General features: G+C 45.8%; 3 protein-coding genes and 2 non-coding genes across 15 annotated transcripts; 1 reads left to right on the plus strand and 4 right to left on the minus strand.

The window, feature by feature from the left end:
- Positions 1–36,408: 36,408 nt before the first annotated feature.
- Positions 36,409–36,572, minus strand: LOC119972031. Its single transcript, XR_005461970.1, has one exon. It is a non-coding gene; the product is annotated as a U1 spliceosomal RNA (small nuclear RNA).
- Positions 36,573–106,892: 70,320 nt separating this feature from the next.
- Positions 106,893–410,301, minus strand: rpgrip1l (RPGRIP1 like). 6 transcript variants are annotated; one of them, XM_038806727.1, is made up of 26 exons: positions 410,179–410,301; positions 390,353–390,440; positions 379,849–379,993; positions 372,499–372,797; positions 365,339–365,444; positions 359,513–359,656; positions 341,325–341,430; positions 338,163–338,309; positions 336,546–336,619; positions 320,011–320,150; positions 306,734–306,840; positions 306,420–306,470; positions 298,416–298,595; positions 279,680–279,797; positions 269,168–269,620; positions 257,395–257,546; positions 238,926–239,274; positions 233,566–233,771; positions 232,836–232,916; positions 221,508–221,609; positions 214,245–214,377; positions 212,427–212,506; positions 152,307–152,493; positions 143,825–143,909; positions 142,531–142,664; positions 106,893–107,343 (listed from the first exon to the last, which is right to left on the minus strand). In XM_038806727.1, the coding sequence occupies exons 1-26, from the start codon at positions 410,209–410,211 to the stop codon at positions 107,246–107,248; spliced, it is 3,798 nt and encodes a 1,265-aa protein (XP_038662655.1). In that variant the 5' UTR covers positions 410,212–410,301; the 3' UTR covers positions 106,893–107,245. The 6 variants fall into 6 exon arrangements, 4 of the variants coding, with proteins under 4 accessions (XP_038662655.1, XP_038662656.1, XP_038662658.1 ...); XM_038806728.1 differs by having other exon boundaries at positions 410,216–410,277; XM_038806730.1 differs by lacking the exon at positions 410,179–410,301 and adding an exon at positions 401,203–401,221.
- A 290-nt stretch (positions 410,302–410,591) lies between these two features.
- Positions 410,592–961,436, plus strand: fto (FTO alpha-ketoglutarate dependent dioxygenase). Of its 6 annotated transcripts, none has more exons than XM_038806735.1 (10): positions 410,599–410,775; positions 519,242–519,319; positions 521,809–521,908; positions 523,957–524,106; positions 558,440–558,519; positions 565,478–565,621; positions 613,770–613,889; positions 668,074–668,198; positions 924,794–924,939; positions 961,306–961,435. In XM_038806735.1, the coding sequence occupies exons 1-10, from the start codon at positions 410,689–410,691 to the stop codon at positions 961,323–961,325; spliced, it is 1,050 nt and encodes a 349-aa protein (XP_038662663.1). In that variant the 5' UTR covers positions 410,599–410,688; the 3' UTR covers positions 961,326–961,435. The 6 variants fall into 6 exon arrangements, 5 of the variants coding, with proteins under 5 accessions (XP_038662660.1, XP_038662661.1, XP_038662662.1 ...); XM_038806731.1 differs by having other exon boundaries at positions 410,600–410,775; positions 521,809–522,454; XM_038806732.1 differs by lacking the exon at positions 613,770–613,889 and having other exon boundaries at positions 410,592–410,775; positions 521,809–522,454.
- On the minus strand, positions 489,906–490,089 carry LOC119972045. The gene has a single exon (XR_005461977.1). It is a non-coding gene; the product is annotated as a U2 spliceosomal RNA (small nuclear RNA).
- A 123,298-nt stretch (positions 961,437–1,084,734) lies between the features above and the next one.
- Positions 1,084,735–1,088,232, minus strand: irx3a (iroquois homeobox 3a). Its single transcript, XM_038806736.1, has 4 exons — positions 1,087,704–1,088,232; positions 1,086,101–1,087,124; positions 1,085,343–1,085,409; positions 1,084,735–1,085,130 (listed from the first exon to the last, which is right to left on the minus strand). The coding sequence occupies exons 1-4, from the start codon at positions 1,087,914–1,087,916 to the stop codon at positions 1,085,076–1,085,078; spliced, it is 1,359 nt and encodes a 452-aa protein (XP_038662664.1). The 5' UTR covers positions 1,087,917–1,088,232; the 3' UTR covers positions 1,084,735–1,085,075.
- Between the last annotated feature and the right edge of the window lie 4,535 nt (positions 1,088,233–1,092,767).

The raw sequence follows: 1,092,767 nt of genomic DNA on the forward strand, positions 1-1,092,767 counted from the left end.
GCGCGAATCCCGCCTCCGCCGTCCTCCAAAATCTCCGGCCCTCCAAAAGTCGGCAAGGTGTGACTCACGCCGCCCGCCCCGGAGAATGGCAGGGACCGGCGCGACTCAATGGGCCCCGGGGCTGCCCGAATTCTCAGGCCCGCGATGGGCCGAAGTCCCGCTGGTTTTCTGCCGGTCCCGCCGGCGTGGATCAGACTAGGTCCTTTAGTGGCGGGACCTAGCGGCGCGGGCGGGCTCCGGGGTCCTGGCGGGGCGCGGGGCGATCTGGCCCCGGGGGGTGCCCCCACGGTGGCGTGGTCCGCGATCAGGGCCCACTGATCCGCGGGCAGGTCTGTGCCATGGGGGCACTCTTTTCCTACGCGTCGACCATGTCAGCCTCCGCAATGGCCAACGCATAGGTGACCCCCCCCCGCGCATGCGCGGGGATGACATCAGCAGCAGCTGACGCTCCTGCACATGCGCGGACGTGCGGCAACCGGCGGAGTCCCTTTGGCCCCGGCTGATGTGGCGCCAAAGGCCTTCCACGCCAGCCGGTGGGACACAAACCACTCTGATGCCGGCCTAGTTCCTGAAGGTGCGGAGGATTCCACACCTTTGGGGCGGGCCGACGTCGGAGTGGTTCACGCCACTCCGTCCTGCTGGGACCCCCCCGCCCCGCTGCGTACGGGAGAATCCTGCCCAATATGTGGGTTCAAAACCCATTTGCACCGCCAGTTATGCCAGATGACCTATCAGTGCAGGATTATGAGAGCCTAATTGACATAACTTTCAACTCCACACTGAACGCACGACCACTGATGAATCCTTGCAGCAGCTTGATGCACAATATCCCACTGTGGCAAAGAGAGTAGTTCGTGGACTTCTTCCTTTCGCCTCAACATATTTGTGTGAAAGTGGTTTCTCCCAATACATAGCTACAATAGCTAAAAAGAGGTGTGTACTGAATGCCACTCTTGAAAAGAAAATCCAACTGTCCAACATCACTCCCGTAAAGAATCTCTTGTGAGTTCTTGTCAGTCCCCTTGTTTTCCTTTGTGATCTCTGTCCTTTTTTGCTGCTGACTTTTGTATCTGGCTGATTACTGAAACACCCCTGGTACAAGATGCTACATGGTCTGGCCCAAAGAGAACATAGAACATACAGTGCAGAAGGAGGCCATTCGGCCCATCGAGTCTGCACCGACCCACTTAAGCCCTCACTTCCACCTTATACCCGGAACCCAATAACCCCACCTAACCTTTTTTGGACACTAAGGGCAATTTAGCATGGCCAGTCCACCTAACCTGCACAGCTTTGGACTGTGGGAGGAAACCGGAGCACCCGGAGGAAACCCATGCAGACACGGGGAGAACGTGCAGACTCCGCACAGAAAGTGACCCAGCGGGGAATCGAACCTGGGACCCTGGTGCTATGAAGCCACAGTGCTATCCACTTTTGTTACCGTGCTGCCCAAAGAGATCCCCAGGGAAATGTGCTATTTGGTTTGGTCCAATGATGTCACATGTTGAAGGACTTGGCCAGCAGCCAATTGACTACTGAAATCCCGGGACTTGGGAAATACGCAATGCTGATTGGTCTGGATTGTTCCAGGAGGTTCTGACAAAGAAGGTAGATTCCATTTTTGCTTTAGTGTTTTGTTTGAACCATGAGAGGGGAGTCGCAGGTTAGGATTCTCTCGATCATCTCATGCCTGGTGATTAAAGGTCTATCTCTCTAGCCAGTCTGTGAAAGTTTAACTTCTGATTAAAAGGCTGCAAGTAATCTATCTAGCCAGCCTGTGAAAGTTTCACTTCGTATTAAAAGACTGAGGAAGGCACAGTGCTAATAGCTTTCTCCTGAGACCTCTCTCTTTAACAATCTTGAAGAAAATACCGTTTTCTCTCTTTCTCCATCACCTGCCAGAAGACCAAACCAGCGGTCATTAGCAGAGTGGTCAGAAAACCTTCTTTTAAATTCTCGGGTAGAGAACCTCAATTTTACCTCAGTGAGACTGAGCCAATTTGATGGGGGAATCTTCAGTGTGAAGAACAAGATTGCTAAATGTTAAAGTAACTCCCCAGGAGTATTCCTACAGCCTGTGAGGGCTGGTTGAAGGCACAAACCAGAATGTGTGATCCAACCGGTGGGTTTCGACACTTCATGTCCCGGGAAGATAGCCGACTACAAAGACTACAACCTCAGCAGAAAGATACTCATCTCATGTCTCTTTCTTGTCCCCTTAATTGTGATCCTTCCGTTCCCCACTGTGTGCCTATCTTGTGTATATGTGAGTGGAGGGACAGACGGTAAAAGGGGAGAAAAATTAGATTAGAAGACCATCGTTCTATTATCGCCATTACGCGTTTATCTCTTCTCTTGTTGTAAATAAACAGTTTTTTTGTGTTTTACTTCTAAATCTGGTCTCAGTAAGTCATTGGAGCAGTCAAGGGACAAAGATATCAGAAACTATATACAAATTATTGGTCAATTTACTTATATCGGGATTCTGGGGCCTATGGGGCTGGAATTTGCCGCACACTAGCCCAGGGTGATGTAACACCCCTGACATCAAATGAGCAAAGGAGGCAGCATTGCTCCTTGTACTGAAGATGACAGGAAGGTCAGCCTTCAGTTCTTCGTCAAGTAAAATAATGTTTTATTGGTAATATATTCACAAATATAGCTAGAAAGAACTTGATTGCATTTGATCTCTTTGTTTGCACCTATTTTGCAGCAAAAAAGGGGCATTGATATTATGAGAATGTTTGAGGTTTCCCGATCCTCTTGGGAGTCATTAGTGGTTCTGTGGCTTGGAAATTTGGGAAGCTCTTATTTCGGGCATCCAAAACTCAACTGCCCATGTCTTCACTTGCACCAGGTTCACTTACCCATCACCTTTGTTCTCACTGGCACGCAAAGGCTTTAGTTAAGCAATTCCCTGATTTTAAAATTCTCATATCTGTTTCCAAATCATTGCGTGACCTTGGACCTTCCTATCTCTGTAATCTCTTTCAGCCCCATACGTCTGCAGTCCTCAAATTCTGGCTTCTTGCTGTGGTACTGAAAACAGGCTGAGAAGATACACATAGGCCAGGAACAGAAACTGTCTCATGAGGCCATGGTTGGAATCGATACTGGCCATCTGCAAGAGCACTCAAGTCAAGGCATAAACTTGTTATTGCTATATGGACTTTGTGATTACCCACTCCAAAGAACAAGACCATGCTATGAATATGTAACAAGCTTCCAGGCGCAGGTGATCAACTTTGCAGTAGGATGGAGAACAGACAAAAGAATCCATCAAACACCATAATGAGCTGATGGCTGGTCAGACAAGGGAGTTTCAGAGGACAATGAGTCTTGATTGAATCACCATGGATAAACAGGAGTATTATGTCTTATCCATTTACAAGTTGGAGTCTGGCTGGGACAATGGCCAGTGGTGGGCCTATATCTATGACTCAATTTAGGGCAGCAGGGTAGCATGGTGGTTAGCATAAATGCTTCACAGCTCCAGGGTCCCAGGTTCGATTCCCGACTGGGTTACTGTCTGTGTGGAGTCTGCACGTCCTCCCCCTGTGTGCGTGGGTTTCCTCCGGGTGCTCCGGTTTCCTCCCACAGTCCAAAGATGTGCGGGTTAGGTGGATTGGCCATGCTAAATTGCCCGTAGTGTCCTAATAAAAAAGTAAGGTTAAGGGGGGTTGTTGGGTTACGGGTATAGGGTGGATATGTGGGTTTGAGTAGGGTGATCATGGCTCGGCACAACATTGAGGGCCGAAGGGCCTGTTCTGTGCTGTACTGTTCTATGTAATCCGAGCATACCAGTATAAAGAAAGAAACATTGAACAGATCTTTAGCAATAACCTGGGAGTCAGGCACAACCACCGCCAGAGGAAAAGACCCTGGGTTTCAAACCATGAGAGAACATCCACAGTGATAAGGCCTCCTGGCAACTTACCTTGCAGGTACGCCATTCCCTCTCTTCCTATGCTGTTCCTCAAATTTCCATTTGCTGTCCACTACTGATTGTCAGCCTCGTCTTTCTGCTATGTCATGCCTTTCCTTCATTGTCATTCTCAGCAAATGCTTCACGTCCATCTGCTCAACACATTTCTGTTTCTCATAGATCTCTTCTTCCTTCCTTGCAGGAAAAGCGAGCACAGACTCAAGAGAGAGGCAGAGAACCGGAAGTCGCCGTCAGCCATTTCCCAACAGACAGTGCAGCGGAGGAGGCACTGTATTGTTCTCTGTTCAAAGCCCTGTCCTGTGGAGTAGCAGGTCTGTTAGGAACAGACTATTCCTGCTGGTGCTCCTGCTGCTGCTACCTCCCGCTGCTGTTGTTGCTACTGACCACCTTGATCCTCACCTGAGCTCTAAAATAAAACAGCGTAAGTAGAACTTAGGCTGATCTGAGAGGTCACATTTCTAAATGAAGATCGGGCATACAAACCCGACAAGGTGTGAGTCACCTCTTAAGGTTGTGAAAGTGGTCTCTCAGTATAAGTACTGTAAACAAACCCTTTCAGACAATCAGGTAAGAAAGCAGCAACAAGACTTCCGGTGGCGGCCATGGAGTAGGAGGTCGCACATTTGGTAGCTCCCACTTGTGATGAAACCTTTGGACCTCTTTTCCCATTTTTTTTCAGAATTTCACTTGATAAATCGGTGGAGAGTGAGACAGTGAGGCGAAATCCCTCACCAATGTATGGAGCAGTGGACTAGAAGTGGCCGTGTAAGGAGACATAGTCGAGCAAAGAAGGCGCGTGCAGAACCGGCAACACAGGAAAGCATGGCGGAGTCACAGGATCCTGGTGCAGTGGCACAGTGGTAAACGGTACAGCTGGTAAAGTTCTTTGCGGAGAGCTTCGCCAAGCTAAAGGAAGATAAGCTAGACCCGATTAAAGCATCGATCGATCAGGTGGAACAGGGTCTAGAAACCCACGGACATGTGATTCAGAGGTGGAGGAAAAGGTGTCGAGCAAGAGGACCATTTAACCGCTTTGGAGGTCGAGGTGGGGCTGATGAAGGACCACCAGAAAAGGTTGCAGGAGAAATTGGAAGAACAGGTCCAGGAGACAGAACCTGAGGATCGTCAGTCTCGCTGAGGGCAGTGAGGGTTCGGACGCGAGGGCATATGTGGCAAGTATGCTGGAAAAGTCGATGGGAGATGGGTGTTTACACACCCTTGGAAGTGGACAGAGCGCAGAGAACTCTTGCAAGGAAGCCGTGAGCGAATGAACCGCCGAGGGCGATGGTGGTGCGAATGCACCGGTTCCTGGACAAGGAACAGATCTTGCTAGTGGGCCAAGCAGGTATGGAGTTGCATGTGGGAGAACTGTGAGTTGCGCATCTACCAGGACCTGGACGCGGAAGGCGAGCCGGATTTAACAGGGCAAAATCAGCCCTTTTCAAGAAGGGGGTGAAGTTCGGGATGTTGCATCCAGCGCTTTTTTGGGTCACGTTTGAGGGCCATGAACTTTATTTTGAATCACCGGACAAAGTTATGAACTTTATCAAGGACAAAAGGCTAGCAGGGGATTAAGGTCACTGAACCTTGGGGGAGGGCATTGCGGTGGCAGTTTGGTCAAAGTCACTTCTGTTGTTTTGAATATGCAGTGCTCTCTGTAACAAGGAATTATTTTTGTTTATCCCTTCCTTTTTTCTTTGCTTTCCGCTACGATAAGATGTTTGAGCAGCTGCTCAGAAATGTAAGTTAACTCTGTTCCATTGGACTGGGCGGCCAACATAGCGATGATAAGGGAATGGATGGTGGGTGTGGGGTCGATTAGGGAGCGGATGGAGGCTGCTTCGTGCAGGGGCACTTGCTTAGCAGCCCTGGTCACGGCGCCTCTGCCGCTCCCGCCGGCGCGGTACTCCACCAGCCCGATAGTAGTGGCGGCTCTTCTGATCTGGGGCCAGTGGAGGAGGCATGTAGGGGAGGTAAGAGCATCGGTGTGGACCCCAATCTGCGGCAACCACCGATTTGCCCCGGGGAACATGGACGGGGGTATCGATTGTGGAGGAGGGCGGGATTGTGAGGATGGAGGATCTGTTCCTGGAGGGAGCTTTCCGAACATGAGGGCACTGGAGGAGAAGTTTGGGCTGGCGAGAGGGAATTACTTTAGATACTTACAGGTGCGGGAGTTTGTACGCAGACTGGTGCCGTCCTTCCCACGTCTCACGCCAAAGGGGAGGCAAGACAGGGTAGTTTCTAGGGCGGAGATGGGAGAGGGTAGAGTCTCAGATGTCTACAAGGAACTACTGTGAGCTGAGGATACGCAGACCGAGGACCTGAAGCTTAAGTGGGAAGGGGAGCTCGAGGGGTGAGGGAGATGGAGGACGGTATCTGGACAGAAATCCTGAGCAGAGTAAACATGACCGTAACATGCGCCAGGCTTAGCCTGATCCAGTTTAAGGTTGTGCACCGGGCCCACATGACGGGGGCATGGATGAGCAGATTCTTTGGGCTGGAGGACAAGTGTGCTAGATGCGCTGGAGGACCGGCTAACCATGTACACATGTTCTGGTCGTGCCCTAAACTGAGGGGGTATTGGCAGGGATTTGCAGATGTCATGTCTCGGGTGTTGAAAACTGGGGTGGGAATGAACCCTGAGGTGGCAATCTTTGGGCTTTCGGAGGACCCGGGAGTCCAGGAAGAGAGAGAGGCCGACGTTCTGGCCTTTGCTTCCCTGGTAGCCCGGCGACGAATACTGTTAGCATGGAGGGACTCAAAGCCCCCGAGGGCTGAGGTATGGCTATCGGACATGGCGAGCTTTCTTGGCCTGGAGAAAGTCAAGTTCGCCTTGAGAGGTTCGCTATTAGGGTTCGCCCGAAGGTGGCAGCCATTTATTGACTTCTTCGCAGAGGACTAAGCGTCGGGGTGGGGGGGGGGGGGGGGGGGGGCGGCTAGGGTAGAGTAGAGTAGTATTATATTGAGGCAGGTCCGTGCGTGAACAGAGTATGTTTATTTTGTGTCTTGACTTCTTTTTTTTTGTACTGTGCAATGTCACTTTTTCTATACGCCTAAAATACCTCAATAAAATTGTTTGTTTAAAAAAAAACTCTGTTCCATTGGAAGGTGGGTGGAAGGATTTTTTTCTACTGTTTGTTTACTGGGGACTGTGATCCTTTGAACATGTATGTCCCAGCAGTGGGGAGGAGGGAGAAAAATGGGGAGATAGGGGCCGGGATTCTCCAATCCTACGGCACTGTGTCCTAAGTTCTGACACTGGCGTGAAAGGTGGCGCGAGCCACTCCAGCGTCAATGGGCCTCACCCGGTAGCTGTCCACCCCTGCCCAGGGGGCTAGCATGGTGTCAGAGTGGTCTCTGCAGCTCCGGCGCCTGAACCCACATGCATGTGCGCCATGGCCGGCACAGGTTCGTGCATGCATGTGGGTTCCAGTCTCTGCGCTGGTCCCCAAGCAGTGTGGCGGGGCCCTACAGGGGCCCGGCACGGAGGAACATAGGCCCCCACGGAATCAGACCGCCCACTGATCGGTAGGCCACGATCGTCGGCCAGGCCACCGTGGAGGCCCCCATGGTGTCGGATTCCCCCCCCCAAACCAGGATTGCCCTCACAGCCAGAACTTCCAGGTCCCGCTGGGTGGGACCATACATAACTCACGCCGGCCGGAATCGGCAGGCACTGGGCCCGTCGAGGCCTGGAGAATCACGGGGGGGGGGGGGGGGGGGGGGCATTTCAGCGGCCCCCGACCGACGTGGCAGCAATCCTGCGGGCACTTGAAAATCGGCGCCGGAGAATCGGCAAGCAGGCGTCAGGGCGGCGTGGTGTGATTCACGCACCCCCAGGGATTCTCCAACCCGGTGCGGGGTCAGAGAATCCCGGCCAGGATGTCTGATGCCATAGGCGAGAGCTACCAGGCTGGCTAGGTGAGCTAGCTCACTGAAGCACAGTGGGGGGTGAGCAGGTTATAAGTTTGATATGTGGGGGTTGGGTTTCTTTTGCTGTTACTAGGGAGGAGGGAGGGGTTGGAGGGAGCTGCTCTGCTGACAGAGGAGGAATCGTTGTTAGGGGACAAAAGGGAGGTCGAGGATGGCGGAGGCCCGAGGGTGGGCCCGAGGAGGTGAGAGACGCGAGCTGGCGGCTGGCCTAAGAAGGTTGATGGCAAATCGGCAGGGGGTGCGGTGGGAAGCGCCCCGACTAGGCTGATTACTTGGAACGTCAGAGGGCTAAATGGGCCGGATAAGAGGGCTCGCAAGTTCGCGCATCTGAGGGGATTGAAGGCGGACGTGGCGATGTTATAAGAGACACACCTAAAGGTTATAGACCAGACAAGATTGAGGAAGGGCTGGGTCTGCCAGGTATTCCATTCAGGGCTGGACTCTCAGAGCAGTGGGGTTTGCGATCCTGATTAATAAACGGGTGGGATTTGAGGCAGGGAGAATTGTAGCAGATGCGGGAGGCAGGTACATTATGGTGAGTGGGAAGCTTGAGGTGATGCGGGTGGTTCTCGTGAATTTATGTGCACCAAACTGGGATGACTTGGCATTTATGAGGCGGGTGTTAGGATGCGACCTAGAGTCGCATAATCTGATCATGAGAAGAGATTTCAATACAGTCATTGATGCAGGATTGGACCGGCCAAAGTCCAGGACAGGAAGGGTGCCAGCCGTAGCAAAGGAATTAAAGGGGTTTATGGAGCACATGGGGGGAGTAGATCCATGGAGGTTTGGATGGCCAAGAGTGAAGGACTTTTCTTTTTTTTTCCCCATGTCCACAAAGTATATTCTCGGATTGACTTTTTTAACCTGAGCAGGGCTCTGCTGCCAGGGATGGTGGATACTGAGTACTCGGCATTCGCGGTGTCGGATCATGCCCCACATTGGATGGATCTACGGGATAGTATGGAGAGAGGGCAGCACCAGTCATGGAGGCTGGATGTGGGACTATTAGCAGATGAGGGGGTGGGTGGGCGGGTGAGCAAGTCCATCCAGAACTATTTGGAAATAATTGATACAGGGGAAGTCTTGGCAGCAACGGTGTGGGAAGCTCTGAAGGCAGTGGTTAGGGAGGAGTTAATTTCGATACGGGCCCATGGAGAAAAGTTGAAACGAGCAGCGAGGGATAGGTTGGTTGGGGAGATATTCCAGGTGGATAGGAGATATCCGGAAGCGCTGGACGTGGGGCTACTGAAGGAGCGGCAGAGGTTAGAGGTGGTGTTTAGGCTGTTATCTACAGGGAACAACTGAGGAAGGCAAGGGGAACGGTGTATGAGTATGGGGAAAAGGCCAATAGAACACTAGAACATCAGCTGAGGAAAATGGAGGCGGCCAGAGAGATAGGGAGAGTAAAGGACAGAGGTGGGAATGCGGTCCTGGACCCAGTGGGGGTAAATGAGGTGTTGAGGACTTTTATAGCAAGTTCTATAAGTCGGAACCCCCAGCTGGAGTGGAAGGGATGAGGCAGTTACTGGGTCAGCTGAGGTTCCCGTGGATGGAGGAAGAACTGGTGGAAGAGCTAGGAGCCCCAATTGAAATTGAGGAAATAATGGAGGGGCTGGGGGTCATGCAGTCGGGCAAGGTCTTGGGGCCGGATAGCTACCCGATGGAATTCTACAAGACGTTCTCCGAGATATTGGGCCCACTGCTGGTGAGGACATTTAATGAGGCAAGGGAGAGGGGAGTCCTTCCCCCAACAATGTCGCAGGCCTCGATTTCACTGATTCTGAAACAGGAGAATGATCCTGAACTGTGCGGGTCATACAGGCCGATCGCCCTAGAATGTGGTTGCCAAACTGCTGGCTAAGATACTGGCCACAAGGATAGAGGATTGTGTCCCGGGGGTGATAGGGGAAGACCAGACGGGGTTGTAAAGGGCAATGTTAGAAGGCTATTAAACATTATTATGATGCCCCTCAGGGGGTGGTGGTGGGGGGGGGGGGGGGGGGGGGGGGGGAGGTGGTGGTTGCGATGGATGCGTGGAAGGCCTTTAATCAGGTGGAGTGGAATTATTTGTGGGAGGTGTTAGGAAGATTGGGGTTTGGTCAGGGCATCATTGATTGGGTGCGGTTGTTGTATCAGGCACCAGTAACAAGTGTGTGTACGAATCGGCAGTTGTTGAGCTATTTTAAATTCACCGAGGGACGAGGCAAGGGTGTCCCCTCTCCCCGCTGTTGTTTGCTCTGGCCATAGAGCCATTGGCTATGGCATTAAGAGCTTTAGGAACTGTAAAGTGCTGGTCCAGGGGTGGGGTGGAGCATCGGGTTTCTGCGGATGACCTGCTCCTGTACATTTCGGACCCATTAGAGGGGATGAGGGAGATTTTGTGGATTTCAGGGGAATTTGGCAGGTTCTCGAGGTGTAAATTGAATGTGGGGAAAAGTGAGATGTTCGCGAGAGGGCAGGAGAGGAGACTGGGAGAGCTGCCATTTAGAATGGTAGGAAGGACCTTTCGCTATCTAGGAATCCGGGTGGCACGGGAATGGGAGACGTTGCACAAGATAAACCTGTCCCGGCTTGTCGAACAAATGAAGGAGGACTTTAGGAGATGGGACATGCTCCCGCTGTCGTTGGCGGGGAGAGTACATCCCTTGAAAATGACGGTTCTCCCCAGATTTGTATTTGCCTTTCAGTGTCTCCATATCTTTATCCAGAGGGCCGTTTTTAAACGGGTGAATAAGGTGATATTGGGCTTTGTGTACGCGGGTAAAACCCTGCTAGTGAAGAAAGCGTTGTTGGAGTGTAGTCGGCGGGAGGGTGGGTTGGCGCTGCCGAACTTTTGTAACTACTACTGGGCGGCAAATATAGCCATGAGTAGGAAGTGGGTGGGGGGGGGGGGGGGGGGGGGGGGGGGTCTCGGTGTGGGAGCGAGTAAATCCGTCATCATGTAAGAACACAAGTTTGGGGCACTGATAATGGTACCTCTGCTGTTCTCGCCGGCCCGGTACTCCACAAGCCTAGTGGTGGCTCTAAGAGTCTGGAGGCAGTGGAGGAAATATAGGAGAGCGGAGGGAGCATCGGTCTGGACCCCGATTTACAACAACCATCGGTTTGTGTCGGGAAGGCTGGATGGAGGGTTTCGGAGATGGCAGAGAGTAGGAATTGAGAGGATGGGAGATCTATTTATAGACGGGAGCTTCCCTAGCTTGAAGGATGTGGAGGAGAAATTTGAACTGCCAGCAGGGAATGGGTTTAGATATCTGCAGGTGCGGGATTTTCTGAGAAGGCAGGTTCCGACCTTCCCTCTCCTGCCACAATGGGGGATACAGGACAGGGTAGTTTCCAGAACATGGGTGGGAGAGGGGAAGGTATCAGATATCTACAAAGAACTTATGGAATCGGAGGAAACCCAGATAGAGGAACTAAAGGGCAAGTGGGAAGGAGAGATAGAGGCGGGTCTGTGGGGGATGCCTTAAGCAGGGTTAACACATCCTCATCATGTGCCAGGCTTGGCCTGATACAATTTAAGGTAGTTCACCCGGCACACATGACGGTGGCCCAGATGAGCAAGTTCTTTGGGATAGAGGACAGGTGTGCGAGGTGCGCGGGAGGACCAGCAAACCATGTCCATATGTTTTGGGCATACCCAAAGCTTGGAGAGTTTTGGCAGGGTCTTGCTAAGGCTATGTCCACGATACTTAAAACACGGGTGGTGCCGAGCCCAGAGGTGGCAATCTTTGGAGTGTTGGAAGAGCCGGGAGTCCAGGGGGTGAAAGAGGCTGGCGTTTTGGCCTTTGCCTGCCTGATAGTCCAGAGATGAATACTGTTAATGTGGAGGGACACGAAGCCCCCAAAATTAAAGACCTGGGTTAGAGACATGGCTGGGTTTCTCAGTCTCGAGAAAATAAAGTTTGCCCTAAGAGGGTCAATGTTAGGGTTGTCCTGGGGGGGGGGGGGGGGGTTAGGCTATTGGTTCATTGATTCGGGGTGCAAAGAGCGTAATAGGGTTGGAAATATTTTATGCACCATGTTTATGTTGCTGTCACTGTTATTATTATAAAAACTACAAATACCCTAATAAAATGTTTTTTTTTAAAAAGAAAGCAGCAGCATTTCAATACCTATTGACATATTTTCCTGTTATGTGAAACTGGCCCCGGGCCCTCGGGAGGCCATGGGCGGAATTCTCCCCCTCCACGCCGGGTGGGAGGATCGGTGGGGCGCCGAGCGAGTCCCGCCACGCCGCCCCGACACCCGCACACGATTCTCCTACCCCCCCCCCAAACCAGCACGGTGAGATTCACGGCTGGCCGCTGGGAGAATCGCCGCTCGCTGTTTGTAACGGGCGAGCGGCGATTCTCCGGCCCGGATGGGCCGAGCGGCCTTCCCAACACAACACCTCCCGTCGGCGCCGTCCACACCTGGTCGCTGCCGAAGGGAACAGCGCGGGAACGCTGTGGGGGGCGGCCTGTGGGAGGGGGAGGGAGGTTCTTGCACCGGGGTGAGGGGGGGGGCCTCAAAAGGGGTCTGGCCCGCGATCGGCACCCATCGATCGGTGGGCCGGCCTCTCTGAAGGAGGACCTCCTTTCCACCGCCGCCCCTCAACATCCATCCGACATCTTCTTGCGGGGCGGCAGTGGGGAGGACAGCAACCGCGCATGCGGACAGGAACCCCCTCCCCCGGCCAGAGCGTCGTTTGCACTGACCAGGGGTACGGACAGAGGACCACGACCGCCGCTCCTGGAGTCACGGACGACCACCCCTCCGACGTCACCGGCACCGCTGCAACGGTCCAGCAGGACAGCGGAGGCACCCATCAGACTGATCGAGTCGATTTGATGTTCCACTGGACTTTATGGACTCTTCGTGTTTGTACAGTGTTCCTTGCATATTCCTGTTCGTTTTTTTTTGTTCCTTATTGTTCGTATGTACACTGTGTGTTTGTTTTCCTTTGCACATTCGTCGCGGGCCGGTGGGCAGCCACCAGATACCTCAGTACACCTAGCTCTATCTCTAGTCATACTACCAGTCCTACGGGGCGCGCCCCCCCCCTTTCTCTCTTCCACCTCCCCCCCCCCCGGCTTTTTTCTCTACAAGGGGTGAATGTGGTAGTATGACTAGGGTGATTACGGTACCTCAGAGCAGTGCTGCCATTGGTGCAGAAGACTCGCTGCCCATTGGCTCATTCAGTTCATATGCCTCTCTGCCAATTGGCTGAGGCTAGTCATGTGACTGCTCACCGATTGGCCGAGAGGCTGGTAGTTCTGCCTACGAGGCGGGGTATAAGAACCCGTATCAGCTGGCAGTCGGCACACATCTAGTATATTGAAGCCTGTTGTTTGGAACTTCTTCACGACTCAAGTCCAATTGATGGTGCATCACTCAGATAGCCTGATAGTGAATGATAGAACTGGAGCCTAGTTTTTATATACTTCACAAGTTTTTATTTACAGAGATACACATGACATATTGTGTACATCCAATCCAACAACCACAGTTTCAGCCTGCTACTGAGCACAGGTGAGTCCCAAGTTAATGTCCATCACTTAAATGCAATGAAGCATCCAGTTGATATTCAACCAGCAATCTCTCCAGCCCCCTCGTCGCAGTGCCCCAATTGTTTTCATGGTGACTTACAGGAAGGCTGAGAAACCCATGCACCCACAGTCAAATTCCAATTTCATGTTATTAACATTGTATTCGACAGAGTACCATATCAAAATTAAGAACCTGCCTCTCCTAATGGCGTTGCTCACACTATCTAAGCTGCTGCAGTTGCATGTGCTGTCAACTTTCACTCTTCTACTGCCCACCACCCATTCCCAAACCCATGCACTCCTGCAACTTAAAGTCCATCCCATTGTGTCACTTAACACCGTCTCTGGGTCTGCTAACTATATTTGATCTGTTTTACGGGATTGGAAGGAAAGGGTATCTTGAAGTCTTGACTATGTGACCAGGCATCCCGATTTTTGCCGGATCGTCCCGGTTTCTCATGAAATGCCGTCCTGACGCTTTGCTCAAATAGTCCAATTGTCCTGGTTTGCAGCTTTGCCCTCTTACATGAACCATAAATTACTGTCAGCACTTCAGCTTATGGCACAATAGCTTTAGCATCCGTTCTCAACACTTTCTTCCCCCTTGTCTTTACCTTGCGCTCTATTTACTGTTGGTAACCCATAACGCCCCCCTTGCGCTGTGCTGCAGCTTGAATCGGAATGCTGTCGACTTGCTGACCATTAAGTGGCTGCGTCGAATCTCTCCCACATGCACAGGAAACCTTCTCACCAGCACCTAGAGCCGGGAGCGATTTTACCCACCCCAAAATGCCCTCAATGGGATAGATCTATTTGTGAAAACTTTTGTGTTCTTCTGTCTGTTTTGCAGCACTGTCTTCAGCTGCATTAACTGCATTAACCCATCTCACATTTCTTCCCTCACAGGGAAAAAAAAACTTGTTTTACCTCAAATTGCTTTTCCACACTCGACAGCCATCATCCCACCCACCAGGGGAGTAACCCGTTCCACTTGGTTGGTTGAAGTCCACCAGCATTTGCTGTGTGACCCTGCAACCTCTCAGTCACTTTCCAGGAGTAACAGGCACTTGAACTTATTAATCAAAGCAGGTCATATTTGGTCTCTGGGCAATTCACGTCCTTCCAGCACTTCCATTGCCATCAAATTTAATAGGCAGTGATGATAGACCTGGCTAGATCTTAAGAAGAACACCCTATTCGGTGCTTTAATTATTAGATGTGGAGATGCCGGCGCTGGACTTGGGGTGGGAACAGTAAGAAATCTCACAACACCAGGTTAAAGTCCAACACGTTTATTTGAAATCACAAACTTTCAGAGCGCTGCTCCTTCATCAGGTGAAGTGGAGGCAGATTCAGTCACAGTATATAAAGGAGAGACACAATTGCAAGATAATTATAGATTGGAATGTGAAGAATGGTTGGAATGTGAGTCTTTACAGGGAAACAATGTATGAACACCTCCCACTAACTTGTGCCTATGTTATTGTACCAGCCATATTGCTCCTCATGTCTTTCAGGATGCTGTGACTGATTAGCATCATCCTCATCATCCTCCTAGTCTGAGGTTGCCCCATGTTCCACTGTGTCTTCAGTGACCAAGATTCTCCCCTCTGCAATATCAGGTTGTGCAAAGCGCATAAGACCATCACAATCCAGGAGACTCTGGGCATATTGACGTGCCACAACCTGATCGCTCCAGGAACTGAATCTCATCTTTATAGTCTGTTCAATGATAGCTCAGATCATCAAGTGACTTGCGTTGTGTTATTTCCCAGCCTCTGTTCTCAGGTTCCTCACTGTAGTTAGTGGCTATCTCATTAATGGGTAGTGCTTATCACCAAGAATCCACCCTGTGTGTGTGGAGTGAAAAGCTTGGCCCTTGGGAGTGCCTGAGTTTGTAGGCATTGTGGCTGTGTCTAGGGTGATGTGCACACTCCTGCAGGGTCCATCAGCAGTGGTCACAGAGCAATTGCGCTGTAAGAATTTGGGTGGTGCATTAAAATATAGAAAGCCCAATCAACCCAATTCACCAGTGATTCAGTGTAACTCCCTCGGGTCCAAAGAAGGCTTTTAACCCATACGGTAGAACAAGGCTCTCTGGTGGCATTTCGAGAGTTTATTCAAAAGAAGGATTCTTATCAATGCAGTGTTAAAATGTCGAGTTAAATCCGAATGTATGAGGGATTCATACTAGTAAGCCTTCTTAACCGAATATGGAGAGTGCATGTCTGAAACTACAATCAATTTACCCCCTCCTCTCCAACCAAGGCACAATTTCAATTGTAAATAACTTGATAAATTCAGGTGGAAAAAGATACACTTCACAAATTAAAAAGCAGACTTTTACAACTTGGGTGATCAATCTACAAAAGTGGTACCTCGTCTTTGACAAGAATCTTGTCAATTCAGATATTTTCCAGGATACAATTAGACACGGGTCATTCTTAGGATGCTGTTTTTGTCCCATTTAATAGATATCATGCTACGTCAAGTTAGGCTATTTGTTTTAGCTCATTCCAGCTGTTTTTGGGTTAACTCAGTTCGTCTTTAATTACATCTTTCAATGATACGGTTTTGATTAATTCTTTTAACTTTGATCAGATTCTGAACAATGAGCCTTATTATTGAGCCAGCAATTGTCAGACCATGCTGTTCTATGGCTAGTCAAAAGTCGATATTACTCTGTCTGGAGCAGTTTAAGATCACTTTGCATCCTCGAGAAACATCTAAACTTTTCCTGTCTTAATTTAAAATAAAGAATGCAAGGCTGGAATCTCCGATTCTGGGGCTACGTCCCCACGCCGGCTTGGGAACAGTGACATTTTACGCCAGAAGAAATGGCATAAAACGGCCACCGATTCCCTGTTTTGCTGGGGGCTAGCATGGCGGCAGTGGAGAGCACTCGGCTCTAGCTGCTAATACGGCCCGGAGAATTTCCGGGTCTATGGCCGCGCATGTGCATGGCAGCAGCCTGCAGCGGCTGTGCCATGCTACCTGGCGGAGGCTGCTTGTGGACCCTGCCCACGAAATAGTGCCCCCCCTTTGGCCAGCTCGCGCGCCCCGGATCAGCCGCCACAGTGTCCCAAACCCCTAATAAAGTTCCCCCTGCCCGCAGATCGGCTCTCCCCTGACTGTGGCGGTGCTGGAATGAGTCCGCAGCCGCCACGCTGAGTTCCCGATGGATAAGACACGCGATCGACGCCGTCGGGAACTTGGCCGGTCGGGGTGGAGCATCGCGGGCCTCAGGCAATGTCCTGATGCAGTCGATACGTGGTGTGGTGTATTCTCCGAGTGCGCCGCTTTGGTGGGGGTAGAGCATCGTGAAAGCAGCGAAGCCCCCTATTTGGTCAGGAACTGTGATTCTCCGGCTGATCGCCGAACATGATTTTGGCATCGACGACCGGAGAATCCAGCCCCTCACCTTTTCTATTTATTCATCGATTACTTCAATGTACTAATTATAGCTTAATCAAGGTATATTCCTTAAAGATATCACCTATTTCATGATGGGCCCGAAATGCAAAATCAATATAGTTGTTCATATGAGAAAAAGGATGTGGTGGCTTCAGGAAATTATATGTTAGATTTAAAATGGCTTACTTGACCTTGTTAGCTTATTACAATGAATATGAAATGAAACTAGTCTGAAAATGGCCAAGCCTTGCTAAAATCACTAACCAAACCCACTTAAAGCTCATTAAGGGAATTGGATCTCTTCCTGTTAATGAAGGGAGCCTTCACGGCTACCTGTGTGCAGTCTACTCCACCTTGCCTCTTGAGCAATGGCCGAGAATTCAGTAGCTCTCTCAGACTGATTGCCCAGATCAGTGTGATAATGGATGTATTGGCTGCTCTTCCAGAAGAGGGCATCAATCACCACCTAGATGCAATGATGCCTAGATGCTGTCGTTTCAAGATGCCACACATGTCTAGTGGGCCCCTGGAATGAACCGGAGGCATAGATGACTTTCGCCAGCACTAGCATTCAGTGATCACCAATACCTAGAGGGCTCAGCCTTGGCTGCTAAACCTTAATCGGCAGATTTTCGACAGAAGACAGACAGGGAAAACAGCAAAGAATATTTCTGTAGCTACTGTCTTACACTTCTCAATGGCCAGCTCACTGGTGCCTTGGGAACCTATCAGCCACTTGTCCCCTCAGTTGTAGGTTCCTTAAAACATGGGAGTAAATAAAAGGATTTGATATACTGCCAAAAATTCCAAACCCCAACTTAACAGACACACAGGCAAAATAAAAACTCCAGCCAATTCTAACTGCCATGTGTTACGTTCTGGTGCTTGGCCGGAAGGAATCATGCACTAGAGAACCTTTAGTTTGTGACTAGTTAAATGTTTATTATTAAACATGGTTAGATAACCATGAGAAAATTATGAAAACTACTAACCATTATAAATTATCTAAGAGCTACTACAAACATGATTATCCACTACGACGACTATCTCCAGACTCCCTGAGGTAACAGTGTCATGTGGTTGTTCCCTACTGCCACCTGTTGGCTGGAGGTTGTATACATTACTATTAACATGATTACTTGTGCATATCATCACATCCCCTTTCCTTTGGAAATGCATAATATTTACATACAACATGTAAATGTAATATGTAATATATATGATATACATACAGCTTAGATTATTTGTATGTTTACAGTCCTTCACAAATTCAATCTGTCTGGCTTTCTTCTGTGTCTTGTCAACCTTCTAAGCATTGGTTGACCTTGTGAGTTTGCTTGATTCTCAACTGTTGTTGAAGATGGTTCCTGCTATGTTTCTGTATTTTGTACATTTTCAGCTTGTTCTGTGCTGAGGTAACGTTTGTTCAGTTGTCCTTAGATTGCTTTCAATATCATCCTGTGGTTCCAAAACAAAAGGTTGCTGAACCTTCAGCAAGGTTCTCCTGTTTCTTCTTAGAACTTGCCCACCATCGGTCACGATGATATATGACTAAGGACCTGACTCTTGTATTGCCTTGGCACACTTCAACCATCCCTTTCCATCAGGATCTTCTACCCTGACTGTGCCATCCTTTCCTGCAGGTTGCAGACTTCTTGTGGATTTATCATAATATCTCTTCTGCCTCATTGTTTTGAAATGTGAGCTTCTTCACAAGTTTTCCGATTCTTTGGTTCCTTTGGAATGTAATGTATGGCAAGGTTGTTCTGAGCTGGCGATTCATCGACATCGATAATCCATTAATCAGTGGTGCTGCTCTATAGCTAAGTAACTTGAGTTATGGATCTTCCCAGCTGTCCATAGCTTTTTTGTGCAGCTGCTTCACAATGTGAACACCTTTTTCAGCCTTCTCATTGGATTGTGGATAAAGAAGTAATATTGCAAAAATCATAGCTCTGTGCGAACTCTGTCCATTCATGACTGCTAAAACAAGGGCCATTGTCGCTCATGACAATTTGAGGTATTCCACGGCAAGCAAAAATGTCTTTGGTATGTTTAATGACGCACCTAGCTGATGAATTTGCTAGTTCTACCACTTCTGGAAAGTTGGAGAAATAGTTGATCACTAACAAGTATTCTTTTCCTGCTGGATAGAACAGATCCATTCCCACTTTCTTCCATGGAGTTGTAATGATTTGGCCCATTTGCATTGGTTCTTTCTGTTGTTTGTACTGACATTTCTGACAAGTTGCACAGTTTTCTATAATGATTTGAATGTCTTGATTGATGCCTGGTTAATATACTGTTTCCCTGGCTCTTCATTTGCATTTTTCTATGCCTAAGTGCCCTTCATGAATCTTCTTCAGAAGCATGGATCGTAAAGATTGTGGTATGACAATTCTATTTTGCCTGAGCAAAAAATATTGGCTGCACTTAGCTCTGCTCTAATTTTATAATATTTGGAACAAAATCCTTTTGGCCATCCCTCAGTGAGATACTTCATTATCTTTTGTAAGATTTCATCTTTGTTGGTCTTGTCTCTGCTTAGTTTTGACTTCTCATCGGATACTGGAAGGGATTTTGTCACAAGATTCACATGGACTTGCACATCCTCATCCAAACGTGGTTCTTCCTTCATGTCCATAGCACGAGATAGTGCATCAGCTACTATGAGATATTTACCTGGCGTGTAGATGAGATTGAAATCACACCTTTGTAACTTCACCATCATACGTTGGTGACTTCTCATTTAGATTTTTCTTTACTATTGACCCAAGTTGTCTATGATCAGTTTCGACTAAGAATGGCAGTAAGCCATATACGTAATCATGGAATTTGGGTAATCCATTTATCAAGCCCAAGCATTCTTTCTCGATCTGAGCATATCTGCGCTCTGTGTCAGTCATTGACCTTGAAGCTTAGGCAATTGGAAACCAATTTTCATCACTGTCTTGCTGCAATAATACCCAACCTATCTTTCGATGCATCTGTCGATATTTTTATCTTCTTTATAGGGTCAAAAAGTGCCAGCACTGGAGCTGTTGTCAATGCTTCCTGTAGCATTTGCCATTCATGCTCATGTCTGTTAGGCTTTGAAAAAGTGTCCTTTTTGATGATTTCCTTCAAGCATGCCATTTTTACTGCGAAATTGGGAATAGATTTTCCTTCAAAATTTATCATAACTAGCATCCTGAGGACTCCTTTCTTGTCTGTTGGAAGTGCCATGTTTAATATCGCCTTTATCTTCTCTTGGTCAGGTTGTATACCTCTAGCAGAAAGTTTGTCTCCCAAGAATGTGATTTTGTCGACACCAAACTGGCATTTGCCTTTATTCAACTTCAAACCATGCTTTTTGATGCTTCTCAGCACTTTGATAAGCCTTTTGTCGTGCTCTTCTCTTGTTGATCCCCATCAATAATATCGTCAACGTATACTCTGACGCCTGGAATTCTTTCATTGCCCTATGGAAAATTTCAAATGCTGAATTAATGCCAAATGGCATTCTGAGAAAATAGTATTGCCCAAACGGAGTGCTAAAGGTGCACAGCTTTCTGCTCTCCTTATCCACAGTTGCCAAAAACCCTCTGATTCACCCAGTTTGCTAAAGCATGGCCCTCCTGACATTTCACATGTAACTTCTCTTTTCGGAATAGGATAATGCTCCCTCTTTCTATTTAAATTGAGATCTTTAGGATCCATGCAGATTCTCAGGTCATTATTTATTTTCTTTACGTAGACCATAGAGTTCACCAAATCCGTTGGTTCTTCAATTCATTTTATCACCCCCAGATTTGTCATTCTCTCTAGTCATTCTTTTAATGGTGCTAGTACTCGCCTTGTTGCTTGTATGGCTGGTTGCACATTCTCTTTTAACTGGATTCGATAAGTGAATGGCAATATTCCGAATCCTTGAAATATTTCAGGAAATTCTTTCAGAATTGAATCCACTGATGCACTTTGTGTGGTTACAGTACAGTCTGCACTGTAGACTTTGAAACTAATTTGAATGTTTCACATGCTTCCATTCCCAGTAATGATTCACGCCCAGCCTCTAAAATGGGAAACTTCACTTTATGAACCTTATTCTTTACAGTGACCTCAAATTATCATACTCCCAGAGTATTAATTCCTCTGCCGCTTAAATCCATCAAAAGTACCGTTTTATTTAAAACGTGCGGTTTAATTTTTATTACTTGCATATCCGACAAACTTATAAGATTCGTCTCCGCACCCGTGTCGAGTTTAACATTGATTAATGTTTTATTAATCATCAGAGGAACTGTCCAGTTATCTCTTTGAACACTTGTATTTGCATCGCTATTACTGCAACTTTGCTTTGAAGAATTATCTGCTTGCATGCCGTTATGATGCTTATCTTCACTAGATATCATAGGCAGGATTCTCCACCAGTGGGATGTCTGTTTTGCCGGTGCCCAGGGCTTTCCCGAAGGCATAGGGCTGCCCCACAATGGAAAATCCCATTGACCGGCCGGCATAATGAAGAATCCCGCCGGTGGGTCGAGGCAGAAATGTGATGCGGCGGGACGGAGAATCCAGCCCCTTATCTGTGAAAAATGTGTCTTTAAGATTTATCTCATTAATCACATGAATTGATTTTGGTGGTTCCGATTTTTTATTCGAAAAAACATCGTTTAGCAAAGTGATTTTTGCCTTTGCATTTAGAACAGATTTTTCCAAATGCTGGACATTGCGTTTGCGAATGCTTGTTGCCGCATCACTTGCAGAAAATGGTGGTTTTGATCGGTTGTATAAAATGGCCGCCACCACTGGGGACCACGTTTTGCCTTAGAGTGTGGAGCAACACTAATGGCATCGGCTGCCACTCAGATCTTCGTGCCAGCTCGATGGAGGCTCCGTTAAGGGGGAACCATAGGTTCGTCCCGGGGAACATTGATGGGGGATTTCAGGGTTGGCACAGAGCGGGCATCAGACAGCTGAGGGACCTGTTTATTGATGGGAGGTTTGCGAGCCTGGGGGAGTTGGACGAGAAATTTGGGCTCCCCCCGGGAAACATGATCAGGTATCTGCAGGTAAAGGCATTTGCTAGACGGCAGGTGGAGGGATTCCCTTCGCTTCCCGCGAGGGGGGTGAGTGACAGGGTGCTTTTGGGGGTCTGGGTCGGAGAGGGGAAGATATCTGATATCTACAAGGTTATGCAGGAGGCAGAGGAGGCGTCAGTAGAGGAGCTGAAAGCTAAGTGGGAGGGGGAACTGGGGGAACAGATCGAAGACGGGACATGGGCTGATGCCCTGGAGAGGGTTAATTCTTCCTCCTCATGTGCGCGGCTTAGCCTCATCCAATTCAAGGTGCTGCACCGGGCCCACATGACTGGGACGAGGATGAGTAGGTTCTTTGGGGGTGAAGACAGGTGTGTCAGGTGCTCGGGGAGTCCAGCGAACCATGCCATATGTTCTGGGCATGCCCGGTACTGGAGGAGTTCTGGAAGGGGGTGGCGAGGACGGTGTCGAGGGTGGTGGGATCCAGGGTCAAGCCAGGATGGGGACTCGCGATTTTTGGGGTTGGGGTTGGAGCCGGGAGTGCAGGAGGCGAAAGAGGCCGGTGTGCTGGCCTTTGCGTCCCTAGTAGCCCGGCGAAGGATCTTGCTACAATGGAAGGATGCGAGGCCCCCAAGCGTGGAGACCTGGATCAATGACATGGCGGGTTTCATTAAGCTAGAGAAGGTCAAATTCGCCCTGAGAGGATCGGTACAAGGGTTCTTTAGGCGGTGGCACCTTTCCTCGACTTTCTGGCTCAACGATAGGGTACTGGGACAGTAGCAGCAGCAACCCGGGGGGGAGGGGGGGGGGGGGTAAATGATGACTATGTTTGTTTATTTAATTTTATTTATTTATAAGTTCTTTGTTGTTCATTGGGATTGGGGGGTGGGGGGATGTGATACATGCGTCGATACGGTCTGGGGGTGTTACAGTTATTATGGGTTATTTTGTTGCATTTCATTGTTTGTCATTATGTTTTATATTTTCTGTAAAAATTCCAATAAAATTATTAAAAAAAAAAGATCTTCGCACCAAATTCTTTAGGTTTAGAATGTTAATCTGCTACGCAGCAAGCTCGCTGGCACAGCAAATCTTAATGGCATTGTCGAGCTAGAGTTCATTCTCCCTCAACAATCTCTCCTGAACTTTGTCATTACTGATCCTGAACATGATTTGCTCGCGGATCATCGACGCATGCAAAGTTGCAAAATTACGTGTCTTAACCATTTAACCTCAAGTCTGTTAAGAAGCTGTCGAACGATTCACTTGCTTGCTGTGTACGCATTTTTTAAATATACCGCTCAACCTTTTTTTTTTGGTCTGCAGTGTCAATTGAACTTTTTCACGACTTTATCAAAGTTTTTTTTTATCAGCTTCATTATCAAATATGAAGTTCTTAAAGATTTATTTTTTTATATGTATAAATTAAGAGTACTCAATTATTTTTTTTTCCACTTAAGGGCCAATTTAGTGTGATAAACCCACCTAACCAGCACATCTTTTTGGATTGTGGGGATGAAACCCACGCAGACACGGAGAGAGTGTGCAAACTCCACACAGACAATGACCCAGGGCCAGGAGTGTTAAAGATTTCTATCCCCCGTGCACCTGCTAAGTGAGCAGCAATGCTATTCTCCATTCATCAGGCTGTGCCTGAAGATCCAGAGCTGACCAAAAACTACTATTATAAATGATCTAAGAGCTACTGCAAATATGACTATCCACTATGACAACTATCTCCAGACTCCCAGAGGTAACAGTGTCACGTGGCTATTCTCTGCTGCTACCTGCTGGTTGGAGGTCATACACATTACTATTTACATAATTACTTATGCATGTCATCACACCATGTGGCCGGGGTGCTGGCTCAGGTGCGAACATTGGCAGGCTGCAGAGCCGACATTTCTCTCCAGATAATCCAGCACTTGGTGCAAAGAAAAATGGAGACGTAGCTCATGTCGTCATGCTGGCAGATCGGGGCTGGAAAAAGCCGGCAATGTCACAAATCCCAATATCAGGGCATCTTTTTTAAAGAGCTCCCGATCTCCAATAAAGCAAATATAAAAAGGCCCCCCACGCACACACACGGAGACCCCACACATGTACATGGGCAACCCCCAATGAACACAGGAGCCCCCTCCCCATGAAGCTTCTCAGAGGGGTCGCCCTGGCACCCCTGGCACCTGAGACAGCGCGAGTGGTCAATGCCGGGGTACTACCCGGGCATGTCCCACTTCTACAAAGGGCTGTACTTACCTGTGCGCCCCCAATGGTTTCCCTTCACCTTGTTCCCATTTTAAAAAACCTGTTGTAAACCTTGTTGGCGATGGGGCAGATCTCAATGGCAGTTGATAAGGCAGGGAAGCCCATTCATGTTATTATAATTTAAACATTTTTTTTAGAGTACCCAATTATTTATTTATTTCCAATTAAGGGGCAATTTAGTGTGGTCAATCCACCTAACCTACACATCTTTGGGTTGTGGGGGCGAAACCCACACAAACATAGGGAGAATGTGCAAACTCCACACGGTCAGTGACCCAGGGCCAGGATTCGAACCCAGGTCCTCAGCGCTGTACGCTGCAGTGCTAACCACTAGGCCACGTGCCACCCTCATGTTATTATAATTGATTAAAATGAGCTCTCGACCTTCATGGGCGGGAACCCTGCTATATCACTGTTGGGGAATATCTGAAAACAAGATGTCACTAGCGTGATTCTCATTTTGTTACTCTCGTGCAGCCACATAGGCAAATACAGGATCAAACTGGAGCAGGAACTCAGCACCCACTCTTTCCGCTGGTGCATGTGTGGTTCCTCCCACTGTGGACATCATTGTTTAGTGCCATTGTCCATTGAACAGTCACCACTCACTTGCTGCCTCCTGATAGCCACCCCCCTCCTGACCTCTCCCAGCCTCCTGCTCACCACCCTGCTCACAGCCTCTCGCTGCCTCCTGCTGGCCGCCCCTTTCTTGACTTCTCAGAGCCTCCTCCTCACTAGTCTGCTCCTGACACCTTACTGCCTCCTCTGCACTGCCCTGCTCCCACCTCTCACAACATCAGGTTCCCCGCACTGCTCCAGATCCCTCATTGCCACCCGTTTACCATCCCGCTCCAGACCCCTCTCTGCATCCCCTTCACCGCATGGCTCCTGACCACTTGCTGCCTGCCACTCATCACCCCTCCATCCCTCTCTGCCTCCCACTCATCCCCCACCCCCTCTGCCTCCCACTCATCACCCCACTCCCAACTGCTTGATGCCTTCCACTCACCCCCTCCATCCCCCTCTGCCTCCCACTCATCCCCCACCCCCTCTGCCTCCCACTCATCCCCCACCCCCTCTGCCTCCCACTCATCACCCCACTCCCAACTGCTTGATGCCTTCCACTCACCCCCCCACCCCTCTCTGTCTTCCATTCACACGCCCACCCCCTCTGCCTCCCACTCATCCCCCACCCCTCTGCCTCCCACTCATCACCCCACTCCCAACTGCTTGATGCCTTCCACTCACCCCCCCCACCCCTCTCTGTCTTCCATTCACACGCCCACCCCCTCTGCCTCCCACTCACCCCCCCACCCCTCTCTGTCTCCCACTCATCACCCCACTCCCAACTGCTTGATGCCTCCCACTCACCCCCCCGTCCACCCCTCTCTGCATCCCACTCATCGTCCTTCTCCTACCTGCTTGATGCCTCCCACCAACCCCCCATGCCTCTGCCTCCCACTCATCACCTTTCTCCCAACTGCTTGATGCCTCCCACTCACCACCCCGCTCCCAAATGCCTGCTGCCTCCCTGTCAAGCCCCACCCTTGACCCCTCGATACCTTTTGCTCCGCACCCCTCTCCCAACCTAGCACTGTCCAATCGCCCCCCTATCCTGCTCCTTTTGCTCGCTGCTGCCAAAGAGAGGTGGTATTGTTGCAACTTTTATTAACAAACCACAAACAGTAAGCAGCAAGTATGTTTCTTGTATGACCAAATGACCACACAACTAGTATGTTAGTTCAAAAGACATTTTATTATTAAACACAAGACTTATCTCTCTGTGTAATGATACCACAGCTAGGCATTAAACTACACCTATCAACTAAGATGACCTTTACTTAACTTCTGGATGACCGGCTCTGTGTGGGTAGATAAGGCCTTTAACTGAGTCCCCACGTGTATTGGCTGGAAATCGTCAGGTTCGTCTCGGCTGTGGCTCATCTCTCTCAGGTAGCGATCGCAGGTCTTGAACTTGGCTGGTTGTTATGCTGCGATTGGTGTGGGCACAGGCCAGTCCCAAAAGAGGTCGATCCCTAGCGTGCAGGGCCTCTTACACTTTTCGTCTTTCGCGCCCTTTTGGGTGGGGTTAACTCAGGATCCAATGGATCGATAGGGTCTCGATCACTCTAACCGATATTGGCCAATTAAGGGCGGGTACCTCGATGGCTGGGCGGGTCCTAGTCACCATTGTACGTAGGCCTTTCCAAATAAGGGCAGGTGGCGCCGGGGAGTCTGCTACTGTTGCTATTCCTTAATTTGAGTCTATCGTCCTGGGAAATCGGTGATTGATCTTTAACAGGTGCAAGTTTCAGTTTGGTCTGGTTTCCTTTGCACAATACACAGGGGCTGTGCACTGTGTGTGTCCCAACTTGACCACAATTCCCTTTATCCTTTGCGGGCGGCCATTTTAGATGGCCACAGTATGTGGTTGTGAGTGGGGCAACAAGTGGTTGGGAATGGGGCAGCGATCAAGAGGCAACAAAAGCAATGTTTGATCAGCACCATCTTTGTGACCATCACTGGAAGTGACATCTGCAACTCCATGTGTGATGATGGTGCTCTCTGGAAATGAGGTGTTATCACGTGCAGCCAACTGTTTTTTAGCCCAAAGTGGTTTTTGATAATTGTTGATTGCTGTAATTTAAACATGACTGGAGGCACTGAAATGGACAACTGCATATTTAGCACTTAAGAGGTAGTGTTGAGGTAATGATGCTGCAGGAACCTATTGGTCTCCTCCATTTGCCAGTTAATTTGCCTGCTCCTTTTATTACTATAATAATCTTTATTGTTACAAGTAGGCATACATTAACAGTGCAATGAAGTTACTGTAAAAAGTACCTAGTTGCCACAGTCCGGCACCTGTTCGGGAACACAGAGGGAGAATTCAGAATGTCCAAATTATTTCACAGCACATCATTCGGGACTTGTGGGAGGAAACCAGAGCACACGGAGGAAACCCACATAGACACGGAGAGAATGTGCAGACACTATGATGCACGATCAATTGCACAAAGATGAGCAATAAGGCTTTATTACTCTAAGATGTGTGGCCTCCCACAGCAGCTGGCAAAATGGCTGCAGCATGGAGGACACACACATTTATACTCCTGAGCCAGCAGGCAGGGACTACCGACGTAACTGTAGTACAGGTCCTACCATACATCACCTAATATAGGTGCAACAGTGGTTTACCACATTCACCCCGTGTTAAAATTGAGTCCGGCGGGGGTGGTGGAGAACTATATACAACAAATGAGTTGTACATTTACAATATTGGAGAGAAAAGAAAGTGTCTTTTGAAGTCCAGTGGACCAGTTAGAGGTTTAACCGGTCCGGGGCCTTGATGTGCGGCTGGGAGCGACGTAGTTGGGATGGTGATGTCGATGCTGACCTGATGTTCGGTGAATCCGGAGCGTGCCAGAATCCTCTTCATCCTTGGGCGTGGGCAGGGGGAGGACGGATGGTCCTGGGGGGGTTGCTGCTGGGAGCGCCGGGGGAGGGGAGGGTGGCGCCGGGCCGGGGAGGGGGGGTGTGTGTGCGTGGAACCTGCTGGTGCCAGGTCCCTGAGGGAGACAGTATCCTGGCGGCCGTCAGGGTACGCCACGTAGGCATACTAGGGGTTTGCATGGAGCAATTGCACCCTCTCCAAAAACGGGTCCACCTTGTGGTGTCGGATGTGCCTACGGAACAGGATGGGTCCTGGAGCTGCGAGCCAAGTCGGGAGCGACACCCTGGATATGGACTTCCTGGGGAAGGCAGAAAGACGTTCATGGGGTGTGTTGTTCGTGGCAGTGCACAGTAGCGACTGAATGGGTGTAGTGCATCGGGGAGGACCCTCCTGCCAGGGGGAGGCCGGGAGGTTCCTGGCCATAGGGCCAGTTGGACGGCCCTCCATACCGTCCCGTTCTCCCTCTCGACCTGTCCGTTTCCCCGGGGGTGTTGTCCTGCTGGAGGCGATACCCCTGCTGAGCAGGAACTGACGTAGCTCAACACTCATGAATGAGGATCCTCTGTCACTGTGGATGTAGGCGGGAAGCCGAACAGAGCGAAGATTGTGTTGAGGGCTTTGATGACGGTGGCAGACGTCATGTCGGGGCATGGGATGGCGAAGGGGAATCTGGAGTACTCATCGACCACACTGAGAAAATATGTGTTACGGTCGGTGGAGGGGAGGGGCCCTTTGAAATCCACGCTGACGTGCTCAAAGGGGCGGGAGGTCTTCACCAGGCGCGCACGGTCCGGCCGGTAGAAGTGTGGCTTACACTCCGCACAGACCTGGCAGTCCCTGGTGATTGTCCGTACTTCCTCGACGGAGTAGGGCAGATTGCGGGCCTTTATAAAGTGGTACAGCCGTGTGACTCCCGGGTGACAAAGGCTGTCGTGCAGGGCCCGGGGTCGGTCTACTTGTGCGCTGGCACATGTACCTCGGGATAGGGCATCGGGGGGCTCGTTGAGCTTTCCGGGGCAATACAAAATCTCATAATTGTAGGTGGAGAGCTCGATCCTCCACCTCAAGATCTTATCATCCTTGATCTTGCCCCGTTGTGTGTTATTAAACATGATGGCTACCGACTGTTGGTCAGTGAGGAGAGTGAATCTCCTCACTGGCCAGGTAATGCCTCCAATGCCGCACGCTTCAACAATAGCTTGGGCCTCTTGCGACGGATGAGTGCCGAATTTCTGAGGGCGTGAAGGGTGCGGGAAAAGAATGCCACGGGTCTGCCTGCCTGATTGAGGGTGGCGGCTAGGGCTCGTCTACTGCATGCATCCCGGCCTTGGCGATATCGGCTCTGATACGGGTGAAGGCCTGTTGTGCCTCGGCTGTCAGGGGGAAAATGGGGCGGTCTGTATGAGTGGGCGGGCCTTGTCCACATAGTTTGGGAACCACTGGGCATAGTATGAAAAGAACCCCAGGCAGCGTTTGAGGCAGTGGGGGAGGGGGAGCTCCATGAGGGGACGCATGCGGTCGGGATCGGGCCCCAGAACTCCGTTCTGGACCATAGCCGAGGATGGCTAAGTGGGTCGTGCTAAACATGCACTTCTCCTTGTTGTAGGTGAGGTTTAGGAGAGTGGCGGTGTGGAGAAATTTGGCAAGGTTGGCATCCTGGTCCTGCTGATCATGGTCGCAGATAGTGACGTTGTCTAGGTGTGATGAATTATATGGCACTGTAATTCACACTGTATTGCATTGCTTTGTATTATGTCCTTGTGGGCTCTGTATGTGAGCGGTTGCGCGGCTCTGCCTATAGGGGGAGATGAGAAGCTTGTACTGGGCTTCACCCTTGGCTCCGCCCATGGCTCCTCCCACTAACCGGAAGTATAAAGTGCTGCAGCCGTAAGCCTGCTCTCAGTTCAGCTGGTCGCAGGCTGGCTCAGTTGTAAGACTATTAAAACCACAGTTTACTTCCAATCGTGTGTCTAGTGAATTGATGGCCACATCAATTTAATAGTCTTAGAAAACTTGAAGAAAACTACTATGGAATCAGCCCTCAAACCTGATCGACTAGAACTCGACCCGCAGGGTGCAGAGGCAAAGGAAATCTTCCTACACTGGCTTCGATGTTTCAAGGCCTACCTGGCAGAATCAAGCACATCCGAGACTACAGAGGAGCAGAAACTCAGTCTACTGCACGCAAGGGTGAGCCATTGTATCTCTACACAACTAATTGTACCCGCCTCATATACTGAGGCCCTGGCCATGCTCGACTGACTGTACGTGCGGCCCATTAACGAGGTTTACGCGCGGCACATTTTCACGACCCGTCGCCAGCGCCCCGCGGAGTCGCTAGAAGACTTTCTGTGTGATTTAAAAGCCCTTGCTCGGGACTGCAATTTTCAGGCTGTAACAGCCGCCCAACATATGGAACTCGCTGTCCGTGATGTGTACGTTGCAGGGCTCAGGTCTAACTATGTGCGCCGGCGATTGCTTGAAAAAGGGGCCCAGAACTTGGAGGACACTGTAGTTAGCTACAACTATGGAGGTCGCGTTCCGTAGTTTGAATTCATTCCCCGCGGACCAGGCGACCCCATCGTGGGCCCCCGACCAGCGACTGCCCCAGGCCTGCGCCGCGCGGCCACCCACCCACTATGCAGCGCCAGAGTGCCATTTTTGTGGACAGCCCCAACACCCACGGCAGCACTGCCCGGCCCGCAACGCGACCTGCAGCAGCTGCAGTCGCAAAGGACACTATGCCCAAGTATGCCTGGCAAAGTCGAAAACTCCAAACTCCCCCGCAGTTCAGAGCACTCTCCCGTAATGCTGCAGCGTGTCTGCCGACTCAGCCCCCACCCGACATGTGCGACTCATGGTGGCCGCCATCTTGGCAACTCTCGTCCATGCGGCCGGCCACGTGCGACTCATGGGGCCCGCCATCTTGGACGCCATCTTCCTCGTCGCCCACCACGTGCGATCCACGGGGGCGGCCATCTTGGATGCCATCTTCTCCAGCCTCCGAATCTCATCTCGACGACTACGACCTCAGCGGACAGTCATCACGGGGCCACTCCAGCACAGCTGGAGCCTTCGACTACCTGCAACTCAACGCAGTCGCATCCGAAACACCTCCAGAGCTCGATGATGTCCTGTTAAAATTAACGGGTACAGTACACTGTGCCTCTTCGACTTCGGGAGCACCGAGAGCTTCGTACACCCAGATCTGGTAAGACGCTGTTCGCTCCCTGTCTTCCCTGCACGGCAAACTATCTCCCTCGTCTCGGGCTCACACTCTGTTCACCTCCAAGGGTGCACCGTCGCGACCCTAACAATTCAGGGCGCCAGCTACTCTAATTTCCAGCTGTACGTACTCCCCAAACTCTGCGCCCCACTCTTACTTGGACTCGACTACCAATGTAATCTCAAGAGCCTCACACTCAGCTTCGGCGGACCCCTACCTCCACTCACTATCTGCAGTCTAGCGACACTCAAAATCGACCCCCCTCCACTCTTTGCTAACCTCACTCCGAACTGCAAACCCGTAGCCACTCGCAGCAGGCGATATAGCCTGCAGGACAGGGTATTTATTAGAACCGAGGTCCATAGGCTCCTACGTGAGGGAGTCATAGAGGCCAGTAACAGCCCCTGGAGAGCTCAGGTGGTGGTCGTCAAGACCAGGGAAAAAGTTCCGAATGGTGGTGGACTATAGCCAAACCATTAACCGGTTCACGCTCCTCGATGCGTACCCCCTCCCCAGGATTGCAGACATGGTTAATCAGATCGCCCAGTACCGCATATTCTCCACGGTGGATCTGAAGTCTGCATAACACCAGCTCCCAATCCGCCCGGAGGACCGCCACTACACGGCGTTCGAGGCAGATGGCCGCCTCTTCCATTTCCTCCGGGTCCCCTTTGGCGTCACGAATGGGGTCTTGGTGTTCCAACGAGCAATGGACCGAATAGTAGACCAGTACGGGCTGCAGGCCACGTTTCCGTACATGGACAATGTCACCATCTGCGGCCATGATCAGCAGGACCACGACGCCAACCTCCACCGATTTCTCCAAACGGCCCAGAAACTTAACCTCACTTATAACACGGAGAAATGCGTTTTCCGCACTACCAGGCTAGCCATCCTCAGCTATGTCGTGGAAAACGGAGTCCTGGGCCCCGACCCGGACCGTATACAACTCCCTCTCCCTCATTGCCCCAGGGCCCTCAAGAGGTGCCCGGGATTTTTCTCTTATCATGCCCAGTGGGTCCCCCAGTATGCGGACAAAGTCCGCCCACTATTTAAGACCACACTCTTTCCACTGTCAGCTGAGGCCCGCCAGGCCTTCAATTGCATCAAGGAGGACATCGCCAAAGCTGCCATGCGGGCGGTGGATGAATCCGTCCCCTTCCAGGTGGAAAGCGATGCCTCAGCGGTCGCTCTCACTGCCACTCTGAATCAGGCAGGGAGACCAGTCGCCTTCTTCTCCCAAACCCTCTCCGCTTCGGAACTTCGACACTCCTCAGTCGAAAAGGAAGCTCAAGCCATTGTGGAAGCCATATGGCATTGGAGGCACTACCTCGCAGGTAGGAGGTTCACCCTCATCACCGACCAAAGATCGGTTCCCTTCATGTTTGACAACTCGCAAAGGGGCAAAATTAAAAATGATAAAATCCTGCGGTGGAGGATCGAACTCTCCGTCTACAAGTACGATATTATGTATCGACCGGGGAAGCTCAACGAGCCCCCAGATGCCCTGTCCCGCGGCACGTGCGCCAGCGCGCAAGACGACCGCCTGAAGGCTATCCACAATGACCTCTGCCACCCGGGGGTCATCCGACTCGCCCACTACGTCAAAGCCCGAAATCTGCCTTTCTCCACCGAGGATGTAAAAGCCGTCACCAGGGATTGCCCGATCTGCGCGGAGTGCAAACCGCACTTCTATAGACCAGACAAGGCCCACCTGGTAAAGGCCTCCCGGCCCTTGAATGCCTGAGCATCGATTTCAAAGGGCCACTCCCCTCGACCAATCGAAATGTGTACTTTCTGAACGTCATCGACGAATTTTCCCACTTTCCGTTTGCCATCCCGTGCCCCGATTTGACCTCCCACACAGTCATCAGAGCCCTGCACAGTGTCTTCACCCTGTTCGGTTTCCCAGCTACGTACACAGCTTACAGGGGTTCGTCCTTTATGACCAACGAGCTGCGTCAGTACCTGCTCGACAAGGGCATCGCCTCGAGCAGGACTACCAGCTACAACCCCAGGGGGAACGGGCAGGTGGAGAGGGAGAATGCGACGGTCTGGAAGACCGTCCTACTGACCCTCTGGTCCAGGAAGCTCCCGACTTCCCATTGGCAGGAGGTCCCCCCCGACGCACTCCATGCTATTAGGTCCCTCCTGTGCACCACCACCAACCAGTCCCCTGACGAATTACTATTTGTTTTCTCTGGGGGCACTACCACGGGGGTTTCGCCCCCATCCTGGTTGAGGACACTGGGCCCGGTTCTCCTCCGGAAGCACATCCGGGCACACAAAACAGATCCGCTAGTAGAGAGAGTGCTACTACTTCATTCGAACCCCCAATACGCCTTCATTGAATACCCCAACGGCCGTCAGGACACCGTTTCCTCCGGGACTTGGCACCTGCAGGATCTAACTCCACCACCACCGCCGAGGTACCCCTCACACTACACCCCACCCAAACCCCCACGCCCTGCGCCCCCGCGCCTATAGGTTCCCTGCCCACGCTCGCGCCCCCACGCCTATAGGTTTCCTGCGCCCCCGTCGCACCAGTCAGGAATGAAGCTCGGGCCAAAACACCCGCGGAGTTCACCATCATACCCACACCGATTGTCACCACCCAGCCACCCGAAGAGGCTGCAACCCCGGTGCTCCGCCGATCCCAAAGGACGACTCGGCCACCGGACCGACTCAATTTGTAGACCCGTCACCACCACCGGACTTTATTTTTTACAGGGGGTGAATGTGGTGAATTATACTGTATGGTAATTCACACTGTATTGCATTGCGTTGTATTATGTCCTTGTGGGCTCTGTATGTGAGCCGTTGCGCGGCTCTGCCCATAGGGTGAGATGAGGAGCTTGTACTGGGCTTCACCTTTGGCTCCGCCCATGGCTCCTCCCACTAACCATAAGTATAAAGTGCTGCAGCCCTAAGCCTGCTCTCAGTTTCTCTGGTCGCAGGCTGGCTCAGTTGTAAGACTATTAAAACCACAGTTTACTTCCAATCGTGTGTCTAGTGAATTGATGGTCACATCACTAGGTATGGAGAGGTGGCCTGCAAACCGTACCGGTCGACCATTTGGTCCATCTCCCTTTGGAAGACCGAGACCCCGTTGGTGACACCGAAAGGAACCCTGAGGAAGTGATAGAGGCGACCGTCTGCCTCGAAGGCCGTGTATGGACGGTCCGCTTTACGAATGGGGAGCTGGTGGTAGGCGGATTTGAGGTCTACTGTTGAGAAGACCCGGTACTGGTCAATCTGATTGACCATATCAGATAAGCGTGAGAGGGGGTACGCGTTGAGCTGCGTGTACCAATTGATGGTATGGCTGTAGTCCACGACCATTCTGTGCTTCTCCCCAGTTTTAACTACTACCACTTGGGCTCTCCAGGGACTGTTGCTGGCCTCGATGATGCCTTCCTGAAGCAGCCTCTGGACCTCGGACCTGATGAAGTTCCTGGCCTGGGTGCTGTACAGTCTGCTCCTGGTGACTACGGGTTTACATTCCGGGGTTAGGTTTGCGAAGAGGGAAGGCGGATTGACCTTTAGGGTCGCGAGGCCGTACACAGTAAGGGGTGGTAGGGGCCCACCGAGTTTCAGGGTTAGGCTCTGGAGGTTGCACTGGAAGTCCAGGCCGAGTAGTAGGGAAGTGCAGAGGTTAGGGAGGACATAGAAGTGGAAGCCGCTGAATTCTACGCCCTGGACCGTGAGTGTGACCGTACAGTACCCCCGGATTGCCACGGAATGGGATCCGGAGGCCAGGGAGATTCTTTGGTTGGCGGGGTGTACAATTAACATTTATACAACTGATCCACTAGATCATATTTCTATAATATATACAATTCAATAAGAAAATCTTATCCGGGTGGGTGAATCTTTTGGTGCTACCGGAGTCCAGCAGGCAAGAGGTCACATGTCCGTTGATTTTCACTCTGGTCGATGCGGTGGCCAGGTTGTGCGGACGAGACTGGTCAATGCTCACTGAGGCTCTGGGTCACTGTCCGTGTGGAGTTTGCACATTCTCCCCATGTCTGCGTGGGTTTCGCCCCCACAACCCAAAAATGTGCAAGGTAGGTGGATTGACCACGCTAAATTGCCCCTTAATCAGAAAAATAATTGGGTAATCTAAATTTATAAAAAAAAAAAAAAAAAATGCTCACTGAGGCGAGTCGTGGTCGGTCATCGCTGGTGTCGGATGATGGGGAGCCCAAGGGGCACACGTCCTGGAACGCTGGCAATGCCTTGTGCCATGGGGGAGACAAGATGGTGGCGCCTGAAGATCTTGAGGAGAACAAAATGGTGGCGCCCATGGGCCACACGTGGCGGGGTTGAACAAGATGGCGGCGCCCATGGGCCGCACGTGTTGCGCGGAGGAGAAGATGGAGGCGCCCACTGGCCGCGCTTGGGCTGAGGGGGATAAGATGGTGGCGCCCACTGGCCGCGCGTGGTCCGGGGAGGTGAAGATGGCAGTGCCCATTGTCCGTAAAGGAGAGGGGTGGGGGCAATAGCGGCGACTACACAGGCCTAGCACACTGCAGCGAGGTGCCCCTTCTTACCGCAAGCCTTACAATGGACAGCTCGGGCCGGGCAGCGTTGGCGGTGGTGTTTCTGCTGGCCGCAAAAGTAACATCGGGGACCCCCGGGGTTCACCGGCTGGCACGTGGCGCAGGAATATTGGCTGGGTGAGGCCCCCGCTGGGTCGGCCGTCTGTGGAGTCCACGGTGCGTAGGAGGGGTGGGCCGCCCGGCTGTGGGTGTAGGCCTGAATGTTGCGCGAGGCGACCGTCATAGAGAGCACTAGCTTCTTTGTCTCTGCGAGATCGAGCGTGGCCCCTTCTAAAGCTCGCTGGCGTATGAGGTCCGACCCAATCCACGTAACAAAAGCGTCCCGCATAAGTAGGTTTGAATGTTCCGTGGCTGTAACGGCCTGACAGTCACAGTCCCGGACTGGTGGGATTAGGGCTCGCCAGAAGTCTTCTCTGGACTCACCAGGGAGTTGAGAGCGAATGGCGAGTAGGTGCCTGGCGAAGAGCGTGTTCGTCTTCTGAGCGTAATTTTCCTTGAGAAGTGTCATGGCTTCGGCGTAGTTTGGCACGTCCTGGATCAGCGGAAAGACATTGGAGCTCAACCTTGAGCACAGTGTCTGTATTTTCTGAGCCTCCGAGACAGGGCTTGGCGCCGAGTTGATGTACGCCTCAAAACAAGCTAGCCAGTGCTGAAAGTCCCTTTTGGCGTCGCTTGATTACGGATCCATCTGCAGGCGATCCGGGTTGATGCGGAGGTCCATCTTTTGAAAATCTTAGAGCAATAAATTGATGCACGATCAATTGCACAAAGATGAGAGTTGGATACAACTGAGGCTTTATTGCTCTAAGATGTGTGGCCTCCCACAGCAGCTGGTGAAATGGCTGCAGCATGGAGGACACACACCTTTATACTCCGGAGCCAGCAGGCAGGGACTACCGACGAACCTGTAGTACAGGTCCTACCATACATCACCTCATATAGGTGCAACAGTGGTTTACCACACTCCACACAGACAGTGACCCAAGGCGGGAATCAAACCTGGAACCCTGGAGCTGTGAAGCAACAGTGCTACCCACTGTGATACAGTGCCGTCCGGTGACAGTGTGAATGCAATCCCCCATTAACACAAGTTTTGCAGTCGAGTATCCCGCATTTGGGGACTTTGCAGGCATCAGAACACCCGAAGTGCAATGCGCTAGCCTCATCCTGGATGAACTACCTTCTTGATCATGCTTTCAACTCTGCCAGGTAAGTTTTGCCATTATCCTGATAGTTCCCTGTCAGCCAGGTGACCCATGCTGAGATGGTGCAGTCTGAAGTGGGGCTATCATGGCCCACAGCCTCTCCGAAGCAATATTGAAACTGCCCTCTTCAGATTCTCAGCAGCCATTCACCTCATGTACCTCTGCCACTCGGGTTACACTTCGAAGCACCAGAATAGGCAAGAGCACTTATAGGACAATCATTGGGGCTGGTTTAGCTCAGTGGGCCAAACGGAATGTGGCGCCGGAATGTGGCGATGAGCGGCTTTTCACTGTTACTTCAGTGCAGTGTTAATGTAAGCCTACTTGTGACAATAAAAAGATTATTATTATTATTATTATTATTAAGGTAAAGCAGAATGACTATTGGTTGTGAGATGCTTTCATTGTTTTTGCTCCAGATAAAAATTGAGTATAGTAATTGGACAATGCTGAAAGTATTATAAGTAGTAAGATGCTCATCACCAACCATTCCTTGTTTTGTCGGCCACAAATGAGTAAGGACCAAGTTTGTAAAAAGAAACTTGGTTTATTGCAAAGCAATTATATTTACAATATATCTCAGGCCCCAGCCGGGTCTGCTCTGTCGGTTCCATACCAGGCCGACTTTATACAGATCTTAACCATGAATGATCTAGGGCTCCCTGCCTCCAAAGCCAGGGAGCTCGTATTCGGTGAGACTCACAAGGGGACTGATTGCTGCAACCCCGTAGGTCTTGCGGGTTGTAACATCCCTGCCCCCCAAAGTCTGAAGACTCTTCTAATGAGTGCGGAGTAGGAGGATGTGGACCCTCTTTGCACTTGGCTCTGCTTCTTGCACTCGTGGTGCTGGATCTCGTGGCGTATATCTGGACGGCGAACACCGCTTCCGACCGGAACGCCATGGTGGATGTGCTATCTGAGGCTGCTGCAGTGCTTGCAGACCTCCAACATCTGGGTTTCCGTGTCCGAATCTGTATCTATGACCTCTCTCATTTCGGCGCCTTGACCCCCTTGGGTTAATGCTCTAGCCTCTTGGTGCATCGGATTTGGTTTGACTCTAACTTTCCTCTCCCAAGAAACTGGTCATCTGGACCATATGTGATTGAGGGTATTCTCATGATGCGACCTTGTTCCTGAATTTGATAAGATACCGACCCCTGCCTGGCGGACGATTGTCCCAGAGATCCACTGGGCACCGTCTGCAAAGTTTCAAATATAGACTGCCTACCTGGTACAAAGAATCTGGATGGTTTTCGTCGAATAGGGCAATGCCCTTGCAGCTCCTGGCTATGGCATACTCTCCCGCCTATTTTAGGGAAAACCAGACTAAGAAAGCTTTGAAGTCTTCAGCCCTTTAGCAATTCAGCTGCGTCACCCCAGTCGCGGCATGTGGAGTGGTCCTATAGCAGAACAAGAAGCTGGCCAGTCTTGTGTCCATCGACTCTGAAGTCTGCTTTCTTACTCCACGATTGAATGTTTGTGCTGCCCTTTTCATCAGCCCGTTTGAAGCCGGGCGATACGGGGCCTCCGGATGTGCTGCCTAGAGAAATCCCGATAACTGTTCACTTGTGAAAGGCGTAACCAACGCCTCTGGAATACCGTGTGTGCTGAAGGACAAGTTCAATTTTTCAATGGTCACTAGGGCAGCTCGGTGGCACAGTGGTTAGCACTGCTGCCTCACGGCGCCGAGGTTCCAGGTTCAATCCCGGCTCCGGGTCACTGTCCGTGTGGAGTTTGCACATTCTTCCCGTGTTTGCGTGGGTTTCGCCCCCTAAACCAAAAATGTGCAGGTTAGGTGGATTGCCCCTTAATTGGAAAGAATTAATTGGGCACTTTAAAATTTATAGAAAAAATTAATTTTAAATGGTCACTCTGGAGGTGGTCACTGTCATCTTATGGACTTCCAACCGCTTAGAGTGGGCATCTATCAGCAGGAAGAACATCAAGCGTTGAAATGGGCCGACAAAGTCAGAGAGTAACTGCACCCACAGTCGCCCCGGTCATTCCCATGGGTGAAGGGGTGCGGCTGGCAGAAGCTTCTGGTGCTCCTGACATACGCAACACTCCTGGGCTACTCTCTCTTTCTCAGTGTCCAGGCCCGGCCACCAAGTTTAATTTCACAGTAACTATGGGCAGGACGGTAGCACAGTGGTTAGCACTGTTGCATCACAACTCCAGGGTCCCAGGTTCGATACCCGGCTTGGGTCACTGTCTGTGCAGAGATTGCATGTTCTCCCTGTGTCTGCGTGCGTTTCCTCCGGGTGCTTCGATTTCCTCCCACAGTCCAACGATGTGCAGGTTAGTTGGATTGGCCATGATAAATTGCCCTTAGTGCCCAAAAGGGTAGGTGGGGTTACTGAATAGGGAGGGGGCATGGGCTTAGGCAGGTTGCTCTTTCCCAGGGCTCGATGAGCCAAATGGCCTCCTTCTGCACTGTAAATTTTATGATTCTATGGTTCTATTGGTATAAAACTGTCAAAACCATCTGAAGTTTAGCAATTTAAATCTCTTTGTCAGATGGTTTACAACGCAGCGCAATTGTCCTGGGTAGTTGGTTCTTCTGGACAATTGCTACGTAAGGCCTTATGAGAGGGATTATCCAGTGCACCTTGGGGTACACCTCAAATCCGACTCCGGGGAACCAGGATGGTCCCTGGTTCAATGAAGAGTGCGGGAAGGTATGCCAGGAGCAACACCAGGCATATCGAAGAATTAGGTGTCAACCTGGTGAAGCTACAACACAGGACTACTTGTGTTCCAAACAGCATAAGCAGCAAGTAATAGACAGAACTAAGTGATTCCACAACCAATGCATCAAATCTAAGGTCTGCAGTCCTGACACATCCAGCCGTGAATGGTGGTGGACAATTTAACAACTCACTGGCAGAGGGGGCTCCACAAATATTCCCATCCTCAATGATGGAGGAGCCCAGCATATATGTGCAAAAGACAAGGCTGAGGCACTTGCAACAATCTTCCAGCCAGAAGGGCCGAGTGGATGACCCGTCTAGGTTTCCTCCAGAAGGTCCCAGCATCACAGATGTCAGTCTTCAGCCAATACGATTCACTCTTAGAGATATTAAGTAATGGCTGAAGGCACTGGCTACTGCAAAGGATATGAGTGTGGCGCTAACAATTGTACACAAAGACTCGAGTGAAGTACAAGAGAGGCTTTATTACAGTGAGATGCTTTTCCTCCGGCGGCAGCTGTAGAATGGCACCTCAGTGAAACTTACAAATATTTATACAGCTCCCTGTGGGCGGAGCTAGCCAGCAGGGGCTTACCGGAGAAACCTGTAATACAGGTTCGGCCATACACCACCCTACTGCAAGCACACATTTATACAGTGGTTGGATCACCACATTCACCCTGTAGAAGTCAGGTATTTTAAATACACTTATGTTAAGTTAAAAGGAAAGAAAAGTTGGATTCACGCATCGCACGTGAAGCGCGTGTACAAGTAAAATGTTTGCCGCAATTTTAATTTTCAGTTATTTGATTGACTTCGTGAATGTTGTATCAGAAATGAATAAGAACACATTCCTTTACACAGCTAAGATATATGCTGAAAACTTTAACATTTCTAATTGTTGGGTATGCATTGCAACCCCTACTAACTCAGGGGAGGGTATTCCCTTTCTAACTATTCCCTTTAATGCTTCAGAAACAGCAGAATGGTACATCTATCAAAGTGTCCCTCGCTCTGTGGTGACCCGTTTGGAGCATATACATGTGAAAATGGGAGGTACCAGGTTGACATCCAAAAATCTATTAACTTATGGAAATCTGCAGGCTATCCACTAAACACCTTTTCAGGATGGCACCAACTTCAATTTAACCCTGACAAAAAACCTCAACATCTTAACCTCCCAACTAATATTAAACAAAAAGGATCAATTTGCCTCATCAGTAAGGACCCTAAAGGGATACCAATGGGTAATAGTAATTGTACTAACTATGTAGATGTTAACACAGCTTTTAAATGTACTAACGACCGCTTAGAAAGAGGTATGCGGTCCTCAAGGATAACAGGCATACCTAACCTCAGAAATAATAAAACATTCGAAGACCAATGGCTCTTAGAATATATTTACTCATATTCTGCTTATAATGGAACTTATTTTATTTGTGATGATAAAGCATATCCCTGGCTCCCAAGATCCTGGTCAGGATCTTGCTATTTAGGATACATGGTACCTGCCATTCGTCATGTGACTAATCTCCTGCATATTTCAGAAATGACTGTTCAAAGAAAAAAACGTTCTATCACCTTTAGAGATGCAATTTTTGCTAGAATCATTCCTTTCTATTGGGAAGTAAGGATGGAGAATGAGTTAAATAAAATAACAATCATCATACAAGATGTGGCAGAATACACTGCCACGGCCCTAGATAAAATCTCTGACGAAATGCGAACAATTCGAACCGTGGTATTGCAAAATCGAATGGCACTTGACTATGTGCTAGCCGAAAATGGTGGCACGTGCACCCTGATTGGTGCAGAATGTTGCACTTTCATTCCTGATAACTCTGAAGAAGTTAAAGATTTGGTATTACATATCCAAAAAGAAATCAAAAAACTTGATCCATCCCAAGTTCTCTCTCTCTGGGATAGAATTTGTGGGTGGTTTGGACACACAGGAATGTCCATAATGAGAATAATCCTATTCTCCTGTGCAGCTGGATTCATCATTTATATGACATACCAATGTGCTACGTGCATCAAAGAACTATTCGCTAAGCGCAGGGGGCCAACTGTCAGAATGATTCACACTAACCCTACCTCACCCCCAATTGATGAATTTGAGGTGAAATACTTTTGTTGAAATGTTAACCGTAATATTATCAATCAATTATTTGTATAATCTATTAATACTGAATTTGTAGCATCAAATTTGACTAATTCATTCTTTGTTATTTTGTAATAATGATTCTTTAAGAATTTTAATGATTATTGTTGAAATACTTGTTGCAATGCTAAGTTTCCATTCTATTGTTTAAATCTGCAATGACAACATGAATGAATTATTCTTTGCGCTTTTACCTATCCTATCGCTTTAATGATATCTTTTATCTTATTCTGATATATCTCACTTGATCTTTCGATTTATCAAAGGGGCGACTGTAGAAGTCAGGTATTTTAAATACACTTAATATAGGTAAGAGGGCTGTTTAAAGCATAAATATTAAATCCCAGTTTTAAAATGAAAGAAACATACAACTTCCAAACTCAGACATGAGTTTGGGAAAAACAGAACCACTGATAAAAACATCACGGGCGCGATTCTCCCAAAACGGGAGCGGTCTGGACGGTCGAAGTGCGGCTTGCACTCCGCACAGACCTGGCAGTCTCTGGTGACTGTCCGTACTTCCTTGACGGAGTAGGGCAGATTGTGGGCTTTGATTAGGTGGTACAAACGAGTGACCCCCGGATGGCAAAGGCTCTCGTGCAAGGTACGGAGCTCGTTCACTTGTGCGCTGGCACATGTTCCTCGGGAGAGGGCGTCTGGGGGCTCGTTGAGCTTGCCGGGGCGATACAAGATCTCGTAATTATAGGTGGAGAGCTCGATCCTCCACCGTAAGATTTTATCATTGTTGATCTTGCCCCGTCGCGTGTTGTTGAACATGAAGGCTACCGACCGTTGGTCAGTGAGGAGAGTGAATCTCCTGCCGGCCAGGTAATGCCTCCAGTGCCGCACCGCTTTGCCTGGGCCTCCTTTTCAACAGACGAATGTCGAATTTCGGAGGCGTGGAGGGTGCGTGAAAAGAATGCCACGGGTCTGCCTGCCTGGTTCAGCATGGCGGCAAGGGCGACATCTGAAGCGTCGCTCTCTACTTGGAAGGGCAGTGTCTTATCTACTGCGTGCATCCCGGCCTTGGCTATGTCAGAGCGAATACGAGCGAAGGCCTGTTGTGCTCGGCCGTGAGGGGAAATTGTGTGGACTGGATTAGTGGGCGGGTCTTGTCCGCGTATTGTGGGACCCACTGGGCGTAGTAAGAAAAGAACCCCAGGCATCGTTTGAGAGCCTTGGGGCAGTGGGGGAGGGGAAGCTCCATGAGGGGACGCATGCGGTCGGGATCGGGCCCCAGTAGTCCGTTTTGGACAACGTAGCCGAGGATGGCCAAACGGCCTGTGCGGAACACGCACTTCTCCTTGTTATACGTGAGGTTAAGGAGAGATGCGGTGAGGAGAAATTTAGCAAGGTTGGCGTCATGATCCTGCTGGTCATGGCCGCAGATTGTGACATTATCTAAGTACGGAAACGTGGCCCGCAGTTTGTACCGGTCAACCTTCGGTCCATTTCTCGTTGAAATACCAAAACCCCGTTAGTGACACCGAAGTGAACCCTAAGAAATTGATAGAGGCGATTGTCCGCCTCGAAGGCAGTGTAGGGACGGTCCGATTTACGGATGGGGAGCTGGTGGTAGGCGGATTTCAGGTCAATAGTAGAGAAGACCCGGTACTGTGCAATCTGATTGACCATATCAGAAATGCGAGGGAGGGGGTACGTGTCGAGCTGCGTGTACTGATTGATGGTCTGACTGTCGTCCACGGCCATCCTGTGTTTCTCCCCAGTTTTAACCACTACCACTTGGGCTCTCCAGGGGCTATTGCTGGCCTCGATAATACCCTCCCGAAGCAGCCGTTGGACTTCGGACCTGATGAAGGTCTTGTCCTGGGTGCTGTAGCATCTGCTCCTGGTAGCGACGGGCTTGCAATCTGCGGTCAGATTGGCAAAGAGGTAGGGAGGCTCAACCTTGAGGGTTGCGAGGTCGCAAACGGTGAGGGGAGGTGGGGGACTGCCGAATTTGAGGGTGAGGATCTGGAGGTTGCATTGAAAATCCAGGCCTAGTAAGAGTGACAGAGGTTGGGGAGAATGTACAGGCGGAAACGGTCGAATTCCACGCCCTGTACAGAAGCCCCGGATCGGGACAGAGTGGGAACCGGAGGCTAGGGAGATCTGCCGGTTGGCGGGATGGACCGCAAGGGAGTAGCGCCTTACCGTGTCCAGATGAAATAAGCTCTCGATGCTCCCGGAGTCGATGAGGCAGGAGGTCACGTGGCCGTTGATGAGCACCGTCGTGGGAGAGGGTGCTAGGTTGCGAGGACGGGACTGATCGAGCGTCACGGAGGCGAGTAGCGGGCGATCGGCCATTGAGTCTTTCAACACTGACGAGTAGCGGCAGCGACCCGGGTCCCGTGGTCCCGTCCCGAGGGGAGGACAAAATGGCGGCGTCTGGAGTACCTATGAGGAAGAAGATGGTGGCGGACAAGATGGCGGCGCCCATGGAGCACACGTTGTGGGGGCGGGACAAGATGGCGGCACCCATGGAACGCACATGGAGGCGGAGGGTGAAGATGGCGGAACCCATGGTGCGCACATGGCGGGGGCGGCGAAAGATGGCGGCGCCCACTGATCGCACGTGGGGTCGGGGAAGCGGACGGCAGGACCCATTGTGCGATCGGCTGAGGCGAGGGGGGGATTCGGGCGCGATAGCGGCAACCGTCCGGGACTGGCACTCTGCTGCAAAGTGGCCTTTCTTGCCATAAACTTTGTAGGTCATGGTGCGGGCCGGACAGCGCTGGCGGGGATGCTTCTGCTGACCACAGAAGTAGCAGTGGGGACCCCCAGGGTCCGGGGGCGGCTGCTGGAGGGGCTGGTTGCCGGGTCCACGAGGGGTAGGACCGGTGGGCCGAGTGGCTAGCGGGGTAGGATCGCGCACTACGGGAGGCGGCCGTCATTGATAGCGCCAGAGTCTTTGTAGCCGCGAGATCGAGATAGGCCCCTTCCAGCATTCACTGCCGGATGCGGTCCGATGCAATACCCGTAACAAAGGCATCCCGCATGAGTAAGTTGGAATGTTCTGTGGCGGTGAGGGCCCGGCAGTCGCAGTCTCGTACAAGAGGTATAAGGGCCCTCCAAAAGTCATCAATCGACTCACCCGGCTGTTGGACGTGAGTAGAGAGTAGGGGTGCGATTCTCCGCAAATGCGGAGAGTCGTAAAGGCTGCCGTGAAACTGGCCGTGTTTCACGGCAGCCTCCGCGCCCCCTCCCGGAACCCGATTCTCCCCCCCCGGGCGGGGCTAGCAGCGCGGCCCCGTGAAGCACGGCATCGCGGGCTTAGCAACCGTCACTAAGCCCGTGCGCCAAGCGTCACGGCGGCTGATGCGCACGATGACGTCAGCCGCGCATGCGCAGGTTGGACAGCTCCAACCCGCGCATACGCGGATGACGTCATCACGCATATGCTTCAAACCCGCGCATGCACGGGCCGTCATGCCCCTCAGCCGCCCCGCGGACTGATCCTGCGGGGTGGCGGAGGAACAAAGAGTGCGCGGGTATCGGACCCGCTGCCCGCGATCAGTGCCCACCGATCGCGGGCCCATGTGACCCTTGGCACGGCCATGGTGCGGCCATGCCAATCGGTGCCATGGTTGTCCGGAACGGCACTTTGCGGCCGTTTTCACGAACGGTGAGAGCAGGTGTGTTTGCGTTCGTGAAAACAGCCGTAAAGGCCTGGGAACTCGGTCCATCGGCCTGGGGAAAATCGCTGTTCGCCGTAAAAAACGGCGAGCGGCGATTAGTGTCGTGGGGCGGCCGTGGGGGGGACAATCGCGGGAGGTCGGGAAAAATGTCGGGAAGGCCCTCCCGCTATTCTCCGACCCGTCGAGGGCAGCGGAGAATCGCGCCCTAGATGCCTCGCAAACAGGGTGTTCGTCGACTGTGCGTAGTTCTCTTTGAGCAGTTCCATGGCCCGGGCGTAGTCAGGCGCGTCTCGGATTAGCGGAAACACGTTGGAGCTGAGTCTTGAGTAAAGAAGCTGTCGTTTCTGAGCCTCCGAAGGTGGAGGGTCCGCTGAAGAGATGTAGGCTTCGAAAACTGCAAGCCAGTGAACAAAGTCTTTCCTGGCGTGGGGCAACTGCGGATCCAGCTGCAGGTGGTCAGGTTTGATCCTGATGTCCATGTTGTAAGGAAAATCTCACTGTAATAAATTGTGGCGCTAACAATTGTACACAAAGACTCGAGTGAAGTACAAGAGAGGCTTTATTACAGTGAGATGATATTCCTCCGGCGGCAGCTATAGAATGGCATCTCAGTGAAACTTCGAATATTTATACAGCTCCCTGTGGGCGGAGCTAGCCGGCAGGGGCTTACCGGAGAAACCTGTAATACAGGTTCGGCCATACATCCCCCTACTGCAAGCACACATTTATACAGTGGTTGGATCACCACAATGAGTCCTGATATTATTCCAGCAATAGTACTGAAGACTGAATACTGCTCCGGAACTCGCCACACCCCGAGCCAAGGTGTTCCCGTACGACTGCAACACTGGCATCTACCCGGCAATATGAAAAATTGCCCAAGTGTGTCCTGTACAGAAGAAACATGACAAATCCAACCTAGCCAATTACTGCCCTATCAGTCTACTCTCGATCATCAGCGAAGTGATGATCATCAGCAGGGCTATCAAGCGGCACTTACTCGGTAATAACCTGCTCACGGGCACTCAGTTTGGGTTCCGCCAGGGTCACTCAGCTTCTGACCTCATTACAGTCTTGGTTCAAACACGGACAAAAGAGCTGAATGCCAGAAGTGAGGTGAGAGTGACTGCCTTTGACACCAAGGCAGCATTCGACCGAGTAGGGCATCACGGACAGCACAGCAGCATTGTGGATAGTACAATTGCTTCACAGCTCCAGGGTCCCAGGTTCGATTCTGGAAAACTCTCCGCTGGTTGGAGTCATACTTGGCACAAAGGAAGATGGTTGTAGTGTTTGGAGGTCAGTCATCTCAGCTCCAGGACATCATTGCAGGAGTCCCTCAGGGTAGTGTCCTTGGTCCAACCATCTTCAGCTGCTTCATCAATGACCTCCCTTCCTTCAGAAGGTCAGAAGTGGGGATGTTTGTGGATAACTGCATAACGTTCAGCATGATTCACAACTCCACAGATAATTTCATAGAACTTACAGTGCAGAAGGAGGCCATTCAGCCCATCGAGTCTGCACCGGCTCTTTGAATGAGCACCCTATCCAAGCCCACACCTCCACCCTATCCCCATAACCCAGTAACCCTACCCAACACTATGGGCAATTTTGGACACTAAGGGCAACTTAGCAAGGCCAATCCACCTAACCTGAACATCTTTGGACTGTGGGAGGAAACCGGAGCACCCGGAGGAAACCCATGCAGACACGGGGAGAACGTGCAGACTCCACACAGACAGTGACCCAAGCCGGAATCGAACCTGGGACCCTGGAGCTGTGAAGCAATTGTGCTAACCACCATGCTACTGTGCTGCTGCTCCGGCACCACCTCATCATCGCCATCCTCTTCCTCTTCCTCCTCGGAGAGGCCACAAGTTCCTCATGACCAACCTCCATCTCATCGCCCCTCTGCTGTGCGAGTTTGTGGAGGACACAGCAGGCCACAACAAAGCGGGGGACCCTCCAGGCAGTGTACTGGAGGGTACCTTCGGAGCGGTCGAACATCGGAACCGCATCTTAAGGAGTCTGATGCACTGTTCAATGACAGCCCGGGTAGTCACTTGGGCCTCGTTTACCAGGTCTCCACTTTGATCTCCGTGCTATTGTCATGAGTCAGGTCATCAGCTGGTACCCTTTATCCTCCAAGAGCCAGCCGCCCATCCTGGAGTGGTCCTCGAAGAGAGTAGGGATGATCAACTGCCCCAGGATGTAGCTGTCGTGTACACTCCCGGGAAGCGTGCACACACGCGCAAGATCTTCATGTGGTGGTCGCACACAAGCGGTATGTTCAAGGAGTGGAACCCCTTTCTGTTAATATAGGTAACTCCTCGATGGTCCGGTGAGCGCAGGGCAACATGCATGCTATCCACTACCCCCTGGACCTGGAGCATCCTAGCGATGGAAGACACCTGCTGCCGGAGCATCCTTTTGGGCTTTGTCCATGTCAAAGTTGTGTAGTTTTCTGCCCAGACAAACAGGGCATCCGTCAGATGCACCTGTGGGCTGTGGGCTGCAAGATGCCACACAGATCTCTGCTTGAGCCCTGGAAGGATCCTGAGGCGTAAAAGTCCAGGGCTGCGGTGATCGTGAAAGCCACCGGGACCAGGTGTCCTCCTCCTCCTCAATGTGGTGCCAAGTCTGCAAGGTTTTCAAGATATTAACGGAGAAAGACAGGGGGTGGAATTCTCCACAAGGCCCGACGCCATCGTGAAACCTGGAGAGGTTCACGGCGGCGTCGGAGGCCGCTCCTGGCCCCCTATTCTCTCCACCCCCCAACCCCCAGGCGGGCTAGGAGGGCCGTGCCATAAATCTTGGCCGCCGGGCCTTGTCGCTGGTGTCAAGGCCTGTCAAGGCCGAGAATGACGCGGCCGGCACGTTTGATGACGTCAGCCACGCATGTGCAGGTTGGCCGGAGCCAACCCGCGCATGCGCGGTTGCCGTCTTCCCCTCCGCTGCCCCGCAAGACGTGGCCACTTGATCTTGCGGGGCGGCGGAGGGGAAAGAGTGCGTCCTTTGAGACGTCAGCCCGACGATCGGTGGGCACCAATTGCGGGCCAGTCCCATCCCGAGCATGGTCGTGGTGCTCACGCCCCTCTCCACCCCCCACAAGCCACAAACCAGGTATTGGCGCCATGTTCACGCCGGCAGCGACCAGGTGTGGTTGCCGCCGGCGTGAACCGGTCAGGAATGGCAGGCCGCACGGCTCATCCGGGCCGTAGAATCGCAGGTCGTCGTGAAAAACGGCGGCCCGCGATTCTCCGAGCGGCGTGTCCCAAAACGCGACACGCCATTTTGGGGGGTGTGGGAGAATCGCGGGGGGTGCCAGAGTGGCCCTCCCGCGATTCTCCCTCCCGGTGTGGGAGTGGAGAATCGCACCCAGAATAGGTGAAGATAAACTATTTCCACTGGTTGGAGGTTCTAAAACTAGGGGGCGTAGTCTAAAAATTCTGGCTAGACCATTCAGGAGAAATATTAGGAAGAATTTATTCACTTAGAGGATGGCAGTGGTTTGGAACTTCTCCCACAAATAGCAGTAAAACTAGATCAGTTGTTAATTTTAAATCTGAGATAGATAGATTTTTGTTGAGCAAAAACATAAGGGATATGGGCCAAGGCAGGGATATGGAGTTAGGTCACAGATCAGCCATGGTCTTATTAAATGACGGGATAGGCTAGAGGGGCTGAATGGCTTTTTCATGTTCCTATGGTTCCAAGTTCAAATCCTTTTAGGCAGGGTTATTGTTTCATGTTGAGGGGTCTTGATCTAAGATTGATTTGATGAAAGTATGGACTTTTCATTTGGCTGCTGATTGGAATTTTTTTTTAAGCCTATAACTTGGCTATAAGTTTTGAAAGACATGACAGAAACAATTGGAAAGATGAGAATTTGGTTCCAGGACCTTATGGAATTCTGCTGAATTTGCCTTGGGGTATAAGAAGGGTGTTCAGATTAGGCTGTTTTCCATTATTCATCTCAGTTTTCCGATTAGTTAGTTGTATCTTTATGAACATCACGTATCAATATTTTTCCCCAAAAAAGGAAAAATCAGTGCTTTGTCACAGTGTAAGTGGCAATCCATTGAATTTATAGAAAATTACAAACCTTCGAAAACTGGGCTCTTAATTTTAAGAGGAAGCATGCTTTCATCCATATGTTCGAGTGGATCTAAGCACGGGCCCCATAAACAGAAGCTAGAATGCTGTTCTAATTGACTGTTCGCCTTGTTCTATTTTTTACCCCCAAAATGTTAAATAATAACTATGGTAGAAAAACGTTTTAAATCCAAACTAATGAGCAACACTGATTTACCCTCTGCAGCTATCTGATTTGTATTTCCATATTCCATCGTGCTTTTTATTTCATTGCCCACTGCTGTCATCACATGTGACTTTATCTCTGAGATGGCTCTGTGCTTCTACTCAGCGTAGACTTTGGTTTATTGTTTGGATCAGGAACAATTGCAAGATAATGATTATTGTACACCAATCTGACAAAATACTCCCACTGGAGATAACTGTAATCCGGCATTACTTTAAATCATTCCGTTTCTTTGAAAAACTTTCACCTTGGATTTAAATTTCCATTTATTTAAAGCAGTGGTGAAATTTGCATATCAGTTCCAAATCAAATTGATGTTGACACTTTTGGCTAAGACTGAAAAACAAGTCAATTCAAACTCCGCTAATAAGTAATAACGATGTTAGCCTGTATGAGAAAAAGGCAAAACTTGCTTAAAATATAATATTAATTTTAGGAATATGAGTGACTAGGGAGAATCAGAAGCAAAAAGCAATTCTTCATAAAGCAATAGTCTCTTTTCATCCCCTTGGGCGACTGCCTGTCTTGCACCTCAGTACAGCAATTATGTGGTATAATGACTGCAATGCAAATAAGTGATGAGATTTTATTAAACCAAATGAGCAACTCAGCCACACATTATTGCACTTTGATTGACAGTGACAAGTGTTGAGGAGTCACAGATGTAAATGCAATAGACCAGTGCTCCAAGGAAGGTTCTTGATAATGTTATTGCTGATAAAGTTACTTGGCAAATCTCTCTGAGAAAAATAAAAGGGATGATGATGCATATTAATTCACATCGTTAGCCAACTGACAAAATGTCAGAGAAATGTTTCCATGTGCTATTTATTTTCAGACCTTATGATCATTATTTCTTCTGATCTTTGAAATTGTATATCACTATTTCAGCTGCAAGAAGACATTGCACATACAGAGATAATAAAACTCATAGACAGCAGTTCACAGTTGACTGCCTTCTCTCGCAGAACCTTGTGCAAAGAGTAAATGATAAAAGGATGGGTGCTTCCTTTACTGTTAATAAATGGTAATTAAAAGATATAAGTGATGAATGTTTGCAATTGATTTATCATGATTAATTTTCATTTTATCTAGAGAAAGACAAGAGTAAATATTGTGGTTTTTAAAGCAATATTTTTGATTCGTCCATCCTTTTAGAATTCCAAAACTATAGATCAACAGTGTGGTTAGTTGCTTTTCTAAAAGTCTCTTGTCATGGACCTAGATGGTGCAGTGGGCAATATTTGTGAAATTTCTGTCATGGCCTTTCAGCAATTTGTTTCATAGATGTTGACATTTATGAGAGACAGAGACATGATGAAGAGTTTTCTAAAGTCTTTTGTGAACCAAACAAAAGAGGTAATAGGGTCAGGTTGTCTGAATGTGGCAATGGGGTGTTGGTGAAGTTTGTAATAGCACAATGTGAGCCCATTCATGCTCCTTCATTTCATATTGTCTCCTTAATGTCAACTCCTGATAGACCTCCTGTGAAATTACTCATGGAATGGAGTGTGATTTCTGATGGTTACTGCAGTCTAGTCGCAATGAAAACATGGAAAATTTCTTCTTTCATCAGGATTTTTAAAATTACAGGATCAATACATGACAAGACTGACATCTGTAAAAACACTACACACCTGACTGAAATGAAAACTCAGGCCTCACAATCACATTATTGGAAACTCTATATGGTTAAGATGCAAGTAACTTTGCTATCGTCTCCAAAATCTAATACTCTAAATTATTTATACACTCCAACCTCTCCAGTCCTGAAATCTATTGTTCAGAAACACCAGTTGTCTGTTTTCATCAGACTGAAGCACCATTTAATACAATATTTTGGGAGCAGGCACCTGGGATATACAATATTTGGATGAGCGAAACAATTTTTATTACTGCTTATTTGAAAATCACTTTGATGTTTCACAGAAATATTTATTTCATTTTTTTAAAAATAAATTTTATTCTCCTTTTTAAATTTTCTCCCAAATTTACACCCAACAATAAACAATAATCAGTAACGAATGTAATGGCTATCTCCATATTAATAACAACTATCCCATCCTCCCACCAAACCCCAGACATTAGCCCGCATGTTAACAGAAACAAATGACAAAAAGGAATCACTCATAGTCACCATTAACACATACAGTCCCTCTCGCCCCAACCCCCCCAGCCCCCAACCCCCCTAATGTTCGATGTGATCCAATTCTCGAAAGTGCATAATGAATAAAGCCCATGAATTGTACAACCCCTCCATCCTTCCCCTTAGTTCAAATTTGACCTTTTCAAATGTCAAGAATTCCAGCAGGTTCCCCCACCACGTCAGGGCACAGGGTGGAGAGGTTGATCTCCACCCTAACAGGATCCGCCTTCGGGCGATCAACGAGACGACGGCTACAACATCTGCCTCCGTGCCCATTTCCAACCCCGGCTGGCCCGACACCCCGAATATGGCCTCCCGAGGGCCTGGGTCCAGTTTCACGTGCACCACTTTAGAGGTTACCCTAAACACCTCCTTCCAGTAATCCTCCAGATTTGCACTGGACCAAAATATATGAACGTGGTTTGCGGCCCCTGTAAGGTAGAAATATTTATATCTATAAACATATGAACATACAAATTCGGAGCAGCAATAGGCCACTTGCCATTCAATAAGATCATGACTGATCTGATTGTAATCACAACACCACATTCCTGCCTACCCCCCGATACCCCCCCGATAACTATTGAACCCCTTGCTTATCAAGAATCAAACTACCTCCGCCTTAAAAATAAAGCTGTTTAATGTCATTCTATAATCCATAAAATTCCAAAATTGTGAAATGACTTGGCCCCAAGCATTCCAACTGAAGGTATTAGTGAATATGTGTATGTAGGTTGAAAGTCCCAGCGATTGGCTGATGAAATCAAACGGCATGTTCCATTGGGTGGTTGTTTGTTGATTTGTTGTCCCTCCCTCTCAATAAACCGGGTTGGCAACGTTAGGGGTGTGGCTTTCAGTAGAAAGATGGCGACAAGCGTGTAAGTATTGGAATGTGTGTTCTCAATTAAAGTTATGCTTATCTGTACCAAACTTGCTCATCCCTCAAGTAACTACACCGGCGTTGAGGTTAAAACCAACCTCTGCTGGATACTTCACATACTTCACAATGGTTGCCGGTTGAACAAAGTTCAAAAACAATGAGCTCCTGCAATGTTAAGACAACTCGATTGCCGAACCAATCTAAATTCAATGTCAAATCCGCATTAATTGCTCCAATAAACATTTCAAGAACAAAGGTCTAAAGGTGCCAGGGTGCAACCTTGCCCAACACCTGATCATTCGGGGGCTTCCAATGGCCTGGGTGACCCCCCCCCCCCCCCCCCCCCCCCCCAGGTGCCATTCCGCTATGTCCATGTTTGTGTGGACCAGTACAAATCTGTGTCCGGTAAGGGTCTCCTTGGGGAGACCGATAGATGCCGAGAGCCAGTTAAGTCCGGCGTCCGCATGGTTAAGTGGGTGCTTATTGTGAGCTGGACCCAGATTGCGACATCTGGCACGATCTGTTTAGATCTTGTGAGGTATAACTGCCGTCGGGAATCCCGGGGGAGGCCTCTCTCGAAATTTACTGACTGCATCCCACTCTTATTCTGGCTGGACATGGCCGGTAGATCACACCCCTCGCCTTTTGTGCAGCAGAACTCCTTGGCAACCGAGAGATTGGAGGGATTTAGTTCAATTGGTTGGCAGTTGGCCAATGAATTGGTAAAAGGCCGTATTCTGCCTGGCGACAGGCGGTGATTGTATCCTACCCAAGTTGGATAGTTTTCAGAGTATGTAGGAAGTGAGAGTCGGAGCCTGGATGCTGAGAGGAGCAGCTGTGAGTGTCTGTCTGCCTATCTGCTGTTTCTGAACCTGCAGAGAATCTGGATGCATCTACGGTGAAATCTATGACAGACTGAAAATAAAAACCTCCAACTGAAGGACTAGATTGAAGAAAAGATGGAAGATATCCACCTGAAACAAAGACCCTTATCCTTTTACTTTCATCCTTATTGTACACACTTTCCTCTCTGTGTCTTGCGTGTGTGTAGAGGGTGGGGCGAGTTAAAGGGGAGGGGGGTTAGGAATTAGATGATAGTTAACCAGCTGTAGATGCTGCATAGTTAATTATAGTTGTTACTCATAAAAATTAATTGTGGGTGCTTTCGGGGGTCTGGGTCGGAGAGGGGAAGATATCTGATATCTACAAGGTTATGCAGGAGGCGGAGGAGGCGTCAGTAGAGGAGCTGAAAGCTAAGTGGGAGGGGGAACTGGGGGAACAGATCGAAGACGGGACATGGGCTGATGCTCTGGAGAGGGTTAATTCTTCCTCCTCGTGTGCGCGGCTTAGCCTCATCCAATTCAAGGTGCTGCATAGGGCCCACATGACTGGGACGAGGATGAGTAGGTTCTTTGGGGGTGAAGACAGGTGTGTCAGGTGCTCGGGGAGTCCAGCGAACCATGCCCATATGTTCTGGGCATGCCCGGCACTGGAGTTCTGGAAGGGGGTGGCGAGGACGGTGTCGAGGGTGGTGGGATCCAGGGTCAAGCCAGGATGGGGACTCGCGATTTTTGGGGTTGGGGTGGAGCCGGGAGTGCAGGAGGCGAAAGAGGCCGGTGTGCTGGCCTTTGCGTCCCTAGTAGCCCGGCGAAGGATCTTGCTACAATGGAAGGATGCGAGGCCCCCAAGCGTGGAGACCTGGATCAATGACATGGCGGGTTTCATTAAGCTAGAGAAGGTCAAATTCGCCCTGCGAGGGTCGGTACAAGGGTTCTTTAGGCGGTGGCAACCTTTTCTCGACTTTCTGGCTCAACGATAGGGTACTGGGACAGTAGCAGCAGCAACCCGGGGGGGGAGGGGGGAAGGGGGAGGGGAAGTAGGGGGGGGGGGCGGACAATGACTATGTTTGTTTATTTAATTTTAATATATTTTTAAGTTCTTTTGTTGTTCATTGGGGTTGGGGGGGTGGGGGGATGTGATACATGCGTCGATACGGTCTGGGGGTGTTACAGTTATTATGGGTTATTTTGTTGCATTTCATTGTTTGTCGTTATGTTTTATATTTTCTGTAAAAAATTCCAATAAAAATTATATTTAAAAAAAAATAAAAATTAATTGTGTTTAAATTTACAAACCTGGTGACTGTAGTTATTGGGCAGCCAGAGACCAAGGGTGGGATTCTCCGACCCCCCGCCGGGTCGGAGAATTGCCGGGGGGGCGGTGTGAATCCCGACCCCGCTGGCTGCCGATTTCTCCGCCGCTGGGGATTTGGCGGGGGCAGGAATCGCGCCGCACCAGTCGGCGGCTGCTGGCAGCGGTCCCCCTGGCGATTCTCTGGCTTGTGATGGGCCAGGTGGCCGCCCGTTTTCGGCCAGGCCCACCGGCGTATATTATGCCAGGTATTTTCCGGCGGGACCTGGCTGTGCGGGCGGCCTCCGGGGTCCTCTGGGGGGCGGGGCAGGGGGATCTAGCCCCAGGAGATGCCCCCACGGTGGCCTGGGCAGCGATCGGGGCCCACCGATCCGTGGGTGGGCCTATGCTGTGGGGGCACTATTCTTCCGCGTCTGCCGCTGTGGTCCTCCGCGATGGCCAACGCGAAGATGAACCCCCCCTCCGCATGCGCTAGGATGATGCCAGCACACGCTGGCGCTCCCGCGCATGCGCAAACTCGTGCCGGCCGGCGGAGGCCCTTCGGCGCGGGATGGCATGGCGCCAAGCCCATTCCCTGCCGGCCATCGTGGCGCAAACCACTCTGGCGCCGGCCTAGCCCCTGAAGGTGCGGAGGACTACGCACCTTTGGGGCGGCCCGACGCCGGAGTGGTTCACCCCACTCCTTCGCGCTGGAGTTGCCCGCCCCGCCGATTCCCGCAGAATCCCGCCCCAAATCTTTGAATATTTTCTAAGAATTATTTGTTAATTTAAATTGTGTTGTGACTCCACGTCAAGTGGGGCTGGAAGTGACCGTGGACTAGCTAGGGTGTCGTAACAAATTTCAGGATATAACTCAAATAACATAGAGATGGTTGGTTAGCATTTAGCATTTGTTTTGCAGAAGATTGTTCCTGTATTCTGAGACATTAGCAGCCTCTCTGTTTACAATGTAAGCCAAAGGAAATGGTAAATTTGATATTGGCCGGTAACTTCTGGCCAGCAGTGGGAAGCCACGGGCCAACAATTTTAAAAGCGAAAAAGGCACAGTTACCTGCACTCCAATATTGCAATGAACCTTCCTCTTCCCGATGCAGCTGTGAGCCGCCTGAGCCCTGGTCTGCACAGGCTCCAGCGCGACACAGGAGGAGTGCAGCACCGCCCTCTTATGATGCGGCCATCTTGGGAATGATCATTCAGGGCCGGCATTTAAACACTAGACATAGATAGAAAACAGCAGGCAAATTTATTAATCAAGTGTTTTAAAGGTATGTAGACGTTTTTTAAACAGTTGTTTTTGCTCTTAGTTGATGATTATTATTGTTGATGATTTTTTAAAGTAATTTTAATTTTTTTCATGGTTAAAAGTGATTATGTATAAGTGAACATAGGTTTGGTTATTTGTTTTAAATCTGTGAAACTATTTAAATCTGTACTATATCATATAAATTTACGTGTGGCATGCTTAAAAATGTTCATACGTTTTAATTTAGAGTACGGTCATAAGATTGTAAAAGCGCCCCAGGGCTTTTTGCTGTCTGTCCTTGTAACATCTGATTATTTTTGTTAGTGTTTATAGAATCACTGCAGTGCAGAAGAAAGCCATTCAGCTCCGAAAGGGCACCTTACCCAGGCCCATCCCCATTACCCTACCTAACCTTAGGGCACTAAGGGGCAATTTATCAAGGCTAATCCATCTAATCCGCACATCCTTGGACTATGGGAGGAAACCAAAACATCCGGCAGCGGCACGGTGGCACAGTGGTTAGCACTGGTGCCTCACAGCACCAGGGACCTAGGTTTCATTCCGGCCTTGGGTGACTGTCTCAGTGGACTTTGTACTTTCTCTCCGTATATGCGTGGGTTTCCTCCGGGTGCTCTGGTCTCCTCTCACAGTCCGAAGATGTGCAAGTTAGGTGGGTTGGCAATGCTAAGTTTCCTCTTAGTGTCCAGCGAAGTAGAGGTTAGGTTCCGGGGATCGGGTGGGGGAGTGGACCAGGTAAGGTAATCTTTAAGAGGGTTGATGCAGACTTGTGATGCGACCATCAATTCACTCGAGACAGAGAATAGAAGTGAACAGAGGCTTTAATCAACTAGAACAGTGCCTGCCTGCGACTGCTCTGCTATGAGGGCCGCCTACTGGGCAGCTGCTCTTATACCTCCCCTCAAGGGGGCAGAGCCCAGGGGCGGAACCCACAAGGGTACCAACATGATACAATCATGTAGTACAGTACAATGATCCATAAGTGGAGCCCACATGGGCAATAGCATGATACAATATAGTACAGTGGTGAATGGTTACTATAATACATTCACCACAACTTGATGGGCTGAATAGCCCATCTGTAGGAACTGTATGGTTCTATTCCATGGTTCTTGGAAACCCATGCAGACACGGGAGAATGTGCAAACACCACAGTCATCCAAGGTCCGAACACGGGTCCCTTGTGTAGTGAGGCAGCTGTGCTAACTAGTGTGCCACCGTGTTACCCATGCTATTATGCTTCTGCGCGTTTACTTCAATTATTTTATTCTGTTATAATTATCTCATTATTAAATGTTGTGTTCTGTTATTTCAGTAAGACATTTGTGCAAGCTAGGGGGCAGCAGGGTAGCATGGTGGTTAGCATAAATGCTTCACAGCTCCAGGGTCCCAGGTTCGATTCCCGGCTGGGTCACTGTCTGTGTGGAGTCTGCACGTCCTCCCCCTGTGTGCGTGGGTTTCCTCCGGGTGCTCCGGTTTCCTCCCACAGTCCAAAGATGTGCGGGTTAGGTGGATTGGCCATGCTAAATTGCCCGTAGTGTCCTAATAAAAGTAGGATTAAGGGGGAGGCTGTTGGGTTACGGGTATAGGGTGGATACGTGGGTTTGAGTAGGGTGATCATGGCTCGGCACAACATTGAGGGCCGAAGGGCCTGTTCTGTGCTGTACTGTTCTATGTTCTATGTTCTATGTTGTAAAGTTTAATGTCAAACAAAAAAATGTCTCGTGATGGCTCCTGCCTCTGCTGGAACGAAAAATTTCAGTGTGAAGAAAAAGGTGTAAAAACTCACCTAAAATCCAGGTAGTGGCCCAAGTTAGTGATGTGGCTGGATTTTTCATTCAGCTGCTCCAGCAGGATCTCAAGCTGTCAAAAAAAAACCAGCCAGGAGTTTGGGGTGGGCTTCCAGCGCACATGCCTGTACGCCCACACTTCCAGGTCGTCACGCCGGGCATGTGCTACACACCAGCAATTTAAGTGTTGTTGGCCAGAGGGGAAGTTACGGGCCGTTGGATTATTTGTGATGTGGTGTGGAAGTGCTAGTGCAGTGTCAGAGCAAAAAACTGGGTCAGCTCAGAAGATCAGGCTACAATTAACCCCGTCTGTCTAACAATTTTACATCGGAACCAGCAGCATGGTGCATCTAGAGTTATAAGGACTGCATTTGGATTGTGAAAATGTGACGGGTTTGATAATCAATGCAGAATATCCTTGTGTTGCTTAAAACATTTGTTCAAATAGTTTTCTCCTTATGCATGGAACTCCTAGGCATGTACAGAATTATTTTCTTAAGTCCATATGCAATATCCAAGTCTCAGCAGTGAGGGAGATCTGCAGCACAAAGGGGCATATGGTGATATGGAAGAAGTATGCTGGTCTACACTTCCAATCGACTGCTCCATGCCCCTTGCAAAAGATTCAAAGACCAGATAATAAACTGCATTCAAGGAGATACTTAATATAGTGGTATCAGGACAATTTGTCAAGCAGCAGAAGTTATACTTAACAGAAGAAGGCAGTTTTGTAGGGTTTAAATGGTTCTTATTTTCTACTGACTCTAGATGGTTCATGACCTCTGTTCTTCTCTCTCCCATGTTTTCTTCAAATCTGTGCAATGAGGTTTCCTGGGTCTTTTTATTTTCTGCCATGTAACCGGGGGCCCTTCCTGTGTTGTCAATGGTTACAGACCCCTCATCGCAACTCAAACATCATATCCTTAATATCAAACCAGTCCATTTTTTATTTTGTCCTCTAAAACCATTTGCCAGACTTAATAACCTTTACACATAGTTAGTTATAGCGCCAAAGTCCATTGATCTATTCATTTCAAAGCATAGCCTTTGATCACAACTGGTAACATAGCTTGGACATCAGCCCAACTTTCTTTTTCATATTTACACTAGCAGCTCATAATTCAAGCGACCATGGCGGAATTCTCCATCCCGCCAGCCTTCGTTGCCCGGCGCGGCACGCCCCCACCAGCGGCAGGATCCTCCATTCTAACAACCGGCCAATGGGGTTTTCTATTGTAGCCATTGGGAATCACACAGGCTTGGGTGTACTGCCGGTGAAGCGGAGGATCCCGCTGACAGAGAATCCCACAGCATATGTCATCACTCAAGCATTCATTTAGAATTAGCCCTTCATCTTCCAACTCATACAAAATACACGGAATTCATAACACACACAGTGTAAAAAACAAAAAGTATAAAAATAAAAGGGGTGCAAAAGCAATCACAATTCCTCGATCCGGAGGGACTAGCGTCGTGGTGGGTTTATCTTTTTGCTAAACCTTTCATATTACAATCTGGTTGAAACATTTGGTACCATATCAGTTGGTTTGTTACATTAGATAAGAGTCACTAGATCTGACGTCCGGTGGTGTTATGTAGGGGGAAGAAGTACATGAGGTGGCTCCCACTCGAGCATTACACTTTTTGCCTATTTCTCTTTGTTTCAGGGGGGATTTTCAATTGAAATCCCACATAATTAATGGGATAAGGATTCGATGTTGATGAAATGCCCAGGAGAAATAAGGCAGACAGTAGACCCTCGTCAATGGGATCAGAGGCTTCTCAGAGGCAGACTCTGGGCTCTGACCACTCCACTTACGGCCGAGGTGCTTTCGAGTACCTTGGTGAAAGAATTTGATAAACATTAGTGAGTTGTGTCAGAGGACCTCCAGAAATCGAGGGAGGAGGCCCTGGCCTCCAACCGAGTGGCTCTGGAGAAGACCAAAAACACCGTGAAAGCCCATGGAGCCATGATAAACGTTATGAAAGTGTCTTTGGAGTCAATGTGATCATATTGCCTCACTAGAAGCGGAGATGCCTCCGGTCACCAAAGTTAATAAATTGCTAAAGGCCAAGGTAAATGATTTAGACAATCAGTCCACAGAGTACTTTGCAGAGATGTTCGGGAAGATGGTGAGGGAGGGTGGATTCACGTCCCCTTCTGAGTTGGACCGAGTCCACCATACACTCCGGCAGACGGCACGTCCTGAGGATCCAGCGTGCGGTAATAATGAAGTTCCACAGCTTCAAAGAGAAAGATCAGCATCTGAGATGGGTGAGGGAGCATTGTGACTTCAAATGGGAAGGCCAGACCATCAGATTTTACTAAGACATGGGAGCAGAGCTGGCAAAGAAAAGGGCTGTGTTTCGCAAAGCCAAGGTCACCTTGGTAATAAAGTGGAATCCAATTCAGTGTGGTGCACCCAACGTGGCTAAGACTATTTATTTGATGCGCCGGGAGAGGCAGACTCCTTTGTTACGAAACACGGATTGGGTGCGGTGTGATTGAGGTTTTTGGGTGTTGGGCACGGACATGTTGAATTGTTGGGGATTCCATGTTTATTTTTGCATTTTCTTGTTGGGGTTGAATTTTTACAGTTTGAGCTTAGGTTTGGGGTTTAGTTTTATGTGGAAGCCATCCAGGCCAGGGGCTTCCCCAGTCTGCATCAACACAATGTATTTCATGATTTCCTCTGGGCCCAATGAGGATTCCAACTCCTCCCTCCTCCACAACAGGGATGGATAAGCTGTCCAAAATATTAGTCCTGACCAATCCCTCAGCCGGAGACAGTGGTGGCTGGCTACTTAACGATTGTGATTTTGGACCATGCCCTGCACTTTGTTGATTTGGCACCAGGCCACTCACAGCATCTGCAATGGAGGTTGGACACAACATTATTAGCAGACAAGAGATTTTGTGGTGCACATCCACCGCCATTGGGGAATATATAAAATTTAATAAAAGTGAGTCACTCTCACCTTCTGTGAGAAGCTGTGGGAAGCCCTTACAGTGGTCCTCAGAGGGAGATTACCCCCTACAAAGTGCACATGGTAAAGACAGCAACGGTGGAGCAGCGGACCACAAGGACTCTATACTTGAGGTGGACCACCAGTACCAGTGCTCACTTGCCCCAACCCCGGAGTTGTTGGCAAGTAGGAAAAAGCTGCAGACACAATTCAAGCAATTCTCAACAGACAGAGTAGTGGGCCAGCTGCAACGCTCGAGGGGTATGTTTTATGATATGAGGAGAAGGCCAGTCGCCTATTAGCTCACCAGCTGATGTGACATTTGCACAGATACTTGAGCGGCACAACCTCTCCTCAGGTTAATGCGGCTTTTGAGTTGTTCTATCGGGGTCTCTATAGATTGGAGTTTCCGGCTGAGGGATTGGTCAGGACTGATATTTTGGGCATCTTATCCATCCCTGTTGTGGAGGAGGAGAGGAGGGAGGAGTTGGAATCCTCATTGGGCCCAGAGGAAATCATGAAATGGATTGTGTTGATGCAGACTGGGAAAGCCCCTGGCCAGGATGGCTTCCCCATTGAATTTTATAAGAGGTTTTCGGAGCAGTTGGTACCTTTAATTCTGGATATGTTCATTGATTCCTTATCCTGGGGTTTGTTGCCCTCTACCCCCACACAAGCCCCTATCTCTTTATTCTTAAGAAAGACAAAGACCAAAGTGTGGGTCGTATCGACCTACATTACTCTTAAATATGATGTTAAGTTACTTGCCAAAGTGCTGGCGCTACGTCCCAGAGGTGATCTTGGAGGATCTGACAGGCTTTGTTAAGGGCCCCACCTCAGTGCCCAAACCAGAGGTGATGGTTTCCCTTGATGCCGAAAAGGCATTTGATAGAGTGAAGTGGGAGTGTCTGTTTGAGAATCTTGGGAGATTCAGATTTGGACACAGGTTTTCTCTTGGAGTTGACAACTGTAGAGGAACCCCACTGCTAGTGTTGATATGAATGTTCTGAACTCCGGCTACTTCCCGTTTATTAGGGGCAGGAGACGGGGGTGTCCACAGTCTCTGCTCTTGTTTGCTTTGGCAGTAGAACCACTTGCTATAGCGATGAGGTCCTCTGTGGAGGGGGGATAAATCGCGGAGGGGTGGAGTATCAGGTTTCCCTTCACGCGGATGATCTGCTTCTCCATATTACGGACCTAGTACCCTCTATGGATGAGATAATGAAGCTGCTTAGGCATTTGGGCTCCTTCTCTGGGTACAAGTTGAACTTGGACATGAGTGAATTCTTCCCGGTCAAACCTCTGGGGAGGATTGCCTATCTGTGGACGCTACCTTTTCACCTTGCCAAGACTAACTTTCATTATCTGGGTGTCCTTGTGGCCCACAAGTGGGCCTCGCTTCATGAAATAAATTACACTAATCTGGTTGATGGTGTCAAGTCAGACCTACAGAGGCGGGATAACCTCCCTTTGTCCTTAGTGGGCAGGGTTCAAACTATTAAAATGAACATACTCCCGAGATTTTTATTTATTTATCAATGTCTCCCTATTTTCCTCCCCATGTCCTTTTTTAGTCAAAGTCAATAAATTAATGTCTTTCTTTATTTGGGTGGGTATGGCTCCAAGGATCCGTAGGGCTTTGCTCCAAAGAGATAGGCAGTCTGGGGGCTTTGCTCTACCTAATTATTGTTTTATTATTAACAGCCACATTCAGAAGATTTTGGCTGGGGTTCTCTGCCACCCTGCGCAGGGAGCAGGGTTCCCAATGCGGCTGTAAATCTGACGTCCGGGATAAAAATGGGTTTGGCGCAGGCGTCGATCAGTTTGTGACGCAGTTGACCTCGTCAAGGGCGAAGGCGGTAACTCCTTAAGGGAGTTGCCCCCAAGGTCCACCTGAGCGTCACCCTCCCCCTCACAACGCCAGAGCTCATCCGACCCCCCACCCCCACGGTCCCGCCCAGAGACCCCCTAAATTGGCCCTCCAGAGATCCCTTAACGAGGAAGCGCCATATGTGAAATCCTGGAAAGCGAAAACCAGTGACCAGTGTTTAAACCACTCAGATCCTTGAGCTGTAAACCATCCATTCTCTCTGAGCTTTTCCATTTGCTTGGGGATAACAAGGTGAACTGGTTACATGAACAAAGCCATATTCATGTGAAAATCGTGGAATAGCCCATTAACAAATTGCTGCCAATTGCTGGACATTAGGCTGTCGGAATAAACATGTGTTGAATAAATTCTCTTGAGGGATTGGATAGCTGCCGCTGCTGTGATACAATTGCATTGTGAGTAGTACCAAATGTCAATACGCAACGTTTTCCCCCTAAATTCGAATATGCACCCATTCCCAGGCACTCCCACAGCCTTGATGGAAAATTAGAAATTAATAATAATTCTTTTTGTTTTTGGCTGTTTATTGCACAAGTAAGACAATTAGAAATCACTTCTTCTGTGGAGCAAGTGATGCCTGGCCACCAGACTGATTGTTGGGTTTTCACACAATGGTTTGCTATTCCTAGGTGACCTTGATGAAGCCATTGAAGAATATCAAGTTGTGGTGTTCTCAGTATGACTATTCTCTTGTTGAAGGCAACTAAGTCGTCAATGATTATGAAGTGCTGGCACTATTCAAAGTATTACCGTAGTGTCAGCTGAGCATCAGTCTGGCCAACCTTCCAGATAATATTCTCACACTTGGAGACATTTCTGGGCTTGTTTTATTTCATGTGACTTTTTTGTGGTGGTTTGTAAGTGCTGAGTGATTAAGAATGAATACATTTGGTTCCTTCTGATGGCATTCGTGACAGTGACCGTTTGCTCGCGGCAGGATTCTCTGGGCGCGATTCTCCGCTTCCCATGCCGGGTGGGAGAATTGCGGGAGGGCCGGGCGAATCACGCCACGCTGCCTTGGCACCCCCCTCGATTCTCCAACCCCCCCAAAATGCGCGACACGCCGCTCGCCGTTTTTCACGGCGACCGCCGATTCTCAGGCACGGATGGACCGAGCGGCCTGACGAACCCAACTGGTTCACGCCGGCGCCAACCACACCTGGTCACTGCCGGCGTGAACATCGCGTGACAGGTAAGTGTGGGGCCGGTGGGGGGGCGGAGAGGGGATCGAGCACCACAGGCATGGTCGTGAGGTGACTGGCATTGGTGCCCACCGATCGTCGAGCAGGCATCTCTAAGAGATGCACTCTTTCCCCTCCGCCGCCCCGCAATATCAAGCCGCCACGTCTTGTGGGGCAGCGGAGGGGATGACGGCAACCGCGCATGTGCGGGTTGGAGCTGGCCAACCTGCGCATGCGCGGCTGACGTCACTTAGGCGCGCCGGCTGCATCATTCTCGGCGCGCCGCTTTGACGCAAACGTCAAGGCCCGGTGGCCGAGATTCATGCAACGCAGCTCCTAGCCCCCCGGGGTCACCCCGGCGTCGGCACTGTCTCCCTTTGGGAGAATCGTGCCTTCTGTTCCCACTGGCAGCACAGCCCCAGCCCCCCACTGCCGTGGCTTTCCCGGTGGCTTGGGGTGGCTTCAATGAGAATTCCCATTGACAGCAATGGAAACAGAGAATCCCACCAGCAGCGAATACCACGCCGCCTCTTGCTCCTAGGAGGCTGGAGAATCCCACCCAGTGTGTCTTTTATTTTTATTCAAAGTTTTAAAATTTTAACATTTAAACACCATAACATGACAGAGTAAAACCAACACAAAACTCCAAACCCACCCCCTCCCCACACCCAAACCAACTTCCAACCTTGCCCCTTCCCCTCCTAACAGTTGACAGTAACCAGCTCCTTGAAATGAAATATAAACAGACCCCATCTCTATGAAGCCCCTCACTTTCCCCCCTCATGGCAAATTTCACCTTTTCCATGTACAAGAACTCCATTAAATCCCCCAGCCATACCGAGGCACAGGGTGGAGAAACTGACCTCCACCCCAACAGAATCCGTCTGCGAGCGATCAACGAGGTGAAGACGAAAACATCTGTCCCCACCCCCGTCTGCAACTCCGGCAAGTCTGACACCCCGAATGTGGCCCCCAGGGGACTGAGCTCCAATTCCACAAGCAAGATGGCCGACATGGCGCTGAAGAATGACCTCCAAAATTTCTCCAACTTCGGGCGGACCAGAAAATATGTACATGTTTGGCTGGGCCCCTCCAATACAGCTTACAAATATCCTCCATCCCCTCAAACTAACTACTGGCTCATCTTCAACTTTGTCAAACACACTCTGTGTACTACCTTTAGCTGTATCAACCCCAGCCTCGCACACATGGTTGAGGCATTCACCCTCCGCAGCACCTCACGCCACAGCCCCTCCTCCAGCGCCATCCCAGCTCCTCCTCCCATTTGGAGTTAACCCCCTCCAGAGATGCCATATCCTCCTCCACAATTCTCCCATAGATCGCCAAGGTGACCCCCCCTCCAACCCCATCAGTGACACACCTCCTCCAGCAACGAGAAGGATGGTACCACCCGGAAAGTCGGAAAACCTTTTTTTGCGAAATCCCGCACCTGCATGTACCTAAAAACCTCCCCCTGCGGGAGCCCCAAATTCTCCCCCAGCTCCTCCAAACTTGCAAACTGCCCTTCTAAAAAGAAGTCCTTCATTCTGACCAGTGTGTCTGCTATGGTTTGCACTTACTCTGCAAAGGAGTTTCATCTCATCAATCCTAGTCTGAACCGTTGAGTTCTGGGTGGCATTTTCACAATTTATTTCATGTTTGGAAGGGTGATTAGAGATTTATGGTCTGTTTTTATTTTGCAATGCAATCCCATAACATAGTCTGGGTATTTTTCACATTGCCAATACATATCTTTCTATCACGGCATATCATTGTTCTGTTTATGTTAGTGACCCAGAGGCATAGTAGACTGACCTATGCTTGCCACCTTTCTGCACTTGAAATAAAACTGACCCCAGACCTGTAGATCATATATCTGCTGGTACTATGGTTGCTAATTCTGGGTCGTAATGTGCCAAGATTTCAGAAGCGATTAAAAGTTGTTTAATTCTCCCTGAAACATTTTGCTGGTCCATGTTCCAGCACAACTCATGACCATGACGTAGTAAGTGGCTCAAGGGCTTGTTGGCTTTTGCTAAATTTGGTGGGAGCTTGACGACTTGGTTGACTATCCTGAGGAATGTTTGGAGTTTAGTTGTATTCTTGGGTTAAGGAAATTCTCTGATTATGTTTGTTTCTTGTGGATCAACTGTGATTCCAATGGTCTGCACACTGTAACCTGGAAACTTGATCTTAGGCTTGGAGAACTCACATTTTTCATCAATGTTAGGCCTGCATCCCATAAAACTCTCAGAACTGCACTGACTCTATGACCGTACTCTTCTCTCATGGACCCATGTATATGTCATCCATTTGTCATCTCCTTCCATGCAATCTAGAGTGTGAGACATTGTTCTCTGAAACACCTCTGGAGTGAACTCTATGGCAAAGAGCAATCACTTCAAACAATAATGACCAAATGGTATCATAAATGTGATGAGCAACCCAGATTCTTTGTCCAGAGGCAACAGCCAAAATCTATTGGACGTACCCAATTTGGTAAATAAAATACTCCTGGATAGCTGGACAAGGTCTCTGACTATGATCCTGTTGCAAATCATCTCAATCTTTAACATTTGATAATTAAAGTTCCCTGCCAGCCAACAAAGATGGTTGATGAATGAATCCATGCCTTTGCCCAGTCTTTTCTTTCTTTTATTAAAGTTAGACCCCTCTCTTATTAAATTCCAGTGGACACTGAAATAAGAATCAAGACCATGCAGGACCTCTTGATAAGAAGTTGAAGTTTCATCACCCCTCTCTGTTGCTATCATCTAATCAGCAATGGAACCTACTACATAAAGAAGTGTACTGAACCAGTCTTTTTGATCATTTTTGTGCAATCCTAAGCAGTTCCGTTCCTTGTGAACCTTTCTCTGCAGTTGTCACAGTTCTGGACCTGTTGTGAGCCTTCAGCACTCTGACATGGTTTTGTGATGTGTGAATTTCAGGCTTCTGCAGAGCCCTGGAATTGTTTAGACTCCTGTGTTGCTGCTTGCTGCTTCACGTCTATGCTCACTGCAGCCCAGTCTCTCGGTCTGTGTCTCAGATTGTATCTGTCGCTCTCGCAGTGTCCCAACATCTTGGTGGGTCTCATTTTCTTTCCTTTTCTGTCCTTTCTTTGGCGATCTCTTGTCTTGTCAGCCCCTGTATCTATTTTTTAAGGTTTGCTACGTCTCCAGCCAGGTCTGTGAAAGCCTAACCTCTGTTTGGAAGTCTGAGGTGGCACAGTGCTGTTAGGTCTCCCCTGAGATCTCTAGAGGTTTAGAAGAAAGGGCCTTTTACTTTCTCTTCACTGCAGTTAATCTTGATCTGCAGAAAGAGCAGACAAGCGTTCCAGAGGCAGAGTGGATGGAAAGCCCTCTTTTAAACGCTTATGTAGGGGATTCTAAGATTGTCTCAGTGAGTCTGAGAGTCAATCTGGTGGAGGTGTACACAAGTGAATGTGACTCCAGATAAATTCCTGCAAGGTCTAATTAAAGGCAGATTCTAAAAGATCCAAACCAATCAATGATACCAAGATCACCGACTACAAAGACTACCTCAGCAACAAAGAATCATCTCAACACTTTTAATCCCTGTTATTTTTGAAACCTCCCAACTTCCTTCACTGTGTGTCTGTCTGGGTGGAAGGTGGGACGGGGTTTGGGGAATCATTGGATTAGCAGACTGTTGTTCTATTATTACCATTGCATGTTTATCTCTTCTCTTGTTATAAATTGTTGGTCGTTCTGGGTGAGTGTGCTTAACACTCAATTTGGCTCTGTTTCGTTACTTAGCTCTGGAGTCGCCAGGTATCGTTAAGATACCGCCACAAGTTTCAAGGTCAAGTTCAAAGCAATAAACCATACACCAATTAGTAAGTTCAAACAAATTAGTTTATTATAATACAATTATAATACTACCCATGCACACGCTAAGATGATTAAACTATTCCTACCACTAAATAAACCAATACTTATCTTAAAGGGAACTGCCGGATCAGGGGACAAGGCCTCTTGCTCTGCACTGGTCCGCAGACTTCAGATTGGTACGGGTTAAAAAGGGGTCAGGAGTGTCTATCTCTGGTAGCGATCGTTGTGAGACACTTACTTGCTGGCGGCTGCTGTCCCAAACCTCTCCTCTCTCTCGGTCAAGGTCTTCTACGGTAAAAGGCTGGTCGAGAGGGCTGGTCAAGAGAGGAGGGCTGGTCAAGAAGAACAAACTAAGTTTGGGACCTGTCTTTTATAGGTCCTAGGGCTTCGCGCCCTTTTGGGCGGCCCTCTGGAAATCGATTGGGTCTCTTCCCAATCGATTTGTTTGAATCCCCCAATACTGAGGCTATCTCTTGGCTACTGGGCCTTCAGGTGCTTTGTCTTCGAACCCCGCTGGTGCCGGGGTGTCTGGTTTCCCATACACTATTGCAATCACCTCCCTATTTGTGTCCATTGTCCCTGGGATCGCTCCATTACTATGTTAACTATCCCGGAGATTGCCTCATTAGTATGCGGAATGTTCGTTTCGGTGCTGTCTGCTCTCTTAGCAGACAGAATACACATTGACTTGGTGCAGCCTGCTTGTGCTGCAAACTTTGTCCATTTTAACCTGCAAGCTTTGCGTTCCTCCATTTTGTATTGCGGGAATGGCCAACTTCGGTGGCTACAAAATAAACAGTTTTCTAATGTTTGACTTACAAATCTGGTGCCAGTAAGTAATTGGAGCAGTCAAGGGTCAAAGATCTCAGGAAAACATACAAATGATTGTTTAATGCCCTTATATTGGGACTCTGGGGCCTGTAGGGCTGGAATTGACTGTTCACTAGCCCAGGATGCCATAATAAGTTTCTCAAAACCATTACATCAGCATCATGTATGTTTCTGATGTTAACCTTTTCCTCTATATCTCTCCCCTTCCTCTACATTTCTCCCCAAGTCTTTATCCCCATCATATTTACATCCTCCTACACTTGAGAATGAGAATGGGTGAGGAATTATAGAGCTAAAGCAATCAAAATTAAAGGTGGACAACTATTGACAGTCCCAACTGAAGTAAAAAAAAAGACTGGAAGAATATAAAGAAGTGGATTCCAGGGAGGAAAAGTAATCTAATATCAACCAGATAACCTGTTTTTAGTGATGTTGATTGAGGAATAAATTTTGTTCATCAGAGAGGCAGATGGAGCCTTGATTTAATGTTTGCTGTTCAAATTTGAAAAAAGCATTTCATAGAACAAGTTCAGCCAAATTCATGGAGATACTAAAGAATATTGGTGTTAATTCCAGTGATAGACTCTGATATAGATTTTGATATGGGACAACGTACAAGTGCTGGACCAACAGATAACTAGTCAGAACCATGAGTGTTTGAAAGGATATTCCAGGTTCCCAGTTGAATGTGTATGGATTAGTAATGGTAAGAGAAGCACTTAGTAGAGGAATGGGTGAAAGTTGGAGGTCAACTGGTGAACGCTGTCAGATGTGCTGACGACAGTACCTTGGTATCAAGTAGCAGGAAAGAACTACGCTTGTTTGTAGATGGCCTCAATCCTGTAGCAATGGATTATGGAATATAGATTAATGTCAGTAAGATCATTGGTGCGTCAGACCTGCATCTTATCCCAGGATTCTTGATAGCCATCATATTTGTTTGATTTTCTATTATTTAGCTGAGCATAGAGCCAGGACATTAGAACATAATGAATAGAAGCAAGAGTAAACATATGGTTCCCCAGCTGCATATTTCTCGGTGACGCGGCGTTCGCTGGCATCGGGATACCCTCTTCCCGCCGCTTATCAATGGGATTTCCCATTGAAGCCATCCCATGCTGCTGGGAATGCGGGCTTGCACTGCCAACGGGAATGGCCAGCTGCCATCCAATAAGATCATGGTTGATCTTCTACCACTTTCCCACCTTATCCCAAATCCCTTAATTCACTTAATGTCTGAAAATCCATTGATGTCAGTCTTGAATAGAGTAAGAAGTCTTACAACACCAGGTTAAAGCCCCAGAAGCACTGCTCCTTCCTCAGGTGAATGATTCAGTGCTCCGAAAGCCAGTGTTTGAAACAAACATGTTGGACTTTAACCTGGTGTTGCAAGATTTCTTACTGTGCTCACCCCAGTCCAACGCCGGCATCTCCACATCAAGTCTTGAATATAATCAACCTCTACAGCAGATAATTCCAAAGTGTTACAACCCTCTGGGTGAACAGAAAATGCTGGCAATATCCAGCAGGCTTGGCAGCATCTGTAGAGCGCAAAATAGAGTAAATGGTCAGAATCTTGTGAGGGCAACTGGGGTCTCGACTGCTGGCAGGAGGGCTGGAGAGACCCTCATGTTGCCTCTTTTCTGGAAGGTCTTATGCCACTCAGGCACTTGATAGGCCAGCAGTGGCTCTTTGCCCAGGATTAAGGAGCTGGGGCAGACGTCCTATTGGCCCAGAGCCTCCGGTTAATTGGAGGCCAGCAGCTCTTCTGTATTTAGCAGCCCAGCAGGGAGGTGGTGGCTGCTGGTGGTATGACACTCACTCGGTTTGAGGAGGGATCCAGGCACAGGTGAGTGATAGAAGGTGTGTGGGGGTGCACGAGGTGGGGTTGCGGGGAAGGAGGGGGGGGGGGTTCAACAGCATGGACAAAAGGGTGTCTCTCAGTGTGTTAATGTGGGTTATAACCAATAATGGTAGGATTTAAGGGCATAAATTAATTAGCAGCAGGATGGAGAGGTCATTCACAAGCTTTCCCACACCAGACTTCATTGCTGTGGAGGCAGGAAGGTGAAAGGATTCTCACTCACCACCTCTCACCTGATTAAATGATCCCCCCCCCCACCACCAAATTCATCACGAGGGAGGGCGCAAGATCCGCTCAGCGCTTCTGCTCAGAACTATTTCACTTTCCACAAATGCTGCCAAATCTGCTGAGTATTCACAGCATTTTCTGTTCTTATTTCAGATTTGCAGCTTCCACAATATTTTGCTTTTGAACCAACATTTACCAGTCTCATCTTTTAAAATAATAATAATCTTTATTGTCACAAATAGGCTTACATTAACACTGCAATGAAGTTACTGTGAAAGTCCCCTAGTCGCCACATTCCGGCACCTGTTCGGGTACACAGAGGGAGAGTTCAGAATTTCCAATTCACCTAACGCCACGGCACGTCTTTCGGGACTTGTGGGAGAAAACCGGAGCATCCGGAGGAAAGTCACCCAGATACGGGGAGAATGTGCAGACTCCGCACAAACAGTGACCCAAGCTGGGAATCGAACCTGGGGCCCTGGCGCTGTGAAACCCCAGTGCTACCCATTGTGCTACAGTGCTGCCCCAACAAATTTTGCTTTTCTATTCTGCCCACTAAAATAGATTATTTCACATCTTATTTCCCACCTTCTTACACTCAGTGACTTGTCTATAATCCTCAGCAGCCTTTTCGCACCCTCCGCATGGCTTGTTCAGTGGAGACACGTTGATCTTGAAACTTGTGATTGGATCACATCTACACACCTATGCAAGTTCTTCTGCTGTAATTGTTAAAATGGGTGATCTCCATATGGGGGTCACTGTATCGTCCGACACAGCTCACGCGCAGAGTTAACGCCAGCAATGTCACATGGCCTGTCCATAAAAACCAAAGACTGCTAATTCCTACAGATAACATAATCAAATAAAGAATTATAAAAATACATTGCGGAGCAGTCACGTAAGGCAGAAACACACACAAATTCAAATTCAATTAATTTTAAGGTCTATTATATTAGAATTACTCTGCTGGTGCCCGTTTTGCTCAGAACGGACATCATTTACACTATTTGTCACAAACAATTCAAAATATTTTCCTTATCCATCAAAGCTATATTGAGGCTAATCCCTTGATGCCAAGAGAGGAATAAATTTGAATGGATCCAACTTCAGTAACTTCTTTGTACAAAGTATAACAGACAAATCTGGAAGACCGGGTATCGACCATTAGAAACAAATATTAGACAGCAAGATGTTTTCATTAAATTGGTAGAGTTGAACCCATTTCCTGGTATTCGTTATTTCAAGTGGAGTCATAAGGTACAAGTAGATGTAATTTTAAAAATACCTGAGGCTATGCATGATGCTCTTGCCATTATAACTGGCAGAATGCGAACAGAATGGCTAAATCTCAGTATTAAATTTAGTATTGCTTCACTTCAGACTTTGTATCTCTATTAGACCAGTTCCAGACATGTTTCAACGTCCAATGTAATATTTTCAGACAAGAACAAAATTACTTTCCCTAAAATAGTAACCAAAGGTAATTGTCTAATTGGAATATTTAAAAATTATTTGTAGGATTGTTAAATTAGTTTTTTTGTATCCTTTGCTTTGCAGTGACCACACACTCCTGTACACATTTTCTGTCTGCCATTTGGTTCAATCTAATGACAGCAGTCCCGAAGACTTAACTGGTGAGACCAGTAGTCCATTTGAATTCTCATCTCCTGACTTTGGCCTTGGTCTTCAAAGACTGGCTCAAATTCAGGAATGCTTCACAGTTTTGGCAAACGCAGTACTGTGCGAGGAAAATGGAATTTCATAATTATATGTGGCAAGCCAACGCAGACCTCTGGGTCATGTGTTATCAAAGTATTAAGGAAATATCAGAAGTAAAGGAACAATTGTATGCAGGTATGGAAGTTTGAGACAAAATTAGGATGTTAATTTATCTACCAGATTAACCATTATGAATCATTGAAAGCATCTGCAACGGTCCCATTTCAAGGCTCAAGTGAAAAGTGTTATTGCTGAATAATGCATCGCGTTATTCACCTTCTACCCCTGGACGTTTCTCTGAGTCAGCAAACCATGTTCGGACTTTAAAATGAACCAACACTTATGCCACAATACATGTTACGCACAATTCACACAATTAAATGTTCTACATTTTGCTTCTCCCTTGTGTGATAAGTGTGCAGCAGTAGCATTCTCACCTCAGTTAGAGGTTTTTGAGTTCAAACCCCACGGCAGTACTTCAGCACATAATCCGTGCGGAAACTTTAGTGCAATGCTGTGGGGGTAATGCAACCTTTGGGATTGCATATTAAACTGAGGAGCCATCTGGATGTTAATGTGGATATAAATTGGTACTATTTGCAGGAGATCAAAGGATTTCCCCCAGTATCTGAGCAAGGTGTATCACTCAACCAACACGTCCAAAACAGATTAAGTCTAGGATCTTTTTGTGCACCAACTGGTCGTCTCGTTTCCTACCGGAGAACTATGACTCAATATCAAAAGTAATTCGTTGGCCGTGAGGCACTTTGGGACATTGAGGCGATGACAGATTCGATATCAATAAAATTGAGTTACAGTTTTGCCATGAACTAATAGTAAGGCAAACAGGATTGAAGGACTGAATGGCTTACTCTTGTTCCTGTGTCTCAAATTGCCACATCATATCAGCGTATGGTAGCAGAATGGTTATGTTATCGGATTAATAATCAAAAAAGGTGGATTTATCACCCACAGAAGTGGGGCTGGATTTTACTAGGGACCATAGAATTCCTACAGTGCAAGAGGAGGCCGTTCGGCCCATTGAGTCAGCACCGACCCTTAGAAAGAGAACCTTACCTAGGCCCACTTTCCCACCCTATACCCGTAACCCCATAACCCCATATAACCTGCACATCTTTGGACACTAAGCGGCAATTTAGCATGGATAATTCACCTAACGTGCACGTTTTGGACTGTGGGAGGAAACCCACAAAGACGTGGGGAGAGCTTGCAAACTCCACGCAGACTGTCACCCAAGGCTGGAATTGAACCCTGGTCCCTGGCGCTGTGAGGCAGCAGTGCTATCTACTGTGTCACTGTGCCGCCCCCAACCTAAAAGTCAATTGGCACTTCGCTGGCCAGAAGTCCAGCTGCCCTTCAACTTTACTACATTGAGGATGACCTTAAAATTGGGTCACGCTTCCTCCCCCATTGGGAGGAAGTCGCACCCTAGAGATCTGCCAGTTAAACTGATTGGTCAGAGGCTCTGTAGCCCCAGCAATGTCAGAAGAAAGTAGTGGCCACTGCCGGGACTACAAGCAATCCCAAGGAAGAAGAGAATTTGAGGCAAATCCAGGAGTTTTCTTTTGAGAAGGATTCCGAGTAAGAACATGTGGGTGTGTTACCATTGGGAACAGGGGACCCTCCAAAGTAGGCACACTCCTTCCTGCCCAAGAGCAGCTCATGTAGGCAAAGCTGTCTCGTTGCTCACCTTGTACTGCAAATCGAAGAGTTGTGATGAAGGAGGATAGAGGCCTCTCTGTCGCAATAGCCCTAATGGTAGGCGCGCTGTCTGACAACTTACCTGCCCCTGTAATATTGGGATAGGTTGGGGGTGGGCAGAAAGGCCGGGGCTCGCCCACCCACTTTATTTCAAAAAGATGGTGGGCAGGATTCTCCGTCCAGCAACGTGGGAACCCCGAATTGTGGTCGGACAGAAAATCACATGTCAGCCGGAAATCCAGGCCTGTGCCAGCGGCCCAACAGAACATCATGCTCCAGCACATTGATAACGATGTGAATGCGTTCCACACCACGCACCAGCATGGGCATGCAAATTGTACAGTAACAGCCGTTAACATATCATTAACGGGCCCGACACAGTAGTCTCCGGCTTATCGCGATGCTCTGCCTCCACCAGGCAGAAATGACTCTGGCCTGGTTCACTTGTGGTATTTAAAAATGGGAACCAGATACAGCTCCTGTATCCGCCTCCATTTCTAGGGAATGGCCGTTGACCAAGAGTGTTATCTTTTCTGGGGCAACCTTAGGGGTGATGATGCAGTTTAGCTGCATTGTTTTGTCCATTACATGCTGATAGAGTTGAAAGACCTGGTAGCTTTTGCTTCCAGCCGGGGCGACACGAGTACTGCTGATTGGCAGCCTTGCCTGGGTCGTGTCCTTTGGCCACACTTACGCACTTGTAGTCCTCCCAGGAGGCTTCCCTGGTACATCTAGGATTTTCCAGCCATCTTTTGTGTTGCCAGAATGTCCTGGCTGAATGTTGAGTTGGTGGTGGGTCAGGCACGTGGGACCCTTTATTGGGAAGTTTAGCTTTTCTGTATGAGGGTTCTCCTTTTTGAACTCCCTTCCTAACCGTACTATAGGGTATCTACACCACATGGGCTGTGCGCATCAAGAAGGTAGGCCAACACCATCTTCCCAATGACAAATAGGGATGGGCAATAAATAATAGGCTGGACAGTGATGTTAACATCGCATGAATGAATAGAAAAAACCTTATCACCTCACATTTTTACCATTGATGACAAAAAGAGTAGCTTTGTTATGGCTCCACCTTCCGACTTCCCCTTTAAATTACACCCCGTTCTGATGTGGATAAATATTACTGTTTTTTCATAGTTGTTGGAGTGAAGTCATTTAATTTCCTACCCAACAGCACAATTAACACATGGGGCGGGATTCTCCGTAAGCCGATGCCGAAATCGGGAAATGGGGTTTGGTGGAGAATAGTTACCAACACCAAAATCACAGCAGGCGCTGATTTGACGTTTAATCACAATTCTTCGTCACTTCGAAAACAGAGTCAATGCGTTTCACTCCACACGTACAGTAGACACCCTTTGCATATCATTAACTGGCCCGACCCGGTATTCTCCGCCTCCGATGGGCCGACTTCCCGACAGCAAGGTTCACTTGTGCTTTTACAAATCGCGAAACCGGCGTGGCGGCTGCTGAGGGAGAGAGAGGGGGTATGGAAGGTGTCCAACATCACCAGAGTTTGCTGACGTTGTGCCGCTGGCCGGGGGGGCTTCTGCCAGGGCTGGGGGAATAGTGGGGAGTGACCAGGAGGTGGGCTGTGTGGTCGGGGTGGACGAGCACGGAACACCATTGCCGCAGTCGGCAAGGCAGCCATGCAGCTGCGCACACTGTTAGCTGCCCACTTTGAACCTAATGCCACGGGTCATATAGGTGTCTCCCAGAGCACCTCCTGGCCTCAGACGACCCAACAGCCGATTGTCCGCACTCCAGCACAACCAGTGCCACCTTGTTGGCTGGGATAAGTGTGTGCGGGGAGTGTAATGTGTATGTGCAGCTGCAGCTTATCAGCCTCCTGTGTGTCAATCACAAATCCGGCAATTCCCGCACCGTTTTTCATTGGAATCGATTGTGTTCCATGCAGTGCTAGCCCCTCAACAGTAGTGGAATCAGTCCAGGTGCGGGGTTTCGGCAAAGTCCACGGATTCTGCATTGGCGTCAACACTTAGTCCCAGAAACAGAGAATCCCTCCCAAGGGCTGCAACAGTTCACAAAGGCACATCATCAAAATCTAGGGGATAGACAGTAGTCACAGTTTAATGGAAATATGTCTAAGTGTCATTTTGGGTGAGATTGGCAGGATATTCCTCGACTACCTCAATGGCGAGATCGCAGCATGTATTTAACGCCACTTAGTGCCGAAAATGAGCTTCCATGAGCTTGCCGCCATTACTGGCTGCCTCGCTCTCTGATTCGGCAGAGTTGCATCTCATTGTCTCGCTGCTAACAAAGAGGAGCTGCTTTGAAACGCTCCCTCACCATTCACTCCAGTGTGTAAAACCTGCTCCTCGCTTTGGCGATGCCAACCTGGCCAGGCCTCTCGATGGTGTAGATGAGATTTTGGTCATCTTGTTCCCCCAAGGGGGTCAGAGGACCAACAGCAGGGTCACCAATGCTGTTTGGGAGGCAGTGGCTGTCAGTATGGAGAGCATGGCCAGGAGGACCAGCATCCAATGTAGGAAGAAGACCAACGACCTTGATCCCTGGAATGAACTAGTGGCATAGAAGTTCAAGGCTGCGGTGACATTCACAGCCACCGGGAGCGGGTCCTCCTCCTCCGTGGGGTGCCAAGTCGGCAAGGGCATGGCACAGGTGCCGCACTGTCTCTTTATTAGGATGCAATAATCATCATCTGATACATGGCACGTGTACCACGAGAATCCACTTGAGAATATTTTGTTTATTAAAATGGCCAACATTAGCAAAGTTTTGAATATCATCCACGTAACATTCCATATATCACACTAACCATTAATCAAGTAGGAAACGTCACCATTCCATATTGGTACCAATACAAAGCTATATCAGTTCATTTTCACAAAATGGAAAACAAATACACTGCATCACCCCTCGCAGAGTTCGCAACAGAAATGGGGGAGAAGCCTAAGAATGTTTTACCATGTCCAGAACTTTGTCGTAGAAATGATCTGTTCATTAATGCATTCCTTGTCGGTTGTTCCACATATCAGTGCCATTCTCCATCGATGAGCCGCAGCTGTGCAGGCCCTCCCACATGGACCAATCTCATCGGAACCAAATCCTGACATCTACATATTCCACTGGAGCTCAAGGTGCAGTTGAGCATCCTTGACTTCATGCGTGTTTAACCTGCCGTGTACTGACAGTTACACGCAGCACTCACCACACAAGCAAGGAAAGTATGTCTTCATCCTCTTCATCAGGTTGCTCAGTTTCTTGCCTCAAACCTGATCGCCTTCTGGACTTTGACGTCCCTTGAGCCCGGTGTTCCAGGTATCTTAGGAAAAATTGTCCTTCTTTCTGGCTACAGAAAAGGAAGGAAACAGCAGCCTCCAGGCATTTGCAGCCACCAGCAGGAGCAAGCAGCAAACACAACCTGTAGCTGTGAAGTGCTGTCACAACTAACAAGGCCCATTCCTTATTAGCCTACAGCTGTGAAGCTAGAGGCTGTTCACAGTTAAAAGGAGTTAAAGTGACCTTCAGCAAATAACCAGAAACAGGGCTTCGTCCTGTAAGTTTTTGGTTGGTAGTTGTAGTTACCCTGTTATGGGTGTCCACAATATTTAAAGATGTCTTGAAGGCATCACAGATCAAAAGCCCCTCAGCATCTTCCCCCCCCCCCCCCCCAACCCTGGGCCCAGGGGCAATTCCCGATTTGGAACACTTCAGGCCCCCAACCAAGCCCAACCCACCTGAGGGGTAGGGGACACCACGCCACCTGCAAAGCACTGGGGCAGTAGCTCTGGTGCCCCTGAGGTGCATGCCGCAAAATGGAAATGGCTACTCACCTCCTCAGTTCCCCTCAGCAGCCATTGCACCATCTTCACGTTTTAAAAAAAAGAGCACTAAACGACGCCCGCATGATTTCTCACTGGGGAGCCGGTTAATTCCCGGGAGGCCGTTACATTCAACTTCAATCCCGTTAATGATATGCAAATTAATGCAAATTGAGGTCGATGATATGTTCGCCATATTTGGGCGAGATCCAGAACTTCACCATTGGGAACGGGCCGGTTAGATAGCCAACTGATTTGCACCTGCACACCCAGATCTACGCTGGGTGCAATGCAGTGGTTGAACCGCGCCCAATAAACATGTCCTGGTCATATCGTCCACATCCCAAGCTCAAAGAAAAATCAAATGCATTAGGTCAGGATTGAGCCCTATTGTAACTTGATTGGAATTATTTGGCAGCAGAAACCCACATTAATATGGGTAGGTGGAAAAGTTAATTTACTTTTATACACACAAGCCAAAACCACAATTAATGCAGTGGTAATTTATTATTTAATTTGCACTTAATGGTTTTGAAAACGATAAAATAAGATTTGTCAGTGCATGCTTTCCATTTAACACATCGTAATAAAATAATCACTGGAATGTTGATAAAATAAAATGTTACATTAATGTAATTCATTTTTTATTTCTCCTATTTGCAGCATCGCTCTGTGAACTTTGGTTGAGTGTAAGGGCAGATGACCATCTTGGATCTTCCTGGTTTCTAGCTGTGCTGCTGTAATGCCCGCCAGCAGAGGGTGCCAAAGTGCAACTCAAATTAAAACTCCACATATTCTCTCCCGGTGGACCAGAAACGTTGTGGGCTCAGTTTCTGCCTTTGCTTGAAAGGAAAATAAAACAAGTGAATGAAAAGGGTAGAAAATGCAAATGGTGCAAATAAGGCATGTTGTCAAATGCAAAAATGCTGAGTATTCACAGGTGTGACTAATACTCCAACTTTAACCACCTGCACTAATTTTAACAAAGAATTCTGCACACATAATATAAATAAATATACTTCCTGTGTATGTTTAGTCAACAAAAATCTACCAGCATTCAGTGCAATGCCTTCCAGTCTTTCTCTTTCATTGCAATTTAGGTTGGAATTTGTCAAATACCTTATTGCAGCTCCTAGTTTTTTTCTGAGCAGTTGCGAGCGATGGTTTGACTTCATCAGAGCGATTGCAGAAAATATTGATTTTGCTCCTGCTCTCCATCTTGAACAAGGTAGGATGACACCTTACCTGTCTGGAGCTGCTCAGTACCTCGCTGATTTTGTTTTCTTCTGCTGGCTTGGCTTATTCTGAGTGGTCCACATTACGTACCATAGGTGGGGCAGTGGCGTAGTGGTATTGTTACTGGACTAGTAATCCAGACACCCAGGGTAATGCTCTGGCGACCTGGGTTCGAATTACTCCACCGCAGTTGGTAGAATTTGAATTCAATAAAAGTCTGGGATTTAAAGTCTCATGACGACAATGAAACCATTGATGATTGTCATTAAAACCCACCTTGTTCACTAATGTCCTTTATGGAGGAAAATCTGCCATCCTTACCTGGTCTGGCCTACATGTGACTCCAGACCCACAACAATGTGGTTGACTCTTAAACGTCCTCAGGGGTGGGCAATAAATACTGGCCCAGCCAGCGACGCCCACATCCCACGAACAAATTAAATTATTTTTCCAGGTAACCAATAAGCAGCAACTAAGGAAGTAAAGCATGTACATTTGATCAAAAAATAGTCACACAGTTTGCCTTTCATCTTACTCTTTCCCCAGCCAACACTTAAAATAAATTAGAGTTCACATCGTTTGTCCTGTGTGAATATGTGTGTAGATCACATGCCCGACAAGTCTCATTTTTATTTGCTAATTAAATATGCAATTGGCTACATCTGAATTCCCAATTAGCCCAATTGTAGCTAATAATAATAATCTTAATTGTCACAAGTAGGCATACATTAACACTGCAATGAAGTTATGACTATTGGACACTGATTTAGTGTTGCAGTGATTTGATGTTGCACTTTGCACTGATTTAGTGTTGCCCTGCTCATTTCGACAAAAATGGATTAGGCGAATGTTAGCAAAAGTGTGTGAAAAATCAAAATTTTCTTGCTTAAGTTTTTGTTAAAGATCATTAATAAGATATGTCTGTGGTCTTCCAGAGCTGCACATTGAAATTGAAAGTGAGGGACTTCCGGTTGCAGTGATGCGGAGCTAAGCCGCACGTTCGGCAGCTCCTGCTTTTAAAGGACTTTTAAAGGATTTTAGGGCCCCAAACGGCGCTTTTTCGACGATTCCCGGTGGGGGAAGGTGTTTGGAGGAACATTCCCTGAAATTTATGGTGCTTACCCAGAGTGGGGCAAAGGAAAAGGCTGCAGCAGCTCCCCAGGAAAAGCGGGGGAAGGAGGACAAAATGGTGGCCGGCGGAGCACCCGAGGACTGGTGGAAGTGGGCGCAGGAGCAGCAAGCAGCTCTTCTGCGCTGTTTTGCGGAGCTGAAGGCTGAGTTGCTGGACTCCCTGAATGCGACTACCAACAAGCTGCTTGAGACCCAGACGGCCCAGGGGGTGGCCATTCAGGAGTTGCAGCAGCAGGCCGTAGAGCGGGAGGAGGAGGCCGTGGTCCTCGTGGGGAAAGTGGAGTTGCACGAGGCACTTCACAAAAAGTGGCAAGACCGCTTGGAGGAGCTGGACGTTCGCACGAGGCGAAAGAATTTGAGGATCCTGGGCCTGGCGGAGGGGCTGGAGGGGTCGGATCTTCCGTCTTATGTGACCACGATGCTGAGATCATTGATGGGAGCGGGGTCCTTCCATTTTCCCCTGGAGCTTAAGGGAGCCCACAGAGTTCTGGCCAGGAGGCCCAAGACAAATGAACCCCCACGGTTCCATCAATTCAGTGACCGGGAGTGTGTGCTGCGCTGGGCCAAGAAGGAGAGGAGCAGCAAGTGGGAGAACTCGATAGTGCGAATCTACCAGGACTGGAGTGCAGAGGTGGCTAAGCGACGGGCCGGGTTTAACCGGACGAAGGCAGTGCTGCATGCCAAGCAGGTCAGATTTGGAATGCTGCAGCCTGCGCGTCTGTGGGTGACATATAAGGACCGGCATTACTACTTCGAGTCCCCGGAGGAGGCGTGGGCCTTTGTACAGGCGGAGAAACTGGACTCGAACTAGGGTCTGGGGGCTGCGGGGTCCGGTGCACTATGGTCGTTGCTGTTTTTGCTGTTGCTGTTTTTGTAACTTTGACATGTGTTTCCTCTGGTGGGTTTTTTGCTCTGTTTCCGGGTGGGTCTGTTGGGTATGGTTTTGGGTTATGTGGGGAATGTTGGGGGTTTGTTTTTTTAATTTTCTCTTCTGTACGGGGCTGGGGGATGGGGTGGAGCTGGAATTTGGGGAGCTGCGTCAGAAGGGTGGGGTGGGGCAGTGTGAAAGCGCGGGCTTTCCTCTGGTTTCCCGCGCTGCAGGGCAGGGGGTGGAGCTGGCGGTGGGGGCGTGGCCTCTACTGGTTTTTTCCCACGCTGAAGCGGTGCCAAGGATGTGTGGCAGGAGGGCGGATGACCCCATATCGGGAGGGACCGGGTTTTGCGGGAGTTGCCGGGGTGAGCAGAAGTCAGCTGACTCACGGAAGTGCCATGGAGGGTGCGTCGCGGCTAGGAGGGGTCCTAGCCTGGGGGGGGGGGGGGGGGGGGGGGGAATACCGGGTTGTTGCTGGAATGGCCAGGAAGGAGCTGGTGTGGGCCGGGGGGGTAGAGGAGAGGCGTTATCGTCATGGGGAACGGGTCGGGCAGGGTGTGCTGGCCTGGGGCGAGCAGTCGATGAACTATGGCTAGTCGGCGGGGGAGGGGGACGGGGTACCCTCTGATCCGCTTAATCACCTGGAACGTGAGGAGGTTGAATGGGCCGGTTAAGAGAACTAGGGTATTTTCTCATCTGAAGGGGCTGAAGACGGACGTGGCTATGCTCCAGGAGACCCACTTGAAGGTGGCGGACCAGGTTCGTCTGAGGAAGGGGTGGGTGGGGCAGGTTTTCCCACTCAGGATTAGACGCGAAGAACCGGGGGGTGGTGATTCTGGTGGGGAAGAGGGTGGCGTTCGAGGGTCTGAGGTGGTATCGGACAAGGAGGGCAGATATATTATGGTGAAGGGTAGGCTGCAGGGAGAGAAGGTGGTGCTGGTTAATGTATATGCCCCAAATTGGGATGATGCTGGCTTTATGAGGCGCATGTTGGGCCGCATTCCGGACCTGGAGGCAGGGGCCTGATCATGGGGGGAGACTTTAACACAGTGCTGGATCCCCCACTGGACCGGTCCAGTTCAAGGACGGGTAGGGGACCGGCGGCGGCCAAGGTACTGAGGGGATTTATGGACCAGATGGGAGGGGTGGATCCCTGGAGGTTTGGGAGGCCGAGGGCGCGGGAGTATTCCTTCTTCTCCCATGTACATAGGGTTTACTCCCGAATAGATTTTTCCGTCCTGAGCAGGGGATTGATCCTGAAGGTGCAGGATGCAGAGTATTCGGCCATAGCAATTTCAGACCATGCTCCGCACTGGGTCGATCTGGAGATAGAGATAGAGAAATACAGCACAGAACAGGCCCTTCGGCCCACGATGTTGCGCCGAACTTTTGTCCTAGGTTAATCATAGAATTTTGGACAATTTGTCATGGCCAATCCACCCAACCTGCACATCTTTGGACTGTGGGAGGAAACCGGAGTACCCGGAGGAAACCCACGCAGGGGGAGGTGCGGGACCAGTGCCCGCTGTGGCGTCTGGACGTTGGGTTGCTGGCTGATGAGGAGGTGTGTAGGAGGGTCCGGGGAAGTATTGAGGGGTATCTTGAGACCAACGACACGGGGGAGGTCCGGGTGGGGATGGTCTGGGAGGCTCTGAAAGCAGTGATCCGGGGGGAGCTGATTTCCATCCGGGCCCATAGGGAAAGGAGGGAGAGGGAGAGACTGGTGGGGGAACTGCTGGATGTGGATAGGAGGTACGCGGAGGCCCCGGAGGAGGAGTTGCTGGGGGAACGGCGTAGTTTGCAGGCGAAGTTCGACTTGTTGACCACCAGAAAGGCGGAGACACAGTGGAGGAGGGCGCAGGGCGCGGTATATGAGAATGGGGAGAAGGCGAGCAGGATGTTGGCGCATCAGCTCCGTAGGCGGGATGCGGCTAGGGAAATTGGTGGAGTGACGGATAAGGGTGGGAACATGGTGCAGAAGGGGGCAGAGGTGAACGGGGTCTTTAGGGACTTCTACGAGGAACTGTACTGGTCGGAGCCACCGATGGGGGTGGGGGGGTGGGGGGGGGGGGGGGGGGGGTGAGCTTCATGAACAGGCTACGTTTCCCAAAGTTGCAAGAGGAGCTGGTGGAGGGGCTGGGGGCGCCGATAGAGTTGGAGGAGCTAGTCAGAGGGATTGGTCAAATGCAGTCAGGTAAGGCACCGGGGCCGGATGGGTTCCCGGTGGAATTTTATAAAAAGTATGCGGATCTGGTGGGCCCCCTGTTGGTGCGAGCCTTCAATGAGGCATGGGAGGGGGGGGGGGGGCGTTGCCCCCGACGATGTCATGGGCGCTGATCTCTCTGATCCTGAAGCGGGATAAGGACCCCTTGCAGTGTGGATCATACAGGCCAATCTCGCTCCTCAATGTTTACGCTAAGTTGCTGGCGAAGATCCTGGCCACCAGGATAGAGGACTGTGTGCCAGGGGTGATACATGAATGTGCGGAGATTGTTAAATGTTATTATGATGCCAGCGGTGGAGGGGGAGGCGGAGATAGTGGTGGCGCTGGATGTAGAGAAAGCGTTTGATAGAGTTGAGTGGGGGTACCTGTGGGAGGTGCTGGAGCGGTTTGGATTCGGGGAGGGGTTCATCAAATGGGCGAGATTGCTCTATGAGGCCCCGATGGTGAGTGTAGTTACCAATGGAAGGAGCTCAGAGTACTTCAGGCTCTACCGTGGGACCAGGCAGGGGTGCCCTCTGTCCCCCTTGCTTTTTGCACTGGCGATAGAACCTCTGGCTTTGGCGCTGAGGGAGTCGGGGAGGTGGAGGGGTCTGGTGCGCGGTGGGGAGGAACATAAGGTATCGCTGTATGCGGACGACCTGCTGTTGTATGTGGCGGACCCAAAGGGGGGAATGCCGGGGGTGATAGAGCTGTTGCCTGAGTTTGGGAGCGTCTCGGGCTATAAGTTAAATCTAGGCAAGAATGAGATCTTTGTAGTACACCCGGGTGATCAGGAGGAGGGAATTGGGAGGCTCCCCTTCAGGAGGGCAGTGAAGAGTTTCAGATACCTGGGGGTGCAGGTGGCCAGGAGTTGGGGGACTCTCCATAAGCTTAATTTTACCAGGCTTGTGGAGCAGATAGAGGAGGAATTCAAAAGATGGGACATGGTGCCGCTATCGCTGGCGGGTAGAGTGCAGTCCGTCAAAATGACGGTTCTCCCGAGGTTCTTGTTCCTCTTTCAGTGTTTGCCCATCTTTATCCCTCGGGCTTTTATTAGGAGGGTGACTAGCAGCATCATGAGCTTCGTTTGGGCGCATGGGACCCCGAGGGTGAAGAGGGTCTTCCTGGAGCGGGGTAGAGATGGTGGGGGGCTGGCGTTACCCAATCTCTCGGGGTATTATTGGGCGGCCAATGTGTCGATGGTGCGCAAGTGGGTGATGGAGGGGGAGGGGGCAGCATGGAAACGGATGGAGAGGGCATCCTGTGGAGATACAAGCCTGGGGGCCCTGGTAATGGTGCCGTGGCCGCTCCCTCCTACGAGGTATACCACGAGTCCGGTGGTGGCGTCTACCCTCAAGATTTGGGGGCAGTGGAGGCGACACAGGGGAGAAGTGGGGGGCTCGAAGGAGGCTCCGTTAAGGGGGAACCATCGGTTCATCCCGGGGAACATTGATGGGGGGTTCCAGGCTTGGCACAGAGCGGGCATCAGACAGCTGAGGGACCTGTTCATTGATGGGAGGTTTGTGAGCCTGGAGGAGTTGGAAGAGAAATTTGGGCTCCCCCGGGGAACATGTTCAGGTATCTGCAGATAAAGGCGTTTGCTAGGCGGCAGGTGGAGGGATTCCCTTCGCTTCCCGCGAGGAGGGTGAGTGACAGGGTGCTTTCGGGGGTCTGGGTCGGGGATGGGAAGGTATCTGATATCTACAAGGTAATGCAGGAGGTGGAGGAAACGTCAGTAGAGGAGCTGAAGACTAAGTGGGAGGGGGAACTGGGGGAACAGATCGAAGATGGGACATGGGCTGATGCCCTGGAGAGGGTTAACTCTTCCTCCTCATGTGCGCGGCTTAGCCTCATCCAATTCAAGGTGCTGCACCGGGCCCACATGTCCGGTTCTAGGATGAGTAGGTTCTTTGGGGGCGAAGACAGGTGTGTCAGGTGTTCGGGGAGTCCAGCGAACCATGCCCATATGTTCTGGGCATGCCCGGCACTGGAGGAGCTCTGGAAGGGGGTGGCGAGGACGGTGTCGAGGGTGGCAGGATCCAGGGTCAAGCCAGGCTGGGGACTCGCGATTTTTGGGGTTGGGGTGGAGCCGGGAGTGCAGGAGGCGAAAGAGGCCGGTGTGCTGGCCTTTGCGCCCTAGTAGCCCGGCGAAGGATTTTGCTACAGTGGAAGGATGCGAGACCCCCAAGCGTGGAGACCTGGATCAATGACATGGCGGGTTTTATTAAGCTAGAGAAGGTCAAATTCGCCCTGAGAGGATCGGTACAAGGGTTCTTTAGGCGGTGGCAACCTTTCCTCGACTTTCTGGCTCAACGATAGAGTACTGGGTCAGCAGCAGCAGCAACCCGGGGGAGAGGGGGGAAAAAGGGGGGGGGGGAGACGTTGACTATGTTTGCGTATTTAATTTTAATTTAATTTGTTTTTAAGTTCTCTTGTTGTTTACTGGGTTTGGGGGGGTGGGGGGGGGGGGGGGGTGTGATACATGCGTTGATACGGTCTTGGGGGTGTTACAGTTATTATGGTGTTTTATTGTTGCTTTTCATTGTTTGTTGTTATATTTTCTGTAAAAAATTCCAATAACAATTATTTTTAAAAAAATGAAATTGAAAGTGAGTATTTCACTCCAGATGTGAGTGACTTTAATAAACAGGGAAACTTTAAAATATCACCACAGCAATGATCAAAGTCAACAGTATATTGGAATGTTTTACTTCCCTGCTCAAGCATGGTGTAGCAGGCATTGGGGGCACATCACAGTGGAGCAGGGAAGGGCAGCTTAGGAATGCAAAGAGCATTAGAAGGACACAGCTCTCTGTTTATTATTCCAGATAGATGGGGTTCTTCAACAATCACTACGTGAGTATAAGGTGGAAGCGCCATGTGAGGAGAACCGGATTTACTGGGCAAGCTGGTATTTAGGTGTGTCATTTGGGTCATAAATATCTGCAGTGAACATTGTTTCAGTGTCATTCTGAGGCTATCGCAGCTTGCAGTCATTTCTTTCCCTTTTGCAAAGTTGTGCTTCTTTTATGGGATTGCAGAATATTGTGAATTTTGTTAACTGCTGTAGTGCTGGGATGTACATGTGCATTAAGTCTTCCAAGTGCATTCACCTCTTGTACTCTGTGCTTCGTGTCGATGTGCCCTACTGCAATGAGTATGCTTCCAGCAGGTTAAGGAGTAGCAATGGTGGATGGCTACATCATCCACTCACGAGCTGCAGAGGATATACAAGGTCAGCTGCCTGTATCGGCAAAAAACCCTGATGGGCTCCATCAAGTGGCACGGTTTTGGAGCAGCTGGAACTTCTGCTTCCTGAGATAATGATGTCACTTGAGCTTGGATCTATGTTGGCACAAATTATTGCTGATAAGAGTTGTAATTACTGCTGCTGTAATAATTTGGCCCATCAAGTCTGCACCGGCCCTTGGAAAGAGCACCCTCCCTAAGCCCATACCTCCACCCTATCCCCATACCTCCACCCTATCCCCATAATCCCACCTAACCTTTTTTAGATACTAAGGGCAATTTAGCATAGCCAATCCACCTAACCTGCAAATCTTTGGACAGTGGGAAGAAACCGGACCACCTGGGGGAAACCCACGCAAACACGGGGAGAACGTGTCCACACAGACAGTGACCCAAGTCAGGAGGCTTGGGACCCTGGAGGTGTGAAGCAACTGTGCTAACCACTGTGCGACCATGCTGCCCATTTGCCACTGTGACGAGAATAGAGCAGATGCGTTGACAGTGTTATGACTGCATGTTGAAGGGCAGCATGGTGGGGCAGTCGTTAGCACAGGGACTGCGGCACTGAGGACCCGGGTTAGAATCCTGGGCCTGGGTCACTGTCTGTGTGGAGTTTGCACATTCTCCCCGTGTCTGCGTGGGTTTCACCCCCACAACCCAAAGATGTGCAGGTTAGGTGGATTGGCCATGCTAAAATTGCCCCTTAATTGGGTAAAAAATAATTGGGCACTCTAAATTTATAAAAAATAAAGAAAAAGAAAACAAAAAATGACTGCATGTTGGAAGTTTAAACCTTAAAGCTAATAATGACAACAGTGGAAGCATTTCTAAGAAACGTTTCCACTTGTTTTCCCACACTGGACACCTTTCCTGGCTCTCTGATGGTGTCAGTTTAGTGTTGAGTAATGGTCACTTCTCCTTTCTGGCCTTATGGACTAACTTCAACTAAAGTAATTTCACATAGCACTTTAACGCTGCTAGATAGAAGAGATACTCCTTATCCGACAAGAGTCAAATGGACTCAAAGTGTTGGGGGGAATTTTTCCAAAAAATGACAAAGTGTCAGGTTCATTCAGAAAACCATATGTTTCTCCCCAGGCAGGTTTCCCAACAAGGTCTTCCCATGCTTTGCATTGTTTTTAAGGGGGGCATGTTTTGCACCTCCATTGGGAGGGGCGGGGCCTAATCACACTGGTAAACTCAGCTTCACGGAGATTGGGACACCCATTTTAATGAGTGCCCCAAACCCAAAGTCAAATTAAAAACCTCCCCCCCCCCCCCCCCCACCCCCATGGAGATCAGGAACCCCCCTCATTGATGGCATGTTTCCCCCCATCCTCCCCTTGCTCCACACAAACATCGATCGCTGACCTGATCTCCACTCCCCTGCCCCGATCCCAGAACATTGATCTTCAGCATGAAGGCACTACCAATGGGTCGGCCTTTATGCCTCGCCCCTTCATACGTTCCCCCTTAATTCCCTGCACATGGGGCAGTGCCATGGGGGCAGAGTCCGGCCATATCCCTGACCACCCGGTGGCTACTATGAACTCTGAGGTAGCTCCCTGGTGTGATCATCAAGTCTGGTTTCTGTTTGTGGTGCCCAGTTGTGATTCCCGTCGGTTCCCTGTTACGCCGACGGGTGGGAACATAGCACATCCCTGGAAGATTCAGCGTCAAGCCGACTTCGCAGATTAAAATCTATTTAAATGCATGGTAAAAGGGGGCAGCACGGTAGCCTTGTGGATAGCACAATCGCTTCACAGCTCCAGGGTCCCAGGTTCGATTCCGGCTTGGGTCACTGTCTGTGCGGAGTCTTCACATCCTCCCTGTGTGTGCGTGGGTTTCCTCCGGGTGCTCCGGTTTCCTCCCACAGTCCAAAGATGTGCGGGTTAGGTGGATTGGCCATGATAAATTGCCCTTAGTATCCAAAATTGCCCTTAGTGTTGGGTGGGGTTACTGGGTAATGGGGATAGGGTGGAGGTGTTGACCTTGGATAGGGGGTAGGGTGCTCTTTCCAAGAGCCGGTGCAGACTCGATGGGCCGAATGGCCTCCTTCTGCACTGTAAATTCTATGTAAAAAAATCAGGGTCATGCCCTCGCTGGCCGTTAACTGATTACATCGGCTGGGATGGCCTGGGAACATCGCAATCTGTTTGGTGTCCGGTGCAAATCCCATTTCACAGCTCTCCCAGTATTTCTCCGGCATAGTGGGTGCAATGTGGTCGGAACATCGCTCCTGTTAACTCAGTTTTTCTCTCCACAGATGCTGTCCGACTTGCTGAGTTTATCCAGCATATTTTCTTTTTATTTCTCATTCCATCGGTCTGGCCTGATCTCAAAACCTGGCAAGAGGGTTACAGGTCAACTTCATTGAAATTCTCAGTGTCTCGAAGGCAGCATTTGGAAAAAAGAATAGGATGCTCTGATTACAAATGATGATATAAATTACCTTTGTTTCCTAACCCATTTTAAACATGTTTCCCTCTCGGTGTAAGGTAATTCCTGAACCAATCCCTTAACCTCGATGGCTGGGTTTCTGTGCAGGGTTGTTACTTGGAAGTGCATTCAGTGGCTCAGGCACCTCTTTGCATTTTTCCTCTCTCCCTGCACGAAAGTGCTTGCTCTATTTAGCTTGATTCCTGGCAGCAAAGTTAAGACCCGACAGTCATTATGTTAAAATAAAAGCAAATTAATGCGGATACTGGAAATATGAAATAAAAAACAGAAAATGCTTGTAAAACTCAGCAGGTATGGCAACATCTGCGGGGAGAGAAACGGAGTTAATGTTTCGAGTCGGTACGACTCTCCTTCAGAGTCATTATGTTGGCAGAGATTTGTTAATGCATACTTTTTCATGCCATTCTGCTTTACATTAACCATTTTGAACCATGGCCACAACTGGGTTATGAGATAACTACATAATGTAAACCGCAACTGGTATGCCAGTAACATACCAAACTCTCAGTGACTTTGCTTGCTTAACTCAGTAGTTTCAATTAAGTTGCAGACTTGTTTATTCCGAAAAAACAACTTTCTGACTGATTATTTAAGAAGAACTGGGAAAAATCTGACTGTACAGGATTATGCATAGGCTGCAAGAGTGTGATTTGTTTTTCAAAAGAGTTATTTGATGAATAACTTCATCACATTTATATCTGTAGCCACAACATTTAGTCAGTTAAGATCCACCAAGGCTGTTTTATGTTACACCCTCATCTGAAATAACACTGAATAAAACCCTCCAGATACATGTACATATGTATGAATTTTAAGAGATTCCGATAGATTTTCTGAAATAATATGTTATTAGAAAAGTAAAATATGTGGATTTCTCAAGTGTATTCTTCCCAGCTCATCTCTAAAATTGCATTCTTTAATTTTAGCCACAATCCAGCCGATTCGCACAATAAATAATCTGCTTGGGCAACTACAAAGCCTCTGATGCTCTAGGGCTTAAATTATAGAATTTTAAAAAAAAATATTGAATTTAGTTATTCACAAATCAGTCTAGTTATGAAACATGGCTGGCAGGATTGCCTACTTTAATATAAATGACAACAGCCTCCAAATGTTTCAAAGTTGGCAGTTATTAGTGCTATGGACAAGTAAGGTACATGTTATTTGATTTGAATAACAGCTTGAAGCTACAGCCTGAGCTTTGCCGCTTATTAGTCAGAAACAATCACATTTAATAACATGAGAACTAATAAAGGCAAAGCATACAGACTGATTCAAATTTAATTCATGAATATTGCTCATCACGATTAACGGGCAAACTGGAAATGTTTGTCATCTTGTCACAAATTCTGTATCTAAATTTAAGAACCTTGTATATTAGTGACTTTATTCACGAGACTGCTTGCTTGCAGGAGGAAAGTAAAAACGGTTTTGCTGACTTATCAACTATTGGTGAGCCGAGGACTCGGGTTCGATTCTGGCCCCGGGTCGCCGTCGTGTGGAGTTTGCACATTCTCCCCGTGTCTGTATGGGTCTCACCCCCACAACCCAAAGACGTGCAGGGTAAGTTTGCCTTTAATAAAAACAAACTACTGATGCAGCGGTTACTCAAGTAATCGCACAACAATTTGTTAAACTGCTGGCCTGTGATGATGTCACTGATGTTAATTAATGTGGTGGCAGAACTGTTGCAATGAGTTCCATTAGGTTGGTTGGTGGGGAGCATAAATAGGTTGGGGAGGTGCAGCGGGTTACGTGAGGAGACAATCAGTGAGCATTACCACTCCCTCATTGTTGCTCAGTCGACATATAGTCATCCAGTTGATGCGGTTACCAATACCCGTGTCTCAGTTCATGATTGAGTGAATATGAGAGGAACCTAAAGAACTGCAGTTGAGCAAGGATTCAATCCTATCCTGAATGGAAAAGAATAGAGGAACGGAACGGTGGAAGGAACAAAAATTAGCTAGACAAAATAAATAAATAATCATTACCTAGCTATAATCCATATTTGGAGGGGCAACATGGTGGCGATGTGGTTAGCACTGCTGCCTCACAAAGCCAAAGTCCCAGGTACGATCCCAGCTCTGGATCACTGTCCATGTGGAGTTTGCACATTCTTCCCGTGATTGCGTGGCTTTCGCCGCCACAACCCAAAGATGTGCAAGGTTGGTGGATTGGCCATGCTAAATTGCCCCTTAATTGGAAAAAATGAATTGGGTACTCTAAATTTCTTTGAAAAAATAATTCATAGTTGGTAAAAGCAGCATGCTGTACTGTTGAACAAATCAAACTACTCATGAATGCTATTACCAACTATGGTATGAATGATAACATTCTACTGGAATGACATTTAAGCCTTTACAGAATTTAATATTATTATGGAACGTTTTGTTCATGCTTTAATCACACAGGATTAGAGTCCCATAAAGCATTCTTTACTATATTTTGGAAAAGATCATTTTCAGTGCTGTTCCAATTCTTATTTCCGTGTTCATCCGCTACTGCAGGTTAATATTTACAGTAAATACAAGGATAAAAGAAACGACTGCTGGGCATCTGGTGACAATATTTACTGGTGCTACTTCTGACTTTCTGTGATAGTCTGAAATGGGCGATGGTAAATTGGGCAATTGGTGAATGTTTTACATCTCTCCCCATTTTTCATTTCTATTGACTCTATTTTTGTGCTCAGCCTGATGTGTTGTAGTGTTCAGCTTTAGACTCCAGAGGGTGCTATTAGACTTGTAACTGATTTCAACATAGAATACAGGGGTTCTCAAATTTGGAACCAGCATAATAATGTCCATATGACAAGGAATGATGAAGATAACATGCTCTTGGCTGCTATAATCAATATGTTCAAAATTGAATGCACTCACTCAGTAATGTTTGACTCGGACAAATCAGAAGTTATATTAATCACCACTAGTTATATCAAAGACTGCTAAATGAAGAAGGGGAAGGACAGTTTTTGCCTTTCGGGACATAAAATTTATCATTGTTTCAATATCGTAAACTTTATACCAATATTTTATAATAGAAGAATTACAGATAGAAGCTTAATAAGAAACACATTTGAAATGGATCCCTAGGTAGACTCAATGTTATAGGACCTAGCGGATGTTGACGAATGCTTGCTTGCAGTGATTGCATTCTGTTTTCAACTCCTTAAACATTCATTTCTGATGCAAATGTTTGATGTTAATCATTCTATTTATCAAAAAAGAGGGAGCATTGAAATGATCTGGACTGCATTAAGTTACAGTTTTTAGTTTGCACAAAGGACATCTGTGGACATTCAAAGGTGATTTACTGCACATTTCACTTGTCAAAGAGACTGACTGTAGATTCCTGTTTATTTGGGTTGCGGGGAGGGGAGCAATTTTCTCAGCAAGATGTATTCAAGCATTTTCAGCTATATGCAGATGAATCTTTCAGTAAAATTTTCAAACCATAAAAATGTGTTTGAACTTAAAGAAGGCACTGAGCCTGGTCTATGATGTAATTTTGTTGGTAAATTTTTATTTCATTTGGTACTAAAATTCCTTACCAAATAAGGTTAGCAAAGATCTGCTAATATAATTATTAACAGGAAGCAAACACTTCCTCAGTTATCTCAACAGATTTTTTGCAATAGCCTTACTCACATGAATACTGTAAATGGTGGTGATGATACCATTACCGTAGTTAATATTAGGAGATTGCACTTCATAATCCATTTCCTGAAAACTAGGGTATAGTTTTGATTTATATATCAACTCGAAGGTACAATAAGAATAAGTCAGACTTGGGTTAGAGTTATTGGAAGAAATCCTGACCCTTAATTGATTGCTGAGGTTTCCATTTCATATGCTCGCTCTTTTGATCAGAAACATACCATGAAAAGGTCAGAGAAATCCACCACTCTGCATCTGATCATTTATTCTACTTTAGTTCACAGAATCCTATCCTGCGTTAAGAAAAACATTTGAATAAACTATATAAGAATCTGTGGCAAGGTGTTAATCTGTGCGTAAGCTGTTTAATACACAGTTTAACCAAGCTTAAATTACTTACATATTTTTAGCCGGAATTAATAATTGGTATCATCTAGCTGTCTTTGTAAATATGAAATCAGCCAGAATGAGCTAATTTTGCTGTGGGAAAAAGCATTTGACAGCTTTCTCCAGTTGTGCAGCCAAGTGAATGAGACGTCCTGGGGGAACTCAAAATCAAAGACATCCTTTTAGCTGAACTGTTAAATTAAATGAAAGCACTAGAAGGCAATTTACCAGCTTTTGAGACTCAATGTACAAATGTTTATCAGTGAAATTGAGATTCTGCAGCATTTAGCCTTTTTAATGCCAGTGGGACTATATTGCAGTTGTGAAATTGGCAGCTTCTTTTACTGGATATGATGCCTTAAAAATTAGCATTGCATTGGTCAGAACCAGATAGAGTAAACAAACTGAAATGACAAGAACACATGAGCTTCTTGAGAAGCTGCAGCAGCACAACAGAAATGTTAACATTTTCAGACCGGATCTGTTTCAGCATTGAAAAGCAAGCAAGCTTCTTACGCACAGCAGGGGGCAGTATCGTTACACGTGTTACAGATTTCTGTTTTGTAAAATTATGAGGCGGTGAGATTGCTTCCTTGTGCAAACAAATCTTATTACTCTAATTTAAGTGTGGTTACTAACAAACCAATGATTCAAGTTTGTCATTGAACATTCATTGTTAGCCATAGCTTGTAGCGCCATCTGCTGCACATTCAAGTGAGGAATGCCAGAATTCAGGAGAGGGTTTGAGCAAAATATCAAGTTCCAGAGGGTTTGGTAGGGTTCCAAAATATTGAGTGCTGGTTGGGCTTCGTTGAGTCAAAAATCAAGCTGCTGATTTTTAGATTTTTGAAAATATATGTGTGCCAATTGCATTCCATCCAATGGAATGAGAGGCCTTAGGAAGAGAAGAAATAGACTGATTGAATAGATAGTGCTGCTGTTGTGGAGGGAAGACCAAAATAAGCAGAGGCTTTACAGAAACCAGCACTGGTATAGAGACAAGATAGGAGTTGGGAAAATGTATTAGACGATGCCCCAATATGCCTTGGCTGGACTGAACCTCTTACTGTGCACAGCGAATGTAAGGGAATGCGTATAATGGATGTTATATAACATCAAGAATTTAGTTTTTAGCTCATGGAAGTCACACTACAGCACATAGGTAAGTAACTGACATTAGGGTTGTTCTCTTGTCAGAAGGTTGATATCAAGACATTTATAATAGACTTTTTCTTGATAGGGATCATCCTAAACATTTGAGGGGAGACAGGAAAGTACTGAAACGTATCTTCTGCCTTTAACAGTTACGGAAGGTGAGGTGTGAACACAAATGTGAGGTAATGCATTTTGGAAGGTCTAATGCTGGTAGGGAATATACAGTGAATGGTAGACCCTCAGAGTATTGACAGTCAGAGAGATGTACGTGTACAGGTCCACAGGTCACTGAAAGGGCAACACAGGTGGAGAAGGTAGTCAAGAAGGCATACGGCATGCTTGCCTTCATTGGCTGGGGCATCGAGTATAAAAATTGGCAAGTCATGTTGCAGAACCTTAGTTAGGCCAAACTTGGAGTATAGTGTTCAATTCTGGTCACCACACTACCAGAAGGATGTGGAGGCTTTAGAGAGGGTGCAGAAGAGATTTACGAGGATGTAGCCTGGTATGGAGGGCATTAGCAATGAGGAGAGGTTGAATAAACTCGGTTTGTTCTTACTGGAACGACGGAGGTTGAGGGGTGACCTGATAGAGGTCTACAAAATTATGAGGGGCATAGACAGAGTGGATAGTCAGAGGCTTTTTCCCAGGGTAGACGGGTCAATTACTAGGGGGCATAGGTTTAAGGTGCGAGATGTACGAGGCAAGTATTTTACACAGAGGGTAGTGGGTGCCTGGAATGCGCTACCGGAGGAGGTGGTGGAAGCAGGGACAATAGTGACATTTAAGGGGCATCTTGACAAATACATGAATAGGATAGGAATAGAGGGATACGGACCCCGGAAGTGTAGAAGAGTTTAGTTTAGACGGGCAGCATGGTCGGCACGGACTTGGAGGGCCGAAGGGTCTGTTCCTGTGCTATACTTTTCTTTGTTCATTCTAAATAGTAAAAAGGAGACACGAGGGTGGGAGTGGTGGGTGGATGAGGAGGAGGCAATCTTCAGCTTATTCTGTTTTATTTAGCTCGGGCTTCACACCGGTTAGAATGGGCAGATTTGGGGCCTTCTGCAGCATTGATTTCAGTCCTATTCCGGATGCCACCTAAAAATTGTGCCCCCCCCCCCCCCCCCCCCATCCCTCATTGCACTCAGTTGGCTACAGCAATTTGGAGTGATATGGCATATATTACAATTATAGAAACAGTTCAGAAACATGCTATTGGGCCCAACAGAGCTATGTCAGTGTCAATGCAGGAGCCTCCTTGCACTCTGCTTCATTTCACTGCAACAGGGATGTTTGTGATAATAACACTGAGTTTATACTAAGTAAATATGCCTGAGAGTGAAGAATCTACTCGACAGATGAAAATTCACGGATGGGAAATGATAACTCTCAGTATTAGCATGTGATATCTGAGAATTCATTTAGAGATTCAGATGCTGCTTTGACAATAACCATGCAAAATAAGTCTTCACACTTATGAAATAACTGCCATACCACATGAGGACCAGAGGCCTACTCTGGATGTACCTTGTCAGTGACCAAATCGAACGTTCTGTTTAATGTGGCAAGTCACATTCACAATTGTTAAAATGTTTCAAAAACGGTTTGAACTCAATGCTTACTGTTTGTCCTTTACGTAAAATAATAGCCTATAAACTTTCAAAAATATGGTACAGGTTCAAAGAGTTATTAGATGGTGACCTTTCACCTTTTGGAATTGGCTTCAAATCCAGTCCAGATTGATAGGATAAAAGCCTCCACTGAGAAACGATTTTGGAGAATCCTAAATCGCTCTTGATTCAGTACTAACTGGCAGTGTCCTGCACTTAAGGAGTTGGTCACAAATTGTCCATTGTATCAAAAGGAAAAAGATGTCGCAATGGTAGAGTGAGAGGGCTCTATTTAGTTTGGAACTGGAGCATAATAGTGCGACCTAGACCCCACATCCGGCTGCACGAAACCTGACCTACTAATGCTTGTGCTTGAGACTAGAGGTGGAATTTTCCCAAGCCCCCATCAGCGGGATCAATGGTGGGCACGCTGGGAGAATAGATAGTGGGAGGCCCAGAAACCAGTTTCATGCCGACGTGAAGGCACAGAGGTGATGCCCGCTATGATGGGTTGGAAAACGCGCCGAGGCCAGCGTGTACCTCATTCGCATCCTGATAATGGGATGCAGATAAATGCCTGATCACCTGCATGCCAGATTCTCCACGATGGCGGTAGGAAGACACGCTGGTGTGAAACATTGGAACAACTTGGCATGCAGATATCAGGACTGTTCTGGACAATGCCTGGGGCAGTCTCCAGACGTCAGGATGGAGACCACCCACAACCCTGGGCCCTGGGCAGCGGTGCATCAGAAAGTTGTCTTTACAGGTTTGTTGTCCTGGAGGGAGTCCATCTTCCAGCCTCAGAATGTTCTTGGAGATCCAGCTTCATTCTCAGGAGGTCCACCTTCTGGTCTCAGAGTGGTCCCGAAGATCTATCCTCATCTTCAGGAGGTCCACCTTCTTTCTTCAATAGTGGGGTCAGTGATGTTGGGCATCTTTTCAATATGGCGCCTGGATACAACAGCAGACTACATGCCACCCAGGTCTGCCTGCCACTGAATACAGTGTTAAACACCCAGGTGTATTATTCATTAGGTCAGGCCCAGAAGAATTGGCGTGTTTTCCTGCTGGCTGCCACAGCAGGAAATACTCCACATTTCCACCCCGCCATGTCACATAGCCTCAAAATGGAAGAATTCCACACTCGGTGCCTGAAATGGGTGACTGTTTTACAGTCATTTTTAAAAATCCTTCCCTGTTAAGCACTAGTATTTAAACTGAAACATACAGAATGTTTACATTACAGAAAAGGATATACCCTGAAATAATTGCTTGTTTGGCCATCAAAGTGGGACACTGTGGATGGGCTGGGTGCAGTGACCCTGTGATCCTCTGCACCACTGAGTTCCTAATCTTAGCTTTTCATTATGGAGAGGCATCATGGAAGTCAATTTGCCACATAGAGTGAGGGAACTTTAGCAAACCCCTCTCTTCATCTCAGTGCTTTGAAATGCGGTAGGTAAAGCTTGGATCAAGCAAGGTGGGTTAAATGATACTCAGCCACTTTTGATAGAACACTTTGCTTCTACATAATACCACATTGAGCTGGAAATGAACAAATCCCATCCCAGAGACAGGCAGCTCGGGCACTGAAAACTTGCAACCCTTTCATTAGGGATTAAGCACTCATCAGCTGGAGCTAATAAGCTACCCCTGCAAACTCATTTTCTATCCAGTGTGAAAATATTGGACGATTTCTGCAGTTAATAAAAAACAAAAGCGTAAAGAATATTGATTTATTAATAGCAGTCGTTCTAGCAGTCTTTTTAAAGTTTGTTAATCACTTTCCTGTCAGGCGATTAATTCCTTTGTGAGCGTTGAAAGCTAACATTTTCCAGATTTTATAGCTTTTGATAGAAGCCACCAAATATTTCACTTAAGAGCATGCTAAATAGTGGAAAATTCCATTTAGCAGTAATGGGTAATCTGATAGGGAGGGCACGGCTCATGGCATGTGAAGAAAAAGACGGAACAACATGTCCACTGAACAAGCACGATAACTACATCAGAAAATACAAACTTCCCTTCCCCTTTTGCTTTCCTACTAATGTTCTCCTGTCCCCTCATGAGTCTGTCAACTCCTTGCCAGCGTACGGTTTCAAGAACCCCAAAGTTAGATTAGCCCTCGAGTAACTCATCCAAGTGATTACTTTTCACAGGTGGACCTGGACGGTGAGTGTCAGCAGGGTATTTAACCATGGTGTGCATCAGGTACCCCTTTCTTACTTCAACGCTCAGACATGTACGCTTCCTTCAGAATTCTGGATAGTGGATCAGAAGTAGGATCCCAGACTCTGAGGCTAGCTGTCATGTCTCTACCCTCTGATGATCTGGAGACCAGACGATTCGGGCCAATGTATTTTCCCTTTCTCCAGGTTCACTCTGCATCATATACAGGCTCGCAGGCACAGGTGGCTGGATTTAGTGCAGCCCTCTGGAGCGGGCTAGGTGTTGGGTGGGCCTGCATAATTAACCCCTCGAGGAAGAACGTGCAACCCTTTTCTGCTGCAGGGAAAACTGACCCCCTTGAAGTCAGAGGCAGAAATGGGCTGCCATGGCGAACCCGCTGCTGGATGATTAGAATTATGATTGAGCCAATTAAAAGTCGTTATCGTGAGCCCATTGCAATTTAGTGTTAGCTCAGGGATTTTCCCAAAAACAAATGGATTTTCCGTGCCTCCTGAAGCCACCCAGCAAACCCCAGTGGTCTTCCATAGGGGGTCCCTATTCCAAAGGCATTTATTTCCCAATTAAAAGACCTTAGGCTAGATTTCCCGTTTTGGAGGTTAAGTCCCCACGCTGGCGTGAAAACGATGGTCTTTAACGCCAGGAAAACTGGTGTAAAATGGCCACTGATTCCCCGTTTGGCTGGGAGCTAGTAGGGAGGCAGCGTAGAGCTCGCAGCTCTATCTGCTGATACGGCCCTCAGCACTTCTGGTTCCGAGGCCGCGCATGCGCACAGTGGCGGCCTTCAGCAGCCGTGCTGTGCTCCATGGCGGACTCAACCCGCGGACCTGGACCACTAAAGTAGTGCCCCCCTTCGGTCGCTCGCGTGCTCCGGACTGCCTGCCTACAGTGCCTACAGCCCCGAATGAAAGCCCCCCCTGCCCACGGATTGGCCCTCCCCCGACTGTGGCGGCTGAATCAGCAGCTGCCATCCCGGGTTCACAAACGGTGTGAGCACACGTAACCCAAGCCATCGGGATCTCGGCTGGTCGGGGACGGAGCATCGCAGGGCGGGCCTCAGGCAATGGCCGGAGGGCGTGGGTAACCGGCGTGGCGTACTCCAGCTTTTCAGGGGACGGAGAATTCAAAAACTGGCGCCACTCCCAATTTTGGCGGCAAAACGGATTCTCTGCCCCGTCGCCGAACACAATTTCGCCGTCGGGGAGCGGAGAATCCAGCCTCTTTTCTTTCAAATTAGAGTATCCAATTCTTTTTTTCCCAATTAAGGAGAAATTTAGCATGACTAATTCATCTACCCTGCGCATCTTTTTTTTGGGTTGTGGGTTTGAGACCCACGCAGATAGGGGGAGAATGTGCAAACTCCACACAGACAGTGACCCAGAGCAGGGATCGAACCCGAGTCCTCAGCGCCATGAAGCAGCAGTGCTAACCAGTGCACTACCATGCCACCCTGCCCAATTGAAAGACCTGACACCAGGAAATGAGGTGCCCTCTGAGAACCATACCCTGCCATTGTTTGTGACCTTCCATTTTCATTGATGACCTCTTCCCTTCCCATGGCAACACACCTCTCTCCAGGGATCCCACGGTGATCACTCTCATTGGCAGCAGTTACCGCTCCCTATGGTGTTGCGGATAATGGAGAGTTTCTGGCCTCTGATTGACCGGCAGCTCTTGGCGAGGTTGTTTTCCAACATCATAGAATCATAGAATTTACAGTGAATATGGAGGCCATTTGGCCCATCGAGTCTGCACCGGCCCTTGGAAAGAGCATCCCACCTAAACCCAGACCTCCATCCTATCCCTCTAACCCAGTAACCCCATCTAAGCTTTTTGGACACTAAAATACTGCAAGACTCTGAAAACGACAATCTTGCCGATGAGGTGTCATTTTTCAGATTCCACCGCCCTCCCCCATACCTCTGGCCCACTGCCACTGATGTAATGAGAAGTTGGGAACCACATGTCAATACATTTCAATATAATTAGAATCCCTGCAGCACCTCTGAAAGCCCACTCTACCTAGGCTCAGTCCCCCAACCTATAACTGTAACTGCACGTAACCTGCACTAAGAGCCAATTTAGAATGGCCAGGCCACTTAACCTGCACATCTTTGGATTGTGGGAGGAAACCTGAACACCCGGAGGAAATGCCCGCAGATACGGAGAACCTGCAAACTCCACAGACAGTCACACAAGGCTGGAATTGAACCTGGGTCCCTAGCAATGTGAGACAGCAGTGCTAATGATTGTGCCACCGTGCCACTCCACCATATTGTCCCCCACATTTGAAATTCCCCCCCTCGCCTATGAGATGCCATGCCAGCAAGGTTTACAACTGCTTTTTAAAAATGGGGACCAGACCAAGGGAATCGGCCTGGGTTGCATAGGCAAGCACAGCCCCCTGGTTACCGGGGCATGCCCGTAGGCAATTCCAGTGGCATCCCTCTAAGGAGCTTACTGGGAGGCAGGGGCATGTTCTCCTTGTTCATGGGGGAGGGGTTTCCTGTGTCCATGGGGATGGGGGTGTGTGGTTCCCCCCTGTCTGTGGGAGGGGGGCCTCCATGTGCATGGGGGAGGAGTTCCTGTGTTGCTTATCGGAGATCGGGATGCCCTTCGAAAGGGCTGGTTTAGCTCAGTGGGCTAGACAGCTGGTTTGTGATGCAGAACAAGGACAGCGGTGCGGGTTCAATTCCTGTACCAGCTTACCCGAACAGGCACTGGAATGTGGTGACTAGGGGCGTTTCACGGTAACTTCATACGAGTGACAATAAAAGGTTATTATTATTCCCGGCTGCAATCGTTCTCTGGTCCCACTCCACCAGTGTGACAGGGTGGGCCACGCCTGCAGATGTTTTCTGCACAAAGCACTGGATTACTTGGCTGCACGCTGGCTTTCTCACCTCTGTGCAGAGAATGGAAAATTCCACCCGTTATTTCTTGGCCAAGAATGAATAAGGGATCTGCTTCCAGGTCCCTGCCAATGCATTTTTGAGTATGAGTAAGAGACATGAAAAGTAGTTCATGTTCACACTCAAACTTCAACGTCCTTACTGTGTGGATGAACCTGGTTGCAGTTTGCCGCTTGCCCTGACTGAACGTTCAAGAACAAGTACTGCAATCATTGAGCAAGGTCCTCCTACAAAGCGGCAAAGTACATTGAAGTGAAAGCACCACAGAAGCAATTTAATTGCACATGCCCTGCAGCAACACTTATGTTGTTGTTGATATGGAAGTTCCCACTTGCCCCCAAGATTAACTAAATGACTACATTGGTCAGCCAATATCAATGAAATTGTTATTACTGTTAGCAAAAATAAACAGTTTCAGCATGCACCCTCAAACGATTTCACTGTCTCATTCAAACGTTGTTCCACATCATGAGGTCTGGATGGTGTGACTTTCACCTCAATTATATGGGTCAGATGTTATGATCTCATTTTGTTTTTTGAGCAGTCATCCAGTGCTACTGATGCCAGAAAATATCCATAGGCCACCCAGCTTGCGGAAAAAAAAGCTCAGGATCAATACACTGCAGTACACTAGTGTCAAATCTTCCTTTGGCTAATGGCCTCCGATGTACAAATTTTTAGCCCCTTTGACGGTTATGCATGTACCTTTTACCGTCTTTTACAACAAACAATTCTGTTCATTCAGATATATCTTAAAATATACTATAACTATAAGATTCATAACTATAAGGTTCAGGGTGTGAAATATAGGAGGGATATCCGAGGTAGGTTCTCTACTCAGAGAGTGGTTAGGGTGTGGAATGGACTGCCTGCTGTGATAGTGGAGTCGGACACTTTAGGAACTTTCAAGCAGTTATTGGTTAGGCACATGGAGCACACCAGAATGACAGGGAGTGGGATAGCCTGATCTTGGTTTCGGACAATGCTCGCACAACATCGAAGGCAGAAGGGCCTGTTCTGTGCTGTGCTATACAATTACGATCTTACTTTTTCAGATTTCAGCCTGGGTTATCATGATTTTGGACCTAGATTAATAAATACAGACCACATAACTGTTAATTATGTACTAATTGGTGCAGTGTAATATACCAACAGACAGCCAGTGCCGGTTACATGCATCTTTGTAATAATCAGTGAATACTGTCAATGCAAGCACACAAGGCACAATGAGACAGGACCTTCCGGTTCTCGGTTAAATGGCCACATATTGAAGGGAACGTTACAGCTTTGAATTAATTGTTAAAATCTTTTGGAGGTCTGTGTATAATTATTTATAATAGCATTGCTCTGTTGGATAAAAGAAAATCTGACAATAATAATAAATGGTCTTTTTGATCTCATCAATTAGAATGAAAGTGGAGCTTTTCTTTAAAGTGACTGACTTCCTGTTAGTGCTTAGAACTATTTTGGATTGCAATGCAGGTTTCCTTTCAATCTTTCTATGTAACAGTCGGGTAAATCCCAAATGGATGACAATCTAGCCATTTCTTTGGTATAATTCAGTATTTTATTTTCAAGTTCTAGTGGCATAAACATATGCTCACCAACTCTGTTAATGCTGGTTGTCTGCATTCAAAGGAACGCTACTTGTCTTTTAGCATTTATTACATGAGGAAATAATTTTCTTTGCAATGGGGGGTCCAACTTAACGAAGATGCTCACTGCTCTTCCAAATCCACAAAAATTCCAATCTGGTAATTGTATGTGTATTTGCATTCTGTTATATGTAGTCTTGTTGGTGCATATCGACAGAATCATTGACACTGATGTTCCATGGTAACAATATAGAACACCTGATTTTTGCTGAAAATGAAATGGTTTTCTGAAGTCCTGGTGGTATCATTTCATTGTTTTAATTGTGTCCGCACTTCTGGAAATGGAGGGCTAGATTTTATGGTGGCAGGGCTGAAAGCTGGGAGGAGAAGGTTGGTGGGGAAACTCACTTCAGCGGGAATCAAGGCCACACCTTGTCCCTACTAAGAATGACTGCCCACCCCCAACAGCTGCAAGCCAATCAGAGGGTCAGCAGCCCCATTGCTAGCAATGGCCACTGCTGGGGCTGCACCTGAACGATGAGAGTGTATTGGTGGCCATTCACCCTCACAGTCGGGTCAGTGGGTTTGTGGTTTCTGGGGCTAGTCAGAGGGTAGGTGAGGGCAGGTGGCGCCATTTCCACATGGGTAGCCATTGCTACTAGGAGGCCCCTGCATGGACCAAAGGATGTCTAAAAAGGAAGGTTCCCCTTGAAGCCCACTGAGAGGCGGCCAAGGTAATGCAGCTGAAGTGGAAAACAGCCCTATGTGGATCAATTGGGCTCAAAGCAGGTTGGCTATCTGTCACCCTTCCAACTACTGTCAAGGTGGCAAGGCAGCGAGAAGATAACAGTACATTATCTTGCGCTTTATGTGCCATTTCACCAGCCTTTCTGCCTCCCAGCCCATTCGCAAAGTGCTGGTAAATTGTAGCAATGTGTGTATGCAAACATGTTGTTATAATTATCTGAAGAGCAAATATTTGCAGGGCTATGGGGAAAAGGTGGGGTGAGTTGGCCTAGCTGATTTGTTCTTGCAGAGAACCGGCACAGACATGACAGGCTGAATGGCCTTCTTTTGCACCATTCTATGATTGTATGAATGTTTTCATTCTCTGGAATTCATTTTGCTGTTGCATTTAATTTTACAAGATGAGCATCATTACGGTTCTTTCATCTTCATAGTTTTTATAATTCACATACTTGTCCACAACAGACTGAATAGCAAAACTAACTTAGCTCATGTGTTAGGTTAATAAAGTATTAGATTTTATTTTTGTTTTGAGTTAATTGGTTGAAACATTTGTCTGTTGATAATGTCACTGGGAAGGTACATTGTAAGAATATGAAAGCACTGTAGGCTCATCTGGAGGGCTGTAAATTTGAGCCAAAAACATAATTTACACTAAAATGTATCTGTCCTTAGTGGAGGAAGCTTCATTCCCTCTTAGTGAAGAGACTGACCATTTTATAAAATAATGGGTAAGGTATGGCAGTGTTTACGCAGAAGTGGCAGAGGCAGCAGATTCCACAGGCACAAAATCATCTTATTAACAGCATACCAGTGACACAAAATACTTTAAATGTTTAGCACACTGGGCTAAATCGCTGGCTTTGAAAGCAGACCAAGCAGGCCAGCAGCACGGTTCAATTCCCGTAACAGCCTCCCCGAACAGGCGCCGGAATGTGGCGACTAGGGGCTTTTCACAGTAACTTCATTGAAGTCTACTCGTGACAATAAGCAATTTTCATTTCATTTTCCAAATAGCTCCTTAAATGACTGAGTGGTATAATTCTTGGTACAGCTGAATTCATTCAAGATTATATGGGGGTAGGGAATGGTCAGGATTTCCACTTTTGAGTACTGTCCAGTAATGACTGATGGCATTGCATATATGTGGATGCTGAGTGGGGCCAGGGATTGAGCTTGACTGCAAAGGCCCCATGGTCATCATTTACTGTACAAACTCACACATGGGGTGGGATTTTCTGGCCCTTCCTGCCAGCAGGATCCTCCGGTCCCATCAAAGAAGACTCCCTGCAACAGATTCCCCGGGGCAGGATGAGCGAGCCATCCAAAATGCCATAGGCATTGATGCAATCTTGGCAGCCAAGGCGAGCTGTCTCAGCTGCTAGAAAATACGTCACAGAAGGTGGGGTGGGGTGCAAATTCCTTCGCATGCAGTTCAGCTGCTTGAATGATGTATTAAAAAAATGCCTACTTTTCAGTAGAGGGATAAAAGCAGAAGACTCAAAGAGAAAAAATATTCAAAACAGTTCATGAGGCTGCAGAGAGGCAAATTAATTCCCTGTTTATAGGGCTAAGTACCATTCAGATAAGGTGCCTGCATTGTGAAGTTCCATCGTAAATTACTTAATTTAGTTATTGCTAAACCACTGCCTGATGAAACAGTTCTCACAGGTAATAACTCGGGTGATATCCTGCTACACTAACTTTATTTGCGGCGTCTGAAATGCTGATTACTGTCTCTGTAAAGGATGGTGCAAAGGCAGTTGATATTTTGTCAAAAAGGATTAGTATTAGTGAGTATTATACAGATTAGAACTGTTAAAAACATATTTCGTCACCTCGCTTGTGGGAAATCTAACAATCTCTTTAGTAAGAGACCTCACACTTTATGCAGGAACTTAACATTGCAATGTTTACTGTATTTTACCATAATACTACACTATACAGTTACCATATAATAATTTCTGGTCATGTTGTGCTTTTTCCTCCAAATGTACTTTAATCACTAATTTCTGTTCTTTAAATTATTTAAACTCAGAATATGATTTTATTACATTTCTGGAAATTCTTTGTGATTTGTGCCATAAGTTGTGATAATGCCCAATGGAATCTGCAGGTCTAAAAAGATTAATCAAGAAACAAAACATCTTGTTTACTGTAAGATATTTGATTTTTCAGATATGTTTGGAATGGATTCTATTTGTAAGTTTTCACACTTTTATTATAATTTCTGAATGTGCAATACTATTTTTGCATTTTTTCACTTTATATTTCAGTTGGATGAATGGGTCACATAGGCCTCAAACATTTCCACAGCCAACAAAGCCAAGCCTGCTCTGAGTTCTGACAACATTAAGTGTGCTTGCTGCAAGGTATTGATGAACTTCATCATGATATTTGTCTGCTGAGATACTTTAACAAATGCAAACTGGAGGATTATCTGGATGATAACAAATTATTCCACTGTTTTGTGTAAAAACAGAAAATGCTGGAAAGACTCAACAGGTCCAGCAGCATCTGTGGGAGAAACAGAGTTAAAATTTCATTATCAACCTTGAAGATTTCTGCTTTTACTTCAGATTTCCAGCATCTGCAATATTTCGCTTTAGTTGTTCAGTGGGCTTGCTGTTGTTAGCCTAACAGATGTATGTGGTTAAGTCTTAAAAGAAATGTATTTGTACAAAACCGGTTAACAATCTTTCCACCCTACTTAAGATTTTCAAAGGAACAAACAAATAATAAGGACAATTCACTGCAATGTAAAGATCACAGATGGCTATGGTCGGGGTTTGTTCCAATGGCATCATGTTGTACGTCAACAAATTAATATTGCATGGATGTTATTTCAAAGGCTCACGAAGATTGTAATCCATTATTGAGGCCACTAAAGCAGATGGTTCAAACTGTATGCAGATACCCATTCTTGCCTTTACTCATTATATCTACTTTAGTGTTGAACTGTAATGAATTGTTTTATAATCGATTCCATCTTCTTTCCATTAGCAGACTTCAATGTACTCAAATCTGTGGAGAGAACTCGTTTTCCAGAGTTTTAATCATTTAAAAAGCAAATGCCTATTTCATTAAATGAAATGACTAATGATCATTGAAGCAAAAATTCAATGTATTCTGTTAAATTAGGAAGATTTTAATAAATGCCATCCTTCTTTCTCTATTTAACTATGCTTATAAGGAAGAAGAGACTGTTTGCAAATACGAAAAAGGCGCACCTAGGCATTTAAGAAGCCACTTCCTCCAAAAGCAAACAAAATTGCCTCTAGCACTGCTCATTTACACCCTCTGCTTTATCTCACCTTTCATGCGTAATGTCAGTTCTCTCCAATCACCTTCATTTTTTAATATTTTTAACCACTAGAAGTATTCCAAGCTTACTTGTTATTTTAGTGCAAAAAGACTGGTCGGTTCAATTTGTATGAATTTAATAGACCTTGGTCTGCTGTAAATATCCATATACAAGCATGATTTTTAAACATATCTAAAAATGCTCCCAGTAAAAGACATCTATAGGTGCCTACAACTATTTCCTATATTTAATTTATAAGCTGTGCATGCATCAAAGGAAAGCAGAACTGAGATTTAATGTGCATAAAATAAGCATTAGCATTTTAAAGAGACAGATTAACACATTAATCCAGGCTTTGGTATGCAATTTTCATACTCTGCTGCCATTAAAAACTTCACAGTGTGAAACTCTTAATGAAGCTAATCACAGGGTTTTATTTTTACTTAGTTAAGTGATAATGGGCAATATAAAAACTTTATTTCTGATTATTATTCAGAGGCTTACAAGTGATTGGTATGCTAAAAATACTTTATTAAAAATTAAATATCCATCCTGCATACATATGTAGAAAAAAAGTTCAAAAATGCAAATAATGAAGATCATTCAATCACATAGTTATTAATTATTAACAAAGCCCTGTGCAAGGTTGCGTGTTCAACTATATTAAATAAAAAGCAGAAAAACAAATCCTTGCAATGAATGAAGACCAAGGAAAGCAAAAAATGGAAATGAAGAAAATCAAACAATCTCGTTGAATCTTAATTATGGTGCACACAAATGGAACTAAACTCATTTTAGTGTATTTCAGGATAACAGGTTATTCCATTTGAAGCGTCTAGTCCTGTGTGGCTTTCCAGTTGTCTTTATTTGTTCTCCTCATATACTGAAAGCAAAGCCTCCAATGCCTCCACCGTCACTTTTAATTTCCCAATCACCAATGTGCTGTCCTGTGAGTCAACAACTGCAAAGAAATCAAAATGTCATGTCCTAAATGATTCATTGCAGGGTGCATTGAGAACTATATGATTCAGTCAGTTTGTTTAATGATCTGAGTTAGTTTTAAATGCCACATTGCAAGATTTGCACACATACATACAAAAACTCACACAGATTTAATTTCTATCTACACGTAAGTAATTTTGGTGCTCACTTACATAAAGGCTATTGACAACAGCTAATCTATCACTTTTTGTACACTATCTCAGCATGAAACAAATCAGCTCAGTCACAGCAAGGCCAAATGCAAAATAAAGATATCTCTAATCCCTCTCCGATCAATGTTTATTAATCCCAATCTTGGATGGAGGTTCACCATTGTGTAATAAGTAAGCTCCCTCCAATTTACTAACAAATGTAGGCAATTTGAAAGGAGACAAACTACATATTAAATATATATGACAATTAGAATATTAGGCAATGTTTTCTAACATCCAGTGTTAAGTGTTCATGGAATAGAATCACAGTGCAGAAGGAGATCATTCAGTCCATCGAGTCTGCACTGACTCTTGGGAAGAGCACCCTACCAAGCCCCATGCTCCCACCCCCATCACCCCACCTAACCTTTTTGAACATTAAGGGGCAATTAAGCATGGCTAATCCACCTAAGCCACACATCTTTGGACTGTGGGAGGAAACCGGAGCACCCAGAGGAAACCCACTCAAGACACAGGAAAAAAGTGCAAATTTCACACAGTCACCCGAGGCCGGAATTGAACCCGAGTCCCTGGCGCTGCGAGGCAGCAGTGCTAACCACTGTGCCGTTCAAGTGTTATCTATCCATTAGTCTTCACCTTTCTTATTGTTTGGTTTTTACTTTTCTCTACTGTTTGTTTCTGAACTATGGTTGGGAAGAAACCGACACTAGAGCTCAAAAGTGGGTGAAAAAGGGAAGAAATGCAGTGAGAGAGTGCCTTTCATGACCTCAGGACAATCCAAATTGCTTGACAGCCAATGAAGTACATTTTGAAGTGTAGTCTCTGTTGCAATGTGGAAAATGTGACAGTCAATTAATGCATAGCACAGATCCACAAATATCAATGAGATGAATGAGCAGATAATGGGCTGGATTTTTTGGCCCGTGCCTGCCTCAAGATCGCCATGGACAGGACGGGAGCCGTGTAAAAGTCTTGATCTCAGTGGGAATTTCCGGTCACCGGGCGGGTGTGGCAGGAAAATCCCACCCAATCTGTTTTAGGTTGAGGTATAAATGTTGGCTCAAGTCAAGACAAGGATATCTTTGAAAACAAAGCCACAGTAGAATTGGGTGAATAGCTAAACTAATTGAGTGCTAAATAAAATTAAGAAGGGAATTTGATGAGCGTGGGAATTAGGTGGAGAGGAAAGGTGCTCAGTAATTTAAACCAAATGGCAATAGTAATACGTAAATATACAAATAATCATTGCATGCAGTTCTGGTCACCGTATTATAGGAAGGATGTGGAAGCATTGGAAAGGGTGCAGAGGAGATTTACCAGGATGTTGCCTGGTATGGAGGGAAGATCTTATGAGGAAAGGCTGAGGGACTTAAGGCTGTTTTCATTAAAGAGAAGAAGGTTAAGAGGTGACTTAATTGAGGCATACAAGATGATCAGGGGATTAGATAGGGGGGACAGTGAGAGCCCTTTTCCTTGGATGGTGATGGCTAGCATGAGGGGACATAGCTTTAAATTGAGGGGAGATAGATATAGGACAGATGTCAGAGGTAGGTTCCTTACTCAGAGTGTAGTAAGGGCGTGGAATGTCCTGCCTGCAACAATAGTGGATTCGCCAACATTAAAGGCATTTAAATTGTCATTGGATAAACATATGGATGATAAGGAAATAGTGTAGATGGGCTTTAGAGTGGTTTCACAGGTCGGCGCAACATCGAGGGCCGAAGGGCCTGTACTGCGCTTTAATGTTCTATGTTTATCAGGGCAATTCATTAGATTTAAAGGGATAAAGTTAAAATTAGCTAAATAGAAAGATATCAATATTCAAAGAATCTGAATTGCCTTAGATAAAAACCTGGCATACATAAATAATAAAGAGGAATAAGGGGATACTAAAATAAATAATAAAAAAAAGACAAACAAGCTAAATTCATGGACTTAAGTAAACTACATATCTCAAGTAATTATATTTTAATTCGAATTAACTTAAATTCATATTGCATAATGCTTCACAGAAGCATTATAAAACCAGTTATGACACTGAACAACATATTGAGCTATTCGGTCACATGATCTATGGCTTGGTCAGAGATAGGTTTTTAGGGATTACCTTAATGGAGCAGAGAGACAGAGCTGTAGGAAGGGAATTCCAGAGCTCAGGGTCAAGGCAACTGAAGGCATGGTCATCATCTTCCATACCTTGGAATTTGTGGGGTTGCAGAAGATTATAGAGACAGGGATGGACAAGGCTATGGAGGCATTTGAAAAAAAGAGGTGAGAATTTGAAAGTTAAGACATTGCTGGAAAGAATAGAAATGGCATTGAAATGAAATGAAAATCGCTTATTGTAACTTCAATGAAATTATTGTGAAAAGCCCCTAGTCGCCACATTCCGGCGCCTGTCCGGGGAGGCTGGTACGGGAATCGAACCGTGCTGCTGGCCTTCTTGGTCTGCTTTAAAAGCCAGCGATTTAGCCCAATGAGCTAAACCAGCCCCAGATATGTGCCTGATGATTTGTGCAATTAGGCGAGATGTGCAATTAGGCCTCCGATCTCCTGGGAGACCCCTACCAGTGGCTTTCTGTCTGGTCCCCGTATGTGGGGACACTGCTAAACTGCGCTCGACCGAGGTCTCCAAGGCAAAGGGTATGAATCCCAAAACTTCGGGTACCTCGGGAATTTGTACATTCGAGCAAGACTAGCTCAATGCGGCAGTGTGGCCGATAAAAGCTGGGAGATCCCGATTTCGGGATCTACCCTGCTCGCAACGCCTCGAGAGATCCAACATGAGTAAAAACCAAAATTAAAATAATAATAATCTTTATTGTCACACGTAGGTTTACATTGCAATGGAGATACTGTGCAAAGCCCTGATTCGCCACGTTTCGGAGCCTGTACGGGTACATAGAGGGAGAATTCAGAATGTCCAATTTACCGAACAACAGGGCCGGGATTCTCCGACCCCGGGCTGGGTCGGAGAATCACCGGGGGGGGGCGAGAATCTCGCCACGCTGCCCCGAACCCGGCCCGCCGATTCTCCGGCGTCGATTCTTGGGCGGCTGCGGGATGGCTGCCGTGCCGGTCGGGTCCGTTGAAAGCACCCCCCTCCGGCGATTCTCCGGGCCTCGACAGGCTGAGTGCCCGCCGATGTGGGTTACGTATGGTCCCAACCACTGGGACCTCGGAGGTCTGGCTGTGGGGGCCGTCCGGGAAGATCTGACTCCGGTGGACTGGCCCGTGATCGGGACCGACCGATCAGCGGACGGGCTAGTTCCGTGGAGGGGGGGTATGTTCTTCTGCACCGGGCCCCTGTAAGGCTCCGCCATATTACCTGGGGGCCGGCACGGAGACGGGAATCCACGTGCATGTGCGGACTTGCACTTGCCATGGCATGCCGGCTTCCGAGCGCCGGAGCAGCGGACACCACTCTGGCGCTGTACTAGCCCCCTAGGAAAGGGTGCATATCTGGGCCTGACGGCCCGTTGACGCCGGAGTGGCTTGCGCTGCTTTTGATGCCGGCGCAGAACTTGGCCGCGGGATTGGAGAATCCTGTCCCATGTCTTGCGGGAGGAAATCAGAGCACCCGGAGAAAGCCTACACAGAGAGAGAATGTGCAGACTCCGCAGACTGTGACACAAGCTGGGAATCAAACCTGGGACCCTGGCGCTAAGAAGCCACAGTGCCCTCTATAAAATTGATAGTTTATAGATATTAACAGAAAGGATAAGAACAGATTTTGGGTTACAAAATGTGATACAGTTACTCTACGTGGACTGTAAAATAAAAAAAACTACAGGAGTGACAAAAATGTGTTGAGTTGAATGATGAAAAATCAGCATTGAGACAGAATGATAGGTTAGTGCCCCGTACCCAAATAAGAGCTTTTTGAGACTCATGAATGGAGTATAAGAATTAAATTGAACAAATTTGAGAATCAAATAGGGCATGAGATGATGGGCATCACTGAGGCATGGCTGAAAATTGATTGGGAATGAAATGATCTCGGTTACAAGGGTCAGAATGTTTAGGAAGGCCATCCAAGCAGTCAATGGGGAACACATCTCCGCTGACTCCAGCAGGCCCAATGCCATTTCATGTTCAAGTGGGTGTAGATTGTCAGGAGGCGGGACTTCTTCCCATCACTGGGAAGAAGTCCCGCCTTGGAGAGCTGGAAGTCAAGCAGATTGTCCGGCAGCTTTTTAGTCACTCCAGGAATAGCACTGCAGTGGCAGAAGTGGCACTGCAATGGCAGAAGAGGCACTGCAGCCAGATACCTGGATCTAAATGTTGGGAACCAGAGGAAAGGTGTGTGGCAGGGGTCAAGGAGGATGTGGATACAGGCGGCCTGGAAAGTCACGAGTGGGGTGTTTGGGGTGTCGGTGATTGTGGGGGGGGGGGGGGGGGGGGGGGGCAGAGGTTGGGAAATGAGGTCTGGAGGTCTTTGGTTCACAAGGGGATGGCGTCCCCAGTCAGAATGCGGCACCTGGTGGAGCTGTGTCACTCCGTCCCCACCCACATCTCACTCGAGATTGAACTTTGTTTTACTGCTTTACTCTGCTCTGCTCAGGGGGGAAATTGTGACTAAGGCAGGGTGAGCTAGATCCCGGAGGGAATCCCATTTATGCAATTTCATGCTCAGCCCCCACATCTGAACCTGCTGTCAATTTCCAGCTGACCACTTCAGAAGCACTCAGACGTGAAGAGGTGTGATTGGAAAGCACTTAACTCTCTTTGAGTGGTTAATGTTTATAAACATGTGGTTACAGCACTTTAGAGTTACTCAACCGTGAAGGAAGGTGACTAAAGCAAGGCTGACAGCTATGTGTGTGTGGAAGCTGTCAATCACAGCATTGTAAGGGAAATGAATGAACGAATGGCCTGCAACTCAAGGATCTCAGGTGTTTAAACACAGCTGCTTGGTTTCTCTTTCTAGCTTTGGCAGAGTCATCCAGACTCGAAACAGTTAGCTCCCTTTTCTCTCCACATATGCTGTCAGATCTGCTGAGATTGTCCAGTATTTTCTGTTTTTGTTTCTCTTTCCAAGAATTGACATGTTGTGCTTTCTGTGACTGAGCCAATAGGTGTATGCACAGGTGAATGTTACAACAGTAATTTTTTTCACTACCTCTGTCAGAGCTGCTCTCTACCCTCCAGAAAGGGGTCAATTTTCTGAGGGGCTGCCTGACATGGGTCCCTCTTCTGGGGGCTACCTGGCAGGGGTCTCTTTTCTGGAGGGGTCTGAGGCAGTCTGTTTATTGAGCAGTTTCTAGAGGGTCTTTCTATTCAGGGGGTGGGGGGGGGGGGGTTTATTTAGGAGGTTTCTGGCAGTGGTGGTGGGGGACACGATTTGGTGGGGGTGGGGTGCCCCTAGGATGTACTTTGGGGGCAACCACCCTAATGAAACCACTCCTTGGCCCACCTCAAGGGGTACCACATCAGGGCCACGCTTGTCCATACCTGTTGTGATTGTCGCCCACGTGATTTCTGGCCCAGAGGACAGGAGAAACATGTGGGCCTGGAGAATATGGTGCCCGGCTTGCTAAGTGAATAAAAAGGATGCAAAGTGGTCATTAAAACCCACTTGCATTGATTCTCTGATGCGCGACCACAAACCTTAATCCCAACACCACTGGGCGGGGGGGGGGGGAAAGCATTGGACATGCATTGGCGCTCATTTCTCCCAGGCGCTGGATTATCTTTCGCATTGGGACCTCTGATACTGGTGGTGGGCGGCGTAGAATCCAGCCCCCATTTGGAATATTATGAGCAGTTTTGGCTGCGTATCCAAGGAAGAATGTTCTGGCCGTGGAGGGGTGCAGAAGCGGTTCATAAGAATGATCCCAGGAATGAAGGTCTTGTCATATGAGGAGCGATTGAGGACTTGGGTCTATACTCAATGGAGTTTAGAAGGATGAGGGGGGCGGGGGGTGTCATTGAAACTTACAGAATACCGCTAGACCTGGATAGAATGGATGCTGAGAAGATGTTTCCACTGGTAGGTGAGACGTGAAGCCGAGATCACAGCCTCACACTGAAAGGACGATCCTTTAAACCTGAAATGAGGAGGAATCTCTTTAGCCAGAGGGTGGTAATTCTGTGGAACTAATTGCCGCAGAAGACTGTGGAGGCCGGTCACTGAGTTTCTTTAAGACAGAGATAGATAGGTTCTTGATTAATAAGGGAATCAGGGGCTACGGGGAGAAGGCAGGAGAATGGGGATGAGAAATATATCAGTCATGATCAAATGGTGGAGCAGACATGTTGGGCCAACTGGCCTAATTCTGCTCCTATATCTATGGTCTTATCAGAGACCACCCCCCCCCCACCCCCAAATCAGAGACCCCCCTAATCACAATGTTTATTAACATCTAGCTACGATTGAGCTGCTGAACACATCAAAAGCTGTTAAGTGCTTTCTGCTAACGAAAAGAGGGGCAACACGGTAGCACAAGTGGATAGCACTGTGGCTTCACAGCACCAGGGTCCCAGGTTCGATTCCCTGCTGGGTCACTGTCTGTGAGGAGTCTGCACGTTCTTCCCGTGTCTGCATGGGTTTCCTCCAGGTGCTCCGGTTTCCTCCCACAGTCCAAAGACGTGCAGGTTAGGTGGATTGGCCATGATAAATTGCCCTTAGTGTCGAAAACGGTTAGGAGGGGTTACGGGGGTAGGGTGGAAGTGAGGGCTTAAGTGGGTGGTTGCAGACTTGATGGGCTGAATGGCCTCCTTCTGCACTGTGTGTTCTATGTTCCATTTCTAAACATTCTGGTTAGGCTCACAGTGGGTACTTGAGATGTATTCAGGCATGAAGGGAACTGAAAATAAACAATCCGGATACCTGGCTGCCTGGAAGCTATTACCCTGTCAGTTGCAGCCTATTAAAATATTTTTCTCTTTGAAAATGGAGAGAAGCCTTGCAGATCAAAGTGCATGAGGGGGTTTAAAGCCTTGTGATGTGGTTTTGGCTTTCTATGAAGTAACAGCTGTTGCTTTCTACACCTCTGTGAAGCAGCAGGTGTAAGAGACAGGTAAGTGATTTTTCACCGTTTCAGCCTGGACTGGGGGGGGTTAGTTTCTGACATGGGGGCGTCTCTGATTTGGGGCCGACTCCGATATAGGGGTCTCTGTCATGGGGATCAAATGGGGGAAACGGGGTGGGCAGGATTTGCTTTGTAGGGGGCCCTCCGATGGATTTTGGAGGCACCTATGTTAAATACTTACCCTTGTCCCACCATGAAGCCCATGCTCATCAGGGCCACGTTGGAAAATATCAATCCATGCTCGTGTGAATCCTGGCCCAGATGACTGGACCATCACAGAGACATACAAAGTCCGGTGTCCAGCCCATTAATCAGATGCATACAGGTTCAAATAACCATTTGCATCCTCCCGCCGACGCAGGCATGTAGCTCGCTGCCAGTGGGGTACCAGAGTATCTGACATTTATCCCAGTTTTACTCGACGTGGGATTCTCTGCCACATTGGGAACTCCACTACCTGAGGCGGGCGGCGGAGAATCCGGCCAATTAGCATTGTTTCTTGTTACAGATGCTGTCTGATCTACTCCCTATTTCCAGAATTTTCTGGGTTTTCTAAAAATATTTCCTGCACCCACAGAACTTTCCTTTTGTATAAGTGGCAGAATGTATTAATTCAGAGATTATAGAGGATTGTAGCAAAAGCAAATTTGCTTTAACAAAATATTTTAATGTTCATATAGATTTGGAAGAGCAGATAGTTCAAGCCAGAATAGTGATGTAATTCTTCAGTGCATTCAAGTTAGTTTTCTGGAGTAATATATTCAAGAACCAACAAGAGGACAACCCATACTACGTTTACTGATGAGTAATGAGCAAAATTTAGTTAATACTCTGACGATAAAGGAACAATAATCCCCCATTGATCATATCAAGAATGAATTTGTTGGGTTTGATTCTAAATTTTTTTGAGGCTAACTTTAAAAGATGAAATAGAGACTGAAGACAGTAATCTGATCAAAATTGTTATTCAGTAAAATTATGGATAAACAGTGGGAAGTGTTCTAAAAATAGCTGAGTGTAATTTGGATTAGAATATACCCCTCGGGAACAAGAGCTCTACTTTCAAACAAAGAACCCATGGCTTTACAAAAAAGACGAGATATAACATAAAGTGTAGAAAAGTGCGAAGTACAGATCCAGTGGTCTGGCAGAGATAATTTAGCAGTATTGACTCCACCCTACCTATGCCAACGTTGTACCAACATGGGTTCTTTGTCTTTAACTCTGGACTCCCCCTCCCTATTTCCCATTTCCCTATTTCCCATTTACTACCAACATTTAGGTATCCTAATAATTGTTACCTAACCAGGCCTATGTAACTTGAGTTTTCCCTGCGTCCATTTGTATCTGTACTTTGGCTGCCACTCTGGACATTCTGTTGTCTCACATTTTTCCCCTCTCAGTTACTATGTACTCCCTATTCTTAACCGAATTCCACCGCACTTCTCAATATTCCTATTCTCTTGCAGTCATCCCAGGCATGACTCCCTCTTAGATTAACCTTGTCATGCTGATGGAGAAAATACTGAATTACATGCGGACATACTAAACTCTTAAAAAAGACATGTGGTTTTAAAAACGTGCATACCTGCTGAGGTGGCTGAGGATGTAAATTCAGTCACTGGCTGAATTGCTGGTGGGTGATACTCAGAGAGACAACGGAATCACACCTGTCTCCAGACAAAGGTACATCAAAAGCTACACAGAAACTAACTACCATCTCATTTGGATATGATGGGGGCAGATTATCATCCGAACAGGAATGGTAACCCATGAGCAATGCCCCAGACTGGTTTGTGGATTTTTGTTTTCCAGGAATATACAAAGACAGAGATAAAAGTCAGCTACAAAACCTGGTCAGTGTTGACCAGTGCTGGGCGTGTCAGTGCATGACACAGGAGGGAAAACAAAGTAGACCCTGCAAAGGTTTTGCAGGTAACCTTCTCTCCGATTGTTGAAGCAAGTCACGTCAGCAAAGCCACAGCTGAAAAGGGAACAAGGCAGCTTTTTAGCAGAACACTGCTATCTCAAAGCTGACTATTTAGCTGCTGATGTCAGTGCCACTCGAATCATGAATCACAACAGTGACAATGTTGCACGGACAAGCCAGAGACTGATTCGTATATATATTTTTAAAACTTACTTTTGGACCCAATTGAGTGGGTTTTCCTGTTCATTACAAGCAGCGACTCCAATTGCTCCATCCTACCTTACTTCAACATTCTTGCCCAACCCACTCGTTGAAGGCTGATCTTGTCAACATCCTCCCTGTCCAATTCAAGCCTCGCAGCACTGACCTTGACTAAATTGTCCAGGTGAACCAAATATCATTGTCCTGCTCTGTATGGGAATATTAATGGGACTTAAGGCTGACAAGTCCCCAGGACCTGATGGCCTGTATCTGTGGGTCTAAAAATACATGGCTGCAGAGGTATTGGATGCATTGGGTGTAACATTCCAAAATTCTCTAGATTCTGGAATAGTCTCACTGGATTAAAAAACTACCTGAAGTAACACCTTTGTTAAAGGAAGGAGGGAGACTGAAAACAGAAATTAAAAGCCAATTTGTCTAATGTCTGTCATTGGGAAAATGCTAGAATCCATTATTAAAGAGGACATTTCTTCTTCTTCAGTTCTGTACCTAAAGTCAGGCCCTTGGTGATTATTCACCAAACCACAGGAAAGCACCATGATTTTTACTGTGGGTAGGGAAAGGCCACAGTCCAAAGCTGTGCATATTAGGTGGATTGGCCATGCTAAATTGCCCTTAGTATCCAAAAAAGGTTGGATTACTGGGTTATAGGGATAGGGCGGAGGTATGGGCTTAAGTAGGGTGCTCTTTCCAAGGGCCGGTGCAGACTCAATGGGCCGAATGGTCTCCTTCTGCACTGTAAATTCTATGATTGATGATCTGTTATGCAATCATGTGGTGTTATATCAACAATACATTAACATCATTTGCTTCAGATATTAACCCATGATGTGACATCGCCCCATGTCTTTATTCCAATTATATATATCCCCCTACATTTCCTGCCAAGGTCTCAGATGTCAAAGTGATGCCTTGACCAATTTCCCTGAACTTGTTCTGATCTCTTTGTGGTCAAGGACATTCCACATTCTCTCTTCTGTTGATGGATCACCTTTCCTGGCTGTCTGTAGAGCTTTGTCTTGTTTCATCTTTTTTCCCCATCAGGATCTGAGTAGTAAGTCCAAGTTTTTATTTGCTTTTTTTTGCAAAGATATTAATGCACTGCTGGTTCTCCTTATAGTTCCTTGGGTCTGTCTCAATCCTGTATGACTTTGATGTGGAAAATTTATGATTATCATGCCTTCTTTCAGTTGGTCTTGTACCATACTCTCTCCCCGAGAGACTGAAGTCTTGTTTGTTTCTCCATTTGTCTCACGCTGTTTACCCTCCCGTGATCATTAGGGTTAATATTAGGTTTTTGTTTCTGATGCAGAGCTGCAAGTTATCTCCTTCCCATGAATAACTCTGATGGCGAGAAACCATTTTGCAGCGGTGAGGTTTGATAACTCAGAAGAACTACATTAAAATCTTCATCAAGTCTTTGATAGTTCTCACACCTCTCTCAGCTTCTCCATTTTCCTGAGGATAATGTCGTGAGCTGGTTACATGAATGAATCTGCAAAGTTTTGGAATAATTCATCAGAAAATTGCAGATCATTGTCTGAGACTACAATGTCCAGAATGCCATGTGTTGCACAAATTCTCTTCAGTGATTGAATGACTGCTTCCACCGTGATGCTATTCATTTCAAACCACCCCGAGTAGTAATCAATGACAATAGAAAAGTCTTGCCTTTGAAATAAATGCATTCCCACAGCTTTGATTGAAAAGTAGAAGGTGAAAATTGTTCTTTTTACTTTTGACTAGTCACCGTACCGATAAAACAATTAGAAATAATTTATTCTATAGAACAAGGAATGCTGGCCACAAAACTGATTGCTGTGCTTTCGCTTGACGTTTTGCTATCCCTCAATGTATTCTTTTAAATATTGGGTCGTAATGGTGGTACAATGGTTAGCACTGCTGCCTCACAGCACCAAGGACTCGGGTCCAATTCCAGCCGTGAGTGACTGTCTGTGTGGAGTTTACACATTCTCTGAGCTCAGTTTGTCTCACAATTCTACTGCCTGAGTAGAGTTAAATCCTCTCTTGTCTGCAAGAGACCTGATAGAGCTTCATTTAAGACTCCAACTAATAATCGGTTATGAATCAATTCTTCCCTCAATATTTCCTAGTTGCAATTTTCTACTAGCTGATATAGATCCATGCTCTCATCTGGGCTTTTCTTTCACTTGTTAGACTTTTTCCTTTCTATAATTACATTTTTGTAAACACTGAAATATCAATCAAATGCTTGCAGGACTTCTTCAAGTTAAAGTCTCACTGACTCCCTGCCACACTATCAAGTCATTGGCAATAGTTCCAACTGCATAGAGTAAGGACTGACCAGATCCTTTTGTCTTTTTTTTTTGTGCGAACCAGAAGTGGCTCTATATCTGGAAAAAATGATTTCTCCTGTTGTCCCAGTGCTGGGCCTGTTGCGAACTTTCAGCACTCGGAATAGTTCAGGGAGAGTAGTGTGGACTCCATGTTTGTACCAAGCTCCAGAATAGTTGCTGCTTCACCTAGAGTTCCTTGTTGATTTTGGTCTGAGTCTGGACTCTGGGTCTATGTTTCAGATTACATCTGCTGTACCCACAATGCTCTGATGTTTTTCATGAGTTTTGAATCTATTCCTTTTGTTCGTCTTCTGCAGATCCCTCGACTTGCCAGGTCTGTAGCTGCATCTTTTGAGTTTTCTCTGGATCTTTTACCCACGCATCCTTGTACATGAATCAGAAAACATGAGCATGCAAGTACAGCAAGTAATTAGGAGAGCATAATGCATGTTGGCCTTTATTGAAGGGAGATGGAGCATAAATATACTGAAGTCTTGCTACAACTGTACAGTGCATTGGTGACAGCACACCTGGACTATTGTGTACAATTTTGGGCACCTTTCTTAAGGAGGGGCATACTTGTATTGGAAGTCATTCACAGTAGGTTCAATCGGCTGATTCATAGAATGAGGATTTTGTTTCATGAGGAAAGGTTGAGCAGATTGGGCCCCATATTCATTGGAATTTAGAAGAATAAGAGGTATTCTTATTGAAACCTAAATGATTCTGAAGGGGATCAATAGGGCAGATGCTGAGAGGATGTTTCCCCTCATGGAGGAATCTAGAACTAGGGGGTACAGGTTTAAAATAAGGGGCCTTCCATTTAAAATGAAGATGAGGAGGAATTTTACCTCTCAGAGGGTCATTAGTGTTTGGAATTCTCTTCCCAAGAGAGAGCAGTGGAGATTGGGCCATTTAATGTATTTAATGCAGCTGTATCAGCCTCAACCTCGTACACGAGGGGGAGGCGTTCACCCTCCGGAGCACCTCACACCAGAACCTCTCCTCCATACCCCCTCCCAACTCTTTCTCCCACTTTGCCTTGATCACGTCTAGCGTCGCCTTCTCCTCATCCAAAATAGGCCCGTAAACCGCTGCTACTACGCCCTTCTCCAGTCCCCCTGTCGTCAGCATCTCCTCCAGCAATGTGGAAGCCGGTTCTACTGGGAAGCTCTGTATTTCCTTTCTGGCAAAGTCTCGAACCTGCATGTATCTAAATATTTCCCCCTGCTCCAGCTTATACTTCACTCCCAGCTCCTTCATTCCCGCAGAACGACCCCCAAGAAATAAATCTTTTAGTGTCCTAATTCCTTTCTCCTCCCATCTCCGAAAATATCCATCCCACTTCCCTGGCTCAAATCTATGGGGCAGGATTCTCCCATCCCGTGGCAGAGTGTCCACGCCGTCCGAAACGCCGTCGCTCCCACGACTAATTCTGGCCCCTACAGGGGGCCAGCATGGCGCTGGAGCGGTTCACGGTGCTCCAGCTGCAGATCCCAGCACAAAATGTGCGCCGCGGAATCTGCGCATGCGCAGTTGCGCCGGCGCCAACGAGGACATGCGCAGTGGCACCGGCGCCAACGCGCGCATGCACAGTGGCCTCTTTCAACACGCCGGCCCCGATGCAACATGGCGCAGGACTACAGGGGCCGGCGCGTGGAAAAGGAGGCCCCCAGCCACTGAGGCCGGCCCACTGATCGGTGGGCCCCAATTGCGGGCCAGGCCACATTGGCGGACCCCCCCCCCCCCCCGAGGTCGGACACCCCCTTCCCCTTCCCCCCACAAAGGCAGCCCACCCGGCCCTTACACGCCGAGGTCCCGCTGGTCCACAGCAGGTTAGAATGGCGCCGGCGGGACTCGGCTCTTTTCTTACTGCCGCTCGGCCCATCCGGGCTGGAGAATCGGCGGGCTGGCCGCGTAGAGCAGCCCGCGACCGGAACCATGCCAACTACGCCGGCACCAATGGTGCTGATTCTCCGCTGCGGAGAATCGCGTGTCGACGTCGGGACGGCGTGATTCGCGCGGCCCGCTGGCGATCCTCCGACCCGGCACGGGGTCGGGGAATCCCGCCCATGGTTCCCCCGAATCGGCATTTCCCTTGACCCTGCCCCCAACCGAAGTGCTGTTGGAACTGTCTCTCAACTAAGCTATTACTACTGGACTCCCTGAGTATCTCCCTGGGGCCGTCAGGAGCGGCGCTGTTGCTAGCGCCTTCAATCCCGACCCCCTACCCAAACTCTCCTCCATTCTGACCCATTGGGAGTCAACCCCTCTGAGCCACCTCCGTACCTTCTCCACATTTGCTGCCCAGTAATAATATATCAGGTTAGGAAGACCAAAACCCCCTGCCTGCCTTCCTCTCTGTAGCAGCACCTTTTAAATTCTGGGCACCTTCCGTCCCCATATGAACGAAGTAATCACCCCTTGGGATTGAAAAATAAACAGGAATCGCGGCAGCACATTCAATTTAACCGCCTGTACCCGACCCGCCAATGACAGAGGGAGACCATCCCATCTTACCAGATCACCTGTGGCTTTATTTACAAACAGTATATTTACACTCCTCTGGTCGGTGCCATACTGGCTGACTTTATATACTCTAGGTAATTGAGATACCACGCCCCTTGTGGGGGAGCTCGTACTATGCAAGGAGCACAGTGAAGATAAGCATTCCCACCCCATAGGCCCCGTGCGGACGATTGTCAGGAGGCAGTTGAACTATGGAGTCGGTGTCCGAGACCTCTGAGGGCTGCTTCGCCCTCTCGGTCTCTGATGAGACAACGTGCCCTGGACCCGAACTTGGTACGAAACTGGTCCCATTGATGGACAACAATCCTAGAGAGCACTGTTGGTGAAGTTACGAACGAACACTGCGCTGTCAGGTGCGAAGCGGTGAAGAAGTCGACTTCAAACTGGGCAATGCACTTGCAAGTCTTGTTTACGATGCACCTTTGAGCCGATGTCCGGCAAAATCAAACTCAACCATGCATGGAGTCTATGATCCATTGACATCTCAGCGGGGACTACCACAGTTACTGCATGTGGCGTGCTCTTGTATGAAAATAAAAATCTTGCCAGTCTTGTGTCCATTGAGCCAGGTGTCTGTTTCTTGAGCCTCTGTTTAACCATCTGCAGGGCTCTCTCTGCCAAATCATTCGAAGTTGGATGGCACGGGGCGGTGCGGGCGTGACAAATTCCGTTGCTCCTCACAAAAGTGGTTAATTCCTCACTCGTGAAAGAGGCCCCGTTACCGGTCATTATTGACAACTCGACAATTTTGAGGAGAAAGCCTTCAACTCCACTGGTAGCTGCCGATGCTGCCCACCCTATAGTATGAAACGGCCCACCTTGGCAAGTACAGGGTAGTTTTCGTCCAGTCATGAACACACGAGGCAGTGACGGGCTAGGAGTCCATGAAGTTCAGGACAGCAATCTCTTAATCCGCCGTAGGAGGGTTCGCGGATTTGACCTGCAGAGGAAGACTGCTCAAAGATCAGCATGCGCAATCTGGGTTCCTGGCAGTCCTCAAAAGAGTACATGTAAGCAGCCAATAACAGAGCCCAGCACTGAGTCCTTGCAGTCATAATGGGCGGGATCACCTTGTTCACGGAAGAGGCCTAGCAATGGCTAGTAATCGGTGACAATAAAAAATGGTGGCCATAGATGTATTGGTGAAATCGCTTTATACTAAATACGACCGCCAGACCCTCTTTCTCGATCTGGGCACACTTTCTTTCGGCAGCAGCCAGCGTCCAGGTGGAAAAAGCGATAGGACGGTCATGGTCAACATCCATTCGATGAGCCAAAACTGCCCCAATGCCAACGGCGAAGCATCACACATGACATACAAATGAGTGAACACCCCTGAGGAAGATAACCACCTCTTCACCTTGCTATAGGCTGTTTCCTGGGCCTTGCCGCACCCAAAGGCTGGTGCTTTTTCAGAAGCAAGTGGAGGGGCTGAGGACGGTAGCCAAATTCGGAGTGAAGCTCCTATAATAATTATCACTAATCCCAGGAAAGAGTGGAATTCTGTGGGGTCTCGCAGGAGTGGGGGACCTTTTGATTGCCTGTATCTTCTCAGCACCGGTTGCAGGCCACCTTGGTCCACCCGATAACCCAAATAGACCACTGGCTGGATTCTCCGTTCCTGAGACCGAAGCAGGATTCGTGGACTTCTACGACAGCAAAACCGGCGCATGGAACATGTATCTCGCGTGGCACAGTCGGACTCCATATTTGGAAAACCGTTTTAACACCGCCTCAAGGTTTTCTTGTTCTTGTTCCTTGGTCCCTGCGACTTACATATCATCTAAGTAATGCGCATAAATCCACGCAGGTTGTTCTCCATGACTAGTTGGACGCTGAGGAAACACCGAATGGTAGCCGAGTGTACTCAGTGTCTTTTGTCCGTATTAATGGTGGCAAACTTCTGTGAGGCTTTATTGAGCTACAGCTGAGAATAAGCATTGCTCATGACCAATTTCGTGAATGTACAGCCACCAGCCAATGTTGCATATAAATCCTCGATGCGAGGTAAAGGGTAAAGGTCTAACCTCAAAGCCGTGTTCACTGTCAATTTATAGTCTCCGCAGAGGCAGACTGTCTTAGCTGACTTAATTATGGGGACCACCAGTGCCACTCAATCAGCGAAGCGCACAGGCTGAATAATGCCAAACTCTCCAAACATTGAAGTTCGGTCTCAACCTTCTCCACTATAATGTAGGAATCTGGGCGGGCATAAAAATATTTGGGTTGGCTGTCCGGGTCCACCAGGCCCCTTTAATGTGACCCAAACCAGGATGGAAGTCCTCCAGGAATTTGCTCAGTACCGCACACAGACCGCCAGACTCCACTTGGATGATGTGCTGCCACTCCAACTGCAGCTGGTGTAGCCAATCACGATCCAACAGGCTAGAGGCATTAACCTGCATAACAATGAGGGGAAGGTGCACTGACTGGCGTCCATAAACCACCAGGGTGAGGGCGGACCACATGATATTCAGCCATTCCCCGTCACAATCTTACCGTATGGTGGAGCTGGATCCAGGGGCTGAATGGCCTACTCCTGCTCAAATATCTTAAATTCTTATCAGATCAGTTTTAGATTTTTCTAAAAGCCAGAACAGACAATATGGTTTGAATGGCTCTCTTGGGATGAAATTAGTGACTGTGGGAGTGGCTTTGAACAGGTGGCAACCTGGCTGAAGCCATTTCAGCGGCTTCGATGGGATTCAATCAGGAGTTTACAGTGACTGCAGGAGATTGTGGTGCAGCAGGGCATGAAGGATGCCATGGAAGACAGGTGACTGGGGTAGTCTCACTGGGGCCAGTTAGGCAATCCTGTTGAAGTCAATGGTGATTTGTGTTGCTTGCCAATGGCGATCCGTCTCCCCCTCTGGAAACTCAGCTCAAAACTGGGCATCGAAGAGGCATTGTGGGTCATCAACAGCAGCAGAATTATATTCAACCACAATTTGGAACCTTACAGTCCAGCATATTGTTCATTCTACAATTATCTTAAAGTAAGGACCAATCAAAGTTGAGGAACATCCCAGAAGCAGCACCAGGTATAGATACAAAATGAGATACCAAGCTGGTGGAGGTACAACACATGCCCACAGATATGGCAAACGGCATGCTGTAGACAGAATTAAGCAATCCCAGAACAAAGATCAGCACATCCAGTTGTGAATGGAAGTGGACAATTTAACAACTAACCGCACACAAGACTCCACAAATGTCCCCATACTCAATGATAGGGATCCCAGCATATCAGTGTAAATGATAAGGTTGTAGCATTTTCAACCATCTTCAGCCAGAAGTGCCAAGTGGCTGATCCATTGCAGCCTCTTCCTGAGATCCCCAGCATCCCAGTTGTTAGTCTTCAGCCAATTCAATTTACTCCACTAGATACCAATAAATGGTTGAGCGCACTGAACGCAGAAAAGACCACAGGAACTGAACAATTACTGAAGACTTGTGTTGCAGAACAAGCATCTTCCATAGCCAGTACAGATACAACATTGGCATGTACCTGACAAAGTGCAAAGTTGCCAACGCATATTGGCCGGAATTCTCCAAAAACGCGGCTAAGTGTTGACGCCGGCGTAAACACCGGAGTGTTTCACGCCGGCGTCAACGGGCCTCTTGGCCCAGCGATTCTGTAGCCCATAGGGGGTCAGCATGGTGCTGGAGTGCTCTGTGCTGCTCCAGCTGCCATACGTGGCCCTGCACTGCTCGCCGTGTGTCTGCGCATGCGCGGAAGAAGGTAGGCCCCCCCAGATCGCGTGTGCCCGCCGATAAGGCCCCCAATCGCGGGCCTGGCTGTCGTGGAGCCCCCCCCACCAAGACTGATCCCCCCCCCCCCCAGGACGGCCACTGCAGCCGCGATGCTGAGCTCCCACCAGGTGGAACCATAGGTGAACCACGCCAGCGGCAACTCGGTCGGTCGACCGTGGAGAATCGCTGCGGGTGTCTCTTTCAACGGCTCCCGACCACGTGTGCGACTAGCGCCAATTCTCCGGTCGCTGGCGTTGGATCAGATCGCGGATCTAAGGCCTCATTTTCCATCCCCGCACTGAGCTCCATTTCGGCGCGGAGGCTCGGAGAATCCCGGCCATTATTTTTACAAAATGCAGGATAAATCCACTCCGGTCAATTGCTGCCCAACCTACTGTCGATCAAGGAGCACTTACACAGCGATACTTTTCTCACCGACGTTCAATTTGAGTTCTGCCAGTGTCACTCGCCACTCCTAACCACATTACACCTTTTGCCCAAATATGGGCAAAAGAGCTGAACTCAAGAGATGAGGTCAGAGTTTTTGACTTTGTGTGATATCAAAGACCCTGAGCACAATTGAAGTTAACAAGAGTCTGGGTGCGAGGGGAGCTCTCCAATAGCTGGGGTCATAGCCACTGCAAAGGAGGATGGTTATGGTTGTTGAAGGCTAATCATCTCAGCACCAAGATACTGCTGCAGGAATTCCTCATGATACTGTCCAAGGCCCAGACATCTTCTCTGCTTCATCAATGACCTTCCCTCCATTATAAGGTCAGAAGATTTCAGAGTGTTCAGTCCAATCCTAACTCCTCAGATAATGAAGCAGTCCATGCCTGTACACAGCATTGACCAGAAACATATCCTGTCCAGCGACATAAATCCAGTAGTTAAAAGAACAGTTTAGAAGTTGGGCATCCTGTGGTGGTTAACTCTTTCCAAATCTCCGAAGCCTATCCACTATTTACAAGGAACAGGTCAGGAATGTGATGAAATGTTCTTCATTCCAGAAACACTCAAGAAGTGTGGCACCAGCCAGGACAAAAAGGCCACTAAATTAGTACCCAATTCATCATCTTAAACATTCACTGCCTCCATCACCAGTGCAGAGTGGCAACATTGCGTTTCATCTAAGGTACACTGCAGCAACTTGCTAAGGCCTCCTTGAAAGAACGTTTCAAACCCTTGACCACGACCAGTTAGAAGCGCAAGGGAGCAAATGCTTGGGAATACCAACACCTGTAAGTTCCTCTCCAAGTCACATACCATCCATTATTGCACTTCCTTCATTGTTGCTGAGTCAAAATCCTAAACTCTAATCCTAACCTGCTCTAACAGCACTGAGTGCACTTACACCACAAAAAACGCAACAGTTCAAGAAGATGCCGAACCACAACCTTCTCAAAGCTAAATAGGGAGTGGCAGAAAATGCTGAAATTGTCAGTGCTATGTGCAACCCATGATTGAATAAAAAAAATGGCTAGAACTGCCCCACAGTGCCAAGGACCTGGATTCAATTCCGGCCTTGGGTGACTGTGTGAAGTTTGCACTTTCTCCCCATGTCCTTTTTTTATAAATTTAGATTACCCAATTATTTTTTTCCAATTAAGGGCAATTTAGTGTGGCTAATCCACCTGCATATCGTTGGGTTTTGGGGTGAAACCCACGCAGACACGGGGAGAATGTACAAACTCCACACAGACAGTGACCCGGGGCCGGAATCAAACCCGGGTCCTCAGCTCCATAGTCAGCAGTGCTAACCACTACACCTTCGTGCCGCCCTTTTCTCCCCATGTCTGCGTAGATTTTCTCCAGGTGCTCTGGTTTCCTTCCACAGTCCAAAGATGTGCAGGTTAGGTGGATTGGCCATGCTAAATTGCCCCATAGTGTCTAAATATGTGCAGGTTAGGTGCGGTTGTGAGATAGAGATAGGGGGCCTAGATAGGGTGCTTTTTCAGAGGGTCGGCGCAAACCCAATGGGCCGAATGGTCTCCTTCTACTGTAGGAATTCTATGGTTCTTACTGATTTTATCACTATCTTTATCACATCATTCACTGTGCAATATAAAAAAATTTCACCACCAGCCGTTGTCATTCCAAAGAACATTGGAATGAGAAATAGCACTGACAATTTCAGCATTTTCTGCCACTCCCTATTTAGCTTTGAGAAGGTTGTGGTTCGGCATCTTCTTGAACTGTTGCGTTTTTTGTGGTGTAAGTGCACTCAGTGCTGTTAGAGCAGGTTAGGATTAGAGTTTAGGATTTTGACTCAGCAACAATGAAGGAAGTCCAAAGAATGATTTATGTCGGATAGCAATAAAATAAAAAGGTCTATCTTCCTGAGATCACAAAGCTAAAACTATTGTCTTTCACCACTCACTGCATTGATTAACTGATGAGTAATGCTTGTTGATGTTAATGCATCAGAGGCACAAGAGTGTAATAAAGCAGTCACGAGGTAAGGGTTCCTTAATTGCAGCAAAATTGTAGATGCCTGTGAAAATATGCATGTATGAACAAGAACGATCTTCATCCATTGTATTGGGGTTTTCTGCTGGCTGTATTAAAAACTTTGGCTGGGATTTTATGGCCCCACTGTGGCGTGATCTGCTGGGGGGAAGGGTTTGGGAAGGGAGGGGATGTGGTGGGCCAGCCAAAAGTCCATTGACTTTTGGCAGGATGACTTGCTCCCAGCGGCAGGTGGGATCACACATTCCCACCCTTTGGAGGCACTTTAAATTAGATATTCAATCATTGGCATTTGTGATGCACGATTCTTATAGCTAATAACCATATCAAGATAAATCTGACAGATTTTCTTTTAGACTCATAGCAAAGAAGACCTACTTATGCAGTGGGTAGTGTGTCTGCCTCCGAGCCAGAACTCTGGGTTCGAGCCACACCCCAGGACTTGATGGCCAAGGAAGGTGCATTCATAATGCTGTCAAACAGGTTGAGTGCCAACCTGAAAATCCTTCCAACATGCCAATGGCTGGTGGTAAGAGTGGGAGAGGCTCCTGGCCAGCCATGCTGATGTGGAATGGTGCCCCTCAATCTAGAGGCATCTGATGACAGACTAGCGACCTGCTCCAGGAATAACTAGCTGTGCTTTAATGCATCACTAGGTGCGGAAAGAGAATTGGAAGGAAGATCTATCTTTCATTGAACCTTCTTGGCTGCTGATGCTCCTTCTTCTGCTCGAGTCCTCTGCCTAAGGTCAGGTTCAATCCACAGTTGCACAATGTTACTTGACCATGCATAGGGCAGGGAAACAGGTCCAGAATCCACCCAACTGGAGCGGAATTGAATCCCCGTGCTGTTGGCACCAATCTATTCCACACTGGCCATCCATCCATCTGAGTGAGAGCTGCTATGGCAATATATGTTTTTACATGCACGTTATAGCCTGGAGTTATGGATAGTGATCGTAGAGGCTCCAATTTCTTCCCATCACATCGCTGAGAGGAATCTCTCCTGCTCTTAACACCTGCAATTGGTTTATGTTGGAAGTTGATAGTCAACTTGTTTCGCAGCATTATGAATGCATTTTCCTTGGCCATCAAGTCTCGGAGTAAGATTTGAATTCAGAGCTACTGACTCAGAGACAGGATGCTACCCACTGTGCCACAGGACCTCCCTGATGTTCCTACCAGGACTAATAAATGTACTGCTGCAGTGGCATTTTGCATTTTGGTGGTAAGTCCTTACATCTATCTGTAGAAAAATAAGATTTAGGAGCAGGAGGATGCCATTCAGCCCTTCAATCCTGCTCTGCCATTCAGTAAGATCATGTTTTAATCTGGTGTAGTCTCAACTTAACTTTCCTAACTATCCCCATAATTGTTGACTCCCTCGTCTAACAAACAATCTAACAACTCCAGCCTTGAATTAACTCAATGACCCAGCCTCCACTACTTTATGGGGAAGAGAATTCCACATACTTACAACCCTCTGAGAACAGAAAAATGCTCCTCATCTCCATCTCTTATTCTTAAATTGTGTCCCCTAGTTCTAGTCTGCCCCGCCAAGATGAAACAACCTCCTGGTATCTACACTGTCAAATGTCCTCAGGAGCTTGTATGTTTTGATAAGATCGCCTCTCATTCTTCTAAACTCCAATGCATATAGGCCCAACTTAACATCAACCTCTTAATGCTTGCCAATTTAATTTCGGAACATGGTGGTTTTCTTTCACCTGTCTTCCTGTGTCCCAATGCCAGTTTTTCAAGATTGTTCGCAGGCTTCCTAGAAATCAGACCAATTACACCATTATAGGCAACAGGAATTATAGGCATGTCATGTTGGGCCACATGTGGATTGCATGAAGCAAGAAAAGATTACCCCTGGAAGATCTCTAGCATCGTTGCTCTGATTGGTTGTTTCTTTCCATAGAGCAGCAAGGTGCCAGGCACTCCAAAATCTTGACTGCTCTGCAATAGTGCTCACTCCTAATATGCACATGACTCCGTTCTTCGACTTTGCATCTGGGTGATGCCAGAAGCATCACCCAGCTGCATCCGATGGCACAATGACACTGACATGTCTTTGCTTTCAAGTCCATCCCCTAGCCCGCTGATTTATTTTGGTTCTGTTAGGTAAAAGAGACGTTTACTGAAGACCATAAGACATAGTGGAGAATTAGGCCATTAGGCCCATCGAGTCTGTTCTGCCATTCAATCATGGCTGATATATTTCTCATCCCCATTCTCCGGCCTTATTCCCAAAACCTCTGATCCCCTTCAAGGCCCGAATTTAATTACAATATTCGTCAAATGTTGGACAGTAATGAACAGACCTGCATTTTTGGAAGTGCATTCTGTGGGTAAAACCTTTTCCAGCAACTTTCCATCACAGAATAGCAGCACAGTAGTTTCTGGAGTTCTCCTGAACTGCATGTCTCAATATAGATGGGATATGACAGACCTGACTCAGTGGTAGCAGCCATTCCAGAATCAGGAGTTGCTGAATTCAAGCCTTACTACATGGACTTGACGACATAGGGGGCGATTCTCCAATATGGAGCCCAAGTGTTTGCGCCGTCGTGAACGCCGTCGCGTTTCACAACGGCACGAATCGGACCCTGATACGACCCACAGGGGGCCAGCGCGGCGCTGGAGTGGTTACCGCCGGCAGCGACCAGGGGTGAACGGCGCCGGCAGGACTCGCGCGCTCGCATCTCGGAGAATCGCGCGCTAGCGTCGGGGCATCGTGGCCCCGGCGCGAGGCTCGGAGAATCGCCCCCATAATCTAAGATGACACTTTAGTGTCAGAGGTACTGTCTTCTGGGTGAGATGTTAAACTGATGCCCCCTCTGCTCTTTTTGATGATGTAAAGGATCCCACAGCACTATTCGGAGATCAGGGGTGTTCACATATCAGTTCTTCCTGGCCAATAATTATCCCTTAGCTAACATCACAAGAAACAAATTGTCTGGTGATTTATGTCATTGCTAATTGTGGACCTTGCTGTGAGGAAGTTGGCTGCTGCGTTTTTCTATACTACAACACCGATTCCATAGCAGATGCACTTCAATGGTCATGAAACATTTTGGAATATCTATAAGGTCACAAATACATCAATTCGGATGGAAGTTATTTATTTATTTTTACTTCTGGAAAACCCATATAACGAGGAGGACTGTGGATGTTGCCTGGGATGAGCATTTCAGCTATCAAGAGAGATTGGATACGGGTTAGGGTGGATGTGTGGGCTGAAGTAGGGCGCTCTTTCCAAGGGTTGGTGCAAGCTCGATGGGCCAAATGGCCTCCTTCTGAACTGTAAATTCTATGATTCTATGAAAGATAAGGTTGTTTTCCTAGAAACAGAGAAGGGTGAGGGGGGTCCTGATTGATGTGTATAAAATTATGAGCTAGGGTGAATAACCAAAGGACATCGATTCAAAGTTATGGGTAGGAGGTTTAGAGGGGATGGGAGGAAAAACATTTTTCAACCAGACGGTGGTTTGAATCTGAAACTTATTACCTGAAAAGTAAACTTATTACACGGAAACCCGAACATATTTATTTGGATGAGCATTTGAAATGCCATTACACCCAAGTCTATGGGCTAAATGCTGTAAAATGGGATTAGAGCAGATAGGTGCTTAATGGCCAGCAAGACACAAGGGCCTCTTTCCATGCTGAAAAATGACATGAACTGCGCACACATGAACTGTGCACCTATTGTACCATGCTGCAGGTTAATTTAAAGCAGCCATGGAGCTTGGAAGAAGAGCCAAACCGACTTAAAATGTTAACTCTCTCCACAGATGCTGCCAGACCTGGTGGGTTTTTCCAGCATTTTCTGTTTTTATCTCAGATTTCCAGCATCCACAGTATTTTGCTTTTATTATTATCTGTGCACTGCCATCTAGGGTGCTGCCCAGGGATATATTAGTCATGTCACTGACACATGTTGTGGGAAAGCTGGAGAATCACCTAGTTTGGCATAAAACTGCTCTGCCCAACCATGCTGCTATCATGTTGGGTTTCCCAAAGTGCAGGGTGCAATGGATAGCTTGTTGGTAACATACTAGTTCCTATATTTAACTCCTTCACTTTTTTTTAAATTTAAAGGGATGCTTTTCCAACATTCAGCAAACCCTCCATGTCAATGTTAGATTCCCTGGAAGTTGCCATAATGAATTCATCCTCAGGAGCTTTGTTCTCCTTGAGTTTTCCAATAAATAAGATAAATAAGTTAATAGGTGACTTGTGGGAGATGAGGAATGTCCCTTGCAATGGGGTAATGTCCCACTAAGAGTTGCAAGAGCAGCAACGGGGGAGTACTAAAAGGTACAAGCATCTACTAAGGTTGTCATCGACAGAACTCGAAGTTCTCTTTTATTGCAAGGATTACAGAAGCAAACTTTAAAAAAAATATTTTTCATTCTCCTCCTTTTGCACATTTTCTCCCAAATTTGCACCCACCAACAATAAACAATAATCAGTAACAAATATAATGTCAACCCCCATATCAATAACAATCCCATCCTCCCACCAACCCACAAACAGCATCCCGCATGTTAACATAAACAAATAACAAAAAGGAAGCAGGAATCACCCATAGTCACCATTAACACATACAGTTCCCCCTCCCCCCAACCCTCCCAACACTCCAACCCCCCTAATGTTTGATGTTATCCAATTCTTGAAAGTGCACAATTAATAAAGCCCATGAATTGTAGAACCCTTCCATCCTTCCCCTCAGTTCAAACTTAACCTTCTCAAGAGTCAAGAATTCCAACAGGTCCCCCCGCCACGCCAGGGCACAGGGTGGAGAGGTTGCTTTCCATCCCAACAGGATCCGCCTTCGGGCGATCAATGAGGCGAAGGCTACAACATCTGCCTCCGCACCAGTTTCCAATCCCGGTTGGTCCGAAACCCCGAATTTGGCCTCCCGAGTACCCGGGTCCAGTTTCACGTGCACCACTTTAGAGATTACCCGAAAAACCTCCTTCCAGTAATCCTCCAGCTTTGGACAGGACCAAAACAAATGAACGTGATTCGCGCCCCCCCCCCCCCCCCCCCACAATGTTCACACACATCTTCTACCCCCTCAAAGCATCGGCTCATCCTCGCCTTTGTGAGGTGTGCTCTATATACCACCTTCAGCTGCATCAGCCCCAACCTCGCACACGAGGTGGAGGCGTTCACTCTCCGGAGCACCTCACACCAGAGCCCCTCCTCCATGCCCTTTCCCAACTCTTCCTCCCACTTTGCTTTGATCCCTTCCAGTGGTGCCTTCTCTTCTTCCAAAATAGCCGACACTACCCCCTTCTCCAGTCCCCCTGTCATCAGCACCTCCTCCAGCAATGTGGAGGTCGACTCCACCGGGTTCCAGAAGCAAACTTAATTAGGAGGGCAACTTTGGGTAAGATTCTGACAAAAGAACAAAGAAAAGTACAGCACAGGAACAGGCCCTTTGGCCCTCCAAGCCTACGCCGACCGTGCTGTCTGTCTAACCTAAAAGCTTCTACACTTCCGGGGTCCATATCCCTCTATTTCCATCCTATTCATGTATTTGTCAAGACGCCCCTGAAACGTCACTATCGTCCCTGCTTCCACCAACTCCTCCGGCAGCGAGTTCCAGCACCCACTACAGCCTGTGTAAAAAACTTGCCTCGTACATCTCCTATAAACCTTGCCCCTTAAACCCTATGCCCCATAGTAATTGACCCCTCTACCCTGGGAAAAAGCCTCTGACTATCCACTCTGTCTATGCCCTTCATAATTTTGTAGACCTCCATCAGGTCGTCCCTCAACCTCCGTCGTTCCAGTGAGAACAAACCGACTGTATTCAACCGCTCCTCATAGCTAATGCCCTCCGTACCAGGCAACATCCTGGTAAATCTCTTCTGCACCCTGTCCAAAGCTCCACATCCTTCTGGTAGTCTGGCAACCAGAATTGAACACTACACTCCAAGTGTGGCCTATCTAAGATTCTATACAGCTGCAGCATGACTTGCCAATTTTTTTTACTCAATGCCCCGGCCAATGAAGGCAAGCATGCCGTATGCCTTCTTGACTACCTTCTCTACCTGTGTTGCCCCTTTCAGTGACCTGTGGACCTGTACACCTGGATCTCTCTGACTATCAATACTCTTGAGGGTTCTACCATTCACTATTTATTCCCTACCTGTATTAGACCTTCCAAAATGCATTACCTCACATTTGTCCGGATTAAACTCCATCTGCCATCTCTCCGCCCAAGTCTCCAAACAATCTAAATCCTGCTGTATCGTCTGAGAGTCCTCATCGCTATCCACAATTCCACCAACCTTTGTGTCGTCCGCAAACTTACTAATCAGACCAGTTACATTTTCCTACAAATCATTTATATATATTACGAACAGCAAAGGTTCCAGCACTGATGCCTGCGGAACATCACTAGTCACAGCCCTCCAATCAGAAAAGCACCCTTCCATTGCTACCCTCTGCCTTCTATGACCTAGCCAGTTCTGTATCCATCTTGCCAGCTCACCGCTGATCCCATGTGTACTAGTACACCTTTTGTACTAGTCTGCCATGAGGGACCTTGCCAAAGGCCTTTCTGAAGTCCACATAGACAACATCCACTGCCCTACCTGCATCAATCATCTTTGTGACCTCATCGAAAAACTATCAAGTTAGAGAGACATGACCTCCCCTTGACGTAACCGCAGGGATTGTAACCCGAACAATTTATGGGTCACAATGTTGTTGATTGTAAGAAGAGATAATTCATTCCTTTGTGAGCTTATAAACAAGGTAGCAAATGAATCCGATTATTATCAATCACCTTCATTTCATAAACTTAGAACATTTATAATTCAGCAGTAACTAGCACTAAAACTTCCACTCATTATCATAATTTAACTTGTCTGTGTTCCAAACTCAGGCCACATTTGGAAGAGAGGGAGTGAACAGAATAACAAATAAAACAAATAGAAGTTAGTGAAGACGTTCTAATGGTATCACAAAACAAAAGGTAAAGACAATTTCTACTGGCCGCGTGTTGCCCGAAAAGCAGCTTGGCTTGACCGGTAGGTGCCGGGAGATCCCTCTTCGGGGTCTACCTGGCTTACCACGCCGCAAGAGATCTGGGTGCCAGCCTGGCAGTGCCAACGTGTTCGGTATATGCAGCTGTGGAACTTTGCTAGAAAGGTTTTCCCGACCTTTCCGGTAGTGTCTGCCTCCTCGTTGTTGGAGGGGGGGCTGTGTGTAATGGGATTGGAGGGTGGAGTAGTGTTGGCAATTTATGGGAGAATTTTGGAGGAGGATAAGATGTCTATGGAGGGGGTTAAGGCCAAATGGGAGGAGGAGTTGGAGATGGAGCTGGAGGAGATTTTGTAGTGTGAGGTGCTGCGGAGGATGAATGGCTCAAAACTCGTGTGCAAGGCTGTGGTTCATACAGTTGAAGATGGTGCACAGGGAGCATTTGACAAAGTCAAGGATGAGATGGCTGTTTGAGGGGATAGAGGATACTTGCCAAAGGTGTGGGAGGGGCCCACTAATCATGTGCACATGTTCTGGTCCTGCCTTTGGGACCATGTTTTCAGCACCATGTCGGCGATCCTGCATGTGGATTTGGAGCCGGGTCCCGTGGGGGCCATATTAGGGGTGTCAGACCTGCCGTAGTTGTAGATGGGAGCGGGGGCAGATGTATTAGCCTTCGCCTGGTTGATCGCTGGCAGGCAGGTTCTGTTGGGGTGGAGGTCAGCTTCTCCACCTTGTGTCTCGGTGTGGCTGGGGGATCTAACGGAGCTCTTACATCTTGAGAAGGTGAAACTTGTCCTGTCGGGGTAAATGAAGGGTTCCACCAGAAATGGGGTTTGTTTACTTTGCATTTTGGAGAGCTGATTACCATCAACTGTTGGGGAGGGGGTGGGGGTTGGTGCGGAGTTTATTGTATTTGGAGTGCAATGTTTTTGTTTTGTTTTGTAAAATGCTAAAAATTTGAATAAAAATACTTTTCAATAAAAATAAAAAAGGCGTCCAGATCTCTCCCTGAACTGAGGAGCTCCTCAGTGCAGAAAACGGGATGAAGTGTGGCCTCAGCCATGACGTTCCCCGCTGAGGCTCTCGATCTACCAAAATGGCCGTTCAAGAACGTGGTGTTTTTCAACCTCTGAGCTCCAGAAAACATCTGGCTAATCACGCTATGGGACTCTGTTCCCATTTGGGTAGATCGCACCCAGAAACTCGAATAGTTTATTATTAAATCAAACTGAATTCTATTATAACCATTTGAACACTTTACAAGGTCTGTTATTTTCAATGATTTAAGAATTTAAGAAGAAATTATGCTGTATGGTTACTCCTCTCTTCAGTGTAGATTATAATGGAAAGAGGACACAAAAGACACAGAAAATAGAAGCAGGATTAGGCCATTTAGCACTTCGAGTTTACTCCACCATTCAATATGATCATGGCTGATCATTCAACTCGGTAACCTGTTCTCACATTCCAATATCATTTGATCCCTTTAACCATAGAAATCAGCGACTTCCGGTGGCGGCTATGAAGGAGTAAGTCGCACATTTGGTGGCTCCCGCTTGGGTCGGACTTTTGGATCTTTTCCCCCGATTTTGTACCGGACTTGTTTTGAAAAATTGATGACAGAGGCAATTGTGTACTGGAGTCCCACATTGGTGCATGGAGGGGAGGACTAGAAGTCCTCGCAAAGCAGACACGGTGTTGTAAATGGGACAGCAGTATCCTGTGGATCTATCAGGACCTGAGTGCGGAGGTGGCCATGAGAAGAGCGGGGTTTAACCAGATAAGGTCGACCCTTTTCAAGAAAAAGGTGAAGTTTGGGCTGTTGTATTTGGCCTGCCTCTGGGTCACATACGAGGAGCAATATTTTTATTTGAGTCGCCTGAGGAAGCGTTGGACTTCGCGAAAAGGAAAGGACTGGTGTCGGACTGAGAACTTTGAACTTTGCTGCAATGTTTATGTTCAAAAAAGTTTCTCGTTTTTCGTTTGGCGGATGTTATCGGTAATGCCTTCTGTATTGATCTGGGGCCAGTTGCAGAGCTGAGTGAGTTAAAGTTTGCATTTGCACTGTTGGGGGATGGAGGTGTGTTTGTCTAGATGCTGGATCTTTTGCTTGATCTTTTCTTTGTTTAACTGGTTTTTTTTCTGTCGGGCAATTGTGTTGGGATTTCTTTCATATGAATATGTATGTATGAGCGGGGAAGGGGGGGGGGAGGGAACAATAGGTGGGAGAATGTCTGATGCCAGGGGTGAGGGCCACTAAGCTAGCTGGGCGGGCTAGCTTACGGAAGCGTTGTGGGGGGTAAGCAGATGTTAGGCTTATCAAAGTGGTTGATTTATTTTGTGCTGTTACAAGGGGGGGGGGGGGGGAGGAGTGGGGGAAAATGTTCTGCTGACGACGGAGTGACTTTTGCTGAGGGACAGAGAGGTCGGGGGTGGAGGCTGCCTGGGGGCGGGCTGGTGGAGGCATGGGGTGGCGATTGGCCCAAGAGAGGGGATGGCTGATCGGCGAAGGGGGGGTGGGGCAATCTGCCCCCCAACTAGGCTGATCACCTGAAATGTGCGAGGGCTAAATGGGCCGGTCAAGAGGGCACGCTTGTTCGCGTATTTGAGAGGACTGAAGGCGGACCTGGTAATGCTGCAGGAGATGCACCTAAGAGTAGCTGACGAGATCAGATTAAGGAAAGGTTGGGTCGGACAGGTTTTTTGCTCGGGACTGGACTCGAAGACTAGAGAGGTCGCGATCCTGATCAACAAGTGAGTGGTGTTTGAGGCGGGAAGAATAGTTACGGATGTGGGAGGCCGGTACATTATGGTCAGTGGGAAATTGGAGGGGGTGCAGGTGGTACTAGTAAATGTGTATGCGCCAAATTGGGATGATGTGGAGTTTATAAAGAGAATGTTGGGGAAGATACCGGATCTGGATTTGCATAAGCTGGTCATGGAAGGGGACTTCAACACAGTTATTGACCCTGGTTTAAACCGGTCAAGCTTTAGACAGGGTGCCAGCAATGGCAAAGGAACTAAAAGGGTTCATGGAGCAGATGGGAGGGTGGAGTCATGGAGATTTGGGCAGCCGAGAGTGAAGGAGTTCTCCTTCTACTCACAGGTGCATAAAGTGTACTCCTGGACTGATTTGTTTATTCTGGGCAGGGCTCTACTGATGGGGGTGGTGGACACGGGGTACTCGGTGATCACAATCTCAGACCATGCCCCGCACTGGGTTGACCTACAGGTTAGTAAAGACAGTAACCAGCGCCTGCACTGGCGGTTAGATGTGGGACTTTAAGCAGACGAAGCGGTGTGCGGGTGGTTGAGGAAATGTATTCAGAACTACCTGGAGGTCAATGACATGGGGGAAATTTCAGCAGCGGTGGTCTGGGAGGCATTGAAGGCAGTGGTTAGAGAGGAGCTGATCTCGATACGGGCCCATGGAGAGAAGGTACACAGGACAGAGACGGACCGATTGGTGAAGGAGATACTACAGGTCGACAGGAGGTATGCGGAGACCCCAGAGGCAGGGCTTTTAAGGGAACAGCAGAGGCTACAGGCAGAGTTCAGCTTGTGAAACACAGGAAGGGCGGTAGAGCAGCTGAGAAAGGCGAGGGGGCGATTTATGAGCATGGAGAGAAGGCCAGCAGAATGCTCGCACAGCAGCTTAGAAAGAGGGAGGCAGCCAGGGAGATGGGAAAAGTAAAAAGTGGAGACAGGAACCTGGTGGGAGACTGAGCAGGGGGTGAATAAGATGTTTAAGGAGTTTTATAGTGGGCTGTACTGGTCGGAACCCCCACCTGGGCCGGAGGGGATGAGGCACTTCCGAGGGGGGCTGAATTTTCTGAAGGTGGATGGGGAGCTGGTAGAAGGGCTGGGGGCCCTGATCGGGGTCAAAGAGATAGCGGAGCGGCTGAAAGCTATGCAGTCGGGTAAAGCCCCAGTGCCGGATGGGTACCCAGTGGAGTTCTTTAAAAAGTTCTCTCGGATATTGGGGCCGCTGTTGATGAGGACATTCAATGAGGCAAGGGAGCGTGGGGTTCTTCCCCCGACGATGTCACAAGCCACGACCTCACTGATCCTGAAGCGGGACAATGACTCGAAGCTATGAGGGTCCGACAGGCAAATATCCCGATTGAATGTGGAAGCCAAACTGTTGGGCAAAATTTTGTCCTCAAGGATTGAAGACTATGTTCCGGACTTGATTGGGGAGGACCAGAAGGGGTTTGTTAAGGGAAGGCAGTTGGTGGCCAATGTAAGAAGGTTGTTAAATGTGATCATGATGCCCCCAGAAGGTAGGGAGGTGGAGGTAGTGGTCGCAATGGACACAGAGAAGGATTTTGATCGAGTAGAATGGGAATATCTGTGGGAGGTACTGGGACGTTCGGATTTGGGCGGGGCTTTATTGACTGGGTCAGGTTGCTGTATCAGGCTCCTGTGGCGAGCGTACGGACAAATAGGCCAACATCGGACTATTTTAGGCTGCATCGGTGGAACGCGACAGGGATGCCCCCTCTCCCCACTGTTGTTTGCGTTAGCTAGTGAGCCGTTGGCAATTGCACTGAGAGCTTCAAGGGGCTGGAAGGGGCTAGTCCAGGGGTGAGTGGAACACAGAGTCTCGCTTTATGCAGGCGACCTGCTCCTGTATGTATCGGACCCAGCAGGGGATGGAAGAAATCATGAGGATTCTGTGGGGAATTTGGACGGTTTTCGGGGTACAAACTAAATATGGGGAAAAGTGAGATGTTTGCGCTCCAGGCAAGGGGACAGGAGAGGCAACTGGGGGAACTGCCGTTTAGAGTGGTAGGGGGAAGCTTTAGGTATCTAGGCATTCAAGTGGCACGGGAATGGGACCGGTTGCACCAACTTAATCGGGCTGGATTAGTCGGCCAAATGAAGGACAATTTCCGAACTTGGGACGTGCTCCCGTTGTCATTAGCTGCGAGGGTCCAGACGGTGAAGATGGCGGTCCTTCCGAGATTCCTGTTTGTGTTCGTGTCTCCCCATCTATATTCCACGGTCCTTTTTTAAACGGGTTAACAAAGTGATCACTGGCTTTGTATGGGCGGGCAAGACCCCGCGAGTATAAAAGGGGATGCTTGAGCGGAGCCGGGGAGAGGGCGGACTGGCGCTGCCAAACTTCAGTCACTATTATTGGGCAGCGAATATAGCCATGATTAGGAAGTGGGTGGTGGGGGGAGGGTCGGCATGGGAGCGTATGTAAGGGCACCAGCTTGGGGGCGTTGATAACGGCGCCTCTGCCGTTCCAGCAGGCACGGTACTCCACCAGCTCCGTGGTGGTGGCAGCACTCACGAGTCTGTGGGCAATGGAGGAAGCATGTGGGAGCATCGGTCTGGTCTCCAATTTGTTATAATCACCGGTTTGCCTGGGCAGGATGGACGGGGGGTTTCGGAGATGGCAGGGGGCAGGGATTGAGAGGATGGGGATATGTTTATAGAGGGGAGCTTTCCTAGCTTGAGGGAGCTGGAGGTGAAATTTGGATTGGCGAGGGGAAATGAATTTAGGTACTTGCAGGTGCAGGACTTCCTACGGCGGCAGGTCTCAACCTTCCCGCTCCTACCACCAAGGGGGATACAGGACAGGGTAGTTTCTAGAGTGTGGGTTGGAGAAGGAAAGGTCTCCGACATCTGCAGGGAACTCATGGGGTCAGAGGAGACACAGATTGAGGAGCTGAAGCGCAAGTGGGAAGAGGAGTTGGGAGGAGAGATAGAGGATAGTCTCTGGGCGGACGCGTTGAGTAGAGTCAACGCGTCCACAACATGTGCCAGCCTCAGCCTGCTACAATTCAAGGCCGTTCACCGGGCTCACATGACTGTGGCCCGGATGAGCAGGTTCTTTGGGGTAGAAGATAGGTGCGCAACGTGTGCGGGAGGGCCAGCGAATCATGTCCATATGTTCTGGACATTCCCAAAGGTCAGGGGATTCTGGCAGGGGTTTGCAGATGTCATGTCCATGGTGTTAAAAACAAGGGTGGCACCGAGTCTGGAGGTGGCGATTTTCAGGGTGTCGGAAGATCCGGGTATCCATGAGGAGAAAGAGGCAGACGTTCTGGCCTTTGCTTCCTTGGTAGGCCGGAGACGTATATTATTAGCTTGGAGGTACTCAAAGCCCCCAAAGTCGGAGACCTGGCTATCTGACATGGCTAGCTTTCTCTGTTTGGAGAAAATCAAGTTCGCCTTGAGAGGGTCAATGTTAGGGTTCGCCCGGAGGTGGCAACCGTTCATCGACTTCTTTGCGGAAAATTAATTGTCAGCAGAAGGGGAGGGTGGGGGGGTTAGTTTAGCTTAGAGTAGGAGGTTAATAAATGTGGGACCTGGAAGGGAGGAAGCAGGCATCTGCACTGTTTATAGACTCATGTACAATGTTTATTTTGTTGTTGTAAAACCAAAAATACCTCAATAAAATGTTTCTAAACAAAAAACCCATAGAAACCAGACAGTGCAGAAGGAGGTGATTTGGCCCATCACGTCTGCATCGACCCTCTGAAAGAGTAATCTACCTAGGCTCACTCCCTATAACCCCACCTAACCTGCACATCTTTGGACACTCAGAGGCAATATTTTAGCATGGCCAATTTACCAAATCTTCACATCTTTGGAATGTAGGAGGAAACCAAAGCAGATGTAGTGAGAATGTGCAAACTCCACACAGACAGTCATCCAAGGCCGGAATTGAACCTGGGTCCTTGATGCTGTGAGTCAGCAGTGTTAATTACTGTGCCACCGTGCTGCCCCAAGAGCTACGGGTGGGATTCTACGTCCCGCCACACCAGTTTTCTGCCGGCCAATGGGGTTTCCCATTGTGGGCAACCCCACGGCGTCGGGAAATCCCCTGGCATAGGTGCGCTGCCAACGCAACAGAGAATCCCACAACGGAGAAGCCAGCCCACAATGTTTTTCACTCAACTGCTTCCTGTGGTAACGAATTCCATAGGCTTTTCACTCTCTGGATGAAGAAATTTCTCCTCATATCAGTCCTAAATGGTCTACCCCGTATCCTTAGATTGTGCCACCTGGTTCTCGACACCCCTACCATCACAAACATCCTTCCTGCATCTACCCTGTCTAGTCCTGTTAGAATTGTATCGGTTACAAAATCTCCCCCATTCTTCTAAACTCAAGCGAATATAATCGTAACTGACTCATTCTATTCTCATACGTCAGTCTTACCATCTCAGGAATCGGTCTGGTAAACCTTCTCTACACTCCTTCTATAGCAAGAACAAACTTCCTCAGATAAGGAGACCAAAACTGCACACAATATTCCAGGTGTGGCCTCACCAGGGCCCTGTATAATTGCAGCAAGACATCCCTGCTCCTACACTCAAACCAATTTGCTACGAAGGCCAGAGGAGTGGACTTGTGATGAAATAGCTCACAGTAAAGAAAGGCATATTCACAATTATTTTTTCCAGGGTATTCCTCAGAAATATGTAAAGTATATGAAACAATTTTCAGAATAGTGATGTTCTCACTTCTAAATTATTTGAATAGTTATACCAGTATTAACTAGAAATGGTTTTATCATGGCCTTTATATTGCCAACTATTTTAGATCAAAATGATTCAGAGCTTTAGTAGGCCAATTAAAACATTTGAAATTAGTGCTAACAAAGTGCAAAAGAACAAAATTATCAAGCATATACAGAACATATTAAACAAAACAACAAGTTAGAACTCTTGACCACAATAAGAATTATTCAGATTTTCAGTGTACTCACTGTCGATGTCCTGTTCAATAATGTCCTCTTCCTTTTGGAAAAGCTCCCTCAGATTAACATAGGCAAAGCCAACATCTTCACACTCCAAGTCCTGTTCATCTTCAGGTGGATCACTGACTACTGTAAATTTTATACTGAAGGAGAAATAAATTTAATCAAGAAGTGTCACAGTGGAGGATGTGGAATCTGATTTCTGTGTGAAGTTCAAATCTTCACATAAAAATCTGCTTCACAAGACACACATTTTTAATCTTTCTGTGTCACTCTTAAAAAAAAATACTCGCAACAAATGCGATTTAAAGGTCAAAATCTTGTGCTCTCCCCCATGTTGTGGTGGAAGGGAAACATTTAATCAGGTGGGAGGTGGAGAACCTGCCACCTTCCTGCCTTCTCCCTGTCTAAATCTAGGACAGGAAGGCTCATGGACTAGGCCACCAATTGAGGCCCTTAAGTGGAATTGCCATCTGAAACGTCTCATCCCACTGCCGTTGGTAGTAACCCAGCATTAGGTAGAAGATTCACCATGCGGGAAGCATGTCAAGCAAATGCTGTCGTGTCTGCTTGTGGACTCCTGAGGTTCCCTCATTTGAAGACATTCAGTGCCTGATCTTAATCAGGGATCCGGCATTGGGAGGGTGGGGTTCAGCTGAGAGCCACCCTCTTGCTCTTGTTGCCGAGCCCCTCTCCCCACAATTACATTCCTGACATCACTCAGGTGTCTGGGTCCCTCCTCGTAGCCTTGTGTGGGTATCATATCGGAAGCAGCCATCACATTCCTGATGATGTGGGGTTCTCGCTGGCCCTCTAGCTGACAGCTGAGACCAGTCACCTCCACAAGATTCAGCCCAAGATTCAGCCCATAGTTTCAGAATGCATCAAAAGATTTCACACCCAATAAGTTGGCATTGGAATATTAATGGACACACACAAAATTAGACTGCAGAGCTGTTTACCTGTCCAGAACTGGAACCAGAGGGCAAGAAAATTGGCCCCATTACTTATCAAGGTTAGCTCTATTTCAAAAGTGAAAGTTTAGTGAACATTTGTTAATATAGAGTGTAAGTAGATACAAAAGATTGACTTATTGGTTGAATGTTAATTTATTTTTTACTTTAATTCCTTGAAAATGGTATTCACTTATGCTTGAAAACAAAATGAATAGGATGTTCCACCAACCTTTCAGTATCAGATAATATAAAGGAATTTCAGATGATGTGTATAAGTTCTGACTATTACAGCACAAATGTCTACATCCAGAAGAAACCCGTGTAACACAGCCACCATTAATATTTACCTCTCGAGGTTTAATTCTAGCCCCTGGAGCACTGACCAAAGGAACTGCCTCCTCTGTTGGTTATTTTCTTGATCCACATAGATCACTGTCAAGAAAACATACACCCAGTTATTTGATGCAAACTGACATCAATTCTTACATTTCATTTAGAAAATATAAAAACAGGCCTCGATTTCTTTGCCTTTATGTTTACCCAGCAAGAGATAGCAAGCTGAAAGGTATAGTGGTAGTAAATCTAAGGTCATGTGATCACATGTCACATCGGTGGCAGTTTTATATGCACTCTGTCAAAAAATGATACAGGCAATGTTTGACTGTGCCACATAACTGTCACTTTCTGTTAATGGCACTGGCAGTGTCAATTGGAAAAGCAGGCACCATTTAATGCCGTATATTTAAGGGGATTTACTGCATGTTCTTTCACCCATGGAGCTGGTGATAATGATAATATATGGCAGTGTAGTTGTCCTTCCTGACATTGCAAGTAATTTAATCCTCCACATCTGCCACAACTCTGCTTTGACAGAGGTGTAGCATTATGCACTAACTAAAACCTACAGCATGGCATTTTATCAGAACTAGGAACTATTCAGGTCTCAAATACTGACTAGTATTGCCACAAACTTATGGTTGGGCATTTTAGTGAAATTCTAAGTTCTAATTTATTGGTTACTTGAAATAAACATTTAGGGAGAAAGAAACAGAATAAAAACATATTTTTGTAAGGAATATCACTAAGTCAGGGTTTCAGCTATTTATATGATTTTGTTGTCATCGTAATTTAGTCATATTATGTTGAATAATATTGATAATAACCTATTATTATAAGCAGGATTTTATTTTCCCACATGCCTTTAGAGCACTTTGACAATACAATGAAGCCTACTTCCATAAATGTGTGTCTTCAGTAGCTGAAAATGTGGAATCTCAGGGAAAAATACACGTGTTCTTATTTGTAGCTGTATATTGTTCTGTTTTCTCTGTGTTCTAAATGTTCCCAGTAGGAAAATAGGAATCTTTTGATAATGGTTTTGGTGATAAAATACAACAATGACCGCTTAAAAATTGTGTGCTAAAAATAATTCAGCTAACTTTTAGGGAATGAACCTGATCAGAATGGCCTCCTTCTGCACTGTATGTTCTATATATCTATGTATGTAAACGTTTCCAATAATACTTAGTCTGAATTCGATAACTGAGCCAGGGTGCAGTACCATCCACAAGCATAATTTGATATAGTCGTTTGGTAGCACAGAACTTGAGTGTTGCTGAAAAATGACATTTTGTTGAAGCTTTTTATCTTGTACTCATCAGGACAATCACAAGAATACCTATGTCAGAGGAACAACAACCTAATACTGTATGAGAAGAAAGTGCTGATTGGTTGGCAAGTGGACTCTGATTGGTAGAACTATTGCCATGGAAGATGTACCAGTTAATGGTGACCGACAGTTTACTGCCAAGCATTGTATCAAAACGTACGAGGCAGCTTGACGCTAATTAGCCAAGGCATGGTCAAGACATTGCACTGAGGAATGAACGAGCGAATGGCTATCACTTGTTTTGATTAGCTGAACCAGGCACATGTGTGCATGTTTGCAGACAGAATTTTTTTTCTCTAAACATTGCACCTGTTTCAGCGAAACAAAATGAGTGATATCCAATAACTGATTCATTCTTGTGGGAGTGCTTTGACCAATCAGATACAAGCTGCCTAGTTTAAATTTTCAATCAATCCTTGGCAGTTGGTCATCAGTTACCATGAATCTTTCAAGGCAACACCTCTACCACAGTCCGCTTGCCAACCAATCAGCACTCTCTTCTCTCACAGTATAAAGCTGCTGTTTTCCCTGATATTGGTATTCCTCCAATTGTCCTGATGAGTGCAAGATGAAAAGCTTCGACAAAATTGATTTTTTAAGCAATAATTTGGCACATTATCCGATGTAAAACATTTATAGTTTATTGATGTATTATGTTGTACCACAAAGTAATACTGATAACTTTCACAACATTGATGGTTTTAGTTCCATCTTACATGCCTTGCGTTACATTGTATTTCTATTGAGTTCTCAAAGAACCGAGCTAGAGTTTGCATTTGTTATATTTACTGATCAAATTAGGCAACATATAAACATAGCATCAGTACTTGTGGGGGTTAGTCTCTTCCACAGTCAGTGTAGGGTAGACATTGTGATGAGCAAAGGTCACATTCAAATGCTTAAAGCACTTATGATATATTTCTATGTGCATTATTTTTACATCGACATAATCAATTTATTTTAACTTCACTAATTTGACTTTGTTGTACATTGCAAATGTCAGATACATGCACACTTGTGGAACAATTTGGGCCAGACCCTATATTGGTGAGGGCATTATCATACACAGTGAACAGCGACTGTAAGTATTCAGCGCAAGGGGATCATGACATCAATCATAGTGGAACCCTGCCTTTGCCTCTCTAGAGGAGCCTTGTAGTACTCAATTGAGCTCATGTCAAGAATCATGGTGCCGCTTCATCATCACGACGTGGACAGCCTTTCCTCAGTTATATATACTGTCACAGAGCTATGCCCCATAATTTTTGAAAATATGATTTTTCAACTTTCAATGCCTGGAAATGTTGTAGTTTGAAACGACACTGCTTACAAGGGCAAGGCCACATTCCAAGGTGAAGGTGAGAAACAAAAAAATTATCTGCAGTGAATCGCGAAGAGAGACATTTTCTTTTATCTAGACACCCATCAAAACTCATATCTAAGAAAAAGGCGTTAAAGTACTGGTGATTGAAACAATGTCGGCCACACAAACATACCCATAAACTCTTGGAAATACACAGGGGGTGAAGTATTTCAAGGCAAGGCTGCCCAGCCACTAGAGAGATTGCAAGTGAGACAAGCAGTTTCAAGAAAGTCTTCAGCAGAGGAAACAGGATGAAGGTTGTTCCCTCTTTTGCAACAAGTGTGATACCTGGTTTGAGAAGACAACTCGACAAGAAATTGATCAGCGAACTGCAATTGTGTAACAATTGCAAAATCTTCTATATCTGACTGCATCCAAGAAAACAGCTAACACAAATTAGCCCAGCATTTCAAATCTATGCTTCAAGGACAATCAAAGGACCCATTTACCTCTATATTCTTTTACCTTTTTTTATTGGACTCTAACTGTCCTTATTTCTGATACCTATGTGTGCCTGAATGATTGCATGAGAGTCGAATGCTTGATGTTGTGTTTTTCTTATTTCTCTCAGGTTTAGTGGTTCATATGTTTTCTCTTTCTTTGACTAAGAAGACCTGATTTGATTGGCTCCTTATAGCTCACATCTTAAATTATTAAATACATTCTGATTTGGAAAGGACATATTCTTGTGAAAAATAAACTAAAACCTTTGTTGTGACTACCTGGTCATGATAATATATACTGAGCTTAAGGAGGAGTGACAGGAGCAGGAGGAGGATGATGAGGATAAGTACACGTGGAAAAGAAAGGAAGGAGGGAATTAGGTTGTTGTTTTCTTCATGGGCTCTGTGTCAAGAAGCAATAACTAATACAACACCAGGAACCACAACCTAAATTCCCCATTCACCAACAGTTCCTTGCCTGGTTTTCCCTCCATCACTGACCACAGTTGCTGCTGGGTTACAGTGCAAAAATAAAAGCCACCAAAAAATAAACTGTGCAAACCACTTTTTGAATCAAACCATGGCATACCACATACAAACGACAATTAATCACCATTGTATATTCTCGTTGTCTTCCATTTCCCTTTTCCTGGCATAGTTCACCGATGTAATGCTTCTCCAATTACTGCTGCACATCTGGTCAAGGGCTGCAAACCTTCAGTGAAGGAAAGTGCAGATGGCTTTGGAGGATGATCTCAAGTTCTATGTCTAAATGGCTTTGTTGTGAACTCCATCATCTTGGCATGGGTGGCAAAAATCTGGGTTGGCAGTCCAACTTGTTGTAGCAAAGGCACTGGCAAAGTATGAGGGATGGGAGAATGAATGCTGTCATCCGAAGAGAGAGTACAGCAGTTTGTGTTCCATGTTTGTGTCAATCCCCCAGGATGATGCCTCAGGAATCCACGTAACCTGCTTGAAGACAGGTCATTGGGCTGCTGTGACACCCTGCATGTTTCTGTGCATACTGCAATGCATACAGCCACAATTGCAGAAGTATGAGATTGCATAACTGTATTTTCACTGCATCTCTCAGATATTGGGTAGCTGGTACTTTGGCTGCACTGGCTGTGACATAGCCCATCAGATGCTGCAACATGGTGTGCGAGAGTTGGCTACCATTTTCAGACTGGAAAAGATGGGCTTCAAGCTCGGTACAAAGTTCTGTGCAAGGTGGCACTGGACCTCCATATTAATTAGCATTGAACGCAGCTTCTCTGGAAGGTTTCCCAATGCGTCAAGCATTTTGTTGTGCATACCCATCAGTGTTCATCTGTCGGATGCCCCATCAAAGCCCTCAACTGAATTTTGAACATGTTGGCACCTGTGCCATTCTTGTTCCCTGCCCTCTCAACAGCCTATTCATGCCTGGTGTCTTGCAATTTGCAGATTCCACCTCTAATCTAGCCGACAGGATACTTGCAGTGTCAGTATCTGAGTTGGTGTTTGAAACAAATTGACCGTGCTCTGACTTCATAATCAATCTCTTCATGTTCCTTCACAGCCTTTGCAAGATGGACCCCTTGCTTACACCTTCTGCAGCTTGTAAATTAAAAAAACATGTGGATAAGGGAGAGGTGGGGGTCATAGGAAGAGGATTAGGTATGAAGATGCTGTCACCGTTGATGGTTTCAGCTCTGCTGCTAGCCACAGATTTAGTAATGATGGCTAGCACCATCTCCTCCATGGGGGATGGATCCTGCAACTGCATCTGTCCCCTTCAGTTAACTTCTGTTGTCTATGGTTCTGCACCACCATATCTTTCAAGAGAGAGGGAAGTGAGTGCTTTGTTACATGTTTGGCTGATGCGGCTGTCATGTCTGAATAAGCTGAGATGTGGATATGAGGTTTGCAGCCGTGCTATGTGTACGAGGGTGAGGTGAAACATACAAATGTCAGATATGAGTCCGAATTTATTGAGATTGTTGGTAAATGAATGATGAAGGTGTGGTGAATTAAGGAGTGTTTGACTCTATCAGTGCAGTTGGTAGGAAATAGGAACTGAAGATGTACTTACTGACCATGACTATTACTCTTAAGTCATTGAGCAGTGACACTACATCCAAGACCTCGGGGATGGTCTCCTGCCATTAACTTCCATGGCTATCAGCTCCCATTGACTGCTGTGTCTGGCAGGCCTCCTGGGCCCCTGTAGATAGACATCTTTCCCCAGTAAGGCCTCCAGTGCAGCATCAGAACACTTTGGAACCCATTCTCTCTCATGTTGCATCATTCCTAAATGTTTTTCAGGTCAGATTCACTTCCTGCATGACTACCAGCACCTGCTCCAGCAACAAAGCTCTTCTCCTTTAAGAAGTGCAGGTTTGCATTTAGAAATGCAGGCTAATTTTAAGTGATGCTTACAAGTTATAATTTTGGTTCCCCTGCTGATGTGTGTAATGAATGAACAGCACTGTTAGCGCTGGCTGCATGCAGCAATCATCCAAATGAGCAGGCAGCAGCACGGAGTTGGCCTACTGCCTGCAATACATTGAACAGGCGTGGATTAATTGCACATTATAATCCGTGTGCCCATTTATCCTCATGATCTGTTAAACCAGCATAGTCACAATGCTGGACCACAAAAGAAGAAGGTGATGCACCAATTTATAATGCTCATCTAGCAGTTAGCAATACAAGCTTTTCAGAAATGATTGCATACCACTATCTCAAAATCTGCTGTTGGAAGGAGGGTTCGAAAATGTACTCAGGCATGAATTTAAACCTGCATTAAGGGGAAATGAGAATTCATGTTTTAATGAAATGAAAAGCATACCTGGCATGTTAACATAGCTTTCTTTTCTCTTGACAGACCTACTGAGTAGTTCCATGAATTTCTGCTTTTATATTACAGAGTTCACATCTGTTAGTATGTAAAGCCATTCTGTTCGCTCTCAGCTATCACACAGGGGCTGATCTCAGGACTGTATTATTAGCAAATTCAGAATGTGTCAAACACTTCAGTTCTTCAGTAACTTTTCCTTAGGCTAGGTCTGGACAAGAACCAATACATTTGAAGCCTGTGTTGCTTTGGCAAGTTGGCCAGGAAGATAACAAGTGTACTTTAATGGAAAAGAAATGCTTCTCGAAGGATGTGGATTCCAAAGAAAGATTGGCTTGCATACCAGCACTGACAACTTCCTTGTCTATAAAATTTGCATCGACTAATGATGCTCTAGCCTAGTTTAGCAGATTGCACAGGAAGTCCAACTCTTGCTCTTGAACTCAATACAGTTTCAAATCAGGCAGACCAATAGTCAGGCTAATGATGATTTACTTCATTTCTGAATTAATCCTCTGCAACCTCAGTAATCCTTTACAGAATTGAGACCAGAACAGCATTAAATTAATCCAACATATTTAATTCAGGAACTGAAGAACTGTGGAAAGTGCATCTTATATTCATCCAAAATGTTGGTGATTCTGTAAATAGCAGCTTTGTCTGGAAAATGTCCTACAGATATTTAAATGGAACTATGACTATGAGGGGATATAAATTCAACCACCCAAAGTATGATTGGTTGGCTTGTGTATAATTGTTCCCAATGTTCCTGTTTCTAACAATTAAGATCTGCCACACTACCATTTTTGTGTCTGTACAAAGTTGTCACAAAACCAAAGTAACAAAATTAACAATCTGACTTCTTAGCACAGTTAGGCCTTAAAAATGAGACTACTTTCATTCCGAAGCTTAGCACCATATGTAGTATAACTTAAATCCAGTATGAAACTCATTTTTGAAAGTGTACACCATATGAACAAGTAGACTCAATTTCCTGTTATGTGATTAACCTGTCTGCAAATTCAAAACATTGTTCTGGAAATTCCTTGGAGCTGTCCCCACACTACCGAGAGGAGGATTTCCATTGTGTTCAGCAATGTGTGGGGCACAAGCATCTCCAAATCATTTGCTGGGCATTGAAAATCTTTCAGTCAAGCAACAGATCTCTGTTTTATATGCATAAAGATGGATGTACAGAGTCCTTTCATGATTGAGCTCAGTCTTAGTAATGAACACTGCAGTAAAGGTCTGCAATGTGTATGTTGAAATCTCACCTACCAATCTGAGGTCGCATACAATGGCAACCTAATAGGGTTAAATCGGAGAGGCAACTCAATATAATAAAATAAACACACACAAACAAAAAGTTAGTTGAAGTTACATTATAGAATAAAAGATCTGGGGTGGGATTCTCCATCCCGCCGGCAGCGGGATTCTCCATCCTGTCAGCCGGCCGATGGGATTTCCCATTGTGGGCTGCCCATGCTGTCGGGAAATCCCCGGGCGTGGGTGCGCTGCCAGCGCAATGGAGAATCCCACCAGTGGAGAATCATGCCCCTTAAGTTTATCACAACAGAGTATTTAACAACATGAATTGTAGTTAAGTTTCCAACTGTTAAACTACACTCTGAAGTGAAAGATCCAAATTAAGCTTTGTTAAAGCATCTTTCAAGCTACATTACGGCCAAGTAATTTAGGACCAGTTTACTGCTTGACGTTCAGGAAGTAATTATGTATTAAACAAAATAATGATTTGTGAAATGATGTCACAGTTAAAACATAAATCCATGTTTTAGCATATTTAAAGCAATAGCATCCAAATATTAATAATTATTTTGTGAATCATTTGAAAAAATGTAAATTACAGAACCAACTTTTTAGTTGCTATATTAAGCATTTTTCAATCAAGGTAATTAATCAACGACAAAGAATATCAAATATGTGCTTAATGATGAGTTTAATCTATTTTACTGATTTATGTTGTTAATAGGTTGTGGAGCTGTCCCAAATAACAACATAATATTTCAATAATCAGGCCCATCCTAGACTCAACAAATGATTTTGCTCAAACCTCAAGGAATCTTAGGATTCAATTCATTTGTGCATTTTTAGAATAACACAAATGTGATTAATCTACAGTCACGTTTCCCTCCTCTACAAGTTCTGAATAAAGTGCTTTTTAATACTTAGCAATAAAAGGTGTCAGCAAGAAGGGAATAATTTAACAGGATTAATAATGGTCAAAAGAATTTGGAACCTATCATTAGCCAATTCTTAAATCCAGTGTTGGTATCTTTTAATTTACAGCAGTTAATTCTTCCTCTAAGCTCACTTTTATTAAATATACCATCAATTTAAAAAAATGTAGAATTCTATTCCCAACAGATAGCTAGATGAAACAGTCTCAAATTGGAGGTTAACATTGCTTCCATCATAAATGGTTATATGCAATCCTTGGAGAAAACATATTCAGAAACCCTACTTAACCTATTTCAGCCTCTTGTTATGTCATTACCTTTGCTGTGATTGTAATAGATCCATTGTCCATTGTACGGCTTTGGAAGGGACATTGGCGTTTCCTCAGCTGGCAAATTGTAGAATCTGTATTCAACAAATAACCTTTGAGCAGTTTCATCCTTTAGGATTTGAGCATCTTTGTTAAGAGTGAGAGATATTACTTCAATCCGGATCTTTTCTGATGGCTGTAGGTATATAAAACAATAAAATAAAAGACAAAGTAGGTTACAAAGTTATTGAAATTTCAATGAATAGGTGTCTCATCCTGTAAAATGACTTGAGGCATTCTAGTGAAAAGTTAATTTTCCACTTACTCGCCTTTAGGACCCTTGAAATGTACATTAAACCATGAATCTTCTTCTTTTATTATGTATTTTCAGGTACTTTTACAGCAAACCTAAATCTGAATATTTCAAGAAGTCTGTTTTATTATTCAGTAGATTCATGGAAATTTTACAAAGATGACAAGAAAATTACGCACCATTCTGTCTCTGTTAATACAGGTACAAGGCTTCATCTGGCAATATTACTAGGATTAGCGTGGCACGATGAAATATTTAGTGGATTTTTTTTTTCTCTAAACCTAATAAATCAAATGACTGCCAAATGTCATTAAAGTGATGGCCTTTGAGTTGAATAAGCTTTTCATATTCAAATTAGAAAGGGAGAAAAGAGAGATGGAAGCAATGAAAGGTTTAGCAAACAGCCCAAATAATCCAGAGCTCAGCTACTAAGAATGACAGTAGTGTTATGTTTTATCTTAATAACATATTTATACAGAGTAATCCATTTAGCCACTAGGCTACTCTGGCATGGGAATTTGTTGGCAATAAAAATAAGTGTAAAAATCTAACTTTCATTATGTAGGCCAATGTAGTACTTTTCAAGTGTAGCCACTTATGACTTCAGGAAACAAAGCAACTAAATTGTGCACAGGAATATCCATAAACAACAATGGGATAAAGTGTTGTCGCATAGTTGGCAGAGGGATAAATACTGGCAGGATATCAAGAGAACTGCCTTGTTCTTCTTTGTGTTGTGCCATGGGAATTATTATATAAACCTGAAAGGAAAAATGAGGCCTGGGTCTAACGTCTCATCCAAATATTGGCATCTCTGACAGTGAGCAGTTCTTCAGTACTGCACTTATGTGTTAGGCTTGATTATGCATGCCATTCTCTGGTGTGCAGCTTGAGCCCATTATTGTCAGACTCAGGCAAGTGAGCTACTACTAAGCTGAGGCTGACATCTAAAAGGTGAGACAAAAATAAACTGAAGCCAACTATAATATTGTCACATTCAAATGATGCATGTCCATGAGTGTCCTTGATTTTAAAGGTTTTTTGAAATTAACTTTTATACTCACTAAAGTTGTGTCCCTGACAAATAACGACTCAACTAACTGTTTGGCTCGATGTGGATTATTTTCCAGACCTTATAATACTGGCGACAGGGAGTAAACTCTGGTCTCTGGATAACGCTGCAGCCTTCGGTCCCTGTTGCCCCCTAAGCTCAGAGTTCCAGTTGTGTTCTTCCGCACCATGAGAAGCCGTTGCTTGATCGATTGGATCTGTTTGATGTAGCTCGGGAGGGTTGGGTCTGCTAAGCTGAGCGCGTTCGCTTCTTCTTTCGGGCCAATGCCATTGCTGAGAATGAGCAGCAAGTGCCGGTGTTCCTCACCATGGTGGGGCAGAGACGTACGGAGTGATTGGGACTTGATGCCCCCGATTCCTGCACTTTTGAACAGCTGATCGAGGTGGTCAGCAGCCATTTTAGCCTGCCACCTTCGGCAATAATGAAGTGGTATTGACTTAATAATGCTGTCCGCAATCTAGGGAAGTCAATGGCCATGTTCGTGGCCCAGTTGCGCCGAATGGCCGAATTCTGTTCCTTTGGAGCATCCTTCTTGGAAGCCATGAGGGACCAGTGGTCTGAGGTATCAGAAACACAGAAATGCATCGGTGGCTACTGGTGGAACCTACTCTGGCATTGTCACAGGCCATCCAAATAGCCTTGGCACAGGAAGGCACGGACCAGGGAGTCTGGGAACTTCAAACTATTGAGATGAACGCCTTAGGACGTGGACTGGGGCATGCAGACCCATCCTTATGGTCAGATCAGTGCCAGGCTCCTGAAATGTGGCTGCATACGTCCCCACGTCTCCTGGGGGCCACCACCTGCTCTATTCACGAGTGTTGGATTTTGGTGCCTCACTTGTGGTTTCCCCTGTCGGAGGAGCCCATTGACAGATTGAGGTGGATCATCCCCAATGATCAGGCTGGGCCCCAGGCCAACCATTTAGGAGATCCGGTGGAGAGGAAGAGCTCCTTTTACTCTGTGTCTCGCCGCCTCGATTAGCCCCCATCACTGTTCCCATCCGAATAGATGGCTATCTGTTGCAAATGGAACTTGACACCGGAGCGGCTTTAAAACATTTAAAAAAAAAAAATAACTTTTATTGGAATTTTTTACAGAAAATATAAAATATAACAACAAACAATGAAATGCAAAAAAATAACCCATAACAACTGTAACACCCCCCAGACCGTATCAACGCATGTATCACATCCCCCCCACCCCAACAAGAGAACTTAAAAATAAATTAAAATTAAATAAACAAACATAGTCATCGCCCCCCCCACTTCCCCCCTCCCCCTTCCCTTCCCCCCTTCCCCTTCCCTCCCCTTCCCCCCCTCCCTCCCCTTCCCCCCCTCCCCCACCTTCCCTTCCTCCCCTTCCCCCCTCCCCCCCCCCCTCCTCCCTGGGTTGCTGCTGCTACTGTCCCTGTACCCTATCGTTGAGCCAGAAAGTCGAGGAAAGGTTGCCACCGCCTAAAGAACCCTTGTACCGATCCTCTCAGGGCGAATTTGACCTTCTCTAGCTTAATAAAACCCACCATGTCATTGATCCAGGTCTCCACGCTTGGGGGCCTCGCATCCTTCCATTGTAGCAAAATCCTTCGCCGGGCTACTAGGGACGCAAAGGCCAGCACACCGGCTTCTTTGGCCTCCTGCACTCCCGGCTCCACCCCAACCCCAAAAATCGCGAGTCCCCATCCTGGCTTGACCCTGGATCCCACCACCCTTGACACCGTTCTCGCCACCCTCTTCCAGAACTCCTCCAGTGCCGGGCATGCCCAGAACATATGGGCATGGTTCGCTGGACTCCCCGAGCACCTGACACACCTGTCTTCACCCCCAAAGAACCTACTCATCCTCGTCCCAGTCATGTGGGCCCGGTGCAGCACCTTGAATTGGATGAGGCTAAGCCGCGCACACGAGGAGGAAGAATTAACCCTCTCCAGGGCATCAACCCATGTCCCGTCTTCGATCTGTTCCCCCAGTTCCCCCTCCCACTTAGTTTTCAGCTCCTCTACTGACGCCTCCTCCACCTCCTGCATAACCTTGTAGATATCAGATATCTTCCCCTCTCCGACCCAGACCCCCGAAAGCACTCTGTCACTCACCCCCCTCGTGGGAAGCGAAGGGAATCCCTCCACCTGCCGCCTAGCAAATGCCTTTACCTGCAGATACCTGAACATGTTCCCCGGGGGGAGCCCAAATTTCTCCTCCAACTCCCCCAGGCTCGCAAACCTCCCATCAATAAACAGGTCCCTCAGCTGTCTGATGCCCGCTCTGTGCCAACCGTGAAATCCCCCATCAATGTTCCCCGGGACGAACCTATGGTTCCCCCTTAACGGAGCCTCCATCGAGCCCCCCACTTCTCCCCTATGTCGCCTCCACTGCCCCCAAATCTTGAGGGTAGCCGCCACCACCGGACTCCTGGTATACCTCGTGGGAGGGAGTGGCCACGGCGCCGTTACCAGGGCCCCCAGGCTTGTATCTCCACAGGACGCTCTCTCCATCCGTTTCCATGCTGCCCCCTCCCCCACCATCACCCACTTGCCCACCATCGACACATTAGCCGCCCAGTAGTACCCCGAGAGATTGGGTAACGCCAGACCCCCCCAACGATAGCGGCACCATGTCCCACCTTTTAAATTCCTCCTCCATCTGCTCCACCAGCCTGGTAAAATTAAGCTTATGGAGAGTCCCCCAACTCCTGGCCACCTGCACCCCCAGGTATCTGAAACTCTTCACAGCCCTCTTAAATGGGAGCCTCCCAATTCCCTCCTCCTGATCTCCCGGGTGTACTACAAATACCTCGCTCTTGCCTAAATTTAACTTATAGCCCGAGAAGCCCCCAAATTCCGCTAACAGCTCCATCACCCCCGGCATTCCCCCTTCTGGGTCCGCCACATACAACAGCAGGTCGTCCGCATACAGCGATACCCGATGTTCCTCCCCACCCCGCACCAGACCCCTCCATCTCCCTGACTCCCTCAACGCCATAGCCAGAGGTTCAATCGCCAGTGCAAAGAGCAAGGGGGACAGGGGGCAGCCCTGCCTGGTCCCACGGTAGAGCCTAAAGTACTCCGATCTCCTTCCATTTGTAACTACACTCGCCATCGGAGTCGCGTAGAGCAGCCTCACCCATTTGATGAATCCCTCCCCAAATCCAAACCGCTCCAGCACCTCCCACAGGTACCCCCACTCAACTCTATCAAACGCTTTCTCAGCGTCCAGCGCCACCACTATCTCCGCCTCCCCCTCCACTGCCGACATCATGATAACATTTAGCAGTCTCCGCACATTCGTGTTGAGCTGCCGTCCCTTGACAAATCCTGTCTGATCTTCGTGTATCACCCCTGGCACACAATCCTCTATCCTGGTGGCCAGGATCTTCGCCAGCAACTTGGCGTCAACATTGAGGAGCGAGATAGGCCTGTATGATCCACACTGCAAGGGGTCCTTATCCCGCTTTAGGATCAGAGAGATCAGTGCCCGCGACATCGTCAGGGGCAAAGCCCCCCCCTCCCATGCCTCATTGAAGGCTCGCACCAACAGGGGCCCACCAGATCCGCATACTTTTTATAAAATTCCACCGGGAACCCGTCCGGCCCCGGGGCCTTACCTGACTGCATTTGTCCAATCCCCCTGACTAGCTCCTCCAACTCTATCGGCGCCCCCAGCCCCTCTACCAGCTCCTCTTGAACCCTTGGGAAACATAGCCTGTTCATGAAGCTCTCCATCCCCCCTCTCCCCATCGGAGGTTCCGACCGGTACAGTTCCTCGTAGAAGTCCCTAAAGACCCCATTTACTTCTGTCCCCTTCTGCACTACATTCCCACCCCCATCCGTCACTCCACCGATTTCCCTAGCTGCATCTCGCCTACGGAGCTGATGCGCCAACATCCTGCTCGCCTTCTCCCCATACTCGTATACCGCGCCCTGCGCCCTCCTCCACTGTGTCTCCACCTTTCTGGTGGTCAACAAGTCAAATTTGGCCTGCAAACTGCGCCGTTCCCCCAGCAACCCCTCCTCCGGTGCCTCCGCGTATCTCCTGTCCACATCCAGGAGCTCCCACACCAGTCTCTCCCTCTCCTTCCTCTCCCTCCTTTCCCGATGGGCCCGGATGGAGATCAGCTCCCCCCGGATCACTGCTTTCAGCGCCTCCCAGACCATCCCCACCCGGACCTCCCCCGTGTCATTGGTATCAAGATACCCCTCAATACTTCTCCGGACCCTCCTACACACCTCCTCATCAGCCAGCATCCCCACATCCAGGCGCCAGAGCGGGCGCTGGTCCCGCGCCTCCCCCATCGCCAGATCAACCCAGTGCGGAGCATGGTCTGAAATTGCTATGGCCGAATACTCGGCATCCTGCACCCTCGGGATCAATTCCCTGCTCAGGACGAAAAAATCTATTCGGGAATAAACCCTATGGACTTGAGAGAAAAAGGAATACTCCCGCGCTCTCGGCCTCCCAAACCTCCAGGGATCCACCCCTCCCATCTGGTCCATTAATCCCCTCAGTACTTTGGCCGCCGCCGGTCTCCTACCCGTCCTTGAACTGGACCGGTCCAGTGGGGGATCCAGCACTGTGTTAAAGTCTCCCCCCATGATCAGGCCCCCTGCCTCCAGGTCTGGAATGCGGCCCAACAAGCGCCTCATGAATCCAGCATCATCCCAATTCGGGGCATATACATTAACCAGCACCACCTTCTCTCCCTGCAGCCTACCCTTCACCATAATATATCTGCCCTCCTTGTCCGACACCACCTCAGCCGCCTCGAACGCCACCCTCTTCCCCACCAGAATCGCCACCCCCCGGTTCTTCGTGTCCAATCCTGAGTGAAAAACCTGCCCCGCCCACCCCTGCCTCAGACGAACCTGGTCCGCCACTTTCATGTGGGTCTCCTGGAGCATAGCCACGTCCGCCTTCAGCCCCTTCAGATGAGAAAATACCCTAGTTCTCTTAACCGGCCCATTCAGCCCCCTCACGTTCCAGGTAATCAGCCGGATCAGAGGGCAACCCGCTCTCCTCCCCCGCCGGTTAGCCATAGCTTATCGACTGCTCGCCCCAGGCCAGCTCGCCCTGCCCGACCCGTTCCCCATGGCAATAACGCCTCTCCTCTACCCCCCCGGCCCACACCAGCTCCTTCCTGGCCATTCCAGCAGCAACCCGGTATCCCCCTCCCCCCCCCCCCCCAACACTAGGACCCCTCCTAGCCGCGACGCACCCTCCATGGCACTTCCGTGAGTCAGCCTTCTGCTGACCCCGGCAGCTCCTGCCAAAACCCATCCCCTCCCGGCATGGGGTCATCCCCCTCTTGCCACACCTCCTTGGCACCGCTTCAGTGCGGGAAAGAAAACCAGTAGAGGCCACGCCCCCACCACCAGCTCCGCCCCCCCTGCCGCGGGAAACCAGACGAAAGCCCGCGCTTTCACACTGCCACACCCCACCCTTCTGACGCAGCTCCCCAAAATCCAGTTTCACCCCAACCCCCAGCCCCGTACAGAAGAGAACATATAAAATACCAACCCCTAACATTCCCCACATCCATACCCAACAGACAGACCCACCCGGAAATAGAGCAAAATGAAAACCAGCATAAAAAACACACATGTCAAAGTTGAAGAACAGCAACAGCGAAAACAGCAGCGGCCATAGTGTGTCCCCAGACCCTAGTTCGAGTCCAGCTTCTCCGCTTGTAGAAAGGCCCACGCCTCCTCCGGGGACTCGAAGTAGTGGTGCCGGTCCTTGTATGTCACCCACAGGCGCGCAGGCTGCAGCATTCCAAATCTGACCTGCTTGGCATGCAGCACCGCCTTCGTTCCGTTGAACCCGGCCCTCCGCTTTGCCACCTCCGCACTCCAGTCCTGGTAGATTCTCACTACCGAATTCTCCCACTTGCTGCTCCTCTCTTTCTTGGCCCAGCGCAGCACACACTCCCGGTCGCTGAATCGATGGAACCGCACCAGCACCGCCCTCGGGGGCTCATTGGCCTTAGGCCTCCTGGCCAGCACTCTGTGAGCTCCCTCAAGCTCCAGGGGCAAATGGAAGGACCCCGCCCCCATCAACGAGCTCAACATAGTGGTCACATACGCCGGGAGATCCGACCCCTCCAGCCCCTCTGCCAGGCCCAGGATCCTCAAATTCTTTCGCCTCGTGCGAACGTCCAGCTCCTCCAAGCGGTCTTGCCACTTTTTGTGAAGTGCCTCGTGCAACTCCACTTTCCCCACGAGGACCACGGCCTCCTCCTCCCTCTCAGCGGCCTGCTGCTGCAACTCCCGAATGGACGTCTCCTGGGTCGCCTGGGTCCCAAGCAGCTTGTTGGTAGTCGCATTCAGGGAGTCCAGCAGTTCAGCCTTCAGCTCCGCAAAACAGCGCAGAAGAGAGGCCTGCTGCTCCTGCGCCCACTTCCACCAGTCCTCGGGTGTTCCGCCGGCCGCCATTTTGTCCTTCTTCCCCCGCTTTTCTTGGGGAGCTGCTGCAGCTTTTTCCCTTGCCCCACTCCGGGTGAGCACCATAAATTATGGGGAATGCTCCTCTAGACACCTTCCCCCACCGGGATTCGTCGAAACAGCGCTGTTTGGGGCCCTCAAATCGGCCCAAAAGTCCTTAAGTAGCGGGAGCTGCTGAACGTGCGGTTTAGCTCCGCATAGCCGCAACCGGAAGTCCGGCTTTAAAACATTTGAAGATATTCAAAGAGTGCTGGACCTATCTAAGATAGGTTGCCTACCTATCTACACACGTTGCCGGAACAACAAAGGCCGCAGTAGTGTACGATAACCAGGAGGCCCAATTGCCTTTAATAGTGTTGATTGCGGACTGACCGAGTTTGTTGGGCTGCAATTGGCTCCGTCATTCACACTTTGATTTGAGCCGAATTCTACAGGTCGACTCGGGTGGTTTAGGTGTTATTTTGGGGAAGTTTCCTGAGGTATTTCGCCCAGGGTCTGGCACCATCAGAGGGGTGGTGTCAAGGATTCATGGTGACCCTCTGGCCCAGCTTTGATTTTTCTGGGCCCACCCTTTTCCGTACACCTTAGTTGACAAAGTTAATTTGGAGTTGGATTGTCTGGAAGCATTGGACATAATCTGGTCTGTTCGTTTTTTCCGATTGGGCCACTCGGTTTGTTCCCGTCCTCAAGCTAGACAGCTCCATCTGCATTTGTGGGGATTCTAAATTAACCGTGAACATTGCTTCCTGCCTGGACAAATATCCACTCCGCGAATAGAAGACTTTTACGCCAAATTATCCGGCGGGGTTACATTTACAAATTTAGACACAAGCAACGCATATCTGCAGCTGCAGTTGGACAAGGCCTTGCAGCGTTATGTCACGATCAACAACCAATAGGGCCTATTTGATTACACGAGTTTGCCCTTTGGGGTGTCTTCCGCATGCGCCATTTTTCAGCGCACCATGGAAAACATGCTATGTGGACAGCCGCGAGTGGCCGTTTATCTGGATGATGTTTTGGTCACTGGCTTCTCGGAAGAGGAACACTTGAAAAACCTAGGGCGCGATTCTCTGAGCCCCGCGCCGGGCCAGAGAATTGCCGCAACCACGCCACGACGCCGGCGCGTGATTCTCCGAGGTGTGGAGAATCGGCGCCATTTGTGCTGGCGCGTTTGACGCAGCGCTGGCCGCTGAAATCGGCGGGCCGCCGATTCTCCGGCCCTAATGGGCCGAGCGGCCCTGCGGATACGACAGAGTCCCGCCGGCGCCGTTCACCCTTGGTCGCTGCTGGTGGGAACTCTGTGCGAATGGTCGGGGGGCAGCATGTGGGGCGGGGAAAAGTGCTCCTTCACTGGGAGGGGCCTCCGATGGGTCTGGCCCGCGATCGGGGCCCACTGATCGGCGGGCTGGCCTCTCCCCCTCCGGGCCTACTTTGTTTTGTGGCCGGCCCCTGAACCCTGACGCCATGTTGAGTCGGGGTCGGCACGCTGAAGAAGTCCCCAGCACATGCGCAGGTTGGCGCGGCCCAACTGCTCATGCGTGGGTTGGTGCGGCGCCCATTTGGTGCCGGGAAGGGAGGCTGGAGCGGCGTGAACCACTCCAGCACCGTGCTGGCCCACCAGAATCAGTTGTCCCCGCGCCCGTTACGCGCCGTCGTGAAATGCGACGGCATTCACGACTGCGCGAACACTTTGTCTCCATTTTGGAGAATCGCCCCCCCTAGAGTCAGCATTCTGCAGGTTCTCAGACTTCGGCATTCGACTGCGTCAAGAGAAATGTGTTTTTCATGCATGCAAAGTGGTCTACCTGGGGTACCAAGTGGACAGCGCTAGCCTCCACCCCATGGCGGACAAGATGAAGACCATCCAAATGGCTCAAGCTCCCACCAATGACACGACTCTGAGGTCATTCCTAGGCCTTGTCAATTATTATGGAAAATTCGTTCCGCACATGGCTGTTATTCTGGTCCTTCTACGTGCTCTTTTGAGGAAAAACTCCGAATGGCATTGAACCCGACCAGGAAGCCACCTTCCGGCGAATAAAGAGGTGCCCGACAACCTCGGGCTTGCTGATGCACCATGACTCTTGAAAACGTTTGACCCTCATTGTTAAAACGATAAATGTTTCAATTGAAAGTGTGAAAGGCACAGGACATTGAGACCATGGTTCCACATTCCAAGCATCTGGCTCGTGTTTTTGTCCTGGGGTCGAGATTTACGACGATGAAGATGACCGATGATTTAAGGGCACTGTTCTGTGGGGAACCGGGCTGACCTCGTATCGCCTGCAAGTGGCGCAGCAACAAGTGAAGTGCCACCTTGAAAACCAGCTGCTCCTTCCAGAAAAATAGCTCAATAGTAATTAGAGCCAGCCGCTCAGCTGCGCCTGTAGGCCCTGAAGTCTCTGCCCCCTCTGTGCGTCATGGCGGCCTCGAGACCCGGGGCTGCCGGTTCCTCCCCTACTGATGCCACAGGTGCCGAAATTCCCCGCCAGTCTGGACAGAAGAGGCGCACCCAACTCAGATACTCTTTGCCGGACCCTCCTTTGTCTGTCGCCGTTGAGGGCCAACTGTTTCTTAAGAGACGCCGGTGTCTGCACTTGCCTTCCCGTATCGTCCCGATCGCGTATGCGACGGCACCGCCACAGTCTTCAGGGGTAGGAATGTCATAACCTGGGATTAAGCAGGTCATGGCACACTAATGAAACCTTAAGCAGGTCAAAGGACACTTATGAGGCTGGGCGATTGATATCCCTACACTTTGCGGAATACAGACTCCCCCATTGAAGGGTAAGGTGCTCCTTCTACATCCTGTATAAAACCGGTGGGCCATGAACTGTGAGCTGGCTCCTTGGAGAGTAATTGCTCTGAACTCTTGTTCTGTTGCATTAAACCTTTTTCCTTTGACTCACCCCGTGGTGTGGACTGCTTTCCTGACCTTATTATACTTGTAAGGAAGGGCAGCACGGTGACGCAGTGGTAGCAATGCAGTCTCACAACGCCAAGGTCCCAGGTTCGATACCGGCTCTGGGTCACTGTCCGTGTGGAGTTTGCACATTCTCCCCGTGTTTGCGTGGGTTTCGCCCCCACAACCCAAAGATGTGCAAGGTAGGTGGATTGAACACGCTAAATTGCCCCTCAATTGGAAAAAATGAATTGGTACACTAAATTTATAAAAAAATATATATAAAAAAAAATAATACTTGTAAGGCCAGAATGGCTTATTTGGATATTGGCTTCCAGTACTTTTATCAGGATTGATTCCTTGGATTATTTCCAGTGTCAGCGATGTACTATTAGCTGACATTAATGAGCTAGATTGTTTGGTCCATCATTAACAATGTTCTGCAGTACTGTGGACCTGCCCAGCACAGGTATTTGGATTATGCTCGCCACTGTGCATAGAAGTTCAAGCATGTTTCAATACACAAAGTTTCACGGAGAAGAAAAAAAAACCCACCAATTTATAATTACGGAGTAAAACAGACAATTTTGTCAGTTTGTCAACAGTTTTAAATGATAGGGCCACACTGCTAGTAATTTGACTAAGATTGCTGAAACTCATTTCTCTGAGATGCTTACAGCCAGCAGACAAAGGCGAACTTCGTCCCATCAATTTGGGATAGATTTGAATAAGGGATGAAAGCATAGTACGATAACTCACTGCATTACAAGGGTCCGCAAATACTGCACTACTTCTTAAATTTATGCTTTTAAAGTTAAATACAATTTTCAGATTTTTAACCAGCACGGTAGCATTGTGGATAGCACAATGGCTTCACAGCTCCAGGGTCTCAGGTTCGATTCCGGCTTGGGTCACTGTCTGTGCGCAGTCTGCACATCCACCCCGTGTGTGCGTGGCTTTCCTCCGGGTGCTCCGGTTTCCTCCCACAGTCCAAAGATGTGCAGGTTAGGTGGATTGGCCATGATAAATTGCCCTTAGTGTCCAAAATTGCCCTTAGTGTTGGGTGGGGTTACTGGGTTATGGGGATAGGGTGGAGGTGTTGACCTTGGGTAGGGTGCTCTTTCCAAGAGCCGGTGCAGACTCGATGGGCCGAATGGCCTCCTTCTGCACTGTAAATTCTATGATATGATCACCAATGAATTACTTCGAATGGAATTTACAATGCACGTTTCTTGAAAGACTTACACAAGGGGCGACACGTGGTGCAGTGGTTGGCACTGGGACTGCAGCACTGAGGACTATGTTTGAATCCCGGCCCTGGGTCACTGTCCGTGATGTTTTGCGTTTCAAAGGGGAATTGAAGCCTTTTCAAGTCTTGTGGGATTTCCAGGAAGCCTCTAACACTTGTAACAGCTGCTGCTTTAAAGGCATTGTTTGAGGGGGCAGATGTTAGGAAAGGGAAAGTTTTCCTGTGCTGATTCTTTACTGGGCTGCCTGGATTGCTTTTCAGCTGTCAGGCAGAGCAGTTCAGGCTGAGGAGGCAACTTGGGTTAACCAAGTCAGTCCAGGAGGATGCTGTCCATGAGAGGGCTGCCTGAGAACACCAGGTCAAGGATGATCTTCAGGTTGGCCAGGAAGCCTGAAGGAAGGGACAGTCCAGACAGGGAACCCCCAACCCGGGGAGGGTTCCAGAGTCAAACCTTACAGGCTTCTTGCCACAAATGAAGGCACGCCAGCTGATTCACCGGGACTGCACTCGCCACCACCCCGCTAACAAGGTCGAGCAGTACATAAGCTGCACTTGCTCAGCCAATCCCAACCAGCTCACAACAATGGTGCAAGAAGACCAGCCTCAAGATTCCAGGACGCAGACCTGGGGAAGCTGCTAGATGTTGTGGAGGCCAGGAGGGATGTCCTGTTCTCCCGAGGGTCCGCCACAGGGCAGCCAGTGCCGCCTGGGACAAGGTGGTGGTGGCAATGAGCGTGGGGAGTGTGACCAGGAGTATTGGCCTGCAAAGCAGGAAGAAGGTCAATGACCCACACTGGGGACTTCCGGTTGCGGCTATGCGGAGCTAAGCCGCACGTTCGGCAGCTCCCGCTAGAAACGGACTTTGGGGCTCTTTTCAGGGCCCCCAGCGGCGCTTTATCGATGATTCCCAATGTGGGAAGAGGTCTGTAGTAGATCCCCAGGGTTTTATGGTCCGGACCAGGAGTGGGGTGAGCAGAAAAGCAGTGGCAGCGCCTCTGGAAAAACAGGGGAAGGAAAACAAAATGGCGGCCGGCGGAGCCCTCGAGGAGTGGAGGAAGTGGGCGCAGGAGCAGCAGGATGACTCTTCGGCACTGCTTTCAGGAGCTTAAGGTGGAGCTGCTGAAGTCACTGAAGGCTACCATTGGTAAGCTGCTGGAGACTCACACAGCCCAGGGGGCCGCAATCCGGGAGCTGCAGCAGCAAGTCTCCGAAAGGGAGGATGAGGCCGCGGCCCTCGCGGGGAAAGGAGAGATGCACGAGGCGCTCCATAAAAAGTGGCAGGAGCGGTTCGAGGAGATGGACAACCGGTCGAGGCGGAGAAATTTACAGATCCTGGGCCTCACGGAGGCGCTGGAGGGGTCGGACCTGGCGGCCTATGTGGTCGTTTTGTTGAACTCGCTGATGGGAGCTGGGTTCTTCCAGGGGCCCCTGGAGCTGGATGGGGCCCACAGAATACTGGCCAGGAGGCCCAAGCCGAATGAGCCGCCGCGGGCGGTGCTGGTGCGGTTCCACCGGTTCGTTGACCGGGAGTGCGTGCTTCGGTGGGCCAAGAAGGAGCGGAGCAGCAAGTGGGAGAACAAGGTGTTTTGGATCTACCAGGACTGGAGTGCGGAGCTGGCTAAGCGGAGGGCCGGGGACAACCGAACGAAGGCGGTGCTAGACAGACAGACTGTGAAGTTTGGCATGTTGCAGCCGGCGTGTCTGTGGGTCACCTACAAGGACCGTCACCATTACTTTGAGTCCCCGGAGGAGTCGTGGGCCTTTGTGCAGGCCGAGAAATTGGACGCAAACTGAGGGTCAGGGATGGGGGTTTTGTATGCAAATGTAACGGTGTCTTCTTTTTTTGGAGGGGGTGTTCTCTGTTTCATGCAGGATGTGTGTTGGCTTTCGGGTGGGTGGGGCGATGTCTTTATGTCTTTTTGTATGGGTCTGGTGGACAGGTTCGGGCAGGGAGGTAAACTGGGAGTGCGGGGAGCTGGTGGCGGGGACCGGCAATGGGAATTGCCCTAGAGGAGGCGGGGTTGGGCAGGGCGAAAGCGCGGGTTTTCCTATGGGTTCCCGCGCTGTGGGGTGATGGGGGCGGGGCCGGGGCTGAGAAGTGCGGGCCTTTGCTGGATTTTATTTTCCCGCGCAAGAGCGGCGGGGGAGAGGAGGGCCTGCTGATGGGCACGGAGGAGGAGGAGTAACCCCACTTGGGGCGGGATCGGAGGTGAGGCAAAAGTCGCCGGGGTCAGCAGAAATTAGCTGGCTCACGGGAGTGCTATGGAGGGAGAGGGTGCGGCTAGTAGGGGTCCTAGCCTGGGGAGGGGGGGGGGGGGGGGGGGTACCGGGTTGCTGCTGGAATGGCCAAGAAGGAGCTGGAGAATGCAGAGGGCGCTGGGGGGGAGGGGGGGAGTTGCCGCCGTGGGGAACAGGCCGAGCGGGGGGCGCTGGCCAGTGGCGGGCAGGTGATGGGTTATGGCTAGTAGGCAGGGGAGGGGGGCAGGGAGCCCTCTGATCCTGCTGATGACTTGGAATGTGAGGGAGCTGAACGGGCTGGTTAAGCGGGCCCGGGTGTTTACCCACTTGAAAGGGCTGAGGGCGGATGTGGCCATGCTGTATGTGGTCTGTATAAAAGACAGACAGACAGCGCACACAGTAAGCTAGCGCTTTTCCAGGAGACACATCCGGAGTGAGACTCATCCAGAGTGGGGATTGCAACTTGGTAATTTGGTGCAGTGAGGTAATTGGATGCAGAGTGAGAGAAGGTGCTTTTTAACCCTGGTAAGTGACTGGTAAGTAGTTTCTCTTTTTCTTTTCATTGTCTAATGTATTTATTTTTACTTTGAAATTCTAGTTGTTTAAGTTTACCTAGGGTTTAAGACATGGCAGGAGATCCCAGACCCGTGTCATGCTCCTCGTGTGCGATGTGGGAGCTCAGGGACACGTCCACTGTCCCTGGCTCCTTCACGTGCAAGAAGTGTGTTCAGTTGCAGCTCTTGTTAGACCACTTGACGGCTCTGGAGCTGCGGATGGACTCACTTTGGAGCATCCGCGTAGCTGAGGAGGTCGTGGATAGCACGTTTAGCGAGTTGGTCACACCGCAGGTGAAAATTAATGAGGGAGATAGAAAATAGGTGACCAAAAGAAAGAGCAAGAGTAGGAAGGCAGTGCAGGTGTCCCCTGCGGTCATCTCCCTGCAAAACAGATATACCGCTTTGGATACTGTTGAGGGAGATGGCTCACCAGGGGAAGGCAGCAGCAGCCAGGTTCATGGCACCGTGGCTGGCTCTGCTGCACAACAGGGCAGGAAGAAAAATGGCAGGGCTATAGTGATAGGGGACTCGATCGTAAGGGGAATAGACAGGCGGTTCTGTGGACGCAATCGAGACTCCAGGATGGTATGTTGCCTCCCTGGTGCAAGGGTCAAGGATGTCTTGGAGCGGCTGCAGGACATTCTGGGGGGGGGAGGGTGAACAGCCAGCTGTCGTGGTGCACATAGGCACCAACAATATAGGTAAAAAACGGGATGAGGTCCTACAAGCGGAATTCAGGGAGTTAGGAGTTAAACTAAAAAGTAGGACCTCAAAGGTAGTAATCTCAGGATTGCTACCAGTGCCACGAGCTAGTCAGAGTAGGAATGTCAGGATAGATAGGATGAATGCGTGGCTCGAGAGATGGTGCAAGAGGGAGGGATTCAAATTCCTGGGGCATTGGGACCGGTTCTGGGGGAGGTGGGACCAGTACAAACCGGACGGTCTGCACCTGGGCAGGACTGGAACCGATGTCCTAGAGCCGGTGTTTTCTAGAGCAGTTGGGGAGGGTTTAAACTAATGTGGCAGGGGGATGGGAACCGATGCAGGAAGTTGGAAGGTAGTAAAACAGGGACAGAAGCAAAAGGAAGTAAGGGGAAAAGTGCAAGGCAGAGAAGACATAGTCAAAAATCTAAAAGGGCGACAGTACAAGGTACAGTGACTGAGGGGAGCTCAGTGAATAGGCCCAGTAATAACAAAAGGAATAAAACTGGAGATGTTAAGATTCAAAACAGATGTAAAAAAACCAACATAAGTGTACTTTACCTGAATGCTCGTAGTATTCGGAATAAAGTAAATGAGTTGAGGGCACAAATCATCGTAAATGACTATGATTTATTGGCCATTACTGAAACATGGTTAAAGGATGGTCACGACTGGGAGTTAAATATCCGAGGGTATCAAACTATTCGGAAGGACAGAGTGGATGGTAAGGGAGGTGGTGTTGCTCTGTTATTTAAGGATGACATCCGGGCAATAGTAAGGGATGACATTGGTGCTATGGAGGATAAGGTTGAATCCATTTGGGTGGAAATCAGGAATAGTAAGGCGAAAAAGTCACTGATAGGAGTAGTCTATCGGCCACCAAATAGTAACGTTATGGTGGGGCAGGCAATAAACAAAGAAATAACTGATGCATGTAGAAATGGTACAGCAGTTATCATGGGGGATTTTAATCTACATGTCGATTGGTTTAACTAGGTCGGTCAAGGCAACCTTGAGGAGGAGTTTATAGAATGTATCCGCGATAGTTTCCTAGAACAGTACGTAATGGAACCTACGAGGGAACAAGCGGTCCTAGATCTTGTCCTGTGTAATGAGACAGGATTGATTCATGATCTCATAGTTAGGGATCCTCTCGGAAGGAGCGATCACAATATGGTGGAATTTAAAATACAGATGGAGGGTGAGAAAGTAAAATCAAATACTAGTGTTTTGTGTTTAAACAAAGGAGAGTACAAGGGGATGAGAGAAGAACTAGCTAAGGTAGACTGGGAGCTAAGACTTTATGGTGGAACAGTTGAGGAACATTGGAGAACCTTCCAAGCGATTTTACACAGTGCTCAGCAAAGGTTTATACCAACAAAAAGGAAGGACGGTAGAAAGAGGGAAAATCGACCGTGGATATCTAAGGAAATAAGGGAGAGTATCAAATTGAAGGAAAAAGCATATAAAGTGGCAAAGATTGCTGGGAGATTAGAGGACTGGGAAATCTTTAGGGGGCAACAGAAAGCTACTAAAAAAGCTATAAAGAAGAGTAAGGTAGAGTATGAGAGTAAACTTGCTCAGAATATAAAAACAGACAGTAAAAGTTTTTACAAATATATAAAACAAAAAAGAGTGGCTAAGGTAAATATTGGTCCTTTAGAGGATGAGAAGGGAGTTTTAATAATGGGAAATGAAGAAATGGCTGAGGAACTGAACAGGTTTTTTGGGTCGGTCTTCACAGTGGAAGACACAAAAACATGCCAGCGACTGATAGAAATGAGGCTATGACAGGTGAGGACCTTGAGAGGATTGTTATCACTAAGGAGGTAGTGATGGGCAAGCTAATGGGGCTAAAGGTAGACAAGTCTCCTGGCCCTGATGGAATGCATCCCAGAGTGCTAAAAGAGATGGCTAGGGAAATTGCAGATGCACTAGTGATAATTTACCGAAATTCACTGGACTCTGGGGTGGTCCCGGTGGATTGGAAATTAGCAAACATGACGCCACTGTTTAAAAAAGGAGGTAGGCAGAAAGCAGGAAATTATAGGCCAGTGAGCTTAACTTCGGTAGTAGGGAAGATGCTGGAATCTATCATCAAGGAAGAAATTGTGAGGCATCTGGATAGAAATTGTCCCATTGGGCAGACACAGCATGGGTTCGTAAAGGGCAGGTCATGCCTAACTAATTTAGTGGAATTTTTTGAGAACATTACCAGTGCAGTAGATAACGGGGAGCCGATGGATGTGGTATATCTGGATTTCCAGAAAGCCTTTGACAAGGTGCCACACAAAAGGTTGCTGCATAAGATAAAGATGCATGGCATTAAGGGTAAAGTAGTAGCATGGATAGAGGATTGGTTAATTAATAGAAAGCAAAGAGTTGGGATAAATGGGTGTTTCTCTGGTTGGCAATCAGTAGCTAGTGGTGTCCCTCAGGGATCCGTGTTGGGCCCACAATTGTTCACAATTTACATTGATGATTTGGAGTTGGGGACCAAGGGCAATGTGTCCAAGTTTGGAGATGACACTAAGATGAGTGGTAAAGCAAAAAGTGCAGAGGATACTGGAAGTCTGCAGAGGGATTTGGATAGGTTAAGTGAATGGGCTAGGGTCTGGCAGATGGAACACAATGTTGACAAATGTGAGGTTATCCATTTTGGTAGGAATAACAGCAAACGGGATTATTATTTAAACGATAAAATATTAAAGCATGCCGCTGTTCAGAGAGACTTGGGTGTGCTAGTGCATGAGTCACAGAAGGTTGGTTTACAAGTGCAACAGGTGATTAAGAAGGCAAATGGAATTTTGTCCTTCATTGCTAGAGGGATGGAGTTTAAGACTAGGGAGGTTATGTTGCAATTGTATAAGGTGTTAGTGAGGCCACACCTGGAGTATTGTGTTCAGTTTTGGTCTCCTTACTTGAGAAAGGACGTACTGGCGCTGGAGGGTGTGCAGAGGAGATTCACTAGGTTAATCCCAGAGCTGAAGGGGTTGGATTATGAGGAGAGGTTGAGTAGACTGGGACTGTACTCATTGGAATTTAGAAGGATGAGGGGGGATCTTATAGAAACATTTAAAATTATGAAGGGAATAGATAGGATAGATGCGGGCAGGTTGTTTCCACTGGCGGGTGACAGCAGAACTAGGGGACATAGCCTCAAAATAAGGGGAAGTAGATTTAGGACTGAGTTTAGGAGGAACTTCTTCACCCAAAGGGTTGTGAATCTATGGAATTCCTTCATTACATGTTTTTAAGGTAAAGATAGATAGTTTTTTGAAGAATAAAGGGATTAAGGGTTATGGTGTTCGGGCCGGAAAGTGGAGCTGAGTCCACAAAAGATCAGCCATGATCTAATTGAATGGCGGAGCAGGCTCGAGGGGCCAGATGGCCTACTCCTGCTCCTAGTTCTTATGTTCCAAGAGCGGACTATATGGTCAATGGAAGGGTCTTGGGGTAAATTGATGTACAGAGAGATCTGGGAGTTCAGGTCCATTGTACCCTGAAGGTGGCAACGCAGGTGGATAGAGTGGTCAAGAAGGCATACAGCATGCTTGCCTTCATCGGAAGGGGCATTGAGTACAAGAGTTGGCAGGTCATGTTACAGTTGTATAGGACTTTGGTTCGGCCACATTTGGAATAGGTTCGACTGAGGAAGGGATGGGTGGGCCAAGTATTCAGGGCTGGATGAGAAGAATCGGGGGGTGGCGATCCTGGTGGGAAAGAGGGTGCCGTTTAGGCGTCAAATGTGGTGGCTGATGGTGAGTGGTAAGCTGCAGGGGGAGCGGGTGGTGCTGGTGAATGTTTACGCCCCAAACTGGGACGATGCGGGGTTTATGCGGCGCATGTTGGGCCGTATTCCGGATCTGGAGGCGGGGGGCCTGATCATGGGGGGGGGGACTTCAATACGGGGCTGGATCCCCCATTGGATCGATCCAGGTCCCGGAAGGGTAGGAGGCCGGCGGCGGCTAAGGTGTTGAGGGGGTTTATGGATCAGATGGGAGGGGTGGATCCCTGGAGGTTTGCGAGGCCAAGGGCCAGGGAGTACTCGTTTTTCTCCCACGTGCATAAGGCCTATTCCAGGATCGATTTTTTTGGCCTGAGCAGGGGGCTGATTTCGAGGGTGGAGGATGCCGAATACTCTGCCATAGCCATTTCGGATCATGCCCCGCACTGGGTGGACCTCGGGCTGGGGGAGGTGAGGGACCAGCGCCCGCTCTGGAGCTTGGAGGTGGGGCTGCTGGCAGATGAGGTGGTGTCCGGGAGGGTTCGGGGGTGTATCAAGAGGTACCTTGAGGCCAATGATAACGGGGAGGTCTGAGTGGGGACGGTCTGAACAAAGAACAAAGAAAATTAGAGCACTGCGCCGATCCTGATCCTTTATCTAAACCTGTCTCCTATTTTCCAAGGTCTACTTCCCTCTGTTCCCGCCCGTTCATATGCCTGTCCAGATGCATCTTAAATGATGCTATCGTGCCCGCCTCTACCACCTCCGCTGATAAAGCGTTCCAGGCACCCACCACCCTCTGCGTAAAAATCTTTCCAGGCACATCTCCCTTAAACTTTCCCCCTCTCACCTTGAAATCGTGACCCCTTGTAACTGACACCCCCACTCTTGGGAAAAGCTTATTGCTATCCACCCTGTCCATACCTCTCATAATTTTGTAGACCTCAATCAGGTCCCCCCTCAACCTCCGTCTTTCCAACGAAAACAATCCTAATCTACTCAACCTTTCTTCATAGCTAGCACCCTCCATACCAGGCAACATCCTGGTGAACCTCCTCTGCACCCTCTCCAAAGCATCCACATCCTTCTGGTAATGTGGCGACCAGAACTGCACGCAGTATTCCAAATGTGGCCGAACCAAAGTCCTATACAACTGTAACATGACCTGCCAACTCTTGTACTCAATGCCCCTTCCGATGAAGATTAGCATGCTGTATGCCTTCTTGACCACTCTATCCACCTGTGTTGCCACCTTCAGGGTACAATGGACCTGAACTCCCAGATCTCTCTGTACATCGATTTACCCCAAGACCCTTCCATTGACCATATAGTCCGCTCTTGAATTTGATCTTCCAAAATGCATCACCTCGCATTTGCCTGGATTGAACTCCATCTGCCATTTCTCTGCCCAACTCTCCAATCTATCTATAATTTGCTGTATGCTCTGACAGTCCTCCTCGCTATCTGCAACTCCACCAATCTTAGTATCATATGCAAACTTGGTAATCAGACCACCTATACCTTCCTTCAGGTCATTTATGTAGATCACAAACAACAGTGGTCCGAGCACGGATCCCTGGGGAACACCACTCGTCACCCTTCTCCATTTTGAGACACTCCCTTCCACCACAACTCTCTGTCTCCTGTTGCCCAGCCAGTTCTTTATCCATCTAGCTAGTACACCCTGAACCCCATACGACTTCACTTTTGCCATCAACCTGCCATGGGAAACCTTATCAAACGCCTTACTAAAGTCCATGTATATGACATTTACAGCCCTTCCCTCATCAATTAATTTTGTCACTTCCTCAAAGAATTCTATTAGGTTTGTAAGACATGACCTTCCCTTCACGAAACCAAGCTGCCTATCACTGATAAGTCTATTTTCTTCCAGATGTGAATATATCCTATCCCTCAGTATCTTCTCCAACAGTTTGCCTACCACTGACGTCAAGCTCACAGGTCTATAATTCCCTGGATTATCCCTGCTACCCTTCTTAAACAAAGGGACAACATTAGCAATTCTCCAGTCCTCCGGGACCTCACCCGTGCTCAAGCATGCTGCAAAGATATCTGTTAAAGCCCCAGCTATTTCGACCCTCGCTTCCCTCAGTAACCTGGGATAGATCCCATCCGGTCCTGGGGACTTGTCCACCTTAATGTCTTTTAGAATACCCAAAACTTCCCCCTTCCGTATGACAACTTGACCTAGAGTATTTAAACATCCATCCCTAGCCTCAACATCCGTCTTGTCCCTCTCCTTTGTGAATACCGATGCAAAGTACTCATTAGGAATCTCACCCATTTCCTCTGAGTCCACGCATAAATTCCCTCTTTTGTCTTTGAGTGGGCCAATCCTTTCTCTAGTTACCCTCTTGCTCCTTACATACGAATAAAAGGCTTTGGGATTTTCCTTAACCCTGTTAGCCAAAGATATTTTATGACCCCTTTTAGCCCTCTTTATTGCGCGTTTGAGATTCGTCCTACTTTCCCGATATTCCTCCAAAGCGTCATCAGTTTTGAGTTGCCTCGATCCTATGTATGCTTCCTTTTTCATCTTAGCTAGTCTCACAATTTCACCCGTCATCCATGGTTCCCTAATCTTGCTATTTCTATCTTTAATTTTCACAGGAACATGTCTGTCCTGCACTCTAATCAACCGGGAGGCATTTAAGGCGGTGATTAGAGGGGAGTTGATTTCCATCTGAACCCATAGGGAGAAGGGAGAGCAGAGAGAGAGGGAGAGAGGGATTGCTGGGGGAGCGGCGTAGCCTTCAGGCCAGGTTCGACCTACTGACAACCAGAAAGGCGGAAGCTCAGTGGAGGAAAGCACAGGGAGCGGTGTATGAATACGGGGAGAAGGTGAGTAGGATGCTGGCACATCAGCTCCGAAAGCGAGACGCGACCAGGGAGATTGGGGGAGTGAAGGATAGAGATGGGAAGGTGGTGCGGAGGGGGTAGACGTTAATTGGGTCTTTAGGGACTTTTATGGGGAACTGTACCGGTCTGAACCCCCGGTGGAGGGGGGGGGGGGGGAATGGGGCGTTTCTTGGACAAGCTGCGATTTCCGAAGGTGGAGGCGGGGCAGGTGGAGGGACTGGGGGCGCCGATTGAGCTGGTCAAAGGGATAGGGGGCATGCAGTTGGGGAAGGCGCCGGGGCCGGATGGGTTTCCGGCCGAATTCTATAAAATGTATGCGGACCTGTTGGGCCCCCTGTTGGTTCAGACCTTTAACGAGGCAAGGGAGGGGAGGGGGGGGGGGGGGGGGTCACTTCCTCAAAGAATTCTATTAGGTTTGCCCCCAACTATGTCACGGGCGCTGATTTCCTTGATCCTTAAGCGGGACAAGGACCCCCTGCAGTGTGGGTCATATAGGCCGATCTCGCTGTTAAATGTAGACGCCAAGCTGTTGGCGAAGATCTTAGCTACAAGGATAGAGGATTGTGTGCCGGGGGTCATTCACGAGGACCAGACGGGGTTTGTAAAGGGAAGGCAGTTGAATACCAACGTACGAAGGCTTCTGAATGTCATTATGATGCTGGCTGTGGAAGGGGAGGCGGAGTGGTGGCATTAGACGCGGAGAAGGCCTTTGATGGGGTTGAGTGGGGGTATCTGTGGGAGGTGTTGGAAAGATTTGGGTTTGGGGAGGGGTTTGTCCGCTGGGTGAGGCTGCTTTATGAGACCCCGATGGCGAGTGCAGCCACGAATAGGAGGAGGTCGGAGTACTTTCGGCTGCACCGGGGGACGAGACAGGGGTGTCCCCTGTCCCCATTGCTATTTGCGTTGGCAATTGAGCCCCTGGCCATGGCGTTGAGGGAGTCGGGGAACTGGTGCGGGGTGGGGAGGAGCATCGAGTGTCGCTTTATGTGGATGACTTGTTGCTGTATGTGGCGGACCCGGTGGGGGGAATGCCAGAGGTGATGAGGATTCTCAGCGAATTTGGGGGCTTTTCTGGGTATAAGCTCAACCTGGGTAAGAGCAAGCTGTTCGTTGTGCACCCGGGGGATCAGGAGGAGGGGATTGGTAGGCTCCCACTGAAGCAGTCAGGGAGGAGCTTTAGGTACCTGGGAGTCCAGGTGGCTAGGAGCTGGGGGGCCCTGCACAAGCTTAACCTCACAAGGTTGGTGGAGCAAATGGAGGAGGAGTTTAAAAGGTGGGATATGTTACCGCTGTCGCTGGCGGGTAGGGTGCAGTCCGTCAAGATGACGGTGCTCCCGAGGTTTTTGTTCCTGTTCCAGTGCTTTCCCATCCTTATCCCGAAGGCCTTTTTAAGGAGGGTTAACAGGAGTATGACGGGATTTGTATGGGCGCATGGGACTCCGAGGGTGAGAAGGGTGTTTTTGGAGCGGGGCAGGGATAGGGGGGGGCTGGCACTGCCCAACCTCTGTGGGTACTATTGGGCTGCCAACGCAGCGATGGTGCGTAAGTGGGTAATGGACGGGGAAGGGGCAGCATGGAAGAGGATGGAGATGGCGTCCTGTGTGGATATGAGCCTGGAGGCGCTGGTAACGGCGCCGTTGCCGCTCCCTCCAACGAGGTATACCACGAGCCCGGTGGTGGCGGCTACCCTCAAAATCTGGGGGCAGTGGAGACGGCACGGGGGGAGGTGGGGGGCTTGATGGAGTCCCCGATATGGGGGAACCACCGGTTTGTTCCAGGGAGCATCGATGGCGGGTTTCTGGGCTGGTACAGGGTAGGTATTAGGAGGTTGAGGGACCTGTTTGTAGGTGGGAGGTTCGCAAGCCTGGGTGAGTTAGAGGGGAAGTTTGGGCTCCCCCCGGGGAACATGTTTAGGTACATGCAGGTTAGAGCGTTTGCCAGGCGGCAGGTGGAGGGGTTCCCTCTTTTGCCCCCACGTGGGGTACGGGACAGGGTGCTCTCGGGGGTGTGGTTTGGAGGAGGGAGGATTTTGGACGTATACCACGTAATGCAGGAGGTAGACGAGGCCTCGGTGGAGGAGCTGAAGGGTAAATGGGAAGAGGAGCTGGGTGAGGAGATTGAGGAGGGGACGTGCCCTGGAAAGGGTGAATTCCTCCTCTTCTTGTGCGAGGCTTAGCCTCATACAGTTCCAGGTGCTACATAGGGCTCATATGACCGGAACGAGGATGAGGTTCTTCGGGGGCGAAGACAGGTGTACTAGGTGCTCGGGGAGCCCAGCGAACCATGCCCTTATGTTCTGCGCGTACCCAGCGTTGGGGAGCTTTTGGAAGGGGGTAGCAAGCACGGTGTCGAGGGTGGTAGGATCGAGGGTTGAGCCAGGCTGGGGACTCGTGATATTTGGGGTAGCAGCGGAGCCGGGAGTGCAGGAGACGAAGGAGGCCGGTGTTCTGGCCTTTGCGTCCCTAGTAGCCCGGCGTAGGATTTTGCTTCAGTGGAAGGATGCGAGGCCCCCAAGCGTGGAGGCCTGGATCAATGACATGGCGGGGTTCATCAAGTTGGAGAGGGTGAAATTCGCCCTGAGAGGGTCGGTGCAAGGGTTCTTTAGGCGGTGGCAGCCTTTCCTAGACTTCCTGGCAGAACGGTAGGGAAATAGGCCGGCAGCAGCAGCAACCCAGGTGGGGGGGTTTGGTTCGGTGGGAGGGAGAAATGTATACATGGGTTTATTGGATGTGGCGGGTGTTATCTCTTTCCTTTTTGTTGTTTGCTTATTTTGTTTTTGTAGTTGCTGGGTGGGGGGGGGGGGGTTGTTTTTCTTTGGTTTTTACTATGGTTGTTTTGTTAATATTGTTTTGTTGTTTATATTTTGTGAAAATCTTAATAAAAATTATTTTTTTAAAAAAATGACCCACACTGGGCAGCACGAGTGAGTAGACACCAACGTTCCCCCACCACCCATCCCCCCCCCCCCCCCCCCCCCTCCAGACCTTTCCCCACCCCATGGGAGCGTCCACCTACCTCTTCCTTCAACTCCCCCGACCCTTCTTCCACCCCGCGCACCCTCTTCCCTCAACCCCCCCTTGCACAACTCCCCTCCCACCACTGTGAACTACGCGTGTGGTTAACGATGCCCTCTCTATCAATCCTCAGGAAAAGCTCTCCCACAATTGCGGGGAGAGGGCCCAGACTGGCAGTGGTGCCAGACATCAGGCTCCACACCACTTTCAAGGAGCGTGCCTTGGAGATAATTGGTGTGGCCGAGGACAGGGCGGTCACCAACGCAGAGGCTGGTGGAAGCCGCAGAGGTGAAGAACCACCGGGCTCCACCCGGAAGACACATGTGAGTTGTTATTGCCTTACTGACTGACCCATTAGTCCCACTGACTGCATATCCACTCTCCCCAGGTCCTCCAGCCGACCCGTCCTGGGCGACACCCTCTCCAGCCTTCTAGGAGACCACTGCGGAGGAGAGCTCCAAGAATGCCACCGCACTAGCCGCGTCACAGCTGGCATCTCCACCAGCGCAGATACATGTACCTTGGTGGGAAATGTTAGTGGGCAGTCTTCTGGGGCACAATCTTGTGAGCACAACACAGCTGCTGATGTACATCAGGTGGAGGCAGGAACCCCGAGGTGAGACAGCAGTGGGAGGTCTGCAGGATCTCTGGACCCAGCTGAGTCCCAGCCTGATGCTAAGCATGTAGAAAAGGTAACCCCGTAGCTGATGGAGACGTTAGGGTGCAGCCGGGACATTCAGAGGCAGATGTCAGTGCCACTCCAATAGATCCATAGCCGCTTGGAGGAGTCTCAGAGGCTACGGGTGCAGGCAATGTTGCCGGCAATGTGTGGCACCGAGGCCAACACTGCAAGGATGGCGATCATAGTGGAGAGCCTGGTGCATGACCTCGGCACCATTAATGAAGGTATCCAAGTCTCGCGCAGTCAGTGATGGCCATGGCTGAGGATCGCGACAGAATATCCCTTTCGCTGGGGGATGTCACCCAGTACCAGGCTGACCTCAATGAGGTTCTGCAGGACATGACCTGCTCTCAGATGCGGAGCTTATACCAGTCGCAGGTGGGCATTGCTGAGGCGCTGCAGAGCATGCCACAGACACTGAGGAGCATCAATGAGGGCTCTGACATGATGGTGTGGACCATGGGGAACCACCAGGGCAGGAAGAGGAAGCTGGGACTCAAACCAGCTGCCCCTCCGTCCCAAGGTGAACTGACCGGGAGGATGCCAAACCGAACCCGTTCCTCGGAGTGGCGATGGTGGCCACCAGTTCCCCGAGTTCCACCCCTCTGATGAAGCCACGTCTCAGAGCCAGCACACGGGACAGGGAGGCATGACTGTGCATTTGCTGCCGACAAGTGAGCCAGGGGCATCGAAGGCCCCGGACGTGGTAAGCAGCTGGCTAAATCCACCTCAGATGTGCATCCTAGAGACACACCTAGATGTAGTGGTAGAACTAGCAGGGCAAAACACATTGTGAATCACTGAGGGCACCAGGGGAAGGGGTGGGGGTGGGGGGGGTAGGGAGGGGGTGAGGGGGCTAGGGGTCGGGGAGGGGCAGCACCAGCGAGAGGGTGGGGAATTGTCAAACACAATAAACAGCTTTGTGCACAACCAGTATGATGTCTCTGTCAACTTCTTCCGCAATGTGGGCTGACCTCCGAACGCCTGGCCCATCTCTCCACCCACCGCGTGACACTCACCCACCCTCTGGCCGTGGAATGTCCCGGAGCTGTGTCCTATCACCTGGATGTTCGGATATCGGCTGCTGCGTTTGTGGTGTTGCTTCCTGAAGTGTTCAAGCACATTGTCCATGCCTCAAGGTGTGATTGGGATGCTAGGCAATGTCTCCCACATGCTACATGGCCTGTCCACCCACGGGAATCCACTTGGGTTGTCTGAAGCGCTCACCTAACCACGATTGCCAATTACCTATTAGCGATAGCCTTCAGCCATACGGCCAGAGGCCTCGGCAGTCGGAAGGGTTATGGGTGGGGCAGACAGGCAGGGACAAGGATTGCTGCAGGAATGGGTGCACACGATCCAGGGGTTGGCATGGTGGTGCTGCGCGCCATTGCCCCCTGGTTCCCCCCTTGCGCCTCCCCACCCTCCCATGGCGGCCCACCCCTGTAAAGGGTCCCCCGCCCTCAGACGAGTTTCCCCACCCCCCTCCACCGCGCATTGGGCTGGCACATACAGTGCCCCTGGGATCTTTGCCTGTGAACAAAGATGGCTACTCACCTCCTCGGCTCGCCACAGAAGGTTCACCTTTTTCAAGAAGGAGTACTAATCGGCGCCAGTGTGACCGCATGCTGGGGAGGCCGATAAATGACGGGAAGCCATTGGATATGGGATAGCTCTCGTTAATTGTATGGAAATGGAGCTTAAGTGGTTTCTTGCCACGCTATGGCGAGATCCTGATTTCACCTATGGGAGCAGGTGAGTTGCATCGCAATCTGTTTGGCACCAGGCGCGGTTCTCATTTTTGCCTCTCCCACTATTCACCGGCCTCATTTTGCTTGAGCGAGAGCTTTCCTTTTGTCAGACAACGCTCCATTCTCCGTCCGATCGGGATACCCAGCTGTAGACTGAAAGCCCCCAAAAAATAATATCACTTTGACATTAAATTCAAAAACCAGTATTGCTCTTTACTTGATTAGCTGATCAGCAAATGCACTGCTTCGTTAGGTAATAGATCATACAAGAAGTTCCCAGATTTGATCCTTATCTGTGCTAAATCAGCTTGGAAAGCAACAGAAATATTTAATTCAAGAGTTGGGTCTTATGTAGGGTCTGAATTTGGAGAGGGTGGTAGAGAAGTAAAGGAAGAGAATTCCAGCTGTCTTCACAATCTGTCACATTTCCAGAACTATTAAATGGATAAGCTCTCATTTCTCTCACGGTTATAGTTTTAAAGTTATGTCTGTAAAGGCAGCCCATCTGCCACCACCAATACCACTACTATGCTTCATTTCTCAGTCCTCTGCTGTGCTCCACAACACAACGATATTATACAACACAGCCGCACTCCAGACTATATATCACAAGACCCCACCCATGGAAGTGACTTTAGGTCAGTATCTCATCTCAACATTTACTTGTTGGCTAATGATCCTCGTGCTTCAATCATGCACTTTCTGACGTTACTGAATTTTCTCAATGAGATCTTTGAGATATCAATTATAGAATCCTGCATATGCTCTCCCACCCCAAGATGTGAAATATGCAGTAGTTAGACTTCAACAGACAAATAAAAATGACACAAAGGCTTATTTATCATGAGAAAATAAATGACGAGTTATCCCCCTAATTTGAGTGAGGAGATTTTGCATTAGTGTTCTATGCTTTAAAGAGTTTTAATTAATGGATGATCAAAAGAAAATATAACAACCTCTAACTCAGAATCTAATTTTACCTTTTTCACAAAAAAACATTGAATTATAGTTAGTTATTTCAATCCAACACACAATTAAATAACAAATATGATTATGATTGGCAAAGTAGCATTAATGTTTTAGCAATAAAAGAATCCTGCACAAATGTAAATTAAAACATTGTGCAAAACAAAGCTTCAGAAAGCCCCATTTCATGTAGCCTACTCAAAGTTTCGCCCTAACCACAGACCAATAGTCAAGCAAAGATATAATGAAAGCATCTGTAACTGTATTAACCGTTTAAAGCAACATCTGGAATGCACTACCTGAATGGATGCTGGAAGTAGATTCAATAATAACTTTCAACAGGGAATCGGATAAAAATTTGAAAAGGAAATGTTTGCAGGGCTACGGAAGAACAGAATGGGACTACTCTTTCAAAGAGCCCATGGCAAAGGGTCACATAGCCTTGTTCTGTGCTGTACAGTTTTAAGCAAAGTCAAATCTACACTAATTTCCAATGAAATAGGTGTAGCTTTATTAAAGTCAAATGAAATGAAAATCGCTTATTGTCACGAGTAGGCTTCAATGAAGTTACTGTGAAAAGCCGCATTCCGGCGCCTGTCCGGGGAGGCTGGTACGGGAATCGAACCGTGCTGCTGGCCTGCTTGGTCTGCTTTAAAAGCCAGCGATTTAGCTGAGTGAGCTAAACCAAATTAAATTAGGGTTAAATATGTGTTTCCCTGTGGAACATTTAACAATATTGGCTAACAATCATCAAGATGATGTTAGCATTTGAAGAGTTTATAGGATGTTACAGCCTCTATTAGTCAAACAGAATAGTTAGCCTGATCAGTGTTCATAGGTAATGATGATCAAGTCAATTAACTACTGTTGATAGATCTTTGATCAATACTGTAAATACATGGCAATACCTACAGAAGACAGTTTATATACTAAATCAGTATTGCCAGCATAGATAAACAGTAAGGCTGCATGTATCAGGCACGTTATTATCATATAGAATAAAGTGTAGTGGTCACAGATACAACCTTGTAGCAAACAAATCTAATTTAAATCCAAATTCCTTTCTGGTACCAATCAGACAGAAAAAGACAAAACCACATGATTGCAGTTTTGCAAAATCAAAGGACTGTAATTTCTGACACATAATGTTGTGATTTACAATGTCAACTTTTTTTTTCTAAATCAAAAAGCAGTTCCCTATGAGTTGGTCCCTACAGAAAACATGATGGATGTTTTCAATAAATTCAGTAAGAAATATTTGGGTTTAGTGAAAGCAAAAGAGCCCTGACGGTAATCTATCAAACATTCATGTTTAATTCAAAACAATACATTCATGCATGCTGAATAAGTTTGATGATACATGATGTTAATATTGAGATCAAATATGTCATTGAACTTGTATAAAAGAAAGTACCTGGATATTCTTCTGCTCTTTTGGCAAAAAGAAATTGTGAGTTACAAACCAACAATTAATGATGAATGGAGAATGATTTGATTTGAAGCAGTTTAATTGTTTGTTTTGTTGAAATGGGTTTAAGTGAGAAGCAAATGCTCGTAATCGACAAAACAGGAAGACCATCTCTGGAGATGTTTGGCTATATTCAGTCCCATTGCAGAATTTATTTTGTTAACTAATGATGTAGGATTATTATAGGTAAGAATATTAATCTTAATTAAGATGAACCCAACACTGAAACTAAGTCAGTAAAAATATCTTTTGGAAATTTCTGGAAGGCTTTAATGCTATAATAAAACCATTACTGACTCAAGTATAATAGACATTTGACTTTTCACTGCATGTAATGACAAAAATGGAATATCTAATTTTATGCTAGTTACTAAAATTTAAAAGTATTCAGTTCTTACTATTGGTTTTATCATATAATCCTATTGTAATTGTTAGTTCAATTCTAAAAGGTACTTTATTATCTTTTCCAATCTCAAGATTCCTCTGCATCATTCCCAAGCTGATATAGTACTGGGCGAGTGATTTGGAAGGATTTTTCTTATGTCCCAGTACAGGCAATAAAACAGAATAACCTTTCTTTTTTGGTCTCTCAATCCTGTGCCAACTTTGACAGAGAGCAGCCAGCTGAACTACTTCCAGGTATCTGTCAAAATGGTGTAGTGTTTTACAAGGAGAAAATGCACTGCTTATGTGGCATAGATCTCTATGTGGTATAGCCCCTTGCCTCCCAGAGTTGAAATGGATAAGCTAATTGGCTATGCATACTCAACCCTTATAAAATACAGTGCATTAAATGTTCATTTTCATCTGGTAGTGGTAATCTGACAGAGTGGATCATACGCCCAGTGTAGGATCTTTCCAGTTTTTATTCATTTCAATTGGCAGCCTCTACAAAAGGTGGTTGAATTGCTCTGCCACATCACTACTCAGGAGGTGAAGAAGAACATTATAGAATTGCACCTATTGATGTTTGTCATGATCCTATTGTTAAGTATCTTAGGTAAGACAAAACAATATAGCATCTTAGATTGACTGGATTGTTGCAACAATTTTCAATTGGTCTGCGGTCAGGGGCAGGTGTGTTGTCTGTGAATGAAGCAGGTACGGGGATCCAGAAGGTAGCAATGGATGAGCCTCAGCTCTGCAGTTGTCTGACAGGTTTTTAGATCTTGCAGGTTGTGTGGATTGGAGAACGGGCTACAGGGTGGATGAGCAAACTGATCATGTCAGTGTGGTGCTGGAAGCCATTCAAGTGGGGAGAGTAAAAAAGAATATAGTTGTAGCAGGGTTCAGTATAGCTAGCAGAATATACGGTTCCCTGAAGACAGAAGTATTTGTCCCAAGAGTTATATTGCCTGCCCAGCACCACGGTTAAGGACATTTACTTTAGGCTGGTGAAGGACTTTGAGAGGGAAGGAAAAGATCCATTTGTCGTGATGCATGTGGGTACAACAACATTGGTAGGACTGAGAAAGAGGTCGTACTGAGGGACTACCTTTAAGTTCCTATTTTAAGTCATTCCACTTTAATGTTGATCAGTTAAAAGGGCCAGCTTTGAAGTTTCATTCTAACATGTTTTGCGCTAGGTCTGACATAATCAGTGCCATGTTGGAATGGCCTCTCCTACTCCCTGACCCTCCCTGTCACTGCCGACCTTCCATCGCAATGCAGGCTCTCCCGGTCATTTCCAACCTTCCCTCTGGTCGACCCTCCTTCTCACCATCTCCCAGTTTGCTCATAGTGAGAATGGAAGGGTCAGAAAATGCTGGTGGGAAAGGTTTATAGGCCTCCTAACAGCAGTCATATATTGGACAGAGCATTGAACAAGGGATTAGTGGAACTTGTAATAAAGGCAATGTAATAGTTGTGGGGGAAATTATTCTTCATATAGACTTGACCAATCAAATTACCAAAGGGTGACTGGAAGATCAGTCTGTGGAATGCTTTCATGACAGTTTCCTGGAGCAATATGTAATAGAACCAACTAAGCATAAAATTATTTTAGATCTAGTATTGTGCAATGGGGCAGGGTTAATTAGTAATGTTAGAATAAAAGACCCACTGAAAAATAGTGATCATAACCCAAATTAAATTATACATTCAGTTAAAAATCAACATACTCCAATTACAAGCAAGCCAATTACATAGGTATGAGGGGAGAGCTGGCCAAGAATAATTGGGTAAATTGACTAAAAGGTATGGCAGTAAAGAAAGGGTGGGAAACATTTAAAGAAACCATTTACAATGTCCTAGAAAAATACACCACCGTAAAACAAAAATGCAGTAAAAAAGATCCATCTGTGGTTTATTAAAAAAGTTAAGGATAGCATTTGATTAAAATAAGAGACTCAGTATGTTGCAAAGGATAGTAGTACGTATTACGATTAAGGCTGTTTTAGAGTTGGGGCAGGCTTTGATTTCCCTGCTGTTAAAGAAGGATAAGAACCCAGTGGAGTGTGGGTTGTATAGGCCTATATCCCGATTGAATGTGGAAGCCAAGATATTGGCAAAGGTTCTGGCGTCAAGATTGGAGGGCTGTCTCACGAAGGTGATAGGAGAGGACAAGTCGGGGCTCGTGAAGAGAAGGAAGCTGTTTTTGAATGTTAGAAGGTTGTTAAACGTGATCCTGTCGCTGGCGGAGGGAAAGGAGACAGAGGTGGAGGTGACACTGAATGTAGTGAAGGCGTTTGATCGGGGTAGAGTGGGTTATTTGATGGAGGTATTGGAAAGATTTAGAATCAGGCCGAGGTTTACGGAGTGGATATAGCTGTTGTATAAGGAATCGATGGCGAGTGTTCGCACTAATAATATGAATTTGGGGCACTTTGTTCTGCACTGGGGTATGAGGCAAAGGTGTGCTATGTCCCCCCTGCTGTTTGCACTGGCCATAAAGCTACTTCAAAGATTTGGGTTGTTCTCAGGTATAAATGGAACCTAGGCAAGAGCGAGTATTTAACGGTTTCTCAGCTGGGAGTTGGGGGGGGGGGGGGGGGGGGGGAGGGCATTTCATCTGGGGACAACCCACTTTAGGTACCTGGGGGTACTGGAGGCTCAGGACTGTGGTGGGCTCTGAAGGTATAATTTTACTAGTTTGTTGGGGAGGGTGAAGGCCGATTTGGCAAGGTGGGCCAACCTCCCTCTGTTGTAGATGGGCCGGGTTAAGGCAGTTAGAATGAATGTGCTAATACGATTTTTGTTCCTATTTCAGAGCCTGCCGGTTGTTTTGGATTAAGATGGAGGAGGGCTTGTGTAAGGGGTCGGGGTTGCGGGCACTGATAATGGCTCTGCTCCCGATGGCACCGGCTAAGTATTCGGTGGATCCGGTGGTGGTGATCCCTTTGAAGATCTTGAGGCAGTTTAGGCCATATTTTAAGCTAGGGGCCGGATCAGGGGGGGTTGCCGATTAGAGGGAATAATGGTTTGAGCTGGGGAGGATGGGCGCAAGGTTTCGGAGATGAGATGAGAGTGGGATTAAGGAAATGAAGGATCTGTTTTTTGGGGGGGGGGGGGGGGGCGATTCATGAGCTTGGAGGAACTGGGGGAGAAGTACGGGATGGCGCAGTGGGAAAGGTTTAGATACCTGCAGGTTCAAGATTTTGCAGGAACGTTTTCTCAACATTCTCAATAGTGCCGGCCTCCTCGTTGTTAGAGGCGGTGCTGTCAGTGGGGGTGTTGTATCGTCGATTTATGGGAGGATCCTGAAAGAGTATAGGATGTCCTGGAGGGGGCTAAGGTAAAGTGTAGTGGGGGGGGGCGATGGAAGAGGGACTGTGGTGTGAGGTGCTGCGAAGGGTGAACACCTCAACCTCGTGCTCGAGGTTGGGACTAATACAATTGAAGGTCGTGTATAGGGTGCATCTCACAAAATCAAAAATGAGCCAGCTGTTTGAGGGGGTGGAGGATGTCTGTGAGCGATATGGGAGGAGCCCCGCAAACCATGTTCATAAATTTTGGTCCTGTCCGAAGCTGGAAAAGTATTTGCGTGAGGTATTTAGCACTATGTCAAGGGTTTTGCATACTGATGTTGAGTCTGGCCCCCCAGGAACCCATTTTTGGGGTGTCGGGCCAGCCGGAGTTGCAGGCGGGTGAGGGGGCAGACGTTTGCCTCGCTGATTTCTCATAGTCGGGTCCTACTGGGGTGGAGGCCACCTCAGCGTGGTGGGTGGACATGTTGGGATTCCTGACGTTGGAGAACGTGAAGTTTGTGTTGAGGGGGACGAAGGAGGGATCCTACAATTCCTGGGGTTTGCTTATTATGCACTTTCGGGAATTGTTGCTGTTGAATGCTAAGGCGGGGAGGGAGGAAGGAGTGTTTGTTTAATTTTTGTTCTATGAGCCTATGTTTTAGGTTTTACATTGTTGAGTTCTGTTTTTGTTCCTTTATTTTGTATGGCAAAAATGATGAAAATATGGCGAATAAAAATATTTAAAAAAAAGACTGTTTTAGAAACTAGCAACCAGCCATCAAAAAGTTAATATATAGGGAAAAATAGAATGAGTGTTAACTAGCCAGGAATATAAAAACAGATTATAAGAGCTTGAACATATATAATAGCGAAAGTAAACATTGGACTCGTAGAAGCAGAGGCAAGAAAAGCTATCCAGAGGAATGAGTAAATGGCAGAAACATTGAACAAATATTTTGTGTCTGTCTTCACAGTAGAAGACACAAGTTAAATATCCAGAAATAGGAGAAAGCCTAGTAAGAGTGAGGAAATTATGGTGATTAATATTAACAGAGAAAAAGTAACTGGAGCAACTCAAGGAACTATATTAGCACTGATAGAGGATTGGATAATAGATAGGAAGCTGAGAGTTGGGATAATTGGGCATTTTCAAGTTGGCAGGCTGGGAATGGCGGAATATGGCAAGGATCACTGCTGGGACCTCAGCTATTTACAATCTACATTAATGACTTTGATGAAGAGACAGAGAGTAATGCATCTAAGTTTGCTGATGATACAAAATTAGGTGGGAATGCAAGCTGTGAGGAGGACACAAAAAGGCTGCAGAAAGGTATAGGCAGGTTAAGTGAGTGGGGAACAAGGTGGCAGATGGAGTATAACGTGGTGAAGTATAAAGGTAATTCACTTTGGCCGTAAGAATAGAAAAGCACAATATTTTAAAGAGGTGTGAAACTTGCAAATGTTGATGTTCAGAGAGACTTGGGTGTACCCATAAAAGGAACACAAAATGTGAGCACACAGGTAGAGTAAACTATTATGCATGCTTGTTTTATTGCAAGGGGACTGGAGTGCAAGGAAAAATAAATCTTGTTGCAGTTGTGCAGGGCTTTGGCTAGACTACATTGGAATACGGGGTGGAATCATGTGGAAGCGATGGCTGGGGAGCTGGTGAGACCATGGATCATGGATTTTCAAGGAAACCCATTCTAGATTTTGATGTTCGAGTGGTGGTTGAAGTCATTATAGCAAATCCAAGAGGCTGAGAACTACGTGGTCAGTGCAATCAGAGAGATGGTTATACTGCAGCTTAGAAGCATGAAGTAGAAATGGAATGACTGGCTGCCAGGCAATCCATGAGAACCAGGCAGATAGTTCGGGGGTCACCCGGGGTCCCGCCCGCTAATCCATTTTGGATACTGGTTGTCGTGTTACGTACACTGGTAAAAAACTGACTGCAACTGGATGCAGCTTAGATGAAAAAGATACTCCAGAGCTTGAAGTTAGTTCAATCAGGTTTATTGAACTAATAGCACAGTTCTCTGTGAGTTCGACTCTCTACTAACCTAAGTGTGGTTACTCTGCCTGACTGAACCAGACTAGCTCTTAGCCACGTGGTGGAGGTGTGAGATTGTAACAACACCCTTGACTGACTCTCTAGATGTTCATCAGTGGAAAGAGGCGGAGTGTGAGTGCCTTGTGTCTTTTATAGTCCGATCCCACCCCTGAATGTCCTGCCTGCTAATTGGTCATGTCCTGTTCTCTGTGTCCATTAGTTGCTTGTCTGAGCCTGTCTGTATATCATTATGTGTGTGTCTGCATATCATGACATCTCCCCTTTTTTATGTTTGGATGACATATGTGACCGTATTTACAAGAATAGGCTAATATTAACATATATACATGCAGTGGATGTGAACATATATACATGTGAAAACAGCTGTCTAATGCGAGAACACAGAACATAGCAAACAGAACATAGAACAGTACAGCACAGAACAGGCCCTTCGGCCCTCGATGTTGTGCCGAGCAATGATCACCCTACTCAAACCAACGTATCCACCCTATACCAGTAACCCCACCCCATTAACCTTATTTTTTAGGACACTAAGGGCAATTTAGCATGGCCAATCCACCTAACCCGCACATCTTTGGACTGTGGGAGGAAACCGGAGCACCCGGAGGAAACCCACGCACACACGGGGAGGACGTGCAGACTCCGCACAGACAGTGACCCAGCCGGAAACTGAACCTGGGACCCTGGAGCTGTGAAGCATTTATGCTAACCACCATGCTACCATGCTGCCCTCATGTTCATAAGTCCAGTCTCTGTGGCTTGTGTTTGATCCTGGTTGACCGCTGGAGAGGTGGTGGTGGGGACGACGGTGCCTTGATGGGCGGGATTGAAGCCTGACTGGTGGCCTCGTGAGTCGAGGTATCAGGAGGTGGGAAACAAACAGAAAGAAACGGAGAAGAATGTGGTTGCGGGCAGGCAACTTTGCGTAGTGCGCGTCTGTTTCATCGCACAGCAGAACCATCAGCCAGATGCACAGCATACGAGCGGGGGGGGGGGGGGGGCAACGACAGCTGGAGCTGACCAGCCTTCATCAGGGATCTTGACCCAAACAGTGTCTGATGGGGATAACACGGGCAAATCGGTAGCATGAGCATCACGGCCCTGTTTTTGCCGGTCTCGGAGTTGCTGCACCTTCTGCAGCACCGAGAGGTGATCCAGGTTGGGCAAGTGTATGGCAGGAAGTGTCGTTCGCAGGTCCCTGTTCATCAGGAGTTGAGCTGGCGACATGCCAGTGGACAGTGGGATTTCCCTGTACGCAAGCAGCGCAAGGTGAATGTCAGACGCAGAATCCGGGGCCTTGCAGATGAGCTGCTTCACTATGTGCACCCCTTTCTCAACTTTTCCATTTGACTGCGGATAGTGTGGGCTGGAAGTGACGTGTTTGAACTGATACGACTGGGCAAACAGAGACCATTCATGGCTGCTGAAGCACGGGCCATTGTCACCCATGACAGTTCCTCGGAACTTAAATATCGTCATGCCAAAACAACATTTGGCCCTGTTCAGCTTCAGGCCATTGGCGTGGACACGGCGGAATACCTGCTGGACACAGGAAACATGCTCCTTAGGGGTCACGGACCATATGATGATGACGTCCACGTACACCCGAACCCCTTGGATGCCCTCCATCATCTGCTCCATGATGCGATGAAATATCTCCGATGCCGAACGGCATACTGTTATAGCAGTACCTGCCAAACGGTGTGTTGAAGGTGCAGAGCCTTCTGCTGGACTCATCCAGCTGGATTTTGCCAGAATCCATGTGATGCATCCAACTTCGTGAAAAACCTTGCATGTGCCATCTCACTGGTGAGTTCATCCCGCTTCGGGATAAGGTTGTGTTCACGCATTATATTCTAGTTGAGATCCTTGGGATCAATGCAGATGCGCAGGTCTCCATGGGGTTTTTTAACACACACCATCGAGCTGACCCAGTTAGTCGGTTTGGTTACCCTGGAAATGATCCCCTGCTGCTGCAGCTCCTTGAGCTGTTCCTTCAGGTGCTCCTTCAGTGGAGCCGGGACCCGGCGTGGTGCACGGACCACTGGCTTGGCATCAGGTCGCAGTAGGATCTTGTACCGATATGGCAAAGTGCCCATCCTGTCAAACACATCTGGATACTGAGCGAGGATGTCGTCAATGCCAGCTTGAAGATCCACGTTGGAGGATGTCGTTGAATAAACCTGCTGCACCAGGTTTAGCTTTTTAGCGTGCCCAGTAGGGATGCCCTGTCCAGCTTGACAATTTCAAACCGTAGCCGTGCATGAGTGCTCTGGCTGGAGATGAGTAGATGGCAGGACTCCAGTGCCGTGATGGCATTACCGTTATAGTCCAGGAGCTGGCAGGCTGCTGGAAGGACCTTGGGGGGCTTCTTAATGCGTTTGAAGTCTGCCCGAGAGGAGGTTGGTAGAAGCACCTGTGTTCAGCTTGAATCGAATGGAGCAGCGGTTGACCTGCATCACTGCATGCCATTCGTTCTCCGAAACCACAGCGAGGATGGACTGAATGCGAGATGAGTTAGGTGTGGCATGTTCACGTGTGGTAATGATGCCCACTCAGTAGGCGGACTCCAGGCACTCGTCCTCTGGATCCGTTGTACTGCCAGGATCAGAATCCTGTAAACGCCGTTGTCGGAATTGGGAGCGCTGGCCTCTGACTGGTGGTGCAGACCTGCACAAGGCTGCATAGTGTCCAGGCTTCCTGCAGTTTAAACATTGCCTGACTCTTGCAGGGCAGTGTGCCTTTAAGTGGGTGTTAACACAGTTCGGGCATGTCATGACGTCGGCGTCGTGACGCTGTGTACGTCATCGCACCTGCGCAGTGTGGGTAATGGCTGCTTCATTATCCCGTTCGCATCGCTCATGCGTGGGCATCCAGGAAAAGCACGCGAGGTGGCCTCTGTCTTCAATGCTGAGGCGCTGCATCCGGGAGATGGCCTGCACACTCTCTGCCTCGTGGGAGGCACGTTTCTCATTTTCAGCTGATTTGTATTGGGAATACCGATTTTTTGCGTGCTCATGCACTGTACATGTTGATTTTTAAGAGCTGCTCTGTCAGAGGATCAGAGTGAACTCCAAACACTATTTGGTCTCTGATCATGGAGTCAGCAATATCACCAAAGTTGCAGGACAGCTCTAGCAGGCGGAGGTTAATTAAGAAGGCATTGAAAGATTCACCTTTACCTTGAAGACGTTGTTTGAATATGAAGCGCTCGAAGATTTCATTGGTGTCCACTTCACAGTGACTATCGAACTTGTCCAGGATGGTCTGAAACTTTGTCTTGTCCTGGCCTTCGGTGAAGAGTTGGATGGCTTGATCACCCGATGTTGAGAGGAGAAGCGCGATCTTTCTTGCATCAGGCGCACCCTTGAGGTCTGAGGCTGCGATGTACAGCAGAAACTTTTGCTTGAATGTCTGTCAGTTGGCCCTGAGATTGCCGGAGTTTCCTGAGCTGGTGAGGAGCCTGAATATTCTCCATGGTGCCGGGATACATTTGCTGGTCATCACAGAACGGACTGAGGTAAGCCACCTTAAATTAGTAGTCTCCTGGTATCATGTCGTGTTAGGTACACTGGAATAACACTGGCTCCAACTGGATGCAGCTTAGATCAAAAAGATACTCCAGACCTTGAAGTTAGTTCAATCAGGTTTATTGAACTAATAGCACAGTTAGCAGTTCTCTATGAATTTGATTCTCTGCTAACTTAAGTGTGGTTACTCTGTCTGACTGAACCAGACTAGCTCTTAGCCACGTGGTGGAGGTGTGAGATTGTAACTCACCTGACTGACTCTCTAGATGTTCATCAGTGGAAAGAGGTGGAGTGTGAGTGCCTTGTGTCTTTTATAGTCAGATCCCACACCTGAGTGTCCTGCCTGCTTATTGGTCATGTCCTGTTCTCTGTGTCCATTAGTTGCTTGTCTGAGCCTGCCTGTATATCATTATGTGTGCGTCTGAATATCATGACACTGGTGATGATGTTAGTTCCTTGGAAGACGGCAGTCAAGGGCAAGTTTGTGGCACCATGGACGGCTGAGCTGTACATGAGAGAAGGAAAAAGAACTGCACTCACCCAGGCAAGTGGAGAGTATTCCATTACACTCCTGACTTGAACTCTGTAGATGGTGCACAGGCTTTGGGGGGCTCAGAAGATGAGCAACTCGCCACAGGATTCCTAGCCTTTTACCTGCTCTGGTAGCCACAGTATTTATATGGCTAGTCCATTTCAGTTTCTGGTCAACAGTAACTTCCAGAATGTTGATAGTGGGGGAGTCGGTGAAGGTAATTCCATTGAATGTCAAGTGACGATGGTTAGATTCTCTCTTGTTGAAGATTGTCAGTGCCTGCCACTTGAGTGGCGTGAATGTTACTTTCCACTTGTCAGCCCAAGCTTGGATATTGTCCAGATCGTGCTGCATTTGGACATTAACTGCTAGCATCAGAGGAGTCACGAATGTTGCTGAACATTGTGCAGTCATTTGCGGTCATTCCCACTTCTGACCTCATGCTGGAAGGAAGGTCATTGATGAAGCAACTAAAGATGGTTGGGCCGCGGACACAACATAGAACGATACAGCGCAGTACAGGCCCTTCGGCCCTCGATGTTGCACCGACATGGAAAAAAACTAAAGGCCATCTAACCTACACTATGCCCTTATCATCCATATGCTTATCCAATAAACTTTTAAATGCCCTCAATGTTGGCGAGTTCACTACTGTTGCAGGTAGGGCATTCCACGGCCTCACCACTCTTTGCGTAAAAAACCCACCTCTGACCTCTGTCCTATATCTATTACCCCTCAATTTAAGGCTATGTCCCCTCGTGCTAGCCACCTCCATCCGCGGGAGAAGGCTCTCGCTGTCCACCCTATCTAACCCTCTGATCATTTTGTATGCCTCTATTAAGTCACCTCTTAACCTTCTTCTCTCTAACGAAAACAACCTCAAGTCCATCAGCCTTTCCTCATAAGATTTTCCCTCCATACCAGGCAACATCCTGGTAAATCTCCTCTGCACCCGTTCCAAAGCTTCCACGTCCTTCCTATAATGAGGCGACCAGAACTGTACGCAATACTCCAAATGCGGCCGTACTAGAGTTTTGTACAACTGCAACATGACCTCATGGCTCCGGAACTCAATCCCTCTACCAATAAAGGCCAACACACCATAGGCCTTCTTCACAACCCTATCAACCTGGGTGGCAGCTTTCAGGGATCTATGTACATGGACACCGAGATCCCTCTGCTCATCCACACTACCAAGAATTTTACCATTAGCCAAATATTCCGCATTCCTGTTATTCTTTCCAAAGTGAATCACCTCACACTTCTCCACATTAAACTCCATTTGCCACCTCTCAGCCCAGCTCTGCAGCTTATCTATGTCCCTCTGTAACCTGCAACATCCTTCCGCACTGTCTACAACTCCACCGACTTTAGTGTCGTCTGCAAATTTACTCACCCATCCTTCTGCGTCCTCCTCTAGGTCATTTATAAAAATGACAAACAGCAACGGCCCCAGAACAGATCCTTGTGGTACGCCACTCGTAACTAAACTCCATTCTGAACATTTCCCATCAACTACCACTCTCTGTCTTCTTTCAACTAGCCAATTTATGATCCACATCTCTAAATCACCCTCAATCCCCAGCCTCTGTATTTTCTGCAATAGCCGACCGTGGGGAACCTTATCAAACGCTTTACTGAAATCCATATACACCACATCAACTGCTCTACCCTCGTCTACCTGTTCAGTCACCTTCTCAAAGAACTCGATAAGGTTTGTGAGGCATGACCTACCCTTCACAAAACCATGCTGACTATCCCTAATCATATTATTCCTATCTAGATGATTATAAATCGTATCTTTTATAATCCTCTCCAAGACTTTACCCACCACAGACGTTAGGCTCACCGGCCTATAGTTACCGGGGTTATCTCTACTCCCCTTCTTAAACAAAGGGACCACATTTGCTATCCTCGTCGAACTACCTTGTCGAACTCCTTCAGTGAAATCCTGAAGTAGAGATAATTGACCTCCAACTACCACAATCATCTTCCTTTGTGCCCAGGTATGACTCCATCGTAGAGTTTCTACCAATTCCCATTCAGTTTTGCAGGGTTCATTGATGCCACACTTGGTTAAATACTGCTTTGATGTCAAAGGCAACTCTCACTTCAACACTGGAGTTCAGCTCTTTTATCCATGTTTGAAACAAGGCTGTAATTAGTACAGGAGCTGAGTGGCTGTGTCGAAACCCAAACTAGCGTCAGTGAGCAGGTTATTGCTAAGCAAGTCCACTTGATAGCACTGTTGATGACACCTTCCATCACTTTGCAGAGTAGACTGATCAGACAGTAATTGGCCAGGCATGATTGTCCTGCCTTTTGTGTACAGGACATCCTTGGGCACATAGTCGGATAGATGCCAGTGTTGTAGCTGTACTGGAACAGCTTGGCCAGGGGCGCAGCAAGTTCTGGAGCACAAGTCTTCAGTACAATTGCTGGAATATTGTCAAGGCCTATAGCTGTTGCAGTATCCAGTGCCTTCAGCCATTTCTTGACATTGTGAAATGAATCAAATTTGCTGAAGGCTAGCATCTGTTATGCTGGTGACCTCGACAGGAAGCAGAGATGGATTATCCACTTGGCACTTCAGGCTGAAGATTGTTGTGAATGCTTCAGCCTAATCTTTTGCACTGATTTTCTGGGGTCCCTCCATCATAGAGGATGGGGATATTTGTGGAGTCACCTCCTGCCGTGAGTTGTTTAATTGTCCAGCACATTCATCATTGGACATGGCAGGATTGCAGACCTTAGATCTGATCCATTGTGCAGAGTTTAGATCTGATCCATTGGTTGTGGGATCACTTAGCTCTGTCTATCACATGCTGCTTAGGTTGTTTGGAAAGCAACTAGTCCTGTGTTGTAGCATCAGCAGGTTGATACCTAATTTTTAGGTGCGCTTGGTGCTTCTCCTGTCATGCTATCCTGCACTCTTCATTGAACAGGGTTAACCCCCTGGCTTGGTGGCAATGGTACAGCGCAGGATATGCTGGGCCCGAGGTTACAGATTGTGATTAAGTACAATTCTGCTGCTGATGGCCCACAGCACCTCATAGTTGCCAAATTCTAGATCAGTTTGAAATCTATCCCATTTAGCATGGTGGTAGTGCCACGCAACGCAATAGAGGGTATCGCCAATGTGAAGACAGGATTTCATCTTGATAAGGACTGTGCAGTGGTCACCCCTACAAATACTGTCATGGACAGATGCATCTGTGGCAGGTAGGTTGGTGGGGATGAGGTCAAGCGTGTTCTTCCCTCTTGTTGGTTCCCTCACCACTGCCACAGACTATTCTAAGAGTTATGTTCTTTGGGACTCCACCAGCTCAGATGACATTCTGCATCTTTACCACCCTTAGTGCTTCCTCCAAGTGGTGTTAAACATGGAGAAGTACTGATTCATTACATGTTGGCAGGGGAATGGGTGCAAAATGGTAATCAGCAGGAGGTTTCCTTATCCATGTTTGACCTGATGCCATGAGACTTCATGGGGTTCGCAGTCAACGTTGAAGACTCTCAAGGAAATCCCTTCTGACTGTATGCAACCGTGCCACCACTCTGCTGGGTCTGTCCTGCAGGTGGGACAGGACATACCAAGGTGTGGTGATGGTGCTGTCTGGGACTTTATCTGTAAGGTATATATCCACAAATATGAATATGCCAGGCTGTTGCTTGACTAGTCTGTGAGACAGCTCTCCCAATTTAGACACAGGCCCCCAGATGTTAAGAAGGAGATCTGTGCCTGATTGAAAGTCATTTAATGGGCCCCATGAGTACTGATCTCTGCTGCGAACCAGTTCCAAAGAAGAGTTAAATTGGACTCGAAACATTAACTGGTTTGTCTCTCCACAGATGTTGTTCGACATACTGTCCATTAAATATGGTGCCCAAACTTTTGACCCTATAAGGGATTGGCAGAGATGGGATTTCCTGCCTCCACCTGCTGTGACAATCGGCATGCTTCTCGCAGATGCATAGTGAGCTGAACAGCGCAAGATCTCCCCCCCCCCCCCCCCCCCTCCCCCCCAACCGGCACCCTACTCCACTTCTTCAGCCACTACCGAATTTAGACTTCAGAAAGGAAGATTCCGGCCAATGTCCACTGGCAGTACTTGGTAAATTTATGTTTTGCATATGATATTTTCCTGGTTGCTGCCAACTTACAATTTTTCTACCAGTGGACTAATTTATCAAATACGTTTTATCATAACGATCCATTCTTCCCACACATGGGTAAATGCTGCTCGGGAAATTTGATGCTGAAAAATACTAAAAAATATTTTGCTCGAGAGATTTGGATAAGATTCGTTTTTAATTTGAATTAGTATTTTCTCCTTTGATAGCTACCACCATTACAGTAGACAATAAGAGTTTGGACTATTCTACCTCCAGCTACCTCAGGAAGATATTTGGCTCTTGGAAAGACCTTCCTGAATTCCAATGCTCTGATTTGATTTATTATTGTCACATGCATTAGTATACAGTGAAAAGTATTGTTTCTTGCATGCTGTACAAACAATGCATACCGTACATAAGGAAGGAAGAAGAGACTGCATAATATAATGTTACAGTTATGGAAAGGTGTAGAGAAAAGATCAACTTCATACGAGGTAGGTCCATTCAAAAGTTTGATGGCAGTAGGGAAGAAGCTGTTCTTGAGTCAGTTGGTACGTGACCTCAAATTTTGGTGTCTTTTTCCTGACGGAAGGAGGTGGAAGAGAGTATGTCCGGGATGCGTGGGGTCCTTAATTATGCTGGCTGCCTTTCTGAGGCAGCGGGAATTATAGATAGAGTCAATGGGTGGGTGGCTGGTTTGCGTGATGGTCTGGGCTACATTCATGACCTTTTGTAGTTTCCTGCGGTCTTGGGTAGAGCAGGTTCCATATCAAGCAGTGATACAACCAGAAAGAATGCTTTCTATGGTGCATCTGTAGAAGTTGGTGAGGGTCGTAGCTGACATGGCAAATTTCCTCAGTCTTCTGAGAAAGTAGAGTCGTTGGTTGGCTTTCTTAACTATAGTGTCGGCATGGGGGGACCAAGACAGGCTGGTGGTGATCTGTACACCTAAAAACTTGAAGCTCTCGACCCTTTCTACTTTGTTCCCATTGATGTAGACAGGGGCATGTTCTCCACTACGCTTCCTGAAGTCGATGACAATCTCCTTAGTTTTGTTGACATTGAGGGAGAGATTATTGTCGTTGCACCGGTTCACCAGATTCTCTATCTTATTCCTATACTCTGTCTCGTCATTGTTTGAAATCCGACCCACTACGGTGGTGTCATCACCAAATTTGAAATTCGAGTTGGAGGGGAATTTGGCCACACAGTCATAGGTGTATAAGGAGTATAGTAGGGGGCTGAGGACACAGCCTTGTGGGGCACTGGTGTTGAGGATGATCATGGAGGAGGTGTTGTTGCCTATCTTTACTGATTGTGGCCTGTGGGTTAGAAAGTTCAGGATCCAGTCGCAGAGGGAGGAGCCGAGGCCAAGGCCACGGAGTTTGGAGATGAGTTTCGTAGGAATGGTGTTGTTGAAGGCTGAGCTGTAGCCGATAAATAGGAGTCTGACATAGGTGTCTTTGTTGTCTAGGTACTAAAATGCTAAGACCTGTTCATATGCAAACCTAAGTATACATACACCCTGGAACAGATTTATTTGAAAATCTTATTATTTTTATGTATTTTGTGTGAAACATGTCTCAGCAGAATTGCAGAGCTTTATATTTTACTAGGACAGGTTAGGACAGGTAGCACATGGCTAAATCACTGGCTTTGAAAGCAGACCAAGGCAGGCCAGCAGCATGGTTCGATTCCCGTACCAGCCTCCCTGAACAGGCGCCGGAATGTGGCGACTAGGGGCTTTTCACAGTAACTTCAGTTGAAGCCTATTTGTGACAATAAGCAGTTTATTTATTTTTATTATTATTTATTTTAAGTAGGAATGGGGATAGAGTTTCAAACGGGAAACTCGGAAGTCAGGGTCTTAATACATGTCATGGAAGTTTAACTCCCCGACTGGATGTTAGTTTAATGACAGACTTGGCTTCCACTTGGACAGGGAGTACTTTGGAATAGGCTGCATAACCAAGCAGGTTTAATTCCAGACCCTGGTGTCAGGCAGTGGGGAGCCACTTTGTCCGACTGCTGTAAAATCTTGAAGCTGGCAAGTTGAGCTGGCTTCTCAGTGTGCTCGGAAATCCTTTTCCCAAGTTAAACCCACCTGCACATGCCCATGTTAAGATTCACCAAAGAATTCCTAAGATGCCTCATGAAAATTAAATGTAATAAAGGATTATATTGGCGCAACTAAAAATGTGAACTTCAATCTGAGTTTTTTTTAGAAGTAGTTTTTGTACACAGTGGGAGGTTGATATTCAAAATGTATTTAATGTTGCACAGAATAAGGCTGTCAATACTGTAAATGAATAGTACATGTACTTAATTTATAGTGTCTATCTATCACAAGTTTCTGAAAGTACATATGAGCATCTAATGTAAATACAGTGCACAATGAAACTGATATCCATCATTTGGTCTAATTAAGGCACAAATCACAGAAACTGCTCTGATAAATCTGAACAGTAGTGACTAGTAATAAATTCTGAAGAGTTATATCTGTGGTGTTAAATAAATATGATATCAATTAAAATTTCAGGGAAATTTATTTTGGTTCAAGTCAATGATTGCTTGTCTATGTAATTTAATTCAGCACATCCAATTTCCTATGATAAATTATCTTCCACCCTGAAATTGCTATGTTGAGGGTCAACTGCCAAGCTTTGCCATTAAACTAACCTTTAAGATAACATTTCTTGTGTCTATCATATACATTGAGGCTGCTGACCATTGAGCTGGTGTTCTATTTTCTTCCCTCTCATTGGTTAGGCGATTTTTCTTCTCCTGCTGTTATTTTCTACCTCAATTCTTCCACAATCATGTTCTACAAAATATGAAAGCTTCCAGATTGCAGAAAATAAAACCAACTGATTCACTAATTACCTCAAGAAAGCCTATTAATAATGGGGAATTGGCAATCGGGTTAAGTGAGCACGTCACACAACCCAAATGCATTTTCATAGATGGGCGGGCCATGAAGCATGTGGGAATCATTACCTGGCATCCCAATCAGGCTATGATGCCTGGACACTGTGCCTGAACACTGCTGGAGGCAACATCACACAGGCAGCAGCCAGAATCTGATACACAGGAGATGGGACACAGTTCCGGGGATATGTCCATGGCTGCTGGTTGGGTGAGTGCCACGGGAGGGGACCAGCGCCTGGTCCAGGTGACATTATGTGCGGGTGTCTGTTGAGGGAGGCTGTGTCCCCGTGGGTAGAGCGTTCCGGGTTTTGGAGGGGGGGGGGGGGGGGAAATCAATGGGGAAATGGAGGGTCCCAGGCTGGGAGCCACCGCTAATTGTCAGTGTAACACCCTCTCCCAATTCCTTGCAGATATTGAACGGTATGGACGGTATTCTGGATCCCACAGAACATGCCCTTGGGGTGCTGCTGATAAGCCGTGTAGCCAGAAGAGCTGGAGAGAGCGGCAGCAGTAGCGTCTGTAGTTGCTCAAGGCGGCGGGCCACGTGCCAGACCCCACCCCACGCCCTGAGGACCCGGCCGCCCATCAGGCCAGGGAGGGACCCGGGGGGGGGGGGGGGGGGGTGACAACCCAGGGTGTCACTGGTCATCAGAGCATATGACGGGCAGCGGGTGCCTCAGGGGGCTCTGCCTCAACAAGGGGATGGTGTGTGCCACGTCCTCGTGAACTTGGCACTATATGGAGAAGGAGGACATCCACGCCTGGTGTTCGTCAAGATCAATGCAGCCTTGAACGTTTAAGCCTCGTGTCGTGGAAATGATAATAAAGACAAATTCTCGAGGCTTCGATTCAGGAAATGTATTTGACACAAATATTTGCAGAGAGGCCCATATCTGTCTACGTAGCCATTCCACAGTACTCTGAATTATAGTTAAAAAACATCATATTTATAGTGTGAAATAAACAACTTTAAAGAGCTAAAAACCTTAGAACATACGCAAGAAGAAATATGAATGTTTTGCCCTTGGTTTAAAAACAACTCGAGTATGCATTTTATTGTCCTTGGGAAGAACAACATATTATCATAAGGCCGAGTCCAAAATAATAAGCAGTATTTTGTTTACGTTACCTGACCTGCTTATGTTTGTTCAAAAGCAGTGTTAAAATATAGACAATATTCCCAGCATGCTTCTATGTGGGCAACTCATTAATTTCCCTTCCACACCGCGGGATCATTCCAGGGATTAAGTGGGGACCTGTGTGGCATCGCGCAGACCACAGCCCATGGATGCATCTGACTGCCCTGTTTGCCCGGGCAAAAAACATATCAACTTTGACACAGACCAAACCCAACAGGATGCCCGGGCTGCAGGATTCTCCGCCAGTGTTAGCATGCCCCAAGTCCAGGGGCTGATAGACTGCACGCATGTTGTCTTGCGTGCACCAGGCCAGCAGGGAGTGCCCTACGTTAACAGGAAGGAGTTCCACTCCCTGAACATACAGCTGGTGTGTGACCACCACATGAAGATCATGCAATGTGCGCACACTTCCCAGGGAATGTGCATGACAGGTACGCCCTGGGGCAGTCAGACACCCAGGCCTCTCCGAGGACACCCCAGGATGGGCGGCTGGCTCTTGGGAGATGGGGGTACCAGCTGAGGACCTGGCTAATGACACTGGTATGGAGGCTAAAGACCAAAGCGCAGACTCGTTACAATGTGGCCACCTGAGCTGTCACTGAACGGTGCATTAGACTGCTCAAAATGCGGTTCCAATGTCTCGACCGCTCCTGTGGTGCCCTGCGGTACACGGCCTGGAGGAGGGCCCACATTGTGGTGGTCTGCTGTGTCCTTTACAACCTGGCACAGCAACAGGGTGATGTGCTGAAGGCTGGGGATTAGGGACATGTGCCCACCTCCAAGGAGGATGGTACTGGGTCACAACTCCCAGTGAGAAGGACATTCTGCCGAGGCTCTCAGCCATGGCAGTCACCGACTATCATAATGCCATGCCACTAATGGTACAGATGTAATGCCAGATTGTCCACTGGCAGTGTTGGCCTCTATACCACGCATTGCCGGTGACATCTCCTGCGCCCGTAGCCTCTGGGACTCCTCCGATTGGGTTTTGACCTCACATCGCCCTCTAAATGTCCCGGCAGCTCCCCAGGCCTGCATCCGTGAATCCTGGGGCCGGTCTTCTTGGCACCATGGCTGTGGAGTGGGGTTGGCTGTGCAGTTGTGTTTTTTTTAAATACAAATTTAGAGTAGCCAATTCATTTTTTCCAATTAAGGGGCGACTTAGCGTGGCCAATCCACCTACTCTGCCCATCTTTGGGTTGTGGGGGTGAAACCCACGCAAACACGGGGAGAATGCGCAAATTCCACACGGACAGTGACCCAGAGCCGGGATCGAACTCGGGACCTCAGCGCCGTGAGGTAGCAGTGCCAACCATTGCGCGCCGTGCTGCCCGCAAGTTCTGTTTAAGTGCTGCTCGACCTTGTTAGTGGGGAGGGGCTGGCAAGTGCGGTTCCGGCGAATCGGCTGACGAGCCTTCATTCGTGGTGTGAGCCTGTTAGGCCTTGTTAAGTGGACCGATTAACATTGAATAGCGTTCCCGGCCTTGCTAGGTCAAGCACCGGGAAGCTCGCGGCAGTTCCCACTCGCTACCCCACTGAGAAGTCTTTCTGGAATATCACTTTGGAGTGGGGTTAAGTGTCATTTCAGGCGGGAAAACCAGTGAGAATTCAGCTAGCTGTTCCTGCACGATTCCCATCACAATCCACCCTCACTTAGGATGGAATTCTCCGACTGTTGGGATTCTCTTTTCCAGCTGGCAGTGCACCCCCGCCCGCGGGTTTCCCGGCAGTGTGGGGTGGCTTCAATGGGAAATCCTATTGACAACAATGGGAAGAGAGAATCCCGCCGTCAGTGAAGGGCGCACCGCCGGGAAACACACAGTTGGAGGACTAGAGAATCCCACCCTTAAAGTCAATTTTTTGTAGCATGAGGAGATTCTCACTGAATTCTCCCACACTTAGATTTCCTTTTTGAATGAGGATGTAAAGATGTCAGCACAACCGACTCCTCAGAGATCAGGGAGCCACACTAAAGGGCGGCCACATCTCAAAGCTAAATTTAAGGCCACCCCCCTCAACTGATCCCAACTGATCTCATGACCCCTCGCCGGTATCAGGGCATCTCCCCTTCCCGAGTGAGCGATAGCCCGCTCTGGGGTAGCCCAGGGATCCTCTTCAGGCCCCTATCAGGGCACTATCCAACCATTTCTCCAACCACGTGGGGGCTTCAATAGTTTCCAAATCCACCCAATGTGACCATCATGACTGGTTTCCATTTTTGGCCTCACGCTGCATTGGCAGTAGTGGTGAATCCTGAGAGCCAAGATCCTCCGGCTAAAACCAGGAAAGGTATATTTAAATAAGTTTAAATACTCATTATGTGAGTCTGGTTCATGTCCAGCGAGCGTGTCAACCAGAGTGCACCTGGTTCCATGGGCCGGAAGCATAGCCCAAACCGGAAGTGAGGCCCTGACCTCGATTTGGACCCGACCCGTATCTCGAAGCGCCCAACCTGGCCTAAGAACCGACACCAGACTGTCCGGCCCAGTCCCCCGGGTTCCCGACCCGGCCCCCGACCACGAGATCCGGCCCAACTTGACCCGGAGAGGCCCGCCCAGCAACCAACCTACCTGGAGATGGAGGAAAGAAAAATCCACGTGGAGGCCCGACTGGGCCTACTCCAGACCCGACCCCAGGAACGCCCAAGGAGGGAACAGAACACGGGACCCAGCCCAACCTGCCTCAAGAAGCTCCTGTCTGTGACCCAGGACCCCCGAAACGGCGGAGACCCCGCAGGAGGACCCGAATGCGCCACAAGGTATTCCCGTGCTCGCAGAACTCCGGGACCCGACAGGATTGCAAACATGCACCCCAGCAACCTCACTACTTCAAACAGCACCCGGGACCCTGCAGATGTGACCCTGGAAACGTAACTAGTGCCCTGGTCCCCACCAGCACCCCGGCCCCCGCAAGGCGCAACCACCTACCTTCCACAAGGGCTGACTTCTCCCGGATCACGGGACCATCCAGCCGCAGCCGCCGACTAAGAAAGCGAGGGAAACGGAGCGGTCTGCAGGCGAGACTGAAGCAACGCGGTTTCAAGACTCCTCTCCCCAGCATACTCCTGGCAAACGTACAAGCAATCGAAAACAAGCTGGATGAACTTAACACTAGACTTACCTCTCAGAGGGAAGTAAGAGACTGCTGTGTGCTCTGTTTCACAGAGACATGGCTCACCCCCACCTCACCGGACTGTGCCATACCTGAAGGCTTCTCAATTCATCGGGTGGGTCTCACCGTGTCATCAGGCAAAGCGAAGGCCGCAGGGGTTTGCCTCCTCATCAACTCCTCCTGGTGCTTGGATGTGGCGACCCTAACGACCTACTACTCCCCGGACCTGGAATACCTGGCCGTGAAGTGCCGCCCATACTATCTTCCACATGAGTTCACTTCGGCCATTGTCACAGTGGTCTACATCCCGCCTCAGGCAGAAGTGAAGGCGGCGGTGGAGGAATTGTACACAGTTATAAACAACTACGGGACAGAACACCCGGAGGCCTTGTTCGTCGTGGCCGGGGACTTCAACAAGGCCAACCTCAAGAGTGTACTGTCAAACTTCCACCAGCACATCTCCTGTCTCACCCTTGACAACACTCTTGACCACTGCTACTCAAAAATCAAGGGCGTCTACCTTTCCATCCCCTGACTGCACTTTGGAAAATCAGACGGTGCTCTGATGGTGCTCCTTCTCCTGGCAGACAACCGAAACTCAAGCAGGAAAATCCAGCTATGAAGGTTGTGCACTGCTGGTCCGAGGAAACAGAAGAGATCCAATGTGACTTCTTAGAGACAGCGGACCGGTCCATATTTAAGAACTCAGCGACCAACTTAAACGAGTATGCCACCACCGTCACAGACTTCATCAGCAAATGTGTGGATGACTGCGTGCCAAAGAAAGCAGTATGTATGTTCCCCAACTGGAAACTATGGCTCAATCGCTAGATTGACTCCCTACTAAAGGACAGGTCTGAGGCGTTCAAGTCAGGCGATCCTGAACGGACAAGAAATCCAGGTACGACCTCCACAAGGCCATCCAAGATGCCAAGAGAGAATATCAGACCAAGCTAGAGTCACAGACTTGTGTTACACATTCTTGGCGGTTGTGGCAAGGCCTAAACAACAAAACGGGCTACAAAGTGCACCCCTCCCTGATGAATTCAATGAATTCTATGCTCGGTTTGGGCAGGAAACCAACGATCCACTGTTGTGTGCCCCAGCAGCACATAATACACCCATGCCCACCATCACAGCTTCCGAAGTCAAATCGGCCTTCCTGAAAGCGAACCCTCGGAAAGCGACGGGTCCGGACAGGATCCCTGGTCATGCACTCAGAGCCTGCATGGACCAGCTGGAAGATATGTTCGCAGACATCATTTACCTGTCCCTACTCCACTCCGAGGTCCCCACCTGCTTCAAGAAGACCACCATCATACTGGTGCCAAATAAGAACCAGGCAATGTGCCTCAATGACTACCGTCCGGAAGCACTGACTTCAGTCGTAATGAAGTGCTTCGATGGGTTGGTCATGAAGCGCATCACCTCCATACTCCCAGAACCACTGCAATTCGCATACCGTTGCAACCAGTCCACAGCACACACCATAATCCCTGGCCCTACACTCATCCCTAGAGCATTTTGACAACAAGAACACTACATCAGATTCCTATTTATTGACTACAGCTCTGCCTTCATCACCATAATCCCAGCCAAGCTCATGTCAAAGCTCCAAAACCTAGGACTTAGCTCCTCACTCTGCAACTGGATCCTCTACTTTCTGACCCACAGACCACAATCAGTAAAAATAAACAACAACACCTCCTCGACAATAGTCCTCAATACCTGGGCCCTGCAAGGATGCGTACTTAGCCCCCTACTATACTCCCTGTACACACATGACTGTGTGGCAAAATTTGGTTCCAACTCCATCTTCAAGTTTGCGGACCTTGTATAATGACGAGTCAAAATACAGGAGGGAGATAGAGAACCTAGTGGAGTGGTGCAGCGACAACAATCTATCCCTCAATGCCAGCAAAACTAAAGAGCTGGTCATTGACTTTAGGAAGCAAAGTACTGTACACACCCCTGTCAGCATCAACGGGGCCGAGGTGGAGATGGTTAGTAGTTTCAAATTCCTAGGGGTATACATCTCCAAAAATCTGTCCTGGTTCACCCACGTCGACGCTAACACCAAGAAAGCACAACAGCGCCTATACTTCCTCAGGAAACTAAGGAAATTCGGCATGTCCACATTAACGCTTACCAACTTTTACAGATGCACCATAGAAAGCATCCTATCTGGCTGCATCACACCCTGGTATGTGCTCGGCCCAAGACCGCAAGAAACTTGAGAGAGTCGTGAACACAGCCTAGTCCATCACACAAACCTGCCTCCCATCGATTGATTTAATCTACACCTCCCGCTGTCTGGGGAAAGCGGGCAGCATAATAAAACCCCTCCCACCTGGCTTACTCTTCCAACTTCTTCCATCAGGCAGGAGATATAAAAGTCTGAGAACACACCCGAACAGACTCAAAAGCTGCTTCTTCCCCTCTGTTACCAGACTCCTAAACGATCCTCTTATGGACTGATCTCTTTAACACTACACCCCTGTATGCATTGCCCGATGCCGGTGTTTATGTAGTTACATTGTGTTGCCCTATAATGTATTTTTTTTCCTTTTCTTTTCATGTACTTAATGATCTGTTGAGCTGCTCGCAGAAAAATAATTTTCACTGTACCTCGGTACACGTGACAATAATCAAAATCCAATCCAACAATGTGTATTCAGATAGTGTTATTTATTTCATCTAGTATTTCATTTTGTTGACCCCCAGAAATCTCAATACTCTCCTCCACGGCCTCCTCTTTTTATTTGCTGACAGGTCCCCATTAAATTAAATGTCTTTCAGCACATAGGTGTCATTTTAAATTGCTGGGAATAATCGAAACATTTTCTGATTTTATTTACCCTCCTTTTTCTTTGGAGTCTTGAGGGCCTCCTTAGATTGCTTTTCCACTATTGGCATCATGCCCTGGCTCCAGTTGGGACGATATTTTTTGCCTCTTGGTGTCCCATATTCTCAAAACTTGGGAGGCAGAATTTTTATTATTTTGATGCCTGACACCTGAAAGGCCGAAGGGAGCTGACTATCATATATAATACAGAACAAAGCTATCATTATGCTGGAAGAACCAGTTAGCTATCCCTTGAATGCAAGCACAAAACGGCATCCATAAATAGCAGTGCAAATCTCTGCACTTTTGAGTGCAAACTGTGTCTGCAAGGTACCGACAATAACACAACATCAAAGAGAGAAGTTTGAATTGGACCTCAACTAATATGCTTATTTTGATTTTCCTTCAGGGAATGTTACTGGACTCAGCTAAGTTGCTCAAGTATAAAGAATACTAGATGAAGAAAAATAAGCTGGAATACTTTCCTTCCAGTAGCGTACAAGCTGAATTTATAAGGAATCAAAGTTGGATTCTATTATGAGTTCTGTAAACCTCACTGACAATTTCCCCAGAAAAATCAAGAAAAATAAATTATTTTTACTTGGTTAAAAAATGCTTTCCACACCAGTTCGCAAAAATGTGAGAAATTATACTCAAAATATTTTTAAAAATTAGTCAGTCCCAAAAGTTTAGATTTGGCATGAATACTTTGGGTTCAGTGTCATCTCATCTTACTTTTGTGGGAGTTGACCCACACTGCCGTTTATCTGTAAAATAGAATCCTCTTACAACCTGGACCAGATATTTGAGTCTTTTACTTTTGCAATCTTTCAATTTTAATAACAGTGGACATAGGAATTAGGGGAGAGGTAGACAATTCAGTCCTTGAGCCTGGTCCACCATTCAATCAAATCATGGCTTAACTCTTCCTCATCTCAAATCCACCTCCCCACCAGTTTCCCATATCCCCTTAACCCGTTTTTAAAAAAATCAGAAATATATCCATCTCCTTTTTGAAACCATTTAGTGACTCAGATTCCACTGCACTATGGGGAAGTAAGTTCCACAAATTCACCACCCTCTGCGAGAAGTAGTTCCTCCTCACCCCAGTTCTAAATCTACTGCCTGTCAACTCACATCTGTGACTTCTCATTTTAAATTGCCCCACAAGGGGGAACATTTGGTTTATGTTTACTTTATCAATCCCATTTAGTACATCTCGATCAGATCCCCTCTCATCCTTCTAAACTCCAGCAAGTATAAGAAAAAACTTTCTAATCTCTATTCATACGTCAACCCTTTTATCCCCGGAATCAATCTGGTGAACCTCCTCTGAACTGCCTCCAATGCCACCACATCCTTCCTCAAATAAGGGGACCAAAACTGGACACAGTACTCCAGATGTAGTCTCAACAATACCAGAGACAATTGCAAAAAACACTTGTCTACTTTTATACTCCAGTCCTTTTGCAATAAACGCTAACATTCCATTTGCCTTTTTAATTACATGCTGTACCTGCACCCCGACTTTCTGTGATTCATGAACAAAGACCCCAGATACCTCTGCCCAGACGATTTTGAATCTATTTTTAATTTGATAATAATTTGCCTTTCTATTTTGTCAGCCAAAATGGATAACCTCACACTTATTGTCCCTTTCGTAACCTCACACTTATCTACATTAAACTCCATCTGCTAAAGTTTGGCCCAATCTCCCAGCCTATCCATCTGTAAAATCTTTATCTCCTCTTCACTGCCTGCTTTCCCACCTATTTTAGTATCATCTGCAAATTTCACTGTTACACTCTGTCCCTGCTTGCAGATCATTTATATAAATTGCAAACAGTTGAAGTCTGAGGGCTGACCCCTGTGGCACCCCGCCAGCCAGAGATGGACCCATTTATCCTGACCCTTTGCTTTCTGTCAGTCAGCCAATCTTCAATCTAATCTAGTACTCTACCCCCAATCCCCTGTGATCTCACCTTCTGGATCAGTCTTTTGTGTGGCACCTTGGCAAACGCCTTCTGGAAATCTAGATATACCACATCCACCGGTTCCCCATTATCCAACTTGCTGGTTATGTCCTCAAAGAACTCAAACATGTTTGTCAAGCAAGAGTTACCCTTCATAAAACCATACCATACTTCAGTCATCTCCTGCTTAATGATTGATTCCAGCAACTTCCCCACCACAGAGGTCAAGCTAACCGGTCTATAGTTTCCTGCTTTTTGCCTCGCTCCCTTTTCAAATAGAGGGGGTTACATTAGCGTGTTTCAAATCCACCGGGACCTTTCCAGAATCCAGGGAATTTTGTAATATCCTTACCAATGCATCCACTATCTGCGATGCCACCTCCCTTAATACCCTAGGCTGCAGGCCAATAGGTCCTGGAGAATTATCTGCCCTTAAGTTTATTCAATACCATTTCCCTAGTGATGGTTATTGCACCAAGATCCTCTGCATTAACTGTAGTCTTTGGAAATGTTTTATTATCTTCTACCATGAACACAGAGACAAAATATTGGTTCAGTGCTTCCGCCATCTATGTTCCCCATTATTTCCTCACCAGTATTGTCCTCTAAAGGGCCAACATGGACTGGATTAACATTAATGGTTTGAGCTCTCAGACTGCTTTGTTCTGCAGTATAGTGAAATGTACAATGAACTAAGTGAATCTAATCACATCTGTTCTATCAGCACAACTTTTTTTCGTATGATACAAAATAAAAAAATACTGTGCCAATCCCACTTTAATGGACTGTTTTCCATTACTTAAACAGAACCATGGCTCGATATCCTGAACAGAACAACTGTTGTTGCAGTCCTCTGTCTTTCAGGTATCCTGCACAACATCTCATTTCCAAAAGTTCAGTTGACATTTTGGTGTCTGTATTCCAATTTGCATTAATTTATGAGGCTGCCCCCTGGTTTAGAAATTATTGGGATCTAAGTGAGTAATTAGGTTCAGATGGGAATTAAAGTCCATCAAGATCATTTGGGAGGTTACAGAGTTGAGTCCAGGCTGGGTGATATACTGTTGTTTCTTGTAAGAAACTGCAGGTTGGATCAAGAACTGGAAAGTTGCTCCTTCACACCTCTTTCATAAGGACCAAAGATTTCAAAGCAGAAAATCTGATAGCCCAGTAATGAATTCAGAGTCTCTGTACCAAATGCAGCAAACGTCTATCTTTTGTAAGAATATTGAGAGACAATCAGTAGATAAAAACACTTGTCAGACTATAAATCTTGTTAAGAATTACACTTTTGAACACATTGACTCTGCATTAATCCAGGGTTAAAATTCAGGTTTACCTTGTTCGAAAAGGGGCAATATTTTTATAATAGACTCGGTTACTTTTTTTATTCTTTGAGTGGACAACAAAAATAAATTGAACTTAGGAAGAACTAAAGGTTTTATTTTAACCAGCTTTAAAATTGGTAAATGCTTCACAATTGAAAGATATGTTTGATTTTCATTCTAATTATTATGATTAGATAAGAGCAAAATGTTTAACACAATGTTGAATTAGGAATAAAATGTGTTAGCTTCCTCAAAGAAATGCATATTTTATGATTTTTGGAATCAGATGATGTTCTCAATAAATGTCTTTTTTCACTAAATCATTGCAAAATCATTAATACATTGTTCGTCACTTCAATTTGAAAATATGGTGATCAGGCACAAGTGTAGACTGTTTTTAAGTACTGCCAACAGAATTCAAATGTCTGTTTTTATATCTATTTCTGGGCCCTGCACACAGCTTTTAATCAATGTATTATACATCAAATTGATAATCTTAACTTCTAATTATTCAAATACATTAAATATTCATAGATAACAGTCCAATTTTTTACATTTTCTTGACTTTCTTCTCCATTAATTATTATGCCTGGAAGCTTTTCAGAGGAGAAGCAGCCATCAGCTTGACTGAACTTGACAAGCTGGCACGGCCCAATTACACTGCTGCTCCAAAGAGCTTTGATGTAGTGGAAACGAAAAGAGATAGGGGCAAATTGTACAGCACATTATGTTAATGACTTGATTTAATACAAGCACTAAACTTTATGTAGACTGTTAAGGAAGATGCTAACACTAATTACGCCACTTTGGTGAGGAAAGGAGGGGACAAGCATTTCATTCTGACAAAGTGCAGCTCATAAATGTTGTAAATGAAATGAAGTAATCTGTGTTTAATTATACATCACAGGCAGCAAAAAGAGACAGGATCTATAGTGAAGCATGGTCTAGAAAACCTGTTAGATTTATTTTTTGATCAAAACATCTAAGAAATAGCTCTGAAGTGTGATATGCTGGTAGTATAATACTATCATTGGAAAGCCACTTTAATTACAACACTTAACGTGAAAACATACTTGCATTTAAAATACAATCTGGTATGCATTGTAAATTGCCATGTAATTGCAGATCTGCTGAGTTACTGTGTAATTAGAAGGTCTGCTGAGTTCTACACCTTAAGCATTCCTGGAAATTTATATTTTTCATTATCTTGCAGTCAACAGGAGAACATGGTTTTTAATCCTATAATTACACTTACTATCTGACAGAATTTCAACTTTCAGTCTACCACCCTCTCCAGTCAACTAATAGTAGTTTGTTTTTATTATAATACTGTATTTGTAGTGTCCACTTCAGCTCTAATGTAATGTTACATTTGCTGAGTGAATTTAAAATTCAAAACAAATGAGTGTTACCATCCCGCAAATACAAATCACACGTGTAATTTTCTATTTTGTTATGGATAAATACTTTAAAATTGGAAGTATATATCCAGTTCCTATTCAAAACAATACAGTATACATATCATAGGTTTTTACTTTGCTTTGTAATTTTTTACTTTAAATTGTCATAAATTTAGATATTTTAATGCACTGAACATGTAATTAAATATCCTCTGGATTCTTCTAGTTAAAAAGGCATCTGTGCCACTATTTGAAATTGGTGGTGACATTTTTATACCCCTCTGGAGACAGAGAAGTAGAGTGACAGCCAATCACCCATGGGCAATTGCTTAATGTAGCTGGTCACATAATGAGATGTTAGACGTACTTTACTTAAGGACTGGATGGGGATTGAAAGCCAAATCAGGAATGGTTATTGACGAAAGTAGCTGGTTATATTACTAATGCTAGAAATGCAGGACTTGCAAGAGTCTAGAACATCATTGAAAAGGAATGGTTCAAATGACCTTCTGCACTTAGCCTTGATAAATGAATCAATCAGCTGTTTTCAATACAGACAACAAGCTTAGGTAGAGATACATTCTGTAACTGATAGCTCAATAAGCCATTAATGTATACAGAGAGCATCAGAGGTCATTTGTTGCAAGACCTTTTCAGCGATACTTCTTCAATTCGGCTATGAAATGCACCACTTTCCCCAGTAAAATGTGCCTTTTAGCTTTCAGCCAGTGCCGACCATCATTAACTGTCAAATGCAGGAATGTTGAGAGAACCATACCCATAATCAACTCAACTTCCAATATAAGAAAATATAGTAGGAAGTGCTTACTTTACAAAATAAAAATGCATTTAAATTTCTAATCCTAATTTTCTTTGAAAAATGAAACCTTTAATTTTGTTACTCCTCCAAAATAAGTCTGCACATCTTTGTAGCAGCAAACCTACTTCACACAAACAACAACAGAATTTGAACTAAAAATAAATCAGACTTTGTAATGTTGATAATCATGATTGGCAACTGACAGCCATCAATCATTCTGTTACTCTTAATCCAACTTCTTAATTCAACGCGACTCTGATTAATCAAGTCTAGAAATGTCACTGCAAAGCTGAAGGTACGACTGTACGCCAAGATAGGACTCTCCTTTTATTTTGAAAGCAGATGCCAATTGTTAAAATAAAGGAGGATGCCAACAATAGGTGCACATTCATTCAAAATGAAAAACTACTTTCCTTGCGCTTTTCAGTTGAATTTATTTTTCTGATTTTGTGTGCCTTGCATTTTGTTGTCATTATTTTTCCTTCCACCTGCCATTTTGTGTCAATCACTTTTATTCCTTTTCTACTATTTGTTTCCCTTGACCAGCAATTAAGACGTCAAAAGGGTCAGTTACTTGATGACTAATAATCAGTACTGTATATTTCTCCTAAACATTATATCACCTTGCATTAAAATTGTTTTCTATAGCTTCCAGAATCAAATTTCAAACCTCAAAATGAGTAGACAAACCTGCTTTATACGTGTTGACAGTCGGCCTGGTACAATACAGTCATCGCTGTCTGTTATTGATTCCTCAGGATCATCGTCAACTAAGAAAGAAAGAAATTCACTGCTAAAAACAATAGACTGATGGCCTTTCAGACATTTATAATAGGAACAGATGGCTACACAATATTGCGATAAAAACATAATCAACCAGTTAAATAACTTCATAAAAAGTTATGACTGACATAAACGACTTATTTTATGACAATATTTAAAGAACAAGCAAAAAACATGGATGATAGTTACGTATCTCAGTAAATCACAATAGATTTACAAACAATTTTTAGGTTTTGCATGCCTGCCCCAAAAATGCTTTAAACGTTAAGAGCTGCATTAGACGCCGGCTTTCATTGCAACCTACGATACAATTGATTGCACAGAGGCAAAAACTACAATAACCAATCAAAATGGGCGAAACCATCCAAAGTTAGCGACTTAAATCGCTTCTGCTGGATGGTTCCCAGTCAAGTGCAATGGTCCAGAGGAAGTTAGCACCTCTGAACAATTGTCGGATAAACCACAAAAAATTATAATTGTAACGTGGTTACAAACATGCAAAAGCAAACTAAAAAGCTGTTTCTATGTCTTATATGTGGACATTTATTATAATAAAAAATTCTGTAATTCAACAAATATTCCAAGCCTTACCTTATTTTGTCATTTTTAATGGGAGCACCCGTCCTCTCCCACAGCCACCCACATTCTCATCCACAGCCACCCTCACACACCCTTAATCTCACCCCCTCACACCATCACCCCCTTACCCTCTCTAGTGTTACACTGAATTAATACTTTTTAGAGGCTTTTTTGCAGTGAGAAAAGCATGCTGTATTCGTTTACCTTATATCAAAGTTTTCTTTGGGCAAAAAAATCCTTATTTTTCCTGTTCAACCACCTATAGCTTAAGCTATTTTTCATATTTTCCCCATCAGAAATCCTCTTTTTTTGCAGTTTTGAATTTGAACCTTGGCTTTCACCTTTCCATATCAAAATTTGTACAATTAATTATTTTTTAATTTTATCATTGACACTACTGGTTTCAGATTAGTATGTAAATGTAGTGCTGCTCTAAACACATAATATGTATTGATACAAGCAACAAAAAATATTCACTAGATAAGAAATAATCAGGAAAAGTAGATTCTTCACCTTGATGAACTAGCTTCTTCCAGGTATCCTGTGGATTCTCTCTTATTATGTACTCTGTTTCATCAGTTTACTCACCCATGGGAAAGTTCCACGTAAGTGCTCCAAGATCCAAAAAGCAAAAGTTGTCAATCTCCAGATTACCTATCTGTACTATTGAACCACGGTCTAATAATAATCAGAAATCTATTTCCTTCCAGCCCAATGGCACAGTATCATTGTGACCGTTGAAATGTTTGAGCATCTCACCTCATATTTATCTTATCAAAATCCTCAAACTTGGCAAGTTGCAAGTTCTTTATTTCTAGTTTTTCACCTCTTTTATGCATATGTTAACTCACCGCCAGCTACATATGTTAGCAGTCTGCTCCACAAATCCACAACTCTGGAGGAAGATCAATTTATTATTAATCTGCGACTTGCATGTGGATTGATGATTTATACCCCATGCCTTCTACTTGGTGTTAGTAGCCCAAACCCACATAACTTATAACAAAAAGACTGATCTACTGATTCCAAAGGCTTGGAGTATATATGCTACAAAGGAATTCCTTTATATATACTCCATTACAATGCACAACATTGTGACAATTTTATGGAATCTTGCCAATAAGATTAATAAATTAAGTTACTAACCTTGGCCAGGCTCTGTTTCATCTAGTTTTTCAGTTATTCCTGAAATATCTGAAGTCAGTTCTGCTGAAAATGCCGAGCTGTCCTCTTCACTTTCTGAAGTCTGTCCAATTTCCAACTCTGTGTCTGTGACAACCTGAGTATTTAAAACATGGTATTTAAGGAAGTTGCATTGTTTTTTTTTACAAGAAAATGATCTTGTCACGATAGAGTGCTAAGCTGTTTAGAATGGAGTTTAGGAGTTGAGGTAAGTGTGGGAGATTCAGAGAATAAATCTTAATCTCTTGCCTTCTTAAAATCTACATAGAACATAGAAAAATACAGCACAGAACAGGCCCTTCGGCCCATGATGTTGTGCCGAACTTTTGTCCCAGATTAAGAACAAATTAAACTGCTGGTAGTTCCTTGGTAAGATCGACTGTTTAGTCGGGTTAATTTGAAGGGTAGATATTTAAGTATCTATCAGGCCTAATAAACTGAAAATCTAATTAAATAAAACAAGGATGCAGGGATGTGATGTGTTGTAACTGCAGCATGTGAGAACTGGTGGACCCTAGTGTGGTTCATAGTGACCACATCGTAGAAAGTGTTGGTTGCGCTGAGGATCCGGGTTCGAATCCCGGCCCTGGTTCATTGTCTGTGTGGAGTTTTGCACATTCACCCCCACAACTCAAAGATGTGCAGGTTAGGTGGATTGACCACGCTAAATTGTCCCTTAATTGTATAAAAAAAAAAAATTGGGTACTCTTAAATTTGTTTAAAAAAAAGAAAGTGTTTGTTGCTTGAGGAACTTCGGCTCAGAGTTAATGAGCTAGAGTCTGAGCTGCAAATATTGCTACACATCAGGGAATGGGGCGAGTTACCTAGATGCTGTGTTTCAGGAGGCAGTCACACCGCTTTGATTAACTACCTTGAATTTGGCCAGTGGTCAAGGACAGGAGGGTGTGACTATGAGTGAGCAGGCAGAGCGATTCAAGAGACAGCACTGCAGGAGCCGCGACTCCTGTCTTTGTCCAACAAGTTTGAGATTCTTGGTCCCCGTCTGGTCGAGAGGGGGGACTGTAGGAGGATAAACAAACAGAAAAGGAGGTGGTGTAGCTTTGTTAGTAAAGGAAGGGATCAATGCTCTAGTGAGAAATGATATTGGCACTGGAGATCAAGACATGGTATCAATCTGGGTAGAAATAGGAAAGACAGTAATCTATAGGTCCCCTTCATAGTAGTTTCACTCCTACTGTAGGACACAGATAAACTGGGGCCGGTTTAGCCCAATTGGCTGGACAGCTGGTTTGTGATGCAGAGCAAGGCGTGAGTTCATTTCTGTATTGGCTGAGGTTAATCATGAAGGCCCGCCTTCTCAACCTTGCCCCTCGTTTGTTGTGTGGTGATTTTCAGGTTGCATCACCACCACTCAGCTCTCAAAGGGGAAAACAGCTTATGATCATCTGGGAAAATGGGGACTTTACTTTACTTACAGTATAAATCAGGAAATATTGTGGCACATAAGATAGGCATGACAATAATCATGGGTGATTTTAATATACATACAGTCTGGATTAATCAAACTGACAAGCCTTAAGGGAGAGTTCATAGAGTGTATTAGAGATTGTTTCTTGGACCAATATACTGTTGAACCAACCAAGAAGCAGACCGTTTTGGATTTATTATTGTTTAATGAGATGGGATTAAGTAATGATCTTGTAGTAAAGCATCCTCAAGGGAAGAGTGAACATTGCATGCTTGAATTTAAAATTCAGTTTTGAGGGCAATAAACTGGAGTTCAACACTCGTGTTCTGGTGTTAAACCATTACATAGGTATGAGGACAGATTTAGCCCTAGTGGACTGGGTGGAAAGATTAAAAGGTCGATGAGAAGTGGCAGTTGTTCAAGGAGATATTCAACTCCTCCCAACTAAAAGATTATAAGAGGGGGAAAATGCATCTGTAGCTAAGCAAGGAGGCCAAGGATAACATGAAGGCTAAACTAAGGAATACCATATTGTAAAGTTCAATGGCAGGCTGCAGGATTGGGAAACTTAATTTTTAAAAAAAATTAGAATACCCAATTTTATTTTCCAATTAGGGGGCAATTTAGCATGACCAATTGACCTACCCTGCATATCTTTTTGGGTTCTGGGGGTGAGACCCATGCAGGCACGGGGAGAATGTGCAAACTCCACATGGACAGAGACGAGGGGCCAGGATCGAACCTGGGTCCTCGGTGCCGTGAAGGATTCGAAACATTTTAAAGATAAACAAAGGATTACTAAAAAAATAATAAAAAGAGAAAAGGTAAATTATGAAAGCAATTTAACTCAATAAATAAAAACTAATTGAAAACTATTCGACATATATATATATATATATATGAGAATAGCTAAAGTAAACATTGGTCCCTTACAGGACGAGAAAGGGGAGTTAATAATGAGGAACACCGAAATGGCAAAAACACAATCAGTATTTTACCTCCGTTTTCACGGTGAAGGACATCTATCGCCGTCCCAATAGTAATGGGTAATGCAGAATTGTTGAAGAGGAGGAACTTAAAATAAACACCATCGTTGGCGAAGAAGTACTGAGGAAACTAATGGGACTAAAAGGCAGACAAGTCCCAGGGCCAGATTGCCTACATCCTCGGGTCTTAAACGAAGTGGCATAAGAGGTAGTAGAGGCATTGGTTATTAAACTCCAAAATTCCCTGGATTCTGGAAAGGTTCTCGGAGATTGGGAAAAGGATAAACAGACGAATGTAATGCCTTGTTCCAAAAGGGAGAAAGGCAGAAAGAAGGAAACTATAGACCAGTTACTTTAACACTGATCATTAGGAAATTGTTAGAATCCACTCTTAGGGAAGTAGTAACAGGACATTTGGAAAATCAACACGTCAGCATGCCTTATGCAGGGTAAATCGTGTTTGATTTACACCCCCCCCCCCCCCCCCCCCCCCGCGAGGGGCGCCGAAGTTCAGCTTGCCCGGGGCGCCGGCAACCCTAGGGCCGGCGCTGTAGACAACAGCACTCCGTTCACAGGTGAGGAGTTTGCGAGGTTTATGAAGATGAACGTAATACGCCAGATTCGCACCGCTGCATACCACCCGGCTTACAATGGGTTGGCGGAGCGCGCAGTGCAGACATTCAAACGAGGCCTAAAGAAGCAGTCTTCGGGGTCTATGGACACGGGACTGGCTCGTTTTTTTGTTTTCATACAGGACCACTCCACATGCGGTTACTGGGGTAGCTCCCGCGGAACTCCTAATGGGCCGGAGACTTCGCACCCGCCTTAGCATGGTTTTCCCGGCCATTGGCGCAAAAGTACGCCGCACTCGAGAACGGCAGGGACATGGTTTTTCTCGGCATCGGCCGATTCGGCAGTTTGCTCCCGGTGATCCAGTGTTCGTTTGAAACTTTGCTGGTGGTGCCCAGTGGGTCCCTGGCGTTATCTTTCACCTAACGGGCCTTATCTCTTGCCAGGTGCAAGCCCAGGGTCGTCTCCAGAGCAAGCATGTAGACCACGTTCGGTCCAGAAGACCATCTCTTCCAAAGATTCCCCGCCCCCAGAGTTCATTTCTACAGCCAAAGAGACCAGACACAGTGGAGAGTATTCCTCACAATCTTCCTCTGATGCTGCACTCAAAGCCTGCGCAGGTCGTTGCAGAACCGCGTGGAGATAAGAGACGCCGAGATGACGGAGGCAGCAGACTCCGAGTCCGAGATGGAGACACAGGACGCCTCAGAGGGGGAGTCCTTAGGCTCACGGGCCGTGGATGTACAACAGTCACGTCGTTCATCACGGAAGCGCCGTTCTCCGTCTCGTTACACGCCGTCCGATCCAGCGCCTCATGCAAATGGTGTCCTGCCTGCAGCAAAACAAGTCCGATGCCCTCCTTCGCCAGGGTCTTCGGTGGATGCCTTGGACTTTGGCGGGAGGGATGTTATAACCTGCCTGCTTACCACTGGCTGGGGACAAAGGCAATCCCACAATCCTTTGGGAGTATGAGCTTCCCCAATGAGGGGGGCGGAAAAATCATTAGCAGATTCCCTACATAAATAAAGCTGGCCAGTTTGGAGCCAGCTAGAGAGGAGTGAGCAGCAAGGGAGTTGCTGCTGCTGTTGTATATATATGTTATTGTAAATAAATGTTATTTCTCTATCCTTCAACTCCTGGTGGCCCTCACAAAATTGATGAAGCAGCTGAAGATGGTTGGGCCTTGGACACTACCCTGAGGAAATCCTGCAGTCCCGGGCCTGAGATGATTGACCTCCAACAGTCACCACCATTTTCCATTGTACTTGGGCTCCAATCAGTGAGAATTATCCCCTGATTTCCATCGTCTCCAGTTTTGCTCGGGCTCCTTGATGCCATACTCTGTCAAATGCTGCCTTGGTGTCAAGGGCAGTCACTCTCACCTCAATCTGCAGTTCAGCTCTTTTGCCATTATAATCAAGGCTGTCATAAGGTCAGGAGCTGAGTGATCTAGGAGGAACCCAATTTAGCATCAGTGATTAGGTATTCCTGCTGTCAAAATCTCACCCGTGTCATTCAGCTCCACACACCCCCAAATGGCAGCTCTCACCCATTCGCACTCCTCCTCGTCTGCTAGCAACCCATGTCTAATCTCCAATGTGGGCGCTGCCTGCCCCCCCCCCCCCCCCCCCCCCCCCCCGGTCTGCTTGCAAGTCCACCTAGTGCGACATATGGTCATAATCGGCAAATACCCCGAGTCAATCACCCCCGCTAGCAGAGTTTTATCCATCACAAAGTAATTAATCCATGAGTACACCCTGCGCACATGAGAAAAGTATAAAAGTTTCTTCACCCACGGCCTCCCAAACCTCCATAGATCCACTCCCCCATGTGCTCCATGAACCCCTTTAGCTCCTTCGCCACTGCCGACGCCCTCTCCGATCGCAGACCCGACAGGTCCAATCCCGGCTCGATAACCGTATTAAAATCCCCCCCCATAATCAACCGGTGCGAGTCCAGGTCCTGGATGTTCCCCAACATCCATCTCATGAATTCCAAATCGTCACAATTTCAGACATACACGTTCACCAGGACCACTGGCACCCCCTCCAATTTCCCACTCACCATCACGAACCTTACCCACTTATTTATCAGCACCACCACCCTCCATGTCTTCATATCCAACCCTGTGTGAAAAACCTATCCTACCCACCCCTTCCGCAGCCTAGTCTGGTCCTCAATCTTCAAATGCTGTAGAAATGTATCATGTAGAAATGCCACATCAGCCTTCAAGCTCCTCAGGTGTGTGAACACGCGCGGCTGCTTGACCGGCCCAGTCAGCCCTTTCACGTTCCATGTGACCAGCCTGGTTGGGGGCACCCTGCACACCTCCCCTGCCGATGAACCATAATCCTTCTTGCATCAGGTCCCGGCTCACGTCCCGCAACCCGCCAGGCTTGCCCTCGGGTGTCCACTGTCACCAATTCCCTCCTTACTGCATATCAACCCGCCCCACCTGCATCAGCAATCCACCCCCTAAAAAAACACCAATCCCGTCCCCATCTAAAACTCTAACCACCTGATCACCCCCCCACTGCACTCCCGTGAACGAGCTTGCCCAGCTAGCCTGGCTGCCCCCTCCTATGGCGCCAAAGCATTCTGCCCCCTACTGATTCCTCTCTTTCCCCCCCCCCCCCCCCCCCCCACACACACATTTCCATGGTGAAACAACAATAACAATGAAAGGAAGAAAATAAGGTTCACTCACCCTCCACCGTCTTCTGGCCTCTCACCAAAGATCCCGATAAAAAAGCTAAACAGCCCCTGATAGAAGAGAGGTTCTCCCCTTACCATCACCCAAAAAAAGAGCAGAAAGCAATACAACAAAAAGAGGGGTGCAAGAATCAAGACCACCTCACACTCCAAAGTTTATTGTCCTCCCTCTCCTGCCAGTTCATTGTCTCTCAAAAACTCTGTTGCCTCCTCCTGTGTTCCAAAATAATACTTGTGGCCATTGTGGGTCACCCAAAGGCGGGCCGGGTACAGGATCCCGAACTTCACCCCTTCTTAAAGAAGGCAGCCTTGGCCCAGTTGAATCCAGCTCTCCTCTTTGCAGGTTCCGCGCCCAGATTCAGATATCCCCGGAGCTCGTTAGCTTCCCAGGTACATCTCCTCGTTTGTTTGGTCTATCCCAAGATCTTCTGTTTATCCAAAAACCGGTGTAACCTCATCATTATAGCCCTTGGCGGCTCGTTCGCCTACGGCTTCCACATCAGCGCTTATACGCCCGATTGACATCCAGGGGCCGGTCGAAGGCCCCCTCCTCCATTAGCTCCTCCAACATCTTGGCCACGTAAAAACCTGCGTCCGCTCCTTCGATGCCCTCCAGAATCCCCACTATCCCCAAATTGTGCCTCCGAGAGCAGTTCTCCAGATCCTCCACTTTCTCCTTGAGCCGCTTCTGGGTCTCCCTCAACATCCCAATTTTGGGTGCCAACAAGGTAAGCTGCTCTTCATGATCACCCGCTCCCTACTTTTGGACCGCCAGGCTCCGAGTCTCCAGCCTCAGCTCCACACGGTCGATCTCCGCTTTCAGCGGGTCTACCACCTTCGGCAGGTCCTCCTGAGCCTCCCTCTTCTGTTGGCTGAACGTTACGTTCAGAAAGTCCACCAACTGTTCCGTCGACCATCGGGTTGGTAGGGCCTGACCCTTATTCTCTGCCACCTTTGCCTGAGTCACACAAAGTGTTCCTTGCTTTTGCAGCTCCTTCCTTCTAGACCCACTTCTGGTCCGCAGATCCATCCACTGACCTCACCAGTTGAATATAAATTTCCTCCATCACCTCTGCACCATTTTTCTCTAAAACATCCACCCGGCAGCCGGGGAAAAGGACCGAAAAAACTGCCTCGAGCGGGAGCTGCCAAATGTGCAACCACTCACCTCATGGCCGCCACCACAAGTCCCTTTAAGTATATATTTTAAAGTAATTTTTTGTAAAGCTTTTCAGCATTCTTCTTTTGAGATTGCCCACAGCAGAATAAAAAAACTGGCATGAAACAGTACCGAAAAATATTTCTTCTCTTACTGTTGCATTCATTACACAAGATGGTTGGCAGAGTCTATCACTACCATCCATCAGGCAAATGAAATAATGTTGGTCAGGTGAAGAAGGAGCTAGTTCACATACGCTACAAAATTAAAGTGACACAAATGATTTTACTCCACTGATGTCATGCTATACATTGAGATGAAAGCATGTACAGACCATCACCCAGTTATAATAACATTTATTTCTCACATACCTGATTAATTGGTTCAGGCTCTGTTGCAGCAAGTTTTACGTCATTTGACTCGGCTACAACATCAGGTGCATGAACTTCAAATCTTTTTGTTACTCTAGTTGTCTTCAAATCAACAAAACATAAATAAGTTCAGTACAAAACCAAAAATGACAACATAATTAAATTCACATCAATTTTTGTCATTTTAGTATTTTATTCAGCCTCAATGGAAAATATCAATGTGAGGCAGTAAAGTTCTAATGAATAAAACAATTCCAATCCTAGAAATTTGAAATAAATGAAAAAAACTGGTGTGCACAGCAAGTCCCTTAGCACCAAAAGAGTTTGGATAGCATGTATGAAAAATAAAACATGGGGAAAGTTTTTTGTCCCATCTCATCCTTGAGTACTGCAACTCACCCTCCTAGCACAAAACTTTTCTCAAATTCCCTGAACGTCTTTGATTCAACTCCTTTACCTTTACTTCAAGAATATATTGCCCTTTCAGGAGCTGATATAGCTGGTTTGTGATGCAGAGCGGTGCCAACAGTCTGGGTTCAACTGCCATACCGGCTGAGGTTATTAATGAAACACTGTCTTCTCAAACCTTGCCTCTCACCTGATGTGTGGTGATCCTCAGGTTAAATCACCACCAGTCAGCTCTCCGCCACAAAGGGGAATGCAGCCTATGGTCACTAGGACTATGGTGACCTTACTTTACATTTGCCTTTGAGGAAATAGTTTAAGATCTGTTGAAATTAGCTTTTCAATGGGGCTAGCCCACCATTAAAGTGAGATTCAGGGTTCACCTTATCCTGACAAGTTTTAAGCTTTTTTAAAAAATCTGTTGTTTTGGCTCATAATTTTTACATGGGATAATTCTTGCGGTTTTTCAGTCCAAGCTTTTCAATATATTTGTGTTCCTTGTGAATTAGCCAGCAGGAATTTCACGCAGTAGTCTAAGGGAGACCACAGGGTTAGATCTGAGCTGGATTGAATTTCTGGCAGAAAGGCCAGTGTGGAATGGGGTAAGAAAGGTGAGATGAGCAGTAACCTTTCCCCACTACCATCAATTTGCGGCACAAGTTATTTTAACTTGAGTAGCAAGTAGTGCAGATCATGTATCACCTAATATATTGCTTCAGGGAGTGGTTGCTTCTGCCCCCACCAGTCTCTGGTCTGACTGGTTCCGGCTATTTTCTACTGATAAGGGCCATTGCCTAGGGTTGTGTATGGAGGCCATTGGTTCACCAAGCGGAAGAATAAATTGTACCCCAATGTTGCTCAAAACTTTTCACTGTACCTCGGTACACGTAACAATCAATCTAAATCACATCAAATCAAAACAGATGAGGTATGGGAATACTGATGATACTCCCCTGAAAACGCCCTCCGTCTCCTCTATTCCAAGGAAATGTATACACAGGAGTACTAACAAACATGAGCGAACTACAAATGGAAAGGAGATTAAAACCCCCGCCCCTCACATCATGAACAGTCAGCATGTGATTGTGCACACATGTTAATGACTGGTGGAAGTTAAAGTTCCTTTTGATACGTTTACAACCTGTGACATATAAGTTCACAAACTGTGAACAGTCAGGACTGCCTGAGAAGAAATGCGGGATTCACCGTCTGGGGTCTGGGTAGGTGATAGAGTCTCTGAATTAAAAAGTAAATAACTGAGGCAAAACTCATGAATAATAGCGATCATTTTGTGGAGGATGTGAATCTGTTGGGAGTTAGGCACAGGACTGGGCAGCACCCATTCTTTGACCCTCTTTCAATAAATCTCTGACATGTGGCACCCTATTTCCAATCTTTTTTACATGTCAGAGAACTATAGATGTCCATTATGGACCAGGTGAGGACTTCATGGCCACACTAGGATCTGCAGTTAATAGAGTCGATACAATCAATTCCATTGCATGATGAGCTGATCATGCTTTGAGACATGAGTGGCCAATCCAGCTGCTTCAGTAGCGGACTCAAAATTATTCTTGCCCATTTGGCCCCAGAACAATAAAGAATAATTCATGAAGATTCGTCTCCTTCTGAGGCTGGGGTTTTCTGGCCCAACCCACTGTTGGGATCTTCCTGTCCTGCTGAAATCAATGGAATTCGAGCTGGCTTACTGTATCTGCAAATCATGGCCGATTGCGGCCTGTGTATCACATATTGAAAGGATTTTTGCTGTCTGTTCTTGTTTATTCCCTGTTTATTTCCTTATTTCCCCTTTGTTTTATTTTGCCGTTACATCTTTGATCTATGGATGATTTATCGACACGTGTCTTTAAGGCAGCACTGCACCTTCAGTTCAAGCAGAAGGACAGTAAGAAGTCTTAAAACACCAGGTTAAAGTCCAACATGTTTGTTTCATACACTAGCTTTTGGAGCACCGCTCTTTCCTCAGGTGAAGGAAGCAGAAGCAGAAGGAAGCAATGGCCTGTACCTTTAATTCAAGCTGAAAATTCCGGAAAACTGTGCTGCTTTGGACTGTTGGTTATAGACTGGCCAGTGTCAGTGCTGACTCGGTTTGACTGATTTGGCTGGTGGCCAATGAATGGGCCCAAAAGGATGTGGTCTGCCCGGTAACAGGTGGTGATTGGGTATTATCCCACTGGAATGTTTTCAGAGTCACGAGGTTCCAGTTCAGTTTCACGCTTGATTATGCAGCATGGATGAAGGGATCTAACTAACTCTCTCCAAAACAATCTGACTAATCCTCTTCGGAAGGCTACTGTGGGGGCTGACTCTCTCTCCAGCAAGTCAGGGTACCGTCCTCTTGAGACTTAGAGACCTGAAATGAAATTACGAACTGAAAGCAAGGTTTGGTGTGAAATAGTGTCTACACAGAAAGATATGGGCCTGAATGTGAACCTCGAACTGAAGTTTGATAACAAATACAATGTCTCTCCAAAAAGCTTGCTGCCTGTCAGTACTGCATTTTCTAACCTGCGGGACCCTGAATAAATGACCCTGCAAGGAAGACCATGACCAGCTGTAAACCAGAGACCCTTACCAACCAGCGTGCGTTGAGTAAACTGCTAAAGAACCACCATTTGAAGCAAAGACTCTTATCATTTGACTGTAATCCTTATTATTTTTACCCCTTTCCACCCCTCTGTGTTCGCCTGTTTTGTGTGTGTGGGTAGAGGGTGGGACTGTTAAAGGGGGTAGTAGGTATTAGTTTGTTGTTATCTGGTTGTATTTATATGATATTTCATGATAGTTCTTGGTATGGTAATTCAACTTACAAACCTGGTAACTGTGATTATTGGATAGCCAAGGGTCATAGACTTCGGGAATTTTTATAAGAATAATTGGCTAATTCACTTGTGTTGTGATCCGGGGCATTCGGGCTGGAATTGATCTAGCACGTGCTAGGGTGGCATAACAATATCAGTACCATTGCTGTTGGTTCAGACCTCATGATCTCCAGGAGTAGCATTAGATATTGATTCAGAATTGTAGCAGAGTTAAATCATACCAGGTTTGCAGGGGCTTAGGAGCACCAGTCAATAATGGTAATTACTGGAGCAAGACCTCTGCTTACCAAAGAAAATAACCATGGATGACAGAAAGCTAAAAGAAAAAGAATACAAGAACGTTAAAAGCTGTATAGATCCTGGTGAATGGGAGGGATCAAATGAACAGCAGAATGTGACGAAAAAATTATTTATGCTGGTTTGGGAACCTAGGGTGAGAGGAGCAAGCCTAAAAATTAAAGCCTGGCCTTACCGGGGAGACGTGAGAAAACATTTTGACACGCTGAGGGTGGTAAAAGTTTGGATCTCACTTCTGCAAATGGTAATTGACATTGAAATTGATAGGTGAGGGATATAGAGTTGGTTCAGACATCAAATCTGATCTCGCTGAATGGCAGGAGAGACTCGATGGGCTAAACCATCTCCTGGAAAAGTCTTGTATATCCTACTTTCTCAGTTCAGCCACTCATGCTGAAACACTATCACCCTGTGAATTTAAGTCACACCGATATGCGATCTACGATGAACATCGTACTTGCTTTTCGCCCATTAAGTTGGATTCATTAAGAATTCAACCACCTTCTGCAAGTCGCGCATATAGTCCTCAAGTTGGTCTTTCCTCCTCTTCAAGATTATGTGCTATGCAAAACTTTAGAAGGCAACAGGTCTCCCAAAGATCTCTTGCAGCTAATTCCAGTTCTACACTATGACCATCAAGTATGGATTTAATTGGAGAACCATATCTCTGAGGGTTTCTACACCTGATCTGGATGGCAGCAATGTATTTTGGCTCCAGTCAAGTCATGTAATGGACTGGAACCTTGACATGGAAATAGTCGTACAACCGTCAATTAAGACTGCTTTGTTGAAACTGGATTATTTGGATGATGTTGCTCTCCTTAGCCAGGACAGAAGCAATTTTAGAGATTTCTGGAGTATTGGCTAGCCACCTTTGGTCTAATTGTGGTTTCTCAGGCAAAGTCAAAAATGTTAAGGATGTGAGTGCAAATGTTGCAAAACATGACATCCGTTGGCAGCAAACAGCACAACTCTTCAGCACTACAGCTAGGATTCTGTCAGGCCCTAAAACTGTTGCTGTATCTAATGCCGCCAAATAGACTGAGACTGAAAGCAATATATCTAAGATTGCTGATGATACAGAGCTAGGTGGCAATGTAAATTGTGAGGAGGATGCAAAAATGTTGCAAAGAAAATCAAAGTCTGACAGGCAAAATGATAAGTGAACAATGAGCTGGCTAGAAGGAGGAGATGGTTCAGGCACAATTAAGGTATATTGAGACAATGGGAAAAGAGGGTAAATAAAGGGTAAATAAATCTGAAGCACACTGGCTGACAAAAATGATAGAAATTAAGATGAAGTAGAAAATGTGCTTATGACAGATGTCAGGTGGATAATGAATCAGAACCAGGCAGAATATTGAAGGTTAGAAGGGAAGTGAAAAGGCAAAGAGAGAGTATGATAAGAGACTGGCAGCTAACATAAAAGAGAATCTAAAAGTCTTCTGTAGGCATATACATTTTAAAGCGTGAAAGGAGGAATGGAGGCGATTTGGGACCAAAAAAAGGAGATTTACACATGGAGACAGGGTGTGGCGAAGGCATTCAATGAATACTTTGCATCTGTCTTTACCAATGAAGAAGGTACTGTACAAGTCATGGTGAAAGAGGAGGTAATTCAGACACTTGAAAGGTTTAAATTGATAAACAAGAGGCTTTGGATAGGCTGTCTGTACTTAAACTTGATAAGGTAGAGGGCGGCACCGTGGCGCAGTGGGTTAGGCCTGCTGCCTCACGGCGCCGAGGTCCCAGGTTTGATACCGGTTCTGGGTCACTTACCGTGTGGGGTTTGCACATTCTCCCTGTGTTTGCATGGGTTTCGCCCCCCACAACCCAAAAGATGTGCAGGCTAGGTGGATTAGCCACGCTAAATTGCCCCTTAATTGGAAAAATGAATTGGGTACTCAAATTTTTTTAAAATTGTTTTAAAATTGATAAGGTACCAGGGCCAGATGATATCCATTCAAGGATACTGTGGGAAGTGAGAATGGAAATTGTGGAGGAATTTATTTTCTTGTTTTCCTTATACTGAAGGGTCATGCCAGAGGATTGGAGAATTGGAAACGTACGCCCTTTTAACGTAAAGCTAAGCCCAGTAACTTCAGGTCAGTCTTCGGTAGGAAATATTCCAGAAACAACAATCAAAATTAGACACTTGCGTGAACGCTGGTTAATTAACGAAAGCCAGCATAGACTTGTTAAGGGCAAATACTGTTTAACTAACTTGCTGATGTTTTTGATGAGGTACCAGAACGAATTGGGGAGGGTAATGCTGTTGATGTGGTGTACATGAATTTCTAAAAGGCATTTGATAAAGTGCTGCACAACTGACTTATGAGCGAAAATACAACTACTGTCATAGGGAAAGTAGCAACATGAATACAAAAATGATTGAATAACAGGAAACCAAGTAATGGTTAATGGGCATTTCTTTGGACTGGAGGAAGATTTGAAGTTTTCTAGGAATCACAGTTGGGTGCCTTGTTCTTCCTGGTATACGTTAATGACTATAAGAGTGAATTAATAGATTTAATAAAAAGGAGGAATAGATTTAACACCCCCTACATTAGAGTAAATCACATGCTAATCAAATGCTCTTCCTTGAGGTTCTAATATCAGCAGAAGATTTTTACTCGTTTGAGGAACAGGCAGTTTCCAGATTACAGAAAAACCTTTGGGAGAAGGTTTACAGAAAAGCCTTTGGGTGAAGGTTTAACCATAAACCTACTTGGGGAGGATCGGAATTTTAAAATAATGTTTTGTGTACTAACTAATTGTATAGCAGTTTGTATCTCTGTGACTTGGGAGAGACAGTGGTATTAGAATGCTCTCCCTGTTGGAGCTGTATTAGAATGCTCTGCCTGTGATTTCTGTGTTAGGGCTGTATCAGAGGAGGTTTGTCCGGGGTGGTTCCCTCAATACTTGAATCATCAAATTATTGTAACCGATCTCTGGGTCTCCTGTGGTTAGCTAGAAGAAGTCCACCACCACAATGACCTGGACCTTGGTTTACAGAGGGCAATTTCAAAATTTGTGGATAATACGAAACTTGCTAATAGTAAGGAGGATATTGCAAAATTTCTAAAGAACATAGACAGGTTGATGGAATGGGCAGACCATTTAAAATTTGGAATTTAATGCAGAGAAGTGTGAAATTATTAACTTGGTAGGAGGAATATGGAGAGACAATATAAAATCAAGGGTAAAATTCTAAAGGGGTGCAGGAGCATATAGACCTGTCTGTAAGTGTACATAAATCATTGAAAGTGGCAAGACAAGTTGAGAGAGTAGCTAATAAAGCATAAGCATTCTAGGTTTTATTAATGGGGCATAGAGTTGAAAAGCAAGGAGATTACGCTAAATTCGAATGGAACACTGGTTCGGCCTCAATTGGAGCATTGTGTTCCACTCTGGGCACCACACTTTCGGAAAGGTGTGAGGGCATTAGAAAGACTGCAGGAAAAATTTACAAAAATGTTTCCTGGGATGAGAAACTTTTACCTAGGTAGATTGGAGAAGTTGGGACTTTCGTCTTGGAGAAGAAGCGGTGGAGAGGAGATTTGATAGAAGGATATAAAATCATGACGGTCTGAACAGAGTAGAGAGGGAGAAAAGGTTACTACTGGTGGAAGTATTGGGAACAAGAGTTCCCAGATTTAAGGTAATTGCCAAAAAAGCAATGGAAACATTGGAAAAAAATATATTTTATGCAATGAGGAGTTGGAGTCTGGAATGGACTACCCAAGATTGTGGTAGAGGCAGGTTCAATTGACGCATTCTGCTTAAAGCTGTTTCATTCAAAGTTGCATTTTAGGATCACAACTCCAACATTAAGTGAGGGCTTATTGTCCCTCTGTGCTGCAACCTCTCGTGGATCTATCCTGCCAATGGGAAAGAATGTACCCAGGGATGATGGAGGTGTGCAGGATATCGGGCAGAATCTTACCATATTTTTCAAAAATGTCAGGTTCAGACTGAAAACCGACATGTGACTCTCCAGTGGTGCCATCATTAAAGTGCGCTCCAATCAGAAGTGAAGATCAACTCCCCCTTCCCCCTCCACCATGGAGGTATGACCGGCGTTCCCACCCCCAGACACTGCCCTCTCCCCCGTGCCTGCCATGTCTGCAAGTTCTCTCCCCACCCAATGCCCTGAGCGCTCTTCCCCCCCCCCAACATACATAACAGAAACTCCCCCAAATATGGCTCACCAGAGGGCCCACCCCAGCACTGCCCCTTGGTACAGGTTGGCATCTGCCAGGTTGACACTGTGCCAACCTGGTAGTGCCAAGGGGCAGTGCCAGGGTATTGCCCAGGCATGTGCCATTCTCCCCAGGGGTATACGTACCTTTGTGCCCCCAGGGGGATTCCCTTAACTGATTAATGTCTTCAAATAGCTGTTGTAAGCCTCACATCAGTAAGGTTTGGCTATTCAGTGAGGGGGTGATCATGTTGTTGAAGAGCTGGCTAATCACATTCTAATAAACATTAAAATGAGGTTCTCGCCCTTTGTGGGTGAGAACCTCATGACATCACCCGTGAGGGGTGTAGGAAATTGGGAATTCAATTCTCTTCGGATTTTCGAGGAATTCCGCAGGCTGTAAAACACGGTCTCAAAATCGCTTGCGTGAACAATCTCGGGGGCTGTTAATGTGGTCTCAAATTCGCTTCCACCAGGTGTAAGGCACGAGTTGGTGAGAACAATGCTGTTCGGCTATTTCTTGAAACCAGTAGAAATCATGAAGTTTAAATATAAATGGAAAAACACTGGAAATATCAATCATGTCCATTTGTGACTTTGGAAAGAGAAAATACGTAGTTGAGCTTTTGGGTGCAAATCTTTCTTCAGCACTAAAAAACAAAAAGATTGAGCTAGTTTATTAGTGAAAAGAAAGGATAGAAGAGAGATGCAGGCCATGCCATTGGCCCCGCACACAATGTGAGGGGAGTCCATGAGAAAGGTTAAAATGCTTTAAAACGGGAACTCATAAATGTGTGCCTACCACCGTTTTCACAGCAACAGGTATTGTGGCATGAGTGTCCCACTGTGAAGTAACAAGGTGACTCATTAGCATATTTAAATTAGGCTTCCACAGTGTAAAAGGGGACCTGATTTCCATTTAATAATTGCTGCATGGTTTTCCTAGTTAGGCAAACTCTGCCATAAAAGGGAAGTGGGAGATGCTGGCTCAAGAAGATATGCACCTTTTCAGCATTCCCTGTGGGTCGGAAGAACATATATGCTCTGTCCCCTCAAGGAACCTTTAATCTTCCCGTCTGTCAATCATGGCCCCTACCCTCTTCTGTGATCATAGACCAAATTACCCCTAAACCTCGGCCAGACCTTGAATTGTTGCCCAGACATTTGAGCCTTCCACTTGCTTACTTCCATGTAAATATTGGAGCTGTTATGTAGTCAAACAGCATCTAGCCAAACAGATGCTTTTGGAAACATGGGGAAAAAGCTGATCTGGGGATGACATAACAAAGTGAGTCAAGTAAAAGACAAATGGAACAATCAAACAAGAAAATACCTGGGTAAGGTGTAGCCACCTGAGATGGCCACTAACGAACACAAAATGGAAGACTGCAAAGAGTGCAGGGAAAACGGACATGTTAAAGAGCAAACAGCTTGCAGAGCAATTATGTATTGGGACAACTGCAGAAACCGGTTTCTGACTGCTGCAGAGACCAGGCAGCGCTGTGAAAGAGAAGCCGTTAGCATACTAATGAGGTGATACCGGGCAAGTCCCAGATACAATGGACACAAATTAAGTATTAATCGATACGTTCAATAGGAGACCAGACCCAGTGGCGCCAGAGAAGCCCAGGACAATAAGTCCTAAGAACCGCCCCAGCAACCAAGGAACGGCCCTATGATTGGGGGGTTCAAAACATATCGATTGGGAAGAGGCCCAATCGATCCCCAGCAGGTAAGGGAGTCCGCCCAAAGGGGCGCGGACCCCCGGGACCTATAAAAGAGAGGTCCCACACATGGTTCAGTCTCCTGTCTCCAGCTCCAGCCTCCAGACCCCTGTCTTCTACACCAGCCGTTGAGCAGCAGCCACCAAAACGTAAGTGCCTAAACGACAACCGCTACCTGAAACTGGCATTACTGACACCCTTGCCAACTGATAGCGATTCGAAGCCTGCAGACCAGAACAGAAAGGCCTTGTTCCCTGACCTCGCAGTTCCTTCTTAGCTAAGTATTAGTTGTTTAGTGGTAGAAGTAAGTTTAATCTTTAGCTTGTGCATGAGTGTTATTATAATTGTGTTACAATAAACTCTAATTCTTTTGGACTTACTAATTGGTGTACAGCTTTATTGCTTTGAACTTGACCTTGAAACCTGTGGCGGTGTCTTTACGGCACCTGGCGACTCCAGAGCTTATAACGTGAAACAGAGCCAAAGCGAGTGTTAAGCACACTCACCCAGAACGACCAACAAAGGTAATGAAAAGGTATGAGAAGTAATACAAGGAAAAAAGTAAAGTAACTGAAACTGAAAGAAATCTAACATAAAAAAAATTGAAAATGTCGTATGCGTACACATGTCGTCAGCATCCTAGAAAGGGAAAGACATGACAAAATCTTGGATCAGAACCGCCCCCCTCATCAAATCTGTGTTTTGACGAAGTGCCCATATCTGCAAATCAATACACTCCGCCGGGTGCTGATGGATTCCATACATACCAACCATAAGTTTGACCGAAATTGTGAGCACAGAAGTAGAGTACATAAATGTAACAAGTCTAAATGATGCCAGATTGGAAGAAATGTTTTCTCATACAAAATATGTGGAACACATTCCCAGGAAAAGCAGTTCATTAAATTAATCAAAAGGAGTTGGATACATATTAGGTTGGAGGCAGAATTGGCAGCAAGATGGAGGTTAATATTATGATAAAATGCTTAACTAAAAGAAAAACCAAAGGTTTCTGTATTTCTTGGATGCTAAACATAATTTGGTGAGCAGAAGATTAAAATGGGACAGTAGAGATGTGACATTTGCTTAATAACCCTGGAGGATCAGGGAGTATTTATGCACAGCTTTCTCTCAGGAAATTAAATCACTGTGGCTAACTGTACATGCTTTAAGGAAAGACCTCGCTGGGCTGGAGGACCTTTTCTAATTTGATATCTTCTCATATTCTTATTTGCAATTGTTGCTTTGAGTGCTATTTATTACGGCTTACAATTCTGCGAGAAATTAGGTTATAATGGTCCATATTTTCTGTGTGAAAAAGGCATTTCTCTGTTGAAATGAACAGCATGATGTTGCTGTCTTGGTGGGTAGATAGAAACTAAACCCACCACAGAAAGTTAAGATGTCCCTTGTGTTCTGTAATCTTGTTGCGCTTAGATTCTGCAGAACTGCTGGTAACTTAGCCAGATCTAGGATTTCTTAATGTACACGTGGTAAGGTTACGATCAGATACAGACCAAGTTATCATAGAGTTACTTTAGACTCTCCTGGAACTACCCTTATGTGCGAGTGTCCTCATGTACGCCTTACAACTATCTGCCGGTAGCCAGATGTCAACTGACTGATGTCTGACGCCACCTGCTGGTGGGTGGTCACACTGCTGAGTACATGGCCACCTGCTGGTGGGAGGTCACACTGCTGAGTATATGTAATATTATCTGCAGGCATAACACCACACCTTTCAGTCATGTACCAGTGTTAATTATTGCCACTTAACATTTTTAAAACTGAAAATTATAGAAGGCACCATTGGACACTCCACAACAGCAAAATCTAGCCAATAATATAATTAACTTACTAAACTGTCAGACATCTCTGTATCCGCCCAAGATACTCTTCTTCCTTCTCGAACGTATGATTGCTTTCTACGGTTCTGTACCTAAAATGACAGATTCCATGGAATCAGACTTCAAAAAGATTGCTGATGTTCATCCCTACTTTCCTTAGAAGTTATCCTTTATTTACCCCAATATTTTTCCCTTGCTAGTATCCAGAACACATATCCACTGCACCCAGGGGTTAGTTAGAGTGAACAGCATTTTTTTTTACCTATTGACTGATTCCCCCAAAAAAGCAGTTCAATGGAGACTGCCCATCTGATTTTCCTTTCCTCCTAAGAGAGCCAGGCTTCATCTCTTTGAGGCAGGGCAGCTAAAACAAGGGATTGCGCAGACTGAAATAATTAATTCTACTTCATAATGCAATATGGTCCTATTTGCTGTTATTGTAATTGCACGGCACCTATTTTTCACTCCTTCCATTTTAAACACAAGATTAAATGCTCTAAATTGTATGTTCCTGTTGTGACCCTTACCCATTGGCGATGCATGCTGAGAAATGTTCCATCCATTAATTTTAATGGCTTTCTGCAGCTAATGAATTGGAGAGTTTCCCTTATTTAATTTTTCCGTCAGTGAAAAAATATCAAGGAAACTTAATTCCGATATTCTTGGAAATATTTGCAAATGTGATCAACTATTAAAGTCAAGAAATATTTGGAACCATTAAAATTTTATAAAATTAATTACCAAATCGGATCCCTCAGAAATAGCATGTGAAGGTTCTTGAACTTCCTCTTTTACTGGCAACTTTTCTGGTCCTTGCTTTGAGACCACCTCAGTTTGATCCACGGTCATTATGGATTCATTTGATGGCAAGTATGAGATCATCCATTTTAATTCAACATCTAATGTGCCATTGGCTTGTCCTTCAGGGTTTGCAAGTTCAAAAGTTCCTAGAAATAAGTTAAGAAAGGTGCATAACAAGGATACATTTTGGAATGGGCAGGGCACATAGTTTAAACAAAAACTGCAAAAGTACTGCTTGTTTTGGAGGTTTTCCGCTTTGATCCGAAGGGTTATCGTTAGTAACAGACACTATGAGCTCAACAACAATAAAAAACTATAAGAAGTGTAATGACGCCACCAAGACCACAGGGTTTTGTAAATTGATCTCCCTATGGGATTTGTGGAATATGAGTTCCTTATCGAGTAGGTGATGGCTCGCCCAAAGGGAGCCAACTGACAGGACTTTAAAACCTGCAACCCAGACATGGACCGGTGTTCCCGATGGTCCCGGGCTGGGATACATGCTTTATATGCCGCGTTAGCGGCTTCTTTTCATTACTGAAACCTAGGTTTGTTCATAACCTGGCCTTGACGAGGTGATTACATTGGCGACAAGGAGTGAAAACGGGATTCCCGAGCAGCCTTCTAAGTTAAACAACCAGCTCTATGACTCGAAGCCATGAATCAGCCTCCAACAAATTATTGGCAGAGTCTAATCTGGATCTCAAGAAGGTTAATTAGAGAGTCCTGTCTCTGGAAAAAGTTGAGAAATGGCTCAGGAACTACAAGGGACACTAGACAGTAGCTTCCTTAAATTGGGGGAGGGACCTCACATGGGAAAGCCCAGAGCTTAGGTGAAGGCATCCATATGCAACACCCATTAGCTACCCAAAACTCAATTGGGGCCACCTGGTGGTCAAAATAAAAATGTGACGATCCCAGACATACCTGAGAAACCACTCGGAGGAATGTCAGTGTCAGCTAATAGACTACTGTGAGCATTGCAGAAGGGCACAACCCAGGTGAAGCTACCAGAATCGGCAATATGGGCATTACCCAGGCAAGATGCCAAGATCAGCACAAGTTCATACCATGCAGGTCTACCCATTTCCAGACAAAGAGATGATGCAGTTGAACAGCATCAGCATAACTTGGGTCACCCCAATAAGGATAAGGATACTTGTGAATGGTCACCCACTAGAGATGGAGGTGGACACAGGGACTCCTGTCTCTGCCACTGGAGAACAGACATTTAATCGCCTTTGGACCACCATCATACCTTTAATTTTATGGTATACCAGAGCTCAAATTAGCTACCTACACATGAGAACCTTTCTGAATCTTGGGAACCATAACAACCCTGGTGACCTACAGATGACAGACAGCCCAACTTCTACTCATAGTTGTCTGTAAGTCTCGTGGGCAGGGATTGGCTACAATGGATCAGACTAGATTGACTAGAAATTTTTAGATTGGGCGTTGCAGGACTATACGAACTTATCAATAAATACTCTTACCATAGTAATCCCTACAGTGCAGAAGAAGGCCATTCGCCCATTAAGTCTGCACCCTCTATCCCTGTGACCCCCACCTAACCTTTTGGACACTAAGGGACAATTTAGCATGGCCAATCCACCTAACCTGCACATCTTTGGACTGCGGGAGGAAACCGGAGCACCTGGAGAAAACCCATGCAGACACAGGGAGAATGTGCAAACTCCACACAGTCACCGGAGGCGGGGATTGAACTGTGTCCCTGGAGCTGTGAGGCAGCAGTGCTAAGCACTGTGCCGCCCTTCTTCCAAAGGAGTCTTGGAAAAATAAAAGGAGCCAGAGCCATAGGCCTGGATTCTCTGTTGTCAGTCTACCCCACTACCACTGCTAGTGATGACAGAGAATTTGGCCCTCAGCCAAATCTCCCATTCACTGCAGCGGGACTGGAGAATCCTCTTGCTGTGAACAGAGAATTCTGCTCAAATCTATGTTAACCCCGAGGTCATGCCTAAATACTTCAGAGCACGACCGGTCCCATATTAATTGCTTGAGAAAGTAGAAGCTAAGCTTGGATGTCTGAAAAACCGTGGGATAAAATCATCCATGAAATTCACAGATTGGGCTGCACCCGTTGTTCACGTCCTCAAACCTGACAAATTTGTCTGCCTTTGCGAGGGTTATAAACGCCAGTCAATAGGCCTCAAAACTGGACAGGTATCCTATGACACATATAGAGGACTTATATGCCAAACTAGCAGGAGGCCAGACCTTCACAAAATTGGACATGAGCTACATCTACTTCAGCTTGAATGAGACGGTGAAGAATCCAGTAAATACATCACCATTATCACACATCGGCCTGTACGAGTACAGGCGCCTGCCCCTTTGGTGTCTTGTCGACATGTGCCATATTTCAGTGAATTATGGAGAACATACTGCAAGGATTGTCCAAGGCGGTGGTGTACCTCAATGACGTTTTGACAATGAAGATTACAGAGCAAGAGCACCTAGCAAATCTGGAGGTCCAGCAGCAGTTTTCAAATGGAGGGGTGCATCCTAAATGAGAAAAGTGCATCTTCCATTTGAGTGAGGTAATCTATTTAGGTTATTAAGTGGATAAGAAAGGCCTACACGCCATGGAGGACAAGGTCAAAGCCATTAAGGAAGCGCCGATCCCATGAAATACCATGGAATGGAAATCCTTCCTGGCACTGGTCAATGATTATGGGAAAATTCATCCCAAAATTTCCTCTCTGCTGTCAACATTACATCTGCATTTGAAGAAATAACAGAAATGGTCTTGGCAGGTTCCTCAAGAAAAGGCCTTGAGATAGTCAAATGGCAGCTTTTATCATCTAATGTATTGGCCCATTATGATCCTAAGGAGGAACTCATAATGACATGTGTTGCTCTCCCTATGCGGTTGGGGCAGTACTCTAGCATCGTTGGGAAGATGGCACGGAAAGACCCTATCTATGCATCCAGGACCCTTGCGGATGCAGATTGGCATTACTCACAAATGGAGGAGGGATTCGTGATTATATTTGGTGTAAAGAAAAATTCCACCAGTACATTTATGACAGATGTTTCTTGATAGTGATGGACCAGAAGCATTTATTGGGCCTTTTTGAAAGAAGACACGACAATCCCTTCTATTGCCTCTGCCCAGGTACAGCGTTGGACCTTGTTACTGGCAGCCTATGAATATTCCCTGCAGCATCACTCTGGAATGCAAATCACTAATGCTGCTGCCCTGAGCCATCTTCCGCTACCCATAAGACTGGTTCCCTCACTGGCAGTAGAAGGGGTCACAATGACTTTGAATTTCTTAGAAACATTACCAGTATAGACAAAACAAATCAAGACTTGGATACAGAAGGATCCAACATTAGCCAAGGTGAAACACATGATCCTGAACAGCGGGATCTAAGGGCAAACCCCTGATGACATTGGAACCATACCTAACCAAGAGGGAAGAACTGAGTGTTGAGGACGGTATAATCCTATGGAGATCCTGGCTAGCCATTCTCCATCCAGGGCAGCACCCAATCGTGATAGAATTGCATAACGGTCACCCTGGGGTTTCCAAAATGAAGATGCTTGCGAGGTGCTACATTGGTGGTCCAGGCTCGGCATGGATGTAACGGACTTGGTAAAACAATGTACTCTATGCCAGGAGAATCAGAAACTCCTCCCTTCAGTCTCCCGACGCCCATGGGAATCGCCAGGCAGGCCAAGGGTGTGGATACATGTAAACTTCGGGCCGTTCTTGAGTTCAATGTTCCTGATCTTGGTGGATGCACATTCCAAGTGAATGGAAGTACACCATATGGCCTCCATGACTTCCCATGCCCAGATTGCGAAACTCAGGCAGGCTAGCACATATGGCATACCGGAAGGCTTAGTCTCTGACAATGGCACAGCATTCACTAGTGGGGAGCTCTCGGCCAAATTGAATGGCATCAAACACATCAGGGTGGCACCATATCACCCGCTGTCCAATGGACTGGCCGAGTGGGCAACTCAACCGTTACAAACGGCATGGAGAAGCACCCAGCCACATCTATGGAGACCAGATTGGCGGGATTTTTGTTTGATTACAGAATCACAACCCATAACCACACAGGAGTCACTCCGGCAGAGCTACTGATGGGATGACAACTTTGCACCGGGTTGAGTCTGCTGTTTTCAAACTTGGCGGGAGGGTGGAGTCTCAACAGGAGAATCAAAAAAGAAATCGCAATACCTTAAGACCAGCGAGTGCGTTCAAGACAGGGGCGATGTCTGTGCGCAAAATGATAGAGATGGCTACAGCCAGGTACCTGGATTCGTATTAGAGAACAAGGCGCCCGTCACCTGCAAGGTGAAGGTCCAAGGAAAAGCTCCGAAGAAGCACCAGAACCACCTCACTGGGAGTCTGCCCTCCGATCCCAATGGTGGCTGTCACTGGCACAGGGCTACAGCCCACAGAGGGCCCTATGCCTGTGATCGCGGTGGTGAACTCAGGCTCTGACATAGAGGCCAAGGAATCATATGTTCCTGGATGGCCAGTACTGAAGAAGAACCAGGATCATTGACCCTGAGGCGCTCTCTAAGGAAGCAAAGATCGTCGATCTGTTTCACCTTCCCTCTGACCCAGCTCTACCTGCCACGGACTCGAGACCAAGTGTAAAGTGGTGGAAGAGACCTCGTTGCCGTAGGAACCTTGAGGGTGAAACGGACGTGAAGGGGGAGGAATGTATTGAGAGAGGAATATACTGACACCCATAAAGACCATGAGGGATCAACTGATCTCCCTGTGGGGTTTGTGGAATATGGGTTTCCTTACTGAACAGACGGAGGCTCGCCCAATGGGGACCGACCAGCGGGACTTTAGAACCTGTAACCCAGATCTGGACTGGTGTTCCCAATGGTCCCGGGGTGGAACGCAAGTGTTGTATGCTGTGGTAGCAACTTCTTTTCATTATAGGAGTAAACCTAAGATTGTTCATAGCCTGGCCTCGGTGGAGTAATTACAAGAGGCATATAGTATTCTTAGGCATTTTTTTAGCGTCACTACATATATCAACCAAACTATCGGGAGGTGCAAGATAGAGGACCAGGTAATTCCCTTCATTTAAAGGGGAGAAAATGCATCAGTCACACCAGGCTTCTTGTTTATATTTATCAGCCACTGGTTCAGGCAGCAGTTATGGGGATCTTGTAATGACACCCAAATGCCTCTGGGGCTACAGATGGTTGCTGGTACAGGAAGTAATAAATAGAAAATAAATTAAGAATAGGAAGTCTCGTTTTCAAAAAGAAAAACATGTATTTTGTAATATTACCTATGATGTATTTGTTGTAAGCTAATGAAATAAGGGGAATTTTAGCTTTTCCAAGGTAATAAATATCATTTGGCTCTGCATCATCAAACAGGTAAACAATTAAAGATTCTGACTTTAAATATCGGTCAAGCTCTGCATTAATTGGTACAGGAAATTTCATGTGATCATCAAACTGTGGATTGTTGCTGTTTGGAATGATGGCTGTATCATGATAGGCAAAATCAAAGAACTTGTAGACAGCATAAGGACTTGGCTGGATGTTCTTTCCTTTGGCTTGCAGGTTGTTACAAGATTTTATAGTAATATGAAGTTCGTTCAGATTGCCATCTGTCAGAGCTGTAGTGTGTACCTATGAATTTATAGAAAAAGATGTTTTAATTAAAGGCTATTACAGGTTATGCAAGGATCTATATGCTGAGACTCAAGGATGAAGGCAACAATTTGAACTTAACTCGTACAGCAAGAAATAAATGAGATCTGATACATTGCTGGTTCTCGATCTGCCTGATTTTATTCTCCACTGAAGTTAATAGAGAGTCAGAACGAATGGGGTGTAAAATTGGTGTTCCACCTAACCTACTGGCGAGTTAAGTTAAAATTGCCTCCATTATCTTTGATACAAACTGTCATTTTAATATTCATCTAATACAACCAGGCACGAGAAACAGAAGGGGCAATATTAAACTAACAAACCGCATCAACTTAATACACCTCAGCTCTCTATTTGTTCACAGAAGTTTATTTAGTTAAACCTTTTCATAACTAGTCAGTAACTGTATGGAAAATAATTGCTTGCTGTGCAAACTTTAAAATCAAAATGGATGGTATATTGATGTACATCATAACATTTGACTGTGCATAGTTCGGAATAAATTTCCTGTCTCACCCAAGTCATTAATATGAATATTGCCTGCATGAAGACAGAAGGACAATGGAAGTAATTTGCCCCATGGCTCTTCTATGTACCTTCAAAAGATAGAAGGAGCAGACTATTATTTATATATCACCTTTTAGAATCTTTGACTGTCCTAAAATACTTTGTAGCTAAGGAATTACTTTTGAATTGTAGTAGCTGCTAGTATATATTCAAATGTAGAGCCAATTAGTCCACTGTGGGGTCACGGAAAAAGCAATGATGCGAATCTGTTAATTGTTAATTAATAGTGAAACTCCATTGGTCATCATTCCCGTTACCATTCTAATCCATGAACAATACCAAATATCATTACTGCAGTGGTAGTCTAAACATGCTGTATGATATGGATATGAGTTTTGCAAAATGAAAAAGTAGAGTTATCTATGCAAGATAAATCTGCAAGAAATGGTTGAAGCCATTTTTGGTTGAGTGCTGCATGTATAACCAGTGCCTGAATGTGTATGCATAATTAAGTAGGGAAATTGGTTCCCTTGGCTCAACAAAACCATCTCGACTCTTGTTCTTTGCTGCACAGAACAGTGTCAATCCCCCTGACTATACTGTCCCCTACTGTAATGAATCTGCCTAGCAACAGCAGAAAAACAAATTTAACAAAACATAATAGGATGCAAGATGTCCAGTAACAGGTAGAAATCTGCCTAGAGATTGCATTAGTCAGTATGCGAAAAGCCTCAATGAGAGGTGAATTGTTTGTTTCCCTTCATGCTTGAATGCATCACCATTGACCTGCTTTGATGCTAACCGCAATGCTCATAAACACTGTTGCTATGAATGACAGCTGCTTTTGAGATGGCAAGAAACTAATTGCTTTGTGCTGTGAATAAGAGGAAGTGAAACTACCAGCTCCTTCAGCTTTCAGGCAGGGGTCTCTGTGAAGGAGCTCTCTCCCATGTAAGAAGGAGTTAAGGAGAGAGACTTTCAACTGAGCACCACTCCCAGCGACAGTGGAGACCAGACCCGATCTCCGCTGAACGGAGCACTTAGTCTCCAGAATGAAGAATCCCGGCCCTAGTATTTTGAACAAAATAAGGGAAATTATGAGGGCATGAAAGCAGAGCTAGCTAAAGTGAACTGGCAAATTGGGTTAAAGGATAAGTCAATAGAGATGCAGTGGCAGACATTTAAGGGAATGAACATAGAACATAGAACAGTACAGCACAGAACAGGCCCTTCGGCCCTCAATGTTGTGCCGAGCCATGATCACCCTACTCAAACCCACGTATCCACCCTATACCCGTAACCCAACAACTCCCCCTTAACCTTACTTTTATTAGGACACTACGGGCAATTTAGCATGGCCAATCCACCTAACCCGCACATCTTTGGACTGTGGGAGGAAACCGGAGCACCCGGAGGAAACCCACGCACACAGGGGGAGGACGTGCAGACTCCACACAGACAGTGACCCAGCCGGGAATCAAACCTGGGATCCTGGAGCTGTGAAGCATTTATGCTAACCACCATGCTACCCTGCTGCCCCAAATGAATAGATATAATCCAACGAGAAAGAAACGTTCAAAGGGGAGGACACCCATGATTAACTAAAAGTTAAAGATAGTATCAAACATAAGCAAAAGCATTTAATTGCACAAGGATTGGCAATAGATCAAGAGATTGGATGGAAATTTTTTTAAAAGGTAAATAATGACTAAAAGACTGATAAGGAGAGAAATGTTAGAGTACAGGGGAAGGCTAGCTAGAAATATAAAGTTTCTACAGCTTTTTAAAATATATTTTTGATTAGGGTTTTCAAATTTTTTACAATAAACACAACAAAGTAACAAAAATACGAGTGCAAAAGAGGCACAGAATAGGAGTTATAGGACTACTGGAGAAGAGAGGATAAATTCAGAATAGTATACTTAAGGAACTGGCGCCTCTAGTTTATATAACGGATCAATTCAACAGCAGATGAACAAATTGAGTGGGGGAAAGAAAGAACAGTTTAGAACGTAAGCCTTTATGTATTACAATAGCAATACTAAGAAAATGAAATAGCTCACGGTAATCCCAACAGGAGTAAGCAAGCCCCAAAGTATGGGGTTCCATACTTTACAGAATGAATCAATAGAATTTACAGTGCAGAAGGCGGCCATTCGGCCCATCAAGTCTGCACTGGCTCTTGGAAAGAGCACCCTACCCAAGACCTACCTCCACCCTATCCCCGTAACCCAGAAACCCCATCTAACCTAAGGGCAATTTAGCATGGCCAATCCACCTAACCTGCACATCTTTGGACTGTGGCAGACTCCGCACAATGACCCAAGTGGGAATCGAACCTGGGACCTTGGTGTTTTGAAGCCATAGTGCTAACCACTATGCTACCGTGCTGCCCTCAAATGCATTCGAGTTGGAGCGGATCAGTGGTCAGGAATTCCTATGGGACACATTCTATAATTCGTCTATGTCAGTTTTGAATTGAAGGATATTTGTCACTAATCCAGGAATATTCTCAGAATATTCATACATGCTGCAATAGTCAGGTAATTGTACAGGCTTTTTTCGTTAGAATCAATAATTTTCCCATTTGGAGACCCAGAATCAGGACCACAGGAAGGGGGGGGGGGGATTTACTGACCACCCCGCCACGTGTTTTTCAGCAGGGGTGGCATATCGCCTGTGGGATCTACTGGTCCCGCCATTGTTAACGGGATTTCCTGTTGAAAGCACCCCTCATTGCCAGGAGACCTGTGTGCTGGCGTGACTGGAATTTCCCACCGGCATGAACAGCCGGTAAATCCCTCCCGAAGGCTCTCGAAAATCCTCTCCAGTTCTCTTGACTACACCAGTCCAATGGGATTGAATCTTAGCACAGGTCCATAAACGATGTAAATAATTACCCTCCACTACCAGGCAGTTAACACATTGGGTATATAGCAGGATGAAACCTGCGTCTAAAACTGGGCATTATATGTAGATGGTGCAGTATCTTCAACTGGGTCTCCTTCATTTTATTACAAACTGAAATTTTACCAGCACAGACCCATATATTACTCCATTTCTGCTCGTCACTATTGATTGTTAAGTCCTTTCTCCAAGACTGCAAACATGCTAATGCAGGATCAAGAATTTAAAGTAGCAGAGAGGTTGGCAAATAATTCAGGATTCTTTCCAATGGGAAATTGAGAAGTAAAGATGCAAAATTGTCTTATTAAGGATAAAGTCTTTAAGTTGTAAATTTAAAAAAAGGAGTGTCTCAGGGTGTCAAATTGTTGACATAGCTGTTCAAAGGATGACAAGGAAGCAAGGCAGCACAGTGGTTAGCACACTTGCTTCACAGTTCTAGGGCCCCAGGTTCGATTCTCAGCTTGGGTCACGGCCTGTGCGGAGTATGCACGTTCTCCCCGTGTCTGTGTGGGTTTCCTCTGGGTGCTCCCACAGTCCAAAGATGTGCAGGTTAGGTGGATTGGTCATACTAAATTGCCCTTAAGTGCCCTTAAGTGTCCAAAAAGGTTAGATGGGGTTACTGGGATAGGGTAGAGGTGTGGGCTTAGATAGGATGATCTTTCCATGGGCCAGTGCAGACTCGATGGGCTGAATGGCCTCCTTCTGCACTGTAATTTCTATAATCTCTGAACAAGTCACCCAGTCTACAAATGCTTCGATCTCTTCAAGTGTTGAATCCATTATCAATTAGACCGGGTGGAAAGTCTGGACTACCCTGGATAGGAGAGAGAGTGGAAGTCAGTTTAGGTCTCCCGTCTAGTTGATGGACCAATCTCAAAGTGTATTAACAATAATAGGATTATCACACTTAACAGAACCTGCTTGAAAACCACCATAAAACAACAAGACTTGCAGAGGATAAACTGACTGGTCTGCTTCAATATCAAACCAAATAGATGACGGGTCCTTCCTAACGCAATTCCTTATCAACCTTAAATGAGAGGCCAGCTGAAGTAGCCTAAAATTTGGGACACCCAAATCTCCCTGAGCCCCCAGGAGCCAGAGCTGAACAAACTTAAGGAGAAGCTTCTTCTTGTTTCTGACTGAACAACATTAGCCGACAGTAGTACAGGCAACATTTGTTGGGGATACAACATTCGAGGCAACGCATTCATTTTTATCAGCATAATTCGTCCTATCCAAAAATCCAACAGGGCTGACCAATGAGCTAAACCCCACCTAACAGACGCAATCAACCGAGGGAAATTAACCCCAGATGAGTAATGTAAAGTTGCCATAGTCCCAGATGACTAGGTTAATCCCAGAGTTGAGGGGGTTGGATTTCCAGGAGAGGTTGAGTAGACTGGGACTGTACTCGTTGGAATTTAGAAGGATGTGGCGTGGATCTTATAGAAACATATAAAATTATGAAGGGAATAGATAGGATAGATGCGAGGTGGTTGTTTCCACTGGCGGGTGAAAGCAAAACTAGGGGGCATAGCCTCAAAATAAGGGGAAGTAGACTTAGAACTGAATTTAAGAGAAACGTGTTCACCTGAAGGGTTGTGAGTTAATGGAATTCCCTGCCCTGTGAAGCAGTTGAGGCTCCTTCATTAAATTTCAAGATTGAGATGGATAATTTTTGAAGAATAAAGAAATAAAGGGTTATGGTGTTCGGGCGGGAAAGTGGAGCTGAGTCCACAAAAGATCCACAATCTCATTGAATGGCGGAGCAGGCTCCAAGGGCCAGATGGCCTACTCCTGCTCCTAGTTCTTATGTTCTTATGACCATAGGCTGCTTTCCTCTTTGAGGGGGAGAGCTGACGAGTGGTCATTTAACCCGAGGTTCACCACACCTCAGGTGAGGGGCAAGGTTCAGGAGGCAGGGCCTTCTTGAATAACTCCAGATAACTGCCTGAAAGAAGGGTAATTAAAACACCCAGATATTTAAATCCCAAGGAGGACCATCTAAAGGGGGAATTAGCAAGAGGAGGAGGTTTACCTCTCAACTCACTCACCAGCATAGCCTCAGACTTAGTAAAGTTGATCTTATAACCGGAGAAGGCGCTAAATCTATCCACTGCATCAATAATGGTGGGAATCGAGCCACCCAGTTTCGACACAAGCAGCAGTAAGATATCTGCATGATGCATGATCTTGTGCTGCCTTCCCCATGCTCTAGCCCCGATATTAGAGGATCTTTTCTAATGGTCTCTGCCAGTGGCTCAATGGCCAGTGCAAACAACAAGGCGAATAGAAGACACCCCTGTCTAATCCCTCTCTGGAGCACAAAGTTCTTTTGACCTTAAAACCATTTGCGAGTGCAGCCGCCACAGGTCTATGATAGAACACTTGAATCCACTTGCTGTAAACATCTCCCAACCCAAATATCCGTAACGTATACATAAATAATTCCATTCAACCCGGTCAAAAGCCTTTTCCACATCCCAGAAGATCACCAGCCCAGCTAGTGCCCGTTTCTCAAAATCCTGAATCACATTCAGCAGTCTTCTAACATTGTTACTGGAGAATCTACCCTTAATAAACCCAGTCTGATCCTTCCGAACAATTGTTAGAAGGACATCTTCCAACCTTCTCGCCAGAAACTTAGACAACAATTTCAGGTCAACATTCAGGTGAGAAATTGGCCTGTAAGAGGCCCATCCCTCTGGATCTTTACCTGCTTTCAAAATCTTGGAGATATCAGCCTCACAAAGTGTTGACAGCATGTGCTCTACCTCAAAAGAATGGTAATACATACCCACCAATGGTTCCAACAACAAATATTTATACTCCTTATAGAACCTGCATCCAAAATCATCCGGTCTCCGGGCCTTTCCCGGCTGAAGCTCCTTAATGGGTGTAGCCACCTCATATTTCGAGATAGGAGCATTAAGAACCAGATATTGCCTCTCTGAAGCTTCCGGACACCCAAGGGAACAGACAAAAAATCCATACTTGCCATCGCATCACTAGACAGATCTGACTTGTATGATTCCGCATAAAAATCCTTAAAAGTCCCATTAATCTCCCCAGTCCTCATAGTCTTCCCTCCCCCAAAAAATGCACAGCGGGAATTGCCCTAGAATCTGCCTTCTTAGTTGGCAGGCCAAATATTTACCCAGCTTATTCTCAAACTCATACAGCTTCTGCCAAGCAAACTTTAAGCTTTTCTCAGCCTGCTGAGTCAACAATGAATCAAGAGCCACACTTGCTGCATTAACCTCCTTCAATGATTGCCTGTTGGGAGCCATCTTATATCTCTCCTCTGCATCCGTCAAACAGACTTCCACCTGGGGCCGCTTCTCCTGCATATTATGTCTTTTATTGGCTGTATAAAAGATCATCAGTCCTTTAGCATTTTCCCTCCCATAATATGGAAGGGGGAATATCAGGATCAAGTTGACAGAAAGAAAAAAAATCGAACTCTAACTTGAAATAAGTATTAAATTAAATAGCGCTGAGCAGGGATGCATCAAATCGCCATGCTCTAGATTGGGGGGGGAGGGTGTGGTTGGCTAGCACAGGGTGAGCGCTCAAGCAAAAGGAAGAAGTGAGCATGGTCCGGGATTACGATACTACCTGCAGAACATGAAGATACCAGGTGTAGGATCATCCTTGGCACAAAGAAGTAATCAATTCTAGTGTGACACTGATGAAGGACTGAGAAGAACGTAAAGTCTCGATCTCAAGGGTGTTGGATCCTCCAAGGATCCACATATCCCAACTCCTCACACACCAACGCCAATGCCTTAGCCTGCAGCGTGGGAGCTTGTACGCGAAGGGTGGCAGCGAAAGTGACCAGCCACGAAGAAGTTAGTTGAAGCCAAATCCGTGAGGTTCAAAAAATCTTGAGTGATAAACTCTGGAGAGTAATTCAGAGGTCGGTACACATTAATTATTGAGGCAATGTGTGGAATTATCCAGTTTCTCAGATGTGTGTCTCTTGGTGGCACACCATTCGCTGGTGGTGCGATACTCTTCTTCAACCCATTGATGGGAATTCTAATGAGACCAGAAAATCCCGCTGCCAGCGAATGGCCGGAGAATTCCGGTCAATTTCTCCATGTAGCGAACTTCTAAAGATAACATATCTACTACCCTTGTCCTTAGTACAAGTCTCTACCTTCAAGAGGATGTCTTTGTTGATCAGGATTGCACCACCCCTGCTACTCGATGAAAAAGTGGCACAAAAAACCTCCCCCACCCATTCCTGTTTCAATTTTAAGTGCTCCTTGTCATCCAAATGTGTTTCCTGTTTCTTAAGAAAGGAGAAACTCTTTTTCCTTTTGATGGGGTGATGAATACCTCGTACATTCCATGTGAAAATTCTAAGATTAAATGTCACCATCGCACAGGCCACAGAAAAAGATTAAGACTGGATTTTCACAATTGGGCACGCCACGACACCCCTCACCCAACTCATTTTACACCAGAGACATTAAAGTACCCTCAAAGCGTTCCATGGATAAAAGACCCGCCTGGACCAATGAAGGAAAATGCCAACAACACAGAAACTCCATTATAATAATAACAATGCAACAGAATCACAACACAATAGTTCTAACGGGACATTCCTCAATAAATTGGAGGACCTGGAGTATTAACCCCATGGCCACACTGTTATTACCACCTGGATATAATCTCTCCAACAAGGAGGAGAGAAAAAAAGCCAACAAGGGAATGGGAAACAAATGCTCCTCCCGCATTTTAACCCCACTCATGAAGACCTACATCCACCACCCACCCTCCAGCATTCTGCTATGATTAAGCCACAGATAATAAGAAAAAATGATGGACAATAAGCACACAGCATATCTACCATGACTCAGCTAATAAGAGTCCCTGAAACATTCAACAAGAAGACATTCCGCACAGTGCTCACTTATTAATATCTCCCCTTAAACAGGATAAGACACAATAAATGAAGACAAAGAACATCATAATAAGGAAAGAATCCAGACTAAAGCTTTGAATTTGTCTGGGTTGCAGACCAGCAGTCCAATTCCTTGTCCTTCATGGTCTTGTGAGCGGTGTCATGTGAGAGTACCTTTAAGAAATGGGTGTTTATAAATGGGTGTGTATATAAATATCTGTAATGAGAGTACCTTTATGAAATGGGTGTTTACTACTGCAGTGATGTCAGAGAGTGGGTGGAGCTAGGCTGTCTGTCAGTTTTTTATTTTTGTTTTCAGTGTTGGAGCTGAAGCCAGACCAAGCAGGTGTACTGCTGTTCTCTCTGCCATCAAAAGACTATATCTTGATCATTTGGTGAATTCAGAATTATAAACGTTTTCAGTAGTGACTTGAAACTGATGTGCTTCTGATAAAGGTTTTGTTTTAAGTCGTATGGATGTTGAAAAGGAAAGCTTAAAAGGTTTACTTAGTGTTGTAGTCTTTGGGGGTTGTATTTGAATTAATGGTTGCTAAGATGTTTACTGTATGTTTTAAAAAGGTTAACTTGAGTTCATAGAATAAACATTGTTTAACTTTAAAAAATACTTTTCCATTTCTGAGGTACCACATCTGTAGAGTGGGCTGTGTGCTCCCCATACCACAATCTAGTAAAAGTTGTGGGTCAGCTGAACTCCATGATACACTTTGGGGTTCTCTAAACCCTAGCCCGTAACAAATTGGGGCTCTCACTGTCCACCCTATCTAATCCTCTGATCATCTTGTATGCCTCAATTAAGTCACCTCTTAACCTTCTTCTCTCTAACGAAAACAGCCTTAAGTCCCTCAGCCTTTCCTCATAAGATCTTCCCTCCATACCAGGCAAAATCCTGGTAAATCTCCTCTGCACCCTTTCTAATGCTTCCACATCCTTCCTATAATGCGGCGACCAGAACTGCACGCAATACTCCAAATGCGGCCGCACCAGAGTTTTGTACAACTGCAACATGACCTCATGGCTCCGAAACTCAATCCCTCTACCAATAAAAGCTAACACACCGTACGCCTTCTTAACAACCCTCTCAACCTGGGTGGCAACTTTCAGGGATCTATGTACATGGACACCGAGATCTCTCTGCTCATCCACACTACCAAGAATCTTACCATTAGCCCAGTACTCTGTCTTCCTGTTATTCCTTCCAAAATGAATCACCTCGCACTTTTCTGCATTAAATTCCATTTGCCACCTCTCAGCCCAGCTCTGCAGCTTATCTATGTCCCTCTGTAACTTGTAACATCCTTCCGCACTGTCCACAACTCCACCGACTTTAGTGTCATCTGCAAATTTACTCACCCATCCTTCTACGTCCTCCTCCAGGTCATTTATAAAAATGACAAACAGCAGTGGCCCCAAAACAGATCCTTGTGGTACACCACTAGTAACTGGACTCCAGTCTGAACATTTCCCATCAACCACCACCCTTTGTCTTCTTCCAGCTAGCCAATTTCTGATCCAAACTGCTAAATCACCCTGAATCCCATGCCTCCGTATTATCTGCAATAGCCCACCGTGGGGAACCTTATCAAATGCTTTACTGAAATCCATACACAACATCAACCGCTTTACCCTCATCCACCTCACCTGTTTGGTCACCTTCTCAAAGAACTCAATAAGGTTTGTGAGGCACGACCTACCCTTCACAAAACCATGTTGACTATCTCCAATCAAATTATTCCTTTCCAGATGATTATACATTCTATCTCTTATAAACCTTTCCAAGACTTTGCCCACAACAGAAGTAAGGCTCACTGGTCTATAGTTACCGGGGTTGTCTCTACTTCCCTTCTTGAACAAGGGGACAACATTTGCCATCCTCCAGTCTTCTGGCACTATTCCTGTAGACAAAGATGACTTAAAGATCAAAGCCAAAGGCTCAGCAATCTCCTCCCTAGCTTCCCAGAGAATCCTAGGATAAATCCCATCCGGCCCAGGGGACTTAACTATTTTAACACTTTCCAGAATTGATAACACCTCCTCCTTATGAACCTCAAGCCCTTCTAGTCCAGTAGCCTGTATCTCAGTATTCTCCTCAACAACATTGTCTTTTTCCTGAGTGAATACTGATGAAAAATATTCATTCACCACCTCTCCTATCTCCTCGGACTCCATGCACAACTTCCCACTACTGTCCTTGACTGGCCCTACTCTTACCCTAATCATTCTTTTATTCCTGACATATCTATAGAAAGCTTTAGGGTTATCCTTGATCCTACCTGCCAAAGACTTCTCATGTCCCCTCCTGGCTCTTCTTAGCTCTCTTTAGATCCTTCCTAGCTAACTTGTAATTCTCGAGCGCTCTAACTGAACCTTCAAGTCTCATCTTTACGTAAGCCTCCTTCTTCCTCTTGACAAGTGTTTCAACTGCTTTAGTAAACCACGGTTCCCTTGCTCGACCACTTCCTCCCTGCCTGACAGGTACATATTTATCAAGGACACGCAGTAGCTGTTCCTTGAACATGCTCCACATTTCCATTGTGCCTATCCCCTGCCGTTTCCTCTCCATCCGCTGCATCCTAAGTCTTGCCTCATCGCATCATAATTGCATTTCCCCCAGATATAACCCTTGCCCTGCGGTATACACCTATCCCTTTCCATCACTAAAGTAAACGTAATCGAATTGTGGTCACTATCACCAAAGTGCTCACCTACCTCCAAATCTAACACCTGTCCTGGTTCATTATCCAGTACCAAATCCAATACGGCCTCGCCTCTCGTTGGCCTATCAACATACTGTGTCAGGAAACCCTCCTGCACACATTGGACAAAAACAGACCCATCTAAAGTACTCGAACTATAGTGTTTCCAGTCAATATTTGGAAAGTCCCCCATAACAACTACCCTGTTACTTTTGCTCCTATCCAGAATCATTTTTGCAATCCTTTCCTCTACATCTTTGGAACTTTTCAGAGGCCTATAGAAAACCCCTAACAGGGTGACCTCTCCTTTCCTGTTTCTAACCTCATCCCATACTACCTCAGTAGACGAGTCCTCATCAAACGTCCTTTCTGCCACCGTAATACTGTCCTTGACTAACAATGCCACCCCTCCCCCTCTTTTACCACCTTCCCTGAGCTTACTGAAATATCTAAACCCCGGCACCTGCAACAACCATTCCTGTCCCCGCTCTATCCATGTCTCCGAAATGGCCACAACATCGAAGTCCCAGGTATCAATCCATGCCACAAGTTCACCCACCTTATTTCAGGTGTGGTATTTCAGTTTAAGTAGGGAGTGTGTTGTGGACAATGGCTCTTTCAGAGGCTCTGATGTTTTCGGGGATCGAGACAGTCACACGCAGTACCTTACGGACAGAGACTAAAAGCAGACTGTTAGATTTGGCAAAAACATTGCAAACAACTGGAGACATGAGAAATACTCAAGTGGTCAAGGTAAAGGTGATCTGATGGGAGATAATAAGGAGAGTGTACCTCAGATTAAAAAAGAAATCCAGGAGGGTGGAAGAGACAGGAAAAGTTTCAAATGTTTTCACTGTAATAAACTAGGCCATGTAAAATCAAAGTGTTGGTGGTTGCAGAAAAGCACTGGGAAGGCTGATGTGGTAAAACAGGATGAGACAGTGGGGTTTGTTAAAGTTGTAAAGGAAAGCCCAAGTGAAGCGAAGGAGGTGCAAAAGATTGTACATCCTGATCAAGAGGTGACTGATAAGAAGGTGCCAGATCTCTTTAAAGAATTTACTTGTGTGGGCAAAGTTTACTCATCTGTGTCAGGAGGAGCAGGTAAAGAAGTCACAATTTTAAGAGATACAGGAGCTAGCCAATCTTTAATGGTAAGAGATGAGGAGTTATGTAGTTTGGGAAGAATGTTGCCAGAAAAGGTGGTGATATGTGGAATTCAAGGTGAGAGGAGTCGTGTTCAATTAGATAAGGTAAGGTTGGAAAGTCCAGTGAAGAGTGGTGAAGTGGTAGTAGGGGTAATAGAGAAGCTATCTTGTCCAGGAATACAGTTTATCTTGGGTAATGATATAGCTGGATTGCAGGTGGGTGTGATACCTACTGTGGTTGATAAGCCAGTGGAAGCTCAGACAACTGAAGTGTTGAAAGACGAATATCCTGGGATTTTTACGGATTGTGTAGTAAGAAGGTCGCAAAGACACAGGTTAAGACAAGAGGATAAATCAAAGCGTGAAGATGAAGTTGAAGTGCAATTATCAGAAACGATTTTTGATCAGATGGTTGAAAAAGAACAAGAACAGGTGGAGGATGAGGCGGATATTTTTAGTTCAGGAAAATTGGCGGAGTTACAACAAAAATGTATAGAAATAAAACAGATGTATCAGAAAGCATACACGGAAGAGAAATCTGAGTGTATACCAAAGTGTTATTACCGTAAAAGTGATGTCTTGATGAGAAAATGGAGACCTTTACATATGCAGGCGAATGAAAAGTGGGCAGAAGTTCATCAAGTAGTATTGCCGGTAGGGTATAGAAAGGAGGTGTTGCGAGTTGCACATGACATACCAGTGGGAGGTCATTTGGGAATAAGGAAAACTCAAGCTAAAATCCAGAAACATTTTTATTGGCTTGGACTACATAAAGATGTAGTTAAATTTTGTTAATCATGTCACACATGTCAAGTGATAGGGATACCTCAAGCAGTGATAAAACCAGTGCCCTTAATAGCCATTCCAGCATTTGAGGAACCTTTTACAAGGGTTCTAATTGATTGCGTAGGACCGCTTCCTAAAACGAAAAGTGGGAATCAATATCTTTTGCCCATAATAGATGTGTCTACTAGGTTTGCAGAGGCCATTCCAGTATGTAATATTACAGCTAAAAAGATTGTGGAGGAGTTACTTAAATTCTTTACTAGATATGGACTATCCACAGGAATACAATCAGATCAAAGATCAAATTTTACCTCCAGGTTATTCAAAGAAGTTATGGATAGCTTCGGAACAAAACAATTTAAATCAAATGCGTACTATCTAGAATCGCAGGGAGCGTTAGAAAGGTGGCACATTAAAGATAATGTTGAGGGCTTATTGTCACGATTATCCAGAGAATTGGGATAAAGGAATTCCATTCATACTGTTCGCAAGTAGGGATGCTCCTAATGAGTCAACCAAATTTGGTCCTTTTGAACTAATTTTTGGTTATGAGGTAAGAGGACCACTGAAATTGATGAAGGAAAAATTGGTGAGTGAGATATTAGAAATTACATTATTGGATTACGTGTCAAATTTTAGGGAATGATTAAATAGAGCAGGTGAATTGGCTAGACAACATTTAAAAGTTGCACAAAACGTGATGAAATGGGTAGCGGACAAGAAATCCAAAGTTTGAAGTTTTGCCAGTGGAGATAAAGTTTTAGTGTTATTACCAGTGGTTGGGTAACCTTTAAAAGCAAGGTTTTGTGGACCTTATCAGGTTGAAAGGAAATTAAGTGAGATGAATTATGTGGTAAAGACACCAGATAGAAAGAAGACTCACCGAGTGTGTCATGTGAATATGCTTAAAAGGTACTTTGAAAGGGAAGGAGAGAAAAAGGAGGTTTTAATGATTCTAACTCAAAATTACAAACCAAATCCAGATGACTGTGAATTTGACATACCTCAAATTAAATTGGAAAACGAGGATGTTCTTAAAAATTGGGATAAATTGTTGAGTTACCTTCCAGAGGAAAAACGAACTGACCCGAAAGAGTTATTGGTATCACATGGGCAAGTTTGTAGAGATAAATTGGGAAGTACTAAAATGACTCTACATGAAGTAGCTGTGGGAAATGCTGTTCCAATCAAACAACATCCATTCACTTAACCCTTTAAAATTGGCACACGTTAACAAAGAGATTGAGAGTATGCTTAAAAATTGCATAATTGAAGTGGGTTGCAAGCAATGGAACTCACCCTTAGTAATGGTACCTAAACCAGACGGTGCCCAAAGGTTGTGTGTGGATTATAGAAAGGTTAATGTAGTTACAAGAACGGACTCTTATCCTATCCCACGTTTGGAGGATTGCATCCAGTTTATACACACCCATTTATAAACACCCATTTTCAAACTATTTACTTAAAGGTTACTGGCAGGTACCTTTATCCGAAAGGGCGAAGGAGATTTCCGCTTTTGTGACTCAAGATGGTATATACCAATTCAAAGTTATGCCATTTGGCATGAAAAATGCACCAGCCACATTTCAACGATTAACTAAAGTCGTTTCAGGATTACCCAATTGTGCGGTATACATCGACGATCTGTTAATTTTCAGCCAGACATGAACAGAACATTTAAAACATCTGATGCAGTTATTCGATCGACTTCAGGAGGTGGGTTTGGTGATAAACCTCGCCAAAAGTGAATTTGGAAAGGACCAAATCACTTTCCTTGAGGAGTTTCCGATACCCTCAAGACAAAGGGAAATAATGCGAGTTCTTGGCATGAGTGGATTTGATCGAACATCTGTGCAAACGTTTTGTAGCGTGATTGCTCCACTGATGGACTTGCTGAAGAAACGTCAAAAATGTCAGTGGACAGCGGAGTTTCAACAGGCATTTGACAGTCTGAAAGCTGTGATAACCAATGCTCCTATGTTGGAGAATTATAAGGGACTCTGTGATCAGATTGAACTAAAGTATCTGACTTTAAAGAGAAATGCCGAGACGTAGAGAAATGGACGGATCATGCTGAGACCTTCTTGTTCAAAGAGACTGTCAATCGAGAAGAATTTCAGTTGCAGGAAGAAAAATGGAAAAAAAATGGACTATACCTGTTGTTTTTTTGAAACAGAAACATATATTTACTGTGTGCATTTCTTAAAGGATAGTGAAAAGGTGAAAAATGAAACCATCTTGAAGTTGATGGTTTAATTTTTTTCTTGGGGGGAGGTGTCATGTGAGAGTACCTTTAAGAAATGGGTGTTTATAAATGGGTGTGTATATAAATATCTATAATGAGAGTACTGCTTGAGCTGAAGCCAGACCAAGCAGGTGTACTGCTGTTCGCTCTGCCATCAAAAGACTATCTCTTGATCATTTGGTGAATTCAGAATTATAATGTTTTCAGTAGTGACTTTAACCTGATGTGCTTCTGATAAAGTTTTGTTTTTAAGTCGTATGGATGTTAAAAAGGAAAGTTTAAAGGTTTACTTTGTGTTGTAGTCTTTGGGGGTTGTATTTGAATTAAAGGTTGCTAAGATGTTCACTGTATTTTAAAAAAGGTTAACTTGAGTTCATAGAATAAACATTGTTTTGCTTTAAAAAATACTTTTCCATTTCTGCTCTTCCACACCTGTAGAGTACGCCGTGTGCTCCCCATACAATCCCCATCACAATCTAGTGAAAGTTGTGGGTCAGGTGAACTCCATGACACACTTTGGGGTTCTCTAAAACTTGGCCCATAACAAAGGCCAAGACAATAGTTGGATTGTCGAAAGACTTTGAGGAGTCGTTGGATATAACTTTCAGGGTTGCAGGATAAAGCATGACATAATTTACTCCAGCCACCTAAAGTTGCCTTCGAACTTCATCAAAGCTTCAACACTTTATCTGCGTCGCTGCAGAAGAGTCCCAGAAGAAGGAATTCTCCGTTCCCTCGTGAAACCATGTTTCACCTCGCCTTGCCGTCTCCAGAACCTTATGGCAATCTTTAAAATTGTGGAAATGAATGATTATTCACTGGGACGAAGATGGTCCCTTGGCCTTAACAACAGGATATGTAGCGCCCTTTCAAATTTGAAACGCCCAGCCTTCAAATCCAGCTTAAGAAAACGTGGTAGCCAGTTCGCAAAGAACTTAATAAGAGCCTTATCCTCCATTCCCTCAGGCAGATCAGCGACTCATATATTCTTTATCCGACCTCAGTTCTCCAAATGTTTCAGGATTTCTGACATACCATAGCTTGTTTATCCAAAGTTAGAATTAGAACGTCTGTCGTGGAAGCAACATGTTCGACGTTCAGGCTTCTCTCCTCCGTATCATAAAGCCTTTGTGCTTTTCAGTTGCCCTGTCACCCTTAAATAATAAACTTGGCCTTATGAGCACATAAGCTTTGAATCAGCACGCCGAGCCTTTGATCAATTTCACCACCTCCCAGAGTGCCTCAGAAAGCACTGGCTCGAGAGACCTCACAGAGACCAGGCCGCCATATTGAAATTGCGACTCCAACCCTGCTGAATCTGCCTGTCCCACTTTATTGCCGAATTTCTTTACGTTTTTCGGCTTATCCTTATCAAAGCTCATCCAGAGGTCTTCCAGGGACATAATATCAATTACTAATTCAAGCATTAGGCAGATGAGTGTTGGGTAATCAGGAGAAATGACGGATTATAAGGAAAGAGTTAACAAAGTAGCAATGGTCCTATAGAAAGTGAGTCTCGGGAATTAATGGAAAATAAGGAGATGGTAGAAGAATTGAATAGGCATTTTGAAAAAAAAAAAGAAATCGCTTATTGTCACGAGTAGGCTTCAATTAAGTTACTGCGTAAAGCCCCTAGTCGCCACATTCTGGCGCCTGTCCGGGGAGGCTGGTACGGGAATCGAACCGTGCTGCTGGCCTGCTTGGTCTGCTTTAAAAGCCAGCAATTTAGCCCTGTGAGCTAAACCAGCTCCACTATAGAGGATACAAGTAACATCACAGAAATAGCTATAAGTCAGGAAAAGGAAGAGAGAGAAGAACGTGGAAAATTATAATCACCAGGGAAGTGGTAGTGAGCAAATTGCTGGAGCTGTGGGATGTCAAGTAGTCTCCAGGTCCTGATAGACTTCATTATGAGGTCTTAAAAGAAGTAGCTAATGAGATAGTTGATGCATTGGTTTTAATTTTCCAAAATTCCCTAGATTCAGGGATAGTTTCATAAGATTGGAAAATGTAATTCATTTATTCAAAAAGGGAGGGAGACAGCAAGAAGGAAACTACTGCACAGTAAACTTAACATCTGTCGTTGGAAAATGTTAGAAGCTATTATTAAAGACGGTATAGCAGGGCACTTTGAAAAATTCAAGGCAATCAGGCAGTATCAACATGGCTTTGTGAAATTCAAAGGTGAGGGGTGAGGGCTGGAGCACCTTTGTATTTGTATTTTAAGTGGGTTGAAGTCCCACTACACCAAGGCAAGCCTTTTAAACTGTCTGCCTCCCTGTGGCTACTCCAAACTTTTTCTCGGATTGGATAGCCTGGCTCCAGCTTCCATCTGCACCTCACTGGCAATGAAGTCCCAACTTTGCTGCCACTTTCTCTCCTGTGGACAGGCTGAGCCAGGAATTTACCCAACTCCTGCTAACCACTTTGTGGATGAAAATCCAGGCCACAGAGTTTAAATCTGGAACATGACAATGATCAGCAGCTAAGAAAAAAACCCAATTAGAATCTAACTTTTCAAGATATTTGCTAGTCTTAAACATTAAAATTCACCAAAGATAGAACATTTTTCATTTTAAATTTAGCTAGTATAAATTTGTGTTTTCAAACAGCTGACTGTTTGATCACGGGTTAATTGAAGTTCAGTTAAAACCTTATGCATTATTTACAGTTACTGATTATTGAAAAGGCAGATCCTCACACATATACAGAACCATAATATGAATCCCCTTTATTTCTACCACTGTGATAGAATTAAAAACAATACATTTATATAAAAGCTTTTTACTGTATGGAACATTTTTCAAAGCTTTCTTGAATAGTCAAAACCAATCAAACCTAAATTCAGTTAAAAAAATTTTTTCAGGAGGAACAGTTCACCTGTTGTGTTTGATCAATTGAATGATGACTGGAAGTTACGTATCCTAGAGCTTTTGTTCGTTCTTTGTAAAGCCGAATAGCCTGAGCCATTGCCACACGTAGCCGGAACCAATATTCCACTGCTCCATAATTTTCTAAATCTCCTTTTACACCTGTATTCAAAATGGAGACTGTAATTAAGGGAGACTGGGCAACTGAAAAACACAAATACAATATACTGCATAAAGGTAATCCAGGATAATAAAAGAACATAATCTGCATACAGATAAATACATTTATCCTTTGAATAGCATAAGTCCCTGACTTTTGATATCACTGTTCCTATGATGTTTTGGTATGCATAGAAAATGTTCTTATTGTACAATCAATGAACTGCACAATGTATTTTTAATCATGTATTCAATTTGTGAGTAAAAAAATCATACTGATCAATATTTGCCACATTTCTTGTAATTTAATGATTTGTTACAGTTACGAGATAGAATTAAAAATATCAGAACAATTTTTCCAAAAAGAGTACTCAATCAAGATCTGCTCAATCAAGAAATGCTCGAGCCTTGTTTGCAGGTAAATCATATAAAAACATCCACAGCAATTGGATGCAAGAAAAAGCAGAGGAGTTCCCAACTCAAACCTTGTCAATAAATGCTATCTGACCTTTCAAGTGTCTCCAGTCTTTACTATTTTTGTTCGAAAGCAAAGGTACTTTTTAAGCTAATAAGACTTTTTTGTCTAAAAGTCACCAGTTTTAAATACATGATTTTGTTGATAAGTGAAAGTCCTGAACTTTGGGCTGGATTTTCATTCCCAAGACCAAGATCTTGAGTTTGGAAATTTCCTGCCTGGGCCACCCACTTCAGGAAAAAGAGTGCCTGGGATGCAGGATGCATTTGGGCCCACGATGCCTGGACTCAGATTGGAGGTGGCCTCAGGGATTGCACGAGTGTCAACAAGATGGAGTGTTGAAAAGGTTTGCCTCAGTTCTCTGGGACTTTGCCCAGTTGTTTTGTTAAATATTAGGTTTTTAGCTCTCACCATTAATCACCTTCCCACCCGCTTCCAATTCACCATTGATGCTATCTTATGTCCCCTCCGCACCATCTTTTGTACTTACACCCTCAACGGCAACGCACCTAGTTCCCACAATAGGAAGACCTCAGGGGTAATGTTGAGATAAAATAAAATAAAGATCTCTATCTATTACAGTTTTCACAATAATAAACAAACACCCCCATTCATAAAAGCTGATTCAAAACTTTAAAAACTCCTCAAGTACTTAATCCATTATCAAATAAAACAAAGTTGTATTCAAACCCCACATCAAAGACAGCTAATCCTCTAATAACATCTTTGAGCTATCATTCAGACTGTGAACTTACAACCCCCTGCTGGGATAATTGTGGTTCTGTTTAGAAGCCAGTTTTAATAATGATACAATGTTAGTTCTTGGATTAATGTCAACAAACAGGTATTGTAACCACTAGACCTGCTTTTTTTCCCAATTCTGACACAGACAAGCTAGGGATTTAAGCAACCTGACAGTTCTATGTACCTTATCTGCTTTTCATGAGCATTTATGTCTTCTCCACAAATTTGTGACTCCGACACAGTGGGATTAGGCCCTTGCTAGTGTGAAAATAGAGTTTGTTTATAGCCCTGCTGAGTTTGCGTTTCCCTCATGTGAGTCATGTCTTGACTTCCGGTGACGGGGATGTGCTGAGTAATCGTACATCAGGTGGCTCTCCTCCGACAAACCCAAAAATAGTTCTTTCACTGGAGTAGCCCGCTAAAACAAGGGAAAAAATATCCCCGAACCTCAACCAGCATGAACGCGAAAGGAGATGCGTAAAAACAGGAAGTGGAAAAAGCCAGGAGAGGAAATGGCTGAGCCGGCATGAGGTGACAAACCCGGATCTCGTCAGAGTAAGAAGGACCGACCCACCGCACAAGGAGCCCCCCATCACCAGGGGGTGCCTGGAGGATGATTCTCTCAAGAGAACTGAGAGAACATAGAGAGGAGACGAAGACCGACATCCAGACTGCATCAGGATGGCAGTCGCAGAAGCTCTGCCAACCATGCAGGTGGCCTTAGACAAGGCGAATAGGCGATTGGAAGCCCAGGAAAGCATCATAAAGGAGCTAAAGTGATCAGACCACCGCCCTGGAAAAGGAAGTTCAAAGGTAGGTCGTGATGCAGGGGAGTCTGAAAGGAAAGATTGAGGATCAGGAAAACCGATCAAGACGCCAAACCGAATTGTGGGCCTGCCGTAGGGGATCGAAGGACTATGTGGCCCAAATGCTGGGCAATCTGGTGGGAAGGGATAGCTTTCCCAACACACCAGAAATAGACAGAGCCCACTGGTCCTTTCGTCCGAAACCCAAAGCTGGAAAAGAACCGAGGGTAATAATCGCTAAAACAAAACCGAAAGAATCCTGCAAGGCAAACAAAATATGTAACTGGGAAGGCCACTGGATCAGGATCGAGCAGGACACTAGGGCTGATCTAGCCAAGTGCCGGGCAGAGTCCAACAGGGCGAAGGTAGCCCTGTACAATAGCGGTGTAAAATTTGGGATGCTGTGCCCAGCCAAACTTTGGGTCACATTCCAAGGCAGGAAGCACTTCTTCATGGCCCCTGAGGATGCAAACAATTTATTCCTGGAGAACGGGCTGGAGAAACGGCAGCAGGGACAGCGATGAAAAGATCATTCAACGAGATTTTATTTTACTAAATCAATTAACCAATTCGATGAACATTTTGCGCGGGACTGCTCTGCCTCATTCTGAGAACGGGAGGTGAAACAGAGGAAGGGAAGAGCAAGGGCAGCAAAACACAGGAAAGGATGAGGAGAGTGACAGGTAGAGAGTACAGAGAGTGGGCGACGGGTGGATACATAACCACCCCAGGGAGGAGGGGCTCACCACACTAATGGGGAAGCTAGCACCGGGAAGCGTGAAGGAAAGAGAGGCCGCATACATCTCCTGCAAGGGAGAGAGCACCTGGCAAAGGGGGGCGGGGGTAAACATCAGCAACAGGGGGCTGATTGAAGACGAAACAGAGGGAAGGGAACATGAAGGGGAGGGTGGGGGGGGGGGGTGGATGAGACAGTTCCAGGGGACAGAGGTGTGTGTGAGAAAGTATCATAGGGAGAACATAGGAACAAAGAAATCAAGGACATTAGACAGGCTGCAATAGGCCACACATGGCGACTGGGAATACAAAGGCACTGCAAGCAACCACTGTGGAGTGTTCTGAACAAAGGGAAACCCCAGAGGGCAGTGGCTCACCTACACAGTGTACACACAATTGGCAGCCATGTTGGGTGGCCCCTATGTCGATATGCAAACACAATATTTGCTACGGGTTAAACTACACTATCAGCTACAATAACCTATACTTAACTTCAGGGTGACCAGCACTGTGCAAATGGATAAGGCCTTTATCTGGATTTCACTTGGCTGGTTCGAAGAAATTGGCTCCGTCTCTGCTGGGCTCATCCATCAGGTAGCGATCGTTGGTCTTGAACTTGGCTGGCTGTTCCTGCTACGATTGGGTTGGCACAGGCTGGATCCAAATGAGACAGAACACATGGCTGTGCTCCCTTTTATCCCTCTGGGATTTCCAGCTCTTTGGGGCAGTCCTTAACCTTGGACCCAATAGTTCGACAGGGCTCTGATCACGGTCTTCGATTTCGGTCAATAAAGGGACGGGTGCCTTGGTGGCTGAGCGGGTCCTTAGTGGTCATTGACCGTGGCACTTGGGCTTTCTGAGTAAGGGGAGTGGCGCCGATCAATCTGTGGCTGTACCGGTTGCTTGATTGGAGTTCAATTGTCCTGGGAAAATGGGCCATTGAAATGCAAAAGAGCGGGGGTTTCGATCAGGACTTGTTACCTGTGTTTCAGATACACATAGGCTCTGTATCTGTTTGAGTCCTGGGTTGGCCATAATTCCCATGGTCCTTTGCAGGTGACCATCTTAGATGGAACGTCAGGTGACTTGATGGCCCAATGAAAAGATCCAGAGTCTTCGCCCACCTGAAGAGTATGAAAGCCGACAGTCTTCCAAGAGACTCGTCTGAGGGAGAAGGACAGACTGCAGGTAAGGAAAGGCGGGGTGGGACAGACCTGCCATTCCTGCTGCAGGACAAGGGGCAGGGGTGTACTGTTAAATAAGAGGACAATGTTTACTGCGACAAGGATGGTTACGGACCCAGGGGACAGTATGTCATGGTCAGCAGTGTCCTGGATGGGGCACCATCGTGTACAAGCCCAACTGGAGTGACACGGAGTTTACAAAGAGATCCATGGTGGAAATAACCGATGTCGACACACACTGACTTATCATGGGGGTGGGGGGATTTTAACTGTGTACAGGACCCACAGACGAACAGGTCAATTCCAAAACAGGGAAGACCTCCAACATGGCAAAATAACTTGTGGGGCGGCATGGTGGCACAGTGATTAGCACTGATGCTTCACAGTTCCACGAACCCGAGTTCAATTCCGTTCTCGGGTGACTGTGTGGAGTTTGCACTTTCTCCCTGTGTCTGTGTTGGTTTCCTACAGGTGCTCTGGTTTCCTCCCATAGTCCAAAGATCTGCCGGTTAGGTGGATTGGCCATGATAAATTTCCCCTTAGTATCCAAAAGGTTAGGTGGGGTTATTGGGTTAGAGTGGAGGTGTGGGATTAAGTGGGGTTCTCTTTCCAAGGGCTGGTGCAGACTTGATGGGCCGTCTGGTAGAGGAAGTAAAAAAGGATCTGCAGAGGTGGGACATGCACCAACTCTCCCTGGCAGGGAGAGTGCAGACCATCTCGATGAACGTACTGCCCAGGTTCCTCTTCCTGTTCGGATCCATACCGATCCATATCCCTCAGGCCTTTGTCAACTCATTACAAAAGCTGATCATGAGACGCTTGTATGTGTGTGGTGTGGTTGGGGGGGGGGGGGGGGGCAAGAATTCTCAAAAAGGTGATGCAGAAAACTATGGGGAAACTAGCACATCCAAACCCACAATAATACCACTCGGCTGCAACTGCAGAGAGGGCAAAGGGGTGGATAAAAGAGCCAGAGGCTAACGGGTGCGAATGACTCCTGCCGGGTGACCTTCCTCCAGGCCCTAGCCATGGCTGAACTCCCATCCCCACAGAACAAACATTCAACAAGCCAGTGATGATTGCAACACTCCGGTCTTGGAACCAACTGCGACAGCACTTTGGATTAACCAAAATGTCCGTTAAGGCCTCCATCTACAATAACCACAGGTCCTCGCCCATGACAATGGACACCACCTTCAAATGGTGGAGGCAGGACGGAGGGATGCTGAAAGTTAGGAACTTCTGTACAGACAATAGACTGACAACACACGAGGAACTAACAGAGACGTTCCAGCTGACAGGGGGAAACAAACTAAGATATATGCTGGCCAAAAACTTCTTACGTAGGGAATCAAGGACATACTCGCGTCCACCACAGCAATTGTTGCTACTGGATCCTACTGGATGCGGACATCTTAGGGAAGGGGAACTGTGCGACCTGTATGGGCGACTACTGTGAAGGGCACAAACACCACTGGAAGAGACAAGGGAAAAATGGGATGAGAACTTGGGGTTTGAAATAGGGTGGGGAATCTGGAGTGAAGCACTGCATAGGGTCAACTCCACTTCCACTTGTGCAAGGCTAAGCCTGATGCAGTTGAAATGGGGACACAGAGCTCACTTAACTAGAACACGAATGAGCAGGTTCTTCTCGGAGGTGGGGGATGAATGTGAACGATGCCAAGGAGGCCCGACCAACCACGGTCACATGTGAAATGAAATGAAAATCGCTTATTGTCACAAGTAGGCTTCGAATGAAGTTACTGTGAAAAGCCCCTAGTCACCACATTCCGGCGCCTGTTTGGGAAGGCTGGTATGGGAATTGAACTGTGCTGCTGGCCTGCCTGGGTCTGCTTTCAAAGCCAGCGATTTAGCATGTTCTGGTCTTGCCCCAGACTTGTCGGGTTCTGGACAGCCTTCTTTGAGGCAATGTCCAAGGTGGTGGGATGAAGATGGAGCTGAGACCGAGAGGGGTAGTCTTCGGGGTCTCAGACCATCCATATCTCTTCATGGGGAGGAGCGCTGACTCCCTTGCCTTTGCCTCCCTAATCGCCTGCCGAAGAATCCTGCATGGCTGGCGATCAGTAGCACCAACCAAAGCTGCAGACTGGCTGTCCAACCTATCGGAATTCCTCCACATGGAGAAAATTAAATTTGGCATTCCGGGGTCAAAATACAACTTCCACAAAACATGGGAGCCATTCACTCAGTTATTCCAAGACCTGTTTTGCAGCCAACAACTAGTAAGCCAGGCCTTCAGAGCACCCTACGTGCTCTCATCCCATGTACTCCCTGCATTGGAGATCTCTATTGCCTCCCGAAAATACACAAGGCCAACACACCAGGCCGTCCTATCGTTTCAGGCCATGGGACCCTATGTGAGAACCTCTCTGGCTACATCGAGGGCATCTTGAAACCCATCGTACAAGGTACGCCCAGCTTCTGTCGCGACACAACGGACTTCCTACAGAAACGCAGCACCCATGGACCAGTTGAACCAGGAATATTCCTCATCACAATGGACGTCTCAGCACTCTACACCAGCATCCCCCATGACAACGGCGTTGCTGCAACAGCGTCCGTACTCAACACCAACAACTGCCAATCTCCAGACGCAATTCTGCAACTCATCCGCTTCATTCTCGATTACAACGTCTTCACCTTCGACAACAAGTTTTTCATTCAGATGCACGGAACAGCCATGGGGACCAAATTTGCACCTCAATATACCAACATCTTCATGCACATGTTTGAACAAGACTTCCTCAACGCACAGGACCTTCAACCGACGTTATACACCAGATACATCGATGACATTTTTTTCCTTTGGACCCACGGCAAAAAAATTCACCTGAGGAAGGAGCAGTGCTCCAAAAGCTAGTGTTTGAAACGAACATGTTGGACTTTAACCTGCTGTTGTAAGACTTCTTACTGTGCTCACCCCAGTCCAACGCCGGCATCTCCACATGATGTACATTTTTATTTTCTCTTTTTTCTTTTTTGCTGTTTTCAATGTGTGCTTACGATTGCCTTTGTTTTGCATAATATTAAAAAAATTCTTAATCAAAACATTTTTTAAAAATGAGTCATGCCGCACTCCCTTTCCCTACTGATTTTGGAAATGTGGATGGAAATTCTGGATCCAGGTCCCCTCCACCACTTTTAAAGGTCTGCAGTGTCTCTGTAAGTTTTGAAAATCCAGCCCTTTAATTATGTTCCTCTATCCACAGATCCTGCCAGATCTGCTGAGTATTTCCAGCATTTTCTGATTTTAGTTCAGATTTCCAGCAATTGCATTATGTTGTTTTCATATAAAAACATTTTTTGAATATGTTTACAACATTGTGACCAAATCAATTTTCCCCTAATGCTTTCCTTATACATAGTCCTGGGAATTGTGGTTAATAGGAAAAGGAATTTAAATTGTTTAAATCTGATGCTCAGTGGGCTACACGGCAGTGTGGGCCACCACAATATTCTTTCATTTTTGGAGCATAGAAATCCCAATTAAGAGGGACAATAAAGACACTTTTCACATCGAGCAGTCTTTACATTTAAGATTCAAACACCTGTTAAGTACAAGAATATCATGTGAGGTGACTTTGAACAGTCCTTTTTGACTGCGGATATGCACCTACAGCATAATCGGGCAATAAATAGCAATCCCACTTAAGAGAGGTCACAGGACAGCTGATGTAGGAAATGGAAAATATCCCATTCACTTAAATAGAGATTGCCACTACACTAATCTGCTGAAATTGGTGGACTGTTAAAAAAGCCATATGTCTGAACCGATTTCTTAAAAAAATGACTTGTTGACAAGTAAAAGATATATTTCTAGTTGGGAGAAGCTATCGTACCTTTCTAAAGAATGTGAATTTGTCTTCCCATGTATTTGGAACTGGGGATTTTTGAACTAAAATAAGTTTATTACTTTTTTTTCACACCAAAGACAAGTACTGGAGGCGTGAGACAGATCAGGCATCATCTGTTGACACAAGTCAAGGTTCACGTACGGAACTCATTTGTCTTCTGTCTGATTGCTCTGGATGACAAAATCTCAGACCCAAATGTTTGCCAAGCAACTCTGGAATAGGAAATATCATTTTTAAGTCATCGTTGTAAAAGCTAATCCTATTTAAAGAAAACATCTACTATCTCTCTCCATGGCTTAGTGTCCAATACTATCTGGTTACATTCCTGTCAAGCGCCCTGTCACGTTTTGCCACTTTATGGGCACCATATAAATGCAAGTTATTGTTGTTTGAACATATGTAGATTGTGGATCCTGACATCCAGCCTGCAATTAAGATCATGCTTAAGATAGTATTGGATAAAATGATGGCATGAACTGTGACAGCACCCACCACTGCAACAACTTACTAACTATGTAGTATCTTTCAGGTAGTAAAACGTCCCAAGGTATTCCACAAAATTTGACACCAAGCGACAAAAGAAGATATTAGGACAGGTGACCAAAAGGTATAGGCTTTAAAGGATTGTCTTAGAAGGAAGAATGATGTCATACCAAGCTGTGAAGGAAAAGCTGATGGAGATCCAGTTCACTTCTTCATGTTGTTGAACTCTTGCAAAAATAAATCTTAAAATCAATTTTGAAAGAGTAGCTAAGGAAGTTCAAAAGAATATCCCATTTGTGATTGGCCAATATGAAGAAAAAAAATGTATTTATAAACAAACTATGTTATACCTAAAATATTGGAAAAACTCAGTAAATATTTCCTATAACCACAACATACACATAAAACAAAATTGAAAGTAAATTTGGGTGTTCAAAAACAAACCAGTGATTTTGGCAATGCACATCTTCAATTTATTTTCTTTAGAAGTTGTGGCAGTCTGAATGATTGCAGAATTACTAATTTTATTCCCCAGAGCTATCAAACATTAATGAAATTTTAAAACCAAACTCACAAACAGCACAAAACATTATGAAAGGGAAAATCCTTGCCAAAACTCTAGCCACCAATACAACATTGAACTAAAATTAACAATATAGTTTGAGATTATGAAGTTAGTTCAGAAACATTGGCAGGAATTCTCTGGCCGTTGGGATTCTCTTTTCCCCGCAGAGTATTTCTCTGGTCCATGGGTTTCCCTAGGGCATGGGGTGGCTTCAATGGTAAATCCCATTGACTAGCGGCTGGAAAAGAGAAACCCGCTGCTAGCGAAGGGCGCGCTACCGAGAAATACACAGCTGGGGGACTGGAGAATCCAGCCCATAGGGTTGAATTCTCCCAGCCCTGTGGAGATGGCAGGGGGCAGGATATTGGGGGTGAACCATATCAGTACACTCCTCAATGCATTCCTGCCTCCAGAGGAATTTCCCAAGTCAGAAGCCCACTCCAATGAGGCGGAAAGCCAATTTCACTACTTAAGAGCCCAATAGGGATACTTTTCTGACAGAAGCGGGATCTTCCTGCTGTCAAAACATCCCCTGATGTATGCAGTGCCTACCACTTCTCTAGCTGCAGCTGCTGATGGCAGACTGGGAGAGAGATTACCAATATCTCCTTTAAATTCCCTCTCCAAGAGCCACAAGGCCATTCCTGGGAGGGATTATTCCTCTCCAATGCTGGCCTGGCAGCTGTTACCACACTTCTTTAACAATAAAAAAAATTATTTGAGGGTACCTTCAGCTTGAGGCGCCCTCATGATCTCCCACCAACACTGGTCACACCCACTTCCTCCAGTTGGGACTGCCAGATGTCCTGCCTTGGACACACCTATTGTCCCTTGTGACTGCACAATGCATCTGCTGTTCCTGATTGCCGTGGCTCCCAGGAGCAACCAGCTAATTGGCCTTCTCCAGAAAGATTGGGGAGGCGGATGGGTCACCCTCAGTGTCGGGAGCCACATTTGGTCCCGATGCTGGGGCCTTGGTGTCCTAAGGAAAATTGAGCATATAATTTCAGCATTTGGTTAATGTTTGAAAAAAGGTGCTGCGAAGAGTTAATATTTGAGAATTTGTGTTTAAAGATATGGTTCCACTGTATTACTGTCGCAAAGATTGTTTCCATCTGCTGTGACAGAATACTAAACATGTTTTCTGCATACAATACCAGCTATATTAAATCCATAATGCTCATTAGGTTTATATAGAAACCTCCAATCATCTACTGATAAACAAGTTGTTTTATGCAACTTGGAACAATCATGCAGAAATTTTGATCTCCGAGTGCCAAAATTATAAAATGAAAAGACCTATAACTGCTTGTTATTTCCCAGTAGTTAAAACAAGGGCCCAGAAACAGAATAAAAGAACAAAAACCACATGGTCTATCTCTTTTTCTCTTTGGCAATGAATTAACTTTTCCTTTTACAATATGAGCTCTATTTTGTTGATTTAAAACATATTAATCTCCTTCTGTAATATATTTTGGCATTTCACACGAATGAAAAAGGTAATTTTACTCAGACTTACAATGCTCCTGTTTTTTATTAAAGGGAATGACTCACTTTATTGTAAAATAAACTAATGCTAACAAGCCTCTGCTAACACCATCTGTGCACTATTTGTCAAAAATATTACATTTGGCCAAAATTAAATATTCATTTTCAGCTGTGTGTTAAGTATTCCATTTCAGGGTTTGACATAGGGTTGTACATAGGATGTCAGATATAGTGTTTGATAATGTATAAACAATGCAATTCTAAAACTGTCATATGTCATGTAGCCTGAAGGAAGATATCCATTCCTTATGGTTCTCTACTGTATAAAGAAAACAAAAATTCAAACTAGAAAATTCCTTGTTCTATAATATGAATTTCATGAACTAGACACATGGATGATTCGGAACATGCATTTTTAAAAGGAGCCTACAGTTTAAAGGATGGTTATAGATTTATTTCAAATTCTTGAGATGTGTAATGAAGTTTATTCAGCTATTAACATTGGAAATTAGTGCTTGCAGTTGGAAGAAAGAACAACAGCATAACCTAAATTCCCATGACCACTTGGAATAGAATAGGGGGAGGAATAACATTGAACATTAATTTCAATCATGAAATACTAAACAGGAGATTCTATTCTTCATGGAATTTGACTTACAATTTATATGTTACTATAAATAGTTCAGGTCTACATAGAAGATTATGCAAATTACTTGTAAATATGTGAACATAAACTAATTGAACTGTGCCCTACTTAAAGGAGTATTCCATCCTGGAAGTCTTTAAAATTTATCTCATTCAAAGATGTTTTAACTGCTTCATGTACCATTGGCCTAACGTTCTCTGATAAGGGAACAGATAATTATTCTTCAATTATGTGGAAAATGTAGTGACATAACACGCTTAAACAATTGATAGTCATACTTTTGATTGAGTATCTGAGCGCAAATCAAGAATTTATTAGGTATGACTTTGGAAAGAGTATTTTAAAATCAACATGAACTATATCATCACATAAAATTGTGCATCCATATTTCCACACTCAAAAACTTGATAGTACTTCAATGAGTTATAATAACATCAGCATGAAAGTGTGAAATTGTTGGAATTCAACACATTACAGTATTACAGGCAATCATAAGGTGAAATGCTTAAACACAACATAATTAGCAAGACCTGTATGCAAGGAGAGCAGTACTTTGCGACTAAGGTTTGAAGGCTCATTGTAAACAAATAAAGTAATTTGTTAAAACTGTGTACTTTACTCACCAACCAAAAATTCTCTGCCAAATATTCTGCCATTCTTTTCAAGGATTTCATGCATTCTCAATTGGCATGCTGCAATAGTTTCATAGTCTGTGCCATATGCGAGTTGTACCTCTAGTTTTATTCTGTTTTTCTGTAAATACTGAAGGAAGAAGTCGTCCACTCGGACAACATACTGAGATGTGAAGTCAAATACTGGCTGCAGTCCATGTATTACAGGGGTGGACTGGAGTTCATAGTCATAGAATGCATAGGTGCAGAAAGTAGCAGGTTCTTGCTCACCAAAAACCTTAACAGCTTCAGGAGAGAAGGTCATTTTGCTGATATGGATCTCAAATATGTTTTCTCCACGCTCTAAATGGACAGTTTCATCAAATTCATCAGCTTCATCATCGGTTGTTATTTCTGGTTTGAATTTGAATTGTTTGGTGCCATAGGCTATGTCTTTGAGTTGGGCTGAAATAGATGAAAACAGATGCGATTTTTCCATATTTTTCATTAAAGCAACAGAACACAAGATTTTCTCTATGTAGAAAACAGATGGTCTAGAATATAAATACCATTGTTATCATTTTTTTTAACAAGTCCTTCAGTACAGAAGATTTGAAATAACCCTGCAAATTCCTAGAATATGAGCTACTCAGCTTGCAGGGATTACAACTTGACATTTATTCTAGGATAAATCAGATGAAACACTGCATACCAAAGGCCTTTTTAACACACTGTAGGGACATCTTAATTAAAACTTTCAACAGGAAATTACTAAGATGCTGGTCTGCTAATGATACAGCTTTTAAAAAGGTGGTTAACCCATAGTATACCCAAAATATTGTCGGTCTGAAAATGGAAAAGAAAAATGATTTCTTGAGCAAATGTGGTGACACAAGAGGTACAGGAAACATTGTATAATACATATATGTATTAAAAGCAGAATTACTTAAATGCAACTTGGTGTCACAGACTTATTAGATCTTATTTACCATACTGGGGAAGGTATTCTCGGTTTGTTATTTCTAGCAAAATTGTAAGCAGGTTCTTTATATGTGTATTTATAGTTTCATTACATATATTGTCAGAAGAAACCTTTCCTCAGGGCGAGTTCCTGAACTTGAATGGACTGCCAGAGGCAGATGCTATGCAGAAACAAAGCATCATCCTGTAGCAAACCAAAATCGTCATCAGGCAACTTATGCTGAGAAACTGAGTGGATAATCTACTGTAGTCTAAGTTATTTATTTATCTCACAATCAGGGAATAACTAAAAATTGCAGGCTAAAAATAAAATACACATACAATAACTTAATAAGCCAATGCAAAGGAAACAATATTGTACTCTCATGTAAGTTATGTTGGTTGGCTCTTGAAATATCTTCTAAAATGGCCCAGCAAGCTGTTCAACAGCAATTAGGAATGGGCGATAAATGTTGGCCCAGCTAGCGACGCCCATATCCCATGAATGATTTTTTAAAAATGTTCTGCTTTAGTTACTTACACAATGCTTTCATGAACATCGCTGTGATGCTTCTTGCATCTGGCATTAATACTGTCTTTTAGCACTGGTTTTCATAAGCAGCAAATTTCGAGTACAATGCACTACCAGTTCATTTTTTTACTTCAGAAACCACGAGTTAAATGCATATATAAAATATATAAATAAAGCCAATATATATACGGGATTTTAAAACTAAGAAATGGCAAATAAATTTGGAAGTGGTATAAAACTAATAAATAAAGCTAATATATATGTACGAGATTTTAAAACTAAGCAAATGGAAAATAAAATCAGATATGGTGTAAACCAGGCTGTCATTGAGCCCATGCTGTACTATCGGCATAGACTTAATGTAACCTCATTCATTCTCTTTTTGGCTTTGGTGCTGTCCTGCATTTAAGGCTCTGGCAATCCACCTAGATGTTTCAATGAAAACAATAGGAAGACCAACAGAGGGAGTTAGGCAGTAATTCAATTTTGATAGTGCTGCGACTGTTAATAAACTGTTTATGTTGTGGTTTGATGGTTTATATCATCTCAGCTTAAAGCTTTGTTGTTCCCTTGAGAACAGTCATTATATTCAACAGCAGATAGTCTGCAGTGAAAGTGCATGAAGAACTGTTAAGTATGGTACGGCATTCAACAGAAAATCTGATACTTGGGCAGCGCAGTGGCGCAAGTGGTTAGCAACAAGCAGCGGGGACGGGGAAGCAAAGTGGAAAAAAAGCTGGGGAAGGGAAGGGGGACAACGGAGATGGGAAGGGGGGGCTGGGAAGGGAGGGGGACATGGGGAAGAAGAAAAAGACAGGAGCGGAGTGAAAGCAATAACATGGCTACATAGGGCCACAACCAGGGGCTCAGAGCGAAAAAGCACTGCAAGCAACCACTTAGTATGGTCTTTGGGCAAAGGGAGACCCCAGAGCACAGGGGGCCATCCACGTGGTGGACGCACAGTTGGCGACCATGTTGGGTGTCCCCTGGACAAAGGGAAACCCCGGAATGCAGGGACCCGACCGCAAGGGGAGTGCAGTGACTACGGCCATCTTGGACGGCCTCCTAACAAAGACAAACCCTGGAATGCAGGGGCGCATCCGCCAGGTAAGTATGGTTAATCCCACAGGAGCTGGGAACAAAAAAACCCCACCAGAATAGTCACCTAGAATGTCAGGGGACATAACGGCCCAGTGAAAAGATCCAGAGTCTTCACCCACCTAAGAACATCAAAGCCGACATAGTCTTCCTCCAAGAGACACACCTGAGCGAGCAGGACCGACTGCGGGCAAGGAAGGGCTGGGTGGGACAGACCTACCATTCCTGCTACGGGAAGAGGGCTAGGGGGTGGCAATACTAATGAATAAAAGGCCGATATTGAAGGTGGCGAAGACGGTTAGGGACCAAGGGGAATGGTACGTCATGGTTAGCGGGGCCCTAGACGGAGCACTGGTACTCCTCGTTAATGTGTACACTCCCAACGGGGACGACACAAAATTCATTAAAAAGACCATAGCAGAAATCCCCGACATAGCGACGCACTGCATACAGGACCCACGGACAGACAGGTCGAACCCCAAAACTAGGGAAGATGTTGAACATGGTGAAAGAACTCAGTCGCTTTATGGAGCAGATGGGAGCGGTGGACCCTTGGAGGTTCACTGACCCTGGGGAAAAGGAGTTCTCCTTTTTCTCCCCAGTACATAATGTATATTCTAGGATCAACTTCTTTGTGGTGGGGAAATCAGTGCTTCCAGGGCTGATCAAGGCAGAATACTCCGCAATCGCAATCTCCGACCACGCTCCACATTATATGGATGCGAGGTTGGAGACAGGCAGTGCCCAATGCCACAAATGGAGGTTGGACACTGCACTTCTGGCCGACAAGACCTTTAGCGAGAGGGTATCACAGGCCATAGCTGAATATACAAAAAACAATCAAAACGGGGAGGTCTCACCCTCCATGTTCTGGGAGCTGCTAAATGCCTTGATTAGAGGGGAAATTATCGCCTTTAAAGCGCAAGGAGACAAAGAGGAGAGAGCGGCTCGGCAGCAGCTGGTCGACTCCATACTGGAGGTAGACCGCAAATACTCCAAGACCCCGGCTGTAGAGCTCCTGGCGGAGAGGGAAAAGCTACAAATGAACTTTGACCTGCTCTCCACGAGGAAAGCGGTGCACCAGATCCACCAGACACGGGAGACCCCACACATAAACGGAGATAAAGCCAGCCGCCTGCTGGCGCACCAGCTGAGAAAGCAGACAGCCACCCGAGAGATCACGCAAATTAGAGATAACAGACGCACACTAGAAACAGACCCAGTCAAGGTTAACAAAACCTTCAAAGCCTTTTACTGGGGACTGGATGCCTCAGAGCCTCCAGCAGGGGACTCGGGGAAGAAACAGTTCCTTGATGGACTTGATTTGCCAGTTGAGTGGGAGGATAGGAAACAGGACCTGGAAGCAGTGCTAGAACTAGGGGAGGTCATGGAGAGTATTAGCTCCATGCAGGTGGGGAATGAGCCAGGACCGGATGGGTTCCCGGCGGACCTCTACAAAACATTTGCGACAGCACTGGCTCCGTATCTGCGGGTGCTGTTCACAGATTCGCTGACTGGGGGCACACTGTCACCTACAGTAGCACAGGTCTCAATCTCGCTAATACCTAAGAAAGACAAAGACCCAATGGAATGTGGTTCATACAGGTCCATCTCACTACTAAACGTAGATGCTAAAATACTGGCCAAGATCCTAGCCAAGAGGATGGAGAACTGCGTACCAGAGGTGGTTGCAAATGATCAAATGGGCTTTGTCAAAGGTAGACAGCTAACATTGAACATCAGCGCCTGCTGAACGTGATCATGACCCCACCTGGAGAGAGAACATGTGAGGTGATCATCTCCCTGGATGCAGAAAAGGTCTTCGACAGGTTCAAGTGGAAGTGCCTCACAGAGGTACTAGGCTCGGGCTAGGTGTTTGGGCTCGGATCAGGTTTCACCTCATGGGTGAAGCTCCTGTTCAACGCTCCCATGGCGAGTGCAAGGGCAAACAACACCAGCTCCCAGTACTTCCAGCTGCACGGGTGCACGAGACAGGGATGCCCAGTGTCCCCGCTGCTGTTCGCCTAGCAATTGAACCATAGCGATCGCACTCAGAACAGCAAAGAACTGGAGGGGGATCTAAAGAGGAGGCCGAGACCACAGAGTCTCGCCCTATGCGGATGGCCTGCTCCTCTACATCTTGGACCCACAAAGCAGCATGGAAGGAATCATCGTGCTCCTGAAAGAGTTTGGTGCCTTCTCGGGCTACAAACTCAATATGAGCAAAAGTGAGATTTTCCCGGTGAACCCGCAAGGGGGAGGGGAAGCACTGCTGGGACTGGCGTTTAAACAAGCCCAACGCAAATTCTGCTGACTGGGGACTGAGCCTCTGGGGATTGGCAAGAAGGGGTAGCCAACCCCATCAGGTAAGAAAGAGGGGGGGGGGGGCAGAGAGGGAGGGAGAACAATAGAGGGGAGCCAGGAGGGAGAAAAGATAAGGAAACACAAACGGGAGGGACAGCACAGCGGAAGATAACGTCCAGAACAACCACAGCAAGGTGAGAGAAAGTAAGAAGAAACCGGAAGAAGAAGCAAACAATCGCCGAGGCTGAGGCAACTATACCGAGAAATGTAAATAGCATCCTCCACCCTGTTTTACTTTATAAAAAGAAAAGAGAAGAAAGGGTGCGGGGGGGGGGGGGAGACCCCATTTTCTGTACGTGTTTCCCTCTTCCTTTGTGTTTTGTTTTCTGTGTATATATCTGTATTAATATCATGTACAAAACCCAATAAAAACATTTTTTAAAAATGATACACCGGTGAAGGGCATAGTTAAATTAAGCACTTTGAGCCCTTAGAAAGAAGGAAAGCTACGTTTGCACCTAGGGGCCCCTGGGACGGGAGCAAGTGGTATCTGCTGGAAGGCTTGAGACCTTCTGCGACCGATGGGCCCCCAAAACATTTTCATTTAATTAGTTAAGATTCCTTTGGAGTTTGTTTTTGTTCCAGTGCCCCTTTAAGGGGCCATCCCTTTAAATTAATTTGTTAGTTTTTCCTTTTGTTTAACAGTCCCATCAGAAGATTATAAAGAAGGAAGACCTCTTTGAGGATATCGTAATCGGCGATCAGGCAGAGAATCCACTCCGATGCCCAAATCGGGGCCGGCGCCGGTTTGACGCCGATCAGCCATGCTCCGCTCCCTCAGAAGTGGCATAATCGCGTTGCGCGCGTTATCGGCAGGCCTTCCCGCGATGCTCTGTCGCCGATGGGCCAAATTCTCGATTGCGCGGGTGATGTGTGGTCTGTGCGGTCGGAAATCTGGTGTGGCGGCTGCGGATTGTGTCCAGCGTCGCCACACTCGGCCGGGATCTGTGCCGCTGGCTGGGGGTACTCCCGCGAGGGCTGGGGGGGGGACTGATGGGGGGTGGCCAGTGGGGTCGAGGATGGCGGTTCGGTTCCACACACGGCCGGCACCATGTTATATGGCGCAACCGTTGCCGGCCGTCGTCGTACACATGCGCGGCCAGGGACCCGGCCATTCTCTGGCCGTTTTCAGCGTGGGAGCTGGGAGTTTCACCCGGCCCTGCTGCTAGCCCCTCACCAGTCCAGAAATCAGTGAGGGTTCGGCGCCAATTTTGGTGTCGTAAAACGCCCGTGTATTCTCCATTTGAGCCGGCACTTAGCCGCTGAAACAGAGAATCCAGCCAAAGATCTATGGATAACATTTGTGAGAATGATTGTTGATTAAAATAATAATTTCATTAGTGTCACATGTAGGCTTACATTAACACCGCAATGAAGTTACTGTGAAAATCCCCGAGTCGCCATACTCCACCGCCTGTTCGGGTACATAGAGGGAGAATTCAGAATGTCCAAATTACTTAATAGCACGTCTTTCGGGACTTGTTTGAGGGGACCGGAGCACCCGGAGGAAACCCACGCAGACACAGGGAGAATACGCAGACCCCGCACAGATAGTCACCCAAGCCAGGAATCGAACCCAGGTCCCTGGCGCTGTGAAGCAACAGTGGTAATCACTGTGCTACCGTGCCGCCCATGTAAATGCCTATGAGGCATGGTCAACTTTATTAGATCTTGAAAGATGGATGGTTATTCGATAGAGGAATTGACTCTATAAAATATTGTAGAAATGCAGTTTGGAAATTACTTAATTGTGGGATTGTGCAAACTAAAAGTGTTGTGCATGGATAGGCTCCTGGTCTTAACTGGAGTTAAAATCTCAGGAAGAAATAAACTTTTGGAATAGATGTTAGATGCTTTAAAAAGAAAATCCTGGGGAAGCAGTCATTTCCAGCCGCCTACATGGCACAAATGGGGCATTCTACTATTACTGGAGATGGAGAACTCAATAATCTTAGTCTTTCAAGATCGTTCAAATTAGGGGCACAAACTACAGAAGCATTATAGAATAGAGAAACGAGGGGATGAAGGCATTTTTGGCAAATCTGGCAGATGACAGAATTAGTGTAATAACAATAATAATAGACAAATGAACCCCAGGAATGCTCAGGGAACTGTTAACAGATGTTTCCGATGTGACTCAAAATATCACTTTGTGGTAAATAACCCAAGGTTTTCGAAGTGATGCAGTTTTGAAGTTGAACATTAAGATATTAATCAGTCTGAGGGAATTGTACTAGTCATAAGAAGCTTCAGTCAAGTAATCAGTTTACTAACATACAAACATACGAATTAAGAGCAGGAGAAGGCCACTCAGGCCTACTCCACCATTCAATATGGTCATGGCTGATCTGATTGCAACCTCAACCCCACATTCCTGGCTACTCCCGATAACCTTTCACCCCCTGGCTAATAAAGAATCTATCCAGGCCTGCCTTAAAAATAGGGTACAGAGGAGATGTACCAGGATGCTGCCTGGACTCTCATGAAGAAAGGTTGAGGGAGCTAGGGCTTTTCTCACTGCAGGGAAGAAGGCAGAGACGTGACTTGATAGAGGTGTACTAGGTGATGAGAGGCATGGATAGAGTGGATAGCCAGAGATTTTTCCCCAGGGTGGAAATGGCTGTCACGAGGGGACATAATTTTAAGGTGATTGGAGGAAGGTATAGGGGAGATGTCAGAGGTAGGTTCTTTACACAGAGAGTGGTGGGTGTGTGGAATGCACTGCCAGCAGAGGTGGTGAAGTCAGAATCATTAGGGACTTTTAAGTGACTCATAGACAGGCACATGGACAGCAGTAAATTGAAGGGGTGTAGGTTAGGTTGATCTTAGATTAGGATAAATGGTCAGCACAACATTGTGGGCTGAAGGACCTGTACTGTGCTGTACTCTTCTATATTCTATGTTAACTAACAACACCAAACCAAAGATCCAAGAAAAAGCGGACCGAAGGAACATCCACCTCCTGCACAGTTCAATGTCCTCCTTCCGCTGTCAGTCCATTTTCCCTTACAAACTCCATCGACTCCTCTGGTGTTACAAAATCCTCTGGTGTTACAAAATGGTGTTATCGGCTATTAAAAGTCACCCGGGGCGGGCCGGGTAAATATCTCGAACTTCACCCCCTTTTTAAAGAGGGCAACCTTCACCCGGTTAAACCCGGCTCTCCTCTTCGCCAGGTCCATCCTGAAGTCCTGGTACACCAGAAGCCCGGTTCCCTCAAAGGTGCACCTCATCTGCCTCGCCCATCTCAGTATTGTCTCCTTGTCCAGGAACCGGTGAAAACGCATCACCATCTCCCTCAGTGGCTCATTTGCCTGCGGCTTCCTCATCAGTGCCCTGTGCATTCGGTTGACCACCAGGGGCCAGTCAAAGGCTCCCTTCATCACTAGCTTCTCCAACATCTTGGCTACATACACGCCAGCGTCCACTTCCTCGATGCCTTCAGGCATCCCGCCGATTCTTAGGTTCTGCATCCTGGAACAGTTCTCCAAATCCTCCACCTTCTCCTTTAAACGCTGTTGAGTCTCCTGCATCACACCTATCTCGGCCGCCAACAAGGCAAACCTTGGCTAGATCGTCCTGGGCCTCCTTCCACTCTTGGCTAAACTTTTCAGTTAGAAAGTTCACTTTACCCTCCATCATCGCACAAAGATTCTCTTGCTCCAACTGCTTCCTTCTTCTCGACCCACTTCTGGTCCGTGCAAAAAGACCAAAAAGAAGTCCGTGCACTTCTTTCCTGCAAAATATCCACCCTACAAACGGGGTAAAGGTAAAAAAAAAATAGCCTCGAGCGGGAGCTGCCAAATGCGTGATCACTCACACCACAGTCGCCACCGGAAGTCTCTTGTGTATACTTAAGGCTGAAATAGATAGATTCCTGATCAGTAAAGGAATCAAGGGCTGCAGGGAAAGGGCAGGAAAGTGTACAGGAGGACTGTCGGATCAGCCATTGAATGGCGGAGCAGGCTTGAGGGTTTCAATGGCCTAATCATGTTCCTATTTCTTATGGTCTTATGAGATGAGTTATCCATCACAGGATTCCGAGCCTTTGACCTGCTCTGGGCCACAGTATTTATATGGCTTGTCCAGTTCAGTTTCTGGTCAATGATAACCCGCAGGATGTTGACTCCCAGGATGGGGGATTCAGTGATGGTAACGCCATTGAATGTCAAGGGTCGATGGTTAAATCCTCTCTTGAAGATGGTCATTGCCTGGCACTTGTGTGGCATGAATGCTACTTGCCACTTGTCAGTGTTTGGACATGGACTGCCTCAGTAGCTGAAGAGTTGCAAATGGTGCTGAACATTGTCGTCAGCGAACACCAACCGCCTCTGACCTTATGATGGAAGGAAGGTCATTGATGAAGTAACTGGAGATGGTTTGACCGAGGACACTACCCTGAGGAACCAAGTTCTTTATGTATGCAAATCAGGAATGATTTACATTAGAGTTTGATATCCACTTTAGGACGCATTTGGCAAAGCATGCACCATACAGTTTCAGAATGTGCCAGAGAGGAGTCCAAAAGATACATTTTTATTTATTTTTGTTGGGCTGAATGAGCAGAAATGCTACTCCCAGCTTTAAAACACAAGTTTGGATGTCACTGCAGCGGGTCTCTCCACTTTCATGAAGGGGCAAGTGGAAAATCCAGACGAGAATATTCCATTACACTCCTGGCTTGTGCCTTGCAGATGGTGCACTGGCTATGGGGAGTCAGGAGTTGAGTTACTCACCGCAGGATTCCTACTCTTTGATCTGCTCTGATAGCCACAGTATATATGGATAGTCCAGTTCAGTTCTGGTCAATGGTAACCCCCAGGATGTTGATATTGGGGGATTCACCAGTCAGATTGCAGCAGCCTGGTATAAGTGGGACTGCCCCAGCAAGCTTCTTTTAATCAGGAGCAGGACAGTCATTTATTAATCAGTCTTGGTCCTCTGAAAATTGCAGAGCAAGAGTACCTACTCCATACTGCCGTACATTTTTCTTTGGCAACATACAAAACCCATCTGAGGTGTTCTACAAAAATATTAAGAAAAAATTATTTTTAACTCTAATCAGACGAGCCTTCGTCACGACCAACACGCACAAGGGCCTGTATGAGTATGCTCGTTTGCCCTTTGGGGTCTCGTCAGCATGCGCCATATTCAAACGGGTCATGGAAGACATAGTCCAAGGGTTGGTTACCCAAGTGGCAGTGTACTTGGATGACGTTCTGACCACAGGGGCTTCAGAACAAGAGCATCTGGCAAACCTAGATGAGGGCTTGTGGCGATTTTCAAAAGCATCTCAAAAGGGAGAAATGCATTTTCCAAGGGAGCCAAGTGATTAGTGACTGAAATGTGCAAAACAACCACAAGGGGAATGTTTTTGGACCAAAAAGAGGTCCCATGCTCGTACAGGATCTGTAACTATATGGTTTAACAGTTCATTCAGTTGCAAACATAATGAGTTTCCAGAAGCCAGGAACTGACATGGCTATATATTATCTTCACAAAATGTTTATATTGGGAATCAATTAGAATTTTATATTAGAAGCTGCTTTGAAAAGATTGTTTGCTCATACCTTCAAGTTTTCTGATTCGATCAGCCCTAATGTCAAGCAGCTGAGCATATTGCTCCTGCTTAATCTCATATTCTCGATTATTATCCTCCATCTTCTGTGTCACGGTATCGACTTCACTCTAAAATTGGAATGATAGGCCAACAGATAAAATAGATTAGAAAGTCCCAGACCCTTCTTGTAAAAGGTATCTGAGGTTTTACTCAAAAAAAATCATACATCAAAAATCAAAATGTTGCTTTACAGCATCCTCAGGCACACTTATGGTTCCAAAAGTTCACAAATGACTTGTTGACTTGTTGATCACTTGAATTCAGTTAACAGTTAACTTTATTTGTGATTCATGAATTACATTTCCATGTTTTTGGAGAGCATTTAATTCAAAATTACTGCATCATGAATGCAGGGCTTGGATTTTACTTCCGAGGCAGATGGTGCGAGTCGGAAATTTCCCTGTTTGCATCATCTATTTCAGGAGAATGTCCCCCCCCCCCAAAATGGCAGGATTATTGTTCCGGATGATGGGAACAGACAGGGGATGGAGTCTGGCTTGCCATCTCTGGATGCAGATTTAAGGCGGCCACATGGAATGGGTAAAACTACAGGAAGTATAATGGTTAATGGGAAGCAAAGCAGCAGGTTAGCACATGGGGAGGTGGGTTCACAACATGGAAAATTATGAAAAATGACATCAGGAGATGTTATTAATGGAGGTGTAAGGATTTTTAAAAAAGGTATAAAAACTAGCAGAAGGGTACTTTACCTGAATGCTCGTACCATTCAAAACAAGGTAAATGAGCTGAAGGCACAAATCATCATGAATGAGTATGATTCAGTGGCCATTAAAGAAACATGGCTGCAGCGTGGTCACGACTGGGAGTTAAATATCCAGGGATATCAGACTATTCGGAAGGACAGACAGGAAGGAAGGGTGGTGCTATAGCTCTGATATTTAAGGATGAAATCAGGGCAGTTGTGAGAGATGATATAGGTTCAATGGAGAAAAAGATTGAATCCATTTGGGTGGACTTTAGAAATTGTAAGGAGACAAGGACACTGATAGGCAGAGGGCGCGATTCTCCGCCCCCCACGACGTGTCGGAGAATAGCGGGAGGGCCTTCCCGACATTTTTCCCAACCTCCCGCTATTCTCCCCCCCCCCCACGACACGAATCGCTGCTCGCCGTTTTTTACGGCGAGCAGCAATTCTCCCCTAGCCGATGGGCCGATTTCCCAGGCCTTTACGGCCGTTTTCACGAACTCCAACACATCTGCTCTCGCAGTTCGTGAAAACGGCCGCAAAGTGCCGTTCTGGAGAACCATGCCATCGATTGGCACGGCCGCACCACGGCCGTGCCAAGGGTGGCATGGGCCCGCGATCGGTGGGCACCGATCGCGGGCAGCGGGTCCGAACCCCGCGCACTCTTTGTTCCTCCGCCGCCCCGCTGGATCAGTCTGTGGGGCGGCTGAGGGGCATAACGGCCCGCGCATGCGCGGGTTTCACGCATATGCGCGATGATGTCATCCGCGCATGCGCGGATTGGAGCCGTCCAATCCGCGCATGCGTGGCTGATGTCATCGTTTGCGTCAACCGCCGTTAACCTTGGCGCCCGGGCTTAGCGAAGTTCGCTAAGCCTGCGATGCCGAGGTTCATGGGGCCCCGCTGCTAGCCCCGACCGGGGAGCAGAATCGGGTCCCGGGAGGGGGTGCGGAGGCTGCCGCGAAACACTGCCAGTTTCACGGCAGCCTTCACGACTCTCCGCATTTGCGGAGAATCGCGCCCATAGTCTACAGGCCATTAAATAATAACATCACGGTGGGGCGGGCAATAAACAAATAAATAACTGATTAACTGATGAATGTAAAAATGGTAGGGCAATTATCATGGGCGGGATTGTAATCTACATATCGATTGGTCAAACCAGGTCAGTCAAGGCAGCCCTAAGGAGATGTTCATGGAATGTATCTGCGAGTTTCCTTGAACAGTATGTAATGGCAACTACGAGGGCGCAAGTTATCCTAGATCTGGTCCTGTGTAATGAAACAGGAATAATTAATCATCTCATAGTTAAGGATCCTCTCGGACAGAGCGATCACATTTTGGCTGAATTTAAAATACAGACGGAGAGTGAGAAGGTAAAATCTAATACCAGTGTCTACAATGGGATGAGCAAGGAGTTGGCTAAGGTAGACTGGGAGCAAAGACTTTATGGTGGGACAATTGAGGACAGTGGAGGACTTTTAAAGCAATTTTTCACAGTGCTCAGCAACAGTATATACCAGTGAAAAGGAAGGACTGTAGGAAAAGGGATAATCAGCCATGGATATCTAAGGAAATAAAGGAGGGTATCAAATTGAAAGAAAGTGCATACAAAGTGGCAAAGATTAGTGAGAAACTAGAGGATTGGGAAATCTTTAAACGTCAACAGAAAGCCACAAAAAAAGCTATAAAGAAAAATAATATAGATGATGAGAGTAAACTAGCTCAGAATATAAAAACAGATGGCAAACGCTTCTCTAAATTTATCAAACAAAAAAGAGTTGCTAAGGTAAACATTAGTCCTTTGGAGGATGAGAAGGGGGATTTAATAATGGGAAATGAGGAAATGGCCGAGGCATTGAACAGGTGTTTTGTGTCAGTCTTCACAGTCGAAGACACCAATAACATGCAAATATTTTTTTTTTTTAATTTAGAGTACCCAATTATTTTTTCCAATTAAGGGGCAATTTAGCGTGGCCAATTCACCTAACCTGCACATCTTTGGGTTGTGGGGGCGAAACCCACGCAGACACGGGGAGAATGTGCAAACTCCACACGGACAGTGACCCAGGGCCGGGATTCGAACCCGGGTCCTCAGCGCCGTAGGCAGCAATGCTAACCACTGTGCCACCGTGCTGCCCTAACATGCAAATATTTGATGGCAAGGAGGCAATGGCAGGTAAGGATCTAGAAGTGTTCATTATCACTAAGGAGGAAACGTTGGGCAAACTAAAGGGGCTAAAGGTCGATAAGTCTCCTGGCCCTGATATAATGCATTCCAGGGTACTAAAAGAGATGGCGGTGGAAATAGCAAATGCGCTCGTGATAATTAACCAAAACTGCTGGACTCTGGGGCAGTTCTGGCAGATTGGAAAACAGCAAATGTGACACCACTGTTTAAAAAAGGAGGTAGACAAAAGGCGGGTAATTATAAGCTGGTTAGTTTAACTTCTGTAGTGGGGGAAATGCTTGAATTTATCATCAAGAAAGAAATAGTGAGACATCTGGATAGAAATTGTCCCATTGGGCAGAAGCAGCATGTATTCATGAAAGGCAGGCTACGTTTAACAACAAAGAACAAAGAACACAGAAAAGTACAGCACAGGAAAAGGCCCTTCGGCCCTCCAAACCTGCGCCGACCATGCTGCCCGTCTAAACTAAAATCTTCTACACTTCCGGGGTCCGTATCCCTCTATTCCCATCCTATTCATGTATTTGTCAAGATGCCCTCTCACTAATTTACTGGACTTCTTTGAGGACATTACGAGCACAGCGAACTGGTGGATGTGGTGTATCTGGATTTCCAGAAGGTATTTGACAAGGTACCACACAAAAGGCTACTGCATAAGATAAAGGTGCACATTGTTACAGGTAATGTATTAGCATGGACAGAGGATTAGTTAACTAACAGAAAGGGGATAAATGGGTGTTGTTCTGGTGGCGATTTGTGGCTAGTGGTGTGCCTCAGGGATTAGTGTTGGGACCGCAATTGTTTACAATTTACAGAGGTGATTTGGAGCTGGGGACCAAGTGTAATGTGTCAAAGTTCACAGATGACACTAAGATGAGTGTTAGAGCAAAGTGTGAAGGACACTGAAAGTCTGCAGAGAGATATAGATAGTTTAAGTGAGTGGGCTAGGGTCTGGTAGATGGAGTAACATGTTGGTAAATGTGAGGTCATCCATTTTGGTAAGAATAACAGCAAAATGGACTGTTATTTAAAGGGTAAAAAATTGCAGCATGGGTGTTCTTGTGCATGAATCTCAAAAAGTTGGTTTTCAGGTGCAGCAAGTAATTAAGGCGGCAAATGGAATTTTGTCCTTCATTCCTAGAGGGATGGAGTTTAAAAACAGGCAGGTTGTCCTGCAGCTGTATAGGGTGCTGGTGAGGATGTGTCACTGGAGGAGGCAGAGGAGATTCACTAGGTTGACTCTGGAGTTGAGAGGATTGGCTTATGAGGACTGGGACTATACTTATTGAAATTTAGAAGAATTTGGGGGTATCTTTTGAAACATATACAATTATGAAGAGAATATAGAAGATAGAAGCAGGGAGGTTGTTTCCACTAGCGGTGAAACTAGGACAAGAGGGCATAGCCTCAAAATAAGGGGGAGAATACATACATAGATCCATAGAAGATAGGAGCAGGAGAAGGCCTTTTGGCCCTTCGAGCCTGCTCCGCCATTCATCACGATCATGGCTGATCATCCAACTCAATAGCCTAATCGTGCTTTCTCCCCATAACCTTTGATCCCATTCTCCCCAAGTGCTATATCCAGCCGCCTCTTGAATACATTCAAAGCTTTAGCAGATTTAGGATTGAGTTGAGGAGGAACCTATTAGCCCAAAGGGTTGTGAATCTGTGGAATTCCCTGCCCGGTGAAGCAGTCGAGGTTACCTTGTTGAATGTTTTTAAGGCAAAGATAGATAGATTTTTGAACAGTAAAGGAATTAAGGGTTATAGTGAGCTGGTGGGTAAGCGGAACTGAGTCCACAAAAAGATCAGCCATGATCTTTTCAATGGCGGAGCAGGCTTGAGGAGCCAGACGGCTCCTTGTTCTTATGTTTAACTGCTGAGGAGGGCTGATTAGAAGGTCTGCATGGTTTTCTGGGACTTCATCCCAGGTATTTGTTCATATGCCTTGACTCTCCCAATCCACTCACAATGCCCCATCCATGTAAACTCATGCCCTCACCCATCACCAATGACTCCTTGTTTCCTACACACCTACTCATGCAACTCACCCACCCTCCATGCCAACAAATCCATGCCCACCGCCAAACATCACAGCCCCTCATATCCTCAATGCAACTGAAGGCCAACTCATGGCAACTAATACAAAACATCCCACCACCCTTTGCCTTCACTCCTTCTAATCTTACGCATCCAATGTTCATCCTGGGCAGACTGTAGGAGCCAAGTTGAGATGCAATAAAGCAAGTCAGAAATATTTAACTGAAATTCAAAAAGGTTAAATCGCCTCAAGTACTTAATGACTTATCAAAACAAAGACTTGTATTATTAACCTCACATCAAAGACAGCTGACCCTTGAATGACCTGTTTTAGCTGTTAAATCAAACTGTGAACTTAGGACCTCCATGAAGAGATAATTATAGGTTGTGGAAAGCAGCCAAGCATTATTACTGACAAAATGATAGCTCTTAGGATGTCAAAAGACAGTTATAGCAACTGCTAGATAAGGTTTCATTTAGCTGCCACTGACACAGGCAACACATTTTTTTAATGTCTGGGGATTTGAATAACTTCACAGCTTTCCAGTTCTACAGACTTGTTCTGCTCTTGGAGAATATTTACATCTACTCTTAAAACAATCATATCTCGCTCACTGAGGGTTAAGACCATTGCTACAGTGAAAATGGGGTCTGCTGGAACTCAACCTTGAAAGTGGATCTGTTGGAAATGGGGGCAAGACTTCTGGATTTGAGTCTGATCTGGCCTTTCAAAATGTCCACAGAGTCTCCCTGGCTCTGTGAAAATCTAGGCATAGATCATTATCTAATCTCAACTGTTAACTGCATGAGAATTTGATTTGTTTCCCCAATAAAATTTATAAACTGTGGTATTAAGTAAATGACAGTCAAGTTCAGTCTGTTTTATTTTGCCAGTTCTGTCAATGAGTTATCATTGGGGCTATGACATAGAAAGATTTTATGTCGCAAGTATAATTAGCAGATGCTGCCAACTGTTACTAACCACTTGTCCTGGTACTGGAAAAGATTAGAAAATAATTTTGAAAGGAACAGAATTGAAAAACAAGAATGTTAAACATATATTGAATCTTCGTTAGATCACTCTTAGGGTACAATGTTCAGTTCTGGTTTTTGTATTACAAAAAGCATATAAAGGCACTGGAAAGGTACAATAAAATTACAAATATTATACCAGAACCGAGAGGTTACAACAATCGGGCATAACTGAACAAGTTGAAGCTCTTTTTTTTTCAGAAAATAGAAACCTCAGCAGTGGCTTAATAGACATCTTTAAAATTAAGAAAGGTTGATGTGCAGAAGGTATTTCCATCTATGGGGAAATCCAAAAGGAGGAGCCACAAATATAAGTCAGTCACGAATAAATCCATTGAGGAAGGCAGAAGAAATCTTTCTAATGTAAATAATATCATCCTTCTAGTACAGTTTCTATTTTTTAGAATAGGCAATAATGGGGTTGCTGCAAAAACTGCCCAGCCCTGTCACACAACCCAAAGCATCAATAGAATGAGGCAAATATCCAACATATTGAGCTTATGCCTAAACTTTCACCTCCTTCAACAATATTGATAAATGAGACTACTCCAGCTCCTGAAAAAATGAACTATCAGTTTACTGCTCCTGGACACATTACAATTTTTGATGATGCCGACGTATATTTCCAGGATGTTTGCTGCATCTACATGATGCAGAGATAAGTTTATAAACAAATCTAATTGATCAATTTTACTCCTATGGGAAGACTTTCAAACTGTTCCAGAACTGGATCAAATGAAAAAGTTTAGTGGGTAGGGGAAAATCATATAGCAATTGCATCGGAATATGGAGTTTTAAAAAAAATTTACAGTACCCAATTCATTTTTTTTCCAAGTAAGGGGTAATTTAGCGTGGCCAATCCAACTAGCTTGCACATTTTTTGGGTTGTGAGGGCGAAACCCATGCAAACACGGGGAGAATGTGCAAACTCCACACGGACAGTGACCCAGAGCCAGGATCAAACCTGGGACCTCGGCGCCGTGAGGCCACAGTGCTAACCCACTGCGCCACCGAGCTGCGCTGGAATATGAAGAGATATGATAAATTGGACTATCTTTTTTAGTTATAAATGTCAGTGTGTAAGCTTGTTCAACACTGACTGGTAGCAGTGTATCTCGTATGGTTTCCTGAATTTAAAAGGAATTGTGAGAAGCCAAACATAATATATGAATTTCCACAGGTGATGTTTTAACTTACTCAATTATCTTACTCAACAGAATTTATAAAATAAAAATCACATTGATTTAAAACATAGGTTACATTTTTAAAATGGCAAAGATATCTGTACTAACTTCATGGACCATTTGCTTATTTCATGAATAAATAAAAGGAAACTCTAACCTCCAGTTTACATGTGGAGGTCTTTCTGTTTTATGTGTACGCGTTCCTTTTTCAGTTATAAAATTACAAATCCTTAGACTTACAGATTTGAAAGTTATAATATACAATCAATCTGGGCGCCAGTTAAATTGACTGCCTTATTTAATTTGAAATATGTTTCTTATTCCTTCATAATGCACATTTTCCTATTCATTAGAGTTGTTACGAAAAGTACTGGATTTCAAGACTCAAATAAACAAACATTATTCATATTCTGTAAGAGCCCTTTTAAATTATATATAATTAGCTGTTTTCACGATGATGCTAGAATTCAGTTATCGTTATCGTACCTATTATATACATGATATTTAATATAGTGCATCACTGATGGGATTTTGTAAAGAGAAAATAGAATCCAAAAATAAATTACATTTTATCAAAAGAATAGTCATAAACTGAAAATGGTTTTCATTCCCTTTCACTGGGCTTAAAGATCAGCTTGACTGCAGAAGTCAAAAGATATTATTAATATGCCTAGTTTCTAATAACTATGTCTATATAATCTTTTCAAAAGCTCCGAAGGAAAATAAATCCAAATAGTCTCTTTTTATTACAAACTATTTTCATATAATTAAATTATTATACTTTTCCGCTACACAGGAATTTTATATGGCATCCAGTCTAATAACAAAGAAGCAGGTATGTTGTTATTAATGCAACAGCTGCAACTTGTAATTTAACATTGCATTCAATATTCGTCTCATTGGAAAAAATTACCATACTTTCTCTTAATTGCTTTCTTTAAAATGTTCTGGCTCAGAATAGTAAACCTGGGTTTACCTAAAGCAGACAAAATTCTTGATGTTTAACAATTTAGTTAGACTACAAATCGCACAAAAACTTTGCGATGTGCATTTTAGAGTTATTAGCAGTAGTAGATCTATTTTCCTTTAATCTGTGAGCGCATCAAAATGGCAGCATATTTAAGGCTTTTTAATATGTCCAAATTGCCACTTTTAGAGTGTAATTGCTTCCACATTCACCACAATACGTGGCAGTCACACTTCTCAAGGTCTTCTCCTACCCACATTTTGTTATATCAGCCACTGAAAAAATGTAGGCTGGTTTGATGAAAAATTGATTTATTTTGCAGTTCAGTTCAGGCATCTGTTTCTTCACAATTTTATAAAATTGGAATTGAAAAGGTGTAAAACAGAAATTTATTTACTTTTTGTCCAAACACATTATGATGTTTGAATTAACTTACATGAGAAATATTCTATTTCTACCCAAGGATCGAGAATCTAAACTGAAGCTCTGCAAATCACGTGGAGACAGTCAGCATTTATGAATTGCTCAATTCGGAAATCAGAAAACATGTTGCACCTCATATGGTTCTAGATAGTGGCCCTGATTTAGCACTCAAAGTGTCAATGTATCAGTTAAGCCAATTGCATTGTTAAGTTCAGGTGATAAGCACTGGCTTACCTATTGTACCTCAATTTGTTTCATTGGTTTAACACAAAACAGTATAATTGGACACAGCTTGGTCTACTCCAAAATAGTATAAATGGATACAGTTAAAATAGTGGAGTGTGAACGGAAATGGAACAATCTGTTGCCCTTTCTGAGGTAAAAGACTAGCTTTGAATTCATTCTTTCACCATACACAATTATTGGAGTTAACCTGGAAGAAATTGGTTATTCTTAATTCCTGGCTGGTTTTGAGCCCACTCTGTGGCCAGGCCTAGGATAGGCATCTGAGACTCCTGACCCATTTGACAGGAGCTTCATTTATATATGCAAATATAGATGGCAAAGGGTGCTGTGACCTTTTCTGGTCCATGAGTGTATTGAATGCTGAACCTCCAATATGTGCATGAAATCTGGGAGGAAGGCCTGGAGTAAGCTTGCCTGTGGGAGTGCTCTTAAAAGGTTCACATGTTTTTAAAGGCAAGTGTACTTGATCTTCCAAATACCCTTTATGTGCTTCTTCTGCTGACATTAATGTGACATTATGTATATTCTAAGAATAATGAAGGGTTAACAATTTACTGTAACTACAGCCAATCACTAGATGGCGATCAAGCACATGTGGATCACGTGATACTCTTCATTCGGGGGGAAGTTTGTTAGGTGTTTGAACGTAGTCATGTTATCTGAAGCTATGAGTCAGAATCATAGTTTTAGTGATTCTGTAATCTTTTATGTCTTAGCAAGCAAGTTAAATCTATCTAGGTGTAGTGTAAATAAATTAGCTTTGTTCACTTTGAAGCCATCCTCATTCAGAAAGCAAAATTCATATGATACTAGGAGTAGAAATTGTAAGGTACCAGGTGTGCATGCTAAAGGTAAGTAGAAAGGTGCACCAAGAGATGGGAAGCTTGCAAAAAATATCCACGAAACAAAACTTGTAAAAAAATTCTAACCAGAGTCTGACTTCAACGACGATGTCGAAGCAAATCCCAGTCGAAGCAAGATGAAAGATCTGCAAACTCCGTAGCAATTTCGTACTTTGAGTAAAGTAGACATTAATTGGTGCAATTTCAAGCAGCAGTTTGAATTGTATATCCCTGCCCTAGACCTAGAAGCAGCCAGTGACAAACGAAAAATAGCACTGTATCTCACAGTGGCTGGTTCGCAAGCCCTTGAAATCTTTATCTCTTTCCAGTTTGAGGACGAGGCAGAGTTTTAAAAAAGTACGTCAAATTAATTTAAAAGTTTGACAAGCACTGCCAGTTGCAACAAAACAAAACATTTGGACGGTATGCATTCAGGTAAAGAGTGCAAAAAGCAGGTGAAATGCTTGACTGCTTCATAACGGATCTGAGACTTAAGCGCAGACATGTAATTTTTCGATTCACTTCTGCGAGATCAGATAGTCTACGGAGTAAAAAGTGATGAAAGGTTATTGTGACAGTCTGAAGCTAGAAAGCACAATTAGTATGTGTAGAGCAAGCGAACTTGCCAGAAATCAATTCTCAGAAATGTTGTTCGGAGAAAGTAGTGTAAAAATGAACAATGTGACCGACGCCATTAATGCAGTGGCGCACCTAAAAAAGAAACCTGCTCCAGACGACAGCCATTTTACAGCATGATATCACGAGCGTCATAATGTGTAAAAGATGTGGCAAAGCGTATCAGATCAAAAAATGCCCTGCATATGGAAAAATGTCACAAGCTTAACCACTATGCATCTCAATGTAGATCGGGAACAAATTTGCAGCAATTTAAAAAGCTTAGTACGTGAACAAAGGAAGAGCTGTGCAAGAAGTAAACATTAAAGAAAATGTTAAACCAGCTATCAAACCTGACTCAGAGGAAGATGAATTTGACTTAGAGGATTCCTTCTTTGTTGAAACAGTGGCAAGCATAGAAAACGCACATCAAAATATTACCAATTCGGAAACTATAAACCAGATTTCCATCGTGCAAAATACTGATAATTGGGCGATTCCTTTAACAATAAATGGAACCAACCTAAAGATGAAATTTGATACCGGAGCAAGAGCTAATCTCATTAATCAAACAGACATAGCCAGATTAAAGATAAAACCAGTGATTGACGAGAATGATTGTCAACTGCGAAATTATAATGGCAACTTGATAACCACAATGGGTACCTGCTATTTAACTGTTGAGGCCAAAGAGAAAAAGATTCTGATTAAGTCTGAGATAGTTGAACCAGAGATCATGTTACTTGGTGTTCAGTCATGTGAGATTCTGCAGCTCGTGAAACGCATTAAAGCTCGGACAGGATTTCATCCATTGGCAATGACCAGATTGAGGCAATTATTCAGATATTTCCTCATGTCTTTCATGGTATAGAAACACTATCATTTGAATACAAAATCCAGTTGAAAGCAAATGCCAAACCAGTAATTCATCTACCTAGGAGGGTATCAGCTCATTTGAGGGAACGCTTAAAAGTGGAACTTGAGCGTATGCAGCAGTTGGGGATAATCACCAAAGTGGAAGAACCAACTGACTGGGTCAGGTCTATGGTTTGTGTGAAGAAAGTCAATGGTGACCTGAGACTCTGTATCGATCCCAAAGATCTGAATCAGAATGATAAGCGGGAACACTACCCGATTCCTAAAAGGGAGGAAATTACTAGTGAAATGTCAGGTGCCAAGATCTTTACCAAGCTAGACGGATGCAGCGGTTTTTGGCAACTAAAGTTAGAAGATGCAAGTAAGAAACTCTGCGCATTTAACACACGTTTACTGGAGATACTGTTTCAATAGAATGCCTTTAGGGATTATTTCTGCTTCCGAAATTTTTCATCGCCGATGGAACAGATGGTTGAAGGTATCACAGGTTGAAGGTATGACACATGATGTCATCCATGTATGTGGATGACATCATTTGGTCATCAAATGAAGAGGAACATGATGCATGACTTCTGCAAGTCACAAAGTGAATTGAAAAGTTTGGTCTCAAACTGAACAGAGCCAAATGCCAATTTGGCATCTCCAGACAAATTTTCTTGGGTGATCAACCGTCAGTTCAAGGAGTTCAGCCAGACACTGAAAAGATTGCAGCAATTACCAGAATGTCATGTCCAAAAGAGAAAAACATGGTCCTAAGAATGCTAGGTATTGTCATTTTTTGGGCAAATTCATAACGAATATAGATCACGCACCATGGCACTAAAACAGCTTATCAGAAAGAATGTCACGTTCACTTGGTCTGATGAACACAACAGAGAGTGGTCTGATCTGAAAAGAGCACTCCAACAGTACCCGTCTGTTGTTCTTCGATCCCAAAAGCAATACAAAGATTTTGACAGATGCCAGCAAAGACGGCATAGGCGCAGTGCTGTTACAACAGGAAAGGGAAGGGATATGGCAACCAGTTGCATATGCCTCAAGAGTGATGACCCCAAACCGAGCAGCGCTAAGCGCAAATTGAAAAGGAGTGTTGGGTCGACTCACGGGTATGGACAAATTCCAGAACTACATGTATGGGTTACCCACATTCACAGTTGAAACTGATCATCGTCCTCTCATCTCAATTATAAAGAGGAATTTGAATGACTTGTCTCCACCACTACAGAAAATGGTCATGAAACTTCAAAGGTATGATTTTGAGCAAGTCTACACGCCAAGAAAGGAGATAGTTGTAGCTGATGCACTGTACGTGCAACTGATGATCCAGGGACGACAGACATCGTACAGATCATCGAAGCTCAAGCAACCTTCATTGAAGAGAACCTACCTGTGTCTGACAACAAGTCAAGATTGATTAAAGAAAAAACAAGTAAGGACAAAATTATCCAATCAGTGTTAAAGTACATGTGGGATGGTTGGCCCAAAGGAACTTGTTCCAACTACCGAAACATATGAGCAGAACTAAGTAGTGTAAATGGGTTCCTGCGCAGGCAAAATCGTATTATAATACTGACTTCTTTACGACAAATGATCCTCAGCAAGGTGCATGAAGGACATTTGGGATGGAAAAATGTAAAAGACGAGCTTGTGAGTCCATGTATTGGTTGCACAATGTGAAACATGTCAGAAGAACCAGTCCCATCAACAGAAAGAAGCACTGTCAATGCGCACAATTGTCACAACTTCATGGTCGAAAGTAGGCATTAATCTGTTTTTCTTTCAAGGCAATGAATACTTGTTAGTTATTGACTATTTTTCAAATTATCCTGAGGCAATCAAGCTACCAAACTCATATTCGAAGGCAGTCATCAAGGTTACGAAGGAAATATGTGCTAGGCATGGCATCCCATTCACCGTAATGAGTGACAATGAATATTTAAATTCGTTTTTATAGAACTTACAGTGCAGAAGGAGGCCCATCGAGTCTGCACCGGCCCTTGGAAAGAGCACCCTACTTAAGCCCACACCTCCACCCTATCCCCGTAACCCCACCTAACCTTTTTGGACACTAAGGACAATTTATCATGGCCAATCCAGCTAACCTGCACATCTTAGGCGAGGTTGTTTGGCAAGGTAGAGAATAGTCGTGTTATCAGGAGCTCTGTAATTAGAATCATAGTTTTAGTGAATCTGTAATCTTTTGCATCTTAGCAAACAAGTCAAATCTATTTAGTTGTAGTGTAAATAAATGAGCTTTTTTCATAACTTAGCTTGATGTTCTTTGTGAGACACTACATTTTGAAGCCATCCTCATTCAGAAAGCAAAGAACATCACAATTAAGACTTTCATTAACCTTCATGCCATTTGTTTTGCCCCCAAATTTTTTAAGTTGAAATGCTTGGAAGGAGATCGGGGGCTGGCTTCTCCACCGGCAGGATGCTCCATTTTGCCGGCAGCCTGGGGGTTTCCCGACAGCGTGGGGCTGCCCCACAATGGGAAACCCAATTGACTGGCCGGTGTAACGGAGCATCCCGCCGGCAGGGTGAAACAGAAATGTAGCACGGCGGGGTGGAGAATCCTGCCCCAGGATTAAAAGTGAGATACCTGACTGATTAGGGTTTCTGAGAGGTTTTGCACACCTATTTTTCTGCACTACATTGCCACAGCTGCAGTGAAAGCATAGTTCATTTTGGCACTTGTCATCAATAGAGGATCGTTTTTCCAAGAAAAGTGTGCTAGCAGATCTCAGTGGCATAACAATGAAATCTGAATACTATTTGATTTTTTTATGCTGTAAAGCTCCTTAGAAGCAACCCAATTAAAGCACAGCATTCTTTGCATGATATCCAATGAAAGAAATAAAAAAACACAAAATGCTAGAAATAATCACAGGTCAGGTCACATATGTGGAGAAAAACTGAGTTAATAGTTGGAATTTTCAGGTTGTTCATGCTGGTGGAATCTTCTGGTCCTGCCGACCGTGCACCCCTGCCGGTTTCCTGATTTGTGAGGGGTGCATTCAACGGGAAACACTATTGACAATGGTTGTGGCTGACCCGGAGCAGGTAAATGGGGCTTTTGAGGAGTTTTATGAGAGGTTGCATAGCTCGGACCTCCTGGGGATGAGTCGGATATTTTTGGAGGGGCTGGAGTTTCCCACATTGGCAGAGGAAGATAGTGCACGGTTGGAGGAACCAGCAGGGATCAAGGAGGTGCGGACGGCAGTAGGGAAGATGCAAGCGGGTAAAACACCTGGGCTAGATGGGTTCCGGTGGAATTTTATAAGAAGTTTTTGGACAGGCTTGGTGGAGATGTTTGACAACTTGGTAGCTAGAGGGGCGCGTCTGAATACGATGGCACAGGCATCTATTTCGCTGTTGTTAATAAAGGATAAGGTTCCAGTGGAGTGTGGGTCCTATTGCCCAATATCTACTGAATGTGGATACCAAGATTCTTGCCAAAGTGTTGCCGCTTCTGTTGGAGAAGTGCCTTCCGCAGGTGGTTGGGGAGGATCAGACGGGGTTTGTAAAGTGTTGGCAGTTGCCTCAAATGTGCGCCGCTTGTTAAACATGGTGCTCTCCCCATCAGATGGAGGGGAGCAGCAGGTGGCGGCGGATGCGGAGAAGGCATTTGATCGAGTAGAGTGGAGGTATTTGTTTGTGATGTTGGAAAAGTTTAGGATTGGGCTTAAGTTTGTGGCGTTGATCAAATTGATGTATGAGGAACTGAAGGCGGGTGTATGTACGAATGAGGTGAACTCGGGATATTTTCAGCTGCAGAGGGGAACGAGGCAGTGGTGTCCCATGTCCCCCCTTTTGTTTACTCTGGCAATAGAGCCCTTGGCCATTACTCTGAGGAGCTCAGATAAGTGGACGGGGATGGTGAGGTTGGGGGGGGTGGAGCATGGGGGGGGTGGAGCATAGGGGGGGTGGAGCATAGGGGGGTGGAGCATAGGGGGTCCCTGCATTTTGATGATTTTTTGTGGGATATTTCTTATACTGATGGTTCCCCACTCTATCTTACCACCAATTCTCTTGGCCCCTACACTGTCTCTACATTATCATACTGCTAGTTTGACAAGCTAAAATTTCCTCCAACTAAAGATTGAACAATCAAAGCTAATGTCTTCAGACTCATCACAAACCATGTTCTCTAGATACCGACCCCATCCCTCTGCCCGGCAACTATCTGAAGCTGAATCAGATTATTCACAATATTGGTATCATATTCGACCACAAGATGAGCTATTTCCCCCTCCGTCACATTGTCAGACATTGCCCTGGCCTCAGCTCATCTCCTGCTGAAACGTTCAGCCTTTATTACCTCCAGGATTGGTAATTCCAGTGCACTCCTGGCAGGCCTCCCACATTCTACCCCATGTAAGCTTGAAGTCCTATAAAGCTCTGCTGAACTGAGTCTGACTTGGACAAAGTCCTTCTCTCTGTGCTTACTAACCTGCATTGGTTCCTATTAAGCAAGGCCTCAAGTTCCTTGTTTTTAAATCCCACCATAGCCTTTCCACTTTATCTCCAGGTAATTTCTCTTCTCCAGCCTTCCACCTTCCAAGGTATCTTCTCTTGTCCAATTCTGCCTCCTGGACTATCTGATCTTAATTTACACCATCACTGGCAGCCACGCCGTCAGCTGCCAAAGGTTTAAAGTGTGTGAATTCCCTCCCTAAGCCTATGCGCTTTGTCCCCTTTCTTCCATTAAGACCCTCTTTAAAACTACCTTTATAACACTGTTTTGTGTTACTCAAAGAAAAATACAGAACAGGAACAGGCCCTTCGGCCCTCCAAGCCTGTCCCGGTCATGATACCAACCTTTGCCAAAACCCTCAGCACTTCCTTGTGCCATATCCCTCTATACCCATCCTATCCATGTAGTTGTCAAGATGCCTTTTGAACGCTGTTAATGTATCTGCTTTCACAACCTCCCCTGGCAACATGTTCCAGGCACTCACCACCCTCTGCGTAAAAAAACTCCCTCGAACATCTCCTCTAAACTTTGCCCCACAGACCTTAATCCCATGCCCCTTGTTGAGTGACCCCTCCACCCTGGAAGAGAGTGCCTGCCCATCCACTCTATCCATGCTCCTCATAATCTTGTAGACCTCTATCAGGTCATCCCTCAACCTCCGTCTTTCTAATGAAAACAGTCCGAGTCTATTCAGCCTCTCCACATATGCTTTCTTGACTACCTTGTCCACTTCTGTTGCCACCTTCAAAGATCTGTGGACCTGCATGTCTAGATCTCTCTGACTTTCTATATTCCTAAGAGTTTTACCATTTCCCCTCTATGTTAGACCTACCAAAATGCATTACCTCCCATTTGTCTGGATTAAACTCCATTTGCCATTTCTCTGCCCAAGTCTCCAACTGCTTTATCTTCTGACAATCCTCAACACTATCTGCCACTCCACCAACCTTGGTGTCATCCACAAACTTACTAATCAGACTGGCTACATTTTCCTCCAAATCGTTTATATACATCACAAACAACAGAGGCCCAAGCACCAAGGGAACACCACTAGTAACAACCTGCCATTCAGAAAAACACCCTTCTACTGCTACCCTTTGCCTTCTGTGGCCGAGCCAGTTCTCTATCCATCTTACCACCTCACATTTGATCCCGTGTGACTTCACCTTTTGTACCAGTCTACCATGAGGCACCTTGTCAAAGGCTTTATTGTAGTCCATGTAAACAACATTCACTGCCCTCCCCTCATCAATCATCTTTTGTTCGGATCCCAGCTCTGGGTCACTGACCGTGTGGATTTTGCACATTCTTCTCGTAATTGCATGGGTTTCGCCCAAAGAAATGCAGGTTAGGTGGATTGGCCACACTAAATTGCCCCTTAATTAGAAAAAAAATAATTGGGTACTCTAAGTTTTAAAAAGAAAATCATCTTTGTCACCTCCTCAAAAAACTCAATTAAGTGAGTGCGGCATGACCTTCCCTTCACAAAACCATGCTGTCTAGCGCTTATGAGTCCATTTGTTTCCAAATGGTTATAAATCCTGTCCCTGAGAATTCTCTCCAATAATTTACCTTCTACCGACGTGAGGCTCACCTGCCTTTAGGTGTCAAGTTTTGTTTTAGAATGCTTCAGTGAAGTATATTGTAAATTTCATTATGTGAAAGGTACCATATAAATAAGAGTTGTTTGTCCTGTTTGTTTGTTTTTGAAAGGAAACCAATGAAAATAAATTAGCAAGGATGGGACTTGGTGTGGGATTGCACAACAGTGGAATTTATCCAAATTGGAGTTTGTGAAGGGGAATCGTTGGATTGGCAAGGAGATGTGTTAAAGAATTCATGTCTGGGGGTGAGAAAGTGTAGGGGGCTTAACTGGAATTAACAATTTGTTCTGACCTCCTCATCAACTTTGGTCTTTAAACATTCTAACCACTTTAATGACAATGGTTTGATCTGTGACATCACAATAGATACCATGTCAGCACTTCATCAGGATCAATCCATCAGGAGCTTGAACAGCTCTCGTTGACAGTAAAGAGTACCAAACTCACTGTCAAAGGAATGGTGAATGAAATATCAGTCAATAATGGTATTAAAACATAGTTATCTTATTTCAGAATGTAACCCTTGACCATCATCGTTGCTGAGACGTTTCCAAGACAGTCAGCAGAAATCAGATCTTTTCACAACTGCGTGATAATATTGTTATTAGTTCAAAGTTGGTTGTATGCAACAAATTCAGACAATAGGTTAAGAAAAGCAAACCACAAGCAAATGATCCTTTTTCCATTCCTGGCATTGCGATTCACTGTTCCCGTGGCAACGCATCCCCACCCAGAGGTTTTCCAGCAGTGTGGGGTGGCTTCAACGGAAAATCCCAGTGACAAGCAGTGGGAGTAGTGGATCCTGCCACCAGGGAATGGCATGCTGCCGAGAAACACAGGGCTGGGGGAACTGGAGAATCCAGCCCAACATTTCATTAATTTGTGAACAAACAAATAGTTTTAGGAGAAATGCTGTAGCACCCTCCAGTGAATCTCTGCTGAAAATCAAAATATGAAATCAGAAACAGTCACTTAGCCCTCCTTTTTCTTGGCCCATCACGTCAAACTTCCTGTAGATCCCTGTTCCTTTGTTCTTAATTCCTATCTCTCTCCAATTTCTCAGTCAACTTCTCCTCTGACCTTGCCAAGCTCACCTTAGTTATGAGAACATGTCGTGCTCCCATGTCCCTTTTCTACTAAACTACCGATCACCCAACATCCTCTCCTGGTTCCTATGCTGATTGTAAATAGTTATCTCTCCTCCAACGCTTTTTAAAACTGATATCATTATCTCTTTCCTCAAAAAAAAACAATACTAAATCACTCGTCTTTCTAAACTTCCTCATCTCCATCCTTATTTTGCTCTTCAAATCAATTGGACATGTTGTCTGTTCACAATTCCGTGCCCTTCTCACCTGTAACTCCCTATTTGGATATTCTAAACCAGATTCCAGCCTTCTGGCTCATACCTTTACAGCATGATTCCACATAATTCATCAATGTATTCGAGGTACCCGTTTCAAATAGAGACAATTACCTGGTAGTCTTTATTAATCTTGTACTGCATAAGTAACATATTTCTTGTCTTTTCAAGTTCTTGAATGGTTTCTGCATGCATTGCCTGAAGTTCTCTCACAGAGTTCTCCAAATCTTTATTAATGTCGTCCTCCACTTTCTCCAGGAATTCAAGATTTCCATTCTTCTGATGCTTACGAACCTGCAATAAAGGGAAAAATACATGACTGGTATAAATACATTTTCTCTTCCAGCTTTCTCCACCTCAAAACAAATACAAAATCTACAATACAGCTGACTAACTGTAAAATAATGTGCTGAAAAGTTACCAGTTGGGCTTATTGGCATATATTTTTGCCTTTCGTGGCTCAACAATATTTATCATTTTCCTGAAGTTTGTCCGAACATTTTTATATCACCACTAGGTTATAATTCTGTCCTGTCCTTCATACTCCCAAAATATCCTTCTGAGCTTTGTTCCTGAAAGTAGAAGAACTGGATTTTATGTTTCTGAGGAGTCGGGAGCTGGGGGTTAGCTTAGGTAGTGCAGTGGAAAGTTAGAATTAAATGCTGACCTTTTAACCCAGACACTACATTACCATGTAATTTCTGACTTTTTTGACCAATTTGTGCAAGTCGTGTGATGACGATCCACATTGAATTGATTTCAACTAACGGTATTAAAAGACAATTAAATTGTGTAATTCTATAAATTTGGGGTTGGGAGCACGATAGAACCACCAACTTCTTGAGGGCAGCACTGTAGGCCTTGTTGGCAAAACCCACATCTCACTAAAGAATATTTTTTTTAAATGGCAAAATGTAGTCTTGCATGTGTGCTGCTAGAAGCCTGCAGGGAGACACCCTTCCCAAATAATGGGGGGAAGGAGCTTGATGGTGAAATAAAGTTGGCATGGGTGGAGGTTGTTATCATGAAATCAGCCCCATAAAGGTAGTACCATGGTTCTGAATTCAATGCTGATAGCGGTTCATTTACTTCATCAGGGCAGGAAAGGGGAATAAAATGTCGCATTCACCTACATTCTGATGTGTTTATCATTCCAAACCCCTCATCCTGCCTATTCCAGCACAACATTCCTCACAACCTACCTTGCAGGTATACCCATCCTTCTCCATCTCTGCACTTCCTCACATCCCCATATGTCCATCCACCACTGACACTCACCCTTATCTTTATGTAATGTCATGCTTCTTCCTGGTCACCCTCAGCAAATCCTTTCCATCCATCCATATAACAAACACCATTACTATTCCTCATAGATCTCTTTTTTTCCCTCCTTGGAGGAAAAGACGCAGAAAATAAGGGAGCAAAAGTGGCCTTGAGCCATTGCGCAGCCACCAGCTGAAGAAGTGATGGTATTAATCATTAGTGGAACTTTGTGTGCTTGGCCATTGGAAATTGTGAGATGAGGACTTCCCAGCTAGCTAGTGCCAGAATTAAATACAAGACAGCCACATGGCATTCACATTCACTCAAGTTGACTTGATGCCAGCAGAGAATGAAATATGATCATATCTACAATGATTATTTTTTCTTTTTATAAATAAATTTAGAATACCAATTCTATTTTTCCAAATAAGGGGCAATTTAGCGTGGCCAGTCCACCTACCCGGCACATCTTTGGGTTGTGGGGGTGAGACCCACACGGACACGAGGAGAATGTGCAAACTCCACATGGACAGTTACCTGGGGCCGGGATCGAACCCTGGTCCTTGGCACTGTGAGGCAGCAGTGCTAACCACTACACCACCGTGCCACCATGTGTGTAATGATTATTTAAGATATTCTTATCTGGACAGTTCTAATTTATGTCTTTAATCTTTTACAGGGCATTCAGGTGTACCACTAGACAATGACTCTTCAGAGGAAGTCATTCTCTCGGTGCAACTTCACAAGATTCCTAAAACCAAAACAGGATCAGATATTCAAAAAAACTATGGGGGCTTCTCAAAGGGATGTTTGGTTTTTTGAAGGATTGTTTTGTGGTGGGGAAATGGTGGGCAGGAGAAATGTAGGGACTTTTCCATATGGTTGTCAGATGGGTGGACTGGTGAAAACTCAAGAAAATTGTACTAATGAGGAAATCGTGAGCAGCATGTGCACTGACTACATCGCAGTCCCCTCCTCAGAACCATCTGAAGGGACCCTGTGCCTTCTTTCTCCTACATGTTCAAACCTTTTTGCTTTGCACTGTTGAGTAGAGCGCAGCACAACACAACCATTCTGGATACTGTAGCTGGTGCATACTGAAATGTGCCACCAAATGTGTCCAGGCTCCTGACATCTTCAATGTGCCGATGGCTTGTTCAATCATAATAGTTGTCATATGGTTTTCATTGATGACATCTGTGAGGAACTCAACCAATCACATTTTAAGTGGGTATCTCCAGTCATGGGTATCTCAAGTTTCTGAGCAGTCAGCTAACCTGCTTCGAGTTGCAAAGAGTTTTCAGGAAGGGTGGGCTGGCTGGTTGCAAGATGAAAGCATCATGGCAGCTTCATCTTGCACTCATCTGCATAGAAATCTTATTCACCTGCATAAACATATTATTAACACCAGCTGCACACAGATGGAGTGGAAGACCTTGTGGTTGATAAATTGTGGATGATTTACAGGTAACTTTATTGCCACATACACACAGTTGATGATGCCCTGCTCCTGTGGGAATCTGCACTACTGACTGACATCTATCAGTGGCAAAGATGGCAAAATTACCTGCCCGAACAAACAAGCTATCAGTCATTTGCATTTCTGGATCGCTAATTATTAAGTCTTGCAAATGTCTCTGGCAGAGCCCTGAAAGATTGTAGAGGCCAGGAAGTTGAAGTGACTTTGACAACCATGAGTATAGCATAGCCCCCAAATCTACTTGGCAGCAAGTCTTGTTCCAGCAGGTTGCAAATACCTGCCATGACCTGACGCATGACGCTGAGCTTCCCTAGATACTATTCTTCTGACATGTTGAGGGAGCTGATCCTTTTTCTGCATATTCGGTGTAGCTTCTTCTCTACTGATGCCCTTGCTTTATATCTGCAGGTTTGTAAGCATGAAGCTAATTATCCTTGCACTGAGTGGCTTGCTAGAGGCCAAAGAACAGAGTACCTCTTCAGACGATTTCAAGAAGAATGTGATGCAGTCAGTGCATATGCAGCCTGGGATTTTCTCATTATTGCAAAGTTCTCTGAGTTTCCATCAGTCCAGCCATCTGACAATGACATGCAAAAGTCAACCATGTTGCTGTGTGTCTGGGATCACAGCGAGGCCTGATCAGGCAAGGATGGCAGCTTTCCTTACCACAGGGCAATAGCGAATCAGATAGGTTTTTATTAACCATGATAGTTTCATAGCCGTCATTAGTGGGACAAGCTTTCAATGTCTGAATTTATTGAATTTAAATTCCACCAACTGCTGTGGTGAAATTTGAACCCGTTTCCCCAGATCATGAGCATGGGCCTCTGGATTCCTAGTCTAGTGACAGTATCTTTATGGCACTGTATCCCCAAAGTTGTCAAAGGTACCTCCCAGCACAAGTATTGGTTGGGAGTTAAACTGGAGGATTTATTTTGTAGGGGGGGGGGCCTTGGAAGGGTGAGTCCAGGGAGGAGGAACTGTTTTTTTTCCCTCAGTAATAGGAAGGGGGGGGAAGAAGAGCGAGAGCGAGAGAGAGCTTGAAGCATGGATTGGTGTGGGACGACGATGTTATGGCCATTACAGAGATGTGGCTATTACAGGGGCAGGAATGGTTGTTGGAGGATCCGGGGTTTAGATGTTTCAGTAAGAATAGGGAAGGTGGTAAAATAGGTGGGGGAGTAGCAATTAATCAAGGATAGTATTATGGCTGCAGAAAGGCAGTTTGAGGGGGATCTGTCTACTGAGGTAGTGTGGGCTGAAGTTAGAAATAGGAAAGGAGCAACCACTTTGTTAGGAGTTTTCTATAGGCCCCCAAACAGTTACAGAGATGTGGAGGAAAAGATAGCAATGCAGATTTTGGATAGGTGCGGTAATCACAGGGTAGTTGTCATGGGTGACTTTAACTTTCCAAATATTGATTGGAACCACTATAATTTGAACAGTTTGGATGGGGCTGTTTTTATCCAGTGTGTGCAGGAGGGTTTCCTCACACAATATGTGGATAGACTGACAAGAGGAAGGGCCACATTGGATTTGTGGGACATTGGTTGTGGGAGAGCACTTTGGAGATAGTGACCACAATTAAGTGACTTTCACAATAGCAATGGAGAGGGATAGGAACATACGGCAGGGCAAGGTTTATAACTGGGGGAAGGGTAATTATGATGCGATTAGGCAAGAATTGGGGCGCATAAGATGGAAACAGGAACTGTCAGGAATAGGCACAATTGAGATGTGGAGCTTGTTCAAGGAGCAAATACTGTGTGTCCTTGATATATATGTCCCTGTCAGGCAGGGAGGAAATGGTCGAGTGAGGGAACCATTGTTTACAATAGAAGCTGAATGTCTTGTCAAGAGGAAGAAGGGGGCTATGCAAGGATGAGAAAACAAGGTTCGGTTAGGGCACTTGAGGGATACAAGATAGCTGGGAAGGATCTCAAGAAAGGGCTTAGGAGAGCTAGGAGGGGGTATGAGAAGCCCTTGGTGGGTAGGATCAAGGAAAACCCCAAGGCTTTTTACACTTATGTGAGGAATAAAAGAATGACCGAGGTGAAGTTAGGGCCGGTCAAGGACAGTAGTGGGAACGTGTGCATGGAGTCTGAAGATATAGTAGAGTCCCTAAATGAATACTTTTCTTCAGTGTTCACAAAGGAGAGGGGCCATGTTGTTGAGGAGGATAGTGCGATACAGGCTGGTAGGCTGGAGGAGAAGATATTTGGAAGGAAGATGTGTTAGAAATTTTGAGAAGCCTAAGGATAGATAAGTCCCCTGGGCCTGTTGGGATATATCCTAGGATTCTTTGGGAGGCGAGGGATGAGATTGAAGAGCCTTTGGCTTTGATCTTTATGTCCTCACTGTCGACAGGAATAGTGCCAGAAGACTGGAGAGAGGCAAATGTTGTCCCCTTGTTCAAGAAAGGGAATAGGCATAACCCTGGGAATTCTTGGCTGGTTATCTTCGGTCATAGATAAATTATTAGAAAGGGTCCTGAGGGATAGGATTGATGATCATTTGGAAAGATACAGCTTAATCCAGGATAGTCAGCACGGATTTGTGACGGTAAGTCCTGCCTCACAAGTTTGATTGTATTCTTTGAGGAGGTAACTAAGTACATAGATGAAGGTAGAGTAGTTGATGTCGTATACATGGATTTTAGTAAGGCGTTTGATAAGGTGCCCCATGGTTGGCTCATGCAGAAAGTAAGGAGGCATGGGAAAGGCATGGGAAGTAAGAGGGAAATTTGGCCGATTGGATCAGTAACTGGCTATCATATAGAAGACAGAGGGTGTGGTAGATGGTAAATTTTCATCCTGGAGCCCAGTCACCAACGGTGTACCACAGGGATCAGCGCTGCGTCCTCTGCTATTTGTGATTTTTATCAATGACTTGGATGATGGAGTTGAAGTTTGGGTTAGTAAATTTGCTGATGACATCAAGATTGGTGCACTAGTGGATAAGGTGGAGGGCTGTTGTAGGCTGCAAAGAGACATTGATAGGATGCAGAGCTGGGCTGATAAGTGGCAGATGGAGTTTAACCCTGATAAGTGTGAGGTGATTCATTTTGGTAGGACAAATTTGAATGCGGATTACAGGGTTAACGGCAGGGTTCTGAAGAATGTGGAGGAGCAGAGAGATCTCGGAGTTCATGTCCATAGATCTCTGAAAGTTGCCACCCAAGTGGATAGAGCCGTGAAGAAAGCCTGTGCTAACACAATAGTATGTTAGCATTTATTAACAGGGAGATTGAGTTTAAGAGCCGTGAGGTTATGCTGCAACTGTACAAGACTTCGGTTAGACCACATTTGGAGTATTGTGTGCAGTTCTGGTCACCTCATTATAGGAAGGATGCAAAGGATGCAAAAGGAGATTTACCAGGGTGCAAAGGAGATTTACCAGGATGCTGCCTGGATTGGAGGGTAGGTCTTATAAGGAAAGTTTGAGGGAGCTCAGGCTTTTCTCATTGGAGCGAAGGAGGATGAGAGGTGCTTATTTGAGGTGCATAAGATGATGAGAGGGATAGACAGAGTGGACGTTCAGCAACTTTTTCCTCGGATGGATGTAGCTGTTACAAGGGGGCATACATGTAAGGTTCATGGTGGAAGATATAGGAGGGATACTAGAGGTAGTTTCTTTACTCAGAGATTGGTTGGGGCGTGGAACGCACTCCCAGCTATGGCAGTGGAGTCGGACACTTTAGGAACTTTCAAACGGTTATTGGATAGGTATATGGAGTGCACTAGAACGATTGGGAGTAGGTTGATTTGATCTTAGTTTCAGACTAGTTTGGCACAACATCGTGGGCCGAAGGACCTGTACTGTGCTTTCCACTTCTTTGTTCTATTAACATTTCCTGGGGAACTGTACATAATCATTTGCATCAACCCAGCCACCTCCCGACCTTCCAACTTCCGCTGATATCCCAAGTAGACTAACCTATGATTTCACCTGACCCTACAACTCCCCTCCAATCCCGTCTAGCCCTTTTGTGCCACCCACCTTGACATGACAACTCCCACTCTAACTCCTGACTCCCAACCTGGACCCTCTGACTCTCCCCCCCCCCCCCTCCTCATTCTCCCCCCCCCCCCATCTCCCCAACTAGAACTCACCACTCCTACCTGCCATGCCACACTACCCACCTTGCTACATTACCAAGCTAGCACCCTATCCATGTTGCCACCGACCTATTGCCTTGCCACACCCAGCAAGCATGCTACCCACCCAGGCACCTCCCATCCTATCCACCTTGCACCCTATCTACACTCTTACCTATCACCCTGCAACTTCACCCAGCTGGCATTCTAGCTAAAATGCCACTCTAACCACCTACTTACTATCCTGCCACCCTACCCTACCCACCCAGTCACCTTTCCAGCCTACCACCCACCCACCACACTATCCATCCCGCCACCCTACCACTCACCTCAGTCACTCTTATTCACTAACATACTGAGAATCTAGTTAAATGCCCCAAAGTTTTTCAATGCATTTGTGAATGAAGATTTAGCAATATTGGCTTCCACAGACTATCCTGCCCTCTGAAGTAAGCACCTCAAACAGGTACATACTGCATCTTGAAGTTGGCCTGATTCAAAATCTGGGTGATAAATACGGAGCTTAGGTGCAAGTTAGAAGAAAGGAGCAGAGGGACAATGTAATGGTGATTGCCAATCCTTGGGTACTTCAGCTCAAAGCCTTTCATGCAAATGGGCTAGTAAGCAGTTGTGAGGTATCAGTACTTATTGTCATATTTCACTGTCATGACTTCAGCCCCCTTAATTGCCACAATGGTTTCACCTTGCTTTCACTGGCAAGTTTGGAGAAGCCTGGGAAAACTGTGGACCCAGGTTAAATTGTAAATATTGTTCTAAATGACTGATTAATGTATTGAAATTGACAATTTGGCTTTCTCATAAGGGTTGCTCACCCTAACGTAATGCAGTTAAATGCAGAAATGGGTGGGATAGAGCTGGCTTCCTGATATGTTGACAATCTCCATTCTTATAACCTTCCAGAGTCATGTTTGCCTGTTGAAATTCAACCAAATGCTCAACAATATTAATAAACATATTATATATGTATTATATACATATATGCAAATACTTCTGGGTGTGAACTAATTAAACTTTGTTGTAAGGGTGAAATATTAACACGGCATAAATAAACTTCATATTGCTCTGCTCTGACATTATACTCCCGGCTCTTTCTGACATTTTCATATGTTTGAGTAAGCAACATAGCCACTTGAAGGTTCACCAATGAATTTGCCTCTTAAAATGCTAGTCACTCCAATCAGGGCATGTGAGGGTCAGATTATTATTAGACCACAGAGAAGGCACAAATTGGAAAATGGCTCAACTTCTTTGCATTACCTTTATGAGCATCAGTGCTTCGCTGAGTTCAGTCACATCAATATCACTTTCCTGAAATTAAAACGGTCAATAAAGGGCATTATTAACTGGAAATGAATAATACAGGGATAACTAAAAAGTGACATACTAGATTCTCACAAAGTATGACATTTGGCTTGAATATCATGAATAAATCAACTATCACATTTTACATTCTTTTTTTCCAAGGTTTGATGATGCAGAAAGCTGGTGTACTTATGCCATGCATAAAACATTTTGAGCATACCGTTGTCACATTCTGACAGATATAAATTCAGTTCAGGTAAGTATCTTACTTTGGTGAAGAACTTCATACGTTCTTTTAGTTCATCCAGCTGTTGCTTGTGTTCCAGATAGTGCAGTTGGAGCTCTTTGTTCTCCTGGGAGAGTCGCTCATTTTGTTCTGACATCCATTGTACATTAAATGGAAACAATGGGAAAACAAAACCAGGCGACAATGCGTTAAAATAAATACATAAAAAAGACAGTATCTAATAACAGCATGGCCAAGTGAAATCAAGAGAGGCATGCACCCAGTTTTTGTCCTGAAATGCTTAACATTTAACATTTTCCAGAATTCCTGAGAAAAATCGTGATAAAAATGCTCTTCAGAAACCGGTTTACAAATGTGTTACAGATAGATGGAAAAAAAATCCTTCAAGGATTTTGTGGTAATTTACCATTTGTTAAGGTGAGTTGTTTCCAACATTACAACAATGACTAGTCTTCAGAAATACTCCATTGGCTGTAAAGTGCTTTGAAGCATCTAGTGGTCATGAAAAGTGCTGGATAAATGTACATTTGTATAGTGATTGGAAAATTCTTTCACATGTAAATGACAACAGGGATTTTAGGATTACGGATTATTCATCTCTGGTTTAAACCTCGTTCACCCTAACACAATGATCATGAACATTTTTTTGAAAGGCCTTGAAATTACAGTATAGTTGTCTTGATTTGCTGTCTACCTACAATGAATTGATAGTTACAAAAAAGTCATAATCACCCAGTTCATGATTCATATTAATATCCGAGGTAATTTTGTTTGTAATTAAAATGCTGGACTTTGGAAATTGCCAGAACACTTCAAATAATGACAGTTCAAAGAGTTCCACGGGGACCTATGAGGTCAAAGGTAGGAGAGTAAAGCCTAAAAACAACAGGTGGCCTTCATTTAGGTGGGGAGCTACAGGCAGCAAGTCTGAGGAGATTTGCCCAGACTTCATTAGAAATGTAAAATAGTCATGCAGACCTCTGGGGCAAAAGGTTTGATTTTGAAGCTGAAAGATAAGTCATCTATAAATCGATTGGGATATCTCAACTAACCTCTGTTGCCATTGAGATGAGTAATTTAGGGTGAAGCCTTGGTTGGAATTCTGGAACGATGAAGGATTTTTCCAGAAGGTCTTTTGAGGACAGAGTTAACAGTACCAAGTTGGTGGGTGTAAGCCAGAAGGTCAGCAGGCTGCTAACAGCAGGAAAGCAGATATTGACCAGAAGCAAAATGGCTCTCAGAAATTAGAGGTATTTCTGAGATGCCATGATGTGGTGATGCCGGCGTTGGACTGGGGTGAGCACAGTAATAAGTCCAACAGGTTTGTTTCAAACACGAGTTTTCGGAGCTTTCCTGAGGAAGGAGCAGTGCTCCAAAAGCTCGTGTTTGAAACAAACCTGTTGGACTTTAACCTGGTGTTGTAAGACTTATTCCTGAGATGCAGCCACTAAGCAGTTAGCTTTGAGAATGTAGTGAAGCTAAAGTTTGAGTTGAGTAGTCCACAACCATGAAGAAATTTAGAGGATTAACCAAAAGCGAATGGAAGGATCCCCATGAAATTTCATATCTCAGAGAATAGCAAGAAGGCTGAGGACAAATTAAAGTTAATTCCTGAGAACTGTGGCACTTTGCTTCTAGGAAGCATAGGAACTTTCAAGAGCTTGATAACTAGCTGAAGATTTTTTCGGGCGGGGATGGGGGAAAAGTCATAAGGAAAAAGGGGAGGTTCAGTTGAGAAGATTAGTCTTAAGTATATGTGATTTAACTTTATTATACTTTTTAATGGTAAATATTAAGTATTCACCAAAGACAGTGTTAATTTCATAGTGTTTGCTTTACATGTTTCTTGTGAGTAAAATTAATTTAAGCAGCAGAATCGTGTGGCATAATTTCCTTCAGTTGATCACTGCATGTTTAAATTTCCTTTTAAACATAACCGGTTCTGCAGGGATTGTAACAAAACCGTCTTCTATCATACGAGAAGCGAATTAAAATATTACTTTGCAAAACAGCGGATGTAGTTTTTAATCTCTGAAAGAAGAAAGTATGGCATATTTATCCCACAGCCAGGTATAATTGACCTTACAATGAACACCATACCATCATCAGTATTATTTTGAACACATTTGAACAGCAGAAATATAATCACTGCGTTTCCTGCCAAAGCAAACTGACCATCTGCACATGCGCATTGGTCTGCGTGGACATCACACTGCTCAGTCGGAAAAGAGTTTTTTCTTGATTATACACAAGACATAATGGGTGGGATTCTCCGGTGGCTGACGCCAAAATCGGGGAGTACGTTTGGGCGGAGAATTGGTCCCGACGGCGGAATCGCGGCAGGCGCTGATTTGACGCCAAATCGCAATGCTCCGCCTCCACAAAAATGGCATAATTGCGACGCATGCAGCGCGTAGTTGCAACCCAGTTCACATCTCCTTAGTGGGCCCACCTACGATGCTCCGCCTCTGATGGGTCAAGTTCCAGACAGTGCAGTCATTGTGTGTTCTCAATGGTCGTGAACCTGGCAGGGTGGCTGCTGAGAGAGTGGCCGTATGGACAGTATGCAGCAATGCCATATTTAGCCGACAGCCATACTGCTGGCATTGGGGGCTTCTGCTAGGGCTGGGGGGAGTAGTGGGGGTTGGCCAGGAGGTGGGTTGTGGGGTTGAGGTGGACGGGTACGCTATAAACCTGGTGCCCTGGGCCATATAGCGGACCCCCTCGGGGCACTCCTGGGTGCCCTCTGGCTCCAGCCGACTCATCAGCTGTATGGGCTTTCCAGCACAACCAGTGCCATTTTCTGGCTGTGATCCGTGTGTGGTGGGGGTGGTCGTCTAAGTGTGGTTGCAGCTTATCAGTCCTGCGAGTGTCTATCATGGACATGGCGATTCCCACACTGTTTTTTGTGTGTTCCGTTGGTGTTCCACGCAGCGCCAGTGCTAGCCCCTCACCAGTAACGGAATCAGTACAGTGTGGCGCCGATTTTTCCGACGTGGAACTCCACGGATCCTTCGTTGGCGTCAGCACTTAGACTCGGGAACGGAGAATCCAGCCCAATATGTGTTCCCGACAAACAAGAGAGTGGGTCATAGTACATTTAATATTGACTAAGAGGGAGAGACTTGATTCGTGGTCTAACTGAAATTTTAAAAGGAGAAATGTAACACAAATAATAATATCATACAAGTGTAAACTTAACGGGATGATTTACAGTGTAATTGCTAACGACCTGTAGGGAATGACCACAAATTGAACATTCTACGGTATCATAGGGCCAAAAAGATGTGTGGGTTAGGTGGATTGGTCAGACTGATTTGTCCCCTAGTGTCCAAATATATACAGGTTAGGTGGTATTACGGGAATAGGGCGGGGAAGTGGGGTGTTCTTTCAGAGGCTAGGTGCGGACTCAATGAGCCGAATGGCCTCGTTCCGTACAGTAGGGATTCAATGGAATGCCACTCGAACTGCGCATGCACGGCATTGGCAGCAAATACAGCCATAATACTGGTTTGGCTGTTTATTTCACACCCTGCATTATTTTCTTATACACTCAAGTCAGTGGAAAGGAAAATCAGACAGTTTATGTAATGAATGGCTCATCTGATAGTGCCCATTTTACATCCATGTTGAAATCTAAACTTCTCCCCCAAGGTGCACAGAATTGCCAAATTTGAGCACTGTGGCCTGTGAAAACAGCAACATATAATCTAGGCAACAAAGTATTTGTTTGGCATGAATTTGCAACTAAAAATATTAATTGATTCCAAATGGATAGTGGCTTGGCTCCCTTGATTTTGGTTCAGTAATCAGGCACACGCTGATGTGGAATCAATGCAATCCTACCAGATGGGCAAGTCAAAAGTTGAGTTTTCCCAACATTATGATTCCTGCCTTCATGGAAGCAAGAAAAATAATATTTAATTAAAACTAAAGCTATCATGGTCCACTGATTATTATTTGACATTTTAGCTAACATTTTGAAATAGTTTGCACAAAATCCTTGAACTCAGGGCAAAATTCTCCACCTTGGCCGTGGTAGTCGAGTTTACGGTGAGACAGAGAATCCAGCGGATGCGAAGAAAGCAGGATTGGCACCAGTCGTTGATTCGTTTTCAATGCTCCAGCCCCCCTCTGGCATTGGGATCGAGGTTCGCGTGCTGCGCCAGCAGAAGGGTGCAAAACCTATTTGCATCCACTTACTGTGGCAGGCACCATTTTCTCCAGGCCTGGGTGATACTCCGGTCCTCTGGACCTTGAATTACCTGGACGAGAATCACTACAAATCTTGGCAAGCTTGGTCCTGACACAATGGACCTCGCGGTGGGCCAAGGGCGATAACCTTTTAAGGGAGTTGCCCCCAAAGTCCATCTGAGGGCCAACTCCCCCCACCCCACAATGCAAGACATGCCCACCAGACCCTCCCCACCACCAATCTTCTAAATCAGGAAGATCCAGTGACACCCTGAATAAAGAGACCCCCCCAGAGACCTCTTAAATAAAGAGGTTCCCTCATAGACACCCACTATATAAAAAGATCCCCTCCCCCCGAAGTGAGACCCCTGTCAGAAAGCCCTCCAGGAGAGTGTTCCCTGTCAGGATGTCCTCCAGCAGAGAGAGAGAGACCCCTGTCAGGTAGCCCTCCAGAAGAGAGGCCCCCATCAGGATGCCCCCCAGAAAAGAGACCCCTGTCAGGAAGCTCCCCAGAAGGGAGACCCCTGTCAGGAAGCATTCGGAAGAGAGAACCCTGTCTGGAAGCTAGAGAGCAGTCCAGACAGAGGCAGTGAACAAAATTAATTCTCATCTGTTAATTCCTGGAAAGAGAAAAACATTCAGCTGTGTTTAAACCCCTTTCCAATTACCTCACTTCAGGCTTGAGTGATTTTGAAGTGGTCAGCTGGAAACTGCCAGAACTTAACTCTGTTTGATGTGGTCCAGGAGCTGTCATCGAAGCTTGATGTTTATAAACACTCCCTCAGAGTACTGCAGAGTCACTCAACCGTGAAGGGAGATGAATAGAGCAATGCTGACAGCTGTGTCTGGCTGGAAGCTGTCAATCACAGTCTAGTAAATTCAATATCAAAGAGAGATTAATGAATGGCTTGCAGCTCAAAGATCTGAGGAGGTTTAAACACAGTTGACTGGTTTTCTCTTTCCAGGAATTGACAGGTGCTTTCTGTGTCTGAGCCAGCAGGTTTATTGCCCAGGTGAGTGTAATTTTTTTTCACTGCCTCTGTTTGGACTGCTCTCTAGCTTCCAGACAGGCGCCTCTTTCCTGGGAGGCTTCCTGACAGGGGTCTCCTTCCTGGGGGGGGGGGGGGGGGGGGGGGGGGGGGGGGGGCTTCCTGAGAGGGGTCTCTTTTCTCAGGGCTTCCTGACAGGGGTCACTTTTCTCGGGGGCTTCCTGACATGGGTCACTTTTCTCAGTGGCTTCCTGACATGGGGTCTCTTTTCTGGACAGTTTCCTGACAGGGGTCTGTCTTCTGGGGCTTCCTCTCTTTACAACAATCTGAGGTCCCTATCTGCTTCAAGAAGACAACCATCATCCCTGTACCAAAGAAAAGCCAAGCAGCGTGCCTTAATGACTATCGTCCAATGGCTCTGACATCCATCATTATAAAGTGCTTTGAAAGGTTAGTCATGGCACAAATCAACTCCAGCCTCCCGGATTGCCTTGATCCACTACAGTTCGCCTACCGCTGCAACAGGTCCACAGCAAGGGTCATTTCCCTGGTCCTGCACTCAACACTGGAACACCCAGATAACAAAGACACCTATGTCACTCCTATTTATTGACTACAGTTCAGCCTTCAACACTATTATTCCTACGAAACACATCTCCAAACTCCGTGGCCTGGGCCTCGACTCCTCCCTCTGTGACTGGATCCTGATCTTCCTAACCCACAGTTCACAATCAGTAAGGATAGGCAACAACACCTCCTCCACAATCATCCTCAACACCGGTGCCCCATAAGGCTGTGTCCTCAGCCCCCTACTATACTCCGTATGCACATATGACTGTGTGGCTAAATTCCCCGGCAACTCGATTTTCAAATTTGCTGATGACACCATCGTTGTGGGTCGGATTTCAAATATGACAAGACAGAGTACAAGAATGAGACAGAGAATCTGGTGAACTGGTGCGACGACAATAATCTCTCCCTCAATGTCAACAAAACGAAGAAGATTGTCATCGACTTCAGGAAGCATAGTGGAGAACATGCCCCTGTCTACATCAATGGGAACGAAGTAGAAAGGGTCGAGAACTTCAGGTTTTTAACGTGTCCAGATTACCAACAACCTGTCCTGGTCTCCCCATGCCGACACTATAGTTAAGAGCCCACCAACGACTACTTTCTCAGAAGACTAAGGAAATCTGGCATGTCAGCTACGATTCTCACCAACTTTTACAGATGCACCATTGAAAGCATTCTTTCTGGTCGCATCGCAGCTTGGTATGGTTCCTGCTCTGCCCAAGACCACAAGAAACTATGAAAGGTCGGGAATGTAGCCCAGTCCATCACGCAAACCAGCTTCCCATCCATTGGCTCTGTCTATAATTCTCGCTGCCTAGGAAAGGCAACCAGCATAATTATGGACCACACGCACCCCGGACATACTCTCTTCCACCTTCTTCCGTCAGGAAAAAGATACCAACCAACTCGAAAACAGCTTCTTCCCTGCTGCCATCAGACTTTTGAATGGACCTACCTCGTATTAAGTTGATCTTTTCTCTACATCCTAGTTATGACTGTAACATTACAGTCTGTAGTCTCTCCTTCCTTCCCTATGTACGGTATGCGTTGTCTGTATAGCATGCAAGAAACAACACTTTTCACTGTATACTAATACATGTGACAATAATAAATCAAATCAAATCCTCACAATGGCCACTTTTCTGGGGAGTCTTTGGGGGGGCACTCCTTATTTAGGGGGTCTCTGTGGGGGAGGGTGGGTTCAGATCACGCCTGTACTGGGGGGGCAGCACAGAAAATCCGGGGATGGGGGCCTGAATTGTGCTGTGGGGTTGATGAAGGCTGGATTGCCAAGCGGGGAGAGCACCCTCAAAATGGCAGCCTGATACTCGCAATTTTTGCCATGCATAAATTTGCATGGTTAAGGATTGGGAATCGCTTCCTCATTTGCGTTCATACCAGGTGCAATTCAGCTCCGGCAGGAGACATAGGGCTGGATTCTCCGATTCGGGAGCTATATCTGGAGCATGTGTCTTGTCGTACGACCAAAACGCCGACGCTGCCCACTCACCAATGCTCCGCCCGGTGGGGGGCTAGCAGCCGTGCCACGCAAAGCCCCAGGCTTTACCTGCAGATACAGATGGGGAATTGTCGGGTACATGGTTGCGCATGCGCACGGCAGCAGCCTGGCCTGCCAGATAGTGCCCCCCTGTAACCACCTCGCCACCCCCGGACCACCCACACCAGTTCCCCAGCCCCCGCCGAAGCCCCCCCCCCCCCCCCGGCTAGCAGAACGACTGTGGGGTCGCTGGGCACAGTCCGCAGCTGCCATGCCAGGTCGCCGAAAATGGAGAGCATACGTTTTCATAAAATGTATACTGCAGGAGGCCATTCGGCCCATCGGGTGTGCACCGGCCCTTCTAAAGAGCACCCCACTTAAGCCCACACTTCCAATCTATCCATGTAACCCAGTAACTCCACCTACCCTTTTTTTTTATTATTATTTTTTTTTTTATAAATTTAGATTACCCAATTATTTTTTCCAATTAAGGGGCAATTTAGCGTGGCCAATCCACCTACTCTGCACATTTTTGGGTTGTGGGGGCGAAACCCACGCAGACACGGAGAGAATGTGCAAACTCCACACGGACAGTGACCCAGAGCCGGGATCGAACCTGGGACCTCAGCGCCGTGAAGCGGTTGTGCTAACCACTAGGCCACCGTGCTGCCCTCACCTACCCTTTTTGGACACTAAGGGCAATTTAGCACGGCCAATCCACGTAACCTGCACATCTTTGGACTGTGGGAGGAAACCGGAGCACCCGGATGAAACCCACGCAGATACGGGAGAACGTGCAGACTCCGCACAGGAAGTGACCCATGCCAGGAATCGAATATGGGACCCTGCAACTGTGAAGCAACTGTGCTAACCACCGTGCTACTCTGCTCAGTGATCCATGCCATTCGGGGAGGAGCATCGGGGGGAAGGCCATCAGGTGACATCCTGAAGCCTTCCCAATGGCATGCGGCATACGCAGCGATGATGCCATTTTGGAGGGGGCGGAACATCCAAAAAGCGGCACCGCCCTGATTTCAGCGTCAAAACGGGTTTCCCAGCCAATCGCTGAACACTATTTCGCCATCGGCGATCAAAGAATCGAATCCATAGTCTCCCAAACAGAGAGATTCGCCCTCTGTCTCTAACAGCAATGTGGGAGTACCCTCGCCACATAAACTGCAGCAATTCAAGGCACCACCACTTTCTCAAGGGCAATCATGGATGGGCAATAAATGTTTGCTTTGCCAGCCACAAACACCGTTGAATACAAAAATAATTACGAATGACAGAATAGTTCCAATCTTTTTTTTAAAATTTAGAGTATCCAAGTTTTTTTCCAATTAAGGGTCAATTTAGCATGGCCAATCCAACTACCCTGCACATCTTTGGGTTATGGGGGCGAAACCCACGCAAACACGGGCAGAATGTGCAAAGTCCACATCGACAGTGACCCAGAGCCTGGATCGAACCTGGGACCTCGGTGCCATGAGGCAGCAGTGCTAACCACTGTGCCACCCGTGCTGCCCAGATTAATTCAAAACTTAGTGCAACTTGTCAATAAAAGACAGTTAGTATGTCTTAAAATGGGATTGTATTGTGCCTATTTTACTGGCACAAAATGGGCACGACCAGACCCAACCAGGATTTTCTGGTCCTGCAAGTGGGGGCATTGTTGCCTGTGGGACAGGAAAGTTTGCCCGCTCTCCAAATGTTCCTGTGCTGCCCATGATGATGCCTGCCACTGCGGGGCTAGAAACTCCTGCCACAATTTCAGGGACAAATGTCCTGCACCTCAAGGACACCAGAAAAATATCCAACCAGACATTGAGCTGTGCCATTATTCATGCAACCCTGGCAGTTTGTTGAAAAAATGTTAAGACCTTTAAACATGTACATAAATAACGGGTCACCTGAATTTCTGCTCCTACAAAGAACTAACAGAAGTAACAAGTGCTGCATTGGGGGAAATCGAATATAAATTTACAATGGTGATCATACCCTTTAATACAATTTTACAACCTGTTGAATATATATAAAAAAATAAAAATTAAACCTTTAGAAAATGAACTAATAAATTTAACAGCAGTTAATATATTGTATCTGCTGTTATTTAAAATGTTCAGCCAATCAAACATTAAATCCCTGTCAGTATTAAAAAACTATGACAATTGCAGTTACTTTGCTAATAAAAGTATCATTCCTATCTTGTACAATTTCTGTGGAGTCTGCATTTTAGTTTTGTACCCACTTCCTTCACAGACCTTTTTATTTAAAGAATAATATATCATAATTGTTCTGCAGAAACACTACAATTAAAAACATGATACAACTGCAGGGTATTATTTTGCTTACAGCGTAATTCTGAAAAGTTCTAACATCTTACAGATGCTCATTTCTTAACCCTTTTTAGTCCATACTATTAAGTCTTAACATTGCAGGCATTTTGCATTGCAATGAACATCATGAAGATGCCTATTTGACGCGTTTAACATCGGGGTGGGAAGGGTGTTGCATGGTGGGGGTGGGGTGTGTGGTTGGGAAGTGTGGTTTTTCTTTTGTGTTGAGGCATCCTTTAAAAAGATATTTCAAAACTAAGTTGTGAGCATATGGGTTTAATCAGAGCCCACCCCACAAGCGTGCCACTGTGGGACCCCCACTCCCATACTCCGGATGTTTATTTCTAAGTTGCTTGCAATACAGTGGAGGGAGCTGGCGTTGGGGCCAGTGGCTTCAACACTGTTCTTCCCACCTGCAAAGAAATGAGAAAATCCGCCCTTAACATCTGAGGGAAAAGACCACGACTGATGGTATTAAAGCTAATATGTTTCTGAATAGTATATTGTGTGTATCATAGAACTCCTACAGTCCAGAAGAAGGCTTATCGTCCCATCGCATCAGCACCAATCTTCTAAAAGAGGACACTAAGTGAGCCCACTTCCCCGCCCTATCCCCGTAACCCCACCTAACCTTTGGACCTTAAGGGGCAATTTAGCGTGGCCAATCCACCTAACCTGCACATCTTTGGACTGTGGGAGGAACTGGAGCACCCGGAGAAAACCCACGCAGACATGGGGAGAATGTAGAAACTCCACACAGTCAGCCAAGGTCAGAATCGAACCCGGGACCCTGGCATTGTGCGGCAGCAGTGCTAACCACTGTGCCACCCGTGTATCTTTTTGGGATGAAATTATCATGCTCTACACCTGATGCCCATGCAATGTAGTTTCCTTAGTGCTTTCACTTTTGTTCAGAACGTGTTACGTTACTACTATTACTAGATCGGTACTTACAGTATTATGCACAAACAAAAAACACACTCTCAAAGTGACCACCATAAAAAGAGGATTGTTGTAATAATTAAAATTGAGATATTTCTGTAAGTATGCCAGTTTAAATAATTACATTTACTACAATTTAAACTCTATTTGGAAGACTTTCTGCAGTGATTATGATAGATTTTTATGCTTACTGGTCCTCTCATGTGCTATATTTGCCCTTGGTCAGTTCTACAAGCCTTTTTTTCCCAACCATTCAGTCACCGTGAAAATATTATAACTGCAATTTTCACACACTGAGGCTGTGGAGAGTTTACTAACATGAAGGACTATAAAATGGTTAGATCTTTAGCCTCAATTACTTTGGTATGATATATTTAGGTTGAACTTGAACAGAAAATATATTTATGATATAATCACCTATTGCATTTGCAACATCTGTGGATTAGTGCAAAGGATTCATTCAACATAATGGTGATGCCATTTTACAGAGGCTACACAAGCCAAAATACCAATATGTGTGAAAATGCGACCGATAACATGGATGTCCTTCAAACATTATTTAATGGCAGATTTCCAAAATTAAAGAGTAGCATAATTTGATTTAATTTTGCACCATATATTTCGGTACACATTACCATCTGCACTAATTAAACTGCAATTTATGTGACAGCGTTAATTATTTTTGATGTCACACTTTAAATCCCAGTGATTAACCTACTCTTTCCCAGAACATATTTTATTTCAAAAAGAATAGGGATAAGTGAATACAAACAGATAAATGGCATTGTACAGGACTTTAATTCCTGTTATTTAATTCCTGTTATTAAACTTTCCAAGAACATAGGAGCAAGTTACTCACTCAAACTTCACACCAACACACATAGAAATAAGGGTACATGTCATAAAAAAGCAAAAGAAAAGTTGAGAAGTATTGCCTATAATTACAATGGCTGTGGATAATAAACAAATAGTTTTCTGTTTTTTCATTACAATTTTAAATTAATGCAACCCCACCAATGGAATCAATGTGAACCACTAGAAGTGGCACTTTAGCAACCAATTGCAATGCGCAGACAGGAAATTTAATAGGAAATATATAAACTGTTCAGTTTTTATTTATTTGCTATCGTATGACAGATTTGCTATACTAGGATAAAGATAATTTCTGTTTCACAATGGTTCACTAAAACCCATAAAAAAGTCAAGACTTTTTACCCAACAATCATTGGACCCTTTCCTTAAATAGAACAAAAATCCGACCAAAATGAAGGTAATGCCAATTTTATGCATTTTACATAAATCTTCTCGAGACTGAGAAGAAAGCACCATGGTAGACGTTATTAAACCTAATAGGTTTTTGGAGCAGTATGGCATCTGAAACTTGTCTCAAGTTGGTACAGCAGGTTCCTAACTAGAAAGTCACGATCTTTAGTTTTAGGTCTACTAATTACTCAAACTTCACTAAACTTTGGTGAGTTCTGTCATCTCTTGGCCAGGCCACTGGATGGAGCACTGCCCTGTTATAAGCAGCCAGTTTATCCTGTGCCTGTAACAGATGCCCATCTCGGAAACTGAAAGACCAACAAAGATACACTCCATTTGCCTGGCTGGAATTGACTTTCAACTATGCAAATATTTTCAATTTAGCTGGTCTAATTGGGAACGGAAATGAAGAGTGACAATTTAAAAAAAGAAACACAATTTTTAATCATTTGACTTACCGTATTATTAAAAAAAAAACATGTGATACATTTTAAACCCACAGGTCCACTTTACACAATCCAAAATATTTACCAATTTAAGGTCAGCAATTTTGCCAAACATTTTTATCAGAAGTATTTGGAGCTCCATAATTATCAATAAAGAAATGGGTCTACAGAAGGGTTGTGAAATACTGACAACCAAAAGGTTGTTTGGGATGAAAATGGCTTGTAATTATATCAAAATGAATGCGTAGTTACAAAACAACAGAAAAGTACGTCAGAGTCCCTGGTTGTGACTTGTCATACTTGCTGAATGATATTTGTGCAGATATCAGGTTATTACAGCATCAGGCTGGCTGCGATGACCCACATCTTATCATAATCTGACAGCCTGCTGACACACCCTACCTATGCGCACATATGAAGTATAGATTCTTAATTGAAATACCATACCATTATTGAAATTTGAAAAGCAGCAATTGCTTTGTGAGGGCTCCATACTAAAGCTTGGTATGAAGCTTCTATATTTTAATAGACTACTGTACTAAATACTACCTACTTAACCTTCTTTCAAATCTACACATGCTCACATCTTATAATAGGTCCGACTTCACAAAAGGATCAGCCATTTCATACGTGTCCTTTTAGTGAATATGTTCAGGGATTGTGATAGGCTTGGGCACACCGTGCAATTGCACAGATTGCTTGGTCCCAATGTTGCTCCTGCACAGGAGGCTGTGGGGCCATACCCTCCACTAATCATTACCTTTAAAAATGGATGGAAAAAAAGTTAAAGGAAGGTTAGCCGTCTTAATTTATCTCCAAGAAATTAGCTGTTGTAGAAAATTTAAGTTTTTTTGAAAATGTCTTCTTATAATAGGTTACAGACTATAATCCCATAGTGTACTACCCGCTCACATATAGTTTGCATTACTGCTGCAATTGAAGTTATTTACGATGCCAAGCAGATGTAAGCAAAAAACCCCTGAAATTTAATCACCATTGTGGTATGTATTCATGAATGCAGATTTTGCAGGCTTCATTTATTTTACAAGCTAAGATACCTCTTTCCAGTTTTATTTTGTCCAAGATGTCATTTTTGTCAGCCAGGTCAGATTTTAGTGCGGTCTCGAGCTGTGCAATCTGTAGTTTCAGCTGCTGTTCCTTCAACTTCCACTGTTGTTCATGGGTCATGTCAAAAGCACTGTAACCAAACATGTGGCATGTGAAGAACTATTGGAAGTAATCCTCCACAGAGAATAATAATTAAAACAAAAAAGCCTTAGTGGCACAGAGACTGCTGTCATCATGTCTCAGGAATTAAGCAAACATATGCTGGTCTGCTGCTGTTGAAACCAAGGCGCCTTGCTCAGGCTGCGGTTTAATCACATGAAAGGGTTTGTGGGATGAGCAAAGGCACTGGCCTTAATTTAGAGATCCATGGCCAGAAAAAACCTGGCATCACTTGGATCTGCGGGACAAGGAATGGAATTCAGCTACATATTCCAAAGGAATATAGAAATCCAAATTATCCAGTAACAGGGGAAGACAAAACCAAACTTTCCAAATACAAACCCCAATATTTCCTCAATATAAATAACCCAAACTACCAACCTGATCTCTTTTGAGGGGCTTGTGGAGTATGTAGTATTAAAAACTAGTTGCTGGTTGAAAGGAAATTAAACCACAAAGCACTAATGTTGGTTTTATCTGAAACGTTGTGGCCCATAGAATGAATATTCTACATGCACATGTGGCCGTTTGTTCCACTAAAAAAGATGGCAAAAGCCAAAGAGTATTACTTAAAGGAAGCTATTTTATGTCAAGCATTTAGAAAACAAAATAGGACGAGTAAAATAGGAAACTAGAAATGATAAAAAGAGAGCAAGGGAAGGATTTAGCAGCCGCATTAGCAGCGGGCGCAAAACCCGTCATGGATGCTAAATCTCGCAAGAGGCTAAAAACAAGACTTGTACCAGCGAGATTTTCGAATCCGATCTTTGCGGGCCCGCCCTGATGATGCAATCAGATTCACACCCAGAGAGGGCATGAATCTGATTTGCATGAGTTTGAATCCATTACCATGCATTCAGCGCAATAAACGTCACATCTTTAGCCCTCTTTCAAAATTCCCACCCACCAGACGTGATGTCCCGCCAGTGCAAATTACTACTGCTTTTTAAAAACAGGAACCAGTGCCATGACCTTGGAGATGGAGTAAGGAGATGAGCACCAGGGGATCAAAGGGGACAGAGCCCTGGAGAGGCATCATAGAATGTACAGTGCAGGAGGCCATTCAGCCCATCGAGTCTGCACCAGCCCTTGGAAAGAGCACCCCACTTAAGTCCACACTTCTAACCTATCCTCGTAACCCAGTAACCCCATCCAATCTTTTTGGATACCAAGGGCAATTTATCATGGCCAATCCACCTAACCTGCATGCCTTTGGACAGTGAGAGGAAACCGGAGCACCCGGAGGAAACTCAAGCAAACACGGGGAGAACAAAGGTATGTGGGGGGGGGGGGGGGGGGGGTCAGGAGTGAAAGAGAAAGAGGAGCTGGCAGGGGCATGGGGGCATAAGGTTGCACTCGTGGGGTGGGGGCTTGAAGTTGGTATGGGTGGTCCTGAAGTCTGCTGCTTAAATTAGCTTTTAGCAGACTGTGTCAGTCTGCTATCTGCATTGCTTAAATGAACTTTTACGGCTGTGTTAGTCTGCTGATGTGGGAGTATGAGACAAGGGTGGCTGTGAGGTACATGGGACAGGGGGTGGGATTTGATGATAGTCAAGGAGTTGGGCCTAATGGGCTGGATGGATGAGACTCTGGAAAAGAAGACAACACGGTGTCCACGTTGGGAAGTGGGGGTTGGGGGCGCACACAGCCTCTGAAGTAGCCGTCTCGGAGGCTTAAGTGTTGTGGCATGACAGCAATGTGATCTCGGAATGATGTCGTCTGAGTGAGAATGGTTCCTATTAGCTTTGCCTATCCTTGAAGCGTAAAGTAATTGTGCCTTCTAACATTCCTGAGTCTCATTCTCGTCAAACCAATTGGCCATCAAGAGTTTTTTTTAAGAATAATTTTTATTCAGATTTTCACAAAATATCAATAACAGAAAATATTAACAAAAAAAATACTAACAACTAAGAAATACAAGAAAGAACAAACAAACCCCCCCCCCCTTAAATACAAAAAGAAATAGATTAACACCCATCATAACCAAAGAACACATGTACACGCCCCTTCAACCCAACCCACCGAAACGACCCCCCTCCCCAGCCCCCCCGGGCTGCTGCTGCTGCTGGCCTTTTTTCCCTACCACCCCCCCCCCCCCCCCCCCCCCCCCCCCCCCCGCCCCCAAGGAAATCTAGGAAAGGCTGCCACCGCCTGAAAAACCCCTGTGCTGATCCCTCAGGGCAAATTTCACCCTCTCCAATTTGATGAACCCTGCCATATCATTGATCCAGGCCTCCACGCTTGGGGGCCTCACATCCTTCCACTGAAGAAGAATCCTCCGCCGGGCTACTAGGGACGCAAAGGCCAGAACGCTGGCCTCTTTCGCCTCCTGCACTCCCGGCTCCACTGCAACCCCAAATATTGCGAGTCCCCAGCCTGGCTTGACCCTGGATCCTACCACCCTCGACGCCGTGCTTGCTACCCACTTCCAAAATTCCCCCAGCGCTGGGCATGCCCAAAACATATGGGCATGGTTCACTGGGCTCCCCGAGCACCTAGTACACCTGTCTTCGCCCCCAAAGAACCTACTCATCCTCGTCCCGGTCAAATGAGCCCTATGTAGCACCTTGAACTGTATGAGGCTAAGCCTCGCACATGAAGAGGAGGAGTTCACTCTTTCCAGAGCATCCGCCCACGTCCCCTCATCAATCTCCTCACCCAGCTCCTCTTCCCATTTACCCTTCAGCTCCTCAACCGAGGCCTCGTCTACCTCCTGCATCACTTGGTACATGTCCAAAATCCTCCCCCCTCCAACCCACACCCCCGAGAGCACCCTGTCCTGGACCCCACGTGGGGGCAACAGAGGGAACCCCGCCACCTGCCGCCTGGCAAACGCCCTTACCTGCATATACCTAAAAATGTTCCCCGGGGGAGCCCGAAATTCTCCTCTAACTCACCCAGGCTCGCAATCTTCCCGTCTACAAACAGGTCCCTCAACCTCCTAACACCAGCCCTGTGCCAACTCAGGAACCCGCCATCGATTCTCCCTGGAACAAACTGGTGGTTCCCCCGTATCAGGGACCCCATCGAGACCCCCACTTCCCCCCTGTGCCATCTCCTTTGCCCCCAAACTTTGAGGGTAGCCGCCAGGCCATCAAGAGTTAATGATGTCAGCTGCCCATAGTCTCAAAGTCATGGAAATTAGTTGAACTCCTCATAGTTCAAAGTTAAGGAATGAGATGATTACTCAGAGCTCAATGCTTGGCTGAATGGGACCTAGAGGCATTGGGCTCACTTCTCTCCTGGACCCCAAAGCCTGCCACAGGATCCATTAGCCCCCATGGCGGACAGCACCATCCAGATGACACTGGCCATTAAGGATGAATGAGCGTATAACCCTCCCATCAGAACCCCCAATGTTACTGAGCATAAATGTGGGGGGAACCAGATAGGAGGCCAAAGGTGACTTTAAGTGGGCGTGCACATAGGTTGGGGACAACCCTGTTATGGAGATGGGAGGATACCTGAGGTGTGACTAAGCGGTCACCACCGGCTAAGGTCTGCGACTGGCTGCTTCCAGGTTCGGAAGACCTATGGGACATGAATGATGGTCAGTGACTGTGACATCAACCTCTCATCCCTTGCAGGAATTCAACTGATATTGGTATGGAGCCAGTGGAGTTGGCCTTTCTACTTATTACTACGCTGGAGGAGCACAGACTGAGGCGGCACTGAGAGAAGACCCTGTCATAGGAGTCCAGGGTAGGCTAAAGGGCTGGAAGCCGCAGCGGTCGTGTAGGGAGCACAAAAGCATAAAAAGGTGACGAAGGGTCTACATGACTCGTATGTCCTTCACGGAGCTGACAGACATGTGTCATACAAGAGTCCATCTCACAAGGGAGACTGTGTGGTATCTGTGCCATGTCCTTGCAGGCTTGGTGCCACATAGCGGTGGAGGACACCCATTACCTGTGGCCATGAAGATCATGGCAGCCCTGAACCTCTACGCAATGGGGTCCTTCCAGGGCTCCACAGGTGACCTGTGCAGAATATCGCAGGCATCTGTCCAGCCTCACAGATGCACTTTATTCTGGGGCTCTCGACTTCATACATTTTGACCATGGCCAGGCCCAGCAGGGTGAGAGGGCTATGGGCTTTGGAAACATAGCTGATCTGCCACAGGTGCAGGAGTGATCGACTGCACCCATGTCACTCTCTGAGCCCCATAGCACGAGGGAGTCCCCTTCATAAACTGGATGCGGTTCCACTCCCTCAATTTACAGTTAGTGTGTGACCACAGAAAACTAGCATGCAGGTACAGCAGATAATAAAGAAAACAAATGGAATGTTGACATTTATAGCTAAAGGAATAGAGTATAAAGGTATGGAAGTGTTGTTGCAAGTAACTATAGTAACTATGTGATGAAACCACACCTGGAGTACTGTGTACTGCTTTGGTCCCCTTATTTGAGGAAAGGTATTGTGGCATCGGAGACAGTTGAGGGGAGGTTCTCTAGATTGATTCCAGAGATGAGGAGTTTGTCGTATGAAGAGACATTGAGCAGTTTAGGCCTATACCCTCTAGAGTTTAGAAGAATGAGGGGAGATCAAATTGAGATGTACAAGATGATAAAAGATACAAATGAAGTAGACGTGGAGTGTACGCTTCCTCTTGTGTGGGGCATTCGAGAATGAGAGCTCATGGTCTTAGGATAAGAGATATGGGCGGGATTCTCCGTCCCCCCCGCTGGGTCGGAGAAGCTGTGGGGGGCGCGTGAATCCAGCCCCCCTGCTCCAACTGCCGTATTCTCTGGCGCCGGTTTTTAGGCGGCGGCGGGGATCACACCACGCCGGTCGCCCCCCCCCCCCCCGGCAATTCTCCGGGCCCCGAAAGGCCGAGCGGCAGTCGGTTTCTGGCCTGTCCCGCCGGCGTGAAATGGACGTGGTACCACAGGGCGGGACCTGGCTGGTAGGCCGGCTGGTGCGGTTCTTGGGCGCGGGGGGATCCGGCCCCGGGGGGAGCCCCACGGTGGTCTGGCCCGCTATCAGGGCCCATCGATCTGCGGGCGGGCCTGTGCCGTGGGGGCACTCCTTCCTTCCGCGCCGGCCTCTGTAGGGCTCCGCATGGCCGGCGCGGAGAAGACACCACCCTACGCATGCGCCAGAATACGCTGGCTGGTCTGCGCATGCGCAGAACCAGAGTGGCGGTTCTGCGCATGCGCTAACTCGCGCCGGCCCTTTGGCGCCATTTGGTGCGGCGCCAATCCCTCCACCGCCGGCCTAGGCCCCGGAAGTGTGGAGGATTCCGCAACTTCCGGTCGGCCCTACGCCGAAGTGGTTCGCGCCATTTTGTTATGCCGTCGTCGGGCCATCGGGGGTTTTGGGAAAATCCCGCCCATAAAATTTAAAACGGAGTTGAGGAGAAACTACTTCTCCCAAAAGGTTGTGAATCTGGAATTCACTACTTCAGAATGCTGTGGTTGTTGGGACAGTGAGTAAATTAAGGAGGAGTTAGACAGATTTTTAATTGGTAATGGATTGAAGGGTTATGAGAACGGGCAGGAAGGTAGAGTTACTGCCAGAATGAGATCAGCCATGATCAAATGATGGAGCAGACTTGATGGGCTAAATGGCCTAATTCTGCTCCTATATCTTATGAACTTAAGATTGCTTCATGCATGTGTGCCTCATTTAACAGAGAGTGCGCATGATAGTTATGTCCTCGGCCAATGACAGAAACCTGGCATTTTCAAAGGACACCACAGGCTGCAGGCATGGTTTATTGGGAACAAGGGATATGCCCTCAGGTCTTTGTAGATGACATCACTGCGGAGGCCAAAGATCGCAGCCGAGGGCAAGCACAATGAAGCTCACAGTGCCATCCGATCTGGAATTGAACGGTGCATTGGCCTCCTAAAGAAGTGGTTCTGCTGCCTCGACAGGTCCGGTGTGGCCCTCAATGCAGCCCCCAGAGGGTCGCCTGCATTGTCACGGTCTGCTGTGCCCTACACAACCTGACTCTGCAAAGACGAGGTAACTTTCCTGAGGATGACCTCGAGAAGCGGCATGTGTTCTCAGATGAGCAGGGCATTCAGGAGGGAGTCAAGGAACAGCCCGTTGAGGATCCGGAGGTCTGAGGGGGCCTGGGCAGGAGGACTAGAGACACTCCATTTGCCTCCCGCTTTAATCCCCCTCCTCAGAACGTTGTGACCCCTCTGAGGAGGGTGCTGACAACTCGCAGTGAGGAATGCGGTGTGAGGCTCCTCAGCTATTGCTCGTCTACCACATCTGTCTGCTGCCAATACGCTGACTCGCTGGCTTATGTCTGAGTGAGGTTCAGCCCTACATTCCTTTGTCCCTCTGTTCTAGAGAGGGATTAGGGGTGAGGGTCTGGGGTTCACTGAATAATACCGTAGTCCTATTGCTGCAAATGAAACATTCGCACTGAGGGGGCCTAACTGTCTGGCAGACATTGAGGGCCAGTGATTTCAACTGTGTTCTAATTGGGAGAAGCGCCATGCCACTGGGTGGAAGGTTAAAGAATGTGAGGTGTTAAGGTGATCAGAACAATAATATTTAATTCAGTGACATGTCCAGATTTAATAAGAGATTGGCTGGGCACTCCTAGGGTCTCTTGGGTGGAAATCCCCGGGGTGTGCTCCAGCGGATTGTCCTCCCTCTGGGTTCTCGTGGGTCCCTGGGTCGGAGGGGCAACTGGACTGAGGTCCAGAAACCTCAATGTCATCTGGCACTGCCAGTCTTGGAGGCCCATTACTATCTGAACCACACAGTTGAAGACCTCAGTCATGGTCCTCAAGGACTGAGCAATGCTTTAGAGTTCTCCTGTCATGGATCTGACCTCTTGCCCCAGGTTGGCCTTGCAGTGTTGGCCTGTGTACAACGCAGTGCCAGCACCATATTCTGAGGCAGAAGGCTGCGGGACCCCTCCATTCGGCCTTGCAGTTGGAGTGTTGCTGAAACCCGCTCCTGGCATTCCCGGCTCTGCCTTTGCATCTCCAGCAGCTGAGGGACGAATATGTCCACAGACAGAGCACCTGTCCAGGGCACAACTGAGTCCTGGGATCCAGCAGACCTCCGACTGTCTGATCCCTGGGACATTCCTGCTTCCACCTGATGTGCATCAGAAACAAGTGTGGCGCTCATCATATAGCCACCCAGAAGCCTGCCTGTTAAGAGTCACCACCGGGATGTGTCTCTGCAATGGTGGATGGTGCGGGTGATAGCTGTGACACTTCAGTGGTGTCCTCCTCTGAGATCTCCTCCAAGGTAGCACTGAGTGCTGCTGATGGATGGGCCTGGCTTTTTGGATGATGGTCCTGCAAGACAAGAAAGATGATATTAGTACATGGTCTAGTCAAGGATTTGGACTCACTTAAGTTTGGTTATCTGGATGAAGATGCAGCGGCTCCTCACTTTTTTCTCACAGGCCCATCTCGGTGTCTGCGCAGGCCTGTTTCAACACCTCCCCGGTGAGCTCCATGGCCCTCTCCTCATACGGAGTCAGGATCCTCAATTCGGGTATCCCACCACTCATCTTTCGCTCGGGTTGGTTGTGGGCAAGCTTCTCCTGCAGGAAAACAAAGAGGGAGCTGACCACCTGACGGGTCATATGTCAAAGATACCTAGTATGTGTGAGCACTGCACTTAAGCAGGGAGGTGTTCTGATGAGGAGCAGGGGGGCATTGAGGAAGCTTTTGTGAGATTGGGTGTGGGCCCCTGCAAGGTGGCAGCAGGTGGGATCGAGGTGGCAATCTACAATCCGAGGGGTGGAGAAAAGGTGGAGTGCAGAGAGGAGAAAGGGAACACACCTTGGCAAAATGGAGCAGGCCATTAATATTCTTTTGGTGGTGGCACGGTGGTGCAGCAATTAGCACTGCTGCCTCATAGCATCGAGGACCCGGGTTCAATCCCGGCCCCAGGTCACTGTCTGTGTAGAATTTGCACATTCTCCCAGTGTCTGTGTGGGTATCACCCCCACAACCAAAAAGATGTGCAGGGTAGGTGAATTGGCCGCACTAAATTGCCCTTAATTGGAAAAAAAAAAGAATTGGGCACTTCACATTTATTAAAAATAAAAGTTATTAATGTTTTTTGGCACATCCATCCTCGTCATCAGGCTGTTGGCATTAACCAGTGATGTGACAGTCTCCCAGGCAGGATTTATCACCTTGCTGGAGGGTCTCCTGCCAGAATGCGACCCTCATGTCTGCCTCTCCTCCACAGCATCTAGCATATGGGCTGAGGGCTCCCTCCGTGCATTTAGGAGCTAGTTTCCTCACTGCTTGAATGAGAGCAAGTGCTCTGCAGCCATTTAAATGCAGCATCCTCATCATTGAAGTGCTCAGTTGACCCCCGGATGGGCAAATCAGACGCCTTGCGCCTCAGGTACAGAGTGCCTGAAAATTGCAGTTCAGATTGTGCCGCAGGTGCCAGTGGGAATCGCACCAATTTTCACTTTGTAATTTTAAAAGAAAATTCCACCCCAAAAGTATAAAACTATTTATAGGGCGGTACGGTGGCATAATGATTAGCACTGCTGCCTCAAAGCACCAAGGACCCAGATTCAATTCTGGGTGATTGCTGTGTGGAGTTTGCACTGTGGAGGTTGCACTTTCTCCCTGTCTGCGTCGATTTCCTCCGGGTGCTCCGGTTTTCTCCCACAGTCCAAAGATGTGCAGGTTAGGTGGATTGGCCATGCTAAATTGCTCTTTTGTGTACGAATGTTCGGTGGATGAGATAGGGTGCTCTTTCATAGGCTCGATGGGTCGAATGGCTTCCTTCTGCACTGGAGGGATTCTATGATTTATTTTCTTAAAGTTAGAGTACCCAATTAGTTTTTTATACAATTAAGGGGTAATTTAGCATGGACAATCCACCTCGTCTGCACATCTTTGGGTTGTGGGTGTGAGACCCACGCAAACACGGGGAGAATGTGCAAACTCCATACAGACAGTGACCCCGGGCCAGGATCGAACCCGGGTCCTGAGCGCCGTGAGACAGCAGTGCTAACCACCATGCCACCGTGCTGCCCTGGGATCCTATGATACATTTTACAAAGGAGATACATTAATCAATAGGAATGATTAATGAAAAGCAAGATTAAATAAAAACTCTCTCCTGCACAATGGTAACTTGAATGAGCAAAAACAGTGTGAATCTGTTTACCAAGAGATAGGGAGACTGATAAAGACAGTTGAAAATTAAATTACGTTATTGTACATTGGCTGCATCATAATAGAATCAGGAAAAGAAGGTTTAGAAGAGCACTCAAGATACAACGGTAAGTATCACAAAAATTATTGTCTTTGAAAGTAACATTTCATGGCTAAGACCTTTCATTACAAACAAAGAAATAACTGATGCATGTAGAAATGGTACAGCAGTTATCATGGGGGATTTTAATCTACATGTCGATTGGTTTAACCAGGTCGGTCAAGGCAACCTTGAGGAGGAGTTTATAGAATGTATCCGCGCTAGTTTCCTAGAACAGTATGTAATGGAACCTACGAGGGAACAAGCGGAATTTTGTCCTTCATTGCTAGAGGGATGGAGTTTAAGACTAGGGAGGTTATGTTGCAATTGTATAAGGTGTTAGTGCGGCCACACCTGGAGTATTGTGTTCAGTTTTGGTCTCCTTACTTGAGAAAGGACGTACTGGCGCTGGAGGGTGTGCAGATGAGATTCACTAGGTTAATCCCAGAGCTGAAGGGGTTGGATTATGAGGAGAGGTTGAGTAGACTGGGACTGTACTCGTTGGAATTTAGAAGGATGAGGGGGGATCTTATAGAAACATTTAAAATTATGAAGGGAATAGATAGGATAGATGCGGGCAGGTTGTTTCCACTGGCGGGTGACAGCAGAACTAGGGGACATAGCCTCAAAATAAGGGGAAGTAGATTTAGGACTGAGTTTAGGAGGAACGTCTTCACCCAAAGGGTTGTGAATCTATGGAATTCCTTGCCCAGTGAAGCAGTTGAGGCTCCTTCATTACATGTTTTTAAGGTAAAGATAGATAGTTTTTTGAAGAATAAAGGGATTAAGGGTTATGGTGTTCGGGCCGGAAAGTGGAGCTGAGTCCACAAAAGATCAGCCATGATCTAATTGAATGGCGGAGCAGGCTCGAGGGGCCAGATGGCCTACTCCTGCTCCTAGTTCTTATGTTCTTATTACTGTTCAAGTAAATAATTTTCTATTGAAGTTATCGAACTGTATTCCATTCAGGAAAGATACATGGTTTCGAAATTTATTTGCATACAAACTTTTTGAACAAGTATTCTAATTATAAGATGTTATGTAGCAGGGAACTTCAGCCTGTAACTGACATTTTCGCCTTCCCGAACAGGCACCAATGTGGCGACTAGGGCTTTTCACAGTAACTTCATTTGAAGCCTACTTGTGAAATTAAGCAATTTTCATTTCATTTTCATTTCATTTCATCCATAGATTACATTATTGTTCTCTCTTCTATTATATTTTAGATAATTGTATTTGCCTTATTCTTTATAGCTATAGCTACCATAGAATTCTGACCACAAACATGATGCATTTGACATTTTCCTTCAAGAGCTAATATTTTGTTCAACATTACGTTGCACAAACTATCTCCCTCAAAATGCGATGTGGAAAGGAAGCACAATGACATTCCCTTGGTGTATAAAATGCAACTGCAGAAGATATATTTTGCAAACTGTAAGTGGTATGTGATTCAGAACAAAGAAAATAGTTTCTGCATGGATAAAAGATTGAAATTACCATTTTAAAGAATAGTTAAATTTTCTTTTACAAAAAGAGCTTAGTTTAATTTGATACTTCCCCCAACAGACCTATATATATATTTTTTAAAGCATAAAGCTAATGTGAATTAAAATATATAACTGTACAGTTAACTGTAAAAATCCTTACATTTAGTGCTAAATGGATGCAATGTAAAGTAAGCAAGATTATCTAAAATAAATTGCATTTTTACAATAAATATGCAAAATGTATTGTGATGTCAGAAATACATTTAGAAGTATAAAAAATCCATATAAGATGAAAATGAATACATTTCTTGCTTAACTTGGTTTTTATTGTTGCTTGACAGTGGCATCTGTTTTTGTTTTAGGGCCATCAAATGCTACTCCCAGATTAAATTCCCACATTTTCTGATTTGAATTTGTTGAATGTCAGGTTTTGCTTTATTGTATTCACATCACCAGATATCACAGAGGAAAATGACTGCCACTACCAGTCTCACAGCACACTCCTGTGAACCATGAATCATTTTGGGGGAGTGGGGATTGCTGTGGAGAATTCTGCATAGCTGTGGAGCATTCTGTAATCCAAACTCTCATCACTTTCATTTCTGGAAGAGAAGGTATAGTCACTGGATGATAGCAGTAAAAGGGGAGGCAGCTTACTTCACCATATCATTAGGGACATGGAGAAATAAAAAGGCAAGGGGCAGGTCCCACAACGACTACGGCACCATTTTTAAAGTCCGTCCCAATGCATAAAAGTTCACCAAGAACTGTCCCCCTCCTCCCCTCGCCAAGGCATTGTCGTGCTTGGGCATGACCCTCTCCCCTGAACAATGCACGTCACTCGCGCTCCTCTGGGAGGTCTGCTTTATAGGTACATGCCTTGAGAGACTATCGGGTTTTATGTAAGTCTGCCACTCAAAGCGACGTGAATGGACTTTCGTACAGGGTGTGGGGAGATTTAGGCGTAGATGTCCGATAATGATATGCTAATGTCTGGAAATTATCGTGTTACATCACTGACGGCAGGAGGGGATAATCGCATCACATTTTAATGTCAGCTTGAAAAGTGATTTGGACATCTTGCAAGACTTTCCACTCCCGACCCTGACCTCGCTGGCGAAAAGTGGAGCGGAACAACCCGGCCATATCAAATTCATTTATTATTTTCATCACCTCTATTGGATAATTATTTCAACCCACTACAGCCAGAGGACTAGAAACCAAGTTCATGCACTCTGCTCACATAATTAACCTTTTAAGGCCTCGTGTAATTCGGATTGGATTGGATTGGATTTGTTTATTGTCACGTGTACTGAGGTACAGTGAAAAGTATTTTTCTGCAAGCAGCTCAACAGATCATTCAGTACATGGGAAGAAAAGGGAATTAATACAAAATTCTTCAACAGCGGCCCCAAGATCCCAGAGAACTTTTTATCAAACTACACTGTGTACCCGTCCAGCCCCGAGGCTTTACCCGACTGCATGGCCTTCAGACACTCTGCTATCTCTTTCAACCCAATCAGGGCCCTCAGCCCTTCTACCAACCCCCCGTCCACCTTCGGGAAATTCAGCCCCCCAAGAAGTGCCTCATCCCCTGGGCGCCCAGCTGGGGGTTCCGACCCATACAGCCTACTGTAAAACTCCTTGAATACCTTATTCACCCCTGCTGAGTCTCCAACCAGGCTCCCGTCCCCATCCTTTACTTTTCCTATCTCCCTGGCTGCCTCCCTCTTTCTAAGCTGCTGTGCAAGCATTCTGCTGGCCTTCTCCCCATGCTCATAGATCGTCCCTCTCACCTTCCTCAGCTGCTCTACCACCCTCCCTGTAGTTAACAAGCCAAACTCTGCCTGTAGCCTCCGTCATTTCCTTAAAAGTCCTGCCTCTGGGGTCTCCGCATACCTCCTGTCAACCTGCAATATCTTCTTTATCAGTTGGCCCATCTCTGCTTTTTCTGCCTTCTCCCTGTGGACCCGTATTGAGATCAGCTTCCCTCTAACCACCGTCTTCAATGCCTCCCAGACCACCGCCGCTGAAACTTCACCCGTGTCATTGACTTCCAGGTAGTTCTGAATACATTTCCTCAGCCGTCCGCACACCTCTTCGTCAGCTAAAAGTCCCACGTCCAGCCTCCAGTGCGGGCGCTGACTACTCTCCTTGCTAACCTGTAGGTCAACCCAGTGCTGGGCATAATCTGAGATTGTGATCGCCGAATACCCCGTGTCTACTACCCCTGTCAATAGAGCCCTGTTCAAAATTTTAAAAATCAATCCAGGAGTACACTTTATGCACGTGTGAGTAGAAGGAAAACTCCTTCACTCTCGGCTGCCCGAATCTCCATGGGTCCACTCCCCCCCCCCATCTGCTCCATGAACCCCTTTAGCTCCTTTGCCACCGCTGGCACCCTGCCCATCTTTGAGCTCGACCGGTCTAACCCAGAGTCAATAACGGCGTTAAAGTTCCCTCCCATGACCAAGTTATGCAAATCCAGGTCCGGGATCTTCCCCAGCATCCTCTTTATAAACTCCACATCATTCCAATTTGGCGCATACCCATTTACTAGTACCATCTGCACCCCCTCCAGTTTCCCAATGACCATGATGTACCAGCCTCCCACATCGGAAACTATTCTTCCCGCCTCAAATACCACTCGCTTGTTGATCAGGATTGCGACCTCTCTAGTCTTCGAGTCCAGCCCCGAGTGAAAAACCTGTCCAACCCATCCCTTCCTTAATCTGATCTGATCAGCTACTCTGAGGTGCATTTCCTGTAGAATTACCACGTCCACCTTCGGTCCTCTCAAATGCACGAACACGTGTGCCCTCTTAACCGGCCCATTTAGCCCTCTCACATTCCATGTAATCAGCCTAGTTGGGGGGCGTATCGCCCCCATCGCCGATCAGCCATCACCTTTCTTGGGCCAGTCTCCAGTCCACGCCCCACGCATTTACCGGCCCGCCCCCAGGCAGCCTCCGCCCCCGACCTCCTTTCTGTCCCACAGCAAAATTCCCTCCCCCATCAGCGGAACATTTCCCCTCCTCCCTCCCCCCAACTAACAGCACTATGTAAACCGACCCCTTCGACAAGCATAACATCTGCTCACCCCCCACTGCGCTTCCGTGAGCTAGCCCACCCAGCTAGCTTGGTGACCCCCGCCCATGGCGCCAGACATTCTCCCACCTACTGTTCCCTCCCCACCCCCTCCCCCGGCTTAGACACACATATTCAAACGAAAAACAGTTGCGACACAATTGTCCTAAAAAAAACCCCCAATAAACAAAGAAAAGATCAAACAGAAGATCCAGCATCTAACAAACACAACTCCATCCCCCATCAGTGCAAATTTTAACTTTAACTCCCTCAGCACTGCAACTGGTCCCAAATCGATACAGAACGCATTACAAATAACATCCCAAAAGAAGAAAAACAAGAAACTTTTTTAACGTGAATGCTGCAGCAAAGTTCAACGTCCTCAGTCCGCCACCAGTCCTTTCCTTCTCGCGAAGTCCATCGCTTTCTCGGGCGACTAAAATAAAAATGTTGCTCCTCATAAGAGACGGGTCGGATGCAGCAGTCCAAACTTAATCTTTTTCTTAAAAAGGGTCGACTTTGCTCGATTGAACCCTGCACTTCCCCTGGCCACCTCTGCACTTAGATCCTGATGGATCTGCAGGATACTGTTCTCCGATTTACAACTCCGTGTCTGCCTGGCCCACCGTAAAATACGCTCCTTGTCCAAGTACCAGTGGAATCTCACCACCATTGCCCTTGCAGGGGGGGTCCTCCACTCGCGGCTTCCTCGCGAGCGCTCTGTGAGCCCTGTCTACCTCCAAGGGTCGGGTGAACGTCCCATCCCTCAGCAACTTCTCGAACATGCCCGCTATGTATGCCCCAGCGTTCGATCCTTCAGACCCCTCCGGGAGACCAACGAATCTCAAGTTCTGTCGGCGGGACCTATTCTCTAGGTCCTTCACCTTCTCTAGGAGCCTTTTCAGCTGGTCTCTCAGCATCCCCACCTCCAACTCCACCGTAGTTGATGTTCCTCCTGCTCAGCCAGCGCCTTCTCTACTTTCTGGATCGCCCTATCTTGGGCATCCAATCTGAGCTCCAGCCGCACAATTGATTCTTTAAATCGGGTCTAAGCATTCCTGCTTCTGCTTGGCGAAGCCCTCCTGAATAAATTGCATCAGTTGCTCCGTTGACCGCTGGGTCGACAAGCCAGGACTCCGGTCATCCGCCATGCTTTCTCCGTCTGCAACTTCAGCCCAAGCCTTCTCTGTTCGTCTGTTTCTTCCTTTGCGAGTGCTTCTAGTTCTCCTCTCCATACACCGATGTGGGAATCCACTCAACAATTTGCCTCCACCATCAATTTACCAAATCAAGTCCAATAAAAAATCGGGGAAAAGGTCCAAAGGTCCGACCCGAGCGGGAGCCACCAAATGTGCGACCTACTCCTTCATAATCGCCACCGAAAATCCGATAAAATTAAAAGTGAACTGGTTTAAGTTTTGTATTTATCAAATTTTTGTTAATAATGATGTTTTACATTAAACTTTACAAGATTCTACAAAAGCAACATTTGATTATGAAGTAATTATAAATGGATAAGATACTTCAAGTAAACAAGGCAGAAACATAGCAACATTGGTAGTACTGCCGCCTCACAACACCAGGAACTCATGTTAAATTCGGACATTGAGTGAATATGTGGTATATGCACATTCTCCCTATGTCTGCATGGGTTTCTTTAAACCATGGAATAGAACCATAGAAGTCTTACAATGCAGGTGGCTATTCGGCCCATCGAGTCTGCACTGACCCTCTGGAAGGGTACCCCACCTAGGTCTAACCCCCACCCTAACCTGGAACCGAACCTGTACATCCCTGGACACTAAAGGGCAACGTAGCATGGCAAATCCACCCAAGAGTGGAGGAAATCCGCGTAGACATTGGGTGAATGTACAAACTCCACACAGACAGTAACTCAGGCTGGAATTGAATCCAGGCCCCTGGTGCAGTGAGGCAACAGTGCTAATCACGGTGCCACCATGCTGCCGCAGTTTCCTCTGGGTGCTTTGGTTTCTTCCCACAGTCCAAAGATGTGCAGGTTAGGTGGATTGGCCTTGCTAGATTGACCCTTAGTGTCCCAACGGTTAGGTGGGTTATGGGGATAGGGCGTAGGTCTGGATACGATGCTCTTTTGGAGTGTCAGCACAGACTCGATGGACTGGATGGCTTTCTACTGCACTGTACTGATTTTATGATTCTATAAACATAAATCAAAAAAATATCAAAAGTTACAGAAGCTGGAGCCTGGGCATACCTGGGTGCTAGAGGCCCAAGGCTGCCACACTGAGGAAGGTTGGACGCGATATCCAAGCGCAGGTAAGTATGTATTTTTCCCTTTTAAAATCGGCGGCCCTGGCTTTCCGCCGCTAACCAGAGGTTATGAGGCATTAACTCTGCTTTTCTTGCAACAGGTGCTACCAGACCAGTTGAGTATTCGCATGATTTTCTGTTTTTCAGCACTTTACTTCAGTCAGAATTGTGCTTGGAGGCCTATGCCCTCCCACCACCCAGAGAGAATGTGTATAAAAGACCAGATGCATTCATGAAAATGAGACAAATAATGCAAAACAAGGAACTAAAATTGTACAATGGAGTACCTGTTGTATAATTTGTCATAGTTTTCCTTCAAAAGATCTCTTTCCTTTTGTAAATCTTTGACTCTCTCTTGTAGCTGCTCAAAAAGAAGAGTTATGAATTACAAACCACCACATCATTAAATAGATAGGAAACTGAATACAGTTTTGTACACTTATTTATATTGCTGTATATGTTTTACCAAAAAAAAGCGCCCGAGTTTTGTTTTGGGCATCGCAGCGCCAAGAACGACCCTGCTATCAAACGGGACTTTGTTTTTTAGGGGCCTCATTACCTCACTTCCTGCACTGATGAGCTCAGCTTGTCAGTGCAGGAAGAGATAGGGGTGCCGTTTTAAAATGTTGCCCCTAGCCCCTCGATCACTGGCACCTCCCACCCCCCATCAAGGCCTCCGGAACTTCCAAGTTACCACTTAGGGGGTCCTTGAATCCCCCCTCACCCCACCTCTTAGGGGCAGGAAACCCCTGAGCCCGATCCCGGAGGGTAACCTACTACCCAGGCATCTTGGCATTGCCAGCCTGGCACCCAGCAGAAGTGTCCTGCCCAGAGGCCGACCACCAGGGGACCTCCGCTGGCCTGAGCGACCCCTCCAGGTGCCTATGCCTGGTCCACTTTTGTGTGGACCAGTGCAAAACGGCGCCCGGTCGAGGCCTTGCTGGGAGGCCATTAGTTCCCAGGCCTCGGGTTGATTGGTTGCAAGTCATATTTAAATCAGCCTAATGGCTCATTTAAATATCTTAATCTGTATCACACTCAACGAGGGGGAGATCCAGATTGTGACATCTCGTGAGATCTCGTTAGATCTCATGAGGTGTTCTGCGCGTGTCAATGCTCGGGAGAGGCCTCTTGCAAGATGTAACGATCTTGTCACATCACTAAGTCGAGCGCGATGAAGCCGTTCGATCGTGCCCGAGGTTTGTTTCACTTCAAATCTTTGATATTACATCTGTAGCTGGTCTTACAAACTGCAGTTTTGCACCAGGATCTACTTTTATTGAAATCAGTTATGGTAGATTTCCCATGAAGTCACTCAGTGACTTTAAAATTATAGTATAACTAACAATGAGGTAAATGCGGCCTCGGCAGAGAGTTCCCCGCAGAGGCCCCCCCCAAAAAAAAACAAGTCCCGTTAGATAGCGGAGCCATTCTTCGTGCTCTGCCGCTGTGAAACACCCCGCTATTCGTGCTCAAAACAGGACTCTTTTTTCCCCCATTAAATCGTGCTCCTATTGTGAATTTTGTTCCAGCCTGCTTCATAAACAGCAATATTAAACCTAGAAAAGATAATGGAATTATTCTGGATTGGAAAAAATGATTAAATCAATGCTTCTTCAAGATAGCATTTCAGAGTGACTGACTCAACTGTGTGATGCACCGGATTCTGACTCCATAAAATATCAGATGCTAACAGGGGAATTACAAGCTGTGCTCCATATCTATCTTTGGAAAATGGTTATGAACCTCTCTACTTATGTCCTTGTGGTTCAGCACATTGTTTGAATTCAAAGAGTGAATTATTTCTAGTAATGTACTCTATAACATCCATTATTTCACACAATGCTCACTTCTGACCAGTGGAGTATTATTTATTTTCAATAACATTTAAAAACAAAAACTACCTCCACAGTTGTTTTTTGAGAAAAGGTGGTTGAGTGGAGCTGATTTTCAAGGGAAAGGCACTTAAAACGTTCTTCTTTCAGCTGTGCATTCAGTTCATCAACTTTACTCATTAAAGCATCATGACTGGCTTTCATGGTTTTCTGGTTCTGTAAGACAATACATCTTCAATGTGATGTAGGCATTGTGCATTATAAACTTAGATTGTAGACGTGCACGGTTTACTTCACAATTAATGATGTCTGATAAGTCTATATTATTAAATATTTAATATAAATCTGTTACTTAACATGTTCACAAAACAAAAACAGTATTTTCTTTCTCCTAAATGTTGCATGTATTTTTTGCGCGAGCTACTCAAATAAAACACAATGCATTTGATTCGAGCAGAGGACTGATGCTACAAAGGTGAGAAAGAACTTGGACCCCAACTTTCTCTGTACAAAAGCTGTGATGAAAAGCTCAGTAGATCAATTAAAAAACTGCTTTGCAGAAGTAGTTCAGTACCCAAGAGAATGAACCACTTGTAATGCCAGCTAACATGGGGTAAGGCGAGAATTTGGATGGTCAGCAGTATAGCAGAAATAGGGCCAAGGGAAGAGATGATAGACTCTTGAATGGAAGAATTCGGAGAAAGCATAAGGAGCGATTTATGTAATGTTGCCAATCCAGAGAAGAAAATTCCAGGTAATAGATACTTTAAAAACTACTTTTTCACATGTAAAACCTCCAGTTTATGAAATAAACTACCACATTGCGCAGGGAATGCACTCATTAAGGAATAAAGACAAATTTCTAATCTAGCAGTGAATATAGGATTATAAAACCACATATTTGGTACGGGTGAGGAGGGAGATTAAATAATTAGCTTGGGTTCTGTACATTAACATTGATGATGTAAGTTCATTGGATGGACTTTATGACATTTCCTCATAACTTCTAGATTTTGATAAACAAACTTCACAATAAATTTGCTCTGAATTTTCAGTCTTTTTTATTCCTTGATTTTATGCATAACATTGCAGGAGAAACAGATGGGGAGCGATTCTCCGGAAAAATTTCCAAATGCTGTAGCGTGCGGGAATTGCACTTTCTCAGTCAACCACAGCCAGCTCGCAACAATGGCGCCGACAAGACCGGCCTCAAGATTCGGGGATGCTGACCTGGAGAGGCTCCTGGACGACGTGGAGGCCAGGAGGGATGTCCTGTTCCCCGAGGGTGAGCCACAAGGCAGCCAGTGCTGCCTGGGACAAGGTGGCGGCAGCAGTCAGCTCGGGCAGTGTGACCAGGGGGACTGACCTCCAGTGTTGGAAGAAAGTCAACGACCTACATTGGGCAGCCAGAGTGAGTAGACACCAACGCCCCACTCCCCAACCCCCGCCAAGGGAAGCATCCCCCAGGCGACCACCACCTCTCTCCATCTCCCTCCCCCTTCAGCACTCCCTCAACCCACCCCTTCAACCTCCCGTCCACCCCAACCCTCCCATCACACACCCCCTCCCCATCCCCCACAACTCTGAACCAAGCATGTGGCTAACGATGCCCTCTCTGTGTCCACTCAGGAAAAGCTCTACAACATCGGCGGGAGAGGGCCCAGACTGGTGGTGGGTGCTGGACTTGAGAATCCCCACCTCCTTCGAGAAGCAAGCCCTGGAGGTGACTGGTGTGGCCGACAGGGCGGTCATTCATGCGGAGGCAGACGCCGCAGAGGTGAGGAACAACATCACCACCAGAGGACCTGTCAAATGTGAGCGGCCGGGACATTCAGTGGGCAATGACCGTGTCATTCCAGCAGATCTATACCCAACTGGAGGAGTCCCAGAGGCTACAGGCGCAGAGATAGCACCGACAATGAGTGGCACCGAGGCCAACACTGCTGGGGTGGCGACCGCAATGGAGAGCTTGGTGCACCATGTCGACACCATGAGTGACGGTGTCCAAGGTGTAGCGCAGTCGGTGACGGGCATGGCTGAGGGTCTCGGAGTATGTCTGCCTCACTGGGGGTTGTCATCCAGTACCAGGCCGACCTTGAAGGTCTCAGATGGGAATGGCCAATGCGCCACGAAGCCTGTCCCAGTCGCAGGTGGACATGGTTGAGGCACTGCAGAGCATGGCCCGGTGATTGGAGATGTGTTCCAGTCACTGATGAGCATCGCCAAGGGCGTCGACATGATGGTGCGTACCATAGGGAACCACCCGGGCTGGCAGAACCAGATGATGCCAGGGCAGCCAGGGCCCGAACTAACTGCACCTCCGTCCCAAGGTGAACCCCAGGGCCATATGGGCACCGACTGGGAGGAGGGGACGCTGAGTGTCAGCCCGGACCCGTCCAATAGGGGGCGACAGCGGCCACCGGCACTCCAAAGTTCCACCCCTCTGATGAAATAACGTCTCGAGGCAAGCACACGGGACAGGGCGGCACAACTCTGCATGTGCCATCAACAAATGAGCAGGAGCTCTCTGGCCCCAGAGGATGCCTGCCAGGGACATCGAAGGCCACGGGACGAGGTAAGCAGCTGGCTGCCCCCACCACAGATGGGTGTATCCTGGGGAAACACCAAGACGTAGTGGTAGATCTAGAAAGGCCAGGCACATTGAGCATCACAGAGCACTTGGGTAGGGGGGAGGGGTCAGGTAGAGGATGGGGAGGGGATGGCTTTGGCGGCCGGCACTATTGGTTCTGGGGTATTGTACTGCACATGAAACAACTTCTTGCACAACTATTATGATGCCTCCGTCACTTTTTTCTGCAATGCGGGCTGACCCCCGATCCCTTGACCTGTCTCTCCAGGCAACCCTCCCCCCACCCTGTGGCACCTACCACCCTCATGTGATCATGTCCCCGGACATGGCGCCCATTGCGGCCCACCCTGCGGAGGGTCTCCCACACATTTGCCGAGCACCGGGGTGGCAAAAAACAGCTCCCCCGGTCTCTTTGCCTGTGTGCAAAGATTGCTACTTCACTCCTCAGCTCCCCACAGAAGCCCTTACATCAGGTTCACGTTTTTAAAGAGCACCAATCGGTGACAGTGTGAGCACTTGCCGGGGAGGCCGGTAAATTACAGGAGGCCGTTGGATGACAGGTGGCTCCTGCTATTCACCGGCCTCGTTAAGTTTGAGGCTGGAAAATCACGACCATTATGTTTTGGGAGCAGTTACGTTACCTCTTGAATTTGCAAAAATTTTCCCTCCAAGACCGTAAGTGCAGCTGCTTTTTCCACAAGTTGTTTTTGTAATTTTATCATCTCCACATTTTCTCGGATTGCTGTCCTATCAGGAAAAAAAAAATATGATGCATCATATCATGGACAATAGTGAACAGAGAAGGATAGATTTCCTTTCTGGCATAATACCTTTTACACAATTTTTCCTACAATCTCCCTAAGGAATCAAACACATCATTAACCTCTATTTATCTGTAGAAAATACAGTTGCTAAGAAAATAAATCCGATAAACAAACAAAGATGAAAGATATCTGAATAGAAAGGTACGTTTTCTAAACCTTTGAAGACTGGCATGTCAATCAGAGGTTTGGTCACTTTTAACTGCAGTACTTAACTGAGGATAGAATGGTGTTTTCGTGAACTTTCCTAGTGTTCATAACATATTGGCTTGTCATGTAGAATGTCCATGTTGCAAGGAATTTTTATAATAAACACTCCATCTATAACAGGGGTGGGCAAACTTTTCTGTGCAAGGGCCACATTCAGAAATTCACAATTTTAAAGGGCCGCATAGTATATTAAGTAAAATAATTAATATTTAAAATAGCCAAAATAAAAGGTTTTTAAAGAAAAAAAAGCAATTAATTTTTATTAATTAATATTTTAAAGTAGAAACTTTACATGAAACACATTTATTTGAAAAACAAAGTAACTCAGTTTAAAGAAAAAAAAGCAATTTTTATTAATTAATATTTTAAAGTAGAAACTTCACATGAAACACATGTTGTGCCAAGCAATGATCACCCTACTCAAGTCAACGTATCCACCCTATACCAGTAACCCAACAGCCCCCCCATTAAGCTTAATTTTAAAAAAAGTTTTAATTTTTTTTTTAATTACTTGATCTTGGTGGGCCGCATAAACACCTTTGGCGGGCCGCATGCGGCCCGCGGGCCGTAGTTTGCCCACCCCTGATCTATAACATGCTGCTGTGCTAGTATGTACCACTTTAACAAGCTCAAGTGTCTCATGAAATGGACCCTAATGGTTACTGGAAAAGGAAGCATTTGGAGGATTTTACTGGAGTATGAGGTATTTAAACAACTCTGAAAGCTAACTAGAAATGTTACTGCCAGCATGTCCAATATCCCTTTAAATTGCAGTTTTAGGAGCAGTGATTTGATTATTTTATGTGAAAATACTTGAAACAACAAAAAAGTGGAGGTAGGAGAAATGAGGAATGAGTAGAGTTAAAAGACTTAAAAGAGTTAGTCAGGCTGATAAGACAGAGGTTTTCTTTCTTTCACAGCTGCTAGAATCCTGGGTGAAATATATTTGGCCAGTTCCAGATCAGTCCTAGTTGCTGATTAGACAATGGATAAATTCTGATTGTAATAAATGGATACAAATTAGATGTCTGAACCTCCATAAAAACAATTGCTGTTAGCAAAGGAAATGTCCCACTGAAATAGTGGGGAATGATCATCTGTGATTGGAGTTGACTTCTGCAAGAGGGGAAACCTTTGCTCTGCAACTGTCTTATGATGTCCCTTCCTCTTGTGATATTTCTTCACCTTGACGCTAAATGACAAAACGCCAAAAGGTGCATCATGTCCCAAAGCTGATATTCTCACCGAGGGAAGGAAATATTTTCCCCCAAAGTGTAAACTAATAAAGCAGAGATGTTATTTCCAGAAAATTAAATATTTTATAAAATGTTTTTGTTTGCGTAGCACAGAAATGAAGATTGGATGTTAGAAAATGCTTAATGAGCAGAATGCCAGTATTTTGCCTTAAGGCAGATTTGTCATGCATTAGAAGACCACTGCATACAAGATACTCTGTACCAAAATCTATTGAGTACCTATTCAATATATCAACTGGTACAGCCAGGTTATTACTGGAATTTTGAGCAGTGCTTCCTCTACCTATTTTGAATACCTCTCAGCAGTCAATCAAAAAAGGAATATGTTGACCATTTTAATCAGATAGTTATGCTGTACAACTTTGTGTGAAAATATAATTGACTTTGACAAATTCAAACAGCAAATAATCTATTTTGTTACATGTTTCTAACGGACACAAGTATCTAATATATGTGATGGGGATGAGGAAATCTGGAACTAATGTAAGAAAAAGGTCTATCAATTTCTTTCTCTTGCCAAATTGATTGCATATTTTATGTATTTTTCTGACAAATATTGTGACAGAACTATGATAGAAGCAGACATTTAAAAAGGACAACACATCTGCAAGCCACCTGAAGATACAAGGAGTGATCTTGTTTATGATCTATAATCTAACAACATCTCCTAGGTTTTTGTGGAACAAGATATTTAAAAAGAAGACAATCGAGGAATAAGGATAAAGCCCATTTGCCCAAGAATATGAGCTAGATGTACAAGTGCTGACCAGAGCAATCTTGGCAATCATGTCAAAGAAAATGTAATTGTTTCTCCATATTATTGTACAGGCAGCATTATATGGAACAAAACGTTGCTACTTCTGGGGTTGGGAGCGATGGAACTTTTTATTCTACATAACTAATTCACAAAATACTACACAAAATGTTGACATTTCTTAAAACGAAAACCTACATCATTTAATTTCAAACATTTAAATAAAATGTAAAATACCTTGCAGATGGAGAATTTACAAATATCTAGTTGGAAAATGAACACTGTCTTCTCTAAGTTTTAGTTTAGCTAATTTCAAAAATGTTGACTGCCATTTAACTTTGCGGCCATGCTATGTTTCTCTGTCTGAAAGGTTGGGGCAATCCAACCTTTTCATATCATGTTGAACTCAGGCATTTATATTCCTGGACTTAGGTGCCTGGAGGCGCAAGGGTAGAATGCTTTGACTAACACATTTTCTCTTGATTGGGCGATGCCATTCAAATTGGCATCCTTGCTTTACATTAATAGATTAACTTCATCTAGCTTGCCCTGCACACTAAGCTCCAATGTTGACTGTAAGATTATAATTTAAGAATTCAGGACTTGTTCTTATCTATTTGTCTGCCTTCACAGTTAAAAAGAACTTACAGGCTCTTAATAAAATAAAGATTTGTGTCCATATGCAAGCTTTTATATTCTTTTTTATGTTCTGTAAATTATTGTAGTGATCTAATTTTTGCACAAGATCAATATACATGTGCCAGCAGGAAAAAGGAATTTCTGGTTAAGTAAGTTTCTTGCACATGAACCACAAAAGACATACACATATTCGAAGACTTTCCATAAGAAAAGAAAATGAAAATGTGTGGAACATATGGCTCTGAATGTTTTTCACTGAGAGCTGTATATGGCACCACAGCAAAACAGCATTCCAATACAGATTTCTAGATTGTTTACATGTAATAAACAAATAAAAATGATGCACTAACCTTAATTTAACTACTGTGGTTATTTGGCAGAACACATAATTACTTCCCACTCTGGAATGAGCAATTCCTAACAGTGAATATGAGTTATATGCCGTGCTGCAGAGCGCTGGAGAATAATGTACTTGCCTAACCCTTCACTAGCAACTATTCTGTACCATTACTTGCAATTAAATTTACGATGTATTATACAATTTTAGAGTCAAATAGAAACTTCTCTTCCATGGATTTCAAATTGAAGTAGTTTTATATAGTCAAAGACAACAGCTATCTTGCACCTTGCAACTGTTTTAAAATCCCAGTGTTGCAATATGGGCTATATTCGAGTCCATTTGGCTTTTTCAGTCAAACACATCAGTCATCTGAGCCAGTTTCACATTACTTCAGCTTTGTGCTGGGCGTAGTTACTGGACCAGTGCAAGGCAAATTTTAATTTAAGATAAAAAAAAAACCTAGGCGGTTCTTGGCTGCCATTTAAGTTTTTAAAGTTAAAAAAAAAGACAAATGTCTCTTTATCAAGAGCTTTCTGAAATCATCTTCCCCTTGTAGCTTCTCCCATTTTACTTGGGGTTACCCCACTGCTAGTTGATCACCCTTCTCCATCTCCTCCCTCCAGTCACCCATTCCTCTTCTAATCCTGCTGCAGTTAAGTCACTTGTCACCGTACCTTTCCATCTGGTTTTACGCTTTTTTCCCATTCCTTCTTCTAGGCAGTCCCATCTCCATTATCCACCAAAAATGTCCATACCATTTCAACCTCTTCTCAGCTACTTTCTTCAATGGTATCACCGATTACACTGACATACTGGTTCCTGATATCATCCTTTCTAATTACTCCACAAATATAAGTCAGCATCCGCATCTAATTGGTATCCCATCAGGTTGTTTCTTGATGTTGCCCAGGATACTGCACCATATATAACAAGTTTGGACTCATAACTGTCTTATAGATTTTTCGTTTCAGTTTCAGCTATACTTTTCTAACTTATATAATTCAATTTTTATGGATAAGGAACACATGGTAAGGCAGGCAGACGTCCAGGCTTAGTTATAAAATATTGCTTTTAAATAATAATGCATTAAGTAGAGTATATCCACAAATGACGGCTGGGATTCTCCCCTACCCGGTGGGGCAGGGGGTCCTTGCTTGATGCAGTGGCGTGAACCACTCCGGCGTCGGGCCGCCCCAAAGGTGTGGAACTCTCCGCACCTTTAGGGGCCAAGCCCTAACATTAAGGGTTAGGCCCGCGCCGGAATGGTTGGCGCGCCGCCGGCCGGCGGGAACGGCCTTTGGCGCCACGCCAGCCGGGGCCGAAGAGACTTCGCCAACCAGCGGAAGTCCATGTATGCGCCGGAGCGTCAGCGGCTGCCTCTGCCATGGTGAAGACGATGGCTAAGGCGGAAAGAAAAGAGTGCCCCCATGGCACAGGCCCGCCTGCCGATCGGTGGGCCCCGATCGCGGACCAGGCCACCGTGGGGGCACCCCCGGGGGTCAGATCGCCCTGCGCCCCCCCAAGGACCCCGGAGCCCGCCCGCACCACTTGCTCCCGCCGGTAAGCTTGGTGGTTTGATCCACGGCAGCGGGAGAAGCATGACAGCAGCGGCACTTCGGCCCATCGCCGACCGGCGCGGGGCGATTCCCGCCCCTGCCGAATCTCCGGTGCCGGAGAATTCGGGACACGGCGGGGGCGGGATTGACACCGGCCCCCGGCGATTCTCCAACCAGGCGGGGGGTCGGAGAATCCCGTCCCATAAATCTGTGCTCAAAGTTAGTCCACAACAACAACAAAAAATATGATTTTAATAAAGGCAAGCAGGTACTTTGACTATGTTTCATAGCAACATCAATTTTTTGATAACTACCAGTTCCTAAAACAAGAATGCCAAACCAAAGTGGTGAAGTAAGTACACAAAGCAAATTTACACGAGATTTATTAATATTTTAAAGCAAATTTCCTCTAGCTATTAATTTAAAGGTTATCAAAAACGACAGGGAATCATTTCTTGGGAATCAGCACTTCAATAATCTACGCCAGATAGCACATCTGTGAATTACTTCTCTCATAGGGTGCGATTCTTCCATAAGTGTTCTAAGCATGATAGCGAACGGGAACTGCCGCAAGCTTTCCGGCGCGGGGCTGGGCAAGACTATCATGGCAATACAATGTCAATTGGTCCACTTAAGGAAGGCCCACGGGTTTCACACCGCAAATGAAAGCTCACAGCTGATTTGCTGGGACCGCGCTAGCCAGCCCACCACTAACAAGGTCGAGCAGCACTTGCACGACCAACCCCACTCAGCTCGCAACCATGGGGCTGAGATGACTGGCCCCAGGATTCGGTGATACAAACCTGGGGAGGCTCTTCGAGGCGGTGGAGGCCAGGAGGGATGTCCTATTCTCCCGAGGGTCCCAAAGGGGGAGCCACAGGGCAGCCAGTGCTGCCTGGGGTGAAATGGAAGCAGCCGTCAGCTCAGGAAGCGTGTTCAGGAAGCTGGCAGCCAGTGCAGTAAGAATGTCCACTCGACCCCCCCCCACATGAGCCTGCACCTGGCACAGCCCCAGCCAGCAGTGCCCTGGTCTGCCCATGCTGTCCCCTCAACTACCCCTCGAAACATGCCCCACCCCCACCCCCTGGTGCTGAACCTCACATGTGGCTAATGATACCCTCCCTCGCCCCACAGGAGAATCTGTCCTACAGTCGTCGAGAGGGCTCAGACTGGCTGCGGGGTGCTAGACATTAGAATCCTCACCACCTCCGAGGAATGTGTCCAGGAGGTTACGGGGGTGGCCCCAGAGTGCCAAGAGGACTCGAAGGGGACAGGACATGGTAAGCAGCTGGCATGCTTCCATCTCTGATGTGCATCCTGGGGACACATCTAGAAGCAGCGGTAGAGCAAGAAAGGCTAAGAATGTTGAGGATCAGAGTGCATGGGGAAGGTGGGAGACAAGGGGGGAGTGAGGCAGGGGTTGAGGAGGTGGTGGGGAAAGTGGGGTGGCACCATCAGGAGAGTGGGGCACTGTTGGACACTTGTGAAACATTAAAAAGCCTTCACCACAACCAGTATGATGCCTCTGTCACATTCTTCTGCAATGCAGGCTGACCTCCAAACCCCCAAGCCCTTGGTCCATCTCTCCAGACAGGCTTCCACCACCCCCCAGCACTCAACAGACAGGCAGAGGTCAAACTACGGCAGAGATTGAGGAGCACCACTACTCAGCTCTATGTGGATTATCATCACCCCTTTGCCTTCGACAGTGACCCGCTGAGTGTCGACAGGCCCAGCATCTTGGATTGATGTAACAAAGATCCTTGGAGGGTGGACAATGTTGGGGGGGGGATTGCGTTGATGGACCGAGCCATGTCTTATGTGAAGTGGGCGAGTAGGAGGGCCTCCCTGGACATCCGGGCTTGCCGAACTCTCGTCGCTGCTGCCTGTCCTGCAGCCTCCGTCTGCTCCTCCGGCCCGTCCTCCAGCCTATGCTGGTCCGCCGCCTCCTCATCATTCTCGTCCTCCACCTCGGAGGTGGCCATATGTTCCTCATCCTCCACTTCCAGCACGTTGCCCCGCTGCTGTGCCAGGTTGTGGAGGACACAGCAGACCACCATGAAGTGGGTGACCCTCCGGAGGGTCTACTGCAGGGTACCACTAGAGCAGTCGATGTAACAGAAGCGTATTTTGAGCAGTCCGATGCACTGCTCAATGGTAGCTGGGTAGCCACATAGTATCGGGACTTCAAGGGGTACCCCACGTCTCCCAAGAGCCATCCAGCCATCCGAGGATGGTCCTCGAGACTGCCCCAGGATGTAACTGCCGTGCACACTCCCTGGGTAGTGTGTACACATGTGCATAATCTTCATGTGGTGGTCACACGCAAGCTGCATATTCAGGGAATGGAACCGCTTCCTGTTACTGTAGGGCACTTCCAGATGACCTGGTGTGCGCAGGGCGACATGCGTGCAGTCTATCAGCCCCTGGACCTGGGGCATCCCGGCGATGGCGGAGAATTCTGCTGCCCAGGCAACTTGTTGGATTTGGTCCATGTCAAAGTTTATAAAGTCTTCTGCCAGGGCAAACAAGGCATCCATGACTTGTCGGATGCATGAGTGGTCTGTAGCTTGTGAGATACCATAGAAGTCCTCGCTGGAACCCTGGAAGGATCCAGAGGCGTAAACGTTCAGTGCTGCGGTGATCTTGATAGCCACCGAGAGTGGGTGTCCTCCTCCTCCACGTGGTACCAAGTCCGCAACATATCCTTGTTGCGGCAGAGCTTCCTGTGACACGCGTTGTTCGTTGTCCTGCTCGAAAGATCAGTGAAGCTTTTACAACCTCGCCGTCGCAGGCCTCCCGCTCTGGGTCTCACCCTGGCCTGATGGGCGGTCGGGTCCTAGGTTGTGGAGTGGGGTCCGGCACATGGGCTGCCGCTTCTAGCCTGTTGACACAGCTGCCATCGCCATCTCTGGCGCCTGGCTGCACGGCCTACCAGCAGCATCACTAGGGCATGTTCTGCAGAGTCCAAAATACCGTCCATACCGTTATATACCTGTAATGAATTGGGAGAGGGTGTTCAACTGACAAATAGCGGTGGCTCCCACCCTGGAACTCTCCATTCCCCCATTGATCTCCTTCTCCTCCCTCACACCCAACTCACACCCGGCCGCAGCGGGGGCCCCTTGCTCACCAGACTCCAGATTCTGTACCACTGACACCCAAACATAACGTTACCTGGACCGGGCACTTTCTCCGTTGCACTCACCCACTCTCCGGCCGTGGACATGTCTCCAATGCTGGGGCCCATCCTTTGGATGTTCGGATCCCGGCGGCTACATGTGTGGTGTCTCTCCCGCAGTGTGCATATACCTCTATCTGACTGGGATGCTAGACAATGACTCCCACATGCCCACCCACAGGAATCCACTTGGGATTTGTGACGTGCTCACTTAACCACGACTGCCAATTAAGCAATAGACTTCAGCTGCACAGCCAGAGGCCTCCACGGCCAGTGGGGGTTATGGGTGGTCGGTGGGGCAGACAGGCAGAGACAAGGGTTGCCCCCGGAATGGGTGCACAGAATCCAGGGGTTGTAATGGACGAGCTACGCACTCCCCCCCCCCCCACAATTCTCATCCCCCTCCCATGGCAGACCACTCAAGCCGAGGGTTGCCCTCCACCGCACTCAGAGCACAAAGACTGCAAGCCCAGTGCCCTCAGGCTCATTGTCTTCGAGTGAAGATGGCTGCTCACCTCCTCGCAGAAGCCCTTCCACCAGCATCACATTTTTTAAAAGGAGTACTAATTACACCAGCGTGACCACTTGCTGGAGAGGCGGCTAAATCATGGGAGGCCACTGGATCAAAGAGCGTTAAATGATTTCTGTTAGTTTAACAGTTGGATACTTCAGAGCCACTCAAGCGTGAAAGGAGATGAATGAAACAATGCAGACAGCTGGGTGTGTGTGGAAGCTGTCAATCACAGCCTAGTAAAAGCAATTTCACAGAGAAATGAATGAAAGGCTTTCAGATCAAAGATCTGAGGGCTTTAAACCTGGCTGACTGGTTTTCTCTTTCCAGGAATTGAGAGGTGCTCCTTCCTCTGCCTCAGCTAGCAGGTGTATTGCACAGGTGAATTTTAAAGCAGTGATTTTTTTTCTCACTACCTCTCTATGGACATCTTTCTAGCTTCCAGGCAGGGCTCTCTCCTGGGGGAGGTCTTTGAAGCAGATATGGGGAGTTTCCAGGCGGGAGTCTCTCAAATTGGGAGTGGGGGGGGGTCTCTAATTGGGTATCTCTGATTAGGGAATCTCTCTAGTTGGGTTCTCTCTAATTTGGTCTCTCTAATTATGGGGTCGCTGGTGGGGGTGTGTGGGTCTGAATTACGTGGCAGGTGGGGGCAGAGCTGGCCCTCGCTATCGGGCCGCCTGCTCTAAATTGCAGCCCGATAGCAGGATTCCTGAGGGAATCACTCGCAATCTTTGGAATGCATAAATTTGCATGGCAAGGGGTGGAGACATGCTTCCTGATTTACAGTCCCAGCGTAAGCGTAAATCAAGTGCGATTCAGCTCCGGCCGGAGAACATTACCTCCCAAATGGAGAATCCTGCCCGTTTCCTGCATCTACCCTGTCTGTCCCTTTAAGTAGCATTAATGCAACGGAGGCTAAAGTCCTGGAATATGTACTGTAGAATCCAATGGAAGAGATGCAAGAACACAGAGTAGGTTAGGAATGAACAAAGGTTTATTACGGTATACACAAAATCACAAAAGCTACAACTTCTCTCCCCAAAGGACCACCCTCCATGACCTGCACCCAGGTCAAGGTTTTTATATTGAAAAATTCCCCATTGTTAAGAGGAAACCCCACCCCAAATTATCGGGGGGAGTTCATACTATGAGGTGAAGTGATGAATTCGTATAGAGCATAGTCCTTGTCCCCCAAGGGTGTTGTAACACCTGTCGCCCCTCCAAGCCCAGAGAAACATCCATGTCCACTGTCCGAGGCAGAGGCCCTCTTGTTTGCTTGGGGGGCAGACAGCGGTCCAACATCAACAGGGCAGGCCTGGGAGGTGTGTAACGCACCGGTGACTGTCGTTTTTGAGTGGAGAGTCAAGGCGAGAGTGGTGCAGCCGGTAAAGGGGCTGCGTCAAAGCAGCTGGATGACTACTTCGGGCAGACCAGTGTCCATGTCGGAATCGGTGTCAGAGTTTTCCGAGGGGGCGTCGGGCATCTCAGCCTCCCGAGCCTTGACGGGCGGAGGCAACGCCAATCAATGCAGCAATTTGGGTGGCATTCAGGGGCTGATCTCGGCTGTGACAGACGCCATGAGCAGACCCAGACTGGCGCACCCGGAGCCTGCTCTGGATGTTCCTGCGTGCGGTGGCGGATGTGGTCCAGATGGCGTCTAGCTTCATGTCCCTGCGTTTGCACCGAATAGGAAACCGGACAAGTTGCCCAGAGCACCACGCCTGGGATTCATGTGGTGCCGGCGTCGAAATTTCGAACTTACACAGCGTCCCCTGGCTTGAAGTCGCACAGCTGCGTCCGCCAACCAGTGTCTGTCATGGAGTGTCCTGTCGCTGCCGGATCCGAGCACCTATGTTCAGGGACGATGAGGCTGAGCGAGTCCTGAGCCGACGTCCAATCAGTAACTCTGCTGGTGCCACTCCCTTAGTGGCTGAGGGGTCGTCCAGAAACTGAAAAGGAACCAGGCCAGTCACATCTCCCAAGATTCGGTGGTCCGTTTCTTCAGCTTTGGACTGCCCGTTCAGCAAACCCGTTTGAAGCCGGGTGATACGGGGCAGTCTGCACAAGTCGGATTCCGTTCGAGGTCATGAGCGAGTCAAACTCAGACACCAATACTTCTGGTATTCCATGGGACTTGAACATGTGCCGCAGTCACGGTCTGCACCTTGTGGACTTCGAGCCATTTCAAATGGGCGTCCACCATGACGAGGAAAATCGCTCCCTGGAATGGGCTGCGAAGTCTATGTGGACGCAGGACCAAGATTTTCCAGGCCATTTCAAAGGGTGCATCGGAGTAGCAAGTGGGGCTTTCTGGTGCTCCTGGCAAGGGCTGCAGCGCTTGGCCACCTTCTCGATGTCCGAGTCCATCCTGGGCCACCAAACGTAGCTGCAAGCAAGCATCTTCATCTAGGATTCCCCCGGGTGTCCATTGAGGAGGTCCTGTAGTAAAGGCACATGACGGTGTTCCAGGACCCCTACCCATGTCCCCCACAACAAAATGCCATCCTCCACCCTCAGCTTCGGGAGCTTTGCTGAATAGGCCCGAGATCATCGGGCAAGGCTCTGTGTGGGCCCCGTACTGGACCATGTGCCGGACCTGGGATAAATGCGGGTCCGTCAGGGTCCACTTTTTATGCGAGTCGTCATGACTGGCAAAAAGTCCATGATTGGAGAGCCATTACTATTCCTGTGGCCGAAGTGGGTGTTGACAGCCTCGTGGAGAAGGGCAGAGGGTTCAATGCATCGGTATGCAGGATCTGTGTGCCCGGGCAGTATTCCGTGTATACACGTACGCCACTAGGAGGATCGCCCACCTCTGGACCCTGGCGGACTTGATTGGGGGATTCACTTGATCCTCTTTGAACAGCCCAATCAGAGGATTGTGGCCTGTATAGACCATGAATGCGTAGCTGTAGATGTACTAGTGGAATTTCCTCCTACCAATCACGACAGTTACGCCCTCCTTTTCGATTTGGGCATAGGTCGGCTCAGCATCGGCTAGTGTGTGACGCGAAAGCTATCTGCCGCTCTGAACCGCTGGGCATCCGGTGTGCGAGAATGGCCCCCATGCAATAAGGGGAAGCGTCACATGATAGATGTGTTTTTTCTGGGTCAAAGTGTGTCAGCAGCTTTTCGGATGACAACTGCCATTTGACCTCTCGGATTGCCTTCTGGTGCGGTGGGCCTCTTTCCCATCAGTGTCCTTTCTTCAACAATTGGTGGAGCAGGCTAAGTAGCATGGCTATGTGGGGATGAAATTGCCATCGTAATTTAAGAGCCCAAAGAAAGAGCAGTGCTTGGTCGAACCTTGAGGGATGGGAGTCTGCCAAATGGCCCGTATTTTGTCTTCCATTGGGTGAAAGCCGTGCCCGTCTACCCGGTACCCTAAATAGGTGACTGCGGGGGTTTTAAAATAGCACTTCTCTCTGCGGCGCTGGACGCCGGCCTGTTCAAAACACCGGAGGACTTCGGCCAGATTTTCCAAATATTCTTTGTCCGAGGCCCCGGTGATGATTAAGTTTTCTATATGGCTATCCTGGGTAGCCACGCAGGATGTTTTCCAACACACGCTGGAAAATCGCACAGGCCGGTGGAACCCCAAACTGCAGACGGGTGTATTGGTACAGCCCTCTGTCGGGTAGGGTACAACCCTCTATGACGAACTACCGAGAGCCTGGATCCAGCTGTAGATAGGCATGGCTCATGTCGGGTTTTGTGAACATTGTTCCCCCTCTGCGTTTGGCGTGCAAGGGATACAAGGGACCGGATAATGGTCAAGGCGAGAAACACAGTTCTGTGTCATATTGTATCCCCGCACAGACGTACGGACCTGTTAGCTTTAACGCTGGGACCACTGATGGAGCACAATCAAACAAGTGGATGGGGCAGATGATGCCCAAGCACTCCAAACAATCCAGCTCTGCGGCGACCTTGGGGCATAGCGCTTACGGCACTGGACGGGCGTGGAAATGAAGTGGTTTTGCATTTTCGCCCTGACTGATTTTGGCCACTGCACCTTTTATCATGCCGAGGCCTTAGGGGAAGACATCAGGAAATTTTGCCAGCACTCTTTCTGGGCCTTGGAGATACATGCGGCAGATGCGTAGCCAATCCAGCCCCAGTAAGTTGGGTCCTCCACCACGGACTACCACCAAGGGCAAACATGCCGACTGGTCCCTTTCTGCAATGGTCACGTGGGGGGTGCCCTCAATGGCCAACGGCTTTCCAGTGTATGTAGCCAACTGGGCATCCGTGTCCTGAAGATCCAAGGTCTGGAGACCAGCCCAGATCATGGCGAATGTCCGGCGGCTTATCACCAAGACTGCTGCTCGGGTGTCGAACTCCATATCAATGGCGTGTCCACTCACCTCAATACAATCCGGATGGGTGCAACCCTGTGGGCTGTAACACAATGCAACTGCTGGCATGTGCCCCCCCCCCCCCCCCCCCCCCCCCCCCGGGGCAGTAATGCCTGAGGGGAGCGGCACCTTCATGGGCCTATCTGGCTTCCTGGCCCTTGCCGCGACACCCAGCCCGCAGCCTCCATCTTGGTTCTTCAGTTGCAAGAGAGAGTCGTCCCAATTGAGTCTGGGTGGGTAATAGCGAGAGCCTCGGGTCTCTTGGTCGGTCCTAATTTGGGGAAGCTTGCGTCTTTTGGGCCTGGATGTGGCCGGCCAGCGGTCGCTTCAGCAACCGAGGTTCAGGACTGCCAGGCCCTGCAACTCTTGGACCTTGCACTCAATACTCTCCTGGGAAGTAGCAGTGCCTACTGCCCATTGGAGAGTTAAGTGGGCTTCCGGAAGTTTCCTCTGGGTGTTGGCGCCTCACAGTCCACAGACAAATCAGTCCCATAGTGGTGAACATTTGGAATTCTCTACCCCGGAGGGTTGTGGAAGGTGTCATTCAGTATATGTTAGACTGCGATTGATAGATCCCTAGATATTAAAGAAATTAAAGGATATGGGATAATGAGGGAAAATGAGGTGGATAATCAGCCGTGATCCAGTTGAAAGTAGGGGCAGAATGGTCTGCTCCTCCTGTTTCCTATATTTTTGATTTCTGTCCTAAAGTTACTTCTTACCACACTCCTTAATCTAATATTGGAGTTGATCTTGAAGTAGTGGGCAAGATTTCCTTTCTTTTATTGTTTACAATTTTATCAAACTTATTAAATCAAGTTGAAAATCTATCCCAGCTTGTGATCTTGGGAACTTTAAATGAGATGTAAATAACTTGGAACATTTTGGATAGAAGTAAAGAGGAATCTAAACTTTTTAAATTGTTCATTCTTGGGTGTGAGCATTGGTGGCAGGGCTGACATTTATTGCCCTTCCCTAACTCTCCTTGAACCGAATGGCCATTTCAGAGGGTAAGATCGGCAGTCACATGTAGGTCAGACTGGGTTAGGATGACAGATTTCCTCCCTGGAAACATGAACCAAATGAGTTTTTATAACAATCTGGTTGTTTCATGATTATTATTGAGAATTGAAAAATCCTTTTTGTTCCTATAAATGGATAATGATTAATCCCAAGGTTTAAAATTGCTTAATTTTAATATCAAATATACTGGGTATGAAGATAACTCTTGACTTTCCCACTTCTGTGCATCACCTGGTTCTGGCTTTGAAATTGAAGGATTCTCTTGCCATGTTTCCCCCATTGCTGTCATCCACATTCCTTCGCAAGTTCCACAACAGCGACTTGAGCACAAAATCTAGATTGTCGCTAGAGTACAGTACTGAGGGTAAGTTGCACAGTCTGAGATTCTGACTTTCAAATGAGACATGGGATTGAGACCTCAGAGGACTCACTTAAATGATTTCATGGTATATTTTCTGAGGACAGCAGCAGAGTTCTCTACATGTTCTGGCCAATACACATCCCACAGTCACGATAACTATAAAAAAAAGGTTAACTGGCGATTTTCACATTGCTGTTAATGAAACCTGGTTGCTAGCAAATTAGCTGCTGCGTTTTCTACATTACAACAGTGCTTAAACTTCAAAAGTACTTCATTGACTGTATAGCGCTTTTGGATATCCTGAGATTGCGAAAGGCATTTGTTGTTGAAAATACAGAAAAATGTGTCATTTGAAACATGGAAGTCTGGCAATATCTGGTCTGAGAGAAACATGAGAGGATACAGGGAAAGATCCCACAAAATGTTAATAGCAGCTGCAAAGAACAGGATTATAAAATGCAGATTATTTCTCACAAGCAGACTTAGCAAACACACAGGATTCATGTACTAAACTAAAACATTGGCTCACACCTTCATTGAATGTAACTATCTTAGGAAGCATCTGGAAAAGCATGGATGAGAGTTTCAATTGAATTAAGTGATGAATGTTTAAAACAGGCAGGTCTTTCAATTCATAACCAAGTGAAATTTTAGCATACAGCTAAAAGCAAAGGTTTCACACCTTCATTGAAATTAGCTCTCTTAGTAAACAGCTGGAAAGGATGGATGATGTTCAGTTGAATTTGGTGTCAATTCTAAGTGTGAAATTCTACTAACATCAAGTAAATTAAAGAAAATTGGAGACAACTTGTCTATGAGAAACATAATTTAAAGTCAAAATCAAAGGCAAAGTTATGAGCTGGGGACAATTGGAAAATTAAACTATTCAAATGACAGAAACTAAAAGTAACACCTCTTGAAACCAAAGCAATTTTTGAATATCACAAAGGAACTTTGAACATCACAAAGGACAATGTAATCAGATCTGAGAGGTGAGGCCATGCCCAATATGAATACTTAGTTGTATTAGAATTTTTAGATCAAATATACTTTTTAACAATCAAAGTGGAAATAAGTTAATTGACAATAAGGTAATAAAAACTTAATAATTGTTAGAAAAAGAATATAAACCCAGGGAGCAGAACGAGAAGAAGGAAAGGGGAGGAGAACTCAGAGAGAGGAGAGAAGCATATTCAGCTTTCACAGCTCGGTCATGGGAAAGACAAGACGAGCAGCCGAGCTTAAACAGCTATACATCTAAGGAAGACTAGAATTTAAACAGGAGTCAGAGTCAGCTGAGAGATAGCTAGCAGAGCCAGCTCTTATAGCTCAATACATGGGATCGACAAGACACAGCAGCAGAGCTAACCAGCAAACACATCTCAAGAAGACCAGACTTTAAAGATTGATTGTCAAGGTGGGCCTGAAGGTCCCTTCAACCAACCAGCAGGATCCAGAAGCAAGATCTTTTTACCTTTCAGTAAAGAAAGTGTTTGCAGCTTTTAAAAGAAAAAATATAATAATAAAATAACTTAACTTAACCTGAAAAAGTGTTTATTCCTAAAGTCTACTTTACTTACTTAGCAATGCAGGGCCCAGGACATCGATGCTACTATGTGGTAAGTAGATAAAATCTTCGGTGAAGGTATGGGTTATACCGGGGGATAACTTGAAAATATAGTTTGACCTGAATAGCACCCACCGAAGCCTGCAGTCGGAGTCAGGGAGTGAGAATCCCTATTCACCATTTAGAATGCCGGCCCTTTTTGGTATAGGGGGAATTCTAAGAATAATGGTGAGTTTTCAAAATCACATTATTTAATGCAAGTCTTTCTTCTGCTAACAAGGTGAACAATTTGGTTTGTAGACTTCCATATGATTCCAGTGTTGCTAATGCCATTCAACTACATCCCGGAAATGGAAAGAATTCTCCCCATCGGATATGGACCGCTCAAATAGTAGCTGGCTGAGAACTAGTGAATTAATTCAACAAAAGGGACTGAGAGGAATTTAGTCTCAAATGTGAACTAAATCTCAGGATGACATCATTATGGTTACTAAGTGGTATCACAAAACGTTTTTGTTCATTTACTACATTTAAGTAGACTCCATTCCACCTGATTCATTTATTAACATCCTGTTCTTTGGCTTTGATAAACACTGAATAATCATAAAAGTGAATATGATTTAAACTTTTATTTATCGCACCTTTCATGGCACATGCAAAATACTTACTCCATAATGATTAATTAACATTGAATCCAAAGATACAAATGTTAATGGACCACAGTGTTATTCAGGCTGCGATTTTATTGTAAACAAGCAGTGACATTTAAAAAAAATCTAACAGCAGCAATAACAGAAGCATATTTTAAGTGACTATTGATTTTACAGTAAGAGACAAGAATAAATTGTAGAGCATATTTCAAAAGTAGTGGATTTAATTGCTCAAGAATGTTTTTACTTCAAAATTGGAAAAATAGTGACACTCAAAGATTTGTTGACCATTGTCAATTTTATTGACTGCTGTATAGTGCTATTTTGCAAAACTAAATTCTGGCAGCTTTACCATACAGTAATGCTGTAACTTTTTTTACACTAAACTAAACAAATTATAGAAAATAAACTATTGGCCCATAGTGACCAATTAATGATCACTTAAGGGCTGTTTCCTGCCAACTCTCCAATTTTGAGGCTGGTAGGAGGAGTTCAGGGGGCAGGGAGGGAAGTCCAGTAAGTGATCCTGCTCACGGTTCGGGTGGAAATGTGGGGCCTCCATCAGTAGCTTCCTTTAAGCATCTGGCACCACCCTATAGGGCCTGCTCCCTGAGGGTGCTCCCCCCATGCTGACCACTCCAGTAACACCCCCAACTACTCCTCTTTCCAAACGCTCAAGCCTCATTTCCCCTTCTTGCCATGAGACCCCCTCATCAAGGATGCTGGATCAAACTCTGGGGACTTCTTATCGTCCCAGTCCTGTTCACTGTGCTGCTAGGACTAGAAAATTAGCTGGCAGCTTTCTGAGGTGGGACTTGTTACCAACTGAGTGGCAGATGCCCCACCTCCAGCCAATCAATGCTCGCTGGACTATCAAATGGCTAATGGGCAGCCAGTATCAGCAGGGAGAGGTTCTCCACCGATTCATCAAGTGGCGATGGGGAGACCACGCCATTTTCAAAACCTTGACCCATCATTTTGCAGAGGCGCAGTTAAATGCAAGTTCAGAAGTTGCTGTCAGTGATATATTTCTCCAGAGTGAGAGTTGCTGACAATAACTCATCCTTTTACACTATTAGTGTCACAATAATCAGGTGTACCCAGTTTTTAACAGCATGCTAAGTTCATAATTCCTGCTGAAAATACTTTCTGGCCCTGAAAAACTATTTTATATATATGGAATGTCAACATTCTCCATTATTTTGAAAAATAAATGGAATTTTAAATGATTTTTAAAAATGCTTATATTCCAATTTATACCTTAATCACACAAGGGCATCCCTGTCATTTGTTTTGCTCCCTGTAACTAAAAGGTTAAGCATAATCAATGCATTTTACCACTTGGTTCAGTGTCCCTGAGAATGACTTCAATGATTGGCTGCTTACCTGCTGATGACATGACTGTTGCTGGATACCTTTGCTTGATGCTCAACTAATATTGAGAACGGGGAATTCACACCACAGAAACTGCTAAATCTTTTTGGCAGCTTTTTTTAAAGGTCAGTAATGACCATTACCACTTCACTGATGACCACAAAATCTGGGCCTATGTGTTACACCACCAATTGCAAAATAAAAGTTCAACTGTCTTTTTTTTGTTACCTCTGTCCTGTTGCCTGGTGCTCTCTGAGATGCAGAAGAGACTCCTCACATTCTTTGTCCTTCTTCCTAATCTGCTCTCTTAGTATCTCAACAGTTTGCTCCATTTCTTCCATCTGCACCTTCTGGGACTCAATGCAATCCTCTCTAACAATATCAGAAAACATTAATTAATGTGCTAAACAATAGATTCAAACACATTATGACTGTGCTGCAGATGTCTGTTGATATTTCCAAAACAAAATTAAATTAGTCAAGTATGTTATTCAGGAGTTAACAAATTAGTAAAATGAAAAATATGAAAGGACATTGAAAGGATGTAATATTGGGGGCCACCTTGCCGACATATCATTTAGTCACAATCTCCTAACTATCAACAACACAGCTGATAATCAGGATAATTAGAGACCTTCTATTTTCTTTCAAAAAGCATCAGAAGAATTCAAATTAGGATTAAGAAAACATCTCTATTTACCATCTGTCTCTTTTTTGCCTGTCCCTCTCCATTTCATCAGTGTCGGTAAGTAGAATCAACAAGTCAAAGCGTTAATTGAAAGATATTTAATTTCAAAACTGAATTGATCTTTTTAAACATCAATCAGGATTCATTAAGATGCTGTTGGCCTTTTATCCCTCAGTTTAATATTCTTGCTCATAGTGAATTTAATTTGAAAAATAATGTAGTGTATCATCACTGGGCTCTCTTTTATACTCACATGCATTCATATAGTCTCCTATGTAAATTTTGTCAAAATAAACTTTTGAGGTTGTCCGCTAGCTTTTCTTAAATAAGTTTGGAGACTTGAGACAACCATTATTATTTGGCTGGTTTATATACAGATGTGTCCTCAAAAACTGGGCACAGTGCAGATGCTCAGATGCCCAGTCAAAGACCAAGCATTTGCCACAAACTAAGGTAATCACAAAAAATTATAATTTTGTTTAAAACCTTGTTTTGGCCATCAGAAATGCTAATTACCAAGGGAAAAGGAAAAGCAAACTCTTTTTAAGAAAGCACTAAATGATGCATTTGGATCATTATCAACTTTGGTGAAAGTTGGAAAAGGAAAGTTTAATAGGAAATGTAGGCATTGTAATCAACAAAGGGGATATTGGCATACAAATACGACCAAAAATATGACAAGGGTGAAAACAAAAAATGATTTATTATACAAGTATAAGCAAATTTAATAAACACCAAATTACTTTATTTGATAAGTTATATAACTGGCTACATATGTTATTTTATAGAATTGATAATAACCTGATTGATTAAGGAACAGTAGATAAGCAATTGTCCTAACTGGTTTCAATCCAAACTTTCTAATCCAAAGGCTATATGTTATATAAAGATCAAATTGAGTGAATTGTAAGATACGTGAGTGGAATTTGAGTCTTGAGTTTATTCAACAAATGGAATTAAGTATTTCTTAAAGTTCAGAGGCAGATTGTTCGGTAAAGAAAAGCATGGATATTAATGAAACCTATTTGACATTTACTTCTGATTCTATGGATCTCAATGTTAAGCAGAATAAGAGATAATTATGATTCACATATACAAAAATGATAATGAAGAGTAAGCGGGGTGAGAAAGAGGTACCCTGGGCTGGATTCTCCGCCGGAAGGATGCTGCATTTTGCTGGCAGCCTGGGGGTTTCCCAACGGCATGGGGCTGCCCCACAATGGGAAACCCCATTGACCAGCCAGCGTAACGGAGCATCCTGCCGGCGGAGTGAAACAGATGTCTGGCGTGGCGGGGCAGAGAATCCAACTCCTTGTCTGGTGAGTAAATAAAGCAGCAAGACCTGAAAAGTAACAAGGGGTGCTTAAAGTAGAGGAACATTTTCGTAAACCTCTAGTTCTAAAAGAATGGGGAAATACTCTTTTGTCGTGTTACAAGCATAAATTTGGAACCTGGGGAGTATCAGCTGATCACTTTGACATCTATAATTGTGGAGTGACTTAAGATCACTGCCAAAATACAGGAATAAAATTTATTCTTTTTTTTGAAGATGTAACAAAGTTCATGTGTGGGGATATGGAACAAGCTTGGTTTGTCAAATGGAGTTGATGTACATTTCAGCCACTCGAGGGGTTGAATAGCCAACTGCTATTTCTACATTTACCAAGGGTATGTGCAGTAGAGTGATCAGGAAAGCATTGTAATAGCCAATTCTAGTAGTGGAAGGCATGGATAAGATTTTTCACAAAAGAGCTGAAAATTTCCAAAATTGCCCTTCGCGTTGGGTGGAGTTACTGGGTTATGGGGATAGGATGGAGGTGTTGACCTTGGGTAGGGTGCTCTTTCCAAGAGCCGGTGCAGACTCGATGGGCCAAATGGCCTCCTTCTGCACTGTAAATTCTATGATATCTATGATAATTTGAGACTGGATGTTGGAGAAGCAGTCTGACACCGCAGAGTCTGCACACAGATTAACAGCACAGTTGGATGTCACTAGCATACATGTGGAAATCGACCCCATGACTGTGGATGATATCAGCAAATGAGAAGGTGACGAACTGGGGACAATGAGGGAGATAACAGTGGGGTGGGGTAAATTAAACCGGGAGGTTTGCGATGAAAAAGGCGGCACCGACCCATCATCGATTCCGGGACCAGTGAGGGGCTTGCAGCGGCGCCAGGTGAAACTCCTGGCTCCCGGGCCGCGGATGCGCACGGCTGACAACTTGCAACGGTCACGCTGTACAACATGGCCTCCCCCTAGTCACCCCCCACAAGTCCCCTCGGCCCTCGCAGAAGACCCCCTAGCCAGCAGCACAGCTCCTAATCGAGTGTGGCAGCGCTGGATACAGTCCGCAGCCGCCACGCCAGGTTCCCGGCCGTGCGGGAATTGTGGTCTAAGTGGTCGGGAACTCGGCCCATTGGGCACGGGGCATTGCAGGAGGGCCGGCCAATGATGCACCAACGCCGCTGCAACGGCGCGCGACGCGATTATGTCATTTCCGAGGGACAGAGCATGGCTTACTGCCGTCAAACCAGCACCGGTCCTGATTCGGGCGTCAATGTCGATTCTCTGCCCGATCGCCGATTACGATACTGGCGTCGGGCAATGGAGAATCCCGCCCTGTGTCTTTTCCAACTTTGATTTGGGCCCTCATGATATTGTGTTGGGAGACATTCAAAAGGTCAGTTGTGGGATTGTGGACATGGATTTGGTCAGCAGCAATACATTCATGCTCTTTGGAGAAGAAAGGAAGATTGCATGTGGCAGAGCAGTTTTCAAGGACTCAAGGAGGGTATTTTTAAAAAAGAGGGCGTGGCGACAGGGAAATCAGGTAAACATATAGTCTAACTGCTGATCTTAAAGGAGAGATGCAGGCTTCCACTGAAAAGGTATTGTTTTAAAAATATGATGATCCTACTGCTTCACTTCTTTATGTCAACATGGTGCCGTTTTCGACAGTTAAACTTTAATCTTAGAACTAGAAATTACCTCTAAAATATTACTATGAACCAGGTATGGATAACAATTGACAGAGGGCTTTGAGTGATCGAGTTTAAAGAAAATAGAATGTGGGAGGGCAGCCAGAGATGGGTTGGAATAATCTTCTACAGGTAACAAAGGCATGAATGAGGTTTCAATAGCACATGAGCTGTGGCACGGACAAAGTTTGCGATGGAAAGAGACTGGTTCACTTAAGAACGACAGCCTGCTTCCGTCAATCTTGCATATCCGGCCCCCTTCCTGTCAGATCACTGCTCTCCCCCGACCTTCCTGATTGCATCACCCCATTATTTTCAAAACCGGTCATATTGGTGACAGAGGGGCCTGAAATTCAAAATATCTTTGCAAGCCCAAGGACATTCAAAAGGCATCCACAGCTTGCTGGTCTGGAGTAAAGAAGGTCTGAGGCCCAATATCAGGTGGGGCCTTGGCCGAACCTGTTCCGTACGCTCAGTTCTAAGTAAAAAATGTCCATTTTTTGATTTAGCCTTATTTGAAGCTCTGCTCAGCCTTTAATAGTGGATAATCGAAGATGCTGGGGTGGCACAGTGGTTACCACTGCTGCCTCACAACGCCAGGGACCCAGGTTCAATTCCGGCCTTGGGTAACTGTCTGTGTGGAGATTGCACTTTCTCCCCATGTCTGCGTGGGTTTCCTCTGGGTGCTCTTGTTTCCTCCCACAGACCAAAGATGTGCAGGTTAGGCGGATTGGTCATGCTAAATTACCCCTTCGTATCCAAAAGGTTAGATGGAGTTACTGGGTTACAGGGATAGGGTGGGGTCTGACCCTAGGTGGAGTGCTCTTTCAGAGAATCGGTGCAGACTCGATGGGCCGAATGGCCTCCTTCTGCACTGTAGGGATTCTATGATGATGTAATTGTCTCAAATTCCTGACTGTTCTGATGAACAGGTTCCTGTAGAGTTTGGGCAGTACAACAACAACAATGCATATTTATAAAATGCCTTTAAAGTAATAAAATGTCGACATTTCTTTACAGGGACATTATAAGTTCCATCTAGCACCATGATAACATAGACTTCCAGGGCTCACTGAATGCTTTTAAATTAATTGTAGCTCCAACTTAAAACACACAACTCTCTGGCTTCTTTTCTTTGCAAGCACTTTGTCTCCAATTCTCTAGCTAAGTATGCTCACCTGCTAATTTATGAACTTATCTTCTTTTAGTCAACATGGTCCCATTTTCAGCAGTTAACCTTTAATCTTAGAACTAAAAATTACTTCTAAAATATTAATATGAACCAGGTATTTGTAACAATTGACAGAGGGTTTTGGGTGATCGAGCTCACAAAATAAAGGATGTGGGAGGGCAGCCTAGGTGGGTTGGAATAGTCACCTGGAGGTAACGAAGGCATGAATGAGGGTTTCAGTAGCGGATGAGCTGCGGCACAGACAAAGTTAGCGGTGGAAAGAGGCGGTCTTTGTGATGGCACAAATGTGGTCAGACCCATCTTGGGGTCAAATATGACACCAAGATTGCGAACAGTCAAGCTGAGTCTCAGAAAGTTGCCATGAAGAGGGATGGATTGGATTTTTTTTTTGTCACGTGTACCGATGTACAGTGAAAAGTATTTTTCTGCGAGCAGCTCAACAGATCATTAAGTACATGCAAAGAAAAGGAAATAAAAGAAAATACATAATTGGGCAACACAAGGTATAAAAAAGAGAGAAGTTAGTAATAATGTTAGTCTTAGAATTAAATTTTAGAAGATTAGAACAATTGTAAGATAAGTGAAAAGAAGATCTGTTAGGGAGAGCTCGCAGAGAGTCGCCACGCTCCGGCGCCATCTGGAGACAGTAACTAGGGAACAGAGTATGGAGTAGGGATCATAAACAATGTTTTCAGTCTTCCCAATATTTATTTCCAGGAAACTTTTGCTCATAAAGTACTGGATGTCAGGGGCTGTTTAGCACAGGGCTAAATCGCTGGCTTTGAAAGCAGACCAGCAGCACAGTTCGATTCCTGTAACAGCCTCCCCGAACAGGCGCCGGAATGTGGCGACTAGGGGATTTTCACAGTAACTTCATTTGAAGCCTTTTCGTGACAATAGGCGATTTTCATTTTATTCAAAGTGGTGATAAGGCAGAGCCTCATAGCATCAGCATACATGTGAAAACTAATGCTGTGCGTTCAGATGATGTCACGGAGAGGCAGTATGTAGGAAATAGGAAAGGGCCAAAGAACAATACTTGGGCCAAACCTGAGTTAATGGTGCAGGCGCAGCAATTGAAGCCATTGCAAGTGATACTTTGAATATGACTAGACAGTCAAGAATGGAACCAGGTGACAGCAGACCCATCCACCTGGACAACAATGGGGAGGCATAGTAAAGATAGTCTTACAGATTTCGCACTTCAGCCCTGGCCTCTTCAAGCAAGCTATGTCCATATCTGGGAAGCAAAGGTTGGGTAGACCTTGTTGTCAACTCTGGATCTTGAACTCTGATGCCTAAAAATATCATATAAAAGGATCAAAATGATGTTATTTATATTAAACAATAAAATAAGCAAAACATAAATTTCACGACAGGAGGTTTAGTTTTATTGTTCCCATCAATCACAAGCTGATAGGATGGGTAACAAAAAATATTAAAGTGTTTGATTGAGTTGAATTGCCAGTTTTACAGGCTAAAAGTGTTGAAACTGGTCTGGACATATTTAGTTCCAGATGAAAAGTAATAGATTTTGGAAAAAACTTCTATTATCTTGTCACTTTTTAGAATTTTTGATAACTTCCACATATGTGGAAAATAGTTACAATGAAATATACAGTTTTAAAAACTTCTGAAAATGTGAAAGTTAATGAGACTGCTATCGGACAAGGTTTTGAAAATGTTTTTTCAAAGCCCTTGGTGATTTATACTGCACACCAGCAGATCCAGCAACAAATTGATTGAATTATCTGCAAGGGGAAATCTGAAAATCAAGATTTTGTGGTAGCAATGGAGCAGAATTCAGAAGTGGGAGAGAACCAGGAGTGTGGTAAAAATCTGATTCCATAATTCATGTGTTCCAGAGGTATAACTTTTAGTTTTAGGAATTAAAGTGTTAAATGTAAGGCAAGTGGGGTCAAGAAACTGGTCAACAGACTTTGGTTCATTACATTTCAATAGGTAACCAGTGTTTGGTCAATAATAATATATGAATTTAAGATATAGGAGCAGAAGCAGGCCATTTTAACCTTCAAGCCCGCTCTGCCATTCAATGAGATCATGGCTGATCTTCCACTTCAGCACCATTTTGCTTCACTGTCCTCATATCCCTTGATGTTTTAATATGCAGTAATCTATCAATTTCAGTCTTATTAACAATTGAGTGTCCACAGCCATCTAAGGCAGCAAATTCTTTTTTAAAAAAATGTTTTTATTGGCATTCTCAGTTCTACAGAGTGAAACTTCTGAGTCCGATATTTACAATTTATACAGCTTCTTATGTACATACATATTTCTTGATATATCTTCTCCCCCTCACCCTCCCTGTCCCCTCCTTGGTATCTTCCTCTTCCACCCGGGGTGTCCCATCGCCGAGTTCCTGGTCTCCCTTTCCCCCCCCCCCCCTTCCCTTTTTCCCCTCCTTCTGCAGGTTTTGGTGCAGGCCTTGTGGGCTGGGGGGGCATGCGCGGGGGGGGGGGGGGGGGGATGCTTCCTGTCCCCTCTTCCTCTATGCTCCCTGTGGTTCCCCTGGGTTTCCTCCTCATTTCCTCCCCCCTTCCCTTCCCTCCCCTTTTGTATCTCCAAGTGATGCGTGTTCTTGTCTGCTACCCTCCCCCCTCTGCTCCCCGCTCCTCTCTCCCCCCCCCCCCCCCCAGTCTCTCCCTCTTTCCCTAGTTGCTGTTGGCCTCACACAGGTCTTGGAACATGCCGACGAATTGCCCCCCTGCTTTGTGTTTGTGGAAGGCCTTATCCGACTGCCGGATGGTGTACTTGATTTTCTGCAGATGAGGAAATTCTATCAAGTCTGCCAGCCAGTCTGCAACTGTGGGTGGTGCTGCTGATCACCAGCCGAGCAGGATTTCCCGGCTTGTGGTTAAGGAAGCAAAAGCAAGGGCATCGGCCCTCTTCCCCATGTGTAGCTCTGGCTGTTCCGATACCCTGCAGACTGCCACTCTTGGGCATGGCTTCACCATTACCCCCCACGACCTTAGACATTGCGTCGAATAAGGCTGTCCAGCACCCCACAACTCTGGAGCAACCCAGAACATGTGGTGATGGCTGTCCGGCCTCCTTGGCACTGTTCACATTTATCTTCCACCTCTGGGAAGAATCTGTTCATGCGGGTTTTGGTTAGGTGCGCTCTGTGCACCACTTTAAGCTGCATGAGGCTGAGCCCTGCACAGGAGAAGGTGGAGTTGGCTCTGCTCAGTGCTTCGCTCAGAGTGACCAGCCCACTTTCATTCCCAGTTCGTCCCCCCATTTTCGTCTGGCTTTGTCCCGTGGTAGTCTCGTTCTGCAAGTTGTCCATAAATGTCCCCACAGTTCCCTTTCTCCATACTGTCTGCATCCAGCAGTTCCTCCAGCATTGTGTCTCTCTGGGCCCTAAGGTATCTCATTGTCTCCTTCTGGAGATATGCTTTTTGATTTGTAAATTTCAGAGCTCCTGTCCATTCGGTAGCTCCAGTCTCTCCGTCAGCTCATCCAGGGCTGCGAGTCTGCCCTCATGTAGAAGACGATGATCGCAAGCGTCCCCCCGTCCTGTCTCCACTTCTTAAAAGTGGTGTCTGGTATGGCTGGTGGGAATTTATGGTTACCGCAGATGGGGGCCATGGTGGACACCTCGGTTAAACCGAAGTGTTCTCTCATCTGGTCAAAGTTTTTTGCGTAGCTACCACCACTGGGCTGGATGTGTACTTTGCCGGGGAGGGGATGAGAGCGCTGTCATGGCTAGGGCTCGGAGGGGGTTTGTTCCCATACAGGAGGAATCCTCCATCTTCACCCATCTTTTGCTGGGCTCCCTTACCCATTCACTCACTCTCCCGGCTGTGGCTGCCCAATGGTAGTTTTGCAAGTTCGAAAGGGCCAGGCCTCTTCTCCTCTGCAGTGTAGTCCTGGGAATTCTTTGATTCTTCACCCCCCCCCCCCCCCCGCCCCCCCCCCCCCCCCCCCCCCCCCCGCCTTGTTCATCCCTGCCTTGTGCCTCTGCGCAACTGGAAGTATTCAGAGCTGGTGGTGTTGGTCCGACCGCTCGCCTTGGGGGCGTTGTACAGGTGTTTCACTCACGAGGTGAACTCCATCCCTCGCCCAAATCACTTCAGTACCTGTACTTCCATTTGACTGTCGAAGGTCTTTTCTGTGTCCAGGGAGATGATGGGGTCAGTATCATGTTCAGCAGCCATCAGATGTTCGCAGTCAGCCATCTAACCTTGACAAAGCCCATCTGGTCCTCTCCGACCACTTTTGATAGTTTTCCAGTCTCTTGGCCAGGACTTTCACATGTACTTTTGCATCCACATTATGCAGCGCAATAGGTCTATATGATCCCCATTCTGTCGGGTCTTTGTCTTTCTTGATATGAGCGATATGGTGGCCTGTACTAGCGTAGGAGCAAATTGCCCCTTTGCTAGTGAGTCTGCGAACCTCTTCCGTAGATGTGGGGCCAGAGCCGGTGCAAAGCTTTGATGGATCATCTGGAACGTCTGGGAACTTAACGGCCCAGTGAAAAGATCCAGATTCTTCGTCCATTTGAAAGCGGAATTACTTCTCACCAGTGTGTAGGAACCGCCATGGGTCCACTGCCCCCATCTGCTCCATGAATGCTCCCAGTTTCCTCGCCATGCCTGTCTTTTTCCGTGTTCTGGGGTTTGATCGATCTGGCAATGGGTCTTGTACACAGTTAAAGTCCCCCCCCCCCCCCCCCCCCCCCCCCCCATAATCAGTTGGTGTGAATTGATGTCCGGAGCTTTCCTTTGTCAGAGGACCGTCCAAGATAGCCGCGGTCACAGTTATTACCATGAGGTTGGGTCCCTGCGCTTTGGGGTTTCTATTTGTTCTGGGACCCTCCAAAGTGGTTGCTTGCGGCATCATCTTATTCCCTCAACCTGCATCTTACCTCCTGGAGCAAATTTAAGAACCATCCCTTTCTTATCCTTGTATTTCTCATATGTTCCGCCTTCTGTCCCCCGTGTCCTCCCCTCCCCATTTTCCCTCTTATATTCCCCATCCCTGCCCCTCTGCCTCCCCGCCCATCCCTGCCTCTCTGGCTCCCCTTCCCATGCCAGACGTTCCCTCCCTGCTGGGATGTGCGTCGCAGCCCCCTTTGTTTTGTGCTTCCTAGTGTTCTAGCTTTCCCCGCTAGTGTGGTGGACCCCTTCCTGGGCCTGGTCTTACCCCTTTCCTATGCTCGCAACATAGCTGTTTCCCCTGTCTCCTCTTCACCTCATCCTGCTTTCCTCTGCCCTCGCTCTTCCCTGTGGTCTTACATTTCTGTTCAAAGTGAGGCAGTACTGTCCTGCACAAACATAGTATATGTCCAGCATAGTTCTTTTTCCCTTTTTCCTCCTCTGCTTAGTCCTCAACGCTGCCTTGCCGGCCCATTGTCCAGGCCGTTTATCTGTACAAACTCATCTGCCTCTGTTGGGGTATTGAAATAGTGTTTCTTGTTATGGAACGTGACCCAGAGCCCGGCTCGGAGCAGCATTCCGTATTTCACTTTGCTCTTGCACAGAGCTGATTTTGCCTAGTTGAACTCAGCCCTGCGCTTTGCCAGGTCTGCCCCAATGTTCCAGTGGACCCGGATTCTATGCCCTTCCCAGCTAGTCGCCTTCTTCTGCCTTGCCCACTGCAAAATCCTCTCCCAGTCCTGATATTGATGTAATTTAGCAATTATAGTCCTTGACTGTTACCCCGCCTTGGGCTTTGGTCAGAGCGATCTGTGTGCCCTGTCGATCTCCGGCAGTTTGGGGAAGCTGTCCCTCTCGACCAGGTTACCTAGCATCTGGACCACAAAGTCCGTTGGATGCCTGCCCATGATCCCCTCTGGCAGGCCCACGATCCGGATAGTCTGGCGCCGGGACTCATTCTCCTGATCCTCAACCTTACCCTTCAGGTGGATCGCCACCTTTTTGAATTCGGCCTCTAGAGCGACAATCCTTTGACCCTTTTTTCCAGCTCTAGGACTGTTTTTCCCTGAGCTTCCAACTTCTTCCCCATTCCATCAATTGCCAACCAACGCCTCCGTCACTGCCACCTTGAACTCTACTTTTATCGACTCCCTCATCACCATCAGTTCCTTCATCAGGAATGTTCCCCATACATCTCCAGGCAGGGGTGGCGGCTGTTCGAGCCGTCGGTCTAACTCGCTCTGGGGTGGCTACGGCCCCCTTCCTCATCGGTTCGCTGACTCATCCACCTGCAGCTCGTGGCCTTTTCCTCCGCTCCTGCCTTCTCTGCGACCTCTCAAGCTGGTATGCTGCTCCTATTTTCTCCCTTTCTTAAATGTGGGTGAAATAAGTCTGAATTTTCGGTTTAAATTCGGCTAAAAGTGCCTGTTTGAGAATGTGCGACTGCTCAGCACATCCCCGTCACCAGAAGTCACCTCATTGAAATCTCGTTCTTCACAGCCCCACTCACGTAACTGAAATCTTGCTCTTCACAGCCCCGCTCTCCTCGCTGAATGCTCACTCTTTATGCCCCACCCTCCTCACTGAAGTCTCACGCTTTATGCCGCACTTTCCTCGCTGAAGTCTTGCTCTTTACAACCCAGCTGAAGTTTCAATCTTTACAGCCCTGCTTCAGTCTGGCTCCTTACAGTCCCACTCTCCTTGCTGAAATCTCGCTCTTTACAGCCCCTTTGTCCTCGCTGACGTTACATGCTTTATACACCACTGTCTTCGCTGAAGTCTCGCTCTTTACAGCACTGTTCCACTCACTGTTGTTTTGTTCTTTATAAATTGCTCTCTCACTCTTTATACACAATAAGATATCAACTTCATAATTAAGCACTGGTTATTGGATTTAGGGGTCTGCTGCAATTCTAATTTCCTATAATCAGCTATATGCTCAGTTTTGATATTATTCCATAAATGTATTAATCATCAAGAGGGTGATGTAGCAATTCTCTTGGCCTCAACTGCCAGTTTTCTCATTACTAGATGACAAAATATTTCAGGGAACCTAAAGAAGGGAATATCTAACATTTTATTCCATATCCTGCCTAGATTTTACAGGTTCCCATTATAATTTATTTGTAGCAATCATTTCACCTATTAAGAATGCATCTGAATATCCAGTAGCAGTCTATTTCACATGAAATAAAAATGAGATATTTAACCCTGTAGCTTAAGTTAGGGACTGAAAAACTGATTTATTTTGATGTTCAGGAGTGAATTTGGAGACTATTAGAAATTGTTCCTTTTTGTGCTGTTCCCTGTCAAAAGATTAACATTTTTGGCTGTGAAGCGATCAGAAATATATAGTTTGTGCAGTCATGGTATAAATGTTGACCCTTAGACCATGGCCAGGATTCTCTGTCCCGGCGCTGGGTTGGAGAATCCCTGGGGTGGAGCGAGAATCATGCTCCGCCGCGCCCCCAATTCTCCGCTGCCGATTCTCGGGCACCTGCGGGATTCCCGCCATGCTGGTCGGGAACCATTGACAGCGCCGAGTGGCCAATGAGTTTGGCCGAGTGCCACCGGCGTGGGTTACTAAGGTCCCACACGGCGGGACCTGGAAGGTGAGTGTGCAGGGGCCGTCCTGGAGGGAGGACGGGGGGATCCGACCCTGGGAGGGGCATGGTGGCCTGGCCCACGATCGGGGCCCACCAATTGGCAGGCAGGCTGGTTCTATGGGGGCCTACTTTACTCCGCACCAGACCCCTGTAGGGCTCCATCATATTGCCCGGGGCCAGCGCGGAGAAGGGAACTGACGCGCATGCGCAGAATCCCGCCTGCTGTTCTGAGCATGTGCAAATTCGCGCCGGCTGGAGTTGCAGGACCACTCTGGCGCCAACCTAGCCCCCTAGGAAGGGGAGCATTCCCCATTATCGGGGACCATTAACGCTAAAGTGGTTGGCGCCACTTTTCACGCCGGCATGGGGACATAGTCCCATTGTCTCTGTAATGTGCAGGTATTTGCAAGCGAATGGTAGAGGAGGTAAGTGGCGTGAAACATAAAACATCAAAGCTATTTGGAATCTTGAACAGTCTTCTTAGCTAGGGGCTGCATTTGTGAAACATAAAAGGATAATTTATTGTTAAAGTAGCATTATTATTGAATAAGAAGTGAAAAAGGCTACATTTCAAACAATTACATTTTGACTGAATATTGAAATTAATACATTGAATCTGAACATCTTATCAATTAATAGTGCGAGAAAGATATGCCAGCAAATAGGCTTCAATTAACTCTTAACTATCAAAAATATGGCCAACTGCATGCCACTCTAAGTTTAATAAGCATGATGATTAAAAATTGCATTGAATGACATCTTCAAGTAAACGTTATTCAAAATGCTAGAGTACTGTATAATCAAAAAACTGAAAAATATATATTTCCAGCGATGTTTAGTACCTTTTTTAAGATTCTCTTGTACAAAGGCAACTTCATGAACTTTTCTAAGGCCAGTGTTTATACGTGACTGTACATAACTGTATGGTGTGTTTCTACGGCCTTGTACTTGTAGCTGCTGTTTAGCAGCTACCAGTCGATTTCTCAGCCCTTCATTCTGCTTCTCCAGTTCACAAACTCTTTCCTGTAGTTCCTCAATCATCTCTTCCATCTCAATGTCCCTGCCTATCCGCTTGGTGCCGCCACTCTCCATCTCAGACCTCTTCTTGTCATTTACAAGCCTAATTAGCTTGGTAGCCATCCTGACAGAACAGGAAAAGAATATGAAAAGTCAGCAAAACTATTTTGTTGAAAAGGGCATAAACACTGCTAAAGATTCTAGTGTGGAACGTGAATAATACATTTCAGGTTTTGAAATAACTATTACTGCCTGTGAAACGTGCTTTGAAGTTAATCAAAACCATAGAAGAGCAATCTGCTTTATAACACTGACAAATCACAGTTTCCTAGGGCTTATCATTCTAGCTCGCAGCACAGGCAACACATACTTACTCCATATGCTTGATGAATAACAAATCAAAGGAAGTTATATATGGAGCACACCATAAGTTGCTAAGAATAGTTCCAAGGAGTGGGTGTTGAGGAATGCAAGGTTTGAATCTCATACCTTAACATTGTGTTTGCCCCCTTTAATGTGCCACATACAGTGTCAAGAATTTTGGACTTTAAAACCTCACAAGCATCCGATGCCACAAAGTTTAGGTGGTCCTTAATAAAACCCAAGTAATATGGAACACATTATTAATTATAAGTTCCTATCTTTAGCTTTGCTTTGCAACCTTAAATGAAACAATTGAAAGAGTAGATTTGAACAAATAATGACTTTCAGACACAGTTTGATTTTAAATTCAAGACAGGCCATCATGGTTTTCATCTTTTTTCAAAATACTCTCAGAATTTACTGTTGGCATTTGATCAACTGTACCTTTGATTCCATCCAGTTTTGATGTGAAATACTAACTGGGAACAAAAGTCTATCAAAGGGCACATGAGGGTGATGTAATAATATAGAGTAACAGAAAACATGCATATCAGTGAATGGAAAACACTTGGCACACAAAGAAAGGAAAGGTGGCTTTGATGAATAGGACAAGTTGCAGACCCTACAAAATTGGTTGAACATCTCCAACACCAAGATTTTGTGCCTGGTTAATAACAAGCCCTGCATTTTGCACTGGGTTTGTCACATGCATAAAACAATGTATCCGTTTATTTGTTTAAGGTGGGTGATTTGCTATGATGTGGTGTATGTCAAGTGCCGGATTTAAGTGGGAAACAGTGAAACCAAATATATTTATAAACATCAGACGATAGAAGGAAAACATATGTTGAATTACCTCCAAACATCAACTAAGTTTGAAACAACAATAATTAAACACTTCCTCTTTGTTGAAAGATGTTTTTTGTAAGGATAGTCAGGAAGCTTGTAGATGTAAGGAACTTCAAGATAAATGCTTGGGTAATGGAAATTTCAGTTCACAGGATAAGAGAAAATTTATTGGAATTTTTACTAGTGTTTAACTCCTTGGACATCCAACATTGTTCACAGCTAATAAACCCAGCAAAACATGTTATTATCTGCAAAGAGGTTAACTAAGGATACAGCAGCTTTCTTAATGGGCGGCACGGTAGCACAGTGGTCAGCACTGTTGCTTCACAGCATCAGGGACCTAGGTGTTATACGCGGCTTGGGTCACTGTCTGTGTAGAGTCTGCACATTCTCCGTGTCTGCGTGGGTTTCCTCCGAGCGCTCTGGTTTTCTCCCACAAATCCCGAAAGACGTGCTTGTTAGGTGAATTGGACATTCTAAATTCTCCCTCAGTGTACCCGAACAGGTGCCGGAATGTGGCCTCAATAATCTCATTGCCGTGTTAGCCTACTTGTGACACTAATAAAGATTATTATTATTAATGTAATGTTATTGATTGACATTGAGCATGAATTTCCTTTGTAGCTATTACATCTCCTGTGATATTGTTGATTGTCCTCAGGAGGATTATGATGCTTATAGCACGTATAAAATAATATCAGGCAGTGATTTCATTGAATGATCGCCCGTAACTTCCACAAAACGGCAACTTCCATCAGATTGCTACTCTCGACGGACTTACCCACGCTGGGATTCCAAAGCCCCGGTCTCACCAAACAGTCCTCACGTAGCAGGGTGAGACAGGAGCAGCGAAGCGGCTCCGGCTGCATTGGTGTGGAGTAACTAGGGTGCAGAGAGGTAAGAAATACCCCCTGTTTACTGGACAGAGGAGGGGTTGGAGGGCTGTGTGTGTGAGGGGTGTTCCGTACAAGGCTGGGTCTACACAGATACTCTGGAGTTAGAAGTGAATTTTTTCCTTATAACTCTTTGAGAATAACTATCAGGGTAAAATTGGTAGAACCATCCGAAGTTAGTGTTTGAAATCACTTGTGTCAGATGGTTCCCAGCCCAGAGCATTGCTGGGTAAACCCTTACATGGGAACTTCCGAGAGGGCTTCCCCAGCACATCATTGGGGTACTGGGAAGTTATGCGCCAATATCTTTTAACATCATTTTTGGAATTTTTTGGGGATATTTTTCTGATTAACAGATTAAGCAAAACAATTCATTCACAATATTAGAGAAACTGCAAATTTGTGACCTTCATTGTATATTTATTTCTTTATCTATATATTTCATTTTCATTCCCTCCCATTTTTTAAGCTGACTACATACAGCAAGAAGGTTCTGAATTTTACCAACTCCTCAGAGGCGGGTAGAATGTGTGTTCAATTGGCTCCTGGTCCTTGTCCCGCTGTCAGGGCATTTAATGATGGCGAGGCCAGAAGTGGACAGGCTGCCTGGTCCAAGGAGGCGGACAGCCAATTTGCATAAATATAAGCTAATTTAGGGGCCATTTTATGGTGCCATTGACATTTCGCAAAAAGTGGGGCAATCCCGTGCTATGTGAGGAGGGAAGGTAGCCCCCGATTTCGCCATTGGAGTTTCCCTCCAGCACTTGGCTCTTTATATGTTTTAAAGATATTTTTTGCCTACCTGCCTTAGCAGTGGTCTGATTGGACAGAAGCTCTTTGGACGGCTGCTCATACAATTCAGAGAAAATTCCCATCGCCCTCTGTGTGTTATGGCGATACAAATTTCCTTCCATTGTTGAATCATTCACTCAATTGGTCAAAGTATGCAATATGCACTCCTTGGAGACAGATACTTGCAAGTTAATTTGTGTGTGGATTTTCCCATAACCTCCAGTCATTCCTTCAGCAAAGAACTGGTGGAAACCCAAGAGAAATAGCATAGCTGCTGCTTATATATTGTTTCTCTAATATTTCCACTGCTCCTTTTTCCAATATGGTTGGAGGAGATTGTGGGAGCCCCCAAGTGAATGATGTCCCACAGTGGTTAGCAATACTGTGGAGAGAGAATGGAATTTAGCTGTACTTGTGGGTATGTCCTGCATTTCAGCATTGCACTGGAAAATTGGAAGTACAACATGGTGGCTCAGGACTTTAGTAGTGCCTGTGAAGGGTCTTTGGGAACTGGAAGGGGCACTCTAGAGTTTAACAGTACTGCAGCAGAAGTGTTGAATTTTGGGACAATTGGACCCTTCAATACTGAACAACCGTGCATTGTGAACCTTGGATTTGGCAGGACTGTGTGTGTGTGTGTGTGTGAGTGTGTGTGCGCGTTTGGGGGGAGGGGGGGATTGGGTAGAGGAGTCCCATGACTAACAGCACAGATTTTGTTATTTTCTCAGGAATCTCCATTAACATTGAATGTGACTATTTCTGATAAGCTCTTGAGGACGTATCTTTCTGTGTCTCTGTCTAAATAATTAAGTGTTGGCCACTCTCTCTCTCACACACACACACACCAACACACGCACACACCAACACACCTCTCAGAAAATCTTAAATATGCTGATTACTATATGCAAAACAGAGAGGGGTAATTAGTTTAGAAAAGGCACTATATTTCCACTCAACTTCTTTCAATACTTTGCTCGGTCTCACATGTGTTACTGATTAACACTTCCAAATTGTCAGAGTAAAAGGTCATAATCTAATCACTTTGTTGTAATCACCTTCCAAATACCCAACTTCTATCACCTAGAACGACAAGTACAGCTGACACATGGGAACACTATCACCTGTAAGTTTCCTTTCACGTCACCCTGACTTGGATCTATATGGCCTCTTCTTTACTGTCACTGGGTTGAAATCCTTGAACTCCCTTCCGAACTGCACTCCGGGGATACCTACACTTCACAGCAGTTGTTCAAGGTGGTGGTCTGAATGGCATTGAGGGATGTGTAATAAATGGTGTCCTAGCCAGTGATGCCCACATCCCATGAAAATATTTTTTAAATGGTTCAAATGAGAGACTCTTTATACCCTATTAGAGGTTAACATTTCTTTAATAATAGAAGTAGCAATGATGTAATAATTAGTTTTCTTCCAAATTCAAATAATTTGATTTTATTTGGTACATGATGTAGCCACCTGGGGAGGCCACGTCCCGATTTCAAAATGGACACTCATAAGGAGTGGAGGGAAAATTGGACAACTACAGAGAGCACAAGCAGGTGCAAGGTTTCCTGTGTATTAAGATTTGCAGAACCCAGACAGAACCGAAACCAATAGCCATTAACATATTAATGAACAATGTCCAAGGACAAAAAGAGACATTGAAACAATCGGGACCAAGACAGACTCCCCGGCACCAGTGGGAGCTAGAACAAAGGCAGGCCAACAAACACCTAGGGCCCGCCCAATGATCAGGGAACAACTCCAGTATTGGAGAAAATCGATGAGAAAGATTGAGGCATGGTCCAATTAATTGGGACCAAGTCCGGGGTCCGCCCAAAAGGGCGCAAAACCCCTGGGGCCTATAAGATAGCGTCCCCAAGTTCAGTTCGTTCTTCTTGGCTCTTGGCTCTCAACGCGAAGAGACCTGCCTAACAGCTTCTTGGCCTTGGCTCTCAACGGGGAGAGACCTGCCTAGCAGCTGCATCAACCAAGTAAGTCTCAGATCAACGCACGCTACGAGATAGACGCTCCTAGCTACTATCCCGTACCAGCTCGAAGCCAGCAGAATCAGAACCGGACAAAGGCCATTGTCCCTCTAACCTGGTGGGCCATTCGAAGCTAAGTATAGGCTTTTAGTAGTGATAGTTTAGCCAGTAGAGTTTATGCATGAGTAGTGATTGACTGTGTGTATAATAAATGTGTATTGATTTCAAACTTACTAACTGGTGTATTGAGTTATTGATCAGTACTTGGCTTTGAACCTCGTGGTATCAGAAAGATACCTGGCGACTCTAGAGCAAAGGTTATTAAAACAGAGCAATTAAGGAAAAGCGTAACGAGCAACAATGAGTCCAATCTTTTAACTTAGGACACATTAAGATCTCTGCCTCTCTTAATGTGAACCCAAGAAGATAGAAAATAGGGGCAGAAAAGGCCATTTGGCCCCTTGAGCCAGCTCCACCAGACAAGATGATGCTGGCTGATCTGATTATGGCCTCCTTTGTGTCTGCATCCCATAACTCTTGACTCCCTTGTAGATCAAAAATCTGTCAACTCAGCCAACGAACCTTGGGGCCCCCCGCGCATGCGCCGGCTGGGAAAGAGTCGCACATGCATGGTTTGGATTTTTTATATTGGTCAGCCATACGCACATGACCAACATGACGTGGAGCTGAAGACAAAGGCCTCGTTGTGCCTGCACAAAAAGCGAAAACTCAAAAGGGTGCAAAAACCATGGGCGAAGCGAGAGAGGCAGGGAGAGGTTAAAAAAAAAGCACGAGGGCTGAGAGAAGTTAAAAATGAAGTTCCCAGGAGGGGAAGAAGGCTGACAAAATTGGTGTTGTGTCTCAAATTTAGTATAGAGGTGCGCCATGGCATATAAAAGATTGGAATCCACTGCTCTAGGGTAGCAAATTCCAAAGATTCAAGACCATCAGGGAAGAGATTCCTTATCTCAATCTTAAATGGAAACCCCTTGGTTTGAAACTGTGTCCCCAGTTCTAGATTTGCCCACAAGAGGAAAAATCCTGTCAACATCTACCCTGTCAAGACCCTTTGCATCTTATATCTTTCAATAATATCACATCTCATTCATCTAAACTCCAATGCGTACAAGCCCAACCAGTTCAACAATTCTTATTTCATCCTAGGGACCAACCCAGTAAACATGGACACGATTCTCCGCAAATGCGGCGAGTCGTAAAGGCTGCCGTGAAACTGGCCATGTTTCACGGCAGCCTCCGCGCCCCCTCCCGGGACCCGATTCTCCCCCCCGGGCGGGGCTAGCAGCGCGGCCCCGTGAAGCACGGCATCGCGGGCTTAGCGACCGTCGCTAAGCCCGCGCGCCAAGAGTCACGACGGCTGACGCGCACGATGACGTCAGCCGCGCATGCGCGGGTTGGACGGCTCCAACCTGCGCATGCGCAGTAGACGTCATCACGCATATGCGTCAAACCCACGCATGCGCGGGCCGTCATGCCCCTCAGCCGCCCCGCGGACTGAACCTGCGGCGCGGCGGAGGAACAAAGAGTGCGCGGGTATCGGACCCGCTGCCCACGATCGGTGCCCACCGATCGCAGGCCCATGCCACCCTTGGCACGGCCGTGCCAATCGGTGCCATGGTTGTCCGGGACAGCACTTTGCGGCCGTTTTCACGAACGGTGAGAGCAGGTGTGTTTGCGTTCGTGAAAACGGCCGTAAAGGCCTGGGAACTCGGCCCATTGGCCTGGGGAGAATCGCCGTTCGCCGTAAAAAGCAGCGAGCAGCGATTCGTGTCGTGGGGCGGCCGTGGGGGGGAGAATAGCGGGAGGTCGGGAAAAATGTCGGGAAGGCCCTCCCGCTATTCTCCGACCCGTCGTGGGCAGCGGAGAATCGCGCCCACAGTCTTTGAACTGCGTTCAATGCAGTTATGACCATCTTAAGGAGACCAAACTCTCAGTGTGGATTCACAAATCCTATGCACAGCTGTAGCAAGGTTTGCCTACTTTTCCATTCCACTCACCTTGTAATCAAGGCCAATCTTTCATTATAAAAATAAAAAATATCTATCTTGCTGTTTGGATCTTCAAAAACTATTGTCTAATGTGTTACATTTTCAAGAAATTCAAAAAACTGAACATAATTATCATTTAAAAGCTTTACTCTTGCAACTTCAACTGTCATATAATATTTCCCTCCCATTTTTTTCTGAAAAGCAAATATTTAGCATTTGTTACAGAGCTAATGGGAGGGAAAAGAGCATTTTGATCAACAATGAATGAAATTAACACGACTTTCAACCTTTTAATTTTATCCTCTTGTTTTCGTGCATGCTGTTTGAGTAAAAGATTTTCATCATGTAGCCGAAGAAAGCGATCTTCTAGCTCTTCACGGCAGATGCGAGACACTGCTTGACGAGCTCTAGTGTTCTGTGCACTAGATGATTCTGTGATTAGAAATAGACATGGAGTCACATACTTATAATAGAGCAGCTGATTTACTAGTAACACTCAATTTCAATATTTAAAAATTCACATAGGTGTGGTCTAATTGAGAGACTCCCATGGTAGTTTGTATTTTTTCATAGTTGTCTTGGACTTCGATGGTTGGTTTTGCATTGGTGATTCCTTGTATGTTACTCCAATTAATAGAATAACATAGGGAAAAATGCAAAAAATGATCCAGTTAATAGGCGTAGTATTTATCCAGCAACCTACTGAAAAATAAAGTTGAATTAACAGTGGAAGCAATGGTTCACTTTTTGTGTTTTAAACTGGTGTTGTAAGGTTTCCAAGCTAAGTCACTGCCTCTGTACACAGAACATTGTATTTGTAATGATTTAATTTTGACAAAAAACTAAATATCTCAAAAGTATCTTCAGTTTTCCTTTGACACAAAAATTAAAATCAGCAATGCAGCATTGTGCTAAGGTGGTGGCACAACATATGGTGTGGCTGTGTTGCTTTGTGGTAAGTCACCAGGTAACATAAGCGTCTTGTAATTTCCTATCTGTAGTGGTGCCGTTTCGGGATTGGTCTCAATGAGTTTTACTTTAGGGAATGAAAGGAGTTGGGAACAAAAACTGAAAAATATATCGAGGAACCAACCAGGGAACAGGCTATCAGGGCGGCACAGTGGCACAGTGGTTGGCACTGCCGTAGCACAGCACCGAGGACCTTGGTTCAATCCCGGCCCCAGATCACTGTCTGTGTGGAGTTTGCACATTCTTCCCATGTCTGCGTGGGTCTCACCCCCATAACCCAAAGAAGTGCAGTGTAGGTGGATTGGCCATACTAAATTGCCCCTTAATTGGAAAAAAATAAATTGGGTACTTAATATTTAAAAAAAGTATTTAGATGAGCACTTGAAATGCCATAGCATACAAGGCTATGGGCCAAATGCTGGAAAATGGATAGAGTAGATAGGTTTGTGATGGACGCGATGGGCCAAAGAACCTCTTTCCGTGCTGTAAAACCTGTATGACTCATTTGCACTCGGCAAGTTCCACAAACAGTGGTACGGTAATGACGCAGATACGGGTAGAATGTGCAAACTCAACACGGACAGTGACCCGGGGCTGGGATTGAACCCAGGTCCTTGGCGCCGTTAACCACTGGGCCACCATGCCACCCGAGTGACCATAACATCATCAAATTTTTCATTAGGATGGAAAGTTCAATAGTTTAATTCAAAACTAAGTTCCAAAATATAAACAAAGGAAAAAAGCAAAGGTATGAGCAGTAACGTTTCTAGAATTGATTGGGTAACTTCATTAAAAGACTTGACAGCGGATAGACAATGTCTAATATTTAAAGAACGAAAGCATGCATTACAACAGTTATTCATTTCTTTCCGGTGCAAAAATACTACAGAAAAAGCAGCCCCATCATGGCAAACAAAACAATTAAGGATAGTATTGGATTTAAAGAGGAACTATATAGAGCTGCTAGAAGAAATAGTAAGCCTGAGATTGGGGGCAGTTTAGAATGCAACAAAGGGCAGGATTCTCCGGCCACGCCCACCTGGCGACCGGAGAATCCCGGCTGAGGTCAATGGACTTCTCATTTGTCTACGTCTTGCCCGTGGCGATCTTGCGGCGGACAGGGTGGAAGAATCCAGCCCAAAGAGATTGACCAAGAGGGAAAAATTAGAGATTTTTGTTTTCAATTCATTCATGGGATGTGGGTGTCGCAGGCTATCCACATTTATTGCCCATCCCTAATTCCCCATAAGGGGACAGTTAAGAGTCAACCACACTGCTGTGAATCTGGAGTCACGTGTAGGCCAGACCAGGTAGGGATGGCAGATTTCATTCCCTAAAGGATATTAGTGAACCAGATGGGTTTTTAGGATAATTGACAATGTTTTCATGGCCATCATTTGACTTCCATTTCCAGATTTGTATTGAATTCAAATTTAGTGTGGCCAATGCCGTGGCAGGGTTGAACCTGTGTCCCCCAGAGCAATACTCTGGGAAAATGCTGGAGTCTATTATAAAGGATGTGATAACAGAACGCTTAGAAACTATCAATGGGATGAGACAAAGTAAACATGGATTTATGAAAGGGAAATCATGTTTAACAAACCTACTGGAGATTTTTGAGGACATAAGTAGCAGAATAGATAAGGGAGAACCAGTGGATGTGCTGTACTTGGATTTTGAGAAAGCTTTTGATAAAGCCTCACGTAAGAGATTAGTGTGCAAAATAATACACATGGAATTTGGGTAATATATTGATATGGATTGAGAATTGGGTTGCAGACGGAAACAGGGAATAGGGAAAATGGCTTTTCTGGAGTGGAAGGCGGTGACAAATGGGGTATCGCAGGGACCAGTGCTTAGGCCCCAGGTATTGATATACATCAAAGATTTGGATGAGGGAACCAAATCTAAGTTTACAGATGACACAAAACTAGATGGGAATGCAGGTGCTGAAGAGGACGTAAAGAGGCTTGAAGACAACTTAGACACTTTAAGTGGGCAAATACATGACAGATGAAGTCAATGTGGATAAATATGAAGTTCTCCACTTTGGTAGGAAAATCAGAATGGCAGAGTATTATTTAAATGGTGATAGATTGGGAAATTTTGATGTACGAAGAGACCTTGTACACCAATCACTGAAAGCAAGCATGCAGTTACAGCAAACTGTCACAAGTATGAAGTTACTGTGAAAAGCCCTGAGTCTGGCCTTCACTGCAAGATGATTTGAGTACAGGAGCAAGGATGTCTTATTGCAGCCACACAGGGAATTGGTGAGACCGCACCTGGCGTACCGTGTGCAATTCTGGTCTTCTGTTAAAGAAAGTCCTTGCCATAGAGGAAGTGCAGCAAAGATTCACCAAACTGATTCCTGGGGTGGCAGGATTGTCATACGAAGAGAGATTGGATCGACTAGGCCTGTATTCGCTGGGATCATGATGAGTGAGAAGGAATTGCATTGAAACGTAATAAATTCTGAGAGCTGCATAGACTGGATACTGGGATGCTGTTTCCCATGGCTGCAGGGTCTCAGACAAGGGGGTCACAGTCTCAGGATATGGGTAGGCTATTTAGGATTAAGACGAGGAGAAATGTCTTCACTCAAGAGGGTGGTGAATCTGCGGAATTCTCTACAACACATTGTGGAGGCCAAGTCACTTAATATATTTAAGGAGGAAATAGATAGACTTCTTGGCATCAAAAGCGTCAACAGGTATGGGAGAGCACAGGGGCATGGTGTGGAGACAGAGGGTCAACCATGATCATATTGAATAAAGGAGCAGGCTTCAGGGAGCCAAATGGCCTACACCTGCTCCTATTTTTGATGTATCTAATACAGACCACCGAGGGCAAACCTTTTCATGAAATTCTCCTCCTGATATTATGACGCTCCACTCCAGTAGAATCATGAATGCACATACAGACCACTCAAGTCCAAAGAGAAAATGCTGGAAAATCTCAGAAGGTCTGGCAGCATCTGGAGGGAGAGAAAAGAGCTAACGTTTCGAGTCCAGTGACTCTTTGTCCCAGCTTTGCCAGACCTGCTGAGATTTACCAGCATTTTTTCTTTTGTTTCAGATTCCAGCATCTGCAGTAATTTACTTTTATACAAACCACTCAATCTGGATTACGATATTTTGCATTATTGATCCTCATTTCATTTCCCTGTTTCATTTTTCCACTTTCTGATATACCTTTCCCATTCTACAAATATGTTTTTATTAATCACTATCTTCTAGCCTCCTTACTCTCTTTCTGCTCTGATAATATTTTAGTTGGGTCTTCTATTTCTGCCCCAATAACTTTATCAATCTTGACTATTATCTCCAGTGTTAAAGTATATTTTCCCCACCTGCAGCAATACACATTTAAATCATTCACCAGTGATCTATTAACTTCTCTTGTTCCATCCCCCCAAGAAGTGGGATGCTTACCTCCTGCTCCAATGCCACAGCAAGGTGTCAACCTTCCCTCTCCTAAATTGCCTAGTATGTGACACATGAAGCCATTTGAAAATTAAGGCTAGAAATTCAATGGGACTGTATTGGTTTTTCAGGTGCTAAACAGGTTCCTCGATCATTACTATGGCAGGTAGCAAAGGAGATTCATTAAATGCTGGAAGTATGCCAGCCACTATTTTGCAACAGGCACAAAAATAGGTGGGGGACGTCTAATGCCTGACTGAGGCTTCCTGCGCAAAACTGGATCCTCTGGGTGCAGTTGGAGCCGGCAAACTGACTTCAGAAAAAAACAGTCTCCATATGGTATGGAATAAATGGAGAGCTCGAGGTCATCACCAAAAGGGATAGATTTTTAAAAACGTAGCTGAGCATGGAACTAAGAGGCACAGCAATCCTATCCAGAATCTACATTAAAACCATAGTTTGCTATTTCTTGTCCTTCCCCATTGCCTTTCTTTCTAATTGCCTCCTCGCAGTAACATTTCCTTCCCATTTAAGTGCTTACTTGAGGTTTCTGCGAGAAATGTAGCGGCAAGCAACACAAAATTCCAACTTTTTGTTAGCATAAGCCAGGACACACTAGAGCTTTTCAAAGTTCACTAGTCTCACTTAAACAATGCCCCCCCCCTCCAGTTCCTGCTGCCTCTACCCCCACCCCCCAGTTCTTGCTGCCTCTAGGATAGAAACTCTCTGAGGTCCCATTTCAATTTTTTGATCCAGTAACTAACTCACTCTGCAAGACTTCAAATGTAATTTGTTCCAAAATGGACCATGACGGCTATCTCTGCCTTTACAGAAACCTTTCCACCCATTTTTGTGATGCCCATTCACCCAGTATACTCTTATGTACTGAATCTTACAGACGTAAATCAGGCTGTAAAATATAATGTGATGACGTTAATTGGCAATACATCATCCTACCTATCTGCAATAATATGCAAGGTAAGGCAAGTAGGTGCCAAAATTGGAAGCCCGTATGCCCGTTTAAAAAGCAACTGAGCTTGTTAAAAAGCCATATGACTACTATTCATCGTCCAGTCACTTTCCCGCTCGTCACATGGGAAAACTGTTGAGCGTTACACGAGGTATGAGACAGTTGTTACGATCAAAAGACATGTAACTTTTACTTTTAGTTTAGACAACATGGAGGAACAGAGTCACAGGACCGCTAATTAGCTTTAGTCGGCTTAGCTCAGTTGGCTGGATAGCTGGTTTGTGATGCGCAGCGAGGCCAACAGCGCGGATTCAATTTCCATACCGGGTGAGTTTATTCATGAAGGCCTCGCCTTCTCACCCTTGCCACTCAAGTGTGGTGATCCTCAGGTTACATTACCACCAGTCAGTTTTCCCCCTCAAAGGGGAAAGCAGCCTATGGTCATCTGGGACTTGGGTGACTACAATTAGGTTAACAGCAAGGAAAAACAGGTTCACCCCTTCCATTAATATCCCTTATTAATACTTTTTAATTCAGGAAAACACCTGGAAAACAAATTGTATCATCAGCAACCATCAATGATTGATCTTCTACTGTAACTCTCAATATTTTAATTTGTTCACATATTTTGTTAGAGGAGTAAGGGAAAACTTCTCCCTTTGAAACAAAACACCCAGAACCTCCAATAGCTTGACTTCCTTCACTGGTACTCAAATAATTCTCTCAACTATCTTGAGACCTATCCTCCTTTCTTACTGATTTTGAAGGAGCATGTTTCACCTGTACCCCAACGGCAGTTTTAAAAGCAATTTCATTTTCTTGTTTTTCCTTTCCTTCTACGGCAACTGGACTTCCATTTAATTTCCAACAATCTGTCTCAATATGTCCCACTTTGTTACAATGGAAACACTTAGGTCTCTGACTGTCACTTCACCCTCGGCACCTTCCTTTTTGATCTAAGGTGACATTTCCTGACCATTCCCAACTATTCAAACTCTTGCTTGACTATTTGTTTTCTTTACCCCTTTCCATTTCCTATCCTTCTCTGGTTTCACAAGATGATGGAAAGAAAATAATTGGTTCCATGGATCAGTTCTTAATCATCAGCTAGCTCTGCTGCCCTCCTAGCACTTTTAACGTCTTGTTCCTCAACATGCACCCTAATAATCAAAGGACGTGAATGTTTACATTTATTTATTTAAAAAATAAATTTAGAGTACCCAATTATTTTTTTTCCAATTAAGGGGCAATTTAGACATGGGGAGAATGTGCAAACTCCACATGGACAGTGACCCAGGGCCGGGATTCGAACCCGGGTCCTCAGCCCCGCAGTCCCGGTGCTAACAACTGCCCCACATGCCACTCCGTGAATGTTTAAATTTGTCTGAATGAATCACCTCACTAAGGGCTTCATATGTTCTCTCTATCTTTAATGCCGCTATCCAATGATCAAAATTATTTTGCTTCACCCTCTCGAATTCAATAGAAGTTTGTCCACGCTATTTTCTTGCATTCTGAAATTTTTGCCAATATGCTTCAGGAACCAACTCATATGCACTAAGGATAGCTTTCTTTACGTCATCACAATCGACAAATACCTCTTCCGACAAAGATGTACACACCTCACTAACTCTACCTCTCAGTCTACTTTGTAAAAATAACGTCCAAATTATTTTTGGCTATTTGATCTTTTTAGCTACCTTGTCAAAAGAAACAAAGAATGCTTCCACAATCTTTCCCTCAAGTTTTGGAAGAGCTTACATAAATGTAAACATTAGGTTGTTGTAGAGTACTATGTTCTTCCTTAACCCGCTCTCATTACTCTTTTTTTAGCCGCAAGCATTTTAAGTTTAAATTATCTCTCTCCTTTTCTCTTTTTTCCCCTTGCTAATTTTTCCATTTGCTCTTCAAGATTTCTCATTTCCGTTTCTCCTTCTTTTTCCTTTTCCTGCATTTTTAATTGTTTCATCAGGAATTGAAGTTTTGCCTTTTCAATTGCCTCACCTTTCGGAGAACATGGTCTATCAGAAAACCCTTGAGCTTCTTTTAAAATAAATTTAGAATATCCAATTCATTTTTTCCAATTAAGGGGCAATTTAGTGTGGCCAATCCACCTAACCTGCACGTCTTTTGGGTTGTGGGGGTGAAACCGACAAACACGGGGAAAATGTGCAAACTCCACACGGACAGTGACCCAGAGCCGGGAGCGAACCTGGGACCTCGGCGCCATGAGGCAGCAGTGCGAACCACTTGCGCCACCGTACGGCCCCCACCCTTGAACTTTTAAATGTTTTGCTGTACTTTCAACAGTGTCAGTTTTCCTTACCCCTGCAGGTCATTCTACTTCCGATTTATCTGCCAATTCAGTTAACTGACTCTTGGTTACTTTCTGTAAACCAGTCAGAATTAAATCCTCCATTTTTAGGAAAATATTAGCAATTTCCAGTGCCATTTTCGATTTTAAAAAAAATACAGAGCACCCAATTATTTTTTTTCTAATTAAGGGGCAATTTTAGCATGGACAATCCACCTAACATAAGAACATAAGAACTAGGAGCAGGAGTAGGCCATCTGGCCCCTCGAGCATGGTCCACCATTCAATGAGATCATGGCTGATCTTTTGTGGACTCAGCTCCACTTTCCGGCCCGAACACCATAACCCTTAATCCCTTTATTCTTCAAAACACTATCTATCTTTACCTTAAAAACATTTAATGAAGGAGCCTGAACTGCTTCACTGGGCAAGGAATTCCATAGATTCACAACCCTTTGGGTGAAGAAGTTCCTCCAAAACTCAGTCCGAAATCTACTTCCCCTTATTTTGAGGCTATGCCCCCTAGTTCTGCTTTCACCTGCCAGTGGAAACAACCTGCCCGCACCTATCCTATGTATTCCCTTCATAATTTTATATGTTTCTATAAGATCCCCCCACATCCATCTAAATTCCAACGAGTACAGTCCCAGTCTACTCAACCTCTCCTTGTAATCCAACCCCTTCAGCTCTGGGATTAACCTAGTGAACCTCCTCTGCACACCCTCTAGTGCCAGTACGTCCTTTCTCAAGTAAGGAGACCAAAACTGAACACAATACTCCAGGTGTGGCCTCACTAACACCTTATACAATTGCAGCATACCCTCCCTAGTCTTAAAGTCCATCCCTCTAGCTATGAAGGACAACATTCCATTTGCCTTCTTAATCACCTGTTGCACCTGTAAACCAACTTTCTGTGACTCATGCACTAGCACACCCAGGTCTCTCTGCACAGCAGCATGCTTTAATATTTTATCATTTAAATAATAATCCCGTTTGCTGTTATTCCTACCAAAATGGATAACCTCACATTTGTCAACATTGTATTCCATCTGCCAGAACCTAGCCCATTCACTTAACCTATCCAAATTCCTTTGCAGACTTCCAGTATTCTCTGCACTTTTCGCTTTACCACTCATCTTAGTGTCATCTGCAAACTTGGATACATTGCCCTTGGTCCCCAACTCCAACTAACCTGTACATCTCTGGGTTGTGGGGGTGAAATCCATGCAGACAGTAACTCCAATTGCTTTGTCCAGGACCGCAGTGCCCCACTTACTCATTTTTAAGAATTCATAGATCCCATCATTTAACCACAAATCCCAGAACAAGTTTTACTATTCAGTATCCAGTAACTTGCTTTCCATGTTTCAAAATAACCCAGTGATTTCTTACTAATCAGTATCCAGCATCCAATGACCCTTTTTCCACATTTTGAAATCCTGGAAGAGCCCCAAATTTTGTTCCAAGGATGGCTGTTTGACTGTTAGTAGACTTTATTGTTCGGTTTCTTTATGCTGACCTAACAATTAAGCAGAGAATGAGAAGAGGACCTTTAAACTGGTGGCTGTAACCAACTTCTAGTTCACAGACTAACCTCGCTACCACCAGACATCTTGCCCCAAGCACTTGATTGGGTGCAGAGCCCCCAACTTCACAATACTAATTGGCCGCCTGACAATGTGCTGTCATGGAAGGGGTGGGAGTGAGTGGACTGCACACTTCCAGTCTGCCTCCCTTCCCACCAGAAATAGTCAAATCCATCCCAATGGATCCCATTTAAAAAACACCCATTCACAAATCTTTTGAAAAGAACTGCTGCAAAAACAACCCTACATAGGGTCAATCAAACAGAACGTTAAAATGTCAATAACAGAGCCCTCAAACACTTTACATTTCTTAGTTGTGAGCAAATAAATATTGGAATTGTGACAAAAGGAATCACAGAAAAAATAACATATTGTAACCACATAAAGATGTCAATCCTGAAAAGTCAACAATTCTCTTCAGCTGTCCAAACAAAATCACACTCAGATAATCCTTTTATGAGTATGGGCCCTCAGCCAAGTATGCTTAATGAGGTTTTGGCTCATTAGATTTAAGAGACTTGCTCAAGTGTTGATGCACTGAAGATCAATGATGATCCACATATTGTACTTCTGGCACATCACAAGTGTTGCCCACAATACCATCCTTCTGTTTGTAATTTTAAAATGTAGTTGGTCTGACTTCCCACCCACATCAAAATCTTACAAGACTCAAATTCTCCGGGCAGCATGGTGGCGCAGCGGCCACCGGTAAGCATTGCTGCCTCACGGCGCCGAGGTCCCAAGTTCGATTCCAGCTCTGGGTCACTATCCGTGTGAAGTTTGCACATTCTCATTTCGCCCCCACAACCCAAAGATGTGCAGGGTAGGTGGATTGGCCACGCTAAATTGCTGCTTAACTGGAAAAAATGAATTGTGTACTCTAAAATTTTAAAAAAAGATTCAAATTCTCCTTCCTCTCTTTACACAACTGCATTTAAATGATGAACCTCCTCAAAAGCTTAACTTCTGTTACGGTCAAACTCCATATTCTTTTGGATTTTCACATTTATTTTTCTCTCAAAGCTTGAAATTAATTCAGTAACTTTATCTGTTTTTGATTATGACATCAGCATTGACAGGCAAACTACACAAATTAATTGACGTAAACCCAATATTCTGACTCCATTATTGTCCAAGGCAGATTACTGTGAATCAGGATTCAAGAATATCAGGATCCCATATGGAATCAGTTTAAGTAAAATTTCTTCTTAAAACTTTTTATACAAAATCTCCCGAACAGAAAAGGGAAGAAAGGAAATGTAAGTTTTAAAATAGCGATCAAAATGACTTCTGTTTATGGTAACAGGATGTTATGGAGACATGGAATCATGAAACAAGACTAAAACTCTACTTGCACAAGGCCTGTGAAGGGTACAATCAGTACCAGCTGATGTTCAATAGTGGCTTTAATCAGTAAGCCCTGACCATTTGGATCACTGATACCATAAAAGGAAGAGATTATGAAGTAAAACTAATGGATACACTGATCAAAGTATGTTGTGGTAATGACTAGCAGGTGCCTCCAACCTTGCAATCCACCGATTCCAGCCAGGTTCATGCCTACATCCTTCACAGGGAGGTCTCCTGCTGTCTCATCAGCTAGGCCCGACATGGTCTGTGAAAGAAAGAGGACAAATTACATTTGAGTGTTTTTTAATCCACACCTTGTACCTGAACATTTTAGGATTTTATCACTAAACAGATGGGGTCATCTTACTTTTATGGCTTCTCCTCAGAGAGAATCCATGTTTTGAAGCCGAGGTTATTAAAGTAATCAAAACATATTGTGAATGTTTCAGAGTGGTGATAAAAAAAATCTTAGTTTAATCCTTACGCTGTCTGAAACCTTTCATCTGAGACTCAGATAAATTATGATACAAAGCTTACAATCACTTTGTTCTGCTTTATGAAATAACTAACTCCAGCTTTAAAGACTTTACCACCTGTTCCACATCTGGGCATTTACACTCAAGTAAATTTGTTAAATATTTGCCAACCCAGGTGTTTCTTCCTTTACAAGATGTTTTACCTCATGCTATATCCCCTGCAAAGTCAAAAATATGCACTCACTGTTGAAATTTATACAATAATTGGCAATTGTAATTAAAGGTTGCAATAACACACAAATATTGTCTCCATGAAAAACAAGGTTCAAATATTAATCACATAGCTCTCAGCAATAACACACTGTAATGACTGAAGCAGCTAATTTATCACCTAATTTAGTTAAGTAGAGCTGGTGGGTGACATAACATTATTAGTGGCAATGGATTTTTGTGGTAACAGAAACATTTTGGATTCTTGATTCTTTCCAGAGCAACTCTGTCAGTAAAATAATTCCAGTAAGAAGTCTTACAACACCAGGTTAAAGTCCAACAGGTTTGTTTCAAACACGAGCTTTCGGAGCACGGCTCCTTCTTCAGTAAAATAATTAACATGGACTGGAGCTGCACAGTAACAGTAACAGAAACAATGGCAAAAATTGTCAGCCTTTTCAAAAACTTGATCAACTTTCAATCTAGAAAGGTTTCCTGAATATAACACATTAACAGGCGATCGCCATCTCCTGCAAGAGAGGATCTAATTGTCGCCCCTTGACATCACTGATCCCCCGCAATCAACAGCCTTGGGGTTACCATTGATAAGAACCTGAACTGGACTAGTCACATTAATACTGGGGCTACCAGGGCAGGTCAAAGGCTAAGAACCCTACCGTGAGTAACTCACCTCCTGACACACCCCCCCCCCCCCGCCCCCCCCCGCCCCGCCCCCCCCGCCCCATAGCCTGTCGACCATCTACAAGGCATGAGTCAGCAGTGTAATGCAATACTCCCCACTTGCCTGGGTGAGTTCAGCTCCAACAACACTCAAGATTCTCGACACCATCCAGGACAAAGGAGCCAACTTGGCTGCTCCTCCTTCCACGTACATTCAAACCCTGCACCACTAACAAACAGTGGCAGCCATGTGTACCATCTACACGATGCACTGCAGGAACTCACCAAGGTTGCTTAGACAGCACCTTCTAAACCCACAGCCATGCCATCTGGAAGGACAAGAGCAGCAGATATCTGGGAACCCCACCACCTAGAGGTTCCCCTCCAAGTCACTCACCACCCTGACTTGGAAACATATCAACATGGATTTAATATAGAACATAGAAAATACAGCACAGAACAGGCCCTTCGGCCCATGATGTTGTGCCGAACTTTTGTCCTAGATTAAAAACAAATCAATCTACACCACTTGAAACCGTTTTACTCTCAGCCAATATGTTAATGTATATTGAATACACAGGCATGAGTGTCAATTTTGTGGGCTCTATTCATGATAACCAAATGAATAAAAGTTCATTCTATTACATACCATTCAATCTACTGGATAAACATTCAATCTAATTGCAGTTAAAAGGAAATGCTGGCTATATTAAATGCAGATCTTTGGATCCAGTCATATTGGATTCAAAACGTTAACTTTGTTTCTCCCCAGATGCCGCCAGACCTGCTGAATATTTCAGGCATTTTCTGTTTTTATTTCAGATCCCTAGAATCTGCAGTATTTTACCTTTATATTAAATGCTGTTTTATTTCAGGACACCAACAAAATATTTGGAATAAAATTCTGTAACTAAATTCATATGAGATGAGTTAGTGTGAGGCCAGAAGGGAGAACAGCCAACTTCGACTCTGTGCTTTAGTGTTGCTATGTACATGCAATTCAGCAAACGTGTTTAAGATTCATATCATGTTGAAGGAGTTCAAGAGAAGCATCTTTTTTGTATTTAAAACAATGAATGATCTGTTGTCCTTGTATTTCCAGGTGTTGGAGGCCATGGGTTTGTAGGTATTGTGGTGAGTTCCTGAAGTGCGTCTTGTAGATGGTACACAATTCTGCCACAATGTGAATTTTAAGGTGGTAGATGGGTGCCAATCAAGTGAGCTGCTTTGCCCCAAATAATGTTGAGCTTCTCGAGTGTCGGAGCTGCACTCTTCCAGATAAGTGGAAAGTATTCCATTACAATCCTGGCTTGTGGTTTGTGGGTGGTGGACAGGCTTTGGAGAATTAAGAGATGAGTCACTCACAACAGAATTCCCAACTACTGACTTGTTCTTGTAGACATTCTTTTTATATAGCTTGTCCAGTTCATTTTCTGGTCAATGGCTAGAAAGGCGATAGTGGCAGTTTCAGCAACAGTAATGCCATTGAATGTCAAGGGAAGATGGTTAGCTTTTCTCCGTCAGATGGTCAGTGCGTGTCTTTTGTGTGGTGTGAATGTTACTTGCCACTTATCAGTTCAAGCCTGAATGTTGTCTAGGTCTTGCTGCACTTTGACATGGATTGCTTCAGTAATTGATCAATTGGGAATGGTGCTGAACATTGTGCACTCATCAGTGAACCTCCTCACTTCTGATGGAAGGAAGGTCACTGATGAAGCAGCTGAAGATAGTTGAGCCTATGACACTACTCTGAAGAACTCCTGTAGCAATGTCCTGGGCTTGAGATGATTGGCCTCCGACTATCACAATGATCTTTCTTTGTGCTAGGTATGACTCCAATTCGTATTTTCTTCTGAATCACAATGATTTCAGTTTTGCTGCCACATTCGGTCAAATGCTGCCTTGAAGTCATAGCTTTCCCCTTAGCTCTTCAATTCAGCTCTTTTATCCATGTTTGGCCAAAAGTTGTAATGAGATCAGGAACCCTGGTGGAACCCAAACTGGAGCATCAGTGAGCAGGTTATTGCTGAGTAAATGCCACATGACAGCACTGTCAACGGCACCTTCCAATACTTTGCTGGTGATCAAGAGTAGACGGTTGGGCCTGTAATTGGCCAGGACATATGGACAGGACATACCTAGTCAATTTGAACAATGCTGGATAGATGCCAGTGTTGTAGCTGTTTTTGAACAGCTTGGCTCGGGGTGTGGCTACTTCTGGAGCACGTCCTCAGTACAATTTCAGGAATGTTGTCAGGGCCCATAGCCTTTGCAATATCCTATGCCTTCAGCCATTTTTTGACATCAGTGGAGTGAATTCAATTGGCTGAAGACCGCCACCTGAGATACTGGGGACCCTGGGAGAAGGCTGAAGATGATTGCAAATGTTTTAGCCTTGACATTTGCACTGATATGCTGGGCTCCTCATCATTGAAGATAGGAAGAGTTGTCCACCACCAAGTGGAAGGAACAGGATTGCAGATCTTACTTCTGATCCACTGGGTGAGAGATCGCTTAGATCTGTCTATCGCATGCTGCTTAAGCTGTTTGGTATGCAAATAGTCCTCTGTTGTAGCTTGACCAGGTTGACAACTCATTTTTGGTACGACTGGTGCTGCTCTTGGTATATCCTCCTGCACTCTTCAATGAACCAGAATTGATTCACTGGCTTGATGGTAATGGCAGAGTGGGAGATATTCCGGGTCATGAGGTTACAGATTGTGGTTGGATACAATATTGCTGTTGCTGATGATGTCACACGCCTAATGGATGTAAATAAATAAATTGGTGGCTGGGTTGGGAGCGCCAAAGACACGGATTTAAGGTAATTTGCAAATGAATCTGAGGAAACATTAGAATTTATTTTATGGGGTGTTGTTATGGTCTAGAGGGTACTGCTTGAAAGGGTGATGGAAGGAAATTCAGTAGCAATTTTCACAAGCAAATTGTACATATGCTTGAAAAATGACAAATTCACTGGTCTCTGGGAGAGAGAAGAGTGGGGTTAAACAAATAGTTATTTATTCCTAAAAAAAGTTTCTAGAAATGTGAGATACTTAATTATAGTCAAAACAGATACACCTTGGAGGTTAGTCAAGTGTGCCTGAAGATCTAGTTTGAGACTGAGCACAAAGAGGCCAAATGAAACAATAAGTTTGCATTTATATGGGGATCTAATGTAGAGAAATGTTTCATGATGTGCCAAGGAGATCAAAGGAATAAATATTTAAATTTTTGCACGTGTTTAGAGAGAAGTGGAGATGGCAAAGAATGGGTTTTGTGAAGGCTTTTAAAAATAGAGATAGAAAGTTCAACAGCTTTGGTGTGGAAGATCAGAGTATGGCCGAGATGGTTGAAGTCCACGTCATCAATAGTGGAGTAGGGAAGGGTACAATAGACCACAGTTACACAATGAAAGCTCACAGGATCGGCAGTATAGGTGTTTTGATGAATGAGTAGACATGGAAATAAACCTGGGGAGGTTGAATCCACACAAGAGGTCAAATTTGACAATCAATAATCTAAACTAAATCAGTATGATTCACACAGAAAAACCGGTGTTCATGTAGGCCCTGGAAGAAGCTCTGACGTTTACCCCCCAAAATTTGAATGTACAATTCTAGGATTCATTATGTTTTCCTATTGAAAAGTGAATAACGTTTCATCTCCAAACCAACTGCAAATGGCAAACTTTACAGAATCATAATTTGCCTGGAATTATCAGATTGCACGGATTTGAAAATAGTGCATTGAATCAGGACAACCTGATGTAATCATTTTCAACTAAGTCACTGTTTACAGACTCAGATTTATTTAACTACTGATAAACTTTTGTGCAAGTACACACAAATTGCTTCTAAGATCATGGACCACATTTCAGTTCAAAAGATAGATTAGAATCAACGATAGATTAAAATCAATGATTTGGGAGTGGATTCTTTTGACACTAGAGAGGAAATATGCTCTGTGATTTAGCACTCAACAATATTCACTGATAGGATTGAAGCAAGGAAAACCTATGGTCCTTTTGAGTGGCAAGCCAAGTTTTATCAGACAATTGTGGAGCACAATACAATTTTCCACAGAAAGCGTTTTGGGTTACTTCTCTGCTTGCAAGACTGACTTATATACAGGTTAAAAGCAGTAAAACTATGCTGCTAAATCTGGCGGCCAGACTCTTGTACATTTGATCTGCACATTCAAAAACAGTCACATAAAACTTCCTGTACAGCATGACAATATTATTCCCCTTGAGTAAATTATCTCAGCTAGTAAAATTATAAGCTACTAACAACTATGTGGGATTTATCCAGTAGGTTTCTGGCAATGGTATCAAAGTGTCTATTGATAATGATCATTTGAATTGCAAAATAAATTGTAAAAATAGTTAGGCTGAACATTTTCTGTAAAGCACAAACAAATTTACATGCATGCAGATGTTCAACAGTCTGTTAAAATATAAATAATTACTAGTCACCAACATCCTGATCTAGTTTGAGAGCTGACGATAAAATACTTGTGTACCTTTAATTCAAAGGTACAAGTCAAAAGAAAGCTAAAACATTAATCACATCAGGTTAAGCCAAATTCTAGTTCCACATAAACATGAATAAGCTACTTTACAGTTGCTTTCAAATCACTCACATTTGCCAAAATGATGAAAATGACTGCATAAACTTTATTATAAGCTTTCTTGTGTTTCATATCTTTACGAAATTATCGTCCATAGAATCATAGAATTTACAGTGCAGAAGGAGGCCATTCATCCCATTGAGTCTGCACCAGCCCTTGGAAAGAGCACCTGACTTAAACCCACATCTCCACCCTATCCCAGTAACCCACCTAACCTTTTTTGACACTAAGGGGTAATTCAGCATGGCCAATCCACCTAACCTGCACATCTTTGGACTGTGGGAATTACAGGCAGCATCTCATACTGACAATTAAGAACTTCTAAAATAATAAAAATGCACTTTTTGTATGAGAATCATGTGGTAGTGCGGCTCCTTTAAGGGGCAAGCCCTCGCGATCCACATGACCAGCTCAGAACCTACGGCACTGGAGCACACAAAGCCTGACCAATGGGGGAAAAGCGCGGTGCCCTGGTATCTGGTAGCAATGGCACTGCATTCACTGGAGAAGTGTTTCAGCACGTTGTCTGAACAAATGGCATCCACCATACTAGAACAGCCCCACTCCGCCTCAAATACGATAGCAGAGAGAGCTGTCCAGATGTTCAAAACAGTCATGGAGAAGCACTCAGTAGACCACTTCGCCTTTTGTTGGCCAACTTTCTTCTATCTTATAACACGACCCCCATGCCACCACGGGCATCATGCCAGCTTAATTATCCATGGGCCATCACCTCCGTACCTGATTGGACTTTGTTTTCCTGAATTTGGTGGGGAAGGTGGAGGCATGGCAGTTCTCACAGAAGAAACAGCACATTTTGTACAAAAGAGACAGGTCACTTCAAATGGACAACCTGATCCTCATCAGGACCTTTGCCTCAGGCCCACTTTGGCTGCCGAGCAGAATTGTATCTAAGTCAGGCCCAGACTTGTGGATTTGAACAATAGGACAATGCGGAGGCACCTTGACCACGGCAGAAGCTGGGGAATCACAACCCCCATTTCCGAACAGTTGGAGCCAACAGGCAGCACTAGTGCTCCCGTGGTGAAGCCAGAACAGAAGGACCCCAGGAGTTCTGAGGAGGCCCCGTCGATGACCCAGGAGGGAGCTAGTGAAGGGACGCCTCTGCCGTAGTGGTCAAATCACAGAGACAATCTTCGACAGATGGCAATGTTACTAATCTCAGAGGTGGAAGCATTAGTTCGGGGACTGGGGCAGTTTACGCGGCCCAGAATATCCCCAGGAAGATTGATATTATGATGAACTGTTATGAACTCTCTCCTCTTGTATTGCTCAACCTTTTTATCAGTAACTAGTCCTAACCTGTTCTGTAAATATATTGCTCAGGGATTTAAAGGGAGGGGGGGGAGGGATGTGGTCGTGTTTTTTCCCCATTGGCAGGGTTTTCAACCCTTTGGTGGTTGCCATTTCTGTTACCAGATGGGCTAAATAATACATTCTTGCCATATTACCGGAAGTTTTAAGCTTTGTTACTGAGCCTCATAATTTGTATGGGAAAGTAAAGGTGAAGTTGCCATTGTCACTTTAAGGGGCATGCCCTCTTGGTCTATGTGACCGGCTTGGGGCCTGTCGCGTGGGAGCATGCAAACCTCGCCCAATTGGGAGAAAGCACGGGATCCATGGAGCTGGGGCTCGGGCAGAGTGGACCTGGGAGCCAGGGAGTGAAGACCTCTTTAGTCACTGTGCCTGTGTATAGTTTACCTTTACTTGTTACCAAGAAACCCTTGTTCAGTTGTACTGTAAATCTGCCTAGTATTGCCTCATGCCACCACAAATAGCAACTAAATTCTTTATGCAACTGTAATTAAAGATTCATGTTTTTTAAACCCAATCTAGGGAGTCATTTCCTTGCACAGATTAACATTACATTGTACAGTCCTTTCATACTTTCTATTCATGAAGGCCCCACCTTCTCAACCTTGTCCCTCGCCTGAGGTCTGGTGATCCTCAGGTTAAATCACCACCAATCAGCACTCCCCCTCAAAGGGGAAAGCAGCCTATGGTCATCTGTGACAATGGCAACTTCACCTTTACTTTCTCATACAAATCATGAGGCTCAGTAACAAAGCTTAAAACCTCCCGTAATATGGCAAGAACGCATCATTTAGCCCATCTGGTAACAGAAATGGCAACCACCAAAGGGTTGAAAATACTTATTTTCAGTCGCAAGGTAAAAGTCGATGTTAATCTACAAAACTATAGGTAATGGAGTCAACTTAAATAGTGCATGGACAAAGAGCCACCATCACCAGAAAGGTGGCAAAAAGAGGCAAACAGAGGCAAAAAACAAAAGTGAAGTTAAAACAGTGATGCGTATATGCTATGAATTTATATACTCAATTAATGCATTAGGACTGGAGGGATCCGTGTATTAAAGAAATCTGGTCATTATTAATGTACAAATCAGATAGCAGACTCAGGAGATTAAGAGATATGCCAGAAATTGTGACTCCAGGACTTGCTGGTCAATTTTCACTCTGCTTCGCAGAAATGGCATCTCTCTCTTAGTCACCCTTATTTACTATTTGCACATTAATGCCCCAACAAATTCCCCACAGAAAGTTGAGATTGATAATTCAGAGTGTAAGTATGTCTTTACCAACAAGATAATTGTTATTGCAAGCCAATCACTCTTTCTGGCACTTAATGGTAATAATTCATTGCGCTAATTCTCACTCTTGCGTGTAGTGAATTTCTTTAACATATTTTAAAACAATCAAATTTTAATTCTTTCATATTTTTCTTGCTTTTCCCTTGTCTATTCCTTCTCTTAATCTAGTCTTCCTTTTGCCTTAATTTCTCTTCTGGGGATTTTGATGTAGTCAGCTGGAAATTGACAGCACTTAACTCTCTTTGAAGTGGTTGACCTTTACAGGTTAGAGCACTTCACAGTTACTCAACTGTAAAGGAGGATCAATGAAGCAAGGTCGATAGCTGTGTGTGTGTGGAAGCTGTCAATCACAGCCTAGTAAGGGAAATGAATGGGTTGCAGCGCAAGGATCAATGGAGTCTAAAGACAGTTGCCTGGTCTCTCTTTCCAGGAATTGGCACGTGGTGCTTCTTGTGTCTGAGCCAGCACATGTATTGCCCGGTGAGTGTTACAACAACAATTCTTTTCACTGAGTCTGCCTGGACTGTTCTCTAGCTTCCAGACAGGAGCCTGTTTTCTGGGGAGCTGCCTGACACGGGTCTCTTTTCTGGGTGGCTTCCTCACAGGAGTCTTTTAACTGGCGGGCTTCCTGACAGGGGTCTCTTTTCTGGGAAGTCTGTTGTGGGTTCCTTTATTTAGGGGGTCTCTGAGGGGGTGTGGGTCAGGTCATCCCTGCACTTGGGGGACGGGGGGGCACCCAGAAAATCAGAGGGTGGGGGGCTAATTTTGATGCGTGGGGGATGGGTGGCCAGTAGAGGGACCTCATTATCGGGCCGCCCGCTCAAAGTGACGACACAATAGCAGGATTCCCTTGGGAGTCCCTCGCAATCCTCGCTATACATAAAAGTGAGGTGATCAAGGTAAAATGATGCACACTATTCAGGAATTTATTTGCGAACCCTTGGGGGCCAGATTTTCGCACTATGATCAGGTCTGAATGGAGGCAGGAGACCAAAAGAAAATGGTGCTAATGCCATGTATGATGACTTCCCGTCTCTATTCGTGCTGTCAAAAAGTTCATGAGGTGTGGGCCTAAAAATTCACTCATACACTTGTTGAGATCAATTGAGGTAATTTTAAAAGTCCAACTTTTACCTGCTGATTTTTAGTGGAGGTGGCTGGCATTCGGACTAGCTGAAGGCAGGCTTTAATTAAGTCAGGTGAGAGTCTGTGAACAAGAAAAGTTTTTGGAGGCAAAAGCCAAAGGCTGATTTGAGCCAAAAGGATTTAACCATTTGAAGGAAAAGTTGCAGCTGCACGACACAACTTTGGAGAAGAGTACTTTAAGCGCATTAAGTACTTTGCCAGTTCAGCGTGGGGGTCATCACCTTCCTGACATCACACGAGCATCAGAGCAGTAGGCAACGATGTTTAGACTCACCTGAGCACCAAGAAGTGAGCTGCAATCACAGAATTTGAAGCCAGTAGAGATGAGGAGCAGCAGCCTGCACAGGAAGGGCAAAGCCCAGGGCATTAGGAGGCCAGACGGGAGGGACGAGGAGCACAAAGGAGAAGACACCACTGCATCAGTCGGTTGACAGATTCACCAAAGCTGCACAACAGATCAGATTCACAACTGATGGGGCATCATAGGGTCAGAGGGCACCTGGGTTTCGCCGTCAATGCTGGATTCCACCAAGTGCAAAGCACGTTTGAGTGCAGCCATGGACTGACCGCAAAGGTTTAACAGGAAGACCTAACCCTTCTGGTGCTAAGAATAAGATGGCGAAATAAATTGTCTTAAAGTTACAAAGACAATTTGCTTCACGCTACTTGCCAAAGGTTAAAAGTTTGTTATAAGATGCAGGTGTGGTATATCGACAAATTAGTGGGAATTGTGAAACTGTAAAAAGTCCTACAGGATGCTGACATGCCTTCCACTGGCATGCAACTTTAACAAGGAAGCTGCTATGGATCTAAAAGTATGGGATGGAAAGAGAAATACTTTCATTCTGCGTCTTATAAAACTGCTGACCAGATACAGCCTTTCTATAATAATAATGGAGAAATGGATAAGAGCCAGACTTGGACAGTGAAGTTTTTCACTGAAAAAGAGATTTTGTCAATGATGAGTTCAGGGACGTGTGTGAAAAAATGAACATCATGGCCATGAAAACTGCAGCTGCAAGTCCTTAAAGTAATGGACTCTGGGAAAGGAATCATGTAGTTATAAATAAAATGCTGCATAACTTTTTGTTGGCCAACTAGATTGTAAGTTGTTAATTACAGTTCATGTAAAGAATTCACTTCAGATGGTTGGAGGATATAGTCCCTATCAATTGGTTTATGGGCAAAATCCTGAATAATTTTCCAGATATTTGTGACAGTCCTTCTGTGCTACAAGATAGCACAATTACCTTTCTATGAAAATTTGAATGTTTGACATGCAGGGGAACGGACGTCCATCAAAGTTGAAGTCTGAGAAAATTAATTGGACACGGAGGCATTAAATAAGACCATCTGAGACAGACTTCAATTCATGATATATAGTATACGACAAAAGAGAAAGTCAGCACGGTAGCAAGGGGCAGCACGGTAGCATGGTGGTTAGCGTCAATGCTTCACAGCTCCAGGGACCCAGGTTCAGTTCCCGGCTGGGTCACTGTCTGTGCGGAGTCTGCACGTCCTCCCCGTGTGTGCGTTGGTTTCCTCCGGGTGCTCCGGTTTCCTCCCACAGTCCAAAGATGTGCGGGTTAGGTGGATTGGCCATGCTAAATTGCCCGTAGTGTCCTAAAACGTAAGGTTAAGGGGGGGTTGTTGGGTTACGGGTATAGGGTGGCGGTATGGGACAATTGGGCGCGGCCGTTTTGGCGCGGCCGTTTGGACGCAGCCGTTTGGGCGCCATGGGACAATTGGGCGCAGCCAATTTGGCGCGGCCGTTTGGGCGCAGACGACAGACATTTTTTTAGTTTTTGTGGCTAGTAAATTGTTGCAAGTAAATTGTTGCAAGATTCAGTATCATTCGAAGGAAGGACTTAAAAGCAAGCTTAAAACTGTAAATTAAGTTTTTAAACTAACTTTATTGTAAATTAAAAACCTTACATTTGGCGCCAAAACGTCCGGCGCCAAAACAGCCGGCGCCAAAACGGCCGCGCCAAAACGTACCTAACCCATAGGGTGGATATGTGGGTTTGAGTAGGGTGATCATTGCTCGGCACAACATCGAGGGCCGAAGGGCCTGTTCTGTGCTGTACTGTTCTATGTTCTATAAGGAATAGAAAGGCCCTGGGAAGGTAATAGATCATGATGGCAATGATGTGCTCATCATACTAGGGTTGCCAATCCTCCAGCATTGGACAGGAATCTCCAGGAACTGGAGATCAATCTCCAGATTACTGCTGTGTTCAATCCTGGAGACAAACAAGGAACATTATGTTTTTTTTAGATTTTCTTTGATCCAGATATAGAAAAATGTTGAAAATGGGAAAAAGGCTGATTGATGACAGTTGAGCATCATTCAATTGGATAATGAGTCTTTTGGCATAGGAAGGCAGTGCATCATAAAGATGGATGTGTTAGCCGAACAATGGCTGGAGTGTGGGGGCAGGTTAGGTGATGAAGCCTGCAGGAATATATTTAATCATGGTTGACAACCTTAAAATCAAGCATAACAATCAGATTAAGGTCCATTCCGCATAATTAATTGGAGTTAATTACAAAATATAAGATTTTTAAGTAGCTAATAGAAGTAAACAAGCACTTTTTAGCTCAAATGTTCATATGTTTTGTGATGAAGGAACTGAGGAACAGAACGTAATGATCAAAGGCTGGATAGTGGGAATGTGTGCAATCATGACACACTTAAAGCTATTATCAAAGCTTGAATTGTATCGAGATATAGAGCACCATGGTCACACTCGCACAGGATGTCATTTATGTCTTTGATTAGGGTTGCTTTAATGTTGTTGCAGAGATGGAAACTTGCTGACATCCATTGACTCCTGGGTCCACCAATGCCACAAATATAAAATCCTCATCATGGTTTTCTAATGCCATCATGGTCTTGCCTGACTCTATTGCTGTAACCTCCTACAGGTCTACAATCCTCTGAGAAATTGATGATCCTCTAATTCTAGTCTTTTGTATACTCTTAGCAGCTGTGCCTAGAGTGTTCAATTTCACCTTCCTTAAACATATATGAAGATGCCATGGAATTACTTAAAGACGAGCAGGAGAATTATTTTTGCCCTGGTCAACATTTATGCTTCAGCCAATAGCACAAAACATATGATCTGGTCATTTACATTATTTATGTTTGTGGGGTCTTGTGCACAAATTGAATGCTGCATTTCTTTACGATGTGGAGATGCAGGCATTGGACTGGGGTGGGCACAGTAAGAAGTCTTACAACAAGGTTAAAGTCCAACAGGTCTGTTTGGAGTCACTAGCTTTCGAAGCGCAGCTCCTTCATCAGGTGAGTGGTCCTGATGAAGAAACTGCGCTCTGAAAGCTAGTGACTCCAAACAAACTTGTTGGACTTAACCAGATGTTGTAAGACTTCTTACTGTGCATTTCTTTACAAAAGTGTCTACACTTCAGAAGTATTTAACTGGTTGTAGATTGTTTGGAAACATCCCACGGTTGTAAATACTGCTTTGTAAATGCAAGTTCTTCTCTTTACTCATGCATACATTCCTTTCTTTTTGTCACCGTTAGTTATTTGATCTTGGTGATGGGGGTTTGTCACCATTAATTATTTGGGCTTGGTGATGGGGGTTTGTCAGTGTTAGTTATTTGATCTTGGTGATGGGGGTTTGTCACCGTTAGTTATTTGGTCTTGGTGATGGGGGTTTGTCACCGTTAGTTATTTGGTCTTGGTGATGGGGGTTTGTCACCGTTAGTTATTTGGTCTTGGTGATGGGGGTTTGTCACCGTTAGTTATTTGGTCTTGGTGATGGGGGTTTGTCACCGTTAGTTATTTGGTCTTGGTGATGGGGGTTTGTCACCGTTAGTTATTTGGTCTTGGTGATGGGGGTTTGTCACCGTTAGTTATTTGGTCTTGGTGATGGGGGGTCGCCAGAGTCAAAGCTTTGATTTTGCACTGGGTGAGTGAATGACCTTTTTGTTTATTATTAAGGAATATTTGATCAGTTAATTATTTAAGAGTAATAGTTCAAAATGTTTAACTTCATGGATGTAGAAAATAACCAATTAGAACAGAGAAAACTAGAGGCTTAACCAATCAGGAAGAAAATAACTAAATGGGCATTAATGAAGAGATTCTATGGCTGACACAGGATGTTTCATATATTTAATACTTCATATACTTAACAGTTTAATAGTTGCATCGCAAGTTTATTAAGTAACAGGAATTATTTTCTTCAAACCAGAAGATGGCTGCTTTAATCTGGAAGCCAGTGACCAGTGGCATACCACAGGGATCCGTGCTGGGCCCCCTTTTGTTTGTCATTTATATAAATGACACAGATGACTATGTGGGGGATACGATCAGTAAGTTTGCAGATGACACAAAGATTGGCCGGGTGGTAAACAGTGAGGCTAAGTGTTTTGATGTACGGAAGATATAGACGTGATGGTCAAATGGGCAGATAAGTGGCAGATGGAATTTAACCCTGAAAAATGTGAGGTTTTACACTTTGGAAGGAGTAATTTGCCAAGGAAATATACAGTCAAAGGTCTCAGACTGGGAAGTTCCAAAGAACAAAGGGACCATGGCGTGTTTGTCCATAGATCTCTGAAGGCAGAAGGGCAGGTTAATAGGGTGGTGAAAAAGGCACATGAGACACTCACTTTTATCAATTGGGGCATAGATTACAAAAGCAGGGAGGTCACGATGGACCTGTATAGAACTTTGGTGAGGTCACAGCTAATAATAATAATAAAAAATGTTATTGTCACAAGTATGAAGTTACTGTGAAAAGCCCCTAGTCGCCACATTCCGGTGCCTGTTCGGGTAAGCTGGTACGGGAATAAAACCCGCGCTGCTGGCCTTGTTCTGCATCACAAACCAGCTGTCTAGCTCATTGAGCTAAACCAGGAATACTGTGTGCAATTCTGGTCGCCACATTATAGGAAGGATGCAATTGCACTGGAGGGGGTGCAGAGAAGATTCACCAGAATGTTGCCTGGGACGGAACATTTCAGTTATAGAGAGAGGTTGCATAGGCTTGGGCTGTTTTTTCTGGAGCAGAGAAGACTGAGGGGTGACCTGATTGAGGTGTACAAGAGGAGCATGGACAAGGTGGATAGGAAGCAGCTGTTCCCCTTAGTTGAAGGGTCAGTTATGAAGAGACACAAGTTCAAAGTGAGGGGTGGGGGGGTTTAGGTTTTACCCAGAGAGTGGTTTTACCCAAAGAGTGGCATGAACTGCCTGGGAGGGTGGGAGAGGCAGGATACCTTACATCCTTTAAAAAGTACCTGAATGAGTGCTTGGCATGCCATAATATTCAAGGCTATGGGCCACGTGCTGGCAAGTGAGATTACGTGGGCAGGTCATGGCCTTTCATACGTCGGTGCAGACTCAATGGCCCGAAGGGCCTCTTCTGCACTGTACTATTCTGTTATTCTGAGATTCTATGACACTAGGTGGGAATGCATGTTGTGATGAATTAATCAAAATGCCACTGAAAGCTAATATGCAAGTGCAGTATGAAATCAAGCCATACTCGCTGTCCAAATAAGGACAGAAGAGGGTGGCACGGTGGTGTGCACTGCTGCCTCACGGAGTTAAGGACCCGGGTTCGATCCCAGCCCCAGGTCACTGCCCGTGTGGAGTTTGCATATTCTCTCCATGTCTGCGTGGGTCTCACCACACAATCTAAAGGTGTGCAGGGCAGGTGGATTGGCCACACTAAATTACCCCTTAATTGGAAAAAAAAAATTGAGTACTCTAAATTTATTTTTTAAAAAGAACAGCAGGTGAGCTCACGAAGATGAAGGACCAAAAGAGGCCTTCTAGCTTGGAATGAGCTCCATTGTGCCGTTTCAGGTAAGAGAGAGAGGGTGTCTTATGAGGACCTTTAAAATGTCTCAATTAAACATGGCCACAAGTGGCCAAATCACCATCATTGAGGGAGGAGCTGCTCCACAGAGTGTCCTAATTTAACAGCTGTAACCAGGTAGCAAGGGAGGTCCTCAAAGTATGCCTGGAGTGCTGGCCCCCAGTCTGCTGCTAACAGCCTGAATTCTGGTGCACTTTTTCAGTCAGCCTCTGATAATTGGTCTTAAATAGCCATTATCTCACCTTAATTAGCTACCAGTTACTTGTGTCCCTGCCTCCAGGAAACGGCCTAGGATGGTGCCAGCAAACCAGCATGCTGGCCGTCAACGTGCATTTACACGCCTGGTGCCTCCATTCTTGTGCCCACGAGGTGAAAATTCAGTTCCAAATTGTGGGGGCGAAACCCATGCAAACATGGGGAGAATGTGCAAACTCCACACGGTCAGTGACCCACAGCCGGGATTGAACCTGGGACCTTGGTGCTGTGAGACTGCAGTGCTACCACTGCGCCACCGTGCTGTCCTACTACATCACTGTTGACACAAAATGGACCAAGATAAAGTGATTGGGCAGAAACTGGCGTGAAAGGGCCACATATTCCCAGCCCTGCAGGGGACTAGCAGTGAACCAGCGTAAAACTAGCAGCTTTTGCTGCAGATACGGGCCCCCACGCTTCTGGGTCGGAGGCCACGCATGTGCACGGCAGTGGCCTCCAGCGGCCGTGCTGTACTCCATGGTGGACTCGGACGTGGAGCTGGACCCTGTACATCGTGCCCTCAATCAGTCGGGCAGCCGCCCCTGACCGCCCGTCCAAAAATTGCCCGGCCACGTATAAGGCCCCCCTGCCCTCCGATCAGCCTGCCTCCAACCAGGGTGGCCACGGACTGTGTCTGCAGCCGCCACACTAGTATCCAGACTGGCAGGTCCATGTTAGATCCACGCTGTTGGGACTTCGGCCGGTCGGGGGCGGAGAATGGCTGAGTGGGCCAACAGCAATGGCCGCAGTTGGGTGATATGCAGCATGGCGCCTGAGAATCGTGCGGGGATTTCTTGATATCACGTAGAGTGAATTGAATTGGCTAAAGATTGGCACCTGTGATGCATGGGACTTAGAGGAGGCCAAGATGGGTCATTTCTTTGGCACTTTTGACTGAGTTCCCAACATATGCTGGCAACCTATAAAAGTTTCCGCCTCGACGGCAGCTGCGGTTTCGGCATCAGGGTGCGGAGAATCCAGCCCATTGTTTTCTCTAAGGATGCTTTTCATTAAAGTTTTGAATACAGGATTAAAAAGTGGCATTTGATAAACACCATGGGCTGATTCTCCACTGTCTGTATTCTCCGTTGTGCTGGCAGCTCGCGGGTTTTCCAACAGCGTGAGGCTGCCCACAATGCAAAACCCCATTGGCCGGCTGGCAAGATGGAGAATCCTGGGGCGCTCCGCACCAGAATGACAAAATGGAGAATCCAGCCCTCTACCTCTATTACAATGTTTAACGATGATGGGACAGCCTCGTAGAATGTCTATCCATTTAAGAATGTGTATCATTATCAAAAGGGCTGCAATCAAATGTATCACCAGTTTTTAAAATTGTATTATTGCAGTTCTATAACTGTATTTTTGATTCTCTTAACTATATTGATGCTTTTCCATATCTCAAACATATTCATATCAAATCCATCATTAAAGCCATCTAGATCACCTCTGTAGCAACCACCACACTCAAGCAATAACCTTAAGGGGCAGCACGATGGTGCAGTGGGTTAGCCCTGCAGCCTCACGGCGCTGAGATCCCAGGTTCGATCCCGGCTCTGGGGCACTGTCCGTGTGCAGTTTGCACATTCTCCCCGTGTTTGTGTGGGTTTCACCCCCACAATCCAAAGATGTGCAGAGTAGGTGGATTGGCCGCGCTAAATTGTCCCTTAATTGGAAAAAATTAATTGGGTACTCTAAATTTATTTTTAAAAAAGCAATAACCTTATCCCATAAGCAAATTTAAAAAATTGTCTCTGCCCCAACTCAACACACCTGTTGCTAAAACGCTTAGCGATGCCCTAGACTATTCCAATGCTTTCCTGGCCTCCATCTTGTAACATCCTTGAACTGAGCTCAAAGTCTTAACTGTTAACTGTACGTATTTATTTTGACAAGACCTACATCCATATACACAGTAAAGGGTTCAGGCTAGGAACTGTCTCTGCTTGCTTGTGCACACTGTTCTGTCCAACACTTGAGTGACTCCTAGGTGTGGGTCATGTGTTCTCTTGCATCAATGTGTGGGTGGTACGGTACTCAGTCCATGTTAACCCTACATGCGCCAGACTATTATACAACAATTTTATGTTTCCTGAAATTTGGTGGAGTTGCACGCATCCAAACAAGTGGAGAGTATTCCATCACCCTTCTGATTTGTGCTTTGCAGATGGTGGAGTTTTTGGGGAGTTTTGGTGAATTACTTCCTGCAGAGTTCCTCACCTCTATCCTGCTCTTGTAGCCACTGTATTTATATAGCCAGTTCAGTTTAGTTTCTGGTCAATAGTAACCCCCAGGATATTGATAGTGTGAGATTCAGCGACAGTAGTACTGTTGAATATCAAGGGGGAAATGGTTGGAATTTCTCTTGTTTGAGATGATCATTGCCAGGCACTTATGCGGCAAGTATCATTCACACCACACATCAGTATTAGCCTCAATGTTATCCAGATCTTTCTGCACATGGGGACAGATAGCTTTAGTATCTGAGGAATCACAAATGGTACTGAAAGCTATGCAATCGTCAGCAATTGTCTCCATTTCAGAACTTTTGATTGAAGGAAGATCACAGATGAAGCAGCTTAAGGTGCCTGGGACACAATTCCCAGAAATTCCTTCAGCCACGTCCTCCACCTCAGATGACTGACCTCCACCAAACTCAACCATCTTCCTTTGTGTAGTTATGACTCTAGCCGGTGGGGTTTCCACCACTCTTTCCCCCCACCCCCCTAACAACTCCCATTGACTTCAATTTTGCGAGAACTCCTTGATGCCACACTTGGTCAGTGCAGTATTGTTGCCGAGGGCTGACACTTTCATCTCACCTCCCGGCTGTAAAAAGGCCAGGAGACAATGGCCTTTGCAAAATCCAAACTGAGTATCAGTGAGAAGTTATTGTTGTGTACCAGCTGCTTGATAACACCATGAGCGACACTTTCCCTCATTTGGCTGACTATCAACAGTAGATTCATGGGGTGACAATTGGTCCTATTGGATTTTCCCGGTTTTCTGTGGATGAAAATAATTTTCCACATTGTCGGGTAGCTGCTAGTGTTGTAGCGATACTGGAACACCTTGACTAGGGTCTGGGTTAGTTCTGGACTATAAGTCTTCAGTACTACTGCAAGATGTTGCCAGGGCCAGAGCCATTGCGTATATTGTGCCTGCAGCCATTTCTTGATATCACGTAGAGTGAATTGAATTGGCTAAAGATTGGCACCTGTGATGCATGGGACTTAGAGGAGGCCAAGATGGGTCATTTCTTTGGCACTTTTGACTGAGTTCCCAACATATGCTAGCAACCTATAAAAAGCTACGTATTTGGAAAGAAAGAATTACATCATAGGTTAAATTACTTCAGCCCTGATTTAACAAATAGAAGAAAATATATCTCCACATTTGATATGATGAGTGTTATTTATTTGTGCTGTGTGACACCAAAGCAAAGCTTCCATTACACCCATACAATTATTCTATTAATATTTGTCTTTCAAATTCGGCACTTCGTCCATTTCACAGAACATTGTTGATGCTGCACTTTCCAGCCTGTAAAGGACGAGTAATAACAATGTGAAGGGCAGCACAGTAGCATAGTGGTTAGCACTGTGGCTTCACAGCACCACGGTACCAGGTTTGATTCCCTGCTGGGTCACTGTCTGTGTGGAGTCTGCACGATCTCCCTGTGTCTGCATGGGTTTCCTCCGGGTGCTCCGGTTTCCTCCCAGAGTCCAAAGGTGTGCAGGTTAGGTGGATTGGCCATGCTAAATTGCCCTGTGTCCAAAAAGGTTGGATGGGGTTATTGGGTTAGGGAGATAGGGTGGATATGAGGGCTTAAGTGGGTCGGTGCAGACTCGATGGGCTGAATGGCCTCCTTCTGCACTATATATTCTATGTTGTATGAAAAGTTGATAATGACTGCATATACCCTTGAACCGGTGTGTCCAGTGCAGACATCCACAATGGAGATGGTCAAAATAGAGGGTAGAGACCGTCATTAACCTGAACCTTAATGAAAATAAAGGTTTGCTGACGATACCTTGTCGCAAACTCCAATTACATCCGTTTCACATTCACTTTACCGACCATTGTTGAAAAAAAAACGCGCGTCATAAAACTTACCAAATGCAATCGACAAGCCAATTGCGGGTTCATTTACCTCAACGACAGTTGCTAGCGTACATCCATTTCCGGTTCCGTCTCGCTGGCGGCTGGTTCTCGAGCATGAGGCATGATGGTTCCAGTTTGCCCCGGCTCGTCTGCATGGATGTGCCGGACTACAACTCCCAGAGCGCCCCGCGCGGACAGGACCTCGCCGGACCCGATTGGATAGCTTTAGCGTCAGGGGATCGGTTTAGTCTTTAATGACGTAACGTCGCTCTGGATTGGTGGGGAGGAGTGTCAGTCAGTCAGGCTCAGGATGATTGGTCAAGAGCCTGGCAGTGTTGTGTGTGTGTGCTGTTTAGAATGTTTGTTACCGGTTGGTGGCTGCGTTCTGTGGAACGCGCTGTGCCGTTGGGCATAGTTCAGCAGCGCGAGGACACGGGTTCAGGTTTAGGGGGGCGGTTGGAAGTTTCCCCGAGTTTAGAGAGTGGGGTGGGTGTGTCAATCGCGGTGTATGTTGGGAATTGAATGGTGAGCGCGTTTATTTTGAGTGCAATAGGACAGGAGCCGAGGATGAAAAGGTTCGGTAAATACGATAGAGCGAAAGAGAGCAAGGTACAGCCCCCGAGCGCGCAGTACCCGCGGCCTCTTGTGTTTTTGCCTCCTGGCCCTGGCAGGTGTGCGTGTGTCTTGTTGGATGCCCCAAGAGTAAGGAGCAAGGCGCCGGGCCTAAGCACAGAGACAAGCCGCTTAGAGCCAGCACCTCAGCCCTGTGTTTACACTCCAAACCATGCGGAAATTAGTGGTAATAACCTTGTGCCAACAGGGCGAGGACTCGCGGGGGAAAATGTTCAAAGGGATAGCCCCTCAAATTAGGATGCTTGGCCACCTGGATTGCAAGGCCTGTGCATAAGGACAAGAACCAAATTGTGTTTTACTAAACTGTGCTACATTGAACACGAGGACTTGAATCGTGCACATGACTACTATTGAGTCGAAAACCACACTTTCTTTCACCCTACCAACTAAACCACAAGGTAAACTTACTCAATACGTCTGGCAACATCTGTTGGGAGAAACCGAGTTAACGTTTTAGATCTATGGTAATTTTGATCTTAACTCTTGTTTCTGCCTCCACAGATGCTTCCAGACCTGCTGAGTTTACCCAGCATTTTCTGTTTTTCTTTCAGATTTCCAGCATTTTGTTTTGCTTTTAAACCAGAAGGTGCTCTTTGACTAAAGCAGCACTCAAAGCCTGGTGCTTATGAGTTACCAATAAATTACTGTAATTCAGTTACTACTTCTAACAGCATCCCCACACCAACTGAGCCACAAGCAAAATAATGTGGATGCTGGAAATGTGAAGTAAAATTTAGGAGATATTAGCTGTAGTGGTATCTGGAAAGACTGAAATTTTCTTTGCAGATGCTGCCAGATCTGAATATTTCTAGCACTTCTCTTTTCCTCACCACTTGATTGCTGCTATGTAACCACAGTCGCACTGTTCTCAATGAATATACCTGATCTCATTTTTTGTGTTCTTGTTGTTTATGAAGTTGTACAGACCTCGTGGTGAATTAAGCCACCAAGCTTAAATAATTTGTATTAAAATGCACTTCTAGTGATAACTTTTAAGATCGTCAGAACATCTCATTTTTTCCCCATCAGTGCAGTCCTTGACTGTTCCATACATCTGAATTTGCAATTATGTTGATTGATTCCAGTGGTATTGTGGGTGGAATTACAGCCATTGGCCATTATTCTAAAGTAGGCTTTAAGAAGGGTTGCCGACTTTAATTCTGACATTTCGCCAGTGACCTTCGCCAGTTCTTTATTTGACTCAGGATGTTATTTCTGATATATTAATTCATTTGAGTCTTGAGCAAATTTTGTAAATCTTAGTATATTTTGATTGAAGTATTGGTATAAATGGGATCTTGATGAAATTATTAAAGTATGTGAAGTCCTGTGACAGAACGAGATGGTGATGAAATAATCTGTAAATGCAGTGGTTTTTAGCATGGGCAAAAATTATACCTAAAGCCAAATTAGCAAAATTGGCTTCCCATCTATTAAAAATGTCAGTGACTTTGTATTTGTTCTGCAGCAGAAATTTATTATCAAAGCACCTTGCCTGATGCTTGATGACAGCTCTACAAAATTTAAAGATTTGTTCGACGATGAAATTACTGTGTGGCTCTGGCAGCAAAATGCTGGTAGCATTTTATACAATCAATAATTTTTCGAGGCAATAACTTTGATCTTGCATTCTTGTCGAGTCGCATATCATCAAGCCTTTAGTCACAAGGGAGACATGGATGAGGCAAACAATCGATCCATCCAAATCACCATATAGTTTCGACCATTGGAGCTCGAAATGTTCCTACGATAATTTGTGTTTTTGCCCCCCACCGACCTAGTTGGAAGTTTATTTCCCGTGTTGTTTTAATAATTTTTGAGTGATGAAGTTCTTGACATAAAGTCTTAGATTTATTCATTTTAATCTGTTGTTGCCTTGAGTTTAGTTTCAGCAGCAATACTAGTTTTGTTTTTCTACACCATGTGCTCTCATCAGAAGCTATCTCAGAATCACTTCATGACTGAAAAGCTCAACTTCCTTCACTCTTTTAAGATAACTCTTGTCTTTTATATTAGAGACCAATGTCACGGCTCTGTTTCCAGAGCTTGAATATCTCTTGACGCAATGACCAGAACTCAAAATGGAGTCTGATCAGAATACCTGACTTTCTTTGATTTATGTTCTGTATAATTTTGCTTTCAGCTTTTTTTTTGCTGCAGTGCATTAGCTGGACACAGAGTTCAAAAACCCCTTGGCTTTTCTTCAATTTCAGTAATATTAACCTCACTTGTATTGTCCTTTTCTTCGTACACAATTAATATACACATGTAAAATATTGCAAGAGTTTAATATGTGCACTTAATTGTACTTCCTGAACTGCCTCAGTGAATTCAACTTATAGTTTGTAGTCTGAGATTTTAAATACTGAATTCAAAAATGAAATTGAAAGTAGCAGGAGCCCTGATTCCCATTTAGTATTTGTCTCTCTCTCCCACCCAACCCCACACCATATATTTCTCTTTTATAAAAAAAAAAGTACCCCCTGACACAACATTTATCTAATTTATAACGCATTTCCATATTGTTACCGAAACCGTGCTCATTTAAACTTAAAAGTTTTAAATGCAAAACGTTAACTGCCTTTTGTTAAGGCACATAATGTTGTGTAAGACTTCCCACAGTTTAGTTGGCTGTTGTCTTAAAAATACAACACACTTTCAAAGTGCAATTATCATTATTGTAAAATCCTCAAATGGGAAATATTATTATTTTAAAAATTATACTCTATCTCTATTTTGCGATATCCGGTGGCAGCATGGAGGAGAAGCGCATGCACTAGGAAGGCTGGTTCCTGGGGTTTTTTGGTGGACAAATTCTACTCCTTTGAAAGTAGAAGGAACCTACTGTTGAAGAACGTTTTTTTTTTAAAAAGGCTGAAACTAAAACGTTTGTGGGTGGAGATTCTTCAACTGACTCGGAGGTTTTGTGTGGTGCCTCAGCAAGAAGGATAATGGCTGAGATTGCGGCTGCCCTGATCAAGGCAGATATGCTAACTGTACTGGATGCTCAATTTGACAAGAATTTTGAGAAGCAATTGAGAGTCGCGTTTGAAACTCTCCATAAATGAGTCTTGTCTGCGAAAATTTGGAGAGAACTTTGGAAGGTGTGAAAGAGCATGGTGAGGTGGTGAGGGTGATGGAGACGACTTTCGAGACGTCGACCAAATTGCCTCGCTGGAGGCTGAGATCTTGGTGGCAGAGAAGAATAAGAGCCTGAGAGTGAAGGTGAATGACCTGGAGAATCTGTTGAGAAAAACCCTGGGGTTGTTGGAGAATGTGGTGAGCCCAAATCCTGCTGCGTACTTTTCTCAGATGTTCGGTAAGAAGATGGGGGAGGATGTATTGGCAACCCCTATGGAGCTGATCAGGGCTCATCAAACACCGGCAGAAGCCTTGAGCGAATGAGCCACTACGAGCAGTTATAGTAAGATTCCATAGCTTCCAGGAGAAGTGGGTCAAGGAGAACTGTGATTTGAGATGGAAAGGGACCCTCATTAGAATCCAGATTTCTGAGCAGAGCTTGCGAGTGGACGGGCAGCCTTCAGTAAGGCTGAAGCAGCATTATACAAGAATGGCGCCTATTTAGAGTGGTGTACCCGGCAAGGCTGTGGGTTACTTTGACACTTCGGAGGTGGCTGAGGCCTTTGTTCCAAAGAACAGACTGGGATCAAATTAAATGGGCTCTGGGAATTATATGGTTGTTGAAAGGAAGGGTTTTTTAGGATATTTTGTACTTAGTTGTTATTTCTTTGTTCTTGCTTTCAGCTTTTTTTTTTGCATAAGTCGTACGATTGGGGGGGGGGGGGGGGAGGGCATTAACTGTTCTGAGCAATATTGTTTAACTTAGTATTTTTGGAAACCATGCCCATATGTTCTGGGCATGCCCAGCGCTGGTGGAATTTTGGAAGGGCGTAGCAAGGACGGTGTCGAGGGTGGTAGGATCCAGGGTTAAACCGGGCTGGGGGCTCGCAATATTTGGGGTTGCAAAGGAGCCAGGAGTGCAGGAGGCGAAAGAGGCTGGCATTCTGGCCTTTGCGTCCCTAGTAGCCCGGCGGAGGATTCTTGTTCAGTGGAAGGATGCGAGGCCACCAAGTGTGGAGGCTTGGGTCAACGATATGGCGGGGTTTATTAAATTGGAGAGGGTGAAATTTGCCCTAAGGGGATCAGTGCAGGGGTTCTTCAGGAGGTGGAAACCATTCGTAGATTTCCTGGCAGAATGGTAGAATAAGGCCGGCAGCAGCCCGGGGGGGGGGGGGGGGGGGGTGGTCGTCTCTTTGTTTTGGGCTGAAGGGACGTGTATATTTGTTCTTTGCTAATGTTGGGCGTTATTTATTTCTTCTTTTTTTTGTATACACGGTGTGGGGGGGGGGGGGGGGAGGATTTGTTCTTTCTGTTATGAGAATTTTCTGTTATTGATATTTTGTGAAAATTTGAATAAAAATTGTTTTTTAAAAAAAGAAAGAAAAACTTAGTTTTTTTGGAAATGTATGACTCCTGGTGGGATTTTGATCTTTATAGGGTTTTGAATTTTGTTTTACGTTTTGTAGCTGGGATGGGTAGAAGTGTTTTTTTTTTCTAGCCTGGATAGGAGCTACTGCGCGAGCAGTAGATTTTTAGCTAACAAATTAATGGTAGTGAGGTGGGGGGAGGGTTTGCGGCCCGTTGGACCTGTTTTTTCATGTTTTAATGAGCCTAGCATTTTCATTTTTTGGAGTTGGTTAAGAGGGTTATGGTTCTTTGGTATGTAACCAACATGTACATTTGGGTGGCGCCTGGTTTGGGTTGGTGGTGGTGGGAGGGTTAGTTTCCTGATGGTGACTGGAGTTTTCTTCAGTTCAATTTTTGGGTGGGCCTTGGGCCTAAATCCTCTGGGCAGGTGATGGATAACCCTTCTTGATGGAAATGGCTGACTCCGGTTGGGAGAGATCCCCGATTCGTTGGTCCTCTGGAACTTAAGGGGATTGGGGGGGGGGCCCCAGCAAAAAGGTAGAGAGTTTTCTCTCGCCTAAAGAATCTGAGCACTGATGATGTGTTTTTCCAGAAGACTCATTTGCAGGTGAAGGAGCATATCAGACTGGAAAGGGTGTGTGAACCAAGTCTTTTACTCTGACTTTGCCGACAGGGCCCAGGGTGTGGCAATTTTAATCAATAAACAGATTATTTTTTCGGCAGACAAGCTCGTGGTGGACCCATACGGCAGGTACGTGATGGCCATTGAGTCGTTGGCATTGGTTAATTTATATGCCCCGAGTTGGGACAATACAGCATTTATTAGGAAGCTGTTGGCTTCCATTCCGAGGTGTTGTTATGGAACAGATGGGGACTGTGGTGGATACGTGGTGATTTATGTAGACACTGATCACAAATGCCTACATCCCAGATGAAATCAAGCATCTATTTAGGCAAATATAAATATTTAATAAGCATTATTGATGGGGGAAGATTGAGGTGTTCAGAGCTGAGACATTCATTGCGGATAACTTCCTTCTTCTAATAATGATGGTACGATTGGTTGGGCTTCTGGTCAGTGGTGACTCAGGATGTTGATGGTTATGTCATTGAAGGTGAAAGGGATGGGGATGTGCTATTTATTTTGTATTACAGATGGCTATCCGTAGCAGGAGAACATTTTACCTGTCATATGTCAGTCTGAGTCTGGTGTAGTTCAGATCCTGTTGGAAGCTGGCACTAGCTGCTTGATTATCAGAGGAGTATTGAAATTTTTGAATATCCTTTTAAAAGCCTGGATAAACATCATTTATTTCTGAGTTTATAATTGCAGTATGGGTTCAAAGATCATTTTTAAAAATAAGTTTAGAGTACCCAATTATTTTTTTCCAATTAAGGGGCAATTTAGTGTTGCCAATCCACCTAACCTGCACATCTTTGAGTTGTGGGGGTGAAAACCACGCAGACACCAATGATAATTTTTAACAAATGAATTAATATGCTGAATGGTCTTCCTCATCCATAATCATCATGCGACCCAAGCAGGCAAGAAAATCAACTCGTTTTACATAACCAAGCATCTGAATGTATTACATGTTTCAACTCAACCATTATTTAGTTTATAGTCATAAGATTTTTGTTTCTGAGCTTTTCCTTTAGGATTTGTACCATAAAGATTTATATTTTTATTCATGTTGTATCCATATTTCACAACAATTCAGTGAGGATGCTGAGAGCACATGTCTTATAAACCATCAACTTTGTTCGAAGGGTCAGCTTAATATATTCCGTGTGTGAATTATAAGTCGGCTGAAGGGAAAGGTGCTAACATCTAAGCATGTATCAGTTCTGCATCAAGGGACAGGTTGTCACTATGGACCCGAGGTAGCATAATTTTCTAACTGCTTCCAGCCGGGTATTAATAATGTGATGAGAGGCAGAGTTGCAGCACATTGTCTCATGACCAAAATTTTTCTTGATGTTTGTAGTCAGGAAGAACATGTTACTAGATGGGAGAAACTGTCCATGAGCCTTTATAGCTGAGTTTCCTTGTAGCAACTAGTGCAGCAGCATCAACATAGAGAGGAATTCTCTGATAAGGACGTGTATGTTTTTTCTTTGCTTTAGCTTGCCACCTTACCCAGTATGCAAGTAGACTCTTTCTATAACTACAGGGAAGCTGAAGGTTAGGAGCATAGTGAAGAATATGCCAAACAGACTGGCATCTGGGACACAGCCCTGTTTTATTCCATTGATTGCTCTGAAACTATCGGAACTGGAGCAATCAAATTGTGCAGTGCATATGTCCAGTCGATCTGCCAGCACAGAAACCGCACTGTGCCTCCAGATACGGTTACTTGCAGACTGAGTATGACCCTGCAAATGCTTTCCTCATGATGCTAAGGAGTGAGATTCTCCTGCAGCTGTTGCAGTTTTCTCCTCTTTGTCTTTGTCTGGTATGATTTTTGCATCATGCATCTCCTGTGAAATGGGCCCTGCTTTCCAACGATAAAGTTGGAAAGTCATGAAGTTGTGGCAATAAATTGGACTTTCTGTGCTTCAGCAGTTTGGCTGGAATTCCACCCTTACTGGGTGCCTTTCTGTTTGCTAAGCGATCAATTGATCATCCTTCTCTAGTCAAGTGATGGTCTAACTCGCCCACAACAGGAAACTGGGAGAGCTTCAAGTGGAGACTGGAAGATGGCTAGCTCACCGCAGTGTTCAGTCCAGCGGAACATCTATTTCTCTGTCAGTGAATGCTTCATCTGCCGACTTTGGGGCCTGAGGTACAGAAAAGGCCAAACACCCTCTTAATCCCTTCATACATAGCTTGTAGATTTTCACTGTCAGTTTGGATTTCTTGATGTAACTTGATCCAGTATTTCATTTGTGCAGTTTCTCCCTATCTTTTGCATGGCTAACTTGACTAATTTCAGGTCGTGCATAAACTGCTAAATGTTATGTACCACATAAGCTTTGTCTTTTACATCAATGGCACATGTAATCAATCTCCCCTGAGTAGGTCTCGAGGCAGTCCTTGTAGCAGGTTCCGCCTTTTCCTAAGTGATGCTGCTGTTAGCCACAGATGATTGAGCTTATTCACTTCCAAGCATTATCAATACCATCATTGGCATTTCTTTTGGATAGCAATTGTTGCAGTAATCGTGCAGAGAATATTGGACAGGTCACGTGATGATCAGGTCTAATTGGTGCCATGGTGTTATTACAGAGTTCATTCAGGGCACAAAAGAAGTTGTCCATCATCTAATGTCATGACAACGGAAGCATGTTTGCCATGAATCGCTATCTGGCCTGACGTGCACTGATGTCACCCAGAATCTCACCATTTGGAATGCTCCTTGAATGTAACCGAAGCAATCGTAGAAATCCTCTTCGTTTGACATCCTGGCATTTAAAATTGGTGTGTAGGCATACCTCCATCAGCTGATAGCTGATGGATGATGAAAGCACTCCGAGGTTGCCACTAGGCTCACTTCAAAGCCTACAAAGCCCACAGTGGTCTTCAGTGCTCTTCCCCTGTGAGTAAAAAGTGTAATTATCCTCACCTGTATCAGCTAATCTGATTTCTTGTAGAGCAACAATGTCATCACCTAGCTTGTGTATCTAGTGGTAAATCAGGGTCATCTTGTGTACACTGGCTGTGGAATTTGGGTCATTCATACTAGGACATATAATCCTCACATTCCAGTTTCTAAACCGAAAGTTTATCTTTCTTTGCTGTATAACCTAGTTTTTAGGAGGTACAGACTTAAACTGGAATTGGCACTCCCCTCAACCTTGTAGGCTATATCCAGAGGAAAGATGAAAGCCTATGCATTTGGGGTCTACTTGGTTTCTATATTTCCACCAGACCCAATTTGATTTTGTTAGGTATTGGACGAGAACCCCAAGCAATTTTAATTTGTAAAACTGAGGGATGTGTACTTCACTCCAGGAGTGATGACTGTCCAGTAGGTATATTTTATGTGAAAACAAACTTTTAAGTAAAAGATTAACCACATTACCATCAAAGAAATTGCTTTACAATTATCAGTTAACAGTTCTTAAAGAAAAGAAAAAAACTTGAACGTACTACAGTATCTATTCCTGCCACAAATTCCAATAAAGCAACTTAGTACAGTTCAAATGCCAAATACCACTTTTATAAATAAAGTTAAAACAAGTTACTTGCTTAACTGTGTATAGATGTTTGGAGAGAGTTCCTTTCAAGTACACTGCTCAACCTAACAGCATTTGCCAAAACTGCTGTTCAACTTAAAATCTGAGAACAGACTGCAAAACTGCAGACAGACCTGGCTTTTCCCATTAATCATATCATCTGTATCCAACAAAGTTCCATGACCTGCTTAGCTAGGACAAAACACCAGTCCCTCAAATGATCGATACACCAGGAAATCGCAAGCAATCAAAACACAATTCCATTAGCCTTTTATTCGTAACCAAATGGTTGGAATGAATCATTACCGTACCTTTGACGACTCTAATTACAGACACCCTGCCTGCATGTCTTTTAAACCAGAGTTTTTAATAAGATTACTGACACAAATGAAATAATATTTATCAATTTCTACATTCATCTCACTTTTATGCGGCACAAAACAGACCGTCCACTCCGATGTTTATGCTCTACTCAAATTTATCTGGTCTAAACATACCACTGCAACCATCTATTCCTTTTAATACTTGCCTGACGTCCCCTGAACTCCATCTGTGCGATTCACCTCAACTTTTACTTGTGGCAGCAAGTTCCATATTCCTACTATTCTTTGGGTAAAGGAGGCGTTTTTGAATTCCCTATTGGATTTCTTGATGATTTTTTATCAATGGCCTCCAGTTATGACCTGCCAAGGAAGAAACATTCTATCTGATGTGTTTATTTTTTACTGAACAAATATTGTATGAAGGATTACTCTTGCTTTCAACCATCCCACCCTGTGCTCTCTCCTTTCTCCACCGCTTAATAATAATCTTTATAATTGTCACAAGTAGGCTTACATTATCACTCGAATGAAGTTACTGTGAAAATCTCCCAGTCCCACACTACGGTTCCTGTTTGGGTACACTGAGGGAGAATTCAGAATGTCCAATTCACCTAACAGCACGTCTTTCAAGACTTGTGGGAGGAAACCGAAGCACCCGGAGGAAACCCACGCAGACGTGGGTAGAACATGCAGACTCTGCACAGACAGTGACCCAAGTCGGGGATCAAATCTGGGACCCTGGTGCTGTGAAGCAACAGTGCTAATCCCTGTGCTGCCGTGCCACCAGTATATGCTTTCCCAAGCCAATAGGACACAAAAGCTACATGGTTGACCACATAACAAGGTGGCACCTACAGGAACAACAATTGCTGTAGGTTTTTGCATTTGTTTTAAATTGCAAACCCCACTTGCCAAATGGAATGTCTAATAAATGGATCAATACCCCAGTTGAGATAAATACCAATGTTAAATTACATCCATTATCCTATAATGTGTTATCGAATAAAAAATTGTTTGTCTCCTGTAACCTTCTGATTAGTCTCCACTCTGATGTATTGTTTCTCCTTCATGTAATAATTTTCTTTCTCTACCTTTTTACATTTTATTTGTGTTATTATTTGAGCTTTACACTTAAGTCAATGTCAAGGAAGCCACAGTATCAGACTATGATTTAACTTGAATTAATATTTGGGCACACATTGTGGCTACTATGCAAAATAAGTTGCATCTTAAATTTGTATGGATTTGTTTTAGAATGGGCTTCAGCTTTAGCAACAATTCATTAGAAAATTCATTGACATCCATCTGAAGCACTAAATTACCTTTAGCATGTCAAGTTGTTATTGAGAAGTAAAATAAACATATAGAATAAATTCATGTATTCTGCATCATATTTTCACAATCTTGACAAACATGGGTGATTGATGCTTTACTTTGTCATTTGAAATGTGTGAGAAATTGAGTATTTGACTTAATGACATTGGATTCTGTTAGCACTCCCCAAGTTTTTCTGTCAGCTGATCATTAGGACTTTTTTATGAATTACTGTGCTTCATGCATAATTTACAAGTTCCTTCAATCTTGACACACTGCAACATTTAGAATCCCAGATCTGCAATTTATGTGCCTCATAATTTGTATTCAACAGAAATGTGCAGTCTAAACTACTACAGTCAGTCTAGAATGGACAAGTACAGTCCAAATTATTTGAATTTAGGTCTCAACCAAACACTTAAACAACAGCTGGAATAAAAATGAGATATCCAGCCAGGTTTGCATATCATAATGGTAAATGTTCCATGCAAGCATAATGTTTAGGACACAAAAATAAGTTGCATTGTATCAGGCTGCATCTGGTACTAATTGCAGCAAGCTTGCCCTCATAAGATCATGTAACATATTGGCATAGATTAGCTAGCTAACAGAAAGTGTTGGCATAAATGGGTCTTTTTTCTGGTTGGTAGAAAGCAGCGAGTGGTGTGCCACAGGGATCTGTGCTGGGCCTCAACTTTTACAATTTACATAAATGATTTGGATGAAGGAATCAAAGTTTTGGTCACAACATTTTCTGACTACAAGAAGGAAAGTCAATTGTGAAGAGGACATAAGGAGGCTACAAAAGGTGCAAAGATAGGTTCACTAAGTGGGCAAAGATCTAGCAAATGGTGTATAATGTGGGATTGCAGAGCTCCAGATTCAGAGGGATTTGGGTATCCTACTGCATGAATCACAAAATGCTCGTATGCAGGTATAGCAAGTAATTAACAAAGCTAATAGAATGTTGTAATCAATCCACCTCACAATAAACAACAACTGTAGGAAGGTTATGCTTCAGTTGTGTAGGGAACTGGTGAGACCACATGTGGAATACTGTGTACAGCATTAAGTCACATTTAAGGAAATACGTAAAAGTGTCAGAAGCAGTTCAGAGAAGGTTCACCGTACTAATACCTGGAAAGGGCTCGTTGTCTTGAGAAAAGGTTGTACAGGATAGGCTTGAATTCATTGGAATTTAGAAAAGAAAAGAAAAGTCTTGATTAAAACACAAGATCCTGAGGAGTCCTGACAGGTGGATGTGTTGTGCATGTTTCCTCTTGGGAAAATTGGAACGAGAGGGTCAAACTTTAAAAATAATGTGCTGTTCATTTAAGACAGATTTTAAAAAATTTTTAGAGTACCCAATTCTTTTTTTTCCCAATTAAGGGGCAATTTGATGTGGCCAATCCACCTACCCTGCACATCTTTGGGTTGTGGGGGTGAGACACACACAGACATAGGGAGAACGGGCAAGCTCCACATGGACAGTGACCCATGGCCAGGTTCGAACCTGGGTCCTCGGTGCCGTGAGGCAGCAGTGCTAACTACTGCGCAACAGTGCTGCCCCCATTTAAGACCGAGATGAGGAAAATCTTTTTCTGAGCATTGTTAGTCTTTGGAACTCTTCCTCAAAAGGCAGTGGAAGCAAAATCTTTGAATATTTTTAAGGTAGTGCTAGATAGATTCTTGATTAACAAGATTAAAGGTTACTGGGGGTAGGCAGGAATGTGGAGTTGAGGTTACAATCCGATCAGCCATGATCTTATTGAGTGGTGAAGCAGACTCAGAGGGCAGAGTGGCCGACTCCTCCTTATTCGTATGTTTGGATGAAGAAATATATTCTGTGCACATGAAGTTGAAAATAACAAAGTTTTTGGTAGTGATTCAGAGATTCGTTAAGACTGTGCCATAAAAACCAAGGTGTAACATTAAAGAAGAGGTGCTGGTGAATAGAGCCACCTTTGGACTCCATGATTTATGTACTCTAATCCTGATGAAAGGAAAGGAAGATCTCTGGCTGCAAGGCATGTCAAGATCTCTGAGGGAGATATTCACCAATTCTAAATAAGACAGAGCCTCTGGTGTCCAGGCCAAAGTTCCCTTCCAAAGTTTTGCATCAAACAGGCCACTTAAGATCCATACCTCCTCATAATCTTCAAGATACTCTGTAGTAAATCAAATCAGCTGTGCACAGCAAAGGGAAACTACAGGCAATAGACACAACAAATGCTTTCCTGGACGACTTTCCATCTTCAACACTGGGAACTTGAGCACATACATAACCCTGCTGCATATTTTAAATTTCAAAAATTCCTGTTTGTTCATCACTTCTACGCACCTTCTCCCAGTCTGACAAGAGCCTTGATTTTAAAATTTTCATTCATGGATCCCTATTTTGTAACCATCTTCAACTCTACAATCCTCTGAGATCTCTGCAGTCCTCCAACTCTGTTACACCAACCTGATATCCATCAGCCACCATTGGTAGATTGCCCTCAGCTGCCTACCTCTTAACTCCTAAATCTCTCCCTAAACTTCTCTACCTCTCCAGCTTTAGGTTGCCTCTTAGAATCTACCACTTTGTCTAAACTTTGATCACCTTATCTAAGATCTCCTTTGTGGCTTGCTGTCAAATTTGTCTGATGACACTCCTGTGAAGTGCCATGGTAAGTTTTACTATATTCAAATTGTTATGGGCCAGGGTTTAGGGTTCACCTGACCCACAGCTTTTACTAGATTGTGGTATGGGGAGCATATGGCCCACTCTACAGGTGTGGTAGAGCAGAAATGGAAAAGTTTTTTTTTTAAAGCAAAACAATGTTTATTCTATGAATTCAAGTCAACCTTTTTAAAACATACAGTGAACATCTTAACGACCATTAATTCAAATACAACCCCAAAGACTACAACACGAAGTAAACCTTTAAGCTCTCCTTTTTAACATCCATACGACTTAAAAACAAAACCTTTCAGAAGCACATCAGGTTAAATTCACTACTGAAAATATTTATAATTTTGAATTTACCAAATGATCAAGAGATAGGGCGGGATTCTCCAACCCCCCGCCGGGTCAGAGAATCGCCGGGAGTCGACGTGAATCCACCCCACCCCCCACCGGCTGCCGAATTCTCCGGCCCTCCAAACATCGGCAAGGCATGAGTTGCGCCGCCCGCCCCCTGGAGAATGGCGGGGCCCCAATGAGCCCCAGGACTACCCGAAGTCTCCGGCCCACGATGGGCCGGTCGCGTGGATCAGACTAGGTCCCTTACCGGTGGGACCTGGCGGCGCGGGCAGGCTCCGGTGTCCTGGGGGACGCGGGGCGATCTGGTCCAGGGGGGTGCCCCCACAGTGGCCTAGCCCGCGATTGGGGTCCACTGATCGGCCGGCGGGCCTGTGCCGTGGGGGCACTCTTTTACTACACGTCGGCCGTGTCAGCCTCCGCGATGGCCGACGCGTAGGTGGCCCCCGCCCTGTGCATGCACGGGGATGACGTCAGCAGCCGCTGATGCCCCCTCTCAGCTTGTCCAGCTATTTCACCTCGCAATATCGAGCTTTACCCTCCTAGTGACTGGATTAAAATAACTGCCTCAGATCGGGCCATAAACATTAGTCTGTTGACACGCTCCATGTCCTGGCCTGCCACCTGTCTGAGATGGATTTGAACTTTGATCCACAGAAGTGAAAGATCAATTTTCCACTCCATTGTACACCCCCTCCCTAGTCCCTCCTCATGATACCTCAACATAGTAATGATTGCCCGATAACAGGTCCTCTGGTCATTTCTCCATGCTTCGCAGTCTTGCACCTTCCTCTTGAGTTGCTCACTGGTGCCACTTCCCACTTTCAATTTCAAGTTAAAATAAGCAAAATACTGTGGATTCTGGAATCTGAAATGAAGAATGCTGGCAAACCTCAGCAGGTATGGCAGCATCTGTAGGAGGGGAGAGAAATTTAACGTTTTGAGTCCATTTGGCTCCTCAGAACTGAGGGGGGGGGGGGAGAAAATCTGTTAGATATTAGATATTGTGCTATAGCAGGAAGAATAGCTACAGATTTACCCTCTGTTCTGATGAAGAGCGGAGCTTACTCGGTGTAAATTATTTTCTTTCTCTCTTCACCCCCCCCCCCCCCCCCCCTTACAGATGTTTCAATACCTGCTGAGGTTTTCCAGCATTCTCTGGTTGTTTCAGTTTCAAGTTGTCTAGCATCTCCATTTAATTGCGACAAATCTGGCTCCGGTTTTATCTCCAGTCTGCACCAATTTAGCTGATTTGGGTCTGAGTGGGCAATGAGAATTGCACAACTTGCTTTCTAAGTTCTTTTAGTTGGGGAGCGAAACTCGGTTATGGTATCCTGCTGCGAGCCAATAAACAGTTTCCTGAGTGCAGATGAGCATTTTTATGAATGTTAAAAATTGCTGATGGTGGGCTGACATAATTTGTTTTGTGCTTTATGCGCAATATTTGTGTAAAATTAATCCCCTTGATAGCATATTTCATCTTTTAATTTAGCAAAAAAGAGTTTATGGAAACTTTTCTGCAGATAACTATTTTAAATCCAGTAAATAGTTGATATGATTAAGCTTTGCAGATATGAATGTGACTTGTAGTACAGAGCATTTGTTCAGCAGAGGTTTTCTAATAATTAATTGACAATTCAGTATTTTGAACAATATACTGCAACACCTTTCAGAAATGCAAACCGCATCGTGTTTTCTGTGGTGCCTTTGCAGTACTCTGCAGCATTGTTATCCTTCATAGTATTTCTATCCATAGTTATCACTTGATGTAAATCTCATAATGTCTATTTGAAATGCAATGAAATTGGAAATTTTCAAGCTGTGATCTGCTTAATTCAATTTGTTGTATTATGTTGGCAGTAAAGAAACTTGTTTAATCTATGTTTTCAGTTCAAAATTTAATATAACATAGAGGTCATATATACAAGTTGTTAAATGAAAAATCTTCTTGGATTTGGCAAGTATGTTTTTGCTTTTAATAGAGAAAATATGCAGCTACAACATGCTGATAAACAGTTGCAAAATAAACTAAACATAAACCATCTTGGAGAAGTCTTTTATTAAATAGTTATACAGTTTTGCAGTCATTTTTTCAAAGAATAATATATGCATTCAAATATCACATTTAAAAACTTATTGAACATTGATAAGTCCCATATTAAAATGTCCACTTTTAACTGTTATGTTGCCCTATGATGTCAATCAGTGGCACTTGCTGCCTGATTTGTTTATCCCAGTTGGTTATTACACCTTGATTTTGTTCTCTGGAACATCTCAAACATTTATCCTTCCCTTCAGCTTTATTTTAAAAGTCTTTGCAGTAAAAAAAAAAGTCTCCTGCTTCTAACTTATTGTTATTGAAACTAGCCTCCCAGTTCCTGCAATGCCAACTTTACACACCTATACTTTATTTTAACTGCTCTTACTTCCAGAAGTATCACATTTTAATTACAAAAAAAGTCTTAAACTTCTATGCTCACTCTTCTCCTTGCTTGCTTCTCCCTACTCAGCCGCATTTCAAAATCAATATTTCCTTCTAATAGCCCGAATACTTTTTTCACAATCTACTTCCACTCCTCTCTTCCCCTTATTGCCCTTCCACCCCACCATTCCAAGGTCAAAACTGTATGCATTACTCTAGGTGTGGTCTCACCAACACCCTGTACAATTGTAACAAGTTTTCCCTACCTTTATGCTCGTAAACAGTATGTAAATAAATGACTGAGAATTTAATGAACTCAACCCGACAACATATGATTGATGTACTTTAACACAAAGTACAGTAAACCTTTCATTTTTATTCAGTAGGTTAAGGAGACTTCCATTTTACAATCTATCCTAATTATTTGTATCCTTTAGTGTTCTTAATTGTGTAATCCTTTTGTTATTTTATACATTATTTTAATTTTAATTGTCTATAATTATGTTGCGAAGTATGATTACTTTTAGTTGTATTTTCACAAATTGACACCTGGCGCCATGAATAAATCTCTTATTTATATTTCATCCCTTTGCAGTAAAGGCCAAAATTAAATTTGCTTTTCTAACGACTTGCTGCCCCCGTCATAAAATCATACAGCACAGAAAAGGCACTTTGGCCATTGAGTCTGTGCCAGTCCAAAACAGCCACCCAACTATTCTAATCCCATTTCCCAGCATTTGACCCAGAGCCCTGCATGTCTTGGGAGCGTGAGTGCACATCTAAATATGAGAGTCTCTGCCTCCACCACCCTTTCAGACAGTGAGTTCCAGACTCTCACTATCCCTTAGGTAAAAAGATCCTTCCTCACATTCCCTATAAAACTCCTGCCCCTTACCGTAAATCTATGCCACCGGTCATTGAATCCTCCACCAAGTATGCTTTTCAAAAAAAAATTTAGAGTGTCCAATTATTTTGTTTTCCACTGAAGGGGCAATTTAGCTTGGCCAATCCACCTACCCTGCACATTTTTGGGTTGTGGGGGTAGGACCCATGCAGACACAGGGAGAATGTGCAAACTCCACACAGGAAGTGACCCAGGGCCAGGATCGAACCCGTGTCCTTAGCACAGTAGGCAACAATGCTAACCACTGCGCCACCGTGACGTGCCCCCACCAAGTATGCTAACCTTTCTGAAGTATTTATTTTGGGATGCGAACTCCAAATGTTATCCGCTCTACTCCTTCCCTTTCTGCTACTATACTTGCTGTGTGTAATATTCTTCCTTTCACACTGCACGGTGAGTGTTTATTGTGCTTTTGAAAAAGTTTTCAGTCCATTGTAACTTTGGAGAATTTCAAGATGGTGCGTTGCATGGCAGATTTGCTTGTTGTGTTGACCTGTGTCCGGAAGCACCTTCCATCTGCTTGTCAGTGGTATCAAGTAACAACCTCAAGGCACAAATTTCAGTTTAAACAGTTGCAATGCTTATTGCATTAAGAGTAAATACCATAATTAAATCTATTCTCGTGTGTATGTGATATTGCCCGTCTGTCCTCTGGTTGATCAGCCCTGGTGCAGGGGTGCTCCTTTGCAAAGTCTCAAATTCGGACCATCTTCTGGATAGTTAATCCCGGTCTCTCGCGCTCTCTCTCTGGGCACACTTGCCTTTGATACTCCTTTCTTCCCAACCACTGGAATTTGACATCAGTCGTATTGTACTGTTTATCGATTATTTCCTTGATACATTCTGCTGACAATGACAAAGGCCTTACAATGGCCTAAATCCAAGTGGAACCTGTTATTTTGTTTGCTGACTACCACCACGTATGTTCTGGCAGGTCGTGGACCTTTATTACATTTAGTTTAATTGAGACTTTGTTCTGATACATCTTATCCTTACTCTATTGTATTAAAACATTCAGAGATTTCATAGAATTTACAGTGCAGAAGGAGGCCATTTGGCCCATAGAGTCTGCACCGGCACTTGGAAAGAGCATCCTACTTAAGCCCAAACCTCCCAGTAACCCAAAAACCCCCACCCAATATTTTTGGACACCAGGACAATTTAACATGGCCAATCCACCTTAGCTGCACATCTTTGGACTGTGAGAGGAAACTGGAGCACCCGGAGGAAACTCACGAAGGCATGGGGAGAACGTGCAGACTCCACACAGACAGTGAACCAGCTGGGAATCGAAGCTGGAGCTTCGAAGCAACAGTGCTAACCACTGTGCTACCATACCGTGCCATTCAATTCAGGTAATCTAACTTCAGGTTTGGTAGAAGAGGTGGGTAATCAACAGATTATTTGGAGAATCAACAGGCATGCTTTGCTCCTCCATGTGCAACCAGTGTAGGTGAATGGTATTATTCAACATATCGCCCCATGGTACACATGTTGTTTCTAGGTATGAGTTACACTCTGTTGTTGATTTGTGAGGTCCAGTTATTTGCGAGCAATAATACACCACCATACCGACCCATTATTATCAAACTGTGTATACCAAATAGGCTTTTTCGTGGGTTGATTCTCAAGGGGGTGGGGGGTGTCTGCGATTTCAATTTTCAACTCCTTTATAAAAGGATAGAACTAACCATGGAAATGTTCCAACTCGCAGTTATATCAGTTCCTATAATATTAGTACCATTCCTTCTTGCCAATGGGGGGGATTCCCATCGGTATCCATTGTTAAAGATTATTTTCCCCATCCAGAGGAGAGGGTGTACCTTGTCTCTACTTCCCTTTGTTATGCAGACTCGGACTACATGTCTGATCAACCAAGCATTATGTTTATTCTTTGGTTTGGGACTGGCCAGGCATGGTTATTGATGTATCCTCTCCCTTGTCCCAGATTTATGCCTTTCCTGATTGTAAGGCCAAGATAGTGGTCTCGACTACAGACTTCCACCAGTCTCAATATATTAAATAACTAATATTCATATTGGTCTCATTATTTATTCCTCCATGGCTAGATTCTCTGACCATTTCCAATTTTCTAAGTCATTTTTAACTTCTGTTCTAATTACTTGAATCCCAAATTTCTTAAGTTGTTTACTTATTTTGTGCTCTGGAGTACAACTTGCTTTAATTGGTGGAAAAACTGAGCCAAATATCCATGCAATGCCACCTAATCGACTGAATTAACTATCTCGAGTCCTGTACTTGCTAATCCTTTTAGGGTTTCCAGCACTGACCTTTTCCTACGCCTTTTAGCCAAACCGTCCATGTCATGATCACTCCTGTGCCAATGTTGTAATATTTCTGAACATGATTATGAATAACTAATTTTGATGAGATATGATCACATAAGAGGGCCGCCACAGAAGGTCAAGATTGAACAACACCTTTCTGATCCTTGTATAGCATTCATAATGAATATATGGTGTTCCTACTACCAGTCCTGAGCTGGGTATTGGTGACATTTCAGGACATTGACAGTCTTTAGAGTCCTTCAATTTCTGCTGTAGCTTGCCGCTCGGGCACAGGACCATTTGTGCAGTTACCAACGCTTCCGGATCTACCCCATTTTCCTGGGTCTTCGTTTCATCTCGGCAAAAGTTCCAGCAATCCAAGTTTGTCCATGCCTCTTTCTAAATTACTCTGTTCAGTCCACATTCCAAATATCTGGTTACAGTTTATTTGGCTGGCTCTAGAGGTCCAGATTATCCAGCACAAGAGTCCAAATATAACACGCCACTACCTGGTGTTGCTCCCTTACGTTGGCCTGTTGGGACAATTCAAGTCAATATCCGTTCCTCTCACTTTAAAAAAAAAACCTTAAGTCCTCCTCCTTTGAGGGGCCATCAGATGCCTCTAATATCTCCGTTACCTCGGTCTATCAAGCCTGTTGTGGCATTCTATTCCTCCTCTAACTACAACTTCCTCACCATCCCTTCATTTTTAATCCCTTTTCACATCCACAAACCCATTTGCACTTTCACTCTGGTTTTGCCGATTTCCTGCATCATCTAAAGCATCCAATTGAACTGCTCTTGAGTGGCATTTGTCACAGAATCCTGCCTGTTTCTCTTGTGATCCCTTGTACAGTTTTTTAAAAATAAATTTAGAGTGCCCAATTCTATTTTTCCAATTAATGGGCGATTTAGTGTGGCCAGTCCACCTAGCCTGCACATCTTTGGGTTGTGGGGACGAAACCCACGCAAACACGGGGAGAATGTGCAAACTCCACAAGGACAATGACCCAGATCCGGGATCGAATCTGGGACCTCGGCGCTGTGAGGCAGCAGGGCTAACCCACTGCGCCACCGTGCTGCCCGTTCCCTTGTACAGTTTAACGATTGATGTGATACCACTTACTTCCTCCAGTATCTAGCAGGACTTTGTATACTGACAGACTGGCTTTGTCTACAATGCTATATGGCCCTGCAAATGTTGGGGCAAGAAAACTCTGTTGCAAGGTAAAATTAAAGTTGCCATAGTCCCAGATGACCAGAGGTTGCGTTCCCCTTTTGATGGGGAGAGCTGACTGGTGGTGATTTAACCTTGGGCGAAGGACAAGGTTGAGAAGGCGGGCCTTCATGAATAACCTCAACTGGTACGGGAATCGAATCCCCGCTACTGTCCTCGCTCGCTGCATCACAAACCAGCTGTCTGGCCACTGAGCTAAATCGCCCCACCCCATCTCACCATCACTTGCTCTCCTATCTCTAGTTCAACATCAGTTACCCTCCCATCAAAATAAGCTTTCCTTTGCTGTCGCCTTTTCCCTAATTTCACAGCTATTGCCAACTGTCATGCTTGTAAAGTTTTAATCAGTTCCTTTACATAGCTCTCATGATTGATAGTTGGAATTCTGGTAAGTCTGTTCTTAATAAGAACTCAGTTGCTCTCATCCTCCTCACCATCGTTACTTCATGGGGTGTAAATCCAGTAGAACTGGATACAGTGTTTCACACTGTCATTAGGATATAGGATAACACTGTCCCAGGTTGTACAATTCAGCTGTACTACTTTCCTGAGCATAGTTTAATACTGTTGGATTGCAGATGATGGGCTATATGGAATTTCTTTTGTATTCCTAGCAACTTCATAGCCAATTGCATCACTTGGCAGTAAAGTGTAACCCTTGGTCAGCACAGGTAATCGCCTTTTTGTGAAGTATTTTTGCAGTAGTGGCTGTGGTATTGTTTTTTTGTTGGAAAGGCTTCTATCCATTTGCTGAAGGTGTCTATTATGACTGGAGTGTACTTATAAGCTCCTTTGCAGGCTGACAATAGGTTTACATAATCAATCTGTAAATTAGTCCAGCACCCTGCCACTGGTCGAGTTTGCCTCAATTCTGCCTTATTTCCATATTGGTTTGGATTATTCTGAGCGCATAGAAGTCAGTTTTCTACATAATGTTTTGTGTCTTTCCCCATGCTGGACCACCAGCATAATCACTTAATTCAGGTCTTGGTGGTTTCAAAGCCTTGATGCCCATACATACCATGATTCTGATAGCCCATCTAATTTCTAGCCTTTTGCTTAATATCAATTCTTTAGCTATTTTCCCCCCTATTTTATATTCTACACGCCATTCATCTGGCGTTTCTTGTTGGCAAAACTAGCTCATGGTCTTTCCCTTGCGCTTCCTTTAAGTCTTCCAGATTTGTTTGCAATGCTTTTACTGCTGCTATTTGTGCATCAGTATTTTCCCTTGGATTCCATCCTTCACTAACAGTCTTGCTCCTTCCTTTGCCAGAGGTCTGCTTTCCCATTTTCCTTTCCCCATGCTACAGTTTTATTGTGGGCCTTAACCTTGATTATTTCATATTGGCTGAAGTGGCAGCAGTAAAAATGTTATTTCATATGGTGCCAGATGGCAATAGCTTTCCATCTGCTGTCACAAATCCTCTTGTTTCCCATTGAGGCAAGTATTCTGTCAGGCTGTTGCATACATGCGTTGAGGCTGAGTACGTAGGAGTGGTGGGAATTTATGTTGGTGCGTCACTTTATAAGCTACTGCTGCTAACTCTGACTCTTGTGCTGACATGTCTGATACTGTAGTAATTTCAAGCGTCTCTCATCCACTGTTCTATTATTTTGTGTTGCCGTCCTAACATCAGCTTCAACCATTAACAATTTTTTTAATGGAGCTTTCCTGTCATTTTCCTGCACAGATTTTGCCATGAAGGGTCTGAGCTGTCACAACCTCTCATATGGTTCACTATGGTATTGTGAATTAGGGGTCAAGAGAGCTGTTGTACGGGTTCTTTGTACAAATAAGTCCTTGCCTTGGAGCTGTAGGGTCCAAAAGGCAATTTTGGGAAACATTTCCATCCTTCAGATGTCCATCTAATAGCAGCTGGATGGGTGTATGTTCTGTTAAAACTGTTGTGGAAGTGTTATGGAACTAAGACCTTTGACATAAGCAAAATGTTGCACTGCCCAGAAGACCACACAAAGTGCCTTTCACAGACTGTATAGGTCTTCTCTAATGCTATAAGAGCCCTTGAGGCATATGCCACAGGGCAAAGTTGACCATGTTTATCCTGGCAAAGTACTGCCTACAGGGCTTCTTTTCCTGCAACTACTTCCAATGTCAAAGGATCCCTCCTTTGTATTTTATACAAATCTTTCAATACCATTACGGCAATAACAAACCAATCCTAAAAAGGACTGCAGAGGCTGCACATCCGTTGAGATAGGAAGTTGACATATCATATATGTTCTTTAGGTGCTGGTTTAGCACACTGGGCTAAATAGCTGGCTTGTAATACAGAACGAGGCAGTAGCGCGGGTTCAATTCCCGCACCGGCCTCCCCGAACAGGCGCCGGAATGTGGTGACTAGGGGCTTTTCACAGTAACTTCATTAAAGCCTACTTGTGACAATATTATTATTATTATTTTTATCATCCATGTAGTGCATTCCTGCTGATAATACAATGCCCAAATATGACACCTTTTCTCTCATTACTTGGGCCTTGTTAGGGTTTACCATGACACCTACATTGGTTACTAGACGAACAGTTCATCAAGGAGTGTTAGCTGTTCTTTGGTCTCTGTAACAATAAGTACTGCACCAAACATTCTGGATGTGAAATCATTCGTAATCCAGTCGCCATTCTTTGGTAACAGCTATATTGGTTAATAGACGAACGATTCATCGAGGAGTGTTAGCTGTTCTTTGGTCTCTGTAACAATAAGTACTGTACCAAACATTCTAGATGTGATATCCCTCGTAATCCAGTCGCCATTCTTTAGTAACAAATCATTGGGCAGTTATGAATCCCTGGTGGAGGAATGTCCATGTGTATTGTTATCTTTTGAATGTAAATGCAAATTTATATTGGCACTGCTTAGCTAAGGGCACAGACCAAAAGCCATCACTAATATCGAGTACCATGAACCATTTAGTTCTTACAACACCAGGTTAAAGTCCAACAGGTTTGTTTCGAATCACTAGCTTTCGGAGCACTGCTCCTTCCACAGGTGAAATAACAAACCTGTTTGACTTTAACCTGGTGTTGTCAGGCTTCTTACTGTGCTCACCCCAATCCAACACCGGCATTTCCACATCATTTAGTTCTCGGCATTTGTGTTTCAGGGCTAGTGGTTACTGTTGGGGCGACAGCAGCTATTGACTTAAGTTCTCTAGAGTTGATTGCTAATCGCCACGACCTGTTGCACTTCCAAGAGGACCATATCAGTGACTTAATTGGTGGTTGATGCCAGAGGTGGCAGCACCCCCTGTTGACCAAGCTATCCACTGTATTTTATCCCTCAACATTACGCGGGAAGCTATACTGTTTCTGAGGGTGATGATCGGGACCTCGCCCTCTCTTTTTCCACAACCATGCTGGTGGGTGGAAAAGCCTCATTCGAATTCGAATTACCTTCTGCACATCCGGATCATCTGACATTTCTGTTGGCTTTACCGAAAAAGTAGCCATACAACAAACTTGTTCTGCACATTCCCCCGAGGTTATTGGCAATAGTTCAATTCTATCAACGCAACACCATAGTGATTAACTGTGCCCCACATAAAGCCTTGCTTCCTCAGAGCATCTACTCCCTAAATATTAAAATTATCCCTCCCCAAATCTCCCAGAACACATTTATTTTGGAATTCATAATTTCCCACCTGAAAATGACCGATAATACTGGTTTGTGAATGTCCCGCAAATCCGCTCAAAACTATGGTCTCGCAGGTTTGACCGTGTGAGTCGTTTCGTTGATCAGAATAAATAATTATTGCTTAAGATTGTCTTTTCCAGTGCCCCATAAAAAGTAAGAAGTCTTACAACACCAGGTTAAAGTCCAACAGGTTTGTTTCAAATCACTAGCTTTCGGAGCACTGCTCCTTCCTCATGTGAATGAAGAGGTGGGTTCTGGAAACATGCCAAAGAAACAAAGTCAAAGATGCAATGCAATACTTGAATGCAAGTCTTTGCAGGTAATTACGTCTACAGGTCCAGACGGAACAACTGGAGAGAGGGATAATCACAGGTTAAAGAGTTGTGAATTGTCTCAAGCCAGGATAGTTAGTAGGATTTTGCAAGCCCAGGCTTGGTGGGGGGGTGAATGTAATACGACATGAATCCAAGGTCCCGGTTGAGGCCATACTCATGTGTGCGCAACATGGCTATAAGCTTCTGCTCGGCTATCTTCAATGTGATTGGTCCTCCTAGTTCTACCACTACGTCTTGGTGTTTCCCAGGATACACATCAGAGGTGGAGGCAGCCAGCTGCTTACCTCGTCGCGTTGCCGGCCCGGAGGGCCCCAGCTCACTTACCGCCATCAACTGTGTGCTGACCTCGAGTCGCGGCCTTATCAGAGGGATGGAACTCAGGGGAGCTGGTGTTCACTGTCGCCACTCCTGAACGTCTCTAATGTCTCCATCAGTCCCTCAGCATCAGGCTGAGACCCAGCTGGGTCCTGGGATCCAGCAGCCCTCTGACTGCTGTCTTGCCTGAGGGTTCCTGCCTCCACCTGAAGTGCGTCATCAGCAGTGCGGTGCGCAAAAGATTGTGCCCCAGATGCCTGTCCATTGACATTTCCCACCGAGGTTTGTGTAGCTGCGCTGGTGGGGGGGGGCAGATGATAGCTGTGTCACGACCACGATGGCATCCTGTGAGCTCTCCTCTGAGGTGTTCTCCTTGGAGTCAGGAGAGGGGGTCACCCGGGTTGGGCTTGCGCCGTCAGCTGGAGGACCTGCAGGAGAATGGTCAGTGGGAGGGATGGGTCAATCGGTAAGGCAATAACAACTCATGTTTGATAGGTCCTCTGGGTGGAGCGCTGTGGTTCCTCACCTCTGTGGCATCTGTCCTTGGACACCCCAGTCACCTCCAGGGCCTACTCCTCAAAGGAGGTGAGGATTCTTCTTTCTGGCATCCTTCCACTGGTCTGGGTCCTCTCCTGCCGATTGTGGGAGAGCTTTTCCTGCAGAGACACAGAGAGGGCATCATTAACCACACGCATAGTTCATAGTCATCGGGGAGGGGGTGTGAAGGAAGGGTTGGGGGAGGAGGGAGGACTGGGGTTGTTTGGAGAGTTGGGGGTGAATAATCCCGTAGGAGCGGAAGGGTCTCGGGGCAGGAAGGTTGCGACGTTGGTGTCTACTCTCTCGTGCTGCCCGGTGTCGGTCGTTGACCTTCTTCCTGCACTGTTGGCCAGTCTTCCTGGTCACATTTTGGTGCTAACAGCCATCGCCAACTCATACCAGGCAGCACTGGCTGCCTTGTGAGTCAGCGTCCTGGACCCTCGGGGGAACAGAACATCCCTTCTGGTGTCCACCGCGGCTAGGACCCTCCCCAGGCCAGCGCCCCCGAATCTTGGGGCTGGTCTCCTGGGCGCCATTGTTGCGAACTGGCTGGTGTTGGCTGACCAAGTGCAGTTTAAGTGCTGCTTGACATTATTTGCGGCGGGCTAACGAGAGAGTGGTCCTGGCGAATCAGCTGGTGAGCCATTATATGCGGCGAGAAGCCCGTGAGGCCTCGTTAAGTGGGCCAATTAACATTGAATTGCGTTGCTGGCCTCGCTGGGCCGAGCGCCAGGACTCTCACGGCAAATCCTGCTCACTACAACACTTAGAAATGTTTCCGTTGAATCGTGCCCTCTATCTCCAGGTTTGCAATTCAACAAAGGAAAGCTGGCTAGAGCAGGTTTCCACACCTATCGCCTGTTGTATATCAATGGCCTTATAGCTTTAATCCATTCTGGATGGACAACAGCATATGACCAGAATTGGTTTCTGATACTGAATCCCTTTATTACCCAAGACCCAGACGAGACCAGAGCAGTCTGAAGAAGAACACCAAAAGCAGCAGCTGACTGTGTCATCTTTGCCTTTTAAGAACTGGGAGGCTGTAAAGTCTTTAATAGCCTTGCAGTCTGATTTCCAAAACTCCCAAGTCCATCTGTAAAGAAGCTTTAGAAGCTTGATCTCTTGAAAACCGCAAGTGCCTGGCATTGCGAAATGCTGAATATTCATCTCTTTGAGAGCATTCTGCTACAGTGTGCATATCTAACCAGTTATTTTGGACCAATTGGAACCACAATTTACAAGTGGAAAAAGCCTCTTTACTGGCCCCGCACAGACTGGTCTCCGACAACAAGCGAACCTCGTGAACTGTTAACACTTGAAATGCAAGTGTGAATGATGTTGCTTTTGGACATTTTCATGGAGAGAATGTGAATTTTTGTTTTTAAACCCAGGAAAGTCTGCAGCTGTTATTTAAATTGATCACACGTTAATGGCGGTTTAGAAACACGCCCATCTTTTATCTTTCCACAAACGTCACTCTGATTATGGACAGAAGGGATGGGAATTGGCATTTCAGTTTATCTCTCCTACCCTGTCTGTAACACAATAGTTGCTCCAGCACAAATCGTGCTGGATCCAAGTCAGACAGTTGTGTCTGGTGAAATGGAAAATTCAAGTATAATTCAAACTGGATTAAACTAGTTTGCCCTTTGTATCAGACCTCCGTGCTGCTCATACAAATGATTTTGGCTGCAAGGATATTACAGGAGAACATCATAGCAAGTCCTGATTCAGTAATTTGCTTTCCTATCTGCTTGTATTTTAATGATAGTATGTGGATGTCGCCACAGTCCCAGAGGACTATTCCCCCCTTTGAAAACTGACTGGTAGTGATTTAACTGGAGGGTCACTACACCTCAGGTGAAGGGCAATGTGAAGAAGACAGGGCCTTCATGCATAACCTCATCCGGCATGGGAATCGAACCTACGCTGTTGCCTTCGCTCCGCATCACGACCATTAGTCCAGCCAACTAAGCTAACCGACCCCCTCTATTGTAATATTCCCTTGGGCTCAAACACACATTACTCCTGTTGTTGAAGACTTAAGTTTTCCACACTATAATGACATCCTAGATCGTCATTTTCATTGGTCTTCTCACGGAAGGAACCATAAAGTATAAACGTTCCAAAGACCCATATATGGATTAGCGACATACTGCACGGAAAAGTGGGGGAATAAAACTTGTCCCTCTGGTGCAACATAAAAACAGCCTTAATAAATAACTTAACCTCTTTAACTATAGACCTGTTGTCTCTTGCTCATTACTCACCATTTAATGACCATATGTAAGTAATTTTATGTAAAGTGCCAGAATTGCTAATGCTTGTATCCGGCAAACAAATGTTCAAATCTGCTATCTTTCAAAGTCAAACGTTTGCTTGATGTTTGTGCAGGATCAAAATACCAGGTTTGCTCAAGTTTTTGGCAAACTGACCTGTGGCATCTGTTCCAGATCTGTGTTACAGGATATGAATTACGAATTGAGACAACAGGTACCAGGTAGCCAGCCGCATGTTTTACAGCAAAATGTTTTAACCATATTTTTCAATTGTACATATGTTTGGAAAATGTAAGACAGCAGCAGGGCTTGCCTTTATGTGGCTTCCCACACAGACTGGAAACCATGTGAACACAGGCTTTGTACAAGCCTGAATGACTTCCAAATGTTTCTTTACTCGGGCTCTAAGCTGTTGTAGTCTTGGTAGCTTAATCAGTGGCTATGCAGACACCAGAGGGGCACTTTGCTTTCACTGCATTCTTTAGAACTATATAATGATTCAAGAGAGTGACAGTTTTAATTGTATAGTTTGATTTATTAATTAGCTCTTGCTCTGCTAAATAAACAGGGACTCCATAGGTTAGCACACCACATAAATGTCAAAAACAGCTATTGATATTTATAGGTTTTACTCAGCAGCTTTCACTGCAGTCACAATGGGTTATTTTTAATAATTAGATTTAGTTTTCCTTTCTCATCTTTTTGTTTCACTGGTTGCAGACTACTTAGCACTATATATACACCCTGGTTAGGTCACTGCTACACATGTAATGATCACCATCAGGGCTACTCTGTGATCAAGGAATCTTAGTTTAAGAGTGTATGTCTAATCTTCTATCCATTTACTATCATGTAACGGTTCACTGTGTGGGGTACCGTTGCTGCTGTGAGATATACTTAAATCATAAGCTTTTGATTGGAACTCAAAATTGTTTGAGCTCTTGGCTTCCACCTCAGTTTTAACTCTAAAATAACGCTCTTCTCTAACCCCAACCTGTATGTATAGGAGCACTAGAAACAAAGTTTGACACCAAGCACATTAAGGTTGACCAAAAGCTTGATAAGAGGTAGATTTCAAAGAATCTCTTAAAGGAAGGAAGAACAGAAGTGAGAGAGAAGTTTACAAAGTGAGGAAGTGAGGGGGAGGTTTATAGAGGGAATTCCAGAACATAATCACAGAAAATACAATGCAGAAGAGGCCCTTCAGCCCATCGAGTCTACACCGACACATGAAAACACCTGAACTATCTACCTAACCCCATTTGCCAGCACTTGACCCATAGCCTTGAATGTTATGACATGCCAAGTGCTCATCCGGGTACTTTTTAAAGGCTGTGAGGCAATCCGCTTCTACCACCCTCCCAGGCAGTGCATTCCAGACTGTCACCACCGTCTGGGTAAAAGGTTTTATCCTCACATCCCCCTCTAAACCTCCTGCCCATCACTGAACTTGTGACCCCTCATGGCTGACCCTTCAACTAAGGGAACAGCTGCTCTCTACCCACTTGGTCCACGCTCCTCATAATCTTCCACACCTCGATCAGTTCACACCTCAGTCTTCTCTGCTCCAACAAAAACAACCCAAGCCTATCCAACATCACTTCATAACTTAAATGTTGCATCTCAACCAGAATCCTGATGAATCTCCTCTGCACCCTCTCCAGAGCAATCACATCCTTCCTTTAATCTGGTGACCAGAATTGCACATAGTACTCCAACTGTGGCCTCACCACAGTTCTATATCACTCCAACGTGACCTCCCTGTTTTTTTATTTTATGCCTTGATGGATAAAGGCAAGTGTCCCATATGCATTTTTCACCATCCTATTAACCTGTCCTCCCGTCTTCAGAGATGTATGGACAAACATGCCAAGGTCCCTTTGTTCCTCAGAACTTCCCAGTGTCATACTTCTTTGTCAAATTTCCAAGTGTATCACCTCACACTTTTCAGGATGAAATTCCATTTGCCAAATATCTGCCCATTTGACCATCTGGTCTATATCTTCCTGTAACCCAAGACACTCCACCTCAATGTTAATCACCCAGCCAATCTTTGTGTCATCTGTAAACTTACTGATCCTAATAATAATAACCTTTATTAGTGTCACAAGTAGGCTTACATTAAAACTGCAATGAAGTTACTGTAAAAAATCCCCAAGTCGCTATACTAAGGCGCTTGTTCGGCTACACAGAGGGAGAATTCAGAATGTCCAATTCACCTAACAAGCACGTCTTTTGGGACTTGTGGGAGGAAACTAGAGCTCCCGGAGGAAACCTAAGCAGACACGGAGAATGTGCAGACTCCACATAAACAGTGACCCAAGCTGGGAATTGAATCCGGGTCCCTGGCACTGTGAAGCAACAGTGCTAACCACTATGCTACCGAGCCCCCCTACCCCAAACATAGTTATCTATGCCCGCACAGCTTTCTGTGGTAGGGCACTGGCTTCCAGCCACTAAAGCCTTTTAATGTCTGTCATCACCCTCTGTCTCCTACAACTAAGCCAATTTTTAATCCATTTAATCAAATTACCGTGTATCCCATATACATTTGCTTTCATTGTAAATCTCCCATGTGAGACCTTTTCAAAGGCTTTGCTACAATCCATAAAAACATGCACTGCAGTACCCTCATCTACACCTGATCACACTCTTCAAAAAATTAAATCAAATTTGTTAGGCATGATCTCCCTCTGACAATGCCATATTGACTATCCCTGATCAAACCTTGTCTCTTCAGGTAGAGATAGATCCTCTCCTTCAGAATTTTCTTCAATAGTTTCCCTACCACTGACCTGAGACTCACTGGCCTATAGTTCCCTAGTTTGCCTCTACAACCCTTCTGAAATAGTGGAACCAAATTAGCTGCACTTCAGTCTTCTGGCACCTCCCCCATGGCCTGAGAAGAATTAAAAATTTGGGGAAGAGCCCCTGAAATCTTCTCCCTCAATTCCCATTGAGCCTGGGACACGATTCATCCGTACCTGGAGATTTGTCCACTTTTAAGCCTGTCAAACCTCCAATACCATGTTGCTCCATGTGTCAATTTGCACAAGAGCCTCACAGTCTCTCTTCCTGCGTCCGATACCTATATCCTCATTCTCTAGGGTGAAGACATGTGAAATATTCGTTCAACACCCCACCAATGTCCTCTGGCTCCACCCACAGATTGCTCCTTTGGTCCTTTAAGGGCCCTACTCTTTCCCAGGTTATCCTCTTCTGAGATTTTCTTGGGATTTTCCCTACTTTTACCAGCCACAACTTTATCAACTCTTTGCTCTCCTAATTGGTTTCTTAAGCTCCATCCTGGACTTCCTGAATTCAACTAAAGCGTCCGCTGATTTGCTCTCCTTGTATTTGCTAAAATCCTCTATTTTCCTTCTCATTGTATCCTAAATATCTCTAGTCATCCATGGTTCTCTGGGCTAATTACTCTTTCCTAGCACCCTAAAGAGAACATGTTGGGCCTACACCTTCTCCATTTCCTTTTTGAATGCACTCACCATCACTGCTCTTCTGTTGATTTCCCCTCAAGTAACTCTTCCCAGTCTACCATGGCTAGATCCTGCCTTATGTTATGAAAACCTGCTCTCCCCCAATCCAAAACCTTTTTTTTTTACAACTTATTTATTTCTTTCTCCATAGCAAATTTAAACTGTACCATGTTGTGGTTGCTATCACTAAAATGCTCCTCCACCAACACCTCCACCACCTATCCGGCTTAAGACCTTGGTAGCCGAAGGCATGGCTGTTGATGGTGGAGTGACTAAAATTTGGAATGTTCAAGAGGCCAGAATTAGAGGAACACTGGTATCGTGGACATTTGGAGCTGGAAGAGACTACAGAGATAGGGAGGGTAAGGCCAAGGATGAATTTAAAACACAAATGAAAATTTAAAAATTGAGGCAATGATTTACCAGGAGGCATCAGTGACAACTTAATGCTGGTTAAGAGTGTAGCCACCTGGGGTGGCCATGTCCTGATTCCAAAATGGATACTCGCAAAGAGTGCAGGGAAAAATGGACAGCACTAGAAAAACAAGCAGGTGCAATGTTTCTTGTGGATTGGAACTTGCAGAACCAGACACAACTGAAACTACAAGCCATTAGCATAGTAATGAGCTATCTCCGGGGACAAAAATAAACATTGAAACAATCGGTACCAGGACAGACTCCCCGGCGCCAGTGGAGGCTAAACCAAAGGCAGGCCAACGGTTACCTAGAGCCCGCCCAACGATCGGGGAACGACGCCGTTGTTGGAGAGAATCGATACAAACGATTGGGACATGGTCCAATTAATTGGGACCAAGTCCAGGTCCGCCCAGAAGGGCGCGAAACCCTTGTGGCTATAAAACAGAGTTCCCAAGGTCAGTTCGCTCTCTTACTCTTACTCCGCTTCATCACCTTCACCTTGGCATTTGGCTCTCAGCGACGAGAGGCCCGCCAAGCACCAGCCAAGTAAGTCTAAGGTCAACGCACGCTACGAGATAGACGCTCCTAGCTACCATTCTATACCAGTTCGAAGCCAACAGTATCATTGTTCCTCTGACTGAGTGGGCACTCGAAGCTAAGTATAGGCTTTTAGTAGTAGTAGTAGTTTAGCGAGTAGAGTTTATGCATGAGTAATAATTGACTGTGTGTAAATAAATGCGCATTGATTTCAAACTTACTAACTGGTGTATCGAGTCATTGATCAGTATTCGGCTTTGAACCTTGTGGTGGTATCAGAAAGATACCTGGCGACTCTTGAGCAAAGGTAATTAAAACAGAGCAAATTAAGGGAAAGCATAACGAGCAACAAGATACAGCTAGCAGAGTTTTGGATGAACTCCGGTTTACCAAGGTCAAACAGAGGAAGCGGGCCAGCAGTTTATTTGAATATTCATGTCTAGAAGTAGCAAAGGCATAGATGAAGGATTCAGCAGAAAATGAACTGAGACAGGGCAGAGTCAGGCATTGTTAGAGGTGGAAATAGGCAGTCTTATGGATGGTGCAGACGTGGTCAGAAGCTCATTTCTGGGTCAAACTAGTCTAGTTCAGTCTCAGTCTTAGCCAGTTGTCAGGAAAAGTTAACTGAGCAGGATGAGAAGCCAATATAGGTTACGACTGACTGGGATTGGATAAATAACATTGGAACCAGGCAAGTGCTGTCCCACCTAAATGAGGACGGTGGAGAGGTATTGGAAGAAGATAACCAAAATTTGCAGACAGCTCAAGAAGAGTGATGAGATAATTAACCTTTACCACAGAGCTAGGATGCCATTGTGACTTTGGTAAGAGCTGTTTTGGTACCATGGTAAGCGTGGAAACCTGAGTGGAAGGATTCAAACATGATGTTCTGGGAAGAATGAACAAAGCGGGAGGCAACAGAACATACAAGGACTTTGGAGTGAAAAGGGGAATTTGGAGACAGTGTGGTAGTTTGTGAGAATTGAAGGAGTTAAAGGTTTTTTTTTTCAGGAGAAGCCGATGATCAGCCTTCAGACGTAGGAGCAGAAGTAGGCCATTCTGCCAATCAAGTCTGCACTGCCATTCAATAAGATCATGGCTGATCTGACATAGTCCTCAACTCCGCTTTCCTGCCTTATCTCCAGAACTCTTTATACCCTTATTGATTAAATATTTGTCTCTCAGTCTTGAACATACTTAACGATCCAGTCTCCAAAGCTCTCCGTAGTAAAGAATTCCACAGATTCACTACCCTCAGAAGAAATTCCTCCCAATCTATTTTAAATGTGTGACCCCTTACTCTGAGATTATGCCCTCCGGGAGTCCGAGACTCTCACACAGAAGGAAACATCCTCTCAGCATCTGCCTTGTCAAGCCTCAGGAGAATCCTATATATCTCAATAAGGCCGCCTCTCATTCTTCTAGATGAGTATAGGCCCAACCTACTTAACCTCTCCACATAAGAAAATCCCTCCATACCCATGATCAACTTAGTGAACCTTCTCTGGACTGCCACCAATGGCAGAATATATTTCCTTAGATAAGGGGACCAAAACTGTTCACAGTATTCTGTTGGGCTAACTGGTGCCCTTGTATAATTTTAGCAGGATTTCCCTTTTTAAAAAATTCTCCAACCCTTTGAAATAAAGGTCACATTCCATTTGCTTTCCCTATTTCCTGCTGAACTTGCAAGCTAGCTTTTTCTGATTTATGTGCGAGGATGCCAAGTTCCTTTTTGCTAAAGTTTTTTGCAGTCTTTCTCTATTTAAATAATATTCAGCTCCTTTATTCTTCCTAGCACTATGCATAACTTCACGTTTTCTTACATTATATTCCATCTGCTCCGTTTTTGCCAAAGTACCTCAAATGACTATATCCCTTTGCAGACTCTGTGTCATCCTCACCACTTGTTTTTCCACCTGCATTTGTGTCATATGCAAACTTGGCAATAGTGCAACAATTCACATTCCTTATCCAAGACATTAATATATATTGTAAATAATTGTTACCCTAGCACGGACCCCTGTGGCACTCCACTGTGATCATTGTGTGTGGGTTAGCTACTGTATGTGTGGATGCTGTGGTGAACGTAGAAATTTCAGATATATTGTGTTGTATGTATTTGGTACTGTAAGTTTTAACGGCCTGGGTTAGTGCATATATATTACAAATATATATATATAATACAATCTAGATTAAAAACTCCCCACATTCATCACCGTGTCAGTGAGCAAGTGTGTGTGTGGGTGAGCAAGGGTGAGCAATTGTGTCTGTGTGTGTGTGTGTGGCTGAGCAATTGTGTCTGCTTGTGTGTGTGGATGAGTGATTGGGTGTGTGGGTGAGTGATTGGGTGTGTGGGTGAGTGATTGGGTGTGTGGGTGAGTGATTGGGTGTGTGTGGATGCTGTGATGAATGTAGGAGTTTCAGATATATTGCATTATATGTATTTTGATACAGTAAGGGTTAAAGGCCTGGGTTAGTGTGTGTATGACTGCTGCATTAATGTTTGTAGAGATTCTGGTTTGCAAGACAGCTGGGCTTTTTGGGAGCCAGAGATGCAATTAAAGCATCGTAAAGGTGAGCTAATGGATTTTATTTATATCAAGAGGATTTCCTGTGGAGTAGTTTATTAGAGATATTGTGTTCAGTTTAGTGAGATGATGGATCTAATGGAAGGAGCCAAGAGTTGAAGCAGTCAGGTGTTGAGGTTCAGATTTAGTTTGTGGCTTGAAGACAAGCTGAGAAGGTTTTCTGAAGAAATATAGCCAGAGATTCTGCATTATTCTGACAGGGAGTCAGGTCTCTTCCTGTAAAGCAGTCTCAAACAGTCTCAAAGGACATCTGTTTACTGTAATTATTCCGGAATGCTAACTATTTAAAAGTGAAGATGCCGGTGTTGGACTGGGGTGGGCACAGTGAGAAGTGTTACAACACCAGGTTAAAATCCAACAGATTTGTTTCGAATCATTAGCTTTTAGAGCGCAGCTCCTTCCTCCTTCACCTGAGAAAGCAGCAGTGCTTCGAAAGCTAGTGATTCGAAACAAAGCTGTTGGATTTTAACCTGGTGTTGTAACACTTCTTACTATTTAAAAGTGGATTGGAATCTGAGATGGTTTTGTTGTTTGAGTGGAAATAAAGAAAGCCGCTAAGGTTTATTGTGTCACTTTATTGATTAGGATTGTTCAAGGGGTTGTTGTAAGCTATAGTAATCAAGTTTGTTTTAATAAAACATACCCTAATTTTGCATGAAATCACTCTTGGAGCGAAGTATCCTTTCCTCACAGTCTTACAAAATTAAAATAAAATATTGGGGTTTCTGTCCAGTATCCTAGCCACTTTTGGGGTCTGACCTGGTCAGGGATCGTAATACTGCTAGTTACAGGTTGCCACCTGAAAAGGCCCCTCTTACCGCAACTCTGTCTGGCAGATTTCAAATGGGGTGGGGGAGCGCAGGACCTGAGCAGAGAAGAATGTCAACAGTATTTTCCAACATGGAAGCCAACAGGGAGGTTGGGTGGTCAATAGTTGGTGGTAATTGGAGCGAGGGTGAATCTCACGGAAAAGACAATGGGCTGGATTCTCCAATTTGGAGAATTGCCGGATCCGTGGCCATGCATGCGAATGGCGGGGGCCTGCAGCGGCCATGCTGTGCAACATGGCGCTGACCGTGCGCGGCCAGCCAAATAGTGCCCCCCTTTGCCCAGGCTCACCACCTTTCTAACCACCCCACCAGTGGCCTGAGCCCCTGCCAAAGCTCCCCCTTGCCCGCGGATCGGTTGTTCCCCGATTGTGGTGGTGCTGGACTCAGTCCGCAGTCGCCACGCCGAGTTCCTGAGAAAAAATAGCACGAGTGACCCACGCCGTCGGGAACTTGGCCCATCGGGGGCGGAACATCGGGAAGGACGGCCTCGGGTAACAACTTGAGGCTGTCAATACGGCATTCGACGTACTCCTAGTGTACACTGTTTTGGAGGGGAAGGAGCATCGCAAAGGGGTGCTGCCCCCGATTTCGGCGCCAACGTGGATTCTCAGGCCGATCGTTGAATGCGATTTCGGCATCCGAGACCGGGGAATCCTGCCCAATGTGCATGATTTAACCTCCGCATTGCGCCCAGCATAGATCTGAACGCGCCAGTTAAATAGCGGGAATGGCCAAAATCAAGATTTGCACCCATTGCTATCTAACCGGTGCGCGAATACCAGATCACGCCCGAATATGATTGGCATATGATTACCCCTCATTTGCATTAATTTCCATCTTATTTGTGAGATTGGTGTCGAATACAACAGCCTCCTGGGATTTAACCGGCTCCCCAGCGAAAAATCACGCGGGGGTCATTTAGTGCTCCTTTTTAAAAATGTGAAGCTGGGGTAATGGTTGTTGAGAGGAACTGAGGAGGTGAGTAGCCACTTTCCGACATGCAACGTTGCCCCAGTGCTCGGGTGGGGAGGGGGAATGGGTGCAGTGGAATTGGTCGGGGGAGCTGAAGCATTCCTGTTTGGGGTTCGCCCCTGGGCTGTGAGGTGGGGGTGGGGTAAAGGGGGGGGGGAAAGGGTTTTTCATCTGTAAGGCTACCCATAACGGACAACTACAGCTGCTGCCAGTCTGTCCTGCCAAACACTTCCAGGTCAGAACCCTGCTCTTGGTTCTATGCTGAAGGTCACTTTAACTCCCTTTGACTGTGAGCAGTCTCTAACTTCACAGTTGAAGACCATTGCTAATGAGGAATTGGCCTTGTTAGTTGTGAGAGCACTTCACAGCTGCAGGTTGTGTTTGCTTCTACTGGTGGTTGCAAATGTCTGGAGATTGCTGTTGCTGTTTCCTTCCTTTTCTGTACCCGGAAAGAAGGAGAATTTGTTTGAAGATACCTGGGTCCTGGATCACCAGGCTCAGAGGGATGTATAGGTCCAGAAAGCAATCCGGTTTCAGGCAAGACACTGCGCAACATTGATCTAAATAAGCCACCTGAAGACACCGTTGAAGAAATACTTTCGCAGACTGCTGATACATTTGTTACTGTGTGGTGAGTGCTGCATGTGACTGGCACGCCACCCTGGGTTAAACACATAAGTCAAGAATGTTCAGCTACACCTTGAGAGCCAGTGGAATATGTGGATGCCAGGATTTGGTTGAGATTGGGCCTACATAGCTGAAATGAAATGAAATTAAAATCGCTTATTGCCACAAGTAGGCTTCAAATGAAGTTACTGTGAAAATCCCCTAGTCATCACATTCCGGAGCCTGTTCAGGGAGGCTGGTGATATGCCATCAATAAACACACGACAAGTGGTGAACGTAACTGAAGCTTTAATACATTAAACAGGATGCCTCCTGGCCTCAGATCGCGAATTGGATCAGAGGCGGAGACCAGCCATCTTTATACCGAGCCCGAGGGGAGGCGGAGCTATCAGGCAGTGGTTTACCACCTTACACATAATACAGTGGCCATTACCACAACACACTTATTATACATTACAGTGGTTTACCACATTCACCCCCAGTTTAAAAAAAAGTCCAGCGGGGTGCAGTGGGCTTGAAGATCAAGTCTGTCGGGGGCCTTGACCTTCCGCCATGATCACCTCAGTCCCGGCTGTGGTGTGGGCACCGGTGTCGAGACCTGCATGTCCGGGAGCGTGTTGTCCTCTTCTTCACCCAGTTGTTGAGTCGGGTGGGAGGGTGATGGTCGCTCGTGGGCCTGCGGGCGCCAGGTCGTGAGGTGGGTGGGTAGAGTTGGAGGAAAACGGTGTAGAGGTGGTGGTGATGGTCGCTGGTGAACTTGCAGGTGCCAAATCCCGGCGGGAGACTATGTCCTATCGTCCTGATGTGCCACATAGGCATATTGTGGATTGGCATGGAGGAGCAGGACCTTCTCGACGAGGGGATCTTATTTATGGCTCCTCCAATGCTTCCAGAGTAGGACAGGCCCTGGGGCTGTCAGCCAGGACGGGAGCAAGACCCTGGAGGTGGACTTCCTGGGGAAGGCAAACATACGATTGTGAGGAGTCCCGTTGGTGGCAGTACACAGGAGCGACCGGATGGAGTGGAGCGCATTGGAGAGGACCTCCTGCTAGCGGGAGACTAGGAGACTTCTAGATCCCTCCCACCCGGCTTACTCACTTTTCCAACTTCTTCCATCGGGCAGGAGATTCAGAAGTCTGAGAACACTCACGAACAGACTCAAAAACAGCTTCTTCCCCACTGTCAGCAGACTCCTAAATGACCCTCTTATTTACTGACCTCATTAACACTACACCCTGTATGCTTCAACCAATGCCAATGCTTATGTAGTTACATTGTATATCTTGTGCCCTATTATGTATTCTCATGTATTTTCTTGAATTTTGTTTAATTCCCTTTTCTAATGATCTGTTGAGCTGCTTGCAGAAAAATACTTTTCACTGTACCTCCGTACACGTGACAATAAACAAATCCAATCCAATCCAATCCATCGCGTTCTCCCTCTCCACCTGTCCGTTGCCCTGGGGGTTGTAGCTGGTCGTCCTGCTGGAGGCGATGCCCTTGCTGAGCAGGAACTGACGCAGCTCGTCGCTCATGAAGGAGGAACCCCAGTCGCTATGGATGTAGTTGGGGAACCCGAACAAGGTGAATAGACTGTGCAGGGCCTTGATGACGGTGGTGGAGGTCATGTCAGGGCATGGAATGGCAAAGGGGAATCTTGAGTATTCGTCAACAATGTTGAGGAAGTACATTTTATGATCAGTGGAGGGGAGGGGACCTTTGAAATCGACGCTGAGGTGCTCAAAGGGGTGAGAGGCTTTACCAGGTGCGCCCTGTTTGGCCGATTGAATTGCGGTTTGCGCTCTGCACAGACCTGGCAGTCCCTGGTCATGGTCCTGACCTCCTCGATGGAGTAAGGCAGGTTGCGAACCTTTATAAAGTGAAAAAAACAGGTGACCCCCGGGTGGCAGAGGTTGTTGTGGAGGGTCCGGAGTCGGTCTACTTGTGCGCTGGCACATGTACCGCGGGATAGGGCATCAGGGAGCTCATTGAGCTTCCCAGGTCAATGCAAGATATCGCAGTTATAGGTGGAGAGCTCGATCCTCCACCTCAGAATCTTGTCATTCTTGAAACTTGCCCCGCTGTGTGTTATTAAACATATGAAGGCAACCGACTGTTGAGGACTCAGTAAGGAGAGTGAATCGCCTGTCGGCCAGGTAATGCCTCCAATGTCGCACAGCTTCTACAATGGCTTGGGCTTCCTTCTCGACGGAGGAGTGTCGAATTTCGGAGACATGGAGGGTACAGGAGAAGAAAGCCACGGACCTGCCCACCTGGTTGAGTGTAGCGGCCAGAGCAAAGTCCAACGCATCGCTTTCCATTTGGACTGGGATGGACTCGTCCAGAGCGTGCATCGTGGCTTTGGCAATACCTGCCTTGATGCGGTTGAAGGCCAGGCAGGCCTCAGCTGTCCGGGGAAAAACAGTGGATTTAATAAGTGGACGGGCCTTGTCTGCATAATTGGGGACCCACTGGGCATAGTAGGAGAAGAACCCCAGGCATCTTCTCAGGGCCTTTGGGCAGTGAGGGAGGGGGAGTTCCATGAGGGGGCGCATGCGGTCGGGGTCAGGCCCTAGGTCTCAGTTTTCCACAACGTAGCTGAGGATGGCCAGGCGGGTTTTGCGGAAAATCCATTTTTCCTTAATGTAAGTGAGGTTCAGGAGTTTGGCGATGTGGAGGAAGTGCCGGAGGTTTTCGTCATGGTCCTGCTGGTCATGGCCGCAGATGGTGACATTATCTAAGTACGGGAACGTCGCCCGCAGCCCGTACTGGTCAACCATTCGGTCCATTTCTCATTGGAAGACAGAGACCCCATTGGTGACGTCGAAGGGAACCCTGAGGAAATGGTAGAGGCGGCCATCTGCCTTGAAGGCAGTCTATTGTCGGTCCTCCGGGCGGATAGGGAGCTGGTGGTACGCGAACATCAAGTCAGCTGTGGAGAAGACTCGATACTGCGCAATCTGATTGATCATGTCAGCTGTGCGGGGGAGGGGGTACGCATCGAGCTGCTTGTACTGGTTGATGTTCTGACTGTAGTCGATGACCATCCGGTGCTTCTCCCAGTCTTGACGACCACCACTTGGGCTCTCCAGGGGCTGTTACTAGCCTCAATGATCCCTTCTCGTAGGAGTCGCTGGACCGCCGACCTGATAAAGGTCCTATCCCGGGCACGGTCTCGCCTGGTCCTAGTAGCGATGGGCTTCCAGTCCGGGGTGAGGTTAGCGAAGAGCGAGGGTGGGGTGACCTTAAGGGTCGCGAGGCTACAGAAGGTAAAGTTCCACCGAACTTTAAAGTAAGGCTTTGGAGGTGGCACTGGAAGTCGAGCCCCAGTAATAGGGCAGCGCAGAGGTGGGGGAAGGACGTAGAGTTTGAAGTTAGTGTACTCTACGCCTTGTACAGTAAGGGTTGCGACACAGTACTCCCGGATTGCTACTGAATGTGATCCGGAAGCCAGGGAGATTTTCTGGGTCGCGGGTAAGATTGTGAGGGAGCAGCGTCTTAGGCTGTATGAAGCTGTCTGTGCTTCCAGAGTCGAAAAGACATGCAGTCTCGTGCCCGTTGATCTGGATGGTCATCGTCGATTTTGTGAGGTGATGAGGCCGTGACTGGTCGAGTGTGATGGAGGCGAGCGTCAGAAAGCGACTGGTAGGTTGGTCGGAGGTAGCGGCGGCCAGCGTACGACCGGGTGAGCAGGGCTCCCGGGAGACTGCGGAGTGGTCCCAAGGTGGCGGCCCCCGTGGGTCACGCGTTGAGCGTTTCGCGTGGCATCGAAGATGGCAGCCCTCATGGGTGGCACGTGGTGGCCGAAATCGAAAGATGCCGACGAAAATGATGGCGCTCACGGGTCGCACATGGCGGGTGGCGCGGCAGCTGGGGGCGGCCCCAACAGGCAGCAGGGAGCGCTGCTGGGCTTAGAAGCTTTAGAGAGAGATGGGGCCTGGCAGGCTTTCGCAAAGTGGCCCTTCCTCCCACACCCGTTGCTAGTCACGGTCCGTGCAAAGCAGCGATGTCTGGGATGATTACCCTGGGCGCAAAAGTAGTACTTCTGGCTTCTGCCGTTGGCGGGTTGCTGCGTGGCACAGGCTTGCGCCGTACCTGGGTCGTGTGATGGCGGCGCTCACGAGGACCACGAGCGTGCCGCGTGGTCGGAGGCGTAGGCCTCCATGTTCTGGTAGGCCACCTCCAGCGAGTTGGAGAGCTGCACTGTCTCAGGGAGGCCGCGTTTACCCCCTTCTAGGAATCGCTGGCAGATGTAGTTTGGCCTCCATGCCTGTGACATAAGCATCCCTGACCAGCAGCTCCACGTGTTGGGAAGCTGATACTGCCTCGCAGTCACAGTTCCGGCAGAGTACCGCATTGCATGCAGGAATTCTGCTAGTGATTCCCCCGGGCGCTGTTGTCTCGTGGCAAAAAGGTGCCTAGCATACACCTAGTTCACATACTTAACATAGTGTCCCTCCAGCAGCATTATTGCCTCTGTATACGAGGGGGCGTCCCTGATGAGGAGAAAGACTTGCGGGCTCACCCGTGCGTGGAGGATCTGCTTCTTTCGGAGGTCAGTGAAGTCTTCGGTGAAGGATCCGAGGTACGCTTCGAAGCAGCTTAGCCAGTGCTCGAACGTTGCCATGGCGTCGGCTGCCTGTGGGTTCAACTCCAGGCGATCAGGCTTGAGTGATAATTCATACTCTATGTTTAGTGTATTAAATTGATATGCCATCAATAAACACACGACGAGTGGTGAACGTAACTGATGCTTTAATACACTAAACAGAAAGCCTCCTGGCCTCACATCCCGATCTGGATCAGAGGCGGGGACCAGCCACCTTTATACCAGCTCGAGGGGAGGCGGAGCCATCGGCAGTGGTTTACCACCTTACACATAATAATACAGTGCCCATTTCCACAATACACGTATTATACATTACAGTGGTTTACCACAGCTGGTATGGGATTTGAACCGTGCTGCTGGCCTGCTTGGTCTGCTTTAAAAGCCAGCTATTTAGCCTTGTGTTAAACCAGCCCTAGCTGCGGCTCCTGGACAGAAAATAGCACTGATACGTGAAACAAATAACACGTTGATGGATAGATCTTTTCTACGACAGAGTTCTGGGCATGATAACACATTCTCAGGCTTATCCTCCATATTTTTTGCGAAATCTACGAAGGGTGATACAGTGTGTTTGATTTGTTTGGGTGAAAATGAGCTGACATATCTTTATATTGTAACCAACATGGAATGGTTATGTTTCCTTGTTCGGTGGTTAGTGTGATATGTGAAATGTTACATAGTTGATTAGTTGTTACTATTTAATGAACAAAATATTCTCAATTGGATTCTCATAGGGTCACATGCCACGTTTCAGACAATGATTATTGCATCGCATTTCAATAAAACACTGAAGCCTGTACAGTTTGCTTGAACTCTTGAAGGGTCAGCACCATAGAGGCAACAGCCATAAGTCAAACACTCAAGAGCAGGCTCTAACATAGAACAGTACAGCACAGAACAGGCCCTTCGGCCCTCGATGTTGTGCCGAGCCATGATCACCCTACTCAAACCCACATATCCACCCTATACCTGTAACCCAACAACCCCCCTCCCCCCTTAACCTTACCTTTTTAGGACACTACGGGCAATTTTAGCATGGCCAATCCACCTAACCCGCACATCTCTGGACTGTGGAAGGAAACCGGAGCACCCGGAGGAAACCCACGCACACACGGGGAGGACGTGCAGACTCCGCACAGACAGTGACCCAGCCGGGAATCGAACCTGGGACCCTGGAGCTGTGAAGCATTTATGCTAACCACTATGCTACCGTGCTGCTCTGGTACCGGGGATTCCTCGCAACCATAGGGTAAGTGTGTGGATCATGGGGAGTGCATCGGAGTCCAGTCTTTCCTAATGTTCCTGACAGGAGTCTGGGGTCTAGGAGCTCCTGTGACCGAGGGTGAGCGTGCAGAGTGATTTTTCAGCAAAACTGGTTCGGTGGATGGCACTTTGAGAGAAAGCGGGACACATAAGGCTGGGGGAGGCTTGGGGGATTTGTGGGTCCTGGGGTGGAAGCCCTTACTGATTGTCGGTCTCCTCCAATTCCTTACAGATGTACAAAATATGGCTGGATATGTCAGTCCGACAGAAGCTCCCTTGCGGTGCTGGTGGCAGCCCGGGTGGCCAGACACCAAAGAAGGCGGCCGCAGCTGGTGGCGGCACCCCATTTGCAGGGGGCTGCTGCACACCCTGAAGACCCGGCCACCCAACAGGCCGAGAAGGAATCCAGAGGGGGCACCAGTGACTGCCCAAGTTGGACAGGTGTCGTTGGTCTTTTGAGGCGATGATGGACATCGTGTTTCGCAGGAGACTCTGTCTCAACAAAGAGACTGTGCGGCACCTGTGCCAGGTTCATGTGTACTTGACATCCCGTGCAGGAGGTAGACCCTCTCCCAGTGGCCATGAAGGTCGCTGCGGCCTTAAACCTCTTTGCAATTGGTTCATTCCAGGGCTCGGAATGGGGACTCGTGTGGCATTTCCCAAGCTACAACCCACAAGTGCATTTGTGAGGTCACATATGCCCAGGCATCAGATTATATCAACTGTGAACTGGACCAGCACCAGCAAGGTGCCTGGGCTGCAGGATTTTCCGCCATTACCAGGATGCTGCAGGTCCAGGGGGTAATTGATGGCACACATGATGCCATCTGTGCACTGGGGCAGCAAGGAGGGCCCTTCATTAACAGGGGAGGGGTGGGGTTCCACTGCCTGAATTTTCAACTTGAATGCGACCACCGCCTTCAGATCGTGCACGTTTGTGCACACTTACCAGGGAGCATGCATGACGGCTATATCTTAGGACACTTTTAAGATCTCTGGCACCTTCGAGGACCATCACAGGATGACTGGTGGCTCTTGGGGGATAAAGTGTACCCACTGAGGTCCTGGCTGATGACGCCAGTGCAGAGGCCGGAAACCAAGGCAGAGACCTGATATAACAAGGCCTATGTTCCCACCTGTGCTGTCATTGAATGATGCATTGGACTGCTCAAAATGCAATTCCGATGCTTGGACTGCTCTGATGGTGCACTACAGAACACCCCCCAGGGAGTCACCCCTTGTGGCAGCCTGCTGTCTCCTGCACAACCTGGGACAGCAGCAGGGCGATATGTGGATGATGAGGAGAGACACGTGACTTCTTTTGAGGACGAGGAGCCAAACCAGGAGGAGCTGGGGGCGGGTCCGGGCAAGAGGTGCAGGAGGATGGAGGACAAGGGTCCGGCATGCCTGGAGGACAAGTGAGGCCTTCTTCCTCGCCCAATTCTTATAGACGAAGCTTTGTCTGGCAGCTCACCCCCTTGCTCCTCATCCCTCCTTTCTTCCCCCAAAATCCCTCCTCTATCCCCCAAATCCCTCCCTTCCCCCACAATCCCTCCTTCACCCCTCCCCAATTTCTCCATTCCCTCCACAGTCCCTCTTATCCACCCCCTCCCCCCAACCCAAATCCCCTGTTCCACCTTCCAAGGGTCCTGTGTTTGCACTGTCAGTTGGTCAATATACAAGGCAGAAAAGTGATGATAATGAATGGGAGGGCAGGACTGATGTATGAGGAGAGATTGAATCGGTTAGGATTGTATTCTCTGGCCAGCACAGCAGCGCAGTGGGTTATGCACCATGGTATCAAGAAATAGCTGACCTAGGGCAGCACGGTGGTGCAGTGTTTAGCACTGGGACTGTGGCGCTGAGTTTGAATCCCGGCCCTGGGTTACTGTCTATGTGGAGTTTGCACATTCTCCCCATATCTGCGTGGGTTTCACCCCCACAACCCAAAAGATGTGCTGAGTAGGTGGATTGGGCATGTGTATTGCCCCTTAATTGGAAACAATAATAATTGGGTATTCTAATTTTTTTTTTTAATGGCTCACCTTGTGATGGAGAGAAGATCATGGTTGGATTATTTTCAGGGCCTCGGAAATCGGGACACCGTTTTAAAATTCCCTGGGCTGGATTCTCTGATTCTGAGACTAATTGCAGATGCTCACCTAACTGTCCCCAGCCCCGCTAAAGCCCCCCCCCTGACCGTGGATCCCCCCCCCCCCCCCCCGACCGTGGCGGCACTGGACTTAGTCCATATCTGCCACGCCAGGTTCCCGGAAATAATTGCATGAGTGACCCGCACCGTCGGGAACTCGGACCATTGGGGGTGGAGCATCGGAGGTAAGGCCTCAGGTAATGTCCCGAGGCTGTCCATACGACGTGTGGCGTAATTGTTGAGTACGCTGTTTTGGAGGGGGCGTAGTATTGCAAAAGCGGCGCCACCCCCAATTTCGGCGCCAACGTGGATTCTCCGAGCAATCGCCGATTGCGATTTTGGCATCGGAGACCGGAGAATCGCGCCCCCTATCCCGCCTCTATCTCTCACTATAATGTGGAGTTCCGGCAAGCAGAGCTCCCCATTGTAAAAAACGATGCTATGTGCGGCCTTGGCTGCACGTCCCCGGTCAGGCCCCTTATTCAAAGCAATTCGCGTTGAATAGCCATGTGTTTCTCGGCACTGTGAGTGCCTGTAAACACGCAGCTAAATGCGTTTGCTCGGCAACTTTGTTTCCTTTTTGGAAGATCGCGCCGTTAGTGTGGTCTGTGCCTCACATTATATTCTCCGGATCATTGCACATAATCCAGCACTAAATATGTACTTGGTTTTATTTGCTGTTAAACCTCAAATAGTCCATGAAGTTTTTTAAAACATTTTTACCCAGTCTTGAGCATCTCATTTAACATGTTCAGTACTAAATGGAGTGACGCTGCAAATATAATGCTGTGACCTGCGGTGATATGCCTGTGAATAATATTGTACATAGTTAGTAATGCGTCCTCCAACCAGCTGGTGGCGTCAGACATTGGTCATGTGACATCCGAGTCTCCCCAGTTGGTAGTAAGGCATACAACAGGACAGTTGCACATTGGGTAGTTCCAGGAGAGTTCACGAAACTCAAATAGTAACCTAGTCTTATAGCATTCTGTTGCTATCTTTCCACATGTTAATCAATAAATCATAATTCTAGTGAAGTCACCAGCAGTTCTGTATGCATCATTGCAACTGCAAGGTCGTAGAACACAACACAACCTTTCCGTTCCGAAAATCTATTATTTTGAAACATCGGTTTTACGGAAATATTTGAAGCAGACCTACGGTCCGTTATAGCACAATACTTTCACAGTGGAAACATGGAAGATACAGTATTTGGATGTATACTACTTTATAATGTTTGATTACTGTTTTGTGGTTCAGGTATATATTTATTTCTCCGCTGTTTTCCAATTCACACTCTTGCGATTAGGCATTCTAACATCCTCCTGTAATTCAGAAAATTCCAAAATCCGGAATTTACTTGGTCCCAAGCATTCTGGATTGGAGAGATTACATGTAGTAAGAAAAGGGCACATTTGTCTAAACCATAGATGCGGTAGTTCTATGGAATAGGAAATTATTTTTTCAAATGAAATACAAACCAAATACAGCATTGGTTTTCAAATGGCTTTGTGTGGGGACTGTTGTGCAACCATTGGCATACCCATGAGCATCTTCCGGTCCTAAAGATAGTGTTGCATTTCTAAATGAAAAGGATGCATTTTCTATTTGATTACACCAACAACAGAAATGCCGTGCCAGTAAATCAATAAATACAGAAATATAATAGTAGACACACACAATTCTCATGAACTTGTGCCCGCCCTCCCCGAAATCTGCTTGGAAGTCTGTAATGTCTGGGGAACCCATTAGAAAGCAACCTGTGATACACACTCTACTTTCCTTTTGCCTTTTCTGTTTCTTGGCTATGTCTTATTTGTCTTTCTTCTCATCTACTGTCACCACTCCTCTGAATCATTCATAGCAAAGATGTGTACTGTTGATATTTCACTTATATCTGAGTGGTTTCCTACCCTCCCATCATCCTTGTCATTCTAAGGTAGTTTCCTAGTTCTTATAAATATATCTGGAAAATTAGGTGAGAACTTGACATACTGTACAATCCTTTTGCACGTTTCCTTCTGCACAACAGGTTGTATCATAATATAATCCTTATAGTATGTGTTAGTTTGTCAAATGCACCTTCTGAGGACATTTATTCTCCTAGGTCTGTTTGAAGATTTCATTGATTTGATTGAGCACAGTACTTTCAACACTAATAAATAGACTAATGCACGCAGAAGAAAATCAATTATAATAACACCAGACTTTTTCCAATCATAATTATTTGGTTTTTATCAAGCAATGTACTAAATCTAAGCATACACTAGACAGGAAATCTTTTTCACCAAAGTAATTGATCTGTACTGACGACTGTACTTTGTTATAAGCCATCAAAATAATAATGGCATGCAAAATGAATTGTGTAAATAATACATTCAAGATGTTAAAATAACTTCTCAATTCTTGATGTTTTGTGACCTTGTACATTATAACAGAACCCACTGATACATTAAGTAAGACTTGGGCAAACATTCTAATGTATTCCTTCATATATTGACATACTTGCTGAAAAACTGTTGCTTCCATGTATAATTTTTGCTGATTCTTTTCAAGAAAGTGGAGACTCTTCTGCAAAATCTATTTTGCAACATTATTATGGATAGTAATTTACAAAGAAATATTTTAAATTAGCATTAGAATTTGTGGACCATAATGTTGCATGTGGAAGGCATGATTGCACAGTGGTTAACATTGCTTCCTCAAAGCGCCAGGGACCCCGAATCAATTTCGGCCTTGGGTGACTTGTCTGTGTGGAGTTTGCACATTCTCCCCATGTAAGTGTGGGTTTCCTCCGGGTGCTGCGGTTTACTCCTGCAGACCAATGGTGTACATGTTAGGTGGACTGGCCGTGCTAAATTGACCCTTAGTGTCCAAAGATGTGCAGATTCGGTGGGGTTATGGGGATAGGGTGGGGGAGTGGACCTAGGTAGGGAGTGCTTTCAGAACGTCGGTGCAGATTCCATGGCCCGAATGACATCCGGCATTGTAAGGATTCTGTGGATTCTATTCTATGAATGTCTTTGGATCCCATAGCTTATGTAACAATGTTTAGCAAAATCAGCAAGGCTATACACCAGCAGCAATATGTATGGCTCAGCCACAATATTAAAGGTGGACAATATTAATGGTCCAATAATTGAACAATAGTAGTCACTGCTCACATTCAATGTTCTAAATAACCAGAATCAGTGCACAGAGGGACAATGCAAATGCAGGTTAAAAACATGATGAAGCAGGACCAACATGTTCTGTCATTTAGACTGTATAAGATCCCTGTTGCTAAAATTACTTTGGCCAATAATTTTAGCATCATTACACTAATTGACACAACAAATGAAGTAGAACCAAACCACATATTTCATTACCAGGGAAACAATATGTTTTTCTAATATGTAATGGAAAAAGTACCAGGTATTGATCCAATCAGCTAGATACTAATTCCCTGTAAAATGACGTGTTTTAACTGAAAGTTAAGTCTATGGAAAACGCTGAACCTTTCACTGATAAGTAAATGTTAGCCCATGAAGTTGTTTGGGTGATGATTTATTATTGTTTATTTCAGTCTCTTGAATGCTCAATGTGTTTTACTTTGCTGTAACCTATGGTTGTGTCTCTGCTCTATATAAATATCTAGCTTAATTAGGAGTAGTGCTATCATGCCTTGCTTCTCTGAATCTTAATGCACTCTACTGATTCATAACAAAAAGGAGAATCTGTATATGGTATTTATATTTGAAATGTCAGCTTTGCTGTAAAATGCTGCCAATCCATTTTCCTGTGCCAATGAGCTTACTCGGTTCGCCACAAATATTATACCCACCTGCATTAGTAACAACATGACCATTCTATGCCAATATTGACCTTTGTAGCCTAACCTAGCTATTTATTTTAGGCTGTGAAGTTTCTCCAACTCTGCTGTTATCACCTCTGCCCTTAGCTAATCAAATAGTTTACCTTGAGGGAAACATTTATCTTGTACTTTCATTATCACCATTTTTGTAGCAGTAAAGAGATATATTTTATGTCTAGGGACGGCTGTAACACTGAAACTAGGTATTGATCTGGTATATTTGGTAATTTCTTTCTACCTTGCCATCAATATCAAGAATCCTTCAGTATCTGTCTGTACCATGGTTGACCCCGCAAATAGCTCTTTATATTCCCATTGGGTTCATTTGGTATTAGCGTATTATATGATTAAAAATTTAATTAATGCTCCATTATTACTTGACAGGGGTGGAATTAAAAAGATTTGTTGAGTTTCCCACTATTATTGAAAGGAGATTCGGCTTTTAAAAATGTGGACGATACTGTTTCTTCGTGTTTCATTTTTTAAAACACTGAAACTTGCTTTAAAATTCTGCTGTAACATAAAATAGAGAGGGGTTATGCTTTGCATATATTTGTGATTTGAAATAGAAAAAAAAAATCAAATTTCAGAGACAGCTGAAGAGTCAAGTTGTCAGTTTTGTATTTCATGAATTGACAACGGTCTCATTTAGGACTTTCAGATGTGTCTGCCCGGACAGAATGTGAGCACTTTGCATGTTCTGTAAGAAGACAACCACTCCTCACTGCCTCACAGTATGCACTGGTGCATGACAGTTGCCCTTTACCGCTGTCTTTTTTTTGTGCTTGCCCTTTGACCTCTCACTCAGCCATTGCAACAGTAACCACAGACCAAGATGTTTGTGAATGAGTGGCATCAGACGGCAGTATGCTTGTCATTATTTGATTGTCAAAAGTCATTCAGCATTGGACACCATCAAGACTAGAAACCTGTGTGCATAATAATTCTATAGATTCCGCATCCAACCCTGTCAAGGATGTGATCAAACCGTAGGTTTACAAAAGTCTGTCTTTTCCCATCATCTTATAGGAGGGCATTTGTTAAATTCATTCAGACCTGTATTGTGGTGTACAATTCAGATGTGGTTGTCCGAGGAAAGCCTCTTATCCCTTGTGTCAGAAATATCACACAGCTTCATTAAGATTTGTTCACTAAAGGTTTAGATGTTGTCTACAAGTTCTAAGTTCTATCTGCTATCTTCAGTCAAAGCAAGCAACTAAAGAGTAGGTGTGTTGTGCCCAAGAATTATCTGGCACAATGGAAAATTAGTCTTGGATTGACATTGTAATAATCAAATAACACTTTCAGAAATAGGTGTTTTGCAATGTTACAGTGCATGAGGCAAAAATAATGTACATAACATTTGAATTACTTGACTAGAAAACACAAACTATACTTTACTACTTTTCCAAATACATTTTAATTGGCAGATATAATTACAGTTAATACTAATATTTAAATGGTGAAAATTTTCCACTTTGCCTTTTTGAATACAGCTCACTATCCACAACCATCATGGACTACTGTCTATATTGAGTGAATATAGTGTTGACTTATTTGCCATTATCAAGTACAGAGGCGCCATAACACATTGAGAGTGCCAGTTATTTCAGTTTGTCACATCACTTTTTTGCCCTGCCACTTTTATTCTTTCCATTTGGATAAAAGGATTATTTACATAAGCTTCCATGCAGTGAAATAACTCTATCAAAGTAGAACTTTAATAGTCCTCTTGACCATACAATTCCTCCAGTTGTACATTTAAAGTCAGGATTGGATAAATTTAAGATAGTAAGCAAGTAGAAATGAGTGCTTAAAAGATAAATTAGCAAGTGCCTGGCAAATTAAAATATTCAGTAGTCATATTGAATTTCCTGTTCATTTTTATAGCAACTTTTAATAGGACTCTATTAATTTGAACATAATTAATGTTATTTTCCCCAAGACTACTGCAGCTAGTTTTTTAAAAATTCATTCATGTGATGTGGGCTTCGCTGGCTAGGCCAGCATTTATTGCCCATCCCTAATTACCCTTGAGAAGGTGGTGGTGAACTTCCTCCTTGAACTGTTGAGTCCATGTGGTGTATGTCATAATATCCACTCATGTATATAATGAGATGCAGACAGGCAGTGATTGACACACAGGATGACCAATGAACACACAACACAGAACAACCAATCACCAGACAGGACACCACCACTATAAAGCCCACAGGGCATTAAGACTCTCCCTCTCTCAGGACCCAGCTGCTGAGACAGTCAAGAGTGCACAAGCTAGTGAGCACTATTACCATGCGGTAGCTAGTAAGTCTGGTCAAGCCAGTAAGAGGTCATCGGTTGGATTGGTAGAGTGTCAACCCACAGCTGAACATGTACAGCAGTCCACTAGTTAAATAAAACAGTGTTGGATCATCTCCTGTGTCAGACGTCTGTTTCTACCTTCACTGCATCCAGTTGCAGTCAATGTCGAACCAACCTGCCTAACACATCAATGTAGGGAGGGAGTTTGTGGATTTTGACCCAGGCGCAGTGAAGGAATTGTTATGTAGAAGTCAAGCTGGTGAGGATTGGAGGGGAACTTCCAGGTGGTCGTGCTCCCATGTGTCTGTTGTCCTTTTCTTTCTAGATTGCAGCAATCATGGTTTTGGAAGGTGCTGTCTAGAAATCTTGGTGAGTTCCTGCAATGTATCATGTAGATGGCACACACTGCTGCCACTATGTTGGTAGTGGAGGGAGTGACTGTGGATGGGGTGCCAATCAAGTGGGCTGCATTGTCCTGGATGGTGTCAAGTTTCTTCTGGGTTGTTAGAGCTGCACTCATAAAGGCAAGTGGAGAGTATTCCATCACGTTCCTGACTTGTTGCGTCTCGATGGTGGACAGGGTTTGGGGAATCAGGATGTGACTTTCATGCCAGAGGATTTCTAGTGTCTGACCTGGTCTTGTAGCCACAGTATTTATATGGTTCAATTCCTGTGACGGCTGAAGTTATTCATGAAGGCCCGCCTTCTCAACCTTGGCCCCTCTCCTGAGGTGTGATAATCCTCAGGTTAAATCACCACCAGTCAGCTCTTCCCCATTAAAGGGGAAAGCTGCCTCTGGCCATCGAGGCCTATGGGGACTTTACCTTACGTTTAGGTCAGTTTTGGATTAATAATAACCCACCCCAGGATGTTGTTAGTGAGGGAATGTCAAAGATAAATGGCTAGATTCTCTCTTGTTGGCGATTGTCATTGCCTGGCGCTTGTGTAGCACGAATGTTACTTGCCACTTGCCACCCCATGCCTGGATATTGTCCAGTTCTTGCTACATTTTGATATGGACTGCTTCAGTGTCTGAGGAGTCATGATTGGTGCTGAACATTGTGCAAGCATTAACTGCCATCCCCAATGCTAGGGGAGCTGGCATTCCTCCTGGACTAGTAATCCAGAGACCCAGGGTAGTGCTCTGGGAACTCCAGGTTCAAATCCCACCAGTCAGTCAATGAAAGTCTTAAAGTCTAATGATGACCATGAAACCATTTTCAATTGCTAGAAAAACCCATCTGGTTCACAAATGTCTTAAAGGAAATCTGCCATCCTTACCTGGTTTGGCCTACATGTGACTCCAGATCTGCAGGAGTGCAGTTTACCCTTAAATGGCCCAGCAAACCACTTCATTGTATCAAACTACTATAAAGTCAGTAAGGAATGAAATAGGATGCACCAGCAGACATTGTCCTAGGTACCAAAACAACAAACTCAGCCCTGTTGACCCCGTAAAGTCCTCCTTACTAAAGTCTAGGGTCTTGTGCTAAAATTGGGAGAGCTGTCTCACAAACTAGTAAACCAGAAGCCTGACATAGTCATACTCATGGATTCTTATTTTCCAGATAATGCCTCGGACACTGCCATCACCATCTCTGGGTGTGTCCTGACCCACTGACAAGATATCCTCATTGAAGGGGGAGTCCACCTTCAAACTTAGCTCTAGTACCTTCTATCCCTGCATCCAAATCATTAATGTATATCATAAATAGTTGGAGTCCAAGGACCAAAAGCTGTGGCACCCCACTAGTTACATCTTGCCAACCAGAAAAGACCCAATTATCCCAATTCTCAGCTTTTTGTTGGTTACCTCTATCCAAGCTAATAAATTACCCATAACCCCATGTGATCTTACCTTGTGTATTAACCTTTTGTCTGGCATCTTATCAAGTGCCTTCTGGAAGTCCAGATGTACCTCATCTACAGGGTCCCCATTAACCACTTTGCTTGTTACCTTTCTAAAAACGAGCAAATTTATTCTTCATAAAAGCATGCTGACTCTGATGGATAGCGATTTAACTTTTCAAATGTCCTGGGCGGGATTCTCCGCTATCCAGCGGGGCAGGCCGTACCGACGCCGAAGAGTGGCGTGAACCACTCCAGCGTCGGGCCGCCTGGAAGGTGCGGAATCCTCCTCTCCTTCAGGGGCTAGGCAGGCACCGGCGCGGTTGGCGCCGCGCCAGCCGGTGCCAAAGGGGCTCTGCTGGCCGGCGCAAGTTGCCTCATGCGTGGGCGCACCAGCGTGTACTGGCGTCATCCCAGCGCATGCGCAGGGGGGTTCTTCTCCCCGCCGGCCATGGGGGACCGTTAGACCGGCCGGCGCGGAGGTAAAGAGTGCCCCCATGACACAGGCCCGCCCGCGGATCAGTGGGTCCAGATCGCGAGCCAGGCCACCATTGGGGCCCCCACCAGGGCCAGATGCCCCCACACCCCCCCCAGGACTCCACAGGCCGCCCGCAGAGCCAGGCCCCGCCGGTACAGACCTGGTGTAATATACGCCGGCGGGACTGGCCAAAAACGGGCGGCGACTCAGTCCATCGTGGGGCGGAGAAAAACCGGCGCCGGAGAATCCAGCAACCTGCGTAGGGGCGGGATTCACACCGCCCACCCCCTGGTAATTCTCCGGCGGGGGGGGGGGGGGGGGGGGGTCGGAGAATCCTGCCCCCTGTTGTTACTTCCTTGATAATAGATTCTAACAATTTCCCAACGACAGATATTAAATTAACTGATCTAGAGTTTCCTATTTCTGCCTCTCTCCCTTCTTAAATAAGGACATCTTTTTAATGGTTTTCCAATCCACTGGAACCTTTCCCGCATCCAGGGAATTTTGGAATATTATAACCACTATCTTCCCTGCCACTTTCTTTAAGACCCTGTGATGTAGATCAGCAAGCCCTGGGTACTTGCCTGCCTTCAATCCTAATAATGTGCTTAGTACTTTTTCCCTATTATGATAATTGTTCTAAGTTCCTTCCTTTCTAAGACCCTCTGCATTATCTGTTCCTATTGGGATATAGTGTCCTCCACTGTGAAAACTGAGGCAAAATACTGATATATTTTCTCCGCAAATTATTTGTTCCCCACTATTAACTAGCCAGTCTCCTCCTCCAAAGGACCAACATTCATAATAGCTACTCTTTTTCCTTTTATTTACGTATAGAAGCTTTCGCTATTTTTAAATGTTTTGTGCTAGTTTTCTTCCATAGTTTTCCTTTGCCCTTTTTATTACGTTTTTAGTAACCCTTTGTTGATCTTTAAAATTTTCTGAATCGTCCAGCCTACTACTGGCTTTCGTCTGAATTTTTATCTTTGTTATCATTAACTTGCTTGATTATCAATGAATATTTTTTCTCCCTCTTACAATCTTTCTTTCTCTCTGGAATGCATTTTAGTTGGGAGGACTTGAATATCTCCTTAAACATCTGCCACTGCTCAGTTGTCCTACATTTTAGTCATCCTGCCCAGTTTACTAAGGTCGAATTGTCTTCATACCGATGTAATTACCTTGGTTTAACTCCAAAACGCTCCAGTTCCTCAAACTAACTTTGAAATGCTCGTATGCTGTGATCACTCTTCCCTGGAGGATCTTTAACTATGAGATCATTAATCAATTCCTTCTCATTACACAATACTAAATACAGAATAGCCTGCTCCCTTCTTTATCCACTTTATCCTCTAAGAAACTATCTCTAATACATTCATTGTTTCTCCATCTTGGCTACCCTTGCCAATTTGATTAATCCAATCTATATGCATATTAAAATCACCCATGATTATTGCCGCATCTTTCTTACAAGCCTCCAGCATTTACTGGTTTATATAGTGCCCCACTGCAGAACTACTATTGGCAATAATGCGGAAGACTTGTGCTCACAGCTGGCTGCGCCCTGGCCAAGCTGTTGCAGTACAGCTACTACACCGGTATCTACCCAGCAATGTAGATAATTGCCCAGGTTTGTCCTGTGCACAAAAAGCAGGACATATCCAACCTGGCCAATTATTATCCCATCGGTCTACTCCTGATTTTCATAATAATGATGGAATGGGTCATTGACAGTGCAATCAAACAACACTTGCTGACCAATAACCTGTTCACTAAAGCTCAGTTTACATTTTGAAAGGATTACTCCATTCCTGAAATCATTGCAGCCTTTGTTCAAACATGGACAAATGGTATGCTGGCGTTCCTCAGTGTTTCCCCCCCTACCACCTCCTCTAACCAAACAAAAAACCACGGTCGTTAGGAAGCGGGAGCAGGGGCCTGTCGTGAAGGTGAGTAAGTGCCTTTAAATTTGCTTACCTTTCAGCGGGAGCAGGGTTTGAGGGAATATCAGGTAAGCTCTTCCTTTCTTTTTCTTGTTTTTTTTAAATCTAGAGGTGATGTCAGGGAAGGCAGTACAATGCTCCTCCTGCAGAATGTTTGAGGTGAGGGACGCCGTCAGTGTCCCTTCTGATTTCATCTGTGGGAAGTGCACCCAACTCCAGCTCCTCAAAAACCGTGTTAGGGAACTGGAGCTGGAGCTGGATGAACTTCGGATCATTCGGGAGGCAGAGGGGGTCGTAGATAGAAGCTTCAGGGAGGTAGTTACGGCAAAGAATAAAGATAGATGGGTGATGGTGAGAGGGGCTGGGGGTAAGCATTCAGTGCAGGGATCCCTTGTGGTCGTTCCCCTTAGTAACAGGTATACCGCTTTGGATACTGTTGGGAGGGACGACTTACCAGGGGTCAGCCATGGGGTACAGGTCTCTGGCACAGAGTCTGTCCCTGTTGCTCAGAAGGGAAGGGGGAAAGGAGTAGAACATTAGTCATTGGAGACTCCATAGTTAGGGGGATAGATAGGAGATTCTGTGGGAACGAGAGAAACTCGCGGCTGGTGTGTTGCCTCCCAGGTGCCAGGGTCCGCGATGTCTCAGATCGTGTTTTCGGGATCCTTAAGGAGGAGGGGGAGCAGCCCCAAGTCATGGTCCACATTGGTACCAATGACATAGGTAGGAAAAGGGATAGGGATGTAAGGCAGGAATTCAGGGAGCTAGGGTGGAAACTTAGAGCTAGAACAACAGAGTTATTATCTCTGGGTTGTTACCCGTGCCACGTGCAAGCGAGTCGAGGAATAGGGAGAGAGAGCAGTTGAACACGTGGCTGCAGGGATGGTGCAGGAAGGAGGGTTTCAGATTCCTGGACAATTGGGGCTCATTCTGGGGTAGGTGGGACCTCTACAAACGGGATGGTCTACACCTGGACCAGAGGGGTACTAATATCCTCGGGGGGAGGTTTGCTAATGCTCTTCGGGAGGGTTTAAACTAGTTCAGCAGGGGATTGGGAACCTGAATTGTAGCTCCAGTACACAAGAAGCTGAGAGTAGTGAGGTCATGAGTAAGGTTTCAAAGTTGCAGGAGTGTACCGGCAGGAAGGAAGGTGGTCTAAAGTGCATCTACTTCAATGCCAGGAGCATCCGGAATAAGGTGGGTGAGCTTGCGGCATGGGTTAGTACCTGGGACTTCGATGTTGTGGCCATTTCGGAGACATGGATAGAGCAGGGCGAGGAATGGTTGTTGCAGGTGCCGGGGTTTAGATATTTCAGTAAGTTCAGGGAAGGTGGTAAGAGAGGGGGAGGGGTGGCATTGTTAGTCAAGTAAGAAGTCTTACAACACCAGGTTAAAGTCCAACAGGTTTGTTTCAAACACGAGCTTTCGGAGCACGGCTCCTTCTTCAGGTCGGTGGGACCTCTACAGTTAGTCAAGGACAGTATTACGGTGGCTGAGAGGACATTTGATGAGGACTCGTTAATCAAGTTAATCAGTTAGTCAAGGACAGTATTACGGTGGCTGAGAGGACATTTGATGAGGACTCGAATACTGAGGTAGTATGGGCTGAGTTAAGAAACAGGAAAGGAGAGGTCACCCTGTTAGGGCTTTTCTATAGTCCTCCGAAAAGTTCCAGAGATGTAGAGGAAAGGATTGCAAAGATGATTCTGGATAGGAGCGAAAATAATTGGGTAGTTGTTATGGGGGACTTTAACTTTCCAAATATTGACTGGAAACACTATAGTTCGAGTACTTTTGATCGATCCGTTTTTGTCCAATGTGTGCAGGAGGGTTTCCTGATGCAGTCTGTAGATAGGCCAACAAGAGGCAAGGCCATATTGGATTTGGTACTGGGTAATGAACCAGGACAGGTGTTAGATTTGGAGGTAGGTGAGCATTTTGGTGATAGTGACCACAATTCGATTACGTTTACTTTAGCGATAGAAAGGGATAGGTATAAACTGCAGGGCAAGAGTTATTGCTGGGGGAAAGGCAATTATGATGCGATGAGGCAAGATTTAGGATGCATCGCCTGGAGAGGAAAACTGCAGGGGATGGACACAATGGAAATGTGGAGCATGTTCAAGGAACAGCTACTGCGTGTCCTTGATAAGTATGTACCTGTTAGGCAGGGAGGAAGTGGTCGAGTGAGGGAACCATGGGTCACTAAAGCAGTTGAATCACTTGTCAAGAGGAAGAAGGAGGCTTATGTGAAGATGAGACGTGATGGTTCAGTTGGGTCGCTTGAGAGTTACAAGTTAGCTAGGAAGGCTCTAAAGAGAGAGCTAAGATGAGCCAAGCGAGGACATGAGAAGACTTTGGCAGTTAGGATCAAGGATAACCCTAAAGCTTTCTATAGGTATGTCAGGAATAAAAGAATGACTAAGGTAAGAGTAGGGCCAGTCAAGGACAGTAGTGGGAAGTTGTGCGTAGAGTCCGAGGAGATAGGAGAGGTGCTAAATGAGTATTTTTCGTCAGTATTCACACAGGAAAAAGACAAAGTTGTCGAGGAGAATACTGAGATACAGACTACTAGACTAGAAGGGCTTGAGGTTCATAAGGAGGAGGTGTTAGCGATTCTGGAAAGTGTGAAAATAGATAAGTTCCCTGGGCCGGATGGGATTTATCCTAGGATTCTCTGGGAAGCTAGGGAGGAGATTGCTGAGCCTTTGGCTTTGATCTTTAAGTCATCTTTGTCTACAGGAATAGTGCCAGAGGACTGGAGGATGGCAAATATTGTCCCCTTGTACAAGAAGGGGAATAGAGATAACCCCGGTAACTATAGACCAGTGAGCCTTACTTCTGTTGTGGGAAAAGTCTTGGAAAGGTTTATAAGAGATAGGATGTATAATCATCTGGAAAGGAATAATTTGATTAGAGATAGTCAACAAGGTTTTGTGAAGGGTAGGTCGTGCCTCACAAACCTCGTTGAGTTGTTCGAGAAGGTGACCAAACAGGTTGATGAGGGTAAAGCAGTTGATGTGGTGTATATGGATTTCAGTAAAGCGTTTGATAAGGTTCCCCACGGTAGGCTATTGCAGAAAATACAGAGGCATGGGATTCAGGGTGATTTAGCAGTTTGGATCAGAAATTGGCTAGCTGATAGAAGACAAAGAGTGGTGGTTGATGGGAAATGCTCTGACTGGTGTCCAGTTACTAGTGGTGTTCCACAAGGATCTGTTTTGGGGCCGTTGCTGTTTGTCATTTTTATAAATGACCTGGAGGAGGGCGTAGAAGGATGGGTGAGTAAATTTGCGGATGACACTAAAGTTGGTGGAGTTGTGGACAGTGCAGAAGGATGTTACAAGTTACAGAGGGACATAGATAAGCTGCAGAGCTGGGCTGACAGGTGGCAAATGGAGTTTAATGCAGAAAAGTGTGAGGTGCTTCATTTTGGAAGGAATAACAGAAAGGCAGAGTACTGGGCTAATGGTAAGATTCTTGGTAGTGTGGACGAGCAGAAAGATCTCGGTGTCCATGTCCATAGATCCCTGAAAGTTGCCACCCAGGTTGAGAGGGTTGTTAAGAAGGCGTACGGTGTGTTAGCTTTTATTGGTAGAGGAATTGAGTTTCGGAGCCATGAGGTCATGTTGCAGTTGTACAAAACTCTGGTGCGGCTGCATTTGGAGTATTGTGTGCAGTTCTGGTTGACACATTGTAGGAAGGTTGTGGAAGCATTGGAAAGGGCACAGAGGAGATTTACAAGAATGTTGCCTGGTATGGAGGGAAGATCATATGAGGAAAGGCTGAAGGACTTGAGGCTGTTTTCGTTAGAGAGAAGAAGGTTAAGAGGTGACTTAATTGAGGCATACAAGATGATCAGAGGATTAGATAGGGTGGACAGTGAGAGCCTTTTTCCTCGGATGGTGATGTCCAGCACGAGGGGACATAGCTTTAAATTGAGGGGAGATAGATATAGGACAGATGTCAGAGGTAGGTTCTCTACTCAGAGAGTAGTAAGGACGTGGAATGCCCTGCCTGCAACAGTAGTGGACTCGCCAACACTAAACGCATTCAAATGGTCATTGGATAGGCATATGGACGATAAGGGAATAGTGTAGAGGGACTTTAGAGGGGTTTCACAGGACGGCGCAACATCGTGGGCCGAAGGGCCTGTACTGCGCTGTAATGTTCTATGTTCATTGAGAGAAGATTCGCGTCCAGGAACAGGGGGTGGGATTCTGTGATCCTGAGGCTAAGTGTTAACGCCATTGGAAACGCTATCGCGTTTCTCGACGGCGTCAACACGGCCTCAGGAACAACAATTCTGGCCCCTACAGGAAGCCAGCATGGCACTGGAGCGGTTCACGCCGCTCCAGCTGCTGATCCCGGTATCAACTGGGCGCAGCGGGGTCCGCGCATGCGCAGTGCCACTGGCACCGACGCGCGCATGCGCAGTGGCTTCCTTCAAGGCGCCGGCCCCGACACAACATGGCGCAGGACTACATGGGCTGGTGCGGAGGAAAGGAGGCCACCAGCCAGAGAGGCCAGCCCGCCGATCGGTGGACCCTGATTGCGGGCCAGGCCACATCGGAGCTCCCCCCACCCCCGGGGTTCGACCCCGCCCCTCCGGGCCTTTCAACACCGCGATCCCTCTGGCTGAGAGCAGATGTGGACGGCGCCAACGGGACTCGCCCTTGTTACGACGGCCGCTCCGCCCCCGATTGGTGCCGCGCCAATGCCGCCGATTCTCTGCTCTGCGGAGAATTGCATGCCGGCATCGGATCAGCGTGGCACGATTCGTGCCAGTCGCGGGGATTCTCCGGCCCGGCCCCAGGCTGAGAGAATCCCGCCCAGGATTCTTGCTGCAATTATACAGGGCCTTGGTGAGGCCACACCTGGAATATTGTCTGCAGTTTTGGTCTCCTTATCTGAGGAAAGATGTTCTTGCTCTTGAGGGAATGCAGTGAAGGTTTACCAGACTGATTCCAGGGATGGCGGGACTGATCTATGAGAAGAGATTGAATTGGTTAGGATTGTATTTGCTGGAGTTCAAAAGAATGAGGGGGATCTTACAGGATAGACAAGATACATTCAGAAAGGATGTTCCAATGGTGGGTGTGTCCAGAACCAGCGGTCACAGGACTGGACATGGTAGATGCAGGAAGGATGTTCCCGCTGGTGGGTGTGTCCAGACCACGGGTCATAGTCTGAGGATATGGGGTAGACCATTTAGGACAGAAATGAGGAGAAATTTCTTCACCCAGAGTGTGGTGAGTCTGTGGAATTTGTTACCGCAAGAAGTGATTGAAGCCAAAACATTATATGTTTTCAAGAAACAATTGGATATAGCATTTGGGGCAAAGGATTAAAGGATATGGGGGGAAAGTGGGTTTAGGTATTGAGTTGGATAATCAGCCATAATCGTAATGAATGGCGGAGCAGACTCGAAAAGCCAAACAGCCTCCTCCTGCTACTATTTTCGATGTTTCTATGTTAAAACAGCTGAACTCCAGAGATGAAGTGAGAGTGACTGTCCTTGACATCAAGGCAGCATTTGATCGCGTATGCCGTCAAGGAGCAGTAGCAAAACTGGAGTCGATGGGAATCGGGAAAACTCACTGCTGATTGGAGTCAAGTCTTGCGCAAAGTAAGATTGATATAAGAAAAACAGAAAATGCTCGAAAAACTCAGAGGATGATTGGAGGTTAGTCGTCTCAGTTCCAGGATATCATTGCAGGAGTTCCTCAGCGTAGTGTCCCAGGGGTGCATGGCTGTATCATGTCTTTGTGCTACTCGTATCATCCACCGCCTATAACAGGACAATTGCTTAAATACTACCACATCTACTGTATGTAGTGTGAATTGCACTACCTGTAGAAATTTCTTAAACACAGAAATTAGAATTTCCAATTTTGGAGTAGGCTTGTTGCTTCACCATCGGTAATGGAAGTGAATTTAAAAACAAATGTAGTTTTTATATTAATATGCACCACTAAATCTTCCTGTAACTATTCAATAATAAAATGTTGATATTGCTCAATGTGGCACTTAAATAAATGGAGGGAGGAAATTTTGCACCTCCTCCTTCAATTTCTACATCAAATATAAAAATGAACAGTTAACCAAGTTATGTGTCAGACTCAACAATAATGCAAGGTAGAGAACTCCATTAATCTGTCCTCCTATACTTTATCAAAAACTTAATATTTTCATTTTGTTCTCCTTACTATTCCATCTGCATCATGTTTGTGGAGTTGTATATGCTTAAAAATCTATCAAAATTGTACCAGTGAATTCTGTGTTATAAATTTGGTTTATGCTTAATTTGATTTCGTTAAGGGAAGAGCATTAAAGATTCTGACAGATTTCACCCGTGTGTGGACAGCTCTTTAAAAACTTGATGGAATTGCACACGTCTTGGTCTGTTTTTGTTTTGCTGCAATATTGGCAACTGTTTAAAGCCATGGATGAGTGTTTGATATTTTGAGATATTGCAAAGTACTTGGAAGTGCATGATAAAATAGGACTGAGTTAGCACAGCTTCATCAAGGTGAGGCCATGTCTGACAAATCTGTTAGAATTTTTTGAGGAGGTAACAAGGAAGTTAGACAAAGGAGAATCAGTGGATGTGATCTATTTAGATTTCCAGAAGGCCTTTGACAAGGTGCTGTATAGAAGGCTTTTTAATAAGTTACGAGCCCATGATGTTAAAGGTAAGATACTGGCATGGATAGAAGATTGGCTGACTGACAAAAGGCAGAGAATGGAGATAAAGGGGTCTTTTTCAGGATGGCAGTGACTAGTGGTGTGCCTCAGGGGTCGGTGTTGGGACCACAACTTTTCACATTTACATTAATGATCTGCAAGAAGGGACTGAGGGCACTGTTGCTAAGTTTGCAGATGATACGAAGATATGCAGAGCGATAGGTAGTATTAAGGAAACAAGAGGCCTGCAGAAGAACTTGGACAGGCTAGGAGAGTGGGTAACAAAGTGACAGATGGAATACAATGTGGAAAAGTGAGGTTATAAACTTTGCTCGGAAGAATGGGGGCATAGACATTTTTCTAAATGAGAAAAGGCTTAGGAAATCAGACGTACAAAGGAACTTAGGAGTCCTCGTTCAAGTAATTGTTATAGTTGATGTGCATGTTCAGTCGGCAGTTAGGAAGGTAAATGCAATGTTAGCATTCATGCTGATAGGGCTAAAATACAAGAGCAGGGATGTACTTCTGAGACTGTATAAGGCTCTGGGCAGACCCCATTTGGAATACTGTGAACAGTTTTGGGCCCCATATCTAAGGAAGGATGCGCTGGCTTAGACAGGGTCCAGAGGAGGTTCACAAGAATGATCCCTGGAATGAAGAGCTTGTCATATGAGGAGTGGTTGAGGACTCTGGGTCTGTACTCGTTAGAGTTTAGAAGGATGAGGGGGGATCTTATTGAAATTTACAGAATACTGAGAGGGCTGGATAGAGCGGACGTGGGGAGGATGGTTGCACTAATAGAAAAACTAGAAGCAGAGGACACAATCTCAGACTGAAGGACAATCCTTCAAAGCAGAAATGAGGAGGAATTTCTTCAGCCAGAAGGTTGTGATTCTGTGGAACTCTTTGCCGCAGGAGGCTATGGAGACCAAATCACTGAGTGTCTTTAAAACAGATAGATAGGTTCTGGATTGATATGGGGATCAGGGGTTATGGGGAGAAGGCAGGAGAATGGGGATGAGAAACATATCAGTCATGATTGAATAGAGGAGCAGACTCGATGGTCCGAATGGCCTAATTCTGCTCCTATGTCTTATTCTTATGATTATATTATTTTTCCCGAATCAGGAGAAATTTTTAACATTATAGTTAGGATATCTGCAAAGTTCTCACCTACTTCCTTTAAAAGCCATCTGGTCCAAGGTATTTGTCATTCTTTCAAGCCATAATTTTTCATTATTAATATTTTGCTTATGTTAACTTTGATGAATTTCCATTGCCGATTCAATATTCATTTCCATAGGATACCTAGCGCGCTATCCTCTTCGACTGCAAATACTGATGCAAAGTAACTAATTTGTTACAATATAGAAGAGACCATTTGGAGCATTGTGTCTGCACCGGCTCTCTGAAGGTGCAATTTATCCAGTACCACTCCTCCACCTTAACTCCCGTAGCTCTGCAAATTCTTGTAGATGACAATCCCAGTCCCTCTTCAATGCTTCAGTTGAGCCTCCTTCCAGCGCATTCTCAGGCATTGTATTCCAGATCCTAACCCTCACTGCAAGAAAAAAAAATGTTTTCCCCTCGTATTGTCATTGCTTGCTTTGACAATAACCTTTAAATCTGTGTTCTCTTTGCGATCCTATTATTCAACATGTTCACCATTTCCTTATTTTCATTTACACTATCACTTACTGGTTTCAAGGGACTCACATTGCTCCGGGCCACCCTATCTTTCATTATATAATTGTAAAAAGTTTTTTTAAATTTTGATATCCCTGCAAACTTTTGTTTCATGTGCCTCTGTTAACTCTTAATAATTGTTCTGTCATCCATTATCATTGTATCTAACCCATTATTATTATTATTATTAGTCAGGATTTGTGCTTTCATTTCACATTTCTATGTGCTTTTTCTTTTAGTTTTTGCTTGCCTTTTTAGTCGTCCATGGCTGTTTACTTTTGGAATGCAGAATTATTGCCCTTTCTCACATTTTTGTTTGAACACCTCCAACTGATCTTCTGTTATTTTATCCAAGAACAGATTTGCTCAGTTTACAATGGACTGCCTATGTCTCAATGAATTGAAGTCTGCTTTACTTAAATCTGGAATCTCAGTAGCTTTTTCCATTTATCTCTTTCAAACACTATGTGAACTTGGTCATATTATGATTGTTCTAAGATAGAAATGAACAGTTAGGTTTTTAAGCTAGATCTAGTTTATTACTCATTAAAGCTATAGTTTATTACTCATTACTAAATCTAAAGTGGCAGGCCCTCTTGTTAGTTCTATGGCATATTGTTTGTGAAAGCTATCCTGAACACAGAAGAAACGTACTATCTTTCTGACATCAACTAATCCACTTATCGCAATCTACATGAAAGTTTAAAACTCCTCCATTTAAACAACTGTGCCTTTCCAGTATGCTTAATCTCTGCATTTATAAATTGAAAGCCTTCACAGCTGCTAACAGGCGACCAGTACACAACTCGCAAAACAGTCTTAAAGCCTTTTCTGTTTCCTAACTCTGTGCATAAAGTCTTCACTGCTTGCTTACCTCTCATTATATTCTTTCATCATTGAAGTGATTTCATTCTTAATCACCAAGGCTACTCATTTCCCACTACCATTATTCCTTTCTTTCCCATATACCTCATAACTTGGCATGTTTATATACACCTTGTAACTTGGCATATTTATATACACCTTGTAACCTGGCATATTCATAGAATCAAAGAATGGTTACAGCACAATATTTGGGGAAAGAAGGGTTCTTGGAAGCGCAAAAGGATTTTGGGCTACAGGTTCACAAAACCTTAAAGCAGCAACTCATACACATATGAAATAAGGTAATAGGTAGAGGTGTATAATATAAAAGTCAAAATGACGTGAATCTATATACAATGGACCAGATCTACCTGCCATTCAGTGCTGGTCCACACAAGCGTCTTCAAGCCATCGGTGGCCCCTGTGTGGTCAAGGATAGGACAGGCTGACCCCCAGAACATGGGCACTTTGACACTGCCAGGCTGGCCCCTTGGAACTGCCAAGGTTCCCAGATGGTACTGCCAAGCTGGAGGGAACACTGCCAGGGTGGGAGTGCAAGGGTGCCCAGGTGCCAAGAGTCAGGGCCTGAGGGGGGCCATGCCCATGAAAGGAGGGTGGAGGAGGGGTATGAAGAGTGGGGATGTCGGACAGGTAAGAAGGGGCCTTGGAGGTTGAGGGGGTTGACAGGTGCGGGTCCTGGAAGGATGTTCCTGTAAGGGGGTGCAAGGGGCCCGACAGGGCAGCCCAGAAACCATAGTGGGGTGTCCACACTGGGAGGGTGTGGGGTAATGCCCATATATATGGGGGTGACATTGCCCATGGGTGGAGAGACTACAAGTTCACTTCGAGATTGGGGCGCAGATTGGGGGCTCGAGCCCTGTGGAGCCGGTCTGGTCAGCAAGTTCTGCTCCCTAGTGATGAAAACAATTCTAAATGTGGGCTAAACCGGTGAGAAACTCCCCAAGGCTCAAAAAAGTGACTAAGTATGGTTAGGTAATGGTGAGGCATTCACCGGCAGAGCTGGCAGGAAACCCCTAGCAAAACCAGCCACAAATGACACTTTCCAATATCAAGTTCACATTTAGCACCCTCACCTCCTGAAAAAGAAGGTTGCAGGTTCATATCCTGCCTTAGAGTCATGAGCACATAATCTAGGTTGATATTTATGCACAATACTGAAGGAGTACTGCATTGTTGGAAGTGCTATCTTTTGGTTGAGGTCTGTCCCCTCAGGTGGACGTAAAAGAGCCCATGGCAGTATTTCCGAGATAAGGAGGGAATTCACTTAGTCGGTCAGGCCAATATTTATCCCTCAACTAATATCACCAAAAACAGATTTTCTGCATATAATCACATTGCTATTGTGGAACCTTACTGTGCACATATTTGCTGTCATGTTTCTGACATTCCAAGGATGCCAGTATATGAAGAATAGCAAATATGAAAAATCATTTTAGACAGTTTGCACCAAAAGAACGGGGTCAATGGGGTGGTTAGGTAGATTTGTTTGAAATAATAAAAAGATGGAACAGAGTAGATAAACTGTTTTCTCGTTGTTATGTGGTTAAGGACAAGGGCTCATGGAGAGAGAGTAGGAGAAATCTAATCCACAAATATTATGAAGCTATGGAATTCACGACCAGAATTGTGATTCAAATGAAGATAATGCCAACAATATTTTACATAGGTTCACCAGGGCACTTGTCCTCACAAATTTTCAAGCTCAGTTTGTCAAGGCCTGGGCTTGAAGAAACAGAACAATCATTTCCACTATTGAATGGCACTTTATGTCACAGTATCTGATTCCACTTCCTTCTAGTTTCAGATCAAGCCTTAATTTCAGACTCTTCCTACATTTACATCATAACTGCTTTGGTGATGTGAAACAAAATGACTGTACCAATAATAGGGTAATTTTACTTTTTTGGAGCAGAGATTGCTATCATCCCAATTGGCAGTTTAAAAAAATCTACGTGAGCAAAATTGGTCTTTGACAGTAGTGCAAAACAGGTGATAGCAAATTGGCAGCATGTTTTACATTCCACCTATATTTTCTCTTCCATTGCCATTGTAGAATTGAACCAGGATTGAGTTACAGATCTTCGCACTCTCATCAATCTGAGATTAAGCTTAAATCAGTGTTATAACAGTTTATTCTTTACAGCTTTAACTGCGCAACAGAGATTCCATCTAGCATAAGTTCAATGTTTTAGAATGCCTTGCCCGCCCAAAAACATCAGAATTTTATCTCCCTCAAGGCAAGTTGCCACAGCAAAGAGTGTATTGCTTATTTGCTTCATTCAAGATTTATTGAAGCAGAATATATTGTCCTCAATCGCATTTTGTTAATCGATTTACATAAAACAATACAAAAAATTTTTTTTTCTCTTAAATCCCCACAATGCAAACGTTTTAGACCAATGGTATGCTCAAGGCGAGTAAGTTGAAGATCTTAAAAAAAAAGAGCTTCAGAGTGGTCACATTGTCAAGAGTTATTTATATGGTATGTCCAGTAAGCAAAGTGGCAATCGTATCGGCATGCAGCAGCAAATAATTACCCTGCTTCAGATGGATATAAATGTTTGAAATATAATTTGTTGCCCATCTGTACCTTGATCCGTTCCATGGGTGTTAGCTGAGCTTTGATGTCTCACTTAAATGAGTTCATTATGAGACTCTTAATAACAAGTGTTCAGGATGCTTAACTTGGCTGGTGAGGTGGAGGCCTTTCTCCAAGCATTTTCCTATTTTAATTCAATGCTCTCGTTTTTTATGTACTTTTAGCCAGAGTTACTAGATAATGATCAGAAGTGGAACCTTTGGCCAATTTTCCTTTTCCTAATCAGGAGCGACTGAGGTCTGAATTAAGACATGCCTTACAACTGAGACTATCTAACTCAATACAAAGAAGAGATCAAACCTGGGAATTTAGCTGGCAGCCATATAATTGTAGATGTCTTGTTTAACACTGCACATTTATCAGCATGGCTATTATCTGGCATCAATATCATTGTGTACCATGCAAAGTTCAGGAATTGTGAGCCTCTGTAGTTGGGTTGTAATAACGTAACATTTGCATATTCCAGTTACAATATATATCATTTGCATAGTTATAAAATTAATCTGGATATATAATTCACTTTCTCCCCATTATTCATTTAATAATTTTCAGACCAAACTGCCATTTATTGCCCACCTTTTGAGCCACACAATGTGGAATATAAGGTCACTTCAGAAGCTAGTTAAGACTCAAGCATATTGGCCAAATTGAGGAAGAGTGACAGGCAGCCAAGCTTTCTTATTTTTTTTCCCCAACAGCTCAAGGTCATTTTTACTGATGTCAGTTTTTTGTTTCCAGATTCAAATTCTCAAACTGCTGGTATGGGATTTGAATTCTCATTGTCTGGATTAGTCTGGGCTTCTGGATTACCCGTCCAGTAACACAAGTTACCCGCACAAAAGTGTGCTCAAATGCATTTGTATAATATGACTGTCTATGTACCACATAAATGTTCACGGATTCATTACGTTTCCTTTTTATTTATGGCTCCTCACATTTTGCCAACTGTGATGCCCTTAACACCTCTACTCCAGTAAGTGGACAGGGGAATATCCTCTGGATGACTTCCATGACTGCTCTTGCTGTTAGTCTGTGACTGTCTGAAAAAAGTTGGGTTTCAGTGAGACATGGAAAAATCACTTTCCTCTTTTCTTCCCCCCATCATACAATAGAGGTGGTGATTCACTGTAGCAAAGTCTTCCACCTTGTCTCTATCTCAGAAGTATCAAATTAATTGAAGATAGGTGGGTTTTAATTATGGTGATTAGGTTGGGACCCCGAGTTTCCATGACATTTAAGCCCCAACTGTCGAAGCAAACAATAGCGATTTTCAACACTGGTGTTCTTTCACTGTTGTTATTCTTATGATGGTTTTGCCGTGGGAAGTCTAACTGCCACTGTTTGACGTCAATGCACGTGCTGCACTAAATAAAAATAAAGTGGAAAAACTAGTACAAGTACAAGATACCATAGTTTAGAATTTTTTTTCTAGATGCTGTATTCAATATATTTATTGTTATGATTTAAGACATTTACTATTTTATCAAATTCAGGCAGCATAAAATTCTAAAGGTTTAGTAAAGAAGCATTGTAATTTATTTATCTAGCTATTGCTTTTTCTGTTTGATCATATTGGCAGTTGAGCACTCTGTCAGACAAGTAGCACTTTGTATGGACAGCATGAGACAGGCACATGAGGATGTAGAGTACTAATAGACACACTCACATAATCTTGTGCAGAATTCTTTGACAGGTACTTTTTTTTTGTTCTTTGTCTCAACCCACAACCTGCCATAGATTTGTGACATGCTTTGTCGGAGATCAAACAAACTAGTGACACCTGATTACATTGTACAGGTTGTTTACAGTTGCATTCTGAAAAACTCCGAGACAAGACAGCATAGTTCACCTGAAGTAATTAAATTTGCACCTGGGTTACCAGTCCTAACAAGAATGCAGGGGATTTTGGATAACCATCCCCTTAAGCAGCATTTACTAGGCATTTTGTCAGGGACAAAAAGAGAGAAGCTTGCATATCGGCAAAGTGTGTTATTACTATCTGCCATTCAGGCTTGTCAGTTGTTCAACATCGGCAAGTATAATAGACTATCAGTATGAGAGAGATGGCGCAGGCCTTTAGCTCAATAGCCCACAGGGCACTAAACTACTTGGACAAACATTAGTTTGGTGCCTAGCTAAACTCTATATTTGTTTTTGTGAATTTATTTTTCTGGAAGTGCCTCAATAATGTCAAAATGTTGTTATATTTATCAGCTGTAGGTCTTATGATGATTTGTGGCCCCATAGTGCTAAAGTTGACCTGTCCCAATTGGCAGTCATGCTGTATTACACAGGTTAGATGAAGTAATTATTTCTAGCCCACTGACTACAAGCAAGATTAATAGTTTCTGAAAGCACTTTAATGGAAGTCTGACCCATCTGGCTCTAGTATTATTCCTTATTTACCACACTCTCATCTTGCTCACCTTTGGGCTATAGCATAGTGTTATTTATGTTTGTTTTGCCATCTGAAAGGTTAAAGGTCAGTTTTAATGAGCTAAATAAGGCTCTGCTTAAGATTGGAGAGTATGCTACCCGAAAGGGCAGTCCACAAAAATGGCAAGAGATTGGGTTTTTGGCTCTTTGGGTTTTGGGCACCAGGGTAGTAGCTATAATTTGATCTTAAAGAACTAGTTTCAGCAGTTTGGCTAATCATAGAGATTTTGATTGCTAACACTTTGTATTCCTCAGCATTCTATATTACATCAACATACTCACTACTGTGAATCACATTAAAAGTAAAAGTTCAATTGTCCTGTCATTCAGCTTCCAGTGTGCATTTCTTTCACTACAATTTGCAGTTCAGCCAGCTTTATATGCAGTGGTGTTTACACAACCATTCAGTTGAAAAAAATAACAACTCACTTTCACTTCTGGTAAGTTGCTCTTGGTCACACATTGGTTGTTGTTTAACTTTATTAAAGTTCTGGTTGAATTCATGCTCTGTTGGAGAAAGCTAGTTTGGGCTTCAAACCTCATGTGTTTTGGTAAAATGTGCATTCCTATACCATGTGTAGTTTATCTGTAGTTGGCATTAAAAATATGTCGCTGAGGTAATAACTGTGAAGCTCTTGTCAATATTTCTAAATGAAAAGAGCTGATCATAATTCTGGTTACCAAATCTGGGTGTACAGTGGCCAATTTTAAAACTTTCAAACGTAGTGATCATTTAATCTACATACCAAATGTAATGCACAAGTCAGCAAATGTAAATATCCTTTGGAAGAAACATACATATTTGACCATATTTTTAAATTATGGCAAACAAATCGGTTAGCAACAGGAATTGATTGTGTAATCATATACGTTTAACTCCAGAGATGCATATTAGTACGACAGAGTAGCAGCTACAGAAAAGCTTCAGATTCTCTGTTACCAGCTTTATGACATCCAGAGTGTGTTTAATAACATTCAAAGGTAAAATTAGTATTTGAGTGTATATTGTTATCTGTGTACGAGTGATATTTAATAATGCAATGTTTCAGACTATGCTGTAGAAGGAGTCTAAGAATAAGTTTTGGTTTTCAGAAACTTAATTTTTAAAAGTATATTTTATTGAAGCATTTGTAATTTTCACAATTTAACATATTGACATTTCTAAAACAACCGTGCGGATCGAAGCACAAAATGCCCCCTAAAATAACAACACACAATAAACCACGTACCCCACTTCTCCCGCCCTATCCCCAATTATCCGTATACTAAATTCCCTGTCCTTATTTAACATTACCATGCCTCCTATTTTCCTCCCCCCCCCCTCCCTTTTTTTCCTTTTCCCTCCCCCTTACTGCTGACGTTCAGTTATTGTTAAAGAAATCGATGAACGGCTACCAACTCTGGGCGAATCCCTGTATTGATCCTCTTAAAGCAAACTTGATTTTTTTCCAGACTGAGAAACTCTACCATATCGCTGACCCACACTCCTGATTTTATGGGTTCCAAGTCCCTCCATCTCAGCAAGATCTGTCTCCAGGCCACCAGGGAGGAGAAGGCCAGCATATCGGCCTCCCTCCCCCCCCCCTTTGCCCCCGGATCTTCTGACATCTCAAATATTGCTAATTCTGGACTCTGAGTTACCCTACCTTCCAGGACTTCCGACATAATATCTGCAAATCCCTGCCAGAATTCCCTCAGTTTTGGACATGCCCAAAACATATGAATATGGTTGGCCGGGCTACCCCCACACCGCCCACATCTGTCCTCCACCTCCTCGAAGAACCTACTCATCCGGGCTACCGTTATGTGGGCCCTGTGGACTACCTTGAACTGAATCAAGCTGAGTCTAGCACAGGACGGGGATGCATTTACCCTTTTCAAGGCTTTTTCCCACAGTTCAGTTTCCAGCTCTCCTCCCAACTCCTCTTCCCACTTCCTCTTCACCTCTCTTATAGGGGCCCCTTCCCACTCTAACAATTCTCTGTATATATCTGAAACCTTCCCACCTCCAACCTCTGTTTTTGACAGCACTTTATCCTGTAGTCCCCTCAGGGGAGGCGAGGAAAGCCTGGAACCTGCCTCCGTACAAAGTCCCGCACTTGAAGATACCGAAACCCGTTTCCTCCCAGCAAGTCAAACTCCTCCTCTAATGTCTCCAAGGTCGGGAAGCCCTCCTGGATGAATAGATAGAAACTTAATTTTAAATGTAAATTTGTTTTGATACCATGATGGTGGGGTGGAAGCTTGCAAAATCTTTATTAAAGCAAAGCAATTTGATTTGTAATGATTTTGCATTCACAAATATAATGTGTTGATTAAAGGGGCAATAGTTCTGCAAAACTCAAGCACCATCTTTAATTTTGGGCATATATGTTGCTCTTGTTAACATGCCCTTGAAAACATTTGGCCTGCCAGATAGAATGTGGGCCAGCTAACAAAGAAAATAATCACTGTGAATGAATGTTCAGGCAAAAACTTTTTCTATTGGGGTCAGTGTACAAGCCCCTATATAACTGTTTGCAGGGCTTGAAACATTAGATGATGAGATATAAACAGTCAGTCGAAAATGGTGAAGACTGTGCTTTAATTAGGAACAGATGAATTTGGTTGAGAGAAAAATGAGCACAGATGTTGCTGAAAGGTGGCAGAATTAATTGCTGTAGCAAGGACCTGTGTGCTCCTTTTTATAAATTAAGCCATTTTTCTTTTAATGATTAAGTCATACCTATGTTGTACAACAATCTGACCCCGATTTTGTGGTCAGCGAATAAAATGATGCCACTTGCTGATGACAAAGAAAACTGATTACAAAGATCTAGTGATCACTGTGGAATGGATTTCACCTTTCCTTTGTTGTCAAGTCAGAGGGACTTTATGACCTCCAGAAACAGTGATGTTATCATGCATGTTATCATCATTGGCAGCATCCAATCATTTTGAAGAATTCTCAGAGACAGTAAATCAGGAAGTAAAATGCACTGATTTACCACTCGCTTATTTAAAACATTTAAAGGAGCAAAATATAGATTGTGGCATATATATTAGAATCTGAAATCAACTCAAATAAATAAATATATATACGTATATACACATACCCACACACATGTATATTTAAATCTGTAATCTTTAACATGGTGGAAAAAATTGACATTACACAAACATAAAATATGTTTTCCTGGGCCAGCGAGGTTGCACAGCTGAAGTAATGAATTGGTACACTGCTTCAAAACCCATAACTCATTAACAAGGTGCAAATGTTTTGGCAGGAGGATGCTTAAATGCAACATTAGGGTGTAATAAGGGGAAGCTCTCGACAGTTCAGTTAATTCTAGAAGATTGCCGCCTGCAGGAGCCTCAACAACACACCCTGTGAAGGACCAGGATTTCCACATTCAACTACAATTTTGCAGATTCTAGAAGCTGCTGTCAATTTCACAGCATAATGATAATGAACAGTAACAGTTTTGCTGTCTTCACAACTACAAAATTTGGGCCATTATCTTCCTGTTGTTTTATTTCTTTCATTTCAATGGAGGAAAGAAAACTCTGGCAAGAATTCTTCAAGACTTTCACAGGATGGGACACAAGTTATACCAACCATATTGGCATTATGTGACAACCCTGCAGTGTATTTGTGCTTACTTCTCTCACCTCAAAGAAAGACAAATTTAGATGGTAATTGAAGTTTTTTTTTGTAATTAATTCAGCTGAAACAAATCCAAATCAGATGAGGTGCAGGGCAACACCCCCTCCTTGCCACAAATTAAGTTTTAAGCCCAGTGCACCAGTGTGATCTCTGAGTGGAACTTTTCTGTAAGTGTCAAATTTTGGACAGCTTTCTGCTCTAGAATCCCAAAAGTTGGCAGCTAAGGGAAATAAAATGTCCAATGCCACTGCATGCCTTTGCTCTTCTGACGTTATGTATTTCCCCACTCCCCATTGTCACACCTCCATCTCTCTCAGCCCTATACTTTGCAATATTTTCTCCAAACCTCTTTTTGTCTTGTTAGCCCCCTCCCCATTTGCTTACCTTCACCAATTTTATTTCCGAAGCTCAATTTTTTCTGGCTTTATTAGGCACTTCAGGAAATTGACTATTTTACAGCTGCTGTATAATTGACAATATTTTTTGAGGTCATTGCATTTATCCAGAGAATATAAGCATTCCAAAACTATATTTTGTTCTGTTTCAAAGATTTTGTCCTCCATGTTGCTATGATAACAATGCAAAACATCATTCACGCTTGTACGGTCTTAATACTTCTTGATCAGATTCGTCTTTCAGAAAAATATGTATACAACCCAGGGAACAGATAAACCAGTTGGTATAAGGTTCATTTATAAACTCAGGGTTTCACATTAAAAAGGGTTTAAGTGAGTCACTAGAGGGCACTGGAACAACATGGCCTGGTGTCATGCCTTCCACACTTCCTGAGCTTATCGAGTACTGGGCGTCAGGGATTCTGTTTTATTAGTGAGGGCACTGTGTAATATATTCATCTCCATTCAAGGCTGCCATTAAATGCCCAGAACATGCCCTTCTCACAGTTATGCCCTGTTAACTATACTGATTTGGTGTAATAATTAGCTGGATTTAAGCGGTAGTAACCAACACCTAAAATTTTCCCATTGTTTTGAGTACGTGATAGAGTGCACATTCTATGTAATAAATTAAGGAGGTCAGAAACCTCCACCCTATGCCTACAACACTATTTTCTGCATCATTGTTTTAAAAGGAATATATTAACTTCCTTTTATATCTGTGTTATGATTCCACAGCTTCAGTCTGTATGGACTGTAGTTCGCATTCTAAGACCGTGTCATGTTAATCTTTCATCATTGACGATGCTTTGAAAGGTAAACTTTAACCTGAAATATGATACCTATTTTAGTTTGCTTTTAAAGTTTCTTTCCATCCTGTAGATATAGACTAAGAGCAGTGCTCCATTTACTGAAGAAGGGAACAGTCAAATTTTACATACATAAGCAATTTTCTCTGTTAAGAGAACAGAAGCTCCCTACTTAGCACAACAAATGCTACAATTACTAACATTAAGTCACTGTGCTTTGTCTTATTTATCTACCAATACCTACATTTCTATTTGTTTTTACTTCTTAAAAATTAAACCAAATGTCCTTTTCATTTATAGTGATGTGCCACTAATTGGGAAAGGTTAAATCATTTCATTCTACTGTACCATATGCTTTGGGGAATAGAGGCTAATGGTTCAGCACTGTTCTTCCGATTATGTTGTTATTTTGCTCCCTTCATTGAGATGAAAAGAAGAATTTTAAATTTGGTTAACAAACTATACAAATATAATGTCAACAGGGCATTACTATATAATAATGCTTGAAGAAGTCACATTGAGCTGTAGTACAGAAATGTCAGAAACTGCGCAGTAGTTAAAATTTAATGCTTGGGCTCCTCATTGATACTCACTTTAGCGGGCAAGATGGCACAAACATTTGCTCTTAAAACCTATAGTTCCTGACACTGCCTATGGGACAGTCATGTGCTGCACTGAGCTTGTTTCCAAATGTTACTTGATGCAGTTTGCACTCAAGCATTTTGCCGTGGATTAGTATTTTACGTGTGGAATCAAGATCTTGGGATACAAAAATTACTATCCACAAAGGGCGGTAGAACACGGTTCATGATATTTAAACCTATTTATATGCTTCAAACCTATTTGGATGGTTTAACTGCATTAACTTCTCACCTTTTCAAACATTCTTTCGAAATATTTTCATTTTAATGACTGATTTTGACTTTGATGTTTGAAATTACTTTGCATGGTGCACATTAATGTCTGCAGTCTCTTGTCACATTCTTTAACCTGATGAGTGGTATTAGACATAGATTGGTAAGCATTTAATTTATGAAAGCACAATAGTAACGTAATGAGTACGATAATTATATTTGTTTTTTTTTCAAAATTAAGCTGCTGTACAATAAAGGTACAGTTTAACACATTATCCATAATAATGCGTATCCATAATATAAATATTAGTGAGAAAAAAATGCAAAATCTAAATAAGTGCAGGCAAATCTTATCATTCATGTTACATGGCTTGGAAATCATGTTTTCCAAACATTATTTCCAAACAATGAGTTTACAGTACTCATGACAAATGTTAAAAACTTGTTGTTAAATGAAACATTAATGAATTTGATCATTGCTAAATGTGTTTTGCGATGGCTGAAGCTTTCCTCCTTTATTCCTTGTTTCAACAAAAATGAATAATCTTTGAAATTGTAATTTCAGTTACTGTCTGAATAATTAGAAAAAATAATGAAATTTCCCTGTCCACTGGTCAAATGGGGATTAAACATCCCCATGCTTTTCTAATGTTTTAAAAATGAGAAATTGGCTTGGTGTTTTGAGGTTAGTCATTTTCCTAGTACAGGAAATACACCTGCTTCCAACATTTACAGAAGGCGCAAGGCTTCTGTTAGCAAAAGGAGTGCACCTGTTCTAAGAGGATGCACAAATGTGAAGGGAACTTGAAAATAGATTACACTGTCAAGACACTCAGAATGATGCCATGGTTTTATTGATTGAGTCTATTGGGGTGAGGCTCAGGGGCATACTACCAGCAAAAAGAGGTCTCGTAAAAATTATCTTTCATTTTAACTTCCTATTATCATTACTTAAAGTGTTAAATCACGTGTGACAAATCTAACACTGGACTGGGCAAGAGAATTGTCGGTACTTTTTCATTAACCTACAGCAAGATAGATGAATGATATTCCCTAAGGTTAAAACAACAATTAGCAGATCTTTAACATAAAAGAGGTATGTCTCAGAGTCGGGATGTTGAAACATTTTTCATATAAAACCAAATTGTTTTTTTAATGTAAATGAACTTTTATCCCATTTACACGGGTTAAACGTGATGCGCATATATGACAGGTTTGTGTGTGGGAACCAGAAACTGACGCTATTAATGAATGGGAATCAGCAAAGGTGTTATGCCATGGAACGCAATCTATTTAATGGCAATACAGAAAAAGATATAATGTGTTGTTCTCTAAGGCTATTGTTTATCTGTTGTTTGCTTGAATGTTATAAAAATGACCAGCATGACCCCACTGCACTTCCTTGAGCTGGATGGCTCTGCAGATTGTAACTCAACAATTCGCGAGCTTTGTGGACCTGTGCAGGCCTGAGGCTGTGCTATAGGATCAGATTTGTTCAGGTGTGCACTATCTGTTTAAGGTCCATTAAACACATTGTAGGAATTCTCTCTCTTTTTGCTTTTCAAAACAAACGCACAATGCAATGTTTATGTGTGATATATATATTGACTTCGCACTTAAACACAACGTACTCCCACAACTCTGTGCTTTTGACCTCCTGGGGAAGCTACATGTTGCAAGTTTAACCTACTGCTGCACAAGCTGCAATTTAAAAAAAACAATGTTTAGTTTTGTGCTAAAGTTCAAATATTGTGAGGGCAAGATGGCCTAGAGGCACATCAGGTTGCTGTAGCAACGTGTCTTGCCATAGAAAGGTAGGATGTGGACTCACTCCAGTGGACATGTTCACAAGTTCCACTTTGTGAATAGTCTGGATTATCCTTTTTCATGTACACACCAAAGCAGTCTTTTTGAGCAGTGCAATACATGATGCAGTACAGGAAATCATCAATGGCATGACAGGATCTAATAAAAGATAACTTTATTGATACCATCCCTTGCAATTTGAATCTAGAAAGACAGAATTTGATCAAAGCATGTGTACCATAGGAAGTACTAAGCTATTGTTACTCCAGTGAATATGTCAATAGGAAAAAGTGCAAATTAATTTGGATGTGGTGATAATATTGGAATCAATAGCTTAATTTTAGGGTCCCCTATTATCAGCAATGCATTGTAACAGTACCAGTTTCAAGCAGGAGAAGATTCCTGTTCCATCTAGCACACATGTATTCCCTTCGGGAAGGAGCTATCCAATTAATCCCACTCCCCTGCTCTTTCCCTTTAACCCTGTCCATGTTCCCCATTCAAATATATATCCTGTTCTCTTTCAAAAATTATTTTTGTTGCTTTCAAAACATCAAGAGAGGGAGACTACTATTGTTTGGAGAACATGGAATAAAACTACATTGCCACTTTTCTACAATGGTAACAGGAATCTTAATTTTAAAAAGGCTTTCTGTAAAACATTGCTATTATGAGGATGATCAAGGTAGTTTGATGATCAATGTAGTTTTTGGGCCTCTGAAGGATAAAGGAAGGATGTTTAAGGTGAGGGAATGGTAGAAACACGCAAGTGATTGTCTCACTCTTCACAAAAGAGGTGCAAGTTGGGATTGCAAAATCATCAGGTGGGTTAGTATAATTAGTGGAGGATATTATTAAAGGATATATGTTATGAAAGTGGATACACTCAAGTATAAGGTTGCTCAGTCATTGAATTATTGAGGGGTATAAGGGAAGAATTTTGAAGGCTCCAGAATAACATTTTCTAAAATTTGCAACGGAAATCATAAAGCAGTTGGAGAACAATGACTTGATTTGGTTCACTTGGCATTGATTTCATACAGGCAGTGCTTGATGTTTCTGGTAGAACAAAGACTTTGAACTCAGTCATGGCAGGAGACTCTCAGGAGGACAATGAAAAACGCTTGCGATTACCTCAAAGCATCCCAGAAGAGGTCAATTATCCCCTTGACTCATTGGAGTCCCTGGCTTGTGACCAACCAAAATAGAGAAGGTGCGTTCAGGAAAACACCAAATGCAGTGAGAGGCTCCATTGATAACACACACGGGTAAAGTCGAGACATCGGAGAGAGCACACAAACTTCCCAACAACTCATCTTCCCGAGCCTCCAAGCACGATCTGCCCCACATATGGCAGAGTCTGCAGATTGTGTGTTGAATTTCATGAGCCATCTCAGAACCCATTGAAACCAGAGTGGAAGCAAATCATCCTTGATCTCGAGGGACTGCTTAAAATGAAGAGACTACAGAAATTAGAAAGCAAATAGAGAAGACTAGAGGTGATTTGTGTAGATTTCCACAAAGAAATTGATGAAGTACCACATATAAAATGAATGTACATAGAATGAAGGGAATTTTGACATGGATAGATATTTCTATGCTCTAACAATAGGAATAGAAATAAAAATAACTTCCATAGACTGGAAATAAGTGGCAAATATTCCACAGGGGTCTGTGTTGAAGCCACTCTCACTTAGCTGGTAAAATGAGGGAATGTTAAAAAAATACTGGCACCACCCTTTGGGGATGTAGCAAATTGTGGCAAGCATTTTGAAAAACTATAAGAACATAGGTAAATAGGCTAGATGAATGGGCAGATTCTTCACTCAGTATTGAATAATATGGTGTCACATATTTGGGATATAATGATAAGAAAGAAGATTTTAAATGGATACAAGGCAGACAGATTTTGATGTGCAGTCACACAGGCTGATAGGTGATTGCACGAGTAAAATTGGTGTAAAATACAAAATTCAGGAAGTGATGTTGACTTTCTATAGCCTTAGGCTATATTTGGCTGCAGTTTTAACACTTCCTACCAGAAACACGATTAAAACAATGGAAATTTGCAAATTAGATTCACTAGGATGCTACCAGGGTTGAGAGGACTACATTTACTTTTTTTAAATTACTTTTTCTGAGTTACAAAGCCAGGGCTCAGAGTGTGGACAGGGGTGAATCCCTAATCCAGCTCCTTGCCTGCTCCAAAAACCAATTCAAACTCATGGTCCCCACAAGAGAGACATACCAGATCTGAGCCAAAAGGCAGAGCAGATACTACACTTGACCTTAGCCAAAAGGACGAGAAGCGATGAGGACTACATTTACAAAGAGTGACTTGAGATGTTGAGGCTTTTTCACCAGAAATGCGAAAAGTATTTACATTTCTTAAGGGTTATAATGGGACACGTGATTAGAGATTGATTTCACTAGGTTTATGATCCGCTGATGTTGATTGCAGGTATATCCCAAATCCCAGAAGGGAAACTTGGAACACTGGTTCTTAACAGCTTATTTTTGCAATTTAGAAAAGTGTGAGAAAATAGATAAACCGCATATGTTGTAAATTATTCAAATAACAATACGTTTGTTGAATTTTAAAGCACATAAGGCAACAGTAATAAACATTTGCAATTAACTACAATAATGGTTACCCAGAAAGTATATTTGAATATATCACTTAACTAATCTATCTACTTTACGAAACTCCGAGAATACATCTCCCCAAAGCAACATCCCTTGTTTTTTAACACCATGAACTAAATCCAGCAAATATTTGTGCACAAGACCTTTTGGGAAGCATTTCTTCTAACTTAAAATAGAACTTTTGGGGTCGAACACAATTTTCTTTTGCTTTTGTCTTTTTTACTGAAACAGAAGATTATAGAGAACAAGATTATGAATGGGCTTGAGAGGATAAATAGAAAAATAACATTTCCACTGGTGCCTTGAAAGCTAGGACATCTATTTTGGATGACCACTAAAGGAATGAAAGAGAGTGCTTCAAGAGTGGATCATTAAAATATTTTGCCATGTGAGGCTCTTGAAGTCGAGACTATTAAATAATTTATCAGAAAAACAAAAACAAGCTGGAAATACGCAGCATCTCAGTCAACACCTGTAAAGAGAAAAGATGGTTTAGCTTTTTAAAACAAATGAATAATTTTACTAGCTGTGAATTTCCTAGGATTTCCGTTTTTGCTTCAGGGATCTATCATATATATATTTTTTATTTGTATAATCTAAAAGTCATAGAAGCATCACCATTATTATTATTACGACACTGAAGGTGCCCAATGAGTCCATGCCGGCTTTTTGTAGAGCAATCAAGACAGTCCCATTCTCCCACTTTATCTCCATAGCCATGCAAGTTTGCTACCCCCAAATGTCCGTTCAATTTCTTCATGAAATCATTGCTTGTCTCTGCTACGACCATTCACGTAGATAGGGTTCCTGGCTGTTAACCCTCAAGTTTAAAAAAGCATTCTTCCTCATGGTCATTCCCACGTCTCTTGCCCAGACCGTTAATTGGTGTTCCCAAGTCCTGCACTGTCAGCTAATGGGAATAGCTGTTCTTTGTCTACCTATCTAAACTTATCATCTTGTACACCTCAAATTTCCCCTCAATCTCCTTTGCTCCAAGGAAAACATGCCATGTTTCTCCACTGCTGTAATTGAAATTCTTCCCTTCTTGGAAGCAATATAGCAATTTACCATGACTCACTTTTTTCTGCCCTTCAGCCAATATTTTTTATCTAAGCTGACACATCTTTCTATTCTTTTTTAAAAAGTTTTTTAAATTAAAATTTCTAACATTTTAACATTTAAAACACTTTGGGCACGATTCAACTAAATGAGAACAAAGCCCCATAGCGAGCGCGTTTAGCCACGTGTTTCCTGGCGCTTGCAGCGCCGAGCAACACATGGCTTTCAACGCCACTCGCGTTAAATAAGGGGGCTCAGTGGGGAACACTTGGTCAAGACTGCACGTACCCCAACAGGACCCGCCTGCGAGCGATCAACGAGGTGAAGGCTAACACATCTGCCCCACTCCCATCTGCAACTCCAGCAAGTCCGACACTCCGAATATGTCCTCCAGGGGACTGGGCTCGAAGTCCACATGCAAAATCGCCGACATAGTGCTGAAGAACAACCTCCAAAATTTCTTTGGGCAGGGCCAGAACATATGTACGTGATTGGCTGGGCCCCTTTCACACTGCCCACAAATACCCTGCACCCCCTCAAAAAACCGACTCATCTTCGACTTCACCAGGCGCGCTCTGTATACTACCTTTAGCTGTATCAACCCCAGCCGCGTGCCCGAGGTTGAGGCATTCACCCTCCGCCGCACCTCACATCACAGCCCCTCCTCCAGCGCCATTCCCAGCTCCTCCCACTTGGCCTTAACATCCTCCAGAAGATGCCTTATCCTCCTCCAAAATCCTCCCATAGATTGCCGAGATGACAAACCCCGCCCCCTCCAACCCCCTCACCAACAGCACCCCCTCCAGCAACGGGGAGGGCGGTGCCATGGGAAAAATCTGGAAAACGTTTTTCCGGAATCCTGCACCTGCATGCATCTGAAAACCTCCAATCGCGAGATCCCAAATTTTTCCCCCAGCTCATCCAAACTTGCAAACAGCCCTTATGAAAATATGTCCTTCATTTCCATCACCCCTCGCTCATTCCATCCCCAAAACCTTGCATCCATCCTCACTGGTCCAAACCCATGGTTCCCTTGAATCAGCATCCACTTTGACCCAGGGACTTCGACCTTGCCCCCACCCTAAAGTGCTGCCAAAAGTGCCTCCATATTTTCAGCATGGCCACCAGCACTGGATTCCCTGAGTTCTTTCCTGGTGCAAATGGGAGTGACGCCGTTGGTAGCACCCGCAACCTTACCCCTTACAAAAGTCTCCATCGTCATCCAAAAAGCCTCCATCTCCCTGCTCCAATCCCACACCTTTTCAGCGTTCGCCATCCAATAATAGTTTAACTGGTTCGGAAGGGCCAGGCCCCCTGACTATCGCCCTGTCTGAAACACCGCCCTCCTAATCCTTGCCACCTTAGCTGCCCACACAAACAATGAAACAAACCTATCCACCCTCATAAAAGATGATTTCGGCAAAAAGACCAGTGGGCACTGAAATAAAAATAAAAACCACGGCAAGATGTTTGTCTTGCCATCTGCACCTGGTCTGCCAACGATAGGGGAAAGCTATCCCACCTCAGTAAATCCACCTTGACCCTGCCCACCAGAAACGTGATGTCCAACGTAAGGTGCCGAGCCCAGTCCCGAGCCGCCTGGGTTGGAAATATACACCAACAGAAAGTACCCTGAATTCATCTCATTTGTGTGCACACAATCCATTGGATCCTTGTACGACAATTGACCGTGCCACAATCGTAGGCACAATACCACACCTCACTAACACCGCAAACAAATAACTCCACACGATAAAATGCCTTCTCCGCATCCAGCGCCACCACCACTCCAGCTCCCTCCCTTCTGCCGGAGAAAGAACTACATTCCACAAATGGCGCACATTTGTTGCCAACTATCTACCCTTATGAATCCTGTCTGATCCTCCAACCTGAGCGCCAGCACCTTGGTATCCACATTCAACAGAGATATTGGCCTGTATGACCCACACTCCACCAGCTCCTTGTCCTTTTTAAGCAACAATGAAATGGATGCCTGTCCCATTGTATCTGGTAGTGACCCCTTAGCCACAGCTTCCTCAAACATCTCCACCAACCACAGCGCCAACGTATCCAGAAACTTTTTATAAAACTCCAGAGAACCATCCGACTCCATCGCCTAACTCGTCTGTATCTTCCCAATTACCACCCGCACTTCTTCCACCCCCACTGGCTCCTCCAACCCTGCCCTCCTTCTCTTCTACTTTGGGACACTCTTACTGTCCCAAAAACACCCTCATGCCTCACTCATCCTCTGGAGGCTCTGACTTATAGAAATTCTTATAGAGCTCCTCAAATGCCTTATTCACCTGCTCCTTAGTCCCATCACTGAGCCGAACCATCTCTCTCACAGCCGCCTGTCAGCGGAGTTGACCCGCCCACAAGCGGCTGGCCTTCTCCCATATTTGTACACAGCCCCCCTCACCCGCCTTAACTGCTGGACTGCCTTTCCCATGGACAGAAGGTCAAACCTTGCCTGTAATTCCTTCCTCCTCACCAGAAGATCTGGAGATTTCCTCCTCGCAATTCCTCCATGGTGAGCACACTCGAGTACTCCCTATCTACCTTCACTATCTCGTTCATTAGCCATTCATATTCTCTCCTTTTCCAATCCGCATCAACCTTGAATGGGATAATCTTCCCTTGGCCACTGCTTTTAGCGCTTCCCAAAAGGTGGTTGCCGACACCTCCCCATTCTGGTTCAATTCTACATAATCTTTAATCGCAGCCCGCACTTTATTACAAAAGCCTCCATCTACTAACAACCCCGAATCAAGCCTCCACCTGGCCTCTGCTCCCATCCCAATCTAAGCCGAATCTCCAGCCAGTGGGGTGCTTGGTCAAAATTAATATCCCCGCATACTCTGCCTCCTCCACCCCTATCAACACCTCACGGCTCACCACAAAAAAATCAATTCTGGAATACACCCTATAGACATGTTACCCTTCCCCCGGGTTCTTGAAGCGCCACGGGTCCACCATACCCATCCTTTCCATAAACCCACCCAGCTGCTTTGCAATTCGTATGCTCCACATCGACATGGGGCTCATCCTATCCATCCTCGGCTCTAGGACACAGTTAAAATCTTCTCCCATAATCAACTGGTGCATGGCCAGCACGGTAGCATGGTGGTTAGCATAAATGCTTCACAGCTCCAGGGTCCCAGGTTCGATTCCCGGCTGGGTCACTGTCTGTGCGGAGTCTGCACGTCCTCCCCGTGTGTGCGTGGGTTTCCTCCGGGTGCTCCGGTTTCCTCCCACAGTCCAAAGATGTGCGGGTTAGGTGGATTGGCCATGCTAAATTGCCCGTTGTGTCCTAAAAAGTAAGGTTAAGGGGGGGGTTGTTGGGTTACGGGTATAGGGTGGATACGTGGGTTTGAGTAGGGTGATCATTGCTCGGCACAACATCGAGGGCCGAAGGGCCTGTTCCGTGCTGTATTGTTCTATGGCCAAGTCCGGGATTGCTGCCAGCAAATCCCTCATAAAACCTACATCATCCCAATTCGGTGAATAGACATTCACCGACACCACCGGAGTCCATTCTAACACCCCACTCACAATCACACATTGCCCACCAGGGTCCCTCACTTACTTTGTGTGTACAATTTCTTCGCCATCTACAATTCCACCCTGTACATGGCCCATCTAAAATGGCCCCCTTCTCCGCCCCTGACCATGTCTGTTCTCACACCTAACTACGTAGCATCACCCTCCATACCACCCCCTGCCCCCTCCTCCCTCACCCCCCTCTCGGACTTCTCCCCCACCTCACTTCCATTCACCAGCATTACTTGCTAGCATGGCAGCCCCAGTAATATTCCCAGCCTTCACACATCACCCATAATTTTGCCAAGTGGAGCACCCCAAACTTGATCCACCGCTGATAAAGCACACTGTTTCGCCAGCTCAGCTCCAATGTCCTGATATATTCGGACCTTGTTCCCTTCCCATTCGCAGTTGCGCTTCTCCCTGGCACACCGCTAAATCCTCTCTTTCTCCTGGAACTTATGGAGTCGCACAATCACTGCCCTCTGCTCTAGACATCTGTCTCCGACACCTGTGGATTCTGTCCACTTCAGGGGTCTTATCCAGCACCCCCTCCGCACCACCAACATCCTCGACATGTACCTCATGACACTCAGACCTTCCACTCCTTCAGGCAGGCCCAATATCCGAAGGTCCTGCCTGCTCAAACTGTTTTTCTTCTCCGCCATGTCTTGCAAACGTCTCCTAAGAACCCCACCTCTGTCTCCAATGCCACTATCCGATCGCTGTGATCCAACATCACCCTCTCAATCTCTCGGATCTGCGACCCCTGCACATCCAAACATTTCTCCACCCTCTCCATCCCTTCAGGGGTGCCACAGCTCCTTCAATGACCTTCGAGTGATCCTCCTGCATTTCCTTCCTCTGCTGGTGGAACTCATCCTTGATGAAAGCATCAACTGCTCCCTCTGGGGCTTTCTGACTTGCATTAGCCCTTCCCCCTCCGCCACCTTGCTACTGGCTGCTGCGCCACAGGTCCCCTCCAACCCCTTGGCGAAGTCTTTCACCTTCTGCTGGGTTTGGTATTCAGTGGACATACTGCTCCCAGGACGAACTACTCCTCTGACCTTCAACGACACCTTTCTGTCGAAGTTGCACCCAATTTCGGAAAAAAGAGCTCTTTTCTATAACTTCAAGCAGGGGTTGCCCTGTGTGAAGTCACCGGCTCAGCTTGCTTTTTGGAAGTACAGCTTCACATTGCACACTAATATTGCTTCACTTTGCTGATTAAATTTTCCTTTTGCAACATTTCCATATTTTCACTGTATGTAATAGTTTTTCAACTCGTCATGCTTAATAAGAGAAACATGAATTTAAAAATACTGAACTAGTGTCATTTATTCACACTGCAAAATGAATGTGTTCTAAAATTCCAAAATTTTAAATTCAAAGTTACCGTATCTTTATACATATGAAACATCTGTAACAAAGCATATTGTATAGTACCTCAAGATATACCGTCAAAGCTTAACAAATTTTCTGTTGACTCTAATATCCTTTGTCACATCAGTAGAATGCAAGGCTGTTTGTTGATCTGGTTGAGTTACACTTTGAGTGCTGCATCCAGTTCTGGTCACTAAGCAACAAAAGAGACATTCAAACACTGACTGTAGTGCAGAAACGAACCTTGTGCCTGATCCCCAGTGTCTGAACTAAGTTCTGAGGATAGGTTGGAGAGTATGAGCTTTGTAAATTGAAAGACCGCTATCTTGAAAGTGGTCTTGCAGAAGTGTAACAGATAGTTCAGGGAATGGAAGTAATAGGTCTGGAGCATTGCTTTATGCCAAAAAGTGAGATTTGGGCCAAGGAACATGTTCAATCTATTAAACAGTCAATTTGGGACTGATTTCAGGCAGTTGTTATTCAGACAAAAATTGGTGAACATTTAAAATTTACACCTGCATCTCGAGTGGTGAAGACAAAATTTCAAATTAGGTTGCGTCATTATTTTTTAAAAATAAATTTAGATTACCCAATTATTTTTTCCAATTAAGGGGCAATTTAGCGTGGCCAATCCACCTAGCCTGCACATCTTTGGGTTGTGGGGGCGAAACCCACGCAGACACTGGGAGAATGTGCAAACTCCACACGGACAGTGACCCAGAGCCGGGATCGAACCTGGGACCTCAGCACCGTGAGGCAGTTGTGCTAACCACTAGGCCACCGTGCTGCCCTAGGTTGCGTCATTATGAGCACTGTAGGGTATTTCCCGATAGATAGATAAATTAAGATCGACCTTAATTTCCTCATTTGTAAAGAATGTGTGATCTAATATTTTTATTATTGCCAAAATTATTCTGTAGTATTGTTTAATTGGATGAGCCGGTAAGTTGGATCCTCTTGGCCTCTGCTGTCTTTCCTGCTCTCTATCAATTGCATATGTAGCAATACCTCCCAGATGTGTCCACGCTGCTTGAGGCTACTGAACTGTCTCTAACGTAGTAGCAACAAGAAGACCATTCAGTCCACAGAAATTTACATCACAAACTCCATTGTTACCAAACCGTCCCCCAATCTCACAACCCCTTCATGCCACTGCTACTTCCCAGTTTAAGTCACCCCAGCCTGCTGTTTCTCTCACACAATGTTTGTTTTCTCCAAGGTCGCCTGCATTTCCTGTCTTTTTCTCTTATTCCTCGTGCACATCTTCGATATGTTGACGGCTATTTTTCAGTGAGCTACAAAAAAATAACTGAATGAATCAGGAAAGAAACATGTGTGAGATCAGGTGAGAACATCTAAGATAGAAAGAAGTGGAAGTGGGAAAGGTAGTCTTTACCAAAGAAGTAGACAGAAAAATGACAAGAACCAAAACAAACCAAGAATTGAGAGTTGGCAGTTTCATGAGAGCTTAATAAAGGAAGAGAAAAAGCAGAAATTAAACAGCTGACGGAGGGGCAGACAAAATGTTTAGACACAGACATAATTACAATAGAGAAACATTTCATTGTGCAGAGAAAGCACAGTATCAGCTAGTTGATAAAATTAACTGAAAAATTAAGTTTGTGATATTTCAAAGACAAAATCAAAAATTACTTTTTTAAAGTTATTAAATCTTACTGCAACATGCAGATACAGTTTACTACATTTACGGAGATGTCACGTGAACTTAGTGCTCTTATTTGCCTTATTCATTCCCAGGATAACAAAATGTATGTTGGTCTCTGAAGCTGTGAACTATTACTTATTTACTCTGGTGCCCATCTGGTATAGCTTGACTTAACATTTTTTTTGTGGAATTTGCGAATAGCTTGATGTATTTGACATCTGCGTGACAGCTTCCTTATATGTGAGAGGTGCAGTGTGTTGCAACAACCCAGCTGTGTATATTTGTCTGTGCATCAAGCTGAGGAGCAGCACTTAGCTATAACTGACAATCAAATGTGAGCAAGTATTAAGACTCAAGTGCAACTCAATATTATGTGCTTAGGTCTGTGTTGGGCATTTAACATAGGCAGGGATATGTGTCATATTTCTTTGCTTCCATACTTTTTATGCTCAGAGTCTATACAGTATGATGGCAGCTTTGTGCAGTGACACACAGATTGAGTGTTTATATTTTTTCCTTTAATTTTACTTTTGTGGATTTTAACAACATTCTTACTAAAAAATACATTTTTATTTAGGATATCCTTTAAGTGGAAAAAAGTAACAATTGATTACTTTTTCTATCAGGCATAGTTTGATGCCACAGGCTGGTATGACACAACTTTAGTTTCCCCGCACATATCAAGTGTTTTTGATCTTCACTGTATCTTTGGGAGTACAAAGTACCAAATAGCACCCACCTCCTTTCATAAAGAGAGATAAATTGAACATGAGCCAACTATAGCTCTATTTTGTGTCTCTAGGCATTTGGTGAAAGTGAGATAGTACAGAAACCTGGGTAAATATTACTATCATACATTGAGTGACACCTGGCTACAAGGATGCTAAATAGGGATAGGAATCTTGAAAGATAGGAACAAATTTGTTTGTTTGATAATCCATTGTGGTCAAATTTTGTTTGTTCTCAACTCCTTAGGTGATGATATTGAAATTGCATGGTATTCACCCAAGTTTCAATGTTGAGGACACAGTTTGAGACTATCACTATGCGGGTCTAGCCTTTTTGACTCACTAGCCTCCATGATTAACAGTTTTGCAGAGCGGTTGTAATTTACAAAAACACATTTCGTGAGTGTGTCTGAGTTAGGTAAGGAAGTCGCAATCTACTTTTGTGGTAAGAGATAGGAGGTTCCTGAAAGTGTTGCCACTGAGTTGAATACAATATTTTACTAATTGAACACTTTTAAAACAAAATTGTCAAAATGTCTAATGTGTTTGTGAGTTATGCACTCAATGTTTAATGCAGCACATTTATAAGGCATTAACGTTTAGCATATTCTAGATCTGCTCCAATTACTCTAACACTTTTATCTCTGAGGGTTGGGAAGCTTCCATGGAACAAATCAAGAATGGCTTGAGCAAAGGTTGTTTCTGTCGTGGAAACAGCTTTTCTAATGTTCTTGCACTCCATAGGTAAAGATTTGTCAACTAGTTGGCAAGCCAATGTTATATTACATTAATTTCCTGTCTTCCCTCAAAAAAAACTAGTAGATAATAGGAACAAAAGCTGGACATTATAGTTGTAAAGATGATATGTTAATAGCCATTTGAAACTGTAGAACCTACTAATCTAGTTATTTAACGGTTCGATTTAATGGGTTTAATTTTGTGGTCAGGAGCAAGTGAACAGCACATGCCATTTACGCTAGCATTTAGTGATAAGGGAGCAGAAACCGAGGGGCACCCTTGGGATTGGGGCCTGAACAAAGACGAGTGTCTCTCCTCGGCCAAGATTGAAGAAACTTCACTGAACCACACAGTGCCTAAAGCAGGAAATGTAGGTTACAATATTTTATTCAATGCCAAATCAATACATAAAGTGAAATAAAGAAAGACAGGATAAAAAGGGGAAGATAAAAGGGATAGTTTTTATTATTTTTTCAAATTTCAGCAATTAAAATCTGAAAGAACGAGGCTCTACATTGTGAAGTAAACGTTCAGTGGTAGAAAGATTGCTTGGCAGAAATTAAGGAATAATTAACCATCATAAATGCACTAACACAAGTATATGTGTAAGCCATGTTGGCTGGACATGGTTGTTGGTTGGGGGTGGTGTTATTTACTGTGTTATGTTTGCATTCAAAATTGTTGTTAAATTACAAATGCCTCAATCAAATGTTTTTTTTTAAATAAAAAAATTCACTAATACTTGAATGGATAAACCCTAACTTTTTCTGGACATTTATTGTGAAAAGTACAACAACTTCTTGACCTTCAAATGTTTGAATGTCAAGTGTCTGGGTGGGATAGTGTTAGAGCTTCTGATGGTGAAGAGCTACTTGGACATCAACTTCCTGATTTCTGTTCTTAACTATATATCTGCAGAGGCCAAAGGTTGCTGTCCATTTTACTCTTTAATATGAGTAAGTGCTAATAGTCTCACCATGATCTTGCTTGCAAAATTAAACCATTACATTTCAATTATAAAACAGCTATAGAAATATGATTGTAACAAGACTTCCTGACAGGAATTTCCAGTCTTGAATGTTTCTTTCATTATTTAACAACAGAGGATCATAATGAAGATTTATTTTTAAACCTTCCCATCTATGCATCGAGGTTTTTATCACTTCACTTTGTCTCTGACTTTACCATTGGCTCAACATTGTGTTACCTAGCTACCTATCCAAAATCAAAATACAACTGAATCAGAACTTTCTTCAACTTGATATTGACAAGACTGAAACTATTCTTGGATTTTCTACAAGAAGATTCACATACATTCATGATTCTATTGCACAAGAGGAAAAGAAAATAGGAGAAGACTATATGGCTTATCGTCAAGGTTGGAACATTTACTTCTAGGCCGAAGCACAAGCGACATGCTGCCATTTCAAACGTGCTAACTTTGGATGGTAAACCCCAATCCTATCTGACTAGTTTAATGGATGTAAAATATAGCATATCACTTGTACAGAAAAGAGATGGGGATTGCTCTTGTGACAGCCCTAAAACAGCACCATCAAAACACATTAACTGGCCATTCGCCTCCTGGCTGTTTGAGCAACTTTTCTGGGTCTCCTTGGGGGGGATTCTCTGATCCCGCGGAGGAGAATCGGGGGGTGGGTGGGGTGGGGGGGGCGCGAATCCCGCGACGCTGCTCCAATGCTGGGCCACCGATTCTCCGCCGGCTGGACATCATTCTCTCCACGCTCAACGGGCCGAGTTCGGCCGAGTCCTGCCAGCGTCGTTCGTGTGTAGTCCTACCCGGCGGGACCTCGCCATTCTGGCTGCGGGGGCCTTCCTGGTGGGGGGGAGGGGGATCCGACTCTGGGGGGCCTCCATGGTGGCCAAGCCCGCGATCGGGGGCTACCGATCGGTGGGCGGGCTAATTCCAGGGGGGGGCTATGTTCCTCCGCGCTGGGCCGCTGTAGGTCTTTGCCATGTTGCCTGGAGGCCGGCGCGGAGACAACAACCCAGTGCATGCGCGGACCCGCGCCGGCCGTGGCGAGTATGCGCAGACCCGCGCGCGCCATGGCGTGCATGTGCGGACCCGCGCTGGAGCTGCGTGAAGCGCTCCAATGCCTTGCTGGCCCCCTGTGGGTTGGGGGATTGCTTCTCCTAGTGGCCAGATGATGCCATCGTAAAACACTCCGGCATCAACACTCTGCCAAGTTTTTGAAACTCTGATTCATCTTGATGACATCATCCAATAACATTGCACAGTTTTCGCATGTCTGCTGATGACATTCAGCCCTATCTCATGGTCAATGCTTGCAACCCATCCAATTGTCTTCACTGCTCACTACTAAATGAGCAGAAATTTCCTTCAACTAAGTATCAGGAAAACTGTAGTCATTGTTTTCAGTCCCTGCCACAACCTCTATTCCCTCATCACCAGCTCCATTCTTTACCCGAGCAACTGACTGAGGTTGAATCTGGCTATTTGCAACCGGGTGTCATATCTGACCCGACATAAGCTGACTACATATCTACACCATTGCTAAGATTGATTTTTTCATGTTTGTAATGCTTGGCTTTGTTCCTGCCTCAGCTCATCTACTAAAAGTATCATCTATGCCTTTATTACTTTGAGTCTTAACTATTCCTATGCGCCCCCAGCCAATGTTCTTCCATAAAACCTGATGTCACAAACCTCTGCAGCCCATGGCCAAAGTTTGACAAGTTCCATTCACCTATCACCCCCGCGTTCACCGACCTGCATTGACTCCCACTTAAGCAATGCCTTGACTATAAAGTTCTTATTCCTGTTTATAAATACCTCCTTTAACCTCATCCATCCTTATCTCTGTACTCTCCTCCAGTCCTATAACCCTCTGAAATATCTGTGCGTCTCCAATTCAGACCTCACGAGTATCCCTTATTTTAATCTTTGGGCCAAAGCTCTGGAATTCCCTCCCTAACAAATTTTCTCCTCTCTACTTCTCTTTCCTCCTTTAAGACACTCCTCAAAAACCTACCTCTTTGACCAACTTTTGGTCACCTGTCTTAATACATGATGTGGCTTAGTGTCAGTTTGCTTGTTAATGCTCCTGTTAAGCACCATGGGATGGTTTAAAGCAGCAAGCTGTAGTTGCTTGCCTAGCACCATCAATGGCAAAACATAGAGTCAAATATATCAATTGATGGAGCGTAATTCTGCAGATAACTGCCAAACCCGAGTTGAGGAATGCCTGGTGCTGAAATTGAGTACCTGTTTCATTTGCCAATATCATCTGGATGAGCACAAAAAATTATATAAATTATTTAAGAAAAATATACTAATTTTCAGAGCCAACTCTTTCCATAGTTGTTGATCATCAACATAATCTTCATCATGTGTGCTCTGCCCAAAGGCAGGTCGTTAACTTATTGTAGTCTTTCCATGTTGCTCCATCCTCTGCCAGTCTTTTCATTGTCATCTTCAATCTTCAATTTTCAAGCTATTCAGCATGGTGCGGCACAATAGCACAGTGGTTAGTGCTGTTGCTTCACAGCATCAGGGACCCGGGTTCTATTCCCGGCTTGGGTCACTGTCTGTGTGGAGTCTGCACATTCCCCCTGTGTCTGCGTGGGTTTCCTCGGGGTGCTCTGGTTTCTTCCCACAAGTCTCGAAAGATGTGCTTATTAGGTGAATTGGATATTCTGAATTCTCCCTCCATGTACCTTAAGTGCCGTAGTGTGCCGACTAGGGAATTTCACATTAACTTCATTGGAATGTTAATGTAAGCCTACTTGTGACACTAATAAAGATTATTATTATTATATTCTCTTCCTTTTTTTTCTTTAAATCTTCCCTTCATAACCTCAACATGTCTGTTTCCTCTTAAGACTCTTATGCTCAGTGAATTTCTTTGTTCGTTCACTCCCTACAGCACTTCATAATTTCTTACTTTTTCTGTTTAACAGATCTTTTCCATTTTTCTCCAAACCCACATTTCCAAGCTATTTAGTAAATTGGTCTCCTCTTTTTGTCAGGTTCAATTCTCGTATTCATACAAAACAACACTCTGAGTCAAGCTATTTACAAGTCACTTCTTAAATTGATTATTCTGTTATCCCGTTAAGAGCCTTCTCTTCTTGTCAATTCCCATTGCTTTCCTTGTTCTTATTTCTCGTTCTTTTCCTTATATGAATACGGTGAAAGACATTGGAGAAGACTGGAGAGGTGGATGATTTACAAGAAATCAGTATATAGAACAAACAGCAACATAAGTAGTCAATAGGGAGTTGGAGCCATGTGTAATTGGAAGAGGAGTTTGATAAGGGTGTTGTTTATAACTCTTCAATGTCTATACAGAAACAAAGATCCAAAGGACTGTTTGAAGACACAGAATCTGGCATTAAGATTGGGGGGGAAATAATCTTAATGTTGGTTAGATTTGCAAACGATGAAGCACTTGTATCAAGCACAGAGGAAGGATTTCAAAAACTGGTAGGTAGACCACTGACAGCAGACATGGGCCTGGATTCTCCGAAATCCCGATCAAATGTTGGCGCCGGCGTCAAAACCAGCGTGAGCGTCGCTGACGTCAATGGGCATCCAGGCCCAGGCATTCACCCTTTCCTAGTGGGCTAGAATGGAGCCGGAGTGCTGTGCGCTGCTCGCGCCGAAAGCCCGCCCGCCACATCCGATGCGGGTCCATGCATACGCGCACCACGGCTGGCGTGGGTCCGCACATGCGTGCCCCGGCCGTCTCCACACTGGCCCCCGGGCAATATGGCAGAGCCCTACAGGGGCCCGGCGCGGAGGAACATAGGCCCCTCCCGGAATGGGAGGGGTCGGAGGTGTGGCGGGAGCTGCCGGGATCAGCAGAAGTTAGCTGGCTCATGGGAGTGCTACGGAGGGAGTAACGTGGCTGGGAGTGGTCCTAGCCTTGGGGGGGGGGGGGGGGGGGGGGGGGTTACCGGGTTGCTGCTGAAATGGCCAGGAAGGAGCTGGAGTCTGCAGGGGGGCCGGGGTGGGGGTTTGCCGCCGTGGGGAATGGGCCGAGCAAGGGGCGCTGGCCTGGGGCGGGCAGGGGACGGGTTCTGGCTAGTCGGCAGGGGAGGGTGGCAGGGAGCCCTCTGATCCGGCTGATAACTTGGAATGTGAGGGGGCTGAATGGGCCGGTCAAACGGGCCCGGGTGTTTATGCACCTGAAGGGGCTGAAGGCGGACGAGGCCATGCTTCAGGAGACGCACCTGAAGGTGGTGGACCAGGTTAGACTGAGGAATGGCTGGGTAGACCAGGTGTTTCATTCGGGGCTGGATGCAAAAAATCGGGGGGTGGCGATTCTGGTGCGAAAAAGGGCGTCAAAGGTGGTGGCTGACAGTGGAGGGAGGTATGTGATGGTGAGCGGCAAGTTGCAAGGGGAGTGGGTGGTGCTGGTGAATGTCTATGTCCCAAATTGGGAAGATGCGGGTTTTATGGGCCGCATTCTGGATCTAGAGACGGGGGGCTTGATACGGGGGGGGGGGGGGGGGGGGGGGGGGGGGGGGGGGGAGGGGGGAGAGAGAGACTTTAACACAGTGCTGGATCCCCCATTGGATCGATCCATGTCCAGGACGGGTAGGAGGCCCGCGGTGGCTAAGGTGCTGAGGGGGTTTATGGACCAGATGGGAGGGGTGGATCCGTGGAGGTTCGCGAGGTCGAGTGCCAGGGAGTATTCATTTTTTCCCCACGTGCATAAAGCCTATTGCCGGATCGATTTTTTTGTCCTGAGCAGGGGGCTGATTTCGAGGGTGGAGGATGCCGAGTATTCGGCCATAGTCATTTCGGACCATGCCCCGCACTGTGTAGACCTTGGGCTGGGGGAGGAGAGGGACCAGCGCACGCTCTGGCGCCTGGAGGTGGTACTGCTGGCGGATGAGAAGGTGGGCGGGCGGGTTCGGGTGTGTATCAAGAGGTACTTAGAGGCCAATCACAATGAGGAGGTCCGGGTGGGGACGGTTTGGGAAGCATTGAAGGCGGTGGTTAGAGGGGAGTTGATTTCCATCCGAGCCCATAGAGAGAGGGTAGAGCAAAGAGAGAGGGAGAGGTTGGTGGGAGAGATGGTGGGGGTGGACTGGAGATATGCGGAGGCTCCGGAGGAGGGACTGTTGAGGGAGCGACGTAACCTTCAGGCCAAGTTCGACTTGCTGACCACCGGAAAGGCGGAAGCTCAGCGGAGGAAGGCACAGGGAGCGGTGTACGAATATGGGGAGAAGGCGAGTAGGATGCTGGCGCATCAGCTTCGTAAGCGCGACGCGGCGAGGTAGATTGGTGGAGTGACGGATAGGGGAGGCAATGTGGTGCAAAGGGGGTGGGCATTAATGGGGTCTTCAGGGACTTTTATGGGGAATTGTACCAGTCCGAGCCCCCGGTGGGGGTGTGTGGGGGGGGGGGGGGGGGGGGGGGTGTGGGATGGGGCGCTTTTTGGACAGGCTGAGATTTCCGAAGGTGGAGGAGGGACAGGTGGAGGGGCTGGGGGCGCCGATTGAGCTGGAGGAGCTGGTCAAAGGGATAGGTAGCATGCAGTCGGGGAAGGCACCGGGGCCGGATGGGTTTCCGGTCGAATTTTACAAAATGTATGCAGACCTGCTGGGTCCCCTGTTGGTTAGGACCTTTAACGAGGCAAGGGAGGGGGGGCTTTGCCCCCGACTATGCCACGGGCGCTGATTTCCTTGATCATTAAACAGGACAAGGACCCCCTGCAGTGTGGATCATATAGGCCGATCTCGTTGTTAAATGTGGATGCCAAGCTGTTGGCGAAGATCTTGGCCACAAGGATAGAGGACTGTGTGCCGGGGGTCATTCATGAGGACCAGACGGGGTTTGTGAAGGGAAGGCAGCTAAACACCAATATACGTAGGCTTCTGAATGTTATCATGATGCCGGCGGTGGAAGGGGAGGCTTAGATAGTGCTAACATTAGACGTGGTGAAGGCCTTTGATAGGGTTGAGTGGGGGTACTTGTGGGAGGTGCTGGAAAGGTTTAGGTTCAGGGAGGGGTTTGTCAGTTGGGTGAGGCTGTTATATGAGGCCCTGATGGCGAGCGTAGCCACGAATAGGAGGAGATTGGAGTACTTTCGGTTGTACCGGGGGACGAGACAGGGGTGTCCCCTGTCCCCCTTGCTCTTTGCGTTGGCAATTGAGCCCCTGGCCATGGTGTTGAGGGAGTCAAGGAATTGGAGGGGTCTGGTGCGGGGTGGGGAGGAGCACCGAGTGTCATTATACGCAGATGACTTGTTGCTATATGTGGAGGACCCAGTGGGGGGGGGGGAATGCTGGAGGTGATGACGATCCATAGGGAATTTGGGGGCTTTTCTGGGTACAAGCGCAACCTGGGTAAGAGTGAGCTGTTCGTCGTGCACCCGGGGCATCAAGAAGAGGGGATTGGTAGGCTCCCACTGAAAAGGGCAGGGAGGAGCTTTCGGTACCTGGGAATCCAGGTGGCTAGGAGCTGGGGGGCCCTTCACAAACTTAACCTCACTAGGCTGGTGGAGCAAATGGAGGAGGAGTTTAAAAGATGGGACATGTTGCCGCTGTCGCTGGTGGGCAGGGTGCAGTCCGTCAAGATGACGGTGCTCCCGAGGTTTTTGTTCCTGTTCCTGTGCCTCCCCATCCTTATCCCGAAGGCCTTTTTTAGGAGGGTCAACAGGAGTATTATGGGATTTGTATGGGCGCATGGGACTCCGAGGTTGAGAAGGGTGTTTTTGGAGCGGGGCAGGGATAGGGGGCGGACTGGCGTTGCCCAACCTCTGTGGGTACTATTGGGCTGCCAACGCAGCGATGTTGCGTAAGTGGGTAATGGACGGGGCAAGAGCAGCATGGAAGAGGATGCAGATGGCGTCCTACGTGGACACGAGCCTGGAGGTGCTGGTAACGGCGCCGTTGCTGCTCCCTCCAACGAGGTATACCACGCGCCCGGTGGTGGCGGCTACCCTCAAAATTTGGGGGCAATGGAGACGGCATAGCGGGGAGGTGGGGGGCTCAATGGAGTCCCCGATACGGGAGAACCACTGGTTTGTTCCAGGGAGCATCGATGGCGGGTTTCTTGGCTGGCACATGGTAGGTATTAGGAGGTTGAGGGACCTGTTTGTGGATGGGAGGTTTGCGAGCCTGGGTGAGTTAGAGGGGAAGTTTGGGCTCCCCCCGGGGAACATGTTCAGGTACTTGCAGGTTAGGGCGTTTGCCAGGCGGCAGGTGGAGGGATTCCCTCTTCTGCCCCCACGTGGGGTACGGGACAGGGTGCTCTCGGGGGTGTGGGTTGGAGGGGGGAGGATTTTGGACGTGTACCACATCATGCAGGAGGTGGATGAGGCCTCGGTGGGGGAGCTGAAGGGTAAATGGGAAGAGGAGCTGGGTGAGGAGATTGAGGAGGGGACATGGGCGGATGCCCTGGAGAGAGTGAATTCCTCCTCTTCCTCATACAGTTCAAGGTGCTGCACAGGGCCCACATGACCGGGTCGAGGATGAGTACGTTCTTTGGGGGCGAAGACAGGTGTGCTAGGTGCTCGGGGAGCCCAGCGAACCACGCCCATATGTTTTGGGCATGCCCAGCGCTGGGGGAATTTTGGAAGGGGATAGCAAGGACGGTGTCGAGGGTGGTGGGATCCAGGGTCAAGCCAGGCTGGGGACTCGCAATTTTTGGGGTTGCAGTAGAACCGAGTGTGCAGGAGGCGAAAGAGGCCCGTGTTCTGGCCTTTGCGTCCCTTGTAGCCCAGCGGAGGATTTTTCTTCAATGGAAGGATGCGAGGCCCCCGAGCGTGGAGGCCTCGATCAATGATATGGCTGGGTTCATCAGGTTGGAGAGGGTGAAATTTGCCCTGAGGGATCGGTACAGGGGTTCTTTAGGCGGTGGCAGCCTTTCCTGGACTTCCTGGCAGAACGGTAGGAAAATAGGCTGGCAGCAGCAGTAACCTGGGGAGGTGTGGGAGGGAGAGGACGGGGGGGGGTTTGTTGCGGGGGAAGGGAGAAATGTGTATATGGGTTTATTGAATATGACGGGTGCTTATCTATTTCTTCTTTTTGAAGTTACTGGGGGGGGGGGGTTTGGTTTTGGGTTTGGGTTTGGTTTTGTGTTTTTTCTTTTTGTTGTTGTTAATACGGTTTTCTTGTTGTTATTTTATGTTTTTTATATGTTTTTGAAAATCTCAATAAAAAGTATTTAAAAAAAAAGAAACTCTGGAAAGCAGCACCACCAAGGCTGCTGCGACCCAAGGGACAGACACATAGAAGTGTGTCTTGCTGAGGATAATTGTACCCGCGAAACTCTTGAGGTGAAAGCGTTGTCAGCTATGACTTCTGACCTATCTTGCATGAAGAAAGAACAGTATATTGCTGAAATGTGTAGAATCATAAATGGCCCATCGAGTCTGCACTGACCCACTGAAAGAGCACCTTACCCAGACCCAGTCCTCCACCCTATCCCCACCTAACCTTTTGGACACTAAACGGCAATTTAGCATGACCAACCACCTAACCTGCACACCTTTGAACTGTGGGAGTAAACCGTAGCACCCGGAGCAAATCCATGCAAACATGGGGAGAATGTGCAGATTCCACACAGGCAGTTACCTAAGGTCAGAATCAAATCTGGGTCCTGGCGCTGTGAGGCAGCAGTTCTAATCTGTGTCACTGTAACTCTGTTGAGCCACATTTGTGCAGGGTATGATGAAATACCTTTGTTGTAATGACTATTTAAAGTGAAATTTACCTTTTTTTAAAGTATCAATTACCTGTTAATTCAGTGTAATTTGTGTTGTTTCTGATTCATGTTAAAGTACAAGCTACAGAAAGTTGAATCTTGTTGGTAGTTTCTTCACCCGGGGTCATTCAATACATTTGGTTCGTTTGGCTAACGGTTCCCCAAGGGGACTGGGACAAAATTAGAATAAACCAAACAACTGGTCAAGTGTAGTTCAATAATCCATTCACATTTACACTGTGTCTCACCACATTCTAAATTTCTGAATTATGTCCCCTCTGATCTTTATTTCATCCAGTAAAATGATTTAAATTCAAGGACTCTCTTGTCAACATCCTTGTTACTTCCTTTCTTCTGAAGTTTCTTCAAAACAATTAAGGGGGAATTTTAACTCTCGGGTGGAAAGCCAGTGGGTCATCTGGGCTGCCCAGCTGGGATCTACAGTGAGAAGCCTGATCCAATTTAACAGCCGAACCTCGTTAACATTCTAGCTAGCTGCCTGCAACAGGTGTAAGACATTTAATTCAGATTTTATGAGGTATGAGGGTTTTATAGTATATTCAGAACAATAGGAATATACCATAGTAAAAATCGTCTTTGAAATGGCAGCCAACCTCAGTTTTAATAAGAATGATAAAATGTGGTATTGTGGCATTTTTATGACCTTTAAATTTTTGGTGGATTATACTGTAGCTGGATTTTTTTCCAATCTTTAGGAAATAGCAGAAACTGAGTATATATTTTAATGCAAATCCTCAGGAGTGATTCTCAAAGTTTTGTTATAAGGTGCAAGATTAAGATAGGTCTATTTGCTTCTGTAGTAAAACAGACTTTTTAAGCAAAAAAATCAGTTAATTGAGGAATTAGATATCACCAAATAAACATCAGCAAATAATATGTATTTCTTCTAGAACTGTTTTTGTTTAAAAATGGGGTGATAAGCTCTGTATCCTGAAGAATAAAAACTGATGTATTGTGTGATTGAATTGTTTTGGTGGTAATCTATAGTGCCAGTGTGCAGTAGAAAAATGCAGTACCAATGACAGCTATTTTCATTTTTGATAATACACATTCATATTTCACAAATAAAAATTATTGAATTATGCTGTACACTCCATAGTAGTGGAGTAATTGCTGTACAGGTAATTATGGGTCAATCCACGTGTCTTAAATGACATTTGCAGAGCTCAGTGTAATTTAGAAGGATATTTGTTATGTAAGTAATAGAATGCAAATTAGGCATTTTTTAAACAGAAGTTTGAGGTTGACTATGGCTCTCTGGAACATAATCCTGCAAGAGAGATGCTTCTCTATAAATTCGCAATTCAACCGTATATTCACGTCTGGAGACACGGGGGCCTCAAAATTAGCCTATAAGGTCTCTAGTTTCACCATTTCAAGATGGCTTCTAGTGGAATATTTCAGAAATTGAACAGGTAAAGTGGCTACCAAATAGATCTTGTTCAAGAAGCAGGGTAAATTGCATTCTATATTATTAGGTTGTGTATCACATTTCTTTCTTTCACTGTGTCATCATTTGTAATAAATGCTTTATACGTCCATAGAGTTATGGCATTTTTTAATCATGGAAACATATATCTGTGATAAGGCCGAACATTACTTTAACCAGAAATGCACTTAAATTTAAATAATATAAACAATTGCTAGATATAATGCAGCAAATGTGTAATGTAGATTGCTTCTGAAAGTTAATTTTGAAGAACACAAGGGTAAAATAAGGGATATTTAAAGTCAGATTTTATTTATTACCAGATTGTTTTGGGTGGTGAAAAACTGATTTTTTTTTTAAAGATGCAGGATTGCCCATTATTTTTGTTGCAAAATATGAGATCTGAAGTGACGGAGTTATTAAATATGTAATATTAAGATGCACATTAAGGAATATGACTACAGTGATATTATTATCAAAATGGAAACATTTCATGGAATTATCACAATACAGCATTCATAACTCCCAGTACCAAATACAAACTTTGGCATCAATTATTTAATATTTTATATTAAACTTTAAAAAATTTTCCTTCATGATTTGACTTTGTGCTGTGCTCCATCTAGCAATCGTCATTTGTGCCAAAAAGGGCATGGCAGAATTACTAAATGTGCTGAAATATAAACAAAGCGTTGGAAAACTCACCAGGAAAACACAGGTACTTGCATGCCAAACACCATAAACAGCAAGTGATAGACAGAGCTAAGAGATCCCACAACAGATCAGATCTAAGCTCTGCAGTCCTGCCACACCCATCCAGTCGTGAATGGTAGTGGACAATTAAACAACTCACTGGAGGAGGAGGCTCCACAAATATCCCCATCCTCAATGATGGAGGGGCCCAGCACATCTGTGCCGAGTGGATGATCCATCTCGGTCTCCTCCAGAGGGCCCCAGCATCACAGATGCCAGTGTCTAGCCAATTTAATTCACCCCACGTGATATCAAGAAACGGCTGAAGGCACTGGGCACTGCAAATTCCAGCAATAGTACCAAAGACTCCAGTACAGCTACAATACTGGCATTTACCCGGCAATATGGAAAATTGCCCAGATGTCCTGTACATGCAAAACAGTTCAAACCCTGCCAATTACTGACCTATTAGTCTGCTCTCAATCATCAGTAAAGTGATGGAAGGGGTCATCAAGTGTTAGCATAACTTGGTCACTGACACTCAGTTTGGGTTCCACCAAGGACACTCAGCTCCTGACCTAATTACAGCCTTGGTTCAAACATGGACAAAAGAGCTGAAGTATGGCATCAAGGAACCCTAGCAAAACTGGAGTCAATGTTAATCAAGGGGAAAACTCTCCACTGGCTAGAGTCATCTCAGTCCTGACACATCACTGCAGGAGTTCCTCAGGATAGTGTCCTCGGCCCAACCATCTTCAGCTCCTTCATCAATGACCTTCCTTCCTTGGGCAGCACGGTGGCGCAGTGGGTTAGCCCTGCTGCCTCATGGCGCCAAGATCCCAGGTTCGATCCCGGCTCTGGGTCACTGTACGTGTGAAATTTGCACATTCTCCCTGTGTTTGCGTGGCTTTCACCCCCACAACCCAAAGATGTGCAGGCTAGGTGGATTGGCCACGCTAAATTGCTCCTTAATTGGAAAAAAATAATTGGGTATTTTAAATTTAAAAAAATATATCAATGACTTTCCTTCGGAACATAAGGTCAGATGTGGAGATTTTTGCTGATGATTGCAGATTGCACAATGTTCAGCACCATTCGCGACTCCTTAGACACTGACGCAGTCCATGTGCAAAGGCAGCAAGACCTGCAAAATATCCAGGCTGGGGCCAACAAGTGGCAAGTAGCATTCATGCCACACAAGTGCCAGGCAATGATTATCTCCAATAAGAGAGAATCAAACCATCGCCCCTTGCCATTCAATGACATTACCATCACTGAATTCCCCCACTATCAACGTTCTGTGGGAAACCATTGCCACAAACTGAACGGAGCTCGCCATATGTGGCAACAAGAGCATGTCAATGGCTTGGAATCCTGCAGCGTGTGACTCACCTCCTGACTCTCCAAAGCCTGTACATCACCTACAAGGCACAAGTCAGGAATGTGATGGAATACTTCCCACTTGTCTGGGTGAGTGCAGCCCCAACAACACGCAAGAAGCTCAACACCATCCAGGATGAAGTAGCCCGCTTGATTTGCACCACTTCCTCTACCACCGATGCACAGTAAAAGCACTGCAGCAATTCACCAAGGCTCCTTAGGCAGCGCCTTCCAAATCCACGACCACTCCCATCTAGAAGGACAAGGGCAGCACATACACGGGAACACCACCACCTGGAAGTTCCCCTCCACTTTACTCACCATCCTGACTTGGAAATATATCACCCTTCCTTCATTGCCGCTTGGTCAAAATCCTGGACTTCCTCCCTAATAGCACAGTAGATGTACCTACACCACGTGGATTGCAGTGGTTCAAGACGACAGCTCACCATAACATTCTCAGTGGCATTTAGGCTAGGGCAATAAATGCTGCCCTAGCCAGCAAAGCCTATATCCTTAAAAAATGTATTAAAAAACTTGTCTGGCAGCATTTATCATAGAATTTACAGTGCAGAAGGAGGCCATTCGGCCCGCCGAGTCTGCGCCTTGGAAAAAGCACCCCACATGTCCACCCTATCCCCACACCTCCACCCTATCCCCGTAACCCCACCTAACCTTTTGTGGATATTAAGGGCAATTTTAACATCGCGAATCCACCTAGCCTGCACATTTTTGGACTGTGGGAGGAAACCAGAGCACCCGGAGGAAACCCACGCAGACATGGAGAGAACGTGCAGACCATGCACAGACAATGACCCAAGCTGGGAATTAAACCTGGGATCCTGGAGCTGTTAAGCAACTGTGCTAACCACTGTGCTACCGAGCTGCTCCCCACTGCGCTACCGTTTTGCCCTTTGTTTGAACCAAGGCTGTAATTTGCGGGGAGAGAGACATGAGACGCAATCTTCCGGCCACGCTGCACTGGAAAAGCAGCTCGCCGTGGTACAGAGTGGTTGATGAAAGCCTGGAGATCCCACTCCTGGGATCTGCCCGGCTTGCAACGTTACAAGGGGAATCCTGCCCACATTGGGCGGGATCAGTTTTTTGCAAATCTGTATATTAGAGCGAGTCAGTAAGACTCTAAATGTGTAGATTCCCAACGTACCTGAGACTTTGGGATTCAATCCCTTCACCTTGGAGACCTTGGGTGGGCGCTGTTTGGTATTGGTCCCCACAAACGGGGACCAGACAGGACGGTACTCGTGGGGGTCTCCAAGGGGATTGGAGGCCCCCAGCTGCATACCCTTTGGGCAGGGTGATGCCCTGGCACTGCTGGCGCCACCTGGGTGCCCTGGCAGTGCCAGCCTGGCACCCTCCCATGTTGCATTCAGGCTGGGGTTTGCTGGGGATTTTTTTTGTGGGCCTCAGAGATCGGGTCGTCATTTAAAAATGGCGTCCCGATCTCGCTACAGTGGAGCTCCTTGTTGTAAAAAACGGGCCTCTATGCAGCCTCGGCTGCGTGATCCCCGTTCATGCCCCTTATTCAAAGCGAGTCGCGTTGAATACCCACTTGTTTCTCGGCACTGCTAAACGCACTCACTCAGGAAATTTGAGATCTCTAATGTTCACAGTATTTTGCACTTGTGCTAAATATGTGGCCCTCCTGAAATTGTTTGACAGTATTTTGTGATCAAGGAGACTGAAATTACTTTTGGAACCGATTTGAGGCTCATGTAAATAAGGGCTGTGTGCTGTGTAAATATTTTAAGGGTTGTTAATTTGTTGGACTGTGACTTTTTAAAAAATATTGTTAATAATTTATTTGAAATAAAAAAATAACATAGACAATGACATCAGCATGGTATAATCAACATTTCCACCCCCATCACAATCTTCACACACCCCAACCATACAACAATCCGACCCTCCCCCCTCCCCGCCCCCCTTGGAATACTGCATCTGCTGACATTTTAATTTTTCCCGAGAAAGTCGACGAATGGCTGCCACCTCTTAAGGCAAACTTTATTTTCTCGAGACTGAGAAACCCAGCCATGTCACTAACCCAGGCCTCTACACTCGGGGGGGCTTCGAGTTCTTCCACATTAATAAGATCCGTCTCTGGGCTACCAGGGAGGCAAAGACCAAGACGCCAGCCTCTTTTGCCCCCTGAACTCCCTGCTCTTCCGACACTCCAAAGATCGCTACCTCCAGACTCGTCACCACCCGTGTTTTTAGCACCGTAGGCATTGCCTTAGCAAAACCCTGCCAAAATCCTCCAAGCTTCGGGCATGCTCAAAACATGTGGACATGATTTGCTGGGCATCCCGTGCACCTCGCACATCTAACTTCTACCCCGGAAAACCTGCTCATCCTAGCCGCTGTCATGTGTGCCCGGTGGACTACCTTAAATTGTATCAGGTTGAGCCTGGCACATGATGAGGATGTATAAACCCTGCTCAGGGCATCTGCCCATTGACCCGCCTCTATCTCTCCACCTAGCTTATCCTCCCACTTGCCCTTAAGCTCATCCACTGAAGTTTCCTCCACCTCCGAAAGTTCCTGGTAAATATCTGAAACCTTTCCCTCTCCCACCCAGGTACTGGAGACTACTCTATCTTGTATCCCCCGCGGCAGCAGCAGCGGAAAGGACGGCACCTGTTTTCTCAGTACGTCTCACACCTGCAAATACCTAAAACCATTCCCTGCTGGCAATTCAAATTTATCCTCCAAGGCTTTCAAGCTGGGAAAGCTCCCATCTATAAATAGATCCCCCATCCTTCTAATGCCTGCCATTTGCCAACTCCGGAACCCACCATCTAGCCTACCCGGTACAAACCTATGATTGTTATAAATTGGGGTCCAAACCGATGCTCCCTCCACTCTCCAATATCTCCTCCATTACCCCCAGATTCTCAGAGATGCCACCACCACCAGACTTGAGGAGTATCGGGCCGGCGAGAACGGAAGAGGTGCCGTTAGCAGTGCTCCCAAACTGGTGTCTTTGCATGACGCTACCTCCATCCCCTCCCCTGCCAACCCCTTCCCCACTACCCCCTTCCTAATCATGGCTATATTAGCCGCCCAGTAGTAATTGCAGAGGTTTGGCAGCGCCAACCCACCCTCCCCCTGACTGCGCTCCAGCAACACTTTCTTCACTCGCAGGGTTTTACTCGCCCACACAAAGCCCAAAATAACCTTATTCACCCGCTTGAAAAAGGCCCTTGGGATAAAGATGGGGAGGCACTGAAAGACAAACAGAAATCTGGGGAGGGCCGTCATTTTCACGGTCTGTACCCTCCCCGCCAGTGATAGCGGGAGCATGTCCCCATTCTTAAAGTCCCCTTCCATTTGTTCTACCAACCGGGATAGGTTTAACTTGTGTCGTACCTTCCATTCCTGGGCCACCTGGATTCCCAGATATCAAAAGCTCTTCCCTACCATTCTAAGCGGCAGCTCACCCAGTCTCTTCTCCTGCCCTCTTGCCTGGATCGCAAACTTCTCACTTTTCCCCATGTTCAATTTATACCCCGAAAAATTGCCAAATTCCCCCAAGAATCTCATTACTTCCCCCATCCCTCCAACGGGACTGAAATATACAAGAGCAGGTCATCTGCGTAAAGCGAGACCCGGTGCAGCACCCCCTCCTCCCCCCCGAACCAACCCTTTCCAGTTGCTAGAGGCTCTTAATGCCATGGCCAATGGCTCTATGGCCAGAACAATCAGTAACAGGGCGAGGGGGCACCCTTGCTTCATCCTTCGGTGTAGTTTAAAGTACCCCAACCTCAGCTGGTTCATACGCACACTCGCTATTGGTGCCTGATAGAGCAACTGCACCCAGTCAATAAAGCCCTCACCAAACCCAAACCTTCCCAACGCCTCCCACAGGTAATTCTACTCCACTCAATCAAAAGCCTTCTCCGCATCCATCGCTACCTCCACCTTCTCTCCTCCTGAGGGCATCATAACATTTAAAAGCCTTCGAACATTGGCCTTGAGTTGCCTGGCCTTTACAAATCCCGTCTGGTCTTCCCCTATCACCCCCGGGACACAGTCCTCTATCCTTGTGGCCAGTATCTCAGCCAGCAATTTGGCATCCAAATTCAGTGGAGAAATTGGCCTTTATGACGCGCATTGCTCCGGATCCTTCTCCCGTTTCAGGATCAATTAAATTGAGGCCTGCGACATTGTTGAGGGGAGGACTCCCTTCTCTCTTGCTTCGTTAAATGTCCTCACCAGCAGTGGACTAAATATTTCTGACAACTTCTTATAGAATTCTACCGGGTAGCCGTCAGACCCCGGGGCGTTGTCTGACTGCATGCCCTCCAGCCCCTTGATTATTTCCTCAATCTCAATTGGGGCTCCCAGCCCTTCCACCAGATTCTCATCTACCCTCGGCAACCTCAACTGATCCAAAAACACATCCCCTCCACCCCAGCCGGGGGTTCTGACTCATATAATTTACTACAGAAGTCCTTAAACACCTTGTTCACCCCCGCTGGGTCCAGGACAGTATTCTTGCCTCTACTCTTTACTTTACCTATCTCCTTGGCTGCCTCCCTTTTCGTGAGCTGGTGCGCCAACATTCTGCTTGCCTTTTCCCCGTACTCATAAATCGACCCCTTGCCTTTCTCAACTGTTCCAAAGCTTTCTCTGTGGTCAACAGTCCAAGCTCCGCCTGTAACCTCCGCCGCTCCCTCAGTAGCCCCGCGTTCGGGGCTTCCGAGTATCTCCTGTCCACCTGAAGTATCTCCTCCACTAATCTATCCCTCTCAGCCCATTCCGCCTTTTCTCTGTGGGCCCGCATCGAGATTAATTCCCCTCTGACCACTGCCTTCAGAGCTTCCCAAACCATCGCTGTGGAGACCTCCCCCCGTATAATTTGTTTCCAGGTAGCTCTTGATGGACTTGTTAACCCGCCAACAGATCGCTTCGTCCGCTAGCAACCCCATATCCAGTCTCCACAGTGGCCGTTGCCTTCTCTCCTGCCCTAATCCGTAGATCCACCCAACGTGGGGCATGATCCAACATTGCGATTGCCGAGTACTCAGTATCCACCACCTCCGGTGTTAGCGCCCTGCTCAGAACAAAAAAGTCGATGCAAGAGTATAGCTTGTGAACATGCGAGAAAAAGGAAAACTCCTTTGCCATGGCAGTGCAGTCGTCCATGGGTCTACTCCCCCCCATCTGTTCCATAAAACCCTTCAATTCCTTTGTCGCAGCCGGCCTCCTCCCTGTCCTGGATTTTGACTGGTCCAATTCTGGATCAATGACTGTGTTAAAGTCTCCTCCCATGATCAGGTTATGTGACTCTAAGTGTGGGATCTTATCTAAAACCCATCTCATAAATTCCACATCATCCCAATTTGGAGCATAATATGTTCACAAGTGCCACCCGCACCCCCTCCAGCTTCCCACTCACCATTATGTACCAACCCTCCCTTGTCTGACATGATTCACCCTGCCTTGAATCCCACTCATTTGCTGATCAAGATCACTACCCCCCTGGTCTTTGAGACCAGCCCTGAGTGGAATACTTGGCTGACCCACCCTTTTCTCAATCTCTTCTGGTCTGTAACCTCTAGGTGTGTCTCTTGTAGCATTGCCACGTCCGCCTTCAGCCCCCACAAATGCGCAAACATGCGAACATGCAAACATACCAGCCCATTCAGCCTTCTGACATTCCATGTAATCAGCCTGATCGGGAGGGCTTCCAGCCCCCCCCCCCCCCCCCAAACTCCCTGCCGACTAGCCTTTTTTAGGCCAGCCTGTTGGACTGTGACTTGATTGCCACTTGCACGGTAGCACAGTGGTTAGTACTGTTGCTTCACAGTGGCAGGGTCCCAGGTTCGATTCCCAATTGGATCATTGCCTGTATGGATGTCTGCATGTTCTCCCCGTGTGTGCCTGGGATTCCTCCAGGTGCTTTGGTTTCCTCACACAAGCCCCGAAAGACGTGCTTGTTAGGTGAATTGGACATTCTGAATTCTCCCTCAGTGTACCCGACCAGGCGCCGGAATGCAGCGACTCGGGATTTTCACAGTAACTTCATTACACTGTTAATGTAAAGCTACTTGTGACACTAATAAAGATTATTATTCTATTTAATAAGAAACAATTTTTACTGGTATTCTCCAAAAATTACTCTGGGCCTTCAGGGTATAATTTCCTTTCTTTAGATTATCTCCTGGTTTTTGGTCCTAAAAATAAAAGCAGAAAAATATCTGAAAATATGCGAACTTTTAAATCAACACATAAAGTGACTTTGAAGGTTCTTAGATATAATATAATGAATGTACCATTGCATTATCAGAAAAATCTTAATATTCCTGTCCAAGATCATTTGTAAAATGTACCTTGTAATACATCATTTTGGAGGAAATCTGGCCTTATGAGTGATCACAAATGATAGTAATGCATTATGTGCTTGTGTTCTTTTTGTTTGAAATTAATTTTTATATTGTGTGCTTTTTTAACAGAAGCAAAAGCTGCTAAAGGAAATTGAAGACCGAAAGCTTCCATATTTAACACCCAAGGATGTGCAGTTTGAACAACTGGTAAGCCATTTTTACATACTAATGAGTCCTGAAATTATAAAGGACATTTAATTACTGCAAATAATTCCATCATTACCCAAAAGCCATACTAGACAGAATACGAGTTTGTGACATCAAAAATCATTCCCTTTTTTAATTAAAGCAAATTTAATATGATCATGAATGAGGATATAAAATATGTACTAAATCTAGAACTTGTCGGTTCTGCATGGATTTTTGCATTCATTCATCAACATCGCAAGATTCTAGCCTAATTGCACAAATCATCAAGCACATACCTCCTAACCATGAGCCTGAGAGTTCATTCTCAGGACGGTTTCTAGTTCTGGCTTGCACACCCCCTTGGAAATGTTTTCCATCAGATCTTGTTTTGCTGCAAGATGCAATGTTGGATTGTAGAAATGTTGGGTTGGAGTAGAGGAGAGAACCCTTGTACCAAAGAACCACTTGTTCAATGGCTATCACATTAAAAAAAATAATAAATAATCTGTATTGTCACAAGTAGGCTTACCTTAACACTGCAATGAAGTTACTGTGAAAAGCCCCTAGACGCCACATTCCAGCGCCTGTTCGGGTACACAGAGGGAGAAATCAGAATTAATTAGGATTGTTTAATCCAGCAATGTACAGTGGAATGCAGCCAGCTGTACTTCTGCTAGGCCTTAGCATCCAGTGAGCTCTGCCAGAATTAATCATGATGCGGAGATGCCGGCGTTGGACTGGGGTGGGCACAGTAAGAAGTCTTACAACACCAGGTTAAAGTCCAACAGGTTTGTTTCAAACACGAGCTTTCGGAGCGCAGCTCCTTCCGGATTCACCTGAGGATCCTTCCTCAGGTGAATCCGGAAGGAGCTGCGCTACGAAAGCTAGTGATTCGAAACAAACCTGTTGGACTTTAACCTGGTATTATAAGAATTAATGATTGAAATCTGGATTTGCAAAATTGAAGAGGCATTATGAAAAACGTATGATAACTAATGGACTGACATTTAAACTTAATAATATGCCACAGTGGCATATCTTGCATAATTTAGGTGAACTGTTTTTCACATTAAAAGTGTTGATTTTCGGGGCGACATGGTGGCGCAGTGATAGCACTGCAGTCTCACGGCGCCGAGGTCCCTGGCTCTGGGTCACTGTCCATGTGGAGTTTGCACACTCTCCCTGTGTTTGCGTGGGTTTCGCCCCCACAACCCAAAGATGTGCAAGGTAGGTGGATTGAACACACTAAATTGCCACTTAATTGGAAAAAATGAATTGGGTACTCTAAATTTTTTTTTTAAAGTGTTGATTTTCTACATTTTTATAACAATGAACTATGAGCTTGTAGCTACTCCTACCAGGAGATCTGCTGTCATGGTATGTCACGTTAGTCTGTCTTGTGCCATCCTCACACATCCTCTGCAGCTCGAATGAAAACACTTTGTGATGTCCGTCATCCAACTATGCCTAGGTCGACCCCTCTATCTGCTGCTCTTGACTTTGCTCCCTAGCCAAGTTCTTTGTAGCATTTCACCTCTGAAAAAATGGCTGAAATACTGCTTGTTTATTTTCTAGATCTCACTTTTTAGAGTTCTTTTTGCTTCTGCAGTTTCAATTAACTATGTACCATGTTGCTTTTATGCTCACATGTATAAATGCTACATTGTATCTCCTCCATATTGCTGTTGTCAATTTGACATGCATTGTCATTGCAATCTTTGCTTCATAGGATAAATTTAATTAATACAATTTATTCTTGACTTTTCTGTATCATAAAGATGGTACATTATAATCAGACCCCCTTATTGCCCCCATATTCCTGTTGTCAATTTGACATGCATTGTCACGGCAATTTTTGCTTAATTCCCAACTATTTAATTTAAATGTCAGCCTTGGCTCAGTGGCAGCACTTTTGCCTCCGAGTCAGGAGGTGTGGGTCCAAGTCCCATACCAGGGCTTGAAAACAAAAATCTAACATGACACTCCAGTGCAATACTGAGGGAGAGCAGCACCATCAAGATGCCATCTTTTAGATGAAATGTTAAACCAAGGCCCAAATGCCCACTCAGGTTGATACAAAAGGTCCAAACAGATTTATTTTGAAGAAGAGCAGTGGAATTACCCACTATGTCTTGGTCAATATTTAATCCTCATCAACATCACAAAACTCTATTATCTGGTCATTATCACATTACTGTTGTAGAATCTACAATAGGGATCACATTTCAAAAGCACTTCATTCTTTGTCAAGTGCTTTGAGACATCCTGAGGTTATGAAAGGCACTGTATAAATGCAAGTTTTTTAAAGCAGTGTTTTCCACATTTCATACTGAGGATATGCTTACCAATTGAAAAATGTTATGTGTATACAAAGGCCAAACGTTGGGTGCTAAAGCTTTCCTTGTAATTTTGGCATTTATATGGAGAAGCATACACTAAACTGAATAACTTTTAGAAATTATGTCTTAAATATAAAAGTGTTTGTAAATCTTTTCTTCTCTGTTTAGTCAAAGGCCAAATATCCCAAATTATACATAAGGCGAGCCAGCTGTGTACCTCAGGAAATTCATCAAAAAGTCCAACAAGGATTGACGACTCTGCAAGACTGTAAGTGCTTTGCTCAAGATCTTGTTCAAATAAAAGAAAAAGATGTGCTTACGCCAGTGTATCGACTACTTGTAGGAGACCCCGGCACAACATATTGTTACTTAAATACAAGGCTGTTTACAATACCTTGGCCTTCCCGTGGTGTTGAGGTGAAGTACAGCAGTGATGAAATAGGTAAAGCTTGCAAAGCTATTAAAGATCTTAATGAATACTTACATGTGGAAGCAATGAAAGTTTTGTTGGATGATTGTTCAGCTGATGTTGAAGAAATTGGATTTGTGGCAAAGGCAGCAACTTCTACACTCGTTAAGGACTCGGGAAGTATGAAAGATGGAACGTATCAAAGCAAGCAAAGCAACACCAGTGCTGTGTTAAAAGATAGAACATCTTTTAATGTGACTCTGTTGAATTACATGGACCCTTCAAGAATGAAATATCTAAAAGAGGAACCATACTTTGGAATGGGAAAGATGGCTGTGAGTTGGCATCATGATGAAAACCTAGTGGAAAGGTCAACAGTTGCTGTGTATAACTACAGCTGTGATGGTATGTATGGAAAGGAGTGGAGAATTACAGGGCTACTGCTTGCTGTTTTAATGTTTCCACCCCCTGAAGCTTTCTTCACACATAGAGACTGCACACCTGCAAACTTGTACATCAATTTAGATTTACTATTTACTAATTGTTTTAGAGCACTGTAGAAATGTTAAATCAACACGTGTGGGCATACATGTTTTAGTATTTTATGGAATCCATTTTGTTTACATAAGCTGCCCTGTACTTTTTTTTGGCGTGCAGTGCTTATATGTATTGTAATTAGCTAACTGGTTGGATGCCAAGAGTATAAAATCTGCAACAAAAAAAATTCATTGCCGAGTCCCTCAGGTGCACATTTCCACTCTTATAAATGCTTTTATTGTCATTGACATCATCGTCTCTATTGGAGTGATTTGTCAAAAATGAACTAGCTGTTGCTGCATGCTGATTTTATTACCATATACTTTGCTTTCAAGATACTACTGGGGTTAGCTTTGAACAGAAGTACTTCATTCAATTTTTACCGTTGTTTGTAATGTGCTTTATTTAGTTTTGTAGAAGCAACCCGAACAAGAAGAGCAAATCCATAACTAGCAGCCCGTTACGATACAGATGGAAATTAATCAAAAGAATGAATTTTAGTTTTTGTTTATCTTCAACTTCGTTTGATTATAATAATCAAACTCATTTGTTACCAGTAATTAACAGAGCTTTTAAATACCTAACCTATGTGTCCTACTTGAACTTTGGGTTTTGGCAATAAACCTTTTTAAAACTTAAAAAATAAGTCACTTTAACGAGCACATTCCAAAGGTACTGGATTTATTAGGAAACCCCAGGAAACTTTGATTGAAATTACTCCTTTTGATTGTAGTTCTCCATTTTATTGGTGCCATATTGGGAGCAGTGTTGTAGTTGATAATGTCTGCCAAAAGTTGAGTAAATTCTGTCAAACAGACATCCAGTTAGCCCACAGAGGTTTCTTGTTGTACTTGTTAAGCTCCGTTATGTTAAAATCCCTTCAAAGTAATGACATTTGCTGGATTTTCAAAGTACTACTGTGAAATTAAGTTCCAATTTATATGAAGTTTTTAAATACAATCTCCTGACAGGCTTTACGATTGATTTTTTTTCCTCGAAGTCTTCAGCAGATCTAGTTTTCTAATTTGTGTACTCCGTTCGAACAGCCTGGGACAGAGTATCCAAGTCTGTGGCAGCCCAAAAACAATTGTTTCCTTTTCTTTCCATATTTTCAGCACAACTGAAATCACTTGACAGATTACTGTGCATCTGTGTCAGACATTTAGACATACTGATGAGGGGTTTCTGCAATGCATGAAATCCCTCATCACTTAAGAACTGACTGCGTATGATAAATTCATTAGTCTATTTTATGTAATCTGCTTCTGAATTTGGGGGCTGTCTGTAAGGGGAACAGATTTATTAGAACATACCTTACTATGATTATAATAAATCATTTTGACTCAACCCCTACTCTTTCTCTTTTACAGATTTAGTACCTGCTGCAGATGAAAGCAATACAACGTCAATAAAGGGCAGAGACCCAGCAGTTTGGCATGTCGGCTTAAAGATAGCCTGGGACATTGCTACACCAGGGCTGGCATTTCCCCTAGACCCTGGCGACTGTTACTTTATGCTAGGTAATTTTTTTGCCTTCTACAGACTCTGCTTTCCAATGAATCATGCTCGGCGGTGCAGGTCAAAAAATCAAAATGTTTCCTTTCTAATACCTATGGGCATTCTAATACTGTTTTTATGTGAAATTAAAGTTATATAGAAGCTGGTTTTATGTTGCAATGTATGCAATAGACCAACCTTTGGAACTTATAGTTTATATCTTCCAAAGTATTATTCTGAGGGAATGGCATTGGGTAATGATGGAAACATTTTGGGCCAAATGTTTTGGGTAGTGCTACCGGATTGCCACTTGCGTCTCTGCATTAACGGAGCTTGCATTTCTGAACCAGACTTCTGAACTGGACCTCTTTCGGAGCACACCTGTTGTCAGAGACCTTCCTCATTGTGCAGGAACATCGGGGGTGCCAAGCCAGGTCCCTTTTATATGACACTAACTGTCTTATTTTGCTAAGCATTCTTTCATTAATACACTGAAAAGCATTGGGACATTTAAGTAGTTTTTCAGTGTCTAAATGAATGAGTGTGGGTGAGGTAAGTGGGAATGGGTGCCGGTGGGTAAGATGCCAACTGAGGAGGGTGGCAGGGTGGTGAGGTGAGTCATTGGGGTGGGGAGAAAGGTCAGGGAGGGAGTTAGGATGTGAGAGGTTCAGTGGGGAGTCAGGGGATCAGTTGTATAGTTCCCAAGGAGTTGCACTTTTTTTTCTGTCTAATGTTTCCTGGCTAACTATCCAGGTAGATAAATCGGAACCCTCCAAAGTCTCTAACACTAACTCCGGATTGGAGACTTTTTCAGAGGTTCCCAGGAAGTGTAAAATGTTCCTTTGGAAATTGAAACTTCCCAGGAAATTCCTGTGAAGTCCTTGTGCTGAGACCTCTGAGGGTTCCCTTAGCATATCTTCCAGGATATATCTGGTCACGACCATCTGGAGACTGGAAGATCTGGACCAAAGGCAGGATTTTACATCTTTTAAGACTTTATAATCTTTTCGATCTCCTTTAGATGAAGTGTCCTTTTTAAGTTGCAAAGAGGTCAATTCCTTAAAAAAGAACACATTTGCCCAGTTAAATGCCTCCAGAAGTAAAAGAAATGTTAGAACCATGGAAACTAACATTGTTAATCAGCGGCCGAGTTGGAATGAGACAGTTTGATATGTGTATCCACATACAGTGTGTGTGTACTTGCGATATGAGACAAAGTAAAATTGTCCTGCAGCGCCACACTATAGGTAGAATTCTTGCTTTGAAACGTGCGTAATTTGATCTTTATGGTTTTATGAAAAGGAAACAGTTTCACTTAATTAACAATAAAATATTGGTCTGCAGAGGAAGTGTGCATTGGGCCCTGCTGTCTCAGATGCAAGTTCCAGCGTGTCTGATACACGAGTTGTTCAGTGTAAGCCATAAATTCACACACACGCTAAGAAGGTGTGTGAAAGGTTTAATGCTTACAGTGCCCAGAAGTCTAGTTAAATAACGTTGTTATAGTTTCAGTGCAAAAGAATGTGAATCTTGCCCTCTCCTAAATATTTGGAACAGTGATGCTTCATCTGTACTTGCCCATGTTGACATTTGGTCCTTTAGAGAGGAAACCAAGATAAAGAGGTTTAGGAGTGATAACAGACTGATGAGTACATGCTTACCCTGGGTATGACCTTTTGTGGAGACACTTATACTACCAGATATCAGGCACCAGCCAAATTTTATGTACCAGTACTTGTAAATGAAATGAGAAAATGATTGTTTTGAATTGACTTTGGCTATATGTTACACTTTTTTTAAAGTACTGATTAAGCTCGTCGTTGACACTAATTTAGTCAAGGAAAATAAACACACAGTGGAATGAGGCAATTGAATCCTTGTTTAGAAACGACAGGCAAATACGACACCCTTTAGTTGACTTGAATAAATGAAAAAGCAAGTAAAATTAAAAACAAAACAATATAGAACATTTTCTTCTCTAATTATTTTTCTCCCACAAAGCTCCCTGATCTGGAGGCTTTGCAGACACTCTGATCACAGGTCAGTCTTTATTTCATCAAGGTATTCATTACAATGTAAAACTGACTTTAATTTCATTCACGTTTGAGTCTTTGGATTTCCAGAATGAAAACCTGAAAGTGTGGGATTCTGGATATCTTGCTGAAATTAAGTGCAGGATGTCTTTTAAATGTTCTAAACAAGTTTCCTAACTGACAGCCAGCCAGTTATCAGTTGAATGGGAAACCAGCCAAGGACCAGACGCTAAGTATCTAGGAGATCCCTGGGATGGGAGTAGGATGAGTTGAACATCAAGGGTGTTGGGTAATTCTCTGGGCGAGATCCAGATTGCGCCAGGCAGAGCGTTTCGGGTGACTCGCAAGCGGAGCCCGATTTGGGTCTCGCGTGTGATTCACCCGTTGCTCCCGGCGAGGGCAACAGGATCGCTGAATCACACCCGTCATTTGAGGGAACAATTTGAATATTGATAAACTGATGAGAAGTGATGAAGAAACTTGCTTAATGGGAATAAGCCAGACGAAGTTTGAAAACTGTCTTTTGGCTTAGTTAAAACAAAGCATTTTTAATCTATCTACTGGAGAACGTAATACTGCTAAAATTAAATTCTCGTCAAATATCTAGCTTTAAGCAATGCGCTGTGTTTAATTGCCTCAATTGCCATTACTGAATTTCACACTGCATTCCATACTCTTGCTTTCTGCACGTAAATTGTTGTTTTACTGGAGAGTAATTGTAAATTCTGAATGCTGTTTTTTTGACAGATTTTAATTATGCCTTTTTGCTTAACTTGTAACAGCTGCTGAAAAGATTTATTTCACAAAGCTAAGTCCATAGGACCACATATGTTTACAGCAGGAGGCCGTTCATCCCATCATGTCTGTTCCATCAGCTTGCTGATACAATATAAGATGAATCCTATTGCTCTGCTGTCGTCCTATTGCTATGTATCATCTGTCGCTTCAGATTTTTGACTACATTTGCCTGAAAAGATGTAACTTTGGTTCTCCATGTGACAAATTATTCCATGATCCTTGATTTGAAGGAGAAATGTTTCCTAACCTTCCCATCACTGTTTGAAGTGCTCTAGCACAAATAGTTTCAGCATCATAAATGTTCGTCAAGACTAAATTTGCTGATGTTTCTCACCCCTAATATACCGATGAATTTGGTGCTGTATGCTATTTACTTAAAGACTTTAATGCAATGTGACACCCAAAATTGCAGGTAGTACTCTATCTGTGACCTTACAATTACCTTGCACAAATGTATCATTGGCCCAAATGTTACTGTCAGAATAACAATGACTTATCCATTCTTTATGCATAAAATATGTGAAGTAAAGTTGCCGTAGTCCCAAATGACTATAGGCTGCTTTCCCCTCTGAGGGGAAGAGCTGACTGCTGGTGATTTAACCTGAGGATCACGATATCTCAAGCGAGGGGCAAGGTTGAGAAGTCGGGGCCTTCATGAATAACAGCAGTCGGTACGGGAGTTGAACCCACGTTGTTGGCCTCGCTCTGCATCACAAACCAGCTGTCCAGTCAACTAAGCTAAACTAAATTCAAGAGCTTAAAACCTAGACAAGTAAATGCATGGCCGCCAATGGTGGAGTGATTAATCTGCTGATGCTCAAGAGACTGGAATTGGAGAAGCGCAGGTATTCAGAGGAATGTAATGCTAGTGAAAATTACAGAAGCGGGCAGGGGGGGGGGGGTGGTCAGGACATGCCGATATTTGGAAACAAGGATGGGAATTTTACAATCAGGACATTGTTTAACTGGGAACCAGTACAGGTCTGTGAGCACGGACAATGAATGAATGGCATTTGGTGTGAGTTAGTATACTGATTTTGATTTACCTCAGGTTTATGAAGGGTAGAATGTGGAAGGCCAATGAAGAGTGCATTAAAATTGTCAAGTCTGATAGAAACAAAGGTTACCAGTTATAACAAAGGTTCTGGGCGGGATTCTCCGTTTTAGCGGCAGAGTGTTGACGCCGTCGTAAACGCCGGAGAGTTTTACAATGGCGTCACCTGGCCGTGAGGAGCAGCGATCCCCCAACCGACAGGGGGCCAGCACGACACTGGAGCGCTTCAACACAGCTCCAGCTGCCGATACGGGGACAGCGCGGTTCCGCGCATGCACGTGGGTTGCTGTCTCCGCGCCGGCCCCATGCAACATTTCCGCCCAGTTCCTCCGAGTCCCGCCGGCATCAGTTGCGTCTGGTCCTACCCGGCGGGACCTTGCCGTTCTGGCTGAGGGGGCCGTCCTGGTGGGGGAGAGGGGGGATCTGACGCCTGGGGGGGCTTCAACGGTGGCCAGGCCTGCGATCGAGGGCTACTGATTGGCAGGCGGGCTAATTCCAGGGGGCGGGCCTATGTTCCTCTACGCAGGGCCCCTGTAGGTGTCCACCGTGTTGCGTGGGGGCCGGCGCAGAGACGGCAACCCACGCGCATGCAGAGACCTGTGCCGGCCCCACGCAACATGGAAGAGACCTACATGGGCCCGCCGCAGATGAACATGGGCCCCCCCGTGGAATTAGCCCGCCCTCCGATCCATATCCCCCGATCGCGGGCTTGGCCACCGTGAAGTCCCCCCCAGAGTCAGATCCCCACCAGGACAGCTCCCGCAGCCAGAACACGCTAAGAACCCGATGGGTAGGACCACACGCGAACGACGCTGGTAGACTCGGCGGAACTCAGCGGGCACTCAGCCCGACGAGCGCGGAGAATCGCTGGGCGGGGGGGGGGGGGGGGGGCGGCTGTGTCCAGCAACGCGCCACTGGCGCTGAGTCTCCGGTTGCCGGAGAATCGGCAGCCCGGCGTCGGAGCGGCTGCCGATTCTCCGGCAACCGGAGACTCAGCGCCAGTGGCGCTTCGTGCCCCTCCCCCACTCCCCTGCCGATTCCCCGACCTGGTGCAGGATCGGAGAATCCCGCCCTGTGATTTGGTATTCTTGTGAATTCTGATGAGTCCAAGATGAAACGTTTTGACAGCGAATCTCTTTTTCTCAGTAATACTCAAGTTACAAGGGTGGTTGGAGATTTTAAAACTACAACATTTAAAATGTATTTTTTATCTTTTCTGTTTTAAGCTATCTCTTAATTCAATCAATCTATCCCTCTTATTTTCTTGCAGTACCTGATTTGACATAAAATTCACGTGCTCTAATTTACAATTTCTTCCCCGTCATTCTGCTGCTAATTTCACATTCCAATCTGATTGGTTGAGGAGAATTGCCCAGTTCCTTATCATGTGCATTCTGATCTCAGATGCCCTGTTTCCACTAACGCTGTCACCACCTTAAACCTTTGATAACTTGACGTGCAAAAATAAAAAAAAGTTAAATGTGATGCTGTCAGATTATCATAGAATTTACAATGCAGGAGGCCATTCGGCCCATTGAGTCTACACCGGCTCTTGGAAAGAGCACCCTACCCAAGGTCAACACCTCCACCCTATCCCATAACCCAGTAACCCCACCCAACACTAAGGGCAATTTTGTACACTATGGGCAATTTATCATGGCCAATCCATCTAACCTGCACATCTTTGGACTGTGGGAGGAAACCGGAGCACCCGGAGGAAACCCACGCACACATGGGGAGGATGTGCAGACTCCGCACAGATAGTGACCCAAGTAGGAATCGAACCTGGGACCCTGGAGCTGTGAAGCAATTGTGCTATCCACAATGCTACCGTGCTACTGCTAATCATGGCCCATTATCTTTTGATCTTGTACTCTATATCTGCATTTTGAAAGCAAAAAGTTCGATTGGATTTTTTATGACTTGAAGAAATTATTCGTTTGGGCTCTTAGATCCGCTTTATTTGTTCTTTAATAACCTCTATTAAAGTCAAGTATATTTGACGAATTTAACTGTTCCATGTTTGTCATCCCTTTATCCCATGCATTTCTAAACTTCACCAGTCTAGACTTGAATTATTGGATCCGAAGCATTTGCCCACAACTGATGTTGGAGTAATTGGTTGACAGTTTTATGGTTTAAGACCATAAGGCGTAGGAGCAGAAGTCGGCTGTTCGACTCATCGAGTCTGCTCCCCCATTCGATGACATCATGACTGGTCTGATCTGATAATCCTGAACTCCACTTTCCCGCCTTATCCCTCTCATCCTTGATTCCCTTACCGATTAAAAATATGTCTGTCTCAGCCTTGAACGTACTTAACATCTCAGCATCTATAGCTCTCTGCGGTAAAGAATTTGACATATTCACTAACCTCTAAGAGAAGAAATTCCTCCTCATCTCTGTCTTAAATGGGCGACCCCGTACTCAGATTATGTCCTCTGCTCCTAGATTATCCCACAAGGGGAAACAACCTCTCAGCATCTACCCTGTCAAGCCATCTTAAAATTCTCTCTGTCTCAGTAAGGTTGCCTCTCATTCGTCTTAACTCCAATGAGTACAGGCCAAACCTACTCAGGTTCCCCTCATAGGAAAATCCCTCCATATCAGAGATCAACATAATTAAACTTTTTCTGGACTACCTCCAATGCCAGCATATCTTTCCTTAGATAAGGGGACCATAACTGTTCACAGTATTGCAGGTGTGTTATAACATGTGCCTTGTAAAGTTTTAGCAAGATTTCCCTATTTTTATACTCCATTCTCTTTGAAATAATAGACAAAACTCAATTTGCCTTCCCTATTACCTGCTGAACTTGCATGCCAGCTTTTTGTGATTTATGCACAAGGACCCCTTTGTCCTGCAATTTTCTGCAGTCTTTCTTCATTTAAATAATATTCAGCTCCTTTATTCTTCCTACCGAAGTGCAGAACTTCACATTTTCCTACATCATATTCCATTTGTCAGGTTTTTGCCCACCTGCTTAACCTGTCTATATTCCTCTGTAAACTACTTAGCACTTACCATCTCACTTATTTTTGTGTCGTCCACAACTTGGCAACAGCACATTCACTCCCCTCATCCAAGTCATTAATTCCTGTTGTAAATAATTGTGGCCCCAGCACTGATCCCTGTGGCACTCCACTAGCCACAGGTTGCCGTCCTGAAAATAGCTTTTTTATCCCAACTAGCTGTCTTCTATTAGTTAGCCAATCTTTTATCCATCCCAATATACTACCCCCAATACCATGGGCTCTTATCTTATTAAGTAGCCTTTTGTGCAGTATCTTATTGAACACTTTTTGGAAATTCAGTGGGGTATATCTTTGTGGTGAGTCGTAAACTAATTTCATAAATGTCTGCCATTGCTGATCAACCATCTTTTCATATAAACTCCTTTCCCAATCCACTACAGCCAAAGCTACCCTCATTCCTTTATAATTCCCCTTACTTAAGTTCAGCACAGTTCTGACCCAAGTTTCTCATTCATAAACTAAATGTTCCCATGTTATGATCACTGTTTCTTAGGGGATCTTTTACTCTGAGATTGTTTATTATACCTGCCTCATTACAAATAGCTTGATCCCCACTTGGATCCACAGCATATTATTCTCGGAAACTCTCCTGAATACACTCTATGAATTCTTCCTCATGGCTGTCTCTGCCAATTTAATTTTCTGAATCCATATGAAGATTAAAGTCACCCACGATTAATGTACTGACTTTTTTTATAGGTAAGCTAAAGTCGCCATGGTTCCAGATGACCAAAGATTGCTTTCCCCTTTGAGTGGGATAGCTGATTGGTGGTGCTTTAACCTGAGGATCATCACACCTCAGGTGCGGGGCAAGGTTGAGAAGGCAAGCCTTCATAAATAACCTTCATGAATCTGATTTATTCTCCGTCCTACAGTATAGCTACTGTTAGGCGGTCTGTTGACTACTGCCACTAGTATTTTTTCCCCGAGTTATTCCTTATCTCCCTCCACATAGATTCTGCATCTTCCGATCCAAGATGGTTTTTTGATATTGGGCTTATTCCATCTAGTACTAAAAAAGCTACTCCACCACCCTTTCCTTCCTGACTGTTCTTACAGAAAAGTCCCATATCCCTGAATACTTAGCTATCAGCTTTGATCTCCTTGTAACCATGTCTCTGTAATGGCTATCAGATCAAACCCATTAACCACAATTTGTGCCGTTAATTCATTTATTTTGTGCTGAATGCTACATGCACTCAAGTAAAGAGCCATAAATTTTGCCTTGTCACCATTTTTACACCTTTGATCCTATTTGCTGCTATTTTTTAAGCCTACATATCCCCTTTCCAGAAACCAATCCCCCCCCCCCCCCCCCCCATTTAGTTTAAAACCCTCTCTATTGCCCTAGCCATGTAGTTTGCAAGAACACTGGTCCCAGCATGGGTGAGAGGTAGGCTGTCCCAATGGTACAGTCACCACTTTCCCCAGTACTGATGCCAGTGCCCCAAACTCGAGCCCACCTCCCACACCAGCACACCAGTCTATGAGCCATATATTTATTTCGCTAACTTTATTTACCCTATGCCAATTTTTGAATAGAGGTGTTACACTGGCTGCCCTCTAGTCTGTGCAATTTACATAGAGAAGGAAAGGAAGGTGTGTCCTTTAATGATCTTAATCAGCATTGTTGCAATTACACCTAACTGTCACAATGACCTCTGGTGTGGCATTGCCCATTAATGTTTTACATTTGTCCAATGCTTTTATGACGCAATCAATCTTGCATCCTAGTGTGGCAAATTTGGAACCAATGTTTAAAGGAAAATAATTTGGCGTGATTCTCGTTTCGCTTGAGTGAGAGTGCAAGAGGCTGGTGAAGTGCGGGAGAGGGCAAAAATGAGAACGCGTCGGGCACCAAACCGGAGACTCGCTCCAGTAGGTGACATCGGGATGTTGCCGTAACGTGGCGAGAAACCAATTATCACCACATAAGCCCTATTTCCATATAATTAACTGGGGCCACTCCATATCCAAAAGCCTCCCGCGAGCTAGCGGCCTCCCCAGCAATTGGTCATGCTGGCGCCGATTAGTACTCCTTTTGAAAAGATGAACCTGACGGATGGGCTGCTGCTGGAAGCCGAGGAGGTGAGCAGACATCTTCGCTCACAGGCATTCATTCCGTCGGCACTGGGCATACGGCCCCTGAGCTTGGGGGCTGTCTTGTCGGATGGCCTGATTTGCATTGCAAGAACACGTGTAGCTAAAGCTATAAACAATTTATTAACATTAACTGTGGGTCAAATATATACAAAACAACAGATGAATAACCTTATGAACATGCACAAACCACTATCTCTCTCCCAACTCCCCAGTCAGTCTGAGGTCATCTGACTTTAACATTCACTTATATACTAATGAGACTCCTAGTGGTCAGTCAGTGAATTACAACACAACATTGATATCACTAAATTGGGAGGGGGGTGAGCACCAGTTAGGGGTGGGCCACCATGGGGGGGCAAGGGTCTCAGGCCTGGGTTGCGGGTTCCGCTCAGTGAGCAGGATGTTGATTGGGGGGGTCGACTGTGTGTGGGTCCTCCATGCCAATACCTATCCTTGCCTGTTTGCCCAATCCCACTGACCGTGGAGGCCTCTGGCCGTGCGGCTGAAGGCTATTGCTAATAGGGAATTGGCAATTGTAGTTAAGTGAGCACTTCATACATCCCACATGGGTCGCTGTGGATGGGCAGGGCATGTAGCATGTGGGGTCATTGCCTAGCACTGTGCTTGAACACTGCGGGAGGCAGCACAACAGACCCACCGGCCAACCTCCCGACACCCAGCCCAGCTCCGGGCACATGTCCACGGCCAGGTGTGCATGGGCAGGGCATGTTGTGTGGGGGGGGGGACCATGTCTGGGAGGATGGGGCATGGGATTGGTGGTCAGCCCGCATAGCGATCAAAGACCAAGAGATGTCATACTGGTTGTGGAGAGGTTATTTTAATGTTCTTTGCAGAAGTGTACGCCACTGTCCCAATCTCCCGCCCACAATCCAGCCCTCCCCCTTCCCCCCCCCCTACAAATGTCCCCAATGCACCCTCCCAACCCACACCCCATTCCTTACCACCCACCCCCCCACTGCCCTCTCAGTGATCTTCGACATGTTTGGCCTTCCTTGCTCTACCGCTACGTATAGGTGTATCCCAAGGATGCACATCAGAGGTGGAGGCAGCCAGCTGCTTCCCACGTCCCGTGAAGTTCAATGCCACTGGCAGACGTCTTCTGGGGGCTCTGGGGCCGGAGGGCCCCGGTGCAGTAGACGGCGGCATAATAACAATAATAATAATCGCTTATTGCCGCAAGTAGGTTTCAATGAAGAGACTGTGAAAAGCCCCTAGTCACCACATTCCAGCGCCTGTTTGGGGAGGCCGGTTCGGGAATTGAACCCGTGCTGCTGGCATTGTTCTGCATTGCAAGCCAGCTATTTAGCCCATTGTGCTAAACTAGCCTATGCACAGCTGGGCCGCCCTGTTCCGGTGCTGGCTGCGAGATGCGGCCTCATCACAGGGTGGAACTCGGGAGAGTTAGCGGCCATCGTCGCCAGTCCATAGGATGGGTCCAGGTTGCCACCCTGCGCCCCCTCCTCCTGCTCAGTGCCCATAGGGCCCTGCAGTTCACCTTGGGATGGATGGGCAGTTGGTGTGAACCCTGGCTGCCCCTGCGTCATCTGCCCTGCCATCCCTGACGGCTCCCTATTCTCTGTATCATGGGCGTTGATGCCCTCAGTCATTGGGACAAGCTCTGCAGTTCCTCGGCACTGCCTACCTGGGACTGGGACAAGCTCCGCAGCGCCTTGGCCATTCCCACCTGAGACCGGGACATGTCCGTCAGAGCCCCGTCAAGGTCAGCCTGATACTGGGTCACATCCCCCAGCCAGTCAGACATTCTGCCGGGGGCCTCAACCATGGCTGTCACCGATTGCGCCACGTCTTGAACACCTCTGCTGCTGACATTGTGCACCAGGCTGTCCACTGTGGTTGCCATCCTAGGAGTGTTGGCCTCGGTGCCATGCATTGCCAGTGCCATCTCCTGCGCCCGTAGCCTCTGGCACTCATCCAATTGGCTATGGACCTGCTGGAGTGTTGCTGACATCGCCCTCTGAATGTCCCAGCCGCTCCGTAATGTTTCCATCAGCTCCGGGATAGCATGTTCCATGGGCTCAGCATCAGGCTGGGATCCAGCTGGGTCCTGCGATCCAGCAGACCTCTGACTGCTGTCTCACCTCGGCATTCCTGCCTCCACCTGATGTGCATCAGCAATTGTGTGATGCTCACCAGATTGTGTCCCAGAAACCTGTCCACTAACACCAAGCTAGTGGGTCTCTGCGCTGGTGGAGGATGACAGCTGTGACACATCGATTATGGCATCCATCTGCTGGAGGACCTGTGGGACAATGAACACGTGGTCAGTGGGAGAGATGGGTCAGTCTGTATGGCATTAACAACTCCTGTTTGACAGGAACTCCGGGTGGGGTCCAGTGGATCCTCTCCTCTGCGGCGTGCACCGATCTCTGCAATGTTGACCCCTCTGTCCTCAGCCACCCCGAAACGTCCAGGGCCTTTTGGAGTGCAGTGCTCACCCATGTGAGGTGAACCTAGGGAACTTATTCACTATCCCAAAGTCCATGACACAGAAAAAGCAGCAGATATTACAAAACAGATGCTACAATTATTCAGCTGAAGATCTTTTAAACAGATAATGTGGTAGTTGTTTGTTATCTTAACAAGTAAGGAAAATGAAATTCAGTGCAAGGATAACTTACAGAGGAACCATGATGCAAAAAAAAAAGTGTTTGCTGATTTCCCTTCCTTTATCAGTGAACCTGAAAATATCTCATCAGAGGATATCCACAGTTGACTTATTTGCCTGAGGAGAGCACAAACAGCTGACATCTTTTGATTTAGGACTGCAGCAACTGGTCTGTTTTCATTCTATAGCCATTCTCTTTCTTGGTAAAGAAAATTCTTTCCAAGTCTATCCTATTCTATTCTGATTTCTGATTTATAGAATTTTAATACAGGTGAAGAGAGCCAGTGGTAAGATGATCCTGAGACAACGATGTTGGTTTAAAGCCATATTATTCTACTTTTCTAGCTTTCTTGAAGACATAAATTATGTGTGCATAGATCATTGAAGGTAACAGAACAGGTGGAAAGAACTGTTAATAAAGCATACAGTGTCCTGGGCTTTATTCATAGGGGCATAGAATACAAGAGTAAGGAAGTTATGCTGAACTTATGCAAGACACAGATAAACCTCAGCTGGAGTAATGTGTACAGTTCTGAGCGCCACACAATAAGAGAGGGTGTCACACATTGGAGAGTGTGCAGAAGAGTCCAAGAATGGTCCCAGGGATAAGAAACTTATGAGGATAGATTGGGGAGGTTGGGACTGTTCTCCTTGGAGAGAACAAGACTAGGTAAATATCGGATAGATGTGTTCAAAATCATGAATGGGCTGGACAGAGTAGATAGGGAAAAACTTCCCCCTTGTAGAAAGATTGAGAAACAGAGGCACAGATTTAAAGTGATTTGCAAAAGAAGCAAATGTGATGTGAGAAAAAACTTTTTCACACGAGTGACTCGGTCTGGAATGCACTGCCTGGGAGTGTGGTGGAGGCAGGTTCCATTGAGCATTCAAGAGAGCATTAGCACTGCAAGGGCTGCTTTAGCACATGGCCAGATAGCTGGCTATTAAAGCAGACCAAGGCAGGCCAACAGCGCAGGTTCAATTCCTGTACCAGCCTCCCCGAACCGGTGCCGAAATGTGGCACTAGGGGCTTTTCACAGTAACTTCATTTGAAGCCTACTTGTGACAGTAAGCGATTTTCATTCTCATTTTTCATTTTCATTAGATGATTATTTGAATGGAAACAATGTGCAGGGGTACAGGGAAATGGCAGGAGAATGGCATTGAGTCATAATGCTCATTAGGAGAGCAGATGCAGACATGATGGGCTGTATGACTTCCCTCTGCACCATAACAATTCTCTGATTCTGTAAGCTTATTAATTATGGCAGATTTAATTGTTGTCCAAGTTGAAAGCTTTTCAACAGCTTTGGTTAGTATTTCAACCACTGAATTTACAGTTCATCCAAAACATCGCTGGCTTCCACAAGCCAATTATTCATAAGCTGTACAATTGTAAGATGAAATGTTTATCAAATACTTACATCAAAAACTTGATTCTTTGTCCAGGCAATATGACTTGGGTCTTCAGTTACCTCATTAGGATCCTTATGCTGCCATGTCAAGCTTTTGACTACTGTTGTGGAGATTACTTCCTTGTTTTCAGCCATTACTAATGTGACTTCAGCAAATAAATACCCCAGTAGATCTTTGATGCCGCTCAGCTTAAGATCTTCATATTATTCTGCTTGGCCAATGAAAATTAGTTGATTTGTCAGTTCTCAAAGTATAAGCAATTAACATGTTGATATAACCATTTGTTGAAAAGCATGGCGCAGCTTTAAAAATCTCAAGTTTCTTTCCTTGACAAATTCTAAAAAGCTAGATTACTCACCTGCCCTACACCATTACCAGATGAGGAATCAGTTACAAAAACTTGAAGTTCACCCAAACATCCCATGGAGCCCAGATTTAGAGGCAGGGCAATTTCTCATTAAAGTATTTCCAAATTTATCATCATCCCATAAACCAATCTATTGATCCTTCACTGTAATGCAAGTATATCTTTCCTTAAATGTGGAGTACTCCAGCTGTGCTCTTGGTAAAGCGCTGTACAATGGTAGCACAACTTCCTTATTCTTGTACTTCCATCCCCTTGCAATAAAGATCGACATGCCATTTGCCTTCCTAATTGCTTGTTGTACCTGCATGCTAACTTTGTTTCTTTTACAAATGCTCTCACATCTGTCAGAACAGCAACATTTAAAAGTTTCATGCTTTTTAAAAAATGTTTTGCTTTTCTATCCTTACAACTAAAGTGAATAATAACCTTACACTTCCCTACATTACACTCGATCTAATGTGTGGTTGCCTATTCATTTAACCAGTATATATCACTTTGCAGCCTTTTGTGTCCTCCTCGCAGCATATATTCCCACCAGCTTTGTATTATCAACAAACTGAGGTACATTACTCTCAGTCTTACATCTAAGACATTGGTACAAATTGTAAATAGCTGAGGCCCAGCACTGATCCTTCCGGTACTCCTCAAGTTACAGTCTGCCAACTTGTAAAAACTCCACTTATTCCTACTCTCTGCTTCCTGTCCAATAACCAATGCTCTATCCATACACCTAAATCCATATGCCCTTATCTTACATATTAGCTGTTATTCACTTTGAGTGTCTTGCATTTGGGGGCCGAAGTAGATCACAAACGAAACAGCCCTCCACAGCATGATGCCGATTCTCTGTCAGCCTGTGTAATGATACTGTTCATTGACCAATTTCAACCTCATTGAGTTTTCAGTGAGGCAATGAAACTCTGAGCATCAAAGGGGAAGGAGAAAGAGGCAACAAAAAATTCTTAAGAAGTGTCACATATTGTGACTACTGAAGGAAACCATGATAAGAAAGATGAAATTTCATTGAGTTAACCTTCCTCTAGGATGCAGAGAAATAAAGCCCCAAGATATTCTGTCTTGAATAAATTACCACAGTTCAAAATGTAGTCGATTTGGAAATGAACTGCTATACAAACTTTTTATCTCTCACCTTCTGCTCTACAGTTAGTGTGACGTGACAGAAGTGCATACATAAAGAGACCCTGGCCATCATAGCCAGGTCGGACTTTGAGTAAGGATCATTAATTTGGGCACCTGACCATCTATTAGCATCAAAAATGTATATCATTCTGCCAAAGCAGGAATCACAGGCTGAGAGCATTGTTGTACATTTGGAAGTTCATTTCTGTAAAATGAGAACATAAATATGGTTTCTTATTTGCTTTAGTTCTGTTTTGAGCTTAAATGTATTGTTAAACCAAAATGGAAAAGTAGGACTGACAGAAGCAAAACACACAGCATCTAAAATGTTGATGGGTAATGATTTACCCATTGTCAACATATGTCATGCTAAACTATGTTATAAAAATCTTTCACCAACTTTTCACAGGCATATGCTTAATGACGTCAGTACGTAATCATTCTCTCTTCTGTTTGCTGACATCACCCCTTGAAGACGACAGCTTCCTGGGGTCAGTCATCAGGAAATAGTGAAAACTCTTTTCAAACATATGAGAGCTCTTCATAGTAGGAAATAGTTGAATCTACTTTCAAACCAATGTCAACTCTTTAATCAATCACAGTTAATGTTTCAGTTCAAAGGGATAATATATCAACACAGATAGACATTTACGTAGAAGTGTATTTATCTTTATAATAAAAATGGACAATTGGGGAATGTAATTTGAAAAAGGAAGCAAACATTAAGTTCTACCAGCCAAGGAATATAATTCATGGTGTGCGCAGAATGTCAATTATGAAAAGCTCAGAGGTTTTTAACCAACTTGTGTAAATCTCTTTGAAACTAGTATTTTCTAATTATTTAGAAAATTATGCAGCTGGATTCTCTATTTCTGAGGCTAAGTGCCGGCATGAATCCCCGGGAGCTTCACGACTGGAGAATCAGCGTGAACCCCTCACCGATTCCGGTAACGGTGAGGGGCTAGCACTGGCACTGCGTGAAACTCCCGAGGATTGCACCGGAAACGACCAGAGAATGGCCAGGTCCCGGGCTGTTCATACGCAGGGCTGACGACGTGGACCAGTCGCAGCGTAAAACATGGCGCCGGCCGTGCTCGAACCCTAATCCCGCAGACCACCCCCTCGCCACCCCAGCACTCCCAGCCCTAGCAGAACCCCTCCGTGGCCAGCGGCATGGACCCTGGATGCGTGTGGCGGCCCTGGACACTGTCCGCAGACGGCACGCCGGGTTCCCGACCGCTGGGACCACACGTGGCCCGCGGCGTCGGGAATCCGGCCATCGGAGGTGGAGCATCGTGGGTGTGCCGGCTGATGACATGCCAACGACGTTGAAACGGCGCATGGTGCGCGTCATCATGATGCCGGTTTGGAGGGGGCGGTGCATGGCGGACTGGCGTCAAACAGCAGCCGGCCCCGATTTCGGCGTTGGAATCCATTCTTGCCGATCATGAATTCAGCATCGGGCTACGGAGAATCCATCCCATGATCTTTGATGTCATAACACATAGTCAAGTTCTAAAAGATTAGTGTTGGTTCTGAGAAATTTATACTCCTTAAAATGTCCCTGTGCAAGTGAAATATATATATCTCAGAATTTAAAACAGTTACAGTGAAATTGCAATGAGTCAAACTCAGATGACACAAAATTCCAGTTATGGCAAAGCCATCAATCAATCCCGCTGACAGAATAGCAAATCCCATTGAATTATGCCTACGATGAGCAGAAATCCACACCAGTAACTCAGGATTAACCAAATTTATCTACACTTGTCATATCACCATGCTGACCAATGAAAACAGACTTAGTCTGTTTACAAAATCATGAAATACCGGGCAAGCCATTATTTGGCATTGCAATCTCCCTGCTAAAGAGAAGGCAAACATCTTGGAACAGTTCAACAAACAGGCATTCTTTCCAGCAGGAAAGAGGATGAGAATGGTTGCCTATCACAATATAGAAGCTCTGCCAACATGATTCAAGGCAACCTGAGTAGAGAACGTTCCCATCTCCATTCCAATCCTGCATAAAATGGAGTTTCCCTGGCAAAGAAACTAGGCCATGTGCAGTTCATAGATAAGGCGCAGCATGATCTTCCACGAGGTAATCACTTATCAATCTCAAATCATTTAGGGGTGGCACAGTGGCTAACCCTGCTGCACCATATTGCCAGGGACTCTGGCTCGATTTGGTCTTTGGGTGACTGTATGTGGTGTTTGCACGTTCTCCCCGTATCTGGTGGGTTTCCTCCGGGTGCCCCCGTTTTCTCCCGCAGTCCAAAGATGTGCAGATTAGGTGGGGTTACAGGGATAGGGCGGGAAAGTGCTCTCTCGAGAGTACTCTTTCAGAGGGTCAGTGCAGACTCGGTGGGCCAAATGGCCTCCTTCTGCACTGTAGGGATTCTATGGTAAGAGTGCAGCAGATAAGACAAAAATGACGGACGATCAACTTCAAAATGGTCTTGTCCATGTCTTGAGTCTGTATGTACCAGAAGCAGTTTTAATGTGGAGGAAACCAAACTGTTTTGCCGTCTTTGGCCTGACCGCTCTTTAATGTTTAGCAGTGAAACATGTAATGGTGGAAAGCAGAGCAAGGACGTGTGACTGATATGGTCTGTACCAATATAGATGACACCAAAAAGCCGCCGCTTCTTGTGATAGGCAAGTCCAAGAAGCCACATTGCTTCACGCAGGTCAAGACACTACCCATGCAGTATAATTTATGAAAACCGCATGGATGCCCTCCAACATTTTTGAGTTGTGGATTAGGAATTGTGGATAAAACTTAATAGAAGGAAGATTGTCATCATTACAGACAAATTTCCATTGCTGGTCTGAAGAGATGTTTTTGCCTCCCAACACAATCGCCAAACTCTAGCCAATGGATCGGGTGTGATCAGGAACCTGAAAATCCACTGCTGACAGCAGCTGATCTTTCAGGTAATCGAGGCATCAAAAAGAGGCTGGAGTACAATCCAATTGTTCTTAACGCCATGTCCATGATAATGTAGGATGGTGACGGAAGCCAGAATTACCTACTGATTCCAGCATGCTGGGTTCAGACAGTTTGTGACTGCATAAGATGTCAAGAATGAGGAGGAGCAGGGTGAGAAGCAACCAATCTGGGGAGGAGGCGCTTTTCGTTCGCCTGTCGAAGGCTGGCATGGAAATTTCAGCAGGAACAACTGTGGAAACCTGCGTGGAAGTGGATGATGCTGTATGCTGCACGATGGAACAGACAAATGATGCCATCATAGATGTCATGTTCTGTAGACTAGCCGATATGAATGATGAACTACAGAACATCTAGTTTAAATCATTTACTATGAAACAACTGTGTCATAAAGATAACTAGGATAAATAAAATAATGAACTACTAACACTAGCTTACTGCTAAAGAGCTACTTCAAAATATGTCTACCCTCCAACACAACTTACTCCTAACTCCCCAGACACAGGGTCATGTTGTGGGTTGACACTGCTACCCAGTGGTCAGAGGTTTTGTGTAATATTATGTACAGAATTGCTTTTATGCATCATATCACATCCCCTTTTCTTTGGAAAATGAAATTATTTACATGCATTAGATTATTTTTGCAATTCACTATGATAGGCATAACTATTTACATCTTTAAAGTATTTACAGTCTGTCACAAGTTCAATCTTTTGGGCTTGTGCCTTAGCCTTGTAGAACTTCTAAGTGGCTGCTGAACTTGCAGTTATTTCATCTTCTTTAGTGTCTGTTGCTTGTGTTTGTTGTTCTTCGTGTATTGATGTATCTTCAACTTGGATCTGTTTAGGGGCTGGTTTAGCTCACTAGGGGCTGGTTTAGCTCACTCAGCTAAATCGCTGGCTTTTAAAGCAGACCAAGCAGGCCAGCAGCACGGTTCGATTCCCGTACCAGCCTCCCCGGACAGGCGCCGGAATGTGGCGACTAGGGGCTTTTCACAGTAACTTCATTGAAGCCTACTCGTGACAATAAGCGATTTTCATTTCATTTCATTTTCCATATGTTGCACTGTATGTTCTTCAGCTGTTTTAGGACTGTTGCATGATTCTTCTGGTGGTTGCATCAAAAATGCAAGCTCTTCTATTCCTTCTCAAGACAGCACCTTCATCCGTAATAATTAGATATGAGTTTGGACCTGCTCGTTGCAGTACCTTTGCCTGCTTAGACCATCCATTTCCTTTGGAATCTTCTAGTCTCACCATGCCCTTTGGCTGCAGAGGTTGGAGTTTTTTGCTGATCTATCATAGAATCCCTTCTGCCTCCTTTTTTGAGAGGTTATTTGTCTTGCTCTTGGTTCATTGGCTCTTGAGGTATATGGGGCAAAGTCATTCTCAGTTGCCTGTACGTCAGCATCTGAGCAGGCCAACGATAGCTTAGGAGCACGAGATAGCTGTCTTCTCGGCCTCCTAGGGCTTTTTTAAGGAGCTGTTTAACGATATGAATATTCTTTGCAGCCTTACTGTTCGACTGAGGGCAGAGGGGACCGGAGGTTACATGTTGGAAATCATACTGCCATGCAAGCAAATTCTGTCCACTCCTAGTAATCAAAACAAGGACCATTATCACTCATGACCACACTCGGAATGCCGTAGCATGCAAAAATGTTTTAGACATTCTTAATGACATATCTGGCCATAGAATCTGACAGCTGTGCTATCTCCGGGTAGTTAGAGAAATAGTCTATTAATAGTCCAGAAGGTATTCCTTTCCATTTAAGTGGAAAAGATCTATGCCAACCTTCAGCCACGGAGTTGTTACTGTCTTGCCCATCTGCATAGGTTCCTTGCTCTGCCCACGCTGAAATCTTTGGCATGTTTCTCAGTTATCCACTGCCATTTCAATGTCATGATTTATCCCTGGCCAATAGACTGCCTCTCTGGCTCTCTGCTTGCACTTTTCCATTCCTAAGTGCCCTTCATGTAGCTTCATGAGGATCATTGACGGTAGTGCCTGTGGAATCACAATCCACTGATTCCGCAGCAAAAATCCATTCACATCACGAAAATCTGCACGTATATTTTAGAAACTTGAGCAGGATCCTTCGGGCCATCTTTCATGGAGATACTTTCTTCTGGACGGTCCCCTTGGCAGTTTCTTCTTTAATTATTTTTGACTTGTTGTCCGTGACTGGCAGAGACTCAGTTACCAGGTTTACGAGGACCTGTACCAGGTTTACATGGACCTGTACGTCCTCATCCAGCTGGAGTGGTTCCTCCATGCCGGCAGCTCTGGATAGCGTGTCAGCAACAATCAAGATGTTTTCCTGCAGTCATATCATTGCAACTTCATGATCATTCGCTGAATACTAGCGGCATCTCATTCAGATTTTTTTATGATGGCGACCAGTGGCCTGTGGTCACTCCACAATGAAGGTTGGAAGCCCATGCACATACTCATGGGACTTTGTTAGCCTACTAATCAGCCCGAGGCATTCCCTTTCGATTTGTGCGTTTTATTGTTCAGTATCAGACATCGATCTGGATGCATACGCTACAGGAAGCCAGTTTCCTTCCAGATCCTGTTGGAGTAGGACCGTGCCCAAACCATCTTTGACCTGTCAGTTGAGATTTTCATGTTTTTGCTGGGTCGAAAAACTAGCGCTGTGGTCAATGAAACATGCTATGCCACCCACTCTTGTTCATAGTTACTGGACGACTGGAATGTCGCGACTTTCGTTTTGGTCTCTCTAAGATGTGCCATTTTAGCTGCCAAGTTGGGAATGAATTTGCCGCAGAATTTATCATCCCAAGCTTTCTTAAAATTTCTTTTTTATCAGTAGTGCGTGGCATCTGCAGAATTGTCCTTATTTTGTCTTGGTCAGGCTGAATGAATGCCTTGTGCGGAGAACTTGTTTCCCAGGAAGGTGATGTTGTGCACAACGATTTGATATTTCACCCTCTTTTTCTTGATACTTTTTAGGACCCTGAGAAGCTGTCTATCGTGCTCTTCCCATGTCGATCCCTAAATAAATATGTCATCCACAGAAACTCGGATCCCTGGGATCCTTTCAACTAAATGCTCCATGATACGATGAAAGAATTCTGAAGCCGAAATGATGGCAAATGGCATTCTTAAGAAGCAATATCTTCCAAACGGTGTGTTGAACATGCACAATTTAGTGCTTTTTTTGAATGCAGTTTAAGTTGCCAGAAACCTTGTGGCGTGTCTAATTTACTGAAGCAGGTTGCTCTTGCCATTTCACATGTTATCTCCTCCCTTTTGGTATAGGGTAATGTTCCCTTTTTATATTAAGATTCAAATCCTTAGGGTCCATACAGATTTGTTAGTCTCCATTATGCTTCTTTACACAGACCATGGAAGTAACCCAGTCTGTGGGCTCTTCAGTACGCTTAATGACACCCAAAGCTGTCATTCTCTCCAGCTCTGACTTTAGTTTATCCCTGAATGGCACCAGCATGTCTCGGCGCATGAATCACAGGCTTCACATTTTCCTTTAATTAAATCTTGTACATGTATGGTAACGTACAAAAACCTTGGAAAATCTCAGGGAAATCATTTAGTATGGAATCTCCTGAGGCATGAGGGCCTGTTGCAGCACTGTCTGCACTATAGACTCATCTGACCAGCTGCAGCTCCTCACACGCTTCTACTCCAATCAAAGATTTGTGTTCTGCCGCCACCATGGAAAATTTCAACTTGTGAATTTTGGTTTTTACATTGACATCAAGCTCACAAGCTCCTAACGACGCAATTTCATTACCATTAATCTCTTAGCAACACCATTTTGTTAACTACTCTCGGTTCAATTCGCAGCTTTTTTACGTCTGACAGATTGATGAAGTTAGCCCTTGCGCCGGTGTCAAGCTTTACTGGTATCGCTGTGTCATTTATCTTTAATGGCACTGTCCATTTATCCTCATGATTATCTGCCTTTAATTCACTATTGCTGTAGATTGGTACAAACACATAGTCATTTGGTATGACTTGGGTTTCCTTGTCATTGCTGGAGATAATGTCCACAAAAAAAAGTGTCCTCGAGGCACACTTCATCCACTGTGCTAATACTCTTTGTTTGTTCAGGCCTTCTTCTGGAAAGGCATTGTGTAGCAATATGATTACTGCCATTACGGTTAGCACATGTCTTCCCAAACACTGGGCATTGCCATGGCAAATGCTATTTGCCACATCGCGGACATAAAATGGAGGATTGGGTTGGCCGTTAAAAATGGCCGTTCGAATTGGGAGCATGTTTTTTTATTCGACTGCGTCACCATATTAATGGTGTCTGCCACCTCTTCTGCCTTTGCACAAAAATGCTGGAGGTTTAATGTGCTGATCTGTTTTGCTGCAAGCTCACTAGCGTGACAGATTTGGTCAGCATTTTCGAGTTGCGGGTCTGTTTCCTGTAGAAGCCGATCGTGCACCTTGTCGCATCTCATTGACAACTGGAGTGTGCTAAAATTGCATGACTGTGCCTTCAGGGGCTGTTTAGCTCACGGCTAATCGCTGGCTTTGAAAGCAGACCAAGGCAAGCCAGCAGCACGGTTCGATTCCCGTAACAGCCTCCCCGAACAGGCGCCGGAATGTGGCGCCTAGGGGCTTTTCACAGTAACTTCATTTGAAGCCTACTCGTGACAATAAGCGATTTTCATTTCATTTCATTCATTTCAATCACAAGTCAGTGAGGAAGCTATCAAATGCCTCTCCCCGTTCTGGGTGTGCGTATGAAATATATTGCGCTCAAAGGTTTAATTTTTTTTTTAGGAGAGCAATGCCGATCAAATTGTTTGAGAACTTCATTGAAGCTTTTGCTGTCTGCCTCGTTTTAAAAGACAATGAGTTGAAAATTTTGATTGCTTGGGGACCTGCTACAGTGAGCAGCAATGCGTTGTGCCTCTCGTCAGGCTATGCCTGCAGACCAAATGCTGCAACTTAGAGTTTAAACTGTTGCTTAAACACCCTCCAATTCTCGTCTAAATTACCGGTAATCCGAAGCTGCTGAGCTGCCTTGATATCCTTCATCCCAGGCTTTGAGGTTTTACCGCATGTTGAGCATCAGGTGCCAGTACCTTGCAAAGTTAGTGGATAAAACATGTTTTCTTTCTTTTTTTTCAAAGTTATCTTTAGAGGTTCGGATTTTTTTCAGAATCTTCTTGTTCTTAGTAAATCATCAATCCTGGTACCTTTTCATGTCCTGTAGACTGGCCGATATGAATGATGAATGACAGAATATCTAGTTTAAATAGTTTAATATGAAACAACTGCGTGATAAAGATAACTAGGATAAATAAAATAATAAAATACGAACACTAACTAACTGTTATAGAGCTACTGCAAAATATGTCAATCCTCCAACACGACTTACTCACAACTCCCCAGATACAGGATCACGTGGTGGGTTTACACTGCCACCTAGTGGTCGGAGGTCAAGTATAATATTATGCACAGAATTGCTTTATGCATATCACATTGAATGCAGTCTTCAACTGATTTACAGAGTCTTTCCGGAGATAACTCTAGATATTTTTGAATACAAAGCTCTGACCTTTCACAAGGCCAGGCCATTGTAAGATGTAAACAAATTGAATATATCTTTTCATTTAGCATTCAAATGTGTTGCTTTTGACAGCCACCATGTTTCAGGCAGATTATGTTACATAGAGACACATTTGTGTGGGAATGGGGCCTCCTTGGCTATTGTGAATCCCTGCTTACAAATTTGTGGGTGGATCCCCTGGGATTTGACGCATCTGGATTTCACTGTACTTGTATTTTGGCTTCATTTCAAGTCATTATCACATGGTATCCCAATTAATGCATTTTTACTTCAGTGGCTACTGAAACAATAGACAAATTACAGAACAAAAGGAAATGGTAGCTTTTGCTTTGAAGAGAGTATATCAGACAATCAGATGGATTTTAAAAAATTTGCATAAACAAACACATTAAACAAATGAAAGCAGAAGTAAAATTATACAACGTAATAAATAACCAACATCCACCTCCCGCTGACACCTCAATCCTCTTTAAAGAAGTCAATGAACGGCTTGCACCTCCGTGCGAACCCATCAACCGACCCCCTCAGGACGAACTTGACCTCCTCCAGCCTCAGGAATTCCGCCAGGTTACTCAACATCACGCCCGCATTCGGCGGCTCCGAGTCACTCCATCCAAACAAAATCCGTCTCCTGGCTATCAGGGAGGCAAAACACGTAAGCCTCTCTCGCCCCCTGGATTCCTGGGTTTCCCGATACCCAAATATCGCTACTTCTGGACTCGGGGGCTTTACCTTCAAAACCTTGGATATTAGGTCGGCAAATCCCTGTCAGAACACCTTCAGCCTGGGGCATGCCCAAAGCATGTGGACATGATTCGCCGACCTTCCCGTGTACCGCCCACACCTGTCCCCTATTCCCTCAAAGAACCTAGTCATCCTCGCCACCGTCATATGCACCGTGTGGACTACTTTAAACTGAATAAGACTGAGCCTTGTACACGATGAAGACACATTCACCCTCCGCAGAATCAGATGGATTTTAAGTTTGAGAATTGGGAACATTCCTCCGCCACACAAACGTAAGATCAGCAATACAATGTCATCATGCCAGGCTCCAAAATTATGGAAGGCAACGGGGCAAGAAAATCAGAAACCTGCCCGCTATTTTGAAATGTCTAATTGTTTTTATTAAAAGATATTTTGTTCCAAACACATTCAACATAATAACACAATCTTAACATAAAACAGAGCACACACATTTTTTCCTCATTTACTCTGCCCCGCTCCCCCGCAACAAACAGCTCCTCAAATATAGCCATGGATGGCTTCCACCTGACTGCGAAGCCCTCCTCCAACCTCCTACGGGCAAATTTCATTTTCCCCAACCTGAGAAACTCGTACAAGTCTCCCAACCATGTCGCAACTCCCGGCAGCATGGCTACCCTCCAATTCAAAAGTATCCGCCACCGGGCAATCAACGGGGTGAAGGACACAACATCGGCCCCCTTCGCTTCCAGTAGCTCCTGCATCTCCGACACTCTAAAGTAACCACCATAGGGTCCGGCTTTATCTCAACCCCCAACATCCTCGATATGGTCTCGAACACCACCTTCCAAAACTTTTCCAACTCCTCACACCCCCCCAGAACATATCAGCATGGTTTGCCAGCCCCCTCCCACACCTCTAGCAGCAAACTGCTGCCACCAGAAAAAAATCCACTCAGCCGGGCCTGAGTCATGTGGACCCTGTGCACCACAGTCCCACACCTACTAATATCTAAACTCACTCCCCCTTGGTAGCTTGACCCTCACCTGCTGCTCCTCTAGCCCAGGAAACTTCCTTTCTGCAAACATGTCCCTGACTGCAATAACCCGTCCTCCCTCCATTTCTTTTATCTTAAATGTATTTTATTACAAACATGTATCAAAACAGGTTATGACACATAAACACCCTGGGAAATATACTTCCCAGCAATCAACTATGCAGTCTGTACAATCTTTTCCCTTTTTTACCCTCTTTTCCCCTTCCCCCGCAACAAACTGCTCCTCAAACATGGTCACAAACATCCCCTGCCTATTCTCAAACCCCTCTGCAGAGCCCCTTAACTCATATTGTATCTTCTCCAACTGCAGGAAGTTGTACAGGTCACCCAACCAAGCCTCTACCCCCGGTGGCAATGCCGACCGCCACTCCAGCAATATTCGCCACTGTGTGTGGGAATAGGCAGGAATGTCCTATGTCCCCCCTGTTGTTCGCGCTTGCGATTGAGCCGTTGGCCATCGCATTGAGGAATTTGGAGGTGTGGAAAGGGATAGTGCGGGTGGAGGGATAAATCATCGGGTACCTTTGTATGCGGACGACTTGCTGTTGTATGTATTGGAACCGAGTGTATCGATGGGGGGGCATATTGGAGCTGCTTCGAGTGTTTTGGTCTTTTTCGGGATATAAACTAAATTTCGACAAAAGTGAATACTTTGTGGTGTCTCGGCCCGGGGTGGGGGCAGGGGTGGGGGGGGCGGCTGCCATTCCGTAGGGTGGGGATTCACTTTAGGTATCTGGGGGTGCAGGTGGCATGGGATTGGGGGAGGCTCCGCAGGTATAACATTACTAGTCTGCTGGGGAGGGTGAAAGCGGGTCTGGTAAGGTGGGATGGTCTCCCTCTGTCACTGGCAGGTTCGGTAGAGGCAATTAAAACTTGTTGCCACGATTCTTGTTTATTTTTCAGTGCCTGCCGATCTTACTTCCAAAGGCACTTTTCAAGGAGGTCGGGGTGGCCAGGATTAGGAAGGTGCAGAGAGGACGGCAGTCAGGGGAGTTGTGTCTTCCGAACTTACTATAATATTACTAAGCGGCGAACGCGGAGAAGGTGAGAAGCTGGGTTGGAGGGGAGGGCTCCCAGTGGGTGAGAATAGAAGAGAGTTTGTGTAGGGGGTCGGGGCTGAGGGCATTGGCAACAGCACCACTCCCAATGGCCCCGGGGAAATACTCAAGGAGTTCGGTAGTAGTAGCGACGTTGAAAATCTGGAGGCAGTTGCGGCAGCACTTGAGGCGGGGGGCGGAGTCAAGGGAAATGCCAATTCGGGGGAATCACAGATTTGAACCAGGGAAGTGGGATGGGAGTTTTCAGAGATGGGAGAAGGGAGTCAGGTCATTAAAGGATTTGTTTCTTGGGGGCCGATTTGCAGGATTGAAGTAGCTGGGGGTGAAGTACTGATTGGGGCAGGGGTAAATGTTTAGGTATATGCAGGTCCGAGATTTTGCTAAGGAGATACAGAGCTTTCCGGTGGCGCCGGCCTCCACACTGTTGGAGGAGGTGCTGATGGCAGGGGGAATGGAGAAGGGGCTGGTGTCGGTGATTTATGGGGTGATTCTGGGAAAAGAGAAGGCACCGCTGGAGGGGAGTAAGGCAAAGTAGGAGGAAGAGTTAGGAGAAAGCACGGAGGAGGGGTTGTGGTGTGAGGTGATATGGAGGCTAAATGCCTCAACTTTGTGCGCGAGGTTGGGGAAGGTGGTGTTTAGGGCGCACCGCACGAAGGCGAGGGTGAGCCAACTCTTTGAGGGGGTAGAGTATGTTTGTGAATGTTGTGGGGGGAGGGGCCCGCAAACCATATTCAGATGTTTTGGTCCTGTCCAAAGCTGGAGGGGTATTGGAGGGAGGTGTTCAGGGTAATTTCAAAGGTGGTACATGTGAGGCTTGAGCCAGGTCCTCTGGAGGCCATATTCGGGGTATTGGATCGGCCGGGGTTGGGACCGGGTGCGGTGGCAGATGTTTTAGCCTCGCTGATCGCCCGAAGGCGGATCCTGTTTGGGTGGAGGTCAGTTTATCCACCCTCTGCCCTGGCATGGCAGGGGGATCTGTTGGACTTTTTAACACTCGAGAAGGTGAAGTTTGAGTTGAGAAGGATGGAAAGGTTCTACAATTCATGGGCTTTGTTTATTATGCACTTTCAAGAATTGGATGACGTCGAACATTCGGGAGGCGGTTGGGGTGGAGGGGGTGGGGTGTTGGACTGTGTATGTTGTTGGTGACTATGTATGGGTGGATGGTGGATTCCTGAAACATTTTCGTTGATGTTTGTATTTAAAATGTTGGGGGTTGGTGGGAGGGAGGAATTGTTGGCCAGGGGATTGACATTGTATTTGTTACGGTTGATTGTTTTTGGTGGGTGTAAATTTGGATCAAAATGTGAAAAAGGGTGAGAATAAAAATATTTATATGAAAGAAAATTTGCCGCTGTGCAATCAGAGAGGTGAAGGCCACGACATCGGCCTTCCTCCTCTCCATGAGCTCTGGGTTCTCTGAAACCCCAAATATCGACACCAAAGGGTCCTTGTCAACCTCCTCTTCCACTATTTAGAGTACCCAATTATTTTTTTCCAATTAAGGGACAATTTAGGGTGGCCAATCCACCTAGCCTGCACATCTTTGGCTTGTGGGGGTGAAACGCATGCAGACATGGGGAGAATGTGCAAACTCCACACGGACAGTGACCCAGGGCCGGGATTCGACCCCGGGTCCTCAGCACTGTAGTCCCAGTGCAGCCACTGCACCACCGTGCTGCCCCACATCCCACCTTGTAAGTGAGGTGTTAAGGTCCCCCTTAACCTCCTCCACCAACCTCGCCAAATTCCACCTAGGCATTGTGGCCCACTAGTGCATTACCTGTACCGGAATCTCTTCCTTGCCACTTTAAATGGTACTGCCGCCAGATTCCACACCCCCCCGCTTCCCCGCCTCACTGCATTCACCGGGAACACCTCGCCTTTCCTTACATTCAATTTATAGCCCGGAAAGTCCCCAAATCCGGGTACTTGGCTCCTCACTCTGCAACTGGACCCCTGACTTTCTAACCCACAGACCACAATCAGTAAGAATAAACAACAACATCTCCACAATAGTCCTCAATACCAGGGCCCTGCAAGGATGTGTTTTTAGCCCCCTACAATACACCCTGTACACACACGACTGCGTGGCAAAATTTGGTTCCAACGTCATCTACAAGTTTGCTGACGATACGCCCATAATGGGTCCGATCTCGAATAACGACGAGTCAGAATACAGGAGGGAGATAGAGAACCTAGTAGAGTTGTGCAGCGACAACAATCTATTCCTCAATGCCAGCAAAACTAAAGAGCTGGTCATTGACTTCAGGAAGCAAAGTACTGTACAAACCTCTGTCAGCATCAACGAGACCAAGGTAGAGATGGTTAGCAGTTTCAAATTTCGAGGGGTACACATCTCCCAAAATCTGCCTTGGCCAACCACGTTGACGCTACCACCAAGAAAGCACAACAGCACCTATACTTCCTCAGGAATCTAAGGATATACGGCATGTCCACATTAACTCTCAACTTTCACAGATGTACCATAGAAAGCATCCTATCTGGCTGCATCACAGCCTGGTATGACAACTACTCGGCCCAAGACCGCAAGAAACCAGAGTTATGAACACAGCCCAGTCCATCACACAAACCTGCCTCCTATCCATTGACTCCATCTACACCTCCCGCTGCCTGGGGAAAGCGGGCAGCATAATCAAAGACCCCTCCCACCCGGCTTGCTCTCCCTTCCAACTTCTTCCATCGGGCAGGAGATACAAAAGTCTGAGAACACGCACAAAACAGACACAAAAACAGCTTCTTCCCCGCTGTTACCAGACTCCTAAATGATCCTCTTATGGACTGACCCCATTAACACTACACCCTGTATGCTTCACCTGATGCTGGTGTTATGTAGTTACATTGTGTACCTTGTGTTGCCCTATTATGTATTTTCTCTTATTTCCTTTTCTTTTCATGTGCTTAATGATCTGTTGAGCTGCACGCAGAAAAATACTTTTCTCTGTACCTTGTTACACGTGACAATAAACAAAATCCAAATCCAAATATCTCCAGTAAGCCTATGCTTCTGCCCGTGCTTTCTAATTGGTCCATCACGAACAGCAACAGTTCATCGGCGTACAACAGCCGGTGCTCCCTGTCCCCCCTTTCAATCCCCCACCACTCAGCTGAGGCCTGAAGGTCATCGCCAAGGGCTCAATCACCAATGCAAACAGTAACAGGGACAGTGTACACCTCTGCCTCATACCCCTGTGCAGCCCAAAATGCACTGAACTTGTCTCATTAGTTTGCTCACTTTCCATGGGGGACGCATACAACAACCGAACCCACACCACAACCTTCAGCCTGAACCCAAACCTCCCCAGGATTTCAAGCAAATACCTATACTCCACCTAGTCAAAGGCCTTCTCAGTGTCCTTTGACACAATCACCTCCTGCACTCTCTCCCCGACGGGGTCATAATTACATTTAACAACCTCCTAATATTACTAGAGATCTGCCTCCCCTTCAGAAACCCCGTCTGATCCTGACAGTTCGGGACCTTGCTAAGGAGTTGGAGGAAACTCGTGCCACAGCACCAACTGAAAATTGCGAAGGGGGAAGGGTCGTCGTCGGTGGGAAAGCTTCAGGTGGAGCAACTGATGAGCTTCATCATGGAGGAATTTCGGCAGCAAAGGAAGGAGATGCAGAGTGACTGGTTGAAGGCGATTGAGGGGGCTGTGGCCTCTCTTTGTGGGTCTCTGGATCGGTCAAAAAATGCCACAAAGTGCAGGGGGCAACGATCAGGGAAGGGGAAAAGGTGGTGTGTGACTGGAATGTGTCTTTGGAGGTGGAGGTGGAGTTCCTGGAAGATCTATGCAAGTCATTGCGATCGAAGGTGGCGTAGACGGAGAACAGGTCCAGATTACAGAACTTGCGGATTGTGGATCTGCCGGAGGGAGTAGAGGGAACGAGCTCCACAAATTATGTTTCGAGGATTTTGGCCAGGTTGGTGGTGGAGAATGTTTTGGACAAGACCCCAGAGGTGGATCAGATCCATAGGTCCTTGAGGCAGAAGCCAAGAGCAGAGGAGCCACCACGTGCAGTGATTGTGCGCATGCACACATTTGTGGACATGGAGAAGTCTGTGAATGGGAGGGCAATCGAATCTGGACCTTTTTAAAATTAATTAAATTAATTAATTTAACAAGTAGGCTCACATTGCAATGAAGTTATTGCAATGAAGTTACTGTGAAAAACCTCCAGTCGGCACATTCCGATGTCTCTTCGGGTACACAGGCGCCGGAAGTCAGAGAGAATGAGAGAGAATTCAGAATGTCCAAATTACCTAATAGCCTGTCTTTTGGGACTAGTGGGAGGAAACCGGAGCACCCGGAGGGAACCCACACAGACACGGGGAGAACGTGCAGACTCCGCATAGACATTGACCCAGCTGGGAATCGAATCTCGGACCCTGGCGCTGAGAAGCCACAGTGCGAACCACTGTGCTGTCGTGCTGCCCTTCTACCAGGACAAAGGAGCGGAGTTGGCTAAAAGGCGAGTGAGATTCATAAGGCCAGAGCGGTGCTGTACAGATGACATATTCGATTCAGGGCGCTGTACCCAGCCAGACTCTGGGTAACATATGCTGGCCGGGAATATTATTTTTGGACACTGGATGAGGCAAATGACTTTATCAGGGACCATCAACTGGGGGAGAGCTGAGGGGTGGTATGGGATGGAGGAGTTAAGTCCACAACAGTAGGGATTTGTTGTTGCTCTGGGTTTCCAATGGGGGGAGATTCTTAGAAGTTGTAAGTGGAGGGGGGGGGGGGGGGGGGGGGGGGGGGGGTGATCGCTCCCCCCCTCCTTTCTTTGTTTTTTGAGAGGGTGTTTTTTGGTGGATTTTCATGGAAGGGATGTGTTCTACAGGGCTCTTTGGGTTGTATTGATGGGTTTGATATCTTTTAGAGTGGTTGGGTGCCTAGAGGCTAAGATGGGGTTTGTAGGGGAAGGGGTGGGGTAGTGTGTAAGGGGGCCTTCGGATGGAGTTGCCAAACCAGCAAGTAATACTACGGAATGGGTGTGGTGGGGGAGGAGGCTGTTATGGTTTGCCAGTTTGGGGGTGGGTGGGGGCTGGAGGGGTGAGGGGGTTGGGGAGGGGGGGATGCGATGTGGCAGGTATGGAGGATGAGCGTGCTCATGGATGGGGGGGGGGGGGGGTGCATCTTGGATGGGCCCGGTTCAGAGTGGGTTTGGGTGAGGTGGACAAAAAAGGGGTGGAGGCGTGAGCCTCCGGTAAGAATTGTGACATGTAATGTCCGTGAGTTAAATGGACGGATCAAGATGTTCAGGGTATATGTTTGAACACCTGAAGAGTTTGAGAGTGGAGGTGATTTTCTTGCAGGAAATGCACCTACAAGTGAAGGATCGGATTAGGCTGAGGAAGGGATGGGTGGGACAAGTATTTCACTCAGGGTTTGACTCAAAGTTGAGGGGATGGCCATTTTGTTGAATGTAGGCGGAAACTGGAACACTCGGAAGAAACCCACACAGACACTGGGAGAATGTGTAGCCTCCGCACAGAGAATGACCCAAATCGAGAATTGAACCCGGGTCCCTGGCGCTGTGAAGTAACAGTGCTAACCACTGTGCTACCATGCCGCCCATATGTACCTAAGAATACATTGTTGTTGGTTCTGTGTTACGTGATATGTAGTGACATCAACAGAGTGTTTGTGTGGGCTTTGAGCATAGCACCATCCTGATTGTATGAGCACGCCCTTAATAAACCTCTCATCATGCTTTAGAAATATATGAATTTGGGCACCTCCATACCTTTTCACTTTGCAGCAACGAAGAAACGTAGCAGGAGAGAGAACTTTCGATAAGGATTGAGGCAGAAAAAGTCACTGGAAAGAAGACTTTTGTCGACTAACCGTGGGACAGCATCAGGAACAACGAAAGATTCTCGGGACCAGAATTGCGTGCTCACAGACATCGGGTGAAGCACTGCCGCCGATGTGAAGGTTTAACAAAAGTTTTCATCTGCAACTATAAGTAAGAAGACCAACGATCGCGTAAGACCTGCTATTGTTGAAGTGAGAGGTTCTGGGTTACGTGGAATGAGGATTTTGAAGTCTGCCGACTCTGCATGGGCCACTACTCAGTAGAAAAATCAAAATACTCAGGCATAAAAAGGAAAGATTTCCTATTTGCTTGTTCAAGGGGTTGTCAGTGCCATATTTTCCAACACAGTCAGAAGGGACGAAGTGTAGACCCTAGAAGCCAGGATCCAAAAATGGCGGGAAAAATAGATGCAATGGACACGTTTGATGAGGATTTTGAAGCATGAAATTCATATGAAGAAAGATTCCAATTGTTTTTAAAATCTAATCAGACACCAGAAGACCTAATAGGTCACAACATTTTTCAGCTCAGTTGGCCGTAAAACATTTATGCTGCTACTGAATCTTGTTCACCCAGCAAAACCATGAGACAAGTCCTTCAGTGAATTGATAAAAATCAGAGAGACATTTCTCTCCTAAATCATTATTGATTGCAGAGAGGTTCAGTTCCACCGCCATAGTCAGGAAGAAGGTGAAAGTATTTTACAGTTTGTAGCCTCTTTCAGAAGTTTGTTAGATATTGTGAGTTTGATGCAACACATGATGATACTCTTCGAGACAGGCTGGTTTGTGGGTTACGCAGTGAAACTATTTAAAGGGAACTGTGGTTTAAAACTGCTGTGGAAGTTGCCACATCTGTGAAGCTTGCAATGAGAGAAGCTTCGCAGATAGGGGCTGGAATGAAGATTCAGAAAATGGATACCTCTGGGAACAGGGCTGCAATAGTGCAACCATGTCACCGTTGCACACAGTTTGGAAACTCAGCAGAGGAATGCTGGAGTAAATCGAATACATGCAAGAACTGTGGTAAGAAGGGCCACATTGCCAAGGTGTATTGGGCTCAGAAACTTTCAGCTACACCAAGAAAGTGCATGAAGGACAATGCAAGTAAACAATCTAGTTGTGGATGAAGCTCAAGATCACTTCAAAGACAGAAAAACCAAGCTACAGCAAGAGCTAAAGATACATATTTTGACAATTCAGGGTGGTCAACAGCGTATTTGGGCTTTTGCAAAACTTGAAGGTCATGAAATTAAAATGGTAGTGGATAGAGGCACAGCAGTATCCCTCACACCTGAGACAATTTATCATCAACAGCTAAAGCATCTGCCTTTAAAACCAACAAATGTGATCTTAAGGATGTACACTGAAGAGGTACACTTGAATCATTAAAAAGATGCATTATGTTGAAATTAGAAGCAAATGGGCAGATGGCAAAGTTGCCCATAGAAATTTTCCTGCTCTATTTGGCAGAGTATGGTTGGCTAAGATTAGGCTTCACTGGGAAACAGTCAATCAATTAGTGGATTCAAAGAGAAACTTGCAACAACTTCTGAAGAAGTATGAGAAGGTGTTCAAAGATTCATTACGCTCTTTGACTGGAGTTGGTCTACACCTAAAATGAAAAATGAAATGAAAATCGCTTTTGTCACATGTAGGCTTCAAATGAAGTTACTGTGAAAAGCCCCCAGTCGCCACATTCCGGCGCCTGTTCGGGGAGGCTGGTACGGGAATTGAACCGTGCTGCTGGCCTGCTTTGGTCTGCTTTAAAAGCCAGCCATTTAGCCCCGTGCTAAACCAGTCCCTGCAGTGCTAATGCCACTGGTGTTAATTGACCTTTGTAGTCTAACTGTCTCCCATACTCGCACACACAAGCTTTTATCCAAGCATATGACGATGCTATTGCAAAAAAATATTACGAGCTCTCCTGAGCATAGCAATACTGCAGAACTTAAATCTTATCCAGTGGTTGTGGAAACGCTTAGTACTGTCTGTTGTATGCTGCCCCTGCTGTTTGGCAGGTGTATAGTCCTGTGTTGTAGCTTCACCAAGTCGGCACCTCATTTTTAGATATGCCTGATGCTGTTCCTGGCATTTTCTTCTGCACTCCTCAATGAATGTATTACAGCTGAAAGCATCAAGAGAAAAGAAAACGGAGAAATAAGTGTACATGCATATTGTCATGCTTTGGCACTGCACTGCATGCTTCCGAACAGAAAATTGCTGTTACAAATTTTTCATTGTAACACCAGATAGAAATTTGATAATGATGGATGGAATTCCATTCTGCATATATAAGCATCTCTTTCATTTTTAAAAATATATTTATTTTTAACTGTATGTCTCCCAGGTTTCTTTCAGTTTTCTATTAATTTCCTTCAAAGCTGATCCTACAGGTTCTGGTGTATATTTATATTTATTTTTATAAATCTTGAAGTGTGACTTTTTCTTGCATGATTGGTTTGCCGTGTACACTGCAAAATAATTTTCTATCTTCAAAGATTAAATTTCATTTTTAATATTTTTATGTGGATTAAATTATGATTGTGGCGTATAATCTGTTCTCAGATGATCTTAATATGACCCATCAACATTGTGTGCTCTCTGGAATGCAGCCTCGCTTCAGTTCTACACACAGAGTGGCAGAGGTAAATTGGATGTTAAAACATTCTTGCTTTATTTTTTTTCTCTGTTTGTGAGATGACAATTTTTGACCTGGTAGAACAATAGTCATGCTGCTGTGCCATCTGCAGTTTGAAATTCTAAAGTTGTTTTTTCCTCTTAACTCTTCTGGCCCAATACTCTCGAAAGCTGAAAATGGAATCGAAAATGTTTTGATACTTTGCTTTCTGCAAGATTAAATCAAAAGATTTTACGTACATTGTAAATATTTTACCAAACGTATTGTGAATAAAGCTTGATCAACCATAGGTTTTGTTAGATGTCTTTTGATGTATCTTTCACTTTTCTGAAACTATGAAAGGTGAAATTGGAAACTAAAGATAAAATTATTACTAATGTATTTTTAGCATGTATAAAATAGGATTTACTTTATATGTGTTCAATTTGGTTTGTTTAACTTTTGCTGTGTAATGGCTAGAACTAAAGGGTCAGATTTAACCTTAGGTGCTTGATGACTGTGGTGATGTGCATCACTGTAGATACACAAGGGGTTAATGTAAGTACAAGTAGACTAGCTAGACACTAGAGGCAGCACCAGAGACATGACACACAGACACTCAACCAATATGTCAGTAAGATAGGACAAGACCAATGGCCATTCACGATACAGAGGTGACACTACCACAGGGGTGCATTACACCAACCCATATATAAAGGACACAGCACACATAATGTTCCTTTTTCCAGTGGAAGCATTCAGTGAGTACAGATACAGGGTTGATTCAACATCACACCCACCACATGGATTGTAGCAGACTGGTTCATCAGTCTGAGTAGCTTTTGAAGGATTAACAGTAGAGGCGAATCCGAGTAGGAGAATTGTAAATAGTTTAATAAACGTGTTGAAGTTATCTCCACGTCTGAACCTTCCTTTGTCAGAGTGAACATCAAGTAAGCAGCTTATGCTACGCCAAGAGCATAACAAGACAATGACCATATGCTTGGGGTACTTGAAGCATATCATAATTCTGAGGCCTGAGCCATCTTGATTGTCAGGCCATATATCGGTTTGATTGATCGATGAATTTCGAACAGCTTAAGTGAATAACAACATTTTCTATAGGCCTCAAACCTACCTAAAGCAAGGTGAGCTTTTATTTGCTGCAAGTTCTTGTTGTATTTGGCCGGTAACATTTGAGGCAAGAGCTTCATGATTACATGGATTCAAAGCCAGTGACACTTTGCTCTTTGAAAAAACACCATTACAGAGAGAGCAAAATTCAACAGGCGCATGCAAAGACCAGGGTCGGTGTTTTCCGGCCGTTCTCACCGGCGGGAACTTCCCGTCCCGCTGACAGTGAATCCCCGCATGGCTTTCTCGGTGGTCGGGGGGGGGGCATATCATGGGAAACCCCATTAACAGTAGCAAGATCAGAAGTTCCCAGTGTCGGACAATGGCGGGCTGCCTCTGCTGCCACCAAACTCACTGTGGGGGGAGCGGAAAATCTCTCTCCCCCCCCCCCCCCCCCCCCCCCCCCCCCCCCCCCCCCCCCCCCCCCCACTCCCTCTGGGAGAGAGCATAGAATCCTTTATTGACAAGTTACATCAATTAGCTGACAATTCTGAAAGACAAATTAATTCTGAATTACATTGTTGTGGGAGTCTTAGAAGCAACATTATTGGATCTCTGCATTCAGGGGCGAATTTTATCCTATCAAAGGTTTTCTAGTTAACAAGACAGGCAGAAGAGAGGAATCAAAATAATTTTATTTTGAGGCTAAAAAGAAATTTATCCCATGGTTAAAAACAGCTGATACAATCCAGTTTGTGGCTGATAGAAGTTACACTGCACCTAAGCCCAAACAGAGAAAAAATAAGGAAGGCATGGTAGTCGCCATTAATCAGTGTTCTTGTTGTGGTGGGAAAAGGCTGCATCAATGTGAAGAATGTCCCTCCAAAAATCCGACTCCTGCAAGAAAAGAAGCCATTTTAAATAAATTTGCTGCAGAAAGTAGCTCTTAACAAAATAATTAAAGGAGAACCAGCTAGGATCAGAAGCCATTTGAGAAGTTAAAAAGATACAGAACTGCCATTCTTGGGAGAAATTACAGTATCAAATGGTCAACGGACATAAAACAAACTTTAAATTAGGCACTGGAGCAGGAGTCTCAATTCATTCCGACATGGACAGTAATTATATACCAGACTTCCTCCAGCCATTGGCCAAAAGACTACAGAATCCAGGAGACATTCAGCTGAAAACAGGGATAGTTAACAGCACAAAGCAAGAGAAATCACAGAAACGTTAGGCACAATCTATTTGAATGGGAAAGCTCCAAATCATCTATAAGCCTCTGGCATAAAGAATGCCAGCTTGGCACCTTGGCTGTGCCTGCCTGGCACCCTGGCAGTACCACCTGGGCACCTTGGCAGTGCCAGGCTAGCATGCAGATGGTAGTGCCAGGCTGACAGTGCCAAGGTGTCCAGTTGGCACCGGTGCCAGGGTGCCACCCTGCCCAGGGGGCAATCGCTGAGGGTTTCTGATCCCTTTGGAGACCCTCACAAATGCCGTTCTGTCTGGTCCTCATTTGTGGAGACCTGCACTGAACAGTGCTCGCCCGAGGTCTCCAAGGCGAGGGGGTAAGATCCCATGCCTTGGTTCGATCTCTGGAATGCATATTAGAGTGAGACTAGCTGCCTCACTCTAATATGCAGAATTCCAGAAAGTGATCCCGCCCACAATGGGTGGGATTCACATCACGACGTCTCGCGAGGTCACTTTAGATCTTACGAGGCATGGTGAGCCATGTAGATCTGGAAGAGGGATCTTCCGGCATCTACCGGCCACGCCTCGCTGCTTTTCAGGCACAACGCGGCCGGTAGATCTCGTCCACAATGTGATCCACAATCACATTAAGTTGAAAAGCCTTTGCAGATCTACAACAGAACTATAATCTTGATGAAAAGCTAGGAAGGTCAGAAAAATCAACAGAATTCCCCAAACTATTCAGCGATCTAAGGAATCTGAAAACAGTGTATCGCACCACATTGAAACCAGATGTAAAACCAAGGTGCTTGCTCACCCTAAGGAAGGTTCCACACCCACTTTTATGAAATGTGAAACAAGAAATTAAGTCAATGCTACATCAGGGAGTCATCTTACCTATCACCAAATCCACAAATTGACTTTTATGCATGGTTTCTGTACCAGAACCAAATGAGTCAATATGTATCTGTGTTAAAACTCACACAGTTAAACAAACTTCAGAGAGTCGTGAACACAGCCCAGTCCATCACACGAACCTGCCTCCCATTCATTGACTCCATCTACACCTCCCGCTGCCTGGGGAAAGCAGGAAGCATAATCAAAGACCCCTCCCATCCGGCTTACTCACTCTTCCAACGTCTTCCATCGGGCAGGAGATACAAAAGTCTGAGAACACGCACGAATAGACTCAAAAACAGCTTCTTCCCTGCTGTTACCAGACTCCGAAACGATCCTCTTATCGACTGACCTGATTAGCACTACACCCCTGTATGCATCACCCGATGCTGGTGTTTATGTAGTTACATTGTGTACCTTGTGTTGCCCTATTATGTATTTTTAAAACTTTTTTTTCTTTTCATGTACTTAATGAACTGTTGAGCTGCTCGCAGAAAAATACTTTTCACTGTATCTCGGTACACGTGACAATAAACAAATCCAATCCAATTCAATCCAAGGCAGTGGAAAGGGAAATTCACGTCATAGCATCTGTGGATGACAGTCTGGCAAAGCTAGCAAAAAGTTCAATTTTTACAAAGTTGGGTGCAAAGACTGGACCTTTGTGCCTTTGAAAGGGCCATCTGCCACATTGTTGACATCCTGATCCACTGGAGCATGATACAAGTGTGAGAGCAGTATTGTGATGCTTGGAAGCAGGGCCAACTCGCAACAATAAGTATGAGTTCTCACAACCCACTAATATATTTTTGGGTCATATCGTTCAGACATCAAGACTGATCCCCAAAAGACCAAGCAACCATAACTGTACAGAGCTCTGACGCTTCATGAGGATGGTCAGTCAGGTGGGGAAGTTCTTTCAACTCTGGCACATGTGAACAAACCACAACTACAATTGCTTAGGCAAGATCAAGCATGTTGTTGGGAAGAACATCAATAAATCTCATTCCAGAAACATGCTTATCTCACCAAACGTATTGGCACACCATAACCCAAACTGCCCACAGTACTTGCTGTAGATGCATCAATGAGCCAGAAAGGTGGAACATGAAGCCCAGTATATTATATAACTTTGTCATTGACTGAAACGGAAAGATATGCTGTAATCGATGGCAATTTAAGAATGAGGAATGTCCTATGCCATGAGGAAGCTACACTACATGTTGGAAAATGTCCTTACTGTAGAGGTATACTGCCAATGTTATTACGTACAGATATATCTTAATTGGCAAGTTGTTGAAGGTGAACTCAAGTCGGTTACTTCCCAGTAATTATGACTATGCCAGGTTCTTTGACTAAAATTTAATGCTGGTTCATAGAAGTTCTTAAGGAGAACTTTACAAGATTGACAGGACTAAGATTGCCTAAGTCCTGGTAATACCAGAACTGTTCCCATGCAAATTTTCTCTTTATTTTTACACTTGACAACAATTGTTTTATGTCACTTCAGCTTTCAGAATGATTTTTCTGGTGCCTAGCTCACAGAGATCAAGTTTATTGATTCAATTTCGTATCATGCCAATGTTATAAATTTGCAACCTTTGTGTCACTGGTGTAACACCATAATTCTTTGGCTCGTGATAAAACTGTTTAACACATTGCCAACTGGAATCTGCATTGGTCAATGTTGAGATTTACCAGATTTTGTGTGAATTTCAACTGAAGGGATTTTATATGTTCACATTTATGCAGAAAGTGTGGGATTTTTATACTCGTATAAAACCTTGAACCTTACTTTATTTGCATTTTTACACTTTGTAATTAATTTGCTGGGGAGTGACACCATGCTGTTTTGATACCCCATTTTAGTAATGTCTTAATGACTTGTTATGCACTCTGTGGAAATCGTAACCCTGAGCCTGTTTCTTCTGATATTTTTAAATCTCTTCCAACTACCAAAGCTTTTATATGAGAACCTGCAGTGCAGAGCTTGATGGAGCCTCTTTTATCATAAGTAGCACAAGCTAAAAGACAAAACTCAACAATGCAGTGCAGAGAATAGCAACTAATAAACAATAGCTGGGATTCTGTTGCACTTTTTTCAGATAATGTTGCAAACCATAGGGCAAAGTTTGTACATTTATAAGAGTCGTCCAACTCCAACATTGTGTGATAGCCTTCAAAACAGTGCTATTGTTTGCATGTTATGAAGTCATGAAGTCATTTTATCTTTATAGAGTTTTACAGTGCAGAAGGAAACCATTTAACTCATTGCACCTGTGTTGGCTTCCTGAAAGTGATATCCATGTAGCAAACTTCCCTTGCCTCTTCCAAACAGACATTTTAAATGTGCTTTTTTTCAACTTTTATCTTCCCTTTTCAAAGCAAATTTTCATCTATCATTGCTTTTGATAGGGCATTCCGAGCCCTGTTCAACCTACACCTGAGTGAGCTTCAACCTCCACATCCTATTCACCATGAAGACCATTTGCTTCGATTTTTGCATTTACAGGCAATTTTAACATGGGATTGCAGGTTGTGGTTAAATTCTCAAAAATGGAAGTGTGTTTGGAAGTTGGCTCCAACCTGCTGGCTTAAGCTTTAACTCCAATGGGACAGATGGACAGCCAACCTGTAGCCAGAAAGCACTTCATAGAAGGAAAAATATTTTTAAAATGGGAGTTGATAAGCAATAGGAAAATTAGGAGGGGTAACTGGATGCATTGCTAAAATAAATTAGTTTTAAGAAGACTTTAAGGAGTAACGGCCAGAGGGGTTGGGGTGTTTAGGGAGACCATTCCAGAGAGCAGGAGCAAAAAGTTGCAGCCCCTTTAATTTTGGAGTGAAAGGAAGAGGAGATTCAAAAAAGACCAAAGTCTGAAGATTGAAGGATATGAGAAGGAATGTAAGGTTGCTGAGATTGGGAGAGTTAAAAGCTTGAAGTGATTTGTGGAGGAGGTCAGAGATTGCCTTGGAGAACACGAGTGAGCTTCACTGTAGTGCATGAGAAGATTTAGGTGAATTGGAGTTTATGAAGAGAAGAGATGAGAGGATGATGAGCAGAGCATTGGAGGAATCAAACTTAAAGATGGTAACGGGTGAATATGGGTTTGTGTGGGGAGTTGGAGGTGAATGTTGTCACAGAACTAAATATTTTTGGTGATGGAAAGAATGGAGGGTTGCAACTCAACTCTGCATCATACAGGATGCCAAAGCTTTGCAGAGCTTTAATTTCTGAGTGAATGACCAGCAAGGTAGATGGAAAGAGTGGCAAGGCAGAAAATTATGACATAGGTTGAAGACAATGATTTTGGTCTCAATGTTCAGTTCGCGAAAATTTATATTCATGCACGATTTAATGTCAGATGTGCAAATAGGAAATATTTCATAACACAATGGTTATATATTTTAATAGGATTTAGCCATGCATCTTAGTAAATGAACAAAGAATACTGTAAAATAATGTAGTAGCAGTGTTTCAATCTGAAGGGTTTAATGCTTATGATTACAGAGAACAAATTTGTACAGAACACAATACCTGAATTATGAAAATATTATTTTAATATTCTGATTTTATGCTTGAAGATGTTTCCTGTCTTCTAAGTTTTGGTTCTCTGTAATAATTTTCCAGACAATGATTTCCACATATATGGTAATAACCTCTTTTGCACTAATGACGATTGTACAATTTAATCCATTTTGAAATCAGTTGAAACAAAATAACCAAATGACAAAATAATGATGTGTTTTCTCACAGACCCTAGTAGGTTGCATGTATGTGACTACCTAGATAATGTTCAATCAAATTATGTATTTTACAGTGTTCAAGTGGTACATTGGACTATATTTTTCAACGGTGTGATGTAACCATGAAGAATCTACAAAAGGATCCAATGTTGGGCATTCCCTCCCTGATTTCATTGGAACTTGATTCTGTGAAACAAACCGAAGAGATTCACAATGAGGTAAAACAGTTCACTGTATATTGATTTCTAGGAAGTAGATTAAAAAACAGTAACCAGAAGGTAGTAATCTCTGGATTACTTCCGATGCCACGTGCTGGTGCGTATAGAAATAGGAGGTTAGTCCAAATGAATGCGTGGCTAGAAAGATGGTGCAGGAGGGAGGGCTTTATATTTCTGGGACATTGGGACCGTTTTTGGGGATGATGGGACCTGTTTCACCTGAACCGAAATGGGACCAATGTCCTTGCAGGGAGGTTTGCTTGTGCTGTTGGGGAGAGTTTAAACTAACTTGGCAGGGGCCTGGGATCCTGATAGAAGATTCAACAGGAATAGATGCACAGCCAAAATCAGAGGAGACATCAATTGAATCAGAAAGACATACAATGTCTAGACAGTTAAGTCACCAAGGAGTTTGGCAAGATTGGATGGTATTTTAATGCGCGGAGGCTGACGAACAAAGCAGATGAATTGAGGGCTCAAATTCAAACATGGGGATATGATGTTACTGAGATATGGTTGAGAGAGGGGCAGGATTGGCAGCTCTATATTCCATGATACAGAATCTTCAACGTGATCGAGAAGGAGGTAAAAGAGAAGGGTGTGTCGCAGTTTTGATCAGGGGACCAATTACAGCAGTAAGGAGGGATGACATCTTAGCAGGCTCTTCAACTGAGGCCATATGGGTCGAACCTAAAAACCAAAAATGAGCAATCACATTGGCAGGAGTGTTCTATAGTCCCCCTAACAGTCTGAGAGAAATAGAGGAGCAGGTTCGTAGGGAATTTCGGAGAAGTGTAAACGTAATAAGGTAGTGATAGAACATAGAACATAGAGAAATACAGCACAGAACAGGCCCTTCGGCCCACGATATTGTGCCGAACTTTTGTCCTAGGTTAATCATAGATCATCGAATTTTGGACACTAAGGGCAATTTATCATGGCCAATCCACCCAACCTGCACATCTTTGGACTGTGGGAGGAAACCGGAGCACCCGAAGGAAACCCACGCACACACGGGGAGGATGTGCAGACTCCACACAGACAGTGACCCAAGCCGAAATCGAACCTGGGACCCTGGAGCTGTGAAGCAATTGTGCTATCCACAATGCTACCATGCTGCCCTCAAGAACAAATTAATCTACACTCCATTATTCTACCATAATCCATGTACCTATCCAATAGCCGCTTGAAGGTCCCTAACGTTTCCGACTCAACTACTTCCACAGGCAGTGCATTCCATGCCCCCACTACTCTCTGGGTAAAGAACCTACCTCTGACATCCCCCCTATATCTTCCACCATTTACCTTAAATTTATGTCCCCTTGTAATGGTTTGTTCCACCCGGGGAAAAAGTATCTGACTGTCTACTCTATCTATTCCCCTGATTATATTATAAACCTCTAACAAGTCGCCCCTCATGCTTCTCCGTTCTAATGAGAAAAGGCATAGCACCCTCAACCTTTCCTCATAAGACCTACTCTCCATTCCAGGCAACATCCTGGTAAATCTCCTTTGCACCTTTTCCAATTTCCCACTATCCCATGCCTCCTTACTTTCTGCATAAGCCTGCCATGGGGAACCTTATCAAATGCCTTACTAAAATCCATGTACACTCCATCCACTGCTTTACCTTCATCCACATGCTTGGTCACCTCCTCAAAGAAGTCAATAAGACTTGTAAGGCAAGACCTACCCCTCACAAATCCGTGCTGACTATCCCTAATCAAGCAGTGTCTTTCCAGATGTTCAGAAATCCTATCCCTCAATACCCTTTCCATTACTTTGCCTACCACCGAAGTAAGACTAACTGGCCTGTAATTCCCAGGGTTATCCCTATTCCCTTTTTTGTACAGGGGCACAACATTCGCCACTCTCCAATCCCCTGGTACCACCCCTGGTGACAGTGAGGACGAAAAGATCATTGCCAACGGTTCTGCAATTTCATTTCTTGCTTCCCATAGAATCCTTGGATATATCCCGTCAGGCCCGGGAGACTTGTCTATCGTCAAGTTTTTCAAAACGCCCAACACATCTTCCTTCCTAACAAGTATCTCCACGATCTTACCAGTCTGTTTCACACTGTCCTCTCCAACAATATGGCCCCTCTCATTTGTAAATACTGAAGAAAAGTACTCGTTCAAGACCTCTCCTATCTCTTCAGACTTGATACACAATCTCCCGCTACTGTCCTTGATCGGACCCACCCTCGCTCTAGTCATTCTCATATTTCTCACATATGTGTAAAAGGCCTTGGGGTTTTCCTTGATCCTACCCGCCAAAGATTTTTCATGCCCTCTCTTAGCTCTCCTAATCCCTTTCTTCAATTCCCTCCTGGCTATCTTGTATCCCTCCAGCGCCCTGTCTGAACCTTGTTTCCTCAGCCTTACGCAAGTCTCCTTCGTCCTCTTAACAAGACATTCAACCTCTCTTGTCAACCATGGTTCCCTCACTCGACCATCTCTTCCCTGCCTGATAGGGACATACATATCAAAGACATGCAGTACCTGTTCCTTGAACAAGTTCCACATTTCACTTGTGTTCTTCCCTGACAGCCTATGTTCCCAATTTATGCACTTCAATTCTTGTCTGACAGCATTGTATTTACCCTTCCCCCAATTGTATATCTTGCCCTGTTGCACGCACCTATCCCTCTCCATTACTACAGTGAAAGTCACAGAATTGTGGTCACTACCTCCAAAATGCTCCCCCACTAACAAATCTATCACTTGCCCTGTTTCATTACCAAGTACCAAATCCAATATGGCCTCCCAAGAAGAGCTCTTACGTGACTGCTTGGAGACAGTGGACTGGTCCATATTTAAGAACTCAGCGACTAACCTAAATGAGTATGTCACCACCGTCACAGACTTCATCAGCAAATGTGTGGATGACTGCGTGCCAAAGAAAGCAGTACGTACGTTCCCCAACCGGAAACCATGGCTCAACCGCGAGATTGACTCCCTACTGAAGGACAGAGCTGAAGCGTTCAAGGCAGACGACCCTGTCCTATACAAGAAATCCAGGTACGACCTCCGCAAAGCCATCCGAGATGCCAAGAGAGAATATCAAACTAAGCTAGAGTCACAGACAGACTCTCGGCGGTTGTGGCAAGGACTAAGCAACATAACGGGCTACAAAGCGAAGCCGAGCAGTATCTCTGGCAGCAGTGCACCCCTCCCCGATGAACTTAACGCATTCTATGCTCGGTTTGAGCAGGTAACCAACAACCCGCTATCGAGTGCCCCAGCAACCCATAATTCACCCATACCCACCATCACAGTTTCCGAAGTCAGATCGGCCTTCCTGAAAGTGAACCCACGGAAGGCGATGGGCCCGGACGGGATCCCTGGTCGTGCACTCAGAACCTGCGCGGACCAGCTGGCAGAGGTTTTCACAGACATCTTTAACCTATCCCTACTCCACTCCGAGGTCCCCACCTGCTTCAAGAAGACCACCATCATACCGGTACCAAAGAAGAACCAGGCAACGTGCCTCAATGACTACCGCCCGGTGGCCCTGACGTCAGTTGTAATGAAGTGCTTTGAGAGGCTGATCATGAAGCGCATCACCTCCATACTCCCGGAATGCCTTGACCCACTTCAATTCGCATACCGTCGCAACCGGTCCACATCAGATGCCATTTCCCTGGCCTTACACTCATCCCTAGAGCATCTCGAAAACAAGGACTCCTACATCAGACTGCTATTTATTGACTACAGCTCCGCCTTCAACACCATAATCCCAGCCAAGCTCATATCAAAGCTCCAAACTTAGGACTTGGCTCTCCACTCTGCAACTGGATCCTTGACTTTCTGACCAACAGACCACAGTCAGTAAGAATGAACACCAACACCTCCTCCACAATAGTCCTCAACACCGGTGCCCCGCAAGGCTGCGTACTTAGCCCCCTACTCTACTCCCTGTACACACACGACTGCATGGCAAAACTTGGTTCCAACTCCATCTACAAGTTTGCTGACGATACGGCCATAGTGGGCCGGATCTCGAACAACGACGAGTCTGAATACAGGAGGGAGATAGAGAACCTAGTGGAGTGGTGCAATGACAACAATCTCTCCCTTAATGCCAGCAAAACTAAAGAGCTGGTCATCGACTTCAGGAAGCATAGTACTGTACACACCCCTGTCAGCATCAACGGAGCTGAGGTAGAGATGGTGAGCAGCTTCAAATTCCTAGGGGTGCACATCACCAAAAATCTATCCTGGTCCACTCATGTCGACGCTATCACCAAGAAAGCACAACAGCGCCTTTACTTCCTCAGGAAACTAAGGAAATTTGGCATGTCCACATTAACCCTTACCAACTTTTACAGATGCACTATAGAGAGCATCCTCTCGGGCTGCATCACAGCCTGGTATGGCAACTGCTCGGCCCAGGACCGCAAGGAACTTCAGAGAGTCGTGAATACCGCCCAGTCCATCACACGAACCTGCCTCCCATCCATTGATTCCATCTACACCTCCCGCTGCCGGGGGAAAGCAGGCAGCATAATCAAGGATCCCTCCCACCCGGCTTACTCACTTTTCCAACTTCTTCCATCGGGCAGGAGATTCAGAAGTCTGAGAACACGGACGAACAGACTCAAAAACAGCTTCTTCCCCACTGTCACCAGACTCCTAAACGACCCTTTTATGGACTGTCCTCATTAATACTACACCCTGTCTGCTTCATCCGATGCCAATGCTTATGTAGTTACATTGTATATATTGTGTAGCCCTATTATGTACTCTCATGTACTTTCTTGAATTCTGTTCAATTCCCTTTCTTCCAATGTACTGAATGATCTGTTGAGCTGCTTGCAGAAAAATACTTTTCACTGTACCTCGGTACACGTGACAATAAACAAATCCAATCCAATCCAATCCAATCCAATCCCTCTGGTCGGACAATCTACATACTGTGTTAGAAAAGCTTCCTGGACACACTGCACAAACACCACCCCATCCAAACTATTTGATCTAAAGAGTTTCCACTCAATATTTGGGAAGTTGAAGTCACCCATGACTACTACCCTGTGACTTCTGCACCTTTCCAAAATCTGTTTCCCAATCTGTTCCTCCACATCTCAGCTGCTATTGGGGGGCCTATAGAAAACTCCCAACAAGGTTACTGCTCCTTTCCTATTTCTGACTTCAACCCATACTACCTCAGGAGGCAGATCCTCCTCGAACTGCCTTTCTGCAGTTATACTATCTCTAATTAACAATGCCACCCCCCCCCCCCTCCCCGCCACCTCTTTTACCATCCTCCCTAATCTTGTTGAAACATCTATAACCAGGGACCTTCAACAACCATTTCTGCCCCTCTTCTATCTAAGTTTCCGTGATGGCCACCACATCGTAGTCCCAAGTACCGATCCATGTCTTAAGTTCACCCACCTTATTCCGGATGCTTCTTGCGTTGAAGTATACACACTTCAACCCATCTCCTTGCCTGCAAGTACTCTCCTTTGTCAGTGTTACCTTCCCCACTGCGTCACTACACGCTTTGACGTCCTGAATATCGGCTTCCTTTGTTGCTGGACTACAAATCCGGTTCCCATTCCCCTGCCAAATTAGTTTAAACCCTCCCGAAGAGTACTAGAAAACCTCCCTCCCAGGATATTGGTGCCCCTCTGGTTCAGATGCAACCCGTCCTGCTTGTACAGGTCCCACCTTCCCCAGAATGCGCTCCAATTATCCAAATACCTGAAGCCCTCCCTCCGACACCATTCCTGCAGCCACATGTTCAACTTCACTCTCTCCGTATTCCTAGCCTCGCTATCACGTGGCACTGGCAACAAACCAGAGATGCCAACTCTGTCTGTCCTGGCCTTTAACTTCCAGCCTAACTCCCTAAACTTGTTTATTACCTCCACACCCCTTTTCCTACCTATGTCGTTGGTACCAATGTGCACCACGACTTCTGGCTGCTCACTCTCCCCCCTTCAGGATCCTGAAGACACGATCCGAGACATCCCTGGCCCTGGCACCCAGGAGGCAACATACCTTCCGGGAGTCTCGCTTGCGACCACAGAATCTCCTATCTATTCCCCTAACCATTGAATCTCCTATTACTATTGCTTTTCTATTCTCCCCCCTTCCCTTCTGAGCCCCAGAGCCAGACTCAGTGCCAGAGACCTGTCCGCTAGGGCCTTCCCCCGGTAGGTCATCCCCCCCAACAGCATCCAAAACGGTATACTTGTTTTGAAGGGGAACGGCCGCGAGGGATCCCTGCACTGTCTGCCAGTTAGTTTTCTCTCCCCTGACTGTAACCCAGCTACTCTTGTCCAGTACCTTGGGTGTGGCTACCTCCCTGTAACTCTTCTCGATAACCCCCTCTGCTTCCCGGATTATCCGAAATTCATCCAGCTCCAGTTCCCTAACACGGTCTCTGAGGAGCTGGAGTTGGGTGCACTTACCACAGGTAGAGTCAGCGGGGACACCGGTGGTATCCCTCACCACCTACATCCTACAGGAGGAGCATGCAACTGCCCTAGCCTCCATCCCCTCTTACTTTACAGACTATAGCTGCCCTGTAGACCAACTGGACCTCCGCCCTCCGACTCTGCTTCCAGTCAGCTGCACTCTGTAAACTCCTGGCTCCCTTCTCGCTCTTTGCGGAAATGAAATGAAAGGAGCACCTTGCTCCCTCCTCACCTAACTCCCTCAGTCACCAAACTCTGACTGTAGCACTCAAATGCACCAAGTTCAGCACTCCCTCAGTCACCAAACTCTAACTATAGCACTCAAATTCACCAAGTTCAGCACTCCCTCAGTCACCAAACTCTAACTATAGCACTCAAATGCACCAAGTTCAGCACTCCCTCAGTCACCAAACTCTCACTGTAGCACTCAAATGCACCAAGTTCAGCACTCCCTCAGTCACCAAACTCTAACTATAGCACTCAAATGCACCAAGTTCAGCACTTCCTCAGTCACCAAACTCTCACTGTAGCACTCAAATGCACCAAGTTCAGCACTCCAGTGCAAACAAAGTCTGCACTGTAGTTGGATCCTTTTTATACTGTGAATCTAGCCTCTGAAAACTGGCTAATCCAATTAACTAATTAACAAGCTCCAGCTGCAAGTACCTACAAGTAGAACCTTATTTAAAGCTGATTCAAAATTCACCTTCTTCTAAACCAAACAGCAACTTTTAAGTTAATTAACTAAATAAAAGAGATACTAGACTTTAGATCAAAATTAACCCTTATACTCCCTCAGTCACCAAACTCTCACTGTAGCACTCAAATGCACCAAGTTCAGCACTCCAGTGCAAACATAGTGGTAGATTTCAACTTCCCCAATATTAATTAGGGAATCCAAAGTGTGAAATGTTTAGAGGGAGTAGAATTTGTAAAATACATCCAGCTGAACTTTTTAAGCCAGTACTTAGAAGGACCCACAAGAGAGGTCCTGGACGTAATTTTCGGTAATGAAGCGGGGCAGGTGGCTGAAGTATCAATGGGGAAACATTTTGCAGACAGTGATCATAACTCCATTAGATTCAAGATTGTTATGGAAAAGAACAACAATGGGTCTGAGATTAAAGTTCTAAACTGGGAGAAGGCCGATTTCAATAAGATCAGATATGATTTGGCTAGGGTGGACTGGGAGCAGAAACATTTAGGTAAATCTGTGACCAAACAATGGGATGCATTCAGGAAGGAAATAGGGAGAGTGCAGGCCAACGTGTTCCAATCAAGAAAAAGGGTGGGACCAACAAATCCAGTGAACGCTAGATATTGAGGGATATACAACATTGGACAAGGAGAAAAAAGGAGGCTGATGGCAGATTGAGGGCTCCAAACAGCTGAAACCCTCGAGGCATACAGAATGACCAAGAGGGAACTGAAAAAGAAAATTAGGAGAGCAAAAAGGGACATGAAAGGATACTGGCAGGTTTACTCTGGGTATTTCTTCCCACAGTCCAAAGATGTGCGGGTTAGGTGGATTGGCCATGCTAAATTGCCCTTAGGGTCCAAAAAGGTTAGGTGGGGTTGCTGGGTTAGGGGATAGGGTGAAGGTGTGGGCTGAAGTAGGGTGCTCTTTCCAAGGGTCGGTGCAGACTTGATGGACCGAATGGACTCCTTCTGCACCGTAAATTCTATGATTCTATGCAAATAAATGAAAATCCGAAGTTGTTTTACAAGTACATCAAGTGTAAAAAGATAATTAGGGAAAGAGTAGGGCCCATCAAGAACCACATTGGCAATTTGTGTGTGGAGTTGAGGGATGTAGGTAGGGTTCTAAATGAATACTTTGTGTCAGTGTTCACTCATGAGAGGTACAGTGTGGGTATAGAAATCAGGGAGAATGATTTTAATAAAATTTTAACGATTAACATAGACAGAGAAGAGGTTCTGAGTGGTCTGGCAGGCTTAAAGGTAGACAAATCTCCAGGGTCAGAAGAAATGTATTCCAGGCTGCTAAGTAAGACAAGGGAGGAAATAGCAGGGCTTCTGGCAATAATTTTCAATTCCTCTCTGGTTAGAGGATAGGTGCCGGAGGACTGGAGGATAGCCAGTGTGGTACCCTTATTCAAGAAGGGAGGAAGGGATAAACCAGGAAACTACAGGCCAATCAGTCTAACCTCGTTGGTGGAGGAACTATTGGAAGCAATTGCAGAATTAATGTGCATTTGGAGAGGCAGGGATTAATGAAAAACATCCAGCATGGTTTTGTTAAGGGGAGGTCATGCCTGACCAATTTGATTGAGTTTTTCGAAGAGGTGACCAGGTGTGTAGATGAGGGAAATGCATTTGACGTAGTTTACTTGGACTTCAACAAGGCTTTTGATAAGGCTCCACATGGGAGACTGATAGCAAAGTTAAGAGCCTATGGGATCCAAGGAACTTTGACAAATTGGATCCAAAATGTGCTGAGTGGCAGGAAGCATAAGGTGATGGTCGAGGGGTGGTTTTCTGACTGGAAGCCTGTGTCCAGTGGGGTCCCGCAGGGATCAGTGTTGGGGCCTTTGCTGTTTGTGTTTGAAATAAATTATTTAGATGTGAATGTCAGAGGGTTGATCAGTAAGTTTGCGGATGATACGAAAATTGGTGGTGTGGTAGACAGTGAGAAGGATAGCCTTCGATTACAGGAGGATATAGATGGGCTGGTCAGATGGGCTGATCAGTGGCAAATGGAATTCAGTCCGGATAAGTGTGAGGTGATGTGGGCGGCATGGTGCGCAGTGATTAGCACTGCTGCTTCGCGGTGCCGAGGACCCGGGTTCGATCCTGGCCTGGATCATTGTCCATTTGGAGTTTGCACATTCTCCCCGTGTCTGCGAGGGTCTCACCCCCACAACCCAAAGATGTGCAAGGTAGATAGATTGACCATGCTAAACTGCCCATTAATTTGAAAAAAAAAATGGGTACTCTAAATTTTTTTAAAAACAAAAGAAAGAAAAGCGAAGTAATGTACTTGGGCAGGGCAAACAAGGCAAGGGAATACATGATAAACGCAGGACCCTGGGAAGCACCGAGGATCACAGGGATCTTGGTATGCATGTACCCCGGTCGCTTAAGGTAGCAAAGCAGGTGGATACCGTGGTTAAAAAGGCATATGGCATACTTGCCTTTATTAGCCGAGTAAGAAGTCTTACAACACCAGGTTAAAGTCCAACAGGTTTGTTTCAAACACGAGCTTTCGGAGCACTGCTCCTTCCTCAGGTGAATGGAGAGGTATGTTCCAGAAACAATTATATAGACAAAGTCAGAGATGCCAGACAATGCTTGGAATGCGAGCATTAGCAGGAAATCAAATTATTACAGATCCAGAGATAGGGGGTAATCCCAGGTTAAAGAGGTGTGTATTGTCTCAAGCCAGGACAGTTGGTATGATTTTGCAAGTCCAGGCCATATGGTGGGGAGTGAATGTAATGCGACATGAATCCAAGATCCCGGTTGAGGCCGCACTCATGCGTGCGGAACTTAGCTATAAGTTTTTGCTCGGGATTTCTGCGTTGTCGCGTTTCCTGAAGACCGCCTTGAATAACGCTTACCCGGAGATCAGAGGCTGAATGCCCTTGACTGCTGAAGTGTTCCCCGACTGGAAGGGAACATTCCTGCTGGTGATTGTCGCACGATACCCGTCCATTCGTTGTTACAGTGTCTGCATGATTAGCCGAGGCATCGAATTTCAGATCAGGGAGGTTATGCTGGAACTGTATAAACTGTATAAACTAGCCACACCTAGAGTATAGTGTGTAGTTCTGGAATCCACATTACAGGAGGGATGTGATATCACTGGAAAGGGTGCAGAGGAGATTTACCAGAATGTTGCCTGGGCCGGAGAGTGTTAGTTATGAAGAGAGTTTGGATAGATTTGGATTGTTTTCCTTGGAGCAGAGGAGACTGAGGGGGGGGGGGGGGGGGGGGGGAGAGGCAGGAACAAATGTTTCCCCTTGGTGGAGGGGTCAATGACAAGGGGGCATAGATTTAAGGTAAGGGGCAGGAGGTTTAGATGCGATGTGATGAAAAACCTTTTTACCCAGAGGGTGGTGGAAGTTTGGAATGCGCTGCCTGAAAGGGTGGTGGAGGCAGAGACCCTTGTAACATTTAAGAATTATTTAGATGTGCACTTGCGATCCCAGGGTGTACCAGGCTATGGGCCAAGTGCTGGAAAATGGGATTAGAATGGATAGGTGGTTGTTTTTGACTGACGCACACACGATGGGCCAAAAGGCCTTTTCTGTGCTGTATGATTCTCTGACTATATTCCCATGATAAATCATGCTAGTTACAAACTCCCTTGGGGCAAAATAAAGTTGAAATTATTTGGAGTTGTATGAGCAACAGTTGTGACCCGGTTATTCAAATTTCTGAATGAAAATAAGTCCAAATAATTCACACTAAAAGCATTTGTTTCAGACTATAACAGACATTTTGTATTGTTGGATGTAATTCCTGATCATAAACTTATGCTAAACTACAATAGCTTATATTAGTTATAATGCTGCCCTGTGTCAGAAGCTAAAGGACCAATCAGGTTGCTTATCTGGAAACAGCAGCCCTGATTTTAACTGGGATGGAAGCACTGTGGGGGAACCCAATGCATGTGGCAATTTGTCTAACCATCCCCACAGCTTCAAACCTGTGAGTTTTTGTTTCCAGATCGTATTTAGATTTTAGTCTTGGAGGTAGGCAGGTGGGAACGGGATTTCAGGTTGCAGACGGCTGGGAACTTGAAGCGACAGTCCTTGGCAACGATGAGCTGAGGAGTCCTGAGGCTCCAAAAGGATTTTTTGTTTTAAATCAAAACATAAAATTTACTTGGGATTCTTCTGGCTACAATCCAGGTTGTCTCTCAAGGTTTTACTAGTGGTTCTAAGAGTAAGTGGGGTTTTATCGTTCTCCAGTTAAAATTGCATTTGATTCAAAATGGTGCCACAGAGCATGAATTTTATAATTCAGCCCCCCACTTTCCAGGAGTGAGAGTCCCTGTTCTCATGCAAAATATAATTGGAAGTTAAAGTGGCAGCTGGTATAAACGGTTCAGGAAAGTAACCAAACTCAATTTCAACACCTCCACATACACCCTTCCCACCAGGTGTGCAGGGTTAAATTTGGATTAATACATTTTAAACACTGCCTACCAAGGTAATTAAGCTGAAGCTATCTGCATGTGAAATTTTTCAATAAATGGCAGATACATTTTACTGCCTATCCTTTTTTTAATCTCTTTGCTATAAAAGCTCTTCTATTACTATTGAGACTTCTGATGCTAGTCTAAAACCTAATGAAACTCCAGTATAATAATTATTGCTGGGAATATGGATATTACGATGTAATTCCGATATTACACCACTGATTTGTGAAGACTGTTTGGCTATTCTGTATGTCAAAGTCACTTTGAGTACAGGGTCCTTTGTGGCATGATAGCTTTCTCTGATGGAGTCAAGGGCAATCTCCTCATAATACCATGGCAGAGTAGAGATTTGTTCATATTTGTTGGAGCTATTGCAGCAGTGAGTACCTTCAGTGCACTAGATTGTCTCAAGGTCTGGAAAACTGTGAAGGAACAAAAAATGATTATGTGAAGGGAGCAAAGGCCACTGCCATCGTTGCTTGCAATCAAATAGCAGAAGTTTTGCAGAGAAGTTAGGAATTGTCATAGATGAGTGTCAGCATGATAACAATAGAACAGTACAGCACAGAACAGGCCCTTCTATCCTGAACTATCCTGCTGACTGATGTCTCCTGTGAAGATCATTTTTTTCTCTGTGCCCTAGACACAACTCTGATAAAATGACCATGTTTTTGAACAACTGTGACGCCAAATAATATTGCTGGCTGAAGTGTTTGAATGTGAACTGCACACTTACGACTGTTCAGATCATGAGCAGTTTTTATATATTCCTCTCTTTAACTTGAATTGAAGTTGTTCCTTGGACGGTTGTTAGAAATATGACAGAGTGCAGTCTTTCACTGAAAGGTCACCTGTTATTTCTGCAGTGTTGAAAAGACAGACTGGGCCTTTGGCTGCAGGTTACCCATGAGAGTCGCATTTTTGATTCTTGATTTATTAACTCTTGGTGGCTAACTAGGAGTGTCTTAAGTATATTTTTCTTAACTTTACAATGGTTCCTGCTAATGGGCTTTTCACAGAAAGCTTAGTGTATGTGAGTGAACATTCAAATATAGCAAGCTGAATCAATTTTCTGGGCAGCCTTGAGATACATGCAGCAAGGCATACTAACGTACTTTTGCAGAATGAATTAAGTTATCAGTTCAGCTAGCAGGTGATTGCGTGGTCAGTAATAAGTCACACTAAAATATATGATCTGGCAGGCTTGATTGATTGGTGGGCCTCTGAGCCAGCTGGACCATGCTTTCTGGTCTGAACCAACCTACTGCTCTGGGGTATAGCTAAGAGCACGCTAGGTATTGATTTGTTACTCATCAGATACCACCTTGTGGTCCTTTGAAAATTGATTGAGTTTAGTCTGTGAGCAGTGTAATGTAGCAAAAGCTCAGCTGCTTAAATTGAAAGTGGTTAGTGTAGTTTGACTCTGGGGCCGCTGTAGAAAATATTGGTCTGCAAACAGTCACAGCAAGGGTAATGTATGATTCAGCATGTCAGAATAGAATGCCGATACAGTTGATAGTTTGCCAGGTAAAAAAGAAAATTAAATATGGATTACCTGAGCAGGTGGCCTTCATTCTCCAACATTTGTAAATAATTGACTCAGCATGTCATGCGCACTAAATGCCAAGCACTCTTGTAGCTGACCTTCGATATTTAGTCCTGACCAAGAGCCTGAGCTTCGCTCTTTAATCAGTGATTACTTCTGTGTGCAAGCTGATGGGGGTGTTTAGAAAAGGATGTTGGGTCTCACAATTCATCTTGAGAGCTGTAACAGGGTAAGTACTATTTACTGTGTATCTGTGTGCATCTTCAATAACAACCATGCCTGCTTGCAACCCAGCATGCCACACAATCGCATAGCAAGCGGACAATCATTTGAAAATTAGAAACTGATGCCAAAATAGTTGTCACATTACAAATGATTTCAACAATCTCCATGCTTCAATCATTAGCCTTTCAAGCAACGTTGAGACATATCATGTAGGCAATGGTTAACTTCAGAACACGTTGTGATGACAGGTGGAAAGTCAAGTCACAGTTGCTCAAGTGCATAGTTACTGCTTCTGAGAGTCAAATTCCTTTACTGTCAAGTTATCAATTTCGACCATTTATCTAAATGGTAAGGATGTATGAATGTATGTCATGTACCTTCAGGTCGTCATCAGAGGGGGTTTGTTTACATACCAGAACTGACAGAAAGCGGTTCAACCTTGTTTGCTTGAGATTTGTGACAAAGGTGTGCCAAGAGCTCTTCAGAGAGTTGTTACACGCTGACAATACCACACCAGCATTCCATTTGGGTATTATAATCCCAGCTAATGCTAATACCGGACAAGTCAGATCTCAGAGTGACACCTGGCTTGATAGATCCTAGTTTTTTTTTTAATAAACCGTGGAGGAAAGTTACGGAACAAATTCACGGAGTCTGTTGCTGAACATTTAACACACAGAATAAAATATTTATTAAGACAAGAAAAATGAACTAGATTACATTAGACAACAAGGTTGGAAAGATCTCAAAACAAATACAAGCAAATGATTCAAATGTTTACTATTCCTTCACCCCAGCGACATAGGGTCTAGCACTGCTGCCTCATAGCGTATGGGAGTCAGGTTCAATTCCAACCTTGGATGACTGTCTGTATGCAGTTTGCACATTCTACTCTGCGTGGGCTTCTTCCGGGTGTCCCCTTTTCTCCCAGAATCTAAAGATGTGCAAGTTAGGTGGATTGGCCATGCTAAATTTCCCCTTAGTGTCCAAAGATGCGTAGGCTAGGATAAGGCCTAGGTAGAATGCTTTATTGGAGGGTCGGAGCAATTTCGATGGGCCAAATGGCCTGCTTCTGCACTGTAGAGATTCTATGGATTGCACATCTTTACCGACAAATACAAATTCAGAAAAATAAAACAATTTACCATATCGTTCATATACTTCATTATTCAGGGTTAGCATGCAGTACATGTGAACCAACTGGCGAACTGTGGTCAGACACACCATGCTCCAAAGTAAATGGCAGATGTATCCAAAGTAGATTCTATAGATTTCTCAACAGCCCACCCAGATGCTTGGTGATCACATCGTGAGCCAACCAGTCTCCTAGAAACTGTTTTTCTCACGAGTATTTCCAATCTTCACATTTGAAGAATTCATCTTGGAGCTTCAAACTTTGCTCCTGTTCAGATAGCTTCAATAGGATCCATCTCGAGGGTTTCAGTCTTGCCTCCTGATATTCCTTTCCTCCGGATCTCCAAGCTTCACCTTTCAAGCACAATTTCAGATCTTTGGCCTTGCCGAGCCAAACACTGCTCCAAAAGCCCGTAGTAAGGAATCACCAACCTTCAGCTGTCTCTTCGGGTCTTCAGGGCTTCTCTCAAGCCCACTTCACTTCAAGTCTGCAATCTGCAGCTCTTTCTTTAACTTGGAACCTTTTTATTTGTTCCTGTCATGTATCTTGTCTCAGTGGGATCCATCTCTGATCCCTGTCTTAGTCCCTCTCTTCTGCAACCTCTTTCAGCCCCACTCCCCGGTTTGGACCATCTTGGTTTGGGACCTTCGCCCTCGCCCCCACTTTCCATGTCCTGCTCCCTGGGGCACCTTCTCTCAAATGGCACTCCTGTTGCAAGTCACCTGATCCGGCAGTTTTGCACCATTTCACTTTGCTTTCTTTTCTGCACTGGCAGACAGGGCTGGTTCCAAGTCTAACAACGTAAAATAAATGAACTATGAATATGCAAATGGCTGATTCCCAGCCTTAAGATGTGAAAGCTGCCAACTGCACATATGGCCATTTACCAGCCAAGTCTCTGGCTCAGAAGACCCGAAAATGTAAAGGAGTCTGAACTACGTGTGCCACCATTTCCCGGCATGTGTATGTGCAGACATCCCGAAGTCCACTGGGAACTGAAGTTCCCAAAATTTAAATTTAAGTTAACCTAAGGTAAGCAATGGAGTTTGGTGCACTAAGCAACACCTTGAGCAACAAATGGACAGACATTCTCACGCCTGTAAAGAGTTTGGTTTGACCATCAGCATCAGGAAAGTAAATGTCATGATTCAGGCTGTTACCATACTACTATATCGGCATCTATTAACATTGACAATGTGTGACTGGAGGTTGTTGATAGATTCAGATAGGGTGGGATTTACCCGTGCCTGTGTGTGTGTGTGGGGATGAGTAATGCGTGTGTGGGTTGGGGATGTGTGTGTGAGAGGGTGGAAGATCTCAGCCTAGTTTTGAAAAATGTTCTCTATTTTTTTCGACAATCATCCAAATAGTTTCATCATGTACAATTTTTTTTACTGTATTTGGCACTTTTTTTTTCCGTCAACTCCAACATGGAGCTTTGTCCTACCCCCCTCTCAATCTATTGTGAATAGCACTCTTGAATTAACTGCTGGGAGTTATATGAGGTTTCTGCATAAATTGTCTTTCAGATTCCCTGCTTTCCTTTGGGGAAGTGCCAGGCAGCCTCTTAGAACTGGCGGCATAGTTGGGAGCAGGCGTTGAAAGCAGACATAAACCTTTGTCTTGATATATCTTATTGATTCACACATGCACTTGATGCACCACAGTACACCATTATACTTCGCCTGACCCTCCTCCAACAGGTATTTTTAATATAACAAGCCTCCAATGACAATTTAGTTGCTGCAATATTCAGCAAGCAAACCTTGCTGCATTTAGGGTTGCCAACAGTGATTAATATCTTCCTGGAGGTTTCATCACATGACTTTCACCCACACTCAAGCCATTAAATTGCTAACACATCCATTCTTGCCATCTCAAACCATTGGAAAGCAATAAGACTCAATACCCAATTGGATAATGTTTGTTTGTCAGCCACACAGCACTTTTTACCCATTTTCAATATTTTTGTAACTGGCAAAGAGAGACGTTCAAAGAAAATAACAAAAAAAATCTTCTTTACTGTCCTAATGATGTTTCTCAAGGTTTTGCGGCAGTGTCCTGGAGATTGATCTTCGATCCCTGGAGTCTCCAGGCTAACCCTGGTGGGTTGGCAACCCAAGTACAATCCTGGGATCTCCTAATAAGCTGAACTTCATTATATCGGGATTTGTGACAGCATATAATGAAATTTAACTAATGCTTGTAAACCAATTGGTCACATGACAGAAGTGGGCCCACGTTCTCGCTGGAGCGCGGGCAAAGTGCCAGTTTTTAGTAGCTGCTCAGCACTTCTATATGGTGTCAGGAATTGCCAGTATGGCACAAAGACTTTGCCACATCGACCCGCTCATATTCAATGAAAATATTGCAGACAACTGGGTCAAGTTTGAAATGGAGTGGCAGATATATCGTGGTGCCCGATTATCAGATAAATCAAAAAAGGTACAAGCTTACTTACACCTTGCTAAGTCTAGCAGGCCCCAAGGCTGACAAAAAGGTTGAGTCCTTTGTGTTTCAAATGGAGAAGGAGAAAGAGGATGCCAAAATCATTCTAAAAATGCTACTGAGTAGAATTTCTTCCTTCAAAATGGACAGCAAATATCTTCATCCCGCAAAATAATTCGAAAAGTGTTTGCCTGCCAGTGAAGTACGTATTTATCTCAACAATCCAAAGATTTGACAAATCAATGCAATCATACACGGCAAATTGAAAATCTGAGCTAATGTGCATTTGGCACTCTTGCTGATGAGTTAGTCAGTGGGGTCCATTGCCGACTAGTCCACAAGCAGCTGCTACGAGAGAAAGAATTAACACTACAAATAGCCATTAGCAACTACATGTTAAACAAACAATCTGAAAAAAGAGGCAAGGAGTTTAGGCAGGAAATTGTAAGTTTACATGGTACAGAGTAAATCCTGCCCCATCACCCTCACAACAGAGCAGCATGTCTGGCATATGGTAGACACTGCTACAAAGGAGGAAAGTGGAATCAATTTACAAAATACTGCAAATAAAAATCATAGCAGCTTTCTTTTGGCAAAAGCCACATTGCCTCTGGTCAGTCTTCCAAGGTGAGGAGCGTCAGCAAAGTGAATGAACTGGAACTCAGGCAGAGCAACCAAACCACTGATCCTCCAACAACGCCACTGTGAGAGTGTTGACGCCATCACAGAAAAAAGTGAGATCTTCACCACCCTGAACATGATTTACAGCAACGCAAATCTGAAGATAGAGATAGACACTGGAGAAAAGTGTCTAGTTGAATGCTAAGGGACCTAGACCCATATATAGCACCAGATCCTAATATCCAGGTGGACCCTGTGGCCTATGGTGGACAAAACATTTGCACAAAAAATGTGTCCATTCTCCATTGCACACAGGGCAGCGTTCAGTTTTATTTTTAAATATTTCTTTATTCTCCTTTTTCGCATTTCCTCCCAAATTTACATTCACCAACAATAACCAATAATCAGTAACAAATATGTCAATCCCCATATCAATAACAATGATCCCATCCTCCCACCAAACCCCAAACATTCACCCACATGTTCACATAAACAACTGACAAAAAGGAATCAGAAATCCCCCGTAGCTCCCATTAACACCCATCGCCCCACTCCCCCCAACTAATGTTCGATGTTATCCAGTTCTTGAAAGTGCATAATGAATAATGCCCATGAATTGTAGAACCCCTCTGTGCTTCCCCTCAGTTCAAACTTAACCTTCTCAAGAGTCAAGAATTCCAACAGATCCCCCCGCCACACCAGGGCACAGGGTGGAGAGGCTGCTCTCCAACCCATCAGGATCCGTCTTCGGGCGATTAACGAGGCGAAGGCTACAACATCTGCCTCCGCACCCGTTTCCAACCCTGGCCGGTCCGACACCCCAACTATGGCCTCCCGGGGGCCCGGGTACAGTTTCACGTGCACCACTTTAGAAATTACCCTAAAAAACCTCCTTCCAGTAATCCTCTAGCTTTGGACAGGACCAAAACATATGAACGTGATTAGCCCCTCCGCCCCCCGCCCCTGCAACGTTCACACACATCTTCAACTCCTTCAAAGAATCGGCTCATCTTTGCCCTCGTGAGGTATGCTCTGTATACCACCTTCAACTGTATCAGCCCCAACCTCGCGCACAAGGTGGAGGCATTCACTCTCACCAGAACCCCTCCTCCATATCCTCTCCCAACTCTTCCTCCCACTCTGCTTTGATCCCTCCAGTGGTGCCTTCTCCTCTTCCAAAATAGCTCCGTAGACCGCTGACACTATCCCCTTCTCCAGTCCCCCTGTCGTCAGCACCTCCTCCAGCAGTGTGGAGGCCGGCTCCTCCGGGAAGTTCTGTATCTCCTTTCTGGCAAAATCTCGAACCTGCATGTACCTAAACATTTCTCCCTGCTCCAGCCCATATTTCGTTTCCAGCTCCTTCAATCCTGCAAACTGACCCCTAAGAAACAAATCTTTTAGCGTCTTAATCCCCTTCTCCTCCCATTTCTGAAAATTTCCATCCCACCTCCCTGGCTCAAATCTGCGGTTCCCCCGAATCGGCATTTCCCTGGACCCTGCCCCCAACCCGAAGTGTTGGTGGAACGGCCTCCAAATTCTCAATGAAGCTATTATTACCGGACTCCCTGAGTACTTCACCAGGGTTATCGGGAGCGGCGCTGTTGCTAGTGCTTTCAATCCTGATCCCCTACACAAACTCTCCTCGATTCTGACCCACTGGGAATCAACCCCTCTGACCCAGCTCCGCACCTTCTCCACATTCGCTGCCCAGTAGCAATACATTAGGTTCGGAAGACCCAAACCCCCTGCCTGCCTTCCCCTCTGTAGTAGCACGTTTCTAACTGGCCACCTTCCCTCCCCATATGAATAACGTAATCCTTCCCTCAATCTCTCTGACAAAAGCCTTTGGCAGGAAAAATCGGCAGGCATTGAAAAATAAACAGAATCGTGGCAACACGTTCATTTTAACTGCCTTTACCCGACCAGCCAGTGACAGAGGGAGACCATCCCACCTTGCCAGATCCGCTTTCACTCTGCCCACCAAACTTGAAATGTTGTACCTGCGGACCCCCCCCCCCCCCCCCCCCCCCCCCCCCCATTCCCGGGCACCCCCAAGAACCTAAAGTGAGTCCCTGCCCTACAGAATGGCAGCCCCCCCCCACCCCTGCCCCTACACCCGGCCGAGATACCACAAAATACTCACTCTTGTCTAGATTTAGCTTGTACCCCGAGAAAGACCCAAACACTCGAAGCAGCTCCAATATTCCCCCTATCAACACACTCGGTTCTGACATGTATAACAGCAAGTCATCGGCATATAAGGACACCCTACGCTCTATTCCCCCTGGACTATTCCTTTCCATACCCCCAAACTTCTTAATGCGATGGCCAATGGCTCAATTGTGAGTGCAAACAGCAGGGGGGGGGGACATAGGACATCCCTGCCTAATCCCACGGTGGAGAGAAAAGTATCTCGAGCTGATGTTGTTTGTGCGGACACTCACCCTCGGCTCCTTATATAGTAGCTTTACCCACTTCACAAACCTTGGTCCAATCCCAAACCGCTCCAGAACTGCCATCAAGCACCCTCATTCTACCCGGTCGAACGCCTTCTCAGCATCCAATGTCACAACCACCTCTGTTTCCTTCCCCTCTGCTGGTGCCATAATGACGTTCAATACCCTTGAATGTTTGAAAAGAGCTGCCTCCCTTTCACAAACCCCATCTGATCTTCACCTATCACCTTCGGGAGGCACTCCTCCAGCCTACCTGCCAGTACCTTCGCCAATACTTTTGCGTCCACATTCAGAAGTGATATGGGCCTATATGACCCACACTCCGTTGGATCCTTATCTTTTTTTAGCAACAGGGAGATTGATGCCTTTCCCAAGGTTTGTGGCAACACCCCCTTCTCTATCGCCTCTTCAAACATTCCCACCATCAGGGGTGCCACTTATCCTTGAACGTTTTATCATATTCCACCAGAAACCCATCCGGACCTGCCACCTTCCCCGACTGCATCCTCCCAATCGCATCCTTTATCTCCTGCTCCCCTATTGCTCCTTCTAGCCTCAAGTTTTAAGTAGTCGACCAGAATGTAAGGCCACTGCTACGTCTTTGGGACAGCATCACACTGGGCCTCATCCAACCTGGTCCATGGGTACATTGTTAGGACTGTGTGAGAATCTCAACAATTTGTAATTTGTAAGACTGTGACGGAAGACTACTAAACCACAGGATACTACTGACCAATAGTTTTCTTTTATGGTAAAACAATCTTTAATTTAAACACCGAATTAACCTTATTAACATAAAAAATAGCTTTACAATTAACAGTTCAAACAGTTCTTAAATAGAAGGAAAAAACTTGTACTCATTTTCTGCACTTGCACTGTATATTCCAATTAAGCAACCCAATAATGTCCAAATTCTACTTATAAATAAAGTTAATAATCAGGGTACTTGATTCTCTGTGCAGATCTTTGGAGAGAGACCCTTTCTGGAACAACCTGAAAATCTTTCTGTTTTGTCAGACATTGCAGTTCAACTTAAAATCTGACAGCAGACTGCAAAACTGTAGACCACTTTGGGTCCTCCCATTAATTACATAATTTGTATCCCAAGAATAAGGCATTCTCAAATCTACTTCCACTAAGATGTTCCGTGAACTCCTTAGCTAGGACTAAACACAATCCCTCATAAATGATCTACATGCCAGGGAACCTCCAAAACATAAACCATACACCATTAGCCATGTCTCTGTGTACAAGTAATTTGTTAAAATCAATGATTGGCTCACCTTTATGACCCCCTTAATCACAGCTTTAGCATGCATGTATGTATTTGAACCTATTTTTTTTATAAAGCATTTTAATGACAGCATTTTCAATATATATATATATAAAACCAAGAAGTGGCAAACCACAGCAACGGGAAACACACCCCTCCCTCCCTATACCCCTCTAACAAACACCCCCCACACACCCCTGCCACACTGGCAGCCCCTTTTCCACTTTTTGACCCCCCTACCCAGACAAAACAAAAATATAACAACCCCCTTCCCATCGCTGACGACCCAGTACTCCTTAAAAAAATCAATGAACAGCTTCCACCTCAAGGTGAACTCCTCCGAATCTCGAACCATGAACTTGACCTTTTCCAAATGCAGGAACTCTGCCAATCACTCACCCATACCCCTGCCTTTGGCGGCTCCGTGCCCGCCAGCACACTGAAATCCGTCTCCGGGCTATCAGGGTGACAAAGGCCAACACATCAGCCTCTCTCCCCACTTGCTCTCTCCGATTCTCCGACACTTTCAATATCACCACCTCCGGACTCGATGTGACCTTTACCCCCCCAAAATGTTGACATTATCTCCGAAAATCTCTTCCAAACTCCCCTTAACCTTGGATACGCCCAAAGCATATGTATATGATTCGCCAGCCTCCCCTTACACCACCCACACCTACCTCCACCCCTGGAAAGATTTGACTCTTCCTGGGCACCGTCATGTGGGCCCTGTGCACCATCTTAAATTGGATAAGGCCTGGTCTTGCACACGACGAGGACTCATTCATCCTCCACAAGGCTTCCCTCCACACTCCGACCCCAAATGCCCCAGCCAGCCCCTCTTCCCACTTACCCCAAACCTGCTCCACAGAGTACTCTCCCTCTTCAACAGCTCCCCATATATATCCGCAACCTTGCCCTCCCCTGTCGCACCCTCAGACAGAAGCTTAGCCTGCAATACTGGGGGAAGCAGCACCGGAAACAACGGCACCTCCTTTCTCATGAAGTCCCGAACCTGCAGATATCTGAAACCATTCCCCCTCGGCAACTGATATTTCCATTCCAGCTCCTACAGGCCTGCACACTTTCCTCCCACAAATAGACCCCTAAAATATTCTATCCTCACCTGCCGCCACCCCCGGAACCGCTCATCCAACCCCGGCGGAGCAAACCTATGACTTGGTCCCCTTACACAAGGCCCCCTCCAACCGCCCCCAAACTGCTCATTTCCTAACGATTGCAATAATAGCTGCCCAACAGTTATTCAATAAGCTCGGCAACGCTAACCACCCCCTCAACCCCCTGTCGACCCCTCTCAAAAAACAACCTTCTAACCCGTGGAACCTTCCTCGCACACACATATCTCAAGGTCATCCCACTAACTTTCCTAAAAAAAGATTTGGGCATTAAATTCTGAGCTTTTGGAACACAAACAGAACTCGGCAACACCATCATCATTACATCTGGACCTGACCCGTCAACGGTAATGCAACACATCCCTCCTCTTAAAGTCCGCCTTCATTCACTCCATCAACCGCGCCAAATTCAACATGTGCAGCTGGGCCGGACTCCACGCCACCCCTGTATCCCAAGGTAGCAAACATTCTCCCCCACCAATCAAAGCAGCAGTTCTCCCAACCTCCTCTCCTGTCCCTGTGCATTCATTGGGAATACCTCTCTTTTCCCCATATTAAGCTTACACCGTGAAAAACGGCCGAATTCCTCACAATCTCATCAAAGTTCCCGACCGGGTCCAAAATATACAGCATAGAGATCATCCGTGTACAAAGAAACTCGATGCTCAACCCCTAGTCGCTCAATACTCCTCCAGTCGCTCAATACTCCTCCACTCCCTCAAACCCCTAAGCGTCCGGGCAGCATGGTGGTATAATGGTTAGCACGGTTGCCTCACGGCGCTGAGGTCCCCACAGCGAGATGGGACGGTACAATCCACACTGCTTTGGGTCGTTGTACTTCTTTAGAATGAGCAATATTGAAGCTTGGGACAGCATGGAGGGAAGCTCCCCCCTCATCATCGACTCATTATACACCTCCACTAACATGGACCCCAGTTCCAACCCGAACTTCTTACAGAGCTCGACTGGGAACCCATCCGGTCCCGGGGCTTTCCCACCTGCATTGATGCCACCCATTCCATTACCTCTCTCAGCCCGAGCAAGGCCCCAGCCCTGCACCTTCACCCCCTCAACATTCGGAAACTTCTAACACGTTCAAAAACCACCTCATCCCTTCATTCTCCCACCAGAGGCTCCGAATTATACAAACACCAGTAAACAGCCTCAAACACTCCATTCATCCCCTTCAGCTCCAATACCACCGTGCTCCTATCGTGCCTTACCCTCCCAACCCCCCCCCCCCTGCCCATACATTCCATAAGCCCCAGCAACTCCTTTGCCATGGCAAAACTTACAGGGACCTAGGGTGCGACCGGTTCAACCTAAGATACAGCACTGTATTAAAATCCTCCCCCATAATCAGCTAGTGCATGTCCAGGTCCTGAATCTTTGCTAAAACCCACCTCAGAAAATCCACATTATCCCAATTTGAGGCGTATACATTCACTAGCACCAGCGGCATCCCCTCCAGCTTCCCACTCACCATCACAAAATTACCCTCAGGGTCATTTATAATACTTCCCAATTGATCTGGAGCCACCAAAAATGCGACCACTCACACCATGGCCACCACCAGAAGTGGAACACATGGTTTTTAAGAACATTACTACAAGAAAATATAAGATATAATATTACAACTTCTTACATTCATCACACTTCCCTCCTTAAAAAATGAACCAGCAATATGAAAAGATAACTTCATTTTCCAAAGTCTTTTTAACTTTAAACACTACTCATTACTAAACACTGCTATTATACGATATGATACATTTCTCGTCATATTTCTGCATAACAATTTAAACATTAGTATCGTCAATTTCAGTTTTTCTTTCTCAACTTTAAACGTTCCATTCGCCTCACATCTCAAAGTCATGATAAAGCATCGGCAATTACATTTTTGCTTTCTACTACATGTATGATTTTCAATTTAATGGCTGTAGCAATAAAGTCCCTTTGAACAGTCTTGTACTTAGATCTTTACATTTCCCCAGAAATGTCTGTATAAACAATTGTCTGTGATGAATTGTTCGCAACATAAATTTCAAAATGTTGCAATGCCAATACCAAACTCAACATCTCCTATTTGATGGCCGAATACTTCTTTTGATGAACATTAATTTTCCGGAAAAATAAGCAACAGGTTTTTCTACACATTCTTGTAATAGTACAGCACATACGCCCACACCACTTGCATGAATGGCCAACTTAAATCCCTGTCATAGTTCAACGTCATCAAAACCGGTGCTGTCGTCAAAACAGTTTTCAGATTGTCAAATGCCTCCTGACATTCTGACGTCTACTGAAATTTTCAAAGGTTCGGTCAGTGGAGCAACCACACTGCTAAAATTTGGCACGACTTTTCTGTAGAAACCACACATGCCCAGAAATTTCAAAACATCTCTTATTGAGTTCTGGTATTGGGAATTCCACAATAGCTTTAATTTTCACTTTCCGTAGGACCATCTGACCTTGTCCAACAGTATGACCGAAGAATGTGACTTGGGCTTTCGCAAACTCACTTTTAGTCAAGATTACCACCAAGCCAGCCTCTTGAAGTCGATCGAACCATTCCTTTAAATGTTCTAAATGCTTTTTCCAGGTTTGACTGATCATCACCAGATTGTCTATGTACACTGCGCAATTCTTTAGTCTAGAACTGGCCTTGTTGGTTAGTCTTTCCAATGTTGCTGGCACATTCTTCATTCCAAACAGCATAACTTTAAACTGGTACAGACCATTTGGCTTCACAAAAACCGAAACCTCCTTTGCCCTTTCTGATAAAGGTACTTGCCAGTATCCTTTAAGTAAGTCAACTTTGGTAATTAAATTTCCTTGACCCACCTTTTCAATAGAGTCTTCCAAACGAGGAAAAGTGTACAAATCTGACTTCATAACTGCATTGATTTTCCAATAGTACACACACAATTGTTGCGTTCCATCTGGTTTTGGTATAATCATATAGGTGAACTCCAATCACTGCAATTCACTTCAAGGATATCATTCTGAAGGATGCTTTCAATTTTCTTTTCAACCTGTGGTAACTTGAGTGGTTTTGTCCATCTGGATATTGCGTAAATGGAAGAGAATTTCCTACATCTACATGTGAGCCTACTTGTGACAATAATAAAGACTATTATCATTATGTATGATCACTTTTGTACTTCCATAGTTCTTTGTTACTGTAATAACTCTTTCAGGTCACTCTGATTTTCCTCCGAAAGGTAACTCGGTAATTTATCCAAATTTCTTATTGCTTTCTCATTGTCCACTCTAATTTGAGCAATGCCAAATTTAGAATCGCCTGGACTTATCGCTTGTCCCTGAGTTATAACTACGAACACATCCTCCTGATTTCCTTCCCTATCAAAATACCTTTTGAGCATATTAACTTGACATATTCTGTGGAGTTTTACTTCAATCTGGAGTTCTTATCAAATAATTTACTTCACTCGATTTCCTTTTGATTTGATAAGGCTCACTAAATTTTGTTTTTAAGGTTCACCTATCGCTGATAATACTAATACTTTCTCCACACGAACAAAACGATGAGTTTTTGATTCCTTATATGCCTCTTCATCACATGGCTGTGACAATTTTAAATGCTTTCTAGCCAACTAACCAGCCCGATTTAATCTCTCCTTAAAGTTGGCCACATAGTCCAACACGGTAGTCTCTGACACGCCAATTCCTCCTTAACTCAATTTACCTAATGACCAAATTTACCAAAAATTGAGTGAACTGAATTTAGTTAATTCATTTGATGATTCCTTATTTGCAAATAGTATAATGGAATTCCTTTATCTGAATCCACTAGAGTCTACACTCTCAACATAATGTTTAAAGGTTGGTGCCACCTTTCTAACAATCTCTGCAGTTAATTTAAATTGCTCTATTCCTAAGCTATCCATGACTTCCATGAATAACATTGACAGAAAATTGGATCTTTGATCTGATTGGATTTCTTTTGGTAGTCCATACCTGGTTTGAAAACAAAAAAAGAGTTAACTCCTCTACAGCCCTCTTAGCTATAATACGTCATAATAGAATGACTTCCGGAAATTTAGTAGACTCATAAATTATAGTCAACAAGTACTGATTTTCACTTTTTGTCTTAGGAAGGGGACCCACATAATCAATTCAGACCCTAGTAAAAGGTTCCTCAAATGCCGTAATGATTATTAAGTATGCTGATTTGAATACCGCTTGAGGTTTTACTGTCACCTGACATGTAGGGCAAAATTCAAATACATTCTTATGCAGTCCAGGCTAATAAAAATGTTTTGTATTTTTGCTTGTGTTTTTCTTATTCCTAAATAACTCCTTAAATAACTAGAACCTCATGCATTACCCGCAAAACCTGCTTTCTATAACCCACCAATAATACCATCGATAATACAACTTGATGAACTTCTGCCCATTTCCCATCTGCCTGAATATGTTAAGTTCTCGACTTTCTCATTAATACATTAGTTCTAATGTAATAACAGTCTGGTATACACTCAAATTTTATTTCTGGATATTCTTTCTGATGCAACTGCTTTATCTGGCAATGAGGCTTTCCAACTTTTTGCAGGTCAACTCTGAAAAATCATTGCCGTTGACATCCTGGTCTGCGGTCTGTAACATCTCCGTGGGCAAGTGAATGGTCAATTCCAGCCCCACAGGCCCCAGAGTTCTAACACAAGTGAATTAACCAATACTTTGTATAACGTTTCTGAGATCTTTGCCCCTTGACTGCTCCAATGACTTATAGGCACCAGATTTGTAAGTGAAACAGAAAAACCTTTCTGTTTGTAACATCAATAGGGATACGATACACAATGATTATTCCTTCTCATTTTTATAACCTTTATCCATAATAATGAGTTACGGGTTTGGATCTGCTTGTCGTAATACCTTTGCCTGTTTAGACCATCCATTTCCTTTGGAGTCTTCTAATCTCACCATATCCCCTGGCTGCAGAGGTTAAAGTCTTTTGGCAGAGCTATCACAGAATCCCTTCTGCCTCCTTTTCTGAGAGGTCAATTGTCTTGCTAATGAATGGCCCATGGGCTCATGAGGAAAACGAGGTAGAGTCGTTCGCATTTGCTTGTACATCAATATTTGAGCAGGCGAGAGGCCATTGACTAGTGGTGCCGAACCAGAGCTGAGGAGCGCAAGATATGTATCATCGCTGTCCAGAACTTACTTTAGAGCTGCTTGATGATATGTACTCTGTTTTCAGCCTTGCTGTTCGACTGAGGGTAATGCAGACTGGAAGTAACATGTGGGAAAACATACTGCCTTGCAAATGCAGTTCACTCATAGCAGTCAAAACAAGGACCGTTATCGCTCATGACCACATTCGGAGTGCCGTGTTGCGCAAATATTCTTTGACATTCTTAATAACACATCTTGCCATAGAATTTGAAAACTGCGCTGTCTCCGGGTAGTGAGAGAAATAATCTATGACCAGAAGGTACTCCTTTTCATTTAAGTGGAAAAGATCAATGCCAACCTTCTGCGGTGTCGTGACTGTCTCACCCATCTGCATAGGTTCCTTGCTCTACCCGTGCTGAAACCTTTGACACGTTTCACAGTTCTACACCATCAACCTGATGTCCCAGTTGATCCCAGGCCAATAGATTGCCTCCCTGCCCCCACCCCCCTTCACGTTTCCATCCCCAAATGCCTTCATGTAACTTTGCGAGGATCATTGACCGTAGTGCCTGTGGAATCACAATCTACTGATTCCGCAGCAAGAAACCAATGACATCACTTAGTTATCCCCGAATTTTGTAGAAACTCGAACAGGATCCTTTGGGCCATCCTTCATGGATATACTTTCTCACATTCTGCTGGATAGTATCCTTGACTGTTTCGACTCTAATTATTTTGAACTTGTTGCCAGAGATTGGCAGACTCTGTCACCGTGTTTATGTGGAACTGCACGTCTTTATCCAGCTGGAGTGGTTCCTCATTGCTGGTAGCTTTGGAAAGTATGTCAGCCACAATAAATTGTTTAGCCAGTGTATACATCAATTTGAAGTTGTACCGTTGCAACTTCACAATCATGTTATGATGGCAACCAGTGGTCTGTGATCAGTCTCCACAATGAAGGTTGGAAACTCATGGAACGTCATTAGCCCATTAATGAGCCTGAGACACTCTTTTCCAATTTGTGCGTATCTTCGTTCAATGTCAGACATCGCCCTGGACGCATATGCCATTGGCAGCTAGTCTCCTTCCAGATCTTGCTGGAGTAGGACCACCCCTAAACCATCCTGTGATACATCAGTTGTGAATTTTGTAGTTTTGGCTGGGTCAAAAAACGGTAGAACTGGTACCGTGGTAAGCAAACCTGCAGTGGCTGACACTCTTGATCATAGTCGCTGGTCCACTGGAATGTTGCATCTTTCTTTATGGCCTCCTTCAAATGTGCTGATTTGGCTGCCAAGTTGGGAATGAACTTGCCCACAAAATTTATCATGCCCAGCATTCTTAAAATGCCTTTTTTATCCGTAGGGTGTGGCATCTGCGGAATAGCCCTTATCTTATCTTGATCGAGCTGAACATCTCGTGCGGACAGCTCATCTCCCGACTTGACACTTCACTCTATTTCGCTTCAGACCGTTTTATTAAAATACTTTTTAGGACACTAAGAAGCCGTTTATCATGCTCTTCCCGGGTCAACCCTCAAAGAATATCATCCACATACATACGGACCCCCAGAATTCCCTCAACTATATGCTTCATGGCACGATAAAGGATCTCTGAAGCCAAGATGATGCCATATGGTAGTCGTAAAAAACAATATCTACCAAACTGTATGTTGAACGTGCACAATTTAATGTTCTCTTTATCCAGTTTCAGTTGCCAGAAGCATTGTCATGTGTCCAATTTACTGAAGTAGGTTGCTCCAGCATTTCACACGTTATCTCCTCCCTTTTTGGGATAGTGTTCCCTTTAATATTGAGATTCAAATCCTTTGGATCCATGCAGATTCTTAAGTCCCCATTGCACTTCATTACGCAGACCATGGAATTAACCCAGTCTGTGGAAACTTTAATACGCTTAATGACACCCAAGGCAGTCATTCTCTCCAGCTCTGCCTTTAGTATCCCTTAATGGCGCTGGCACATGTCTCGGCGCATGAACCAGAGGCTTCGCATTTTCCTTTAATTGAATCTTGTATGTGTATGGTAACGTACCAAAATCTTGTAAAATTTCAATGAAATCATTCAGAATGGAGTCTCCTGAAGGATGAGGGCCTGTTGCAGCACTGTCTGCACTATAGACTCATTGGACTAGGCTGTAGCTCCTCATACGCCTCAACTCCAATTAAAAACTCTCAGTCTACCGCCACCACAGAAAATTTCAACTTGTGAATTTTGTTTTTCACATCAACCTCAAGCTCACATGCTCTTAACGACGAGATTTCACTACCATTGTAATCTCTTACCAATACCGTTCTGGTAACTATTTTTGGTTCAATTCTCAGCTTTTTTGCATCAGACAGATTGATGAGGTTGGCTGTCGCACCATTGACAAATTTGGCTGTTATGACTGTGCCATTTATCTTTAATGGCACTGTCCATTTAGCCTTATGACTATCTGCCTTCAATTCACTATTGCTCCAGATTGATACAAATACATTGTTGTTTGGTATGGGCTGGGTCTCCCTGTCTTTGCCGGAGATCATACCTACAAAGAATGTGTCCTCTAGGCACACTCAATAGCGCTGATACTCATTGCTTGTTCAGGCCCTCTTCTTGAATAGCATTGGGTTGCAAAACGATTTCTGCCATTGCAGATGGCACATGTTTATCCATAAACAGGGAATTGGGATGGCAAATGCCTTTTGCCACATCGCGGACATAAAATGGAGGATCAGGTCAGCCGCTCAAAATGGTCAACCGCACATTTCTTATTCAGCTGCATCGCCACACTAATGGCGCCTGCCACCTCTTCTGCCTTCGTGCCAAAATGAGGGATATTGAGCCTGCTGAGCTGCTTTGCAGCAAGTTCATTGGCGTGACAGATTTGAGTCACACTTTGAGTTGCAGGTCTGTTTCCAGCAGAAGCTGCTCACGCACTTTATCATTGAAGATTCTGAAAACTATCTGGTCGCGTATAATTGACGCCTAGAGTGTGCTGAAGTTGCATGACTGCGCCTTCATTCGCAAGTGAGTGATGAAGCTATCGAATGCCTCTCCCGTGTTCTCGGTGCGAGTACGGAATATATAGTGCTCGAAGGTTTCATTTTTTTTAGCATTGCCGATCGAATTGTTTTAAGAACTTTGTTGAAACGTTTGCTGTCAGCCTCATTTTCAAAGACAAACGAGTTGAAAATTTGGGGACCTGCTACAGTGAGCAGCAACGCGATGTGCCTCTCATCGGGCTGTTTCTGTAGACCAAGGGCTGCAACATAGAGTTTAAACTGTAGCTTAAACACCTTTCAATTCTCGTTTATATTACTGGTAGTCCGAAGCTGTTGAGGTGACTTGATGCCTCCATCCCAGACTTTGAAATTTTACAGCGTGTTAAGCACGAGATGCCAGTAGTTCTTAGTAAATCATCAATTCTGGTACCATGTCATGTTCTGTAGACTGGCCGAAGTAAATGATAACCTACAAAATATCTAGTTTAAACAACTGCGTGTCAAAGATAATTAAGATAAATAAGATAAACTATTAACACTAATTAGCTATTTTGGGGCTACTGCAAAATATGTCTATCCCTTAGGGCGACCTTCTCTCAACTCCCCAGCCACAGGGTCACGTGGTGGGTGTACACTGCCACCTAGTGGTCGGAGTTCATGCATAACATTATGTACAAACTTGTTTTATGCATATCATCACACTATTGATAGCCTTCCTACCCACTACAGACCAGGCAGATCTTGAGGAACATCATGACAGTAGAGATCGTGTCCTCTCATAGAATGCAGGGGCTCAAAAATGCCTAACAGGTGGACATCACAAGCAGACAACTTTGCAACATTATCATGTGGGGCTAACCTGAGTCCTCAGGGGAGCTTCCTCCACAAACTCCGCACATTCTTCACCATCAGAGATGAACTAACCACACAGGATGGACTGGTACTGCGTTGCCAGTGATACGTCATTCCTTATTCAGAAGTGTTGCATTCAGAAACTTCACCAAGGACACCTTGGGTTGGAAGCAACTAGATTCAGGGACCAGGAATCAATATTCTGGCCCTCCATGTGTGCCGATATGGAGAGAAAGAGAGGTTCACCATGCAATGCACTCAAGCTGCATCAAACAAAAGAACTGCTGCACCTGCACCAACCTCCAATGGTCATTGACTACAGCTGACATTTTCAAATGGAATGGGAAATAACATTTGCTTTTAGTTGACTAGCCTTCCGGGTGGTTTGAATTTGATTACCTGCCAAACATGACACTCATCAACACGCTCAAGAAACACTTGCCACACACTGCATCCATCACAGACTCATAACAGACAATGCTCGCCAATTCGTTTCCACTAAATTAAAAAAACTTAGCACGCATGGAACTTTGAGCATATCACAAACAGCACCCACCCCCCCCCCCCTCTGCTAAGCACCTTCTAAACAAGGGTGCCCAGGATCGCAAAGATTACTGTGCTGCTCCTCTGCCTGCGAGATATGCCACAACAGGGTCAGCCCTCGTCAGCACAGCGACTATTCTCCAGGCGCACCAGGACTACAATTCCTACTGCCAAGCTCTTTTGCAGCCCAAACTCAAAACTACTGTGAGTGGTGCATGAATGGAATGCCAGTTAAGAGTGAAACTGTACTATGATCACAATGCTCACAGGCTCAGCCCTCGAACATCTGGTCAAACAGTCAGGATCCAAACCACACGCAGCCATGGCAAGTTGGCGGTGGTTCACAGTCATGACCTCCAGCCAAACAGTTATATGCTAGCCTTGGAAGATGCCCGCTATGTATGAAACCTACATCACCTATTACAGATATTGGAACCAGCACCAGTGGAAGCCACAGTACCCAGCAATTCAGCGCACAACATGGGCCACAACATCAATGGAAATGGAAGCCTCTCCAGAGGCCTGTGCAACGAACCCTGCTCCCATTGGACACACCAATAGAGCACCCCAGATTGACCACGCTGAGGGCACTAGCCTGAGAATATCTAGAGCAGTCTTTTTCAAACCCAGGGTCGTGTCCCGCAGGTGGGTTGTGGGTAGGTGTCATAGGGTCACGGGGCCATGCGTCGTGGCCTTCCCGACCACAGGAAGTAGTGCCCAACGGCGTGTCTGGCTTTTAAAAATGCCGACCGCGAACGGCTTTCAGAATGCCGCCTGTTCTGTGCATACATGCCCCCTCAGCAGTGCGCAGGCCCTGAGCCCAGCGGGGCAGACTGCCTCATCCTGACGGCAACACTGACCCAGGACCAAGGTGCAGATTTTTTTTAAATCGCTGGAGTCGTCTTGCCTGCAGTGGCAGCAGAGACGGGTCATGTACACCGAATACTGAAGTCATGTGTTCTGGGCGCGAAGGAGATTCCTCCATATTGTAGATGTCAGCTGTGTTGGTGTGAACTCCAGGGCCTCTGGTGAACAACCCATAAAGAAGAAGTTGAAAACAGGAACAAAGCAGCATAAAGATGATTATTTGAGGCATGGGTATATTAATTGTACCAATGTAAATCAGTGTTCAAAGGTCATGGCTGGGATTCTCCGAGCCACCGCGCCGAAATCGCGCTCTGGGCAGGGGCGCAGAATGGGATCTCAGACCCGCGGCTCCGGGACGTGATTCTCTGGAGACCGGACAATCGCTGCCAGCCGCGCATGCGCAGTCGACGCGGCGCCGGTCGGGGGCCGTTGAAAGAGGTCCCCGTGGCAATTCTCTGCGATCAGTTCCTACCAAGTTCCGCCGCCGTGGTTCCAACTTGTTTCCAGCCGGCGGGAGCTCGGATTCGCGACTGCGCTTGTCATCCTGGTGGGGGATGGGGGGGGCATGGGATCAGACTCCGGGGGGGGCCTCCACGACTGATAGGCCCGCGATTCGGGGCTACCTATCGGTGGACGCACGCGATCCGGGGGTGGGGGGGCCTATCTTCTTCCGCTCCAGCCCACTGTGTGGCTCTGCCATGTTGCACGGGGGCCGACGCGAAAACGGCCTCCTCGTGCATGCGAGGAACTGCGGCCGGAAGTGCAGGGCCCCGTATGGGCAGCAGAAGCTGCATGGCTCACACCGGGGCCCTGCTATCCCTCTTAAAACTGGAGAATCACTGCGGACTTTTTGAAAAAATTCTGGAGTGATTCGCGCCCGTTTTCCGGCAGGCGTGGAGACAAATCCCCATTTTCGGAGAATCCCAGCCCATGTGTTACATTTGCAGGGAAGCACTGGCAAATGAAAGTTTAAACGCCTCAAAACTTCAAAGACATTTCAAAACTAAGGACGGCGATTTCGAGGACAAATCTCTTGATTATTTTTCAACGGATGCAGTGAGAATTTAAATTATCAGCTGAAGTCATTATCAGAAATCTAACATTGAATTTTTAAAAAATGAGAACGTGAGGACCAAGCAGGCTCACCTGTCATATTAAAAGTAAATGGAAATGGTGGGTCACGAAGGTTGGCTGGCATGGGTCGCGTTGGTCAGCCGGCGTGCGTCCCGAAGGATGGCTGGTTGGTAAAAATGGGTACCGGGCAAAAATGTTTGAAAACCACTGATCTAGAACTGCAGCCAACTGGCACAATCACATGCTCAGCGTGTATGACCAAACCAAACATAAGATGCAAAGACTACATGACTAACTACTCTGCAACTGGCCTTCTTTCTTCCCCTGCAACTGCTCAATCCGTGTCTCACCAGATGTAAATAGTTATGTATTGTTAGACTGGTCAATCTGTATATTATAAAATGGTTTGTACACAATTGGTATTTGCTCACTGTTATATCTCAGTGCCACCGGTTGTCCCCACTTAAACGGAGATTGAGAACCTAGTGGAGTGGTGCAGCGACAACAATCTCCCTCAATGCCAGCAAAACTGAAGAGCTGGTCATTGACTTCAGGAAGCAAAGTACTGTCAGCATCAACGGGGCCGAGGTGAAGATGGTTAGCACTTGCAAATTCCTAGGGGTACACATCTCCAAAAATCTGTCCTGGTCCACCAACGTCGATGCTACCACCAAGAAAGCACAACAGCGCCTATACTTCCTCAGGAAACTAAGGAAATTTGGCATGTCCACGTTAACCCTTACAACTTTCACAGATGCACCATAGAAAGCATCCTATCTGGCTGCATCACAGCCTGGTATGTGCTCGGCCCAAGACCGCAAGAAACTGCAGATAGTCGTGAACACCGCCCAGCCCATCGCACAAACCTCACCTCCCATCCATTGACTCCATCTACACCTCCAACTGCCTGGGGAAAGCGGGCAGCATAATCAAAGACCCCTCCCACCCGGCTTACTCACTCTTCCAACTGCTTCCATCGGGTAGGAGATGCAGAAGTCTGAGAACACGCACAAACAGACTCAAAAACAGCTTCTTCCCCGCTGTTACCAGACTCCTAAATGACCCTCTTATGGACTGACCTCATTAACCCTACACCCTGTATGCTTCATCCAATGCCGGTGCTTATGTAGTTACATTGTATACCTTGTGTTGCCCTATTATGTATTTTCTTTTATTCCCTTTTCTTCCCATGTACTTAATGATCTGTTGAGCTGCTTGCAGAAAAATACTTTTTACTGTGTGGTAGTCACCACTGTTGTATTATATTGTATATATGGGTATTACGGTAAGGCCCCTGTACTACAGGTACGGGGGTAGATCCCTGCCTGCTGGCTCTGCCCAGTAGGCAGAGTATAAATGTGTGTGCTCTCCGAACAGCAGCCATTTCGCCAGCTGCTGTAGGAGGCCACACATGTCTGTGTAATAAAGCCTCCATTACATTCTACTCTCGTCTCGTCGTAATTGATAGTGCATCGCACTGTACCTCGGTACACATGACAATAAACAAATCCAATCCAATCCAATCCAAGATGTAAACTGAGTGGCTACATGATGACGTGGTTACCAGGAATTCAGTGTAATTTGATCACTTGTACTGTAATTCACATAGAGACCAGGTGTAATGAGTCTACATTCTTAAATTTCCATTCATTCCAACATCATTTACATCACAGAAAAAAATTGTCTGATTTCAGATTTGCATTTTAATTATTTGTTTCTGTACTCAGGAAAATTATAATGGAAACATTAACAATTCTGGAAAAACAAGCATACATAACTTACAGGTGTACAGCAATACTTGGTTTTAATCTTTGCCCCATTAACGGGCTTTCTCCATGGCTTGGAACGACCAGACCCTGAGTTTAAAATTCCTTTCAAGGTCGACCAAACTAAAGCATGGGTGTGTCCAGCTGAACTGTTCCACCAATCCAGCGATAGTCTTAATATAAAAGAACTAGTTCTGCTGTAATCTTCAACCAAGTCACTGCTAGCCTGCTGCCAACCACATATTTTTTACAGCTGCGTTGTTAAACTGCTCCTGCTTCCAAACTGTTCTTGCAAACATCCTAACACAGCTCTCAAGTATAAACAGATTTCAAACAGTTTGATGTCTTTACCTCAGAAATTCATTATTCTGTGCCAGATTTTACTGCTCCTGCAACCACTGTGCTCGTGTGAAGCTATTTATGCTGAATGGTTTTCGAATGCAAATTTAGTAGTGTTAAATAACCACTATTGTCACAGGAGACACTTCTTACCAGGTTTGGAGACAGAAGAATTTGCAAGAGGCAGATACTGACATGATAATATAATGTAAATTTTAACAAATGTAACAATGCGTCACAAAATTCTGCTGCAATGTTTCATGCAGCATTAACTTGCACCAATATGGGGCGGCACGGTGGCGCTGAGGACCCAGGTTCGATCCCGGCCCGGGTTACTGTCTGTGTGGAGTTTGCATATTCTCCCCATGTCTGCATGGGTTTCACCCCCACAACCCAAAGATATGCAGGTTAGGTGGGTTGGCCACATTAAATTGTCCCTTAACTGGAAAAAAAAATGGAGTACTCTAAAAAAAAAAAAAATTTTAAACTGGGACCAATATGGGAACCATTTTCTGTTCAATACAGCAAATTGTCTTTATAAAGTGATAATGCGCTGTTGAAAGAAAATGTAGGTAACTTTGAACTGAACTACTGTCTCCCTCATTTAGATTGATTGTATAAAGTATTTTACATGTCACTTCGTCTCTCTTGGACAGCAGTGGTTCTTTAACACTGTTAAATTTTACATTAAAGAAAAATCGGTATAAATAACATCACAAGAGAACATTGGTTGGAGGAGCAGTAAAATCTGGCACAGAGTAATGATTTTCTGAGGTAAGATATCAAACTGTTTGAAATCTGCTTATACTTGAAAGCTACGTTAGGCTGTTTGCATGAACAATTTGGGAGCAAGAGCAGTTTAAAAATGCTAATTATTATTTTTATTTTTATTTAAACAATGGATTACAAATCCAATGGAACTGTTTGCGGATTATTGCCGACCATTTCTATTGATACCCTACTTCTGCTTTAATTATGGGAGTACAGTGGTTGCAAGGGCAGTGAAATCTGACCCAGATAGAAATACAGAAGGGGTAAGGTTTTAAGCTATTTAAATACTCTCTATATGTCTGAGTGCAGTGTCATACATTTCACAATAATCATTTTAAAGTAGATGGAATTTGAACAATGTAACTGAATAAAGGATCCAGCGAGCCTCAAAGGAAATATAGTTTCTGAAAGTCCTCAGTCGTATTTTGTGAGCCCTGGAGCAGGGGCCTGTACATTTTTGTAAACTATTATGTTTCAAGCAGTGCAGAAGTACCCATCGGATGCATTCATTCACAAGTACAGCTATTAGAGTCAGGTTTACGAACATCTGATTAGTGTGGATCAGTTTTGAAGCTGATTTTAAACTGGGAGGGCATTAATAAAATCCAGTCAGTAGAGTGAATGCACTGATACTTCAACTTCACATAACAATGCATTTGAAATTCATGATTAAATCTGAAGTTTAAAATGAGCCATAGAAAAACTGTTGACTAGGATCCATATTCAAAATTGAGGGTGGATCACAGGTAGAAAGTCCTTTGGATTTAAATGGAATTTTACGTGAAGTATTTGTTTGGAAGAGGGAATTTTGGGTCGGGGGAGAATGTGGGTACTTCATGTAGGCATCAATCATGTTCAAATCTGGTACAGCATACAAAGTAAAACTCACTTTGGTTTAGCTTAACTAAATATCTGAATTGTATCCCATCCTACATTTGTGCACCATTTTCCCAGCTATCCTGACGTTGCTAACCAAATTGTTGGTCGACTTTACTCACTGAAAATTAGATGTTATCATGGTTTCAAAATTCACCTTGTTCTCCCACCTTATGACCTGATGCTGCTTCTTTTTCTCAACAATTTATTTTGTCTTGGGTGGCGTTAGCAAATCGAATACTGTGCGTAGTTGATTCATTAGCATCGCCGGAGAAACTTTGGCTGTTGAGGGTACAGCATTCCTGTACGTGAGCAAGAATTGGTTCAAGCGTTTAGGCAATGAACTTTGTCTCCTAATACCTTCAGCAAACGTGTAATCGCCTGTACAAAACGCTCTACCGCCCTTTTTGTGGCAGGGTGGTAAGGAGCGGATCAGATGTGTTGAATTCCGTTGTCCAATAGTGTACAAACTCTTGAAAAATGAATGGTGGCCCATGATCATTCACAAATTGTTCAGGGTAACCAAATCTGCTGAAGATCTCACCCAATAACGTAATTGTTTTCTCCGCTGACGTTGTCTTCATCATGTCAAATTCAGGCCATTTCGAGTAAACATCGACTCGAATGAGAAACATGGGCCTTCAAATGTTCCAGCATAATAAACATGTACCCATTGCCAGACCTCTTCTGGTCAGTCCCACAGGTGTAATGGGTTTAATGGCAGCAGGCTCAGCACTTCTGCGCAAGACAAACACAATTTCTCCTTAATTTTGGCATCTATCCCCAGTCACCGAAAATAGCTTCTGGCTATCTCCATCATCCTTACGTTACCATAGTGGCCTTCATAAATTGATTTAAAATACATTTTCTTAGTAGTTGTGGAATGATAACTCTCATTCCCCAGAGTGGACAACCTGCGTGTACGGATAATTCAAGTTTTCGCGTGGAATATGGCTTTAACTCAAGGTTTGCTCCTGAAGTCTTTCCTTGAAGCACCATGTCCATGACCTCTGACAGTAGTGGATCATTTCTGGTGTGCTCCTTAACTTGTCCTGCGGCTCCAGGAGTGTTATCTACTTGTTCGAAGTAGAAAATGTTTCCACACAAACTACTTATCGATTATTTGGTGAGAGTAATCGGGAAAGTCTTGCATTTCCATGAAGGCTTGACTGACAATACATGGTGTATGTGTGCGTTGACAAGAGCAACACACACCTCTACAGCCTGCACGCTGCTATTGATGGAATCCGGTAAGAGGTCTAAGAATCGTTGCTTGTGGACAATGGTCTGTCAGTAAATTCCATTTCTTCCCAAATCGTTTTATGCCAGAAATTATTCATCGGGCTTCTTTCTCTCTCTGCACTTAATTGCTTTCAGCTTTATTCAAGTCCTGGAGGTGAAGGCTGTTGACTTCTTTTCTACTGGGGGCATTACGTGGGAGCCCCAATCCCATAAAGTGATCTGGCAAATGCTAGTTGCAGGGGTAAATTTGGATCAAAATGTGTCAGGACCTCTGACTTGATTAACACCTCTTTGGCTTGCACAAATTCTCTCTCACATGCATCCACCCATGTTCACTTTTAATTTTGACACAGTAGAATGTGTCAAACATACATTCTGAGATGCAGGGGCCTCAATAATGGGTTTGACTTTCGAAGATTAATTATGCAGACCCTTGACATTGATGATATGTCCCAGAAATTCGACTGAAGTTTGGAAAAATTCACATTTGTCTTTCCGGACTTTTAATCCATAATCTTCTAATCTCTGCAGTGTGGAATCTAGGTGGAGGAGATGTTCTTCCTCATTCTTGCCAGTGACCAAGAAGTCACCTAACTAACACTGGATTCCATCTAATCCGCTTAAAATCTGGTCCATTGCTCATTGAAACAACATTGGTGCGGATGTGATGCCAAATGGTAGTCTTTTATATCAAAATAACCGTTTGTGCATCGCAATCATCGAGAACTGTTGTGAATCTGGATCCCCATTCAGTTGAAGATATGCTTGACTGAGGTCAATTTTACTGACACGTAGGGCAGCATGGTGGCACAGTGGTTAGCATTGCTGCCTACGGCGCTGAGGACCTGGGTTCGAATCCCAGCCCTGGGTCACTGTCTGTGAGGAGTTTGCACATTCTCCCCGTGTCTGCGTGGGTTTCGCCCCCACAACCCAAAGATATGCAGGCTAGGTGGATTGGCCATGTTAAATTGCCCTTTAATTGGAAAAAATAATTGGGTACTCTAAATTTATTTATTTTTTTAAATAAATAAAAAAATAAAAAAATTTTACTGACACGAATAAGTCCTCAATCAAGGGAAGAGGGTACTGCTCTGCACACAGTACAGGATTAATAGTGCCTTTAAAATCACCACAAATATGTACAGATCAGTCTTTTTCATCACAGGTACAATCAAAATGGTCCAATCACTCACGTTAACAGGTTCAAGGCCTCCCCTTTTGACCGGCCATTCTAATTTCATAGACTTCATTGAATCCCTGCAGTGCAGAAGGAGGCCATTTGGCCCATTGAGTCTGCTCCAACCCTCCGAAAGAGCACCTTACCTGGACCTACTCCATCCCCGCAATCCCACATAACATATGCATCTTTAGACACTGAGGAGCAATTTAGCAAGACCAATCCAACTAACCTGCATATCTTTGGATTGTAGGGGAAGCTGAGCATCCGGAGGAAACCCACGCAGACACAGGAGAATATGCAAACTCCACGCAGACAGTCACCCAAGGCCGGAAACCAACCCGGGTCCTTAGCGCTGTGAGGCAGCAGTGTTAACCACTGTAGCACTGTGCTGCCCCAACCTTAGTTCTGCCTCTACCTTAAGTCTATTTTTGTATGGCGCTGAACTGACCTTTAAGCATCTCACCTGACCCTCTTCCTTGATCTTCAGCTTTACTGAGATATCCTCCAAGCTTCCCAGCTCACCGTTGAAGACAATGGCATGTTTCCTCAAGATTTTCAGATTCTGATTCAGAATCTGTCATATCCCGGCCCAATTTATCTGATCTTTTCCAGCCAACTTCTTCCCATTGGTGCTGAATAATTTCCTTTGACTACGTGCACAGACAAATCTGTTGTCTGTCCATTTAATCCATCAATACAGCCCCTCTCAGAACCACTTCTGCAGTATAGGTTTTTAACACTACCTTCAAGGGTTTCAGAGCTTGTTTCTTTTCCAGCAAGCAGATTCAATGTGGCCCTTTCTGCCACATGATGTCTTTGCACCAACAATCTGCTGCTGAGTGGAGTGCCCAGCATAAGTGTTTGCATGCCTATAGATAGATCGTAGAATTTACAGTGCAGAAGGAGGCCATTTGGCCCATCGAATCTGCACCAGCCCTTGGAAAGAGTACCCTACCTAAGTCCATGCTTCCACCCTATCTCCGTAACCCGGTAACCCCAACTAACCCTTTCAGACACTTTGGGCAATTTAGCATGGCCAATCCACCTAACCTGCACATCTTTGGACTGTGGGAGGAAACTGGAGCACCCGGAGTAAACCAACGCAGACACGGGGAGAACGTGCAGACTCTGCACAGACAGTGACCCAAGCCAGGAATCAAACCTGGGACCCTGGAGCTGTGAAGCAACTGTGCTAACCACTGTGCTATCATGCCACCCATGGCAAGTGCGAGAAGGTCGGGTTTCAGCCAACATCTTGTGAATTTAAATGAAATGAAATGAAAATCGCTTATTGTCACAAATAGGCTTCAAATTAAGTTACTGTGAAAAGCCCCTAATCACCACATTCCGGCACCTGTTCGGGGAGGCTGGTACGGGAATTAAACCATGCTGCTGGCCTGCCTTGGTCTGCTTTCAAAGCCAGCGATTTAGCCCTGTGTTAAACCAGCCCCTTTTAATAATAGTCGCTTATTGTCACAAGTAGGCTTCAATGAAGTTACTGTGAAAAAAACCCTCGTCGCCACATTCTGGCTGGTACAAGAATTGAACCCGTGCTGCTGGCCTTGTTCTGCATTACAAGCCAGCTGCTTAGCCCACTGTGCTAAACCAGCCCCTGTGCTCAAACTCAACTATTGAGCATCTTTGGCTGCTAATTCTATGGATATAGCAACTTCTACAGCTTTCTTCAAGTTCAGGTTTGCCATTGATCTGCCCAGCAACAGGTCTGTCCAACAATAGGTACGAACTGCATCTAAAATGAATGTGACAAAGCATGATGGGATGTAATTTTAGAAGTAAGGAGGTGCAGGTGTTGAGCCAAATGATATATAGTTGCCAGCACCTAACAGTCAGAGAGGCGAGTTTGAAATCTAACAGCCAGGAGCTTAGACTAGCATCAAGTTTTGAAGCCAAGATGGTGCAGGAACCTTTATAAAGATAGTTTAAATATCATCACTGGACCAGGAAAAGATGTTTCCCAGACTTGACTATCCACCTTGTATTATGTGGTAATTGTAAGCTGCATTTTACTTAAATGTGGACCCTGTTTGGGAAAGGGGAAGTTTTAAGAGGTTGAGGGATCATAGATATACTTTGGAAGAATGGGTTTATTCTGCGCAAACTCTGTGTTTCTTTAGTGATTCATATATTTAAATGCCATAGAATATGGCAGTCTTGCTCGTGTATATTTGTCTTTCCTTTAATAACTAGTTGTTAATAATTGTTACACAATGACTGGAGTGGCTCTTCTCACTGGGGCTTCACTTGACTCCGCAAACCATTCCAAAAATAAACAAAGCTATACACTCCCACGAACTGGTGTTTCAAGTTGAGACATCATCACAGATGCCATCAGCATGGTTCGTGATAGGTTGCATTTGGTTAACAACCACTTTTGATAGCTTCGCTCCTTAAACTACAGACTAATCTATCTCTGATGGTATAGTTTAATACATCCCTGAATTCACAGTCTTCAGTCAGTCTTTTCAGGGCAGCTACAAATTGTGTAATTGATTCACCCCCTTCTTGATTGTGCTTATGAAACCCAAACCTTTCTGCGATGACGAAAGGTTTTGGTGAATAGTAGCCCTGCAATATTTGCACCAGTTCATTGTCAGTTTTCATGCCTGGCTTTCCCAGTTGTACCAGACTCCTCAAGAGGTTAAATGTTTTCCCTCCCAATATGTTCAGGGAAGTTGGGACTTTTATATCTGCTGCTATCTTGTTCGCTTGAACAAAATAGTTGAATCTCTGCATATGAGCTCCATCGCTCTGTATTCTCATCAAATGGTCCCATGGCGCCAAATTGTCCCGCCAATTTTCTCCATGGGACAACCTGCGTGTGTACAATATGCCCGAATTTTTAACACTACCGTGCTTCATTTCTCCCCAAAACAAGGCATATCTGAGCTCACCCTGTTTTTCTTTTGTGTTTTACAACACCCCAGCTCGAAATTGGTTGTTACAGGGTACTTGCTGCTCACAGTTCCCCACAGTACTGATACAGTTAATTTTGGGCAGAGCACAGAACACATGACGAACCTCTTTCCAAAGTTGTTTTCTTCGGATTCCTCGATTTTTCGGCTCCTCCGGTGGCTGCAACCATTGTTTGACTCACCCATCGCCAGCTTTTGTGTAGCGGCAATTTTAATTATTCATATTTTCTTTTTTGGTGCCTACAAATTATGTTCGCCTACCTTGTCGCCTGTTTTTATGTGGTGGTTTCAAAATTAAATCGTGCCTCAGAGATTCAGTCCGTTTTATTAGAAGTTAACACTACAGGCTGCTGTGTGCAACTACGCGTTTGCCCTTGCAAACGGCTAATGAGATGATGTTTCATGAACGATCTCTTAGCGTGACCCTTTCCCACTGCAAGGCCCAAAGAGCTGGCATTTAAAGCAGACCAAGGCAGGCCTGCAGCACGGTTCAATTCCCGTACCAGCCTCCCCGAACAGGCGCCGGAATGTGGCGACTAGGAGCATTTCACAGTAACTTCATTAACTTTCACAGTAACTTCCCCTACTTGTGACAATAAGCGATTTTCACTTTCACTGTAAACAGCCAATGAGATGATGTCACATGACCGATTTCTTAAAGTGCCCCCTTTCCACTGCAAGGTTGCTAGTGAGGAAACACTAGAAATGCCATGAATACACAACAGGTATATTATTGACCTCCAGGTCAGGGCATCCCAGAAATTGTTTACTAATAATCTTGTAATTAGCATCACAAAAGCAGGTTGTCTTGTCATTGTCATATTGTTGTTTGTGGAAGTTTGCTGTGTGCATGTTGACTGCTGCTTCTCCGACATTACAATAGTGGCTACATATATAGTACATAATAGTGGATACTTCACAAGCTTGTAAATCGTTTAGAGATGTCTAGTGGATGTGAAAATTGGTATAGAAATGCAAGTTTTATTTAATTCAAACTCACCTCTCTGATTGTTAGGTGTGAACATCTGAGGGTGCTGCCAACTATGTATCACAGTCATATCTGAAAGGAAGGAATTACAGCAGTGTTTTTCAAACTTTATTCCGGGGACCCATTTTTACCAACCGGCCAACATTCGGGACCCAACCCGGACGACCTCCGTGACCCACGTCGGCCGACCTTTGCGACCTACGCTGGCCGACCTGCGCGACCCACCATTTTCTCTTACCTTTTTCATTGCTGACAAAAATAGAGGAAATGGTTTTGTGTCCCTTTGGCCTCCCCGAACTTGAAAGAAAAAGGCTGCGACCGTATAAAACAAAATGCGGCCGCACTGCACATGCGCACCGATGATCGGGCACGCATGCGCAGTGGGACGAATTTTTTTAATCAGTTCCTGGCCATTTTAAAGGCTGCTCGCAACCGACATTATTAAAAGCCGGCTGCTGCAGCTGTTGTGCGCGGATTTGCGTGATCGGGAGCACCGCGACAAACAGCTCCGTGACCCTCCCGGCACCCGCCCGCGACCCACCCGCGGGTCGCGCCCCTGAGTTTGACAATGCCTGAATTAGAGCAGTGGTTGGCAACCTGCAGCCTGGGGCCACCTGCAACCCATCTGACTTCGCATTACGGCTCATGAGACATTTTGTTGACTGCACAGAGTTACCACATTCCGCTGATACCCGTCCGCATAGTTATTTTTCCTACTGGAGTATTACACACATAAAGCAAGGGCAAGTGTGCATACTAATTACACACAACATTGACTATGAGAGCAGTGCACCTCCTCTGTGTCCAAAGTTATTTATTTGGTTTTTACCATTTGAAGTTGATGATTGTTCTATTAATATATGGATAATTAAGCACTTTCTATCATTTGTTATGAAATATTCGGTGTGTATTAAATGTATTTAATCTTATTCATGGGGTCATGGTTAATGAACAAGCCCAATTTCAATTTTACGGCCTACTGAGATGAAGGAGGGCTACACAACAGCCTAGGTTGCCCATCACCGGACTAGCGTTGAAGGGGTTCCATGTGTCACTGCTTAACATGTCATGTGTGGAGATGCCTGCAGGAACCAAAGTCTCATTATTCTGCTTGGCTGTATAGTGTAGGAGTTCATGGAATCTTCAGGAAAGTCGGGCATTAAGACATAGAAGAAATCATTATGAACAGAGTTCCAAACAAGCACTAAATAAAGGGATGCTGCTGCAATGGAACTGGAACCAGGCTGGAAAAATCTAATTTCAGATAAGAATCTTGCAATGAGAAAAGAAGATACTCTCATCCCTTCAATCAGGGCTGAATTTGAACCCAGACTAAAGAGTAGAAAGGGCATTGTGCTCACCCACAATGCCATTCAGTCCCAGGGCACTGGGTAATTTTGTATATTTAAATCAGATCCTCATTACTTTGGAGTAGCAAGGTTACGGCAGGGGCTGATGAAAGTAATTTCACCTCGCAATAAAAATAATAGGATTCTAAGTTTGTTTGTGACAGTCATTTTAGTTGTAAAAAGATGGATATTTTGAACTATCTCACTTAAGGGATGACAGGATGTGTTAGCCCCTTTTTTGTTGCTATGCTATTTTATGATGTAAAACCACAGCAGACGTTGTAGAGTTCATTGATCATCTCTTGGGGTTTTGATCAGGGAAGGCTGCTTGAGCAGTCTTGCTTTCAGAGATTTAATTGAACCAATTTTTTTGTTTTTGTTTCCAAAACTAATGATTATTTATCACGAGTTACAGTAAAGTTAAAGAGACACTACGTTTATTCAGGGCTCAAACCTAATACTGCTGAACAGGAAAACTTAATATTGTCATTTTGTAGTTGGTTTGCAAGCAAAATTTCCATTTCAGGGCACCAATATCTCATTATTTAGACTTGCATGAAGCTCTGGTCATTATGGTTTCTTCTGTGCCAGATCATAGAATTTACAGTGCAGAAGGAGGCCATTCGGCCTACTGAGTCTGCACCGGCTCTTGGAAAGAGCACCCTACCCAAGCCCACACCTCCAACCTATCCCCATAACCCAGTAACCCCACTCAACACTAAGGGCAATTTTGGACACTAAGGACAATTTAGCATGTCCAATCCACCTCGCCTGCACATCTTTGGACTGTGGGAGGAAACCGGAGCACTCGGAGGAAACTCACGCACACACGGGGAGAACGTGCAGACTCCACACAGACAGTGATCCAAGCTGGGAATTGAACTTGGGACCCTGGAGCTGTGAAGCAATTGTGCTAACCACTATGCTACCGTGCTGCCAGAAGACCCTGTTAGTTTCTATTCTCTACTATCAGTCAACAGAATGAGACTATGGAGCTTTCGGACATCTCCTTGATGAAATAGTTGACAAAGCCTACCTCAAGGACCTCTGAGCCACTTCACTTTCATCCCACAAATGATTGCAGATTGTCAAGTGCAAATATTAGTAGAATTTCCTGGTCTGGAGGCCAACGTTAGACTGTATTTTGACCCCTCATTGATCGATCTTTAAATCGTGATTACTTTCTGCTAATGTGGCACCGAGAGCTCGGAGCATTATTTTCTCAGCTGTAGTGTGACAGGGAGCTTATGTATTTACTATATTGAAGGTTACAGGGAAACTAGGCAAAATAGAGTAGTTCACATTTTCAGAAGCAGTAATTTCCCAAGTTACGCAGAATAGAAAAATCCAGGCCTGTAAAGCTGTAAACCCTTTTTAATTCCCCGAACCACAAACATTGTTGCTAGTATTTTCCTTTTTGCTCACAGGCAGATCTGAGGTGACCCTCAAAGGGCTGCCATGGCAATCTTTCTCCCATCGAAGTTGTTCGCTTGATTGCTAAGGATTAATAAAATGTGGGTTTGCTGAGAATTCCTCGCAATGTGAAATACATTTGTGATCATTATTAGCATAAAAGGAAGGTATAATTTTCTAGTTTCTCATTTCAGTTCTTTGTTTGTAGCTGTATTTAAAGTACACTCAAACAACACAGAACAGACAGCACAAAATGACTGCATATGTGATAAATTCAAGATCTGCAATATGCAGCAATGAACAATGTGACTCCAAGAAAGAGTTTCGTGCTTCCAAGCTTTTCTGTTCTGATACTATTCCAAAATTGGAACTCAATTCTACTTATTTTGGTTGTGTGAATGTTCTTTGTGCAAGTCACAAAGGAGATGATGCCCATCATAATTTTCACTAAAAGCACAAAATTATCTAAATATCTTCAGTATCTGCTGCATGATTTTCCCCAAACCGTTCTGCAAGGCAATATGTGAATGATTATTTAAAAATGCTCGATTTAAAAAAAAAATGAAGCTCCATACACAAATGGCAATGCAGATTTAAGTTTATTTCTGAAATTTGCAACCACATGCTTATATGGACAAAATTTAATAATTTTGTGAGATATGTTGAGTTTATTCCAGAGGCATCTAATCAGCAAGATGGGGGAGGGGTGTGCGCAAACATGACGAACATGAATCCCTCCAGCCCATTTGACTGTTCAGTTTGATCATGTCCACAACTCCATTTACATTTCACCAATCCAAACCAATTGACACCCTTTCCAAACAAATTTTGGCAGTGTGACTTACTCACACTGGCTAGATTCTTAACATAATCAATAATAAAAGATAACTGACCCACAGGATTTGACCTTAAGAATAGTGATATCAGTTTCAAGATCTTAAATTAGAAACAAAAAGTGCTGAAATGTGCATGTCTTTCAGCATCTGTGAAAATAGGAAAAGAAGGTTCGCGTTTCAGATATATTGACCTTTTGTCAGACTACCTCATGAGTCTACATCCAGAATTTTAACCTGGACTTTTTCTTTTCAGATGCTGATGGAACTGATATGTATTCATTTAAAATTTCCAGTATTTGCAGCTTTTTTCCTAATATTGAATTATTTCTATTTAGAACACTGAGTTGAAGGTTATTGAGACTAATGATGGTACTAGACACATTTTCTTAGTCCTGATGGGTAATATTCAGCTTTAGTTATCATAGAATCCCTACAGTGCAGAAGGAGGCCATTCAGCCCATTGAGTCTACACCGACCCTCTGGAAGTGGTGCTCAAGTGATTGAAGATCTCTGCTTTCAAATGCAACTATACATTCTTGTTGCAGGTAGAATTTGAGTGGTTGCGACAATTCTGGTTTCAAGGAAAACGGTCTGCAAAGGTGAGCGACTGGTGGTTTGAACCAATGGCACTGCTGGAGAAGTCATGGCGAGAGATGGAACAAATGGTATGTAAATTCATGGTATCTCACTGGGTCCAACACTGAACTGTGGTTAGTGAATGATGCTTTGTTAATATAAATGTGCTCCTCCCTCTATAACTTGACTTGTAATAAAAGTCCAGTTTGTGGTTTAGATTAATGCCTCTGACAGCTATGGATTATTCCTATGGTTAAGATGGTAAAAATACACTGAAAATGGAATGAAGTCCTGAGTGGAAGAATAAAGTCCTTTTGGAAGTCTTCATTAAGAAGTTGATACAAAGCGATGTGACACTAATATGAAGCAGGCTGGCGTCAACAGCTCTCCTTGGATAATGTTTTTCACCAATCACTTGGATAAAAAATCTCGGATGAAGGCAATTCATGATCCCAATTTAATTCACACACATTTCCATAACGCCCTTGTTCTCACTGACCTACATTGGCTTCCAGTTACACAATACCTCGATTTTAAAAATCCGCTCCACATCTCTTTAACTTCTTGGAGTCCTAGAATCCTCTCAGATACCTGTGCTCCCCAAATTCTGGCTTCTTAAACATTCCTGATTTTAATTGCTCCACCATTGGTGGCCATTCTTCCAGCTGACAAGGCCCTGGGCTCTGAATTCCCTCCCTGTACCTCTCTGTCTCTCTACTTCTCTTTCCACCTTAAGACATTCCTTAAATCTTACCTTTTTGACCAACACCCCTGTGAAGATTCTTGGGACATTTTATTACATTAAAGACATTGTATAAAAGTAACGCCCCTGCTGTTGTATAGCTGAAATATTGGTCAGAACCTAAAGTTGCAACAACATTTTTCATCCAAAATCCTCATATGGAAGCAATGGACAAAGCCTGTCACCTTGGTATCCATATGGTGACACTGCAGTAAGTAGGGGGGGGGAGGCACAGGCCCAGTATTTTCATCTTTAAGTCACCTGCAGTGGCTGCTGTGGTTGTAGAATTAAAACAGTAGAGGGCACTATTGCACCAGCAGTACACTGGAGTAGCAGCAGCCAGAGACTGGGAGAGCAATTTGCACCATTTAACAACAGGAGAATGCAACCTATCATTTGAAAATGGCCTTACCCAAACTTGCACATGGAGGTCCATTTATTGGGAACCCAACTTGTGCAATAAATCAAATGGTTAACTTGACTGACAGAAGTATGTTTTTAATGAAAGGAAAATGCTATTGAGATTTGGATGGAAATTTTGGCTCAATCTTAATAACAAATATGTTGGTTGGTTCATATAAAACTAGTAACATGCGTAACAGATAATCTGGCTCCAAAGAGTCTATAAGTGGCTGTATTCAGGTCAGGCTGGGAATGCAGATGTAATTGTTAGGATTTAAACCAATTCAAGTTTCTTGTTCCGATGTTAATATCAAACAAAATAGGCCAATATTTAAAATGACTAGAGAAAGTATTTGGGCAAACTATGCAGTTGCTGCGATCGTTGCTTATGTCTGCAGATTAGTGTGTGCCAGGGTAGTTTGTATAGTATGTGCATCACTGTGAATCATGCTACATTGATAATTTATTTTACTTTTTTTGACAGCTTGTATTTAATTTCAAACTATTTTATCGACATCTTTTCAAATGTGCTGGCAAGTAAATCATTCTGATTTTCTGACACACACAGTGGTGTCAAGAAATAAATTTGTAGAGTCAGCATTATAGTTTGGAGCTCCACAGTACAATAGAATGATGGGTTAGAACTGTCTGATTTCAGTTGAACTGCTATGGAGAAGCACTGAGCTTCTTCACAAAAAGGAAATGAGTCACAAAATCTGAGAGAAAGAGAGGAGGGGAGGGTATCATCCCTTGGCTGATGTGGCAGACTTTCTTGCAGCCAGCTCCAAATCAGCATTGACAAAGACTTGGTCTGTAGCCTGTCTGTCATTTCAGGTACGGAAAGTGTTTTGGCCTTTGGGACCCGAACTGGGCAAGAATGTGAGTGGAATTAGAGGGCAATATCCATGTACCTCCAACAATAAAAGTGTTCATCATGTCAAAGCAGGCTAATGTTTTCTTGACTTTAAGTTTGAGAAGTCTACATTTAACGTACACATAATAGTCTGCAGCAACCCTGTGCAACCAGACATGAGTCTGACTCTGATATTTTAATTTCTATTTGTACACATTTGCTTTGTGATTTCCAAAGCTGGGGGTTGCATTGCATCAACAAAATAGCATTGTGCTCAATATAACTTGCCCAAAAGCTTTCATTTAAAATCATTTATATATCATTAAGTACATTTTCACCAATAATTTAGTATTACTGTAATAGATATAGAAATAAAAACACATTTCTTTTAGAAGTCTTCACCATAATCCGCAAATGCAGAGTTTATTTATCAGATCCTTGCTTGGAGTTTGTAAGAGCGGTAATTCACATTCCAATAAACAATCATTCAAAGCAGTTCGGCTTCCTCTTTTTCTCTGTCAAGCATATATTTTTCTTGCAAAATTAGAATGATACAGTAACATAAGAATGACTCAAGAGAAAGCCATTTTTTAATTTCAGTTGCCTTTTAAAAAGGAAAATTCCTTTGGAATTTTAGTGCAATGCTTTATTACCGAATTGTTTATTGATAGTATGCAATCGTGTTCATGTGAACACATATGTAGTGTTCACCACTTTAGGTGCGATTCCACATTATGATGCTTATTATGCTTGCTGAAAAGGGTTACTGCATCATCTTGAAGTTATAGGTCCAAATGTATGCCATCTGATTTACTTTCTGAAAAACCAAAGCCTTGCAGAACTATCATTCACTAACTTGTTTTTTTAATTTCAGTTTCTTTTTAAGAGAAAAATTTATTTTGACGCTTTAGTTTCTGATGATGATGTAACTGTTTGGAAAAGTCCCTGTCACTGATGGTGTTCAGGGAGTTTAATTGAAATGATACAAAGGGTTAATGAGTGTCTCTGCAGTTTATTAATTCAGCTCCCTCATACTGCCAGTCTGAGTACCTCCTTCATACCAAACCTTCTGGTGAGGTCAAAAGAATCACAACGAAAAACATTATTTTAAAAAGAACAGGAGAAAGAGAAAAACAAGCATTTTAGAGGAAACCAGAATCCTCTAACTGTTTTGTTTAAAGATATACCATTGGTGAAACTGGCTCATTAAAGAATGTTTGTTTGTGTCTAAGCAGGTTGATATAATGACTGTGTTGGCTGCAGTGTTTTCATACTGACTGTCATACCTGCTAGTTTGCCTTATAATGCTGTGAGAATTGTGGATGTGCCCTCAAACAACCGTTGAGATGACACAGGGGTTTTAAGTGGCGCGTTTGTGCAAAGGTACAGTGCCCGGCAGAGCTCTATATTGGGTTTGGTACTCTCACAAGCATTTGGTGCTTTCAAACACATTCATTAGAAGAAGCCATTATGCTAATCCAGCGAGCTGCTGTATGATAACCACATGCTGCTTTACATGCTTTTCTTCTTTCTGTGCTACAGGAAAGGTTTAAAAGTTCACCATCTCTTTTGTTGACCTACATTTGCTGAATTTTTAAAACCATCATCAATCAAATTTACACACTCCTGTTTCACATGTCGCAGCCTCCTTACAGTTTTTGTGCAGTATTGTAGGTTACTTCAGTAAAGTCAATTTTACAGAGTAAAGCCCAGCAGTACAATGATGGCAGCTGGTCTTTGCCAGTCAGCACGTTCAATATTAAGCAGCTGTAGCTTAACAGGTTTATTTATATTTAAAAATGAAAATAAAATAAATGGGTAAACTAGGAAATTATAAAAAGATGGCCGTAAAAATATTGGGCATCAGGTGAGGAAGGAGAAATAGTGCTATTACTAAAATTTAAAATGGAAGGCAAAGGTGCATGCATTTATGTTAAACTCAGATTAATTGTGGATAATTGGGGCACTTTTAATCTCGAAATATATACCTCATGGAACAGATTGTATTACAGCATGAAACATGATAAGTGGTGGTGAAGTGAATAGAAAGTATTTTCAAATCCTGTAATAATAAAGGGATATAGAAAGATTGGATAAATCACAGATTTTACTGTGACTAATCAAGTGCTATCTTGTGTGAAAACTTGCTTTTTTGCATTATGCAATTAAAAAAAAATCAAAGTCTTTCAGGAATGAGAACCAATTTCCTGTGGAATGCTGGGAAAGAGATAGCCATGTACCTCAGTCTCACAAGTCTAATATGGTATCTCTCACTTACCTTTTGAATTCCGATTTTACTGACATTTTCCTGAACCCAGCCCTGTTTTCTATCATATAGCAGGAATGGTGTTTGATGGACCACAGTGTTAAATATTAGGAAGAATTTCAACAGTATTCTGCAGGTGAACTACCAAAATAGAACATGTCTGACCCTGATAATTTTGCAGAATTGCAACAGCCCCCCACCCCCCCCCCCCCCCCCCCCCCCCCCCCCCCCCCCGGTTCCGAGTTAATGACAGTTTTTGAATTCTTTTGGCCAACTTCAACTTCTTTTCAGAATATCATAATGTCATTTTAAATAAAGTACCAGTAAATTTGATCATCAATACCTCCTTCCCTAAAGCTAATTGCATTTCTTCAAAAATACATTCTTAGGGTTGCCTCGTACTTTTTGTGCAATTTGAAGAAAAATAATCAGATAATTCTATTCTGGACGCCGTTTTTAACTAGCTTTTAATTATACCACCTTAAATCATTTACAAAGAGGATTTAGGATGGCGATTTAACTTGGAAAGGACACTATAAACATACTACTGCTAACCCAGAAAACATGCAAAATTGGGAATTTGTTATTTTCTGGGCTTAAGACTAGGAGTCTATATTCCAAATATTACCAAGTCTGAATAAAGCACAAAATATTATTAGACTCATTATAAAGTAAATTTCCAAAGGAATAAGTTCACACTAGCATTTTAAAACTTTTTTTAAAAAAGAGCTATAATTTAAAATATACAATTGTCCTTGCATTGACAATGTATTTGGGACAGATTTCATTTTTAACAGTATGATGTATATATATATTCAAACCAACTTAACTCAAAATGCTGCAGAATGGTTGGAGGGAAAAAAAAATCCTGTATTTTGCAGATAGGTTTCAACTATTTGTTTGGGAGAAAATTATTATTAAATTTCTAATTTCAAGGTGCCATGGTTCTTGAAAGCACAAGTCAAGAGTAGATCTTTTATATTTACCATATTCTAATGGCACTATTTATTCCTGGCATTTTATCTCCCTGTGGACAGTTTCCCCCCACAGTTTTCACTGTTGTGATGTAAATGTTGAACCTTCCATTAAAATGACATCCAGATAAAGCATCAAGCATTTTTGCAAAATATTACCCTATGAAATGATGAGCTATTAGATGAATGATGCATTTATTGAAAGATGAAGGTTAAGTAAATGTTTGTGTTTCATAAAAGGCACCTGAGAGTGAAGCATTATCAGGTGTGAGATTAAGATAACCGTCAACACCATTCAAAGATACAGTTACCTTTCAAAAGAACCTATACAAGCTTTGCTTTCTGAGTAGAAGAGGTAACATAAAAAGCCAGAATCTCTTGTGAGATGATTGAGACTTGCAATGGCTGTTCCTAGATGCGTAGGATAGCAGCCCGTCTCTTAGGGTCTGAAATCATGCAAACCTGAAGGCAGCAAAAATTCATATCAGCCTCAAAATGGTAAAATCTGCAGAGGTAGCCTAAAAACAACTATTTGGTTTTTTTTAAAAAGAGGACTCATAATGAAATCCAAGTCAGATATCTTACATGTAATTAGCATAAACTAGTTTAGCAGAAGAAAATTAATTATAACATATTTAAATATTTAGTGCAGAAGTACTGGTGTCCACACCAACAATTTGTCCAGAAGCTCTGTTAACGCTACTTGTTCATAAAATAATAAAGGTTTTGATTTCCTGCTCCATTTAATAGTGTGTAAGTACTGCATAATTAACATTGGTACATTTAGCCTAATTTAAATTTTGTGAGGTATTTTGCAAATAATACTTCTGCTAGCTGCTGTCAATGTCTCCTTTGCACTCAGATAAAACTAACATTCACTCCATCACAAAATGAAAGACAAGCAAAAAACATCAAGTAAGCAATATTAACGGTTATATTAGTAGAGCCTCCATGGAACATTTCTACATTTAGTTAGGAAGATGCTAATGAAATTTTAAGAAAATCCCTGTCAAGAGTGCAATATAAATAAACAAGGTGAGACATGAAAACATCATCATTTCAAACACATTTGCTTTAAGAGAAATATAAAAGTGAATACTTGTCTCCTTAAGCTGGTGTAATCTGCAGCTTTGGACCTCCAGACGGGGGTGTTGAGTACTATCCTACTGAGAATACATTGATGACAATATCTGTAAAGGCATCAGAGCAAACCATTGCATACTGCCAACTTCTATTGTTTAATTCTCTAGTTAATAGCCATATTCTGAGGTCACAAAGAATATGGAGTCATCAGAACTATCATGATCATCTGTTATGACTCGCAGAGAAAATTACATGTTAAATGAGGTTGACCAATCATTACCAAAACTAAGTCATTTAAAATGTGTGCATCACCATTGAGCTTGTTATGGAGAATGCTAAAACTGATTAAAATGGCTCAGCCTTTATATATCTGACAGCTTTTGATGATTGAGGGTGTATTAATATCCAGCTTAGCTGCTGTTGGCACTTTGGACAGGTCCCAGGGAAGAATATGACATTGACCAGGTTTTCCCACTGTGCCAGAAATCTTTTGCAGACACAAAGCAGTAGTCTTGTACTAGCGGAAGAACAGATAAGGGTTTTCTTGTTGCCATTTAAGTTTTAGCACTAATGCATTTCTCTGTAAGCCCTTCCCTGGGATGCTGAAAGGGAGCTGTTCTTTGAGTTTTAAAGGGTTTTCAAAATGTGGTATCATTAGTTTAAACAAAAGAAATAACTCACACTCCATCCAAATAGAAACAAAGATTTATCTGCATTAAATTAAGCAGATTTGCAAGGGCTTTTTAAAAGCACAAATCCCCTCTAATGGTGTAATCACTGAATTTAAACCACAATAAAGGGAATCATAGCCAATTTTCAGACCAATATTTTCTCTTGGTAGTAGGGATACAGTGCGTCCTGTGCCTGTCGAATGATAAGCTTAGATTTTTAAAAAAGCTGCTAGAGATGTGGATAAGCAAAGTAAAAGCTTGAAAGAGGAAATGTCAAGCATTGAAGACATTGTTGTAGATGACCACCTCGGAGCTTGATTCTTATCATGTTGCAAGAATGGACGTGAAGGAAAGACTTTTTAGACGGAGAGTTGGTCAATGAAATATTGCTTCAGGTGAAGCACCTTGGCTTTTCTACATGACCTATTGTTCCACAAACACTCTGCCTAATGCATCTTCTTTGAGACTTTGTATCTACATTAATCTTTTTAGAGGCAGATATGTTCTCTTAGCAAAAAAGGAAATGAATTGCAAAACATAACACTATTACCAATGATAAATATGAGTTTAATTATCATGTAAAATAAATTAATTTCATCCATTGACATAATAGAGATTTGCAACTGGCTGCCTAGCCGTAAATCTGATGCTGTGGATTAACCATAAAGCACGAGCTGCGGTTTGGCTGTAATACCAGCGCTGTGAATTAACTGCCAGGATGTAAAACTGGCACCGTGGATCGAATCTGAAACTGGTGTTGTGGAGATTGGTTTTAAAGCTGGCACTGTGGATTGACTGTATGGGCGTATAATCAGAGCTGTGCATCGACTGCCTGGGTGTAAAATTGCTGCTGTGCATCGACTGCCTGGGTGTAAAACTGCTGCTGTTCATCGACTGTCCGGGTGTAAAATTGCTGCTGTGCATCGACTGCCCGGGTGTAAAACTGTCACTGTGCATCGACTGCCTGGGTGTAAACCTGCCGCTGTGCATCGACTGCCCGGGTGTAAAATTGCTGCTGTGCATTGACTGTACGGGTGTAAAACTGTCACTGTGCATCGACTGTCCGGGTGTAAAATTGCTGCTGTGCATCGACTGTACGGGTGTAAAACTGCCGCTGTGCATTGACTGTCCGGGTGTAAAATTGCTGCTGTGCATCGACTGCCCGGGTGTAAAACTGTCACTGTGCATCGACTGTCCGGGTGTAAAATTGCTGCTGTGCATCGACTGTACGGGTGTAAAACTGCCGCTGTGCATTGACTGTCCTGGTGTAAAACTGCCGCTGTGCATTGACTGTCCGGGTGTAAAATTGCTGCTGTGCATCGACTGTACGGGTGTAAAACTGCCGCTGTGCATCAACAGTCCAGGTGTGAAACTGCTGCTGTGCATCGACTGTCCGAGTGTAAAACTGCCGCTGTGCATCGACTGTCCAGGTGTGAAACTGCTGCTGTGCATCGACTGTCCGGGTGTGAAACTGCCGCTGTGCATCGACAGTCCAGGTATGAAACTGCTGCTGTGCATCGACTGTCCGGGTGTAAAACTGCCGCTGTGCATCGACTGTCCGGGTGTAAAACTGCCGCTGTGCATCGACAGTCCAGGTATGAAACTGCTGCTGTGCATCGATTGTCCGGGTGTAAAACTGCCGCTGTGCATCGACTGTCCGGGTGTGAAACTGCCGCTGTGCATCGACTGTCCGGGTGTGAAACTGCCGCTGTGCATCGACTGTCCGGGTGTGAAACTGCCGCTGTGCATCGACTGTCCGGGTGTGAAACTGCCGCTGCACATCGACTGTCTGGTGTAAAACTGTTGCTGTGGATCGACTATCCAGGGCTATAATCAGTCCTGTGGATCGGCTGTCCATGTGTATAACCAGTGCAGTGGATCGACTATCCAGGGCTATAACCAGTCCTGTGGATCGGCTGTCCATGTGTATAACCAGTGCAGTGGATCGACTATCCAGGTGTAAAACAAGCACTGTGGATCGACTGTCCATGTGTATAACCAGTGCAGTGGATTGAGTATCCAGGAGTATAATCAATGCTGTGGATCGGCTGTCCATGTGCATAACAAGTACTGTGGATCGCCTATCCATGTGTATAACTAGCGCAGTGGATCGACTATCCAGGGATATAATCAGTGCGGTGGATCGAATGTCCATGTACACAACGAGCACTGTGGATCAAATGTCCAAATGTATAACCAGTGTTTGGATCGGCTATCCAGGTGAATAACCAGTACTTGGATCGACTATCCAGGTGAATAACCAGTACTTGGATCCACTATCCAGGTGAATCATCAGTACTTGCATTGACTATCCAGGTGAATAACCAGCGCTGTGGACCTTCTGTCTATGTGTAAGACAGACGCTGTGGATCGACGATTCTATGTATAACCAATACTGTGGATTGATTGCTAATGTGTAAAACAGGTGCTGTGGATCACTTGTCCGAGTGTACAAACAGCACTGAGGATCAACTATCCAGATGTATAACCAGCGCAGTGGATCGACTATCCAGGTGTATTAGCAGTGCTGTGGATCGACTGCCCATGTACACAACGAGCACTGTGGATCGACTGTCCATGTGTATAACCAGCGTTTTGGACCTTTTGTCCATATGTACAGACGGTGTGGATCGTATATCCAGGTGTATAACGAGCACTGTGGATCGACTGTCCATGTGTATAACCAGCGCAGTGGATCGACTATCCAGGGGTATAACAAGTACAGGTGATCGACTGTCCTTGTGTGTAACCAGTACCGTGGATCGACTGTCCACATGCATAACAAGCACTGGGGATTGCTTGTCCATGTGTATAGCCAGTGCAGTGGAACGACAATCCAGGTGTATAACAAGCACTCTGGATCGACTGCCCATTTGTATATGCAGCCCTGTGGATCGACTGCCCATGTGTAGAACCAACGCTGTCGATCTATTATCCATTTGTAAACCAGGCACTGTGGATTGACTACCGCGGTGCAAATTTTTAAAAAATTCATTCATGGGACATGAGCTTGCTGTCTTGGCCATCTATAATTGCCCTTGATGGGGCAGTTAAGAGTCAGCCACAACTGTGGGTCTAGTCACATGTGGGCCAGACCAGGTAAGGACAACAGATTTCCTTCCCTTAATTAGTGAACCAGATGGTTTTTTATGACAATCGGCAATGATTTCATGGTCATCATTAGACTTTTAATTCCAAATTTTTTTAATTGAATTCAAATTTCACCATCTGCAGTGGCCAGATTTGAACCCGGGTTTCGAGAGCATTACCCAGGGCTTTGGTTTACTTGTCCAGTGTTAATAGCACTATGCCACCGCCTTCCCACAGCTGCGGATCAACTCTAATGTTATAAAACCAGCACTGTGGATCAACTGACACTGTGGGTCAACTGTCCAGTTGTAAAACCGGTGCTGTGCATCGACTGCCTGGGTGTATAGCCAACGCTGTGCATCGACTGTCCGGTTGTAAAACCGGGGCTGTGCATCGACTGCCTGGGTGTATAGCCGACGCTGTGGATCGACTGTCCGGTTGTAAAACCAGTACTGTGCATCGACTGCCTGGGTGTATAGCCGACGCTGTGCATCGACTGTCCGGTTGTAACAGAGGTGCTGTGCATCGACTGCCTGGGTGTATAGCCGACGCTGTGCATCGACTGTCTGGATGTATAGCCAATGCTGTGCATCAACTGTCTGGATGTATAGCCGATGCTGTGCATCAACTGTCCAGTTATAAAACCGGTGCTATACATCGACTTTCTGGGTATATAATCACTGCTGTGCATCAACTGTCTGGATGTATAGCCGATGCTGTACATCGACTGTCTGGGTGTATAACGGTGCTGTACATCAACTGTCTGGATGTATAGCCGATGCTGTACATCGACTGTCTGGGTGTATAACGGTGCTGTACATCAACTGTCTGGATGTATAGCCGATGCTGTACATCGACTGTCTGGGTGTATAACAGGTGCTGTACATCAACTGTCTGGATGTATAGCCGATGCTGTACATCGACTGTCTGGGTGTATAACAGGTGCTGTACATCAACTGTCTGGATGTAAACGGGTGACTGTCCAGGAGTAAGACTGCCGCTGTGGATCAACAGTATGTATGTAAAACTGCCGCTGTGGATCAGGTGTAAAACCGACATCGTGAATCGAGTGTAAAAGCGGGACTGTGAATCGACTGTAAAACTGGGACTGCGGGGCCACTGTAAACCCAGTGTTGGGGGCCGAGTGTAAAACCAGGGATTGTGAATCGAGTGTAAAAGCGGGGCTGTGACCGAGTGTAAAACCGGGGCTGTGAATCGACAGTAAAAGCGGGGCTGTCGGCTGAGTGTAAAACCGGGGCTGTGGAACGGGTGTAACACCGATGCTGTGATTCTACTGTAAAACTGGGGCTGTGGTCCGAGTGTGAAACCGGGGCTGTGGGCTGAGAGTAAAACCAACATTGTGAATTGACTGTAAAACCGGGGCTGTGGGCCTAGTGTAAAACCGGCGCTGTGAATCGACTGTAAAACTGACAATGTGGGCCGAGTGTAAAACTGACAATGTGGGCCGAGTGTTAAACCGGGGCTGTAGGCCGAGTGTAAAACCGACGCTGTGAATCGACTGTAAATCTGGGACTGCGGGCCGAGTGAAAAACTGGGGCTGTGAGCCGACTGAAAAACTGGGGCTCTGGGCCGAGTGTAAAATAGGTGCTGTGAATCGACTGTAAGACCGGGGCTGTGGGCTGAGAGTAAAACCAACATTATGAATCCACTGTAAAACTGGGGCTGTGGGCCTAGTGTAAAACTGGTGCTGTGAAGCGACAGTAAAACCGACAATGTGGGCCGAGTGTAAAATCGGGGCTGTGGGCCGAGTGTAAAACCTGCACTGTGACGTGAGTGAATAACTAGGGTTGTGGGCCGAATTTATAACCAGGGCTATGAGTTAACTGTAAAACCTGCACTGTGATTCGACTGCAAAACCGGCGCTGTGACTCGACTGTAAAACCGGGGCTGTGGACCAAGTTGTTGCTCGTCCTGGGTGAGTGTGCTTAACACTGAATTTGGCTCTGTTTCGTTCTTTACCTCTAGAGTTGCCAGGTATCGTTAAGATACTGCCACAAGTTCAAGTTCAAAGCAATAAATCCATACACCAGTTAGTAAGTTCAAACAAGACACGTTTATTATATTACAGTAATCTACTAATCATGAATATAAAACTATAAGACTAGGCTAATCCTACCACTAATAGGCCAAATACTTATCTGGATAAGGGGACTGCCGGATCAGGGAACAACAGCCTCTAGCTTTGTCCTGGGTCCGCAGGCTTCCAGTAGTTATGGACTAAAGGGGGTCAGGAGTGCCTACTCTTGTAGCGTACATTGTAGGACACTTACGTGTTGGCGGCTGCTGTCCAGACCTCTCCTCCTCAAGGTTCTTCTGCTGCAACGGTGTTCTGCTGGGAGGGCTGGTTGGTCAAGGAGAGGCTGGCAGAGAGAGAGAGAGCTGGGGTTGGGGGTCTCTGTCTTATACTCCTCTCAGGGTCTCGCGCCCACCTGGGCGGACCCTCTAAACACTTGCAATCGATTGGGTCTCTTCCCAATCGATTGATTTGAATTCCCCAATAACGGGGCAGTACCTCGATCACTGGGCGGTTCTTGGGACTTATTGTTTTGGACTTCTTTTGGCGCCGAGAAGTCTGGCCTTCCAGTTAATGTATCGATTTGTGTTAATTGTTTCCATTGTACCTGGGGATCGCTCGGTATCGCCTCATTAGTATGCTAACTTGTTTTCTTTCACAGTGCTGTCTGGTTTCTGCAGCAGTCAGAACTGGTTTCTGCAGTAGTCAGAATACACAAGCGCTTTGCAAGCTGCTTGCTTTTGCAACATGTCCATTTTCCCTGCATTCCTTGCAATCTTCCATTTTGTGTTGGGCAGTGGTCACCCCAGGTGGCTACAAGTGTAAAGACAGTGCTGTGGATCGACTGTAATACTGGGGCAGTGGACCGAGTGTAAAACCGGGGCTGTGGGCAGAGTGTAAAACCAGGGCAGCAAATCGACTGTAAAACTGGCGCTGTGGGCCATGTGTAAAACCAACGGTGTGAATCGACTGTAATACTGGTGCTGTGGATCGACTGCCAAACCAGCACTGTGAATCGACTGTAAAACTGGGGCTGTGTGCCGACTGTAAAACTGGGGCTGTGGATTGACTGTTGGGCAGCACGGTAGCATGGTGGTTAGCATAAATGCTTCACAGCTCCAGGGTCCCAGGTTCAATTCCCGGCTGGGTCACTGTCTGTGCGGAGTCTGCACGTCCTCCCCGTGTGTGCGTGGGTTTCCTCCGGGTGCTCCAGTTTCCTCCCACAGTCCAAAGATGTGCGGGTTAGGTGGATTGGCCATGATAAATTGCCCGTAGTGTCCTAAAAAAAAAAGTTAGGTTAAGGGGGGGGGGGTTTGTTGGGTTACGGGTATAGGGGGGGGTGTTCCGGCATTTGGGGGGGGGGGGGTTTGGGGGCAGCGGCGGGCAGAGAGGGGGGGCGACGGTGCATTGGCCCAGGGCATCCGTAGCCCCCCCTCTCTGCACGCCGCTGCCCCCAAACCCCCCCCCCGATGCCGCAACCCACCCCCCCGATGCCCCCCCGATGCCGCAACCCACCCCCCCCCGATGGCCGCAACCCCCCCCGATGGCCGCAACCCCCCCCCGATGGCCGCTACCCCCCCCGATGCCGCAACCCACCCCCCCGATGCCCCCCCGATGCCGCAACCCACCCCCCCCCGATGGCCGCAACCCACCCCCCCCGATGGCCGCAACCCACCCCCCCGATGCCGCAACCCCCCCCCCCCGATGCCGCAACCCACCCCCCCGATGGCCGCAACCCACCCCCCCGATGGCCGCAACCCACCCCCCCGATGGCCGCAACCCACCCCCCCATGGCCGCAACCCCCCGATGGCCGCAACCCCCCGATGGCCGCAACCCCCCGATGGCCGCAACCCCCCGATGGCCGCAACCCCCCCGATGGCCGCAACCCCCCGATGGCCGCAACCCCCCGATGGCCGCAACCCACCCCCCCGATGGCCGCAACCCCCCGATGGCCGCAACCCCCCGATGGCTGCAACCCCCCGATGGCCGCAACCCCCCGATGGCCGCAACCCCCCGATGGCCGCAACCCACCCCCCCGATGCCGCAACCCCCCGATGGCCGCAACCCCCCGATGCCGCAACCCACCCCCCCGATGGCCGCAACCCACCCCCCCCGATGGCCGCAACCCACCCCCCCGATGCCGCAACCCACCCCCCCCCCCCGATGCCGCAACCCACCCCCCCGATGGCCGCAACCCACCCCCCCGATGGCCGCAACCCACCCCCCCGATGGCCGCAACCCACCCCCCGATGGCCGCAACCCCCCGATGGCCGCAACCCCCCGATGGCCGCAACCCCCCGATGGCCGCAACCCCCCGATGGCCGCAACCCCCCGATGGCCGCAACCCCCCGATGGCCGCAACCCACCCCCCCGATGGCCGCAACCCCCCGATGGCCGCAACCCCCCGATGGCTGCAACCCCCCGATGGCCGCAACCCCCCGATGGCCGCAACCCCCCGATGGCCGCAACCCCCCGATGGCCGCAACCCTCCGATGGCCGCAACCCCCCGATGGCCGCAACCCACCCCCCCGATGGCCGCAACCCCCCGATGGCCGCAACCCACCCCCCCCGATGGCCGCAACCCCCCGATGGCCGCAACCCACCCCCCCGATGCCGCAACCCCCCGATGCCGCAACCCACCCCCCCCGATGGCCGCAACCCCCCCCCCCCGATGGCCGCAACCCCCCGATGGCCGCAACCCACCCCCCCGATGGCCGCAACCCCCGATGGCCGCAACCCCCCGATGGCCGCAACCCCCCGATGGCCGCAACCCCCCGATGGCCGCAACCCCCCGAAGCCGCAACCCACCCCCCCGATGGCTGCAAACCCCCGATGCCGCAACCCACCCCCCCCCCCCCCGATGCCGCAACCCCCCCACACTGAACGGCGTCAACCATCATCAATGGTTGACGCCGTTTTAAAGCAACTGTGATTTTCGCCGACGGGACCCGTGGCCACGTCGGCGGGACTTCGGCCCATTCGGGCCGGAGATTTGTGGACTCTAAAAATATAATGAAATCCCGCCGGCGCCAGCTGTTTTCAGAGGCTGCCGGTGGGATTTGCACAACGCCGGTTTTTGGCCGGTGGGAGATTTAAAAACCCTGCGGGAGTGGAAATAACGCCGCTGCCGGCCGATTCTCCGACCCTGCGTGGGGTCGGAGAATCCCGCCCCGGGGCTGTGAATCAACTGTAAAACCAGTGCTGTGGATTGACTGTAAAACCGGTGTTGTGGATCAACTGTAAAATCTGTGCTGTGGACCGAGTGTAAAACCGGGGCTGTGAATCGACTGTAAAACCAGTGCTGCGGATTGACTGTAAAACCGGGGCTGTGAATCGACTATAAAAAGCAGACTAGATAAAGCAGCGGGAGTTCAGAGACAGAGGGAGCCCAGAAAGCGGCGGGAGTTCAGAGACAGAGGGCCCAGAAAGCAGCGGGAGTTCAGAGACAGAGAGCCCAGAAAGCAGCGGGAGTTCAGAGACAGAGAGCCCAGAAAGCGGCGGGAGTTCAGAGACAGAGGGAGCCCAGAAAGCAGCGGGAGTTCAGAGACAGAGAGCCCAGAAAGCAGCGGGAGTTCAGAGACAGAGAGCCCAGAAAGTAGCGGGAGTTCAGAGACAGAGGGAGCCCATTAGCAGCGGGAGTTCAGAGACAGAGAGCCCAGAAAGCGGCGGGAGTTCAGAGACAGAGAGCCCAGAAAGTAGCGGGAGTTCAGAGACAGAGGGAGCCCATAAGCAGCGGGAGTTCAGAGACAGAGAGCCCAGAAAGCGGCGGGAGTTCAGAGACAGAGAGCCCAGAAAGCAGCGGGAGTTCAGAGACAGAGAGAGCCCAGAAAGCAGCGGGAGTTCAGAGACAGAGAGCCCAGAAAGCGGCAGGAGTTCAGAGACAGAGAGCCCAGAAAGCGGCGGGAGTTCAGAGACAGAGAGCCCAGAAAGTAGCGGGAGTTCAGAGACAGAGGGAGCCCATAAGCAGCGGGAGTTCAGAGACAGAGAGCCCAGAAAGCGGCGGGAGTTCAGAGACAGAGAGCCCAGAAAGCAGCGGGAGTTCAGAGACAGAGAGCCCAGAAAGCAGCGGGAGTTCAGAGACAGAGAGCCCAGAAAGCGGCGGGAGTTCAGAGACAGAGGGAGCCCAGAAAGCAGCGGGACTTCAGAGACAGAGGGAGCCCATAAAGCAGCGGGAGTTCAGAGACAGAGCCCAGAAAGCAGCGGGAGTTCAGAGACAGAGGGAGCCCAGAAAGCAGCGGGAGTTCAGAGACAGAGAGCCCAGAAAGCAGCGGGAGTTCAGAGACAGAGAGCCCAGAAAGCAGCGGGAGTTCAGAGACAGAGAGCCCAGAAAGCGGCGGGAGTTCAGAGACAGAGGGAGCCCAGAAAGCGGCGAGAGTTCAGAGACAGAGGGAGCCCAGAAAGCGGCGGGAGTTCAGAGACAGAGAGCCCATAAAGCAGCGGGAGTTCAGAGACAGAGGGAGCCCAGAAAGCAGCGGGAATTCAGAGACAGAGGGAGCCCATAAAGCGGCGGGAGTTCAGAGACAGAGGGAGCCCATAAAGCAGCGGGAGTTCAGAGGGACACAGGATAAAAGAGCGCGAGGAGAGCGGCAGTGAGTCAGTGAAAGAGCGGGAGGGGACACATTGAGAGCGGCGGGGTGCCAGTGGGAGCAAAGATAATATATGACGGGAACCGGAAGTACGACCCGCGGACTTCTGGGAAGGATTTTCTCCTAGCCAATAAATTCTGGTGGAGAGGATACCCGAGACACTACACGTGTAGTGTCTCCCACCCGCCCTCCTCCTCTAACCTAATAATAAGCCCCATTGGTGTGAGCAAGTAAGTGCTATATTATATTATTATTTTTATTTGTTTTATATTTGTTTACCAGAACTTGGTTGAAATTAAGTGGGATGGCAGGGAAGGTAGTGCAATGTTCCTCCTGCAGGATGTTTGAGGTGAGGGATGCCGTTAGTGTCCCTGCTGATTTTACCTGCAGGAAGTGCAGCCAGCTCCAGCTCCTACAAGACCGAGTTATGGTACTGGAGCTGGAGTTGGATGAACTTCGGATCATTCGGGAGGCAGAGGTGGTCATAGATAGGAGCTTCAGGGAAGTAGTTACACCAAAGACTGGAGATAAGAGGGACTGGGAAGAAGCAGTCAGTGCAGGGACCCCCTGCGGTCGTTCCCCTGAGTAACAAGTATACCGTTTTGGATACTTGTGGGGGGGACGACTTACCAGGGGTAAGCCATGGGGTGCGGGACTCTAGCACGGAGTCTGTCCCTGTTGCTCAGAAGGGAAGGGGGGAGAGGAGCAGAGCATTAGTAATTGGGGACTCAATAGTCAGGGGCACAGATAGGAGATTTTGTGGGAGCGAGAGAGACTCACGTTTGGTATGTTGCCTCCCAGGTGCAAGGGTAAGTGATGTCTCGGATCATGTTTTTCGGGTCCTTAAGGGGGAGGGGGAGCAGCCCCAAGTCGTAGTCCACATTGGCACTAACGACATAGGTAGGAAAGGGGACAAGGATGTCAGGCAGGCCTTTAGGGAGCTAGGATGGAAGCTCAGAGCGAGAACAAACAGAGTTGTTATCTCTGGGTTGTTGCCCGTGCCACGTGATAGTGAGATGAGGAATAGGGAGAGAGAGCAATTAAACACGTGGCTACAGGGATGGTGCAGGCGGGAGGGATTCAGATTTCTGGATAACTGGGGCTCTTTCTGGGGAAGGTGGGACCTCTATAGACAGGATGGTCTACATCTGAACCTAGGGGCACCAATATCCTGGGGGGGAGATTTGTTAGTACTCTTTGGGGGGGTTTAAACTAATTCAGCAGGGGCATGGGAACCTGGATTGTAGTTTTGGGGTGCGAGAGATTGAGAGTAGAGAGGTCAGGAGCACAGATTTGACTTCGCAGGAGGGCGGCAGTGTTCAGGTCGGTGGTTTGAAGTGTGTCTATTTCAATGCCAGGAGTATACGAAATAAGGTAGGGGAACTGGCAGCATGGGTTGGTACCTGGGACTTCGATGTTGTGGCCATTTCAGAGACATGGATAGAGCAGGGACAGGAATGGTTGTTGCAGGTTCCGGGGTTTAGGTACTTTAGTAAGGTCAGAGAAGGGAGCAAAAGAGGGGGAGGTGTGGCGCTGCTAGTCAAGGACAGTATTACGGTGGCAGAAAGGATGCAAGATGGGGACTCTTCTTCCGAGGTAGTATGGGCTGAGGTTAGAAACAGGAAAGGAGAGGTCACACTGCTGTTTTCTATAGTTTTCTATAGGCCACCTAATAGTTCTAGAGATGTAGAGGAAAGGATGGCGAAGATGATTCTGGAAAAGAGCGAAAGTAACAGGGTAGTTGTTATGGGAGACTTTAACTTTCCTAATATTGACTGGAAAAGATACAGTTCGAGTACATTGGATGGGTCGTTCTTTGTACAATGTGTGCAGGAGGGTTTTCTGACACAATATGTTGACAGGCCAACAAGAGGTGAGGCCACTTTGGATTTGGTTTTGGGTAATGAACCAGGCCAGGTGTTAGATCTGGAGGTAGATGAACACTTTGGAGACAGTGACCACAATTCGGTGACCTTTACATTAGTGATGGAAAGGGATAAGAATACCCCGCAGGGCAAGAGTTATAGCTGGGGAAAGGGCAATTATGATGCCATTAGACATGACTTAGGATGTGTAGGTTGGAGAAGTAAGCTGCAAGGGTTGGGCACACTGGATATGTGGAGCTTGTTCAAGGAACAGCTATTGCATGTTCTTGATAAGTACGTACCAGTCAGACAGGGAGGAAAGGGTAGAGCGAGGGAACCGTGGTTTACCAAAGAAGTGGAATCTCTTGTTAAGAGGAAAAAGGAGGCCTATATGAAGATGAGGCGTGAAGTCTCAGTTGGGGAGCTTGATAGTTACAGGAAAGCGAGGAAGGATCTAAAGAGAGAGCTAAGACGAGCAAGGAGGGGACATGAGAAGTCTTTGGCAGGTAGGATCAAGGAAAACCCAAAAGCTTTCTATAGGTATGTCAGGAATAAAAGAATGACTAGGGTAAGAGTAGGGCCAGTCAAGGACAGTGATGGGAAGTTGTGTGTGGAGGCTGAGGAGATAAGCGAGATACTAAATGAATACTTTTCGTCAGTATTCACTCAGGAAAAAGATAATATTGTGGAGGAGAATGCTGAGACCCAGGCTATTAGAATAGATGGCATTGAGGTGCGTAGGGAAGAAGTGTTGGTAATTCTGGACAAGGTGAAAATAGATAAGTCCCCGGGGCCTGATGGGATTTATCCTAGGATTCTCTGGGAAGCCAGGGAAGAGATTGCTGAGCCTTTGGCTTTGATTTTTAGGTCATCATTGGCTACAGGAATAGTGCCAGAGGACTGGAGGATAGCAAATATTGTCCCTTTGTTCAAGAAGGGGAGTAGAGATAACCCGGTAACTATAGGCCGGTGAGCCTAACGTCTGTGGTGGGTAAAGTCTTGGAGAGGATTATAAAAGATACGATTTATAATCATCTAGATAGGAATAATATGATTAGGGATAGTCAGCATGGTTTTGTGAAGGGTAGGTCATGCCTCATAAACCTTATCGAGTTCTTTGAGAAGGTGACTGAACAGGTGGACGAGGGTAAAGCAGTTGATGTGGTGTATATGGATTTCAGTAAAGCGTTTGATAAGGTTCCCCACGGTCGGCTATTGCAGAAAATACGGAGGCTGGGGATTGAGGGTGATTTAGAGATGTGGATCAGAAATTGGCTAGTTGAAAGAAGACAGAGAGTGGTGGTTGATGGGAAATGTTCAGAATGGAGTTCAGTTACGAGTGGCATACCACAAGGATCTGTTCTGGGGCCGTTGCTGTTTGTCATTTTTATAAATGACCTAGAGGAGGGCGCAGAAGGATGGGTAAGTAAATTTGCAGACGACACTAAAGTCGGTGGAGTTGTAGACAGTGCGGAAGGATGTTGCATGTTACAGAGGGACATAGATAAGCTGCAGAGCTGGGCTGAGAGGTGGCAAATGGAGTTTAATGTGGGAAAGTGTGAGGTGATTCACTTTGGAAAGAATAACAGGAATGCGGAATATTTGGCTAATGGTAAAATTCTTGGTAGTGTGGATGAGCAGAGGGATCTCGGTGTCCATGTACATAGATCCCTGAAAGTTGCCACCCAGGTTGATAGGGTTGTGAAGAAGGCCTATGGTGTGATGGCCTTTATTGGTAGAGGGATTGAGTTCCGGAGCCATGAGGTCATGTTGCAGTTGTACAAAACTCTAGTACGGCCGCATTTGGAGTATTGCGTACAGTTCTGGTCGCCTCATTATAGGAAGGACGTGGAAGCTTTGGAACGGGTGCAGAGGAGATTTACCAGGATGTTGCCTGGTATGGAGGGAAAATCTTATGAGGAAAGGCTGATGGACTTGAGGTTGTTTCCGTTAGAGAGAAGAAGGTTAAGAGGTGACCTAATAGAGGCATACAAAATGATCAGAGGGTTAGATAGGGTGGACAGCGAGAGCCTTCTCCCGCGGATGGAGGTGGCTAGCACGAGGGGACATAGCCTTAAATTGAGGGGTAATAGATATAGGACAGAGGTCAGAGGTGGGTTTTTTACGCAAAGAGTGGTGAGGCCGTGGAATGCCCTACCTGCAACAGTAGTGAACTCGCCAACATTGAGGGCATTTAAAAGTTTATTGGATAAGCATATGGATGATAAGGGCATAGTGTAGGTTAGATGGCCTTTAGTTTTTTCCATGTCGGTGCAACATTGAGGGCCGAAGGGCCTGTACTGCGCTGTATCGTTCTATGTTCTATGTTCTAAAACCAGTGCTGTGGATTGACTGTAAAACCGGGGCTGTGAATCGACTGTAAAACCGGTACTGTGGATTGACTGTAAAACCGGGGCTGTGAATCGACTGTAAAACCAGTGCTGTGGATTGACTGTAAAACCAGGGCTGTGAATCGACTGTAAAACCGGTGCTGCGGATTGACTGTAAAACCGGGGCTGTGAATCGACTATAAAACCAGTGCTGTGGATTGACTGTAAAACCGGTGCTGTGGACCGAGTGTAAAACCGGGGCTGTGCATCAAATGTAATATAAAAGAAGATGGGAAGAGTTTTTTTTCAATATATAAAAGGTAAGAGAGAAGCAAAAATAGACATTGGACCAGTGGAAAATGTGGCTGGAGAAGTAATAATAGGAAGCAAAAAAATGGCAGAGGAACTAAATAGTTACTTTGCATCAGTCTTCACGGTGGAAGACAGCAGTGGGATGCCAGAGCTCCAGGAGAGTCAGGGGGCAGAGGTGAGTGCAGTGACCATCACTAAGGAGAAGGTTCTTGATTAATAAGAGGATCAGGGGTTATGGGGAGGAGGCAGGGGAATGGGGATGAGAAAAATATCAGCCATGATTGAATGGCGGAGCAGACTCGATAAGCCGAGTGGCCTAATTCTGCTCCTGTGTCTTATGGTCTTATGGTAAAACTGGTTTTGTGGACCGAGTGTAAAACCGATGCTGTGTATTGACTGTAAAACCGGTGTTGTGGGCCGAGTGTAAAACCGGTGTTGTGGGCCGAGTGTAAAACTGGTGTTGTGGGCCGAGTGTAAAACCGGTGTTGTGGGCCGAGTGTAAAACCGGTGTTGTGGGCCGAGTGTAAAACCGGTGTTGTGGGCCGAGTGTAAAACCGGTGTTGTGGGCCGAGTGTAAAACTGGTGTTGTGGGCCGAGTGTAAAACCGGTGTTGTGGGCCGAGTGTAAAACCGGTGTTGTGGGCCGAGTGTAAAACCGGCACTGTGGATAGACAGTAAAACCGGCATTGTGGATCGACTATAAAACCAGCTCTGTGGATCGAATATAAAACCGGCACTGTGGATCAACTATAAAACCAGCTCTGTGGATCGACTATAAAACCAGCACTGTGGATCGACTATAAAACCAGCTCTGTGGATCGACTATAAAACCAGCTCTGTGGATCGAATATAAAACCAGCACTGTGGATCGACTATAAAACCAGCTCTGTGGATCGAATATAAAACCGGCACTGTGGATCGACTATAAAACCAACACTGTGGATCGACTATAAAACCAACACTGTGGATCGACTATAAAACCAACACTGTGGATCGACTATAAAACCAACACTGTGGATCGACTATAAAACCAACACTGTGGATCGACTATAAAACCAACACTGTGGAACGACTATAAAACCGGCACTGTGGATCGACTATAAAACCGGCACTGTGGATTGACTATAAAACCGGCTCTGTGGAACGACTATAAAACCGGCTCTGTGGAACGACTATAAAACCGGCTCTGTGGATCGACTATAAAACCGGCTCTGTGGAACAACTATAAAACCGGCACTGTGGAACGACTATAAAACCGGCTCTGTGGATCGACTATAAAACCGGCATTGTGGATTGACTATAAAACCGGCACTGTGCATTGATTATAAAACCAACACTGTGGATCGACTATAAAACCAACACTGTGGATCGACTATAAAACCAACACTGTGGATCGACTGTAAAACCGACACTGTGGATAGACTATAAAACCGACGGTGTAGATCGACTGTAAAACCGACACTGTGGAACGACTATAAAACCGGCATTGTGGATTGACTATAAAACCGGCTCTGTGGAACGACTATAAAACCGGCACTGTGGAACGACTATAAAACCAACACTGTGGATCGACTATAAAACCAACACTGTGGAACGACTATAAAACCGGCATTGTGGATTGACTATAAAACCGGCACTGTGGAACGACTATAAAACCGGCTCTGTGGAACGACTATAAAACCGGCATTGTGGAACGACTATAAAACCGGCACTGTGGATCGACTATAAAACCGGCACTGTGGAACGACTATAAAACCGGCATTGTGGATTGACTATAAAACCGGCACTGTGCATTGATTATAAAACCGGCTCTGTGGATCGACTATAAAACTGGCATTGTGGATTGATTATAAAACCGGCTCTGTGGATCGACTATAAAACCGGCACTGTGGATCGACTATAAAACCGGCATTGTGGATCGACTATAAAACCGGCTCTGTGGATTGACTATAAAACCGGCTCTGTGGAACGACTATAAAACCGGCTCTGTGGAACGATAATAAAACCGGCATTGTGGATCGACTATAAAACCGGCATTGTGGATTGACTATAAAACCGGCTCTGTGGAACGACTATAAAACCGGCTCTGTGGAACGACTATAAAACCGGCATTGTGGATTGACTATAAAACCGGCACTGTGGAACGACTATAAAACCGGCACTGTGGAACGACTATAAAACCGGCACTGTGGAACGACTGTAAAACCGGCTCTGTGGAACGACTGTAAAACCGGCTCTGTGGATTGACTATAAAACCGACATTGTGGTTTGACTATAAAACCGGCACTGTGCACCGACTGTAAAACTGACACTGTGCACCGACTGTAAAACTGACACTGTGGATCGACTGTAAAACTGACACTGTGGATCAACTGTAAAACAAGCATAGTGGATCAACCGTGAAACTGACACTGTGGATCGACTATAAATCCGTCACTGTGGATCGACTATAAAACCAACATCGTTGTGAAACTGACACTGGATCGACCGTAAAAGCAGCACTGTGAATCGACTATAAAACTGACACTGTGCACTGCTTGTAAAACTGACACTGTGGGTCAACTGTAAAACTGACACTGTGCACTGCTTGTAAAATTGACACTGTGGATCAACTGTAAAACAAGCATAGTGGATCTATTGTAAAACTGACACTGTGGATCGACTATAAATCAAACACTGTGGATCGACTATAAAACTATCACTGTGGATCGCCTGTAAAACTGGCACTATGGATTGACTGTAAAACAAGCATAGTGGATCTACTGTAAAACAGGCACTGTGAATCGACTATAAAACCAGCACTGTGAATCGACTATAAAACTGACACTGTGCACCGCTTGTAAAACTGACACTGTGGATCGACTATAAAACCGACACTGTGCATCGACTGTAAAACTGACACTATGGATCGACTATAAAACCGGCACTGTGGAACGACTATAAAACCAGCTCTGTGGATCGACTATAAAACCGACACTGTGGATTGACTATAAAACCGACGGTGTAGATCGACTGTAAAACCGGCTCTGTGGATTGATTATAAAACCGGCTCTGTGGAACGACTATAAAACCGGCTCTGTGGATTGACTATAAAACCGGCTCTATGGATTGACTATTAAACCGACATTGTGGATTGACTATAAAACCGGCACTGTGCACCGTCTGTAAAACTGACACTGTGGATCGACTGTAAAACCGACACTGTGGATCAACTGTAAAGCAAGCATAGTGGATCAACCGTGAAACTGACACTGTGGATCGACTATAAATCCGTCACTGTGGATCGACTATAAAACCAACATCGTTGTGAAACTGACACTGGATCGACCGTAAAAGCAGCACTGTGAATCGACTATAAAACTGACACTGTGCATCGACTATAAAACTGACACTGTGGATCGACTATAAAACTGACACTGTGGGTCAACTGTAAAACAAGCATAGTGGATCTATTGTAAAACTGACACTGTGGATCGCCTGTAAAACTGACACTGTGGATTGACTGTAAAACAAGCATAGTGGATCTACTGTAAAACAGGCACTGTGAATCGACTATAAAACCGGCATTGTGGATCGACTATAAAACCAGCACTGTGGATCAACTGTAAAACAAGCATAGTGGATCTACTGTAAAACCGGCATTGTGGATCAACTGTAAAACAAGCAAAGTGGATCTACTGTAAAACCGGCATTGTGGATTGACCGTAAAACCAACGGTGTGGATCAACAGTAAAACTGACGGCATGGATCGACTATAAAACCGACAGCGTGGATCGACTGCAAAACTGACGTCGTGGATCGACTGTAAAACCGGCACTGTGGGTAGACCATAAAACCGACAGCGTGGATCGACTGTAAAACCGGCACTGTGGGTAGACCTTAAAACCGACAGCGTGGATCGACTGTAAAACCGGCACTGTGGATAGACCGTAAACTGGCACTGTGGATCGACTATAAAACTGACACTGTGCATCGACTGTAAAACTGACACTGTGTATCGACTATAAAACCAACGTCGTGGATCGACCGTAAAACTGACACTGGATCGACCGTAAAAGCAGCACTGTGAATCGATTATAAAACTGACACTGTGCATCGACTGTAAAACTGACACTGTGGATCAACTGTAAAACAAGCACTGTGGATCTATTGTAAAACTGACACTGTGGATCGACTATAAATCAAACACTGTGGATTGACTATAAAACCATCACTGTGGATCGCCTGTAAAACTGGCACTATGGATCGACTATAAAACTGACATCGTGGATCGACTGTAAAACTGACACTGGATCGACCGTAAAAGCAGCACTGTGAATCGACTATAAAACTGACACTGTGCACCGCTTGTAAAACTGACACTGTGGATCGACTATAAAACCGACACTGTGCATCGACTGTAAAACTGACACTATGGATCGACTATAAAACCGGCACTGTGGATCAACTGTAAAACAAGCATAGTGGATCTACTGTAAAACAGGCACTGTGGATCGACTATAAAACCTACGGCGTGGATCGACTGCAAAACTGACGGCGTGGATCGACTGTAAAACCGGCACTGTGGATCGACTGTAAAACCAACAGCGTGGATTGACTGTAAAACTGACACTGTGGATCGACTGTAAAACCGACAGCGTGGATCGACTGTAAAACCGGCACTGTGGATTGACCACAAAACCGGCAATCAGCACTGTGGATCGACTGTAAAACCGACACTGTGGATCGACTGTAGAACCGATAGTGTGGTTCGACTGCAAAACCGACGGCGTGGATTGACTGCAAAACCGGCACTGTGGATCAACCGTAAAAAGAGCACTGTGGATCTACTGTAAAACTGACACTGTGGATCTACTGTAAAACTGACACTGTGGATCAATTGTAAAGCCAACACTGTGGATAGACCGTAAAACTGACACTGTGGATCGACTATAAAACCTACACTATGGATCAATTATAAAACCAACACTGTGGATCGACTATAAAACCTACACTATGGATCAATTATAAAACCAACACTGTGGATCGACTGTAAAACCGACACTGTGGATCGACTATAAAACCGACGGTGTAGATCGACTGTAAAACCGACACTGTGGATCGACTATAAAACCGACGGTGTAGATCGACTGTAAAACCGACACTGTGCATCGACTATAAAACCGGCATTGTGGATTGACTATAAAACCGGCACTGTGGAACGATAATAAAACCGGCTCTGTGGAACGACTATAAAACCGGCTCTGTGGATTGACTATAAAACCGGCTCTGTGGATTGACTATAAAACCGACACTGTGCACCGTCTGTAAAACTGACACTGTGGATCGACTGTAAAACCGACACTGTGGATCAACTGTAAAACAAGCATAGTGGATCAACCGTGAAACTGACACTGTGGATCGACTATAAATCCGTCACTGTGGATCGACTATAAAACCAACATCGTTGTGAAACTGACACTGGATCGACCGTAAAAGCAGCACTGTGAATCGACTATAAAACTGACACTGTGCATCGACTATAAAACTGACACTGTGGATCGACTATAAAACTGACACTGTGGATCGACTATAAAACTGACACTGTGGGTCAACTGTAAAACAAGCATAGTGGATCTATTGTAAAACTGACACTGTGGATCGACTGTAAAACTGACACTGTGGATCGACTATAAAACTATCACTGTGGATCGCCTGTAAAACTGGCACTATGGATTGACTGTAAAACAAGCATAGTGGATCTACTGTAAAACAGGCACTGTGAATCGACTATAAAACCAGCACTGTGAATCGACTATAAAACCAGCACTGTGGATTGACTATAAAACCAGCTCTGTGAATCGACTATAAAACCAGCTCTGTGGATCGACTATAAAACTGACCCTATGGATCGACTATAAAACCGGCTCTGTGGATCGACTATAAAACCAGCTCTGTGAATCGACTATAAAACTGACCCTATGGATCGACTATAAAACCGGCTCTGTGGATCGACTATAAAACCGGCATTGTGGATCAACTGTAAAACAAGCAAAGTGGATCTACTGTAAAACCGGCATTGTGGATTGACCGTAAAACCAACGGTGTGGATCAACAGTAAAACTGACGGCATGGATCGACTATAAAACCGACAGCGTGGATCGACTGCAAAACTGACGTCGTGGATCGACTGTAAAACCGGCACTGTGGGTAGACCATAAAACCGACAGCGTGGATCGACTGTAAAACCGGCACTGTGGATAGACCATAAACCTGGCACTGTGGTTCGACTGTAAAACTGGCACTGTGGATAGACCGTAAACTGGCACTGTGGATAGACCGTAAACTGGCACTGTGGATAGACCGTAAACTGGCACTGTGGATAGACCGTAAACTGGCACTGTGGATAGACCGTAAACTGGCACTGTGGATAGACCGTAAACTGGCACTGTGGATCGACTATAAAACTGACACTGTGCATCGACTGTAAAACTGACACTGTGTATCGACTATAAAACCAACGTCGTGGATCGACCGTAAAACTGACACTGGATCGACCGTAAAAGCAGCACTGTGAATCGATTATAAAACTGACACTGTGCATCGACTGTAAAACTGACACTGTGGATCGACTATAAAACTGACACTGTGGATCAACTGTAAAACAAGCACTGTGGATCTATTGTAAAACTGACACTGTGGATCGACTATAAATCAAACACTGTGGATTGACTATAAAACCATCACTGTGGATCGCCTGTAAAACTGGCACTATGGATCGACTATAAAACTGACATCGTGGATCGACTGTAAAACTGACACTGGATCGACCGTAAAAGCAGCACTGTGAATCGACTATAAAACTGACACTGTGCACCGCTTGTAAAACTGACACTGTGGATCGACTATAAAACCGACACTGTGCATCGACTGTAAAACTGACACTATGGATCGACTATAAAACCGGCACTGTGGATCAACTGTAAAACAAGCATAGTGGATCTACTGTAAAACAGGCACTGTGGATCGACTATAAAACCAGCACTGTGGATCAACTGTAAAACAAGCAAAGTGGATTTACTGTAAAACCGGCACTGTGGATCGACTATAAAACCTACGGCGTGGATCGACTGCAAAACTGACGGCATGGATCGACTGTAAAACCGGCACTGTGGATTGACCGTAAAACTGACACTGTGGATCGACTGTAAAACCGACAGCGTGGACCCATTGTAAAATTGGCACCACAGAACAACTCTATAATCGGTGTCGCGGAGCGACTGTAAAACCATTGCCATGAAGCGACTGTAAAATCGGCACCATGGAACGATTGTAAAATCCGTACTGTGGGTCAGTTGCCTTTTTCTAGGAACACCCTGATTTTCAAACAATGGAGCAATGAAAATTCACTGTTTTCTCTCATGGACAGCCAACCCACAATATCAGTTTTATGCCTGGGCGGGAAGTTGAAAATCTGCTGTCCATATGCCTGTAACATATGCCACGATTTCTTTCCTGTTTCTGTTTTTTTATGACATTTTGAGGACCGGTTGAGAAAAGCTGCAAAATATGACTCTGTGAAGGACGGAATTAACATATTCAGTTAAAATGACAAGATTGCTGAAGCTCCTTGAATTATTCACTATCCACTGATACCAATTTATCTCTGTTTGACAGCTGGTCTTTGTAACATTTGTGAGACTGTTATTCTGATTGTGCCATCAATACAGACAGAATAAACAAAAATATTTATTTTAAAGAATTAAAAAGGACACAGAAAGAAATGAAGTGGATGTTAACAGACCAGAATCCTTTGTAAAAGCTCACTTTTTAAAGGTTGCATGCCTCCTTCTTTGTAGAATACCTTTCTGCATGTGAAAAGTGGTACATTAATTCAAGTGGTTGTTGTTTTGATATTCCTCATGCATTTAATAATGACCGACATAATTCAATTAAGTTTTCCCATTCAATCTTATTAGTTACAAAAGGACTCCGAAACCAGTTTAATTCAGAATAGTGAGGTTATGGGTAGCTTTTAACTACAGTGCAGAAATTGTGGACGGGATTCTTTGATCCTGAGGCGAGGTGTTGGCGCCTTGTGTTTTACGACGGCGTCAACGTGCCCCCAGGAGCAATGATCCTGCGCCCGACAGGGGGCCATCACTGCACTGGAGCGACTCACGCAGCTCCAGCTGCCGATACCAGCATCAAACGGGCGCCGCAGGTCTGCGCATGCATGCTGCGGCCGGTGCGAATTTGCGCATGCGCGCTGTAACCGGCGCGAACTCGCCCATGCGCACTAGTTGCTTTCTCTGCGCTCGCCCCGACGCAGCATGGCGTAGAGCTACAGGGGCCTGGCACGGAGTTAAAGAAGCCCCCACCAGGAGAAGCTGGCCCGCCGATCAGTAGGCCCCGATCGCGGACCAGGCCACGGTGGAGGCCCTCCTCGGGGTCTGACCCCCCCGTCCTACCCACCAGGCCGACTCCCGCAGGATGGACGCCGAGATCCCGCCGAGTAGGACCACATGTGAACGGCGCCTCCCTACCTCGGCAGCCACTCGGCCCATCCCCTCGTGAAGCCCCCCTCCCCCCCCCCCCCCCCAGGCGATTCTCCGATGCGGTGCGGGGTCAGAGAATCCCGCCCTGTATTTATACTCCCTACTTACTACCTCTTCTGGATAACAAGCTGCTTTCCTGTCAACTAATCTGGATTGACATCAAGTTGAAGCTGGCTTCCTAAAATATATTTCCTCCATTCAGAATTATGCCCTTGAGTCAGGTGTTTATTTCATCGGCCATTACAATTTGAAGTGGAGATATGATTTAGATTTACGAGTGCCTGCTAATTCCAAGTTGTACCATGCTCTATTTCTGTGCTTGTTGAAGAGCTATGTGTAAATATTCAACTGGAAGGGCCAAATGCAATTATGGCAGCAGTTCGCAGACATTAATGTACAAGGATTCAGATTGACTAACAGCTGTAATATGGGAGAAATATAGCCATCTGAAGTGGTCCATCATCTTATTGAAGGGAAATTGTCTATTCACATTCTTGTGTTTAACAACTCTTGTTCCTATATTCAAAGCTTTGACAGCATCTTGCACAATTTATTTAACACTCTTCATGTTGGAGAAGGTTTCAAAGCACTTGATGAGGAGAAAGTGGAGATGGGACACATTAGAGTAGTAGGCCTGAAGAGAAGAGTTTTAGCTCTTGGAAGGAGTAGAAAGAAACAACTTTCAGTTATAGCTTTCATGATGTGAATCTTTTGCAGAACACAGTACAGATAATCAAGTACTTCTGAAGTGTAGTCACGGTCGTAATGTAAGAAACCGAGTTGTGCAGAGCAAGATCCCATAAATAGCGATAATTAGCTTTACTAAAGTTAGTTGAGGGATAAATATTTGCCCAGCACACCAGGGATAATTATTTTTGATTAATGCCATGAGACCTTTCACCTCCACTTGGGAGAACAGATGGGATCTGCATTTAATGTCTCCTTCAAAAGATGTCACTTCCGTCAGTGCAGCAACTCCTCAACACTACATCATGGTAGACTCCACGTTGCTTGAGTCTGTCTAAGTTATAAATGATTTCATTTTCTTATGTGGGTTCTCTCATCACTGAAGAGCTCAATGCAGGATCAGCATGGGTGGCTACAGAACTGACAGTTCACATTTTCATTGGTGCTTGATGGTGCTTCAACAGCTGCACCATCTCTGGTCTCTCTTTGGACATTTCAGATATTGTTTGTTTGGTATAGATGGTCCTCAAAATATGCTGAACCAGATTTCACTGCTTGCCTCCACATGGGCTGGTTGGCTGCATTATTTCCCAAGAGAGGCGGTCTGCAGTGTGGAAGTTTGTAACGCTTATTTTATGGTGTCGCTAGTTTGTTTGGACTGACCATCTTGATATCGTTTGCACTGAGACAGTTCCTCCTAGTTGGTGATTCTGGGCGTGATGTAACCACCGCGTTGCGCCTGGCACAGATCGGGGCGCGCCAGTTAAATAGCGGGAACAAATCAGGTTGCTGTCTAACCAGCGCGCTCCTGATCTTGCCCAAATGTGGCGAGCATATCATTAACCCCAGTTTTCATCAATTTCCATCTCATTAGTGAAATTGAAGTTGAAAATAACAGATTCCCGGGAATTAACTGGCTCCCCAGCGAGAAACCACGGGTGAGGAAGGGCATTTAGTGCTCCTTTTCAAAAACATGAAGCTGGCACAATGGCTGCTGAGGGGAAGATAAGTGGCCTTCAACCACTGTTAAATATTATAGATACTCATAACAGGGGCAACTACAGCTGCTGCCTGTCTGTCCTACCAAACACTTCCAGGACAGAGCCCTGTCTGGTTATATGCTAAAGGTCACTAACTTTCTTTGACTGTTAGCAGCCTCTAACTTCACAGCTGAAGGTTGTGTTTGCTGCTTGCTCCTGCTGGTGGCTGCAAATGCCTGGAGGCTGCTGTTGCTGTCTCCTTCCTTTTCTGTAGCCGGAAAGAAGGACAATTTTTCCTAAGATAGCTGGATCCTGGAACACAGGGTTCAGGAGGACATATAAGTCCGGAAGGCGGTCTGGTTTGAAGCAACAAGACACTGCGAGGCCTGCTGAGCGACATTGATCCAAATGAGCAATCTGCTGCAGATGTGAAGAAATGCTTTCACAGATTGCTGATGCTTTTGTTGCTGGTGTGGTGAGTACTGCATGTAACGAGCACGTCATTGCAGGTCAAAGATGCTGGAAGTCAAGAATGTTCAACTACACCTTGAGTGAAGTGGAATATGCGGATGCTAGGATGGTCCCGATGAGATTGAGGTGTGTGGGAGGGCCTGCACAGCTGCAGCTCGTAGGCAGAGAATGGCATTGATACGTGGAATAACCAACAAGTAATATTAAGTAATGGGTTAAGAGACATTCCAATTAGTTGTCTCATTTATGTCACGTATCAGGCAGCACGGTGGCCTAGTGGTTAGCACAACCGCCTCACGGCGCTGAGGTCCCAGGTTCGATCCCGGCTCTGGGTCACTGTCCGTGTGGAGTTTGCACATTCTCCCTGTGTCTGCGTGGGTTTCGCCCCCACAACCCAAAAATGTGCAGAGTAGGTGGATTGGCCACGCTAAATTGCCCCTTAATTGGAAAAAATAATTGGGTAATCTAAATTTAAAAAATTTAAAAATAAAAAATTTATGTCACGTATCCAATAATTGACACTTATGTAAAGATGCTTCAGGTGGCCTTTGTGTCAGGTGATGTGAAGATAGAGTTTTGTGTCGAGTCTTAAAGTGAAATAAAGGTGTTTGTGAAAAGGAGAAGAACCTTTGACTCTTTATACAACAGCAGCTAAACATCTAACAAGTAACACATTAATGATCAGATCACTTCCACGACTAAGTTCTGGACATGACAAAACATTCTCAAGCTTGTCCTCTGTTTCTGTTGAGGAACCTGTGAGGGGTGATACCGTGTGTTGGTTTTCTTTTGTGAAAATGAGCTGATACAGCTTTGTATTGGTACCAATATGGACCGGTGATGTTTCCTTGTTGTTTACTGATTAGTGTGATATGTGGAATGTTACGTAGTTGATTTTCAAATCTTTGTTAATGTTGACCATTTTTGCCAATAAAATATTCTCAAATGGATTCTCGTGGGTACCCGTGCCATGTCTCAGGCGATGATTATTGCATCACATTTCAACCAAACTTTGAAGCCTGAACAGTTTGTCCGACCTCTAGAAGTGTCAGCACCATAGAACAGCAGCCAACAATCGAACACTCAAGAACTAGGCTTCAGCACTGGAGGTATTCTCACAACTATAGGGTAAGTGTGTGGATCAGGGGAGGGCACCTGAGCAGCATATCACTAATACACAGAGACATACATAGAAAATAGAAGCAGGAGGAGGCCATTTGGCCCTTCGTGCCTGCTCCGCCAGTCATTATGATCATGGCTAATCATCAAGTTCAATACCCTGATCCTGCCTTCTCCCCATATCCCTTGAACCCTTTAATCCCAAGAACTTTATAAAATTCCTTCTTGAAATTACACAATATTTTTGCCTCAACTGCTTTCTGTGGTAGTGAATTCCACAGATTCACCATTCTCTGGGTGAAGAAATCTTTCTTCACCTCAGTCCTAAATAGTTTACCCCTTATCCTCAAATTATGACCCCCTAGTTCTGGATTCCCCCACCATCGGGAACATTCTTTCCGAATGTACCCTGTCTATTCCTGTTAGAATGCTGTAAATTTCTATGAGATCCCCTCTCACTCTTCTAAACTCCAATGAATATAATCCTAACCAATTTAGTCTCTCCTCATATGACAGTCCCACCATCCCAGGAATCAGCCTGCTAAAACTTTGCTGAACTCCTTCCATTGCAAGAACATTCTTCTTCAGATAAGGACACCAAAACTGCACACAATACTCCAGGTGTGGTCCCACCAGTGCTCTACACAATTGTAGTAGAACATCCCTATTCTTATACTCAATTCCTCTAGCTATGAAGGCCAACATACCGTTTGCCTTCTTTACTGCCTGCTGTACCTGCATGCTTACCTTCAGCGACTGGTGCACGAGGACACCAAGGTCTCGCTGTGTATCCACCTCTCTCAATTTACACCCATTCAACTAATACTCTGCCTTCCTATTTTTGCTACCACAGTGGATGGCCTGACATTTATCCACATTATACTACAGCTGCATATGCCCACTCACTCAGCCTGCCCAAATCCTGCTGAAACACTCTGCATCCTCCTCACAGTTCATCCTCCCTCCCAACTTTGTATCATTTGCAAATTTGGAAATACTACATTTAGTTCCCTCGTCTAAATCATTAAAAATAATGTGAACAATTGGGATCCTAACACAGATCCTTGAAGTACCCTACTAGTCACTGCCTGCCAATCGAAAATGACCTATTTATTCCAACGTTTTGCTTCCTGTCTGCTAACCAGCTTTCATAGAATTTACAGTGCAGAAGGAGGCCATTCGGCCCATCGAGTCTGCACCGGCTCTTGGAAAGAGCACCCTACCCAAGGTTAACACCTCCACCCTATCCCCATAACCCAGTAACCCCACCCAACACTAAGGGCAATTTTGGACACTAAGGGCAATTTATCATGTCCAATCCACCTAACCTGCACATCTTTGGACTGTGGGAGGAAACCGGAGCACCCGGAGGAAACCCACGCACACACGGGGAGGATGTGCAGACTCCGCACAGACAGTGACCCAAGCCGGAATCGAACCTGGGACCCTGGAGCTGTGAAGCGATTGTGCTATCCACAATGCTACCGTGCTGCCCAATCCATTTTAAGACACCATCCGCAATCCCCTGAGCTTTAAAGTTACATAGTAATCTACTATGTGAGAGCTTGTCGAAAGCCTTCTGAAAGTTTAACTAAAGCACATGCACCGGGTCTCCCAGGTCAACTCTACTAGTTACATCTTCAAAGAATTCTAGTAGATTTGTCAAACATGATTTCCCTTTCCTAAATCCATGTTGACTTTGTCGGATTATACCACTGCTTTCCAAATCTGCTATGAAATCCTTGATAATGGATTCTAGCAACTTCCCTACTACCGACGTTAGGCTCACTGGTCTGTAGTTCCCTGTTTTCTCTCTACCTCCCTTTTTGAATAGCGGGGTTATATTAGCTACCCTCCAATCTATAGGAACCATTCCAGAGTCCAAAGAATTTTGGAAAATTACCACCAATAGATCTAGCTATTTCTAGGGCTACTTTCTTAAGTACTTTGGGGTGAAGATTATTAGGCCCTGGAGATTTATCCACCTTCAACCCCATTAATTTCCAAAAATACTTATTTCCTTCATCTCCTCACTAAAACTCGTGTTTCTCAGAACTTCCAACACATTATTCATATCTTCCTTTGTGAAGACAGAAGCAAAGTACAAATTGAGTTCCTCAGCCATTTCTTTGTTCCCCATTATGAATTTCCCCGTTTCTGACTGTAAGAGGCCTGCATTCGTTTTATCAATCTTTTTCTCTTTGCATACCTATAGAAACGTTTAGAGTCAGTTTTTATGTTCCCCGCTAGTTTACTTTTAAACTGTATTTTCCCCTTCTTAATCAATCCCTTGGTTTGCCTTTGTTGAATTTTGAACTGTTCCCAATCCTTTGGTCTATTGCTTTTTCTTGCATGCCTCTTTTTTTAATTTAATATTACCTCTAATTTCTCTTAAAAGACATGGTTTGGTTACAGTTCCCTTCTACTCTTGCGCCAAATAAACAACTTCTCGAGTTCACCCATTCTTTTCTTCTCTAATTTCCCAGCAGGGATCTGGGGTCTAGGGGCTCCATTTGTGGCCGGGGGTGAGTGTGCAGAGCGAGCTTTTCCAGCAGTCGCTTGCTGGATGACACTCTGAGAGAAGGCGGGGCACGTAAAGGTGCGGGAGGCTTGGGGATTTGTCAATCTCTGTCCTTCTCCAATTCCTTACAGATACCAAAATGGGTGGTGGTGTTGGTCCCGCAGAGGATGAACTCGTGGTGCTGGTGACAGCCAGGCGGCCAGACGCCGGAGAAGGCAGCAACGTAGTTGCATGCTGGAGGCGGTATCTCGTGTGCAGGGGCCGCCGCACACCCTGAAAATACAGCCGCCCATCAGGCCTAGGAGGAACCCGAGAGGCACGCCAGCGACAGCCCAAGAACAAACAGAAAATCCCACCCATTGTGTTGGAATTGGTTTCCATAGCTTGGTTGTGCAACCCATCAGTGCTGTATCACATTGCGCTGCCTCTCCAATACATTTCCCCTAGTGACCACGGGGGGAAGTATAATTTTGACTTATTCGCAGAATTTTTCGATATGGCAGAAAAAGATTGATTACCCGTTTAAACAATATAAAATCTAAAAAACATTAACTATGGCAATTATTAATTACAATGGTAACAATGAAGGTGCCACATATTAGACCACCCAAAGGCAAAATAAGCATTGGTCGTGCAAAACCTACATATAAAATCTAAAATAATTTTTTTTTCCCCACAAAATAATGTCCGGAACAAGGTGTCAACGATTTCTTCCTCATTTGTTATCCTGGGGTTGTGAGGGACAATTAAAGCAATGCAATATTATATGGAAGCTAGCTTAATTCAAAGAATATGGAATAATGTACCTGGAGGTGAGTATCCTACCCATAAGCCTGCTGCCTAGTAAGTTTTATTATCTCACATAATGCAGTGTTTCAGCTGTCTGAAGGCCTTTTGGTTTCTTTTTCTCACAATTCTCTTCAAAAGTTTTTGTTGCTTAATTCTTTAATACTCCAAGAGCTCAAGTCGCCTCTTTTTCAGTTTAGAGCAATATTTGCATGACTCTCGTGGTTTGTTCATTTAGGGCTGTCAGTAGTTCCATGTGGCAGAAGTCCGTTCCAGATAATCGAATATGTGACATGTTCATTATTACCACTACACATTCTGTGTATTTTATAATTGCCCCAGTATTTGCTGTTCTGGATTTTAGGTTGTTTAAGTTGGTACTTAAAAGTCGGAATTATTTTGTGAACTGTCACAAAACTATCGAGCAAACAGAAGTGGACCATCCTTTGAGGTCACATCACAATCGTACTACATGGCTACAATTTAAATTGTCTTTCTTTTGTTTTTACTGATGTGCACAGGAGGTTTATATGGGGAAGAAGCAAGGGCCCTCTAAGCAAAATAACTTATTGTAAAAGTGTCACAATGAAAGCACATTATTTGTCTCCATAGCAGAGTTGTTTAGCTTTCGCTTTGTGCATCCGACCACAAACTAGTTTTTCATTTAACAATAGACATTTTTGGGGGAGTTTTGCCCCTTTGACCTTTGATGCACTGACCCTCACGCATCACATTAAAAATCCCCTTTTTCTCTCCCTTTCACAATCTCTCTATTGCTCTCTACCCCTTCTTGGCTATGAATGTTTCTATTGCTAAAGGACAGTTTGATTATAATTTTACTAGTACTTTGCACTTATTAATCATATGCCATATGTTATGATTAAATACAAGTCACAAGCGGTTAAAATAGAAAGCGTGACAAAATTACTTTTGTGAACAAATGTTTCTTCCTTTCTAAAGTAACATTTGGATTCAGCAATGTACTTGTGGAATGTACACACCAGCACAATGAAATGGATTAGCTTGTGCGCTTTTGTAGCTTGATTCTCTCCTGTAATTCTGAATCATTATTGAAGCATGCAGCAGACGGACTTCTTCAGCATTCATTAAGGACCATAAGTGCTTGCTGTAACTTATGTTTGGAGCTGACCAAAAGAGAAGAGAATTAAATACAAAAGACTGGACTACAACAAAGACTTCCTTTCTGCCTCAGTACTTCTGCAAAAACATATGTTCAGCAGTGCAGGCAACTGTTGGGTTAAGGACACTCTAAGGAAAAGAATACAAAGGAAAGTCTCGGCTCTGCTTTCACAATGGTTTGAAGCATATTCACTTGTTAGGACTAGACTGTCAGCTGGTTCCTTTTGCAAGTGTAATTTCTTTCGTTGCTCTTCAAAAACATTTTTTTTGCTAATGTTTTACACTTCATGTAATCTGGCCTGTATGGAAGTGCAACTTCGATTCTGACATAATTGATGTCAGGCCAAAGAAGTAGCCTGCTCTGAGGGTAAATCACCTATGCTTTAGAGGGTTCCAAGTCACTTATCTTTTGTAACTTCAAGAACCTGAATGGACAACTCTTAAGCTTGAAGAGTTGGGGTTAAAGCAGAATAATGGAGTAACTCTAGAGCGACCACATCAATACTTGTCTAGCCTTAAAGCAGCTTCTTATGTAAAGCAATTTAAATTACCACATCACATTTATGAACCTGAGGAACAAAGTGTCTTCAGACCAAAGTAAAAACAGAATTAGGTTTGCACAGTGGAAAAGTGCAGAAGCTGATAGAGTACAATGGGACTGATTTTCCCTCTGTAGAACAGTAAGGCCTATAATTGGGCTGGGTAGCCATATAATTTAATTAGTGGCATTGATTGGTCCACTGCAAGCTTGGAGCAGACTGCTGGGGTCTGAATCTTGTTTCACTACTTGTTTCAGTCAGTAGGCCCTTTTTGATATGCAAATTGGGTTCAGTGCTGTACGTATGACCTCAATTTTAGGATGAGAGTGGCGCTATCTATGCCCCATGGGTGATAGAGCCGAACAGGCCCTGATAAATTGTGTTTGTGGGACTTGGAGGAGGAATGTTCATTCATGTCTGCTTCAACTTCCCCTTCTCTCCCACTCCCCATTGGGCTGACAGGATGTACCTGAGACTGTCTACCCACATTCTTGTGGACCAAAGTCAGCAAGCTTGGTGCAAAAGAATACATTTTGGCAAACAAGTGATAGAGAATTGGTTAAAATTATAATCTAAACCATGACAAAAAAAGGAATGTTAATTTAATATAGGGCGCGATTTACTGGACGCATCCCGCCGGAATCGGAGCGGGACGTGACAGGTAGATCCCGAGTGAGGCCCCCCCCCCCCCCCGGGAATACCGAGACAGCCGATCTGGATCCTACTCACAATGGGCGGCACCCAGTCTTGCACGGTTAAGTGAGTTTATAAACCCATTTAGCCATGCTGATGCTGGATCGAACAGCCACCCAGCATCTATCGGCTGTGCCAAGGAGACCCCGGCCGAATGCCGATTAATATCAGAGGTAACGACATCTGGGATGGTTCCCAGGCCATTGGTGATCCCTGGGTGGTCAGGGAGAGGGAAAGGTGGCCCCCTGGTTCTCCCGCTGGCACATGGCACCATGGCATTGCCAGCCTGGCACCTTAGCACTGCCACCTTGGCACTGCCGAGGTGCATGGGTGGCACTTCCAGGCTAGCAGGGACACTGCCAGTTTGCAGGGACCTGGCCAGCATGCCCAGGTCTCAGGTTGGCACTACCAAGGGTCAGGGTCTGAGGGGGGTCATGCCCATGAAAGGGAGGATGGGGAGATAAAGGACAGGCATGAAGGGGCCTCATAAATGTTGGGGGTCCTGAAAAATGGCAGGGGTCCGAAATGGAGGGTGGGAAGGCTTGCTAGGGTGCCTAACGGGATCACCGTAGACATCGCCATTGTGGGAGGGATCCAGATCAGGTGAATTTGCATGTTAAAATGTTGCAGTAAGCATCACTTTAATATGCACACGCCGGAGTTATCCAAGGTGCTATATCTAACCCTCGCACCTCAGCGACCCAAAGTAAGCTCCGGTTAGTACTGGCCTCCCCAGACATGGACCAATTGTACCAGCAATTGGAGTGTCTCCCAGGTGATTGAGGGTCCCCGGGTGATTGGGCTCTGGGCAGGGTGGTATCCTGGCACCCCTTCTGCCAACTGGGCACCCTCGCACTGCCAGCCTGACAGTGTGCCTTGGGCACCATGGCAGTGCCACTAAGGTACCAGCCTGGCTCTGCCATGGCGCCAGGCTGGCAATGCCAAGGTGCCTGGGTGGCATTTTGCCTGCACCTGGGATCAGGCTCGGGGGTGCCTTATGAGGTGTAGTGTGGGAGAACTCCACGACCCCTTTGCAGGTGATTTAGGGGGGTTCGGAGGCTGCGGTGAGGGCGTCTAGATATTGGGGAACCATTTTTAAATGCCAGCGAAGCTCGTTTATGCAGGAAATGGGATTGGGAGTGCGGCCTTGGCAGGACATTCCCGTTTCTGGCCAGTCCCGCCGGCATGGATTAGACATAGTCCACACGGCGGGACCTGGCAGGTAAGTCGGCTGGGGCGTTCCTCGGGGGGCGGGGCGCGGGGGGATCTGACCTTTGGCCCGCGATCGGGGCCTACCGATCTGTGGGGGGCCTGTGCCGAGGGGACACCCTTTCCTTCCGCTCCGGTCCCTGTAGGGCTCCACGATGGCCGGCGCGGAGAAGACAATCACCTGCGCCTGCGGCAGAATACGCCGGCCGTGCTGCGCGGAACCACCGGCGTGGATCCACGCAGAACGGCCGGCGTATTCTGCCGCATGCGCAGGAGATTGTCTTCTCCGCGCCGGCCATGGTGGAGCCCTACAGGGACCGGAGCGGAAAGAAAGAGTGTCCCCTCGGCACATGTGCGGGATCATGCCGGCCCTTCGCCACATGCGCTGACTCGCGCAGTCCCTTTGGCACCGGCTGGCGCAGCACCAGCCCCTCCGGCGCCCACCTAGCCCCTGGAAGTGCAGAGAATTCCACACTTTCGGGGGCTGTTGACGCCGCAGTGGTTCGTGCCGGTTTTCCTGCCGGCGTGGGGACTTAGTCCTCGGAAAGGAGAATCCTGCCCATGGTCTTTCTCAGTGCTGCAAGCACAGGGGAACACCTGGCTAAACACGCTCATCATAGGACTATTTCATTTCCGATAAAATGCGCCCTAAGTGTGGTTGAATAGCAGAGTGAGTCTTGCCCAAAAGGCTGGTGAGAAACACCCTGGAGAACCCACCCAAAATGACACTGACAGCTCGATCCAATGGCCATGCTTCGCCCAAAAAGCTGCTCGCCGCGGTGCAGCATAGCCGAGAAAATACGGGAGTCCCACTCCCGGGCTCTACCCGGCTTGCACCGCCTAGTGAAATCCAACAGGATCTCGAGTGATGTTGCAATGTAAATCCCGCCCATTGTGGCAAATCACTTTTTGGTAAATCTGCATATTAGAACAAGACAGTTAGTCTGACTCTAATGTGCAGATTCCCGAGGTACCTGAGGCTTCCTTTGCCTCAGAGACCTCGTGCTCTTTGGGCAGGGTGGTGCCATGGTGCTACTGGTGTCTCCTGGGCACCCTGGCAGTGTCATCTGGGTGCAGACCTGGCACTGCCAAGGTACCAAGTTGGCACTGGCACTAGCAGGGGCACTGCCAGGCTGGCACTGCCAAGCTTGCATTTTTTGCACATGTGCTATTGGGCCCGGGGTGCCCTGCAAGGGTGGGTGGGTGGGGGGGGCGTAGACCCTCCCCTCGAGTGTCTGGGCTGGTTGTGGGGGTCGGATAGTTGCTTTCGGAGATCGGTATGCCATTTTCTCACTACACTGGGAAGTTACGATGAGCAGAGCTCCCCAGTGTATAAAAGGTGCGTTCCTTGCTGAGGCCCTTTATATGTGGGTCACGTTGTATAGCCAAGTGTTTCTGGCCGCTGCGAATGCCGGGAAACACGCGGCTGAACACATTAAGGGGCTTTGTTCCCAATTAGTTGAATCACACTCGTAGAAGTTTTTCCGTTGAATCGTGCCCTATATCTCAGCTGGGGTAATGGTAGATGTTCTACATCTTACCCAGGTGAGGGTGGGGTCACTCCAATTCTTGATTATTAATCATTAACCCTTGGTGGAATTACACAAGTTTGAACATTGAGTGAGAGCAGGATCAGGCTTGGCTATGATGTCCGCAATGAATGAATAGCCTGTCAACGTGAACCATCAATCCTTTCTTATGAGTAATGGCCACTTAGGTAAGCAATCAGAGGGTGATTGACACCCTTGAAAAAGTACTAAAGTAAGGAGTCAATTATTTTGAGGAGGAAGGGAAGGAGAAATATTGGCCAGCAAAGAAAAGAGAACTGCTATGGAGAAGGAATTACCTCTTCCTTGACAAAGCTCTAAATAAAGGCTATCTACGCTTGGCAAGAATCCAATCCCCCTGTGATCCTAGATAGATTGCACAAGGGCTCTAACTTAACTTGATTCTCTAACTTGAAGAGAGTCCAATATTTTTATAACCCTCATTAGATCAGATGTGTACACTAAGCAAGAAGCTAAACTCCCTTGAAGGGAGTTCAATTGCCCTGTAACCTTAGCTTAAAACGGGCTACTGTAGGGTCTTAACAGTTGCTAGCTGTAGGGAGTAGCAGCCTCCCTAGACTATGGTAACAGCGAAAGATATATCTGAAGATCTTGCATTATAGAAATAAAGTGTCCGAAGTGAAAGACTAGTATGAGATTGATACCAATAGTGGATATTTGTAAGGGAGGAGAGTTCAACCTGGTCAAATGATCAGCAGTTCAATACCTCCTACAAAAGTGAAGGGAGAAGAGAAAGGGTTTATCTGGGCCATTGGCGATTAAATAAGAGAATCGTCAGGCATCTTAAACTTAGGAGAGTGAAAGTTTGATGGAATATACAAGGAGATAAATGAAAAACTAGAGATGTTTTCCAAATAACAATTAATTACATTTAATTCATTAAATATTTTACATTTTGTATGCGGTTAATACCCAAAGAAACAAACTACCCCATCTGATTCTGCAACTCAGTGATAACGTCAACTTGACTGAAATGGCTCAATTAAAAAAGAAATGACTAACAAAACTAAAGCTATTTCAACTGTTGGATTATAGTCACTGCTCTTTCCCAAAGTTTCATGTGTCTGATAAATTCCCAGTTACAGTCAGCAGAGTTGCTTTTGGTAGTTTGTTGAAAAACCTAAGTATGGAGGGCAGCACAGTAGCACAAGTGGATAGCACTGTGGCTTCACAGCTTCAGGGTCCCAGGTTCAATTCTCCGCTGGGTCACTGTCTATACGGAGTCTGCACGTTCTCCCCATGTCTGCGTGGGTTTCCTCCGGGTGCTCCGGTTTCCTCCCACACTCCAAAGACATGCAGGTTAGGTGGGTTGGCTGTGCTAAATTTCCCTTAGTGACCAAAAAGGTTCGGAGGGGTTGTTGGGTTACGGGGGGTGGGGTGGAGTTGAGGGCTTGGGTGGGTCTGTGCAGACTCGATGGGCCGGGTGGCCGCCTCCTGCACTGTGTGTTCTATGTTCTATGGCTCGAGTATTTATACAAAGGAGATTTGTAATGAGGGCAGCTGAGGGATATAGAGAAGAACAGAAGAATTATTAGTTGGTGTGTGACTGGCCAGTCTGAGATTTTATGTAACAGCAGAGGGACCAGACATCAAACTACATTTCCTGACCTAAGAAAGGAGTTACTGCATTTTGCATGAAAGATTTAAGGGGAGTGATCCTGACCCACAATTTATCAGTTAATTTCCCACCGGCCCCCCCTCCACCCTCATTTCATGGGCAAGGCCCCCTGACCCGTGGCAGTTTCACCCTGGCACTCGGGCACCCTTGCACTGCCACTCTGGCAGTGCTCCTATTAGCTTAGCAGTGCCATCCGGGCACCTTGGCAGTGCGAGGGTGCTAGTGCCAAGGTGCCAGGTGGGAATGACCATGGTGGCTGCGTTCCATGGTGAGGGCCAGGGAGCCACCTTGCATTTACCCTGACCACCCAGGGATCTTCGATGGCCCAGGAGACCCCCAGGTGCCCTTCTGCCTGATCGGCACCCGACTGATCGGCACCCGACTGCAGCCTCCCTGAGGAGGCCGAAGAATCAAGGGAGGCCAACCAAGAGATCCCGCGTGGGTAGGCCGTAAGTCACATTCTCCCCGTGTCTGCCTGGGTCTCATTCCCACAACCCAAGAGATGTGTAGAGTGGGTAGATTGGCCAGGCTAAAATTGCCCCTTAATTGGAAAAAAAAAATTGGGTATTTTAAATTTATTTTAAAAAAGGTAGGTTTACGACCTACTTCTGCGAACGTCATTCGGTCTTGCCCATTTGGGGTGGGGTTCCGACTCCAACGTCTCGCGGGACTTCGGAGAATCCAGGGAGGCGCGGAGCCTATCGGGAGGCTCACTGCAAGCCTGTCCCAGCATTCTCCGGCCATGCTGCGTTCAAGCGAGAGCACCTCGTGGCCAAAGAATTGCCCACAAGGTATTTTGGAAAGCTCAGCCTCTAGTACAACTATATATGCCAGTGGCCAAACTATCACACTCCAAGACCAAATAGCCAGACAAGTGCAAGGCACTGATGTGTTTTATGCATGGGCCAAAAATATACAAAACTATGAATTACTTAATGCTTCCTCAGTTCCATATGGTCATTCATGTCTTTGACAATTAATCACAAACAGAAACAGAGAATGGTCCCAAATGTATTGGTGTCAGTTTTGAGCTGTACCTATGCCAGTTGAGATGCAGGGCTTGTAGGCGTACAATAGTAGCACAGAGCACTGATGGCTGTAAAGCCTAAGGAACTGGCCTTTGTAACAACCTCTTCCGAGAACAGTTTTTCTTCCTGAAAAGAAAATCCTTTTCTCCTCGTGTCAAAAGCAAACAAATTGCTGAGTGCAGCTTGCGTATTTTTTTTCTCTGTGCTCAATTGTAAACAAAGCACATTACCTAAGTGGTTAATATTTAAGCCATAACATGTCAACATTGTTGTGACATAGCTCAGAGGCAATGAGTTTCCCCTTAAGCTATCATTGGGAACCAAGTGTTAATGATAAAGCAGGCTCTAAGACTCCCAGGCAACTAGCTCAAGGATTTTTGAGCCACCCACATTTATTGATTGCTGTCAGTTGGCTGCAGAAGAGAACAGGAGAAAATGCAAAGCAGTGGTATTATTTTCCATCTTCATATTACTGGAGTAAACATTTTCGGAGACAACATTAAATAAATGTAAAATTATTTGCATGCTGTTCCGAAATGACAATGTCAGTTGTTTGCTCAGTACTCCCAAGAAGCTTCAATTTGTAAAATTAGGATTCTAGTATTTTTCCAAGGCTTGTGTGCAATGGCTTGTCATTTACCCTTTCTCTAGAAACGGCTAGAAAATTAAATAAGACCCAAAAATGGGTGCAGGAATTGTGATTAAACCACACCATTTGTTGAATCTGTTCATTTAAATTATTGTAGGGTGAAACCAAGGTTTGAGTGGCTGCATGCGTCAGCAGAGGTCGTAAAACCATGAGAGGCTAGCACCACTTAAAACTATTCTACACTAAACTTAAAGCCAGCTTGCAACTCTTTGATGGGAAATTGCATTCCAACTGGCGCAAATGCTAGAACTGGTTGCAGTGGAGAGCGTGAACAAGAACACCAAACATTGGCATGACATGGCAAAGAGCCCGCTCCCAAGGTTTTCCAATGCTACACTGGAGGCCTTGTTGAAGAAAGGGCATAGGAGGAGTGGTCAAAGTCTCAGAAGGCAGTGGGAAGCTTAGCTGTGGCAGCCAATGCCAGGAGTCTAGGCCCAAGGATCTGGATGTCATGCATAAAGAGGTTCAATGGCTTCGCCACAGCGGTCAAGTCAGTCACTGTATCTTCTAATGTCATATCCCATAAATTGCCCTACCAACCTCACTTACTGCTCCACATACCCACAACTCATCTGTCAACAATTTATCAATCATGACCTAGACCTAACATTTGTACACATCATTTCACCCTCACACACTGATCACAGCTGCAAGCCTCACAGCCACTTCTCACAGCTTACACATTGCTAACTATTCAACCAAACCGGTCACAGCTCTGAAACATAGTCCATCACACTCACTGGGGTACTTCCCTCACTCTCTTGCAGAATGATGCAGTGCATCGCCAGAAACAGCAGGGGCTAACCTGTGAGGGATCAGGACTGGCTGCATGTCCTGATATTAATGGGGGGAGTGTATTCACCATCATTAGAGTGAGATATGATTGAAGCCATGGCTGGCAGTGATACTGAAACCATTTAAAATGCTCATCTTCCTTGCATCCTACTTCTCCAATTTCTGAATTACAAGCTAAAATCATGCAACTCCTACTTTTCCCCCCTCCCTTCACCATAACTCTAGCCTTGAGCCTTTCTCCTTTCAGATATCCAAGAGCTGTAACCTGATTAGACAGTGGTGGAAAGAAAGGAGCTAGAGAGCGCAAAGACAGGGATGAAGAAGAAACACCGTCACTTCCTCTCACACTCACAGCCACTGACTGAGATCTGACAGTTTAGAGGATTATTGAAGGCAGCATCTGCACGTGGTGAGTGGCCTGCAGTCAGGTCTAGGATAATGCAGGTGCCAGTTAAATAGAGAATGAGTTTGAACACAAATTCTTTTGCAGTAGACTCAAATAAGATTGTCAATGGAGCAACCTGCAGTAGAAAAACAAACTGCAATGCTTCGTGCATTAATAGCTACCACAAAGCCTGTGGTCACTGCCGAGAAACAATGGGACATCCAACAACAACTTGGCACACAGCTATGTGCAGAGCTTGGAGCCCAATTCTTTTGGTGGAAAATGGTGAAACATTTCATTCCCACTTGATGTAGTAGCTGATGGCTAATGTCTCAACATCTGCCCAAGCACTACTGCAATACCACTGGTGCCTTTGCCGTTGCTAGTCAACCAGCTTGTCCAGACTGCTCCTGCCCAAGCCGAGATGGTGTGTGCTTTGTTTTCCTGCAAGATCACCTGCAGCTTCACTCACTCAAAGTCATCTGCCTTCAACAAATGGCTAGCCACTGAGGTAACACTGCGTGTAAGCATATGGATAGGGACACACACACAGAACATACTCACTAAGGCAGGATTTCCCAAACTTTTCCAGTTGCAGAACCCTTTTGACTTCCCTAGAGCAGTGTCTTTCAAACTTTTTTTTCCGAGGACCCATTTTTACCAACCGGCCAACCTTCGGGCCCCAGTCCGGTCGACCTTCGTGACCGACACCGGCCGACCGTCGCAACCCACGGCGGCCGACCTTCACGACCCAAGCTGGCCGGCCTGCGCGATCTTACCTTGTTTGTTGCTGACAAAAATGGAGAAAATGGTTTTGGGTCCCTTTTTTAAAAAAACGCATTTTATTCAAACTTGTATCAAAGTAGGTGACAGCAAATAAACACCCCAGGAAACATTCTTCCCAACAATCAACTATACAGTTTGTACAGATTTTTCTCCGCCCATGACCCACCCGCGGGTCGCGCCGCTGAGTTTGACAATGTCTGCTAGAGTACTGAAGGGACTTCTAGAAACATTCTTATTATATTGAAGAATTAAACCACAAAAAATTATTATTACACAAAACATATAAAAACAAACTTAAAAGATGTTTCTATGTCTTATACATTTATTATAACAACAAAGTTATGTTATTTAACAAATACTCCCAAATCTTAACTTTTTGTTATTTTTAATGGGAGCACCCATTCACGCGTGCTCCCTCATCCACACCCACTCTCTCCCACCCTCACCCACTCTCTATCAACCCCACCCACTTTCTTTCACCCTCACCCACCTACTCTCATGAACTCCCACCTAGTCTCATCCACTCTCACGCTCATCCACCCTCATGCTCACCCACTCGCCCTCTTCCTAGGTCCCTCCCTGGTCCCTCTGCTCCTTTCGGCTCACCCCCATCCTCAACCCCGATTCCTGTTGGACACCCGCATGGGCGGCATGGTGACACAGTAGTTAGCACTGCTGCCTCACAGCACCAGAAGCCTGGGTTGAATTCCAATCTTGGGTGACTGTGTTGAGTTTGCGCATTCTCCCCGTGACTGCATGGGTTTGCTCTGAGTGCTCCGGGTTCTTCCCACAGTCTAAAGATATGCAGGTTCGGTGAATTAGCCATTCTAAATTGTCCCTTAGTGTCCCAAAGTTAGGTGGGGTGATGGGGTTACAAAGATGGGGAATGGGTCGAGGTAGAGTGGTCTTTCGGAGGGTCGGTGTGGACTTGATGGGCTGAATAGCCTCGTTCTGCACTGTAGGGATTCTATGGGTGCAATCTTCCGGCCTCATTATGCTCCTGCTCAAGTGAAACGAGGCCGGTGAATAACGGGAGAGGCCAAAACCGAGAACCGCGCCTGGCGCCAAACAGTTTGCGATGAAACTCCCTAGCTACCGTAGGCAAAACCATAATGTGGCGAGAAACCAATTCTCACCATTTAAGCCCTATTTCCACACAACTAACTGGAGCCACCCCATATCCAAAGGCCTCCTGTCATTCAGCGGCCTCCCCAGCAGGTGGTGACGCTGATGCCGATTGGTACTCCTTTTGAAAAACGTGAACCTGGCGGAAGGGCTTCTGTGGGGAGCTGCAAGAGGTGAATAGCCACCTTTGCTCACAGGTAAAGAGCCCGGAGGCCCTGGCCTTGCTGTCCCTGTGCTCGGCGGGGGTTGGGGACCCTCAGCTAGAGTGAGGGACCTTCAAATAGGGGACCCTCATCAGGGGTGAGCCACCATGGGAAGGTCAGAGAGGAGACGCTCGGAAGGCAACCACTCGCTGCACCACCATTCCAACTCTTGCCCGTAACCCCCACCGACTGCTGAGGCCTCTGGCAGTGCAGCTGAAGGCTATCACTAATAGGGAATTGGCAATCGTGGTTAAGTGAGCACTTCACACAATTCAAGTGGATTCCCGTGGGTCGGTGGGCCATATAGCATGTGGGAGTCATTGGCTAGCATCCCAATCAGACCGTGATAACTGGACACTGCTGGAACACTGCTGGAGGCAACCCCACACACGCAGCAGCCAACATCCAAACACCCAGGGGATGGTACACAGCTCCGGGGACATGTCCATGGCTGGAGGGGACCAGTGCCTGGTCCAGGTGACATTATGAGCGGGTGTCCGGGGTACAGGGTGTGTGGTACGGTGAGGGGGGCCCACTGCGGCCAGGTGTGCATGGGCAGAGCGTTCCGGATGAAGGGGAGGGGAGGATCAATGCGGGAATGGAGGGTCTGCTGTTTGTCAGTTTGACACCCTCTCCCAATTCCTTGCAGATATTGAACACCATGGCAGGGATATTGGACACAGACGTTGCCCTAGTGGTGCTGCTGTATGGTGATTCAGGGAGATAACGGCAGTAGCAGCAGCATTTTTAGATGCTCGAGGCAGCAGACCATATGCCAGACCCCGCCCCACATCCTGAGGACCCGGCCGCCCATCAGGCCAGGGAATGACCCAGAGGGGGAGTCCCGCAACAGTCCAGGGTGTACAGGCGTCGATGGTCATTCAAACAGATGACAGACAGTGCATGCTGCAGGAGGTTCCGCCTCAACAAGGGGATGGTGTGACATCTGTGCCATGTCCTCACGGACACTCACTTCCGGTGGCCATCAAGGCCATTGCATCTCTGAACTTTAATGCCTCGGGATCATTCGAGGGCTCAAGCAGGGATCTGTGTGGTATCTCACAAGCCACAGCCCACAGGTGCATCCAGCAGGTCACAGATGCCCTGTTTGCCCGGGCGAAAGACTGCATCGTCTTTGACATGGACCAAGCCCAGCAAGATGCCCGGGCTGTAGGTTTCTACGCCATCGCCGGATTGCCTCAGGTCTAGGGGGTAATAGATGTGATGCATGTTGCCCTGCGCTCACCGGGCCATCTGTGAATGCCCTGTTAAGCGTACCCACTTCCTAGAGCATGTGCACGGCAACTACATCCTGGGGCAGTCGGTTATCCTCGCCCTCTTTGAGGAGCACACCAGGATGGACGGCTGGCCCTTGGGGGATATGGAATATCCACTGAGGACCTGGCTCATGACGCCAGTACGGAGACCGATAACGGAAATGGAGACCCGGTACAATGAGGCCAATGTAGCCACACGGGATTTGGTCGAACGGTGCAACGGACTCCTCAAGGTGCAGTTCTGATGCCTCGACCGCTCCGGAAGTGCCCTCCAGTACACCGCCCGGAGGGTCGCTTGCTTTGTGGTGGTCTGCTGTGTCCTCCACAACCTCGCACAGCAATGGGGAGACGTGCTGGAGGTTGGTGATGAGAAATGCGTGGCCACCTCGGAGGAGGAGGACGAGGATGAGGAGGCACCGGACCAGCAGGGGCTGGAGGACGAGGCCGGGGAGGAACCTGAGGCCCAGCCGGAGGCTACAGGACAGTCGGCAGCGGCAAGGGTCCGACAAGCCTGGAAGGCCAGGGAGGCCCTTATACCCGCCCGCTTGACTTAGGACATGGTCTGGTCTGTCATCGCTAACTTACCCGCCCTCCCCACCCCCATTTCCCACCCTCCCAAGGCATGTGTTACATCACTCCAGGGTGCTGGGACTGTCGGCATCATAAGCAGGTCACTGTCGAAGGCAGGGGGTGATGATAGCCCGCAGAGCGCTAAGCACCAGTGCTCCTAAATCTATGCCATAATCCGACCCCTGCCCATCTGCTGAGTGCTCACTCACACCCATCACCTGCAGGCGGTATGCCGGGGAGGGAGGGATGCCTGTAGAGTTGGGCCAAGGGTTCAGAGGTCAGCCCGCATTATGGAAGAAAGTGACAGGGGAGCCATACTAGTTGTGCTTGTGGGTGTTTAATGTTTTATATAAGTCCCTATTCTCCTGATGGAGCCGCCTCCCTTCCCTCCCAACCCCCACCCTCCCCACCCCCCTTCATCCCCTACCTACCCCCCCACCCCGTTCCCCCTCCCTTGGTGTACTCAGTGATCCTCGATGTGCTTTGGCTTCCTAGATCCACCACTGCGTCTAGGTGTTTCCCCAGGATGCACATCTGAGTTGGAGGCAGCCAGCTGCTTACCGCGTCCCATGGGCTTTGATGCCCCTGCCAGGCGTCCTCTGGGGCCGGATTGCCCCAGCGCACTTGTCAGCGGCCGCCCTGTTCCGTGTGTTGACATCGAGGCGCGCGCTCATCAGAGGGGTGGAATTCTGATGAGCTGGTGGCCACCGTCGCTACTCCATGGGACGGGTCCGGTTTGACACCTAGTGTACCCTCCTCCCGGTCGGTTCCCATATGGCCCTGGGTTCACCTTGGGATGGAGGGGCATACGATTCGAGCCATTGCTGCCCCTGCATCATCTGACTCTGCCAGCTCTGGCTGTTCCCCATAGTCTGCACCACTGTATTGACGTCCTCAGAGATGCTCCTCAGTGATGGGGACATGCTCTGTAATGCCGCAGCCATGTCCATCTGAGAGCAGGACATGTCCCACAGAACCTAATCAATGTTAGTCTGGTACTGTGTGACATCCCCCAGCGGGTCGGACATTCTGCCGAGACCCTCAGCCACGACCGTCACTGTCTGCGCGAAGCCTTGGACACCTTCACTAATGGTGCCGATGTCGTGCACGAGTCTCTCCACTGCAGTCACCACCCTAGCAGTGTGGGCCTCAGTGCCATACATTGCCAGCGCCATCTCCTATGCCCGTAGCCTCTGGGACTCCTCCAGGCGGCAAAGGATCTGCTGGAGTGACGCTGACATCTCTCTCTAAATGCCCCGGCCGCTTCCTATTGTCTCCATCAGCTCCGGGTGCCTCTGTACCACACGCTGAGCATCAGGCTGGGATCCAGCTGGGTCCTGGGATCCAGCAGCCCTCTGACTGACGTCTCGCCTGGGCGTTCTGCCTCCACCTGATGTGCATCATCAGCAATGTGGTGTTCACTGGCTTGTGCCCCAAGCCTGTGCACTAACATTTCCCACTGAAGTGTGTGTATCTGCACTGTTGGAAGGTGGGGATGACAGCTTTAACGTTTGCATACTCGGAGCTGTCCTCCGAGTTGGTCTCGTAGGAGGCAGGAGAGAGTGCAGCCTGAGGGTTGGTGCCGTCAGCTGGAAGACATCTGGGAGAATGGACATGTGGTCAGTGGGAGGGATGGGTCAGTCAGTAAGGCAACAACAGCTCACGTTTGACAGGTTCTCCAGATGGAGCCTGGTGGTTCCTCACCTCTGCGACGGGTTGAAGGGGGAGGTAATTGGTGTGAGTGTTGGGCGTTGCCTGGGGAGTTTGGGGGATGGATGCTCCCTTGGGGAGGGGTTGGGGTGGAGGGGGGGGGGGGGGTGTTGGTGTCTACTCACTTGTGCTGCGCTGTGTAGGTCGTTGACCTTTTTCCAGCACTGGAGGCCCGTCCACCTGGCCACACTCACCCATCTCACAGCTGCCACCACCTCGTCCCGGGCAGCACTGGCTGCCCTATGGCTAACCCCCCCCCCCAAAGACCCTCGAGGGAACATGACATCCCTCCTGGCCTCCACAGTGTCTAGGAACTTCCCCAGATCAGCGTTCCCGAATCTTGTGGCCGGTCTCCTCCGCGCCATTGTTGCGAGCTGGCTGGGGTTGCCTGAGCAAGTGCAGCTGAAGTGTTGCTCAAGCTTATTAGCGGGGAGGCTGGCAAGTGGGGTCCCGGCGAATCAGCTGGCGAGACTTCATTTGCCGCGGGAAACCTGTGAGGCCTCGGTAAGTGGACCAATTAACGTTGAATTGCGTTGCCCGCCTCGCTGGGCCGTGCGCCGGGAAACTTGCGGCAATTCCCGTTCGCGACCACACTTAGACTTTCTGGAGAATCGCACCCTATGATTCTAAAGTTGGTTTGGAATGTTTGTTCTGTGGTAGGTGTTACTTCAGCATTCTGGCCAAGTAGATGATGTGATGATCAATAACAAAAGGGAGATAAGGACTATTAGGTGACTTGATCCTGGACAGCCCGGCTGCAAAGTGGATATATTGGATTATTCCTCCCTTCCTCCTCCTCTGCCTGAGTTTCTCACTGCATATCTGGTGATAGGGTTGTGCCCTCATGTTGATAAAGCTGTGAAGTATACAGTAAACCACAAAGAATCATGTCACGTGCCATGGTGAACACTGCAGGGCTGCACCAGAATGATCTAGGCAGCAGAAGTATTGTTTAAGCACATCAATGGTCTGCTCGATGACTTTTTTGTGTAACGCTATGGCTCTTTTCATGTGCATGCTGGCCAGATGTGCATGGGTTGTGTAGCAGAGTCATAAGCCAGTTTGTCCATGGATAGCCCTTGACACCCAGCAGTCATCTCCCAGTTTTGCCATGGTGGCTCAAATGCAGATAGTACCGCTGACTGCCCCACAATGAATGTATCACGACAGCTGCCAGGATATTAGCCATTGATTTGTATGTATGTTGCTGTTTGCAGTAGCACACCAACTCTCCGTTGAGGGAGTGGAATCCCTCCCAGCTATGATATATCACTGCATGTGATGGGTGGCACGGTAGCACAGTGGGCAGCACTGTTGCTTCACAGCTCCAGGGCCCCAGGTTCGATTCCTGGCTTGGGCCACTGCCTGTGTGGAGTCTGCACGTTCTCCCTGTGTCTGCGTGGGTTTCCTCCGGGTGCTCCGGTTTCCCACATGTCCCGAAAGACGTGCTAAAGTTCAGGCTGCATAAGGTGACATATTTCAGTGAGATTCTCTTGGTGAAGTGGAGATGTCTAACATAAACCCGCTGAAGTTGAGAATGGAAAATCATTCCCGAATACCCTGAGAACCTATTTCCCTCTGGTCCTCCTGCTTTTTTGAGAAGCTTGTACTCTCTGTTGATCATTCTACCCATCACACTGCAGGGCAAAGGGACAGCAATTATTGCACAAATGATTGGGAACAATTCAGCTAAGTAGAATACTTGAAATCACAACCTTCACCACATGCCACATAATTTCCTCTGGATTCCAGCAAATTTTATTCCAGTATAAATCACCAAATTGTTGAGTGACCATGAAACCCGGAGGAACATTGCACCATGTAACTAAATTATGAGCTCAATGGGCCCAGTGCATACTTGTGCTTTCTCTTCCTGTTAAAAACAGTGTTCACTTCTGTCTGTGCGCTATCTGGAACTAGAGAGGTCATCCCAGTGCCTATTTGGTGATTTCAGGAAATAGAGGAAAGAAATGTTCATCAGCATGTAAACATTTGTGCTGTTCAAGTCTTCTGCTAACAGTAGGGTGAGATAAGGCAGGCAATCGAGCTGCCCAAACTGTTTGTTTGTTCTCCTGACCTGTAGCCTCAAACATACTGCTAGTTGGAGTCAGAACAACACAAGTTTAAAAATGTGAAAGCTTCACTCAGCAACAAATGAACAAGGGGCCTCTCGACAATTATCTGTCATTAGCCTTCATTAAACTAATAAAGAAACAGAGACAGACAATCTTAGAGGGAGAATTGTTGGTGTGGTTTAAAATAGCAAGCACCAGGCATAGTTGTTGAGTCAGTTGTCTTTAGGTGAGATGTGCAATTGAGATGTGAGAAATGATTTTGTTTTTCTGTAGCTATCTGTCCTGATAAAATCTTTGTTCAGGGTTTCCGAATTACCTGAACTTTTTGACCCTTAACTTTGCTGTATTGGCCAACTTGCAGCCATTTATTTTAAACACAAAGGTTCACCTCAAGTGCACTATGTAAATTGGTTTACTGGAAATAAATATATTATCCATTTTGATCATCATTAACTTCATTTGCTTTATTGATCTGTCCACAGTAGAAGGGAGTAATAAAGATGAAATTGATTTTTTGCTCCTTGCTTTATTTGCCAATGGGCAATTTTATTAATTTTTAGTTTTATTGCCTGCTCTTTTTAATTTTTTTTTAGACAAAGCTTTTGTTGTGTGAAATCAATGAGGCAGAATGGTCTTCAGAAAGAAAGCACCAAGTTATACGCTGTCTCTTGCCATATCTTGAGGAGCGCCAGGAACTGAGAAAGAGCTGGATGGCAAGGTAAGGCTTTTGTTTGGAGTCATCAGATATTCATAGTAACCACTGCTTCTGGTAGTGTATTTTTGTCTAATGGCACCAATTTCTTAATGAAAAAAATCAATAAGGACAATGAACACTAAAATAATTTGACAATATTATTGACTTTGTGAGTGAGAGTTTGTTAGTGTACGGGGATTAAAGAAACTGGCTACAGATGTTGCTGACCCTTACTCACTTTGGGCATTTTAATCAAAGGCAGAAACCACTGCTGAAAAAATTACGTCTAGTCATCAACAGAATGCTGAAGTGCCTTGTGAAAGCTTAGCAGCAGCAGACAGTATACAGGTTGTTAAAGCTAGAGTTGAAGGCAAATGTCTGGAGTGTGGTTTTACTAATTGTCTTGAAACTTTGCTGGAAAGTGTGCCCTAGAGGCTGATACACCTATGACCCCTTTTTGTTTGATGTTTTCCTACCCAGTGACCCATCTTGAACATGTGATGCATGAGAGTAGCGCCAACAGATTGTTAACATACACCTAAGTATACCTCATCAAAGCTTTAGGTTGACTGTTAGTTATGATGCTGAGGCGACCCCTGTCATCTCAACTAAGCACCAACAATGCTAGCTATCAACCGCCCAATGTTGAAAGCAATAAAACATTCGCCATGATACTTCCATGCTGCTACAGCAGAGTTCAGGCCATTGTGTACGTTGTCATTACATGGAAAGCTATGTGCCAAAGCAGGAAATAATTAGCACTTGTGTTTTTCTAAAAAATCAGACCAGTTGTATTACACCAATTTACTTGCACTGGTGAAGGAAATCAGCTGGATTTGATAAGGATAGCCCTCAACCTCCCATTTCCTGAATGTGTTGAAGTGACTACATCACATGGGGTAAAGGCAGCAGTTTGTTTGCCAGAACATAGCTTCTGATGGGCAATCTGTTATAGCTGTTCAAGAGGTGCTCAGGCCATTTGAGCTGAACATTCTTGACCTTTTCAGAGAAAAGGTCATTACTTGGTCAATAAAATGAGAGGTGTTACGGATGGCAAGCAAACATTAAAACTGCCAGCTGTGAGATTTTAGAACACATTTGTCTGTCTGTTTCTGTGTCCGAACTGCTGTAGACTGGTAAGGTCAAAATACAATAATGAAAATTATTTGCAGATTACACTGAGGCTTTACCACATTAGCGCAATAAACATGCTGAATGCTTATTGAGGCAGGATGCATTGGACTTGATAAATGGACTGTAAAGATGCCCATCTGGCTTCTAGGCTGCCTTTTTAGGGGAGGACAGATTCAGAGAAAAAGGCATGGTGGATGTAGATCTACTGACCCATAATGAATCAAAAGTATAGATTAAGAAGAAAAAGTGTGAGGAAAAGGGGCCAGTCTAGTAGAGGATGAATATATGATGAATGAGAAAGGGAGGTTCACATTGTGATGAATAGGAGGAGATTGATTGTAGGAAGGCAGACCATGCTCAAACGGAGAGCACAGCCTTAAAATGCTGAGAATGCTCGGCTCTAAATGAAGATGTTGGACTTTTAGTTATGCTTGATGTTCAGCTGCCCGCGAAGCCCTGTGACCTGAGTGCATTTTAAGTTATACTGGATGCCTTTTGTTTGCCATGACCCTTCGTGCTTCCCTACCTCGGTCCTTCACCTGTGTCACTTTTGTCTCCTAGTTTTGAAACAAATCGGGGCTGTGCTGAATAGCTGTGAGCCCTCTTACAAACAATAGAAACACTGTTTGATTAAATGCTACATTTTAACAGCCACCAGTTGTTGTTTGATTCCTCCAGAACATTTTCCTCATGCTGTCTTCCCCTTTTGAAACCTTATGCCTCCTCCTTTTCAAGGATAACTAGGATACGTTTTTCTTTTCTCCATTATTCACTGTGATGGGTGTATTTGTGAAGGACAATGGAGAGATTTTTTTTAACCTAAAGCTGTAAGATTATTTTGTACTCCACAGGAGAAAACAAAAACCTGGATAAATCAGCAGCATACAGAAAATGATGAAGCAAAGGCCTGGGATTCAGAAAGCTGGGACTCTATAGTCAAGAATTAGGAGTGTTAGTGTAGAGGTGAAAAGAGCTTCTGTCTGCTTTGCTAAAATTAATTGCAGAGAAGCCTAATGAAAGCAGCTTAGAAAAAGAACAGTTGTTCCTCGTTCATTACTAATGAGATTTTTCATTAAGTTAAATTGCTATTGGCTCGTTGAAAGGCAGAATGAGGCTCTAAACCCTGAATGGACAAGTCTAGCTGGCTTACAAAGCACCTAAGGAGCCACATACAGGTATTTGGAAATAACGGCGGGCTTGTCGACAGATGTTCAGGAGATCGTGTTGGTTAGACTCATATTTCTCTTCCAAGCAACATATACAATGTACGTCAGTCCAGGTGCAAGGTGGCCTTGCCAATAAAATGTCTCCTCCCAGCTCAGAAGCTCATCCCCACATCAGGGTGCGGGGGCTGTAATTAACACTCAGAAGGTTCAAGCTTTACTGGAGTGACGTGTGCTGTAATGATGGTGTTAGCTTCCTTAATTTCCCAGTTTCATCATCAATTATACCATGTGTTTCAGCCAGTTGGTGCTACCCTCCCATTGTTAATTATAACCTACAAGACTGTTACAGTTAATTTTATGGCAAGCATATTGTCTCTTCAAGGCTCCCGAGCAGCTCATAAATTATCTTGAAGGTGAAATGTAACTTGGGGAAATAGTTATGAAAATTCCATCCATCTCGCTTAGGAGGCGCAGCTGCTACTGTCAGCTGCATTGCCACTGCATTGTGAAGGAATTATGGTGGGTCAGGCCTAGGAGGCTGGGCCCAGGCTGTCACCACAGAGGAAGCCTGTCCTGGCCCTGTCAGACAAGCACCTTCTGCCTATCCCCTGTGGCCTCTCCTTTCAAGCAGTAAAAGGCAGCCTGTGCAGGTGTATAGTCCCAGAGCTGTCTGTGTTCGTTATTTAACAGGAACCTTCTTTAGGTAGGCAGGTATACAAAGACCTTCTTCTTCGCTGCTGTCATGATGAGGAGTGGCATTACAACCGGTTGAGGTACCTAACTTGTTAAACAGTATTATGTTCCCTCTCCACCTCCAAAATATCAGAACAGTTATTAAAGGATCTTTTTTTGAAATCTTAACAATACAATTATGTGAAAATTTTAAGCGCAGAGGGGCTGTTTATCAACTAACAAATTTACAATCATTTATATTTGTTTCCTTTTACTTAAATTTCAGTTTTTGTCTCTCCTCTCACTGGAATGTGATTTTACAAATGTGGTACATTGGGGACATATACATCTGAATTTGGGTTCTAACCAGACAGCACCCTCATTGCAGTACTTAGTTCCTGTTTGGCTGGGAAGAACTTGTGAATACCAGAACACATATCATACAGAAATATCTCAGAGTCAGAATTTAATGTTTAGAAAGCAACAATGGAAAAGTCCCTACTCAGAATGTTTATGTTGAGTATGGCCGATATTCAAAATGCCCATCAGTTCCCATGGATATCTTGCAAAACTGGTTTAATATAGCTCAAGATTCATACTCCATTCATCATCAAACTGCAGCATTCTGAAACTACAACCTCTACGGTGTCTGACATCATTTCACCCCTGAGAGAAATTGGTGAATGACTCCAGATATTGCCAATTTAGTATTGTTGCAAAGCAGGCATTAAACTGGCAGTGTAAATGCGTCTCCTTGTAACTTTCACAGGTAGCCATTTTTCACACGTAAGTCCAGACTGCTGATGGGTTATTCAGGCACGAGGAGGCATCACAAGCAGAGCTCCATTCTCCCAGTTTCCACATCCATGTGCTTTCTAGTAGGGGCGGTCATGAGATGCCAGTAGTGATTGGGAGATCTAACCACGTGGTTAATTCTGAGACCAATCATAATGTGCCGGACGCCATCCCAACTGAGGTTGATTATTTCAAACAATTCCTGGCCTTTAAAGCTCAATGTCAAGCTAATTATTGTTAAATTCAAAATGTTCACTGTAATAAAAGTTTACAAAGAGACAGCTCGGCAATGTAAACACTGGTGTAATAATATATTGTGCCATGGAGAGGTAGAATACTGGTAGAATACAAAATAGTTCAGCTTGGTTAACAAATGGGTAGAAAGTGTTTCTCAATTCAGCAAACTATTTTAATGGGTACCTGATCATAAAAACCAAGATCTTGGAGCGTTGCTGAGTTAGCAGATGATCTTAGTAGTAGTAGGAATACTACAGTTGGTATCAGTGTCATGGGTGAGGGAGTGGAGAAAATCAGCAATGTCAGCTCGAAGTGCACCTCAGTGAGGATGGGATCTGACACTGGTAACACTCATTGTTTAGTATTGTCACACATAAATAATATCAGAACTCAAGAGAGGTACAATGGAGTGCAAGTTATACTCCGTACAGGGGTTAGAAACATGAATGTAGCCCTCTACTGGAGGGATGATAATAGTGTGATCATTTATAGAAATGCACAGAAAATGTAATTGGGGTGACTTCAGTCAAACCGGTACAAATTGAATATTCCTGATGCAAGTTAGGCAACAGAATCAAATTAATGAGCGTGGTTGACCAGTGTGTTAAGAATTCCACTTGTGTTGCTCGGATCTAAATCTGGTTCTTAAAGGCAAAGCAGAATAGTATCAATATGTACAGAAACAGTAAAACTTCTAGGGTTTAGTGACTGTATGAGTAAATATAATTTGACAATCAGTACCAATACAGACCTGATGATAATATATGCACGATTAAGAGTGGATTAAGATCTTTGCTGATAATTTCATTAGTTGCGTCAGAGATTATTTAGCAACGCTGAGACAGGCAATAGCGTCACCTCTGGAAGGGTCAAGAATAACTGCCTTGTTATCATTACCATTGCCGTAACTATGTTACCTATTGATTTCAATGTACTGGAAGTATCACTGTTTTACTAAAATATTTTTTTGTAAAATAATTTTAAAAGTTAACTCCAATAAATGCAAAACAATCTGGGAAGTATTGCTGAAAATATCTGAGTTGAGGGGAAGTCTAACTTATAAAACTATTATATGTTGAAGATGCAAAATTGTTATATTTTATGGAAAATAAATGTAACCCAATGGACCAAAATGGGTGCTTTGGACATCTAAAATGGAAGTAAGAAAGAAAACCAAACCAAAAAAAAACAAGGGAAAAGGGAGAAGCCACTATTGGAGGAGCGCAATAATTATTTAAAATACATTTTTAACAAAACACTACAGTTGGAAGAGGGTCACTAGAGCAAAGTGTCCTATAATATTTTTTGCAGTGTATGGCCGATTTATTTAAGTGCATGCGCTCCTTTAAATTATTTTGTGCAGAAGCGCATGCATGTTAACTTAAAGAACCTGCATTATGCATAGCCTGTGTGGGAACTTTCAGGTTGCTGAAGCATTCTGTGTCCACACAGCTTAAAGGGAAATATTTCCCTTGCGACATGTATAAGAAAAGATTAACTAGATTTTCCACCACTGCCTATAAATGGGCAGAATATATAGTCCATAAAACAGAATATTAAAACAGCATTACAGTTTTTAACAGTAAAAGAGTTGTTGGAAATTAAGTTAGAATCCTAAACGTTGGTGCCAATGAATTTGGGCAAAATAAAACAGTAGAAATTGTATACGTTTTCTCGACATCTTTGCTATGTAGAATAATACTGATTTACTATTCAATTTTTATAAATCATCCACTTTGATCATTTTGAAGTCAATGTGAATAAAAGCACTTGATAGTGAAAGAGACTTATGGCTGATAAATCTCCTGCACAGGAGAGCATATTTTACTGGGGTGTTGAAGAAAATTGGGACAAAAATTTTGGAGCACTGACCTATGTTATGAGGCATCATTGAGGACTGGTGAGGTTCCATAAGAATAGAAGCAAATAGACATCCATGCTTAAAAAGGATGACATACAGATGGGTATTGTTCATAATTTTCTGTAATAATTGGGAAATTGTAGACAGCACAGAGCCAAATTTCTAGTATACTTGATGGGAGAGGTATGCAAGGACTCATAAGATGATACCTTCCAAGATGATGTGATTACAAGCCTGACTGTTAGTAGCAGATAAAATAATAGAACTATCCACTGGGCTTGGCTGACAGATGATCTGTGTGGCAATAACTTAAGCAAGTAACCAATATAGTGAACGAACCTGTCTGGCAAAACAAAGAAGATAGATAATGTGACTTCCTGTAATGCTGTTTATTTGGCTAGCCATAAAGCTATTTGACGAGTACCACATGAAAGACTTCTAATTAAGCTAAAAGCCACAGGAATCCAAGGTAGAAAATGTTGGCTACAAAATTGAAAGTATCCCAGAGAGGCACAATGGGAGACTGGGTGGATGTGGGTGGAGTTTCCGAAAAAAATCAGCATTCGGAAACCATGTTGGTTTGCATGCACTTAAATATCTAGGATGCTACCAACTTACTTGAGATCATTGCTGGCAACATTAAAATTGAGGGAACAATTGATAAAGGCTACAGTTAACGGCTTTCAAAAGGATTATGCAGATAGGCAGGCAAATAACAATCAAATTTGGAGTAGACAATTAGCTTACGGTTTTAAAAAATGTACATATAATTAGACTGAATGAGTGGAAATGATATAGGATACTGAGAAAGGGACTTTGAAATAATAGTGGGCTCGCCAATTTCAATTAGAGGTGCAATTAAAAACAAACAGAATGCTGGTTGCATTACTGTAATAATGGAATACAGAGGTTACACACATTATGCTATAAAGCCAGATCACACTTGGTTTATTGTGTTCAGTCTCAGTCACCACGGGCTGGATTCTCCAAAAATGGGGCTATGTCCCCACGCCGGGGTAAAAACGCTGGCGTTTCATTCCAGACTTTCCTTTAAAAAATAAAGAATAATTCACTTACCTTCAGCGGGCTGACCAGGGCGGACGCAAACTGAGTCCAGAGCCCCCGTGCGATAGTTCCAACCGGCTAAACATGGTCAGAACTACGCTGTTGGGAATTCGGCCAGTTGGGACTGGGGTGTCGCTGGGAAGGTCTCTGGCAATGGCCCCTCAGCCGCGCTGCGTATTTTGCGCGCAAGTGATTCTCCAGGGACCGGAGAACCATGGGAGCGGCGCCGGGCCTGATTCGGGCGTAAATGTAGATTCTCTGCCCCCGCGCCAAATGCGATTTTGGCACGGGGCTGCGGAAAATCCAGCCCCACACCGCAAAAAAATTCAAACATTGAAAAAGCTGTAGAGAAAAGCAACAAGATTCAATGTGCAAAGGGAATGAGTTAGGGAGAAACACTAGAGAAGCTCAAACTAACATTTTAGAAAGAAAGTGACTAGGAGTGATCCTCATTAAGAATTATAAAGTACAAAACATATAGATAAACTATGTAACATGTTAAAACAAGCAAAGTGAAACAAAATTCAGAAAGTGACAACTGTTTAAAATAAAGTTGCCAGAGAGGACGATAGGGACAAAAGCATTAGAAATATTTTTAAAGGCAATTAGATGTTAAGGAAGAAGAACTGTAGTATAGTGTGACAGACAATGGCGGACTCAAATTGCCTTCTCACACCTTTGGCATTTTATCTTTTAATGATATTCATTTACTCAAGCAATGAATTTCCCAGGTGGACATACATTTGGGGGCGGCCATTGATTGAAAGTGAGGGGGATAAATTTACGAATCTGTGTTGTTGGGGGAAACTTTTGTTAGCCAGCTGCACATCTTGAGAAGTGCGCATGGGTGTAATTTTCCATAATAATTAGGAAATTGTATGAAGCACATGTGGCCAAATTTCTAATATACCTGATGGGAGAGAAGTATCAAGGACTCATAAAATGATACCTCCCAAGATGATGTCAGGATAAAAGACAGAACATATCCCATCATGCCAATTTTGTCCATGCTTCAGCACTATAAAAGTTTGATGCCACCCTGCCCCCTCAGCCAAGTTTTAGTCAAAAGTACCTGGAAGGAAAATTAAGTTGGGGAAAAAAATGTTTGAAACCACAAAACATGTTTAATTCACGTTGCTACAAGGATTAATGGAAAGGAGCAGCCTGACTAGCTCAAAGATCAGACATTAATTTGTGTAAAAGCCCATTTTATTAAACTGGGTGTCATGGATCAAAAGCAGCACTGTATGTGAGTTCCTAACAAACTCTCACATTGCTGCATTGAAAGAACAAATTTGAAAATTGTCATGTATACTAATGGTTGTAATGAGTGCCCCAGGGGGTCCTATCTGGAATGGGGAACCTGGCGCTGATTAATGCACTAACCTGCACCTCTTCCTTTAATCATCTCTCAATGCCCTATTCCAGTGCAAAAAACATGCTGAATCTAGTTTTGGCTGTTAAATCTTTATATTTCTTTATAAACTCTTTATATTTCTCTGCAAACCCAAAATACTAAAAAATAAGAAGTACAATTTTTGCGGGGGGGGGGGGGGGGGGGGGGGGGGAATGCAGAGAATATGAGGTACTTTGCAAAACATTGTGGGTTTTCAGCAGACTGCTTGGAAGCCCAGTGTCAGTTAACTTGATGGAACAGTGGGCAGCACGGTAGCATTGTGGATAGCAAAATCGCTTCACAGTTCCAGGGTCACAGGTTCGATTCCGGCTTGGGTCACTGTCTGTGCAGAGTCTGCACATCCTCCCCGTGTGTGCGTGGGTTTCCTCCGGATGCTCCGGTTTCCTCCCACAGTCCAAAGATGTGCGGGTTAGGTGGATTGGCCATGATAAATTGCCCTTAGTGTCCAAAATTGCCCTTAGTGTTGGGTGGGGTTACTGAGTTATGGGGATAGGGTGGAGGTGTTGACCTTGGGTAGGGGGTAGGGTGCTCTTTCCAAGAGCCGGTGCAGACTCGATGGGCCGAATGGCCTCCTTCTGCACTGTAGATTCTATGTAAAAACAACATCTTGTTTACTAAAAGAATTCAGTCACTTTCCGGACGCCCTGATGTTTCCTGCAGACAATCTTTCTCAGTGCTCTTCGAAACATGTGGGCTGTGTAAATCACTTTATGAAATGTGCAATTGTAATCTCTTTACAGTATCAACATTAGAATATTCTATTTTTACTCAGTTGTAACTGGACTGTACTCTTCTGTCTGAGGCAGTGGCTGTTTTATAAAAATGTAATATGTGTGTATTTGAAAAAGTTGAAAACAGTCAAGTTCACAAGAACGTTGGAAAGAAAGAACTGCTAACATGGAAAGAGTACATCTCAAAATACTTAATTTCCCTCCTATATCTGCCACACACTACTCCATGATTGAAACTATGAAGTCCTTAGACCATTGCTTTTTTTTTTCAAAAGTGTTTTTATTGAACTCTTAACATTTTATGTCCAAAAATTTACAAAGCAAAACAAAACTAACACATGCATCAACACCAGAAAAGAAACAGCCAACAACTGTAACAACCCCTCCCTTTAACATAAATCTCACCCAGATTCTCCCCCCCCCCCCCCCCCCCCCCGCCCCACTAACAGCTAACAGTGATCAATTCCTTAAAGTGCAATCTGCAAAATGGATGCCATCTACGCAGAACCCATCAATCGACCCTCTCACAGTGAACTTGACCTTCTCGAGGTACAGAAACTGCATCAAGTCACCTAACCATGCCCAGGCAGACTTTTTGTTGATGTGACTTTCAGAGGTCTCAAATCTACCTCAGCTATCACCCATTTTTCTTGTTCGTCCTCGTTTGGTACTGGTCTCAAAGCTAGATCACAAGATTGCAGGCTTGAGCTCCACATCCACATTCAAGTCTGAGCACAGGCTGACACTCCCATTCAGGACTGTGGGAATGCTCATTGATGCTGTTTAAATCACATGGCAAATCCAGATTCAGTTCTATGGTATCAGGTGGATGTTGAAGATCCAGTGACAAGGTTGAAAAAAGAGCTAGATGTTCTCCCACTCATGGCCAGGCTAACATTCTCTTTTAACCAAAGTAATTTAAAAGCTGATTGACTGACTGGCTGGTCTTCATCTCATTTCTTGTTTGTGGGGCCTATATGGAAGCCTATGAAAAGCAATTTATTGTAACATATACTTTGATGTACATGGCACTAATTAAGCATGATTGTTACTTATTACATTTGATTATTTTTCTAACTATAGTTTTGATTAGGTTGTAATGAATTTTAAATAGTTTCAATATATGTGCATAAAGACTAGCAGTTAATACTGTAAAACATGTTTTACATTTTTGTTTACATAAATCACTATTTCTGCATTGTAGGGAATCCAGAATTGAGGGACCAAACCCAAACTCTGGATCCCAATGAGCCACATATTCATTAATAAGAACATAGGGCACATTTTCTCGTCAGTTAAACTCTGTAGTGAAAGCTGATCTACCGCATCACTGGAAGTGGATGACTTGTAATTTTGAAATACCTATTTTATTCTCTTTTGGGCAATTGCACAGTCTATATCAGATATAGGTATGCGGAAGGAGCCAAAGAATCAGTATAGTAAATAACAGAGGCCAGGTTGGATTTCATCATATATAATTAGCAGTGATGAAAAGAAAGCGTCTGGCTTCAGTTCAATCCTGTACTGGTCAGAAACAATGAGGAGACCTTTAACTTCAAATTCTGTCATTAAGAAATCTGTCTCCTGTTTAGGCTGAGGCAGACTGGCATTTCTGACAGAACGTGTAAACAGATGCAAGCATTGTTACTAATGACAGGTGATTATAAGTGGCATGGGTGCCAGGGTAATTAAACCATTCCTTGACAGCAACATTTGGTGCTGTGGTATTCCTGCATTAGAATAATTGTTGCAGCACATTTTCACCTGCTAGGCCACAGCTTCGAACATCATTAATTTTGTACTGGAACATGGTGCCTGGAGAAATGGACTCGGGCTCATTTTCTGCAACACTATATGCTGGGTGCCCAGAGTTCTTCAGTCTTGCAACAGCACCAGTTCTGACAGTGTTATATGATGAGAAGCATTTTGCAGTAATGACGGACAATGGCTATGACTGACAGAATCTCTGAGAGAATTGAGCAGGTTCAATTGTGGGAGAAAGAAGGTTACCTGGGATGAAACCAAATGGTCCAATTGCGTGTGGTTCTGACCTTTTCACTTCAAATCATACTGCAGCAAAGCAAGCAGGTGATACCTTTACCGTCTATAAGTCACGCTGATAAAGCTGTTTAGGTTTTCGTGTTTGAAAAAATCCGACTGCGGCATGTTTGTAAAATGAAACACGATAGTAAAACAAAGCCAGTGGCACAACTCATTTTCTTCTCTCTTACAACCAGAAAGTGGAGCATTGTCATTTTGTCTCGGAATTTATCTGGGACACAGTTTCCAGAAATCAATACAAAATAAATGATTATTCCCTGAAGTGGTCCCTCCCTCCTGCTGTGACGGTTATATTGCTGCTATTCACCTGTAGCCAACCTGACGCCAGTGTAAATGGGAGAGTTTGCTGTCGAGAGTATCTTCTTTTTCTGTTGCCATTCAGTATCAAGTGCACTTTTGCGCTCGTTTTGAGCCTGATGCCTGAAGCTTCAGATAAAGTTATACCAAGGAACTTAATTAAAATGTCTCTGTCTGCCCTCACTTGACTGCCTTTGTGATATCATTTAACTAACAGACATTCCTAAATACTGAAGCTAGTATCAGCATGTCTCTGACAGGAAAGGTAAAGTGAATAAAATTGTTAATATGTGTTAGCACCTTTTTAAACAAGCTAGAAAAATACACCAATACTTGCTCTTGTACTTTTAGCTTTGTACTTTTTTGGCACACATTTCAGAAGTGCATTAGAGGAGAGGGGGACAAATCCCCATGAAACAAGCATCTGGTTATATTCATTATAGAAGTCATCTATATTATTCAGACTTAAATACAATTATCTCATCAATCTCGGCACAAAATCTGTGATCCGTCAAACAGACTTATTTAGAATATTCAAAGATCTTTCTCTACTCTCCCAATCTGACATCTTCAGTTCATACTCAAAACATTTTGCCATGGAAAATGTTAGATCTTCTCAAGGGCAGCGTAGTGATGGGATGTGCTGTTGTATCAGCGTACTGCATCACAAAGTGTTACAATGAGTGCTCCTCTGTGGGATATGTTTGAATTCAGCTATGCTAGACGGAGGACTTAAAATTGAGGCTGGACACTTCCCTGTAGGTAGCAACTGTCTGCCTACCAACTCGGTCAGGACATGATACATGTGCAAAGAATCCTAAAACGTCTGCTCATTGGTCCTCTCTTTTACTGTTTTACAAAATAGCTTCTAACATTACATGCTGGGAATTTTTCTTTTATTCTTTTGACTTTGGATTGATTACATCAGAACAAAATCCACCAAACCAATCCAGTTGATTACCATCAGACATAAAGTATCTTTCCAATTAATGTATATCTCTGAACTTAACATATAGGCACATGTGCCATTAAATGGGGAAGTCCAAAAGTTATGGTCAGTGATTCTTTGCTTCCCCATTAGGTGAGCTGTTGAACTTCCCCAGAATGCAATCAAGTAGCAATTGCTCAACAGATAAGAATTGAACTTGTCCTTTCACACTCTGAGGGCGGGATTCTCCGAAGTGTGTTTCTCTGCGGCGGGAGACGGCCCGCCATTGGCCGATGGTGGAATCTCCTGGTCCCACCACCATCAATGGGATTTCCCATTGTTCCATCTCATGCTGCCAGGAAATACCCAGTGAGGTGAGCCAACGGCGGGACCAGAAGATGCCCTCGGCGTGAACAGCTGGAAAATCTTGCCGTTAGTCTTGCTCTAAAATCCGCAGTAGAAATTAAGTGCCGAATGAGATATTTTTTTACTTTCTAATTTGCTGTTTTGTGACAACACTTCAATGTGATTGGCTGCACACCCTGCTTGATGATATCACTGTTGCAAGATTTAGCTGATGTTTAGAAAGGGCAAATCTACACCACAAATATCACTAGATGTTTGTGAACATCATTGCTTGGCTGCTGACTGGGCACCAGGGTTGATTTATTCTACCATGTCAAATCGGGATGATGGTGGCCTAGTAGTAATGTCACTGAACTAATAATCCAGAGGCCCAGGCTAAAGTTCTGGGGTCATGGATTTGAATACTACCACAACAACGGGTGGGATTTAATTTCACTTAATGAATAGAATTCAATTAATTAATCATTTTGGAATTCAAAGCTAGTCTTCGTAATGGTGACCATGAAACTATCATTGATGATCGTAAAAAACAATCTGGTTCCTTTAGGGAAGAAAATTTGCCGTCATTGCTGGTCTGGCCACTTTGTATCTCCAGACCCAAAGCAATGTAGTTGACATAATAATTGCGCTCAGAAATTACCTAGTAAGGCACACAATTGTACCAAACTGCTACAGAACATTGAAAAGGAAGAAAAACAGGTGGATCACCCAGCATTGATCTGGGTACCAGAATTAACAACAGCACACTCAGCCTTATTGATCCTATAAAGACCCCTTTACTAACATCTGGATAGCTAGAAATAGCTGAAGGTACTGGATGCAGCAAAGGCTATGAATCCTGACAATCATCCCGGAAGTAGTACTGAAGACTTGTACTCCAGAGATAGCTGCGTCTCTAATCAAGCTGTACCATTACAGCCACCACACTGGCATTTACCCACAAATGTGCGAAATTGTCCAGAAATGACCTGTCCAGAAAATGGACAAATCATATCAAGTCAATTACTATCCATTCAGTCTACTCGCGATCATCAACAAAGTGATGGGACGGGTCATTAAGTGCTATTAAGTAGCACTTTCATAGCAATAATCTTCTTATTGATGCTGAGTTTGGGGATTACCAGGGCACTCAGCCGCTGACCTGATTATAACTTTGGTCCAAACATGAACCCTAGAGGTGACAGCCGTTGAATTCAAGATAGCATTTGGCCGATTGTGGGATCAAGGGATCTGAGCAAAATTAAAGCCAATGGGAATCGGTTGGGAAACTCTCCACTAGTTGGAATCATACCTAGCACAAAGGAAGATAGTTATATTTGTTGGAGTCCAATCCTCTCAGTCCCAGGACATGGTTGCAGGAGTTCCTCAGGGTAATCTCCAAGGTAAGCTGCTTCGTCAATGATCTTCATAGTGAGGCTGTTCAATGGTGATTGAATAACATCCATTACCATTCACAACTCCTAAAATACTGAAGGAGTCAGTGTCCATGTGCCGCACAACCTTTACAACATTCAGGCAGGAAGGTGGCAAGTAACATTCACACCAGAGAAGTGTCTGGCAATGACCATCTCTAACAAAATACAATTTAACCTTCTCCCTATGACATTTAACAGGATTATTACTGAAATCCCATTGTCAACATCCTGGTGGTTACCATTGACCAGAAGCTGAACTAAACCAGCCATATAATTACTGTGGTTGCAAGAGCAAGTCAGAGGTTGGGAATTCTGCAGCGACTAACTCACCTCCTGTCTTCCCAAAATCTGTCCACCACCTATATGGTGATGGAACACTCCCCACCTTGCCTGGATGAGTGTGGCTCCAACAACATTCAAGAAACTCAGAACCCATCCAGGACAAAGCAGCCCACTTGATTGGCAGTCCATCCGCCACCTACTGCAGAAACCATTTATCAATAAATAAAACTAGCAATACACCCGTGGCATTGCTCACAGTAAGTGGGAAATATGGAGTTTTATCCCATGTAACATACGATAATGTATTATCAGAGCAGTTGTTTTGAAATTATTGAATTGAATAAATACTGTTTTATTTGAGAATATTGTGGCAATATTAAGCAATATTAAATATTAAGCACCTCACATAGGAAGGGTACCCCAGGCCCGATCTTCAACGTGAGAAAAATGCCACCTGGGTACCATGACACTGCCAACCTGGCACCATGATAGTGCCCCTATCAACCTGGCAGTGCTATCTGGGCACCATGACAGTGCCAGGCTGGCACCCAGGTGGCACTGCCAGGGTGCCAGTGCTAAGGTGCCTGAGTGGCATCAGGGGTGTCAAGGTGCCACCTGCCCCAGATACCAGCCCCCTGGGGGCCTCCGATCGCCCGGGACACTCACCCCTTCCCAAGTGCTCTTCTGCCTCATCCGCATTTGTGGGACCAGTGCTGAACGGCGCCTGGCAGGGTTTCCTCGGTGAGGCCGGTAGGTCCTGGGCCCGACCATTGTGGGCAGGATTCAGATCACAAAGTCTCGAACTATCTTGAGGCGTAATGATCATGAGGCATCCCAGGAGAGGCTTCTCCCAGGATTTATCGGAGACGCCCTGTCCCAATTCTGGCGGGATACGGCCGATAAATTGTGCCACTCAGCTTTTGTTGTTGTTTATAGATTTTATAGTAAATAAAATAGATCAAATCCAACGTTCAGAACAGAACAACTTACAGGCTCTTATGCTTGCATGAGAGCTGATGGATCATGCATTTGGTTATTGGTATCTGAATTCAATTTATCTAAGGTTGAAACACCACTTCTGCCACATCTTATGCTGACAGTAGAGGAACAGCTTCAAGGAAGGTCCCAGACTGAGCCTTTCTCTGCTCCCAGCGATCATGCCAAACATGCTGGTTATGATGTCTGTCCTTATTACAGTTGCATCCTCCTGCTGGTATAAGGTTAATACTGCCACAGAGCATTAATGAAATCTGTCTGTGGCTGTTGAAGGATTTGTTGCTAACATCAATAAAGTTATAACTTCACTGGCATGGGAATATTTTGACGGATGTCATCTTCATGTAAAAACAGCTGACATTTCCAAGATATTAAATATAAAATGTTAAATTATCTCCTTTACTTTGGACTTGTGCATTGATTTTTTTTTCAAACATAACTTGCTAAGATTTGAAATGAATGTATTACTGTATCACACAGGCCCATGAGTAGCCTGTTAGATGCTCAGTTTATAAGGAATTTTTGGAAAACATGACCATTTGGTCTGAACAATCTTTAGTCAACATCATCCCTTTACACCGTGTACCAGCCCAGTTATGTTCAGATCAGAATTTCATGGTCGGACCAATTTTATGTGAGTTTAGCAAATTATTATGTTTAACAATAAATATATGCTTTATATTTACTCTTACAGATTTCATACTTTTTAGCATTCAGGCTCAACTTAGACAGATGAATGAACTTTGTGCTGAAAGTATATTTTCAGGAGGTTACGATTGGAATCTTCATGATCATGCTAATGTTTGAAAATCATTAACAATACAGATTCATCCCACTGTGCATTGCTTTACTGTCGGGTTGAGTTTAATTTTAGAATTGTGAATTTGGTTATGTCACTTAGACTGGAGAACCAATCCTGAATGTACCAGAAGAACATTGGAAGTGTGTTCCGCTCAATAACATTCTCTTCAATGACTCATACAGAGTTGATTTTGAACTTTTAAACTGACCCTGAGGAGGAATATAGAACATAAGTTTGCAGCCCATGTCCCTTATAGGTTGTAGTTGTTAACAGCGTGGAATAATTAACCTTTTGTGGACCTCAGAAACTCACTGCTGTTGAACTCCTTCATTTTCAATGTCCATGATAAAGTCCGCTGAATGGCGTGTTTAGCAGGGTTTTCTCGGCGGCTGCTTTCAAACAGCACTTTGCTGGGGGGTATTTTGGCCTCGAGTTTCTCCCCGCCGAGGCTGCATTTCAGCTTCAGCTCTACAGCAGGAAAGGCTCGTCGCAGATCGGGGTGTCATTTTGGAAGGCTGCCCCGAACTTCCGCCACCCACCCTCCCACACTTTCAGGCCCCCCCACACTCTTTTGCCCCCACCATCATCCCCAACCTTGGGAAGGCTGCCAGGAACCCCCTTCACCCCCCCCCCATATACCTGAAAGGCCGCCTGGGCCTGATCCCTGGCACTGCCAACCTGGCACCAGGCACCCTGGCAGTGCCACCAGGACAACTTTGCAGTGCTGACAGGGTGCCAAAGTGGCACCAGGCTGGCACTGCTAAGATGCCAGCTGCTAGCGAGGCAACCAAGGCACCCTGGTGTCATCTCCCAGGTGCGTCCAGTGAGTCATGGACACCAGGTGAACCTGGCCGAAAGCCTCATTTAACTATGCAGATCTGGATCATGCCCAGTGACCGAGGCAGACCGAGTCAGGTGACTCGTGAGGTTTTGTACCTTGCCTGGAGCCTGATTTGGTGCTCGTGCACAATTCACCTTTTGTGCTCAGATCCGTGCTGGGTGAAACAAAGTCGCTGAATCACGCCCAATGTATTTGAAAGGTGTGTATTTTACAGATACAGATGTTCTGTCAAAATCTCTTCAATAGTTTATGACTGTGGTGAATTATAAACACTAATAATCCACACTGTATTGTACATGTGTTGAGCCTGTACCTTGTACTAGATCATGTGTAGTTGTGCGGCTCTACCCATAGGGGGAGATGAGGAGCTTGTACTGGGCTCCACCCTTGGCTCCGCCCATGGCTCCTCCCCCTAACCGGAAGTATAAAGGTTGCTGTTGTGAGCCTGTCTGCCAGTTCATCTAGAGTTCATCTCGTCACAGGCAGGCTCTGTTGTAAGAGGATTGAAACCACTGTTTGCTTCTAACCACGTGCCGTGTGAATTGATGGTCTCACCAATTTAATCGTCTTAAGAAACAGTAAGGAATGACCATGGAATCAGCCCTCAAACCTGATCGACTGGAACTCGACGCACAGGATGCTGAGGTGAAAGAAATCTTTTCACACTGGCCCCGATGTTTTAAGGCCAACCTGGCTGAAGCAAGCACTACAGAAACTACGGAGGAGCAGAAACTCAGCCTACTGCACGCAAGGGTGAGCCATCGTATATCTACTCAACTTAATTGTACCGGCTCATATACAGAGGCCCTGGCCCTACTCGACAGAATGTACGTGAGGCCCGTCAATGAGGTCTACGCGCGCCACGTTTTTACTACTCGCCGCGAGCGCCCCACAGAATCACTAGAAGAATTCCTAAGAGACTTAAAAACCTTATCCCGGGACTGTAATTACTAAGCTGCAAATGCTGAGAACATAGGGAACTCGCTGTCCGCGATATATTTGTTGCAGGCCTCAGATCCAATTACGTGCGCCAGCGGTTGCTTGAGAAGGGGCCCCAAAACTTAGAAGACACTGTAGAACTCGCCACTACTATGGAGGTCTCGTTCCGCAGCCTCACCTCGTTCCCCGCGGACTCCGCGACCACGTCATGGGCCCCCGACCAGCGACTGCCCCAGGCCTGCGCCGCGCGGCCACCCAGCCACTATGCTACTCCAGCCTGCCACTTATGTGGCCAGCCCCAGCACCCGCGGCAGCACTGCCCGGCCCACAACGCGACCTGCAGCAGCTGCGGTCGCAAAGGACACTATGCCAGAGTATGTCTGGCGAAGAAAGCTCCAGCCTCAAACCCTCCCGCAGCCCAGAGCACTCGCTCCCTGAATTCGCAGGCCCCGTAACGCCGCGGCCTGTACTCCGACTCCGCCCCACCCACCACATGCGACCCATGGGGGCCGCCATCTTGGCAAACCCCCACCACGCGGCCGGCCACGTGCGACTCATGGGGGCCGCCATCTTGGACGCCATCTTCCTCGCCGCCCACCACGTGCGATCCACGGGGGCGGCCATCTTGGGCTCCATCCTTTCCAAACTCAGCAACCCAGATCGAAGACTGCGACCTCAGCGGGCATTCATCATGGGGCCAGTCCAGCACAGCTGATCGAGCCGCCGACTACCCACAACTCAGCGCAGTCACGTTGGACCATTCGCATCCGAAACACCTCCGCAACTCCATGATGACCGTTAAAATTACGGGTACAGTACACCGTACCTCTTCGACTCCGGGAGTACCGAGAGCTTCATACACCCAGATCTGGTAAGACGCTGTTCGCTCCCTGTTTTTCCTGCACGGCAAACTATCTCCCTCGCTTCGGGCTCCCACTCTGTTCACCTCCAAAGGCGCACCTTCGCGACCCTAACAATCCAAGCCGTTAGCTACTCTAATTTTCAACTATATGTCCTGCCCGAACTTTGCGCCCCACTCTTACTGGGACTCGACTTCCAGTGTAACCTCAAAAGTCTCACCCTCAGCTTCGGCGGACCCCTACCCCCACTCACCATCTGCAGCCTAGCCACGCTGCGAATCTCCCCCCCCCCCCCCCTCCACTCTTTGCCAATCTCACTCCAGACTGTAAACCCGTAGCCACTCGCAGCAGGCGGTACAGCCTGCAGGACAGGGCGTTTATCAGAACCGAGGTCCGGAGGCTCCTACGTGAGGGGATCATAGAGGCCAGTAACAGCCCCTGGATAGCTCAGGTGGTGGTCGTCAAGACCGCGGAAAAATTCTGCATGGTCGTGGACTATAGTCAGACCATTAATCGGTTTACGCTCCTCGATGCGTGGCCCCTCCCCAGGATTGCAGACATGGTGAATCAGATCGCCCAGTATCGTATTTTCTGCATGGTGGATCTGAAGTCTGCATACCACCAGCTCCCAATCCGCCCGGGGGACCGCCACTACACGGCGTTCGAGGCCATTGGCCGCCTCTTCCATTTCCTCCGGGTTCCCTTTGGCATCACGAACGGGGTCTCGGTGTTCCAACGAGCAATGGACCGAATGGTGGACCAGTACGGGCTGCGGGCCACGTTTCCGTACTTGGATAACGTCACCATCTGCGGCTATGACCAGCAGGACCACGATGCCAACCTCCATCGATTTCTTCAGACGGCCCAGAAACTCAACCTCACTTACAACATGGAGAAATGCATTTTCCGCACGACCAGGCTAGCCATCCTCGGCTATGTCGTGGAAAACTGAGTCCTGGGCCCCGACCCGGACCGTATGCGCCCCCTCTGAGAACTCCCTCTCCCTCATTGCCCCAGGGCCCTCAAACGGTGCCTGGGATTCTTTTCATACTATGCCCAGTGGGTCCCTCAATATGCGGACAAAGCCCGCCAACTATTTAACGCCACACTTTTCCCCCTGTCGGCTGAGGCTCGCCAGGCCTTCAACTGCATCAAGGAGGACATCGCCAAAGCGGCCATGCGGGCGGTGGATGAATCCGTCTCTTTTCAGGTTGAGAGCGATGCCTCAGAGGTCGCTCTTGAAGCCACATTGAATCAGGCAGGGAGGCCAGTCGCATTTTTCTCCCGAACCCTCTCCGCTTCAGAACTTCGACATTCCTTGGTCGAAAAGGAAACAGAAGCCATTGTGGAGGCTGTACGTCACTGGAGGCACTACCTCGCAGGTAGAAGTTTCACCCTCATCACCGACCAAAGATCGGTTGCCTTCATGTTTGACAACTCGCAAAGGGGCAAAATTAAAAATGATAAAATACTGAGGTGGAGGATCGAACTCTCCACCTACAAATACGATATCATGTATCGACCGGGGAAGCTCAATGAGCCCCCAGATGCCCTGTCCCGCGGCACGTGCGCCAGCACGCAGAGCGACCACCTGAAAGCCATCCACAATGACCTCTGCCATCCGGGGGTCAACCGGCTCGCCCACTACGTCAAAGCCCGAAATCTACCTCTCTCCACTGAGGAGGTAAAAGCCATCACCAGGGATTGCCCGATCTGTGTGGAGTGCAAACCGCACTTCTATAGACCAGACAGGGCCCACCTGGTCACGGCTTCTCGGCCCTTTGAACGCCTCGCCATCGATTTCAAAGGGCCACTTCCCTCGAATAATCGGAATGTGTACTTCCTGAATGTCATCGACGAGTTCTCCCGCTTCCCTTTTGCTATCCCGTGCCCCGATATGACCTCCCACACAGTCATTAGAGCCCTGCATAGTATCTTCACCCTGTTTGGTTTCCCCAGCTACGTACACAGCGACCGGGGTTCGTCCTTCATGAGCGACGAGCTGCGTCAGTACCTTCTCGACAAGGGCATCGCCTCGAGCAGGACTACCAGCTATAACCCCTGGGGGAACGGGCAGGTGGAGAGGGAGAATGCGACGGTCTGGAAGACCGTCCTACTGACCATCCGTTCCAGGAATCTCCTGGTTTCCCATTGGCAGGAAGTCCTCCCCGACGCGCGCCACGCTATTAGGTCCCTCCTATGTACCGCCACCAACCAGACCCCTCACGAGCGGCTCTTTGTTTTTTCCAGGGGCACTACCACGGGGGCTTCGCTCCCAGCATGGTTGAAGACACCGGGCCCAGTACTCCTACGGAAGCACGTCAGGGCACACAAAACTGACCCACTCGTAGAAAGAGTGCTCCTACTCCACTCAAACCCCAATACGCCTTCATAGAGTACCCTGACGGCCGTCAGGACACTGTATCCCTCCGGGACATAGCGCCGGCAGGATCGAATCCCACCACTACCACCGCCGAGGTACCCCTCACACTACACCCCACCCAACTCGTCGCGCCCCACGCCCCCGCACCTACCAGGTCACTACACATGTTCCGCGCACCCGTGCCCACAAGCTTCCAGCGCCCCCAGTCCCCAGTCGAACCAGACGGGTATGAAGCTCGGACAGAATCATCCCTGGAGTCCGCCATCGTACCCCAACCAACCGTGATCATCCTGCCACCTGCAGAGGCTGCAACCCCGGTGCTCCGCCGATCACAACGGACAACTCGACCACTGGACAGACTCAATTTGTAAGCCATCACCCCCGCCAGACTTGATTTTTTCACAGGGGGTGAATGTGGTGAATTATAAACACTAATAATCCACACTGTATTGTACAACATGTGTTGAGCCTGTACCTTGTACTAGAGCATGTGTAGTTGCGCAGCTCTACCCATAGGGGGAGATGAGGAGCTTGTACTGGGCTCCGCCCATGGCTCCTCCCCCTAACCGGAAGTATAAAGGTTGCTGTTGTGAGCCTGCCTGCCAGTTCATCTAGAGTTCATCTCGTCACAGGCAGGCTCTGTTGTAAGACGATTAAAACCACTGTTCGCTTCTAACCACGTGTCGCGTGAATTGATGGTCTCATCAGTGACAGACAACAGGGATGGTAACAAAGTAATGGGCAAACCTGGGACTTGTTCGTGTCTTTCTTACATCAGCAATTTGCGTACACCTCAGATTCTGTTTAGATGTATTAGACTACAGATTTCCAACAGGGTCAGCAGGAAGAGTTGAATCCAAATCCTAGTGTCAGCGGTCTCTGCATCAAACAATTCTGAAGGGGAACATTTTCCAACTGATAGCTAAATTTTCATACCGTGCAATCTCGCCTCATAGCTAGTTGATCAAAATGGGAGATGACAGCATCTGTTGAAAATCATTATTGACTGGACTCCCTGCCCACTAGGCTAATAAATACAGTAGACAAGCATTATCCTGAGCCTTCTAATTGCTGCAAATACTGTCTCCTGCATTTAGAAAGTAAGTAAACAAACTGCCCTTTTCAAACATTTTCTACCGCACACCATTCATTTTGAAGATATTCTTGTTTCACAGTAAGAGATCAATTACAATCATCAGCAAAAGGTAGGGGCAGCAAACACGTGTTCTCCTTAAATTCCTACACTGTGAAATGTCAAGTATCTCAGGAAGGATTTTTAAGAAGTTAGCAATTTCAGTCTTTACTTGTATTGTAAGAATAAAAATTAGTTTGTAACTGTGATGAGACTCAGCTGCTTTCGGTCATAACAGGATTTTAAAAAATTGATAAATATTTAACTGTTCCAGTTGTGCTGTGCACAGTTAGTGTACTGTGTGTTTACACCAATAATTCTCTACCTGAAGCATTTCTGATCTATGTTAAAGGTGAAGGAAATGTGCCACCCTCCAAAAAAGATAGATAGGAAATTGGTAATCAGTCCATGCAATAAATGGTAACTGCAGTGGGTGAAACATTGATCAAAGCCAACATGTAACATTTTGCCTGCCGACTTCCGGTAGCGGCTACGAAGGAGTAAGTCGCACATTTGGTGGCTCCCGCTCGGGTCGGACTTTTGGACCTTTTCCCCCGATTTTTTACAGGACTTGATTTGAAAAATCGATGATAGAGGCAATTGTGTCCTGGTTTCCCACAGCAGTGCATGGAGAGGAGAACTAGAAGTGCTTGCGAAGGCAGAAACAGGCGGACAAAGAAGGCTTGGGCTGAAGCTACAGTGGGAGAAAGCATGGCGGATGACCGGACCTCTGGCTTGTCAACCCAGCGGTCAACGGAGCAGCTGATGCAAGTTATCCAGGAGGGCTTCGCCAAGCAGAAGCTGACTGCTTGGACCCGATTAAAGAGGCAATTGGAGCTTAGATTGGGTTCCCAAGATTGAGCAATCCAGAAAGTTGAGAAGGCGCAGGCTGACCAGGAGGAACATCAAACTGCGGTGGAGTTGGAGGTGGGGATGCTGCCAGACTATCAGAAAAGGCTCCTGGAGAAGGTGGAGGACCTAGAGAATAGGTCCCACTGGCAGAACTTGAGGATTGTTGGGCTCCCAGAGGGGTCCGAAGGTACGGACGCTGGGGCATACACAGCGGGCATGTTCGAGAAGTTGCTGGGGGATGGGGCATTCTCCCAACCCTTGGACGTAGCCAGGGCTCACAGAGTGCTTGCGGGGAAGCTGCGAATAGGAGACTCCCCGAGGGCAATGGTGGTGAGATTCCACAGGTATTTGCATAAGTGTTTTACAGTAGGCCAAGCAGACATGGAGCTGTAAATGGGAGAACCGTATCCTGAGGATCTATCAGGACCTGAGTGCGGAGGTGGCCAGGAGAAGAGTGGGGTTTAACCAGATCAGGTCGACCCTTTTTAAGAAAAAGGTGGTTCGGACTGCTGTATCCAGCCTGTCTCTGGGTCACATACGAGGAGCAACATTTTTATTTCGAGTCTCGCCTGAAGAAGCGCTGGACTTGGCGAAAAGGAAAGGACTAGTGGCGGATTGAGAACTTTTGAACTTTGCTGCAGCGTTCATGTTTTAAAATGTTTCTCATTTTTCATTTTGTGGATGCTATTTGTAATGCCTTTTGTATTTATTTGGGGCCGGTTGCAGAGCTGAGTGAGTTAAAGTTTACATTTGCACTGTTGGGGAATGGAGGTGTGTTTGTTTAGATGCTGGATCTCTTGCTTGATCTTTTCTTTGTTTAGCGTTTTTTTTCTGTCGGGCAATTGTGTTGGGATTGTTTGCCATCTGAATATGTGTGTATGGGTGGGGAGGAAACAATAGGTGGGCGAATGTCTGGCGCCACGGGTGGGGGGCACCAAGCTAGCTGGGCGGGCTAGGGCACGGAAGCGTAGTGGAGGGTGAGCAGATGTTAGGCTTATCAAAGGGGTCAATTTACATTCTACTGTTACTAAGGGGGGGAGGGGGTGAAAAGGTTCTACTGACAAGGGAGGTACTGTTGCCGAGGGACAGAGTGGAGGTCAGGGGCGGGGCGGTGGAGGCACGGGGCGCATACTGGAGACTGGCCCAAGAAAGGTGATGGCTGATCGGTGAAGGGGGGGGGGGGCGTTGAGCCCCCCAACTAGGCTGATCACCTGGTATGTACGAGGGCTAAATGGGCCGGTCAAGAGGGCACGCATGTTCGCGCATTTGAGAGGACTGAAGGTGGACGTGGTAATGCTGCAGGAGACACACCTTAGAGTAGCTGACCAGATTAGATTAAGGAAAAGTTGGGTCGGACAGGTTTTTCACTCGGGACTGGACTCGAAGACTAGAGGGGGAAGAGATCCTGATCAACAAGCGAGTGGTGTTTGAGGCGGGAAGAATAGTTTCCGATGTGGGAGGCCGGTACATCATGGTCAGTGGGAAATTGGAGGGGGTGCAGGTGGTACTAGTAAATGTGTATGCGCCAAATTGGGATGATGTGGAGTTTATAAAGAGGATGCTGGGGAAAATACCGGACCTGGATTCGCATAAGTTGGTCATGGGAGGGGACAGTTATTGACCCTGGTTTAGACCGGTCAAGTTCAAATACGGTCAGCAATGGCAAAGGAACTAAAAAGGTTCATGGAGCATATGGGGCGGGTGGACCCATGGAGATTTGGGCAGCCGAGGGTGAAGGTGTTCTTCTTCTACTCACACGTTTATAAAGTGTACTCCCGGATTGATTTCTTTATTCTGAGCAGGGCTTTACTGAGGGGGGTGGTGGACACGAGATATTCGGCGATCACAGTCTCAGACCATGCCCCGCATTGGGTTGACCTACAGGTTAGTAAAGACAGTAACCAGCGACCGCACTGGAGGCTGGACTGGGACTTTTAGCTGACGATGAGGTATGCGGACAGCTGAGGAAATGTATTCAGAACTACCTGGAAGTCAACGGCATGGGGGAAGTTTTGGCAGCGATGGTCTGGGAAGCATTGAAGGCGGTGGTTAGACGGGAGTTGATCTCGATACAGGCCCACAGGGAGAAGGTAGACAGGGCAGAGATGGACTGATTGGTAAAGGAGATACTACAGGTCGACAGGAGATATGCGGAGACCCCAGAGGCAGGGCTTTTAAGTGAACGGCAGAGGCTACAGGCGGAGTTCGGCTTATTAACCACAGGGAGGACGGTGGAGCAACTGAGAAAGGCGAGGGGGCGATTTATGAGCATGGAGAGAAGGCCAGCAGAATGCTCGCACAGCAGCTTAGAAAGAGAGAGGCAGCCAGGGAGATGGGGAAAGTAAAGGATGGAGACGGGAACCTGGTTGGAGACTCATCAGGGGTGAATAAGGTGTTTAAGTTGTTTTATAGTAGGTTGAATGAGTCTGAACCCCCAATGGGGCCGGAGGGGATGAGGCACTTCCTAGGGGGGCTGAATTTCCCGAAGGTGGACGGGGAGCTGGTAAAAGGGCTGGGGGACCTGATCGGGATGGAAGAGATAGCAGAGGGTCTGAAGGCCATGCAGTCGGATAAAGCCCCGGGGACGGACGGGTACCCAGTGGAGTTATATAAAACGTTATCTGGGATATTGGGGCTGTTGTTGATGAGGACATTCAATGAGGTAAGGGAGAGAGGTGTGCTTTCCCCGATGATGTCACAGGCCACGATTATTTTGATCCTGAAACGAGACAAGAACCCGGAGCTGTGTGGGTCCTTCAGGCCGATGTCCCTGTTGAATATGGACGCCAAACTGCTGGCCAAACTTTTGTCCTCTAGGTTTGAGGATTGTGTTCCGGACATTATTGGGGAGGACTAGACGGGGTTTGTTAAGGGAAGGCAGTTGGTGGCCAATGTGAGAAGGTTGTTAAATGTGATCATGACGTCCCCGGAAGATAGGGAGGTGCAGGTAGTGGTCGCAATGGACGCAGAGAAGGCCTTTTATCGAGTAGAATGGGAATATCTGTGGGTGGTACTGGGATGGTTCGGATTTAGGTGGGGCTTTATTGACTGGGCCAGGTTGCTGTATCAGGCTCCTGTGGCGAGCGTACGAACGAATAGGACAAATATTGGACTATTTTAGGCTGCATCGGGGGACGAGACAGGGACGCCCCCTCTCCCCACTGCTGTTCGTGTTAGCCATAGAGCCGTTGGCAATTGCACTGAGAGCCTGAAGGGGCTGGAAGGGGCTCATCCAAGGGGCGGTGGAACACAGAGTCTCACTTTACACAGACGACCTGTATCAGACCCAGCGGAGGGGTGGAAGAAATCATGAGGATTCTGGGGGAATTTGGCCGGTTTTCGGGGTATAAACTAAATATAGGAAAAAGTTAGATGTTTGCGGTCCTGGTGAGGGACAGGAGAGGCGACTGGGGGAGCTGCCGTTTAGAGTGGTCAGGGAAGCTTTCGATACCTCGGCATCCAAGTGGCACGGGAATGGGAACGGTTGCACAAACTAAATCTGGCCCGACTTGTAAACCAAATGAAGGACGATTTTCGGAGGTGGGACACGCTCCCGTTGTCACTAGCTAGGAGGGTGCAGACGGTGAAGATGACGGTCCTCCTGAGATTCCTGTTTGTGTTTCAGTGTCTCCCATCTTTATTTCGCGGTCCTTTTTTAAACGGGTCAACAAAGTGATCACTGGCTTTGTATGGGCGGGCAAGACCCCGTGAGTCAAGAGGGGGATGCTTGTGCGGAGCCAGGGAGAGGGCGGGCTGGCGCTGCCATACTTCAGCAACTACTATCGGGAGGCGAATATAGCCATGATCAGGAAGAGGGTGGTGCGGTGAGTGTCGGCATGGGAGCGTACGGAGGCGGCTTCATGTAAGGCACCAGCTTAGGGCCGTTGATAACGGCGCCTCTGCCGTTCCCGCCAGCACGGTACTCCACCAGCCCCATGGTGGTGGCGGCCCTGAGAGTCTGGGGGCAATGGAGGAGGCATGTGGGAGCAGAGGGAGCATCGGTTTGGTGTCCAATCTGTAATAAACCCCGGTTTGCCTCTGGAAGGATGAATAGGGTGCTTCGGAAATGGCAGAGAGCAGGGATTGAGAGGATGGGGAGCTTTTCTAGCTTGAAGGAGCTGGAGGAGAAATTTGGATTTGCGAGGGGAAACAAATTCAGGTACCTGCAGGTGCGGGACTTCCTACGTAGGCAGGTTTCAACCTTCCCGCTCCTACCACCAAGGGAGATACAGGACATAGTAGTTTCCAGAGGGTGGGTGGGAGAAGGGAGTGTCTCTGATATTTACAAGGAACTTATGGGGTCAGAGGAGACGCAGACTGAGGAGCTGACGCGCAAGTGTGAAGAGGAGTTGGGAGGAGAGATAGAGGATGGTCTCTGGGCAGACACGTCCACAACATGTGCCACGCTCAGTCTGATACAATTCAAGGTCGTTCACCAGGCCCACATGACAGTGGCCCGGATGGGCAGGTACTTTGGGGTAGAAGACAGGTGTGCAAAGTGTGCGGGAGGGCTAGCAAACCATGTCCACATGTTCTGGACATGTCCGAAGCTTAGGGGATTCTGGCAGGGGTTTGCAGATGTCACGTCCACGGTGTTAAAAACAAGAGTGGCACAGAGTCCAGAGGTGGCGATTTTCAGGGGTGTCAGAAGACCCGGGAATCCAGGAGGAGAAAGAGGCAGACGTTCTGGCCTTTGCTTCCCTGGTAGCCCGGAGACGGATACTATTAGCTTGGAGGGACTCAAAGCCCCCGAAGTCGGAGACCTGGCTATCGGACATGGCTAGCTTTCTCTGTTTGGAGAAAATCAAGTTCGCCCTGAGAGGGTCACTGTTGGGGTTCTCCCGGAGGTGGCAACCGTTCGTCAACTGCTTGGCGGAAAATTAATCGTCAGCAGAAGGGGGGAGTTAGTCTAGTTTAGAGTAAGGTGTTAATAAAGGTGGGACCTGTAATGGAGCGAGACGGCTTTTACACTATGTTTATAGATTCATGTACATTGTTTATTTTGTTGTTGTCAAACCAAAAAACAACCTCAATAAAATTTTGCCTGTCCTCTTGCCCATGAATTGTGTGTGGAACTCGCAGAGTTAAAGGGGAACAGTGATACCTAATATTCGAGAGGTGGGTGGGGGAATTTATAAAAAAATATTAAATTTCTTGCATTCGTCTTCTCTTGTGAAATCTTTGAAATTTATCCAGCTTTGGTACGAGTGCAGAAGAGAGATAAAAGCAATCGGCACAGGTGCTGAACATGAACCTAAATGACAGGAGCTGGATGGGTTGAATGACCTTTCCTCATTTTCACCTCCTTATGCTCTTATCTAATATTAATGCATTTTAGATGTTGTGAACAAGACATCTGATCTTAAATTCTGTGCAGTAGTGCCAATGTTACAAGAGCACTATATTTTATTTATATAACTGTGCATCATTATGTGGGTTCTTTCTTTATTCTTATCTTTAACTTATTGGTATCATTTTTATTAATGTATTTTGCGACATAATATTAGGATGGTGTTTATCTTATCAGTATTTTATTTTTGTATATAAAAATTAGCAATGTATTGATAATGCAGTTATGCATGGATAGTCTCTTTTTTGTGACTGTTTTTGTTTTGGGAGCTGTTCATGTTGTGTATATTATATCTTGCAGTATTTTTCTGTTAATGAAGGAACCATAAACAGTTTATGGTATATCAGTGCAACAGCAAAAACTTGCTGGTTTAAAAATGCAAATATTATGTGCACAACACTCATTTATTGAATTGATGTTAAAGCCCAAATTACTTACCTCACCTCCTAACTTTTAAGAAAGCATTTTTATTTGGGAAATTAAGAGATTTTTGTTCCACTCTCAAAACACATTTGGCCTGTTACCATCCGCAGTCAGGACTGTGATGGAGTCCAACTTATAGGAAGTTCTAAATAATTAATTTTAAATATGCAAGAGTAATTGTTGCTCCTTGTCAACTTTGATGTAGGATTGAAGAGATATCACTGTCTCTCATGAGGGAATTTCGTATTAAAATTATAGCAGACCTATCACGATTGCTGCTCTGGATTGTTGTTTTCAGCTACATTGAGCCACTTTTCCCTCCATCCTTTTCAACATTTGCATGATTCTGCTCAGCCATCTCTACAATGAGGTGGTTCAAGTAGTATGAAAACAGGGCAGCATGGTGGCCTAGTGGTTAGCACAGTTGCCTCACGGCGCTGAGGTCCCAGGTTTGATCCCGGCTTTGGGCCACTGTCCATGTGGAGTTTGCACATTCTCCCCGTGTTTGCGTGGGTTTCGCCCCCACAACCCAAAGATGTGCAGGTAGGTGGATTGGCCACGCTAAATTGCCCCTTAATTGGAGAAAAGAATTGGATACTCTAAAAAAAAATTTTAAAAGTAGTGGGGAACTTCCATGTCCATCACCAAGAATGGCTCGGTAGCACCACCACAGACCAGGCTGGTCGGGTCCTAAAGGACATAGCCGCTAGACTGGAAATGCAGCAGGTGGTGAAGGAACCAACAAGACAGAAAAACATACTTAATGTTATCCTCACCAATCTGCCTGCTGAAAATGCATCTGTCCATGACAGCATGGGTGGCACGGTAGTACAGTGGTTAGCACTGTTTCTTCATAGCGCCTGGGTCCCAGGTTCGATTCCGGCTTGGGTCACTGTCTGTGAGGAGTTTGCACATTCTCCCTATGTCTGCGTGGGTTTCCTCCAAGTGCTCCAGTTTCCTCCCACAAGTCCCGAAAGACGTGCTTGTTAGTTGAATTGGATATTCAACTCAAGAACAGGCACCCATGAGTGCTGTGGACCATCAGCAGCAGCAGAATTGTACTCCACCACAATCTGCAATCTGGCATATCCCCCACTCTACCACCACCACTAAGCCAAGGCATCAACCCTGATTTAATTTTTTTTTTAAATAATTTTTGTTCACATTTTTCAACAACAAATTTTCTCCCAACAATAAAGTAAACAAGGTGTAGAAATAAACAGAAGAGAAATCCCCCCCAATACAAAGCAATGAATTAATAACTTAATAACAATACAAAAAAGAAGAAAATAGCAAACACACCGTCGCAAAAACAAACCCCCTCAACGGACCCCCCCCCCCCCCGGTTGCTGCTGAGATTGACCACCCTCTAGCGCTCTGCCAGAAGATCGAGAAAGTCTGCCACCGCCGGAAGAACCCTTGTACCGACCCCCTCAGGGCAAACTTAACCTTCTCCAGCCTGATGAACCCGGCCATGCCGTTAATCCAGGCCTCCGGGCTCGGGGGCTTCGCGTCCCTCCACTGTAAGAGAATCCTACGCCAGGCTACTAGAGACGCCAAAGGCCAGGGTACCGGCCTCTCTCGCCTCCTGCACTCCCAGCTCCAATGCTACCCCAAAGATCGCGAGCCCCCAGCCTGGCTCCACCCTGGAACCGACCACCTTGGGCAAAGTCTCCGCCACCCCCTTCCAAAACCTCTCCAACGGCGGACACGCCCAGAACATGTGGGTGTGGTTCGCCGGGCCTCCCGAACACCTCCCACACCTGTCCTCTCCCCCAAAGAACCGGCTCATTCTGGCCCCAGTCATGTGCGCCCTATGCAGCACCTTCAGCTGAATTAAGCTGAGCCGTGCGCAAGAAGAGGATGAGTTCACCCTCCCCAGGGATTCCGCCCACGTCCCATCGTCGATCTCTTCCCCTAGCTCCTCCTCCCATTTCGCTTTCAACTCCTCCACCGAGGCTTCCTCCTCCTCCTGCATCATCTGATAAATTGCCAAGATCCTCCCCTCACCGACCCATGTCCCCGAGAGCACTCTATCCTGCAGCCCCCTAGGCGGTAGCAGCAGGAACTCCACCACCTTCCGCTTAACAAACGCCCTAATCTGCATATACCTGAAAGCATTCCGGGGGGGAGGCCCCACTTCCCCTCCAACCCCATAAAGTCGCAAACTTCCCGTCGAGGAAAAGGTCCCCCATCAGCCTGATGCCTGCCCTGTGCCAACTCAAAAACCCACCATCAATTCTCCCTGGTGCAAATCGGTGATTGCCCCGTATCGGGGCCCACACTGAGGCCTTCACTTCCCCCCTGTGCCGCCTCCACTGGCCCCAAAGTTTGAGGGACGCCACCACCACCGGACTCATGGAATATCTTGCCGGGGGAGTGGGAGCGGGGCCGTCACCAATGCCTCCAAACTCGTACCCACACAGGATACTTTTCTAGCTTGAAGCTAGAGGTTGGAAGCTAGTACCTCCAACCTCTTCCATGCGACACCCTCCCCCTCCATCACCCACCTATGAATCATTGCCACGTTCGCAGCCCAGTAATACCCACACAAGTTGGGCAACGCCAAGACGCCTACCTCCCTTTCTCGCTCCAGGAATACCCTCCTCACTCTCGGGGTCTTCCGCGCCCACATGAACCCCAGAATGCTCTTTTTCACCCTCTTAAAAAAAGCCTTCGGGATCAATATGGGGAGGCACTGGAAAAGAAAAAAAAACCTCGGGAGCACCGTCACCTTAACTGACTGGACCCTACCGGCCAAAGAGAGTGGCAGCGCGTCCCACCTCCTGAACTCCTCCTCCATCTGTTCCACCAGCCTCGAAAAAAGCCTAGCAGGGCCCCCCAGCTCCTAGCTATCTGGATATCTAAAGCTCCTCTCCGCCATTTTCAATGGGAGTTCTCCTATCTCCCTCTCCTGGTCCCCTAGGTTTGGCACAAACAGCTCACCCTTCCCCACATTGAGCTTATATCCCCAAACTCCCCAAGTATCTTCAACACCCCTGGCATCCCCCCCCCCCCGCCGGATCCGCGACGTACAATAGTAAATCATCTGCGTACAATGACAACCGGTGCTCTTCCTCCCCCCCCCCCCCCCCCCCGTACAATCCCCCTCCAGTTCTTCGAATCCCTCAGCGCCATGGCCAAGGGCTCAATCGCTAACGCGTCCCCCGGGAAAGCCGAAAGTCCTCTGACCTCCTCCCATTTGTCACCACACTCGCTACTGGGGAGCTATACAGCAACCTCACCCAGCTAATGAATCCCTCGCCAAACCCAAACCTCCTCAGCCCTTCCCACAGGTAGCTCCACTCCACCCTGTCAAAGGCCTTCTCCTCATCCATCGATGCTACTATTTCCGCCGACGCCATCATCATAACATTAAGAAGCCGCCGTACATTGACATTCAGCCGCCTCCCCTTCACAAACCCCGTTTGGTCCTCATGGATAACCATCGGGACCACATCTTCCACCCTCCTGGACAGTACCTTCGCCAACAACTTTGCGTCCATGTTGAGGAGCGAAATCAGCCTGTAGGACCCACACTGGAGGGGGTCCTTATCCCGCTTCAGGATCAGTGAGATTATTGCTCTAGACATCGTCGGGGCAAAGCCCCCCCCCCCCTCGCCTCATTCAGGGTCCTCACAAGCAGCGGGCCCAGCAGATCTGAAAACTTCTTGTAAAACTCCACTGGGAACCCATCAGGCCCCGGTGCTTTCCCGGTCTGCATGCTCCCCAGCGCCTCTATCAGCTCCTCCAACTCGATTGGGGCCCCCAGTCCCTCCACCCGCTCATCCTCTACTCTTGGGAACTCCAGCTTATCCAAAAAGCGGTCAATCCCGCCCACCTCCCTCGGGGGCACCGCCCGGTACAGCCCCTCGTGAAAGGATCTGAACACCCCATTAATGTCCCTGCCACCCCACAAGTTCCCTCCTGCATCTGTGACTCCACCTATCTCTCTCGCTGCCTCCCGCTTCCGGAGCTGGTGGGCCAGCATCCGACTTGCTTTCTCCCCGTACTCATATACCGCCCCCTGCGCCCTCCTCCACTGCGCCTCCGCCTTCCGGGTGGTCAGTATATCGAACTCCGCTTGGAGGCTACGACGCCTCCTCAGAAGCCCCTCCTCCGGGACATCTGTATACCTCCTGTCCACCCTTACCATTTCTTCCACCAAACACTCCCTCTCAACCCTCTCCCCCCTCACCCTGTACGCCCGAATAGATATCAGCTCCCCTCTAACCACCCCCTTCAGCGCTTCCCAGACCACCCCAACTTGCACCTCCCCGTTATCGTTGGCTTACAAGTACCCCTCTATACTCCTACGGACCCGCCCACATACTTCCTCCTCTGCCAGAAGCCCCACATCTAACCTGCACAGCGGGCGCTGATCCTTCCCCTCCCCCAGCTCCAGGTCCACCGAATGTGGAGCATGGTCAGATATGGCTATCGCCGAATACTCCGCCCCCACCACTCTCGGGATTAGCGCCCTGCTGAGAACAAAGAAGTCAATCCGGGAATAAGCCTTGTGAACATGGGAGAAAAAGGAGAACTCCCTGCCTCCCGGCCTCAAAAACCTCCAAGGGTCTACCCCTCCCATCTGATCCATGAACGCCCTCAGCATCGAGGCCGCCGCCGGCCTCTTGCCCGTCCTAGACCTCGAACGATCCAGAGCTGGATCCAACACAGTATTAAAGTCCCCTCCCAAGATCAAGCCCCCCGTCTCCAGGTCCGGGATCCGGCTCAACATTCACCGCATGAAGCCCACATCGTCCCAGTTGGGGGCGTACACGTTAACCAGAACCACCCGCTCCCCTTGAAGCCTACCACTCACCATTATGTATCTACCTGCACTGTCCGCCACCACACTCAACGCCACAAACGACCAGCTCTTGCCAACTAAGATCGCCACCTCTCGATTCTTCGCTTCTAGCCCCGAGTGAAACACCTGTCCCACCCAGCCTCTTCTCAGCCTCACCTGATCCGCCACCTTAAGGTGCGTCTCCTGGAGCATAGCCACGTCCGCTCCCAGCCCCTTCAGGTGTGCCAAGACCCGGGACCGCTTCACCGGTCCATTCAGCCGCCTCATGTTCCATATGACCAGCCGAATCTGGGGGGGTCTTCCCCCTCCCTCTGCGCCGGTCAGCCATAGCTCTCCCTCGGCTCACCACATGCCCGCAGAACCCCCCAGGCCCGTTCCACACGGTGACAGACCCCCCCCCCCCTCAATCCCCCCCTTCATCAGCAGTTCCCCTACGGCCCCTGCAGCAGCACCCCGGTACTTCCCCCCCCTCCCCAAACTCCCCCCCCCCCTGCAAGCTAGCCCCCCCCCCCCCCCCCCCCAGCTGCGTAACCCCTTCCATTGTACTTCCGTAAGTCAGCCAACTCCTGCTGACCCCGGCTGCTCCCGCCATCCCAACGACCCCCCCCCCCCCCCCCCCCCCCGATGCAACACAACCACCATTCCCCCTCCCTGTGCCGGCCCCGCCCACTACACCTCCAGCACGGGAAGAAAACCCGCGCTTCCATCCCAAACCCAGCACCCCCCCCCCCCCCGACCCAACACGCGGGAAAGAGACGGACACATGACCCAGCGGGACTGCGAACAGCTCCCCAACCCTCCACCAGTGAAAAAACGAAAAAGCACCCCAATAAATAAATAAATAACAGCCCCAAAAAGCGAAAAAGCAGAACAGCAAAAAGGCAACATCAAACACAGCCAATAAAACGAAAGGATACCAAGGAGGACAGAGCCTCCGGACTATGTACATCATTCCCCAGCCCATCAGTTCGAGTCCAACTTCTCTGCCTGGACAAAGTCCCAGGCCTCCTCCGGAGAATCAAAGTAGAAATGAAAATTTAAAAAAAGGAAATGAAAATCGCTTATTGTCACAAGTAGGCTTCAAATGAAGTTACTGTGAAAAGCCCCTAGTCGCCACATTCCAGCGCCTGTTCGGGGAGGCTGTTACGGGAATCGAACCGTGCTGCTGGCCTGCCTTAGTCTGCTTTCAAAGCCAGCGATTTAGCCGTGTGCTAAACAGCCCCTTAAAGAAATGAAATGAAAATCGCTTATTGTCACAAGTAGGCTTCAAATGAAGTTACTGTGAAAAGCCCCTAGTCGCCACATTCAGGCGCCTGTTCGGGGAGGCTGGTACGGGAATTGAACTGTGCTGATGGCCTGCCTTGGTCTGCTTTAAAAGCCAGCTCTTTAGCCCTGTGCTAAACCAAGCTGCCGGTCCTTGTAAGTGACCCTGAGGCGAGCCGGCTGTAGTAGGCCAGTGTGAAGCACTCCCTTCGCCCGATTGAAACCAGCCCTTCTCTTCGTCACCTCCGCGCTCCAGTCCTGATAGATCCTGATCTCTGCATTCTCCCACTTGCTGCTCCTTTCCTTCTTCGCCCATCTCAGCACACACTCACTGTCAACGAAGCGGTGAAACCGGACTAGCACCGCCCTAGGCGGCTCGTTCGGCCTGGGTTTCCTCAACAGCATTCGATGGGTCCCCTCCAGCTCCAAGGGTCCTTGGAACGACCCCACGCCCATTAACGAGTTCAGCATCACAACCACGTAGGCCCCCAAATCCGAACCTTCCAGCCCCTCCGGGTGGGCCCAGAATCCGCAGGTTCTTCCGACGGGATCGGTTGTCCATCTCCTCCATCCTTGCCAGCCATTTCTTGTGAAGCGCCTCGTGCGACTCCACCTTCACTGCCAGGCCCAGGAGTTCGTCCTCGCTCTGAGGCCTTTTGCCGTAGCTCTCGGATCTCCGCACCCTGAACCGTCTGAATCGCCATGAGCTTGTCCAGCGAGGCCTTAAACGGCTCCAGGATCTCAGCTTTCAGCCCTCTGAAGCAGCGATGGAGCAGCCCCTGCTGCTCCTGCGCCTACTGCTGCCATGCTGCTGGTTCGCCGCCCGCCGCCATCTTGCTTTTCCTGCCTCCCACCTTTCTCTGCTCCAAAGCCGATTTTTTGACTGCTCCGCTCCTGGTCCAGTCCATCCACCGGCAGATAAGCACAGTGGATGTGTTCCCACCCGGGGAAAAGTCCAACCAGCACCGTTGCGGGCCCTTAAAAGAGCCCAAAAGACCAAAAATAGCAGGAGCTACTGAACGTGGGGCTTAGCTCTGCATCACCGCAACCGGAAGTCAACCCTGATTTAATAAAGAGTACAGGAGAACAAGCCAGGAGCAACACCAGGCATATATAAAAATGAGGTGTTAACCTGGTGCCAACAACATAAGCAGTAAGTAATAGACCGAGCTAAGTGATTCCAGAAAGAACGCACCAGATTTGAGCTCTGCAGTCCTGCCACATCCAGCTGTGAATGGAGGTGGACAATTAAACAACTCATTGGAGGAGGAGGCTCCATAAATATCCTCATCCTCAATGATGGAGGGGCCCAGCACTTTGGTGCAAAAGACAAGGCTGAAGCATTCGCACCAATCTTCAACCACAAGTGTTGAGCGGATGATTCATCTCGGTCTTGTCATCCTCATGTTTGAAACTTGCTTTCCCTGTTTAAATCTTGCTTTCCAGTGTAATCCCTTTTATGCTCTGTTGTGCTGGTGGCTACAATTCTGCGGTCTGTGCTTTTAAACTGAACTAACCCAGTCTAATATGCCATTTGGATTGGTCCAAGGACTCCCCTCAGTACAGTGTGCTATTTGGCATGGTCCAGTGATGTCACCTTTTGATGGACTTGGACAGCAGCCAACTCTTTTGGAATCCCAGGGCTTGCGTGGTTCTCAATTTTGATTGGTAGAGAGTTCCAGAAGATTCAGACAAAGAAGGCAGACTCCATTTTGAATTCACTTCTGCTTAGACCAGGGGAGCAGCAGCTACACAGGTTTGGACACTCTCTAGCAGCTAAGGCCGGTGATTAAAACTCTCACCAGCCTGCCTGTGGAAGTTTAATTTCTGATTAAATGGCTGCAAGCAGTCTCTCTTTGTAGGTTACCTGTGAAAGCTTAAGTCCTGTTTGAAAGGCTGAGGAAAGGCCAGTCTGATATCTCTCATGAGATCTCTTGAGGTACTGAAGAAAATACCTTTTCTCTCTTTCTCCACTACAGTTAGTACTGATCTGCAGAAAGAGCAGACCAGCGGTCAGGATGCAGATTGGGCGGAAAACCCTCTTTTGAATTCTCAGGCAAAGAATTCTAATTTTATCAGTGAGACCAAAAGCCAATCTGGTGGAGGCCAGTCAAGTGAAAGTGACTCCCCAGAGAAAACTCTACAGTCTGCGGGTTCTAATTGAAAGCACAAGCCGGAAGGTCCGATCCAGGCGGTGGGTTTCAACACTCCGCTTCCCGAGAAGGTAGCCAACTACAGAGACTACAATCTCAGCAGCAAATATATTAATCTCTCATTCCCATTTTAATCACCATTTATTTTTATCCTTACCTTCCCTACTGTGTGTCGGTCTTGTGTGTGGGTAGAGGGTGGGGTGTTGAAAAGGGGAATAATTAGATTAGCAGACCATTGTTCTATTATCACTATCACATGTTTATCTCTTTTCTTGTTATAAATAAACAGTTAGTAAGTATTGCTTAGAAATAGGTGCCTGTAATTAATTGGAACAATCAAGGGTCAAAGAAAATACATACAAATTATTAGTTAATTCACTTATAGTAGGCCTCTGGGGCCTATGAGGCTGGAATTGAGCGCGCGCAAGCCCAGGGTGTTGTAACATAAATTGGGGGCTTGTCTGGGATCTTGGGACAATGGATGGTGAATTTGGGTTACAGCGTAAATTATAAAGAGACACAAGGTTTGTTGTGATATAACAAGATGGCTATGGAAGCTGTTAAACAGTTTCTGCAGTTGGAAGACTTGACTCTGGTTTACTTACTGGGGCTTCACAAAGCCAAACTTGTTGAGTTGGCAGGTGAAGTACCAATGAATGTAACAGCTAATAGCCAGAGGTAATTGATGCGATTGCGAAACATTTATATTTGAAGGAAATAATGGCAGCACAGCCTAGGTCAGAGCAACAATTAATAGAATTGGCTAAATTCCAGCTTCTGATGAAACAGTTAAAACTGCAGCAAAAACAGAGAGAAATGGCAATTAGGAGAGAGGAACAAGAAAATGAGAGAAGAGAGAGTGGAAAAAGAAAATGTGTGAAAATAAAGAGAGAGGAAATAGAAAAGGAGAGAGAATTCCAGCTTAGAATATTGGAAATGGGTGGACAACTGCCAGAGCATAGAGGGGAGCCAAGCCTTAGAACAGAACTCAGTAGCGATTTGCTGGGATGGGAGATTAACTGGGGACGGGGAGGAGTATGGAATGAGGTGCTATGAAGGATAAATACAACCTCCTTGTGCGCAAGGATGAACCTGATGCAACTCAAGGTCGTACACAGGATACATATGACAGAGGCAAGAATGAGTGGGTTATTTCAGGGAGTGGCAGGCAAGTATGTGAAGTGTGGGCAGTGACCAGCAAAACACACCCATATGTTCTGGAGCAGTGAATTGGAGAGATTCGAGGCGGGAGTGCTTGCGGTGCTAGCAAGGATATTGGGGGAGGAAGTTGAGCTGGATCCTTTGGTGGCGATATTTGGGATATCGGAGAAGCCGGAGCTGATGGAGGGGAGGAAGGCTGATGTTGTGGCCTTCACCTCTCTGATTGCCCGGTGACTAATTTTATTGGAGTGGAGGTCAGCAATGACACCGGGAACCTGCCTGGGTGACTTTTATGACTTTCTTTGGCTGAAAAAGATCAAATACGAGTTAAGGGGTTCAGCGGGGGGTTTCGAGGCAAGGTGGGAGATGTTCGTGACCGTGTTTGAGGAGTTGTTCATCGCGGGGGGTTGAGGGGGGGTTTTGGAGGGAGGGAGAGGGTTAAAAATCTGTGCAAATTGTATGGTTGTTTAGATGTTGTAACTTTTCATATACGTTTGGAATAACATACATAAAAAAAAGAGAATGCCAGGTCAGGTGCTCTAATGATATGCCGTGGGTGTTTACTGTATGTGCCGAGTAGAACTCAGTGACGCCACTTTCAAGGCACCAGAGAACTGATTTGGCATGAAACCGGCACCACCACAATTTTGCCGTCAAAACCGATTCTTCGCCCAATCGTGTTTCCCAATTCCGGCATCAGCCAAGAGAGAATCCCACCCAGGGTGTTTGTACCAATGCAGCAGCCTATTGCTTTTCAGCTAAAATCAGCTAACTTGTACTATAGATCAAATCGAGTGGGCAGTATTCTCTGCTCCCGATAAAAATCGGGATGGCCGTCTTGAAATCGGCTGAGGTTCACAGCGGCCTCGGGGCCCGCTCCCCGCACCTAATTCACCCCCACCCGGGGGGCTAGGAGCGGGCCCCCATCGTTGAAATGACGTGGAAACTGCGCTTTTCTGAAGTGATCTGCGCATGCGCGGGTTGCCGGTTCCAACCTGCGCATGCGCGGATGACATCAGCGCGCAGACGGCACGAACCCGCGCATGCGCGGTGCGTCTTTCTCCACCGCCGCCCGGCAAGACGTGGCGGCTTGATCTTGCCACGCAGCAGAGGGGAAAGAGTGCGTCCGTTTTGGAAGCTGGCCCGACGATCGGTGGGCACCGATCGCGGGCCTATCCCCTCCCGAGCACAGTCGTGGTGCTCCTGTCCAACTCAGGCCCCTAGATGCCCCAAACGGGCACCTGGCGCCCATTTCACGAAAGCAGCGACCAGGTGTGGTTGCAGCCGTGGTGAAACGGGCATGAAGGGCCGGCCGTTCGGCCCATCGGGCTCGGAGAATCGCCGTTCGCCGTGAAAAACGGCAAGCGGCGATTTTTCCAAGCGGGGGTGGGGGAGAATCGCTGGGGGCGCCGGTGGGGGGGGTAAAAAATGTTGGGAAGCCCTCTCACGATTCTCCCACGCCACGTGGGGAGCGGAGAATTCCGCCCAGTATGTTTGTGATCGTTATGTCTCAAAAGACATTCGGGCAAAATTTACTCAGCATTTGGGGAGTGCCGCAAGACTACTTTTGGCGGGTCTCTAAATCTTCCCCATATTTCTGCTTCTTGCTCTTGGTCAGTGGCTATGATGGTCAGTAATACTAAGCAGAATTAGGTCACAGCATTAAAAGGTGGATGCCAACATCATCGAAAAGTGATATGTGAAACAAGTAAACAGGTTCTGATGTCAAGGATAAAGAGTTAGCAACAGCTACACAGCAGATGTTAAGGCAAGATTCAAAACGATTGATAATATTTTCAGCAAGCTTAAGAATCAGTGGAGCAGCTAAAACTAAAAATGCACACAGTCATCATCTAATCAAGCTTGGTGAATGGCATTCAGATTTACCCCTTTACAAAGAAAAATCAGCAGTGGTTGGAGGCTCTCCAGAACTGACATATGTACTACAGGCTGGGCATCTTGCTCTGGGACCACTACAGGACTGCACCATTCAGTGAAATGGCTCAGCAGGCAATCAATTGAGAGCACCAGCTTCCACAGAAAACTGCTTACACTGGTTCTGTGATTTTTGGATGACTGACGGCATAATACATCTCGAACCTTTGTGATGTCAGGTCCAGATTTTTAAAAAAGGCCAAAGGCCGTCCAGGATATTATCGGGTGAATAGATTTTGGAGGCAAGTGGACTTGAGAGCAGAGCTTTAAGGGTAGTACATTGTCAATTAGGTTTTTTGTGAAATGCCAGTAGGAATTAGAAGAAAAGTAGATTTAATACAGAAGTTCACAATTAGAATATAAATAACTGGAAAAATACATTTTATAAATCTGATGATATTCTGAGGAGATGAGGCCTAAAATAATATGTGGAAGAGGTATTAACTAATTCGTTGAAAGGCGAGAATATAAAAAGTACAAGGATTGCCAGTATATTTAGAAGAGACTAATGAAACAATGCAATAGAGGTGTATGACAGATGAGGCACTGATTTAAAAAAAACTATCAGTAGCTTTGGTACAATTTGAGAGGAGAAATAACTTATGAAGGTGATCAGTTGACCATATACAAAGATAGTGAGAAATTATACTTTTTTGAATAACTGACAAATACAATGAATATCTGTAAGCATTTTATATTTTACCCTATTTTAAATGTTACGGAGATGATTTATATGAGTGCTCAGGCAGCCATGGTTCTCCAAGCTCTTCACTGCTCAGGGTACATCAAGGGGGACACAGATAAGCTGAACTCAGTCTTGGGACGAGGAGTCGCTAGTAGGTCTTAACTTCCATTCACTTCAGGGCACTCCTTGTTTTAAAGGGGTCTGGAGGTTGGCATGCAGGTATCGCTTCATGTGTCCTCCTTGCTCAGTTTGTGGCAAAATCACTGCTGACGAATGTCTCGTCCTTAGTGAGAGCTGGAACGTGAGTGAGAGGAGGTGAATACTGAGGGTCAGCACTGAGACGACTGTGGGGTTCTCGGGAATGGGTTGGATCCCTACCTAATGGGAAATGAAGACCCTCTCACTAGGGGGAAGCACACAACTGAATTGTGCGTAGAACCCCACACTCAGGCAAAGTCAGAGGACCAAGCTCTATTGAATATCATTTCCACTTGACTCTCGGGAATAAGTATCTAGGGCTTTGAAATGGGAGAATGAGGGTGCCCTCAAGATGTGTGCTTATCATGCTAATTGCAGGCTTCACTTTAATCAGCTGCGTCTTGTCTGTCACAATGGGCATTCAATTGTTTGCGATTCAATTTCACCCTTCATTGACAAATCAATTGTTCAAATGAAATATGCAGAGTCAGTGTTCACTACCACTGATTGGAGGTCCAAGCAAGGCCCAAGATGCCTGCCTTTGTTGCGGCCATGTGGAGTCCGTTGACCATTTGTATGTAAGTTGTTATGGACTGCACCCCCTTTTCAGTTTTTCAAAAAAGCTATTACAGTTTTGTTTGCTCTTCAGCCCCACACGTATGATCTACAGGCACCCAATGCAGAGAGGGATGGGGAAGGAGGAGAACCTCCTTGTGAACCTGCTCCTGGGCCAGGAAAAACTTGCTGTAAGCAGGTCCAGGCAGCGGTCAACCGAAGCCGTCATGTCTGCTTCTTTTCCACAGCTTAAATTGCAGCCGGGTGCCCCTGGAAAGGGAGCATGCAGTGTCCATGGGCACCATCGAGACCTCCCATGCTCACTGGACACCACAGCATCTGGGGTGCTTTATTGACACTTTTAATCACATTTCAGTTTAATATTTTCCCGCTTTATGGGGCTGCCACTTTTACTTTGTCCCTCAGTTTGGTCTATTTAGTTTATTTAGTTTAATTAAAATAGCTTGAGTTCTAAGTAATTCCGAAGATGCCTGCCTTTTTTGCAGCCTTTTGGAATCCATGAGCCATGCGTCTGTAAGTTGTTATAGATTGCTCCCTCTTTTTATTTTTTTAAAAACCTTTTACTACAGTGGCAGCAAGGTTGCACAGTGGTTAGCACAGTTGTTTCACTGCTCCAGCGGCCCAGGTTCGTTTCCCGGCTTGGGTCACTGTCTGTGCGGAGTCTGCACGTTCTCCCTGTGTCTGCGTGGGTTTCCTCCGGGTGCTCACCCGGTTTCTTCCCACAGTCCAAAGATGTGCAGGTTAGGTGGATTAGCTATGCTAAATTGCCCTTTGTGTCCAAAAAAGGTTAGGTGGGGTTACAGGGATAGGGTGGAGATGCGGGTATAGGGTGGAGGTGTGGGCTTGGGCGGGGTGCTCTTTCCAAGGGCCGGTAACGACTCCATGGGCTGAATGGCCTCTTTCTGCACTGTAAATTCTATGATTCTGTGATACAGTTTTTTTGCACTTCAGCCCCACGCTCCTGATCGACCAGCATCCGGTAAGGAGAGGGGCAGGAAGAGAGGCTGACCTCCTCATGAACCTGCTCCGGAGCCTGGCAAACGTGCCATAAACAGATCCAGGCATCAGGTAACCGAGGGAGTCATCTGACCCGACTGTCTCTGGCCTCTACCGCAGCTACATTTATGTCTGCATGTCCCTGGAGAGGAAGCATGCGGTGCCCAAGGACACCATTGAGGCCTTCCATTCCCACTGGGCACCACAAAGTCTAGGCTGCTATAGCAAACATTTTCAAAACATTTTGGTTTGATGTTTTAAGCTTCATTTGCGATTTATTTTTAATTAAGACAGTTTTCCTTTAAAGGGGCTGCCCCTTTTATTTTGTACTTCAGTTTATTTAATTTAGTTTGTTTTCTATCAAAATATAGAGTTCCAGGCATCGAACCCCAATGGTTATACAAGAGTTGCAGATTTATATTGGGATCACGAAATTTGGAATAAATAAGATCAGTGACTGTCTTGGAGACTATGGGCGCAATTTAATAGAAAGGTTTCTAAGTGTGGTAGTGAGTGGGAACTGCAGCGAGCTTCCCGATGCTTGACCCAGCGAGGCCGTCACTGGCATCAAATGATAATTTGTCCACTTAACGAGGTCCTATGCGCATCACGCTGCAAATGATGGTTCTGCCAGCTGATTCTCCGGGTCTGTGTCCACCAGCTCCCTACTAACAAGGGGGAGTAGCACTTAAACCAATCCTGCAGAGCAAACCCCACACAGCTCACAATGACCCCCTGTTTCCCCGCAGGAGAAGTTGGCCCAGACGGGTGGCAGGGTGCCAGACATCAGAGTCCTCACCTCCTACAAGAACAGGTCCTGGAGGTCGTGGGGGTGGCCGAGGACACTGATGTAGAGGTTGGCATACAGCGCGGAGGTGAGGGTCCACCGGCCCCCACCCAGATGACTTGTCACTCATGAGTTGTTAATGTCATAATGATTGACCCATCGCTCCCACCGACCACTTCTCCAACCGATGGTGCCGGCCCATCCGGGATGGCTCCCACCCGCCCGTGTCATCCCCCCACACCCCATGCCTCCCATGAGAACATCTTGGATGGGAGCAACCAGGAGACCACCGTATTCGCGGCACAACTATCATCATCCTCCACCAGCACAGAGACACATCCCTCAGTGGATGGCAGCAGTGGACAGGCATCTGGGGCACATTCTGGTGAGCATCACACAGTTGCTGATGCACATTAGGTGGAGGCAGGAATGCCCAAGGGGAGATGGCAGACGGAGGTCTGCTGGATGCCAGGACCCAGCTAGGTCCCTGTCAAATGCTGAACCAATAAACCAGGTTTATTTGGAGCTGATGCAATCGATAGAGTGTGGCTGTAATATTCCGAGGGGAATGTCAGAGATACTCCAGTGGGTCCACAGCTGATTGGAGGAGTGCCAGAGGCTATGGGTGCCGGAAATATCGCTGACAATGCATGGCACCAAAGCCAATATTGCTAGTGTGACAACCGCAGTTGGAGAGTCTGGTGCACAATGTCAGCAGCATGAGTGGGGATGTGTCCAATGCGTGGCTCAGCCAGTCCCGGCCATCGCTGAGCACCTTGACAGCATGTCCCAGTCACTGGAAGACATGTCCCAGTCTCAAGTGTACACTGAGGCACACCAGAGCATGTCCCAATTACTGAGGGAGGTTTCCGATTTGCAGGCGGGCGTTGCCGGGGAGCTTCAGAGCATGTCCCATCCCCCTCGGGAGCTAGGGCAGTTGGGGACATATATGTCTAGTGTTAAAAAACATTGCACCTGAGAAATATGACGCCTCTGGCACTTTCTTCCAACCCCCAATCCACTGCCCCAACTCCTCATGCATGGAGGTCCTGCACACAGCCCCCCCCCTCCCCGCACCATGCCCAGGCATACCACATGCAGATGATGCGTGTGAGCGAGCAAGCAGCAGCAGGCAGGCAGGAGCCAGACTATGGTATAGATTATGGAGCAGCAGCACCTAGCTTCCAAGCGGGGGAAAAGAGGAGTTTGGCTCATCCTGCAGGTCCTCCCCAGCCCCTCCTCCGAGATAGCCACATGTTCCTCCCACTCCATCTCCAACACGTCGCCCCACTCCAGTGCCACGTTGTAGAAGACACAGCAGACCATCACAAAGAAAGCAACCTTCTGGAAGGTGTACTGCAGTACACCACCAGAGTTGTCGAGGCATCGGAACCGCGGTTTGAGGTGTCCAATGCGGCGCTCAATGACAGTCCAGGTGGCCGCATGGGCCTCGCCGAACTGGGTCTCCGCATCAGTCACCGTCCTCCGCACCGGCATCATAAGCCATGTCCTCAGTGGGTACCCTTTATCCTCCAAGAGCCAGCCGGCCTTCCTGGGGTGGTCCTCAAGGAGGCCGGGAATGTCCGACTGCCGGATTTAGCTGTTGTGTATGCTCCCTAGGAAGTGTGCACACGCATGCATGTTCTTCAGATGGTGGTCACACACGAGAGTGTATGTTCGGGGATTGGGACCCCTTCCTGATGGCCTGGTGTACACAAGGCAACATGCGTGCCATCTATTATCCCTTAGCCTGGGGCATCCCAGCGATGGCGGAGAATCTTGCTACCCAGGCAGCTTGTCCTGATCTATGTCAAAGTTTATATAGTTAGCTGCCTGAGCAACAGGGCATCCATGACCTCGTGGATGCAATGTGAGCTGTAGCTTGTGAGATGTCGCACAAGTCCCCACTCGAACCCTGGAATGATCCTGAGGCGCAGATGTTCAGGGCTGCGGTAACCTTAATGGCCACAATGAGCGGTTATCCTACTCCTCTACGTGGTGCCAAGTTCGCACCATCTCCTTGTTGAGACAGAGCCTCCTGCGGTACTTGCTGTCCGTCATCTGTTTGAAAGAAGATAAGCGACGCCTGTATACTTTGGTCCGTCGCCAGCCTCCTCCTCTGGGTCCCTCCCTGGCTTGATGGGCGGCAGGGTCCTCAGGGTGTGGAACGGGGCCCTGCACATGGGCTGCCGCTTCGAGCCTCTGTCGACATGGCTGCCGCCGCCTTCTCCAGCGTCTGGCTGCCTGGCCTGCCAGCAGCATCACTGGGGCCACCTCCACGGGATCCAAGATATCATCCATCCCGTGTGATAACTGTAAGGAATTGGAGAGGGTGAGAGACCAGCAGTGTCTTCCACTCTAGAACCCTCCGTTTACCCCCTTCCCTCCACCCCCCTACATCCCCTGCCATCCGACACACCCAGTCCATGCACCCCTTGTCCCCAGCAACGGCCCCTGGTATTGGACCCCACACCCTGTACCCCAGGCACTCTCATATAACTTTACCTGGACCAGGCGTGGGTCCCCTCCTCGGTGCACACACCCACCCTCTGGTCACAGTGACATCCCTGCTGCTGGGGCCCAGACGCTGAGTGTTCGGATGTTGGTTGCTGTATCGGTGGTTTTGCTTCCTGCAGTGCTCAGGCACAGTGTTCAAGCATACGGTCTCATCGGGATGCTTGGCAATAACCCCCACATGCTATATGGCACGCTTACCCACAGGGAAGTGCCAACCACTGCCAATTCTCTATTAGCAATAACCTTCAGCCATGCAGCCAGAGGCTTCCACGGTCAGTGGGAGTTATGGGTGGTTGGTGAGACAGACAGCAGGGCCTGCGGTTGACTTTGGAGTGAATCAGTGAGGTCTTAAGGAAGAGACTTTCCCCCGAGATGGACTTACATTAACACTGCAATGAAGTTAATGTGGAAATATCCAAGTCGCTACACTCTGCCGCCTGTTCGGGTGCACTGAGGGAGAATTCAGAGTGTCCAATCCACCTAACACCACGCCTTTCGGAACTTGTAGGAGTAAACCGGAGTACCCGGAGCAAAGACACGGGGAGAATGTGCAGATTCCACACAGACATCGGCCCAAGCCGGGGATCGAACCTGGGACTCTGGTGCTGTAAAGCAGCAGTGCTAACCACTGTACTACCTCAGAATGCTGTTCCACTGCAGCCTCATCATCAATTATAAACTGGCTACCAGTGGACAAGGAGATAGATTGTAATAAAAGAGATTATTAGTATCAAAACAATATTTTTAAAAGTAATCTTCCATGCTTCAAAACTGAAAATCATTCAGAGGATTGTAATAGCATTTTTCTTCCACATGTTGCTGATATATTGTTGAAAGATACAGCTTCGGTTCTGCTGCTGCACTATAAAACTGCTATAAAATATTGAGCAAAGTTTGCCTCGCACGTTAATAATGGTCACATGGAAGAGGGGATGGAATGGAAAGTAAGACTATATTTTGAACTTGTATTTCTAGGAAGTCCTTTTCCAAACCTGCATTGCAAGAAATTAAAGCAATAGAATGGCCCCAACCCCTGCTGATGTGAAGTGCTGCGGAGTTCTCTGCTTTAAAGACAATGCTGAGCTAAGGCCTAAAGCCAAAAGGTCTACAAAAGATCTCACCTTAATCATAAAGAATAATGTGTCAGTCTGGAAATGGAGATTAGCTCAGTTAACCAAAAGCTTGGGCAAAGGTAGATTTTGTGGAATGCCTTAAAGTAAGTGAGATAGAGAAGCAGAGATGTGTTAGGAGAGTATGCAAGAGCATTGGGCCTAGGTAGCTGAATGCTGGCTACCAATGGTGGAATAATAAAAATCAGAAAGCTGCAGGTAGCTGGAATTAGAGGAGTGCAGATATCTCGGATGGAGGTACATGACCTATGTGATTATTTCACTTATCTTTCTGATGGTGTTCATTGAAGGAAGAATGGAAGCCAGCACACCAAGAGAACGCTGTTGCCATATAATTTTCACTGTTGAAGACTTCCGGTGGCGGCTGTGATGTGAACAGTCGCACACGTGGTGGCTCCCGCCTGGGGATCTGTTTTTTGACCCATTCTACCCGGTTAACGGGTGATTTCAATAATGTCCGGTGGGGCAAGGGTTTCTCGTCAGATTCAGAAGGTTCTCGAGCCTCAGGAGAGGATAAGATGGCAGAGGTCTCTATGGCGTCGTTGCCATCCTCCGTGGACGACCGAGAAGTTGGTGGACTTTTTAACAGATGAATTTAGAAAACAGGTGGTCGCTGAAGATCTGGCGAAGGTGATTGAGGGGCTATTCGGGCGTCCTTGGATGATTGGAGCAGCGGACAGAGGTACAATCAAGAAGGTGTAGGTAGCACTTAATGATCATAGCAAACGGATTATCCCTTTGGAGGCAGAGATGGCGTTGTTGGGGGAGGAGCAGAAGGCATTAACGGCCAAGATTAATGGTTTGGAGAATTGCCCCGGGCAGCAAAATGTAAGAATTGTTGGACTGCCAGAGAGCCTGGAAGATACAAACGCCATGGAGTGCATCTCTAAGATGTTTGGAAAGTTGGTGGGGGGGGCTCTTTCGAAGCCCTCCTGAGGTGGACCAGACCCATCGACTGTTGAGGCAGAAGCTCAGATCAGGGGAGCCACCACGGGCGATTATAGGCAGGTACCTCGGCGAGGAACACGTCCTGAGAATGAAGAAAGACCACCGAGATGGTAGTTGGGAGGGCCATTCCATCAGAATATATCAGGACGATTGGAGCAGAGCTGGCAAGAACATGTGCAGCAATTAATACGGCCAAGGCAGCGCTCTATAAGAGCAACGTGCAATTTGGGATGGTGCACTCAGCTCCTCTTGGGTCACCTACAGGAACAGAGACTATTATTTTGATGCGCCGGAGGAGGCAACTTTAAACACAGACTGTGGGGGGAACTGAAGTGTTTGAGGATCATCAGCTTTGCTGTTTGTTTATTGTTAAGTTCTTTAGGATTTACATTTTTTCTATATGGGGTGGTTGTAAAATGGGGCCGGGCACGGTGTTGTTTGGGGTTTGTTGATGGGGGTTGTATCTGGGTGAAGTTGGGGGTTATTTGTTTATTTTTGGAAATGTTTTGGGGGAGGGGATTTGGATATGGTTCTTTTAATTTCCGTTCTTCCTATAATGTGTTGTATTACAGTTGGGTATGGGTAGGAGGGCTGATTGGTGATTTAATACTTAAAGGACTTTGATTTCCTTGAATCTGAAAAAAGAGAAGAATCCCACAGAGTATGGGTTGTAACCACCAATTTCTCTGTTAAATGCTGCCGTTAAGTTGCTGGCTAAGGGATTGCCAACTCATTTGGAGCAGACAGGATTTGTTAAGGACCAGCAGTTGTGGCCAGTATTCGGAGATTGTTGAATGTGGTGTTGTCGTCCTTGCAGTGACCAAGCCAGAGGTCATTATTTCGATGGACACAGAGAAGTGTTTGACAGGATTGAGGATTGGCACATGTTCTTGCCAGCTCTGCTCCAATCGTCGTGACAGGATTTGAGACTTTGGGGTGCTTTGGCTTTGGACCAAAGTTTATATCTTGGATTAGGCTTTTGTATCAGGCCCCCACTGTGAGTGTCCATACAAATGCCCTGAGCTCAGGGTCCTTTCAACTATACAGGGGTACATGGCAGGTGTGCCCATTCTTTCCGTAATGGTTTGCCTTGGCAATTGAGCCGCTAGCTATTTGCGTTGAGGTCATCTACCAGCTGTAGGGTGATAAAACGTGGAGGGAGGGAACATAAGGTTTCCCTATAGGCGGATGATTTGCTATTACACATCATGGATCCACTTTCCAATGTGGGAAGGATAATGGAGGTGCTTAGGGAGTTTGGCTATTTTTCAGGATATAAGTTAAACCTGGGTGTGGTGGTATAACTAGGAGGTTTACGGTACCTATCTGCCATTGGTGCAGAGCACTCGCTGTCCATTGGCTCAGGTCAGTCATGTGCCTATCTACTGATTGGTTGAGGCCAGTCATGTGACTGCTCACCCATTGGCCGAGAGGCAAGTAGTCCCGCCTACAAGGTGGGGTATAAGAACCCGTAGGACCCGGCAGTCGGCCTTTCTCTGTAAGTCGACTGCCGGGCACACAACTAGTTGATTAAAGCCTGATATATGGAACTTCTTCACGACTCGAGTCCAATTGATGGTACATCACTGGGCATGAGTGAACCCCTGGGGAGGAGAGCGGATTGGAACTGGGAAGGCTGTTGTTTCATCCAGCCAGGACTAGTTTCCAGTATCTGGGAAGTTGGGTGGCCCATGATTGGTCCTTGCTCCATAAACTGAAATTGGCCAGTCTGGTGGATGGGATGAAGGCTGATGTAAAGAGGTGGAATGCCCTTCTTCTGACATTGGCGGGAAGACTACAGACAGTGAAGATGACCATTCTCCTTACTTTGCTGTTTCTGTTCCAGTCTCTCCCAGTATTTCATTCTAAGGCTTTCTTTGTTGGGGTCAATGAGTTAGGATCTACTTTTGTGTGGGTGGTAAGTCCCCTCGGATTCGCAGGGCTTTTCTGAAAATCGATAGACAGTTGGGGGGGTCGGCACAACCTAATCTGCTATGTTATTACAAGTTGGTAAACATTTGGTTTCAGGACTCTGATTCTATATGTGGTTGGATGGAGGAGGCTTAGTGCAAAGGAATGAGTTTGAGGGCCCTTGTTCCTGCTCCATTCCTGTCCTCTCTGATGAAATCTTCGACGAGCTCAGTGGTAATAGCTTTCGGATTCAATTTAGGCAGCTTTTTAAATTAAGCTCTATGTCATGTTGGCGCCAATTTGTAGGAACCATAGATTTCTGCCATCTGGGTAGACTCAACTTTCAGGGCTTGGGAGTGGGATGTGTTGGAGAGGAATTTTGAAGAAATTTTATTACAAACAAACACAGTATCAACAAAATACACAGTCCAACGCAACATAGTTTACAGTTTATACAGTGTTTTCTCCCTGTTAATCCCTCCCCTTCCCCCAGGCCCACCCCCACAATGAACAGCTCCTCAAATAAAGCCCTGAACGGCCTCCGCCACACTTTGAAGCCATCCCCTGACCCCCTCAGAGTGAACTTAATCTTCTCTAGCCAGGGAATGTCGTACAAATCCCCCAACTAGGCCGCCACCCCTGACAACATATCCGACCTCCAATTCAAAAGGAATCCTTCGCTGGACATTCAGAGAGATCAAGGCCACAACATTTCCCTCCGTCCCCTCCAGCAGCCCCGGCTCATCTGAAGCCTCAAAGATTGCCAGCATAGGTCCGGCCTGACCTCAGGCCTCACTATCCTGGATAACGTCCTGAACACAGCCTCCCCAAAACTCTCCAACTTCTCGCAGTCCCAAAACTTGTGAGTGTGATTCACTGGCCCCCACCCACACGTCTCACATCCATCAGTTACCCCCTAAAATAACCCACTCATCCTTTTCTGAAACATGTGTACCTGTGCAGAACCTTGAACTGAATCAAGCTCATCCTCACACAGGAGGTTGAGTTCACATCACCTCACGCCACAGTCCCCAACCTTTCTGCCTCCCCTGCTCCTTCTCCCACTAATGCTTTATCCTCGCCACTAATGCCTTGCCCTGCTCTCCCAACCACCTCTGGCACATACCCCTTCAACTTACACTCCAACACCTTCGTCAATACTGTCACATCCATGTTCAATGAAAAAATGGGTCTGTAGAACCCACACTCCTGCGGATTCTTCCCCTTTTTTGGGATCAATGAGATTGACGTCTGTAATAACGTTGCTGGCAATTCGCCAGTTTCCACCGCCTCACTAAACAACCCCAGCAAGCGGGAGTTCAACTCTCTCAGCTTATAAAACTCCGCCGGAAAGCCATCCGACCTGGGGCCTTCCCCGTCTGCATTTCCCAAATACAATCCATCACCAACCTCAGCCCCAACGGCTCCCCCAATGCTTTCCCCTCCTCCACTCTGGGTACTCCAACCCATCCATAAAATGCCCCATGTTCCCCGCCTCTCCAATCAGCTCCGCCTTATACAACTTCCAGTAGAACGCCTTGAGCACCTGATTTATCTTTTCCAGATCTCACATCAGTTCCCCCTTCTCCACCCTTACCTGCAATATATCCCAAGATGCTGCCTGATAGCGCAGCTTGTGGGCCAACATATGACTCGCCTTCCACCCATACTCATACTGCACTCCCCTCACCCTCTGCAGATGCCGTACTGCCTTGCCTGTCGACCACCTATCAAACTGCCCCTGCAGCTTCTTCCTTTCCGCAACCTGCTCCTTTATGGGGGCCGCCGAGTATCTTCTATCTACCTCAACTATCTCATCCAGTAGCTGCTGGTGCTCCTCCCTCCTATCCCTATGAGCCTTAAACGAGATGATCTTACTCCATACCACCACCTTCAAAGCTTCCCAAAATGTGGCTGCCCACACCCCCCATTCTGCTAAAGCTCCACGTAATATCTAATCGTCACTCTCACTTTCTCACAAATCGACTTGTTTGCCTGAAGTCCCGAATCCAACCTCTACCCCGGCTTTTGCACCTGTCCCGAAATAAGCCTCCCCTCCAGCCAGTGTTGCACTGATCTGAGATCACAATTCTGCATATTCCGTCCCTACCATCCCCATCAGCACCACCCGACTTAACACAAAAAAAATCAATCGTAGAGTGAACCCTATACACGTGCGAGAAGGAGGCGTACTCTCTTCCTCCTGGGGTCCACCATCCCCATCATTTCCATAAACCCTCTCTTTCACCATCATCGACATTCCCATCGACTTGGGAATCGACCTATCCACCTTTGGCTCCATCACACAGTTAAAATCCCCACCCATAATCATCTGATGGGGTCTAAGTCTGGAATCACCCCCAGTAACCTCTTTACAAAGCCACCGTCTTCCCAGTTAGATGCATACACATTGACTAACACTACTGGCATCCCCTCTAACACCCCATTCACTATCACAAACCTTCCCCCTGGATCTCACCTCCCTGGCCCCCACAAACCCCGTTTTCTTGCTCAACAAAATGACCACCCCTCTCGACTTTGAGTCAAACTCTGTATGAAATACTTGTCCCACCCATCCCTTCCTCAGCCTAACCTGGTCCATCACTCCTTCAAGAAAATAATCTCCGCTCTCAAACACTTCAGATGTGCAAAAATCCGGGACCTCTTGACTGGACCATTTAACCCGCGGACATTCCTTTTTTTTCCCTTTTGTTTTTATTTTACCAATTTAGAATACCCAATTATTTTTTTTCCAGTTAAGGGCAATTAAAAGTGTGGCCAGTCCACCTACCCTGCGCATGATTTTGGGTTGTGGGGTGAGACCCACACAGACACGCAGAGAACTGTTCCTCGTGTGCACGGTTAGGTCTGGTACAGTTCAAGGTGGTGCACAGAGCGCACCTGACCAAAGCACATATGAGCGGGTTCTTCTCTAGGCTGAAGGACAAGTATGAGCAGTGCTATAGCTGGCCAGCGAACAACACGCACATATTCTGGTCCTGCCCCAAGGGCGTTAATTTTTGGGTTTCCTTTAAAACAATGTCAGGAATTCAGGTCTGGAGGCGTGCAGTTTGGTGGATATCTTTGGAATGTCGAACTCGCTGGTGCTGCAGACGGGGACGTAGACTGATGTCTTGGCCTTTGACTGACTAATAGCCCAGAGGCAAGCCCTGCTTGGGTGGAGGTCTCCAGTGTCACTTAAGGCTTCAGCCTGGTTAGGAGATCTGGTGGATCTGGTATGCGATGAGGGGGTTAGCACAGGCATTGTCAAACTTGGGGGCGCAACCCATGGGCGGGTGTCGGGAGGGTCGCGGAGCCATCCGTCGCAGCGCTCCCGATCACGCAAATCTGCGTGCAACAACCACAGTAGCCGGCTGTTAATAACGACGGCTGTAAGCGGCCTTCAAAATGACCGCGACCATGTTAAAAAAATGCGGCCGCACTGCGCATGCGTGCCAGATAATCAGCGCGCATGCGCGCCGGTGATTGGGCACGCATGCGCAGTGCGGCCGCTTTTGTTTTAAACGGCCGCAGCTTTTTGTTTTACAAGTTCGGGGCGGTTTTATTCATTTATTTTATTAATTTTATTTTTATTTTTTTACAAGTTCAGGGGGGTTTTATTTGATAAAGTTGTACAGGAAAAAAATGCAGAACTTTGGACAGATGGAGAGACTCCATACTTTCCGACACCGGAAAGCTTCACCTTCATCCAACAGGTTCCATTGGAGGAGCGTGTACGAGGGCCAAAGGGACCCAAAACCATGTCCTCCAATTTTGTCAGCAGCAAACAAGGTAAGAGAAAATGGTGGGTCATGCAGGTCAGCCGGCGTGGGTCGCGATGGTCGGCCGGCGTGGGTCACGAAGGTCGGCCAGGTTGGGTTCTGAAGGTTGACTGGTTGGTAAAAATGGGTCCCCAGAAAAATAGTTTGAAAACACTGGGTTAGCAGACGGATTTTAGTCAACGTGGCAGCCGTTCATTGCCGTTTTTACGGAGCTGATTACCATCAGCTGTTGGCAAGACGGGGGTGGAGGGGAGAGGCGGTGGTTGGTTAGTTCATTAAGGTCTTCTTTGTGGGGGAGGTGGGGGGCTTGAGGGAAGCGAGTATTGGTACTATATTTGGTTGGGATGGGTTGTGTTGGGGTTATTTTTGTAACATTGTAAAATTTTGTTTGAACTACACTTTGTTGGGATGCGTCATGTTGAGTTGGGGTCATTTTTGTAATATTGAAAAATTTTGTTTGAATCATTAAAGAAAATAATTTTCACTGTCCATTATCACTGGAACAATTAAACCTGTGCCTTGGTTTAAAATTTCATCTGAAATGTGGCACTTTCAGTAATACTGCATTTCCTCCATACATACTAATACATTGGGCTATGTTTTTAAGCTCAGGAATGCGGCTTGAATCTAAAACATAGTCTCGGAAGTGGTTGCTACTAATTTAGGCAAGTTGACACTCCTGTTTGTTATTTCCATACAAATCCACCAGAAGCTATTTAGAAATAAATAAGAACTCTTTTTTTCATGTTATTGGAAAACCCATTTGGTCGCTTCTTGTAAGGTTATTATTACTTCATACTGTCTTGTGGCAAATGTTCACGCCGTGTGAACGCCATCGCGTTTCACGACTGCGCGAACCGGGCCCAGGTGCAACCGATTCAGGCCCCCGGTTCACGCCGCTCCAGCCTCCTTTCCCGGTGCCAAATGGGCGCTGCGCCAACCTGCGCATGCACGGGGGACTTCTTTAGCGCGCCAGCCCCGACTCAACGTGGCGTGGTGTTTAGGGGCCGGCCGCGCCAGAAAGTAGACCGGGGAGGGGGAGAGGCCGGCCCGCCGATTGGTGGGCCCCGATCGTGGGCCAGACCCCATCGGAGGCCCCCCCCCCCCCCGATGAAGGAGCCTCCTTCCCCCCGCCGACAGGCCGCCCCCCCGACCATTCTCGCAGTGTTTCCGGCGACAGCCGCCAGGGGTGAACCGTGCCGGCGGGACTCTGTTGTATCCGCGCGCCCTATCTGGGCCGGAGAATCGGCGGCCCCCCTGATTCCAGCAGCCCGCGGCCAGTGCCGCGCACGGTGCAAATGGGGTAAACAGCCTGCGCGGGGCTCGAAGAATCGCCCCCATAATTTGGACAATGCCGGGAGTCCCATAGTTATGTTCCTGGAGCAGATGGGCTCAATGCAGTACCAAAATAGAAAACACAGGAAATATACCACAGGTCAGTCATCATCTCGAAAACACAAAGACCGGGTTAAGCTTTTCATCCAGATCCTTACCAGGTCCTCAATCCAGTAGGTTCATAGGCCCGCAGTTGTAATTGGGTTTGCTTTACTGAAGTTGAACACAAAAATCTAGGCAGACACTTGAATAATGAGGAAGTGCTTCATGGTCGGAAGTGCTTTCTTTTCAATGGGATATTAAACTGTGAGGTAGGATGTAAAAGATGCTTGCCACTTTTTTGAAGAAGAACAGGACTTTATAGTCTTGGTCAATATTTGTCTCCCAATATGAATAACAAAGCAGGTTTTTAGTCACATTGTTTCTGGGAGCTTATCTATTCATAACCTGACATTTTCTACATTACAATAATGGGTACATTTCAAAAGTACTTTATTGTTGTAAATCAATTTGGGATGTTCTAATGTTGTGAACAGAGTTTTATAAATCCAAGTCTTACCCTTTCAACCTTCAAAAAGAAAGAGGGCATTCTTTTTTAACTGAGCCCATTTATTTAATTGACTTAACTGACAGATAAACAATAACTGCAAATTAGATTAATCTTGGAGCTTTAACGTAGAAAAACATTTCCAGATTCAAAAACTCTAAAGTCCCCAAATTTGCAGGTTATGCTGAATTTGGGAGCAATAAATGATGAACAAGGGTTAGAATTTTTAGGGAAACTGGGTCAGTCAATGACAAACATAGTTTAATGCAGATAGGCATAATATAAATGGGCTTTCAAACAGTAGGAACGGATTAAGAACACATGTTCATGGAAAAGTCTGTCTTGTCCTGATCAGAAAAGGTATTTGAGCTTATTGAAATCATTAGGCTGTTGTATATTTACAATAAAAAGATAAACGAGGTGAAAGTTTGAATTAGTACTGATACAGATAAGAGAACTTACATTATTATAAAATCACAAGCATGACCCTTTCTAGATATGTAACCAAACCACAGGAAATATGTTACAGACATTAATGAGGTACAGAATAACACAACAAATTAAGGTGATATCAGATAAAAGCAAATTACTGTGGATGCTGGAATCTGAGACGAAAAAGAAAATGCTGGAAAATCTCAGCAGGTCTGGCAGCAACTGTAGGACGAGAAGAGCTAATGTTTCGAGTCTGATGACTCTTTAACTGACAGACAGAGAAAGTGGGAAATATTTATACAGTGGAGTGAGAATGAAAGATGAGTCATGGCCACAGAAACCCAGCGAAACCGGGTGCTAATGGCCACAGAAACCAAGGGAAAAGAGTGCTAATGGCAGGCCCCAGAGAGAACAAAAGATGTGAAAGGCCAAACAGCAGAGAAACTAATATCAGAGGATAAACTGTAGATGTGGGGGGGAGGGGAAGGGGAAGCAAAGAGGAGAAAGGTTAAGGAAAGGTGGATAACATTGGAGGGGGGGGGAATTAAATATATATTAAGAAAGAAAGAAATGATAAAAGATAGTTAAAATGAAATGGGATGAAAACAAATGGGCCAAGACGGGGTAGAGTTGGAGTCAACAACTTCAGATGATCACCTCAGCCCCACGAAGGGTAAATGGAAAATCAGGCAGACTATTTTTTAGAAAAGTACTCGGGGTCGGATTCTCCATTGGCTGACGCCAAAATCGTGAAATGCGATTGAGCAGAGAATAGGTTCCAACGCTAAAACCATGGTGGGCGGCGATTTGACGCCAAATCTCTATTCTCCGTCACCTCAACAGCGTACCAGAACTAATGTACAGTAGACACCGTTTGCATACCAATAGCCTGCCTGACCCGGTATTCTCCGGGGCCTTCACCATGCTTCGCCTTTGATGGGCCAAGTGCCCGACAGCTTGGTTCCCTTGTGCTTTTAAAAATAGTGAAACCGGCGTTGTGGTAGCTGTGGGGGAGGGAAAAGGGTACAAAAAGTGTCCAACATTGCCGTAGTTTGCTGACAGTTGTGCTGCTGGCTGGGGGGAGCAGTGAGGGTGGCCAGAAGGTAGGCTGTGGGGTTGGGGTGGACGGGCACGGAACATTATTGTCGTAGCCGGAAAGCAGCCATGCAGCTGCGCACACCGCTGACAGCCGACTGTGAACATAGGGCTCAGGTGGTATAGCTGTGCCCCCAGGCCACCTCTTAAGTGCCCTCTGGCCCCAGCCGACCCATCAGCCATATGGGCATACTCCAGCACGACCAATGCCATCTTGTTGGCTGGGATGAGTGCATGTGGGGATTGTAATGTCCGTATGCGGCTGCAGCTTGTCAGCCTCCCGAATGTCAATCATGGACCCGCCGAATCCCGCACTGTCTTTCATTGAAATCGATTGTGTTCCATGTGGCGCTGGTGCTAGCCCCTCCGCAGTTGCTGAATCAATCCAGGTTCGGCGCCAGTTTTGTCATCGTGAAAGTCCACAAATTCTGCGTCGGCATCAGCACTTAGTCTCAGAAACTGAGAATCCCGACCTAAATGTTTGAAATATATTATCCTGGAAGACATTTGACATAAGTGAAATAAACGCATTCCAGAGACAATTGGATGTGTTTCTGGAAAAATAAGATTGAGGAATGTGCTGTGAAGGTTAAAAAATGGTAATGAAATTAATCTAAAAGAGGAAATTTGTTTCCTCTTCATTTCTTCCTCCCAGAATGTCCTACTTTTCCTCCCATATAAATCAAATCCAGTGGAGGTATCTTACTGAGAGACCCTTGTGCAAAATATAATTTTATTGACTTGTTTCTGTTAAAGGTGTGGATTGCAGTAGTGCTCAGCTTGTAGAAATGAAAAAACAATGGCAAACCCCTGCTCCTACTTCAAATACTCCCTGAGGGGACCCAGCAGACCTTGTCCTGTCTCTCAAAATGCTGGCAGCTGTTTAATAGACTTACTGTTTAGAGAAAGGCTGCATGAGACACAAGGATGTGATAATGCCTTTGTCACCTGCTGGTGTGAGTGAGATGCCTTGAATAATTTTGGCCTGTTCATCCACTGAGTTTGGCAAGTCACACAGGGTCAGGTGGTGCAGCTTCCTTTTGAAGTGCCAAGCACAACTAAGCATGCTTAATGACTGCTTGCGTCTCAGAGGAAGCTAGAGCACCCAGTCCATGTGATTGTTTAGTCTGGAAACCCCATATTTTGGCACCATTAGTTGGGTACAGAGTAGCCTTGATATATATTGTGACATTACAGCAATATGGGGCTGGTTTAGCACTGGGCTAAATAGCTGGCTTTTAAAGCAGACCGAGGCAGGCCAGCAGTGCGGGTTCAATTCCCGTACCAGCCTCCCTGAACAGGCGCCGGAATGTGGCGACTAGGGGCTTTTCACAGTAACTTCATTTGAAGCCTACTTGTGACCATAAGCAATTTTCATTTCATTTTTTCATTTTTTTTTCATGGCACGCTTTGGGTTGCAGGACTTTCTGTCAGCTTGCGATACAACAACAAATATTCACATCGTGCCTTGAACATAATAAAATTTCCGAAGGCTGTTCATTGGAGCAATAAATATAAAATATGGCACTAAGCCATGTAAAATGATATTAGATCACATGATCCAAAGCTTGGTCAAAGAGGTAGGTTTTATGGAGTATCTTAAAAAAAGGAAGCACAGTCAAGAGATGGAGCTACTTGGATATCAGACTTGAATTGATATAATGCACTGCTGGATCCGTACTTGTGTAGTCCCCAATAGATGGGGAACAGTTTGATTGGACAAAGTTTTGACAGTTGTATACTATGATTTTCACACCATGTTTACATTGATTTTAGTGTACATTGGCTCAATGATCCCAAAATAACACCAATAATTCAGTGTTTTATGTTGATTAGAACAGTATGATTCATCTTCATATAAACTTAACTTATCAGGGAAATGAGTGAATGTTCCCTTTAAATAGACATTCTGATTAAGACAGGGTCTATTAAATAGCTACTGTAATACATTACATAGTTTATCTGAATTTGGTGCTTCTCTTCTAAGAGAAAGAAAGCTATTTAGCATACTTAGCTAAAGGGATTCCCTTCATATAACAGCCGAACTCTTCAACATGGACCTAGAATGGAATGCTAATCTAATTGCCATCCTAATTATAATTGCCTTCCACCTCTAACAACACCCAATTGTCTAGTTTTAATGTTCACACTTTCCAGTGGACGATATTCAATTCAGCAGTAAATACATTCCTTGGCTGCTTCCAGTGCTATTACAAATAATTATGGCACACATAGGATCTCATCATTAAGATGAAGATTAAACTTTGGCTTCATCGCCCCAAGGTAAAATTTCCTTATGGCATGCAATATATTCAAAAGTAGTACCAGTAATAAAGAAAGAAATTGCTCTGGCTTTCCAGAAGCAAATAAATCATCAGCTGTTTGAGGGTTACAAGGTTTAATATACTCTTCATTTCACCACAGAAAGCAGAAGAGCTAAACTATGATTAAAAGCAGATTACAGAAAGATCATCATCTAACGTATATTATATAATTGTAATCATCATGTACATTTATTAATAATCTAACCTTGTTAGTAGTCCAGTCGTTATGACGTGGCAGTTGTAATGCAAATTATTTTTACTGTACAGTTTAGTGTTTGATAATGAGTAGAAAATATATCATGTGTATGTGATCCAAGTATCATAAGTCATTCAACTTTGGCAAATGTATTACCTTTTCTCTTTTTAATTGCCCCCCAACTGCATTATTATAGCTTTCCGTTACCCTTTCTTCATTGGAGAGGGAGTCAAACAGACTTTTGCATGTCACTTTGCCCCATGACTTACCCACTCAGATGTGTTCATTATAGGCTGAGATGGACAGAATCTTTTCCTGCATCCTAAGTAGAGTGCCCCACCTAACGTTACAGAACAATCCCTCCTGGGAGGTTAGTTAATAGTCAATAATGTTTAACCTATTCAAAGAACAATGATCAAGAGTTCAAGCAATTGGACTCAATCATGCAACCCACATGTATGAGACAGAACTAACATAACCTCATCAGGGAATGCGCTGCACTATTAGATCATTAGGGTAGCATATTATTTAAATACATTTTATTAAAATTAAGTATTTTAACTCCCCTTTCACTAGGTTTAACGTTTCATCTTTGTGGCAAAGCAGTATCCTGTAAAATCACAAGATGTAATTTTACAACCCATGAACCTGTCCTCATTGATTTTCTTTCCAATAAATTTCAAATTCCATCCTTGCTATGCATTGGACTAGATTGCCATATAGACCATAGAGAGTTAAGTAGCTCTGGTATCCTGACAAATGGTCTGGAATACATATGATACCATTTGCAAATGCAGACTGTGGCATGCTGTTAGTCTTTAATTATAATGGCCTAAGCTGTTTGGTGCTTCTCTTGTCACCTTTATTACTAGGCAGACTGGTTTATGTCTGAGAAGAATAGTCCTTGGTGAGACACTTTGCACTTGAGGAGTTTATTTTTAATTTTAGCCAAGCCAGCTATTTCATTCTACTGCTTGTCAGTCTTGAAGGAATCTGGGTGGCGATGTTTCTCAGACTGCTGATTGCTGTTTACCCTCTCTGCTCACTTGTTTTCCTCTGCTCATTGTGAAATCTTTTTTCTGTTGAGTGGGAGTCAGTTAACACACCATATTGCTGGTGAAGGTGCGTCGTTTGTTGCCTGTTCTAGCAAAGCTGGGCAGTCAGCTGGGATGTAATTAAGACTCTGAGAACAGGCTGTCTTCTCCACAGGAAGAGCATGTTAGATGTTGTTGGGATTCAGTGCTGTCAGTTAGTCTGAGGCTGGGGGCTTTGTGCTCAGGACAGTTATTTTCTCTGATTCCATTTACTTTCCCTTTCCACATTCAGCAATGTACCGTTTGTATATAACTGAATTTTCCCAACTGATGGCGACAGCTACAGAGTATTGCCTTGAAATTAGCATCTTAGAGCTACATACTTTGGTAAATTTTTAAATAGTGTAGAAATTTCTGCTGTAAATTATGTATATGCACAGCAGCCAGAGTCCATCTGTGTTCCTTGCTAAATCCCCAAACTTTTTGTCAACAGTATGCTTTTTACATTAAAAAGGCAAATACACTAAATGGACTAAAACAGTTTTAATTTTTAACATTTTTGCCGAACTATGGGAATCGGTAATTGACAGTTGTAACTGACATTTGAATAATTGAATTAATACATGGGCAGACTTTCCTGAATGTTGTATCTTAATGATTACAGTCTATACATACTAAGATTTCTTTCTGAGAGGAAAAGAATTATTAAATTATTTAAATTTTACTCCTTGATATGGAAAGTACAGCCTAGATGTCCTCTGCAAGCCACATTGGTTATTCCAACTCTAGTTGGAAAAATAATCAGATGGTGTGAGAGTTCATTTTTAATTTTGGAGATGACCAGTCTGGAAGGTTCATGGCTGTGATTTGTTGAAGTGTGTATCTTAAATGAAAGGTTTCTATGAATCTTATAATATTTCCAAGCTACATATTCCTACTTAAGATTCCATTCCATGATGGAAACAAGCCTGTATGTGACAGCCACACAGCATTTCAGATGCAGGCTCAGATCCTGCAGAGGTGGTTGTTCTGCTCCTTCTGAAATCAGTGAAATGTAGCATCTCGGAAATGGCACCACTGTAAGACACAGGGCCCTGACCTGCACCAAATGTGAAGGAGCCGGGACGATTTTGAGCTCTAGGTCTTAATTAAATAGAATTGCCGAGCATCCCACTCCAATAAAGCATCCCAATGTTGTTTGATCAAGCACAATTCAAGCAAGCCAATATCACCTGGAAATCAGTGAGATAAGAGGTATGAGGAGGGGGGCTTAGGTTTTACAATCATGGAGGATCTGCTCAATGTGGCTGGGATTATATTTGTAGGGACTTGAACACCATACCTGCTCCTTCTGGCTCCACAAGAATAGTTTTGCACTCACCTTTTTTGCTCCTTCTCAGCTGCATAGCCAGTAAAACTGAGTGAAACGTGTAGTTGTCTCCCAAGACAAATATGATATCATAGAATCATAGAATTTACAGTGCAGAAGGAGGCCATTTGGCCCATCGAGTGCACCGGCCCTTGGAAAGAGCACCCTACCCAAACCCACACCTCCACCCATCCCCACAACACAGCAACCCTACCCATCCATTTTTGGACACTAAGGGACAATTTAGCATAGCCAATCCACATAACCTGCATATTTGTTCACTATGGGAGGAAACCAGAGGACCAGGAGGAAACCCACGCAGAGACGGGGAGAATGTGCAGACTTCAGACAGACAGTGACCCAAGCCTAAAATCGAACGTGGGACCCTGGAGCTGTGAAGCACAGAGCTAACCACTGTGCTACCATGCCGCCAATATCAAAAGAGCCTGCTGCCTTAAAAAGGTGAATGCTTTGGCCACCAGCATTAGCCCGTTTAAAGATGGCAGCAGACATAAAGTCAGTGTTAATGAAGAGGTAAATCTACCACGTCTGTTATGCGGCCTTAACATCGATTTGACCAAGTTAGAATTGTCCCCACTCAATCAGCCACAAGTTTTTGATTTACAAAAGAAAAAATGAAATAACACATTTATTAATATCTATTGATTTCAAAGCAGAGCTTCATAAAAATAAATTATAACAAACTTATCTCTTGACTGGTGTTGTTGATTACTCCTGGCAGTCCCTGCGAGCAGCATTACATCAGCATCAGATTAACTACTTTGAAAGAAATCACTCAAACACAGCAATCAATATCACCTTCGGATAGTGTTCATTTGCAGCAAATTTTTTAAGAAGTTTCTTGTGTAAGTATTTTATTTAAGAGGTCACTCACTGCACACAGTGCCATGTAGCTGTTACTTTCCATCATCAACAGCACTAAGAGTGCAGTATATGAGTAGATATAATATAATTATAAATTATTTAAAAAGAATATGCATGGCAACAAGACAACCAATCAAAATATAATTAGCTGAAATCAAAATTTTTGCTTCATTCTTACATTTTCCCACTGTTGTATTTTTAAACATTAATCGGAATGAACCTTCTACTCGAGTAAGATTATAGTGCATAGTATTAGTACCAATTCATGTTATCCCACACCTTTACTTGTCTTCTATTTCAGACCCACTTTCTATTGATAGGGTCAATGCAAACATCCTGAGAGGTAAATTGGTACCTCTCATTGAAGGTTATCACTTTACTCACTGGCTTAACCAGCAGGGGTACTCTAGCACAGTATGCATGCCTGCACACTATTAATATTTCGGTGCAGGAGGAGTTAATTACTGACTTCCCTATATCTAGCTCGTAGGTGCTTAATTAGCTGAACTTTGAACCTGGAACATTATTAACAAATGCGGCTTACACGTAATCTCCGTGTAAACAGCAAAGTTGTAGGTGAAATGTTTGCTGTGTACAGTGAATATTACTGTTTATGTATTCACCTAACCCACAAAAGTGTGAGAAAGTGTTTCACTTTTGAATCGTGTTAAACCTATTGAGTAAATCCATTATATCCTAAAATATTTTTGTCTCCCTTTTCTGTGATTACATCATCATATTCTGCTTAAACACAAGCTTTAGAAATCAATAAGAGGGAAAAAAAAGACAAAGGTTTTAATGCAGAAGCATAATACCACAGATGCCAGAAATCTGAAATTTAAAATGCTGGAAATACTGAGCAGGTTGGGCAATATTTGAGGAGAGAGAAAAAGGGTCAGTTTTTCATGTCAGTGTTTCAGGTCCATGATCTTTCATCAGAACTGGGAAAAGTTAGAATTGTCACAGATTTTAAGCAAGTAAAAATGGGAGGGTAGAAAATTATTAAAAAGGGAAGATCTGTGATAGAGCGGAAGACAGGAGAGATTACCAGCACTTCTCATATGTTTTCCTTCCTCAACCAAGGATCGTGGTTGACAGGGCCCTTGACCATGCCCATCCCATTTCTGCACATCCGCTCCCTGCAATTCCCCTCCCTCCCAGCACCAACACAGAGTTCCACTTGTCTTCACCTTACACATCGCCATGCTCAGTCCTCCATAACTGCCATCTCCCAGATGATACCACCACCTAACATATCTTTACCCTCATTCCCCTTTTAGCATTCCAGAAAACCGTTTCCACTGGGACATCTTGGTCCTCAAAACCCCCTGCCCTTTCCATGGCACTTTTCCTTGCAGGCACGGAAAACACAACACCTGCCCTTTTATCTCCTCTCCTACTTCACCGTTGAACACTCCAAACACGCCTTCCAAGTAAAACAATGATTTACGTATACCTCTTTCATTTTAGTGTTCTGTATTTGTTGCTCACAATGTGATCTGCTTTATATTAAAGGGACAAAATGCAGATTGGGTGACCACTTTGTGGACCACCTTTGTTAAGAATCACACTGATGTTCCCTGCAAGAGTGTCACAAAATCCTGGAGGATAACTTGAAACACTGGTTCTTAGTGGGTATTTTTGTTTGAAATAATGTGAGGAAACAATGTACATTCCAGTGAGAAGCCAGTCCAGTTGTGTAAACAATTAATAAAGAAAATTTAAATTATAGAACACAGGACAAAAGACTAATATACACTCTGGCACTTGCGCATTTGAACAACTAAACAAACTGGGCTGGATTCTCAATCGGCGGATCCTCCGTTTCACCGGCAGCACATTCACGCCCGCTGCCGGCAGGGGCGCGCCGCATCAGAAAACGGGTGCAGCGTGACAGATAATCCTGCCCATTATGTTTTCTGAAGTTACCTGTTGCTCCCAAATAGACCCGCATTCTAGGAACTCACTAAGGCCCCTCTTTTCCGAAGCACCATCCAATTTTAGTAACCCTAAGGTCAGCTCCAGTTAATAGTTACCACACTATACTGCTTTAGGTGAACAATCCTGGGAAACCGTCTCTCCTTGGTTTAGCGACAGCACAAACTGTGGCTTGTTGAGCAGAATATTTGCAATATGCTGTGGCTCTAAACGTTAGATTGAATAGGCCTCCGTGTCTCAGATCGTAGCTGGCCTGGCAGGCTGTTGAATGGAAAACTAACCTCCCTCCCAATGAGGGTGCTAGCAGTTATATTGTTCAGTCTCTTTGATATTCCCCATTATTGATTCTGATGTCTACCACTCTGTGGATTCTGCTGCCTACCTCTCTCACATTCCTTGTCTTTAGAAGTTATCATTTGTATAGTCCCACTGATCTCGAGTAAACAATGTTTCTGATAGGGCCATTCGCACCTCAATGTCTCTAAACTCCTGCTATTTATGTTACTGGGTAAATCGTATTTAATTATTCCTCTAGATGCTGCTAGTCTCTAGATGCTGCTAGTCTTGTTACTTGTCTGTTATTTTATTTTCATCTCAAAGTCACTGTTAATCTTGTTAATTTCCCACATTCCTAACACCTTTGCTTAATTAGCATCCCCCCCCCCCCCCCCAGTTTTCCATTTCAATTCTCCACTTTGTTTGGGCTGTCCTTTCTATCTTTGTCCTCTTGCAGCTCAACATAAACTCGAGGACAGCAACTCATCCTTTGGTTAGCCATTCTGAGGTCTTCCAGATTCAACATTGAGTACAATTTCCTTTTTGTTTCCTTTTCCTCTGAAGGTTTTGATATTACCAACATTTTTCACTTGTTTTTACTTTTGAATTGCGGCCGTTCATTTGTCTGCGTTAAGATCTCCTTTTTACTTGCCCCATTACTACTCTCTTTGGCCCTTTATCACAAACTCTTTGTCATCTGATGTCTCCCAATTTCCACCCTATCACAGAATTTCCCTTTTTCTTTCTTTTCACCTTTCCCTATAAAGGTGGAGGCCATGCATTCACCCTACTTCACTTTGCCTCATTGTTATGAATACAGAGTAGATAGAATGGAGGACTGAAGGGAGTGATGTACCTTACTCTGAGTTCTGTTCAACAACAAGCTGAGGTGGCTTGGCTGTTAAAAAGGACCCAGGTTGTCTTCCTGGGTAGGAGGTGATGGCTGTTTATGCCTGTAGACCAGGGGTGGGCAAACTTTTCCGTGCAAGGGCCACATTCAGAAATTCACAATTCACAAAGGGCCGCATAGTATATTAAGTAAAATAATTACTTCACCCGGCTATGATTCTGGGCGCCTCATATAGAACATAGAACAGTACAGCACAGAACAGGCCCTTCGGCCCTCGACGTTGTGCCGAGCAATGATCATCCTACTCAAGTCAACGTATCCACCCTATACTAGTAAGTAACCCAACAGCCCCCCCATTAACCTTAAAAAAAAATTAAAAAAAAAAAAAAAAAAATTTAAAAAAAAAATTTTTTTTTTTTTTTTTTTAATGACTTGGAGGGCCGCAGAAATTCCTTTGGCGGGCCGCATGCGGCCCGCGGGCCGTAGTTTGCCCACCCCTGCTGTAGACCATGGCAAGAGTAGTTGTCCTGACTGTAGGTACACTGTTATTCTTCAAGGTCACAAGGAGGTGTTAGGAATGCCAGGTTTTATAAACAGTTACACTTTAGGCTAACTGTTTAATTCCAAAGTAGAATGGAGATGGGATGTCTAGAAGATAGCTAATTGTCTGGATTCAAAGAGAAACCCAAGTGACAAGCAGGACAAGGCAAGGCAGGATGCCACTTGGGCCTTTGTGCTGCAGGGGGATGCAATCTTGGAGGAGAGGGAGCCCATGAACTCAACTGCAGTTTATGTTTCTCCAACAGGAATCGTGACCCACAGTTTGAGAAGCATGCCCAGTCTGCATTCCTGTCCATCACACTTCAAGTAACATCATGCAAACTTCCTAACAACAAATGCTCAGTCTGCCCTCATTGCGCCCCTTGCATCTTGACTGAAATCGAGAACTGTCTGGGGACAGAATTAAGCTGCTGTCCACCCGGTTTATGCTGCTTTTGGAGGGCAGGTGGAAGTTAAAAGTAAAAAAAAAAGTTGCTTTCCCATTGGTTGCATGAGGCTTGTTTTACACAATTTTCAGACAGTCAACACTCATCCCCAAAATAGGAGGATGCTGAATTGCCAATGCAAATTTGAGGACCTCTGCCACTAATTTGCCGTACCAATGGGCGAGCTTTACACCGCACATGCTCCAGTTAGTGTTCCCAAACGTGGAGCAACACAACAGCAGGCAGGTTTAGGATGTAGGAATGATTTGTGAGCAGCCAAGAGGAGCATTAATATGCCTCCAAGCCATGCAAAAATCAGCACCCTGCAACCCCCCACAGCTTTCCTCTGGGACCTCTCATGCATCACCCAACCTCCACCTCCCTATCACATTGTTTGCATGGCTGGGGTCCATGCCCAATTTGCTAATTTTTGTTTTAGTCCAGTCATTAAGCTGTTCTCTTTCTTTTGCTATGGAAAGAGGCTCAACCAGTCAAAATATTGTGAACCTGTTATAAGAACCATGTGGCGGTCCTACTGGGCCTTGTGAATCTTAGCAAAGCAGTTTTGGCAAGCTGTGTAAGACTACAATGAGGAAGCATCTTGTGGTACTTAACCTTCAAACCAATTGTAGTAAAAGTATAAGTGACCATTCTTCCTCTTTTAAATGTTAGCGAAAAGTGGTCTGTCATTTTCACTTGAGATAACAAAAACCATGGGTGTGATCCTCCAGCCTCGTTATGCTCCTGCTCAAGTGAAACGAGGCCGGTGAATAACAGGAGAGGCCAAAAACGAGATCCGCGCCTGGCGCCAAACAGTTTGCGATGCAATCGGTCTGCTCCCGTAGACGAAATAGGGATCTCGCCTGAGCATGGCGAGAAACCAATTGTTACCGCTTAAGCCTCATTTCCACACAGTTAGCGAGAGCTGTCAGTTGTTATCCAATGGCCTCCCATCATTCAGCGGCCTCCCCAGCAAGTGCTCGCGGCGGCGCTGATTAGTATTCCTTTTTAAACACGTGAACCTGGCGGAAGGGCTTCTGTAGGCAGCTGAGGTGGTGAGTGCCATCCATGCTCGCAAGCAAAGAGCCCGGGGGCGCTGGTCTTCCTGCCCCTGTGCTTGGCGGGGGATGGGGGACCCTCAGCTGGGGGTGGGTGAGACTCTCCACAGGGGTGTGCCGCCATGGGAGGATGGGGGGGGGGCGTGGGAGGAGGCAACCGGGACCACCATGCCAACCCCTGGATCGTGTGTACCCGTACCTGGGGCTACCCTTGTCCCTGCCCCTTTTCCCCACCGACCACCCATAACCTCCACCAACTGCCGAGACCTCTGGCCCTGTGGCTGAAGGCTATTGCTAATAGGGAATTGGCAGTCGTGGTTAGGTGAGCACTTCACACAACCCAAGTGTATTCGCATGGGTGGGGGGCCATGTAGCATGAGGGAGTCATTGCCCAGCATCCCAATCACACCTTGATGCCTGGACAATGCGGGAGGCAACACCACACACGCAGCAGCCAACATCTGAACACCCAGGGGGTGGGACACAGCTCCGGGGGACATGTCCATGGTCAGAGGGAGGGTGAGTGCCACGGGGAGGGGATCAGCGTCTGGTCCTGTTGACGTTGTGATTGGGTGCCTGTGGTACAAGGTCTGGGGTCCGGTGAGGGTGTCCCGCTGTGGCTGGGTGTGCGTGGGAAGGGCGTTCCGGGTAGGAGTGGGGGGGGGGGGGATCAGTGGGGGATTCGAAGGTCCCAGGGTGGGAGCCGCCACTGTTTGTCAGTCTAGCATCCGCTTCCACCTTTTTACAGATGTTGAACGCTATGGCAGGGATGTTGAACGCTATGGCAGGGATGTTGAACGCTATGGCAGGGATGTTGAACGCTATGGCAGGGATGTTGAACGCTATGGCAGGGATGTTGAACGCTATGGCAGGGATGTTGAACGCTATGGCAGGGATGTTGAACGCTATGGCAGGGATGTTGAACGCTATGGCAGGGATGTTGAACGCTATGGCAGGGATGTTGAACGCAGTGGTTGCCCTAGTGGTGTTGGTGAAATGTGATGCGGCCAGATAGAACAGAGAACATACAGTGCAGAAGGAGGCCATTCAGCCAATTGAGTCTGCACCGACCCACTTAAGCCATCGCTTCCACCCTCTCCCCGTAACCCAATAACCCCTCCTAACCTTTCTGGTCACTAAGGGCAATTTAGCATGGCCAATCCACCTAACCTGGACATCTTTGGACTGTGGGAGGAAACCGGAGCACCCAGAGGACACCCACGCAGACACAAGGAGAACGTGCAGACTCCGCACAGACAGTGACCCAGCGGGGAATCGAACCTGGGACTTGGCGCTGTGAAGCCACAGTTCCAGCAACTTGTGCTGCCAGAGAAGGCAGCAGCAGCAGCAGAATCTGCAGATTCTGAAGGTGGCAGTCTATGTGCCGGACCCCGCCCCACACCCTGAGGACCCAGCTGCCCATCAGGCTAGAGAGGGACCCAGAGGGGGAGTCCCGCAACGTCCAGGGTGTACAGGCGTTGCTGATCCTTTGAACAAATGACAGACAGCGTGTGCTGCAGGAGGCTCCGCCTCAACAAGAAGACAGTGCGGCACCTGTGCCATAGCCTCACGGACATGGCACCATGTGGAGGAGAAGGACACCCGCTCCCGGTGGCCGTCAAGGTCATCGCAGCCCTGAATATTTACGCCCGGGATCAATGCAGGGCTCAAGCAGTGACCTATGTGGCATATTGCAGGCCATAGCCCACAGGTGCATCCCCCTGTATGCCCGGGGGAAAGACTACATCGTGTTTGACACGTACCAAGCCCAGCAAGATGCCCGGGCAGCAGGCTTCTCCGCCATCGCTGGGATTCCCCAGGACCTGGCTCATGACGCCAGTACGGAGGCTGGAGACCGAAGCGGAGACCCAGTACGACGAGTCCCGTGCAGCCACCTGGGCTGTCATTGAGCTATGCATTGGACTCCTCAAGTTGTGGTTTTGATGCCTCTACCGCTCCAGAGTTGCCCTCAGTACACTGCCCGGAGGTTCACCCGCTTTGTTGTGGTCTGCTGTGTCCTCCACAATCTGGCAGAGCAGCGGGGCGACGAGCTGAAGGTTGGTGATGAGGGACATATGACCACCTGCGAGGTTAAGGACGAGAAGGAGAGGGACAGGGACAAGGATGATGAGGAGGCACCGGACCAGCAGAGGCTGGAAGACGACGTCGGGGAGGAACCTGAGGCCCAGCCGGAGGCTGCAGGGCAGGCGGCAGCAGTGAGGGTCCGGTAAGCCCAGAAGGCCAGGGAGGCCCTCATACTGGCCCGATTTACCCAGGTTGTGGCCTGCTCCATGGTCGCATCCACCGGGTGGAGCCTGGTGGTTCCTCACCTCTGCGGCGTCCGCCAGCCTCCTCGTGAGTGACCGCCCGATCCTCGACCACCCAGGTCACCTCCAGAGCTCACTCCACGAAGAAGGTGAAGATTCTCAAGTCCGGCATCCCACCACCAGTCTGGGCCCTCTCCCGCCGATTATCATAGAATCATAGAATTTACAATGCAGAAGGAAGCCATTCAATCCATCGAGTCTGCACCGCCTCTTGGAAAGAGCACACTCTTAAGCCCACATCTCCACCCTATCCCCGTAACCCAGTAACCCAACCTAGCCTTTTGGGCACGAAGGGGCAATTTAGCCTGGCCAATCCACCTAACCTGCACATCTTTTGGATTGTGGGAGGAAACCGGAGCACCCGACGGTAACCCACCAGACACGGGGAGAAAGTGCAAACTTCACACAATTGAACCCGGGACCCTGGAGCTGGGAGACAGCAGTGCTAACCACTCTGTCACCGTGCTGCCCCGATTATGGGAGAGCCTGAGGAGACACAAAGGACATCGTTAGCCACAGTTGTGGAGGGGGTGGAGTGAAGGGAGGATTGGAGTGGAGGGAGGGCCGAAGTGGGAGGGGGATAGAGGGAAGGTTGGGGGTCACCTGGGGCATTTCTATCTTGGGGGAGGTGAGGGATGTTGGTGTCTACTCACTCGTACTGCCCGGTGTAGGTCATTGACCTTCCGGCACTGGAGGCCAGTCCTCCTGGTCACACTGCCCGAGCTGACAGCTGCCGCCACCTCGTCCCAGGCAGCACTGGCTGCCTTGTGGCTGCCACTCCAGGACCCTCATGGGAACAGCACATCCCTCTAGGCCTCCACCGCGTCCAGGAGTCTCCCCAGGTCAGCGTCCCCCAATATTGGGCTGGTCTCCTCGGCGCCATTGTTGCGAGCTGGCTGAGCAGCTTAAGTGCTGCTCAACATTGTTAGCCGGGGGGTGACTGGCGAGCGCAGTCACGACGAATCAGCTGGCGAGGCTTCATTTGGGGCGAGAAGCCTGTGAGGCCTTGTTAAGTGGACCAATTAATATTGAATAGCGTTGCCAGCTTCGATTGGCCGAGCGCCGGGAAACTTGCGGCAATTCCCGTTCGCGAGCACACTTCGAAATGTTTCCAGATTATCGCGCCCAATATCCGATTGCCTCTTAATTTTAATAGAAGTTAGTGTTGAATACGGAAAGCCAAGATCAGGCAAAGTTGAGGTTAAAGGGCAAACATTAATTGGGTCGGGGCACAGATGTAATTCAGAGCCCTTTTTATAGCCATATTTTTGTAATTGTTTTTATATTTTCATTGTAAATTTCTGCCTTAATTCCTATATGGAATTGTTGTGTCAACGTTGTATACTTTAGCAGCTCCTTGCTGTCCATTTTGGCAGAAAAACACATGCAGTGGGTGAACGGGTATAATGACGGCATGGCAGATTATGTATGCAGACACAAAAACAACATTTTTACTTCTTAATCGGTGATAGCTCATGTTGTTGCACCAGTGAAACTGGCGAATATGATCTTCTTGAATTTGTCCTCATGTTAATATTTTCACAAAGTTGCATGATATATGTATAACATATATATGTATATATACTCCTTCGAGTACCGCCCTGGCATATACATCGCCAACACTGACACTCTGCGTCATCGAGCACTGCCCACAAACGTGGCCCCTCTGCCAGTAATGGAAGAAGTCACAATGACAGTAAATTTCCTGGATATCCTGCCTGCATCTGCAAAACAAGTCCAGAGGTGGACCCAGAAGCGCCCCACACTGGCAAAACTATGCCACATGATCTTAGGTGGCACAATTCGAGGACACCAGATAGGGGATATGAAGCCTTTCCTATCCATACACCAAGAATTCAGCATGGAAGATGCTATCATCCTGTGAGGCGCGGACGCCCCCACCAAGGTCTGCACCTAATCTTAACGGAGCCACACAATGGTCACTCAGGGGGTCTCCAAGATGAAGATGCTCACAAGGAACTTCGTCTGGTGGCTCAGGCTTGATACCGACATTGAGAACTTGATGAAACAGTTCTCTTTTTGTGATAGGAGAACCAGACGCTCCCACTTTCGCCTCGCTGCACCCATGGGAATGACCATGGAGACCTTGGGTACGAATACATGCAGACTTTGCCGGGCCGTTCATGGGATTGATGTTCTTAATGTTAATCGACGCGCCCATTCTAAATAGATGGACATACCCCGGGGGATGTCCTCCACGACTTCCAACATGGCCATAGAGAAACTCTGACAATCATTTTGCGTTCATAGGATATCAGAGGTCCTCTGTCAGACAACAGGATGCCCTTCACCTGCTGAGAATTCCGGGCATTAGTGAAGTCCAACACGATTAACCACATACAAATGGCGCCATATCATCCATCCTCCAGCGGCCTAGCCGAACAGGTGGTCCAAATATTTTAAAATGGCACAAACAGACACACCGCTGGTTCTCTCAACACCAAAATTAGCTCAGTTCCTCTTTGATTACAAGACCATGCCACACACTAAAATGGGAGTCCCGCCGGCGGAGCTGCTCATGGGCTGTCGACTCCACACTCAGCCTATTGTTTCCCAATCTAGGGGGAAAGGTTGAGTCAAAATTAGAAGCCCAGGAAATAAATTTTGATACCCGAGGGCCCGACAGAACCTTCAAGACAGGAAACACAGTCTATGTACGTAACTTTGGAGATCAATCTCATTGGATCCCAGGAGTCGGAGTAGAAAAGACTGGCCCCAATTCGTACAAGGTCAAGACTAAAGAGAAGACTGTAAGGAAACTTGTGGGCCATCTGAGAAACAGGAAACCCTTCCCTGTTCAAGCAACCTCGGACAGGACAACACCCTCAATGTGCTATGCGCTCACCTCTGGGCAGGGTACTCAGTCCATGGGAAACCTGCGAGTCATTCCACTCAAGGATGGAGACTTGAGATCAGAAATGGAGACTGAGACGAACTAACCCTGGAGTAAGCGTGGAACAGGAGCTTCCATCAGTCGCCCTTTGATGCTCTGCCAGGAGGCCATGATCCCCTATCCACTTCACGTCCCCCGATTCGGTTCCACTGACAGTTAACCTGATGCCATGTGCCAAGAAGCGAAAGAGGCCTCAACATCATGGGGGTGGGGTGAATGATCTGGACTTGTCGCGTGGGAGGGGAAGGGATGTGATAATCCTCACAAGGGTCTCGAATCGATCTCCGTGGGGCTCATAGACAATGAGTTTCTGTGGTAGCAGGCGGAGGCCCACCTAACTGGGGCCCGTCAGTGAATCCTTTAAAAACTGCTGCGAGACCCGGACCGGGAGTTTCAATAGCCCTGGACTGGGACATTTGTGTTGTACGCCGCAGTAGTGGCTTTATCTTTTTATTTAAAATAAATCTTTTAGCCTTTTTCGTTGTAACTCCTCAATTACTATTTTACTACCCTCTGAAACAGTGTGGCAAGCCATTTGGCACATGGGCAATTAGGAATGGGTAAGAAATGCTGGCCTTGCCAGCGATGCCCATATCCCATGAAATAAATTTTAAATATATGTCTATTTTAAATATATGAATTTGATACCTTCACCGAAACCTTCATTCCATTATCTTGAAACCAACAGAGTGCAACTTGTTGTATAATATATATATATATACACACACACACACCTGTTGCACAGTCAATAATTACAATAATATGACATATGTATAATTTGCAAATTGAAAATTTAGTCTTCAATTATACTTTATAATTTAAGTCAATTGCTTGTTGCCTTTAACATATTATATTACATGTTGCTTCATTTGAAAGTGAATTTCACCAGAATCAAAGGACTGCATTTCTGGAGGTGGGGTGGTGGATATTGGTCACCTCCAACCAACTCCCTCAACCTCTGATGCAGGAGTATAATGAACTGCCTGCAGGCTGAACAGCCCACCCTCGAGGGCTACCGGCCTGTCTGATTGCTTGGAAGCTCTAGCAGTCCAAGAAGTGCCAGAACTGAATATTGGTTGCTGCTGGGACTGCGTGCAGGCCCACAGAGAAGGCAACCATGGCACCTGGATCCAGTTAAGTGAGGGGTCTTGTATGGGAAAGGCAGCCTGGAGATGAGGGGGAGGAGGGGGCAGGAAGGGGGTCAAAATGTGGGTATTGGAGGCCAGGTAGAAAGGGGCAAAGGTGACATCTTGGAGGGGCGGGAGATGTCCCAATGATCAAATACACCCCCAAATGCTGGAATGCTCTGCCCCCCCTTCCCACCTTTACATAGGTTTTTTTTTAAAATGGCATGTTAACAAGCTCAGATGACCCTTAATTACTTATTTAAAAATGGCAGGCGGGCAGGCTGCTGATTTTGGTGAAAATTCCAGGGCAACCATAAATTCCAGCCCATCAGTTTCTCCTTTTGCACTGTTTAAGGTGAAATTGAGCCCTCATTGATTTAATGTCAATGATACCTTCAACAATTATTTTCACTTGTTAAAATTTACTTGGTGAATTTGAATGGAAATTAAATACAGTAAATGACTTGCTTGCTGGCAAGAACCATTTAATTGAACATTTTAATTCTCTAATATTTCAGTAAATCATCTTATTCCTTTTTATAGGATTGTAGTATTGCTTGAACTTAAAAAAGACAATGGATAAATCTGGAAGCTAAATAGAGTAATCACTGGTAGTTATTCTCTGAAAACACACGAGGGCAGCAGGGAAATGGTGCAGAGTAAGTACTTCATGCAGTATGTTGTATCATTCATTCCTAAGCAATAAGTAGACAGCAGTCAGAGAGAGCTACATTTGGACTGAAGATTGCACAAGATGTTCCTGGTGCACATGGGCTTTTACAGTTTCTCAGTTTAGAAAGAACAGTCACTCTTTACATATGGGCTGCAATCGACTGGCCTTGTCGCACCTGAATCAGAACATGACGTCGCCGTTAAGATTTAACGGCTTTGTTATACCTCGTGAGATCTAACGAGATCTTTTGAGGTGTCGCGATCTATATCCCACCAGTTCATACATTGGTAACTAATCAGCCCTTAAACCTGTGACAAAGCATCCGCTATCGCATTACCCATTCCGGGAATGTGTACAATTTTAACATTGAACTTTTGTAATAGCAAACTTCAATGGAATAATCTTGCGTTCCGAGTTTTAAACTTTTCTATAAACACCAACGGATTATGGTCCACGTAAACTAACTTTGTTTACTGTCATGCCGGACATATACTTCAAAGTGCCTAAGGGCTAGTAGCAATGCATCCTTTTCAATGGTGGAATAATTTCTTTGGTACAGACTTCGTGTTTTTGAAAAATATCCCACCAGCCTCTATATTCTTGCACCGTTGTCATGTAGTGGCACAGCCCCACCCCTAGTCGCTGGCATTTTTAAAGGTCTGTAAAAATCTAGGGCGGCCAGCACTGGTTCACTTACTAATATGGCCTTGTTCGAGGAGATGGTAGACAACATGTGCCGCAGGAGACTCTGTCTCAACAAGGAGACAGTGGCGCACTTGTGTCATGCCTTTGTGGACATGGCACCCTGTGGAGAAGGAGGACACCCACTCCCGGTGGCCGTGAAGGTCACTCCAGCCCTGAATGTTTATGCCACTGGATCATTCCGGGGGAAATTATACAGAATATCACAAGCTACACCCACAAGGTGCATCCATGTGGTTACGGATGCCCTGTATGCCTGGGCGACTGACTATATCAACTTTGAGCTGGACCCAAGACTATTAAGATGCCCTGGCAACAAGATTTTCTGCTATGGAATGCCGTGGGTCTAGGGGGGTAAGAGATGGCACGCATGTTGCCTTGTGCGCACTGGGGCAACATGGAGTGCCCTTCATTAACAGGAAGGGTTCCACTCCCTGAATGTTCAACTCATGTGCGGCCACCAACTCCGGATCATGCACGCGTGTACCCACTTTTCAGGGAACGTGCATGACAGCTACAACCTGGGACACACTGAGATCCCTAGTGTCTTTGAGGACCACCTCAGGAGATGGGTTGGGTCCTGGGTGATAAAGGATCCCCACTGAGGTCTTGGCTGATGACGCCAGTGTGGAGGCCGGAGACCGAGATGGAGACATGATGAGGCCCATGATGCCACCATATTAAACGGTGCATCGGACTGGTAAAAATGTGGTTCCAATGCCTGGACTGCTCTGGTGGTGCACTGCAGTACATTCCCTAAGGGTCTCCCACTTTGTGGTGCTCTGCTGTGCCCTCCACAACTTGGCACAGCAGTGAGTGACGCGGAGGAGGTGGGACATGCAGCCTCATCGGAGGAGGATGAGGAGGGACTGGACCAGGTGGGGCTGGAGGACGAACCGGGGGAAGGACCCACAAAGCAGCCGGAGGATTGAAGACCGGCAGCAGGACAGTCCGGCATGCCCGGAGGACCAGGGAGGCCCTCATTCAAACCCGCTTCACATAGGGTGATGCTTTGTCTGCCAGCCCGCCCCAACTCCCTCTCCTTCATTCACCGTTCCCCCAATCGACCATCCTGTTCCCCTCCTTCCCACACATTTCCCGCCTTCCTCTCTGCACCTCCAACTTTCTCACACACTGCCCTATCTCCCAGGGTCTGTGTAACATCATTCCAGTGTGATTGGTCCTTTGTCGGCACTGTCAGTGGACCACTATACAATTCTGGAGAGTGATGATAACTCACTATAAGGATATCTCTGATGCTCCACAGTCTATTCCAAAGTCTGACTCCTGTCTTTCTGCCGACAGCGTGCCCGCACCCATCAACTGCATGGGGTCTGCATCGGGGGTTTTTGCTCTAAGACCACTATGCTTGGGAGGCAGGGGGAGCCAAGGGCAGCTTGGGGTGTGCAGGCAGGGCTGCTGTGAAGATTAATGTAACAGAGACTGCACATGTATCAGGTGTAACATGTTTTAATAATGAACATTCAAAACCTCCATTGTCCCGAGGTACAGATGTCCCCGTCCCGCCCCCCCCCCCCCCCCCCCCCCCATCCCCACCCGTTCAGTGAGCCCCGATCTTCTTCATCTTCCATGCTCCACCGCTACATTTATGTGTATCTCCTGAATGCACATCAGAGGTAGAGGCAACTTGCTGCTTCTCACATCCTGTGGCCTTTGATGCCCTTAGCAGGCATCCTCTTTGGGCCTGGAGCTTACCGGTGTCACTGGCATCGCCGTGCCGCCCTGATCTGTCCACTGACCATGAGACGTGTTGTGTCAGGAAGAAGGGATTCGAGTGAGATGGAGATCGCCGTCGTCTCCCGGTAGCAGGCACCGGGCAGGCCTCCAGCGTTCCCTCCTCCTGGACAGTGGCCGTAGGGCCCCTGGTGGTCTCCATGGGACAAAGGGGCAACTGGAGTGAGCTCCAGAGGCCTCGGTGTCATCTGGCTCTGCCAGTCCTGGAGCCTCCCCATTGTCTGCACCATGGTGTTGCCGCCCTCAGCGATCCTCCTCAGTGACTGGAACATGATCTGGAGAGCCTCAGTAATGTCCACCTGTGTTGGGGCATGCACTGCTGTTGGGGCATGCTCTGCAGTGCCTCAGCAATGTCCACCTGCGTCTGGGCCACGTCCATCAGTGACTGAGACATGATGTCGATGCCCTCAGCCATAGTCGATGCCAACTGAGCCATGCCTTGAACACCACCACTCATCACACTGACTTCGTGCTGCAGGCTTTCCTTTGCAGTCGCCACACTAGAGTGTTAGCCTCGGTGCTACGCATTGCCAGTACCATCCCCTGCACCCGTTGCCTTTGGGACTCCTCCAATTGTCTATGTGCTCGCCTGAGTGTCGCTGACATCCCCTCCTGAATGTCACGGCCGTGTCCTAGTGTCTGCATCAGCTTTGGGATGACCTTGCCCAGAGGCTTGGCATCTGACTGAGACTCAACTGAGTTCTGGGATGCAGTGGACCTCCGACTGTTAACTTCCTTGGATGTTCCGCCCTCCACCTGATGTGGTTAAACATCTTTGTGATGCTCACCAGATTGTGCCCCAGAATCCTGTCCACGAATGTTGCCCACCAAGGTGTGTGTCTCTGTGCTGGTGGAGGGGGATGACAGCTGTGACGCCTCGATGGTGGTACCTGAAGAGCTGTCCTCCACGGTGCTCTCCTGGGTGGCATTGAGTGGGCAATCCCGGATGTCCCTACTCCATCAGATGAAGATCCTGTGGGACAAGGGACATGTGGTCAGTGGGAGGGAAGAATCATTTTGTCTGACATGAACAACTCACTTAAAGCAGGTCATCTAGGTGAAGGGGCAATGGATCCTCACGCCTGTGGTACAGGCCAATCTCAGTGACTAATCTCTCCTCAGCCAACCCCGCGATCTCCAGGCCCTGTTCCTCATCGGGGGTGAGAGCTCTGATGTCCGGATCTTTGCCGCTTTTCTGAGCCCTTTCCCACCTATTATGGGCTAACTTCTCCTGCGGGGACAAATAGAGGACATAGTGAGCTGTATCCTTGATGCATCGGCAGGGGGGGGGGGGGGGGGGGGGGAGTCTAAGGCAGGTGGCTTATGTGGGCACCACACTTGGACATGGAGTGGTTGTGTTGGTGGGTACCATGGTGTGCTGGGGCACAAGTGCAGTGATCAGAGGTGGGGAGGGTGAGTGGTGCCAGCCACTAACCTGTTGAGAGGTGGGGGGCTGAGGTTAGGGGAGTGCCAGGTGGAACTGATGCCAGGGGGCCGGTGTTATCTTACCCTCACGGTCCGGTGGAGGTCATTGGTCTTCTTCCGACATTGGACGACAGTGCTCCTGGTCATGCTGCCTGAACTGACAGCTGCTGCCTCTGCCTCCTAGGTAGCATTGGTGGACCTGCTACTTGTCCTCCAACCTCCTCATGGGAACAGGGTGACCCATCTCCCCTCCATAGCATCCAGAAGCCTGGCCAGGTCGGCATCCCCTAAGCATGTAACAAATCTCTGTGGTGCCATGCTTGTGGTGCCATCTTGTGTGGTGCCATGCCTGTGTGCTGACTGGGAGTGTGTTCGGAGGGAGCATTTAAAAACAGCTCTCCCTTTCGAACGCAAGTCTGGCGAATCAGCAGGCGGGACAGCCAGCACCAGCATGAAGCACATGGGGGATCATGCCACTAAATATGGGCCGTGGTCTCATGGGGTTGGCCATTGGGAAACACCCAGAAGTCGTGCCCGATATGACACTCAGAAGGTTTTCCATTAAATCACACCCTCTGTGATCTCCCTAACCAAAATGAACCACTTCATTCTTTTCTGTATTAAATTCATCTGCAATTTGCTCCTCCATTCAACCAACTGGTCCATGCCATTTTGAAGTTCTACACTGTCCACTTTGTGGTTCACAGTACTTCCATTTCTGGCGAATCAGCAGGCGGGACAGCCAGCACCAGCATGAAGCACATGGGGGATCATGCCATTAAATATGGGCCGTGGTCTCATGGGGTTGGCCATTGGGAAACACCCAGAAGTCGTGCCCGATATGACACTCAGAAGGTTTTCCATTAAATCACACCCTCTGTGATAGCCCGAACCAAAATGAACCACTTCATTCTTTTCTGTATTAAATTCATCTGCAATTTGCTCCTCCATTCAACCAACTGGTCCATGCCATTTTGAAGTTCTACACTGTCCACTTTGTGGTTCACAGTACTTCCATTTCATGTTGTCTGCAAATTTTGAAATTACTGCCTGTACACCAAAGTCAAAGTCATTAATACGTATCAGGGAGAGCAGGGGTCCTAACACCGATCCCTGGGAGTTCATTATAAACCTTCCCCCAGTCTGAAAACAACTGTTTCCCATTATCTCTTCCTTTCCTGTCACTCAGTCAATTGTGTAACTGTTTTGCTACTGCCCCTATTATTCCACGAACTGTAACTTTGCTGCATGTCTGTTATGTAGCACTTTAGCGAATACCTTTTGGGAGTCCACCAACCCCTCGTCAACCCTGCCTGTTACCTCATCAGAAAACTCAAGCAAATTTTGTTTGATTTGCCTTTAACAAATGTATGTTAGCTTTCCACAACTGGCTTGCATTTGCCCAAGTGACTATTAATTTTCTACTCAAATATTGTTTCTCAGTGCTTCCTCTCCACCCAAGTTAAACTTACTGGCCTGTAATTGCTGACTTTATCTTGTGATAACAATCGCTTATTGTCACAAGTAGCCTTCAATGAAGTTACTGTGAAAAGCCCCAAGTTGCCACATTCCGGCGCCTGTTCGGGGAGGCCGGTACTGGAATTGAACCCACGCTGTTGGCCTTGTTCTGCATTACAAGTCAGCTATTTAGCCCACTGTGCTAAATGCTAAATCAGCCTTACACTCTTTTTGAACAAGGATGTGCAACACTCCAGTTTTATGGCATCACCCCCGAGTCCAAGATTAGAAAAATATGGCCAAAGTGTGTTGGAAATTGCATTGTACATTTTATCCATTTAAAGCTGCCATAACCACATACAATCAAAGGAGGTCTTCAAGGAGAGTAAAGGAATCCATGTTTCAACAGCACATGCCATTCTAATTCTGAATACTACTTAGTGAATCCAACTGTTTCTTCCCAAGACATCTGTTGCAAAAATGTCTAATTTCAGGATTTATATGTTGGGCCAAAAACTTTTAGTTCGGGGATTGTAGTTTTAAAAGTGAGATAATAGAACCCCTGTAAGAAGCTGTTAAACAGACCTGACATTCTAACAGTGGACTGGCTTTACTGAAAGGGGTTAGAGTTAGAAATGTGTAAAGAAGAAACAATATATGGTCCTCATTGGTTTAGGACTGGAGCCAATAATCCTGGTAGATTGCAGTTGTCCCCATTAGGGGTATAAATTACATGTCTAATTTCCCCAAATCAAAGAAAGGTTGGAGAGCAACTAGTAAACAAAGAGAAGAACTTCAAGTATCCATGTACTTCTTGGATCAAAGGACAACAGATTTGGGATTTAAGTTCATTAGTTCAAATCTCCATCTGAGACATCCCAGGTGTGCCATGTTGCATGGGAGTAGAGTGTTTATCTGTATCTTGTTTCTCAGGCAGAGGCAATTTATGTCTGGAGCTAGAACATTTTGAAATGTGGCAAGTGGTGTAATTCTTTCAGTTTATAACTGCAACCTCTTTTTAAAACTAATAGTCTCCCATGAGGTTATAACATTTCACAATGGTGGTGAAGAGGGTAAAAATATGAAACATTGCTTTCAGGTATGACATTTTTGGAAGATTTCTGTTTACCTTCTGCAAACAGCATTGTAAGTTGGAGATTTCAAGAACAGATTGAGGCTGTAACCTGTGGTAGTCCCACATTGAGGCATTCCAGCCGGGGACTTGCATGGGAATGGCTAACATGCTGTATTGATCCGACAAAAATAAGCACCCAATCAAAAAAATATGAATATCAGATCATTTCAGATCGGTTTTTGTTTAGAAGGAATGTAATCCTAGATTACACACTAGCACTGCATTGCTGATCAAGATTGCATTCTCAATGCTCAATCTACCTTTTCATGTGTATTTGAAGTCAGCATCTGTATTCCCATCTTGGCAAAAGTGGCTGTTTTGCAATTACAGATGACAAAAAAGGCATTCACCACTATGGAGGAGAAGAATTGGAAGATATTTTTGAGACACTTATGCCTGAGCAAAATGTCTACACTCAGTAAAAAATGCACGAACAAACTATTTTACATCCAAGTAAAATAGGAGGTGCAAGTCAGCAACCCCGTTACGGCCAGCACAGATCCAGATGCAATTGGCGAATCGCACAGGAGCCCCAAATTGGGCCCGACTCGCCCCGTCTCAAATCGGGCCCACATCGCTCCACCCGGTGTGATCTGGATCTTGCCCTAGCTGGGTGAGATCCAAATCTGCATATTTAAATTTACCTAATGGCTCATTTAAATGCCTGGACACCGGAATCACTTGGCGCCCGGGACTCAACGCCTACACCTGGGAGACTTCACCAGCGTGTCGTTTAGTACTGGCGCACACAAGTGTGGATCAGGCGTAACGGCACCCAGAGGGATCTTGCAGGACATTAGAGACCCCAGGTGGTTGGGGACAGGGCAGGGTGGTACCCTGTTACTCCCCCTGGTGCCTAGGCACCTTGGCACTGCCAGCCTGCTAGGGGGCACAACAGGGTGCCAGGTTGGTGGTGCCAGGATGCCCAGATGCCAGATTGGCACTGCCAGGAGCTGGACCCGCTGGGGGTCTTCCCAATTGCAGGGGGAAAGGGGGAGTTTCCTAGGGGCCTACACAAGGTTTGGGGTTGGGGGGCAGAAAGCAGGGGGGCGGGGCGGGCCTGAATGTGGGGGAAAGATCACGACTGGCGATCAAAATGGCGCCCCAAGCTGAAAACAGCCGTTCTTGTTGGTGCAATCAGCTTGCCAACAGGAAATCTCCCTAAGTGTGACCTTGGCAGGGAGAAGCTCTCCAAGGCGAAAAAAAACCTGGCAAAATACCGTTGCAGAGCGGGGCGATTCTCGGCGCTGCAGCCGTCCAGAATCACCCCGGCAAACTTGCCAAAAGCGGACTTTGTTTTAAGTCCGCTGAATTGCACCCACAATATACAAACAAAATGTCTTTTTACATACTAAACAATAAGGAAATTAAACAATTGACCAATATTGCATGCAATTGAGGCAACGAGCAACCAAATGTGACTGGTGATGTTGAATATGTCAAATGGGAAATAAAAACACAAATAATCGAAGGTCGTTTCTCTGGTCAACTGTGCCAAAAAATACTCAAGAATGACAGAAAGCTTTCAGAGCTACAGGAGTTAGCAAGGTCACTATCACTTTCAGAGTACAGAGCTACTAAAGTTGTGGTTGCCAATAGTAACTATCACACTCCAGGATCAACTCCTATGAATGCTGTTTCTCGCGCACGTGCCAGTAAACCATCTGCAAAGCAACAATAGCAGTCTCGCCAGGGTTGTTACTTGTCCAAAAAACATTTCCGCTGTGGCGGTGCTTATTCACACTGGACAGAGTTCCCTGCTACTGACAAGCAGCGTAGAGACTGTGGAAAACTCGGAACACTTTGCTCTTGTTTGTTGCGCATCAGCAAAGTCAACTACTAAGACGATGCCAACAGAAGGGTATCACATGTTCATACAGCAAAGGGCCAATGTAGTGACGGAGAGACTCTGAATATGACTGTGCTCTCTTTCGGACACAGCAGCCGGCCACATGTGGCAGTGACCATTGGCTGCTCAGATATAGATGCTCTCACAGATACAGGAGTAACTGTCAGTGTCATGAGAGTCAAAATGTTCAACACACTCCATCTTCTGCAAATCAGGGTATAACAAAAATATTCCCTTACCACAAACCACTGGAAGTTACTGTAACTTTTGAAACACTGGCCTCATTGAAAGACACTCGAATAAATCTGCATTCTATGTTATAGTCAGAGAATATGACACACTTACAAATTTCTACACAGCAACAACTCTACACATGATTTCAATCACAGACATGATTCCTACACATATCAACAACATTCTTGAATTATATGCTGACTGCTTCACTGGTATCAGCAAACTGAAAGATGTTACATGCATGTTGCATGTAGACCCTAATGTGCTGCCATTCGTGCATCAAGGGTGATGAATAGTCAGAAAGCAGACAGAGAAGGAACTTGAGCACCTACTTGACCTTGACATTATTATGAGAGTTGGAGGTGATCCTACTCCTTGTGTTTCTCCCATATAAATAGTCAAGAAATGAAGGAGCGAGAACCAGAGCAGAATTTGTCTCTATGTGGTCACCAAAACAAGCCATACAGCAGGAAAAACACATGCCTCCAACAATCTATGATACTGTGAAAACATGAAGGTGCTAAACACTTTGCTAAACTTGATCTCCATGCTGGCCCCTGGCAAATTAAGATTGCAGAAGAATCAAGTAATCTTACAGTTTTCTCCAATCACATTTTCAGTAGAAGAGGCTTAACTTTCGAGTCAATCGAGTAGCTGAGTTATTTTAGTGCATGATTCAATCTAGACTTCAAGAACTTGAAGGCACACTGAACTTGAGTGATAATATTCTCATCTACAGTTACACTGAAAATGAAATTGAGACAAGCTGACATGCATTTCTACAACATCTTAGAGAATGTAACCTCATCTTGAACAAAGACAAGTGCTTTGTTCAATGAAAGCAGAATTGAATTATTCTGTCATGTGATCTGCAGTGAAGGATTACAATAAGCCCCTGCTTAATGTTGACTCGTTTCACATTGTTTCACTCTAATGTTGTTACTATAGTAGTGTCACTATATGTATTTAAAATGGGCAGTTTAATGTTAGCGCCATTTTCCATAGACTTCCTCTTCTGTGGCCCACCCTGCTACATATTCCTCTTGGTCTGCTTCACGGTGGATCTCATCTGCTATATACTTCTCCCAGTCTACTTCACAGTGAACCTGACATGCTTCACACTCTTCCTGCCCAACTTCACAATGATCCTGACATGCTGTACACTGCTCCCACTCTGCTTCACAGTGATCTTGACCTTCTTCACACTCCCCTCTGTCTGCTTCAACATGGTCCCAACCTGCTTTATGCTTCTCCCAAGGGGTGGACTAATTTCAAAGGGATGAGAACGGATTCAAGCCCAGGTAAATTGGACTCCAAGATAGGCAGTGTGATGGAATCTGTGGGCAAATATTGGATTTTTTGCGACAGACCCTAATTGAAAAAGGAAACTAACTCCCAGTTGCTAAGGAAACTGAGACTGACATTGAGATCGGAAACCAAAACTTCTAATTGAAACTATTGTTATGGGCCAGGGTTTAGAGAACCCCAAAGTGCACCATGGAGTTCACCTGGCCCACAACTTTTAATAGATTGTGGTATGGGGAGCACACGGCCCACTCTACAGGTGTGGTACAGCAGAAATGGAAAAGTATTTTTAAAAACAAAACAATGTTTATTCTATGAACTCAAGTTAACCTTTTTAAAACACACAGTGAACACCTTAGCAACTATTAATTCAAATACAACCCCCAAAAAATACAACACTAAGTAATCCTTAAGCTGTCCTTTTAACATCCATAAGACTTCAAACAAAACTTTTAACAGAAGCACATCAGGTTAAAGTCACTACTGAGAGCGGTTATTAGTTTTAAATCACCAGGATCGATTTACAGTTTTTAGATTACAGAGAGAGAGACTAATACCCCTTCTGTCTGAGACTGCAGCTATCCAGCTCTGAAAACGAAACTAAAACGCACCCTGCAACAGCCTAAACGAAAGTAAAAAGCTGACAGGCAGCCCAGCTCCACCCGCACTCTGACATCACTGATAAACACCCAGTTCTTTAAGGTACAATTCTTAAACACCCATTTCTTGAAGGTACTCTCACATGACACTATATAAAACGGAGATAGAACCATCAGATCTCAGATGCTGATGATGAGTCCAGTGGTGCAGTCCGGGCAGACTGAAGAAAACAGAGGCACGATCCGAAAGTTTTGACTAAGCAAAAATATAGTTCATGCAGCTGCTTCTATTACTTGAAAATACATTTGGTGGGTCTATGCCATCCAAACCATCGTAAACAGAGTTGAGGTGGTTCTGCAACAAATGCCATTTTTGGTGAAGAGAGTGTCCAGTTTGATTGGTGCACTGCTGTTGGATAGGATCAAGTTAAAACCTCGAAGAACAGGAATTGAAGTTCTTCGTGAGGATGGCAGTGTTCTGAAGGACTGTCTGACAATGATTGATGAGGTATACGCCGAACTATTTTGTAAGATCTGTCTTAGTGGAATGTGACATTTATCATGTAACCTATAGTTTCTAACCAACTGCAAATTGACTGTTAATCCATGTTTAAATTATGTTGATTTTAAGAATGGAGTTTTTCCTAAGATAGTATTTAGTGTTTACTTTAACTCTTGAATAGTAATAATTCTATTATTTAAAACATGGAATATTGTGACTTCATCCTTTCAGAAAATAACTGCTTTTTTTTTGTGAAAGAAAAGGAACTGGTCTCAATCAAGATTATAACTGCAGGCAAAGCTGCAATTAAATAGGGGAGATAGTTTGGGTACAACTGAGGTAATTCCCATACAGAGGAAAGGTAGGAGAAACAAACAGAGCTTCTTGGATTATAAAAGAAATGAAGTAAGACAAATCAGAATAGTGGTGCATATGAGCTGTGTCAGGTTGATGATACAAATATGAACCAGTCTGAATAGAGAAAGTTCAGAGGGGAATTGAAAAGGAAAATGCGAGAAGAGACCAGCAACCAACATAACAGGAAATCCAAAGTTTTCAACAGACCTATAAATTGCAATACTGTGTTAAAAGGAGGAGGAGGGCCAATTAAGACCAAAAATGGCATTTGCACATTGGGACAGATGGCACAGGTGCAGTATGAAATGATTTCTTGTGTCTGTCTTGACCAAAGGATTAGATGCTGCCAAAGTTGCATTGCAGAAGGAGGTGGTTGTAATATTGAATAGGCTATAAATTGAAAAAATTGAGATACTGGAAAGGCTGACTGTAGTTAAAAGTTGATGAATGACTGGGACAAGGATCCGAGGGGGGAGAGGGGGGAGAGAGGAGTGTAGAAATTGCAGAAAGAATGGCAATAATCTTCCTATTCTGCTCAGATACAGAGTGGTTCCAGAGGACTCTGATTGCTCATTTTATATTTCTGTCCAAAAATCTAATTAATGGCCATTGAAAGGCATCTTCCCGCCCCACCATAATTTTCTCTCAGCAGGTGGAGGCCGACTTCACATAGGGAGTCTGGCAGTTTTCACTGCTTAAGCTGCTAGCGGACAAAGAAGGTTCATCTCATGTACAGGCCCCCTAAGCTCATCAGAAGTTCCTTTCCAAGATCTAGCTCTCCCATTTCTCATCCAGCCCCTCGCTAGGGCCTGCTAGGCCAAGGTAATATATTCTCCTACCCCGCCATGTCTGGCTCCAGTGACAACTGCAGTTGGGGATTGTAGTCTGTCGGAGGCAACATCTCCTGGTGTAACTGCTGGTTCACCCCCAGTATATATGTCGGGGTCAAGGACCCGCCACAGTGTAAATTTCCATTCCATGATTGTGAAATATGGGTTTTAACTAGCAGTTTCCTACAGTTCAGTTATGTACACTTTGTTATGGACATGTTTTAGGTTTCTTTGCCTTGCTTATGGAGTAACCTAAAACCAGCCAAACAATGCATGGACTGGTGTTCGCTGGTGTTCTTGTAAAAACACGCATCAACTTTGGTGTCGTTGGAAATGTTTGTTGTTCAGTGTATGATACATTGCATCTGGTGTATTATTATTTTTAATTGGTGTCACAAAGCTGACCCAAGATACATCATGGTAATTCTCACTGATTTATATGATCAAAATATATAATGAAATAAGCTTTGAAATTAATCATTGTGCCTAACACAATAATGCAGTTTAGCAACATGATCACAAATCCTGCCTGTAATTATACCATCCATTCATTCTGCAAGTCTCTGCACCGTAACTTCCAAGCATCATGTTTGGGGAGTACTCCAAAGATGCACTGGGTAACCCCTCTAGGAACTTGACGGGTAAGGGTTTGCTTAGCAATTTCCCTGAAACGCGAACTGCCCTGCACTGAGAACCCTCCTGAAATACGGTTTAAATCACAAACTTCAGATGATTCCAACAAGGTTACACCAATAGTTACCCAGAAAATGTTAGAAGGAATAAAACCTCCTCTAACTTCTGGGTAACTACTGCAAACACTCAGTTCAACCCTTCCACAGAACACTGCCCTATAACTCGACCCTTAACCTCCTGACTAACCATCCCTCCCGCCATGGTATTACCCACCCCATGACCTGTAGACCTAAACCTATCCCGCGACCTCTGTACCCCCCTCCACCCAACCCAACCCGATTTCTCCACACAACCTAAACATCCCCCCCAAACCTCCCTCAGGTCCTACCCCCCAGGAGGAACCATCCAGGTGTCCTACCCTTTGCTCCAGAACCAACTGACTATCTCTTAATAATCTGCTGAACAGGGATTACTGATAAATTTTTACTTGCGTAATACATTGCTGTGTTGATTAGTGAGTTGTAATATTAATAAAACAGAAAAAAGTAATGAGACCACTGCCTCAATTTCACTCACTGTTACAGTCATGGGAATGAGTCCTTATGGTTGCACAGTGGATAGCACTGTTGCTTCACAACTCCAGGGTCCCAGGTTCGATTCTCGGCTTGGGTCACTCTGTGTGGAGTTTCCTCCCACAAGTTCCGAAGGTCGTGCTGTTATGTCATTTGGACATTTGGAATTCTCGCTCTGTGTACCTGAACAGGCGCTGGAATGTGGCGACTAGGGGGTTTTCATAGTAACCTCAATGCAATGTTAATGTAAGCCTACTTGTGACAATAAAGATTATTAAAAAATTTAAAATGATCACTTCAGCTCCATACAGCTAGATCTGCCAGAATACTCTTGACTGCATTAACATTACAGAAGTAACTGGGAATGATAAACCATTCTGGTCATGATACTATTCCTCGGAAATACAGCTCATATCACAGCAGAATGTAATATCACTTTTTTTATTTAATAAGACTTACCAAAAAAAGCATTGAATATGTGATATATCTATATGTTGCACTATTTTTGTCTTAAATTGGGTAGATCATTTGTTTGAATTCCTGCTATTTCAACTGGTTCTGGTGTATAAAAACAAAAAAAGTTATTTTAAATTATTATCAGATCAATCTTTCTTTTTCCTATTCTCACATCATTATGTGAAAACATTAAGGCTCAATTTAATTGAGCTCCTTTTTCAGTGTCACTTTTCTCCCTTCAATGCATTCACATGAAGGCTGTTACCAAGAGAGATTTACTGTTTGCACAATTTTTATTCTCTCTGATCTCAGGACTGCTGACATGCCGTGCCTGTATTTGCATGAGTGCTCCGATTTCACTTTGTTTATAAGGCTTTGAAAACAGGAGTACAGTCGCAAACACCAACAAAGTCAATCGGTAATAATAAGATCTGTAAAGCTTAAGTGTCACACAGGCTACAAAAATAGCAAATGCTGGCTGGCCTTGCACCTGTAACTGTAAAACACAAAATATTTGTTTTCAACTGAAGAGTCAGGAAAGACCTGACAGAATTATTGTGTATCTTGTGATTTCTGACGGTCATTTTTATAGACCGCTTTGTAAGTTATATTTGTTTCTTCCTTTTTGCATTGGGATACCTCTGCACCACGCCTTCTCCAGTATAGCAGTCAAACTGGACACATGTTCTGGAGGCTGCACCAACACAAATTTGCTTAGCCATCAAATGGCACTTCCACATCTCACGCTTCTGTAGTTGAGGTTATCTGAGATCCATGTCCATGCGCTAGCTCACTGTGTCAAGATTGTTGAATTAGATCTTTTCCCTGGTGGCAGAATTGTAAACGATTGACACTGTGGGTATACAATTCCCCTTAGAGATAAAGAAGTAGCACTTACCCGTAAATGCATGGATTTGGGACAATTATACCAGTCTGCCAAGATCCCAACTACAGAAGCAACAAATGTAACAGTGGCCTGAGAGGTATGTGTTATCTTCCCTGCCCCGTAGGGAACATCTAGTCTTAAATTGCCTACGTCCCACAGTGGCATAATTAATATCAGGAATTAATTAGGCCAATTGATCCTCATTTATAGCTTATTTAATATGGTACTATGCATTTATATTCACATTAGGATTATTTGATTTTGAGCCGCAATAGGAAATAAATGCATATCTACATCTCTCGGACTAGTCTGTAAAAAAAATTTTTATTTTTATAAATGGACAGTGCTTTCCCTGACTAGCCATGACTCATACCACAGGGATTCCTGACCTTCAGGAAACAAGCAGGGAGCTCATTATTTTAAAAAGAAGTGCTAACGTCTTCTGTAATGTGGAGATGCCGGCGCTGGACTGGAGTGGGCACAGTAAGAAGTCTTACACCACCAGGTTCAAGTCCAACAGGTCTGTTAGGAATCACTAGCTTTTGGAGCACAGCTCCTTCATCTTACACCTGGTGGTGCAAGACTTCTTACAATGTCTTCTGTGACTGACGGCAATTGAATTTCAAAGAACTACATCAACACATTTTCATTTCTAAGGCAGAGATCCAGCCCCGATGATAATGGGTGCGATCGTACAGCCTCGTCGCGCCTGACTTGGCGTGCAATGAGGCCGGTAAATGTCGTGAGAGGTCTCTCGTGAGATTTATGATGTTTGGAACGCCTGGCAAGATCTAACAAGATCTCCCGTGATGCCGTGATCTAGATTGTGCCCTCACTGAGCAGGATCCAGATTTGCATATTCAAGTGAGCAGTTAGCCTCACTTGAATATATCTGCACCGGAATATTCCAAGGCCTGTGATCGAATGTACGTGCCTGGGAGACCCCAGTGTGATGCCGTTTATTACTGGTTTTCATAAATGTGGACCAGGCAGAACGGCACTTGGGTGGGGTCTCCCGGGCAATCGGAGGCCCTGGGGTGCCTGCCTGGCAGTGCCAAGGTACCCGGGTGCCACTTTGCCCTTTTCAGCGATCTGGCCTGGGGGTGCCTGACCTAATGAGATGGGGTGAAGGGGGTGGGGGGGGGGGGGGGTGCTAGAGGACCCCTAATCAGTAAGTTGGGGGAAGGGTCCAGAAGCCTCGGTGGGGGAGTTGAGAAATCGGGATGGCATTTAAAATTGGCACCCTGATCATGCAGGAAATGAAGCAAATTGTGGCCGAGGCCAGAAAAGGTAACAGTGTCCTGTTTAATAGCGGGATCGTTCTTGGCGCTTCAGGCGCCGAGACACACCCTGCTAAATGTGCCCAAAATGGGACTCTGGTTCGTTTTCGGTAAATCGAGCCAATGATGTCTGTTGCAGCCAGCTATAGACAAAGGCAACTTTTTGTGATTCCTAATATCCCAATGTGGTGTTAATGACCCAACCGCTACTTACTCCTAAACACAATGGATTTCAACCAGAAGACCCCAAAGCCTTGAAAAACCCAACTCAATCCGAAACCCCCCTGTCACTTACGGAGATTGTCTGAACTCCTTTAATTTTACAGCTTTTGGATCTTAGCATCAGTTTTCTGTTTGACCTCCAAAGGAAACAGTAATTCCAGCGAAGAGCCTGCGTTGTGTACCATGTTACCATCAAACAGGTAACAGCAGAGGAGCTCTGTCCAGGTACAATTGCCTGGCCCTCATCTACACTGGAACATTGGAACTGGTGCTTTGAAGCCTAATTCAACTCCATGTGCCTTTTCCCTCCGTGGAAGTTTCACTTCTGGAAAAATGGATCAGCCTGCAACAGTCAACTGACTTGCCCTCTGAAAAAAACACTATTAGTCTTTCAATTCTGAATTTTGAACTCACATAAAACCATGGCTTTTATTTTTATTGTGATCTGGCCCTGTTTACCTTTTTTTTCTTTATCCCTCTTTTATTGTATGAGTGCAATCAGGGAGCACGTTGCAAAACCACTTTTCCTCATTTTGTGTGTGTGTGTGAAATAAACCACCCATTTTATTTTATCGTATCTCGAGTTTGTGTGCGAGTTATTCAGTGAAAATTGGAACACTCCAAATTTAAGGATTGGGGAGAATATGCCACCCTTTATGAATGGGGAAATCAAGAATCAAAAACACCTTTCTGTTTAGGGGTGGGTGGTGAGATGAGAAAGCAGTACTGTTTAAAATTGATCCCCCCCCCCCCCACCTCCTGTCCTTAACATAGTCACTGATCAATGCTACAGAGGTTTTAGATGAAGACTTTGTTGGAGCAGCATACATAAAAACACTGATGGGCATACACAATAAAATTCTTAGTGCCCTGAGAAGACTGCCAAAAAGCTTATACCAATGTCAAGGAGCATGAAGGAGTCTGTAGGAGCGCTTCCAAGGACTGAGTATTGAGCTAGCTTTTATGTGGGGTTCCTCCCTCTTAGTTACAGCTCAGCTGAACACACAGACTGCAAACACATCAGCTCCGGTTAAGATGACTTTATTGTCCCAAGCTTGGCCCATATACATGGGAGAGTGATCTGGATAAATGCCAAAATCACTCTGCCATACACTGGTCCAGACACCCCAATTATACAGTTTTCCAAAAATCAAAACCCATTCCAATTGCACTTGATACAATCCTTTGAGCTGTCAATTTTATATTGACCTGTGAAATTTATTTTAAGCAACCTGGTACTGTGATCAGCTCATGATTTAACCCCATCCTGCCACCTGTTGTTTACCAGGATACTGTATCCATTCTATAGTTGCTTTTCGTCCATTCCCATCTTAGTTATTGCAGTCAGTTCCTGCCCACCTCATTGTTCATTTAAGGGCAGGATGCTAAAGTTGGTTCCTCTTTACACCATGGATTGTCTGAGACCAGGATATTGGTGGCACTGTTAAGAACTGTTTATTGACTTCCGGTGGCACCCATGGTGTGAGTGGCCGCACACAGGGCAGCTCCTGCTTGCAGCAGAAACGGCCCTAGGGTTACTGGCGCCCCAGGCAAGCTGAACTTCGGCGCCCTTCGGGGGGCGGGGGGGGGGGGGGGGGCTCCGGTCACCGGGGGGGGGCTCCGTTCACCGGGGGGGGCTCCATTCACCGGGGGGGGGGCTCCGTTCACTGGGAGAGGGGGGGGCCGCCGCCGGAGTGACCTGGTACATGATCGGGACCCACCGATCGGCGGGCCGGTCTCTCTGTCGGCAGGCCTCCTTTCTTCCACCAGCGAGCCTGGATCCATCCGCCATGTTTGTGCGGGGCGGCCTGGGGGAGGGCGGCCACCGCGCATGCGCTGGTTGGCACCGGCCCAACTGCGCATGCGCGGGATCCGAGTTTTTTACGCGGCGCCGGGTCTCTGACGCCGGTCACGCACTCCTTGATGGCGCCCCCTGGCACATGGCGCCCCGGGCGACTGCCCGAGTTGCCGGTACCTTGAGCCGGCCCTGGCTTGCAGGTACAGGAAAGAGCTCTTTTTACCCAGTATTGGGTGGAATTTTGATGAAAAGGCATAGGTGAAGGTTGGCAGAGTAGTTTCTCTCGGGAGTGGTATGTCCGCTGGTTACCAAACCAGAAGGCAGAAGGTGGTGAGAGACCTGGCCAAAGAGTTAGAGAAAACCTGTGCTGCAGCAGCCAGTGTAAGGATGGCTGCGGGGAAGGGCTGCTGCAAGGTGGAAGGCTCCAGCTGGACCAGTTGAAGGCTTTTAGTAAGGAGCAATTCTGCCAGCAGAGGCAGGAAATGCGGGAGGATCGCTCAAAGGCCATCCAAGGAGCTCTGGCACCCTCCGATGGGGGACCCTCCTGTGTTGGCTTCGGGCTGGGGGGTGGGGGGGAGATTGCGGATTCTTCTTGGGGCCTCGGAGGTCATAAACGGCATCCCGTTATGTCACTTCATCGTAAAAATCGGAGTTATGTGCAGCCTTGGCTGCACGTTTCCCGTTTAGGTCCCTTAATTCAAAGCGAATCGTGTTGAATAGCCATATGCGAGTGCCGGGAAACATGCGGCTAAATGCGCTCACTTGGGGACTAAGTTCGCCGAAGTTGGTTTAAAGCTGGCTTTGGCGCGTGCCATTTGGTCCTTCCCCTTGTGGGCGGGATTCTGATTCCGACGCCTCACGAGACTTGGGTGAATCCCGCGAGGTGTGACGACTGCCGGGATGCCCTCAAGGGGGCTCTCGCGGCATTCACCAGTCGCACTACCCTCAAGGGAGAGCGCAACGCGGCCAGTGGATCACACCCAAAATGTCCAGGTAACTTCCCCCTCTCCAATATGTTACAGTGTCTGAAGCTCGGCCTCCAGCATGTTCATTCTGAGCTGGAATTCCTCAGGCTTCAGGCACTTACTGAAAACCAGGTTGCCATGGATCGCACTGGTGTCCACCAGATCCCACATACAATGGCCGTATCACATCACCTACCCTGACATACTTATTGTGTTTTCCCCCTAGCTCTTCAAACACTCGCTGTTGTCTCTTGGTTACACTCTATTTCTGATTATCAACTTGTGTCTGCTACATTTTGTGGAGGCTGAAAAAAGGTGGAAAAACAAGCACCTATTTCCACTGCAGCATCAATCCCCAAACTTCGCACTCAGTCTACATCTCACTCAGAGGTTGTCTGCTGTCCATGCTTCCCCTTGCTCCATGTAGTTTGAAAACATGTCTGCTTTTATAGAGCCATTGATGACTCACTCCGAAGATGCAATCCAGCTCACCTCCTTGCTACAATAATTAACAATAATTCATAGCCCCTTAATCATTGATTGACTATTATAATGTGCAAAAGGGTGCCACAGTAGTCCATTGTGGTTGAGTAAATGCTGTGATTGTCAATGACAGAGGGAAGGTAAGGTGTAGGACTGATGGGGACTAGGGGTTGTGGTTACTGGTATCGCATTTGGATGAATTCTTCATAAACACGCAGGAAGAAAGGGGCTGTCCAGATTGCATGCATTCTTCCATTTCCTCCTCCTCCTGTTGCTCTTCATCCTGCTGCTCCTACTCTCGATCATGCTCCTATAATTCTCAGCTGTTCAATACAGAGGAGGTGGCAATGAGTGTTCTCCTCCCCCGCCACCACCGATGGAGGTTGTTCAACATGCACCAGAGCTCAAACAAATCTTAGCATCAAGTGCTATAGGGCTACTCCATAGCAGACCAGGCAATTAATGCTTTTTTCAGCAGGCCATTGGAAGGTTTTAACACATTTCATGAGTCAACATACTTTCAGTGTTTGCATGCTGCACATATATGTGTGGGCTGTGCAATAGAGACATAGGCAATGCCGTCAGCAGATAGTCCCTATCGCCCATTAGCCACTGTTTGGTTTGCTGTGGTGGCTGAGATGCAGTTGGTACAGTGGATTACTGCTGAACAAAAGCATCATAACTGCTGCCAGGATACCTGTCTTGGCCCTCCTCATGAGGAAGCTTGCAATCCAAGCAGAGATGCATGCTCACTCCACCTGCTTCTCTCTGGCACAAAAGAATGAAATGTAGCTCTTGATGGAGGAAACTTTAGGGGAAAATATCAATGACGATAGTCAAAAACTACATCACAATTTTTGCTAAAATATTCGATTTGTTTATTTTCCTATGAGCAGAACATAATTGAATTTCACAAAAATCAACATAAGTCTTATGCTGGAAATCAGAAAAAGTACTGAAAATGCTGGAAATACTCAGGTCAGACAACATTTATGTCAAAGAAAATGGAGCTCACATTTTCAATTGATGACCTTTCTTAAGAATTCTTATTACAAAATGTGTCTCTTACTCACTTAACTTTGATGCAATAATATTATGTACTAGCAAAGATCTGCAAATCATTTGAGTTGAATTATATTCTTATTGGAACAGTGCTTCTTTAAATATAGGATTTTATTCTTTCACAAAATACTTCTTGAAATTCATTCAAGGAATGTGAGCTTTGCTGGCTGGCTAACATTTATTGCCCATCCCTATTTGCCCCTGAGAAGGTGGTGGTGAGCTGCCTTCTTGAACCGCTGCAGTCCATGTGGTGTAGGAACACCAACATTCCGATAGAGAGGGAATTCCAGGCTTTTGGCTCAGCAACAGTGAGGGAACAGCAATATATTTCCAAGTCAGGATGGTGAGTGGCTTAGAGGGGAACTTCCAGGTGGTGATATTCCCTAGTATTTGCTGCCCTTGGCCTTCTAGATCAGTGATTTTCAAACTTTTTTTCTGGGAACCCATTTTTACCAACCGGCCAACCTTCGGGACCCACGGCGGCCGACCTTCGCAACCCACGGCGGCCGACCGTCGCGACCCACGATGACTGACCTTCACGACCCACACTGGCCAGCCTTCGTGACCCACCATTTTCTCTTACCTTGTTTGCTGCTGACAAAATGGGGGAACCGTAATGGGGCCCAAAGCATGTGACGTTGACATTCGGGGGGCATGACCTGCTCTTTGCCTCCCTTCAGGCAGGAAGATTACATTGCATTTAAAAAACAACTTCTCCTGCATCTCCGATTGCGCAAATTCATGCGCAACAGCCGCAGTAGCAGTTCTGCGCATGCATACCGATGAGCGGGCCTGCATTTTTTAATCTGGCCACGGCCGTCATTTTGAACACCTTCAACCATAACATCGATCTTCCTTGATTCTAGGTATGACACCAACCAGCGGAGAGTCTTCCCCGTGACTCCAGGTTTGCTAGGGCTACTTTATGCCACACTCGGTCAAATACAGCGATGATGTCAAGGGTAGTCGCTCTCACCTCACCTCTGGGGGTTCAGCTCTTTTGTCCATGTTTGAACCAAAGTTGTAATGAGGTCAGGTGCTGAGTGGCCCTGGCAGAACCTAAACTGAGCATCAGTGGGCAAGTTATTGTTGAGCTTTAATGGAATTAAAACCTCCCATCTTGGAAAAAGCTACATGAAGCTGCTCATGTAAACAAATTTGCTTTATGACTGTAGAATATATGTCTAATTGAAGACTGTTTTTTTTCTCATTTGAAACAATCTCTCTACCCAGAGTTGCCACAAACCAAAATTACAGACACCTAGAAAATCTCATACTAACTTTGTACTGGTATTTCAAAGTAACCTGACAATGGATATGTACACGTTTATTCACTTGATTAGTTAAAGCTAGTAGTACAATTGTAGATCTTGGCCTTCCAAACTTGGGGTAAGTCTGGAAAAACTGTGGTAAAAATGGGTGGTTATAGATGTCCTTGATTGTACATGTAGTGCTCAAACATAGTATTGAAAGATGTTGGGTTCTGTGCATTGTAAACAAAATTCCATTGATCCCAGTGCATTAAAATGGTCTAGAGGAAATATACCCCCGATATAGGCCAGTTAGCTTAACTTCGGCATTAGGGAAGATGCTGGAATCTATCATCCAGGAAGAAATAGCGAGGCATCTGGATGGAAATTGTCCCATTGGGCAGACGCAGCATGGGTTCATAAAGGGCAGGTCGTGCCCAACTAATTTAGTGGAATTTTTTGAGGACGTTACCAGTACGGTAGATAATGGGGAGCCAATGGGTGTGGTATATCTGGATTTCCAGAAAGCCTTTGACAAGGTGCCACACAAAAGGTTGCTGCGTAAGATAAAGATGCATGGCATTAAGGGTAAAGTAGTCGCATGGATAGAGGATTGGTTAGTTAATAGAAAGCGAAAAGTGGGGATTAATGGGTGTTTCTCTGATTGGCAATCAGTAGCTAGTGGTGTCCCTCAGGGATCAATGTTGGGCTCACAACTGTTCACAATTTACATAGATGATTTGGAGTTGGGGACCGAGTGCAGTATGTCCAAGTTTGCAGATGACACTAAGATGAGTAGTAAAGCAAAAGGTGCAGAGGATACCGGAAGTCTGCAGAGGGATTTGGATAGGTTAAGTGAGTGGGCTCGGGTCTGGCAGATGGAATACAATGTTGACAAATTTGAGGTTGTCTATTTTGGTAGGAATAACAGCACAAGGGATTATTATTTAAATGATAAAATATTAAAACATGCTGCTGTGCAGAGAGACCTGGGTGTGCTTGTGCATGAGTTTCAAAAAGTTGGTTTACAGGTGCGAAGGGGTGATTAAGAAGGCAAATGGAGTTTTGTCCTTCATTGCTAGAGGGATGGAGTTTAAGACTAGGGAGGTTATGCTGCAATTGTATAAGGTGTTAGTGAGGCCACACCTGGAGTATTGTGTTCAGTTTTCATCTCCTTACCTGTGAAAGGACGTACTGGCACTAGAGGGTGTGCAGAGGAGGTTCACTAGGTTAATCCCAGAGCTGAAGGGGTTGGATTACAAGGAGAGGTTGAATAGACTGGGACTGTACTCATTGGAATTTAGAAGGATGCGGGGAGGATCTTATAGAAACATATAAAATTATGAAGGGAATAGATAGGATAGATGCGGGCAGGTTGTTTCCACGGGCGGGTGAAAGCAGAACTAGAGGGCATAGCCTCAAAATAAGGCAAAGTAGATTTAGGACTGATCTTAGAAGGAACTTCTTCACCAAAAGGGTTGTGAATCTATGGAATTCCTTGCCCAGTGAAGCAGTTGAGGCTCCTTCATGAAATGTTTTTAAGATAAAGATAGATAGTATTTTGAAGAATAAAGGGATTAAGGGTTATGGTGTTCGGGCCGGAATGTGGAGCTGAGTTCACAAAAGATCAGCCATGATCTCATTGAATGGTGGAGCAGGCTCGAGGGGCCAGATGGCCTACTCCTGCTCCTAGTTCTTATGTTCTTATGATACTTTATCCCTTTCTGCGTAATACATTTCTCAGTCACACCCTGACCTTCTACTGTTTTTGCTGTCTGTGTTGCCACCACCAACTGTTGGGTGTCCCATGTGTGTCACAGGCTCCAGTCTTCTGGGTGTCTCATGTGCCTCTGCATACAGCAGGCTTCACCCACCATATACTCCAGACAGATACATGCTGAGTATTGTTGGGCTGCATCTTCCAAGAAATGGCATTGACGGTCAGATTGCCACTCCACGCCTATTTTTTACACGGGACTGGAGCTCTCCATTTCTCAACCGGACTTCCAAACGGGACCGGGTCGGGAGTGGGGATGGAGATCATGGGGAGATTTGGGAGATGGGCGGTCAGTGGGTTGGGGATCAGTTATATAGGTTATTCAGGAGTTAGATATAGGTCTAGATTCTTAGACCGCGCCCACTACAATTTCGCACAGACGGGACACGGACCACATAAAGGTCTATTGACCTTGGGTGGGAAGTTCCTGTCGCAGGGCGGGCGAGGCTCAAGAATTCCGCCCATGATGTTTTTCCTGTCTAACATTTCTTGGGTAAATATCCCATAAATATTCATAAATATGAGTTGGGATCTTCTGAAGTCTCTGACTCTAACTCAGACTTGGTGACTTTTTCGAAGGGTCCTGGGGAGCAGGAAAATTGCCCTTCAGATGTTGAAACGTCTTGGGCAATTACTGAGGAGCCCTTGCATTGGGGCCTCCAAAAAGACCCCAGTGAATTATCTGCGGTATATCTGATGTGCGACCATCCGGAGACTGCAGTATCTGGGCATTTATTATAGATACCTGGACAAGCTCTGCTATATTATTCTACCTATGTTTATCATGTAGCACCAACATTTAATAGAACTAACGATGCTTACCCATGTGTTTCTTCAAAGCTTGTCTACAAAGTATGCAAGTACAAACAGCTTTAATGCAGCCTTCCACATAGAAACAAGCCTGAGGCTTTAGCCATAGACATTTAACATATGAAAATTGAGCTGCTTTGAACTTGATCTTCTCAGATAAATGTTTGGTATGCTTCCTGAAGGATCACCTGTAGGCTTTTCTTTTCCAAACCTCTAATCCCTTTGATTAACTGCCAGGACAAATACATTATGTTGGCAAATTTAGGCCTGTAATTCTTCTTTAATTCCAAACTGAATAAGAACTCCCTGCATCTCAGTAAACAAATCCTTCCAGAATTAATATTTAATTAATAAAATTCATAATTGGTATTGCTTAACATCAGTTGTAAATTGGCAAGCCATGTTTACACTTCAAGAGATTGGAAGACCTGGAGGTTCTAATTTCACATTCAACCACCTTTTCAAAATGAAGCTTTTGAGACTGAAAATGCTTAAAAATGTCGTGCCAAGTAGTCTGAGAAATCTGTCATTACTGGTTATTAATCATTCTCTTAGAAAAGCAATCAAATTGGCTGACAACACCCAGAATCACAGAATTGTTACAACATAGAAGGACGCCTTTCAGCCCATCATGTCTGTGCCAACTCTCTGCAAGAACATTTTTGTTTTAGAAATTTCAGATACACAATTATTTGTTCCAATTAAGGGGCAATTTAGTGTGGCCAGTCCACCCAACCTGCACATCTTTGGTGTTGTGGGGGCGAAACCCACACAGACACGGGAGAATGTGCAAACTCCACGCGGACAGCGACCCAGGGCCAGGATTCGAACCCGGGTCCTCAGCGCCGTAGGCAACAATGTGAACCACTGTGCACCGTGCTGCCCTCTCTGTAAGAACACTTTATCTAGTGTCACTCCCCTGTCTTCTCCCCATAGCCTTGCACATTCTTCCTGTACAAAAAAAGGAGGGAGATAGAAACTATAGGTTTAAAGTCTTGTCGTTCGGAAAGTTTTAGAATTAATTATTGAAGAGTCGCCGAATATTTAGAAAATCACAATACAATGAGACAGAGTCAACATGGTTTTGTGAAAGGTAATTGTGTTTGGCAAGTTTGTTAGGCCAGCATTTTACACTCCCATGTCCCACCCCCCGACCACAGCCAGCCTACACCCCCAACAGTGAGATTGCACCCTCGCAATCCTCCCAGGGCATCCCCTACCCCCCTCCCCACCCGGGGATCCCTGCTTCTTAACATCTCAGCAGTTCCCAGGACTTAGTCTCAGACATGGCACTGCAGCATCTCTTCCAACTACAGGAGCACTGTGACTAGGTGGGCTGCAGAACGCAGACTTGGTTCCAAATGTGGACAGAAGTCCCACCTGCTGCCAACCAATGCTCATTAGAGCATGAAATGGCAGTGGGTCTGTTGGTGGGGAATACATCCCTGCTGACTCTCCAGATGATGGGCTGGTCGCTTACCACCCTGATAACTGAGGCCTTAGCGTTCTTTGAGGATGTAAGGAACAGGATAGACAAAGGCGAACAAGTAGATGTAATGTATTTGGATTTTCAAAAAGTCTTTGATAATGTGCCACATAAGATCAGAACATATGGGGCGGGATTCTCCGACGCCCCGCCGTTTTCGGCCAGTCCCGCCGGCGTGGATTAGACAAGGTCCATACCGGCGAGACCTGGCTTTGAGGGCGGCTTGCGGAGTCCCCTGGGGGGGGATCTGGCCCCAGGAGGGGGGGGGGGGGGGGCAAAGTGGCCTGGCCCACGATCGGGTCCCACCGAACTGCGGGCGGGCCTGTGCCGTGGGGGCACTCTTACCCTCCACGCCGGCCTGTGTAAGGCTCCGCGATGGCCGGCACGGAGAAGATACCCCCTGCGCATGCGTCAGAACACGCTGGCGCTCCTGCACATGCACCCATCGGTGCCGGTTGGCACGGCGCCAACCACTCCAGCGTCAGCCTAGCCTCCGGAAGTGCGGACGATTCCGCACCTTCCGGGTGGCCCAACGCCGGAGTAGTTTTGCCATTCTTTGGCACCGGTACGGCCTGCCCTGTCGATTGCGGGAGAATCCTGCCCATGGTGTTGCTGTTGATATATTAGCCTGGATAGAGGACTGGCTAAAGACCAGGAAACAGAATCATGATACACCAGCTATTTTCAGGTTCCCAAACTGTAAATAGTGAAGTGACGCAGGAATCAATGCTGGGGCATCAACTATTTATGATCTATATTAATTACTTGGATGAAGGGACCAACAGTATTGCTACCAAATTTTCTGACAATACAATGATAGGTAGGAAAGCATGTTGTGAGAAGGTACAGAGTCTGCAAAGGGATATAGATAGGTTAATTAATTGAGTTGGCAAAAACTTAGCAGGTGGAATATAATGTGGGAAATTCTGACGTTGTCTACTTTGGCAGGAAGAACAGAAAAACAGTGTTATTTCAATGAAAAGAGACTGCAGAATGCTGCAGCACAGAGTGACCTATATATCTTTGTACACAAATCACAAAAAGGTGTACGTTAGGTACAACTGATAATAAAGAAGGGCAATGGTATGTTGGCCTTTATTGTAGGGGAAATTGATTATAATAGCGGGGAAGTCTTGCTACAACTGTACCACTACAACTGCATCAAAGAGACCACACCTAAGGTATTGTTTTGGTCACCTTACTTAAGAATGGACATACTTCAATTGGAAGCAATTCAGAGGAAGATTCACCAGGCTGCTTCCCAGGATGAAGGAATTATGAGAAAAGATTGAGCAGGTTGGGACTATACTATTTGAAGTTTAGAAAAATGAAAGGTGATCTTCTTGAAACATATAACATTCTGAGGGGGCTTGACAGGTTAGATGCTGAGAGAATGTTTCCCCTCATGGGAGAACCAAGTATTTGTTGGAGATGAGGAGGAATTTTCTCTCTCAGAGGTTTTTAGCATCTGGTTTTGCCTTCCCCCACCTAGCGGTGCAGACTAAGGGGTAATTCTCAGGCCTCGTTGTGCTCTTCCTTGAGCAAAACGTGGCCTGTGAATAGCGGGAGAGGCCGAAAACAAGAACCACGTCAGGCGCCAAACAGTTTGCGATGCAACCGGCCCGCTCTTATAGACGAAATCAGCATCTCACCGTAGCATGGCGAGAAACCAATTATCACCACATAAGCCCTATTTCCATCCAATTAATGGAAGCTTCCCCACATCCAATGTCCTCCGTGGTTCAGTGGCCTCCCCAGCAAGTGGTCACGCTGGTGCCAATTAAGTACTCCTTTTGAAAAACGTGAACCTGACGGAAGGGCTTTTGCAGAGAGCCGAGGAGGTGAGTAGCCATCTTTGCTCAGGCAAAGAGCCTGGGGGTTCTGATCTTGCTGCCCCAGTGGAGGTGGGGGACCCTTGGCTGGGTAAGGGGGGCTGCCAACGGAGTGGTGGGCTGCCATGCGAAAGGGGGGAGGCTCGGGGGGGGGGGGGGGGGGGGGGGCAACTGCATCAGCGTGTAAATCCCCAGATCGAGTTTACCTGTTCCTGTGGCAACCCTAGCCCCTATCGTCTGCCACACCTACCATCCATAACCCCAACGACTGCCGAGGCCTCTAGCCATGCAGCTGCAGGCTATAGCCTCTAGGGAATTGACAATCGTGGTTAAGTGAGCACTTCACATAACCCAAGTTGATTTCTTTGGTAGGCAGGCCATCTAGCATGTGGGAGTCATTGCCTAGAATCCCGATCACAACTTGATGTCTGGACACTGTGTGGGAGGCAACGCCACTCTTGCAGCAGCCAACATCCGAACACCCACGGGATGGGACACAGCTCTGGGCACAAGTCCACAGTCGGAGGGTGGGTGAGTGCTACGGGGAGGGGCTGATGCCTGGAGAGATGGGCCAAGGGTTCGGAGGTCGGCCCGCATAGCGGAAAAAAGTGACAGAGGCATCATATTGCTTGTGCTCAAGGGTTTTTAATGTCGCACAGGTGTCATACAATTCCCCACTCTCCCGATGGTGCCGCCCCCTCTCCCCACAACCCTCCTCACCCCCCCCATCCCTTACCTACCCACCCCACGCCCTCTCACCCCTCTATCCAGTTTTCTCACGACCATCAACGTGCTTATCCTTCCTAGCTCTACCGCTATATCTAGGTGTGTCCCCAGGATGCACTTCTGAGGTGGAGGCAGCCAGCTTACCTCTGGAGAGGGGTGCAGCTGTTTCGAGCAGCGGCTGCCCCTGCATCATCTGCCTCTGCCAGTCCTAGCCGCTCCCTGATGTCTGCACCAAGGATGTTGACGCCCTGAGGGAAGCTATTTTAACATAACCTCCTAGTTTTTAAACTCTAAGCCCTGATTAGTATAGGAAACTGTATGCTTTATGAACAGCTTTCTCAACGTGTTTTATGACCTTCATAACTTATGCACATAAATGCACAGGTTCCTCGGCTTTGGTGCCACTTTAGCATTGTACCCTTTGCTTTATATTGCCTCCCCTGTTCTACCTACCAAAATACATCACTTCTCTGCATTAAATTTCATCTGCCAACTCATTTCACCAACTCATCTATGTCCTTATGGGCAGCACGGTATCACAGTGGTTAGCACTGTTCCTTCACAGCACCAGGGTCCCAGGTTCGATTCCCACTTAGGTCACTGTCTGTGCGGAGTCTCCACGTTCTCCCCGTGTCTGTGTGGGTTTCCTCCGGGTGCCCCGGTTTCCTCTCTCAAGTCCCGAAAGACGTGCTTGTTTGATGAATTGGACATTCTGAATTCTCCCTCTGTGCACCCGAACAGAAGCCAGAGTGGCGACTAGGGGCTTTTCACAGTAACTTCATTGCAGTGTTAATGTAAGCCTACTTGTGACAATAATAAAGATTATATTATTTTGAAATTCTACAATATCCTCGTCATAGTTACAATGATTCCAAGTTTTGTATCATCTGCAAATTCTGAAATTATATCCTGTACACCAAGGTCTAGATCATTAATGATTATCAGGAAGAGCACGGGTCTGCCCAAAAGCCACATTGGGTGATGAATTCTGTCAGCTCCAGTTGATTTATGAGGTGAGAAACTGTAAATTCATTGATCTTTTATATGGAAGAGCACCTTATTTCAGATAAATATAAAATGTAATTGTTGTCACATACTAGAGAACAGGCATGAGGTCTCCTTACCTGCTAGCCCAGCTTGTGCACGTTCCAATTCTCTTATGTTCAAAGCGGACAATCATAGTTTCATATCCATGTCTGTTTTTATATCCACGTTGGTTTGTTATTATTTCACAAGATAAGTATTTTTGTAATCAGTTGTAAGGTGAGGCTGAAGGCCATTGAAACCAATCCGATCAGTCGGAGAACAGGAGTAGAGACTTACAATAGGTATATCAGAGTACCCTCAACTGAGGTAATCCAAGCCAAAGCACACACCCTCCACTAGCTGCATATTTACCCTGGAATGGCCATGCTGTTTTAGACAGGGACAAATACAGGGCTTTTTCTACCTTATGAATGTTGAATGAACTGCTGGTTAAGATTACTTCATGTACATGTTATAAAAGGTTTTGATTTACAAAGTAGCATTAGTGTTATTGGGGTTGCATTTTCAATAAAAAGAGCCCTGTACAATTGCTTTAAAGTCCCTTCAAATATTTATTTTCAATTTTATTCAAAATACTAACAATTCCAGGTCCTGACGTTAGTGCCTGTCAGGCGCACACGATCAGGGGACCCGAAAACAGGTGTGGAATATTCTCTCAGGCGACATGAGGTTAGAAATACAATTTTACACTGGCTGGTCAATTAAGGCCCACCCAGCATGAAATGCTTCATTTTGTTGGTGCAGTGGCAGTGTTCCGAACAGTGGCGGGGGCTTTTCATGCGCCGATCCAGTGGGAACCCGGCAGGGGATTCAAAAGGAGGAAAGGCAGTTCCTTGAAGGCTGGTTCTGTCCAAGAGGGAGCTGACCTTCAAGTAAACTGAAGACTCTGAAGATATAATGGCATCTGCACTTACGGGCCATGCCAGTCAGGAGCGCCAGGCTGGTGAGCACTCTGCCTCCTTCGATTTTTTTTTTGTGATGCCTCCTTTAGTTTTTGACAAGTGCCTGGGCATTCTTGTTGAGCAGTCAGTGCCAGGCATGACACTTTAATGCTGTGGAATTGCAAGAGGAGGCAATGTCACCTCACCAAGAAGGCGTGGTCAGATGTGAGAGTCCAGGTCAGCAGACATAACTTGATTCGCCACACATAGGTACAGTACCGCGAAAGGTACTGTAGGGATAGGCAGGAATGTGGAGTTGAGGTTACAATCAGATAAGCCATCTTATTGAATGGCGGAGCAGTCTCAAGGGGCAGAGTGGCCTACTCCTGCTCCTAGTTCGTATGTGATCTATTATCACCCTTAATTATTGCAGCATTTACGTTTCCCCTCCAATTTTCACTTCCCTGCCATCAAAGCTGTTGATTCCAATGCCTCACCCAAGTGGCCATTTTTGGCATATGATCGTAGGATAATGATCTTTACAAGCTGTTTGAGCATGGCGCTTGCTATTAACACCAGTTCTTGTTCTTACCTGACTTCCACGAACATTCCAGGAGGGATCATTGGAAAACAATCGGAAGCATGAACCCTCACTTACTTTTTCTCTTTTTTGAGGACCCTGAGATTGTTGGTGGTGCCCTTACTGCCATTCTGCCTCAAGGACTTCACCATATTTCAGAAATAAATCTTAGGGCCACCTTAAACTGTATGACTCAGTGCTTCCTGCAGTCAATCGGATCAGCCATGATCTCATTAAATGGTGAAGCAGGCTCTAGGGGCAGAGTGGCCTACTCCTGCTCCTAGTTCGTATGTGATCTATTATCACCCTTAATTATTGCAGCATTTACGTTTCCCCTCCAATTTTCACTTCCCTGCCATCAAAGCTGTTGATTCCAATGCCTCACCCAAGTGGCCATTTTTGGCATATGATCGTAGGATAATGATCTTAACAAGCTGTTTGAGCATGGCGCTTGCTATTAACACCAGTTCTTGTTCTTACCTGACTTCCACGAACATTCCAGGAGGGATCATTGGAAAACAATCGGAAGCATGAACCCTCACTTACTTTTTCTCTTTTTTGAGGACCCTGAGATTGTTGGTGGTGCCCTTACTGCCATTCTGCCTCAAGGACTTCACCATATTTCAGAAATAAATCTTAGGGCCACCTTAAACTGTATGACTCAGTGCTTCCTGCAGTCAATCGGATCAGCCATGATCTCATTAAATGGTGAAGCAGGCTCTAGGGGCCGAGTAGCCTACTCCTGCTCTTAATTTGCATGTTAATATGTATGTTTGTATCTTTTGCTCTCTGCAAAGATGAATATGGAGTTGGTATGAAGCTGCTTAGAGATGTGTTGAGGGGTGGTCATTCATTATTGCACTCAGGGATGCACAATTATGTGTGCCAAATGGCACTGAAACTTGCTCCAACCATCGCTGGGTGCATTAAAGGGTGGAGTGTGCTTCTCTAATGAGCACTGCTACCTAGTTCTCAGGAGAGGTAGGCCAGACTGTAATGGTGCTGCTGGTAGATGATGGACTAAAGATTTATTTCTGCCCATTCAGGAGAAGAGAATCCTAATGCTGCTATTATAATCAAGAATGGGTGTATACTAATCCCAACAAAATGCAAAATGGACACCCAGAAGCTGGAATGCCATGTGGATCTAGGTCCATCGGTCATGGGGAGGCAGGAGTCTCTGAGGAAAGTAAAAGTCCAGTGAATAGGTACGAGACTGATGGATAGCGCAGAGATTGTAGGGTTGTCTCATCTCTAATGAGACGTTCTAAGCAAGAGTCCATGGTGATCCTTCAATCACAATGCCTCCATGAGGCAGTTATCCATTGTCTTAGCAGCCTGGCTTGCATATATTGTCTTCCTTCCTCAGATGCGCCATCCTCAAAAAGCTGCAAGGACCCCAAGGACCCCCACCCCTTTAACACCAAAGGAGGCCGCACAGACAGATCCATCTGCGTCACATCCTCTTTCAGAACCAGGCACCAGTTTAAATACAAATGTCAGTGGGCATTAGATTGTCAGCTTAGATGGTAGTGCACCGTGGTGAGGGCACTGCACATTTGCATGAGAAGCTGGCAGAGGTAGAGAGTGCCCACGGTGCTGGTAGTCAGAGAACTGCTGGAAACCAGGACCTTGCTGAATCTGAGGCAGAAATGAACTTCTGGAATCGTTGAGCAGGTGGAAAATGCTGGATGATGATTGAGATGCATGGGGCAATCTGGCAGGGATCCTGAGGGTGTGCGCCATACTACCTGTCATGGAGGAGTCCTTGTGGGGCATGAGTGCCATGCTGACCCTGAATTCTGAGTGCACAGCCATCTTAATTGAAAGAGTGGCTTCTGTGGTTGCACTCGGACCTGCAAGCCCACAGTGACCTCAGGAGGACACTGACAGTGTGAGGGATGGATAAGGCTTCTTGTCTTTCTGCTAGGTGTCCAACCATCAATGGTCAGCAGGAAGGTTCGAACCAACCTCACACTGGCAGATGGGCTGCTTGATGGTTCTGCTGGCTCCTTCCAAGGCTCTCTGGATGGTGGCAACCATTCCTCCGCCCCTCTGCCAGTGACTATGGTATTTGATGAGGCCACGACAACTGAAGAGTGCCCAGCAATGTCACTTGACACACCCTCCCAGACGGTTCTTGTACTGACTCCACTGGGCAGAGGATAACTGCCAAGTCTTCGGGGCTGACAGGACAGCAATGTCAGCAGGCTGTCTACAATGTAATTACCAGCGAGGAGAGGGGAAGTAGCACACTAAGTCACAACACTCATTAATGTAAGTTTAAGGTACCATGAGCACAGGAGAAGATTTTCACAGGTGACATATTTTCCTTTGATCAATGTTAGATGTTCTTTTTGTGTGACTATTAACAAGAGGTAAACGTATGTTCATTTTGTGTCACCCTAGAACAGGAGATAAATGTTTATTTTCATGCATGTGATGAACGGAAGGGGCTGCATACCTTTCTGTTCATGAAGACTCATCTGCTAATGTCTTAATGGCCACATGTGTACTGTCCATGGCACCCTGTGTGGAGAACGCAGCAGTTGCTGCAAAGCCACTGACTCACTCAGCCTTCCTGGCTTCATCTGTTTGGAAATGAATGAAAGTCATGACCGGTCTGAAGAAAGCATCAATGACCTGAGGAAGGAGCAGTGCTCCGAAAGCTAGTGATTCGAAACAAACCTGTTGGACTTTAACCTGGTTTCATAGATTTCATAGAATTTACAGTTCAGAAGGAGGCCATTCGGCCCATTGAGTCTGCACCAGCTCTTGGAAAGAGCACTCTACCCAAATCCACACCACCCTATCCCCATAACCCAGTAACCCCACCCCACACTAAGGGCAATTTTGGACAGTAAGGGCAAATTAGCACGACCAATCCACCCAACCTGCACATCTTTGGACTGTGGGAGGAAACCGGAGCACCCGGAGGAAACCCACGCACCCACGGGGAGAACGCAGACAGTGACCCAAGCCTGGAATCGAACCTGGGACCCTGAGCTGTGAAGCAATTGTGCTAACCACTATGCTACTGTGCTGTCCGTGTTTTAAGACTTCTTACTCTAACCATAAGAGCCACTGGCATATGGTGACCACCTACACATTTGGAGGCAATCTCCGGCCCAATCATCAGGCATATGGAAGTAAGTTTCTCTAAAGAGGTGGAGCCTCCTTTGGCACTGGACTTCAGACATGTTGTGGTAGCTGGAATGCTGCCTGCAAACTTTGGATGCGGGATAGTACTATCTTCTGTGGACCTTTCTGTCATAATATACACACATGTGTATGATGGTGCACAGGCAGGCAGTGATTGACACACAGAATGACCAATGAGAGCACAGAACACAACAGCCAATCACCAGATAGGAGACAAACACTATAAAGCCAGAGGGCACTAGTTTTCCCGCTCTCTGGGAATCCAGCCTCTGAGACAGTCAGAGCCCGTGAGCAACAACTAGAACATACACCATGTGGTAGTAAGATAGTCTGGTCAGGTTAGCCTCAGGTCTCCAGTCAACTCAGCATAGTGTCAACCCACAGTTAAAGTATGTATGATAGTTAAGAGTTCAATAAAATCGAGTTGCATTTCTTCAAGTGTTGGAAGCCTGTCTCTCTCACTGCTATGGTAAACGCAGTCCTCGCAGACCCAGCTTACCCAACACATCATGGTACCAGTGAGTCATGCTCGAGTTTGACGGACCTACCTTGAGATATTCTGCCTTTGACCAGCGATCAGCCATCCGGTAACATGGACAGCGTCCACCCTCCCCCGCAGCTCCGCATCGCCGGTAACCTCGGTGCAAACTGGAAAATTTTTAAGCAAAAGTTCCAGCTGACCCTTGAAGCCACCGACCTCGAAGCTGCATCGGATGCCAGAAAGATTGCTCTCTTCCTCTCTACAGCCGGGGACCACACTATCCACATCTTTAACTCCCTCACCTTTGCTGAAGTCGAGGACAAGACAAAGTTTAAAACAGTCCTGCTGAAGTTCGTCAGCCACTGTGGCATCGAAGTCAACGAGAGCTTTGAACGCTATGTGTTCCAGCTTCAGGGTAAGGATGAACCTTTTCAGTCCTTAACCCATCTCCGCATCCTCGCGCAGTCCTTCAACTACGGCTCCACTTCCGACTCCATGATCCGCGACCGGATCGTTTTCGGGGTCCACTCTGATCCCCTTCGCCAGCAGCTCCTTAAAGTTAAGCAGCTCGCCCTTACCATTGCCAGTGAGACCTGCGTCCTACACGAGCACGCTAGCAACCGGTACTCCCATATCAAGGCACCAGAGACGGCGCGGCAAGGCCCCCACGATGTGGAGTGGGTGCAGGCTGTAAAACAGCTCCAGGGCCTGAGTCTGGATGAGGGCGGCCATTTTACGTGCTTTTCCCAGGCTCCTGCGCATGCCCGCCACGACCAAGGGGACGGCGAGGCCAGCGACCGAACTGCGCAGGTGCGCACATTGTTCGACCACACCGCGCATGCGCGGTGGCGCACGGAGCGTCCTGATGTCGGCGCAATGATGTGCAATAACTGTGGCTCCGCCCATTTAAAGCAGCAATGTCCCACAAAATCTCAACGCTGTCTCCAGTGTGGCAAGCTTGGCCACTACGCAGCCCTGTGCAGATCTGCTCAACTGCCCAACACAGAGCGATCCCAGCCGCAGCGCAGGAACGTCCGGTCAGTACAGCAACCCATTGCAGACTCCGACTCCGACATGATTCCAGATCCCGACACCGAGGGCCTCACATCCCCATTCCAGGTGGGCATCATCACCAAGCATACGATGCTTTCAGCCAAGAAGGTGAAACAACTCCCAGTGATGAGCATTGATCCGGACGATGAGTGGTGTGCCAACCTTACGGTCAACAAGGCTCACATACGCTTCAGGCTGGACACCGGCGCTTCAGCGAACCTCATTTCAAAGTCTGACCTTTGACACCATCCACATCAAGCCAAGATTTCTTCCACCGGCCTGCCAGCTCCTCGACTACAATGGCAATGCCATTGCTGCCAGTGGCTCATGCCAGCTTGCGGTATCCCATCGCTCTTCAAAAGCCACCCTACGTTTTGAAATTGTAGGATCCAACAGAGCTTCCTTGCTCAGTGCTCAGGCCTGCAAAATCTTGAATCTTGTGCAGCAAGTTCACACCATGTCGCCCGCTGAGGCAACGGCCTCGCCAGATGTCTACTTCCAAACCCAATTAGATGACATCATAGCACAATACCACAGCGTCTTCGAAGGTATGGGCACACTCCCCTACCGATACAAGATACTACTGAAGCCAAATGCCACACCTGTGGTTTATGCACCGCGTCGGCTGCCGGCACCCCTTAAGGACCGCCTCAAGCAGCAGCTCCAAGACCTCCAGGACCAGGATGTCATTTTTAAGGTCACGGAACCCACAGACTGGGATAGCTCCATGGTTTGTGTCAAAAAACCGTCAGAGGAACTTCGCATTTGTATCGACCCCAAAGATTTGAACCGTAACATCATAAGGGAACACTACCCTATACCTAAACGAGAAGAGCTCACCAGCGAAATGGCTCATGCCAAGTTTTTCACGAAGCTGGATGCCTCCAAGGGGTTTTGGCAAATACAGCTGGATGTGTCCAATAGAAAGCTCTGCACATTTAACACCCCATTCAGTCATTACTGTTACAACCAGATACCCTTTGGCATCATCTCCGCCTCTGAGGTGTTCCACCGAATAATGGAGCAAATTATGGAGGACATCGAGGGGGTGCGAGGGTATGTCGATGATATCATTGTCTGGTCCACAACTCCTCAGGAGCACATCAATCGCCTCAAACGAGTGTTCCATAGGATCCACGAGCATGGCCTCCGACTCAATAGAGCTAAATGCTCGTTCGGTCAACCAGAATTCGTCGCCCGCCACAGAGACTGAACTTATAGACTGAATATTGCATTACTTTATGATCCGTTTACACATCGGTACATATTGTTTCTTCCCAATTTGTTATCTGCCCTCTATCTGCACTAGACACCTTCCCATGTAAATACGTTCACATACTTTGTATATAGTCAGGCTCCTACACACACACACACTCACTATTTATTGACCTACACACATTTTTTTAAAGTTTAAAAAAAAAGGGGGAAGATGTCATAATATACACACAGGTATATGATGGTGCACAGACAGGCAGTGATTGACACACAAGATGACCAATGAACACACAGAACACAGCAGCCAATCACCAGACAGGACACGAACACTATAAAGCCAGAGGGCACTAGTTTTCCCGCTCTATTGGGATCCGGCCTCTGAGACAGTCAGAGCCCGTGAGCAACAACTAGAACATACACCATGTGCTAGTAAGATAGTCTGGTCAGGTTAGCCTCAGGTCTCCAGTCAACTCAGCATAGTGTCAACCCACAGTTAAAGTATGTATGATAGTTAAGAGTTCAATAAAATCGGGTTGCATTTCTTCATGTGTTGGAAGCCTGTCTCTCTCACTGCTGCAGTAAACGCAGTCCTCGCAGACCCAGTTTACCCAACACATCATGGTACCAGTGAGTCATGCTCGAGTTTGACGGACCTACCTTGAGATAGTCTGCCTTTGACCAGCGATCAGCCATTCGGTAACATGGACAGTGTCCACCCTCCCACCTTGCTGGCCCTGCATCCAATGTTGCTGCTCCTCTCATCTCACTGGTCGCTCTCTGGGACGCTGCCTGCAGACATTTGACCTCCTCTGCATTCTGGCCCCCTCATCCTCTTCAGAGTAGGTCCAACCAGTGGAGTATACAATCCCCATTTGCAGGAATGCAGAAGGTATTGTCCCATGCACTGTAGGATGTACTCAGCAGAAAGCCTGCAAGAAAGTTTGTAAGACAAAGTGTCCTCAATAATAATGCCTTCAATGCAAAGAGTCCAGCAGAAAACACAGAAAATGCTATCACTGTCACAAATAAACCAACAACAAACTCTGAGACAAGCTCTTAACTACTCATAATGCCAAGGCTGTGGTCCACTTTTATCTCACCTTGGATTGAAAAATCATTAAAAACAGGATGACCGCCAGCCCGTATTGCCCATGTGTCGACTGTTAAATCGCATGGACAATGTAAAATTGTGAACAGTTAGGTTTTTAAATGCCTTATTACCAGTTTAATTGTCAAGTCCCACCAACCGTAACGTCGGACGATGGCACCATGACGTTATGTTGCCTGCCCGACATTATCTTGCATGATTTTGCACCCGATCGGGTTGGATGCGCATCCTGTCCCGGATTGTAAAAACCTGGCCTAGGATAAGTTATTTTTGGCCGGAAAGGCAAAATTGCAATAGGCTCTGAAATACAAGAAAATGCACCAAACGTTACAATACATAGAAATAATGTTGGGAAAGGGACTCCACTAAATAATAAATCTAATTGTTTCAGCATTCATTGCTCCCTTAGCAACTTCTAAATTCACCAAATCTGGAATGATCATATGTAGATACATCTTGTATCTTAAACTGCTACAATCCTGTGTACCATTTCAGTATAACTCCAGAGACTTGCTTTCCTGCTCTCTTGTGACTGCCAGACTCAATGTGACTTTTGCTCTATTCAACTGCTGAGTTCATGCAATTTCCATCTGAGGATCCTGCCACAGTAGGAAAGGCTTAGGAAGTGATTGCTGCAGAAGTTGAAGGGCAAAGGCAGCCTGCAAGAGAAAAACAAAATTGTAACTCCTGATCAACTGTACAAAAGCCAACGTTTCTTTTTAAGTTGAAAATCCTGTTTAAGCCATTTGCACATTTGCCAACATTGCACTTCTCCAAACAACTCGAGCCAGTTCTGATCCAGCTCTCTGAGCATGCAGTGTTGAGTCAAAAGTGATGGAGTAATGCTGTATGGAGAGTGTGTTCTTTAACATTTCTCCAACATTATCACCTCATTTAGATCACCCACCATCTTAGACGGGCCCTCTGCCATCTGGCAAAAGTGACACCACAAAACTAAAATTTAGACTGAAAATGGATGGAAATCCCAGGTTCAGTACCACTGTTAAATTGACATAGTAGCAGAGGGAAATTCTACTTATTTTCACCTGTCAACCTTAATTCAGGGTTGTTTTGTGGGTGTGGGGGTCTTCTCTTTTTGAAGCTGGTGCTTAATTGTTTGCTAGTTTCCAAGGTTGGTAGATGTTGAGCAAGAGGTCGATGGAACTGAGGTGAACATAAAAAGCAGAACATTCTGAGAATCCTGCAGTGCACGAGTGAAAGGATAAGCAAGTGAATTAGGTGAGACCTGTCTCAATGAACGTTAATTTTAGATTTTCGGCTTTCATATGAACACATTTGTGTGCTTCACAGGGATGAAGTAGAGCAGTAGGCTTCATTCTTTGCACCTCTTTGAATGATAAAAAAAAGAAGCAATACATGTATTTGAATGACAAAACAGGGCGGTGCTGCATTCTTATATCAATTTTGTCCAATTCTGCGGTTTATATATGACATTTCATACAAATTTGAAGTCCGAATGTTCGGGGAATAATTTAAACGCTTCCGTTTATTGCAAAATCCTGTCCTATGGAATTTAATACTTTTTTCCTGATAATTGCTAGCAGACTGTAAGTAGAAACAATAACTTGTCAGCTACTATTAAATAACTGAAGGATCTTTGTTGGGCCATGTGCTTCACATACATTGGAATGCCCACATGGTTAAAGCTTCCTTTGGCATCTGCTGACAAGCGTACCATTTATTAGCCTCTTTGAGCACCACATGAATTAAACTGCAATGGCATTTGTTACTGGTAAAGTCTGAAAGCAGTAAAAGCAGCTGAAATCTTTATTTTAAACAGGCTCTTAATCTGTAGTTTGTTGCAGAGCATCTAACAAATGCAAGTATGTGCAGTTACTTTTTCCAGCTTTACATTATGGCTGAAAGTTCAACTTTTGTTTATCACCTTGCATTGTATTTTTAAGTGATTAAATTATGTTTTTATACTCAAAAGCAATATTAGCAACAAATTATATGGATATAGTATCTTTAATATTTACGAAAAATACCCAAGTGCCTCCGAAACGTGAAACAAAAACACGGCACAGTGAAGGCAGAATAGTTGGGAGAGCTGGTTTAATGCATGGTCAGAAGGATAAGTCTGAGGAGAGCCTTGGAAGAGGGGACAGATATAGCAAGGATTTAGAGGGAGTTTTATAGTGTGTGGCACAGGACAGCTGAAGGTTCTGTGACCAAAGGCAGAGCAAAGGAGCAAACTCCGAAGAACACGGGACAATATTTGAACATTTGGCTGGTGAAGACTGCAACGCATCGGGTAAAGATGGAACACTGAAGGACTTGTAAATAAAAACAAGGATATTGAATGCAACAGTCAATGGATTTGAAATAGATGGAGGTGGTAGGAGAGCAGGACTGTATGGACTCGGATACAAGAAGCGAAAATTGGACAAACTTGCTGGGCAGCACGGTCGCATAGTGGTTAGTGCAATTGCTTCACAGCTCCATGATCCCAGGTTCGATTCCCGACTGGGTCACTGTCTGTGCGGAGTCTGCATGTTCTCCCCGTGTGTGCGTGGGTTTCCTCCGGGTGCTCCGGTTTCCTCCCACAATCCAAAGATATGCGGGTTAGGTGGATTGGCCATGCTAAATTGCCCTTAGTGTCCAAAAAGGTTAAGTGGGGATTGCTGGGTTGCGGGGATAGGGTAGATCCATGGGCTTGAGTGGATTGCTCTTTGTAAGGGCCGGTACAGACTCGATGGGCCGAATGGCCTCCTTCTGCACTGTAAATTCTATTATACTTTCTGCAGGGTGAGAACTGGGAGACAGGGAAGGAAAATATTGGAATTGTGGTGCTTGGAGGGGAATAGAATTTTGAGGCTAAGTTGAAGTGTGTTTGCAAGGAGCAATACAGAATAAAAATAATTAATTAGTGAAGAGCCAATTTCAGTGAGAATGGAACTGTCCCAGGTGAACTGGAATCAAAGGTCAGCAGGCAAAATAGAAACAGAACAATGGACTGCCTTTAAAGAGGAGGTGGTTCAGGTATAGTCAAGCCACATTCTCCCAAAAGGGAAAAGTAGGACAAACAATGTCAGAGCTCCCTGGATGACAAAGAGATAGCAAGTAAGATGAAACAGATAAAGGGTGCACGTGACAGATGTGAGGTTGACCATACAAGTGCAAGCTAAACTGAATAAAGAAAGTTCAGCAGGGAAGTGAGAAAAGTAAATGAAAAGAGCAGAGAAACTGTGAGAAGAAACTGGCAATTAACATAAAAGGGAAACCAAAAGAGTGGAAAAAGAACAGATGAGGCCAAATAGGAACCAAAAAGGGAATTTATGGATGGAGATTTGGGGCATGGCTGAGGTACGCTGCATTTTTCTTTATCAAGGAAGAAGATACTGCCAAAGCTTTAGTGAAGGAGGAGGCACTTGAGACTTTGCATGGGCTAAATTAATAGAGGAGCTCTAACTAATAACAATAATCTTTTATTCTCACAATAATTAAGGTTGTAAAGTCACCTGGATAAATCCAAATTATAGGCCAGTCAATTTAAACTCTGCAGTGGGAAAGCTTTTAGAAGTGATAATCCAAGACAAAATTAACTGGCACTTGGACAAATATGGATTAATTAAAGAAAGCCAGCAGGTGTTTTTTAAAGACTTATTGTGTTTAACAAACTTGCTTGAGTTTTTTGATGAGGTAAGAGAGAGGGTTGATGAGGTTGAAGCAGTTGATGTGGACTGCCAAAAGACGCTTGATAAAGTGCCACATAACAGGCTTGTTAGCAAAGCCAAATCCCATGGAATAAAAGGGACAGTGGCAGGATGGATAGACAGTGACCAAGTGATGGGAAACAGAGAGTAGTGGTAAATAAATTTTTTGTCACACTGGGGGAAGGTAGATAGTAGCGTTCCCTGGCAGTCTGTATTAGGATCACTGGTCTGTATTAGGATCACTGCTTTTCCTGATCTGTATTGGGTTTGCTGGGTCTAATTTCAAATTTACAGATGACACAACACTTCGAAGTATTGTGAACTGTGGGGATAGTGATAAACTTCAAGCAGGCATAGGCAAGTTCGTGGAACAAGCAGGTAATAGCAGATAAAATCTAATGCAGAGAAGTGTGAAGTGATACATTTTGGTCAGAAGAATGAAAAGAGGCAATATGAAATAAAGGGAACATTTTTAAATGGGTACAGATGCAGAAGGACCTGAGGTTGTATGTGCACAAATCATTGAAGTTGACTGGGAAGGTTGACAATGTGGTTATTAACGTATACAAGATCCTGGGCTTTATAAATAGAGACATGGAGTTTGAAAGAATGGAAGTTATGATGAAACTTTTTATAACACTGGGTCAGCCTCAACTGAAAGATTTTGTTCAGTTCTCTGCATCAAACTTCAGGAAGAATGTGAATGCATGAGAGAGGAGGCGTAAAATATTTACACGCATGGTTCCATGATTGAGGGACTTCAATTCTGTGGATAAATTGGCTCACAACAATACCTCCTCCACAATAGTCCTGAATAACGGAGCCCTGCAAGACTGCGTACTTAGCCCCCTACCATACTCCCTATAAACACACGACTGTGTGGCAAAATTTGGCTCCAACTCCATCTACAAGTTTGCTGATGACACAACCATAGTGGGTCGGATCTCAAACAACAATGAGTCAGAGTACAGGAGGGAGATAGAGAATCTAGTGGCCTGGTATAATGACAACAATCTCACCCTCAAAGTCAGGAACTGCTAGTCATTAGCTTCAGGAAGCAAAGTACTGTACACACCCCTGTCTGCATCCACAAGGCCGAGGTGGGGATAGTTAACAGCTTTAAATTCCTAGATGTGCACATCATGAACAATCTGTCCTGGTCCATCCACGTCGACACGATGACCAAGAAAGCACAACAGCGCCTATACTTCCTCAGGAAACTAAGGAAATTTGGCATGACCACATTGGCTCTTACCAATTATTACAGATGCACCATAGAAAGCACCCTATCTGGCTCCATCACAGCCTGGTATGGTAACTGCTCGGAAGAAGACCGTAAGAAACTACAGAGAGTCATAAACACAGCCCAGTCTATCAAACGAACCCACTTCCCATTCATTGACTCTGTCTATAGCACCCACTGCCTTGAGAAAGAGAGCAGTATAATCATAGATCCCTCCCACACGGGTTATTCACTCTTCCAACTTCTTAAATTGGGCAGGAAACACAAATGTCTGAAAACACGCACTAACAGGTTCAAACACAGCTTCTTACCGGCTGTTACCAGGCTCCTGAATGACCCTCTTATGGACCGAATTGATCTCTTCACACTTCTTCGCTACTGAGTAGTACTACACTCGGTATGTTCACTCAATGTCAATGTCTATGCCTATGTATTTATGTTATGTATTTATGCAGGTCTTTTTCAAGTATGGAACGATCTGTCTGGACTGTACACAGAACAATACTTTTCACTGTACCTCGGTACACCTGACAATAAATCAAATAAATTCAATTCTAAGCTGGGGCTGTTCCCTTTCGAGAAGAGAAGCTGGAGAGGAAACTTGATAGATGTGTTTGAAATATAGAGGGACCTGAAATATAGAGCAAATGTTCCCATTGGCAGAAGGGTCGAGAACCAGAGGACACTAAGTTGAATGAGAAAAAAAATCAACAGCAACTTGAGGGGGAACCTTTTTTGAGCAACGGGCGATTAGTAAAATGCACTGCCCAAGAATGTGATGGAGGCAGATTTAATCATGGCTTTCAGGAGTTAATTAAATAACTATCTGAATAGGAAAATTTTTTCAGATTATGAGGAACGGGCATGAAAATTGGATTAGCTGAGTTCCTCTGTAGGGAGCTGGCATGGATGCAAAGGCCCAAATAGATTCCTTCTGTGCAGTAACCATTCTATGATTCTATGGTAGGAAATAAAATAAATGTTTAGGTCTCAGATGTTAACATGAAAAAGTCTTCAGACTTGGCCAAAGTATTAATGTAAGCTATGACTATAAGCTTATGCAGTGCTGCTATTGGCAATCACTAGGCATTAGATCATTTTAACATTGACAGTAAATTCACAATTTTATTTCTCTACTGTGTTGCTTTGCCACTTACCTGCCGGTAAAGGTATGCAAAGGGGTTAGACTAGTTGGCTGGACAATGGGCTCACAAAGCTGCTGATCATTTCAATCAGTTGAAATTAAGTCATGTTGGTTAGCTAAGCGGAAACAAAGGGCACGATCGTACGATTTTGTCACGCCAAATCGGTGATGTGGCGAGACCATTAAATCCCATGAGAGGCCTCTCATGAGATTTGCGACACTCCGGATGCCTCGCAAGATCTCACAAGACATTGTGAACTGGGTCTCACCCTCACTGGGTGGGATCCAGATTTGCATATTTAAGTGAGCAGTTAGCTTCACTTAAATATGTCTGTGTCGGAGTATCCCAAGGCTGGGGATCGAACACCTGCGCCCGGGAGACCTCGCTCTCGCAACGTTTAGCAGTGGCTTCCACAAATGCGGACCAGGCATTACGGCAGTTGGGGGGGGGGGATCTCCTAGGTGATCGGAGGCTCCCGGGTGGTCAGGCTCCGGGCAGGGTGGTATCCTGGCACCCTCTATGCCACCCAGGCACCTTTTCATTTCCAGCCTGGCATCTTGGCACTGCCATAAGAGCACCTTGGCAGTGCCATCCTAGCTGTCCCAATCTGCCACTGCCAGGATGCCAGGATGGCAGTGCCCAGGTGCCAGGTTGGTACTGCCAGTGATTGTGCCTGGGGGTGCCCTGCTCCTATGACGTGGGGTGAGAGGCGCTGCAAGACCCCCTAATTGGTAAGTTGGGATGTTTGTTTGGAGGCCGCAGTAGGGATCAAGAGATCGGGGCGACATTTAAAAGTAAATGCAAGTGCTGCCTCTTTGGGGCTCTGTTCACTGATGCCCATTTAATAGTGGGGTTGTCCTCAGCAATGCAGGCACAGAGGAACACCCCACTAGAATCCCCGAAAATGGGACTCTTTCCCCCCCCCCCCCCCCCCCCCCATTAAATCGCGCCCAGGGAGTTGGAATAAATGGGCCTTTTTTTGGTTGGCTGTATGTACCACGGGGATCAGTATTGGGGCCTCAACGTTTTACAATTGATATCAATTTTCTGGATAAAGGGACAAAAGGTATAGGGCTGGATTCTCCGCAGCCCCGCACCGATATCGCGTTCGGCACGGGGAAGGAGAATCCACTTTCATGCCAAAATCAGGCCCGGCGCCGGTTCGGAGATTCTCCGGGGTCAGAAAATCGGCGTGATCGCAGAGTATGCTGCGCGGCTGGGGACCCATTGACAGAGGTCCGCTCAGCGATCCCCGCTCCCAACCGACCAAGTTCCCGACGGTGTGGAACAAACCACCTATTGCCGGTCGGGATGCTGAAGTTGCGGCTGCAGACTCGAGCGGCCGCCCTGGTAGGGGGCAGGGGGATTGGACATGGGGGGGGCCTTGTAAGCAGCCGGGGGTTAGATACACGCGGTTAGATGAACGGGTGTTTGGCCGATCAGGGGGGTCTAATTTTTGCATCTGCCTCCACAGTCCGAGTCCGCTATGGAGCTCGGTGCGGCCGCTCGAGGCCGCCGTTGTGTGCATGTACATACGCCAAACCGGAAGCACAGGGCCCGTATCCACAGCTAAAGCTGCGAGGATCACTCCGAGTTCCTGCTAGCCCCCTGCAGGGCAGTGATTTAGGTCAACCTTTTTACAGAAATATCTGGAGTAAAACTCCAGCCTTTGTATGCTGGCCATGCTCCCCATTTTGGGAGAATCCAGCCCACGGTTCCTAAATATATTGACAATGCAAGTATAGATAGGAAAGTAAATTGTGAAGAGAATGTAAGGAGGCTACAAAGGGGTATTGATAGGTTAAGTGTGTGGAAAAGATCTGGCAAATAGAGTATAATGTGGGCAAGTGTGAAATTGTTAATTTTGGCAGGAAAAAGTGAAAAAAACTTATTATCTAAATGGTGAGAGATTGCAGAGCTCAGGGGGGCCTGAGCACCCAAGTGTATTGTTTAGAACACCAGTTCTTAAGAGTATGTTTTTTCAATTTGGTATAATGCGAAGACAGATGTGCAAATCAGTGAGGGAAAGGTCCTGTTTTGTTGTATCCACTCAAATAAAAGAATGTTTATTAACAGGTAACACTAACAAGAAAGGCCACAATACAACACAAAGGTACACTTAACTATAACAATGGCTGTACACATACACATATTCTGGAATTAGCCCTGTTCCCAACTAACTTTTCTCCTGTACTCTGAGAAATGTCCCTTGTCCCAAACAATCATCCCATATAGGATAACTCTATGAGCTAAATCCAGAAAATAGTTACCACCCATGAGTTATTTATTTTATGAAACCATCTTCAGTTCAGCTTAGTTTTTGTCTGAAGTTTTCAAATCAGCAGCTTCAGCCCAGAGTTCTGTTTTTTGAGAGAATTCCACTTTCCACCTGGGGATGACTGCGATCATAACTGCTTGTCCAACTGATTCTCTTTGTGCTTTTCTCCACTCCTCCTGTCAGTGCAGAGCTACTGGCTACTGATACACCACGGGACGATTCTCCGAGCCCCGGGCCGGAGAATCGTCACAACCGCGACCTCACGCCGGCGCGCGATTCTCCAGCCCGGATGGGCCGAGCAGCTGCGCCGATACGACAGAGTCCCGCCGACGCCGTTCACCCCTGGTCGCTGCCGGCGGGAACTCTGCGGGAACGGTCGGGGGTGGCCTGTGGGGGGGCCTCCTTCACCGGGGGGGCCTCCTTCACCGGGGGGCGGTGGCCTCTGATGGGGTCTGGCCCACGATTGGGGCCCACCGATCGGCGGGCCGTCCTCTCCCTCTTCGAACCTACTTTCAGGCGCGCAGGCCCCTAAAGACCGACTCCATGTTGAGTCGGGGCCGGCGTGCTAAAGAAGTCTCCCGCGCATGCGCAGGTTGGCGCTGCCCAACTGCGCATGCGTGAACCGTTCCAGCGCCATGCTGGCCCCCTGTGGGGGCCAGAATAGGTCGTACCAGAGCCTGGTTCGCGCAGTCGTGAAACGCAACAACGTTCACGACGGCGCAAACACTTGGGCTCCATATCAGAGAATCGCTGCCACATATCCCTTTTGATCTCCTCTAAGCTAAACAATTCACTTTAGAAGCCAGCTTTTTAGCACATAGATATGAACTATATTCTCATGTCTCCACTTTGAACTCATCTCTTCTGCAGTTGTAACACCTAAAATTCTATACTTACCGTATATACTCGCGTATCATGCGATCTCGCGTGTCATGCGACCCCTAAATTTTTGTCCCCAAAACATGATTTTATGCTATATCTCATGTATCATGCGAGTCATTTTTTTGGAAATTAATGCCCAAACTAAAACTTCCAAATGGCATCATTGTCTGTGGATTCTGCAGAGTGGATTCTGTTGTGAAAGCTGTTCGCGAATCGAACAGCTTTCCAGCTGGCTTGACTAGCGTCGTTCAGCCACTTGACGTATCCATTCATAAAAACAGCAAGTAAAACACCCGCGAATTTTGTATCGGAAAAAGACGGCCATGTATTGAATAAACTACCCATATGATCAGGAAGACAACCTGAACAAAGAACCAATCGTCGTTAATGATTTGGATACTACTCTACAGATTTTGACCACAGCATTCTGATGGGAAGATGTTCAGCCACTTGACGTATCCATTCATAAAAACAGCAAGTAAAACACCCGCGTATTATGTATCTCGCGTATCATGCGACCCCCCAAATTTAGGTTACAATTTAGGTCTTCAAAAGTCGCATGATACGTGAGTATATACGGTATATTGTTTCCCTCTTCAGTTAAAGTATCTATTTATCTTGCTTCTAAGCTAATTTGCATATACAAACCCCTTTAGAGAGTTGCACTCCTTTCAATTCTTCTTCATCCCATTCTCAAACTTTATTGTATCTAAAATTCTATCACCTTTATTGTATCCTATTCTTAAATCTTTAATTTATTCAAGCTCTTGACAACATGACTTGCAAAAGGCTCGTACACAGGTACAAGTATTTAGGGAAGATAAGAGAATGTTATTGTTTATTGTGAGGGGATTCAATTATAAAAATAGAGAGGTTATGCTTCAATTGTACAGGGCATTGGTGAGACCACATCTGGAGCATTTGAGGATCGATATAAATGTGGTAGAAACAGTTCATGAATGCTTACTCGAAAAATACCAGGAATGAGTGGGTTGTGTTATGAGGAACTATTGGAGAGGTTTGTATCCACTAGAATTTAGAAGAGCAAGAGGCAACTTGATAGAAAACTTTAAGATCCTGTGCGATCATGACAGGGTGGATTTGAGGGAGGGATGTTCCTCTTGTGGAAGAATCGAAAACCGAGGTCACTGTTTAAAATCAGGGGTCACTCATTTAAGACGAGATGAGAAGAATTTTTCTCTGAGGGTCGTGAGTTTCTGGAAACCTTTTCCTCAGGACAGGCTTCTGGGGCACAATCTGGTGAGCACCACATGGCTGCTGATGTGCATCACTGGAGGCAGGAATGTTCAGGCCAGACAGCAGTTGGAGGTCTGCTGGATCCCAGGACCCAGCTGGGTCCCAGCCTAATACTGAGCCTCTGATACAGGGTTACCCAGAGCTGATGGAGACGTTAGGGTACGGTCAGGACATTCAGAGGGAGATGTCAGCAACTCCCCAGCAGGTCCATAGCCAATTGGAGGAGCATTGGGAAAATGAAGCATTGCTAGACACCTGTGACACATTAAAAACAGTTGACCACAAGCAGTATTACGCCTCTGTCACTTTCTTCCGCAATGTGGCACGCCTCCGAACCCTTGGCCTATCACGCCAGCCATCCCCCTCATGTAGCCTCACCCACCTTGCAGTCGTGGACATGTCCCCGGAGCTGTGTCCCATCCCTTGGGTGTTCCAATGTTGGCCGCTGCATGTGTGGTGTTGCCTCTCGCAGTGTTCAGCCCATCATGGCCTGAATGGGATGCGAGGCAATGACTCCCAAATGCTACATGGCCCACCCATTGACAGAAATCCATTTGGGTTGTATGAAGTGCTCACTTACTAACAGTTGCCAACCCTTCGGTGCATATGCAGAGGCCTCGGCAGTCGTGGGGGTTATGGGAGGTCAAGAGGGCAAGTGAGCAAGGGCTAGGGTTGCCCCAGATGCGGGCACACACAACCAGGGATTTGCATGGTGGTGCCACGCGCAGTTGCATCCTGCCACCCCTCCCACCTGGTCTCTTTGCCCTTGAGCACAGATGGCTACTCACCTCCTCGGTTCCCCACAGAAGCACAGTGATTTTTTTTTTATAAATGTTTTTATTCAGTTTTCATATTTTATATTGAACAAATTACAAATTGTTAGGAGAGAGAAACAAAAAAAAAAAAACAAACACGCAAAAATTAACATACATATTTACAGGTAAGCATCTTCGTAGTAGTAACTGCGCCCCCCCCCCCCCCCCCTCAACATGTTTATTTAGCTTGGTTTTGGGCCTTAGCTAGCCATCGAACCCCCGTAACGAACCTGTAGCCCCCCCCCCCCCCCTCCCGCTACCTTCCCCCGACTATTCTTCCTCTTGTACATTGGCCACAAATAGGTCCCGGAACAGTTGCATGAATGGCTCCCACGTTCTGTGGAAGCCGTCGTCCGACCCTCGGATGGCAAATTTGATTTTCTCCATTTGGAGAGATTCCGAGAGGTCGGACAGCCAGTCCGCAGCTCTGGGCGGTGCTGCTGACCGCCAGCCAAACAGGATTCTACGGCGGGCGATCAGGGAGGCAAAGGCAAGGGCGTCCGCCCTCCTCCCCAGGAATAGATCTGCCTGGTCTGAAACCCCGAAGACCGCCACTATCGGGCATGGCTCCACCCTCACCCCCACCACTTTGGACATAGCCTCGAAGAAGGCTGTCCAGTACTCCACAAGTCTGGGGCAAGACCAGAACATGTGGGCGTGGTTGGCCGGGCCTCTTTGGCACCGCTCACATCTGTCTTCCACCTCCGGGAAGAACCTACTCATACGGGTTCTTGTTAAGTGGGCTCTATGTACCACTTTTAGTTGCGTCAGGCTGAGCCTTGCGCACGTGGAGGTGGAGTTGACCCTATGCAGTGCTTCGCTCCAGAGTCCCCACCCTATCTCCATCCCCAGGTCGTCCTCCCATTTCCTCCTTGTTGCGTCCAGTACGGTGTCGTCCCTATCTACCAGTCGGTCATACATGTCACTACAGTTCCCTTTCTCTAGGATACTTGCGTCCAGTAGGTCTTCCAGTAGTGTCTGTCGTGGCGGTTGTGGGTACGTCCTTGTCTCCTTTCGTAGGAAGTTTTTGAGCTGCAGGTACCGTAGCTCGTTCCCCCCAGCTAGCTGAAATTTCTCTGTCAGTTCGTCCAGTGTTGCGATCCTGTCGTCCGTGTATAGGTCCCTGACTGTCAGTGTTCCCCCGTCCTGCCTCCACCTTTTGAAGGTGGCGTCGGTCAATGCTGGTTTGAACCTATGGTTGTTGCAGATGGGAGCCCTGTTCGACATTTTGGTCAGGCCAAGTTGCTGCTGCAGTTGGTTCCAGGATTGGAGGGTGGCTGTCACCACTGGGCTGCTGGAGTGTTTTTTGGGTGGGGATGGGAGTGCTGCCGTGGCGAGGGCCCGGAGGGAGGTTCCCATGCAGGAGGCCTCCTCCGCACGCACCCACTCAGCTTCTGGCTCCTGGATCCATCCCCTTACTCGCTCGGCTGTTGCTGCCCAGTGGTAGAATTTAGATTCGGGAGGGCTAACCCTCCCCTGGTTTTTGTTTTTTGTAAGACCTTCTTTGGGATCCTAGCATTTTTACCCCCCCATACGAACGCCATGATGAGTTTGTCCAGCGCTTTGAAAAAGGCCTTGGGGATGTAGATCGGAATGGATCTAAACAGGAAGAGGAACCTGGGCAGTACGTTCATTTTGATCGTCTGAACTCTCCCCGCGAGGGAGAGCGGGAGTGTGTTCCATCTTTGCAGGTCCTTTTTAACTTCCTCCGTCAGGCTGGTGAGGTTCCATTTGTGGATCCCTTTCCAGTCATGGGCTATTTGGATCCCCAGGTAGCGGAATTTATGTCGGGCTTGTTTGAACGGCAGCCCCTTTAGTGCTGCCCCCCCCCCCCCCCCCCCCCCCCCCCCCCCCCCCCTTGCGGATGTAATGGGAAGATCTCACTTTTGCTCATGTTGAGTTTGTAGCCCGAGAAGGCTCCAAACTCTCTCAGGAGCGCGATGATTCCGTCCATGCTGCTTTGTGGGTCCGAGATATAGAGGAGCAGATCATCCGCATAGAGTGAGACTCTGTGCTCTCTACCTCCCCTTCGGATCCCCCTCCAATTTTTTGCTGCCCTGAGCGCGATTGCTAGCGGTTCAATTGCTAGTGCGAACAGCAGCGGGGACAGTGGGCATCCTTGTCTGGTGCCCCTGTGCAGCTGGAAGTATTGGGAGTTGGTATTGTTGGTCTGTACACTCGCCATGGGAGCGTTGTACAGGAGCTTTACCCAAGCGGTGAACCCTGTTCCAAGCCCGAACCGCTCCAGTACCTCTATGAGGTATTTCCACTCGACTCTGTCGAAGGCCTTTTCTGCGTCCAGGGAGACGATCACCTCTTGTGTTCTCTCCCCGGAGGGGGTCATTATCACGTTCAGCAGGCGCCTGATGTTCGCGGTCAGCTGTCTACCTTTGACAAAGCCCGTCTGGTCCTCTGTGACCACCTCAGGTACACAGTCTTCTAGCCTTTTGGCTAGGATTTTGGCCAGTATTTTGGCGTCTGCATTCAGCAGAGATATGGGTCTGTATGACCCACATTCCGTTGGGTCTTTGTCTTTCTTAGGTATCAGCGAGATTGAGGCCTGTGCTAACGTGGGTGGCAACGTGCCCCTAGCTAGCGAGTCTGTGAACATCTCCCGCAGGTGCGGGGCCAGCGCTGTCGCAAATTGTTTGTAGAAGTCCGCCGGGAATCCGTCCGGTCCCGGCGCCTTCCCCGCCTGCATGGAGCTAATGCTCTCCATGATCTCTCCCAGTGCTAGTGGTGCTTCCAGATCCCGTTTTCTGCCCTCTCCCACAACTGGTATGTTCAGTCCGTCAAGGAACCGGTTCATCCCAGCCTTCCCCGTTGGGGGCTCTGAGGTGTACAGCTCTTGGTAGAAGGCCTTGAAGGTTTTGTTAATCCTCTCTGGTTCTGTTTCCAATGTGCCTCTGGTATCTCTGATTTGCGCAATTTCTCTGCTGGCTGCCTGCTTTCTCAGCTGGTGGGCCAACAGGCGGCTGGCTTTGTCTCCGTGTTCGTATAGGGCCCCGCGTGCCTGGCGGAGTTGGTGTACTGCTTTCCTGGTGGAGAGCAGGTCAAAGTTCCTTTGTAATTCTTTTCTCTCCGCCAGGAGTTCTACAGTCGGGGCCTCGGAGTATTTATGGTCTACCTCCAGTATGGAGTCGACCAGCTTCTGCCTAGCCACCCTTTCCTCCCTATCTCTTTGCGCTTTGTAGGCTATGATTTCCCCTCTTAGTACGGCCTTAAGCGCTTCCCAGAACGTGGAGGGTGAGACCTCCCCGTTTTGGTTGATCTCAGTGTACTCCGCTATGGCCTGCGCTATCCTTTCGCTGAAGGCCTTGTCAGCTAGTAAGGCACCGTCCAACCTCCATTTGGGGCGCTGGGCCCTTCCCGTCTCTAGCCGCACATCCATGTAGTGTGGAGCGTGGTCTGATATCACAATTGCGGAGTATTCCACCTTGTCTATCTCTGGAAGCACCGTTTTCCCCACCACAAAGAAGTCAATTCTGGTGTACACGTTGTGTACTGGGGAGAAGAAAGAGAATTCTTTCTCCCCCGGGTGGGCGAATCTCCAGGGGTCTACTGCTCCCATCTGCTCCATATAGTGGCTGAGTTCCCTTGCCATGTTTGAGGTTTTCCCCGTTCTGGGGTTTGATCTGTCCGTCGTTGGGTCCTGTACACAGTTGAAGTCCCCCCCCATGATTAGTCGGTGCGTCGCTATGTCCGGGATTTCTGCCATGGTCTTTTGGATGAAGCTCGTGTCGTCCCAGTTGGGCGCGTACACGTTAACTAGAACTACCGGCGCCCCATCCAGGGCCCCGCTGACCATGACATACCGTCCCCCTGGGTCCGTAACCGTCTTTGTCGCCCTAAACATTGTCCTCTTGCCAATCAGGATCGCCACCCCCCTGGCCCTTGCCCCATAACAGGAATGATAGGTTTGTCCCACCCAGCCCTTTCTTACCCGCAGTTGGTCCTGCTCCCTCAAGTGCGTCTCTTGGAGGAAGACTATGTCGGCCCTCATGTTTCTAAGGTGGGTGAGGACTCTAGATCTCTTCACTGGGCCGTTAAGTCCCCTTACGTTCCAGGTGACTATTCTGGTGGGGGGCTTCTGCCCCCTTGCTCCTGTGGGGTTAACCATATTTGTCCGGTGGACGCGCCCCTGCCCTCTGGGGTTTCCCTTTGTTAGGGGGCCGTCCAGGATGTCCACTATCACTGCTCTCCCCATGCGGTCGGGTCCCTGCGCTCCGGGGTTCCCCCTTGTCCCGGGGACACCCGCCATGGCCGTCCACTGTGTGTCCGCCACGCGGGTAGTCCCCTGCACTCCGGGGGGCCCCTTCACCCACAGACCGTACTGGGTGGGTGCTTGCAGCAGTTCCCTGTTTCGAGCCCTTGTCTGTGGCACTTTGTGGCCCTATTCCCTTACTGGCCTCTTTTGTTCCTTCGTCCCTGCATTTCCCCTCCCTGGTCTCTCGCCCCCCGAGTGCCCCCCCCCCCCCCCCCCCGCTCTATCCCTTTCGGGGATACCCCTGTATACCCCTCCATTGCCCCTCTCTCCCCCATTCCTGTCCCCATTTGCTCTCCCACCTTTGATGGGTGATCCCCCCCCTCCCCTGCCTGGCGCCTTCCCCCCTGTTGGGGGTGTGCTGCGGCCCTGCTCTGTTGCGCGCCCCCGTCGCTAGCTTTCCTGCTAGCACGGTGGCTCCCCTCTCGGAGGTTGCTGTCCCGCTTCCCCTCTCCCCTCTCCAGTACTCCCGTTCCCTCGTGCCGGGGCCTGGCCTCCCACCTGGAGCGGGCCCTTGGGCATTGGGTTGTTTTCCGTTCTGGGTGTTCCTGCCAGGGGGGAGGGGGCTGGCTTTGCCTCGCCCCTCCCCACCCCCCCGTCGGCATGACGTATCTCCTTGCCATGGGCCCCTCGTCCCTACTTCCCATGGCGTTTTTCCAGCCCGTGCTCCTCGACGAATCTATTCGCCTCGGCAGGGGCTGTAAAGAAATATTCCTTGTGTTGGTATGTGACCCAGAGTTTTGCTGGGTACAGCATACCAAAACGTACTTTGTTCTTGTAGAGAGCTGCTTTCGCTCTGTTGAACTCCGCCCGTCTCTTAGCTATGTCCGCTCCAAAATCCTCGTAGATTCGGATGGCGTGCCCGTCCCAATTGCAGGCTCTATTCTCCTTGGCCCAGCGCAGGATTGTCTCCCTATCCCGGTACCGGTGCAGTCTGGCTATAACTGCTCTCGGTTTTTCCCCTTCCTTGGGCTTCGGGCGCAGTGACCGATGAGCTCTGTCCATTTCCGGTGGGGTGGGAAAAGTTTCCCGCCCCACTAAGGAGCCCAGCATCGCAGCCACAAATGTTGTGGGATTTCTACCCTCTATCCCCTCTGGCAGGCCCACTATCTTAATATTTTGCCTTCTCGAGCTGATCTCCTGGTCGTCTACCCTGCCCTTCAGGCTCCCCTGTGTTGCACTCAGTTTCACCATTCCCCTCTCCAGGGATATGACCCGGTCGCTCGCGTCAGTCGCTGCCTTCTCCAGCTCTTTAATGGTTGCCCCCTGGGCTTCCAGTATCTTCCCTTGGGCATCCACTTTCTTCTCCAATCTGGTCAGAACCTGCTGCACCCCTGACATGGCCCTGGTCACTGCTGCCTGTGCTGCGGCCTCTGCGTCTGCTTTTAACTCTGCCTTGATTGCCTGCAGCTGCTCCCTCACCACCTCGGCAAAGGCTTCCTTCCAATTCACGCCCCCCTCTAACCCCAGGGGAGAGGTTGCCCGCCCGTCCAGCTCTTCTGGATGCGGCGAAACATCCTTCCCGCCGCTTCGCGTGTTGACTCGTTCGCCCGAGCTGGCTTGCCCTTTGCCCCGTCTACTTCCGGTGCCCCCTTTCTCTTGGCTCCCTTCTGGCACTTTTTTCTCCCCCTTCCCCTTCATCTTTTCTTCTCTCCTTGTTCTTCTTTTCCCCCTTTTCCGCACCCTATTTTTATTTTATTTATTATTATATATCTATATATGTATATATATATATATATATATATATATATTATTTTTTTTTTTATAAATTTATTTCCCCTACCCCTTTTCTCTTTACCAGTTTTCTTTTGGGAAGAACAGAAATACAAGTCTCTTTTTTCTTTTGTCTTCTCTCCCCACTCAACCAGGAGAGAGAGAGAGAGAGTCCCTTTGTCTCTTTGTCCTTGCCACGTGGTGGTCACTGCAGTTGGGGGGGGGGGGAGGGGCGAGTGGGCCGGTGGTCGCTGCCGGTTGGGGGGGGGGGGTGTCCCCGCTGCTGGCTGGGGGGGGGGGGTGTCCCCGCTGCTGGCTGGGGGGGGGGGGGTGTCCCCGCTGCTGGCTGGGGGGGGGGGGGTGTCCCCGCTGCTGGCTGGGGGGGGGGGTGGTGTCCCCGCTGCTGGCTGGGGGGGGGTTGTCCCCACTGCTGGCTGGGGGGGGGGGTGTCCCCGCTGCTGGCTGGGGGGGGGGGGTCCCCGCTGCTGGTTGGGAGGGGGGGGGGGAAGAGAGAAGAGGGGCCGCCGCCGCCGCACCGCTCCTGGCCCGCGTGGGGGGGGGGGAAGAGAAGAGGGGCCGCCGCCGCCGCACCGCTCCTGGCCCGCGTGGGGGGGGGGGGGAAGAGAAGAGGGGCCGCCGCCGCCGCACCACTCCTGGCCCGCGTGGGGGGGGGGGGGGGGGAGAGAAGAGGGGCCGCCGCCGCCGCACCGCTCCTGGCCCGCGTGGGGTGGGGGGGGGGGAGGGAGAGGGGATGGACCTGCTGCTGTTGGGCCCCCCTGTCGCTGCCTCTCCTCTGCCGTCGCTGTCGCCGCTCCGCTGCCGCTCCGGCTCCTCCGCTCCGGCTCCTCCGCTGCCGCTCCGGCTCCTCCGCTCCGGCTCCTCCGGCTCCTCCGCTGCCGCTCCGGCTCCTCCGCTGCCGCTCCGGCTCCTCTGCCGGCGCTCCTCCTCCGCCGTCCGGCCTGTCGGGGGGGGGGGGGTTGTTCTTCTTGTCTGCCGCTTGCGGGAGCCCCTCTCCCTGCGACCTCCTCGCTCGCCGCCCGGAAGTCAAGTGTGTCCAGAAGCACAGTGATAATTGGTTTCTCCCATGCTACGGCGAGATCCCGAATTTGCCTATGAGAGCGGGCCAGTTGCATCGAAAACTGTTTGGCGCCTGGTGCAGTTCCCGTTTTCAGCCTCTCCCGCAATTCACCAGCCTTGTTTCAATCGAGTGAGAGCGCAACGAGGGCTGAGAATTGCGCCCATAATGTTAGTGCTTGTTCACACAGTTACATCCAGGAAACTAGAGCAAGACAAGATAATGCAGACTATCATCATAGAATCTTACAGCAATGAAGACCATTCAGTCGGTTATGACTGTACGGGCTCAATTTAGTCTCACAACCCAACTTTTTCTCCATAACCATACAAATTAGTCCTTTTAAGTACATGTCCAATTACCTTTTGAAAATTGTCTTGAATCTGCTTCCATCTCACTTTCAGGTATTGCGTCCAAATCTTAACAATTATCTTCGTGAAAAAATTATCCAACTTTCTTGCTTGCTCTTTTGCCCATTATTCTAAATATAAGGGGTGGGATTCACTCAGCCTGGGGCCGGGCCGGAGAATCCCCATGAATGGTGAGAATTGCACCACACTGCCCCGACACCGGCATTGGCGCCATTTACACCGGCATGGTTGACACAGCGCTGGTCGGGGCCACTCTACATGGCCGGCCCGCTGATTCTCGGCCCGGGATAGGCCGAGCAGCCGTCATGAAAACGCTGAGTCCTGCCGGCACCATCCACACCTGCTCTCAGCCAGCAGGAACTCAGTGTTGAAGGGTCAGGTGGCAGCCTGTGGAGAGGACGGGGGTCCAACCCCGGGGATGGGGGGGGTCTCCGATGTGGCGGAAATGGGGGGGGGGGTGCTAAAAGGGGTGGGGAAGAGATCAGGGTAGCCAAGCAAAATGACGTCCCGATCTACAAAGAGCCTTTCCAGCAGAAAATGGTTCAGGTGCAGCTTCGGTGGAGGGAAACTCCCCCAGGCCCCAAAAAGGCAAAATGCCTTTGAATAACGGTATGTTTCCCGGTGCTACAGCTGCCGAGAAACACACCGCTAAATGTGCCCTAAAGAGGACAGATTTTTTTTCCACTGAATCACGTCCACTGTTCTTAATTTGGATCTTATTTTGTTACTGCAATAATTTTTTTTAAATTGTTTTAGGGCACTCATCCAAATGCAGTGAAATTGCACTAGAGTTCCCTCCTGGCTATATTTTAGCTCCTCACGGTGATGACAGCTACCTGCCCATCCAAATTCCAAGCAGAATAGCTAAGTAGCATATGAATAAAAATTTGAATCACTTAAAAAAAAAATTAAATCATATTATTGAGCCACTAAGTCTGTATGTAAAACAACCTCTGTGTCTCCATACTTGCCAGAGACGGATTAAGAAATTGAAGTCCTAATGAATTATATTGAAGTGTATTTATAGTTTGATTGTTTCTTCTGTGGAAATGTATTTATGTAATAGATGTAGATGGCAAGGTGTGGGCAAGAGATTCTTTTTGCTCATGAGGAGCAATTTTATTATTTGCTTATGGCACCATCTATTACGCTCTTTCCACTGTGCATTTTGTAAGAAGCCTGAACTAGTGATCTGGAAACAGCACTTCAAGTCCTACCATGATAGGTTGGGAATTTAAATTCAATTAATTTTGACAAATGTGAAATTTGAAAGAGGTCCTATCAGTAATAGTGACCATGAAACTTATTATCTGCTTCACTAATGACCTCTAGGGAAGCAAATCTGCGAACCTTGCTCAATGTGACTACTTAAAAGTTACAATGGCCTGGATTTTGCAGTCAGCAGCAAAGGGGAGGTGCTTGTGCTTGATGACAGTCTTGAAAAAAGCAGCCCACAAATGTACGTCTGGATGTTCTCTATTTCAATGTGAGCTTGAATTTGGCTCCATTTTTGGTTTCCAGCAATAAGAAAGTAGTAAGAAATCAGGTTGAAGAATTGAAGACAAAGAAGGAAATTGAAAACCGGTATTATAATTCACATTTTAATCATTGTACGAAAAGCAAAATAAAGGTTGGCACATACAAATAGTTCTGAGCAAGAAGCTAAAACATCATGAACCTTGGTAAAATCATTTTTTTTTTAAATCATGCAATTTTAAAATGTTATTCTGGAAGGATGAGACCCCACACTTATACAGTTAATTTTTCAGAGCCAGAGAGGTGATTCAGCAGTAATTCTGACACAGCATTCCATTAAAACACAGTTACTCCTGATTGAATAAGGCTTTATATTTTCAGTTGTTTTTTACAGCAAGAACAGAACAATGCATAAAAATTTGAAGTTTCTGTCAAGTCAACAAAGAATCCTATGGAAGAGCAGCGTGCCACTGACAGCAATTTCTGGATTTCCACATTTGACAATCAATATGCAGATGCCAGAAGTTCCTGTCAACTGTACACAGTAAAGACAGCGAGTGTTGACAGTTTTGCCATCATGACAACCACAAATTCCAGGCCATTAAATTGTTTGGTAATATTAGATCTGTTTGAAATACCCCATTCTACAAGCTATTTTATGGTCCAATAAATACTTTGTACCTTGACAGGAAGTCTGTTAATATGCTGGCCTGAAGTTTCTGCTCAAAAAAGATGCTGAAAAAAGTCAACCAAAATACACCAAGACAGCACAAAAGTTTGTAGAATTTCAAGCACAAATGACTTCTAGAGCAAATAGAGTTTTCATGAACTTTTACGCTGGTTAAAAAACATTGAGCTAGATGTTGGCTCCACCCACAAAACTGGCCATTCCCCCAGATTGAATTGAGCAACATTATGTGTTTTGGCTAACTGTACCCATTTTAAAGCCTTCAAAGAAGCTCTTAAAATTAAGCTGTTTTTGTTTAAGGCGCAAGACACTGATAGCACATTTTACAAGCTTCTAAATGTTTTTAAGTGTATGAAGAAATGTAATACTGTGCCCCAACAAACTAGTAAATGGTTCTGTATAATCTTTTAAAGTCATTTTCAGCTGTTCAAAATCAGGTCACTCACAGGTGATGGTCTAGATGCTGTGATTACAATTTCAATGTAAAAATTATTTAAAACTTGTTCTAAAATGACCTGATTACAGTGATTCATGGAAGACTTCACATTTTACAATATGCAAATGAGTCTGAGCAGAAACTTGATCAAAAGAAGTTTGTAAAAATAGTGCAATTTTAAAAACAATATGCGCCCAGACCACTGCTGGCACCCAAAGCAGAAACTCTTGACCGTTAGGATTGGGTTACTTTGTTTCTTGCTCTATTTTTATACAATATTAATTGAATTTTCTCTCATTCCTGGGCACTTCACTCACATTTTAAGCTTCAAGGAAAGTTAAGCGATGGCATTGTTAAAGGGCACATGAAGCTGATTATGGATTTACATTGCTAAAATATACTAATCAAAGGAAGCTCTCACTTCCTGAGTGTCAAATTGTGCCAAAAACTTCATTTTGAAAAGTGGTCAGGAGATAAACTTTAGTATTTCAAACAACAGCCTTGGTTGGTGAATAAGAAAATGAAAAGTCTGATTTCTTACTGTATAGAGCACTTTGAATGAAGGATGAGAGAAAGAAGTATAATTCAATTAAAGTGGTTCTGAGTACAAAACTGTTACTTACAACTGAGCAAAATTAAATTGTCACATCTGTAAGATGCAGTGCTGCATATAGACCCAGTCCTCAAGTCTTGTTCTTACATTCAAGATCCACAGACTTGCCTGTTGACCTTCCAATTACTCAGTTTGGAACAGCATTGATGGTGTAATAAATGTGGCAACTGGTCCCTCTTCTGCCATATCGTAATTTAGAGCTGTTAGTTTATAAGGTGAAAGTACAGACAGAGTGTTCATTACTGCAGGGCTGACGGGTTGTCAATAGCACTGCTTTTTAGTTTGTTCTAGTCAGCATTTGCTGAACATTTTGTTGGACCATTGGGAAATGTATACAACAAGATTATACATCAGAATACCGCAAGACCACATGAAGAAAAACCAACAAAAGATAAATTATGCACTTGCTGGTTTGTGACACACTATCTTGTGCTATTAAATTCCTGAGATAATTGGAATAAATTGTAATTACAACCCAAGCCTTACCCTCCAATACATCCATTGACAATCCATTAAAAATATATTCTTTACAAAATAAATGAAATGACCAGTGTTCTCGGTGTGCTGAGTTCAGTTTCAGTCATAACTTCTGTGGCAACCTTGTTTGCATTTGTAAACGGGCTTTCTACTGAAGCACAGCAGTGGAGCAAAAGATGGCCCCGAGAAAATTACCAGTCATATTATGTATCTTTTATGCTGCATTAATTGTGTAGAGGCAATGGCATTAGGATATGTGGCTAATAGTGACATTTTAGGAATCCACATTTTCCTGGATTATTCTGCAACAATTGTCTCAAAGCTATTTGGCCCTGCCAGTTTGTTTGTTCCCAACATCTAATTATTAAATATTAAAGAAAGATGTGAGTTTGACTTTTCCAGTTAGATAAATTGAAAAAGCTTAATCACTTGCAGCGGTTGTCTTTATTCTATGACGCTGATTTTCCTTACAAGCCACCCACAGAGATCATAGAATGAAATAAAATGGTACACATAAGCAGTTGATTTACAAACGAATGTTGTTTCCAATCTTCAAAAGTGTAGGGAAATAGCACTATGATTAACATGGAGTAAGAATAATACCAGAAGAAAACAATGTGGGATGAACATAATGATGGCTCCAGGAGTGGGAAGCGTGGCGGGCAGGGTGAATTAATTATATGAGAATCAAAATTTGAAATTGTGATGGTGGATTCAAACTGAAAAATTAAGCAAGTGGGTCAGACTTTATGCTATCCTGCAATGGGTTCCGACTTGTAAGACATTTGCATGCTATGAATACTCATTATCTTAAAACTTTTGGAAATTAAGTCCTACCTCCAAGTCTAAGTCAGTGGCTCACGAGAAGCTCTTGGCACCCAGTTCAGGCGCACGAGTTGGATTTGTGCAGTTGTATCTCAGGTAAGTGGTTGTCTTTGTTGAACTCTGCGGCACAAGAGAGCGGATGGAGGATCGGGACCAGAAAGGGCGAGTCAGCGGTCAGAGGGTTGGGGGTTCATGGGGGAGTGGAAGGGGACTTCAAGAGATGACAGCAGGTGGGGTTGGGGTGTGTAAATATGCAATGGGAAGGACCTGTCATCTTGGGTGTGGTCTGTGGAGTGGGGGCAGTCTGTGAAGATAAACAGCATGAGCAGCCTAAAGGGTGGGCTTAGCTGGGTCGTCTAGGTCAAGCATAGTATGCTTGTTGACAATAGAAACATTCACAGTCACCGGGGCAAGTTCAATTCGGAAATGGGCAGGTCCATCCTGATATACGCATATTTAAAGGGTGGGTCACGGGATCTAATGGAGGGAGACCCTAAGCATGATATGGGGAAGGTCTAGGATCAGAGAACGAATCTTGTCAGCGATGGCAGTCGACTTAGGGAAGAAATGGCATGATGGATGGTGGTGGGGGGGGGGCTTCAAGGGTTACAGAGGGAAGGTGCACTATGATGTTAGGAAGGTCTAGGGTGATGGAGAAAAGTTGTGACAGAGGGAGGGAGGGTGGGTTACGGGTTGTAATTCGAGTGACACTTGCACACCGTTACTGGTCATGTCTAAAAGCTTACTCGTAGCTACATGGAATGCAGATCCAGCTGGGAGGAGGCCAGTGCAGGGTGGGTGGAATTTTGCGTTTTGACAATGGGAAGTACAGAAAATTTCACTACTCAGCAGCTGGATGGATGATACTCATGGTCAAAGAGGTTCTCACATCACTGTCTGTCTTTTTCACCCAGTTTACTTGTTAGAATACCTATGGGTTTCATTCACCCAATATGCCTACACCCTCAGAGCAGGAGGGGAGCATGTGACAAAGGAGGACTCGAGACGATTAACAATTGAGGCCGCAAGCCCAGCAGCAAGCAGCAACAGAGGCCCCCGGGGCGGTGTTTAGGAGGCAACCACCCAGGGAAAACATCTTACTGGCAAGTGACATTAGGTGGGCAGGTCAGGGCCGTTTATGCATCGGTGCAGACTCGATGAACTGAAGGGTCTCCTGCACTGTCGTATTCTATTCTATTCTCTAAGATGACTGGCCCATTAGCATGCTTTCAGGATGCGGACTAACTATCTCCAGATTGCGCAAAGATTGAAGGAACAGTATGGCATTCAGCCAACCCATGCAGCCTTCCAGTGCCCACTGCCTGGGAGCAACCTCTGAAACTGTCCGCAACTACCCAGAATAGCAAGAAGACTAGACCTCTGTCACATACATTCACTACTGAAGAGTGTTACCCAGGGTAGTTGATGAGCCAGTTGGCATATATCAAGCAGCCTTTCATGACCTAGATATCAGATCCTGCTTCATCTTTACAGGTTCAATTGTCCCAATGGATCATAATTACAGATAGTCTCCTTCACACTGCATATAATGGAGTATCATCTGTGAGCATGAGAGATGTGAGCATTGCTGACTAGGCCAGCATTTATTACCCATCCCTAATTGCTCCTGAGAATGTGGTGGTCTGCTGCCTTCTTGAACTGCTGCAGTACATGTGGTGTAACAGTGCTGTTAGGAAGGTAGGGGTTTAACCCACCGACAGTGATGGAATGGCAATATAGTTCCAAGTTTAGGATGGGGTATGGCTTAGAAGGGACTTAAACGCAATGTTCCCATACAGCTACTGCCCGTGCCCTTCTAAGTGGTGAAGGTTCCGGGTTCGGAAGGTGTGATTGATGGAGCCTTGGTGAGTTGTTACAGTGCCACTGTGAAGGTGGAGGGAATGGATATTGAAGTTAGTGCATGGGGTGCCAATCAAGTCCGGGATGGTGTTGAGCTTCTAGAATGTTGTTGGAGCTGCAATCATCCGGAGAAGTTGAAGCATTCCATTACATCCCTGGCTTGTGTCTTGCAGATGTTGGCAAGGATTTGAGGTGTCAGGAGGCGAGTACTCTCCACAGAATTCCCAGCCTTAGACCTACTCTTGTAACCACAGTATTTATATGGCTATTTCAGTTCCATTCTTGGTTAATGGACACTACCCTGAGAAACTCCTGCAGTGATGTCCTGGGGCTGAGATGACTGACCTCCAGCAACCACAACCATCTTCCTTTGTGCTAGGTATGACTCCAACAAGTGGAGAGTTTTCCTCCTGATTCCCATTCAAGGGTGGTCACTCTCTCTCATCTCAAGTTCAGCTTTTTTGTTCATGTCTGGCCCAGGGTGTAATGAGATCCCACATGTTCCTCTACATCCTGCTTAAGTATCTCGGGTTAAAAATTCTTCCTCTTTTTCTCATCGTTCTGGTGGCCAGAACTTTTAGACCCAGGATCAGCAAGTGCAAATTTTGGTTGGGGTGCCGGTTTCTCAGCTGCACCTCACCTGTTGGCCATTTTGCTGGAGGTGGGACGGGGGTGTGGTGACGGGATGGCTGGGCTACTCACCCACAAGTGGTGAGTACCCAATTCAGCTAGTTAAGTTAGTCTATTAAGGTCAATTATTGGAAGCCAACTAGAATTTTCCAGTCAGCTTCCAGATCTCTGGAATGTGGCTGCTGGGATCCAGGGTCTAGTGTTGCAGGACCCCTGTGAAGAAATTCCTCCCCAACAATTGTGACCCAGTTACCTGTGCCATGTTTTAATTTCAATTTTAAGAAGTTGGAGACAGTGTGCCTCCATCTTGGGATGCTCCCTCTTGCACCTGGAAAGGCAGTCGACTGCTTCTTCTGATCTGGACTGCTTAACAGGATGGCTATGACCACTGATGACTGTTAGAGTTGGGCAGGGGGAGATCTGGCGGCGATGACTGTCGTGGGGGGCGGTGGAGGGAGGATCAATCAGCGATGATTGATTGTTAGGGGGGAGAACCCTTAGACCTCTGAGAAGTTGCCTGGGCGTCGTTCGGCTGCAAAGCTGGTTGGGATGTCCTTTAAAGATGGTGCCCCGATTTGTTTGAAGCCGATTCCCGGCTCTAAGAGTCCCTGTCTTGCCAGAGTGACAGAGTTAACTACGTCCACTCACTTTGCTTTTTCTAAGAGGCTCAAGATCGGTGGGCCTTCAGTCCGTTTTCCTTGCCGGGACTGGTACTTCACCATTTTTGTTTTATAAGATTCCACCCATTTGTCTCCAGTCAAATGATTTCTAAATAGATATTTCTGCACCCCACTCTCAAAATTTTAATTCTCAAGTAAGGCTGCTGGATCCTGTGCACAAAGGTATACTATAGCAAACTCAAATTTATTTGTCAGATTGGATAATCGAATTGTTGTTTTTAAGCGGCAGTTATTTTGTGAAAAACTTGTCTTGATTTTCTTTAGTTATGGCTTTGAATAGAGAACTGATTTGGATTTTCTGAGGTAAATTACCATGAAGTATCATTACTTACATACATTATATAAACCAATAAAATATATTAAGGAAAAAGATATTTGATAGTAGATGTGTCATAATTCATATTGTGATAAAGCTTTCTCTACTCCATTGCTGGAATCAATACAAATCATTGCAGTAATCATATATTGATGTTTCTAGAATATACTCCATTTAAAACATTTTATCCCCCTGAGAAGAAGCCGTAGAGGCCATGAAAGGAGTTAGTCGGCTCCTTGACCTTAGCAGCAGTACTGAATCGATTAAGGCTGCAAAAGTAAGTCATGGAAAGGTTAACACTTGTTGGTCATAAATGCAATTACAATACATTAGCGTTTTTGTAAAGTATTAAGGTTACAATAAGTTAATTGGTAGCAGTTTCTCATCCTGAGCTATTTTGAAGAAAAAAGGTTTCATTGATTCTCATATAAATTTTGCAAATACTTCGTACTGTTTGATTATCTTTCCCATTTTCTCACAGACTGGAAATAATTAAGCTGTAATAACATAACCAGTAAAAAGTGTGGAGCATATTTGTAAGTAGTTCAGTTCCTGCAACCTTTTACAAAATCAGCTCGTACGGATACTTGAATGTAAACGTAACTTTATATGTCTGGTTGATTGAACAATTGGTATTGGCACAAAACCTGACAGTCATCTAATGGTAACCAATAGTTGTGACTTTCATAGACTTTATTATGTACAGATACTGTAAATATACTTTTTTTTTCATTTTTTAAATAAATTTTGTGTACCCAATTAATTTTTCCAATTGAGGGGCAATTTAGCGTGGCCAATCCACCGAGCCTGCACATCTTTGGGTTGTGGGGGCGAAACCCACGCAAACACGGGGAGAATGTGCAAACTCCACATGGACAGTGACCCAGAGCCGGGATTGAACCTGGGACGTCGGCGCCCTGAGGCTGCAGGGCTAACCCACTGCACCACCGTGCTGCCCCCACTGTAAATATACTTGCCAAAAGTCTGATGTCTTTGAGTTTGTAAGGAGCAAGAAATACAGGTGTTTGGAAGTTAGTTAAATTATTTCTGTTTATCTTAGATTCTTTCATGTAGTCTTATTTAAGGCCACTTCAGCAAAGCAACCCATGCAAAGTCATTTTGAAATTATTGTCTATGTGTTGATTTTATACATCTTTGAAACCATATCCTCCCATTATCTCTTTGTATGTCATCATTGATTTCTCCCCGTTAAATGGATTCAATAAAATAGGAGGTGCATGTGGGTGATTAATTTCAAATTGAACATTGCTTGATACTTTTTATTTTACCAGCAGCTCTGGTGTCTTTTCGCTTCAGGCAAGCAACTGCCATACATCTACAGATAAAGCATCTTATCTGTCAGCAACACTCATGTGAATTAATCATAATTCAATAGGCTACCTGATCAAGATGCGAGATGCATGTTTTGATAGAACAATCAGATTTGTCTAATCTATCATTAGTTGACAGCTGCTAGAAGCTGAACACTAACTTGGCTTAACACCTGTTTTTGATCAGCTTGCTACAGCCTCACCACGAGGGTACCATTCTTGATTATGGCATGAGATAGAAAATCATCTACATATTGATGTATATTACTGAACAATAACTGATTTCAGGTTAACACTGATGTGCAGTCATCTCTGTTGTAATATGTGAAAGCAATTTTCAGAGACCAATTGTAACATAGTTGTCTTTGTAATTTCCCCAAATAAAAGAGGTAAATAAAACTCTCTGACAAATTTGAGAGATGATTTATATGAACAGATGTAGTAATTGCTTTGGGCTGGAAGGGTCACTAGGATAGAAGGGAGATAAAATAGGAAAGAAATGCTACAACATAATAAATTACTTGAGGCTGTGTAAAGTCTAGTTGTATCACTGGCACACACATTGGTCCTTTTCCCTAAAATAAAGGGAGCCAGTTACACATTCTTAGTGGTTATTTACAGCACTGCTTGCAGCAGTTAGCTCAGTGTGATGTCAGAAATGAAAGCTTTTACAGCATATTGACATAATTTTCTTCTTAAGTAAAATTTTGTCAGGAAAAGATACAAGATGCAATCATGCTTCCTTTGACTTCCAAGTAAAGCTGGAGACACTTCAGTCAACAAAATCATAACACCTGATGTTTTATGACAAGTAATATTTGACGTCCATTTAAGAAAACTGACAAAACCTTCATTTTCCTGTGGTGACTGTGCAGGTAGAAAACGTGAGGTAAGAATATAACACATTAAAAATTAACGAGGCAGCCTGGTGGCATTGTGGATTATAGCAATGACCTGCTGTGCCACAGAGCTTGGAACTAGAGAGTCCCCGGATCTCAGTTGAAATTCTTGGTTAGCTGAAACCCGAGAGGGTAGAATTGGATTGAAAAGGGCAGCACGGTGGTGCAGTGGATAGCACTGCTGCCTCACGGTGCCGAGATCCCAGGTTCGATCCTGGCTCTGGGTCAGTGTGTGTGTGGAGTTTGCACATTCTCCCCGTGTGTGCGTGGGTTGCGCCCCCACGACCCAAAGTCGTGCAGGCTAGGCGGATTGGCCATGCTAAATTGCCCTTAAATGGAAAAAAATAATTGGGTACTCAAAATTTATTTTAAAAAAAGAATTGGATTGAAAGAGCCAGCTCACTTTGTATTTACCAAAAAATACCAACATTGTTCTGTTTTTGGGCAAAATAATGAGAACATGTTCTGGCCTTTTTATCCCAGAGATAAAAACTATGAAATTACATTTCTGTCAAATATCAAGTGACTTAATTTTTTTTTCAAAGTAGTACAAAAACAGAAGTTCCATAACAACATATTATTTAAAGTACCAGCCAACTGTTGTAATAGTGGGTTCTGTGACAGTTGTGACACATGAATCCACCGATGCAATAATTTGGCAATCCTTAGGCATAAAGGTGAGATTCTTCAAGAGGGAAGTGATTATTTGCACTTTGTCTGCCTTGCGCTCTATTGAAGTGTACCTCCTAGAAGCAGCTTTTGCATCAGAAGTTGTAGCGGAGTATGTCATGCATTTCCTGCCATTCCAGTTCAAGGAAATTAATGGAGCTGACCAGCCCTAATATGGGTGGTGGGAGAGACACAGCAAAAGTGGAACAAATAGCAAAAGTAGATTTTTAGCAGTATGTTACATTTCAAATACTGCTGAAGAAGTTTAAGCATAAAAGTAATTAAAAGCATACATATATGTCATTCCCTTCTCAGAACTTAGTGTTAACAGTTTTATAGAGTCATATCAACACTGTTTCATGTTTGTGTAATCTTTAAAAGGAAACCTGATACCCATACTGTTGGTCTACGTTTCATTCGACTTGTTTGCAGATATGTTTTAAATAGGATAGGCTCACAGTCAAGGTATTTCTAAGATATGAGCAAACTGTTATGACTTTTTGTGTACTTATTAATCTTTGCTATATGGGTGTGTCTCTAACACCTGGGTAATGCATCTGGCAAGGCATGCAATAATTTGAAGATGACGGACTGCTTGCTTTTTTGTGATCTGTTTGTTACAAATCTTCTACTGCTTTTAGCATGTTTATCATGGTGATACATGCACATTCACAGCAATACATCAAGTCCATCTTTGATAAGTGAGTTGTTCGGTGATATATTGATATGCATTTGCTTTTAGGCATACTAATGCTGAAAACCCTTAAAGGGTATGTTCATATATATTCTCTAGATTTAATACAAAAATGGGATAATTGGAAGGATGAACTTGAACAGATAGAGAAATGGATAATTAATTTCTTAAGAAATGTCACAATTAAATCTTAAATTCTATGAAATTGGGATGAAGGTCTACTTGTAAATCTTTGCAACACAGTCGATACAATCATTCAATCAGCACCTCAGTCTAAGAAAACACTTAATGAAAACATTCATTTCACACAAAACTGATTATACTCATAAGGACTGTTATTGTCTCTAAGATAAATGTAACTGTGGATTGACTGACTAAATAAATAATTACTTCATGTACGTATTTATCAATCCTGAAATGTAGTTTTAAATAACCAAGGCCAATACTTTATGTAGCAAGAAAAGTATTTGCATTGTCAAGTGAACCCTTTTAATGGGTAGGAATGGAGATTAATGGGGCAAACAGCGAGTCAGCTAATAAACAGTATTTGATATTGAACTACAGACTGTTCCTATTTCAAAATGTTATTCATTTTTTTAAATTCCAAATGTCCTTAGCAAATTATGCAATTATTTCTGTCATAGCCCATCAGAAAATCTGTACACTTCCACAGAACATTTCACGGTTCCCAGTAGTGACATCTCTATTGTTGTTAAATAGTTTCAAGTGAGAATGAACAAATATGTTTCAATTATTTTGACTTTTTAAGATCTTTTTTGGATGTGGAATTTCTCTTTCAGTTGTCTGAGTATTATTTATTTAGCAGAGTCATGCTTAGAGATTTGGAAACCGTCGAGTTTATATTATGATATGCCAGTGGTGTTGCCGTAAGGGTAACAATTGAGCTGCACCTCTCTTTGGTGTGCACCAAGAGTACACACTGCAAGATTCCACCTTCCCAGCTTGGGATTTTCTATTTAGTAAAGGTAAAGAATTGAAACTAATGAGCTGGAAGGGTGCAATTCTATAATGTATACATTGATTGTATTTCAAAGAATGGCACAAGGGAATTTTAACCCCACCATTTTAGGTTTTATAAGATAATTCCATGTGGGTCTAATGTTTGGTTATCATTACAATTCATAGCTTGCAGTACAGTGTAGCTATCTAGGAGAAGTGGGGCAATGTAGCTAAAAGCACCTTGTGAAAATACAAGCTTGTAGTCAACTTCATGTAATAAAAAAAAGTGTCTGCCTTTATCTTGTCTATCCCTAAAAGCACTGCAAGAGCTCAGTACAATTGGTGCGGCACCATCTATAACTTGCCTGAATATCTTAGCTTTAGTAGCGATTTAGCTTGGATAAGCTAAAGCCCAGCAGCATTTTGTGCTCACCTAATATGCATGTTTTGCAAGAGATATAAAGAACTAGCGGCTGGATTTACAGCTCCCACTGGGGTTGGGATCGAAGGCAAGTGGAAGCTGAAAATAGCCCCGCTGGCTAGCGTGCCAATTTCCTGGCACCATCCAGCCTGCAGGCCCCTGTTGCAGAGGCGGGATCAGTGGGTTGTAGGCTAAACATTTGTACATGGCACGTAGCCAACCCGGCTCATTAAGAACCAATTAAAGAAGACCAACTGGGTGCAGGCCAATCTAGCTGCCTAGAAGTCGCGCCCCCGCTACAGGAAAACCTAAAGATACACCATGCCTCCAGGGTGCAGGAGCAGCCACAGACCGCCCAGAAAAGGAATTGTACCTTCATGGTGGATTGGGTAAAAAGAAACATATTTACATTGAGATTTTAAAAGCTGGGCCAGAGTTTTCCAGCCCTTCACAGTGGCAGGATCCTTTGGGCCCGCTGATGTGAACAAATTTCAATGGCTTGCTGATCCCACCATGGCTAGTGGGCTGTAAAGCCAAGGTGCTGGGCTGACAGTGCCAAGGTGCCCGGGTAGCAGCGAGAGTGCAAGTCTACCACCCTTCCCAGAGCCCGACCACACGGGGGCCTTCGATGGCCTAGGATACCTCTCCCTTGCCCAGGTGCCATTGTTTGTGTGAACCAGTGCTAAACGGCGCCATGGCGAGGTCTCCCAGGCACGGGCATTTGAGCCCGGACCTCGGGATAAGCAGGTGCAGATATATTTAAATGAGCAAAATCTTGCTAGATCTCACAAGACATTCCCGAGCATCACAAACCTCGGGAGAGGCCTCTCACAAGATTTAACAGCCTTGTCGCATCACCGTGTCTGACGTGACGAGGCTGTTTGAATGCGAATGCCAATATTCAAGATTAGGTTGGAGATAGGGTCATAGATGTTTACAGCATGGAAACAGGCCCTTTGGCTTGTCCATGCCGTGAGGTTGTGGTGAAGGAGAAAGGTTTTAAGAGATTTGTGAACTGGGTGGGTAAATATAATTTGAACAATGTGCACATATGGAAGTTAAATACTGAAACAGACTGGTTATTGATTGAAAAGCCAGTTTTTTGTGTTTGCATTTCCATATATTACATTTCAAGGCAAGCAAAATGGCTACAGATTTCCCTATTAATTCTCACCACACCTATCTGCAGGATTCTTTCTGATAATATACATTGATGACTGTCTTCTTCATATCTTCCATCAATGGTATCAATTACATTTGTTCTATTTCCAAAATTAACAAAGTTCCTGTCTTGACCTGACAGGATCTACCTTTTACAGTAATCACTCTAATGATGATGATTTGGCATTTATAGAAATTTTTATTCTTATTCGGTTCGGGATGCAAAAAGGTTAGCAACTATGGAATGATCAGAAATCTTTCTAAAGGTCAAAGCACAGTTTTGGGCAAGGTCTATAAAAAGAGGCTTCAATGATTGAACTGCATCATTACACCCAAAACACTATAGGTAGAATTTTCTACCATAATTAAACTGATCTCCAGCCTAACACTGGAATGATGCAGTGAGAACATCTTGCAGAGCCACTGAGCAAACTCTCCACTGTCCTCTGCCACTTCCAAGATTTCCACCAGAAGTGATTGGGCCGTAAAACACATCTGCCAAGTATGGGTGGACATGCAAGTGATGACAGTGTATAATCTAACTTAATTCCCATCATTAGTACCCCAGCAATATTGGCTACTGGGAACTTCTGTGCACGTCTGGCATCTGTGCATGTCTACAATCAAGGGTCTGCCTTAGATTGTACAATCACTGGATTATCATGACAAGAGAGTGAGGCTTTTCTTTATTGCTCCTACTAATTTTTTACTAAATTGGCCTGCTTCTGTCCAATTGATCTGAATCAGACTGAACAAATGCAGTAGGCAAAACTCCTGCCCAGCCAAGGTGCACTCCCTACCAGAAAAGTTTGACATTATTTTGCATTCAACTGTAATCAGAACATTCTGTAACATAAAAAGTATAATTTTTAATGGGTTTTACGGCAGAAACTGTCATAATTTGCCATCAAAAGTGCTAAATTGGATCTTTAAACACGTCATGATTCCTTTCGATCAGTCCTGGTTACTTCAGGAGGCATCTCCCTCTTTGCATGTCCTCTCTCTCCCCCTTTTGCAGGCCTTCTCTCCCCCTTATTCAGGCCTTCTCTCACTCTTTGCAGTCACTTTCTCTCCCTTTCGTAGCCTTTGCTGCCTGGCCTCTCCAGCCTCACTTTGACCTGATCTCACTTCCTGCCCAGCTTTGCCTATGATTGGAGGAACAGCTCTTTAGAGAATCTGTCAATTCCATTTACGAAGTTGACTTTTCTGATTGGTCACCCTGTTGATTGAATTTTCCAGGGCTTTTTGAATGCTGAACTTGACCCATTGCGCACCTTACTAAAACTTGAGGGTAGGTGTACAAAATATAATAACATAATAATAATCTTTATTGTCACAAGTAGGCTTATATTTACACTGCAATGAAGTTACTGTGAAAAGCCCCTCAACGCGATTCTCCCAGTCCCGCGCCGGGCCGGAGAATCACCGTAACCGCGCCCCGACGCCGTCGCGCGATTCTCTGAGGTGCGGAGAATCGGTGCTATCTGCACCAGTGCGTTTGGCATGGCGCCGGTCACGGGCCGCTGTACGCGGCCAGGCCGCCTATTCTCCGGCTCGGGTGGGCCAAGCGGCCGCGCAGAAAAAGCACCCGCCAGCGCCATCCACACCTGGTCGCTGCCGATGGGAACTCTGCACGAAGTGTCAGTGGGTGGCCTGTGGAGGGTGGAGGAGATCTCCATCCCCGGGGGGGGCCTCCGATGGGGTCTGGCCTGCGATCGGGGCCCACCAATTGGCGGGCCGGCCTCTTCCCGGCCCCCCCAGGCCTACTTTGTTGTGTATCCGGCCCCAGAACCCTTGTTGCGTGAGGGCCGGAGCGTTCAGTAAGGCTGGAGCAGGGTGAAACGCTCCAGCACCCTGCTGGCCCCCTGTGGGGGACAGAATCACTACTGCCTGCGCCTGTTTCACACCATCGTGAAACGCGACGGCGTTCATGACGGCACGGACATTATGTCCCGCGATAGGAGAATCGCGCTCCCTATATTCCCACCCTGGGCACATTGAATATTGTCAATAATAACAACAATATTTCACTTGTTAGTTTCATGGTGGCACTTCTGTCTATGGGTCAGTAGGTTATAGTTTGAGTTTATAATTTCAGCTGACACTCCTACACAGTAATTCTGGAATGGAAGAAATACCACCATTTGGAAAGCTGTTAAATCAAGGACCTGTATGTCTGCACCAGTGATTTAGGTACATATTAAAAATCGATGAGGAAGAACTGAGGGCTGTCCCAGTCTCCTGCCTGCGATTCCTCACTGATCCAATAACATCGCAAAAAACAATCAACTGATCACTCATTTTATTGTTGTTTTAAGTAGCTCTTGTTTTTGCCTATGTAACTGTTGAGAGGCGGTCTGAGATTTTGACATAAGGTGAAAATATATGTGTAACTATTTTTATTTTCTTAATTATAATAGAAGTATCCTGTAATAGCAACCGCCATTGAGACTCACAACCAGGCGTTTTGGTTAAGGTAGCCATCAAGGTTGGCTGAAGTTGAAACAACGGACACAGTGAATTAGAAACTCTGAAGTTCGAACTGATGCAGGGTGACAAAAACTCTACCCAAAACGCCGTCTCCCCTCCACATACACTCCATTCCTTACCGCCTACCTATACTCCTCCAGTGCCCTCTCAGTGATCCTCAATGTGTTTGGCCTTCCTTGTTCTCCCACTGCAGCAAGGTGTGTCCCCAGGATGCACGTCAGAGGTGGCACCTTATCGAGGGTGCTGACTGCAAACATGGCTTCGTCAGAGGGGTGGAACTGGTGGCTACCATCACCACTCCATAGGATGGGTCCGGGTTGTCACCCAGCGCCCTCTCCTCCCAGTTCACCTCAGGGTGGAGGGGCAGCCCCGGCTGCCCCAGCGAAATCTGGCTCTGCCAGCCCTGGTGGCTGCAGCATAGAGTCCACGCCCTCGGCGATGCTCCTCAATGATTGAACTCCTCAATGATTGGGACGTGCTCTGCAATGCCCACCTGTGACTAGGACAAGTTCTGCAGCGCTTCGGCCATTCACTTCTGGGTCCTTGCCTCATCAAGGTCCGCCTGGTACTGGGTCACTCCCAGTGGGTCTAGAGTTTACCGAGGACCTCAGCCATGCCTGCCACTACTGAGCCATGCCTTGGACATCTTTACTATGCTGCTGATGTCACGCAACATGCTCTCCACTGCGTTTGCCACCCTGGCATTGTTGGCACCGCTGCCACGCATTGCTGGCAACATCTCCTCTGCCCGTAGCCTCTGAGACTCCTCCAATAGGCTATGGACCTTCTGGAGTGTCGCTGACATCTCCCTCTGAATGCCGCGGCTGCTCCCGCTCCCTAAAGTCTGCAACAGCTCTAGGTAAACCTGTTCCAGAGGCTCAGCATCTGATTGGGACCCCACCCATGTAACCTCCGGGGCCCATTCCTCGAAGATGGTGAGGATTCTTCCAGCATCCCTCTCCCAATCTGTGCCCTCTCCTGACAATTGTGGGACAGCTTCTCCAATGGAGACACAGAGAGGTCTTTGTTAGCCGCACGTGTGGTCCACCGTGGTGGTAGATGGCGGGGGTAGTGTGAAGGGAGGGTTGGGGGGTGTGAGGGGATTTGGGGGGAGTGCACCTTCATAGTGCAAGACTAGCATCCCAGTGGCACTGCCAGGGTGCCATGCTGGCAGTGCCAGGTTAGAGTGTCAGGATGCCCAGATGGTATAGCAGTGCCAGGGTGCCACCTTAACCAGAGGGCAAGCACCTGGGGGACTCTAATCCCCTGGGAGACCCCCACAAGTGTAATTTCGTTTGTGGAAACCAGCACTGAAAGGTGCTTGCCCGAGGTCTCCAAGGCGAGGGAGTTAGATCCCAACACCTTGGTTACCTCAGGCACTGCATATTAGAGTGAGACTAACTGTCTCACTCTAATTTGCAGACTTTCCAAGAAGTGATCCCACCCACAATAGGCAGGCTTCATTTTGTGACGTTCTCGCGAGATTGCATTAGACCTCGCAAGACATAACGAGCCAGGTTGATCCTGCGAGTGAGGTCTCCCGTCATTTACCAGCCACCTTGCGCTGTGACCTGCTGCTTTTCTGGCGCAATGTGGACGGCAGATCGAGCCCTTATAGTCATTTGTTTGGGCCATGGGGAGTTTCCCCCCGGTCTTGTACACACTTGGAAACTTTTCACTGGCAAGCTGAACTCGCGGGCCAGACCGCTCCTCAGAGATTGGGCCACCATTTTGAAAAGATGTCCCGATCTCCAAGTGAGCTTGAGGGTCACTCACGCTCCCCACCCGTGACACCCCCCGTGCACATGGGCATAATCCCCCCCCATCAATTGAGGGCACCCTTCTATAGGATTGGTGAGGGTCGCCCCCCTCTTCAGGCCTCCCGAAGGCTCCTTTTGCCCCCTCCCCTTTCAGGATCCCCCACACTTCCTACCCCCCCCCCCCTTTTATGGCCTTGGTCCCCCTCAGGTATTGACCGTTGGCAGTGCCACCCTGGTACCCAGGCACCTTGGCACTGACACCTTTGCAGAACCCCCTGCCAGCCTGACAGTGCCACCCAGGCACCTTGGCAGTGCCAAGATGCCAGGCTGGCAGTGCCAAGGTGCCTGGGAGCCAGAGGAAGATCCAGGTGCCACTGCCCCTGACCTGCCGAAGTCCCAACAGCATATTTCTGATATGGTCCTGCCGTTCGGGAAATCCGTGTCTGCCATGGTGGGTGGCAGGCCGATCGGTGTGCAGGCGGGTCCTCATACGAGACTGGGCCTTTATTGTGCGGTCAGTTCGTGTCGGCCGCTAGAGGCCGTCGCCATGTGCATGCGCGGCCTCTGACCCGGACGTGTGAGGGGCTGTATCTGCAGCTGGAGCTGCGAGGTCCACGATGGCTCCCTTCTAGCTCTCTGCAGGGCTGTGAATCTGTGGCCTTTTGACGCCAGTTTTTCTGGCGTAAAAGGCCACAGTTTTCATGACGGCATGTGGGCATAGTCCTTGAAATGGAGAATGCAGCCCAATATATTTGAACAATGTGTTAGAATTAATATTGGTATACAGGATAGGGTGGTCTCCGGCCCCTGGGTAGGGGAGGGAAAGATTTTGGACATCTACCGGGAACTTCAGGAGGCGGAGGAAGCCCCAGTAGAGGAGCTTAAGGGCAAATGGGAGGAGGAGCTAGGTGAGGAGCTGGAAGCGGACATGTGGGTGGACGCCCTAAATAGGGTCAATTCCTCTTCATCATGTGCCAGGCTTAGCTTAATCCAGTTTAAGGTGCTCTACCGGGCGCACATGGCGGCAACCAGGATGAGCAAGCTCTTTGGGGTTGAGGATAAATGTGCGAGGTGTGCGGAAAGCTCTGCAGATCATGTCCATATGCTCTGGGCATGCCCGGCTCTTAAGGGATTCTGGCAGGGTTTTGCTAAGGCAATGTCCAAGTTCTTGGACACGCGGGTGGTGCCAAGTCCAGAGATAGCGCACTTTGGTGTGTCAGACGACCCGGGAGTTCAGGAAGCGAAAGAGGCCGACGTCCTGGCCTTTGCCTCCCTGGTAGCCCGGAGACGGATCCTTTTAATGTGGAGGGATTCAAAGCCCCCGTGTGTAGAGACCTGAGTTAGTGACATGGCTGGGTTTCTCAGTCTCAAGAAAATAAAGTTTGCCTTGAGAGGATCCATGTCGGGGTTCTCTCGGAGATGGCAGCCGTTCCTCGACTTTCTAGGAGAGCAGTAAAGGTCAGCAGCAGCAGCATCTCGGGGGGAGGGCGTGGTTGAATCTTTACGTTGTATTGTTCTTTTCTTTGTAAATACGGTTAACATTTATTTTGTTCTGTTAATTGACTAAAAATAATTTTTTTTAAAGAATTAATATTGGAACCGACGCCCACAAAAATAATGTGGAACAAATGTATTAACCCCTGTCCAGGTTAAAAGTTAATTTACAGGATTCATTATTCTTTTTCATACCAAAATAAAATCTCAACCAGTCTATCCTAGACAATGAGGACGCTTCTGGAAGCAATCCTCCACACAAGTGTTCTGTGGTGAATATATAGATGGATTATTTAGTGCCGGGAATTTGAATTGATTAATACAGTAATATGTTTTATTTAAATTCTGTTTATCTGTTCTCTGTCGGAGACTATGTTCTAACTCTTATGTCTATTCTCCATTTCTAAACCTGTAGAAAATGGGATTTGTTTAAAGTGGTTTTTGAGGTAAAATATTGAGAACATCATTGTTGATGTATGGCAATACGGCTTTACTGCTTGGCATCATTTCTTATCCTGTTTAAATGATTACTGACACTGTGGTGATACATTAATATAAATCTGTAATGTGCACTGATGACAAACTACACGGTTGGAAGACCATGTAATCTCTCTGCAATTAATTAAAGTGTTTGCAGGTTTTTCACAAGCCAGATGCCACTGTATTACTGAAATAATGCTGCTGTCACTTCAAAAATGAACACCAGAAACGACTAAAACGCTTAAATGCTAAAAGTACAGTGAAGAATTTTACTATTTTATTCGATCCGAAAAATTACTTTGGACTCAAATCCATGACATCACAAATTTGCATCCATGATATGTCATTTGGTAGTGAACAAAAAGTAGATTTTTTAAAACTCTCATAAATCTGATTAACCCATAGGACTACAGATTTGAAATGTTCCTTTAAAAGCAAGCCTGTGTACCTCTGCTGGTGGGTTATAACAATCCTGCAATCTGCTGTGCTATTATAAGCTTTCAAAAAATGAATGTCAACTCAACAATTCGCTTTTTATTATTATAGCTCTGAAAAACAAGTTTTCTACAAAGATTTGAAGTGATATCTTCTTTAGAATCTGGCACTGACCTGAACAAATATGTCAATGGTGCATTTGCCAGAACAGCATTTGCCATCAACTTATTTTGGGCCAGTATTTCAACCACAGAATAGGTATTCTCAAGTTAACTCACGTTTGCTCGTCTGTACTAGCTTTCCCACCAGAAACAGATCATCCCATTGCTTCTGATGTTAAAAACTAGACGGCCTTTATTTAGTTTGTGTAGTATTCAGAATTCTTTGCCCCGATATGAAGGCGAGTCCAAATAGGGGTGGCTACGTAATTTTGTGCCGCCAACCTGCGTGCCAGATTGGCAGAGGCAGGATGAGGGGCGAAAGAGCTGCTCACCTACAAGTAGCCAATGGAGTAAGCTTACAACAAATTGTCAGAGGCTGAATGGAATTTTCCCCAATGGTGGACAGGCATTGATGACCTTTTTTATTTGAGACTTTTCAAAGTTGTCTTTTCTCTCCCTTACCTGCAACGGTATGCTGTATCTTCAAGAGTCCACTTGCTGGTCACTAATTGGTCAATGCATAGAAAATCACTGCTAGGTGACTGCTCCCGCCATAGTGTGGGTTCGAGACCCCCATTCGACCCTGACATCAAGATCTGACCCAAACCCAAAACACTGCCCATTGTGTCTGAAATTAAGATATTCATCAGTGAGGTTCTTAGTGCTCCACTCCAATTTGATTAGGTATATTTCAGCATTGTTTAATTAGTTTTCTCTGTGACTGGATGCAGGATAATAATGAATGCTTCAGAACCCCCTTAACAGCTGTTTTGTGCCCAGGTTGGTGCCAGTACACAAGGCCTTTGCGGCGAATTGTTAAATTCTATAGCTAATTAATTAATAGTCATAAAATCTCCATTTTTTAACTACTGTTTTAAACTAACAATTAGTTGGTGCTACAATGCATAAGGATTGTGCATTTTTCATTGAAGACTATAGTCAATATTTTTGCCACCAAATAATTGTTATAATTTTAGTTGGCGCTGCACAGTATAGTAAATTGAGAGCATGGTCCTGATTTTCTCCAAATTACAACAGATTTTAGCAAACAGAATTAAATGAGTTCTTAAATACTACCACCTCAAATTTTCTACAAATAGTCTGCTCCTTCCAAATGCACCAGGCCCTTTTGAAGATTGCTATAAACTCTATCCAGTTTATCTAAATAAGATTGTAGGGCATTTTTATAAAGCCACAAAGAGTGCGCATTAATTTTGTAGAAACAAAAGCTTACTTTATTTTACAACTACTTTTATATACAGCACCAGTAGCTCCCTACTGGGTCTTCACTCATCAGTGCCTTACTGGTCGACTACATAGCCAGACATTGTTAGAAGTCCCTCGCCTACTTATCGGGAAAAGCTCCTATTGTGCAAGGTCCACGGGATAGTTAATCATTCCCACCCTGTAAGACGATGTGGGTTATCACAGGCATGGACTTATATCTGGGCTTTTCACAGTAACTTCATTTGAAGCCTACTTGTGACAATAAGCGATCTTAATTTTAATTTCATCTTGCAAAATCTGCCCAGTGTACAATATAAGTACAATTAATACCAGTGATGAGGAGGAATTTCTTCAGCCGGAGGGTGGTGAATCTGTGGAACTCTTTGCTGCAGAAGGCTGTGGAGACCAAATCACTGAGTGTCTTTAAGACAGATATAGATAGGTTCTTGATCAATAAGGGGATCAGGGGTTATGGGGAGAATGCAGGAGAATGGCAATGAGAAAAATATCAGCCATGATTGAATGGCGGAGCAGACTCGATGGGCCGAGTGACCTAATTCTGCTCCTTTGTCTTATGGTCTTATAGTCTTATTAGGAGCTGCAGAATGGCATCTCTGAGGTGGCTACTATGGCATCATGGTGTTTGCGGCTGTAGGACTGGGGAAACAGTACTGCCCACGTTATGATGTGTAGACAGTTACCTGTTATGCGTAAACAGGTATTGTTTAACCATCCATGTCTCTAGACCTCTTCATGAGGCAACACACAATCTTATAACAGCTACCACAGTTAACAGGTCATTTTGTGTGCTGACAAGGAAGACTAGTGTTACTTTGCTTGTGTATCAATATCTTCAGCACTTCACATTTTCTGACAGGACCTCTGAGGATAATTTCATTTTCGGCCACTAGAATGCTTCACTGCCAACTTTGGCATGCAAGAGCATAACCAGAACTTATCAGAGCGAACCAAATTTACAGCTACACACACTGTTGGCGACTCACTCCGGCATAGTCTCCTCTCCGTGCATCCCTTCAGTCTGTTTAAATGCTGAGGGTTTTTTTTTTAAATTCATTTTCGTGATGTGGGGTTCGCTGGCTAGGCCAGCATCCATTATCATAGAATCCTAACTGTGCAGAAGGAGGCCATTCGGCCTATTGGGTCTGCACCGACCATTCAAAAGACTACCCTGTACAGTCCCAATCCCTGCCTTATCCCTATAACCCCACCTAACCTTTGGACACTACGGGGCAATTTAGCACGGCAAATCCACCTAATCTGCACATCTTTGGACTGTGGGAGGAAACCGGAGCACCCGGAGGAAACCCACGCTGATACGGTGAAAACGTGCAGACTCCATACAGCCAGTCACCCGAATCGAACCTGGGTCCCTGCCGCTCTGAGGCAGCTGTGCTAACCACTGTGCCACCTTGCCGCCCCAAATTGTCCATTCCTAATTGCCCTTGAAAAGGTGGTGGTGTGCTGCCTTCTTGAACTGCTGCAGTCCATGTGGCATAGGTACACCCACAGTGCTGTTAGGGAGGGATTGCAGGATTCTGACCCAGTGACGATGAAGGAACAGCAATATCCTTCCAAGCCAGGATAGTGGCTTGGAGGAGAACTTCCAGGTGGTGATATTCTGCTGTTCTTGTCCGAGGTGATAGTGGTTGGGAGTTTGGAAACTGCTGTCTAAGGAGCCTTGGTGACTTCCTTTCAGTGCATCTTGTAGATGATACGCACTGCTTCCACTGTGCTTCTGCGATGGAGGGAGTGAACACTTGTGAAAGGAATGCCAATCAAGCAGATCTTTGTCCTGGATGGTGTCAAGCTTATTGCGAGATAGTGGAGCCGCACTCATTCAAGAAAGTGGGGAACATTCCATCACACATCTGACTTGTGCCTTGTAGATTGTGAACAAGATTTGCAGAGTGAGAAGGTGAGTTACTTGGTGCAGGATTCCTAGCCTCTGACCCACTTTTGTAGGCACAGCTTTAAATGGCTAGTCCAGTTGGGTTTCTGGTTAATGGCAACCCTCAGGATGTTGATAATGGGGGATTCAGGGACAATAGTACCATTGAATGTTGAAGGGCAGATGGTTAGATTCCCTGTTGTTAGAGATGGTCATGGCACTTGTGTTGCACAAATCTTACTTGCCACTTGTCAGCACAAGCCTGGAATTGTCCAGGTCCTTTTGCATTTGGATTTAAACTGCTTCAGTCTGAGGAGTCACAAATGGTGGTACTGAACATTGTGCAGTCAACAGCGAACATCCCCACTTCTGACCTTATGATGGAAGGAAGGTCAGTAATAAAGCAGCTGAAGATGGTTGGGCCTTGGACACTACCTTGAGATAGTGATCCTGCAGTGATGTCCCGTGACTGAAATGATTGACCTTCAACAACCACAACCATCTTCCTTTATGCCAGGTATGACTCCAACCAGCAGAGAGAGTTCCCCCCTGATTCCCATTGACTCTAGTTTTGCTAGAGGTCCTTGGTGCCACACTCAGTCAAATGCTGCCTTGTTGTCAAGGGCAGTCTCCTCACCTCTGAAGTTCAGCTTTTTTGTCCTTGTAAAAACTGTAATGAAGTCAGCAACTGATTGGCCCTGGCGGAACCCAAACTGAGCATCCATGAGCAGGTTATTGCTGAGCAAGTGTCACTTGGTTGCACCGTTGATGACATCTTTCATCACTTTACTAATCAAGAGTAGACTGGTGGAATGGTGATTGCCGGGTTGGATTTGTCCTGCTTTTTGTATACAGGACACACCTGGTCAATATTCCACTTTGCTGGGTAGATGCCAGCATTGTAGCTGTACTGGATAAGAAATGTGCTAACCTTTGGGGCAGCTGCCACAAGGTTACAAAGGCAAATTGCCACTGTTCAGCCATAGCACATAGAGGGGCTGGATATTGAAAAACCCCTTGGGCTATAAGTTTGAAATGCAGTGAATGGTGTAAATAATGACTGTAAATGCAGTAAATAACATGCAGTATTGGAAGAAACTGAGTTGTTTTCCATTTTATGTAATGTCAAGGGTGTAATGTAATGCAATGCAATGTACTTTTTAAAATTCTAGGAATAAAGTATATTTTTTAGGGAGGGGAGCCTGCAAATGTGTGGTTGCATCTCAGCACAATGGGTACACTACATGGACTGCAACTGTTCAAGAAAGCAGTTCACCACCACCTTCTCAAGGGAAATTAGGGATGGGCAACAAATGCTAGCTCAGCCAGCGAAGCTCACATCCCGTAAATGAATTTTTTTTTAAACTTCCTCATCCTTTCATTTTTGCCTATCATTTTTTAGTCTCCTCTCCCTTCAGCCTTGATCTGAGCTTTCAATGCCTACAGATGTGCTTTAGCTTCTTCAAATGCTTTCAGAATTTTTAGCTACCTATTCTAACATTCCATTTTAATTGTTTCACTTTCTCCTAAATTTCATTTATGCATATTTTCCCCTTTTCCACCGCCTTTCGATCTCTGCACCCAACCAAAGCAAATTATACAACTGAGTTGGCCCGATCACTTTGTTAAAACCGACATCAATTTTACAGAGGAGGCTCATTTGCTTTCTTTTATGAAAAATATGTGGCTGACAAACACCTGACCAGCCACAGCAACCACCCATGTAAATCAGGCTCCCAATGATGCAATTACAACCCAAATTGCAGTTTTCAGTTACGCATGTAGTTGTGCGTGTGCTAATGCTTGTATTGAATGCTTAAGAAGTGGCAACAAAAATATTTTACATTTATAATTTTGTGGGGATGGGCCTCTGGCCTGGGCTCTTCTCCCCTCCGCCCCCACTTCCCATCCTTCCCTCTGATCTTGTTGCCTACAGCTGTCACCAACATAACAATTAGAGATATCCCATGGCCAAAAATCTCCAAAGTACCTCAGGGTGCCTAGTTGACATCTGCAGGTCAGACCGGGGGCCCCCAAATTATGGCAGCCTCTTTGTCACCAAAACAGGTAGGCAGCAGTTGTGCTCTGCTGGTTGCCTGCCCATTTTTAACTCCAGCTAAACTCCACAGTCGTCACTCAAATCCAGATTCTGCTATCAGCAAAAAAGTCTAGGCCCCAGTTTTATAATACCAGACCACTATACCAGGTAATGCACAATGATATATTATTTTATAACTTGGTATAATGCTGAGCACAAGAACCTTTTCGTCCTGTTAACAGACTGAAGGAATGAAGGACCGCTGGCCTCTGCAGAGCTAGGTGAACTCGATTTGGGTTTTTTCATGGTGTAATTGGTTGCATTGCCTGTAGTATATACATCCAGATACAAGAGGGTGAACTAGGAGTGTTCTGTTGAATTGCACTGATTGAATGGCAGTGGCTACAAATAAGTAAATGTTTATAAAGCTAAGCACCACATTTTGGCATTAAGGGTGAGAATTAAGAGTCCAGGAATCCTAAATCTGTTAAATTACAGCAACTTGCCTATATATGGAGTCTTTAATGTATGAAATCATTTCCAGGAGCATATTCAACAGTATAATTACACCAAGCCATACAGTGAGATACTGGAAAGGTGACTAAAAGCTTTTTCAGTGAGTTAAGTTTTAAGGAGGATCTTAAAAGATGAGAAAGAGAGGTTTAGGGAAGAAATTCAAGAACTTCCAGACAAGAGACCTGAAGACAATGGGGCAGTTGGGAGGGTTTCATCTGTGGGTGAAGTTTTTGGCTGAAAGAATTTGGGATTTGGTATGTAGGCTTTGCTTAGCTGTGGGCCTGTAAAGTCTGCAATGTGCCATCCATTTCAAATGGCAATCACAAACAATTTCTCAAAGCAATTCTACAAATAATAAGGATTGCTCCATAAACCTTGATTCAATTTATAAAATGATCCTTCTTCAGTTTCCTCAAGGTAGGAGAAATGGATGAAATTGTTTGAAAGTGCCACAACAGATATTGATATCAATAATATTATGCGAAAGAAAGTTATGCTTTTTCCTGAAGAGGAAGAACATTTGCCAAATATATTAACATGCTATCCATTATTCGAAACAACACAAACCTTAGTAAGGACAACTGGTCATTTGCCTCCAAAGTAAATCATTGAGAATCAATCATTTTGTGATTGGCTGCACAACAAAATAATAAATCTGCAGGTATTTTTTGCATGCACTTGCATTGACAAATAACAAAGTATAATTTCACTGACATAGAAACAGTAAATACTGAGAATACGCAACAGGTTGGCAACATCTGTGGAGAGAGAGAGTTAAAGGGCGTGATCTACTGACCATGTTGAACTCGAGCCTGGGATAGACCTCCCACCTGCTTCCCTGCAGCCTTTATGCCTCACAGGATATACCCAACTTCTGCAAGGCGTAAGAATTAAAATCTCGGCCAAAGGGGGCGTGACCAAAAGGTTTTAAACTTACTTAGGAGAGCTTACCCGGAATCTAATGGCTTCCCCAGCGAGGCCACAGCCAGGCATAATTCGGTACCTGTTCACACAAACGTGGATCAGGCGGAATGGCACCCTCGGAGTCTCCCAGGCTATCAGAGGCCTCTGGGTGGTCATACATTGTGCAGGTTAGCCCCCTAGCCCTCCCCTGGAATGTGGGCATCATGGCACTGCCCAGCTGGCAAATGGCATTGCCACTCTGTCACTGCCAAGGTGCAGGGATGGCACTACCAAGCTGGCAGAAGCACTGCCAGGGTGGCAGTGCAAGGGTGCCCAGGTGTCAGAGAGGCACGCCAAGCGTCAGGGCCCGAGGGGGCCATGTCCATGAAAGGAGGGTGGAGAGGGAGTATGAAGGTGGGGGGGGGGGGGGGGGGGGGGGGGGGTGCAGAGCAGGTTTGCACAGGTCTCTTAGAGGGTGCAGGGTGACTGGTGGGGGTCCTGGAAGAAGGCGTGGGGGGCCTGAAGAGAGATGTGCCCCCATGGTGTGGGCGTCGTTGGCTAAGCCAGCATTTATTGCCCACCCCCAGTGGCTTGGAGATGGTGGTGGTGACCTGCCTTCTTGAACCTCTGCAGATCTTCTAGTTGGTAGAGATCGCGGGCAGGATTCACCCAGCCCTGGGCCGGGCCGGCGAATCCCCGCGAATGGGCCACGCTGCACCGGCACGTGATTCTCCGCAGAACGGAGAATCAGCGCCATTGGCGCCGGCATGGTTGGTGCGACCCAATCATGGGCCGGTCTACGTCTTCCCTCCCCCCGCGCGCGATTCTCTGGCCGGGGTGGGCCGAGTGGCCGTTAAAAAAATAATAAACAAGTTCCGCCGGCGCCATTCTAACCTGCTCTGAGCTGGCGGGACCTCAGCATTGAAGGGTCGGGTGGCAGACTGTGGGGGGGGGAAGGGGGAAGGGGGCCAATTGATCGGCGGGCCTGCCTCTCTGGCGCTGGGTGCCTCCTTTCCTACGCGCCAACCCCTGTAGCGCTGCGCCATGTTGCATCGGGGCCGGCGCGTTGAAGGAGGCCACTGCGCATGCGCATGTTGGCGCTGGTGCCACTGCATGTTGACGCTGGCGCCACTGGACGTTGGTGCTGGCGCCACTGCGCATGTGCGGAAAACATGGAGGAACAGAGTGACAGGACCACTAATTCCTTTATTTTTAAGAAAATGTTTTATTAAGACATTTATAATTTCATCAATTTAACGATCAGGGATCAAAAGTAACAAAACAATATAAACAACACACCCACCAAGTATCAACCCCCAGCCAACATGGCTCAAACAAACAGGATCTCCTTCCCCAGCTCCCCTTTCCACTGGTCTTCCTATCCTCTCTCCAGCCCCTCCAGTCAATGAACGGCTGCCACCTCCGGACAAACTCCTGCAGCGATCTCCTCAAGGCGCACTTGATTTTCTGGAGTCTGAGAAACCCCGCCATGTTGCTAACCCAAAACCCCACCTTTGGGTGTTCTGAGTTCCTCCATCATAGTAGGATCTGTCTCCAGGCCACTAGGGAGGCAAAGGCCAGAATATCGGTTTCTCCCACCCCCTGGTCCTCCCAGATCTTCCGACACACCAAAGATCACCATCTCTGGACTCGGTACAACCCTCACCTTTAATACTTTTAACATGATGTTAGCAAACCCCTGCCAGAAACCTCTCAGCCTCCGACATGCTCAGAACATATGGACATGGTTAGCAGGACCCCCGCACAGCGCCCACACCTATCCTCCATCCCCTCAAAGAACCTGCACATCCGGGCCACAGTCATGTGCACTGTGGACCACCTTGAGTTGTATTAGGCTGAGCCTGGCACACGACAAGGATGCATTGACTCGCCTCAAGACCTCTCCAACTCCCCACCCAACTCTTCCTCCCACTTTCGCTTCACCTCCCCTATTGGGGCTCCCTCCCACTCCATCAGTTCCTTGTAGATCTCTGAAACCTTCCCCTCTCCTACTCCTACTCTCGACACCACCTTATTCTGTAGCCCCTGAGGCAGCAGGGGCTGGAAGGTCGAAACCTCTGCACAAAGTCCCTCACCTGTAGAAACATTCCCACCTGGCACTCAAACTCCTCCTCTAACTCCTTCAAGCTCGGGAAGCCCTCATCGATAAAGACATATCTCTCGATCCCCGCCCGCTGCCACCTCCAGAATCCAGCAAATGAATTACTAGCTACAGAATTCCCAGCCTCTGACCTGCTTTTGAAGAAATGATATTTATATGGCTGGTGCAGTTCAGTTCCTAATCAATGGTAATCCCCGGAATGTTGATAGAGAGGGATTCAGTGATAGTAATACCATTGAATATCATGGGGAGGTGGTTTGATTCCCTCTTGTTGGAGAAAGTACCGTTCTGATCGGGCACCCTATGGCAAAGGCCAAAATTACCCCTTCCCCCTTCACGAGCTCTACCCCATCCCACGAGCATGCCCTGCCTAAATCATCCATCTGAGTCCAACTCACTTACCCGTGTACCCTTTCTCTATGGTTGCTGCAGTTCCAGCAATGGCCACCGCTACGGCTGCTGCCGGGACTGAAGAGCTACAAATTCTCCAATTGGCTGGCAGCCCTTGGGGGTGTAACCTTATCCCTTAAAGGGATCGAAGCCCCAACTGCAGGCAGTTAATTACCTGATGCTCGTAAAATGCAGTCAGAGCTCCCAGAACTGGCCACTCTAGGTTGCCCCTGACTTTTGGGCAGCTGGGCCACTGCCATTCTGAAAAGCCCTGAAATGCTAACTCTCCGCAGATATTCCTGATCTACTGAATATGTCTAGCATTTTCTAATTCTATTTCAGATTTGCAGCTGTCGTATTTTGCTCAGGTCAATTCCAATCTTCTAAAATTCCAATTTGTTTTTAAATTTTTTGCAACAGAAGAAGCTACTTGTGACACCATATGCCCACCACTACCACTCTGTTCGCAATTGGCTAAGAGAATGTTGTGCAAGAAACCAAATAGCTTCCCCTGATGTTATCATTCATCCAACTCGACAAAACTATTTAAGGAAAAAGAATGGCTTAGTGTGAGATCCACACAAAATATGTTCATGTTGTACTTCAAATAAGGCAATCACTATCTAAGGCTTATTTAGCTGCTATTACACCAACTAAGATCTTTGTTGATTCTATTCCTGTGGAAATCAACGCATCCTTCTGCAAAAAGGTGTGCTTTATACTTTGAAACTTACCCTCCCATGTCAGCCGCTAGCTCCATCCCTTAAAGCAGCATTATGGTCAGCCTGAGTGTGATGCATTCCCAACTCTATAGGCTGTAAAGCAATTTCATCTGTATGTTTGCAGTTAAAAATTTATGGTACATAGATCACAGACCTTAGATTCCCATATTGTATAAAATTTCGAGGATCTAGCCGTTGTTGCTGTATGTTTACCCTTATGACAAGATTTTTATCTATCATCCTAGATCTGATAATCTGCTAACCACATGTGATGACAGCCAGATCCGTGAAATGCCACAAGTCATTAGGTGGAGTGAGTTGAGGAATTCATTTAATTTTGAAGCTCAACGTTCTGCACCTAAGGCATTCACTACAACTAACATCAAGAAAGCCGCACACCAGGATCTTGCACTGTGAGCAGTAATATAGTGTTTACAGGCAAATCAATGGCACCAGTTGAAAGCCAACTACAGGCAGATGTGGCTGGTTTGTGCAATGAAGTATCTGTCGCTGAGGATGATCCCATTCTAAGCAGTGAGGATACAGTCATTCCAGTGGAACTGCAGAAGTCAAGTGATACATCCCTCCCACATTGGCTATCAAGGTGCAGTCAAAGACCCCCTCCTTTGAATTAGGGCGTGGTTTCCTGGGATAAACAAAAAGGTAGAAGATGTGGTATTATGATAACTGTACGAACTACAAGGGTTAATGAAATGTCTAGAGTAGCCACTGGAGGGAGATACAGCTCCAAGTATATAATGCATTGATGCTAAACCTTGTGGGGGGAGAGAGTAGTCGAGGAGTTAGCTAAAGACAGACAGAAGTATTGATAGTGTGAGTAAGAGCAATCTATAGTTTACAACAGTTTTAAGATTAGTCTTGGATGAGTGTAGTTTATATGTTAATAGTCAACTATGAGGAACAGCACGGTGATGCAGTGGTTAGTACTGCTGCCTCACAGCTGAGGACCCGTGTTCGATCCTGGCCCCGGGTCAGTGTCCATGTGGAGTTTGCACATTCTCCCCGTGTCTGTGTGGGTCTCACCCCCACAACTCAAAAAAAAAGATGTTCAGGGTAAGTGGATTGGCCACGCTGAATTGCCCCTTGATTGGAAAAATAAAATTGGGCACTCTAAATTTTAAAATAAATAGTCAACTGTATATTTTTTAGGAGTATGTGTCAAATCTAAATTAGTAGTGTGAATAAATTTATAGCTTTGTTCAAGTGCAAGCTATTTTGTGGTCTTTGTGAACACTACGCCAACCATCCTGAATTTCGCAACACAAAGAACACCACAGAAGAAACTATGAAAATACAATGATCTATGATTGTTAGTTTGGCTGAGTGGTCACACTCTCCCCACTGATTCAGAGATCATTAGATTCACGCTGCATTACAGGACTTGAGTTCATCATTCAGGTTGATGTTTCAGGCCTACATTGTTGGAGGTGCTGTTGTTTGAATGAGATGTTAAAACAACTGTTTATGTGTTCTGGTGGTTGTAAAAGACTCCATGGCATTCACTATTCAAAGAAAATAAGTTCTGGCGTCCTAGCCAATGTTTGACCATCAATCAACCTCACTAAAACCAGACAACTGATCATTTAACTCATCTTTAATAATGGGACTTTTTTCTTTATTTTTTTTGGAAAATATTTGATTGAGGCATTAAGAATTTTAACATTTTTAATTATGGGACCTTTGCCTGCACAAATTAAATGTTGCATTTATCTTCAGAGCAACAGTGATCCTACCTCAAAGGTAAAAGTAATTGTGAAGTGTTTTGGAGCATATTTTTATTTGTTTTCCATCTATCGTAAAGGAAAGCAGGGAAGTGGTATGTTCATCTCGATATTAGAACATAGAACATAGAACATAGAACGATACAGCACAGTACAGGCCCTTCGGCCCTCGATGTTGCACCGACATGGAAAAAAAAACTAAAGGCCATCTAACCTACACTATGCCCTTATCATCCATATGCTTATCCAATAAACTTTTAAATGCCCTCAATGTTGGCGAGTTCACTACTGTTGCAGGTAGGGCATTCCACGGCCTCACCACTCTTTGCGTAAAAAACCCACCTCTGACCTCTGTCCTATATCTATTACCCCTCAATTTAAGGCTATGTCCCCTCGTGCTAGCCACCTCCATCCGCGGGAGAAGGCTCTCGCTGTCCACCCTATCTAACCCTCTGATCATTTTGTATGCCTCTATTAAGTCACCTCTTAACCTTCTTCTCTCTAACGAAAACAACCTCAAGTCCATCAGCCTTTCCTCATAAGATTTTCCCTCCATACCAGGCAACATCCTGGTAAATCTCCTCTGCACCCGTTCCAAGGCTTCCACGTCCTTCCTATAATGAGGCGACCAGAACTGTATGCAATACTCCAGATGCGGCCGTACTAGAGTTTTGTACAACTGCAACATGACCTCATGGCTCCGGAACTCAATCCCTCTACCAATAAAGGCCAACACACCATAGGCCTTCTTCACAACCCTATCAACCTGGGTGGCAACTTTCAGGGATCTATGTACATGGACACCGAGATCCCTCTGCTCATCCACACTACCAAGAATTTTACCATTAGCCAAATATTCCGCATTAGGGGTGCGAAATTGGGACCCGTAGTACTGCTGGTGCCGACACTACTGAAGGCCAATGGTAGTGCTGGCGGCACTTACCAACATATGAAATAGGAGCAGAAGTAGGCCATTTAGCCGCTCAAGATTTCTCCACCATTCGGTGAGATCATGGCTAATCTGCTGGTGTTTCAAGTTCAACATTCCCATCTATCCCGTGTTTTCCCAGCATAGTCCAATCAGATTTGCCATCCATCGAGGGATTTTATGTTCATCGCCTCCAAGCATCTCTGGTATCCTCTGGGTTTTCAAAAGTAATAAGGCCGAAACCACGGGACACCATAACTATGGGTCTCGGCAGTTCGACTCTCGGGGAGATGGCAGGGGAGGTAGCATCTATGGAGGACACAGCTCTGACAACCTACAACAAGGCCATTGAGTCTTGATCTTGCTTTGAGATCCAACCTCTTCCCTTTCAGTTACAGGTGCTTTCTTTTTTATTGTTTAGGGAAGAGATGGAGATCCATTAATTTCTTTGCCTTGTGTTATAATTGGTCAATTTGTCCCCATCCATGTACCAGAGTGAAAGGCTGGCGGCTGCTGATCCATCCAGGATGAAGAAATCTTTTTTTAGGGAATGAACTCAGCCCTGACCCACTCTGTAAAGAGGTGACTTGCCTGTAGCAAACCTCCTGAACCACCTCCAACACATTTACATCCTTCCTGAAATAAGGAGACCCAACTGCACAGAGTATTCGAGATGTGATTTCACCAATGCCCTGTATAACTGAAGCATAATATCCTTTTTTATGTTCAATTCCTCTTGTCATAAAAGATAGCATTCCATTAGCCTTCTTAATTACTTGTTGTGCCTGCATACTAACTTTTTGTGATTCATGCACTGGAACACCTAGATTCCTCTGCTGGATTTGGATTTGGATTTTGTTTATTGTCACGTTTACCGAGGTACAATGAAAAGCATTTTTCTGCGAGCAGCTCAACAGATCATTAAGTACATGAAAAGAAAAGGAAATAAAAGAAAATACATAATAGGGCAACACAAGGTACAAAATATGATGACATAAACACCAGCATCGGGTGAAGCATACAGGGATGTAGTGTTAATGAGGTCAGTCCATAAGAGGGTCTTTTAGGAGTCTGGTAACAGACGGGAAGAAACTGTTTTTGAGTCTGTTCGTGCGTGTTCTCAGACTTCTGTATCGCCTCCCAATGGAAGAGTGAGTAAGCCGGGTGGGAGGGGTCGTTAATCATGCTGCCCGTTTTCCCCAGGCAGTGGGAGGTGTTAATGGAGTCAATGAATGGGAGGCAGGTTTGTGTGATGGACTCGGCTGTGTTCACGACTCTCTGAAGTTTCTTGCGGTCTTGGGCCGAGCAGTAGCCATACCAGGCTGTGATGCAGCCAGATAGGATGCTTTCTATGGTGCATCTGTAAAAGTTGGTGAGAGTTAATGTGGACATGCCAAATTTCCTTAGTTTCCTGAGGAAGTATAGGTGCTGTTGTGCATTCTTGGTGGTAGCGTCGACGTGGGTGGAGCAGGACAGATTTTTGGAGATGTGGTTTAGGAATTTGAAACTACTAACCACTTCCACCTCTGCCCCGTTGATGCTGACAGGGATGTGTACAGTACTTTGCTTCCTAAAGTCAATGACCAGCTCTTTAGTTTTGCTGGCATTGACAGATAGATTGTTGTCGCTGCACCACTCCACTAGATTCTCTATCCCCCTCCTGTATTTTGACTCGTCGTTATTCAAGATGTGGCCCACTATGGCCGTATCGTCAGCAAACTTGTAGATGGAATTGGAACCAAATTTTGGCACACAATCGTGTGTGTACAAGGCGTATAGTAGGGGGCTAAGTACGCAGCCTTGCGGGGCCCCGGTATTGAGGACTATTCTGAAGGAGGTGTTGTTTATTCTTACTGATTGTGGTCTGTAGGTCGGAAAGTTGAGGACCCAGCTGCAGAGTGAGGAGCCAAGTCCAGGTTTTGGAGCTTTGATATGAGTTTGAATGGGATTATGGCGTTGAAGGCAGAGCAGTGCACCTCGGAACACTGCATTCTCAGTTGAAGTAATATGCTGCTTTATTATTCTTCTTACTAAAATGAGCAACTTCACATTGCTCCTATTCATTCAACTTATCTACATCTGTCTGCAAACCTATGTCTTCTTCACAACATACGTTCCTGCCTGTCTTTGTGTCATCTGCAAATTTCAGAACCATGTCTGAAATCCCTTCTATGAGTCATTGATGTAAATGGTAAAAAGTTGAAGTTGCATACTCTGTTTTCCACCAGCCAGCCAATCATCTATCCATGCTAATATGTTACCTCCAACACCATTTTCTAATAATAAATTAGTTAAACATGATTTTGGCATGGTAGCACAGTTGCTTCACGGTGCCAGGGTCCCAGGTTCAATTCCCGGGTGGCGTCACTGTCTGTGCGGAGTGTGCACGTTCTCCCCATGTCTGCGTGGATTTCCTCCGGGTGCTCCAGTTTCCTCCCACAAGTCCTGAAAGACGTGATGTTAAGTAATTGGACATTCTGAATTCTCTTTCATTGTATCCGAATAAGCGCCGTAGTGTGGCGACTAGAGGATTTTCACAGTAACTTCATTGCAGTGTTAATGTAAGCCTACTTGTGACAATAATAATGATTATAAGATTATTATTATTTCCCTTTCACAAAACCATGCTGACTCTTCCTGATTAACTTGGGTTTTAGTATGTGTCTTGAATATAGGAGTATATTTGCTACTTTCCAGTCTGATGGAACCTTTCCAGAATTTAGCAAATTTTGGAAAAATAACAGCAATGCATCTACTGCCTCACTTGCTGCCTCTTTTAAGACGCTAAGGTGAAGTTCATCAAGACCCAGAGACTTGTCAACTGGCTGCTCCATCTGTTTGCTTTGTACTGCTTCCCAAGTGATTGTAATTTACACCTAATACTGGAATTTCTTTGCATCGTTTATCATGAAGGCAGAAGAAAATTATTTGTTCATTTCATCAACCTTTTCCTCATTATCTACTATTAACTCCCTATTCTCACTCTCTAGAGAACCAACACTCACTTGGCTTACTTTTTTCTCATTTAAATACATGTAGAAACCCTTGCTATCTGTTTTTACATTTCCAGCTAGCTTCTTCTCATCTGGAGGGATCTCCTGATTAAGCTTAGCCATTCTCTGCAGGCACGGCCCCATGGTGGGTGGGACGCTAGTGCAGGCATGCTGTGTGTGTGTGCTGGAAATGTCAGAAGAGGTGCTATGATGATGCCAGATAGCTATTCCGGTTGATCTGATGCTTGCTTAACAAACTTGGGCAGCACGCATGCATACAATGCCAGTGCTAATCACTCCCAGCTAAACATGGGTTCAGCAGTATGGGCGACCCCACTAGCACTATTTAAAGGGCCGGCCACTTACTTGCAAGTGAGATGCTTTTCACTTACTTTTGCGAAGATTAAGTTTGTGGAAGTGTGGTGGTGTATTTTTGGAGGTGTTTTGGAGAACTGCTACATAAAATCAGGAGGACATGAGGTTTGATGATTGACTTATGGGTTCAGTGATTGCCATGCCTCTGGGTTTGCACCATGTCAGCTCCTTCTGCACTGTAAATTCTATGAAGCGAAGGCTACAAAAGAGGGGAAGCTCAGCAAAATGGAAGGAGACAGAGGGCTCTCTATAGAAGGTCCTATTTACCAACCATGGAATTTTCAAGAGCACTTCTCTTACCTACACCTAACTCAGGAACAATGCCTGACGTAACTCGGGTTCAGTGAAGAGGTGGCCCTCAGAACTGTGCCACGTTCTCAAGCGCAATTATGGAACATCACAAGGACTAGGATGATGTTGCCTGTGACTGTAAACTTCACTGTTGCATTGAACATTTCTTTCCAGGCAGGTGTGTGACACCGCAAACATCTCCCATTACGCCATCCATCGATGTATCTGGGTAGGATGGACAGCATATACGTTAGGGGAAGTAACTGCATTATTTTCTCCCTCCAGATAACAGACATCCTGATGGTGCAAAGCAACATCAACTGCACGCGCATGACGCTGCAGGCCCCCATGTCGATTGGAGGCGATGTAATAAACAACATGCAGTTGGTAGCGGCCACTTACAATACATTATGCTGGTGAATGCCTGCTAACCTGGAAACAGCCTCAATGTATTCAGTCTGAGGCAGTCAGCCATTCACCCCACATTTGGAGCTTCACAGAGAACCAGAGGGTGGCTGCTCAGATACAAAGGCTGTACACATGACTGATGACATCCACTCCACCTCTAGTATCCAACCACCTGAGGACAACATACGTATAGCAAGAGCCATGGAGCCATTAGGAACATTCCGGAGCAGACAATTGATGTGCGGAAGCAATATTTCTGACGTCGGGATCTCACAAGGGGAACCGAGACTCCTTCAACAGCACTACTACCATTAGAAGGACGTGGACAGCAGCCACATGGGAACACCACCGCCTACAAGTATTCTCCCGAGTGGCACATCATCCTGACTTGGAACTGTATCACTGTTCTTTTACTGTTGCTGGGTCAAAAACATTAAATTTCCTGGCACTGCCAGACTGCACTGTGGCTGTGCGCACACCAGAGGAATTGCAGCGATTCAAGATGAAGGCTTGCTGCCTTCCCCAGCGCAATTAGGGCTGCCTCGAGGAATCTGAGACCATCTCAGGTGGAGGAGGAGGGACAAGAGGAGAAAGCAGGGAGGACTTTGAACTGGGAATAATCGCAAAACTGTTAATGTTTTCCATCATTACTCCACTGCAACTGACAGCAACTTCTGAGTCTGTACATAATAAATAGAAGCAGGAGTAGGACATTTGGCCCCTCAAACTGTTTGTGAGGATATTTCAATATAACTGACTCTTTACCTACTTACTGACATCGCTGCTTCTGCACACCAAGACATCTCCTTGATTTGGTATCAGATTTAAACTGCCATTGGGAAGGGGGAAACCCTTACCACTGATTGCTAGATCTTTGTAGGTAGCTTTCTTCAAGGTCACTGGTGAGTGCCCTTGCTTTACAGTTGACTGCAAAATCTGGGCTATTGTGCCTTCTAATATCCATCTCTCAGCACAACTATATTTACTCTTTTCTACTTCCAGAAGGAAACCAGTTTGAAAGTAGATGTTCTGGTACCGAGTCTCCAGTATAGATAGTAAGGAGATCTCAAGCAGTCTCATTGCTGTCAGATTATGATGTCACATTGTTTGTTGTTAGCAGAAATCACTTGAAAATCTAGGATTTCACTTTGTTTAAATTGTTTTCTTATTTCAATTATTTGATAGTCAATACACAGAAATCCCATCTGCTTAATAATGAGTAGAAGCCTATTTTATGGTTGTCCCTAATTTAAAGAGCCCTATTAAGTTGACATTTATAGTTTCTCTGTGTATTATAGGCAGCATTAGCCAGCAGGACAATGTCATCATCTAGTATCGAAAGGCTTCTAACTGACTCTGCCACGAAGCAAATGGCTGTTCTCAGTCAGTGGAAAATATTCACTTTGAAACTTGTTTTTGCTGTATAGATAAAGCGATAAGAAACAAATTGCTGCTGGGGACAAGATATTGAAGGCACATTCTAACGACTGGATATGAGTTGTTTAGTGCCTGGAGTTTCCCTTTAAGCAGGATTTGATATTTTCAAAGAAGGTTTTAAATGACCCTACTGTATATGTCTTCTGCATGAGTAAGATAATCTTCAGACTTAATTGTCCATGTGGGATAATGCTCTCCCCTACCTCCCCTTCCCACATATTCTTTAGGGTGAATACAACAACATAAAGCTCAGAATGGTTTTTCAGTCAAAGTAAACTATTAACCATACTGCAGTATTATACCAAAGTGACAAACCTCAGTATTCAGAACTCAAAGTGGTCTCTCGCCCACATCAGTCATATAAAGCTCCAGGCATTGATAGTTGTTGGAATCTGTCATTTCAGTAAGTAGATTGCCGTTTCATGGGATAAAGCCTTTTGGTGTACAAATGTTTTACAGCGGTCTTTCTGTGACGCTTATATGGTATTTTTTTCAGTTCCTAACAGCTATTAATGGCCAAAGACCTTTGGAGAAGGAGAACAGTAAATCTGAAATTAAACAGAAAATCCTAAAAAGGGACAATAAGTTGATCAGAGGGAAAGTAAAATAGGATGTATTCCATCTGAAAGATTAATCAAACAGAAGTTCCTATCGGAAAACTTTCCCTTTCAGATGTTGAACATTTTTTTCTTTCTTGCACTTTTTTAAGTGTGACATTTGAGGTGAGCCGGAAGGTTTTCGGCTGGCACAGGAAAGTTTCTGTCCATTGAAATGATTGGCTTTCTTAAGTAAAAGAAAATCTTTTAAGAGTAGCAAAGAAATCTGTATGCATTACAATGTGACACCTGTAATGTGACTAACTTGTCTTAAAACACATATATGTTAGCAGTATGCTTATTATTGGAACCAGCTCAAGTGTCAAATTATGCACAATTTGGGGGGGTCACTGATAGTTTGATGTTTTTTAATCATAATATAAGTTCCTTCTATTTGAAGTAGGTTTCAGTGGAAATTAGAGATGGAATTAGATTTTTCTTCTATAATGGAAAATGATCAAGATACAAAAATTAGCATTGTAATTTATAAGTAATATTAACGACTCACATGAATGATTTCTGCCAAGAAAGGGGTGAACAGCACAATAAAACCATCACTGTTTCTTTGCTCTTCACAATGGACTGTGTTGTCTGGTTTGTCTGTAATTCATACTGCACACAAGACAAATGGTTTTGATTTTAGAATATTTTCCGCCTAGCAGATCCGGGTGTCTTGCTTGCAGAATGAACCAAAATTGGTTGAGGCTAAACTAATATTTTTTATAACCTAAGCTTGACAGTACAGATGATAAAAGATATTTCACTTTTTTATGCATACCAAAAATATGAGAAATTGTGCTTTGCAGATATTTGCTCAGAGCAAGTGCAAATTTAGGTCATAAGATTGCTCAAGGTCAAGACAGCTGTGAGCAGGAAATACTATCCACCTAGTAACTGAGTGAAAAATGATCCAAATATTACACTCATCTACACTGCATTAAGAAGCCATTGCTTTCCCACAATAGCTTTATGTTATTTCAATATGAAAACTGTGCAATTTTAGCTCAAGTCAAGTTATGATTGACAATTACTGCTGCATAATTCGCAGAAAAAAGTCTCCCCTCTGCCTTGCTATCTTCCCTCTTGGTGACATTCTTGGGAAAACATTTGATAAATGTGATATATATCAACCTGTTTTTAAAACTATTTAAGCATAATCTGGTTTGCCTTGCTAAGAATATATTTATCATTAGAATTTTGACTTGAAAAGGTCATGGCACCCATCTTTTTCCCTCTGATATTGTCCTTACTAAATATGACACCAAACTATAAATACTAAATCATACACTATGTTGATCTGTTGTTCCAATGGACCACATCACCAGTAATAACATTACATTACTCTGGATTGTGCAGTAGTTGCTGTTTCAGTCTTAATTAGATTTGATGTCAACATTTCTTCATCACCAGCATCATTTTGTTGTATGTGTGTGTCTGTGTGTCAATTGTCTCTCTTCAGATTTATTATTGCCCTCATCATTATCATCTATCTGTCAGCTTTGGTGGTGCTCACATTGACAGTCATAAAGTTAATTACGAGCACTAATGAGCGCAGGGCTTGGGTGGGCAGTGCACTCTGGGTAATCTTTAGTGTTAAATAAGCGCCCCATTAGGCTGTCGCCCTGTGCTGTTTTATATTCTACCCGATATCGTTGTGAAGCCCCTTTCCCTTGCCTCGACTCCTCTATGCTTTCTATTTATCATTATCTGCCACTTTGTTAAATAATTCCCAACCCCCCGACATAAATCATGCATAAAAATACTCCAGCGCAGAGAAAATTTCACTTCAGTGCTGCAATGATGAGATAACCATTTTCATCTGTTGTTGAAGCATTGAGATTTATTGGCCTTTGATGTGCTACAAACCAGGCATCACTCTTCGCTAAACAGACTCTGGGTTGCATTCATTCTTATTGCATTTAACGATGCAAAATGGAGTGCTTTTCCCTTGTGGGCCTTGTCCCAGCCAAGGTGGGGCTGCTAGCGTCAATGTCATTACTTTATATTAGATAAAAAGGCCACATAAAAGGCATGCAGTGATTTCAATGATTTTTTATTTCTGTTTAGCAGCGTTGACAGAATGTCATACTGGAATGACTGCTAAAGCCATTTTTTCTGTCCTGCCTTGGCAGTCCTGTCCCTTGAGGGCAGTTCCATTGTACTATAATATTAATTCTGCTAACTTTCAGACTTCATTGCTGACAACAGGCCTTTTGGCATTCACAGCCTATTACATTAAACTTCCCATCAAACCGTGTCAGCTTCAGAGGCCAGTGAAGCTCAGGAAAGTCTTGATACTCCACCACTTGACACCAGTGGCAGGTGTTTTTTTTAAATTGCTCTCAGGTTTGTTTTCTTGGTACCAGGAAATCGAGGTTAAATCCCTTCTGTGAATCAGGCATGATTACCGGGGAATGAATAGCACCTAACAGCACACACTGGTGTACAGATAGAACGTGTCATCATGGCTCTGTCGGTACCCAGTCTGTGGATGGAGAATCATCTGTGGCATGTGAGAGATTGTTTTGTCACCCTGACAATAAACATTGTACAACAGAGTCCTGACGTCCAGGACAAATCCATGAAGACAGATAACTGAGTGTGTAAGTGGCTAGGGACCATCCAGAGTGGTACCCAGTCACCTGCACTGACAGAAACTATTAGAGGCTCAGTTAAAAGCATGAAGATGTTGCAAAGATGGATATATGGAAGGGGAGGTGTTATTGCAGGGGCGGGGTTGGTGGGAGAGCCACAAATGGCTGGTGGAGCGGAGATTTCCATCAATAATAACTGATCATGCCAGGTGACTCATCCCATCAGTTGTTTTCCAACCTGCAGTTCCAGGGGGCACTGTGTATCCTCTTGAACAGCTCTCTGCTGAGTTCAGAAAGTAAAGCTTGTTCTTTAGAAAGCAGCTATAATGGGATTGATGCTGTACACTAAATCTGAAGTCTCTCAGAGCCCATTGATTTGTTTTTGGGTAAATCTTTATGATTGGGTAAAGTGAGCAGCACTTAAGGTTTCGCTAATGTTGTTATCCACTTTCATTCCTTGCCCTGCTGTACAAGAGCCCATAAAAATCAGTTGCTGTAATTCTTTTCCCCCCATTTTGCTGCATAGAAATATGCCTTTTATGCAATGAATGCAATAAAAATTTCAAGGAAATTTCAACAACAGTTTTGTCTCTGTTGGGATATATTTCCTCTTTAAAACTATAACTAAAAGTATGCATGTTCTAAAGAATGAATTACAAAATAATTAAAATCCACTCTCCTGCTCCCATTAATGGATTGGGCTGCTATTTCAGCATTTCTTCTCGAGGGCCTCCATGCAACTAAACCCAAGCCCTAGTGTGCGCTCAAGGAATGTCATTTTTCTTCTGAGTTTAGACTTTAAAAACATAGACCTTGGCTGGAATATTCCCCATTGACTTTGAATGGGAGCAAATTTTAACCAATCTGTTTTTCATGCTAATACTAGAAGAAAACTATATAGTGTACTAAAAATGGTTTAAAATTACTCAAAAGTATAATAGCTCTAGGCTTCTTAACTTACTCTATAAATCCATCTATATGCAAATTATCTACAAATATAGATACATGTATGTAAGTAAACCAAGTGTTAATTTGTAAAAAAATATATATATTTGTGTACTAATCAAATGAAACGCTGCCTAACATGGTGTATTAAGCAGTGTGTGTCATTGTGCAAAAAGGAAAAATCTATTTGCCTGGAGGAGCAATAAATTCAGTAGTTAGCCTGTCTTTTTTTTATATGTATAACAGATTAAATAGCTTTTGAAGATACTAAGCATTCTTTTGTAATTTGAGCAGTGCGGTAGTTCTTCATCAATAGTGGTGCTTCTGACTTGTTAGAAATCAGGAGATTCGTGGTAAGAATTCTCTTATTGAGAAAGAGCCAAGAAAAGTAGATGAAACATTTCTATGTCTTTTCATTGTTTATTTATACTTTATTTGTTCAGATTCAAAAAGGACCAATTTCTGTGCTGACTGCTTGATTTTTATATTGCTTATATATTTTCGGCATATAACTTTCAAAGGTGTGTGATATATATATATATATATACTATGTGTGTGTGTATGTATGTATACATAATATATATAGGTGCCTTGAGCAATATTAACCAGCCAAGAAAAATATTGAAGCTGTGTGGGAGGTAGCCATGCTCTTTAAGAAACTGTCTAAAGAAATGGAAACTAATTTGAGCTGACTGTTACTACATGTTGCAAAACACAGTTGCAAATTATCATTACTTATTATCAAATTCTTAAGCAATAGAGCTGGAATTTCTTGTGGTAGAGGTTAAATAAAGCAGTATTATGTGGTCACTTGTGCTATGCTTTGGCTGAGAAGAAAAAGAAAAGCCACCTGCCTTTGGACAGAATGCTGCCACCTCACAGTCTCTGTCAATCTTGCATACATTTTATATGCAAGTGATATGTTGACATTCAATCCCTATCAGAGCCTTATAGATATAAAAAATATTTTAGAATGGATTTAAATGTCCCTAGAAAGTAGCTATATCAAATGTTCCTCAGCATTTACGTCTGAATCTTGATGAGGCATTATTTACAGTTGAATATTTTGCTCCATTTAGCTCTCACTGGTCGTCTTAACCACCTGTGATGCATCTATTTTAGCGGTTTGTTCAACTGCTGAATAATTTACTAAAGATTCCTCTTTACTGTAGTCACACTGAAATGGGCACTGAAACAGATTTGGGCTAAAAAGAAATCCTGGAATCTGGTTGTGTAGATAATTTCCCCATGGCTAACTTGAAAGTCAGTTGTGGTCACTGGAGCTGGTGATTATTACAATTCTGATGTTTTAGTTTTATGCCATCAGCCCTCTGAGAATGAACAAATTGTGTGCATACATGTAGCAGGCAATTTTGAACATTGATTTTTGAAGGTTCATTAGATAAATGCTGACATCACAGATTGATGTCTCTTTAAACTAGTGCCTGGTGCAGAACCATCAAGGGGAATCAAAAATATTGACTTAACATGTTTGTGCAGACCATCCACAGGAGAATTCCTCTGCATTAATGGGATCCATCAATTTAGATGTTCTTTAATTATTCCAGTTATACACTTCTCAGTTGGAAAGAGGCTATGTCAGCTGAGCTATTCCTATTCAAGGGACTCAGTTTCTTCTACAGAGGGGGGGAAAAACGGATGCAGACTCTTGCATCTATTTTTCATCATCACATTTTACCCTGCTGTTCAGTAATTAAAATTTTTTAGTATGGACTAATTTGCCTGTACAATTCAGGTGGAAATTGACAGGGGACTGATTAATGGCCAGGTTTTGAGGCCTATGAGCTATTTTGGCTGCTTAGCAAAATGTTTGCCAGCAAAATAACATTGATGGTTTTGTTCCTGTTTAACCCCTCACCCTGATGCCATCAATAGATTGAATACATCATTTGTTTCTGCAAGTGTTTCTTTAATTAAGATCTCCTAAAAATCTTTGCTATCGATTCATTCCATTAACTTATTGATTAACCGTGCTGGATCATGTACTTGCTCTTTAGTAGAAGGCAGCATTTTGAGCCTTCTGTCATTATACACAGACATGAACATTGAACAAAGGTCTGCCTCCATGACTGTCAATGTGCTGGGATTTTCAATGAGTTGGCTGACTTCTTTGCTCTGTATTTTAGTACTCTGAGCTGGCAGAATGATTTTCAAAAGCAAAAGCCAGTGTGAATAAAATGATCTCTGAATTAATCACTTCCTTTTCACAATCTCCTTTATCATTTTTATTATGATCGTCTGAAGTATAACAGTTTTATTAGGGAATGATTGTTAGGATATGCCCACAGACCACCAGAGCTATTAAAATCACTGTGCCTAGGTTGTTGGCCACCAAATTAAATCCCAATGGCAACATTTACTTGAACAGAAATTTTGTGAAGCCATGTCGATACTGTTAAAAACTTGCGCTGGTTTAAATATTGAGCATTTGCTAGTTTGGTTAAAATCTCAAAACCCTAATGAGATAAGTCTGGCCTCGAGTTTGGTTATGTCGATAACCTAGACTACATTTCCATAAGAAAGGATACAATTAAAGATATATTCTACATTATGTATTATGTTTCTCTAACTCTGGATGAATACTCTGGGCATCATGATTGTTGTTTTGCCAAATTATTATGTCACATCATTGGGACATATTGAGCTTTGTATTACTTAGTAGTTGTTTACAGCCTTCGTATTCAATCCATCCCTCTTGTGAATCATAAAATATTTCTCCACATTAACTATGCTATATAAGTGCAAGTTGTTGATGAAGTTTAATTAGCAATTTTGGTGCACGTGTAATTCATATTGAAAATCATTTGAAACAGTGGAACTGAGCAATTTAATGTATGGAGCGCAGTCTTCTGGACTCTAGGGAATTGTCAATCGTGGTTAAGTGAGCACTTCACACAACTCAAGTGGATTCCCATGGGTGGGCGGCCATGTAGCATGTGGGAGTCATTGCCTAGCATCCCGATCAGACTACAATGCCCGGACATTGGGCCTGAACACTGCAGGAGGCAACACCACACATGCAGCAGTCAACATCAAACACCCGAAGGATGGGACATAACTCTGGGGGACATGTCCACGGCTGGAGGGTGAGTGAGTGCCACGTGGAGGTGACAAGTGCCTGGTATGGTTGACGTTGTGAGCGTGTGTCTCGCCTGGTGTTCCTGCCTCCACCAGATGTGCATCATCAGCGGTGTGGTGCTCACCAGATTGCGCCCCAGAAACCTCTCTACTAACATGTCCCACTGAGGTGTGTGTATTTGCCCTGGTGGAGGGTGAGGGTGACAGCTGTGCCGCGACTATAACGGTTGCATCCTTGGAGCACTCCACCGAGGAGGTCTCCTTGTAGTCAGGAGAGGGTGCTGCCCAGGATGGACCGGCACCGTCGGCTGGAGGAGCTGCAGGAGAATGTGGTCAGTGGAAGGGATGGGTCAGTCAGTGAGGCACGTTTCCTCATCTCTGCGGCATCCGACAGCCTCCGTGTTCGTGACCATCCTGTCTTTGGCCACATCAGTCACGTCAACAGTCCGCTCCTCAAAAGAGGTGAGGATTCTCAAGTCCGGGACCTCACCGCCAGTCTGGGCCCTCTCCCGTCTATTATGGGAGAGCCTTTCCTGAGGAGACACAGAGAGAGCATCGCGAGCCACACATGTGGTTCACAGTTGTGGGGGGGGGGGGGGGAGTGGGGAGGGTTGGAGTGAAGGGAGGTTTGAAGGGCTGGGTGGAGGGAGGGTTGAAGGGGTAGGGGGTTGATCGAGGGTTTGGGGTTGCCTGGGGGACGGTGGCATTGGTGTCTATTTACCGCTTACTAGCACACTTAGAAATTCTTCCAGAAAATCGCGCCCGTAAGCATCAAATGCAGAAGAAATGTTTCCTCCTGGCTAACATTGAGAAATGTTCATACATCTTTACTTCAAAGTAAAAATTGAAATGCCTGAATTGAAAGGTAACTAATCTTTTCAATATATTTCCCCATCTGTATTTTTTTTATTAAGTGAAGTTTAAATTTAGTATTGATCAAAGTGAAACTACTTAGTCAAATTAAATCTTCACAAATGGATAAAAGTGAGCAACAACCATTTCTTCATTACTTCAGTCACTGCAAAGCCTGGGCTTACTGTCAGACATAACCACAAGGGAAGATAAATGTGTGCATAAAAATATTATTTTACAAGGGAGAAATCCCATTCACGTAAATGGCAAGAAAGAAAGAACTTAGATTTATATTATGCCTTTCATGACCTTGTGACATCCCAAAATGGTTTTCAGCCAATGAAGTACATAAGAAGTGTAATCATTATTGTAATGTAGGAAATTAAGGCATCCTTTTATTGTTCCATGTTTTTGCACATATAAATAAAGGGTAAGCATCAGTCTGAAGTATCTCCTATTGATGTACTGGGAAAGTAACATAGATGTGGGAATAAGAGCATCATCTGGCAATAGATGTTGTGTAGAAGGATCTTCAAAAGACATTTGCTGAAGCACCACATAACAGACTTATTCAGAAAATAGAAGCAAATTAAATTAAAGGGACGGTGATAATTTGGATACAAATTGGCTAACAGTTGAAAACAGAGTAGTGATGAATGAATGTTTTTCTTATTGGATTCATGGGAGGTGTGGAGCTCGGTTAGATGGCTCTTTATTTTGGCGCTGACATAAGCACAGCCAGCCACACGATGCCCTCCTGTTTCATAGGGCCCAATTTAATGGCTGCGTTGCACTTAAGACGAGAGTGCGACGAGACTGCTACATTGCTGTTTGTGACCTAATCAGCCCCTCCAGTTGGCAAAATCAGGATCCCGCCGTAGCGTGGCAAGAAAGCAATAGTCACCACTTAAGCCCAATCTCCATTGGGGACCGACCCCTATCTAATGGCCTCCCAGGATCCAACGGCCTTCGCAGAAAGTGGGCACGCGAGCACCGAATAGTACTCCTTTTTGAAAACATGAAGCTGGCGGAAGGGCTGCTGTGGGGACCCGAACAGGTGAGTAGTCATCTTCACTCCAAGGCACAGAGCCCGGGGGCACTGGTGTTACTGCCCCGATGCTCGGAGGGAGATGGGGGATCCACCGGAGGGCCAGCCTCAGGCGAGGTGGGCTTCCACCGGTGAGGAAGGGTGGGGTTGCGGTGCAGACGGTGGGGGGGGGGGGGGGGGGGGGGGGGCTGCCCATGGCCTGTACTGGGCTTGTGGGATGGAGAAAATGGGTGTCTCAGCGCCAGCGGGTCTGCCATGCCAACCCTTGGACCACATGGTCCCGTTCTGCGGGCAACCTGACGGGCACCATGGTAGCACATGTGGCTAGCACTGTGGCTTCACAGCTCCAGGGTCCCAGGTTCGATTCCCGGCTTAGGTCACTGTCTGTGCAAAGTCTGCACATTCTCCCTGTGTCTGCGTGGGTTGCCTCCGGGTGCTCTGGTTTCCTCCCACAGTCCAATGACGTGCAGGTTAGGTGGATTGGCCATGCTAAATTGCCCTTAGTGTCCAAAAAGGTTAGGTGGGATTATTGGGTTGTGGGGATAGAGTGGAAGTGAGGGCCCAAGTGGGTCGGTGCAGACTCGATGGGCCGAATGGCCTCCTTCTGCACTGTGTGTTCTATGTATGTAACCCCAGCCCGCCTGTCCCACCAACCACCTATAACTCCTACTGACCACGATGACCTGTGGCCGCGAAGGTGAAGGCGACTTCTAATTGGGAATTGACAATCATAGTTAACATAGAACATAGAACAGTACAGCACAGAACAGGCCCTTCGGCCCTCGATGTTGTGCCGAGCAATGATCACCCTACTCAAACCCACGTATCCACCCTATACCCGTAACCCAACAACCCCCCCCTTAACCTTACTTTTTAGGACACTGCGGGCAATTTATCATGGCCAATCCACCTAACCCGCACATCTTTGGACTGTGGGATGAAACCGGAGCACCCGGAGGAAACCCACGCACACACGGGGAGGACGTGCAGACTCCACACAGACAGTGACCCAGCCGGGAATCGAACCTGGGACCCTGGAGCTGTGAAGCATTTATGCTAACCACCATGCTACCGTGCTGCCCCTATGTGTCCCCCATAGGGGGAGCCCCTATGTGTGAAGTAAGCACTTCACAGCTCCCAAGTGGATTCCCGTGGGTAGGCGTGCAATGTAGCATGTGGAGGTCATTGCCTGGCATCCCAATCAGACCGTGATGCCTGGACACTGTGCCTGAATGCAGTAGCCAACATCCAAACACCGTAGGGGTGGGCCCCTGCACCAGGGACATTTCCACAACTGGGGGGGGGGGGCGGTTTATGTGCACCAGGCCGGGGACCAGAGCCTGGTAATTTTACATGCAGGTGTCTGGGGTATGGGGTCTGGTGAGCAGGGAGCCCGCTGCAGCCCGGGGGGGGGGGGGGGGGGGGGGCAGGCAATGGGGGGACCTGGAGGGTCCCGGACCGGAAGACACCGCAGGCTGTCTCTCACACCCTCTTCCAATCCCTTACAGATATTGCACAGGATGGACAATATCTTGGACGCCCGGAACTTGCCCTAGTGATGCTGCTGGCAGGCCAGGTGGCCAGACACCGGAGAAAGCGGCAGTAGCCGCATGAACAGAAGCTGGAGGCAGTAACCCAGGTTCAGGGCTCCACTCCACACCCTGAGGACCCGGCCGCCCATGAGGTCAGCGAAGAACTCAGAGAGACAGGCCCGCGACAGCCCAAGGTGTCCAGGTATTGCAGTCTTTTAAACAGATGACAGACAGGGTGTGCAGCAGGAGGCACTGCCTCAGTAAGGGGACGGTGCGGCCCCTGTGCTATTTCCTCCCAGACTTGGTACCACGTGGAGGAGGAGGGTACCCGCTCATGGTGGCTGTGAAGGTTACCGCAGCCCTGAACGTCTATGGCTCAGGATCATTCCAGGACTCAAGCGGAGACTTGTGTGATATCTCACAAGCTACAGCCCAGAAGTACATCTGTGAACTCACGGATGCCATGTTTGCCTGGGCAGTGAACTGTATAAACTTTGACATGGACCAGGCTCAACATGATGCCCGGGCAGTAGAATTCTCTGCCATCGATGGGAAGCCTCAGGTCCAGGGGATAATAGATCCCACGCATGTCGCCTTGCGCGCATCGGACTGTCTGGGAGTACACTACATCAAAAGGAAGGGTATCCACTCCCTGAACATCCATCTCGTGTGCGACCACCACATGAAAATCATGCAAGACTGCACACTCTTCCCAGGGAGTGTGCATGACTGCTATATCCTGGGGCAGTTGGACACCCTGGCCTCTTTTAGGACCATCCCAAGATGACCAGTTGCTCTTGGAGGATAAAGGGTACCCGCTGAGGACCTGGCTAATGATATTAGTACGGAGACTGGTGACCGAAGCGGAGACCCGATACAACAAGGCCCATGTGGCCACCCCATGTGTCATTGAGCGACGCATCTGATTCTTCGAAATGCGGTTCCGTTGCCTTGACCACTCGAGTGGTGGTCTGCTGTAGCTTTCTCCGAGGATGAGGAGCCACCGGACCAGGCAGGGCCTGGAGGACGAGCCTGAGGAGGAGCCGTAGGAACAGCTGGAGGCTGCAGGACAGGGGCAGCGGCGGGAGTCCGGCAAGCCTGGAGGGCCAGAGAGGCCCTCATCCTCGCCCGCTCCACTTAGGACATGGCCTTGTACATCATTCCCCCTCTCCCCAAATCCTCCCCCCACGCCTTCACCATCCCACCCCCCCACTCCCACACCACCATTTCACACTCTGAGTCTGTGTAACATCACTCCAGGGTGATGGGACTGTGTCGGCACTGTCAGCGGGTCTCGGTCAAGGACAGGACCACCTGAGACTGGGACATGCTCCGCAGCGCCTTGGCCACGCCCACCTGAGACTGGGACATGCTCCGCAATATCCACCTGGGACTGGGACATGCTCCGCAATATCACCCTGAGACTGGGACATGCTCCGCAATATCCACCTGGGACTGGGACATGCTCCGCAGCGCCTCGACCGTGCCCACCTGGGACTGTGACATGCTCTGGAGCGTTTCATCAAGGCCCACCTGGTACTAGGTCACGACCCCCAGGGACAGGAGCATGTTGTCAAGGCACTCAGCCATGGTCATCACTGACTGAGCCACGCCTTGGACATTTTCACTCATGTTGCCGGCGTCGTGCTCCAGTCTCTCCACTGTGGTCGCCGCCCTAGCATTGTTGGCCTCGGTGCCACACATTGACGGCACCATCTCCTGCACCCGTAGTCTCTGGGACTCCTCCAATCAGCTATGGACCTGCTGGAGTGTCCCTGAAGTCCCTTTCTGAATATCATGGCTGCACCCAATTGGCTGCATCAGCTCTGGGTAAATCCTTTTCCAGAGGTTCAGCACCCGACTGGGCGTTCCTGCTTCCACCTCGCCTGGGCTTTCCTGCCTCCACCTGATGCGCATCAGCAGCTGGTTGCTGCTCACTGGAATGTGCCCCAGAAGCCTGACCACTACTGGTGCCCACTGTAATGCGTGTCTCTGCGCTGGTGGAGGGTGGGGATGATAACTGTGCCGCCACAATAATGGTGGCATCCTCGGAGCTCTCCTCCAAGGTGTTCTGTTGGGAGGTAGCGGGGTGGTTCCCCCGCATGGGCTGGCGCCATTGGCTGCAGGTCCTGCAGAAGAATGGACATGTGGTCAGTGGGAAGGAGGCTCAGTCTGTATGGCAACTTATGTTTGACAGGTCATCTGGATGGGGGCTGGTAGATCCTCACCTCTTTGCCATGCGGTGGTCACTGATCTGTCCTTGGCCACTCCCACAACCTCCAGCACCCATTCCTCACAGGCGCTGAGGGATCTGATGTCCGGCACCCCACTGCCTATCAGGGCCCCCTCCCGTCAGTTGTGGGCCAACTTCTCTTTCGGGGATACAGAGGGGGCATTGTTAGCCACACACATGGTTCATCACGGGGGTCAGGGGGTTGCTCGGGGGTTGGGGAGCAGGCATGGGGGGATAGACTGTATGGGGGGAGGGGATGGAGAGTATGGGAGGAGTGGGGAAAATGGGAATGGGAAATGGGGCGGCGTGGGCAGCACAGCTGGACATAAGTAGGCAAGGGCACGGTGTGGTGCTGGGCGGGGCGGCACTAAGCGTATTCTCTTGGGGGTGGGGGGGGGGGGGTCAGGGGTCCGGTGCAAACTCACCCGAGCGGCCTGATGGAGGTTGTTGACCTTCTTGCAGTACTGGATGCTGGGTGTCACACCTCCTGGGCTCGCTCCCCAAGCTGACAGCCGCTGCCACTTCCTCTCAGGTGGCACTAGCTGCCCTGCGGCTGACCCTCCGAGACCCTCAGGGGAACAGGGTATCTGGCCTGGCCTCGACCCCTTCGAATAGTCTGCACAGGTCTACATCCCCAAATCGTCGGGCTGGTCATCTTGGCGACATGGCTGAGAGCTGAGTGGGGTTGACTGTGTAGGATCTCTTTAAGTGCTGCTCTCCCTTGTTAGCGTGGTCCCAGCGAATCAGCCTGCAGGACCATGGTTTGCAGCGATAAGCGCATGGGCCCTCGTTATATGTACCAATTAACGTTTTATCGCCGTGACAGCTGAGCGTTGGGATTAAATTGCGCCTATAGTGTCACAATCTCCAATGTACGAAGGCAGGTCGCAAATGCACCCATCCGGAACAGGGATTGAACCGTGGCACCAATTAATCCACACTGACTGTCTAGCCAACTCAGCCAGCTGGCCTCTCAGGGAGTCAGGGTTGCTCTGGCAACGTGCACTTTAACATGCATGTTGTAGTTTGGAGCTGTGGATAGTGATGGTAGCTGCTCTATTTTTCCTTACATTACATAGTTGACCAGTAACCTCTCCCATTCTTTCTGGCTGTCATTGATGTCTATTGGAACGATATGCAGGTTGACACTCAACCTGTTTGGGTGTAATTAACTTTCTTGGGCATTAAGTCCTCGAAGCCTTGAAGCCAGAGATCCTGGTTCAGAGGCAAGGTCACTCGCCACTGTGCCACATGACCTCTAGCTATGTGCCTATTATACTGTTTGTATCCCAGAGGAAGCACAAAACCTACCCCAAAAGCTGATTTAAGAGATGGTATGATGTCAGGAGGAAGTATTATCTTCTTGTGGGGAGTAAGATAGAAGATAGTTAAGGATGTTCTGGAAGGTATGTCATTTACATCTCTCCAGGTACATGTTGCTGATGTTCGCTGGTGGGTGACGATGGTGCAGTGGTTAGCACTGCTTCCTCACAGCGCCGAGGACCCGGGTTTGATCCTGGCTCTGGGTCACTGTCTGTGTGGAGTTTGACATTCTCTCCGTGCCTGCCTGAGTCTCACCCCCACAACCCAAAGATGTGCAGGGTAGGTGGATTGGCCACACTAAATTGCCCCTTCATTGTAAAACAAATGAATTGGGTGGTCCTTTAATTTTTTTGAAAGATTAATGTTTGCTGGCCTGCAGAAGGAATAGGCTATTAAATGGTCTCTGGTTTCCGGTTTCCAGGGATCACTTACCTCTTGGTTGATCAAGAAATTAATGTGGACAGACAAATATTATCATGGTTTAATTTCAGGATAGAGAGATTGTACTGAAAGACGAGTTGGGACCCCAGCTTATCTCTTTGTTGGCCAAAGCATATTCATCTTTCAGTCCACTTTTGTTTTATTCTTTCATGGACTGTGAACGTCGCTGGCTCGGCCAGCATTTATTGCCCACCCCTGAGCAATTAATACCACTATGCCACTGCCTCCCCTGTCAGGAGTTTCTTCAAAGGTGTTTTACTCAATCTTGGTCCTCCACTTCGCTTACTCAAGACATGAAGTTAATAGAACTGAATTAATTATTTTGCAATTACCAATCGACCATGTTGGACTGGGGTCATGCGTAGGTCAGACCAGGAAAGGTTGGCACATTTCCTTCTCTAAAGGATATTAGTGAATCAGATGGGTTTTACAACAATTGACAATGGTTTCATGGTCATCATTAGACTTTTAATTCCAGATTTGTATGAATTTAAATATCACCGTCTGCTGTTGGAATCGAACCTGGGTCCCCAAAGCTTTACTCCGGGTCTCTGGATTAATACCACTACGCCACTGCCTCCCCTGTCAGGAGTTTCTTCAAAGGTGTTTTACCCAATCTTGTTCCTCCACTTCACTTACTCAAGACAGGAAGTTAATAGAACTGAATTAATTAGTTTGCCATAAGTACAGAGCACTCGATGTGTACCATATCCATAAGAATTGTCGCTTATCTACCTGCTTACCAGATGTGCTTAGCTAACTGGCATCACCAGTTTTTTTTCAGACTTAAGTAGATAATAGTGAAACTGCTTAAATGCAGAATTTGGAGCATGAATATCACAGATAAGGAAATGAAGCATGCAACCATATAACTGCAGCCCTTTTCATTTCTATAAAACCTAATGTGGGAAGCAAAGCGCAAATTCACTTCTGATGTTCAAGTGCTGAAACTATATTGAAGTTATGCCATAGATTTCCTCTGAGGAACACCCAAGCTTTTGCTCGAGGGGTAATCTTTTCATGGGCTATTTTGATGTTACCCTCAGGAGATTTATTATTAAATTGCATTATTACAGTTCGGCTCAATGAAGCCCTGCTTCTGCGAAGTGAGTGGTTTAACTCCAGAACTCTTGTAGTTGAAAAAAAGAATGACCTATTCGCAACTTCAGCTACCGCACTAAGCTCCTCAAGAAAGGGATGTTCTAAATTAGAACCATAGTTGTGTAAATACCATTCATTGTAACCATTACTGGAAATGCCATGTCACTTCAATATTCATTTATGTTCTGATTGGGGACCGCAGTATGGGATACACTGACAACTCTGACTGCATTCTTTTGAACTCTCTTTAACTTCAGGGATGTTCACATAAAGTATTCCAGTCTTGGCAAAGACACCTGACAGTTAGCCATACATAGACAACTGGTTCTACTAACTCGTGAAGCTTTAGCAGCAACTGACCCACGATTGCCTCAAAGAAGTGACAGCTGAAACATTATTAGAATATTACCTCTGGAGGGCTTAATATCACTGTCAGCGAAATGGCTTCAGGCTATTACAGGTAAGTGCTTGGCCCAATTGTACTCATAGAAAGCCACTGTTTCAAGTATTGAAGCTGGAGTCATCATCAGTTTCTTGGTGATTAATACTAGATTTACATTGAAATAGATACATCTTTACAAGATAGCAAGTCAATCATGATACTTATCTCATGGACAATAGGCCACATAACAACACTTGGGCATAACCATCTTGGAACTTGATATAGTGACTTCTATAAAGTTACTGTACCACAACAAATTTGGCAGTTTGAATGTTTTAATGACGAGTTCACCAAGTTGTACAATGTGAAATGTGGCAGGACTCATGTTTCACCAAGATCAAGGAATTTATTGTTAATTTAAATATTCATTTGGTGAACAAAGGATGCTTGTGTAGTGAATTGGCATGCCAGGCACAAATGTTTTTTCATTGTGAGTTTGCCGTGACGTAGTGCTCAGCGGAATTCAAACACCAGAGTTCAAGGGGAAGAGGAGCAAGAGTGAACCCAAAACCACTTTTGTGTACTTAAGAGTCTATTTCAGAGGTGTACTGGAATTTCCCTAATCTGTTTGCCCACTCTGCTGTAGAATGTCAGGATAGATAAGATGAATACATGGCTTGAGAGATGGTCCAGGAGGGAGGGATTCAAATTTCTGGGACATTGGAACCGGTTCTGGGGGAAGGCAGGACCAGTAGAAACCGGACAGTCTGCATCTGGGCAGGACTGGAACCAATGTCCCATGAGGAGTGTTTGCTAGTGCTGTTGGGGAGGTTTAAATTAATGTGACAGGGGAATGGGACCGATGCAGGAAGTCAGAGGGAATTAAAATGGGGACAGAAACAAAAGGCAGTAAGGGGAAAAGTGAAAGGCAGAGAAACCAAAGTCAAAAATCAAAAAGGGACATAGTACAGAATACAGAGACTGTGGAGATCTTAGTGAATGGGTTCAGTAAGGTTAAGAGAAATAAAACACAGGGAGAGTGTACAATACATGACTGGAGAGATGGTGTGTGAAAGCAAGGCAGAGCAAGTGAAGTCTAGATTAAGCTGCTTTATTTCAATGTAAGAGGCATGACGAGCAAGGCATATTAACTCAGGACATGGATGGGTACATGGGACTGTGATATTATAGCTATTACTGAAAGGTGGCTAAGGGAGGGGCAGGACTGGCAGCTCAATGTTCCAGGGTACAGTTAAGAACAGGAGGTAAGAGAGGAGGGGGAATTGCATTTTTGATTAGGGAGAATATCACAGTACTACTGAGAGGGAAATATCCGAGGGTTCGCCAACTGAGTCTATATGGGTAGACCTGAAAAATAGGAAGGGAGAGATCACTTTGATATGATTGTACTACAGGCCCCCAAATAGTCGGCAGGAAATTGAGGAGCAAATATGTAAGGAGATTATAGATAGCTGCAAGAAAAATAGGGTGATAATACTTGGGGACTTTACCTTTCCCAACATTGGCTGGAACAGAAATAGCATTAGGGGCTTGGGATGGAGAGAAATGTTTTGAGTGTATTCAGGAGGAATTTCACATTCAGTATGTGGACGGCCTGACTAAAGAGGGGGCAAAACGTGAACCCCCTCTTGGAAAATAAGGAAGAGCAGTTGACAGAAGTATTAGAAGGGATTACTTTGGGACCAGTGACCATAATTCCATTAGTTTTAAGATAGCTATGAAGAATAATAGGTCTGGCCCAAATGTTAAAATTCTAAATTGGGGCAAGGCCAATTTTGATGGTATTAGACAGGAACTTTCAAAAGTTAATTGGGGGAGTCTGTTGGCAGGCAAAGGGATGGCTGGTAAGTGGGAGGCTTTTAAAAATGTGTTCAGGGTAAGCACACTCCTTTTAGAGTGAAGGGCAAGGCTGGTGGAAGTAGGGAACCCTGGATGACGACTCGGGATATTGAGGCCCTGGTCGTAAAGAAGAAGAAGGCATATGATATGCATAGGCAGCTGGGTCAAGCGGATCCCTTGATGAGTATAGAGGTTGTTGGAGTAGTTAAGAGCGAAATCAGGAGAGCAAAAAGGGGATAGGAGATTGCTTTGGCAGATAAGGCAAAGGAGAATCCAGAGGTCTTCTACAAATACATAAAGGGCAAAAGAGTAACGAGGGAGAGACTGGAGGCCTGTGACCAGCAGTGTGCCTCAGTGATCAGTGCTGGGTCCACTGTTATTTGTATTTATATTAATGATTTGGATGAGAATTTAGGAGGCATGGTTAGTAAGTTTGCAGATGACACCAAGATTGATGGCGTAGTGGACAGTGAAGAAGGTTATTTAGGATTGCAAAGGAATCTTCATCAATAGGGCCAGTGGCGGAATGAATTGCAGATGGAGTTTAATTTAGATAAATGTGAGGTGATACATTTTGGTAGATCAAATCGGGGAAGGACCTACTCAGTTAATGATAGGGTGTTGGGGAGAGTTATATAACAAAAAGATCTGGGAGTACAGGTTCATAGCTCCTTGAAAGTGGCGTCACAGGTGGACAGGGGGGTGAAGAAAGCATTTGGCATGCTTGGTTTCATTGGTCAGAACATTGAATACAAGAGTTGGGATGTCTTGCTGAAGTTGTACACAAGATTAGTAAGGCCACATTTACTAGGATGCTATTGAGACTTGATGGTTTGAGTTAAAAGGAGAGGCTGGATCGACTGGGATTTTTTCCCCTAGAGCATAGGAGACTTAGGGGTGATCTTATAGAGATCTATAAGATAATGAATGGCATAGATAAGGTAGATAGTCAACATCTTTTCCCAAAGGAAGAGGAGTCTAAAACTAGAGGGCAAAGATTTAAGGTGAGAGGGGGCAAAAGGGTCCAGAGGGAGTTTTTTCACACACAGAGTGGTGAATGTCTGGAGCGAGCTGCTCCCGGGGGCAGTAGTAGAAGCAGATACAATTTTGTCTTTTAAAAAGTTATTTGGAAAAAATGGGTAAAGAAGGATATGGTCCAAATTCGGGCAATTGGGATTAGCTTAATAGTAAAAACTGGTCGGCATGGACAAGTTGGGCTGAAGGGCCTGTTTTCATGCTGTAAACCTCTATGACTCTCTACTGTGCAATGCAAGAAGCTGGGAGAAAATAGCTTTACAAGAATCTTTCCCCACTCAGAGTATTACTCCTTCCAATCCAAAAGAATTGTCAACGTACTGACTTAGAATTCAATAATATAAATAGAACAAGAACAAATGTTTCCCTGCTATTGATAATCTACAACTTAGATTTTGTTTGGTATTTATTAATCAATACATTTTGATTTCATAAGTACTTCAGCTATTGAAGAGATTGGGGAGATTGGGGCTGTTCTCCTTGGAAAAAACAAGGCAAAGAGGAGCTTTGATAGAGATGTTCAAAACCATGAAGGGGCTGGACACAGTAGATAGGGAGAATCTGTCCCCACCTATAAAGGGATTGAAAACCAGAGGGCACAGAATTAAAGTGATGTACAAAAGAAGCAAATGTAATGTGAGAAAATACTTTTTCACACAAACAAAGGGTGGTTGGGGTGTCAAATGCGTTTCCTGGGCGTGTGGTGGAGGCAGGTTCAATCGAGGCATTCAAGAGGGCATTAGATGAATATTTGAACAGAAACAATATACAGAGGTACAGGGAATAGGCAGGAGATGGCAGTAGTTCGTTTGGTGAGCCAGTGCAGGCACCATGGGCCAAATGGCCTCCTGCACCGTAACAATTCTGTGAAGTACACCAATTACCAGAAACATCTAGATTTGGTTGGAAGTAGTCAGCATGCTGACATTATATTATACTACACTTTTTGGTACTCACGAAATTCAAATTAGTTGACAAAGAAATTGATATCAGCTTTGTGCAAATGGGATTGCTGCAACACTTAAGACAGCAATCACTCACTTCTGCTCTGGATCAATAATGTTATGCTAGTATATATGTGTTATATAAATCAACTTGAGGACACAGAACCCTAATATTACAGACACTTTGGCATTTTCTCTGGTAGAAGAATTTACAGGACAGGCCTAATGTTAACCTGAGGGGCGGCGGGGGGGGGGGGCGCAGGGGGGATGAGTGTGTGTGGGGGGGGGGGGGGGGTTGTCAAGAATCAGGTATGTGGAGTCAAAGCAGGCTTGTTTAACTGGACCTTGTTTGCATTTGCAAACTCTTATCTGAGATTTTGACATTAATGCCAGCAGGTAGAATGTGACATTTGTGGCAGTGCGACCACAACCAGGGACTCACAGGTAAGTGGGTCTTCTGAGTTAAAATACTGTGCATGCCCTAATGACATAATCAGGATATAGCTTCACCATATAAGTTAGTAATTTGAACCTCTGGAGTGACCAGCCTTCTCTGTCTAATATCAGCAATGTTAAGATGGTGTGGATGAGAAACACAGAGATTAAACTGTCCCCCAAGTAAATTAAATCAGTCCCCTGTAATTCAGGGCATAATATTGGGTTAGTGGACTTCATCACTGGGAAAGAGTTCCCTAGGAGGAAATTGTAAACTTTAACTTCCCAGGATGGCGACTTTCCAGGGCTTGACTTTTTCATTCGCTCACCATTCACTGATTCCTCTTCCCACAGATTTTTGAGCAGAAATCCATCCTTAATATTTGGGAAGTGATATAAAGTGGATCTTTCAATTTCTTGAACAGGCATACCTAGTGAATAAAGATTCATTGCGTTATAGGTTTTAAAAATATTACCGGAGACAGAAAGGTGACTTTCTAAATGTCATCCAAAAATAGTCTTCTCTGCATTCATTTTCCCTGCTTCTTTCTTTGTCAGTGGATGGTTCAGAGGTATGGTTGGATGTGGAATGGAAGCGAGGCAAGATTATTAACAGAGTAGATGAGCTACTTATTGCATAAACATGATTTTTCATGAGCAAATAAACTTTTAAGGTGCAGCTGTACCCTTCCCCTGTGGGCATAGCTGATTATAGGATCAGACATGATGTGCGAAGGAGGCTGTCATCTGTAGACTGAAGGTTACCATGCCTTCAGTAAGTAGCCATCCTTCGCTTATTCCTTTATGCAATGCGCAGCATCAAGATTCCATGCTTTGAACATCTGTTGTTAAACACTTAATTAAGATGTGTCTTTAATGATCAGTTATGCAAACTGTGAAAGAATGTAAATTCTGGACTGAGATGTGATTTCTGCTCAGAGTTGTGGAGCACTGGAGGTTCTATTACTTATCCTCTTCTCAGTGCTCTTGTTGCTGTCTACCAGCCAGAATGTTATAAGCTGTACTGACAAGACCATGAATCTATTCAGCAAAGTGCCAAATTTGCCTTGGGGTATTTGAGTCATTGCATGCTTATACAAGAGCAATTTGAGGATGATATTGCTTGTAAGGTAGACCACAATGCTCAACATCATTATTAAAGAACAGCTCATGCTTTCATTAGCCACAAACCATTGCTAAAGAAGAGTGTGTGTTGAATGCACTCTGAATTGCCACAACCATATTCCCAGAAAACATGCAGTAATCACCATAATATACTTGGCTAACTTCATAACTAAATTTATTTTATGAGCTAGTTTACTGAATGCATCTGATTTTTGTTCCATCTGGTTAATTTTGCAATTATAGGATAAGTTTTGTGTACTTGCCTCATCCACAGAATTCTTTAAACTCAGCCTCGACTTGGCCAAATCTTTATCCAGGTAAATCCACTAAGCCTGATACTATAACTTGGACATTGAGGTAGTAGAAAATAGTTGGACAACGTTTTGTTCTCAGTATATGTGGCAGTTCTTTGAAGAATCGAAATGCACACATCACTTTCTGAATCATATTAGTTGGCAGATAATGAACTACTCCGTTTTTAGTGAAAACCAAATGCCTTCACATGATTTCTGCTCAATTTAAAACTAGATTTGTGTTGATTTATTCAAAGTATCCAAATTGATTAAGTTTGAGGCTGCTCCATGAGAGACTATATACCAGAAAAAAATGATGCACCTTGAATTCTAGCTGTTGTTTGATTTACATTTAACAAATTAAGTACATACTGTGTTGACTACTTTTTAGAGTTAACTTCTGAGACAACAGGAACAGCCTCAATGTTTTTTGGAGCATTAAATTCACTCAGTTGAAATTTGTCAGTCTGTCTTCCAGGACTGCCAGGTGAATGTCAAACAGCATGAAAGTTAATTCAGTGCAGGTAAATCAAATCGCTGTGAGCAAGGATTGTACATGAAGAACCCATTTGTATCCCACTGAGTCTCTGCAATGTCAAGTACAGTGCACAGATTTACACAGGCCTGAACTATGGTAATGACGGGATAGCTACAGCCGGATGGCTGTATTATGATTTAAATCACTGTTTCTAGTGCCTTTGAGAATATAGCTGTGGCTACGGCTTTTCCTGGGTCACAGGTTGCAACCAAGGGTACATTATTTTGACCGAGGGAGATAAAAGGCAGTTGAGTGGAAGAGATGGCGAGGAAAGTCAGGTGCCCCTAGGGTCTACAGTAAAGGCAGTGGAATAAAGGTAATATGTTGGTAAAGGCCCTGTGGATCCTACCTTGTATTTTACTTAAGACCAGCTACAGTGCTTTTAGTCAATGATATTGATTAGTTGATCTGATAAGTTGGCAGGTTCCCTGATGTGTTAAATTTCCTTTTTTCACATGGCTGTAAGTGTGGAAGGAGTGTGAGCAGCAAGAGCATCGGGTCTCAGTGGACCCCGACTCTCAGGCTGCCTGCGATCAGATTCCGCAGAGCACGCCAATTCCAATCACTCACACACCAATTATTCCTAAAGTCTAAAGCATTTCTGTGGGTAGTTTTCAATATGTAAATAATGCAGAAGAAATGTTTGCGCTTTTGAAAGTAAACCTCTGATGGTATTACAGTAAACAAAATGGCTTCATTTCTGAAGTACTGGTGTTGCTTTAATCCTAATGACATGTCTTCTGTCCTTAAGACACACACAGACTAATTGCAGTGCAGACAGGACAAATCTTTGTAATCCTGGCTGTCATTTCAACTAAGTCCAAACCCATTTATACTAACCTTTGCTGACAGAGTCACATGATGTACATAATTTCTAGTAATTTACCAGCAGTAGCTCTAACCTTTCCTCATCAAATATTCATAAAGGCATGATTCTCAATGATTTTCTGTCTCTTTCTATATTTACAGCTTGTTGTCTTCTTCCTTCTACTGTAATTTGGACACATTGAAGTCGGATGGAATTAAACTGAACTTGGTTCAGCATCTGTGCTAGGCAGGAGCAACAATTATGAGAAACTTTTTAAAAGAACATTTCTTGCCCTAACTATGCAGGCCAAACTTTCTGTACGAGTTTTTAATTTTTGCATTCTCTGATATGTATTCAGTACATTTAAAACTATGTTATCTTAACCCATATTTGTTTTGGACTTTTCACTTGTAAGGTGAGTAGTTAGAAGGAGGGATAAGAACTTGTCGAGGTGGAACACCTGTTGGTGCTGGATTGTTCAACCAGTGGCCAGAATTCTTCGGCCGTTGTGATTTGCTTTTCTCGCCAGCAGCACACACCCGCCCGCGGGCTTCCCGGTTACAATGGAAAATCCCATTGACAAGCGGAAGGAGGATAGAACCCCAAGGCCAGCAAAAGGCGCACAACTGAGAAACACGCGGCTGGGGGACCGGAGAAATCTGCCCAGTATTTACCAGAAATGCAAACGTTGATTAAGGACAGTTTTGTAAAGTGGTTTGCACTAGAATGGAATCATAATAACAACATAGGAAGATGCAGTGTGCCACAATGTACAGGTGTTGATGACAGCCCCTTTACTCTAATTTCCTGGTGTATTTTAGTACTCCAGTATTTTTCTTCATCTTTAAAACCTTTGTCTGCAGTAACACTTTTACTCTTCTTGTATACCCGGTATGGGCCCCAACTTTGTAGTATGGCATGGCAAGGATTAGAAAAAAACATGTGGAACTGAGAAACAGTACCACCCACAGTGTGATGTAAAGCTACACATGGGGTTGGATTCCCCACCTCGCCACGCCACTTTTCAGCCTCAACCCGCTGGCGGGATTCTCCGTTATGCCGGCCGGTTAATGGGGTTTCCCATTGTGGGACAGCCCCATGCCGTTGGGAAACCCCCGGGCGCCGGCAAAATGGATAATCACACCGGCGGAGAATCCCGCCCATGATCTGAGACTAGGGTCTGTTGTTGCTAATTTTGTTAAGTGTGCTTTACACTTAATTACTCTGTTTTATAACCTTGCTCTAGAGTCGCCAGGTATCTTTACGATACCACCACAAGGTTCAAGTTCAAGTGCTGATCAATAACTCAATACACCAGTTAGTAAGGTTCAAATCAAAACACATTTATTATATACACAGTCAATCACTACTCATGCATAAAATACTACAGAACTAGACTATTTCTAACACTAACAGGCCAATACTTAGCTTTGGAAAAGAGACCCACTAGGTCAGGGAAAAATTGGCCTCTCGTTCGATCCTGTGTCTGCAGGCTTCCAGCTGGTATGGACTAAGGGTTAGGAGCGCCTACCTCGTAGCGTGCGTTGACTGGACACTTACTTGTTGGTGCAGCTGCTAGGCAGGTCTCTGTCAAGGGTTGTTTCGAGCTGCTGAGAGACCCTGCCAAGAAGGACGAATTGAACTTGGGGACTCTACTTTATAGTCCCCAGGGGCTTCGCGCCCTTTTGGGCGGGCCCCGTACCTGGTTCCAATTGATTGGACTGAGTTCTGATCACTTGGATCAATTTCTCCAATACTGGAGCTGTTCCCTGATCGCTGGGCAGTTCCTAAGTGTCCGTTGGCCTTCCTTTGTTTTGGCTCCCGCTGGCGCCGAGGTGTCTGGCTTTGCCTCGATTATCTTAACTGTTTCAATTGTTCCCCGGGATCACTCATCAATATGTAGATGGTCGTCAGTTTCAGTGCTGTCTGGGTTTCTGCAAGTTCTAATATACAGGAAACTTTGCATTCTGCTTGCTTCCCTGTGCCTTTCCATTTCTCCCTGCATTCTTAGCGAATCTCCATTTTAAAGTCGGGAAGTGGCCAACCCAGGTGGCTACACTGTTGTGGACTGGACAGACACCTGTGTAGAAACAAGCATGGAATAGGCTCAAAGCTTGGGCTATACCCTGACACAGTTTTGGGTTATCAAGAAACAATGTTCAATCGTACAAGACTCAGAACCTCTTTATGAGACCTACTGAACCTATAACATGGTGGCAGCTAGTGGAAAAGCCCAGAATCTCAGTGCAGCTGGAGCAGAAATTCAAATGGTGGAAAACTCAAGGAACAACATTCTGACCTGAGTAAAAGCACCTGAAATGAAGATACAGAAAGAGATTGCCTGAAAGAAGGTCCTTTGCAGAATCGGAGGCAGAAAAGCAGAAGACAAAACATCACTTTGCAGCTGAGGACTCCACAAGATTTTGTGGAGCTCCATTGCAAATGCCCATGAAGTACAGGCTCAAAGACCTATCGGGTGAACAAAAACTCCAGTTCTAAGCCAGGACTAGTTTTAACAGTTTCAATTGTGTAAAAGGTCAGATCAGTCCATTTCCAAAAGCACTCTAAATCAGCGGCATACCACATGAAAGGTTTAAAAACCTCAGCCAAAGCTAGAAATCCATTGTAAAACACCTGAAAATCCTCCTATATAGCAGGGGTGGCTCAAATCATTGATGTAACAAATCGTGGCAAGAAATTAAACCCCAAAGAGGTGGGGACCACCACCGCTGCAAGAGCCTGACAAAACATGACAAGTGTGGGAAGACTCTTTGAAAAAAAGTTACCACGGTGCCATCTTTAAAACCTGCACAGCATTTAAAGCTGTACTCACCTGAACTTTAAAGCAACCGTGGGCAACTCAACATTACCAGACCAAATTGGAATAATCCAAGGGCCAGAATTTGACAGAAAAAATTTGTAAAACACGTGCTAGCTACAAGCTTAGATAAGAAGACAGAATCTGAACAAATGAATACACCACTTTATTCAGTAGGACTGAGCCAATGATATTAATTTTAGAAACTAGTTGACTTGTTTATAAATACACAAATTATACAAATTGGTTGATGGCTATGACTATGGTGATCCTAAGCCAGAATTCATATAGGACAGAATTGTTGTCAGACAATGTTCAACAATCTCAATACAATGTTTCAACTGCAACCACCTGGAAAACTTCAGAAATCTATGCAAATCTAAGATACTCTGAAAGGAGGAAGATAACAAGTTGATCCATGAGATTGGAAGAGATCCAACTGTGCTTCTTGGGTGAGGTTAAAGATTCTAGATTTGAAGTTCTGACATCTCAGTAAGCAGTCACCTCACCAACTTCAAATTGGACACAGCAGCCAGTATTACAATCTTGTTGGATAAGGAATGATGGCTGAGAGACTGCTGGCTACGGAGAACCAAGACACACCACTCTACATACAAAGAACAATACAGCACAGGAACAGGCCCTTCAGCCCTCCAAGTAGGAATCTGACTTCTAGTCATAGACTTGATCCTAGAATCACTAAGCTATACTGACAAATATATTTGAAGTCACGTACATCATATGCGCCCAATCCTTTTCTCTCTTGTGCAGAGATACCTGTGTCGCCCTTAACCTACTTAAAATGGCAGAAGATATCACCACAAACACTGTCGTCAACTACACAGAACTGCAAGTTCCTGAGTGCCCACCAGTAAAGAGACCCTTGATTGGGACCTCAGCTCTGAATTGTCTTCACTCTTCGCAGAACATGTTTGTCCAATTTCTTTGCGAGCATCAGAAGGTTATTTTTGATTGGACCAGCCAAATCTTCAGATAATTACCAAAGTACTTTGAGTGGAAGACACATGGGAATATGATCAACAACAGAAATATGAGCCCCAACCCTAGGCTCCAACGGCTGCTGTCACACTACCTGTAAACACCATGGCACAGACACTGAAATCTTCAGCCAATGTGCAAAGCTGTGAGACAATGCTGGAGCAAGGAACTCGCCAGAGCACAACTCAGCGAGACACAGAGACACACAGAAGATCACAGGGTTGTGATAAAAGTCAAACTGCAAGATGAACCCATTGATGAGAAACATCCAAATGATAGGGAGAGGCACCTTCAATTCAAAAAATCAGGTTCATTCATGAATGAACGGAGTGAACACTCTCTCTGGAAAGTAAAAGACAAGCTGATGGTCCCCGAGCAAGACAAACAGGGAGTTGACAAAGAGAAGTTCATCTCCAAGGAGCAGAAAAAGCATATCAGAAGAAGACAACCATGTACTAGGAACACAGATTACAACACAAATTCCGAAACAAACTTTGCAGCCTCAAGTCCAAATAAGGGCAACAGATCTGCACATGTCTGGCACACAACTGACTTAACCGTCTATCACAATGCCTAGGATTTTTCGGATGACCGATTCCCAGCCCGCTACCTGATGAGTTGGTAGAGATTGCATCATCACTGATAGTGGCCATCCCGCAGACATTTAATGCTCCAAGTAGCATTAATTGGGACTTCCGCCCCTCACTCAAGAGGAAGTCCTGCCTCTGAGAACTGCGTGCCAATCTGATTGATTTATAGCTCTCTAGTCTCAGCAGCACTTGAAGCTGCAGTGGCCAGGAAGCGGCCCTTAGAGTCGAAGTCCAGTCAGGGACTTGGAGTCCAAAACCAAGTACGTTAATAATAATAATCATCTTTATTATTGTCACAAGTAGGCTTACATTAACACTGCAATGATGTTAGTGTGAAAATCCCCTGGTCGCCACATTCCGGCGCCTGTTTGGGTACACAGAGGGAGAATTCAGAATGTCTAATTCACCTAACAAGCACATCTTTCGGGACTTGTAGGAGGAAACCAGAGCACCCGGAGAAAACTCAGCAGACACGGGGAGAACGGGCAGATTCCGCACAGACAGTGACCCAAGCGGGTATCGAACCTGGGACCCTGCCGCTGTGAAGCAACAGTGCTAACCACTGTGCTGCCGTGCCACCCAACATTTGGGGGTCTCGGGGCAGAGATGGGTGGTGAGGCCTGAGGGGGTAGGCAGAGTGGGGAGGGGTGGGTATTTTGGTGGAGAAACTAGGGTGAGGTGTGTGGAGGAGATGGACTTAGCACTCATGGAGAGAATAGCTTGTGGGATGCTGTCAGTAAACTTGGTCAACTTGTTGCATTGCACCTTGCAGATGATATACACTGCAGCCAAATTGTGCCCATGATGTTTAAGGGCATAGCATGCAAGGCTACAGGCCCAATGCTGGAAAATGGGATTAGAGTAGATAGGTGCTTGATGCCAGGATGAGCACGATGGGCTAAAGGGCCTCTTTCCGTGCTGTAGGAGCTCTGATTCTAAGGCAGTTTTAAAATTGTGGTACCCATTCTCAGGCCTAAATTTACTTCATCGACTGAGAACAAAACTAGACCTAGCAGAGTAACCTCTGGGGTGTACCAATTCTGACCTTTCTCCAAACAAAGCAAAGGCTGTTAATCTTAACTCCTGTTTCCTGTTCATCAAGCCACTTCCTATCCCTGAACCTACATTTCATCTAACAACATAGGCTGAAATTTTCTAACAAGCATCAATTACATTTGCCAAACACGACTTTCTTTCAACAAATACATACTAGTTTCCTTGATAAACCATGCATTTCCAAATTCTCATTGGTTTTGTCTTAAAATATGGCTTCTAAGGATTTTCCTAGTGCTGATACTGACCTAACTGGTCCATTATTACCCAGTTATCCTTTTATCTCTTAAACAAGTGGTTACATCAGCTATACTTCAATACAATGGAATAATTTGAATATTTTACACAATTGAAAAATTATGGCTATATCTGTGCTATCTTCTCCCTGACTTCATTCAACAGCCCAGAGCATCATGCCTGCTAGCAATTCCACCTTAACTGCTGCCATTTTTTCTGAAACAGTTCCTTTTCTATCATTATATCATATCATTCTATCAAAAACTCGCACTCACATTTTCACCATAATTTTAAACACATCTATAATATTTTGTACCTGCACAATATTCACCCATCATAATTGAACTAACTCTCCTTCATCTCTGTGTTACTCTCTTTTTAACTATTCCATTATTTTTAAATGCTTAAAAACCCTTACACATTCCTTTTACATTATCTGTTACGTCGGTATCTGTTAAATTTCCTTCAGCGCTATAATCATCGAATCCTTACAGTGCAGAAGGAGGCTATTCGGCCCATCGAGTCTGCACCGACCCTCTCAAAGAGCTCCCTACCTAAACCAACGCCCCCATCCTATCCCCGTATCCCTACCGAACCTTTTGGACACTAAGGGACAATTTAGCATGGCTAATCCACCAAACCTGCACATCTTTGGACTGTGGGAGGAAACCGGAGCACCCGGAGGAAACCCAAGCTGACACCAGGAGAATAAAAAAACTCCACACAGACAGTGACCCAATGCTGGAATTGAACCTGGGTCCCTGGCACTATGACGCAGCAGTGCTAGCCACTGTGTCACCATGCCACCCATAATGCCGCCCATATTGCTGCTCACAATGCTCCAAGAACTCAACACTCTTGTAATGTTGGCCACTTACACACCTTCCATTCCATTCATCTACCGTTGATGAACTTTCCTTCACCCATTTAACCTCTCAACTCTGAATTTTGCTCCCAAAGCTTTCTCTTTCACTCCTCCTTAAAATGTACTTCTTACCTAAGCTTTTAGTCACCTCTCCTAATATTTCCTTTTTTAGTCACCCCTCCTAATATTTCCTTTTTTGTCTCATTATCATTTTTTCTGCTTTGTGAAGCATCTTGTGTATTTTTCTACAATTTATGCACTAAATTACTGCAAATGTTTTCTCATATTTTCTTTTTGTCCTTCACTGCCTCCCTTTTCGTTCCTGCTACATGCATGTTTACACAGTGGTTAGCACTCTGTTACACAGCGCCAGGGGCCCAAGTTCAATTCCAGCCTCGGCTGGCTGTCTGTGTGGAGTTTCATGTTCTTCCTGTGTCTGCGTGGGTTTCCCCTGGGTGCTCTGGTTTCCTTCCACAGTCCAAAGATGTGCAGGTTAGGTGGATTGGCCATGATCAATGCGTGGGGTTATGGAAATAGGGCGGGGTGTGAGCCTAAGTGAGTTGCTCTTTCGGTGCAGACGCGATGGGCCGGGTGACCTCCTTCTACATTGTAGGGGTTCTATGTTTCTGCATTCCTCATAAATTTCTTTAGGATTGTTAGTCCTCTCTTTTAAGTTTTCATAGAATTTACAGTGCAGAAGGAGGCCATTCGGCCCATCGAGTCTGCACCAGCTCCTGGAAAGAGCACTCCACCTAAGGTTAACACCTCCACCCTATCCCCATAACCCAGTAACCCCACCCAACACTAAGGGCAATTTTGGACACTAAGGGCAGTTTATCATGTCCAATCCACCTAACCTGCACATCTTTGGACTGTGGGAGGAAACCAGAGCACCCAGAGGAAACCCACGCACACACTGGGAGGATGTGCAGACTCCGCACAGACAGTGACCCAAGCCGGAATCAAACCTGGGACCCTGGAGCTGTGAAGCAATTGTGCTATCCACAATGCTACCGTGCTGCCCATAGTTTAGTTTTAATCTTTCTACCTATCGTCATAACTTTGGTACACTCCCATTTAACTTGATAGGAATATAATTGTTTTGTACTCAATTCATTTCATAATCGAAGACTTCCTACTTCTGATTTCTTGATTTGTTTGTTAATATTTTTCCCAATTAATTTGATCCAGAATCCTTCTTATCTCATTGAACTCTGATTTTTAGCAGTCTCAGATCCTTCATGTGGTTCCTCATTATCCACTTCTATTGAAATTCTGCTCATAAAAGAAGCCTCACATTCTTCCTATCATCTTAGGATCTTTCAATCTGTGGATCCAACATCCATTCCATAAAACAGTCATGACCAAAATGGCGCACAATATTTTTGCCATTTATTTCTTAAGGACACTTCATGATTTACCATTTTGGCAAACCTGATATTCAATGCCAGTTGGCATTTATGTCAAAAGCATATATTAGATGACTTTGACAATGCCAGTAGGGAGAGACCAGAGCTTAACTGCCAGATTTAAATGACCGCATAGCTCAAGGGACTTTCAAAGATTACAATTGATAATATATCCGTGGGGATAGCCTTAATAATTGCTAACTTTACACTATAAGTAAATTCTAAGATTCTGGTGCTATCACTTGGAAGAATGAGGACAACTAAATTTTCACTATGTCAGTTGGCTAAAACCCAGAGAAGAGTAAATTACTTAAAATGGCAAATGGTTGAATAAAGACTATTTAGAGTCGGTTCAACAGTGATCAATTGAAATAAAAAAATTCATCCAGCACATACTTATTCTTTGGAGAATTCAATAACATTTATAAGATTAGATTGTGAAAAATGCTCTGGTAAACTGATTTATAGATAATAAACTCAGGCAGGTGCTTTTGCCTAGGGTACATTCTTGTCAGGATGTTCTACTTTTCCTTGCGAGACAAGATGAACTTATGCTCATTTATTAACTTCCAGCACAATAAGTGTGGAAGATGAGATAGGAGTGAATTTACCATTATAGATTTTCAGGTTAAAAGGGCTTGAGAAGGTGCATCAAAATATAAAGCATCATAGCTGCTGCATGCTTCATTTTTCAAATAACCAGCTCCAGAGGAGATGCAGCTGTTATTTTTAATGAATAAAATTTGACTTCATTTTTTACATTGAACCACAGTCGACAAATAGAAACATTAGCCCATATAAATATAAGCTGCTGTGCAGCCCAATTATACTTAACAGCATTTTGATGCAAATAACAGTTTATATCTTTTGGAAAATAGAGGAAGCTATGGTGGTCCTGAATAGGGTTTCTTTGTGTAGGTTCCTGTCTGTTCGAAGAGAGGTAGCCTTCGTGGATGAGGAGAATGGATGTAGCTGTGAAATAATCTATCACAGGTACTGAAGCCTGAGTCTGATTAGAACAAGCTAGTTTTACAATCCATAACTGGAGATGTGTGGAGAAATAACAAACAATTCCAAACTGCCTAAGATAGGAGGTACAGGGCCTAAGAAATTGGCTGCTGAATAGATGAATAATGATTTTGTGAAGAAAAATGCAAATAAAATTGTACTCTTCATTATTATGACTTTGTGCAATAACCAAAAAGGGCAAACAGTACAAGATTATAAAGATTGAACTTCAAAATCATTACCTGTTTAACAACATTCTGTTTTAACTGACAGAATCTCTGTAAATTCTGCTGAATGCCTAATTTATTTGTGAAGGAGTGTTGAGCATACATGTGAACATATTGTTATAGAAATACATTTGAAGGGCAAATTGGAATGCAGTGTACATTTATTGACCCACTATGCGTATGACACTCTATAATGGTTGCTCTTGTGCAGAGCAAACCTTTCTAACCCTGCCCTGCCTCGTCCTAGTCCTTTTTGCCTTATTTGTTCCTGGTTTTGCATTGGTGCTCCTGACATTCCCATTTGGGGATCAGTTAGCCTAGTTGGCTGGATGGCTGGTTTGTAATGCCAATAGTACAGGTTCAATTCCTCTACTGGCTGAGATTATTCATGAAGGTCCCACCTTCTCAATCTTGTCCCTCACCTGAGGTGTGGTGACTCTCAGGCTAATTCACCTCTGGTCAGCTCTCAAAGGGGAGAGCAACCTATGCTCCTCTCGGACTGTGGCAATATTTGCATTGCTGATTCATACTTCAAAATAGCCCACAGGTATCAGGACCCTACCACTAGTTAAATTAGGTGGAAATTTGTCATGAGGGAGCCCAACTGACCAATATTTAGAACATAGAACATACAATGCAGAAGGAGGGCATTCAGCCCATCGAGTCTGCACAGACCCACTTAAGCCCTGACTTCCACGCTATCCTCGTAACCCAATAACCACTCCTATCCTTTTTGGACACTAAGGGCAATTTAGGATGGCTAATCCACCTAATTTACACGTCTTTGGACTGTGGGAGGAAACCGGAGCACCCAGAGGAAACCCACGCAGACACGGGGAGAACATGCAGACTCCGCACAGACAATGACCCAGCGGGAAATCCAACCTGGGGCCCTGGCACTGTGAAGCCACAGTGCTATCCACAATGCTACCGTGCTGCCCAAGAGTATTGAACCATGAATACATCACAGTAGAACCCAGACCTGATCGCACCCGAATCTGGCCTCACCTTGGGCGCTATTTTAACACTTTTGTTTTGTAAAATATTTTTATTCTCCATTTTCACATTTTTCTTCAGAATTTACACTCCACCAACAAGCAGTAAACCATAACAAATACAAAGTCAATCCCCTTATCAACAACAACGATCCCATCCTCCCACCACCCCAAACAACGGCTCACCATTGACCTATAGAGTCCACATGCCCCACCCCTCCCCCTAACATTCAATGCCATCCAGTCCCCGAATGACTACCAAAAATTACACCCATGAATTGTAAACACCCCCCTCCCCGACTCCTCCCTTCCACTTCCTCTTATAAAACTCCCCCCAACCTCTGTTCCTTCCCCCCAACTTTCCACCCCGGCTAGACTCATCGGAACCTGTTGTGCCAGGCTCCGATGGCTGCAGCCTCTCCCCCCACCTCACAGCTTAAACCGGCCAGCGCGGAGGCCCCCACCTGGGTCTCCCCCCTTGCCCGGTCCCAGGAAAACCAAGAAATCTCCTTTAGCACATACACACCCAAGCCCCAAAGAACCATCATTGCAAATGAAAGTCCCATCACTTCCCTTGTCCAAATATATACAACATTGGTTCATTTAGCACATACACCAGCACGCAATACAGTTACTTGAGGCTACATCAGTACATGACCATTTCTCTGTCACAGTCCTTCTGCCTTCGCAAACTCCTCCGCTGCTTCCGCCGTCCCAAAATAAAAGTCCTTGGATTTGTAGGTCACCCTCAACTTCGCTGGATATACTATGCCGCACTGCACTTTGCTGATGTACAGTGCCTTCTTCACCCGGCTGAAGGCAGCCTGCCTCCTCGCCAGCTCCACCGTAAAGTCCTGATATATGCGTATACCAGCTCCAGCCCACTGCAGCACCCGCTTCTGCTTTGCCCAGCACAGGACCTTCTCCTTCGCGCTGTACCTACGGAAGCACAGAGTCACTACCCTTGGCAGCTCACTCTCCTTTGGTACGGGCTTCCACGACCGATGAGCCCGATCCAGTTCATATCGGGAGAGATCATCCCCCTCCCCCAATAGCTTCGCCAACATATTGGCAAAATACTCAGTCGGCCTCGGGCCTTCCACTCCTTCGGGCAGACCCACAATCCTCAGATTCTGTCGCCTGGATCTGTTTTCCAAGTCATCCGTTTTGGCTCGCACACTTGTTGATCTCTATCACCTTCCGCATCTCCTTCCCCATCGAAGTAAGTTGATCACTGTGCTGCAATAATGTCTCTTCCACTTCCTTCAGTGCCGCACCTCTTCCACTGCGCTCAATACTGCCGCCCTCACCGGGGCAATCGCCTCCTCCACCAGCACTTTCAATACCGCTCCCATCTCCTTCCTCATCGCCTCCATGTGTTTTGTGAACTGTCTTTCAAGTTCCACGACCATCACCTTAGTCATTTCTTCAGCCGTGGGCAATGCAGCCTCACCTGGTGCCCCAGCCTCCACTTTCCTTGCCGTCCCCGTGGTGAGCTTTCCACTCCCTGACGAACTTTCAGCCGCTTTTTTCACGGCCGTTTTTTAACTTATTTTCGATATTTCCCTTGACTGTGCCATCTCCCTGCTTTTGCTGCCTCCGTTGCCCCTGGGACCAGCATTAAACCCCGAAAATGGCGTTCCCGAACAGGAGCCCTCTCAATGTGCAGCTGCCTCCCACCCGTCGTCCCCGGAAGTCGGGCCCAATTTTAACTCTGTGTAGGGGAATGAGTTTTGACTGTCTGCATATCCCCAGTACCTGCACATACATTTCCCATCAATAAAGAAAGATATTCCCCTCACGTGTACCATGGAAACTGGGGCTAATTTTAGGTCCCATTGCTGCCACATCAGAAATCTATTAACTCAGCTTAAATCGACCTGGAAGCTTCCAAATGTGCAGCTCAGTAAAATTTGAATCCACTGAGGCATTAGGAGCTACAAAGTCTATTGCCAACAAGTGGACTTGGGTATCTGATTGAATGTTGAATATGGCCTGCAGAGTTTAAAAAAAAAATTTTTTTCCTCCTTTGTCACACTTTCTCCCAAATTTACACCCAACAATAAACAATAATCAGTAACGAATGTAATGTCAATCCCGATATCAATAAAAACGATCCCATCCTCCCACCAAACCCCCAAACATTAGCCCACATGCTAACATAAACAAATGACAAAGAGAACTCAGGAATCACCCTTCGTTACTATTAACACATACGGTCCCCCTCCCCCCAACCCTCCCAGCCCCCAACCCCCCTAATGGTCAATGTGGTCCAATTCTCGAAAGTGCATAATGAATAACGCCTATGAATTGTAGAACCCCTCCATCCTTCCCCTCAGTTCAAATTTGACCTTTTCATGTGCCAAGAATTCCAGCAGGTCTCCCCGCCATGCCAGGGTATAGGGTGGAGAGGTTGATCTCCACCCTAGCAGGATCGAGGCAAAGGCTACAACATCTGCCTCCGCGCCCGTTTCCAACCCCGGCTGGTCTGACAACCCGAATATGGCCTCCCGAGTACCCGGGTCCAGTTTCACGTGCACCACTTTAGAGATGACCCTAAACACCTCCTTCCAGTAATCCTTCAGCTTTGGACAGGACCAAAACATATGAACGTGGTTTGCATTCCCCCCCACTGGCAATGTTCACATACATCTTCTACCCCCTCAAAGAGCCGGTTCATCCTCGACCTTGTAAGGTACGCTCCATATACCACCTTCAGCTGTATCAGCCCCAACCTCGCACACGAGGTGGAGGCGTTCACCCTCCGAAGCACCTCACACCAGAACCCCTCTTCCATGCCCTTTCGCAACTCTTCCTCCCACTTTGCCTTGTAGGCACTCTAGCGGCGCCTGCTCCTCCTTCAAAATAGCATGGCCTGCAGAGTTTAATGGTGGTTTCTTCTGCTCTCGTCATGAGAACAATTTTCACCTTCACTTTCCCACTTTGTGTGTACATGACGCCATTAATTCATCATGATGTGTCTGCTGCTCCATCCTTTAAAGATAATTGTAGCCTGCCTATTCTTCCCTGCTACTGCTTCCCAATTGGCTTCAGAGCATCTTAAAGCAGGAATGATTTCCTCTTGGCATTTTTCTCAAATATTATATGGATTTGCGCCTTCTGTAACTTCTGTTCCTGTATGCCAAGGGGAGGTGATGGCATCGTGGTATTCTCACTGGATTAGTAATCCAGAGACACAGAGAAATTTGAATTAAATAAATCTCTGGAATTAAAAATCAAAAGTTGACCATTGTCGATTGTCATAAAAACCCATCTTGTTCACTTTAGGGAAGGAAATCTGCCATCCTTACTCTATGCCTGCATGTAACTCCAGATCCACGACAATGCGGTTGACTCCTAAATGCAAGCACTGAGTTCAAACGACGTGCAATAAATGCTGGCCAGCCAGCAACATCCCATGATTAAATAAGGCAAAACGTAAGCAAACTGTCTTCAGCTTGTCTCTGAATGTGATAATGTGATATCACCAACCTCATTTGCAATTTAGAAAGTTCTCATTTCTTATTCTAGAGCTTTAAGTGCTTTCATTTAATTATTTCTTTGTATAATTTATCTAATTTTTCTACAATTATAATCTATTTGAGAATCACATTCTCCTCAAAAATTCTAACCCATAAGGTGGGATTCTGCGAAAACCAGCGGAGCGGGCAACTCCGGCGGGAAGGAGTGGCGTGAACCACTCCGGCGTCGGGCCGACCCAAATGTGCAGAATCCTCCGCACCTTCAGGGGCTAGGCCCCACCCCGGAGTGGTTTGTGCTCCGCCGGCCGGCGGGGAAGGGGCTTGACGCTGCGCCAACCGGCAGCGAAGGGCCTCCTGAGAGTCAGCCCCAGGAGGGTTCGTCTCCGCATCGGCCATCGCGGAGGACCACAGCGGCCGATGTGGAGGAATAGAGTGCCCCCACGGCACAGGCCCGCCGCGGATCAATGGGCCCCGATCGCGAGCCAGGCCACCGTGGGGGCACCTACTGGGGCCAGATCCCCCGCGCCCTCCCGAGAACCCCGGAGGCCGCCCACGGAGCTGGGTCCCGCCGATAGGGACCAACCTTGATTTACGTTGGCGGGACCCTCGTTAAACGGGCGGGACTTCTGTCCATCAGAGAATTCGGGCGGCCCCAGGGCCCATTGAGTCGCACCAGTCCCCACCATTCTCCAAGATGGGTGGCGCAATTCACGCCCGGGCGATTTTTGGGGGGCCGGAGAATTCGGAGGACGACAGGGGTGGAATTCACGCCGACCTCTGCCGATTCTCCGACCCGGCGGGGGGGTCGGAGAATCCCGCCCATACTGTCTGAATTAATGGATTTGACCCTGCACTGTTTATGGGGTGTTTTGCAGCTAAAGGCAGCAAAGGGAAAAGTGTCTGACCTTTGGAGCCTTATGCAGATGAGGATGGTCCCATTTTTGATCCTTGGTCTGTCCTCAACTATCTGCTGCCAGCTTGGACAATTGTGGACCACAAAGGTTGGCCTCACTGTCTACAGAATGAGTTGGGAGGTGATCACTTTTGGCTGCTGTGAATAAGATGAAAATGCTGAGTGGTGTACATTTCACTAATATAATTCCTGCATTAAATTATTTGTTTTTGAAAACCAAACTTGTTGCTAAGGTGTACAAACAATGACATCAATAATAAAATGATAGCAATCAGTAACAGTCTTGAAACTATTAAACTGATATTTTACACATTGATTCTATTGAGCTTTTTCTCATACATGTTTTGATTATAAATGCAAGTTTGTTTAGCAAACAAGTTTTAAAAATGTGGGTAGGTTATAGAGAGTTACTAATCTACCAAATGCCTTTGATAAAGAAATTCATCTAAGTCTTTCAAACCCACCCCGTTAGATGCTTTCTACAGACAGTATCTAATTCAAAAAGAACGAGCTAGATTGGGGGAGTTACCCGTTGGCCCACCGCGAGGTCCAACACTCCAGGGCCACGCTGGTAGAGACCACAAGTGATCTGCGCCCCCGTGATTCCCGGGTGCAGCGACCTGAAGGCCGGAGCATCGGGCCAGCTAAATGGTGCAAATAGATCATTAAGACACATTTTGTATTCATTTCCATCCCCCGCCGGCACGCAGCTCTGAACCTCGTTCCCGCCGCCAGCGGACAGTCGAAGCATCACAATCGGGTCGGCACCCGGCGTCTATCCTGATTTTGCCCCGACGCCCGATTCCGCCCATTTGGGGAACGCAATCAGGGCGTTCCGGGATGGTGAATCCCACCCAAGGTACCTGGATCGGATGAGATGCATCCAACGGTGCTGAATGAAGTGTGAGTGCAAATTGCAGAGGTGCTGATGATAATATTCCAGTGTTCCTTAGACACAGGTGTGGTTCCAGGTAACTGGAGAATTCTGAACGTTACACCATTGTTCAAAAAGGATAAAGCTGCTAACGACAGATCAGTCAATTATATTTCAGTGCTAGGGAAACTTCGGGAAACCGAGAACTTCCCGGTTACCTACCGTCAAATTTAGGGGGTACTCCAAAGGTGCATTGGGGAATCCCTCTAGGAAGTTCCCACTTAAGGGTTTACCCGGCAATTGTGCAGAAGTGTTAATTTACTCTAGTCAATCCCACTGGGTTGGGAACTATTCAACAGAAGTGATTTAAATCGCGAACTTCGGATGGTTCTACCAGTTTTACACTGATAGTTACTCTTAAAGAGTTAGAGGGGGAAAAAATCAGTTCTAACTCCAGAGTGACTATTTTTAAATTCCAGAGTGGCCATGCGTGAGACATCCCCCACATTCACAACCCTCCCAGGGGACCTACCACACCACCACTCCCCTCCCAGATTGACTCCCTCTGGTCCAAAAAGTGGGAGTGACTTGCCTCTCTGGACACCAGTTACTCCACGACGATTCAACCGGGGATGTGCTTCGCTGCTCCTGTCCCACCCAGCCTGAATAAATAAGGTTTGGCGAATCAGGAGCTTCAGAATCCCAACAAAGGTAAATCCAGTGACATTGGCAAACCAAAGGAGATTGTCTCTCTGCGGAAGTTATGGGCCTATCTATAGTTCAGGCCAAAATCAAGTCACTTAGGCAAGTGCAGGATAATTAAGAAAAGCTAGCATGGATTCATTCAGGGAAAATCATGTTTAACTAACTTGCTGGAGTTTCTTGAGGAATTAACAGAGAAGGTTGATGAGGGCCGTGCTTTTGATGTGTATATGAATTTTCAAAAGACATTTGATACAGTGTCACACAACAGACTTATGAGCAAAAGTCTAGCTCATGGAATAAAGAGGAAAGTTGACACTTGGATAACAAGGTGGCTGAGTAACAGGAAACCAAGAATAGTGATAAAATGGGTTTTTTTCAGATTGGAGCAGTGGAGTTCCCCAGGGCTCAGTGTTGGAGCCCTTGCTCTTCCTAATTTCAAAATTTGCAGTTGATACAAAGATTGGAAATGCGGTCCACTGTGATGAGGATAGTAATGAATTTCAAAAGGGCATGGACATGTTGGTGGATTGGGCACTCAAGTGGCAGATGACGTTCAATGCAGAGAAGTGTGAGGCAATTTATTCTGGCAGCAAGAATGTGGAGAGACAGTATAAAACAAAGCAAGAAACTCGAGAGGAAGTGCAAGAAGAAATGGACCTCAGTGTATATGGGATGGCACAGTGGTTAGCACTGCTGCCTCACAGCACCAGGGATCCGGGTTCAATTCCAGCCTTGGGTGACTGTCTGTGTGGAGTTGGCACAATCTCCCCATGTCTCCGTAGATTTCCTTCGGGTGCTCCGGTTTCCTCCCATAGTCCAAAGATGTGCAGGTTAGGTGAGATTATCGGGATAGGGCAGAGGAGTGGGCCTAGGTAGTGTACTCTTTCAGAGAGTCAGTGCAGACTTGATGGGCTCCTTCTGCACTGGGGATTCTGCACTGTAGGGATTCTATGACATCAGTCATTGAGGATGGAATGGCATGTTGGGAGAGCAGTTAATAAAGCATGTAGTATTTTATGCGTTATTAATAAGGGCATTGAGTAGGAGGGCATGTTGAACTTGTATAAGCCACTAGTTTGGTCTCATCTGGAATACTGCATCCAGTTTTGGGTGCCTTACTTGAGGAAGGATGCGAAGGAATTGGAGAGAGTACAGAGGAGATTCACAAGAATGATTCCAGTGATAAAGAACTGTAGCTATGTGGATAAATTGGAGAGGGTGGGACTGTTTTCTGTGGAGAAAAGTTGGCTGAGAGGAGACTTGATGGAGGTAGTCAAGATCCTAAGGGGTGTGGACAGGGTAAATAGTAAGAAATTGTTCCCACTCAAGAGAGCATCAAGAACATGAGGGCACGGATTCAAAATAATTGGCTAAAGGAGTAAAAGTGATGTGAGAGAAAAAATATTCATGCATGGGGTGGTTGGAGTCTAGAACAGACTATGAAAAATGGCATAATAATCTAAAAGTAACATTTGATTTTTTTTTAAAATAATTTTTATTAAGGTTTTAACAAAATATAAACAAAAAAACAATATTAACAGAATAACCATGGTAAAAACCCAAGAACAACACCCACCCCCCTACAAAAGCAACTACTAAATCGAAAACAAAAAAAAACACAAAAAAAAGCAAACAACAGAAAGGAAAGAGATAACACCCGCCACATCCAACAAACCCATGTACACACTTCTGCCTCCCACCAAACCCAACCTCCCCCCCATGTTGCTGCTGCCGGCCTATTTCCCTACCGTTCCGCCAGGAAGTCCAGGAAAGGCTGCCACCTCCTAAAGAACCCCTGTACTGATCCCCTCAGGGCAAATTTCACCTTCTCCAATTTGATGAACCCTACCATATCATTGATCCAGGCCTCCACACTTGGGGGCCTCACATCCTTCCATTGAAGCAAGATCCTCTGCCGGACTACGAGGGACGTAAAGGCCAGAACACCGGCCTCCTTCGCCTCCTGCACTCCCGGCTCCACTGCAACCCCAAAAATTGCGAATCCCCAGCCTGGCTTGACCCTGGATCCCACCACCCTCGACACCGTCCTTGCTACCCCCTTCCAAAACTCCCCCAGCGCTGGGCATGCCCAAACCATATGGGCGTGGTTCGCTGGGCTACCCGAGCACCTAGCACACCTGTCTTCGCCCCCGAAAAATCTACTCATCCTCGTCCCCCAAATTGCCCCCAAATTATGAGGGTAGCTGCCACCACCGGGCTCGTGGTATACCTCGTTGGAGGGAGCGGCAACGGCGCCGTTACCAGCGCCTCCAGGCTCGTGCCCAGACAGGACGCCATCTCCATCCTCTTCCATGCTGCCCCTTCCCCATCCATTACCCACTTATGTACCATCGCTGCGTTGGCAGCCCAATAGTACCCACAGAGGTTGGGCAACGCCAGCCCCCCCCTATCCCTGCACCGTTCCAAGAACACCCATCTCACCCTCGGAGTCCCATGCGCCCATACAAATCCCGTAATACTCCTGTTAACTCTCATAAAAAAGGCCTTCGGGATAAGTATTGGAAGGCACTGGAACAGGAACAAAAACCTCGGGAGCACCGTCATCTTGACGGACTGCACCCTGCCCGCCAGCGACAGCGGTAACGTATCCCACCTTTTGAACTCCTCCTCCATTTGCTCCACCAACCTTGTGAGGTTGAGCTTGTGCAGGGCCCCCCAGCTCCCAGCCACCTGGACTCCTAGGTACCTGAAGCTCCTCCCTGCCTGCTTCAGTGGGAGCCTACCAATCCCCTCCTCCTGATCCCCCGGGTGCTCCACGAACAACTCGCTCTTGCCGAGGTTCAGCTTATACCCAGAAAAGCCCCCAGATTCGCAGAGAATCCTCATCACCTCCGGCATTCCCCCCACCGGGTCCGCCACATACAGCAACAGGTCATCCGCACAAAGCGACACTCGATGCTCCTCCCCACCCCGCACCAGGCCCCTCCAGTTCCCTGACTCCCTCAGCGCCATGGCCAGGGGCTCAATTGCCAACGCAAAGAGCAAGGGGGACAGGGGACACCCCTGTCTCGTCCCCCGGTACAGCCGAAAGTACTCCGACCTCCTCCTATTCGTTGCTACACTCTCCATCGGGGCCTCATAAAGCAACCTCACCCAACGAACAAACCCTTCCCCAACCCCAAACCTTTCCAACACCTCCCACAGATACCCCCCTCAACCCTATCAAAGGCCTTCTCCGCATCTAATGCCACCACTATCTCCGCCTCCCCTTCTACAGCCGGCATCATAATGACATTGAGGAGCCTTCGTATGTTGGTATTCAACTGCCTTCCCTTTACAAACCCCGTCTGGTCCTCGTGAATGACCCCCGGCACACAATCCTCTATTCTTGTGGCTAAGATCTTTGCCAGCAGCTTGGCGTCTACATTTAGCAGCGAGATCAGCCTATATGACCCACACTGCAGAGGGTCCTTGTCCCGCTTAAGGATCAAGGAAATCAGCGCCCGTGACATAGTTGGGGGCAAAGCCCCCCCCCCCTACCCCCCTCCCTCTCCCTTGCCTCGTTAAAGGTCCGGACCAACAGGGGGCCCAACAGATCCGCGTACATTTTATAAAATTCGGCCGGAAACCCATCCGGCCCCGGCGCCTTCCCCGCCTGCATGCTCCCTATCCCTTTACCCAGCTCTTCCAGCTCAATCGGCGCCCCAGTCCCTCCACCTGCCCCTCCTCCACTCTCGGAAATCGCAGCTTGTCCAAGAAGCACCCTATTCCCCCCCCCCCTTCCACCGGGGGTTCAGATCGGTTCAGTTCCCCATAAAAGTCCCTAAAGACCCCATTAACGTCTACCCCCCTCCGCACCACCTTCCCATCTCTATCCTTCACTCCCCCAATCTCTCTGGTCGCGTCTCGCTTTCGGAGCTGGTGTGCCAGCATCCTGCTCGCCTTCTCCCCATATTCATACACCGCCCCCTGTGCCTTCCTCCACTGAGCTTCCGCCTTTCTGGTGGTCAGTAGATCGAACCTGGCCTGAAGGCTACTCCGCTCCCCCAGCAATCCCTCCTCTGGAGCATCCGCATATCTCCTATCCACCCTCACCATCTCCCCTACCAATCTCTCCCTCTCCCTCTGCTCCCCCCTCTCCCTATGGGTTCGGATGGAAATCAACTCCCCTCTAATCAACGCCTTCAATGCCTCCCAGACCGTCCCCACTCGGACCTCCCCGTTATCGTTGGCCTCAAGGTACCTCTTGATACACCCCCGAACCCTCCCGGCCACCTCCTCGTCTGCCAGCAGCCCCACCTCCAAGCGCCAGAGCGGACGCTGGTCCCTCTCCTCCCCCAGCCCGAGGTCCACCCAGTGCGGGCATGATCCGAAATGGCAATCGCAGAATATTCAGCATCCTCCACCCTCGAAACCAGCCCCCTGCTCAGGACAAAAAAATCAATCCTAGAATAGGCCTTATGCACGTGGGAGAAAAGCGAGTACTCCCTGGCCCTTGGCCTCGCAAACCTCCAGGGATCCACCCCTCCCATCTGATCCATAAACCCCCTCAACACCTTAGCCGCCGCCAGCCTCTTACCCGTCCGGGACCTGGATCGATCCAATGGGGGATCCAGCACCGTGTTGAAGTCCCCCCGCCATGATCAGGCCCCCCACCTCGAGGTCCGGAATGCGGCCCAACATGCGCTGCATAAACCCCACATCGTCCCAGTTTGGGGCGTAAACATTCACCAACACCACCCGTTCCCCCTGTAGCTTACCAGTCACCATCACATACCTCCCGCCACAGAATGGATTAGGATGGAGAAAGAGTGTTCTGTAGGGGATCCAGTTTGAAGGCCATGATGACCGCTTTGCTGCCATTAGCTCCGGGGAGTATACGGGGAGCCCGGTGCTAGAGTCGATGGTCAGGGTGTGGAAATAGAATGGGGTCTGTAGTGTGCGGCAATGCGTAGGGTGAATTCAACTGAATCAGTTCAAAGTAGTGCATAGGGTACATATGACCCGGACGAGGATGAGTGGGTTATTTCAAGGGGTGACTGACGAATGCAAGAAGTGTGGCCGAGGGCCGGTGAATCATACGCATATGTTCTGGGGTTGTGAGAAGTTGGAGACGTACTGAGAAGCGGTGTGTCATAATATCCACTCATGTATATCATGAGATGCAGAAAGGCAGTGATTGACACACAGGATAACCAATGAACACACATGACACAGAACAACCAATCACCAGACAGGACACCACCACTATAAAGCCCACAGGGCATTAAGGCTCCCTCTCTCTCACAGGACACGGCCAGGGAGATAGTCGCAGTGCACAGTCCAAGGAACATCATCACCATGTGAGAGGGAGCTAGTCTGGTCAAGCCAGAAGGAGGTTATCAGTTAGGTTAATAGAGTGTCAACCCACAGCAGATTATGTACAGCAATCAACAGGTTCTATAAAACAGTGTTGGACCATCTCCTGTGTCGGAAGCCTGTTTCTTGTTTTACTGCATCCAGTTGCAGTCGATGTTAGACCAACACAGATAACACATCATGGTACCAAAGAACTATTAACTCTAACGAACCTACCTCAGGTGAATCTGCAATGACCAGCATACAGCCATCCAGCGGCATGGAGAAGATCCAATCTCCTCCGGATCTCCAGCAACCTTGGCGTCAACTGGAAAGTCTTCAAACAGAAGTTCCTCTTGTATATCGAGGCCTCCGACCTCGAGGCAGCATCGGATGCCCGAAAGATCGCATTGTTCCTGTCGACTGCGGGGGACCATGCCATACACATCTATAACTCGCTCACGTTTGCCGATGGCGAAGACAAGACGAAGTTCAAGACGGTTCTGCTGAAATTCGACAGCCACTGCGACATTGAGGTGAATGAGAGCTTTGAACGGTACATCTTCCAACAGAGGCTTCAGGGTAAGGATGAACCTTTTCAGTCCTTCTTGACCTATCTCCGCATCCTAGCGCAGTCATGTAATTATGACTCGACGGCTGATTCCATGATCCGGGATCAGATCGTTTTCGGGGTCCAGCCCGACTCCCTGCGGGAGCAGCTCCTCAAAATCAAACAGTTGACCCTCTCTGTCGCCATCGAAACGAGCGTTGTCCATGAGCATGCCAGAAATTGTTACTCCCACATCAGGGTGGCCAAAAATGCAAAACTAGTCTCCCACGAGGCAGAAAGGATACAGCCCATCGCAAAAGTGCAAGGCCTGAGCATCGAGGAGAGTGGTCGTTTTGCGTGCTTTCCCCGGGTCCATACGCATGCGCGCCACGACCGGGTGGACGACGAGGCCGAAGATCCCGATGCGCATGTGCGAACGTCGGCCGACCGCACTGCGCATGTGCGATGGCGCACGGAACGCGCTGACGTCAGCGTCATGACGTGTCCAAATTGTGGCTCCGCCCATTTAAAGCTGCAATGTCCAGCCAAAGGAAGGCGACGTCTACAGTTTGGAAAGCCTGGGCATTATTCGGCCTTATGCAGGTCCACTCCACCAAGCAACAGCCAGCGATCCCAGCTGCAGCGCAGACGTGTCCGCTGTGTACAACAGGGCATGCAGGATTCGGATCCCGACAGCCCAACGGACCCCGATGCTGACTGCCTCGAGTCTTCATATCGGCTGGGCATAATCACCACGCGCGAGCTGGTGTCCACCGCTCCTGCAAACCACCTTTCAATCCTCACTGTGGATCCTGACGCCAAGTGGTGTGCTGTCGTCACGGTTAACCAGTCTCGCATCCGATTTAAATTGGACACTGGCGCATTTGCAAACGTCATATCACAGTCGGACCTCGACAGCATCCGAGACCAACCGAGCATTTTTCCACCAGCCTGCCAGCTCCTTGACTACAATGGCAATGCCATAGCTGCCAGTGGATTGTGTCAGCTAGGTGTATCTCACAAGGCAATCAAAGTGTCGTTACGATTCGAGATCGTCCGGCCTGACAAGACATCCCTGCTCGGTGCTCGCGCATGCAAACTCCTAAATCTGGTCCAGCGTGTCCATCCCATGTCCTCGACACCAGCGACTGCCTCGCCCAATGTAAATGTCCAGGCTGAGATAGACGACATTCTCACGCAACCCCACAACGTGTTTGATGGAATGGGCACGCTCCCATATCGTTACAAGATATTGCTCAAACCGAATGCCATCCCAGTCATCCATGCACCGCGCCGGGTGCCGGCCCCTCTCGAGGATTGTCTGAAAACACAGCTACGAGAGCTCCAAGACCAGGGCATCATCTCAAAGGTCACAGAACCAACAGACTGGTTCAGATCCATGGTCTGCGTCAAGAAGCCCTCTGGTGAACTCCACATTTGCTTTGATCCCAAAGACCTGAATCGCAACATCATGCGCGAGCACTACCCGATTTCAAAGCGTGAAGAGTTAACCTGTGTGATGGCTCATGCCAAATTCTTTACCAAGCTGGACGCCTCCCGTGGGTTCTGGCAGATACAGCTGGACGAGTCCAGTCGGAAGCTGTGCACGTTTAACACTCCGTTCGGCAGGTATTGCTACAACTGCATGCCTTTTGGTAACATATCAGCTTCCGAAGTATTTAATCGCATAATGGAGCAAATGATGAAGGGCATTGAGGGGATGCGAGTCTGTGTGGACGATGTGATCATCTGGTCCACGACGCCTGAGGATCACATCGCTCGCCTCAAACAAGCTTTCCAGAGGATACATGAAAATGGCCTCCAGCTCAACAGGGCCAAATGCTCATTTGGTAGGTCCGCGATCAAGTTTCTGGGTGACCACATTTCACAGCAGGGTGTGCAACATGACACTGACAAGGTGCTGGCAATCAATGCCATGAAGATCCCAGAGGACAAAAAGGCGGTCCTCCGTTTCCTCAGGATGGTGAATTTTCTCGGGAAATTCATTCCCAACATGGCATCCCACACCACAGCCCTCCGGCGTCTCGTTAAAAAGTTGACAGTGTTCCAGTGGCTTCCCGCACATCAAGCGGAATGGCTTGAGCTGAAGGTGAAGCTCACCACAGCCCCAGTACTGGCGTTCTTTGACCAAACAAGGATACCAAGATATCCACAGACGCAAGCCAGGACGGCATTGGGGCGGTGCTCCTCCAGCGAGACGACTCCTCGCCCTGGGCTCCAGTGGCATACGCCTCCAGGGCCATGGCTCAGACCGAACAACGGTATGCCCAGATCGAAAAGGAGTGCCTGGGTCTCCTGACAGGATAGACAAATTACATGACTACGCATACGCCCTGCCAAAGTTCACGGTGGAAACAGACCACCGGCTTTATCCACATAAACCAAAAGGATTTAAATGACATGACACCTCGGCTGCAGCAAATTCTTCTTCGTCTCCGCTGATAAGACTTCAAACTCGTCTACATACCGGGTAAGGAGCTGATCGTCGCGGATGCCCTTTCCCGATCCGTCACTACGCCATGTGAACAGGGCGACTTCATTCGCCATTTGAGGCACAGGTGCAGCTGTGTGCCAGCAACCTCCCAGCCACTGATGAACGAGTTATACAAATATGTGAAGAAACTGCCAAAGATCCCCTACTGCAGCGCGTGTTGCAGCACCTCGCCTATGGCTGGCAAAAGGGGCACTGCCCCCAGTTCTTCAACGTTAAGGACGAGCTGACGGTTGTTGAGGGGATCCTTCTTAAACTAGATAGAATCGTCATTCCCCAAAGCATGCAAACCATGGTGCTCAGACAGATCCATGAGGGTCACCTGGGGGTCGAGAAATGTCAACGCAGAGCACGGCAGGCAGCTTACTGGCCTGGCATCAGCCAGGACATTGCCAACACAGTCTTCAACTGCACAACGTGCCAGAAGTTTCAACCAGCTCAGCCCAAGGAAACGCTGCAACAGCATGTGATTGTGACCTCTCCGTGGTCCAAGGTAGGGGATAGACCTCTTTCGCGCTAATGGGCGTGATTACGTGCTCCTGGTCGACTACTTCTCCAGCTACCCAGAAGTGGTGAAACTGTCGGACCTCATGTCCAAGTCCGTCATCAAAGCCTGCAAAGACACGTTTGCCAGGCATGGGATACCACTCACGGTAATGAGTGACACCGGTCCATGTTTCTACAGCCAAGTGTGGTCCGACTTTGCACGATCCTACCACTTTAGTCACATCACATCCAGTCCCCATTACCCACAATTAAACGGGAAGGCCGAGAAAGGGGTCCATATTGTCAAGCGGTTGCTGTGCAATTCTGCAGTCTCAGCCTCGGATTTCAACCTGGCGCTGTTGGCATACAGGGCAACCTCTCTGTCGACTGGTTTGTCTCCAGCACAGTTACTCATGAACCGCAACCTGAGGATGACTGTTCCAGCCATCCATATTCTAGACCTTGACCAACTCACGGTGCTGCAGAAGGTGCAGTGATCCAGGGACCAGCAAAAGATCACGTATGATGCTCATGACACGGATCTGCCTGCGCTGTCTCCAGACGATGTTGTTCGCGTTCAGCTGCCTGAGGGAGGTTGGTCAGCCCCAGCTGTTGTTGTCGGACAGGCTGCTCCCAGGTCTTTCGTTGTCTAAATGGCTGATGGCTCCATTTTACGTCGCAATAGGAGGGCGCTGCGTAACATTCCCTGCTTATCACCCGACTGCACTTCTCCGCATGTCATCATGCCTCCTCCGGACGTCTTGCACCACGAGGCCACCGATCTGGCAGCGATCCCGCCTGTCCACAAGGCCACCGAGATGGCAGCCATCCCACCTGTCCAGAAGGTCACCGAGATGGCAGCCATCCCACCTGTCCAGAAGGTCACCGAGATGGCAGCCATCCCGTCTGTCCAGGTGCTGGCGTTTCCCCCCCCCCCCCCCCCCCCCCCCCCCCTCCACCTCTGCGGTGATCAACGAGAATTCATCGCCCACCACAAAGACTGAATCTATAGACTTAAATCTTGTAAATTTTGTTCAGTTTGCTCTGTATCTGCACGATAGACACCTTTCCATGTACATATGTTCATTCATTCCCCACTCATTGCCAACACAGTCCTCAACTGCACAACATGCCAGAAGTTTCAACCAGCTCAGCCCAAGGAAACGCTGCAACAGCAAGAGATTGTGACCTCTCCGTTGTCCAAGGTGGGGATAGACCTCTTTTGCATGTTATGCATGCATATACAGCCACGTTCCAAAATTTATTTTAAAAGGGGGAGATGCCATAATATCCACTCATGTATATCATGAGATGGAGACAGGCAGTGATTGACACACAGGATAAACAATGAACACACATGACACAGAACAACCAATCACCAGACAGGACACCACCACTGTAAAGCCCGTAGGGCATTAAGGCTCCCTCTCTCTCACAGGACACGGCCAGGGAGATAGTCGCAGTGCACAGGCCAATGAACATCATCACCATGTGATAGAGAGCTAGTCTGGTCAAGCCAGTAGGAGGTTATCAGTTATGTTAATAGAGTGTCAACCCACAGCAGATTATGTGCAGCAATCAACAGGTTCAATAAAATAGTGTTGGACCATCTCCTGTGTCGGAAGCCTGTTTCTCGTTTAACTGCATCCAGTTGCAGTCGATGTTAGACCAACACAGATAACACATCACGGTGTTCGGGATGTTGTCTAAAATTGTGGGGGTGGAGGTCAGGCTGGACTCAATGGTGGCGATCTTTGGGCTATTCAAAAAGCTGGAGCTGATGGAAGGGAAGGGGGAGGGGGGGGATGTTGTGGCCTTTGCTTCTCTAATGGCCCAGCGAAGGATCTTGCTGAATTGGAGGTTGGATATGCCGCCAGGGTAGAGAAGAACAAATTCGATTTGAGGGGGTCGGTGGAGGACTTTGAGACATGGTGAGGGTTGCTCATGACAATGTATGAGGATCTGTTAGTCACGGGGGATGGGAAGTGGGGTGAGGGTAGGGGTAAAAAGGGAAACCATTGTACAAACAGTGGATTGTGAGATTGTGAAGTGAGCTGTTGTATGTGTTGCTGTTGTTGCACATGCTTGCAGTAAAATACATTTACAAAAAAGAACTCATAGACTTTCAGGCACCAAAGAAATTGGAGTGATTTGGTTCGATTGCTCGTCTGTTGGCCAATGGTTTGGCCAAAGACCGCATTCTGCCTGGCAACAGTCAGCGATTTGGTTCTGCCAGTGAGGGTTTTAAGAGGCCCCAGCATAGAAAGCTCCTGGCTGCTGAGAGGAGAGGTTGTGTGTTGCTCTCTCTCTCTCTCTCTTTCTCCCAAATGTTTCCTGCTTGCTGGTTCTGAGTATGCAGAGAAGTCTTGAGACTATGATAAATCTCTGGTGAAAACCATTATAGATTGGAAGCAAAGACATTCAACCAGAGTCCCGGTCTGAAAGAATCTAATTGGAAGACGTCCATCTGAAAAAGAGACTTTTATCCCTTTACTTTTAGTACTTTTTTACAACTCCTCTTTCCCCTCTGTTTGCGCGTGTGTAGAAATTGGGGCAAGTTAAAGAGAGGGTTAGAAATTAGATCATTCATAGAATTTACAGTGCAGAAGGAGGCCATTCGCCCCTTCGAGTCTGCACCGGCCCTTGGAAAGAGCACCCTACCCAAGCCCACACCTCCACCCTATCCCCGTAACCCAGCAACCCCACCCAACACGAAGGGCAATTTTGGCCACTAAGGGCAATTTAGCATGGCCAATCCACCTAACCCGCACATCGTTGGACTGTGGGAGGAAACAGGAGCACCCGGAGGAAACCCACGCACACACGGGGAGAACGTGCAGACTCCGCACAGACAGTGACCCAAGCCGGGAATCGAACCTGGGACCCCGGAGCTGTGAAGCAATTGTGCTATCCACAATGCTACCGTGCTGCCCTTAATAGATAATAGTTAATCAGGCTATTTGCTGCCTATTTAATTATGGTTATTGTTATTAATAAAAGTCGGTTGTGTTTCAATTTACAAATCTGGTGACTGTAGTATTGGACATCCAAAGACCAAAGGGCGGAATTCTCCAAGTCTCCACGCCGAAATCTAGCTTGGCGCAGGGGCGGAGAATGGGCCGTCAGACACGCGATTGGGTCCGACGCCTTCACGCAATTCTCTGCGGACTGGAGAATCACCGCCAGTCGCGTGCGGTCGACGCGGCACCGGTCGGGGGCATTGAAAGAGGCCCCCGCGGCGATTCACAGCCAGCAGCTGGCTGAGTTCCCACTGGCGAGGTTCACTCATGGTTCCACCCAGCGGGATCTCGGAGTGGCGACTGCTGACCGAGTCCACGGCCGCCCTGGTAGGTGGGGTGGGGGATCCATCACCGGTGGGGGACTCCAGGGCGGCCAGGCTCGCGATGGGGGGGCCAGCGATCGGCAGGCACGTGCAATCTGGGGGAGGCCTACATTGTTGGGGCCGGCTTTTTGTGCGGATCTGCCATGTTGCGTGGGGCCGCCGCAGCAGTGGACCCGCAGCCGGAAGTGTAGGGCCCCATATCGGCACCCGGAGAAAAAAGTCCAGAGTGATTCGCGCCCGTTTTCTCGAAGGCGTGGGGACATAGCCCTTTTCAGAGAATTCCACCTAAAACTGGTATTTTATTAAATTACTCATTTATTTTAATTTTGTTTCGACTCCAGTCAGGTGGGTCTAAAATTGACCGTGCAGTAGCCCAGGGTGTCGTAATTGGGGTTACGCGAGTAGGGTGGTGGAGTGGCCTAGTTGGAGTGCCCTTTCAGAGGGTCAATGCAGGCTCAAATGGACCAAATTATCATAGAATTTACAGTGCAGAAGGAGGCCATTCGGCCCATCGTGTCTGCACCGGCTCTTGGAAAGAGCACCCTACCCAAGGTCAACACCACCACCCTATCCCCATAACCCAGTAACCCCACCCAACACTAAGGGCAATTTACCATGGCCAATCCACCTAACCTGCACATCTTTGGACTGTGGGAGGAAACCGGAACACCCGAAGGAAACCCACGCACACACGGGGAGGATGTGCAGACTCCGCACAGACAGTGACCCAAGCCGGAATTGAACCTGAGACCCTGGAGCTGTGAAGCAATTGTGCTATCCACAATGCTACCGTGCTGCCCCAAAGAGCTACCTTACCCAAGCCCACACCCCCAACCTATCCCCACAACCCAGTAACCCCACCCAACACTAAGGGCAATTTTGGCCACTAAGGGCAATTTAGCATGGCCAATCCACCTAACCTGCACGTCTTTGGACTGTGGGAGGAAACAGCAGCACTCGGAGGAAACCCACGCACACACGGGGAGAATGTGCATACTCCGCACAGACAGTGACCCAAGCCGGGAATCGAACCTGGGACTTTGGAGCTGTGAAGCAATTGTGCTAACCACAATGCTACCATGCTGCCCTGGCAAATGGTCTCCTTCTGCGCTGTAGGGATTCTATGAAATAAATTACTAAGTATCTATTACAGAATAAATATTACAATGTGAGTCACATCCCGACTGATTTCCTCTCCCGGCAAAAATAGAATCTGTTGGAAATAGAGGTGGGACTTCCAGATCCAGGGTCCCAGCGCCAATTCGGATAAGGCGAAGAGTGTCCACAACTCTACAAAAATATGGGCCAAGGACTGGATGGCACTGGCACCAGAACGGGGTGGGCAGCACCTTTAACATTTTGTATTCCCTCTATATGGTCTGAAAGGCTGACCCAGATGGTCTTCGGTTACCTAGGACTTGTAATTTTTGAGTTCACCTCTAATCCCTTGTAATGCAGACAGTGGAATAGTCCTGGCATGCTGCAGTGACACAAATGTGTCAATAAGTGATCATATACATTGCAGACAGTTTCACAAAAACTTTAAATTTTAAGACCTTTACAGATGTCACTGTACTGAGGTCTCCAATTGCAAATTGTAGCTTGCAGGTGTATGAGTATGCATATGGCGTGAGAAACAATGGGTTACCTGAGGAAGGAGCAGTGCTCCGATGAGAAAGAATGAAAGAGGTGCACAGTTGTGTGAGGGTTTGGCAAGGGCCAGCTGTAAACAGATTAATAGGTAGGAATTTGTAGCATGTGTACTTGGGCATGTAACTGGTAAATAATACTATTGGACAGTTTCACTGTGGCAGCTTCATTAAGTGTCATTTTCTTCCACTTCTATCCTATGATTGTACAGGCAAGGTGTTAGCCTATTTCCCACCTCCTGGCAAGCTTGCACACTGCTGTTCTCCGGATACTGTGCCCTGAACTGCAGAACAAGTCAACTGTGCTCACAGTGCCCGTTAAATCAGCAATACATCCCCATAACAAAATGTTTTGAGCACAGTAAGAAGTCTTACAATACCAGGTTAAAGTCCAACAGGTTTGTTTCAAACACTAGCTTTCGGAGCCCTGCTCCTTCCTCAGGTGAATCCGAAAGCTAGTGTTTGAAACAAACCTGTTGGACTTTAACCTGGTGTTGTAAGACTTCTTACTGTGCTCACCCCAGTCCAACGCCGGCATCTCCACATCATGTTTTGATGCCATGATACTTCATTGTCTTCCCAAAAACTGAAAAATACATTTAAGGTATTTTCAGTCTTAGGAAAGAAATACTGAAACAATTTTTGCCTTGTACGTAACCACCATATATTCACATTCCCTTAAATCTTTGATTTTAAGAGCTTATAAGGATGAGATTTTCTGCCAACCCCATTTAGCAAGCTGTCAGCAATAGTTTCAATGGTACCAGGGCCAGGGCTCATTGTGAAGCGGTAATGTGACAGATAGGTATTCGACACTATTACTTCATGAAGCACTGAAAACATTTCCTGTTTCTCCGAGGTGCGGAGAATCGGCGGCATTTGCGCCGGCACGTTTGGCGCGGCGCCGTTCGCGGGCCGCTATACGCGGCCAGGCCACCGATTCTCCGCACGCAGAAAAAGCAGAGTCCTGCCGGCGCCATCCACATCTGGTCGCTGCTGGCGGGAACTCTGCGCCAAGGGTCGGGGGGCAGGCTGTGGGGTGGGGGGGGCCTCCGATGGGTGTGGCCCGCGATCGGGGCCCACCAATCGGCGGGCCAGCCTCTTCCCCCCCTCGGGGCCTACTTTGTTGCACATCCGGCCCCAGAATCCCCGCGGCATAAGAACATAAGAACATAAGAACATAAGAACTAGGAGCAGGAGTAGGCCATCTGGCCCCTCGAGCCTGCTCCGCCATTCAATTAGATCATGGCTGATCTTTTGTGGACTCAGCTCCACTTTCCGGCCCGAACACCATAACCCTTAATCCCTTTATTCTTCAAAAAACTATCTATCTTTACCTTAAAAACATGTAATGAAGGAGCCTCAACTGCTTCACTGGGCAAGGAATTCCATAGATTCACAACCCTTTGGGTGAAGAAGTTCCTCCTAAACTCAGTCCTAAATCTACTTCCCCTTATTTTGAGGCTATGTCCCCTAGTTCTGCTGTCACCCGCCAGTGGAAACAACCTGCCCGCATCTATCCTATCTATTCCCTTCATAATTTTAAATGTTTCTATAAGATCCCCCCTCATCCTTCTAAATTCCAACGAGTACAGTCCCAGTCTACTCAACCTCTCCTCATAATCCAACCCCTTCAGCTCTGGGATTAACCGTCCGCAGGCATGTTGCGTCGGGGCCAGAATCGCTATTGCCCGTTTCACGCCGTCGTGAAACGCAACGGCATTCATGACAGCGTGGACACTCTGTCCCGCGATCAGAGAATCATGCCCGTACTTCCTACAGGGTGAATTGATGCCCTGAATATCAAGAAAATCTTTAAACAGGGTGGGTGGAATTCACTGGCTAAGTCTTACTGGTCCATTTTGACACACCCTCCAGAGGTTTAGCCTTAGATGGAGTTTACCACTCACTTAGGGCTGCATTCTCAAGCAACCCAACTCCAAGAAGACACGGTCCCGATGAGCCAGGGGTCACTACCAGCCTCACACCGTCCGCAGGCTAAACCTTGATCAGAAGGACTTCTCAGGCATTACCATCGCTGAATTCCCCACAATGAATATCTGGGGGTTTACCATTCTTGATCAGAAACTGAACTGAACTGGACTAGCCACATTAATACTGTGGCTACCGGGTCAAGTCAAAGGCTAGGAATCTGACGGCGAGTAACTCACTTCCTGACCACCTCCCCACCCCACTCTTGCCAAAGCCTGTCCACCATCTACAAGGCACAGGTCAGGAGTGTAATGGAATACTTTCCACTTGCCTGGACAAGTACAGCTCCAACAATACTCAAAAAGCTTAACACCATCCACGACAAAGCAGCCCACTTAATTGCTCCCCTTTCCACAAACATTGAAACCCTCCACCACCGCTGAACAGTAGCAGCCGTGTGTACCATCTACATGATGTACTGCAGTGATTTGCCAAGGTTCCTTAGACAGCACCTTCCAAACCCACTAGCATCTAGGACAGGAGCAGCAGATACCAGGGAACACCACCACCTGGAGGTTCCCATCCAGGTCACTTACCACCCTGACTTGGAAATATATCGCCATTCCTTCACTGTCACTGGGGCAAAATGCTGGAAATCATTCCCTAACAGCACTGTGGGTGTACCTACACCTCAGGGACTGCAGCGGTTCAAGAAGGCAGTTCACCACCACCTTCTGAAGGGTAACTAAGGATGGACAATAAATGCTGGCTTAATCAGCAACGCCCACATCCCGTAAATGAATTTTTAGAAACCCTACAGAGATTAATGGAGATTGGCATTGACATTTGCCCATGATCAAATTGCTGGTCGACCCCACTGCTGATGAACAGGAATGCTCCATAGAGGCGTAAAGGGTGGGCGTGAAAATAAATGAGTTGGGGAAATTACAATTGAAATAAACCTACCTTTCATCTTCAAGGTTTAATGGATTTCAAATGAGGATTTGGGTTAAACAAAATTAACTTGATCAAAATGTTTGAGGCGGTAACAGAGAGGGTTGATGGGGATAATGTGTTTGATGTCATGTATGTGGACTTCCAAACAGCATTTGATAAAGTGCCACATAATAGGCTTGCCAGCAAGGCTGAAGCCCATGGAATAAAAGGAACAGGGGCAGCATTGATCTGAAATTGTTTCCAGCCCTTTAGACAGAGTGGCGGTGAACAGTTTTTTGTCTGACCAGAGGGGTTCCCCAGGGATCTGAACTGGAACCACTGGCTTTCTGTGATATACATCAATTCACTAGGCTTGGGTATACAAGGAACAATTTCAAAATTTGCCAATGACACCTAACTTGTAAGTATTAGAACTGTGACGTGAATAGTGACCAGTTTTAAGAAAACATAGAAAAACTGATGGATGGGGGGAACATAGAACAGTACAGCACAGAACAGGCCCTTCGGCCCTCAATGTTGTGCCGAGTCATGATCACCCTACTCAAACCCACGTATCCACCTATACCTGTAACCCAACAACCCCCCCCTTAACCTTACTTTTATTAGGACACTACGGGCAATTTAGCATGGCCAATCCACCTAACCCGCACATCTTTGGACTGTGGGAGGAAACCGGAGCACCCGGAGGAAACCCACGCACACAGGGGGAGGACGTGCAGACTCCACACAGACAGTGACCCAGCCGAGAATCGAACCTGGGACCCTGGAGCTGTGAAGCATTTATGCTAACCACCATGCTACCCTGCTGCCACATAGCTGATAAAATTTAAAACAGAGAAGTGTATTTACTAAATAATACAGAGGTGCCTACATATAATCAGTTCTGATAAGCTGAATTGCCCTGAAGAATTTATTTTCTATGTGCTGAACCTCTCATCATTTTAAAAGTAGTTATCATTTAGATCAAATTGCATTTGTCAGCCGTGATTTTCCAATATTGCTTTTTTCCATGATCACATGTCAAATATTCTGACTTGTTTTTATATCAGTAACATATTAATTAATTTATTGTGTACAAAAGAAATATGTGTTTAATGTTTCTAATAAGTTATCACTGACCATACAAATCATATTGGCATTTGCCTTGTTAACACTTACAATAGTTAAGAAATCATGTTATGGAGGTCGGGTCTTATGTTTATGAGGAGATAGGTCTAATAGCATTAAGGTCATTGGTCATCATTCTACTTCAATGCTGCCAGGGACACTGAAGCAAATTCTTAAAACAATGGGACTTCTCCTTTGCTCTTCCTGGACATTATCCGGGCACTCTGTTGCAGTGCAAAATTTTACAAAGTGAATTACATCACAACCAGGTTATTGAGTTAGTATATGTCTTAATTTAATCACTGAAGTAACAAAAAACAGCATTATCTGGTACATTCTCATTCTACCTAGTCAACTTTCAGTTAGACAAATATTAGCTGATCAAAATCACAAAATATTGTTTGATAGATTGACTTCAAGCAATCATTCAGAGTGTCTATATGATATATAAGCAACATGGAATTGGTTACAAATTTAGAGGTGACTCAGTTAAAAAAACGAAAGTATTCATGTTTTGTTTTGCATTTTCCTCAGCACATTCAGCTTTCTAGAAGCTATGGGTGTTTTGAATGTTTACGTGTAAGCTTACCAAGTTTGCAACTTGTATTCTTATGCACAATGAAACTGTACCATACTTGCGCTGTTTTGCTACTATTTTGAGTAATAATATATTTCTAGCTTCACATTTGTGTGAAAAGGAATGTTGGACAGAAGCCAACTTTTCCCTAAAGTGTGATCAATGTTGGATGTGAATAGTGGGGGAGCTGTTAGAAGGATTTATATTGTCATACGACATTAAGTTTAGGTAGTGAATGTGCATTTATATAACACTTTGAACAGGACATCCCAAAACAATGAAGTACATTTGCTGTGAAATCACTATTTTTATGTCGGCAATACAGCAGTCATAAACAACAAATTAGATAAATGGTCAAATTAATGTAATTCTGGTAGTGATGGTTCAGAGATGAATTTTGTCAGAAGGCCAGAAAAATGTCCCTGCTCTTTAAATAGTGCCATGTAATCTTTTACATCCACCTCCACAGACCCCATGGATATCTCATCCAAAGTGGGACACCTTCAACAACACAGCATATGCTCCCAGTGCAATATTGAAATGACAGTCTAGGTTATATGACCAAATTATGGAATATGGCTTGAACCACTGTCTCAGAGTAATGAGTATCACAACTAAGCCAAGCTAGCACTTTCTGTTACTAATGTTCTATACTGTAGACCAAATATAACTCTGGTGGAGGCCTGCTTTGGGATAATCATGCAAATCCCCTTCATGTCCAACTTACCCCTCCCATTCTGACCCTGTGGATTCTGTCTCACCATCCCTCTATGCATCACCCTCCAGAATGTCCCTTTCTACTTGTATTCAAGGCCTTTGCAATCCATGAACTTATTGAGGATGATTGCATCAACATCGTTGCTTTCACAGAAACCTGGCTGAGGAGTGATGACTCATTGTTCCTTAATGAAGCTTTCCTGCCTGCCTATATCTTCCATCAATTGTCCTGTCAAGACCATTGTGATGAAGATTTGGCACTTATCACCAATTTTTAACTTGGCCTGACCTCCTACTCCTCTGGCATTTCTCCTCTAAGCATCTCACCTTTCCCCACCCATCACCTCTCATTTCAAATTGTCAATCCTTTAATGAATCCAATGTCACTTATCTAGCTCCGAATTTCTCACGACAATTCGGATGTCCGGTGCATTTAATCTACACATTCCCTGATGTCACTAATCTATTGGGGATTTGACCACTTTGTAGGGTTAGAGTGAGATGTTAACTCTTTAGTGCAAAATCTAAAATGATTCACTATTCATTGGTTGTTACAGATGGATTTTAAAGCTAATTTGGGCTGCAGGACCTTGGAGACCATCGTACAATTGATCACAAATTGAGTATTTTCAATGCAGACAAGCCAAAATTAATGTAGACCAGATTAAGAAATGGATCCGGTGCTCTCAATATCTGAATAAATACTAAAATGAACCCTCTCACAGACGATAAAATATTTTTCATCAAGATAGCTGAACTGCTTTTCTCCCTCAGCCTCTGCACAAAATGATTTCTCATTTTAATCTCCATCACAATTCATCATTCTTTCTCTCCTCTGAATAGCTCTGCTTACTTATTCTCCTTAAATCTGTCCCTCCATGTAAACTCGCTAATCCACATTTATGGCCACCGCTTCTCGCATGATCTTTCTCATTCCATCGTCTCAATCACTGATAAGGATCACTCTTTACCAACCTTTCTCTTCCAATCCCCAATCCTTCTGTACATGCCACTGGAAAAAGCTACTCCCAATTCACCTACAACTATTCACCTACAACTACACTTCCAGTATCCCAACTGTCTAGGCCAGGGGTGGGCAAACTTTTCCGTGCAAGGGCCACATTCAGAAATTCACAATTTTAAAGGGCCGCATAGTATATTAAGTAAAATAATTACTTCACCCGGTTATGATTCTGGGCGCCTCATATAGGACATAGAACAGTACAGCACAGAACAGGCCCTTCGGCCCTCGACATTGTGCCGAGCAATGATCACCCTACTCAAGTCAATGTATCCACCTATACCAGTAAGTAACCCAACAGCCCCCCCATTAACCTTAAAAAAAAAATAAAAAATTTAAAAAAAAAAAAATTTTTTTTAAATAATTTTTTTTTTTTTTAATGACTTGGTGGGCCGCATAAAGACCTTTAGCGGGCCGCATGCGGCCCGCGGGCCGTAGTTTGCCCACCCCTGGTCTAGGCCCTCCATTTGCCAAAACATTTCTGCAGTTACTGATTTGCTCAAGCACACCCTCACCTCCACTGTCTGTGCCCTAGTCCCTAATAAAAAACATTATTCCCTTTCTTCCTGGCCATTCCTCCTGGCAGAGACCTCATATATCCAAGGTATGCAGACTTGAAAGGATATGGTGAGCTACTGGTTTAGCCATTCATTGCAAGATTTGACTGCGCCACATAAAGCACCATCAGGTCCTGTTCTTGTCTGCTAAAACTAGTCACAAGACGCAATTTAATGGAAAAAAATACAGTCCCGTTTTGGGCGTGTTTCACAGGGTGTTTCCTGCCGCTTGCAGCACTGAGAACAACTCTGCTATCAAATGGGATTTTGTTTCTTTTTCAGGCCTCAGCGCTGAAGTCACACTAAAACTCACTTCCTGAACTAACGGGCTCGGCTCGCCAGTACAGGAAGATATCGGGGCGGCATTTTAAAATTCTCAACCCCCACCGTGGACTCCAGAACCCACTCCAATGTCCTGACTTACCAATTAGGGGGTCCTCGAGCCTCCTGCACCCCACCTCATAAAGGAAGGGCACCCCCACCCACCTGATCCCTCGCACAGGGATGATGTCACCCAGGCACCCTGGCACTGCCAGCTCAGCCATTTGATCATGCGCCTTAGGTGCATCTGGCGTAGATATATTCAAGTAAGCCTAACTGCTCACTTGAATATGCAGATCTGGATCACGCCACCTCACAAGATCTTGTGAGGCATAATGAGTGTCGTAAATCTCACAAGAGACCTCTCGCAAGATTTACCATCCTCGCCGTGTCCCAAGTCAGGCACGACGAGGCCGGTAGATCATGCCCACTATTCAAGGATCATCCTGGAATGCAAAGATAACCCCAGCATCTTTCCACTGAAAACTATCACTGTAAGCTCCTGTCCCCTTCACCCTCACCTCCAACTATAACTGCGAGGAGTTCATGGACTTTTTGGTCACTAAGATTGAGACTATCTGATCAGCTGCCTCTGCTGCTCCCCCTCTTCCACTAGCTCACTGGGCCAATACTCCTGTAAAGTTCACTTCTGCTCCAACCCTGAATTTGCATCTTTCTCTAATTTCTCTCCTATCTCCCCTCAACATTGTCTGAGTTCCTTGACACCTCACATGGTCTTTCTAGTCCCACCTCCTGCTCTCGGGATCCTATTCCCACCTGAATTTTCCACCTGGTCCCCATGTTAGTCAATACTGTGAATGAGTCACTCTCTTCAGGTGCTGTGCCCTTCAGGGTCTTTCAATCTGCCATAACCACCCCTCTCTTAAAAAAACAACCCTGTCCTCACCAGCTTGCAACTTACTGGCATTATAAATGACCTCTCCATCTCCAACCTCCTTGTCCACTCCAATGTCCTTCAATGTCTTGTCACCACCCAAATCCCTGCCTGTCTTTCCTGGAACTCCACATTTGAATACCTCCATTCAGGTTTCTGCAGCCACCACAGCAATGAAACAGATCTTAATGAAATAACAAATTACATCTTATGTAACTGAGACAAAGGTAAATTATCCCACCTGGTCCTTCTTGACCAATCTGCGTCCTTTGACACAGTTGACCACACCACTCCCTCCACTATCGTCCAGCTGGCTGGGACTGTTCTCAACTCCATATGTATATATCTTATCATAGCCACAGAATCATTTGCAATAACTTATCTTCCTTATCCTGAACTGTTACTTCTGGTGTCCCCCACATTCTATCCTTGGTCCCCTCTGATTTCTCATCTCCATGAATATCTTCGGAACGCACAGCATTAATTTTTGTATGTATTCTAACAACACTCATCTTTATATCACCACCATTGCTCTGGATGCTTCCATTGTTGTTAAATATCTGCTCGCCAGTAGTAGAGGAGCAGCCGAGTACCGAATAAACAGAGATTTCCTCCAATTCAATAATAGGAAGACTGAAACTAATGTTTTTGGACCATCCCCACCCCCTTCAAACTCAATTTCCCATCCTTCTACCCTGGCAACAGTCTGAGACTAAATCAACCTATTCGCAATCTTGATATCTTATTTTTTTTTCATATTAATTTAAAGTATCCAGTTCTTTTTTTTTTTCAATTTAGCGTGGCCAGTCCTCCTACCCTGCACATCTTTGGGTTGTGGGGATGAGACCCATGCAAACATGGAGAGAATGTGCAAACTCCACACGGACAGTGACCTGGGGCCAGGATCGAACCTAGGTCCTCAGCATCCTGAGGCAGCAGTGCTAACCACTGCGCCATCATACCGCCTTTCTTGATATCATATATGACATAAGATGAACTTCCGATCACATATTCATGCCATCACTAAGACCACCCATCTCCATCAGCAGACATCGCCTCGCCCCTGCCTCAGTTAATTTGCTCCTGAGATCCTCATTCATGCTTTGGTACCCCTAGGATTGGCTACTCTAATACACTCCTGACTGGTCACATTCCATAAATTTGAGGTCATCAAAAACTCTGCTGCCCATGTCTTAATTCGCCCAAGTCCTGTTCACGCATCATCCCCTGTTCTCTGACTTATGTTAACCCCCATTCAAGCAATTTTTTAATTCCTGTCCTTGTTTTCCAAATGCCTCCATGGCCTCCCTATTTCCACTATCTGCCTTGACCCCACCACTGCCACTTTGCTTTCAGACTGCTGGTTAAACATTCAGTCTTGGATGAGCCCCCAGTTTTCTCCAGCTAATCATTAAGAAGACCAAAGCTCATCTTTGCTACAGACTCGGTGCAGCTTGCCACCAACTCTATCCCCTTCCTGCCTTCCACATCAGGCTGAATAAGACTGTTCAGAGTCTTAATGTACTATTTGACCCTGAGCTAAGTTTTTAACCCCATATACTCTCTTAAACAAAGTCTTCCTAGATCCACCTCTGTGGCATTGCATTTGCCTGTATTTCAGTCTGTCTTCTGCTGATGAAACTCTCATGTGTCCCTTCATCTCCAGTCTCCACTATCCCAATATTCTCTTGTTTCCTTCCATCATCTGTAAAATTCAGCTCATCGAAAATTCTGATGGCCCTATTCTGCCCCTCTGCCATATTTTTCTTTCTTTTTTAAAAAATAATACCCAATTCATTTTTTCAAATTAAGGGGCAATTTAGCGTGGCCAATCCACCACGCCTGCACATCTTTGGGTTGTGGTGCCAAAAACCACCAAACACGGGGAGAATGCAAACTCCATACGGACAGTGACCCAGCGCCGGGATTGAACCTGGGACCTCGGTGCCATGAGGCAGCAGTGCTATCTACTGCACCACTGTGCTGCCTATATTTTTCTTTCTCTCAGCAGAATAAAATGCAATTTAACATGAGCCCTGTGCATCATTAACATGTGATTATAATGCACTCAGCTACAGATTATATTAGCAGCTACAACCAGTAAGGCATATTGTTATTTACAGCTTTTTAAGCTAAAATGTGACCTCTTAACCCTTGCATTACACAATAAATTAGGTTGGTCCTGTATCCTGAATGAGATCATGGTTCATCTATTGTATTTGCCTAGTGATATGTAAGCAGTGTGAGTCTATGCAGACAAATGTATCAACTTTGGTAGGATACAATATTTAATTGAATTAAAACTGCTCTATGTAGGGCATTCCATCAACCTAAAGAGAGTGCTGTTGTAGTTTCGACAGGTGCACTTTCTGTAAGAAAGATTATTCCAAGTAGAGAATTCTTAAGTTTGGTGAACGTTGCTCTGTGAATAGCAGATTATCAATAAAAATACAACTTCCAGATCATGTGGTTTGAAAAGCCTTACAAGAGCAGCAGTGAATCCATTGAGAGAAAAAATATATAGAAACTAAAAATGTAACATGCTATTTAATTCTGTAACCTGTTTAAATAGAATTATTTATTTGTTTTGTTCAGCATTCCTGATAGCTGCGGCTTAATTGCGAGCATTATAAACAAGCAATGACAAATCTACTTTGCAATGCTAATAATTTTCCCGCAGTAGCCAAATTGTGATTTGAGGTTTGTGTATTCTGTGTTGTGCTGTAACCTGATTTGACTTTGCCACTTCCAAGCTGAACCAACAATCTCATGTGCTGAGTGCAGTATTTATCCCAGGTTTGCTATGTACATAATCCATCAAAAGGCAGGTTGGCGTAACATTATATGACCCAGAAGATTGTTTGTAAAGGCCCTAGCAGTATTCTTTGCAGTGAAGTACTGTTAACGGAAGAAGTGTGAACAGGAGCTTTGTGGTCTGCCAAAGGAGCTTAACATTCATAGGTGCACTTTGCAAGGTCGAAAGGTTTTTGCAGGAGACCAAGTTGTTTCTTTGCTTTCGCATAACAGCAAGCTCTGTTTGTTTCCCTCGTGACCTTGGCTCCTTAATGTACTTTTGGTGACTAGGTTTCTCCATTAATAGTCGTATGTGTGGGAGTTGAAAAGGTGACTTGCAATGTAACTAGTTTTCCCATGCTCTTATACAGTGACATTTTGAATGAATAGGTGTTGTCCTTTTATTTCTGTATGACCTTCTCTTGAACAGCTGTTGCTACCAAACTTAGAAATCTTGATATTCAGGCAGTGGAATAGTGAATCATTTTGGCCAAAACAAAGCTAAAAGGAAACGTATAGATTTCTAATCATGCATCTTAAAATAAACTGGTGAGAAAGTGCGTCTCAATTTTTTATTTAAATGACTTAATTAATGAGCATGGCTCCATTGATTAAGGTACAATTTTGAACTTATTGGCAAATACAGCGAATGATGTGAACTTTCAATGAATTCCTCTATCACTTTATAACGTTAAAGCATTCTTGGGTAACTTGCAGATGGTCTGCCTTTTCAATTATCAGAACTAATTTCTGAACATTTTGAATTATTTTATTAAAAATGGCAGGTTTGGGTAACTGTATAAATCCTGAAAAGCAGATGGGTCATATTTTGCATTGATAGGGCAGCACGATGACGCAGGTGGTTAGCACAGTTGCATCACGGCACCAAGGTCCGAGGTTCGATCCCGGCTCTGGGTCACTGTCCGTGTGGAGTTTGCACATTCTCCCCGTGTTTGCGTGGGTTTAACCCCCACAACCCAAAAGATGTGCAGGTTAGGTGGATTGGCCACGCTAAATTGCCTCTTAATTGGAAAAAATGAATTGGATACTCATATTTTGCATTGATGCACGGAGTGATTTCTATTTAATTAAAATGTTAAATTAAATATTTTTTCAAACCCAATAATTTCCCGTTCAGAATTGTTCAAAAAAATGTAACATTTGGTCTTTTGAAATATAATATACTCTTTAAGATAAGTTAATTTGCTCTGAATGGTGTTTAATATAAGCCATTTGAAAATGAACAGGATCTGATTCTGGGCCCAGTTGAAAGAGAATGGCATCTGCTCTGTCCATCAAATGTCCGACTGCAAGAAATTTTGATTTGTTCCACTCAGTGCAAGGAGACTAAAGCAGATTAAATCAAACTTATATTTTATAGGGAACTTGATTATTGCTGGATATTTGAATAAGCTTATAAATAAATGAGTTCATTAGGGATTCAAAACAGGGCATCACATTTTATCAGTAATATGTAGGCAAGTGGTGCATGGCTCATCAAAGAGTGAATGGTTTTCAGTGTGAGCCATGATATTGTAATGAGTGAAGGTTTTAAAAGAATATCATTTAAGGAGGGAGGTATATGCTTTGGCTAACATGGAATTTATTAAAAAGTACTCATCATCCCTCTCATTGCACCCCCCCCCCCCCAATCCCCACCACTACCCCACTTCCTCCAACCATCCAATCTGAGCCTCACCCAGGCAAAAACTGATCCTGACCACAACATTTGATCTCAGCTACACAACCCTCCCCACACAACGCAAATCTTGAAATAAAATGAAATGAAAGTCGCTTATTGTCACAAGTAGGCTTCAAATGAAGTTACTGTGAAAAGCCCCTCGTCGCCACATTCCGATGGCTGTCTGGGGAGGCTGGTACGGGAATTGAACCGTACTGCAGGCCTGCCTTGGTCTGCTTTCAAAGCCAGCAATTTAGCCCAGTGTGCTAAACCATCCCCTGCTGACAAGGAGGGCACCCAACCCCTCATCATGGAGGGACATTCTCTCCCCCCCCCCCCCAACCACTGGAATAATCGGTCACCCCTCCCCACACCAAGCATGCATGGGGGTGACCCAACACTACCCTCCCCCTCTACACGGCACCCCCCAGCCACCCCTTCAGCCACCCCCACCTTCAGTCCCCATTCCCTGGCATTGCTAATGGTGTACTGTCCCCTGGCACCATGGCGCCCTGACAGTGTCACCCTAGCCTGGCGTGGTGGACTTTGGGGAGGCTCAAGGGAGCATTCCATAGCTAATGTGCCCCTCTGCCGATGCCAGGATGCAAGGTGAGTTGAGGGAAAGGTCCTGGTGTTTGGGTGAGCTCAGGCTGTGGGTGAGGGGTTGGCCCCGGACCCTCCCCCGCGATGGGGGTGCCATGTCTGGACTGCCTTTCTCGCCCTGGGCAACCTGAAGATCATCCTTCGCATGGTGATTTCAGGAAAACTTGTGCTCAATAGCATCCGCCTGGTCTGACTTTTTTTAACTCTGAAGTGGCCTCCTCACCCTGAACTGCTGTGTTTGACAGCTGAAGAACTGCAGTCCAATGATGAATCAAGAACACTTTCGCTTTCCTAACATCTGCTCCCTCTGACATTTACCTTTTAAAACAGCAGCTTTTTGAAGTGTCAGAGGCTTCCTTGAAAGCCCACAGTGCTTGAAAGGCTTCAGATCCCTGAGATCCTTTGAAATGCTAAACATCGTAATGATTCACGCACAGCTGCTAAGGGGTTTGCTTACTTTCAGACTTGAATGCATCTCAAGTATCCTGCTTTGATGCAAATCATGAAGTTTATAAACACTCTTCCTATGATTGACAATTCCTGACCATATGAAGACAGCCAAGTGCTTTTTGCTGTTAGAAAAGAGAAAGTGAAACCACTTAGCTATCTTGGGTAGCCCACTAGGGGCGGTGGTATGAAAGCAGAGACTGGGAATGGGTCTGCCGCCCGGAGCCAATCCCGCTATTCAGCCGACGCTCTATTCTCTGCCGATCAGGATTCCCCATCGCAGCAACTGAGATTGGAGAATCCCGGCCACCGCTTGACAGTTCCAATGAATTCATGCATAAAAAATGCACAATCCGAAAGGGTGCCTTAACTCTCCCAAAGGGAGACTTACCTCTCCCAAAGGGTAACTTACCTCTCACAAAGGGGTCCCGGAACCCTATCCAGAGGAATAACTTGCCTCTCTAAAGGATATCCATAAGAATCCACAAATTCCAGTTCTCCACCTACCTATTCTAATCTGCACACTCTGGGCACTCCTGTTCTTCCAACACCCCGTTTCATTGGAGGTAGCTTCTGATTTCAATGGCCAGCTGCCTCAACGAATCTCGCATGCACGAACCCCAGCCCGGGTCCTAGCCCATCCATACGAAGATGGGAAATGTCGGGGTCGGGACTTAGACATTTCGGTTATTTCGCAATTTTCTCAAAGACAGAAAGGCTCCCCATCATGCTGAAAATCTGGGCCTTTGTTAGATGCCATCGCCTGTATGCATTACATTCTGGATACTGCATCTGACAAACGGTATATTGGCCTCGGAGGGGATGCACTCAAATAATACCAGGAATAAAAGAATTTAATTATGAGGGCAATGTAAATAGGGTTGAGGTACAGATCATCCATGATCCAATGAAATAGAGGGCTAAGTGGCCTACTCCTGTTTCTTTCTTTGTAATGAATTTTTAAAAATAAATACAGCCCGACTATTATGATTAGGCCTTCTCCAACTACTTTTACTTCACGTATAAGTCAACTCCCATAAGCAATTCTCTACTTCCAACAATGTAAGACCAAGTAATCTTGGATAGAATGCCATACGCGAACAATGAACCTCTTTATTTGTCACTTCTGAGAACAATTGATATCAGTTACAACAGACAGTTTTGTAGTAGAGTAACCTACTAAATGAGTTTATTCAGTGATTAAGACATTTGTAGCACCAAGAAAAAATAATGTCACATTAGTCCAAATAACTTCTGAAGGAGACAGGAAGCCAGTAAGTTAAATTTCTTTCATATTTTTCTTTGCAGATTTTCCAAACACTTCCCAGAAAAAGAATGGCCATTTGACCTGATCCCCACCAGTTACAATCTTTCTTGAGATTATGTAGGTGTTCCTATCCATGGAGTAACATCTTAGCTCCACGCACAGGTCAAAATCATGGTTACTATGGTTAATTAAAAGTTCTGGATTCTTAATAGCCATAGAAGTACAGCCTCACTGGGCTTTAGAGTGGTTTCACAGATTGACGTAACATCGAGGGCCGAAGGGCCTGTACTGCGCTGTTATGTTCCATGTTCACTTTTGGGTTGGCAATCTATGAGGCATCGGGATACGGACAATGAACATCAAACTCCAGAGAACATAGATAATGCCATTCCATTGATCGTCTGTGTTGCCAATGCCGAGCCATCCTGATTAGATGATGTTGTTTAATTATCTGATGATGCAGTTTAATTGTTTTGACATTTGGATGTGCTTTATTGATTTTCTCACTTTATTAAATAATCAACAATGTTAACTTGACATACATCTTTCTGATAGACTTGATTCAAAGGTAAGAAATTCAGTTTGGAAACCAATAAACCAAAGACAACAATATTTAATTTTCAGCCGCCCTTCTTCTCTGGCTGGACACCAAACTGCATTCCTCGCTTTCAGTAATCATCACCCTGCATACAACAGTTTTCAACCTCATGTGTTTCAGTTTGTTCCACAGATTTCTGCGACATGGACTTATTCCCCCATTGCTGAATACATGTAGACCCATTGCCTGATCCTAACTGTTAAATAAAGAAACTATATTGAAACAGCCACGCAAAAGCCATGGAACCTGCTGAAAAGATTTTGCTAATCTAGGAAGATCACCGGAATATGTGGTACGATAAGCATTGATTAATACAGAGCCAGAATGACAAACATAGTCGGAAAAATAGCCAAATATTGAATGGAGTCCGATGTCACGACTCTACCAAAAGGGTACAAAGTCCCCTAGCGAGCATGTTTGGCCAGGTATTTCCCGGCGCTCGCAGTACCAAGAAACACATGGCTATTCAACGCGCCTCACGTTGTATCAGGGGTCTGAACGGGAATGCGCGCTCGAAGCTGCAAATAGCCCCGTTTTGTACAGTAGGAAGCTCCACCTGCTGGAACTCCCCAGTGTAGCAAGACATCGGGATGTAATTTTTAAATGGCATCCCAATCTCCAAGGCCCCCGATGCAATCTCGGACCTCCCCCGCAGCCTGAACACACTATGGGAGGTTCCGCAGCCCGAATAAGCTTGTCTCACTCTAATATGTAGTTCAGAGTCATTGGTATCTATCCCCTTCGCCTCGGATACCTTGGGCCAGCACCATTCAGTACTGGTCCCCACAAACGGGGACCAGGTGGAACAGCACTCATGGGGGTTTCCCAGGTGATCAGAGGCCCCAGGTGCTTGCCCTCTGGGCAGGGTGCCACATGAGTGACAGTCTTGCATTACCAAGATGCCCATGTGGCACTGCCAGCTGGCAGGGGCATTGTCAGTGTGCCAGGCTGGCACTGCCAAGGTGCCACACTGGAATTTTTTTACTGATAGGTATCGGACCCAGGGGTGCCATGTGCACATGAGATGGGCGGGCCCGAGGACCTCCTTATAGGTGAATTGGGAATTTGGAGGGGGTTTGGGAGTCACATCGGGGTTTGAGAGATCAGGCGCCATTTAAAAATGGCATCCCGATCTCTCCCTGCACTGAGGAGTTTGTGAGCCCTGTATGTAACCGGAGTCAAATTAAATACCGTTGTGTTTCTCTTCCCTGCGAGCACCGAGATGCACGCGGCTAAACGCACTTGCTATGGGACTCTGTTCCAATTTGGCTAGATCAGTGGGACGAGGTCAAAAACCTGGAATTCCATTCCTAACGATACTGTGGGTGTACCTACAGCACATGGATTGCAGCGATCAAGAAGGTAGCTCACTATCATCTTCTCAAGTACGGTTTGGATGGGCAACAAATATTGCCCTTGCCAACAACGCTCACAACTGATGAAAGAATATTTGAAAAAAGTGGTGCAGACATCGATTCAAATTAACAGAAGAATGCTTGGTTGAAGAACATCACAGAAGAGGGATAGTAAAAAGAAAAAGAATTAGGAAGGGAAAAGAAGTAGAACCGAAATAGAAATCTTATGATGGAAACAGGTGAAAGCACAAATTAATACATGATACTGGGGAAAAGCTGCTTTGTCGTTAACATTAGGCCTTGTGGGGTAATAGATGAGTATTGAAAGGGCCCAGTAAAAAGTGAGGGACAATGCAAGGTCCTTGACAGAAAGACTATTACTGGTTGAGTGACAGACAAGAACAGGCACGAGAAGTAGAAAGGAAAGAGCAGGGAAAACAGCAACATGAAAACAGTAGCAAAGATATTGAGACACCAAGGTCAAGTGCAATACCGCGAGGGACAAGTGTAAAAGTCAAAAACTGAATAATATGGACAGAAAGACTGAAGCAGAATGATTTAAGATAGAAACTGTTCGGAAAAAGTGGAAATGATGGCAAACCACTGGAAATGGTGGCAAAGCAATGGAAACCATAAGCGGAATAATTAGAGTAAAAATAGTCAGATAAAGAATTTGGGGCAATACTTCAAATGCATACAGTGACCTTGAGATGTGTCAATTGGCAATGCAACACAGTAATGCACCATGTGAATGAAAACTGCACTATTATTTGTGGACCATTGCTGCACATCTGTAGTCATTTTCAGAAAATAATTGTACATGGCTTATGATTTAAAGACTTTGGTGAAAGATCCCATCGCCAGGATATGATCTTCGTCTAACACAGAGGAATTGATTCCAATCTGTGTCTCACAACCTTCTCCATTCATTCCCAGTAATCTAGCCAATTTATGTAGTTGAAAATAATAATTAACATGAGTTGTATTCTTTGATATTATGTGACATGTATAATTAATGACTATTGAAATACTCTTACAAATATTGTGAATACAATGGAAAGGAATTTATTTTAAATCTGTCTGCTTTTGTAAGTTTCTTGAAGAAACAATATAACCATTATGTAGCACTGTAAAGACAGGTTAAAATGTACCTCTTTGAAATTCTAGATCTTTTGTATGTAGCTTTGTGCTCTTGTCCCTTCATAAAGCTGAGTAACCCAAGCCTGTGTACCCTAAAGCTACTGCTACAGCTTGTATCTAGGTGTTTCCAGACATAATCCATATAATTAGCAAACCTGTTTGACCTTCATATTGTTGCCTATGGTCAGCTGGGAACTGAGTAAGTTTCAGGTGACCTTATCATGTGACTCGAGTCAAAGATCAGATGCCACTTACTGTTCAGCTGTCATTTTGTCCCATATATCACCTCAGTCATAATACTGACAGTGAGACAAATAGGTCTGGGTATAAAATGTTTTCAGCATACTACCTGCCAGCCTAAAACCTTAATTGCTGATCGTAAATTTTCATGTGTTAAATGCTGCCACGGACCAGACAAGTGCCTTCAGCAAAGAAGGTTTTAAAACTGTATGTTACCTAATTTGTTTCTCATAAATGCTTTGATAGACATGTGGCCAAGTTAGCTAAACAATGGCTACTGTGCACTCCATTGCATTTTAGTGGTCTTTTTATGGCTATATATTTTATAAATGTATCCAATTATACATGCAGCCGATATACAACACAGTTCTTTGTATGTGAGAGGTTTTAAGTTGAATGAAGCCGCCTGCAGTGATTTGAATTTAGTTTTCATTTATACTATAGCCACAGAATTGATTCTAGTCTGGCAGTACCCGATTTATTCACTCTAGTTCCAAAATGGACTCTTGAGGCTAGGGCATATCTCTACCTATCCATGTGCATGAGTGCATTCAGCAGCCATTGTCTCAAAACATGGTTGAAAAAACTCATCTTAAGTTTATATAGTTCTAAGGGACTCCCTGACCACTTTTAAACTGGATTTGACATTGAATTGGAATTGAACTGCATGTGATGTTAACCTCAAGTGGTGTGCCACTACATCCTCCAGGGTATCCTACACTACTTCATACTGAGCTCAGATCAGTAACTGGCTATGGAGTTATACCGCTATTTATGCTGTGATGTGTAGCATAAATGCTATGCTGCGACGTGCAGTTGGCAACCGTATCAGCAAACAAAATAAATAACTGGATTTTATGGGGCGCCACCGTTCCCTCACTGCCCCCCCCCCCCCCCCTCGCCCCCAACCACATGCCCCCCTCCCCCTCCATTGCCCCCTGGCTAAAATATCAAGGATGGGGAGGAAGCTGCCCATGGCATCTGCCCCATGGTAATTTAAAGCGGGAGTAGTGTTAATTGCTTTACGGCAAGACTTCAGGTAAAGAATCAGTGAGGGCGGGATGACTATTTGGCTGCCCAACACCTCCTTGACTCCAGTAAAATTTCAGACGGGTCTAGGATGGGCATGTAGGCAACAGAGAGGCCATTTGCTGGATTTTTTGTGTGCCCATCCTGTCCCCCCCTCCCCATCCTGTCCCTGTCCCACTGGTGGAGGACTGAAAAATCCAACCCAAAGTATGAGCAATAATGCAACCGGTTGCCATTGCAAAATGCCAACTTTCTGGCATTGGCCTCAATTACGGATAGCCTTGTAATGCCTTGGTATCAATATTCTTGATGGGCATGGAGTTTGCTAGCCTAATGGCCAGAAGGCATGTAGTTCTATAATGTACCAAATCAGATGTTAAGGACTCTATCTGATGCCTGTATTTGTGTATATACTTTGGGTGTATGGGAACAGGAATAGAATACAGTAATCTCAGTTTTCGTTCTTTGTTTTGAAATGAGAGATGTGACAATTGTCTTACTAACAATAGCCTCTTAAGCGTTTGCACTCCCTGAATTCTATGCTTGCTTTTCTTCCCAAAACCTGCTAATGCATATTTTTACCCAAGGTGCTTTCCAGAATTGTGATATGAATAATTAACTATTTCATTGACATTACCCCCGCCCGACCTTTTTATATTAAATTGTTCTTTAGAGGGCTTAACTTCTGAAAGCAGATCATTATTTATGTCTGAAAGACTGTGGGTATTGCCCCTGAGTGCTGAATGACTGTAGGAGGGATCAACTTCAGGCAGTGGTATCTCAGGTTCAATCTTCCAGAATATCATCATTCCCCGCTCGGTCACATCCTCCAAAAGCACAAGTTAGTTTTCACACGTACTGACAACACCCATCATCACCTTTCTAGACTCCTCTATTGTTGCTAAATTATCACACCACCAATCTTAAATCCAGTACTGAATGAGCAGAAATTTCCTCCATTTAAATGTTGATTAAATGAAGATTCAAAACATTGTTATCAATCCCCATTACATAGTCCTTTCCCTAGCAACTGACTCCGTCTCTTTCCCTGGCAAAAGTCTAAGAACCAATATGCAATCTGCACAGAATCCCTCCAGTGCAGAAGGAGGCCATTTGGCCCATGGGGTTTGCACCGATCCATGTGCCACCCTATCCCTGCAATCCCATAGCTTAACCTGCACATCCCTGTACGCTGAGGGGCAATTTAGCATGGACAATGCTGAACATCTTTGGACTGTGGGAGGAAACAGGAGCATCCAGAAGATACCCACGCAGACACTGGTGGAACATACAAACTCCACACAGTTGGTGTCGTAATTAATGTCAAGACGACATTTTCACATTACTAAGACCAGCAATTTCCACCTCTGTAAAATCACTGACTTAGTCACTGACGCAGCTAATCTGCTGCTGATATCCTCGTTCATGCCCGGCACTCCCGCGATTCTCCCACCTGGCGTGGGGGTCGGAGAATTGCGCCCATGGGCTTTGCATCCTGATTAAAGCCATATCTCAAGAAATCATCTTTCTACCACTTTGTTCCCGATTTCAGTTTCTTCTTAATTGTTTGTTCACCAGAGGCCCTGGAGCTCTGCATGCAGCTCACACCAGCACTGCTTTGTCCTGCCGTGGACTCTCCTTAGAAGCTCTCTCCAGCAAATTCAATTGTGAGATCCTGGCCTGTTGGTGTCTTTCGCCCTCTCTTCCTCCTTACAAAATAATCCATCTTCAGTTCTTCACACAGTCTTGTTCTTGCTTTCTGGCAACTTTAAGATGGAGGAATCTCTCCTCCATGATTTTGTGCCCTAAGCACAGATGTACAATGTATGTGCTGGGCGCGTGACCTTCTCTCTGACCCCAGAGCTGCAGGTCACACACTGCCGATTGGGGGTCGAGCCGAGCAGCGCGGAACACTAGCGCCAGAGCGGAGCTCTAAGCTGGAGCCACCACTGTTGGCATAACGTGCCCACGAGGATGTCCGTCAACCCCTGTACCCACCACCCCGTGCGCGTGCCGTGACCAGTACACAGCCCAGCCTCACGCCAGCCTCGTGCCGCCCACCCGCAGGTCGCTACCGAGTTTGAAAAACCCTGCCTCAGCATACACCAAGTCCTGGTCACTGTCACCCCTCTGCCCTGATTGCTTTGGTTCCTAGTCAAACAATAGCTTGATTTTTAAATTCTCATGATTGTTTTCAAATCCCTTTATCACTTTGCCCCTTCCTTTCTCTATAACCTCCTCCAACCCACAACATCCAGATATCTGCGCTCATCTAATTGTAGTTTCTTGAAAAATACCTATTTTAATCGCTCTGACATTGGTGTCCATGCCTCCATCTGACTGTATCCTAAGTTCTGGAATTTCATCCTTACATCTGTTGACATCTATACCTAACTTTCCACCTTTAAGACATTCCTTAAAACCTACCTCTTTGCCCAAGATTTTGGTCATCTAAACTAATACCTCTTTTTGTGGCCTGGTCTCATATTTTGTTTTCTAATGATCCTGTGAAGTGCCTTGGGACACTTCATTACTTTGAAGGCACTCTATGGAAATGTAGGTACTGCTGTTGTAATGATTGGGAGACTTTTAGCTGTCCTGGGTGATGGCGCAGATGGATTGCAGAAGTAATTTAAATATGTAAATAAAGGTCCTTTGCTTGCTGAAAGACACTTACGATATTAAGTTGTGGAAACACCAGGGCCGGGATTCTCCAACCCCCCCCCCCCCCCGGCCGGGTCAGAGAATCGCCGGGGTGCGGCGTGAATCCCATACCCGCCGGCTGCCGAATTCTCCGGCGCTGGGAATTTAGCGGGGGCGGGAATTGCGGCGCGCCGGTCGTCGGCCGCTAGCAGCGCCCCCCCCCCCCCCCCCCCCGGCGATTCTCCTGCCCGCAATGGGCCGAGCGGGTCGCACTGGCATATGTTACGACAGGTACTTACCGGTGGGACCTGGCACCGTGGGCAGGTTCGGGGGGCCCAGAGGGATCTGGCCCCGAAGAGTGCCCCCTGGGTGGCCTGGCCCACGATCGGAGCCCAGCAATCCACGGACAGGCCTGTGCCGTGGGGACACTCTATTCCTCCACACTGGCCAGTGTAACGGTCTGTGATGGCCGGCGCGGAGATGAACCCCCCCTGCGCATGCGCTGATATGGCGCCAGTGCACATTGGCACTCCCTTGCATGCGCCAACTTGTGCTGGCTAGTGGAGGCCCATCAGCGCCGGTTGGCGTGGTGTGAAGTCCCTTCCGCACTGGCTGGCACGGTGCAAACCACTCCGGCGCCAGTCTAGCCCTTGACGGTGCGGAGGATTCCGCACCTTCGGGGCGGCCCAACGCCGGAGCGGTTCACACCACTCCTTCACACCGAAGTTGCCTGCCCTGCCGGTTTCTGAAGAATCCCGCCCCAGATTTGCAGGTTCATAGATCTGCCCAGAGATTTTTCATGGTGACAACCAGCAAGCAGCCTATTTAAAGGGGCCCAAGGCTGTACTCAGGTTTGCCTGTTAGCTGTGTCAGGCTGATTGTGGGTTTCGAGGAGCAATTACAATTTCTGTGGCTGAGACATTTGCTTGAAAATGTTTTGCAAAATTACTTTTTGGAACTTTCTTTTTTTTTTTTAAATAATTTTTATTGAAAAGATTTTTTACATGAAAATATTTACCCCACCTAACCATAGACTATTACAAAATATTCCCTCTTAACAAATATTCCCCCCCCGCCCTCCCCCCCGCGCGCGCTGTCCCTCCCCCCCTCCCCCCCCAAAAACAAACAAAGCAACAATTAACATCAAACATGAACTGCGAACAAATTTGCCCGCATTACAACCTTAAATAACCCACCACACCCGTTGTTGCCACCCCCCCCCCCCCACCTCCCCCCCCCCCCCCCCCCCCCCCCCCCCCCCCCCCCCCCCCCCCCCCCGGGTTGCTGCTGCTGCGACCTTTGCACCCTATCTTTGAGCCAAAAAGTCGAGGAAAGGCTGCCACCGCCTGAAGAACCCTTGTACCGACCCTCTCAGGGCGAATTTGACCCTTTCCAACTGGATAAAGCTTGCCATGTCATTAATCCAAGTTTCCACGCTTGGAGGCCTCGCGTCCTTCCACTGTATCAGTATCCTTCTTCGCGCAACTAGGGACGCAACGGCCAGTACTCCGGCCTCTCTCGCCTCCTGTACCCCCGGCTCCACCCCAACCCCAAAGATCGCTAGTCCCCATCCTGGTTTGACCCTGGATCCCACCACCCTCGACACCGTCCTTGCCACCCCCTTCCAGAACTCCTCCAGTGCCGGACATGCCCAAAACATATGGACATGGTTCGCTGGACTTCCCGAACACCTGCCACATCTGTCCTCACCCCCAAAGAACCGACTCATCCTTGTCCCCGTCATATGGGCTCTATGTAGCACCTTAAATTGAATGAGGCTAAGCCTCGCACACCTTTTTGGAACTTTCACACTGTGTCTATGCAGGGACTTGACCTGTTGATTATGGCAATGTGGGTGTGTTGCTTTGACTGCCTTTTGTAAATGGAGGAGGCTGACGCAGAGCAGCAACAGGGAAGACACAGAGTCCTGCACCTGCTATCACAAGAGGTGGGAAAGGGCACAGGCCCTGCATTGAGATCAGTCCTTAGAGCAAAATTGCCAAAACAAAACAACCTAGCGAAAAGCAGGAGCAAGATGAAGAGAAGGACCAGGCATCCAAAGAACAGCCAGTGCTAGCAATGCAATCTTAGAATTTACAGTGTAGAAGGAGGCCATTCGGCCCATTGAGTCTGCACCGGCTCTTGGAAAGAGCATCCTACCCAAGGTCAACACCTCCACCCTATCCCCATAACCCAGTAACCCCACCCAACACTAAGGGAAATTTTGGACACTAAGGGCAATTTAGCGTGGCCAATTCACCTAACCTGCACATCTTTGGACTGTGGGAGGAAACCGGAGCACCCGGAGGAAACCCACGCAGACACGGGGAGAATGTGCAGACTCCACACAGACAGTGACCCAGCGGGGAATCGAACCTGGGACCCTGGAGCTGTGAAGCGATTGTGCTATCCACAATGCTACCGTGCTGCCCCAATCAATTTCCACAGCTCTGCATCAGCAACTAATCAGTGAAAGATCGGTTGAATTATCCCTCTCTCAAATGCACTAGCAGTTTCTTCTGCTTTCACAATTGTTCTGAATAACCTTTAATCTTGAATGCAAGCATCAATGCAAAGTGTAAGACAACAGCAGCCATTTGATCACTTTTCAGCGATCAGCAACATGGAGGCATGCGGGTGCCACAGAGGTGAGGAACCACCAGGTCCCAGCCAAAGGACCTGTCAAACGTGAACTGTTATTCCTTACTGACTGAGTCATCTCTCCCACTGACTGCATGTCCATTCTCCCTCAGGACCTCCAGCCAATGGCATCAGCCCATCCCGGGTGGCCCCCTCCCAAGAGAACACCTCGGAGGAGAACTCAAAAGATGCCACCATAATAGTCGCGTCACAGCTGTCATCCCCATCTTTCACTAGCGCAGTTACCCGCATCTTTGTGGGACACGTTAGTGGTCAGACCTCTGGGGCACAATCTAGTGAGCACCACACAACTGTGGATACACATCAGGTAGAGGCAGGAAGCCCCACGCAAGACAGCAGTCAGAGGGCTGCTGGATCCCAGGACTCAGCTGGGTCTCAGCCTAATGCTGAGCCTGTGGCCCTCGCTCGGTGGCTATTATGCCTGGGGTTGACCTTGGGGCAGAGGGGCAGTTGGCTCGAGTCCCCGGCTGCCTCTGCATCATCTGGCTCTGCCAACCTTGGCGGCTCCCTGATGTCTGCACCATTGTGCGACGCCCTCGGCAATGTTCCTCAGTGACTGGGACATGCTCTGCACCACAACTGATGAGGAAGTCTCTGATGTAGTGGGTATCTGACATGAGGGGGTCTCTGACAAGGCGGGGTCTCTGATATGAGGGGGGTCTCTGATATACCGGGGTCTCTGATATACCAGGGTCTCTGATATGAGGGGGGTCTCTGATATAGCGGGGTCTCTGGTATGGGAGTCTCTGACAGGGGGCGGTCTCTGATATTGCGGAGTCTCTGATAGGAGGGGGGTCTCTAATATAGCGGTGTCTCTGACATGAGGGGGGTCTCTGACATGAAGGGGGTCTCTGATATGGGGTGTGTCTGATATGAGAGGGCTCTCTGATATAGCGGGGTCTGATATAGCGGGTTCTCTGATATGGGGGTCTCTGATGTAGCGGGCTCTCTAATATGGGGGTCTCTGATATTAGGGGGGTCTCTGATATGGGGTGTCCCTGATATGAGAGGGCTCTCTGATATAGTGGGGTCTCTGATATAGCGGGCTCTCTGATATGGGGGTCTCAGATATAGCAGGGTCTCTGATATGAGAGGGTCTGTGATATAGCGGGGCCTCTGATATGGGGGCTCTGATGTAGCAGGGTCTCTGACATGGGGGTCTCTATATAGCAGGCTCTCTGATATGGGGGTCTCTGATATAGCAGGGTCTCTGATATGAGTGGGCTCTCTGATATGGGGGTCTCTGATATAGGAGGGTCTCTGATATAGCGGGTCTCTGATATAGCGGGTCTCTGATATAGCGGGGTCTCTGATATAGCGGGTCTCTGATATAGCGGGTCTCTGATATAGCGGGTCTCTGATATAGCGGGTCTCTGATATAGCGGGGTCTCTGATATAGCGGGGTCTCTGATATAGCGGGTCTCTGATATAGCGGGTCTCTGATATAGCGGGTCTCTGATATAGCGGGTCTCTGATATAGCGGGGTCTCTGATATAGCGGGTCTCTGATATAGCGGGTCTCTGATATAGCGGGTCTCTGATATAGCGGGTCTCTGATATAGCGGGTCTCTGATATAGCGGGTCTCTGATATAGCGGGTCTCTGATATAGCAGGTCTCTGATATAGCGGGTCTCTGATATAGCGGGGTCTCTGATATAGCGGGTCTCTGATATAAGAGGGCTCTCTGATATAGGGGTCTGATGGGAGGACTGAGGTGGGTATGAATTGCATCATGGGGGGAGTACTTAGGAGGCACCTACGTTACATACTTACCCCCTTGACCCACCATGAGATCCAAAGAGTCAGGGCCAAGCTTAAAAATACTTGCAGCAATCCACGCCCATGTGAGTCCTGAGTGAGAGGGCATCACGGAGGCATGGCGAATCAGGGAGGCATGGCGAATCAGGTTTCCAGCACGTTAATCTGATGCAAATGGATTCAATTGATCCATTTGCATCCTCCCACCAGCGCAGTGTGTGTAGCTCGCTGCTGCCACCAGTGGCGGTCTGCAGCATCGGAACCTTTTGCCGGGCACACAATTCTGTCCTCAGCTACGGGTGATAGAGAATTCACCCCTTGACATCTTCTGTTGTCTGGAGGGGATCAAGGGCTTCACTGGCATCCCTGCTCAGAAGAAAGTCTGATTGTAGATGGCATACATCAGCTCAAAGATTTGTTTGTCACCATAACCCAGTGGTTGAAAGACTATTCCGAGGACTGATCGGACTCCCTTGCTCCATTCGGTGGAGTATCTGCCATTCGAAGCCTAAGGCCTTGAAGCCATGGTGCCTTGTCTGACAGGACTGGCACCCTGGCACCTGTATCTCTTTTTTAAATTATTATATGACCATTTACCAGGAGAACAACATTCCAAATAGAAGAACTGAATTTTCTGATGCCCGGCCAAGAAGAATGGCTGTGAGCATGATCTACCAGCTGCGTTGTGCCCGACCGAGAGCGCAAAGCGGCCGGTAGATGTCGGGAGAAGCCTCCCGTGGGCCTCCCGGCAGCCAATATGCCTCGTATTGCGAGATGGCACGATCAGGACCCTGCCCACAATGGCCATGACCAAGCTCCCCGCATCTAAGTAAGTTTTAAACCAACTTAGGCATCCTCACCTGGGATCTACTGACCTCCTGGCATCTAACGGACTCCCCAGGGAGTCCTCAGCCGGGCGTCGTTCAGTACTGATCGACACAAAGGTGGACCAGGCAGATCGGCACCCAGGGGGGTCTCCCAGGCTATACAATCCCCAGGGTAGTCCGAGACAGGGCAGGTGGCCCCCAGGCCGTCCCCCAAATATGGGTACCTTGGCACTGCTGCCATGGTACTGCCAAAGTGCCCGAGTAGCACTGCAGAACCGGCAGGAGCACTGCCAAGGTGGCAGCGCTGATTAGTACTCCTTTTTAAAAATATGAAGCTAGCAGAAGGGCTGCTGTGGGGATCCGAGGAAGTGAGTAGTCATCTTCACTCACAAGCAAAGAGCGTGGGGTCACTGGGGTTACAGCCCCAGTGCTCGGAGTGGGGTGGGGAGCCACTGAGGGGCCCAGTAGGGGATGACCGTCATGGCCTGGGCTGGGCTTGGGGAGGGTGAGTGGGGGAGATGGGTGTCTCAGCGCCCGTGGGTCCACCATGCCAACCCATGGACCATGTGGTCCCATTCTGGGTGCAACTCCTGACCCTGCCCATGTGCCCCAGTGACCACCAGTAACTCCCACTGACCACGGAGGTCTCGAGGCTGAAGTCTGTAGCTAATCGGGAATTGGCAGTCGTAGTTAAGTGAGCACTTTGCACAGCCCAAGTGGATCCCCATGGGTAGCCGTGCCATGTAGCAAGTGAGTTATTGCCCAGCATCTCAATCAGACCATGATGCCGGGCACTGAACACTGCGGAAATTCAACACGTAGGACGCAGCGGCCAATATCTGAACACCCAAGGGCTGGGCTCCGGAACCGGGGACATCTCCGGGACCACAGGGTGGGTGTGTGCACCGGTGAGGGGACCAGCGCCTGGTCCAGGTAACATTATGTGCAGGTGTCTGGGTTACAGAGTCTGGGGTGAGATGATCAGGGGCCACCATTGACACCGGTGTTGTGGGCAGAGTGGGTCGGATGAGGGGGAGGAGTGCTGGGCGATGGGCGACAGAGAGGGTCCCGGGTTTAAGACAATTCTAGTTGTTCATCTCACATACTCACCAATCCCTTACAGATATTTCACGGGATGAACAATATCTTGGACCCCACAGAACTTGAACTTGCCCTTGGGGTGCTTCTGGCAGGCCAAGCAGCCAGACGCCGGAGAAGGCAGTGCCATATGCAGGGCACCACCCACACCCTAAGGACCGGGCCACCCATCAGGCCACGGAGGGAGCCAGAGGGTCAGGCGCGCGACGGCCTAAGGTGTACTGGCGTTGCTGGTTTTTCGAACAGATGATGGACAGCATGTGCAGTAGGAGGCTCCGCCTCAACAAGGGGAAGGGGCGGCACCTGTGCCATGTCCTTGCAGACTTGGCAGCATGTGGAAGAGGAGGATGACACCTGTTCCTAGTAGCCAGCAAGATCAGTGCAGCCCCGATCTTCTACACCTCAGAATCATTCCAGGGCACGACGGGGACTTGAGTGGTATCTCACAAGCTGCGGGCCACAAGTGCATCCGTGAAGTCACAGGTGCCCTGTTTGCCCGGCCAGCTAACTATATAAATTTGGCATGGACCAGACCGAACAAGATGCCCGGCATCAGGATTCTCCGCCATCGTCAGGATGCCCCTTGTCTAGGGGCTAATCGATGGCACGCATGTCGCCTTGCGCGCACCAGGCCGTCTGGGAGTCTTGGTGAGGTCCTGCAGTGTGTACCATCTTGTAGATGGTACAGACTGCTGCCACTGTGTGTCAGTGGTGGAGGGATTAATGTTTGAAGTGGTGGATGGGGTGCCAATTAGGTAGGCTACTTTGTCTTGGTTGTTTCTTGGGTGTTGTTAGAGCTGTATTTCCAGGCAAGCAGAGAGTATTCCATTACACTCCTGACTTGTGCCTTATAGATGGACATGTTTTGGCGAATCAAGAGGTGAGTTACTTGCCGTGGGATTCCCAACCTCTGACCTCTTCTGGCCACACTATGTATGTGGCTTAATCTGTTCAGTTTCTGGTCAATGGTAACCCCCCGAGATGTTGACAGTGGGAGATTCAGCGATGATAGTGCCACTGAATGTCAAGAGATGGTCATTACCTGGTACTTATATGGCATGAATGTTACTTGCCACTGATCAGCCCAAACCTGAATGTTGTCTAAATCTTGCTTCATTACATTTTTCTATTCTTTCTTTAAAATAAACGAAGCATAATAAATGATTTGTGTTAACTTTAACACCCTTTTTAATTTATTTTCTATCTGTTTGCTTTAAATATAATATGGAGGGATGAAATTGCTTTTTAACCAAAAACAGGAAAAATCCTGTTCTCAGCTCCATGATTAGCAGCTGCTAACAAAATCACATTCTCAAAGATTGCACATGTTAAAGGTGCACATTCCTGCAACTTCATTAGGGGGTCATTAATTGTGAAGAAAACAGGCATTGCCCAATTTTTCATTAAGAGAAGAATTTCACCCCTAAGTGCTGCTTGAATGCTCGTAACCCCATTTGGGACACTAACCTGTAGGATTTATTGACCCTGACAGCACAAATGAACTGGAATAACATGTCCACTATTAGAAATATAAAATCACTGAATTATCCTCGGTTAGCATTAGAATCTTGGCTAATATTAATTCAATTCTCTCACACTACTAAGCTTACTAATTCCTACTGGTCAAGTCCCCAGTGCTCCTAAGTGTTTTAAGTTTTTTTTAAAGTCAACATTAATTAATGGGAAAGGAAAACAGAAGGAAGTTAAAGTTGATCAAAAGTTGTAAATGTTTGCTTTTATAAAGCGACGGTAAGGGCAAGACCCCTTCTTAAAGTGATTGGTGTGTGTGTTTGAGAGTACTTGTTTTTTTTAGCCGGTAATTGACTGCATATGTAGTGTCTTTCCACATTGAGGACAGATGATGACCGTATTATACAAAACCTATTATTGCTATTCCATCTCACTCCTAAGAGTTTCTTTTGTTAGCTTGGTTATAAATAGTATGTTGTTGAATCATAACATAGTGACCATCATGAAGATTATACCATTGCCAATGCCAGTCTGCCTCTTGCGGTTGGTACAGGCTTAAACATTAAGCAGCTTACTCATCAGCTGGGCAAAGTGTTTTCACTGTATTTAAAATGTCAGTGTAATCTCCCGCTGTTGCTTCAACAGAAACTTTACTGAAACTAACTAAAGGAATGTGCCTGTATTGTGATGCTGCACCATGCTCTGTCTGACACAGGGTAGAAAGCATGACTGATGTAGCTGTGCATCTTTAAAAGCAACTATGTGGCTGCACTCATCTTATTAAGAAATCGCACTGTCGTTCCTTGCAGTACATAAAAATAGTTATATACCCCCTCATACTCTGCTCTGCTATACTTGCCGCATTGCCAATTATATTTTCAATGTGCCAGAATCCACCTCAACTTTATTTTTGTCTGAAGTTTGGCTGGGTCTTTCAAACATTTAGCCGTCAGTATTCTAGTGATGTATTTGGCCTCATTTTAGCATTTTGCCTAAGAGTTGTCTCCAGCACCATTTATGTCTGTCCTTACAAATAGTGCCCAGCATTTAACTGCTACCACAGATATTCAGATAATTGTTCTGTGCTTTATTTGTTACTGTTTTAAAAGTTCCACTCAGTTCCATTAGCTTCAACTCTGCACATCCAAACAATACATTATACTTGTCAGGCATCCCTTTTTCTCACAGAAACTGGAAAATTACTTTGTCACAAGGAAGGATGCAGCTGTTTTGGTAAAAAAAAGATTTAATTCGAACAATTTTTGTTGTGTGGATTTGAATTTGTTATAATTTTGAAATACAACCCAACTGAAAAAGGTAGCACAGGCTTCAAAAGTTATATGAGTGGCTTTGCTATGAAAAGCTATTGATCTTGAAGACCAAGCTCAATGTTGAAGTCATTTAGTGCAGAGTGATGCTGAGCTGAAAGGCATTTTGTCCCTTGACTTTTACATTAACCTTCTATTGACTGTTTTAAACCCTTAATTAACCCACACCTTAACAAAACTGACTAATTATAGTGTTGTAAGTAACCATCCCTAAGATTCCTTTAACAATGTTTCAACTCTGCTTTTAAAAAATAAATTTAAAGGAGCCAAAAAATTGATACAAAGCTCCTTTTTATCGAGAGACATTCTTCTTCTAATTGGAATTTTACTTATCCTATGCACTTAGTCATTTATAGTAACTGAGCTGCTTTTGTTCCCTTAATTCTTGTTTTAAATAAATAATGAGAACATTTAAACGCATTACTCTTTTCAGGGCCCCGAGGTCAGATAATCTTATTATTTATGAAGTGATGTGCTACATAATAGTGCTCAGTGCATGTTAACAGATGCTATTATCCTGAAATGATGTGGGCTACTGAAGATATATTAGTATGTTATATGTTAATACTGTCCTCACCATGTAATGTTCTGTCAGGCTAAATAGTGTCGATGTTTGTGAAGCAATTAGACACACTTTGACTGTCTGATCACTTTAAATGCATATATCGTATTAAATATGCATCTGTTTATATAGGTACATTAGTAACACACTGGTTCTATAATTCATTTGTTTTAAAACTCAGTTATTCATGACAGTTCAAATATTGATTAATTCATATTTGTGTGTTAATTTTTTTTCAAAGAGATCTAGTTGTCATAACGGAGCAAAGAATGTGAGATTTAATTCATGATGTTCAGTAGACTGAAGTAAATTGACTTCTAATCTCTGATGCTGTGGAGATTACAGTACTACAGCTGGGGTTTTTGCAGTATCGCAATCTGTGATTAAAAGAAATGCACCACATCTTTTGCATTCTAATGAGCAAGCTTTGAAGATCTGTGTTGTAGTGGGCTTTCATCTTAGGTTATCAAGTCACAAGGTACATTTTTGAGCTGTACTGTTTGCAACATTACTTTTTATAAATCTGACATGTTAACATGGATCTCAAATATTTCATGTAAAACACAATTGAATAAGATCTTTTCTGCCAGATTAAACAATTTACTGAAGAGCCAGACAGAGTCAAAAGATACAAGTTAAAACAGCATTTACTCTCCAACTTAATGAAACTGATGAGAAAATTACAACACGTATGAGACAATATAAGCCAGATCTGCTTCAGGCCATTGTGCAACAATGTGCTCTTTGTTTTTCAACGATGTGCTTGACTTGCATTAACAGTTGGCAAATATTGTCAATGAATTCAAAACTAGCTTAAGAGTTTGTTACTATAAAGGTGAAGGATTTATCTCCCTTATATTTTAGATTGCGTTTCATGATTTAATTGCTTTAATAAGCACATTTTTAAAAAAGTTTCTTTTGACATTAACTCTCATCTTTATGCAATTTGTTTTGATCTGGTTATATCGATTAAATTGCTTTAGCTTTGTACTTTTAACAACTCTTATGTTTTTGTTCCAGGTGTCAGTCCAGACTTGCCAGAAGTCTACCAGTTGATGAGCAGCCAGAATGTCGTCCTCACTGGTACAATGGGGACTCTCACATGCCTCTTCCATTTGACTTGGAAGAAATTATTTCGCTTCTGAGCAGTCAGCTTTTGTCTGAAGGTAAATGTGGAGAAAGAAAATGCAAGTGACAATTACATTTCTTTACTATTAACTCCTCATATGCATAGGGCTAATCATGCTTAGGGCGGCATGGTAGCACCGTGGTTAGCACTGTTGCTTCACAGTACCAGGGACCTGGTTTCAATTCCTGGCTTGGGTCACTGTCTGTGGGGAGTCTGCATGTTCTCCCCTTTCTGCATGGGTTTCCTCCGGGCGCTCCGGTTTCCTCCCACAAATCCCTAAAGACGTGCTTGTTAGGTGAATTGGACATTCTGAATTTTCCTTCAGTGTACCTGAAAATGTGCTGGAATGTGGCGACTAGGGGATTTTCACAGTAACTTCATTGCAGTGTTAATGTAATCCTACTTGTGACACTAATAAAGATTATTATTATCACTATAATTCCTTGCTGCACTTAACACCTCCCCCGGCCATAGTGCCATATTTATTTCATCAAGAGTCAGGGGGAAGAAAATGATCAACTAACAGTATTATCAGCCCCGATAGATTCTTTGCACTGTTGGAAACCTGTTAATGCTGTTCAGAGGTGTGATACTGATCGTTGAAATGACTTGATCTTGATCCAAATCAGATGGACTGCACCTTGTTTGGTCCAATTTGGACCTGTTTTTTTTATTTATTACTGACTTGCGAATGTAATGGTAAGAGGTAAGGCCAGACAAAGGAGTTGAACACTTACCTAATTCAGGTAATGTATATTTATTTTAGAACATAGAGTGCAGAAGGAGGCCATTCGGCCCATCGGGTCTGCATTGACCCACTTAAGCCCTCACCTACACCCTAGCCCCATAACCCAATAACCCCTCCTTACCTTTTTGGTCACTAAGGGCAATTTATCATTACCCTTTATCATGGCCAATCCACCTAACCTACACGTCTTTGGACTATGGGAGGAAACTGGAGCACCCGGAGGTAACCCACGCAGACATGGGGAGAATGTGCAGACTCCGCACAGACAGTGACCTAGCGGTGAATCGAACCTGTGACCCTGGCGCTGTGAAGCCACAATGCTATCCACTTGTGCTACCCATAATTTTAATTCATACATTCATGGGTTCTCAAGACTAGTATTTATTTTCCATCTCTAATTACTCTTCAGGAAGAGGTGTTGAGCTGCCTTTTTAAGATGGCGTAAATACTCCCACAGGGCTGTTAGAGAAGGAGCTCCAGGATTTTGACCTGGTGATGATTAATAAAGGAATGACGACAATATATTTCCAAGTCAGGATGGTGTGTGGCTCGGAGGGGAACTTGGAGGTGTTGGTATTCCTGTGCTCTTGCTTCCTTTCTCCTTTTAGTGGTAGAGCTCACGGGTTTGGAGAGTGCTGTCGAAGGAGCCATTGAAAGTATTTGCAGTGCATCTTGTAGATGGTACACATGGCGGTGCGCTAGTAAAGCAGAGTGAATGTTTAAGGGGAAATGGGGTTGCCAATCAGGCAGATTGCCTTGTCCTGGATGGTGTTGAGTTTCTTGAGTGTCGTTGGAGCTGCGCCCATCCAGGCAAGTGGAGAATATTCCATCACACTCCTAACTTGTGCCTTGTAGGCGGTGGGAAAGCATTGGACAGTCAAAAGGCGAGTCACTCGTGACACTGACCCAGTACTCATTTCTTAGAGTCTGTGGGCGGGATTCTCCTTTCTGGGGACTAAGTCCCCACGCCGCAGGAAAGCCGGCGCGAACCACTCCAGCGTCAACAACCCCCGAAATTCTCCGTTACATTTGTATAATCTGTTACATTTAGTTTAAATAGAGTCACTGACACTGATTCAAAAACCACCCAAAAAGGAGAAGGAATGAAATGTAACTATATTATTTACAGAAAGACCAAAGTTAATTAACATACATGGATCATTGCTTTTCTTGATAAATTACTTATACTTGGGTACGGGGGTTACAGTTTTGAAGTTTGCAGATGATACAAAACTTAACAATGTAATAAATCATGAGCAGGATCATAACAAAAGTCAGGAGGATATAGGCCAGAATTTTAGGCCGAAGGTTTAAGTGCTCTCGACTCCGACAATCAAGTAGCCAATTTAAATGATCTGAGCACCAGGTGACTGGAATTTTATGTTGCCCAGCTGCCTTTACAGTTGGCGGAGGGACTAATTGGCCATAATGTTTCAGCTGAGGTCTGTGTATGATTGTGCTTCCTAGACACTTGTGGCATACATTTTCTGTCAATATTTATTTTTCACAGGTCAGCAGCTCCCTGAGAAATCTCTGCAGCGGCTGTTCCCCGAGAGAGAACACACCGGGAGCACCAGCCCGCATCCTCCCTGTCCTCAGTGCCCACCCTCCCCGGCATGCTCAGCCTTTCTCAGGTGTTAATTGGCCAGCCAATGTGAAATCATGCTCCAGGGCTGATCACAACCGAGAGCCAGTCTTAGGCCTGGTTCTGGGCTAACGTTTGTTCTTGCCAGATGGGGGAAAAAAGGCCCATTGAGTCTGTTAAAATGGACAGACAGATGGCAGATGCAGTTTAATGTAAATAAACATGAAATGATGCACTTCAGGAGGAACAATATGGACCGACAGTATAATTTAAATGGTTCATATTTTGAGTAAGGTGCAAGAATCAAGGAGGGCAATGGTGATCATCTTAAGTTGGTTAATGGGAAGGTGCCCATGTTGTCTACTTTTGCTTCATTTCCAGGACAAGTCTGTACTTCTTCATACTAGCGAGATGGACATTCTTGCCAGTGAGAGCTGTGCTGTGTACTGTGGCAAATTATTTTTTTTTTAATCATCTATATTATTAGCAACAGCCCTCAGGTGTGGAGGGGTTGAACGTTATTTGTGAAACATAAGACTCTTGTCCCATATATCAGAAAGGTACCCTTGTACAAAGCTAATCTTTCACATGTGGCCTTGACTACATTTAGGAAGTTCTATTATCCTTAAACTTGGTATTGTGATGAAACAAGCTGAGCAGTAATATGATTCCGTTGAAATGGTAGAAGAGAGTTTGTGCCCACAATAATCTTCACTTCACTACTTCCTCATTCATCCCTCATTCACCTCCGATACCACACTGCTCAGTTTCCTACCTCAGCTGTCTCATTTTGGGGAATGACAGGTGGGAGCCTAAAAGTTATACCATGGCATCTTCTACACACTTGGCGACTGCTGGGTAAGTGTGACATTGCTGGAGGGCCGAGTACAAGTTGCCTGTCTTGCTTTTAGTCACAATTGACATCGCCTGAGAAAACCACAAAAAGGTAGGGCAAGGGGCTCATATAACTTTTATTAAAAATTTGTTCTATATACATTTCAGCGGTCTTTCAAGATTTTATGACCACAAAATAACTGCATTTTTTTTCTACTTTTCCGTTCTCTTTCTCTTGCCCTTCATTTTCACCTTAATTGTCTTCTCGTGTTCTCTTTGTCTTTTTCTTGCGTTGACTCTGCAGTCTCTCCACATTCATTTCTCTAAGTGGATTTACACCTGTAATGATCTGCTCTTTTTGAATTTTCTGCCATTTGTATTTCCTCATCATTTACATGCCTAACCCTTTATGAAATTTCAGTCACTTTTGAGCTACTTCCCCTTGGCACCAGCAACGGGCTGCAGAAGCTATTGCCCCATACTTCTTTCTGGGCCATGCAAGTGCACTCAGAATTACCGAGGCATGGTGCATGGGTTGTGTGTGTGCAGCCCCAACACAAATGCAGCGCGTGCCAGCAGAATTTCAAACCCCTCAAACATCAGGGGCTGAATTCTCTGCCAGTGGGATGCTCTGTTTTGCCGGCAGCCCAGGGATTTCCCGACGGCGTGGGGCTGCCCACAATGGGAAACCCCATTGACCGACGTAATGGAGCATCCCGCCAGCGGGGTGAAATAGAAATGTGGTGTGGCGGGGCGGAGAATCCAGCCCCAGATTTGGGTGTTAACAAGGCTGATGTACTTAATTATACAATCCTAACCATATATATTAGACATCAGGGCGGCAATGTGGCACAGTGGTTAGCACTGCTGCCTCACAGCTCCAGGGATCCGTGTTCAATTCCGGCCTCGGGTGACTGTCTGCTTGGAATCTGCTCTTCCTCCCCGTGTCTGCGTAGGTTTCCTCCAGATTCTCCGATTTCCTCCCACAGTCCAAAGATGTGCAGGTTAGGTGGATTGGCCATGCTAAATTGCCCCTTAGTGTCCAAAAGGTTAGGTGGGGTGAGGGGGATAGGGTGGAGGTATGGGATTAAGAACAGTGCTCTTTCCAAGGGCCGGTGCAAACTCAATGGACCGAATGGTCTCCTTCTGCACTGTAAATTGCGCTTGTGTACCAGTCTATTCCCATGCTCTTTGACCCCACCCATGCCTGCTTAACCCAAACCATCCATGTCCCAAACCACCCCACCTGGAATCGGGCAAGATCTGAAATCCATGGCATGGCCTCACATCCGAGGTTGCTGGTTTTAAGATGCTGTAACGATAGAATTTCAGGACCTATTATGGAAAGCTATTTTATTTACCAAAATCCCACCCGCCATAGCCAATCTGCTTGTGAAACCAAAATGAAATTTTGATTTAGGACCAACACGTAAAAATATATAATAAAGGGCTTATTCACAATCCTCATATATATGTTAACCCTTTGTGCTCTTTGACATTCTTTGCATCCTACAGCACAGAAAAGACGTTAAATAATGCAAGCTGTTGTAGGAAGAATGAAAATAAATTGAGTAACAGAGAGCAGCATGTAAATTGTTTAATTTCCCATATGCTGGGAGCATGTTTTTGTCCTTAAGCCTTTAGAACAACACTATTCACAAAACTAAGCTGGAAAATTGCTACAACAGTAAATCAGTATAATGAACCCATCTCAAGTAATATATTGTTAATGATTTCTGGTTTACTATCTGGAAGGATAAAGGCAAGACTTCTTAAATTAAACTGATCATCCCACCAATATAAAGCAAAAGCAACTTGCCTATTCTTGCACTTCAGAACTATTTATATAACTTTATTTGTCAAACTAATAAATGGAGTGCTTTATCCTTCCTTTCAGCTTTAGAAACATCACATCAATTACTAAACTAAATTTCTGGCAAGTTCTGACCTTTAAATAATTGCAAAACTATTTTCATGTATTTGTGTGGTGTTGTAAGGGTTAATCCCTCTCTCTCTCTATATTGACATAAATCCAAGATCAGACAGACTTGGGAAATGGTTCAAATTATATCTCAATACTGTTGGGCAAAACTGTTATATGAATGCTTTTGTACATGTCTTTGCTTACTTTTAGTTTTCATCAACCCAAGACGAATGAGTTGAAGTTGTCTACATGTTTGACAAGCTGAATTGATTACAAAAGATACAGATCTATTTGCCTGTCTGCACTTGCAGTCAGCGATGTACATCGGTTTTCCTTAAGCTGTCCTTCTGTGCCAAATCCTGGTGCAGTTTTGCGGTTTGAGCAGACAAGTTTTCATAAATTTTATTATTTTAATCTCTTTCCTCGCCCCTCTGTTGAAAATGAAAATCGCTTATTGTCACGAGTAGGCTTCAAATGAAGTTACTGTGAAAAGCCCCTAGTCGCCACATTCCGGCGCCTGTTCGGGGAGGCTTTTACGGAAATTGAACCGTGCTGCTGGCCTGCCTTGGTCTGCTTTCAAAGCCAGCGATTTAGCCCAGTGTGCTAACCAGCCCCTGTTCCTTCCCTGTATGTTTATTCCTATGTGGATTCTGGCCCAAATATGTTCACCTGAGAGAACAGGGTAATTTGGGCTGCAGGTTTCTCCTGAGAGGTCACCAGTGCTGTAGTGTTGATAAGTCACCAAATAAGAGGTGCATCCTTAGTGAAGGAAATGCTCAAGAACAGTTTTTCCCCAAGCTACAAAACATAGAAGAAATTAGAATCAACCGGAAGAAATGCTTACTTTCAAAGACACATTGGCAAGGACTGTCCAACTTTCCCTTTCTGCATCACATAAGGCTGCTAGGTAGCTTTGGTTGAATTTTTTCCTGATGTTCATGCCATTTGCTTTGTTGCTCTGTCTTTCACATTTTAATGTTGAACCTTATGTTCGACTGACCATATGAGGAGGCAGTGGCAACCATGTCCATTGTTTCTGTTGCATTTCCCTCAGTCAGATCTTTGTGTGATTTCTGTCAAAAAATTCCAGTGGAGGGTGAAGCACCAGAAAAATAAACTATATTTGATAATTGAAACTGAGCTGACAGATGCTCAGTTGGAGAAGAAATTGCCCAAAACCAATAAAGATGAGAATGATAAGGCAGTCTTGAGCTCTTCTGTTCCCATGGCTTATGCTCTGTAGCTTTAAATGAAAAGAAAGACAAACCTGTATTTTGTTCCAACTTAAATACTTTTCAAAGATTTGCTTCTATGTTATAATCCAAACAGCTACACGGAAGGCTCCTCATTACCTCTTATCTAAATATCAGAACACTTTATATTCGTGCTTGACTATGCTATTTGGTGGGTTATTAGAGGTCCACCTGAGAGATACCCGATGCATTGGAATCAGACATGAAGTAAGTTTCACCCAACTGTTAATGTAAAAGTGAAAGCGTAATGAAGGTCAAATATGTGCATATGTATACATTTTATATTAAGCCAAATAATTTTACATACACAACATGAATTTGCTGATTCGTGGCTTCTTAATTTACTGTGTTTCAAACATTTGTGGCAGAATAGTGCCATTTAACTCTTTATGGGTCAGAATATGGATAACAATAGTTCTTCTAATCACCAGGATCCAACTCACACACCCCACAATCTTGACAAGTCAGATAGACCTTATTTACGTCATGAACATTTTATTAGTACATATTTAATTCTGAGGTGTATTGGGAGCAGGGTGGGGGACGGGGGAGGGAGTGCTGCCAGGGGCTCCACTATCACATGGAAAACCACAAGTATGTTCAGGGCAGCACAATAGCACAGTGGGTAGCACTGTTACTTCATAGCTCCAGGGTCCCAGGTTCGATACCCGGCTTGGGTCACTCCCTGTGTGGAGTCAGCATGTTCTCACCGTGTCTACATGGATTTCCTCCCACAAGCCCCAAAAGACACGCTGTTAGGTAATTTGGGCACTCTGAAATCGCCCCCTGTGTACCGGAACAGGCGCTGGAATGTGGCGATGAGAGGATTTTCACAGTAACTCCATTACCATGTTAATGTAAGCCTTCTTGTGACAATAAAGATTATTTTTTTAAAAGCATGTCCTGTCAGTAGCATTTTACCACAGCCAGTTCTTTATCATTTTACTTCTGATTTTGGGCTGATTGTGTGGGAGCAGATCTTAAGTCCAATATGTTATGACACCCTGGGCTAGTTCATGGTCAATTGCAGCCCCACTTGATCTGGAGTCGCAACACAGTTGAAATTAACAAATTAATTCTTAGAAAGTACCCAAACTCTCTGGTCTTTGGCTGCCCAGTAACTACAGTCACCAGGTTTGTAAACTTAAACAGAATTAATTTTTTATTAATAACAATAACTATGAGTAAATAGTTAGCAGATTCAACCAGTTAACTATCATCTAATTCCTAACCCTCCCTCTTATAATTTTCCCCACCCTCTATACACACACACACATGAGAGACAAACACAGAGGAGAAAGAGGAGTGTGAAGGAATTAAAAAGGATAAAAGCCTTTGTTTCAGTTGGTTGCCTTCCAGTGCAACTTCACTCTGTGGCCAGGATCCGATTGTCCCTTCCTGCGTTCTCTGAAAACATTCCACATAGGTAGGACCCAATCATCACCTGTCGCCAGGCAGAATTCAGCCTTTGGCCAATTCAGTGGCCACCAGCCAACCAATTGAACCAGATCCCTCCTATATCTTGGTGTCAGAAAGTTGGAGCTCTGCTCTTCAAAAGCTAAATCTCCAATAGCACAGTGTACTATTTTGCCACTTCTGAGTTCATCACTTCCTCTGCTCGACTTAAAGGTATATATCCATTAAATATTCGTTGATCAAAATGACAACAAACTAAATTAAATGGAAAATAAGGGAAAGACCCTTACAACTATTCAAAAAGTAAATCTGAAGATTGGAGGAATTTAGAGTTGAAAGTGTGCAAATGGGTTTGAAATGCTCAAAGGCTTCAAGACACTGATTAGCAGCATCACAGGCAAAATTCACATAATTGCCAGCCCTGGCAAATAACCGAGAAGTGACCTGTCCTATGGTTTTCTGGGCCGTAGTTGATTGAGGCCTGGGGCAATTTCCATCCCCCAAACTGTAGCCAGTGCTTTTGGACTGTAATCCTTCAACCTCTGTCCACAGGCATCAAGGTTGTTCAAAAATGCCGATGTTCATTTCCACACTCTTAAGGTCACCAATGTTTATTTTGCTGTACAATATGCCTTCTTATTACATCTGGTTAGTGAGGAGAGGGGTGACAAAAGCCATCACTTATTCTCTGCACCTATACTGCGCCTCCTTGTACAGTAGACACCAGAAATGGACTCAGTTCAGGAGAAGTCTCAATATAGTAGGAACTGAGAGAAACGCCTGATGGAGGCACCATTGTGGGCGTGTCCTGAAATTTACGGTTACGGCATTGCCCTGGACAATATAATTCAGCCCACTGCTTTTTTAAAAAATTAATTCTTGGGATGTGAGTGCACTGGCAAGGCCAACATTCATTGCCAACCTTGAATTGTCCTCGAGATGGTGATGGTGAGTTGCCTCTTGAACTGTCATGGTGCTGTTAGAAAGGGAACTCCAGGAATTTGACCCAGCAGCAGTGAAGGAACAGTGATGCACTTTCCAAGTGGAGATGTGTGTCTTGCAGGGGAATGTGCAGATTGTGGTGTTCCCTTGTGTCTGCTGCCTTTGTCCTTCTAGGTTGAGGCTGCTATTGAAGCTGATGTGCTAGACCAGCTGTAGACGCTAAACTATAACATTAAAATTTAAAAATTAATTCCGAAGTAAGTTGATCATTGTTTGGCCAGGAAATGTGGTCAAGTGTAACAGATTAGAAAGTACATGACCAGTTTCCAAGGTCATGACCCAGGACTCTGCCCAATAAGAACATAAGAGGTAGGTGCAAGAGCAGAGCGTACGGCCACTTGAGCCTGCACCATCATTCATGGTTGATCTTTGTCCTCCACTGCACTTTTCTACCCACACCTGATACTCCCTGATTGCCTAAAGAGATCAAGGGCAGAATCCTGTTCTCTCCTTTGGTGAGTTTGGTTGGGGACACATTTATTCAGGCAGCATAGTGGCCTTTCCGCAAAACCACCAATTGAGGCCATTAACTGGGCAATTAAAGTAGGTGGGCCTATTGCCATGCGGGGAGCATTATAAGCAAAATTGTGCCGGTTTCCTGTGGTGTTTCTTGGGTAGTCCAACATTTAAAAGGTGCTCAGTGCCTGATCATAAGACCTCACATTGGGAAGAGGGGGCCTGTGTGAGCCACCCACTGCCCATGCGGCAACCCCAATCAAGCCTCCTCCCTACACCCTGCCAAAACCCTCATGCCATGTGATGAATGGTTACTGCACCTTTAATGTAATGATCCCTTCAAGACTGGGATTAGAACCCTGGGGGACTCCGCCTCCGGCTCCACCCCCCAGGGAGCCATATACAAGGTAATGTCCAGTGGGCAGTGTGCAGTGAGCACACCTCTCGGTAGCTGACTGGTTCTCTGCTAATTAAAGCCTTTGTATTACCAACCATCTCTCTCGAGTTGTAATTGAGGGTATCACATGCCATCACTAACCTTTGGCCTGGTATCTCTGTGATCCTGGGTCTCCTGTAGGTGTATTTCCCATACCAGTCAACTCCTCCACAGTGGTGCTGCTGAGCAAAAATGCTGTGAGCTTTTGATTGGCTGGCAGCTCTTGGTGAGACTTCCTGGCTCAGGGGCCTGATCCGTGGAAGGCCTGCAAATGGCCTGTTAATTGCCCCATTCAACGGGCCTTCCCAAAAGCGGCACTGTGGGTCTCCAGCCAGCAGCTAAAATCATGCTCCGTCACCTTCATAAAATTTCCACCTAAATATCTGTCTATCTTAACATTGAATATAATCAACAGTCGAGCATCAACCCCGTGGGGTAGGGAATTTCAAATATTCACAACCCTCAATGTTAAAAAGAAATGCTCCTCATCTCAGGCCTTACTAATCATCCCTTTATCCTGAGGCTTTGCCCCGGAGTTCTTGATTCCCCAGCCAAGGGAAACAAAGCAATATCTTAGTATATACTCTTTCAAACCCCTATTGGGGCGTACGGTAGCACAGTGGTTAGCACAGTTGCTTCACAGCTCCGGGGCCCCGGCTTCAATTCCGGTTTCGGGTGACTGTGTGGAGTTTGCACTTTCTTCCCGTGTCTGCGTGGGTTTCCTCCCACAGTCCAAAGATGTGCAGGTTAGGTGGATTGGCCATGCTAAATTGCCCTTTAGTGTCCAAAAGGTTAGGTTGGATTACTGGGTCCGGGGATAGGTTGAAGGCCTGGGCTTAAGTAGGGTGCTCTTTCCGAGGGCCAGTGCAGACTTGATGGGTCAAATGGCATCCTTCTGCACCTTAATTCTATGATTCCATGCACCGCAAAACAAGGGAATACAGGATAAATGAGAGGATACTAAATAATGTGGGGTGTTTGTCCACAAATTTTAAAGGTAGCAGGATAGGACAATAAGGTGGTCTAAAAAGGTATATAGTATGCTTCCTTTATTAGCCAAGGCTTAGAATGCAAGAGTTAAGAAGCATTAAATAAGCATTTTGATGAACACTTGAAACACCATAGCACAGAAGCTACAGAGGATTTTATTCATCTAGAGGAAGTAAGGAACTGCAATTCACTGCCTGAAGACGATGGTGAAACAGAAACTCACCATATTTAACAAGTACTTTGATGTCCTCTCAAAGAGCCATGATCTGCAGGGCTACAGACCGAGTGCAGGAAGGTGGAATTAGGCTGGATAGCTCTTTGTTCACTGGCATGGACACAATGGGCAAAGTGGCCTCCTTCTCTGTCAGAGATTTTCTATGGTTTCCAACTTTCAGTGGATGAGTACACACAAATCTCTTTGATTATCAACATTTAAACGTTTCACACTTGTTAAAAATGATTCTGCTTTTATATTCTTATGACCAAAGTGAATAACCTCACACTCCCCATATAACACTTCATCTGCCACCTTGCTGCCTACTCACGTAACCTATCTAGATCTCTCCGTTGTGTCATTCTCACATTCTCACAGCTTACATTCCCACCTAGCTTTATGTTGTCAGCAATTATGATGCATTACCCTTGATCTCTTCATCGAAGTGATCAACATAGGCAGTGGCGGACTGGGTCTAAAAATATTGGTTGCCAGGAGACAAAGGGGGCCCTCCCACAACTACAATGCTATCATTTAATTTTCATAACGAATAAATAACATTTTCAAAAAATACATATGGAAAAAAGGGTACAATTAAATTTTTTGTGGGAAAAATGTGTATTTCTTAGTAATTACAGTGTACATGTACTGTACATATTACTGGCAGTAGATACCAAATGTAAATACAGAATGTTATAATTGAATTTTTTATTTATTTTTTTAAATTTTAAGTAATTGGTTGATATTTTTAAATAGTTTACTGCACAATTTACACATTAACAGATAGTTCAAAAGCACAATAGAGCATTGCATGCAGTCCACTATATTAAGAGCAATTGTTTGTTCTCTAGATGATTGTGCGAATCTGCCAATAGTTGCTTCTGCATTCAATTCATCTAACAATTCCTTTTCAATGGATAGCAACATGTATGATTCCAAATTCTCCTCAGACAGCGAATTTCTTAACCTTGTCTTTATGATCTTTAGCTTTGAAAATGTCCTCTCACATTGGACTTGAGTAACTGATAGTGTGCAGATTACTTTATAAAGTTCATAAAGGTTATCATATGCCTTGTCATGAAGTCTGTTGGATGCCAGAATGTTTAGTCCACACGATGGGCAAGTTTTACAATTGTTGCAACTGGAATTCATATTCTCACCATCATTAAGCAATAGCTTTAATACATCAAAGTTTGAAGCAAAAGAAAACAATTCCAATATTACTTGATCTTTGCTGATTTGTGGAAACAGCTTAATAATACCTTCCAATGCTTCATCTTCAAGGCCCTTCTCTGCAATAGTTTTAAACTTTGCTGGGTCCAAGCAGGACAAATCTTTATACAACTGTTTGTGTTGTACAAAGCGTGATTCTAGTGACTGGACAATGCGATCCATTATTAGGTTAAACACATTTACTCAAAAATCAGCTAGAGAATCTGAGGAATTTCTTTCATCATCAATAAGCTCATCTGCCATTCTTTTCTTCTTCCTCTGCCTCTTAACTGGCAATGCTATTTCCAACGCATCAATTTCCAATGTTTGATTTTCATCCATATTCATCTGTGAAATCCTGTCATTACATTTATTTACAAATTCCAAAGCCTTGCTGTGAACCTTATCAAATGTTCTTGTCTGTTCCTTCAACTTTGTTGTAGCTGAATCTACCAAACTCCATGCAGTAAACATATCTATACCACTTGTCTGTAGATAACTTGATAACGGGGTTGTAGTTTCAAATATATACATGTAAGTAAATGCTGTCAATATGGTTTCAAACTTTAGAAGACTTTGAAGTAAAACATTTGCTTCATGTTTTATTTTTGCATCAAACTTTTCTGAATCGTGTATCATTGATAAGCATGTCAATAGATTTACGAAAGTACTGGCAGCGGCATCATCAAAACGTCCAAATATAGTTGTTGCTGCATTGGATTTTCCTGACCATCTGGTCTCACCAATTAGCTTTAATCGTTCATTTTTCTTGTCCTAGATGTTTTCCAACAACTTCTATCCATACAGCCATTCTCTTGTATGATGCTTTCACAAAAAGTTGCTATATTCTGGAGCAAATTGAAAAAGAAACTGCAGGCACACAACATTTTGTTGTTTCAGTTATCACCAAATTCAAGACATGGGCATAGCACCATATATGAACATGGTGATCAGCCACATCAGCAATTTTACTTTGTAAACCATTATACTGGCCATGGTAGCTTGCAGCGCCATCTGTGCTATCAGATAAACATTTTTGGGGGTCAATTTTAAGATGCTGTAATGTTTCAATCAATAGATCAAAAAGTCCCTGTCCTGTACCATCATTACTTGGCACAACTGAAAGTAGTCGCTCACAGATAATACCTTTAAGCACATACCGAATAATAATGCTAAACTGATCGATGGATGAATTATCTTGTATTGAATCAACCTGAATAGAATAATATTTTGCTTGACAAATTTCATGACTAATTCTTTCTTGTATCATATTCTTCATAATTTTGATTAACATGTTTATAGTTGTTTTACTCAGGCCAAACTCAGGTAATGTTTGAGCCTTTCCTTGTGACTCTAATCGTTTGATTCTTTGTTTAGACTTGTTTTGCACTACAGAAACGTGAGCTGCCATAATGGGGTCATATTTTGCCATCAACTGCACTGTAGCTTAAAAAATTGCCATGATTCAGAACCTCATTATCTAGAGTGCAGGCCGATTCATTTCTGTGACCTCGAAAAGGAAGTGCTGGCTTGCCTAACATCTTTATGATGTCTATAATCCTCATGACAATACTTCTCTGCTTCAATACTTCTTCTTTCCTTTTAATTAGTGATGTTGCAAAAAATGTATCTAAGGTGCCATCATTAACCACACTGATATATTGCTGAGCATTTCTGACATGTGTTGTTGTCGATTCATGTAAAGTCAAGCTCTGGCTAATACGCCTGTAGTCACTAAAGCCATGTACAAATGGTGATGGATCACAAGTGTTGGGAAACTCAAAGGCTAAGCAGTATGAACAATATAAGCATCTATTTTCTTTGTTATATGTTAGCCATTTTCCTGGGACTGAGTCATTCATAATTTTCCTCTCATACAAACAAGCATCAAATGGCAGATCATCAAGTGGCTGAAGTGGATGTTCAGCAAAAAACTGATTTAGCTTTGCTCGTGATGGATATTGGAAGATTCCAGTAATTGATCTTTCATTTTCTTGCATAGGTTCATTTACAGGATGTGCTTCAGAAACCAAGTCATTTATGCTTGAAGGAATATCTGATTCCCTGTCACTAGTTGAAGCTATGTGTTCAGATGTTGCAACTACAGGCAGTACAGATAACGGAACAAGGAAGCCAGAAGAAATACTGGGCCTGGGTTGATTAGTAATGGATGCACTTGTATTTGTCTCTACATTCAAAAGTAGCTCTTCTCTGTTCTTGTAACCCGCATGTCATTGCATCATCACCATGAGCATTGTTTCTTGCTTCTTGATTATTTGTTGCAGAACTGGATATTGATGTGGATTGTGCTTGTGGTATTATAAACTCTGTAATAGGCCTGCATCGCTTGGCTGATTCCTTCCTTTCTGCTTCTTTTTGTTCTTTGCGTTTTAGTGACCCAGATTTATGCTTTTTCTTTTCCATGCTGGTAGGGGTAATATTCCTGAAATAAAAACTTAATTAAAAATAGCCCACATTGGGAAAAATTAATATTGATGATTGCAAGAATAACTTGAAGGAACGCCAGATAAACCCCAACTTGATAAAAAATATAAAATAACTTATTTACACTTCAATAGGCTATGTTCATTAGTCAATACTACTGTGGCCTATGCAGCTTCAGAAGAGGAGACAATCCACTGTCCAGTGTTCACACCAGCAGGCAACTGAGACAACTGTTGAAACTTAGAAGTTTGGTCCGACTATAGTAAGACATTAAGAATGGTCCCAAGACCAAAGTAACATGTCCCAGTTTGATACCAGTGTAGTGTTACAAGTCGCAACCCTTTGAGTTTACCGATCATGGCTTATCACTTCAATATCTTTGACCTCATGATTCACGGTCAAAGGTACCGCTTCTCCTTTTCGGTGACCTCACGACCCTATGTACTGCTTGATATCCTTTCAAGTCGCCGACCATCCCAAATCACGAACTGTAACTTTATCTTTAAATTCACACACTCTTGCTGAAAACGTGGATTTCCAACTATGGCCGACCCGGGTGAACCAGCCCACCCCCCCCCCCCCCCCCCCCCCCCCTCCACTCCTTTTCACATCCGTTTAACACTGCTTCGTTCCTTCATACACTGAGTGATTATTTGTTTGTTTCTTTATTGCATTTTTATTTGGTATTGCTCTTTTTAAAAACAATTATATTTTATTAAGTTAGAATACAAATCTCAGGAAAGAAGTTGTAGATTTATTTATCTAATTAATTATAATTTTTAAGGGCCCTTCAGAGATTCAGGGGCCCCTTCTTGGCTCTCCGGGCCCTGGACCGATGTACCGGCTGAACCAAAACTACTGCTTGATATCCTTTGAAGTTGCCGACCATCTCAAATCACGAATTGTAACTTTATCTTTAAATTCACACACTCTTGCTGAAAACATGGAATTTCCTTAATTATGCCCGACCCGGGCCCCCCTATTCCACATCCTTCCACTACCTCCCCTGCTTCGTTCCTTTTCATGCACTGCTTATTCGTGTCCTGTTCTCTTTTTCTTATTATTCCTTTTTATTACTAAAACAGTTGTCTGTGTTTGTTTCTTTATTGCATTTTTATTTGATATAGGGGGCCCACTTCATCAGGGGCCCACTTGCCATCGGGCAAGTTGACACCCTGGCCAGTCCGCCACTGAACATAGGTTGCAAATCTTTGTAACACTCCACTAGTTACAATTGCCAACTGGAAATATCTTTTTTTATCTTTACTCTATTTCCTATCCGTTAACCGATCCTCATTCAAGTTCATACGATATCCTTAACTCTATGAGCCCTTATCTTGTGTATTAACCTTATGTGTGGCACTTATCGAATGACTTTTGGAAGTCCAAGTATACTGTGGGCAAGATTCTCTGTTTGGGAGACTAAGCTCTCTTGCTGGATTTGAATCGCGGGTACAGCCAGGAGGAATTCAGGTGATGCAAATGTGCCAACACGCTGCCCACATGCAGCCCGGGCGAATCCCAGTCCCACCGACATCTGATTCGCTGGGGTCAGAATTTGTGTTAAAAGCCTGACAGGCTGGAGCAGTTTTTGAGTGCTCCAGTCACCACAGATTGTTATTCCAGCCAAGAAGATGGCTGCACACAGACCCAGATTCCGGGAAATTGAGATCGACATTGGATGCGTCTGCAGTGGAAGGTCTGGAAAAAGATGTCAGAGACATATGTCAGGACATCCAAGGCTTGGGGCACGCTGTGCTGGCCATGGCTGAGGTGCAGGACAGGAGAGTCTAGTCACAGGTGGACATGTCAATTGGACATTGCTGCGGTGTTCCAGGGTCATGACTGAGGGAATCAAAAGCATTGGTCGGGGGCTGACTGACTTCAGTGACTAGCACCTGGCCTGTGATGTGGGGAGCCGCTATTCTCACCATCGTCCATGCCAACGGGTAGCTACCACAACCGTTTTTTGCGATAGGTTCTGTGACCCGTGTCCTGTTTCTCCCATAGTGGTCTACTGTTGGTCTCCTCACTGGGTTGGCCAGATGTTATCCCACCAGGAGGGTGGCAGCTGGTTGTGTGGTGGTGACAGTCATATTGTGCAGCCAGTTGTCTCCATGCTAAGAGCCTGGTGTGTGGGCAGGCCCACAGATGGGGGCAAGCAAGGGATGTGTGCGTCAGCTGGAAGCTTAGTTGCAGCATTATGTGAAATCTGGGTTTAACACACAGGTTGTGACAGGTTTCCTGGGTAAGGGCAGGATGGATGGGATCAGGGGCATGGTGGACAGGCAGAGGTTGGAGACATCTCGCGACCCTCAGAGGTGAGCTAACTGATAGAGTAATAGCACTTCCCAGTGACACTGAGGGGCTGTGTGCCAGGGAGGGTTCAAACGGCCACGATGCATTTGACCTTTGTGTAGGATGAGCTCTACTCATCCCCTGCCTCTGCTGTGGAGCTGCGCTTCTGAGGAGCGCCAAAACCTGTTGGATGGTGATGGAGCATGGCCACGGCCATCCCGTTGATGGTACTGTTGGGATAGGAGGATACTCAGATGGGTGGGCTGGGTGGGATTCACATGACCAGAAGCCGTCTGAGCATATACACGATACTGTTAGCAGTCTCAACAGCCAGCATCCTGCAGCTAGAGGGTGGGTTTAAATGAATTAATCTCACAATGGGATTCTCAGCCAAGGCTCCCTGATCCCAAGTGGGACACCTCGGGTCCACGTACTTGCCACCAAGTCATTTCCCACTACACCCTAAGGCTCAGGCTTGCACCCCCAGCAAGCCCGAAATGTTTGGAGTTTTCTTACATTCTTGCTCCCCCTCAACAGCCATGACGCCAGGACCCGCTCATAAATGCTTGCATCAATTCACGCAAGAAGACTCCCTGAGAGGTCTGGAGCACCAGCATCGGGCCTCCAGCCGGTTAATCGCATTTAAATCCATGTAAGTAGCGATTTTGCATGGTGCCACCAGCGTGTTGCATGTACCTCGCTGCCACCACCAGCACAACACCGGAGCATGGCAACGGGATCAGCACCGATCCCATGTTTAGGCCAACGCTCAATTCTCTGCCCGATCGTGGATCTCATTGCTGGCATAGGTCAGCAAAAAATCCACCCCTGACATTTGGGATACTGACACGAGAGTCAAATAGGGGTCATGATGCCTTACTAGGAGAGAGGTTACCGGGCAATGCTTTTTCCTGAATTGACCAAATAATGGCCAACGTGCGGGCACCCCAACCTACTCAAGATGGCAGGCGGGTACTCAAAGATGGAGGGCTATTAGGAGGCCCTCCAGCGCTCAAAAGGAACAACAACCTGCAGCTAAGGTAAGAGAGAGGGAGAAGACACCTCCATCCTGACACTCCCATTCTCCTCTCTTTTGGACATTTAAATTTAAAAGATTGACTCATCAAGCGGCTGACTTTTGTGAAGGAAGAACTCCTCCAAAGAATGATCTTTGGCCAAACCTATTGTGGCCAGGCAGTGGTGAAGGACCATAAAGCTTGCCTGGAACACTGCCCCCAACTTTCCCGTGGCAATAATAGGCCTTTCTCTCTCTCTCGCTTTCTCTCGTCAAGTACCATGCTCTAAAATAGCATCAGCAACCAGGGACTTTCAGGTTAATCTTGCTGTAGAGATGTGGATCTGCTTCGCTGGTGGTACAGTCATCCAATTTACAATGCCTTTAATTTACCCTTAATTCGCTATTCGCCACTTTGAGCAGATAGCCCTTCTGACCCCCATTACGCCTCCAGGAAAATAGCCACGGGGCAAGATGGTGCATACAAATCAGCATGCCGACAGCTGGCACAAATCTTTGTGTTCACCTGTCTCCATACACATTCCTGTATGGGGGGTGGAAATTCATCCCTCAATGATCTGCTGCAAATGCCCTTTGGGCAGGTAGTTTCCTGATGTTGGCATGGAGGTGGAGAAAATGGAAACCTGGTAGGTAATTAATCTATCGGTGACAGCAGTGAACCAATTGGAGTCTGAGGGCAAGTGGAAATATGAATTCGATTACACTAAAAGAAATATTCTTTTCAGCACGGTAGCATTGTGGATAGCACAGTTGCTTCACAGCTCCAGGGTCCCAGGTTCGATTCCGGCTTGGGTCACTGTCTGTGCGGAGTCTGCACATCCTCCCCGTGTGTGCGTGGATTTCCTCCAGGTGCTCCGGTTTCCTCCCACAGTCCAAAGATGTGCAGGTTAGGTGGATTGGCCATGGTAAATTGCCCTTAGTGTCCAAAATTGCTGTAGTGTTGGGTGGGGTTACTGGGTTATGGGGATAGGGTGGAGGTGTTGACCTCGGGTAGGGTGCTCTTTCCAAGAGGCCGGCGCAGACTTGATGGGCCGAGTGGCCTCCTTCTGCACTGTAAGTTCTATGATAATTCTACTTGAAAGTTTTGGATTTCTTTTAATATTGCTCAGTGGTTCTGTAGCTTGTTTATAACTTCCATTGTTTCACCGAGAAAGGAGCATTGTTTGCAATTTTTTTCCTTTGTCCAATATAAATTTCTTTACTGCAAAACATTCCATTTGTGCAATGCATTTTTACCTAAAAATATCATTGCAAATGTACACTTCTCAGTCAGATGCTGGTGGTCAAATTGTTTATTTGCAACACTGTTGATGTTGGTGGCACAATTTGTAAGCATATACCATATATAATTTTCTTTACATAGGCTTTGAGAGATATTCAAAAAGCCAAGAACCAAGTGAAATGAATGGCTAGTTAGCAGTTTTACAATTCTGAACACATCCTCCAGCTTTACGAACACTCAAAATCCTCTTAAAGCATGTCCAGCTTACAGAGTTATTGCTTGGTTGAACTTGCTGCAAAGGAACAAAATCAACCCTTGGCGTCTGTGTTTATTGCTTGACCCCAAAGACCAGCCCAAAGCTGCCTGAAATACCTCGCTTTATCATCAAAGACTCCACCTTGCATCTTCTATACTTCGTGAAGACGGGTTTGTATCGTGTGTCGGGGTTCAGGGGATGAGTTATCAGGTCGCGTATTCAGATGTTATCCACACATATGACAGGTACAGTAATTTGTTCCGGGAACACGCTGGAATGACAAGCCATAGTGCTGTTGTGAAACATGGTGCTTGAGAAGTATGCAGATTTGTGGAAATCGGAGGCTATTGCTGCCTTTTGTTTTCCTCCTTTTTTAATGTGGCTCTCAGGTGTGTGTGTGTGTGAAAATGTGTTCTGGCAACCGTCAATTTTGAGTTCAGGAAACATGGCACCCTCAAGGCATCCTGTTTTAACCTTACAAGCTTTAAATTCAGCAACAGACTTGATTGGGGGGTGGCACTATTTGTGGGCCAGATAAACCTGTTTAATTTGGCTATTTGTGACACTGTTTTCATCTCAGCAACTACACAGGCAAAATTTCATTCTATTGAAAATGAACATTTGGTTAGTTCACATTTTTTCAACCTTTTTTAATGTTTGCAACCTGCAGAGATACATTTGTTTTCGCACTGATCACTTTCTAAATGATCTATTTTTATAGATTTTTATTCTATTTTAATGTGTTGTTTTCTATTTTCTTCTGGTACTATTGTGGCTTAATTTACAAATGTTTGCATATAGAAAATGTACAACTATTATCCTCAGTACTTTGGCTTCCACATACACTTGTGCAATTTATAGGTAATCTTGTGAAAAGTAATGTAGTATTTGTGAGTGAGGCTGTATAGGTTTTGCAGGTGGGTGAACTTGGATGCTTGGTCAAGTTTGTATAAAAACTGAGAATGCAGGAAATAAACAGCAAGTGAGTCAGCAAACAGAAAAAATGTTAATGTCTAGAATCTTTCCCTGATTCCGAAGCAAGTGTTTGGTTGAAATCTTATTTATTTGACAAATATGTAGTGGCCCACAACTTCCGGGTTTCCCAGTGTCGAATTTAGGGAGGGGGCGTGGGGTACCCCTTTGATTTTCTGGGAATCCCTTGACGAAGTTTCCATGTAAGGGTTTGCCCAGCAATTGCCCAGAAGTGCTGACTTCCTCTGGGCTGGGAATCATCCAAAGATTTAAATCACTATCTTCGGATGGTTCTACCAGTTTTATCTTGATAATTACGCTGAAAGAGTTAGAGGAAAAAACACTTCTAATTCCGGAGTAACCATTTAAACACCCAGACCCAGCCTCACATAGAATACCTCCTCAACACGATGCACCACACCAACCTTTCCCGACTGACACCCTGCCTCCCTCACTGATCTCCCCCCCCCACTCCCTCACTGACACCCCCTCCCAGACTGAACATCTCCCGAACTGAACCCCTCCCCCCTTAGACTGACCCCTCTCCCACCCTCTCGGACTGACTCCCTCCAGAACTGATCCCCTTCCTCCCTCCCCATCCTCCCATCTGGAACACCCCCATGGGGTCCAACCCCCCCCCCCCCAACTAGGTCTGACACCCCCCCCCCCCCCCCGATCAATGTACGTTAGTATCCAGTTCATAAATAAACATGCAAAAACCATAGAATGTTAAATATTTAACAACAGAATTGAACAATTTGCAATACATAATTTTCCCCCTTTTAATCCCTAACGTGCTAGCAACTTGAGGGTTATTGTGATGCCGAAGTGCCAGAAAGCCAACAAGGGGAGCATGGACAAGTAGACCGAAGTAGAAGACAATACTCTGAAGGAAGGGTATACAGGCAGCACTCTCACCTTCAGATGGCAAAGCTCCAGTGTTGCAGAAGGCTCAGTCTCTCCAATGAGATGGGAACAGCTAATAGCGAGGTGATTACTGGGGAAATGTAATGCCTATGCTGAAGGTAACAATGGCCCTCAACTTCTATGTTTCAGGATCCTTTCAGGGATCTGCAGGGGATCTTTGCAGCATCCCATTGTCATCAACCCTCAGTTGTATCAAGACTGTTCAGGAAAGTGGAGACCTTCATAAAATTCAGCACTGACGGCGAGAGCCAGGCTAAGAGGCTTTGGGCTTATTTTGGACTTTCCAATGGTGTAAATGACCATTGATTGCATACATTGGCCCTTTGGGCCACCCAGAGGCTTTGATGACCGCAAAGGTTTTCACTTATGAATGTCCAGATTGTCAGTGATTCACCGTCAGCACATGCTGTGGTGTGTTGTGCAGTACCCTGAGAATAACCATGATGCCTGCATTCTTGGGTACTCCAGGTGCTATGGTTGTCTCACCCCCTGCTTAATTAGATAGCTTGTTAATAGGCAACAAGGGCTTACCCATTAGTATTTGGCTTATGCGCCCATCAAGCATCCGTGTTGTCAATCAGAAGAGTGGTACAATGTCAGCAATATCCCCAAAGGGTGACCACAGAGAGAACCATAGGCCTGCTCAAAATGAGATTTTGCAGCCTTTTTTTTTTTGGAAATGTTTTTTATTGAGTTTTCATATTTTATATCCAACAAATTACAAATTATTAGAAAAAAACACGCAAAAATTAACATGTATATTTACAGGCAAGCATCTTCATAATAACAACTGTGGCCGCCCCCCTTTAACCGGCATACATATTTTACATTCTCCAATATGGCCGAGGCACATGTTTATAGGCATTTATTTACAATTTGGTTTTGGGCCTTAGCTTGCCATCAGACTGTTGCTTGCGGCTTTGTCCTTCCTTTTTTTTGGAATAATTTTTATTCAAGTTTTCAACAACAAATTTTATCACAACAGAGAAAAACAGTAACCACTCCCCTCCAATACAAAAACAATAAATTAACAAGAAAAAGAAATAAGGTATGTTAATTTTTGCGTGTTTGTTTTTTTTTTCTCTCCTAACAATTTGTAATTTGTTCAATATAAAATATGAAAACTGAATAAAAACATTTATAAAAAAAGAAAAAAGAAATAAAATGAACCATGAGAACAAACCCCCATATCGAACCCGTAGCCCTCCCCCCCCTCCGGCTACCTTCCCCCGATTCCCGTCCATTTTCCCCTGATTCTTGGCCACCCGGCTATTATTCTCTTGTTCGTTGGCCACAAACAGGTCCCGGAACAAGTTGCATGAATGGCTCCCACGTCTGTGGAAGCCGTCATCAGACCCTCGGATGGCGAATTTGATTTCTCCATTGGAGAGATTCTGAGAGGTCGGACAGCCAGTCTGCAGCTCTGGCGGTGCTGCTGACCGCCAGCCAACAGGATTCTACTGCGGGCAGAATCAGGGAGGCAAAGGCAAGGGCGTCCGCCCTCCTCCCCAGGAATAGATCTGGCTGGTCTGAAACCCCGAAGACCGCCACTATCGGGCACGGCTCCACCCTCACCCCCACCACTTTCGAACATAGCCTTCGAAGAAGGCTGTCCAGTACTCCACAAGTCTGGGGCAAGACCAGAATATGTGGTGCGTGGTTGGCCGGGCCTTTTGGCACGCGTTCACATCTGTCCTCCACCTCCGGGAAGAACCTACTCATACGGTTTCTTTGTTAAGTGGGCTCTATGTACCACTTTTTAGTTGCGTCAGGCTGAGCCTTGCCGTGGAGGTGGAGTTGACCCTATGCAGTGCTTCGCTCCAGAGTCCCCACCCTATCTCAATCCCCAGGTCATCCTCCCATTTCTTTCTTGTTGCGTCCAGTACGGCGTCGGCCCTTTCTACCAGTCGGCCATACATGTTGCTACAGTTCCCTTTATCTAGGATACTTGCGTCCAGTAGGTCTTCCAGTAGTGTCTGTCGTGGCGGTTGGGGGTACGTCCTTGTCTCCTTTCGTAAGAAGTTTTTGAGCTGCAGATACCGTAGCTCGTTCCCCCTGGCTAGCCAAAATTTCTCTGTCAGTTCGTCCAGTGTTGCGATCCTGACGTCCGTGTATAGGTCCCTGACTGTCACTGTCCCTCCGTCCTGCCTCCACCTTTTGAAGGTGGCGTCAGTCAGTGCTGGTGTGAACCTATGGTTGTTGCAGATGGGAGCCTTTTCCAACATTTTGGTCAGGCCAAATTGCTGCCGCAGTTGGTTCCAGGATTGGAGGGTGGCTGTCACCACTGGGCTGCTGGAGTATTTTTTGGGTGGGGATGGGAGTGCTGCCGTGGCGAGGGCCCGGAGGGAGGTCCCCATGCAGGAGGCCTCCTCCGCACGCACCCACTCGGCTTCTGGCTCCTGGATCCATCCCCTTACTCGCTCGGCTGTTGCCGCCCAGTGGTAGAATTGTAGGTTTGGGAGGGCTAGCCCCCCCCTGGATTTTGTTTTTGTAGGACCTTCTTTGGGATCCTAGCATTTTTACCCCCCCCCCCCCCCCCCCCCCCCCCCCATACGAACGCCATGATTAGTTTGTCCAGCGCTTTGAAAAAGGCCTTGGGGATGTAGACCGGAATGGATCTAAACAGGAAGAGGAACCTGGGCAGTACGTTCATTTTGATCGTCTGGACTCTCCCCGCGAGGGAGAGTGGGAGTGTGAATGAAGGAAAGAGGAAGTAATATTTCAAAATTTGCTGACGACACAAAACTTGGTGGGAATATGAATGGTGAGGAGAACATTTCAAAAAATATATATTTCATTCCAAACACCCTCAAAAAACTACCACACAGCACCAACAAAATATAGTACTTGCAGTTTTTAGAATTTTCCCCCTTTTTATTCCCAACCCCAGTGACAAACAAATCCTGAAACATTGACAGAGACAGCCTCCACTGTACTACAAACCCCTCCTCCCATCCCTTGAGGGCAAACTTAATTTTCTCCGACCTGAGAAACCCATATACGTCTCCCAACCACTCTGCGACCCCGATGGTGCTGCTGGCCTCCAATTTAAGAGAATTAATCTCCGGACAATCAGAAAGGTGAAGGCTACGACATCGGTCCCCTTCCCTTCCTGCACATCCGGCACCTCCAGCACCCCAAAAATCACCACCATAGGGCCCGGCTACACTCCCGCAATCACCAAAAGACTTTCGAACACCACCTCCCAGAAGCTGTCCAATTTTGTACACTCCCATAGCATGTGGCCCCCTCTCACATCTCTCGCACACATCCTCCACCCCCAGGAAGAACCTACTGATCCGGGCCCAAGTCGTTTGGACTCTATGCACCACCTTGAACTCCTTGCGCAGGAGGCGATTGAGTTGACCCGGCGCATTACTTCACTCCAAACACCCCACCCCCTCTCCACCCCCAAAGGTTCACTAGCCTGATTTCTGGGATGACAGGATTGTTGTAAGAGAGATGGGGGTCAACAGGGCCTATATTCACTGAAATTTAGGAGAATGAGAGAGCATCAAAATGAAACATTTAAAATTCTGACAGGGATGGACTGACTGAATGCAGGGATGTTGCTTCCTCTGATAGGGGAGTGTCGAACAAAGAGTCCCAGTCCCAGGATATGGGGTTGGCCATTTAGGGCCGGGATGAGGTAAAACGTCTTCACTCAGAGGGTGATGAACCTATGGAATTCTCCACCGCAGCAGGCTATGGAGCCCAAGTGTGAATATATTTAAGAAGGAATTAGATAGATTTCTAGACTCTAAAGGCGTCAAGGTATGGGGAGAGCGTGAGAATGTGGTGTTGAAACAGAGGACAAGCCATGATCTTATTGAATAGCAGCGCAGGCTCGAAGGGTTGAATGGCCTCCTCCTGCTCCTATTTTCTGTTCCGAAGAATTACCAATCTCTCACTGTAAGAAGTCACACATTCAGAAGAGAGTGTGATGACAATGCTCATGGCCTGGATGGACTCTCCACCCCCCCCCCCCCCCCCCCCCAATCCATGTAGGGCACACATACTCTCATGGACCTCCATTTGGGCATCCAACTTCTGCCCCCTCACGATGACTTCAGAGGCTCGTTGTCTACCTGACGTTCAACATGTCTCGGCTCTACCATACTCCTCCGAGAGTTGGAGGTCTGGGCTGTCACAGCCACAGACAGATGCTCCAGCTATTCTGCAGTGCTCAAACCAGTAACTGCAACCATTTTGGCAGATGCACGCAAATCCACTGTGGTCCAATATCTACGTTGGATCTAGGTGTGCAGCAAGCGTGGGATGGTGCACCCTAATAGTTCCCCTCTTGGGCAGCGCAGTGGTTAGCACTGGGACTGCGGCGCTGAGGACCTGGGTTCGAATCCCAGCCCTGGGACACTGCCCATGTAGAGTTTGCACATTCTCCTCATGTCTGCGTGGGTTTCACCCGCACAACCCAAAAGATGTGCAGGTTAGGTGGATTGGCCATGCTAAATTGCCCCTTAATTGGAAAAAAATAAACAGTTGTGTACTCTAAATTTAAAAAAAAAATAGTTCCCCTCTTTTTCCTCAGAGGTTAACAGTAATCCCTTGGGGTTTATGTCTGTTTGCGCACCGAACAATCAGCTGGAGAAATTAGATGGATGAGTACAACTCAATAATGAGGATGGCCACTTGAGTAAAAGTAGCTTCATCTCAGATAGAGACTTGCAACATGTGATGAATGGCCCAGATGTTTTGACCATCCATTGTCCCAGATACATCCATTTCTTCACCCGGCCCTACAAGACCTCATCACTGCCATTGCTGAAAGAGGGTCCCGATGAAACTTACCACCCTCAGCACTAATTCTGGTCTCTCCTCTGCACCCTGGCTCCCCACTGACTGGTCAAACCCTGTATGTCCTCCTCCATCTTCATCAGCACTGCCAAGTTTGGTACTCCACCACCTGTCATTGACCATCGTGGGCCCACTTCTCCTAAAAAATATAATGGGCGCATTATGAATTCCAAATATGGATGGATCAACTCCTCAGGTAGAAACCCATTGTCTCTGATCCGCCTTCGCTGAACATTGTGGCATTGCTCACTTTGAAGGTTACCTTCCAACCCCATAGAGCTTTGCAGGGTTCAGTTGGCATTGTAGGTGAGCACAGCCCTGACTGGTACTTCCCACATGCACCAGATACATATCATCCCTTGGTTGTGTGAGAGCAGTGGTGGTCGGCTTCCTCATTCATCCTTTCAGAACGTAAAAGGTCACTTACCCATTTCCTGCATTATAGATAGGTCCTACACATGACCCCACACAGTTACTGACCATCTCTGCTATTTCCCTCCAGGCTTTGTCAGGTGGAGAGATTTTCCCCCTACAGGGTGAACAGTCACTCAGAGTTTGGAGGAGGGTATGCAGGGAGTCATCATTAAATAGTGGGCCCAACCATGCATGTTCTTCTGCCATTTCTGATGGATGAAGGTGGTGGTTAACTCTCTTCAAACCTCTTTCATGCCTCCATTTAAATTGAATGCCACCCTTTTTGTAAATGTTGTAATATCATAGCCTGTTTATTAACTGACCTGCCAGTAGATTGTTGGCATTGATCACCTGACACAATCTTGTACTGTGATTGGTTGATTCCTCGCAACAAGTGAGGCAAATTAGATCAAATTGAAAGTGCAAGTCATTCGCATTCATCTCTTTTCTGGCCCTGTTTGGAATATTGATTTGAATTTTGTTTAAAATGCTGCTGTCAGTCAATTAATGAATTAATAAATATGCATTTTCTACAGAGTGGTTCTGCAATTTAAATTGCAATCCGCATGTCAAGTGTTTTTTTTTATGCTGAAATCTTTCTTTGTAAATTCTGCCGGGAACAAGACTACAGCAGCCATTGACAATGACAACTTTATGCTGTAGGGGCTTTAATGATTTAGAATAGACATGTCTATTCTCACACAGGCATTTAAAATTAGTGTTTTCTCTCAAGACTCCTTTCATGAATGGCAAAACATCTCGAGAAGAGCGACCAAAGCAGGATGTCTAAATGACTCTGCAGCTAGTGTGTTTATAAATTAATCCCATTGCTTACGAGTGAGACAGGCATTTAAATACATAATTAGTGCTACAAACTATGGTAATTAACTTATTAAAGAAGATCAGCTAATGGCTTGCATGGTTGTTTCAGCTGCCCACAGTATTATTGTTGTTGAAGGTGTACCCAAGAACGTATGCTATCACAGTTACGTGCCAATACAAGCCAGATCCTTGATATTTAGCCAGATTAGACTCTCCAGCAATTTCCTTGGCCTTTGAATTGATAAGTTTATTAATTTTTATGAAGACTGAACCCATTCTGATGCCTAATGCAAACCACTGCAAACCAGAGAAGGTCACAGGCTTAAAGCTGGTGAATATGCCAAGCAATATTACAATAGCAACAGTAAATTAGGAAGGCAATCAAAGGCAATTACCCGTGATGAAAACTGTGTGCCTATTCAAATGCTGAAGTTAATTAAAGATCCCTTTTTCTCCCACAACAAATGAAGAAGGGGGATAGATCAGAATTATGGGCTGTGTCTAAGTTCATTACTGTGTTGAAGTGATATATTTCAGAAGGACTAGACTGGGAAATTTGCATTTGAAATAAAATATTTATTTTCTAGGAAATCCCTCACACCTAAACCCGGTATGGAGATTACTGGATTAAGCAAAATAACTCGCCTGCAAATCACAAGCCTCTGAAACTGAATAGGTCATATTTTCCTGTATCAACATATTCCACTCTGTGGTTTTATTCATGTCTCGTGGTTTGATTATACAACGAAATTACAGCAGAGAAAGAAAATATAAAATTCAAACTTCATATTCATAGAATAGGTTTTAATCAAAAGGAATTTGCGCCAGCATTTTTATTTCATGCTACATCTTGCTGACAATTGCACATAATTCAATCATCCGGATCTCATCTAAAATGGATGAAAGGGTGCTTAATATAGCTGGCCCCTGCACGCACCAAAGTCAGCAAAGGCCACTTGTTTCAACAAGCAAACATGTGAGTAGAGCTTTAATTTCTCATCATTGAGGACAAGCCTGCCATTTTGATTTAACAACATAATTTAAAATCTTAATCAGTTCCGCACAAAAGAAAATGAGCAGGAGGACCTTTTACATATTGTCGTAGGTTTTGAGGCTATCAAACTCAATGAATTTTGAAACAGATGGTGCTAAAAGGAAGGCGAGAGGGTATTAAAATATCTTTCTTATCACAGCCTCTTCGCATTAAAATGTGACAGATTCAGCAAAGGTTTTCTTCACCTTATCTGCAGTTGTCTGAAGGATATCACCACTGTGGAGATCTTGGAAGTACCTCTGTGCAGCATAAGTGATATCTTGATTGACACATCTTCAAATAAGGCTCTGAATAGCTTTCCATATTGGCCTCAAAATAATTCAGATGTCAAATTACATCCAGCAGACTCCCTGACTCCACGAGGGACGTTGAATAAATTTAAAAAATATTTGGGGAAAATATTGAATTTTTGCATCGGGTCAAGGTTCATATATTTTACTAATAAAAGAGGTCACCAGGATGTTTACTGATGAATGACTGCAAGACTTTTATTGTCTTGAATCATATGGGATGTCTCAGCAGAATAGACCCAAGTTGGGCTGACCTTTGTGCCAATTTCATTTCAGGCTGTCCTGCAGTTCTTAGCATCTTCACATTTTGTTACTGCTTAGCAGATTTACACTCGGCTGTGAACACAGAAACAATTGAAACCTTTTCACACTGGCCGTGTTTTTAGCTAGCTTTGCCTGGGTGCAGTTTAGCTAACCTCAAGTACTTGTTCATTCTGACTGTCAAAGAAAGGTAATCACTGACTCCGGCAAGAATAGAAATACAGTCTACTGTGAGAGTAGGGTCTTTACTTGTGTTACATTCTTTGAATGTCTGCCTTCAGTGTAAATTAGTTACAATAGTTAATATTTAATTTGTAGCTCTGATCTTTGTCTAAATCATCTTTTATTTTGGATGTAACTGGGTGTTGTCTTGAAGTCAGTGGCTGAATTAAACCTCTGCGCATGCCTATACCTATACATCTTCATGTTAAGAGAACAGATAAGAAAGGCACAGCATGTGTCCTCCTCTGAAAATCGGCCATCAGAATTCTTGTTATTAAACCACATAATCACTCAAATTATTTCTTTTTTTAACTGAAAATATTGGCTGTTTGAAACAAACACAGAAAATGTTGGGAGCACAGCTAGACAGTCAGCAACTGTGGAGAAAACAGGTATATTAAAATTTTGAGTGTCCATGGCTTTTCTGTTTAAAACATTGGGCGCAATCTATCGGCCTTGCCGGGCCTGACATGGGACGCAACAAGGCCAGTAAATCTCACGAGAGGCCGTCCTCATCACACCTCGCGAGATCCCGCGAGAAGGGGGAGGTCTCCCAGGCAATCGGGGGCTCCTAAGTGGTTGGGCTCAGGGCAGGGTGGTACCTTGCACCCTGATGCCACCTGGGCACTGTGGCCCTGCCAGCCTGACACCCTGGCAATGTCACCCGGGCAACCTGGCAGAGCCTCTCGGGACTAAGTGCGGCCTCGGCGGGGCATTCCTCGAGGTTCAGTAATGAAACAGAGTCCTTAAAAGCGGGGTCGTTCTCGGTGCTGCCAGCACCAGGAAACTGCCGCTAAACATGCTCGCCACAGGTCAGGCTCGCCACAGGTCAGTCAACGAAGCCTGCAAAGAGACGTTTGCCAGGCGCGGGATACCACTCACAGTAATGAGTGACAACGGTCCATGTTTCTACAGCCAGGAGTGGTCTGACTTTGCACAATCCTACAGCTTCAGTCACATCACCTCCAGTCCCCATTACCCGCAATCAAACGGGAAGGCCGAGAAAGGGGTCCATATTGTCAAGCGGTTGTTGTGCAAGGCTGCAGACTCAGCATCCGATTTCAACTTGGCGGTCCTGACATACAGGGCAACCCCTCTGTCGACTGGTTTGTCTCCGGCGCAGCTGCTCATGAACCACAACCTGAGGACGACTGTTCCAGCCATCCATGTTCCAGACCTTGACCACCTCACGGTGCTGCAAAAAGCGCAGCGATCCAGGGACCAGCAGAAGATCACGTATGATGCTCGTGCCACGGATCTGCCTGCGCTGACTCCAGCAGATGTTGTTCGTGTCCAGTTGCCTGAGGGAGGTTGGTCAGCTCCAGCTGTTGTTGTCAGGAAGGCCGCCCCAAGTTCTTTCATTGTTCAAATGGCTGACGGCTCCATTCTCCCACGCAACAGGAGGACGCTGCGGAGAGTTTCCCGCCCACCACCTGACCGCATTGCTCCGCCGGTTAACATGCCTCCTCCGGACGTCTCCTGCCACGAGGCCACCGATCAGCCAGCGATCCCGCCTGTCCACAACACCGCGCAATGCCAGAAATCCCGCCTGCCCAAGTGCCGGCGTCTCCTGCTCCACCTCTGCGGCGATCGACAAGAATTTGTCGCCCGCCTCAAAGACTGAATCTATAGACTTAACTCTTATAAATTTTGTTCAGTTTGCTCTGTATCTACACGATAGACACATTCCCATGTACATATGTTCGTTAACTCACCACTTGTACATAGTCAGGCATGTATATACCTCCATGTTCCAAAACTTATTTTAAAAAAAGGGGAGATGTCATAATATCCACTCATGTATATAATGAGATGCAGACAGGCAGTGATTGACACACAGGATGACCAATGAACACACAACACAGAACAACCAATCACCAGACAGGACACCACCACTCTAAAGCCCAAGGGGAATTAAGACTCTCCCTCTCTCAGGACCCAGCTACTGAGACAGAGTGCACAAGCTAGTGAGCATTATTACCATGTGGTAGCTAGTAAGTCTGGTCAAGCCAGTAAGAGGTCATCAGTTGGATTCGTAGAGTGTCAACCCACAGCTGAACATGTACAGCAGTCCACTAGTTAAATAAAACAGTGTTGGATCATCTCCTGTGTCAGACGTTTGTTTCTAGCTTCACTGCATCCAGTTGCAGTCAACGTCGAACCAACCTGCCTAACACATCACAGGGTGCTCTCCTGAGTTGAATATGATCATCCAGATTCATACTAGAAGAATAGAGAGATGGGTGAGGTACTAAAGGCACATGGAGCGCAATCCCAGCAAAAGTCAACATGTTCAAAAAAGAGGGGGTGTTCTGTGATTCTATGAACTTTTTTTATTGCCAAAATATTTCTATGAATGAAACAGATATTTTTAGTTCTAACCAGTGACACCAATTTGATGCCAGAATCCGTGAACTGTGACCTCAAATAGATATTTCTTATTTTTTGTTACAAAAAGGAAATTCCATTTATTCATTACCGTAACCAATATTTTATCAACAGCTTCAGTGGGGATAACAGTAGAAGTGTGCGGCTGGTAGACATTGAGATTCTTCTCTTCAATTCTCTGCCCGAAGGCAAGTCCAGCCCTCAGCACCACAATGGGTCGGGCAAGGAGGGGGGCTTTCGAATCCATCCCAGATGGAATGGGGATTGAACCTCACGCAACTGACATAAATCTGATTTACACCAACCATCCAGCCAACTGAACCAATCAGCCCACCCAAGGAGTCGGAGTTGTTGCGGTAGCATGGACTTGGCAATCAAGTTTCTTGGCCCCATCAAATTCCTTGGCCATCAAGTCCTGGAATGGGACTTGAACCAGAGTTTCTGATTCAGAGGCAGGGATGCCACCCATGAGTAGCAAGACCTCCCCAAACAATGTTACTTTTACTTAATTATGGACACCATCTTTAGTTTATGTAGGCTGTAACTCTGAACTTGCAGTGGCATTCAACTTTGAATTTTCCATTTTAATTCCAGTATGAATTCAGGAATGATTAGCCTATGATGTTTTAATGAAAATGGGCTCAGTAATATTTGAAAGAAGAAATGAAGTGTTTGAAAATAGCACAGGATCATCCAGCTTGTGATGATCTAGTGCTTCACCTTAACTCAGCATTTAACCTCATTTCATTCTCCTCCTAATATACTAGGAAACAATGATATCAGCGAAAGGATTATCCAAACAAAAACATTTAAATAATTTGTCATAATAGTTTCTGGCTGAACTGGTGCAATAATAACTCTTGACCTCCAGATATCCTGAGTAGAATATGTTATGATGTAGTACTTAGTAAATGTGCTGGTGGCAGCGTGCAGCAGAACATCAATAACTGCATTGACCTTTTTTTTATTATATTGACAGGCTGTCCAATTTGATTGGGTTGTATTCTTCATGTTGTGGCTAATTGATCCCCCAAATACACTGAGCCATGTAGCAAATTGTGGGGAGTAGAATGGGAACACATAGTAATGGCACGTGTGATTAAAGAAGTATAGAACAAACCTTTTAAGGATACATAGAACATAGAACATAGAACAGTACAGCACAGAACAGGCCCTTCGGCCCTCAATGTTGTGCCGAGCCATGATCACCCTACTCAACCCACGTATCCACCCTATACCCGTAACCCAACAACCCCCCCCCCAACCGTACTTTTATTAGGACACTACGGGCAATTTAGCATGGCCAATCCACCTAACCCGCACATCTTTGGACTGTGGGAGGAAACCGGAGCACCCGGAGGAAACCCACGCACACAGGGGGAGGACGTGCAGACTCCACACAGACGGTGACCCAGCCGGGAATCGAACCTGGGACCCTGGAGCTGTGAAGCATTTATGCTAACCACCATGCTACCCTGCTGCCCCGATACCTGTCAAGTAGTGATTATCTAGCCAGTTGACTAGTGCTGTCTGCAGCACCTTCTTCATTCCAAAGTACTTTGAATGACACTTATAACTGCTGTTTATATGAGCTTTGAACAATTGCTGTACTTACCAGTCATTTCCTAAGTATTGCTCTTCATATGAAAACAAAGAGCTTGATCATTCTGCACTGCTTGTTTAAGACACAGTCCAACACTGAAGCTTTCCTTCTTTGCAGACAGAAGAAGTATGTCCACACATTGCAACTTTTTTAACTAAACAAAGGTTTGGGTTCCGCTATTTCCTGATTTATTCCCCATGACAATGCCTTGGTCAACCAGAGTCAACCTGCCTGGTTTGAATTTGAACAATTGCTTGCCATTTAAATGTTTCCAGGTGCATTCTCCATGGCAATCCTTCTACCAATCAGAGTCCACTGCCAACTAAGCAGCACTCTCCTCTCATGGAGTATAAGTAGTTGTTCCTTTTACAATTGGTATCCTTGCAAACTGTCCTGATGAGTACATGATGAAAAGCTTTGACAGCATGTCTCTTTCCTTCAGCAATACTCAACTGAGGCATCTCATATGGGTTAAAGTAAAATAAAAATCTGAAATTCCACTGACATCAAAATTATCAATAAAATATCAATTTAAATAATCATTGTACCAATTAAGGAGTTTAGTTACTTTTAATTCAAAAATGCTTATTGTTCAATCTGGACTGTACAATATTGATGTAAAAGGTTTCAGGATTGATTTGTGGAAAGCACGGTAGCACAGTTGTAAGCATGCTGCCTCAGCGTCAGGGACCCAGGTTCGATTCTGGTCTTGGGTGACTGTGTGGAGTATGCACATTCCCTCCATGTCTGTGTGGGTTTCCTCCGGGTGCTCCAATTTCTTCCCACAGTCCAAAGATGTGCAGGTTAGGTGCATTGGCCATGCTAAATTGCCCTTTAGTGTCCAACGGTTAGGTGTGGTTACGGGGATGGGGCGGGGAGTGGGGTGCTCTTTCGGAGGGTCGGTGCAGGCTCAATGGGCCGAATGGTCACCTGCACTGGAGATATTCTATGATTCTATGAATGCAGCTATTCTCAGGATATTTATCCAAAGTGTCTCACCAGAAGTTAGTAATGCTGAACTACAAATCTTTTGCTGAATTTCATTGCCACAAAGTAATCTGAAAATTTCTTCATATGACATCCTTCAGAATACAAATTTGAATATTTTTCAACATAATATCATCAGCATTTTTTATGAAATAATGTTTCCCAATGTTGTAAATGCTGAACTTGGTGCATTGCCAGATAGCTAATTTCAAAATGACCGGGACTGGACTAGCTTTACTGAAGCATGACCATACACTACTGGATTATTTATGTGTTTCAGTAAACTGTAAATACCAAACTCAGCTTGGAAACCATCATGAGCAGCAATGTATTTTAAATAGATGTTTGCATGTTTCACACCACGTTAAGAATGACTGAGCAGGCAGCGAGTGCAGGAAAATAATGGATTTTTATTTACTCAAATATTTTGCATCCATTGTGTCAAAATATTTTTTTATTGCTGATTTTTAAAATAATGTACTGAATATTAAAATTACATTTGATAATCATCCATCTTTTAATGGTGTCTACCAGATCTGGAAAAAAAACTTTTATATTATGTTTAGCCATTCTTCAACGCTGAAAATATTTCCTAATGACAGTTTTATTTTTATTAGATTGGTTTATTGTCACGTGTACCAAGTTACAATGAAAAGTATTGTTCTGCGTGCAGCTTAAACAGATCATTCCGTACATGAAAAGAAAATACACAATAGGGCAAACATAAAATACACGTGATCACACATTTATCTATTTTGCTTGTATCAATATTAAAGGAGCAGAGTGAATATAGGCAGAGGTAACTGAATACATGTGCTGTGCCCATCCTGAGCAATTTTGTCAAATATTCTAGAGGTCACCAACTTTTTAAAAAATATATTTAGAGTACCGAATTATTTTTTGTTTTCCAATTAAGAGTCAATTTAGTGTGGCCAATCCACCTAACCAGCACATCTTTGGGTTGTGGGGGTGAAACCCATGCAGACACGGGGAGAATGTGCAAACTCCACACGGACAATGACCCAGGGCCGGGATTCGAACCCGGGTCCTCAGCGCCACAGTCCCAGCGCTATCCACTGCACCGCATGCCGCCCCGAGGTCACCAACTTGATGGAAAACTCAGAATGTAGTAAAATGTTTAATTAAAAGAGGAGATGCTGCCCCTCGAGCTTCTGTTATTGAGCACAATTTTATTATTTGATTTGTGTTTGTTGGTGTATTTAAATGGAAGGAAATTAAGATACGTTTGGGCAGGATGTTCCAATATGTTGCAGTTGAGTTAATGTTGAATCATCGTACTAGTCCAGATGTTAAAGGGATAACAATTGTTTATAGTACAAAAAGTGGTCCACTGTACTGACACAATGTGATATCCTATGGATCAAATCCTGTATGAGGCCATACATCCATATTATGCAATTGCAGCTACGTTGTGGGCTGAGGACACCCTTATTTTACTGTTTTTTTCAAAAGAAGTGAATCATAGAACATAGAACAGTACAGTACAGAACAGGCCCTTCGGCCCTCAATGTTGTGCCGAGCCATGATCACCCTACTCAAACCCACGTATCCAACCTATACCCGTAACCCAACAACCCCCCCCCCCTTTAACCTTACTTTTTAGGATACTACGGGCAATTTAGCATGGCCAATCCACCTAACCCGCACATCTTTGGACTGTGGGAGGAAACCAGAGCACCCGGAGGAAACCCACGCACACACGGGGAGGACGTGCAGACTCCGCACAGACAGTGTCCCAGCCGAGAATCGAACCTGGGACCCTGGAGCTGTGAAGCATTTATGCTAACCACCATGCTACCGTGCTGCCCTGATCAAATCTTGATAAAGAATTCGTGCTCAGGATTTAATTAATGGGTTTCGGTATAATTTCTACACGTCGCATATAAATGTGCATCAGGTAAAGATGTTGAGCCACTCCCTTGTGTGCTGTGCCAAGGGAAGGTACCAATGAGACATGGTTAACATATCCTGTCTGAATCTTTTGGTCAGTATATGTTGCACCTGTTCAATTGGGAATTCAAGGAAATCTTATGATTAAGCACTTTGACACACTTTTTTGTGCTTTAAGATGGTATATACATGCAAGTTATTGTTGTTAAAACATTATTCTTAACCTGATCAGTGGGATAACAGTGAGGACCGTTCAATAAAAATCTGCAGATTGGGACAACTCCAAAAGATATGTAACTGTGTTCCTCTTTCTATCATCTGAGGCCTTTTTAAGCTACATGTTTCCAGCATGGATGAGATATAACAAGCTATGAATTATTCCTAATTACATGTTTCTGGATTTGTTACAGATGGAGACGTTAGGAGCTGACTTCCAAATATCTATCCAACTCCTGGGCTGAGATAATCCAGTCGAACCAGATTCTCACTTTGTGCTTCAAATTGACATTTTCACCATAATAAAAGTTTGATATAAAAAGATGAATTGTCTATTTGGTTATTCGTTCAGAACAGATTGAGAAAGGTAGGACTCAGATGAATTCTACACTTTTTTACCCTGAACCAAATGATGCACCAGTATTTCCAGGGAGAAGTGTGGATAGATGGATTGCTAAATTTGGTTGAAGGATTGTAATTAGTTACCCTCCGTGGCATTTTGTTTTAATGCCTTTCTAGACCGTGAGTGAAAGGCAAAATCGGAACTCCCAGAAATAAATACTGTGGCGATTTAAATGAGGCAAGAGCCAGCTTGGGATGATATACGAGCTGTCGTAATTGTACATTTTACATGATGATGTTAATTATGGGGTGGAAGTTAGAGGACAGAAATGCCTCTGCATTGACAACAAATACTTTTTTTTAGTGAGAACTCACATTGCCAAATCTCAATTATGCCTCCACGAAACAGGCTCTTGGTTAAATAGTGTTCTGTCCACTGTCTTGGCAGCAAGTAGATGTAAAGATGCAATTCTTTGGCTGAATTACATGAAGAAATGCAGCAACCCCAGCACGACATTGCAAATGTTACACCGTTGTTCAGAAAAGGTTATAAGGAAAGCCCCAACAGTTTCAGGCCAGTCACTTTAACATCACTAGTGAGCACACTTCTAGAAGCAATTATTTGGGATAGAATTGATAGTCACATGGAAAAATGGGGGTTGATTTGCAAGAGCCAGCATGGTTTTCTAAAGGGGAAATCATATTTAACTAACTTGCGGAAGTTTTTTGAGGAAGTAACAGAAAGGGCTGTTCAGGGGAATGCTGTTATGTGGTGTACTTGGACTTCCAGAAGACATTCAATACAGTGCCACACAACAGACTTGTGAGAAAAATTATAACTCATGGAATAAAAGAGACAGTAGCATTGCAGATACAAAATTAGCTGAATAATAGGAAGCAAAGAGCAATAATTAGTAGATATTTTTTAGGCTAGAGGAAGGTTTGTAGGGGTGTTCCCCAGGGGTTGGTATTGGGACCCTTACTTTTCCTGACATTTCTTTTTTTTTTCTATAAATTTAGAGTACCCAATTCATTTTTTCCAATTAAGGGGCAATTTAGAGTGGCCAATCTCACATCTTTGGGTTGTGTGGGTGAAACCCATGCAGACAAGGGGAGAATGTGCAAACTGCACACGGACAGTGACTCAGGGCCGGGATTCGAATCCGGGTCCTCAGCGCCATAGGCAGCAATGCTAACCACTGTGCCACCGTACTGCCCTATTCCTGATATTTCTTAATGATCTAGATCTTGGTGTGCAGAGGATAGTTTCAAAGATTGTGCATGATACAAAACTTGGAAGTATTGTAAACTGAAGAGGGCAATGCAGAACTTCAAAAGGGCATAGTCAAGTTGGTGGAGTGGGCAGAAAGGTGGCATATAAAGTTTAATGCAGAGAACTGTGAGGTGATACATTTTGGTAGGAAGAACATAGAGAGACAATATAAATAAGAGGAAAAATTCTATAAGTGGTGCAGGAGTAGAGTAACCTGGGTGTATATATGCATAGATCATTGAAGGTGGCAGAACAGGTGGAGAGCAGTTAATAAATAATATAGTATTCTGGCCTTCATTAATAGGGGCATGGAACACAAGAACAAGGAGGTTATGCTGAATTTATACAAGACACTAGTTTGACCTCAGCTGGAATGTTGTGTACAGCTCTGGGTGTCACACTATCGGAAGGATGTGAATGCATTGGCGAGAATGCAGAAGAGGTTTACAAGAATGGTTCTAGGGATGAGAAACTTTAATTATGAGGATAGATTGAAGAGGTTGGGACTGTTATCCTTGGTGAGAAGAAGGTTGAGACGAGTTTTGATATCGATGTTCAAAATCATGAGGGGGCTGGACAAAGTCGATAAAAGGATCAAGAGCAAGAGGGCACAGATCTAAGGTAACATACAAAAGAAGCAAATTTGATGTGAGAAAAACGTCACACAAGTGATTCAGGTCCGGAATGCACTGCCTGTAAGTGTGGCGAGGCAGGTTGAATTAAGGCATTCAAGAGGGTATTAGATGATTATTTGATTACTTATTCATGAAGGCCCCAACTTCTCAATCTTGCCCCTGGCCTAAGGTATGGTTACCCTCAGGTTAAATCACCACCAGTCAGCTCTCCCCCTCAAAGGGGAAAGCAGCCTAGGGTCACCTGGGATGAGGGCGACTTTACCAGATGATTACTTGAACAATATGCTGATGTTTGGGGAAAAGGCAGGAGAATGGCACAAAACCATAATGTTCATTTCGAGAACCAGTGCAGACACGATGTGCCAAATGGCCACCTTCTGCGACATAACAATTCTGTGATTGAAACAAAATATATGTGTGACGGTAAAGACTACCAATACAAAGAGTAGATTTCCTCTGTGCACTGGGCAGCAAAATTCTAAACATGTTTATAAAGATCACATTTATGATTAAGGTCAGAACATGTGGAGTCGGGGAACAAGTAGGAGAATGGATAGCAAGCTGGCTGTAAAACAGAAAACAAAGAGTAAAGGTTAAAAGTTTTTACTTGGTTTAGCAAATACAAGAACACAAGAACTAAGAACAATTCAGCCCCTCAAACCTGCTCCACCATTTGATACAATCAAGACTAACCTGTTGTGGCCTCAACTCCACTTTCCTGTCCGCACCCGCATAACCCTTGACTCCCTTGTCGATCAGAAGTGGTGTTCCACCAAGATAACTTTAGGGAACTGCAGTGGTTCATCATTTAATTGAATGATTTAGACTCGCGAATCAAAATTATACTTTCAAAGTTTTCGGAAGACACCAAATTGGGAGGTGTTAATACTGAGAACGACTGACAAAATACAGAAGGACATGAACAAACTAGGCTCTTTGGAAGGCCTGCCAGTTAACTGAGTATTTTGGTGTGCATGTCTATCAGACTTTTCCTGAACATCATCGATCAAAGTCCTCACCTGAGTCTTCTGTAGTAGCACTTGGGTGTTACTTTGCCCTCTGGCGAGTTGTAACTCATGCTATCCTTTTTCCTCTCCCCTGTCTGCAGCCCACTTATGCCTGTTGACTCACCACCTGCAGATGTCACCTCACCACTTGCAGATGTCACCTCTATAATGCCCTCTAAGGCAGTGCTTCTCAAACTACCTGATGTGGCGGACCGGCATTTTTTTTTCAATGTGCCAGGGACCGGTGAGCGAAACAAGCCAATCCAGGATTACTGTCTCTTTCTTTTCTGGAAACACTCCACGTACCGGCAGACGATGACTCGCGTACCGGCACCGGTACGCGTACCACACTTTGAGAAGCACTGCTCTAAGGTACAGAGCCAGCCTCTGACTTGACAGCTGCAAGCATTAGACCAAGAAAGTACTTTCTCCTCAGATGTGTGTTCTTGCTCTTGGCTTTCAACCACAGACATCATCTACAAGGCACACTCCATCAGAAGTGTGATGGAATATTTTCCACTTGCCCGGATGAATGTTCAAGCTCAACACCATCCAGAACAATGCAGCCCTTTGAGTGGCACTCCATCCGCCACCTTATCCATTAACTCCCTCCACCTTCACCGCATAGTGGCTGCAGTGTGTACCGGGTACAAGATGCACCACAGGAACTCACTTTGGCTGCTTCGACTGTACCTTCCAACCTGCAACCTGCACCGTCTACAAGAACACGGGCAACAGTCATGTGGGAACACCACCACCTCCAGTTACTCTCAGAATTACATAATCATCCTGTCTTGGAACTGTATCGCCATTCCTTCACAATCACTGGGTCAAATGCCTGAACCGCCTTTCCTAACAGCACTGGGGGTATCTACACCAGATAGTCTACAGTGGTTCTACCCTTTCCACCATCTTTTCAAGGGCAGTGAGGGATCGGCAATAAATGCTGGTCTTGCCCCCACATACCATGAGCAAATAATTTTTTAAAATTACGATCAAGTCAGGGACCCAACACTGAGGGAATGCCAGGAACAGTACCAGGAATACCTAAAAATGTCAGTCTGTTAAAACTAGAACACAGGAATTCATTCATGTTAGACAGAGGAAGTTGCATACTATAGACTGATCTAAACCATCCTGCAACCAATGGATCAGATAGAAAATCTGCAGTCTTGCTGCATTCAGTTGTGAATGGTCGTGGTTGATTTAACAATAACCAGAGGAGAAGATTCCAAAATCAACCCCACCCTCAATGAAAAACGAAAAAGTCAAAGCTGAAGCATTTGCAACCACCTTCAGCTACAAGTGCAAAGTGGATGTTCCATCCCGGCCACCTCCTGTGGTTTCTGTCATCGGAGATGCCAGTCTTCAACCAGTATGATTCACGGAGTGCGATAGCAAGAAATAGCTGAAGGCACTGCATACAACAAAGGCTATTGACCCTGACAACATCCCGGCTGTGAGATTGTGTGATTGAGGACTTGTACTCCAGAACTAGCTGTGCACCTAGCCAAGCGGTCCCGGTATAACTAAAACACTAACGTCTACCGAAAAATGTGGAAAAATGCCTTGGTATGTCCTGTCCCCAAAATCCAGGACAACTTCAATCTAGCCAATCCCCCCCCCCCCCCCGTCAGTCTATTCTCAATTATTAACCAAGTGATGGGAGGTGTCATCAACAGTGCTATCATGTGATACTGACGCGGCAAAAATCTACCCACTGATGCCTAATTTTGGTTGTGCCGGGGTATTCTGCTCCAGAACTCATTCCAAACTTAATCCAAATATAGACAAAAGAGCTGAACTCAAAGCAGCATTTGAGAAAATGTGGAAACGCAGAGCCTGAGAAAAATTGAAGTCAATGGAAACCAGGAGAAAAATTCTCCACTGGTTGGAGTCATACCTAGCACAATGGATAGTTGTGCTTGTTGGATGCCAATCATCTCAGCCCGAGGACATCACTGCAGGAGTTCTTGGAATAGTGTCTTAGGCCCAACCATCTCCGGCTCCTTTATCAATGACCTTCCTTCCAACATAAAATCAGTAGTGGGAATGTTCACTGATGATTGCAAAGTTTTCAGTACCATTCGCAACTCCTCAGATACTGAAGCAGTCTGTGCCTGAATGCAGCAGGATTTGAACATTCCGGGTTGAACTAATAAGTGTCAAGTACCATTCGCATCACACAAGTACCAGGCAATTAGAGAATCTAACCATCTCTCATGGCAGCACGGTAGCATTGTGGATAGCACAATTGCTTCACAGCTCCAGGGTCCCAAGTTCGATTCCGGCTTGGGTCACTGTCTGTGCGGAGTCTGCACATCCTCCCCGTGTGAGCGTGGGTTTCCTCCAGGTGCTCCGGTTTCCTCCCACAGTCCAAAGATGTGTAGGTTAGGTGGATTGGCCATGATAAATTGCCCTTAGTGTCCAAAATTGCTGTTAGTGTTGGGTGGGGTTACTGGCTTATGGGGATAGGCTGGAGGTGTTGACCTTGGGGAGGGTGCTCTTTCCAGGAGCCGGTGCAGACTCGATGGGCCGAATGGCCTCCTTCTGCACTGTAAATTCTATTCCTTGACATTCAATGGTATACTATTGCTGACTCATTCAAACATACAAATTAAGAGCAGGCGTAGGCCACTCGAGCCTGCTCCACCATTCAATAAGATCATGGCTGACCTGATTGCAACCCCAATCCCACATTCCGGCCTACCCCTGACAACCTTTCACCCCTTGTTAATCAAGAATCTATCTAGCTCAGCCTTAAAAATATTCAAGGATTCTGCATCTTCTGTCTTTGAGGAAGAAAGTTCCAGAGACTGACAACTGTCCAAGAGAAAAAACTTCTCATCTCTGTCTTAAATGAGCCACCCTTAATTGTTAAACAGTGACCCCCCCCCCCCCCCAAGTTCTAGATTCTCCCACAAGAAGTACATCACCACCAGCGCCACCCCCCCCCCCCCCCCCCCCCCCCCCGCACCCGAACCATCCCATCATGATCCCTCAGGATCATAAAGGTTTCGATCAAGTTGCCCCCTGCTCTTCTAAACTCTAGTGAATACAAACCTATCTTCTCCAACATTTCCTCATAAGACATCCCAGTCATTCCTGGTATTCGTCTAGTAAACCTTCTCAGAATTCTTTCTAATGCATTTACATATTTACTTAAATACTACACAGTACTCCAGATGTGGTCTCACCAATGTCCTGTACAACTTAAGTATAACTGCCCCCCCCCAAACTTATGTAATCAATTATCCTCACAAACTACAACATTCTATTAGCTTTCCTAATTATTTGCTGTATTTATAAAGTAGCCTTTTGTGATTTCTGCACTAGTATACCCAGATCTCTCTGCACCTCAAAAATCTGCAATTTCTCATCATTTAGATAGTAGGCTTCTTTTTTATCCTTCCTGCCAAAATGATAATTTCACATTTACCCACATTATACTCCATTTGCCAGATTTCATCTTCTTCACAATTTACTTTCCTACCTATCTTTGTGTCATCAGCAAATTTAGCTACCGTGCCTTCAGTCCCTTCATCCAAATCGTTGATATCAATTATCAAATATAAACGGTTGAGGCCCCAGCACTGATCCATGTGGATCCACTTATCATATCCTGCCAACCAGAAAAACACAAATTTATGCACCTCTAGACAATCTTCAATCCATGCCAATGTGTTACCCCCTACATCATGGGTTTTTATTTTACGCAATAACCTTTGATGTGGCACCTTATCAAATGCCTTCTAGCAATCTAACTAAAGTATATCCACTGGCTCACCTTTATCCACCGCACAAAGATTAACGGTAGCACAGTGTTAACACGGCTGCCTCACAGTGCCAGGGACCTGGGTAAAAGTCCGACCTCGAGGGACTAATGTGTGGAGTATTCACACTCTCTCATTGTCTGTGCGGGTTTCCTCTGGGTGCTCCTGTTTCCTCAGGAACTGGACCAGTCATATAAATGCTGTGGTTCTGATGCTCAGATTCCTGCAGAAGCAGCATGTAACTCATCTGATTCTCCCAAACCCGTCTACCATTTACAAGACACAATTCAGGACAGTGATTGAATACTCTCTACATGCCTCCAATAACACAAGAAATTTGACACCATTCAGAACAAAGCAGCCCACTTGATTGGCACCCCATCCACCACAATAAACATTCAACCTCGCCACCACTGGCTTACAGTGGCAACAAAGTGCACGCAGTAACTCTTTAAGGATCCTTCGACAACAACTTCCAATCCTGCAACCTCCACCATCTAGAAAAACAATTTCATCCGATGCATGGGAATATCATCACCTACAAGTTCCCCTCCAAGCCACCATTCCTTCACTGTCACTTGGTCAAAACCCTGAAACTATCTTCGAACAGCACAGTGGATGTACCACCACCGCAAGGGAAGCAGCAGTTCAAGAAGGCAGCTCACCACCATCTCCTCAAGGGCAATTAGGGATGGACAATAAATGCTGGCCTAGCCAGTGAAGCCCACAGCCAGTGAGATAGACCTTTTTTTAAATGCTGATACTGCGCACATTTTGGGCCAAACTTTAAAATCACCTCCCTAATTCAATTTGTTTTGTGCTGAGTTAATTGATTTCAACTGGTGGCGGCCAGTGTTCTAGTTGCAACTGGCTTCATTCATTTTTAGGTTAAGTCAGCTCAGGCCCCCCAGGAAACAACACCGTCCTTGAGGTCATTGTTCCCCCACCCTCTCCCTGTCACCACGCCCCGCAATATTGCATTCTCTGAGGTACCTATAAACAATGGGTGCGATCTACCAGCCGCGTCCCACTCGAATGTGACATGCCCATTGTGGGTGGGGTCCGTATTTGGCAAATCTGGATATTAGAGTGAGAAAATAGTCTCGCTGTACTATGAACTTGCCTGATCTAGCCAAGGCTTTGGGATCTAACCCCTTTGCCTTGGAGACCTTAGCTAAGCTCTGTTTAGCACTGGTCCCCACAAATCAGGACCAGGCAGAATGGCACTTGGGGGATCTCTCAGGGGATTGGAGGCCCCTGGGTGGTTGATCTCTGGGGAGGGTGGCGCTTCTGGTGCCACCTGGGCACCAGCTTGGCACTACCAGGGTGCCCAGGTAGCACTGCCAGGATGGCAAGTACACTGGCAAGCTGGCATTTTGTCCATGCCGGGGATTGGGCCTGGGGTGCCCTGCTCTTGGGGTGTGTGGGGGGGGGGGGGGGGGGGGGGTGCTCGAGGACCCCTTTTGGTGAGCTGGAGCGTTGAGGGGGTCCGGGGGTCATGTCGGAGGTTGAGAGATCAGGGCACCATTTAAAAAACAAAGCTCCTCAGTGCAGGAAATTCAACTAAGTGCAGCCTCCAATTCTGTGGTGGGGGCATGGGGGGGTGGGGGTTGGGGGGGAGGGGGGGGGGGGGGGACAAAATGTAGTCAGATCCCACCCAGAACAGACTCTGTTTTTTTTTGTTACATCGCACCCAACATTTAATGTCTATCCCGATTCCATGCTGGTGATTATGCATGTGTGGGTGTTGAGTGAGAACGAGATGAGACTCTGCTCTCAGTAATGTATTCCTTTGTGAGTCAGAAGGTTAGTGTTCAAACTTCACTGCAGAGATTTGAGCACACAATCCAGGCTGACACTTCAGCATTGTACTATGGGAAGTGCTGCCTTTCAAGTGGGTTGGTAAACCGAGACCCATCAACCCTCTCAGATGGATGTAAAATATTCTGTGGTATTATTTGAACAAGAAAAGAGGAGTTTCAATGTGTCCTAGCTAATGATTATCTCTCAACCAACACAGCTAACTTTGCTTATTTAATCATTTATCTAATAGTAAGACCTTGCTGTGCGCGAGTTACCTGCCCTTTTTCTACACATCACAACCTTGGCCATTAATACAGCACTTCATTGGCTATGAACCACGATACAGTCTGGTGATTATGAAAAGTTTCATAGGAATGAAAGTTCATTATTCATAATTCTTAAGAGCATTATTGTGTTGTATTCAACTGATACCTTCCAAGTTCTCTCTTGGCCCAATATCTTACCTGATTACATTAAGAATATCCTGGATGTTTGGCAGCTATGAGCAAAGTACTTGGAAGGAATCAGTTGAACGCCAAGCACGGTGTTGAACAAGGTGGAGACTTGGGGAATTAATTGTTCAAAAAATGCACAGGAATACCAGGCATGGTGTGATGATGGCAAGGCAAGACATGAAAATAGTTTCCAGAGGAAGGATAGATCAGGAAGAGAAAGGAAGAGGTGGTTGAAGAAAATGATATCCCAGAGATCACAATCATCAAAAGCTTTACTAACAAATACAAAACTGTGACAACTTTACTAATAGTTTACCTAAAACTAAAGCAATCAAATCTGACTTAACCCGTTTACATTTCTTCAAGACATCATTGTTCAACTCTAAAAACTGACATTTTGTACTATATGTGTACTCATGAAAATGTTTACATCATGGCAGTGGCAATGGTTCAGGAATGACTAGCTAGTTGAAGTAGGCAAGGATGGTACAAAGCAAGCAAGGCAGGATTTGCATGACGGTGCTTTGTGTGGGTGCGAATTTAAGATAGTTGGCAGCTTGAAGTATTCAGAGAAGTCACATTTTTATTGTAGTTTTTTTTATTATAGAAAGAAGATCATTATTCTTGTTAAACATGGATTTGCATTTCAGTGAAACCTTGATAGTATGAAAGCATGGTCAAAATTAAATGATGTCGGCCACTTTTCTCCTCTTTTGTCCTCCCCAGCCCATTTTGGACTGACTGGGTAGAAAAGCAACACGGCAGTTTGATCAAAATCAGTTACACTGAAAGATAAAAGCATGAAGGACATCTGAACTGCAAGAAACCATGCTGCAGTGTCAGGGCAAGATGCCTGAGTTAGTGGAACTGAGCATTTGCTGTTTTTTTTTTTTTATAAATGTTTTTATTCAGTTTTCATATTTTATATTGAACAAATTACAAATTGTTAGGAGAGAAAAAGAACAAAAAAAACAAACAAACACGCAAAAATTAACATACATATTTACAGGTAAGCATCTTCGTAGTAGTAACTGCGCCCCCCCCCCCCCCCCCCCCCCCCTCAACATGTTTATTTAGTTTGGTTTTGGGCCTTAGCTAGCCATCGAACCCCCGTACCGAACCTGTAGCCCCCCCCCCCCCTCCCGCTACCTTCCCCCGACTATTCTTCCTCTTGTACATTGGCCACAAATAGGTCCCGGAACAGTTGCATGAATGGCTCCCACGTTCTGTGGAAGCTGTCGTCCGACCCTCGGATGGCAAATTTGATTTTCTCCATTTGGAGAGATTCCGAGAGGTCGGACAGCCAGTCCGCAGCTCTGGGCGGTGCTGCTGACCGCCAGCCAAACAGGATTCTACGGCGGGCGATCAGGGAGGCAAAGGCAAGGGCGTCCGCCCTCCTCCCCAGGAATAGATCTGGCTGTTCTGAAACCCCGAAGACCGCCACTATCGGGCATGGCTCCACCCTCACTCCCACCACTTTGGACATAACCTCGAAGAAGGCTGTCCAGTACTCCACGAGTCTGGGGCAAGACCAGAACATGTGGGCGTGGTTGGCCGGGCCTCTTTGGCACCGTTCACATCTGTCTTCCACCTCCGGGAAGAACCTACTCATACGGGTTCTTGTTAAGTGGGCTCTATGTACCACTTTTAGTTGCGTCAGGCTGAGCCTTGCGCACGTGGAGGTGGAGTTGACCCTATGCAGTGCTTCGCTCCAGAGTCCCCACCCTATCTCCATCCCCAGGTCGTCCTCCCATTTCCTTCTTGTTGCGTCCAGTACGGTGTCGTCCCTATCTACCAGTCGGTCATACATGTCACTACAGTTCCCTTTCTCTAGGATACTTGCGTCCAGTAGGTCTTCCAGTAGTGTCTGTCGTGGCGGTTGTGGGTACGTCCTTGTCTCCTTTCGTAGGAAGTTTTTGAGCTGCAGGTACCGTAGCTCGTTCCCCCCAGCTAGCTGAAATTTCTCTGTCAGTTCGTCCAGTGTTGCGATCCTGTCGTCCGTGTATAGGTCCCTGACTGTCAGTGTCCCCCCGTCCTGCCTCCACCTTTTGAAGGTGGCGTCAGTCAGTGCTGGTGTGAACCTATGGTTGTTGCAGATGGGAGCCCTGTTCGACATTTTGGTCAGGCCAAGTTGCTGCCGCAGTTGGTTCCAGGATTGGAGGGTGGCTGTCACCACTGGGCTGCTGGAGTGTTTTTTGGGTGGGGATGGGAGTGCTGCCGTGGCGAGGGCCCGGAGGGAGGTCCCCATGCAGGAGGCCTCCTCTGCGCGCACCCACTCAGCCTCTGGCTCCTGGATCCATCCCCTTACTCGCTCGGCTGTTGCTGCCCAGTGGTAGAATTATAGATTCGGGAGGGCTAGCCCTCCCCTGGTTTTTGTTTTTTGTAAGACCTTCTTTGGGATCCTAGCATTTTTACCCCCCCATACGAACGCCATGATGAGTTTGTCCAGCGCTTTGAAAAAGGCCTTGGGGATGTAGATCGGAATGGATCTAAACAGGAAGAGGAACCTGGGCAGTACGTTCATTTTGATCGTCTGAACTCTCCCCGCGAGGGAGAGCGGGAGTGTGTTCCATCTTTGCAGGTCCTTTTAACTTCCTCCGTCAGGCTGGTGAGGTTCCATTTGTGGATCCCTTTCCAGTCATGGGCTATTTGGATCCCCAGGTAGCGGAATTTATGTCGGGCTTGATTGAACGGCAGCCCCTTTAGTGCTGCCCCCCCCCCCCCCCCCCCCCCCCCCCCCTTGCGGGTGTACTGGGAAGATCTCACTTTTGCTCATGTTGAGTTTGTAGCCCGAGAAGGCTCCAAACTCTTTCAGGAGCGCGATGATTCCGTCCATGCTGCTTTGTGGGTCCGAGATATAGAGGAGCAGATCAGCATTTGCTGTTTGCCTGTGACCAATCACTACATTTCAGAGCACAGACATCCTCTCTTGTTTCAATAGTGGGTGTCACTGAAAGTTTGGGGCGGCTCTTGCTGCTTAGCAACAGTATCGGACATATACTGGGTTGCTGTTGTATCTCTGCTCATCCACCCTGCCCATCATCCCCCCCACTGCCGAAACCAACTTTCCCCACCCCCCATACCCCACATTCAATAAGGGGGTGGAAGTCAGATGGCACTTTGGTGACCTGCCAAAATAAGTTAAGTGAAAGACAGCAGAGAAAGTGCAATAAGTTTTGATTTATGAACAACTTGATCATGTCACACTTCAATGTGCAAACTCAATCAGTGAACAGTGCACTAGATTTCTAGTAGTGGAATGGAGGATTATTTGTGAATTAACTACAATAACAATATTCTCCCAGGTTTTGGTCTTTAATTCCTAAGGTGCAATGTGGTTCTAATTTTATTAGAGGATGAGCCTTCAAGAATTTAGCTTCTCCAGCACATTTATTCCAGATCCTGTTCATTGCCCTTTAAAACCTATAGGTTAAATAAGCCCCAAGGTGTTTGGAGAATTTATTATAATTTGTGCATGATGTAAATTAAATATAAAACTATCAAAGACATGATTAAATCAGAGAGGCTCCGGAAGATCACCAGCCAGTCAAAATGAACCTAGGGGAAGTTTGCATTATTGCAGTATATTGTATTAGCCTTTTACTTACACTGCTGTTCAGCGCCATTGGATAAAGGGGAGAGGAGTAAAGGTAAAGGCGAATAACAGAAAAGGCCCGTGGAGAGAACTTGCCCAGAGACGAGTGAAGATGAAACCACACCCTCCATCCAAGTCAGCCACCACAAAAATAATGAGGAAACTCAATTCACCTACAAAAGGACGAGCAGCCCTCTGTGCTCCACTGTTAACTCAATGTTCCATCATAATCACTGACGCCGTGACCATATAAAACCATCAGAGCAGCATGCGTGATTCTGCCAATAGATTCCTATTTTCATGTATGTTCCATGTAAACAAACTATGTTAATGCTCAATATGTATTACAATGAAATGCGTGCTTCAAATTGGTAATTAGGTGAAGCTGCCCCTATTGTGGAAGGTTGAAGGAATCTTTGTGATAGTTACATAAACCAGTTCACTTGGGCGATGGAATTTCCCGGCCATTCACACCTGTGGGATTTTCCGGTCGACGGTGCATCCCTGCCACGTGTTTCCCAGCGGAGAGGTCTGCATTCAGCGGGTAATCCCAGTGACAATGGTGGGACCAGAAGATCCTGCTACCACAAAGGCAGACCGCCTCTGCGGGTTGGGTGGAAAATACCCCCCCCCCCCCCCCCCACCGAGAGTCTGGGAGGAACTGAGAGAGTCTGTGACTTTGCTGTCTTGTAAGCTTGTTTTAAGCTGCAGGTTACTTTCAGACTCGTTCTTAACATACAATTATTGATACGAACGAACACCACAGCTGCAATAAATATAAACTAGTATCAAATTATATAAAACAATAAGCAAGATCTACAAAACTAATAAACATTGTTAAACTAAAACAGGTGATGTGAGCAAAATTAAGAAGGATGGGTTCAGCTTTTTTCAAACAAGCATTAAAATACACAAATTAAATACATTTGGAATAAACCTATTCTTCATTTAATGCTCATTTGCACAAATACATGGCCCATCTAATTCTCATTTCCTATCCACTGCATTTCAATTTTGAGGAGACGGTGCAGAATTAGAGCGTCCAGAACTCTGAATCTTTGACGACTGCGCCAGTGGGCTCTGCTGAGACAGTTTGGGGACCACAAATGCATCTCAACATGAAGGCACCTTCGGCGGCATATATCAAAATGAAGATTATGAGTGGTGAAGTCATTAGGCACCTCAGAGTGCAGGTGAATCATTTGGGCCAATGCGTAGGTGTTCCTGCCACAGTCCCTCTTTGGGACAGCCTGCTGCAGGGTGGGCACTCTGCGTGTGGCAGTGGGCAAAATGCCAGTGAGTTGTCAAAATTGTATTCTCCTCTCAGCTGGTCCCTGGGAAAGCATCCTGATGGCAGATATGCATCACGGAGCCATTCCGATGGGGCTCCATTTCCCAACAACTCCTACCAACCCCCCTCACCACCCACCTCCATGCCCACCTTCATGGGGCCAGGATAATTCAATCCAATGTTTGCAGATTATGCTTCAGGTTTCCACTAAAATCTATTTGGATAATCATGAGCATCTTCCAGTGAAATTGGTCAACAAAATGGAATGCAAGCATTTCTTCCATGAAGAAAATGTTCCTTGGCTTCTGCAACCGTGCTGCCCACAGGTACATGGTTCTTGAATAATTCATCTGCACGGTAGCACAGTGATTAGCACTGTTCCTTCACAGCGCCGGGGACCCCGATTCAATTCCCGGCTTGAATCACTGTCTGTGCGGAGTCTGCACGTTCTCCCCGTGTCTGCGTGGGTTTCCTCCAGGTGCTCTGGTTTCTTCCCACAAGTCCCAAAGATGTGCTGTTAGGTGAATTGGACATTCTGAATTATCCCGCTGTGAACCCGAACAGGCGCCTGAGTCTGATGAACTAGGGATTTTTTACAGTAACCTCATTGCAGTGTTAATATAAGTCTACTTGTGACAATAGTAAAGTTTATTATCTATATAATATTTTAAATTCCCCGATCATGGCTCTTGTGCAACTGATTCCAACCAAATTGTCCAGATATCTGTGTGCAAACCGATTGGAAATCTGCACTCTCCCCTCGGAGAATCGCCCTCGCCTTTATTCCCGGTGACCGGCGATTCTCCGGCCCGGATGGGCAAAGCGGCCTGACGACCCCGACCGGTTCACGCCGGCGTCAACCACACCTGGTCGCTGCCGGCGTGAACATCGTGCGACAGGTAAGCGTGGGGCCTGTGGGGGGCGGAGAGAGGATCGAGTACCACGTGCTCATCAGATGTCTGGCCCGCAATCGGTGCCCACCGATCGTCGGGCCGGCTCCTTTAAGAGACGCACTCTTTTCCCTCCGCCACCCCGCAAGATCAAACCGCCATGTCTTGCTGGACAACGGAGGGGAAGACGGCAACCGCGCATGCACGGGTTGGAGCCGGCCAACCTGCGCATGCGCGGCTGACGTCACTTAGGCACCGCCGGCCGCGTCATTCCCGGCGCGCCGCTTTGACGCCAGCGTCAAGGCCCGGCGCCCGAGATTCACGCACCGCCACTCCTAGCCCCACGGGGGGGAGAATAGGGGGTGAGGAGAGGCCTCCGAGGGTTTCAGTCTGCCGTCAGCTGTTTCACTCCGTTTCGGAGAATTGCGCCCACTGTTTCTCCAGTGTTTCAGTGGATCTTGCGCAGAAATTACGGCAGGAGAACATTACAGGAAATTTTCTCCTTAAGGGTACATTATGAAATACTCCTGGTTCATAGGGCATCGCATATAGTGTATATTTATTTTCTGAATGAAAATGTGTAATTTGATCCTGTATTAATCATTACTGAAACCTCAGAGAAATGATTAAAATGATACTTTGATAGGGTGCGATGAAGTGGAACAGAACGTATTGTAAAGTTGCATGTTGTCTCATGCAGGTCCGGAGCTTTATCAGATTGAACAATAACTTTTTTATTAACACATAACTATATATACATAAGATACAGTCTTGACTAGCTGCCATCTTCATGCCAACTTCGACCAGACTCATTATTCTCTCACTGCCATGGGACTCTCTTCATCAGAATGTGGGCGGTACTGATTCCCCAGTCCCACAGTAAAGAACACCCTAATACTACACCTCCCCTGTAAGGATTTACCCGTATGTATTTACAATAATACTTAGAACATAGAACATACAGTGCAGAAGGAGGCCATTTGACCCATCGAGTGTGCACCGACCCCTTTAAGCCCTCACTTCCACCCTATCCCCATAACCCAATAACCCCTCCTAACCTTTTTGGTCACTAAGGGCAATTTATCATGGCCAATCACCTAACCTGCACGTCTTTGGACTGTGGGAGGAAACCGGAGCACCCGGAGGAAACCCACACAGACACGGGGAGAACATGCAGACTCCGCACAGACAGTGACCCAGCAAACCCCCAGGCCAGCCAGGGTGAGACACCATCACTGTGTCCCTGGCACTAACTACCGTCCCACACACTCGTTGCCTCATTGCCCACCCCCGCCGAGACCCAAGTGAACCCCCAATGAAATGCGACGTCCCTATGACACATGTGGCACCCCCCTCCCCACACCACAACTACCCGCGATCTCACCATACATCTTCCTTTATGTATTGCAGGATCACCTGGCGATGGGGCAGGTCCATCTGGGACCATTCGCCCCCCGCCGCAAGCCCGAGACTCACATGGTGATGAGGCAGGACCAGCTGGTGACCCACTGCAACCACATGAGGTGGAGGTAGGAAACTCTGAGGGGGCGGACGGTCAGAGGGCAGCCCGACCCCCAGGGACTAGCTACCGTCCAGACAGGTCTTGTGCTCCTGCAAAGGGCTGTCCCATTGATGTTGGAGATGCAGTCACAGGGCTGGGGACAACATGGGGGTGGGGGGTGTCAGCAACCATCCAGCTCCATGCAGGTGCAGTTGGAGGGGTCCACCCAGGCCAGCATCGCACGAGGTGGCGCCTGCGGTGGAGGCCTTGGGTGTGAATGTATCAGCCATGGACCAAGACACTCTGTGCAGGCAGTGGCTGAGGCACAGGACAGGGTGGCCATGTCACAGGCAGCCATGTACCAGGGGGACTCCAGAACTTGGCCCAGTAACAACCCGTCATAGCTGCACACATCGAGGGCTTTGGCCTGGCACTGGCTGGCCTGAGCTAGTCCCAGAGAGGCTAGGTACAGTCACTGAGTGGCATGGCATTGTCCCAGAGGGAGGTGGCACAGTCCCTGCGCTGTGGTCGCGAGCATGGAGACCCTTGAGCTCACTCTGGCTGCACCCTCCATCCCAAGGGCTAGCCGGGGCCATCGGGCAGCCTGAGGAAGGAGGAGGTGATGGGTCCCGTGCCAGAACACCTATGAATCTCAGCCATCTGTCCCTGGTGCACCGATGGGCAGCGAGCAGAACAGGATGGCACCCCCCACCTGTGACACCGGAAGACTGCCGAGCCCATCCGGGCCTGGTTGCCCCCCTGCCAGCGGCACAACTGGCAGCCCGCCGTTGTGCCTTTGGTAACTTGGCTTTCCTCCTCTCTTTCCCTCATCGGTCACGATGCCTATTTCCCGATTTGAAATACCGCGCCGTCATCACTTCTGCCTGGCGGAGGCAGAATTTCATGGGGGGTTGGAGATTATCGCGTTGAGCCTGTTAATAATATTCTAACGGCCGTTACTGTAAAATTTGCATGCCCACACCGGTGTGGGGGTGTGGGACACATTCACGCCGCTATTGAGGCAACGGAACATGGCGTTCCATTGGCCGCCTGGTGCCAACCTCGATTTTTGACTGACGTGCAATTCTCCGCCCGATCGCGACTTGCGATTCCACCATCACTGGACGGAGAATCCCGCCCAATGTGTGTTCACGTGTTCAGCCTCTGTTTATTTATTCAAGCCTGGTGCTATGATATATCTTTAAAACTGTCTTCTCATAACACCCGGTTTTGCGCCTGGTCCGGCCCTCCCACCTGCCTTAATTGGTTGGCAGTGTTGATTTACCAGTCATGGCTGTTGTCAGCATAGGGGAATACAGCTTTAATTCTGCAGTGATTTATTTTATTTTTCTCTCCCTTGTTGGTATTTGGAAGAAAAATACTAGGCAACCTCAGCAGGTCTGACAGCATCTGTGGAGAAAGAAGTGAGTTGAAGTTTCGAGTCTGGATGGCTTTGTCAAAGCATTTGACAAAGTATTTGGAAAGCTCCCATTGCAGTTAAAAGGCCATTTATAACCTCAGCAATTCAGCAGAAAATCTTTTGAATTAACTATTTTGGCTAGCTAGTTATTTCCCTCGGCTTGGGAAATCGAATTAAAGCTGATTTTGTTCTGTGGCTTCTCTAAATTGTTTGTTTGTTGTATGTTGTCGCCATGTGTTATGGCAGAGGCTAGATCCAGGCTACAGCATTCTTCAAGCTGCAGTTGTTAAAACATAGAATCCCTCAGAGAATTCCTACAATGCAGAAGGAGGCCATTTGGCCCATCAGTCTGCACCAATCCTCTGAAAGAGCTCATCTTGGCCCACTCCCCCACCCTACCCCTGTAACCCCGTAATCCCACCCAACCTTTTGGATGCTAAGGGCAATTTATCACGGCCAATCCACCTAACCTGCTCATCTTTGGACTGTGGGAGAAACCAGAGCACCCGGAGGAAACCACACACACACGGGGAGAATGTGCAGACTCCCAAGGTCGGAATTGAACCTGGGTATCTATTACTGTGAGGCAGCAGTCCTAACCACTGTGCCACCCTAAACAAACCGTCTGCCAGTACTGCCTGATCATTGTGCCGAATTTAAAAGCTTACCTCAGGCTTTGGGGGAGTTTGCTCACCGTTTTGTGATCTGGCTAGGTCCTTGGACTCTGCTTTCAATTGGGTCTCACAACGGACCTCCACATGCTCTGGTGGAGTCCCCATACGCTGCACAATAGACTTTTCTTCTGCCCTTCAGCCTCCAAGCTTGTAACGGAGCTTCTTAAGCAATCTCCAACTGTGTATTCGAGGTCTTCAAGTTAGGCACACTTCTCTCGGATCAGGCTTAAGGATTTGGGGTCCTTCCCCTGCTGCCACTATATTGTAAGGTTATACATTGCCTTATGAAGTGGTCTAGAGAACAATAACAGTTTATTAATAACATCAATCCTGACTAGGTGCTATTTTCATGCCAACTTCTACCAGATTTATTCGTTTATTCTACCACTCCCATATGACTCATAATCTTTATTCGTGTAACAAGTAGGCTTACATTAACACTGCAATGAGGTTACTGTGAAAATCCCCTTGTCGCTACACTCTGGCGCCTGTTCGGGTACTCTGACAGAGAATTCAGAATGTCCAATTCACCTAACAAGCACATCTTTCAGGATTTGTGGGAGGAAACTGGAGCACCAGGAGGAAACCCATGCAGACACGGGGAGAACGTGCAGACTCCACACAGACAGTGATCCAAGCAGGAATTGAACTTGGGTCCCTGGGGCTGTGAAGCAACAGTGCTAACTATTGTGCTACCATGCTGCCCCTGGGCAGTATAACGTGGCCGTGTCTTAACGTGGGCAGTGCTATTTCCCCAGTCCCACATTAACATTTACAGTCCTGAACAATATAATACTATAGAAAGAGGCTTGTGTGCAGAAATGACATTGGCTGAACAACCGTTGGCAGGGGTGCAGAGCCCAATTTAGCCATTTGGGCTCGGGCTCATATCTATGTCCACGTTGTCACAGTAAACACCTGTTCACACTGTTGCAACCTGCCTCAGTGCTCTGTTAGATGGGTGTGCAAAGTTAGCTGGTCTGGGCTGGCCAGAGATGGGGGGAGGAGTTGGAATGGGCGGACGTTGCAGTGGGGGGGGTGCGGACGTTGTGGGTGGCCTGGATCCACATCCTCGCCCTCCACCAAAACCGTCCCCTCCACCGTCACCCCAGGGATCTGATGGAACCACGTGATGGAATGGCCAGCAGGCATGCAGGGATCACCAGGTGGACCCTGGAAACTACAACCGTGGGTAAGAATCAGACGTGGTCAAACGATGCGGAGCATCAGAGCTCATCGCAGAGCAGGTTGTCATCTTCCTCCATCCCACGGACCTGATCTGGTGTTACTGCCAACACAGGGCCCCCACCCCGTAGTGCAGTAGATATGTATTCCACAGGGGATTGCAGGTGAGGGGGTGGCTGGAGGGGGGGGGGGGGGGGGGGGGGGGGGGATGGGGATGCGGTGTCCATGTCCCTGGCCAGCCTGCTCCCCCCCCAGTTGGTGAATCTAGAGGCGATCAGAGCATCCCATGCGCATTGGGCCTGGCGCACACGTCGTGTGGCCTCTCGTGCCTGCTTGGGATCCATGTTCTGCCCGCCCTCCCCCATATCCAACCCGCTGGATGAGGCCAGGCATCCCTCCTCTTGCTTCAGCATACTGCCCCTCTGTTGTACAACGTTGTGGCAGATGCACCTTCCAGAGTGGTGCAGTCACCTGAACAGCTTCTTCAGGAGGCTGAAGCACCGCTCGAGCACGCTGCTGATTGCTGTATGGGCGTCATTGTAGTGGGTCTCCATGTCAGTCTATGGCTTCCGGATATGCTGCATCAGCCACAACTACAGTAGATAACCCCTGTCATCCAGGAGACAACCCTCAGTCGGGGGGGGGGGGGTGATGTCTCGAACATATCAGTAATCGTTATGTATGCCAGGATAAAGTCGACGTGCCCACTGCCTGGGTATCGGGTGCAGACGTGCATGATGTGCAGTTGATGGTCACATATCAGTTGCACATTCATCTAGTGGAACCCCTTTTGGTTTCTGTTGAGCGGCCTGTCATCTGCAGGTGCTTGCAGGGTGACATGCATCCTTCAGTCACCCCCTGGACCTGGGGCATCCCGTTGAAGGTGTGAACCCTGCAGGGCTTGGTCCACATTGAAGTGGATGTGTTGTGCCTACTGGGCATATAGGGCCTTCTTGACAGTGCAGAGACATCTGTGCACCGAGCTCAGTGAGATCCCGGACAGGTCCCATTCGGTGCCTGGAAGGACCCCGTTGCCTAAATGCTCAGGGCGACCATCATCTTTTTTAAAATAAATTTTTGAGTACCCAATTATTTTTTTCCAATTAAGGGGCAATTTAGCATGGCCAATCCAGCTACCTGCACATCTTTGGGTTGTGGGGGTGAAACCCATGCAGACATGGGGAGAATGTGCAAAGTCCACACGGACAGTGACCCAGGACCGGGATACGAACGGCGACCATCACCTTGGCGGCCACCGGGAGGGGGTGTCTTCCCCCCCATACCCCCGCAGTGCCAGGTGTGCCATGATCGGGCAAATATGTGACACTGTCCCTCTGCTCAGCCGAAGTCTTCGACAGCATGCCCAGTCCGGCAGGTTCTCGAATGACCGGCGCTGCTGGTACACATGAGGCCTCATGCAGTGCCTCCTTGGCACCTCCTCCTCCTCGGCATGTTGCTCCTCCAGGTTCTCCATCTGGGCGGCTGCCTCCTGTCCAGCTGTGGCACGCTTTGCTGCTGCAGCTTCCTCCTCCTCCTCGAGCAGTGCCCACTTGTACAGCCGCAGGGCATCCCCCAGGGCTGCGGCGACCAGCAGGAAGGCCACCATTGCTAGTTGAATTCCAATATCCATTGTTTGCAGGGGCTGAAACGCCAACATGTTATCATGGTACATACTCCCGTGCCCAACCAGGTCCAACAGCTACATGGTGGCTCTGGTTGACACTGCGGGCTTTGCCCCCACGTGCCAACCCCATCCCTGCACCCCTGGCCCTGTCGGTGGCCAGCACCGTGGGGGCCTCTGGCCCTGGCACCTGTCCCTGATGCCAGAGTTACCATCAGCTGGCACTGCCCTTGCCAGTGGTATGCTCCGCAGCCCCCACCCGACTTCACCTGTAGTGGCTACTGTGGGCGTTGCCCTTTGTTGAGCTGCCTGATGCCCCACCAGCAGGTGGCGGCCAGTTGGGTGGTGGGGTTTATGGTGGAGCAAGGTGGCTATCTTGCAGGCTGCGGATAGTTGTGTGGTGGGGGGTATGGTGGAGCAAGATGGCTGCCTTGCAAGCCATGGCAATGGCGATCCGTGCCTGGACACCACCCTTATCACATGGGAGGTCACCCCAACCTCATGGCCCATTCCACGGTCACCACCGACCCCGTTTTCGGGCGGGGGTGGGATTCACGGAACGCCGGTCGGGAGCCGGTGGCAGCCCCCCCCAGCAATTCTCTGGGCCCCAATGGGCGGAGCGGTTGTACGTTTTTGGCTAGTACCACCAGCATGGGTTACGCATGGTCCCACACGGCGGGATCTGGCACGTAAGTCGGTGAGGGTGTTCTCGGGGGAGCGTGGGGGGATCCGATCTAGGGATGGCCCCCACGGTGGCCTGGCCCGCGTTCGGGACCCACCGATCTGCAGGCGGGCCTGTTCCTTGTGGGCACTTCTTCCTTCCGTGCCAGCCCCTGTAGGTCTCTGCCATGGATGGCGCGGAGAACACCTGTGCAAGCGCCAAAATGTGCCGGCCGGTCTGCGCATGTGTGGAACCACACCGGCAGTTCCGCGCATGCGTGAGATCACGCCAGGCCCTTTGCCGCATGTGCAAACTTGCGCAGTCCCTTTGGCACCGGCTGGAGCGGCGCCAACCCCTCCGGTGTCCACCTCGCCCCCAAAAATGCGCAGAATTCCGCACTTTCGGGGGCTGTTGACTCTGGAGTGGTTGGCGGCAGTTCTCCTGCCGGCGTGAGGACTTAGTCGCACTGAAGGGAGAATCCCGCTGATAAGCTCTGAAAGATGTAACCTCGAACTCAATTTTGTCATAGTTCTCATTACAACATTGGTTTGGAGTCCAGAGTATTGTTGGATTTCATATTTCATTGCAGTGTGGCCTAGTGTTTTTGTTTCAGTGTCTTGGGAAAAAGGTCTTCCATCAAAACTTGGGACTGCAAACCATTCTTCAGCGGTGTAATAGAAAATGGTTGACGATATTTTGGACTGAAAGAATTGACGTTTGCAGTCATGGCATTTTGATCTTCTCTCCCTGAAAACAGATAGATCAGGCTTCACAGAAATTCTGGTAGGAGGATCCAATAAGAGCTCTTTTTTTTAAGATTTGTTTCCATTTGTTCGAGTTTTGCTGTCTGCATACAATGGTAGCTCTTTCCCTATGTTGCCCAGGGAGCTGTTATTGCCTCTCTAAATATTTAATGCACTTCATACATCTTCCAGCAGACCCTTGATTGTAAGAAAATTTATGGTTAATTCAAGATTTTATTGAATCTTAAATACATGCTTTTTAATGACAAAATGTATTTACTGGAATCTGAAGCTCATCAGCAAACCTTGAAAGCTTCTAAAATTTTCTTCGCGGTGCAATTGTAGCTCCTATTTTTTTTTACATTATTCTTTCTGTTTGTTCAAAGGAAGTTCAGGGCTAATGGATCTGCTGAAGGAAAAGCTCACTTGATGCCACAAGTGACTACTTTGCTCCTGACCTTGAACTGGCAAGTAAATTGTTTGACTGCAAATATATTCCAAAAGCAGGTTGCAAGAGGTCCCAGTTCACCTGAAGCTTTTCCCCATTTGTGATTGCAAACGGAATTGTGCAAAAACCAGCTTTGTTCCCTTAACCAAATTCTCTCTTATTTAGGAAATAAAATGTGAAATAAGGTATTCCCCATGTTTGATACCCTTGTTTAAGACTGCGGAGAAATTCTACTGAGTATTGACCATTTATTCCGCTGAAGAGTCAGAAACTGCACATAGGTGTAACATATTATTGCTATAACTTTAAAGTTTTACATTCCTTGAGTAATCAAGAAATTAACTTCTTTTGAGAAATATTATACCGTGAACATGTGTTGTAATTTTCGTAGCATTGGCGATGTGCCAGATTCTAACTTTCACTGCAAGCCCAATTTTTAGATTATTGTTTTGGGAAAGTAATTTTTTTGTATGTACGGTATGGTATATAGATTCAATTCCTGTGTGAAATCAAATTTTAAACTCCCATTTCCAATCTGCGATCTAAAGTTGCCTGGGAAGGTTTTTTTTTTGAGACAATGACACCGTACCCTGGCCTGGATATTTGCCTCTGCTGTGTTGACACCCCTTGGTATTTTGTACTTTCCTCTTTTGCTGTTTTCCACTCTTACCCTGCCTCAATAATTGGAAACCTGGAATATGATAGTAGAAGAATGGCAACACTGGCCATTACATCAGCTCTCCGCAACTCAACAGAATGAGATTGTTTTTTTGTAAGCGCCTGGTACTATATAAAAATACTTTATGCAATACATGTTACAACAACCCTATTGTTATAAAACAGCATCCTGTGACTCACAAGTTGTCTTTCTTTATATTCACACTATAATTATAATGCTGCTGTGGTTTAACTTTGCTGCAATTATAGTGTTAATGCAGCCTGTATCTTATGTCACTGCTCAGCTTGATTCCAAAGCAGAGAGAGAGAGAGAGAGTATGAGAATTGTTGGAGGGGTTAGTTTCATTCCACTTTCTTTGGAATCAGTACAGGCCTTAACACCTGATTCACATGGCAGGTTTGGTATTGGCTGCGAAGCTGTTTCAGCTAAACTTGTCAAGCGTGACTGCATGACTGGTTTTGCTGGCGAGCTTTTGAATGGTAAAGATTTCTGTATAGCATTAAAAAGATACAATTTATTATGATCCAGTCTGGTTTTTAAAAATTAATTTTGGCTATAGTGTTTCCATTTTGTTTACCAAATTGTATCACATTCCCCGCAAAATAAATGTCTCCATCCATGCAAGGCCCCTCAGTCAGATAGTTTGTTATATTAATGGAATTCATAAATCATAGAATCTCTACAGTGCAGCAGGAGGCTATTTGGCCCATCGAGTCTGCACCGACCCTCTGAAAGAGCACCCTTTCTGGGCCTACACCCCATCCTATCCCCATAACCCCAAGTATCCTTTAGGACACTAAGGGGCAACTAAGCATGGCCAATCCACCTAATCTGCGCATCTTTGGACCATGGGAGGAAATCGGAGCATTCGGAGGAAATCCACGCAGACACGGAGAGAATGTGGAAACTCCGCACAGGCAGTCACCCAAGGTCGGAATTGAACCCGGGTCTCTGGTCCTGTGAGGCAGCAGTGCTAACCACTGTGCCACTGCGCTGCCCTATTAATGTTTGGTTGATCAATTAGAAAGCATAGTGGAGGCTCTCGCATCCCCAATGATACAATTTTGTTCCTTCTCTCTGATTATGATTGGTCAGATCACCTGATGGAGAAACACCAAGTACTCATCTCCTAAACCGGAGTACGAGGTAAGCTCCCAGTACTCGGGTAATGTTGCTGAGCGAAATGACTGTTAATACAAATAGTATTTTATTCAGAAAAGAATTACATTTTAAAGGGATCAGATCTTCATTGGAAAAGTATTTGGCAAAGGTTTCTTCTATGTGTTTGGAAAGGCACCACACATTGGCAAAAATCCCATTGCTTGTGTATCATATTATTATGTCTAAAAGCAGCTCTTGTGCTTCTCCTGTCTCCTGAAACAAAATCAAAAATCAGCAGTTAATTTTGTAAAGGCACTTTAACTGCTCCTTATTTTTTATGTTGAGTTAAGGAACTTAGTTCCCTGTATTTGCTTCAAATATGGACATTCCCACCAAGGCTTGTCCTTTCTTGAAAATAAATTTAAGGAACACAGTTCGATTGTCGAAAGCAGAGAAATTGCAGCAGAAATCAGCAGGAAGAGCATCCAATGGCAAGAGAAAGTTGACGATACGTCGAACAATTTGGATTGTATTGAGGAGTATTAGATTCTGTTTGTCATGCTTTATGTAACCAAACATATTTTGGAGACACTGATTACAAACACATGTCAGGGATAGCGAGTGCAGTGGATGTTGTTGGCATCATTCTACTTCATCTTTAAACTTCAAGAGCCGTAAATCATAGAGCTGAAAATACAGCAGCATCGAGCTTTATGACTTGATAGAACTTTTAAAACCAGTTGCTGCTCCGGCCACAAGAAAGGTGACACTGCGACTTATATAATAGCTGAACATTTAAAGTTAGAGGAATAAGGGGAAAAGGGAGAAATCAGCAGTGTTGGTCTTAGCCTGCAGGCTTCTTTTGACTAACTTGGTCCTACAGCAATTATTTCAGTTCTGGCTTCCTATGCAGTTCATTTGGAATGAAGCACAAACAGACATGGCAGCTTTATCAGTGTTGTCAATGAGCAGCTCACAGCATTTTAGGGCCGCCACACCAAGAAAAAGTATTGAATTTGTTCTCTTACTCTGTAGGATTCGACCCAACTGACTAAAGATAGCAAATATTTGTGAATGCACTCTTCTGGAATGAAGTTTGGAAATAGCAAAAACGTACTCTACTATAAATGCTAAAAGACATGTTTGAATGTGAAAATAGCTCTGAAAAATGAAGGCATTCTCAGACATATGATGACCCACTCTGCATTTAATAAAACCATTGATTTTATCTTCTTGCTTTTTTTCACTCTGAGGTTGACCTACCTATAGCTCAAGTGTGTAGCGGTGAAGTGTGGAGAAGCTGGATTGAGGCCACATGTCAGAGATCAGGTTAGCTCAGACAAATAAGTAGTTAGTTGTCTGCTTTCAACGATAGCCTCCGATGATAAAGAGTCAGCCGACTGTGTTTTTCCTGTGAAATAATCCATCTAAACGTGCAGAGAGATTTTTTTTTTACTCCATAGCAAGCAAATGAGTGCTTGCTTTATGACAAACTCAGTTCTGTAACAGGCTGAAGGGGAATGAAGAGCTATTCCTTGTATACCTGATGGTCCATCCAGGCAGACTGCCATTGGGATCAGTTTCTCTAATAGGATGGCAGTGTTTTCTGAACATAATGATGCACGTGTGATACATTCATCCAGAAGCACATGGTGATCCAAAAGGAAAATTCAGTCTCATCACCTATCTGTGTGTGTGGCTACCTCAGCGTATGGGTGCAGTATAGTCTCACTGCCTCTGAGTGTCTCTGCAGCTCACACCCTCACATCTTGACTGTGCTGCACGTCTGTTGATAGCCAGGTGTCTCTCACTTCTTTCTGGCAGAATATGAAGTTACTTTTGTATGTCACAACAACTCCAAATTCCATTTTTAAAATTATGTTTTCCTTTTGTTGTGAAAAACAAAGGTAGTTTTAAGGGATTTATATTTGCACTGCTAAACATTAGAAATAAGGTATAGTTTTAAGTGTGTTTAATTTAACGTTCCTGTGCCTGGAAGGGTAAAACCTATAGTTAGAGCAAACAAAGGTAGTTTTAAGGGATTTATACCTGTATTGGTAAACATTAGAAATAAGGGATAGTTTTAAGTGGGTTCAATTTAATGTTTCTGTGCCTGGAAGGGTAATAGTTAGATTCATGCTGGACAAAGGTGTTTATATGTGTGGGGCTTGGTTTCAATTGCAACTGTGATTCTATTGTGCTTTGAGAGGGCCACAGCATGAAAAGTAAATTAACCAACAGTGGTTGCTTGGCAACTGGGGCGGAGATTGTATTTCCCCAGTCATCTTGTGTGTTTAAAAGGGACTTTGTATTATTGAGCCCATTGGAGATTAAGATGTATTTTGTAATCCATGTTAATCTTAAAACCTATATTGTTAAACTAAAGAGGGAATAAATGCGTATTGTATCATAATCCAATTTTTTCATGTCCAATAAATGTTTATTTTTGTTAAAACATATAGCAGTCTGTGACTGTTCCTCCGCGTTTTATGAAAAACAATTAAAAGTTGCAGTCTTTTGAACCAGGATTTAATTCAGGGATCTTCCTGTCCAATTATAACATTAACTGGGATCATAGCACTATTATATATATATATTCTTATGGGTTTTCTTCACTGTACAAAGTTCCACTGTGCATGTTGCTGGCATGCATTTTACTCTGTCCACAGTACTGCATAAAGGCAACAATAGATTTTAAGTGCAGAATTATTATGCTAGCCTACTATTTGGAGTGATGACTGGGAATCCAGCTATACCATACAGAAGTGCAGTAGTGCACTCTGCTGCAAAGTGATTGGAGCATTAACAATACAAATAAACCATTCGACCCCTTCGGACTTGTTCTGCCATTCAGCCAGACCATTGCTGATCTACACTTCAACTCCACTTACTAATCTTTGCTCCATATCCTTCCATACTGTTACCTAACAAAATTCTATCTCTCCATGTCAGAGGAGCACCAATTGTCCCAGTATCCACAGGCATTTTACGGTGGCGAAGTGGGGGAGAGAAAGGGTTGAAGTCAGAGTTCCAGATTTCCTCTATTTCTCTGTGTGTATAAAATGATTCCCGATAGACCAGTGACTGCCTGTAATACCCTGTACCTGAATTCCTGATCTCAATTTGGAGGAGGGCCTCAGAGCTGACCAAAACATGTGGCGATATGAAATGTGTCTGCTCCATTCCCTAATGATACATGTGGCATAAATATACCACAACTTACTGAGTTAGTTCATCTGTGTGAAAGACACATAATGTATGAGTTTGGGTGGTGGTGGAGGGGGCCGCTGAGTGAGTTATGAAGTCCTTGCTCAATAAGTGAAAGAACCAGTCCAATCACTCATTCACACCGGGCTATTCTGGCTACTATTAATACTATGGCCGTTTTTTGTACAGTTTTAGCATAAATTTGAAATGATTATTTTATATCTTTGGAGAGATTTACATCCAGGAGGTATAATTTACTAGTCCTACAGTTGTGAGGCAGTATTGTTAAGCTTTTCAGGGGCTCAACAGTTTCTGAAATATTCATACTGTCTGAGACCAGGACTCAGAGATTTTCAAGTGTTACCGCTTGTGGGGCCTCCATATAATGCTGACGCCCACAATCAGGAGCTACTTATAAATGAAAGAGTAACGACTTCCAATGGTGACAGATGATGAGAGGTCATTCACTAGGCAGCTCCCGTCAGGATCCTCATTTTAGAGTACTTTTTGCCTGGGGTTCCTGGAGAATTTTCACAGGAAAACATATTTGGTTGCGTATACAGGATACCTGTGCCATTCTAGTGTCAGAAAAAGGAGGCCTGAGCAACCCGCAGAAGGTAATTTATCGACCGATTCGGAGGCATCGCACAACTCCTCTGTGGATCCATCCTCTCCATCCATTTGGATAGGACAGTGGGGGGTAAAGCAGCAGGGACTGGGGGTGCGATTTTATATCAGATTACTGATATTCGTGTAATCCAACCCTGGAGTTGCTGGCGAACTGGAAGCAACTGAAAATGCAGTTTGATCTATTGTCCACAGGGAAGGTGGTGAGCCAGCTTTGGCGCTTGAAGGGAGTATTTTACAAATATGGACAGGACCGGCCCAAGGTACCGGCAACTCGGGCAGTCGCCCGGGGCGCCATGTGCTAGGGGGCGCCAGAGACTCGGGTCCTGCGCATGCGCAGTTGGGCCGGTGCCAACCAGCGCATGCGCGGTGGCCGCCCTCCCCCAGGGCGGCCCCCTCCGCCCCCCCCTCCGGCCGCCCCCCCTCCCCCCCCCTCCGTCCGCCCCCCCCCTCCGTCCGCCCTCCGTCCGCCCTCCGTCCGCCCCCCCCCTCGGCCCCGCCCCCTTGCCCCCCCCCCCCCCCCCCCCCCCGAAGGGCGCTGAAGTTCAGCTTGCCCGGGGGGCAAGCAACCCTAGGGCCGGCGCTGACTATGGAGAGAAGGCCAGCTGAGGTGGCAGGTGGCTTCCTGGGAGATTAAGCAGGGCAAGAGTGCGGCAGTATTGATTCTGCCAGACAATAGACGCAAATTCCAGGGTGTGAGAGAGAAGGGGCCTGGAGAGTTTGGGGGATCTGTTTGTGGAGGGACGGTTTGGTAGTTTGGAGGAGCTTTCAACTGTCAGGGACGGACTCATTCCATTATCTCCAAGTACATAATTTTGCCCGAAAGACTTTTCCTACAATTCCCTTGGCTCCGCAACCCTCCTTGTTGAAAATTAACATATTACTAGCAGTGTCTGGTGGGGGGCGAATCTCTGGTATCTCTGGGCAAATCCTGTCTACAGAGATAGTCCCACTGGATGTGAGCAAAATACGAGGGGGAACTGGGACCTGCTTTAGATGAGGACGTGTAGTGTGAGGCCCTTTGCAAGGTAAACTCCACATCTGCCTGTGCACGACACAGCTTAATTCAGCTCATGGATCTCATCTCACTAAGGCCAGGCGGAGTGGTTTCTTTTCGGGAATGGAGGACAGGTGCAAGCAGTATTCTCTGGGGCCAGCTAATCACACCCATATGTTCTGGTCGTGTCCCCGGTGTGGTAAGCTTTTGGTTCTCCTCCTTTCGCACCACATTATCGATTCTCAATATTGATCTGGAGCCTTGTCCTTTGATGGCCATTTTCGGGGTATCGGGCTCGCTGGGCCTGCAGGTGGGGCTGAAGGAAGATGTTCGCGCTTTTGCCTCATTAATAGCCCGGAGGCTGCCCAGTGCCTCGGTCTGGTTGGGTGATCTCACGGAATTTTTAAAAGTATTTTTATTCAAATTTTTTAACATTGTAACGTTGAAAGCACACAACAGGACAAAGTAAAAACAACACAAAACCCCAAACCCGCCTCCCACCCCGACACCATAACCAACCATCCCATCATACCCATTCCCCTCTCCCCACCCCTGGCAGCTGACGGTAATGAGCTCATTGAAATGTAGTATAAACAAACCCCATCTCTATGGAGCCCCTCACTCACCCCCCCCCCCCCCCGAACAAATGTCATCTTGTCCAAGTGCAAGAACTCCATTAAATCCCCCAGCCACACCGAGGCCCAGGGTGGAGAAGCTGACATCCACCCCAACAGGCCCCGCCTGCGAGCGATCAACGAGGAGAAGGCTAACAAATCTGCCCCACTCCCATCTGCATCTCCAGCAAGTCCAACACCCTGAATATGTCCCCAAGGGGACTGAGCTCTAACTCCACATGCAAGATTGGCGACATAACCTACAAAATTTCTCCAACTTTGGGCAGGGCCAGAAAAAATGTGCGTGATTGGCTGGACCCATCCCATACCACTCACGAATATCTTCCACCCACTCAAACAACTGGCTCATCCTTGACTTTGTCAGATGCGCCCTATGCACTACCTTTAGCTGTATCAACCCCAGCCTCGCACACAAGGTTGATGCACTCACCCTCCGTAGCACCTCACACCACAGCCCCTCCTCCAGCGCCACCCACAACTCCTCCTCCCACTTGGCCTTAACCTCTTCCAGAGATGTCATATCCTCCCCCAAAATCCTCTCTTAATTAGATCACCTGACTACCACCCCCCTACCTCTTCTGCTCCAGTCACATCACCGGCAGCGAGTTGGGTGGCGCCATCGAAAAAGTCAGAAAAACCTTTGTCGCGAATCCCGCACCTGCATGTACCTGAAAACACCTTCCCCCCTGCCCGGATCCCAACTTCCCCCCAGCTCATCCAAACACACAAACTGCCCTTCTAAAAACAAGTCCTCTATTTGCATCACCCTCCCGCTCCTCCCATCCTTGGAACCTGGCATCCATCCTCGCTGGCTCAAACCCATGGTTCCCTCGGATTGGCATTAACTTCGACCCCGTCCCCAACCTAAAGTGCTGCCGGAATTGCCTCCCTATTTTCCAGGTGGCCACTACTTCCCGAGTACTACCCTGGGGCAAACGGGAGCAGCGCAGTTGTCAGCGCCTGCAATCCTGACCGCTTACAAGAGCCTGCCTCCACCTTCACCTCCCAAGCCTCCGTCTCGCTACTTCAACCCCGCACCTTCTCAGTGTTCGCCGCCGAACAAAAGGATAACAGGTTTGGAAGGGCCAGGCCCCCGCGACTGTCACTTTATCTGAAGTATTGTCCTTTTAATCCTTGCCACCTTATCTACCCACACAAATGTGAAACCAACCTATCCACCCCCATAAAAAACGATTTCGGCAAAAAGGCCGGTCGGCACTGAAATAAAAATAAAAACCGCGGCAAAATGTTCTCATGGAATTTTAACATCTGGAAAAGGTCAAGTACACTGTTTCGGGGTTGGTCCTGGGGGTCTACCTGAGGTTGGAGCCATTCATTTCCGACTTTCTTTCTTGGGCGGGATTTATTTGGTTGGTTCTGTGTTTCTAATATTACATTATGTAACACCTGCTTTCTGCGTTAATACTGTGTTGTTAGTCTGTTTGTTATAAATGGACATTTTTCAATAAAATTATATATTTTTAAATAAATCAAAGAGTAGCCAGACATTATGTCGCACTGTCCCCTGTCACATTTGGAGAGCGGTCAGTCTTTCATCCCTATCCTGTGTTCAGATGAATGCTAAGCCAATGACTTGTTTGTACCTTAGATCCTCACCCTCTCCCTGCTGATTAAAGTGACAGAGCTCCGAGCTTCAATGTGGAAGAGAAGCACCTGGCCTCCAATTGAATTATTGTGCTAACAATAATTAGGTATAATGAGTAAACGATTGCAACGTTTTAGGGGTGGGAGATGCACTTTTTGAAAATAACTTCTGTATTTTGGTATCAAGCCGTGGAGTGTCAGTATTGCTTATAGAATACTTTGCACTTTGAACATCCGCTTGCAGTCTCAAGTCCCTGCACAAAGATGTATCTTGTGATGGTCTCAAAAATACATCCCTGCTGCACCCATGTGATTTTTTTATTTTACAAATCTACCTTCTTATGACCTTAGAAACTGCACCAAATCACACCGAGTCACAAGAGAATTTAGATTGCTAAAATCTATTTCTGACACCTGGGAGATGGGGACGGGACGTCTATTTTACCAATCTGACTGTGATTAATCTGAGGCACCAGCAGTGTAAAGACAGTATTCAAACCCACAGTGCCAACCAATTATAATGACTGTATTTGAGCTTCTTTAATGAATACTCATTTTGTAAAGTAATATCTGTTTTTAGGAGAGGTACAGTAGTACAATCAATGTGGAGTGATAACGGGTGGGATTTATTGACCACTCTGCCGTGTGTTTTTCGGTGGGGGAGGCAGCCTGCCAGTGGGATCTACCGGCCCCGCCGTTGTCAACGGGATTTCCCGTTGGCAGCACCCTCGTCGCCGGGAAACCTGTGTGCCGGCATGGGACCGGAATTTCCCGCCAGCGTGAACAACCGGTAAATTCCACCCAAACATGTCTATATCAGTACAAATACAGTGAGGGCAATTGTACCTGAGATTCGCCATGTATCTATTTCCAGCTAATTCCAGCTATGCCATGTCAGGAAAGGCACGGAGTACAGCCTGGGTATTGAGGGAATGCTAATGTGACTTGACAAAGGTGGAGAGATGCCAGGGAATGGGGATGAGAAAAATATCAGCCATGATTGAATGGTGTAGCAGAGTCAATGGGCTGAGTGGCCTAATTCTGCTCCTATGTCTTATGGTCTTATGGTATTATGGAAGTTGAAGGTTCAATTTCGCACTTCAGTTCCTGCTGTAAACCACATACTTATCAGAAGATTTTGAACACAAGCTGAATACTTACAAAAATAAAATGTGGAATTTTGGAGACTGAGTTGACGCGAGATTGTTCCTACACATCTCTTCGCAGCTGGTTCAAAGTGGCCTTTATGGAGGCCTGACAACATGTCAATCATAGTAGCTCTACGTTTTGGAGTTACTAAGGTGAAAGAAAAAGCAGTGTCATAACCCTCAGAAACCAAAACTGGATATAGGCCAAGTCCTGGGACTGGATCACCGACCTGACCTTTGGCTTCAGACTGCACCACCTTGGCGTGGCTGCAGCACACTGGGCTGCTGGCTGCCTGACAGGCAACATCAAAGGAACTGATGGAGTAGCAGTGATGGGAGTACAAATGCTGCGAGAGAGTTCAGCAGATTGCTGCTGCATGGGGCCGCTGTCACTCTGGAATGGACGAGCAAGAGGACTCAGTGAGGTGGGGCCTCAGGAATCCTAGTAATTAGCTGGAGCACAGAAAGCTGGAATGCTTTGAGACCCTGCAAGCCTCTTTGAGCACTGGTAAACAAGACATGTTGGTGGAAGTCTGAGCATGCATGACACCAACCTGAGCTTCCATGATCTAAGTCTGAGCTTCTGCTGTGACATTCCGACTTTGGGTGGCTTCCACTTCTGCTGCAATACAAAATGGGGCCATCAGATTCTGCATCACGGTTGGGTTCCCATGGAGTTGACCACCACTTTCATGTTGGAAAGTATAGGCTCCAAGCACTATGTGCTAAATCCAAGCCCTGTGCTAAATTGCTCCTTCACCCTGACACCAGGCTCTGTGTTAGGTCTGCCAGTGCACCAGCCATTTGATCTGTATTCCCATCAGCCTTTTTCTGCATGTTGTCCAATCAAATGCCTTAGGGGTCTGTTGCAGAAGATTCAGATGTGTGTGACTCCGCACTCCAGGGAGCTGGAAAGAGCACCCTGTTGCCCAGTCATACCTGTTGATTCGCCACACGGAGCGATCCAATCACTCCACCACCCTCTAAGATTTCTCAGTATCTGAGTATCTCAGTATCAGTAGCTCTCTTCTTCCTCTACACCTTCAGCCTCCCACATTACTGCCTGGAAAGGCAGCAGTTCTTAGGCATTTGAAAACACAAAGCCTAAGGCCAAGTTAGGTTTGCAGTGTTACGATCCCAGCTGATGTTTGTACTGCACAAGTCAGATCCCAGACTGAAACCTCGCTTGATAGATCCTAGCATGTTTTTTGAAATGGTGGAGGAACGTTATTGAACAAATTCTGCTGATGAACTTTTGACACAAAGAATAAAACATATATTAAAACAAGAAAAATGAACTATATTAGACTAGACAGAAGTGTTGGAGAGATCTCAGGACAAACATAAAAAAATTATTCAAACTTACTCCATTCCTTTCATCCCAACAATATCTTTACAAGCATATGCAAATTCAGAAATCCATCATATCTAATATTCAGGGTAAGTATGAGATACATGTGAGACCATGAGAGACCCACACCGTCGGGAACTCGGCCGGTTGGGGGTGGAGCAATGGGGGGGGGGGGGGCGTCTGTCGATACGTTGCGCTGTGTACTCACAGAGTCCGACGCTTTGGAGGGGGCAGAACATCGCAAAAATGGCGTCGCCCCAATTTCGTCACAAACATACCAAACTCCAAATTAAATGGCAGATGCGACCAAAGCAGATTCTATAACTTTCTCAACAACACGTCCAGACATTTGTCACACTGTTAGCCAACCAGTTACACTGAAACTTGGGGCTGAATTCTCCGGACGGCGATGGCGAAATCGCATTCGGCAACCGGCCGGAGTTTGCGATGAAATCGGGGCGGCGCCGCTTTTGCGATGTTCCGCCCCCTCCAAAGCATCAGGCTCTGTGAGCACACAGCACGACGTATCGACGGCCTCAGGATATTTCCTGAGGCCCGCCCCCCCCAATGCTCCGCCCCCGACTGGCCGAGTTCCCAACGGCGTGGGTCTCGCATGGTCTCACCCGTCGGGAACTCGGCGTGCGGAATCAGTACAGCGTAGCCAAAGTCAGGTGGAGGGCCGATCCGCGGGCAGAGGGGGACATTATTCGGGGCTGGGGCACTGTGGGGGCTTATCTGGGGTGCGGGGGCTGGCTGAAGGGGGGGATATTTCATGGTCTGGGTCTACGAGCGGCCGCCGCGATGTAGCATGACGTGGCCGCTGCAGGCCGCCACCGTGCACATGCATGGCCACGGACCTGGCAATTCTCCGGGTGTTTCAGCAGCTAGAGGCTGCTGTACTGCTAGCCTCCAGCAAAACGGGGAATCGGTAGCCGTTTTGCGGCAGTTTTTCTGGCGTAAAACGCCACCGTTCCCACGCTGGCATGAGGACATAGCCCCAGAATCGGAGAATCCAGCCCTTGATCTTTCTCACAAGAGTTTCCAATCGCCACATTTGAAGAACTAACCTTGGAATTTTCTTCAAACATTGCTTCCACTCAGACGATTTCAACAAGGATCCACATCCAGAGTTTCAGTCTTACCTTCTGAGTCTCCTTTCTCCTGAATTTCTGTGGACACTCAAATTTCACCACCCAAGCACAATTTCAGATCTTGGCCACACCAAATAGAACACCACTGCTCCAGAGGCTCACAGAAGGAGTGGCCAACCTTTGAATGCCTCCTCGGATTTTCAGGGCTTCTCTCAAGTCCATTTTAGTTCAGGTCTGCTCCTCTTGGCTCTCTATTTATCCTTAAGCCAATTTCTCTGCTCCTGTCATTTATCTAAAATCAGAAGAATCCAGTTTCGATCCCTACCTGTGTGCCTGCCTGGGGCTTTATTCTAGGACCTCTTTCTGTCCCAGTCCCTGGTTTGGGACCGTCTTCCTGGTTTGGAATCTTCTCCTTGCCCCTCTAACCGTGTCCTACTCCTTGGGGCACCTTCTTTCAAATGGTGCTCCGGTTCCTGGTCACCTGCCCTGATTTTCACTTGGTTTGCTCTCCTTTCCTTCTGCATAGGCATGCATGGCTGGTGCCTGGCCTAAAGAACGTAAAAAGACGAACTAAGCACGTGCGTTTTTTTCCCAGCAGCCACATGTGCAGGGGGCCCAAGTTCCTGGTAAAGTAAGGACGCCAAGTGGGCATGGGTGGCCATCTGACGGCTCGTGGGTGCGCAAGAGGCCCGTTGGTAATTGGAGTTCTTGGCCTCTGTACTGAAGGAAAAATATTTTGGGGGGAGTTTCATCATAGCAGGAATTGGGGAAAGCAAGAGGTGACAGCAGTTGCAGATTGAACATCATTAGAGATTGTGGGATGGTGGGGGGAGTGGGCCATGATATGGTGCATCAGGCAGGAACATGCCATTATCGTGGATGGTTTCAGCCACACCACTGGCTATGGTCCCTACAATTATTCCCAGCGCTAGCTCCTCCATGAGGGTCATTCGTTTTTATTTAATCTTTCATGTGATGTGGGCATCACTGGCAAGGCCAGCATTTCTTGTTCCTCCCTAATAACCCTCAAACCTGTTGGCTTATTAAGGCATTTCGGAGGACAGCTAAGAGTCAACCACGTCGCTGTGGGTCTGGAGTCACATGTGGGCCAAACCAGGTAAGGATGGCAGATTTCCTTCCCTGAAGAGCATAAGTGAATCAGATGGGTTTTTGTGACAGTCTATGATTGTTCCATGAGCACCATTGCTGAGATAAGCTTTCAATTCTAGTTTTTTAGTCATAAAATTGAATTGTCACAGGCTACCATGGTGGGATTTGAACCCATGTTGCCAGAACTTGGGCCCCTGAATTTCTAGCCCATTAACATGATGCCACTATCTCCCCCATGGAGCTATGCTTGCCCCCTCCAGTTTGCTGCTGCAGCCATCCATGATGGATTGCCTGGACTGGAATAATAGTTGGAAATATGTCAGTGATATGTGTATCTGGGTGATGTGCCTACTGGAGTTCAATCACTGGCAATGTGTAAAAGTTGAGAGATGTGAATGTGCGTCTTGCAGGAAGGCTAGGTGTGTGAGAGTGAGGTAAAACATATGAATTTAAGGCACGTCTTATGGTTGGTAGAGAATGTTGATAGATGAGTGAATGGCTCTGGTGAATAGAGCAGTGTGAGGATAGAGGTACAATTGTTCGGATATAACATGTGAGGATAGATTTATTGACCTTGACCACTCACTTGAGACTATTAAACTTCTTGCAGCACTGCATCCAGATCCTCAGGGCTAGACTGCTGGCATTGATTATTACAACCATCTGCACCCACTGCCTCCTCGGTACATGTATAGAGGGCCTGCTGAGGGAAAGGAACCTATCTCCTTCTGCCCATCTCCTGCATCAAGGTCTCCAACAGAGCATCCAAGAACTTTTGGCATGTTCTCTCATCTGTTGTCCAATTTCTGTAGCTTCCACTCTTCCTCAAGCAGTCTCAGTTCCTGCTGCAGCCAGCATTCACCTTGCCTTTAAAAGATGCACAGTAAGAAATCTTACAACATCGGGTAAAAGTCCAACAGGTTTGTTTCAAATCATTAGCTTTCGGAGCACTGCTCCTTCCTCAGATGATTGAAGAGTTGCTTTAAAAGAGCTTTAAAAGATGCAGTCTGGCTTTCAGTAGCGCAGGCAAGCTTTAAGTGGTGCTAGTGTTGCACAAACTTGGGCCCCTGCTGATGTGTGCAGCCATTCAGCAGTCATTATAATTAGCAGGTAGAATGAACTTTGTGTGCTGTCTGGGTCACATTGAATAGGTTTGGGGTATTTGCACATTGCGAACCCTGTGTTGATTTTGGGGGCTATCCAATTTTGCCCCTGTTTTGTTTATGTAACTGGTCAGTGCTGTATATGGTAACACATTTGAACAGTATTGTAAATCAGTTACTACTTTGAAATAGAGCTCCATAAATTCTTTATCTGAAGTATATTCAGTGATCTGTGCTTAAAATGTATAGCCTTAGGCTGTACGTTGCAACTGAGATCCTTGGAGACACTGATCTCTTCTTTAAATTGCTCAAACTGCACTTGCTCAGGTGTGATCCTTGTACTGCCAGTGCATTTGTAATTATGTATAATGAAAAGGAGAACACAACGTATAAGCAACCCTGCCCATTTGCAGAATGAGGGATATTTACTTCTCTTAGTTTGTCTTTTGACTCCCAGGCAATCCCTGAAGCATGTTGGAATCAGGTAAGAGGATCTAGCTGCTCAGAACCAAGCCCGTACAGCAACCTACAAAGATTTCCTCTGCTTTCAATTGATGAAAGAACAAAATAAATGGCACTGTTCCTACAGCAAGCTCCTGCAGTATGTAAACTGCGAAAGGAAGCTCAGAGAGGTTATTCATTTGGCAGCATCGGGGAGATGAAAGCCGTCACTGATTCAAGTGAGTCACAACCACTATTTGTCTATCCTACCTATCACCAGGCAACAGAGGTGGCTGTTGGGAGTGTGCAAGCAAGAGAGAATGAAAATGACATTAAAATAATAAAAGGCTTTGAACGATCACATTTGCTCATGTGTTGATTTACACATCAGTCTTTCAGTGATCCTAAAGTCAAGACTGGAATTTCTGGGCAGGGAAGGAAAAGAGAATGATGGATCTATTTTAAGTTTGCGCTCACTAGCAGACTGCTTTTTTCCAATAATTTTTGACTTTTACTCTTGCCTTTCATCATGCTGTGAAGTTGCAATTCACTGTTACTGATTCTATAACAGGGACTGAGACAAATCGGATGGCTCGTTTAAAGAGCCAGCACAGGCATGATTGGCCAAATGGTCTCCTTTGGTGCCGCAATATCTGTAAATCATCATTTGGCGTGAGATGTAGTAAGAGACAAAAGATTAGGCTTGATCACTATTAGTTATTCAGAAGAGGCTATTTTTCTTAATCTTTAATAGAGTGACAACAGCAGGTACACAACACACATAGTTGCCATCCAAACGGGCCTCGAGCTTCTGGCACAAACAGTCCCATTCATAGTTCAGATGTAGTCGCAGAGCCTGGGACAACATGAGGGGTTGTTGGCGAGTTTCCAATACCTGCAGATGCAGTTTGAGGAGACCAACCCCTTGCAGGAGCATGATGTGGTGCCGACAATGCATGCCACCCAGGCCAACACCGCATGGGTGGCGTCCGCGGTGGAGGCATTGGAGGCGACGGTTTGAGCTATGGATCAGCATGTCCAAGCCTGGGGCATTCTGTGCAGGTGCTGGCTGAGGCAGCCATGTGCCAGAGCCACCTGGACATTGCAGCGGCACTTCTGAGCGGACACAGAGGGTGGTGGCCCAGCCTCAGAGGGAGATGGCGCAGACACTGGTTGCTGTGACACAGACCCAGAAGGTGGTGGCACAGTCGCAACATTATGTGGTGCAGTCTCAGAAGGAGATGGTCCACTCCCTGTGCTCCATGACAGCGAGCATGCAGACCCTGGCCGAGGCCAGAGAGGGCCTCCAGGACTGGCAGCGTCAGGTGTCGGAGGAGCATCAGGGGAAAGCTCCGCTTGCACTCCCATCCCAATGAGTAGTCTGGGGGCCATCGGGCATATTGAGGGAGGAGGAGGTGATGGGGCCCATGCCGGTGACTCCCCCAGACGCCCCTCTATCTGTCCCTGACGCATCTGGTGAGCAATGGGCAGAACGGGGTGGCACCACGCCACCCGGGTCACCTGAGCAGCAGCCGGGCTCATCCAGGCCCAGTCGCCCCAGAAGACGCCCGCCAGGTTGCAGGGCAGGAATCACAGCAGGCCGTTTCCACTCCTGCTGTACCAGCTAGGGAACCACCTAGACGTTGTGTTCGGAGCCATAAGGTCATGACGTTAGACACTAGTTAAGTTGGCATGGGTGCAGGGCACAGTTTAGTTATAAGGGTTAGGGCACAAACCTATACATATTTGTTCACGTTAAACACCTGTTACCACCGTTACAACCTGCCTCGGTGCTCTGTCCAATGGGTGTGAGGGTGAGAGGTGGGCTGGTCTTGGCTGGTCAGCGGGGGGCCCGGGCACACCACCACCCCCCCCCCCCCCCCAACCGTTCCCACCCCCGACACCCCTGGGAGCCCATCGGACCATGTGATGGAATGGCCAGCTCATATGCAGGGATCATCATGGTGGACGTGAAAAATGCTGCCACGGCCAGGAGTCAAATGTCATCATACGTTGCAGAGCACCAGAGCTCATCGCAAAGTGGATTGTCATCATCCTCCATCATGAACCAGACCTGGTGTAACTGCCAACCCAGGACCCCCACCCTGTAGTGTGGCAGGTATGTATCACGGAGGGAGTTCCAGGGTGGGGGGTCACCTGGGGGGGGTGCGAATGAGGGAATGTGGGGATCGGATGCGGTGCCTGTGCCCCTGGCCAGTCCCCCCCTCAGTCGGTGAACCTGATGGTAATCAGAGCTCCCCGTGCACGTTGGCCCTGGTGCACACGTCGGACGGCCTCCCATGCCTGCCTGGGCCCGATGTCCTGCCCATCCTTGCCCTCCTCCACATCTTCCTCGTCAGATGAGGCCTGGCATTCCTCCTCCAACACATCGCCCCTCTGCTATGTGATGTTGTGGAGGACAGGATGCAACAGGCCGCCACGGTGCAGGCGACCCTCTCAGCATCAAACTGGAGGGCCTCTCCAGAGAGGTCCAGGCATCTGAAGCGCATTTTCAGGAGGCTGAGAACCGCTCAATCACATCCCTGGTCGCTTCACAGGTTTCGTTGTAACGGGTCTCTGGATAGGCCAATCCACCTAACCTGCACAGCTTTGGACTGCTGGAGAAAACCGGAGCACCCGGAGGAAACCCACGCACACACAGAGAGAACGTGCAGACTCCGCACAAACAGTGACCCAAGCCGGGAATCGAACCTGGGACCCTGGAGCTGTGAAGCAATTGTACTAACCACCATGCTACCGTGCTGCCAATGCGTTACGGATGCATTGGTGCTGCAGTCGAGGTAACGGAGAATCGCGATTTGGGATCACATCGGCGCCCACCGTGATTTTGGTTTTGGAACCTATTCTCCACCCAATCGCCTATCCTGATTTCAGCACCAGCCAATGGAGAATCCTGCCTCCTAAGTCAATTGGGAAGGCTATCCAGCCTGAGACTGATGCCACATTTGGTTAAGCGTGATGTGTTGGGCTGGCTGGGTTGATGTGGATGGCACTTTATGCAGTGTAGCGAGAGACAGACCTCCAACACTTGATGAGATGCAACACGATTTTATTTAACGTCTTAACTATTATACATGTTCAACTGTGGGTTGACACTAAGCTGCCTTGACTGGAGACCTGATGCTAGCCTGACCAGACTTACTAGCTACCGCATGGTGTTTGCACTGGCTAGCTCACGAACTCTGACTGTCTCAGAGGCTGGATCCCGAGAGAACGGGAAACCTGGTGTTCTCTGGCTTTATAGTGGTCGTGTCATAGAACATAGAACATAGAACAGTACAGCACAGAACAGGCCCTTCGGCCCTCGATGTTGTGCCGAGCCATGATCACCCTACTCAAACCCACGTATCCACCCTATACCCGTAACCCAACAACCCGTAACCCTTAACCTTACTTTTTTGGACACTACGGGCAATTTAGCATTGGCCAATCCACTGGTGATTGGCTGCTGTGTTCTGTGTGCTTACTGGTCATCCTGTGTGTCAATCACTGCCTGTCTGCACTCCATTATATACATAGATGTATATTATGGCAAAGCGTATTCCCAGCTTCAGGAAGAAAATGTTCAAAAATGCACTTAAAATCGCTACAAAATTCAAGAAATTTCAATTATATTTATGTCAAATGACATTGAACCATGCTGCATGTAAGCCTTTGGCTCCAAATCTATTCATACATTATTCGTACAAATCTAGGAAACTTGCAGGGATTGGTGGATGTTGAGTCCGGAGAAGGGTGTGTAGATGGCCTGGGTAACATTGAGATCCAAAAAGACGAGGTGTTGGGCGTCTTGAAAAATATTACGGTCGATAAGTCCCCAGGGCCTGATGGGATCTACCCCAGAATACTGAAGGAGGCTGGAGAGGAAATTGCTGAGGCCTTGACAAAAATCTTTGGATCCTCACTGTCTTCAGGGGATATCACGGAGGACTGGAGAATAGCCAATGTTGTTCCTTTGTTTAAGAAGGGTAGCAAGGATAATCCAGGGAACTACAGGCCGGTGAGCCTTACATCAGTGGTAGGGAAATTACTGGAGTGAAGTCTTCGAGACAGGATCTACTACCATTAGGAAGCAAATGGACGTATTGGTGAGAGGCAACATGGTTTTGTGAAGGGGAGGTCATGTCTCACTAACTTGATAGAGTTTTTCGAAGAGGTCACAAAGATGATTGATGCAGGGAGGGCAGTGGATTTTGTCTGTATGGACTTCAGTAAGGCCTTTGACAAGGTCCCTCATGGTAGACTGGTACAAAAGGTGAAGTCACACGGGATCAGGGGTGAGCTGGCAAGGTGGATACAGAACTGGCTAGGTCATAGAAGGCAGAGAGTAGCAATGGAAGGGTGCTTTTCTGATTGGAGGGCTGTGACTAGTGGTGTTCCGCAGGGATCAGTGCTGGGACCTTTGCTGTTCGTAGTATAAATAAATGATTTGGAGCAAAATGTAACTGGTTTGATTAGTAAGTTTGCAGACGACACAAAGGTAGCTGGAATTGCGGATAGTGATGAGGACTGTCAGAGGATACAGCAGGATTTAGATCGTTTGGAGACTTGGGCGGTGAGATGGCAGCTGGAGTTTAATCCGGACAAATGTGAGGTAATGCATTTTGGAAGGTCTAATGCAGGTAGGGAATATACAGTGAATGGTAGAACCCTCAAGAGTATTAAAAGTCAGAGAGATCTGGGTGTACAGGTCCACAGGTCACTGAAAGGGGCAACACAGGTGGAGAAGGTAGTCAAGAAGGCATACGGCATGCTTGCCTTCGTTGACCGGGGCATTGAGTATAAGAATTGGCAAGTCATGTTGCAGCTGTATAGAACCTTAGTTAGGCCACACTTGGAGTATAGTGTTCAATTCTGCTCTCCACACTACCAGAAGGATGTGGAGGCTTTAGAGAGGGTGCAGAAGAGATTTACCAGGATATTGCCTGGTATGGAAGGCATTAGCTATGAGGAGCGGTTGAATAAACTCAGTTCGTTCTCACTGGAATGACAGAGGTTGACGGACGTCCTGATAGAGGTCTACAAAAGTATGAAGGGCATAGACAGAGTGGATACTCAGAGGCTTTTCCTCAGGGTAGAGGGGTCAATTACTAGGGGGCATAGGTTTAAGGTGCGAGGGGCAAGGTTTAGAGGAGATGAACGAGGCAAGTTTTTTACACAGAGGGTAGTGGGTGCCTGGAATGCGCTGTCGGAGGAGGTGGTGGAAGCAGGGACGATAGTGACATTTAAGGGGCATCTGGACAAATACATGAATAGGATGGGAATAGAGGGATACGGACCCAGGAAGTGTAGAAGATTTTAGTTTAGACGGGCAGCATGGTTGGCACGGGCTTGGAGGGCTGAAGGGCCTGTTCCTGTGCTGTACTTTTCTTTGTTCTTTGGCATTTTTTTGCATGGACGCAGAGTTTTAACGGTGAGTGTCAGAAGATCTCATTGGGCCTATCTCGGGAGCACAGCAAACAAATGAGAAACTTCATACCTAGTTAGGTTTCTAGTGAAGCTTCAGCGTAAAATCAGTTATGTACAATCTTTTACAGGAACAAAAAGTGCTACATTGTGCTTATGCAGCAGTGACACTGAAACTTTCCAGGAAACCTCGGCATTATTTATCTTTTTTTTATAACTTCAAGATGCTACTTTGATTTTTGTTGGTGTTGAAATATTTAGATGCCTTTTATCCTGATTTTCATGAGGAAACAGTGTAACATATGCAGGCCTATTGGTGTTGTTTTCTCATAGTACATTGCCATCAAATTTCTAATGATTTCTTTGTTTTCCGATTTTCACATGTGTGATTAGAATGCAAAGCGTGCCTGAGTTTTGTTGCAACCTTGACTGGCCCAGCTAATGCCCTATGACATATGTCTATTGACCATCCTAAATGAGCTTTGTTAACCTAATACAACAGGGATTGGACTTGAGACCTCTGTGGCCTGCATAGTTCCATTACATTTGAAAGCACATTTAGCAATTGAACCACAGAGTCTGCTGATTTCCATCTTGCACTTAATCATTGCAGAGAGCAATTGCTAATGATTTTTAACACGATCACATCGCACTCCAGGGTTCCTTCTTAGAGTCATGTATCAATAATCTATCGATGGCATAGGCAGAAACTTCTGCTGATAGTTTATTTTCACTTGTTGGGACCTTGCATGAATTTGCAATTAGCACTCTTTCGCCATCTTCCAGGAGGCCTCCTAATTGGTCACCTTTGGTCACCGGCCATCCAATTAAGACCAGCGGATGGGCTCCTGGGAGTGCAGACCCAATCAGAAGGCCTGCCGTTGTGGATGGCTGGCAGCCCTACCAGGAGAGTATGGGCACTGCTGAGGCAGTTAGGGTACCACAAGGATGCCTTAAAATTTAGTTGCCCTAGAAATGAAATGCTGTAAATAAAGAGGCCCAAAGCTGATAAGGGCATCAAAGTGGAGGGGAAACCTTTCCAGAGGATTAGTGTCAGCCGCTGTTGCGGCCTTTCAACTCCTTGACCGTGTCATTGCGTCATGGAGCCTGTAGCTTCAACTAATGAAAGCAAAATTAGAACAGATTATCACAGATTTTAAAAATCTGCCTTGTTTATTCTCATATAAATATGAAGGTTTTTAATATCTGACCATTTGGAATCACTTTCATTTGATTACTGTTTGGGTAACTGAATGAACTTCATTGTCTAGTCAGTTCTGTCTAAGTAGATAATGTAATATCATTAGTTGTATAACCCACATGGTTATTGGAACATATAATATTAGTAACATGGCTGCAAGATGGAGGAAAAACCTGTTGTTTGGGAATTCTGCCTCATCGAGGGCAGGGGTCATTGATGGTGATGGGAATCCAACTTCATCCTGTTTGAAAGATGTTTTTCAAAGGCAACTTATATTATATCACAAAATCGTGTTAGGCTCTCCATTGTCTTAAATCCTATTTTAATTAATAGCTTCTTAGTATACCCCTTTATATAGATGTTACAATACAGAAATGGGACATTTAGTCCAATAATAATAATAATATTCATTAGTGTCACAAGTAGGCTTACATTAACACTGCAATGAAGTTACTGTGAAAATCCCCGAGTCGCCACACTACGATGCCTGTTCGGGTACGCTGAGGGAGAATTCAGAATGTCCAATTCACCTAAAAGCACGTCTTTCGGGACTAGTGGGAGGAAACCAGAGCTCCCAGAGAAAACCCACACAGACACGCAGAAACGTCACTGACAGAGACGCAAGCTGGGGATTGAAACCGGGTCCCTGGCACTGTGAAGCAACAGTACTAACCATTGTGCTAACGTGCCTCCCGACTGACCCATGCCAGTGTTTCCCTCCATGTCAGCAAATAGTGCTTTTGATCTTTGTACGCCCCAATTTTGACATCAAAGCCATGAAAGGGTCTAAATGGGGATTTTCATCTTGTGGTTCATTGAAGGAATATCTGCTTCATCAAGAAGTTGATGAATTGGAATAAATGGGAAATATTCTGTGACCTCAGATTTCATTAAAAACCTTTCCACAGAAGTTTGGTTCCAAGTTATAAAAATTAAACATTTTATTAATTTTAAGTAGCTTTTGAGTAAATAAACTTCTGCAAACAATTTTCCTTCTACTAATTTTGGTTCTTGGAAAATCAATTATTTTTGATTAGTTGCTCATAGTTCAGAAACTTGAAACAATGGGCAGAGTTCAACGCATTTCTGTACATGGCAGACCTGGTGGTGGGGGGCATTTAGTTTGGTTGGAGGATGGTGGTTGGGGACCCCCGCTGCCTTCCTGACTTTACCCTGATTGAGCCTGTGATAGGAAGGCCCATGGACGGCCCGCCTGCTGCCAATTGAGGCCCTTAAGTGGGCAATTAATGTCCCCTTATGGGTCTCATTTGCAGCTCTGGTTATTAACCAAGTGGCAGGTGGGAGGTCGCCTTATGGAGAGCACGACAAGCAAAGCTTTTGGGTGTTCCTGGTGGGCTCCTGGGAGGGCTCCTCGATCAAAGGCAATCAATGCCTGATTGAGGGGCCTGGCATGAGGAACATAAGAACTAGGAGCAGGAGTAGGCCATCTGGCCCCTCGAGCCTGCTCCGCCATTCAATGAGATCATGGCTGATCGTTTGTGGACTCAGCTCCACTTTCCAGCCCGAACACCATAACCCTTAATCCCTTTTTTTCTTCAAAAAACTATCTATCTTTACCTTAAAAACATTTAATGAAGGAGCCTCAACTGCTTCACTGGGCAAGGAATTCCATAGATTCACAACCCTTTGGGTGAAGAAGTTCCTCCTAAACTCAGTCCTAAATCTACTTCCCCTTATTTTGAGGCTATGTCCCCTAGTTCTGCTTTCACCCGCCAGTGGAAACAACCTGCCCGCATCTATCCTATCTATTCCCTTCATAATTTTAAATGTTTCGATAAGATCCCCCCTCATCCTTCTAAATTCCAACTAGTACAGTCCCAGTCTACTCAACCTCTCCTCGTAATCCAACCCCTTCAGCTCTGGGATTAACCTCGTGAATCTCCTCTGCACACCCTCCAGTGCCAGTACGTCCTTTCTCAAGTAAGGAGACCAAAACTGAACACAATACTCCAGGTGTGGCCTCACTAACACCTTATACAATTGCAGCATAACCTCCCTAGTCTTAAACTCCATCCCTCTAGCAATGAAGGACAAAATTCCATTTGCCTTCTTAATCACCTGTTGCACCTGTCAACCAACTTTCTGTGACTCATGCACTAGCACACCCAGATCTCTCTGCACAGCAGTATGCTTTAATATTTTATTGTTTAAATAATAATCCCGTTTGCTGTTATTCCTACCAAAATGGATAACCTCACATTTGTCAACATTGTATTCCATTTGCCAGACCCTAGCCCATTCACTTAACCTATCCAAATCCCTCTGCAGACTTCCAGTATCCTCTGCACTTTTCGCTTTACCACTCATCTTAGTGTCATCTGCAAACTTGGACACATTGCCCTTGGTCCCCAACTCCAAATTATCTATGTAGATTGTGAACAATTGTGGGCCCAACACGGTCCCTGAGGGACACCACTATCTACTGATCGCCACTCTTTTAATCGATTCACTCGATTAATCCCCACTCTTTGCTTTCTATTAATTAACCAATCCTCTATCCATGCTACTACTTTACCCTTAATGCCATGCATCTTTATCTTATGCAGCAGCCTTTTGTGTGGCACCTTGTCAAAGGCTTTCTGGAAATCCAGATATACCACATCCATTGGCTCCCCGTTATCCACTGCACTGGTAATGTCCTGAAAACATTCCACTAAGTTAGTTAGGCATGACCTGCCCTTTATGAATCCATGCTGCGTCTGCCCAATGGGACAATTTCTATCCAGATGCCTCGCTATTTCTTCCTTGATGATAGATTCCAGCATCTTCCCTACTACCGACGTTAATCTCACTGGCCTATAATTTCCTGCTCTCTGCCTACCTCCTTTTTTAAACAGTGGTGTCACGTTTGCTAATTTCCAATCCACCGGGACCACCCCAGAGTCTAGTGAATTTTGGTAAATCATCACTAGTACATCTGCAATTTCCCTAGCCATCTCTTTTAGCACTCTGGGATGCATTCCATCAGGGCCAGGAGACTTGTCTACCTTTAGCCCCATTAGCTTGCCCATCACTACCTCCTTAGTGATAACAATCCTCTCAAGGTCATCACCTGTCATAACCTCATTTCTCAGTCACTGGCATGTTATTTGTGTCTTCCACTGTGAAGACCGACCCAAAAAACCTGTTCAGTTCCTCAGCCATTTCCTCATCTCCCATTATTAAAACTCCCTTCTCATCCTCTAAAGGACCAATATTTACCTTAGCCACTCTTTTTTGCTTTATATATTTGTAAAAACTTTTGCTGTCTGCTTTTATATTCTGAGCAAGTTTACTCTCATATTCTATCTTACTCTTCTTTATAGCTTTTTAGTAGCTTTCTGTTGCCCCTTAAATATTTCCCAGTCCTCTAGTCTCCCACCAATCTTTGCCACTTTGTATGCTCAGAAGGGGGGCATTGAGAACCACCCCTTGCCCTTGCTGCCCATCTCCCTTCCCCTGTGCTCCCCACGCATAATTTCCCCCTCCCTTCATCAGTCACCTGTGGCTGAATATTTTTCCTTCTTTTTGCAGGTTGTCAGCATTTTAAATCAGCAAAGAATTTGAAAATGTCCTATTTTTTCACAATTGTGGCATTCTGCTCTCCCTGCTAGTCACTCCTCCCACTTTGGTAGGTTGTTCCTCAACATTTCGAGATGCTGATTGGCGCACTTTTCTCCATTTTGGCGGGCTTCTGCTTTAGTGTGCTTCCTCTCTTACCGCCTATATATTTAAAATACTCACTCATTCCATTCCATGGACTTCACTTTCTCCACGAACAAACACTTTGGGTGGGATTTTTTGACCTCGTCCATGGTGGGACCTGTTGCAAACGAGAACAGAAAATTTGGAATTCCAGTCAATGCTCCATTCACTGTCAGTGGCACTGGGAAACCCCTTTGCAGACGAGGGTGGAAGATTTTGGCCTTCTATTTTGTTTTCTGAGCTCAATTTGCCTTGCAATTTTTACTACCTTTGTCTTGTTATGCTCTTGGCGTAGCATTAGCTGCTTCCTTGATGTTCACTCTGACAAAGGAAGGTTCAGATGTGGAGATAACTTCAACACGTTTATTAAACTATTTACAATTCTCCTACTCGGATTCGCCTCTACTGTTAATCCTTCTATAGCTACTCAGACTGACGAACCAGTCTGCTACAATCAACGTGGTGGGTGTGACGTTGAAGCAACCCTGTGTCTGTACTCACTGTGTGTCTCCACTGGAAAGAGGAAGATCATGTGTGCTGTGTCCTTTATATATGGGTTGGTGTAATGCCCCCCTGTGGTAGTGTCACCTCTGTGTGCATCATGAATGCCCATTGGTCGTGTCCTATCTTACTGACCTATTGGTTGAGTGTTTGTGTGTCATGTCTCTGGTGCTCCCTCTAGTGTCTAGCTAGTCTACGTGTACTTACATTAACCCCATGTGTATCTACAGTGATGCATATCACCACAACCTTGACAAGAGTTAATTCCTCTCTTGTCTGATGAGATCTCACTCAGCTAAATCGCTGGCTTTTAAAGCAGACCAAGCAGGCCAGCAGCACGGTTCGATTCCCGTACCAGCCTCCCCGGACAGGCGCCGGAATGTGGTGACTAGGGGCTTTTCACAGTAACTTAATTGAAGCCTACTCGTGACAATAAGCGATTTTCATTTCATTTCTAAAGTCCCAGTGCCTGATCCGCACTTACTGAGGTGAACCTTCCCTGAAAGAGGAACGTCGAGTTCGGCACATACTCGTGCGACTCGACCAATGTAGTCTACCTCTTACGCTGCAGGAAAGGATGTCCCGAAGCGTGGTACGTTGGCGAGACCATGCAGACACTGCGACAACGAATGAACGGGCATCGTGCGACAATCACCAGGCAGGAATGTTCCCTTCCAGTCGGGGAACACCTCAGCCGTCAAGGGCATTCAGCCTCTGATCTCCGGGTAAGCGTTCTCCAAGGCGGTGTTCAGGACACGCGACAACGCAAAATTGTCAAGCAAAAACTTATAGCTAAGTTCCGCACGCATGAGTGTGGCCTCAACAGGGATCTTGGATTCATGTCGCATTACATCCACCCCCCACCATCTGGCCTGGACTTGCAAAATCCTACCAACTGTTCTGGCTTGAGACAATTCACACCTCTTTAACCTGTGATTATCCCTCTCTCTGGATCTGTAATGATTTGATTACCTGCAAATTCTCGCATTCCAAGCATTGTCCAGCATCTCTGACTTTGTCTATATAAATGTTTCTGGAACATACCTCTCCATTCACCTGAGCTTGTGTTTGAAAGCTCCGAAAGCTTGTGTTTGAAACAAACCTGTTGGACTTTAACCTGGTGTTGTAAGACTTCTTACTGTGCTCACCCCAGTCCAACGCCGGCATCTCCACATCCTGAAAGAGGAAGCCAGTGGGTGCCACCTCCTTCCATTACATAGTGCTCTTTCTGTACCCTAACTGGTTAACACAAATTCTGTACTCTGAATTGGCCACTTTCACAGATAATAGATAGGGCGGCATGGTGGCACAGTGGTTGCTCCAGGCTATCCAGGCCCGAGTGGACGTGGAGGGGATGTTTACACTTGTGGGAAAAACTAGAAGTACAGGACACCATCTCAGACTAAAAGGACGATCCTTTAAAACTGAGATGAGGAGGAATGTTGTCAGCCAGAGGGTGGTGAATCTATGGAACTCTTTACTGCAGAAGGCTGTGGAGGCCAAACCACTGAGTGTCTTTAAGACAGAGATAGATAGGTTCTTGATTAATAAGGGAATCAGGGGTTATGGGGAGAAGGCAGGAGAATGGGGATGAGAAAATATCAGCCATGATTGAATGGCGGAGCAGACTCGATAGGCCGAGTGGCCTAATTCTGCTCCTATGTCTTATGGTCTTATGGTTAGCACTGCTGCTTCACAGTGCCAGGAATCTGGGTTCAATTCTGACGTTGGATGACTGTCTGTGAGGAGTTTGCACATTCTCCCTGTGTCTGCGTGGGTTTCCCCCGGGTGCTCAGGTTTCCTCCCACAGTCCAAAGGTGTGCGGGTTAGGTGGGGTTATGGGGTTACGGGGATAGGGTGGGGGAGTGGGCCTAGGTAGAGTGCTCTTACAGAGAGTTGGTGCAGACTTGATGGGCCAAATGGTCTGCTTCTGCATTGTAGGAACTCTATGGTTCTGTTGGAAACAAGACAATACTTTTTGCTTGCAAGAAGTTTTAAAGGGCCTATCCTTTTACGTCATCATGTTTCATAGACTTTCGCACAATAAACATTGCTCCTTATTGAATTAGTTGTACCTGTGCCAACTGGTGCTTGACATTTAATGCACTGCACGATGAGAAGCTAACCACCTGCCTTATCTCTTCCAGTACAACGTTTTTGATTGAATTTTGAGGTGAGTCATGCTGTTTATTGTACAGTGATCACTATGCTCTTCATGGTTCCACTATGCACATGCTAAGACCTGGGAAAATGAGCAATTGCCCCAAGGCTTCCAAAAGGCTTGTTGGATGGAAATGCTATATGGTGGTACCGATGTGATTCATATCTCAACCTTGATCCCTGATCTCTGCAGTGTTAGCTGGTCTCAGATGGAATGTGAGAAAGGGGTGTTGTCAAAACTGGGCTGCCTCCCTGACTGGGAAGGGAAAATTTAACCCACTAGAGAGTGTTGTTCTATTCCAGTAAACTGGTTGCTGAAGGTTAGAACTGGAGCCAATGTTCAGACAATTTTGTTAGGACTGTGAGTGGATTACAAAAGTACTTCATTGGCTTTAAAGCACTTTGAGACATGTGGCAGTGGTGAAAAGATAAATGCAAGTCTTTTTTTATATATTGATTTCCACGGTTACACATAACATGCACAAACCTCCTCGCACAACAGCATAATTTTAGTCTACTATATTTATAGGAGCTCAAGTAAATGCCAGGTTGGTGGCCATTACCTGCCTAAAGTTAAACATGATTAATATAAGTTTAACAAGTGTTGGGGGTATGCAAAATAACAGTCATGGGAATGCTTGTAGAAACAATGGGCTGAATCTTACGGGGAGTAGAGGAGGGGTGGGGGGCAGGAGAATAATGCTCACTTCTTTAAAAAAAAGGCCTCTTCTCAGTGATAACATACTGTCAGTGGCCCAAACAAACTAGGGACAGACTCCTGTCCCTCTGTGGAAGGAAGTCCTGAGCTCGAAAGAGTAAATGTTGGAAAATCGGCCGAAGTCCTGTGCTCAAGGGCTGCAAGCCAATCTGAGTGTCCAGGAGCTCTTGCAACCCAAGCAGCACCAGAATTGATTAGTTGGCACCGGTGGGATTTCAAAGAGTCCCCGAGATGAAGTGGACATGGCCACTGGAGAGAGGTAAGCTTGGATTTGGACAGAGAGAAATCCTATGGAGCCTGAAGGTGGGGTGAGGTGGGAAGGGGTGGGGTGTTACCAGAGGGGTGTGGTAGCATGTTTTGAAGCTCAGCTTTTAATGGTCCATCAGGTGTAGATAGCACAAAGCGGAATGCTACCTTGGTGGAGGGGGCACTAAGTGGGCCCAAGACCTTGTTTGGTGAAAAGTGGCCGGTCCACCATAGTCTACTATGGGAGCTGAGGCAAACTTTGGCCCATAAGTGTCAAATAATTAGCCTCAATAGGCCTAGGGGTGGATGGCCTTGTTGGTACCTTACTAAATTCCTGTAAATGGCGACTGGGTCTGGGTTGGGCAGCAAGGCAGTGGAGGGCTGCTCCACATATTTTACCTGCGTGCTCAATCCCACTTTCAAACACACCCTGCTGGAAGCCAACAAATCCAGTCCAATAATCTGGGACAAAATCTTCAGTAACTTGGACAAGCGAGGATTACTAAAGGAAAACCAGCAGGTTTTCATTCAAGGCAAATCATGTCTAATAATTTGATTGCGTTTCTGATGCAGTAACAGAGAGGGTTGATAGGGTAATGTGGTTGATATGCTGTAAATGGAATTTCAAACCATGGTTGGTTATATAGCTTTGTCTGAAAAATTGAAACCCATGGAATAAAAAGGAAAATGGCAGCACGGATAGTATTCAGCTAACAGGAAACAACGAGTCGTGATGAATGATTGTTTTCAGGACTGGAAGAAGGAATACAGTAATATTCCCCAGGAATCAGTATGAGAACTGCTACTTTTCTTGTTCCATATGAATGACTTAGAGTTCATGATACAAGACTTCAAAATATTCTGAATTGTGCAGAAAATAATGGTATGATACCAGACAGGCTGGTTCGTGACAGAAGTAATATAATTCTGAGAAGTGTGAAGTTATATGTTGGTATAATTCTAAGCCAGGTGCAGAAACAGAGTGACCTTGGGGTATATGTGAACAAATGATTGATAGTGACGGGACAAGTTGAGAAGGTAGTTAAAAAGTATACAGGTTCCTTAGCTTTATAAATAGAGGCCGAGAGTCCAAAGACAAATAAGTTATGGTGAACTTTTATAAAACTCTGGTTCATCATCGACTGGATTATTGTGTCCAATTCTCGGTTCCACACTTTAGGAAGGATAATAATAATAATCACTTATTGTCACAAGTAGGCTTTGATGAAGGTACTGTGAAAAGCCCCTAGTCGCCACATTCTGGCGCCTGTTCGGGGAGGCTGGTACGCTGTAGAGAGAATGCGTAGGCATGCGTACGCTGTAGAGAGAATGCTGAAAAGATTTACAAGAATAGTTCCAGAAATGAGGGACTTCAGTTATGTTTCCAGAAGCCCAAGGTCCATCTGGATGGCAGCTAGTCCCTGAGGTCGGGCGGCCCTCTAACCATCCATCCCCTCGGGGGTTCCTCCCTCCACCTGATGTACCATTGCACGTGTGTGATGTGGACCATGTAGTGCCCCAGGAGCTGAGTCACTAACATGCCCAAACAAGGTGAGTGTCTCTGGGATAAGAAGAAAGAACAAAGAAAATTACAGCACAGGAACAGGCCCTTCGGCCCTCCCAGCCTGCGCCGATCCAGATCCTTTATCTAAACCTGTCTCCTATTTTCCAAGGTCTACTTCCCTCTGTTGCCGCCCGTTCATATACCTGTCTAGATGCCTCTTAAATGATGCTATCGTGCCCGCCTCTACCACCTCCGCTGGTAAAGCGTTCCAGGCACCCACCACCCTCTGCGTAAAAAACTTTCCACGCACATCTCCCTTAAACTTTCCCCCTCTCACCTTGAAATCATGACCCCTTGTAACTGACACTCCCACTCTTGGAAAAAGCTTGTTGCTATCCACCCTGTCCATACATCTCATAATTTTGTATACCTCAATCAGGTCCCCCCTCAACCTCCGTCTTTCCAATGAAAACAATCCTAATCTACTCAACCTTTCTTCATAGCTAGCACACTCCATACCAGGCAACATCCTGGTGAACCTCCTCTGCACTCTCTCCAAAGCATCCACATACTTCTGGTAATGTGGCGACCAGAACTGCACGCAGTATTCCAAATGTGGCCTAACCAAAGTCCTATACAACTATAACATGACCTGCCTACTCTTGTACTCAATACTCCGTCCAATGAAGGCAAGCATGCTGTATGCCTTCTTGACCACTCTATCAACCTGCGTTGCCACCTTCAGGGTACAATGGACCTGAACTCCCAGATCTCTCTGTACATCAATTTTCCCCAGGACCCTTCCATTGACCATATAGTCCGCTCTTGAATTTGATCTTCCAAAATGCATCACCTCACATTTGCCTGGATTGAACTCCATCTGCCATTTCTCTGCCCAACTCTCCAATCTATCTATATTTTGTTGTATTCTCTGACAGTCCTCCTCGCTATCTGCAACTCCACCAATCTTAGTATCATCTGCAAACTTGCTAATCAGACCACCTATACCTTCCTCCAGGTCATTTATGTAGATCACAAACAACAGTGGTCCGAGCACGGATCCCTGTGGAACACCACTAGTCACCCTTCTCCATTTTGAGACACTCGCTTCCACCACTACTCTCTGTCTCCTGTTGCCCAGCCAGTTCTTTATCCATCTAGCTAGTACACCCTGAACCCCATACGACTTCACTTTTGCCATCAACCTGCCATGGGAAACCTTATCAAACGCCTTACTAAAGTCCATGTCTATGACATCTACAGCCCTTCCCTCATCAATTAACTTTGTCACTTCCTCAAAGAATTCTATTAGCTTTGTAAGACATGACCTTCCTTGCACAAAACCATGCTGCCTATCACTGATAAGTCTATTTTCTTCCAGATGTGAATAGATCCTATCCGTCAGTATCTTCTCCAACAGTTTGCCTACCACTGACGTCAAGCTCACAGGTCTGTAATTCCCTGGATTTTCCATGCTACCCTTCTTAAACAAAGGGACAACATTAGCAATTCTCCAGTCCTCCGGGACCTCACCCATGCTCAAGAATGCTGCAAAGATATCTGTTAAGGCCCCAGCTATTTCGACCCTCGCTTCCCTCAGTAACCTGGGATAGATCCCATCCGGTCCTGGGGACTTGTCCACCTTAATGTCTTTTAGAATACCCAAAACTTCCCCTTTCCGTATGACAACTTGACCTAGAGTATTTAAACATCCATCCCTAGCCTCAACATCCGTCTTGTCCCTCTCCTTTGTGAATACTGATGCAAAGTACTCATTAAGAATCTCACCCATTTCCTCTGAGTCCACGCATAAATTCCCTCTCTTGTCTTTGAGTGGGCCAATCCTTTCCCTAGTTACCCTCTTGCTCCTTACATACGAATAAAAGGCTTTGGGATTTTCCTTAACCCTGTTAGCCAAAGATATTTCATGACCCCTTTTAGCCCTTTTTATTGCGTGTTTGAGATTCGTCCTACTTTCCCTATATTCCTTCAAAGCTTCATCAGTTTTGAGTCACCTCGATCTTACATATGCTTCCTTTTTCATCATAGCTAGTCTCACAATTTCACCCGTCATCCATGGTTCCCTAATCTTGCAATTTCTATCTCTCATTTTCACAGGAACATGTCTGTCCTGCACTCTAATCAACCTTTCCTTAAAAGACTCCCACATTTCAAATGTGGATTTACCCTTAAACAGCTGCTCCCAATCCACATTCCCTAGCTCCTGCCGAATTTTGTTATACTCTGCCTTTCCCCAATTTAGCACTCTTCCTTTCGGACCACTCTTGTTCTTGTCCATGAGTATTCTAAAACTTACGGAATTGTGATCGCTATTCCCAAAGTAATCACCGACTGAAACATCAACCACCTGGCCGGGATCATTCCCCAATACCAGGTCCAGTATGGCCCCTTCCCGAGTTGGACTATTTACATACTGCTCTATAAAACTCTCCTGGATGCTCCTTACAAACTCTGCTCCTTACTAACTCTGCTCCATCTACGCCTCCAACACTACACGAATCCCATTCAATGTTGGGGAAGTTAAAATCTCCCATCACAACCACCCTATTGCTCCTACATTTTTCTATAATCTGTATGCATATTTGTACCTCTACTTCATGCTCACTTTTGGGAGGCCTGTAGTAAAGTCCCAACAATGTTACTGTACCCTTCCTATTTCTTAGCTCCACCCATATTGCCTCAGTGCTCGAATCCTCTATCGTGCCCTCCTTAATCACAGCTGTGATATCATCTCTAATGAGTAATGCAACTCCTCCACCCCTTCTACCTCCCTCTCTATCCCTCCTGAAGCATCTATACCCTGGGATATTCAGTTGCCAGTCCTGCCCTTCCCTCAACCAAGTCTCAGCAATACCAATAACATCATATTCCCAGGTACTGATCCAATCCCTAAGTTCATCTGCCTTACCTGCTACACTTCTCGCCTTAAAACAAATGCACGACAGACCACCTGTCCCTTTGCGTTCATCATCTCTTCCCTGTCGACTCTGCCCCTTAGTCACATGGAGTTTATTATCTCATACCTTACCGGCTTTAGTTGCTGCTTCTTTACTGACCTCTAACTTCCTAATCTGGTACCCAACCCCCTGCCACATTAGTTTAAAACCTCCCCAACAGTGTTAGCAAAAGCACCCCCTAGGACATTGGGTCCAGTCCTGCCCAGGTGTAGACCATCCGGTTTGTAATGGTCCCACCGCCCCCAGAATCGGTTCCAATGTCCCAAAAATCCGAACCCCTCCCTCCTGCACCATCTCTCAAGCCACGTATTCATACTGACGATTCTTGAATTTCTACTCTGATTGTCCCGTGGCACTGGTAGCAATCCTGAGATTACTACCTTTGAGGTCCTACTTTTTAACTTATCTCCTAACTCCCTAAATTCTGATTGTAGGACCTCATCCTTTTTTCTACCTATATCGTTGGTGCCTATATGCACCACGACAACTGGCTGTTCACCCTCCCCCTTTAGTATGTCCTGCAGCCGATCGGAGACATCCCTGACCCGAGCACCCGGGAGGCAACATACCATTCGGGAGTCTTGTTTTCGACCACAGAAACGCCTGTCTACTCCCCTTACAATTGAATCCCCTATGACTATAGCCCTGCCAGTCTTTTTCCCGCCCTTCTGTGCAGCAGAGCCAGCCACGGTGCCATGAGCCTGGCTACTACTGCCTTCCGCTGGTGAGTCATCTCCCCCAACAGTAACCAAAACGGTATACCTGTTTTGGAGGAAGATGACCGCAGGGGACACCTGCACTGCCTTCCTGCTCTTTCTCTGCCTTTTGGTCACCCATTCCCTGTCTCCCTCACCAATCCTAATCTGCGGTGTGACCAACTCACTGAACGTGCTATCCAAGACCTCCTCAGCATCGCGGATGCTCCAAAGTGAGTCCACCCGCAGCTCCAGAGCCGCCATGTGGTCTAACAGGCGCTGCAGCTGGGACACACCTTGCGCACATGAAGGAGTCAGGGGCATTGGCCGTGTCCCTAAACTCCCACATTGAGCACGAGGAACATAACACGGGTCTGGGATCTCCTGCCATTTTTACCCTTTACCTTAACTGACTACAAACTATACTATCAAATAATTAATAAGTGAAAGGAACAAAGATTTTACTTACCAATCACAATACTTACCAACACACGAAGTGTTAAATTTCTCCCAGCTGCTGCTAATTGGAGCACTTTCCTTACCAGCCAATCAGATCTCTGCTTTGCTGTGATATCGCTCTTCCAGGTAAGTTTTTAAAGTTTTAAAGACGTAAACATACCTTCGCAAAGACCCCTTGCCACTGCTCCCGCCGAGAACCTGATGTCCGCTGCTCCTTTTCAACACAGTCTCTTTTTTTGGTTAGAGGAGGAGGGTGGGTGGGAGACACTACACGTGTAGTGTCTCGGGTTTAGCCGCTGCCCAAATATATCAATTCACTCACCTTCCCAGGGCGCAATTCGGCTCCTCCCACTCACTGCAAAACTGCAAAATCTCTGCCTTGGTCCAGTGCCCGCCGTTCCAATTTAGTGAGGAGCCGCAGGTCTGGCGGGCTTCCTCCAGTCTTCTCCCTCTCCCTGCGGTTATCAGCCGCCCTCCCCTGCTGAGGGAGTGGAGGGAGCAGAAAATGCTGAGTGGTAGACAGTCAGATGCGGTAGCACAGGGGTTAGGCAGCAGGTTGCCGTTGTGAACAGGACAACCCAGCTGTGGCGGGTGGTATGGGTGTTGGCATGTGGTGCAAGGTGGGGTGCGGGCAGACTGACGGCATGTGGGGTTTGGTTGCCCTCTAGGTGGGGTTATGGGTGAGTGCGACAGGGGTTGATGCCAGGGGCACGGTGCTGACTACTCATCCTGACCACCCTGAGGAGGTCATGCAGCTTTTTCCGGCACTGCTGGCCTGTCCTGGCGGTGGGTCCCGTGCGCCCATGTGCTCTGTCACCTGTGCCTTAGCCCGATGTGCTGTGGCAGCTGGCAGCCTCTTTCCCACCCCCTGGAACAGGGTGCCCCACCTCTCCTCCACGGCATCCATCAGGGTCTTGAGCTCCGTATCTGTGAACCGTGGTGCCGCTGTTTGGACTGCCATTTTGTTGGCTGAAATGCGTGTGTGTGGGGAGTGGAGTACTTATATGTGGCTGCAGCTTGTTAGCCTCCCAATGGCCAATCCCGACCCCGGTGAGCTGAACATCTTTTTCATTGGAATTGCGCTAGTTCCACGTGGCACCGGTGCTAGCCCATTAACGGATCCTGAATTGCTCGGGACCGGCGGCGCTTCTGTGGTCATAAAACATGACCGATTCAGTCCCGCCATCAGCATTTAATTTCTGAAACGGAGAATCCAGCCAGGTGTACTTTATGAAGAGAATTTCCACTCTTCCTTCTATGGTCATTCATTTGTATTTTTTCCCAAACATATATAAAAGGTTACAAAACATAAGCAATTCGGGAAGCAAACTCCCCAAAACACAACTATCCAGTGTGTAAACATTTTCTTCCTTTTTCACCCCCCTCCCTCCACCCTCCCTCCCTCCGCGATGAACGCGGCCATGAACATCCCCCACCTTGCCTCAAAGCCCTCTGCTGAAACTCTTATTCTATGGCATTCATATCATGCTGAAAGACAGCTGGCTCAACAGTGTACATAAGAATATACACTAAAAGATTCCTTCAGCAGCTGTATAGTAAATGCACGAAACACAAGAAATTCTAAATTGCTGAAATAAAGTGGTCACGATTGGAGGCATTAGCAGGAATTTTCCCGCTGTTGGTATTCCTTGTCCCTGCCGGCAGCGCACACCCACCCATGGGTTTCCCGGCGGCATGGGATGGTTTTATTGGGAAATCCCATTGACAAGCAGAGGGAGTAGAAAATCCCGTCGCCAGGAAGCAGCGTGCTGTGAAGAAACATGGCGCTGGGGGACTGGAGATCTAGCCCTAAGAGCTGCACATTCCCCTTTCTCAGCCTATCGGCATTCAGACAATAATCTGCCTTCCTATTTTTGCTACCAAAATGGATAATCTCATATGTATCCACATATAGTGCATCTACCATGCATTTGCCCACTCACTCAACATGCATCCTTTTCATACTCTCTTTCCCACCCAGCTTTGTGTCAGCTGCAAATTTGGAATACATTTAGTTCCCTCATCTAAATCATTAATATATATTGTGAATAGCTGAGGTCCCAGCACTGATCCCTGCGATTCCCCACTAGTCACTGCCTGCTATTTGGAGAAGGAATTGTTTATTCCTACTCTTTGTTTCCTTCTGCCAACATCTCAATACACCACCCTCACTTCCAATCTGTTGAATTAGGAACAGTTAGATTCTGTTGGCTTATGCTAACTAGGAACTGGTTGGTGCTAAATGTTTCATTTCATTTGGGTCTTTTATCTTTTTGAGGCAGCAAAGATTTTCATTGCATTTGTCTGGAATGGATGCAAGTCCAGCTTTCAAAAATGAAAGGACAGTGTGCTAATGTTCCTTACACTCCATCAATGTCACAATTTAATGCCACTAGATATCACATTACAGATTTCCATGTTAAGTTTATATTGAGTTTCATTCATATGTTTTCACTTATTCTCAAAAATGAATGAGTAATTTCTGATTTTTTAATGTACTATTGTATTTTACAATCATTTGCTTTCACAAGGGCAATTAGGGATGCTCAGATCCGCAAATGAATAAAAATAATTAGATCATTCACCAGCTGCACTACTGATCAAAGGGAAGAATTCAACACCAGAATGCATTTCATTTGGTCAGGTTTGTCAATACATCCTCTGTATTCATGCCCACATTAGTTCCCAAGGTTTGGGACTGACTGGATTCCTCTACAAAGAGCTAGCATGGACTCGATGGACCGGTGTCCTCCTTCTGTGCTGTTATGAGTCTATGATTCTGTGTTGTTTTTTATTATTGAGGAATGGTGCTAAAACCTGTTTCTTTCAAACCTATTAACTGACCCAACAGAGGAATACTGACTTCAGCCTGGACTAACAATGGTGGCAGAATATATGTTGCAATATACATATATATATATTTATTCATTCATGGGCTATGGACATCGCTGGCTGAGTCAGCATTTATTGCCCATCTCTAATTACCCTTGAAAAGGTGGCGACGAGCTGCCTTCTTGCATAATTGCAGTCCATGTTGTGTACATATACCCACAATGCTGTGAGAGAGGGAGTTCCAGGGTATTGACCCAGCGACAGTGACGGAATGGCGATATATTTCCAGGTCAGGCTGGTGAGTGACTTGGATGGGAACCCCCAGGTGGTGGTGTTCCCAGCTGTCTTCTGCCCTTGCCCCTCTGTATGGTAACAATCATGGGTTTGGATGGTTCTGTCTAAGGAGGCTTGGTGAGTTCTTGCAGTGCATCTTGTGGATGGTACACACTGTTGGCACTTGCAATGGAAAGAAAGCATCTGGTCAGGCATTGCATTTTGCAGCTCTTAAACCTATTGGATGTTAATGCCCAATGGCAGTGTAGGTTATAAATAAGTATGTAAGATCTTTGTAAGTAGCTTTGTCATATGTACTCTTTTCAAATTAATATGATTGCTGCCTTAATGTCCATTGACAAGGTATTTAAGAGTGCATTATTAAATGTGTTGCCTCCTTTTACTCCATGAACAACCTACACCATTGCCAGCTAAAGAGCCAGTAGGGGTTCTGTTCCAGGTCTTTCCAATGTTGTCCAAGCATTTGAATGGCCCAGATTTCTCTGGGCTCTGATGCTTCTTGTGGGCAGCAAAGGAAGACTAAATTGGATAGCCTCAAAAACAGGCCAATGGCCTGTTCATTCAAAGGATTGTTGCATGCAAGCAGCACTGACCACACATTGAGAGCATGTATCAGCAGGGAGCCCAAAATCATAACGTGTTAGCATCTGTTAAAACTATTCAGTACCTGCGTAAAGCTAGCCTGTACCTCTTAAAGTGAAAGTATGTGGCTAGATCAGGAGCTGGTAGTTGTGCAGGAAGTGAATCTGACCTGGCAGACAATGAAAAATGGCACAACATGGGAGAGAGGGCTCCAAAGCATTCAGGTACTGCCCTGGAAGTCTTGGGGGAGATGGTGGAAAGTTATGGAAATGCCCCGTTGAGACCTTCTTTTTTTCATAAATTTAGAGTGCCCAATTAATTCTTTTCCAATTAAGGGGCAATTTAGCATGGCCAATCCACTTACCTGCACATTTTTGGGTTGTGGGGGTGAAACCCACGCAAACACAGGCAGAATGTGCAAACTCCACACAGACAGTGACCCAGAACCGGGATCGAACCTGGGACCTCGGTGCTGTGAGGCAGCAATGCTAACCACTGTGCCACCGTGCTGCCCCATGTTGAGACCTTCTTGACACACACTCAAAATGTAGTGGGAGCAGATAATCATGAGATCAACCTCTCTTTACAACAACCTGAGGTCCCTATCTGCTTCAAGAAGACGACCATCATCCCTGTACCAGAAAAATGTCAAGCAGCGTGCTTTAATGACTATCGTCCAGTGGTTCTGACATCCATCATCATGAAGTGCTTTGAAAGGTTAGTCATGGCATGAATCAACTCCAGCCTCCCGGATTGCCTTGATCCACTACAGTTCGCCTACCGCTGCAACAGGTCCACAGCAGATGTCATCTCCATGGCCCTGCACTCTACCCTGGAACACCTAGATAACAAAAACACCTATGTCAGACTCCTATTTATCGACTACAGTTCAGCCTTCAACACCATCATTCCTACGAAACCCATCTCCAAACTCCGTGGTCTTGGCCTCGGCTCCTCCCTCTGCGACTGGATCCTGAACTTTCCAACCCACAGATCACAATCAGTAAGGATAGGCAACAACAAAACACAATCATCCTCAACACCGGTGCCCCACAAGGCTGTGTCCTCAGCCCCCTACTATACTCCTTAAACACCTATGACTGTGCGGCCAAATTCCCCTCCAACTCGATTTTCAAATTTGCTGATGACACCACCGTAGTGGGTCAGATTTCAAACAATGACGAGACAGAGTAGAGGATTGAGATAGAGAATCTGGTGAACTGGTGCGACGACAATAATCTCTCCCTCAATATCAACAAAATGAAGTAGATTGTCATCGACTTCAGGAAGCGTAGTGGAGAACATGCCCCTGTCTACATCAATGGGAACGAAGTAGAAAGGGTCGAGAGCTTCAAGTTTTTAGATGTGCAGATCACCAACAGCCTGTCCTGATCCCCCCCATGCCGACACTATATTTAAGAAAGCCCACCAACGACTCTACTTTCTCAGAAGACTAAGGAAATTTGGCATGTCAGCTACGACCCTCACCAACTTCTACAGATGCACCATAGAAAGCATTCTTTCTGATTGTATCACAGCTTGGTGTGGAGCCTGCTCTACCCAAGACCACAGGAAACTACAAAAGGTTGTGAATGTAGCCCAGCCCATCACGCAAACCAGCCTCCCATCCATTGACTCTATCTATAATTCCCGCTGCCTCAGAAAGGCAGCCAACATAATTAAGGACCCCACGCATCCCGGACATACTCTCTTCTACCTCCTTCCGTCAGGAAAAAGATATCAAAGGTTGAGGTCACGTACCAACCGACTCAAGAACAGCTTCTTCCCTACTGCCATCAGACTTTTTAATGGACCTACCTCGTATCAAGTTGATCTTTTCTCTACACCTTGCTATGACTGTAACATTATATTCTGCAGTATCTCCTTCCTTCCCTATGTACGGTATGCATTGTTTGTACAGCATGCAAGAAACAATACTTTTCACTGTATACTAATACATGTGACAATAATAAATCAAATCAAATCAATGGCAAGAGTCAAGCTTTGGGAACTTGGACGCAGTTTTGCAAAACGTTCAATGACCTCAAGCAAATGCATTCCAATAATAATCTACCTTACTATTTTTGCTACCAAAGTGGATATTCTCATATTTATCCACATATACTGCATCTACCATGCATTTGCCCACTCACTCAGCGTGCATCCTTTTCATACTCTCTTTCCCACCCATCTTTGTGTCAGCTGCAAATTTGGAATACATTTAGTTCCCTCATCTAAATCATTAATATATATTGTGAATAGCTGAGGTCCCAGCACTGATCCCTGCGATTCAGGGAAGGTCAGTAAATATATCTTTGAATGTCATATTCTGCCAACTGCACCACTAGGCTTAAACGCTCCTCAAATGACCACGGTCCCATCACTCATATACCAGGGGAAGCAGTGGTATAGTGGTATTATCACTGGACTGATCATCTAGAGCCCCATAAAACTGCTCTAGGGTTTGAATCCCAACACGGCAGATAACAAAATTTGAATTCAATAAAAATCTGGAATTAAAAATCTAATGATGGCCATGAAACTACCCATCTGATTCACTAATGTCCTTTAGGAGAGGAAATCTTTGTGTCACTGTGGTCCTACTGAATGATGTGCTGTTTAACCTGATAGGTTTGGGAGGTCGGGACTGCATCCGAGAGGTGGGAGGCGAGTTCCTGATTGAGTTTTAAAATTGGCTGCCATGTTATGGCCAAGACGGGACCGTTATCTTCCAAACTGAGTGTAAAAGATAGGAATTTGAGGAAACATGTAGGCCATGTTTTGGTAATCTTGATTTGGAGGCTGGGTGCATCAAATTTGATGGAACCCAACAAATCCGAGCTTTAAGGTCAGAGGTCGGTTGTGCCTACTGATTGCTGTTCCTATAACGTCTTATTCTCGATGGCATGAGGGCTTGGGAGGATAAATGTTGACGCTGTCGTAAACGCCATCGCGTTTCTCGACGACGTCAACATGGCCTCAGGAGCAGCGATTCTGACCCCTACAGGGGGCCAGCATAGCAGTGGAGCGACCCGCGCCGCTCCGGCTGCTGTTTCCGGCGTCAGATGGGCGCCGCGGGTCTGTGCATGTGCAGTGGGGCCGATGCCAACGCGCTGATGCGGAGTGGGACCGGTGCGACTGTCACACATGCGCGGTGGCTCCCTTCTCCTCACCGGCCCCGACGCAACACGACGTAGGGCTACAGCGGCCGGCGCAGAACAAAAGAGGCCCGAGAGGCCGGCCCGCTGATTGGTAGGCCCCGATCATGGGCCAGGCCACAGCGGATGCCCCCTCCCGGGGTCGGACCCCCCTCCCACCAGGCCACCCCCAATGCATGCCCGCCGAGGTCCCACCAGGTAAGACCAGGTATGAACGGCGCCGACGGGACTCGAGTTTTTTTGTACGGCCGCTCAGCCCATCCCGGGCCGAGAATCGCCGGGGGTCCCCGTAGAGCGGCTCTCCGGAGAATTGGAGGACTGGCGTTGGGGTGGCATTGGGGCGGCGTCACGCGATTTGCACCTGTCCTGGCCTGGGCTGAGAGAATCCCACCCGGAGTGTTTTGTTTTTAATCACCCCCATCTTGTTTTTAAAGAAGTTGAGTGCAGCTGGAGTGCAGATGGTTGGGGTTGATAGGGTTATTTCAGTCTTCACTGAGATTGAGGATAGCCCCCAGCTTTCCGTGCAGTTTTTTTTGTATTTCATTTTTAGGGCATTTGAATTGAAGAATCTGTGGCTTTATCCTTTGATGGTCTGGACAGATTTTGTATCCTGGGGATGACTGGGTTCCTTCTGACTCTTCCTTTAGGTTAAGCCTTCTTTTGCTTGGATCTCTCTCAGAGTAGTGCAGCCACGCTGCTGCCAGTCTGCCTCCTGTATTGAATGGAGCAGAAGCTCACGCTCGGCTCGGCGATTCCCACACGCTTACTACCCTGAGCGGGTCACATGACACTTCAGAATATCTCCCTTTAAAGAGGTCAGCTATGACACAGGATGTCACAGTAGTCCAACAATCTACCTGCCATCAAATTGCCTGGATTGTTGATGTGCTGCTCCAGGGGAGTGGCAGTGACTTTGTGGAGCACTGTTAAGAACCCCGCTGATGTTCCCTGCGAGTGTCTCAAAACCCTGAAGATTAACTTGAAACACTGGTTCTTAGTTGTGTGTACTTGTTTGGAATAATGTGAGGAACAATATACAATCCAGTGAGGAATCAGTCCAGTCGTTGTGTAAACAATTAATAAAGAACATTTATTCAAGTTAAAGAAAATTTAAAAACACACAACAAAAGACTAATATACACCATGACACTTAAGTATATTGATAACTAAATACATTGTTTTATCTGAAGTTACCTCTTGTTCCCAAAATATACCCACATTCCATAACTCACTGATTCACCCCTTTCCCCAAGCAACATCCACTTTTAGGAACAATATATAGGTCAAATTCAGCTAATAGTTACCACACAATACCGTTTAGGTGACCAATCTTGGTAAACATCTCTTCTTGCTTCTGCGAAGGACAAAACTGCATCTTTTAGGGGAGAATATCTGCAGCCTGTGGTAGCTCCAAATGTTAGATGGAACAGGCCTCCATGGCTGGGATCATAGATGGAACTGGCCTGTCTGACTGTTAGATGGCGAACTAGCCTTCTTCCCCAATAAGAGTGCTAGCCATTATACTGTTCAGTCTCTGATATCCCACACGGTGGCATCAGCTGTCTTCATCTCTCAAATTCCTTGCTTTTAGAAGTCATAATTTGTATAGACGCACTGATGTCTAGTAAACTATGTTTCTGATATGGCCATTTGCACCTCAATCTCTCTGGAGGCCTGCTAATCTTGTTACTTGTCTGCTATTTTATTTTCATTTCAAGTTCACTGTTAACCTCGTTGTCTTCCCACATTCCCAACAAGCACAAATCTCTCCCAGGAAGACAGCACTTTCATCCTCCCCCTATTGCACTCAACCACTGTCCTTGCTGATGTCTGTCGGCCTGCCCAGATGGCTCTAAGCCATGCTGGAGTGATGCAGTCTACAGCTGAACATTCTACCCAAGTTCGTCCTTCAAGACCATCTGCAGTCTCCTCCATTGAAAGTCAGCAACCTCCCACCAGCCATGTTACAGTCACTGCGGTAGCACTCATAGAAGCATTTGGAATGGCAAAGGCACTTGGAAGACATGCACTAAGGAATTCAAAAAGCTGATTAGTTGAGATTTATGTGCAATATGGCAGGAGTCATTTATAAATTTGGTTTAAAATGTTTATTTTATGGTGGTTTGTATTTTTGTGTTGCAGCAAAGCAAATGCTATGATGGTTAATGTCAGAGAGAAGGTAAGGTGTGGTACTGTCAGTGAATGGGGAATTGAGGAAAGGTTGAATGATATTGCACTTGGATGAGTTCTTCAAGGTTAGCTTCAGATGAAAGCAGCTTCCGTGGTTGCCTTCTCCGCTCCACTTTCTCTTCTTCCTCCTCTTCCTCGTGCTTGCGCTATTTTGCTCACTATATAGTTATTGGCAAGGCCTGTTGTGTAATCTTAATAACAATCATCCTTGAGATACCTGTGAAATAGGCACATCTTTTTGGCTGGAAGGCAAGAGGGTCTTTGTCAAGGTGCCACACAGGAGACTGTTAAATAGGTTTAAGAGCCCATGATGTTAAGGGTACGATCCTGGCATAGATAGAGAATTGGCTGACTGGCAGAAGGCAGAGAGTGGGGATAAATGGGTCTTTTTCAGGATGGCAGCTGGTGATTAGTGCTGTGCCTCTGGGGTCTGTGCTGGGACCACAACTTTTCACAATATACTGGAAGAAGGAACTGAAGGCACTGTTGCTAAGTTTACAGATGATACAAAGATCTGTAGAGGGACAGGTAGTATTGAGGAAGCGGGAGGGCTACAGAAGGATTTGGACGGGCTAGGAAAGTGGGCAATGAGGTGGCAGATGAAATACAATGTGGAAAAGTGTGACATTATGCATTTTGGAAGGCGGAATGAAAGCATAGACTACTTTCTAAAGGGGGAAATGCTTAGGAAATCAGAAGCACAAAGGGACTTGGAAGTCCTTGTTCACAATTCTCTGAAAGTTGTCGTGCAGGTTCAGTCGGCAATTAGGAAGGTAAATGCAATGTTAGCATTCATGTCGAAAGGGCTAGAATGCAAGACCAGGGATGTACTTCTGAGGCTGTATAAGGCTCTGGTCAGACCCCATTTGGAGTATTATGATCAGTTTTGGGCCTATATCTAAGGAGGGATGTGCTGGCCTTGGAACGGGTCCAAAGGAGGTTCACAAGAATGATCCCTGAAATGAAGAGCTTGTCGTATGAAGAACGGTTGAGAACTCTGGGCCTGTACTCGTTGGAGTTTAGAAGGATGAGGAGGGATCTTATTGAAACTTACAGGATACTGCAAGGCCTGGATAGAGTGGATGTGGAGAGGATGTTTCCACTTCTAGGAAATACTAGAACCAGAGGACACAATCGCAGTCTAAAGGGACGATCCTTTAAAACCGAGATGAGGAGGAATTTCTTCAACCAGAGGGTGGTGAATCTGTGGAACTCTTTGCCGCAGAAGCATGTGGAGGCCAAATCACTGAGTGTTTTTAAGACAGAGATAGATTGGTTCTTGATTAATAAGGGGGTCAGGAGTTATGGAGAGAAGGCAGGAGAATGGGGGTGAGAAAATATCAGCCATGATTAAATGGCGGAGCAGACTCCCAAATAAATACTGGATGGAATTCTCCGGTCCCCCAGCTTCGTACTTCTTGATGGTGCACCGTTCGCTGGTGGCAGGATTCTCTGTTCCCGCCATTCTGTCAATGGTATTTCCCATTGAAGCCACCCTGCGCCAACAGGAAACCCGCAAGCGGGAATGCGCTGCTAGCGGGAAAAGAGAATCCCAAAGGCCGGAGAATTCCGCCCAGAGTTTTCCTCTTAAAATGCTGCAATCTGGTTGATTGTGTAAAATTCTTAAATAATGAAAACATCCTTCAGCGCTGTAAACTGAGTTACTGTGCATGGATCACAAGTGAACATCTTTTAAGAAAATAAGTTGACATTTTCTTTGAGAAAACCAAATGTAAAAATATGCATATTTGCAATAATAAATATTGCCATTCTGAAGCAGCCTGTGATTTTTCACAATATGTACAGATGTTGGCTCATTTTGGTTACTTTATTCTTCCATGACGACACATGTCAAGCAACGTCTTTAAAAAAAATATATATTGCTATGACAGTTGAGCAAACCATTTTGTGAAAGTATAATCTTAATCTGCAGGCATCTTAAGAGTTATCCGCTGGCTGTTAACAGCAAGTGCTTTTAACTACAAATCAAGCTGTTATTTATCAGGCAATACATAACCTTGTCTACACACAATTGCTGATGTGCGTTATCTCTGGTGTACTGTTGGATTGCTCATTTTTCATGTTCACCATGAAAAATACTGCAAGCATTTACCAACGTTAATAGGCTGCTTTAGAGTGTATTGTATGATAATAGTACATTAGACATCCCACATCAAAATGATTCTTTTGTGTTGGCCCCTGGAATACATCACCTTTAGAAAATCATTACCCTACAATGTTTAGGTTTAAAACTGGCACACTAAGCTATATATCTGTAAATCATGTGGTACCCTGAGCACAAAATGTTACTCCATCCTGTCTTTGGTTTGCTGCTGTGCGTTTTTCAAGCTGATGTCGGTTTTCTTAAAAAGACTCCTTCCTGGGATATGGGCGTCACCAGCATTTATTGCCCATCCCTTGTTCTTGAGTAGGTGATGACGAGCCTTATTCTTGAACTGCTGTACTCCACGTGATGAATGCATTACTGTTAAGAAAGGACTTCCAAATTTTTGACCTACCTACAAGGAAGAAAGAGCAATTAAGAATGGTGTGTATTTTGAGGGGAACTTGGAGGTGATGGTGGTTCCCCAGGCACCTGCTGCCTTTTTCTTTCAAGGTGCTGGAGGACATGGTTTTGGGACGACTCTTCGGTCATTTTTCATCATGCTTTGTCAAGTTTATTCTTGGTCTTTCATGCTTCTATTTTTCATTTGACAGCTACTTCAGTACTTGATGCAGATCTTGGGAGTTTTGCCCTCTGTGCACATGGCAACTCTATCTCTAATTTCAAACTATTAAAACATTTGACAGTTTCAACTCTTTGCTAATGAACAGACTTCTCTTTCAAATGTTGTAAATTAGTTTTTAACATGGTATTTTTCACCTCTTGGGATACCCCTGTCATGTGTTAAGGCAGACTGGATAACTCATGAACCCCTTGTCAGTGGCTATTAATCATATCGCGTGGCTTAGAGTGACCTCTGTAGGTCCATTCATTCGGGGCAAAAAGAACAGTTGCTGTGATAATTCAGTGAGTAAACAAATGCTTCTTGTGATATGATAGTCAGCCATGCACACCAGAAAGAATCCAGATTTGATCCTGGTTTTCTCCAGGGTCACAGTAAATTATTAAAAGTTGTCTGAGTAAAGCTAAACCACAGAAGGCCAAAATGGGACAAGTGATTTGCCCTGAGGCTATCCAGTGAACTCACCCTGCCCACATTGCAAATTGTCAGGTGATTATTCAAACAGGATGAGGCTTGTTTCCGTTGCCTCATATAGATACTCTCCACTTGCCTGGATGAGTGCAGCTACAACACCACTCAAGAAGTTCAACACCATCCAGGACAAAGCAGCCAGCTTGATTGGCACCCCATCCACAAGCATTCACCCCACTCCAACACCTTAAACATTAATTCCTTCCACCACCGTCACACAGTGACATCAGTGCATGCCATCTAGAAGATGCGGTGCAGCAACTTATCAAGGCTCCTTCGACAGCACCTTCCAAATCGATCTGGACGGATAAGGGCAGCAGATACCTGGGAAACCACCACCTGCAAGTTTCCCTCCAAGCCACTCGCAGCGCTGACTTGGAACTTTACGGCCGTCCCTTCACTGTCACTGGGTCAAAATCCTGGAACTCCTTCCCTAACTGCAGTCTGGGCGTACTTGCACCAGAGGGACTGCAGCAGTTCAAGGAGGCAGCTTACTGCCACTTTCTCAAAGGCAATTAGAGGTGGGCAATAAATGCTGGCCTAGCCAGTGATGTCCACATCCCATTACTGAATAAATAATAGATCAAAGTTGAATAGTTTGCATGTGAAGAACGCTCAGTTCAGTAAGTTACCTTGAGGAGTGGTTAGCACCTGAGGAGCATCTTCTGGAACAAGTCGGGGGAAAGTGAGTAATTTCCCAACCCAAAAATATGATCCTGCTATCATGTGATTTTTATTCGATTGATACCTATTCTCACTGTTGGTGAAATATTATCCCAATTTCTGGATAATGCAAATATGTCCCAGGGGATCTCCGCATACCTCTAATATAAATAACAAAGAAATTCCCCAGTTATAAAAATCAAAGCATCTCTGATTTGGCAAAAATTGAGTTTGCACTAAAACTGAGAAGCCTCAGTGTATATTAAATTACTATTTTTATTAAACATTTCATGACACCTTTAATTTAAATCTTTAAAATATTAATTTACCCAGATTTATGATATTACTTTGAAATTGGTGAACATTAAACGCAGCAAATTTTAACAACACGTCTGGCAATTTTAAAAATTATAATAATCCCATCTCTATTAAATGGATATTTTATGTATCTCAACGTGTATGTGATTATATTATCAAGAGAAATGATATTAAACAACGTAAGTTTAATTTTTTTCCTGAAACAAAAATTCCATAGCTAATCTGTGTTGTAACAGATCACCTCCAGCCTACTTCACACAGCATGAATGCATTATGAAAACTGATCTCTGTGGCATCATCTCTGCTTTACCAGAACACAACAAAGCCGAGATACAATAAAGACTATCAGGTGTACTTTATTAGTATTCAAAATTCAGTTTATTAAACTTACCCTACAAGCCCAAGAGAAAACTACTTATACATACCAATACACCACCAACACACTTGTATTTGTTTATATTATAGATACAAATACATTTTAATTTAACCAATAAGTCTTTAGAATTAAGGGTAATAAAAGCTTTTTTTTTAACTTGCGGAGATTTTAAAATTCATTGGACAGATGTGTTCATGGTTGTCAGCAATGTTCTCCTGTGGATTACACCATGACATAATCACTTTCATCAGACATACATGTTTAAGAAATGGTTGCTCAAGATGCAGAATCTGTCTCAAATCTAAATCTCTTTCAGGTCACTAAATTCAGTGTTACGGTTTTGAAAATGTTTGAATTCTAATGACACATGAGTCCAGTGTTGCTAATTAATATTACCCTCATGAAAAATAATTGCTACATTTATGGACCTTGATTATATTTATTATGGCATGAGGGGATGAAAGGAAAATGTTCAATATTTCTTACTTTTGCCACCTATAACAAAAGCTCTGAGATGTGTGGGTGCTGATGTCTGTCTCTGTCTGGCCCTTGCAAAGGTGAATGCTTTGGGCATTTTTCATTAATGCAGAAGTATTTTCCTTCAAAACTGAATATGTTAGATGGACAATTCAGCTCATATTTTGTTTACATATAAAGAAACTATAAGATTTATTTCACCAGAAAACTTCAGTTTTTGAAAGTGTTCTTAGTTTGCACAATGGATAAATAGAACATAGAACATAGAACAGTACAGCACAGAACAGGCCCTTCGGCCCTCGATGTTGTGCCGAGCAATGATCACCCTACTCAAACCCACGTATCCACCCTATACCCGTAACCCAACAACCACGCCCTCCCCTTAACCTTACTTTTTAGGACACTACGGGCAATTTAGCATGGCCAATCCACCTAACCCGCACATCTTTGGACTGTGGGAGGAAACCGGAGCACCCAGAGGAAACCCACGCACACACGGGAAGGACGTGCAGACTCCGCACAGACAGTGACCCAGCTGGGAACTGAACCTGGGACCCTGGAGTATGCTAACCACCATGCTACCGTGCTGCCCTAAATGAGCCCATAAAACTGTTGATTCATAAAGCTGCTCACAGGAATCAAGTTAATCCAGATTTTCTTTATTTTTTTGATAAACTATCAAAGTCTACCGTCGGCAACTACACTGCAAAGGTACTTCATTGCCTGTGCAGCACTTTGGGGGCATCTAATGGTTGCGAAAGTAAATATGCCCATTAATTTTTCCCACCAATTACACTTTGTGGCTTGTGTAGGCACTGAAAATTCCTCCATTTCGTCACCCTGCTGACAAACTTTGTGTAAGTGTCAACATTGAGTGTCAGCAAGCTATTCAGCTGTGAAGAGGCATCGCAGCCAAGGCTAATTCTCCTCTTACCTGCCATCCACCAACATGCACATTCCAGCAGCAATCAGCAGTTAGCGATCAGGAATGGGGTCTCTGGCTCAGAGACACGCAGAGGGTGTGTGTCGCGCCTCAGCAGCAAGCCAGCCATGGTCAGGTATCGTAGGAAAAGCCAAGAATTTAACTAAGGAATGCCCTGCATTATATGCTTACGCAAAATACCATATGTGGCATCTACCAAAAACACCATCACAGGGGACCCGCCGCATGTTTAAGCTAATCATCCCCATCGCCTCTGCTTGTTCCTGTTAAAGAAGCACAACAGTAACTTTGGCTCAACTATGATACCCTTGGGGCCCCCCACTGTGGCTCAGAGAGTTGATCCAGTTATTAGATGAGCCGTATAGTCAGGAAGGTTCCCAGCTTCAGTTCCCAGTCTGTGCTCATTTTGTAATTTTATCTGGGTTCCATGCAGCGGCTTTGCAAATGTGCCATAGGTGCCTTGTGTTAAAAAAAGTGAAAACTGACCATAATTCTGATCTCTAACCAATGATCGTTTTACCCAAAGTGCATGAGGGTAATTTTCACTTTGGGTATAAGCAGAAAACTGACAGCTGAGGATTAGCCTCCTGTTATGCACCCTTGCCTGAATTTCCTTTCTACTAAAGGCAATGAGGGATTAATGGGCAGTGCTTGAGAAATGGTTGCTCAAGACGCAGAATGGTCTCAAATCTAAATATTATTCAGACCACTAAATTCAGTATAATCTGCCCATGCTCATGGAAAAATCAACCCCCATTTTATTTAGATATCGAGTGTGGACAAATCAAGCTCAACTGTGGTGCAAAGTAGGGTGATCATGGCTCGGCACAACATCGAGGGCCGAAGGGCCTGTTCTGTGCTGTACTGTTCTATGTTCTATGTTCTAAACCATAGTCAAGCATTCTCTTCACACTCACATACAAATAATTGCTCCTGGAATGAGGTGGAATCGTGCAGCAAGGAGTCAACACCTTCAGAGGAGAAAATTACGAATAAAAACCACTAAGTAAAGTTGCCATAGTCCCAGGTGATCGTAGGCTGCTTTCCCCTCTGAGGGGGAGAGCTGATTGGTGGTGATGATTTAACCTGAGGATCACCACACCTCAGGCGAGGGGTAAGGTTGAGAAGGTGGACCTTTGTGAATTACCTCAGTCAGTATGGGAATTGAATTCATGCTGTTGGCCTCGCTCTGCATCACAAACCAGCTGACGAGCCAACTTTTTAAGAATTTGTTTGAACGATTTTGGATGTCGCTGGGCTGGGCCAGCATTTGTGGCCCATCTCTAATTGCCAGTGGACTCCGTGGCTTGCTAGGCTATTTCAGTGGGGCAGTTAAGAGTCAACCGCATCGCTGTGTGGGTCTGGAGTCACAGGCAGGCAGATTTCCTTCCCTGAAGAACATCAGTGAACCAGATGGGTTTTTACGACAATCGGCAATGGTTTAATGTTGAATTCAAAATTCACCATCTGCCAAGATGGGATTTGAACCCGGGACCCCAGAGTATTACACTGGGCCTCTGGATTACTATTCCAGTGACAATACCACTAAGCCACCGAACTGAGCTCAATGAGCTGAGCTAAACCACTGCAATAGCTCCTTATATCGCTATCATTTGATTTCAATAAATAGTCAAATTTTCAATGAAAATAATTCTTGATTTAAGATCCAAAGGACATTCCTGACTTATTTTTAATAATCATGAACCTGCAAAAAAAAGGCGAGTGATAGGCACTCCGTTCAAAGGTCATGACAGTATCCTTTAAATAAACATTTCTTGGTGTAGAGATTCACATAGAATTAATTATTTTTGATTACAAACTCTTCATATTAAATGGACCTCGATTTGTTTTTAAAATTATTATATGGCCCAGCATTTATCTAAAAGTTTTAGACCTGTGAATAGACATTTCAGCTGATTCCCAGAGCTATCAACACAGCTGCCCAGTTTCCTTAAGATAGCAGAAATTACTGAAATTTCCAGGTTGGAACAGTTAAGGATCAGGAAAAAGAATCAGGGCGGTATTTCACTTTCAGAAGCACAAACCTTGAAATTGATCTAAGCAACATTATTTTAGCATGTTTACAGCAAATTCCTCCCTCTGTTATTCTAACAGAGGCTTAAACTCATTCATTTTAAACAAGTTAATGTCTCCGTAAATAAACACCCTACAATAAAATTGCTAACAGTAATTTGTTGGTGCATGCTATTTACTTTTGTTGCTCTTCCAGAAGTGTAATGGAAGTCACAGAATGCAACATTTTTCCTCTTGCTATGCAGCGTCACCATTAAGTAATCATAGATTTGGAATAGCAAAGGTCAGTTGCTTCCCTGACAATCGCAGGCAATGTGCTTGAATACTTCAAAGGAGCAGCCTTGTGTGTACTGTACTCTATCCTGTCAATGAGAATGCCAGATCATGGCCTTTTTTCTTGCTGTATACTCGTGACCACTAGGAGCTGGGTAGATGCTGCTCCAGCTCATTTCACTTCACACCCCCGATAACAACATGAGAAAAGAAAGAAATCAAAAATAACTTTCATTGAATCTATCTGGACTGATTTGAACCCAATCCCAGAAGTGAACATGGGGATTACTTTGAACTTTATTGCCGTTTTTGTTACACCAGAGGTTTTCTTTATAGGTCCATTGTTCTGTGGAATTTTGGCCTGCAAATGATAAAGTTCCTGATGAGAGTAACCATTTAGAATTTGTTCAAATCTGTCAACATTTTTCCACAGAGTACAAACAGTGCTCTTAAAAATAACCTCTCCGCCTCCTGTAAAAGAGTACAAGAAATAGTTGGCAGCTTTGTAAACACCAAACATTGTGCCTAAATCGCACTAGAGAAAATATCCAAGTGCTCTCCAAGCAACAATTTAGCTTACAATTAGTGGGAGAAGTCAAATGGGATGGTGAGGATCTGCAAAAAGAATGCCCTGTGATTTTCAATACTATTCGCTTTTCATGTAGCCATTTGTTATCTCAAACACCCTCCTCCCATATCATATTATTTGTATTTGAAACGTATGGGTGATTTTTGATCAGTCTTTTAAAAGCTTTTACCACTGCGATGTTTTCTTTCATTGCCTTCTTTGCAATGTTTGCATTCTTGTTGTAAAAATACTTGGAATCAGAGAAAAGGAACTCAAATCACTCAGTAAGAAGTCTTACAACACCGGTTAAAGTCCAACAGGTTTGTTTGAAATCACTAGCTTTCGGAGCACTGCTCCTTCCACAGGTGAATGAAGAGGTATGTTCCAGAAACATGTACATAGACAAAGTCAAAGATGCAAGACAATGCTTTGAATGCGAGCATTTGCAGGTAAAGTCTTTTGAATAACCGCACTTGGTATGGGAATTGAACCTACTCTGCGTCGCGAATCAGGGGCGGGATTCTCCGACGCCCCGCCGGGCCAGAGAATCGCCGGGGGGGGCGGCGTGAATCCCACCCCGCCACCCCAGCGCCGGCTTCCAGATTCTCCGGCACCGGTTGTTCAGCGGGGGCGGGAATCACGCCGCGCCAGTCCGGGGCCATTGGCAGTGGTCCCCCGGCAATTATCCGGCCTGCGATGGGCCGAGTGGCCGCCTGTTTTCGGCAGGCCCCACCGGCGTAAAATACACCAGGACCGTACCAGCAGGACCTGGCTCTGCGGGCGGCCTATGGAGTCCTCGAGGCGCCGCGGGGCGATCCGGCCCCGGGGGGCCCCCACGGTAGCCTGGCTCATGATCGGGGCCCACCGATCCGCGGGTGGGCCTGTGCCGTGGGGGCACACTTTCCCTCTGCGCTGGCCAGTGTAATGGTCCGCCATGGCCGGCGCGGAGAAGAACCCCCCTGAGCATGCGCTGGGATGACGCCAGTACACACTGGCGCTCCCGTGCATGCGCCAACTCGTGGAGGCTCTTCGCCGCCAGCTGGCACAGCGCCAACCCCGCCGCCGCCGGCCTAACCCCTGAAGGTGCGGAGGATTCTGCACCTTGTGGGCGGCCCGACACCGGAGTGGTTCACGCCACTCCTTGGCGCCGGTACGGCCCGCCTTGCTGGGTAAGGGAGAATCCCGCCCCAGCTGTCCAGCCAGCTGAGCTAAACCGGCCCCCATGTGCACAGGCAGCGAATGAGGGTGGGATCTGTACTGATTATAGTATTGCAATAATGGTGAAGTAGTCTGCAGATAATGGCAGGAATTTCCCCGGAGCTGCTCCTGCTGTAACGGAGCTGGAAGTTCAGGAGGAGAATGTTGGTGAGTGTAAATCAATTTATTCACTGCACTTCCAATAAAGTTGCTGGGACAGAGACTTCATTCCTGGCCATTATTTTCTTCAGACTCGCAAATGATGAATGGCCTGTTCCTTGAAGTCAGGATTCAGCTTTTTGTAAGAAAGAAAAATAAAATAAAATTATGAACAGAATTTTTGAAGTTATATATAATAATACTCTTTATTAGTAGGCTTACATTAACACTGCAATGAAGTTACTGTGAAAAGCCCCTAGTCGCCACATTCCAGCACCTGTTCATGTACACTGAGGGAGAATTCAGAATCTCCAAATCACCTAGCAGCACGTCTTTCAAGACTTGTGGGAGGGCGTCAGAGTACCCGGAGGAAACCCACGTAGACACGGGGAGAACGTGCAGACTCCACACAGACAGTGGCCCAATCCAGGAATCGAACCCGGGACCCTGGAGCTATGAAGCAACAGTTCTACCGTGCCGCCCTGTGTGACTTTAAACATTGTAACGTGGAAATTATTTCAGCAAAGGAGAATCCATCAGTCATCTAGCAAAGGAATTATCCATCAAAGATGAATGCAGAATCTTCATTATTCACTCTTACTTAACCTATATTACAAATGGGTTCGAATAGAATCATAGAATCTCTACAGTGCTGAAGGAGGCCATTCGGTCCATCATCAACATTCCAAAAGAGCACACTACCTAGACCCACACACCCACCCATCCCTGTAACTTTTCAGATACTAAGGAGCAATTCAGCACGGCCAATCCACCTAACCTGCACATCTTTGGACTGCAGGATGAAACTGGAGCACTCGGAGGAAACGCACATTGACACAGGGAGAACGTGCAATCAAAACCAGGTCCCTAATGCTGTGAGGCAACAGTGTTAACCATTGCGCCACCGTGCCACCCCTAAGTTCTCTTTCCTATGCAAAAGTTTGGGTGTATTGTGATGATCAAAAAATTGGCCTTTTTTTAATGAATTGTTCTGGCTGTCAGTTGTAGCTCAGCCGATGGCACTGTCGTTGCTGAATCATTAGGTTCTGGGTTCAAGACCAGCCCCAGGACTTGATTGTAAAAAATCAAGGCTGACATTTCAGTGCAGTATTGAGGGGTGCTGCTGTTGACTACTTTATTTCTATGTGAACCACAAGCTGTTTCTTATATTGACCAAATGACCGCATAACCTGTATATTAGTTCAAAGACAGTTTATTAATAAACACAAGACTTTATTGTGTTTATTGAAAGAAAATACTTAAATCCAGAGGATAGTAGTGATCTGAAACCCATTGTAAAACTGGGTGGAGGCAGAAACTGTCAACACATTTGAGAAGTATTTGCATATGCCCTCAAAGTGTGGTAACCTATTAAGGCTCCAGACCAAGAGCTGGAAAGTTGGATGGGCTGGTCTGCCAGAGTTGAAGTGATGGGCTGAATGGCCTCCTTCCATGCTATATATTTTTTATGATATGATTTTAGGATCTACCATCATATTGCTGTTTGGGGGAGCTTGCTGTGTGCAAATCGACTGCTATTATTCCTACATTACAATAGTGCCTACCCTTCAATATACTTCATTTGCAGTAAAGTGCTTTGAGATGTTTGCTGATTGTGAAATGCAGATAGAAATGCAATTCTCTCTTTTACTTTTATTCTGGACAGTGGCCTATGTCCTTGTTTCTATTTCCAATCAAGTAAAGGACATGACAGAAATCATTTACCAAAGCCAAGAACGAAGCGAGTCATAAAATTCCCGAGGGATCATTTTGAAAAAGAAATTCCTGCTGTCCAAAGCGTTTTGGTGCCTTATTTCTGCTTAATCTCTATTTTCTATCAGGTCCAACAACCCTTCGTGTTGTTGTAACCTCTCACCAACCTTAATTTCAAACTACATTTACATTGGATTAGTGATTTTTACAGGTTGTCTGCATTGAATGTCTTATTGAATAGCCCTTGACTGCAGCATAAAACGAGACAGATGATTTGAAAACCAGCCCACCGAAAAGGATTTGGCCTAATTTAACCTTCTGCAGCTCTTAGTTGATTAGAAGGAGACGATGGTGTGATCAGCATTGTTGAAATTCAGCATCTTTCCCCTGTATGTCATTTAATTAGGAAGTGCTTGTCACTTCTCTGGCTGCCAGCTGCAAATACTCTCATGCTTGCTTTTGTTAAACACCTGAGACATCAGAAAATATTCCCCAAAAAATAAAGTGGGCATTTTTGCGACTTTATGGGTGCATATGAAGGGTATAATACAAAACAGGTAGCAGCAGATACAAATGTTACAAGCTCTTTGACGTTGGTCACACCTCACTCAGCTCCTGTGACCTGGTGTTCCCGTGATGATGAAGCGTGACTGAGCTTGGGGTATGAGGAGTGGAAGCCACCTCCTAGTTAGCATGGAAGTACTGCGGAAGCTCCAAAGCCCCGGCCAGTAATCTGTTTCACATCTGTGTCTAGCAGTAGAAAGAGAGAGAGAGGTGAAGTGGATCAAACTGCAGGAGGGGGGCAGCGGTAAGGAAGCTGAAGAGATTTCCTGCACTCCGCATAAGGCCACCTGTCCAACCTTGACAGATTGCTACATGGGGAGCCATACAAGATTAAATCAAATGCATGCGGTATTCTTTGTCAAAATACAGTGCGTTCCTGTGAAGTCTGTAACTAATTTTCCACAATGTTTTTACAGTTCGCAGCGTGCACTTAAAAGGAGTCCATAAAAAACTATGTTGTGGCAAAATGCAAATGTATCTGTGGAAAATGCATGTACAACTGACTTGCTTTTCCTAGTGAGAGACAGTTTACTGTTGTTTTATATTTACACTTACTGGGAGGTAGCAGGCAGATAAAGAGATAGAGAATGTAAGGCAATGCACTTAGAAATGAAAAAAGAAAATACTGCAAATACACAACAGCTCAGACAGCATGAATAAAGGGAAAAGGTACAATTATGGCATTTTGGATGCATACCATTCATCAGACTGAAGGCTGGTGAAGGATATAGTGCTGAAATTTCATAACCTGCCGCTTCCCTTTTCAGGCACAGACTGATCAAAAGCGCACTTCCAGCATTTTTGAATTTTATTTCAGATTTTAAGCATTGGCATAATTTCTTGTTATATTGCCCTTATTTTGTATTAACAGTTCACAGTTAATAGTTAGCCCAACAGCCTGATGTTGGGTTGATAGAGGAACCGCATTGGCCTGGACACAATTGGTCTATGGGTGCCTTCATTTAGGAATGATGCTATGGATTTGGGGGTAGGGGGGTTATTTGCAGATGGAACTCACTAAGCTAATGGCAAGGAAGTTGTTATAAGAGACTAAATACTAGGTCTCTTTTCATTTGAATAATGAAGGTTAAGAGGAGATTCAATGAAGCTGTTCCAAATAATGACTCCTTTGATATAGTAGATCATGGAAATGTATGCCTGCGAGTTATTAAATTCTGATCCCAATCCCCATCTTTATAAAGATATGGGTGGAGATATAGAAATGTCCATATGTTCATATGAACTTCTCGAGCACTTAAACCTTTCAAGATCTCTCTGTGCTTCTCCAATTCTGTTTTAATTTTTAAAACTGCAAATGGTGATATAATAAAAAGATACATTTTAATTCAGCTCACATCTGCTTATTTGAGTCAGCTCTCTCAGCCCTTAGCTCTGAAAGTCCATCCCTAACCATGTGTGTTTCCCTCTCTTCCCTTAACATACTTGTTGAAACCTCTTTGACCGAGCTTTTGGTCACTTGTCCTAATACCACCTTATGTAGCTCAACACCAAATTTTGTTTGGTACTGCGCTTTGGAACCACCTTCAAACGTTTCACTGCACTATATAAATGCAACTTATTGTTGTAGAGACCAGAAATGCAATATTATCACGCTGAATCAGGGGAGATATTGAGAGAATATTTTATTTTGCAGTAGGTTTTCAGGACATGGAATTCGCTATCACGGAAAGCCTTGAAGGAAGAATCCATACTGGAAAAGGAAGAGTGTGGAGAAAAGGCAGAATATGAGACTAAGTGCAGGTGGGATTTGCTGAAAAGACTGCTGTAAAGCTCAATGATTTTATAAAAACGCAAATGTTCAAGAGTGCGGAGATATAAATAGAGTTGTCTGAATTGAAATACATTTTGATGCATTTATGCAGAGCTTCTGGCCAGAAGAAATCTGGGGAGTAAGTATGTCTTCATCTTTAAAGAAAGACCTGGAGATTCTCAAATAAGCAAACGCGGGTTGAATCTTCAAAGTATCTTCTTTTAATATGGCAGAATTTACAGTTTTAAAAATTAAAATAAGTCTAAAGTGGACAACGCTTGTGCCACTGTAATGAGCTGCTGTCTATATCTACATCCCACAGATATGAGTTTGTAATTACTTGAATGTTTGAAAGAAAGCGCAGAGATCATTTTAAGTAGGCAACAGTACTAAAGCTGTCTGCTGGGTAGAATCATTTTTCAATTTGCAATCCAGCCCCAGGTAAATCAGCACGAATAGACTTTGCCTCATTCATGATTGTTCCTGGTGTTTGCTATTGTTATATAGCTGGCTGGTAAAGTCTGTAAAAATCAGCTACTGGCTTTTTTCAATTTTCACTCAGTGACGAGTGCACTAGAGTTGTGCTGAAAAGTGTGTGCAGTGGTCTTGATTCCAACTCCCAAAAGTAGCTGGCCATTGGGGAAGAGTCACCTGTCTATATGGAGGAGTTGGGAGAGGGGAGGGAAGGCAATTGAAGGCCGGTCAACTGACACAGTCCTTCGCACCTATTGATGGCTAGCCAGAATGAATTGTTGGCAACAATCTAGGAAAGAACCTTCTCACCTTATTTTTTTGAGTACTGGTGCACTGTGAGCAGAGAGAGGAAACCAATTTTGTTTTAGAAAAAACATAGAATCCATATAGTGCAGAAGGAGGTCATTCAGCCCATCGAGTCTGCACCGACCCTAACTAGGCCCTCTCCACCATCCTATCACTGTAACCCCACCTAAGCTGCACATCTTTGGACACTAGGGGCAATTTAGCGTGGCCAATCCATCTAACCTACACATCTTTGGACTGTAGGAGGAAATGGAGCACCTGGAGGAAACCGATGCAGACATGGGGAGAATGAACAAACTCCACATAGACAGTCACCCGAGGCCGGAATTGAACCCAGGTCCCTGGTGCTGAGGCAGCAGTGCTAACCAATCTGCCACCGTGCCGCCCTGATTTATTTTGAAAATGTTCGAAACAAATCAAAATTATTCAGATCAAATATCAATTACTCATGGACACCGTGGTACGGCTACTTTGAATGTATAAATTAGGATTCCATAGAGTGAACGTTTTGTTCGAGGCCAGTAATTTAAAATTCAAGCCAATTTACTTCTAAAAAGACAGAATGATGCCTGCGATGCACAAGATTTCTTCTGGCAGGCCCAGAATTATTTTCTTTGCATTTACTGTCTTGTTGCTTGGTGCGGTCTCACAAACACCATAAGAAAGGCACGCGTGTCAGGAACGTGCAGTGTAGTCAATTATGGTTTGGAAAAGAAAATAATGAATTTAATAAATTCTCTACAGTTGGGTGGTTAAATTAACTGTTTTCAGGCAGGCGTGTGAAGGTTGACATTCCAAGCAATTCATTGCATTCACATTGAAGAGGACTGTTGCATTCCAATCTTGATTATGTACACATGCCACCTCCTGATGCAGCCAGGCAATGGAATGCAATAAGAGGGGAAACTTCTTTTGAAGAATTGATTTTGGCCAAAATGTTTCATTTCCTCCATCGTTCCTGCACTTGAAAAATGTTATGTTAATTTTTATTTTTTATTGTCAATGAACAGAAAATCAGGAAAGTCCTCTGGACAGTTCTTACTCAGCAGGGGCTTCGCGCTGAAGAACAGAACTTGAAAAATAAGCCTCATGGATTAGGAAATTCTCAAAGGAAGATGAGACCAACTTGCATTGTGTGGTGAATGTAATATATGTATATATATGATAATTCACACTGTCTTTGTAAGCGCAGTAGCGCTATCCTACCACTAGGGGGAGTAGCTCTGGGAGTACTCAGGAACTTGTACTGGGATCCACCCTTGGCTCTGCCCACGACTCCTCCCCCTAGTGCAGCTGTATAAATACCCTTGTCCAGAGTCAGCCTGAGTTCACTAAGGGTTCATCAACGGGTAACAGGCTGGCTCTGAAGTAAGTCGATTAAAGCCTAGATTCATATCGGAAACACGTGAATTGATGGTTCCATCACATTGCAGATATTTAGAAAATTCCTATTCACTTGCAGCATCTTCTTTTCATTTTCAAATTTCAGCATTGACATTTTTGTCTTTTTATAGCCCAAAACATTCTTTGTTGTTTTAAAATTAGAATTAAGAGGAATCTATTTGGCCCATCAGGTTTGCACCGACTCTCTGGAAGAGCACCCTCTCTGGGCCCATTCCCCTGCCCTATCCCCGTAACCCCACTTAACCTGAACATCCCTGGACACTAAGGGGCAATCCAGCATGGCCAGTCCACCTAACCTACACATCTTTGGACTGTGGGAGGAAACGGAAACTGGAGCACCCAGAGGAAACCCACGCAGACATGAGGAGAACATGCAAACTCCACACAGACAGTTACCCAAGGTGGGAATAGTACGCGGGTCCCTGGCGCTGTGAGACAGCAGTACTAACCATTGTGGCAGAATGCTGTACAAATTCTTATAATTGGCTAATTAATAGGGCCGTGCAGCTCCTGTTTTACTGGCACAAAGCAGACTACCAAACCCCCAACATGGCAGACAGGAAGTACCTGTACATTTTCGTTTGGAAATACATACATTGGGAAAAGAAGGAAAATTTACTCACAGTGCCCATGCTTGAAGCATTCATTAGACCCTTTGTATCGGTCACAATCACAGAACGTTACATTTGCTCTGAGGCATTCTGTAAAGCCAAACCTCAGCATCACCGACCATCAAAAAGTTTTTAAAATTTACTTATCTGGAGGTAGAGCTGGGAGGACTAGGAGATGGACCCTCTCCTCAATCACCACTGGTCCCAATTTCTACCTCCCTCTAGTAACCTAATCTTATACACTTCGCTGGCTGGCTTTGCACCCCAATGGCTCCATTTCTAATGTTGAACCCATTGAGAAACTGTTTAACAGCAGAGGGAGGGTTTTGGGCTGTAAGCCTGTTCCACATCTGCTACATCTACCTGCAAGAAGAGAGACCTATCCAGGTTTAACACATTAAAAGTCTACAAGTCTACATGCACCACAACAATGGCCTGCTAACGCCAGAGAGTTTGGGAGTTCCTATCCTATTTGTGCCAAGCTTTGTGTATCCCCCTCCAAGGATTATGCACCACCTCGTTTTCACCCAGGTTCAAGGGGTACGGGTGACTGTAGTAATATGATTGGCACCTTTCTCCAAGCAGCCTACAGCTAAGCTTTAACCGAAAGATGCTCTAAAAGCCGCAAGTAATCTAACTCTCATTTTGGGGTACTCTGCAGTAGAACCTCCTGCAGAAAATTGCAGGATTTTTCACACTTCCCAGTCAAATAGTTTGCAGGCCTAATTACATTGAAATTACGAGATACGCTGAGATTTTCCAGCCCTGTCAGGGCGGGATTGGGAAGCCCAGCCAAAAGCCCAGAGACTTTTGGTGGAAATGGACAATCGCCTCCCATAAAAACTGGCCATTTGGCCCAACTGTATGTCAGTTTTGATGCTTCACATTAACATCTTCCCAACCTACTTCACCTATTCTTTGATTACATTCTCCCTTGTGTACATATTTAGCTTCTCCTTAAATGCACCAATGTTATTTGCTTCAAGCACTCTTGGTATTATCAAGTTTGATATGCTCTCCTGGTCAAGCAATGTTTCAATTTTAAAAATGTTTAATTCTTTTTCTCATAAATTTAGAGTACCCAATTCATTTCTTCCAATTAAGGGACAATTTAGCGTGGCCAATCCACCTACCCTGCACATCTTTGGGTTGTGGGGGCAAAATCCACGCAAACACGGGGCGAATGTGCAAACTCCTCATGGACAGTGACCCGAGCTGTCCAGATCGAACCTGGGACCTTGGCGCCGTGAGGCAGCAGTGCTAATCACTGTGCCACCGTGCTGCCCCCAAATTTTTAAATTCTTAGCCTTGTTTTAAAAACTCCATGGCCTTGCCACTCCCTAGGACTCTAATCTCTCTCCGATCTCCGCAATCCTTCATAATATCTGTGCTCCTTGAATTCTAGCCCCACAATTATTTTTCCACCATTAGTGGCTGTACCTTCAGTTGCCTCCCTCCCAAACTCTGGAATACCCTCCCTACACCTCTCCACCTCAGTTTCATTCTTTAAGACCCACCTCAAAATCTACCTCTTTGACCAAGCTTTGATTCGACCTAATATCTCCTTATGTGCGTTGGTGTCAGACTTTCTGTCATAAAGCTCCTGTGAAGTATTTTAGGATATTTCATTATGTTAATGGCAGGATGTGGCCCCCAGGCTCTTTGGTGTGACTTGCCACCTTGTTGGACTCAGCCGTTGAAGACTTCATCGACCATAATTTTGAAAACAATGCTGTGAGCCTGATCATCCATTGGCAAGTTGTTTTCTGCGTTCGACTCTAACTTTCCTCTCCCAGGAAACTGCGCAGAGCTGGTCATCTGCCATATGTGATTGAGGTGCTTTCTCGTGACACAACCTTGTGCCTGAACTTGATAAGATACCAGCCCCTGTCTGGCGGATGATTAGCCCAGAGATCCACTGGGCCTCATTGGCAAAGTTTCAAATATAGACTGCAGTCCTGGTACGAATAGTCTGGGTGGTTTTCGTTGATCAGGGCAATGCCCTTGCAGCTCCTAGCTATGGCATACGTTCCCGCCTATATCAGGGAAAATCAGACGAAGACAGGTTTGAAACCTTCAGCCCATTAGCAATTCAACCGGCGCCCGCCCCCCCCACCCCCCAGTCGCGGCATGTGGAGTGGTCCTAGAGCAGAACAAGAAGCTGGCCAGTCTTGTGTCCATCGACTCTGAAGTTTGCTTTTTTACTCTACGATTGAATGTTTGTGCTGCCCTTTCCACCAGCCCGTTTGAAGCCGGGTGATACGGGGCCTACGGAAGTGCTGCATCCCGTTAATCTTCAAGAATCCCGAGAACTCTTCACTTGTGAAAGGTGTTCCATTATTGGTAACCAGCACCTCTGGGATACCATGTGTGAAGAACAAGGGAATTTTTCATTGGTCACTCTGGAGGTGGTCACCGGCATCCTATGGTCTTCCAGCTACTTAGAGTGGGCATCTATCAGGAGTAAGATCATTGAGCCTTAAAACGAGCCAACAAAGTCAGCGAGTAACCGCGCCCACGGTTGCTCCGGTCATTCCCATGGGTGAAGGGGTGCGATTGGCAGAAGCTTCTGGTGCTCCTGACATACGCTGCAATCCTGGGCTACTCTCTCTTTCTCAGTGTCCAAGCCCGGCCACCAAATGTAGGTATGCACTTTTCATTTTTGACACCCCTGGGTGCCCATTGTGCAGATCGTTGAGGATCTGGTCCTGCCCTTGCCTGGGATGACGATGCATGTACCTCACAACAGGATGCCATCTTCCATGCTAAACTCGGACAACTTCATCGAGAATGCCTGTAACCTGGAGTTATCTCAACCCGTGTTTGCATGGGTTTCGCCCCCACAACCCAAAGATTCGGGGATGCTGATCTGGTGAGGCTTCTGGATGCAGTGGAGGTCAGGAGGGATGTCCTGTTCCCCCAAGGGTCCCGGAGGGTGAGCCACAAGGCAAGCCAGTCCTGCCTGGGATGAGGTGGCTGCAGCAGCGAGATCGGGGAGTGTGACCAGGAGGACTGACCTCCAGTGCAGGAAGAAGGTCAATGACCTACACCAGGCAGCACAATTGAGCACATACCAACACCCTCCCCCCCCCCCAAGAAGCACCCACCCTCCAACTCCCCATGTGAACCCCAGCCCTCCCTCCCCCTACCTCCTCTCCCTCCTCCCTCCTCAATCCCCCCCCCTCCAACCCACCCTTTACACCCCCTCTCTTACCACTGTGAACCACATGTGTGGCTAACGATGCCCCTCTGTTTTAGGAGAAGCTCTCCCATAATCTTCGGGAGAGAGCCCAGACTGGCGAAGGGGTGCCAGATATAAGACTCCTCACCTCCTTCGAGGAGGAGGGCCTAGAGATGACCGATGTGGCTGGCGGAAGCTGGAGAGCTGAGGAACCACCGGGCTCCAACCAGAAGACCTGTCAAACGAGAGCATTGATTGCCTTACTGACTGACCCATCCCTCCCACTGACCACATGTCCATTTTCTGCAGGTCCTCCAGTCAACGGAGCCATCCTATTCAGAGCAGCCCCCTCTCCTGACTCCGAGGGGAACACCTTGGAGGAGGGCTCCGAGGATGCCACCTTGGTCGCGGCACAGCTGTAACCCCCACCCTCCACCAGTGCAGGTCCACACACCTCAGTGGGACATGTTACTGGACAAGCTTCTGGGGCGCAATCTGACGAGGTTCGCACTGCTGATGATGCACGTGAGGTGAAGGCAGGAACCCCCAGGTGAGACAACAGCTGGAGGTCTGCTGGATCCCAGGACACAGCTGGGTCCCAGCCTGATGCTGAGCCTGTGGAACAGTTAACCAGAGCTACAGAACAGCCTGGGCAGGCAGAGGGCGATGCCAGTGTCACTCCAGCAGATCTACAGCCGCTTGGAGAAGTACCAGAAGCTAGGGGCACAGGAGATGGCGCTGGCAATGTGTGGCACTGAGGCCAACACTGGCAACCGCAGTGGAGAGTTTGGTGCATGACGTCGATACCATGAGTGAAGGCGTCATACAGTCAATGACGGCCATGGTTGAGGGTCTCGGCAGAATGTCCGACTAGCTGGGGGATGTCACCCAGTGCCAGGCTAACCTCGATGAGGTTCTGTGGGACATGTGCTGCTCTCAGATGAGCATGGCCGAGCACTGCGGACCTTGTCCTAGTCGCAGGACAAGGCTGAGGCGCTACAGACCATGGTCCAGTCACTGAGGAGCATTGCCGAGGGCATTGACACAATGGCGCTGGCAGAGCCAGATGATGCAGAGTCAGCTGGGACTCGAACCAGCTGCCCTTCTGGCCCAAGGTGAACCCCAAGGACCTATGGGCACCGACAGCGACGAGGGGGTGCTGAGTGCAAAACTGGACACGTCCCATGGAGTGGTGATGGTGGTCACCAGCTCCCCCGGTAGGGGGTATGGAGGGGTGGTGGGGGTGGGGCTGTGGGGACGGCACCATCGGGAGTGGGGTTTGTCCAGTACATTAAATACCTTTTTGCAAAACCATAATGGGGGCCAGAGCACTGAGTGTGTGTGTGTGTGTGGGAGGGGCACAGAGTGTGTGTGTGTGGGAGCGGCACTGAGTGTGTGTGTTTGGCGGGTGATGCACGATCAATTACACAAAGACGAGAGTTGGATGCAATCGAGCCTTTATTACACTAATATGTGTGGCCTCCTACAGCAGCTGGCAAAATGGCTGCTGTACGATGAGCACACATATTTATTCTCTGCCTACTGGGCGGAGCCAACAGGCAGGGAACTACCCCCGTACCTGTAGTACAGGGCCTTACCACAAAACACCTACACCGACATCCTCTATATACAATATATACATCAGTGGTGACTACCACATTCAACCCCTGTTAAGATTGAGAACTAAATACAGGTAAGCTTTTCAAAGTACAGAGAGCAAAAAAAAATTGAGTCCAGCGGAGTGGAGGGGAAAATTATGTACAGAGGGATGGTGTTTTAAAAGTCCAGGTCATGTTACAGATTCAGTCGGTCCGGAGCCTTGATCTGCCGTTGGGAGCGCCGCAGTGCTGGCGGTGATTCCGGTGTCGGTTTGGTCTTCGGTGACTCCGGGAGCGTGTCGAAATCCTCTTCATTCTCGAGTGTGGGCAAGGGGAGGACGGATTGTTCTGGGGCAGGGTTTGTGGCTGGGTGCGCCGGGGGAGGGTAGAGTGGCGCCGGGCCAGGGGGGTGTGTATGGAACCAGCTGGTGCCAAGTCCCTGAGGGAGACAGTATCTTGGCGGCCGTCGGGGTACGTTACGTAGGCGTACTGTGGGTTGGCGTGAAGTAGCTGTACCCTTTCAACCAACGGGCCCGCCTTTTGGTGTTGTACGTGTTTACGGAGGAGTATGGGTCCTGGAGCTGCGAGCCAAGTCGGGAACGACACCCCGGAGGTGGACTTCCTGGGGAAGGCAAAGAGACATTCATGGGGTGTGTCATTAGTCGCCGTGCACAGGAGCGACCGAATAGAGTGCAGGGAGTCGGGAAGGGCCCCCTGCCAGCGGGAGGCCGGGAGATTTCTGGACCGTAGGGCCAGCTGGACGGCCCTCCAGACCGTCCCATTCTCCCTCTCCACTGTCCGTTTCCCCGGGGGTTATAGCTGGTCGCCCTGCTTGAGGCAATACCCCTGTTGAGCAGGAACTGACACAGCTCATCGCTCAGGAATGAGGAACCCCTGTCACTGTGGACGTATTTGGGGAAGCGAACAGAGCGAAGATGGTGTTGAGGGCTTTGATGACTGTGGCAGACATCATGTTGGGGCATGGGATGGCGAACGGGAATCTGGAATACTCATCGACCACACTGAGGAAGTGCGTGTTACGGTCGATCGAGGGGAGGGGCCCTTTGAAGTCCACGCTAAGGCGTTCAAAGAGGCGGGAGGCCTTCACCAGGCGCGCACGGTCTGGCCGGTAGAGTGTGGTTTGCACTCCACACAGACCTGGCAGTCTCTGGTGATAACCCTGACTTCCTCGATGGAATTGGGCAGATTGCGAGCCTTGATAAATTGGCAAACCGTGTGACCCCCGGGTGACAGAGGTTGTCGTGCAAAGTCCGGAGTCAGTCCACTTGTGCGCTGGCACATGTACCTCGGGATAGGGCATTGGGGGGCTCGTTGAGCTTACCGGGACGATACAAAATCTCGTAGTTGTAGGTCGAGAGCTCGATCCTCCACCTCAAGATTTTATCGTTTTTGATCTTACCCCGCTGTGTGTTGTTGAACATGAAGGCTACCGACCGTTGGTCAGTAAGGAGAGTGAATCTCCTGCCAGCCAGCTAATGCCTCCAATGCCGCACAGCTTCAACGATGGCTTGGGCCTCTTTTTCAACGGAGGAATGCCGAATTTCGGAGGCGTGTAGGGTTCGTGAGAAAAATGCCACGGGCCTGCCTGCCTGGTTGAGGGTGATGGTTAGAGCAACGTCTGATGCGTCGCTCTCGACTTGAAATGGTAACGTCTCGTCAACTGCATGCATCGCTGCCTTGGCAATGTCAGCATTAATACGGTTGAAGGCCTGGTGAGCCTCGGCCGTCAGGGGAAACAGAGTGGATTGAATGCGTGGACAGGCCTTGTCCACATAGTTTGGGACCCACTGGGAGTAATAAGAGAAGATCTCCAGGCATTGTGTGAGGGCCTTGGGGCAGTGGGGGAGGGGGAGTTCCATGAGGGGGCGCATGCGGTTGGGATCGGGCCCCAGAACTCCGTTCTGGACCACATAGCCGAGGATGGCTAAGCGGTTCGTGCTGAACACGCAATTCTCCTTGTTATAAGTTAGGTTGAGGAGAGTGGCGGTGTGGATAAATTTGGCAAGGTTGGTGTCATGGTCCTGCTGATCATGGCCGCAGATGGTGACATTGTCCAGGTACGGGAAGGTGGCCCGCAGTCCGTAACGGTCAATCATTCGGTCCATTTCCCATTGGAAAATCGAGACCCCGTTGGTGACACCAAAGGGAACCCTGAGAAAGTGGCAAAGGCGGCCATCTGCTTCAAAGGCAGTGTATGGGCGGGCCACCTTACGGATGGGGAGCTGGTGGTAGGCGGATTTCAGGCCCACAGTTGAGAAGACCTGGTACTGTGCAATCTGATTGACCATATCAGATATGCGTGGGAGGGGGTACGCGTCGAGCTGCGTGTACTGATTGATGGTCTGGCTGTAGACCACGACCATCCTGTGTTTCTCCCCAGTTTTCACAACTACCACTTGGGCTCCTCGGGGGCTGTTGCTGGCATCGATGATGCCTTCCAGAAGTAGTCGCTGGACTTCGGACCTGATGAAGGTCCTGTCCTGGGCGCTGCACCGTCTGCTCCTGGTGGCAACGAGTTTGCAATCTGGGGTTATGTTTGCAAATAGGGAAGGTGGGTCGACCTTTAGGGTCGCGAGGCCGCACACAGTAAGGGGTGGTAGGGGCCCGCCGAATTTCAGTATTAGGCTCTGGAGGTTGCACTGGAAGTCCAGGCCGAGTAGCAAGGCAGCACAGAGGTTGGAGAGGATGTAGAGGCGGAAGCCGGTAAACTCCACAACTCCACGCCCTGGACAGTGAGAGTGGCTATGCAGTACTCCCGGATCGCCACGGAGTGGGACCCGGAGGCCAGGGAGATTCTCTGGTTGGCGGGGTGTACCGTGAGGGAGCAGTGCCTTACCGTATCGGGATGAATGAAGCTCTCGGTGCCCCCGGAGTCCAGCAGACAGGAGATCTCGTGCCCATCGATCTTCATGTTGGTAGAAGCAGTTGACAGGTTGTGTGGGCGAGACTGGTCAATCGTGACCGAGGCGAGACGCGGCTGGTCGTCGATGGTGGCAGGCGATGAGGTGCCTGGGGGGCATGGGTCCTGGTAAGATGGTGGTGCCCATGGTCCGCACGTGTCGTGGGGAAGACAAGATGGCGGCACCTGAAGATCCTGGGAAGTACAAGATGGCAGCGCACACGGGCCACACGTAGTGGGGGTCGAATAAGATGGCGGCACCCACTGGTCACACGTGGGGGGTGTCGGAACAATAGCGGCGACTGCGCTGGCGTGGCACACCGCAGCGAAGTGTCCCTTTTTGCCACAGGCCTTGCAAAGGGCGCTCCGGGCCGGGCAGCGCTGTCGGGGGTGTTTAGGTAGCCCACAGAAGTAACATTTGGGACCCCCAGGGTTGGTTGGCTGCCGCGCGGCACAGGCGTGGGGTTGGCTGAGGGGGGTCGCTGGCGAGGTCCACGATGGGGCGGCTGTCTGCGGAGTCACAATGTGCAGGAGGGGTGGGCCGGGGGCGTAGGCCTGGATGTTGCGCGAAGTGACTGTAAGCGAGAGCCCTAGCTTTTTTGTCTCTGCGAGGTCGAGCTTGGCTCCTTCTAAGAGGCGCTGTCGGATGTAATCGGACCCTATCCCTGTGACAAAAGCGTCTCTCATGAGCAAGTTTGAGTGTTCCGTGGCTGTGACGGCCTGACAGTCACAGTCTCTAACCAGGGGAATCAGGGCACTCCAGAAATCTTCCACTGATTCACCAGGAAGTTGACGACTAGTGGAGAGGATGTGCCTGGTGTAGAGCATGTCAGTCCGCTGAGCGTAGTTTTCCTTCAGTAGCGCCATGCCTTCTGCGTAGGTCGGCGCGGTCCTTAATAATGGAAAGACGTTGGAGCTCAGCCGCGTGTAGAGGATCTGAATCTGCTGAGCTTCTGAAATTGGGTTCGGCGCAGACCTGATGTAAGCTTCGAAACAGGCTAGCCAATGTTCAAAGTCCTTTTTGCCGTTGTCTGATTGCAGATCCAGCTGCAGGCGATCCGGCTTGATGCGGAGGTCCATCTTCTGAAAACTTAGTGTAATAAATTGATGCACGATCAATTACACAAAGATGAGAGTTGGATGCAATCGAGCCTTTATTCCACTAAGATGTGTAACCTACAGCAGCTGGCTAAATGGCTGCTGTACGTGGAGCACACATATTTATACTCCGCCTAGTCGGCGGAGCCAGGAGGCAGGGAACTACCCCCGTACTTGCAGTACAGGGCGTTACCATAAAACACCTACACCAACATCCTCTATATGCAATATATACATCAGTGGGAACCAGTTGCCCCTCTGGCCCAAGGTGAACCCCCGGGACCTATGGGCACCGACAGGGCCGAGGGGGCGCTGGGTGCTAAGGTGGACACGTCCCGTGGAGTGGCGATGGAGGTCACCAGCTCGGAGGGGGGAGCACTGAGTGAGTGTGAGGGGGGGCACTGAGTGTGTGTGAGGGGCACCGAGTGTGTGTGTGGGGGGGGCACTGAGTGTGTGGGGGGGCACTGAGTGTGTGGGGGGGCACTGAGTGTGTGGGGGGCACTGAGTATGTGTGTGTGGGGGGGGCACTGAGTGTGTGTGTGGGGGGGCACTGAGTGTGTGGGGGGGGGCACTGAGTGTGTGGGGGGGCACTGAGTGAGTGTGTGGGGGGGTACTGAGTGTGTGTGGGGGGCACAGAGTGAGTGTGTGTGGGGGGGGCACTGAGTGTGTGTGTGGGGGGTACTGAGTGTGTGTGTGTGGGGGGGCACTGAGTGTGTGTGGGGGGCACAGAGTGAGTGTGTGTGGGGGGGCACTGAGTGTGTGTGGGGGGGGCACTGAGTGAGTGTGGGGGCACTGAGTGTATGTGTGGGGGGGGTACTGAGTGTGTGTGGGGGGGGCACTGAGTGTGTGTGTGGGGGGCACTGAGTGTGTGGGGGGGGGCACAGAGTGTGTGTTGGGGGGGCACTGAGTGTGTGTGTGGGGGGGCACTGAGTGTGTGTGGGGGGCACAGAGTGAGTGTGTGTGGGGGGGGCACTGAGTGTGTGTGTGGGGGGTACTGAGTGTGTGTGTGTGGGGGGCACTGAGTGTGTGTGGGGGGCACAGAGTGAGTGTGTGTGGGGGGGCACTGAGTGTGTGTGGGGGGGGCACTGAGTGAGTGTGGGGGCACTGAGTGTATGTGTGGGGGGGGTACTGAGTGTGTGTGGGGGGGGCACTGAGTGTGTGTGTGGGGGGCACTGAGTGTGTGGGGGGGCACAGAGTGTGTGTTGGGGGGGCACTGAGTGTGTGTGTGGGGGGGCACTGAGTGTGGGGGGGGCACTGAGTGTGTGTGTGTGGGGGGGGGTACTGAGTGTGTGTGTGGGGGAGGCACTGTGTGTGTGTGGGGGGGGTACTGAGTGTGTGTGGGGGGGGCACCGACTGTGTGCGGGGGGGCACTCAGTGTGTGTGTGGGGGCACTGAGTGTGTGTGGGGGGCACAGAGTGTGTGTGTGGGGCACTGAGTGTGTGTGGGGGGGGCACTGAGTGTGTGTGGGGGGGGGCACTGAGTGTGTGTGGTGGGGCACTGAGTGTGTGTGGGGGGGGCACTGAGTGTGTGTGGGGGGCACTGAGTGTGTGGGGGGCACTGAGTGTGTGTGGGTGGGGGCACTGAGTGTGTGTGGGGGCACTGAGTGTGTGGGGGGCACTGAGTGTGTGTGGGTGGGGGCACTGAGTGTGTGTGTGTGGTGGGGGCACTGAGTGTGTGTGTGTGTGGGGGGGGGCAGTGATTGTGTGTTTGCAATGGGGGGGGGGGGGGTGTGTGTGGGGGGGAGCACTGAGTGTGTGTGTGTGGAGGGTGTGGACAATGATTGTGTGTGTATATTATTATGGGCCAGGGTTTAGAGAACGCCAAAGTGTATCATGGAGTTCACCTGACCCACATTTAATAGATTTTGGTTATGGAGAGCATGAGGGCCCACTCTACAAGTGTGATGCAGCAGGGATCTAAAGTACTTTTAAAACAAAACAATGTTTATTATACGAATCCAGTTAACATTTTACAAAGACACAGTAAACATCTTAGCAACTATCAACTCAAATACTTCCCCCAAAGAATACAGTACTCTATAAGTAACCCTGAATCTTTCCTAGCAACATCCATAAGACAAATACCTTCTTTAACACAGACATCAGGTTTAAATTCTCTACTGAGAGCAGTTATCACTTGTAAATTTGCAAGTGATCTGAAGGCATTCTTTTCATGCAGGGAGAGATCAAAATTATACCTTGTTTGGCTGGGTGCAGCTCCAACTCTGAAAACTAAACTAAACACACACTGTAGCTGCTAGCTCAAAAGCTAAAGTAAAAGCAGGTAGACAGCCCAGCTCCACCCACACTCTGACATCACTGCAGCTATTTGATAAACACCTTTTTCTTAAAGGTACATCCAATACAGGTATTTGATAAACATCCATTTCTTAAAGGTACTCTCATATGACAATATGGGGTGGCAATGATTGTGTGTGTGGGGGGAACAGTGATTCTTTGTGTGTGGTGTGGCGCTGAGTGTGTTTGAGGGGGAGCAGTGATTGTGTGTTTGTAAGGGGGGGCAGTGATTGTGTGTTTGTAAGGGGGCAGTGATTTTGTGTGTGTGTGGGGGGGGGTAGTGAGTGTGTGTATGTGGGAGCACTGAGTTTGTGTGTGGGAGCACTAAGTGTGTGTGTGTGGGGAGCAGTGAGTGTGTTTGTTTGTGTGTGTCTGGGGGGCAGTGATTTTGTGTGTGGGGCAGTGACTGTGTGAGTGTGGGGGGCAATGAGTGAGTGTGTGTGGGGGGGGCAGCGATTGTGTGTGGGGGGTGGTGGCAGTGATTGTATATGTGTGGGGGGCAATGAGTGAGTGTGTGTGGGGGGGGGCAGTTAGTGTGTGTGGGGGTGGTGGCAGTGATTGTATATGTGTGGGGGGCAGTGAGTGTGTGTGCGTGGGGGGCAGTGATTGTGCGTGTGTGGGGGGGGGGCAGTTAGTGTGTGTGGGGGTGGTGGCAGTGATTGTATATGTGTGGGGGGCAGTGAGTGTGTGTGCGTGGGGGGCAGTGATTGTGCGTGTGGGGGGGGCAGTGAGTGTGTGTGCGTGGGGGGCAGTGATTGTGCGTGTGGGGGGGCAGTGAGTGTGTGTGTATGTGGGGGGGCAGTGAGTGTGTGTGTATGTGGGGGGGCAGTGAGTGTCTGTGTGTGTGTGGGGGGGGCAGCGATTGTGTGTGGGGGTGGTGGCAGTGATTGTATATGTGTGGGGGCAGTGAGTGTGTGTGCGTGGGGGGGCAGTGATTGTGTGTGTGTGGGGGGCAGCGATTGTGCGTGTGTGGGGGGGCAGTGAGTGTGTGTGTATGTGGGGGGGCAGTGAGTGTCTGTGTGTGTGTGGGGGGGGGCAGCGATTGTGTGTGGGGGTGGTGGCAGTGATTGTATATGTGTGGGGGCAGTGAGTGTGTGTGCGTGGGGGGGCAGTGATTGTGTGTGTGTGGGGGGGGCAGCGATTGTGCGTGTGTGGGGGGGCAGTGAGTGTGTGTGTATGTGGGGGGGCAGTGAGTGTCTGTGTGTGTGTGGGGGGGGGGCAGCGATTGTGTGTGGGGGTGGTGGCAGTGATTGTATATGTGGGGGGCAGTGAGTGTGTGTGCGTGGGGGGGCAGTGATTGTGCGTGTGTGGGGGGGCAGTGAGTGTGTCTGTATGTGGGGGGGGCAGTGAGTGTGTGTGTGGGAAGCTGTGATTATGTTTGTGTGTGTGTAGGGGGTAGTGATTGTGTGTGTGCGGGGTGGGCACTGGGTTTCTGTGTGTGGGCAGTGATTGTGTGTGTGTGGGGGAGGGAGTGAGTGTGTGTATGTGGGGGGGGCAGTGAGTGTGTGTGTGGGAAGCTGTGATTATGTTTGTGTGTGTGTAGGGGTAGTGATTGTGCGTGTGCGGGGTGGGCACTGGGTTTCTGTGTGTGGGCAGTGATTGTGTGTGTGTGTGGGGGAGGGAGTGAGTGTGTGTGTGGGGGCAGTGTTTGTGTGTGTGGGGGGACAGTAAGTGTGTGAGGGGGGGTCACTGGGTTTATGTGTGTGTGTGGGGTCACTGGGTTTATGTGTGTGTGAGTGTGTGTGTGGGGGGGTCACTGGGTTTATGTGTGTGTGAGTATGTGTGTGGGGGGTCACTGGGTTTATGTGTGTGTGAGTATGTGTGTGGGGGGTCACTGGGTGTGAGTGTGTGTGTGGGGGGTCACTGGGTTTATGTGTGTGTGAGTGTGTGTGTGGGGGGGTCACTGGGTTTATGTGTGTGTGAGTGTGTGTGTGGGGGTCACTGGGTGTGTGTGTGTGAGTGTGTGTGTGGAGGGTCACTGGGTGTGTGTGTCTGAGTGTGTGTGTGGGGGGGTCACTGGGTTTATGTGTGTGTGAGTGTGTGTGGGGGTCACTGGGTGTGAGTGTGTGTGGGGGGGTCACTGAGTGTGTTTGTGTGAGTGTGTGTGAGGGGGGTCACTGGGTGTGTGAGTGTATGTGTGGGGGGGGGGGGGTCACTGGCTTTATATGTACCTGAGTGTGTGGGTGGTCACTGGGTTTATGTGTATGTGAGTGTGTGTGTGGGGGGGGGGGGGGGTCACTCAGTTTTTGTGTGTGTGAGTATGTGTGAGTGTGTGTGTGGGGGGTCACTGGGTGTGAGTGTGTGTGTGGGGGGTCACTGAGTGTGTTTGTATCAGTGTGTGTGTGGGGGGGTCACTGGGTGTGTGTGTGAGTGTGTGTGGGGGGTCACTGGGTATCTTTGTGTGAGTGTGTGTGGGGGTCACTGGGTGTGTGTGTGTGAGTGTGTGTGGGGGGGGTCACTGGGTATCTTTGTGTGAGTGTGTGTGGGGGGGTCACTGGGTGTGTGTGAGTGTGTGTGTTGGGGTCACTGGGTGTGTGTGTGTGAGTGTGTGTGTGGGGGGTCACTGTGTGTGAGTGTGTGTGTGGGGGTCACTGGGTTTATGTGTGTGTGAGTGTGTGTGTGGGGGGTCACTGGGTTTATGTGTGTGTGAGTGTGTGTGTGGGGGTCACTGGGTGTGTGTGTGTGTGAGTGTGTGTGTGGGGCGGTCACTGAGTTTTTGTGTGTGTGAGTATGTGTGTGGGGGGTCACTGTGTGTGAGTGTGTGTGGGGGGGGGTCACTGGGTGTGTTTGTATGAGTGTGTGTGTTGGGGGTCACTGGGTGTGTGTGTCTGTGAGTGTATGTGTGGGGGGGGGGGGGTCACTGGCTTTATGTGTACGTGAGTGTGTGGGGGGGGGTCACTGGGTGTCTTTGTGTGAGTATGTGTGTGGGGGGGTCACTGGGTGTGTGTGAGTGTGTGTGCGTGTGGGGGGTCACTGGGCTCATGTGTGTGTGAGTGTGTGTGTGGGGGGGTCACTGGGTTTATGTGTATGTGAGTGTGTGGGGGGGTCACTGGGTGTGTGTGTGTGAGTGTGTGTGTGGGGGGTCACTGTGTGTGAGTGTGTGTGGGGAGGGTCACTGGGTTTATGTTTGTGTGAGTGTGTGTGTGGGGGGTCACTGGGTGTCTTTGTGTGAGTATGTGTGTGGGAGGGGTCACTGGGTGTGTCTGTGTGAGTGTGTGTCTGGTGGTCACTGGGTGTGTGTGTGTGAGTGTGTGTGTGGGGGGTCACTGTGTGTGAGTGTGTGTGTGGGGGTCACTGGGTTTATGTGTGTGTGAGTGTGTGTGTGGGGGTCACTGGGTGTGTGTGTGAGTGTGAGTGTGGTGGGGTCACTGAGTGCGTGTGTGTGAGTGTGTGTGTGCGGGGGGTCACTGAGTGTGTGTGTGTGAGTGTGTGTGTGGGGGGTCACTGAGTGCGTGAGTGTGTGTGTGGGGGTCACTGGGTGTGTGTGTGTGAGTGTGTGTGGAGGATCACTGGGTGTGTGTGTCTGAGTGTGTGTGTGGGGGGCCACTGGGTTTATGTGTGTCTAACAATGAAACTGAGAAAAGGGCCCCACTAAGTGTAAATCTGTCACTGAGTGTGTGTGTGTGTGTGTGTGTTTGTTTAATTATTCTGCCAAATTAATGATCTGACATTGCTTTCCATTTGCTCAGAAATTGGTCCCTTTTTTAACGCCTCAAGTGTTTTTTGATATTCAGTTTATTGTTGTGCCAAAGCTTGGGTAGGATTCTCTGACTTCCCAACTGCATGTTTCCTGCCAGCAGGAGGCATTGCACCATTCTCTGGCAGCGGGATTATCTGCTCCCACCACGGTAATTGGGAACTCCCATTGAAGCCAACCCACGCTGCTGGGAAACTCACGGGCAGGGATGGGTGCCGGAGATTTCCGGCTGCCACCTTTCAAAATTTCCTCATCAGCCCTTTGAGTCAGAGAAAAAAATCCAAATGTGGTGAGCCAATCGAAAAGTTTGGACAAACCTGTACCGTATAGATATAGGTTGTTGTTGTTATCATATATTTATAGCCCTAATTTTGGACTTCTCCACAAATGGAAGCATCTTCTCTTCCTCGACCTTATCAAACCACTTTACCATTTTAAAGACCAGTATTAGGTCACCTTTCAGCCTTCTCATTTCTAGAGGAAAAAGACCTAACTTGTTTTGTCTTTCATTTTTTAAATATAAATTTAGAGTACCCAATTATTTTTTTCCCAATGAAGGGGCTATTTACTGTGGCCAATTCACCTAACCTGCACATCTTTGGGTTGTGGGGATGAGACCCACGCCGACATGGGGAGAACGTGCAAACTCCACATCGACAGTGACCCGGGGCCGGGATCGAACCCGGGTCCTCGGCGTCGTAAGGCTGCGGTGCTAACCACTGTGCTGCCCCTTGGTTCATCTTTCCTGATAGCTATAACCACTCACTTCCGGCATCATCGTCGTAAACATTCTGTGCCTACTCCAGTACCTGCATATCCATTTTTGGAATAAGGAACCACGCTTTAGGAAGGAGTGAGGTCATCGGAGAAGGTGCAGAAAAGGATTATGAGAATGGATGCGGAGTTGAGGGAATTTGCTTACTTGGATAGATTAGAGAATTTGCTGTTGTTTTCCTGAGAAGAGAAGGTTGAGAAGAGATTCAACAAATGTACTCAGATTCATATGGGGTCTGTACATAGTAGATAGGGAAAAACTCTTTCTATTGACAAAAGGACCGAGAATCAGAAGACACTGGTTGAAGGTGAATGGCAAAAAAAAAACAAAGTAACATGAGGAAAACCATTCTTATGCGGTGAATGTACTCCTTGAGAAAAATGGAGGCAAATTCAATCACGGCTTTCGGAAGGAAGTTAGATAATTATCCGAACAGAATAGATTTGCTGGGCTTTGAGGAAAAAGAAAGGAAGTTGGACTACCTGAGTTGCTCTTCCAGAGACCCAACAGAGACAAGGGCCAGGATCCTCCAATCCTGTGGCCAAGTTCTGATGCCGGCGTGAAAAGTGGTGCGAGCCACTCCGACGTCAACGGGCCTCACCTGGCAGCTATCCACCCCTTCCCAGGGGGCCTGTATGGCGCCAGAGTGGTCTTCGACACCCCGGTGCCCGAAAGCCAGCGCAAGTTTCCGCATGCACGCCATGGCCGGTGCGAGTTCGCGCATGCGCGTGGGTTCCCATCTTGGCACTGGCCCCCGGGCAATATGGCGGAGCCCTATAGGGGCCCGGCGGGAAGTAACATAGGCCCCCACGGAACTAGCCCGTCTGCAGATCGGTAGGCCCCGATCGCGGGCCAGGCCACCGTGGAGCCCCCCCCCCCCGGGGTCGGATACCCGGCTCCCACCCCCAACCAGGACGGCCCCCGCAGACAGAGCTCCCAGGTCCTGCCGGGTGAGACCATACGTAACCCATGCCGGCAGAACTCGGCCGAACTCGGCGGGCACTCGGCCTGTCAAGGCCCGGAGAATCGCCGGGGGCAGGCCACTTTCAACAATCCCCAACCGGCGTGGCAGCAATCCCACAGGGGCACCCGAAGATTGGCGCCGGAGAAACAGCGTCGGGGCGGCGGGGCGCGATTCTCGTGTGGGTCGGAGAATCCCAGCCATGACATCTGTGCCACAACCATTCTGTAATTCCATGCTTCTACAAAAACCAGGACTGTGCACAGTACTTCAAGTGGCATGTAGCACAGTGGTTAGCACTGTTGCTTCACAACGCCATCGACCCGGGTTCGATTCCCGGCTTGGGTCACCGTCTGTGCGGAATCTGCACGTTCTCCCCATGTCTGCGTGGTTTTCTTCCGGAAGCTCCGGTTTCTTCCCACAAGTCCCAAAAGAGGTGCTTATCAGGTGAATTGGACATTCTGTATTCTCCTGTAGTGTACCCGAACAGGCGCCGGAAAGTAAGCCTACTTGTGACACTAATAAAATGATTATTGATTATTATAAGTGTGGTGTAACAAAGTCCTTAAGCCAAACCTCCCCTTTGCCAGCAGTCTGGAGAGTCAGTCCCATTGGACAATGCGATTGGGCCAGCCTTCTGTTCTGCAGGCTTGTGCTTTCGATCATCACCCACATCATTTTGCCTATTATTGGAAAATCAAGGATCACAATTTCTATTTTACAGGTGGGATTCTCCTTGCTATTAGGCAGGGGTTAGTTAAGCCATTTATTAATGTAATATAAATGTAATATTCGTAATACATTTGTAATATTTGAATATAAGTTATAGCTTTTTTCTGGAAAATACTCCACTGCATAGAAGTCATAGCTGTTCTCATTGACAACAGTAGTAGCATTGTGAAAGTTTTTTAAGCTCCGTATTGTAAACCAACACTCCTGGTAGCAGGAGAAATAGTGCCTGCTTACTTTCTCCGTAATTGCCTGAGAAGGAGATACTGTCAGTTTATGCATACACTGGGTTTTGATCCAGAAGGCCTTTTGATGTGATGATAGCTGTAATTTTGAAAAACAGTTACCATATTTTCTTTGGAACTTGATATTCTTTGATGCACTAAATATAAATAGCCTAAAAATAGCTGTTTCAATGCCTTAATATACTATTAGAGGATCTGTCTTTAATTGCCATCATATGTAACAAATATTGTGGATATGAAATGGGTAATAACTCTGCTTAAAATAGATTAAACTAAATTCAATGTGGCCACTATTAGAGTCTCCAAACAGACAGAATGAGGTAATTGTCTTATGAGATCAGGAAAATGCAGTTAGCACTGGTGATTCATGGGCATTATAATGAAGGTTATGTGTAAAAATGCAGCTTATTTTAACTTTAGCCTTAATGTCCCTGCTGTTACATGGCTGATCACTGTATGAGGAGAATTTTTAACCCCCAAAAAATGGGTGGGTTTGCATGACTGGGATTGTAAAAAATTGCAAAATTCAAATGCAACCTGCAAAATTCCAGTTTGAACAGAAGTGGATGGGAGGGGTGGGCAACCGAACATTTTAATCAGCCTGGGTGCCTCAGATTGTAGCTCCATTTTAAAATTAACCCCCGACTTGCCAGGTTTCCTAGTCTCTGCAGCTAAAGGGTGGTAAGGACTGGAGCAGGTATGTATCTTTCCAGCACTGCTTGTAGACCGGGAGGAATAGGGCGTTTCCTTTCAGCCTCTCAGCTAACCTTCCCACAATCGGCCAGCAACCCAGCCCCTTACAATAGAAACCGCCTCCCATTCACCGTGGACCTCACTCCCACGAAAATGTCCCCACATTTGGTCCCTCGCGGGGAACAGACCACCCCCTCCCTGAGATCAATGTACCCCACCCTTAAGATGGAGCTCCACCCCTACCAATGCTAAGACTGACCAATCCTAATGATGTCACCCACTTCTCACCCATCATGTCAATGTGCAACGCACACAAATCTCCACAATCAGAGGGCGCCCCCCATGATCGATGAACCTTCCCCTACAATTGAACCTCCCGCATTATCACTGAACTATCACCCCTTCACCCTTCCACCCCTCCCACTCCCCCATGATTGGATTTCCACCCATCCCCATCACCTTGTGACTACTGACAATGGTTGGACTTCACATGGTATTACTGATCACCTCCAATCGAATCATCCAGATTCACTGAATCCCTGATCTGTCCCCGACCACCCCTCCCAGCATAATCACATCCACCCCTGACCTTACAAACCAATTTGTGCTTAAAAACCCCACCCCTCACCATCTCTATCACAGCAGTACAAACGTACAGTATTCTGTGCTACAGCCTCTGTTGGTGTGTTCCCTGTCAGAGAGCCATGTCCCTCAAGCAGTTTGACTTCTTGCCAAGTTTTTTTTAAAATACACACACGCTTTAGATTTAAAAATCCAGGGTTCAGGCCCAACCAGGACTCTTACACCAACTTGGAAATCCCACCCCAGTAAATACCAGGGTCTATGTCTCTTTAATATCAGGGCAACAACTCGGAACTTGAATAGCTTTCCTTCCATTATATTTAGGAGCAAGTGCTTTCAATGGTACTTCCCCCATTCAAAACTGCTGCTGAAGTTTAATTTTGCTCTTTGCTATTAATGCCTTCTCCTCTTTCTGGCTAAGGCTGTAAGATTGAGACATTTGGTTGAAGAATCCGAGTTCATTTCAAATGCACTCTGCTGTAAAAATGTTCAAAATACAATTTGGTGCTATTTCTGGTGGGAAAAGAACACCAGTGGTGACAAATCTTCGGCTGTTTGGACAAGATCCTCCTCTCACGTGACTTTTTTTTGCTTTGCCTTTCAATCATTCCAGAGAAACATCAGTTTGAACTGTGGAAAACAAGCAGCAAATTAAGAAAGCATTGCACAGCCCTGCTGCAGAATAATTGCTGTGCGCAGTGGTAATGTATAAATGCCTCATATGGTTGCAACATTATTTTCCACAATCTTGCTCTCAGCTTGCAGCTGGCCAGAGTGACCTGCAACACGCTTCCTAAACTTTAACATATCAAGTAGAGGAGAAAATATGTCTCCTTAGTTCACATGCTGAGGCGAGATTCTGTCCTACAATGATAAATTATGTACAAAGATGAGAAAGTACAGACCTGTTGATTCTCTGCTTTCTGCTTGTCAGATGTATGGCACAGAGAGTAGAGTATTCATCCTGCTAAATTTGTAGAACTGACAAATATGTTGGCATGGCAGGAACTTACGGCAGCAAACCTGATGAATTTGCCAAACATATTGCATGCCTGGCAGTCATCTGCAATCTTAACTCACTGGGGCCTGTTCATGGGAAAGATGACATGTGCTAACACATAGCTTACATGAACCTATTTCTGGGTGTCACTCAGCCGGTGCTGTTTTTCACTTCCTTCCCTATAACCTTCAAAGGCTGCGTTTTAACGTACATTTATTAAAACTTTTATTGTTGATCAAGTGACTGCTGGGGTGACTCCACAAAACCTTCATGATATGATTGCCTGCTTGCCGAGAAAATATTGACGCTGCAATAGAAGCTTTGCTTTGTCAGGAGGAAGAAAATAAAGAGAAATCGGCTGAGCTTCAAAGGGCACATTTCCATAATTGCCCTGTAACTTTGGAAAAATAAATCTGAAGGGCTGAGAAAAGCACAGTCTCTCAGATGAGTGCACTACAAAAGCCAAAGAGGTCCCTGGTCCCACTTGTTACTGTTCCAATTCAGTGAGAGAATCCTGCTCCCTACCCTCAGCAACAAAAGCCACAAAATCACTGTCCTCTCCCCTTAAAGGAGCTCGGCCTGAAGAATAGAATCTTATCCATCCTTTGTCCCAGTCTCAGCACCAACTACTCCTGGAAAGTTGTACTGCAGGTCTTCTGTGCTCAGATTTGCTGGATATCCCTCCTTTTGACACTGACATTTTTTGTTCACAACAAGACGAGCTTTTGTGGTGATATTCAGAAAGAACAATCAAGAGAGCCTAATAAACGGATTAGCAGGGCAGACAAAGAGCTGCGGTGGCTTCAAAGCTAGACCAACAACACAATAGAGATGACATTTGTTCATCTTGGGGCTCAGGCAAGCACTGGGTGAATGTGCTGTCCGTGATGATGCCAGTAAACAATGGGTGAAGTTGGAAAGAGGACGAAACACACCAGACGTCAGCCTTTGTTTCGTTGAGTATGGATAAGGCATTTGCGGCTAAGTATTGGAAACTGCACTATTTTATTTACTTAAGAATTTTCTCGTATTCGAATTATTGCTGATTGCTCCTTCTTTAAGCCTTGTGAGAAGATAAACATACAGTTCATCACACAATATGAAGAATATATCTTTCAACTCAGTTGTCTCATCATTGTTTATGTCTATAAGAAAACAGACGGCTGCTGTTTAAAATTATTTTCCTCTTTGGCGTGCCTTGCAGAACTATAGCGAAAAGCAATAAAAGCGTAAAGTGGATTGAGTGACAATGGAACCTGAGCTGTAGCTTTTGGATTGAAGCTTTGCTTCATTGCTTCTCAATCTTATTCTCCAGTGTCTCAGCAGAGGGATTGCATCACAGTATTTAACATGGCTAGGAGCAAAGGAATAAAGTCAAGAAAGTGTTGGTTATTGCTCATTAGCCACAAGGACATACTTTTATGTGTGAATAAATGAATGACACCATGTCCTGATGGAAATAGTCCTAGAGCAGCTTTAAGCAAAATGCCAGCTGGCATTTCCATTTACTTAATATTAGTGAATTCTGTTGGATGCAAATGGAAATATAAGCATCCATGATTTTTTTTTATTCCTCATGGACAATGTTTAACAAACCTGCTTAATTTCTTCTTTGATGCTATAACAAAGACGTCTGGCGAACACTTTTATTAAAAGTGATGTTGCCTGGATTTAGCATTTTCTTGAAATCAGCTTCTCGGAATTAGAAATAAATCACCATCAGCTTTTTCATCCCATATCGGTTGAAAGAAAAGAAAGGCGTGTATTTGTACTGTGCCTTTCTGGACCGTAGGACATCCCAAAGCACTTTAGAACCAATGAAGTATTTCTGAAGTGCAGTCATTGCTGTAGTGTAGAAATGTGGCTGCCAATTTGCCCAACTTTCCACAAACAGCAATGTGATGATGTCCAGATAATCCATTTTTTAATGTGGACTGAGAGCTAAATATCAGCCAGAATAGCCAGGATAACTCCCCCGCTCTTTGAAAAAATACCGTGGGATTTTGAACCGTAACCCAAGAGGGCGTCAGTAAAAATCCTCATCCAGAAATGGTACTTCTGACAGGGTAACACTTGTTCATTGGAATCATAGAATTCCGACAGTGCAGAAGGAGGCCATTTGACAAATTGAGTCTGCACCGACCCTCTGATAGCACCCTACCTATGGCCACTTCCCCATCCTATCCCCATAACCACACCTAATCTTTGGACACTAAGGGGCAATTGATCATAGCCAATCCACCTAACCTGCACATCTTTGGACTGTGGGAGGAAACCGCAGCTCCCGGAGGAAACTCACACAGAGACAGGGAGAAAGTGCAAACTCCACACAGTCACCCGAGGTCGGAATCGAACCCGGGTCCCTGGCGCTGTGATGAGTCAGTGCTAACCACTGTGCCACTGTGCCACCCCATGTCAGCTTTGATTTTGTGTTCAAGTGGGACTTGAACCAATAACTTTTCTAGTCAAGGGTGAGAGTGCTACCAATTGCGCCAGGACTGAATTGCATAGATGATCCCAATTGTAGCTGCAATTTGTTTTCCTCTGCCTTAATTCTCATTTTTAAAAGCTGTGTTTTAAGACTGTTCAGAAGTCTTTGTAAAATATGTCTTAGCTGAAAAGTGCTACCTGAAAGTCCACCACTGACAATCTTAATGTGACAACCATATGATAGTAACTCTTATATCTGTACAAAAGCAATATAAAACCTTTTGGTGGAACAAGCATTGTTTGGAGCCTGCCATCAACACCTGTACACGTATTGAAACCTGATATGACATAGCATCCGACTTAGACCTATAAACCATTCTTAAACCAAGAACCAAAACCAAACTCACATATATACTCAAACCATAGCCATAATAACTAAGTACTTAGTCTGCTCATTTACACATACCTCCATTTTATTCAAACATCTGCAATATCATTTTGACAAATATCTACTGACTCCCCAAATTACGTCCAAAACCTACATAGCAAAAGTCAGGAGTATGACATAATATTCTCCACTTACTTGGATGAGTGCAGCTCCACGCGTCCAAGCTCTATACCATCCAGGGCAAAGCAGCTCATTCAATTAGCACCCAACCACCACGTAAACATTCACTCCTTCCACCACTAACGTACAGTGACTGCAGTGTACCATTACAAAGTGCACTGCAGGAACTCACCGAGGTTCCTTCGACAGCAACATCTACCACTTAGAAGGATATGGGCAGCACATGCATGGGAACAACAACACCTGCAAGTTACCCCCTCTCCCTGCAGGTCACACACCATCCTGATTTGGGACGGTATTGTTGTTGCTTCACTGTCGCTGGCTTAAAATCCTGGAACTCACTTGCCAACTGCACTGTGGGTGTTCCTAAACAAATGCGCTGCAGCGATTACAGAAGATGGCTCACTACCACCATCCCAAGGGCAATAAGGAATGGGTAATAAATGCTGGCCTTGCCAGCGACACCCCAACCTGTGAAAGAATAAAGAAAAATATAATTCTATTTACAATTACATAGAATTATATTAGATTTATCTGCATGTAAATTTAATTGAAGCGAATTCTTGATAGTTTGTACAGTCGCCCCTAATATATATTGGAACACGTACAAATATTGCTGTATTTCCTGAAAATAATGGTGTTTTAGCATTCAAAATAAAAAAACATTTATTATTTCTCTACATGTATGCACTTCAGGAATTGATATACTTATAGTATTTTTGTGCCTGTAATGTCACTTCTTATTTCTGTTCAGGCTATCTAGTCACCTTTCCAATCAACTCACCCTGCTTAGCAAAGAGGCATGAGTTAGAAATCTGCCCACATTTATTATTTTAAAACATTAAAAGAACTTTGCTTAAGAGTTTAGAAACAAATAACTCTTACAAAATCACATGGGGTCGCCAACTGAGTTGGAACTTAATCATGTATGGGTAGTAAATGTATATTTACATGGCCTATTCCTGCCCATTGACCACATTTACTTGTGAAAAACTTGTTAACATGAAGCATGTCATTCCTTCCTTTTCATTATAAAACTCCATACATTTTTTAAAATAACTTTTAATCTTTATTTTTAACATATACTTATGTTTCAGTCCCAATATATATTTTGTTCTGTAAAGTGATTAAAAGTGAATTTTATTTTCTGATTTGCTGCTTGTGAGAATTCTTCAGCCTGATAAGCTCCTCAGCCTGCTTGATGATTTCACTGCTCATAGACACCTCTTCTGCAGTTGGTGCCAGAATGAAATTGGCATTGGAATTGGGGAAATCAACAACACAGAGCTTGCTAGATCTTTGTTGACAGATTTGAGGACAACAGTGGGCACCATTCCTTCACTGCTGACTGCAAAATCTAAGTTAATGTGAATGCCTGAGGTAATGACCTACCTGCAGTCCACATTGCTTCAATACTGAGACAGGTGCAAAGAGGCAGGCTGGAGCACCTAATACTAGACAATTTTAAAACTTGGTTATTGCATTTAAAAGATTTCAAACAACACCTTCAATGAATGATGCTAAGGAACTCTTGTGTCTTAAAAATTAAAAGTTGAAACAGAAAAAAATAAGGGAACAGTGCCTTCAAATTGAAGGAGCTTTTTCAAAACTTGATCTGCATAGACCATCAAGAATAAGAAATGAGGGCAGTGGTAGCACTGCAGTCTCACGGCCCCGAGGTCCCAGGTTCGATCCCGGCTCTGGGTCACTGTCCGTGTGGAGTTTGCACATTCTCCCCGTGTTTGCATGGGTTTCGCCCCCGCAACCCAAAGATGTGCACGGTAGGTGGATTGGCCATGCTAAATTGCCCCTTAATTGGAAAAAATGAATTGGGCACTCTAAATTTAAAAAAAAAAGAATAAGAAATGTCTCATTATTATTTTTATGACTTTTGTAACTATCCAGGACTAATGCTTTGAAAACACTGCTACAGAAATATAGCTTAAAATTAGCTCCAGATTTTTACCTTCATTTCTCTCAACTTGTGCATTACCCAAATCTAAAACCACATTATGCATGCACTCTCGTTCTTTCTCCATTAATCCCTATAGATGTTCAAATCATTGAAATGCAGAGACACTCGATGTCACAAAAGTGCCTTAGCATTGCTGTCTTTTTTATATATTAATTGTCAGGAAAAGACAGTAACAAGAGCATAAAGTAGGTGTTTATCCCTTGAAAAGGATTTCTTCCTGATGTTGCAGACCCTATCAGGTTTGCCAGCAGAGTTATCCAGCCTGACAAAATCAACACCTCCGCTAATTAACTGCCAACAAAGCTCCAATGTTAGGAAAGCAAATGACAAGTCACAGAATAAATTACAGCTGCAAACTTTTTTTGATCAAAATTTCTGCCCAGCAATTTTGTTCTTAAAAGTTGAGTTTTCTTGGCTCAGTTCCCACTTGCCTGTTCTGCCCTGATGTTCTTCCATGTTGTGAGTAATGTGTAAAATGGCTGACATTACCAACTGATGCCATGTGCAACAATATCTCCGTATGGAAAATATTTTGATTCATAAATCAAAAAAAAAGAATTTCAAAGTAATTGGCAGCCAAACTGGTTGTTGTTTATGGAAATAAGTAATCTCAGCAATAAAACTTAAAACTGCTAATTTACTGTACTTTTACCACTGCCAACCTGCATATACTTTTGAAGTCTGGACCCCAGCTTAGAAATAAGAGAAAGAAAAATGAGTGAAATTTCTATAGCACCTTGCACAACATTCCCAAGTGTTTTAGAATTGAAAGAATATTTTTCGAATAGTAGTCACTGTTATAATGCAGGAAATATGGAAGGTAATTTGCACACAGCAATACCTCACAAACAGCAATGAAGTACATATTGACAATCCAATTTAATTGTTGTTTGAGGGATGAATGTTGGCCAGGACACCAGGAAAACTTCTCAGCTCTTTGAAATTCTAGCATGGGATCTTGTAAGTCCACCTGAGAGGGAAAACAAGGTATTGACATCTCATTCGAAAGATGACACCTCCAACAGTAGTCCCTCAGTAATACACTGTAACGTTAGTGTAGGTAATGTGCTCAAGTATCTGGTGTGTGAGTTGAACACACACCATCTGATTCAGAGGGAAGAATGTTACAACTGATCCACGACTGATACAAAGGTCAGTTATTGTATCATACTCCACCCTCCTAATTCATTCGGCACCTCTCTGCCCGGCAGACAGTTTGGATGTTTCTATGGCATATATTTTGTGCACATTTTAGATGTAACTTGTAGATTCATCACTCCGCGAACCAAAGTAAAACACAACATCAAGTTATTATAACAATAAGCACTTTTACTCCTGATGTCAAATTTTACCACAGCCTTTCAACATTTTATATAATAGATCAAAGAAATGTCATTTGGCTCCATGATTTTACAATATATCTCACAGCATGATCATACTTAATAAACCACAAGTGATGAGTCATGAGTGAGTATATCTGCTCTAATGAATGGGATTATGGTAAACCACTGTCCTCTAATTTATAATAGTTTTACCAAAACCTCATACACATTTTGTCGTAGGTAAACTGCACCATCAATTTCTAAACTGGTTGCATTTTTCCGATGGGAACTGCTTTTCATTCATAAAATGACCCTTTTGGATCACCTGGACACTACAGTCAAAACTTTCAAATCCTACAATTCTGCAATCATATTATAACTCTTGCCTTACAGAATGAAGACGAACAACATGCTCAAGTTCAACATTATTTAATCACTGCTTCCTAATTGACCTTGTTTATTTTTCTATTCCTTTCATTCTAAGTTATGGTTGGGAATTCTACAGATTGTAAATTACCTCCTGACTCCCCAAAGTCTCCCCATCGTCTTACCAGGTACAAGCCAGGAGTGTGATGGAATACTGTCTATTTCCTTGGATTGGTGCAGCTCCAGCAACACTCAAGAAGCTAGACACCATCCTGGACAAAGCGGCCTTTTGATCGGCACCGCATCCGTCACCTTAAGATTTCACTCCTCCCACCACTGGCACACAGTGGCAGCACTGCTTACCATCCTCTGCCACCTAAAGGAAAAAGGGCAGCATGGGAATATCACCGCATACAGGTTCCCCTCTAGCCATACACTATCCTGATATGTAACTAAATCACAGTTCATCCCTTCACTGCCTTAAGCTGACAATTCTATAACTCCCTCTCCAAGAGAGAGTCCATAGATCTCTGAAGGCAGAAGCGCAGGTTAATAGAGGGGTGAAAAAGGCACATGGGACACCCACTTTCATCAATCTGGGCATAGATTGGAAAAGCATGGATGTCATGATGGAGTTGTATCGAACTTTGGTGAGGCCACAGTTGGAGCACTGTGTGCAATTCTGGTCACCACATTAGAGGAAGGATGTAATTGCACTGGAGGGGTGCAGAGAAGATTCACCAGAATGTTGCCTGGCATGGAACATTTAAGTTCTAAAAAGAGGTTGGAAAGGCTTGGGTTGTTATCTCTGGGCAGAGAAAACTGAGGGGTGACCTGAATGAGGTATACAAGATTATGAGGGGCATGGACAAGGTGAATAGGGAGCAGCTGTTCCCCTTAGTTGAAGGGTCAGTTATGAGGAGACACAAGTTCAAAGTGAGGGCTGGGAGGTTTAGGGGGGATTTGAGGAAAAACCTTTTTTACCCAGAGAGTGGTGGCAGTCTGGAATGCACTGCCTGGGAAGGTGGTCGAGGCGGGATGCCTCACACCTTTTCGAAAGTACCTGGATGTAGCACGCCATAACATTCAAGGCTATGGGCCAAGTGCTGGCAAGTGGGATTAGGTGGGCAGGTCAGGGCCTTTCATGCGCCTGTGCAAACTCGATGGGCTGAAGGGCCTCTTCTGCACAGTGGTATTCTGTGAATCTGAATTTACCTACACCACATGGTCTGCAGTGGTTCAAGAAGGTGATTTGCAACCACTAATGATGGGCAATAAAGGCTGGCTTTACACATCCACGAATGAAAACAAGTCCTACTTTAAGAACATAGGTCCTTTACCAAAGTTTCCCAGTAAAAAAAAAAGTCTTAGTGCCATTTTAAAGATACCCACAAGACTGTGTTGTAATCTTGATTTCATGCAGAGCTAAATTGTTTTTAAGTGACTTGCCAGTAAATGGACTAATCTGTAAGATACAGTGCAGCAGTTCCTTAAAACCAATGCAAACATTGAGATAGCTGACAGCTAAATGCTTATTGGGAAATCTGGCCTACAGAAGCAAACAAATACATTGGCTTATCCTCAGTTTTTAACACGAGCACTATTAAACAGACTTGTGTTTTTTTTGTGTCACTGGAAGTCGTTAATAAGTGATTACTACACAAACGAAAGGACAGAACATACAAAGGTGTTTTTACACTGTGCGGATCCCAGGGGACCATCCGCAAAATAGACTTGCAAGTATCCATACACATACTCCTCACCAAGTACGTGGGGCAGCACGGTAGCAGAAGGGCAGCACGGTAGCGCAAGTGGATAGCACTGTGGCTTCACAGCGCCAGGGTCCCAGGTTCGATTCCCCACTGGGTCACTGTACGGAGTCTGCACGTTCTCCCCGTGTCTGCGTGGGATTCCTCTGGGTCCTTTGGTTTCCTCCCACAGTCCAAAGACGTGCAGGTTAGGTGGATTGGCCATGATAAATTGCCCTTAGTGACCAAAAAGGTGAGGAGGGGTTATTGGGTTATGGGGATAGGGTGGAAGTGAGGGCTTAAGTGGGTCGACGCAGACTCGATGGGCCGAATGGCCTGCTTCTGCACTGTATGTTCTATGTTTAATATAAGGCCTGTTGGAAGCCATTTTGTTTTTGTTGATGTAGATCCATGTTTTGCATATACAAATATAAATTACAGAGCTACAAATTTTGACTGAGGGAATGATCATGCTAAGAAAGATAGGACTCAGTGAGAGAGATTTAATGGAGAGAATCCATTTGTGATATCACTAATGATAATACATGCAGTGTGTCAGATTTTCACAGCACTGGTTCTCTGCTTCTACATGCTTCTGCCATGAAAAAAAATCTAGACTTGTGTTTTGAATGGTATTCCAAACATTGGATCCTTTGTATTAGCAAGGGTGAGTACCATAGCAACAATTTGTATTCATATAGCTCCTTTAGCATGAGAGTACTATAAAACAAAATTTGACATTGAGTAACAATGCAATATTAGGGCAGAAAATTAAAATGTGGTCAAAGGGGTTGGAGAGTCTTAAAGGACAGAGAGGTACAGAGATGGAGAGGTTTATGGGAGGGGATTCCAAATCCTAGAATCTTGGCAGCTGTAGGTACAGACATCAGTGATAGACTGATTCAAAGCAGGGATGCTCAAGGATTAGGGTAGAGCCAGAGAGTGATTGAGGCACACGAGGAGGCCATTTGGCCCATCATACCCATGCTGACTTGTGGAGCAATCCTATCAGTCCCATTTCTCTGCTCTGTCTTTGTAACCCTGCATGCTTTTTCCCTCTTCAATTGGCCATTCAATTTCCTTTCGAAATAATTAATTGTCTCTGCTTTCACCACCCTCGTAGACAGTGAGTCCAGGTCATTACCACTTGTGATTATGTAAGGTGGACTGAGGCCATGGAGGGATTTGAAATCTATGATGAGAATTTTAAAATTGAGGCATTGCTTAACAGGGAGTCAATGTAGACCAGCAAGTACAGGGGTGGTGAGTGAACAGGACTTGATGTGAGTTGAGACAAGGGTAGCAGACGCTTTCGTTGGCTTCAAGTTTACAGAGGTGAGAATGTGGGAGGTCAGCCAATGGTGCATTGGAATATTCAAATCTAGAGGTGGCAAAATCCTGGATGAGGGCTTCAGCAGATGAGGGGTAAGCTGAGGCAGAGGTGGAGACAAGTAATGTTTCAGAGGTAGAGCAAGCAGTTGTAGTAATAGAGCAGGTATATGATTGAAAGTTCATCTCAAAGTCAAATATGGCACCAAGGTTGCAAACAGTCTGATTCAGCTTCAGACAGTGTCCAGAGAGAGGGATGGAGTCAGTGGCTAGGGAATGAATTATGTGGCAGGGACCAAAGAGCTTTGATCTTCCCAACATTTAATGGTCAACTACTATTGCTGGCACTCTCTCAAAGTAATTGTGCATTTTATACTCGAGACATGTTGTAAAACCACTTTTCTGTGTTTTTGCACTTTTTTCAAGCTAACTTTCTCTCTCCCTCTCCTCCTCTTCGGAGTTATCCACTCATCACTGGGATTGGCTTCTACAGATATTGGTTGTTCTTTGGTACTTTGCCCAGATGATCCTGGTTATGTCTTCACAATAGAATCCCTACAGTGCAGAAGGAAGCCATTCGGCCCACCGAGTCTGCACTGACCCTTTGAAACAGCACTCCACCCAAGCCCACTTCCCCACCCTATTCCAATAACCTTTTAATCTAACCTACATATCCCCAGACACTAAGGGGCAATTTTTATCACGGCCAATCCACTTAATCTGGACATCTTTGGACTGTGGGAGGAAACCTGAGCACCCGGAGGAAACACAGGCAAGCACGGGGAGAATGTGCAAAAACTCCACATAGTCACCTGAGGTTGGAATCGAACCCGAGTCCTTGGCACTGTGAGGCAGTAGTGCTAACCACTGTGTCACTGTGCTGCCCATATGACAGAGATGGGATTAACACACCTTTTTAATTGTTGTTGCGCTCCGGTGATTTAGTTAAATGCACAGGCGCTTTAAATTTGTTTTGTGCAGTTGCGCAGGGACTGACTAGTTGCTGTACCACCTGAACGTATTTAGAGGGTACATTGGGTGGGACCGTGGTATCATGGCAGTCTGGTCCAATCTTATCCTCACCCACCATTCACGTACATTCAATTCCAGCAGGTATCACTGAATACTGAACAAGAACTTTGGCTAATTTCCCCACCCAAATCAAGCAACTAATGCTGCTGTACTAATTCAGCATAAACCAAGGATCAAACTTGTTTTTTCTGCTTCATTTAATCCCTGGATAACTGAGAGGAGTCGTCAGTGGGACACTTTGCATTAAACAATAATTTTGAACAACACAGATGAACAGTGGCGAATCTGTACAAGTAGAGATCTTTCTATTTACTAGAACATAGTCAAATAAATGGAATAGCCTATGTTATTTCTCAACAGCTTCGAGGATAATAAATGATGCAATTCAATCTTGATTGTCTTGACTAGAAATGTCAGATCTTATTGCTGTCCCATTGTATTTAGAGCATATGCCTTTGCCTGCGGGTGTGGCGTAGTTTATATATTCCATAAAGGCTACAACGAGTGTATTGAATTTACACTGAGAGTAAGCAGCAACATGATGCTTCTGATTATTCAGAACGAGTTGGATGGGCCAAATTGTCCTTTCTTGTTCCATGTTGTCTTATGTTCTTAACTAACAAACATTGAAGCTTAGTGCAAATTATTAAAGATATGCTTAAAACCAGACTAACGCCTTAGTCTACTGCAATGTTACTTTCTGGTCTATTTAACTTGTAAAGTAGATACATTTTGCGACTTCTTTTTTCATATTGTGTTTTGAAAGTGATCCAGTCATTGCCATGATATCAGATGATGTGTCTCTTTTTTTTAAAGAATTCAAAGCTGGGTTGCTATGTACAGGATGTGTGGGATGTCTTTATACAAATAAAAGAACACTGTAACAGCAAACAAGCATTGTAATGTCAAAAAAGGTAGAAACTTCACTCCACTGTAGGTATCAGTGATATAAACATCTGAATAGCAGATCTCATTGACACGGCATTCACACACATGAAACGTATACTGTCATTTTGCACCTTATGCTTGGGAAGGCCTGGATGAGATGTATTGTCTGTGAAGCAACTTCTAACTGTTTTCTATTGCAATGCGACAATCCAAACAATAACATGTTTGAATGCCAGTGTGATTAAATACACCTTACCTTTGTGGCTGGTGAGCAGCCAGTATGAAGCTGCCAGAATAAAAACGTAGACATGGATATAATCAGATGAAAGGTATAAAATGTTTTTAACGGTGTACTAATTTTGTAGCAGTATAAGGCTCCCTTTATAATGTGAAATACTAAATTAATTCTGTCACCAGTAGTCCTGTTAAGTTTATTAAAGAAATATCCATAAATTATATTGGTATGATTGTGTAGATATTAACATTATGTATCAAGCAGCGCAATATTGAAAGGTTACAATTTCGGGAACATTTTAACAATGGAATTCAACCTGACATACCAGCTGAAGCATATTAGTTGTACAGTGTTCTGCATAGTGTGTACTCACTGAGAGGGGTTTACTTAAAAATGTCCTTATGAATCATCATGCCATTCTTGGCCAAACATGCCAATTATTCAATGGATGACACCTAATTTCTTCACCTAATGTCAGGCCTTACTTGTGCAAGTGCAGACTTGCTAAGGACATAGCACTTTTACCTCTGGATCTCAACTAAAATCTAACCAGCATTTGGTGGCTCCAGAAAGTAGCTTCATTCTATTAGACAAAGTACAGATAAAGTGCAAAGTCCCACTTTATGTTAACATATTAAAATATTGCTCCGATCTAAAGCCTATCTAATATTCCTTTCCTGACAAATAGTCCACTGAGAGTTCAAAGTATCAGCAATTCTCAATCTCACGGGTCAGGACTTGCAGACGTGCAACTATGCCCAATGGAGTCCCACTGCTAACCAATCAAACACTGATGTTTGACCACATACCCTGAAACCAAGGGAAAATATTAAATGTTGAATGAGTGACTCCTTCTAATTGAACATGATGAAGGTAAGTTTGGGAGATTTACAGTGATGCATTCTAGAAGGTATTTATAATGCCTTCTTGTTTCCAGTCAAGTTTTCTGTGACATCTTTCAGGAAACTAAAGGATAACTGCAGGCAACATGACTTGCAAGAACACTTATCTTGCTGGGTAACGATAGACAATACTTACAAAGAATTGCCCTGTATGTGTTCATTATTACAATGTGTGTGCATTAGGGCCACCTGTTGGTTTGGCCAGATATAAATCATTTTTAATTATGTAGCACCTTTGACAACTTCAGTACTTTCCAAAGTGCTTCAAAGCCAATTAATATTTTTCACTGTGGATATTTTGTAATGTCAAAAGCAAAACAACAAATGTCTCCACAGTAAGATCTGACAAGAAACAAGTAGATAACTGGACAATCTATTATTGTGCTGGTTGTTGACTAAAACGGCAGGAGAACTCCACTTGCTTTTTTTGAAAGAGTATTGTTTACTCTTTTGCATACACCTGAGAAGGCTGACAAGGCAGTGCAGCACTCATTTGATGACACACTGGGTGCCAGGCTTAAATTGCATGTTAAGCTATCTAGAGTGGAGCTTCATCTTGTGACCTTCTGATTCAGAGGTAAGACTGCTACCATAGAACCGCTACAGTGAAGAAGGAGGTCATTCGGCCCATCAGGTCTGCACCGAAACTACCAAGGAGCACCCTACCTAGGCCCACACCCCCACCCTATTCCCATAACCACACCTAACCTGCACAACTTTGGACACTAAGGGACAATTTAACATGGCTAATCCACCTAACCTGCACATTTTTGGACTGTGGGTGAAAACTGGAGCACCTGGAGGAAACCCACGCAGACACGGGGAGAAAGTGCAAACTCCACACTGTCATCCAAGGCCAGAATTGAATCTGGGACCCTGGCGCTGTGAGGTAGCCATGGTAACCACTGTGGTTGGCATTTGTTTATTGGATAATGTGATATATGAACAACCTGTCCAGATTTCTAAATTCTAAGTCAAAAAAACAGGGTTTGCATTTCCATATATTTCTCACCACATATTTCTTTAAATCACTGATCACTGCACATTTTCAACAGTAGCAAAACAATCTCTTAATAAGGTTAATCATACCACCTTGCCATGTCCTTATCTTATCCTATGCCTGGCGATGGACTTGGTGGAAGGTAGAAACTGTAATATGTCAGCATAAAAAAGCACACATGTGCCATTAGCTGTGGAACCCAGATCACAAAAACCTAAGATTGCCAGAAAGCAATATTACACAAATCTTAACCAATGACTCTTGCAACTGCCAACACTAGAATTTGCGCAAGGAAACCTAATGTGGCTAGACAGAGAATGCGCTATTTATTTTCTATTCAAAGACCACCTCCTCTATTTATCTCTCTTCCTTCAAATCACGCTGTGGCTGATTCTCACCACTTTAATGCACAGTAATAAAAGTGGATCAACAAATTGGCCACCAAAGACATTGTTTTGCTGCAAAAACTTATTCCAATTTGGGTCACTGCAATTCCTAAATGTTGCAGATGACGATAGGTGATTAGGATCTCTCTGACTCTCCAATGGCCCTTCTGTCGTTTGGCTACTGTGCTCCAGTAATGATCACAAACAGCTAAACTGGACTTTTTGATGTCCAAACGCAGTGATCCATCACTGGAATTACCAAGTCAACTCCAGAACCTTGGCTGCCCGCGTTGTCACAAATCACTGCCCCACCCATTCATCACGATGTCGCAATCCTCCGGGAAATCCAGCAAATCGAGAGGTGGAGGAGAGGGAACAAGCGTCACCCCATCCACCAGGACCTCAACAATACCGCTTCAAACCCTTTTGGACACACACGCCTAACCATTTGACAACGCGACTTCAAACACTTGGGTGAAAAGCCGCATGGAGTTCGCAATAAGTCACAAGCAAACACCTTGAGAAAAACCTGAGACAGCCTTGAAGTTCATGGACAATTTAAACTGGATCCGCATAAACATTGGCGGATGCGAATTGTTGAAGCAACTATGGGGAAAGAAAACCTCTCCAATGTGGAGCATATAACGACTCAATCAATGTCCAATTCACAGTTCTGAAGGAGTTGTTGCACTTGGCACAATCATCTGGTTCAGCCAGTTGTGCTATACACCTCTAATTGTTGCTGTACACACATATCGCATATAAGAGAGAGTGATTTAAAAAGTGGTTAAGGGTACAAGCAGGGTCATAGGCAACTGAGAATGGAGGCTGAGCATTCTATTTTGACAGCAACCGTTCCCACTTGTCCCTTATGAGTTAGAAGTCACAAAGCAATATTATCTTTAACAAGTGCACATGTTATTTGTGGTATCATCACGGAAGTCTCAAACACGTCGTGTCACCACTCGGAGCTCACGTGAATTTATTCTACAGTCCTCTCGCTCTATATAAAATCCTAACCATCCCTTGGTGGGTCATTGCTTTTTACTCTAGATCTCCGAGTAAACTTCTTCGTAAATTCTCGCAATCTGGCATCTCAGTTTTTAAAATTGAATTGTTACCTCACTTCCACCCAATCAGATAACCCACTGGATGCAGAAGCGGGCTGTCTCTTGCTGTTAATTCACTGCGAAACCTTTCCTGTAACGGGTACCACTGTACCCAGAAAGCAAGCATTTGATTTCTTGGCGGGAGAGGCGGCAAACACGTATACTCTAAACAAAGACATAATAACATTTGAGACAAATACCTACTCCTCAGAAAAGGATTCTACTGACGTTCCTAAGCTTTTACACCCGTCTACAGGGAGAGATTCTCTTGACACCCACCCCCGCTCTAAAGAATGTCCTCTGCTTACGAACCACACCGAGTGTCCCAACAAAACCAATTAACACGCAGGCACTGAAAAATAAAACCCCGCCACATTTAAAATTATTTCCATCGACAACTGCGCTGCTGCCTGTTTTACTGAAGAGATTCACGCAAGGTGTGATGTGTCACTCGCCAGGTTAACACAACTGGTGCAAACGTTTGGAGGAGCTTTAATTTTCGGGACATGGTCCGAAGGCGCCTCGCTCAAGGCCAACAGAATTGTGGTGTTGATTTCCCAGGTTTATTGGGGGACCCCCATTTTCAGTTGAAAACTTCCACTTGACCCGGGGAATGGAGGACAGCAGCTGGAACATCTGTCTGTTTAAGGGGGCCTGTCCCCATTGCCCCCCCCCCCCCCCCGACACCTAAATCCCTGCAGTGATGTGCCGGCTGGAGAGGGTTTCTCATTTTAGACAATCTAGTCCGAACCATGATTCTGAAATACTTGAAACTGCTTCTCCAGCGCCCCCAAGATCTAAACGTCAAGGCGACTCTCAATATCCAAACACAGTGGACTGGGCTAAAAGACGGCCTGTCAGTAAATCGATTTGTTTCTTTTTTTCAAAACAAAAGCGATTTCAAAGATTAATTGAAAGAAAAAAATGACTAGTATTAAATAATTTAAAAGTACAGGGGAAGCTGGAGCTGTTTTTGGGACGCCATGAGCCTATGTTGGAAAAGCGCCCAATTATCCAATTTGTGGTGAAGTACATCCATCCGGTTTGATGTTCTTTTACACTGGGGGCAAGCATGCAAAAGTTTAAAGTTTAACTCCTGAGGAAGTCGCACAAGTTCCATTGGTGTCCAGTGTGAAAGATTTCGCTACTAAATAACGTCAGTTTGATCCCTACTTGCGGTGGGAAATGCCCGATCTAGGTGCATGTGTATGTGTGTGTGTGTGTGTTTTAATCCTTCACCCAGCTAACTAGTGAAAAAGAAGATGATTGCATCAATCAGTGTCAGGCCAACCAGAGATGATTTATGAATATGCGGAATGAGTTCACTTTTGAACAGGAATGGTGGGCAGATAATTGATTAGGCAGGAAAGGGAGGGAAGGGGAAACAGGGGAAAGAAGACACTGAGATAGAACGATGCGTTCAACAGCGAGAGTTATCGGACACAAAAATGCGACGCATAGACAGGGCGATAGAATCAGTAAATGCCTGAGTCCGGCCCAGTTTAGGACTAAATTTGGGTCGCCACATAACCCCTCATTTGACTTGCAAACAGTTCCCCAATATAATCTGCAATGTCCACGCCTTTAATGAAAAAAAAATCAAACAACCAGGACGTTAATTGGCATTTTGCTGATATGTAACGGTTCACTGTGTATAAGGAATCGAGTACTGTGGAAAGTGAACTTGTAGCAGCGTTGCTTCAATGAGCGGAAAGGGAAAGCACAAAGTCCAAATAAAGCATCAGATTATGACAAGGGTATAGTTGATGTACTGCCGCCAGACTGTGAAACTTTCTTTCCGGTACAAAGGTGTATCAGGGCACGGAGCCCAGTAATTACCAATCCCCCAGCCTAAGCATGACTCAATCCTGGCGAAACTGCCAAAACTCGCCAAGTGCTTTTTTTTGGAAGTCATATTATTTTAACTGGTTCCAAAGTGCGAATCGTGAAATGAGGCCGAAATTTCAGCCGAGATTGTGCTAACCAAGTGAACAGGCCGGGCCGAGCAGGACTCTAATCCATATTGTTTGAAATGTTTCTGGGGAGACAGATTCGCCTCTACATATTCCTTATACTTGTCTGCTCAACTCTCCATTCACGGAGCCATCGTGGAGAGTGGGAATGTGACCAAACAGCGAAACCAGGAGATCCAAACATTTTAATTGAAACAACATTGAGCTCATTCGTACCAAAAAAAAACTTGCACGAATCATCGACTTGAACAATGTCGCAATCAAAATTATTTGCAATTGACGCGCTGAATCAAAATAAACTAAAATATATTCTGCTTTCTGGGTGGACTAATTGCAGAAATCTGGAGTGTTTTTAAAACATGCGGACTTCGAAATCGTTCTCGATTAAGCAATTGAGTTCTGAATTACAATCGCACAACCTAAATCACTATAGTTTTACTGTCGCTTAATGCATGTATTTTTAAAAAATCACACCTTCATTGAACCATTATTTTTCACCCCCAGACTGCGAAACTATTACGTGATCTGACAAAAGGAATTTCATTTTAAATAACTTTATTTTCATGGCTCTCTCTCTTTTACCCCTTAAGTTACCCTGAAGCTTAAAACGTAAGAATGCCCCGCACTTCAAACGGTTACATTCGATGTATAATAAATCAACGCGATGCCGAAATCTTTCTTCAGCCAGGTACCACGCAATCTGTGGTCACTATTCCTTTTAAGAGTTCAGTAATTACAGTTTGTATCAATTCTTCCTCCACCCCCCCCCCCCCCCAAAAAAAACCCCTGAAGGTTCGGGGTGTCCCCTGTTGATGTCTTAAGGTTACAGTATTCTTGACTCCAGAGTGGCATTCTGTTATTATTTTGACAAGAGAACGCTCAAGCAAATTCATTAGGTTGATTACAATTCATTTACAGCCAGAACAAAACACAGCAAATATTTCAGAGGACTTGGCAACAGCAGCGAATAAATATCAAAAAAGACCTTTCAGCATCATTTATTATTAATGGAGTAAGGAAACAGCTCGGATTTTTGTTTAGTATCAGATTTGGAGCAAATCACTTCGACGCCGTAATTCACTCGGGAGCCAATCTACAGCCCACCTCCTCTTGTTTAAAAAAAAAATAAACAGACTGAACAATTTTGCAATAAATACTTTAACAAAAACAATTGCAAATATATCCGCTGAGACAACTGGCAGAAGGGGCCTGTTGAAACGATGCTGCTCATTTCATTTTTCCTTTTCTGGCAATGTGTTTTCACGGCGGGCAAGAAGTTGGCTCACTGATCGTCCTCTCCACCCCAAGGAGCAAACTCTGTAACTTTCTATCCAAAGTTGGGGACCGAGTAAAGTCTGGCCTTGTAACCTCGATTAATAACTCAGACCCAGATTTTCTTTTTGCAAAAAATGCCGAGGAGTAATTGACAAGTTTGACCCAACCCCGCAGCTCCGTAGATAATCTGTGCGGTGAATAAAAGTTAATATAGTTTTCGCACAGGCCGTCAATTTTTTTTAACAAAATGAGCGGTTTGAACGTAGCTGGAGTGAATTAGGCAGCTGCCGTTTTATAACTCTTTTCTCCCCATGATGTACCACCATTAATTCGGGTCGGTTTTCTCTAGTTCTTTACTGCCGCGTTTCAGAGTAACTGGCTGTAGGAGGCGCTCTAAGCTCGACGCTATTCCCCCCACCCCCGCCCTGCCTCAGTCCAAAACCCAACACACCAGTGCCTGCCCTTCGGGGCTCTGATATTATACAAGTCATTTAGTCATTATACTGCCTAAGTGTCTCAAGCATCTACAATCGCCCCGCATTAAAATATTGCCGCGATTTTAAAACTAAATGATCTTTCAACCACAGTGCAAAATTGTGATCCCTTTGCAAAGAGCCAAGGTGCGGCTTGAAACTGACAGCACAGCGATTTCCAAAACACAAATGTCATGCCCAAACAAACGCCGAAGCTATACTGGAAGGCAATATTTTGGCATCCTTAATTATATTTAAAACGAATTAATCGCAGCGCTGTTTGGGCAGTTGGGAATAGTTTAACCATTAGCTGCGATAAGCGCTGTATGGGAGCTGAGGATTCACGCTTAAACACACCAGCGTCCAAAAAGAATGCAAGGGGAAGCGGTATGCTCACACAAATAAATACGGGCTATATCAAACGTCCACAAAAAAAAATCTCTTGACAAGGATATTTAAAAGTTTGCAGTGGACCAGGTTACAATCTTCCTTTTTGCTGGGATAACTGGGATACTTTTCAAAAGGACGGGATTCCAGGCAGTATTTACATGGGATTTTTCTTTTCCAACACGGATTCCCTTTCTTTTTGTTGGCTGAAATGTCAATTGATAATCATACATCTCAATGGACAGAGTGAAGAGAATACTGAGAGGTTCCCAGGGACAGTTACGCGGTGACAAGCTTTGAAAATACAGACACAAAAGGTAAAGTCGTAACTGTTCATTTATTAGCCAAAAATATATACTTTCTTGTACAATTTCGTTCACACGTATGTACATTTTTGTTTGCGGTATATACAAAACATCTCGAACACCAGGTGATAACTAATTCTTACTGGACTTACAAAAAAAAACTGGGGTCCACTTTTTCACAAACTCAACTAATTGATACACGCCTTGTCGGCTAGTATTACATTAGTAATTTTAGTTTAGTACACATACATGCTTACAGCTTAAACTATACAGGGTGAGGGGGAAACATTTTTTTTACATTCCATTTAACAAGAAAATGGTTACAAAATAAAGTTTTAAAAAAGCCAAAATGGACTATGCAGAGGAAAGCGCCGACAAAACCATTGCAGCATCGAGTTGATTCTGAGGTCTGAAACGAATAAAATTATTGTGCATCAGTGTCGACATTTTTTTTTGTAATAAAGTTTGATATCCATATTTTGCATAAAATGTTGCAATTGAAGTTTTGCATGTAGTTCGACTGGGGTGAAAAGTACACAGGGAACTGCACGCTTGTGACTTGCAATGGGGCTGCTGCAAAATCGTGGGAATGTGCAGTGAAGAATGAAATATGTTTCTTACCGTCTCTGCACCGGCTGAAAAGCTGTCTTTACTAGTTTTTTCTCTATTTCCAAGGCACTGCTTCGATCTGTAAATAATAACGAGTTCTTAGCATTGATATTGCTCGCCATTACCGAGTCCACCTTTTACTCCAGAAAAGGACAGACGCTCGAGACTCAACTCTGTTGTGAGATCGTTACCAATTATACGATTTGAAAGATAAAGCAATCCGAATACGATAAAGGATAAGTGTTATCTTATTACACTTGTCCCATTTTGCGATCTTAATGCTTACTAGAGAGGGGGGGGGGGGGGGGGGGAGTTACTGCAATCAAATTATAAATTGTCTTCTAAACTGCTGCTCAAGATCAGTTTATAATAAATGCAATTTTCACCATCAAGAAAATCATTACCCCATTACTTGGATTGCACCTTGTAGTCTCTCTGTCTTGTATTTGGTTACAGTTGAGCAGGATATGAAAAATCTCAGTATCGATTTAAAACTATGAAGGAATAGCTTCTGTGCAGATATTAACCAGGAAATAACATTAATTGGGAGCTGCTTTGGAGATCATCGTTGAGTTAATTTCATTTGAACTCCCCCCCCCCCCCCCAACCACCACCAATAAGGCCCAGCTTGCTAATACAGTTTTCGTATTTTTTTGTCTGTGAAGTTGGCCTTTCTTTACCAATCATGCAGGGTGTTGTCAAAGTCTGACTGCAGTGTGTGTTGTGTGTGTGTGTGTTTGGGGGGAGGGGGGTATTTTAGTTTCATGTACCTGTTACCGTGGGTTCTGTAGACTGTGCCCGCTCTTCGCTTCCTCTGACTGTGCAAAACGCGGGGACCCCGGCAGCGGGGATTGCCTGGCCAGCACTAAGTCCCAGGAAGTGATTGGAATTAATTAAAGTCAGGGGGTGGTGAGAATAGGTTCGGTTGGTCCAGTTCTGAAATTTGCCCATGGGGCAGGCGAAAAGTCTGTGCTGGCCGAGGAGAGACGAGGCTGCGGCTCCCACGGGGGGGCTGCTGATATGTGGAGACCTGCGGGGGCTGTCCGGCGTCGTGGCTGTCTCCGCCAGCGACCAGATCTTAGGCTTCTGGCTCGCCGACGAGAGGCTGCTCTCGGGCGGCGGGGACACGGGGGGGCTTTTCCTCTCGGCGCCGCTTTTGCCCTGGTCGCCACTGGACTGTCCCGAGATCTCGGGCGAGAGGTCACCCCGTTTCTCTTCCGCCAGCCGGTTGCCCTTCACCACCGATTTGAGAAAACCGTCCTCCGAGCCGTTCAACTCGTCAAAAGCGTCCGACATTTCCGAATCGCTGCGGCCGTCCAGCTTACAGTCCAAGTTTAAGTCCGCGTCCTGCTCGTCCTCGTCCTCTTTGCTCTCCATATTCTCCGTGTCGATGTTTTCCAAGTCGATCTCCTCGTCGTCCTCCTTCTTCTCCCCCTCCAGGTCGGGCTCGCTGCCGTACGAGTTGCCCTCCTCGTCGGTGCGGTTGCGAGGAGTCCAGGTCATCTTGTTCTCCTTCTTGAGCCTCCTCCTGGCGTTGGCGAACCACGTCGAGACCTGGGTGAGGGTCATCTTGGTGATGATGGCCAGCATGATCTTCTCCCCCTTGGTGGGGTACGGGTTCTTCCGGTGCTCGTTCAGCCAGGCTTTCAAAGTGCTGGTGCTTTCCCGGGTGGCGTTCTTGGGCCTGGACGGGTCCCCGAACTGGTACTGGCCGTAAGGGTAATAGGCGGCGTGGTGGTGGGGGAAAGCCGGGTGCTGCACTCCCGGGCTGTCCTTCAGCTCGTACTGGGCACCCTGAACAGGGACGAGAAAAGCAAGAGCGAGAGAGGAGGGGGTGATTAAAAATAAAACCCAACCGAACAAACAAACAAACAAACAAACAAAAACAATAAATTAATCAGAAAGCCGGGCCAGTGATTTGGAAACACGCACTCTCTACGTGACTACAGATCCAAAGATGTGTGAGTGAGGGGTGACATGAAGGAAATGGGGCGAGAAAGTTTCAAAGAGTTAAAACTGGCCAGAAGCAAAACAAAAATGGAGCTGCCACACAGACAGAGAAATCTGCAAGTGAAATTGACAAGGAGACGCCAGTGAAACTGACAAACACAGTGCAGAAACTGCTTGAAAACTTTTAGAGAGAGAGAGAGAGAACTCGATCGTGAAAATAAAAGCTATGATTATTTTATATAAATATAGATATATAATTATATATAAATCAGCAGACTTGCCGCTTCCCACTTCCTCACCCCGGCGTCCTGTTTTGATAATCGCAGCAAACTTTTTTTGTCCTTCTTTTTCTCTCTCTCTCTCTTTAATGATTTACCGGCATTGAGGGACGAGGAGAGAGCAAATTGACGTAAATGTGCTTACCAGTTGAGGAAACATGGGGAGATCGGCTGCATAAGGCAAAAAGGCGCCGTATCCTTGAGCGGCATAGGGGGACCCATACATGGTTAGTACAGTAGAGGCAGCGCCGGGCGCCGTCAGATCGCTCCCAGTCCTGGAAGACGATATGCCCTGGCGATCTGGGTAAAGTGGCCTAGTAGCAGCGATGTACTGATATCCCAGTTGTGGGAAAGACATGGTCAGTGACTACTGCGAGAGAAATCGCTGTGTACAAAGCGCCGGAGTATCCACTTTTAATGCTAGAGATTCGGCTGAAAGTATACGTTTCCACATGCAGGCGCGCACTGTAACCGATCCGATCGCTCTCTCAACTTGCTATTGATCTGAGGGGTGCCCAGGTCAGGTCCTAACAGATTGGTAGAGATTATTCGGAGTTGATGGCCTGATTGACATTTCTGGCATGAGCCTAGGCCCCTCCTATTTCTTTCGGGTCCGCCGCAGATTTTCCTCAATCTCTGCCTTTGTCACAGAGTGTGTCTTTCCCAAATCTATTTACTGACGTCGCGATCTTTTATTTCAATTGCTTTCAAGTCGCAGTTTCGCGATCGCCAATCAGTACCGGCTCTCCGGCTAAAAACACGCCCGCCCCAAATGTTTTAAAGAAAGAACATTGGCCTCCCACTTTTTTTTTGCCACTGGGGTTTTTTTTGTTGTGTGTGTGTGTAAAAGCTGCGCATTTGTAGATCTAAAATTGGCACCAAAAGAAAGCCAGGGGAAGAAAACCGACCTAAAGTAAGACAAAACGGAATCCGAACAAGTTGAAGTCGCTTTGATGTAGTTTTTGTTAAACCAGCCGCTTGACAAAACTTTATTCGCCCTATGCTATTGCTTCAACTTTGTTAAGCAGATGCTTAGTTTTGATGAGGCAGAGGCACAATGCAGACACTGGCTTTCATGTTCATATCGATCCTGTTAAAGGAAGTTCGCTTGGTGGTACCAAATCTTTTCCTTAAGAAAAAAACCCGAGCTAGTGCCTCCTCACGCTGCTAGGAACCAATTCTGTGCAGGCACAGCGGAGTGGGCAATGTAGTTCAGGATCGAGTTAATTCAGTGTTAATAATGGACTTCAAACGGTTCCAGAGTCACCACTTCACATCAAAGCGGGACTAATGCAAAATGAGAGAGAGAGAGAGAGAGAGTGAGGGAGAAAACACAGAAAGAAACCCGGCTCAACCCCAGAAGCCGCCAGTCCCGGTTGTTACATTGGTAAAACCCGCGGTGTGAAAAGGCACGAACACCAGCACCTTTATCCCAAACTCATTATCACTTTTTCTCCTGCCCCTAAACTGTAATTAGCAAATTTATGACCCCACGTTGTTTATTCCCTGTTCCTTGCTCCGCTGTGGTGTCCTCAAACGATAAAGCTAAATACGAGGTTGTAATAAATGCGGATTAGAGAGAAGCAAGTCCTTAGATTGAAATTCCCCGAATCAATATATTAAATCTGTGTGTACCGCATCTAATCGCTTTATGGCTCATCTTTCTGGTATTTGATGTCAGATAATCGTCCACCCATTCATTGTTTGAAGGAGAAAGTATTTTTTTGAGATTTTATTTTTTCTTCCCCCGTCCAGTTAAGTGGCGGGAGGTGATAAATTCATCTATTGAATTTTTTTTTAGTGGAATTACAAATTAGAAATCGAATTATCGACTGATTTGTTTTTTTGGAGAGAGGTGTTGGAAGTCAGACATTTCTGTTGTCGTTGTCCTTCGGTCGTCTGCAGCACTTAAGCAGAAATAATACAGAAAAAAGTAACTCAGAGGTCTGTACTCACACATTGTCAACTGCAGTCCAATGCTAACCCTGGCCTCTCCCTTCTGCCATTCGCGCGCGCCTGGGAGGAATTCGCCGGGGCGCCACTTTACGCGCACTCCCCGACCCTGTTGCCTGCATAGTCTTTTTTTTGTCTGTTCATGTTTGCAAAAGAAAAAGGAGAGCTGCTTTATTAAACTCAAATAATTAATTTCACAGGGGGACTGTTTTCTGTGCAGGCTCTCGACCGCGAGCCCTACTTAGCGAGTTTGCCAGGACAAAGAGCCATCTACGTGAACATTGGGAAGCTGGTGGCTGTTTTAAGTTTGATCTAAGTGGAGCTGGAGGCAGAATCAAGCTCAGTCCAATTTCTGAGCAGGCTATTTGCAGGGAGGACTGGGGGGGGGGGGGGGGGGTTGGAGGTGGTGGTGCTGGGGGTGAGGATTATTAGCTTATTAATTACTCCAAATACTTTGCCATGTGTCACATAGACAGAATTGTAATCATCTTGAAAAATTCAACATTGTGGGTCCGCGTCTTTAGACAGGCGGGCCTTTCATTCGCATTTGTGTGTGTGTGTGTGTGTTGGGGGGGGGGGGGGGGGTGGTGAGTAGCGATCACATCAGCGAGGGGAAAAGTGGTACAAAGGGAAGGAACGGGTCCACAAAAAAAGGCAGGAGAACAGAGTGATGGAGAGTAAAGTGTCGAGTAAATGGCAAGGAAGCATTCAGCACATCTGTTGAAAAAGGAACCAGATTAAACAGTCCTGGGAGGAAAGGGGAAGGGAGGGGGATGAAAGGACAGGAGGGAAACCCAGAATGAAAAGCCAAGAACACAGACTTGAAAATATGATAATCTAAAGCAAATAGAAGTAGAGACGCAGGCCGGGGACACGAAATAAACCGACTGAAGGGCCCAGATGAAAGAGAGCACATCAGAAGGAAAGAATAGGAAAGATCAGAATGGGAAAACACGGCGAGAAAATGTTTTTTTTTATTTACAAAAAAGTGATTTCAAACAATTGTGTGAAGGATGTGTTGAGCAAGGGGACCGGAGCACTAAATCGAGGGAACGGGAAGGGTTTAGGAAAGCGAGGCAATGGTAAATGAGCGAAAACAATGATTAACATTGGACAAAAATAAATAGGAAAAAAAGGGCGGCAAGATAAATGTTGGAACACAGGTGATGCAGCTAGAGAGATGAGGAAGGAATTGGAGGTCATGGCAGCGAACGTTTGGACGCTTCCTTTCTATAGATTATGTATTGTGATGCTAATGTTATTTGCCCCGTGTCACTGAGCGTACTTCATATCGTGCTATCAGTAATTTAGATGTTTGTTACTTACTGCAAGACACGTGGATTGTGACTGGTTTAAATATGCTCAGGAAGAAACGTGTCTCCTCTGTCATTGACATCTGCAACAGCACCAACGCACTAATAATCAATTAATTTAATGAGTAACTTTACCGGCTGAAGTACACACTGTACAAAAATCAATTAGTCGAGTGAATAAGCCAACCTCTTGATTTTAAGGGGACATATGGTACTGAATATGTTGTTGTTATTAACCCCTTGAAGACATAAGGAGCGATGCTAAATTATCGTGCAAGCAACCCGATTTCCAATACCTAGTCGTTTTAAAATGATTTATGCAAGGATAATATTAACTGTTAAGTAATAGAGCATTGAATGCCTCGAAGGGACAAACAGGTAGGAGCTCAGTCCTGTGGCACAATGCTGCCGGTAGCAATTTACGCTAAGCAAGGTATTATAGTATATTTTGCGCATTCTTTCAGGGACAGGCCACTCCGCTACTGGGATCAATGTTTCCTGCGGAACAAAAACTGCTTCTTTAAACCGGGATTTAATTACAGGGGATAATCAAACGAGGAAGCGCCATTATTTATTATTCAGTGTACTTCTGCAGAATTAGTTTCTGATCAGGATTGGAAGAGAGTTAAAAGGTCAGGCGGTGTGGCTGGTGTTGGACGGAGCTGTCTGAAACGGCGCTCCTGCCTGGGACAGTGAGCTCTGGGGCACCCGGACCCCGGGCACGACACGTGCCGTATCTCCGGGCGGTGTCAGGACCCGCTGGACAGCTGCTGATTTATTACTCCTCTTTAACACTCGTTACTCCTTTTACACTTATAAACCTCTTCAGGGAATGTGTAAGAAGTCATGGTTAAAGTGAACGCTATAAAATCTTCCATAAGCTGAAACCGATCCTGTTTTTTTTGCTAAAACAAAGTTGGAGCAGCACTTGTCCCTCGCCGAGACTTCCGCAGTGAACTGTAAATAGACTTTTAATGACCCCGAAGCATGATTGAAGTTTTATTTTGCTTATTTAAAAATATTTATATTTCCCTCATGTTAAACACCAGGATTGGAGATCCCAGAGGAATATGCATTACACATATGTAATCGATCCGTCACATTCAAACCCACAGCGAGATTTATCTCTGCTGATATTTAGTACCCTTTGGGATTGGTTTGTAACACCTTGATAATTCCTATAATATAACTTAAACCCGTCGCTTTCCAGGGTAAGTAAGTGAGTCCAATGTTGCTCTTTACAATTGCAACTCTGTCTTGAGTGCAATACCACGAAACGTGTTAGCAGCCAATTGTGTTTGAAGCTGAACCACATAGGGTGTCTTTTGCAAGACGAAGTCTCGAGGAGATTTTTGAATCCTGCAAATCAGACGATTTATTTAAATCAATAAATCCTAGACGGTCATTCGATTTACAAATGATATCTGAATTCTAGTCCAACCAAACGGGAATCTGTGTGTGTGTGTGTGGGTGGAGAGGGGGGGGGGGGGGGGGGTGGACGATCATGATGAAAAAGTGCTGGGGAGAGAAAATAAAATAGAGAGCGGGAGAGATCAAAGTGTTGGGGTTGGTGGGGGGGGGGGGGGGGGGGGGGCGCAACTCTTCGAATTCCACTTTTGGAGTTTTGCCGTAATTCCGGGACGGAGCGATAACAAGTTGCACATTCCTTATCGCATACGGAATCAATCTTTAGCAGTCCTCTGATCCAAAATCTGTTAATTGCGCTGACATTTGATTTGAAAAGAAAACAAAATTAATGACCCACAATGTTTGGAGCACTCCTGCTCTGAGAGCCTTTGACAACTACCTCGTTTTTTTTTACTATTTAATAACATCAACTTTTTATTTGCGAATTCTTGAAGGGAGACGTTTTTTAAAAAAAGAGGACCTTTGTGGAGGGGGGGGGGGCGGGGGGGGGGGGGGGGAGGGGGAAGGGGGGTGTC

This window comes from Scyliorhinus canicula, chromosome 9 (assembly GCF_902713615.1).
Source record: "Scyliorhinus canicula chromosome 9, sScyCan1.1, whole genome shotgun sequence".
Taxonomy (NCBI): Eukaryota; Metazoa; Chordata; class Chondrichthyes; order Carcharhiniformes; family Scyliorhinidae; genus Scyliorhinus; species Scyliorhinus canicula.

What these genes read in the sequence shown, in the direction of transcription:
- rpgrip1l (XM_038806727.1), bottom strand. Translation starts at nt 410,211, where the DNA reads ATGAACCCGCAATTGGCTTGTCGATTGCATTTG. An exon ending in CAAGAGGATAAAATTAAAAG is followed by an intron (nt 372,798 to 379,848) that starts GTTGAAAGTCGT and finishes CTGTTCTGTCAG; the next exon opens with GATGGCTACCAAGCTAATTA. An exon ending in CTCAAAAAACAACTGTGGAG is followed by an intron (nt 336,620 to 338,162) that starts GTAGTTTTTGTT and finishes CTTTTTGAGCAG; the next exon opens with CTACAAGAGAGAGTCAAAGA.
- fto (XM_038806731.1), top strand. Translation starts at nt 410,689, where the DNA reads ATGGTGAGCGCGTTTATTTTGAGTGCAATAGGACAGGAGCCGAGGATG. An exon ending in ATAGAGCGAAAGAGAGCAAG is followed by an intron (nt 410,776 to 519,241) that starts GTACAGCCCCCG and finishes CTTTTTTAACAG; the next exon opens with AAGCAAAAGCTGCTAAAGGA. An exon ending in CTACACACAGAGTGGCAGAG is followed by an intron (nt 558,520 to 565,477) that starts GTAAATTGGATG and finishes TGTATTTTACAG; the next exon opens with TGTTCAAGTGGTACATTGGA.
- irx3a (XM_038806736.1), bottom strand. Translation starts at nt 1,087,916, where the DNA reads ATGTCTTTCCCACAACTGGGATATCAGTACATCGCTGCTACTAGGCCA. An exon ending in TCCCCATGTTTCCTCAACTG is followed by an intron (nt 1,087,125 to 1,087,703) that starts GTAAGCACATTT and finishes GTCCCTGTTCAG; the next exon opens with GGTGCCCAGTACGAGCTGAA. An exon ending in TACAGAACCCACGGTAACAG is followed by an intron (nt 1,085,410 to 1,086,100) that starts GTACATGAAACT and finishes TATTATTTACAG; the next exon opens with ATCGAAGCAGTGCCTTGGAA.